Below are 1,153,433 nucleotides of genomic sequence, written 5' to 3'. Positions count from 1 at the left end.
AATTAGCATATGGACAAAACAAGGGGTATCTAAGGAACGGAGAAGACATCTAAAGGGAGGAGAAGAATAGCCTTTGTTAAGGCTATTCCAACGTCGGTTTAGCTTAAAACAGGATTCTAATGATAGAATCCTTTTAAGGTGTTATGGAATAGCAAAGTATAGAATTCCCTGGTTGAGGTATTCCCTAAAATGTCCTAGGAACAGATCACATCTAAAATTTATAGGTAAACTGCTACCTATTATACAACACTATATTGGAGTCTAAGGCACCCCTAAAGTTTCCACCAGCGCCTACCGCAAAGCAGGATGGACTTGGCCATTCAGGACTCAGGTTACAAAGACAACAGGTGTACTTACAGATAATAAGAATGAAATCTATTACCTTAGGAGGACCAAGAGAGTAATCCGCAAGCCCAGGTTATAAGGAGAAGCCAAAAGTGAGTATTAGTGGAGAGTCAGAATCCAAGCTGAAGTCAAATCCAAGATGTTAGAACCAAATCCAAATCAGAGACCAAGGGAATTAACCAAGAAAACAAAGTCAGAAGCAGATATTAGTAGATCTAGCAGAGTAAAAGCCCAACTGCACAAGACAATCACAGGCACACAACCAAAATTCATCAAGGTTTGACTAGTCCCCATGAACTCTTAATTGTAAAACAAGGCAGATTGATTTGACAAGATAATTAAGATAATTTCCATTAGATGAGCAGCTCTGAAAAATAAAACCTTTTGTGCTACAATGGCCATCAGAGTAAAAGTAGTTTTATTTATTTTATCAAAGCTGGTCATCTTGTTACAGTATCTTGGTAGATCTCTGTACAGGGACAGCCTGGGGCTGCCAAACTGGGCTTACACTTAAGCTGACCATACAGATTACATTTTAGTAGACTGAAATTGTTGATTTCGGTCATTTTGGTTGACGATTGGATATGTTAATACTACAAACTAATGGCAGACTTTGACCTTCCAAAATCAGATCAGTTATGTTGGATACCTTTGGAAAATATCAATGCTTGGCATGATTGGATATTTTTGGCTGCTCATCATTCAACTTGCGCAGACTCATTGCACTTTTTTTTTTTTAACAATGATACTGTAACCCTGATCTGTTAGCTTAGCTGCTAATGTTGATAGTGAGATTGTTCATATAATCCCGTCATTGTATGGATGACCATCTACCAATAAACGAACATGTTGAGGACAAGTTCTACAGCTAGGGGGTGTTCACATGTAGAAATTTGACTTTGAATTTGGGGCGGCCTCCCATTCATTTATTAAAAAACCGTCTTGCTCATTCTACAGGCAGATTTCGCCTGAGAACTCCTATTGAAATGAAGGCAGAAAGTACACCTCTCCCATTGCTACAGAATTGTCAGAATCTGCTTGTCGATTTGGAATTTGACCATGCCCAATAAAGCCAAAATTGGTAAAATAAAGTGGCACTCTTCTCTGAATTCAGCACCAAATCTTAAGGTGTGATACTTTTATTGACTATCCAGAAAAATGAGATTTGCCAGTTTTTAAAGTACAGAGGTTCCTTCATGCATTTCCAACATCTCTCTCTCTCAACATCAAAAGTCTCTTTTTCTGGCTAGCCAATAAAGGAATCACACCTACTAGAGATGAGCGAGTAGTATTCGATCGAGTAGGTATTCAGTGCTACGGTATTCGAAATACTCGTACTCGATCGAGTACCACTCGCTATTCTAATGGAAAAGTTCGATGCAGAACCAGCATTGATTGGCCGAATGCTATACAGTCGGCCAATCAACACTGGTTCTTCTCCTACCTTTAGAAGTCTTCTCCGTGCAGCTTCCCCGCGGCGTCTTCCGGCTCTGAATTCACTCTGCCAGGCATCGGGCCTGGGCAGAGCCGACTGCGCATGTCCCCTTGTAGCGTGGACATGCGCAGTCGGCTCTGTCCAGGCCCGATGCCTTGCAGAGTGAATTCAGAGCTGGAAGATGCCGCGGGGATGCTGCACAGAGAAAACTTCTCGGAGGATCCAGCCCGACCCTCACTCGTGGACTTGGTAAGTATAATTTGATCAAATGTTGCCTACCCCTGAAACGAGCATTTTCCCCCCATAGACTATAATAGGGTTCTATATTCGATTCGAGTAGTCGAATATTGAGGGGCTACTCGAAACGAATATCGAATCTCGAACATTTTACTGTTCGCTCATCTCTAACGCCTACAATAGTTTTTTTATATTTCTTAAATTTTAACATACACAAAGAGTGACAACAAAAGGTTACATAAATGAAAACTATTAGGCTACGCTCACACATAGGAATCTGCCATGGATTTGGAACCCCCTGAATCCGTAGCAGATTCTGTCCCAAATTTGCCTCCCATTGCTTTCAAAGAAAGGCAGAGATAGTAGCAAGACATGAAATATATTAACATTTTGCTTGATCTTGCCATGGATTCCGCAGCTTGTAAGTCTCTGCCGATTAGGTCCATTCATCCAGACAGAGGAAAGTGGCGACAGAATGACGGTGCAGAGGTATTGGCATCTCAACGCAGCTATCCCGCGGCAAAATACAGAGGAATTTTTCTTCGTTTTCCGTCGTATGAATCTAGCCTTAGGATAAAGAAAGATAGTGTGTGAAGGTTCAAGTAAAACAATAGCGTCTGGTAAGTGGATGATCTCAGATAGACTAACAGGGGTGAGCAGGGAGGCAATATGGGTGCGAGAAAAGCAGCGAAATAGGCAGGACAAGGTGGAGAAACAAAGATGGTAGGTGCGCACAACACAATTTCCTAGTTAAAACACTTATGTCTTTTAACACAAAAGTATCAAATATTGCATGATTTTTTTTTTTCTGGCTAAGACCTGATTCACATCTACGTTCGGGTAATCCGCTTGGGGATCACCTGAACGAAAATCTATGCACATAAAAAAGCGGCTACATAAGGAAACCTGCAGACCCCATAGACTATAATGTTTTGTGAGGAAAACAAGCGGAAACCACCACATTATGCTTATATGTTTCCATTCGGAGGGTCTACAAGTGGAAATAAGGGTTGGTTCACACTATCGTTTTCAGACTCTGTCCCCCATTCTGCTTAAAACAGGCTGAGACAAAAGTCCTGCAAGCAAGTCCTGCAAGCAGGACTTTTCTCTCCACCAGTTTCAGGCGGAAACGGGGTGGTCCCCATTCTAGTATATGGGTTCCATGGGTTTCTATGGTTAACTGCTTTTTAAGGAGATAGGGTTTCCGTTTTTTGTGTCCCCTCGTGGGCTCAAAGAATGTAATCCCAAACGCAGGTGGGAGCGTAGAGCCTATTTTTCTTTCTATTGCAACAAGGGGCAATAGGTTTTAACTGAGACTACAGAATTAATTGCAACAAGAGCGGAACGTCCAGTAAAAGAGACTTTACACTATTGGTCAACAACAAAACATTTGCTGCAGAAAAATGTAGAAAAGAAGCGAAGCTTAAGCTATGGCTCAGTGGGTTTTGGAGAGGCACATGAGTGACATAAGTGAGGGCGGAGGGTGGATCGCCGCCTGTTTCCGATGCCCCATGTTAATTAGCAACCAGCACCATCACAGCTGCACCACATCGGTAAACACAACCTCGACTTTACTACTCTACTGAGTCCTTGCCAAACCTAAGATTACAACTTTCACTAGACATAAGAAAATGTCTTTTTCATTCTTGCATCATCAAAAACAACCTGTACTAAACAGGTGGCAGACTGCTATGGGCAAGCCAAAACAGTCACTAAAAATGGAAACTGTTGCCATGGAAAGAATGTTGCGATGCTATTTTTCCATCTGTTTAAACAAACTTCAGAATAAAGCACATTAACATGTTTCTCTTACCGGGACGGCAACATCTAGCAATTAATTCCTGAGAAATGACAGCCATTGATCGGATCATTCGTCAAGCCGTATATCAAGGGGAGAAAAAAAGTCAACATTTGCCTTACACATCATTATGATTATTTTCTGTCTTTAGAAAGGTCGTGTTGGATCATCGTCCATCGAAATATTTTTAGCAGATTTGTTATTGCAGAATTTCCTATTGCTTGGATATAGTTTGCTGTTTTTTTTAAGGTTTATTTCTATTTTGTAAGTCCTATGCAAAGCTGTATATACAGATCTGTCCATCAGCATGACTGTGTATGCCAATATGGCTGTGCCAAGGGTGCCCTATAGTTTTTATAGGAGTCTGTTGGGTCCAAAATACCCTACAAGCCAATTGTGCCAATTCTGTCTGCATCACCGTCTATAGGTTATTCTGGTTGATAAAACCCCATCCCCGGTGCACTTGCAGGCTTATTTGCATATCCATACAAAGATGATCATCACTGCATTTGTTCATTGTTTGTTGCCATAAATGTATATATTTCTGCCACCATTAAAGGCCCCTATATTGTTATATTCTTGGTTTAGACATTTTTCACATAATACAATGCCCAAATTCAGCATACTGTACCACAAATATGGAGGGTAAACTGCAAAGTACAAGTACCGCGCACTTAGCTAGTATACACAAATTTGCATCAACGCTATAAAGACTTATATCCAGTAGCATAACTAGGAATGACTGAGCCCCAAGGTGAACATTTGACATGAGGCCTCTCCCCCTGAACCCAAACATACCCCTTCACCACACAAACTGCATACCTGAACAAACTATTATGCCCCATAGTGGCCCCTGTACACAGTACTATGCCCCATAGTGGCCACTACACACAGTATTATGTGACATAGTGACCCCCCGCACACAGTATTATGCCAAATAGTGGCCCCTGCACACAGTATTATGCCAAATAGTGGCCCCTGCCCACACTATTATGCCCCATAATGACCCCCCTCACACAGTATTATGCCTCATAGTGGGCCCCTCATATAGTATTATGCCCCACTAGCAGGAGGACTTGCTTTGCACAGGTATTTTTTTTTTTTTTTTTTTGTAGTGGCCCTATAAGAATTGCCCAGTTTTGCACTCATGTATTTTGTATGTTATTTGTGTGTCTCTACCTACAACTTCGTCCGTGTGTTGATGATCCGCGTATATTCAGCAAATTGCTGCTGTCGATGGTTTGCCTGCTCTGGCATTTCGGCAGCTCTTAAGCTGTCCTGCTGCTGATCTTGTTCCTCACGCCATGCCTGTGATTGTTTCAGCATCTCAGCAGCTCGCTGGGACGCCATTTAATGAGCATGTTGGCGTTGATGATCCCCCTCAGCTCCGCTTGAGGAGAACTCTGTTGACTTTTGGCTACGTTCATAGCTGTCATTGTTTTAGAATTTTGCAAGAAATTAGATCTTCTTTTTCCTGGCATGTTTAAAAGTAGTAAACTGCCAATTTGGATTAAATGTTTTTTCCCATGTCAGTGTGTCAGCACACAGTATTATGCCCCATAGTGGGCCCTTCACACAGTATTATGCAACATAGCGACCCCCTGCACACAGTATTATGCAACATAGTGGCCCCTGTACACACATTTAAGCCCCATAGTGGCCCCTGCATGCACAGTATTATGCCCCATCGGTAAGTAAATAGGGCCCATTACTCCAGTTACTCCAGCAGGTGACAGCCTATTAAAAACAAAACAAAATCAAGGTCCCACCAGGCCCCCTAATGTCCCGGGCCCTGTGGCAGCCGCTACCACTGCTTCCCCGGTAGTTAAACACCTTCTTATATCTTTGTAATAGCTGAACAGATTTGGATAAAAAAAACACTATAAGGTTGCATTCACACTACGTAACGCCAGCGTGTATCACAGCCGTACACACCGGCGTTACAGCAGGGCTGCCGGACACTTCCCATTCATTTCTATGGGAGCCGGCATGCGAGCGCTCCCCATAGAAATGAATGGACTGCTTTTTTCCATTCATTTCTATGGGGAGCGCTCGCATGCCGGCTCCCATAGAAATGAATGGGAAGTGTCCGGCAGCCCTGCTGTAACGCCGGCGTGTACGGCTGTGATACACGCTGGCGTTACGTAGTGTGAATGCACCCTAAGGCTGCCTTCACACGGAGTAACGCCGGGCTTGTAAAAATCCTCATTCACAGCCGTACACACGAGCGCTGCGAAAGGCTCCCGAACACTTCCCATTCACTTCAATGGGAGCGCTCGTAAAGCCAACGTTACGAGCGCTCCCATTGAAGTGAATGGGAAGTGTTCGGGAGCCTTCCGTAGCGCTCGCGTGTACGGCTGTGAATGAGGATTTTTACAAGCCCGGCGTTACTCCGTGTGAAGGCAGCCTAATATTTAGGGTAATGGCAGAAGATTAGGATTAGACTTCTGTCTTTTATTTTGTATAAATTGATATTTCCCAATTCACTTTCCTCATTTATAAGGATCCCGTCTCTCCACTGTGGCCGGCTGACATTGTCATAAAAGTTACAGTATAAGGCCTAGTTTTACTGTCAGGGCTGTAATCTTCATCCACTCTATTGTTATTGCTCTTTCCTAGAAATAAAATGCATACCTCCCAACCGTCCCGATTTCCGCGGGACAGTCCCGATTTGGGTGACATGTCCCGCGGTCCCGGTTGGAGGGAGGTATGTCCCGATTTCAACTCAGATCTGCGTCCTCTGGACGCAGATCTGAGTTGAACACATATGCGGCTGAAGCAAGGAGCTGACACAGGTCAGCTCCTCGCTTCGCCGCTGCCCGCCTCTCTCCCTGACACACGCGGCTGAAGCTGCTCACGTACTCGCTTCGCCGCTGCGTCTCTCTCTCTCGCTGACACATGCGGCTGAAGCGAGGAGCTGACCTGTGTCAGCTCCTCACTTAGCTGCTGCCGCTGGCTTGTAGACGCGATGTACAAGCCAGGAGCCGGCGGCAGCAGCGAAGCGAGGAGCTGACACAGGTCAGCTCCTCGCTTCAGCCGCATGTGTCAGCGAGAGAGAGACGCAGCGGCGAAGCGAGCATGCGAGCAGCTTCAGCCGCGTGTGTCAGGGAGAGAGGCGAGCAGAGAGCGGCGAGGGAGCGGAGGAGAAGGTAAGTTTAATGTGGAGGTGGAATGTGAATCTGGGGGCAGATGAAGGAGAGGACATGAATCTGGGGGCAGAGATGGGGGACATGAATCTGGGGGCAGAGATGGAGGAGACATGAATCTGGGGGCAGAGATGGAGGAGACATGAATCTGGGGGCAGATATGGAGGGACATGAATCTGGGGGCAGAGATGGGGAACATGAATCTGGGGGCAGAGATGGAGGGGACATGAATCTGGGGGCAGAGATGGAGGAGACATGAATCTGGGGGCAGATATGGAGGGACATGAATCTGGGGGCAGAGATGGAGTGGACATGAAACTGGGGCAGAGATGGAGTGGACATGAAACTGGGGCAGAGATGGAGGGGACATGAATCTGGGGGCAGAGATGGGGGGACATGAAACTGGGGGAAGAGATGGGGGACATGAATCTGGGGACAGAGATGGAGGGGACATGAATCTGGGGGCAGAGATGTGGGGACATGAAACTGGGGGCAGAGATGGGGGACATGAATCTGGGGGCAGAGATGGGGGGGACATGAATCTGGGGGCAGAGATGGGAGACATGAATCTGGGGGCAGAGATGGAGAGGACATGAATCTGGGGGCAGAGATGGAGGGACACGAATCTGGGGGCAGAGATGGAGAGGACATGAATCTGGGGGCAGAGATGGAGAGGACATGAATCTGGGGGCAGAGATGGAGGGGGACATGAATCTGGGGGCAGAGATGGGGGGACATGAATCTGGGGGCAGAGATGGAGGAACATGAATCTGGGGGCAGAGATGGAGAGGACATGAATCTGGGGGCAGAGATGGAGGGACATGAATCTGGGGGCAGAGCTGGAAGAGGGACATGAAACTGGGGGCAGATGAAGGGTGTATATGAAACTGGGGGCGAGATAGAGGGGGGACATATAATTTACGGGTGACTGTAGGAGGATTATACTGTGTGCGGGCACATGAAAAATTAACGAGTAGGCGGGGTCAACACAAAAGTGGGCAGGGCTAAATTTACCACGGCGCGCTATGCGCGCCGCACATTTTGTCCCTCTTTCGGTTCTTCAAAAGTTGGGAGGTATGAAAATGTTTCTTCAGGTTACTCAGATGTCTTATAATCCACCAGGACTTCATGCATATAAACATACAGTGAATCTGTCATAGGAAACGTAAAGAGGGTATCGACAATATTCAAATTTATTTATTATGACCGGATAGTGAAATCTATCACATTCTGTAGATTTTGTATATTATTTTGTGTACATGATTATGGGGGCAGCCATCTTGCCTCAGCTTCTGCTCTGCTCTATTAACAGCATTTAGTGTTCTGCTTTACAGCATGGTTATGGCCATAGGCAGCAATAGACTGGAGACAACTCATTGTGAGACATGCCCTGTACAGGGACGGGAGTAGATAAGCTGTGACATCATTTATTGTCAGTTGTGGATGCAATGATGGGTGAGTGGTGTTATCTATAGATGTGTTAACTTCTGTTGTAACATTGTCTGTGATGTAAGCTGATGATGTGAGCTCTGAAAAGAAAAAAAAAAAAAACACTCCAAAATTAGCAAGTGTCAGTCTATTATTAGGCTTAGTGGTTGGATAGAAATTGCAGAATATGGTGCTTTTTTTCAAATTCAGATAGAGACTTGGAAAATGTAAAATATATGTTTTTTTGATTTATGTTTAACATAAAAGCTTACTTTAAAAAGTGGGTTATTTTTGTTGATACATTCCCTTAAAGGGATTCGATTTTCTCTTTAATATAAACCCTTCTCTAAAGCTAACCTGCAGTTCCCTGCTGGGCATCCTGTTTTTCATAATTTAGCTTGGCCTCACATTTAACATTTCAGAGACCACTACAGAGGTAAAATAACACTACAGGAAATACATTGAGGCCAGAGGCCCCACGCGGCGGAAAAAAAAGGTGGCGTTTTACATTACCTGCAAAGTGGATGGATTCTGACTAATCCCATCCACATATTGCAGAAAAAAAATCCACAGCGGAAATGTTACAATTTCAAAATTGTGAGCTTTTTTGCAAATAGCAACATCATACCTCCCAACCTACCCAGATTCTGAAGGACATTCCCGGATTGTGGTTCCTGTCCCATGGTCCCGGTTGGTGAGAGGTATGTCCCAGATTCAACTCATCTGCATTCGAAGAGGCATTTTGTTTAGCTGCGTTTTGCTACATGGGACCTTAGCCTTAAAGTCCCAGAAAACCCCTTCATGCTAAGGCCCCACACAGCAATGCAGAAAAGACCACAGTGAAAATACATTGCGTTTTTTTTTTCCACAGCATTTTTCACTGAAAGTTTTCCTCTGTGGAATTTCTGCCTCTATTATACCTATTGTGAGTAGGTGACAGGCAGAGTGCTGGAGTCCCAGTATATCTTCCACAGGTTTCTGATTTATATGTAGTCCAGGGTGGGTACTGAGTAGGCCTCAGCCCCAGGTGTGGGTCCTGGCTCATTGCTGGGCTATAAAAGGCTGCAGAGCCTGCACTTCAGGGCAGATCCTGGGAGTGAGAGGAAGTGCCTGGGTCTGTCCTGAAACACTGAGAGTCTGGTGAGACTGTATTGTGTTACTTTGTTTCATTGTGTGGTTGGTAGTAAGCCACACATATAGTTAGCGCTATACTGTTTAGTTAGTGCTCAGACGGGCAGGGTTTTATTTGACATTCTATTGTCTAAAGTTAAGGCTGTATTTTATTTTGCTTATTCTGTACCTGAAGTTAAGGTTTATTTATTTTGCTGTTTTTCCAAATAAACCTGTTTGCACCAGACATCATGTCCCTGTCTTTGACTGGTTGGGTCCGCACCATTGTTGTTACCAAACTACCTTCCCTGCACTATACAGAAAAAGCCAGCTTTTCTGTAGGTATAATTGACATGCTGAGATTTTCAAAAAATGTCCACTACCAATATTTTTCTGCAATATGTCAATGGAATTAGCCAGAGTCTCATCCACTTTGCAGGTAATGTGAAATGCATCATTGTTTGCCGCAGCATTTCCGCGAAGGCCAGAACTCTGTGTTTTCAAAATGTGGTGTCTTGGCCTTAATCCCTCCTGGCACCATGACGTAGTAATATGTAAATGGATTATCTGTGGGTAGATAGCTTTAATACTATACACAAACACACTCTGGCCACAGTGACTGAGCTCAGGGAACCCTACAACCCTAACAGTAGGCCTAAATCTGTTCAATGTTGTTACCAAACCTGGAGACAGCCTGGAACCAGACAAGGCCCCAATGCTATCTCTTTTAATGTATGCTCCATATTTCCTTGATGGATGTCATGGATGTCATTCGCGTGTCATCTGAGCGATTTCCCCTATGAAATTAGCCGCCTCTTAACCTTCACACTCGATCATGTACATGATGCCTTAGCCGGAATCTGCACCAGCTCCTTGATAACATAGTTTTCTTTCCTCCTTTAAGAATGGTGGGATCGATGAACCCAGCCCATACCCCACCATCGTCCACGTTCAGTGGCACAGAAACACTACTTGCCATTATCTAACTGGTATTAAAAAGTCACAACTTTTATGACAAAAAAGTGGCATAAATTATGCATAAAAAGTGGAAATTCACATTTAGCTTTTCATCGGTTGGTTGTCCATACACAGCGCCGCACTTCTAATGAGGCCAGGTGAGGCACCCCCCTCAGGCGGCGGACCGAAGGGGGACAGCAGCATGGGCGATTTTTTTTTTATTTTTTTTTTACTGTTTTTGGTACTTTTCCGTTATTGGGCCAGCATCGCAGTTCAGCATCAACATGCTGAACTGCTGACAGCTGGGCCGATGCTGGCTGGCACTGGAGCTGTGTAAAGGAGCAGCGGATCACAGGACGCCAGAGAGCGGCGTCCAGACCCTGCCCTCACTCGCAGTGTGGAGAGGATGGTGGAACCCGGCCTGGCGTAAGTGGTGTGCTACCGTTACAGACGGTGTGTGCATGTCACTGCAGCCGCAGCAACAGGGGGTGACGTCCAGCCTCACCGTGTCCTCCCGGCACTGGGACATGCACCCCGCCGCTGACAAGCTTGTGCTCACCGACAATCACCGCAATCCCCAAGTCAACCCACCCCCCGACCCCATCACCATCCTCTCTGCACCGCAAGTGAGGGCAGGATCTGGGAGCCCTTCTCTGGCGTCCTGTGATCCGCTGCTCCTTTACACAGCTCCAGTGCCAGCCAGCATCGGGCCAGCAGTCAGCAGTTCAGCATGTCCCGTTGCTGGTACTGAACTGCGATGCTGGCCCGATACTGTATTTTCTCTGAACAAGGTCAAGGAGAGCTGCCACGACTTGACTCGGGGGCGTCTTTTGATCATCCGCCTCAGGTAGCAGAGAGGCTAGGTTCACCACTATCCATACATATACCATACTGTATATTATGAGCTATGTTATTTGATGCATGCTCTGTCTAACACGGTGTGCACAAAAAAAAAATTAGTGCAAAAACGATTTTTTAATTTAATTATTTTTTGCCAGCAATGTTTTGCACTGTAAGTGCGGTATAATGTGCCAGCTGTTGGCGGATTTCACAATAGGGAAGATCCTTATTTTATAAATAGTAATCATGCCAGCAATAAAAGGGTTCCTATGGTTTCCTTGGCACCAGAAGAAGGTATTTTACTTTTGTTTATGCTCTATCGCAAGTTCAATAATGCTCAGGCATGTTGCTTGACAGGACTCCAAGTGCGTAATTCTGCTAGTCAAGGATTGCACTGAAGGATTCCCTTCTGACATCACAGTCTGATTAATGACCTCCTAGACTTGGAGCTAATCCTGCTCCACAGTTGTCTAGAAACAGGGCAAGCAGGTTTTATGGAATCGCCAATGAAATCTTTTTTAGTAAGGTCCACAATTTGTAGGTTCAAATTTGGAAAACCCGTCCTTATTTATTGCTATATCCAGTGCCGTAACTAGGAATGGCGAGGCCCCGTGGCAAACTTTTGACCCTGAAGACCCCGACCGACTGCCCTCCCCCCTATTCCTGTACACACTCTTATGCCCTATAGTGGCCCCTGCACACAGTATTATGCCCCATAGTGGTCCCTGTACACACAGTATGATGCCCCATAGTGGCCCCTGCACACACAGTATTATGCCCCATAGTGGCCCCTGCATACAGTATTATGCCCCAAAGTGCCCCCTGTACACACACAGTATGATGCCCCATAGTGGCCCCTGTACACAGTATTATGCCCCATAATGGCCCCTGCACACACAAATATGCCCCTTAGTGGCCCCTGCACACACAGTATTATGCTCCATAGTGGCCCCTACACACACAGTATTATGCTATATAGTGGCCCATGCACACACAAATATGCCTTTTAGTGGCCCCTGCACACACAGTATGATGCCCCATAGTGGCCCCTGTACACAGTATTATGCCCCATAATGGCCCCTGCACACACAAATATGCCCCTTAGTGGCCCCTGCACACAGTATTATGCCCCATAGTGGCCCTGCACACACAGTATTATGCCCCATAGTGGCCCCTGCACACACAAATATGCCCTTTAGTCATACCTCCCAACTTTTGAAGAACTGAAAGAGGGACAAAATGTGCGGCGCCCACTTTTGTGTTGACTCCGCCCACTTGTTAATTTTTCATGTGCCCGCACACAGTATAATCCTCCTACAGTCACCCGTAAATTATATGTCCCCCCCTCTATCTCTCCCCCAGTTTCATATACACCCTTCATCTGCCCCCAGATTCATGTCCCCTCCATCTCTGCCCCCAGATTCATGTCCCCACATCTCTGCCCCCAGTGTCATGCCGTCCTCTCCATCTCTGCCCTCAGTGTCATGCCGTCCTCTCCATCTCTGCCCCCAGTGTCATGCCGTCCTCTCCATCTCTGCCCCCAGTGTCATGCCGTCCTCTCCATCTCTGCCCCCAGTGTCATGCTGTCCTCTCCATCTCTGTCCCCAGTGTCATGCCGTCCCCTCCTTCATCTGCCCCCAGTGTCATGCCGTCCTCTCCATCTCTGTCCCCAGTGTCATGCCATCCCCTCCTTCATCTGCCCCCAGTGTCATGCCGTCCTCTCCTGCATCTGCCCCACGACCTCCACATTAAACTTACCTTCTCCTCCGCTCCCTCGCCGCTCTCTGCGCGCCTCTCTCGCTGACACATATGCGGCTGAAGCGAGGAGCTGACCTGTGTCAGCTCCTTGCTTCCCCGCTGCCGCCGGTCTCGCTGACAGATATGCGGCTGAAGCTAGGAGCTGACCTGTGTCAGCTACTCGCTTCCCCGCTGCCGCCGGTCTCGCTGACACATATGCGGCTGAAGCGAGGAGCTGACCTGTGTCCTCTGGACGCAGATCTGAGTTGAAATCGGGACATACCTCCCTCCAACCGGGACCGCGGGACATGTCGCTGCAAAATCATGCCGCTGCAAAATCACAGCCGCAAAATAGCGCGGCGCATACGATCCCCGCTCCCATTGAAATCAATGGGAGCGTGTACGGCCCGCAAAGGCTCCCGCGGCGTAGACGTGCCACATCACGCGGCACGTTACACCGTGTGAACCCTCCCTAAGGCTGATTTTTCTCTGTGAAATTCTCTTGTATCTTAAAGGGAATATACCACCTCCCCTAACACTATTAAAATGTAAGTCTGGCCTGTGTTTGCTAGTTTTCTGGATTTACCATAATGCAAATGGTTGCTAACAGTACAGTGTGGACCTGAGATGTGTTGACTATAAGAATGAAAGACCACACCGGATGTTTCTAGCACCACACCTGTACACAGGTGGCATGTGATATTGCAGCCCCATTCACTTCAATGGAGGTGCAATCTTACACCTTTGGACAGGTTTGGTGGCATTTCCGGAACAAATCAGCTCTGCTAAGCTAATCTAGGAAACCCTTTATAATGTGCTGGCCAGACCACCTTTGCTCTATTAAATTATATGAAGAAGAGACTCAGACACACAGATATTATTAATATTCTCTGAATTCTTTATTAACGTCATTCAAGGTGTGTAAGAAGTTACAATATAAAATCAGGGAAGTACAGTCCTTTGAAAAAGTTTGGGCACCCCCATTAATCTTAATCATTTTTAGTTCTAAATATTTTGGTGTTTGCAGCAGCCATTTCAGTTTGATCTATCTAATAACTGATGGACACAGTAATATTTCAGGATTGAAATGAGGTTTATTGTACTAACAGAAAATGTGCAATATGCATTAAACCAAAATTTGACCGGTGCAAAAGTATGGGCACCTCAACATTAATATTTAGTAGATCCTCCTTTTGTCTCTAGTCGCTTCCTGTAGCTTTTAATCAGTTCCTGGATCCTGGATGAAGGAAATTTGGACCATTCCTCTTTACAAAACAATTCAAGTTCAGTTGAGTTTGATCTTGTGTGGGCAGAGCTATGCCGTATAGAACAGGACAGTGTGATGTTACACAGAAGCTGCTGAGAATGGTGACTGATGGAAGGTAAGGAGGAGAGAAGAGACAGCATGTGTGAGCAAGAGGGGGGAACTGGGGACAGAACTAGGGGCAATTAAACTGGGGGCAGATGAAGGGGGCATTTAAACTGGGGGAAGATAAAGGGGGACATTAAACTGGTGAAAGATGAAGGAGGACATTAAACTGCTGGTAGATGTAGGGTAGCAATTAATCTGGGATAGATGAAGGGGCAATTAAACTGGTGGCGGCTGAAGGGGGGGACATTAAATTGGTGGCAGATGAAGGGGGGCATTAAGCCAGAGGCAGATGAAGAGGGACATTAAGCTGGTGGCAGATAAAGAGGGGACAAATGGGAACAGATGGGGAGCAGATGGAAGGATTAACTGAGGGCAACTGGAGGAGGACATTAAACCTTGGGGGTAGCTGGAGGGAGACATGTCTGCCTTTAGTTGTCCCCAGTTTAATGTCTCCCTCAAACTACCCCCACGGTTTAATGTCACCTTCCAGCTCCCAGTTTAATATCCCCCTCCAGTTGGCCCAGTTTTATGTCTCCCTCTAGATTCCATCAGTTGAAACTGGGGCAAGAGAAGAGGGACTTAATACTATGGGGCAATTGGAGGAGAACATTATAATGTGGGGGCATATAATGTTAGGGTGACTATAGAAACATTATACTGTGTGGGGGCACATAGAAAAATGGATGAGAATAGGTGGAGTCAATGTAGAAGCGGTAGAGCTAAATTTTTAGCAGTGAGCATAGCGCACATTTTGTCCCGCTTTCTGTCCTTTGAAAGTTGGGAGGTATGCTGATATTACAGCAGGCACGGCAGGAAGCCAATGGTTGCAGTTGAACAGGGAATAGCTTTATTGCAGCAACTGGAGCAGGTACAAAAGCAGCTTCCAAGTGGGAGTAGTAGTACCACAATGTCCAGTCCCCCAGCCTTGTTTGTAGGAGGGTGCCCAAGGATAATACAGGCTATAATGGCAGACTTTTCTCTAACTTCCACTCCTCTTGTGCTTCATCCAGCTATGGATACTGGGGATGGTAGTACAGGGAAAACTCACATGGATCTGGTTACCTTAACTTAGTGAACTCCTCCTGTCAATGCCCTCCACTGCTCCTCCTGGCACAGTGTCCAATGATCCAGACAGCTGAACTCCCTTCTCAGGGCTGTCTCTGGATGAGCCTGGGGCATATAACAATTCACCTAGAGGCTATATGGGCAGCTGCTGAAGTCCAATGTCAGTGTTGGCATGCACCTCTGGAACTAACTGCACTGACGACTAGACTAGATTGGCACACCCTGAACTTTACGTCGCCGTGAAGACCTAGGTCTCCTACAACTTCCCCCGATGGCCTGTGATTGACCAAGGCTGAAAAAGGGAAAAGGTTTAAAACAGTGGAGGGAAAACAATAGGGAAAGCTGAAAAGCAGTACCGTATGTACAAGGGACATAGAACACAGAAACGGGACATACCAACACGACCCAGAAACACAATAGACAAGCACTGAAAGCAGTAGCACTCTGGGAGGCTGTATAATATCCCATAGAGGCCTCCATACAGTATAATGTCCTATAGTGACCTGTCTACACAGTATAATATCCCAGAGTGGACGGTACACTTATATAATGAAAGAGAAGAGTACATACATAGGGATGACTGAACTGGGTCTTATTACAAATAAAAAAAAAAAATGGGTTCAGTTGAACCCGAAGTTTTCAAGGTTCACTACCTACAAACTACTATTATGTGTTGAGGTCTCTTCACTCCCCAGAGTATAATAATAAGAGCTCTAGGGGAGATGAGTAAATATAACAGTGTTACTCACCTTACATGAGCTTCAGCGCTGGCCTTTCCTCTTCGGGCCCCTTCAGGCCTCCTGAATGATGTGAAGGACTGCTAAGCTCAGTGATTGGGTCTCAGCGGTCATGTGGACCATGTGGCGTCAGACACTTGAAACTATACATCATGTTGGCAAGACTGACATAACAGCAGAGATCCAGTTACAGGTCTCTGCAGTCCTTGATGTCTTTCAGGAGCCCAGAAGAGGCCTGAAGAGGATGGGTATTGAAGCCCAGTGGGCATGGGTAACATGGTTTATGTTTACTCACCTCACCTGGGCCTTTGCTAATAATAATCTGGAGTCTGAAGAGACCTCAGAGTATATTCATTGCATTACTGATTGGGAATATGTGCAAGGCATATCTTGAGAGGTTCACCCAACAAATAATTCCCTTCAGTAGACTCCCGTACCCGCCACAGTAACCATTGTATTGACAGACAACTTTGTCTTTGGAATTTAACTGATCATTAGGGTGCTGGATGTTGGGAATCAATCTGATACCTAGTCCCAGAAGACCCCTTTAACCCTTCTAACATAAAGAATTGTAGAGAACTTCACATCAGTTAGGCAGAACTTTCTGTCAACCATAGAAATGGAAAAAATTCTTGAAAAATTGTCCAGAACTATTTTTTGGAAGATAGAAGGCATAACTGATGTAGAAATGTATGAAATAGTCTTGTCATGTCAATATTTATTTTTTTTTATGTCTTTCTAATTTAAGGACTTGTTACGTGGGAAATATTCCAATAAATTAGTCTAATGCTTAGAAACAATGTCATCTATATATCTGTGCCGGTGATAGAACTGAATGCAGGTTGTCCAGAGCAGTAAATACTACTAAAATAATAATTTATGGCAACAATACATGGAACAAAGCGTAAATCAGCACTAAGAAGCTCTGATCGGGATCATCTCCTGTATAGAGGCTTATATGCATATTGTCTCAATGCTGTCATCTAGTGGATAAGTGAATTGTTACAGTAAACAAAATTGGCAGAAATTTCTAACTAATAATATCAAGAATGAACTGCTGAGAGATATTTGTATATTTGACCATATTTTGCTTCCTTAAGCTGGTTTATAGATCGATTAACTATGAAAAAGGTTGATTTTCAGAACAGGACTTTATCGGTAACCTAGAATCTTACGAGATTGTAGCCACTGGGTGCTGGGGATTGTGGGGTGCATGCCTATACCTGCTGGACAGTACACCTGGTCGGGTATGGGCATCATTAATGGGCCAGCTCGGTGCACCTTGCATTATCATGTGACTGGGCTCTTATATAAGTGTGTGTATTTGCAATACTAGGCATCCACCACCATCACGTGAGTAGATATTTTATAAGTAGGATACACTTCTCGAGTCCTCCACTATATACCATTGGGGCTGTCTGTATCCTGCAGTGAACCATTGCTTCGCCTGACAACTGGTAAATGTGGCTACTCTTTTAGTGATAAATAGTGATTAAATATAATCTTTGACAATTCCTCTAATGCTAGGTTCACACTAGTGTTTGGATTTCCATTCTTTGGATCCGCTTAAAAATAGTTTCCGCAGACCCCATAGAGCAGACCTGGGCAATGTGCGGCCCGCGGGCCACATCCGGCCCTCTGACTGTTTCTGTCCGGCCCCGCATTGCTAGTGGAAGGTTTTTCAAGGACCTGTGATGATGAAGAGAGAAGAGACAGCATGTGTGAACAAGAGGGGGAAACTAGGGGCAGATGTAGGGGGGCAGTTAAACTTAATGCACATGTAGGGGTGACATTAAACTAGGGGGCAGATGGAGGAGGATATTAAACCATGGGCGGTAGCTGGAGGGGGACATATCTGCCTCTAGTTGCCCCCAGTTTAATGTCCCTCTCCAGCTTCCCCAGTTTAAAGGGGCTCTATCAGCAAAATTCTGCTAATAGAGCTCCACATAAGCGTGAATAGCCTTTAAAAAGGCTATTCAGGCACCGTAAATCTTATATTAACCCCCGGTCCCGTTTTTAAATAAAAGGATAAAAACATATATGCGAAACTTACCTGAACGTGCACCATGGGCGGGGATAAACGATGCGACGTCAGCTTCGGGCACGCCTGCCTCTTCTGTCTTCTTGGAGTAACGCCCTCTAGTTCCGTGTCTTCCGGCTTCTTCTCTTCAAATCCCGCGTCTCTTGAAATCCCTCGCTATTTTACTTAATGGCAGTTCGCAAGTGAGCCTACGCAGTAGCGCATCGGAGGGAAACGCTACTACACAGGCGCAGGATGAGTATGAGTCCTGTATGTGTGTAGATAGGTGTGTATATGTTGTATATGAATGTATGTGTGTGAGTAGATGTGTATATGTGTAAGTATATACAGCATATCAATGTCTGTGTATCTATCTGTCTGTCTGTCTCTCTATCTCCTATCTATCTATCTATCTATCTATCTATCTATCTATCTATCATCTATCTATCTCCTATCTATCTATCTATCTATCTATCTATCTATCTATCTATCTATCATCTATCTATCTATCTATCTATCTATCATCTATCTATCTATCTATCTATCTATCTATCTATCTCCTATCTATCTATCTATCTATCTATCTATCTATCTATCTATCATCTATCTATCTATCTATCTATCTATCTATCTATCTATCTCCTATCTATCTATCTATCTATCTATCTATCTATCTATCTATCTATCTATCTCCTATCTATCTATCTATCTATCTATCTATCTATCTATCTATCTGTATTTGCTTCTATACATGTCTACCATTATACATACTAGAATTGTATTTTATAATATGATGTTTAGGCCCGGTTCACATCTGCGTTCAGGTTTCTGTTCGTGGAGTCTGCTTGGGACCCCCCCAAACGGAAACCTATACGCATTAAAAAGCGCATTGAAAAGACCCCAGAGTACAATAATTGTTCATGGGTGTTCATTACGGGGCATAATGGTGTATGTAGGGGCCACTATGGGGCATAATAGAGAGCGCAGGAATGCGGCGGAGGTCGGTCAGTCGAGGTCTTTAGTGTCAGTCAGGAAGGGGGGGGCATGTCAAAAGTTCACCACAGGGCCCCGCCATTTCTAGTTACGCCACTGTATATTGATATCTAAAGCTCCTTTCCTCCACATGTAATGAATGTCCCCGGGTTTTTGTAGAGTCCTTGGAAAGAATAAATCATGCGCCAATTCTTTACATAATCACTCCAAAGGTGTCTTCCATTGCATTAAGTCATCTACTTGCCCAGCTTCAAACCCTCCCCAGTTTTCTTATATCATATTTATAATGCTAAATAAAAAGCAAAATCTCATATTTAGGAGGTGGCCTTCCTTGAGATTTATAGGACGGTATTAGTACACTGGAATTCTATCTTTCTATACATACCAAAATTTGATTTGCTTTTGTACTGCTTAGACTACCTGTAAAAGCCAAGCTCATTAGCTGTGTGGCGCCCGGCATCCATATCAAGTTCTATTTCTTCACAGGTCAGGACCGTGTTCGAGAAGCTGATTCACCTATTTACCTGAATGGGTCCATGTGAGAAAACAAGTGCCACATGGGATCCTCCTCTGTACACAGCCAAGTCTCCGCTCAATCAAATGAATAGAGCGTAACCAAAATATTCAGGTCCCTTGTTCCAGAGAAAAGAGGAACTACAACACATACTATTATGAAATACGAGTTAGAATTTGATTTATTGAATAATTCACATGTGAGGCATATATTGCGGAATATTCCCCCAAATATACAAATAACCACCTCTGTAGGAAGTAAATCTTAGAATAGTTTCCAGATCAGTGAGCGATGTTTAAGTCAACCATGACCTTCTTCAAGCCAGATCTGAGGTGGAGGAAAAATGGGAGGTGAAGGCCAGAAAATTCATTGGTGGTTATTTGATCTACCCCCTACATAGTGGAGGGCGGTTATCTGTATATTTGGTGAAGTATTCCACGATATATGCCTCGAGTAGTACGTGAATTGTCCAATAAATTGGACTTCTAACTTGGATTTGCTAAAAGTGTGTGATGTGGTTCCTCTTTTTTGCTGCATTGGTGGGAGAACTCTACCACATAGCACCACGTATCCCAGAAGAGTGCAGAACCATCGACATTATACTCCTCTCTTTAGTTCTATGCAGGAGTGTAATTTGAGGGGGTGCAGAGGGTTTAGTTACATCCGGGCCCAGGAGCCTTAGGGGGCCCATAAGCACTGGCATCAGTATTGAGATTGCAGCTTCCATCTGGCCCATAAGCCAAGGAGACCCACAGATTACCCTAACCACACTAAGGTGGATTAAACTCCTTAGCACCTGTAACTATCACTATCAAGAATTCGCTGTAAGCATGAGGTAGGGGGGCCCGGAAAAAATATGGTAGCGGGGCCCACAAGACACAAGATACACCACAGGTTCTATGGCATGAAGGACATTTACAATTCATGCAATCCATGTAAGGTATATTCAAAGAGAGAAGGGAACATCGAGCAGCCAGATAGTGAAGATCTGAATATTGAATTAGACCAGTTGGCCTCTGACCTGCGATGGTTGTGGTAATGCCCAGGTTGAGGAGGTAGCAAACACCAATAACGGCACCGGACACCAGACACGTGAACGGGAGCAAAATGGGTGGAATACCAAAGGGAATAAGGGTGGCCCACTGTGGTCAAGGAGGTTGGACACGTATCTTAGTACAATTATTCCTAATACGTGTCCGACCTCCTTGACCAGAGTGCTCCACCCTGACTCCCTTTGGTATTACGCCTATGTAAGGCATATTGTCCTTACAAACAAGTTCCATTGCTATATGATAGCCGCATGTTCCCATCTCCCTATACAAAAAAATATTTTAAAAAATTAATCTGTATTTGGCCAGTTCAAGAATGATCTTTATGGGGGCATTCGGTGGATAGCTGTTTTTCTGTATCAAGCACAGGAAAAGAAAATTAAAAATGAATAGTAAAACCATATACAATTATTTAATCAACATATTATCAATATAATACAATTTTATATCTTGGATTCTTAAACCCACCACAGTCCAATGTCTCCTCCGATCAAGACCTTTTGGAATTTCTGGATGTAAAGAAAATATGCAGTGACTTTTTTCATAAATGTCAACTCTGTCAAGCAGTAAGAACTTCTTTTTTTCCAGAATTTTGTTTTACACTTGGAAAGAATATATTCATTCATTGGAATCCTCTCCACGGCGGCCATGTGCATCATCAGATTTCATCACTTCTTTTCATTGCGTACCTTGATACATTAGGATGCAAATCCAGAAATAGCTTCTCTTGATCAGGACGCTTATTGCACCTGAATGGTTTACACCAGTAAAGAAGCCTTCGAAATATGATTTATTTTACAAGTAATTTTTTTAATAGATTTCCTCAGAAGTGAAACTTTACTTTGGTTATTCATAAAAATGTATAAATGAAGACTGACTGACTTTAGGGGATCTGGGGAATATGTCCGAGTAAGATTTCCTAGACTAGCCTTTCTATAATAAACAATAAATTTGCTTCCTATCCTTCGGACAAATGGAGAGGTTTATAGATTGAAAAGGTATGATAACCATAATGGAAGCCGGTAATGGTATGGTGACCACAATGGCAGATGGTGAGAGGGTTGGAAATGGACCCTTTTACAAAAGAAGGACAGCCCCTTTATAGAGACACCATTATTTAGCACTGAGATGGTTGCATTATTAAACCTATTGGATTATTCCAACAAGTGCTGGCCAATATTTACTGCTCACGATTATGGCTCCTATCCAGGCCTGCCTATGCTTCGGCCTCCAAGGGGTGCCACACATAACACCAGGACGTGACGTGAAGGACTGGAGACCAATGCAGAGGCAGACGTGGACAGAAGATGGCAAAGACAGGCACAGAGCTTACTGAACTAAAACATCAACTAAAACTTGATTGCTTTTTAGTAACTCCCAGCAGGGATCGGTGGTGCAGCTATAATAGGTTGCAGTTTCTAGTGGGCCCTGGACAGGGCCGGCGTCAGCGCACGGCATAGTCGGGCAAGTGCCGGGGCCCACAGAGCCTCTGGGGGCCCCCCGGCACTTGCCTGTCACAATTTCAGCTCATCGGCGTCCGTCCGCCGATGAGCTGAAATACATACGCGATGCAGGAGCTGTGAGATCAGCTCCTGCTTTAAAGCTCCGGCCCGGCTTGCGTGTGTAGGCACGATGACGTCATCGCATCACGCCTACACACGCAAGCCGGTCCGGAGCTAAGCAGGAGCTGATCTCACAGCTCCTGCATCGCGTATGTGATTGGAGGGAGAGAGAGAGGAGCGTCGGGGGAACGATGGAAGGTGAGTGATGGAAGGTGAGTGTAAGTGTTTGTTTTGTATTACATATTAAGGTGAAACATAATGAAGGGGGCCCATGAAACTGGAGGGCAAATGAAGGGGAGGGGGGGAACGGCATGACACTGGAGAAGATGAAGGGGGTGGGGAGAGTACGGCATGAAACTGGGGACAGAGATGGAGGGGGCCCAAAGTAACTGGGGGGCAAATGAAGGGGAGGGGGGAACAGCATGACACTGGGGCAGATGGAGGGGGGGAGAACAGCATGACACTGGGGCAGATGGAGGGGGTGGGGAGAGAACGGCATGGAACTGGGGACAGAGATGGAGGGGGCCCAATGAAACTGAGGAGGCAAATGAAGGGGAGGGGGGGTAACGGTATGACACTGGGGAAGATGAAGAGGGTGGGGAGAGAACGGCATGAAACTGGGGACAGAGATGGAGGGGGCCCAATGAAACTGAAGGGGCAAATGAAGGGGAGGGGGGGAACGGCATGACACTGGGGCAGAGACGGGGGACATGAAACTGTGGGTAGATGAAGGGGGAGAACATGATGAAACTGGGGACAGAGATGGAGGGGGGACATGAAACTGGGGGCAGAGGAAGGGTGTATATGAAACTGGGGGAGAGATGGAGGGGGGGCATATAATTTACAGGTGACTGTAGGAGGATTATACTGTATGGGAGCACATAATAAATGAATGAGAATGGGTGGAATCAACATAAAAGTGGGTGGAGCTAAATTTGCAGCGGCGCGCAGAGCGCGCCACACATTTTGCCCCTCTTTCTACTCTTTAAAAGATTGGGAGGTATGGCGTTGGTGACGCCACACTCCTGCATGACGTCACTCGCTTCATCTGCAACGCACAGTGTCTCGACTCCCCCACCTCCTTTACAAGGGGGCCCACTGAGGCTCTGTCGCCCAAGGGCCCATAAAAACCTGGAGCCGGCCCTGGCCCTGGAGCATGAGGAGTCCAAAAACCTTTCACCGGTATTATAACTGGCACGTGACAGGTACAGAGTTTGCATCGGGGCCCAGGAATTTCATGTTACGCCTTTGCTAGGAAAGCGTTCCTGTTCACACAGGGGATATACTTGGCTCACAGGGACCCTGCTACTCCAAAATCCTGGAATGGACTCCCAAAAGGCACAGGAACATATTATAGGGATACTAGCTGGTACCCGCGACTTCGTCTGCGGTGATTGTAGCAGTGGGTATATACAGGCGTGGGTAAGGTTTTCGTACTGTGTATAAGGTATGGGATATGAAATGTAAGTTTGTATCTTGTTTTTGCTGTAATTCAGAGAATACATGAGACTTTCGTGTTGAAGTTACTTTGTATTTCAGCTGCTATACGGTGTTGTGAGAAACTTTACATAGTGACTTTGGGACAGAGGTATTTGAAGTTAACCCTTTCCTGCCGATGGCATTTTTTGATTTTCGTTTTTGACTCCCCTCCTTCTAAACCCCATAACTTTTTTTTTTCTCCACTCCCAGAGCCATATGAGGTCTTAATTTTTGCGGAACAAATTTTTCTTCATGATGCCACCATTAATTATTCTATATAATGTACTGGGAAGCAGGGAAAAAATTCAAAATGGGGTGGATTTCAAGAAAAAAATGCATTTCTGCGACTTTCTTACGGGCTTTGGTTTTACGGCATTCACTGTGCAACCAAAATGACATGTCCCCTGTATTCTGTGTTTCGTTACGATTCCGGGGATACCAAATTTATATGGTTTTAGTTACATTTTGACCCCTTAAAAACAAATCCAAAACTGTTAAAAAAATTTTTTTTGAAAAGTCGCCATATTCCGACAGCCGTAACTTTTTTATACGTGCATGTACGGGGATGTATAGGGCGTTTTTTTTTTGCGGGACTGGGTGTACTTTGTAGTTCTACCATTTTTGGGAAATGTTATTGCTTTGATCACTTTTTATTCAAATTTTTATCAGAATCAAAACATTGAAAAAACGGCGGTTTGGCACTTTTGACCATTTTTCCCGCTACGGCGTTTACCGAACAGGAAAAATATTTGTATAGCTTTGTAGAGCGGGCGATTTTGGACGCGGGGATACCTAACATGTATGTGTTTCACAGTTTTTAACTACTTTTATATGTGTTCTAGGGAAAGGGGGGTGATTTGAAATTTTAATCCTTTTTTTTGTTTGTTTTTAATATTTTTTTTACTTTTTTAAACTTTTTTTTTTGCATTTATTAGACCGCCTAGGGGTATTGACATGGGTGGGTGGTGTCGCGGATTGTCAGAGCGGTGGGGGTCGGCAAACTTGGCTGCTCCGGAGCGTTATAGAGCGCCTCCTGGAGTATCGTTAAGGTGAGGGGCAAAGTGGTAAAGTATATGTATATGTGATTGTGTGGGGTTAGGGGCGAGGCTGTAGAGGGCAATATGAATTTTGTGGCTTGCTATGGTCCACAGTGTGTGAGATTGCAGAGATGGTGATGTGAGTTTGGGGTTTGTGGGGGTCCTGGGAAAAACGTATGTGTGCTATTGTGACGAAAAGTAGCCTATTGCGCAATGGGGTGTATTAACTATGTTTGTGGAAAATTTCAGCCAAATCGGTCGAGCGGGTTTTGCGTGATTGACTAACAAACATCCGAACACATAAACCCACAAACATCCAAACTCACAAACTTTCACATTTATAATATTAATAGGATTGTTCCACCCCAGTGTGACAAAAGGCATAAGTTGTACGTCTACAAGGTGTAGCCGACATTTGCAGGCAGACTAAGTCTATTTTTTTGTGACCTGAGCACTAAAATGTGTTCACCAGGTCCCTGACTATGACATGACACATACCATGCCGAGTAATAACCTGGCCAAGAGATTTCTCTGCTCTTCCAGGAGATGGCAAGTATGACTTGTGTTGAGTTTGGACCAGTGGCATAACTACTGGGGTAGCAGGGGTAGCGGCTGCCACAGGGCCAGGGACATTAGGGGCCTGGTGACAGCCAATACCCCTGTGTTTTTTTCTTAATAGGCCGTTACTGGTTGGAGTTACTCCAGCCGGTAACGGGCCCTATTTACTTACCGATTCTGGCAGGGGCAATCGGTAAGTGACGCCACGGGCCACACAAGCACACTTATTATACTCGGTGGTCTTTTCAGAAAGGTAAGGGAGCATAATAAACATGTTACTTACCTTTCCATGCTCCTGGCAGGCTTCGGGCCTAGTTGTGTGACGTCATTAAAGATGGCCGACACCACCAAAGACTGCAACGGAGCCGGAGATAGGTAAGTGACAGTGTTTTTTTATGTTTGTATTCCCCGGGTATCCCAGAATATAATGATTGATCATGGGTGTCCACAATGGAGCATAATACTGTGTGCAGGGGTCACTATGGGGCATAATACTGTGTGAAGGGGCCACTTATGGGGCATAATAGAGCATGCAGGAATGCGGCGGGGGGTTGGTCGGGTCTTTGTTTTGGTCAAGAAGGGTCAAAAATTCACCCTGGGGCCCGCCATTCCTAATTACGCCACTGGTGGGGACTTATCATTCGTCCTACACTCAAGGTTACAATTTTGGAAGAGGGTGGCTGCAGTTAAAAGGCTGGGATCGGAGTTATCTCTAATCCTGGATGTTGCCATCTCACACTGATACAGCACTTTGAACTAAGACTGTGAATAATGGATATGTGATGTCCATTTTTTTTTAATGGCAGCATTAAATTCAGTTCAAGTGAATGGGGGACTATTCACATTGACCATTATTTCGATGTCTGTTGTAATGGATCATGTCTCATACACTCACATGTATGGGAGATCCATGAAAATGGAAGCCCCTCGGTGTAAGGCGGCCATGAAAAATGGATGTGCACCTCGGTCATGTGAATGTAGCCTAAGCTTTTTACTACAAGAAAGAAGAAACAGCAAAAAATTATAGACCTAAGATGGCGTAATGATAAAAGTTGTAAATTCTCGTGAACTCCAGGCACTGTCCATATAAACCACAGTCAGTATCACTGCTGCCTCTTTTACGGAATAAGGAGATTTTAATGTGAAAATCATTCCAGAATCAATAGTTGGTTCACCATGTAACTTCACTTCCTTGACATTTTATATGACACATTTTTGCTTTTATGCAAGTCCATGTCCTGTTAATAAACTTATAGTAAGAAAAGGGGAAAAAAATTGGCAATTGAAGCAAACTGAATTCTGTTTCCAACCACAGTGCGGAACTGAAGTGGCACAGAATTACAGGTGCTTATTTGACTCCAGTGAAAATATTTGACACCTTTTAGGTTCCAGCTGGAAAAATTATTTGGTTTCAATCATTTTTGCAAAAATATCCTTGTTGGAAAGGATTTGGGGATTATGTCCTGCTGTTCATTGGAAATTGATAAAAGGAGTGTCTACAGCAGGCATATAAATAGATAAAACACTTGTGAGAAAACTTTAATACACCCATGCTGTTAAATTTCATTGCTGTCAGTCCGAAAACAGCGAGCAGAATGTATTAAAGAGAGCGGCAATGCATCTTTGAAAACAATCCCCACTTGTAAAAAGAATATATTTTCCTCTATTTATGGCTGAATTTGTCTTAATGGAAACTTGGAATTTGCGGTAAAAGGTGAAGGAACACACGACAGTATATTGTGAATAATGGCCTTATTTATTATGCTGCTAATGATCGGACATCATCCCAAGACGTAGAGATAAAACTAAACTAGAAAGATCTTGCTTTGGGAAGAAATACATTAAAAGGGTTGTCCAAGATGAACCTTTTTGGCAAGAAGACTGGGAAGAAAAAAAAACACACTTGCCTGTCCTCGGTGCTCCAGTGTTTCCCACAATGGGCTGGTCTTGCTGCTCCCAGGGTCTTGTTAAGGTAGAAGTTCTCACCACACTAAGGTAAGGACCTGGGACGTCATAGGTGATGTATCCTGGTTAGGGTTGAGCCGATCTTGACTTTTCAGGATCGATTTTGAAATCCGATTTCTGATCATTTTTCATTCGAACCCGATCTCGATCCCAATTCCGTTCCCAATGCAAGTCAATGGGATATTTTTACTAATCGGAGATCGGATTTTAAAAACAATCCTATTTACTATACAGCATAGAATCTAGCAATTGAACGCTTTAATTGTTAGAATCCATGCTGTGTAGTGATTTTTTATTAATCACTAAGTAGCCAGAGGATTTTTTTTAATCTGGCTACTTAGTCCCCCCTGGTGTCCACTTACCTGCAGAGATGGCTGGTCCGGTGCCCAGTGTTCTCGTTCTTCTTCGCCTCGCTGCCCCGACTCTCAGGTTAGGAGAGTGTGGGCGGGTTAGGAGAGAGTGGGCGGGTACTGGGAAGGGAGACGTCACGTCTCCCTGCCCTGTACCCACCCACACTTTCTTAAGCCACAAGCCCCACCTTCTTCCTAGCTCTTTAACACTAACCTGGGAGGCGGGGCAGCGAGGCGAAGAAGAACGAGAACACCGAGCACCGGACCAGCCATCTCTGCAGTTAAGTAGCTACTAGAGATGTTAGCTAGTCTCCTATTAGAATGAATGGACGCAGCCGGCGCGCAGGGGGTTAAGGCTGTGTGTCGGCTGCTTCCATTCATTCCCATGGAACCGCAGTGGAGCCTTCACACCTTCAGAATGAGCGGAGCGTATACTCAGTGTGAAGGCTAACATTGTTAGCTTTTCCCACAATGCTTGGCCAGTAGCAAAACAATGTGGGAAATAATCACCGATCTCGATCCCACCTAAAAAGATCGTGTTCGGAATTCCAATCGCAATCGTGAAATTCGTGAATCCGATCTTTTCCAAACACGATCGCTCAACCTTAATCCTGGTTTGATTCCATACGCTGCCAAGGCCAATCACGTGCAATGAGAACTTCTACCGGAACAAGAAACCAGGAGCGGACAGCGGTGGGAGACAGTATGGTTTTTATGTATTTTTTTCACCTTCCCCAGCCTCCTAATCAAAAATGATTTAACTTAATTAGGCTCGATTTTCACGTGTTACATTATCACACAATTGTTGCATTGCTCGCCCACACATCACACTAGTGGCCCACAATGGTCACTAGAAATAGTAGCCTCACCAAACAAACCCCATGTTTAATACTGTACAACAACTACAGTATAAGATATCATATTATTGCATTTTAGCTGGTATAGTAGGAGTCCAGTTCGAGGGGACAGTGGTAAGTAGGGATTGGAAAACCAATAAATTTAGAACCAGATTCAACTTGAAAAAAAAAGTTTGCCTAGGTTTGCTAAAACAGGAAACTTTTAAGGTTCATCACCCACAAAACACTATTATAGTCTGGAGTCTAAGTGGTAGCCTAGGGGAGGGGAGAAAAAATAACAAATACTTATACTGACCTTGCCTCACCTCTCATCAACATCCTTGCAAGTTTCCCCGCATCCTTAGAGTATAATAATAGCCCTTCCAGTTCTATCTTAACAAGTTCGGTATGGAACGAACCGAAAGACCACCCTTACAAATTTTCACTGAAACCCCGTCTCTGCTCATAAGTTTGTGGCTTATACTAATAATGTTGCCTAAGAACTGAGACACCATCACCAAGTGGGCTTTGAATAAGGAGGAATGTCCTCCGAAACGCGTCAGCCATTTTTTAATCTATTTTGTTGTTCATGGAAATTTTTCTTAAGCGATTATATTCACTTTTTTGTTATATTCATCTAAATTAAAACTTGTGTTTTATTATTTACTGGAGTTATCTGCTTGCCGGGCGCCACGTTTTTTGCATTGGATCCATGACCAAGAGGTTCTATGTAGGGTCTCTATGTGACTTCCAGCCAGGACCCTGTGGTATGTCTCAGGCCTAAAGCATATAAGGGGCAATTTATAAAGAGCAATGTATTGCTGGCCAGTCTTAATCCATTCCTTGTCTATAAATCCATTCCTTTTGTCTTATTAAGGGGTTCTGGTTCACCAGACTCGAGGTCCTCTGTCAAAATAAAATATTAGATTTCAGCTATAACTTGCACCAGTTTTCAAGTATAAGAGAGTGTGTCAGGTAAGACATTCCTTCCCCCTTGTTCACCTATTGCTCCATCCAGCTTTTACAAAAGTAGAAAAACTTCTTCTGGGAGTGTGAGGTTCTGATAATAGAGGATGTAAGTGTTAGGTCATTGAGTGAGCGGAGAGTACGGGTTGGGCGGTAGACAGAGATGAGGGAAGAAATGTAGGGAGGTGCAGCATTATGGAGAGCCTTGTGGATGAGGGGGATAACTTTATATTTTATTCTATAATGCATAGGCAGCCAATGTAGTGACTGGCACAGACCGGAGGCATCGCTGTAGCGTCTAGCCTGATAGATGAGCCTGGCCGCTGCATTCAGAATAGATTGTAGAGGGGAGAGTTTAGTAAGGGGAAGACCGATTAGTAAGGAGTTACAGTAGTCAAGGCGAGAATGAATCAGAGAGACAATAAGTGTCTTTAATGTATCTCTAGTAAGGAAAGGGTGTATTCTGGAGATGTTTTTGAGATGGAGGTGACATGAGCATGCGACTTATTGGAGGATGTGGGGGTTGGTTGCCTGAAAGAAAGGTCTGAGTCAAAGACAACTCCGAGGCTGCCTAGGAGTTATAGTAAGGCCTGAGATTGCAATGGATATATCAGGGACAGATCTATTAGATGGTGGAAAAAGAAGTAGTTCAGTCTTTGCGAGATTCAGATTCAGATAGAGCGAAAACATGATATTTGATACAGCAGAGAGACAGTTACTAGTATTCTGTATTAGTGCAGGGGTGACGTCAAGGGAGGATGTGTAAAATTGGGTGTCATCAGCATAAAGATGGTACCAGAGGCCAAATCTGGTAATGGTTTGTCCAATGGGGGCTGTGTAGTGAGAGAAGGGGGCCTAGGACCGAGCCCTGAAGAATCCCAACACCAAGGGGAATAGGAAGATGTGAATCCCATTCACACATTGAAGAAAGTACTGCAAGTTACAAAATTGTTTCAGTTTTTGAAATTGGAGCATGTCATTTATATCTACAGAAATGCTGGCAGTTTCCCTATAGGTGTAATGAAAGTAGAAAGTCTGAAGAGGAAAATTCTGCAAACTTTCTGTGAGAAAGTCTTAAGCCTGCTCTTGTTGTGCTATTTTTCTAACCTATGTCTCCATAACCTTATCGCTAAAATTCTAAAAACACCAGGAACAAAAAAAGAATGTTTTAGATGATGCAAAATTTAAAAACTTCACCCAAAATTATTGGTAAAAATGCTAAGAAAAGTGACTGGACTTTATGGTTTCTTACAAGTCTTTAAAAATGCTAAAAAATAATTGTGTACTTGACTAAGTCCTAAAAAGTATCGCCCCAATAGGGGTTATATAGTGAGTACATTTGCACATCATAGGAGTATTTTATAATATTTAAAACCTATACTACAAGCACAAGTTCCTCTTTTAGACCTCCCCTTTAAAGGTGCAAATAATTTAGCTTTTTTTGCACCCAGATTCTGGTTTGCTTCTGCTACTTTGGAGGAGGTTCTGCAGTGGTTTGGTTTCCAGTCTTTGCTGCAAATGAGGAAAATAAGACAAGACGGAAATGACCAGCAGGGGGCAGAGAGATGAGAGCTCAGAAATCATCACAATCCTGAATGTAGCGCTAGGTGAAAATGGATAATAAGGTTTGAGGTATCTGAAGATCTTGATGAGACGCGGTACTGTCCAAAAGTTTTAAGCAGGTGTGGGAAAATGGTACAGAAGTCTCGCAACACTTCCGTAGGTCAGATAAACTGCAGATTCTTGTACAGAAGGACTCAGTGTTATCTGTGAGTTTACACAGAGAGATAACAGACCAGGCTTTATCAGCAATCTGCAATTATCTGATTGCCTTGCCAGCACTGAATAAGTAGCATCACTTATCCTATCTCCCAGGTCCATGCTTATAGCAACGCAGTGTAAACAATGGGAGGAATAAGGTCACATAGCAGGCAAACAAAGCAGAATTTCTAAAGCAATATATTTAGGAAAAGTCTTCAATTTACATAAGCTACCAATATAGATAGGATCCTTGAGATGGGACAACCCCTTTAATGGGTAAATCTGGAACAGGAGATTAGTCATGCAGACATGGGTTAAAACCAGGAAAGAACGTCAGAGGCAAAATCAGCAGACAAAAGCAATATCCAATAGCATGTCGTGTCAAATCCAAATGGGTACGTCAAAGGCAAAAATATCAATAGAGTATCCAAAAAGCAAGCCAAGGGTCGCAATGATGCAAATATGAACTCAGACAAAATTCAAAGCCAAACTAGGAAGTAGAACAATTAGTTGGCACCTGTGTCAGGAGGGGAGCGGTCTTATAAAGGCTTATTCAGCTGCTAATTGGACCAAACCAGGAATCCTCTGCTTCTCAGGTTGATTTGGTAACCTTAAAGGTAAAACAGCTGGATTGAGAATCCTGACACCAGGGCTCCGTGGGGGCCATATCCTCACTTCCAGGACTCCTCCTCCAAAGGGCACACTCAATAATGATGGGCTTAACATTTCTCTTTTTTTCATTCGCTTCATTTTGTTCATTGATAAAAATAAACTATTAACCAGGGCAATATGTTGGTTCAGTGGTTTGCACTGCAGCCTTGCAGCCTGGAGTCCTGGGTTTGAATCCTGCCAGGAGCAACATCTGCAAGGAGTTTGTAGTTTATATAAAAGTATTCCGCTTTGACTGACAACCAGATAGAAAGAAGTGCAGCATAGATATGAGATCGCATCACGTAAAAGAGAGAAGGGTTTGTGTGAGTAGAATGAGAATATGCTGAAGTGTTCACTGACAGAAAGCAGTACAAAACACATCCACGGCCAGAGGGACGCCTAACTCACATCCACATCAGGATTTCATATTATCTCTCTTTCCAACTGGCTAGACATGTGCTGTGTCGTACTTGCCTTTATGACTGCATATATTATCGCTTTAATATATTTCCACGCAGTGTTATGTCTTCTCCATTTGTTTCTTTCATCATCACCATGAATGAGAAGACGATTGGTAATACATCAATGGAGAAAATCATGACAAATCAATGAACAAAGCTGGGATCTAATATAAGCATACAGGGGACACATCATTCACATCACCTACTAATATCACACGATCATTGAGACTTTTATGTTTCTGTACCGAGAATAATGGAAACTCTTATGGTCGACTTTCCTAGATATAATATATTCCTTAGTAACTTATGAATGAATCATAAAAATAAGAAAACAATATATTCCTCTTGTTTTTCAGCCTACAGCATTGTACTGCATGTTCCTGATACAACCAGTCTTGAAGAAATCCTACGAGGGGTTAAAGGAGTTGGCCAGGTGTTTTTTTTTTTATGGCCAATTCTTAGGATATCGTATAAATATCTGGTCATGGAAGCTGACAGGCTGTCCCCTCACAATACTCCCACACCTGTACTATACACAGAATGTTGGCTCCAGTGCCTGTATACTGACCCACGACAGTACGGCAACAAACCTCACATTGAAGACATTGGGGGCTGAGCGGCAATGACGGACCTGGCCCATGGCCTTATACAGGGGCTCAAGCTATCTGCTTGCAGCTCTGTTCTGTGTATGTGCATCAGAAGCAGCCCAGTAAGGCTGATCCATGCAGGGGCCACCTGTTGGACCGCCACTGATCAGATATAAATATAATATAAAAAAAAAAATCCTGGCCAACCCGTTTAATCTCCAGCCCATCTGCTCCATCTTTGTCTGTTGGAAGGTTAGGGCCTTACAATCATTACAATACCTTGCAGAACCACCTTCAGATGAAATAACTGGAAGTAATGGTTTTCTGTATACCTTTTTCAGTTTCTCACAAGGTTCTGGAGGAATTTTGGTCATCACTTCTTTACAATGTTGCTTCAGGCCATTGTGGCTTATGGGTGTTGAGCGGGTCATTGCCACACCTTGATTCTTTTCGTTTCAACCTTGCTGTTACAGTTTTGCTAGTGTGTTTGGGAACATTGTCCTGTTACATGACCTGGTTTTGGTCAAGTGTCAGCTGTTTGCTAGATTGCCTCACATTTGGCTCTAGTAAACTTGATGAGTATAAGGTGCCCAGATCCTGTGTCTGCAAAACAAGCCACATTATCACCCCTCCACCATCATGCTTGACAATTGGTATGAGGTTTATGATATGTTTGGTTTTAGCCAAATATGGTTCTTTGCATTATGTTCAAACATCTACAGTTTGATCTCATCTGTCCAAAGGACATTGTTTCAGAAGTCAGATGCAGCTTTTCAAGCTTAAAGAGGACCTTTCATAAACTCAAGCACCTACGGTTTTATATATCGCTAGACAGTGCGATGAATTCAGAACATTGTCAGCTTTCCTGTTATGTGCCCCGGGGCAAGAGATATAAGTGTTGTTACATATATCTCTTCACTGTCAGAAGGGTGTTACTGACAGACTAGCTGGGCTGTGATGAACACCCCTCTTGACAGTACTGTCCATAGCTCTGTGCTGTCAGAGGAGGTGTTCCTTACCACCCAGATTGCAAGCACAAACTCTTTGGTATTATTATCTTCATTTAATTTGTCTTCAATGGAAAACCACAAAAAGAATTGTCAAAAATCCAAATTGGATATAATTCCACAGCAAACATAAAAAAGGGGGTGGACAAAAGTATTGGCACTGTTTGAAAAATCATGTGATGCTTCTCTAATTTGTATAATTAACAGCACCTGTTACTTACCTGAGGCACCTAACAGGTGGTGGCAATAACTAAATCACACTTACAGCCAGTTGAAATGGATTAAAGTTGACTCAACCTCTGTCCTGTGTACAGCACTGTAGCCCTGTACTGTCAGAAGGGTTGTTCTTCACAGCCTGAATAGACTGTCAGGAAAGAGATGTCAGTAACAGCACCAATATCTTCAGCCATGAATTCAGCATACTGTTTTCTAGCAGTATATAAAACCGCAGGTGTCCGAGGACATGAAAGGTCCTCTTTAGATGAATCTATAAATGGCTCTAGTGATTTTTAACTAAGCATATATTTGTATATAGAAGTCTATTAAGAAACCCACCCAGACTAGATCAAAGGGTATATAGCATAGATTTCACTAAAGTGGGGACTGAACTGCAACAGGATGGCACGACCACTACACAGTTTATAGAGCTGTCTGCTTCTACCTTTACACACTGCAGAGAAATCAGCTGATCGGAGGGGATGCTGGGTGTTGGACCCCCTCTGATCTCATATCAATGACCTATTCTAAGGACAGTCTATCAATAAGTAGTCTTGGACAACCCCTTAAATTGGTGGACGCGCGGCTATATAATATTAATATTCTGAGGTCACATTGGATACAGGTAAGAATTATTTGTAAAGGCATCTCTGTGTTGTTTTTACTAATTTTTTGGCATAATGGACAAGTATCACAGAATATCATAGTGTGATCTTTCGGGTGAAAACATTTTCTCTCCAGAATTTTCCTTTATATTAACAGGTACCTATGACTTTTATAATGTTCTGATATGTCATAGTGGAAGATCCAAACCCAACCTATCACTAAAACAAGGGACAGAAGTGTCCAGCTAGTGTACTGCCCTTTTGTCTCTGTTTGGCTCTCTGAGGTGGATTCAGGGACAAGGAGAACAGAGTCAGAGTCAAAGGGGCACAAATGGACCAACCAGTGGGGGTCTCAGCACCCAGACCCTAGAGATCAGCAGTGTCTCGGACTTCTTTGGCACAATTCTGGAGCCCACACTACAACTATGCAGAACATGTGCATATCCACTTTGGCATTGGCATCTTTGTTGTTATCATTGCACACACAAGATCTTATTATTTATGAATTAATCCATGAGAAATAGATCCTTGGGGGCTTTGTTTCATTCGAGGCCCCTGGAGGATCCTCTAGTACCCTGGTGGGCCAGTCCAACCCTGCGCATCAGTATGCAGCAATAAAAATGCTGCGCAAATGCAACTAATGTTATTGGAGGGTGTAAAGAGTCTTGGATTTTGAAGTGTAATACCAAATTTTGTGCCCTGTATTTAAAAAAAAAACATGCGTTACTCAAATATAAGATTGTGACCACCATGACAATATTGGAAAGCCGGAGTCCAAAACAATTTAACACCTGCAGTAAATCATATCAGATTGACAAAACTCTGAAAATAAAAGCATATCCAGAAATGGAACAAAATGTTCCATTTTGTATAAATTATTTCAAAATGGTAAAACGATACAAAAAATAACCCAGTTTTCAGGCACTTTTTATGAGTTCCACTACCCTGTGTTACCGCCAGCTGGAAATATATCCTAGCTGTTCTGAATTAGAAAAATCAAACATAGAAGAAGAGTTCAGCAACTATAAATCAAAAAATATTGGAGGGATTTTTTTTTAAACTTTAAGTAATGAAGAAAAGCTAAATTTAGATGGAAAGGAAACTTAAACTTTTAACTTTCCAATATCAAACGTGTTATATAATAATGCTCAGGCAGGAGTTCAGGAGTTCCTGGGATTAGATAGTTCAATTTACAAAACATAGAGACTAAGTGGAAAAAAAAAGAAGCAGATAAAATACATGCAGATGTAGCGGGGTCGATGTCCAAAAAAGCCATATTGTCGGATTGAAAAATCGTGCCAGCATAGGGATATAGTTCAGTGCTCAAATGAGGCCATTGTCTGTATTCTTCTGGTCCATCGCAAGATCAGAAGAATAAAACAGAGAATATATATTATTGGCAGATCATATACCCCATCAAATCAAAAGGTAAGATTTTGCAGAACTTTTTCTTCTAGGATTACATAGTTACATAGTAGATGAGGTTGGATGAAGACATTAGTCCATCAAGTCCAACCTATAACCCTACAATCCCTACAGTGTGGATGCAGGGGAAGGCAAAAAAATCCATGAGGTTCACGACAATTGCCCCATTTCAGGGGGAAAAAATCCTTCCTGACTCCAATCTGGCAGTCAGTATAAAAACCCTGGATCAACGCTGAACCCTGGATTTGTGCTAAACTCTATGCCAGAGGCTCCAACTGGAGAAACCAATGCAGATGTGATTGTAGCCTTATTGTTATTGTAACACACATAGCACATATCACCACACTTTTTGTTGTTTTTTTTCATCCGACAGCCATAACTTTTTTTTATTTTTTCATTGCTGTACCCATATGATGGCTTCATTTTGCAGAGGGAATAACAATAAAAAGCAATTCTTAATTTTTTTTCAGTTTCGTTTTTACTTTGCTCATCATACATAAATGCATAAATGTTAACATCACTTTGGGGGTTAGTACGATTATACCAATGGCTAATTATTAAAACACTATTATAATATATATATATATATATATATATATATATATATATATATATATATATATTTTATTAATTTTTTTTTATTTTTTTTTTGTTTTATTGATCAAACTGTTTTGGGACATATTTTTTGCAGGATGATCTGTAGTTTTCATCTGTACTATTTTGGAGAGCATTCAACTTTTTTATTATTCCATTTTTTGGGAGATTAATTATGATATAAATTTTTGTGTTTTTTTACTTATTTTTCTAACTTTCACTGTATTGGTTAAATACTGTAACATGCTTGGTTTTTATGGTTGTGCTGGTTTGTGCTGGTATATTATATTATATTTAACATACTAAAGTGGTGTGTTGGTGGAAATTGTGATATGTTTAGTGTTTTTTTTTTATTTTTACTTTATTAAAATATTTTTAACATTTCTCTAAACCTTTTCACATTTTAATTTAATCCCACTAGGGGACTTGAACCTGTGCTCTCTTGATCTCTTGTATAATATCCTGCACTATTTCTGTATTACAGGGTAATATACATATACAGTATGTGTAACACTGACATGTAGTCTATAAAGATAAGATAATCCTTTAATAGTCCCACCATGGGGAAATTCACTGTGTTACAGCCGCATGGATAATACAATAATATAATTCAAGAAAGAACACATACAAGCTCAGAATAACAGATAGAAAATATACTAGGAGTTATAGCAGCTAAAAAGAAAAGAAAGACTTCAGGATAATTTAGTTCTCGGTGTGGAGTGATCTTCGCTTGGTCTGATGTAGATTATACAGCCTGACCGCAGTTGGGAGGAAGGATCTCCGATAGCTCCTTCTCACACTTGGGGTGCAGCAGTCGGTCACTGACAGTACTGCCCAGTGCTATCACGGTCTCATACATGGGGTGGGATTTATTCTCCCACATGGAGGTCACCACGGACAGTATCCTTCTGTCACTCACCACCTGTACTGGGTCCAGGGGGCTCCCCAGGACAGAGATGGCCCTTCTAATCAGCCTGTCGAGTCTATTCCTATCCCTAGCTGGTATGCTACTCCCCCAGCAGGCCACTCCGAAGAATATGGCTGATGCCGCTACAGAATTGAAAAAGGCCCTAAGAAGTGCCCCTAGACTCCAAAAGCCCTCAGCCTCCTGAGCAGGTAGATCCTGCTGTGGCCCTTTCTGTGCAGCGCCTCCAGGTGATCAAACCAGTCCAGCTTATTATTGAGGAGCAGACCCAGGTACTTATAGGTTCTGACTATCTCAATGCCCATCCCCTGGATGTCCACTGGATTCAGAGCACGTCTCCGCATACTAAAGTCTACCACCATCTCCTTGGTCTTCCCAAGCATTAATCCTGAAGTGGTTCCCAGCCACAGGTTGAGCCTAATAGGCTTCTGTACAAGGCAGTATTGGAGGCAACAGCTACAACCCCTTTCCTCTGTCTAGCCATTTTACATACTGCAGTCGCCACTGTCGCTGTATATGTTAACTGGGCTCCGGACAGTGATCAGGCAGGTACACTGGCAGCGGTTGCTTGATCACCATGAGGAATATCGTCATGGAGCATGTACTTCCCCTTACTCATGATTAATATATTTGTGGGCATATGCCTAATGTGTTGAGCAAGGCAAAGAATAGGAGCAAGAAAGAAGATTGATATAGAGGGATTGATGCCGTTCCCCCAGTGTGCGTAAATATGAGTTTCATCCCTTTGGGTGCACAGCGCACATCTATGACATCATTACTATTTTCTAGTTTACTGGTAACCTGGTCAAAGGAAAGGGCAAGAAATTTGGGGGGTTTTTTCTTAAGAAAAAAATAAATAATTGTTAGCAGTCTAGGGACAGTGAATGAGGTTGAGGTGCAATACCATCTACAGTCCATGGACAAAAGTGGCGCTGTTCCTCGAGAACAATACATATTACACTATACGCTTTCTCCTTCACTTCTTTTACTGTTGCACTTCCATTTTTACATTGATAATTTTTGGCTTTTAACTTTAGCCCCCTTTCTTCTCGCAGCTGCTAGTATTACGTCTTGTTTTGTCTTTAGATCTGAAGAACGAAGTAGTCGCTAATAATTCACTCTCTGCTGAGAATATAGATTAACGCGACGCTATGTAAGTTAATATCTCCTTTAATGACTGTGGCTTCTCTGTAGTTTTTTTAACACTGGCCTCCAAAACAAGCCCGCAGACGGGCCGATGTACCACTTACTGCCTTGTACACTAGACAAATGACTGCAGCTATATTTGGCATTCGCTCTGGCCCAGGTGGTCAGGCTGTCCTGATTTACTTGGCCGCTTTTCCTTTGCATCTGGGAATTCTGACCCTCCTGCTTTTCAACAAATTGTATCACATTATATTCTTTTTGTTCGAATTTTCTGTCTCAGCAAAAGGTTGCAAAAATCTCATGCACTGTGTTAGAGAGTCTCAATTAACCTCTAACCTTGCTTCTGTGCATGTGGCTTGGGTTAATTCTCACACCCAACCGTGGGCCCATTAACACGTTGTCGTAAAACAAAAAGTGTTTTGACGGGATGTAATTGCCACTAAGTGATACTGAACAATGAGGCTCTTGTGCTACAGTGAAGTGTACACTATGGCCGGTAGAACGTGCACTGATAGCTTTGGTCAATGAGATTTTATTCCAGATACATCGGACCGCGCTGTCGTATCCCTTTATTCAGTCCGGCTTCCTGAGCTATGAGCTGATGAAGGCAGAATATTGAGCAAATCGCACTAAGCGCACATGACAACCCCTATGGCGAGCTGTAGAAATGCTCTTTCTTCCTCTTCCACCAGTATAATTAGTTTATGTTAGCTGGAAAAGGTCACAGGTTTGAAAAGGTTACGCTCTTTTTTGTTTTTAGGCAAGATACTGTAAAAATTGCTTGACGCTTGTATGTGCAGGTGCACGGTGACGTCCATTTATAACGGCCAGCCTGCCGAGAATGCCGCCCTTCTGTGCAGATGCTGAATTCCATGTGACAGGGCCTGTAGGAAGAAACAGTAGCGATTGTCTTTGGATGTCATTCATAATGAAACACCTGTTAGCGATGACACTTACCTTGTCTTAGAAACGCTCCAGATTGTAATTTTATAGAATTTGCCATGTAAGGACGATTACATGAAATAATGTTTGCTTTCTAAAGGGCAGGGAAAATCCTTGATTTAAAAAAATAATATCAAATTAAAATATCTTATACAAATATATAAATATAAATCTATAAATATAAATCTATAAATCTATATAGAAATAAATCTGATACAAATCTATAAATATAAATCTATAAATCTATAAATATAAATCTATAAATATATAATCTATAAATCTATATATAAATAAATCTTATACAAATCTATAAATAGAACTCTATAAATATAAATCTATAAATCTATAAATATAAATATATAAATATATAAATATAAATCTATATAGAAATAAATCTTATACAAATATATAAATATAAGTATATAAATCTATAAATCCATTTTTAAATAAATATTAAATCTTATACAAATATATTTATATAATAATACTCTACTAATTTTAAATATCATATAAAAACTGTATACTTTTTCTAAACAAAGAAGGTAGATTATGGATATAATATTTATTATTATTTATTTAGCGCCATTACAACGTTTTACAGACATTGTCAATCGCGGTTCCAAAGAGGGCTCATAATCTGCATTATGGGGCAACATGGTGGCTCAGTGATTAGCACTGCAGCCTTGCAGCACTGTAGTCCTGGGTTCGAATCCCGCCAGGAACAACATCTGTAAGGAGTTTGCATGTTGTCTGTGTGGATTTCCTCCCATTCTACAAAGACATACTGATAGGGTAAAATGTACATTGTGATCCCTATATGGGGCTCACAATCTACATAAAATAAAAAAAAATCTACATTCCCTATCGGAACGGAAACCCGAACATAATTGTCACTCAAAATTGGCTGGCACAGAAAAAGGATCTTACTGTAAAAGAGATGTGTAGTGCTTAGGCTGGGTTGACACTACTGCTGCTGTCCGACCTGGGGTTTCCATTGCAAACCCCGGGGAAACTGGACAGGGGATGGCTTGTGTCATTTGAATAGGTTTTTAAAGCAAACCACTGATGTCCGTATGCAGCCTCTCCACCTGGAAACAGGTTTTTTTTTGCATGGACACAAAGTCCTACATGACGTAAGCTAGAATACAGCTCATCTGGACTTAAATAAGTGGCAAAAATTTTTACCTGTGTTGAGTAATGTTATTTAAAAACTTATTAGCAGCTTTATTGTGAAGTTATGTGTTCCTCTATGGAGCATTGGCTTAATCTCTATTCCTCTGATGCACATAGAATTTCCTGTATGATCAGGAGATGAGATCCGAACAGCACGCTCCATAGAAATGAATGGATGCACCTGGTACTTCCACTTAACCCCCCACGTGCCGGCTACGTCCATTCATTTCTATGCGAGCATGCTTTTCGGATCGGTTGATCCGAACAGTACTCACTCATCTCTAATCAGGAGTTCAAAAACACAATGTGGATCTATTAGAGCCTTGATCTACCTCAAATAGAGAGTGTGGGCTAGTCTTTCTGTTTATACATGGAACATTTTGTGCAAAAGAGGAGCAGGGAGCTTATAACGTAAGAAGAAAGCGACCATATTTTTCTAATAAAATTACACTAAATGATATATATATATATATATATATATATATATATATATATATATATATATTTGTTTTAATTAAATTAATTAATAATTGTTTTGGTTCTTTAAATATAAAACACCTTATGCTCTTACTTTCACAGACCTGCTCATCGCTGTGTTACATGGATGGCCATTCATTTGAATGTTTGCATGTAATTCTCTATTTTTCCTTAGTGGCTGTTACTACCAACACAGTTGCTTTCATCTTAAAGAATGTGATGAAACTTCCCATTTAATTACATTTTATGAAAATAAAAATTTTAAAAAATCAGTCCTTCTCATTGTGTCATTAATTGTTTATGAATAATAATAATAATAATAATAATAATAATAATAATAATAATAATAAATTCTAGATTTTAATACTTAGGTGTTTTCAGCTTGACTGTCCAGTGATCACAATGGATGCATCCTGCCACAAAGTGCACTGACCTGAATAGCGGTATCTGTTTGCCCTTCTTCTCTGGAAGCTATATAGAGGTCATAGGGTCAAGAAAACCTTTACTAATTGAATCTTGCTGAGAGAACATTCAAACAAATCCATTTTGGCTGCTGCATTGGCTAATGTTTGCTTAAATTACAAGTGTGATTATGTATATTCTGGTTAATAAACCAATTATTGATTTACCTAAATTATATGTTCTGAGGCAGTAGAAGCTTCTGTATATCAGGCTATCAGGCAGACAGCGAATGTGTCCAAAGGAAATAATCTGAACAAGGCTCAGGAGCTGATCTACATCTCTCTGACCACTCCGGAACAACCCGGACAGTTCTTACTACTATGAGAATTTGTGAGTGAGCACTAGCTGGAGGAACTACTGCATAAATGACCATTTAGCGCATTCTGCCCCTGAGAACTTTCAAACGTGTATACATGTATTACCTGTGACGCCCATTTACTGAGGAAATACTCTTGCACCTATTGTGGCTATATCCAGTCATGCTGGCTTTAGTGTATGCACTGGAATATGCACTCAGACTTTGTTCCTAGGAACAGCATATTGTGTCATTTAGTAGTTATTAGAGCTTTTCCTTGGGATCTATACAGGCGATGGTATGTAAAAAGTCTGGAGTCTTATAATTGCTCTTTTTTTTTTTTTTTTTTTAAATCACCAAAGCAACTTAGCCTTTATCTGCATATAGCCTACCTATCTGGTCTCAGGGACCCTCACAATCATGAGAACAGGAACACTTTGCTCCACAGTCTAAATGGAGCTATAGTAGGAAAGGCACATCATTGCCTTCTTAATTTCAATTGAACTGACGAAGACTTTTCTTTTCCTGTGCTTTAAAGGGATCCTATCATTAAAACTCATTTTTTTCTGCCTAACACGTAAGAATAGCCTTAAGAAAGGCTATTATTCTACCTTTAGATGTCTTCTCTGCACCGCCGTTCTGTATATAATCCGGTTTTCGTCGGTATGCAAATGAGTTCTCTCGCTGCACTGGGGGCGGGCCCCAGCACTCAAACAGCACTGGGAGCTTCCCCAATGCTGCAAGAGAACTCTCCAGCGACACCTCCATCTTCTTCAGGAACGGGTCTTCTTCGCGTGTTCTTCAAACTTCTAGGCCTCAGGCCTAGGGCCAAGCCAACTGCGAATGCCCGCTGGTGACAAGAAAATGGCAGTATTGTAAGCGGCCATTTTATTGTGGCCGGCAGGCATGCGCAGTCGGCTGCCCGAGACCTAGAAGTTTGAAGCCACTGCCGGAAGAAGACGCAAAAAAGACCTGTTCCTGAAGAAGACGGAGACGGCGCTGGAGATCTCTCTAGCAGCATTGGGGACTCCCAACAAAAACCAGATTACCGACTAAAAACGGATACTGAACGGTGGCGCGGAGAAGACATCTAAAGGTAGGAGATGAATAGCCTTTCTTAAGGCTATTCTGACGTGGTAGGCACAAAAAAATGAGTTTTAATGATAGGATCCCTTTAACAATGACATAGGCAGCTACAGAAAGTAGCATCTGTATCTGCTGAGGGACAGTGTTATTCTTCTGTCAATATTCTAGTAAATCCTCTAAGAGACTATATGTTTATAGTTAGGGAGACTGAACTGTAAGCAGTGGCATAACTAAAGTCTTGTGGCACACCTGGAAAACTTTTGTCCATGGCCCACTAACCCTCCCTACATCAAATTCTTAATAGTGATGGTTATGGGACCCCACATAGTATAGTATGCTCCACAGTGGCCTCCAGATAGTATTATATGTTTGACATTGCCCCCCACACAACATTATATACTCCAGAGTGGCTCCCATCCAGTATTATATGCCCCACAGTAGCCCCCACCAAGTATTATGTGCTCCCAACAGGCCCTCTCTGCTTCGGTGCTATTATTATACTCTGGGATCTCCTCAGACCCCAGAGTATAATAATCAGAGGCTCAGGGAAGGGGATTAAAAACAACTAACATTCAAATTCACATTGACTCACCTCTCCTGGATAGCCTCGATCCATTCTGGTGTCTTCAGCATCTTTGGCCATCTTCACACATCACTGCTGAGGCCTGGGATTATGTCATTATGTCGCCGTGCCCCATGTGGCTGCTAGGGCCTAATTACAGGCCTTAGTCATATGATGCAAGAGCGCCGGATAGCTCAGGAGAGGTGAGTATATGTATTTAATATTTTCAGTCACCTCCCCTGGGCTGCCATCTATTGGCAAGGAGCCTAGCGATAAGCCAGGGCCCCTTTCCAATAATAGTATGTATAGCTCTCAGTGAACAAGGCTTTCCCTGACTGCTATCATAGTGGTCCGGGGCCCCGGCTATCTCCAGCTGACTGTGGGCCCCATGCCCCACCGGGTCCGGTTGTTACGCCACTGGTTGTAAGCTTCTCTATTAAAACTGTGTGATGGGAGCCTGTCTAATTATCAGCAGCAGCTGTGATTGCAGTTTGTAGCTTCTTCTATGAGGAAAGGTCGAATGGAACAGTCGAAATACAGAAAGTTCTGGTGTGACACTTGAAGAGACAGAAAGGTATTTGAATCCGAGCAGGTCACAATGAGATCATATAAGTCAATAGAAGAGAAAAATCACACAACAGTTCAGATAGAAAGGAATGACTATATAAAATAATACTAGCTAAGTTATATATATTGGATACGTACTCCATTAACTCCAACATTTTGCATCCTTCAGGAGGTGCTGCTCTATTGTTTCCAGCATATGTGGAATTTGAATTTTTTTCTCTAGCCCCTGCAGATCCAAAGTAACCACTGCTGTTAAATTCATCCAAATATGCAAATTGGGCTTTTTTTTTGTTCATTGGGTGATCCCAGACTGTTTGTTGCATCCCAGTCCCTCCCACCTGATAGCAAAGAGTCTAATTAACATATTGGATGCTGAAGTTAACAGCATTGATTGCTTGGGAACAGTGGGTGCTAGAGCAAAAATTTCAACTGCACTAGAATTAGTAGAGCATTGTCTATTGAAAGATTCAAAAAGTTGGTGTTAGTGGAGGTGGTGAAGCTGCATTTTTTTTCTCTAGCCCTTACTATTCCTGGGTAATTGATGCTGATCATTTCAGCACCTAACATGCTAATCAGGCTCTCTACTGTCAGGTGGGCGGTTCTAGACTGTCTGATACAGACCAGTCCCACCCACCTGACCATAAAGAGGCTAACCCAGTGCTGAATCTAAAAGCAGTGATTGCTCTGGAACAGTGGAAGCTAGAGAAAAAATTCCTATTGTGCCAGAGTTAGTAGAGCAGTGCCTATTGAAGGACTCAAAGGGCCAGAGTTAATGGCAATGGTGAAGGGTCCGATATATATATTATATTACATATATTATACAATATATAGAGAGAGTATATATTATAATAATATAAATAATATAAATCTATTCATTTACAGATTTATCTCTTTACATTGAGTGAATTTAGTGACTAGAGACCACCAAGGCTATTCTATTGATTTAGATGGCGCCCCCTAGTGTTAGTAATTATCTTTTGGTCTTGTCGCCATAATGATCATCTGTTTATAACGAGCTGCAGTAAGGGGATGATTAGCACATCCTGCGCTTTCATCTGATCTAATGGGCCTAATGAGCTCCATTGCTATTTGTTATCTCAGAGCTGTGACATAGAACAATGGACACATATTAACAAATTACGCCACACTACACTGAATGGGAAAATAAATAGGAATTCTTGTCAATTTCACATTGGTTGCTGGCATTGTGTCAACTCAATTAGACACCTTGTCAGGACTTCGCTTGTCTGCGTGGAGCTCATTGCCTCGCTCCCGGATATTTTGAATTATCTCAGAGAGTCTTCTGTGGCCGGTGACTAAGATCAGGACAAGCGCTAAGTTCAGATAAAATCGGACAGAATAGGATATTGTTTGCTTACGCCTTTTTGTATTATTAATCTAGAATAGAAAACTCCTTTGAATCGGACTCTTGACATGGCAACCTCTGTAATTTATCAGTCTTCCCACACATGGCCGGGGATGAATACATTCCTTCATTTTCGTCCCAGGTGCAGTACTAGTCCCACTTGAACTTGACAGCATCAATATAACAGTTTTTATTCACCATTCTTCTGTGACGAGTATTCTTTTCTCCTGCAATTCTTCTCATTTGTCCATATATCTATGCACAGGCCAGCCAAAATGAACGTGAAAGAGGTACAAAGAAAGACTGTAGTTTCCACAGAGACTCACTATGGGAAAATACAGCCTCATTTGTTATTTCGCTTTTGCAGTCAGCATTGAAAGGTCACTGTTAGCACGTTTAGCTGCAAGAAACCCTAGTGCAAACGTCAATGCCGTTCAGCTGGAGGGCTACCGGAACAACGCGGTGATACAAATCGGCAATATGTTACGTATTGCGGCTACAGGGAATTTTATAAAATTAGAAAAGTAACTTTCTGTATGACAATAAGGGTGGTTTTCTGTTATTTATTTATTTTATCATATTCCGAAGCGCTTTATAGATATAGACATCTGTATTTCTATTTGTATATGTCATCTACACTCACCGGCCACTTTATTAGGTACACCTGTCCAACTGCCCGTTAACACTTAATTTCTAATCAGCCAATCACATGGCGGCAACTCAGTGCATTTAGGCATGTAGATATGGTCAAGACAATCTCCTGCAGTTCAAACCGAGCATCAGTATGGGGAAGAAAGGTGATTTGAGTGTCTTTGAACGTGGCATGGTTGTTGGTGCCAGAAGGGCTGGTCTGAGTATTTCAGAAACTGCTGATCTACTGGGATTTTCACGCACAACCATCTCTAGGGTTTACAGAGAATGGTCCGAAAAATAAAAAACATCCAGTGAGCGGCAGTTCTGTGGGCGGAAATGCGTTGTTGATGCCAGAGGTCAGAGGAGAATGGCCAGACTGGTTCCAGCTGATAGAAAGGCAACAGTGACTCAAATAGCCACCCGTTACAACCAAGGTAGCCAGAAGAGCATCTCTGAACGCACAGTACGTCGAACTTTGAGGCAGATGGGCTACAGCAGCAGAAGACCACACCGGGTGCCACTCCTTTCAGCTAAGAACAGGAAACTGAGGCTACAATTTGCACAAGCTCATCGAAATTGGACAATTGAAGATTGGAAAAACGTTGCCTGGTCTGATGAGTCTCAATTTCTGCTGCGACATTCGGATGGTAGGGTCAGAATTTGGCGTCAACAACATGAAAGCATGGATCCATCCTGCCTTGTATCAACGGTTCAGGCTGGTGGTGGTGGTGTCATGGTGTGGGGAATATTTTCTTGGCACTCTTTGGGCCCCTTGGTACCAATTGAGCATCGTTGCAACACCAAAGCCTACCTGAGTATTGTTGCTGACCATGTCCATCCCTTTATGACCACAATGTACCCAACATCTGATGGCTACTTTCAGCAGGATAATGCGCCATGTCATAAAGCTGGAATCATCTCAGACTGGTTTCTTGAACATGACAATGAGTTCACTGTACTCCAATGGCCTCCACAGTCACCAGATCTCAATCCAATAGAGCATCTTTGGGATGTGGTGGAACGGGAGATTCGCATCATGGATGTGCAGCCGACAAATCTGCGGCAACTGTGTGATGCCATCATGTCAATATGGACCAAAATCTCTGAGGAATGCTTCCAGCACCTTGTTGAATCTATGCCACGAAGAATTGAGGCAGTTCTGAAGGCAAAAGGGGGTCCAACCCGTTACTAGCATGGTGTACCTAATAAAGTGGCCGGTGAGTGTACATTGACTACAATTATGGATGGACGAAGCTCTGAAGTCGGGATCCATCCAGTGCTTGGAGGAAGTGTTCCTCTGGTTTGGTTCAGTTGAACTTGTTTGGATAAAATTAAACATGATATTATTGGCGGTCCTCTGTGACATCATGTGTCTGGGGTCCTGCTCAGGCCTGTGATTGGGCCTCAGTGGTGAGATGGGCGTGACGAGCGTCATGACGTGCCCATGCCACTACTGTGGTATGAACTTATTCAGATAAAACTGGACGTGATATTATTATACTCTCGAGTTTCCCCAGAATATATTAGGTGGAGGTCCAGAGGAGCTGCAAAAAATAACAAACATTTATAGTCACCTTATCTCACCTTCTTCAGGACTTCTTGACGTAGCTGGGTATTCTGTGTCTTCCTCCTTCAGGCACTTGACATCACAGAAGGGTGCCAGATATTTGTGACATCATACGCCGTGGGTCCCACTGTGGTGTGGAGTGAGTTGGGCGTGTCATGGTTCTATATAATATACTGATGTGATATCTGGTTCTATATAATATACTGATATGATATCTGGTTCTGTGTAATATACTGATGTGATGATACCTGGTTCTGTGTAATATACTGATGTGTTATCTGGTTCTGTGCAATATACTGATGTGATACCTGGTTCTGTGTAATATACTGATGTGATATCTGGTTCTGTGTAATATACTAATGTGATACCTGGTCCGGTGTAATATACTGATGTGATACCTGGTTCTGTGTAATATACTGATGTGACACCTGGTTCTGTGTAATATACTGATGTGATACCTGATTCTGTATAATATACTCATGTGATATCTGGTGCTGTGTAATATACTGATTTGATACCTGGTTCTGTGTAATATACTGATGTGATACCTGGTTCTGTGTAATATACTGATGTGATACCAGGTTCTGTCAAAGTCACTTGACAAATTTCCATATGTGTAAACTCCAATTGTGAAAGCGCAGATATCTTCAATAAAGTGGCCATTTGGTGAATTACAGTGTACAGTATATTACTTGAATGTCATATTCAGTACATGTATGAATGTCCTTTCTTATTATAAAATAAATTGCTATTTCAGTATGCAAAATTTGCACGTTTGATACTATCACACTCCCGAGTCTCAAGTAATACAAGGTAATGTGTTCCCCAAGGCAGGACAACTACTAAGCTATGGCAGGTTGGTGTCTTTTTTCCCCAACATGAATGAGTGTGTTATACAATAAGTATGTGAGAATGTGGTGGAGGATTAGATTATTACAGCCTGTTGAACACTGCCCTGGGCACTTAACATTGTCCAACTGGCCACTGCCTTCCTGCCATTGTACGTCACATCTCTCTGTACTGGCTCTTGGCCACTTAAAGGGCCACTCTGTACTAAGTGACACTGAGCTCGATCAATGTCCAAATTCTACAGGCCTTATAAGAGGGCTACTCATATCAATCCAGGCATGAGCAGTAAGGTCCATTTGGTATCCATGTATAACATCACAGCACTTGGGAAGGCAGGGATGGTAATAATGGCATGGCAAACCCCAAAAATTCCTGATTCTGTCTCCGTACCATGGCTTGGGAACTAAAATTATCAGTCTGTTAGCTATTGCTAACAGAGAATATTCCAGGAGTAGAGACCTTGTTATAAAGCCCCTGCTTACAGTAGTTGTGGAGTCCCAGAGTAAAGAATGAAAAGCCCCTTAGACTCTTCTCTCTGGTTTAGCCAGGATCCCTTTAAGTGCTATCCCTCTACATCATGAAATGCAGAAACAACAGCATTGAGGATGGACTCAGAAATGCAGAAATGTTCTTCTCCAAAATTTGATAATCTGCTACTATGTGCCTACTCCTCCATACTTCCATAGCAGCAGCATAGCCCACTTGTGTTATAGGTGTGCACATTTTCTACATACATAGACAGGCCATTGAATTCTAAACACTATATACTATACATCAAATGTAATACTATAATGTACCTTGTACTACACAGATGAAGATGATAGGGTATTGTCCCTCATCTTGTTAGGATCACCATGTTTTCACATAATCCTATATATACAGTAAAGTATACATGGCAGCTATTATCTGCAGATAAATGCTTGGGAAATGTGAACTATGAACAAGCGCAGCGACAGCAAAGATCTTTAGATAAAGATACTCAAGTGCCACCTGCTGGAACAAAGGAAAAACGAGAGGAAATCTAGACTCCTAAGATCTTATTCCTTCAAGAGTAATGGATTTTCTTATTGTGAACAAATTTAGAATTTTTCCTAATAATTGCGTACAACGTTGGTAATGTGGCGGAGCATTCTGCATTGAATAGAATGATTGACGCAATGTATAATCCTAAATCATGTATAAAATGTACACCATGGTTAGGATTTACAGTAAAAAAGAATAGATCTGCATGGAAAAGAACTGATACTGTGGTAAAGTAAAATTATACTAAAAATACTACAAAAAGTACATCATGTTTCCCAGTTAAATTCTCATGTTTGTTCCAACCACCAGAAAAGAGTCTGCTCAGGTGCTGTTTCAGTGACCCAATGGTCGAGCGTACACCTGAGATGAACGATTCCCATGAGCTTTGTATGTCTACAAGTTTAGCTTTGAACTATACTTGTTCAACCCAAACCAAAAGTGCAGTTATTATATTCTGGGGTCTCTTCTGGCCTACAGGAATTGTGGAGAACCAAAAAACATACATAATCAACTTCCTACACCCATTCTGGGATCCATCACATCACCTCTTGTTCTTTCCCAAGCCTACTGTGGCCTCCTGAATGATGTCATCAACTTTGGGTTTCTGCTAAGACCTGTGGTTGTGTCTCAGTGGCCTTGTGGGGCATGCCAACATGACATCAGCGCACCTCATGTGAACACCAAGGCCCAATCACAAGCCTTAATGATGCTGACATCACTTAGGAGGCCGTAAGAGGCTGGAAGTTGACCAGTAAAGAACACTGGATGGCATGAGGGAACCTGGGAGATGTGAGGGAATATTATTTATCCACAACTTCTCTGGACCTCCAATTATTATACTCATGTATATTAATATAATCATGAATTATGGGTAGCAAAATCCAAATATTTCTGGTTTGGCTGTACCTTACATTTTTGGAAACTTCATAACAAACCCAGCTCATTATGAACCAGTTCGACCATCTCCATTACCTCTCTATTCTTAAAGGGGTTGTCCAGGATAAACTGAATATTAACCACTAAACTAAACCCCCTCCCACACCTAACTTCTAATTTACTTCAATTTAATGTATTTATTTATTTATTTTAATGTAGATTGTGAGACCATTAGGCTCACAATCTACGTTTTTCCCTATCAGTATGTCTTTGGAGTGTGGGAGGAAATCCATGCAGACATGAGCAGAACATACAAACTCCTTGCAGATGTTTTCTTTGGTAGGATTCAAACCCAGGACTCCAGTTTTGTAAGGCTGCAGAGCTAACCACTGAGCCACTGTGCTGTCCCCCCCTCCCCCCCCAAAAAAATCTATAATTACCTATATCCCTGGAGCGGTCATGTGACACTTTCTGATAATCCAGTGATGTTCCGTTTCACCCCTTCCAAAACGGTACGTCACCATTACTCTTCTCCCCTCTCCTATTCCCATCAATACTTACCAAGCCTTCCTGTGTCCAGGGAGCGACTCCTTCCCCTCTTCTTGTCTTCTAGCAGTGGGTGAAATAGGTTAGCCAGGGAGACAGGGGAAGGGTGGAAGGAGCTAGTAATGGGCGGGATAGCTGGGCTAAAAAGAGACATGGGAGGGGCTAGGCCTAGTGAGACAGGGAGGGTGGAAGACTATCCTGTCCTACATCTAATACGTTAAGAGGTCGTACCAAGGTAACTCAGCTATTGTTGCCACACTTTTTTAGAAATTTTCAGTACAGTTGGTCCTTATTAACCATAATACAATTTAGCTTAGTTTTCACTGACTGAGAGGGAAAAGAGCACTTTTTTCACCTTTCACCCCATCACATTAAGTAATTTTTTTTAATAAAACAAAATAAAGACTGCCACCTGTCGTCTAATCTCATCTTCTATATTCTGCATATATTTTGTGTATGACTGCAAAGGAAAAGGGAAACATTTTTGAAAAAATGTGAAAAAAAATATGTAAATAATGCAAAAAAAAAAGACTAAAAAAAAGAACAATAATACTAAAATAAAAATTGCATAAAAGTAAAGACTCATGTATGACCAAAAGATGTTAAAATTATTTGGATAATTGAATTAAAAAAATTGCTTGAAAAACAACATATTATAGTTCAGGTTTTCTAGTATATACCATACTATTGGGATAGTGTCCTGGCCTTGCACTGGTTAATGACATCATAGACAATAGGAAATAACACAATAGATCTTTATATACTATTCACTACACAATATACCAATATCTAATATACCTAATATATAATAGACTAAGAATATTACAAACGGTTCAGACTTGGTTTGACGTCCGCCTAGTTTCCCTTCCAAAATATATTTCCAAATGTCACTCATTTCTTAGGCAACAGCCAGACAGTGCTCCATTCTTTGATCAGCAACTGGACAGTTCCAGGGTTTCTAATACAATTGTGCGGCTTAACAATGATGGGATTGTCAGGTTTTTACAGGGCTGGAATCTATCATTGCCAATTGTAAACCTTGGTCCAGCTGCAGTAATGAATAGCCGCACTAGTCCGGTCTATATAATGGTTAGGAACATCCAAGAAGGCAGGAAAGATGCTCAGTAAGGACATGTTTAGGGTGGGACTTGGGTCACTGATATTCCCATCTAATAGGAGATGGTTGATAACTGTCCCATATAGGGCTACTCTTTTTGCTCACTTTTTGGATCCACATTGTAGAATTATACTGTATATTACACTTATTGGATCTCCTTTCAGACTTATTAAAGGGATTCTATCAGTAAAATCACATTTTTGTCAGCCACACATAGGAATAAGTCAAGGGCAGATAAGTCAAGGGCTGTGTCAACAATGAATTGAATAAAGTAATATAGTGGACAAACAAAGCAGTTTTGCTGAAGCAATGTATTTAGGAAAAGTCTTACATTCACATTAACAAGCAGTATAAACATACCTCCCAACTTTTGAAGAACTGAAAGAGGGACAAAATGTGTGGCGCGCGTAGCGCGCCGCGGCAAATTTAGCCCCGCCCACTTTTGTGTTGACTCCGCCCACTCATTAATTTTTCATGTGCCTGCACACAGTATAATCCTCCTACAGTCACCCGTAAATTATATGTTCCTCCTCTATCTCTCCCCCAGTTTCATATACACCCTTCATCTGCCCCCAGATTCATGTCCCTCTTCCATCTCTGCCCCCAGATTCATGTCCCTCCATCTCTGCCCCCAGATTCATGTCCTCTCCATCTCTGCCCCCAGATTCATGTCCCCACATCTCTGCCCCCAGATTCATGTCCCCCATCTCTGCCCCCAGATTCATGTCCCTCCATATCTGCCCCCAGATTCATGTCCCTCCATCTCTGCCCCCAGATTCATGTCCCCCCATCTCTGCCCTCAGAATCATGTTCCCCATCTCTGCCCCCAGATTCATGTCCCCCATCTCTGCCCCCAGATTCATGTCCTCTCCATCTCTGCCCCCAGTGTCATGCCGTCCTCTCCTTCATCTGCCCCCAGATTCACGTTCCACCTCCACATTAAACTTACCTTCTCCTCCGCTCCCTCGCCGCTCTCTGCCCACCTCTCTCGCTGACACATGCGGCTGAAGGAAGACAAGCCAGGAGCTTGTAGACAAGCCAGGAGCCGGCGGCAGCGGCGAAGTGAGGAGCTGACACAGGTCAGCTCCTCGCTTCAGCCGCATGTGTCAGCGAGAGAGACACGCAGCGGCGAAGCGAGCACGCGAGCAGCTTCAGCCGCATGTGTCAGGGAGAGAGGCGGGCAGCGGCGAAGCGAGGAGCTGACCTGTGTCAGCTCCTTGCTCCAGCCATGTGTTCAACTCAGATCTGCGTCCTCTGGACGCAGATCTGAGTTGAAATCGGGACATACCTCCCTCCAACCGGGACCGCGGGACATGTCACCCAAATCGTGACTGTCCCGCGGAAATCGGGACGGTTGGGAGGTATGAGTATAGATAGGGTCCTTGTGATGGGACAACCCCTTTAAGGCTATTCCGACATGTTATCGAGAAAAAATGGGATTTCAATGATAGAATCCCTTTAAAGTGCTTTTATGTTACTGGAATTTTTCTATCATCTTAATGGGGTTATCCAGACATTCCTTGTACTGGTTAAAGAGGACCTTTCATCAGATTGGGCACAGGCAGTTCTATATACTGCTGGAAAGCTGACAGTGCACTGAATTCAGCGCACTGTCGGCTTTCCCAATCTGTGCCCCGGGTAAAGAGCTATTGGTCCCGGTACCGTAGCGCTTTAGTGTCAGAAGGGCGTTTCTGACACTTAGCCAGGGACGCCCTTCTGCCCAGCAGCGCCTATCCCACTGTACTGTGGAGCGGGGAGGAACACCCCCTCCCTCTGCTCACACAGCTCGTCCATAGACGACTATTATCAGGAGAGGGAGGGGGGAGTTCCTCCACGCTCACACTCTACAGTGCGATAGGCTCTGCTGGGCAGAAGGGCGTCCCTGGCTAAGTGTCAGAAACGCCCTTCTGACTGTAAAGTGCTACGGTACCGGGACCAATAGCGCTTTACCCGGGGCACAGATTGGGAAAGCCGACAGTGTGCTGAATTCAGTTCACTATCAGCTTTCCAGCAGTATACAGAACTGCCTGTGCCCAATCTGATGAAAGGTCGGTCTTCTTTAAGCTTTATTACTAATAAAGATGGAACAGAGTTAAAGGGGTTGTCCATCATTAAGGTTTTTATGGGCTATCCTTAGAATAGTCTATATATATCTGATCAGCTGGTCTCCGCAGTGATCAGCTATACAAAGTACCAGAAAAAAGGGGTTTATACCCCACAAGATGAAGGACAAACCGCGCTCTCTGATCAATGATTGGAAGTCAAATGGCAATGGTAATCTTTACTTTTAGTTGTACAAAATCACAATGCGTTTCGGGTAGAAGTTCCGTTTTTAAGTGCATATTGTTTCGACTGTACAAAGTGGCTTCTGGTGTCCTATGCACAATACAGGACTGGATGCAGAAAGCTCCGTTCCCTGTATAGCTGATCTGCAGGGCGCTTTATTGCAGATCAATTTCCATTAAAATCTTAATTTAGGACAACCCCTTTATATCTTATGTTATCACAGAAGGCAACAAGAGCCAGTGGAAAGTCTTTGAAAAATTTGGGCTAACATTCCCAAACACTGCCACAGTGGCCCCAAAATTTACCTTTGTAGGGGGCAGCAGAGTTGCATGAGCACCGCAGCCTTGATGACTCTGTCTGACGTCACCGACTGCCCCCTACTCTCGCCTCAGTGTCAGAGCATCAGCAGGGGAGGCAGAGGGATAGGACTTCCAATATGTCCTGCTAAGCATTATTCTTCCATGGATGACCCATTTATAGAGCTTTTCTGGAACGTACTGATATAGTGAGATAAGTCATCAGTATGTAACCATTGGGCGTCCAATGCTTTCTGCTCCTCTACCGACACATCCTGTTCCTTGCTGGTCTCTTCTTCCCGATCTCTTTAGAAATACAGGATTGTAGCTCTAATTTCTTGTCTGCTGAGAGGGACCCAGTAGTTACTATATAATGGCAGGCAGCAAAAACCCAAAACAAATTGGCATGAGCCTCATGGGGGGTTTTGCCTTCCCCTGGATCAACACTGCAGGGATTGTAGGGTTATAGGTTGGACTTGATGGACTAATGTCTTTATCCAACCTCATCAACTATTTAACTATGTAAGTGACATCCACTATACCCATTATAGACTGAAGATGAACATATTTTCATTAAAAACAATTGAATCGCTTGTGGTCTCAGTCTCTGATGGGGTTGTTTTCGGATAGACATGTGGGGTCCATTACTGTGTCAGAACATGGATTCACTGAAAGATCTACTGGTCCTCTTGAGGGTCAATCTTTGATCCTGCTGTATAAATATACCATATATACAGTATCTATATATAAAAGGCTATTAAGGCTGAGTCCAGTTATTCCACTCGGAGCTCTACCTTCTTCCTCTTTGAGTCATGGATTCTTATGATGTAACCATATTAAATACTCCGAACTGTTGACTTATAGAAGAAAACACTGTTGTAAATTATTCAAGAAGGAAGAACACATAGACTAAACAAGCCAAAATAGCTTTTTATTACCATAATGTCATTCTTGCCACATTGTTGTACATAAATGATGATTTCATGCGCTCATGTCACGTTTATTCTGCACATCTATCAAACCGAGCCGCTTCATAAATATGTAAAGGGAAAAGTTAACTTTTAATGCTGGTAATGTTATATACTGAAAAAGAGTCTCGAGCAGCGAAACCAATGAAATAAGCAAAGGCCATATAAAAATAATTGTGTGCTCTGAGAATAATGTTATACTGCAGCAGATACAGTCCTATGAAAAAGTTTGGGCACCCCTATTAATCTTAATCATTTTTAGTTCTAAATATTTTGGTGTTTGCAGCAGCCATTTCAGTTTGATATATCTAATAACTGATGGACACAGTAATATTTCAGGATTGAAATGAGGTTTATTGTACTAACAGAAAATGCGCAATATGCATTAAACCAAAATTTGACCGGTGCAAAAGTATGGGCACCTCAACAGAAAAGTGACATTAATATTTAGTAGATCCTCCTTTTGCAAAGATAACAGCCTCTAGTCGCTTCCTGTAGCTTTTAATCAGTTCCTGGATCCTGGATGAAGGTATTTTGGACAAACAATTCAAGTTCAGTTAAGTTAGATGGTCGCCGAACATGGACAGCCCGCTCTCAAATGATCTGAAAACAAAGATTGTTCAACATAGTTGTTCAGGGGAAGGATACAAAACGTTGTCTCAGAGATTTAACCTGTCAGTTTCCACTGTGAGGAACATAGTAAGGAAATGGAAGACCACAGGGACAGTTCTTGTTAAGCCCAGAAGTGGCAGGCCAAGAAAAATATCAGAAAGGCAGAGAAGAAGAATGGTGAGAACAGTCAAGGACAATCCACAGACCACCTCCAAAGAGCTGCAGCATCATCTTGCTGCAGATGGTGTCACTGTGCATCGGTCAACTATACAGCGCATTTTGCACAAGGAGAAGCTGTATGGGAGAGTGATGAGAAAGAAGCCGTTTCTGCACGTACACCACAAATAGAGTTGCCTGAGGTATGAAAAAGCACATTTGGAGAAGCCAACTTCATTTTGGAAACAAAGATTGAGTTGTTTGGTTATAAAAAAAGGCGTTATGCATGGCGTCCAAAAAGAAACAGCATTCCAAGAAAAACACTTGCTACCCACTGTAAAATTTGGTGGAGGTTCCATCATGCTTTGGGGCTGTGTGGCCAATGCCGGCATCGGGAATCTTGTTAAAGTTGAGGGTCGCATGGATTCCACTCAGTATCAGCAGATTCTTGAGAATAATGTTCAAGAATCAGTGACGAAGTTGAAGTTACGCCGGGGATGGATATTTCAGCAAGACAATGATCCAAAACACTGCTCCAAATCAACTCAGGCATTCATGCAGAGGAACAATTACAATGTTCTGGAATGGCCATCCCAGTCCCCAGACCTGAATATCATTGAACATCTGTGGGATGATTTGAAGCGGGCTGTCCATGCTCGGCGACCATCTAACGTAACTGAACTTGAATTGTTTGTCCAAAATACCTTTATCCAGGATCCAGGAACTGATTAAAAGCTACAGGAAGCGACTAGAGGCTGTTATCTTTGCAAAAGGAGGATGTACTAAATATTAATGTCACTTTTCTGTTGAGGTGCCCATACTTTTGCACCGGTCAAATTTTGGTTTAATGCATATTGCACATTTTCTGTTAGTACAATAAACCTCATTTCAATCCTGAAATATTACTGTGTCCATCAGTTATTAGATATATCAAACTGAAATGGCTGTTATAAACACCAAAATATTTAGAACTAAAAATGATTAAGATTAATAGGGGTGCCCAAACTTTTTCATAGGACTGTAATTGCTTCATACACAATGATTAGCAAAAGTGGGTTTCCGTCTTATGCTGACAGGAGACGGAAACCCAGCAGTCAGTGTCTGCCCGTGAGCATCTTCTGGTCTCTGCCGCAAAACTGTTTTTTTTTTAACCGGACACAAAGTCCTGCATGTCCGACTTTGTGCCGGTTAAAAAAACGGTTTCGCCGCAGAGACCAGAAGACGCTCACAAGCGGACACTTTGCAAACCCATTCAAATGAATGGGTTTGAAAACTGACCACCGGTTTCCATCTCCTGTCCAGTTTCTCAGGCAAAGCGGAGACTGGGTGCAGATGTGAACCCGCCGTAACAAGTTATCAGATTGCAGTTAAACATATTATATCTGTAACAAACTCCAAGACTGAAGTGGTCATTGCATTGATCATTCCAGCGTCACCTCATATCACCCGTCCACAGGATATCCATAGGACAGGTGACAAGTCCCTGATCGCTGACAGTGTATTGGGAATGTGTTCCCTGTGTGCAGTGGTTGGGCATTCACATTTCCACTCCATTCAAAGTCTATGGGGCTGACAAACTGAGCATTGCATCATTCAGATGAGGAAGATCGGAGCTCTGTTCTTGTGGGGGCCTCAGAGATAGAACCCCCAAAGAAATACACAATTATAAGCTATCCTATGCATAGTTGACATTCTGGAACAAGCTCTATAATATTGTATAAATCCTTAGTTTTGACCTAGTGTACTATAGAATGTACTATATACAGTACATAAGTGTCAAACTTTATCTTACCTCCATCTCTTTGCAGCCTTTGGTAGGTGTTGCTTCACTGATTCCAATCAAGTTTTCCCTAGCCCCCACCATTCCAGAGCAATCAGTGCTGTTAGTTTTGGGCCTCATATGCTAATTAGGTTCTCTACCATGTAGAGGGTGGTCTCAGGTAGGATCAGACAAAGGGGCATGGTTCAGAGCTCTCTAACACTGTGAAATCAGAAGTGGAAAGAGGAAAAAATTCCAACTGTGCCAGAATCAGTGACATGGAGCCTACTCTTGGGGACGGGGAGGGGGCGCTCTTTAAGGACTCAAATATCTCCTGGAACAAACTGAATACAAAGCTAACAAACCTTTAGCAGGCTGTAATTCCCGGCACAGACACTGGGTGGCCACATATAGACACATATAGGGAAAACATCTTGTGACTAAGTATCAGAAAATTATTTTTAGGATATGCTGAGCCAAGAAGATAGGTAAGGAAGGATACATGTGTACTTCTATAGACATCTAGTGTATTACAGAATAAAGGGCATGATATATTATTGATACTTAATTATTGTTGGCAATTGTATGTGATTTTATTATTATTATTATTATTATTATTATTATTATTATTAATCACAATAATAATAACAATAATGATAATATGTTTATTATCTATACTATATTATTATTATTATTAATAATAATAATAATAATAATAATAATAATATAACGTGTTATTATCTAAACTTTAAAATTATTAATAATATAATGTGTTGTTGTTATTATTATTATTATTATTATTATTATTATTATTATTATTATTATTATCATCATCATCATCATTAAAACTGTGTTATTATGTAAAACTACAGAGGGGATACTGTAATATACAAGCAATCATGTAACATACCAGACAAGTGACATAAATAAACTATCCTCCATAAATTTTATGTCAAACTATTTTAGCAGACAGGACTTTACAGCTCTGATGTCACTGCTGATGTCACTGCTGATGTCACTGCTGATGTCACAGCCACTGGATCAACATGATTTTGAAGCATCCTTAAAGAGGTGTTAAGTACTTGATGACCCGATGATGTACGCATTTGTTTTCCCAATATGTTAAGGCCTTTTATTCCTGAAACAAGTCTGAACTCTCCTCGCAGCGATCACCTTACACTCGCCTGGAAGCATTTCCACAAACATTGGCAGAATGAGCTATATAAACAGTTGCTTAAAATGTATATAAAAACAGATCTAACACTAAACTTACAATCTTGGAGGAATTTGATTTTCATTTATTTTAAATGTCAACAGGTCTGAGTTAGTCTACAACATCCTCATTGCTTTCCCTCTGGAAAGAAAATATCAGGTACCCAGACTAAAAGATTGGAGTTCATTGATGATAAAGTTCAAATAATCCTTTGTTCGGAATATTTTCTCCACCGATGTGAACATAAATGAGCCCTTTATAAAAAGCCGGGTAAATGTACCATTTTAGAGTTTACAGAAAGTGTTTATTTAAAGTACTTAGACTAGCAGGTCCGCAGGGTAGGCTTTCCCTCCTAAAATAAACAGCCACCCATTTGATAACCATTAGCAAATGGAACCTTTAAGACAAGAGACTCACAAGACCCAGGTTAACGCTTCCTTTTAATTACAACGTAATAGTGATACTTAAAGTCAGCAAAGTCCTAACATTCCTCACTTGTTTAAAATACATGAACATGATAGTTATTGGGGAGACACATTATGTCAATCTTACCTCCAAATATAAAGTAAGAAAAAAAGGGGGAAAAAGGATTTTTTAAAATTCTTTTGCATTATTTGAATATTATTTTGATGACATAATCCATTGGATTGGATATAAAAACTTAAAGATCAGCCCAACATAACAGAGTATAACAAATATAACAGATAACTTACCAATGTCTTTCAAAATCTACAGGGTTCATTATATAGAGGATATATTTTATATATTTAACAAGATGCCAACCACCCATTGACTATATACATCTGTATATACTATATACATCTGTGCTGCCAGTAAATAATACTGCAGAGATCTATCTTTGCGTCCTTGCAGAGTTAAACAGCTACACAAGATTGTGCAGGAGCAGGAACAGGGTGCTGGCTGTTATTTTCATTGTGTATATACAATGCTCAATAGGCACTATATATATAGCAATGGGACCCTCCATGATGCAACTTTTCTCCTGGCCTGGCAGTCATGTGATTCACCGGGAACCAGGAACTGCAGGCGTTGCTGAGTCCTAGAGAACCCAGATTAGCTTTGATGTTCATGTGAGGAAGTTGTATTCCTACTGTAACTGAGGCTAATGTATCACCCTAGTTAAAGGAAAAATTAGCAAAAAAAAATGTTAAAATAAATTACAGAGAGGAAAAACTAGATGACTTCATAAATAAGATCTACTAAGATTTACATTATCTTTGTAGAGAAAAAAAAACAAAAAGAAAAATATCTGATCAAGTTTATAATCTACCCATGAATACCTAAGAAAAAGACAGGACAAATTTTGTTTTGATCTAAATAAGATTGTTCCAAATCAACAGTATATGGATAACCTGACGTGTTCTTATACTGTTTAATACCGTTGTACTATATCACATTTTTCATTCTCTGCAGGCTATCTACAGTCTTGTCCTACTTTAAAAAGTAAGTCAATCCCAGTGAATAGCCTGAGTGCAGGGGCTGCTTCATAGCTAAAGGAGTCCCTGCACTCTAGCGGACAGCCAGGTAGTAAACAGCAGACCACAGTTTAACTCTCAGTCATGCAATGACCAAGAGTAACTTCTGTGTGGACTACATGGAATAATATTATAAATCTGCAGATAATTCTGTTGAGCCTTCACAGTACAAAGAGGACATTTGGTTGTAATTTTTTTCTCGTTTAGATTTTCAAATATAATATTGAAATTTGGTAGTAGTAGTAGTAGTGGTAGTTAAAATTATTACGGTATGTATTATTCCTATTAAGTATGTATGTAAAAATCATGTTGAATAGTAGTAGTAGTATTACCAGTAGTAGTAGTAGTAGTATTACTGATAGTAGTAGTATTTCCGGTAGTAGTATTATTACCGGTAGTAGAAGTATTACTGATAGTAGTAGAAGTATTATTTCCGATAGTAGTATTACCGATAGTAGTAGTAGTAGTAGTATTATTACTGGAAGTAGTACTAGTATTAGTATTACTGGCAGTAGTATGCATGTTTTAGTACAAATCATGTTAAGAAGTAGTAGTAGTAGTTGTAGAAGTACAGGTAGTAGTAGTCTTAATGGCAGTAGTAGTTGTAGTAGTAATATATATTATTTATAGTAAGTATGTATTAGTACAAATCATGCTTAGTAGTAGTAGTATTACCGGTAGTAGTAGTAGTACTAGTAGTAATACTGGTAGTAGTAGTAGTAGTAGTATTGCTAGTAGTAGTAGTAGTAGTAGTAGTAGTAGTAGTAGCGTCAGTACTAGTAGTAGTATTACCGGTAGTAGTAGTACTAGTAGTAGTAGTAGTAGTATTAATGGCAGTAGTAGTAGTAGTAGTAGTAGTAGTAATATATATTATTTATAGTAAGTATGTACTAGTACGAATCATGCGTAGTAGTAGTAGTAGTAGTAGTAGTAGTAGTAGTAGTAGTATTACCGGTATTAGTAGTAGTAGTATTACTGGTAGTATTAGTAGTAGTAGTATTACTGGTAGTATTAGTAGTATTGCTGGTAGTAGTAGTAGTATCGGTAGTAGTAGTATTACCAATAGTAGTAATATATTATTTATAGTAAATATGTATTAGTACAAATCATGTTAAGTGGTATTAGTATTTCTAGCAGTAGTAGTAAAAGTAGTAGTAGTAGTACTGATAGTAGTAGTAGTTATATATAGTTTATAGTACGGTAAGTACAGTCCTATGAAAAAGTTTGGGCACCCCTATTAATCTTAATCATTTTTAGTTCTAAATATTTTGGTGTTTGCAGCAGCCATTTCAGTTTGATATATCTAATAACTGATGGACACAGTAATATTTCAGGATTGAAATGAGGTTTATTGTACTAACAGAAAATGTGCAATATGCATTAAACCAAAATTTGACCGGTGCAAAAGTATGGGCACCTCAACAGAAAAGTGACATTAATATTTAGTACATCCTCCTTTTGCAAAGATAACAGCCTCTGGTCGCTTCCTGTAGCTTTTAATCAGTTCCTGGATCCTGGATAAAGGTATTTTGGACAAACAATTCAAGTTCAGTTAAGTTAGATGGTCGCCGAGCATGGACAGCCCGCTTCAAATCATCCCACAGATGTTCAATGATATTCAGGTCTGGGGACTGGGATGGCCATTCCAGAACATTGTCATTGTTCCTCTGCATGAATGCCTGAGGATTTGGAGCAGTGTTTTGGATCATTGTCTTGCTGAAATATCCATCCCCGGAGTAACTTCAACTTCGTCACTGATTCTTGAACATTATTCTCAAGAATCTGCTGATACTGAGTGGAATCCATGCGACCCTCAACTTTAACAAGATTCCCGGTGCCGGCATTGGCCACACAGCCCCAAAGCATGATGGAACCTCCACCAAATTTTACAGTGGGTAGCATGTGTTTTTCTTGGAATGCTGTTTCTTTTTGGACGCCATGCATAACACCTTTTTTTTTATAACCAAACAACTCAATCTTTGTTTCCAAAATGAAGCTGGCTTCTCCAAATGTGCTTTTTCATACCTCAGGCAACTCTATTTGTGGCGTACGTGCAGAAACGGCTTCTTTCTCATCACTCTCCCATACAGCTTCTCCTTGTGCAAAGTGCGCTGTATTGCTGACTGATGCACAGTGACACCATCTGCAGCAAGATGATGCTGCAGCTCTTTGGAGGTGGTCTGTGGATTGTCCTTGACTGTTCTCACCATTCTTCTTCTCTGCCTTTCTGATATTTTTCTTGGCCTGCCACTTCTGGGCTTAACAAGAACTGTCCCTGTGGTCTTCCATTTCCTTACTATGTTCCTCACAGTGGAAACTGACAGGTTAAATCTCTGAGACAACGTTTTGTATCCTTCCCCTGAACAACTATGTTGAACAATCTTTGTTTTCAGATCATTTGAGAGCGGGCTGTCCATGCTCGGCGACCATCAAACTTAACTGAACTTGAATTGTTTTGTAGAAAGAAATGGTCCAAAATACCTTCATCCAGGATCCAGGAACTGATTAAAAGCTACAGGAAGCGACTAGAGGCTGTTATCTTTGCAAAAGGAGGATGTACTAAATATTAATGTCACTTTTCTGTTGAGGTGCCCATATTTTTGCACCGGTCAAATTTTGGTTTAATGCATATTGCGCATTTTCTGTTAGTACAATAAACCTCATTTCAATCCTGAAATATTACTGTGTCCATCAGTTATTAGATATATCAAACTGAAACGGCTGTTGCAAACACCAAAATATTTAGAACTAAAAATGATTAAGATTAATAGGGGTGCCCAAACTTTTTCATAGGACTGTATGTATGTATTAGTACAAATCGTGTTGATTCTATTATGATTGATATTATCACTACAATCCCCAGTTTTCATGTAATTCAGATTCTCTCATTTCTATCCTTGTCACTTTACCCGAATGATCACAGAAAAAAAACCTTGCTTGTGAAATAATGGCACTTTGTACTTGAGTTACTGTATATGGAATCAAATATGCTATATTTCCTGTTTAGTTTCTTCTCCATGAATGAACAGAGAGGTCTCACTGGCTGACCAAAGAGCTTTAAACAATTTTCAAAGGGGCGCTGACAATTTGTAACTCAAACATGTTCAGAAGTTAATGATTTCTCCAAATTTTATAGCAAGAAAAGGCTCCTGTGTACGTTCCCGTAGTTCCTGCATGTGAAATGTTTCTTTTTTCCTGTGAAGGTGTGTGCCAAGGAGAAACTGATTTATCAAGAGCCGCTGATTGGTTAGTGCGGCTGGCAGGGGAACAAGAGCGTGAGCAGAGATATATACAGCACAGTCACTAGTATATAGCAGTAAAGGGAAAGGAAGACATCGCTTCAGGATGGGGAATTAGATTTATTCATTGACTTGAATAATCTCTATTACTACTAGTGTTATTTTATCTACTACTTACTATTACTGTGTTTTACCATTACTCTTAATGCAGAATAATAATACTAATAATAATACTAATACTACTACTACTAATAATAATAATAATATAATATAATAATAATAATAATAATAATAATAATAATAATAATAATAATTTGTGTGTTGTTATTTTTATTATACCTTACTAATTATTAAGCTTTATTATTATTATTATTTGTATTTTTGTATTGTATTTAAATTATTATTATTATTATTATTATTATTATTATTATTATTTCTACTAATACAGCTTACAAATAATTAAGATTATTATTATTATTATTATTATTATTATTATTACTGCTACTTTTACAGCTTACTAATAAATTAAGCTATTATTAATATTATCATTATTATTATTGTTATTATTATTAATATTATCTAGCTAGATTTTGTTACTGTCATTATTATTAGTACGACTACTTGTACTTACTATTACTTTATTGCTGTCATTAATACTACTAGTACATAGTATTACTTTTATTACTATAATAATAATAATAATTAATTATTATTATTATTATTGCTACTTATTGTTACCATTACTGTACTCTTAGCAATTATATTATTGCCTACATGTGTAGCCCAAAAAGACACATTCATATTGTTCCAACAAAAAAATGTTAATCTTTATTAAGCCCAATAAATATAGACAATAGTTAATCCATTTTAGACATATTAAAAGAGCGCAGGATAGAAGGTTGTAACTACCCACATTGCACAAAAAAATAACAGAGCAATACATATGGCGTACACTCCTAAAAAAAAATTCATATAGAGAAGGAATGCAAAGAAAATAATACAAAAAAAAACCTACCACAAAATAAACCCCCAGTACAATAAAAGTACTCTGGATATCACAATGATATGATGAACCATATACAAAGCAGGGTAGGAATTGTGGCAGCGGTAGGGATCATCCCTTATTATTATTATTATTAGAGATGAGCGAGTAGTATTCGATCAAATACCTCCCCCGCCATGGGTATTCGTGTAAGTGGCCGAACACTAAGGAGTTAAACACATCGAATATTCAATGCGCTTAACCACTTGGGGTTCAGCCACTGTCACGAATACCTATGGCGGGAAGGTATTCGATTGAATGTTACTCTCTTATCTCTAATTATTATTATTATTATTATTACTTATAATTATGAATTTACCTTTAATAGCTTTTATTGCTGTCTTTTATATTATTACTGCTACTACTGGTACTTACTTTTACCATATTGCTGCCATTATGCTACTACTGCTACTATGTGCTATTACTTCTATTACTATTAATCCCATTATTCATTTATTACTGTTCTATTATTTCTATTATTATTTTTGTGCTTCTACAATATATTACTATGCCTATTCTCTTTATAATAATAATCTTTTTTATTATATTCCCACTACTTGGATTGCTCCTTTGTATAATAACCTTTGTACTATAGAAGCTTTATAATATGTTAGTCTGTGTCCACTTTCCATGACAAAAAAGGTTTGAGCCTAGGGGCCCCACGGTGGCTCAGTGGTTAGCACTGCAGCCTTGCAGCACTGGAGTCCTGGTGTTCAAATCCCACCAAGGGTATAAAACCATCTGCAAGGAGTTTGTATGTTCTCCCCGTGTTTGCATGGATTTCCATCCCATATTCCAAAAAGACATACTGATAGGGAAAAATGTACATTGTGAGCTCTGTGTGGGGCTCACAATCTACATTTAAAAAAAAAAAAAAAAAAAGGTTTGAGCCTTTTGTGAAAATCAGTGCAAAGCATTAAAAAGGTGCAGAATAAAGCACACGAGGCCTGATAAATTCATCCTGCAGTATATTGGAAACCTGTTTTACTTTTCATTATACAATAAATAATGAGACTTATTTGCAACTAGCCTCTGCTCACAACTTCGACTGTGTGGTTTTGGCGTCGATGATCCACCTATATTCAGCAAATTGCTGCCGTCAATGGTTTGACTGCTCTGGCGTTTTGGGAGCTCTTAAGCTGTCCTGTTGCTGAACTTGTTCCTCACAATGTGCCCGTGATTGTTCTGGCATCTCAGCAGCTCACTGGGATGCCATATAATGAGCATGTTCTTGGTGTTGATGATCCGCCTACTCCGGTGTTTCAGCAGCTGTCAAGCTGGCCTGCCACTGAACTCGTAGCTCATGCTGTACCCATGATTGTTCTGGCATCTCAGCAGCTCGCTGGGACACCATATAATGAGCGTATTGTTGGCGTCGATGATCCCCCTCAGCTCCACTTGAGAAGAACTCTGTGACTTCTTGCTACTTTCATAGCTGTCATTGTTTTAGAATTTTACGACAAATTAGATTTTCTTTTTCCCTGCATGTTTAAAATTGGCAAACTGTCAATTTGGATTAAAGGTGTTTTCCCATACAGGGTGTCAGCACTGCCTGGATCAGATCAGATAATATGCCGATACTTGTCCACAATGGACTGAGGGTTATCTGTGTGTTTACATAGAGAGATAACAGACCTGGCTTTATCAGAACCTGAGATAAGCTGCTGCAAGAGCTGCTTAATAAAGTATGTGAACATAAATTCATAACAGTTGTGAAGCCGTATCATTTACCGAGATAAAAAATAGCCTATGTTTTAATGAAGGTTACAAACTATCTATGTGCCAAATTTCATTCAAATCCATTCAACCGTTTTTGCCTGATTGAGGAACAAACACACAAACATGCAAACTTTCACATTTATAATATTAGTAGGATAACCCTAATCCCCTTGTTAAGTATACCGCTATGTGATCTCCATGGCACTAAGGACAATACAATTACAGGACTTTGCTCCACATTGACCTAAATATTCCAGTAAGTCCATGGTAACCTGTGATTATGTCCGCTCTATAATGTAAACTTGATTGTTTTTGACAGTGGCTTCCAGCGACTCTCCATAAACATCTAATATTTCACATGATTACAAATGGATATTAATAGTAACGTCCAATTAGTATTTCGATCTGTATCTTCTATTGCGTTGTATTAGTCAGCCTGGTTTACTCACAAAGGGCTCACACAGAATATCTAAACATGTCGGTTTAGGCTACACAGAGAAAAGTCCCTGGATTCTATTTTAATTCGGACAAACTTGTGGCTCGCCACAATTCTCGTGTCCACAATGCCAACTGTTCACCACGCTGATGTAAAGATAGATCAGATAAGTGCACACGGCAGGCACATTCTTGTGCGGTGATGAAACAGCATAAAGGGATTAACCAGACTTAGTCATACGTCCCCTCCTGAGACCGACCAAGAGGAATGTATCACTACTGGTGTTAATTAAAGTAATGAACATTATTATTATTAAATTATTATGGGATTTGTCACCTCTCCCGGCATGTAGTGTAGAAAATACTAACGCTTCCCATGAGATGATCCTGTAGTATCTTCTCTCATAACTCTGCATTGTCATGTTCTTCTGTTATTCCTTGACATATTGGCGTTGCCATTCTCTTCGTCAAATTGTAGGTTGGTGTATGGTCTAATACTGTCCATTGGATGGTGTTGGTCTGGGATGACATGAAGAGAAAGAAGGATTGGAACAAGCCTACATCTACAGAAGATCTGTTCTTAGTCCTCCAAGATGGCAGCGGGAACAACCTCCCTGCCGAGTTCTGCCAAAAACTGTCCTAAGACCTAAGACCACGACCACCTATGCCTTGGACAATGAATCCCATTCTGTAGGCAGATTTGTTTACTAGGTACTTGTATAGGAATGAAAATGTAATACCGTATATACTCGAGTATAAGTCGACCCGAATATAAGCTGACCCCCCGATTTTACCACACAAAAAAACAGGAAAACTTATTGACTCGAGTATAAGCCGAGGGGGGAAAATGCATGACATTCTGTTTGTGCTCATGTTAATCCTAGCCGGCTTCAGGCCTATATGGTAAAATCTCAGATGTCACGTGGTCTGGGATATTACCATATAGGCCCAAAGTCTGTGGTAGTAGTAATAGTCTGTTACTGCTAGCACAGGCTTTGGGCCTGTATGGCAACAGGCTATTACTGCTACCACAGGCTTTGGGCCTATATAGTAATAAGGAAATCCAAAATAGAAGTTGATTCCAGACTTCGACAAAGGAACTAATCCGAAACGCGTCAGTCTGACGCCCATGCTCCTGTTGAGATGTGTGCTGTCATACATGTTATGTTATTTTAAATAATAAAGAAGAATTTTTCAATTTTCCACGAAACCTGGCTGGAATCAACTTCTATTTTGGATTTCCTCATTGTCAAGCTCCGAGCCGAGGGAGTGTATTCCGAGCTGAGCTTCTGAATTGGGTGGAAAAAAACTACATGTTGGAGATTGATTTGATGCTGCAAGTTGGCTGAGTATAAATTCCGTTTCCCCCATTTCCTCTATGCATCTATATAGTAATATCCCAGACCACATGACATCTGAGATTTTACCATATAGGCCTGAAGCCGGTTAGGATTAACATCGGATCCCGGAGAGGTGAGTAAAACTGTTTATTATTTTCTCTAACCTCCCCTGGGGCTCCATTTATTATACTCGGGGGTCTGAAAAGACCCCCGAGTATAATAATAGCGGTAGTGGGATCGCGGCCGGGGCTCGGGCCTACTCACTGCCGGCCTCCGCGGTATATAGTATAAGGTGACGCGGGGTCAGCAGTGAGCAGGCCCAGGGACAAACAAACATTAAGTTCTCATACTTACCGACCTCACGCTGCTGCTCCCGCTGCCGCCACTGCTCATCTTCTCCAGCAGCTGCTTGTCTTCTGCTCCTGCATCTTAGCGTAGGGGGCATGATGATGCCGCCTGTGCTGAGACGCAGTTAAGACGTCATCGACATACGCCGGGTGCGGGCCTGAGCTAACGTGGCCACGTCACCTGGTCTGTGTAGTAGCAGGGGGAGGGGGAGGGACTGGAGTGGAGGCCCGCTGCAGCAAGTCAATACGGTCGAGTCAATTACCGTATTGACTCGAGTGGTAATTTCACTGGTCCACAGTAAAAGACATCTGTGGGAGGCCACTTGAACAGCGCTGCTGTCGATAGGTGGTCGATGAGACATCGGTGCTGGTGCAAGAGACATCGGTCCTGGTGCTGTATGGTGCCAAATCTGTGCCTCATATATATGAAAAAATACTACCTGTGGTATATAGTCTACATCACTGGATGCAAGTCAGGTACTAGACAATGGTAGATACAGCACCGCCCGACGAAGTATCAAGTGTCCCAAAGTCTCCCCTACCCAAGTCTATATGGATAGATGATAGATATGTGGCATAAACCCTTTAAGTATACTTACACTTACTTGATCATTGTGAACAGGTGCCATTAAAATACACTTTGTAGTCTAGGTCTTCGTCCGGCCTGAACTATGAGAAGAAGACTCTATGTATTTGTTATCAATGATCAATAAAGTCAACACCATAAAGATTATCTAACATTCCTATGTGCCCAAATCTTATCATGGTTTGCTTGCCCAGGTACACATATTGAGCCATCTCCCTTCAATATTGAATCCAATATAAATAAAACCACCAAACCATCCATCACGACATGTCAAAACATGGATGACATGTTTTCTTTCCTTTGGGTTTACTATTTGGTTTCTTAACTACCTATATCAAAAAAAAAAGTTCCATTTGAGCACTTTATACTTTGCAAAAGAAAAAATTTATAGCACAGATGGTCTGGATTTGTGGGTTTTGCAAATAAAACGAGAATGCAGAAATACAGCATATGGGTGCAATCTCCTCCGCTCATCTGTCAAGGCCAAAAGAAGCCTCAAAAAATGTACTTAAATGTCATATGAAGATCCCCACCAGAACTATGTAATGCATGTTGTAAGCTATTTATGAACATCTTTTGGTATTGAAATGATAGATTCACTTCTCTTAGTCTATAACAAATTATATATATTTATGACACTGAACACAATGCGCACATTAGCATAGTAGCGTGAGCAGAAATTACTGCCTACTGCTGGCCAGTCCTTTATGGTTTGGGTCTTATGTTTGAGGTTTCCTTATATATTTGTAGCATTTATTTTACCCTTCATTTTCACGAGCTTTCCGAGGTCTGCTACAGAGATGCCGTACTATACTATACTTCTATAGGCGCCATCTGCTGCTGTATGGAACTGCTGTACCGTATATGTATATATGGTACTGCTGTATAACACTGGATTATAAAGCTCGAAAAGGAGACTTGTAAGGGACTTGTAAAGTATATCTATGGATACCTAATTGGAAATCCTGGAAAACCTAAGTTGAAAATCACACCAAAATGGAGCTTAGTTTTGGAAGCATTCAGCTTTGTAAGGACCACACACCATATAGTAGCTCCCGACAGCTTTGGGAAGTGCAGGACCATTAAAGGGGTGTCCAGGAATAACAGGTCTCTGCCAGAAGGCTGGGGAAGGTGAAAAAAAACTAAAACATACTCACCTGTCCTAGAGCACTCCAATATCCATTGCCTCTTCCAGTCCAGCAATGCCCAGGGGCTTGTCCCGGTGAAACTCCTTGTCGCATGTGACCGCTGAGGCCAATCAGTAGCCTCAGTGGTCACAAGAAACAAAACAGGACGTCACCAGTGACTTATGCGCATGACGTCCCGTGTGCCTTCCTGTGACTGCTTAGGTCACCGATTGGGCAAAGACTGCCGCCGGAACAAGCCCCCAGGTGCAATGCAAGATCGGACAGCAGTGGGGCACACAGGAGAACCAGGGACAGGTGAGTATGTTTTTGCTGTTTTGGGGTTTTTTCCACCCTCCCCAGTCTCCTGTCTTACATCCACAATTTTTGGACAAACCCTTTAAAAATAAAAGTGATTTCAGCTATGCACATTTGAAAACCAAAATCCTCTTCTGTATTGTTTTCTTTTGGATGCAGTGAATTTGCAATGTGCAACCTAGCCTACCCGCACCCAACTCATGGCTTTCCTATGAAACACAGCTGATCCTTTCCACCATGCGGTCTAGGACTTCGCAGTCTCTTTGCAACTGCGATTGCAGGTCATGTTGCAGCCGTGAACCGCAAAGTTTCCTCATTTGCGCAGCAGTGGAAATATTCAGTTGCAAAGTTTTATTCTGGAAGCAAAGGGTCCTGTGAGATCCCTACTACAGCCCTATCTGCCACTTACTAACCTGAAGGCGCGCTCCTGCAAACTGGTTTCCCAACTGCAGCTAGTTATAGACTCACTAGAACAGACCCAACACTGGGTAACCAAGCAATGGCTGAACTCTCACCTTCTAGAAACCTCAGGGCAGGAGTCACTACTACCATTTAGACAGCAGCATGGGAATGGCTTAGTTAATAGAGATTAGCGAGTAGTGTTTGATCGAGTAGGTGTTCGATCGAATACTACGGTATTCGAGATACTCGTACTCGATCGAACACTAGTAGCTGTTCGAAGTTTAAGGTTCGATGCAGAACCAGCGTTGATTGGCAGAATGCTATACATTCTGCCAATCAACGCTGGTTCTTCTTTTACCTTTAGGGCCCCTTCACACGGCTGAAACGCGCGCGTTTTTTGCACGTTTTTTTACGCGTGTAAAAATGAAAACGTCACGTTTACACGACGTTTTAATAGACGGCGCGGAAACGCGGCGTTTACGCGGTCAAAAGACGCACATTAAATGCCACGTTTACGCGCCGTCTATTAAAACGTTGCGTAAACGTGACGTTTTCATTTTTACATGCGTAAAAAAACGTGCAAAAAACGTGCGCGTTTCAGCCGTGTGAAGGGGCCCTTAGAAGTCTTCTCCATGTAGCGTCCCCGCAGCGTCTTCCGGCTGGAATTCACTCTGCCTAGGCATCCGCCCTAGGCAGTGCCGACTGCGCATGTGCAGGCATGCCCTCGCATGCGCAGTCGGCTCTGCTCAGGCGTCAGGCCCTGATGCCTAGGCAGAGTGAATTCCAGCCGGAAGAAGACGCGGTTACGCTGCGCCGGGAGAAGACTTCAAGGGGAATCCAGCCCGACCGTCACTCGTGGACTTGGTAAGTATAATTTTACCGAATGTTGCCTACCCCTGAAACAAGCATTTCCCCCCATAGACTATAATGGGGTTCGAAATCCGTTCGAACAGCCAGTGTGCGGCTGTTCGAATCGGATTTCGAACCTCGGACATTTTAGTGTTCGCTCATCTCTGTTAGTTAACTCTTTAGCAACCAACATAAAACTGGTAAAGTGAAAAACAGTGCAAAACAAGATACAACATATCATACGTCAATCCAACAGTTTACTACTAGAAGTGACTCTGTTGGGAGAAATTGCAGTGTATTAAAATAATGACTAAGAAAAGTAATGTGGAAAATATCTGAAGTAACTATAAAATCCTCGCTTCTGTAAAACGTGAAGAGTGTTCTAGTTAACACCAGATTTCATTAAAGACTGTCTTACTGCAATTAAACCACATCCTGAATTCATCAGCCGCTCTCATGTCTGATCTCATAGTGTGAATTTCACACATTTTATATCCCTTTTATATCACTATTCTACTTAATGTAACTTTGCTGGGATTCTTAGAAGATTGCTCTCCTGGAGGGCTACATTGCCTTAGGCTTGGAAGGATTACAACTTCGGGAATGTAGACATTAGAGATCGAAGAAACCTTCATTCTGCAAGCTATAGCCGCCGAGGAATGAAACATATTACAAATAAGTTACATGAATGGTATAATATTAAAGGGGTGCTCCAGAATATGTATTTATTATTTGATATTGTTTCAAGTGGGCCGAATAACCTCTCCCCAAACCCCTATCTTCATTGATAGTAGGTCTGTTCATTTGTATACAGGTTCCACCCTGTTTGTGTGAGGGGACTGCAAAAAAAATATTTTTAAAATAGGCCAAGGGAGGTGCCCAAATAAAAAAAAAAATCATACTCACTTGCCCCCAGTGCTCTGGTGTCTTCCCAGTGCGGTCCAGTTCTGCTTCTTCAGTCCCTTCTACAAGTGAAACGCCTTACCGGATGTGATGTCTCATAGTAGATGAGGTTGGATGAAGACATCAGTCCATCAAGTCCAACCTATAACCCTATAGTCCCCTACAGTGTTGATCCAGAGGAAGGTAAATAAACCCTATGAGGTTCATGCCAATTGCCTCATTTCAGGGGAAAAATTCCTTCCCGACTCCAATCTGGCAGTCAGTATAAAACCCTGGATCAACGTGTCCTTAAAATCTAGAATCCAAGATCCCTTCCGCTGAAGGGGCATCAGGAAGTGACCCCGGGACATGACAAGTAGTGATACCATGTGTCCATCACTGAGGCCGCTAGTTGGCTACCTATCGGGAACAGCTTTAGTTCTTCACTGACTCCTTTGTATACTGCAGCCTCCAAACCATTTTATAACATTCAATCTCAGGTTACTGCATCATTGAGACAGCCCATGTGAATTATGTTAAACAATATCTGACCACAAAGTAGCACAAGTTTGTAGCCACAAAGGTATGTCTCCACTCCTACATGGCACAGTTACTGGGTGGGGAGGTTCTCTTTAGGCTGCACCTAGTCATTACCTCAAGACTATAGTAGGAAAATCTTCACTTTTAAGACCCTTCACAATATAAAAATCTGCAAAGTAATCTGCAAGCAAGATAGACAATCAGTGGCAAAACCCTAAGGCCCCATGCATATGACCAAGTGTTCCGTCCGAGGGGGCTTCCAATGCTTATAAAGTAGGTCCTATGTTACTCCATGATATCGGAACACAATAGAACCCCTAAATGAAATCAGTGGTGGACAGAAAGCACTTGGATGTAATTCGGATGACACCCGAGTGTCATCTGAGCGCATTCCACCATAAAATCCCAAAGCCTGTACACTTGGTCATGGACCTAAGGCCTATCTGGAAGAAAAAGAGGAATACAGAAAGTGACGAGATCAAGCACTGGGGAGCGTTAAAACTAAGCAACCACTCCACCAAGAACTTCAATATGACAAAAATTTTATTCTGAATTCAGCCTTGATAAAAAGTTTATAGTTTCTGTATGTGACAATTCATCAGGACTGACCCGTTTCACTTTTTTGGGTATGCTTAGATGTCCTATGAAGTGGCAGTCAGATATATGCTCTGCTATTACATGTCCAGGGGCTTTGTAGGCTTTAGATATTGTCTGACACCTGGCACTTCCATTGACCAGATGATATCAGAAACCACTTGCGCCAAAACTACACGGTGTACAGAGCCAGAACGTACAGTAGTTGTGTAGGGTTACTGCAGTCACTCCTATTCAAGGCTGGAAAACCCCTTTAAAGGGGTATTTCCTCGTCACATACTCACCAGTCTTCACTGCTGTAAAATCTTCTTTCTTCCTGGTTTCTTGCATCATTTGGTGGGTGGGGGTTCACATGCAACCTGCCGTTTAGCTCCACCCCCAAATTAGCATGTAGCTCCGCCCACCCATATTGGACTATGAATGAACTATGCTACAGGCTGCAGCAACTCCATTTTGTGTTACATACAGAGACTGCCTGTCTCTGCCATAATGAACACAATTGAATAAGCTAGCCTGATAACTGGGAGAACAGAAGAAATGAAAGCAGCTCCTCTCCCCTATCTGAGAGCAGGAAGCTAGGTCACGTGGTGTAGACACAGGAATAGCTAGATACACAGGCTCGCTCCCTGCACTTAGCCCCTCCTCCCTCCCCCCTGAGAGAAGCAGATACATCACTTGACTTTTGAGCAGATAAGTCAAGGGCTGTGTCAACAATGAATTGAATAAAGTAAGATGGTGGACAAACAAAGCAGTTTTGCTGAAGCAGTGTATTTAGGAAAAGTCTTACATCCACATTAACTAGCAGTATAGATAGGATCCTTGTGATGGGACAACCCCTTTAAGTCTAAGGATTGTACTGCAGAAAGTCATGTGTTTGTATGGGAAAGGGCCAGAGACAAGTCAGGGGAATGAGTTAGGTTTTTTCATATTTCCATACAAAATTTTTATTGCATTTCCGAGTGCCTGGACCTCTCCTGTGATGTCCTTGTATTGTACCTCGGTGTGTGGATCCTCGGGTGAGTAAGCTCCGCTCACATATCCTACAGATTCTCTTGATATTCATAAATATCATGCATTTCTAACTTGCTTGCATTCACTAAAACGATGTGACAAAGTAGTCAGAAAGTTAGTTACTTGAAAACCAAAATAGGAACAGAATCGCAACCTTTATATAGTTATGTGTTCAGAAAGGAAAGGAAATGGATAACACAAAAGCCAAAAAAGGTGCAAGTCAACCACAGACGAACAGCAAGGAGTAGGGAAATGGAAACCACAAACATGCTGCAGGAAGGGAAGGTGAGAAACCACAGACAAACCATAGTATTTCAGTTACACAACTACATATTTTGTAGGGTGGGACACGAGGTCCAACATCTAAACTGCACAGAAGGTATGTAGAAGTTACCGAGCCGGTACAAGAGAGACAAATTGTATAAATAAAATCAGGACCTACTATAAGGCAACCTAAGGGACTGCCTCGTGGTATAAACTGAGGTGTGGAATATTTTTAAGATTAAATAATATTGGATTATTCCAACTAGTAGAGGCCAATATTTAACTCACTGATCCCTGCTCCTGTCCAGTCTGACAGAGGCCAGGTGCAACAGGAGCATGGATCAGTGAGTAAGACCTAGGCCACTTTCTGTTTGAGTAATCCAATAGGTAGTGGCCAAACTTGTGTGAAGAGGATGCCAACAACTGACAAAAGCTGCAATGATGCCCAGGAGAGGTGAGTCAAGGTGAGTAAAACTTTGTTATTTTTACTCACCTCCTCTGAGCCGTTTCTTATTATATTGTAGGGTCTAAGGAAACCCAGAGGGTAATAGTGCTTTATAGGTAGCAAACTCCAAAAGTCTCAAGTTCAAAACTTTTTGAAAATTTGAGTCAAATGTAAAGCTAACATATCACTGTCTGGGGGCCAAAAAGGGGGAAGTATACTGTGTGGGGGCCAAAAAGAGAAGGGCAATAAACAGTATGGTTGCCTAAAAACAGTCAATATACTGTGTGGTGGACAAAAAGAAGAGGACAATATTATTTGTAGGGGGCTATAAAGGGAAAATATAATGTGTGGAAGCCAGTAAAGAGGCAAATATGCTATGTGGGGACCAGTAAAGGGGACAATATGCTGTATGTGGGCTTGAAGAGATGGCAGTATATTGTGTGGGCCAATAAAGGGAGGGTTGTACTGTGATGGGCTCAGTAAATGGGATAATATACTGTGTGGGTCAGTAAATGAAGAATTATACTGTGTGGAATGGATATTTTTGGGGGCGGGGGATACTTTTCTATAGGTTGCCTCAGGCAGCCGAGGGGCTAAAATGATACAAACAATAAGCATACACAAAACTTGGTAACTGCAACTCAACTTGACTCTCTTCTATAGACTTGTTCTCTAAAGAGAAATCAAGTCAGAACTTCAAGAGATACTATACAGCCCTTGTGGTCCTAATAAGATTCCAAAAAAGCCATTTATATACAAATATAGATCTTTCTTAGAGAAGAGCTCTGTAATATACTCAATCCCAAGTGCAACCCAGAGAAAGGATCCAAACAAAGCGTACAACTTGTACAATTTTCCCCGGGCTTTGGTTTGGATCTTGTTTCTCTTCTGGTCCCAAGACTTTAATGAAAGACCATTTGCCTGAGATAAATTCTTAAGATAAAATAGGTAGGGACTACAGATAAACCCAAATTTTCCAAACCCAAAACCTTGGAGGTTCATCTCTCTATGAATCACTATTATACTCTGGGGTCTCTTCATGACATTTGGCACTCCATCGGGTTCCTCTTTGGTTGTCTTCTTCCTACTGACGACATGATGTTTGCATTAAAGCACCATGACGTTGGCAGGGAACATATGGGCACTGAGACCCAAACTGAAGAGATCTCAGAGTATAGTAATAGCAGTTAAAACAGGTGGACAAATTTTGCAAATTTTTGCTGAATTAATTTTGCAAGCTTTGCCCATCTTTAGTAGAGACCAAGACAATGTAAAACTCACTGGAGGTAGTCTTTGCTGGTGGAAATGGGTCAGATAACATACTGTAAGGGTCTTACCTGGTCATCGGTAATGGTGGAGGTCATGCCAGAATCAAGTAACAGTATCACAGTTGTACAATTTGAGGATCAGAGCCAAAGATCTCCAGGCTAGATACGAGAGATCTTCATCTCCGCTCTAGTTCTTAGTACATAGTGGGGCCTCTGTTATTTACTGGATTGCTTCAGGATCTTGAACTGTTATTAATGTTAGTTTTAAGCTACTGTTTTGTTTTTCCATGTAATTATTTTGCTATTTTGGATGTTCTTATTATTCCCTGAAGCCAGGGTTTCTTTTGGCAGTTGTTACCTCCTGCTGATGACTATGCGGTTATTTCCCTACAATAGTCATTTTACTTTCTGAATTTGTATTGCAGACTCATTCAGGGCTCTGGCCTCTACATCATCATTATTCACCCTTCCATGTAGTCTGCACTTTACAGTATTTTACTCTCTTTGTTCTAGATATTTCTAGTAAATTAGGCAACAGGGGCAATTTATTAAGACTCGCGTTTCCTACACCAGTTTTAATCCTGGAACAAGTTACACTTGAATTATTACCACCGTGTTACAGTCACAGAACATCATACCTTTATCATGTATACTATTATTGTATATGTAGAGAAAACCAACTTTGAAGTGGTTTGCCAATAAGGGGCGGGGCTTCATCCCTGGAGCACTGCTCTTACCACTCAGACCCGTACTATTTCCTGCCCGCACCACTCCTTGTATTGAGAGTTGACCCTCCCACTGCTATCTCATCAGCCATCCTTCTTGAACAATAAGATTAGGGCTTCAGGAGATGGAAACCCGCCTCTAGTGCACCAACTGCCTCAATTGCACAATTGCCTCAAGGTTGCTTTTCTCCAAATCTGCAAAGGTTACATACATAGGAAACATTTGTTGTTTATCACTGCAATGTGCTCTGTAAGAGGTGGTGGATTCCTTGTAAGAGTCTCCAACCTTCTGGCAAATCCTGAGAGGTCTTATGCACCAAAATTGAAATTTATGCCAGTCTCATTCCTTCTATCTCTCTTTCACTCTCTGCACATGGAGAGAATTACAGAAAAGTTGAGTCCTTACTCAGCTGGATTTTCATCCCCAAACCCAGTCCAGAGATTTGCACTCCCTGCATCATAGTGATCTATGACACTAGGAGTCCTTGTCGCTCTAAGGTTCTACTGTCCCATGCTATATGTATACGATACAGGACAGTGGAGCCTCAGGGGCTCTTAGCGTCATATATACCAGATTCAGCCTAGGAGACACAGGCACATTCTCTGGACCATATTTACCCATTTACAGGTGGTCTTAAATATAAATTTTATTTTCAAGCATTATTTCATACATGAACATTTACTGAAATACATATCAGGAGAGTAGATTCAAAATTAATATAACACATAGTCCCTAAAGCAGGGGTGCCCAATATGTCGATCGCGATCTACCGGTCGATCGCGAAGGACGTATGGGTCAATCGCGGGATCGGTGTCTGCTTGATGACAGCGCAGGCTGAGAATCATCTCTGGACACTGGCAGGCCAGGGCCTTGCACTCGTTCACAGTCAGAGCTGCAGCGGCCCCGCCTGCCAGTGTCCAGCCTGCGTTGTGAACAAGCAGATACCGGAGAGCTGTTGCCTGCTCTCACGCTACGTCCCGCCTACAGGCCCTGCCCCCGGCCCACAAGAAGTGGGTAGTAGATCTTATCCCTTGGTCAGTTTCTAAAGTAGCTCACATGCTCAAAAAGTGTGAGCACCCCGGCCCTAAAGGAAGATGTGGAACGACATGCACGTCAGGACCGGTCGGTGGAGGCCGTGACTATTTTCCCTTTGCTTGTACTACATCATGGGTTTTCCTTTTTGTCTGGGTTTTATTCTCATTGTGATGTGAACTTCTTGTCTTTACCCTGTGGGGTTACTGAGATGTGTTATATATTGTACATATTACATATTGCATATGTTTAGAATTGTATGTATTTATATGTGATATATGGTAGTTATTGTGTATTTATAGGTGAGGTCACATTTGTAGGGTTTTCCATGGTGTGATTGGTGCTTACAATTAAAACAGTGGGAATATTCTGGGAAATTGTAGGCTTAGTTTAATATGTTTAGTACTGTATATAACAATATTGTTTGCATATCCAATAAATCATGACTGTGTTAATAGGAATCTATAAGCTGTTTTTACAACTCAAACTTGTTGCCAGATCTCTATAGAGCAAGGGGAGAGAAAAAAATAATTGACTTTAAAATACAATCCAAATCCATTGAACCCTGGCTGCAGCGTGGACACATCTGCTCGCTCATAGTCAGCGCTCGCTCGCTCAGTATGTGACCTGTGACTACTGCCTGCGACCCCTGCTCATTAATTAGCTTAGTGGAAAACAAATGCCTGTAGAGGCGGAAGCTTCTGTGTAAGGAGAGCGTCTAAGGCGTTGGCGACCTCATACTACAGTAATGTTAGACAAATGTAACAAAGCCGACACTTAATGTGATGAATACATGTTGTGGGGATTTATCAAGACCGACGTTATTACAGAATAAAAGCAAATCTACCCCATAGTGCCTCACAATGCCTCAATAAATACCATTATATAGCAGACTATTAATATTAACTAAAGTGACCTGATAATGAATACTAAATGGTCGTCGCTTTACTAAGTACTGTATAGTATAAAAGTCTATTGGAAGACTTTCACCTTGCTCTGACCTTTATTGGTGGTACTTATCCCAATTCTACTGATTGCCACCCTAGAACAAGGCTCTCAGAGACTACTTTTGAGTAGTGTACTTCTTGGTTAGAGATCTGAGACTGCTAGACATATCTCTATGATTCACTAGAAGACATTTTGACCAGTTGACAGACTTTGAGATGGGGTTTCGTTGGACTTAGAGAAGTAGGATGTTTGTTTCAATGAATTGCCCACCATCTAGGCCATTCTGAAGGTATGTCCACAGGTAGTTTTTTGGAATCTGGTTCCACAAACGGCTCCCATTCACTTCAATGGGAGCTGCTCGTTTCTTTTTTCCACTAGCTAGTAACAGAAAAAAGAAGCAAGCTGCCCTATCTTGCCATGGATTCCGCGGCTGACTCAGTCACGGCGTCCATGTCGTGAGGCTCCCTCCCGAATAGGCCTATTCTTCGGGCCTAATCCAGAGAAGAATGCCGCAATGGGATGACGGTACAGTGACTAGGCATCCCGTTACAGCTAGCTGCGCGGAAGTGTTCACACGGGGAATGCAAATTCCACCATATGAACATACCCTGACCTTGCTGTTCAGAGGTTTTGGTAGCAGTGGTTAAATGGGTAAATACATGAACAGGCTCGAGATCTCTTGAAAGACCACCAGTAGGGAGGATCCATTGATAAACACAAGCAGCTCTCGCAGTTTCCTTGTCCACCATCCAGACACAGGTGACACCTTCATTACACGCCCCATCTCTGGTCAGACCGTTTCCTGACATTAGCAGAAGGAAATTTAGTGTCACAGAGCCCATTACATGTCCTACCATTGATAGCAGCTACCTTCACCCTCACTTGCAGTAGTATGATGAATGAGAAACCTTTACTGCTATGGACAGAACATCTTTAGCAACAAATCCAAGTATTGTTTGGAATCCGATGTCACTCAGGTTTGACTATTTAAGTCTTGTGGTGAGCTTTCAAATCCTGGCAGAGTAACACATTGCCCCAACTGTTAGTGTAAGGATCCGGGGAGTCATCACATATGACAGTCACCCCAAGTAATAATATGAGGGATATGTACAGGACATGCAGGGGTGAACCTACCCCTTTCGCCGCCAGGAGGCAAATGACAGAAAGTCGCCCCCCCCCCCCCCGGAGGAGGGTGCAGAGCGTAGGGGGAGTGGCGGTGTAAAGGGGGTGGGGCAAAGCAAAGGGGGCTGGGCTTAGCGGTGTTCGCTGGCAGAGAGCAGGCACGGAGAGGACCTGCTCTCTGCCAGAGCGTGAGGGGAGTCCACTGGAGCAGCGCTGCTTCAGCGGCCTCCCCAATCCACCGCTGTGCTAAGCCAGTCCAGGACAGCTTGTCCTGGACTGGCTTAGGTAAGCAAAAATGCCGCCCTCCCTGGGGCCCTGACATAGCGCCGCCTGAAGCGGTCGCTTCAGGTTGCCTCATGGGAGGTGCGGCGCTAAGGACATGGGGTTATGATTATAGCAGGGCTTCCAGCTGGCGTCTTTCATCATGATAATGCTCACCCGCACATTGCAAGGTCTTCTCAGGATTGTCTCAGCCATATTGCAACACTTCTTTGGCCTTCCAAATCACTAGATTTATTGCCTTTCAAGCATTTGTGGGACCAGCATCTACAAACTATGAATGCGCCAAATCTACAAGAGTCCAACTATAAGTAAATGTGTCATAGGACACGACCACACAACCATCTAGGATAGAGATCCCTACGTGTGTACTAGAGCCTCCCCAATTGTACAGCTGTCCCCAATAACCTTTTGCTCTAATATTATAATCACTTACATATTTTCATTCACACATAGAAAGTTTCATTCCATTCCAACAAATCCTTCTTGGTGCTGAACTTTTTTTTTGTGAGTGAGTTATATAATCATTTATAGCATTAAAGGAAGTCTATTGTGTCCTCCAAGACTACTCAACCATCAGAGCACACTACAATGGTAAACATCACACCTCTGTCATATATGTCCCTATTGTAGATTTGGAATAAAAGAACTTTGAAGTCTTATGCAAATGAGGCAGTTGGTGCACTGGGGGCGGGCCTTCAGCTCTTGCACTCAGATCCCCACCAATTCCCATATAGACCACCCCTAGAATTGGGAATTGATCCTACTATTGCTATGAGCAAGCACAGTGCTCCTAGAGCTGATGTCCCGCCCCCAGTGCACCAAATGTCTCTTCAAAGTCGTTTTTCTCCAAAACTACAAAGGCGACCTATATAACAAAGGTGAATCAGTATAACACGGTGGTGATAGCTGAATATACTCAGCGGAGGTGATAGACTCCCTTTAAATTTACCTATTAAAGTATCCTTTCCGTGCTACTTTTTTCTCCATTATCACCTAGAACATATTTACTACTTAATGGCCGACAATAAGACATAGAACGCTTTAACAGCGATGTTTCTTTTACTTTTCACCATGTCGCACGGATTCTAATAAAAACGTAAAGCGATGGCTTTCTCTCTGGTGCGTTGCGATGCCAGTATAAGGGCTCGTATTGGATCTGGCACATGTTACCAATTTCTTCGGCCTCCCTAGTGTAATTGTGAAAAGAAGAGGAATTATTCAGAGCAAAAGTGCTGAAAAACAAGCGGAGTGGCGTAATAGCACATCTGTTTTTATAAGAAATTGTGGATCCTGGATTTTTTTTTTCTCGGTGTGGTATTTTACTACCACATGTCTTTAATCCTACATCTGGGCATGTTGTTTTATGAAATATTTCCCACAGATGATGTCAATTATAATTTTTGTCCTGGTCGTCAATTTACTGACTTTTGGAATAAGACTAAATGAAACAACCAGAAAAGGAACAACTTATGTGGTCTGTGCTCTGACAAAATTATAGCTTTGTGATACACATCTAAAATCAATAACTCTGTTAATGATTAGCAGAAAACTTGCTTGGTTTAAGAGCAGAGATGTGTCCCATACTCGGCAGATGTTTGGCCCAGACGCGCATTCTTGTTTGCTGTGTATTTACTAGCAGATGTTAGCCCTTATATTTAATACCGCTTGTATTAGCAAGTAGTGCGTCTAAACTGTGTGCTGTGTTTCCAAACCATCTGCCAGCAATACAGGTGGAATGCTTTAAAGATTTTTTTTTCGGCGATTAGATTGCACACGATACACCTCTTCATCTTTAACTCAGTAATGTTCTCCCGGCCAAAGATGATAACCCAAGTCACCCATTCAAGATCCCATTTTGCTTCAAACGTATCACACTTGATGCTTGAAAACTGTTTGTTCTGGTTCCTTTCTGTAGGACAGTAATTTTCAAAAATATTTCTAAAAATCGGTGGGTAAAATCACTCGAACTTTATGGTTATCATATGTTTTAAGGAGCAACACTAAATATAGGGTCTACATGAAAAACATTCCTAATATTAAACAAAAGAATGCCATGATAACAAAGGATCTCTCTTGTGGTTGGCCAATCAAACCAGAATTGGTTTACAATTGTCCATAGGCTCTACAACAGCTATGAGCAGGTGCTATGGCGTGGTGGTGAGTGTGAACGGCCAACTGTACGCAATGTGTCTGGCCTGGCCGGCAAAGTCTTTTTGCACTTGAGAAAGGGCCATTTGAGCCCGAAATAAGTTGTGCTGTCTTATCAATAAAAAGTTCAAGTGAATACCTTCGACTGACTTCAGTTCTGGACCAGTGAGCACGGTTCTCTCTTGGGGCCTTTGTGGCTCTCCATTGATCTCTGTTGTTCTAGTCTACGGGATGACCAACAACAATGCAGAGACAGGCCATTAAAAAAGACAGGAGTCCAACAGACTACATTCACTAGAATGGGGACCATTAGGTTTACATCATTTTAAAACTGAAACGGGAAGAAGAGAAAGTCCTCTGTTCAGGACTTTTCCCTTGGCCAATTTTTAGGTAGACATTGCAACAGAGACTCTAACACAAATGTGAACCTAGCCTTAGGCTGTGATGAATACAAGTCCAAGAAAAACGGTGTCCCCTTAAAGGGGAGTAGTGACCTGAAAGTCTGGAGTGAGGGTCAAGGTGCTAGAAAGAAAAATAAAGAACTACTGGCACCCCACCCCGTCCAGCACAAACAAAAAGAAAAAAACTGCGGAATTCACGGGACCAGAGCTGAGTGTGCAGCAGGGTTCAGCAGTTCTCTGGTGTAGCAATGCTGGCCGTGTGCTCAGCTTGGCTGCATCTCCGGAGTAGATGAGCTGAGCGCACGGCCAGTTATGCTTCATCTCTGATGTAGCAGTGCTGGCCGTGCGCTCAGCTCAGCTGTATCTCTGGAGTAGCCGAGCTGAGCGCACGGCCAGCACTGCTACATCTCGGCATAGGAATGCATTGACCAGCGTTAATTGGCCGAATGCCATACAGAGTACAGCATTCGGCCAATCAACGCTGGTTCTGCCAGAGGAGGCGGAGCAGTCTCCATTCTGGTCCGATCTTAGACTCCGCCTCCTCACAGACGAGCCTCTGGCAGAACCAGCGTTGATTGGCCGAATGCTGTACTCTGTATGGCATTCGGCCAATCAACGCTGGTCAATGCATTCCTATGGGAAAAATTCAGCTTGCGCATATCGCAAGCTGACAGGGATCCCGACCAGATAGCGCCCCAAAGAGCTGGGTGAGTAACATTCCCACCTAAATAAAGGTAATCCCTAGCTAACCCTGCCTGTACATCTATCCCTGTCTCACAGTCACATAGTTCACAGTCTCAAATTAACCCAACGTTAAATTCACCATTCGTATAAATTGGAGGTCACCTAAATTAGCCAGCCAATTACTTTTTCCGATTTTTTTTTGATGCCTCCGTTGTCGTAGTTCCTGTCCCACCTCCCCTGCGCAGTTATTGGTGCAAAAAAAGCGCTAGAGAAGGTGGGAGGGGATACAAATTTTTAGTGCGTTTGTCTCGTGGTATTCGATTGGAATCGAATACCTCAAACGGCCTGATATTCGATCGAATATCTATTCGATAGAACAGTGTTCGCTCATCTCTAACCACGACCTCTAGTATTTCTCTTGGTCCTGGTCAGCAGTGCTGTCTGAAACAACCCCTCCAGGTGAGCACACCACCTTTCACTCTGTCCTGATATGTATTGTTTTCAATGAGCCTTACTACACTATGACTGTTTTTTCCACTTATAGATTATATTTCTTCTGATGCACAGTGTCCCTCTTAGTTCTCTTATCACATATAGATGTATCCAAATATGGTTAAAGATTCCAGTTTGTCTTGAAACCAACCATATACATAGTTAAACTTATTTGCTTGGGCACCATGATGGGAACCAAGTTTGTCCACCATCACCTATGATCTACAGCCACATTATTAAGTGAAACTATGTAGCTGCCAATGAGCTATAAGAAGGTAGCAGGTGGTTGGCATCCGGCAGGTGACTCTAGGCCCCTATTTGCCTGCACTGTCCTTATTGCATGTATGTAATTACATGTAGTTCAACTAACCAATGTATAGTTTCTCCCTCCATAACTGCTGAGTGTCTGGGTTTCTTCTGAAGATACTGCTGTGTCCTGTTTTCTAAGCTGATTAGATATAATTTTTCCTGTAAGTCTCAAAGTTTGCTGTCTCACAAACCCATAAAGGGAGCAAACCTGCAGCTGCATCCCCCTCCTCTTCCTAATGTACTATTTATTGTATTTGTCTAGACAGACTTTATATAGTGACTAAGAAGGTTTACACAAATTCTTAAAGCATGGAAATAGGAACTAGTAGCTGTGGGAAGTTAAGGAAGATGACAATTTTCCATAAGGCAATATATTATGGATGGAAACCTTGAAATATGTTACAGGTATAAATAAGGTTCAGGAGGAAGGTGTTATTAATAAAAACAAGGAAACACTTTCTACTTAAAAAGCGGTTACACACTATATAGCAGGGCTGGCGTCAGCGCACGGCATAGTCAAGCAAGTGCCGGGGCCCACAGAGCCTCTGGGGCCCCCCGACACTTGCCCGCCCCAGCACTTGCCTGTCCCGATTTCAGCTCATCGGCGTCCGACGGACGCCGATGAGCTGAATACATAGGCGATTAAAGCTGGAGCTGTGAGCTCAGCTCCTGCTTTAACGCTGCAGCCTGGCTTGCGTGTGTAGGCGCGATGTGATGACGTCATCGCGCCTACAACTATGTGAATGGAGTGAGAGAGCGGAGAGAGGAGCGGAGAGGGAGCGATGGAAGGTGAGTGTAAGTGTTTGTTTTGTATTAAATATTAAGGTGGAACATAATGAAGGGGGCCCATTAAACTGGAGGGCAAATGAAGGGGAGGGGGGGAACGGCATGACACTGGGGAAGATAAAGGGGGTGGGGAGAGAACGGCATGACACTGGGGCAGAGACTGGGGACATGAAACTGGGCAGATGAAGGAGGGGGGTGGAACAGCATGACACTGGGGCAGAGACGAGGGACATGAAACTGTGGACAGATGAAGGGGGAGAACGGCATGAAACTGGGGACAGAGATGGAGGGGGGACATGAAACTGGGGGCAGAGAAAGGGTGTATATGAAACTGGGGGAGAGATGGAGGGGGGGCATATAATTTACAGGTGACTGTAGGAGGATTATACTGTGTGGGAGCACATGATAAATGAATGAGAATGGGCGGAGTCAACATAAAAGTGGGTGGAGCTAAATTTTCAGCGGCGCGCAGAGCGCTCTGCACATTTTGCCCCTCTTTCTACTCTTTAAAAGTTAGGAGGTATGGCGTTGGTGACGCCACACTCCTGTGTGACGTCACTCACTTCATCTGCGACACACAGTGTCTCGACTCCCCCCACCTCCTTTACAAGGGGGCCCACTGAGGCTCTGTCACCCAAGGGCCCATAAAAACCTGCAGCTGGCCCTGCTATATAGACTATATATTAGACTATAATGGGGTCCGTTGGGTTTCTGCCTGGTTTTACGTCGGTCTTATACTAAAACCTCCTTATAGGACTTTTCTCTCCAACAATTTTAAGCGGAGTCTCCTACAGGAGAGTGAATCCAGCAGACTAGATGGACCTTCTAGGTTTCTATCAGACATTTTCATGCAAATACCCATATGACGGATTTGTTACAAGGATCCTAGCTATGGTGTCTGCTTCTTAAGCCAATGCTACGGGTTCTTCCGCATGTTTCTCTGTCCTGGCTAGTTTAAGTTTGCCTCTATTCTGTGCTAATAGTCTTGGACACTTTGTATAAGGGCAGTAGCCTTTTCTATTTTACTAAATGACAATAAACAGAAGTATTTATTGAGCGGTTATGAACATATTTGTACAAAGAAGTTCAGAAATGCTAAAAAAAGAAAACCCTTGTAAACCCTAAACCCAAAAAAAAAAGATTATTGACTTGCTTTATTGCCCAGAGTAGCGGTTTCAGCTGTGCTAACACAGTAAGGAGCGTTTCTCTGCTAATTATCTTATAAACATGGTTAATTAGGAACCATAATATTTCAGCAGGATTAATTAAACAACAAGATCATTTGTCATCACCGCTCTGACATGATGGCTACTGAAAGCCGTGGCAGTCATGTGTGAATACACATTACAAATACGTCATATAAGGCAGGAATTGTAGCGTGCAACGCAGTTATGCCAGGGCTACACCTAGACGGTGCTGGAGTGGATTGTAGCCAGATATAAATCACTGTAGAGTCCCTGGTACAGACGTTATGCTACATGTAACCCTGGTCTTTCCAAGGGACACCTGTGTGTGCAAACAGAAGCAGCCGGAGAATTACTCATCTGCAGGGCAGACACCGCAAGTGACAGCAAAACCAGGATACAAAATGCAAACCGCTCTTATAGCTTTGCTGCAATCTTTATGTTGTCCTGCAGCAGTATCCTGTCCAGTAGGGATTACCAAGAATACTCACAAATTGTATTATTGTGTAACCGTCTTGGCCTGGAATGCAAAAAATGCCCAAAATAAGAAACTTTTAGAAATAGAAGTATTAATGAAGGAACGAAAAAGAGATGTGTGACCTTTGCCCTTTGCCTTCCATCAGTTCTTCTCGATACTTGTAGACAGTTTTTGTCAATGAAGGTTGTTCCGCCATCTTTGAGAATTAAACAAAGATCTTCTGTGGATGTAGGCTTGCTCCAATCCGTCTCTCTCTTCATGCCATCCCAGACAGACTAGATCAGTGATGGCAAACCTTTTAGAGAACAAGTACCCAAATTGCAACGCAAAACTCACTAATTTATCACAAAGTGCCAACACAGCAATTTAATCGTAATACTGTGCGGATTCACAATTGCAGACATTTACGGACCCGCAAAATATGGTCATGAATGGGGCTTTATAGAGCTTTCGATTATACAAACAACTTTGTATTGCATTTAGTATAATTTTTAACAATTAATGATCACTATTTATATTTTACAGATCTGTTACATAGTGACCATACAATGTTATTACGACCTGTAATAACATCACGTTTACTATAAAACAGATACTGTGTGATATAAATAGTGAAGGGTCCCCACTCAGTCCAATCTGCTTCACAGTGGCTCCCACACAGTACAATCTACTCCACAGTGGTCCCCACACAGTACAATCTGCTTTACAGTGGCCCCCACACAGTACAATCTGCTCCACAGTGGCCCCCACACAGTACAATCTGCTCCACAGTGGCCCCCACACAGTACAATCTGCTCCACAGTGGCCCCCACACAGTATAATCTGCTGCAAAGTGGCCCCCAGGCAATACAATTTGGTGGCAATATAGTCTGTTCCACAGATGGGTGCCAACAGAGAGGGCTTTGAGTGCCACCACTGGCACCCGTGCCATTGGTTCTCCATCATGGGACTAGATGGTGTTGAGACCAGGGCCCAAATTCTGACCACTTTTGCCTTTCTTCAGAATCTGAAACCCTGTCTGGTATTCACAGTACATTTTTGAACATTTGTAACACAATTTTATTTGCTTCCAGGAAAAAAATAGATATTTTCACATGTTTAAAATACAAGACATTTCTCAAGAATTTAGTAAAAAAAATAAAACATTTAGCCAAGAACTGGCAATAGCAATAAATAAATAATAAAAAAAACTATACTCACCTCTTCAATGTCTCCCAGCTCCAGCATCACTGCCCCAGTGGTCCCCAAAGGTCTAGCCACGTGACCACCGCAGCCAATCACAGCCAGCATGTATTGCACTTAAATACTAGGACAAGGGATATTCTGCAAAAGTGAATATATGAATATATGAGATAAGAGATGAGGTGAGTATGGCTGCTTTTTATTTATTTTTATTTTTTTGCACCTCTACTTATAATACTCTGCAGTCTGAAGAAGTAATATAATGATCCGTATGTGACAAACACAGTCTAAGTTATGCCAAAGTGAAAAGTGACCTTATTATAATCTGGGGTTTCTTCATAACAGATGGAGGCCCAGAGATGTGTAGAAAATAAAAAACAAAAATTGTCCTCTCCTTCTGTCACCTCTCTTGGGCCTCCTCGTGGCATCTGGCACTTTACTTGTGACATCCAGTGCTCTTCTGTGATATCATCCGCCCAGGGGTCAGGGCTGAGGCCTGTGATTGGGCCACAAGAGGTCACATGGGCATGCCAAAAACTGGCGTGAGTTATAATACATCTGTCAGACCAAGGCACAAACGCTTCAGCTCTCCCAGATTCCTGTCCTGACTACACTTGGCGAATTGGGGCTTGAGGAATACATTTGGAACAAGAAAGGGTGATGTGCCAAATGTGCACAATATCATCAGGGCCATTTTAATGCAATTGGGGGGCCCTGAGTAATCTTTTTGAAAGTGGGTCCCCAGTGGTCCCATAATTTGATTTCCCCTGTCCCCTCAACCACCAATGTTACATAAAAAAATAAAAAAAATCTCACCTAACCCTGTTCCCATGGACCTGCAGTCTCCGGTTGTAATGATGTCATCAGCTGAAGGCTAATAGCTCTGGCTTCACTATTGTATTCTACCTCTATCTGTGTCCTAAGGACACAGATAAAGTTGAAATCACTGCCTGCCACCCAGAACAGCGGGACAGTACCCAAACTGTGGGACAGTCCCGCTTGATCCAGGCCGGCTGAGGTGGCTCCAACAATCATAGGGCCCAATCGGCCATGAATATCATCCTTATACAGCTTCCTTTTCTGGCATAGAGGGAATGATGAACTTGCACCAATGTTACTTCTACTTAATACTACTTATTCATCTGTTACTGTTATAAAAAGTTGTAATTATTTTTCTGCCTTTATGTAATTACTTTCCTATGGGCCGTATTCACATTATGCAATGAATTATTGCATTAATTTCATTATTTATTTATTATTTATTATTACTTCTTTTGTTAAAAACCTCATTACGAATAGATAAAAAAATCTTTGTGTTAATAGAAATCGTTCATTGTTTTCCGAATACTATTTCAACATTTTGCCTCACTCGACTATGAAAGTAAAAGTTCTATACTTCATTAACTACGAGGATCGTTCTACAATTAATGACATTATATGGTGTAAATCTATGGCAGTCATATCAGAGTATAATTATATGTGTGGCATGTGCTTTGTGAGCCAACACACCAGCAAATTGCAGAGGACAAATACTAGAACATGTGGTAAGTAATAAAAATCTAAGAATCTAACAGAGAGTTCCCTTCCTTTGTAACCACCATGGAGGATGCCAGTTACTGGGACTGAGAAATGGGATGTGGAAGATTAACACCTTTTATCTTTTGAAGTTTCTATACAAATTTATGGAGGACGTTTGTATAAATTGATGAGCTGTGCGTATATATTCTATAGTAGATCCTGGTAATATCATAGAGAGAAAGTTTATGTTACATTGTATTTATCTTGAAATGACATTCTACTAAGTCTACTAAGATTCTCATTAGATCCTAGTTTATAATACTAAAAGGGGTTTTCCTGGGACAAAGAAATTGTGACTAACGGTAGGAAGTTCTTGTTATATGAAAGAATAAATATAACTGAGTACCTTTAGGTGTATTTGGACCCTTTTACCATTCCTCATATTTTCTGACCTGGTTTCTAGTTCATGGTAGTGGGAATGTCAGTGTTTTTCCAGGCAGCCCTCCCAGCGTCCACCCAATGAACCTGCTAGCAGTTTTTCATTGATGCACAATATATACCGTGTTTCCCCGAAAATAAGACAGTGTCTTATATAAAAATTTGGTCCTAAAGAGATGCTATGTCTTGTTTTCAGGGGATGTCTTATTTTTTTAGTGTGCTGCTGCCACCACTGCACTACACTGAGATGTGCTTGCTGTGTAAAGACTGTATGAAGAAAAAACATTGCAACCGGCTGAACGCTGTGTGCGGTGCTCCGTGTGCACTAGTATGCCGGCTGCTGCCGCTGCTGTGATATCGTATGTTGTATCCACTGTTCCTGCTGCTGTGGGATGATCTGGGAGAGTGGACCCCCCGCTGCATACGATGCTTAGTGTATGCACAGCGGCATCTCCCAGCTCATCCTACAGCATCAGGAATAGTGGATCCAACGTATCGCAGCGGCGTCAGCAGCTGACAAACCTGTGCACACGGAGCACCACACACAGCGTTCAGCCGGCTGCAATGTTTTTCTTCATACAGTCTTTGCACAGAAAGATTATTATTATTGGGGGATGTCTTACTTTCGTGGGGGCTTATTTTAGGCAATTCCACAAAACCTCTGCTATGTCTTACTTTCGGGGGATGACTTATTTTGGGGGAAACAGGGTACATATACATTATATAGTTATGTATATATGCATACACCAAACCACAGCATATCAACCATGACAATAAATAGGTCAGGGTCATCTAAATAAAACAAAGTTACTCGCTCATGAATCAGTTCTTCCATTGCCGAGATATTTTCATTTTTGTCACTATGCAAATTAGCTATTTAGAACTATGAGGGTGTTGTTCCTCCAAAGGGTTAATTGGCAATGCCCCTGTTGATCCAAAGAGCTCATTTGCATATTGAAAAAACAGCAATATCCTGGCAATGGAGACAATTCACATGGAGAAAACACTATTTAATTCATTTGTGATCCTAAGAGTACGCTCGTATGGTCAGTTTAGACCACCACAAGACATGCAGAGCCGACTGTGCATGTCCAAGAGGCTATTTTGTGGTGGTCTAACTGACCATACGTGCACAGTCGGCTCTGCAGAGCTGATTGCCCATGCCCGAAATAGGTACTGCACAGCATCAGATGAAATGTATGACACGAGTGAAGGGGGCAGAGCGGAATGGTGTTTAGAGTGCTGGGGGGGAATGGTGCTCAGAGCGCTGATGGGGGGAGTGGTGCTCGGAGCACTGTTGGGGGGCGAATGGTGCTCAGAGCGCTGGAGGGATGCTTCTGGTGGTCTGTGATGCTCATTACCATAGGAGAAGAAATTAACAAGATTAAGTTACATTTATATCTGCACAACGGACCTTGCAAATATTGGAAATGGATGGAACTCAAGGGACCCCACTGTCTAAGATATGCAAATATACATATTTTTCTTTATGTAGATTGTGAGCCCCATATAGGAAATTATGCAATCACAGGGAGAACATACAAACTCCTTACAGAGGACTCCAACGTTGCAAGACTGCAGTGCTAACCACTAAGCCACCGTGTTGCTCCTGATATGCAAGTATATATGCAAATATATGTATCACAGTGTATATATGTGTATTATACATGTCTCACATCAAAATCACTGACTGTATCACTTTATTAGAACCTGCTTAATAAATCCAAATATGCTGTAAGCGAAAATAAAAAAAAAAATACAAAATAAGGTTCTAAAACCCCTAATAAAATCAATCTCCCAGTCATCAGGGAATGGCGACAGAGTTTACAAGACTGAGATAACAATTATTTATTCTATTATTATTTAAATAAAATAATATTTAATTCAAATTAAATAAACATTTTATTTTATTTTTTTCTGTGGAGGACAATTTTCCTAAAAAAAGAAAAAAAAAAATCCTAAAAATAAGGAGCTCTTCAGCATATCCCACGGTCTCCAGCAGAGTTCTACACCAGTCCTGAGCCATCGATATCTAATACGGTGAGAGATTCCTTTGCAGAGAATGGAAGTAACATAGTAACTAATAACACCAATAATTCGGACTCTTATTTTCCTCAGAGTTTCCTTACTATTTTTACACTTTCTTACAGTTTTGACCCAAGTATTACTTTTACGTTCACTAGAAATCCTTGACCATTACCTACAATTCTATGTCCCATGCCTGAAGCCGCTGGTGTAATGTTCCTGTATAGGAGAGCAAAACCCCTTTTCTACACGGCAGAATTTTGCTCATTAAAGGAATTATCACTTCCACATAATAACAGATATTTACTGACACCAAAGACTCCCCGTCCTCCATTCGGTTCCAGATGTCCTGCTTGACAAGAGATTTTCTTTATTGGCTATTATGCCATGTTTTTTTCTGAAAAGTTAGAGGCCAAGGTTGTCTGTATTTGCTTTGTAAACTAATCCCAAATCTAGACCTTACCTTCTATCTGGAGCCGAACACTGGGGCTTGTTCTGTTTGTTTTTTCTTATATAGATCAGAAAAATGTGGTTGTCAGGTGCGTGTAAGGTACTTGTGTCTACTTTACATTCACATACGTCATTTTTGGAAATATTGAGCACTTCCGTGAAAATTTAAATTTTTATTTAAAAAAAAAGTGCCAATGTTATATTCTTATTTTCATAGCAATGAATGGAAACGAATACAATAAAAAAAACATTATGGGGCAGTATTTCCTAATAGTATCACTTATTTATTCCTAGGTAAGAGATAAGATATTCCTTTAATAGTCCCACAATGGGGAAATTTCAGTGATACAGTTTCATAGATGGTACAGTAGTATATAACAAGAGAGAAACACATAGAAGCTCATGGCAGATAGAGAAATCCTAGGAATCATAGCAACTAAAAAAGAAAGAAACACAGACACACTGCAGGATCATTTAGTTCTCTGTGCAGATTGATGTTAATAATAATAATTATAATAATAATAATACAGCCGACTTGGTTGTAGGACACGAGGAGGGGAGTCACAGCATGTGGATATAACAAGCAGAAATTTTTGCAGAGGTGGGGGACATATGCAGCTATCATGATAACATGTGGCAGTTCCTTTGGTAGGTGGTGAGATCTCCTGCTCACAGCTGATAGTTCGGTATCTTGCATCAGCACTATTGTCCTTTTAACCACAAAAAATGCCCCAAATGTCCTTCGTCCCAAGCCCTCCTCCTCCTCCTTACCACAGTGTTCTACTGCCCCAAGGAAGTCAGAGACCATCCAGGTATACATGGTGCTGCTCTCTTGCCAAGCTTCCATAACTCTTGGGGTAGGTGGATGATGGTAGGTTCCCAGGTTGTAACAGTGTCCCACGTGTCCACAGTAATAGAAAGAAATACCAGTGAGCTGTAGCATCTTCACACATCAGCAATTGACGCCAGAAATCATCTCCTTGAACGAAGAAGTCCGCATTTCCATGTAGGTTTCTCTTCCATGCCGCATGTTGAGCCATGCTGTCCTAGCTGGGGGGATGGTAACAGGCACATGTGGAAACCAGCTGAACCAGGTCTTGAGTCCATGCTTTACAATGGAAACAAAAGGAACAAAAAACTCCACAGGGTCTTCCATTCGATTTATAGTTGCTAAATTCATAGTGCTAGATTGCTTGGTTACCGGATTCTTGAAGATATAGAGAAAAAGAATGAAAAAGGAAAGAAAAGTTTGCTCCCAGCTTGGAGCACTGCATCAAAGGCAGCCAGCCTCTCAGGGGGCGGCGCCTAAAAAAAAAAAAAAAATATGATTATATTACAGAACTGGAGGCTAGGGCTCCAAGGCAGGGCTGCTCTAACCTTATGGTCTACAGTACAGCCCTACCGGGCCCTATGGTTGCGTTGGCCCACCATCCATCCTCAATTTTGGGTGCTGTACTGGTGGTCCAGTTGGCAAGCAGTGATTTCAGCTCTATCTGTATCCTTAGTGAGGAGAATGGGTTTAGGGTCCTCAGAAGTCTTGAATATCCCAATATGGTGCCAGGGTAGAGCAAAGACTTGGCCCTTGGGTGCTGGCCCTATGTTGTTACTCCATGATATAGTAGAAAATCCTCCACATTCTTTCTTGGACTAGCCATCAGATATTCCCTCCACATTTCAGACTTGTTTATCTTCACCTTTCCATCACCATCAATACTATGTAGATTTTTTGCCCTAGTTTTCATGAACTGTATAAACCGCTTTTAAGATTCTTTTATTAGGACCAAACTCGAAGGACAAAGGCTTTTATTAACAGGATAATATGCATTTACATGCCATAAAATGGCTGGACACTTTCTAAAAAGATTAAAGAAGAACAAATCTAATAAAATCAAGTGAACCTTGGTGGAAATCAGACAAGTCGTGTAAAAGGACCAGTAATGGCTCAGTAAACGTCAGCGTCCTGCATTACAAGCCTTTGATATTAAGCCCTATTATTTATATCAGCAGCTGTGTAGAACATCCGAAGAGAATTCTCATCTTGGTTTGCTGATAATACAAGTTGTGCCATAAAAACATTCACTATTATTTCCTTGAGTGACCCAGTATTCTTAAGACACGTGCCACCATATCGCAGCAACCATGACTCCTTCTTGGCTCTAGAATGCCAGACAAGGATGTAGAAATAGGGGTGTAGACGCAACAATCGCTACCACGTCTGGAGCCTGAGGGAGCCCAAAAGACTCTCTACAACATAAGAAGCCTCCAGTATTATAGATAATACAAGGTAAGTGTTGGCCCCATTACTATGTTCCCAAGAAGCTTCAAGTTACAACTATGTTCCCAACATAGCATTTGGCCAGTTAAGCTGAGTCTCACTTTTATTTGGATACACCCCACACCTCTATGCACCTCCTACCCCAGGCAATGTGTTATTGTAGCTCAGCTCAAGAAACCTCCCTTCCAAGCTGTCTTTCAAAAACAAAAATCCCAAAAAGAAGAAGATTACATAGACTTTGGACTTCAACAGGATATCATTCCTGGGTGTTTCATATTCTTTGGAGAAATGTGGTGAAGTAAATTTCTCTAGGCTGGAATCTGAAACGTTTCTCCAGTATACTGAAAATATCCTCAACGTCTTGTTCTTGGCCTTTACTTAACACCTAATGCATAATCCAAGAATTCTGTTTAAAAAAACACGACTGGATTGATTTTTGTTTTCTTGGTTCCTTAGTTTTCCACTGTTCCGCTCCTACTGGTATGAGTATGAGACTGGTCCACATTTACTAATGCCCTTCAACCACAGCTCTGGGGTAAGTTGCACCATCCTTTTGGTGGAAATCAGAGAACCGATGCTTCAGACACTGGACACTTTATAATAGTTTGTAGACAAGGTATTATGGCTTTGTCAAGTCAGCTGTATAGTCAAGGTCTAAATTAAGCCAACTAAGAGCTAGTCTTTACAAAAAGAGAGTGTCCAAATTCCATCAATATGCCCTAAATCTATGACGCTGTATACTTTGCAAATTTTTGGAGCATCTAGTGACTAAAAGAACTAAGTTTACGCTGTCTATCTTCCAGACATGAGTATATGTGGCCCTGACTCTATTAAGCAATTCACTAAACATATTTGGTTTTCTTTAAAAGGGAGTCTGTTACTAGAACCCAGGACATCAACATAGCCCAAAAAATAATGACATGTATAAAAACCAGACACAATTTTAAGATGGAAAGCTAGTCATGTTATACATATGACTTTTACTCTACCCAGCATATGACTCCAGTCCTGCAGATAGACAGGTTAGTGTCACCAGACCCAGCATATCACCCCAGCCCTGCAGATAGACAGGTTAGTGTCACCAGACCCAGAATATCACCCCAGCCCTGCAGATAGATAGGTTACTGTCACCAGACCCAGCATATCACCTCAGCCCTGCAGATAGATAGGTTAGTGTCACCAGAAACAGCATATCACCCTAGCCCTGCAGATAGATAGGTTAGTGCCACCGGAGGCAGTATATCACCCCAGCCCTGCAGATAGATAGGTTAGTGTCACCAGAACCAGCATATCACCCCAGCCCTGCAGATAGATAGGTTAGTGTCACCAGACCCAGCATATCACCTCAGCCCTGCAGATAGATAGGTTAGTGTCACCAGAACCAGCATATCACCCCAGCCCTGCAGATAGGACATGGTTGACTAAATACTTGAGAATCCATTGCTGGTAAAGGTGATGGTGGAGAATGGGTAAGATACTGGTGTACAGTAGAGTAAAAGTCATATATATATATATATATATATATATATATATATATATATATATCATGACTAGCTCTCAATCTTCAAATTCTGTCTGGTTTTCATAGATACCATCATTTTTTCAACATACAAAATGTGGAGACCTTGGATGGCTTCCATTTTGAATAATATTCATAAGTGGCAGGAAGCTGAAACATTTGCTAACATTTCCAGCGCAATGCTGGATTCATTAGGAGGAGGAGAAGGGTGTGGTAGGTTGATGTAATTTAGGATTTCCCAGATGGGGGCAACATGGATGTTAGGAATGACTTAATAGGGAAAAAGTGCTTTAAAAGTGTAATGTAAATCAAATGTGACTCTATAAATGTTTTGGCATTGTAGGATTCTTCTTGTGAAATACTGCATATCAAACAGCTTTACAGTATGAAGGGTTCAGTTACATGGATTCACATAATTTATAATAAATACTTAATAAACATTGCATAATACTTTACATATTTGCCCTTTCAAGTTTGGTTTGTACAAACTACATTTTCTATGCTCAGTTATTCATGTGCAAAAAATGAGAGAATAGTCAACGACGTTACATGAAACAATTCACATTATATTTAAAGGGATAGTCCATTTTTTATTAAAGTGGGTGGACACTTTAAATAGCCCACACAAAAGCTTAGGCAAGGGAAAAGTAAGCAACATTATAATAGATTTGTTTCCTTCTGTACCTTTCTTCTGGGCTCAGTATTTCCCGAGATGTGTATGTATTCTTCAAAAACATGATTTTGCGATACTCTTTCACACAGTTTCTATCCTATATGTGTCAAAGTGCATTCAGTGCATCTGTTGTGAAAAACATTCTATCTATGCTTATGCTAGCCTAGCAATATTGTATTAACTTTGTTTCATGAGAAATTGGAGATCTTAACCAAATTTTAACTAAGGAAAGGGGGTAGACACATCTGCATACGTTCTTTTAAAATTCTACCATTAATTCTATCCACCCTCTTAGTAGATGTAGGCAAACATCACAGGAATTGCTTTATTTCAGGTTGCTCAGGTCCCAGATTTGTACGGTGTAAACAAAAATTTAAATTGGCTAAAACATAATATAGAACCCTGTCAGGGCTCCTAGAAACTTATCTATAAAAATAGTGTATGGCACTGTCAGGACTCCTAGGAATGTATGTATAAAACATAGTGTAGAACAATGTCAGGGCTCATTGTAACCTATCTATAAAACATAGTATAGAACACTGTCAGGACTCCTAGGAACCTATCTATAAAACATAGCGTAGAATACTGTCAGGGCTCCTAGGAACCTATCTATAATACATAGTGTAGAACACTGTCAGGACTCCTAGGAACCTATCTATAAAACATAGTGTAGAACACTGTCAGGACTCCTAGGAACCTATCTATAAAACATAGTGTAGAACACTGTCAGGGCTCCTAGGAACCTATCTATAATACATAGTGTAGAACACTGTCAGGACTCCTAGGAACCTATCTATAAAACATAGTGTAGAACACTGTCAGGACTCCTAGGAACCGATCTATAATACATAGTGTAGAACACTGTCAGGACTCCTAGGAACCTATCTATAAAACATAGTGTAGAACACTGTCAGGACTCCTAGGAACCTATCTATAAAACATAGTGTAGAACACTGTCAGGGCTCCTAGGGACCTATCTATAAAACATAGTGTAGAACATTGTCAGGACTCCTAGGAACCTATCTATAAGACATAGTGTAGAACATTGTCAGGACTCCTAGGGACCTATCTATAAAACAGTGTAGAATACTGTCAGGGCTACTAGGAACCTATCTATAAGACATAGTGTATAACACTGTCAGGGCTCCTAGCAACCTATCTATAAATCATAATTATTATTATTATTATTATTATCATTATTATTACTATTATTATTATTATTTATTTATATAGCACCATTAATTCCATGGTGCTTCACATTTGGGAGTTACATACAGTACACAGAATATACAGGTAGATATAATGCTAACAATGACCGACTGGCACAGTGGGGTAGAGGGCCCTGCCCGCGAGGGCTTACAATCTATGAGGGAAGGTAGGTAGAGACAGAAGGAGAGGGGGAGACTGTACAGATGGTGGTGTGGTGATAGTGTTATTGGAGGTTGTAGGCCTTCCTGAATAGGTGAGTCTTCAGGGCCTTCTTGAAGCCTGTGATTGTGGGGATCAGTCTTATGTATCTTGGTAATGAGTTCCAGAGTATGGGGATGCATGAGAGAAATCTTGGAGACGGTTGTGTGAGGAGAGGATGAGAGCAGAGCGGAGTAGGAAGTCATTGGAGGATCTGAGGTTACGTGTGGGCAGGTAGCAGGACATTAGTTCAGAGATATATGGAGGGGACAGGTTGTGGATCGCTTTGAATGTTAACGTTAGTAGCTTGAACTCGATTCGCTGGGCTATGGGTAGCCAGTGGAGGGACTGGCAGAGGGGAGCAGCCGAAGAAGATGGGGGGGGTGAGTTGGATTAAACGAGCAGCGCAGTTTAAGGTGGACTGGAGGGGGGCGAGGGTGTTATCTGGGAGTCCATGGAGAAGGGTGTTGCAGTAATCTAAATGGGAGATTATGAGGGCATGGATGAGTATCTTAGTGGTTTCAGAGGTGAGGAAGGAGTGGTTTCAATGGACGTTCTTGAGTTGGAGGCGGCAGGAAGTGTTGAACGTTTGAAGGATAAGTCGGAGTCCAGGGTTATCCCAAGGCAACGGGCTCGTGGGACAGGGGTAATTGTGGTTCCGTTAACTTTGATAGAGGGGTCAGGTGGAGGGGCCATACGGAGTGGGGTGAAGATGATGAACTCCATTTTCTCTATGTTGAGTTTGAGAAAGTGGGAGGAGAGGATGTAGAACACTGTCAGGGCTCCTAGTAACCTATCTATAATACATAGTGTATAACACTGTTAGGGCTCCTAGGAACCTATCTATAAAACATAGTGTAGAACACTGTCAGGGCTCATGGGAACCTATCTATAAAACATAGTGTATAACACTGTCAGGGCTCATGGGAACCTATCTATAAAACCTAGTGTATAACACTGTGAGGGCTCCTAGGAACCTATCTATAAAATATAGTGTAGAACACTGCCAGGACTCCTAGGAACCTATCTATAAAACATAGTGTATAACACTGTCAAGGCTCCTAGGAACCTATCTATAAAAAATAGTGTATGACACTGTCAGGGCTCCTAGGAATCTAAGTATAAAACATAGTGTAGAACACTGTCAGGGCTCCTAGTAACCTATCTCTAAAAAATTGTGTTGAACACTGTCAGGGCTCCTAGCAACTAATATATATACAACAATTTTTCGTCCATTGCAATCCTGCTACAGTAGAAGAAAAAAAAAATGGAACACCCCATATAGTCTTAAAACGCAGTCATGTGCTTCTGCTATTTATATTGGAAAACATGAAATAACTGGATGAATTTTGTGTCATTTTATATTTGATATTCTTTTTTTCTCATTATTTATTTCTTTCAATTATATTTTTTGCCAAACGTTCATAACTTTGTCAAAACTTCAAAAACATCCAGAAGTAACTCGAGTCGAGTACAGCACCCACAGGACCACAGGACAATTTGAAACTTGGCTCAGAATATATTTCCACGGTCTTATACCACACAAAGAAAAAACATACTCAAACATGGACAAATGGTTTGGCAACAAAAATTTCACCTCCAAAGCCACAGTAACAATCAAGAAAATCACTCCTTAATTTAGAAGTATATTGTGGGTATGGAGGAAAATTGTGGCTTGGGCATGGTCACGGAGAACCTTTATAGAACTGGGTGAATCCATTCTTCATCTTTTCAGATTGTTGGTGTTATTTGTATCACAAATGTGTTATTAATATAAGGAGTAAGTAGAAGCTTATGTTATTCGGAACGATCGCACAGTACATTTACTTATGTCAGATTGATTTGATAATAGCAGTCAAAAATTGGAAATAGAAAAGACATTTCTGGATAAAGCCAACATCAAACTAGAGTTCCTTGGGTCCACCAGAGGGAATGATTGTGAAAGCCTCTGCTTCATATATACATCATATCTGTAAACTTTGTTGCCATAGGACATGAAATAAGAATCTAAGGAATAAGATCTAAGAGGATATTTTTTAACTAACCCAGTCATTGACTCCAACGTTATCTTCTCATGGACCTTTGAGGTTGAATCAGACCTTGGACCTACTGGGACTCTTTGTAGACCACTCAGACTTGGATCCAACAACACATATCTCTTGGCTGTGTCGGCTCTCTCTGCTTTCCTCCACCCTTCTCTAAGTGTTTAGGATTGCAACAGGGAGGATGATGTAAGCGACAGATCAGAAAGTGAAGAGATAGGAAAGCATAAATCTGTATCAAAGTGTAAATCGGGAGACGAGCACATACGGCAGTGTATAGAAGGAGGAAACTCACACAGACTGTGAGAAGAGTGAAACCATAGCAGCCAGAAATCACTCTATAGGCTAAGGCCACATGTTGCGGAAATGCTGATTTTTTTTATCGCAGATTTTGCTGCATTTCTTTGAGTGAACCCTCATAGGGACATCAGAAAGAATGGGAAATATATTGTTTTGCTCAATACACTACTGGCTTTGGCTAAAACAGCGCATCACAATCTTCAACAAAAAAGCAGCTTTTCCTCAACACAGGGCCAGTGGCGTAACTAGGAATGGCGGGCCCCATGGCGAACTTTTGACATGGAACCCACCAGACCAACACCGAAGACCCCAACTGACCCCCCCCCACATTCCTGAACGCACTATTATGCCCTATAGTGGCCCTTGCACACACTATTATGCCCCATAGTGACTCCTGCACCTACTATTATGCCCCATAGCAGCCCCTACACACAGTATTATGCCCCACAGTGGCCCCTACACACAGTATTATGCTTCATAGTGGCCCCTGCACACAGTATTATGCCCCATAGTGGCCCCTGAACACAGTACTATGCCCCATAGTGGCCCCTACACACAATATTATGCTCCATAGTGGCCCCTTCACACAGTATATGCCCCATAGTGGTCACTGCACACAGTATTATGCCCCACAGTGGCCCCTACACACAGTATTATGCTTCATAGTGGTCCCTGCACACAGTATTATGCCCCATAGTGGCCCCTACACACAGTATTATGCCCCACAGTGGCCCCTACACACAGTATTATGCTTCATAATGGCCCCTGCACACAGTATTATGCCCCATACTGGCCCCTACACACAGTATTATGCCCCATAGTGGCCCCTACACACAGTATTATGCCCCATAGTGGCCCCTACACACAGTATTATGCGTCATAGTAGCCCCTGCACACAGTATTATGCCCCATAGTGCCCCCTGCACACAGTACTATGCCCCATAGTGGCCCCTACACACAATATTATGCTCCATAGTGGCCCTTTCACACAGTATTATGCCCCTAGTGGTCACTGCACACAGTATTATGCCCCACAGTGGCCCCTACACACAGTATTATGCCTCATAGTGGCCCCTGCACACAGTATTATCCCCCATAGTGGCCCCTACACACAGTATTATGCCCCACAGTGGCCCCTGCACACAGTACTATGCCCCATAGTGGCCCCTGCACACAGTACTATGCCCCATAGTGGCCCCTACACACAGTATTATGCTCCATAGTGGCCCCTGCACACAGTATTATGCCCCATAGTGACCCCTGCACACACTATTATGCCACATAGTGGCCCCTGGACACAGTATTATGCCCCATAGTGACCCCTGCACACACTATTATGCCACATAGTGGCCCCTGGACACAGTATAATGCTCCATAGTGACCCCTGCACACACTATTATGCCGCATAGTGGCCCCTGGACACAGTATTATGCCCCACTGTGGACACCCATGAACAATTATTATACTCTGGGTACTTTTCAGTGTTTGTGGGGCCCGCGGTTTCACTTACCGATCACAACCCCTTACCGATCCTCCAGGATCGGTGAATAAATAGGGCCCATTCCCATCTGGAGTAACTCCAGCTGGTAACAGCCTATTAAAAAAAAATGCAATGGTAGCGGCTGTCGCCGCTACTACCCAGGTAGTTATGCCACTGCACAGAGCCATAGCCTAACTCAGCATCAGTGTCTACCGGAAGTGAGCCCGCATGGGCCGCAGAAGGTGCAGACAGTACTGGAATGAAGCTGTGTTGGTAAATGAGAGCTTATATAGGGCAGCAGTATCCTGGGACAGATCTCAAACCCAGGCTTTATTACTCAGACATGGAACTAGAAACAGGTAAACTATCAGGGGGTCAGAAAAAAACAAAAAAAGGAATGTAATGAAGATTGCAGCCTGAAACTTATAGATTTGACAGTGACTAGCCTACAGCAGCAGAAAGGCAAATTTCTCTTAGCTGGGAATAAGAAACTGGGGTAAAGTTGTTATAGGATGACTAAAGCTAGACAGCAGAAAATTGTAAAAAAAAACCCACAATTTTTATAATTTTTATCATAATTATTATTTTTGGGGGGGTTTTATATTTGAGACAGATAGTGGCATAATGGTGTTTTGTTATTAGAGATGGCATTCATCTTGGACATGCATTACAGTAAATTATTATACTCTGGGATCTGTTCACACCTCCAAGTATAATAGGTGGAGGCCCAGGAGAGATGTAAAACAATTTAAATTATACTCACTTTCTCTTTTTGGGCCTCCTTGCGGTATCTGGCTCTCTCCTGGTGATGTCAGACACTGGGGGTTACCACTGAGGTTTATGACTGGGTCTTAGGTGACCTAAAGTGGGACCCAATCACATGTCTCAGCGGTGACCACGAGCACGTGACATCATCGAGGAGACTGTGAGAGAGCACCAGACGCCATGAGAAGGCCCAAAAGAGATAAGTATGAATGTTTTTTATTTTTTGGGCCTCCACCTATTATACTCTGGAATCGAAAGAGACCCCAGAATATAATAGTTTGACTTCATACTGAACTTGCTCAACTCAAAACAAATCAAGGACTTGAGCCCCCCAAACCCGCACTCAAACAAATCTTGGAAGGTTTTCCCCTCTCTAGTTTTGCAATTACTAGTCGAGCAGTTTTCGGATACATCCCTGCAGATTCACCCAAGGTGAACTTACAATTTAATTAAGAAAAAAATCTTCAATGGAACATACAATCCATCTTGCAAATTACATAGATACATCTGGACTAGCAATTGTGTGCAGATTATATCTAACCTTCCCTTACAGCCATACTAGACACATCTTTAAATGATGTCATAGCATTATATAAAGTGTAATACCCAGATATAAAATGTTGTCCTTGTTCTTAAATCAAAACAGAGCTGCCGGCCCCGCGCACTAACCCAGCTGTTCCCACAACAATAGGCACCAGAATTATAGGCCCAGATTAAATATCAAACATTTAACTCCTACAGATCTGGTATAGCAACGATAACATATGCAGACAGACGCTTCAAGAGCCCAGCTCTAGAGGAGAATCCCGCGGGGGTTGTTGTGGGGCTTTCAGACTGAAACTAAAAACCTAGTATTTCTGCCTTTGTTAGATTCTCGCACAGGTGCACGGGTTTTACAAAGTCCAAAGGTATGTGACATGGCTAAAGAAACATCAATGAAAACCTCAAAGCTAAGAAACAGATAGGAGAAAGATAGATAGATAGATAGATAGATAGATAGATAGATAGATAGATGATAGATAGAATGGATGATAGATAGATAGATAGATAGATAGATAGGATAATAGATAGGTAGATAGATAGAGAGATAGATAGATAGGTAGATAGATAGATAGATAGATAGATAGATGATAGATAGAATGGATGATAGATAGATAGATCGATAGATAGATAGATAGATAGATAGATAGATAGATAGAATCGATGATAGATAGGTAGATAGATAGATAGATAGATAGATAGATAGATGATAGATAGAATGGATGATAGATAGATAGATCGATAGATAGATAGATAGATAGATAGATAGATAGAATGGATGATAGATAGATAGATAGATAGATAGATAGATAGATAGATAGATAGAATGGATTATAGATAGGTAGATAGATAGATAGATAGATAGATAGATAGATAGATAGATAGATAGATAGATAGAATGGATGATAGATAGATCGATAGATAGATAGATAGATAGATAGATAGATAGATAGATAGATAGATAGAACATACGATAGATAGATAGATAGATAGATAGATAGATAGATAGATAGATAGATAGATAGATAGATAGATAGATAGATGATAGATGCCTTTAAGGTCGGGCCCCATAATAATAATGATTCAAAGGTAGCGTACCCCAGAAATCTTGTGTTCAGCCAAACCTGAAATTTTTGGAATGCTCGTAACAAATCCAGCTTACTACTAGAAAGCTTGCTGATCCTTACAGATGACCAATCTAAGTGCCATTGCTGAGGGGAACAGAAAGACAAAACCCCAGTGGGTAACAAACTTGAATCAGTGAGTCTGAACAAATATTGCCTGGTGAGGGGAATCCAGATATCAGTTGTACAAGCATCAGGGATCCATAAACCCTTCCTGTAAGGTGTCTACAGTTCAGGCTGGTAGTGGTGGAGCAATGATGGACATGTCTATAGTGACCTATATGCTGTATACAGTATATCTGAGCTTTTTTGTCCAGAATATCCCTTCACCATAGCAGAAATGACATTTTTCCTAGACATGAGCTTTCTGTCCTCGTAGTATTGTAACATCTGTCGTGTGGTCCTCTGTGTCTGATGTCTGGGCCAGTGATTGAGAAGAACAGTAGCTGGAGATTGCTGACATTGCTGTCTCTACGTCTGCAGCACCAAGGATAGCTTCATCCATAAATGAACACAACAATGCACATCATTACCACTCCCTTCACTACACAGTACTTTTACATTTCTGCATTGAGTATTTTTGCCCTCTGCTGCAATCACAGGGATCACCGCTCAAGGATCAAGTCTGATCAGCACTTGAATCACAAAAACTCTAAAGGAGAAAAGCGTGCAGCCAAAATGTGAAGAAATACAGTTATCTAATGTGTATCCACAATGAAGTATATACCTATTAAAGGCAATGTCCAGGATGAGAAAAGCTTTAGAATGTTGTCACCATCAGCCCTGATCATGTTAGCAAGTGTCCATAGGGTGTGGCCAAGCTCAGGAAGTGTCTTGGACTAATCCTTCCCCTTACAACATAACAAAAATTTCCAACAATTTAAAGATGCAGCATCATTCAAGGACAAGTCTCTGTTGGACCTTTTAGCCACCACTTCAGTAAACAGCTGATCAGAGCAGGTCCCGACAGTTGGCAATCTAAAAATTCATGGTCTATCCTAGGAATAGGCTATCAATTTGTAAAAAGTGGATAGGCCCTTTAAGAATCAGAAAATCTGAGTGCAAAATGCTGGCTCAGTGGTTAGCACTGCAGCCCTGTGACGCTGGAGTCCTGGGTTCGAATCCTGCCAGGAACAACATCTGCAAGGAGTTTGTATGTTCTCCCCATGTTTGCGTGGATTTGCTCCCATACTCCAAAAACATACTGATAGGGAACAAACGTACATTGTGATCCCTATATGGGGCTCACAATCTTAAAAAAAAAAAAAAAAAAGACTGTACGAACTATTCCACATTAAAAAAATTTTTAAAAGATAAAGCAAAGGGTCAACATAAAAATACTAAAATCTGAGAATCCCACAAGATCATGGCACTGTCTGTATAACAAATAATCTAAGTTTCATTGACCCCCAATCATTAAAGGTAAAGTACGGTAAGACCTCTCTATAATATAAAGGATCCAGTAGTTTTCACCTCCATATTCTATACCATGTGGCAGATAGTAAGACTATAATATACAGCTGCAGGCTATCCCGCGCACATACAGGCTGTATTCTTTGAACTCTGTTATAAAAGCACATATGGTAAGGGACCCCTAAACACGGGGGGAGGGGTGAATCTATGATTTCAGGATACAGTAAAGTGCACTTGCAGATGATGGTAAATTTTATATTCGATACATGGTTCATAAAAGTATTGAAATATGTAAAGCACAGCGAGACTGAAACATTGGATAAGTCAATGTCTTATAATATCTTTGAGTCATCAAATTAATATTGACAACTTAAAAGGATAATCCAGTAACTAAGATGGGATTCTTATGCAAAGGATAGGGAGTGACTGGCTGATCGGTGGGGATCCAGATACTAGGACTCCTGCCTATCATGAGAACTGGGGAGTTTTGCACCCAAGTATTAGTGGAGTGGCAGGTCAGGTATCGCACATTCATGTCAATGGGACCCCCAGCAGTCGACTTTTTCCAATCATTAAAATGAATATGCCGCTCAACCTACAAGTCCATTCAAAATACCCTAGGTGTCATGAAGAGTGAGATACCACCAGTCATGGCCCCACCGATCAGCAAGTTACCCCCTGTCATTTGGATAGGAGATCATTCCTTGTTACCACAGTATCTCTTAGGCTAATTGTGCTGGCCACTGGCCGTGATTGAACGGCATGACTGGTGCATGGGCGGCACACTGATGTCATCTCTGTGCTGCATGTGCACCAACCGTGCTTCTGCGGCCCCTTTCATTCAATGAATAAGAGCCACAAAATCATGTCCGCTAAACTTAACAAGAATAGAATCTGTCTTGAGTTTTGCAGCCCGAACTGTTGGCCTACACACAGATCTGTGTAATACGGGAAAAACCCACACAGCACACTGAACTAGCACACAGTTATGTCCAAGAGGCTTTAGATACAAATAGTCCTAGGTGCAGAAGTAGCAGTCACTACTGGACCCTGAGTCCTGAGAGAGCCCAAAGACCTCTCTACAATGTAAGATGACAGCAGTTTCATAGCTAGTACCAGGGGTGTAACTTGAGGGGGTGCAGAGGATGCAGTCACATCGGGGCACAGGAGCCTTAGGGGGCCCATAAACCCATCAGTATTGAGATTGCAGCTTCCATCTGGCCCATAAGGCAAGGAGACCCACAAATTCTCCTAACCCCACTATGGTGGATTAAGCTCCTTAGCACTTGTAACTAGAGATGAGCGAACGGCGTTCGATCGAATTGATATCAGGCCGTTTGAGGTATTCGATTCCAGCTTCACTACACCCTCAGATGCAGCAGAGCTGACTGTGTGCTGAACCCTACTACACCTCAGATGTAGCAGCACTGAGCGCACGCTGCGCTCTGCTACACCCTCAGATGCAGCAGGTTCAGCACACAGTCAGCTCTGCTGCATCTGAGGGTGTAGCAGAGCTCAGCGTGCGCTCAACGCTGCTACATCTGAGGTGTAGCAGAGCTCAGCATGCGCTCAACATTGCTACATCTCATGTTTAGCAGGGTTCAGCACACAGTCAGCTCTGCTGCATCTGAGGGTGTCGCAGAGCCCAGCGTGCGCTCAATGCTGCTACATCTCAGGTGTAGCAGAGCTGTGCGCTCAACAATGCTACATCTGAGATCGGACCACAATGGAGACTGTTGTGAACCGATCTTATACTCCGCCTCCTCGCAGACGAGCCTCCGGCAGAACCAGCGTTGATTGAAAGAATGCTGTACTCTGTATGCTAATCAACGCTGGTTAATGCATTCCTAGGGGAAAAAGTCAACTCCCGCATATCGCAATACAGGGATATGACAGGGATACCGACGAGATAGTGGCGTAATACAGTGACTTGGTCTTGATAGATGCCCCCAGGCATGCTTCCCCTGCTGTCCCAGTAGCATTCCAGAGGTGTTGTCCTCATTTTCTGAGGTGTCATAGTGAACTTGGTGACTCTCCTGAGTTGAAGTGTGGCTTCACCTGAATGAAGCATTTTTCCGCATAGACTATAATGGGGTTCGATATTTGTTTGAATAGTCGAATATTGAAGGGCTATTCAAAACGAATATCGAATCTCAAATATTTCACTGTTCGCTCAGCTCTACTCATAACCATCACTATCAAGAATTCGCTGTAGGGATGAGGTACGGATCCCTGGGCAAAAGATTGCCCCGGGCCCACAAGACTTTAGTTACGCCACTGGGTAGTACATTATAGATATAAGAGGAGGCTCTATTATAGAGGTTATAGGTTTTCACAGACCGTATATGTATGCTACTTTGATATAGTTTTTGATGCAGTTTTTGAAACCAAAACAAGGAGTGGAGGAGAGGATATTAAAGTGGGGAATGATTTAGTAATGCTTCAACTTCTCACTTACTTCAAACCACTCCTAGTTTTGGCTTCATAAACTGCATCAAACCACCATATGTGAAACCACCCTAAAGAACATAATGATGGTGCACCCGGGGTATGAGGCACCACCACTTAGATCATGTTCTCTTCTGTATGGTTTGCCAGAGTTGTCATTTCTGCTCAAATCCTAAAAGTAAGTGAGTCCTGGCGTGGCTGCGCATAATAATATGACATTCGGTATAGTTATAGTTTGCAATAAATTAATATTCAAGGCACACCCATTAGATAAAAAGTTTCTCCTTTTGTCTTAAGCAGCCGTTACATTGACAAGCAGCCACACACAGTACAATTCTATTATTTTAGTTAAGATTTTCCAGTTCGTTCATTAACCCCTTACTACTGCAGGAATTTTGCCTTGATTTTCAATTTTTGACTCCCAGTTTCCTTAACCAATAACCTTTTTAATTTTCCATTCACAAAGCTTCATAGTAGGACAAATTGTTCTTCGCAATGGTACCATTAATATTCTGTACGATGTACTGGGAACAAAAAATTGAGAATGGGGTGGAATTGGAGAAAAACTGCGTTTGTGTGATTTTCTTACAGGTTCCGTTTTTATGGCATTGACTGCGCAGCCAAAGTGACATGTCACCTGTATTCTATGGGTCAGTACAATATGGAGGATACAACATTTAAAACATTTTATTTATGTTTTAACCCCTTAAATAAAATCAAAACTTTAAAAAAATATATAAAAATTCTTGGAGTCATCATACTCTGACAACCGTAACTTTTTTATATTTCCATGAGTCCTTATTTGTGGGAACAAATGTACTTTTTAGTTATACTATTTTTGGGAATGTCTATTGCTTTGATCACTTTATTAAAAATTTTTTAAAAAAACTACAGCAGAAACCCAGTAGCTTTGCCCCGGAATAAGGCCCTTTGATGGTTCAGAACATACACATATCACTAGATGAATATTCATAGTTCATGCACCAGTTTTGTTTCTGAATCAGAGGTGCTGTTATTATATTGTAGGGTTTCTTCAAATCCCAGAATATAATAGGTGGAGGCCCAGGGAAGGTCTCGAAAAATAATAAAGAGTCAGATTTATATTCCTTTACCTCTCCTGGGCTCTCTTGTTGCATCCATTGCTCAATTGCAGGCATCTTCAGCTCTCTTCCAGACTCCTGGGTAACGTCATTGGCATGCTAAAGTCTGTGTTTGGTCCTTGGTCAGGTGGAGTGTGCTGATGACATGATGCCATACATCACTTTGGTGAAAGTGTTATGACTAGAGATGAGCGAACAGTAAAATGTTCAATATTCAATATTCGTTTCGAGTAGCCGCTCAATATTCAACTACTCGAATCGAATATCGACCCTATTATAGTCTATGGGGGGAAAATGCTCGTTTCAGGGGTAGGCAACATTCGATCAAATTACACTTACCAAGTCCACGAGTGAGGGTCAGTACAAGAAAATGGCCGCTTACAGTCAAAGCGGCCATTTTCTTGTAGTGCGGACATGCGCAGTCGGCTCTGCCCAGGCCCGATGCCTGGCAGAGTGAATTCAGAGCCAGAAGACGCCACGAGGAAGCTGCACGGAGAAGACTTCTAAAGGTAGGAGAAGAACCACCGTTCATTAGCCGACTGTATAGCATTCGGCCAATCAATGCTGGTTCTGCATCAAACTTTTCCATTCGAATAGCGAGTGGTACTCGATCGAGTACGAGTATTTCGAATACCGTAGTATTCGATTGAATACCTACTCGATCGAATACTACTCGCTCATCTCTAGTTATGACATCGTCGCACCCCTTGTAACCACTGAGGTCCAAGCACATAGGACTACTGCGTCCTATGATTAGACATTAATGGTTGCATGAGGCAACAGATGCAACAAGGAAGCCAAGGAGAGGTGAAGAAAAATAAGCATGACTGTTTATTAATTTTCTGGGCCTCCACTTATAATACTATGTGGTCTGTAGGAACCCCAGAGTGTAATAATGATTTGTGAGTGGAGAACCCCAAACCTGAGATCTGGCTTGTAATACCTTGCATACACTTTTTTTGAGACTGCTTCGCAGATCCCCAAAGATCTTCCATTAATGGTCTATCCTAATAAAAGCTCAGCAATTTAAAAGTCCCACAAAACTTCTTTAAGGACTCCAGTTTCTCATTAAACCATTTTAATACAATATCTCAGCATGCCAGCAAATCCTTTGACAGGCTACAATGACGACACAACCGCAAGATGTCCACACATAGACATATACAGGATAGACGAGGGGCAACACGGTGGCTCAGTGGTTAGCACTGGAGTCTTGGATTCAAATCCTGCCAGGGACAACATCTGCAAGGAGTTTGTATGTTCTCCCCGTGTTTGCATGTATTTCCTCCCACATTCCAAACACACACTGATAGGTAAAAATGTACATTGTTATCCCTATATGGGACTCACAATCTACATTTAAATTTATATATATATATATATATATATATATATATATATACAGTATATTATAATACAATATTGAGGAGCCATGTTATTTTGAAAAGCTGATCATCTCATGACACAAATATCAGGACATGGTGAACCAAGAGAAAAGGTGAGGAAGATCACATATGTAATTGTGCGTCATGAATGTTGTCCTCTTAGTGTATGTGTATAACCTGAGTAATAATACTGTATAGAAAATGTAGGGGTGGGTAATAGTACTGTTCATCCACAGAAACTCCATGTCCACCAAATTCCTTCAAGGAATTGCACCATCACATACTGCCATGCCTACAGCCTACTGCCATGTCGTGAGATAGTAATTCCTCCATAATGATACGTATGTAGCATGTTAATAGCTATTCATTGGGTTTACTTACAGTATAATGCTTATTGTGGAGTCCGTGCAGCACGGCGCTCCTCAACACGTGTTAAGTGCAAGGAGAGTCAGTGAAGGTCACGCCTTGCCCACTTCTGCTATTGATTACATGAAGATGCATAAAATGATTTGGCCAGATAGCGTGTATTTTGCCTGCAAACCATGTGCAGGAGAACTAGTGCATTAGCAGTATTAAAACGGTCTACATTTCAACCTAAAAAAGCTTTCTTAAGCAAACAAAATGAAACATTATTCTTTTTGGCAGCAAGAGGCCCTGAATGATTTCAATCTAAAACACACTCTTGTTCAGATATTTTTGGCATTTCTCCATTCATCTATTCAATTCTTTGTAGAATATAAGGGAGGGGGAGGGAGGGAAAAAACAAACTTCCTACCTGATGGATTTTGCTGTCAAATATGAGAAGTCTGCCAGAGGCTACCTTACGTGTACCGCATCACCAGTATGCTCGCCATACCCCTCCCGCCGCTCCATTGGGCTGAATTCTGTTTGTTACTATTATACCACACATGGGTCTAGAGAGGTGACAGGTAAAACTGCACTTATCTGGCGAGCAGTCCTAACTTCAGGTCTATAGTATGTGCACTATATGGTCAACACATGGTAGTGGTCTAAGAAATGTATCAAAGCGTTGAAAATTTGTTTCTACTGGCTTGTCCCTAATAGGATAATAGTAGAATTCACCATCACAAATTCTCATGCAAAGATATACAAAGTTATCTATAGGGAAAATAATTTAAACAAAGCAAACCATCTAAAAAAAACCATTTCGAACCCCTTCATTGATAGAGTGGCTCCAGGAGTTCCTCCTCTTTAGAACAATGAAGGCCTTGGTTGCAGAGGATTCTCCTACATCCTCTAAGTTTGAGACCCTTTGACAGCCATGGGTGGTATTTTGGGAGGCATCCGAGATCTCTGGCCTTTTCTCATAATCCTTCCCAGTCTCCCTTCCCCTCTGCCCTGGCGACCTCTGCTCTCTCCTCTCATTTCCCCCCTCGATGTTTGTGTGCCCCTTGGTGTCTTTTTGGTGTCCCCTCCCTCTTTCTCTTACCCCTCTTCATCTCCTTCCTTGCCTGTTTTGGACTTGCATGTCCACTAGCACACACGCTTGTTATGTTGTTTGCACCATCGCCTGTGTTCTGTACCGTGCATTTACCTTGTTTCTTATAAAACTCAATAAAAAATGATTTCACCTAAAAAAAAAAAAAACACTCGGAGGACTCGAAACTTGGACCAGGACTCAGGGAAGCTTGTGTGGACCATTTAACAGAACAAAACTAAGACTCCTACGACCATCACAATAGCATCCAGAATGTTATGAGATGTATTGCTTAGTCCCCAAAGAGATACCATTCCACCACACTTGAAGGATGGCCACCACCATGGCCAAAATGGTCTCACCTGACAGCCTCAAAACTCTTGCGACCACACAGTCAGCGCATCCCTACAAAAAGTTGAGCACCTAGAAGACATGGAAAAATGGACCAGTGAGCTGGAGGAATCGGCTACAAGCCCTTGTAGAAGGTAATACTTAAAGACAAGAGGCTTCTCGAAAAAGTTGAAGACCTCAAGAACAAGTGTTAGGATTGTCAGCCTAAGACAGTCAACCCTACAAAGCCTGATCTGCAGATATGTAGGATGGCAAGTGTGGTTCACTGGTGACAACAATAAGGAATCCTAGGACAAAAACATTCCTAAAAAGAAAGGTAATACAGGATGATATTTTTAAGAAATAGTAGAAGACGCCGCCCCAATCTTAGGTTACTGGGACTGATTCTATGGATTGTTCTACTATTTCAGAATCCGATTGGTTCTTGGTCTTAAAGAAGATGTACGGCTATAGCATATAATACATGCTGTAATATTAGACTCTTTTCCTCTTTTCAAGTTTTGTATGATTTGTGCATAGAACAACATTTGCTATTTGTTCTATAACATTAAAATGTGTTTTGACAGCCTAAAATATGGGCAGGGTGACCAGCAGTGACCTTTGTCAACCAGAGTCCCAAAATTGATTTTTCACCTCTTATATAAATACTTGACATCCAAAACTAAACATTGGTGCCACTTTCACAGTCAAAGTGCATTACAATAGCAAACTGTGCGAAATCTTGAAAGCGACCAAACTGTAATGTGATATTTTATATCTTTTCATAACCTGACATAACAAAAATAATTCTGTGTGTTAAAATCCCCTTGTGTACAAAAAGCTCACAGAAGTGGTGCAAGGGCTGACAGAAACAGTATATACACATATACAGCATATATACAATATATATACAGTAAGTGTACAGTATGTGGATCCTATTTTATGTGATTTATTACTATTGCTAAAAAATCCATAGTTATTAAACAAGACCTTTCATCGCCTCCAGCAAGTCCAATTCTTAACATCTGTTAATAGCTGCTGCTCCACTGATTCCGGCACAATTGACATTTTTTTCTCTAGCGCCCACCACTGCTAAGCAATCAATGCTTTTAGTGTTAGTGCCTGATATACTATTTAGTCTCTGTATTGTCAGGATGGCAGTGTCAGGCAGGAGCAGACAAGAGGTGTGATTCTGAGCTCTGACACTGGCTGCCTCTGATTGGAGCTCTGAGTCACACCCCCTGCCTGACACCGCCCTTCTGACATTACAGAGGTTAAATAGCACATCAGACACCAAAACCAACTGCGGTTGTTGCTCAGGAACGGTGGGGGCTAGAGGGAAAATTCCAACTGTGCTGAAAACAGTAGAGGGGCGACTATTACCGGATGCTAATAACTAGAATTGGTGGAGGTGTTGAGGGGTCCTCTTTAATACAGGGTTATATGTATTATATACAGGGTGTTCTGGGTCTATTATGCCATAACATTATCAAGGAGTAGGATATAGTAAGTAGTGGAGATGTGGGACATTTGTTTTTCAGCTATTTCTGAGTTTTTGTTTCTTGGTCCAATCTGAAAGTGCTTTCATTATACTCCGAGGTCTCTTCACACCCTGGAATATAATAAGTGGAGTCCTAGGGGAGTAGCTGTAAAATAATAAAAACTAATACTTACCTTCCTTCACCTCTCCTGGGCTCTTCTTGCGGTATCTGTGTGTGTTCCCTTATGTCTCCAGGCCTCCTCCGGCATCTTCTGGCCATATCTGTGATGTTACAGGCCCAAGTGGCCTCTTAAGGTATGTGAGTAGCATGCGGTGAATTCAGGATGCATGGCATTGGCATGGCCCAAGTCACCAGTTTTGCCCAATCACAGTTCTCAGGAGTCCCCCAGAACCCATCACATCACAGAAGATAACCGAGGATGCCATGGATCGTGCAATGTACACCATGAGAGAACCCCGGAAGGGAGAGGAAAGGTGAGTATCAGTGTTTATTACTATGCCTCTCCTGGGTCTTCACTTATCATACTGTATATGGTGTATAATATTGATTCATGGGTGGCGAATCCCAAAAATCTTGGGGTTTGGGAGTAGTAGATAGTGAGTCAACTGTCGGTTCTTGAAGTTCCTGTATTGGTGCTATAAGTATCTAAAGGATAAGATACAAATAGTTGATGGCTGTATGACTTGGCATGACGCAGAAATCTGCGATACATTGGCCCCATTGGATCTGTGTCAATATATCCGATCGGGTACAAAGTTTTTGTCTACTGCAGAAGTTAGTATTGGACGTGTCCCCATAAGTCTGCAATACCATTTATAAATCCGATCCCAATGGTTTTGTGTATCTCTTGCCACTTTATAAGAAAGGTGTCGAAAAGATTATTTCATACGTAAATTTCTCCAAAGCGTAAAAAAAACCCACATTCATGTGAAACATGTCCAATTAACTCAAAGTATGTCATTTTCTTTTGTCCCTAATTTCTTGCACAGCATAAATAAGCTTTTCTGTGATATATGGCCTCGCACCTATTAATTGGGCTTAGCCCTTTGCAAACCACCGGAATTAAGCTGCGTTGCCACAATCCCTTGTGATCATATTTTATTCAGGCATTTTAATGTTTCTCAGAGCAAAATACTTGCGGAATAAAATTGAGGGTGGTCTGGGATGCCTAAGAGGTGGTCTGAGCAGGTGGTCTGGGAAACACGTGACGCTGTTTGAAGACATGTATGTATTGTGGCTGTTTCTGGATATGGAATAGCTGAGTCAGCATACAGTACACAAGCGGGACAGGTGCAAGATGAATCATTACATGGCCGTTGTCTGGATCCCATATACTGTAAAAGGATACGTAACACATTTCATAGAAACCTCTTACCATACGATCTTACTTCAACAGAGCAATGGGAGAATAGTTACTGTAGCCCTTTACTTTCTCCCTGCTGAAACAAAGGTAGCCCAAATATTCTGAATATACTACACAAATAGGAAATTACAAGATAAATAATAAATTCCTATGACTATGACATCCTTTCTTTGTAGTATAATGCTACCCATAGTTAGCCACATTACATTTGCAGCAGATTTCACCAAATTTAGTTGGATCGAAACGTAATGCGTATCAATGTTATGAAAGCAGTATGAACATACCCGACTAACTATTCAGCTCTTCCCTGTAGATGGTGGGGGCGCAGGGGGAGTATATTTTGAGCCCCAAGAAAGCTTGTCCCGCCCCTGCTTAGAAGTCCATGTCAATGTCTAGCCATATCATCATAAAGACAAGTATTCCCACTAATATAACAATTCTTACATATAACTAGAGATGAGCGAACAGTAAAATGTTCGATATTCGTTTCAAGTAGCTCCTCAATATTCGACTACTCGAATCGAATATCGAACCCTATTATAGTCTATGGGGGGAAAATGCTCGTTTCAGGGGTAGGCAACGTTCGATCAAATTATACTTACCAAGTCCACGAGTGAGGGTCGGGCTGGATCCTCCGAGAAGTCTTCTCCGTGCAGCGTCCCCGGGGCATATTCCGGCTCTGAATTCACTCTGCCAGGCATCGGGCCTGGGCAGAGCCGACTGCGCATGTCCGCACTACAAGCGGGCATGCGCAGTCGGCTCTGCCCAGGCCCGATGCCTGGCAGAGTGAATTCAGAGCCGGAAGATGCCGCGGGGAAGCTGCACGGAGAAGACTTTTAAAGGTAGGAGAAGAACCAGCGTTGATTGGCCGACTGTATAGCATTTGGCCAATCAATGCTGGTTCTGCATCGAACTTTTCCATTCGAATAGCGAGTGGTACTCGATCGAGTACGAGTATTTCAAATACCATAGTATTCGATCGAATACCTACTCGATCGAGTACTACTCGCTCATCTCTACATATAACCTCTTGTGTGATACATAAAGTCAGTTCCTGCCCGGACTCCGTGTTCTTGACCCATGTGCTGACAATTAACGGATAACAGTATCATTTAGTCTATGTGGTATGTGAACTTTATGTTCAGGACAAATAAGATATACTGGATGTGTCAGTAATCTCAAATATAGATCCATTTGTTTTATCATTAATGGGCTTTTTTGTGGGAATGACTGAATAGGATCATATGCCATTAATCCCATGAAACATCTCCTTATGGAAAACAGATCTATTTACTAAACTCTTTGTAATGGACGTTTTATCTCTTAGAAGAAATCACTTTTTTTATTGCGTTTTACATTGTGCTGATCATTTGCATTTTTCTCCTACAAGCAAATTCCATCTGCATTTAGTGTTATAGGTTCTTTTACATATTTTACATTCTCTACTGCTAAATTGTTCAGTCCCGGTGATGTCCAGTCAATGCTACAAAGCCAAACAGATCTACTGTGCAGTCTACTAAAGGACTCTAAGGGGACAGTCACACTTGTGCCAGTGTCTGATCTGTGACTTTCCGCCGGGTTTCCATCCTCAGCCCCGAGAAACTGGACAGGGGATGGTTAGTCCTGGTAGTCCACTTTCAAAGCCATTAATTGGAATGGGTTTTTAAAGGTGATCGCTGGCGTCCGCCTACGGCCTCTCCACAAGGAAACCGTTTTTTTTCAACATGTCTGACTTTGTGTCCAGCCAAAAAAACTGGTCTCCCTGGTTGGCATGGCACAGGGCGGACACTGGGCACAAATAACGTCCCCTTATTTTTGGATTGGATTTTTGAGTTATGAGTTGTGGTCAGCAAACTTATTTTGAGAGATATAATAGTTACTAGAGATGAGCGGACACTATTCGGATCAGCCGTTCCGAACAGCACGCTCCCATAGAAATGAATGGAAGCACCTGGCATGGCGACCGGCCGCCGGCAAAGTGTACGTGCCAGGTGCTTCCATTCATTTCTATGGGAGCGTGCTGTTCGGAACGGCTGATCCGAACAGTGTTCGCTCATCTCTAATAGTTACTAGCTGACCCTCTGAAGCCTTAAAGGGGTTTTCCAGACCCAAAATAATTTTTCATACAGATGACCTACCAGGATCGTCTGTTCTAGTAGCCTCCAGGTGCTAAAAGCTGTTTTTGGACGGGCGCCAGATTCTAGTAATAGTAGTGGCGCTGCAGTTCACTGGAACCACCATTATACAGTAGATGGCACTGCTGCGCCTATTACTTGAATGTGTTGCTTCTGATACCCAGAGGCTGCTAGAACAAATGATCTGTCCGGGGTCTGGGTGTTAGACTCCAACAAACTAAATTTTGATAACCTATCCTGAGGATAGGACCTCAATATGAAAATTCAATTTGGGGCGGGAAAACCCCTTTATAGGGAGCCTGTCAGCAGAAAACTCAAACAAGTCGCAGTGCATTCTAGGAAACATTATAATGAACATACAGTAAAATAAGAAAAACTCCATCGACGTCTTCAATAACTAAACTCGAGACTATGGGTGCATGGGAACTCCATCATGCTGTAGAATCCATACTCGAAAAAATTCTTAACCTGAAATGTGTCCATTGGTCTGAGATGGATTTTTTAAATAAAACGATTGGATTTTTTAATATATTTTTTAGTACCAGAATTTTTCTCAATTTTGGATAACAAAACCTCTTAGCTTGTTGCATTTTTTTCTAGAATGAATATGGCTTTTGTCAAAATTAAATTTTGAAATATTTTTATTAAAAATGAACACAAACAATCTAAATAATTACAAGATGTAATAATAGTTCATAGAATTCCCCGCCACCAAAATAGATGTCATATAAACATTACACTATACAATCATACTTCCAAATTATTCTCAAACATAACATGTAGAGATGAGCGAACACTAAAATGTCCGAGGTTCGAAATCCAATTCGAACAGCCGCACACTGTTCAACTGTTCGAACGGATTTCGAACCCCATTATAGTCTATGGGGGGGAAATGCTCGTTTCAGGGGTACGCAACATTCGATAAAATTATACTTACCAAGTCCACGAGTGACGGTCGGGCTGGATTCTCCTTGAAGTCTTCTCCCGGCGCAGCGTCCCCGCGTCTTCTTCCGGCTGGAATTCACTCTGCCTAGGCATCGGGGCCTAGGCCGGATGCCTAGGCAGAGTGAATTCCAGCCGGAAGACGCCGCAGGGACGCTGCACGGAGAAGACGTCTAAAGGTAAGAGAAGAACCAGCATTGATTGGCAGAATGTATAGCATTCTGCCAATCAATGCTGGTTCTGCATTGAACTTTAAACTTCGAACAGCGAGTAGTGTTCGATCGAGTACAAGTATTTCGAATACCATAATATTCGATCGAACACCTACTCGATCGAACACTACTCACTCATCTCTAATAACATGTTTATGTTCTATATCTATGTTTAGATATATATGATATATCTGTTATACTCCCTGCTAGAGATGGGCGAGTCAGAACTTTTAGGAACCTCTCTATCCAATAACTAGCTCTCTAAGGCCTGGTTCACTTCTGCGTTCGGTAATCCGCTCGGGGAGTCCGCATGGGAACCCCCCCAGATGGACTACCGAATGCATTGGCAAGCGGTGAGCCTATGAGAGCGCACGGACCCAATAGACTAGAATGGGGTCCGTGTGACTTTCCGTGCGGTCTCCGCACGGAACATGTGGAGAGAAAAGTACTTCATGATTTACCTTCCTGTCCACACAACACCACAAATAAAAAAAAAATCATACTCACCTTCTGTTACCTCTTTGGGCCTCCTCGTGCTCTCCAGGTGATGTCCTGTGCTCTTCTGTCATAACATGATGCTTGGCATGCCCAGGTCACCCTGAGACCCAATCACAGGCCTCAGCGTTGAGCCCGGGCCCATGAAAACACAAAAGAGTGGCGAATGCCTATGTTACCCCTTTTAAGCCTCCTCAAGGCATTCGGCACTCTACTGGTGACATCAGCACTCTTTTGTGTTGTCATGGGCCCAGGCACTGTAGCCCCCCCAAAAAAAACAACGCAACTGATTATGGTAATGATCAACTTTATCAGAAGATATATGACTCTAGGTTAACACCTGCACTTGGGTTTCCATTCTTCAAGTCCACTTGGGGACCCAAAAAACGGAAACCCAATTCACACCCTTGGAAACTATAGAGTATAATGGGGTCTGCCGGAATTCCATCGGGTTTCGGCTAAAAAAAAATGCAGAGTTAAAAGTCCTGCTTGGAGGACCTTTCTGTACGTATTTTTCAAGCGGATTTGAGGACGGAATCCTTGAATGTAAACCAAGTGTTGGTGTGAACCTAACTTTAGATTGTAAGACTAGACACTCTTGTCTTCTTTACGTCTAAGACTCTAGAATAAAATGTAGCCTTTAGCCCAAAGAAATGTAGCAAATCCCATCCACAGGAGATCAATGCGAAAGCCGAAAACCAGCCCACCCACGGGATTAAAATGCCTGTCAAAAATCTGCCATTTTCATCTACTTTTTTCTACAGCGACTAGATCTGTGGTGGAATGTCCATGGCAGACATCCTACCGAGGTCCCAATACATGAGGACTTAGCCTTCAAGGGGTTGTCTAGCATTACAAAAACATGGCTACTTCTTTCCGAAAACAGAGCCCTTTCTGTCCATAATGTAGGTGTTGTGCGGTATTGAAGCTCAGCCCGTTCCCATCAATAGCCGTCGCAACAGACGTATAGACAGATGGAGCCCTGTTTTGGGAAGAAACAGCCATGCTTTTCTAATCAAAGCGAAAAAAAACTTGTAAAATTCATGTTTTCAAAAAGATCTCTGATTTGACTATTTTCTTTTATGTATATACGGTTTCCTATAAGTCAGTTCGCTCGGTGTATGCAGTCATGCCTTTTCATTATAGATATTAGCATTATTTTTTTTTTAGATTTTCGACTGTGACAAATTTTGGAGTTAGAAAAGCCTTCAAAAACACTTCAAAACTGTTAGATCAGCAACAGAAGATTAGAGTATACAACACACTTTGAGGTTTCATAGCACACATGTGGGCAGCATATAAAAGGAGCAGACTCCAAAGTTCAGTACGAGGACACCATCCAGACCTTAATGCCTTCCATTGAAGCCGTCTCGCTGTAATTTGCCATTTTTAAACAAATGTGTCTTGTAGAGTTTCTTGTCAGTTTTATAGTTGAAACATTGACCATATTCTATAAAGGAAAGGCACTGAGAAAGCCCCACTAACTGCTGAAGCCTTGTCGGAAGCCATGTGCAATGAGATATTTGTTGACATAGTCTTACAAATTTCCAAGCTGTGACATCATTATTTCCTCCCTATTTGAAGTGTCACTAGCTCATAATCTGGATGTTGAAAGCCTCTGGGAGCAGCTCCCACTTTTTTCTGTTTACAAATGTAACAGTCTTTATTTATAGCTAAGTAATGGCGAATGCGGCTTAAAAGGGCTCCGTTTATTATGATTACCCCACAAACCACTAAAAAGACTTTTAATCCGCCTATAAAACCTTCATTTTTTTTGCTATCTTGCATATTTTCCCTTTGTATTGTTAATGTTATCTCAAAAAATCTGCAGAGCCATGGTGAGGTGCGGGACACATGTACTTACATTACTCGAATATAAACCTACTAAGGTGGTATAACATTGACCGATTTTGCTCGAGACAACTTCGAACTTCTGTCAACCCTAGCAATGAATGGGTTGACCCAATGTTTGTTGGGTTAAGTTTAACAAACAAATGTTTTAGCCAAAAGATGACACCGCTATTGGCTGAAAATGCTTCCAAAATTTTAGTCCTTGGAAGATTATTCCGATAAAGACTACTTGTCCTTCCTCGGTGTCATTAAACATGTATGGGCAACTGGAAGAGATGTGAGGCTTGGTTCACACTTGTGCCGTGCTCTCTGTCGTTCTTATCCACCATGGGACCCAAATGGCGGAGAGCCCATCTGCTAAAATAGTATTTACCCCCAGACACCAGCTAGCCCCATAGACTATAATGGGGTCCACCAGGAGGCCAGTGGGTTTCCGACGGTTTTATACCGAAACCAGCAGAGATAAAAGTCCTCCGTGCAGGACTTTTTTCACCTCCAATTAATGATGGAATCTGCGATGGAGTATCTTATGAAGACTCTGATGGAAAGGTGAACAAAGCCTGAGGGTGGTATCTCACAAAAAGATTTTTTGTAACAAGTAGAGATGAGCAAACAGTAAAATGTTCGAGATTCCATATTCGTTTCGAGAAGCCCCTCAATATTCGACTACTCGAATCGAATATCAAACCCCATTATAGTCTATGGGGGGAAAATGCTCATTTCAGGGGTAGGCAACGTTCAATCAAATTATACTTACCAAGTCCACGAGTGAGGGTCGGGCTGGATCCTCCGAGAAGTCTTCTCCGTGCAGCGTCCCCGCTGCATCTTCCGACTCTGAATTCACTCTGCCAGGCATCGGGCCTGGGCAGAGCCGACTGCGCATGTCCGCACTACAAGCGGGCATGGCAGTCGGCTCTGCCCAGGCCCGATGCCTGGCAGAGTGAATTCAGAACTGGAAGACGCCGTGGGGAAGCTGCACGGAGAAGACTTCTAAAGGTAGGAGAAGAACCAGCGTTGATTGGCCGACTATATAGCATTCGGCCAATCAATGCTGATTCTGCATCGAACTTTTCCATTCGAATAGCGAGTGGTACTCGATCGAGTATTTCGAATACCGTAGTATTCGATCAAATACCTACTCGATCGAGTACTACTCGCTCATCTCTAGTAACAAGCATTGATCAGATACAAAATGTGTTAACCAGAACTCTCACTGCTCCAGCCTGATTGTACAAACTGATGTACAGCACATGCTAAAGGAGCGATCGCCAAATAGATCGATCCCTCCACCACACGTTCTCATTGTTTGTCGCCAGCACAACCCCTACTACAAGATGGTATTCCATGATTATATTTGTCCTGCCGAAAGCATCCAGTCACCCGATAAACGAGCAAATATTCCTTCATTCAGGTGTTAGGTAGACAGATTACGAGCCCTTGTACGAGCATTTGTCAATAGGACCTTAACAGCCAACATGGACTACAATTTGTATATGTTAGTTAAGACAATCGTACACAAGATGATACTGTAGTGAGGTTTACTGTCCACCACTATCTACAATAGGGCAGATTTATCATTGTTTTTGTGCCAAAATTCTGGTATTTTTTTTTTAACCTATTTTGCAACTTTTTTAATGGGGCACCTCATTTATTAATTTATTTATTTTTTAACAATTTGTGCCTTTTTTTTCGAAAAGTGACTTGTAATTTGAGAGCAGTTTAGATGGCACATAGGTATATGCCTTATTCATTACATGGGACTTTGCAAAAAGTTGCCACATTTTTAGGCAAGCGTTCAAATATTAATCGGTGTTATTTATTACCGACGTTCATCGGAACATCTGATGCTTATCCATACTCTTTGCATTCTTTCACTCTGCTGTTGAACCCTGAGGCAGACAAATAGGGGGATACTCATGACTCCAGCTTAAGTGTGGGCTGTCTTTTTGGTATCTGCCATGGAGGTATAAATAATATATGCCAGGCAGCTACTTACGAGTTACATAATAGATTGGCAACTGGAAAGAGTATATCTGGTCTGATATTAGTTTGAAGTACGTTGCTCGCCAATTGTATTAATTCCATGTTTTTTATACAGGTATCCAGGGGCATAACTTGAGGGCCCTTTAGGGGGCCCATAAGCACTGGCATCGGTATCGAGATTTCAGCTTCCATCTGACCCATAAGCCAAGGAGACCCCAGATTCCCCTAACCACACGAAGGTCAATTAAACTCCTTAGTACCCATAACCATGACTATCAAGAATTTGCTGTAGGGATGAGGTAGGGGGCCCTGGCCAAAAGATTTCACTGGGACCCACAAGACTTTAGTTACTCCACTGCAGGTATCCCGCATTATATTGAGCAAAATGGGTAACCTTTCTACTATTTGACATTATCCTGCGCTTAGGGTCTAATGCACCCATAAAAGTTGGATTACGTTCAGACACGATTTGGCATTACATGTGTTGGTCCTCTGCAGATGGTTCTCATTTATTTGGGGTGACGATACACCCAGGCATGATACGAAGGATTTGTTTTTACTAGAGATGAGCGAACACTAAAATGTTCGAGGTTCGAAATTCGATTCGAACAGCCGCTCAATGTTCGTGTGTTCGAACGGGTTTCGAACCCCATTATAGTCTATGGGGAACAGATACTCGTTAAGGGGGAAACCCAAATCCGTGTCTGGAGGGTCACCAAGTCCACTATGACACCCCAGGAAATGATGCCAACACCTCTGGAATGACACTGGGACAGCAGGGGAAGCATGTCTGGGGGCATCTAACACACCAAAGACCCTCTATTACCCCAACATCACAGCCTAACAACTACACACTTTACACACTCAATACCACCTCTCTGACAGTAGGAAAACACCTTGAAACATGTGTATTTGGCACTTGCAGTGAGGAGAGCTTGTCACCAGCAGTGAATTTGGCCCTTGTAGTAAGTTGAGGTTGGCACCAACATTTGTTTTGAAAATCAGGGTGGATTGAGCCTCTAACCAGCAGAGTTTGGGCAAATTCATGGTGGAGGGAGCCTCTAAAAACCCCAGTTTGGACCAATTCATGGTGGAGGGAGCCTCTAACCAGCCCAGTTTGGGCAAATTCATGGTGGAGGGAGCCTCTAAAAAACCCAGTTTGGACCAATTCATGGTGGAGGGAGCCTCTAACCAGCCCAGTTTGGGCAAATTCATGGTGGAGGGAGCCTCTAACCAGCCCAGTTTGGACCAATTAATGGTGGAGGGAGCCTCTAACCAGCCCAGTTTGGACCAATTAATGGTGGAGGGAGCCTCTAACCACCCCAGTTTGGACCAATTCATGGTGGAGGGAGCCTCTAAACAGCCCAGTTTGGGCAAATTCATGGTGGAGGGAGCCTCTAAAAAACCCAGTTTGGACCAATTCATGGTGGAGGGAGCCTCTAACCAGCCCAGTTTGGACCAATTAATGGTGGAGGGAGCCTCTAAACAGCCAAGTTTGGACCAATTCATGGTGGAGGGAGCCTCTAAAAACCCCAGTTTGGACCAATTCATGGTGGAGGGAGCCTCTAACCAGCCCAGTTTGGGCAAATTCATGGTGGAGGGAGCCTCTAAACAGCCCAGTTTGGGCAAATTCATGGTGGAGGGAGCCTCTAACCAGCCCAGTTTGGACCAATTAATGGTGGAGGGAGCCTCTAACCAGCCCAGTTTGGACCAATTAATGGTGGAGGGAGCCTCTAACCAGCCCAGTTTGGACCAATTAATGGTGGAGGGAGCCTCTAACCACCCCAGTTTGGACCAATTCATGGTGGAGGGAGCCTCTAACCAGCCCAGTTTGGACCAATTCATGGTGGAGGGAGCCTCTAAAAAACCCAGTTTGGACCAATTCATGGTGGAGGGAGCCTCTAAACAGCCCAGTTTGGGCAAATTCATGGTGGAGGGAGCCTCTAAACAGCCCAGTTTGGGCAAATTCATGGTGGAGGGAGCCTCTAACCAGCCCAGTTTGGACCAATTAATGGTGGAGGGAGCCTCTAACCAGCCCAGTTTGGACCAATTAATGGTGGAGGGAGCCTCTAACCACCCCAGTTTGGACCAATTGATGGTGGAGGGAGCCTCTAAACAGCCAAGTTTGGACCAATTCATGGTGGAGGGAGCCTCTAAAAACCCCAGTTTGGACCAATTCATGGTGGAGGGAGCCTCTAACCAGCCCAGTTTGGGCAAATTCATGGTGGAGGGAGCCTCTAAACAGCCCAGTTTGGGCAAATTCATGGTGGAGGGAGCCTCTAAAAAACCCAGTTTGGACCAATTCATGGTGGAGGGAGCCTCTAAACAGCCAAGTTTGGACCAATTCATGGTGGAGGGAGCCTCTAAACAGCCAAGTTTGGACCAATTCATGGTGAAGGGAGCCTCTAAAAACCCGTTTGGACCAATTCATGGTGGAGGGAGCCTCTAACCAGCCCAGTTTGGGCAAATTCATGGTGGAGGGAGCCTCTAAACAGCCCAGTTTGGGCAAATTCATGGTGGAGGGAGCCTCTAACCAGCCCAGTTTGGACCAATTAATGGTGGAGGGAGCCTCTAACCAGCCCAGTTTGGACCAATTAATGGTGGAGGGAGCCTCTAACCAGCCCAGTTTGGACCAATTAATGGTGGAGGGAGCCTCTAACCACCCCAGTTTGGACCAATTCATGGTGGAGGGAGCCTCTAACCAGCCCAGTTTGGGCAAATTCATGGTGGAGGGAGCCTCTAAACAGCCCAGTTTGGGCAAATTCATGGTGGAGGGAGCCTCTAAAAAACCCAGTTTGGACCAATTCATGGTGGAGGGAGCCTCTAAACAGCCAAGTTTGGACCAATTCATGGTGGAGGGAGCCTCTAAACAGCCAAGTTTGGACCAATTCATGGTGAAGGGAGCCTCTAAAAACCCGTTTGGACCAATTCATGGTGGAGGGAGCCTCTAACCAGCCCAGTTTGGGCAAATTCATGGTGGAGGGAGCCTCTAAACAGCCCAGTTTGGGCAAATTCATGGTGGAGGGAGCCTCTAACCAGCCCAGTTTGGACCAATTAATGGTGGAGGGAGCCTCTAACCAGCCCAGTTTGGACCAATTAATGGTGGAGGGAGCCTCTAACCAGCCCAGTTTGGACCAATTAATGGTGGAGGGAGCCTCTAACCACCCCAGTTTGGACCAATTCATGGTGGAGGGAGCCTCTAACCAGCCCAGTTTGGGCAAATTCATGGTGGAGGGAGCCTCTAACCAGCCCAGTTTGGACCAATTAATGGTGGAGGGAGCCTCTAACCAGCCCAGTTTGGACCAATTAATGGTGGAGGGAGCCTCTAACCACCCCAGTTTGGACCAATTCATGGTGGAGGGAGCCTCTAAACAGCCAAGTTTGGACCACTTCATGGTGGAGGGAGCCTCTAAAAACCCCAGTTTGGACCAATTCATGGTGGAGGGAGCCTCTAACCAGCCCAGTTTGGGCAAATTCATGGTGGAGGGAGCCTCTAAACAGCCCAGTTTGGGCAAATTCATGGTGGAGGGAGCCTCTAAAAAACCCAGTTTGGACCAATTCATGGTGGAGGGAGCCTCTAAACAGCCAAGTTTGGACCAATTCATGGTGGAGGGAGCCTCTAAACAGCCAAGTTTGGACCAATTCATGGTGAAGGGAGCCTCTAAAAACCCGTTTGGACCAATTCATGGTGGAGGGAGCCTCTAACCAGCCCAGTTTGGGCAAATTCATGGTGGAGGGAGCCTCTAAACAGCCCAGTTTGGGCAAATTCATGGTGGAGGGAGCCTCTAACCAGCCCAGTTTGGACCAATTAATGGTGGAGGGAGCCTCTAACCAGCCCAGTTTGGACCAATTAATGGTGGAGGGAGCCTCTAACCAGCCCAGTTTGGACCAATTAATGGTGGAGGGAGCCTCTAACCACCCCAGTTTGGACCAATTCATGGTGGAGGGAGCCTCTAAACAGCCAAGTTTGGACCAATTCATGGTGAAGGGAGCCTCTAAAAACCCGTTTGGACCAATTCATGGTGGAGGGAGCCTCTAACCAGCCCAGTTTGGACCAATTAATGGTGGAGGGAGCCTCTAACCACCCCAGTTTGGACCAATTCATGGTGGAGGGAGCCTCTAACCAGCCCAGTTTGGACCAATTCATGGTGGAGGGAGCCTCTAAAAACCCCAGTTTGGACCAATTCATGGTGGAGGGAGCCTCTAACCAGCCCAGTTTGGGCAAATTCATGGTGGAGGGAGCCTCTAACCAGCCCAGTTTGGACCAATTAATGGTGGAGGGAGCCTCTAACCAGCCCAGTTTGGACCAATTAATGGTGGAGGGAGCCTCTAACCAGCCCAGTTTGGACCAATTAATGGTGGAGGGAGCCTCTAAACAGCCAAGTTTGGACCAATTCATGGTGGAGGGAGCCTCTAAAAACCCCAGTTTGGACCAATTCATGGTGGAGGGAGCCTCTAACCAGCCCAGTTTGGACCAATTAATGGTGGAGGGAGCCTCTAACCAGCCCAGTTTGGACCAATTAATGGTGGAGGGAGCCTCTAACCACCCCAGTTTGGACCAATACATGGTGGAGGGAGCCTCTAAACAGCCAAGTTTGGACCAATTCATGGTGAAGGGAGCCTCTAAAAACCCGTTTGGACCAATTCATGGTGGAGGGAGCCTCTAACCAGCCCAGTTTGGGCAAATTCATGGTGGAGGGAGCCTCTAAACAGCCCAGTTTGGGCAAATTCATGGTGGAGGGAGCCTCTAAAAAACCCAGTTTGGACCAATTCATGGTGGAGGGAGCCTCTAAACAGCCAAGTTTGGACCAATTCATGGTGGAGGGAGCCTCTAAACAGCCAAGTTTGGACCAATTCATGGTGAAGGGAGCCTCTAAAAACCCGTTTGGACCAATTCATGGTGGAGGGAGCCTCTAACCAGCCCAGTTTGGGCAAATTCATGGTGGAGGGAGCCTCTAAACAGCCCAGTTTGGGCAAATTCATGGTGGAGGGAGCCTCTAACCAGCCCAGTTTGGACCAATTAATGGTGGAGGGAGCCTCTAAAAAACCCAGTTTGGACCAATTCATGGTGGAGGGAGCCTCTAAACAGCCCAGTTTGGGCAAATTCATGGTGGAGGGAGCCTCTAAACAGCCCAGTTTGGACCAATTCATGGTGGAGGGAGCCTCTAAACAGCCCAGTTTGGGCAAATTCATGGTGGAAGGAGCCTCTAACCAGCAGAGTTGTGGGAAAGCAGGGTGGAGGGAGCCTCTAACCAGCAGAGTTGGTGGAAATCAGGGTGGAGGGAGCCTCTAACCAGCAGAGTTGGGGGAAATCATGTTGGAGGGAGCCTAGTATTAGCAGAATTGTGCAACGCTTATGGTGGATGAGTATGAGGATGCGGAGGAATTGGAGAGGTTGAGTACAGACATGGAGTTTCATGTTGGGGTGCTTTACACAGGTGGGCACAAAAATGACGGCTCTACCCAGTGGTGGTTCATTTTTATCAAAGTGAGCCGGTCGGCACTCTCAGCTGACAGACGGGTGCGCTTGTCAGTGATGATGCCACCGGCTGCACTGAACACCCTCTCAGATAGGACGCTGGCGGCAGGACAGGACAGCACCTCCAAGGCATATAGGGCAAGTTCAAGCCACAGGTCCAACTTCGACACCCAATACGTGTAGGGCGCAGAGGGGTCGGAGAGGACAGGGCTGTGGTCGGAAAGGTATTCCCGCAACATGCGCCTATACTTCTCACGCCTGGTGACACTAGGACCCTCCGTGGCGGCACTTTGGCGAGGGGGTGCCATCAAGGTGTCCCAGACCTTAGACAGTGTGCCCCTCGTTTGTGTGGACCGGTGAGAACTTGGTTGCCTACTGGAGGAACTGCCCTCCCTGCCGCCAACGTCACATGCTGGAAACATCTCCATCATATTCTGCACCAATTGCCTGTGGCAAGCATTGATGCGATTGGCCCTCCCCTCTACCGGAATAAAAGACGAGATGTTGTTTTTATACCGGGGGTCAAGGATAGCAAAGATCCAGTACTGGTTGTCCTCCATGATTTTGACAATACGCTTGTCGGTTGTAAAGCACCCCAACATGAACTCAGCCATGTCTGCCACAGTGTTAGTTGGCATGACTCCTCTGGCCCCACCGGAAAGTTCAATCTCCATTTCCTCCTCATCCTCCATGTCTACCCATCCGCGCTGCAACAATGGGACGATTCGAAGTTGCCCGGAAGCCTCCTGTATCACCATCACATCATCGGACAACTCTTCTTCCTCCTCCTCCTCCTCCTCCATTAAACGCAGTGAAGCGGACAGATGTGTGGACCTACTCTCCAGCTGTGACGGATCGGATGCTATCCCTAACTCCTCTGTGTGATCTGAGTTATCCCTGATGTCAATCAGGGATTCTCTCAGAACACACAAGAGCGGGATTGTAAGGCTCACCATCGCATCCTCAGAGCTCACCCTCCTTGTGGACTCCTCAAAGACCCGTAGGATGTCACAAAGGTCTCTCATCCATGGCCACTCATGGATGTGAAACTGAGGCAGCTGACTTTGTGGCACCCTAGGGTTTTGTAGCTGGTATTCCATCAAAGGTCTCTGCTGCTCAACCACTCTATTCAACATCTGAAACGTTGAGTTCCAGCGTGTGGGGACGTCGCACAAAAGCCGGTGTTGTGGCACATGCAGGCGTTGCTGGAGAGATTTTAAGCCAGCAGCGGCTACTGTCGACTTGCGAAAGTGGGCGCACATGCGCCGCACTTTCACCAGTAGCTCTGGAACATTGGGGTAGCTCTTTAGGAAACGTTGCACCACTAGGTTGAAGACGTGGGCCAGGCATGGAACATGTTGGAGTCCGGCAAGCTCCAGAGCTGCTACCAGGTTCCGGCCGTTATCACAAACGACCATGCCTGGGCCCAGGTGCAGCGGCTCAAACCATATTGCCGTCTCATCGAGGAGGGCATCCCTCACCTCGGAGGCAGTGTGCTGTCTGTCCCCCAAGCTGATCAGCTTCAGCACAGCCTGCTGACGTCTACCAACGCCAGTGCTGCAACGTTTCCAACTCGTAGCTGGGGTCAATCTAACAGCGGAGGAGGAGGCGGTGGCGGAGGAGGAGGCGGTAGAGGAGGAGGAGGAGGGGGGTGTTCTTCTCGTGTCCCTGCCAGGAATGTTAGGCGGGGAGACGAGGTACACCGGGCCAGTTTGGGAAGCAGTCCCAGCCTCAACTACATTCACCCAGTGTGCCGTCAGTGAAATGTAGCGTCCCTGTCCGCATGCACTTGTCCACGCGTCGGTGGTCAAGTGGACCTTTGTGCAAAGCGCGGAACTAAGGGCCCGCCTGATGTTGAGTGACACGTGCTGGTGCAAGGCGGGGACGGCACACCGGGAGAAGTAGTGACGGCTAGGGACGGCATAGCGAGGTGCCGCAGTTGCCATCAGGTCCAGGAAGGCGGGAGTTTCAACAAGCCGGAACGCCAACATCTCCTGGGCCAGCAGTTTAGCGATGTTGGCGTTCAAGGCTTGCGCGTGTGGGTGGTTAGCAGTGTATTTCTGCCGCCGCTCCAATGTCTGAGAGATGGTGGGTTGTTGTAAAGAAACGCCTGATGGTGCCTTTGATGGTGCAGGAGAAGGAGATAAGACAGGACCAGGGGAGGATGAGGTAGAAGTCAACAAAGTGGCGGAGGCAGATGAAGTGGTGTCCTGGCTCGTCCTCTGGAGTGCATCGCCAGCACAGTCAGCAGTGGCAGTGGCAGAGGCAGAGGCAGTGGCAGAGGCAGTGGCAGTGGCGTGAACGGCAGGCGGCCTTTGTCCTGCCGTTGCTGCCTGCCACTGATTCCAGTGCTTGGATTCCAAATGACGGCGCATTGAAGTGGTGGACAGGTTGCTCTTCTCAGAGCCCCTAATCAATTTCGAGAGGCAAATTGTGCAGACAACACTATATCTGTCCTCGGCGCATTCCTTGAAAAAACTCCACACCTTCGAGAAACGTGCCCTCGAGGTGGGAGTTTTTCGGGGCTGGGTACGAACTGGAACATCTTGGGAGATTCCGGGTGTGGCCTGGCTTCGCCTAAGCTGCTGACCTCTGCCTCTGCCTCTAGCTACCCTTTTTGGTGCTGCACCTGCCTCAACATCCACACTACTTTCCCCGCTTGACATCCCCCCTGTCCAGGTCGGGTCAGTGTCCTCATCATCCACCACTTCCTCTTCCAACTCCTGTCTCATCTCCTCCTCCCGCACAATGCGCCGGTCAACTGGATGCCCTGACGGCAACTGCGTCACATCATCGTCGATGAGGGTGGGTTGCTGGTCATCCACCACCAAATCGAACGGAGATGGAGGAGACTCTAGTGTTTGAGCATCTGGACACAGATGCTCCTCTGTTAGGTTCGTGGAATCGTGACGTGGAGAGGCAGGTTGAGGGACAATGAAAGGAGCGGAGAACAGCTCTGGGGAGCAGGGACAGTTTGGGTTATTGTTCTGTAAAGCTTCGGAATTTTGGGAGGAAGGAAGACAAGACTGTTGGGTAATAGGAGGAGAGGAGGCAGAGTCTGACTGGCTGCTGGACAATGTGCTGTAAGCGTTCTCTGACAGCCATTGCAAGACCTGTTCCTGGTTCTCGGGCCTACTAAGGTTTGTACCCTGCAGTTTAGTTAATGTGGCAAGCAACCCTGGCACTGTGGAGTGGCGCAATGCTTGCTGCCCCACAGGAGTAGGCACGGGACGCCCTGTGGCTTCACTGCTACCTTGCTCCCCAGAACCATTCCCCCGACCTCGCCCACGGCCTCGTCCACGTCCCTTTCCGGGAGCCTTGCGCATTTTGAATTCCTAGTTAGAAATTGGCACTGTATACCAGTAGTAAAAATTGTGGGTGCACGTAACCCCAATATATTCTTTGAATTCCCAGTCAGACACTGGCACTATATGGCAGTAGCAAGAAATGAGGGTATTTGTATTCCCAATATACTCTTTGAATTCCCAGTCAGACAATGGCACTGTATACCAGTAGTAAAAATTGTGGGTGCACGTAACCCCAATATATTCTTTGAATTACCAGTCAGAAACTGGCACTATATGGCAGTAGCAAGAAATGAGGGTATTTATAACCCCAATATATTCTTTGAATTCCCAGTCAGACAATGGCACTGTATACCAGTAGTAAAAATTGTGGGTGCACGTAACCCCAATATATTCTTTGAATTCCCAGTCAGAAACTGGCACTATATGGCAGTAGCAAGAAATGAGGGTATTTGTATTCCCAATATACTCTTTGAATTCCCAGTCAGACAATGGCACTGTATACCAGTAGTAAAAATTGTGGGTGCACGTAACCCCAATATATTCTTTGAATTACCAGTCAGAAACTGGCACTATATGGCAGTAGCAAGAAATGAGGGTATTTATAACCCCAATATATTCTTTGAATTCCCAGTCAGACAATGGCACTGTATACCAGTAGTAAAAATTGTGGGTGCACGTAACCCCAATATATTCTTTGAATTACCAGTCAGAAACTGGCACTATATGGCAGTAGCAAGAAATGAGGGTATTTATAACCCCAATATATTCTTTGAATTCCCAGTCAGACAATGGCACTGTATACCAGTAGTAAAAATTGTGGGTGCACGTAACCCCAATATATTCTTTGAATTACCAGTCAGAAACTGGCACTATATGGCAGTAGCAAGAAATGAGGGTATTTGTATTCCCAATATACTCTTTGAATTCCCAGTCAGACAATGGCACTGTATACCAGTAGTAAAAATTGTGGGTGCACGTAACCCCAATATATTCTTTGAATTCCCAGTCAGACACTGGCACTATATGGCAGTAGCAAGAAATGAGGGTATTTGTATTCCCAATATATTCTTTGAATTCCCAGTCAGACAATGGCACTGTATACCAGTAGTAAAAATTGTGGGTGCACGTAACCCCAATATATTCTTTGAATTACTAGTCAGACACTGGCACTATATGGCAGTAGCAAGAAATGAGGGTATTTGTATTCCCAATATATTCTTTGAATTCCCAGTCAGACAATGGCACTGTATACCAGTAGTAAAAATTGTGGGTGCACGTAACCCCAATATATTCTTTGAATTCCCAGTCAGACACTGGCACTATATGGCAGTAGCAAGAAATGAGGGTATTTGTATTCCCAATATATTCTTTGAATTCCCAGTCAGACAATGGCACTGTATACCAGTAGTAAAAATTGTGGGTGCACGTAACCCCAATATATTCTTTGAATTACCAGTCAGAAACTGGCACTATATGGCAGTAGCAAGAAATGAGGGTATTTATAACCCCAATATATTCTTTGAATTCCCAGTCAGACAATGGCACTGTATACCAGTAGTAAAAATTGTGGGTGCACGTAACCCCAATATATTCTTTGAATTCCCAGTCAGAAACTGGCACTATATGGCAGTAGCAAGAAATGAGGGTATTTGTATTCCCAATATACTCTTTGAATTCCCAGTCAGACAATGGCACTGTATACCAGTAGTAAAAATTGTGGGTGCACGTAACCCCAATATATTCTTTGAATTCCCAGTCAGAAACTGGCACTATATGGCAGTAGCAAGAAATGAGGGTATTTGTATTCCCAATATACTCTTTGAATTCCCAGTCAGACAATGGCACTGTATACCAGTAGTAAAAATTGTGGGTGCACGTAACCCCAATATATGCTTTGAATTCCCAGTCAGACACTGGCACTATATGGCAGTAGCAAGAAATGAGGGTATTTGTATTCCCAATATATTCTTTGAATTCCCAGTCAGACAATGGCACTGTATACCAGTAGTAAAAATTGTGGGTGCACGTAACCCCAATATATTCTTTGAATTACCAGTCAGAAACTGGCACTATATGGCAGTAGCAAGAAATGAGGGTATTTATAACCCCAATATATTCTTTGAATTCCCAGTCAGACAATGGCACTGTATACCAGTAGTAAAAATTGTGGGTGCACGTAACCCCAATATATTCTTTGAATTCCCAGTCAGACACTGGCACTATATGGCAGTAGCAAGAAATGAGGGTATTTGTATTCCCAATATATTCTTTGAATTCCCAGTCAGACAATGGCACTGTATACCAGTAGTAAAAATTGTGGGTGCACGTAACCCCAATATATTCTTTGAATTACCAGTCAGAAACTGGCACTATATGGCAGTAGCAAGAAATGAGGGTATTTGTATTCCCAATATATTCTTTGAATTCCCAGTCAGACAATGGCACTATATACCAGTAGTAAAAATTGTGGGTGTATATAGCCCCAATTCTATTGCTAGGGGACTTGCAGGGTATTTCTGGGGTGAAGGTGGGGGGGCACACCGTTGGAACGGGTATCGGGGTATATATCGGGTATACGGGAATACACTGACAGTGTATTCCATTCACGTTCCTGGGAAAGCTGGTTTGCGGCGATTGAGCCCGTCAGTGCCACGTTACACTGACAAGCTTCTCCCTGGAATTTAGCTCTTACAAGAACTGTTGGTTGTCTTCTCCTTCCTATCCTAGCCTGTCCCTGCCTACCCAGAATCTAAGCCCTAGCTAGCTGGACGGAAACCTCCGTCCTCGGTGAATTGCAAGCTCAGAATGACGCGAACCTGGGCGGCGCTGTTCTTTTAAATTAGAGGTCACATGTTTTCGGCAGCCAATGGGTTTTGCCTACTTTTTTCAACGTCACCGGTGTCGTAGTTCCTGTCCCACCTACCCTGCGCTGTTATTGGAGCAAAAAAGGCGCCAGGGAAGGTGGGAGGGGAATCGAGTAATGGCGCACTTTACCACGCGGTGTTCGATTCGATTCGAACATGCCGAACAGCCTAATATCCGATCGAACATGAGTTCGATAGAACACTGTTCGCTCATCTCTAGTTTTTACCTAGACTTGACACACACTTGGTGCAAAAATGATACAGTCAAAAAATGGCAGGGGTTCAGTGTGGAATGTTGAGAGTCAAACTCTAAACATGGAAAAAAAAAATTCTTGTAAATTGGCAGATTTTTTTCTAATTGTTTTCTGGAAAATGTGCCGAAAAAATGAATAAATAGCAAGAAGTAGAATAATATATCATGGCTGGTAAATGGAATGGCCCATTGCCCATTTTACGGCAGGCCAATCGGTTCCCCTAACCCCGTCATGCTATGGTTTTACACAAAATATAGAAAGATTTTATTGCTATTTTAAAATTTTATTTAGAATTTTTTTGAAATGTAATTTTTTCAGTTTACGAAGTTTTCACTTGATGTTTCCAATAATTTTTTTGCCTCCTGTTAATAATAACATCACTCAGTTCTAAGAGAAAAAAAGGAAACGTAAAATCTTTCTTTATTTTCTATGACATGATAAATGCACAGAACCTAAGTATTGACTGAAATCTCACTGAAAGGGCAATTATGATGGAGAGGCCATTGCCAGCATTCCCAAAAAGCTCAAGACGTTTCTCTCCGCTCATCGTCAGCTTTTGGCATTTGCCACTTTCGAGGCTCTGCCAGATCACAGTTCACATTTCACAAACAATATTTGCAATTGTTAAACATCCAAGTATGAATCAAATTCTCATGCTCTTGGACGTATCACCTGCAGCCAGGAATTATAGCGTAATCTTAAGCAGTTCTCATTGCTGGAGTACTTTATTTCAACACCTGACAGGATAGAAGTAAGAACTTGTCAAGCTGTTCTTGAGGTTTTCTTGCTGTACAAGGAGATCTGCGAGGAGTCTGTCAGTAATGTCCTGTATAGACATAATAATGATTGTAAGGGCTATGTGAGAATAGTTACTGTCCTAGGAGACTCAGAGATGTCAAAGCCAAAGGAGATGGCGCAAACTATGGAGTATATTGAGATACATATGAAGACAATATTAGACGTTACAATGTGACAATACAATAACATATCCTGAGGGCCCTGCTTGCAAGAGCTTACAATCTTTGAGGACATACAGTGTTGGCCAAAAGTATTGGCACCCATGCAAGTCTGTCAGATAATACTCATTTTCTTCCAGAAATGATTGCAAGCACAAACTCTTTGGTATTAATATCTTCATTTATTTTGCTTGCTATGCAAAAACACAAAAGAGAATGAGAATGTGGTACACACAAGGACACAGGACAGAGGTTGAGTCAACTTTAATCCATTTCAACTAGCTGCAAGTGTGATTTAGTTATTGCCACCACCTGTTAGGTGCCTCAGGTAAGTAACAGGTGCTGTTAATTACACAAATTAGAGAAGCATCACATGATTTTCAAACAGTGCCAATACTTTTGTCCACCCCCTTTTTTATGTTTGGTATGGAATTATATCCAATTTGGCTTTTTGACAATTCTTTTTGTGGTTTTCCATTGAAGACAAATTAAATGAAGATAATAATACCAAAGAATTTGTGATTGCAATCATTTTCTGGAAGAAAATGAGTATTATCTGACAGAATTGCAGGGGTGCCAATACTTTTGGCCAACACTGTAAGAGGACACAAGAGGTAAGAGGGCTTGTTTGGTACAATGGTCCGGCCACCTATTAATAAATAAGGTCATGCAACTGAAGCTATATAAGCCATCGCCAGAACCCGTCACCAGTCTGTGAATATACAGATACTAAACGCAGGTAGTGCCAGGTAAATTTTAGATGGAGGGGTCAGGTTCTGAGGAAAAGTGTAGGAAGAATAGTTTGGGGTAAGAAATGTTAGAGTAGTATGCAGATGTGTCGAATATGATCAGTCCACGCCATAAGCCACCTAAACAGATGGGATTTTAGGACTGTAGATGAGGATTAATCGGACTGTCCGGGGTAAAGCATTCCAGAGCACCGGTGCAGCACAAGAAAAGTCTTGGAGAAAGGAGTGGAATGTTCGGATAACAGAGGATATACACTCACCGGCCACTTTATTAGGTACACCTGTCCAACTGCTCGTTAACACTTAATTTCTAATCAGCCAATCACGTGGCGGCAACTCAGTGCATTTAGGCATGTAGACATGGTCAAGACAATCTCCTGCAGTTCAAACCGAGCATCAGTATGGGGAAGAAAGGTGATTTGAGTGCCTTTGAACGTGGCATGGTTGTTGGTGCCAGAAGGGCTGGTCTGAGTATTTCAGAAACTGCTGATCTACTGGGATTTTCACGCACAACCATCTCTAGGGTTTACAGAGAATGGTCCGAAAAAGAAAAAACATCCAGTGAGCGGCAGTTCTGTGGGTGGAAATGCGTTGTTGATGCCAGAGGTCAGAGGAGAATGGCCAGACTGGTTCGAGCTGATAGAAAGGAAACAGTGACTCAAATAGCCACCCGTTACAACCAAGGTAGCCAGAAGAGCATCTCTGAACGCACAGTACATCGAACTTTGAGGCAGATGGGCTACAGCAGCAGAAGACCACACCGGGTGCCACTCCTTTCAGCTAAGAACAGGAAACTGAGGCTACAATTTGCACAAGCTCATCGAAATTGGACAATTGAAGATTGGAAAAACGTTGCCTGGTCTGATGAGTCTTGATTTCTGCTGTGACATTCGGATGGTAGGGTCAGAATTTGGCGTCAACAACATGAAAGCATGGATCCATCCTGCCTTGTATCAACGGTTCAGGCTGGTGGTGGTGGTGTCATGGTGTGGGGAATATTTTCTTGGCACTCTTTGGGCCCCTTGGTACCAATTGAGCATCGTTGCAACGCCAAAGCCTACCTGAGTATTGTTGCTGACCATGTCCATCCCTTTATGACCACAATGTACCCAACATCTGATGGCTACTTTCAGCAGGATAATGCGCCATGTCATAAAGCTGGAATCATCTCAGACTGGTTTCTTGAACATGACAATGAGTTCACTGTACTCCAATGGCCTCCACAGTCACCAGATCTCAATCCAATAGAGCATCTTTGGGATGTGGTGGAACGGGAGATTCGCATCATGGATGTGCAGCCGACAAATCTGCGGCAACTGTGTGATGCCATCATGTCAATATGGACCAAAATCTCTGAGGAATGCTTCCAGCACCTTGTTGAATCTATGCCACGAAGAATTGAGGCAGTTCTGAAGGCAAAAGGGGGTCCAACCCGTTACTAGCATGGTGTACCTAATAAAGTGGCCGGTGAGTGTAAGTGTAAGGTCATTGGCAGACCGTAGAGGACGGTTAGGGCGGTAGACATTAACAAGAGAGGAGATATAGGGGGGCTCAGCACTATGGATTGAGTTATAAGTGAGTGTGATAATTTTATATTATATTTTATATAGACTGGCACAAGGTAGATGCGTCTGTGTACCGGTTTGACAGAAAGATGAGTCTGGGGGCCGCATTCAGGACAGATTGTAAAGGGGAGAGTTTAGTAATTGGAAGAACAATTAGAAGAGAATTGTAATAGTGAAGACGAGAGAGAAGAGGGATTTGATGTTTCCACAGTGATAATTGACTACTCTATTTATGTACAGTCCCAGCAATGCGGAGGGTTAAATTTAGAGGATTGTTTCCCAACAATAAGGGAAAGGGGCTCCAATATCTCTCTTTGGTCTTCTAGTAATAGATGGGGATTACTTATCAATACATAGTTTCTCTCTATATAATTTGACCAAACCCTGCAATTGTACATCACCAAGGTCCTGACTCCTGTTCACACTATCACAGTATCTTCCTTTCTACATCTTCCTACATTTCTTCCCTCATCTCTGTCTACCGCCCAACCCGTGCTCTCCGCTCACTCAATGACCTAACACTTACATCCTCTATTATCAGAACCTCCCATGCTCGTATACAAGACTTCTCCCGAGCTGCACCACTTCTCTGGAATGCTCTACCCCGGACAATAAGATTAACTCCCAACTTCTACAGTTTCAAACGCAAACTAAAGACGCATCTTTTCAGACAAGCCTATCACAATTCCTAATGCACAAAATTGTCTGAACACTGTATAAGCAATGCCGCCCCTGCTACCTCTTGTGTCACCCCCTCTACCTCATAGATTGTAAGCTCTTTTGAGCAGGGCCCTCAGTCCCATTGTGTGAAATGACGTTCTTTGTTATGTATGTCTGTATCTGAACCCTATAAATTGTACAGCGCTGCGGAATATGTTGGCGCTATATAAATAAAATGTATTATTATATTATTATTAGTAGTATCGAGCCCCAGTCAGGATGGTATTGGCCATTACTTTTTTTTCTTACCCAGCTATTATTGACATTGAGCCCTGTTGGTTCTCATTAGATTCAGTGTCACTTGTCACTGCCAATCATAATTTTCAGTAGAAATTAAAATGAAAAGAAATTTTCCCATGAACATAACTAGATGGAAATTTGAAAAAATTTAAGTGAAACATTTTTACAAATATATATAATTAAAAATTCTGCAGTTTTAGAGATTTTCCCTAAGCATCTTAGTAGCGACGGCTGCATTATGGGGATCCCACGTTGCATTTTTACTGCTTTTTTCTCCAAATGTTTTCATCCCCTATTAAATCTATAAGAAACTCAAGATGGCTGCATGAGTTTTTAGTTCTGGCTGTTCACTGGCAATTCAGCCGCACTACTCAGCTACTGTATACTGGCTCTTCGGTCCATTTTCGTGACACTGGGTTTCTCTGCACTACATTGCTCCCTAGACAATCCCCAAAGGCAAGAAAAAAGGAGTCCATTAAAAAATCTATAGGGAAAACACTTGAAATTCCGCCAAACACGTTTTTTTGCAAACACTACTTTTCCACGGCTCTTTTTATCCACAATGTGTGGACGGTATTAACAAAAGCTGATTCCCTTTGCTTGTCCTGTAAAACGGAGAGTTTTTTCTGTAATATATGAACCTGTTCAATAAATCCCTATTTTATTATGGAAAATATTACAGGATTAGAGGTAAAATTATAAAAAGATGTAGAAAATATTGGATAGTTTTCCCATATGACCTTGCTAGGGATAAGAGAACCAGATAGTAATAAGCCAGGTTTGTTAAACTTTCCAAAAATTTTGGGTTTGGTCAAACCCTAAATTTTTGGGATTGTCCTCCCACAAATCACTTTCAGCTTTTTTTGTTGCAGATTTTGCTGCAGTTTTTTGAGCCAAAGCCAGGAGTGGATTAAGCAGAAGGGAGAAGTATAAGAACTTCTTAGATATTTCTCATTCCTTTTACTTTGGCTCAAAATGGCCATGCGGCAAAAAAACCTGCGTTTCTGCAACGTGGGACCTCAGCCTCATAGTCTGGGGCTTTCCTCATGCTGTAGAAACCCTGCGTCTTATAATAGCAATTCTAGCTCGCCTCAAACAAAGTCAGACCAAAACAAAATTATTAGGTGAACCCTGCAAATATTTGCAAGACGAAACTCGTGAGGTTCACCCAACGTTAGACCTTCCTTCTAAACGGTGGTTAAACATTTTGGAAATATCTGTACTCCTTACTTCTGCTAGGTTTACACCTGCATTCAGGTTTCCATTCTTCGAGTTTTAATCTGCTTAAAAAACTTTTACACATGGAAACCCATGGACCCCAGACTATTACGAGGTCCAGCAAGTTAACTGCCCAGCTTCTGCCCAAAAAAGTCATTAAAATGCGTAGAGAAAAGTTGCAGGACCTTTCAATCTGCGTTTTTTAAGCAGAGTCGGGGACGGGAACCCCAAACATAGAACAGGTACAGGTGCGAACCTCGCCTTACAATAGGCCAGCACTGCCTATATCATTCTTGCTCTCATGGACCCTTACATAAGGCAGAAATCGTATCTTCAACATAAATCTATACATAGAGAGGGTATACAGAGGAGGAAGGTAAAGCTCGTGGGTAGGAGAGGGGTCTGAGAGTTGACAGGAGAGATTTGATAGGTGTTGATATAAACCTGTAGTTCACATGTTGTCTTACAGGTTCACAACAAGCAGGGTTTATTACAAATTATTGTATATATATATATATATATATATATATATATATATATATATTGTTAATATATATTATATATACAAATTATTACAAATTTTCACCATCAAAGAATCATTATTATACTCTGGGGTTTCTTGAAAGCCCAGAATATAATAAGTAGAGACCTGGTGGAGGTATGAAAAAAAAACTCCAATACAGCATCCGGTTCCAGCCTCTTCCTTGTAGCCTCCTGGTTAAATCTTGGTAGATCCAGGAGAACACTAAGGCTTTGCATCAAGCATCATGACTTTGATACACCCCAATTCCGGAATCAGTGGAAGTAAACGTTAGCCTACTGTATGGACATATTTGAGCCATGTTCAGACCTTGAATGTCACCTCCAGTATTTACTGAAGTTGTAAGGAGCTGACATGAATATGTACGTGTCATTCATCCCAATGTAGTTATCTACTGTTAGATATTGATCTATCCCAAGAATAAGTCATCAATAGGGATGAATGAACTGGTTCATAAAGAGTAAAAAGTCGGGTTTCTTACTCATTTTACAAGAATCTCCAGTTCCACTGTGGGTTCAGCACCCACAAACCACTACTATACTCTGGGGTCTCGCAATATGATAAGCAGAGATCAAGGGGAGGTGACATCATGTAAGCACTATGATGTCAGTGCACCCATGTGACTGCCCAGGCCCAATCTCGGGCCAAAAGAGGCCTGAAGAAGGTTCCAACATGGTTTTGAATGCACACAGGACCATGCGAGGAAGCCTCAACGACATGACCTAGACCCAGACACCCAGACCCCTATTATACTCCAGGGACTGAAGAGACCCCAGAGTATAAAAAATATGTATTTTTGGTTTGGACCAGACATGAAAGTAGCAGGTGAACCTTGTGAATATTTTCACAAGGTTCGCCCATCTCTAGGCATCAGTCAGTGTGGGATTGGCTCCAAGAACTTTGCTGAAAACCGCTTATTGGGTGGGCCTTAAAAATAGAAGTTTGTGTCCCTTGTATGGTTTGTGTAGGATAATGTATATCTGACCTAGGATTGAGCCGATCTTGAGATTTCTGATCATTTTCCAGCCAATCGCGATCGTGAAATTTGCTCGATTGACGATCAGGATCCGATATTTCTTGATCCTGATCGCGCCACCCTATTCAATGCTTCTCTATGGGAAAAGTCACTTTTAGAGTTGAACCGATCTTGAGATTTCAAAATCCGATTTCCGATCATCTTCCAGCCGATCGCAATCACGAAATTTGCTCGATCACCGATCGGGATCAGATCTTTTCTGATCTCAATCACTTAACCCTAATCTGCCTCATTCATCAAAAATGTCTACAGTAAAATTGTCTTTATTGCCCATAGCAAAAAAAATTGTAATTGTAATTTAATTTTAGCACACCCTATCCTATCCTTCCCTGCTGGTCATATGGTACTACTTAAATGTGAATATTGTCCAATTCTGCAATAAGACAAGATATGGTAGACGTGGTAGAGGAGGATAAGTATTGTAAGGACTGGTCTGATGAACTGCCCCAAGACTCGGTTTTACTCTTCTTCAGGTTTCCTTTGCCCTCTATCTGCTTCGGTTACAGAACTAGCGTCAGTAATTCCATATACTTTACTGACATCTGCTGGCTGGGAAAAAAATCTAAAATCTAAATTTAATAGATTTATTTGGAGTCTCGTCAAACAAAAAAAATGAAAGCATAGCGGAACGTGCTGTAACATGTTGTAGGTGATATAATGTGCAAATGTCGTACCCCGGTGTAAATATTGTGTCTACAATCCTGTTTTATTTAGCACATAATCAAAATAAAAAAATGTCACCGGCTCGAAAACGTGAACATTAAACTTAAAATATGAGTATCCCTGGAAACTGTATGCGCTCATTTTATTTGTGTGTGGTCATTTTGCTTTGAAGTCTTCGGAAGGTGAGGCGCCTCGGGAAGGGAATGATTGAGAGATGTAGGGAAGTGACTAAAAGCTACAGTAATGATGGAAAATTCATGAACAAACCACAGTTGACACACTAAGTTAATGAGATTTGACCCAGCAGGAAGAATTGCAAATTAAATAAACCATTAAAATTTCCATCATAGTTTGTGTTGCATGTCTTTCATTATGCCAAGGCTCGGCCATTGCAGTGTCATTTTCCATGTAGGGTATGGTTGTTATAGATATAGAGCGCCAGTGATCATCCTACGAGGGATTGTCTGAGTTATAGATTTACCGTATATATATGCTATACGTGTTGGGTCATAGTTACTTTATAACTATATAACATACCTCTAAACACTCTAGTACCAGTAACATTTCACTAGTTACTTATAATACTATAATAAATGTATAAACACATTGCTTCTATCACCTGTACTGATAGTGATTAATAATGTGTAATATACTCCGGAGCTGCATTCACAATTCTGCAGGTTCTGCAGAGTCTAAAAAACATCTTGTTCTGGTACATTCACTGCAAGACGTCTGCTCTTTATACCAAGAGCTGCAGTAAACGGACTTTTCCAATGTATTATAAATAGAGATGAGCGAACACTAAAATGTTCGAGGTTCGAAATTCGATTCGAACAGCCGCTCAATGTTCGTGTGTTCGAACGGGTTTCGAACCCCATTATAGTCTATGGGGAACAGATACTCGTTAAGGGGGAAACCCAAATCCGTGTCTGGAGGGTCACCAAGTCCACTATGACACCCCAGGAAATGATGCCAACACCTCTGGAATGACACTGGGACAGCAGGGGAAGCATGTCTGGGGGCATCTAACACACCAAAGACCCTCTATTACCCCAACATCACAGCCTAACAACTACACACTTTACACACTCAATACCACCTCTCTGACAGTAGGAAAACACCTTGAAACATGTGTATTTGGCACTTGCAGTGAGGAGAGCTTGTCACCAGCAGTGAATTTGGCCCTTGTAGTAAGTTGAGGTTGGCACCAACATTTGTTTTGAAAATCAGGGTGGATTGAGCCTCTAACCAGCAGAGTTTGGGCAAATTCATGGTGGAGGGAGCCTCTAAACACCCCAGTTTGGGCAAATTCATGGTGGAGGGAGCCTCTAAAAACCCCAGTTTGGACCAATTCATGGTGGAGGGAGCCTCTAACCAGCCCAGTTTGGGCAAATTCATGGTGGAGGGAGCCTCTAAAAAACCCAGTTTGGACCAATTCATGGTGGAGGGAGCCTCTAACCAGCCCAGTTTGGGCAAATTCATGGTGGAGGGAGCCTCTAACCAGCCCAGTTTGGACCAATTAATGGTGGAGGGAGCCTCTAACCAGCCCAGTTTGGACCAATTAATGGTGGAGGGAGCCTCTAACCAGCCCAGTTTGAACCAATTCATGGTGGAGGGAGCCTCTAAACAGCCCAGTTTGGGCAAATTCATGGTGGAGGGAGCCTCTAAAAAACCCAGTTTGGACCAATTCATGGTGGAGGGAGCCTCTAACCAGCCCAGTTTGGACCAATTGATGGTGGAGGGAGCCTCTAACCAGCCCAGTTTGGACCAATTCATGGTGGAGGGAGCCTCTAAACAGCCAAGTTTTGGGAAATTCATGGTGGAGGGAGCCTCTAACCAGCCCAGTTTGGACCAATTCATGGTGGAGGGAGCCTCTAAACAGCCAAGTTTTGGGAAATTCATGGTGGAGGGAGCCTCTAACCAGCCCAGTTTGGACCAATTCATGGTGGAGGGAGCCTCTAAAAAACCCAGTTTGGACCAATTCATGGTGGAGGGAGCCTCTAAACAGCCCAGTTTGGGCAAATTCATGGTGGAGGGAGCCTCTAACCAGCCCAGTTTGGACCAATTAATGGTGGAGGGAGCCTCTAAACAGCCCAGTTTGGGCAAATTCATGGTGGAGGGAGCCTCTAACCAGCCCAGTTTGGACCAATTCATGGTGGAGGGAGCCTCTAACCAGCCCAGTTTGGGCAAATTCATGGTGGAGGGAGCCTCTAAAAAACCCAGTTTGGACCAATTCATGGTGGAGGGAGCCTCTAACCACCCCAGTTTGGGCAAATTCATGGTGGAGGGAGCCTCTAACCAGCCCAGTTTGGACCAATTAATGGTGGAGGGAGCCTCTAACCAGCCCAGTTTGGACCAATTCATGGTGGAGGGAGCCTCTAACCAGCCCAGTTTGGACCAATTAATGGTGGAGGGAGCCTCTAAACAGCCAAGTTTTGGGAAATTCATGGTGGAGGGAGCCTCTAACCAGCCCAGTTTGGACCAATTCATGGTGGAGGGAGCCTCTAAACAGCCCAGTTTGGGCAAATTCATGGTGGAGGGAGCCTCTAAAAAACCCAGTTTGGACCAATTCATGGTGGAGGGAGCCTCTAATTAGCCCAGTTTGGACCAATTAATTGTGGAGGGAGCCTCTAACCAGCCCAGTTTGGACCAATTAATGGTGGAGGGAGCCTCTAAACAGCCCAGTTTGGGCAAATTCATGGTGGAGGGAGCCTCTAACCAGCCCAGTTTGGACCAATTAATGGTGGAGGGAGCCTCTAACCAGCCCAGTTTGGACCAATTAATGGTGGAGGGAGCCTCTAACCACCCCAGTTTGGACCAATTCATGGTGGAGGGAGCCTCTAACCAGCCCAGTTTGGACCAATTCATGGTGGAGGGAGCCTCTAAAAAACCCAGTTTGGACCAATTCATGGTGGAGGGAGCCTCTAAACAGCCCAGTTTGGGCAAATTCATGGTGGAGGGAGCCTCTAAAAAACCCAGTTTGGACCAATTCATGGTGGAGGGAGCCTCTAACCAGCCCAGTTTGGACCAATTAATGGTGGAGGGAGCCTCTAAACAGCCAAGTTTGGACCAATTCATGGTGGAGGGAGCCTCTAAAAACCCCAGTTTGGACCAATTCATGGTGGAGGGAGCCTCTAACCAGCCCAGTTTGGACCAATTAATGGTGGAGGGAGCCTCTAACCAGCCCAGTTTGGACCAATTAATGGTGGAGGGAGCCTCTAACCACCCCAGTTTGGACCAATTCATGGTGGAGGGAGCCTCTAAACAGCCAAGTTTGGACCAATTCATGGTGAAGGGAGCCTCTAAAAACCCGTTTGGACCAATTCATGGTGGAGGGAGCCTCTAACCAGCCCAGTTTGGGCAAATTCATGGTGGAGGGAGCCTCTAAACAGCCCAGTTTGGGCAAATTCATGGTGGAGGGAGCCTCTAACCAGCCCAGTTTGGACCAATTAATGGTGGAGGGAGCCTCTAACCAGCCCAGTTTGGACCAATTAATGGTGGAGGGAGCCTCTAACCACCCCAGTTTGGACCAATTCATGGTGGAGGGAGCCTCTAAACAGCCAAGTTTGGACCAATTCATGGTGGAGGGAGCCTCTAAAAACCCCAGTTTGGACCAATTCATGGTGGAGGGAGCCTCTAACCAGCCCAGTTTGGACCAATTAATGGTGGAGGGAGCCTCTAAACAGCCAAGTTTTGGGAAATTCATGGTGGAGGGAGCCTCTAACCAGCCCAGTTTGGACCAATTCATGGTGGAGGGAGCCTCTAAAAAACCCAGTTTGGACCAATTCATGGTGGAGGGAGCCTCTAACCAGCCCAGTTTGGACCAATTCATGGTGGAGGGAGCCTCTAAACAGCCCAGTTTGGGCAAATTCATGGTGGAGGGAGCCTCTAAAAAACCCAGTTTGGACCAATTCATGGTGGAGGGAGCCTCTAATTAGCCCAGTTTGGACCAATTAATGGTGGAGGGAGCCTCTAACCACCCCAGTTTGGACCAATTCATGGTGGAGGGAGCCTCTAAACAGCCAAGTTTGGACCAATTCATGGTGAAGGGAGCCTCTAAAAACCCGTTTGGACCAATTCATGGTGGAGGGAGCCTCTAACCAGCCCAGTTTGGGCAAATTCATGGTGGAGGGAGCCTCTAAACAGCCCAGTTTGGGCAAATTCATGGTGGAGGGAGCCTCTAACCAGCCCAGTTTGGACCAATTAATGGTGGAGGGAGCCTCTAACCAGCCCAGTTTGGACCAATTAATGGTGGAGGGAGCCTCTAACCACCCCAGTTTGGACCAATTCATGGTGGAGGGAGCCTCTAAACAGCCAAGTTTGGACCAATTCATGGTGGAGGGAGCCTCTAAAAACCCCAGTTTGGACCAATTCATGGTGGAGGGAGCCTCTAACCAGCCCAGTTTGGACCAATTAATGGTGGAGGGAGCCTCTAAACAGCCAAGTTTTGGGAAATTCATGGTGGAGGGAGCCTCTAACCAGCCCAGTTTGGACCAATTCATGGTGGAGGGAGCCTCTAAACAGCCCAGTTTGGGCAAATTCATGGTGGAGGGAGCCTCTAAAAAACCCAGTTTGGACCAATTCATGGTGGAGGGAGCCTCTAATTAGCCCAGTTTGGACCAATTAATTGTGGAGGGAGCCTCTAACCAGCCCAGTTTGGACCAATTAATGGTGGAGGGAGCCTCTAAACAGCCCAGTTTGGGCAAATTCATGGTGGAGGGAGCCTCTAACCAGCCCAGTTTGGACCAATTAATGGTGGAGGGAGCCTCTAACCAGCCCAGTTTGGACCAATTAATGGTGGAGGGAGCCTCTAACCACCCCAGTTTGGACCAATTCATGGTGGAGGGAGCCTCTAACCAGCCCAGTTTGGACCAATTCATGGTGGAGGGAGCCTCTAACCAGCCCAGTTTGGACCAATTAATGGTGGAGGGAGCCTCTAACCACCCCAGTTTGGACCAATTCATGGTGGAGGGAGCCTCTAAAAAACCCAGTTTGGACCAATTCATGGTGGAGGGAGCCTCTAAACAGCCCAGTTTGGGCAAATTCATGGTGGAGGGAGCCTCTAAACAGCCCAGTTTGGGCAAATTCATGGTGGAGGGAGCCTCTAACCAGCCCAGTTTGGACCAATTAATGGTGGAGGGAGCCTCTAACCAGCCCAGTTTGGACCAATTCATGGTGGAGGGAGCCTCTAAACAGCCCAGTTTGGGCAAATTCATGGTGGAAGGAGCCTCTAACCAGCAGAGTTGTGGGAAAGCAGGGTGGAGGGAGCCTCTAACCAGCAGAGTTGGTGGAAATCAGGGTGGAGGGAGCCTCTAACCAGCAGAGTTGGGGGAAATCATGTTGGAGGGAGCCTAGTATTAGCAGAATTGTGCAACGCTTATGGTGGATGAGTATGAGGATGCGGAGGAATTGGAGAGGTTGAGTACAGACATGGAGTTTCATGTTGGGGTGCTTTACACAGGTGGGCACAAAAATGAAGGCTCTATCCAGTGGTGGTTCATTTTTATCAAAGTGAGCCGGTCGGCACTCTCAGCTGACAGACGGGTGCGCTTGTCAGTGATGATGCCACCGGCTGCACTGAACACCCACTCAGATAGGACGCTGGCGGCAGGACAGGACAGCACCTCCAAGGCATATAGGGCAAGTTCAAGCCACAGGTCCAACTTCGACACCCAATACGTGTAGGGCGCAGAGGGGTCGGAGAGGACAGGGCTGTGGTCGGAAAGGTATTCCCGCAACATGCGCCTATACTTCTCACGCCTGGTGACACTAGGACCCTCCGTGGCGGCACTTTGGCGAGGGGGTGCCATCAAGGTGTCCCAGACCTTAGACAGTGTGCCCCTCGTTTGTGTGGACCGGTGAGAACTTGGTTGCCTACTGGAGGAACTGCCCTCCCTGCCGCCACTGTCACATGCTGGAAACATCTCCATCATATTCTGCACCAATTGCCTGTGGCAAGCATTGATGCGATTGGCCCTCCCCTCTACCGGAATAAAAGACGAGATGTTGTTTTTATACCGGGGGTCAAGGATAGCAAAGATCCAGTACTGGTTGTCCTCCATGATTTTGACAATACGCTTGTCGGTTGTAAAGCACCCCAACATGAACTCAGCCATGTCTGCCACAGTGTTAGTTGGCATGACTCCTCTGGCCCCACCGGAAAGTTCAATCTCCATTTCCTCCTCATCCTCCATGTCTACCCATCCGCGCTGCAACAATGGGACGATTCGAAGTTGCCCGGAAGCCTCCTGTATCACCATCACATCATCGGACAACTCTTCTTCCTCCTCCTCCTCCTCCTCCTCCTCCTCCATTAAACGCAGTGAAGCGGACAGATGTGTGGACCTACTCTCCAGCTGTGACGGATCGGATGCTATCCCTAACTCCTCTGTGTGATCTGAGTTATCCCTGATGTCAATCAGGGATTCTCTCAGAACACACAAGAGCGGGATTGTAAGGCTCACCATCGCATCCTCAGAGCTCACCCTCCTTGTGGACTCCTCAAAGACCCGTAGGATGTCACAAAGGTCTCTCATCCATGGCCACTCATGGATGTGAAACTGAGGCAGCTGACTTTGTGGCACCCTAGGGTTTTGTAGCTGGTATTCCATCAAAGGTCTCTGCTGCTCAACCACTCTATTCAACATCTGAAACGTTGAGTTCCAGCGTGTGGGGACGTCGCACAAAAGCCGGTGTTGTGGCACATGCAGGCGTTGCTGGAGAGATTTTAAGCTAGCAGCGGCTACTGTCGACTTGCGAAAGTGGGCGCACATGCGCCGCACTTTCACCAGTAGCTCTGGAACATTGGGGTAGCTCTTTAGGAAACGTTGCACCACTAGGTTGAAGACGTGGGCCAGGCATGGAACATGTTGGAGTCCGGCAAGCTCCAGAGCTGCTACCAGGTTCCGGCCGTTATCACAAACGACCATGCCTGGGCCCAGGTGCAGCGGCTCAAACCATATTGCCGTCTCATCGAGGAGGGCATCCCTCACCTCGGAGGCAGTGTGCTGTCTGTCCCCCAAGCTGATCAGCTTCAGCACAGCCTGCTGACGTCTACCAACGCCAGTGCTGCAACGTTTCCAACTCGTAGCTGGGGTCAATCTAACAGCGGAGGAGGAGGCGGTGGCGGAGGAGGAGGCGGAGGAGGAGGCGGTAGAGGAGGAGGAGGAGGGGGGTGTTCTTCTCGTGTCCCTGCCAGGAATGTTAGGCGGGGAGACGAGGTACACCGGGCCAGTTTGGGAAGCAGTCCCAGCCTCAACTACATTTACCCAGTGTGCCGTCAGTGAAATGTAGCGTCCCTGTCCGCATGCACTTGTCCACGCGTCGGTGGTCAAGTGGACCTTTGTGCAAAGCGCGGAACTAAGGGCCCGCCTGATGTTGAGTGACACGTGCTGGTGCAAGGCGGGGACGGCACACCGGGAGAAGTAGTGACGGCTAGGGACGGCATAGCGAGGTGCCGCAGTTGCCATCAGGTCCAGGAAGGCGGGAGTTTCAACAAGCCGGAACGCCAACATCTCCTGGGCCAGCAGTTTAGCGATGTTGGCGTTCAAGGCTTGCGCGTGTGGGTGGTTAGCAGTGTATTTCTGCCGCCGCTCCAATGTCTGAGAGATGGTGGGTTGTTGTAAAGAAACGCCTGATGGTGCCTTTGATGGTGCAGGAGAAGGAGATAAGACAGGACCAGGGGAGGATGAGGTAGAAGTCAACAAAGTGGCGGAGGCAGATGAAGTGGTGTCCTGGCTCGTCCTCTGGAGTGCATCGCCAGCACAGTCAGCAGTGGCAGTGGCAGAGGCAGAGGCAGAGGCAGTGGCAGTGGCGTGAACGGCAGGCGGCCTTTGTCCTGCCGTTGCTGCCTGCCACTGATTCCAGTGCTTGGATTCCAAATGACGGCGCATTGAAGTGGTGGACAGGTTGCTCTTCTCAGAGCCCCTAATCAATTTCGAGAGGCAAATTGTGCAGACAACACTATATCTGTCCTCGGCGCATTCCTTGAAAAAACTCCACACCTTCGAGAAACGTGCCCTCGAGGTGGGAGTTTTTCAGGGCTGGGTACGAACTGGAACATCTTGGGAGATTCCGGGTGTGGCCTGGCTTCGCCTAAGCTGCTGACCTCTGCCTCTGCCTCTAGCTACCCTTTTTGGTGCTGCACCTGCCTCAACATCCACACTACTTTCCCCGCTTGACATCCCCCCTGTCCAGGTCGGGTCAGTGTCCTCATCATCCACCACTTCCTCTTCCAACTCCTGTCTCATCTCCTCCTCCCGCACAATGCGCCAGTCAACTGGATGCCCTGACGGCAACTGCGTCACATCATCGTCGATGAGGGTGGGTTGCTGGTCATCCACCACCAAATCGAACGGAGATGGAGGAGACTCTAGTGTTTGAGCATCTGGACACAGATGCTCCTCTGTTAGGTTCGTGGAATCGTGACGTGGAGAGGCAGGTTGAGGGACAATGAAAGGAGCGGAGAACAGCTCTGGGGAGCAGGGACAGTTTGGGTTATTGTTCTGTAAAGCTTCGGAATTTTGGGAGGAAGGAAGACAAGACTGTTGGGTAATAGGAGGAGAGGAGGCAGAGTCTGACTGGCTGCTGGACAATGTGCTGTAAGCGTTCTCTGACAGCCATTGCAAGACCTGTTCCTGGTTCTCGGGCCTACTAAGGTTTGTACCCTGCAGTTTAGTTAATGTGGCAAGCAACCCTGGCACTGTGGAGTGGCGCAATGCTTGCTGCCCCACAGGAGTAGGCACGGGACGCCCTGTGGCTTCACTGCTACCTTGCTCCCCAGAACCATTCCCCCGACCTCGCCCACGGCCTCGTCCACGTCCCTTTCCGGGAGCCTTGCGCATTTTGAATTCCTAGTTAGAAATTGGCACTGTATACCAGTAGTAAAAATTGTGGGTGCACGTAACCCCAATATATTCTTTGAATTCCCAGTCAGACACTGGCACTATATGGCAGTAGCAAGAAATGAGGGTATTTGTATTCCCAATATACTCTTTGAATTCCCAGTCAGACAATGGCACTGTATACCAGTAGTAAAAATTGTGGGTGCACGTAACCCCAATATATTCTTTGAATTCCCAGTCAGACACTGGCACTATATGGCAGTAGCAAGAAATGAGGGTATTTGTATTCCCAATATACTCTTTGAATTCCCAGTCAGACAATGGCACTGTATACCAGTAGTAAAAATTGTGGGTGCACGTAACCCCAATATATTCTTTGAATTACCAGTCAGAAACTGGCACTATATGGCAGTAGCAAGAAATGAGGGTATTTATAACCCCAATATATTCTTTGAATTCCCAGTCAGACAATGGCACTGTATACCAGTAGTAAAAATTGTGGGTGCACGTAACCCCAATATATTCTTTGAATTACCAGTCAGAAACTGGCACTATATGGCAGTAGCAAGAAATGAGGGTATTTGTATTCCCAATATACTCTTTGAATTCCCAGTCAGACAATGGCACTGTATACCAGTAGTAAAAATTGTGGGTGCACGTAACCCCAATATATTCTTTGAATTACCAGTCAGAAACTGGCACTATATGGCAGTAGCAAGAAATGAGGGTATTTATAACCCCAATATATTCTTTGAATTCCCAGTCAGACAATGGCACTGTATACCAGTAGTAAAAATTGTGGGTGCACGTAACCCCAATATATTCTTTGAATTCCCAGTCAGAAACTGGCACTATATGGCAGTAGCAAGAAATGAGGGTATTTGTATTCCCAATATACTCTTTGAATTCCCAGTCAGACAATGGCACTGTATACCAGTAGTAAAAATTGTGGGTGCACGTAACCCCAATATATTCTTTGAATTACCAGTCAGAAACTGGCACTATATGGCAGTAGCAAGAAATGAGGGTATTTATAACCCCAATATATTCTTTGAATTCCCAGTCAGACAATGGCACTGTATACCAGTAGTAAAAATTGTGGGTGCACGTAACCCCAATATATTCTTTGAATTCCCAGTCAGACACTGGCACTATATGGCAGTAGCAAGAAATGAGGGTATTTGTATTCCCAATATACTCTTTGAATTCCCAGTCAGACAATGGCACTGTATACCAGTAGTAAAAATTGTGGGTGCACGTAACCCCAATATATTCTTTGAATTACCAGTCAGAAACTGGCACTATATGGCAGTAGCAAGAAATGAGGGTATTTATAACCCCAATATATTCTTTGAATTCCCAGTCAGACAATGGCACTGTATACCAGTAGTAAAAATTGTGGGTGCACGTAACCCCAATATATTCTTTGAATTACCAGTCAGAAACTGGCACTATATGGCAGTAGCAAGAAATGAGGGTATTTGTATTCCCAATATACTCTTTGAATTCCCAGTCAGACAATGGCACTGTATACCAGTAGTAAAAATTGTGGGTGCACGTAACCCCAATATATTCTTTGAATTACCAGTCAGAAACTGGCACTATATGGCAGTAGCAAGAAATGAGGGTATTTATAACCCCAATATATTCTTTGAATTCCCAGTCAGACAATGGCACTGTATACCAGTAGTAAAAATTGTGGGTGCACGTAACCCCAATATATTCTTTGAATTCCCAGTCAGAAACTGGCACTATATGGCAGTAGCAAGAAATGAGGGTATTTGTATTCCCAATATACTCTTTGAATTCCCAGTCAGACAATGGCACTGTATACCAGTAGTAAAAATTGTGGGTGCACGTAACCCCAATATATTCTTTGAATTACCAGTCAGAAACTGGCACTATATGGCAGTAGCAAGAAATGAGGGTATTTATAACCCCAATATATTCTTTGAATTCCCAGTCAGACAATGGCACTGTATACCAGTAGTAAAAATTGTGGGTGCACGTAACCCCAATATATTCTTTGAATTCCCAGTCAGACACTGGCACTATATGGCAGTAGCAAGAAATGAGGGTATTTGTATTCCCAATATACTCTTTGAATTCCCAGTCAGACAATGGCACTGTATACCAGTAGTAAAAATTGTGGGTGCACGTAACCCCAATATATTCTTTGAATTACCAGTCAGAAACTGGCACTATATGGCAGTAGCAAGAAATGAGGGTATTTATAACCCCAATATATTCTTTGAATTCCCAGTCAGACAATGGCACTGTATACCAGTAGTAAAAATTGTGGGTGCACGTAACCCCAATATATTCTTTGAATTACCAGTCAGAAACTGGCACTATATGGCAGTAGCAAGAAATGAGGGTATTTGTATTCCCAATATACTCTTTGAATTCCCAGTCAGACAATGGCACTGTATACCAGTAGTAAAAATTGTGGGTGCACGTAACCCCAATATATTCTTTGAATTACCAGTCAGAAACTGGCACTATATGGCAGTAGCAAGAAATGAGGGTATTTATAACCCCAATATATTCTTTGAATTCCCAGTCAGACAATGGCACTGTATACCAGTAGTAAAAATTGTGGGTGCACGTAACCCCAATATATTCTTTGAATTCCCAGTCAGAAACTGGCACTATATGGCAGTAGCAAGAAATGAGGGTATTTGTATTCCCAATATACTCTTTGAATTCCCAGTCAGACAATGGCACTGTATACCAGTAGTAAAAATTGTGGGTGCACGTAACCCCAATATATTCTTTGAATTACCAGTCAGAAACTGGCACTATATGGCAGTAGCAAGAAATGAGGGTATTTATAACCCCAATATATTCTTTGAATTCCCAGTCAGACAATGGCACTGTATACCAGTAGTAAAAATTGTGGGTGCACGTAACCCCAATATATTCTTTGAATTCCCAGTCAGAAACTGGCACTATATGGCAGTAGCAAGAAATGAGGGTATTTGTATTCCCAATATATTCTTTGAATTCCCAGTCAGACAATGGCACTGTATACCAGTAGTAAAAATTGTGGGTGCACGTAACCCCAATATATTCTTTGAATTCCCAGTCAGAAACTGGCACTATATGGCAGTAGCAAGAAATGAGGGTATTTGTATTCCCAATATACTCTTTGAATTCCCAGTCAGACAATGGCACTGTATACCAGTAGTAAAAATTGTGGGTGCACGTAACCCCAATATATTCTTTGAATTACCAGTCAGAAACTGGCACTATATGGCAGTAGCAAGAAATGAGGGTATTTGTATTCCCAATATATTCTTTGAATTCCCAGTCAGACAATGGCACTGTATACCAGTAGTAAAAATTGTGGGTGTATATAGCCCCAATTCTATTGCTAGGGGACTTGCAGGGTATTTCTGGGGTGAAGGTGGGGGGGCACACCGTTGGAACGGGTATCGGGGTATATATCGGGTATACGGGAATACACTGACAGTGTATTCCATTCAGGATCCTGGGAAAGCTGGGTTGCGGCGATTGAGCCCGTCAGTGCCACGTTACACTGACAAGCTTCTCCCTGGAATTTAGCTCTTACAAGAGCTGTTGGTTGTCTTCTCCTTCCTATCCTAGCCTGTCCCTGCCTACCCAGAATCTAAGCCCTAGCTAGCTGGACGGAAACCTCCGTCCTCGGTGAATTGCAAGCTCAGAATGACGCGAAGCTGGGCGGCGCTGTTCTTTTAAATTAGAGGTCACATGTTTTCGGCAGCCAATGGGTTTTGCCTACTTTTTTCAACGTCACCGGTGTCGTAGTTCCTGTCCCACCTACCCTGCGCTGTTATTGGAGCAAAAAAGGCGCCAGGGAAGGTGGGAGGGGAATCGAGTAATGGCGCACTTTACCACGCGGTGTTCGATTCGATTCGAACATGCCGAACAGCCTAATATCCGATCGAACATGAGTTCGATAGAACACTGTTCGCTCATCTCTAATTATAAACACTTAATCCAATCTGTTATCTCAGGATTGTCTGACAACAAGCTTGTCGACTAGGGTTGAGCCGATCTTGAAATTTCAGGATCGTTTTTTAAAATCCAATTTACGATCATTTTCTATCTGAACCCGACCCTGATCCCAATTCCGCTCCTAATGCAAGTCAATGGGATTTTTTTTTAATTATCGAAGATCAGATTTTAAAAATGATTCTATTCACTACACAGCATGGAGTCCACAAATTGTTCAATATTTGGACTCCATGCTGTGTAGTGATTAAAAAAAAATCCCCCAGCTATTTAGTCCCCCTGGTGTCCGCTTACCTGCACAGATCTGCTGCTGCTCCCCATTCTTCTTGGTCAGGTCCTCTCTCATTGACATGCCTTCAGAGCACCATGCGTGCCCCCACCCCCCTAGGCTAGTGTTAGAGATGATGGCTTGTTGTGGCTTAGAAGAGTGTGGGCGGGGATATGTGAGTGCATCACGCACGTTTCCCCTCCCAGTACCCACCCACACTCTCCTAAGCCACAAGCGCCGCCTTCTCCCAGCATCTCTAACACTAGTCTAGGGAAGCGGGGGCATGCAGGGCGCTCTGAAGGCATGTCAATGAGAGAGAAGAGAAGCGAGAAGGACGGGCAGCAGCAGCGGATCTGTGCAGGTAAGTTGAGCGATCGGGATCGAAATTCCGTTCCCAATCATTTTTAGGCGGGATCAGAACCCGATCGCAATCGTGAAATTTACTCGATTGCCGATCGGGATCCAATCTTTTCCGATCCCAATTGCTCAACCCTATTATAGAAAGTTTCTAGAAATGTGAATACAGCTGTAATCTAAATAAAGGCTAGATATAGAATGGGTAAGATATAAGAATAGGACAGAATTATCATGCCTTGAACCAATTTTTTGGAATTAAAAAGTGTCAATTTTTGCCTGGGTTTTTATGCAAAAATTATGGCTTTTTCTGTTTTATTTAGCTTGCATGGTGCCAACATATTCAGTGTTTTACAGCTATTGTCATCGTTCACTGTCCTATACAGGACTCCCAATCTAAATTCCCTATCGGTATGTCTTTGGAGTGTGGGAGGAATCTAAAAAAATCCAAACAATCATGGGGAGCTCATATAAACTCCATGAAGATTTTGTCCTTGGCTGGATTAAAACCCAGGACCCAAAGGCAACAGTGCAAATCACTAAGAGTTCGATCACACTTGATCCAGTGTTTGCCATTCCGCCAGGTTTCTGTCCTCAGTCCCAGAGAAATTGGACAGGGGACGGAAACCCGGTGGTCAGCTTTAAAACCCATTCACTTGAATGGGTTTGCAAAGGTGACTGCTGGTGTCCGCAAGTGGCCTGTCCGCAGGGAAACCCATTTTTTTCAGCTGGACACAAAGTCAGACATACAAGACTTTGTATCCAGCTAAAAAAAATGGGTTTCCCTGCGGACAGGCCACTTGCGGACACCAGCAGTCACCTTTGCAAACCCATTCAAGTGAATGGGTTTTAAAGCTGACCACCGGGTTTCCGTCCCCTGTCCAATTTCTCCGGGACTGAGGACAGAAACCTGGCGGAATGGCAAACACTGGACAAGGGCACAAGTGTGAACAAACCCTATACCAACATGTTGCCTTTGTTTTGTGCCCTGCTCAGCTCTCTTTTAAAAAATTTGGGCAGATAGATGGGCCACAAAACTGGCCGGAGTTACACCAAAAATTTATGCCAGTTGGTTCACTAAAATGATAAGAGCTTGGAGCCTCTAACTCTGGCTCATCTTGTGTTAACGCACAAATGGATGAAGACAGATATACAAAGTGCCAATCCTAATAAATCGATCCCAAAGTGCTTACAAATTTACTGAATTTTTGAAGAAAAAAACTGATAAAAAATGTAATTTACAGTGCAAAGCTTATGGATTGGACTGTGAACAACACATGTTGTGAAGGAACCTGCAAGGAACATATTATAGCATCTGCAGTTTATGCTCATTTTGTTGTAGATTTTCACCAAGGATTTCATCCCTTTTTGTAAAATTCACAAAATATCCACAGAAAAATTCTAATTTTTTTTTTAAAGCTGGTCATCATATCACGCAAGACAAGTTGAACTAACATCCGTTGTATTTGTCTCTCTATTTCTTAGCTTCAGGGTTGACTACATGACTGTATCTTGGGTAGAGTGTTTTTCTTGAAAAGAAGTCGCACACATTGAGTAGTGTTCATATTGTGCCACTAACTAAACACTTCCTCTGCCAGGACTCCCGTCCTCAGGATTTCACATCTCAATAGCCGGCTATACTTGATCTATTAATAACAGTCCTGGGTGTTTATAAGACTTTCACTGTATATTTAGCTTAGGTCCATTCTTTTCCTGGACTCTTGTCCACATCCTTTTCTACAATATCCTTATGTCTTCCTTAACCCTATATTCCCAAATGCCTCAAAAACTTCAATCGCTTTTTTGCTAAAAAATTTCAGAGCCTTGTTCCCGATTCGATCCTACAGCCCGGTTATTATGAGCATAGTTTTAACACATTTCTTTCTACTCATCAGGGTCTGTACATACCATATAATGATTTCATTCAGTAGCTTCTGGCCAAGCATGGAAAGTGCTGGAAAAAAAAAATCCCACAGAGTTTAGATGACCTTTTCCTAACTTTAGATTTTTTTTTTTCCTGTTTTCCTTTCTGGTTTTTGCCAGGTATAACATAAATATTCATCAGCTGATATTTGCAGTAGTTGTGAAATTATAAATGAGGCCAAAAGGCTTCCCCACCACTCCATTTGCAAAATGGCAGCTTCTGGTCTTAGCTCACAGCCAAGCAACAATTTCCGAAATCCCCTAAGTGTACTCCAAGGCTTTCAAATTCAGTAAAGTTTTAATGTGTAAAGCAGAAATTCTGTCTCTTTTATATTTGCCATGGGATTACAGAAAAAAAATACATTACTTTGCCTCGATTTAAGCTTTCTGAAGTCTTGACGTAATAGACAGACGTGCTGGCAGCTCAGAGTTGTTGGTTGAATTTTGAAATTTTGTAATTTTTTTTTTAAAAAAATGTAACAACGTATGCCTTTTGTACAATTCAACAGAATATTAATTTAATTACGTGTAATAAAATTCTGGAAAAAAAATATGGAAACCCAATGTTAAGCAGGGACTCGAAAGCAAAAAAAAAAAAAATTGGTGTTATTTGCATAGAATTTACATCTCATTATAAAACTCGCAAAAACGAAGGACTTCGCCTTGAATGTAATCATTTATATTTATTCAGGTGTTTCCATTTTTTCATTCCACCACCTGTAAGCAAGGATGGGGAAGTCTAGACAGGCACAATTACAGTACGGAAATACTAGTCGACTTGTTGTAAAAAAAAAAAAAAAAAAAAAACGCTTTGAAATTCTTGACTTTTCTTTGGAATGTGTAATCTTCTTCGACAGTTTATCCATTTTACCTGCCGGTTTGGAGATGAAATGGTTAACTCGGTAAGGCAAACACATGGAGAACATTAAGCACGGGAACGAGAAAATAAAAAGTTCATTCACTTACCTGATCTGTTTTCCCATGTTAAAGTTACGAAGCGTCGTTTTATTTTTTGTCTCATTTTCTAAGCAATTTGTGCTTCGGATCAATTCAACTAAGTTTTGCTGCAGCTCTAGTTGTAACCTTAAAGTGACTCCCCAAAATGAAAGGCAACCCACCCCTAAAGTTATACCCACCAAGGTTCGGAAGATCTATGGAGGTCTTCAGATGAGTAAATGAGCATATGTCGGTGCAAAGACCCTCATGGAGTCCCAGAACGGTAGGGATCAAGTAACTATAATTGGGGAAGGAGAGGACTTCTTATATATAAAGTACTGGAAACAAGAAAAATGGGAATCGTGAAAGAAAAGCTCAACATTCTTTCTATGGAACACAAATGCTTACACAATTTTTATGCCATATTCACATTGCAGTAATTTGGTCAGTATTTAGCATCAGTATTTATAAGTCAAAACCAGGAGAATAACTATGAGGAACGATTTGTAACTCTTCTGTGTTGTGGACTTGGCTTCTGCCAGGTTCACACCTGCATTCATGTTTCCGTTCAGGGGTTACCTTCCGAAATCCTATAGACTATAATGGGGTCTGCCAGGTTTCTGCCCAAAAAGGGCAGAAAATGCGGAGAGAAAAGTCCTGCTTGCTTGAATCCCCCAGCGGAGACTGGGCATAGGTGTGAACCTAGCCTTATAAATACTGCACGGATGGAAAATACTGCGCATAGATAGAATGATTTTACCGAAAATCTATGGCGGAATTTATTAACGGAAATACACCAAAGATGATGGTGATAAAAAGGTACAAATGATTGTACAAGTACATGTTTGTGCAAAAATTTGCAACTTTTGGATGGTCTGCAAAAGTCCAGACACTTTTAGGAATGATCCATGGGTAGCCTCTGGTCTCTCATTAGATCGATACCGATTTTAACATTTAGTCTGTTCTTCTGCTACCCCAGGGGCCCAGGTGTCGGACCTCTGCCATTTTTTTTCATATATTAATAGTTTAGGTGAAGAAAAACTTTATTCAATACTTTATTAAAGAAACGTGCCTGTTTCTTCATGTATTTGCCTCCCTCTACCGGTGATCAAAACTGTACAATAGAACTCTATGGAGAGGGGAGAAGAGAAGAGTCCCACAAAGCAGAGAGACATCTGCACTAGAGAGACAGTTTTTCTTCACAACACCTTCAATATCAGGAATCGTCTATCCAGCCTTCTCCAGACAGACATGACTTATTGACTCATGAGTCACTAACCACTGACACCCCCACAATCCTGAATATGGAGGGTGGTTTCCCCTCCCTCGCTGCTGAATGTAAGTGTGTCACTTAGTGGATGGCGCTCTCAAAGTATCTTCGACACTCCTATTGAAGTGATTGTTAGCATGGGGTTGTTCATCCACCAAGTGACATGCCTACTTTCAGCTTGGTTGTGGTTAGGATGACCGTGCAGTAGGGGGAAGCCACCCCTTGTTCTCCAGTTTGGTAGGGGTCTTAGCAGTCAGACCCCTACTGATCAGGTATATATCCTTCTATGGATGGAGGATAAATATTTTTCATGGCATAACTCCTTTAATGCTGCACACCGCCTCATATCTCTCTCTGCTTCTCCTCTTCCCCCTCACCTCTCCGTAGAGCCCACGGTAAACTATTCAGCTATTATATATGACGTACAGGACAAAACCACCCAGATAAAAGTAAAGACAGGAGTAATACTTAAAGACATTATTCTTACACTATAATTGATGATCTATGCTATAGATAGGTCATCAATTATGTAGCCTGGAAAACCCCTCGAAGACTTGTTAGAAGACAAATACCCATAGTCATTGTCTCTGCTACAATCTGTATATTGTAAGGAAGATGGAAGTGCATAATAAATATGCGATTGTTATTATTTCAGGTCAGTTTAGTCCAATCCAAACGTCCATAAGGAAAACCTTGGCGAACGGCTTAAGTGAACACCTCATAAGAAAATGTAAAGCTTTGACATATTGTAACATTATAACTTTAAACTCTGTCCCAACCTCGCTGAAGCACTTACCAGGGAGCCAGCTTCTGTGGTTCCTGCAATGAAGAGGCTATTTATAATAGCTTTCAATAAATTGAGAGCCAGTTTGACTTCAAAAGCAACGTTATAACAGATATTCTTCCCCCGAACCTCAGCGCACAATCATGACTTCATACTTCAGCATTCTGCATGCATACTCTGTTTGATTTGAGTCCTTGACAGATGCCAATGAAAGCATGCTTATTCCAGCCCCGTTACATTGAAGAGTTTCCTTATTTCATCCTCTGCATTCTCCGCAGAGCCAAAGGCTGTGCTATGTTAAGGCTTTGAGATGGCTTGTTGGCATTTTTCTCCACTTCCAAGGGAATTACCATTCAGAGGCCAACAGGGGTTCATTTAGTTTGTGTTGTTCAAAGGATATAAGAAAGCCTTTCTATGATTAGCTGGCACCATTCTTAGGTTTACTAGCGCGCTAACGATTCTCACATTTACTGGAAGCGTCCTTCTTACCTGTCCAGAGATAATGTACTACAGGCGGGAGAATTTTTTTAAGGTAGCCTTATAATTTTGTGTTCCTTTTTTTGGATTTGCAACACTAATGCATGTAACAGGTTAATCCATTAAGCTCAGTAGTAATGGTTTACAAATCCTGGACAACATCGTAAAAGGAACTGGACAGGTCAATTTGGGACACAGGTCCCTATGGACCAAGAGGTTTAATGTCCCAGATAGTCTCTTTGTAACACGGTCTGCGCCTACATTACAAAACCAAATCTTTATATTTAACTTGAGATGAGTCTGATGAGTCTTGTCAGACTCATCTCTGGTGCTCCCGACAACTGCACAGATGTATATCCCAGCTTCACCGTGCAGGCGCCCCAAGTTTGGCACAAGGTGGGGTGTACTCCTCCGGCTTCACTGAAGGACATAAGCTTGGTATTTATATTTTTTTTTTTTTTTATGCAAGCACAGATGGCATTACAACAGGGTTATTTGGGACACTAATCCCCCCCCCCCCTCCCATCTATAAGCATCTGTGGGTGGTTTTATGTCCCAAATGGATGTGACAGGTTCCCCTTCTGGCAGAAACAGATCAGCTCAGTTGAAGTGAATATGACTGTTTAGTGCCCCATCCTAACAGGTTGTCCTAAAACAGTACTTTTATATTTATAGCCTTTCATCAAGACAGGTCGCATAGTGACGTAGTAACATCATGTAGATTGTAACGCTAGAAAAAAGTCATATGTCCATTCAGTTCAGCCTATTGTTCTGCAATGGTCATCCAGAGGAAGAACATCCTTCCACCCATCCTTAGTTGCTACAATTAAGTTTACACTCAAATACATTTCTAAATCTTTGGACTTTGGAATGTAATTTCTCTTACTATATTCATAACCTTACACATCAGTATAAACCCCATTTGCCACTTATACAGATTCATTTGTAACATTATAGCGTCCTCTTTTGCGTTACTTTACTAAGTTTAATATCAAGGTAATAGATAAGTTTATTAAAGAGATTAGGGACCAATGCTGAACCATGTAGAGCCCCATTGACTATGCGCTCTATACAGTATATCCGCTGTCAGTTGTGTATCACTGAGCCAGTTACTTACCCACTTAGTCCGAGCAGTCTTATTTTATATCCCAACCTTCTATGCAGTAGTGTATCAAATGTTTTTGAAAAATCAAGAAATCCCCATATGAATGAGGAGGAGGTCAGATGTCTAACTGACTTCATTGCCAAGAATGAAGAATCTTAAAGGGATGGCACTGCTGTGTAGAGGCATTAAAGAACTTAAAGAATATTTTTTATTTTCATCCCATTTCCTACTCTTGTTTAGATTTTTGTAAAATTCATAGACTGTAAGCCCTTGTGGGCAGAGCCCTCTATCCCACTGTGACAGTGATCACCGCTAGTATTATATTTGTTTGTATATTTTGTGTACCATATGTAATCCCTCAAATTTAAAGCACCATGGAATTAATATAATAATGTTCAGCACCACTGAATTAATATAATAATGTCCAGCACCATGGAACTAATATAATAATGTACAGCACCATGGAATTAATATGATAATGTACAGCACCATGGAATTAATATAATAATGTCCAGCACCATGGAACTAACATAATAATGTACAGCACCATGGAATTAATATAATAATGTACAGCACCATGGAATTATTATAATAATGTCCAGCACCATGGAATTAATATAATAATGTACAGCACCATGGAATTAATATAATAATGTCCAGCACCATGGAATTAATATAATAATATACAGCACCATGGAATTATTATAATAATGTCCAGCACCATGGAATTAATATAATAATGTACAGCACCATGGAATTAATATAATAATGTCCAGCACCATGGAACTAACATAATAATGTACAGCACCATGGAATTAATATAATAATGTACAGCACCATGGAATTAATATAATAATGTCCAGCACCATGGAACTAACATAATAATGTACAGCACCATGGAATTAATATAATAATGTACAGCACCATGGAATCAATATAATAATGTACAGCATCATGGAATTAATATATTAATGTAGAGCACCATGGAATTAATGGTGCTATATAAATGAAATAATAATAATGATATTTCAGGCAACTGCTTTGCGTCAGGGATATGTCTTCTCATCTCAATGTACATGCTTGGCCTGTTCTTTGACCTCTCATTCTCACCAATAGTAGAGGTTTGAGCTCATTTGTATGACCTGTCTGCCGATCCTTCTTTCGCCCAACATCTGCTTTATATGGAGGATTATCCCTAAAATATCAGATTGTGTGCGAGGGTTAAAGCCGTACTTTCCAGAACAAACCTGGCACACGGAAGACGCTAGCCTACAGTACTGGTACCAAAGTCACATCACATGCAGAGAATAACATCCATGAACTTCTTTACTGAAGCTCAGCTGAAAAATCTCAAGATAATTTTCACAAATGAATATGACTTAAAGCTGAAATATCTCATTTTATAGCGAGATGAAAAAGCGAACCTGCTAGCTCACCGAATGAGTTCATACAAATCAGCTTCTGTGGCAAGTAAAATATACAGCTCCATAGAAGAGCCACATATTAAGCATTTCTTTCAAGCTGAGGTTTGCTGCTTGTGTAGATTGGCCAGACTCTGCTTACATGGTAAGAGACACCTCCAAACACAACATTTAATATGCTAAAGACTCTTCCTCTTCCTCCATGGAAACCAAGTCCTATTATTATTCCCTTATAGGATCAGACATGGAATAAAATGGTTCAAAACGTATTGTAAGGCTGAATATATGCAAACCCCAAAATATGGACACTCATAGGGTTATAGGTTATATTTGCAGTGACAGCGCAAACATACAGGGGAGGGAGCCTACGGTTAAAGGAGCTCTATCAGCAAAATCATGCTGATAGAGCCCCACATATGCATCAATAGCCTTTAAAAAGGCTATTCCGGCACCGTAAATGTTATATTAAACCCCGGTCCCGTTTTTAAATAAAAGCATTAAAACATATATGTTAATCGTACCTGAACGTGCACCATGGGCGGGGATGCACGGTGCGACGTCAGCTTCGGGCACGCCTGTCTCTTCTGTCTTCTTATAGTGATGGCCTCTGGTTCTGTGTCTTCTTCCGTCTTCTTGTCTTCAAATCCCGCACCTGCGCAGTAGCGCTTCCCTCAGGAGCACTACTGCGCAGGCTCACTTGCCAGTCCCTGTAGAACTACACGAGCGTACTGCACGCTCGCGAACCGCCATTAAGTAAAATGGAGAGTGAGCCTGCGCAGGATTTGAAGACCTCAAGCCGGAAGAAGACCAATAGGAAGCTGGCAGAAGAGAAGGGACCAGAGGGCGTCGCTCCAAGAAGAAAGAAGAGGTAGGCGTGCCCGAAGATGATGCGGCATCGTGCATCACCGCCCCCGGTGCACGTTCGGTAAGATTTGCATATATGTTTTTATGCTTTTATTTTAAAACGGGACAGGGCTTTAAAATTACATTTACGGTGCCTGAATAGCCTTTTTAAAGGCTATTCACGCATATGTGGGGCTCTATTAGCATAATTTTGCTGATAGAGCCCCTTTAATCAGATCCAGGGATCGCTATCGAATTACGGGATTCTCAGTTTTCTTAGATACCAAAACCAGAGATACAGCTATATAAAGTGACCATCCCACTTAGGCAAATGCTTCAGTTCTGTATTATTATTGTTTATTTATATAGCACCATTAATTCCATGGTGCTTTACATTTGGGGGTTTACATACAGTACACAAAATATACAGGTAGATATAATACTAACAGTGACCGACTGGCACAGTGGGGTAGAGGGTTGTATGGACAGAGTCGCCCTGGCAATGGTAAGTTAGATCACTGCTAGTGTGAACTTTACAGCCTGTTTTCTATTAAAAGGAAGTTAGATAGGTTGATAAAATATATTACACAAATGTTCACCACTCACACCCTCATAACAATATAAAACAAAAAATAAAACTGGAGTTATACTTTCAGAGGTTTCATGAAATTAAATAGCGTTTCTCAATTGAGGGTCCATCTCTAGAGTCCATTATGAACATCCTCTAAAAAAGGAAAAATACAAGAAAGAATGTAATGTGGGATAACAACCTGGTCATAGAGTCTTATTCTCAAAAGTCCATGGGAACTACATTTGAAAATGGATTCAACCTACCATTGCACCCTGTATAGATGCACCCCTTCTTGTACAGGATTCCCCTCTTCAAAGCATTAGGGTGAAGAACTGGTGCATGGGGAGTACTAGATGGAAAAAAGCAGAACCATATGGTAGGGCTATTAAAGACGCAGAACTTTATCGTTACTCTTTCAAGGGCTTTGGTTGTATTTTGTGATAAGATAGAAAGTGGTAAGATAAACTTTGCAACATTTGTAAGGAAATTTTTAGAGAATTGAGGAAGTTGAGATGAATCGGGGAGATTGAGGTCCGGTCACTCTCGGTTCTCGTGTTGTTTATATACCTATCTGACAATTTTCTTTATGTTTACCCCCATTCCACTTGTATACCCTCATTTATCCATTTGTCCATTATCCCAATCTATAGTTTTACACAAATGTTTCCCAGTGATAGGTTGCCAGATTGAGCTAACAGAGGGAAGGAGAAGTCCAACATAGCAGATGACTTTTGCTGAATGAATATGACCAAAGTCCTATGTTCTCTTATCTTATCCAATCCCATGTTTTTCTTATAAGCTCAGTAACTGTTTAAACAAAACTTGGACATTTTTGGAGGTTGAAAGGAAATACAGTGAAACCTCTTTGAGACGACCACCCAAAATTGGGGGATGATCTTCTCAACGAAGATGGCTACTATGGAAAACTGAGATGAGGTCTGGATAAATGGATGGCCGTCTCATAAAGGTGTTTAGAAGAAGTTTCACTGCAATGGAAAGAGTTAAAGCTCGAGTTACGAGATCCCCTGTACCTATAACATGTTGCCATGTTTTCCACTAGACATGTTGCAGAAGTTTATTCTGGTGTATATGCCAGATTATCCTCCTAACCTGTCATGCATCTGGATACTTCACTTCCAGACACTGTTTATATATAACACTTAGGTTTGGGGTCGGAGTTGGCCTAATATGAGTGTCTGTGTGGGTTCAACCAGAGAGAACTGGCAATATGTGCTATATATGAAAGAGGGTTCTAAGGATATACAACCTCCATAGTGTAACATAGCACATACTGTACATATCACAAGGTAGTGAGTTCATGTTTTATAAAACAGAAAACTCTATACTACTACACTAGTTGTCATGATGATGAGGTCACCTTTGGAGAATATATATATATATATATATATATATATATATATATATATATATATATATTAGACTATCAGGGTAACAGGTTTTTTTTATATATATGTATATATATATATATATATATATATATATATATGCATGCCACAGGACAGAAGATCCTTTAATACTTGTTCCAAGGTGGGCTTCCATGGGCCAGACCTGTTTTTCTACATATCTGGAGAATTTGGTGGACAGCACGTCAAGCATTTTACAGTATAGCCGGAAGCATCACCCTGCCGAATAGGAAATACCCCTGCGAGAAAGTGTTGTACTTAGTCTGTAACAATGTTTGTCTATGTGGTACATGCCAACGTCACACCCCCAGGACTTTCAGGACCGCCAGTTTCCCAGCAGAGCATTCTACCGCCATCTTGGAGAACTAAGCACATATCTTCTGTGTATGTAGGCTTGCTCCAATCCATCTGTGTCTTCATGTCATCCCAGACATACTGGATGATGATGAGATCACAGCTCTGTGGGGCCATATCATCACTTCCAGGACTCCTCCTCCAAAGAGCAAAAGGTCACACCAAATATTGATGGGATTTACATTTCTCTTTTCTCCACATTTTGTTATTAACCCTTCTATTTCTGAAAGCATTCTTAGTTTACAGAATTTTTTCCCAAACTTTTGCACAGCACACTATATCACACTACTAGGTCAGATAACGTCTATATAATGTGTAGGTCATGTATATAGCTTATATACAGTACTCTTTATTCAAGTCATACATTTTAGGTTTCAGGATGTTTAATGGAAACGAACCTCCCCCATTCCATGAGAAACCCAGCAGACAACCTTGACCAAAAGTATTAAGCTAAACACTCCCATTGCTCGGAGGAGATTACTCGCCTTTGATAGATCTTGTGCAGATTTGACTGTGTTTTTACAGCCAGGATTTTCTTCTCTTAATTCCTTTTTAAGTAACAGCTTGGAACTTTTGAGTGAGCCTTGTATTTGTTCCTCAGATATAGTCCAGAGTACCGGGAGAAAGTCTAACTTAACACCTGAGGTTCTTGATTAATGTTTGTGGACCTGCTGAAAAGCATCTTTATGGAGGCCATAAATGATGTCCTCAGTATTTCCAGACTCCTCAACAAGACAAGAAACACTAGACGTAGTGAAGAGCCGTCCTGCCATAATGAATTACTTCAGTGGTCTGACTCATTTGTAGTATAACGTGTGGAAATATTTTATACTCGCACATTACCAATTTAGGCATAGTCTATCGGCGGGTATGTCAATGTTAGTAACTACAGAAAGTAGACGAGTCTGGGTCCTCCACATGGCCATAACTCTCATGTTATGGTGTTACAGGCGTACAGAAACATTCCAGGCATAACTAGAGCTGGAACCTTCCCATATATCATATAAATATGCATTAGGGTATTAACAGGAGCTAATCCATGATGCACATGGAAAAGCACAGAAGACAGAGGAACCTTATTAAGCCAGACTCTACCGGCTGGAAAAATGGAGTCGTTTCCTTGAAATTCGTGGCTGTTTAATATTAAAACTTCAAGTTTTTGCGTAATCTTATATTAGGATCCAGGGAGAGAATGGAACACAACCAAGAAACAGTAGAAAAATTCATGTAAAAAAAAATATATATCAGTATTTATGGATGGATACAGAGGATGAAGTAGTCAGTATGAGGTCCTTAAAGAAGAATTCACGATTTTTTTTAATTTTTTTTCATTAATTGTTTACTTCTTCTCCCAACACAAATAAATCAACCACTATTTCTTTCTGTCTGAATCATACTCTTATGCTAAGTCATGTGACTCTAAAGTTGGGTTCACATCTGCGCTTGAACACCAATTGGGGATTCTGTCCCCCATTTCACTTGAAAAATGCAATGGGACTTTGAGATTTTTCTCTCCGCAAGCAGAAATCCAGTGGACCCAATATAGTTTCCATGAGTAACCCCTTCTTAAGCGGATTGGGTTTACGTTTTTCAGGTTCCCAAGCGGATCTGAAGAACTGAAACCCGAACGTAAGTGTGAACCTAGCATGTAGGAGACTGTGAAGAGCAGGCTAACTGCACCGCCCCACAGCAGGTAAACATGGTACAGTCTCTAGCTGCTCAAACATGGTACAGTCTCTAGCTGCTCAGGCAATGCTGTGCTGATGCATCATGGGATTAATAGCAGAGAAAAAAAATTATAAAAGCAAAGATTTTGTCTAATAAGGAACTGAGAAGAAGCTGGCTTGCAGGAATATGAATGAGGTATAAATGGAGTGCGGCAGATCATGGGGTAAGAATGTGTGATACTTCTTCTTTAACCCTTTAAGGACGCACGGTAGTTTAGGTGTGCTCGGCGACTTTTTTCATATTTTCCTTAACTTTTTCTTTTGACATAGCTATGTGAGGACTTATTCTTTGCATTTGGGGTACAAATAATGTTTCAATTATCTTTTATTAACATTTTTGGTGGTCCATGAGAAAGAGACCCTCAATTCTGTAATTATTTTCTGCATTTTGTTTTCGCCCTGCATTAAAAATAACATGGCAACTTTTTTTGGCGGGTCATTACAATGATGGCGATACCCTACTTATATTGGTTCTATGATGTTTTATCAATAAAACGTAATTTTTCAAGAATCAACAACTTGACGGGTCATCGTATTCTGATGCCTATAACTTTTTTTTTACTGTTTTGTTGACGCTGGGTTCACACCAGCACCCAATCTACGTTTTCAGGTTTCCATCTTCTGCAGACAGAAGATGGAAACCTGGCAGACCGTGTCCGGCCGTGAGCGCCGGTGAGTGTTTTGTGCTCTCCACGGCGAAACCGACTTTGTGTCCTGTTAAAAAAAAAATGGTTTTGACTCAGAGAGCACAAAACACTCACCGGCGCTCAGGGCCGGACACTTTCCAAACCCATTCAAATGAATGGGTTTGAAAAATGACTGCAGGTTTCCATCTCCTGTCCAGTTTCGGGCATTTTTTTATTGCTATTTTTGAGAGAGTCTCTAAAAAAAAGTAAGAAATCCATTTTTGATCAATTTTCAGTAGAATTTTTTTAAACAGTAAAAAAAATAAAAATAAAAAAAAGATTTACTGGAAACATTATAAGGCTAAGGACACACATTTTGGAAATTCAAAAATATTATTTCCAAAAAGCCACCACCAAATTATGTGGCAATGGCTTCACACCAAGCCAGTCCTTATGAAGTTAAAGGGGTTGTTTGCTTTGGAGGATTCTTTGTGTTAGATGCCCGAATAGTAATCTGACTCTTGGGCCCTATTTTAGACTATACTAAACCTCTCCACCTGGAAATGTAATGGGGGTCCAACCTCCTTCTGGTGAAAAACAAGGAGATTTGTTAGACACTAAACAACAATCTGGCCCGTGCCAAACCAATTGTGATTTATGGGACAAGAACATAATATTCACAAATCTTTTTAGGCTGTATAGTATTGAAATCATTTTTGACCCATCAAAAGATATTTTTGACCATCAATAGTTAGCTGTTCCCTAATAAGAATTTTGGGTGGAGTAATTTATTTATTTATTTATTTATTTGCCGTTTTTGTTGGCATAATTTGTGCCAAATTTATCAAATGTCTTACAATTTTTGATGAATGTGGCACACCTATAAGTCTAACACTTCTGTGTAATCTGATATTTTACCCCATTTTATACTCCACCTGCGTACCGGAGTTATAGTGCGATTTACAATTTATACAAATTTTTTGCCTTTGCATCGACATCGGACCATGACCCAACCAGTTTTCCAAGTGGGTTAAAAGGTGTAAAATGAATATTGTGACAAATTTTAGCACAGAGAAGTTGCAAACACCCTACCTTGTGACTATGTTATACAACAATTCTGTAAGCTTGATAAATTCTTTTCATTGTATCAGATTCTGCTTCCATATTATATAAGAGGATTAATCTGTTGATAGCAGAAAATATACTAAACATAACAGCGGTAATATACAGTATCAGGATTTTATTCATTCCATTACAATACACAGAGCTTACATTTTGCATCCAATACAAGGGTTGTCCTATATTTCTTATTTCCACCATTGTCTACATCATCATCCTCAGTCTCTAGGAGCTTTACATGTGACATTGCTGGATGGAGATTTTGGACGTTGGTCTATATTTTGGACACAAAGCGACCTTCACGGACTAATGACTTGTCTATTTCCTTTACATTACAGCAACCTGTGTAAACAAAGGCATTTAGCTCAATATACATGACCTGTAATCTGTTACAATAATCCAAATTGGGATGAGAATTACTCAAGTTAAAGCCTAAAAATATACTCTACACTTTTATAGATGGTCAATAAAGTAAAAAGTTATTTAAAATAATTACAATAAAAGTAAGTTAATAATTGAAAATACACAAAGATCCTTATGATAGTGCTAGAGACCAAAAAATGAAGCAATGGAGAAGAAATGTATAAGAATGGGCACACACTACTGTTAGTTAATAGAGATGAGCGAACAGTAAAATGTTCAAGGTTCGATATTCGTTTCGAGTAGCCCCTCAATATTCGACTACTCGAATCGAATATCGAACCCTATTATAGTCTATGGGGGAAAATGCTTGTTTCAGGGGTAGGTAACGTTTGATCAAATTATACTTACCAAGTCCACGAGTGAGGGTCGGGCTGGATCCTCCGAGAAGTCTTCTCCGTGCAGCGTCCCCGCGGCATCTTCCGGCTCTGAATTCACTCTGCCAGGCATCGGGCCTGGGCAGAGCTGACTGCGCATGTCCGCACTACAAGCGGGCATGTGCAGTCGGCTCTGCCCAGGCCCGATGCCTGGCAGAGTGAATTCAGAGCCGGAAGACGCTGCACGGAGAAGACTTCTAAAGGTAGGAGAAGAACCAGCGTTGATTGGCCAACTGTATAGCATTCGGCCAATCAATGCTGGTTCTGCATCGAACTTTTCCATTCGAATACCGAGTGGTACTCGATCCAGTACGAGTATTTCGAATACCGTAGTATTCGATCGACTACCTACTCGATCGAATACTACTCGCTCATCTCTATTAGTTAATGTCCGTTGCTGTCATCTGTTACAGGATGAAGGCAATGGACATTAAACAACAGATACAGAAGGAGCCCCCTCCAAATGGTTCCTGTCTGTATTCCCCTATATAAAAAACATGGTGGAAGCAAAAAAGGAAGCAACAGAGAAGAAACGTATAAGAGTGGGCTCACACTACTGTTAGTTAATGTCCAGTGCTGACATCTGTTACAGAATGAAGGCAACAGACATTAAATGACAGATGCAGAAAGAGTTGCCTCCAAGTGTTGTCTGTCTGTATTCACCCCATATAAAAAACATGGTGAAAGTTTTCTTCTGTCATGTTTTGATGGAAAAAAACTAAGGTTATAAAAAAAACTTTTCAGGTTAATATATGAATATATTGTAATATATTATATTAAAATAATCATTTTTCTTCTCCGTGTTTCAGGCAGTTACTTTCTTAGATTAATTTGCACTTTATGAAACTTTAGAACTTTAAGGGTTTGCCGGTGAAGTTTTTGGAGGATACATTTAGTATTATTATGTATATTTGCTATGCCATAATAGCGTAGGTCCCCTTTAACACAAGAAATTACAGTAATAATGTACGTTCCATTGGTTTGTGAAGCTGTCTTGTCTTTGAAGAGATTAAAATAACTACAAAGAACTTTCAATGAAGAGATTAGAACCTAAGAACAGTAAATAAATAGGTTAAGTCTGAATTGTTCAACATGTCAGTCATTACCTGAACACTTTTGTCCGCGGTAAAGCCATTGCCTGTAATGTGACAGCGGAGCCTGACACCTGCTATAAATCCTCTTTTAATTAACTGGCCAAATAAAGTGGCTTTGCGGGTATTACATGGTGAATGGCTGCTCTAATCGTGGCATGAATGCATCGCAAACTAATTAGGATGAAGCTCTATAGGGGAAATCTAGTCTACAGATGATACAAACAGATTTTATGGTGGTACTTTTTGCCATGTAAACATACCCTAAGGGCTCGTGCACACTGCACAGTCATATAGTGCATAGAAGGCATAACCAAAGTGATACTTCTAGGGGGCATAACTCTGTTCATGCAACATTCTTCCATACTGTAGATCTATATGAAATTGGATACATAGGGTGGTAACTTAGAACCCCATGCAGATCTATAATTCATGTGCACAAACCCTAAGACCTATAAATAAGGTAATACCTATACAGGGGCATTTGGAGGCGCTATGGCTCTACATTATGGAGTTGTAGGCATGCAGTATGCTACTATATGGGGCCTCCATTCAGCATCATATTATACGGATTCATAATACAAAATTCAATGGATGATATTCATGAGGAGTCCAACAAAACAAAAACGTTTAAATGCCTCTGTATGGATCTGGAAGCATATGAAGATATAGTAGAAATCTATAGGTGCTATGGGGGAGGATCTATTTTGTCTTCACACAGTGAATGCAGATGGGAGGGGTTGATTCTCCTCATAGCTTGCACACACATATGTAAACTGTTACTCTGTGTGCAAAGGACTGAAGATTCTGCAAATCTCTTGGCGTACAATGTACTAGTATCTAATTCTTTACATTGAACATCATTTTACATTACCCAATTCTGTGTGCGGGAAACAAGTAACTACAGCCTTGTCCTGTCCATATGCTATATGAACAGAACTAAGCACACAGGTCACAAAAGTACAGTCTGGGTTTTTTTTTATACTGTTCATACTTGAGCTCTTTTTGCTACCATTGTTGCATTAATTTATTTTCCTTGGTTAAAGGGATTCTACCATTAAAAAACTATTTTTTCTAGGTAACACATCGGAATAGCCTTTAGAAAGGCTATTCGTCTCCTACCTTTGGAAGTGCTCTCCGCTGCACCGTTCGTTCGAAATACCGGTTTGTACCGGTATGCTAATTAGTTCTCTCGCAGCAATGGGGACATCCCCCAGCGCAGGAGATGCGATGGGGGCATCCCCATTGTTGCTCGAAAACCGACTGCAGCGCCGCCTCTATGTTCTTCTGTATCCTCTCCTTCCTTCTTCGGATTGATGTCAGATGCCTGTGCAATACGCTCTGTTCGGTGAAGACTTCGAGGAACGTACTGCGCATGCGCGAAATTGCAGTGTCGGCACTATGGCCGCGGGCATGCGCAGTACGTTCGGCAAAGTTCGCCGAACAGAGCGTACTGCTCAGGCGTCCGACATCAAGCCGAAGAAGGAAGGGGAGGATACAGAAGAACATAGAGGCGGCGCTGCAGTCGGTTTTCGAGCAGCAATGGGGACACCCCCGTCGCATCTCCTGCGCTGGGGGATGCCCCCATCGCTGCGAGAGAACTAATTAGCATACCGGTACAATCCGGTATTTCGGACGAACAGCGCGGCGGAGAGCACTTCCAAAGGTAGGAGATGAATAGCCTTTCTAAAGACTATTCCGGCATGTTACCTAGAAAAAATAGTTTTTTAATGGTAGAATCCCTTTAAGGATTTACAAATTTTGCAGTGGTTTTTTGATCCAAAGCCAGAAGTCAATTCAGCACAAGATACAAGTATTTCTATATGGAGCTGAATTGACAATTAAGATAATGACATGAATGAAAATGTAAATCTCATTGATATTTGGTGTGACCTTTTTCCTGGAAGTGATGATATTGCCCCCACAGATATAGTGTCTGCAAGGAGGAGACTTGATGGAAGACAAAGGGCAAAGGTCACATCAAATATTGATGGAATTTACATTTCTCTTTTCTTCATTCACTTCATTTTCTTAATCGACAAAAATAATGCCTGACACTTTGCACAGTACTGTAAGTGTATTCTTTATGGAGGTGCAGGATATAGAGATTTTCTCTTCGGTGTTCTCCTTTTGCTATGCCCCCCTCCTCCAATCTTAGTATTACAGTTTTGCGCCATAGGGTTAAATGGCCATAATGATATCTTACCCGAGAGAGCCATTGCTAGATGAAATTCTTCTCTCAATATACTAAGAACTTCCTTCACACCATCTTCTCCCTTATATTAGATAGAATAAGTGAATTAGCCATTTCCTATCCTTTATAGTGTAATATACTGTGGACACCGTACCGTTCCGTACATCTGCCGTACCTGATAGGCCAAGCCCCATAATACAGGTCGGCCTACGAAAACTGCTTTGGCACCCAATGCTAAAGCCTTCAGGACATCTGTTCCTTTTCTTACTCCCCCATCAAGATAGACTTCAGCTTTTCCATCCACCGCCTTCACAATTTCTTGAAGTACATCAATCTGTAGTGAATAAATTGGGTTTATCGCCATCCCTGAAAGTGGTCGCCTACATATTGATGGAAAATACTGCGATGCCTCACCGTACAATATCAGTTTTGTAATAAAGTAGTAATACAACTATTAATAATAAGACTAATACAGTACAGCCTGAGATGGTGACCATGTAGAGGGGTCGAGGTCAACCTCTCCAGTAAGTAACCTTAGGTCACCATTGATGGCCATACACTATATCCCTCTCTACCCAGCCACCCCCATATCATCTGTCTAATGGTCATTGTACAGACCCATGTCTGATCCTGGCATGTTCTGGGTCATCACTTGGCAATGTAACATATTAGTTGCTGACTTTGACAAGTACAAGTAGAATGGTGGAACTGTGGTCATGCCTAGGTGCCATACGACATGGACGTTCCATGATATGATCCCACGCATGGTCTAATAAGTCGCTGTACCAGTATCTCCCTCTGGCATAGATTTCAGGTATAACTCATGCCAACTTTTTGGTGTTATAGTAAATTTGTTGACCCAAGATGTTCCCACCTTTCTTCCTCTCTTGCACTGTTTGACTTTCTGTCCAAATTTGCGTAAAGTGGCCAGAAGGGCTCAGAAGGAACCCTGTGGCACATCTATGGTTCAAGCAAATTGGCGTAGATAGGTTACTATATCCCCCCAATATATTATCTGCACACTTACTGTGGCTGGAACCCCATCCAACTGCCGCGCGCCATGATTAGACACCAGGATGCCGCTGACTCCTCGCTTCACAGCTTCTCTAGCGTCCTCCGCTGAAAATAAAAGTGCATTCAATACATCTATGGATATAGTCACTCATGTAACAGTCTGCAATGCTTCAAGGGAGCCCGTCACATGGAAAATCCTGTGTAATCTGCAGGCAGGATGTTATACAGCAGGAAGAGCGGAGCAGACTCATATAATTCTGTGTGAAGAGATTCAGTATAAACTGTCACTGCATGCAGAAGACGAAAGCTGAGAACGGACTCTGGGCGCTAGTGTGAACCTAGCGTTATACTGAATCTTTTCCTATAAACTTATACATGAATCTGCTCAGCTCCTCCTGCTCTATAACATACTTCCAGCAGATTGATCTACATTTTCCATGTGATCACTTCTCACATCTATAAGTCACACTTTTCAATTTGTCAGCCTGTTGAAGTCTTAGTTAATGGTTCTTGACTTGTAACGTTTTCAGAAGACTAAATTGTTGGTGAACTCTTTGTGACACAGATAGGGCTGCAGTTGCTATATTCCACCCTGAATCCAATACTAACGAATGCAATCATTTCTATACATTTTTACTAACCACACAAAATCCCTTTGGCAACTATAGGTAGCGAGGTTAATCCTTTAAGCCACTCAATGTCATCCCACTTGATTGAAGCATCAATAGCTTGGGACACATACACTGCCAGACCACTGTTGTCCCCATAGCCTTGCTTTGATGAGAATGCCAAGTCTTCTGTCTCAAAGTTTTTCATTCTTCAGATATCATTTACAAAAAAAAACACAAAAACAACAGGTTATATAGAGAGAGGTAAGAAGGATATTACATAATAAGCAGGATCCATTTCATCTGTCTCAGATTTTACTCAAACTATTGTTGTAAGGGTTTTTGGGAACTAGCTCAGAAACATTAAAAAAAAAGTATATATATATATTATGATTTTATTTTATTATTTTTGATTTGACTCACTAAGCATATAACAAGGGGCTGTCCAACTCTTTGTTAAATAGGACGGCTGAAGGGGCCATGAACATAAAATGTTACTCACCTCTCCCTGGCTCTCTGCATCCAGTGACAGTAGGATAGTGGTCTTAAGTATACAGATCTCCGGGCTGTTTGAACCAAGTGACCACTGTACCCAATCACAGTTCTCAGGGGTCAAAACTTCACTAATGAAACAATACAATAGTCAACGTACTGTTTATGATTGGGTGCAGTGGTCATCTAGCACAAACAAGACGTTACTGGTGACATCAGCTGTATACAGCTGGGGAGAGGTGAGTATTTTTTATGTTCACAGCCCCATTCAGTGGCCCTATTAAAGATAAAAAAAAAAGTTTGACGACCCAGTAAATGAAGTATTACTACCTACTGAATCCTCTGCCTGTCCAGTGCAGTCGCTCCAGTCCTCCCCATGGGGCTTCAGTTATGATGTCATGTCAACAACATGTGACCTCTGTACCCAGTCAATAACTGGTACAAAGTTGAGGTCAGTATTTGGCTGCAGGGGTCATATGGTGCAGCCCAATATGCAAACCATGGCAGGGGGATTGGAGCACCAGTGCTGGAAGGGCAGAGGATTGATCAGGTTTTGTAATGTTTTATTACATTACAGTCTTTAACCCTAATTTTAATCCACTCTTAGTATTGCACTATGTAAATGTCACAACACAATGTAATTATTCAGATATACTTGAAGGTTTGCCCTGGGTTAGGAAAACATGGTGGCAGCTTTAGCCAAGAAACAGCGTCACACCTGTCTATGGGTTGTGTCTGTCATTGCAGCTCAAATCCATTGAAGTAAAGGCGGTTGAGCTGGACGTGGTGTTTGGTGGTGTTTTTGGAGAAAAGCAGCCATGTTTTATCTAATTCTGTACAATCACTAATAATACAATGTTATAATACCTGAGATGAGGAGGAAGCTGGAACTTATTCCGCACATCAGCAAGTCTCCTCCCCAGATAAGGAGTGTCCACTGTTAGGAAGATTGCTTTATATCCATTTTGTTCAGCCCTCTGCACCAGTGACCTGGTTAGATTGCGATCTTTGTAGATGTACAGCTGCATCCAACGTAGACAGTCAGGTGCTGCCTCGGCAACCTCTTCGATGGATGAGGTGGCCCAAGAGCTCAAAAGCATGCCTGTCCCAACTGATCTGCAAGCTAATATGTGAAAAAAACAACAGTATGTACAGTCCTATGAAAAAGTTTGGGCACCCCTATTAATCTTAATCATTTTTAGTTCTAAATATTTTGGTATTTGCAACAGCCATTTCAGTTTGATATATCTAATAACTGATGGACACAGTAATATTTCAGGATTGAAATGAGGTTTATTGTACTAACAGAAAATGCGCAATATGCATTAAACCAAAATTTGACCGGTGCAAAAGTATGGGCACCTCAACAGAAAAGTGACATTAATATTTAGTAGATCCTCCTTTTGCAAAGATAACAGCCTCTAGTCGCTTCCTGTAGCTTTTAATCAGTTCCTGGATCCTGGATAAACGTATTTTGGACAAACAATTCAAGTTCAGTTAAGTTAGATGGTCGCCGAGCATGGACAGCCCACTTCAAATCATCCCACAGATGTTCAATGATATTCAGGTCTGGGGACTGGGATGGCCATTCCAGAACATTGTAATTGTTCCTCTGCATGAATGCCTGAGGATTTGGAGCGGTGTTTTGGATCATTGTCTTGCTGAAATATCCGTCCCCGGCGTAACTTCAACTTCGTCACTGATTCTTGAACATTATTCTCAAGAATCTGCTGATAATGAGTGGAATCCATGCGACCCTCAACTTTAACAAGATTCCCGGTGCCGGCATTGGCCACACAGCACCAAAGCATGATGGAACCTCCACCAAATTTTACAGTGGGTAGCAAGTGTTTTTCTTGGAATGCTGTTTCTTTTTGGACGCCATGCATAACGCCTTTTTTTATAACCAAACAACTCAATCTTTGTTTCCAAAATGAAGTTGGCTTCTCCAAATGTGCTTTTGCATACCTCAGGCAACTCTATTTGTGGCGTACGTGCAGAAACGGCTTCTTTCTCATCACTCTCCCTGACAGCTTCTCCTTGTGCAAAGTGCGCTGTATAGTTGACCGATGCACAGTGACACCATCTGCAGCAAGATGATGCTGCAGCTCTTTGGAGGTGGTCTGTGGATTGTCCTTGACTGTTCTCACCATTCTTCTTCTCTGCCTTTCTGATATTTTTCTTGGCCTGCCACTTCTGGGCTTAACAAGAACTGTCCCTGTGGTCTTCCATTTCCTTACTATGTTCCTCACAGTGGAAACTGACAGGTTAAATCTCTGAGACAACGTTTTGTATCCTTCCCCTGAACAACTATGTTGAACAATCTTTGTTTTCAGATCATTTGAGAGCGGGCTGTCCATGTTCGGCGACCATCAAACTTAACTGAACTTGAATTGTTTTGTAGAAAGAAATGGTCCAAAATCCCTTCATCCAGGATCCAGGAACTGATTAAAAGCTACAGGAAGCGACTAGAGGCTGTTATCTTTGCAAAAGGAGGATGTACTAAATATTAATGTCACTTTTCTGTTGAGGTGCCCATACTTTTGCACCGGTCAAATTTTGGTTTAATGCATATTGCACATTTTCTGTTAGTACAATAAACCTCATTTCAATCCTGAAATATTACTGTTTCCATCAGTTATTAGATATATCAAACTGAAATGGCTGCTGCAAACACCAAAATATTTAGAACTAAAAATGATTAAGATTAATAGGGGTGCCCAAACGTTTTCATAGGACTGTATAACTGGGAATATCAGCAACTTGGTAGTTGTTTAGGTCACCCATATCACTGACATGCTCATATGACCTACAGCTGTAGCAGAGATAAGGGGGCACCATGATCTTGGCCAAATATGGTTGAGACAGGAATACAACCCTACTTCTCCTGACCCCTGGGACAGACGTAACAGAAACAGCCGAGCCCAACTATTCTACGCTGTTTCTGTATCTCCTATAGAGGTAAATGCTCCCATTTTTTTGATAACCCAGCTTTTCCGCAGTTTTTTTTTTTTCCACAATGTGCAGATGACATTATCCAAAATCTCATTCACTTTGCTGATACTGTTACACATAGCGTTTTTTATTCCTTTATTTCCGCAAGGTGGCCCTCAAAATGGTCATGTCTGGGAGATTTGATGGGGACTTCACCACTTCCACCAACTCTTTTTGCATCTTTCAATCATTATCCAGCATAGTTGGGATTTCTAATTACTGGGTAATAAAAGTAACTGGCAGGACAGATCATTAGACCTGGAAGCAGGCCAGGACGTTGGCTGTAATATCGGGGCACAAATATGTTACATTCAGGGATTTTACAATATAATAGCTAATAGTTACAACTGAATACATAGTAAATATACACACATCAATTCTAAAAAGCATGCAGTTCTTGTTTTTGTGCCTGGTAAAGTGTGATAAATGTGGTTATCCAGACCTGTCACCACCTCCATCAATTCTAGTTCTTAGCAACCCAGTAGGTGTTGTTCCATTGATTCCAGCACAGTTGGAATTTTCTCTGTAGCCCTCACCATTCCTGAGCAATCAATGCAGTCAGTTTTGGTGCCTGATGTGCTACTTAGGCTCTGTAATATCAGGTGGGTGGTGTCAGGCAGGGGGCGTAATTCAGGGCTCCAATCAGAGGCAGCCAGTGTCAGAGCTCAGTATCACACTCCTTGTCTACTCCTCCATGACACCGCCCATCTGAGAGTACAGAGATTAAATAGCATATCAGACACCAAAACGAACAGCATTGATTGCTCAAGAACGTTGGGGGCTAGAGAAAAAATTCCAACTGTGCCAGAATCAGTAGAACAGAAGCTATTACATTGGGTGGACTTGTTGTAGGTGGTGAAATGTCTTCTTTATGTGTCATTTTATCCCCAGTATTTCGTCAATGACACACAGAGAGCTGCTTTACCTCTTATCGTTGCTGTTTCTCCATCAGGGTGAGCCATTCTCTGCATTGCTGTTGCTCCAACACATATTGGCATGCTCACCTTCTGTCCTAGTAGGGTTGTCGAGAGATCGGTGGCAGAAACATCTCGTAGAACACGAGGATACAACCTCCATCTGACATCAATGAAATGTAAATCAAGCTTTAGACATCGAACATATGTTTAGGGTTTGTTTTCACATTTTTCTGCAATTAAGCAACTGTTTTCAAGGCAAGTCAGCTCGAAAGGATCCTTTTTCATAGGGGATATTTTTGCCAATTCTTTAATCAATGTGTTAATGACAAGAAGCAGTTCTGAGACTGAATCCAATTATACAGCAGACATTATACTGGTGCTAGGTCACATCTCACATTGTGTTAGCCATATTTGTGCAGAATACGGGTCATCTTGGTCAGTACATGACTACTAGACAAATGTTCTGTTACTATATAATGATATTATGTTTAATTGGTTTCATGAAAAGTTGGAATCCTTGACCACGGACATACACTCACCGGCCACTTTATTAGGTACACCATGCTAGTAACGGGTTGGACCCCCTTTTGCCTTCAGAACTGCCTCAATTCTTTGTGGCATAGATTCAACAAGGTGCTGGAAGCATTCCTCAGAGATTTTGGTCCATATTGACATGATGGCATCACACAATTGCCGCAGATTTGTCGGCTGCACATCCCTGATGCGAATCTCCCGTTCCACCACATCCCAAAGATGCTCTATTGGATTGAGATCTGGTGACTGTGGAGGCCATTGGAGTACAGTGAACTCATTGTCATGTTCAAGAAACCAGTCTGAGATGATTCCAGCTTTATGACATGGCATTGCATTATCCTGCTGAAAGTAGCCATCAGATGTTGGGTACATTGTGGTCATAAAGGGATGGACATGGTCAGCAACAATACTCAGGTAGGCTTTGGCGTTGCAACGATGCTCAATTGGTACCAAGGGGCCCAAAGAGTGCCAAGAAAATATTCCCCACACCATGACACCACCACCACCAGCCTGAACCGTTGATACAAGGCAGGATGGATCCATGCTTTCATGTTGTTGACGCCAAATTCTGACCCTACCATCCGAATGTCGCAGCAGAAATCGAGACTCATCAGACCAGGCAACGTTTTTCCAATCTTCAATTGTCCAATTTCGATGAGCTTGTGCAAATTGTAGCCTCAGTTTCCTGTTCTTAGCTGAAAGGAGTGGCACCCGGTGTGGTCTTCTGCTGCTGTAGCCCATCTGCCTCAAAGTTCGACGTACTGTGCGGCGTTCAGAGATGCTCTTCTGGCTACCTTGGTTGTAACGGGTGGCTATTTGAGTCACTGTTGCCTTTCTATCAGCTGGAACCAGTCTGGCCATTCTCCTCTGACCTCTGGCATCAACAACGCATTTCCGCCCACAGAACTGCCGCTCACTGGATGTTTTTTCTTTTTCGGACCATTCTCTGTAAACCCTAGAGATGGTTGTGCGTGAAAATCCCAGTAGATCAGCAGTTTCTGAAATACTCAGACCAGCCCTTCTGGCACCAACAACCATGCCACGTTCAAAGGCACTCAAATCACCTTTCTTCCCCATACTGATGCTCGGTTTGAACTGCAGGAGATTGTCTTGACCATGTCTACATGCCTAAATGCACTGAGTTGCCACCATGTGATTGGCTGATTAGAAATTAAGTGTTAACGAGCAGTTGGACAGGTGTACCTAATAAAGTGGCCGGTGAGTGTAGATGGACATAGTTGTGTCCATAGATCTTGGACACAACTGGAATTGTGGCAAACCTTGGGCTTACAGCAGTTGTATTAATTGTACTTTTCCCAATGTTCCCATACATGATGTGCCGTCACCCTTTGGCTCTGTTATGAATTACAGTGTTTCAAGGGTTTGTTAGCATCGGACAATGTTGTATTTGGTTGGTTTCTTGAAAAATTAGAATCCTTAACCAAAGAAGTCCTACTCCTGCACGTGACCGCTGAGGTGAATCAGTGGCCTCAGGGGTTGATGGAAAGGACCCAGTGATGCCCAGGTAATGAAATCGGGATTCCATAATACGTAGTATCCTTCCATAGTGCCATAGGGCTAATTTCCAAGTGTTTTTCACAAGTTATGTTACAATTATATCAGGATTATACTTTGTTCCTTGTAAGGAGTATTTTCTTTATAACTTTTTCTATGAAGGTCATCCAAGAGGTCATCCAAGAGGGGCTCTGGTGCTCCGATCTAATCCAATAATTATCAGAACAGGATGGAACCCCCCCCCCCCCCCCCCATAGAAACGAATGAATCACAGAAGGCACTCAGATGACATTTGGATTTCCTTTGCATGTGATCCGAGTGCCTTCTAGTAAAAAAAAAAAAAAAAAAAAAAAACAAAAAACACCCATGTAACTTCACATTTACGGCTGAGCAACAGTGAAAGTGATTGGTTTAAACCATCTCAGAAAGCCAATGCTTAAACTTGTTCAGAGGATGACACACCCTTAGACTCATTTACTTGAACTTCTAAGAAAAACTTTCCCGAAAAATGGCTCAATAATAACTTACTTAAAAGGGTTTTGCAGGACTAAAATATTGATGACCTAACCTTAGGATAGGTCCTGCAATAACAGCACACCTGCTGATCAGCTGTTCAAAGTGATTTGGTTTAATAAAGTTAGTAGCATAATAGAAAATTGGATGTTTGCATGTGTCATTTTATTTACCACTGATTTCCATAAAAGCCTTATGTCTCACAAAGACAAATCCCTTTCCTTGAGCCAGCAATTCCCACTTTGGGTCAATGGAAACTCATCGGGGAAGATGTGTGAAGCCACTGGGGACTATTATATGTCATGTGTGAGGCCACTGGGGACTATTATATGTCATGTGTGAGGCCACTGGGAAGAACTGTAAAGTAAGGAGCCAATGGGGATAATTCTATACACTGTGTGGGGAGCATTATAAAATGAGGGGAGCATTACATGTACTGTGTGAGGCCACTGGGGAGCATTATATATTGTGTAGCTCCCACTGAGAAGCATTTTATATACTATGTGGGGCCACTGGGGAGCATTACAAAGTGTGAGGCCACTGGGGAGCATTATATAGTGTGAGGCCCTGGGGAGCATTATATAGTGTGAGGTCACTGGGGAGCATTATATAGTGTGAAATCACTGGGGAGCATTATAAAGTATGAAGTCACTAGGGAGCATTATAGGGTGTGAGGCCACTGGGGAGCATTATATAGTGTGAGGCCACTGAGGAGCATTATATAGTGTGAGGCCACTGAGGAGCATTATAGAGTGTGAGGCCACTGGGGAGCATTATAGAGTGTGAGGCCACTGGGGAGCATTATAGAGTGTGAATTCACTGGGGAGCATTATAGAGTGTGAATTCACTGGGGAGCATTATAGTGTATGAGGCCACTGGGGAGCATTATATAGTGTGAGGCCACTGAGGAGCATTATATAGTGTGAGGCCACTGGGGAGCATTATATAGTGTGAGGCCACTGGGGAGCATTATATAGTGTGAGGCCACTGGGGAGCATTATAGAGTGTGAGGCCACTGGGGAGCATTATATAGTGTGAGGTCACTGAGTAGCATTATATAGTGTGAGGGCACTGAGGAGCATTATAGAGTGTGAGGCTAAAGGGGAGCATTATATAGTGTGAATTCACTGGGGGAGCATTATAGAGTGTGAGGCTACTGGGGAACATTATATAGTGTGAGGCTACTGGGGAACATTATATAGTGTGAGGCCACTGGGGAGCATTATATAGTGTGAATTCACTGGGGAGCATTATAAAGTGTGAGGTCACTGAGGAACATTATAGAGTGTGAGGCCACTGGGGAGCATTATAGAGTGTGAGGCCACTGGGGAGCATTATAGAGTGTGAGGCCACTGGGGAGCATTATAGAGTGTGAGGCCACTGGGGAGCATTGTATAGTGTGAGGGCAGTGGGGCGCATTATAGAGTGTGAGGCCACTGGGGAGCATTATAGAGTGTGAGGCCACTGGGGAGAATTATAGAGTGTGAGGCCACTGGACATCATTATATAGTGTGAGTTCACTCGGGAGCATTATAAAGTATGGGGTCCCTGGGGAACATTATAGAGTATGAGGTCACTAGGGAGCATTATATAGTGTGAGGCCACTGAGGAACATTATAGAGTGTGAGTTCACTGGGGAGCATTATAAAGAATGAGGTGACTAGGAAGCATTATATAGTGTGAGGCCACTGAGAAGCAGTATATAGTGTGAGGCCACTGGGGAGCTTTATATAGTGTGAGTTCACTGGGGAGCATTACAAAATATGAGAACACTAGGGAGCATTATATAGTGTGAGGCCATTATATGCACTATGTGGGGCCACTTTATATAATTATAATGTGAGTGGCCAGTGCAGAGTGTCATATATAGTGTTGGGGAGCACTACACTATATGGGGGACAATGGAGAGCATTATATGTACATTATATGTACATTATATGTATTGCATGGAGTCACTGAGGAGCATTATATATATATACTGTTGGGACTGGGGAGTATTATAATGTGTATTGAGCTACTGGAAGCATAAGGGGGCATTCACACGGAGTAACGCTGGGCATGTATCACAGCCGTACATGCCGGCGTTACGGCAGACTACTGAACACTTCCCATTCACTTCAATGGGAGCGCTCGTAACAGCGGCGTTTACGAGCGCTCCCATTGAAGTGAATGGGAAGTGTTCGGCAGTCTGCCATAACGCCGGCATGTACGGCTGTGATACACACCCGGCGTTACTCCATGTGAATGCCCCCTTATGCTGTATACTGTGTTGGAAAAGCTGCTTTTTTAGTTGCAGATTTTGCTGCCACTTTTTGAGCCAAAACCATGAATGGATTTAGCAGAAGGGAAACGTCCTATTGATTCCTTTATATTTCCCTTTTATTTTCAAGCCACTATTGACTATGGCTCAAAAATGCAGCAAAATCTGTACTAAAAAGAGCAGCTTTTCTGCAATGTGGGTCCTCGGCCTCACTGCTCCTTTGTGTTTCCCATTCCTTTTGAACCCAGTCTTGGCTTTGACTCAAAATATTGTAGCAAAATGCAGCTTTCCTGTGGCCTAAAGAAGTATTTCCCAACAAGGGTTCCATGGGATTCTTTGGAGAATGCTGAGAAGTTCGCAAGACATTGTGAACTGTAATATACATCCCATGTATAGTATATACATATACAGTCCTATGAAAAAGTTTGGGCACCCCTATTAATCTTAATAATTTTTAGTTCTAAATATTTTGGTGTTTGCAGCAGCCATTTCAGTTTGATATATCTAATAACTGATGGACACAGTAATATTTCAGGATTGAAATGAGGTTTATTGTACTAACAGAAAATGCGCAATATGCATTAAACCAAAATTTGACCGGTGCAAAAATATGGGCACCTCAACAGAAAAGTGACATTAATATTTAGTACATCCTCCTTTTGCAAAGATAACAGCCTCTAGTTGCTTCCTGTAGCTTTTAATCAGTTCCTGGATCCTGGATGAAGGTATTTTGGACCATTTCTTTCTACAAAACAATTCAAGTTCAGTTAAGTTTGATGGTCGCCGAGCATGGACAGTCCGCTCTCAAATGATCTGAAAACAAAGATTGTTCAACATAGTTGTTCAGGGGAAGGATACAAAACGTTGTCTCAGAGATTTAACCTGTCAGTTTCCACTGTGAGGAACATAGTAAGGAAATGGAAGACCACAGGGGCAGTTCTTGTTAAGCCCAGAAGTGGCAGGCCAAGAAAAATATCAGAAAGGCAGAGAAGAAGAATGGTGAGAACAGTCAAGGACAATCCACAGACCACCTCCAAAGAGCTGCAGCATCATCTTGCTGCAGATGGTGTCACTGTGCATCAGTCAGCAATACAGCGCACTTTGCACAAGGAGAAGCTGTATGGGAGAGTGATGAGAAAGAAGCCGTTTCTGCACGTACGCCACAAATAGAGTTGCCTGAGGTATGCAAAAGCACATTTGGAGAAGCCAACTTCATTTTGGAAACAAAGATTGAGTTGTTTGGTCATACAAAAAGGCGTTATGCATGGCGTCCAAAAAGAAACAGCATTCCAAGAAAAACACTTGCTACCCACTGTAAAATTTGGTGGAGGTTCCATCATGCTTTGGGGCTGTGTAGCCAATGCCGGCACCGGGAATCTTGTTAAAGTTGAGGGTCGCATGGATTCCACTCAGTATCAGCGGATTCTTGAGAATAATGTTCAAGAATCAGTGACGAAGTTGAAGTTACGCCGGGGATGGATATTTCAGCAAGACAATGATCCAAAACACTGCTCCAAATCAACTCAGGCATTCATGCAGAGGAACAATGACAATGTTCTGGAATGGCCATCCCAGTCCCCAGACCTGAATATCATTGAACATCTGTGGGATGATTTGAAGTGGGCTGTCCATGCTCGGCGACCATCAAACTGAACTGAACGCGAATTGTTTGTCCAAAATACCTTTATCCAGGATCCAGGAACTGATTAAAAGCTACAGGAAGCGACTAGAGGCTGTTATCTTTACAAAAGGAGGATCTACTAAATATTAATGTCACTTTTCTGTTGAGGTGCCCATACTTTTGCACCGGTCAAATTTTGGTTTAATGCATATTGCACATTTTCTGTTAGTACAATAAACCTCATTTCAATCCTGAAATATTACTGTGTCCATCAGTTATTAGATATATCAAACTGAAATGGCTGCTGCAAACACCAAAATATTTAGAACTAAAAATGATTAAGATTAATAGGGGTGCCCAAACTTTTTCATAGGACTGTATACTACCCCAAGTGTAACACTGGCTATGTATCAAGTATCCACATGTAATAAAAGATTTTTCCAACTTCGACAGGGAGAAAATTGTAGAATAATTCCACGGTAAGTATATAAAATGTAACTTTTATTTTGATCCAAAGCCTAAAAAAGTTACATAGTAACATGGCGTTCCCGAAACGCGTAGCCTTAACAGATCTTTACTAACCTGAAACAGTTACTATGTAACTTTTTTATGCTTTTGGATCAAGATAAAAGTTTAAATTTTATATACTTACCGTGGAATTAGTCTACAATTTCGTCCTGGTCGAAGCTGGAAAAATCTTTTATTACACATGGATACTGATTGACGGGTCACGTTCACCTGGTCTCCGTGCGTCCCAGGATTCGTGTATGCAGTGGTCGGATATGGTGAGCTGAAAATCATTTGTTTTCGGATATGTATCAAGTAATAAGAACTACTGCGTACGTCTCTTACATATTATTTCTCACCTTGAGAATGCTGCCACATTGTCGGCTAGGGTTTGCTGGTTTTCTGCCCCCGATTGATAATAATCAAATACAGATTTTTTCAGAATAAACTTTGCATGTTGCTCGAAATCATCCACAGTAATTGGTTTTGTAGACATTTTGAGTCGGTCTGTGCATAGAGCCAGTGAGCCGGGTTACTTGGCCTTTGCTGTATAGGCTAGGGATAATAAATAACTATTTCGGAGTCCTGTGTACATGACCTCTGGTAGTCCTGCCTGTCACTGGATAAACACGGCTACTAGAATGGACTTTCTCCTTCTTGCAGAATGCGGACATCCATCACTTGCAGATTATATTCTGGGGGGTTTTTTGCTTACACTTTTGCTTATACTTTTATGGCGTTGTGAATGTGTATCTAATCCTTGTATCTAAGCCCAGAAGCTGGCAAGTATCGCCCACTATAGTCGGGGTTACTAGCACAAAGATAACAGATAAAATTGATAAGAAATCTGACATTATTATTATTAATTATTATTATTTATATTATTATTATTATTATTATTATTTTTATTTTTTTTATTTTTTTTTCTACTTTACACATTATATTCTAGCAAATATATTCTGGTGCTTATACCTATAAGATTTGCCCTATGTTGTATACATTGTATATCGTTGGTATTTTTTTCTTACCCAGTCAGCATTGACTTCAGTGACCCAGTATAATATTAGCGATCTGTAAGTAAACCATTATAATATTAACTAATAACAAACAAATCCCAGCCAACCACTGATCTCATTTTCAATATTTTGTCTAGTACAATAGCGCCATCTAATGGACAGACTGCACACCTTCAGTACCCGTGTCTTAGTCTCTGGTTCTGCTAATACAGTAAAACATTTCTACAAGTCTTAATATTAATCACATGCGACTTACTGCAGGGAAAGAACACATAAGACTACTTCTTAAGGAGAACTTGTTAGTTACATTAAGCTCAAGCTCGGACATTACAGGATTGGGTTATATAGTCTCTTCTTAGAACATATGGTTGGGAAAAAAAAATCATAAAATGAATCAAGAACACAAAACAAGGCAAAAACATTTTGGGGCACAGTCACCTTACCCCATAAAAGCAAAGCAAAGAAACTACACAAACACAAAAAATTAGATTGTAAGCTCTTGCGAGCAGGGCCCTCAGTCCCATTGTGTGAATTAACTATTTCTTTGTAATGTATCTTTTTTACTTAAACCCTACAAATTGTAAAGTGCTACAGAATATGTTGGTGCTATAGAAAAAAAAATGTATAGAGTTGAGGGATCGGGAAAGATCGGATCCTGATCGGCGATCTACCAAATTCACAATCGGGATCGGCTGGAAAATAATCGAAAATCGGATTTTAAAAACGATCCTGAAATCTCAAGATCGGCTCAACCCTAAAAATGTATTTCTTTTATTTATAAATAGTAAAAAAAAAGTAACAATGTGACAATAAGCTGATATCATTCATTTTTAAGGTAAAAAAAAGTGGGTTTAGAACATATGTAATAATATTGGATATCAGTAGGATAATATATATATATATATATATATATATATATATATATACTGTATATATATACAGTCCTATGAAAAAGTTTGGGCACCCCTATTAATCTTAATCATTTTTAGTTCTAAATATTTTGGTATTTGCAACAGCCATTTCAGTTTGATATATCTAATAACTGATGGACACAGTAATATTTCAGGATTGAAATGAGGTTTATTGTACTAACAGAAAATGTGCAATATGCATTAAACCAAAATTTGACCGGTGCAAAAGTATGGGCACCTCAACAGAAAAGTGACATTAATATTTAGTAGATCCTCCTTTTGCAAAGATAACAGCCTCTAGTCGCTTCCTGTAGCTTTTAATCAGTTCCTGGATCCTGGATAAAGGTATTTTGGACAAACAATTCAAGTTCAGTTAAGTTAGATGGTCGCCGAGCATGGACAGCCCGCTTCAAATCATCCCACAGATGTTCAATGATATTCAGGTCTGGGGACTGGGATGGCCATTCCAGAACATTGTAATTGTTCCTCTGCATGAATGCCTGAGGATTTGGAGCGGTGTTTTGGATCATTGTCTTGCTGAAATATCCATCCCCGGCGTAACTTCAACTTCGTCACTGATTCTTGAACATTATTCTCAAGAATCTGCTGATACTGAGTGGAATCCATGCGACTCTCAACTTTAACAAGATTCCCGATGCCGGCATTGGCCACACAGCCCCAAAGCATGATGGAACCTCCACCAAATTTTACAGTGGGTAGCATGTGTTTTTCTTGGAATGCTGTTTCTTTTTGGACGCCATGCATAACGCCTTTTTTTATAACCAAACAACTCAATTTTTGTTTCCAAAATGAAGCTGCCTTGTCCAAATATGCTTTTTCATACCTCAGGCAACTCTATTTGTGGCGTACGTGCAGAAACGGCTTCTTTCTCATCACTCTCCCATACAGCTTCTATTTGTGCAAAGTGCGCTGTATAGTTGACCGATGCACAGTGACACCATCTGCAGCAAGATGATGCTGCAGCTCTTTGGAGGTGGTCTGTGGATTGTCCTTGACTGTTCTCACCATTCTTCTTCTCTGCCTTTCTGATATTTTTCTTGGCCTGCCACTTCTGGGCTTAACAAGAACTGTCCCTGTGGTCTTCCATCTCCTTACTATGTTCCTCACAGTGGAAACTGACAGGTTAAATCTCTGAGACAACGTTTTGTATCCTTCCCCTGAACAACTATGTTGAACAATCTTTGTTTTCAGATCATTTGAGAGCGGGCTGTCCATGTTCGGCGACCATCAAACTTAACTGAACTTGAATTGTTTTGTAGAAAGAAATGGTCCAAAATCCCTTCATCCAGGATCCAGGAACTGATTAAAAGCTACAGGAAGCGACTAGAGGCTGTTATCTTTGCAAAAGGAGGATCTACTAAATATTAATGTCACTTTTCTGTTGAGGTGCCCATATTTTCGCATCGGTCAAATTTTGGTTTAATGCATATTGCGCATTTTCTGTTAGTACAATAAACCTCATTTCAATCCTGAAATATTACTGTGTCCATCAGTTATTAGATATATCAAACTGAAATGGCTGTTGCAAACACCAAAATATTTAGAACTAAAAATGATTAAGATTAATAGGGGTGCCCAAACTTTTTCATAGGACTGTATATATATATATATATATATATATATATATATATATATAACCCCTTGTCGATCGGATATCAGGCTGTTCGAGATGTTTGATTCGAGTCGAACACCACGAGGCAAACTCACTAAAAATTTGATTCCCCTCCCATCTTCCCTGGCGCTTTTTTTGCACCAATAACTGTGCAGGGCAGGTGGGACAGGAACTACGACAATGGAGGCATCGAAAAAAAATCGGAAAAAGTAATTGGCTGGCTAAATCAGGTGACCTCCAATTTATACGAATAGTGGATTTAATAATCGGTTCATATGAGACTGTGAACTATGTGACTGTGAGACAGGGATAGATGTACTGGCAGGGTTAGCTAGGGATTACCTTTATTTAGGGGGGAATGTTACTCATCCAGCTCTTTGGGGCTCTATCTGATCGGGATCCCTGTCAGCTTGCGATATGCGCGAGCTGACTTTTTTCCATAGGAATGCATTGACCAGCGTTGATTGGCCAAATGCCATACAGAGTACAGCATTCGGCCAATCAACGCTGGTTCTGCCGGAGGCTCGTCTGTGAGGAGGCGGAGTCTAAGGTCAGACCAGAATGGAGACTGCTGTGGACTGATCTTAGACTCCGCCTCCTCTGGCAGAACCAGCGATGATTTGCCGAATGCTGTACTCTGTATGGCATTCGGCCAATCAACGCTGGTCAATGCATTCCTTTGCCGAGATGTAGAAGTGCTGGCCGTGCGCTCAGCACTGCTACACCAGAGATGAAGCAGAGCTGAGTGTGCGCTGAACCCTGCTGCATTGACCAGCGTTGATTGGCTGAATGCCATACAGAGTACAGCATTCGGCTAAGTCTAAGTGAGATCCACAGCAGTCTCCATTCTGGTCCAATCTTAGACTCCGCCTCCTCACAGATGAGCCTCTGGCAGAATCAGCGTTGATTGGCCGAATGCTGTACTCTGTATGGCATTCAGCCAATCAACTCTGGTCAATGCATTCCTATGGGAAAAAGTCAGCTCACACATATCGCAAGCTGACAGGGATCCCGACGTAATACAGTGACTTGGACATGTTAGATGACCCCAGGCATGCTTCCCCTGCTGTCCCAGTTGCATTCCAGGGTGTTGGCATCATTTCCTGGGGTGCCATAGTGGACTTGGTGACCCTCCTGAGTCGAATAGTGATTTCCCCCTAAACGAGTATTTATTCCCCATAGACTATAATGGGGTTCGATCGAACAGTCGAGTATTGAGCGGCTACTCGAATCGAACTTCGAACATTTCACTGTTCGCTTATCTCTAATAACCAGAACTCCAAAAAAAAGTTAGGATGCGTTGTAATATATAAAGAAAACAAGATTGCAAAAATTATCTAACCATATGTTATACACAATAGAACATAGAACAGATATTAGAAGATGAAAGTTACAGAACAGAAAATAGAACACATATCAGAAGGGGAAAGTTTGCCTCAGTCTATTTTAAATAAGCTTTAGTCCAGAAAAGATGGTGGTGTTTCCAGATTTTGTTGGTAAATGGCTTATTCTTTGCATGATACAGCTTTAACTTGCATTTGTGGATTGCACAGCAAACTGTGTTCACAGACAATGATTTCTAAGTGTATTCTTGAGCCAATGCAGTGATTTTCATTACCAATTCTTGCCACGATTTCATCCTTTGGGTGGATGACATCATAAATCAGCATCGCAGCCAGTGTCTGGCACTCTTCCATGACGTCATGCACCTGGGGTCAGTGCAATCCAATCACAGGTCTCAGCAGTGACTCGGGCACATGACGTCAGAGAAGAGCACAAACCCTGCCAGGAGGAAGACACAGAGCCCTGGACGTTGCAAGCAGAACCAGAAGAGATAACAGAAGGAGAGTATAAATGATCTTAAGAGATTTCAGAGTATAATAATTTCCCTTCCAGTTCTACAAACCGTGGGTTCTCAGCATGAAACAAATGGAGGAGCCACTATGGGACATTATATTGTGTGGAGTGGCCACTATGGGACATTATACTGCACGAAGGGGCCACTGTGGGACATTATACTGTGTGGAGGTGCCGCTGTAGGACATTATACTGTGTGCAGGGGCCACTAGGGGACATCATACTGTGTGAAGAGGCCACTATGGGATATAATACTGTATGAAGGGGCCACTATGGGACATTATACTGTGTGTAGGGGCCACTAGATTCAAGAATCAAACAAGCTTTATTGGCACGACCGAATAGATATTTGGCATTGCCAAAGCTAGTAAAGTGTGTGTGTGTGTGTGGGGGGTATCGGTGTGTGTGATTTGGGGTATAACAGTCCGTGGGGTCTCATCTTCCTCTTAGTTGGTGACAGCTGTATGGGGGGGGGTGATTTGGGGTATAACAGTCTGCGGAGTCTCATCTTCCTCTTGTTTGGTAACAGATGGACACGTATTGGGCAGTGATCTCCACAGTGGCCTCTTCTTCTCCCAGTAGGATGTAGAGTTTCCTCTTCTCACCTGCAGATGTGAAGTCTGGGATGTGGGCAGAGAGTCTTTGGAAGTAGACGGCCCTCACAGCTGAGTATTTGGTGTAGTGTAGCAGGAATTGGGTCTTGTCTTCTAGGGCCCCCTGGTCACAGTGCTGGCACAGTCTATTTTCCCATGGCTTGTACGTCTGCCTGTGTCGCCCCGTCTCCATCTCCAGGTTGTGGGCGCTCAGTCTGTACCGGCTCAGGGTCTGTCTGTGTTTGGGGTGGCGTATTCTCTCCAAGTAGGTGGCCATGGTGTAGTCCCTTTGTAATGACGGGTACACAGTGAGGTTCTTGGAGTTATTTATTGCACTTCTCCATTCCTCGATGTACCGCTCTTTGTCTCTCTCAATGGCTCCTTTTATATTTAAGCCTTGTTCAGGGCATGTTGGGGGTTTTAGCTTGGCAGATGGCTGATGCTTGGTTGGGGGGTATCGGGTTTGCTCAGGGCTCTGTGGCTCAGCCAGGCTTGGTGGTGATAAGAGCCAGGGCTGCTGCCCTGTATGTGTGTCCAGAATGATAGCGCCCTCCTCTGTATGGTAAGCCGTAGGGGGAGTCTGCCTAGCTCTGCCCGGCATCCCATGTTGGAGGTGCTGTGGTGGACATGGAGCAAGTACTTGCAGAACTCCAGGTGGAAGTTCTCTGTTGGGCTGGAATCCCACTTTGACTGGTCTGGGTAGGTGGCTGGGCCCCAAACCTCACTGCCATAGAGAAGGATCGGAGTGATCACTGCATCAAGTATCTTCAGCCAGACCCTCACCGGTGGTTTGAGGTGGTACAGTTGTCTTCTGATGGCGTAGAAGGTTCTGCACGCTTTTCCTTTCAGGGTTTCTATTGCTGCTTTGAAGCTTCCTGATTGGCTGAGCTCCAGCCCCAGGTAGGTGTAGCTGTTGGTTTTCTCCAGTGTGGAGCCGTTCACTATGGGACATTATACTGAATGAAGGGACCACTGTGGGACATTATACTGTGTGGAGGAGACACTATGGGATATTATACTCTATGGAGGGGACTTTATGGGACATTATACTGTGTGGAGGGGACTCTATGGGACATAATACTGTGTGCAAGGGCCACTATGGGACATTATACTGAATGAAGGGGCCACTATGGGACATTATATTGTGTGGAGGGGCCTCTATGTGACATTATACTGTGTGCAGGGGCCACTATGGGACATAATATTGTATGAAGGGGACACTATGGGACATTATACTGTATGGAGGGGCCACTATGGGACATTATACTGTATGGAGGGGCCACTATGGGATATTATACTGTATGGAGGGGACACTATGGGATATTATACTGTATGGAGTGGCCACTATGGGATATTATACTGTGTGGAGGGAATACTATGGGACAATATAGTGCATGAAGGGGCCACTGTGGGACATTATACAGTGTGCAGGGACCACTAAGAGACATTATACTGCCACAGGAATCTTTGGCATTAATAGGTGGGGGCTGTTTTCTGGACAGCCTGGGGCCCATGTTACCCTAAATCTGCCGCTCGCCAAGGAGGATGCAGTTTGGGTTAGTACTGAAGATCTTTTTTGCCGTCTTTATCCTATATTCCTGGGGAAGATCAGTGTAATAGAAAGCCTCATGACTTGTGCAGGTTTACACAAGGATTCTGTGGCTTCTCTAGCACGACGCACGTTTAGCTTTTCCTTAATATCGTATATATATAATAACAAACTTAAGGAATCTTCTGAAGTGCCTGAACATAGCGGCAGTATTATGTGGTTATTACTATTAGGATGTGACATCAGCTCACTGAATTAATATTACATTTTACCAGGGAAAAAATTCTTCCTTTGGTTTCCCACAGTGGAAAAAAAGCCTCGGCACAGACATTTCCTGTTCTATTTCCTCCTCAGGACATCGCCTGTGTCTTTAAGAAGTTTCCTTGGCTGATTTTTTCTCTAGCTGTACTTTGCTTCTAAACATGGATTTTCTCTTTAATAAGGTTACGGTGCGATTATCATAACGTATAAGGTATGGGCACAAGTAATAAGCTAGAAGAAGACAGACGAGTAAGTCCTGGAAACACGAAGAGAAATCTTTACTGACCAGACACCAAGAAGCTGCATTTATATTTCAATAGATATTAGTGGAAGGAGTTTACTGAAGGCGCATCGTCCTGCCGGGGTGCAGACTATATGCTGTGTGATAGGCTGCTGATGGGGTAGATACTAAGGGGGTATTATACAATGTAGGGGGCCACTGAGGGAGGCATTATATTGTGTGAGAGCCATTAAAGTGGTATTAGGCCCCATTCACACGGGGCACGGGATGTATGTTTTGATCCAGATTTTGACGCGGGAACCGCGTCAGAATAGGACCAAAATGCACCTGCCACGACTGTTGCGGCTTCCTGCTCCGGAGTAGGCCCAAATGAATGGACCTAGTCCGGAGGGTGCTGCCGTGAGGCGGACGCTGCAACTGAATCAGCCGCGGAATCTGCCTGAAGAAAGGGCAGCTCGCTTCTTTTTTTCCATGAGCGGGAACATACCGCTCAGGGAAAAAAGGAAGCTAGCAGTCTGCACAGACCTCTATTGTAAGGGGGCGGATTCTGAGGTGAATTCAGCGCCAAAATACACCCCCCTCTTGCCCCGTGTGAACGAGCCCTAAAACTGTGTAAAGCCACTGAGTGAACATGTTAATCGTGTGGAAGCCACTAAGTTGGTATCACAATGTATAAGGGGCCACTGAGGGGGCGCTATATTGTATAGGAGTCATTGAGGTGGTTTTATACTATGAAGGGGACCACTGAGGGGGTATTATGTGGGAGATACTAAGGTGATATTATACTATGTATTATACTATGTAAGGGTAACTAATAGAGATGAGCGAACACTAAAATGTTCGAGGTTCGAAATTCGATTCGAACAGCCGCTCACTGTTCGAGTGTTCGAATGGGTTTCGAACCCCATTATAGTCTATGGGGAACATAAACTCGTTAAGGGGGAAACCCAAATTCGTGTCTGGAGGGTCACCAAGTCCACTATGACACCCCAGGAAATGATACCAACACCCTGGAATGACACTGGGACAGCAGGGGAAGCATGTCTGGGGGCATAAAAGTCACTTTATTTCATGGAAATCCCTGTCAGTTTGCGATTTTCGCAAGCTAACTTTTCCCCATAGAAATGCATTGGCCAGTGCTGATTGGCCAGAGTACGGAACTCGACCAATCAGCGCTGGCTCTGCTGGAGGAGGCGGAGTCTAAGATAGCTCCACACCAGTCTCCATTCAGGTCCGACCTTAGACTCCGCCTCCTCCGGCAGAGCCAGCGCTGATTGGCCGAAGGCTGGCCAATGCATTCCTATGCGAATGCAGACTTAGCAGTGCTGAGTCAGTTTTGCTCAACTACACATCTGATGCACACTCGGCACTGCTACATCAGATGTAGCAATCTGATGTAGCAGAGCCGAGGGTGCACTAGAACCCCTGTGCAAACTCAGTTCACGCTAATAGAATGCATTGGCCAGCGCTGATTGGCCAATGCATTCTATTAGCCCGATGAAGTAGAGCTGAATGTGTGTGCTAAGCACACACATTCAGCACTGCTTCATCAAGCCAATACAATGCATTAGCCAGTGCTGATTGGCCAGAGTACGGAATTCGGCCAATCAGCGCTGGCTCTGCTGGAGGAGGCGGAGTCTAAGGTCGGACCTGAATGGAGACTGGTGTGGAGCGATCTTAGACTCCGCCTCCTCCAGCAGAGCCAGCGCTGATTGGCCGAATTCCGTACTCTGGCCAATCAGCACTGGCTAATGCATTGTATTGGCTTGATGAAGCAGTGCTGAATGTGTGTGCTTAGCACACACATTCAGCTCTACTTCATCGGGCTAATAGAATGCATTGGCCAATCAGCGCTGGCCAATGCATTCTATTAGCGTGAACTGAGTTTGCACAGGGGTTCTAGTGCACCCTCGGCTCTGCTACATCAGATTGCTACATCTGATGTAGCAGTGCCGAGTGTGCATCAGATGTGTAGTTGAGCAAAACTGACTCAGCACTGCTAAGTCTCTGCATTCGCATAGGAATGCATTGGCCAGCCTTCGGCCAATCAGCGCTGGCTCTGCCGGAGGAGGCGGAGTCTAAGGTCGGACCTGAATGGAGACTGGTGTGGAGCGATCTTAGACTCCGCCTCCTCCAGCAGAGCCAGCGCTGATTGGTCGAGTTCCGTACTCTGGCCAATCAGCGCTGGCCAATGCATTCTATTAGCCCGATGAAGTAGAGCTGAATGTGTGTGCTTAGCACACACATTCAGCTCTACTTCATCAGGCTAATAGAATACATTGGCCAATCAGCGCTGGCCAATGCATTCTATTAGCTTGATGAAGCAGAGTGTGCACAAGGGTTCAAGCGCACCCTCGGCTCTGATGTAGCAGAGCTGAGGGTGCACAAGGGTTCAAGTGCACCCTCGGCTCTCCTACATCAGAGCCGAGGGTGCGCTTGAACCCTTGTGCAGCCTCGGCTCTGCTACATCAGAGCCGAGGGTGCGCTTGAACCCTTGTGCACACTCTGCTTCATCAAGCTAATAGAATGCATTGGCCAGCACTGATTGGCCAGAGTACGGAATTCGGCCAATCAGCGCTGGCCAATGCATCCCTATGGGAAAAAGTTTATCTCACAAAAATCACAATTACACACCCGATAGAGCCCCAAAAAGTTATTTTTAATAACATTCCCCCCTAAATAAAGGTTATCCCTAGCTATCCCTGCCTGTACAGCTATCCCTGTCTCATAGTCACAAAGTTCACATTCTCATATGACCCGGATTTGAAATCCACTATTCGTCTAAAATGGAGGTCACCTGATTTCGGCAGCCAATGACTTTTTCCAATTTTTTTCAATGCCCCCAGTGTCGTAGTTCCTGTCCCACCTCCCCTGCGCTGTTATTGGTGCAAAAAAGGCGCCAGGGAAGGTGGGAGGGGAATCGAATTTTGGCGCACTTTACCACGTGGTGTTCGATTCGATTCGAACATGGCGAACACCCTGATATCCGATCGAACATGTGTTCGATAGAACACTGTTCGCTCATCTCTAGTAACTAAGGAAGCATTATATTGTGTGGGAGCCATTAAAGTTGTATTATAGTATGTAAGGGGTCACAGAGGGGCTATTGTATTGTGTGGGGGCTAATAAGGTGGTATTATACAATGTAGGGAGCCACTGAGGGGGCATTATATTGTGTGGGAGCCATTAGGGTGGTATTATACAATGTAGGGAGCCACTGAGGGGGCATTATATTGTGTGAGAGCCATTAGGGTGGTATTATACTATGTAGGGGGCCACTGAGGAGGGCATTAGATTGTGTGGGAGCTAATAAGGTGGTATTATACAATGTTGGGAGCCACTGAGGGGGCATTATATTGTGTGGGAGCCATTAGGGTGGTATTATACTATGTAGGGGGCATTATATTGTGTGGTAGATACTACAATGCTATTATATTGTATAAGGGGCCAATGGGGGGCATATATTGTTCAATAACCACTGAGGTGGTATTATACTGTATAAGCAGCCACTGAGGGGGCATCATATTGTTTGGAGCTGTATTAACCATAGGGCAAACAGTGCACCAGATCCTATTTTAATGGGGGACTCCTTGTCAGCCATCCTGGATCAAGGGGGACTGTAGTACTTTATGGCTTGTAGTGGGCCCAAATTTCAACTCTATCTGCATCTTTTTATATTTGACTGGCTGGTGCACCCCATGAGTATCAAATAGGTAATGCAAGCTGTATCACAGAGTTGCACGCTTGGTAAAGGCAGACTACTTACCCCAGAGTCACTCTGGTGCAATCCAACCTGGTGGGAATTCTTGTGGAGTTCACAGGTAATTATTTGTTCCAGAATTTTCAAGAGGAATCAAAAAAAAGAAATCCCACAAGAAAGAGTATAATGCTTGTAAATGGGTTTAAAGGGATCCTATCATACAAATGCTTTTTTTTCTGAGTAACGCATAGGAATAGTCTTAAGAAAGGTTATTCTTCTCCTACCTTTCGTTGTCTTCTCAAGGCCGCCGTTCGCATGAAATCCCGTTTTTTGTCGTTATGCAAATGAGTTCTCTCGCAGCACTGGGGGCGTCCCCAGTGCTGCGAGAGAACTCTCCAGCGCTGCCTCCATCTTCATCAGCAACGTCCTCTTCATCCACTTCTTCCAGCACAGGTTTCAGACTTCTAGGCCTCATGCCTCGGGCAGAGCAGACTACACATGCCCACAGACCACAAGAAAATGGCCGCTTACACAATATTGTAATAAATAACAAAGCAGTTAGTGCGAAAGGAGCCTAAAATGATGTAGTGTTAACATGACCAAGCATGCAGATTTACTTTTGGAAAATTACTTGATATAAAATTCAACCTTAGGCAACATGTACATGTCCATATGGGTCCCACCAAGCCATGATTGATCAGTACGGACAGCACATGGATGACATATGTATACTGCCAGCTTCACCACGACCCCATTCACTGAGGCCAGTGAGCACGGCAATAGGAATAGGACCTGTCCTGAGTTTCTCTCAGAACCGTGAAAATACTGTGGTGTGTGTACAGGGCCATAGAAAGGAATGGGCCAATGTGCTAGCCGTGCATGAGACCTTAAACACAAAGTTTTCTCTGCCACCTTAGAAATAACCTACGACAGAAGTTGAACTTTCCAGGCTATTTATACGAAGAACAATATGCGGCCCCCAGATACCCTGCACACCGGCGGCGCGTACAAACTGAGAACATCATTGTTTAATTCAGCTGCCAACACACTATTTTTGTACTTTGTCCCACAGACTCACAAAACCGCAGTGTTCCTGTGGGCTTGACTACATGAAATAAATCGTAGCAGGGGATGTGGGATGGCTGTTCTGTATTAGCCAGGTCACATCGTCTAATATAACACACCATAAACCTCCCTTGTCCCGTCGTGTGACTCTTTCATACATGCTAATGGTGCTTGCAAAATGTTTTGTTTATTGCAAAAAATCCATGCTGGATCTTTAAAGCCCTGCGAGACATATTTCATGCCGGGCGAGGAGTGTTTCTAGTTTGCAAGAGCTTATTGTTTGTGCCACTGGTGAATGTCAGCGTGCATCTGGGCCTGTAAACAGAGGGCACATTTAGTTTTTGCAAACTCTTTTTAACTCCCTAACTATTAACTTCCTATCCCAACAGCTGTGGTCAGAGGCAACTGTTTTCCCATGCCAGTCTGTGCTCTGCGGTAATGCATGCCAGATGAGGCTCGTATTAAACAGTAATAATATAACCTCTCAAACCACTCACTTATCCCGCTCGCTCGACTTTTTTTTTAAGAAAATAGTTTGATTTGAATATATTTTCTGTCTGCAAAGTCTAAAACCCTAATCTGAAGAACTTTAATCCCTCACTTCACATTTCCTTGCAGAATTTTAAATAAACCAGGTAGAGGTCATGTACAAGAGTGGTATTGTGCGAACATCCACGAGGCTCGGCCCAGCGCAGGACTCCCCATCCTGATGCGCTTGACGCTTCTGGATCTCTCGTTGTGCTCGCAGGGTTTGCGGCTTTGGGATTTTAGGATAATTCCACAATTATTATTACCGCTCGTGATATAGTCTGACTCAATCTCTAATGACATTACGAATGAGGCTCGTGAGGTCAGATTTTTTAATAAGAACTAGAAGACTGTCTGCAAGTAAGACCCTGTTCACATGACAGCCAGTCGTCAGAGCAAAACAACTGTACAAATCTATAATTCCCAGGGCCATGGATTTGCACATGGGGCGATCCAAATCAGAAAATACAGGTCATACATTGGCCGCATTTCTCAGCCTGAACCCGGTCCGGAGATGGGGACTTATTGCATCATGGGGATCTATGACATTAGGAGCCTGTGGATTCACTGTTACAACTGAATATAATACGGACAGTCAGTGGCATAACTAGGAATGGCGGGGCCCGGTGGTGAACTTTCGATATGCGCCCCCCCCCCACCCCTTCCCCAATTGACGCCGAAGACCCCAACCAACCCCCCGACCCCCTCACATTCTTGCCCGCTCTATTAAGCCCCATAGTGGCCCCTGCGCACAGTACTATACCCTATAGTGGCCCCTGAACACAGTATTATGCCCCAATATGAACAATTATTATACTCTGGGGTCTTTTCAGACTCCAGAGTATAATAATCAGAGACAGAGGAGATACAAACATAAAAAAACACTGTTACTTACCTATCCCTGGCTCCAATGCACTCCTCGGGACGTCACATAACCAAGTCCTGGTCATGTGATGTCAGGGATGTCACAGAAGTAGGCCCAAAGTCTGTCTGGAGAGGTAAGTAACAATGTTCTTTATGTTCCCTTACCTCTCCTGGGCCTCCGATCATTATACTCAGGGGTCTGAAAAGACACCCCCCCTTCCCGAGTATAATATTAGTGTTTGTGGGGCCTGCGGCGTCACTTACCAATCCTGGCCCCTGCCAGGATCAGTAAGTAAATAGGGTCCGTTACTGGTAACAGCCTATTAAGAAAAAACAAAATGCAGCTGTCGCTGGGCCCCTAATGTCCCGGGCCCTGTTGCAGGTGCTACTGCTGCTACCCCAGTAGTTACATCCCTGTGGACAGTGAAGCTGCAGGCAGATGGGAACTTCAGTACTATAGATCACTATAACACAAGTGGTACTGGTCTCCTAACTGGGTTCCAGCTAATGTATAGATCGGATGTCCCCATGCGGATTTCTTCATGTGCATGGGGCCTAAGGGGATGCAGATGTGGCCATTGCTACTGGCACTGCAGCCTTTGGCAGCCCAAAAACCCTCTCTCTCCAAAATAGAACCAGTCCAAACCACACAATGTAAATGTAGGGAAGACAAATAGATCCGCGCTTACCAACCGTAGTCTTGTCACACACAACGCGTTTCAAAACCTTTGGCTGGTTTCTTCATCAGGTGTACATAAGGACAGCATTATGTACATCTGATGAAGAAACCAGCCAAAGGTTTCGAAACGCGTTGTGTGTGAAAAGCTTTATTAAAGATTTGTGAGAAGACTATGGTTGGTAAGCGCGGCTCTATTTGTCTTCCCTACATTTACATTGTGTGGTTTGGACTGGTCCTATTTTACAGATTTTTTACGCATTATGTGCGGATTTGACCTGCTGCTGCCAGTACCCTGATTTATGTGACTCCATAGGTGATGTGACTATTTCACAGCACCAGAAGGTGATTACAGATATACCTTAGCACTTATTAAGCTATATTGTTAAGGTTAATGCACTAGGTGCCGCGCGGTGCTTTTGTTCTGTGTTTTTTTCAAATACCTTCTATGTCAGGGAACCTTCATCACTCCAGCTGTTGTAAAACTACAACTCCCAAAAATTGTAGAAGAAAAAGAGCAGGGGAGCACTCACCCATCTGAAGATATTACTTAAAACTTTGTTTCCTTTATTAGAACATAGTAGTTAAAACAAACTGGGAGGAAGAATTGACATACAATAGCGTGGGCAACAGCCGTTTCACGCCAACGCTGGAGCGTTACATTGTGTGAAGGCTCCCTAAAAAGTTGTTTTCCTCCAAATCTACAAAAGGTATGTAACATATAACAAAGTTATGTTTTTATCGTTATAAGGTGCTCTGTGACAGCTGAGTGTGTTTGGGGGAGGTCATAGACTCCCTTTAAAACTTGATAAATTCATCTTTAGTTAGCTCCCTCTAGTGGTGGCTGCAACACCCAGCTACACAGAGTATTTGGAACCCTATATGCGAGTATCTACCAGGTAGCAGATATATTAGCTGCTATGGCACACGGTACAATTAGTCATGACTATCGATGACAGCGCATTGCATTATTCCTACATTGTAATACTTATTCACATCCCATTTCCACAGAGACCTTCCTAGCGTTTTCCCTATACTGCGACATCGCCGCGCACTCTCTCTCTTCTGTGGCCGTTTACATTTTACTACTTTGGGCAATAAAAACAACTCTAAAAATGAAATGTATTTTCCTGCGTTCTTATTCTGAGAGCCATAACTTTATTTTTCTGCAGAGGTCTTATGTTTTGTGGGACGAGCTGCAGTTTTTATTGGTTCCAATTTGGGGTGCATGTGACTATCGCTTTTTATTCCATTTTGGTGCGAGAGAAGATGAGCAATTTCACCACTTTTTTACATCTTTAACCCCTTCTTGCACGCCATATTATTACGATGCGCTGAGCATATGTAATAATATGGTACCTACAAAACCCAGGACCAGCCACTAGAGTCAGAAAATACTGGTGGCTTAACCTTCTACTCTCGGATAAGATTGCAGGGTCCGAGGGGTTGCAATGGCAGCCAGGAGGCTATACAGTGGCACAGAGTCCTCTGTAGCTCCATATAACAGACAGCAGCACTGTATTATGGGTATATACATACGTTTACGTCAAGTATTGAAAATCAGAATCTGAAGATTAATGTCCATCTTGTAATATCTGACCTTGTGATACTATTTCAATAAAGTACAACATACAAGCAGAGAGAGTTGCTATTTCAGCTTTATTGCAGTTTGATTTCCATTGTAATTCTTATTCACTACCACAAGATGGCGCAGTGCAAAGTCCCGCAGCAATACTGTATTTATTGCATAGAGAAGAAGCTACAAACGGAGTAAATTAATCGTATGCCAATGATCTGGTGTAGAAACGCTTGGATTTCACTTGAGTATTTCTCCTAAGGATTACAGAGAGGGCCGAACTAATACTCCCAAAAATACATGTGAAGTGCAAAGCCATATGAAAACATACAACTCATACATATGCATGTGTACAAGTTTACATATACTAAGAGTTCATGTGAGGTTAGAATATTGTACTGCGCCCGACACTGAAGCGGATTAAAGTATCTGTACGTTACAATTAGGATCCAAGCATAGCCCTAAAGCCAATGTAAACTTCTCGTCTCAGACCGTAACCAATAATCTTACTGTTTGTGCAAGCGGCGATAGCAAGACATCAAAGCTTGTAAAGCCATCCAAAGGTTTATAAAAAAATAATCTTGTTAAAGAAAGATCCAAAGATCTATAAAAACAGGATTATTCCGTATTTACATGTACAAACTAAAGAAAAATACAAAAATTCGGACTTCATCCCTTCATATCCCTGGTTTTACCTTCAATAAAAAAGTAAGAAATGACCAAAAACAAAAAAATAAACACAAAAATCAGAAACGGCTCCCATGTTAAAGGGATATTCCAATGTCAGTTATTTACCGTAGGATAGAATTTTACCCAACTTGTGGATATTTTTACGATTCCATGAGCCCTGCTTGTACTTGTCCTAGTGGTGTGACGGACACGCAGGTGCACCACACGTTACAGTACAGTTGTCAAACGTGTCGTGTAACAAACAGTGCACCGAGGTGTCCGGGACGCTCTTACTTACTGAAATAAACACAGAACATTACATGAACAACAACAAGTGCTCTTGGAATCTGAAAAATATACAAAAATTCTACAACTTTTCATTACACAAAGAGTAACTTATTTGCTGAAACTGAGTAATTCCCTTTAAATAGAGTCTGTCACTAGAAGCCAGCCCGCAGATAGATAGGTTACCGTTACCTGAATCATGCAGATAGATAGGTTACCGTCAGCTGAATCACACAGATAGATAGGTTACAGTCACCTGAATCATGCAGATAGATAGGTTACTGTCACCTGAATCACGCAGATAGATAGGTTACAGTCACCTGAATCACGCAGATAGGTTACAGTCACCTGAATCAGTGTTTTCTCCTTGTTAATCGCTACCTGTTACTAAGATATTGCTGTTTTTGTTCATAGACAAATGAGAGGCCATTTCTGCTTACCTCTTTGGAGCAATGACCGCACCTTTGTTGCCGCAAAGCAAGGAGAGAACACCATTTGATTCAGCTGACCGTAACCTATCTATCTGCATGGCTGGGTTCAAGTGATAGACTCACTGTAATGGCTAAGAGCCCAACCAATACAGATACATGTCAGCTGTCAGTGACCGGTGAGGAGGCAGGAGAGGAGCAATCTTCATGATTTTAGCACTATATGACCCATTTTTTCCAGGTGCCATTTTAGAAGAGCGCGTGCCCTCATTATATGCTGACCTTAACAGCGGTATTGCCTATTCACAGGATATACCATAAATGTCTGATAGGTGGCAGTCCCAGACGTGGACCTGCACCCAACTCTAGAATGGGTCTCATATTAAACACAGATTTGCAAAGGTGGCTGTGTTACAAAAACTGTGCCAGAAGTGAGTGACAATAGGCTCACAATAGTGTCAGCCTTTACGTTATTATCAGTTGTAGGACCGAAATAATGGATAGACAGACAGCTACAATGATGGTCACATACAGAGTCTGCCGGACCCCATTAATTATAATGGGATCCTATGAGTGTCCGCTCTTTAACACTGAAAAAAACTTAGCTTTTTTGTCGAGCAATTTTGGATGCACACTGCGAATGGAGACTCAAACGCAGATGTGAGTGTAGCCTTACAGGCACAGCATATTTGGGTGACAGATCTGTATTATGGCAAAATTAGGCTTATTATGTCCCATAGATCCATAGTGCGTGTGATGATAAAACTTTATAATATACTTTAAATGAAGAAACAGGAGATTCTCTTTAATAAATTGCCTCCTTCTACCACAGATCAATTATGTACAATAGGTGTCTATGGAGAGGGGAGGGGGGAGGAAGGGTAGAGCTCCTCAAAGCAGAGAGACCATTATTTTTCACAACATGGCTTCATTATCTGGAATTACTCACTTAGTACTATAAGCAGTCTCCTATCTCTGTCTCTCCTTCCCCCACTCCATAGACTTCATTGTAAACTGATCTGCTTGTGTACTGAGCTTGGACACAATCACTCAGCTCAGAAGTAAAGACAGGAGTAAAAGTTAAAGACACAGGAATTTCTTTAGCGAAGCGTATTACAAGGTTTGTTCCCTTCACCTGCACTATGGATTTAAGAAAAATAAAAAAATACAACTTTACTTACACTTAAAAAAAAAGAACGATGAACGATAGGTCATGCCAATACCATAGATAACACTTTCTAGATGACCACCCACCATTGCATAGTAAATGGTTGGTCTTATAGGGTTGGTCCTCTCACACAAGATGTGAGGGAACCAGGCCTAGATAACAGGGCGTCTTCTGGGGACGCTTCACTCTACTTACCAATATCCTTAACAGGTTGTATAATAAGCAACATGCCATAGCACTGATTTACTAATAGGGTATAATAACCTGATCTTAATGTGAATAAGGCCATGTATAGGGGTGACATGGAGCTAGTACAAGGACGTCTCCCTTTCTTCTCATAGGGAACAGGCACAAGTCCTAGTGTTGGTACTATAATCTGTGCATGGCTCTTATCTGCATTGGAGTCTCCATTATTTTGGTCTATTGCAGGATCAGAAGAATGGAAAAATGGTCCAACAACCAATCCCGGGAAACCCCATTGACTATAATGGGCTTCGCTATTTTTCATAGACATTGCTGGAAAAAAAATATGCGCTTGCAGGATTTTTTTCTTCCAGGATTTCTGATGGATTCTGCACCAGATACTTGAGATAGAGGACCTGATGCAGACGTGAACGTAGCCTATGGCAGTCCTTATGTATGTAGCTTATGTATACTATATTAGATTGTCACCCAAAGGTCCTTCAATTTAGGGATTCTCCTCTGCTACTTCATGTATAACAACATTACACAAGGTTTATTAAAAAAAAAACATTATGCAAAGCTAATGAAGATAATTCAATATATAAACGCAGTTAACCCCCCGCCCCATATTAACAAGGGAGGGAGGGGGGGGCTAAAACTAATAAAAGTCACAGTGCTGATCTTCAGAATGTGCCCCTTACATCATAGGAAGAGATAGGAGGGGGCACTTATTGACCAAAACTGCGCCTCAGCAAAAGGATTTTTTAACTGTGCAAAACAAGTAAAAAAAGGATCTGTATTTTACCCGATACGACAGACACAGCGCCTGAAGAGCAACTTAATGCAATGCAGAAAAAAAAAATATATAAAAATCATGTAAACAGTTAAAGGGGCTCTCAGAGGTGTAAAATATACGTAAGAGGGCTAACAGAACAAAACATCTCCCCATCGATCCCTCACCTCTCCACACACAGGAAACATTCAGGGATCCCGCCCAGCCGATCACTTCCTATAACAGGTCAGAGATCTGGCTAGTGATTGGTTGAATCGGCATTTCCTGTCTCAGGAAAAATCGGGAAGTGATGCTAGAAGTCAGGTAGCATCTCAACCAGAGCTATGAAAGATCAGGGGAGGCGATTCATCTTTTATTATACAAGAACATCATGTTTAGCCCTTTTAAAGGAGTTGTCCCATAACAAGGATCCTATCTATACTGCTAGTTTATGTGGATGTAAGACTTTTCCTAAATACATTGCTTTATCAAAACTGCTTTGTTTGGCCGCTATCTTAATTTATTCACTTTATTGTTGACACTTCGTTTCTATGGCCACTGGGCTTATCTGTTCATTTCCCAGGTGATGTAGCTGCCTGCTCTCAGGGGGGGAGGGAGGGGCTGACAAGCAACAGAGCTCCTCAGTTAGGGGAGGGGGAAGGTGAGAGCTCCGGGATTATTGTGCTGTCTATCTTCAGCTTTTCCACTTATCAGCCGGTTTAATTGAATTTGGCTGATAAGGGCTGAGAAAAGGAGTCTGGTGCCTCTGTATTTAATGCAAGCTGATTCAAATCCAGCTCTGCTACATCAGCGTCATACTGTGGTAATGCATTTACAACCAATCCCTCATTACTGACTGCAAACATAGCAGATAGCAGAGCAAGTGAAACCCCGTCCACCAATGTGCCGAGGAATCCAGGAAGTGAAGAGAGCACACAGCCTGGAGGCTGCAGAACAAGAGTTATGGGAATACCCCTTTAAGTATACTTTTATTCCCATGAAAACCCCTTTGAAGAGGATCGGTCACCTCTCCTGACATGTTGGTATAGCAAATACTGGTTTTCACTTTAACGTAACAGTTCTGAAAGATCTTTTCTTATAATTCTGCATTGTGTCCTCCTTTACGCTACCTCTTAGATACACATCTAGATATATGTGTCACTAGATGACCAGCTTTAAAAGACAATATTGTTATGTTAATTTGTATCACAGTGATGTCATCTACATGTTTATGCTTGGCCACCCAGTGGTTATTTTGTGAACTGCAGCTTTTCAAGGGCTTTGCCGAAATATTGTGATATTGTATTCAATTGGTTTCATGAGAAATTGGAAGTACTTAACTGAATCTGAGCCAGGTTAAAAGGGTTGACTGAGGATAGGTCATCAATTAAGAATGGAAAGGGATCCGACTATCAGCTATTTGAAGATGTCGCAGAATTTGGGTGAGCACTTACTAAGCACAGTGCCATGACAAGTGGGTGTGACCAGTGAAAGGCGTTTCCCTACAAACTGACACTGTCCAATCAGTGGTGACATTGCCAGACTTTGTAAGGACACACCCCTTTGACAAGGTGTTTGGTATCTCCATTTCCAGGAGGAATGTCACAATGCAGAGGAATAATCCCCCAAAACGATCCAATAGGTAATACAAGTATTTGCTAAGACCGACATATGGGAAGTGACACGAGGCTCTCTCTGAAGATTCACAACTACAACAACTGAATGACAAATCCCTTATTTTATCAAAAAACAAAGAATTTGGTGTAAACTGATGTAAAGGGATTTTTCTGACGTACTATAACATGTCAATGCCTGAAGCAAAAAAAAACAACTTACGAATATCTTGTGCTATGGACCTAAACACTCGCAGACAACTTCTACAACTTCCTCTCGTACAAAGTTGCTGTAATAAAAGACGTTTCCATGCAAAATACAAATCACACCATAAAAACTGCAGCAATAATAATGGAGACGTATCTTTGGTCCATAAGGGGTTAACCCATAAGGAAAGACGGAGGTCTACTGTCCACTGTCCGCAGCTTCAGTTCTGCGATGCCTCAAGGCGCTCTCAGTCTCTGGGGTGCTCGGGTGTGGTGGGGGACTGTTTTGTTCCTCTTCATCTCCTGTGTCAGATTTCTCCACCGCAGAGTCCTCCTGGGAATCCTTAGCACCACTATCAGAGTCTTCACTGTCCTCTGCTTGGTCATCTTCCTTCTCCTCTTCATTGTCATCTTCATTGTCCTCTTCATTGTCAATCGCATCCTTTGGTTCATCAGTAGAGTCCTTCTGATCTTTACCTGAACTGTCCACTTCATCCTTGTTTATTTCTGTAGTAAGGTAAAATATAAGAAATTATTAGTTGTCACTCAAAGAGATGGTCAAAAAAATTAATGACCATCACAGGTGGAACTGATGCTTCAAAGAGGACTTCTCACCACCGACACCAATTCTAGCTCTCTTAGCATCTGTGAATAAAAGCTGCTCCACTGATTCCAGTTGAAATTTTCTCTCTAGCCCCCACCATTCCTGATCAACAAGTTCAGGTAGTTTTGGTACCTGATGTGCTGTTTAAGCTCTGTAATTTTAGGTGGGCGGTGTCAGGCAGAGGGTGTGATCCAGAGCTCCAATCAGAGGCAGAGCTCAGAATCACAGCCCTTGTCTGTCCCTGCATGACCCCGCCCTCCTGATAGTACACAGACTAAATAGTATATCAGGCACCAAAACTAACGGCACTGACTGCTCAGGAATGGCGGAGGCTAGAGAAAAAATTCCAACTGTGCCAGAATCAGTGGAGTTCAAAGAGAAAAAGAAAAGGCAGCACCGAGCTGCATAGTGAAGTACGTCAAGGTGGGGAGAACTCAAACATAGTTAATCAATGACTCTCATCTTGTTGAGTTGTGAAGAATTCACAATTACTTGAAGTGCAGTAGAACTGTTTTGAAAGAGAGTTCCTCTCTGTTTGTGGGGAGCAGCTGGGTCCAGACACCCAAAAGTGTTTGAAGATCAGTACCAGGACAGTGGAGGAATCCCACAGGAGCGCGGCGGTCCTTGGTGGTTCCTGTGGGATTCCTCCACTGTCCTGGTACAGAATCAGTGGAGTATCAGCTATTTAATGGTGCAAAAAGCTGGACTTGGTGATGGTGGTGAAAGATCCTGTTTAAGAAGTTGCTCTTCTGTTCTTCAAATTGTCGATTTATGTAATGTCCTTGTCTCCACAAAGACAAATAAAGCTTTCTAGTACATTCCCTGCACTGGAGTTCTCATCTGCTCCAGAGCCGGTCAGAAATCTCAGGTAAAAAAAAAGTCCTGCAACATTGTCATCCAGCAGTTTCAAGAGAACGAAACAAGACACCCGGTGGACCCCATTATAGTCAATGAGGATCCATTCGTTTCTGTCATTAGACTGCTGATGTCAGCAGCCGCCCCTGAAATCGGAGGACTGGGAAGAGGCGAGTATTTTTATTAAGAAAAAAAGGGCTAAGACAGTGAAGTGGGCATGAAGAAAAGCTGCCTGTGCATGGAGGGGCCTAGCGGAACAGCTGTCGGCTGACAGCTACTTGAGGTTTAAGGCCATCTTAGAAGGTTGAAAGTCTTCTCTTTCATTACAATATGGGGACTGACCATGGCATGCTCGCACAGCAGGCTGTATCTCAGCTAGTCCGCACAAAGCTGGTGCCCATATGGGTTCTCATCCATAAGCACAATCACCTCTATCGTAACGTGCATATGAAACCCCTGACAGTAAGGAGGCCTTTGATGTTTACATATGGTATCTGTAGAGAAGGCGAAGAGACAGATCATTATTCTACCTCAAATAGAATACTTATGAAGAACATACAATCTAGCCCGAATTGTCATTCATTATCTACAAACATAGGGATAAGGATCAATGTTCTCCTCCAGCTGTCTGGGGATGATGAACAGCACTTGGCTGTAAAAGATAGACTATTTTTTTTTTGTAAGAACTCTAAAAGGAGATCTTATATACAAAGCAGAAGAAGATAGTGATCAGAGGAGCTCTACGGAGGCTTCACCAAACAAATGTGGCTTTATCGGATACAGAAAGAAAACAAATTTGACCAGGGAGAAACTTACAACCAAGGGAAAAGTTTAAAAAAAAAAAAAAAGGAGAAATCTCGTAAAAAAATAGGAATTAAAGGGGATTTGCCATGAAAAATAAAAATAGCTGAAATGGGGGTGCTTTACCCTCAATGTAAATGTAAACGCCCCCTGGTGGACATAAATGCAACCCCGATCCTAATCACTTCTTCAGGACGCCCAGTGAAAGCGGAGTGCTGTACTTCAGCTAAGTGAGAGCTTGTGGGTCCCCTGTTCTCAGGATTGGTGGGGGTCACAGTGACTGGACTCCCAACCAATAGGCATATTTGCAAGGTAACATGGCTGGGTAGTTGAAGTATTTCCAAGACATGGCTAGGACACTGACATATGTTATGGCCCCCTACACACAGTTGTGTATTATCACAGATGTCACAAACTCAGGACGGGTCCAATACCCGTCAGTTTTTGCAGCCTGGCTTCATGGGTCTATGGGGACTTGGGCGACACAGAGATCATCAATGGGCCATCCATGTTGGTTTACCACAGGTTCGTCTGTATGTAGCCTTACTCCAAACTCAAGATTTAGTACAACTTCCTCTAGCAGTGGATCCAGTAAAGAACCATCTTGGGGGGGATCTCTAATGGACAGATCTCGATTGTTACCTTTAGACTAAATAGCACTTCTGATCAAGTGTTTTGGGAACAGCCCGGTACATCCTATATGGTCCCCATTACATCAGCTATGTACGTTATAAACCCTATGGACTTCAGTATAGACTCTGCCTTCCATACTTACCAGATCTTACCACTTGATACTTCGGTTTAGCTGGACAAAAGCAATCTGCCAGAAGTACCAGAATCTGTGTGGGAACAGATCAAGAACAGATGTCAGCCCTACAAAAATAGAAATGTCTAACATAAAGCAATTCATAAACATCAGCTACAGGACAGCCACGCGAGGAGGGGGTTGATGGTGGTGGGGGGTGCAAATTAATTCCAGATTAAGAAAAACAGCCTCTGTAGTGCCACCTATAGGCAACCACCCTGTATGCCAGTCTCCAAACCATTCAACCTGTCTTTCTGTCTGAGCATTTCAAGAGCCGTATTGTTTTTAGTTTTTTTTTTTTTTATTCCTCCACCTTATATGCCTTATACACCCGTAACGACCCATTGAAATGAATGTGATCTGTTTGGAGCGCTCACATTCTGACAAGTGTATGTGTGTCGGAATGCGAGCGCGTTAACTCCGTGTGAACTGGCCCTAAGACCCCTTAAAATTATTTAGACTGGTACAAGCTAAACCTTACCAAACCCAGTATTAGTCCAATCATCAGGGTGGCCACAATAAAAATGATGTACGAGCCCCAGGCCGGGATTCCCAGAGGTCCTGTGAAGTAGTTGTGCGTTTGCTGAAATAGAGACAGAGCAATGTAAAGTGATACAAAGTCACAAGCAGATGAAGAAGCCAAAACACACATTTCTTTCTATTTATGAAAATCGTATCATGCGCCTTGTACCCAGACCCAAAAGTAGCACAAATGTTACCTACAAAGTCAGAATTTTGCAGGCATTAAAACTGCAGCAAGTTCCAGGTTTATGTAAAAGGCCCTCAATATCTGATCGGTGGGATCCAACATCTGGGACCCCCACAGATTAGTTGAAGAAACCAATGTGAATACCAAGCACACTGCCATACATTATATAGTGGCTGTGCTTGGTATTGCTTGGACTTGAATAAGACTGATTTGCAGCTGTAGAATGTAAGTGATGAAGGTAATGTCGTCGGCACAGGGAAGACAGTGCTGCGGCCTCTCACAGCTGATCGGCGGGATGTGATGTTGGTAACCTATCCTAAAGATAGACCATCGATACTGAAGTCCAGGAAACCCGCTTTAAAGGTATGGCCGGCTATTTACAGCATCTTGCCCAATGCCTCTGTACACATGCATCCTCGGCTGAGCGGTGTCCTGAATGGGGATATATATGAAAGTCTCATACTCTACTGGCAGTGGTTTAACCCCCTGAGAACAAAAGGGTCGAGCAATTGAAATCTTACATTTGTTGTCAGGGAAGGCCCCCCATACACATTAGATGATCAGATTGCTTCCTTTCCATGCAGACACATCTATCCTTCAGGTTTGGAAAGAAGGGGTGTAAATTCTTCAGCAGGTAAGAACACGCTACGTTCACATCTGCACTGGGCTCTCGGCTGTTTGGGTTTGTCGAGGGACCTGAACAACAAAGAGCGGGACGGCTAAAACAGGACACGGTGCAAGGCTTTCCTCTCCGCCGCAGATGTGAACACGTAGTCAGACATTTCTAAAACTCTACAGAGGCCCTGGAAGTTTCTCTATCTGAGTCGCTTACAAAGAAGCCTAAAGAAAAAGTTTCAGAAATCAACCAAAAATGTGAAATTACAAGTTTGTAGAACAAGTGCCTTGGAGTCATTGCTTCTCAGCATACATACTTAGTGAGCACTCTAGTGCGGGCCCACGGACAACGACAGAAATAACAATCCTTGTCCTCCAGCAACGCTGTCTGATGGATGCAAGGAGGTCAGCTCATGTTCACACTCATTAGGGTGACAAACTGACATGGACTTGTTTCCTAGCACAGAAAAGCAACATGTTACACGCTGCAAAGTCATCAGTCTGACAAGGTCACTATTAAGTAAAACACACAGCAGCCATGTGGCACTTGTGATCAGACGTCTCTGGTTACCACCAACAGAAGGGGCTACTGTAAGCAAGCACAGGATCACAGGCCTAGGAAAAACTGCTTACCTAATAAATCAGGATAAGTGTATGTCCTAGCTTCTTGTGTCTGCACGGAAACAAGTCTCCGTTGCTACCGGGCGTCCTTGCTCCGCCACCAGTGCCCACCTTATTGTGGTCACTCCTCGGAAGCACAGAAGGAAGGAGAACGGTTCACACTACGTTCACACTAGCTTTGGCCTGTATGTTGTTCTGATCCATTGGAGGACCACAATGATGCATAGGTGGACTGCTACAACAGTGGTCACATACAGAGCCCGATGGACCCCAATAACTATAATGGGATGCGTCAAGTGTCCGTTCTTTAAAACTGAACCAAAAGGTCAGACTTGCAGGACACAAGGTTCACATTATAGAGGTCTAAACACAATCCTAGATCTCTGGAGAATTTGTGGACTTGAAACAAACATTGCAAAAACTTCTCCAAACAATGGTGGTCCCATATGATATACTGGGAGGGAAATGGAGTGACCGTGCACAACCTGCACTGAGTGCTGTATATAGACATCTTCAGATGAGAAACCTCAGGGAACAAACACCCTGTAACCATAGATGGAAGCATACAAGTGCATTCTATGGGTCACTCATCTATTTGGAGGATACTTTGAACCGATTTGGGTAAGAGTCCATCCTTGCAGATCACAGACATCCATATATGTTTGTCTTCCCTGGGCAAAGAGAATCTGTCAGCAAGACAATGTAACATGTCAGACGGCTAGAAATGTCCAATAGTGGTTAGAAGACCACCACCAAGACTTCCAAATACTGGCCTGGCCACCTAATTCCCCCAGGCCTGAACCCAACTGAGTATCTATGGAACCACCTTGATCTTGATGTTCAACCTATGGGAACTTCCTCACTCACCCTCCAGCAAATGTGGAATGCAATACAGTTTACACTGCATATACATGTGACTCAACTCTGTATACTGTATGAGCTTTTGGATAAGGTTGGCATGGGGTGTTAAAGGGGGATTTCCCTACACAGGATAGGTTATCAGTATGTGATCTCTAAAGGTCTGACACCTGGACCCTGCACAGATCAGCTGTTCTGGCACCAGACAGGAAGAAGGAGAAGTTTCTCCCTGGGAAGGGAGAAGTTATTATGACTGGCCAGCCTTAATCCATTATCTGCCAATTTTTTTTTCCAATAATACGGGAACTGCACTGTGAAAATGACCTTGTGTGCACGAGGCAATGCATGCACGTGATCAGTTTAGGTTTCCTATCACGTGCGACATCCTGCTGGTGCATGTGAATGATCTGTTTCTATTCCTCCGAGACAAATGACGTTCGTAGGCCGGTTAAAGTACCCGATCTCCAATTGGGGATCGTGGCAGTTAATGGGTTAATAAGGTCTCTGAAAAGTCCCAGGTGAAGTCTTAATACGTCCGGCCTCTTAATACATCATGCACATGGGAGTGCGCCAGGATACACAACTACACCAGTTAGGAAAGGGTGTATATTTCAGGTATAATGTAATCCAGCTTTCTGGCATGAGCCATAGTAAATTTAGGGGGCTGAGACGTCCCCATCCCGGCCCACTTTTGCAAATGTGGAACATCTTTGGTGAATGAAAGGGCCAAAGTTGCGTCACTTTAACACCTTCCTCCACCAGAAAACTGGCAAAGATGGGTTACTAAACCCCCCCACTCTTTGTAGGTGCCCTCCACTTTGACCTAGATAAGGGATCCCGTTCTATTACCTCAGAATACCTCAAACCTGACAGCCCTTTCAAATGTAATGTGTGTACACAGTCCAACTTTTCAGCCACATCCATCTCCCTCATAACCACATAAATTACAATCCCATGCTAAATCCTATTATTGCCTCCGCAGTGAGTCTCAGACCTGTAAATGAAAAAGGCTTTTAGGCTCCGATGAGAGTAGTAGTCCGAGAACGTTCCGCTAATTATTTCTCTGAAACTGCAGCCCAGGCTTTCTGGTAAAGAGTCTGCGGTGGACAAGATTTCACAGCTTGGCCGTCTCCGTCAGAACCAATAAAGGAGAGACACGGGGAAAACCTTGGGTGATGGATATCAGCGCGCGCTCAAAAAAAAAACACTCCGTGAAAGGGCAATTTAGAAAACACAGAGGAAAGCTGAGTGATTTTCAAGAGCTGCGGTGACAGTATCATTGCTACAATACACAGGATATGCAATGTCTAGGAAGGTCACTGGCACACAGATAAACTATTGATTCTTCCCATACCCGCAGGACAATAGGCTGCAATGGCAATTCTATTTCTTTTTTGTTTAGTTATCTTTGCTTTGCTTGTGACACGGAGATAGAGCGAGGCCGGCAAATGGCGCAGCTTCTGGGCTTAGCTCATACAATTAGGAAATCAATATGTTACAATGCACAAAGTCTATGCTATCAGGAGCCCGCTGGAAATGGACTGATGTGACAGCACAGATTGGAGCTGCGGAGGCCTTCTCTAATGTATTATGGTTCCTTTCCACAGATCGTGCTGAAATACTCGAACCCCCCGGCTGGTAACATTGGGGAGGACCTTACAGGCTGATGCTTTTGTCTCCAAAATGTAATTTCTGTTTATTTTCTGGTTTGTTTTTATACTGAACATTTATAATATGAATAGCACAGAGCAGTAGAAAAGAGGAGTATACATTAAAGTGGTACTCCCATCTCAAGGATCAGATTCAGACTTGTAGCTGGAGATAACGGAAGCGTTTTACCCAATACATTGCTTTACATTTGCTCTGCTATAATAGGCCTTATAACTGATGGTGATGATAGGGAATACAGAGACTTAAACCGGGATTTTGTTGAATGGTGCCAGCAGAACCAGCTCAGGATTAATACTAGGAAGACCAAGGAGATGGTGGTGGACTTTAGTAAGCGGAGAAGTGCTCCGATCCCGGTGGAGATCCAAGGAACATGTATTGAGATAGTCAGGACCTATAAGTATCTGTGTGTGCTCCTCAATAATAAACTAGACTGGGCTGATCACGTGGAGGCGCTGCACAGAAAGGGCCACAGAAGGCTCTACCTGCTCAGGAGTCTGAGGGCCTTCAGAGTCCAGGGGACACTTCTTAGGGCCTTCTTCAACTCTGTGGTTGCTTCAGCCATCTTTTTCGGTGTGGCCTGCTGGGGGAGCAGTATATCAACCAGGAACAGAAATAGACTTGACAGGCTGATCAGGAGGGCCAGCTCTGTCCTGGGGAGCCCCCTGGACCCAGTACAGGTGGTGGGTGACAGAAGGATACTGTCCGTGGTGACCTCCATGCGGGAGAACAAATCCCACCCCATGTATGGGATCTTGATGGGACTTGGCAGCACTGTAAGTGACCGTCTGCTTCACCCCAAGTGTGAGAAGGAACGCTATTGAAAGTCCTTCCTTCCAACCGCGACCAGGCTGTATAATCTATATCAGTCCAAGCGAAGATCACTCCGCACAGAAAAATAATGATTATAATTATGAATCTTCCTTCTTCTGTTCCTTAGCTGCTATGGCCTCCTAGTATATCTTCTCTTCTCAGCTTATGTGTGCCTACTTCTGTAATATATTACTGTGTATTATCCTGTATCTGTATTACTATGCTGCTGCTGAAATTTCTCCACTGTGGGACTATTAAAGGATTATCTTATCTATCTTGCTCTGTTTACCAGATACAGCTACATTTCTCTTCTCACTGGTTACAGCCCTGATCTCAGGTCAGGATGGTGACTCCTGGCTGTCTATATTCTCTTCTCTCTCACACAGCATATGGTTTTCCATTTTTAAGCACTAAGTGTTAGATAAGCTTCTTTAGTAGAGATGAGCGAACACTAAAATGTCCGAGGTTCGAAATCCGATTCGAACAGCCGCACACTGTTTGGCTGTTCGAACGGATTTCGAACCCCATTATAGTCTATGGGGGGAAAATGCTCGTTTCAGGGGTACGCAAAATTCGATAACATTATACTTACCAAGTCCACGAGTGACGGTCAGGCTGGATTCCCCTTGAAGTCTTCTCCCAGCGCAGCGCCCTCGCGGCATCTTCCAGCTGGAATTCACTCTGCCTAGGCTCTGACTAGACCGGATGCCTAGGCAGAGTGAATTCCAGGCAGAAGACGCCGCGGGGACGCTGCACGAAGAAGACTTCTAAAGGTAAGAGAAGAACCAGCGTTGATTGGCAGAATGTATAGCATTCTGCCAGTCAACACTGGTTCTGCATCGAACCTTAAACTTCGAACAGCTAGTAGTGTTCGATCGAGTACCGTAGTATTCGATCGAACACCTACTCAATCGAACACTACTCGCTCATCTCTATTCTTTAGCACGGTCTTGGTTACTTGTATACGTAAATCCAGAGATAACTGTGCCATTTACAGCAAGCAGGAGCTCAGGACTAGAATGAGCTGAAGAGCAGGAAGTCGATGGGAGAGGAGACAGGAGGGTGGATGAAATCCTGAGATGACAAAACTCACTTTAAAGATGGACATACTCTTAGCCATTTAGCCAATGGCTATTATTCTTCACCCTCCTCATACACCTGCAAGCTTATCCTGGGTATGCAAGCCTGTGATCTATCAATGGTTTATCTCATTAGACACTGGAGATCATAAGGATCAAGCATGTTGAAATTCAACATGCCTGAGCATCATTTCTTTAGACATTATTTCCACAACCTGGAGGAATTTTTCACCAGCAACATAGATGGGGATTCTTCACAGTAAGAACAGCGAGGCTCTGGAACGCTCTGCCCCAGGAATGGTGATGGTGGATTCATTGAATAAGTTCAAAGAAGGTCTGGATGCCTTTCTTGAAAAGAACAATATTACAGGTTATGGACTCTAGATTTTAAGGACACGTTGATCCAGGGTTTTTATACTGACTGCCAGATTGTTGTCGGGAAGGAATTTTTTCCTCTAAAATGGGGCAATTGGCCGGAGCCTCATGGGGTTTTTTGCCTTCCCCTGGATCAACACTGTAGGGGATTGTAGGGTTATAGGTTGGACTTGATGGACTGTTGTCTTTATCCAACCTCATCAACTATGTAACCACTGCCCTTCTTTATTAGGTCTTTTTTAGAAGGGGGATCCAATTCTAACTTTAGAATCCCTTGAATTTTACGTACTTACCTGTTGGGACAGGTAAGTTAGATGGTCGGCCAAAATAAGTATATTTGCAAGACTAAAGGTGTTCATGGTATTGTAGGGTGCTCTTGAACCTAACAGTTTGAGGACTATATAGCAGCGCATCATGTGGTCACAGTAAATTGCTGCAGTGATCACACGGTGCCTCTCATCCAATCAGGTTAGGAATTGCCGTAATTTGCATATGGCAGACACTTCTGGGCTGGAGTCCAGGATGCGTTTACCGCTGCAATAATATGAGCATTGCATAAACTGCTCTGCAGACAGATTCCATTTTATATGACATTTAGGATATAGACATCCTATAATATTACGCTCGGTTCCGTTTGCAGGACCGCACAGCGTTATGGCGTTTCTGACAGCAGTGAAGTGCACGATTCCTGCTCGATGGTCTTATATATTACTTGATAGTCTGTGTGTATCTTCAGCGCGTTGTAGACGTGTGTAAATAATTACTCAATCTCCTATCCCTCCGGGTCGCCATGTGTTGCAGACAAGTGATGAACCGCTCAATAATACTAGAAGCCCATTACAGCAAGACATGGCAAACCGGGCTGTCAAATACACCTAAATAACTGCTTCATTATAATGTGGGGGCAAAGTAAGGGGGCGGCTCTAAATAATAGGATCGTGACGGGGAAAGATAGCAATTCCCTATGGCTGATGTTGGTAATGCACCCTCAGCTCACAATGCCCTTCTTTCTATGGGCTGTTCTAAATCGGCGGTTGTATAGATGCTTGTTCACATAATATAGGCTGTTATATAAGGCTCTACAGGGCAACTATGAATAGTGTAATACCGACAACTCACAGAATTTTACCCACAATATATTGAGTATTAGTTGGTGGAAAAGGTAACCGCAAAATAAAGGCTTCCTAGAATTAAAGGTGTGTTCTAGACTTATCAGCTGATGACCTATCCATCTGAAGAGTCCCTGTGAATCCGCCCTATGAAGTGACACCGTCCTTCTGTAAGTGTTACGTCGACACGTTTCTCGGTCAAATTGTCTGTTCACCGTTCAGTCCTTGCAATACCCAGCTCAGCCACTGTAAGGTGTATGGCGCTGTGCTTTGTTTTACATGAAGAGGCCGCAGTGCTCTGCTGAATGCTGCAGTAACAGCTGGTGGGGCCTGATGTCGGACCCCTGCCTATCGTAAATAAATATGACTCACTCCTGGGGCCTTAGTCTATAGGGCCGTGATGGCGAACCTATGGCACAGGTACCAGAGGTGGCACTCAGATCCCTCTATTTGGGCACCCATCCGTTGGACAGATTATACTGTGTGGGGACCACCGTGGAGCAAACTGTACTGTGTGGAGACAACTGTGCAGCAGATTATACTGTGTGGGGGCCATCGTGGAGCAAACTGTACTGTGTGGGGACCACTGTGCAGCATATTATACTGTGTGGGGGCCATCGTGGAGCAAACTGTACTGTGTGGGGACCACTGTGCAGCAGATTATACTGTGTAGGGGCCACTGTGCAGCAGATTATACTGTGTGGGGGCCACTGTGCAGCAGATTATACTGTGTAGGGGCCACTGTGCAGCAGATTATACTGTGTGGGGGACACTGTGCAGCAGATTATACTGTGTGGGGGACACTGTGCAGCAGATTATACTGTGTGGGGGCCACTGTGCAGCAGATTATACTGTGTGGGGGCCACTGTGCAGCAGATTATACTGTGTAGGGGCCACTGTGCAGCAGATTGGACTATGTGAGGGTCACAGTAGAGCAGAAAACTCTATAAAGTCCCATTCGTATTTGCAGGTCTGAAATTGTCTGCAATTGTGGATCCGCACATTATTAAGGTTACATTGCCGTGTTGGCACTTTGTGATAATTTAGTGGGTTTTGGGTTGCAGTTTGGGCACTCTGTCTCTAAACGGTTTGCCATCACTGCTATACAGTAGAGTCTATCAGGAGAAGTCAGAGATGGGCTGTAGACCGAGCCATCAGGTAGTCAGTCTGACAGAGAAGATAAAAAACCGCACTCTGCAGATTGTACGGTAGTTAAGTGTAGATTAAACTCTATAAGATTTTTAGGCCAAAAAACATACAAAATAAGCAGCGAAAGCGCACATAGCCTTTAACTACAGCACTGCTATTATCAGATAAGAACAGTAGGTGGCGCCAATCTGCAAAGCAAAAAAAATTGATTTACTTCTGGAAACCTTATACACTGGAGCTGGGAGACTAAAACATTACAGTAATAAGTCATTGTAGGCAGACTTGTAAGACAAGAGACGAGCCATATAGACAGCAATATACACTGCCAGCACACAGCAATATTCAGCAGGGTTGTGCAATAGGAGACGACTTACTGCTGTAGGTTAGCTAGGACACACAGGGCGGTCCATGTGATGATACAATACAAAGAGTTTTCTTATTTTTTTTGTGAAATACAATAAAGCCATCACATAAGGCCAGATCTACACTGCTACACAGGGGCATACAAAATCCTCTATACTTAGGGAAATGCAGTTGAAAATAAAACAGTAGTTGCAATTTTCACTTCTTTTCTGCTGCCTTTTTCCATTTTTGCCTTGCGGCGCTTTTTCATGTGGAGAGGAGAACGGAATGACCTGAACACAGATGTGACCCGGGCCTTCCTTTCAATAAATTTGGTACAATTCAATCCAACAAACTTTTTTTTGGAAACTTCAAAGGGTTTGCCAGGTTTTGATACTGAAGATCTATGTTTGTGTCTGACACCAAGCACCCCCGCTGATCAGCTAATATAATCAGTAGTGGGGCTAGCAAAAAAAAAACAGGGGGCTGTATTAAGGCCAGCATTTTTTATGGCAGTCTTAATCCTATTCTCTGACAGTGTGAGGAGCTCCTGAGTTATTAAAGGGATCCCATCATTGGATACCCTTTTTTCTGACTAACATGTAGGAATAGCCTTAAGAAAGGCTATTCTTCTCCTAACTTTAGAAGTCTTCGCCGTTCAGTACAAATACCGGTTTTCTTCAGTATGCAAATGAGTTCACTCGCAGCACTGTGGGTGGGACCCAGCGCTCAAACGGGCATTTTCTTGTGGCCACTTACACAGCTTACTGTGTAAGCGGCCATTTCCTTGTAGCCTGGGCATGCACAGTTGGCTCTGCCCGAGGCCTAGAAGATTGAAACCCAGGAAGGAATAAGACACAGGGAGAGGGCGTTCCAGAAGAAGATGGAGGCATCGCTGGAGAGTTCTCTCGCAGTATTGGAGAGGACACCCCCAGTGCTGTTTGATCGCTGGGGACCACCTCCAGTGCTGCGAGAGAACTCATTTGTAAACTGAAGAAAACACGGATTTCTACCGAATGGTGGCGAAGAGAGGACATCTAAGGTAGGAGAAGAATAGCCTTTCTTAAGGCTATTCCTACATGTTAGTCAGAAAAAAGGGTATCCAATGATAGGATCCCTTTAAGAGGCTCCAGTACCATGGGATATTCATGTGCCACAACTTAAGTCCGCTCCAGGAGGGACTGGCACAGACTTTAGGTGAAACTTAAACACTTTTCTGACATCAGTTATAGCAAAATTAAAGGGCATTGGCGCGCTTTGATCCCCGTCCCATTCCTCCCATTTTCTTTAAGGGGATATCCAGGATATACAGTTTTCCGCCAGGAGGCGTGAAAAAAAATACCATATTCACCTGTTCCTGTGATCGGCTGTCTCCCACCATGGTCTGGTCCTGCTGCTCCCAGGGGCTTGTTCTGGCAGAAGTCTTCACCTCAGCGGCAAAAGGTTCGGACACAAGAGGTTACAGATGATGACGCAGTCACATGAGGCAAGGACTGGAACAGCAGGACTGGACCGCGGTGACAGACACCAGAGCCACGGTGAGTATGGGTTTTAGTTTTTCTTTAGTTTTCTTTTCTCTCCACCTTCCCAGTCCTCCTTACAGAAAATTGTATATCCTGGACAACCCCTTTAAAAAGTGGCAAGTGAGGCGCAGAAAGAACATAGTATCCTTCAAAAAAGGGTCATGAGCCAGAAATGTGCAACATCTACGCCCTTCTACACCTGTTTCAGAGGGAATATTGAATTCCCCAGATGTATGGAGCCAGAAGCAGACCACTCCATACACCGCATAGTGGCCAAGTCAGGTTACTACAGCTTTATGTTACATTCGCTTGATGTTGAACTAGCACCTATGGATGATGGTCATAAAGACAGAGGACTGGCATCGGCTTGTTCTGAATGTTTTGTATTAATATAGCTCTGACAATAAAATACAATTTTGTCTTATTAATGAACAGAAAATCTTACCCGGATCCATCCTGATAAGTGAAACAGACCGGCCATCCCAGACATCCTACAAAGAACAGAGTCCGCCATTACACAATCAATAGTCACAATTTACAGTCAGCATTGCCTGTCTGGATCTGGCTGGAGACAGCGAGATAAAGAGACAGATTTACAGACAGCGAGACACATTCAGTAACTAATAGACACGCAGTGCTACAAAACACCACTGATATCTGCTATTGGAAACATATGTGCTTCTTACTTAAAGAAATTTTCCAGACATAGTAATTGGTGATCAATCCTTCCAGGGTCAGGGGTCCTGGCCGATCAGCTGAAGAGGCTGCAGCATTCAGGTGAGCGTTGCAGTCTCTTCATTACTTACCAAGCACAGCGCCATACGTTTGTGCAGCAGCGGTGCTCGACATTGCAGCTCAGCCCATTCACCTGAATGGGACTGAGCTGCAATCAGGCCATGTGATGTATGAATGTGATGGCATAAACTGCAGTCATCTGAATGACCGCCATGAAGAACCCTTGCATCGTGTCTTCTGCTGCAGGAGAACTGGCTAGACAGGGGAAAATTCCCTTGACATAATCAGCCGTCACATTCTTAAAGGGCTCGTCTTTGATGAGACGACCTCCTTAATACAAACCAGCAGGTATCTATGTGGACACTACCTAAAACATGGCTCCTATTAGTAGCATTCAGTAGAAACAACCTAGAGTGACTTCATGCATCTTCCATGTGTCTGGAGCAGGATGCGGCTGGCACGGAGCTCGCGCAGGCATTTCCTACAATTATGATCAGCAGGACTTTATTTTATTTGAAAAATTGATTGTAATCTTCAGACAAAAGACAAACACGGCAGCGAGAACCAGAGGAGAGTTATATTTAGGAACCAGACAGACAGTTGGGTTGAATACAAGATTTTCACGATGCAAGTGAACCGCACCTCCAGTAATCTGCTAGCGGCAAAACCGGGGAGGAAAAATAATCAAAAACAAGGTAAAAAGTTTAAATCCAATTATAACGTTCTTTTACATCAATGACTAGTCCAAGTGAATATGCAGTAAGAAACTGTAGTAGATATTATCTATAGATAGTTAACTCTGATTTTGCTGGAATACGCTGATCTAAAGATTAGAAAACCAGAGATCTAACTAATATAAAAAGATCAAGAAATGAATAAGTACAGAATTCGAACCTAAGAGAAGACGGGATTGTAAAAGGTGGCCCATTATACTAAGGCAAGATATAAAATATATTGTCATCTTACAAGATAGACGAAGGCGCTTTCCATCCTGCCACCGGCTCTATCACTTTCCATTTCTGCTCCGTAATGAAGGTGTGAAGGTCTTCCGCCATCCGTGAGCCATGATAACGCCGAAATACTCCATCTGCAACACTAAGAGACAGAAAGATAAAACCTCAGCTGCAAAACTCATACGGTTAGATCCCATGTACACGACCGAGTGCGAGCGGGTATATCATGGGATGCAGTCGGATGACACTGGGAGTAACATCCGAGTATATGCCGTGATGCATTTCGTTACAAATGGATCTGGAAGCCCCATAGACGTGAATGCATCAAGGAAAGCACTCAGAGTGTCAGCCAATTGCAGTCCATGATAAACTAGGCCCCCAATTCGGATGCAAACCTGTCTTGTTTGTGGCCCCTTAAGGAAGATCTTCCCCTAACATCTCCATATAGTTACCCACTTGTTCCCCGGTGTTTGTTTCCATAGAGGAGACAAGACCCTGAATCAAGCAATAGTAATGAAGTACATCAGATGACTTTCACTTAGTGGGGGTTATTTCTAATCTGCGCCTTTTCTGGCTTTATTTTCTGTAGGTGCGCCTTTTTTTTAGATTGTTGTATATACTCGAGTATAAGCCGAATTTTTCAGCATTATTATTTTTTTATTTATTTATTATTTTTTTTAAGGGGGAAGGAGGGGGGTCTAGATCCAGGCACCATACCAATGTATAGAATCTCCCATAAAATAGTGGGGAAAAAAAGAGGCTTGAAAAAAAAATTAAAAGTTGTAAATCCCTCCTTTCCCTAGAATACATATAAAAGTAGAAAATTACTGTGAAACACATACACATTAGGTATCCCTGTGTCCGACAGTGCCCGGTCTACTGAATATAGGGGATCTGCAGTGCTCCTCTTCTGTCTGGAAGGGGTTAATAGGAGCACTGCAGCTACCCTATATTCAGCCAGACTGAATTCCAAGTGGTTAAAAAAAATCCCAGTCTTAAAGCTCAGGGAAGGGGCAGACAGACAACCAAAACACCCCCTCCCCTTTCCCAGCACCCACCAACTACTGCACCCAAAAACTCCAGCCATTTTAATTTTTGAAATTTTCCAGTAGCTGCTGCATTTCCCCCCCTTGGCTTATACGCAAGTCAATAAGTTTTCCCTGTTTTTTGTGGTAAAATTAGGGGGGTCGGCTTATATTCGGGTCGGCTTATACTCCAGTATATACGGTAGTTTTACTGTGTTGTCTGTTTATGATGTAGACATAACCTTCTTGTAATGAAAAAAAATACGTACGTCTATACGTACAACAGGGTATACATTGCTGATTGTGGAAATCTGACCGCTGAGACCCCCCACAATCCTCGAAACCAGAGTTTTAGTTTTTTTTTTACCCAGCTACACATGCAAAGGCAGCTGGACCCCTGACGGATGTAGACCCGCTCTCATTCTGATGCTGCAGAGGTCCCCGGTCACTTCTTGACCCCTCTAAAGACACAAGAAATGAGGGCTCAGGTAATCCCTGTGAGGTCACCAGCACGATCAGTGACTTGTGGACTGTCATTTTCCGGGTGTTGAGAGTGTCCAGGAAGCAGAGACTGGTGTGGGATCCGTGCAGCATCGCAATGTTTACCTAGTCATCCATCTACTTCACCCATTTTTTTTTCTTAAAAGTGCATTAATCCAAGGGAAGACATGACAGTCCCCATAAGTGACACCTTATTCATTTCTGTAACGTTTCCCTGCCTCCAAACATGATGTACACTGTAAATATATCAAATAAGGTAATACAACCACTTACTGGTATATTGTAGGAAGAGTCGTGACGAAAAAACGGCCGCTCAGTCCTAGGAAAAAAAGAAGGAAAAAAAAGTTTATTACCACAATTCTACAGAATGGAGCCACACTACCGGGCTTTACAACATACCTAGCACAAATCTATGAATGTCTTATATACAGATATAGCAGCCATTATTGTGCAGGACTTCAAAAACATGGCTGCTTTCTTTTTGTCTGGAAGTGACATCATGTCTTTGGGTCACATGGCCATGCTGCAGCTCAGTCCCATTCATTTTAATGGGATGAAGATGTGGCCTGGCCATGTGACCAAAGGATGTGAGAAGAAGAAGAAAGCATGGCAGCTACACGCAAACAGAATTCTATGTTTTAAAATAACTTTTAAAGATTAACCTTAGGTGAGAAATTTTAGCAACCTGATGAAAGTCAATGGTTTCAGTTTCACTCGTTGATCTGTATGGTGTGCACGTCCAAAATGCCCTGACACCATTTCTATTGCGTTGGCTGACCATATTGGAGGGGATGTGGGGGGCAGGGTTCCCCCATTCTAGCTCTTGGTTGTGGTTCCATTCCAAGATTACAACTTCTGTAATATTAAAGGGGCTCTATCACTGGGAAAAGTCATTTTTAACTAATCACATCCTTGCATAGGCTTTAGAAAGTCTATTCCACACCTACCTTTAGTATATAGATTGCCTCAGTGGTTTCTGAATAAGTCTGTTTTTATTCATATGCTAATGAGCTTCCAACCAGCACAGGAAGTTCCCAGCAGCACTCGTCTCTCCCATTATCTTCTATGTGTGTGCAAACAGGAAGCTGAGTCATCATCAGCAGCCTCCCATAGGAAACAATAGCAAATGGGTGCACGATGTATCATGCACCAGTCTAATTAGGATATGAATAAAAACTGACTTATTCAGAAACCACTGAGGCAATCTATATACTAAAGGTAAGAGTGGAATAGACTTTTTAAAGCCTGTGCAAGGATGTGATTAGTTAAAAATGACTTTTCCCTGTGATAGAGCCCCTTTAAACCCAGCCATGATCTCCTTACTGTGGACAGGTTATCAGGAGGGACAATACATGTATAAGAAGATACCGACCACAATAAGGACATCATGGCTGGTTATCACGAGGATGCTACATGTATGAGAAGATAACCTGACCACAATAAGGACATAATGGCTGGGTTTCTGACAAGTCCCAGACCAGTACTGATGGTAATAATCCACAGGCAACTGTTCCAAGAAAAAGACTGTCACCACTGAGATAGATACAGAAAACCTTTCAAAGTCTGCAAAATTTTGAATAATTTATATTTGCAGAAATGTTTACATTTAAATAGTCTATAAATTCATATATGGATACGTTCATGGAAACCCCCTTTAAGTGGCCGGCATGTAATACAGCCAGATGCAGCTTTCCCCTGCTAGGGTTTACAAGAAATTCATTTTTTAAGTGTTTTAAAAAGTTTTGGAATGAGCCAAAGTTTTGTAGAAAGGAGTCATTCTGACCCCTCTATTACTAGATACTGGATGTAAACGTAAAGACTGACCTGTGAACTCTGCTGCGGTACTAACTGGTTTACTCTGCTGTATTAGTCAAAGTGCCCTTGAATAAGCTCAGCCATGGACAAATAGATCTCTCAATGATTGTCGGTCTTGGCGAAGCATCTGCTTGTCCTTGGACATCCCATAAGCTGCTGGAGTGAAGTCATAGACTTTATCGCTGGTGCATGAGCTGTGAATGCTATCCTCCCATCCACTGCTCAGTGCTGGTCTGCTATGCCCATTGTCCTACAGATCCAACAGCAACCAAGACAATTGGGCAGAACAGGGGCCGGCTCCGCACATGATCACTGCCTGGTGTATGTACCTTCCTAGTGGCCATGACACTCAATTTTAATAGAATAATGTGACATGGCTGCCCACTTTTTGACCACACCATGGCTGCGTGGGATGCCAGGTAGATTCGTAATGCCCATGTACAGGACTCCTTGGGATTTCCATGATACTTCTTAAGTCTTTCTTGACTAGGACACGTATTTCACTATACAGCACCTTTCTTTACTTATTCTACTGCACAGACAAGCCAGGTTGTCATTTATATGGAAGCTATCTGTCACCTACTGGAAGGAAAGCCATTTATGTTGTTAAGTACTTGGCATTTTATTGCAATGTGCCATCATGTATATCATTTTTCAGATAAAATTACTAATTCTGAAAACTTCTTTACATCGCTGCCATGGAAACTGGGTTATGGCACATAAATACCGGAATATGTGACGACTCAGGGAATGTCTTCAAAATAACCCATCATTTGCAAAATGACACTAGGTTCTCACTAGTGCTGCCTCTCCATTGGTCTGGTCGGTCGGAGGACTGCTAAAATAGTTAAAGAGTCCGAGAGACCAATGGATGGGCCAGAACTATCAGATCAGTGGTGGTCCAAGTCCTGGTACCAGAGGTGGAAGGGGAAACTCCTGGGCCCCAATGCAAATCTGTAATGGGGCCCCTACCTTGTATCTTATGTGGCAGAAGGACATTTGGTGCCTCTCGGGTTCCAAGGCCCGGAAGTAACTGTTACCATTATACCAACTATATCTACTCCCCAGCCTGGTACCCTCACCGATCAGCTAATTAAAGGGGCCACGACATCATAGATTTTGCTGCAGCTGCTCCCGGTACTACAGCACATTCCCATTTACTATATAATAGACAGAGCTGAGCCTTGTAAACAACGAAGGGGACACAGCTCGTCTGAGAGATGCTGCCGCTTCATTGTCACGGATCGAGGTCTCCCACAAGATATATCCCACTCACTGTATCCCAATTCTGTGGTATACTCACCAAACCATACATGTGATCATAAAAAGGGGAACTTCACCTATCCATTAGGCTACACAAGATTGAAGTGACCCCTGCAATCTCACATCCACACAAAGCTGCCACCACCGGCCACTGGTAGGCAAACACCAATATACCCACACCGGTCACAACAGTAGCAAACACAAGGGTAACACGCCTATGTGATATTTACTCTCTTCATACTTAGGGGGATGTTTAGAGCCAAGGACAATCTTATTAAATTTTAGATTTATTATACACAAAAAGTACAGTGCTGAACTAAAAGGATGTAACAAGAGAGATACATACAAACAATGACAAATACAATGGGAATAAAGAACATAAGTCTGGCAAGTAGATGGGCAGGTCTGACAGGTACCCTGTATCGCCAAAATCTGACAAAATGTTGCTGAACCTCATCACATTTATGGATCTCTGACCCCAAAAACTTCCTGGCACCCCCGACCTGTCATGTCATTTCTTTCCTTTGTTCAGTTTTGGCTTCCAACAAATGGAGTCAAACTGTTGGCTACTCTCCATGGGTACTGACTTGCTAAGTACAGGGACCATAATTGAATTAGCACCAAGGACTTGTTTGACCAGCCTGAGCGGTGGATGGCGCATTATATATACTGTACACAGGAAGTTAGCCATCTTAGCCCATATCTACTGATACATTGACGCAAAAACCAAATATGACAAAGGACATACGGTAACTAGACATATTTGTACAGTATAACATATACATGTTTCATCCCAATGGAGAGGACTCTAGTCTGACCTTACCGATCTGATATTGCTGGTCTATATTAAGGGTATTACTGAAAAAAAAAACACATTTACCTGATGTCAGATGCAGCAATGGTTCACTGCAGGATGCAGACAGGTGTAAATGGTAAATGTTGGGGATCGCTCAAGTGTAAAATACTGAACACGCAAACACTCACACACCTACAATCCATGAGGGGTGGATGCCTAGTATTCCAAATGCGCACAGATATGGCTTGTATAAGGTGCTGGTCACATGATAACGTGCGTTGCACAATGCTTGCCTATTAGTGACGCCCATACTATTAGATTAGGACTATATATGTATACCCCACCACCTCTATGGTGCAAGGGCAATAACACACTACAGTTGTCGCAGTGGACTTCAATATCAACAACAAAAGTGGATGGGCCATGAATAAATACAGGGTGCAGCATCCCACAACTACAAACAGTATATCAGAAAAAGACAGATATGAGAGCACTCGAGACGTCTAGAAAAATAGATATAGAATTTTATTGAAGTCATAAAAAAGGGACAAACAAAGCATAAAACCATAAATAAAAAGCACCCTGTGTTTTTATGCTTTGTTTGTCCTTTTTTGATGAATTCAATAAAATTCTATTTCTATTTCTCCATATCCCGCTGTCATTTCATACTATAGGACAATACCTGGTTCTTCAGTCACATCCACCTTTGCTACGTTTACATCAAGGGCAGGACTTCGTCTTGCAAAATTTTCCCACTCCGGCTTCATCTGTTGGCATGCAGGGCACCAAGGTGCAAAGCTGAAAGGAGAAGGGTTAATTCAATGAAAATACAGAATCTCATAGACAATACAAGTCAGCATGTCCTACAGTGCGGTATACAATCATTCAACCAGGGGTCAATGTCACAAGAAACCTATTAACCTACTCACCTAGCCGTACGCTAGGAATAGGAGAGAAAAGTGAACGCCACCACAGTTAACCATTTATATACCATTTTTGTCCATTTTATCCATAAAATACCGTATATACTCGAGTATAAGCCGACCCGAATATAAACCGAGGCCAATAATTTTACCACAAAAAACTGGGAAAACTTATTGACTCGAGTATAAGCTGAGGGGGGAAATGCAGCAGCTACTGGAAAATTTCAAAAATTAAAATGGTCGGAGTTTTTGGGTGCAGTAGTTGCTGGGGAAGGGGAGGGGGTGTTTTGGTTGTCTGTCTGCCCCTTCCCTGAGCTTGAGGACTGTTTTTTTTCCTCCACTTGGAATTCAGTCTGGCTGACTATAGGGTATCTGCAATGCTCCTATTAACCCCTTCCTGACGGAACAGGAGCACTGCAGATCCCCTATATTCAGTAGACCGGGCACTTTCAGGCACAGGGATACCTAATGTGTTTGTGTTTCACAGTCATTTTCTACTTTTATATGTATTCTAGGGAAAGGAGGGATTTACAACTTTTAATGTTTTTATTTTTTTAAAGCTTTTTTCCCCCACTATTTTATGGGAGATTCAATACATTGATATTGCGGCTGGTCAGACACCCCCACACACACACACACTCCCCCCGAAAAAAAAAATAAATTTGATAATGTAAAGTATCAATAATAATAATAATAATATATTAAAGTTTCTTCAATAATAATAATAATAATAGTAATGTAAATATAGTAATAATATATATAGTAAATATAATATAGTAGTATAATATACATAGTAAAGTATCTTGTATACAGTAAAGGGTCTACTATAACGATAAAAGTAATAATGTAAATATAGTAATAGTGAAATATCTACGATAATAATAATTTTGTATATAGTTAAATAATTGTGTATGGGTATATAGTGTTAAGTATCTGCCTGTGTCATATAAAGTCCCATAATACACATATACAGTATTTAATACAGTAGTATGAAGCTCTTGTTCAGGGCGTATTACGTTTCTGTCAGTAGAATTGACTGTTGTTTGATAAGACAACCGGCACACGGTGATAAGTAACACACCCACGCTTACACACCGCCTCGGTTTCACATTTTAGGAGGTAAAAAAATAAATAAAATAAACACAGCAGAGGGCGGGGCTTAAAATCCATTTGCTCCAGTGAAGACTCTAGCGCCCCCTACATGTCTGCAGCAGCCAATTACTGGTCAGGTATATCATCGCTGAGGATTCTGGTGTTGCAGAAACGGCGTACCAGACATTGGCAAGGGACTGCTTAGGCCACAGACAAAAAACAGCCAACAGAACGGACCATGTACTTTACATGTAACTTGGCTGGGTCTTATGGCAGACACTAATAGAAAGTGTCCATCTGCATCCTCCATTCTGTCAGCTCCTCTACGCCGCATTGTCTGACAATCTGAATAGAGCCTTACATCCTAATAAGAAGCACTATTACCTAATCTCATGTGCAAGAGACCAAGTACAAGACATGAGCGGCACAGGAAGAAGGCAGCCATGTTTCCGCGATTTCATACACCCCTGACTCTTCAGCCATATATAAAAAGTAATGACTTTAGTGTAAAGTCAATGGCTAATAGTCTATGGGACAGATACAAGCTATGTGATATACATATAAGGCTACTCTCATACCGTGCTCTTTGGTCCGTTCTGATCCATCATAGGATTACAACAATGGACTGAAAAGTTAAGATAATACGTCCGGTTTATTTTTTCAACTTTTTTTCCATATGAAAAAGGAAAAAAGCCTGAAGATTCTCCCATAGATTTAAATGGGAGTCAGCTAGCTGAAAAAAGAGGCATAAAAGAAATGAAATCCTATTGAAATCAGTGGGACACCTCAAAAAACGGTTTAAAAAAAAAATAAAAAAATGCACCAATGACTTTCTGTAAAAAGGGCCGAGTTAAAAACCCTCAGTGTATTTTGGCTGCGGTCGCTACATGGGACCTTAGTCAAACCAAGCAAAAAGAATGAAGCACTTACACCTTAGGGTAAGTTCACACAGGTTTTTTTGGTCCGGAACCTGAGGCGGACTCAGGTTCTGGACCAAAATACAGGTAGCCACGGCTAAATGCCGGTACACTGCACCAGCATCCAGTCGTGCACTCCACTCCGGATTAGGCCCAATGAATGGGCCTATTCGGGAGGAGGGAGTGTCTTCAGGCCGAATCACGAGACAACTCGGCCTGAAGAATGAGTATGTCACTTTTTCCCAGGACACGGAAGAAACAGCTCCCGGAAAAAATAACTGACGGCAGCCATCTTTTTGGTCAGGATTTTGAGGCGGATACGCCCTCAAAATCCTGACCAAAAACCATGTGTGAACTTACCCTTACGCAGACATTAGAGTTCTCAGCTGTCTGTCCATGAAAAAAAAACTAATTTTCCTGAATTGGACAAGCGGTTTCATGGACCCCATTCATCCACTGAGGTGAGTAAATCCGTAAAAAAATTCAGGAGCTGCACAGATCCAACACTCATACATGTATGCGTCATGTGACTATAACCTTAAGGGTAAATTCAGACGGAGTTTTTTGGTCCGGAACCTGAGGTGGAGGTTCCGGACCTAAAACCGGCTAGCCATGCACTCCATTCCAGATTAGGCTCAATGAATGGGCCTAGTCGAGAGGAAGGAGAGTCTTCAGGCCGAATCGTGAGGCAAAACAGGCTGAAGAATGAAAACTCGCTTCTTTTTCCGGGAGCCGGAGCAAGCAAAAACTCCTGAGCGGCTCCCATTGATTTCAATGGGAACCGTCTTTTTGGTCAGGATTTTGAGGCGGATATGGCCTCAAAATTCTGACCAAAAATCTCTGTGTGAACTTACTCTAAGTATTCCTGGGAATATTACAAGACCGCATTCACACTTCCCAGTTATTTAGTAAATGAGAAACGCATAAAAACTTCTATTTCTGAACAGTCATTGTTTTTAGGAGTCACAAAATGTAAGTTTACTTGACAATGTCACCGAAATCAACACCAATCTGTCCCCAAAGCCACATTATAAATCCCATCCTGGTAAATCTGGACGTAGTCGTGGGTTTTACAGACTAAGACTGAACACGTCTGGAAGCGGCCTGACAGCTTCACTGCCAGAAACCTATAGTGTTCATTCATCTGGCAAATGCTGCAATGACAATAAGGCCTTACATGCCAATGGAAACCTCTCAGATCAGACTTGTTTTTTGCTATTGGCCTATTAATGCTTATTGTAGCCCTTTAAAACTAAATGAACAGGAGTAACCTGCGGCCTGCCATCTGTAGGACGCCGCGCCAAGCCATGCCAATGCTAATACTCCTTATGTAACACTGTCAAGCATGTCCGCATAGATGGGTTATAGATATTACTATAGTAATGGAAAGAAAACATGAACTACAAATGGAGCCTACAGAGGGTAATAGTGCTAAAAAATGCAGAATACAGGTGATGGTAGTGTCTAGGAATAAGGTTATTCCTTATTTCTAGGAATGCTGGAGACGCCCTAGTCCAGTGATGGCGCACCTCTTAGAGACCAAGGGCCCAAACTGCAACTCAAAACCTACTAAATTATCGCAAAGTGCCAACATGGCAATTTAACCTTAATACTGAGCTTTCAATTACACAAACAAATTTTTACTGAAAGGTATTAGTTTGCATTTGGTATAATTTTGAACAAATAAAGTTCACCATTTACATTGCACAGATCTTTTTTTAAAGTGACCATGCAATGTTATTACGGCCTGTAATAATATCATATTACAGACCTTAATATATCTGCTATAAAACAGATACTGTGCGATATAAACAGTGAAGGGCCCCCACTCATTTCAATTTACTCCACAGTGACCCTCACACAGTATAATCTGCTGCACAGTGCCCCCCATACTGTATAATCTGCTGCAGTTCCCCCCATACAGTATAATCTGCTGCACAGTGCCCCCCCATACAGTATAATCTGCTGCACAGTTCCCCCCATACATTATAATCTGCTGCACAGTGGCCCCCATACAGTACAATCTGCTGCACAGTGGCCCCCATACAGTATAATCTGCTGCAGTGTCCCCCCATACAGTATAATCTGCTGCACAGTGGCCCCCATACAGTATAATCTGCTGCACAGTGCCCCTCCATACAGTATAATCTGCTGCACAGTGGCCCCCATACAGTATAATCTGCTGCACAGTGGCCCCCATACAGTATAATCTGCTGCAGTGTCCCCTCCATACAGTATAATCTGCTGCACAGTGGTCCCCATACAGTATAATCTGCTGCACAGTGGCCCCCATACAGTATAATCTGCTGCACAGTGCCCCCCCATACAGTATAATCTGCTGCACAGTGCCCCCCCATACAGTATAATCTGCTGCACAGTGGCCCCCATACAGTATAATCTGCTGCACAGTGCCCCCCCATACAGTATAATCTGCTGCACAGTGGTCCCCATACAGTATAATCTGCTGCACAGTGGCCCCCATACAGTATAATCTGCTGCAGTGTCCCCCCATACAGTATAATCTGCTGCACAGTGCCCCCCCATACAGTATAATCTGCTGCACAGTGGCCCCCATACAGTATAATCTGCTGCACAGAGCCCCCCCCATACAGTATAATCTGCTGCACAGTGGCCCCCATACAGTATAATCTGCTGCACAGTGGCCCCCATACAGTATAATCTGCTGCACAGTGGCCCCCACACAGTATAATCTGCTGCACAGTGGCCCCCATACAGTATAATCTGCTGCACAGTGGCCCCCATACAGTATAATCTGCTGCACAGTGGCCCCCATACAGTATAATCTGCTGCAGTGTCCCCCCATACAGTATAATCTGCTGCACAGTGCCCCCGCATACAGTATAATCTGCTGCACAGTGGCCCCCACACAGTATAATATGCTGCACAGTGCCCCCCCATACAGTATAATCTGCTGCACAGTGGCCCCCATACAGTATAATCTGCTGCACAGTGGCCCCCATACAGTATAATCTGCTGCACAGTGGCCCCCACACAGTATAATCTGCTGCACAGTGGCCCCCATACAGTATAATCTGCTGCACAGTGGCCCCCATACAGTATAATCTGCTGCACAGTGGCCCCCATACAGTACAATCTGCTGCAAAGTGGCCCCCACACAGTGTAATGTGTTCCACAGATGTGTGCCCACACAGAGCGTTCTGAGTGCCACCTCTGGCTCCCGTGTCATAGGTTCGCCATCACGGCCCTAGTCTATAACACAGCACTCCGTACAATATATAGATATTATGTTCAGCAAGAAAAAAAAAACTAGGGATTATTTTTGCTCAAGCAATCCTCCTCGTAATAGGTCAGCGATGACTGACGGCATTAACTTGCATGTCTCTCTCTGACTATGGATTGCTGATCCACATCAATCAAATCTCTTCCCAGAATATATTCCACAAGCTCCGGACGTGAGGTTTCTTTTTGTTGTGATGCTTTAAGGGCTCATGAGCAGAGAATAATTAAATGTCTCCCAAGGCTGTAACATCTCCTCAATCTGCCCTTTGGATTATGAATGAACATCTCGGAGATAAAACAATTTGTGCTACTTTAAGGGGGGGAGAAAAGAAAACAATGTACTTCAATTTCCACAGCGCGGCTGAATCTTAATCATACTCAGAAGTAGCTGCGAGCAACACATTTATTACAAGAACAATGCATTACAATCAGCCGGGGAAGGTTATTGTTTTCTGCAGTCAGACCGGGCGCCTTTACGGATTTAACCCATTCTGGTCCGGGCCCGTCCTATTTATAGGAAATTGTTCTCCAAATGTAGGAAAACAAACAAACGTGGATTACTCACACTCCGCAACTCCATTACATCTTCTACGTAATCGGCCACTAGACAGATTGCAATACTACTGCATTCAGAATCTAAGGGCGAGTTCACACAGTTTTTTTTTTACAAGAGGATTTGGAAGCAGAATTCATTTCAATGGGAGATTTGATTCCTCTATATGATTTACTGACCTATCTTCGGGCGGATTCAGCCTTGAAAAACCCATTGAAATCTATGGGAGGCGGAAACTAGCGAAACGCAGGTTTTTTTTGTTTTTCTTACGCAGTTGTGATGCGGTTTTTGACGTGCTTTTCTTGAGTCCTACAATGCGTTAAAAACCATATTGTGTAAAAATAAACATGTGTCAAATACTTATCTTACTCCCTCAAGCAGATTTCTTCAGCCTGCAAAAAATGGAAGATTCTGATAACTACCTACTGTCTCCGAAGTTCAATTTTCTACCCTGTCTATCCTCCATGCTTTACACTGAAGCGCTAAAGAAGACTGGATTACAAGACATGAGAAATCTCGCCATTTTTATAATTTTAGTTACTGGGTCATTACTTATTACAGTAGGGTATGTTAGACCCAGTTCACACCAGCGATGGCTCTCCATATGGGGATTCCAATCTCCACCCCACTTGAAAAAATGCGGAGAGAAAAGTGCTGCAAGCAGCGTTTTTCTCTCTGCATTTTTCGCCGAAAAGCGCGCGGACTCCATTATGGTCCATGGGTTTCTGCATGTAATCCCTTGTTAATGCGAGCCCCCCGAACGGAAACCTGAATGCTTACCATATCCAGAGGTTCAAAACAGGAGAGGTCATGAATATCTGATCACTGGGGGACAAGCACTGACGCTGGTCAGGACTGCCATTAGGCCTAGTACTGTACAGTATACAGAGCCAGCTGTAGGGGGAGTCATACACTATATAGTGGTCATGCCACATTACTGCAGTTCTGCACCCATTGAAGTGAATAGGAGCTGAGTTGTAGTAGCCGTGTTCAGCTCTGTATACTATATACCGGTAGCACTGGGCCTGACAGCTGATCAGGGGGAGGCTCTGAACATGAATAACCCAGGCCAGTCAATAATACAAAAAAAATAAAATAAAATCCCTAGATACCCCCGACTTGTGACATCCAGGGCTGTGGAGTCAGACTCGGGGCCAATTTTGGGTCGAGTTAAAAAAGTTACCGACTCCTGCTACAAAATCAAATCAATATACAATGATTAATATTGTATAATTAGATGGACACTGTTACATATTTACTTTCATAGGCTAGGTTCATATCTGAACATGGGTCTCCGTCGTTTGATTCCGCAGGGGCCGGACCGCTAAAACGGTGGACACCTGCAGAACCTATAGACTATAATGGGGTCCATTGGGTGTCCGAAGGGTTTCTGACGCTTTTTTGCATAAGACTGGCGGAGTGCACCAGTGTGCAGTTTTTTTTATGAATTAGAGAATCTACTGCATCTGACGGACCGTGACTGTCAGCCATTTAGGAAGCCACAATTGGCGTTGGGCTGTGACTTTGGTGACATCTTTGGTGCAGGTAACGTTCCCAATAGACAATAACATCCAGTACACAAACCCCACTGCAGACGTCACCTACACAGATCGCCCGGATTTCAGGTTTAAGTAGTTGTCTGACCCTTTATCACTCCTTTCATTACAGATTTCTGACGGGAGATTACATTACTTCTGTAGTGTTAGGATTAAGGGACCGAATCTATTCTTAAATATTAATCCCTGTAAAGCCCAGGAGGAAATCAATTTCACGATGTAGACATTGTACTATGCGCATCATAGAAGAAGCACAGATTTTATTTATTACATTCAGAAAACTCCAAAGAAATGCAAATAATTATTATTTCATCACAAAACTCAGAAGAGTAAGATGTCTGGGGTGACAACCATAGGAAAGAGGGGCAGTAAGATGTCATGTGTTCTCCTGTATGCCGACCACCATGCAAAAATACTGTCTGTGTCAGCAAAGATGCAGAAAAACGCCCAGGACTTCACATGTAAGGAAAAACTGGGGGTCGTGTCCAGGTTAAACAATGACTCCCATCAGGGAAAAATAGGGAGTCGCGTTTAAATAACGTAACAACTCCCATCATCTTACCCACATCTGTCTAACTAGTCCCACCCGCTCCTCCCATTGTCTTCCTCTTTGTGTCGCAGTAACTCAAGATTTGTGGGATATCACAGGAATTGTAGGATTCATCAGCGGAATGCACCAGCATTCAAGTGAGTGGGAGATGAGGTGCAGTACCTGGTCAGACCACCGCACAGAGAACAGCGCTGTCTGCTTCCTGCTCTATTCTCTGTGTATGTTCCAGTAGTTGCTGTGATCAGCTGATCAGTGGAGGTGCTGGATGTCACAGTCAACCCAATCGGATACAAATAACCTTTACTAAGGATAGGTCATCAATATCATTAGCCTGCAAAACCCCTTTAAAACGTTCAAGGGTTTATTCCCATATTGGCAAATCATGGTCGGTACCAGAAAAACTCCCATAGAGGTGAATGGGAGATATGGAAACAGCAGAGCATATTTCGGGTAACGACACATGTAATAAAACGCTTTTAAAACACACTGAAAAAAAATGCAGCGTGGATCGACAAGGAAAAAACGTATAATTCCGCAGCAAAAATGAACATGTGTTATTCCGCAGCGCCACGTGTGGATGAGATTAACCAGAATCTCCCTCTTTTCTTTGGTTTTTTTTTTACCGCTGCATTTCTGCAACATGGAGCCTTAGGGTATTGTTCACATCTGTATCATTTAACACAATCTTTTTGTCTGTTGTAGGACCAGAAGAGCGAATTAACAATAATGAGGAGCCTAATGATGAACGACGACAGATCCAGAGAGACCCCACTGATTATAGTGGGGTCCAACAGGTATCAGTTTTTTCTCCCTCACATCACTGTGTTTTAGCAATCCGTCTCTCTGTTGGTCCGGTCCATGACAGACCTGAACAATGGAGAGCATAAGTTAGTGTGAACCTGGCGTCAACTATGCTACGCCATTTTCATAGCCCCAATTATTCACCTCTTTGGTAGTTATACACAGTCCAGTCATATTAATGTGACCACCGCCTATTTTTGACATCAACATTAAATAACCAATCACAGAAGGCACGTGTCATCAGCCATCTGGGTGCGCTCATCATTGTGGAAGGCACGATGGATCAACACAAGTATGCATCTATCCTTGCGGACCATGTTCACCCCTACATGCAAATTGTTTTTCCTCAGGATGATGGCATCTACCAGCAGGACAATGCGACGTGTCATAAAGCTCGCAGTGTACGTGCGTGGTTCGAGGAGCACCAGGATGAGTTTACCGTACTCTCTTGGCCAACAAATTCCCTGGACTTGAACCCATTGGAGAATCTGTGGGACCACCTTGATCGGGTTGTTCACACCATGGATGCTCAACCGCGTAACCTAGCACAGCTGGCCACGGCACTGGAGTCGGCATGGCTCAACATCCCAGTGACATCATCACAACATCCCCTCTCTTCCTGCACGTCTCGCAGCGGTCCGCTCTGCCAAAGGTGGCTATTCTGGATTTTGACAGGTGGTCACATTAATGTGACTGGAATGTGTAGAATCCGCATATGACTCTGCAAGTCCTACCCGGTGTTCGAGTCTTCCAAAAAAAAACAAAAAAAACATTATTCCCATTTCTGCAGCAATTTGCACACAGCGACAAGGCTGCAGCAGTGTCAGGCTACTAATGTACAGCAACTTACATTCTGCAGCCCCCAGAGCCAACACGATTTTTGGTCTTCCTCTAGGCTCTCAATAACATTCATCTCTCTGTCATTCGGGTCTGCATGGGGACCCTGTCCATTCAAAAAGCGTTACCTGCAGACTCCATAGACCATAATGGGGTCCGCCGAGTGTCTGAAACCAGCAGTGAAAAAAGTCCTCCGTGTAGGTTTTTTTCAACATAATCTGCGGCATAGACTCCTAGGCAGATGTGAACCTAGTCTTAAAAGTAAAACCAATACAGAAAGTTAAAGAAACATTACAATAGGCAGAACATGAGCAAGGGTAAAAATAACTCTCTATTGTTTAACATCAAATGAAGTCGGTTTCCCTTTAAAGTTGGCCCAAAACTGCAAAAACTTCATAAAATAAAACCAAAGCAACAGAAATAACTGATTTCTGCTCCAGGAAACAGCTGCCATAACCATAATGAGGTGGAGAAAGTAGCGCCATGGCCCCCGCGGCGGCACAAGCAGCACAGACACTGCCAGACAGAGGAGCTGAAATGACAGGACACATTATTCTGTTCTACGCCATGTTTTATACCATGTGCAAGAGGATTAAAAAGGTGCCTGAGATATAGATCTATAATGCTAGGCACACAGACATGGCCACAGTCTGTATATACAGTCTATATATGATGAGTCCGTATAGCTATGCTCCCTCAGGCCGTGTAAGAGAATGGAGTCTTCTAAAACCCTATTCACACACTTACTTGTGTCAAGCTGTCCATTGTTCTGGTCCATCGGTTGACGAGAACAACAGACAAGCAGACCGCTACCTACAATTATGGAGAGACCGGCGGGCTGTAATGAGGTCAGTCAGGTGTCCGCCATTTTAGAACTGAAACCGGCGGACGAAAAATTGGCAAATGTGAAACCTTCGAGGAATTGTTTTGTTTCCAGTTCAGGTTACTCGGGTCCTTGGATCATTTCAGGAGGAACAAGTTTGTATAGAACCAGAAGTGACATTATTATACTCTGCGTTATATTATTATACACCCCAAAATATAATAGATGGAGGCCCAGGCGAGGTGTAGAACATACACACTGTAGTCACCTTCACCTCTTTTGGGCTTCTTTGCAGAGTCTGACACTCTCCCTTCGGTGACATCACGAGCCTGGGGTCACCGCTGAGGTCTGTGACGTCTGTGATTGATGACCCGTGTCCTTTCCTGAAGGCCCAGATTGGCCTCAGTGGTCACTTACGCCGGACGAAGACACTAAAGCAGCAGGATCGGACCAAGCTGGGAGTATCAGGGGTGACCATGTGGTTTCTTTTTCACCTTCCCCGGCCTCATATAAAAAACGTTTACCCTGGACAACCCCTTTAATGTAAGCAACAAGCAGTGGGGTAAGTAGGCCAAACCACCAACTTACAACTATGGTCAGGCAGGAGCAGCAAAAGTCTTCGAATGCAAGAAAGAAGCCACAAAACATAGACATCACCGCCCCCGAGACAGAAGACTCTGAACAAGACCCTGAGATGACACCTAATAATAATTGTATAATATACTATATAAAAAAATTTTTTATTTGAAGCCGGAGTCTGTAACTTTTTTCAGAATCGACTCCACGACCCTGACTCCGATTCTACAGCCTTGGTAACAAGTGGATATGTTGCACTGGCCCAAACAGTGGCCCAATGTGTGATCTGAAGTATAAGGACGCTCACCGAACAACTGCTACCACTACTGTCAATGGGGAGAAGTGGAAGCACAAAGCGCACATTGTACCGTAATGAGATCCCATATTAGACTGCGGATCTAGAGCCATGTCATGTGCTGCTCAGTGTCAAGGTGCATGAGTCAGGCACTAGAAAAAGATTGTGCTAACTTCGTCACAGAGGAAGAAGTCTTTTCAGAAGACAGAACTAAAGCTGCAAATAGAGACTGAGGTCCCCGGCGTAAAACCAATTGTGCCCTGCTTAAAAAGCATCCCCTCCCCCCTAGTGCTGTCCTGTGGCTTCCTTTACCCACAAACACAGCTCGGAGTGTCAGGCGCTGTTTCTTCAGTCTGAAGTCTGGGTACGACGGTCTTATTTACAGTCATCAGCACTTCCTTATTGGTTATTCACAGTGATGATAAGTATAGGGCACTGGGCATGAGCCGTCACTACCAAACATTTGGGGTGCACCGCCAGTCATAAATAACTTATCAGAATGAATAGTAGAGATGAATATAAGAAACTTTGTAATAAAACTTATTTAGGAAATTTGTAGTTTTCTCCACTTTTCAGGCAGTTACTTGCTACATATTAGGCAAATGTTCACACACAGGAATTTGGTGCAGATTCCACCATTCGCTGCAGCGAATGGGAGACGAAGTTTTGAGGCTGAATTTTTCAGCTAGGAAAAATTCTGTCGTCTGAACAACCCCTAGTCTACAAAGCGGGGATGGGAATAGAAAAGACTCAGCTACTGCTGCTTTCCTATTCTGTGCTCTTTTAACACTAAGTTGTAGATAAGAGGATAGCTAGAACAAAGAAGGAGGCGATAAATCAATTGACCATCTGAGAATCTTACTCTACCTCCTCCCTTCTCCATAGCGCTGAATATGGAGATGGATATCATGGAAGCAAGCAGTGAGAATGGAGATAAGGGGCAGAACAGCTTAATAACTGGAGAAGGAAACAGATCTCCTTAATAAGATACATCACAAAGTTTCTTATATTGGCCTGTACTGTTCATTTCTGAAACATTGTTTATAACTGGAGGTATAAAGTCACTAATAACCTTCTAATAGAGATGAGCGAACACTAAAATGTTCGAGGTTCGAAATTCGATTCGAACAGCCGCTCACTGTTCGAGTGTTCGAATGGGTTTCGAACCCCATTATAGTCTATGGGGAACATAAACTCGTTAAGGGGGAAACCCAAATTCGTGTCTGGAGGGTCACCAAGTCCACTATGACACCCCAGGAAATGATACCAACACCCTGGAATGACACTGGGACAGCAGGGGAAGCATGTCTGGGGGCATAAAAGTCACTTTATTTCATGGAAATCCCTGTCAGTTTGCGATTTTCGCAAGCTAACTTTTCCCCATAGAAATGCATTGGCCAGTGCTGATTGGCCAGAGTACGGAACTCGACCAATCAGCGCTGGCTCTGCTGGAGGAGGCGGAGTCTAAGATCGCTCCACACCAGTCTCCATTCAGGTCCGACCTTAGACTCCGCCTCCTCCAGCAGAGCCAGCGCTGATTGGCCGAATTCCGTACTCTGGCCAATCAGCGCTGGCCAATGCATTCTATTAGCCCGATGAAGTAGAGCTGAATGTGTGTGCTAAGCACACACATTCAGCACTGCTTCATCACGCCAATACAATGCATTAGCCAGTGCTGATTGGCCAGAGTACGGAATTCGGCCAATCAGCGCTGGCTCTGCTGGAGGAGGCGGAGTCTAAGGTCGGACCTGAATGGAGACTGGTGTGGAGCGATCTTAGACTCCGCCTCCTCCAGCAGAGCCAGCGCTGATTGGCCAGAGTACGGAATTCGGCCAATCAGCGCTGGCCAATGCATTCTATTAGCCCGATGAAGTAGAGCTGAATGTGTGTGCTAAGCACACACATTCAGCAATGCTTCATCACGCCAATACAATGCATTAGCCAGTGCTGATTGGCCAGAGTACGGAATTCGGCCAATCAGCACTGGCTCTGCTGGAGGAGGCGGAGTCTAAGATCGCTCCACACCAGTCTCCATTCAGGTCCGACCTTAGACTCCGCCTCCTCCAGCAGAGCCAGCGCTGATTGGCCGAATTCCGTACTCTGGCCAATCAGCACTGGCTAATGCATTGTATTGGCGTGATGAAGCAGTGCTGAATGTGTGTGCTTAGCACACACATTCAGCTCTACTTCATCGGGCTAATAGAATGCATTGGCCAATCAGCGCTGGCCAATGCATTCTATTAGCGTGAACTGAGTTTGCACAGGGGTTCTAGTGCACCCTCGGCTCTGCTACATCAGATTGCTACATCTGATGTAGCAGTGCCGAGTGTGCATCAGATGTGTAGTTGAGCAAAACTGACTCAGCACTGCTAAGTCTCTGCATTCGCATAGGAATGCATTGGCCAGCCTTCGGCCAATCAGCGCTGGCTCTGCCGGAGGAGGCGGAGTCTAAGGTCGGACCTGAATGGAGACTGGTGTGGAGCGATCTTAGACTCCGCCTCCTCCAGCAGAGCCAGCGCTGATTGGTCGAGTTCCGTACTCTGGCCAATCAGCGCTGGCCAATGCATTCTATTAGCTTGATGAAGCAGAGTGTGCACAAGGGTTCAAGTGCACCCTCGGCTCTGATGTAGCAGAGCTGAGGGTGCACAAGGGTTCAAGTGCACCCTCGGCTCTCCTACATCAGAGCCGAGGGTGCGCTTGAACCCTTGTGCAGCCTCGGCTCTGCTACATCAGAGCCGAGGGTGCGCTTGAACCCTTGTGCACACTCTGCTTCATCAAGCTAATAGAATGCATTGGCCAGAGTACGGAATTCGGCCAATCAGCGCTGGCCAATGCATCCCTATGGGAAAAGTTTATCTCACAAAAATCACAATTACACACCCGATAGAGCCCCAAAAAGTTATTTTTAATAACATTCCCCCCTAAATAAAGGTTATCCCTAGCTATCCCTGCCTGTACAGCTATCCCTGTCTCATAGTCACAAAGTTCACATTCTCATATGACCCGGATTTGAAATCCACTATTCGTCTAAAATGGAGGTCACCTGATTTCGGCAGCCAATGACTTTTTCCAATTTTTTTCAATGCCCCCGGTGTCGTAGTTCCTGTCCCACCTCCCCTGCGCTGTTATTGGTGCAAAAAAGGCGCCAGGGAAGGTGGGAGGGGAATCGAATTTTGGCGCACTTTACCACGCGGTGTTCGATTCGATTCGAACATGGCGAACACCCTGATATCCGATCGAACATGTGTTCGATAGAACACTGTTCGCTCATCTCTACCTTCTAACAGCTAAAGCCAAGCACCACTACTCTGTCCTACTCCTCCATCACTCCTCTGCCCTGCGTCACTCCTCTGTCCTCCTGCTCCATCACTCCTCTGCCCTGCGTCACTCCTCTGTCCTACTCCTCCGTCACTCCTCCTCCATCACTCCTCTGTCATCCTCCTCCTTGACCTCTCCTCTGCCTTTGACACAGTCAACCACTCTCTCTCGTTAGAAACACTCTCATCCCTTGGCCCTTTCCTGGATCTCCTCATACCTCACATTCAGCGTCTCCCGCTCACACACCACCTCCTCACCACGCCCTCTCTCTGTAGGTGTCCCCCAAGGCTCTGTCCTAGGACCCCTCCTGTTCTCCATCTACACCCTCGGCCTGGGCCAACTTATAGAATCTCATGGTTTCCAGTACCATTGCTATGCCGATGACACTCAAATATATCTCTCTGGACCAGACATTACCTCTCTGTTGACCAGAGTTCTAGATTGTTTAGCGGCCATAGCCTCCCTTCTCTGCTCCCGCTTTCTCAAACAAAGAAAACAGAGTTCATCTTAACCCCACCTCATACGGCCCTTCTAACTGAACCATCTATCAAAGTTAATTAAACCAAATTTACCCCTGTCCCACAGGTTCGCTGCCTTGGGTTAACCCTGGACTCTGACCTATCCTTCAAGTCACACGTTCAAACCCTCAACACCTCCTGCTGCCTCCAACTCAAGAACGCCCATCGAATCCTTCCTGAACCCAGAAACTGCTAAAATGCTAGTCCATGCCCTCATAACCTCCCGCTTAGATTACTGCAACTCCCTTCTCCATGGACTCCCAGTGAATACTCTCGCCCTCTCCAATCCACCTTAAACTGTGCTGCTCGCTTACTGTATTTTTCGGACTATAAGACGCACCTAGGTTTTAGAGGAGGAAAATAGGGGAAAAAAATTTTGAAGCAAAAAATGGTAAAATATTTAATATATGGGAGTTGTAGTTTTGCAACAGCTGCAAGGCCACATTGACAGGTGACCCTGCAGCTGTACGGGGACGCATAGAGTGTTTTTTTTTGCGGGGCCAGAAGTACTTTTTAGTTATACCATTTTGGGGAATATCTATTGCTTAGATCACCTTGTATTGAAAATACAACTGTATTGCCGTCTATGGGCCATTCTGTATATTAGTATTACGGCTGGTCATAGACCCAGTCGCAATACTGATATATAGCAGTGACAGGCCCGGGAGCCTCATTAGGCTCCCGGCTCTCACCCGAACAGGTCGGCTCCTGCGATATCGCCGCGCAGGAGCCGGCCTGCAACTTCACAGGTACGGGGCCGGTGGGGACCGGCCCCGGGGGAGAAGGGGCCGCCAATTCAGACCCGGCATCCGCTGTACTAGAGAGGCGGATGCCGGGGAGGGATAGACGCCATCACAGGTGCCGGGGCCTGAGACATCGCTGCGCTCCTCTGCCCTGCATGAAGCCAGCGGCGGGGGGACGGAGGAGCGGAATAGTATCGCCGCTGCTGGCTTCATGCAGGGCAGAGGAACGTAGCGATGTCTCAGGCCCCGGCGTCTATCCCTTGCCGGCATCCGCCTCTCTATTAGAGCGGATGCCAGGCGCCACATTCGGACTATAAGATGCACCCTTCTTTTCCCCCCAAATTTGGGGGGAAAAAAGTGCGTCTTATAGTCCGAAAAATACGCTCCCCCGTTCACATCGCTCCCCCGTTCTTCATCGGCAGCAACCCATGCAGAGTACGCTCATGTAAGCAGCCACAAGAAAATAGCCGCCCAGACATGCGTAGTAGTAGTATATTTATGTGGCAGTGGGATCTTTAGGGGGTCTCAGGGTCCAGTAGCACTACTACCGATACACCACCTATGGCTACACCCCTGGCTAACATGTAATGTAGGTGGGCATATGCTGGCTCATCCTTTTATTTTTATCCTACCAGTCTAAGATTTTTACTACAGCCAGACCAGGACTACCAAGTCATAGGGCGATTTTATTCTGACCCAGACCTTACCTGGCGTCCACCACCAAAATATGTCCTAAACCACCTCCGTACTGTAGGGTCGGTTAGTGACATAGTGAATACGGCTCTTTTTTGTCACACTGCAATCCTACTGCTGAGCAAATCAACATTTAATCTATATGCAAATGTGCGTTCGGTGCAGATCAGCACCCTTCAATCTCGATGTTAGGGGGTGGCGGTAAAAATAGGTGCTCTGGTAGGTGCGGAACAGCCCAGATGTACCTAATAGCTCATTTGTAAGCAGATGAAATGTTGATTTTCTCAGAAGTAAAATTGTACATTGACACAGAAAAAGAATTATGTTCACTATGTCACTACACACCCCTCCGATAACATACAGTGCTGTGCAAAAGTTTTAGGCAGGTGTGGGAGAAATGCTACAAAGAATGCTTTCAGAAATAGAAGGGTTAATGGCTTATTTGTAACAATTAACAAAATGAAGTGAACAAACAAAGGAGAAATGTAAATCCCATTACTATTTGGTGTGACCTTTGCCCTTTGGATGAGGAGTCCTAGAAGTGATGATATGGCCCCCACATATATAGCCCTGATCTCAACCTTGTCCAGACTGTCAGCTTTGCCAGTATGTGCCGGAGATATTGTTGCATTTAGTATCGGCACTGATATCCGTCTACTGTCAGGATGGCGGGCCTTACAACTTAGCATCATCGTCGGGCTGGTAAGAACTCCCCCCGCTGACAGTATACTTCAATAGCCTTGTATTGTCAAAGGGGTGTTCCTCACAGCCCAGCGATGACACTAGGCTGTAAGGTCCGCCCTTCTGACAGTAGAGGGATATCAGTGCCGAAACTAACCGCACCGATATCTCCACCACCGGGGCGCACACTGACTGAGCTGGTCAGCTTTCTAGCAGTATATAACACCGCGAGGACATGAAAGGTCCTCTTAAAATAGAATGGAAGGAAGAATTTGCTTATTTTCTCTACACAGGCTGACATATAAGTGTGAACGCCCTAGTGGCCACCGATTTGTTTTTGTGGATAAAGAAACAAGTGAAACTGGAAATATAAAGGGAGAACTTTTACTTCTAATACTTTGATTCCTGCTTGGGTTAAAAGAAAAAAAAATGCAGTGTTATTCCATCTTAACAACATTTACTTCTAATGCTGTGGGGTCAGTAGGCCCTCAGTCCCATTGTGTGAAATGACTTTCTTTGTAATGCATCTTTCTGTCTGTATTTGAACCCTACAAATTGTACAGCGCTGCGGAATATGTTGGCGCTATATAAATAAAATGTATTATTATTATTATTATTATTATTATTTTCAGGTGGATTCCATCTTGCAAACCCCAGAGATGGGGGCAGAAAAAAACACTAGAGTTCTACTGATGCAGATTTTCCATGTCTATCTGAAAAACAATGTGCTAAGAAAAAAAAAAATGCCAAAAACCACTTCTGAATTTCTGAAGCACATTTTTTTCTGCCTGCCAAAAACTCTGTGTGAACTTACCCTGAGGCTAAGGCCCAATGGGGCGTCCCGCAGCAAAAAAAAGAAGCGCTTCAGGAAAAACCGGGGCAGCAACACATCGTGGTTCTTCTCAAAGCGGTTTAGACAGAAAGTTAAGGACTAGTGATGAGCAAGTAGTATTCGATCGGATACCTCGCCGGCATAGGAATGTGTGTAATCAGCCGAACAACAAGGGGTTAATCGCATCGAATATTCGAACCGTTTAACCCCTTGGTGTTCGGCCGCTTACACGCATTCTTATGCCGGCGAGGTATTCGATCGAATACTACTCGCTCAACACTATTAAGGACCCCTAGGGCCCCCAATGCAAGTGCACGCCCTCAAGTCACACCCCACAGATCAGCCCTTAGTATATAAACACCAATGCTCCCTATTGCACAATGGTGGCTGTGCGTCTAAGGCCGAGTAGTTTTTTTAGGAGAGGTCATACTTTGTAATGGCTGGTTATCTGGAGGGCTCCTTATCTGTCTGAGCTTCTGTCATCACAAGTGTAGTGTCTGCTACAGTACAGGGCGCAGCGCCTTCACCTCTGGCGGGAGATAACGTCTGGGTGGACAGCTCTCATTCACAGGGCCCTACACAACAGGCGGAGGGAAATACGAGTCCCAGGCCGTTGTATTAGTACAGTCCGAAATATTCAAGGAGGAAACTCTAGAGAAGAGGGAAAGGAGTATTTCTGCAGGAAAAATAGGTGACATAAATGAAATTTCTCTTAGCTCAGGACCACAGACACACTTGAAACCTGAAGCGACCCGCATGGAATTGAGAAAAATTGCAGTCGTGTGCATGAGGCCTTGGACCTATTACAACAAAAACAGTCCAAATCGACATTAAAACCCACATTTACAGCATGTGCAGGTCTGTGTACATATCTGCAAAAGAAATTTCCCCCACATGTGGCCATGACTACATATTGGTGTGATATTACAAATTCACATATAATAAGATATAAATATATGGCAGGTCGTCATCCCACCTCCGCTGCTTCTGTAAGGCTGTGTTCCCATTAACATTTATAGGTCCATTCTTCTGTTCCATGACCGGGGCAAAAGAACAGACTGAACAGTAGACACAAATCTTAAGGAAAACTAATGGCCATAATGGGGTGCAGAATGCACTCATTTATCATTTGTTCCCCCACTGACTTTAATGGGGGAAGGGGGATCTGTTCAGCTCCGTTACGATGTCATAATGCATCTGACCCCCCCTTGGAAGAGCCTTGACCTGTACACTCAGTCATGTGCATGAGGCCTAACTCTTAGACACTTCAGAATAGAGCCTCCAGCCCTATGTGGCTGATGTTAGCCCCCTTGGCTTGCAGGGCTCTTGATCAAGGTCCCACAGTGAGACCCCACAGATTGGGTCCTCATTACAGGACGATTTTAGGCAGAATCTGCCTTGGAGTCCCCTACGCAGGTGTTAATCCAGCCTTACGGCAAGCCAGACAAAAAGGTGATATACACCACGACTAGTCAGTCTAAGGGTGAGTTCACACCGAGTATACGCCAGCTTATTCTGAACGTAAAACACGTTCAGAATCAGTGGCGTATAAAGCAGTTCCATTCATTTCTATGGGAGCCGGCATACGAGCGCTCCCCATAGAAATGAATGGGCTGCTTTTTTCACTACGAGCACTCCCACTGAAGTGAATGGGATGTGCCCGCGTGTACGGCTAGCTCAGCTCATTCCGAGCCGTACACGCGGGCACTTTCCATTCACTTCAATGGGAGTGCTCGTAGTGAAAAAAGCAGCCCATTCATTTCTATGGGGAGCGCTCGTATGCCGGCTCCCATAGAAATGAATGGAACTGCTTTATACGCCACTGATTCTGACCGTGTTTTATGTTCAGAATAAGCTGCCGTATACTCAGTGTGAACTCACCCTAAGGCTGCTTTCACACGGAGTTAAAACTCCGCTCATTCTGACACGTAAACACGTTCAGAGTGAGTGGAGTAAAACAGAATCCCATTGAGTTCAATGAGTTCGGTCTTACGTGCGCTACCCATTTAACTTAATGGGAGGCTTTTTTACCTATTGCTTTCAATGTGATAAAAAGGTAAAAAATAGTGATGAGCGAGTACTATTCGGATCAGCCGATCCGAATAGCACGCTCCATAGAAATGAATGGATGCACCTGGTACTTCCACTTTGACGGCGGCCGGCCGCTTAACCCCCCCGCGTGCTGGCTACGTCCATTCATTTCTATGCGAGCGTGCTGTTCGGATCGGCTGATCCGAACAGTACTCGCTCATCTCTAGTAAAAAAGCCTCCCACTGACTTCAATGGGTAGCGCACGTAAGACCGAACCCATTGAACTCAATGGGATTCTGTTTTACTCCGCTCACTCAGAATGTGTTTACGTGTCAGAATGAGCGGAGTGTTAACTCCATGTGAAAGCAGCCTATAGATATGCCATCAGTCACTGTGATTATCTCGTGTATCGTCAGGCTGTCTAGCGATGAGTAAATCTGGGCCGCACCATACTTCTAGTAGCATTGCAGCATTGTCCACCATACCCTCATTTTAAAAATAATGAACAAGTCCAATAAAGGGGTCCTCTGGCTGCGATGCTTCTTTCATACTAAGGAGCTATACACAGGATAGGCCTCAGAATGTGATCTGTGGGGTCTGACGCCCCCACCCCATACAGGTCTGCAGCTACCGATGCCGGGGCATTGTCGAAACACCTGAAGTGGAATGGGGAGTGTGTGCGGTCCTATTACATTACAGGGTGGGGGTTGTAGTTCCCCAGCACCATTGCTATACAGTGGACGAGGATGATCCTTTCCTTTGATCCCGGTTCACACTGGCACTAGCTCTCCATCGATCGGGTCTGTCGAGGGACCTGAACATCAGAGATCGCACCGCTAAAGCAGCAGTCACACACAGAGCCCGGTGACCCCAGTGACTATAGGGAGTCCATCGTTTGGGGACCCTACTAATATCACGTACTACAGTCATTGTAACCCTCAGGGGCAGCTCTCAGCCAATCACAATGTAGGAAAGGTTCATAGCCCCATTACCTTAATAATTCTGAGGGGCGGGGCCTGCTTTGATGCAGACGTTCTGATTGGCTCAGAGCTCCCAGGGGTAAAGTGTCTTTGTAAATGGCCATCTACCTCCCTACCTACCCCGGTAACCGCCCCAGGGGATGCCTTGGCTGGGGGCAGATGAGAGCTCTGTTACCCCATGGCTAGGGCTCATTCCTGGTGACAGTTACCCTGGTAAACACAATACACGCTGAGACTAATGACATGTGTATGCCCCCCCCCCCCCAGACAATGGCACAATGGTACAGCCCTGTCACTGTATACTCACAATGTCACCATCCACTGCCCCTCTAACACCGCAGTCCAGTTGCTGGAGGTGACCGTCCTCACTGCGCCCTCCTCTGGGCTCACATGGCACTGCCCAGTCACCCAGCACAGAGCCGACAGCACTGCCAGTAATGCCGGTGCCCGCAGCACAGACCCCGCGGCCGCCTCACTGCCGGATCCCGCCATCATGATGTACACACAGCGCGTCAGCCCGAGCGATGAGGAAGTGAGCGCAGCTTAACCCCTGCACTGCCGGCGCGCCGCCTCCTCCTCAGACTGGGTGGGCACAGCCTAGTGCCGGGCATGGAGGGCGCCTGTGCCCATGTGTACCCTGTATACTCTGAGGAATATGGCGCATCACATGCACGCTCTCCTATTAGAGGACCTGAGGAGCTGTACACACTCCACCCTGTATAACGCATGACGTGGCGGCTTCTGGGCATCTGCTTGTGCCTGTATATGGACGTGCTGGGCACAGGCTGGGAAGGAGAGGTGTATACAGTATACTGGGCATGGACACCCATCAGCCATAACAGGTGTATACAGTATACTGGGCTCTGGGCATGGACACCCAGCAGCCATAACAGGTGTATACAGTATACCGGGCTCTGGGCATGGACACCCATCAGACATAACAGGTGTATACAGTATACCGGGCTCTGGGCATGGACACCCATCAGACATAACAGGTGTATACAGTATACCGGGCTCTGGGCATGGACACCCATCAGCCATAACAGGTGTATACAGTATACTGGGCTCTGGGCATGGACACCCATCAGCCATAACAGGTGTATACAGTATACCCGGGTCTGAGCATGGACACCCAGCAGCCATAACAGCTGTATACAGTATACTGGGCTCTGGGCATGGACACCCAGCAGCCATAACAGGTGTATACAGTATACCGGGCTTTGGGCATGGACACCCATCAGACATAACAGGTGTATACAGTATACTGGGCTCTGGGCATGGACACCCATCAGCCATAACAGGTGTATACAGTATACCAGGCTCTGGGCATGGACACCCATCAGCCATAACAGGTGTATACAGTATACCAGGCTCTGGGCATGGACACCCATCAGACAGAACATCAAAACCACTGACGTCACCATGGCACCTGTCCAGGGGTGACATAGAGGTAGGGAGAAGGGAAAAAATACTGGTGGTCCCATATCTCCCACTCCCACCACTGTCCGGTACTGCAGTGCCCTTCAAGCGACACGCACGTGATCGCTGAGGAAGGGAACCGAAACGTCACCCCTATATGTCACCTGTGACGTCCCATATCCCTTCCTTAGGCTGCTGATTGGCCTCAGCGATCATATGCAGTGGGAACTGTCAGCAGAAAAGTCCCAAGACCCCGCAGGACAGCGGCCTGGGACACCACGGGCAGGTGAGCATGTTGTTTTATATTATTATTCTTCACCTTTTGCAACCTCCTGTCGCAATACTAAAATATCTTGGACAACCCCTTTAACGGGACTTATTAAAGAGGACCTTTCACCATATCTGGGCACAGGCAGTGTTATATACTGCCAGAAAGCTGACAGTGCGCTGAATTCAGCGCACTGTCGGCTTTCCCGATCCGTGCCCGGTGTAAAGCGCTATCGGTACCGTAGCGCTTTACAGTCAGAAGGGCGTTTCTGACCATTAGCCAGGAACGTCCTTCTGCCTCGCGGCGCCAATCGCGCTGTGCTGTGGAGCGGGCAGGAACTCCTCCCTCCCCTCCTGATAATACTCGTCTATGGACGAGCTGTGTGAGCAGAGGGAGGGGGCGTTCCTCCCCGCTCCACAGTACAGCGCGATAGGCGCCGCGAGGCAGAAGGACGTCTCTGGCTAACTGTCAGAAACGCCCTTCTGACCATAGAAGAGCTACGGTACCGGGCCGTAAGCTCTTCACACCGGGCACAGATCGGGAAAGCCGACAGTGCGCTGAATTCAGCGCACTGTCAGCTTTCTGGCAGTATATAACACTGCATGTGCCCAAAAGTGGTGAAAGGTCCTCTTTAACTAATTACCAGTGGCATAGCTAGGAACGGCGGGGCCCCATGGTGAAGTTTTGACATGTCCCCCCCAACAGATGCCGAAGACCCCGACCAACAGACTAAGCCCCATAGTGGCCCCAGTACACAGTATTATACCCCATAGTGGACACACATGAACAATTATACCCTGGGGTTTTTTCAGATCCCAGAGTATAATAATGGGAGTCCCAGGAGAGGATACAAACATAAAAAACACTGTTACTTACCTCTCCCTGGCCACGATGCGGTCCTTGCTAATGTCGGCCATCTTCAATGACGTATGAGACATCATGTAACCCTGGGCTTGCATCACGACACATAAGGATGCAGGCCCCGGCCATGTGATGTCAAGGACGTCACTCAAGTAGGCCAGGAGAGGTAAGTAACACTGTTTTTTATATTCCCTCACCTCCCCTGGGCCTACATGTCGGGTTTTGCTGTCCGCTTGAAAAGTCGGACATCTTTGGGAACAGACAGTTAAGGACACTCACGGGCAGTAAAAGACGCACCCGATGTCCATTTAAATCAATGCAAAATGTCACGGACACAGCTACTGTCCGCTGCTAATATCCGAACAAGATTTTGAATGGACATTAGCAGCGGACACTACCTGTCGGACACTGACGGTAGTGTGAACGCTCCCTTACACATCGCAGTTTTTCCTGCAGCACTTTTCACATAAAGTTCACAGAGGTTTCCTCTGCAGACATTTTGCTATCATTATACCTATAGATTGTATCATTGTACCCGTTAGTGATCCTAATATCGCCCCCTTATGCAGTATATTTATAGGACCCCACACCATATATTGGAAATGCTAATTCTTTGCCGACGCTGACATCATCCACACATTACCCGCCCCACATCAACCCATCATTAATTTCCGGCCACTTATCTATACTCCACTTGTCTTTAATATTCTATAACCAAGAACCACAAGCTTCCTTTTACTGAATGCTAACCCCCCTCCCCCCCGAAGTAGACAGGACTATAAATGACACTTCTCTGCAGGCCAGACAGTAGACATCTTACTGTAATGTACAGAATGAATATTTGTGTAAGGCCTCCTGCACACAACCATAGTGGTTTTTACTGTCCGCAAGAAGGCATGTCCGCATCCGTATGTCACCTGCAATCACAGATCTGCCAAAAGAATTGTATGATCCCCTACACTTGTATCTGCAAGTCTGTGCCGCAACTACAGACAACTTGGGCGAGGTTGACATCTTGCCTCTAACACCACCACAATGGTGACTTAAAATGGAAATCTATACCAGTTCCTAACTGATGTAGATCTCCATTTTGGCGCAGGGGCGTGCGGGCGATTTATGAAGAGGTTGCAGCCCCTTTATGACTCTTTCATATCCTGCACCAGTCAGGGCCTTTATTAAAGGGATCCTATCATAGAATACCCTATATTTCTGACTAACACATAGGAATAGCCTTAAGAAAGGCTATTCTTCTCCTACCTTTAAATGTCTTCTACGCGCCATCATTAGGTAGAAATCTGGGTTTTCTTCGGTATGCAAATGAGTTCTCTCACAGCACTGGAGGCGTCCCCAATGCTGCAAGAGAACTCAACAGCGCTGCCTCCATCTTATTCTGGAACATCTTCTCCCTGTGTCTTCTTCCATCCTGGGTTTCAATCTTCTAGGCCTTGGGGAGAGCCGACTGCGCATGCCCGCGGCTACAAGAAATTGTCCGCTTACACAATAAGCTGTGCCATTTTCTTGTGGCCGCTTACACAGTAAGCTGGGGTAAGCGGCCATTTTCTTGTGGCTGCAGGCATGTGGAGTCGGCTCGGCCTGATGGCAGAGCCGACTGCGCATGCCTAGAAGATTGAAACCTAGGATGGAAGAAGACGCAGGGAGAGGGCGTTCCAGAAGAAGATGGAGGCGTCACTAGAGAGTCCTCTCGCAGCATTGGGGACGCCCCCAGTGCTGTTTGGGTGCTGAGGACCGCCGTCAGTGCTGCGAGAGAACTCATTTGCATATCGAAGAAAACCCGGATTTCTACCGAACGGCGGCGTGAAGAAGACATCTAAAGGTAGGAGAAGAATAGCCTTTCTTAAGGCTATTCCTACGTGTTAGTCAGAAAAAAAGGGTATCCAATCATAGGATCCCTTTAACCTGGCATACGAAACACCAGTCTTAATAAGGGTCAGTTCACACGTGAAAACCGCCTAGCTTATTTGTGCGAGGTAAAAAACCTCGGGGAGTTTTTTTTACGCTGTTTTTTGCATTCCACGCGGTTTTTGACGCGGTTTTCGCTAGGGTTTTTTTTTCCTATATGTGCTATAGAAACTGCAGGCGAAAACCGCGCGGTTTTGTGTGCAAAAAACCGCGCGTTTTTTTACCGCGCGGTTTTCGCCTCCCATTCACTTCTATGCAATTCTTCAGGCGTTTTCCGCCTGAAGAAAGGTCATGTCGCTTCTTCAGGCGGAAAACGCTAGGAGTAAAAAAAAAGCTAGTGGTCTACATAGACCACCATGTTAAAGGAGAGGTTTTTGAAGCGAATTCCGCTGTCAAAAACCTCCCCTTTGCCCACGTGTGAACTAGCCCTAAATCTGCCCTTTTATGTTGCGGGTACATGGAAAATGTATAGGACTCCCTCTCCCAGCCGGCTGTCTACATGGAGACCCAATGCCCTGTGGCCGCACATTCTTTCCATCCCTATACTGTCACCTGGCCACGTATTTAATGCATACGGTAATTCAGCAAAATCCTGAAGCTTTCACAAACCGCTGTCGTTTTTTTTATATTTTATTTCCTTGCAAGTTCTAGTAGCTTTCTTTCACACAGGATGGCCAATAAACGCCACAAACATATAAAAATGAGATATGTCCTGACCAAACTGACAAGATAAGACCTATTTCCTGCCTTCCAGCAATGCTACTATTACGGAGGAGAAAATAAATATTTCACTATGTTATCGCTTCTATATTGCTGATAACAAAAACGTGGTCATGTGAAAACTGTCAGTAAACTGTTATACTGGGGTTATACAGTCCCCTATTTATATCACATGTCTCTAAATATAGCTAGGATTTCTCTGAATTTTTTAGAATGTCTTTACCTATAGTTATGACTTTATTAAAGGGAACCCGTCAGGACTAGTGTTGAGCAAATAGTATTCGTGAAGTACCTCGCTCCCATAGGCATACGTGTAAGCCTGTTCACTGCGCTTAACCCCTTGGTGTTCGGCCGCTTACACGCATTCCTATGGGAGCGAGGTATTCGACAAATACTATTCGTTCAACACTAGCCCTCCCATAGGTCTTGTGGACAACGGTTTACTGTATTCTGAGTAAAGATTATTATCTGATACTAGTTGAAATTATACAACCGGTAGCAGCCTAACATATATTGGGGAGAGTTAAATACTCTGTTTGGGGGGGGGACGGGGATCCTAAACTTAGCGGTAGGGGGGGGTGTATACTGCATGTGGGCTATAAAAAGAGATCATATACTGTGTGTGGAGTATAAAAGGGGGTCATAAACTATGTGGGGGCCATAATAAGGAGGTCAAATATATTGTATAGGGGAACAGAAAAAGGGGGTCATGTATCAAGTTGTAGTCCAAAAAAGTGGGATCATGTGGTAGGCCAAAAAAAGTGGTTGTTGCATATTGTGTAGGGGCCAAAAGAAAGGAATTGTTATACTGTATGGGGGCCAAATAAGAACTTTTTGATCGACTAATGGGCATAACCTAATTAGAGGGGCTCAATTATACAACCAAAGATAGCCGAGTTGGGTATTTTTGGGGAGGGGGCGCCTTTCTATAGTTCACCTCAGGCAGCAGAGAGGCTAGTTTCACGCCTGTATGTTCCCGAACTCCAGCATATCCAAGTGTCCTACTCCAACTTCAGGGAAGGGGGTACTGATGCCAGTACTTTTACTATTATTTTTTATGGGAAAGTTTTGGTGGCATCCGTTGCATCAGTTTTGACATTAAACGTCTCCCTGCGCCAGACAGGAGAACATTGTATATTGTATTGTTCAATTAGGCTATGAACAACCGAATGGTACACAAAGTGCAAAAAAATGTCATCAATTTAGAAAAAACTGGCTTTATAGTAACATTACAAAGTACTTGGGGAGATCGATCAGTACAAATGGCAAAAACTGTTCCAAATGGATCAAAAAGTCCACCGAGCACGATATATATGGTGCAAAGCTCTAGGCAGATTAGATAGACTTCTTTTCTCTACATCAAAAATTTGTGCACAAAAATGATATACCCAAAACTGTCAGTAAGGGGGGTAAAAGGAACAAAAACTAATATAAAAAGTCCTTATATTTAAGCGAACCATCAGCCAGTACAAGTGATGGTACGCGTATATAAGTGTACCGTCCATCCAGTTAGGTGGCGAGGGGCAAACCCAAGTGAGTTTCAGGTCCCCATCACTCCAGTGACGCTTTCATGCGTCTAACTTTCCACCTATCCAATACCATGGCTTGAACAAGAGGATGGAGAATTGCTGGAGGTATCTATTGGGTGCGCCTGCATACACCCGGACAGAAATGATCTTATGTATATTTTACCCATCTAGTAGCCTACAAGCCACTGATGAGAGCGGACACTACACTTGATCCTAGCTAAAATACACACCTAAGAAATGCAGTACTGCAACGCAACGTGGCAACAGAGTTAAAGGAGATATCTAAGTCTCCCTCCCAAAAAAATAAATAAATTAGGTAAAGGAACTGAGCATTGTAAAATAATAGCAGAAGCGCTACGGACTGATCCCCCACCAACACCATTGCAGTTCTCCTCGACAGTCTTTGTCTCTAACATGTCATCGATAACATGCTTGACTAGCCCTTGTAGACCAGTGAATGGCTAGTAGTGTCCATTTGTCTAGCAAGCTGGGCACCATTCCTCGTTTTACATATGGCTGCATATACTAGTTTTGTATTTACTCACGTTGTGTTACCATTTTATTGTCCTTGTGTATATTCTGTTGTTGTTCTCTGAACTTATGGTGTTTCTATATCCCCTTAAACCTACATAGACCAGAGTTACATGGATCTATCTATACCCTTTTGCACTAAATACCCTTGGGTTATAGATCTAACACCATCCATTTACCTGTTATATTTGTTTTTTATGGGTTTTTTTTTTTTTTTTTATGGTTTACATGATGGGTTTATTGACATTATGTTGATTTGTGTACTCTTTTCTGTATTTTCTAAGACAAACTGAAGAAGGTCTATACCAGACCGAAACATCTATTCATTCTTGTCGGATGTAAATAAAAAAATTCACACTTTTGGAAGCATCAAATTGACTGCCGGAAATTAATTTTACTGTTTATAATGGCTATGAGAAGCCTTTTTCTGGCACCAGATACCTAAGACCGAGTGACGGTACATTATTACTACAAAGATCAGAATAGTTTCCAAATGAGTTCGACCCAACCCACTGTGGGTTGGGTAAAAAAAAAAAAGACCAATGAATTTTATTGATTGGGGTTTTTTTACGGGGTTGTGCAGGACTTCAAACATATGGCTTCATAGGTCACATGGCTATGCTGCAGCTTGGTCCCATCCATTTCAATTGGAGATTTACCATGTGACTAACAGTCATGAGGTCACTTACTGAGAAGAAGAAAGTTAAAAAACAAACAAGAAAAAACTGATGAAAAATGGTCAGGAAATGGGTGACAAATATGTGAAAAAAAACAATGAAATAGTAAATATAAAGGAATTACTTCTACTTCTCCTCAACTGCATAATTCAAGGCCCCACAGCAAAATCTGTTATGGGGTCCCCACTTACCATGTGCTACGGTATGTACAATAATAATGTTGTAGGGTGTCTTTGGGCCCCCCCAGGCTCTGGGGCCTGGTATCAATAGCTCCTTCTGTATCCCTTATATCTACTCCTCAGCTTCTCTCTTCCGCTATATCCACTCCTGTCTTTGACTCATAAAAACACAACAAAACAACATTTGATCAGAGCCTGACAAAGACGACGTATGAGCCTTCATCGGCGCAAACCTTACATGTGGACCTATTACCTTCATTCTACAGATTGTGATGTTGTGCCGCCATCCTCGTGTGTTTCTTCTCTTAATCACAGATTAGATCACAATAGATGATTGAACTCCATAAAACAATCCCATACAAGATACAATTTCCAAACAAGACATCAACACATTCAGCCCGATAATTCCAAACATTTATGGGGCTTTCACGCATCGTATCCAGATTTCTTTGTCAGTTTGCATGATAAACATCTATATATTTATTTCAGGTTCATTTATGATCAGTGACCAACATCATTCTTCACATGTTGACACAGCTGCAAATATCTCAGCGAAGGCCCATACCGAGATAAAAGTCTACAAGCGCAGAAACGTGAGGAAACATATAGGGATTTGTCACAGAACATTTGCTAAGTCTTTCAGAAGTGGACGAGGTGTTTATGAATGTACTATAGGGTATCTGTATGGAAACGAATCCGGGTGACATTCGACCACCTTCCATTCCTATAGGGTACTCAACAATCAACACAGGAATAATGGGGTCCAGATGGTGTAAAACGTGAACTGGTAGTACAAAGAATGTACGGTATTTGTTTTTATAAATCTTGGGTACTACGATCTGAATCCTAAACAGGGATGCCTGCTGTCCAGAACTCCCAGGGTGGCAGCACAGATAAACACATATATCTAATGGGTCTGCCATCAGAGGTCTGACTACTGCTACAGTACACGAGGTCACCGGCGGCTAGCATCAGGACCGGGACACTATGTATATTGAAGATCCTGATGCTGGACGCCTGGTAGGAAGGAGGTTCTGGCACTGCTAAGTATATTTTCTTTCTTTCTTCTGGTCTGGGGTTTTCATTAATTGCAGGATTGTGTCTGGATTAGTCTAGTCTGGGATCTGAATTCATTAGTAAAAATTGTCAGGTCTGGGATCTGAATTTATTAATAATGCTTTTTGGGGTCTGATTCGTTTTAGGAGCAGCTGCCGGGTCTGAATTCATCTAGCCGTCTGGTCAGGGATCTAAGTTAATATTAGAGGTCTGGTCTCGGGTCAGATTGTAGAGGCCTGGTAAAGCTGCGTTCACACGGAGTTTTTTGGTCAGGAAAAATCCACTTCAGGAAAATTCATAAGGAGTTTTTTGAGGCATTTTTCAGACATTTCCTTTAAAAAAAACAATTCAAGTCAATGGGAGGTGGAAAATCCGCCTGGCTTTCCTCCTCCCATTGACTTGTATTGATTTCCTGATCCACCTGAAGAATAGACATGTCGCTCCTTTTTTCCACTAGCGGATAAAAAATTACATAGGACTGTATGGTGAGGCGTTTTTTTGGTCAGGATTTTGAGGCAGATTCCTGATCAAATTCCTGACCAAAAAACTCTGTGTAAATGCAGCCTTAGGGTTTCCGTCCGGGGAATGGAAATCTATCATAAAAAAGTGGTTAGCTAAAGGAAACCCGTGGACCCCATAGACTATAATTGGGTCCATGTAGTTTCCGCTCAGTTTCCACACTAAACATGCGGAGAGAAAAGTGCTATTTGCAGGAACCGAGTGGAAACCACATGGACCCTATTATAGTCTATGATGTCCGCGGTTTTCTCAGGTAACCGCTTTCTCATACATATAAGTTTATGTTCCAAGTGAACTCCCAAAATGGAAATCTGAACACAGATGTAAACCGGACCTTAGGTCTGAATCAGTTTAGGAGCTGAACTGGGAAGCTGATTCGGCATCTACCTAAATTTAGTGGCTTGGATCTACCTCATTCACAGAGTTGATCGAGATCTGCCTAATTTAGGAAATGACCTGGGACTAACCTAATTTTAGTAGCTGATCTGGGATCTACTTAATTTTAGAATATGATCTGGGATCTGAATTAATTGTAGAGTTCTGGTACTGTATATGGATCTGAGTAAGTTTTGGGGTCTGGGGTGTTTAGCTTACTACTAACGCTAGGTTCACACCTGCATTCAGGGTCTCCGTTCTGTGGTTTCCGTCTTCTGCATGCCAGAAGACGGAAACCACAGACCGGGTGCGGCGGTGAGCGTTTTTATGCTCTCCACCGCGAAACCGTTTTTTTTTAATCCGGACACAGAGTACTGCATGTCCGACTCTGTGTCCGGATTATTAAACCCGGTTTCGCGGCGGAGAGCATAAAATGCTCACGGCCGGACAGCTTTCCCACCCATTCAAACGAATGGGTGAGAAAGACTCCTGCAGGTTTCCATCTCCTGCTCTGTTTTATGCAGGAAATGGAAACCTGCAGTACGGAGAGGAGAACGCAGATGTGAACGAGCCCTAACAAATAATAATACTAATTGAGCACCCCATGTAAAATACATATATTTTCCAGGATGACTTGGGTGTGACTTTATCTTCTGGTCAGGTTCCTGCAGATCATCTCTCTTTTACTTGAATGGGAACTAGGCTGCAATGACTCAGTTCAGCCACTACACTGAGAACGGAGCTGTCTACTTCCTGCTCCATTCTCCATGAATCAGCTGCTAAGAACAACTGATCGATAGGGGTGCTGGGTGTCAGACCAGCCACAGATCTGATAGAAATGACCTATTTATGTGTGATTACAAGATTGGGGGTCCCTCGTACCTCTGTGTAATTGGAGCATAAACTACACAGATTCCCTATTCATTTCTATGGGACTGCAGAGACGTCCAAGTACAATCTACGTATAAGGGATACGTTGTCTTTGTGGCCAAACCTGTAACTCTATAATGGTGCAAATTATAATAGAGAATTTTGGAGTTCTATATAGGAATTCTGTATTCCATTTATTCATTTTCTGAACCAATGTTGCAATGGGGAAAAATTCTTTGCTCCAGTCATTTATTATCTCCTTATTTCTAGAAGGGTTAATTGGAGATAACACATTAGGAGCTAATGGACAAGAAAGTGCAATGCCGAGTGTAAGAAACAAGGCTCGCTGGAGGTAATACGCATTAAGTGATGTTTTTTAACTTAAGGACTTATAGGATCATTAAATACTGAACACTGAAAGGAAGTTGTTTTACTGTAAAAATGCCAGAATGAATGGCCTTCGGGAATACACGGCATCAAAGTGAACACAAACACGTTCCAACCTCAGAATTTTTTCTAGAGCTACAAAATGCAGTTATAGAAATAATCTCGACTTTCCATTGTCATCACTGGGCGCATCTTCTGCGGGTTTACAGAAAGTCTATGAAGCTGTAAGTTGGGACAGTGGGAAAATGTGACGTGACAGGGTGAGAAGGAATTGGTATGTTAATATTTGGTCATGGCACGGACTCAAGATCAAGAATGGCTTTATGTAGGGACTCAAGATAAAAGAGAGGAGTCCATACCTTAACATTGCCAAAAAATGAATGAAAAAAAGAATGTCAACTTAAAGGAGTTGTCCAGGCAAAAATGGACACCCAAATTATTTTTTTAATTGGTTAGTGGTGTTGAAAAAAAAACAAAAAAAAATCATACTGAAACTTGGTTGTTGTCTGTTATGTCACTGCTGAGGCCAATGCACGGCCTCAGGAAGGGGAATAAGGCTCGCCACAGCTGGAGAGAAATTGCATAGCAAGAAGATAGCCAAGCAACAGGACCGGTCACCGAAGCGCCAGGGACAAATTGACTGACCACCTGGACAACCTCTTTAAGGCTAAGGCCCCACATACCAGGCTGCAGCCACGAAAAACTGAGGTAATGTAATGCTCAAATGCAAAAAAATAAGTAAGTCTCGGGAGATCAACTATGAGCCTCTTCCTGCTCCATATCTGCTTGTAAGACAACTGGCTGGAGCAGGAATCTCCTTCCAGTGTCTGTCTGCAGTAAGACAAACATATTCCCAAGATCCCTACCAGTGTGGTCTCCAGGCACAGATGGAACAGATCACTAGGAGAGTAACATCTTTGTTCTCTGCTGCATTTCTACAAGACTGTTTGCATTTGGATCATGTGGAAAATGCTGCCGACTGACAAATAGTGAGAACAGTTATGTTTCTTATTTTCCTCTAATATTATTTTCTAGGTTTAACTAGTTCATGACTGGGCCATTTTCCCTGGTCCGTGACCAGACACATGCAGAATTTTTTGATACATACATTTTTTTTTTTAAATGTAGATTGTGAGCCCCATATAGGGATCACAATGTACATTTTTTTCTCTTATCAGTATGTCTTTGTAGTATGGGAGGAAATCCATGCCAACATGGGGAGAACATACAAACTCCCTACAGATGTTGTTCCTGGCAGGATTCAAGCCCAGGACTCCAGCGCTGCAAGGCTGCCGTGATAACCACTGAGCCACCGTGTTGCCCCTTATACATACATTTTTGAAGGCTATAATTTGGCATCATGATGGCTTCCATGTCTGTAAGTAAAGCAGTCATTGTGTACTGTGTACAAGTAGTAAAATAAACCAATATACAGCGATCCGGAAGGTCTTCTCTCTTCTTCATCTACACGTCCTTATAGGATTAATTGCCACCACCCGGACATACATAGTCACAGAGCGGTCAGCAAGAGGTTAAAGAACAGTCAGAACTCTTTAAGCTTATATTTTTCTGTCTTACTAATACCCTATAGGGCCTCAGACTTGGACCTTTGGCGACTGCTATTTTGGACAAGTCAGTACATGACGACAAGACGGACTTCAGATACTGATAAGACTGTCCGGCTAGTGTCATTGAATGATCCCTAAGGGTGACAAATTGTCTTTCTTCTCCAAACTGTCAACCTCCATTTGTACCAGTAAGACGACTACATTAGCTAGAAAGGAGAAAGAATGTCTTGTTTTTTAGTCTTGGACAGAGACGAAGAAGTTTTCTCAGAAATTGTAAAAATAGAAAACTATTTACATTTCCTTAGCTTAGTCCGCTGCCCATAGAAAATCCCACAGCCAAAATGTCAGAATGTTTTATATGTGAGGCTCTTTCCATTGACGCATATAACCTTTTTGTCATTCACATGTATCACATTAATAATAAGTACAGTGACCTTTTCATCGTCGCAGCTCCCTGTATATCAATGAAGGATGTGAGGAAATATCCCAGCCTGCCAAAAAGGACAAAAACTTTTATTACGAGAGAATTTGGGTGAAAGTGCCGTCATTTCTATGCGCACAGGTGACATGGTTATTATTTGGGGGGAATTGTTTTATATATATATATATATATATATATATATATATATATTTATTTAGTGTATCTTATTATACTGAGAAGGTTTGTCCGTGTGGACACCACGGAGGGAAAGCCGTCCATCAGATCCCAATGATTCAGTCCCTAAAGCTCAATAATTTACGTGGATCAAGGAACTGCCAAAGTGAAGGGGTTCCTTTGGTCTGTCAACCCTGAGTAGACATAACTCAAACATAAAGGGAACCTGTCAGTTCTATTTGGGACATCAACCATCCATAGCTCCTTATAGAACGGAGGTTTAGTGCCCCCAATCGCCCTGTTCCAGTTACAAAAAATAAACCTTTATACTTACCCGTATATACTCGAGTATAAGCCGACCCAAATATAAGCCGAGGCCCCTAATTTTACCACAAAAAACTGGGAAAACTTATTGACTCGAGTATAAGCCAAGGGGGGAAATGCAGCAGCTGCTGGAAAACTTCAAAAATTAAATTGGTCGGAGTTTTTGGGTGCAGTAGTTGCTGGGGAAGGGGAGGGGGTGTTTTGGTTGTCTGTCTGCCCCTTCCCTGAGCTTGAGGACTGGGTTCTTTTTCCCCCCCACTTGGAATTCAGTCTGGCTATAGGGTATCTGCAGTGCTCCTACTAACCCCTTCCCGATGGAACAGGAGCACTGCAGATACCCTATATTCAGCAGACCGGGCACTGTCAGACACAGGGATACCTAATGTGGTTATACTATCGGCTTATACTCGAGTATATATAGAAATGAATCCGATGAGCCTTATCAGACTCATCTCTGCTGCTCCTGGTGCCTGTGCAATTTTTTAATGAAGCCAAGGATGTGCACTTTGGCTTCACTGTGCCGGAGATATGGCGCATGCGCGGTGAAGGTGAGATGCACTTCTGTGGCTTCAGTGAAGGACTGCGACACAAAGAGCAGCAGGGTGACTATCAAGCTTTATCTTTCTAAGGACCTCTGGGTGATTTAGTGTCCTCAATTGCCCCGTCAGATACCCTATAACATGTTTAACCCCTTCCTATCAACTGTAATAATACGGCAGATGACGGGATTTAAGGCATGTTTTAGGCCAGAGCCCCAGTTAACAGTCACTGTGTTGTGAATCCTATCCATAATTTGGTGGAAAAAACCCGATTTCCAAAAACGTTGTGGCTTTGGAAATCACAGCATGTCAGTTATACCTATGGAAACACTACAGATGTAGGTTTCCCTATAGGTATAATGGAAGCAGAAAGTCTGCAGAGGAAACTTCTGCGGACTTTCTGTGAAAAATGCAGGAAAGACCGTGATGTGTTACGTCCTCAGTTTTTCCTGTAGGATGCCATGTGGGGCCTTAATAGGATTTTATTAGCAGGGAAATTGGTATCAAACTAATGACTGTACCTTGTAAGTTGTAGGGCTGACTATACTCTTTCCTAAGAGGAGCCGATAGTAAAGCGCCAGCAGGACAAATGCCCCTAAGGCTGAGGCCCCACGTCACGGAAATGCAGCGTTTTAGGGTCCATTCACACAGAGGAAAATGGTGAGGAATTTGGTGTGGAATTTTCCATGCTGAAAAAAAAGCCTCTCATTGATTTCAATGGCTTTTTTTTCCACTAGCGGAATTTTCCGCTGCCAGCAGAACCCATTGAAATCAATGGGAGAGGTTTTTTTCAGCGTGGAAAATTCCACACCAAATTCCTCACCATTTTCCTCTGTGTGAATGGACCCTAATGTTGCAGATTTTGGTGCAGTTTTCTGAGCCAAAGTCAGGAGAGGCTACGAACAGAAGTTCTTATACTTCTCCCTTCTGTTAAATTCACCATTAAATTTGGCTCAAAAAAACGCAGCAAAATCTGCAACAAAAAACGCTGCTAAGGCCAGGGCCCCACAGGCCGAAAACGCCGCAATTTGCCTGCAGCGAAAACGCTGCTGGAAAAATTGTGGCGTTGTACAGTGCAGGCAAAGGGCATAGGATTCATGCTAATCCCATCCGCACTTTGCGGTAAAGATCGCAGCGCGGACACGCTGCGATTTGCAAAGCCGTTGCGCTTTGCAAATCGCAGCATGTCAATTATATCTACAGACACGCTGGCGGCTTTCCTGTAGATATAATGTTAAGAGAAAGTCCGCAGAGTAAAACTCTGTGAACTTTCTCTTAAAAGCGCTGCGGAAAGAACCGCAATACATTTACGCAGCGGTTCTTTCCGCAGCGCTTTAGTGGTGCGGATACGGCCCATGGGGCTTTGGAAAGTCTACAAATCACCGTACAAGCTACTATCATTAGTTTTCTTGCTGACAGACTCCCTTTAAGGCCAAGACTGCACATGTTGGTTCCTCTGTAGGATATCCACTATGACATCTCACAGCGGATACACCTGCGGCAAAAAACATCCAAAAATGACAGAGGTTGAAAAACACCAGTGAATAGGCAGCAATGATTGACATGCGACATGTGCAAAACACAAAGAGCGCTGCGGGTTTGTTTCTGAAGTGTGTGGATGGGATTTGTTTAAGTCCCATCCAATACATTGTGATTGTACATCATAGCATATTAGCCGTGGGCAATTTTGCAGCAGCTAACCCCCTGTGAGTACGCTACGGGTGTGCCCAGACTAATAGTGCACTGTATGGGCAAGGCTTTAGGCTACACAGCAGCTCGGGGTATATCAGTATCCAGCCAGCCAAAATATCTGCACCCTTTATCTCTGTGCTGGTTTACTAATTGTATCATGTTCTGTATATGTTATAATGTTTACTAAACACATTACATAATGTAGCTACAATGTATAAAAACGAAAGAAAATAATGGTTCATTGCACTGGAGTCATCAAAAGAAAACTTTACTTCGGAAACTTTCTTCTTTTATATAACCAACAAAGTTCCACTTATAAGAAGTTTTCCAAAGACATCTATTGAGATCAACGTAACCAAACATGAAAAGAACGTCTCGAGGCCCCATCATAAAGATCGCTCGCAGCATAACAAAGAGACAATGGCAGCCAAAAATAAACGACCCCCCGGCTCTGGTCAGCTCAGTGCTTGGCCCTCTCTCCACTGAGGCTCATCTGTTTTGCTGCAAGTGACTTAACGTCACCATTATTGGCAGATGTCAGTGTCATTCTGACACCCGGCAAACAAAGTGTTGGCAGAGAAAAAGTAGAATAATGTGAAATACATAAAAATCTATATTCCTATCCGGAGAGGCAGTCCTAAAGCAACTGGCTGCAAAGATGACAAATGGAATATGTTGTTTATTGTGACATTTTCTTCCTAAAAGACGATGTTTCTGGAACGACATTTCTCATGTACATTACTGCGTTATTTAACCTTGTTATTTGCAATTATGTATTACTAGCCTCTGCTCATGACTTTGTCTGAGTATTGTTGGCATCGATGATCCGCCTATATTCAGCAAATTGCTGTCGATGGTTTGTCTTTTCCGGTGTTTCGGCTGCTCTCAAGCTGGCCTGCTGTTGAACTTGTTGCTCATGCCATGACTGCGATTGTTTTGGCATCTCAGCAGCTCGCTGGGACGCCATATATTGAGTGTGTTGTTGGCGTCAATGAATCTCCCTGAGCTCTGCTTGAGGAGAACTCTGTGACTTCTGGCTACGTTCATAGCTCTTGTTGTTTTAGAATTTTGCACCAAATTAGATTTTCTTTTTCCAGGTATGTTAAAATTGGCAAACTGCCAATTTGAATTAAAGGTGTTTTCCTATCCAGTGTGTCAGCACTGCCTGGAACAGATCAGATAAAATGCAAATGCATGTACACAAAGGACTGAGGGTTAGCTGAGTGTTTACATAGAGAGTTAACAGACCTGGCTTTATCAGAACCTGAGATAACCTGCTGCAGGAGCAGTGTAATATAGTATGTGAACATAAATTCATAACAGTCGTGAAGCCATGTCATTTACCGGGATAAAAAGTAGCCTAGGTGCCTCCCGACTAAGCCTATTCACTGGGCCTAATCCAGAGCAGAGTGCGTGAATGGATGCTGGCCTCGGCATTCAGTCCATTTTTTGATCCGGAACCTGTGGCGGCCTCAGGTTCTGGACCAAAAAACCCTGTGTAAACCCGGCCTAAACCTTATCCAAGAGAGGAAACCACTAACAAAGAACCACTCCCAGGAGGCCAGTCTGGTATTCATTAGTGGTCGGCAGTGCACCGGCATTCAGTCGCGGCTACCCGTTTTTTGGTCCGGAACCTGAGGCAGAGACCGCCTCAGGTTCTGGCCCAAAAATCCCTGTGCGAACCCAGCCTTACATGGATTTACACTCATTCACTAACAGGTAAGGTTTCTTTCACAACTACGTTGGAGTGACTCCGTCACAGGTTCTGCCAAAAATTGGAAGAGAGAAAAGTCCTGCATGGAGTAGTCTTCTCTACTGTACGCTGGTTTCAGTATAAAGACAATATAGTCTATGGGGTCTGCAGGTGCCAAGCTGGACAGCTCACACGTCACCACCCAGTGTAAACACTGTGTACATATTAAGTAGAGGTTAGTACTCCTTGTTGCACTGTGCACTGGAGGAGGCTTGTGATGTCATACCCAGCCTGTGTCCGGCACTGGCTAGACTGACTGTTGGGGGGAGCAGTTCCACTCTTCATGACTTACTGGGATTTTAATACAGCATTCAAAGTTTTCCCCTTTATACCAAACCTATCAGAAGATAGATCAGCATTGAGAACCTATCATAGATTGTAGATGCTGGTTCCCCTTGAGAACTAAAACAGGTACACCATTAAAGAAACACACTGTGAGTTTCAGTCTTACTACATGATCTATTATACACAATCTACATTCATTAGATACTTTGGTACATAGTCATATCCAATTATACCCGGCTACAGATATAGAACCACAATGTCCTAACATGCACTGGACACCGCCCAGATACTTTTACACTGTTATAAGCCAAAGTGGCACAAGTAGAAGACACGTTATATATGTATAACTATAAATGTATGAAACAAAAAAACTAAAAACAGCAAGGAAAAACAGCAAGGAAAAACATATAGAGCCCTGGTGAGTATTATCCTATACTTCCAAGAAGGTAGACAATAGCTTGTGCAATGCATTACATCATATTATAAAAGGCTGTCCTTTAAAAAATGTTCCCATGCAAAGGGAAAGATTATTTCTTTTTTTACATTTTTATTTATTTATTTATTAATTTATTTTAAGGCTGGATTCACACCATTGGATCTCCGTACGGGAATTCCATTCCCCTCTCCACTTGAAAAATGTGGAGAGAAAAGCGCCGCTTGCATTGTTTTTGCCCTTTTCAAGCTAAAACCAAGCAGACCCGTCCAAACGGAAACACGGACGCAGATGTGAACCTAGCCTTATACGTAACATGCGCTGATTTGGTCCTCTTTCGTCCTTTCCCGCCGCGGGCAATTTTTGACTCGGTCGGGGGAGGAGGACCTCATGTCAAATGCTTACCTTGGGGCCAAGCAATTCCTAGTTACACCACTGAGTTTGGATTAGTCTGTTATTAGCTGACGGTGACACATACTGAGGAGATAGAAGAATGTTCTCAGACTTCATTTTTACAGCATTTACCGTGTAGCCAAAATGACAAGTCACCTGTATCTTCTAGGTCGGTATAATTCAGAGGATACTAAATTTATATAGTTTCATGTACTTTTTAAACACTTAGGGAGCATTCACACGGCGTAACGTCCCGCGAGATTTGGCACGTGTACGCCGCGTGACCCTTTGCGTGCCGTACACGCTCCCATTTATTCACGGCCGCAAACTAGCGCGGCGCATACGCTCCCCGCTCCCATTGAAATGAATGGGAGCGTGTACGGCACGCAAAGGGTCATGCGGCGTACACGTGCCAAATCTCGCGGGACGTTACGCCGTGTGAATGCTCCCTTAAAGGGATTCTATCCAGTGGTGTAACTACCGGGGTAGCAGCTGCTCCAGGGCCCGGCGATAGCGGCTACGTTTTTTTTCTTAATAGGGCATTACTGGCTGGCATGGGCCGGGATCGGTAAGTGACGCCATGGGCTCCACAAACACTATTATTGTACTCGGGGGGTCTTTTCAGAGGTAAGGGAACATTAAAAAGCTGTGTTACTTACCTCTCTGCGCTCCAGACAGGCATCGGGCCTAGCTGTGTGACGTCTCTAACGTCACTTGACCAGGACCTGCGACCCGTGTCATTTGACGTCCTGACGTCATTGAAGATGGCCGACACCACTGAGGACTGCAGCGGAGCCGGGGATAGGTAAGTGACAGTGTTTTTTATGTTTGTATCCACCCTTGGTCTCCAATTATTATACTCTGGGGTCTGAAAAGGGCCACTATGGGGCATAACACTGTGTGCAGGGGCCACTATGGGGCATAATAGAGCACACAGGAATGCGGGGGAGGGGGGTTGGTCAGTCGAGGTCTTTGGTGTCGGTAGGGGGGGGGGGCCCATGTCAAAAGTTCGCCACGGGGCCCCACCATTCCTAGTTACGCCACTGATTCTATCATTAAAATGCTATTTTTTCTCACTAACTTGTAGGAAGAACTTTAAAGAGGACCTTTCATCAGATCGGGCACAGGCAGTTCTATATACTGCTGGAAAGCTGACAGTGCACTGAATTCAATGCACTATCGGCTTTCCCGATCTGTGCCCCGGGTAAAGCGATATCAGTCAGAAGGGCGTTTCTGACAGTTAGCCAGGAACGTCCTTCTGCCCAGCAGCGCCTATACTGTGGATCGGGGAGGAACGCCCCCTCCCTCTGCTCACACAGCTCGTCCATAGACGAGTATTATCAGGAGGGGAGCTCACACAGCACAGTGCTATAGGCGCTGCTGGGCAGAAGGACGTTCCTGACAGAGTGCCAGGAACGCCCTTCTGACTGTAAAGCGCTACGGTATCGGGACCGATAGCGCTTTACCCGGGGCACAGATTGGGAAAGCCGACAGTGCGCTGAATTCAATACACTGTCAGCTTTCCAGCAGTATATAGAACTGCCTGTGCCCAATCTGATGAAAGGTCCTCTTTAAGACAGGCTATTCTTCTCCTACCTTTAGATGTCTTCTCTACACCGTTGTTTGGTAGAAATCCGGACTGCACATGCCCACGGCCATTTTTTTGGGCCGCTTACGCTCTGTACTCCGTTGAACTACAGGAGTGTACTGAGGCCCGACAGCACAGCCGACTGTGCTTGCGTAGAAGTTAGAACCCAGCGCTGGAAGAAGACGTGGTGAGAGGTGTTCCAGACGAAGATGGAGGCGGCACTGGAGATTTCACTCGCAGCATTGGGGACGTCCCTCGTGCTGTTTGAGTGGTGGGGCCCGCCCCCAGTGCTGCGAGAGAACTCATTTGCATACAGAAGAAAACTGGGATTTTTACCGAATGGCAGTGTGGAGAAGACATCTAAAGGTAGGAGAAGAATAGCCTTTCTTAAGGCTATACCTACGTGTTAGGGACAAAAAAAATAGAATTTTAATGATAGAATCCCTTTAAAATTTTCTTGCAGGGCCGGATGTCCTTTTTAGTTATACCTCTTGGGGAATGGCTAATACTTTGATCAATTCTTATTCAAATTTTGTAATAGAGGCGACACAGCGAAAAAATGATGATTTAGCCATTTTTAGATTTTTTTTCCCAGCCAAGATGTTCACCGTATAGGATTTTTTGATTTTTTTTTTATAAGTTTGTAGACTTAGGTTGTTTTGGGACACAGGGAAATCTAATGTGTATGTGTTTCACTTTATTTTTTTTAACTTTTTATGTATTTTAGGGGTATGTTATGGTTCACATGTGCGTTCGATATTCTGTCCGGGGGAGTCTGCATGGGGATCCCCCCGAACAGAATACCGAACACAACTGCAGTGACAGCACACGGACCCCATAGACTATAATGGGTTCCGTATGCTTGCCGCGCGCTGCCCACACAAATCATACGGACAAGAAAGTAGATTGTGTACTACTTTCCTGTCCACGTGATCCCAGCGGAGATCTTGCGGCTAGCCCACAGACCTCATTATAGTCTATGGGGTCCATGTGCTTTCACTGGCACGCTGCTTGCAGTTGCGTTCGGTATTCAGTTCGGGGGGTCCTCATGCAGACTCCACTGGATGGAATACCAACTCAGATGTGAACGAGGCCTTAGTCTGGAAGCCTTCAGTAGGTTCTCAGCTGTCATGGCAATGGATCGCTGGCACCGTTTCAGGCCCTGCTGATCCTGCCCAAAATGGCAACCAAGCGGGGCAGCACGGTGGCTCAGTGGTTAGCACTGCAGCTTTGCAGTGCTGGAGTCCTAGCTTCGAATCCCGCCAGGAACAACATCTGCAAGGAGTTTGTATGTTCTCCCCGTGTTTGCGTGGGTTTCCTCCCATTCTACAAAGACATACTGATAGGGGAAAAAATGTACATTGTGATCCCTATATGGGGCTCACAATCCACATTTAAAAAAAAACAAAATGGCAACCCAGTGATCATCGCCTGCATAATGAAGCATAAACCTGAGAAGTCCAACTTAATATGCAACAGTTTATGCTGCATAGAAAATCACATAAAGATAATACCAAACAAGCCAAGGTATCTTCAATAGGCTCTCAGCTGTCATGACAATCGATCTCTGGCCATGGATCTCGTTCTGGGGACCAGCAATCCTCCCCAAAATCGAGGTGCTCATGGGATGCATGGAAAGGGGCACCTCTGTCAGCTTTGATCGCGGCACCACATGACTTAATCCCTGAGCGTCTGCCTTATTTAAATACCCGACATCTGCTGTAATAGTACAGTGGATGTCGGGAAGAGATTAAGGGGCTATTCACATGACCGTGTTCCATCGGTGAAACATGGTCTATGTGTTTAGTGTCCACACCACTGCAAAGCTTACAGTGATTGCTAGAATCTGCCCCACTTGCAGAGATATTGGTACCATTAATTTTGCAGTGTTAGAGAGCCTGGCCTCACAGTTTAGCTGTCAATGACAGTGCACTGATATTGGTACCGAAACTAATAGCACTGATATCTCCGTATTCAGGGAGGATTCTGGCGAAATCGACATTGTGCTGAATTGAGTTCACTGGCAGCATTGCGGCGGTATATAACACTTAGTACCTTAGAGAACATGACAGGTCCTCCACATTGTATCATAGTGAGTTATGACCTGTGGGCTCCCAATTGAGCTGATGGCTTTGTATTAGTTCAGTCTAGTATTAGTAACCTTGGATTATTAATTAGTCTTGGATTATAAGAAGCTTCTGTTCTATCTAATGAGCATATTATACGGTACACAATAATAATCCGCCCTCCATGACAATGCTCTACAAGGAACAGAACATCTCCTCTCTTGGTGACAATGTCATAATAAAAGACAAATCTTTGAATGGAACGTTTTTTTTCCTACATTGCAAAGTTGACCATTTATTTTGACAATGTCGGATTTTCTATATGAATCAGAATAAAGGATTTATCATTGGCGGCTTGTACAAAGGAATATTTGCAGACAGAGGGAATACTACAATGGCCTCTAGCTCATGGACTCTAGGGGTCATAGCAACAAAGAACACATTGTTGGTCCATATATATATGTCGTTCACCCCTTCCACCAATTGTAGTCTTTAGCATCTTATACTAGGCAACACTCCACTGATTTCAGCACAGTTGAAATATTTTCTCTAGCCCCCACCATTCCTGAGTAACAAGTGCAGGTAGTTTTGGTGCCTGATGTGCTATGTAAGCTCTGTAACGTGAATGGTGTCTGGCAAGGGGTGTGATTCAGGGCTCCAATCAGAGGCAGCCAGTGACAGAGCTCAGAATCACACCCCTTGTCTTCTCCTGCCTGACACCGCCCTCCTGACAGTACAGAGCCTAAATGGTATATCAGGCACCAAAACTAACAGCACTGATTGCTCAGGAAAAGTGGGGGCTAGAGAAAAAATTCCAACAGTGCCAGAATCAGTGGAGGTGTTGAAAGATCCTCTTTAACTCTGAGGCCGCACATGGCCAAAAAATAATAGCACAGTGGAAACGCAGTGAAAAACACAAGCATGTTTGCTGCTTTTTTTTTCTCTCTACATTACCACTGAATTTTTTCTACAGTCTATATTAGCTGCATTTTGCTATGTTTGGCCCTAGTCTAAAATTCTTGAAATAAAACATAGTGCAGTTATACATTTGAAAAAATATCTAGATAAAAGGGAATGATTTACATTTTAAGGCTGACACGCACATGTATTTTCATGTGTCTTCATCCTGATATTGATGAAATAGTTAATAAGTAATTGGAACAAGCAATGCACCGGAGGAATAAGATATAGACAAAGAAGAGACAGTGAGCACCATAATAATGAGAACACAACTAATCCCCAGGAAGGTTCTGCGCATAATAGTCCAAATCATTAATACCGGCATGGAAATCAATACAGTACAATGTCAATGAAATCCACCGTTCTCCATATTAGCCATACCGGTGAGTCACAACACATTGTAGCACATTTATATCAGGTAGACCGCTCATGTTCTCAGTGATTTCTTAGTGAAATAAGTGTGTAAGTCACCAATCTAATACGACCAGACTCTGGTGTTTGCACTGTCTTCTATGTGTTGGTGTAGGCTGTGTTTAGACATATAGGATATATATCTTATATAGGTTATGGTTTACCCTAGTGGCTCAGGGGACTGCTACAGCCGGTCACTGGGACCCAACATGTGACCACTGAGCAGCACCGCACCTCTAATGAGGCGAGGTGAGGTGCCTGCCTCAGGCGGCAGACCAGAGGGGGGGGGCAGCAGAACGGGCAATTTTTTTATTTTTTATTTTTTTTTTACTGTTTTTGGTACTTTTCCGTTATCGGGCCAGCATCGCAGTTCAGCATCAGCATTGGGACATGCTGAACAGCTGACTGCTGACCCGATGCTGGCTGGCACTGGAGCTGTGTAAAAGAGCAGTGGATCACAGGACACCAGAGAGGGGCACCCAGACCCTGCCCTCACGTGAGCGGTGTGCCACCGTGACAGATGGTGTGTGCGTGTCACTGCAGCCGCAGCATCAGGGGGTGACATCCAGCCTCACCGTGTTCTCCCGGCACTGGGACGTGCAGCCCGGCCGCTGACAAGCTTGTGCTCACCGACAATCACTGCAATCCCCAAGTCATCCCACGCCCCGACCCCGTCACCATCCTCTCCGCAGGGGAAGGGGGCGTCTTTTGATCGTCCACCTCAGGCAGCAGAGAGGCTAGGTTCACCACTGCCACTGAGGCTAATGTTGCTAATAATGGGGTTGATTGGATTTTTCATACTCATGACCTAGCCACAGTATGTGTTATCAGTGTTTGATCTGTGGTGGTCTGACACCTAGACCCCGCACAGATCAGATATGTTGGCAGCTTCCAAGCACCAGAATTTACAGCAGTGGACAGGAAGCATGTGCAGTCTGTTCTTATTCAAGTAATAGGGATGGCACTGCAATTCCCCGGAACCACCACAATGTTGTAGGTGGAGCAGCTGCTCCATTCCTTTTTTTGAATAAGAGCAGACTGCACACAATTTCAATCCAAAGCTGTAACTTCTGGAGCTTGAAGGCTGCCGGCATAGCTGATCTGTGCAAAGTCCGGGTCAGACCCATTCAAAAGCCTTGAAACATACCTTATATTAGAGAGAAAGTTTGTTTTGTTGTGAAGCCCGTGCTATATGTAGAATAACATTACATTCTACAGTCATGTCTCACCTACTGCCCAGGAGACAAATCAGGACATTGTTTCTCTAGCATGTACTATGTATATGTATATGTACAGTATATGTATATGTATGTGCTGCTTTTTATGTGCAGAATCTGCCATGAAGTGTATTCAGAGGAACAATTACTCTGCACACTCCTACATTATAGTCATTTTTCTATATAAATAAAAGCATTCTTTAAGGGGGGGGGTTCTTGGATACCTACATTTAGGATAGATCAGGAATATCTGATCAGTGGGGGCCAATACTTTGCACACCCACCGATCAGCTGTTCTCAGCAGCCACCAATGCTGGAAATAACACAGAAAACAAATCTGAAAGCACAGCGCTGTACTATCTGTAGTGGCCAGGCAGGGGGTCTGCTGCTCAGCTCCCATTCACTTCTACTACTGACATCACATAGAGAATGATGCTGTGCTACTGGCCCATTATCTGTGTTAGTTCTGGTGGTCATGGCTGCTGAGAACAGCTGATCAGTGGGGGCATTCTTCTGCACTGTCAGCCATTTTCCTACTCTTCATATAGGGGACCACCACCAAATGGTCAACGGTACAGCCGACTTTGCATGTCGTCATTTTGTGGTGGTTTCTTGTGAGAATGGCCGACAGAGCAAAAGAAAGGCGGTGCTGCATGGATGACAATGTTGTGCTCAGAGCACAGGTGGAACACCCCTTTTGATTTCTGAGTACAAGGGGAATGCAGTTGGAACGCCCCTGTACAACGATCTCACGCTGGCCGGATAGAGATAGTTAGAGGGCCGGGTGTGGCCCACAGGCCGTGCAATGCCCAGGTCTGCTCTAAAGTATAACCTGATCTAAGGAGACCCCATAGAAAGCCATTAGAAACTGCTTAGTCTACTAGAGGTTGTAAATTTTTAACTACATGGTCTACTTGGTTCAACATTTCTTGGGATGTGTGTGAAACCCACTGATTTCTGATACTCTGCAAGGAGATGTACATTATATGCTATATGTAATATACATTGTCATGGGTATGGTTAGCATTATAGTGATACACCATTGAATTTATTTTGTGAGAAATTTGCGTTTCTAACCACATTTTCCTCTGTATTTGGCAGGTTAGCGCCGCAGAGACCTTTGACACCAGATCTGTATACAATGGAACCTTTCTACTAATCATTTCGCTGTCGGAGATGGAGAGGACCAGAAGGGAAAAAAAAGACCCCTGTTGTCTTTGCCAGATTTCTGCAAGACTGTTTCAGGAAATTGCAGAAAATCTTAGATTGACAAATGACGTTTCCTTTCTGTAACGACTCTCCTAATCCAATTTACTTTGCCTTTAAATTAAACAAACACTTGTCAGAATGGAAAAAGCTCCAGAGGCCGCACAACCTCGGCTTATCTGACAAGTAGAACCTACTGTACATGCACAATACAGGGCGTCCGAGGTCACCTGAGATCATTGCCGTGGAGAAAGTTTGGATCTTAGAAACTCCTTTAATTCCTCACTAATACCAGGATTTTGCCAGACTGTATATTTAATGCTCGGGTTAAATATACAGAGAATTTATCCATCCTATATCATTAGCTGTTATGTATGCAGCCGAATGAATGGAAAAGAACAATGTTGCTTTAATTGTCCCAGTGGTGCACTTCTCCTAAGTAAGCTTCACACAACAAAGACTCTGAATGCCGTTACATTGTGATAAATGTGAAATGTCAAACTGTTTTCATGTACTTGACATTTTGATTTAGACTTTTTCCTTTTCAGAGAAATCATTAATATTTGCAAGAAAGTACTTAATGTTCTTGAGTCGTCTCTTGCAGAGTTGTGCTCCTTTGTGTCACCTTTGTGAGCTACTAAAATGCTAAAATTGAAGAAGCTTTGCAAATTGCAGTAGTTCCCCGGGTTACAATGGCCTCTGGGTGCAATAATCTCAGCATACAATGGTCTTCCCTGGACAATCCTAGCTTAAAGGGAGACTCAGCATCCAACATGCAGACTGAACACTAACATAGACAAGCAGGCACAAAGGTACGGTTATATTGGAGGGTTGTGTCCATTGATATCAGTCTGCATAGGTCATCCATAGTGTAAGGGGGCGTTCACACTACCGCCGCTGTCCGCCCCGAGGTATCCGTCCTAAACTCTGGGGAAACTGCATAGGGGATAGCTTGATGTCTAAGGCCCCACGGGCCGTATCCACAGCACTAAAGCGCTGCGGGAAGAACCGCTGCGTGAACGTATTGCGGTTCTTTCCATAGCGCTTTTAAGAGATATTTCACAGAATTTTTCTCTGCGGACTTTCTCTTAACATTATATCTACGGCAAAGCCGCCGGCGTTTCCGTAGATATAATTCACATGCTGCGATTTGCAAAGCCGCAACGGCTTTGCAAATCGCAGCGTGTCCGCACTGCAATCTTTTCTGCAAAGTGGGGATGGGATTCGCACTTTGCCTGCACTGTACAACGCCGCAATTTTTCCCGCAGCGTTTCTGCTGCGGGCAAATTGTAGCATTTCCGGTCCGTGGGGCCCCCGGCCTTAGGGTTAGTTCACACAGAGTTTTTTGCCATGGAATCCGCCTCAAAATCTGCCTTCAAAAATGGCTCCCATTTATTTCAATGGAAGCCACTACTTTTTATGTCCGCTAGCGTTTTTTTCAGCTAGCAGAAAATAAAAGCGACCTGACCTATCTTCAGGCAGATTCCACCAGGAAAAACCCATTGAAGTCAATGGGAGGTGGAAGAACCGCTAGCGTTTTTCAAAGAGAAATTTCCAGGTCCATATACTGTGCTGGAGCAAAAAAAAAAAAAATTAAAAACTCCTCAAAAAACACTCCAAAAACACCTCGCGTAAAAAAACCCATTTTCTAATTCCTGAAGCAGATTTTTTCAAAAAAAACTCAGTGTGAACATAACCTAAGGGTAAGTTTGCAAGGGTTTTTTGGACTGGATTTTGACGCGGAGGCTGCTTCAGAATCCAGTCCAACAAATGGCTAGCCGCGACTGGATGCCAGTGCAGTGCACCAACATCCAATCACGGCATTCCACTCCGGATTAGGTCCAAATGAATGGGCCAAGTCGGGAGGGAGTGTCATGCTGCAGACGCTGAGGCGGACTTCGCCGTGGAATCCGCAACAAGAAAGGGCAACTCGCTTCTTTTTTGCGCAAGTGGGAAAAAAGAAGTGAACGGCTCCCATTGAAGTCAAAGGGAGGCGTTTTTTTGAGCCGGATTCTGAGGTGGATTCCGCGTCAAAATCTGGTCTACAAAACCCCGTGTGAACTTAACCCCTAAATCCCATTCATTCGAATGGGTTTTTAAAGGTAACCACTGGTGTCCGTATGCAGCCTCTCCGCCTGGAAACTGTGTTGTTTTTTTTTTTTTTGTTTGTAAGGACACAAATTCGGACATGCAGGATTTTGTGTCCTTGCAACAAAAAAAAAAACGGTTTCCAGGCAGAGAGGCGGCATTCAAATGAATGGGTTTTAAAGCTGACCACCGGCAAGCCGTCCCCTGTCCAGTTTCCCGGGGTTTAGGACGGAAATCGTAAAAAAAAAACCCTGGGGTGGACAGCAGCGATAGTGTGAACACCTCCTAAGATATACAGTCACCTTATCTATATACATTTAGCTGTGTAAGGCAACCTGTTAGCTGCTTTTTACCCACAAAATCACCATTAGTACCTCATATATGTTCCCATGGTCTGTATAATACAAACCCACTGCTGCCAACTTGCAGAGGACAGAAAGAGGGACAAAATCTCCTGTGCTTTGCACAAATTCCAGCAAATTTACTCATGAAAACCCATGCCTCTAATTTAACCAAGTCCCGCCATTTCCCCTCTGACTGCCCAATCCCACATATTCCCTCTGTGATCCCATAGAATAATAATGTCTAACTTTGTGTAACACACAGTGATGAACTTTCCTATGTGTGACCCCCCACCAAACAATATAATGTCTACTCAGTGCCCCCACATAATATAGAACACCCTTAACTGCCATATATTGCCCTGTCTACCCCCCACACCAGGGGTCCTCAAACTGCGGCCCGTGGGCCACATGCGGCCCGCCAAGCACTTCTGTCTGGCCCCGCCAACAACGCCGACAGGCATGCATTTATGATGAAGCTCCTGGGGAGCTCGGGCCAGGCCATGGAGCGCACTTCACTTTACCTATTGGAGGGCACCGCTCCCGATATCTGTGCGACCTGCTCTGCCTCCGGCCCACTGTTTAAAAAGTTTGAGGACCCCTGCCCCACACAGTATAATGCCTTCTGAGTACCCCCAAACAATATTAGTTTCCCCACATAATGAAATACCCCAACTAATACCCGCTATAGTGTCATTACACAGTATAATGACCCCCTTTGTGCACCCACACAACATAATATGACATCATTACTCCGTAGAGTATAATGCCCCCTTGTAACCTCACATAGCATACTGCCCCCTGTGACCCCCATATTGTATTATGACCCCTTGAGACCTGCATGTTTTCTTATGCCCCATACAGTAAAATGAAAAACAAAAGGTAAGGTATAACCTCCCACAACGATACTGAGAATGAAGTCTACTGACAGTTCAGAGACCCAATTAGCACACCACACAACAAAACTTCCAGCATTGATTGCTCAGGAACGGTGGGAGCTAGAGAAAAAATTCCAACTGTGCCTATGTAATAACCCAGATACCGAAATGCTGCGTTACATGATGACCTGAGCTCTGCTACATCTTATAAGAATCAGTATTACAGTATTATTACATCAGAATCTCTTGTTTTAAAGCTGTGGGTTTTTAATAAAGAAGTAAGAGATGAAACAGGTAGCGGGAATGGAATCAAACACGCGCGCTTCGTGATCATTTATATACAATAAATGTTTGTTTCTCTGCTGAGTATTGTACATCAGCAACTCAATGCTTAGAATTGCTAGACACGTCTTACATGAGTGGCTGCCGGACCCCCAATGGGCTACATATCCTACAAAGCAATAAACAACATGCTTGATACAGCCCGCAGCTAAAGCTAACACAAGCCATGGCGCTTCTTTGGAGTAAACTTGAAAATATGTGTTTAATAATTTAGCATTGTTCTGTCTTCATTTCTGTAGTGTACGCCAGGCTGGTGGCAGCAGATGGGCGAAGTCTTTTGCTGAATCATGAAAAAAATAAATAAAAAAAAGTCCTTATGTTATAATAATATTCTAACTTTATCACTTTATAGCTCTTGCTATTCTAGATACATATCCATACTAATATCATTATTATACATGTCAATATTAGCACAGTATGACCTCTAGCAAAAAATGTCAAGTGCAACGTGAGAATACACTCAAAAGTAGAAGGGTTAATAGTTTATTTTTGTCAAAAGAGAACCCTAAATTCCATTAATATTTGGTGTGACCTTTGCCCGTTGGAGGAGGAGTCTGGGAAGTGATGATACGGCCCCCACAGATATAGCCCTGATCTTAATATCATCCAGTCTGTCTGGGATAACGTGAAGAGACAGAAGGATTGGTGCAAGTTATATCCACAGAAGAACCAGGGGCCTAACTATTAGGATAGCAGTGATAGCAGCTGTCACAGGGCCCGTGACATTAGGGGGCTCACGGCAGCCACTGCAAATTATTGATTTTATTATTTTTTTTAAATAGGCCATTACCTGCTCCAGGAGGTAACAGGCCACATTTACTTATTGATCCCCGCTTCTGCTCACGGCCGCCGGCGCTTCCTCTTCTGCATATGCGTCTGTGAGCAGGACGGGGATCAGTAAGTAAGAATGTGGGCCTGCGAATCACACAAACACCACTATCATTATACTCGAGGGGTCTTTTCAGACCCCCCAAGTATAATGATCAGAGAGCTAGGAGAGGTGAGGGAACATAAAAAACACTACTACTTATCTCTCTTGGGCTCCAAAAGGCTTCAGGCCTACTTGGTGACATCTCAGACGTCACGTGGGCCAGGTTTGCATCCTTATGCGTCATGACGCAAGCCCAGCTCATGTGACGTCTCTTCCATCATTGAAGATGGCCGATATCAGCAGGGAATGAGCCGGAGCCCAGGAGAGGTAAGTAACAGTTTTTTTATGTTTGTATCCTCCCCTGGGTCTCCGATTATTATACTCTGGGGACTCACAGGACCCTGGAGTATAATAATTGTTCATGGGTGTCCACAATGTGGCATAATACAGTGCAGGGGCCACTTTGGGGCATAATACTGTGTGCAAGGACCACTATGGGACATAATACTATATGCAGGAATGAGAGACATGGGGGGTATTAGTCGGTCAGTCAGGGTCTTTGGAGGATGGGAAGTCAGTCGGGGTGGGGGGAGGAGCGTGTCAAATGTTCGCCATTCCTAGTTACGCCACTGGTGGGAAAAACCTCCCTGCCCAGTTCCTTCAAAACTGTCTGTAAGTATCGAGAAGAATTGGTGGAAGACAAAAGCAAAGGTCACACCAAATATCAGATGTGAATAGAGAACTGAGTGCTCATTCACTTCTATGGAAGTTCCAAAAACAGTTGAACACACTTACGTACAGTACTATAGCTGTTTCTGTAACTCTTGTAGGAATAAATAGAAAGCCGTCCATGCTCGACCATCTCTCCATACACATCAGCCATGGGAGGTGCCTTTAACCCTTATTACTGAGATAGGTGGGGTGTCAGGAGCCTTAGGAAATAATATTTATTTCTATATATAAGTTAAAGGGACTTGAAAATAAGTGAACTGGCTGGTCTGGGCATTTGTTGCAGCTGACACATGATCGTAACCGTTCCCCATCCCCTGTGTTGCCCTGCCCATATCCTCATCTACTCTATACTATAATTGACCAGCTCCCATAGCATAGGAGAGGAGGAAGGAGGCAGTGCGACACAGGGGATAGGAGTTGGTTTCAATCATATAATCCGGGGTCAGAACCATCTCAGACCCTCCACATACAGTTGCAACAACCAGTTCAGTTAATTTCAATTCCCTGGATAACCCCTTTAAGAATCAACTGATTCATTTTCTCCATTACCAATAGCCACTCACAAGCAAACTAAGGCCTCGTTCACATGAGGACCCCCCGCATGAGGACCCCCCCCCCGAACGGAATACCAAACGCAACTGCAAGTGGTGTTCCAGTGAAAGCACAAGGATCCCTATAGACTATAACAGGGTCTGTGTGCTTGCCGCCAGGTCTCTGCAGGGATCATGTGGACAGGAAAGTAGTTCACAATCTACTTTCCTGTTTGCATGATTCTATGGGGTCCGTGTGCTTTTACTGCACACCGCTTGCAGTTGCGTTTGGTATTCCGTTCTGGAGGGTCCCCATGCGGACTTCCCGAACGGAATACCAGATGCAGATGTGAACGAAGAGTCACTAAGACATCCCAGAATCTAATAAATTCACTTTTGGTTTGCAGATGATGAATCCCCAAAGTTTCAGGTTCTGGATGAATTAGAAACTTTTGGAACATTGGCTCATACCAATCGGCTCACCCATCTCTATGTGTAATATGGCACTTTAATTTTGGCTAATAAGGAACTGTGTACAAATGGAGTGAAGCTCATAAACGTCTCGGTCACATAGATACATTATACATCAATCACTGAGTACTATTATTTTCACACAATTTTTGTAATATCTTTTCGTAAGTATTGTATTAAGATGTCAAGTCAAAATACCTGAGATTCTTGATCTATTACCATAGCGAGCCCTCAGCCTGGTTGTTAATACTCGGGATAGTTACGCTATTTTTCATTGTTACTGATGACTTCCAAAACTTTACTCAACACATTGTTATTCTAAGCCCTGCATAAGAAGCAGAACAGTTACACGGCTAGTTACTTCACATATCGTTGTAAGTTTTTGACATTACATTTCTGCTGCCAAATGGTTTATTACAGGCTATGGACACTTTGAAAAGGTTAACTAAAAATAATAAAAAATATATATTTTTACATATAGTATGTTACTGGTTTCCTGCACAAAGTTTCATTCTGTAGTCTCTTTGTGTTTATTCATTTTCAGCAATTTGCAACCTGCTCATAGTTCCGCACTTTTCTCATGTTGGATGTGAGATATGTGCATCATGGATGCTGCTGCCTTTACTCGCTCACACTTAACAGAACAGTTTCATTACTGGACTGCTTTTTTCCATGTAAAGTCTATGAAGGATTTACTCATCTCTCTCAGGGCCGCTTTAACAATAGATTCAATGGTGCACTTACACCAAGCCCTATGGTAGCGGGGAGCCCCCTTTGTACAGCGGGAAAAGTCCTACATTTGCTGTCCTACTGCCCAAGGCAGTAGGTGTTTGCTCCCGGTGTCCTGGGAATACGAGGCGTGAAGTAGTGATGTCATTTATACTGCACTCGTTACTCCTTAAAGACACCGGGACCGGAGAGAGGAGTGCATGGGAAACAGGGAGAGGTGTGTATTAAAGTTTTTTTATTTTTTATTTGATATATACAGTGGGGGGGGGACATGAAACTGAACTGTCGAGGCAACCGGGGAAGGGGACAGGACATGAAACTGTGGGGATGACCTGAGGGGTTGGGGGACATGACACTGTAGGGGCAATGGGGGGTGGGACATAACACTATGGGAGAAACTTGGGGGTGGGGGGACATGATAATGTGGGGGCATGTCAGTGTGGGGTAACATGATACTGTGGGGGCAACATGGGCTGCGGACATGATACTGGGGGGGTTGGGCATGACACTATGGGGGCAACCGGTGGGTTTGGGGAACATTATACTGTGGGAGCAACCTGGGGTGAGGACATGATACTGTGGGGGCAACCTGAGTGGGACATGTAAGTGTGGGGGGACATGATATTGGGGGGCAGCATGAGGGGACATGATGGTGGGGCCAACTTGGGGTGGTGACAAGGAGGCAACGAGGGGGGTGAAGAACATGAATGTTTTGGCGAAAGCTGGAGGGGGAACACTAATCTGTGGGGCAACCTGGAGGGTGGCATTATAAGGGGCATATTGTATGGGGCCACTAGGGAGTCATTATGCTATGTGAGAGGCACTAAGGGGCATTATACTATGTGGGAGCCATTGAGGGAGTGTCATAATTTGTGAAGGTCAGGTACTTCTAGGTGGTGGTGATGGGGGGCCCACTTATGAAATCTTTGCACATTGCCCATCAATGTGTTAAAATAGCCATTATCTCTCTACTGTACTAACAAACACTAATGAAGAGATATGTGTATGATTTTCCTTTCTTTTCCATGATACACAGCCTATGTAATTCATGTAATTCTTCAGTCTAAACCTAGGGTTAGATAATGCTGACAGGTGACATTATTAGGGAGCGACAGGTTGCTGTAGGAACTGGATGCTTAGTACAGTTAGAAGTTCATAAAGGAGGAGAAGAAGACAGCATGGAGATCTCGATCTAGGAACAGGTCAGTAACAGAGGCTACTGGTGGGAGATATGTAGCTGCAGCATCTAGTTAGTGTTGTATCTCACCCCAGTGTTGTGTTCACTACTACACTGTTCAGTGCTGATGTATTATGTCTTCTATACTTCTACCTCTTATTGTGTGTATGAGGGTGGATGAGATTGTTAGAAATAGTCCATTTTGTTTTCTTGTACGTTTCAGTGCTCATTGCATATGAGACTGTTAGACATATCTTTACATACTAGCGGAATGCCTTCATATTTCATTATCACCCAAATCCACAAAATCAGTGATTCACTATATTTTATGACGTGTATTTTTAAGGCTTCTGTTTGACCAATTTTCCTTTTTCTGACCAGTCTGTTTAGAATTTCAGAAGGAGTATATGCAGAAGCGAAAACGGGAATAAATCTTATTTTTGGGAAAGATTTCCCTGATTACACATGACAGGATCTGATCCCATAAGTGCCACTAAATATATGGTATGGCTTCTGCACGCAGCCCTATTACAGTCGTCTGAATGCAGTCGTAGTCATTTGTAGCTTCCACATACTGTAATTGCTTAGGGAATTATCCACTTAAGCAGCCTACAGAAGGGTGTATGAAAGGTGGGAATGGCCTCAAATCTTTTTCAGGTCTTTTTTTTTTTATTTACGTTTTTTATATGTTTATTACAATGCCTACATTGCAATCCCATTAAGGAAATATGTATAAAAAAAATCTTAATGCAAAAAAATAAAATTAATCCATAATTTATGTTTTCCAACAATAAAAGAATATGTATTAAAATTGCAGTAAAGATTGTGAATTGCTTCAGATGACTCTTTTTCACACTGGATTTTTTTGTGTTGGCAAACCCAGAAGTGAAGAGTATCATATTGTGAAGAACGGATCAAGTCCTGAATATTAGAATTCTGGCATCAAAAAGTTGCAAGGTCAATTTTGGCAACTTGTACTTATTTGTAAAAAAAAAAAAGAGCAACATTTTACATGTTTATACCCCTCGGGCCTTATGCATATGGTGTGAAAAATGTCCATCATTCAGCCATTTTTAAAACCATAAATATCTATGGCTCTATTCACAACTATGGCTGCATAAGTCTCCACACACCTGAAAAGGTGGTCTCTCCTTAAGGAGTGACATTATCCCCATAAACATGTCTGGACATACTGGGGCATATTTATGAAAGAGGTTGTCCACAAAATAACATTTTTGCCCTGGAGGCTGGAGAAGGTGGTCTGGGACTTCTTCTAGTGCCAGCATATCTTCGGATATGGACTCCACTGTTTTAACAATGGATTGTGTCAGATTGCCCACATCCTGTGACTGCGCAATAGATACACCGAGTTCTTCATGTAGCCCCACAGAAAGAAGTCACAGGGTGTTAGGTCTGGCAGTCGTGGAGGTCAGTGCACCAGCGGTGAATCCTTGTCTCTGGCATGGCTGTGCCATCATTCTGATAGAGCTTCTTTGAGATATCAACGGACATCCAAACGGAAAAGTGGAGATGCCCCATCCCGGTGCTGTAGTCTTTCCCCATGACATAAAGTAGGTTTGAATATCTTAAGCCAACACCATATGCATTTTATATGTAGAGCACATTTACCACATCCCATTCTTGCAAATTCCAACCTGCTTCATGTTCACCATTTTATGTCATACTATGTAAGGACATTTTTTGCAAAAATAAAAGCCATACTGTGTAAGTGGCCATTACCCCTGATGTTGCTGGAAGTAAAGGCCACTACTTTTGTACCATTACCCTGTATAAGTAAATAAACTTTACCCCTCGTCGTCTGTAGCCTACATGTCCCAAACTCCTACAACGATGGCTCCTGTGCCTAGTACTAGGTCATCAAGGTGTAGCTGAGATTTTAGGGTACTATTAGATAAAGTTTAGAAGGACACCCAATGAGTTGACATTGCACACTGCTTTATAATGTGCTCCCCTCTAGTAGATTGTGGGGTTTCTTGGAGACAGACTCTTCGTGATACCCTGTATACATGAGCCTACATGACTACAGTACTTTGCATCACAATGACATCATTGTGATGTATTTAGGGTTGTTCTTCTTCACATCGCTGACACATTACTGAGTATTTTTAATATACTGATATTTTAGCACCTCATGCTATAAGGACGTCACTGTTCTGTCTGGTGGTGAGTAATACTGCCGAATGTTAATGAATTCCTTTCTTTATAAGTGAAAAGCCTGTGCGATAGCCAAAGAAGATAGTACTGACAACTTAGAGTAGTTACAGAAATGAGAGCCATGTCTAAAAGAGGGAGCGGAGGACTTGTGGAGCAATGTGGGATTGCTCAGGGTAGTAGTGTGTGCGACAAGACACATTATTAGTGGTTTAATGGATACGTCCCAGATAGGAATTGTATGAGTCATCCACATCTGCTACTGGCTATGGATCCATGTACTAGAGCTCGAAAACCAAGGGAGCAAAGTAAAGGTCTCACATCACCAGATGTAAAGGATATAGGTTATGTTACCACTTCCTAAACTGTGCAATATATATACAGTAATTCTGCGTCTGACATAGACTATTACCTTGGAGGGGAAAATAAAAAATTTCAACATGGCTGATTCATTCCAACCCTTCTTCCTTTTTCCGGCCAGACTGTTACATACACATATGATCCTAGGTGGATCCAGTGGAAAACATCAGGATTGTCTGTTAGTAATCTAATATGTATGGATGACGTAAGAGACGGCCGGTACAGGACATTCTATAGTTATTGCTAAAAAAGCAGACAGCAATAAAGAAGATAAAATCTCTTGACGTATATTGCATGTCGGCAGGGATTGGCAGATTATGTTTGGAAGGAAAACAATATGTAATAGGTAAGGGTGGCAGCATGTTAATATTAGATGTGGAATCGCGTGGATTTTCTATATAGATTTAGTAGGGAAAGAAAAGACACAGAGAAAAATGCAGAAAAAACAGTTAATATTGGTGACTGGGGCAACGTTGCAGTACCATTCATGGTCATGAACCAGCATATGTAGCTGTGCTGCTTGGGGTCCATTTTCAGAGTTCAGATGTCCATTCTAACAACTGGTCGACTGGATAGGCCACCATTATTAAAACCCGTTAGGCAGCAATGTAACAAAAGTCTTGTGGGTCCCGGTGTAATATTTTGTCCGGGCCCACTACCTCACCCCAACAGCAAATTCTTGATAGTGATGGTTACAGGCGCCAAGGAGCTTATTCCACCTTAGTGTGGTTAGGGTAATCTGTGGGTCTCCTTGGCTTATGGGCCAGATGGAAGCTGCAATCTCAATACTGATGCCAGTGCTTATGGGCCCCCTAAGGCTCCTGGACCACAATGCATCCACTGCACCCCCTAATGTTACACCCCTGCAGTTAGGCCTCTTGTGCACGACCATGCGCTACCCATTCATTTCTGTTATGCCATGCTAACAACCCCGTATTACACAGTCACGTGTGTGGGCCAACAGTCCAGGCCACAAAACTCGGGACAGATCCTATTCCTGTCCAGTTTTGCAGCCCCAATTCACATGGATGATGGCCACTTCCTGTCCGTGCACTGCCAGTACTCTTCAATCACGGCCAGTGGCCCGGTAGTGTGCAAGGGCATTAGGCTGAGACTACATGTTGTGGAAAAGCTTCATTTTTTTATTGAAATCTTTGTTGCACCCAAAAGTGGGTATAGAAGAACGGAGACTTATACATCCTTTATATTTCCCATTCCTTTTGAAGCCCCTCTTGGCTTTGGTTCAAGAAAAATCAGGAAACCACAGCAAAATCTGCAGCAATCAATGCAGCTTTTCTGCAATGTGTAGAATCAGTCTCAAGCTGCGACAGAAGAAGATAGAGAAGAAATTATATTTACTATGTCAGATAGATAGATAGATAGATAGATAGATAGATAGATAGATAGATGGGTAGATAGATAGATAGATAGATAGATAGATAGATAGATAGATAGATAGATAGAGTGTTGGCCAAAAGTATTGGCACCCCTGCAATTCTGTCAGATAATACTCATTTTCTTCCAGAAAATGTTTGCAATCACAAATTCTTTGGTATTATTATCTTCATTTAATTTGTCTTCAATGGAAAACCACAAAAAGAATTGTCAAAAAGCCAAATTGTATATAATTCCACACCAAACATAAAATATGGGGTGGACAAAAGTATTGGCACTGTTTGAAAAATCATGTGATGCTTCTCTAATTTGTGTAATTAACAGCACCTGTGTCTTACCTGAGGCACCTAACAGGTGGTGGCAATAACTAAATTACACTTGCAGCTAGTTGAAATGGATTAAAGTTGTCTCAACCTCTGTCCTGTGTCCTTGTGTGTACCACATTGAGCATGGAGAAAAGAAAGAAGACCAAAGAACTGTCTGAGGACTTGAGAAGCAAAATTGTGAAGAAGCATCAGCAATCTCAAGGCTACAAGTCCATCTCCAAAGACCTGAATGTTCCTGTGTCTACCGTGTGCAGTGTCATCAAGAAGTTTAAAGCCCATGGCACTGTGGCTAACCTCCCTAGATGTGGATGGAAAATAAAAATTGACGAGAGATTTCAACGCAAGATTGTGCGGATGGTGGATAAAGAACCTCGACTAACATCCAAACAAGTTCAAGCTGCCCTGCAGTCCGAGGGTACAACAATGTCACCCCGTACTATCCGTCAGCGTCTGAATGAGAAGGGACTGTATGGTAGGAGACCCAGGAAGACCCCACTTCTTACCCAGAGACATAGAAAAGCCAGGCTGGAGTTTGCCAAAACTTACCTGAGAAAGCCAAAAACGTTTTGTTCTCTGGTCAGATGAGATAAAAGTAGAGCTTTGTGGGAAAAGGCATCAACATAGAGTTTACAGGAAAAAAAAGAGGCCTTCAAAGAAAAGAACACGGTCCCTACAGTCAGACATGGCGGAGGTTCCCTGATGTTTTGGGGTTGCTTTGCTGCCTCTGGCACTGGTCTGCTTGACCGTGTGCATGTCATTATGAAGTCTGAAGACTACCAACAAATTTTGCACCATAATGTAGGGCCCAGTGTGAGAAAGCTGGGTCTCCCTCAGAGGTCATGGGTCTTCCAGCAGGACAATGACCCAAAACACACTTCAGGTCAGCACTAGAAAATGGTTTGGGAGAAAGCACTGGAGACTTGTAAAGTGGCCAGCAATGAGTCCAGCCCTGAATCCCATAGAACACCTGTGGGGGAGGAGAGATCTCTTGATGGCAGTTTGGAGAAGGCCCCCTTCACATCTCAGGGACCTGGAGAAGTTTGCCAAAGAAGAATGGTCTAAAATTTCAGCAGAGCCTTGTAAGAAACTCATTGATGGTTACCGGAAGCGGTTGTGCGCAGTTATTGTGTCTAAAGGTTGTGCTACCAAGTATTAGGCTGAGGGGGCCAATACTTTTGTCCGGCCCATTTTTGGAGTTTTGTGTAAAATGATCAATGATTTGACTTTTTTTTTCATTCTCTTTTGTGTTTTTTCATTGCAAGCAAAATAAATGAAGATATTAATACCAAAGAGTTTGTGCTTGCATTCATTGTCTGGAAGAAAACGAGTATTATCTGATAGAATTGCAGGGGTGCCAATACTTTTGGCCAACACTGTAGATAGATACAGAGATAGATAGATAGATAGATAGATAGAGAGAGAGAGAGAGAGAGAGAGAGAGATAGATAGATAGATAGATAGATAGATAGATAGATAGATAGATACAAAGATGTTAGATAGATAAATAGATAGAATGATGGATAGAAACATAGATAGATACAGAGATATAGATAGATGATAGATAGATAGATAGATAGATAGATAGATAGATAGATAGATAGATAGATAAATAGATATATAAATAGATAGATAGAGAGATATAGATAGATACAGAGATAGATAGATAGATAGATAGATAGATAGATAGATAGATAGATAGATAGATAGAATAGCATGTAACTATATAGATATAATAGCATATCAATAATTTTTTTCCAAAATAAGTTGCGATTCACACCAGAATTCTGGATCTTAGTACAGGTTGCGAAGTTTGTTGTTTTTCCACCATCATTCTAACATATGCAATTTTTTGCATGCAAGAGTACAAGAGTGTATATTGATTCTCAGTCATTTTATATGTTATTTTTTGTATATTTTTATTACTTTACTATTATATCATAGCAAAGTAATGCCAAAGCAAACAACAAGCTAATCTGGATTAACAAAAAACCGAAGGCTACAAACAGAGGGTTATAGTTGAGTAAACATAAAAAAGTCTGTAACCGAACCCATAGAATTAAATAGGGTGGAAATCAACTGTTCTGTGCAGCTGTTATACCTTTGATCATCGCTCATCGAAACCTGTGCTCCAGCATGTGCATCCACTCCCCATGTGCAGGAGACAGCTAATTTACATATATAGATTAATAGTTGATTTTCTCTGCGCCAAGATTGCACTTTGAAGGGAAAAGGTATGTTCAGTATACCACCAACTGCCCCTATAGTATTGTATATGTGGTTACCCTTCTCTACTTCCAACTACCAACTTTTTCATCCTTCAATAGGTGTCGTTTCCATTGATTCTACTGCAATTGTAATTATTCCACTAGCCCCCACCATTCCTGAGCAATTAGTGTTGTTAGCTTCAGCACCCAATTTATTTATTCTATCTACTGTCAGATGGGTGTGTGCTCCAGCCTGGGACTTCCCACCTGACAGTAGATAGCCTAATTAGCATATTGGGTACAGGAAATAACACAAATTGCTCAGGAATGGTGGGGCTAAATAAAAAAATTCCAATTGCAGTAGAATCAATTACGTAGTGCCTATTGAAGGACACAAGGTGTTGGTGGGGGTAGTAAAAGCTGTAAGAGAAGAAAATATAACCCAGGTTGCACATTAATAATGCTGTCAAATAGTTATTGTATGGCTGTTAGTTGTAAGTGGTGCATGCTGTGTGATAGATTTGGTGCATCTAGTTTGATGTTGCAATTTTTTGTTTTTTAAAGGGATTTTCCAGGATAATCTCAACAAATTTCTTCTATAAAGAATGTGTGATTTTTGCCAGAATTTTCATGCAGGTACCTTAGTAAATATGGGTCAAGGAACTGGATGCAGGTTTTGATGTTTCTACCTTATATAAATATATATATTGGTACGAGGGTGTATTTTGCTTCCCCATCACTTTCTACATTATTTTTGTTTATTTTTATGACTCTGCTATGACTTCATTGTAAAGTAATGCCAAAGCAAACAAGTAAAACTGGATTATAAAATAGCTGAACCTACAAATAAAGGGTTATAGTTGAGTAAACATAAAAACGCGTGTGACCAAACCTATAGAGTTGTGTTTTATTCACATGATTGTTTACAAATCCAAATATTTGCTTATGGCTTGGAAAGTTATGGATACCTGTGATGGCGACATGTCTGTATGTAACGTGACTCGCATGTAACACTATGTTGTAAACAGTGTCAAGAATCCATAAAATAGGCCATAAATGTATCAAAAAATTCTACCAATAGACCCCCAAATTCCCCCAGTTGCATTTTGCAACAGAATAGTTGATTATTAGAGATGAGCGAGTAGTATTCCATCGAGTAGGTATTTGATCGAATACTACGGTATTCGAAATACTCATACTCAATCGAGTACCACTCGCTATTCGAATGGAAAAGTTTGATGCAGAACCAGCATTGATTGGCCGAATGCTATACAGTCGGCCAATCAACGCTGGTTCTTCTCCTACCTTTAGAAGTCTTCTCCGTGCAGCTTCCCCGCGGTGTCTTCCGGATCTGAATTCACTCTGCCGGGCATCGGGCCTGAGCAGAGCCGACTGCGCATGTCCCCTTGTAGTGCCGGCATGCGCAGTCGGCTCTGCCCAGGCCCGATGCCTGGCAGAGTGAATTCAGAGCCGGAAGACGCCGCAGGGACGCTGCAAGGAAAAGACTTCTCGGAGGATCCAGCCCGACCCTCACTCGTGGACTTGGTAAGTATAATTTGATCGAATGTTGCCTACCCTTGAAACGAGCATTTTCCCCCCATAGACTATAATAGGGTTCGATATTCGATTCGAGTAGTCAAATATTGAGGGGCTACTCGAAACGAATATCGAACCTCGAACATTTTACTGTTCGCTCATCTCTATTGATTATGTCAAAACAAATCTCATGAGGTCAGTCCATATCTTCTAATGAAGAATTCTGGAGCATTATACAGTGTTGGGCCACTGTGGAGCATATTATACTGTGTGGGGCTACTGGAGCATTATACAGTGTTGGGCCACTGTGGAGCATATTATACTGTGTGGGGCTACTGGAGCATTATACAGTGTTGGGCCACTGTGGAGCATATTATACTGTGTGGGGCTACTGGAGCATTATACAGTGTTGGGCCACTGTGGAGCATAATATACTGTGTGGGGCTACTGGAGCATTATACAGTGTTGGGCCACTGTGGAGCATATTATACTGTGTGGGGCTACTGGAGCATTATACAGTGTTGGGCCACTGTGGAGCATATTATACTGTGTGGGGCTACTGGAGCATTATACAGTAATGGGTCACTATGGAGCATATTATACTGTGTGGGGCTACCGGAGCATTATACAGTGTTGGGCCACTGTGGAGCATATTATACTGTGTGGGGCCACTGGAGTATTATACAGTAATGGGCCACTGTGTAGCATATTATACTGTGTGGGGCCACTTTGGGGCATTATACTGTATGCAGGCCACTAAGTGACATTATACTGTATAGAAGGGCCACTTAGGAAAATTATACAGTGCGGAGGGGCTGCTGGAGCATTATAATGTATTGAGCCACTGGAGCATTATACTGTGTGGGGCCACTCTGGAGCATTATATTAATGGAGGCCATTATGGGACATTATAGTGTGTGGAGGGGGACTGTGGAACATAATGTGTGGAGGGGCCGGCATTGGGACATTATACTGTGGGATGGCAGAATAGAAAAAAATTCAGAATGCAGCACGAAAAGACAATGGCATAAAAGGTATAATATAGGTACCATAGATAAGTTCCTGAGAAAAATTCTCGTTCAAAGTTAGGTCCCACTTTCAGAAAGATTAGGAACCACTGACCTATACAAACTTACTGTGACATTTAATTAATAAAACAAATGAATATTTATTGAATTTCTTCATTCACTGGGAGGTTCTATAAGTTTCAGAGTCAAAGAATTACCCACAAAATGGTTTACCAAAAATGTTCAATCCCAGCCGCAAAAGCAAAATTCATTAGGCTGCTGTTTAGACTTTCGTTGGAGAGGAAGGAAAAAATTAAAAATATAAAAATAAGCACCATGACGTCTGTACTGTTTACATTGCACCCCGTCTGTTTCTTAGTGGCCGCAGTAGTTGCAGTATCTGAGGCCTGCACAATGCAGGACGGAGCCGTGGTCTCATCCATATGCTGCAAAAAAGTTTAGGTGCATAAAAGCTACTGAAAGTTTTACCCCATAAATTACTTTTCATCTAAGCGTGATCCGTCCTCCAAATAGTGAATTCATTCTGTACATGTATTTTATTGTATTTTTATCGGGAACAAACTGACATGTTCTGCCTTGTCCTCATTTATGTTCTACATCAAATAATAGGTAAACATAACACTTCACTTACCTGAAATAGTCCGCGACTCTTCTGTCTGCAAACAATAACTTTCCCAATTGGAACACAACAGCGTGATGGTAAGAACTTTGGGAACACTGTGTGTCGGGCTCTATCATGTGTGGATATTATGCAAGCATTACAAAGACCAAAAAACTCCACCAACTCCAGTACTTTCCATCGTTTCATTGCTCCATTGATCCCAACATGGATGGAATTTTTTGTAACCATTTTTTCCCCCCACCATTTTCCACTGCAATCTATGGGGTTAGTTTTGTGGCTGATATTAGGCTTCTACTGTCAAGTGGGTGGTCCCAGGCAGGAGCAGGCTAGAGAGGATCTTGGCCACTACCCAGAGGACAGACCTGTCTGCTTCCTGCTCCATTCTTTGTGCATCACCATCAATTCATGGGGATTTCAATGTCAGACACCACCAATCTGATATTGATATTCTTAGGGTAGGTCACAAAAATTTGTAGCCCTCACCACCCCTTTAAACCAATTCAATACAATAACACAATAGGCTAAGAAAACCCATGAGTGACTGCACTTTACTACACAATCATTGAATGGACTCACACAGAGATAATATGATAGATAGCATATTATTTCCTGATAGAATATCACTTTGCATCATCATAACCAGAAAGCTCTGGAACTACTTTACATTAAAGGGGTAGTCCCATCTCAAGGATCATATCTATTCCAAAATATTTTGCTTTAGAAATGCTGCTTTGTTTGCCTGCTAAGTGACCTTATTCCTCCCATAGTTTACACAGCATATAACCACGGACCTGTGATATAGGAAAAGTGATGTCACTCACTGCTCTGTCGGCAGGACAATCAGTTCAGCTAATTGCAGTTTGCTGTTATCTCTCTATGTAAACACACATATAACACTGAGTCCATTCTGTACAAGCATTTGCATATTATCTGATCTGCATAAGTATTGTGAGACTTCAGTTTCCCGTTCAGCAAGAGGGAATGGGGGCGAGGATACAGGAAGTGAGAAGAAAAGACAACAGGCAAAGCTGAAACACGGAGAAGGAAAAACGCCTTTAAGTAAGCAAATCATGTATACTGACTGCTCTGCTGATTCTGGAACAGTTGGAACTTTCCAATAACCATTCTTGAGCAATTGGTACAGTTATTTTCAGTGCCTGACATATTGAGCTCTCTACTATCAAGTAGGTGTTTCTGGTCTAGCGAATATAGGTGTAAGGGAATTGCAATAGGAACAATTCCCCAGTAGCTGCTGGAAACCCTGGGAAAGGGGCACAAGAGACAGTGAGTCCTAAGCTGAAACCTCCTACTGTCCCTTCCTGCTAGCTGGTTCTATCCTAGGTGATAAGCGACAACTGGACGACAAAACCCTTCCTAAATACGTGACACACGAAATGCAGACAAGACAAACAACAACAAGGGAGGTCAGCTAGCCAGAGGTCAGAAACAGTCGAGCAATGCAATGTCAAAATCGACATCCAAAAGAGTAGTCAATAGGGAAAGCCAGAGGTCAAGAATCAGAATACAAGAATAAACAGCAAGAGAAAAGCCAGCACGCACAAGGCAATAGCAAGCACCAATGTGAATGTGAGCCAAGAATAAATAGGGAGGAAGAACCCGCCCTGGAGTTGATAGGTGGATAGGCTGTCAATCACAGGGCAAGGCTAAGCTTAACTATTAGAGGAGCAGAGAGAAATGAAGGTGAAGGCAGACGGGTGTGGTGGAAAATCAGTTACAGAGGTTGCACAGTGTGGACACTGCTCAACGAAAAATACTAAGCAAAGAATCAAACTGAATACGCCTCCTACGCCGCAGGGCGGAGGGTGGCGCAGAAACCAGAACAGGCAGAGACGTTACAATAGGGTGGCTCTTTGCCTACTCCTGCCTGAGGCCACCCAATCGATAGTACACCATCAATCATTTTAGCCTGGAAAACCCCTTTAAAAACAAATTGGAACCTATACCATAACGAGATTAGAGTTACTTTAAGGGAGGACACATCTGTAGAATACCGTCCATGTAGAACACCAATAGCACACTTAAATACGGATGTGTGAATAAGCCCACCCTTTGTTCTGGGATATACCTGTTTACCATTGGGCTAGTCTATTAAAGATTCCAGGAACAAGGAGAGGGTGCCAGAATCTTACTGACCAAGGAAAGGCACATCCAAGTACTTATCACCAAACACCCGTATCACGCCTTCTACTAGAATGACTTGGGTAATAAGATGGCATTGGGACTTCAGTTTTATCCAAATGGCTCCTGTTAAATGAAGATATTATAAGGAAATTAACTAAGTAACTAGGATGTTACTGTATATCTGCATTTCTACTATTCAACCCAAAGTTCACCGAAAAGGGTGTCATGAACGTGATCGGTGAGGTCTCAGTTAGTAGAATGGGGGTCCTATATCTCTTTGAATCCGGTCAGAGAGGACATGAGAGGCTTCACTATCTCCAACACCATTTACAGAGAATTACAGAAATGCTGAAATAATGCAGATTTCGGTAGCCACATTGTCGAACATAAACACTCCATATTATCTTATTACCATATTGTGAATACTCCTCAGTTTGCGGCCGCTGTTTACTTTAACGTCACCACCGCCAAGGCAAATTCGCTCTGTTGATTGCACACGGCAGCCATGAATTTTTCATGCTTTTCAGTCTATTGAAGGAAATGCACAGAAAAATGTGTTTTCTTCACAGATGTAGGTAACTGCACTGGCCGTGTTAATCTCCGGATATTCTAAGGTCTGGAATAATTTATGGCTTCTGTGGTATGAAAAAGCTGTGAGTCCTCAAGAAGGAAACGCCCTCCGCACAATTACTTCTGCAATCCTTTATAGGTCTGCACAGGGTTAGAAAAATATGTCTGCTTTCTTCCAAACGCAACTCCATACTTGTCTACTGGGTATGTATGTAACTGCAGCCCAAATCCACTTACCTCAGTGGACCTGAGCTGTAATACCAGTGATTGCTCACTGGTACCCTATATATCACAGAGCTCAGCTTCTCTCCTCTATCATATAACCCTATATATCACAGAGCTCAGCTTCTCTCCTCTATCATATGACCCTGTATATCACAGAGCTCAGCTTCTCTCCTCTATCATATAACCCTATATATCACAGAGCTCAGCTTCTCTCCTCTATCATATAACCCTATATATCACAGAGCTCAGCTTCTCTCCTTTATCATATAACCCTATATATAACAGAACTCAGCTTCTCTCCTCTATCATATAACCCTATATATAACAGAGCTCAGCTTCTCTCCTCTATCATATAATCCTATATATCACAGAGCTCAGCTTCTCTCCTCTATCATATAATCCTATATATCACAGAGCTCAGCTTTTCTCCTCTATCATATAACCCTATATGTCACAGAGCTCAGCTTCTCTCCTCTATCATATAACCCTATATATCACAGAGCTCAGCTTCTTTCCTCTATCCTATAACCCTATATATCACAGAGCTCAGTTTCTCTCCTCTATCCTATAACCCTATATATCACAGAGCTCAGCTTCTCTCCTCTATCATATAACCATATATCACAGAGCTCAGCTTCTCTCCTCTATCATATAACCCTATATATCACAGAGCTCAGCTTCTCTCCTCTATCATATAACCCTATATATCACAGAGCTCAGCTTCTCTCCTCTATCATATAACCCTATATATAACAGAGCTCAGCTTCTCTCCTCTATCATATAACCCTATATATCACAGAGCTCAGCTTCTCTCCTCTATCATATAACCCTATATATAACAGAGCTCAGCTTCTCTCCTCTATCATATAACCCTATATATCACAGAGCTCAGCTTCTCTCCTCTATCATATAACCCAATATATATCACAGAGCTCAGCTTCTCTCCTCTATCATATAACCCTATATATCACAGAGCTCAGCTTCTGTCCTCTATCATATAACTCTATATATAACAGAGCTCAGCTTCTCTCCTCTATCATATAACCCTATATATCACAGAGCTCAGCTTCTCTCCTCTATCATATAACCCTATATATCACAGAGCTCAGCTTCTCTCCTCTATCATATAACCCGATATATCACAGAGCTCAGCTTCTCTCCTCTATCATATAACCCTATATATCACAGAGTTCAGCTTCTCTCCTCTATCATATAACCCTATATATCACAGAGCTCAGCTTCTCTCCTCTATCATATAACACTATATATCACAGAGCTCAGCTTCTCTCCTCTATCATATAACCCAATATATATCACAGAGCTCAGCTTCTCTCCTCTATCATATAACCCTATATATCACAGAGCTCAGCTTCTCTCCTCTATCATATAATCCTATATATCACAGAGCTCAGCTTCTCTCCTCTATCATATAACCCTATATATCACAGAGCTCAGCTTCTCTCCTCTATCATATAACCCTATATATCACAGAGCTCAGCTTCTCTCCTCTATCATATAACCCAATATATATCACAGAGCTCAGCTTCTCTCCTCTATCATATAACCCTATATATCACAGAGCTCAGCTTCTCTCCTCTATCACATAACCCTATATAACACAGAGCTCAGCTTTAATAACATACAACGACATTGCCTGATGTAGGAAAAATGTACAGAGAATACATACAGACACTTTTTTCAATTTAGATGTATTCCCCTTTTAGTTAATATGATTTGTCAATCAGTAGTCCAACTTTTAGAAACCTCTCCCTTGCTGAGAATAAATTTCCCCAAGTCCCCATTCTTTGCCAGAGTGCAGGATTTGCCAAAACTGCTGTGTGCTTATTCCACAATTTCTTTTGCTCCCATTAAAGGGGTTTTCTGGGACTAAAATATTGATAACACACTTAGTATATGTATATCAGATTAATGAGCCTTTAAGGAGACACCAGAATGCTACGGCGCCTATACTACCAGACCCTACATTATACAGCAGCGGGCCTTATTGCAGCTCAGTCCTATTCACTTCTAAATGAGATACTGCAACCCCATTGACTTACATCGAAACACTTCTGTGCAAACATCCAATGCAAAAATAAATGGCCTGCCCCTGATTTCAGAGAGACACCCCAAGAATGTATCCCCAATGAGTTCAATGGGCGTAATCCAGAGACCCTTCACTTCCACAGCAAACCTATTGCAGAAATATGAGCCTATACCCTGCAGAATTATAAGGTGGCTTAACCTCTAAATAGGGTTTTTTTGCGCAATATATTGTGGAAAGTTCCTGCACAAAGTCAAACACTTTGATCGTCCTGTAGAACCAGCATAGTATAATACTGTAGAACATTTGATTCATTCCCAGCACAATCCAAGATGGTCTCTGACGATACCTTATACAATAAGAGTCTTACAAATAAGGGAGATAATAATGCAAAAAAAACCTAAATAAAAGTAAAAACCCAATATAATGAATCCTATGTTGGCAGTGGGATCCGATAACAAGTAGTGTACACGCCTGTAGATATTGGTATGCTTCTCCCATAACTCATTTTTGATGAATCATATTGAATGTTGAAATGCTCCAGTAGTTTTTGAAATAGCTTTCCATTTGATTTCTTGTTGTAAAAACATCAAGGGAATTAGAATCTTCAGAAAGTCGTCGAGTTCTTCTGTCATCTTTCTCCTTGCCTGGGTCTCGGAGAACAGTCTCCATCGCGTACGGGCGGATATTAATATTAGTTTTTTATGATCAGAAGTAGCCTGTGTATATTAGGATGGGTAATAAATCGTAATAAATCAATGACAATGAGAAAAAACGGGGAACTAACTGAAGAAAAACACAACAGGCCAGAATTGTGGCCTAGTACACTGCCTGCCAATAAGTATTTGGACACCTGTGGTAGAATAGAAAAACAACATTTATTCCTATCCAATAGTTGGTAGACCCAGCAGATGCTTCCTTACAGATGGTATTGATGGACACAATACTCCCGGATGCCTGGTGACACTCCTGGTGTATGTGAGCCATCGGTTGGGCGCGGTTTCTCTGGCCAGCACTCGTCAGTCTCTGTCTCCCAGTTTCGGGGGTCTGCCGACTCAGGACACATTCCTACAATCACCGTTCACCTTCCACTTCATAATCATATAGGCCACTATCGATTTTGGGTAGTTCAGTGCGCTTGCTATGTCCCTTAAGGATCGACCATTTCTGTGGTACCCCACAATTACCCCTTTCTTCAAATCGGACAACTCTGCACTTCATGGCATCTTGTATGTATTTAGCTTACTTATATAGCGCCATCATATTCCGCAGCGAATTACAGATATTGTCAGTCACTGTCTGATATAGAACTCATAATCCCTACTCACTATCAGGATGTCTTTGGAGTATGGGAGGAAACACAAACATGGGGAGAACATACAAACTTCTGGAAGCAGCAATATAATGACTCAAATACCATCGAAATAAAAGTGTCTGACTGCACCATGAAACAAATACTTGGTGCAAAAGATGTAGACAAAATCTGTAGAGATAAAACTTAAAGGGATTCTATCATTAAAATGACGTTTTCTCAATCACACGTAGGAATAGCCTTAAGAAAGACTATTCTTCTCCTACCTTTAGATGTCTTAGGTGTCTTTAGAACCAGGCCTAAATTCCCCATGTGATCCCCCATCACCGTCCTCATAGACCTCTGGTGGGGGGCCACACAGTGGCTCAGTGGTTAGCACTGCAGCCTTGCAGCACTGGAGTCCTGGTGTTCAAATCCCGCCAAGGGCAAATAAACATCTGCAAGGAGTTTGTATGTTCTCCCCGTGTTTGCATGGATTTCCATCCCATATTCTAAAGACATACTGATAGGGAAAAAATGTACATTGTGAGCTCTATGTGGGACTCACAATCTACATTTAAAAAAAAAAAGACCTCTGGTGGTGCACCTCCAAACCCCTCTCAGTTCCGCATGTAAGTGCCCCCCATGCCCCCAGAGATCCACTGTTAGCAGTGACCACCTGTCCCTACCCCCCTGCTCCCCCAGAGCCTTGTTCTGGTTACTTACATTAGGTTCACACCTACGTTCAGGTTTCCATTTGATGGGTCTGCTTGGGGAAGGGGGTCCTGGGAGCATAAAGTACTGTGAGGGGGCCACTGTGCATTATATAATACTGTGTGTGGGTCACTGTGGGCATATAATACTGTGTGGGGGATCCACTACAGAGCAAATAATACTGTGTGGTGACCACTGTGGAGCATTTAATACCATGTGAGGGCCACTGTGGGCATATAATACTGTGTGAGGGCCACTGTGGAGCATATAATACCGTGTGAGGGCCACTGTGACCATATAATACTGTGTGGGGGCCACTGCGCAGCATATATTACTGTGTGGGGACCACTGTGGGCATATAATACTGTGTAGGGACCACTGTGGGCATATAATACTGTGTGGGGACCACTCTGAAGCATATAATACTGTGTGGGGGCCACTGCGGAGCCTATAATACTGTGTCAGGGCCACTGTGGAGTTTATAATACTGTGTGGGGACCACTGCACAGCATATAATACTGTGTGGGGACCAGTGTGGACATATAATACTGTGTGAAGACCACTGCGCAGCATATAATACTGTGTGGGGGCCACTGCGGAGCATATAATGCTGTGTGTGGGCCACTGTGGGCATATTAAGCTGTGTGGGGCCACTGTGAAGCATATAATACTGTGTCAGGACCACTGTGGAGTGGCACTATTAACAGTATAAGGCCCTATTCACATGGTGGAATCTGGCACTGATTTTGTAGTGTATTTTACACATACAGTAAATCAGCAACAGATTCTCCCTCATTCTGTCTCCTATTGAAACTAATTGAAGCAGGAAGCAGGAAAAAAAAAGTGTCCTGCTGGATTTTGCTGCGGATTCTGCTGCTGATTCAGAAGCCACATCTTGAGACTCCGCACTGGTTAGACTCATTTGGGCCTAATCTGTGATGGAAAACAACAACAAAATGTTGATACCCCGAATTGTGAGCCGGGGGCCAAAAATAAAGAAGAATCCAAGGCAAATGTCCGCCTCAAATTCCTCTTTACTTTCCAATGTCTGTACAGGTTGTACGTACTGCTCCTGGAGTGGACTGTAATACACTCTATGTATTGACTAAGGGACTCAACATCATGTCCTGAAACGCGTAAGCTGTGCTTCCTTTTTTCTTGTTCCTGGAGCATGTATATGTTTCTTTTTTTATATTTAATGAAGTAAAAGTTACATTTTAAATAATCTGATTGCCGGACGAAATCCTTTTTGAATTATTGCTGTTGACCCCCACAGTCTGGGGTCGTCCGTTGCAATTGTTGGACATACATAGTCAGATGTAGCGGTTAGTTTTTGGAATTTTTGTAATACACTCTATTCCATACGTCTCCCTCGGCAAAAACACTCAATTATAATTGTTATTTTTTCTGCAGTGTGTATGAGGTACTCCAAAAGGGACCCACTGGGGCTCTGTCGCCGAAGGGCCCACACAAACCTGGAGCAGAGCTGCTGTAGGCTCCAGACAGTGTACGTAATAGGTTTTGGTGTAAGGACACAGCAAGGTCTGCTGTTTGGCGTGTGGTTGTGGGTGTCAGACCCCACAGATTGAATACTGATGAACTATTAACAGATATTGCATTGAAGTCCAGGTCTACGAGCACGTGGTGATACACATACAGTAATGTCACAACACAGGAATAATGCAAAAGTTGCATTGCAGTAAAGGGATAATGCAAACACAAGGAGTGACATGTAACCATGGTCAGCTATAGCACAATTGTAATAGGGAAACTTAAACAGGTATTTGGGTATTTCGTTAGCCCTAATCCATAGAATGGGGGATAACTTACTAATCGACAGAGGGCTAACCACTGGTACTTCCTCCAATAACCAGAATGTGGGTCTGTTCTTTGGTTTAAATGGAGTGTCAGGTCAAGCATGAGTGCTAGAGACACCTATGTACAGGACACAGCGCCTATATTTCCTGACGTCCCATACAAGTGAGTGGAGCGGCCCTGCACGTCCAGAACCTCCGTTTATTTAAGGTTACAAGGACGCCCATTCTCGTGATCACTGCTGGCCCCAGTGGTCGACCTCCACTGATAAGCAAATAATCTTTTACCCAGTAGGAAGAGAAGGACTACAGATCCCTATTCCACAACAGGGAACCACCATGGCTACACCTGCACTTTGTATGTTTGATCCCATAGTTTAGAGAACACCTCTGAGCAAGTGTGAAAATCTCAATGCCATCCATCATCTGATCGGCGCTGCCATCCTGAGTGTTTTGCTGTTTTGTTTATCCAAATCCATTCAGCTATTCCAAAGATATAAGCCCTGTTAGCATTGATGCAAATTAGGATATAGTAGCCAAGCGGGCGGTAACATTGCATGACATACATCATAGAGACTTGCCAGTGTTACCGCCCACTTGACTATTAAACCCTAATTTCTACCGCAATAAAGGCTTATATCTTTGGATTAGCTGACAGCGCCTCTCATGGATGTAGCCATTGAGCTGTTCAGACCTAGCGACAGGTCCATGATAGTACTGCACCTCTCCTATGGAGCAGACCGTGTGCTGCTATATATCGGCTTCCACATAGGGTGCACGATATATCCATCAGTAAAATAAAACTGACCATGTTTCCGCCATTTGTCCTGCCCTCTGCCCTCTTGAGTGTATGGCTGCCTTCACCCTCACTGGATATATGGACCAACCGTATAGTTATAACAAATCTATACTGGGACTTAGCTATAGGGGGTGCAGCGGTCGCAGTCACTACCATACCCTGAACTCAGAGGGGTCCCAAGTGCCCTATAAAATCCACCACAATTCTATAAGAAACATTGCACCTTGCAGTGACTCCTCTGATCTGTACCTCCCCAGCCCAGAGCTCTCATACTATTGCTGTGTCTTGGATCCATGTGAGCAGGTCATGCAGGGACTTGTAGTTCTATGAGATTTCAGCACCAGATCGCTGGCTGGGTGCAGTGCCGAGCTTCCTCCTGCAGGGGGCGCTGCAGTCCTGCCAGGCTCTGGGTAAAGTTGGCTTGCTGTGATTGCAGGGAGGACAAGGCGTTGCATATGCATGTGTCTGCTTTCTTGCTCCATGGCAAAGGGGGGCGAAGTGCTGAATGGTTGTAGCTGGAGGAGTAGGAGGAGGCAGCTGGAGGAGTAGGCAGAACTGTCAGCTCTGGGCTGCTGCCGGCTAGCTCGGGCTGTCTAGTGTCAGCTGTGCCTGCTTTCTTCCTCTATCCACCCGATCAGCCTCCTCCATCCACAGCCTGTCCGGGAATTGTGTCTTACTGGGCTGCCTTGGAAGCCTCAATGTGTGGACATGGCAGGGGCACAGCCAGGGGTCCATGCTCTGCAGCTCAAACGTGTCTGCGTCTCTGACACCCTGAAAAGAGGATCCAAGTGTATTAAATGGGATGATGTAAGTAGCTGTGTATTACCTGTGCATGCATGTGTGTGTGTGACATGTGTCACGTGTGTGTGTGTGTGTGTGTGTGTGTGTGTGTGTGACATGTGTCACCTGTGCCAGGTACTGCTGTACATGACCACATGTACCCTGCTGCAGGCATTGAATGAACCTGCTGACAATGTCATGTGCCCTACACTCTAGGGGTTAAACAGGCATGATGGACTGTCACATAGGATAGCTTTTGTTTTTTTCCAACAAGATGACTCAAGGAGGATATAAATATTACTCCAGAGAGTGTTATGTTTCTCCAGCCCACACTGAATAAGGCATCTTGTCACATGGAAGCAATGACAAGTGGATGTGGGTGCAGGAAAAGGCTCCATTCTGTGCAGCAGAGACCCCACATATAGGGCTATTATGTGGCTAGCACCATAGACACCATAGACACTGACAGCTGTCACTTCACAGGCTCTTATTATGCAGCCACTCATTACATAGATGCCAGCAAAACCCCAGGGATCTGTAGATTGGACTTGGGCTGTGCTTGATGCAGTCAACAAACAGGTGGTTGTTTATATAGTGCGATAGGGGACATGATGCATGTGCTATATACTATATACATGTCATTCTCACAGGTGCGTTATGCATTTATATAGCAGATGGCTCTCCATTGAGGGACATTTAAAGTTTCGGACTTTTGCATGTGTTATTCTATAATAACCACTTAAGATGCTGCAAAAGAGTCCAGCACGCTATAGAATATATATATATATATATATATATATATATATATATATATATATATATATATATATATTGCAGCTTCCTGTATGCCCCTCTAGAATGGATTCCCAGTGACTAGAGAGATTACTTTTATATAATAAAAATTGAATATTATAATATAATAAATATATAATATATATGTATATATAATATATCTAGATACATATAAAATATAATATATATATTTATAATTTATGCATTATATATATATATATATATATATATATATATGCACTTAAAATATATTATAGATGGAATATACATATATATATATATATATATATATATATATATATATATATATATATATATATAGTATAATATAATATAATACATCTATATATGACTCCTAGTGAAACATTGTAATTACATGAATACAAAATGACTATCAGTATAAATACCAGTAACTCATAGATTGGGATAGAGGTGACGACTTTGCCATCTTTAAGTACAAGTACATTTGGATAAATACAATACATTTCCTTTACATGATCTAATACCATAATCGCTCAATACACAAGATCTGTAAAGTTCTGCAGAATATGGCGGGGCTATAGAAGTGAGTTTAATAAATATATATACAATGTTGTTCCATTGTAAGTTGAGACCATAACTCTACAGAACACTAATAATTGGAAATGAAGACTCAAAAATGTCACCAAGCACCTGTAAAAAGGAGGAATAAAGAAAAGTCATCGGTTATCTTATATAGATTTAGCAAATCCTGTAAATCGCCTACTATGATGGTGACGGGAACTTATTTAGGGTCTTGGAAAGTATATACAGTGCACCCCAAAAAATAACATTGAGCTGCTGTCACTTGGGGACAGATCAGCCAGGCATAGGAAAAGAGAAGAACAGGACATGTAGTACCGCACTATAGTGTAGAGAGGTGCTATTGGTCAGCCAGTCACTGCATGCACCCCTCTAATATAGCGGTTTACCATTGGGATCTCCATTGTATGTCGAGTCCCGTCTCAGATTATAGGGGTCCAGAAAAGACCCTGCAGCAATATTGTATCTTGAGGACATTGGGGGACGCTGTCATATGTATTATCGGTAGTTGCGGGTAACATTATTGAATTTGCCATGACTTCCTTTTACCATAGAGCAGCCACTATTACTATAAAGAATCCCCGTCCGCAGACCCCTCTCCTTTACAATATACTGTAGCACCTACTGAAAACTGTCAGCATGGAGGGCCCATCCTCTGACAACTCTCATTACACCCAGTAGTATAGGGGAAGACAATCTGACAACATGTGCAGTACCACGTGTGCTTACACAAGGTTTAGCGCTAAGGCTCTAGTCACACTTACGGAATAACTTGCAGAAGATAAATGAATAGGGTTTATAGTCACCGACAAAAAAATCAGAATGGGACTGTGAGCCAATGGATTACAAAGGATAATAATCCTCAACCTCATTCTCTATGGAATTAGACACAGAATCTGCACCTAAATCCTCATCAAATCTGCCAATAATCTGCACCCGGTGCAGTGAATGCAGCATTTTATCTCCTGTACCCGGGGACAAAAATTTGCAAAAAGAATGAGCCTGTTCTTATGGATTGTGCACACAATAGATGTGGATTAGTTACATTTAGGCTGAGGCCACACATTGTTACAGCAAAGTCAATGAGATTTTATTTACTGCCCTCCCACGTTACAGAAAAAACGCCGTAGAAAGCGCAGTATTTAGAAAAAACACTTTAGAGCATTTTGTAGCATGCTAATTTTACCAGCGAAATTCTGCATTTTTTCCCATAGACTGATATGGGGGAGCCAAAAATGCAAAACCTTGCAGAAAAGCAGGGACAAAGGTGTTTATGGGGTTGTGTTTTCCGCTACATTAGCTGCATTTTGTATGTGTAGGCTTGGCCTACATGGGGCTGATGCACTGGCAGAAATGCTGGCGTGTAGAGAGATAAGACTAAGTTAGAGGCTAGAATGAGATTCTGCCTGGTATGCTGTGGATCCAGTAGGGGGCGCTGCCTCCTGTGACCTGCTGTATCCATGTCAAACCAGGTGGGATAGGGTTGCATATAGGAGAGGCATAGTCGGCCTCTACTTTACCAATGCAACACCTGAAAATGCCAAGGCTCCGGGTGTGTTCAGTGTGACGGCCAAGGCAGCGCCACCTACTGGATCCACAACATACCTAATTTACACCACTCTATTCTAGTCTCAGCCATAAGACAAGGAGGAGAGAAAGGCTCACAGGAATGGGTGTGGAAGGAAATGCCAGTGGAAAATTCATTATTTTATGTATTTCATTGTCACAGTGTGTGGTGAAGGTCGCATTGAGGCAACCGAACCCTCACCCATGTATTTTGGATTGTACACCACTATAAACCATCTGCACTTGCATCTCAAATCACTGGATGTGCCAAGTTGATGTCTATATAGGAAATACGGGATGGATCCTTACACGAGCACTCAATATCAAGCTGAGTGACGTGTATCCCTTTCTTGTATAGGAATCCTCAGGTGTCATAGTAGATGCCGATCCCTTAAATACACATCAGATGACATGTGAATGCACAGACGTAGCAGAGTGAACCCGACGACTGATGTGGCCGCAGCATAAATTGCACAGAGCACAACAAAAACAATTCCCATGACTTTTCATTGTCTTTTGTTGTCTTGCGTGATAAGATATCAGGGCTCAGAAGGAGGACATAACTCTGCTACACAAATGCAGATATGTCCCCCCCACTGTATTCCTCCAGGAGGCTTGTGGCCACAACTGAATGTGGTCAGGGGTCAGGTATTGGTCAGACTTGGTCAGATATTGGTAAATCTTAAAAAATAAATACATTTTTTTTTTAAAAAAAATATATATATATTTATTTATATAAATATATATTATTATTTTTTATTATATTATTATTTTTTATTTTCTTTTTTACAACGCAGCGTCATATGATCGCAGTAAGGTGCGCGGTTACAGGCAACCACCTTATGTTTATCAAGAAGACAAATAAAAGACTACAACTATACAAACAGAAGGACGCTTGTGCATTAGTGTAGTTCACAGAGCTCGGCTCTCCGGTCATTACATTCCCAGGTATTAGCTGTGTTTACATAGCTGACAATCCTTGCACAGCACATAGTAAGGATCGTGTCCAGTTTATTGCCTTACGGACATTGTCAATGTAACAATACTTATAGCCCACAGAATGTAAATTACAAAACATTGTCACTATATTGGTATTAAAGTCATTTTCAGGGTAAACAATATTGATGACCAAGCCAAAGAATATGCCATCAATTTCAAACACGTGGTTGTCTTACCTCCAGCCTACCCCACCAATCAGGGTTGAAATTAAAATGGAGTGGTTCAAATCAAGTGTGTTGTGGATCCAGTAGGTGGCGCTGCCTCGGCCATCACAGCTAACACACCTGGAGTCTGCAATTTTGGGTATTACATTGGTGAAGTAGCGGCTAACTATGCCTCTCCAATATGCAACCCTAACCCTGATCTGTCTGCTTTGGCATGGATATAGCAGGTGGAGGCTCATAGTTACAGGAGACAGTGCCACCTACTGGATCCACAGCACACCAGACAGACCGCTCCTGATATAACAGAATGTAACAGAAGCTGAGAATTGCTAATCTAATGGGGTGCTGGGTACCTGCTGTATTGCGTATGCAGCTCCTATGCAGACCTATACGTGTCCAGTCTCATACGACATGTCCCTTGGTTATTGCTAATATGTAGCTGGAAGGCTGGAAGTAATAGGGCCGCAGGATCGGACCAGACACAAGACTTGTAAATTGTAATAACAGAGCCCCATAGCTCTGCATAGAAAGAAGGATACAGACACAGAAGGAGATTGTATTGGGGACTGTATACAGTGTTACTTCATTTTTTATTTTATTATTTATTTTTTAGATTAAATAACTTGGGATTCAATGTCCTTTATTTGGAAAATGAGTAAACGGAGAGAATTTCTTACCCCATATTTACTATAATGACAACGTTTCTTGGTATACGATATATGTGTTAACTATCTATGACAGTGGCTTTGTAAATTATGCCGTGTTCACACTAGTGTTCATCTCTCCGTCATTCGGATCTACATGGGGACCCAAAAGATGGAGAGCCCATGCACTAAAAAAGCAGTTACCCGTGGACAACCACGAACCCCATAGGCTATAATGGGGTCCCCTGGGTGTCCATTGGGTTTCCTCCGGTTTTATACTGAAATCTGTGGATAGAGAAGTCCTTCGTGCAGAGCTTTTATTTCCTCTGATTTTAGACGGAGTCTGTGGCGGAGTATCCAACGCAGATGTTGTTTTTTTTAATGTAGATTGTGAATCCCATATAAGGATCACAACGTACTTTTTCTTTCCTATCAGTATGTCTTTGCAGAATGGGAGGAAATCCATGCAAACACAGGGAGAACATACAAACTCCTTGCATATGTTGTTCCTGGCGGGATTTGAACCCAGGACTCCAGGCTGCAATGCTAACCACTGAGCCACCATGTTGCCCCTATATCTAACGCAGATGTGACCCGGCCTTAGACATATAGCTGAAAGAACGATTGGTGTACTGTATGCATAACTGTAACACTGTCACTACAGTCCGTACCCCTGATATGTCATAAAACTACAGTTAACACCAGTGGTATTTCATTACACCATAGTCTAGTCCATTGACAGTCCATACTACTACAGTCCATACCACCGACAGCACATAGCACAGGAGTTCCTACTACTATATCCGAAACCACTGGCAGTCCACACTACCACATTACAAGCCAATACAGTCCATACTACCATAGTACATGATACTACAGCCCATACAAATGAAAATTCACACCACTACATCGTGTACCACTACAGTCCATTCTACTCCAGTCCACACCACTACATCCTGTACCTGTCCATGTTACCACAGTCTATACCACTAAAGTCTAAATGACAATTGTCCATACTACAGTCCATATTACTACAAGCCACTCTACTACAATCCAATCTAATACAGTCCATTCTACCATAGTCCATACCACTGAAAGCCATACCAATGATAGTCCATACTACTACAATCTATACCAATGCAGTCCATCCTACTATTGTCACTACTACAGTCCATTCTACTACAGCCCATACCAATGACTAACCATACCACTAACCACCCATACCACCAATAGTTTATAATAATGACTGTTCATAGCAGTGACTGTCCACATCACTAACAACCTATACCACTGATAGTCCATAACAATACCAATGACCGTCCATACCAATGGCTGACCATATCACTGATAGTCCATAACAATACCAATGAGCGTCCATACCACTGATAGTCCATAACAATGACTGTCCATACCAATGGCTAACCTTACCACTGAAAGCCATACCAATGATAGTCCATACTACTACGATCTATACCAATGCAGTCCATCCTACTATTGTCACTACTACAGTCCATTCTACTACAGCCCATACTAACCATACCACTAACAAGCCATACCACCAATAGTTCATAATAATGACTGTTCATAGCAATGACTGTCCACATCACTAACAACCTATACCACTGATAGTCCATAACAATACCAATGACCGTCCATACCAATGGCTGACCATACCACTGATGGCCAATACCACTACACACGCCAATGCCATTGCACCCCACTACAATCCCTATGTATACTCCAATGTGCTTCATGCTGGTGTAACTTTGTGTTTCATAACATTTCTATTTCATGGAGCCAGGGCCTAAAATAGTCCCATAGCAATTCCAATGTGTTTTTCATTTCTCCTATTTGTTTGCCTTACTTTGGATCGCATTGTTTTCAGGCAATTTGCTAGTTGCATACAGATGGCAGAGGTCTGCTGGGAATTCTGAAATGTTGGAGGTCTGATCCTTCTAGATGCATTACATAAAATAGCTGAATAATGTTTCTGCATAATTGTTATGTTTACAAGTCGTGTGATCCAATGGCTGTCGCTTATAGTATATAAGGTGATGCAGTGATAGGCCCTGGTACCACGGACTGGGGTCCTAGAGGGAAAGTCAAGGGGGCCGAGAGAAAACTGTACAGGTTAGGTTTTATACTGTACATATGACCTAAATCCCCAGGCTCGGGGCCACAATACCCTGCAGGCAAAACACAGTAGTGGCAGTCACCATGCAGCACTGCACCATGTGAACAGGTCTCAAATAATTCACTTTAGCCCTAATATGGCTATTAGATAAAAGGAAATGCAAATTTTAAAGGATAGCAGTATATAATGTAGAATCCACGTTACACAAAGCAATGATCAGTCAGAAAGGGATCGGAACGTATAATTCCTCCATATGAATGGGAACAATATTTGGGGTCCCCTTATCAGATGTCTTTATCCCTGTATATGGAGCAGTCGCCTGTGTATATACATTTCCTTCATGTATTAGTAGTCCGTATACTTAGATTTGCTTTACAGCTATGTGTTTGTAGTATCACCCATGTAGCGTGTATTTCTGCCATCCGGTCCAGGCCCCGGTCCTATTAATTCACTGACTGTATTTGCTTGTCCCCCATGTAGACGTTGCATTGTCCATGTATTTTCCTCTTTTTATTGCTTGTCCTCATTAATGTCTTTGCTTTTCATCCACGTATTTGTGGTATTCATACATATAATTGTTTTTTGTCCGCCCCGGGCTGTGCTGCATAGTAATGAAGGCTCGGCTCACATCACATCTGTGGGATCAGTATCGGTATAAGGTTCTCATATGTTCCTGTCAGGTTAATGGATGTAAAATGAGTGTCCTATTGGTATACATGTGACTGGTTTATGAATGGGTAGTGTATTCTCATTGTGCCTATTCAATACTGAAAAATGTCCATGCAATGTTCTGTACAATAGTGTTCACTTGAATCGAAGCAGAGTGGCAGTACACCAGCATGGCCACTACCCAGTGTGTGGCGCTGTCTACTGCTGGCTCTGTACACTACATAGTTCCAGTGCCAGAGACTGTTAAGGACAGTTGTGCGCGAGTGACGATGTCAGACCTGCAGTGATCTGATATTTAATTAATTAATTCAATTAATTAATATCCCTTTAAAGAGGACCTTTTGTAGCCTCCAACAAGTCCAGCTCTTTACATCATATAATAGCTGATGCCCAACTGATTCTGGCACAGTTGGAATTTTTTCTGTAGCCCCCACCATTCCTGAGCAATCAGTGCTGTTAGTTTTGGTGCCTGATGTACTATTTAGACTCTGTAGTGTCAGGTGGGTGGTGTCAGGCAGGAGCAGACAAGGGGTGTGTTTCTGAGCTCTGACACTGGCTGCCTCTGATTGGAGCTCTGAATCACGCCCCCGTCTGACACTGTCCACCTGACATTACAGAGCGTAAATAGCACATCAGGCACCAAAACTAACTGCACTTGTTGCTTGGGAATGGTGGGGGATAGAGAGGAAATTCCAACTGGCATGTTTGTACAGTGTGCTGCATTATTGGATACAATTAAAATGGTTTTCCTACCAATAAAATATACAGGACATAAGTGTCTGCCGAGACCCCCACTGATCATGTTGCCCCTGCTTTAATGGAGTGATAGTCGCACATACTTGCTACTGCTCCATTCATCTCTATGGGAGTGTCGGAGATAGCTGAGTCCCGTATCCAACTTTCCTCTGGCAGTCCCATAGAGATGTCAGCATCATCTCTGTCACTTCTCTCATATGAAGCTGCCTGGAAAGCTGTTCTTATGATCGGTGGGAAAAGATTTTGTCAGTATGAAAACCACTTTGAGCTAAAGCCCCACATTGTGGAAACGCAGCAGAAAAAAAACGCTGCATTTTACAGTATCAGCAAAGTGAATGAGATTCTGGCTAATCCCATCAATGCTGTGGAAAAGCTGAGTTTTCCTCATAGATTTAATAAGGGAAGAAAAACTGGAGCGAAAACCACAATAAAAAATTCTGCAGAAAAAGAACACAATGCCTTTCTTCTGCATTTTTTAGCTACGTTCCCGCAACATGGGGCCTTAGCCTTATAGAAGATCTGAAAATCAGTTCCTTTTAAGTGAATGGGGTTGCTTTGGTGGGAAGCTCATGAAATGGAACAGTCACAGAAACTTCTGGAACAAATTTGCTGTATGTTAATATATCCTAAGGGTACGTGTGCCTTGGATTTGCGGGCGGTTTACTTTCTCTGAATCCACAGAAAACTGCGCCCCATGTCTGGCTCCCATTGTTTTTAAGATGTGACCAGGAGTATGACTCTCACGTGACACCTTAATGGTATATCCACAGGTGTATAATAGGTGCGGGTTGCACCTTTGGGACATGTATACCAACAATGGGGGGCTCTGACTTCTTTATAGCAACCATTAATTGGTTTTTCTGGGCCCCAAATGTAGTTTTAAATACTGATGACCTGTCCACATAGGCCGGAAATATGTGAGATGGGAATACCCCATTATTGACATGGCAGCATTATGGAATGGCTTGGTAATAAGCAAACAAGAGACAAGTAATGTAGTAATGTAATGTAGTATTATAATATAGTAATTTAACATAGCATTATAACATAGTAATGTAGTATTAAAATGTAGTAATATAATGTAAGGGGATATTGTCACTCCTTAGGGAGAGACCACCATATAGGTGTGTGGAGACTTATCAAGCCATTTGCGCTCCACTGTGAGGCATCATGGGAAGAATATTCAAATCTGTCTCCCATGATGTTAATATAGGGAGACAGAGCCTCAGTCATGACAGCTGTTTCGACCTGATTGAATCTCTTCAGCCTCGCACAGAGAAGACTAACTTGGCAGAGGTGAGAGGCTTCAGACCAGGTTAAGGGGATATTGTCACTCCTTAGGGACAGACCAACATATAGGTGTGTGGAGACTTATGAAGCCATTTGCGCTCCACTGTGAGGGATCATGGGAAGAATATTCAAATCTGTGTCCCATTTGTCTCACCTCTGCCAAGTTAGTCTTCTCTGCGCTTGGCTGAAGAGATCCAATCAGATCGAAACAGCTGTCCTCGGCTGAGAGACTGACTTGGTAAAATCCCACATCATTGCAGCAAAGGCCTCTGGGAAGGTCGGGCATGATGTTAAAGGGAGCGCCCCCTAGTGGGCTGCATGACTGAGGCACTGTCTCCCTATATTAACACCATGGGAGACAGATTTGCATAATAATCTTCCCACAATATAATGTAGTAATATAATGTAATGATTTAATTAGTATTATCATTTAGTAATGTAATGTAGTAATGTAATGTAGTATTATAATGTAGTAATATAACGTAATAATATAACGTAGTAATATAATGTAGTAATATAACGTAGCATTATAATGTACTTTACTAATATAACGTAATAATATAATGTAGTAATATAACGTAATAATATAATGTAGTAATATAATGTAGTAATATAACATAATAATATAATGTAGCAATATAATGTAGTAATATAACATAATAACTTAATGTAGTAACATAATGTAGTAATATAACGTAGCATTATAATGTAGTAATATAATCACAGCTGAGCCTTGGTTAGCTCACTTTTCCAGCACCTTTTATATACTCCCTATATTATGTTACGTGAATCGCCCTGTAACACAATCCGCAGCCGCTTTTACTATCTTGTTTACCACATCGCAGGATATTCACGTAAAACTATTTTAGTTCCAGCAAGTACAATACACGTCTTATCCAGAAGTGTAAGATAGATGAGTGCGTGCTCTCCGGGGACTTGGCCTGGTCACTGTTTATATATCTGGTAAAATTAGAATCCAGATTTCAGACACACTTTGGTTCTGGCAGGTGTTACCTTACATGTCACCCCTGAGACTCGCTGCACTAAGATATCGTCACACAAATGTATTATGTGGAAGGAGTGGACGATGATGGGCACATGGGGACGGTTACAATAGATCACCTACCAAATTATTCTGTATAACTGGATGGATATAGACAAAGGTAACTATAATACTAGTTTATGGTATTAATATTCCCTTATGTGTATACCAGCCATCACACACTGCAGTGACTGCATACACTGACACACAATGGTGTCACTATACAGAAATAATTCCTACAGATATGTTACAGAACCTAGATAATGTTCACAATGATATGCTACAGTCATAGTGATGTTGTAAAAGAGGGTAATACACACAGCGATGTCACAGTACAGGGATAATACACACAGTGATGTCACAGTACAGGGATAATACACACAGTGATGTCACAGTACAGGGATAATACACACAGTGATGTCACAGTACAGGGATAATACACACAGTGATGTCACAGGACAGGGATAATACACACAGTGATGTCATAGTACAGAGATAATACACACAGTGATGTCACAGTACAGGATAATACACACAGTGATGTCACAGTACAGGGATAATACACACAGTGATGTCACAGCACAGGGATAATACACACAGTGATGTCACAGCACAGGGATAATACACACAGTGATGTCACAGTACAGGGATAATACACACAGTGATGTCACAGTACAGGGATAATACACACAGTGATGTCACAGTACAGGGATAATACACACAGTGATGTCACACTACAGGGATAATACACACAGTGATGTCACAGTACAGAGATAATACACACAGTGATGTCACAGGACAGGGATAATACACACAGTGATGTCACAGTACAAGGATAATACACACAGTGATGTCACAGTACAGGGATAATACACACACATTGATGTGACAGTACAGAGATAATACACACAGTGATGTCACAGTACATGGATAATACACACAGTGATGTCACAGTACAAGGATAATACACACAGTGATGTCACAGTACAGGGATAATACACACACATTGATGTGACAGTACAGAGATAATACACACAGTGATGTCACAGTACAGGGATAATACACACATTGATGCCACAGTACAGATATAATACACACAGTGATGTCACAGTACAGGGATAATACACACACAGTGATGTCACAGTACAGGCATACCTCCCAACTTTTGAAGAACCGAAAGAGGGACAAAATGTGCGGCACGCGTAGCGCGCCGCGACAAATTTAGCCACGCCCACTTTTGTGTTGACCCCGCCCACTCGTTAATTTTCCATGTGCCCGCACACAGTATAATCCTCCTACAGTCACCCGTAAATTATATGTCCCCCTCTATCTCTCCCCCAGTTTCATATACACCCTTCATCTGCCCCCAGTTTCATGTCCCTCCATCTCTGCCCCCAGATTCATATCCCCCCCATCTCTGCCCCCAGATTCATGTCCCACATCTCTGCCCCCAGATTCATGTCCTCTCCATCTCTGCCCCCAGATTCATGTCCCTCCATCTCTGCCCCCAGATTCATGTCCTCTCCATCTCTGCCCCCAGATTCATGTCCCCCCATCTCTGCCCCCAGATTCATGTCCCTCCATCTCTGCCCCCAGATTCATGTCCTCTCCATCTCTGCCCCCAGATTCATGCCCCTCCATCTCTGCCCCCAGATTCATATCCCCCCATCTCTGCCCCCATATTCATGTCCCTCCATCTCTGCCCCCAGATTCATGTCCTCTCCATCTCTGCCCCCAGATTCATGTCCCCACATCTCTGCCCCCAGATTCATGTCCCACATCTCTGCCCCCAGATTCATATCCCTCCATCTCTGCCCCCAGATTCATGTCCCTCCATCTCTGCCCCCAGATTCATGTCCCCACAGCTCTGCCCCCAGATTCATGTCCCCCATCTCTGCCCTCAGATTCATGTCCTCTCCATCTCTGCCCCCAGATTCATGTCCCCCATCTCTGCCCCCAGATTCATGTCCCTCCATTTCTGCCCCCAGATTCATGTCCCCACATCTCTGCCCCCAGTTTCATGTCCACTCCATCTCTGCCCCCAGATTCATGTCCCTCCATCTCTGCCCCCAGATTCATGTCCCCTCCATCTCTGCCTCCAGATTCATGTCCCACATCTCTGCCCCCAGATTCATGTCCCCCATCTCTGCCCCCAGATTCCTGTCCCTCCATCTCTGCCCCCAGATTCATGTCCCCCATCTCTGCCCCCAGATTCATGTCCTCTCCATCTCTGCCCCCAGTGTCATACCGTCCTCTCCTTCATCTGCCCCCAGATTCACGTTCCACCTCCACATTAAACTTACCTTCTCCTCCGCTCCCTCGCCGCTCTCTGCCCACCTCTCTCGCTGACACATGCGGCTGAAGCGAGGAGCTGACCTGTGTCAGCTCCTCGCTTCGCTGCTGCCGCCGGCTCCTGGCTTGTACATCGCGTCTACAAGCCAGGAGCCGGCGGCAGCGGCGAAGCGAGGAGCTGACACAGGTCAGCTCCTCGCTTCAGCCGCATGTGTCAGCGAGAGAGAGACGCAGCGGCGAAGCGAGCACGTGAGCAGCTTCAGCCGCGTGTGTCAGGGAGAGAGGCGGGCAGCGGCGAACCGAGGAGCTGACCTGTGTCAGCTCCTTGCTTCAGCCGCATATGTGTTCAACTCAGATCTGAGTCCTCTGGACGCAGATCTGAGTTGAAATCAGGACATACCTCCCTCCAATCGGGACCGCGGGACATGTCACCCAAATCGTGACTGTCCCGCGGAAATCGGGACGGTTGGGAGGTATGGTACAGGAATAATACACACAGTGATGTCACAGTGCAGAGATAATACACACAGTGATGTCACAGTACAGGGATAATACACACAGTGATGTCACAGTACAGGGATAATACACACAGTGATGTCACAGTACACGGATAATACACACAGTGATGTCACAGTACAGGGATAATACACACAGTGATGTCACAGTACAGGGATAATACACACAGTGATGTCACAGTACAGGGATAATACACACAGTGATGTCACAGTGCAGAGATAATACACACAGTGATGTCACAGTACAGGGATAATACACACAGTGATGTCACAGTACAGGGATAATGCACACAGTGATGTCACAGTACAGGGATAATACACACAGTGATGTCACAGTACAGGGATAATACACACAGTGATGTCACAGTACAGGCATAATACACACGGTGATGTCACATTGTAGAGACAATAAACACAGTGATGTCACGGTACAGGGATAATACACACAGTGATGTCACAGTACAGGAGTAATACACACAGTGATGTCACAGTACAGGGATAATACACACAGTGATGTCACAGTACAGAGATAATACACACAGTGATGTCACGGTACAGGGATAATACACACAGTGATGTCACAGTACAGGAGTAATACACACAGTGATGTCACAGTACAGGGATAATACACACAGTGATGTCACAGTACAGAGATAATACACACAGTGATGTCACGGTACAGGGATAATACACACAGTGATGTCACAGTACAGGAGTAATACACACAGTGATGTCACAGTACAGGGATAATACACACAGTGATGTCACGGTACAGGGATAATACACACAGTGATGTCACAGTACAGGATAATACACACAGTGATGTCACAGTACAGGGATAATACACACAGTGATGTCACAGCACAGGGATAATACACACAGTGATGTCACAGTACAGGGATAATATACACAGTGATGTCACAGTACAGGAGTAATACACACAGTGATGTCACGGTACAGAGATAATACACACAGTGATGTCACAGTACAGAGATAATACACACAGTGATGTCACAGTACAGAGATAATACACACAGTGATGTCACAGTACAGTACACACTACAAATACCAAAAACTCTGAGTTTATATAGGAATGTAAGTTTTTGTTGTATTAGAGTACAGTTTCTCTTGCCAAACAATAGGCTTAGGAGCTGTCAGTGTCATGAAAGGACAATAATGGCGGGTATATCAAGGATATTTGTACCTAATGATAAGTATAACCAACAACCAAAATAGGGTACATTAAAAATTAACTTTTATTTAATTTAATATAAAAAGTTAGAAAACCAACTTGAATAACCAAGTGTATATTAATACCAAAGGGGAACTAAAAAGTGATCGTAAGACCCAAAGAGTAAGTGTAGTGTTAGTGTAGTGTGCGTGTAGTGTGCGTGTAGTGTGTATACACTTACCCTTTGGGTCTTACAACCACTTTTTAGTTCCCCTTTGGAATTAATATATACTTGGTTATTCAAGTTGGTTTTCTAACTTTTTATATTAAATTAAATATAATAGTTTTTAATACACCCTATTTTTGTTGCTGCATATAGCTGTCAGTGTTATACACAACTTTATAAGGGAATTTGCACTTTTGGTTTATAAAGAACCAGTTTGGACCCAAATAGAACCAGCGAACCCAAAACAAAGAATTTTGAGAACTTGGCTGTTCTCTCTGAGTAAGCTTTCATCTGTGCGCCAATATCTGGAATTTTTCCCAGTTGCATGAAGCTTTTAACAAGGCAGCAATCAAAAAATATAGATTATTCTATTACAGACACAATGATAGTTTACACCGAGGACTCTGCACATACGTCATAGAGAAATAACACTTAGTGGGGCTGAGCTTGTTAGTACAGCATAGCTGAGTGTGTCGGTGTGGTATGGTATGAATGTATAACATGGGCAGATCAACTAAAAGTGTCTCATAGAGGGTGCAAAGACTAGACAGTCTTAAAGTGCACCAGAATGTCCAAAGTGTCTAATATTGTTTGATAATCCGGATGGCTTTTAGTCTATCTAGTCTTGCTTTACAACACCTTACTATTTGGCTTAGCTGTCTTCCATGATGGAATTAGGAAGTCAAGTGCCTCAGTGTTGCAAACCAATAGAGGGCGCTCACTGGAATGTGCAAGCATGTCTTCCCTTATGTAATTAGGAAGACAGAATCTCAGTGATATAGCCCAATAGAGGCTGCTCCCTTTAACATCATGCCCGACCTTCCAAGAGGCCTTTGTTTTGCAGTGACGCTGGGATTATTACCAGGTATAGTCTCTCAACCGAGGACAGCCGTTTCGATGTTATTGCATCTCGTCAGCCCGTGTAGAGAAGACTAACCTGGTAGAGGCGAGAGGCTTAGACAGGGTTAGGGGGATATCGTCACTCCTTGGGGAGAGACCACCATTTAGGTGTGTGGAGACTTATTAAGCCTTTAGCACTCCTCTGTGCAAGGGACCATGGGAAGAATATGCAAATCTGTCTTCCATGATGTAATTAGGAAGTCAGGTGCCTCAGTGTTGCAGCCCAATAGAGGGCGCTCACTGGAATTTGCAAGCCTGTCTTCCTTGATGTAATTAGGAAGACAGAATCTCAGGAAGACTAACCTGGTAGAGGTGAGAGGCTTAGACAGGGTTAGGGGGAAGACAGATTTGCATATTCTTCCCATGGTCCCTTGCACAGTGGAGTGCTAAAGGCTTAATAAGTCTCCACACACCTAAATGGTGGTCTCTCCCCAAGGAGTGACGATATCCCCCTAACCCTTTTTGGCTTAGCGTCTTACAGAATTTTGCTGCAAAAATTTGGTGCATGATTATGGCCCAAAACATGACTCCTCCACCTCCTTGCTGATGTTGCAGCCTTGTTTTGACATATTGGCCATCCACTACTCCATCCATCTGGACCATCCAAAGTTGCACAGCACTTATCAGTAAACAAGACTGTTTAGTCTTCATGTATATCTGGGCCACTGCAACCATTTCCGATTGTGAGCACTGTTTAGGGGTGGCAGAATAGTAGGTTTATGCACAACTACAAACCTCTGGAGGATCCTACAACTTGCGGCTTGTGGGCCCCCAAGCAGTGGCTTAACTACCGCCATAGCAGCAGAGGCAGCTGCCACAGGGCCCAGGACATTAGGGGCCCAGTGACAGCCGCTACCGTTGCTATCATTATACTCGGAAGTCTTTTTGGACCCCTGCGTATAATGATTGGCAGACCGGGAGACGTAAGAAACATAAAAAACACTGTTACTTACCTCTCCACGATGCGTGCAGACTTCGGCCTAGTCGCCTGCGTCCCGGGTCATGTGACGTCTGACGTAATTGAAGATGGACTACCTCGGAGGCCGACAGCGTAGGAGACGGGAGATAGGTAACAGTGTTTTTTTATGTTTTTCTCCCCCTGGGTCTCCAATTATTATACTCTGGGGTCTGAAAAGACCCCAGAGTATAATAATTGTTTATGGGTGTTCATTATGGGACATATTACTGTGTGCAGGGGCCACTATGGGGGATAATACTGTGTGCAGGGGCCACTATGGGGGATAATACTGATTTAAAGGTATTACTCATGCCAGTTTTCTGATGTGAGTTATAGTAAATCTGATGGACCGTGGAGTCACATGGAGGTTCACACCCTGCTCTATACACTGTCTAAAAAAGTGTTGGGAGATGCGTGTATCTGCCCCCTAACCACAGGATCTAAGTGACCTGAGCTAATATCACTGAAACAGTGGAGTCCATATCCGAGGATATGCCGGCATGTGCTTGGACAGAACTGGACTACCAGCTAGCCATCTACCGTGCCACCAATGGAAATCATATCCAACATAAGTAGTATATAGATAAGACTTGGATAGATTTTCATGTTAATGCATCTTATTTATGACTAGCGCTTCCATGCAGCACATATTGGTTAACCATGTGGCCAACCCCATTAGGGCCAGCTTTGCATGATGGGTGCAGTGACAGGAACCACTTGCCTTCTGCTTTTATTTAAAGGCATATGGATATCCTGGGGGCATAATTTCATTAATCAATTAAATATGTCTCCCTACCCTCACCCATAGCACCGCAATCCAGGACCTGTCCTTAGGACCTTATATCACCCCGCGAGTGGTCCCACCCTCCATTGTATCCACAGGAGCTCATTCATAAGTAATTTCTGAAATTGAGTCCCCATATTAGATTCTTCTCTAAGACATTGCACACGGCATTGATGAGATTAGAGATGGATAGCGGCTTTACACATGAAACATCTGTCTGCAGAATTAGAAGATCAGTGACAGCTAGTTATATTGGCATATAAATGGAAACCATATCTCTTCTTACTCACTCAAGAGGGTTTGCAGCAAACTGAGTGCACTATCAGTAAATCAATGGGAAAGCATCGGAAGGATAAGACATTGAGACTAAAGAGAGAAAGATAAAAAGTGTCATTATAGGGGAATGTAGAATGTTATAGGAAGAGATTATGTTACATGGATGTGACAGATATACAATGCCTTGTGTTGTAGTGTTCCTATAAGGGGATTTCTTTTCAGTTTTTTTCTTTGTCACATTGTGAGAACCATAACCATTTAAAGGGATTGTTCAGGCTCAGTAAATAAATGTTATAGTTTGTATAATAAAAAGTTATAGTATAACATGACCATGGACTGTATGTCACATGTCTATGGACTGTATATAACATGGCCATGGACTGTATATAACATGTCCATGGACTGTATGTAACATCACTATGGACTGTATATCACATGACCATGGACTGTATATCAGATGACCATGGACTGTATATCATATGACTATTGACTGTATATCAAATGGCCATGGACTGTATATTATATGACCATGGACTGTATATCCCATGGCCATGGACTGTATATCACATGACCATGGACTGTATATTATATGACTATGGAATGTATATTACATGACCATGGACTGTATATCATATGACCATGGACTGTATATCACATGATCATGGACTGTATATAACATGATCATGGACTGTATATCACATGAGCATGGACTGTACATCACATGACCATGGACTGTATATCCCATGACCTTTATTCTGATGGCGATACTAACTTAGATATTTTTTTCTAAATTTTAAATAATTAGACAATTTGAAACAACCATTTGTTTCCATATCATCATCTTTCATGTTTTTCCATAGACTGAGCTTGTGGAGGGCTTATTTCTTGCAGACAGAAATGTGCTTTTCATTGGTTCTATCAGTACATGTGACTTTTCGGTCACTGTAATTCCATTTTTTCAGATGAGAGAAGCTTTTTTTGCCATTGTTTTTAGTTGTTTTTTTTATGGTGTCCACTGTACGGGATTAATAATACATCAGTGTCTTTTTCCATGACCAGTGTAGGTTGCGAATACATGTGAATACATTCAGTCGCTCTCATTGTTGGTCATATGAATACGGCCTAAGAGTTTCCATTTATTGCAATGTGAGGCGATAATAGCATAGTGTAAAATGTTGTTTTAGCTTTGCTGAGGTGACTTGTCTTTGTGGGAATGGTTGCAGGATATTCACCCAAACCTCTGGTCTTATTGTTGAGGTCTCGTTCCAGTTATGTGAACCATAGAGGGTAAATATTGTATATTCTATGGATAATTAGATTTTCCATTGAGTACAGTGAAGGTAAATAACACTAATGTCAATGTTTGCCCTCCATTCATTACACCCTGCTCTGCCACAGTCACCTGTTACACTTGACCTCTGACTGCATTAATACAAGTCCTGTCTGCTCTGTCAGATATGGGAGATTTCTTGAATCATTCTGCACAGTGACTGTAGTAATAATTTTCTCTTAATTCCAGACTTTTTTCCACTTCCACATTCTAGGATAGGAAATCTAGAACATTTTTCATTGTTGTCCTTGCTGAGGTTCTGTTCCTATTGCATCTGAGTTTTTGTTCTTCCCTGACATATACCTATGATATAAAATGCTGATATATAGCTATAAAGCTCTCTTTATCCTCTGTTTGGTGAACAGGCCTATTAATATGTTTAGTTTTTCAATCTTATTAGTCAACTAGCTTCTGCCCGTGACTTTGTCTGCGGGTTGTTGGAGTCGATGATCCGCCTATATTCATCAAATTGCTGCCGTCGATGCTTTGCCTGCTCTGGCATTTTGCCAGCTCTCAAGCTGTCCTGCTGCTGACCTTGTTCCTCACACCGTGCCTGTGATTGTTTCAGCATTTTAGCAGCTCGCTGGGACGCCATATAATGAGTGTGTTGTTGGTGTTGATGAACCGTCTGCTCTGGCGTTTCGGCAGCTGTCAAGCTGGCCTGCCGCTGAACTCATTCCTCGAGCTGTGCCCGTGATTGTTTCGGCATCTCAGCACCTCACTGGAACTTCATATAATGAGCGTTTTGTTGGTGTTGATGATCCGCCTGCTGTGGTGTTTCAGCAGCTGTCAAGGTGGCTGGCCGCTAAACTCATTCCTCGCACTGTGCCCGTAATTGTTCCGGCATGTCATCAGCTCGCTGAGACACCATATAATGAGCGTGTTATTGGCATCAATGATCCCCCTCAGCTCCAATTGAGGAGAGCTTTGTGCCTTCTGGTTACCTTCATAGCTCTCCTTGTTTCCGACAAATTAGATTTTCTTTTTCCAGACATGTTGAAAATTGGCAAATTGCCAATTTGGATTAAAGGTGTTTGCCCATGTCAGTTTGTCTGCAGTGCCTGGACCAGCTCAGATAATATGCAAATGCATGAACACAAACCACAGAGGGTTAGCTGAGTGTTTATCTGGCAATTGATTATTTGTTTTTATATGTATATAGTAATAAGCCTCTTCCCCCCTCCCTCCTGTAATCCTACCCCTGTGTCCAGTTATAAATATGCAGCCTCTAGAAAGTGTTTTTAGGTATATCTGAAGAAGAAGCTCAGAGGAAGCTTCGAAACGTCATATTCTGTCATCATTATGAGTTAGCCATTAAAAAAGGTATCACCTACTGAAGACTTGCAAAGTTTTTTTGTTTTGTTTTTTATGTTTACACAGAGAGATAACAGCCCTGACTTTCTCAGAAGCTGAGATAAGAGCAGTGTAATATAGTATGTGAACATTAATTCATAACAGTCGTGAAGCCATGTCATTTACCGGGATAAAAAGTAGCCTATGTTTTAATCGAGGTTATAATCTATCTATGTGCCAAATTTCATTGAAATCAGCCATTTTTGCGTCATTGAGGAAAAAACACACAAACATTCAAACATATAAACTTTCACATTTATAATATTAGTAGGACAAACAAGGTGTAAGAAGAGCCAAATTGTAAGCAGAGTTTCACCAGTATAAGCAGAGCCTCAGTGGAGAAAGCAGAGCCACAGTGGTGTAAGCAGAGCCTCAGTATAGTAATTAGAGCCTCAGTGGAGTAAGCAGAGCCTCAGTATATTAAGCAGAGCCTCATTGTAGTAAACTGAGCCTCAGTGTAGTAAGCAGAGCCTCGGTGGAGTAAGCAGAGCCTCGGTGGAGTAAGCAGAGCCTCAGTATAGTAATTAGAGCCTCAGTGGAGTAAACAGACCCTCAGTATAGTAAGCAGAGCCTCGGTGTAGTAAGCAGAGCCTCGGTGTAGTAAGCAGAGCCTCAGTGGAGTAAGCAGAGCCTCAATATAGTAAGCAGAGTCTCAGTATAGTAAGCAGAGCCTCAGTATAGTAAGCAGTGCCTCAGTATAGTAAGCAGAGCTTCAGTATAGTAAGCAGTGCCTCAGTATAGTAAACAGAGCCTCAATATAGTAATTAGAGCCTCAGTATAGTAAGCAGAGCCTCAGTATAGTAAGCAGTGCTTCAGTATAGTAAGCAGTGCCTCAGTATAGTAAGCAGAGCCTCAGTACAGTAAGCAGAGCCTCAGTGTAGTAAGCAGAGCCTCAGTAGAGTAAGCAGAGCCTCAGTATAGTAAGCAGAGCCTCAGTGGAGTAAGCAGAGCTTCAGTAGAGTAAGCAGAGCCTCAGTCGAGTAAGCAGAGCCTCAGTATAGTAAGCAGAGCCTCAGTATAGTAAACAGAGCCTCAGTATAGTAAGCAGAGCCTCAGTATAGTAAGCAGAGCCTCAGTATAGTAAGCAGTACCTCAGTATAGTAAACAGAGCCTCAGTGTAGTAAGCAGAGCCTCAGTATAGTAAGCAGAGCCTCAGTCGAGTAAGCAGAGCCTCAGTATAGTAAGCAGAGCCTCAGTATAGTAAGCAGAGCCTCAGTGTAGTAAGCAGTGTCTCAGTACAGTAAGCAGAGCCTCAGTGTAGTAAGCAGAGCTTCAGTAGAGTAAGCAGAGCCTCAGTCGAGTAAGCAGAGCCTCAGTATAGTAAGCAGAGCCTCAGTATAGTAAGCAGAGCCTCAGTGTAGTAAACTTTGCCTCAGTATAGTAAGCAGAGCCTCAGTATAGTAAACAGAGCCTCAGTGTAGTAAGCAGAGCCTCAGTATAGTAAGCAGAGCCTCAGTGTAGTAAGCAGAGCCTCAGTATAGTAATTAGAGCCTCAGTGGAGTAAGCAGAGCCTCAGTATATTAAGCAGAGCCTCATTGTAGTAAACTGAGCCTCAGTGTAGTAAGCAGAGCCTCGGTGGAGTAAGCAGAGCCTCGGTGGAGTAAGCAGAGCCTCAGTATAGTAATTAGAGCCTCAGTGGAGTAAACAGACCCTCAGTATAGTAAGCAGAGCCTCGGTGTAGTAAGCAGAGCCTCGGTGTAGTAAGCAGAGCCTCGGTGTAGTAAGCAGAGCCTCAGTGGAGTAAGCAGAGCCTCAATATAGTAAGCAGAGTCTCAGTATAGTAAGCAGAGCCTCAGTATAGTAAGCAGTGCCTCAGTATAGTAAGCAGAGCTTCAGTATAGTAAGAAGTGCCTCAGTATAGTAAACAGAGCCTCAATATAGTAATTAGAGCCTCAGTATAGTAAGCAGAGCCTCAGTATAGTAAGCAGTGCTTCAGTATAGTAAGCAGTGCCTCAGTATAGTAAGCAGAGCCTCAGTATAGTAAGCAGAGCCTCAGTGTAGTAAGCAGAGCCTCAGTAGAGTAAGCAGAGCCTCAGTATAGTAAGCAGAGCCTCAGTGGAGTAAGCAGAGCTTCAGTAGAGTAAGCAGAATCTCAGTCGAGTAAGCAGAGCCTCAGTATAGTAAGCAGAGCCTCAGTATAGTAAACAGAGCCTCAGTATAGTAAGCAGAGCCTCAGTATAGTAAGCAGTACCTCAGTATAGTAAACAGAGCCTCAGTGTAGTAAGCAGAGCCTCAGTATAGTAAGCAGAGCCTCAGTCGAGTAAGCAGAGCCTCAGTATAGTAAGCAGAGCCTCAGTATAGTAAGCAGAGCCTCAGTGTAGTAAGCAGTGTCTCAGTACAGTAAGCAGAGCCTCAGTGTAGTAAGCAGAGCTTCAGTAGAGTAAGCAGAGCCTCAGTCGAGTAAGCAGAGCCTCAGTATAGTAAGCAGAGCCTCAGTATAGTAAGCAGAGCCTCAGTGTAGTAAACTTTGCCTCAGTATAGTAAGCAGAGCCTCAGTATAGTAAACAGAGCCTCAGTGTAGTAAGCAAAGCCTCAGTATAGTAAACAGAGCCTCAGTATAGTAAGCAGAGCCTCAGTATAGTAAGCAGAGCCTCAGTGTAGTAAGCAGAGCCTCAGTATAGTAAGCAGTGCCTCAGTATAGTAAGCAGAGCCTCAGTATAGTAAACAGAGCCTCAGTGTAGTAAGCAGAGCCTCAGTATAGAAATAGAGCCTCAGTATAGTAAACAGAGCCTCAGTATAGTAAGCAGAGCCTCAGTATAGTAAGCAGAGCCTCAGTGTAGTAAGCAGAGCCTCAGTATAGTAAGCAGAGCCTCAGTATAGTAAACAGAGCCTCAGTATAGTAAGCAGAGCCTCAGTATAGTAAGCAGAGCCTCAGTATAGTAAGCAGTGCCTCAGTATAGTAAGCAGAGCCTCAGTATAGTAAGCAGAGCTTCAGTATAGTAAGCAGTACCTCAGTATAGTAAACAGAGCCTCAGTGTAGTAAGCAGAGCCTCAGTATAGTAAGCAGAGTCTCAGTCGAGTAAGCAGAGCCTCAGTATAGTAAGCAGAGCCTCAGTATAGTAAGCAGAGCCTCAGTGTAGTAAACAGTGCCTCAGTATAGTAAGCAGTACCTCAGTATAGTAAACAGAGCCTCAGTGTAGTAAGCAGAGCCTCAGTATAGTAAGCAGAGCCTTGGTAGAGTAAGTAGAGCCTCAGTGGAGTAAGCTGCTACCAGACTCTGATGGTGAAGCAACCCAATAGAAGAAGACTGTAATGTTCAGAGTTGTAGTCGGTCACTGATGGGCTTATGGTGGCTGTAGTTGGCTCAGCCAACTGTCCAGCTCTCCTTATGGCTGGTGCAGTGAAGAGGGCATCGGCAGAGTGGTAGATGGCAGTAGTAGTGCCCCCTTCACATTTCCTTACAGTATGCCTTCCTGAGTCTGATGGGGGTTATACCTGTACTATGCATTTATGAAAAGTTCTTTTATAGTTGGAGGTGCGCTGTAAGGGGCGAAATTCTTCTTCCTTTTCCGGCTTCTGGTTTCCGTTGGCAGAATGCCTGTGCACAGTATTTTCATTCCATTCCGGCTTCTGCCTCTGATCAGGCCCCGGTGAGTAAGGGAGTCTCCGGCCAGTTGCTCCGCGGCTGAATCAGTAGACGCTTCCGCGGCAAGATCAGAGCGCTTTATTCTTCGTCCTGCTGCGATCTCTGCTTCCCATTGCAAACAGTGGAAGGCAGAATCTGCCGCTGAATCAGGGCGTAATTTGCCCACAAATCAATATCAAATTTCTACATATTAACGTCCCCTATCTCTTTTTAAGCTGCTTTTTCTATTATGTAGCCAACTAGAGGATGTTTTTTCTTGCCTTGTCAGATATCTCTGGCAGTAAATCATGTTGTGACTCCCACCATCCTTATTTCTCAGGTTTGATTTAATCTATTCCTGTAGTACATAAAATATTATCTGGTCTTGTAGAATTGGGATTTGTCAGGCAGGTCCATTATTATGTAGCCTGTAAGCATATTCCCCTTGTAGTCCCCTTGACGGTCTGGGCCACAAAATATAGAACAGGTCTTATTCCTGTCCGATTTTGCGGCCCTGCTTCTATGGCTACTATTCATTTAATGAAGCACGGCCGGTGCGTGGGTAGCACACAGGAGACATCCACGTGTTCCCCGTGCTCTACTCGTGCCTTTAATACAAGGCTGGCTGTTCGGCCACTGTCGTCTAAAACCGGTCTTAATCTTGATTGTAGTCTGATCCTGGACTAATGTCACCAGTGTGTATTGAGTAACCATTACTTAAAATACTTGGAGGGCTGTGCAGAGAAGAACCAAGAAATAAATCAAGTAAGAAGAAGATCTTAAAGCAAATTTATCACCAAAAAACCGCCTATTTTTTAAATATATTTTCTAAGAATTTTTGATTATTTTAGTTTTTATTTTCCATGTCACTATGTCCTGTAACTCTGACCACTAAACCTAATAATAGGCAAACACTTCCCTTTTTTTTAGGTGGCTTTCTTTGCAGTAGTCATTTCATTTAGATCACAGACAACATTACCCTGATAACTTACAATAGTGCAACATTGATTGGTCTGTGCCACCTGTGCAAGAGCACTGTCCTATTGTAAAGTATTATGGCTTGGGGGAAAGTGATCGGGAAATGAAGATTTCTTGACAGGGATCCAGATAGCTGGTGGCCGTGGTCCGCCAGTTGAGTATCTCTGCTGTAAATGCTCAGACAAGATGGCCACCCCCCATAAATCATGTACAGGAAAATAAAAAAATTAAAAAATAATGGTGATACATTCCTTTTAATTCATTCGGCACCTGTAAAGTGAATGGAAGCCTTACCAGCGATCCTTGGCTGCACGTGCACAGAATGGAGCGGTGCATGGCTGACATATCAGCAGGAGAATCACATTGTGTGTACGGCCAGGTTAACACTGTTAGCGGAGCAGAGTGCGTGGAAAGTAGGGCAGTGTGTTATCATTCAGTGGCTGCCTGGTGGCGGTGATTAATGATCAGACATATGACAGGGACTGACCTTGTGTTTGTACAACTTCAGTTTACTCAGAGGGAATAATACCGGTCAATAAGATGCTTCATCAAAAACTGAGCCTGCACTTCCTAACTTCAGGAGCAATGATGTTCCCTGTAAATCTTGGCTGTGTCATAAGACTGCACCAAGCCTTACAAAATGTCATTACTAATGTGACTTCTGCAAAACTCCGTACAAGTAAATGACATCCCAAAGCCGAAGATACGCCATGTTGCTGCTTAGTAGTAGGATTAACCCCATAAAGCCATAGGTAGGTTTTGGCCTTCAGAAAAATTCTGTAAACACTCTGAATTACATGCTAAGACGAAGGCTTTATTTTGCCCAACGCAGCAGCAAGGTTTTTTTTTTCTGCAGCGTTTTCCATTGTGTTTTTCTCTGCAGGTAAAATTGACATGCTGTGTTTTTCAAAAACGCATTATCAAGAATTCGCTCTAGGGAAGGGGTTGGGGCCCTGGAGAAAAGTTTGCACTGGGGCCCACAAAACTTTAGTTATACCACTGCTGCAGTGGACAGAGGTATAAAGGAAGTTCAGGAGCTGGTCCCTGTCCATTCTTGTATCCTACAGCTGGTAGCTGCTACTAATAGTCATGGCAATCTAACCAGTGGTGGCGCATGGGCCCCACCATATGAATGCATGTCCCATGATGAGCAGGAATCTTAGGGTTAGTTCACATGGGGAGTGGAAGCGCGGATTTTGGCCCCAAGAGTGACACGGGGAGCCGCATCACTCTTGGGCCAAAATCCACCTGCCACGACTGTCGCGGCTTCTCCTTCTGGAGTAGGCTCAAATGAATGGGCCAACTCTGGAGGTTGCTGCTGCGAGGTGGACGCCGGGGCTCAACGAGCCGCGGAATCCGCCTGAAGAAAGGGTAGCTCACCGATACCTCTAACGGAAAATAGAACGCTAGCAGTCTTCATAGACCACCATTGTGAGGGGGCGGATTATGACGTGAATTCCGCTGCATAATCCGCCTCCTCTGTACCCATGTGAACTAGCCCTCACAATAATGAACAACATTTTCAGGGGTCTATAAAAAAAAAAAAGAAGTAAAAAACATGGTTTGAAAAATTCAAAAAATTTAAAATCCTGATAATTTCCCCAGATAATATGAAAATAAAGAAATAAACAGAAACACATTAGGTATCCCCATGCCTGAAAATGTCAAACTATAAAAAATATTTGTTCTACGCAATGAGTTCTGTAACTGGAAAAAAATAAAAATGGCAGGTTTTTTGTTGTTTAGTCTCCCAAAAGTGTGCATATCAAATAAAAAGTGATCAAAGCATCAAATAATCCTCAAAATGATATTAATATAAACTACAATCTGCCCCGCAAAAGAAAAAAAAAGTATGCAGCGCTATACATTGAAATTTTAAAAATTTAAGGGGATACAAAATAATGTTGTATCCTTTAAAGTTTTTATTTTTTTCAAAAGTATTAATAAACAACCCACAAAAAATTGTGCGATTTAGTTTTTTCCCAATTCCACCCCATTCTGATTTTTTTTAAAGCTTCCCATACATCGTACAGAATATTACATTATTCTATTAGGAAATTAAAAAAAAAGAAAAAGAAAAAAAAAAAAAAATTAGCCCTCCTATAATTTTGTGAACAGAAGCAGAAAAATGACTTTTTTTGGAATCGAAGGAGGGAACAACGTAAATGTTGAAATGGAGAATGGTGCTAGCAGGAAGGGGTTAAATTTGTTCAACTAGAATGATGGAGATCCAGATGCAAGCGATAGGGCGCAGATTATTTCTGAAAAGAAATCTCCACAACCTCAGTGAATTGGATTTGAGGTTTCTATTGAAGTTGGAGCCCCTTCGCTGCAGGTTTTCCAACCTCTACAGTCATCATCACCTTCCTTTCTTTTACGTATATATAGTAACATAGTTTCCAAAATTGGAACATAGATGCCGGTCTACCCAGATCAACCTAATGTCCTGCAGTGTCCATCCAAAAAAGACAAAGCAACTCCTAGAAGACACTTGTCTATGGCCTAGTATGAGATTCAGCATTAAAGGGGTTGCCTAAGGAATACAGAACTTGGGCAGGAGGATGGGGAAGGTGAAACATACAAAAAAGAAACCCCATACTCCAATATCCTCCACCTCTGTCTGTGTCTGCATCGTCTTGGGGCTTGACCACTGAGGCCACTGATTGGTCTGACCCAGAACCCCGACCAGTATTTGGACGAGTTCTGCAACCTCTTCATGGAATACCAATTACAATACCATAGATTTTGTATGGTATTGCAGCTCAGCCCCATTCATTTGGATGGGACTGAGCTGCAAACAGGCCAGGCAAACATGACATTACATGACCTTTGAAGTTGAACCTTTAAATAGCTGATCTGAAGGGGTTCTGATCTTATTACCCTGTAAAATCCCTTTAAATTTGTGAGACTGCAATCCAAGGATTCTCTTTATTGTTCTGGTTGTATGCCTTTACTTCCGTATATCTTTCTTACACAGCGGTGATATAACCTGCACAGTACTCCATGTGTTGTCAGACAAGGGATTTGTCTATGAGTCAAACTATATTCTTATTGTGGCCCTAGGGCCCTATTCATATATTAATTTTATAACTGTGTTTTATTGAGCAGCCCAGTAGACAATGTATCATATGTGTGAGCACAATGCTAGATCAAAGCAATACTTGGCACTTCTGGAGACTTCTTACTTTCTCCTCTTTTCCTACATTTTTCAGGAGTGCAATAAAATCTGCGACAGTGAATATAAGCAAAAAACTATTGTTGGTATTGTATATGTAGTTACATATACAATGATACTAATTCCAAGACCCCATGAACTAAATGAGTTTGGTGATATTTGGTTACTGTGTTTTTTAAGGAAACCAGTCACATGAATGTGTTGTTGAGTCCCTCCATCTCTGCCCCCAGATTCATGTCCCCCATCTCTGCCCATAGATTCATGCCCCCCATCTCTGTCCCCAGATTCATGTCCCCTCCATCTCTGCCCCCAGATTCATGTCCTGTCCATCTCTGCCCATAGATTCATGTTCCCTCCATCTCTGCCCCCAGATTCATGTCTCCTCCATCTCTGCCCCCAGATTCATGTCCCATCCATCTCTGCCCCCAGATTCATGTCCCCTCCATCTCTGCCCCCAGATTCATGTCCCCTCCATCTCTGCCCCCAGATTCATGTCCCCTCCATCTCTGCCCCCAGATTCATGTTCCCTCCATCTCTGCCCCCAGATTCATGTCTCCTCCATCTCTGCCCCTAAATTCAAGTCCTCCCATCTCTGTCCCCAGATTCATGTCCCTCCATCTCTGCCCCCAGATTCATGTCCCCTCCATCTCTGCCCCCAGATTCATGTCCCCCCATCTCTGCCCCCAGATTCATGTCCTCTCCATCTCTTCCCCCAGTTTCATGTCCCCCCATCTCTGCCCCCAGATTCATGTCCCTCCATCTCTGCCCCCAGATTCATGTCCCCCATCTCTGCCCACAGTTTCATGCCCCCCCATCTCTGCCCCCAGATTCATGTCCCCTCCATCTCTGCCTCCAGATTCATGTCTCCTCCATCTCTGCCCCCAGATTCATGTCCTCTCCATCTCTTCCCCCAGTTTCATGTCCCCCCATCTCTGCCCCCAGATTCATGTCCCCTCCATCTCTGCCTCCAGATTCATGTTCCCCCATCTCTGCCCACAGTTTCATGCCCCCCCATCTCTGCCCCCAGAATCATGTCCCCCCATCTCTGCCTCCAGATTCATGCCCCCCCATCTCTGCCCCCAGGATCATGTCCCCCATCTCTGCCCCCAGATTCATATCCCTTCCATCTCTGCCCCCAGATTCATGTCCCCACATCTCTGTCCCCAGATTCATGTCCCCACATCTCTGTCCCCAGATTCATGTCCCTCCATCTCTGCCCCCAGATTCATGTAAAGCAGGAATAGATGAGTAGATGGATATATAATACAGTAGTATAAGATTCAGTATCATTTTTAATGTATTCATTGAACTCTCTATTCTTTCTAGATGGAGGGTGATCTCTGTAGGCTGCGAGCGCAATCCACTCTAAGTATCACCGTATTGAAGTCCAAATTAATGAAGTTATTTTATAAGTTAGCTTAGAGACACACAAATACACTCAGCTTATGGTGTATATCAGGGGTCAGAAATCTTCGTCCCTCCAGCTGCTGTGAAACTACAACTCCCAACATGCTCCATTCACTTCCATGGGAGTTCCAAGAACAGCAGAGCCAGTATGCATGCTGGGAGTTGTAGTTTTAGAACAGCTGGAGTGCCGAAGGTTGCCTATCCCTGGTATATATAGCGGGTTCTGCTTTAATGGCGGGAAAGAGGTAGTTTAAATACATTGCATAGACAAGGAACAGGTTGGACTCATATAATTAGAATAACGTGATTGGTGGCAAAGTTGTAAACTGGAGAGACGTTGCATTATTGCCCATTAAAGGCTATGGGGGGGGGGCTTTCTAAGCAAAGAGGAGTGTAAAATGGATGCAGTCATGGGAGCACATGGCCCTGGAATCCAAAATGGAGGCTGACATCCTCCAAATGCACAGGGAGGGGAGACTGTCAATTACTGATCGCTCCGCCTCCTAGACTTTCTCAAGAAGTGACAGCTTACACCAAATCTTTTCCCACAAAACTATATATCGATCTGCTCAGCTCCTCTGCTCTTTAATATGGTGTATAAAAATCAAACTGCATTTTTGGCATGACACGTTCCCTTTAAGGGTGACCCAATATGGAACATCACTAGAAGCGGTGGATATTTATATGTTACTCATTCCATCCTGTTATTTTTATTGCTTAAGCATGCCCCACCTAAATCCTCTTCTAATATTATTCCTGCCCCCACACGACCCCTGTTCCGCTTCCCACCCGTTCTTATTATCCACATTGATGGGTCTTTGTTGTTACATTCTACACATTTGTCTTAAACCCAAGAAATCTCATTTCTCCAAGGAACTTGATCACCTGGACCCATTGAAAATTCTGTTGAGAAATGACTTTGTAAGATCATCGGTTGGATATTGTCTAGGGCTATGTTCCCATGACCCGCTAATGCTAAATTAGGGTCTTGGATTAGCATTAATGGGCCTATCGATGGAGGGATTCAGAGTTTACTACATGTCTACATGGCACATGGAATATATCTCGTGATTCCATGTTGCCCATCTATGGAGGACATCCAACCATCTAGGTGTTTTGCGGCTTTATTATTGCCATATCTGGATGTGTGGCGGTGGAATCCCATTCACTGGTGTCATTGTAGACATTTTATTTCCGCATTTAATTTCTATTAACTTGTGCTTTTTCTCTAAGTATGTGTCAGATGTAACCTTATTTACTGTTACCTTGGAAACTGCAGCGCTACAAAGTGTCCTCATCTGTTTGCTGGAGATATTGTAGCTTTTTACAGTAAGCTACATATTATAGGGTGTATGCTAGAGCTTTCCTTTTACAAGAACAACATAAACCTTCTCAAACATAGATTATTTTCCCACAATGTTCCCAATTTTTACTGCAGAAGTGAGGAACAAGATTTCACGTGTCTGTCTGTTATTGTTGTATCTGCTTCAAGCGATATTTGATGGCAGGAATATCAACATCTTCAGTAGTGAAATGAGGTTGGGTTTTCCTTTTCATCTTTTAGAAGTCTACGGATATTATTGTGGCTCAGCAAGTGTTGCGTAAGGTATACCTGTGAATGGAGAGACAACCAGCCTGGATAGATCGGAAATTCTGTGTTATATTGTCACTAAAAGGGTTGTCCCCTGCGCGTATGTGACCGAGGCGTCATTCACTGTTATGGGGCTACTGGGATATTGTCACAATCTAAGTGGATTGTGGGAGGAAACCCACACCTCTAATGCAGGAACCCCATGTAGATGTTACCCTTGGCTGGGTTTGAACTTTGGACTCCAGCACTGCTTCCCCTCTTAAATGTATAGGGCAGGGGTCAGAAATCTTCGTCCCTCCAGCTGCTGGGAAACTACAACTCCCAACATGCTCCATTCACTTCCATGGGAGTTCCAAGAACAGCAGAACAAGTATGCCTGCTGGGAGTTTTAGTCTTACAACAGCTGGGGTGCCGAAGGTTGCCTACTGGACTCCTAAGTGTAGAAAGAACAGACTTAAACTATATATAATCTATTGAGCTCCTGCAGCTCCAGAACATGATTCCTGTAGATCAGAGGACATGTTATTACAGGGTAAGGCCTCATGTACACAAGTATATACGGTATCCATACAAGCATTGTACGAACCTCCAGCTAATATGGCACCCATCAAAGTCCATAAAGTATTGGAAGAATATTTCCTTATCATACGTATAATGCGTATGGAGTTAGGCATTCTTTGTATTGATCCTTCAGGTTATAGTCACAGAGGTATAGCAAACCATGGCCTATGGTGCTGTTGGAGTTCACACACTGCTAAGCCGCTTTATCTATATCTGTTGAACATCTTAAAGGGATTAGGTAGAGACAGAGGCAGACTGGGCAGCTTCTATGAAGTCCATGTAGAAAAGTGATCCATCCATGAGAACCTCCGCTGCATTCCCTTCTACAAAGTCCAAGCATCATGAAAAGGTGTGGAAGGGGAAATTAACACCAGGTCCTGTTTTCTGGGTGACTTCCGGTGCAGAGCTGGTCAGGCTTACCTTTACCCAGGGCAAAAGTTCAGTTCCCTACCCTTACTCAGTATCTCAATACATACAAGTGGCTTGTTGTTGCCCCTCTGAACCCCCCCATGACTATGCCCCTGTTCTACTGAGGGACCCATTATGATAACTGCTATGGGGTACTCTCTTTGCTATCTATGCCACTGCCATACAAAGTGCTATAAGCAGTTGTCAGTGTGAACTATACGTCCCCTATATACTGACTTTGCAGGGCTCTTATGATTGATATAGGTTCACTGGAAGTGCTTGCATTTTGCAGCTCAGCACGGATAGATATATGTCCATTTTTATTTATAATGTGTGAGGACAGGTACCTGACAATGCAGTTATTCTGGACAATTGAATCCTCCTTAGGGATGTGAGCACTGCGGACTTCTTACATAAATCACTTTAGTCTCTCAGTACTGTGCTAGGTAGCCGTGTGTCCATTACAGCGGCCGCTGATTTATCCTGTTGTCACTTGCAATCCGTGTCATGTACATTTAATCATTCTGTAAATCATACGGGGGCGCTCCGAAAGTGATGCATGTGGGATTAAAGGGGATGTCAGAGATTTAACAAAATGGACTAAAAGTAGGAAATGTGTCAAACTAATATAATAACCAATACCCTCCTATCCATCGCTCCAGTGTCACTGCTTCAGTGCGCCCATGTTTTACTTCAGTGGGAAATTTCCAATATATTTTCATGGTGTGAATAGGAAATCGGAGCTTTTAGAGGTGAACTCGAATCTACTACCTCCCATGTGTCCCTCTGTTGGAGGAACAGTCCCTACTTTTGACCCAAGGCCTTCTGTCCCTTTTGGATATTGGAAATAGAACCAACCCCTGTGGAGGTCAGGAACTATTACCGCCGCTGGTGTCCATTCGGTCTTGCCGGTAGTCCTCCACCCCTTGTGATCATTGAGATTAATCAGTATCCTCAGCCAGTTCCTTATGAGCGAGCGCTGAGGGTACAGATTGGTCTCAGTGGTCATGTGGAGCTTGGGAACTCCAGCAGTGTGTCGTAGACATGAGACGAAACGGACATCGGCAGCAGAAATCAGCAAGCAGGAGACAGGTAAGTATGGTTTTTCTATTTTACACCTGAAATAAAGAACTAAACCAGTTACCAGGGCAAAGGGAGAACCAAACTAACCAGGATTGTGCCAGGAGAGTCTATAGAAGCCAAAAAATAATATTGGACCATAGATGTAGTCCAAGATAGAAGTCAATACCAAGAAGTCAATGCCAATTTCAACTCAGAAACCGAAACCAGGAGAAGTGGCGAGCAGTCAGAGCCATAAGATCAGTATGAAAGGTCATCGTAAGAGCCCAACTGCACTGAACAATCACAGGCACAGACTGAAGTTCTGCAGGGTTTAGATACCCCACTCTCAGCCAGAGATGTTTGTCTAGTAGTCGTAGAAACCTTAAGATGTTGACTGCAGAAGGAGCTCATATACTAAGGCCTCGTTCACATCTGCGTTCGATATTTCGTTCAGGGAGTCCGCATGGGGACCCCCAAACAGACTACTGAACGCATTAAAAAGCAGTGAGTAATGAAAGCACACGGATCCCATAGACTACAATGAGGTCCGTGTGTTTTCCACGTGGTATCTGCACGAATCATGCGGAGGGGAAAGTAGTTCTTGACTCGTGCGGACATCACGCGGAAATCTCATGGACCCATAGTCTATGGGGTATGTGTTCTTTCATTGCTCACCGCTTTTTAATGCGTTCAGTATTACGTTCGGGGGGTCCCCAAATGAACGTAGATGTGAACCAGGCCTTAGATTCCTAAAATACACAAGTACTTGATGTTGTTCATTTATAATTACAACCTTAGTGACATTTTTTTAATATTCATTCTAGGACTCGAATCTTGTTTACCCTGTTGTCCTCAAGATGGATCCTAATGGATTTTTCCTGCACTGGGTGGATCAAAACAAGGTAATACAGTTTATTTTCTGTAAAGATTTTTTGTGTGCCCGGGTCTGAGGCAAAAGACCCAGTGTTTTTATAAGGGTGATGTAACTCATTGACAAATTAACAGTGGAAGGTTTATCTTCATGCACATGAGAATATTTGGTTCGGTTCTTCAGTTTGCATTCATCTGAACTGGTATTATAGAAGTTGTCTCACTAAACCTCTATTATCCAAGAGAGGAAATCACTAACAAAGAACCACTCCCAGGTGAACCCCATTCATTAATGGTCTCCTGGGCATTCAGCTGAACACCCCAGGTCCCGCTTCTGGCACCCCAAGCAAACAAATGCTAGGGGATACCACAGCCAACCGGGCATCTCCTCTACAGGGACGTAGTATTACATTCTGGCTACTCAACTAAGTAGCCATTCTTGTAATGTAACTAAGACAGGACATGAGCTGCTTCGACAGAGTGACTGATTGTTCTGTCTCATGGAGATGGAATGCTGAAGAGAAGACCACCCTCTATGATGTCCATATGTCCTAAACAGGCATATGGACAGTGTTTGTCTTCAGGAGACAACCTCTGTAAATCTATACCTGTGTATTTACATGACCAGCTTTCATTACAACTATATATTACTTCCCTTCAATATCCAGAATGTATTACTATATAGTATGGCCAGATGAAGGTTATGGGTGACAAGGATCAAATGATCGCCAAGGCAATTTCATATTAAAAAAGTGTTGTCTGATGAGATAATCCTTCAAAAAACCAAGACAACAGATGATGATAGAATCCGGTACAAGTGTTCATTCCTTGATAATTCCTTTTATTTGTGTATCAACAGCGCAGCCAGTCATAAAGAGTGGTTATTGCAGTTTTTACTTCTTCTCTTTTCATCTGCTGTGTCATCTAGTTTCTTTTTCTTTAAAATGAGAATGGCTGACACCTGAGGAAAGAGCATGTCAGAAAACTCTAGTTCTCCTGTAGCTTTTTTTAAAAAAGGGATTCTACAATTAAAAACTTTTTTTTTTTGTCATTGACACGTCGGAATAGCCTTAAGAAAGGCTATTCTTCTCCTACCTTTAGATGTCTTCTTCGCCCCGCCGATCGGTTAAAATTCCGTTTTCCTTCGATATGCAAACGAGTTCTCTTGCAGCACTGGGGACAGGCCCCAGCACTCAAACAGCACTGGGGGCATCCCCAATGCTGCAAGAGAACTCTCCAGCGCCGCCTACATCATCTTCTGGAACGTCGTCTTCATGCGTCTTCTTCTGGCGCAGGCGGTGAAACTTGTAGGCCTCGGGCAGAGCCGACTGTGTATGCCCACAGGCCACAAGAAAATGGCCGCTTACTTACTGGGTAAGCGGCCATTTTTCTTGTGGCCGTTGGCATGTGCAGTCGGCTCTGTCCGAGGCCTACAAGTTTCACCGCCTGCGCCGGAAGAAGACATGGTGAAGAAGACATTCCTGAAGAAGATGGAGGCTGTGCTGGAGAGTTCTCTCGCAGCATTGGGGACACCCCAGTGCTGTGAGAGAAATCATTTGCATACCGACGGAAAATGGAATTTTAACTGAACGGCAGGGCAAAGAAGACATCTAATGGTAGGAGAAGAATAGCCTTTCTTAGGGTTATTCCGACGTGTCAATGACAAATAAAAAAAGTTTTTAATGGTAGAATCCCTTTAAGTATTGTGAAGTTTGTTGGTTTCTTTTAATTTCTTTGTGATTGTATTAACTATTAATTTGGGACATTGGACACCATATTGGATCTACGCTTTGGCAAATTTGTGTTTTATTTTATTCAGTGTTTTATACTATTTATTTTATAAATTGATTTCATTTTTTACTTTTTTTAAAATAAATATTTCTTTATTTGTATCTTTTTTATAATTTTTTATTTTCAAGATAGGGAAAATGTATGGTGGGTAGAACATGGCACATAAAGGATGTGGGATTAAGCTGGTCACATACTGATACATACTGATACAATGTTTTTGTGTCTTATTCTCGATACTAGGCTTCTATCTATCCTGTTGTTTTGATATGGATTTACAAGTGAAAATACAGAATATCTATGATCTAATATCTACTTATCTACTCTGTTGCCTTGGTGAATATAATATGCGATGTCACATTTTTCCCCTTATTTTTCCGTTCAAAATTCTGAATGTTGTCCTGTTTTTTTGTTTTATGATGATTCCTTGTGGGTTTGTATATTGTAGATCAAATTGGGACTTAGTCTTACCATACATGGGCAGGTTCGGGCCATTGTGAGGGATATAATGAGCTGTACTTGTTACTGTACAGGGAATGTTTGTTACTGTATAGGAAGATATTGGATCTTGCTGAAAGATGAAGTGACAAAGATGGTAAGATCAATCAGATATTAATAGTGAAGTGCGGCGGAGGGAGCTGAATAGATGTCCTATTGCTTATCTGTGTTACTGGGACATCTACCGATACATTGCTTAATGGCGGATTCCAATTATAGAACTTACCAGGATATCACATCAGTAGTGATTCAATAGCTGGTCCTGACAGCTATTTGTCACCTAAGGCATCCATATTTATCGTCCATCTTGCAATCAAGGGACACCGTTTTTCAGGAATCCCCCATGCATTCATTCCATGGAGAGTTATGTGATAATGGCCTCAAATAGGACATGACCTATATTTTGAAGGACCCTCAAATTAACAGTCATGTTAATAGCCCCCATTCACTGCCATTGAATTTAAAGGCATCCTATCATTGGATACCCTTTTTTTCTCGATAACACGTCAGAATATCCTTAAGAAAGGCTATTCGTCTCCTAACTTTAGATGTCTTCTCTGCCCCGCCGTTCGCTAGAAAACCGGGTTTTCTTCAGTATGCAAATGAGTTCATTCGTAGCACTGAAACTGCACTGGGGCGGCCCAATGCTGCGAGAGAACGTGTTCACACAAGGCACACAATGTCTCATCTATGGTTTGGGTCAGGTTTTTAACTTATTTTAGTAATACCTACTATATCTCAATATCTACTGAATATCCTAAGAGGTTTATTAGTGGATCAGTGCATGTCCCAATGGACATCAGTGCATGTTCCAGCTTTGGCTCCTTTATACCAGCTCATTGTAGTCTCCTTACTGAGCCCCATGTAGTATAAATATATACAGGGAATCGTAGAAACCTTCTCTAAGTTGCATAAAATCTGCTTCTTCAATGACTTCGGCTTGATTCTAGGTGCCACCACATTACTTGTGTAATCTTTGTTTTTTATTTGGTTTATCAAATGTGACATTTAATTCATTTTCTTTACTCACTGAATCTGAGTTTTTCATCCTATTAATTCTGTTTGCTCTTCCACCGGCCTTTGAAATCTTGTAATTTATTCATTATGTCTCCTCTTCATTCTGAGAGCTTCATGATTTCTATGTTCCCGGTGATTAATTACTATGGTGTAAGCAAAGTTCTAGTTTCCTATGCATTGTATGAGACAGAGTGGACGCTCTGCTCTCTATATCAGATTGTCTTCTCATATAGTTTGTTTTGTACAGCTGGTTAAGAAATCACATTTAAAGGATTTGTCCAGGTCCAGCAAAATAAATGAATAAATGTTCTTGTTTGTATAATGAGAAGTTGTACAATTTTACCATATACGTTCTGTATCCATTCCTCTCAGTTTTCTAGATCTCTGCTTGATGTCATTTATTGTTTATTTTCATTGGATAGCAATCAGTCCATGGTCATGTGATATAAGGTCCATGGTCATGTGATATACAGTCCATGGTCATGTGATATACAGTCCATGGTCATGTGATATACAGTCCATGGTCATGTGATGTACAGTCCATGGTCATATGATGTACAATCCATGGTCATGTAATATACAGTCCATGGTCATGTGATATACAGTCCATGGTCATGTGATAAGAACAGATAACACTTATTAAAGTGAACGAGCCCAATTGGCCACTATGGGCAGTTATTAGAAATGGATTAATAGTGCCATTGTATCACACAAGTGTCATGGCTTCCACAGAGTCATGACAGATCCATTTTTAAGTAATCCTGGCGTATCCCATTGACTTATATTGAGGTCCATCTGGTTTCTGTCAGGCCGCAGAGGCTGGACTAATCTCACTATAGAAATACTGAAATCCTGCCATAGAGGATATATGTATCTATACACATATATATGGAGAGAGAGAGCTAGCATTGGGTTATATAAACCCTCTCCATAGTAAGCAATATCCGAACTATCGACTGGGAATTCTCGTTCATTACCGCAGTATCTAGAGACAAAGGTTGTGTAATCATAACCTACAGGAAGGCAAGACAAAAATGTAAGAATTTGCCAAGAGACTTACACAGGAAAAAGACACATCCGCGCTGACTCCAGGCAGACAACAGGTTTCTCCTTGGGTGACTCCTGTGACCTGTAATTCCCATCCAACGGTCATGACACATTTCCATTTACTACTTGAAGCCTTGTATTGTAATGGACTGTAGTGTATTGTACAGTGTACTCTATGTGTATACGCCTTACTCCATGTTCATCGTTCCCTCCATTGATACTTCTTCAGATAAATGATTGGTTGGTGAAAATCTAGTAACAACAAATGTTAGGACAAAAAAAAAAGAAATATATGTCATGTCATGACGTTAGGGGAACCTGTCACCAGAAACAGCATATCACCTCACCCTGCAGATAGATAGGGTTACCAGAATCAAACCATTTTCACCTTGTGGATTGCTGCCTCTGTTGCCGAAATATCTCAGCTTTTGTCAATATGCAAATGAGCTCTTTGGAGCAACAAGGACATTGTGTATTGGAAATCCTAGTTGAGCAATTCCCTAGTACTGCGGCTGAAACCAGGGAGGAAGGGAAAGACAAAGACAGTGAGTCCTACACTCGACTCCAGCCCCTGTCACTACCTACTTGCCACAACTGTCCTAAAGACAGGGACAACTGGGCGACAATCCCATCTCTGCACAAGTGATTACACAGAACAAGACAAGACAAAACAACACAAAAGCAAAGTCAGTGAGCCAAAGGGTCAAAACCAGAGAGACAAAGCAGTACCAAATCGAAATCCTGAAGAGAAGTTACAAGGAAAACCAGAGGTCAGAAGTCAGAAATACAATACAATAGTGAGAGAACAACTTAACCACAAGTCACAATAGTCAGCAAACCTTTGTGGGCTGATGACCTGTTTATAGGAAGTCCAGAACCTGCCCCAGACTTGATTGGCAGATCGGCTGTCAATCACACAGGTTAGGCTAAGATTAACTATTAGAGGAGCAGAGGGAAACAAGGTGCAGGAGATGGGAGTGGTGGGAAATCAATTATAGAGATGAGAGAATAGAGCAGTGTTCAGACAGAGCACAAGAATAAAAACTAAACAGAACTCCTGTGCCGCAGCGTACGAGCAGATGTCGCAGAAGTTCGAACAGGTGTGGACGTAACACATTGCCATTGCTCCAAACAGGTAAGTAGCCATACCTTTGCTGTTCCGTAGAGACAATTTATATATTGATAAAACATGGATATCTTGGCAACTGAGGCACAAATTCACAAGGGGACCCTAACCCACCGTGTCTTTCGTGCTGGGTTGATATTGTGGGTTCTGGGGAACATTAACACTTCTATGAACAGTTTCTATAAATGATAAATAAGATTAGATAAATCTTTGAAGTCTCTTGCCTGAGTAATAGATCCGGCACACATTACATTTACTGCCCTAGCCTGGTATCTAAATACCCTATAAAAGGTTCTGTAGAGCACATTGTTGTTGCCCCCTGGCAATTACCCTCCAAAACACATGCAGCTAGTATCCCCCTAAATTTTGGTGAAAATCACCCCCTCCTGTATACAAACTAAATAAGCCCACATGGTGACCATCGCTGCAGCTCATTCCCTTTATTACCTACGTCATCCATCTCAGCGAGGTCTGAGTCTCATCCAAAACTAAAGGACAATTTTTCATTGAAGGGAAGGTCTGTATGTTCTCGGACTGGAGACATAAAGCTTCTGTAGCCTTGACCGATCCCAAAAACATGGGTGCACTATCCAATGGGGATGGCCTCTGCATTTCCTTGGGTTCCCTATTAGTACTGACCCGCAGCCCCCTGTGCCCTATTAGAAATAAAATAAGTGTAAGTAAAGTAAATCCAAAAAAAATATTTAGGTAAATGGAAAAACATAGATATTACTACAAACGGCAGAGGTTCTGGTCGCCATCCAAGCCACCCTGCTTTGTGTTTTCTTGTGACCTAGTCTTATTATTGTGTATTCGATGGACGTTATTTATGGCAAACGTTACGATGTCGATCATCTAGACTTATATTTGTAAAGAGAGTTTCTAAAATTCACATCCAATGTTGTTCGCCTCCTGATGGAGTCATGAACTGAAAACTTAGGTTCTGTCCCTTCACTTTGTGTTCTTTTACCGTTTTCTTACTTCGGTTACCATGGAAACTGTTCAACAGCTCCATCCTAATTCACTGCAAACCTATTAGAAGGACTCCCTACACTGTATACAAGCTGCTATGGAAGGGGCCTGTAAATACCCACAATTATCCTGATGCAATGCTGTATTTCTCTGTCAATATGTGTCTGCCCAATAGGGTGGTAATGAACAGGAGAATACGGCTACATTGTAAGCAGATACTATGATACATATCACACCGTCATAGGTATACAGTCCTGTTACATTCATGTGACCACCTGTCAAAATCTAGAATAACCCCCTTTGGCAGAGCGGACCGCTGCGAGACGTGCAGGAAGAGAGGGGATGTTGTGATGATGTCACTGGGATGTTGGGCCATGCCGACTCCAGTGCCGTGTCCAGCTGTGCTAGGTTATGCGGTTGAGCATCCATGGCGTCAACAATCCGATCGAGGTGGTCCCACAGATTCTCGATTGGGTTCAAGTCTGGGGAATTTGCTGGCCAAGGGAGTACGGTAAAATCATCCTGTTGCTCCTCGAACCACGCACGTACACTGCGAGCTTTATGCTACGTCGCATTGTCCTGCTGGTAGATGCCATCATCCTGAGGAAAAACAATTTGCATGTAGGGGTGAACATGGTCCGCAAGGATAGATGCATACTTGTGCTGCTCCATCGTGCCTTCCACAATGATGAGTGCACCCAGATGGCTGATGACACGTGCCTTCTGCGATTGGTTATTTAATGTTGATGTCAAAAGTAGGCGGTGGTCACATTAATATGACTAGACTGTGTATGTAGTATTATACCTGTATCCACTAAAAACCTAAAGATTACTATTCCCCCTCTGTATTTCCTATATGATTTCCTATCTATTTGGAGCAGCATTTAATAAAGCAGTAGTGAGAGTGTAGACTCAACTATGGTAAGACAGAACACTTACTAGATGCAGCAGCTTTTCTGTGTGTGGGGCACTCTCTTTTGCAGTTGCTCCCTCCTGATCCTCCTCTCTATAGACTTCTATGGGCAGCTGCTGTAACCAGTGAAGCTGAAAATCTGTTTCATCTGCGGATCTCACTGAATGAAAAGGATTATCCAAGACTGTTATATTGATTTGTCTGTCTCCACTACTTACCGTTCACAGCACCGTACATTGTATTGTGGCTGTGCTTGATATTACAGCTTTATTCATCTACATGGGACTGAGCCACAGCATGGCCATCTGACTAATAAATGTGATGTCACTGCCTGAGAAGAAGTGGAGCTCAATAGAGTAGTCTTGGGCCCGGTTCACATCTGCGTACGGGTTTCTGTTCGGGAAGTTCGATTGGGGATCCCCCGAACCTATACACATAAAAAAGCGGTTACCTAAGGAAACCTGTAAACCCCATAGAATATAATGGGGCCTGAAAGGTTTCCATACAAAACATGCGGAGAGAAAAGTGCTGCATGCAGGACTTTTCTCTCTGCATGTTTCGTACTGCAACTGAGCAGAAACCACACGGACCCCATTGTAGACTATGAAGTCCACAGGTTTTCCTTAGGTAACCACTTTTTTATGCGTATAAGTTTCCATTTGGAATACCGAATGCAGATGTGAGTAGGGCCTTAGCTAACAAAGAGGATCAGTGCAGGAGGCAGGAGTGGAGAAAAAGGCATTTTTCTATAATGAGATTAATTAAGTTGTGTTTGCATCTCTTTCAGAATTTAGATTTTTCTCTTCTGTTACAGAAAACCTAAAAATTTGATGGAAACAAATCTATCATTTGATGGACACAAATGGATTCTGATGGACCTCATTGACTGCAATATAATGGGGTTTGTCAGTTATCCCTCAGGCTAGGTTCTCACTAGTGCTCGGTTTCCATCCACTGGGTCCGCATGTGGAAACCCTGTCCGCCTAAAAAAGTGGTTACTCACAGAAGCCCATGGACCCCAGTTACTATAATGGGATACGCAGAGATTCTGCTTGTAGGACTTTTCTCTCCACCAATTTAAGCGGAATCTCAGGCGTATTTGGCTGTGTACTGTAAGCCGATGGCTGGTCAGGTAATGGAGGGGGTGTACGTCTCACCCAGACTACTCAGGTGGGTAAGATGAGAAAACTCCAGGAATTTTTGTTCTCAGCAGACAACTTTCGTCTGCTGAGCATTTTGGTAAATGCTCAGTATTGGGCTGGATTTTTAGGAATGACAGGTAGGATTGGTAGTGGGACCTGTCATTCCTCCCCCCTCCAGTCCACACTTTGGGGATGTTCCGGCAGCGACTCAGCAGCAGAGAGTCTGCTCATCAAGGAGGCTTAAGAAGCCAGCTCCAACAGCAGACTGTGGGCAGAGTTTGGCTGGAGAGCCAACAGAGAGGTCATATTTTTGGAGCTGTGTCCTGAATGATTCTACAGTTTTTTTTTGGATTTCTGTTATTCTAGGTGAGGTAACGTATTCTATGTTTAGTTAGAGCCTAGCCGGGCAGGGATTTATTTTTGTGTTGTTTCCTTTGTTGCTGCACTACCTTTTTGAGTGAAAATAAACTCTACCTTTGTTTTGAACTAAAAGAAACTGGACTTGTGTGTCTATGCCACCCAGCGCCGCACCTCCCATGAGGCGACCTGAAGCGACCACTTCAGGCGACGCTATGTCAGGACCCCAGGGAGGGCGGCATTTTTCCTTTCCTAAGCCAGTCCAGGACAAGCTGTCCTGGACTGGCTTAGCACCAAGAGGTGGATTGGGAGGCCACTGAAGCAGCGCTGCTCCAGCAGCCTCCCCTCACGCTCAGGCAGAGAGCAAGTACTCTCTGTGCCTGCTCTCTGCCTGTGAATGGCGCTAAGCCCCGCCCTCCATTTCGCCCTGCCCCCTTCACTCAGCCACGCCCCCACCACGCCCCTCCTCCCGGGGGGGGGGCGGCTTTCTGTCGTTCGCCCTGTTCGGGCGGCGAAAGGGGTAGGTTCACCCCTGATGCCACCCCATCTAGCAACCCCAGACCCTGACAGTACCTAGTCTTATAATGTCCGCCGTTTTTCCGGACAAAGCAGCACGGTACCCAGGAATTTTTTTGTCCTTGATTTTTGTTGGAATATGCAATGGAGACTCCTAATTGGCATCTGACACAGATGGGAACACAGCCTTATAAAATCTCTTATCTCGAATCCTGAGTTATGCAAATGTATTTATTAGCTTGGATTTTTTTTGTTCTCGCTCCCACAAGACTCTTGTGTTTCTTACCTCCCACTTGCATGGTAAATTATTTTTTGGCTCGCAATTTTTTCTATTTTGCAAAGAAAAAGAACACCCTTTTGTTACATTGTAGCTCTTTTTAATGACATTGCATTGAAATTTGGGAGATGAAAGGAATCACAAGAATGCCTCTAGAGGTCATTCACATTATTGGAATTTGGCTATTGAAAAATCAGAGATAAATGGGTTTCTCCAAATTTTCGGCGGAGCTAATTTTCGAGTCATTCGCTCCTAACTGCTTGTATTATACACTGTAAAAAAAAAAAAAGAAGCTATTATTCATGACACATCTATTATTCATGACAAGCCTGACAGATTATGTCTAATTATTGTCTGATTATGTTTGTATGGTACAACCTGTTACGGAATTGTAAAATACGCGTTGAATGTTTTCACTGAATTGCAGAAGAAAAATTAATTGGTAGTTATGTTGTTATTTGTTATTACAGTCCTTCTGACCTATCCCGTAGAGCTGTTAAAATTTTCTTTACACCCCAGGACAATTCTAATACATATTTCAGAAATCCCAGCTGGAAAAACATTGTAGTACAACGCGGTTCCATATTCTAGCCAAAATATAATACCCAGTGGCATATGGCCTTAAGATTAATCCCAAAAATAATACCCAGTGGCATATGGTTGATATTCATCCAAATATTATATCCATCGGAGTATGGCGGTAGAAATCCATCCAAACTAGAAAAAGTCCCTAAGAAACAAACAAGTAAAAATATTCAGTCATTTTAATTTTTCGGCTAAAAATATACTTCAATTAATTAAAATAATTTCAGCTTTTTATTTGCAGATAGAAGACAGTTTTATATGAAACTCTTCCATTCAATTTTAATGGTTTTTTTTTTTTATTGAATTTTTCTACAAGTCGGAGCAGAAGTTAGTTACTTCCTTCCTCGCTAATACTATAGGACACTTTTCAAAGCCAAATAAACGGGTTGTCCTGTAATATTACCGATCCACAGAATAGTCAGTAATTTCTTATTCCGTCATCTAATCTGCTATTAAAAAGATCATAAATCCGGAGTCCTACCGTTTAAGAGAGAGAGAGCATTTTCTGGAATGCCCATGCTGCTGTTATCACATGACTTTATTAATGATCATGTTTCATTTTCTAGATTATTATCTTCAATTAATACGGTGAGTTGCACATCCTATTTTAGTGGCTATCTGGAGCTATGCCTGAAATATATACAATCTAGCTGGCCTACTGCTGAACTTGTCCCTCGCGACATGCCTGCGATTGTTCTGGCATCTGAGCAGCTCGCTGGGACGCCATATAATGAGCGTGTTGTTGGCGCCCGGCGTTTTGGCTGCTCTAAGAGCCACTTGACGCCTAGCTTGTTCAGTCTTCCTCAGCTCTGCTTGAGGACAAGTGTGTTGACTTCTGGTTACCTTCATAGTCTCGTTTTTTAAGAATTTTGCGTCACATTTGATTTTCATTGTCTTGGCATGTTTAAAATTGGGAACCTGCCAATTTGGATTAAAGGTGTTTTCCCATCTCAGTGTCTCAGCACGCTGCCTGGAGTGTCTGCTTCTCACTTCCTGTATTTGTCTTCCCCCTCCTCCTTCTGACTGAACACGACACACAACACTTATTCAGATTAGATACTATGCAGATGCTTGTACACAATGGACTCATTGTTATCTGTGTGTTTACATAGAGAAATAACAGACCTGGCCTCATCAGTAAACTAAAATTAGCTGAACTATTGTCCTGCCAGCAGGAGCAGTGTAATATAGTATGTGAACATAAATTCATAACAGTCATGAAGCCATATCATTTACTGGGATAAAACGTAGCCTATGTGTTAACTGAGGTTACAAACTATCTATGTGCCAAATTCCATTCAAATCTGTTCAGCCGTCTTTGCGTCATTGAGTAACAAACATACAAACGGATAGGATATTAGTAGGATAATATTAGTAGGATAGCAGGATAGGATAGGAGGATAGGATAGGAGGATATTAGTAGGAGGATAGGATAGGATTAGTAGGATAGGATTAATAGGATAGGATAGGAAGGATAGGATAGCATAGGATTACAGTAAGGTGTTCGTGATATTTTAGGTTGTGTAGTTTATAAACTACAGTCTTATACTTTGAATTATGAAAGTAGAACTTTCTAAAAATACATGAATGCCTGAAATTCTCCTACTTTCTAAATACACATTATATATAACACCTTACATTAAAACTAACCTAGTTTTGTTCCTTTTGATTTGTGGTCTGAATATGTCATCCAAAGCGCTATACAAAATGCCATGCATTAATATTTATAAAGTTCCTATATGGGCAGGCGAAACCATTCTAGACCTGACCTAGAAATAGCAAATCTGTTCCTGGAGTGATCCTTGAAATAACATGGATCTGCACAAGGATAGTAAGCATTGCTTAAAAATAATGGAGTAAATTGGAGTGTAAAGGACGACATGTGCTCCTGTCTTTGTGGCTCATTTGCAATTACATGGAGGATTGAACCCTCGGTGGCCTTAATTACTGGCAGATATTTACATATGGCCCAATTCTCACCCCAACATCTGCTGAATGAACACATATGAGCTAATATGTTGTCATTTCATAATATTCATACATATTGGACAGATTCTTAATCCATTTGCGAAAGTTGTAGGGCATCCTCTAGTGACCAACCCAATATATAGCATGTTTGATAGACATGACAGCAAATATACAGCTGAAAGCCAGGGCCTTACGGAATGGAAACGCCGCATTTTGCTCACAGCAGAAACGCCACGGGCAAAATCGCAGTGTTTTACAGTGAGAGCAAAGCGGATGGGAATCTAGCTTTGCGGTCAAAACCGCAGACACGCCATGATTTCCTAAACCAGTGTGGTTTTGAACCCACAGTATGTCAATTATGCGGCGGTTTCCCCATAGGTATAATTGTTTTTTTAACGTAGATTGTGAGCCCTATATAGAGCTCACAATGTACATTTTTCCCTATCAGTATGTCCTTAGAGTATGGGAGGAAATCCAAGCAAACACGGTGAGAACATTCAAACTCCTTGTAGATGTTGTTCCTGACAGGATTTGAACCCAGGACTCCAGCACTGCAAGGCTGCAGTGCTAACCACTGAGTCACCCTGTTGCCCCTTCCCATAGGTATAATTGTAACAGAAAGTTCGCGGAGGAAAACTCAGCAAACTTTCTGTCTAAAGCACTGCGGGAAGAACCGCGATGCGTTGCCAACACGGTTTTTCCTGCAGTGCTTTTTGCTGCGGGACGTCCCGTGAGGCCTTAGCCGAAAACTCAGATTCCAAGCAGCAATATATAGGACTGCAGAAATACATTGGCTCAGTGGTTAGCACTGTAGCATTGCGCAAGGAGTTTGTATGTTCTCCCCATGTTTGCATAGGTTTCCTCCGGGGACTCTGGTTTCCCCCACATACTTTACCACCAGTTTCACTCAGGATATTAAAGGGGACCTTTCACCACCTTCATTTCTTTGCATCCTTTAGTAGATGTGCTCTTCTGTTTCTGGTGCAGCTGGAATTTTTCCCTAGCCCCCACTATTCCAGAAAAGGTGTTGCTGTTAGTTTCAATACCCAATACCCTAGGATATTTAGTGTCAGGTGGGCGGTTCTTGTGGCCGGAGCACAGAGTCCTTGACTGCATGGCCACCCACCTGGCAGTAGGAAGCCAAATTACCATATCGGGCGCTGATAATAACAATGCCAATTGCTCAGGAACGGTGTATCAGAATTAGTGGAGTGCCACCTATTTACAGATACAAAAAGTTGGAGTTTATGGAGATTGTAAAAGATCCCCTTGAGGCTAAGGCCCCACGGGACGTCCTGCAGCAAAAGAGCGTAGTGGGAAAAACCACAGCGGCAATGCATCGCGGTTCTTCCCGCAGTACTCTGGCCAGAAAGCTTGCGGCATGGGGAAACCATCGGCATTTCTGTAGGTTTAATTGACATGCTGCGATTTCCAAAACCACGCCAGTTTTGGGAAATCACGGCGTGTTCCATCCACTTTGCCCTTACTGTAAAACACCGCCATTTTTCCCACAGTGTTTCCATCCCATGGGGCCTAGGCTTTATGATGCATTTTCCATTTTGAACATTTTGGAGAGGGCTAAAGCACTGCGGCCGGATGCTTATCTAAAGATCACAATATTATAAAGTATAAAAATGTAATTACTAGAGATGAGCGAACACTGTTCGGATCAGCCGTTCCGAACAGCACGCTCCCATAGAAATGAATGGAAGCAGCTGGCACGTACACTTTGCCGGCGGCCGGTCGAAGCGTGCTGTTTGGAACAGTGTTCGCTCATCTCTAGTAATTACATATATAATGTACAGTAACGTTTTTGGCGCTATTTAAGTGATGTTTAGGGTCAGTTGTATTTTTGCTCAGTATCCTCTAAAGTGCAGTATACTTTTTTCAGATGTTTTTGTCCATATGCTTCTTAATAGAACTTCAGAAATATTCCTCTGTCTTTAGGAAATCTTTGCAGTCTCCTCCGTTATTTGTCAGGATACGTCAGACTGTAGCCAGGCTCCTCCACAGACCTCGATCCAGCCCTGACCACCAATAAAACACTATTCCTATAAAAGACCCATTCATATTGGCTGTTAGTAAAACATCTCCGCACTTACACAGACATAAATGTGGCCAAAGATAAATTTGCACATGTAATTTTTGTTTTTATGGCAGAGAAATAGTTCTGCAACTTCATTTGTATATAAAACTATATGAGGCTGAGTTCACACCTAGTTTTTTGGTCAGGATTTTGAGGCGATTACGGCCTCAAAATCCTGACCAAAAAGACGGCTCCTATTGGAATCAAAGGAATTGGAATCAATGGGAGCTGGTCAGTTCTTTTTTTTTCCGGGAACCAGAACAAACAAAAAAAAAGCGACATGCTCATTAGAGATGAGCGAACAGTAAAACGTTCAATATTCAATATTCGTTTCGAATAGTCGCTCAATATTCGACTACTCGAATCAAATATTGAATCCTATTATAGTCTATGGGGGAAAAATGCTCGTTTCAGGGGTAGGCAACATTCGATCAAATTATACTTACCAAGTCTAAGAGTGAGGGTCGGGCTGGATCCTCCGAGAAGTCTTCTCCGTGCAGCGTCCCCGCGGCGTCTTCTGGCTCTGAATTCACTGCGCATGCCCGCACTACAAGAAAATGGCCACTTACAGTCAAAGCGGCCATTTTCTTGTAGCGCGGGCATGCACAGTCATCTCTGCCCAGGCCCGATGCCTGGCAGAGTGAATTCAGAGCCGGAAGATGCCGCGGGGAAGCTGCACGGAGAAGACTTCTAAAGGTAGGAGAAGAACCAGCGTTGATTGGCCGACTGTATAGCATTCGGCCAATCAATGCTGGTTCTGCATCGAACTTTTCCATTCGAATAGCGAGTGGTACTTGATCGAGTACGAGTATTTCGAATACCGTAGTATTCGATCGAATACTACTCACTCATCTCTGATGCTCATTCTTCAGACACTTCCGATTAGGCCCATTCATTGGACCTAATCCAAAGTGGAGTGCGTGACTGGATACCGGTGCACTGCACCGATATCAAGTCGCAGCTACACGTTCTTTGGTCCAGAAACTAAGGCGACCTCCGCCTCAGTTTCCGGACCAAAAAACCCTGTGTGAACTCGACCTAATGGTGTAATCAAACATCACAAAAACATCAGGGATAGGGCATATTGGAGCTTTACAAAACCAAGCAAAACCCTCCAAACCACAATTGTCACTACTGAAAAAATGTCACCCCTGTGTAAGGGCCCTAAATTTCTAAATATAACATATAACAAAGGTTTGAGCTCGTAGATCGGGCCAATACTGCTTCAATGTCAGGATAGATCACTGGCCATATACATTACACAGTCAGTTTGGTTGAATAAGAATTTGTATCCATAAAATTCAACCTAGGGCTAAGAGAAGATATGAGAGGGAGAATGGCGGCTAGCTGAAACAGGAGGCAGATATCTCAGGATCGCACCATTGACCAAAGGTCAAGACACGGCTCTGCTTCTCCTCCCCTTTGCTGCTCGGTGACCTCTTGCCATATATTATACTCACAAGACACAGGAGACAGTACATTGCTTTCTAGCTTTGCTTTCTGTGTCCAGGTGCTTGCTGCAAAGCCGATCCTTAGAAAAAATTTAAAACTTGTAATTGGAAAATAAAATAAAAGAGAGAAAATAAGATAAAACATTCGCTTTGCTGAAAGAAGGATTATCATATTGTGCAAAGCCCTGTAAAGTCGCCGCTATTCTCCCAGTACAGAGCTATATCTGGTGCTCGAGGAAGAAGATGTGTCCTGTAACATGTAATCATTTTAGCACAATGACGGGAGGCGGCTGCGCGGCATAATATAACATACAGAAGATTGCACCCAGCATGTACTTATAGGTTAATGCATCTGCTCATAGATTTCCTTTCAACACTTATAGCAGATAATCTACGGTAAATTTGGTTCAGTCGTATGTCATCCCTCGGATTGTAAAATGTTCTACATGTGTGACTGCAGATTACAAGATGACATGGTTCTCCAAAAGCATTAATGCACATGTCTTCACTTGGCAAGTATAGAAATCAGCAATGTGTCCGCTCGTCACAAGCGCTTGCTGCTATTTTCGTCTTTGTAGGAATGATATAAAGGTATAGAATTTTCTGTTATTTATAGGGATTTGTTCACATTTGCATGCAAGGCTTTGTCGTGTGCTATTGTTATTTCCATCCAAACAATGGACACCACACTGGAATCCAATATACCCCATTATAAATCATTAGGGTCCATCAGTCGGAAGCTTATGTAGATTTCACTAGTATGGGACCTAAACACAGACTCTGACTCCTCTATTTTTCTACACCCCGACTCCGACTCCAATACCTTCATGGCTGACAGTCATAGTCAGGGGGAAGCATTGAAGATCCTCTAATTCACGAGAAAGCTGAAGGCTTATGGACCCGGGTGGAAAACCTCAACTTGCTTACACTTGGGCAACTGCTCCTCACGACCATCAGCCACATCCCATCTGTACATTTGAGCAGAATTTACATTTCCTTTCCCTTCTGGACCTAAGCTGCCATTAAGGCTAGTTCACAACATGTCTGTTACATGTCAAGCTTACCATTCTTCCCATTTCATGTTGGTGCCCTGTACATAGTAACCATTCCCCCTTTTGTGCCATGACCGCCTACACAGAATCCCTCCTTAACTATAAACATTTGATCAACTGCTATGTTTGCCATTAAAAGGTTTGGTTTGCCCTTTCTGACAGTGGAAGGCTGTGCATCATAAATCTTCTCAGTTCAGGGCACCAGAGGGCAGGGGGAATAAATTTATGATACACAAGTTGCCAACCATGAAAGGAAATCGGAAAGTTAACCAGTCTCAGTGTGTTGAGAGTGACTTGTTGGCCTCCCTGCGACCATTGTCACCTCTATGGTTGCACTAGGGATAATTATATTTTGATTTATCATATTGATTAACCAAAAGTCACATATAATTACTTTGTTATATGTTGCAATGCAGTAGATCATACAATTTGTATGGATCACTGGGGATGGGGTAATACTAGTATAGCTCTTTGGATATCCAGTGCACATTGATCTGTGCCACTAATGCCACGTATTTCTGACATCCCCATTGGTATCCAAATGTCCTTACACATTTGTTTGTGGTTAATCCAGGAATATATGCGACCTTGTGATTATAGCGCATTGTAGGTTCTACAGACATGGGCACATTGCAGTTGATCTAATGTGTGCTGAGCAAATATCATATCCTATCTGTAGAGCGCTCATTGTTTTATTGTATATTGGCTCATTATACTGCTAAGCAAACACCACAGGGCAGATGCCCGGTAGCAAATGGTATGTCATCATCCCATAGTCATCAAACAGTAAAGATAAACCTAATGGCAATGTGTTATCTGTATTTGCTAGGGGTAGATTTAAAAATAAGGTATAGTATTTTTTTATTATTTATTTTAAATTATTGAAATATATCACTTTTTTTATAATCCAATTATTAATTAATTAATTTATTTATTTATAATCCTTTCTTTCTGTGCATGACAATGGGGGCTGCCATCTTGCCTGTGCTTCTGCCGTGTTAGTGGACACCACCGAATACAATCCTCCTCTATCACATATACAGTCCTATGAAAAAGTTTGGGCACCCCTATTAATCTTAATCATTTTTTGTTCTAAATATTTTGGTGTTTGCAACAGCCATTTCAGTTTGATATATCTAATAACTGATGGACACAGTAATATTTCAGGATTGAAATGAGGTTTATTGTACTAACAGAAAATGTGCAATATGCATTAAACCAAAATTTGACCGGTGCAAAAGTATGGGCACCTCAACAGAAAAGTGACATTAATATTTAGTAGATCCTCCTTTTGCAAAGATAACAGCCTCTAGTCGCTTCCTGTAGCTTTTAATCAGTTCCTGGATCCTGGATGAAGGTATTTTGGACAAACAATTCAAGTTCAGTTAAGTTAGATGGTCGCCGAGCATGGACAGCCCGCTTCAAATCATCCCACAGATGTTCAATGATATTCAGGTCTGGGGACTGGGATGGCCATTCCAGAACATTGTAATTGTTCCTCTGCATGAATGCCTGAGTCGATTTGGAGCGGTGTTTTGGATCATTGTCTTGCTGAAATATCCATCCCCGGCGTAACTTCAACTTCGTCACTGATTCTTGAACATTATTCTCAAGAATCTGCTGATACTGAGTGGAATCCATGCGACTCTCAACTTTAACAAGATTCCCGATGCCGGCATTGGCCACACAGCCCCAAAGCATGATGGAACCTCCACCAAATTTTACAGTGGGTAGCATGTGTTTTTCTTGGAATGCTGTTTCTTTTTGGACGCCATGCATAACGCCTTTTTTTTATAACAAAACAACTCAATTTTTGTTTCCAAAATGAAGCTGCCTTGTCCAAATGTGCTTTTTCATACCTCAGGCAACTCTATTTGTGGCGTACGTGCAGAAACGGCTTCTTTCTCATCACTCTCCCATACAGCTTCTATTTGTGCAAAGTGCGCTGTATAGTTGACCGATGCACAGTGACACCATCTGCAGCAAGATGATGCTGAAGCTCTTTGGAGGTGGTCTGTGGATTGTCCTTGACTGTTCTCACCATTCTTCTTCTCTGCCTTTCTGATATTTTTCTTGGCCTGCCACTTCTGGGCTTAACAAGAACTGTCCCTGTGGTCTTCCATTTCCTTACTATGTTCCTCACAGTGGAAACTGACAGGTTAAATCTCTGAGACAACGTTTTGTATCCTTCCCCTGAACAACTATGTTGAACAATCTTTGTTTTCAGATTATTTGAGAGTTGTTTTGAGTAGCCCATGATGCCACTCTTCAGAGGAGATTCAAATAGGAGATCAACTTGCAATTGGCCACCTTAAATACCTTTTCTTATGATTGGATACATCTGGCTATGAAGTTCAAAGCTCACTGAGGTTACAAAACCAATTTTGTGCTTCAGTAAGTCAGTAAAAAGTAGTTAGGGGAATTCAAATCAATAAAATGATAAGGGTGCCCATACTTTTGCACCGGTCAAATTTTGGTTTAATGCATATTGCACATTTTCTGTTAGTACAATAAACCTCATTTCAATCCTGAAATATTACTGTGTCCATCAGTTATTAGATATATCAAACTGAAATGGCTGTTGCAAACACCAAAATATTTAGAACAAAAAATGATTAAGATTAATAGGGGTGCCCAAACTTTTTCAAAGGAGTGTAGGTCAATATTGAGACCACCATTGATCTTGATCAAGTATCCAACGCCTTTGGCTATGAAACAACCCCATACCATAAGGCTGCCTCCACCAAATTTGACATTTCCTTCGAATTTCTCGCCCCATTAGCCTCTGTTTCCTTTGTTTTTTCCAGACCCATTGGCACCCATCAGAGCCCAGTCTATTGTCTTTCATCTAATTCCACTTCCCCTTTAAATTGTCACCGATTCTAGCTATGCTGTAAAATTCTTATGAAAAGAGAGGTATTGGGCAGCCGTGAGCAGATTTTTCTTATCATCTCGTCTTGAGCTCGCATACATTTCCAAGAAAGCAACATAATGTCTTTCAGATTTTAATTGTCATCTAGTCTGGCGTGTGCGATAAAGGCCAAGGTGAAGCTCAGTAATGGCTTTGTAGTGTCTGCGACTTGTCATCTCCATCTATTAGTCTTATTGTCTTATTTTAGACATATACGGCTATTGTACGGACACAAGGACACTATTGTTATTACACAGGACATCCAAAAGGGATACCTTATATTATCCATACCTTATATTACCTATATTATACCATATACCATTCCAATACATCCTACTCCGGCAATGACTGGCCGAGATGGCTTACTGCCAGGGCTATGGAGTAGGTTGGCCAAACCTTCAATTCTGCTTCGACACTTTTGTAAATGGCAGCCAATAAAGCTCCTCTAATTCATTATCTAGTGATGGAATTCCTATTGCATTAAATATTTAATAAGATTCTAATTACACAATATTAATAATTGTATAATATAGTTTCAAAAAAATCCCGGAAAATGAACCCAGAGTTGGTAACTTTTTCCTGACTTTGGCTCTCCAGCCCCGATTGGCTGATCGGTCATTTCCTGTGTGTAAGAAGGGAGCAGGAAGTAGAGACTGGAAGGGGACAGACACTGCCCTAACAGGTCAGGTGCCGGGGATCGGTAAGATGAGTATGACTATTATTTTCCACCACCTTAGCCATTTTTCAAAAAATTTAATTGGGCAAACAACGTTTTCTAAGGCCTATTCATTACATGTCATGTAGAGGTCTTACATGCAGTTACATGAAAACTCATCATATCACAGCTACCATATTCACTCGTATATTGTAATATCGCATAGTGAATATTCTTTACAATCTGGCCAATGCTTCTTTTATTGATATAAATACAAGTGAAAAAAAACTTTTTGCCAATACAGTAATAACACCAAGGGGGTCTTTACACTACCGTTGCTAATGTCCGTTGCTGTCTTCCATCATAGGATGACAGCAACGGACATTAAACTTTCACAGAGAATAGTCACAGAAAAAGATTCTGTATCCGTTCCCATTGACACGTGTAAACAACATGACGGAAGAAAGATTCCTGCAAGCATGACTTTATCTTCTGTTACAACAGTAAACAAACATGATGGAAGATACAAGGGCCCATTCATGCCTTTACATGGGGCCCCAAGTAATTTGTGCAGCATGTTATGATTGAGGCCATTTACCTGCCATCTCGTATGACTAGTAATTTGGTTACAGACTCCCAATTATTCATAACACCAAATGAACAAAATATTGCAAGATTGTTAGCATAACACTCTGTGACAATGTGTCACAAAATCATGTTGTTCTTAGAACATCTGCTTATCTTGTGATACACATATCTGGGCATGAGGACCGGTAAGGACGGGCACATCGAGACTTGACTACATACAGACTATCATTTTTAGGCACAATTTATACATGTAGAAGCTGAACTCTGGATTGTTGCATTACACTCTGTCACGTAAAATAATGATGATACTGGGTTTACACATAGATCTTTAATAACGCTGAGACTCATGTGTCTGAGATGTGAAAAGGGTGCCATCTCACTTTTTACAATCGGTTCTCTCTTGGAAGACAGCTTGTTATGTTGTATGCCCTGAGAAAAATATATAATAGAAAAAAATTCTGCTTCCGAATGCTAAATTTATACTATGTGATACATGGCCCAGAGATCAAATCCCATCAGGAACTATTAGTATTAGACAATTGTACTTCCTGTTGTTAAAGGGAAGGTTTAAGATAATAATAATAATAATAATAATAATAATAATAATAGCAACTTTGTTCCAGAAACAGTTTCATTCCTGTCCAAAGATTCTATTTGAATGGGATGGAGCCCCGATAACACACACTGATGCTATCCATGGCCTACTGTTTTGTTTGTAAACATGGCCATATTGTTCATCATTTTCCTATACATTTTTTTTTTTTAAATTTAACCATTTATTGATTTCTATGGATCAGTGTAGGGGCCAAGAACTTAGGCCTGAAAACTCTAAACCATTCTTGTTCATTTTGCAGTCTATACTCTTGAAAAAGATGGCGGCACACTGATGTCAGCTACGTGCTGTCCAAGTCATTTTCACGACTTGTGCATGTAGCCCTTGAAAAGCTAAGCTGTGGTCTTCAGGTAATTCCCAATGCCCATATATACAGGGGGTTAGCCCTAACCTATCTATCTGTGAGGTTGGGTTTGATGACAGACTCCCTTTAATGGGGTAATCCCATTTTATAAAGTACTTGCACACAGCTAGGATCATTGGAGGGAGGGGGTTCTGATGTTTGAGATCCCCACCATCCTGAAACTAAATCAGATGCAGGGCTATATTTCCAACATACAGTACAGACCAAAAGTTTGGACACACCTTCTCATTCAAAGAGTTTTCTGTATTTTCGTGACTATGAAAATTGTAGATTCACATTAAAGGCATCAAAACTATGAAGTAACACATGTGGAATTATATACGTAACAAAAAAGTGTGACACAACTGAAAATATGTCTTATATTCCAGGTTCTTCAAAGTAGCCACCTTTTGCTTTGATTCCTGCTTTGCACACTCTTGGCATTCTCTTGAATTTCGACTGTCGGGAAAATCTTAGATAGGACTGTAGCACTAAAGAAGCGTTCCATTTGACATGCCCCTCCCCCCAACCGACCCAACCAACCAACCAACCTCTACGTACATGCGCACACAAGCTGCATTACTGCACACACTATTATGTCCCTTAGTGGTCCTTAAACACAGTATTATGCTCCATAGTGGCCCCTGCACACAGTGTTATGCTCAATAGTGCCCCCTGCTCACAGTATTATACCCCATAGTGGTCCCTGCACACAGTATTATGCCCCATAGTGGCCCCTGCACACAGCATTATGCTCAATAGTGCCCCCTGCTCACAGTATTATACCCCATAGTGGCCCCTGCACACAGTATTATGCCCCATAGTGGCCCCTACACACAGTATTATACTCCATAGTGGCCCCTGTACACAGCATTATGCTCAATAGTGTCCCCTGCTCACAGTATTATACCCCATAGTGGTCCCTGCACACAGTATTATGCTCAATAGTGCCCCCTGCTCACAGTATTATACCCCATAGTGGCCCCTGCACACAGTATTATGCCCCATAGTGGCCCTTGCACACACTATTATGCACCATAGTGGCCCCTTCACACAGTTTTATTCGCCATTGTGGACCACCCATGAACAATTACTGCACTTTGGAGTCTTTTCAGATCCCAGAATATAATGATTGGAGACCCAGGGGAGGACACAAACATAAAAAAAACTGTATTACTTACCTCTCCCTGGGCTCCGGTGCACTTCCCACTGATTTTGGCCATCTTCAATGATGGCCCAGTCGTCACTATGATGCAGGCCCAGCGCACGTGACGTCTGGGACGTCACCAAATATGCCTGAAGCCTTCCAGAGCCCAGGAGAGGTAAGTAACAGTGTTTTTTATGTTCCCTCACCTCTCCTAGCCCTCCGGTCATTATAAAAGACCCCCCAAGTGTAATGATAGCAGTGTTTGTGTGGTTTGTGGGCCGGCGGCCTCACTTACCGATGCCCTCCCAATAACAGCCACCTCCGCAGAAGGGGAAGTGCCGGCGGCTGTGAGCAGGAGTGAGGATCAGTAAGTAAATAAGGCCCGTTACCTGCCAGGCCCCCTAATGTCCCGGGCCCTGTGACACTGCTACCCTGGTAGTTACACCCCTGATCTATGCGGCTATACCGCTAGCACATTGCACATACAGGACTTATGTCTGCTTGTATAAATCATTTCAGCAACTCTTCATATTTCACTTTGAAGACGTCTTATCCTTGCTGGAGATTGTCTTCCTACCTTCTTTCTATATTTAGGTTTTCTGCATTGTTTAATGTCTGTAGCTATAGCAACTGACACGACAAGATGAAATATGGTTAGTATGGAATCGGAGGCAGCCATGCATGTACTCGCTATAGTAATATAAATAGATTATATCAATATTCACATTCTGCTAACACTTGTGAACAGCCATTACGACTCGCAGAAGCCAAACTTCTTGACTGGCCGGTTACATAAAGCAATAAAAACATCTACACAACGAGCTTAATGGGAATTACTTGTTAAAACCGACTCCGCCGTATAATACTCTCATGAATAATCCCGCTATGGTTGCGGATTTTAATTTTAAAGGCAAAAACAAAATTATTCTGTATTTAATTAGATGTTCCCTGGAATATAGGACATTCCTCTGGATATTAATTATACCGTAAATTATCTTCTAGTAAAGAAAAAAAAAATCTGATACTTTGTAAATGCTGAAGCCTCAATTAAAATGTATAATTAAAGTGAAGGATTGTCTTTGGTTGACCTCCGAGGCCGGATACACATGTAGCAAAGTCTAACATTTGACATTGAAGGCGTTAACTACTGTACACCGTGGCTCCGAATCGAGGGATTTGGTTGTGTTCTGTGATAAGATATTATGTAGCAGCAAGTTATCAGGGTCACGTTAGCAAGTACTTGGCTATCTCCAGCGGTCCCTTTCCAAATGAATGCATAACACCCTAGTTCTGGAGATCTGTGGGTGTCCCAATAATGGTACACCCACTAATAATCAAGTTACCCCCAATCCTGTGGATAGAGGATAACTTGCTGTGGCTGGATAACCCCTTTAATTGGTTGCCTCTGTAATGCAGTCTACGATAGCTTCTCCGAAGTGAGAGAGACTCTTGCCACTTGCTGTATATATGGTCTAGAGATGAGGACCCCGAACAGAAGACCCTTCCTCTATTGACTCCTGAATTTCCTAATACGATTTATGATAATAGATTAGTTCAAGAGGTTATCCACCATTTAAAAATTCTTAGGCAATCAATTATAAATTGGAGGAGGTCCAACGTGAATGAGACGCCGCTGCAGTACCCATACCCACCACTAGTAAAAGTACGGGGAGTGAGCAGAACAGGATCCGGCATGTGAACAATGAGAAGATGCTAAGTTCTTAGGTAAGCAGCTTATCTGTGAGGGTCCTACAGTCAGACCACTACCATTCTTAAATCCATGGCTTGTCTTAATGGTAGATCTTCAATATTAAAAAAGTGGATAACCCATTAAAAAAAAAAAAAAAAAAAACATTTGACCTATATAAGGTAGAACTTATTTGGATGCTGGTCTACCTCTACAATCCCAAACCGATTGGGAGGACATGGGTCTCTTGATACCCATCATGATGAAAAAATTTCTCACATGGAGGAAAAATGGGAATAACTGGGAACCACTGTGGTGTAGTATGCTGATAACAGGGAACCACTGTGGTGTAGTATGGTGATAACAGGGAACCACTGTGGTGTAGTATGGTGATAACAGGGAACCCACGTGGTGTAGTATGGTGATAACCAGGAACCACTGTGGTGTAGTATGGTGATAACAGGCAACCCCTGTGGTATAGTATGGTGTTTATCCCCGTTGGGTTGCACAATACACACTGGTTTTCACAATTCTGGTGCAGAATATGCACAGAACTCCACATTGGACATTTGCTTTGCAATTTTTTTTCTTTTTTTTAAACGTAGATTGTGAGCCCCACATAGAGCTCACAATGTACATTTTTCCCTATCCGTATGTCTTTGGAATATGGGATGGAAATCCATGCAATCTTGCAGATGGTTTTATGCCCTTGGCGGGATTTGAACACCAGGACTCCAGCGCTGCAAGGCTGCAGTGCTAACCACTGAGCCACCGTGTGGCCCCTGGACATTTGCTTTTCTTTGCTTTGTGAACATGCCCTTACCATTAAAAGCAAATTCCTCCTTGTTTTCTGCTGATAGAGAAATTAGAGGATTAGTGATCCCCTCCGGTTGGGAGACATGCTGTGACTATTTGGCAGATTCACGTCACACGTACACACGCTTCATTATGGAATGCTAAGTAACATCGATCTGAAGCTCAATCAATTCTACATCTCTGTCACATTGTTTATGTAGCCACATGTTCAGCTGTCTTTATAGACTTCATCTTGTCTTCACAGATTATACAAGTTTACAAAAAATGGATCATACCAAGATATCTGAATGTTGAAAGATGTGTCTGTTTATGGTCCTAGAATTTCATTGTCTGTATGTGCACTAAAAGGACTTTGCATTGAAAAAATCTATGTGACCTTCTGAAGTCTACTTCAACCTCAAGAGAAAATACCAATTGTCTGGAGTCACAGCTAGGCGATTCTTCACCCAGCGTGCTGCCCTATCCTGTATTAAAATGACATGTTAAGGATAATATGGCACTTTACTGACCCTCGGACTCCCAGGCCCAATGCCTCAAAGTGGAGATCTCAGGGTCTATATTACATAGTTACTTTCCAAATAAATCCACTGAAGTCCAGGGACGCACTTAGGAAGGGGTTTCGGAAGGCAATACCTGTATACAGATCCATATTGACTGGTCCTCTCTTAGGCCTAGCCAAAGCCTGGCCACATCACTAACAGAAAGGGCCTGACCTCATGTGCCACCAGGCCACTTTCCAATTGAAGCCTTCCCGGGGGAGGTAAGTAAAAAAAACAAAACATTCCCCATATAGTCCTGTGCATGAAGCGGCCATGGAGATGTTGGGGTAGACACAATGCTATAGGTGTTGATGATAAAGGGAAAATACTCAGTAACGCGCAAGCGCTGGTTGCTGGGTAGTCAGTACATATGAAAAGATTTTGGTGAAGGAGGGGTAGCTATTAGATAGAAACTGTTGGATGGGCCCCCAGAACAAGTTCCACTATTGGGCCCCAGGCCCTTCATTCCAACAGACCCTGTATATGTATATAAGGCAGCTTTCAGACGGAGTAACGCTCCGCTCATTCTGACACGTAATCACTGCGCATGTTGATGTAAGCCAGTGACAGCACAGACCAGAAGGACCAGGCTAGGTGTTATACTGTGTAGGGACATTAAGAGACATTATACTGTGTGAAGGCTTCTATTACCGTATGGGGGCACAAAAGGATTGCTTCTCTATACTCACTATGAGACAGTCTAATGGAGTCATGATACAGTCCTTTTTTACATGTAATGTGTCACCTTGATCAGTTGATCCCCTGAATTTCGTTCCTCTAGTCCCCCAGCAATCTGCCTCAGCCAGACATTTCCTTGCAGCAGCCCCTGGATATCCCACCACGTAACGCATTAATAAAATCATTACAATCAATTATTCTTACAATTGATCTCTGCAGCAATATCAGACCATCTATACCTAAGCTGAACAAACCTTCGACCAAACCTCCCCCTCTGCGTCATTGACAATTCAGATAATGAATGCAAATGATTATTGGAAATGACAAATCCCCATCTGCTGCACCAGTTGTGTCTTGTGAATAAACCAGAAAGTCTCCTCTGTAGTGTGCCGAGTCCTCCAGGGACCATTTTAGATGCATAAGAATCGATGGGATCCTTCCAATGCAGAATGATAGGACTGTGGCCGGGTGTGACCTCAGGAGTCGGCGTCTTCTCTGCATTCTTATTCCTGCCGAGTGTCTTCAATTGGATTAATTGTTCTTGTGTTTCCAGTATAGACATGTCCTCTGTATACGGTATACACACATATGTTGTTGGCTTTCTCCCGTGTCTTATTATGCAATGCTTTTATTCTTCCTTTCAGCGCTCTGATGGGTATATGATGGATTTCATCCTTATTACACGTGTTTATCGGGCTCATGCTGTTTTATTTAGAAGTCCTGATATCCCGGTGACATTGCCAGTAAGATTCATGGTTATACATTAATGTAGCAAGCTTGCGTCATCCCTATTTATTATCCGCATCTACGTTATCTCATGAGCCAATTGTTCACTCGTCCTATAGACTATGAGCCGGTATCTGCTCACACAATATATTATCTAGAGCAATTCTGTCCCTGAGATCTGACGGGCGGACATTGCCGGGTATTCTGTAATTAGAGCCATTAGTAGTAAATGGGACTGAGATAAATCCCTCTTAGTAGCCTATACAGTGCTATAATGATCGTGATCGCAGGGGATGATGGGATTGGTAACATGGCCATTAGGAGAGGGGGGCTGCCCAAATTACAAGATGCTTTTAGCCCTATCATTGTTGCTGCATACTGATATCGATGAAAGCAATGATACTGGGTCTCCTCACCGCTTCTTAGGCTACCTTTACATCAGGGTCCACTAAAAATCAGTGCAGGAAAAAATCTTGCATGGAGGACTTTTATTTCTACCAGTTTCAGTTTAAAAGTGATGGGCACCTGACAGACTCCATTATAGTCAATGGGGTTGCCCTGGATTTAGTGGTCTGTCTTTCCGTTGTTTGGGTCCCCTGAACTACGGTGAGACAGCGCTCGTGTGAACCTAGCCTTAGTCCAGAAAGCCACGGGCTGCTTTAGGCTAGGATATTGCATAGTTCAGGATCAGATAGGAGATGTCAGGTAACATGATGTCACTGCAACAGATAAAGGGGCGGCGCTGGGCGGGATTCCAGTGGAGAATCGGAGCACTTGTGGCTAATTTGCATATACATAAATGATTTTCCCTGCATTGGTTTGTGGTCACAACGGTATATTGTCTGCTCCTACACTGCATAACCTGAGGTTCCTGGGCCCCAATGCTAAATGTATAATGGCGTCCTCCATGTATCATGTGCTATCAATAATAAAGATGTCTTTTTATGTTGTAGAGAGGCCTGTAGGCCACCGGAGGCCACAGGGCCCAGTAATGGTTGGGCCCAGTAAGGGTATGGTCACACTGAGTTTTTTACAGTCCGCCTCAAAATCCGACTGCAAAAACGTCTCCCATTCATTTTAATGGGAGTCACTCGCTTTTTTTCCCGCTAGCAATTTTTTTCAGCTAGCGGGAAAAACAAGCGACATGCCCTATCTTCCCATGGATTCCGTGGCTGAGTCAGCTGTGGCATCCGCGTCTCGAATGAATGGGCCTAATCAGGAGCGGGATGTCGCAACGGGATGCCAATGCACTGCACCGGCATCCCGTCGCGGCTAGCCATGCGGAAAAGTCACACGACAGAGTCAACTTACCCTTAGAGAGGTATCTTAGACCTGGCAGTCTCCCTTTAAACACATCAACTAGTTTCATGGTGTAGTAAAAATAAGAATATTTTGTGTCATCTGAACTGGTAGAATTTCTCAGTTTATAGAGAATAAGACTCCCCTAAGGACTACGGTATGACCATAGGGAAAATGGATGGCTCAAAGAAATGTCACCCAGACTGTCACACTAAAGGAGTCTTGCTGTGTTTAGAAATATATTTGGGCTTCTTTTCTTTCTTTTTTTATAGTTGACATATTTTGTAGGTTTGGTTCTAGATTTAAATGTCACTAAGAATCTCAGTATTTTTGGTGTTAAAAAACAAGAAACTGCTCGCCATTTATACCGTATGTATAGGAATCAGTGGAACCATAGGTGTAGCGTGCACTATGTAGAGTACGGGGACGACGGCCTAGTTTTTTCCAGACCACCCATTATTGGTTTTCCTTCCAAGACTCGTCCTCTCATTATTGCTCTTTAAATCTGCATGAGCTGCAGAAATGCCGATAGAATAAAAGATGTGATTGACCTCTCCATAGACAGAAAGTTAGTGCCTCCTCACGAGTCGAAATCGTCTTCAGAAAGCTATTGGATTTGAAGATGCCAAATCTAACAAATACTCAAGTGCTGTTCTTCTGACAAGCAGCTGTGTGTTTTTCTTCATTGCCATCATTGACTTCATACTGTGTGATAAACTATTATAGAACGTTGGAAATTACAGGCCAGTACAATCCCCTTAGTACGTATGTCCAACCCATCGGAAAGCTGGTGGGAAGGGACTGGGCACTAGGCTGCCATAAGGGCTGGAAGAAGGGGACATGGTCAAAGGGGCTGTCCATGATTATTTTTTATTTAAGGCTATTATTAGGGATAGACCGTAGAGTCAATGGGACCTGAGCTGCAATACCTGCGCCTGGCCACTATACAGGGGCACTGTCAACTGCATCTGGCTCAGTATACTGTATAGCACCCAGACCGGAAGCACTTTGGAACAGCTGAGCCATACAAGCTGGCCGTTGGGGACCCCCCACGATCAGATATTTATGACCTAGCCTAAGAATAGGCCAAGGATAAATAAAGAAAATGTTATTGACCAACCTTTTAAATAGATAGGATACCAGAGAACTGAAAAACCTTCACAGGAAAATCTGGTCTGGATCAAAGTTGGGGTCTTCAAAAAGGTCTTTTGGAATGATTTTGCTGTCCTTCTGATAACACCCAACACTCTTTTGAAGTAGAGGGTGCCATGATGTCATGACGCTCTTCGTGTCAATGCTACCACTAAGGTCCAGTCACAGGAGAGACCCCAGAGGAACCCCAGAGTATATAGGTCTAACAGAACAAAACAAGCCGAAGCATCACTTTGTCCGAACCAAAGACGAAACAAATCTTCGGAGGTTCGCCCATCTCCATTTATTACCCATTGGGAATAAGTTACTGGCGTGCTGCCAGCTGTTACCCTGGTATACAGTATAAATTGTATTATAATTTACAACATGCCAGTTAAGAAATATTATAAAGCTACTGACCCAGTTCTACCTCACCCCATTTTCATGTATAATGAATTGGGGGGCTTCTTCTCTCACCAGCCTATTGCACACTGAGCCCATCGCTCTTTTCAGTGACCTTATTTCATTATAAGATCTGCCTGCTCGTGTCGCCTGATGTCATTCTCACATATTGCCATTCACTGCTTCCGCTTTAACATTTGTTATCAGATCCTTCCAATTCGCCCTGCACTTGTACAGAACAAGCACATGAACATTTTCCGGCACAGATCCTACGGTACAGTCTATGTCTGAGGCTGCGACCAAGAAAAGATCAAGTGTCTGGTCAAGGTTACAAAGAACTGATGCTGCGGTCGTGTCAAGGTTATGTGCGAATGTCTCTGCCTCCTTGTCTTACATTGTCTTATTGAATCCTTTCGGCAGTGCCATGGCTGGAGCAGATAGTGCAGACAGGATTACGCTATTTTCTATCCTTGTCCGGGATCTATAATATATTAACTAAAATGAACCATATGGAAAGACCGAGGTCACTATGTACGTACTGTACATGCAACAAGGAGGTCACATTTGTAGATTTCTGCTCTTCATTGGCTCATAGCGTCCGGCAATTAGTGGCATCAATATTATCAATTTCATATAGTATTGACTGCGGTGTATTTGTCCCTTTGTAATAGTCATGGAAAAGTGTCCTGTATATTACCGGATTATATACTGCTACTAATACTAATACTTAAGTGTCAGTATAATATTATTAGACAACAATATTTACAGTCAACAATAACAATAAACTCCCCCTAAACGCCCCTCCCACGGTACTTCCTCCCACGCGCCTCCACCCATACCCCTCTCCTGCGCCCCCCCCTGCTGCCCAGCCCCACATGTCCCCCCTTGGTCCCCCAACTGCCTCTCCCGTGGCCCCCTCCTCCTCCCACGCACCCCCTATACCCCTCTCCCGCACCTCTGCACGCCCCCCTCGGCCCCTCAAACTCCTCTCTCGTGCCCCCTCCTCCAGCACGCCGTCGGGCGCCCCCCTGCCTCCAAACGCTATAGTCCCCCAGGATGCTCACACACGCGGCACACCCGGACACACGTGTCGTGCCCCGCGCAGTAGGGCGGCATATTCGCTACTCTTCGAAGCGTGGAGTCGCTGCCATTTTCTCCGGCTTGCAGATTCTCTATAGGGCCGCCCACACTATGCCACGAACGTAGTGGAGCGCGGCTGAAGGACCTGGGAAGACATCATCTCGGGTCCTTTAGCATTGTGCGGACAGCAATTTGGGGTTTAGCAGTGGTGGGCTCCGGGCATTTAGCGGCATAATACACAGCCTATGTTTCATTCTAGTGGCAAATCTAGGTATGTGCCAAATGTCAGCCAAATCCGTGCAGCCGTTTTTTGTGAGATTGAGGAACAAACATCAAAACACACAAACCCACAAACATCCAAACACACAAACCCACAAACTTTCACATTTATAATATTAGTAGGATGAATGAATTTATGTTGTTTGTTCTTTATGCTCAGCCATATGACTGGGTTAATCTGAACCAAATTTGGCACATAGATAACTCAGGTATTTCCAAAGGTTTTACACCGGCTCTCAGTTCTGTAGAACCTTTCGTTCTTAACATATTCGAAAAAGCAAATATAGCACCACTGGCTTCTACATCAAGGGCCTTCCTTTATATTACGTCACATGACCCATATTAGGTGATACGAAAACATATATATATATATATATATATATATATATATTTTGGATGAATTTCCATTGTCTGGTATGAAAGTTTCAATTTCTAAGGGTGTGTTCACACAGAGTTTTTTGGCAGCGGATTTTGCCACGGAATCCGCTGCCAAAAATGGCTCCCATTGACTTCACTTCGTTTTTCTGCTAGTGGTTTTCTACCGCTAGGGAATAAAAGAAGCAAGGTTACCTATCAGCCGCGGCGTCTTGCTCACGACTAGGCCCATTCATTTGTGCCTAATCCAGAGTGGATAGCTGATGCACTGCACCATCATCCTGTCGCGTCTGGCCGCGCGGAATGTTCACACGCGGAATGAAAACTAGCCCTAAGAATGCCGAAATCCAGTGTAGGTACAATGTGTTCACAGCAAGTAATGGTACATACCATACAGAACATGGCTGGGTTGTTATACAAACCCGATACAAATGAAAATATTTGGGTTGTTAAGGAAACATGGTCTAAAACAGTGTGTATGTCAGTGAGGCTATGAATAAAGGACCTGCAAGCTTCAGACAACAGAAAATATATATTTATATCTAAAGATATGTTGCTTTCATATCAGCTAGTAAAATTTTAACTACACACACAAACATATGAAACAGACCTAGCCGAATCATTTTGCTAGTTGGCTATAAAATTGAATTTAGAGAATAGTAGATTTGGAAATGACCTGCCCTGGATGTCAGTGTGAACAAATAGATATATATTTGCTACTTTGTGTTAGCACAGTACTGATAAAATAACTGTTCCATTCCTGTTACACTTTCCCAATATGTTGTCTTGAAAGAAGCCAAAAGACAGGGATGACATCTTGAGTACAAGTGGCCCCCGGAGTGGGTGAAGTTATTGTTTCAGAATTTTGCTGGCTCAGTGTCCTTAAAAGTTCCACTAGATACAGAGGAAGTAGTTGGTTGAAAAATGACTTTGTACCTTGTAGGTGGACTTATCCTGTGAGCTGCGGAGATAATAATTATGTTATGAAGCTAATTGCTAGGAGAGATTGTGCCAGACCACATAATGAAGACAGCCGTGCCTAAAGTACATTGCAATGAAAAAGCACATTTTTGGACATATTGGAAGACAGTCAGTTTTGCTGTGAAATAATTAATTGAAGTGCTGTTTATTATGGACTCATTCGGCAGCAGTTAGCCAAAAACGTCACTCAAAGCGACAGCATGTTTGGTACATGTAGTAATGAGTAACTATCTGGATAATCTCTCTAGTTATAGTCTTGGAGTGTCGGCTTCGGAGTCACGTTTAAAGGGGACTCTTCAATTTAAAATGACGTGAAATACATTTATTAGAATATTTATGAGACGATGGAATATCAAGTCATAAAGGGGCTTCCTTGTCAAGACAACCCATCTGCAGGCAAAGATTGGTATTTCATTGGATCTTAAAGAGGTTTACCTCTCTTGTGGATTGGCTATTGATCAAGGGTGAGGGTGATGTCCTTACTATACAGTGCATAGACCTGGAAGCGGATAGCTCTGTACATAGTGGCCACATTCCATTGATATCCCAATTCACATCCCCCCCCCCAACTTAGCACACCCTAACCTTTTCACATCCTTGCCCTTCTCTGTACCTACAGATGTGTCCTTCCTTACATATTCTCTTTTTCTCTCTCCAGATTAATAGTTTTTCAAGACAATGTTGTTTTGGAATATTACATTACAAACTGATATGCCAAATGTCAATGTGTGCCCCCCCAGTGGCTGAGTTGTGAACTGAAGCCTTTCAAGACTTTTTGTATCATGTCGTGATATTGGAATTAATTGGTTTCATAAGAAATTTTAGTCTCTAACTAAATTCAAGCTAAATTAATTGTAGACACATCTGTAACTGTAAGAAGTTCTATAGAAAACTATCTATTGTGGAGTGACACATTTATAGGACAGTGGTATATCATTCACAACCTCCTGTCTAAATGTCAAGAAAATGAGATATGTTTCTTGTATACATCCACTATTCCTTCTGTCCTATCTATTTTCTTTCTTTCTTCATCCACCATCCCTTCCTTCTTTTCTCTACCCTTTCTTTCTTTTCCTCTTTCTTTCCTACCTTCCGTCACTTCTAATATTTTTATTTGCTTCGTTTATCTCTCTTTTTTTTCTTCCTTCCTTCCTTCCTTCCTTCCTTCCTTCCTTCCTTCCTTCCTTCCTTCCTTCCTTCCTTCCTTCCTTCCTTCCTTCCTTCCCTCCCTCCCTCTTTCTTTCCTTCTTTCTTTCTTTCATTCTTCCTTCCTTCATTCTTTCTTTCATTCTTCCGTCCTTCCTTCCTTCCTTCCTTCCTTCCTTCCTTCCTTCATTCATTCATTCATTCATTCATTCTTTCTTTCCTCCTTCTTTCCTTCCTTCCTTCCTTCCTTCCTTCCTTCATTCATTCTTTCCTCCTTCTTTCCTTCCTTCCTTCCTTCCTTCCTTCCTTCCTTCCTTCCTTCCTTCCTTCCTTCCTTCCTTCCTTCCTTCCTTCCTTCCTTCCTTCCCTCCCTCTTTCTTTCTTTCTTTCTTTCTTTCTTTCTTTCTTTCTTTCTTTCTTTCTTTCTTCCTTCCTTCCTTCCTTCCTTCCTTCCTTCATTCATTCATTCATTCATTCTTTCCTCCTTCTTTCCTTCCTTCCTTCCCTCCCTCTTTCTTTCTTTCTTTCTTTCTTTCTTTCTTTCTTTCTTTCTTTCTTTCTTTCTTTCTTTCTTTCTTTCTTCCTTCCTTCCTTCCTTCCTTCCTCTCCCTCCCTCTTCCTTCCTTCCTTCCTTCCTTCCTTCCTTCCTCTCCCTCCCTCCCTCCCTCTTCCTTTCTTTCTTCACCTTCTTTCCTCTCCCTTTCTTCCTTTCCTCCTTCCTTCCTCTTCCTCCATCCCTCTTTCTTCCTTTCTTTATTCCGTCCTTCCTCTCCCTCCCTCTTTCTTCCATTCTTTCTTCCTTCCTTCCTTTCCCTCCCTCCTTTCCTTCCTTCCTTCCCTCCCTCTCTCCCTCTTTCTCTTTCTTTCTCTTTCTTTCTTTCTTTCTTTCTTTCTTTCTTTCTTTCTTTCTTTCTTTCTTTCTTTCTTTCTTTCTTTCTTTCTTTCTTTCTCTCTCTCTCTCTCTTTCTTTCTTTCTTTCTTTCTTTCTTTCTTTCTTCCTTCCTTCCTTCCTTCCTTCCTCTCCCTCCCTCATCCTTCCTTCCTTCCTTCCTTCCTTCCTTCCTTCCTTCCTTCCTTCCTTCCTTCCTTCCTCTCCCTCCCTCTTCCTTTCTTTCTTCACCTTCCTTCCTCTCCCTTCCTTCCTTCCTTCCTTCCTTCCTTCCATTCACTAGTAATACTAATATTTTTGGCATTTCGGTATATCCCTACGAGTATATCCCTGGCCACAACAGATCCATCACAAGCTATATATTTACTTTCTTTGTCTTCCCTCATGTTTCTCCTTACTGTCGCAGTCATCACTCAGAGTGATCCTATGTCAGCGCTCAGTGGATTAGTAGCTATAAATCTGCACGGGATCTCCCTGACCGCTCTGTGTCGCCTGCACCATTTTGCTGTTATAGATTAGAATCTGTGTACCCATAGAAAAACAAGGAAAATCTAACACCTATCTCACTCTATATTAGACTGTTTTATCATTTTATCATATTTTTCTTTATTTTAGAGGATTTCATATTAATATTCTATTCACATCCGATTTCCATCCTGATATTTGTTATTTCTAAAAATATATTTATGGCAAATGCAAATCCTGGAAAATGCAAAGAATCTTTGTTATTATCATTATGTATTTGTTATTGATATATAGGATCGGGATCGGAAAAGATCGGATTCTGATCGGCGATCGAGTAAATTTCACGATCGTGATCGGAATTCCGACCCAATCTTTTCCAGCGAGATCAAGATCGGAGGTTATCTCAAGATCGGTTCACCCTAAAAGTGACTTTTCCCATAGGGAAGCATTGACTAGGGTTGAGGATCGGGATCGGAAAAGATCGGATTCCAATCGGCGATCGAGCAAATTTTACAATCGAGATCGTCTGGAAAATGATCGGAAATTGGATTTTAAAATCGATCTTGAAATCTCAAGATCGGCTCAACCCCATATATAATATATTCAGTAGTTTTATACCATCAGATCGATCAATGTCTTTAATGGTTTGCACATCTAATTTCCCAGTTTATAGGGAATCCACGGCAATGAGTGTGAAGTCTGATCTGCAGATTGTTATGGATGGATAAATTAAAGGGGTTTTCCTACAAATAGAACCATATTCACATTTGTAGACAAATAAAAGTGAAACATTTTTGCAAATATTTGTTCTTTGGAAAACCTCTTCAAGTAGATTGCCATAGTGTTACAGAAAACATTTAGTATAACCTGTCATCTATTCATTCAACTCTCTATTCATTCTAGTTGCAGGAGTCCAGGGGGCGGTCCTAATCAGTGACTGACAGATGTCTGATAAGAGGACGATCTCATTCACTGAGCTGGAACGGTCGCTGCACTCCTCAGCATAGGATAGAAAGGATTACAGTGAATAAGTGACAAGTTATGCGGAATCTTTTCCAAAGAAAACAACATCAATCTGCTCAGCTCCTCCTTCTCTATAACAGGCCGCCCATAAATAGCGCTGCAGTCTACAGCGGAACGCTTGCTTCCGAATAACACAATCCATTTGAGTCAATTACATAAATAGCTAAGGCATATTTTAGTAGTTTGGTGTTTGGAAGAAGCTGATGGAAGCATTTCTGTGGGCAGATACTGTAGGTAGATAGATAGATAGATAGATAGATAGATAGATAGATAGATAGATAGATATAGGAGATAGATAGATAGATAGATAGATAGATAGATAGATAGATAGATAGATAGATAGATAGATATAGATAGATAGATAGATAGATAGATAGATAGATAGATAGATAGATGAATATGATATAAATATTTTAATCAGCCTAAAACTGATTTTGTTATTCATCATTCCTAGAAAATGAAGTATCGCTCACATTCTTTCTGGGTACCAAAATAGGTTTAACCAAGTTTAACAATGAAAGTGTGAGTCTCCTACTGTCCGATCAGTGTTACATATAGATAAGACTTTACAATCTCACATTCATCTCTTTATTCCTAATGTATATAGATCCTCTGTCTTGGGGAGTTCAATGATTACATCTCAACTTTTTCTTATACTTCACTATACATTCTGCTTTCTCAGATCTGCTTTCCCCTTCACCCATACGCTTAGTTATGGGCAGTATATAATGACATTATTACATAAGCTCAGATAGTAAATAGAATAATACCTGAGTATAACCCTTATGTCACATCTCCTCAGTTACCAGGGACAATCTCCTCCATGATACTTCATTACACATGTTCCGCTTGGCTGAACCAAACAAGTATATGTATGAGGGTGTGGGGTGAGATCGTTGTTGACCCAAAGATCATTCCCCTAACAACTATTATATATATATACAGTACTGTCAGCAATACAGAGGTAGATAGATACATAGATAGAGGATAGATAGATAGATAGATAGATAGATAGATAGATATAACTCATACTGTATACCCCGAAGCTCTATATGGTAGAAAGCTACAACAGCCACTTAGAAGACTATTGCAATAAAATACAATATAAATGGACACCATCCAAAGAAAACAAAAAGCTGGCAAAGCCTCAAATGCTCCTTCCGTATGTACAGAGTATACAGCAATACCTACAGCGGCCGGGATGCTCAACCAACCAGGTTTTCTAAGACATCCATCAAAAAAGCAAAGTAATAGCCCTTTCAGTCATTCCAAATCTCTTTTATTTGGTGGTGTGAGCATAAAAAACAATTCTGGTCACGTCTTAAGCCAAGGACCATTCATGCTATATAATACTTCCACCATTATTGGAACTATTTTAATGTGAGAAACATTAAGTCTTATGACTAACGTCTTCGGGGCCATTTGTAAAGCCCTGCACTCCAGAATTCTGACCTAAAAAGGTTATAAAATAAGGATATCCAATTGTTTGGCTTATTTGCACAAGATTTTGCAACTTTTTTAAATTTCACTTTTGATAATTGGGAACCTAGCATTATCTGGAGACGACTAGTGAGGTCCTAATACAATTACTTGTGACCTTTTCACTGTGTCATGTAGGGTAGTCAGAGAGGGCAGCATTTCAGGGGCTCCGAGAAGAAAAAAGAAATTCACAAAGAATCGCAATGGTAGCAGGGCTGCGGGGTCGGAGTTGTGGAATTTGGAAGAAAGTTCCCAACTCTGGCCTTGAACTAAACTGGTGAATTATTTTTAATGGTGGAATTATTGCCATTGTATAATTAGAGTCATCTCTTGTTATAGATCTACTTTCATAGGAATTCGAGCTCTAGGGTTTTGTGACTTAGAGAATCTCTTCTGCTTCTGCCTGACCGTTAGGGCCCCTTCACACGGAGTAAGCGCTCAGCTCATTCCGAGCCGTACACGTGAGCGCTTCTAAACACTTCCCATTCACTTCAATGGGAGCGCTCGTAAAGCCGGGTTTACGCGTGCCCCCATTGAAGTGAATGGGAAGTGTTTAGAAGAGCTCGCGTGTACGGCTCGGAATGAGCCGAGCGCTTACTCCGTGTGAAGGGGCCCTTACAGGAATTGGAATTGGTAGTTTGGCCTTCCGACTTCGCAGCCCTGGCCAGTTCTTCTTTCTTCTAAGTGATGTCAAACAAACTAACAATAGCTGGCAAGTGCTATAGTTTCCTCCCGACCTTCCTCCACCACTAATGGGACTTACTTATGACAGATTTCACTTCCTTTCGATTGTCCCGCCAGTTCTGATGGAATGTTATAATGACAAGTATTAAGTGAAGTACCTGTTAACCTCAATCCGTTGTCAAAAGCCAAATTACGAGTAAAAGTCAATCCCAAATACAGTCCTATGAAAAAGTTTGGGCACCCCTATTAATCTTAATCATTTTTTGTTCTAAATATTTTGGTGTTTGCAACAGCCATTTCAGTTTGATATATCTAATAACTGATGGACACAGTAATATTTCAGGATTGAAATGAGGTTTATTGTACTAACAGAAAATGTGCAATATGCATTAAACCAAAATTTGACCGGTGCAAAAGTATGGGCACCCTTATCATTTTATTGATTTGAATTCCCCTAACTACTTTTTACTGACTTACTGAAGCACAAAATTGGTTTTGTAACCTCAGTGAGCTTTGAACTTCATAGCCAGATGTATCCAATCATAAGAAAAGGTATTTAAGGTGGCCAATTGCAAGTTGATCTCCTATTTGAATCTCCTCTGAAGAGTGGCATCATGGGCTACTCAAAACAACTCTCAAATGATCTGAAAACAAAGATTGTTCAACATAGTTGTTCAGGGGAAGGATACAAAAAGTTGTCTCAGAGATTTAACCTGTCAGTTTCCACTGTGAGGAACATAGTAAGGAAATGGAAGACCACAGGGACAGTTCTTGTTAAGCCCAGAAGTGGCAGGCCAAGAAAAATATCAGAAAGGCAGAGAAGAAGAATGGTGAGAACAGTCAAGGACAATCCACAGACCACCTCCAAAGAACTGCAGCATCATCTTGCTGCAGATGGTGTCACTGTGCATCGGTCAACAATACAGCGCACTTTGCACAAATAGAAGCTGTATGGGAGAGTGATGAGAAAGAAGCCGTTTCTGCACGTACGCCACAAATAGAGTTGCCTGAGGTATGAAAAAGCACATTTGGACAAGCCAACTTCATTTTGGATGAAGGTCCTGTGGACTGATGAAACAAAGATTGAGTTGTTTGGTCATACAAAAAGGCGTTATGCATGGCGTCCAAAAAAACAGCATTCCAAGAAAAACACTTGCTACCCACTGTAAAATTTGGTGGAGGTTCCATCATGCTTTGGGGCTGTGTGGCCAATGCTGGCATCGGGAATCTTGTTAAAGTTGAGGGTCGCATGGATTCCACTCAGTATCAGCAGATTCTTGAGAATAATGTTCAAGAATCAGTGACGAAGTTGAAGTTACGCCGGGGATGGATATTTCAGCAAGACAATGATCCAAAACACCGCTCCAAATCGACTCAGGCATTCATGCAGAGGAACAATTACAATGTTCTGGAATGGCCATCCCAGTCCCCAGACCTGAATATCATTGAACATCTGTGGGATGATTTGAAGCGGGCTGTCCATGCTCGGCGACCATCTAACTTAACTGAACTTGAATTGTTTTGTAAAGAGGAATGGTCCAAAATACCTTCATCCAGGATCCAGGAACTGATTAAAAGCTACATGAAGCGACTAGAGGCAAAAGGAGGAGCTACTAAATATTAATGTCACTTTTCTGTTGAGGTGCCCATACTTTTGCACCGGTCAAATTTTGGTTTAATGCATATTGCACATTTTCTGTTAGTACAATAAACCTCATTTCAATCCTGAAAAATTACTGTGTCCATCAGTTATTAGATATATCAAACTGAAATGGCTGTTATAAACACCAAAATATTTAGAACTAAAAATGATTAAGATTAATAGGGGTGCCCAAACTTTTTCATAGGACTGTACATGATGTGGTTTCCATAGTTACAATTTTGGATGGACGATGGAGGCTTTCTACTATACTAGCATATTCTAATGTGCTCATTATTCATCGGTTGTAGATTGTGCGTCATTCTGGTTATTAGGTCGGGTCTCGCTCACTACTTAGGTCGCTCCTGCAATGAACATTATGCATTTCCAGTTGAGACGCGTTAACCCTCCTTCAGTTACAGACCGGTAGAAGTTGTATAACTTCCATGGACTATACTGTAGGGGCTTCAGCAGACCATAGATGTCAGACAGCATCTACCGGTGGTCTGGTGGTCTCCATCTACCAGAATAGAGAGCTAGTACGTAAGAGATCCCATCCTCACGTCCATTCCGTATGACAGTCTTAATCAAGGTCCCGGCTGGCACAAGAGGCCCATGAATGATTAAAAGTCTCTTAAAATGTAACCGGTTCATGTCCAAGGTATTTGGAGGCTTTTTTAACACGTTTGACGTCTATAACATTTTTAGGTGTTTTTTGCAGCTTTTATTTTTTATAAGCAATGCAACTTTCCTTTTTTTTATCCTTTTTATACACAATGCTATTTTCCTCTTTTTTTTGTTATACTTTGAACAAAAATTGTAAGAAGATTGCTTTTCAGATTTTAGCTGTTTTATCCTGGTAAAGGCGATCGGTGTTCAATCTGATCTATTGTAATTTTTGATATACAGTAGTATATGTCTATTTTAGGGTAATTGGATATTGGATAGTGATACGACAGAAAGAGCAGCTCTGGAGCATAAACTGCTAGTCTGTTAGGAGAACTTTTGTGCATTCATCTATATTTGTAAGTAGTGTTGAGCAAAGCTTGTGAGAGTCATCTCGCAATTATTTGGAAAGTTCGTCCATCGGTTTAATTTTTGGCCCAAACCAAAACTACTATAGTTATGATCTGGGCTCTCTACAGTATAATAACTGGAGGCCTAGGGAGGGATTGAAACATAACAAAGAGTTCTACTCATCTCTCCTGGGTTCCATCGCAGCATCCGTCTTCTTTGAGCGTATTCCAGTCTTTGTTCAGACCTCTTATTGGGCCTCAGGGGTCACATGAGGCATGCCGACACCATGGTACTTGAAGAGATCCCAGAAAATCATAGTGGTTTGTGGTGCACGAAAAATTTTGAATGAACCCAGATCATTAAAAATCGGTTTACTCATCCCTACTTGTAAGTATTATTACTTGAATATACACTCGTTAGATTTATATCCAATTCAGAATAGTACAGTTTTATGCATTAAAAAGAGACACAAATGACCAATAATAAAAGATTAGATGTCTCTTCCTTTTCTGACTACATAGCATATTACTCAGGGGTGGGGCTTCACTTCACTTCTGACTACACAGTATATTACTAGGGGTGGGGCTTCATGTCACTTCTGACTACAGAGCATATTACTCAGGGGTGGGGTTTCACTTCACTTCTGATTACAGAATATATTACTTAGGGGTGGGGCTTCACTTCATTTCTGACTACAGAACATATTACTTAGGAGTGGGGCTTCACTTCTGACTACAGAGTATACTACTCAGGGGTGGGGCTTCACTTCACTTCTGACTATAGAGTATATTACTCAGGGGCGGGGCTTCACTTCACTTCTGACTACAGAGTATATTACTCAGGGTTGGGGCTTCACTTCATTTCTGACCAGTTGTGTTCTGATGGGATGTTCATATAATATATTGTGATAATTACTGACTATATCTCATAGCAGACAAGAAGAAATCAGCAAAACTTAGCTATTTAATAAAAAATATAGGGGCAGATTTATGAAGACTGTCAATAACAATGCCAATCTTATTAACCTCTTCATGTCGGTGGAGGGTTCACTCATAGCCGTGCATCATTTATGCCAGATTTCTAAATGATAAATTTAGCGGGGCCAAAGACGCTTTTCAAGACGGTGGTAAGGGCATTGCAGAAATGAAAAAGTTGCAATTTTTGGTGCATCTTTTTATGCCTTGTACACTTTGTGCCTCATTCCCATTGAAAATGAATAAATTGCTATGTACTATGACAAAGTGTAACCCATGGGTTAAAGTTATGTGTCACGCCATGCTGGAGATTATTGTCTGGTGTTGGGTTGCTTGTCTTTCTTTCATGTCTGTCTAATTTATGTTCTAGCTCTTGTCTTCCTGTCTCCATATCAGATATATAATCTCACTGCCTTCAGCCTGGTGGCCTTCTCAAGGACTTCCTCTAAACTCTGTTCCTGTTGACATTTCATTGTTTATCTGCTTCTAACCGATTCTTAACCATCTTAAGTACCAGTGACGTTATGTTCTCTGCTTAGGTGACGTTATTGGCTTTATCTTACACAGTCAATGGAAAATGTTTCCACGTTTCACGCGTTTTAAGGTTTTTTGTTAAGGTTATCTGCAATAAGGAGCCTTCTTCTGGCACTTAGGGCGGTCTGACCACTTGTTCCTCTAGTAGTTGTCCTGTACTATGGGTACAGTAAGAGATTTGTTCATTTCAGGGAATGTCTTGCCACCGTTTCAGCCTCAGAAACCAATACCAAGGAAGATATGCCGACCATACAAGTTGACTATGTAATACATGGTTGAGGGGATATCGTAACCCTGTCTAAGCCTCTCACCTCTGCCAGATCAGTCCTCTCTGCGCCAAGCTGATGAGATGCAAGTACATCGAAACAGCTGTCCTTGGCTGAGAGACTTTATCTGGTTAAATCCCAACATCATTGCAAACAAAGGTCTCTGAGAAGGTCGACATGATGTTAAAGGGAGCGCCCTCTATAGGTTGTGCTTGACTGAGACTCTGTCTTCCTAATTACATCATGGAAGACAGACTTGCACATTCTCAGTCAGCGCCCTCTATTGGTGTGCATACTTGAGGCACTGGCATCCTAATTACATCATGGAAGTCAGATTTGCATATTCTTCCTATGTAATACATGTACATGGAAAGACAGCATCTGCTCTTGCAAAATAGACAGGAACCCAGAGCAGGAGGACCACCTCTGTTATGTGGTTATGCTATATACTGTAGAGACAACACTCTTAAAGGGGTTTTCTGGGATCATGAAAATTTGGAGCAATGCTGGGAAATTTACAAAATACCTAGTGGTACTTACCAATTGGATTCTCTGCTGTGCCAATGCCAACAGTCCTAGACTAACACCAAGACTAATATTACATCAACATGTGACTGCAACATATGGGACTATAAGAATGGGAGTCCTGTGTCCCCTATCCATGTAACAATGGCCTTGAATATAACCAGTCCATATAGTCTCTCCATATCTGAGTACAATAGTCTTTAGCAGTCCCATAGCCTTTACATAAAGGGGCATTCTCCACCACGTCTCCAATAAAACAGTGGACGTTAGTTCCTTGTTCTTATGACCAGTCTTGTGGGTCCTCAGAGATCAGACGCTTATCACCTATCCTGTGAATAGCCCATAGGTGTTGGTTTGGGGAAAGCACCTTTAAGAAGTACCTCACCCCTGGGCATTCTTTCAGAATGTTACTGGAAAGTATTTATGGAAGTAACCAACGCCAAATTGACAGGCAATAAAAATTCAATGCTTAAATGAGTAGGATTCGGGGAAGAGTCTTTGTAAACCTGTATGTGGTAGGTGACTGGGTGACCAAATAACTAGTAACATTAGGAAGATCAGCTCTGGAGCAAAAACTTATTTTTTTTGAGAAAAAGACCTTTGTATGGAGTATACTTGATTTATTGTGTTCTGTAGAAATCTCTAACATAAGAGGGTTGACCAACTCCTTCAGAAATTTGGCAATACTCTGGACTCCAGTTGGTCTTGTGTTATTCAGTCTCAGCACTAAGACCAGTGACTTAACCTGTTTTCAGTCTCTTAAAGTCTTTAAGGAGTTAGACAATGCCTGTACATCTCAATCAGGGGTGTGACTGAAGGTTCACGGGCCTAGGTGCAAAAGCCCAGCTTCCATTCCTCTGTACAACTTCTCACAACCATCATCTATGTCCTCCTTGTACATATTTTAGAAGAAATTACCATTTCCTTATCTTCTCTGTCTGTGCCCAGACCACCATGAAGACTTTTTAACAACATGTCAGGGCACACAAGCTTCCCATTATCCCATCCCCACAAACAGTAATTGTGCCCCCTATTCTTTGGCTATATGCTGTTGCCCAACTGCTATCTTGGCATTAAAAGATTAATTTTCTCCTTTCTGACAGTGGAAGGCTGTGTATCATAAATCTCCTTATCCCTGTCTCACTCCAGTGCACCTGAGGACAGGGGTAATAAATGTATTGTTCACATAATGCCAGCCATCAAAGGAAATAAGAACGGTGATCAAGGAAGTCTAATCAGTCTTAGACCCCATTCATATGACTATATTTTTTAGTCATTATGAATAATATACACACACATTCATTTCTATGGCCCCATGCACACGTGTTTTTTGCAAACCCATGTGGGGGCCATTTTGTGGGGCTCATTCATTCCAGTGTATGGGTCTGTGAAAAGAGAAATTCCATCCTTGTGTTGTCTGTACCGTTTTTCACAAACCCTATATGCATGTAGTCTGTGTTGTGTGGGTGACCAGTGGGCCCGGTGACCAGTGGGCTCTGACTTGCGGGCCCGGTCACAGCCATCATCACAGCAACCCCAGTAGTTACATCAATGATGGAAATCTTTATATGCAGTGTCCTATTATTAGATGACGTGTATATTTCTAGGATTCGGGTTTAGCTTGGACTGGCCCTATAAAGGCCTCCCCTTTTATTGCTCCGGGTGCCTTTATTTATTGCTCTTGTGGTGTAAATTCGTGTTTGTTTCTTTAAACTGTTAGAGCTGGATTTGGAAAGAAAGGAAATGTTCCTGAACATAATAATGTTTTCTTTTCAAGCAATGAATGCCAGAAATGTGTTTTTCCAATGGTTTCCTGGCTGCCAGTTTTTCTTGCTTTTTTCTCTCCTCCAGTCGGTGGCACACAGTGTGTAAATGAATTTCTGCTTTTAATACCCTTGTATTTAGCGCATTCTCTTGTAAATGCTTAGCATACCTCCCAGGCCCCGCTAGGTCCTTTAGCTCTCGTCTCTTGTTCTGCAGTGGTTATTCTCTTGCTTAACATGTTTCCATTTATTACTTTGCGTCTACAATTTTATTATGCAAAAATAGCACTCAGTATGTTTACTTGTTAGTCTACGCCAACAATCCCAACATCTCTCTACAACACCGTGTCTTCTAAAAACAAGAAGTCACTTGGTGCCATGAGCGTTGTAGTCTCTACTGTACATACCGGGCTTGGTCTAACAACTCAGCCCATTCACCCTATGGCACTGACCATGGAAGAGGCCATGATGGTGATGTCACGTCAAACAGCTGAAACACTGGGGTCCTGCATGTCGGACCCATGACAACCTTCATTATCCTAAGGATAGATTTTATATTTGCAAATGTTCTCGAGGTTCGGGAAAAAATTAATTCCAATCTGAAACCGATGTGCCGACTGCAAAATATAACAAAGTTGTCTAGAAAGAAAAATGTCATCACCAGACTTCTCATGTAGAGATGAGCGAACAGTAAAATGTTCAAGGTTCGATATTCATTTTGAGTAGCCCCTCAATATTCAACTACTCGAATCGAATATCGAACCCTATTATAGTCTATGGGGGGAAAATGCTCGTTTCAGGGGTAGGCAACGTTCGATCAAATTATACTTACCAAGTCCACGAGTGAGGGTCGGGCTGGATCCTCCGAGAAGTCTTCTCCTTGCAGCGTCCCCGCGGCGTCTTCCGGCTCTGAATTCACTCTGCAAGGCATCGGGCCTGGGCAGAGCCGACTGCATATGTCTGCACTACAAGCGGACATGTGCAGTCGGCACTGCCCAGGCCCGATGCCTGGCAGAGTGAATTCAGAGCCGGAAGACGCCGCGGGGAAGCTGCACGGAGAAGACTTCTAAAGGTAGGAGAAGAACCAGCGTTGATTGGCCGACTGTATAGCATTCGGCAAATCAATGCTGGTTCTGCATCGAACTTTTCCATTCGAATAGCGAGTGGTACTCGATCGAGTACGAGTATTTCAAATACCGTAGTATACGACCGAATACCTACTCGATTGAGTACTACTTGCTCATCTCTATTCTCATGTCCTCTGATTCGGCCTCAACAGTCACGTGTTTGCGGTTGCCCAAGATGTAACGCTACCCAGTCTTTCCAGGGTGGCAGCACTGATAAGGTAATGGATTGAGCCCCCAATTTTATGTGATTATTGTGTTTAGTTTTAATAATATTTTTGTTCTTTCTTTGTGAATTTTTGGATTGTTGGTTTCCATATGGGAAAGTATACACTTCATTAAGAAATCGCTTAAAGGCTGGGTTCACACGGTAGAAAATGAAGAGGAATTTGAGTCCGAGTTCTGTTCTGAAGAGCTAGCCTAAAACACAATGGGGTTAATAAGCAGAATATCTCACGCCGCAGGTTCTTTTTTTCCCTATCAGTATGTCTTTGGAGTGTGGGAGGAAATCCACACAAACACAGGGAGAACATACAAACTCCTTGCAGATGTTGTCTTTGGCAGGATTTGAACCCAGGACTTCAGCATTGCAAGGCTGCAGTGCTAACCACTGAGCCACCATGCTGCCCTTGCACTGCTGGTTCTGTGGCTGAGCAGCACACCCACTAGGAGGCAGAATCCAGCCTGAATTTGGTGTTCATGTTGCGGTAAAATCCATCTCAAAATACAGGTTGGAACAGGGAAACAACAACAGGCCCTCTTGTCCTGCATGTCCTGCACCTTAATGGGTAACTTTTTAAATCTTTGCTGTCGGGCCCTTCTTTTATATGCATACCATATGAGGCTAGGTTCACACCTGCACCCCGTCTCTGTTTGGGGATTCCATCCCTGAATCCATTTGAAAAATGTGGAGCAAGCAGGACTTTTCTTTCTGCATTTTCCTGGCACAATCCTGACGGACCCCATCATAGTCTTTTTAAGCAGATTGGGTTTCCATTTTTTTGGGTCCCCAAGCAATTCCGAAGAACAGAAACCCGAATACAGGTGTGAACCTATCATCGAATGACTTCTGTGAAGATCACATTCTTATACAAGGTCCATCATAGTGTTTTCTATAGATTACACCAATGGTATCATCCTTGGCATCATATAACCCTTGAAAATTGTGAATGGCTCCAAGGTCTGTCCTTTCTTTTGGTATCATTCTTGTCATGGTATCCCTTTCATTTCTATAATGGGGAATGAATTGTGGCTCATATTGACATAGTAATGATATTCTACGGGCATTATGTTTCAATACTAATTTGTACATGGGATTCCATTATATGGACGTATTTGTAATCTTTACACCTCGGTGAACAATCCAAACACAGCAAGGACAATATTGTATTTGTATTGTGCAGAATGGTTCTAGTGGGTAATGTCTACAGACAGCGATGTGTGTAGACTGGGATTGTATCATGTGTAATGGGCTTCATAGGGCACTAACCTGAAACGGTTTGGGGATAAGGTATATCTGATGCATTACTAACAATTATAAAAAAGAAGCAGTCACAGAACTCATAGTAGACAATCTTGAAAGTATTTTCCAGGAATAGACGTCATCAATGACCCTGACTACACAGCATGTGAGTGCATTCGAGTCCAATCCCAAGGCCCCCCTACTGATCACACATTGATGGTTTGTACTGATATACTGTACTATAAAGCTCTATAAAGCTATGATACAGTCAGTCTTATAGACATTGAATAAAGCAGCGGCGTACATGCTTGACCTCGTCCCCGCTCAGACACATTCTCACCTTGGTTCGGGGTCCCGAGGCCAGCGGGGCAGCGGTCATACATTTATCATCTATCCTGTGGATGGGTAATAAATGTCCTTTGTGAGAAAATCCTTCAATTACAGTTAATACAATGATTTTTATAGAGGGTTTGACATGACCAATAAATATCAGAGTCCGACGTTTCCTATCAGACACTAAAAAATTTCATTTCTAGAAATTATTCTAGAAATGAAAATCCCTGTAGAGCGGTCTAATGCAGTAGAAGATTATTATTATTATTATTATAATTATTATTATTAGAATTATTATGTTAAAACCTTTCCAAAAAATCACCCCCTTTGAAACCCCCCCCCCTCCCCCCCTGCATTAGGGTATGTTCATATCTGCTTCAGAGGTTCCTACACACAGGACTTTTTGTCTAGCAAAATAACACCGAAACAAAAGCCCAATGGACCCCATGGTGTCCGCCATTTTATATATCCATTATTTCCATTGTTCTGCTCCTATAATGTGAACAGTTCCTTACATATTTAAAATTTTTTGACTCCTATGTTCTATATATTGTTCTTCTCAATTTCAAGGACAGTATTTATGAGCCCAATATTCCATACTCATATATATATGACATCACCCAGGGCTTTTATTATAATCTGTATCCCATATTAAAACACAGTATGAGGACAGTAAGAGATCTGGTAACCCTTGGAAATTCTGTGTTAGATTGCTGTCCCGGGTAGGTTGTAGGCAGTGTTTTTTTGTTCTTTTTAGTCAAGTATATTGTATACTAGAAGAGCACTTCTTGGAGAAGACCACCCCATTATCTAGACCTGATTTCCTGTGGCAGATTTTCAGGATCTTAAGATCCTGAAGAAAACAGTAAGAGACCCCCTTAAAGACTTGGTAATCCTTGAAGACTGGGAACCAAGACTATAGAGCATTTTCCACTTCTGTATTAAATCGCTGTCCCGGGGAGGTTGCCATGTTTCTTTTTCTTTTACCCTAGTACAATAGTTCTTAACCTTGTTTGAGGTACCGAACCCACCAGTTTCATATGCACATTCACCGAACCCTTCTTTAGTGATAAATCAAATATAATTTATTTCTAAATTTAAGACATAGGTATATGATTTTTTACTGGTACACAAAATGAACCGTGCATAGGGCCTAGGGTTAGATCAAATCCTGGTTAATAACCACTGCCCTAGTATGTTATATATTCTCTAGAAGACCACCTCTTGGAGTAGACCATCCCTTTATCTAGACCTGATTTCTTTGACAGATTTTGAGTTCCATAATATATTAGGAACATTGAACATTTTCCTCGCGAAGATGGTAAATATACTCTTTTGGAGACTTGGGAATCCTTCGAGGTTGAGTACCAAGACAAGACCATTTTCTACTTCTGTAAGAAATTGCTGTCTCGGAGAGTGTGCAATGTGTTTTTTTAACCCTGGTATGTTCTCTAGAAGAAGACAACCCTTTTATCTAACCCTGATTTTCTTAATACGTTAGGCACACTGATCATTCATCCTCATGAAGACAGTCAATATACTCCCTCGGAGAGTTGGGAATCCCTGAAGGTTGGGTACCAAGACTAGACAATTTTCCACTTCTGTAAGAAGTCACTGTCCCAGGGTGGTTGCAATGTATTTTTTTAGCCTAGTATGTTCTCTAGAAGACCACCTCTTGGAATAGATCACCCTTTTATCTAGACCTGATTTTCTTTGACAGATTTTGAGTTCCTTAATATATTGGGCACTCTGGTCATTCATCCTCATGAAGACAGTCAATATACTCCCTCGGAGACTTGGAAATCCTTGGAGGTTGGGTACCAAGACTGTAGACCATTTCCCACTGTATGAAATCGCTGGGAGGTTGCAATGTATTTTTGTTTATCCAAGTATATTGTAAGTTCTTTAGTGGACCATCTCTTGGAGAAGACCACTCCTTTATCTATACTGGATTTCTTGTAGCAGATTTTCAGTTCCAGAGTATATTGTATACACTGGTCATTTTGGAGGCAGTTGCCTGGTTTTGCAATTTTGACTGGTTATCACGAAACACAGCACAATTCTTTCTTCCACCAACTTTGTCGTACCTGTTGACAATTTTTGCCTATTCCGTATTCCTTCTCAATACGCTGAATATTGTAACCAGATCTCATTCATGCTCAAACATTTTCAATTTGGTATCAGCATAATAATATGAGAGGAAGCTTCTACACACGAGCTCCGACTGTAATACTGTAAATGAGAAAGCGTCATTTTAAATGAAGCCATAAAGGGAGATAAAAAGAGATGTGCCCTGTACGATAGACCATTTAGAGAACAGGGAGAAGAACAAGATGTTGCGCCAGATTCCCTTAAATTTAATGATACCAATTAATTTTCCTTGCTGAGTCAAGTAATGATCCCGTTCTTCCTCTGGGGATGGCGGATAATTCCCATAAGTGTGTACTGTGTGAATTTTTTTTACAGCCCAGAGCATTGGTGGATCCTAAAGAAACACTTATATTACTCCTAGTCTTTGCAAAAAAATGTGAACACAGTGTGAATACAGAGACCGTTAAAATGGCAAATCACTTTTTTTTTTATTGCTCCGCCTATTTTCTCATTGGTGGTTCACAAGTTAAACTTACTACTTGTGTTATTCCGCAGTTATAGTTACCCACGTTGCCCTACATGACCTGTTTGTGATCCGCCAGAGGTCACTGTCTTATTCTCAGGTTTATGATGTGTTCCTATGGAACTCAGAACGAGTCTGTCATACGAATACATTCTGTTTGTGGGGCAATATATCTGCAGAATAACACAACTCTTTAGAGGAAGTCAGCAGCTTATTGATGACGGAACAGACAGAAAGCTTCTCAGAACAATAGGTAGGCAAGTACAACATATACAGTCCTATGAAAAAGTTTGGGCACCCCTATTAATCTTAATCATTTTTAGTTCTAAATATTTTGGTGTTTATAACAGCCATTTCAGTTTGATATATCTAATAACTGATGGACACAGTAATATTTCAGGATTGACAGCCTCTAGTCGCTTCCTGTAGCTTTTAATCAGTTCCTGGATCCTGGATGAAGGTATTTTGGACCATTCCTCTTTACAAAACAATTCAAGTTCAGTTCAGTGTGATGGTCGCCGAGCATGGACAGCCCGCTTCCAATCATCCCACAGATGTTCAATGATATTCAGGTCTGGGGACTGGGATGGCCATTCCAGAACATTGTAATTGTTCCTCTGCATGAATGCCTGAGTCGATTTGGAGCGGTGTTTTGGATCATTGTCTTGCTGAAATATCCATCCCCGGCGTAACTTCAACTTCGTCACTGATTCTTGAACATTATTCTCAAGAATCTGCGGATGCTGAGTGGAATCCATGCGACCCTCAACTTTAACAAGATTCCCGGTGCCAGCATTGGCCACACAGCCCCAAAGCATGATGGAACCTCCACCAAATTTTACAGTGGGTAGCAAGTGTTTTTCTTGGAATGCTGTTTTTTTGGACGCCATGCATAACGCCTTTTTGTATGACCAAACAACTCAATCTTTGTTTCATCAGTCCACAGGACCTTCATCCAAAATGAAGCTGGCTTGTCCAAATGTGCTTTTGCATACCTCAGGCGACTCTGTTTGTGGCGTGCTTGCAGAAACGGCTTCTTTCTCATCACTCTCCCATACAGCTTCTCCTTGTGCAAAGTGCGCTGTATTGTTGACCGATGCACAGTGACACCATCTGCAGCAAGATGATGCTACAGCTCTTTGGAGGTGGTCTGTGGATTGTCCTTGACTGTTCTCACCATTCTTCTTCTCTGCCTTTCTGATATTTTTCTTGGCCTGCCACTTCTGGGCTTAACAAGAACTGTCCCTGTGGTCTTCCATTTCCTTACTATGTTCCTCACAGTGGAAACTGACAGGTTAAATCTCTGAGACAACTTTTTGTATCCTTCCCCTGAACAACTATGTTGAACAATCTTTGTTTTCAGATCATTTGAGAGTTGTTTTGAGTAGCCCATGATGCCACTCTTCAGAGGAGATTCAAATAGGAGATCAACTTGCAATTGGCCACCTTAAATACCTTTTCTTATGATTGGATACACCTGGCTATGAAGTTCAAAGCTCACTGAGGTTACAAAACCAATTTTGTGCTTCAGTAAGTCAGTAAAAAGTAGTTAGGAGTATTCAAATCAATAAAATGATAAGGGTGCCCATACTTTTGCACCGGTCAAATTTTGGTTTAATGCATATTGCACATTTTCTGTTAGTACAATAAACCTCATTTCAATCCTGAAATATTACTGTGTCCATCAGTTATTAGATATATCAAACTGAAATGGCTGTTGCAAACACCAAAATATTTAGAACTAAAAATGATTAAGATTAATAGGGGTGCCCAAACTTTTTCATAGGACTGTATGTTTAATTTTTTTTTTTTTTTAATGAGTCACTTTATGGTCCTTTTCGGGCCCAGTGATTAAGGGGTTTAAGAAAATACAAGGTTACAAAATATGGAACAAACAACTAAACTGTTTCATAGCAAACTCAGATCGGTTCCACTTGTGTTTTCATTTTATAGGGGGTTCTCACACTATACCTTAAAGACTCTTATATAAACATAGGCAAATTTTTGTCTTTTGGGTGTTTGCTTAGTGTGAGTTATGACCCTTTGCATCTTGTCACCTTGGTTTGACCTTGCTTATATTTCCTTGGTAAGTTCATTGATTTACCGGTTACTAGAGATGAGCGAACACTAAAATGTTCGAGGTTCGAAATTCGATTCGAACAGCCGCTCACTGTTCGAGTGTTCGAATGGGTTTCGAACCCCATTATAGTCTATGGGGAACATAAACTCGTTAAGGGGGAAACCCAAATTCGTGTCTGGAGGGTCACCAAGTCCACTATGACACCCCAGGAAATGATACCAACACCCTGGAATGACACTGGGACAGCAGGGGAAGCATGTCTGGGGGCATAAAAGTCACTTTATTTCATGGAAATCCCTGTCAGTTTGCGATTTTCGCAAGCTAACTTTTCCCCATAGAAATGCATTGGCCAGTGCTGATTGGCCAGAGTACGGAACTCGACCAATCAGCGCTGGCTCTGCTGGAGGAGGCGGAGTCTAAGATAGCTCCACACCAGTCTCCATTCAGGTCCGACCTTAGACTCCGCCTCCTCCGGCAGAGCCAGCGCTGATTGGCCGAAGGCTGGCCAATGCATTCCTATGCGAATGCAGACTTAGCAGTGCTGAGTCAGTTTTGCTCAACTACACATCTGATGCACACTCGGCACTGCTACATCAGATGTAGCAATCTGATGTAGCAGAGCCGAGGGTGCACTAGAACCCCTGTGCAAACTCAGTTCACGCTAATAGAATGCATTGGCCAGCGCTGATTGGCCAATGCATTCTATTAGCCCGATGAAGTAGAGCTGAATGTGTGTGCTAAGCACACACATTCAGCACTGCTTCATCAAGCCAATACAATGCATTAGCCAGTGCTGATTGGCCAGAGTACGGAATTCGGCCAATCAGCGCTGGCCAATGCATTCTATTAGCCCGATGAAGTAGAGCTGAATGTGTGTGCTAAGCACACACATTCAGCACTGCTTCATCAAGCCAATACAATGCATTAGCCAGTGCTGATTGGCCAGAGTACGGAATTCGGCCAATCAGCGCTGGCTCTGCTGGAGGAGGCGGAGTCTAAGATCGCTCCACACCAGTCTCCATTCAGGTCCGACCTTAGACTCCGCCTCCTCCGGCAGAGCCAGCGCTGATTGGCCGAAGGCTGGCCAATGCATTCCTATGCGAATGCAGACTTAGCAGTGCTGAGTCAGTTTTGCTCAACTACACATCTGATGCACACTCGGCACTGCTACATCAGATGTAGCAATCTGATGTAGCAGAGCCGAGGGTGCACTAGAACCCCTGTGCAAACTCAGTTCACGCTAATAGAATGCATTGGCCAGCGCTGATTGGCCAATGCATTCTATTAGCCCGATGAAGTAGAGCTGAATGTGTGTGCTAAGCACACACATTCAGCACTGCTTCATCAAGCCAATACAATGCATTAGCCAGTGCTGATTGGCCAGAGTACGGAATTCGGCCAATCAGCGCTGGCTCTGCTGGAGGAGGCGGAGTCTAAGGTCGGACCTGAATGGAGACTGGTGTGGAGCGATCTTAGACTCCGCCTCCTCCAGCAGAGCCAGCGCTGATTGGCCGAATTCCGTACTCTGGCCAATCAGCACTGGCTAATGCATTGTATTGGCGTGATGAAGCAGTGCTGAATGTGTGTGCTTAGCACACACATTCAGCTCTACTTCATCGGGCTAATAGAATGCATTGGCCAGCGCTGATTGGCCGAATTCCGTACTCTGGCCAATCAGTGCTGGCCAATGCATTCTATTAGCTTGATGAAGCAGAGTGTGCACAAGGGTTCAAGCGCACCCTCGGCTCTGATGTAGCAGAGCCGAGGCTGCACAAGGGTTCAAGCGCACCCTCGGCTCTGATGTAGGAGAGCCGAGGGTGCACTTGAACCCTTGTGCAGCCTCGGCTCTGCTACATCAGAGCCGAGGGTGCGCTTGAACCCTTGTGCACACTCTGCTTCATCAAGCTAATAGAATGCATTGGCCAGCGCTGATTGGCCAATGTATTCTATTAGCCTGATGAAGTAGAGCTGAATGTGTGTGCTAAGCACACACATTCAGCTCTACTTCATCGGGCTAATAGAATGCATTGGCCAGCGCTGATTGGCCAGAGTACGGAACTCGACCAATCAGCGCTGGCTCTGCTGGAGGAGGCGGAGTCTAAGATCGCTCCACACCAGTGTCCATTCAGGTCCGACCTTAGACTCCGCCTCCTCCAGCAGAGCCAGCGCTGATTGGCCGAATTCCGTACTCTGGCCAATCAGCACTGGCTAATGCAATGTATTGGCGTGATGAAGCAGTGCTGAATGTGTGTGCTTAGCACACACATTCAGCTCTACTTCATCGGGCTAATAGAATGCATTGGCCAATCAGCGCTGGCCAATGCATTCTATTAGCGTGAACTGAGTTTGCACAGGGGTTCTAGTGCACCCTCGGCTCTGCTACATCAGATTGCTACATCTGATGTAGCAGTGCCGAGTGTGCATCAGATGTGTAGTTGAGCAAAACTGACTCAGCACTGCTAAGTCTCTGCATTCGCATAGGAATGCATTGGCCAGCCTTCGGCCAATCAGCGCTGGCTCTGCCGGAGGAGGCGGAGTCTAAGGTCGGACCTGAATGGAGACTGGTGTGGAGCGATCTTAGACTCCGCCTCCTCCAGCAGAGCCAGCGCTGATTGGTCGAGTTCCGTACTCTGGCCAATCAGCGCTGGCCAATGCATTCTATTAGCCCGATGAAGTAGAGCTGAATGTGTGTGCTTAGCACACACATTCAGCTCTACTTCATCAGGCTAATAGAATACATTGGCCAATCAGCGCTGGCCAATGCATTCTATTAGCTTGATGAAGCAGAGTGTGCACAAGGGTTCAAGCGCACCCTCGGCTCTGATGTAGCAGAGCTGAGGGTGCACAAGGGTTCAAGTGCACCCTCGGCTCTCCTACATCAGAGCCGAGGGTGCGCTTGAACCCTTGTGCAGCCTCGGCTCTGCTACATCAGAGCCGAGGGTGCGCTTGAACCCTTGTGCACACTCTGCTTCATCAAGCTAATAGAATGCATTGGCCAGCACTGATTGGCCAGAGTACGGAATTCGGCCAATCAGCGCTGGCCAATGCATCCCTATGGGAAAAAGTTTATCTCACAAAAATCACAATTACACACCCGATAGAGCCCCAAAAAGTTATTTTTAATAACATTCCCCCCTAAATAAAGGTTATCCCTAGCTATCCCTGCCTGTACAGCTATCCCTGTCTCATAGTCACAAAGTTCACATTCTCATATGACCCGGATTTGAAATCCACTATTCGTCTAAAATGGAGGTCACCTGATTTCGGCAGCCAATGACTTTTTCCAATTTTTTTCAATGCCCCCGGTGTCGTAGTTCCTGTCCCACCTCCCCTGCGCTGTTATTGGTGCAAAAAAGGCGCCAGGGAAGGTGGGAGGGGAATCGAATTTTGGCGCACTTTACCACGTGGTGTTCGATTCGATTCGAACATGGCGAACACCCTGATATCCGATCGAACATGTGTTCGATAGAACACTGTTCGCTCATCTCTACCGGTTACCACTAAGACATTGAATATCCACAAGAGTAAAACTAGAAATAATTTTAACGTAGCGTGAGGCCGATTTCCTGCTACACTGCACCAAATACTCAGCTGTGAGGGCCGTCTACTACCAAAGACTCTCTGCCCACATCCCAGACTTCATATCTGCAGACGAGAAGAGGAAACTCTACATCCTACTGGGAGAAGAAGAGGTCACTGTGGAGATCGCTGCCCAATATGTGTCCAGCTGTCACCAAACAAGAGGAAGATGAGACTCCACAGACTGTTATACCCCAAATCACCCACCCCACCCCACCCCACCCCACCTCACTACACAGCGGCCACCAACTAAGAGGAAGATGAGACCCGATGGACTGTTATACCCCAAATCACCCCCCCCATACTCTCCCCCCCCCCCCCCCGACTCCAGCTACCCCCCCCCCCCACACACACACACACACACGCTTTACTAGCTTTGGCAATGCCAAATATCTATTCGGACGTGCCAATAAAGCCTGCTTGATTTGATTTGATTTGCGTGATCTATCTACGCATCAATGGCTTCTTGTGATGTTTGATTTTTTATTTTTACACAATTTTGTAAACTTGCTTTGAGCTTGCATTACATCCGATTTTGCACTTGGCAGATGCACTTCTCAAATTATAGGTTTTAATGCGCTATATATAGCTATTAGGTCGCGATCACATAACATTACTGTGACAATTCTCTACAGAAAATACTGATTCCATTTTAGTATTTGAGCTGTGAAATATCCAACAGGCTTCTATTGAGTTGATACAATTATGTGCGCTCACAGGAACATCTATTGTTTGAAGGGCTCTTGATTCCGTCTTATCAAATAGAGAGCGCACTTTCTATAACATTCTTACCCATAAGAAAACAATATGCAATCTGTCATAGAAAAAAAATAAAAGGCAACGACGGCGGATCCTGTTCACATTGAGAACAAAATGGAGGTTTAGAGTTTGTTCGGTTGACACCGATAACTGGAAATGATTGGATTCCTTAATTTTACCGATTCAGGTCCGTTGCATACTGTAGAAATGGATTAAAATCCAAATTATGTCAAGGAGTGATGAGTAAGATCAAGTTCGGTTATGAAGATTGGTTACTGGGACTGGTACAGATGAGTCCATTAATGTAAACCCTTAAAAGGAATGTGCACCAGAAATTGACCTTTTTTGTGTTAAACATATTTTTGAATTTCATTTTTAATTTTCCATATTATTAGATATACTCAATTTTAAATCTTACAATTTTCACTCTGACCGCTAAGCCTAATAATAGAGCCATATTTTGTAGGGGGTTTTCTTTGCAGCAATAACCTGATTTATATCACAGACAGGATTACAATAGAAGATATCACCTCTAGATATAACACCATTGACTCATCATTGCAATCAATAATGAAAAAGATGAAGTCACAGCTTGTCAACTCCTCCTCCCTGCATGGAGAATGTCTAGAAAGATCTCCCATAGACCGTAGTGATTTGGCTTCAGACTATTACTGACTGTGGCCATAACCATACGCCTATGAATTTATGGAACAGATGGCACTGACCTAAGATGACTCTTGATGTATCAAAGATCAACTTGTTTGCCTTCTGCGCCCTGCCTGATATTTTTCAAAGTCTTCATGTTGAAGGCCTCCGAAATGTTCCTGATTCAATTCAGTACTCGGCTTTCACATTGCAAATATGATCACTTGTGTTGTCTTGTCGTCTGCTTTTTAACCACTTCAGTACCGGGTCAATTTGTGGTCCAGGACCAGATACATTTTTGGTTTTTTTTTGTATGTGCGGTTTTGAGGGGTGTAACATTTTTCTCGTAACTAACTCAACTAATTTTTGCGTCTTTTTTTGGGGACACATAGGGCTTTATTTTTATGTTGTTTTTATTTTTGAATGTGTTTTCATTTTTTTTATATCCCGGAAAATATAAACATAATAGGAGGGAAATTGTGTCTGGTTTTCACTTTTTTTTTTTTTTATTTAATAACACAAAGCGCTACTAAAAACTTTATATAATAGTTTTCCCTCTCCGTTACAGTAATTTTTACTTTGTATGGTGTTGTCGGGGTGGGCTATAACCATTAATAACAGCGTTTTATTAGCGTATTATTTTATTTATTTTTTAAAATTATTTTATTTTTATTTTTTTTTACTTTTTTATTTTATTTTTATTTTTTTTTTCAGATTGTGTCCACATAAGGTCATAAGAGACCTTTGGGGACATCTGATCACTTTTTTTTTGTTAGGAAGGCTGATTTCCCCTGCAACTGCGGCTGCTACATTTAGCCTCAGTTGCAGGAGGAATACAGTCTCCTGCACACTTTTCTTTAGACTTACAGAGCTGATCTGGGTCCTGTAGGACCCAGCAGCTCTTGTAAGACACTAAGCCCAGCGGATCACGTGACCGCCGGGTCAGAGGGCGGCCCATAGCCGTGTATACAGCACTCATTGAGCACTGTATACACAGCGATCGGGAAGGGAGTAAACCTTCCCTGTCTTCTCTCTGAGAGCTCCAGCTGAAGTTACAGCCGGCTCTCTGTGCAGCTGCTGTGTCCTGACTGGACGTACCAGTACGTCCTGTCAGAACTAGGCAACCACTATCCGGATGTACACTCACCGGCCACTTTATTAGGTACACCATGCTAGTAATGGGTTGGACCCCCTTTTGCCTTCAGAACTGCCTCAATTCTTCGTGGCATAGATTCAACAAGGTGCTGGAAGCATTCCTCAGAGATTTTGGTCCATATTGACATGATGGCATCACACAGTTGCCGCAGATTTGTCGGCTGCACATCCATGATGCGAATCTCCCGTTCCACCACATCCCAAAGATGCTCTATTGGATTGAGATCTGGTGACTGTGGAGGCCATTGGAGTACAGTGAACTCATTGTCATGTTCAAGAAACCAGTCTGAGATGATTCCAGCTTTATGACATGGCATTGCATTATCCTGCTGAAAGTAGCCATCAGGGCTAGTTCACACGTGAGTATAAGGGGAGGTTTTTGACAGCGGATTTCGCGTCCAAAACCTCCCCTTATAATGGTGGTCTATGGAGACCGCCGGGCTTCTGTTCTCCGCTAGCGGCGAGCTGCTGCTAGCGGAGAAAAGAAAGGACATGTCCTTTCTTCAGGCGGAAGCCGCGCTGTCTCAGTCGCGCGGCTTCCGCCCGGCTGCAGCACCCTCCATGTTGGCTCATTCATTTGAGCCGACAGCAGAGGGTTAAGCCGCGACAGCGATGGTCGCGGCGGGCGGGTTTTGACAAGAGAGAGACGCGGCTCGCCGCGTCTCTCTCTGTGTCAAAACCCGCGCGGGCAGTTCACGTGTGAACTAGCCCTCAGATGTTGGGTACATTGTGGTCATAAAGGGATGGACATGGTCAGCAACAATACTCAGGTAGGCTTTGGCGTTGCAACGATGCTCAATTGGTACCAAGGGGCCCAAAGAGTGCCAAGAAAATATTCCCCACACCATGACACCACCACCACCAGCCTGAACCGTTGATACAAGGCAGGATGGATCCATGCTTTCATGTTGTTGACGCCAAATTCTGACCCTACCATCCGAATGTCGCAGCAGAAATCGAGACTCCTCAGACCAGGCAACGTTTTTCCAATCTTCAATTGTCCAATTTCGATGAGCTTGTGCAAATTGTAGCCTCAGTTTCCTGTTCTTAGCTGAAAGGAGTGGCACCCGGTGTGGTCTTCTGCTGCTGTAGCCCATCTGCCTCAAAGTTCGACGTACTGTGCGTTCAGAGATGCTCTTCTGGCTACCTTGGTTGTAACGGGTGGCTATTTGAGTCACTGTTGCCTTTCTATCAGCTCGAACCAGTCTGGCCATTCTCCTCTGACCTCTGGCATCAACAACGCATTTCCGCCCACAGAACTGCCGCTCACTGGATGTTTTTTCTTTTTCGGACCATTCTCTGTAAACCCTAGAGATGGTTGTGCGTGAAAATCCCAGTAGATCAGCAGTTTCTGAAATACTCAGACCAGCCCTTCTGGCACCAACAACCATGCCACGTTCAAAGGCACTCAAATCACCTTTCTTCCCCATACTGATGCTCGGTTTGAACTGCAGGAGATTGTCTTGACCATGTCTACATGCCTAAATGCACTGAGTTGCCACCATGTGATTGGCTGATTAGAAATTAAGTGTTAACGAGCAGTTGGACAGGTGTACCTAATAAAGTGGCCGGTGAGTGTATATACTTTTTGGGCGGTCCGAAAGTGGTTAAAGAAGAACTTTCATGTCCTCGGGCACATGTGGTTTTATATACCGCTAGAAAGTCAACAGTGCGCTGACAGTAATCGTCCATAGACTAGTTCTTGGGCATGGGGCGTTCCTCACCGCTCCGACACATGGCTGGGTGGTAAGGAACGCCCCCTCTGACTGTACAGGGCTACGGACAGACTGTCAGGAGGGGTGTTCCCAGTTAGGCTGTCAAGAACGCTCTTCTGATAGTGAAGAGTTACGGTATCGGCCCCTGGGGCACATAACGGGAAAGCCGATGGTGTGCTGAATTCAGCGCACTGTCAGCTTTCTAGCAGTATATAAATCTGCATGTGCCCAAGGACATAAAAAGAGCAGGAGATGGAGCACATGCATAAAAGGAGCGATGGACATGTATGACGACAGTGTACTCGGAGCGCTGGGGGAATACCACTAGTGCTCCATGATCCTCATTAGCTTACTGAATTTTGAAGAAGTGGCAAGGAGAATCAAAGAAGTAAAGGTAGATGTAGCATAGCCTTTTTAAAGACTTACAACGTGCCTTTAGTTGAAAATGAGTTTTTCACATGATAGACTCCCTTAAGCCCCTGCATTGAAGTTCATGGGCAGATCTGTGACGCACATAATACTAGTTATACATAGAAGTCAGGATGTTTCTGGGATGCATCATATTGCTGCAAAGTTTAAGGAAATCCGGAGCCAAGTCCCTTCAATGCCAGCTTGTATTAATCATGGTTTTCTGTGCAAGTGTTTACCGTATTTACTGTGGCAGTGTAAGTAGATTTGCTGGTAAAACCTGTTCTCTCTGAACAATTAAAAAACAAGGACGGGGAGGGGTATGAGTAGATTGTGTAACACCATACTGTATAACCACCTGTATGCCAGCCGTATGGATGTGTGGGACATATAGAAACTTAGCACTTTTTTTTTTTTTCAGAGGCTAATAATGGTGTAAACAAGTCATATTCACCCCTCCCCCTCCACTCTCACTCTTATGGTTCAATTTTGGGGTAACTGTATGAAAAATGGCGTGTGCCATCATAGTGTTAAATTGTACAACCTATAAGTCTAAACCGGTCTTTCTTCTCATATCTCCCGCACTTCCTGCTCACTATTCTCCTCCCCTTCCTGTAGACTTCTACAGACATGAGTCATGTGACCTGCAGGATAATAATAATACAATAGAATATTGTGTTACAATGTAACTATTCTTGTTATTACTATTTGATGTCTGTGCTCTGGCCAGTTCTACGTTGTATCATTTTCTGGATTATTTTAGATGTCCGGCTATCTTTAGTTAGTAAACATGGTTGAGATAACGCGTTTTATGTCTTGTTAAAAAAAAATGAATCTTTTCTTAACTCTCCTTATAAAGTAACTGTCACGTCCACGCTGGCATTTTGTTTAATGTAAATATTTAGTCGCTGGCCCGCACCGAGCTGTTATATGATTTTACTAGGGCTATTTTTTACTTTTTAGTGCTTTGGCTATTTTAAGAGCCACATTGTTTCATGGTGAATATTTAGCTGAGAAATGGTCATTTTCTTATGGAAATGAGTTTATTCTGTGCTTTAGAGTCTCGCTAATGTTTCCTTGCTGGTGAAATTGTTAGGCTCCTTTCCCACGGAGTAACGCACTGCTCATTTAGACACGTAAACACGTGTCAGAGCGGTCAGAGCGAGGCACTTCAAAACAGATCCCATTGATTTCAATGGGTGCCGGCTTACGCGAGTTACACATTGAAATCAATGGGTTATAAAGCCTCCCACTGAGTTCAATGTGTAGCGCGCGTAAGCGGCACCCATTGAAATCAATGGGATCTGTTTTGAAGCGCCTCGCTCTGACCGCTCTGACACTTGTTTACTTGTCTAAATGAGTGGCACGTTACTCCGTGGGAATTGTGTAAATTGTATCTTCTGATTTCCATCTATTGTACAAATTTGATGAAATAGGCTGTGTGTGAACAATGTCTGAGCTAACTCAGTTCAGATACAATGAACATAATGTATACTGTACAATTAAACCCTTGTCTACCCCTAATACCTAAAGGACTGTAATGTAATAAAGTGAAATATACTAATATTATTATTATTATTATTATTATTATTATTATTATTATTATTATTATTATTATTGAAAAGTCCTTAAAAAAATAAAACTAATAAAAAAACCTAAAAAAAATCTTATTATCCTGGTAGATAATTAGGGTTTTTGGTTTTTTTTTTTTTACATTTTTGAAGTGTTTCTTTTTTTATTTAATTTATTTGTATTTTTTTATGATTACTGAATAGTGTGAACAAGATACTATGCTTTTACTAGAGAAGGGATTTTTTTTAAAACATTTTTTAAAATATATTCATGTTTTATTTCTGAATAAAATGGTGTAATTGTGAATTGTGTAATTTTCTTCGATTATAGAAGGGACAGTTGTATTTTTTATTTCGGAGCAGTGTGTACTGTATTATAGAGGGAATGTTTATTTTTACTGCTTTTTATTTCATCATTTTTAATTTTTTATTCCTATAGTGGGTAAAGTATGATGTGCATCTCTTATAGAAGGGAAAGTTTTGTTATAGGTTTTTATGTACTGTATATACTCGAGTATAAGCCGACCCGAATATAAGCCGAGGCCCCTAATTTTACCACAAAAAACTGGGAAAACTTATTGACTCGAGTATAAGCCGAGGGGGGGGAAATGCAGCAGCTACTGGAAAATTTAAAAAATGAAAATGGTTCGAGTTTTTGGGTGCAGTAGTTGCTGGGGAAGGGGAGGGGGTGTTTTGGTTGTCTGTCTGCCCCTTCCCTGAGTTTGAGGACTGTTTTTTCTCCCCCCACTTGGAATTCAGCCTGGCTGAATATAGGGTATCTGTCGTACTCCTATTAACCCCTTCCCGACGGAACAGGAGCACTGCAGATCCCCTATATTCAGTAGACCGGGCACTGTCAGACACAGGGATACATAATGTGTTTGTGTTTCACAGGAATTTTCTACTTTTATATGTATTCTAGGGAAAGGAGGGATTTACAACTTTTATTTTTTTATTTTTTTAAATCTTCTTTTTTTTTTTCTTTTTGCACTATTTCATGGGAGATTATATACATTAATATTGTGGCTGGTCATAGACACCACCTCCGTAAAAAAATAAAAAATAAAAAAATATTTTTTTTTTTGCCGACTCAAGTATAAGCCGAGGGGGGCACAAAAACTGGGCTGAAAAATTTTGGCTTATACTCGAGTATATACTCGAGTATTTTTTTTTATTGCTGACTAGTATGCATAATATGTGTCTCTACTGTAGATTTGACTTTTTTAAATAGTTTTTTATGCTGTTATTTTTTTTGTTTATTTTGCTTAATGGTATACATAGTATACTTTGCCTCTGCCATAGAAGGGAAGGTCTAAATGTGTCTAGTTATCTTTTTATTGGTAATGGGGATTGTCTTTATGCTTTAGATTTTCCTTTACTTTTAAAGGGTGTTTCTTTAAAGGAATTGTTAAGGCTGATTTTTTTTATTATTATTTTTTTAAATTAGGGAATTGGAGGTGAAAAAAATTTAAAACCCATACTTATCTGTGCCCTGTGCTCCGATGTCTCCCAACGCGGTCCAGTCCTGCAGCTCCATTGTCTTCTTCTGGTGGAAGTCCCCACCATATGTGACTACTGAGACCTCTGCTGACCCCGGACCTCTTCCTTAGGCCGCTGATAGGTTTCAGTAGTCACATGACAGCCGAGAAGCAGGACCAGACCACACTGGGAGGAGACTGGAGCACTGCGGACAGGTAAGTATGATTATTTTCCCCCTCTCCCAGCCTAATTTTAAAAAAAAAATTGAGCCTGGACAACCCCTTTAAGTGAGATTTATGGAGTACAGTAGGTTTATATGCAATCCTCTTTGTAACTTGTTGTGTTCGAGTGACAATGACAAGCTCAACTCAGATTCAGTCTAAAGATATTTTTATAGAAAATAGTCAGAGAATTTCTTAAAATTTACATAAATTGCTGCACGGGGAATACTAAATATTCCTGAGATTCTTCAAGTAAGAGATTTGAATATTTTATAGCGTAGTTTGAGATTTTGTATCTTTGAAGGAGCCGGATTGTTCATGGCAATGTTATTGATGGTGAAAGAGAAAATCCATTTTGCTTGCCAGCAGCGGTGCATATCCCTCGCTGGTGAACCATGGAGCAGTTCATCGCTTTCCTCGCACCTTTCATGCTCAGTAAGCATATGCTGCAATGTTCTTTCTTCCAAGACATCTTACATTATTCTGTCTTCCAGTGTATGATAAAAACTGTTACAGTAGACGGTTTTATAACTTATTTCACAATATCTCAGTTCATGTCGCATTATTCATCTGTTCACACAATGCAGCTAGAAAACTATTACTATTCCTAATAAATGGCGGACGTCTCCTTTGTTACTGGGCACGTCCAGATATGTGTCACAAGGTGATTAATTTCCAAGACAATATATCTTATGATCTTTTATATGTCTATGAGAGAGCTACAACCTGACAATATCATACCTCCCAACTGGAAGAACGGAAAGAGGGACAAAATGTGTGGCGCACCTAGCGCTCCGCGGCAAATTTAGCTCCACCCACTTTTATGTTGACTCCGCCCATTCTCATTCATTTTCCATGTGCCTGCACACAGTATAATTCTCCTACAGTCACCCGTAAATTATATGTCCCCCCTCTATCTCTCCCCCAGGTTCATATACACCCTTCATCTACCCCCAGTATCATGTCCCCCCTCCATCTCTATCCCAGATTCATGTCCCCCATCTCTGCCCACAGTTTCATGTCCCCCATCTCTGTCCCCAGATTCATGTACCGTCCATCTCTGCCCTCAGATTCATGTCCCCTCCATCTCTGCCCCCAGATTTATGTACCGTCCATCTCTGCCCTCAGATTCATGTCCCCTCCATCTCTGCCCCCAGATTTATGTCCCCACATCTCTGCCCCCAGATTCATGTCCCCACATCTCTGCCCCCTCTGTCCCCCCCCTCTGCCGTCCTCTCCTTCATCTGCCCCCAGTTTCATGTTCCACCTCAATGTGTACACACAAAAACCACTTAAACTCACCTTTTCCTCGCTCCCCCGCCGCTCTCTCCGCAGTCTCGCTAACAGAGTTGTAGGTGCAATGTGACGTCATCACATCGCGTCTACACAACCACTAGCCGGAGTGCAGCGGCAAAGCAAGGAGCTGAGCTGTGACAGCTCCTTGCTTTAGTCGCATATGTATTCAACTCAGATCTGCATCCTCCAGACGCAGATCTGAGTTGAAATCGGGACATACCTCCCTCCAACCGGGACCGCGGGACACGTCACCGAAATCGTGAATGTCCCGCGGAAATCGGGACGGTTGGGAGGTATGCAATATTGTATTGAACTGGTTTCATGGAAAATTGGAGTCCTTGACCAAATTAGAGTCAAAGTATGGGTGGACAGATCTGTACTCTACTAGGACCCTATATACATTTATACATGAAAACAAGGCTGCAGATAGAAGTCGTGACCCAGCGAACAAGAAACAAAATGGAGCTCCTTTCTGTACTTCGGGCATGTTCACACTATCATTGTCCGTTTATCCATGCATTAATTGTAGAATGCAGGTGGAGCCCTATCCATCTCATAGTAAAAACTTGATGGAACATTTTGCACTCCGTTATGTTTTTCTTCTGTTACAAATGTAAACAAACACGACAGATGAAAACGTTTGTGTTTTTTATATTAGAGTCAATGGGAATGCACAAAGATGGAGGAGGCCACTCAGTCACATTGTCCGTTTATCCAGGCATTTGGAGCCCTGTCCATCTCATGTTAAAAACTTGATGGAAATTTTTTGCACTCTGTCGTGTTTTTCTTCTGTTACAAAAGTAAACAAACAGAAGACGGCATCCACTATGTTTTTTTACATTAGAGTCAATTGGAATGGACAAGAAATGGAGGAGGCCCCTCTATGCCTCTTAAAGTTCATTGCTTTCACCATGTATGAACGTCCCTTATGAGGTTTGACCTGTGAGGAACCAGTAAAGCAGTATCAGTGTGCTCCATAGCAAACGTTTGGGGGTCACTGTGACATCTGAATGAATTGGTGATGCCTTTAAACTTATTTTGTTTGTAAAGATAGTAGCCAGTATTTCTAAGAGACATGGATGACTTATAGCTGTATTCCGATCTTACAACCAACAGAGGACTGGCAATTGTTGGTCTATTGTTAGGCTTAGTGGCCAGAGTGAAAGTGACAGTTTATACAACTTTTTGCAAAGAAAAAAAAAAAAAAAAAAAAAAATATATATATATATATATATATATATATATATATATATATATATATATATATTATAGAGAATTTAAAAGAAAAAAGTCTTATAGGTAATTTTCTGGTGACCCATGGACCCCGCTGCTTGTACACGTTACAGTATTAGATACGCTGTCACTGCTCTTACTTGTTGACTGTTTCATTCATTGAAAGCGTCATACTTTACCATATATTTCCCTTGTCAAGCCCTCCAAAATTTTTTGTATACTGTCAAGTGTAGTAAAATAACAAACTACTATATAATAAATTCTGTCCCCCTTTCTTTCCCTGTTCTTCTGCTGACATTTCCCAGGTCCCCGGCTGGTCTCTGTATTCTGACCTTTGGCCATTGCAGTCTATCCTGGGTTTCTTCTGACACCACTTGGGTGAATTCTTCTACCATTGATTTCTTGTATTGGTCACAGGTCCATGTTACCGGAGGCGAGGATACAAAGACCCAAAAACTGTCAGCACAGGATCGGCGAGCGCTCCTGATTATTAGTATTTTGCAGCATTCTGAAGCTTCTGGCAAACCATTTTTGGGCCTATACATCCCCCTTTTATATCCCTGTATTGTTAATGATAGTGATAGACTTTAGGACATGTTCATCATCTTTACAGAGATGTCTTCTACTCAGTATTCAATTTGAATGGGAAATGAATCTCTAAGACGTCTTGTGTGAAATATGACCATATTTGATTTTCTTTCAATTTCTTCCTCTGGCCGTGAAATCATTCTGTAACAATGCTTTTTCTTCTCTTTCTCCATGCCGACTCTGTTCTGTAATCCCAAGATGACTCATATCAACACCAAGAAGAGAGAATTCTAAAATAGACTACGTGCCGGTGTGTTGAGGATGCGGCGAATTGTGCTTATATATGCAGAATAAATGAGCTAAAATTAGTTTTGCTGTGAAACACAGTTATGATTTTAAGGTAGTAACAAGATTAGCTGGTACTAGAGGAAAAAGACAGAAATTATACAAAAAGAAAAATATAGTTTTATTTCCATGCCTAAACTTGTGATGGCGCATGGTACTATGTGCAAGTGTTAGGTGTAAGACTCTCTGGCCTCCACCGGATGCTCGGGGAAAATGGTATAGGAATCATGTCACTGGTAGGGTTGAGCCGATCTTGAGATTTCAGGATCGATTTCAAAATCCGATTTCCGATCATTTTCCAGCTGATCCCGATCGTGAAATTTGCTCGATTGCCAATCAGAATCCGATCTTTTCCAATCCCGATCCTCAACCCTAGTCAATGCTTCTCTATGGAAAAAGTCACTTGACGGTTGAGCCGATCTTGAAAAAATCTCCGACCTCCATCCTGCTGGAAAAGATCGGGTCGGAATTCCGTTCACAATCGTGGAATTTACTCGAATCCGATCTTTTCTGATCCTGATCGCTCAACCCTAGTCACTGGTTTATGTATACCTACCTTGTACAATGGCTTTTTGTTAGAAGGGTGACCCTTACAAAAATTATAACGTATTAAAAAAAAATTGTTTAGAGCAATAAAAAAAAAAATTTCATTTAATAAAAAAATAATATATTTGGCATTGCCACATCTTGTACAATAAAATGAACCCATTATTACCAGGGTCAAGCATTGCAAAAAAAAAGAAAAAAAATCTTAAAGAAATGTCGGTATTGATGATATCATTCATTTGCAATAAGAGATAAAAAAGAAAAAAAAGGGAAGCAAAGAGGGCACCAATAAAAAAAACTAGAAATCGTCTTGCAAAAAACAAGTTCCCACACTGTTCCATATATGGAGAAGTAAAAACGTAATGGGGACGCAGCAGCACAAAATCAAATGCTTTTAATACACTGCAAATCTATGTGATCCTGAAGACCTCCTTTACATGGACGGGCTTGATCCGAAAGATATAGACTTTATGTTGGCCACATTTCAGACCAAACCCTGACTAAGGACTTGGAAGCCACCATCATAGTCATCTTTTTAGCTTCCCTGTGACTCTATGATCATGTTTCCAATATGGCAACAGTACAATCCCTTTGAGGCAAAACCACCGAGCCCCATAGATGACTATCAGTCCTGGTTCACACTCAGGTTTTGGTCCAAGATCCAGTCCATACATCATGGACCAAACCATCTGTGTGATGCTGGAAAGATATCAACGTGTAAAAACCAAAACAAACCTTCACCATTTCTTTACGTTCCAGAAATCTTTACGTCAATAATCTATATGCTGCTGTTATTATCAGATACAGTCTTATGTATTTTTAGACTTGTGTCCTGAGTCGTTGTCCTTTCCTTTAAGAAAAGCGTATCTGAATTGGTAGAATGACTTTTTTCATTTCACAGAACTTTCGACACGTCTGTTTTTACACAAACACAAAGTATATTTTGGGTTTAGAGGATATTTATTTTTTTCTTGATTTTATTTTTAGGCCACAATACACAATTCATTTCAGATCAGGATGAGCCTGACAGCTAAGAGCTCGGAAAATCCTCAGTTATTTCAAGACAGAATTGGCCGCTGCACATTTTCCATACTGTGGTCACTGCAGAAGAAATGTAGCATTATATGGCACCCACTTAGGTAATGGCCAGGAATGTAATACAGGTCTTGTATCAAACAGAGGGGGGTTCCTATAATACATCCATATGCCTAAAACGGCATAAGTTCAAGGGTTTTTCTGGGCATAAATAACTGATAACCTATCAAATTGGAGAGGATGGGTCACCCCGCACCCCGATTTACATGTGATTTTATAAGAACACATTGTCACAGTCAGGAATCCTGCATAAGGTAGAGATACAATAAATCGATTTATTTTAATATTATAAATTGGCTTTAGTACTTATTTATTCTCATTATTCTTCTTATTTGGAGGTTTACTACTATTGTTATTATTTGCAAAGATACTTATAGAAATCGCAGTTAAGTTTTCCAGCATGCGGCGCCTCTCGGAGCTTGAAATCTTTCTGTCCCTAAACTTTCTGAATACCCGAAGCGATTTCCATAAGCAATTTCCCATAAATATTTAGTAGGCATTCCTTGCCATTTGCATACGGTTTGCTCTTTATCTTATTGTTGTGCATTCACATTACTTCCTCTGCCATGGGTTTCGGAATTACACGGAGTTAATGAATTTACTGGGGAGATTTATCATAGATAGCGACTAGAACAAAATATTACATAGGAGAAAAGTTTAGATTTTTGGCCCATGGCAGAATTGGAGTCAAAATTGTGACATTTTACTCTCACTCCGTTTGGGAAGTCTGCTTGGGGACCCCCATATGGAAACCTATACACATAAAAAAGCGGTGACCTGAGAAATCCACAGACCCCATAGACTATAATGGGGTCTGTCTGGTTTCCGCATGAAAAATGTAGAGAAAAATGCTGCTTACAGAGCTTTTCCCTCCGCATATTTTGTGCGGAAACCACATAGCCCCCATTATAGTCCATGTGTTTCCCAGGTAACCACTTTTTTATGCGTATAGATTTCCGTTCGGGGGTCCCTAAGGGCTCGTTCACACGTGAGGCGGATGTTGGCACCGAGAGTGACACGGGGAGTCGCCTCAAATAAATGAGCCGACACTGGAGGCTGCTGCCGCTGGGCGGTAGCCGCCTGAAGAGAGGGCAGCTCGCTTCTTTTTTCCGCTAGCGGCGACATGCCGCTAGCGGAAAAAAGAACGCTAGTGGTCTCCATAGACCACCATTGTATGGAGACGGATTTTGAGGCTGTCAAAATCCACCTCCTTGCCCCCGTGTGAACTAGCCCTAAGTGTACTCCCTGAACGGAAACCCGAATGCAGAAGTGAACCAGGTCTTACCTGAGCATTCCCTTCTCTAGTTTATCTTTATTCCTAATGCATAACCTGGTCCCTTCGAATCCCTTTCCATACTTTTGCAGAGGGCTGCAGGGGAGGCCAAAATGATTCCTGTTTCCACTGCAGCCGCTCTGACTCTTGGTCACATGACTGACTCCATAACTACTGAATTGAGCTGTGGCGTGAATCTTGGATCAGTTGGTGATGTCATAGAGCCAGAGCGACTGCAGGGGAGGTAGGGGAACAAGAGTTCTGTCCTCCCCTGCAGCCCTCCACAAAAGTAACAAACAGGTCTCCACTCCAGGGGATCAATATGTACATTAGTAATAAATCACAACCAATACAGGGAATGCACTGCTAAGCTTTATTAATCCCTGGATACCTCTTTTAATAAATCTTCCCCAATTGGTTAACCAGTATAATAATCTCTATATTGTGTTCCCTATGATAAAAATAGATAATGGGGATGGTGATAAGACAAAAAGACAGAAAAAACAGATATAGAACTAGGAAATACAATAGTTTGCATTGTCCAATATTTTCAAGATCAGTTTGAACCGTTTCCAGTTTTTCTTCTAAGATGTTCACGAGACAAAGAACTCTGACAGCTGTAAGACATGCCGACACTTTCCACTCGGTTGGACACACCTTTGATTATCTGCAAAAACTTGAGACAGAATTGCATTTTCTTAATGGTCAATATGGAGCCCACCAGGCAGTCTGACTGCTTCAGTTCCTGATATCTGTCTCTGATTTCCCGTCGCCTTTCCTCCCTTTTGTTACTGAACCAATGCCTCGTGCCCTACTTTACTGGCACCACACTGACTCCATTTTATTGGTTCATCATAAATTATTATCATGGCAGTATTTCTCCTTTTCTTGCTATGCCTGTTGCTCAGTAAATAGGACAATCTCAGCAGTCGCTATTATATAAAGTCTCTCATCGCTTCCTGCAACAGTCTGTCCAGTGTCTCCCCCTCAGTGCACAGGCGACGGGCGTAGCGGATAACTTTCTGTTTCTGCAACCTTTTCCCTTCTTTCATACATTAAAAACCCTACAACGTATTCTAACGGCTGTACAAGAGAGATATAAAATAGGATTAAAGTGTAATATATCTTGTAAAGCAGATAGAACTCCCTGTGACCAAGCCATGGAGGTCACCCAGTCATACAGAGGATTAAAGAGGACCTTTCACCACCTCCACCAACTCCGGCTCTTTGCATTTAATAGGCTCCGCTCCTCTGATTCTGGGTCAGCTGGAATTTTTTGCTAGCTCCCCCTGTCATGTGGGTGGTCCTGGGCTATTCCATTATACTCAAACAAGCAATATTTGTGACCTATCAATTACAAAGACCCAATCTCTACAATCTAATATAATAGAATCTACATGCCGTCAGAATCTGCTTGTCGTTTGTAGTATATATTCACATGCACCAGAGTTATTGCAAAATTTCTGTGATAACTCCAACTATGTAAATGGAGTTTGCTATGATACATATATTTTTAGTGCAGCTAATATGTGAATCTACCTTTAAAGAGGACCTTTCACCATATCTGGGCACAGGCAGTGTTATATACTGCCAGAAAGCTGACAGTGCGCTGAATTCAGCGCACTGTCGGCTTTCCCGATCCGTGCCCGGTGTAAAGCGCTATCGGTCCCGGTACCGTAGCGCTTTACAGTCAGAAGGGCGTTTCTGACCATTAGCCAGAGACGTCCTTCTGCCTCGCGGCGCCAATCGCGCTGTGCTGTGGAGCGGGGAGGAACGCCCCCTCCCGCTCCTGATAATGCTCGTCTATGGACAAGCTGTGTGAGCAGAGGGAGGGGGCGTTCCTCCCCGCTCCACAGTACAGCGCGATTGGCGCCGCGAGGCAGAAGGACGTCTCTGGCTAATGGTCAGAAACGCCCTTCTGACCATAGAAGAGCTACGGTACCGGACCGTAAGCTCTTCACACCGGGCACAGATCGGGAAAGCCGACAGTGCGCTAAATTCAGCGCACTGTCAGCTTTCTGGCAGTATATAGAACTGCCTGTGCCCGGACATGGTGAAAGGTCCTCTTTAAATAAGTTGTCCCATCTCAAGGATGCTATCTATACGGGTAGGAAACAAAGCAGGCAAACAAAGCAGCTTTAGAAATGCTGCTTTGTTTGCCTGTTATGAGAATTTATTCCTCCCATTGTTTACACAGCGTTTCCATAACCACTGACCTGTGAGATAGGACAAGTGATGTCACTCACTGCTCTACCGGCAGGATTACCATTGTAATATTGGACAACCCCTTTAATCATTGTGAGGATGTCATAATATATAAAGTAGTTGTGTCCACCATTTCCGCTGCAAGGAATAGACCTTTTATTCTGTTACGTAACAGAAATGTGAACACGGACTTAGTCTTCCTTGCCCTTATTTTGTTAGTTTTCCTAAAATGTGACAGTTTACATAAAATGTATCAGTCTGTTTAACGTATACACCAATATGTAAACTGGATACAATAGAAGCGAACGCTCAGCTCTGAGTGGTTCTTGGTTGTGAGATGGTGAGCCTTGCGATGACTTTATCCTCATATCTATGTATTACTAGCGACCTTTTGTGTCTTGTTGTCCATCAGGGATCTGCTCTTTTGGTCTGGTAGAGTATCCGCTGCTTGCTTAGGAGGACAAGAATTGTGTCACGCGAAAATTCTGTTTCATGCAGCTAAATAGATAGAATCCGTGCAATGTTGTTCATGTAGAACGTGTACATTATGTAAATTGACTTCATCCGTAGCTAATGGGACTGCTTATAAATATGGAAAACAAGAGTTATACATTAAATTGGGGTTATTCATTAAATGTCACAAAACATATGCAGATTTCAGTGCCCTGGGCCTGGAGCCGCGCAAATGTTTGCTCTGAAATTCCGAAAACACTTAGAGGTCAGTATGGTAAGTCCAGTGTCACCGTATTCAATGGATATTCCTTCCCCGAGCGAAACACAAACTTCTATCCATGTAAAGTATTAACAAGATGTTACATCAGTATATTTAATAATATGGCACAACCAAGATGGCCTGTACGTAACCTCTATGGGCCTCAGGGCTCAATGTAATACACTTCCCATCTGGTAACGTCATGCCGTGCGTACGGGCCAGTAGTCATGGCATTTCTGAACCATCATGATGCTGTGAGTTCAGGATCAGAGGAGAGGCATTCTGGCTGGGAAATATGGACGGCACAAGGAAGACCCTAAAGGGCTTGTCACACCAAGGTACCCACTAACCATATGACCTATTAGAACATGTAGACATCATAAAGGGGGTCGCCCCAGAAAGTTTTCAGATAAGCTGTGACATCATCTATTGTGAGTGGTGGATGTAATGATGGGACAGTGGTGTTATCTATAGAGGTATTATCTTCTGTTGCAATCCTGTCTGTCTTGTCTGTGATGTAAATGAGGTGACTCCTGCAAAGACACCCCCTCCAGAATTGTCAAGTGCCAGTCTATTATTAGGCTTAGTGGCCAGAGTGAGAACTGCATGATTTAGTACTACAAAAAAAAAAAAAATAATAAAAAAAATATATATATATATATATATATATATATATATATCATGGAATATTCTTTAAAATATCATTGAATATTCTTAAAAAAATACTTGATTTTAAAAATAGGCCATATTCTGATGACATGAATCATGAGACCCCATATAATACGGATTGTATCATGAGTGCAATTCCCACCCGGATTGTGGATCTAATGTTCCCAACTAGCCAGGGTCGGACTGGCCCGCCGGAGCACCGGGGAATCCCCCGGTGGGCCCCAGGCCCCGACTATATAGAAGCACTGGTCAGGGGCCCGATCGGGATGTCAGGGACTGGTTCGGGCCCCTGTCCAGTGCATTTGCATTGATAAACTGAGCGATGCTGCTAGTGGGAGGGGCTGGAACAGTAAGTTCGGGGCCCCAGGCTGCTGGCAGCGCTGTAATGAATAAAGAAGCATGGCTGCTGCAGTTTCCCAGGGCCCCGACACTTACACAGAGAGGCCTCCTGCCAGTGCAATCTTAGGAAGTGCTCTCTCTGCAAGCCGGGACTTTCCCCCCTCCCCCTCCTCTTCAGAGTGAGTCATCGCTTACATCGGCCCGTGTGGGGACAGAGGAGTCTGCTGCTGCTGCTGCTTCACAAATGTGAGTATATTTTTTTCTTTTTTTTTGGTAAAACGTAATATTTAATATGTATTTGTGTACATTTGTTTAACCCTTAAGTCCTATCATGTGTCTTGTATACTGTGTGAGGACTGTATGTTTGTATACAGGTATGTGTGTGTGTATATACAGTATGCTATAATAATGTGTGAGTGTATGTATATATGTTAGTATATATGGTATATGAATGTATATAAATGTGTATATGCTAGATATATATCTCTATCTATCTATCTATCTATCTATCTATCTATATATGTGTGTGTGTGTGTGTGTGTGTGAGTATATTTGAATGTATATGAATTAGTGTGTAGGTAACTGTTGCAGTTTTTGGAAATCGCAGCACTTATACCTACGGAAACACCTACAGTGTCCCTATAGGTATAATGGAAGCAGAAAGTCCTCAGAGCAAACCTCTGTGGAGTTTCTGCAAAAAGCGCTGCAGGAAAACTGATGTGTTGCCGCTGGGGGTTTTCCTGCAGCGCTTTTTGGCTGTGGGACGCTGTGCTAGGTCTTATCCTTATAGTGTAATGTATAGTATATTGAGATGTTAAGGAGGAGCTCTTACCACCTGGGGCACATGCGGTTTTATATACCGCTAGAAAGCCGACAGTGCGCTGAATTCAGTGCAGCTTTCCTGTTCTGTGCCCCCGGTGAAGAGCTATCGGTCCCGGTACTGTAGCTCTTCACTGTCAGAAGGGCGTGTCTTATAGTCAGTCAGGAACGTCCTTCTTCCCAGCAGCGTCTATTGTGCTGTACTGTGAGATTGGGGAGGAACGCCCCCTCCCCTCCTGATAATGCTCGTCCATAGACGTGTACTGTTGGGGGGGTAGCGTTCCCACCGCTCAGCGTCATCACTAGGCGGTAAGCAAAGCCCCCTCACACAGTACAGCGCAATAGACGCTACTGTGAGGAAGGGCGTTACTGATTGACTGTCCTTTCTGACAGTGAAGAGCTACAGTACCGGCACCGCTAGCTCTTCACCCGGGGCACAGAACGGGAAAGCTGCACTGAATTCAGCACACTGTCGGCTTTCTAGCGGTGTATTAAACCGCATGTGCCCCAAATGGTGAAAGGTCCTCTATAAGGATTAGGCACAACAGTGAGACGCAGTGTTTATCATTGAGCTTTTGTCCCCAGCACCCCGTTATCCTCCTGCCTGTGTCTGTTCGGTCTCATGGCCTTATTTCTGGAAATCCTGTATCTAATTGGTTTCAGTGGTCCCATGAGGTGCAGGACTCCCAGCAAGGAGACGCCGGCACGAGACTAAATGGACACTGGCGGCGGACAATGGAGCAATGGGGACAGGTGAAGGCACTTTTTATTTTTTTATTTTACACCTCCCTCCCAGCACATGGGTCGCTCCAATTCCTGGACAAATCTTTAAAGGATTGATCCATCTTTATAATATTGATGGTCTGTCCTTAGGATAGGCCATCAATATTACATCTGTGATGATACAACAGCCAGGACCTCTGCAGATCAGCTCTTCCAGGACAACGTGGCTACAGGTAATGGTAACACTTCTAGGAGCCGCGCTGATCACTTTCCATACAGAGTTTAGCATTAGGTTTAGGTAGTATGTTGTTGCCCATTGTATGGCAGGTGAGCAGCATGGCTCCCGAGATGGTATTACCTTTAGCTGCCCTGTCTCGGCATCGCTGGTCTGCAGGGTCCTGGTGGTGGGCCCCTAGAAACAATTCCACTGGTGGGCCCTAGACACCCCAGTCCGACCCTGCAAATAGCAACACCATTGACATTCATGATGCGATGAGATTGGATCAATAATTCTGTGGCTGGATTAGTATCACAGGGCTGTGCTATGGAAGTGACCCCTGACAATAATTTTATTCAAGTTATTGCTATTTTTATTTGTCATTGTTCCTCTTTAGTATACTAGTAGTAATACAGTAATGTAGAATTATTTATTAACTCATTTGTTACCACTCCTGCGGCTGTCACATAGGCTTAGATTGCCACTTCTAGTTGGAAGGATGACCTTGCCCTTTGATGCAGGGCAGCGCCATGTGGATTGGTATTAGGCCCTGCCATTAGCATAACTAATCATTGCAGCCAGACTTCTCCGGCAGGGTGAAGGCTAAGGCTTGTGCTGCCTGGATGCAATTGTAAGCTGACGTTATCTAAGGCTTAATTAAGAAGTGAAATACTGAAGGCTCCTCTAATTCATTGTAGTGGAGGTGACGGCCGGGCTAATGGAGCAGGAGCGATATCCAGACCTATCACTTGTATGTGACTTGTATCACAATGGTTGTGGACAGGTGTCTACCATGGTGGAGGATGGCAGGTAAAGAGAAGAGAATCTGGACCAGGCGGCTAAAGTATCTGGAGCTGAGTAATTCTAAGATATCTATTGGCGCCTGTAGTGATCCGTGCTTTCTAAGGAACTGATGACGTTTCCACTGATTTATCTATCTGCAGTGCTTATGCTGTTCCAGTATAAAAAAGTGGAATGCGGAAAATAAAAACACTGTTACTTATCTCTCCTGGCTCTGCAAGGCTTCTTGGTCATGTCTTAGATGTCACATGGACCGGGCTTGTGTCCTTATGCGTTGCGGCGCAAGCCCCTGCTCATGTGACGTCCCATACATCATTGAAGATGTCTGACATCTTCAGGAAGTGCGCCAGAGCCCGGGAGAGGTAAGTAACATTATTTTTTATGTTTGTATCCCCCCTGAGTCTCCGATTATTATACACTGGAGTCTGAAATGACCCCAGAGTGTAATAATTGTTCATGGGTGGTCCACAATGTGGCATAATACTGTGTGCAGGGGCCACTATGGGCATAATACTGTGTGCATGGGCTACTATGGGGCATAATACTGTGTGCAGGGGCCACTATGGCGCATAATAGTGTGTGCAGGGACCACTATAGGACATAATACTGTGTGCAGGGGACACTATGGGGCATAATACTGTGTGCAGGGGCCACTATGGGGGATAATACTGTGTGCAGGGGCCACTATGGGACATAATACTGTGTGCAGGGGACACTATGGGGCATAATACTGTGTGCAGGGGCTACTATGGGACATAATACTGTGTGCAGGGGACACTATGGGGCATAATACTGTGTGCAGGGGCTACTATGGGGAATAATTCTGTGTGGAGGGAACACCATTATTCCAGAGTTCCCCCTAAATTCCCCCCCCAATTTTCTGTTAATCTGTTTGTCTATTTCTGTATCATGTTACCATATCATATGTATCAAAGTGTAACTTGACACGAAAAAAAAAAACTTAGGAAACAGCAAAGAACAGTGAATTACCCTCTTTCCGTAATTTCCACTTCTATCGGTGTTATGGAAACATCGTAGAGATTTAAAACTCGATTTCCATTGACATTTGGATTTGACTGACAGTGTGGTCGGGGTGAGGATGAAACGGACAACAGAATCTCAGGGGGGGGGACTCAAAATATATATATATATACATATATATATATATATATATATATATATATATATATGCACCTATTTCTAAATTGAATCCCCAGACTCTAACGCGGTGCGATATATAGTAGCAGCCAAGTGGACAAAATTTCTCCAGATCTCATCCACATGCGACAAAATACCCTGCAGCATTAGGCGATCTGTGTTGCAAATTGTTAACCTGCAGCATGTGAAATATTACTTTGTGTTTTAGGTTACATTTTGAGATACTGCTGGGGTCTCTATCACAATGTTGAAATACCCCGACACAAAGTTAGCGGTGTATCCACCACATTAGGTCTGATCTTGTTTTGGCAGATCACAGTATATTCACTGTGTATTGTAGGCCGAAATCGGTCTTTTTGGGTGATGAAAATATAACGGGGCAGAATTATTAAGACTGGCGGGTTGCACACCAGTCTTCATAAAGTGCACCTGAAATATCAAGAGGCCTCACCCCCATCTGGAAGAGACCCCAGATAATGACATCTCAAGCCCTTTGCTGAGACCGCGGATTGGCCTCGGCGGTTACGTGCGGTGCGATGAGGACTTCTGGCAGAAGACAATGTGGTGGATTATTACTGGGTTAAATGAAGTGTTAACATCCTGTACTGGGGCAGATTCACTATTATATGGGGCAGATTCGCCATGATCATGTGAGGATTCAGGGGCGCAGTCACATTTCTGGCCAGGGATACGTGATACTATATGACGTCTTACAGGACAGAAGTATCCGCAGCACCTAATAAGCAGGAACGTTCTCATATACACGGCCATTCATGTCTTACAGCCGGATGAAACCTGTAACAGCTCGCTTCTTGACGTGATAATGCTGAGAGCAGTAAAGATTGTAATCGGAGGCGGCTGAGTATAGAATCTGCTGGACGATGATCTTAAGACTCCTTCATTGTTCACTGTCATCTGTGATCTGCTGATTGGCCTTAAATAAGAAGCTCCGCATTTGTAACCATGGAAATCACCGGCAACTTAACCAGCTCCGAGGTGTCGGGACCTTGTACGTGTTAATTGTTCTTACATCACAAGCAATGATCTTCGCTGTAGACTCCGGGTAGAATTTTACTCTACTTGGCGTCTTTTCCATATAGAAGTAAGATTATACATGCACCCTTTCATGGCCAGGGTTGTTTGGGCCTTGAGGCCTAGCGTAAATTTACACTTTTTGGAAAGATACATTCTAAAAGAATTTTTTTTATTACTTGATCCCACGCATTTTTTGACGATGATGATGATGATTATTATTTTTGAGGGGGTAAAATTGGGCATTTTTTTTTAAAAAAATTGGAGCTGATATTAATTTTCTAGGTCTTATTTAGACCAAAATGATCAGAAACAGAAAAGTTATGTTTTAAAATAGTTCAATGGATATTATTTTATCAAAAATAAGAATCCTCTAATTCTAACGTGCACATATTGTAATGTAGGACATCGCTATGATACCAAGATTTATCGTGGTTTGTGTGCTGGACAAGTGGTGTACAAGCCCAGAAAAAAGTGGCAAAAATAAAAAAAAAATTAAATTTTGCTGCCTACTCACCGCTTTTCTCAAGGTGGGAATGGCATTGGAGTGGTGGGTTACCTAGTGAGGGGCAAACACTCAACTGCACCTTTGCATTAAGGACGCCGCGTTCAATATGAGCCCTATGTTCAGCAGGTTTCAGTCAGTGGCAGCTGATTATTTTATTTCACTGTCACAGTACAGGATCGGCCTGTCGGTGTGGCAGTGGTAGAGCACGCAGGATCGGCGTCATGAAAGCCAGTGGGTAAATTATCAGGCTTCTGGCCTAGGAACCATGCTATTAGTCTGGTAATTTATACCGTATGCTGTGATTAGGAAGAGGTTAATGCTACTCTAAAAATAAAATCTGGTTACATTATATATTATATGTTCGGCCTTGACTTCAGTATATTGCAGAAATAGATTGGCTCAGTCTATGAAAGGGGGAGATTTACCGAAAGAGGTGCAAGTAAAAACTAAGGAGTTGCTGATGACAAGTAGTGCGACTCCAATTCCCGTTTCTCAGCGTCGGTTGCATTGAGTGATTTCTGCACTTTCACTTTTTACTAGTTTTGCTCAATCCTCCCCTATATATAATATACTGTATACATAATATTCCTAATATATACATAGTATTGCCAATGATAAATTGGTTTAGGATTGCAAACAGGGCTGGGGAGTCGGAGTCAAGGCCAGATTTAGGTGGAGTCGGAAAAAGTTACTGAGTCCATCTTCGAAATAAATTGCTGACTTGTTTTTAATTATAGTGTAGAATCATTAATATGATATATTTAATTAGATGTATAGTGTGATACAGATTTACTTTCATAGGAATTCAGTCACTAGATTTTTTATGGATTATTGGCTGTCAGATATTCATGAAGGAGTCGGAGCAGGAGCAGGAGTTGGCGCAGGAGTCGGAGCTGGAGCAGGAGTCAGAGCAGGAGTCGGAGGAGGTAGTTTGGTCTTCCAACTCCACAGCCCTAATTGCAAAAAATCCAACCCTGTTAGCCTTCTTGTTCATCATCCAGGTAAGGCCCCTTGCAGATGACCGTAGCATAGTTCAGTCTACTATCTGGGTTGTTCCTGGATAGCATAATGACCCATTGATTTCTATTGGCTCATGCACATGACCATGTATTACACGGATCAGTGTGTGGGCCGACAGTATAGGCCACAAGACTCAGGACAGGTCCTATTCCTGTCTGGTTTTGCAGCCGTGCCCACGGAAGCACGGGCCCACGGAAGCAAGGACAGTGCACGGGCCGCCAATCAATCATGGTCAGCAGCAAGCACACAGTCGTGTGTAATTCACTTAAGGCCCTATTAAGATAACATTTTTTAAATCTGTTTAATGGATGCCAAAAACGGACACAAACAGATGGCCCCCATTTACATAGACATCAATGTTAAAAAAAATCAGCTCCATTGCCATTGAAGGACACAAAACTGTAGTATATTTTGCTTTTGTGTCCATCCAAAAAAAAAAGGAGACAGCAATGGATCCATTTTCTTTTTAACAATGATGTCTATGTACAGGGATCGCCATCTCTCTGCCTCTGTTTTTGCATCCAATTCTTGCATCCAATACACGGAAGTAAAAAGCATAATCTGAATAGAGCCAAGGACATTTACAGTATCAGCAAACAGAGCCCGGAGATTTCTCATTTAGTGAATGCCCTTGCCATGTGCCACCCGATCTCTATTCAGGGGTCATTCTTAAGGGATCTGTGGACTAGTTAAAGGGGTTGGCCACTTTCAGACCAATATTGACAAACAAATGTACAATAAAAAGCTATACAATTTTCCAATATACTTTCTGTATCAATTCCTCACGGTTTTCTAGATTTCAGCTTGCTGTCATTCATTCTGTTACTTCTAGAGGATAAAACTCTGACCATGGTCATGTGATTTATGGTCCATGGTCATGTGATTTACGGTCCATGGTCATGTGATTTATGGTCCATGGTCATGTGATGAGCACACAGGTGCACAGCTGATTACCAGGCAGATGTCTGAATATTTTGCTGTGACTATAACGAGCGGCACCTGTGTGCTCGTCACATGACCATGGACTGTAAATCACATGACCATGGACCGTAAATCACATGACCATGGTCAGAGTTTTATCCTCTAGAAGTAACAGAATGAATGACAGCAAGCTGAAATCTAGAAAACCTTGTGGAATTGATACAGAAAGTATATTGGAAAATTGTATAGCTTTTTATTGTACATTTGTTTGTCAATATTGGTCTGAAAGTGGCCAACCCCTTTAACAGAAATATTTTAGAATATAGAATGTAGAGATGTATCCTCTATCGTTTTGGTATGACATAACCCTCACCAGATGATCAGTTTTTATAAAAACTCCTTACTATGTGATGCTCTGCCATGAGATGTCTATCCTCATACATACCAACTGTCCTGATTTCCGTGGGACATTCACGATTTTGGTGACGTGTCCTGCGGTCTTGGTTGGAGGGAGGTATCTCCCGATTTCAACTCAGATCTGCGTCTGGAGGATGCAGATCTGAGTTGAATACATACGCAACTAAATCAAGGAGCTGTCACAGCTCAGCTCCTTGCTTTGCCTCTGCACTCCGGCTAGTGGCTGTGTAGGCGCGATGTGATGAAGTCACATCGCACCTACAACTGTGTTAGCGAGACTGCGGAGAGAGCGGCGGGGGAGAGAGAGGAAAAGGTGAGTTTAAGTGGTTTTTGTGTGTAGACATTGAGGTGGAACATGAAACTGGAGGCAGATGAAGGAGGGTACGACATGACACTGGAGGCAGAGATGGGGGGACATGATTCCGGGGGCAGAGATGGGGAGACATGAATCTGGGGGCAGAGATGGGGGGGACATGAAACTGGGGCAGAGATGGGGGAACATTAATCTGGAGGCAGAGATGGGGGGACATGAATCTGGGGGCAGAGATGGGGGGACATGAAACTGGGGCAGAGATGGGGGAACATTAATCTGGAGGCAGAGATGGGGGACATGAATCTGGGGGAAGAGATGGGGGCATTAATCTGGGGGCAGAGATGGGGGACATGGATCTGGGGGCAGAGATGGGGGGCATTAATCTGGGGGCAGAGATGGGGGGACATGAATCTGGGGGCAGAGATGGGGCGCATTAATCTGGGGGCAGAGATGGGGGGACATGAATCTGGGGGCAGAGATGGGGAGACATGAATCTGGGGGCAGAGATGGGGGGGACATGAATCTGGGGGCAGAGATGGGGGGACATGAATTTGGGGGGACATGAAACTGGGGCAGAGATGGGGGGACATGAAACTGGGGCAGAGATGGGGGAACATTAATCTGGAGGCAGAGATGGGGGGACATGAATCTGGGGGCAGAGATGGGGGGACATGAATCTGGGGGCAGAAATGGGGGGACATGAATCTGGGGGCAGAGATGGGGGAACATTAATCTGGAGGCAGAGATGGGGGGACATGAATCTGGGGGCAGAGATGGGGGGACATGAAACTGGGGCAGAGATGGGGGAACATTAATCTGGAGGCAGAGATGGGGGGACATGAATCTGGGGGCAGAGATGGGGGACATGAATCTGGGGGAAGAGATGGGGGCATTAATCTGGGGGCAGAGATGGGGGACATGGATCTGGGGGCAGAGATGGGGGGCATTAATCTGGGGGCAGAGATGGGGGGACATGAATCTGGGGGCAGAGATGGGGCGCATTAATCTGGGGGCAGAGATGGGGGGACATGAATCTGGGGGCAGAGATGGGGGGACATGAATCTGGGGGAAGAGATGGGGGGACATGAATCTGGGGGCAGAGATGGGGGGACATGAATCTGGGGGAAGAGATGGGGGGACATGAAACTGGGGGCAGAGATGGAGGGGGGACATGAAACTGGGGGCAGATGAAGGGTGTATATGAAACTGGGGAGACAGGGAGATAGAGGGGGGACATATAATTTTGTCCCTCTTTCAGTTCTTCAAAAGATGGGAGGTATGTGTACCTACTGTATGTGTGACCACCTGATGCTTGTGAGGCTGCTAGTGTGTAGTAGTGTTGTATTACATTTGTATTGTGAGAAATTGGAGTCTCGCAGATGTATAGGTTAGGGTCATTGGCATCAAACAATGTGACTTGGCGCCTCCTTGACTGAGATATCGCTGCTTTTGTCGAGGACATTGCCGCTTACCTTTTTGGAGCAATGCCCCTGTTACACAAGCAATGCGAGTGCGGATTCTTTTTTTGTTTCGAAAGAGGAAAAGTGGCTTTACTTGTCTGTGGTTATATAAGTATATTATATTGTATGATATATGATGTATGAAATATGATCTTGTAAACCAAGGCTACATAGTGTATAAAGGTCTAATCTGTCATAAAATGAACGCGCTTTAGCTTTCTGTACATTGTAGATGACTATAATAAGATATTTGTAATGCTATATCTGCAGACAGAATGTCTGTGCGATACATTAAGATATCTCATTATTTATATTCCATTAACCACCGTTTCTTCATCACTTGAGAAAAGACAAGCTGCGCTAATGGGGTATAGAATTGGAATCTTGCATTGGACATGTGACAGGCATATATTTTCAGTTTGCTGTGGTTTATTACTTTTAAGTGGGTTTTTTTGTATATCACGTCCACCCTATAACTAAAGAAATGTCTGACCCTAACATTGGCGCAGACTCAAGTGTACGAAGTAAGTCACACTTGCCGCTGTTCAGTGCATGCTTTACTAATGCTTTAAAGCAGTGGCTTAAGTATTGGCTGCCACAGGGCCCGTGACATTAGGGGGCCCAGCGGGCCCCTGATCTTTTTTTTTTTTAAATAGGCCCTATTTACTTACTGATCCTTTGCTCCGGCTCACAGCCGCCTGCGCTTCCCCTTCTGCGGCTGTGATCAGGGGCGGGGATCAGTAAGTGAGGCCGCGGGTCCGCAAACCCCAAACACAGTGCATTCATTATACTCTGGGGTCTGAAAAAGTATAACGATTGGAGGCCCAGGGGAGGTGAGGGAACATAAAAAACACTGTTACTCACCTCTAGAGATGAGCGAGTAGTATTCGATCAAATACCTCGCTGCCATAGGTATGCGTGTAAGTGGCTGAACACCAAGGGGTTAAACGCATTGAATATTTGATGTGTTTAACCCCTCAGTGTTCAGCCGCTTACACGCATACCTATGGCGGAGAGGTATTCGATCGAATACTTGTTCATCTCTACTCACCTCTCCTGTACTCTGGAAGGCTTCAGGCTTGTTTAGTGACATCACAGACGTCATGCGGGCCTGGCCGGCGTCATTATGCGTTGCGACGACAGCCTGCTTTCTTTTAAGCTAATGGTTTTGGAAAACGTAGTGTTTCCGCTGCACATATTTTGCTGCAGTGTTTGGATGGGAATTTCATCAACAAAGCGGTGGCCACAATGTGTTTTTTTTTTTGTTTTTTTTTCATAACATTTTTCTCATTGAATTTTAGTTGTGTAGCCTTCTAGAAAAGTCTATGGGAAAAATAGCAGAAAACACCAGAAATAAACCACCAGTAAAAGACAAAAAAATGAAAAAAACTGAAAAAAAACAACTAATGAAAATGCCAAGAAAAACAGCAAATCAGCAAATGTACCAGACAGCGTAAAATGTTACTACTATACGACCACTTTGTCCCCTTTGTAAATATTTAGGCCCCTGGGGGCAATGACTTAAACACATGTATATACTCGTACGTAGAGCTGCTATATACTTCACATGCTGCACTTTAATCATTTCACAGTAAACACGCATCCATCAAATCGGAGATCAGGAAGATAAAGTATCCTCGACTTAAAAACCGGCAATGCTGGAAAGGACCTGAAATGTGAAATGTCAGCAGGAATGAGGATTTCACAGGTGAGACGAGTTCTGAGTCACCTGGGAACGGAGCCAAGCGAGCGCTAATGAAGTATCTGCGCTGAGGAGCTGCTAATGACTGCTGCCTGGGGGATCTGCAAGGATCGTCTGCTCGCTTACACTGTGCATGGGACTGCTCACATCACTTTACTAAATAAATACATATGATGGTCCATTGTGTCCAGGTCTGAGGCTATGGTGGTGGTCATTATACGGCAGAGGATTGTCACGTGGGTTTCCTTGCTATGATTTCTTACCCCCTAGAGACCACGTGAGGTCATAGTGGAGGATTTATTGGGATAATTAATAACTAAGCAGACAGGTGAATTAATTGGTACTTGTGTAACTGGTGACCTCACTTAAAGTACCCACTTAGGATGAAGTCATGTTGAGTGATGAGGCACGTGCCGACATCTCCTTTACAATTAGACATGCAAAGAAAGCTTATCCTATTAATATTATAAATGTGAAAGTTTGTGGGTTTGTGAGTTTTGGATGTTCGGATGTTTGTTCCTCAATCACGCAAAACCCGCTCGACCGATTTGGCTGAAAGTTTCCACAAACATAGTTAATAGAGATGAGCGAACACTAAAATGTTCGAGGTTCGAAATTCGATTCGAACAGCCGCTCACTGTTCGAGTGTTCGAATGGGTTTCGAACCCCATTATAGTCTATGGGGAACATAAACTCGTTAAGGGGGAAACCCAAATTCGTGTCTGGAGGGTCACCAAGTCCACTATGACACCCCAGGAAATGATACCAACACCCTGGAATGACACTGGGACAGCAGGGGAAGCATGTCTGGGGGCATAAAAGTCACTTTATTTCATGGAAATCCCTGTCAGTTTGCGATTTTCGCAAGCTAACTTTTCCCCATAGAAATGCATTGGCCAGTGCTGATTGGCCAGAGTACGGAACTCGACCAATCAGCGCTGGCTCTGCTGGAGGAGGCGGAGTCTAAGATAGCTCCACACCAGTCTCCATTCAGGTCCGACCTTAGACTCCACCTCCTCCGGCAGAGCCAGCGCTGATTGGCCGAAGGCTGGCCAATGCATTCCTATGCGAATGCAGACTTAGCAGTGCTGAGTCAGTTTTGCTCAACTACACATCTGATGCACACTCGGCACTGCTACATCAGATGTAGCAATCTGATGTAGCAGAGCCGAGGGTGCACTAGAACCCCTGTGCAAACTCAGTTCACGCTAATAGAATGCATTGGCCAGCGCTGATTGGCCAATGCATTCTATTAGCCCGATGAAGTAGAGCTGAATGTGTGTGCTAAGCACACACATTCAGCACTGCTTCATCAAGCCAATACAATGCATTAGCCAGTGCTGATTGGCCAGAGTACGGAATTCGGCCAATCAGCGCTGGCTCTGCTGGAGGAGGCGGAGTCTAAGATCGCTCCACACCAGTCTCCATTCAGGTCCGACCTTAGACTCCGCCTCCTCCGGCAGAGCCAGCGCTGATTGGCCGAAGGCTGGCCAATGCATTCCTATGCGAATGCAGACTTAGCAGTGCTGAGTCAGTTTTGCTCAACTACACATCTGATGCACACTCGGCACTGCTACATCAGATGTAGCAATCTGATGTAGCAGAGCCGAGGGTGCACTAGAACCCCTGTGCAAACTCAGTTCACGCTAATAGAATGCATTGGCCAGCGCTGATTGGCCAATGCATTCTATTAGCCCGATGAAGTAGAGCTGAATGTGTGTGCTAAGCACACACATTCAGCACTGCTTCATCAAGCCAATACAATGCATTAGCCAGTGCTGATTGGCCAGAGTACGGAATTCGGCCAATCAGCGCTGGCCAATGCATTCTATTAGCCCGATGAAGTAGAGCTGAATGTGTGTGCTAAGCACACACATTCAGCACTGCTTCATCAAGCCAATACAATGCATTAGCCAGTGCTGATTGGCCAGAGTACGGAATTCGGCCAATCAGCGCTGGCCAATGCATTCTATTAGCCCGATGAAGTAGAGCTGAATGTGTGTGCTAAGCACACACATTCAGCACTGCTTCATCAAGCCAATACAATGCATTAGCCAGTGCTGATTGGCCAGAGTACGGAATTCGGCCAATCAGCGCTGGCTCTGCTGGAGGAGGCGGAGTCTAAGATCGCTCCACACCAGTCTCCATTCAGGTCCGACCTTAGACTCCGCCTCCTCCGGCAGAGCCAGCGCTGATTGGCCGAAGGCTGGCCAATGCATTCCTATGCGAATGCAGACTTAGCAGTGCTGAGTCAGTTTTGCTCAACTACACATCTGATGCACACTCGGCACTGCTACATCAGATGTAGCAATCTGATGTAGCAGAGCCGAGGGTGCACTAGAACCCCTGTGCAAACTCAGTTCACGCTAATAGAATGCATTGGCCAGCGCTGATTGGCCAATGCATTCTATTAGCCCGATGAAGTAGAGCTGAATGTGTGTGCTAAGCACACACATTCAGCACTGCTTCATCAAGCCAATACAATGCATTAGCCAGTGCTGATTGGCCAGAGTACGGAATTCGGCCAATCAGCGCTGGCTCTGCTGGAGGAGGCGGAGTCTAAGGTCGGACCTGAATGGAGACTGGTGTGGAGCGATCTTAGACTCCGCCTCCTCCAGCAGAGCCAGCGCTGATTGGCCGAATTCCGTACTCTGGCCAATCAGCACTGGCTAATGCATTGTATTGGCGTGATGAAGCAGTGCTGAATGTGTGTGCTTAGCACACACATTCAGCTCTACTTCATCGGGCTAATAGAATGCATTGGCCAGCGCTGATTGGCCGAATTCCGTACTCTGGCCAATCAGTGCTGGCCAATGCATTCTATTAGCTTGATGAAGCAGAGTGTGCACAAGGGTTCAAGCGCACCCTCGGCTCTGATGTAGCAGAGCCGAGGCTGCACAAGGGTTCAAGCGCACCCTCGGCTCTGATGTAGGAGAGCCGAGGGTGCACTTGAACCCTTGTGCAGCCTCGGCTCTGCTACATCAGAGCCGAGGGTGCGCTTGAACCCTTGTGCACACTCTGCTTCATCAAGCTAATAGAATGCATTGGCCAGCGCTGATTGGCCAATGTATTCTATTAGCCTGATGAAGTAGAGCTGAATGTGTGTGCTAAGCACACACATTCAGCTCTACTTCATCGGGCTAATAGAATGCATTGGCCAGCGCTGATTGGCCAGAGTACGGAACTCGACCAATCAGCGCTGGCTCTGCTGGAGGAGGCGGAGTCTAAGATCGCTCCACACCAGTCTCCATTCAGGTCCGACCTTAGACTCCGCCTCCTCCAGCAGAGCCAGCGCTGATTGGCCGAATTCCGTACTCTGGCCAATCAGCACTGGCTAATGCATTGTATTGGCGTGATGAAGCAGTGCTGAATGTGTGTGCTTAGCACACACATTCAGCTCTACTTCATCGGGCTAATAGAATGCATTGGCCAATCAGCGCTGGCCAATGCATTCTATTAGCGTGAACTGAGTTTGCACAGGGGTTCTAGTGCACCCTCGGCTCTGCTACATCAGATTGCTACATCTGATGTAGCAGTGCCGAGTGTGCATCAGATGTGTAGTTGAGCAAAACTGACTCAGCACTGCTAAGTCTCTGCATTCGCATAGGAATGCATTGGCCAGCCTTCGGCCAATCAGCGCTGGCTCTGCCGGAGGAGGCGGAGTCTAAGGTCGGACCTGAATGGAGACTGGTGTGGAGCGATCTTAGACTCCGCCTCCTCCAGCAGAGCCAGCGCTGATTGGTCGAGTTCCGTACTCTGGCCAATCAGCGCTGGCCAATGCATTCTATTAGCCCGATGAAGTAGAGCTGAATGTGTGTGCTTAGCACACACATTCAGCTCTACTTCATCAGGCTAATAGAATACATTGGCCAATCAGCGCTGGCCAATGCATTCTATTAGCTTGATGAAGCAGAGTGTGCACAAGGGTTCAAGCGCACCCTCGGCTCTGATGTAGCAGAGCTGAGGGTGCACAAGGGTTCAAGTGCACCCTCGGCTCTCCTACATCAGAGCCGAGGGTGCGCTTGAACCCTTGTGCAGCCTCGGCTCTGCTACATCAGAGCCGAGGGTGCGCTTGAACCCTTGTGCACACTCTGCTTCATCAAGCTAATAGAATGCATTGGCCAGCACTGATTGGCCAGAGTACGGAATTCGGCCAATCAGCGCTGGCCAATGCATCCCTATGGGAAAAAGTTTATCTCACAAAAATCACAATTACACACCCGATAGAGCCCCAAAAAGTTATTTTTAATAACATTCCCCCCTAAATAAAGGTTATCCCTAGCTATCCCTGCCTGTACAGCTATCCCTGTCTCATAGTCACAAAGTTCACATTCTCATATGACCCGGATTTGAAATCCACTATTCGTCTAAAATGGAGGTCACCTGATTTCGGCAGCCAATGACTTTTTCCAATTTTTTTCAATGCCCCCAGTGTCGTAGTTCCTGTCCCACCTCCCCTGCGCTGTTATTGGTGCAAAAAAGGCGCCAGGGAAGGTGGGAGGGGAATCGAATTTTGGCGCACTTTACCACGTGGTGTTCGATTCGATTCGAACATGGCGAACACCCTGATATCCGATCGAACATGTGTTCGATAGAACACTGTTCGCTCATCTCTAATAGTTAATACACCCGATTGCGCAATAGGCTACTTTTCGTCACCATAGCGCACATACGTTTGTGCCAGGACCCCCACAAAACCCAAACTCACACTCACACACTTTGGACCATAGCAAGCCACAAAATTCATATTGCCCTCTACAGCCTCGCCCCTAACCCCACACAATCACATATACATATACTTTACCACTTTGCCCCTCACCTTAACGATACTCCAGGAGGCGCTCTATAACGCTCCGGAGCAGCCATGTTTGCCGACCCCCACCGCTCTGACAATCCGCGACACCGCCCACCCATGTCAATACCCCTAGGCGGTCTAATAAATGCAAAAAAAAAGTTTTAAAAAAAGTAAAAAAAAATAAAAACAAATAAAACGGATTAAATATTCAAATCACCCCCCTTTCCCTAGAACACATATAAAAGTAGTTAAAAACTGTGAACCACATACATGTTAGGTATCCCCACGTCCAAAATCGCCCGCTCTACAAAGCTATACAAATATTTTTCCTGTTCGGTAAACTCCGTAGCGGGAAAAATGGTCAAAAGTGCCAAACCGCCGTTTTTTCACTGTTTTGATTCTGATAAAAATTTGAATAAAAAGTGATCAAAGCAATAACATTTCCCGAAAATGGTAGAACTACAAAGTACACCCGGTCCCGCAAAAAAAGACGCCCTATGCATCCCCGTACACGGACGTATAAAAAAGTTACGGCTGTCGGAATATGGCGACTTTTCACAAAAATTTTTTTTTAACATAGTTTTGGCTTTTTTAAAGGGGTCAAAATGTAAATAAAACCATATAAATTTGGTATCCCCGGAATCGTAACGAAACACAGAATACAGGGGACATGTCAGTTTGGTTGCACAGTGAACGCCGTAAAACCAAAGCCCGTAAGAAAGTCGCAGAAATGCATTTTTTCTTCAAATCCACCCCATTCTGAATTTTTTCCCTGCTTCCCAGTACATTATATAGAATAAATAATGGTGGCATCATGAAGAAAAATTTGTCCCAGAAAAATTAAGACCTCATATGACTCTGGGAACGGAGAAATAAAAAAGTTATGGGGTTTAGAAGGAGGGGAGTCAAAAACGAAAAACCAAAATCAAAAAATGCCATCGGCGGGAAAGGGTTAACTTCAAATACTTCAGTCCCAAAGTCACTATGTAAAGTTTCTCACAACACCGTATATATAGCAGCTCAAATACAAAGTAACTTCAACACAAAAGTCTCACATATTCTCTGAATTAGAGCAAAAACAAGATACAAAGTTACATTTCATATCCCATCCCTTATACACAGTACGAAAACCTTACCCACCCCTGTATATACCCACTGCTACAATCACCGCAGACGAAGTCGCGGGTACCAGCTAGTAGATGTATAAATAAGATTATAGATGTATACTACGATGTACGTCTAGGAAGGACTCTACGGGGGGGGGGGGGGGGGGGGACGTACACATTAGATTCGTGTGTGCTGGTCTAGTAGGAACCAGATCACCACGTAATGGGCAGGAGGGTCTTCTGAACCATCCCAACTGATGTCATGGAAAAGACCGAATACATGCTCTGCCAAACTAATAGCATTTGGTCTAAAGGGCATTTTGCCAAAGTGTTGGCCCCTGTTCGTCATCTCTTCCTGGAGTGTCTCACCCTAGAGGACCTGTCCTGTCCTACTTAAAAATGCACCTTCAGTAGCTGTTGGTCGAATACTGGTTTGGCTAAGACCTATCCCTCCTTAACAAACCCCTTGCAAACTTAAATTGGACAAGTGTACATACAGATGTAGCAGACTTACGCTCGGGTTTCCGATTGTGGGGTACACTTGGAAATCCATGAAACCCATAGACTATTATTGGGTCTGCCGGGTTTCCACCCGAAAAATGTGGAGAGGGCTTTTCTCTCTGCATTTTTTGAGTGAACTAATGAACAGGCACCCCAAACGGGCAACGGGTGTTGGTGTAAATCCAGCCTTAACCCAAACTTCTGCAATCGGTTAATCTGCTGCAACGAGATATCTTATCATAGAAATCAACAAAAACCAATGAAAAGCCATTAAAATGTTTTTGCAATTGCAGTTTTTTCATTGGTTTTTGTTGTCTTCTGTGTCAAGATATCTCGCTGCAACAGTTTAACCAATTGCAGAAGTTCAGGTTAACTCTGCTACATCTGTACTCTGCCAAATACCCTTGCCAAACAAAGTGATTGGGTTGTCCGATCCTGCTCCCCCCATGACGTAAGCCTCCCCTATACACCTCTGTCATCTCACCCCTCCAAAATTGGTGCGTTTGGTCCACGTATTTCTAATTAGTATATGGAAATCTTTAGATTTGGGAACACTGAAACTTATAGAATGATATACCGTTTACAAGTGTACACACTTAAAAAAGGGGATTAACCCGAAACGCGTTGTGAATGAGTGCACCTCCTGCCTCCTTCTTTGCATACCCATTGGGTGACTTATACAATGATGAATTGTTTCACCTTTCGCTTTCCAAAGCTCAAGTTTTCCCTTCCCGATAGGATGTGACACAAATGACGTCCCCACTCCTAAAGCGATAGAAGCCATTTGTACCATGGCATAAGATGAGTAGGTGATGTTCAGCTTTATCGCACCCAGGCAGAAGCTTAAATATTGCAGCTCTGACAAACCCGAACAGCCTGGAACTAAGTTATTAACTTGAAGATGAGATTTTTTTTTTTCACCAGCCAAAAATTCCTTTGGCATAAACAAAGCGATGTATAATGAATGTAGCGCTCGCTCCTCAATTCTCTCCACCTCGGTGTGACTAATGTTCCTTGAAGAGTACATATCTCTTATACTTCACATCATCTTCCCATAACACAAAGTTTTATCCCGGATCATTATATAAGCAGACCCGATTTAATTACATCCCATTTGTCATTCAGATGTCTGGCCACCTGTTACTGGAATATATTCTACTCGCAATATTACTACCTGATAAGAATCCTGATCAGCCGCATACACCATATTCTGCGTGGTATCAGTATCTGGACATGTATAATATCTACAGATGTAGATACTGGCAAAACACTCTATCAGTTGTAACTGTTACTTGTAAGGGAGAGTTCACACTACTGTTATTTAATGCCCATTGCTCTCATCCATCACAGGCTATGAATGGTTATGGCTAATGGTTACTGAAAAGCAGACTACGTGAGTGATACCATCCGTAAAGTGAGTCTACTCTATCTAAAGGGATTTTCCAAGGCTTATCTATGCTTGAGTCCGCTTCGCAGACTATGTGAAGTAACGTTCACTGGTCACATGGTCTGATCGCAACTCATTCTCATACAAGTATATGGGTTGAGCTGTGCTTTGTAAGTGCTAAAGAGACTGCAGTGCTCCAACCTCTTCAAATAGCTCATTGCCAAACCTTGCGAGTCTTAAAGGGGTATTCCCACGTTGCATACTCACCAGTCTTCACTGCTGTAAAATCTTCTTTCTTCCTGGTTTCTTGCATCATTTGGTGGGCGGGGTTTCACGTGCAACCTGTCATTTAGCTCTGCCCCCAAATTAGTGTGTAGCTCCGCCCACCACATAGCGTTATCCTTTGGGGCGGCTGAAGGGCCTGTGATGTCATCAAAGGTCCTTAAACACTATATGCACAATATTGGACTATGAAGTACAGGCAGGAGCAACTCCATTCTGTGTTACATACAGAGACTGCCTGTCTCTGCCATAATGAACACAATTGAATTAGCTAGCCTGATAACTGGGAGAACAGGAGACGAGTTCAGAAATGAAAGCAGCTCCTCTCTCCTATCTGAGTGCAGGACCTAGGTCACGTGGTGTAGACACAGGAATAGCTAGATACACAGGCTCGCTCCCTGCACTTAGCCCCTCCTCCCCCCTGAGAGCAGCAGATACATCACTTGACTCATGAGCAGCTAAGTCAGGGCTGTGTCAACAATGAATCGAATAAAGTAAGATAGTGGACAAACAAAGCAGTTTTGCTGAAGCAGTGTATTTAGGAAAAGTATTAAATCCACATTAACAAGCAGTATAGATAGGATCCTTGTGATGGGACAACCCCTTTAAAGGATACCTTAACTTGATACTTAACATGTTAAATACACTATTGGAGCAAACTTTACATTGACTTGTCAATGGCTTTTGTTGGGTTAAAGAAAAATTCACCAGAAAACAAGTTTTCATGATAACATATTTTTAAGAATTTTTAATTTTATAATTTCCCATGTCAAAATCTGTATTTAAAAACGGCTAAACCCTGCAATTTTCACTTTGACCACTAAGCCTAATAATAGACGGACAATTACCAATTTTGTAGGGGTGTTCTTTGCAGCAGTCACCTCATTTACATCACAGACAAGGTAGACAGGATTACAAAAGTAGATAACACCTCTGCAAATAACACCACTGAGTAATCAATACATCCACTGCTGATATTAGATGATGCCCCAACTTATCTACTCCCCCTCCAAGCACAGAGTATGCGTATAAAACTCTCCTATAGCCCTCAATGAGTCAGATCCAGTCCATTTCTGTGAAGCATCCTGTACTCGGGCATTCATGTGCTGTGATATCAGCTGTGACTGGAGAGGTTCTATAAGCCTTCTTAGTCATTCTGACTGCCATCTTACCAAAACCTAGCAGTACTCGAATCCCACACTGTAAAATATTCTCAGAATGTATTCCTTCAAGCATAAAGGCTCCTTTGTGTAACGGCTTCATAATGTGTTATCTGATGTCAAGAAGCACAGTAGATAATTTCATAAAATAAACATATATTGTAAATTATGCAAATACGACTTAGAAAATGTAAGACTTTCCCATGGGTAACAATTCAGCCACAGTCAACCAAGTGGTGGGAGTATCTTACATTACAAGGCACGGATTTACTAAACGCAGTTTCCTGTCCCAGACTCCATATTATTGTTAGAAGTCAGTGCGAGGTTTCTAGTCCGAGATGCTAAAAAATGCAAAGAAATCAACATATCCTAATGACAGATCATCTATAAAAAAAAAATCCTGGATATCCCTTTAAGGCTGAGGCCCCACGTTGTGGAAAAGCTGCTTGTTTTGTTGCGTTTTTTTGAGCCAAAGCCAAGAATGGTCCAAAAGGAATGGGAAATACAAGTAGTCCACGACTTACGACATTGATCTGTTCTTACGCGGCGTCGTAAACTGAATTTCGATGTAATTCGTAAATATAGGTAACTGTACCATACGACGCCGTGTAGGAACGGATCAACGTGATTTAGTGTGCAGCGGCTTGAGGAAGACTGTACCATATACAGTACAGTAAGTACAGTCTTCCTCGGTTCCAAGCTGCTGCACACTAAATCATGTACTGTACAGGGAGAGCTGGCAGCTTGCGTTTATGCGGGAGCTGACTTTTTCTCATAGGAATGCATTGAGTGTACAGCACTCGGCCAATCAACACTGGTTCTGCCAGAGGCTCGTCTGTGAGGAGGCGGAGTCTAGTATTGGACCACAATGGACGAGCCTCCGGTAGAACCTGCGTTGATTGGCCGAATGCTGTACACTGGCCAATCAATGCTGGCCAATGCATTCCTATGAGAAAAAGGCAGCTCCCGCATAAATGCAAGCTGCCAGTACTCCCAACTAGTAAGGACCTACTCGCTCATCTCTAGTCGTACCACGAAACGTTGTAATCCTAGACCATCGTAACCCGAGGACTACCTGTATATAAGAAATTCCTATACTTCTACCTTCTACTCAATCCACTCCTGGCCTTGGCTTAAAAAACAAACAAACAAAATCTGCAGCAAAATAAGCTGCTTTTTCGCAACGTATGGCCTCAGCTTTAAATAATCCCACGTGTACAGGTCACGTGGTCACAGGACACGTCAGGTCACAGGACACGTCACATACTGCCCTGGCTCTCAAATAGCAGGCTACTTATTGATGGCACCTTAAAAACGTAAACTACTAACTAACACTACGTATCATCATTGAAAAGTAATCGCAACAATTTATTACTGTATTAGTAACGCAACCATCGCAATAAATGAACATTACGTAATATTCACAATGACAACAATTTGTTGATCAGGATCAGATTGTAGAGTTGGGTTTATGGCCGCTATTATATACTTTAAGGACACCAGTCTGGGTTTCTAAGCAGTGCCCATGAATGACAATTCTTTGAAATACATACTTCACAAAATTGCCTGACATTCAAGACGTCAGGAACAGAATTCTATCTTCTCGGCAAAGTAGAAAAGAAAATGTACATTTCATCTCAAGGACCTGAAGAGCTGAAGGAAACCACATAAGAGCATTCACTATACAAACTTGTTTTCATGCCTCTCAGAGTGGTATGGAAAGCGGCTCCCAAAGCTTTAGAGGGTACCTAGCCCTTCAACAAACATGGCATACATTTATAGTACGGTGTGTACATGAGAAATATTGCTAATCCTCACCGTTATATGGCTTTTAATTTAGATTTTATAGCAATTTTTACCTCTCTGTAGACTTTTTCTCTGATGCTCAGTTGTCTCACATCTATCTGTCTGTCACCAGAAGCATCAGCAGAGGTACTGACTTGTATTGATGTGAGTAAAGCACTTGGGATGAGATAGAAACTTCCTTTTCCGTTCCAGTAGCCTCTTTCTGTACTGTGCACTCTTTCCCCTCTCCTTTTCATAAACTTATATTGTGAGCTGTAATCTGGAACCTGCGTTAGCTTCATTCCTTACTTGAAGGAGTTCAGAGTTATAGGTAGTCTAACACCCCCCCCCCCCCCCCCGAGCTTCTTACATAAATTCCAAATGTGCTTTTCCAAGTTCTTGATGGATAATTTCTCCTTTATTCTTATGCAAATTCATATCTACCCCCATTTTCTCAGTGCTGATAGTAGGGGCAATATTGAGCGTACTGCCCATGCTTCATGAAGTCACCCAGAAGTAAAGGGAAGCCAGCTCTTGTATAGTGTCATGGTGCACGTGTAGTACAGGGTCATCGGCGCTGGCAGGTGCGGTACTGAATGTACTGTGTATTAACCTGGTGACAGATTCCCCTTAATATCAATTCTCTTTGCATTTTTTTTTAAATAAAGCAGTTACACCCTTGACACAAAATTACATCAAGGTGTCATATATATATATATATAAATATATATATATATATATATATATATATATATAGGCAAGTGTCTGTATCTGAAAGAAAAAAAAATATATCTATCTATCTATCTATCTATCTATCTATCTATCTATCTATCTATCTATCTATTATAAGCCGATGGCTGGTCAGGTAATGGAGGGTGTACATCTCACCCAGACTACTCAGGTGGGTAAGATGAGAAAACTCCAAGAATGTTTGTTCTTAGCAGACAACTTTCGTCTGCTGAGCATTTTGGCAAATGCTCAGTACTGGGCTGGATTTTTAGGAATGGCAGGTAGGTTATTAGTGGGACCTGTAATTCCTCCTCCCTCCAGTCCACACTTTGGGGATGTTCCGGCAGCAACTCAGCTGCAGAGAGTCTCCTTGTCAAGGAGGCTTAAGAAGCCAGCTCCAGCAGCAACACTTTGGGCAGAGCTTGGTTGGAGAGCAAACAGAGAGGTCATATTTTTGGAGCTGTGTCCTGAATGATTCTACTGGCTTTTTGGATTTCTGTTATTCTAGGTGAGGTAACCTATTCTATGTTTAGTTAAAGCCTAGCCGGGCAGGGATTTATTTTTATATTGTTTCCTGTTGTTGCTGCTTTTTGAGTGAAAATAAACTCTACCTTTGTTTAGGACTAAAGAATCTAGACTTTTGTGTCTATGCCACCCCACCTAGCAACCCCAGACCCTAACAATATATATCTATATATGTATATATATATTATGGTTCGGTATGATTTTTTGCTGTGTAATTTAGGTTATATTTGTACATAACATAAGTAAGAATATTGTCCAGATTACCAGAGGCAGAGCATGTCCAAGACACATATGGGGTGGGTAACAATCTGTAAACAGTGCTGCAAAATAGTGAGAATAGCAGTAAGAACATTGGGGAAATGAACCCTGTCTCTATATTTTAGGGTCTCAAGCTAATAATGTAGAGGATCCTATAACCATAGGGAGAATGTGTCGGACCCTGGTCATATGCAGATCCAGTACTGAATTCTTCCAGGCTCAGCAGTGGTCGCCGGCTATAGAGCCTTGTGCTGCTCGCCCTGACAGTAGTCATTTCTGTTCTGCACTTTCGGGGAGGTTATTCCGAGGACAGCATCTCCTCCGCTCTAGATATTAAAAAGCCTGAATTACTCGGCTGCAATTTACCATTGTGAACCCCCAGCCAATCCCTTTCATGAGGCTCGCTGCTGCGGCTTCCTAACACTCACACACAATACTGCCAGCTTTCTTGATGAAAATGGAGACTCTTACCCTGCTAATAATGGTTTGCTAATTGGTGTTAAACTCCAGCGATTCCTCTGAAAGTTACAGAACATCATAATTGAAACAGGACACTTAGCAGATTTGTAACAAACAAATTACATTTGGCATTTGTATATGTCAGGAAGATGTAGAGAGTAATGAGAATGGAAGCCGTCACACAAGACAACTCCAAGGTGCTCCGTCTACAAAGAAGACATCAAACCGCTTATCTGTATTAATCCCGAGACCGTATAATGACATACAGAAACCTGACGGGATATGTGCACGTATAAACAGATCCATAGGCCAAATATAGAGGACACGAGACATTGCCAACGTGTGGGCACTTCACTGACCCAAGTGACGTATATTGGGGTCCATTGGGTTCCCTTATTAATTGTGATAGCTGTATACCCATGCCCAGCAAAACTTAGGTAGGTCTCACTGTAAGCCCATTAGAGACATTGAGTGGAATTTATGAAGACTGGCGTTCTGTATGCCCTTCCATTGCCCCGGCCTTTAAATAATCCAGTCGCACTCCATTGCGTCAAAAATCGACCAAAGTCAGGATCTGATGTACGTTTTACGTATAGCTTATAGTGTAACTTTGTCAGATCGAGGCATCCCTTGGTCTCTGTCCACTCAGACCGATTTCATAAAAAGTGGCAAGCGGGCGCCGAAGGAACAATTGTTTATTATCTTCTGTTGTATCCACAGTCAGTTCAACATTATGAGACAATTTGTAGATGTATTCATAGGGAAAGATTTGACTCACAGATGACATCTTCTCTGATCGGAATTTTCCTTGTACTCATCTGTGTGCCCAGACCACCATGACAACTTCTTCTAGCCATGTTTCATCTCTGTGGAATGTTCTGCCCTTGGTTTTTCAGCACTTTCCCCTTCTATTGCCCACTCTTTACTCAATCTCTCCACCCTCTTCCTACCCTCAGTAGTGGCCATTTTGCTACCCCACTACTGTACCTGCTATGATGCAAAATGCTCCCAAATACTGTACTTAAGAAATAACTGGTGGCAGACAGATTGTGACCCCAAAATAATAGATTCAGTGTTAAACTCTCTCAAAAATAATAAGGGTACTAGAGCCTTGACAGTAACAGTGCGCCAGAAAGTAGTGGCATATTCAGAAATAGACTAATAGTGCCCCCTATTAAGCGCAACACTAATAGTACCCCCTATTAGGCTCTGCACTGTATAATAGTACCCCCTATTAGGCTCAGCACTGTATAATAGTACCCCCTGTTAGGCCCAACACTGTATAATAGTGCCCCCTATTAGTCCCAACACTCTATAATAGTGCCCTTTATTAGGCCCATCACTGTATAATAGTGCCCCCTATTAAGCCCAACACTGTATAATAGTGCCCCCTATTAAGCCCAACACTAATAGTGCCTCCTATTAGGCCCAACACTGTATAATAGTGCCCCCTATTAGGTCCAACACTGTATAATAGTGCCCCCTATTAGGCCCAACACTGTATAATAATGCCCCCTATTAAGCCCAACACTGTATAATAGTGCCCCCTATTAGGCCCAACACTGTATAATAGTGCCCCCCTATTAAGCCCAACACTAATATTGCCCCCTATTAAGCCCAACACTGTATAATAGTGCCCCCTATTAGGCCAAACACTGTATAATAGTGGCCCCTATTAGGCCCAACACTGTATAATACTGCCTCCTATTAGGCCCAACACTGTATAACAGTTCCTCCTATTAGGCCTGTGTTGTATAATAGTGCTCCCGCTGCAGCAGTATTATTGCACCCTTGTGCCCCACATAGTAGTAAACCCCTTTGTATCCACATACCATGATTATATCCTCTAGTGCCTGCAATGCAGCTTTTCCCCTCCTGTCAGTGGCCCATAAGTTTTTGGTCCCATGTTCTACCATACTCTTGACTACATCCACATCTTGAAGACAGTTGTCAATGGCACCGCCTCCATGGAGCCCAGTACAGATACAACATTTGTCCTATGATCAATTCTTTACATTTTTGGTATTGCGGCAGTACCCCTGCTTCCATATACAATATACTGTATATAAAACTATATATAACTTGCCCACTCAGTGCTTGTTCTATTTCTTCGCAATGGGCATTTGTTTGTCACTCAGTTCCGTGCTTTTATGTGTCTTTATCTAAACCTTCTACTTCCATACAACTGCAAAGTTTATCCTTATTGTCCCTTTGCTGCATTAGACAGGAAATATCTCGCAGGCGCCTCCTGTGGTTCACCTTCTGCTGTTTTATTGTTTGTAGGGTCTGGAAGGAACGCTAACATATTCTGGAAATGAGTGACTGTTACTTCCTGCAAGTGATGTGCTTGCTGTTCTGTGTCATTACACGAAAATATCTCAATTCATACAACATTGTTTGGCAGGAATACACTGGAGAGCCTTTAATGGTGAATGGCCCAAATCCACCCATCTCTTACCAATGACATTGTAACATATCTTGGACAGCTTCTTTATTTAGTATTGAGTGGACCATGTATGGGACGATATGACCACTCCTATAGGTTCTATAAAGTATAAGACTATAGTCAGAGGACTGTTCTTTTTTATTTATTTATTTATTTATTTTTTATTTAAATGTAGATTGTGAGCCCCACATAGCGCTCACAATGTACATTTTTCCCTATCAGTATGTCTTTGGAATATGGGATGGAAATCCATGCAAACACGGGGAGAACATACAAACTCCTTGCAGATGGTTTTTTATGCCCTTGGCGGGATTTGAACACCAGGACTCCAGCGCTGCAAGGCTGCAGTGTTAACCACTGAGCCACCGTGTGGCCCCCCAGAGGACTGTTCTGTGACTGTATATCAATACAATAGAGGTTACAGGCTGGTTATGTAGCTGCCTTTATATTCATTAGTTTTGTTTCTGTACTTGTCTTTTATACTTTAGTTTAGTTTATGTGAAATTATATTTATACTTTAGTGTAGGTATTTGTCATGATGTATACTTTTATTTAGTTTGTGTAGTGGTCTTATCAGTGTCGTAAATGGGAACCCCTGGGCCCCAAGTTGAACATTTCACATGGGCCTCCTTTGCACCCCCACATCCCTGCAAAGACAACATTCCAGTACACACTATTATGCCTCATAATGGCCCTTGCACACACTAATATGCCCCATAGTGGACCAGCCATCTACAATTATTATACTCTGGGGTGTTTTCAGACCCCAGAGTATAATGATCAGAGAGACCCAGGGGAGGATACAAACATATAAACAGTCTCTCCCCCTCACCTTCTGTCTCTATCCCCTCATAGATTGTAAGCCCTTGTGGGCAGAGCCCTCTATGTAAAGCACCATGGAATTAATGGTGCTATATAAATAAACAATAATAATAATAATAATAATAATAATAATAATAATCCCACTGTGCCAATTGGCCACTGTTAATATTATATTTGTTTTTTATATTTTGTGTACTGTATGTGAACCCTCAAATGTAAAGCACCATGGAATTAATATAATAATGTACAGCACCATGGAATTAATATAATAATGTGCAACACCATGGAGTTATTGGTACTAAATAAATAAAATAATAATAATAATAATAATAATAATAATAATAATAATAATAATAATAAACACTGTTACTTACCTTTCCCTGGCTGTAGCACACTCCCTGCTACTTTCAGCCATCTTCAATGTTGGACCAGGGAGCCAGGTTGGCGTCTGGAGGCATAATGACGCCAGCCTGGCCCATGTGACATCTGAGATGTCACCAAACAGGCACAGAGACTATCAGAGCGCAGAAGAGGTAAGTAACAGTGTTTTTTTTATGTTTCCTCACCTTCCCTGGGCCTCTGATTGATTTTTTTTTTTTTATACTCCAGGGTCTGAAAAGACCCCAGGATATAATGATAGTAGTGTTTGTGGGGTACGTGGGCCCGCAACCTTACTTACCGATCCTTGCTCCTGCTTACAGCTGCTTCTGCAGAAGGGGAAGCGCAGCGGGCTGTGAGAAGGAGCGAGGACCGGTAAGTAAATAGGTCCTGTTACCTGCTGGTTGTCTTATTCTAGAGTTTAGTGTGTGCAGTTTACTCTTTAGTTTAGTTTTATTCTATCCTTTAGTTTCTGTAGTTGTATATTTTTATTTCTTTAGTTTAGTTTCTGTAGTTGTCTTGTTTTATTCTATAATATAGTCCTTGTAGTTGTCTTACTTTGTACTTTAGCTTAGTTCACATGGTTGCCTTGTTTCATTCCTTATGCTGTTGTATTATTTTATTCTGTAGTTTATATAGTTGTATTATTTTATCATTAGGTTTATATAGCTGTATTATTTTATCATTAGGTTTATATAGCTGTATTATTTTATCATTAGGTTTATATAGATGTATTATTTTGCATTATTTTATTCTGTAGTTTATTATAATGTCCTTGTTTGTCTCATATACCAGCAGGTAAGAGTGGGCTAAAACAGAAAAAAACCACTTCTCTCCCTGATCCCTGCTTGTACCATTCCCATGTTAATAGGTTATCGCTCATCTCTATTACCTGATTCTTTTCCTTTTTTTTTTTTTTTTTTAACTGTAATTTTTTTTTATTTTTATTTGCAAAGTTGTAGAATACAAACAATAAGAAAATGTATGCTAGATACCAAAATGGTTAGGGGAGGGAAAAAAGAAAAAGGAGGGCGGTAAACTTCAGGGAAAGGCATCATAAAACAACGAACCGGGATAAACCAGACAAGCAAGGACTATCAGGACATAACACATAAGACGCAACACACAGGGTTGGAGAACAACTAGAGGGGAGGAAGCGAAATGGGAGATGAGAGACCATGGAGAATGCAGTCGGTATCCCAGGGGACCAGACCGACTGGATAGCTTCCATTGTGTTGTTGATCGTAGTAGTAAGATACTCCAGGCTACGCACATACTTGACGCAGGCCACAAGGGCAGGGCCAGTATGAGGGTGTACACTTTTCCAGTGGGGCGCCACATTTTAGCAGAAGTACAGGAAGAGTCTAGGGGTCTTTTTTTTACCAAGGTATTGGGAGGCAAATTAAGTAGACAAGAGGATCCAGCGGGACACCCTGGAGAACGAGCTAGTCAGCAAACACCTTAACTTCTGTCCAGAAAGCACGAATCAAGGGGCAGCTCCAAAGGACGTGGTGCAACGTGTCCCCCTCAGAGAGGCATCTCCAGCAGGCCGTGGGATTGATGGTGTATGAGAGGACCGGGGTATGATACTAATACATCAGTAACATATACTGAGTTTCACAGACGATTTGGTTGCACGGGACCATGTGATCTGCCATTGTGTAGGGGAGATCTGGCTACCCAGAGCCTCTGACCACCTGACCATGTATTTGTGAGGGGGAGTGCGTCCCTCCGGAGAAGATAGGATATAGGTAAATATCCGATATCAGGCCCTTCGTAGAGTCTATTACCTGATTCTATTCCTACAAGCAGACAATAGTTGGCCAAACGCAGTCATCCAATTACTATCTACTGCAGTGACCTGCCTTAGCCAATGATCAACTGCGCGGCCATTTCTTGTATGTAGAGTTAGAAGTAGAGACCAGCAGGGACCTGACAAGCATGATAATGGTATTCTGGGGATCTGTCAGGTGGCTTCTTTCTTAAAACTCACTGAACCCTTTACTTCCAATGTTATTCTGCTAGATGACATTAGTGGACTACCCAGGACAACTTGTTTTTAAAGGGGAAACTTTTACCTGTTTAAGAAAGGGGAACTTGGTTTCATTCCATGTCAATGAACATGGTGGTCACTTTATGAGAAGGCAACAGGTGAAGAAAACATTATTCTGCTTTGCTATCCCTAGTCATAGTAGGGTTGTGAGAGCACAGCTCAGGTCAACCCCCCCCCCCAAAAAAAAAAAAAAAAAAAAAAACTGGTCGTAGAGCTGTACTGTATGATAATACTCATTGCTGGCCTTCTGATGTAGATTATCTGGATTTCACGTCCAGGAACCTTCACAATGGAGTACGGTAATATTTCAGTAGTGCTATACTATACTATTATATAATCCTGCTGCATTGTTTCTCACGACAGTCAGGAGGCTGATGAAGGCTCCCGGGCCCGACATTACTGAATAACTAATACTTGCTTCCATAGGCAGTGGTAAGAGAAGTGAAGGAATATACTGCAATACATCTGTAATGTCTATATGTCTTATGGAATCCAGAGAGGCCCAGTCCTGAAGGAGTTAAATGGATTCTATATAGCATGCTAATGTATGTGATGATTCCGCCTGTACATGGCACGCTGTATAGTGTTAGCGTGTAATACATTAAACAGGATTTTGATGGTTTTCACCGGGGATATCTGTAGCTGCAGCAGATGGTTGGATCCCAGGAGCACCTGATAAAAACTTCAAATATCTGCCCAGGTAAAAGGGAATAAAATAGCAAAGCAATAGGGACCTACTTTATAATACCGCATGTATAATATTGAATTTAAAGGGGAACGGCAGTCATTTATTCAGTTTTCCCTCTGCTTTTCAAAGATTCCTTGCCAAGGTAAAGTCACTGACTTTACTTTATACACATGGACATTTTGTGGCTTTACAGATGTAGCTGAATTTGCCATATCATTGCAGTATCATAAGATAAAATAAGATAATCCTTTAATAGTCTCACATTGGGGAAATTTCAGCATGTTACAGCAGCATAGTAATACAGGATAATACACAGTAATATAATACAGACGTAGACACACATATGCTGAGAAGAGACGCAGGATTGAATGTAACGTAGGAACTTATCACAGTGCAGTAAGACTGCTGCACACACTCAGCTCTGCTGCGTCTATCTTTCCTCCTAAATGATATTCTCCGTTAAGTGACAATTTCTGTGTGTTGTATTTGTCGGTGTCGTCATGCTTTGGCTTTTCTTTCTCCAATCTCTGTAAATCTATTTTCTTATCCCACTCTTGGGAGCTGTTTGCGGAGACTCCTGGTTACACATGGCGTATGACTCAGTGCCCACCTTGTGTTACATTGTAGCAGCACAGTGGTGCCCGGCACAAAGTGGAATCTGGATTAAATTTGATTAATTATATGCTTGATTTACTTTTTACCCATATTGACGTTGTTTTGATGTATGGTCCGGAATGAATTTAAAGGGACAATTCCCATTAATTCAATAAATGCATACAGCATGCGCTCCCATAGCAAAATAATTACTTCTGATGGCTCCGGACCCTTTCCGCAATTTACACACTAATAATCTGAAAAACTAAAACATAACCCCTGAATGCAGCGGACGCACTGACTTGTGGGGATTATTCTCCAGAAACTTTAGCAGAATCAGAAAGAATCCCTAAAAATATTTGCCAAGTAGTTCTCTTCTAGGTCCTAAGAACATATCAAATCCTCTCAGGCCAAGTTCACACGTGAATACCGTGTGGCGTAATTTGGTCTGGAAAAAAAACGCTTCTTAATAAGGACCGGTTTTTGGACCTTGAGGCGTCTTTTGGTAGAAAAAAATGCTTCAGAAAACGCCAGGCGTTTTTCCCTCCTGGACAGTGAATGGACCTTAAAAAACCATGTTGCATTTTTTTGGGCGCAGTTTTTGCTGAAAACCATGACAAAAATCGTGACACAGTTTTTTGCAAGAAACCGCGACGCGGTTTCCGCCTCCCATTCACTTCTATTGACTTCTTGAGGTGGAATCTGCCTCAAGAAAGGTCATGTCGCTAGCAGTCTTCATAGACCACCATTGTTAGGGGGCGGATTATGACATGGATTCCGCGCCATAATACGCCCCCTCTGAGTCTGTGGATCAAAATCCACCTGCAAAAATGGCTCCCATTGACTTCAGTGGGAACCGCTTGCTTTTTTCCCCGCTAGCTAGTAGTGGAAGCGACATGACCTATCTTGCCATGGATTCCATGGCGGAGTCATCTGTGGCGTCCGCGGCTCAAGACACGCTCCTGTTTAGGCCCATTCATTCGGGCCTAATCAAGAACGGGATGTCGCAACAGAATGCTGATGCTGCATTGGCATCCCGTCGCATGGAAAGTTCACAAGGCGGAAATGGTTTTTGCCACCTTTTCCTCCGTGTGAATATACCCTTAATGTTCATGTTAAAGGGGTTTTCTGGGACTTACATAAATGGCCTGTCTTTAGGATTGCTCATTGATATGTGATCTATGGGGATATGATACCAAGTGCTTCAGCCTCATCCCCTTGCCCATCACATTACTTGGTCACATGATACAACAGATGCTCAGTCTCATTCAAATAAATGGGGATGACTTGCAATACCAAGAACAGCCCCTATGCAATGTATGGCGCTGTGCTTGGTATTCAATAAAGAGGCCCCAATGTTCTTGACAATCCTTAGGATATGTCGTAAATGTAAGAATTAGAAATTTTCCTTTAACCTATAGGATGGCTGACGACGAAGTATACTTTCAAAGAATCTCTTTTAGCCTAAGCCCAAAAATCCTCCATGATGGCGCCCATGAAATGTCAGAGAAAACCTGGGGAAAGATCTTCTTATTTTTTGATGGATTTAGGAAGGAAAGATTTCTATTCCTAGGAGAGTTGTAAGAAGTTATTCATTTGTGGAAAGTGATATATACATGGCCGTGTGCGGAGGGAGAAGAGAGAAGACTGTGGGGTGGGAACTCCGGCTCTCCACGCCAGAAAGTGGAAGAGGAAGGTAGTCAAGGCCTGCGACATGCCGGAGGGATGGAAATAGCTCCAGCGTAAAGAGTAACCTTGGATCCTTCTCCATTTATAAGTAACTAAAGTGACTATAAATAGAAGCAACACAAAGACTGGAAGGGAAGCACATAAGGAAAGCACATAGCGCAACCTATATATATATATCCACCACTACAGTAATGTATTTCAGACGTAATCTCTCTATACAATGCATAAAGGGCTTTGGTTCCCTGGAAGAATACATTGAGGTACAAAGTTACAATAATTCCAATCTTTAGGGAAAAAAAAGGGAAGTTTTTACTGCACCAATGTATAAGGCTCTGTTCACATCTGTGTTAACCGTAGCTAGATCCATTACATGATGAATATGAGGGCACCCGGCAGACCCCAAATAACTTAGGGCCAGTTATCATCTGCACATGGGGAGTCCCTAAATGGAAACCTTATCCACATAAAAAAGCAGTTACCCAGAGACCTGTGGACCCCATAAACTATAATGGGGTCCATGTGGTTTCCGCACAAAAAATGCAGAGAAAAAGTGCTGCTTGCAAGAGAGGGGAACGGAGTCCCCGAAAGCAGATGTGAAGCAGGCCTTAAGCTCTATTCACATCTGCGTTGTGGCTCCCATCGATAACAGAAGTCAGATCCACTGCATGAGGAATACGAGGGCGCCCGGCAGACGCCAAATAACTTGTATTAATGTCAAGTTATTGTCAAGCTCAGTCCCTACGACAGGTACGGCAAGTTATAGTCAAGCTCAGTCCCTACGACAGATACGGCAAGTTATAGTCAAGCTCAGTCCCTACGACGGGTACGGCAAGTTATAGTCAAGCTCAGTCCCTACGACAGGTAAGGCAAGTTATAGTCAAGCTCAGTCCCTACGACAGGTACGGCAAGTTATAGTCAAGCTCGGTCCCTACGACAGGTACGGCAAGTTATAGTCAAGCTCAGTCCCTACGACAGGTACGGTAAGTTATAGTCAAGCTCGGTCCCTACGACAGGTACGGCAAGTCATAGTCAAGCTTAGTCCCTATGACAGGTACGGCAAGTTATTGTCAAGCTCAGTCCCTACGACAGGTACGGCAAGTTATAGTCAAGCTCAGTCCCTACGACAGGTACAGCAAGTTATAGTCAAGCTCGGTCCCTACGACAGGTACGGCAAGTCATAGTCAAGCTCAGTCCCTATGACAGGTACGGCAAGTTATTGTCAAGCTCAGTCCCTACGACAGGTACGGCAAGTTATAGTCAAGCTCAGTCCCTACGACAGGTACGGCAAGTTATAGTCAAGCTCGGTCCCTACGACAGGTACGGCAAGTTATAGTCAAGCTCAGTCCCTACGACAGGTACGGCAAGTTATAGTCAAGCTCAGTCCCTACGACAAGTACGGCAAGTTATAGTCAAGCTCAGTCCCTACGACAGGTACAGCAAGTTATAGTCAAGCTCAGTCCCTACGACAAGTACGGCAAGTTATAGTCAAGCTCAGTCCCCACGACAGGTACGGCAAGTTATAGTCAAGCTCAGTCCCTACAACAGATATGGCAAGTTATAGTCAAGCTCAGTCCCTACGACAGGTACGGCAAGTTATTGCCAAGCTCGGTCTCTATGACAGGTACGGCAAGTTATAGTCAAGCTCAGTCCCTAAGACAGGTACGGCAAGTTATTGTCAAGCTCAGTCCCTACGACAGGTACGGCAAGTTATAGTCAAGCTCAGTCCCTACGACAGGTACGGCAAGTTATAGTCAAGCTCGGTCCCTACGACAGGTACGGCAAGTTATAGTCAAGCTCAGTCCCTACGACAGGTACGGCAAGTTATAGTCAAGCTCAGTCCCTACAACAAGTACGGCAAGTTATAGTCAAGCTCAGTCCCTACGACAGGTACAGCAAGTTATAGTCAAGCTCAGTCCCTACGACAAGTACGGCAAGTTATAGTCAAGCTCAGTCCCCACGACAGGTACGGCAAGTTATAGTCAAGCTCAGTCCCTACAACAGATATGGCAAGTTACAGTCAAGCTCAGTCCCTACGACAGGTACGGCAAGTTATAGTCAAGCTCAGTCCCTACAACAGGTACGGCAAGTTATAGTCAAGCTCAGTCCCTACAACAGGTACGGCAAGTTATAGTCAAGCTCAGTCCCTACAACAGGTACGGCAAGTTATAGTCAAGCTCAGTCCCTACAACAGGTACGGCAAGTTATAGTCAAGCTCAGTCCCTACAACAGGTACGGCAAGTTATAGTCAAGCTCAGTCCCTACAACAGGTACGGCAAGTTATAGTCAAGCTCAGTCCCTATGACAGGTACGGCAAGTTATAGTCAAGCTCAGTCCCTACGACAGGTACGGCAAGTTATAGTCAAGCTCAGTCCGTATGATATGTACGGCAAGTTATAGTCAAGCTCAATCCCTACGACAGGTACAGCAAGTTATAGTCAAGCTCAGTCCCTAAGACAGGTACGGCAAGTTATAGTCAAGCTCAGTCCCTATGATATGTACGGCAAGTTATAGTCAAGCTCAATCCCTACGACAGGTACAGCAAGTTATAGTCAAGCTCAGTCCCTAAGACAGGTACGGCAAGTTATAGTCAAGCTCAGTCCCTATGATATGTACGGCAAGTTATAGTCAAGCTCAATCCCTACGACAAGTACGGCAAGTTATAGTCAAGCTCAGTCCCCACGACAGGTACGGCAAGTTATAGTCAAGCTCAGTCCCTACAACAGATATGGCAAGTTATAGTCAAGCTCAGTCCCTACGACAGGTACGGCAAGTTATTGCCAAGCTCGGTCCCTATGACAGGTACGGCAAGTTATAGTCAAGCTCAGTCCCTACGACAGGTACGGCAAGTTATTGTCAAGCTCGGTCCCTACGACAGGTACGGCAAGTTATAGTCAAGCTCAGTCCCTACAACAGGTACGGCAAGTTATAGTCAAGCTCAGTCCCTACAACAGGTGCGGCAAGTTACAGTCAAGCTCAGTCCCTACGACAGGTACGGCAAGTTATAGTCAAGCTCAGTCCCTATGACAGGTACGGCAAGTTATAGTCAAGCTCCGTCCCTACAACAGGTACGGCAAGTTATAGTCAAGCTCAGTCCCTACAACAGGTGCGGCAAGTTATAGTCAAGCTCAGTCCCTATGATAGGTACGGCAAGTTATAGTCAAGCTCAGTCCCTACGACAGGCACGGCAAGTTATTGTCAAGCTCGGTCCCTATGACAGGTACGGCAAGTTATAGTCAAGCTCAGTCCCTACAACAGGTACGGCAAGTTATAGTCAAGCTCAGTCCCTACAACAGGTGCGGCAAGTTACAGTCAAGCTCAGTCCCTACGACAGGTACGGCAAGTTATAGTCAAGCTCAGTCCCTATGATAGGTACGGCAAGTTATAGTCAAGCTCAGTCCCTACAACAGGTGCGGCAAGTTATAGTCAAGCTCAGTCCCTATGATAGGTACGGCAAGTTATAGTCAAGCTCAGTCCCTACGACAGGTATGGCAAGTTATAGTCAAGCTCAGTCCCTACAACAGGTGCGGCAAGTTATAGTCAAGCTCAGTCCCTAAGACAGGTACGGCAAGTTACAGTCAAGCTCAGTCCCTACAACAGGTACGGCAAGTTATAGTCAAGCTCGGTCCCTACGTCAGATACGGCACCGTTCTTGGTATTCAATGAAGACTCTGCAGACTCTTCAAACAATAACTCTGTGGGGTCCTGGGTGTCGGACCCCTCTGATCCTATCCTAAGGATACTATAGGTCATCGATATATAAGTCCTGCAGAACCTATTAAACTATGTTCAGTGTATATAGTATTATTTATCGTCACTGTGTTCACTATACGCTATATACTACACATGACAGGTGTCTATTAGGGGAATACGTCAGGAAATACCTCTGATGATTCAATATTAAAGCCCCATAATCCTGACCATAGTGTGCTAGTGTGTAACGGAAAGTATCTTCTATTCCTTTCCATCTCCATAGTGGAATCTGGCAGAATATCCTTAATCTTAGATATAGGGCAATAAATAGGACTGGGAGCGTCAGACAATGTCATTAGATGAGTGCTGGGAAGGTTCTTGTCTGGATGAGACTTTGTTACCATTCAATTTAATAAGAAATGCATTAAGTGCTGCACATTTCCTGGGAAGGAGTCAAGTGCTGGTGATGCCGCTCACACTCGGAGACATTAGGCGGCTGGGGGTGTACAAGGCTCTGTTCACATGGGTAGTTATAATGTAATCACCTTCTTCTATACTGCTAATTAGCATTTTCCGCTATAATTATAATCTAATAACTTCTCTACAGAACAGAACTAGTCAGAATACCCTGCAAATAACAGAAATATTATACGAGGAATTTACTTGGAATTTGTTCTGTAGGAAATGGATGTAAAAGAAAAAAAAAACTTGTGTAGAAAAATAAACATATAGATGTAAGGTAATGATATCCTGATGGATGCACTGCGGTGTACAGGGACTTGGAGTAATATTGGTGTGTTTCATCTATTGGGGATTCGTTTTATCCTTCTTTTTCATTTATTTTCTTATTCTCTTAATGTGCTAGTGGCGGATACTGGCGGACAGTGTGAGAGGGCAAACGTAGGGGCAGCCAGAGATTGTATAGTCCCCTTTCCCTTCTGTGCTCCACAATGTTGATATCTATCTATCTATCTATCTATCTATCTATCTATCTATCTATCTATCATCTATCTATCTATCTCCTATCTATCTATCTATCTATCTATCTATCTATTTATCTATCTATCTATTCATCCATCATCTTATCTATCTATCTATCTATCTATCTATCTATTTATCCATTTATCTGTCTTCCATACATTCATATCTATCATTCTGTAACGTGTCCTTCAATCTACCGTATCTCTTATCTTTCTTTCTTTCTTTCTTTCTTTCTTTCTTTCTTTCTTTCTTTCTTTCTTTCTTTCTTTCTTTCCCTTTCCTTCCTTCCTTCCTTCCTTCCATCCTTTCTTTCTTCCTTCCTTCCTTTCTTTCTTTCTTTCTTTCTTTCTTTCTTTCTTCTCGCTTTCCTTTTTTCTTTCTTTCTTTCTTTCTTTCTTTCTTTCTTTCTTTCTTTCTTTCTTTTTCTTTCTTTCTTTCTTTCTTTCTTTCTTTCTTTCTTTCTTTCTTTCTTTCTTTCTTTCTCATTATTTCTTTTATAAGTAAGTCTATCTATCTATCTATCTATCTATCTATCTATCTATCCATCATCTGTTTGTCTATCTGTCAATCTATCCATCCACTCATTATGCCACCAGAATTTCCCCTTAATATAAAACTAATATAAAGTATGTGTTCATTGTCATTGTGCTGACTATTCCTCAATGCAAATATTTCTGGGAAGTTGTCAGTGACTTCCCCACATTGCAGAGCTGCTGTGCAGATCCAGCAGGCAGAGGACATATTGCTCTTGTATATCCGATTCCAAACCATCTTGATGGGTGAAGTGTGTTGAGAGAAGTAATAGACAAGGAGTATATAGTATATAGGTGGTGCAGGCAGGAAGGAGAGTCAGACCAGTGTGCAGGGCTCAGTGTCCAGACTTCCTTCTGCCCTGTTACAGCCTCCTCAGGAGCATACAGAAAATTCTGCAAGGAAAACTCTCAACCTTGTTTATTTTCCCTTCCTAAAAAGGAAATCCTGCTTTTATCTTCACCTAGGGACTCTGTAATGTCAGCAGCTGCTTATAGCTGACAAGGGTTTGTATGTCAGGCAGTGTGGAAAAAAAGAAACAAAAAAAAAATCAAAGAAATTATCCACAAAAATACATTTATGTAAACGTATTAATCCTTCAGTGTAAATACATTTGTGCCACTATTCTTAGTGCTCCATAGAGTCCTCAATAAGGACTAAACAACCTCGGATACACTTGTGTCTTTCCTTATTTTTCCTCTTAGCTCAACATATGCTGAGATTTGTGGTGCAGGATGAAGAGCTTTATACAAAGTGTGATTTTCTGTCATCTCTCATGAGACATCTATGCTATCAGTGATCATGGGGCACATAGTGATGTCACAGTACAGGGATAATACACACAGTGATGTCACAGTACAGGGATAATACACACAGTGATGTCACAGTGCAGGGATAATACACACAGTGATGTCACAGTACAAGAATAATACACACAGTGATGTCACACTACAGGGATAATACACAGTGATGTCACAGTACAGGGATAATACACACAGTGATGTCACAGTACAGGGATAATACACACAGTGATGTCACAGTACAGAGATAATACACACAGTGATGTCACAGTACAGGGATAATACACACAGTGATGTCACAGTACAGGGATAATACACACAGTGATGTCACAGTACAGGGATAATACACACAGTGATGTCACAGTACAGGATAATACACACAGTGATGTCACAGTACAGAGATAATACACACAGTGATGTCACAGTACAAGGATAATACACACAGTGATGTCACAGTACAGAGATAATACACACAGTGATGTCACAGTACAGGGATAGTGCACACAGTGATGTCACAGTACAGAGATAATACACACAATGATGTCACAGTACAGGGATAATACACACAGTGATGTCACAGTACAGGGATAATACACACAGTGATGTCACAGTACAGGGATAATACACACAGTGATGTCACAGTACAGAGATAATACACACAGTGATGTCACAGTACAGGGATAATCCACACAGTGATGTCACAGTACAGGGATAATACACACAGTGATGTCACAGTACAGGGATAATACACACAGTGATGTCACAGTACAGGGATAATACACACAGTGATGTCACAGTACAGGGATAATACACACAGTGATGTCACAGTACAGAGATAATGCACACAGTGATGTCACAGTACAGAGATAATATACACAGTGATGTCACAGTACAGGGATAATACACACAGTGATGTCACAGTACAGGGATAATACACACAGTGATGTCACAGTACAGGGATAATACACACAGTGATGTCACAGTACAGAGATAATATACACAGTGATGTCACAGTACAGGGATAATACACACAGTGATGTCACAGGACAGGAAAAAGGACACAGTGATGTCACAATACAGAGATCCCACACCTAGGTTTCTGTGGGATCGGGCTCCTTAGATGTTGGGCCCCGTCGCAGCTGCTATATCCACTACCCTATAGTTATGCCTGTGTATGTTATATTATGTGCGGCCCCCAGAGATTGTGATGTGTATTGCAGTCGGTCAAGGGCTTTGCTATCATGTGACAATATTGCATTGAAATTGTTGCATGAGAAATTGAAACATACTGTACATAGATTTTGTGCATATATTACCTAGTAAAATAAATATTGAGACCTACAACATATGTAATATATATATGTATGTAAATTGTATGTATATAATAGAGCTGATTTAGACTAAACAACCTTAAAATGTGCCAGATTTATCACACTTACCAATGTTGGATGAGAGGTTGGCTGTATAGTCAAGCTGTCTACTATCTGGCTAATTCCTGCTAAAACCTGCCCCTTTTCCAACAAGCCCTGTCCCTTTTCCGCAAAGCCTCGCACCCAGACACCAGTGCCTTTTTTTTCTCCAGAATTATTGCAAATTTCCATTAGTAAATCATAAACTTGTTTCACTTTACCCTTTAAGCCTCCTTAGCCAGGAATCTCATTGAAATTGTAGTCGAGGCAATATCCAGTAAGATACAATATATCATTGATGTATACATTATCCCATACACGTAAGCAGAACACAGGACGGGTTATAGGGCCAATGTGACATTGCATTCACATCTTATCTGAAGACGGATTCTTAATTTCATAACATTTGCTATAAGTTATTAAAACGTATTGACTGATGTTCTGCTCATGTTACAGATGAAGCTTTTATCCCACCCAAACATGTTTTTTCTGAGTCAATTTACAATGGACAGGAAGCGGACAAAGCTTTTGTAGATGACCTCATAGCGGATGATAATGCGGAGATTTCATACTGACTCATAGTCAAGTGGAAACCACTAAAAAGCCAAATCCTTGCAAACAATTCTCTTCCCAGTGGTGACTTTGGTTGCTGTTCTACATACACTCATGCCTTATAGAGAATAGAGATGAGCGAGTAGTACTTGATCGAGTAAGTATTCGATCGAATACTACGGTATTCGAAATACTCGTACTTGATCGAGTACCACTCGCTAGTCGAATGGAAAAGTTTGATGCAGAACCAGCATTGATTGGCCGAATGCAATACAGTCAGCCAATCAACACTGTTTCTTCTCCTATCTTTAGAAGTCTTCTCCGTGCAGCTTCCCTGCGGCGTCTTCCGGCTCTGAATTCACTCTGCCAGGCATCGGGCCTGGGCAGAGCCGACTGCGCATGTCCCCTTGTAGTGCGGGCATGCGCAGTCGGCTCTGCCCAGGCCCGATGCCTGGCAGAGTGAATTCAGAGCCGAAAGACACCGCGGGGACGATGCATGGAGATGACTTCTCGGAGGATCCAGCCCGACCCTCACTCGTGGACTTGGTAAGTATAATTTGATCGAACGTTGCCTACCCCTGAAACGAGCATTTTCCCCCCATAGACTATAATGGGGTTCGATATTCGATTCGAATAGTCGAATATTGAGGGGCTACTCGAAAAGAATATCGAATCTCGAACATTTTACTGTTCGCTCATCTCTAATAGAGAGTGGTCAATCCATGTCTCCATCTGTAAAGCTTGTAAGGCCGGCTACAATGGTGAACTCCATTGGTTAGAGATTTTACAGTAGATCGAAACTCCTAATGTGGACTTAGTTTTGCCCAGTGCTAACCACGGAGCCATCATGCTGCCCATATGGAGGACATAGCACACCAGTACGGTTACGTAGTAGCATATTATCTCTTTCTATACAATAATTTGCATGGCAATAGCAGAAGATGGAGTATCCCTACCCATATGTTGGCCACTAGATAGGGACAAAAGGGCAGAAGTTGAAGAAGACATTGGATAAGAGCAGCTACTATTCTGTTGTATAATTTACAGACCAATGTCTTGGAGACTTCTGGGCAAGTTATATCATATTAACAACGATAAGTACTTTGAAAGAGTCTACAGAGGTTCTTGAGTGATAACAGCAGGATCTTGGAGACCTCTGGTCATATTATAACATACCTGTGTGTATTACAGCTACAGGACCATGGGGACCTCTTTACAAAATATGGTAGACAAGTGTGTTAAGGAATCTGAAGAAGGTGTCATGGACTTGTGGCATAGTAGCTACAAGAGCCTGGAGACTAGTAAGAAGAATATGGCAGGCTGGGTCACTAGAGGAGATGTTGGGTCAGCTGTGAAAGAAGGAAAGTAGTCGCTATCGTAGGTCAGAAGAAAGTTCAGTAGGTCAAGTTATGTTAAGTAGATGACAAGTCCAAGAAGAGGCCAAGATACATTTAGAAGTCAGTAGCAGAAAGTCACCATCAGACACTAGATGAGGAGAAGACATTTGATTCCTGGGATAATGACATCACCTTTAAAACGTAACCTATGACCCTGGGGGGCTTTACTCTAATGGGGGGCAACCAGCAGTGGAATCTCATCAGTTCTCAGCTCCTGAATTCAACAAAATCCTTCTTTTTTTCAGTGAACCCTAACTCCTTACATAGACTACTACTATATACCACTTGGCCAGTGAACCTTATACACCCTGTAGTCCTTCCTACTTGTCTGACTTATCCATTATCCATTAACAACTTATACTGTAGGCTCCTCGTGTCTCTGCTTGGATATGTCCCGTATGTGTAGACTAAAGTACAGATGTGACCACTCTTACCAAATTTGTTTGACAAATCCAATAGCAAATCTCTTAAGAGGCTGCAACACACAACATGACCACTGGGTGGCAACACATAGACACATTTAGACATCCTATGACAGAGTATCACAAATCATGGTTTTTGTTTTCAAGAAAGTTGGTCATCTAACACCACATCACTGTTGGTTCTTAGATCTGGGGTACAATAGACAAGGTAAACTACACAGATTTAATGCGAAGAAAGTCACAATATAGCAGAGCTGACTATGTAAAATGACAAACAGCTATATCATTTACATAGCTGAGTTCAGCTACAGTATGGCAGAGCTGAGGTTGTAGCAGGAATAGCTGATCTTAGGTTATAGGAGGAATAGGAGATCCAAGGACACAAGACACAAATTCCAGGGTATGGGGACAAATTGTACGTTACAAGATACTGGCCCACTGCAGATCTCCAGCTATATGAATGATACAGCTTTTAGGATACTAGCTCAGATTCTGGTTGCAGAACACAGGTCCAAGTGAAGGCCTCAAGGTACCCACCCTCAAAGTACCCACCCATATTCAGGGGTCATATCAAATCTCGAAGTTCAGGGTGTAGTCTAGAACCTTCCCAGTTCACTCTATATCTCTAGAGCCAACGCTCTAGAATTGATGGTGTCATCTGGGCTGACATTGCTTGATGTTATTATGCATTCACTGGCTTGTTAGTGCTAATATGCACCACTTGTGCCAGAATAGGGGAGAAGAAGACAGGTTTTGGGATAATTTGCTGAGTACAGATCTGTCGAGGAACCTTCACTGTGGTCATTATGGATCTGGATACAGATCCATTCATTCCAGGTGAGGTATAAGGACCCGCTATACTATACATAAGCTAGTCTCAGCACTATCTGCAGATGACAAGTTACAGAGCGGATATTATGACAAGCATGAGACGGAATACAGCCTATTAGTGACAATATATCGGCTTCTATGGGGATGCGAGATAATGAGACGATGTTACGAGAATGGCGATTCATGGGAAACTCTCTCGAAGGTCTTCGGTGGACCAGATGAGTTCCTTGTACACATGCTATACGTCTCTATAACTCACACTTACTGTATATCACTGACAAAGGTGTAGCGTTCCTAATATATGAACAAGCGTCAAGACTAAATAAAACCTTGGCGACTCAACTCTTTGCCAGGGGGAGAGCACATTTTTGGAGCGTGTTTCTCAGTGGGCACTTGCCCGTAGCCTTCTGAATTATACATTTTTGCATTTCTGGGTATCTTTAAGTCTGTTTCATCAATATTTTATAAGCATCTGCTTTGCATAACTTGAAACAAATTTCCTTTAGCTTCTATAATAAGGCAGAAATAATTGCGTGTGGAGTCTTCTGAAATTATTCTTTTAGTCTGTGCGAGTACAAGGCGGCTTTCGAAATATGTTGTCATATTTATGGACCATGCCTAATTAAACAGGCCTGCTTAGTAATTTAGCACAGATTTCATGTGTACGGTTTGTCACATAATGAAAAATAGGTTATTGTGCACCTGTTAGCGGCACACAGCGGAGACAGATTACAGATGTAGCAGAGCTGAATTTGTTATTTAATCCTTTGGTGTGGAGTTTATGGTGATGGCCTACAGAGGTCACCAGTATCAGACTGGCGGAGCCAAAACCCAGACCCCTCACCGATCAGCTGATGGAAGCCATGTATGTTCTGACACTTCCTATTGAAGTGAATGTGCTGTAGTTCTCATACACCACTGCTATGGTTTATACAGCATACACTGTATCAGTGGCATCGAAGAGTTGCAGCTCTGCTCCCATACACTTCAGTAGGTCATCATTATCCATTATAAATGGGTCTCAGACAACCCCTTTAATTATTCTATTTTTGGAACTTTTTTATGATCTACCAAGTCATCCTCAATACTGTTGACATGGTTAGGTTTTATGGATGGGGCTAATATGAAGGGGTCAGGATGGAGCTAGGGAGCTGATGTCTTATATATTGTGCTCGACTTTGCCTTATTTGGATAAAGATACCTTGAGGGGATTCTGTTATATCCAGTAATATCTCAAATAAGATGTATTTTTTTTGTAAACAGCCAGGATTTTTAGATCAGTACCACATTGGAGCCTCATACTCTGGGTGAGTCCTTTCTTACCATTCCCCTGGACTCAACATGATCAGCATAAAAAAAACAACAACAAAAAAAAACAACTAGATTTTGTGATACTCTGTCACAAGATGTGTATCCTATATGTGTCTATGTGTGGCCACCCAGTGGTTGTGCTTTGTTTTGCACCCAAGTCCAAAAGTGCAATACATAGCAGTATTACTGGTTTAAAGGGGTATTCCCATGTCCCTTGCTCACCAGTCTTTGCTTCTGCAAACACTTCTTTCTTCCTGGTTTTTGACGTCAATTGGTGGGTGGGGTTTCATATGCAAAGCCATACTGTCCGACTACCTCCATTTTAGTCCCGCCCCCAAATTAGCATGTAGCTCCGCTCACCACACAGCGTGATCCTATGGGATGACTGACAGGCCTGTGATGTCATCATAGGTCCTATAACACTTGGATTTAGCGTGTTCTATATAGAGTCAGCTAAATCCTAGTGAGCAGAGGGACCAGGTCCCACTAGGATTTAGACTGTTTTATATAAGAAAGCAGCACTCATTTCCCCCTCCTCTATCTGAGAGCAGGAAGCTAGGTCACATGTGTGGTGTAGACACAGGAACAGCTACAGACACAGGCTCGCTCCCGTGCACTTAAACCCCCCTGAGAGCAGGCAGCTACCTCACTTGACATTTGAGCAGATAATCCCAAGGGCCATAGAAACGCAGTGTCAACAATGAAGTGAATAAATTAAGATAGTGGACAAACAAAGCAGTTTTGCTAAATAAGTGTTTTTAGGAAAAGTCTTAAATCCACATTAACAAGCAGTATAGATAGGATCCTTGTTATGGGACAACCCCTTTAAGTGTACAAAGATGTTGACAAGTTCCCTTTAAGGTTACTAGAATGGCCTGCTGAATGTTGGTACATCTGTCCCTCCTAGGCTCCCTCTACTGGTGACTGCAGACAACAGGATGATGAGCATTCAAAATATGCCTAGCCAGGGAATATGTAGCTAAAAATATGTTAAGAAACAAATCCGGATAGAATCTTAGACCTATAAATGATACATTCTAAAAAGTTAAGGCCCAAGCTTAGTAGAATAGCTGCGGTGTGTACAATGTATTCATAAAATATCTTAAAATATTTACTTTCTGGATAAATTCTCCCCATCATATTCCTTTCTTCCCTTTTCACGCTGTTCTTCAGTGGTCTCTTGGTAATGTAGGGAATCACTGACAGTCGGAGAAGTTTTGGGCTTTTATTCCCCACTAGTGCAGGATATAGAGTTTTACGGAATAAAATATATATTAGATGTTTAATGTTTAATTCATGCTTTACTTCATTTGCAATAAATATTAAAATATTATTTTCTGAGCTTCTGGAAGGGGTGAGGAGGGAAACAAACGCTGGCTGGAGGACGTTAAAAGCAGTGTGGCCTGAATATTTTATATTCATGTTTACTTTGAAAAGGAAAAAACAGGTGTTTCTTGCCAGTAGTCGCGCTCGTCTCCTAAGTGCCGCTCCTGAAAGCGTCTCCTAGAGCTCTGTAAGGGAAACTGGATTTCATCTTTATTATTGCATCGAATAATCAGATAGACCTGAAAATAGGTTATTGAGATACCAACATGTTTAGTATCTAGTATTACATCTGTATTAATTGGTTCCGTCCTGAGATTTAGTTCCTTCTATGGAGGACAAGTGTTACCCTTCGTTCATATCTGCGTTCGGTATTCCGTTCAAGGAGTCCAAACAGAATATCGAACACAACTGCAAGCGGTGTGCAGTAAAAGCACATGGACCCCATAGATTATAATGGGGTGCGTGTGCTTGCCGCACGCTGCCCACACGAATCATGCAGACAGGAAAGTAGATCGTGAAATACATTCCTGTCCGCATGATCCCTGCGGAGATCTTGCGGCAAGCACACAGACCCCATTATAGTCTATGGGGTCCAGGTGCTTTTACTGGCACACCGCTTGCAGTTGCGTTCGGTATTTCGTTCGGGGGTCCCCCGGATGGAATACTAACGCAAATGTGAATGAGGCCTTACATGAATTGACATAAGCTGAAACAACAAAAAGAGGAGGAGGTCGGTCGCTCCTTAGTGTAGAAAATACAGGCACACACGCGTCAGATGAAGTGTCTCTACCTGTTCGGGTCTCTGTGCCACCCTCAGCTCGCACTCTATGGCGCAGGAGGTGTGTTCACTTTGATTCTTTGCTTAGAGTTTTTTGTTGCTCTGTGTGAACACTGCTCCATTACCTCTCCTCTATAATAGAATTTTCACCACACCCATCTCCTGCACCTTGTTTCCCTCTGTCCATCTAATAGTTAATCTTAGCCTTGTCTGTGTTACAGCCTGTCTACCAATCAAGTCTGGGGCAGGTCCTGGGCTTCTTATATATACATCATCCACCCACACAGGTTTGACGGCTATTTTGACTCTGTCCTGTGACTTTGTCCTCGCTAGCTTCCTACTTCTCTTACTATTGTATTACTGACCTTTGGCTTCCAATGTGACTACTGTTTTGGATTACGATTTTGTACTGCTTTGTCTCTCTGGCTTTGACCCTTGGCTTGCTGACTCCTCTCCTGTGTTTTGTCTTGTTCTGTGTGACACTTATTCAGAGAAGAGACCGTCACCAAGTTGTCATCTGTCGACTAGGGCTGACACACGCCCTTTATCAATCATAACAAACCGCCCTCGCCCTGTCACTGACAGCTGCCCCTCTCCCCAATCTTGACCAGCTTCTAACTCTGCAAGGGTGCACAAGTACATACTTGCAGAGTTAATTGCCAACTGCCCGGACTTCTAAAGTCAATGGGCAGACGGCAAGTGGTTAAAGAAATTATTGACTGTTTTATGTTACAGTGAAAAGCAATGGCGCTTGTTAGAACAATTTACATGAACTATTAAAGACCCGCAGATCGTCTTAGTCATCATTAAACAAACTATCAATCACTTGTATTAGCCCGTCAGGTCTTAATCACATTGGGCTACCAAACTGCAGTCAACAACAGCGCCCACTAAGACCAGCATGTAACTATGGTGGGCTGATAGATGAGAACTGACATCCTTGTGGTCATTGAAGAGTTGCTGGTCAATAGTAACAAGGTCTATTAAAAAAAGAACAATTGATTTAACTATTCTACATTTAAGAGGTCTACACAATATTATTATTATGTGTCCTCCTTAATCCGCTACGCGTGACCGTTTTGTGCGCATGGTCATATTGGATATTGAGCATGTGCATCGATCTGGTATTATGGGGCTCTATGTACTTTGTATGGCATTATACAGGGCCTCCAAAATACAGCTGCTAGAACTGCCCAAAGGTAATTCCCAATAACAGCTGCTAGAGAAAGGGAAGACAGAGATAGTGAGCCCTAAACCTAGGCCCACCCTGTGTCACTACTTATTTGAGGCAACTGTCCTAGTGACAGGGACAACTGAACGACAAACCTTACTGTAAGGATTGGAGTCAGGGTCAGGCAGTGCAAAGTGACACAGCTGGGAAAGCAACACTGTGCAACTAATGACAAAAGGGGTCGCAGGCCCTGCAGCTATAACTATGCTGTAATATCTGAGATGAGGCAGACCAATGCACTTCCTAATTGAAGTGCGCCTACCACGACTCCTTACGCTTCTATCCGGCGGCTAGGATAAGGAGAGAGGAGGCCCTGAAAGTGCTAGGGACTGGAGTCACGGGGGTCACACCTAAACAGAAAGCACAGTGTAACTGCAATGCAAAACAAAACACTAAACAGCATGGAACCAGGGAGGACCACAAGTCCCAGCAAGACACAGAAGAGAAGGCGAGGTCAGATGAGCAAGAGGTCAAGCCAGGAGATATAATAAAGGTACCAAATCAAAAGACAAGGGATGGTCAAAAATACAAGCCGGGTAAATAAACCAAGAAAACAGACCGAATACAAACAGACAGGGAATAAGACTGAGCAGAGGAACCAGGAACCACAAAGTGAATGGCTGGCAAGGATCCATGCCTGGGTGGGGTTTAAATAGCAGCAGAGAACACACCTGATGGCTAACGGCATGGAGACTGAAGGCAAGGAAAAGATTAACCCTTAATGACCTAAGCACACCCAATAGAACTCCTAACACGTCTCCCAGGGAGACGCCGCGCAGCAAGGAGACCGCGGCGACTCTGTATCCTGACACTTACACTAGATAAGTGATACACAGAACAGGACAAATCAATACAACACAGAAGAGGAGTAAGCAAGCCAAGGGTCAAACCAGAGAGACAAAACAGTACCAATTAACAATCCAAAAGAGTAGTCAAAAGGTCAAAAAGCAGAGGTAAAAAAAATACAATATTAGAGCAAGGGGAGACACATAGCAAGGTCAGAGACATTCTAGCCAGCCAGTTTAAGGAAGTCAAGAACCCGCCCCAGGCTTGATTTGCAGATAAGATAAGATAATCCTTTAATAGTCCCGCATTGGGGAAATTTCAGCATGTTACAGCAGCATAGTAATACAGATACAGGATAATACACAGTAATATATTACAGACGTAGACACACATATGCTGAGAAGAGAAGATATACTAGGAGTCCATAGCAGCTAAGGAAAAAACGGAAGAGAAAGAGGGAGACCTCATGGTCATTGTCATCATAATCATTAGTTCTCTGTGCGTAGTGATCTGCTCACATATAGCACCTGGTCCGTAGTGAAACAGCCAAATCTTTTACGACCCCTTTGAATTACTCCAACACTATGGTATAAATGAATGGATTTCTTGATTTTTATATTGTAAAAATTCTGTGGCCAAAGATTACAGGTGATTGAATATAAATTATGGATAGCTTTACTCTAGGTTCACACCAGCACTGGGCTCTCTCCACCGGGCATGCCAAATGACAGACAGATGGACCGCTACAACAGCAGTGACACAGGGACTCCAACAGACCCCATTGATTATAATGGTGTCTGCCGGGTGTCTACTGCATCAAAACTGAAAGCGGCCGAGAAAAAAGTCTTTTCAATGGAGTCACCCAAACCTTATATACACTGCCATTTTTAACTTTTTCTGGTGTTTTTGCTTCTTTGGAATTCTTTTACAAAATGCAGCATGCTCTGAGTCTGGAATTTTTTCAGGAGTTTTCCTACAGATTTCATTATAGACACCAAAAATCCAACTGGTCATTACTAGGTCGTGTACCAGGATTGATCCAAATAACAATCTAACAAGTCCTAATACTCTCCCTAAATAATTCCTTCCCAAATTAACCAACAAAAAGTGAACTAGATTCACCGAAAAAACCTGGTGGGCGCACAATCCCTTGTGGATGGAATGATTGAAACCGATACTTGAAATACGGCAACGGTTTTATTGAAGGACAAATTTGAGAGTAGATAACGCGTTTCGGGGCCTTTGGGCTACAAAGCCCACTCTTAATCAGATCTTGTTCAAATCAAAGTCCAGAGTCAGATCTATCTATCTATCTATCTATCTATCTATCTATCTATCTATCTATCTATCTATCTATCTATCCTTCCCAAGTTATTTACATAGGGTTACACAGCGAGAGTATTGGGGCTGTCTTTGTCAGGGCAGGAGTAATTTCTTTGGGGACTAGAGTATAGTGAGAGTGAGACCTTATCCTTCCTCATATGGATGGATGTTTGGGATTGACTCTTGTCCACCCCTCTTTTCCTAGGACCCAGCAACACGGTTCCATACAAATGAGCACGTGTATGGATTCCTGATCACATTTATGTGTATTTGTTATTTGTGGTTACCGTATATACTCGAGTATAAGCCGCCCCGAATATAAGCCGAGGCCCCTAATTTTACAACAAAAAACTGGGAAAACTTATTGACTCGAGTATAAGCCAAGGGGGGAAATGCAGCAACTACTGGAAAATTTCAAAAATTAAAATGGTCGGAGTTTTTGGGTGCAGTAGGTGCTGGGGAAGGGGAGAGGGTGTTTTGGTTGTCTGTCTGCCCCTTCCCTGAGCTTGAGGACTTGTTTTTATTTTTCCCCCAGTTGGAATTCAGTCTGGCTGAATATAGGGTATCTGCAGTGCTCCTATTAACCCCTTCCCGACGGAACAGGAGCACTGCAGATACCCTATATTCAGTAGACCGGGCACTTTCAGACACAGGGATACCTAATGTGTATGTGTTTCACAGTCATTTTCTACTTTCGTATGTATTCTAGGGAAAGGAATGATTTAGAACTTTTATTTTTTTAAAGCTTCTTTTTTTCCCCCACTATTTTATGGGAGATTCTATACATTAATATTGTAGCTGGTCAAAGACCCCCCCCCACCATTATAATATATATATACAGTCCTATGAAAAAGTTTGGGCACCCCTATTAATCTTAATCATTTTTAGTTCTAAATATTTTGGTGTTTGCAGCAGCCATTTCAGTTTGATATATCTAATAACTGATGGACACAGTAATATTTCAGGATTGAAATGAGGTTTATTGTACTAACAGAAAATGCGCAATATGCATTAAACCAAAATTTGACCGGTGCAAAAGTTTGGGCACCTCAACAGAAAAGTGACATTAATATTTAGTAGATCCTCCTTTTGCAAAGATAACAGCCTCTAGTCGCTTCCTGTAGCTTTTATTCAGTTCCTGGATGAAGGGATTTTGGACCATTCCTCTTTACAAAACAATTCAAGTTCAGTTAAGTTTGATGGTCGCCAAGCATGGACAGCCCGCTTCAAATCATCCCACAGATGTTCAATGATATTCAGGTCTGGGGACTGAGATGGCCATTCCAGAACATTGTAATTGTTCCTCTGCAAGAATGCCTGAGTCGATTTGGAGCGGTGTTTTGGATCATTGTCTTGCTGAAATATCCATCCTTGGCGTAACTTCAACATCGTCACTGATTCTTGAACATTATTCTCAAGAATCTGCTGATACTGAGTGGAATCCATGCGACCCTCAACTTTAACAAGATTCCTGGTGCCGGCATTGGCCACACAGCCCCAAAGCATGATGGAACCTCCACCAAATTTTACAGTGGGTAGCAAGTGTTTTTCTTGGAATGCTGTTTTTTTTGGACGCCATGCATAACGCCTTTTCGTATGACCAAACAACTCAATCTTTGTTTCATCAGTCCACAGGACCTTCTTCCAAAATGAAGTTGGCTTGTCCAAATGTGCTTTTGCATACCTCAGGCAACTCTATTTGTGGCGTACGTGCAGAAACGGCTTCTTTCTCATCACTCTCCCATACAGCTTCTCCTTGTGCAAAGTGTGCTGTATAGTTGACCGATGCACAGTGACACCATCTGCAGCAAGATGATGCTGCAGCTCTTTGGAGGTGGTCTGTGGATTGTCCTTGACTGCTCTCACCATTCTTCTTCTCTGCCTTTCTGATATTTTTCTTGGCCTGCCACTTCTGGGCTTAACAAGAACTGTCCCTGTGGTCTTCCATTTCCTTACTATGTTCCTCACAGTGGAAACTGACAGGTTAAATCTCTCAGACAACGTTTTGTATCCTTCCCCTGAACAACTATGTTGAACAATCTTTGTTTTCAGATCATTTGAGAGCAGTCTGCCCATGCTCGGCGACCATCAAACTTAACTGAACTTGAATTATTTTGTAAAGAGGAAGGGTCCAAAATACCTTCATCCAGGATCCAGGAACTGATTAAAAGCTACAGGAAGCGACTATAGGCTGTTATCTTTGCAAAAGGAGGATCTACTAAATATTAATGTCACTTTTCTGTTGAGGTGCCCATACTTTTGCACCGGTCAAATTTTGGTTTAATGCATATTGCACATTTTCTGTTAGTACAATAAACCTCATTTCAATCCTGAAATATTACTGTGTCCATCAGTTATTAGATATATCAAACTGAAATGGCTGTTGCAAACACCAAAATATTTAGAACTAAAAATGATTAAAATTAATAGGGGTGCCCAAACTTTTTCATAGGACTGTATATATATATATATATATATATATATATATATATATATATATATATATATATTTATATTTTATTTTTATTTTGTTCTTTGCTGACTCAAGTATAAGCCAAGGGGGGGGGGGGGGGAAGGGGGGTTCAGCACAAAAGCTGTGCTGAAAAATTCGACTTATACTCGAGTATACAGAAAAAAACTCAGCTTTTTTGTAATACACGGCCCAGCCTAAAGGAGTTGTGTCGAATATGACTTGATTAAACTTATAATAAAACAGGAATTTCCTACTTTATCTGTAATATCTCGTAAACAAAACCCATTGTGATTTGTGAGAATTCCATGAGAATACATTATAGGAATTAGTAGACGCTTTGATCGGCCGAGAACACTTATTAGTTCTTTGTTTTCTATGGATGTGTTTTATTATTCCGGCATAAGTTGCGTTCTGCCCTTTTGTGACAGTGAATGTTTAGCATGGCGTATGATTTTATAAATTAGAATTTAATGTGCTCTTTCATGCTGTGATCTGTTTGCTGATTAGAAGTAATACTGTCGCTTCATTTTAATAAAAAAATATAATTGCTTCCAGATCAAGATTCTTCAAGGAGAATTCGCTAAAGGAGAAATAAATCGAAGCATTTCTGCAAATGTTAGTTTAATATATTGACTTTTCCCAAATGTAACTATTCTTTGGAATGCGGCTTATTTTGTCTGTTGCTACTTATAAGAATAGAGTAATAAAAACCTGATTTTTTTTTTTTTTTTTTGGATAGCGGCAGAACAGATTAATTTACCAAGATTATTTATAAAATATAACCTACAATGTATAAGTTTAAATCACAAATATAAAATCGATAATAATCCATTTCTAATAAATCCAGCTAATGACTAAAGATGATTTTTTAATTGTCATTGTGTTGCCTTTGTCTTATAGTTGTCTAATGTGGAAGGTAAGGCTGTGTTCACACAGAGTTTTTGGCAGCGCATTTTGACGCGAAAGCAGCCTCAAAATCCGCTGCCAAAAACAGCTCCCATTGACTTCAATGGGAGCCACTCACTTCTTTTTTCCGCTAACTAGCAGCAGAATAAAGAAGCGAGATAGCCTATCTTGCCACGGATTCCGTGGCTAACTCAGCCGTGGTGTCCACAGCGCAAAAATCTCTTCCGATTAGGCCCATTCATTCAGAACTAATCCGGAACGGAATGCCGCAACGGGATGCCAGTGCACTGCATCGGCATTCCATAACGGCTTGCCGCGCGGTATGTTCACACACGGAATCCATTACCCTAAAGGTAATGTCCTACATAACAGAAACTTTCACTCCAACTCCAATTCATTAGATCTTTTAATGCTTCCACTCCACTTATTCCGGAGCAATTGGAAGTTTTTCTGTAGCCCCTACTGATCTTGAGCAATTATTTATATTATTTTGACCACAATTATTCTTTCTGTTTTGGGTGAGTGGTCCTAGACTGGACCAGAAAGACAGGGACCGCCCATTTGACAGTAGAGAGCATAAGGGTGCTGAACCTAAAAGCAATGATTCATCAGGAACGGTGGGGAGGAGAGAAAAAATTCCAATTGCATCAGAAGAAGTGAACGATGCAAGAGTTGGAGTTTGTCAGGTGGTGAAATGTCCTCTTTAATGTCCTTTCTTTCTGCATTGATCCCATTCATTTGCAAAAATTCATGCCGTGCTGTAGAAAGATGTGCCATTGAAGGATATTCAGTTACAGCAATTCCTAACACAAATCTGTTGCTTGTGAATTGTCTCTTAAACTCCAGTTATTGTTTTATTTTTCAAGGGTTTATTCAGGGAAAAATAAAGTTCATCCCTACATTCCATGCACTGGATAACCTTTATAACTGATAGAAATCCAGGTCATCCCAATGCCCCATTTGTTTTACTTTGGAGAGCAAAGTGGGGGTATCTGTAAGGCTTGTTCCTCCACTGTTGACTCTCCGACCCTCGGTTACATGACCAACTCCACTTCGTGGACCTGCAGTCAGAGTTGAGCGTAGTTGGTGACATCACAGAGAGTGGGAGTGGCATCAGGGAAGGTGGCATGCAAAGACATTGTGCACCCTGCTTTTTTTCTCTAGCCCCCACCTTTCCTGAGCAATCAGTGCTGTTAGTTTTCTTACATGATATAACACTTAGGTTTTGTACTGTCATTTGGGCAGTTTCTGGCAGCATCAGGCAAGGGGGTTGGGACTCAGATCTCTAATCATGTCTGATAGTCGTGATCATATATAGCATATGAGACACCAAAACCTACTGTTAGATAAGCGATGTCAGACAGGAGCAGACAATGGGATGCCATTCTAACAGCTGACATTGGCTGCCTCTGATTGGAGCTCTGTGTCACACCCCCTTGCTCGCTGCATCCTGACACTGATCACCTGACAGTACAGAGCCTAAACAGTATATCAGGCACCAAAACTAACAGCACTTATTGCTCAGGAATGGTGGGGATAGAAGAATTGCTCCAAAATCAGTGGAGCAGCTGCTATTAAGTGATGCAAAGAGCTGTACTATGTATGTGGTAAAAACAGCAATTCTATCTCCAAAGGAGCTAAGGTAATTGTCAGCCCTCTATTTTTGGGGAATAGAGAAAATCCCTATTGCCCCAATGGCTAGCCTATGCTCGATAACGTATAAAGCAGCCATTTGCATTAATCTCTTTTTAGCCCACACCCTTGATATTCTAATTATATTAATATATCAGTGTTACATATTAAATGATACAATAATTGTCACTTTGTGACCCCCTCCTCCAGAGAGTTTCCCGGTTTCTAGTAAAGGCGTGAACTGTCACAATTTGTGAATTCTATCAAAAGATTAGAATCTCAAAAGGCTCCGAATTCAAAGCATTATGAAAATTAAGATTTCTTGAGCGTCATTTACCCGATTCTGCCTCTGTTTCATGATTTGTAGGGCAAAAATCCTCTTGGTTTGTCGGTAACAGAAAAAAAACAACAGTATGTTTAGAAGCAATTTCCATAAGTGCTAACCTATACGTATCAGCAGATCCATTATATCCTTGACAGGTTGTTAATTCACTTTTCAGCTATAAATAAGATATCAAACCGTATATAAAATAAAAAATTCTTTGGTGATAAATTTCTGGAAAAGGATGTTAATTGCTTGTGTTTGACCTCAATTTGTGCATTTATAGTTCTGCGATATTCCTTAAGGAAATTCATTTGCAATTCGAGTTTTACTTATGTCCAAGAGAATAAACCAATAAGAGATTATTTTGTTAGAAATATGAAAAGAAAACTCCAATGTCAATTTCTGTTTCTAATTTTAGAATTGGAGGTTGTTAAAGATTTGTGATTCCCCTGTGCGTAGTGAGATTAATGATTCTTACTGAATGTAAGCGCCATTTGTTTGTTTCATGTTGGGTATGTCAGCCAAAATGATATCTAAGTATTTGTAATATATGGAAACATGTGTGTGATAAATTATTCTTTTTTTTTTCACTATGCATTTGTGATTTTTATAGTGATCCTGTTGTATATTTTTGTTTAAATTTATATTTTTACTAGCCTGTGCCTGCGACTTCGTCCGTGTGTTGTTGCCTATATTCAGCAAATTGCTGCCGTCGATGGTTTGCCTGCTCTGGCATTTTAGCATCTCTGCCGCTGAACTCATTCCTCACGTTGTGCCTGAGATTGATCTGGCATCTCAGCAGCTCGCTGGGACGCCATATTATGAGCGTGTTGTTGGCGCCGATGATGCCCCTCAGCTCCGCTTGAGGAGAACTTTGTGACTTCTAGCTTCTTTCATAGCTCTCGTTGTTTGCAACAAATTAGATTTTCTTTTTCCCAGCATGTTTAAAAGTAGCAAACTGCCAATTTGAATTAAAGGTATTTTCCCATCCAGTGTTTCAGCATGTTGCCTGGGACTGATCAGATAATATGCAAATGTATGTACACAATCCATTGAGGGTTAGCTGAGTGTTTACACAGAGAGATAACAGACCTGGGACCTGAGATAAGCTGCTGAAAGAGTAATGTAATATAGTATGTGACCATAAATTCATAACAGTCGTGAAGGCATGTTATTTACCGGGATAAAAAGTAGCCTATGTTTTAATCAAGGTTACAAACTGTCTACGTGCCAAATTTCATTCAAATCTGTTCATCTGTTTTTGTGTGATTGAGTAACAAACATCCAAACACACAAACTTCACATTTATAATATTAGTAGGATAAATTCATAACAGTCGTGAAACAATGTCATTTACCGGGATAAAAAGTAGCCTATGTTTTAATCAAGGTTACAAACTATCTACGTGCCAATTTTCATTCAAATCCGTTCAGCTGTTTTTGTGTGATTGAGTAACAAACATCCAAACACACAAACTTTTATAATATTAGTATTTATTTTTAAATTTATATTTAAATTACGGTATTTCATTTTTAATGGTAACCATAAAGGAGTATTGTAAACACTGTGTCCATATATCATATTCTTTGCTTTCATATTTTCGGCCAAAAACTTAACCATTATCTTTGTGGGTGGCATCTATATAAATCGTGCTGATGAGTCGAAGACGTAAGGTTTGAACATTGTGTGTTTTTTCTATTTTCCTAGGAGACTGAACTTTTGGATATAAGTTTGGTAAAAGATGCCAGATGGGGAAAACATGCAAGAACTCCAAAGGTAAGAAGTCTGCACGTACTGTGACAATGGATTGTCTTACTGCGGCTTATTCTGTTAAAAGTTATCCTTTTTTCCCTAATTAAAAGCTATATAAAATTTTTGTTTTCTAATGGCTAGAAAATATGTGTCAATCTATTGAGACAGTTCAGAGCCCATAGTTTATGTATAGAGAAAATGATGTTGAAGACTAATTAAAAATACTGAAATGATTCAATAGCCTACTGTATATTAAAATGTTCCTATCATTTAGGTTACTTCCAATATTTAATGGTTGAATTGCAGATAATAAACTTGTAATATGTATCTTGTTAAGGAAATGTGTCTTATACAGATAGCTCCTTCCTCCTGTCTATTGCACTGTAACTGCTCAGAGGCTCCGCACTCACCGAAACGCCAAAACTTATTACCTATGAGACATGAAAATAATCTGCTCACTGGGGTAAATTATTATATGTCATAAAGAAATGGATAGAAGTCCTAGCACTGAGGTGAGGAGAATATGAGGACACAGGACACTGATGTGGACCCTCGGCTAATTCATTAGGAACAGATTTTTCGGCTGGGGACATGGTGCAGTGCTCCTGAGCAGCTAGCAGTTAGAGATGGATTGTACGGGGGGAGATCTGCTGTGAAATATGATATACAGGTGAAATTTTGGTAACATTGTGGCTTAATGGCTATGTATATGCTATGCTATGTATAAGGTCTTATTTGCCAGTCCACGTTGTGATGCGTAATGTACGTGAGGACTCATGGCCTCGTTTTTTACCAATGATTCATGTTCACGATTCCATTTGGGTCCATTTTATGGAAAACGGAGCTCCATTAAAGTCTATGGTTCCGTGAAAATAATGGACAACACTTGGATGCCAGCCATGTTCTGTTTCTCATGGACCCAGAGCCAATAGAAAAGTATAGGGAAAAAAAAATGGTTGGACATGAAAAATGGATCAATGCCAGACTAACCAGACTCCGAAAATAAATAGGATGGAGCGCTGTCCATTCATCACTCTGCATCACAGTGCAGATGTGTGAATAAGGCCTAATATTGGCGCCATACTGCACTGTTATGTGGTCTTGTGGTCCTCTCAATCTGGGGACCCAGTAGAGATTGCTACCAATGCAACCCTTCTAGCTACACCCCTAGTCACAACACCACTGAAAAGATGTACAGTTACAAATACGCAAATAAAGAATAGAATACAATATGAATAATACATTGCAACATTGCACACTATTGTAACGTGCCCTTATATGTACTTGAATGATTCTGCTCTTTTCGGTTTTTCTTGTTCTAGATACCTTATTACATTAGGATGCGACATGTCACTGTGCACCCGCAGGTTCATGAAACATTATCAGGTTCCCTTTTACAAAGGAAAGTAACCAATTATTACAAGGTTCTGAACAAAAGTGCTTTTAGCTGTCCTGGAGGATTTCTCATAGACGGATAAGACTTAGCAGAAATGCTTGAAAGCATGTAATATTTATAGGATTGTGAGCTGACATTGTGAGGACGGTTTGGATGGTCTTTTCGTCATCTGCATGGGAAGATCATTGCATACAGACATACTCACTAATAGCTATTTACATAGGTGGAGGAGTAAAGATGTCGGCGACTTATAACATGTCTTAGGCCCTTTGTAGTCGTAGTCGCATAGTCATCAGCAAAGCCCAAATCTGCCTTTATCTGATAATGTCTGTGACATGTCAGTAAAGTATGGAAAGAAGGGGAACGAATATAAATTATAGGGGGAGACTTTCTGCAGGATTCTTGTTCCTTTCGCCAACATCATGAAACCAGGTCATTTCCGTAGTTTTACTTCTGATCATCTCAGCACTAAGGTATACTGTATCTTTTGAAGCATCAAAGAAGGCGCCATATTGTGAGCCGAATTGGTGTTCATTAACAAGCAGCATTAAAGGGGTTAAAGGGGTTGTGCACTCTCTAATATCTTTAGATTAAGTCATTAATATTAGATCTGCCAGGGACTGCCATGGGATCGCTCCTGGTAACGTTTACATGCTTGGAGCCTCACTGTTCACTCCTGGTACAAAGTGCAGGTACTGCAACGTCGCTCCATAAACTTGGTATACTTTGTACAGCGAATGAGCAGTGGCTTCCAGCAGATCCTTACAGACCAGCAGTTTCGTGTCACCAATTACCTTGTAATAAAGCCATCCGCGCCCCCAATAAAAAAGCTTTACACCTACCCTGACTCCCCTTCACTGAAGCCAAGGAGTATACTCGGCCAGTGCACATGCCCCGTACCTGGCACTTGCACATCCTCGGCTTCACTGAAGAACTGTCCAGACACCAGGAGCACCAGAGATGAGTCCGATGAGACTGAGTGGACTTATCTCTACGTAACAATAAAGGATTAACTTTTTTTTAATTGTGGGCATGCTTTACAGCAGAGCAATTTGGGACACTAAACCCCAGGTCCATAAGGATCTGTGGGTGGTTTAGTATCCAAAGTAGACCTGGCAGGTTCTCTTTAAAGAGAGCCCATCAATATTAGAAGGTGGGTATCCCCTTTAATGCTGTAATTGCTAAGTAGTGCACATAGAAGCATGGAGACCCCATAGCAAAGATCAGAATGGGAGCCATATTTTGATCCTGGTTTTCCCCACCTATTTCAAAAGCACCTTCGCACCTTTTCCATGAACCTTTGGCAAATCTTGACTTTATTGGTTCTTAGCAATGTATTTCCCCTGCAAAAACTTGGGTGAGATCACCTAGGGTTGGACTGTTCTCAATAAAAGCTGCTGATATGATATTAACACCCTCAGTGACACCATGTTCTTAGAGTTATTAAAGGGGTGCCCCAATTCTTTTTTTAACCCATAGAGAGGCTTAAAATAAAAAACACTATACACTCGTGTACCCATTTGGCCAGGGGTCCAGTGGATTCTGAGCTCGGGTCCTTGCTCTTGCAGACCTTTGGACCACACAAGAGCACGTCAGCCTAGAGATGAGCGAACAGTAAAAAGTTCAAGGTTCGATATTCGTTTCGAGTAGCCCCTCAATAATCGACTACTCGAATCGAATATCGAACCCTATTATAGTCTATGGGGGGAAAATGCTCATTTCAGGGGTAGGCAACGTTCAATCAAATTATACTTACCAAGTCCACGAGTGAGGGTCGGGCTGGATCCTCCAAGAAGTCTTCTCTTTGCAGCATCCCCGCGGCATCTTCGGCTCTGAATTCACTCTGCCAGGCATCGGGCCTGGGCAGAGCCGACTGCGCATGTCCACACTACAAGCGGGCATGCGCAGTCGGCTCTGCCCAGGCCCGATGCCTGGCAGAGTGAATTTAGAGCCGGAAGACGCCGCGGGGAAGCTGCACGGAGAAGACTTCTAAAGGTAGGAGAAGAACCAGCGTTGATTGGCCGACTGTATAGCATTCGGCCAATCAATGCTGGTTCTGCATCAAACTTTTCCATTCGAATAGCGAGTGGTACTCGATCGAGTACGAGTATTTCGAATACCGTAGTATTCGATCGAATACCTACTCGATCGAATACTACTCGCTCATCTCTACGTCAGCCAGTCAGTGACTGAACATTGGCTGATTCACTCTAGTACAGACAGGTGGTAAACAAAGATTGGGCAACCAAGACACTCCACTGGATGTCCATCCAACACAATATTCATGGAGAGGTGACTATATAGCCTTCCTATCATGTATTGACACTGACAATATACAGATGTGTCCTTTCTTACCGTTACTCTTGATGTGTGATATGATAGAAGAGATGTCTATTCTATCTGTGGCTATATGTGGCTGCCTAGTGGTTGCAATGGATTTCCCAGCCGGTCAAGGGATTTTTACTAGAATTGAGCGATATTATATTGAATTTCCTTTGTGAGAGATAGAAGTCCAAACCTAATTCATGCAAAACTAAGAGTGGACATTGTTGTGGATAGTTTAGCGAAAGATATAGCTACTGCCTTCGACTTAGAGGAGGCAAGTTCATCTTGACATAACATATTCTTGCATCTGTTGGTAGAATTTCTAAGACATCCTTTTATACTTATGGAATTTCTTTGGAGGAAATGCAACCCCCGAGGCCTAAATTCCTGTTTAGCTCTCTCCAGATGGTATTTTAAGCAGTATATTTATATCGCATTTATGTTCTGTGTTATAATCCTCTCCCAAATAAGCTTTGTTGTCATCTACCTTCAATATATAGAAAGCTGAATTCATGTTTAAGCCTTTCCATGCTGAAGATATCTATAATCCCCCGTTTTTAGGACTTTCTTCATTTCATTCTTGTCAATTTCCAAACCATGATAACACTAATTTTCATGTCACAAACTACAAACTAAATTGTCACCACATGCTCCGAGGAACAATGACTGCTCGACTAGTAAAGCCAATTATGTCAGGTTTTCTGGGCCTTTTTTTGGCAAAATAATCACAGTACAATGAAAGAGCGTTGCGTCTCCTCCTTATCTCCGATGTGATCCAGACAGTTCAACGGGAAAACAGAAGCCTAATTATATTGTATGGAGAAATAAATGTTTAGGGAACCTAAATTCGTAACAATGTAGCATTGCAAAATTTAGGTTGGGTTAAAATTGGATGCAGTTTAACTCGCCAATGGAAAAAGCAAAATTAGCTCTAAGGACAATAAGAATTTATAAATATTTTCCTCTTTATAATCTCATGAACTACCGTATATACTCGAGTATAAGCCGACCCAAATATAAGCCGAGGCCCCTAATTTTACCACAAAAAACTGGGAAAACTTATTGACTCGAGTATAAGCCGGGGGGGGGGGGGGGGGATGCAGCAGCTACTGGAAAATTTCAAAAATTAAAATGGTCGTAGTTTTTGGGTGCAGTAGTTGCTGGGGAAGGAGAGGGGGTGTTTTGGTTGTCTGTCTGCCCCTTCCCTGAGCTTGAGGACTGGGTTTTTCCCCCCCACTTGGAATTCAGCCTGGCTGAATATAGGGGATCTGCAGTGCTCCTATTAAACCCTTCCCAATGGAACAGGAGCACTGCAGATCCCCTATATTCAGTAGACTGGGCACTGTCAGACACAGGGATACCTAATGTGTATGAGTTTCACAGTCATTTTATACTTTTATATGTATTCTAGGGAAAGGAGGGATTTAGAACTTTTATTTTATTTTTATTTTTTTTCAAAGCTTTTTTTTTCACTATTTTATGGGAGATTCTATACATTACTATTGAGGCTGGTCATAGACTAGCTTGACTCGAGTATAAGCCGAGGGGGGCTTTTTCAGCACAAAAACTGTGCTGAAAAACTCGGCTTATATTCAAGTATATACGGTAGATTTTGTAATAAATATATATATATATATATATATATATATATATATATATATATAATATTATATATTACATTGTATATTCTGTATATATTTAGATTATTATTATATCAGTATAAATTATATATCATTATATCATATTTTACAATTTATTGGACTTTAATAAAAATATATTTTATCAAGTGTGAATTTTATTTTCCTTTGCACTATTGTTTATTACATTTTTATAACTATTTTTTAATTTTTAACATTTTTTAATGTATAATATAATAATTACATCATTCCCTGTCTGTATAAAATGACTTACAGTATGATCAAACATGCGTTATCATTGGCATTTCTGAGCTCCTTTGTTAATCCCTTGGCTGCCACTATAAAATCTACAGCCCTGGCAGTCAATGTTGATTGTGTTGCTTAAGGGGTTAAAGCATATGAGTTTTCTCCCACCTGGCCTTTTAGAGTGGTAATATGGTTGTCAATCACTCCCTTGTGGGTGCACTGCCCACACAATGGTGGAAAAGGTTAAATATTCATTCTTTAATACAATGCTATATTTCTGACATATTATGTGCGTTAAGCTCCAATATAATGCAGGGCTGCGAGGAATTTCAGTAGATCCTTTCTCAGTTAGTCTGTAGAGGGCTTCTCCAAGGTATTGGTCTGTAGAGGGCTTCTCCAAGGTATTGGTCTGTAGAGGGCTTCTCCAAGGTAGCGGTCTGTAGAGGGCTTCTCCAAGGTATCGGTCTGTAGAGGGCTTCTCCAAGGTACCAGTCTGTAGAGGGCTTCTCCAAGGTACCAGTCTGTTGAGGGTTCTCCAAGTTATTGGTCTGTAGAGGGCTTCTCCAAGGTATCAGTCTGTAGATGGCTTCTCCAAGGTACCGGTCTGTTGAGGGTCCTCCAAGGTATCAGTCTGTAGATGGCTTCTCCAAGTTATTGGTCTGTAGAGGGCTTCTCCAAGGTATTGGTCTGTAAAAAGCTTCTCCAAGATATTGGTCTGTTGAGGGTTCTCCAAGGTACCAGTCTGTAGAGGGCTTCTCCAAGGTATTGGTCTGTAAAAAGCTTCTCCAAGATATTGGTCTGTTGAGGGTTCTCCAAGGTACCAGTCTGTAGAGGGCTTCTCCAAGGTATTGGTCTGTAAAGAGCTTCTCCAAGGTATTGGTCTGTTGAGGGTTCTCCAAGGTATCAGTCTGTAGATGGCTTCTCCAAGGTATTGGTCTGTAGAGGGTTTCTCCAAGGTATTGGTCTGTAAAGGGCTTCTCCAAGGTATTGGTCTGTTGAGAGTTCTCCAAGATAATGGTCTGTAGAGGGTTCTCCATTTGTAGGACTGCAGAACTTAACTGAACCACCTCGAAATACCTTCTGTGGTCAATCTACCTGAGCCATACAGTAATAGTGTGAATTTCACCTTAAAAGACACACAGGCAGCTGCAATGGTTGGGAAGGAAAAGGGTAAATGTAAGATCTGTGATGATTTGAAAAATTCTTCTAGAGAAGACTAATGTTGAAATAGTTTTGGATGATTTCTTAAAGCAACTTAAAACGAAAGACAATTTTTTATAATATGATTTGGCTGCCTGTTGATCCACTTTTGCTTGAACCCGATGTTATTGACTAGTTAATATATTTTAAGACTATTGGACACTCCAAGGTAAAGCTGGACAATTAATCCAAAAATAACCAAAACGACTATCAATCTGGATAACTGGCTTTGATTTTGTGCAGGTTATTTCGGTTTGCAAGCTTTTACCTGCAGTTTTGTGTGGAGCAAACACATCCCACCTGCTATTCTTATAATATAATAAGTGGGGGCCAATGGGAGGGGATCAAACATAAAGAAAAGGGTTACCTACCTCTGCAGGGCTCCGGTCCTTGTCTTCTTCATCTTCAGGCCTCCTGGATGACATCAAGGACAGCTGACGCTCAATCATGCGGCATTGTATAATAAAGATGCAAGCTTGGTGAGATTGCGTGATCCATGTGACCACTGAGGCCCAGTCACAGGCCTTAGCGGTCCTTGACATCATTCAGAAGGCCATAAAAGGACCAGGAGCAGTGAGTATCACAGTTTTTTATATTTGCTCACCTCCCATGGAGAAACCCCACTCTGCAGACCCCAGACTATAATTATAGCAACTCTGTATACTGCATACTGTAATAGGGGCATTTTAAAGGAGGTATTACATAATAATTGCCATTAATTGTAATGAAGGTAGAGTGCTCAATTTTTATTTAGGCCATATTGGCCCAGCTCTACTCCACGGTCAGAATGGCACCATATATATTAGTATTTTTAGAGGTTAACAAGGAGACAGTGGGAGGCACAGGAGGACTGGATCCTGGAGATAAAATGTTTTGATGGAGCTTTGGATTGGGCTCGGTTTTGTAGATCAATTGTCGAGAGCTAAAATTTGTAATGGTGCCCGAATTCTCTGGAATCCTCTGCCAACAGTGTTCTCAGTTTCACCATAGACAAAATGAGATTGATCCCCTTTTACCTTTCCTCTTGGCTGGAAATGTCAAGAAACAAAGAAGGATTGATTGCAACAAAACTTGGGAAAGGTCCATGAAATGTCTTTTTTTGATAGATGTGCAATGCAGTTAAATCTCACACTAGTCCTTATGGTTATATAGAGACTTCTCTGCACTTCATCCTCCGATCCGGTCTGTGACCTCTGTAACAGGTTTGTGGTTTGAAGGTGGAAGGCATCACCTGTATTTATATTCCCCTTTATTCTCTTTATTTTTGAGAAAGGCTTGTAAATGATAACTCCTAAACACAATCTCTTCTGTGTTCTCTTACACAACACTCCAAGTGACAAAGGGACAATGGTGCGGTGACAGCAGATCCACCCCTACTATATTGCCATTACTGTCTTTTGGGCCGTAAATGTACAAGCCTATGGCTAGTATTGACATGCAGAAGAAAAATGGCACCAATAGCTGCATGGAAAATCTGCACCGACTTTGATGTGGATTTTCACACATGTACATGTAGAATTCAGTTTAAAATGCAGATTTAGAAAAAAAAAATTTAACTAAAAAAAAAAAATTATTTGACATGGTGCAGATTTTACCTCTTCCTGTGTACGTCCTGGTGCACGTGACTCAATGTGGCACTAGCTGCCCGGTCTGCGCCACATAGTGATCAGAGATGTCTATGATCATGGACATGTAACCACTCAGATTCCACGGTCAAATGCAGCCACGGCATCTAAGTGGTTACTTTTACTTTCCCTATGAGGATCGGTAACAGGGCGGCCCCCCACAGCGCAATTGCAGGAGCCATCCTGTTACCATGGCAGCCGGGAGCCTCTAATGTTAATGTAACAACTGAAGCCTGCCCTTAATAGTTACATAGTAAATCTGCCATAGACTACATTATAATAGTATTACACTCTATGGCGCAAGTGATCTGAAGATCACATGTTCAAGCTCCCTGGAGGGAGGGGGGCTAAAAATATATTTTTTTTAAAAACTACAAGTTTCAATCACCCCCTTTCCCACATAAACACATTAGGCATCCCTAAGTCAGAAAATGCCCAAACTATCGAAGTATAAGAACTCTTGTCCCATACGGTAAACGCCGTAGCAGGAAAAAAGTCTACAAAAAAGGAAACGCCAAGCGGCACAATAGTGTAAATCTGTATTACAAATCTGTGGACTATTGGTAGGACCTGATTGGCCTCTTACCTTAGACGGTTGTGAAACGTCACAACCACTTAAAGCACCTATAACCCAACCTAAGGTGGCAGCTTTTTTGTCCTGGTACATCAGCAAAAAACGTCAAAGGATTGAATGAACTGGAGGATAGCTATAAGATGATTCTTTTAGCTAAACAAATGGACTAACCGCGCTCTTGCAGGAAAGATCAATGGACAGCAATCCAACATAGAGATACGTAAATTACAGTTATATTGATGGATAAAAGCACAACGCGTTTTGGGATTTATAAGTTTTTAAAAATTCCACCTCATTCTGAATTTCTTTCCCCGCTCTTGAGTACATTGTAAAGAATAATAAATGATATCCTTTTGAAGTACGATTTATCACGCAAAAAACAAGCCCTCATAGGACGTAAATGGAGCAGTTAGAAAGTTATGGCTTTTGAAATGCAGGCAACAAAAAACGAAAACACAAAAACGAAAATTGTCTGCGTCACGTGAAGGTTAAAATACACACCGTAGGTCAGTTTCTGTGCACACAAAGAAAAAAAATCTGCATCACGTGCATGAGGAATGGATTGTAAATTCTGCCTCGAAATCCATGTGGAAAATCTGCATGGTGTGCATGCAGCCTAAGACACTGATACTGATTCCTATATAGCACATTGTATTTGTAAAATTGACTGTAAAGCATATGGTACACAGGCGTGTGGTAGTATAGTACACGCCAGAATAGTAACACTTTAAGTGGTCAAAGCGGATGAAAAATATGTTATAAAGAGCAATAGGACATGGCATGGCGTTGTTGTGATAAAACCATTTCTAGTCTGGTATTTCAAGTCAAAAAGTACAAGGAACTGGAAGCAAACTGGGTACAGTCGGTCCGATAGCGATGCATTTCATTAGGCAGTTTGTCATCTTGACCTCGCCATGCTCTACAGTACACAACCACTATCGCTGCCTGATCCTGTAATCTGCCGGCTAGTTTTCACCTCTCCTCCATTGGAACGGGAAGATCTGAGATATTCATGAATGTTTAAAGGAGAAAACGTCTTCTAGAGAGGAATCCATAGCTATAGATGTGTGTACTAGACAGATGCCCTGACATCGCTGCATTGTGAATAAAATATACAGTATACAGATGATACCAGAAAACTCTTGCAAGCGTTCCAGCAAAGATTCCATAACCTAAAAGCTACATAAAATGCTTGCGGCAAAGTGATCAGACATGCACAAAGGATGTTTCATACTGAAATACACGAGTGTAAGAACCATTGCAAAGTGCGAAACACAAGGGAAGGCACCAATAGTATCTGACGTTACACCGCAGTCGAGAAGAATTATTACCATATATACAATGTATAAATTCTGTATAATTACCTAAAGTTTCTTCTTGTACAGTAATGATCCCAATAGTTATGTACAGGGTTCTGATATGTTTAACTGTTGAGCACAGAGCAAACTAAAGCTACGTTCACATCTGCACTGGAGACTCTATTGGAGACTCACTGGAGAAAAAAGTCCTGCATGGAGGGCCTTTACCTCCACCGTTTCAGATTAAAAATGACGGACACCCAGGGACCCATTATAATCGATGGGGTCTTCCGGGATCCATGTGTAACCGCTGTTTTAGGGGTCCACCTCTCCATTCTTCAGGACCCCTGACAGACTTAACAATGAAGAGACAAGGCAAGTGTGAACCTAGCATCAGAATTATGTACCCCCTTCTGAGCCTTCGTTACAATTTTAGACCCTATCCTTTGAAATCCGCAGTGCTACCTACAGGAGTTGTGTGGTTTTTCGTAGCCTCTAGTCCGGTGTCTTCATGTGAAGAGCTGAAAGGTTATGATGTCTATATGAATAATGTGTTATAACCGCCTTGCGGAGCTGGGAGTGAATGTGCTCATGAATACACTGGACTCATAAACTTGGTGTCTTGTATATTCTACCAATATTCTTAGTAGGCAGACAGCACAACATGTTGTATATTTGCCACTTTAGCTATTACTAGTATGGACCTGTAGCTCTAATATGCTGGCCATATGTATTTATTTGAATAAAGCAATTGGGCTGTGATACAAACTTTCCATTTACCTGAAACATCAGCCTAAGCCTCTGTCTCCTTCTGTCACCCTCATTTCCTTCCTACTCTTCCCCCTCTCCTCTCCGTAGACTTCTATGAACATATACAGTATTGTCTATTGATGAGAACTGCAATCCATATCAAGACAAATACAGCAGAGATTTCAGAGTGAATATCAGGTTATAAGGAAGAGGAGCAAGAAAATATCCCGATAAGCATTTTTCTCAAATAAAACATATTACAAAGTTTGCTTACATTATTTATTACATCATTTTACAGTTTTACCCCCTTAATATTGCCGATGAGTTCTACAGATTTCATAAAACTGTGCATGACGTTCGCTAAACTGATAATCCCTTAGATCTCTCGGACAGGAAGACCCCGCTCAATATATTACCATTCAGCAGATAGTAATGTATGAACTGACAAGGATCTAAGGATGTCCATAAACTCAAATTCCTCATTGTATGTGGCCCCTCACATGCCCCATTAGCACCTAAGAACAGGTTTATGATCCTTCACCCCCTGCCCTGCTGTTTTATAGTGATTTTTATAGCTAAATGGGGGACGTTCCTTTAGATACTTTTACATGTTTACATCTTGTTTCCAACTTTAGCTGCATCTCATCTATTATGTATCAGACCTAAGCATAATACCTTTTATGTTGGTTACATATCATGAAGCCAGCGGTCATGATGTCCTTGTATAAATTGCTTTATAGTGGATTCTCTATAAAGACCATTGTAACCTACTTTATGTGCTATACATTGAGAATTATCTAAAGAAAGCGGAAAAAAAAGAGAAATAAACTATCATGCTTTTATAATAGTTCAAAAAATATTTTCATGTCTCATTTAAAATGCAAAAATGCAATTGACACAAAAATTCTCCCTGATACATATTGTACATTACACGGCAGTACAGGCATGGGAATCTGTATACTGAAGATTAGATGATGCTAGAAACAAGTTTAGTGTCTGTGACCAAAAATGGCAATTTTGCTGACAAAGATACTGTCACATGATATTAAATTCAGGGGCTATTCACATGATAGGTCATTTGATGGTCTGTACACTCAAGTGAGAGAGATCCATGAAAACAGGTGCAAAATGGCTGTGAAAAATGGATGTTTGACCATTTTGACCATTGGTAGGGTGAATGTAGCCTATTTTTTTTTTTTTTTAAAATACAATATTATTATTATTATTATTATTATTATTATTATTAATAATAATAATAATAATAAATTTTATTCATATAGCACCAACATATTCCGCAGTGCTGTACAATTTGTAGGGTTCAAATACAGACGGAAAGATACATTACAAAGAAATAGTCATTTCACACAATGGGACTGAGGGCCCTGCTCGCAAGAGCCAACAATCTATGAGGTAGAGGGAGAGACACAAGAGGTACAGTATTCAGACAATTTTGTAATAGAGGTTACCGTCATTACACAAACAAAACTTTATGAGCCATCACTAGTAGTGTCCTGTAACATGTGGATGGAGCTTGGACAAATAAAGTTAGCCTGAAATGGCATCATATCATGTGGGGAAATATGGGAGCGGGGACAGAGGAGGGTTAAATTTTGTGGATTCTAATTAGCATCATAGCATGACAACCCCCCCCCCCCCACACACACACACACACACGTGATTGGCAAATATATTCTGGATTGAAATCAGGATCACACACCATTCTATCATATATTAATAATAATAAATATTATGTTAAATATTGTTATTATTTAATATTTTATTTAATTAATCTACTTACTGTATGTCATTTAATATTTAATTCCTACACTTATTATTTCCTATCTGCATAACTTCTGAAAAGTAACGTGAACAGATCCTATTATAAACCTACATACCTATGATGCTATACACGTAGCCAGGCCGTTATAAAACGCCATGGAGGGAGGCAGCACACGAGTGTAGGACTAGCTTCATGGGTGCTGGTTCTGAAGGGGGCTGACCACCTCTTCACCATAGGGAAACTCCAATTTATACATTATAAAACCAAACTCCAGACTATATGCTTCAATTAATGGTTATGCTTCAATTAATCTTTTCTTTATTAGTACAGTACAACGTTTCAGGTGAACCCCTTCATCAGGCATATAAGGCGCATATGATACAGATATTTGTGATGCAATCCCAATAGACAGTCGAAGTCCACACGACTTGGAAAATGGGTCAATTACTATGTAGTTGACATGGAGGACAACCATCTGCCACCCATGGTCCCTCGACCCCATTCACTGAAGTGAGTAAGCCCTGGCTACCAAACGGACAGGAATAGGCTCCTTACATGGGATTTATTAAAATAGACGTATGGAGAGAGGTGACAGGTCCTCTTTACGGGAGGTAGATCACCCTTAAACACACCTTTTGGAAATACTTAGAGTAATTCAGGTCTGTTCACATTTACACATCGGGAGGGGAAGCATTTTTTTTTACAAAATTCTTCCCTTGACATCCAGATGTTACATGCAGATGAATGAGAACTTGCAAAACCCTTTTTAAATTATATAGCAATAAACTGTTTATATCTTAGGGAGTGTTGACACATTGGGAGAATTGATTGTAAGATCTCAATTGTGATGTCATTGAGGGGTCCAGTAAAGTGTAATTCCTAGAAGGGCCAGACAGGGCTCACACATCCGGATGGAGGAGGGGGCTCCTAGAATACATTATACTTAAACCGTAAGATGTCATCTAATTCCATAATGATGTTTCATAATGTTAATTATGATTTTATTTCCTCCAATTTAATCCAGTCTTTAACTTAATCTGGTCCTGAATCCTCCGACAATCAAGGATATTATTTCATTTGCATGTACGATATAGGAAAAAATGAACCACCGCGTCAAACGTCACTTAAAGAAAATAATAAGATCTGTTTCCGTGACTGAATTCGCTTTTGTCAACATCTCCGTAATAGCCCGAATTCTATTTTTGAAACATTCATCTAAAGCATCTGAAGCTTTAAGTACAACAAGCCTTCAATGTACACATATCTGGTCTTAATTTTCCTTTCTAGCTAGAACCCAAATTTGCAACATTTCTCTTCCTCTGCAACGTCCAGAGCTACAGGCAATTGTAAGGAATGATTAAAGGGAGATGGAAATGTAGCATTAAATGTGGATTTAATTATAACCGCGGAGACGCTATTTTCATTTTCAGGAGTTCCAGCAATTTTCAATAATTTTGTTCCCCTTGGATGAGAAATAACTTTTATTTTTGCATTTTAATTATCTAACATTTGGGGAGCAGAGAAGGTCACTGGGTGGATTATAATGTAGGCTTGGAAACTGGTCATAGAGTTCTCTAATGGAATATCTGCCTGTGATTGAACCAAAAGGATTGCAATATGTAAGTTGTCTCCAAAAATATCAAGTTTTCTCAAAATGGAGCCAAATGTCTTCTCTCAGCCCTACCTATTAGTCGTCATTGCTAGGTGAAGTCACATCTAGACTTACATATTCACTTTTTAGGTCAGGGCCTCACATTACATAAATTTCATGGATTGGCGAATCTCATTCGCACATCGTAGAAAAATACGTGGAGCAGAAACTAAGGCTAAGTTGTTAGTGATATAGTGGTGAGCATAGCTGCCGTCCAAGCAGTTGGCCTGGGTTCGATTCCTGGTCAACATATGTGTTCTTTCTTATAAGGTGTTGGTACTATAGTGGTGAGCATAGCTGCTGTCCAAGCAGTTGGTCTGGGTTCGATTCCTGGCCAACAATGTGTGTTCAATACTATGAGATGTTGGTGCTATAGTGGTGAGCATAGCTGCCTTTCAAGCAGTTGGTCTGGGTTCGATTCCTGGTCAACATATGTGTTCTATGTGTTATAAGGTGTTGGTGCTATAGTGGTGAGCATAGCTGCCATCCAAGCAGTTGGTCTGGGTTCGATTCCTGGTCAACATATGTGTTCTATGTGTTAGAAGGTGTTGGTGCTATAGTGGTGAGCATAGCTGCCGTCCAAGCAGTTGGCCCGGGTTCGATTCCCGGCCAATGAAGTGTGTTCAATGCTATGAGGTGTTGGTGCTATTGTGGTGAGCATAGCTGCATTATAAGCAGTTGACCTCGGTTCGATTCCTAGTCAACGCATGTGTTCTGTATCTGAAACAGGACAATTACCTGTAATAGGACAACCTCTTGAACTTGAATTTGGCCAAGGAGTGTAATTTCTCAATAAACCAGTTCAATGCAATATCACAGTATAGTAACAAATCCCAAATCTCTGAAATTCATATCACAACCTCTGGCCATAAATAGAAATAAGAAAGCTATGACTTTGTGACAGAAGATTATGAAATAATATTGTCTTGAATAGCTAACCATCTTATGATAGACAGTACCTAAACATGTCCAGCCACCAGGAAAGGTAAGGAGGGACACGCCGGTAGATTATTTTTCCGCTTGAGACACATCCAGCAAGGAATACAATAAACTATAAGGGTGCATTCACATGGAGGAAAATGGAACAGGTTCCGTGCAGAACTCTATGGGGGAGGCTTTTTTTCTGCGCGGAATCTGATATGGATTCCGCACTAATTCCATGTGGATATGTGCCAAAATCTGCACGGAATCCGAGCCAGATCCACATTGCAGAATTTTGTTGCCAACTTTGCTGCATTTTTTAAAGGGAGTGGGAAATGTATAGGTAGTGCTTATATTTTTTTCCTTCTGTTAAATTAACCCTTGGCTTTGCCCCCCCCCCAAAAAAAAAAAAAAAAAAAAAAAAAACACAGCAAAATCTGCAACAAAAATAGCAGCTATGTCAAAATGTGGGGCCTTGGCTTAAGGTTGAATTCACATGGATATATGAAAAATTGTCCAAGTTGCCTCCAGTTTACATATACTGTATGTGTCCACTTTTTGGCTAAGGTTGTGCACTGCAAAAAGCTTCCGCGGCCCCATTTAATGAATAGGATGGCTGCAAAACCGGACAGGAATAGGAGGGCAAAAATGAATGGGAAATGGGATAGCACACTGACCTACGCCATGGTCATCTGCAAGGGACCTAAATCTATAAGTAAAACGCGAGCGTTTTCGCAGGTAAAATTGACTTGCTGCGGTTTTTTAAAACGCATCTTCTTTGGAGCCGACTTTATCACGGATCGATTCATCTCAATATGTGAATCGGGTTCATGAAAACAGACGCAGTAATCCGATCCATGACAAATCAGACCATACTGTATTTTTTCGTAAATCATGGACCGCACACGGCCAAGTGAATAGGCTCTGAACTAGTATATGTAATGGTAGCGTAAAAAACATAAGAAATAAAACCGCCTGAACATACCGGTTGCGAACTGAATTCATTATGTCTTCATTAAATATTTATGTTAAAAGTCTAAAACAGATAGAAAAAAATTCAGGTTACCGCGAACGCACGTTAAATAATTACGCACAATTGTCTTACAAGGATTAACCTTTCACGTCCTGGATTTTGTTTTCCGTAAGTCACCGTGTTCTGGGAGATGTAATAGCAGCGGGATGACAAATTCATACAGGGCATCAAAAAATGGCAGTGTCTGAGGATGACACGACAACGGGCCTGTGATTTAGGATTAGGTCACTTCGTACCTCTTGTTGGGGTTTGTTTTCTTTGACATTGTGATTTCACAGAACGGTTTTCTTTATTGTAACAGGATGGAATAAATACACTGTGGTGACTTTGGCTGAAAATCCCTTGTGACAGTCATCGGAAATTTTGAGCTATCTTTCAGCTTTGAAGCTTAGGACGTAAGCTCCGTTGTTGTCGCATTTCTCGTCGCTATTCACTGGATTGCTATTTGTTATTGATTTTAACACATTATTGGCGCCAACACAAAAGTGATGGAAATGTGCAGTCTTCTTACAATATGCAATGTCTGGAAAATGGAAACCCAATCTGCTTAAAAAGCGGTTGCCCATAGGTTTGTTTGCAGGACTTAGCAGTTTTCAATCGGATTCGAGGACGGAATCCCCGAATGGAGACCGGGCGCAGGTGTGAACCTAGTCAGAGGTTTTCCAGGTATAAGATATTGATACCCTATTCTAAGGATAGGACATCAAGATTGGATCAGTGGGGTCCATCATTTGGCACCCCCATGGCTGCCAGCACGAGACAACTCACTTGCTTGAATGGTAGTTGAACTACAGTGACTTGGCTCAGCCATTATACTTCCGACTCTCTTCTCTGGGTTACTTCCAATGCCAACAGCTCCTGGGATCAGCGGGGTCTGCAGTGGTCGGACCTCCATTGGTCTAAGGATAGGTCATCTATATCTATATCCCATTCAAACCATTATAAATTTACTGATGTAATTCAATAATTCCGGCACATTTGAAATTTTTTCTCTAGCCCCCACCATTCCTGAGCAATCAGTGCAGGTATTTTTGGTGTTGAATATGCTAATTAGATTCTTGACTGCAAATTGGGTGGTGCCAAACAGGAGTAGACAAAGGGGTGTGATTGTGAGCTCTGACACAGATTGCCTCAGATTGGACAGTGAGATCAGAGAGATCAGATTTGTGCTCTTTACCTGCTCCTGTGTGAGACCACCCACTTGACAGTACAGAGCTTAATTACCAATCCCACTGTGATGATATCTATAGAAATAATAAAGTGTCATATGAAAGTTCAGAGTCTCCTCTTTCATATGACACCAGAACCAAGTTTCTACATTTTTTAATGCCCGAGTCATAACAGTTTGAAGTGACCTTCCCCTCCCCATATTTCCCATACATTACACGCATACACATGCCCATACCGCATACACAGCAGGGCGTTAGCCAGTGGCGTAACTACCGTGGTAGCAGCAGTAGCAGCTGCCACAGGGCCCGGGCCATTAGGGGGCCCGGTGACAGCCGCTACCGCTGCGGTTTTTTTTCAATAGGCAGTTACGGGCCCTATTCACTTGCCGATCCTGGCTGGGCCGGGATCGGCAAGTGACACCGCGGGCCCCACAAGGGCTATCATTATACTCGGGGGTCTTTGCAGACCCCCGAGTATAATGACCGGCGGACCGGAGAGGTAAGGGAACATAAAAAACTGTTACTTACCTCTCCGCGATCCTGCCAGGCCTCCGTCCTACTGCTGTCTGACGTCTCTGACGTCACATGAACCCGGCATGCTTCCCGGGTCATGTGACGTCCGACGTCATTAACGAAGGACGCGAGAGGAGGACAGCACAGCACAGGAGCCGGGGAACAGGTAAGAAGCAACAGTGTTTTTTTTTTTTTAATGTTTTTATTTCCCGGGTCTCCGATTATTATACTCTGGGGTCTGAAAAGACCCCAGAGTATAATAATTGTTTATGGGTGTCCACAGAGGAACATAATACTGTGTACAGGGGACACTATTGGGGTTAATACTGTGTGTGCAGGGGACACTATTGGGGTTAATACTGTGTGTGCAGGGGACACTATTGGGGTTAATACTGTGTGCAGGGGCAAGTAAGGGACATAATAGAGTGCGGAGGAGGGGGTCGGTCGAGGTCTTCGGCGTCAGTTGGGATGGGGGGGGGGCCCCATGTCAAAAGTTCGCCACGGGGCCCCGCCATTCCTAGTTACGCCACTGGCGTTAGCTATAGGGGTTGCCACAGAAGCAGTCACTACTGGGCCCTGGACCTTGAGGGGGTTCCAAAGTAACATAAATTATACCACTATTTTCAATGGAGTAAGATCGATTGAGCTCCACTTACAGCTTTTACATTGAAGCCTATGAAGCAGCTCTCATGCGAAAGAATGAAGACATGCAGGACTTCCCAGAAAGGAGACCAAATCTGATAATAAAGTATATTACAAAATGTATTAATGACACAAATTCTGCCAAAAAAAAATCAAAATTGTCCAAAAATGTATTTACACCATAAATCAGATGTCGGCAGAGTTGATACGTCCTCTTTAATGATATCTTGTAGTCAGTAATATGTCAGTAAAAACAACTGGGTCATTCCTGTCCGTAGTCCTGGCAGAGCAGTAAGCACCATCCTCGGCACACGAATATATTATTCAGGAATATTTGCTAACTACCTGTGTTCCTACTTTATGCTCCACTTATCTTTCATAATCCTCATTAACTTCACGATGCTCATGAGATTTGGACATTTGCATATCGTACAATGGCAGATTTATTGGCCCATATAGTTTACATAATGCAGTGTTCCGGATATAAAATAAAGGAGGGCGCTAACAAGTCGATGGATATGTGACATGAGACTGTATGCCTGAAAATGATCCTTTATAACAAATGCTGCAGCTACTGCAGAACTTCTTTTTGAAGAGTAAAGTATCATTTCCTGCCCTTTATTAATTGCCTGCTAGGGACATCCTCATTATCAGGCTTTCAAAAAGAGGTTCTGCAGTATCTATACCTCCCAAAGTTCAGAGGACCAATAGGGGAACATTAACCACCCAGTTCTTTTTTTTTTTTTTTTTTAATGTAGATTGTGAGCCCCATATAGGGATCACAATGTACTTTTTTTTTCCTACTATCAGTATGTCTTTGTAGTGTGGGAGGAAATCCATGCAAACACGGGGAGAACATACAAACTCCTTGAAGGTGTTGTTCCTGGCAGGATTCTAACCCAGGACTCCAGCGCTGCAAGGCTAACCACTGAGCCACCGTGTTGCCGCACTACCCAGTTATTTTGTGCCCCTACACAGTATGAAGCCGCATAAGTGTCCCCAACAGGGTATAATGCCCCCTTAGCGCCATCATATGTAGAGATGAGCGAACACTAAAATGTCCAAGTTTCGAAATCCGATTCGAACAGCCGCACACTGTTCGACTGTTCGAACGGATTTTGAACCCCATTATAGTCTATGGGGGGAAATGCTTGTTTCAGGGGTAGGCAACATTCGATAAAATTATACTTACCAAGTCCACGAGTGACGGTCGGACTGGATCCTCCTTGAAGTCTTCTCCCGGCGCAGTGTCCCCACATCTTCTTCCGGCTGGAATTCACTCTGCCTAGGCATCGGGGCCTAGGTAGAGCCAACTGCGCATGCGCGGTCATGCACGGACATGCGCAGTCGGCTCTGCCCGGCGTGACGCCTGAGCAGAGCCAACTGCGCATGCGAGGGCATGCCCGCGCATGCGCAGTCGGCTCTGCCTAGGCCGGATGCCTAGGCAGAGTGAATTCCAGCCGGAAGATGCCGCAGGGACGCTGCACAGAGAAGACTTCTAAAGGTAAGAGAAGAACCAGCGTTGATTGGCAGAATGTATAGCATTCTGCCAATCAACGCTGGTTCTGTATCGAACCTTAAACTTCGAACAGCTAGTAGTGTTCGATCGAGTACGAGTATTTCGAACACCATAGTATTCGATCGAACACCTACTCGCTCATCTCTAATCATATGGTATCATGACCCATTGTGGCCCTCATACAATATAGCATCCCCCTGATATAGATTGTGAGCCCTACTTGGTACAGTGTTGACAATATCCTATCCATCAATGCTGCTGCAGAACTTCTTTTTTTTAAGAGAATGAGCACAACATAACAGTCAACCAGTGACTGATCTAGGAAAACAAACTTACTACTAAATCGATCTGTTACTGACTACGAGATAAGCAGAGACACCGCTGGTCTCTGTATATTCATCACGTTATGACATCAGAATGAGCCGTTTATACAAATATAGAATACATATGTAGAATTTTGCCCCCTGATAATGGATATTATTATTACTTTTATGTATATTCCATTGTAACAAGCCAGCCCCGACATTCTGTTAGGGTAGTCTGATTCCAACATGATTTACATTTCGCACCGCGTTCAATCAGGAAGAAAACAGATTTTACTAAGAAGCTGGCAGAGACGCTGAAATACTGTCATTAAAGTCTGAAGGGAATCCAAGGCAAGTAGGAAGGATGACGAGTGCGGAACAGAGAAAAACTCTTCCCAGGATCGAGATGTGACACCATATAAATTTATTGGGTTCAATTAATTTGCTTCTTGTTACCACCCGTGTTCCGTCACTTGCTGAGTCAGCTTAGACTTGAAGAACAGATTATTTTATCATATTGTTATCGCAATAGAATAAATATTTTAATACCGCAATATATAAAAGAAATCGATATTAGTAATTATAGTGTTGGCCAAAAGTATTGGCACCCCTGCAATTCTGTCAGATAATACTCGTGTTCTTCCAGATAATAATTGCAAGCACAAACTCTTTAGTATTAATATCTTCATTTATTTTGCTTGCAATGAAAAAACACAAAAGAGAATGAAAAAAAAAGTCAAATCATTGATCATTTTACACAAAACTCCAAAAATGGGCCGGACAAAAGTATTGGCCCCCTCAGCCTTATACTTGGTAGCACAACCGCTTCCGGTAACCAGCAATGAGTTTCTTACAAGGCTCTGCTGGAATTTTAGACCATTCTTCTTTGGCAAACTGCTCCAGGTCCCTGAGATGTGAAGGGGGCCTTCTCCAAACTGCCATCAAGAGATCTCTCCCCCACAGGTGTTCTATGGGATTCAGGTCTCGGCTCATTGCTGCCACTTTACAAGTCTCCAGTGCTTTCTCTCAAACCATTTTCTAGTGCTGACCTGAAGTGTGTTTTGGGTCATTGTCCTGCTGGAAGAGCCATGACCTCTGAGGGAGACCCAGCTTTCTCACACTGGGCCCTACATTATGCTGCACAATGTGTTGGTAGTCTTCAGACTTCATAATGCCATGCACACGGTCAAGCAGTCCAGTGCCAGAGGCAGCAAAGCAACCCCAAAACATCAGGGAACCTCCGCCATGTTTGACTGTAGGGACTGTGTTCTTTTCTTTGAAGGCCTCTTTTTTTTCCTGTAAACTCTATGTTGATGATAAAACATAATAGCACACGGTATTGTTTTCATATACGAAATATGATGTCACCATCTAGAATAGAGCCCTAGGATGCGTAATAACAGTATCCCAAAGCTTCATCGCTCCCCAGTGGTGCAGACACCGGCAGTAGTGTATATATGTGACGCTTGCAGCATTTCTTTAGGCACAACTGCAACATTCTGGACTGTAGCAAAGCTAAGTGGACAGTAACTAAGCCTAAGGCTGCAGGTAGTTACAAAGATAAGAATTTATTGACTTGTCTATTGGCCATAACACTCCGGACCTGGACCAGCCATAGCTGCAATGATGACTGTAGATCATTGTCACATAATTACATTTCCACAACGGGGACGGTCAGAATGGAGGCAGACTAAAGGGGAACTAGGGAACCATATAAAGGTATAAAACTGCATCAAACACAGAGAAGAGGAAAACAATACATGTGAAACACCGGTCTTTGTATCCCCTGCACCGGCGGAGGGTGTTCCACTCCATAATAATGGGATACCCTCTACCGAGCTGTGCACCTGCTCATCTATGTACATTTCACACATCATTTGCACCAGTGCAAAGCCACCCATATTGTAAATGATAGCGCTACTATATATATATAGCTAAAGTTGTAGAAAACTTTAACTTGAATCTGATAACTTGCTGCAGAATGATAATGTAATACTAAAGTCACGGTAAAGTTTATTGCAGCTGTTTATTTAATGTGTTAAAGAGGTTGTCCAATAATTGGACCAATCATTGTGGAGGTCGGGGTTAGTCTCTGGGGTCCCTATAGTCTTGCATCGGCGCCTGGATGATAGAAGTTCTTAACTCAGGGGCAACACGGTAGCTCAGTGGTTAGCCTTGCAGTGCTGGAGTCCTGGGTTCAAATCCCACCAGGAAAAACACCTACAAGGGGTTCATATGTTCTCCCTGTGTTTGCTCACAATCTACATTAGAAAAAAAAAAGTTCTTAACCCCATGTGACTGCAGGGAGCATTCAGTTGCTGGTAAGGTATCAGTGACATACGTGAGTGGTGTTACCGATCCCTTTCCAGCGACCAGTTAGGCTTAGTTCACACGTGAATACCATGTGGTGTAATTTGGTCCGGAAAAAAACCCTTCCTAATTAGGAAGTATTTTTAGGACCTCGAGGCATTTTTTGGAGCGTTTTTTTTTTTTTTTTTTTTAAAAAAACACTTCAGAAAACCCCAGGCAGTTTTTCCCTCCCGAACAGTCAATGGACCTTAAAAAACTGCGTCGCAGTTTTTGCCAAAAACCGCAATGCGTTTTCTTGCAAAGAACTGCAATGCAGTTTCTGCCTCCCATTCACTTCTATTGACTTCCTGAGTTCTTCTTGTATCGTGGATGAAACTATTTCACCTGAAGAAGGGCGTAGTCTGACGCCTGAAATGCGTTGTGTGAGTTTGTTCCCAATAAAACCTTTGTTTACCAACCAACAAGGGGCGCACAGTTCCTTAGTGCCAGATTCATACCGAATCTGATTTGCTGGTCCTTCTACTTCAAGAAAGGTCATGTTGCTTCTTTTTTCCACTAGCGGCAAAAAAACACTAGCGGAAAAACAAATGGTAGCTGTCTCCGTACGCCACCACTGTGAAGGGGCAGATTATGACGTGGATTCCGCGCCATAATCTGCCCCCTCTGTGCCCGTTTGAACGGGCCCTTAGGTTACTGATTGGTCTCACCGGGCACAAAGTGCTCAGGAGTTCATCCAGGACATCATGGGGCACCAAACAGCAGAGCAACAGGGACAGGTGATTTTTATGGATTTTATTTTATTTTACGCCTCCACAGGGGCTGGTCCTATTCCTGGACAACCCCTTTAAGCATAAAGTTTGCTACATCTAAGGTCCACACAGTGGCTCAGTGGTTAGCCTTGCAGCGCTGGAGACCTGGGTTCAAATCGTGCCAAGGACAACATCTGTAAGGAGTTTGTATGTTCTCCCTGTGTTGGCATGGATTTTCTCCCATACTCCAAAGACATACTGATAGGGTAAAATGTATATTGTGATCCCTATATGGGGTTCACAATCTACATTAAAAAAAAAGTGTGCTACATCTATAACAGACTACTGTCCAGAAGCTACACCACAAGTATGGCAGAATATAATTCCAATAACTTCACACTTATACGTACAGTAGGATATCACTGTTATCACTGGCGGGTGATCTACTGCACTGAGGACTATTGGCCGGTGGCCACACCACAATGTTTACACATGAGTAACCGGAGACTTGGCAGTAGACCTTAATACCTAGGAAGGACCTGGTCACAGTTACTTTACATTTTGCAGTGGGGCATCTGTATGAATATAATATGAGTGAGGGTCAGTATGGGTAGTAACCCTTCTATTTACCGAAATATTATTAATGTTATTGTGCAAATTATTGGTGGATTAAGCTTGTTTGGGGAAGTAATCTGGAAATAAAGAGGTTGAGATTTACGTAATAAATATATGAACACTCCAAAGGAAAGAATACAGGCATCAGATAGCAATAGTACATGTTATATGGTCATAAGCATACAATAGCCTAGCATAAAGTATGTTCCCTCATAAACAACATTGTATGGCTCCCCCAAACGTACATGTTATTTTAAAGGGGTAGTTCTTAGATGATCACCTTGTTAGGACACCCACTATTCCACCGTAATAAAACATGTTCCATTACCCTGTAGGGCTGCCACGGGAACTGAAACGCTGCACAGTTCTCATCAGCATTAATAGACCATCTACATAATGCGTGGACATGTTGATCCCTTCAGAAGACTGTCTTTGAAGCATCCTCAGATAATGAGAGTCCAGAATAGCAGACCACCCTGTATTAACTTACAGGGGTTTTCTGGGGTGTGTTCATGTACTATAAAGTATATCCACATAATTACTACACATTCATTGATCTTAGGCTAGATTCACGTCTACGGGAATTTTTTTTTTTTTTTTTAATGTAGATTGTGAGCCCCACATAGAGCTCACAATGTACATTTTTCCCTATCAGTATGTCTTTGGAGTATGGGATGGAAATCCATGCAAACACGGGGAGAACATACAAACTCCTTGCAGATGGTTTTTTGCCCTTGGTGGGATTTGAACACCAGGACTCCAGTGCTGCAGGGCTAACCACTGAGCCACCGTGTGGCCCCCATCTATGGGAATTCTGTCTCTCGTTACATAGGATGGAAACCCAGTGGATCCTATTATAGTCTATGGGGTTCACACAGGGGCGTAACTTGAGGGGGTGCAGAGGTTGCAGTCGTACCGGGTCCAGGAGCCTTAGGGGGCTCATAAGCACTGGCATCAGTATTGAGATTGCAGCTTCCATGTGGCCCATAAGCCACATGTAACCACACTAAGGTGGATTAAACTCCTGAGCACCCATAACCATCACTACCAAGAATTTGCTGTAGGGATGAGGTAGGAGGCCCCAAACAAAAGATTGCACCGGGACCCACAAAACTTTAGTTATGCCATGGGGTCCATGGGTCTCTGTGGGTAACCGCTTTTTAAGTTGATTGGGTTTCTGTTTTTTGGGTTACCAAATGGACCCAAAGAACAGAAACCCAATCTCAGGTGTGAACCTAATGTCAGTGGTGATGCCTGCATGAGGTCATATAGATGAGCAGCTGCGACAAAGTGGTAAGGAGATTGACAGGCAGTTTAGCAGGTGAGTAATTTTTTTTTAATTCTGGATTTTAAACATATTTTTTTAATTTTGTTTTTTGAGCTTTTCTAACCAAGACATCTCCTTCAAGGAGAGAGAAGCGCTAGCTGCCGCACACTTCCTGGTTCTTCATATCTTAGGAAATCTAACCAGTCTAGCCATTGTTTCCTAAAAAGACAAAACTCCGAGACAGGATTTATTGGCTTCAGTGGTTCCTCTCCATATTGGTGGGCAATGCTGGCAGATATGTCCTATGTATGACCAGATAAGGTTGGCCTTTTTGATGTTTTTCTGTATTTTATGCTTATTAAAAAATATAAGACAACCTATCAGTTCAGTGATCAGTTCACTCCTAAAAGTGTTCTCCTTGTTCCTGGGCTTCCACGTCTGTACAGCGAGCCCTTGGGCTTAGAAATTCATTACTGTCTGGCAGAAGATGACATAGAACCTGTTCTTCTTGCCTGTCTAAACATTGCCTAATTTACTACTAAGTGCTTTGCTCCTTCGTGAAGATTTAATATCAAAGGTAATCAATATTATGCTCAGAGTAATGTGGAGTCAAATTGATGACTCTGGTAAGTATATTTTCCAAATTAAATTTTCCTCGGTGATGTGATTGATTTTATTTAGGTATTTGTGGCGAGGTCCGGCAACAGTTGCCAACATTTGGGCTTGCACTCTGAAGATTGAATACTTAAAGTAGCACACCCACAAAAAATTTTATTTTCTGGCCATTTAGAAAGGTACATGATGTAAATTTGTAACGTACTAGGCTGGTCTTTTTCTTACACTGTTCACGGTGGCTATCCTACCAAAACCTCCCATGGGCACAATGATGAGGGAATGACTTGCGGTAAAGGATGGTGTCAGTAGTTCCCTCAGGACCAATTCTGGTGGCGATCTCCTGCCTAGTAGAAGTAGAGTGCCCTTGATGTTGGGTGCAGTACTGGGACAGGAGATATATGGCAGTTTAATAAGCAAAACTTAGTAGAGTCCACCAACATTAGTCAAAATTTGTATAACCAGCTTTATAGGGAGTGATTAATGACTCCTCAGCTTAGAGCGAGGAGTCATGACTGGTGTTGGTCGATCTTCTCGAAATTTGACCTTGAAAATATTCACAAAGTTCATTAGTAAATGTTAGATGGGGCCAAACATATTTGTCCTAACGATTAATATAATATGGGACCTATTTAGACCCCAGAATATAATAAACAGAGGCCCCATGGAGGTGCGTAAAGATAATAGACAACTCATGCACATCTAAGTCCACCATTCTGGGGCAAAACTCTAAATATTTATCACCCCAATATTTAGATTCTTATAAATATGAAAAAAAATATTCAAATAATCCATATAATAATATAGATTAATACCACTGAAGTTAATTTTTCTATCAATGTTATTTTGATAAAGTTATTTAAAAAAAAAGTCACATTATTACTTAGACCATAAGCCATAAACATGGCCGCCTGTTGCCTAGAGCAGAACATGATGATGTCACCTCTGAAATCTTCAGCCGTTGTGATGTCACCACTACACTACTATATAGTCATGACACGTTACAGACTGAGGCTTGAGGGTTTAGAGATTGGCGATGACGGGTGGGCGGGGCTTCCTCTTACACAGCCTGTGCGCAGCTTCTATTCTCTTCCCACTGGAAACATAGAATAGATATTAAGGTTCCGGATCTCCTCCTGCACAGCCTGTGCGCAGCTTCTACTTTCCTACTGGAACCTCGATCCCCTATTCTATGGTACCACTGGTAAGAATATAGAAGAAGCGCACAGGCTGTGCAGGAGGAGGCTGGAGGGCCACTTAGTGGGCCCTACAAAGTCAGTGGGCCTGGGGCCACTGTCCCCCCAACTGCTGGTTACACCTCTGTTTTGAGTCATATTTGGTAAACCAAAGGGAACAATGATCACATACAGTATGTATCATACAACAAGCCAGACCCCTGTTTTTATCTTCTAATAATAGGAATCTCCATTGGAACATCTTTCCGAGATTTGTAGAGAGAAGCAGATCCTACAGTAGTTTTGTACCGTACAGTGTAATAAATCAATTTTCACATGAAAAAAACCCAAACGTTGTAGAGATCCTTTTCCCCTTGTGGTTTTCAATAGAGGGACTAAGAGGGTTTATTGATTGATAAATCTGATGTAGTATTTCATCTTTTCCGTAGCTCGTGCTGAAATGCTCTGTAATATTCTCAAAAATTGTGAAAAATGTTTCCAATGAAAAAAAAAATATATATTTTTAGATTTTCAGTGGCAGCCAAAAGAAAAAGAAACAAACAGCATTTATAAATAGCCTTCGTGTAGTCAGGAATGGGAAGAAATATGTGACTATGGCTCTGTGTGTGCAATACATAGATTATCACTGGGCTGGGAGAAACTACAGTACTTTGTGCCATGTTTCCCAAACTCATCTTCCAAAAAGCCCTACAGGCTTGGTCTTAAGGATATCCCTTAGAGAAGAAAAAGGAGCTTATAATAGATTAAGGAAAGCAGTTGCCATAGGTCACTATGGAGCCACAGTTACGTATGTGCGTTAACGCTCCATCCAGTGTCTATGGGACTGCCAGTGATATTGTAGCTGAGCTCGGTACTTGGTTACTTGGCATCAGTCTACTTGGCTAGTTGGTACTACTTGGTATCAGTCTATGATGGGCATGGTATGGTACATGGATGACTACCGCTCTATTACAATGACTTAAGTTTGGGGGCTGGACACCCCTCCTCTAGCTGGTAGGCTCAACAGTTCGCACCTCACAGATCACACATTATTGGTGAATAAGTGAGACAGTTTTGTTGTGGGATAATCTGTTGAGGACTGGAATCTTTAGACCTTAGCGAACATGTTCATGTCCACATTTGTAAGTGTTATTAATAATAAGTGCTTGATAATGCCAGAATAATAGTATAGCTGTACATGGTGGTGGTGGTGGTGGGTGGAGGTTTGGATGTCAACATCTCTTGAGGAACATTAATCGTCCCAGGAGTACATCGTCTATGATACAGATTCCCAGGCTGTATTCCAGCATCCCCTGACAACTCTGCTTTATGGACTATGATCATAGCGTATTAATGATGTAATCAACACCAATGCTTGTTCCTGTCATCTCCATACATGATGCACATAATGTATAGAAGTGCATTGACTGATATGCACACCAGGTGCAGAGGGAACGCCTAAATGGAAGTTAGACCCCACAAATCTGATATTTTAAGCAGTTTTCTGGTACTTTTTATTAGTTGAACTATCCTTAGGACACAATACCCAACACCTCTGGGGTTCAACTGTGTGAATCAGTCGTGCACTCCCCAAGTGCATCTTCTGTCATACAGGCCATGTGACATCATTTTCATTGTTCGTATGGCCTGAATTCAGTTTAGTCCCATTCAAGTGAATGGTCTGAGTTGTGATTCCAAGCAAAGTCACCTCACACATGTATGGCGCAAGTACTGAAGAAGCTGAAGTGCTCACCCAAAGGCTGCAATCTCTTTAAGTGGCTGATTTGTCAGGTGTCCAGTGTGAGACCCCTGGCCAATGGCTAGATTATCCATTAATAAGCCCCGGAAAAGTGCTTTAATGTAAGGAGAACATGCATTCCTCCCAACCGTCCCGATTTCCGCGGGACATTCACGATTCCGGTGACATGTCCCGCGGTCCCGGTTGAATCTGGGGGCAGAGATGGAGGGGACATGAATCTGGAGGCAGAGATGGGGGGACATGAATCTGGGGGCAGAGATGGAGGGGACATGAATCTGGGGGCAGAGATGGAGGGGACATGAATCTGGGGGCAGAGATGTGGGGGCATGAATCTGGGGGCAGAGATGTGGGGACATGAATCTGGGGACAGATATGGGGGGACATGAATCTGCTGGCAGAGATGGAGAGACATGAATCTGGGGGCAGAGATGGGGGGCATGAATCTGGAGGCAGAGATGGGGGGACATGAATCTGGAGGCAGAGATGGGGGACATGAATCTGGGGGCAGAGATGGAGGGGACATGAATCTGGGGGCAGAGATGGGGGATATGAATCTGGGGGCAGAGATGGGGGGACATGAATCTGGGGGCAGAGATGGGGGGCATGAATCTGGGGGCAGAGATGTGGGGACATGAATCTGGGGGCAGAGATGGGGGACAGGAATCTGGGGACAGAGATGGGGGGACATGAATCTGGGGCAGAGATGGAGGGGACATGAATCTGTGGGCAGAGATGGAGGGGACATGAATCTGTGGGCAGAGATGGAGGGGACATGAATCTGTGGGCAGAGATGGAGGGGACATGAATCTGGGGGCAGAGATGGGGGACATGAATCTGGGGACAGAGATGGAGGGGACATGAAACTAGGGGCAGAGATGGAGGGGGGACATGAAACTGGGGGCAGATGAAGGTTGTATATGAAACTGGGGGAGAGATAGAGGGGGAACATATAATTTACGGGTGACTGTAGGAGGATTATACTGTGTGCGGGCACATGAAAAATTAATGAGAATGGGCGGAGTCAACACAAAAGTGGGTGGGGCTAAATTTGCAGCGGCGCACTGCACATTTTGTCCCTCTTTCGGTTCTTCAAAAGTTGGGAGGTATGGAACATGTAATGGCTGCTTAACACTGTTATGGCATGTGGTGGGCTGGTAATGTTAAGGCTGGCCGATAATATGGCGGTGGCTTATGGCTGACTGGCTTTGCTTTGGGGTTCTAGGGCTGCCTGGAAGCTGCATAACCCATATATGGCCCTATTTATAAGGATCTATAGATAGTACCGTCATGGGGTCACTGTTTTTGCCTACAATGTGTACATTTAATATAAACATAGCACATAAAACTCCTTTGACTCACATTATATGATACAGGAGACCTGCACAATATGTATTAACTCTTTTTACAAACACTGGTGCATGGTCACACAATGTATGGACTCCGCTAGTTTAATGAGGAGTAGTAACAATCTTCAGGGTTACAAGGAGAGAGAAAGTATTAGTTCTTCTCCGCACCTCATTTATTGCACCTGACAGTCACTCCGCTCCTCGTACAGATAGCAGAGGATCTGTGCCGTGTGTCAATGTGTTATCCTGCTCTTCTGCCAGAAAAATAACTGGAGAAAGATGGTGAAATATGCAGTGGGCAGAAGGACAGTACAGCACTTTGTCTCTGCTGTCAGTAAAAATATACCACCTGACACAAAGTTCTCACCTCGGCTCAGTACAGTACTGCATTATTGTCAACCCGCAGATAGCTACTTGAAGAATCAAAGAAAAATATTAGCCTCCGAGATAAAACACAATGTCTTTGACAATATTTTTTCAGAATATGTGGCGGATATACAACCCCTTTGTAGTTCAGTCGAGGTTTGATAAAGTGATAATCGTGTAATTCGGAATTCAACATGACCCGGGGATGGGGAATGTAGTCCACTCCCATACCACTTACCCATTAAGGCTCTTCGTCACCAACCCCACTTACCAACCATTTTAAAGAAAGACCAAGACCACTTCTGGATTTGAATTGGCATGTTCAGGCCTAATTATTAAACACACAGATAATTTACATAAATTAGCATGACAAGAGCACCTTAAAACTCTAATAAATACTTAAGTTACAGTAAACAACACTGTAACAAACAATAACCATAGTAAAGTGCAACATACTTCAGATAACATGGACGCACCTTCCCCATCCTACCCAGGCGCAAGACCCCACCTTGGGTAGACCTTTCTCCACTCAAATGACCTCAGGTCTGTACCCCACAGAGACTGTAGTCCAACTAGGGTACTTCCCAGGACGAGACGTTCACCACCAAGATCCCCATACCACGGATGAGGTCCTACAAATCCAACAAAGCCTCTCACCCCCCAATAACCCCCGACCACCACGAAACAAACACCATCCAACAACAAAAAACTCAGGGCGGGAGGGTGGGCCACTTCAACACCGCAACTGTCACAAACTGACCTCAGACTTAACCCTACACCTTACTTAACAGCGCTGACTCCACTCCCTATTTTCCCCGCTCTAGCTTCCCTCTCAGTTAACCCTTTTGTTGCCTGATCCTCCCCCCTATCATGCCGGCCCTATCCCCCAGTGTCTAGGGCCTTTCCATTACCCTAGAGCTTACAGGTCTCATGGTCAAATCAGAGAGGGACACACCTTATCAAGAATAAATGGAACTATAGTAATGCTATTAGATAGGACAATTAACTGCCCTCCACCCACCCACAAAATATTACCAGTTATATGAGGGCAGTATTTTTGCCAGCAAGTACAAATAGCCAAAATAACTTTGTAATGGTATACGCTAAAATAGATGAAAAGCCAATAAAAATAAGTTAATAAATCAGTTACAGAAGGACTTTCTCTACAAGTTCCATTGCTCGAAGCCAAGGCTTATTTGGTCTTTCCAGAAATCTGGTCTTTGCAGCTCTTCTTGCAGTATATCTTGTGAATTCCTGTGTGTCAAAGCTGGAGGGTGTTCAGAAGTATGGTATTAAAAAAGCTCCAGCTCTTATCAACACTCCAACATATTTCACACAATAATTAGCCCAGACACAGTTAAATTGACATTTTAATGGTACGCTTATGTGGGTGAAAACACTACGGGGAGTGTTAGAGGAACATTAAACACGAAGTTTACTGAGTGATATAATGTATATTGATAATCTAATAATATATTAACAATAATATACCATAAACAACATTCTTTATACAGAAATGAAGTTTCTTATTTATTTTCTCTGCAAAAATAAGAAGTAATTCAATTGAATGTCCAGGCAGAATGTTACCAGAACGTGGGGTTTGGTTTCTTCTTCAATTTGGAGATCAGTTATTAAGTTGCCGTTTCAGATCTTTATTTAGATTGCATTATATTTTCCCGTCTTATATGATTTATTGGTAAATCTGGTAAAATCTGAACAATTCCTTTTTGTTATAAGGGTTTGTGATCTGCTGGTCCAAGTTAGAACCAGGGGTGAACCTAGCCTTTTTGCCGCCTGAGGCGGACGACAGAAAGCCGCCCCCCCCCCCCCAATCCCAATATGACGATATGGATACAGAAGAGTAGAAGGGGCAGCACTTAAAGTGGTTGTCCAGGATAAATTGATATTTCTAAACTAAGCTAAACACCGCCCACCTGTCTTCCTTCTTGTTACTGTATCAAAAAATCTATATTTGCCTAGATCACGGATCACATTTTCCAATATTGCTGGTGACATTACATTTCCCGGTTTTTCAAAATGGAATGTCATCTATACTAAACCGTATCCCACCCCATCATACTTACCTGTCTTCTGGGCAGAACCCTCTGGGCATGGGACATCACTTCCTTCTGGGCCAGAGTGCTGGCATGGACAGTAGTCAAGAAGATGACACAAGCCCAGAAGGTCCTGCCTAGAAGACAGTTAAGTATGATGGGGTGAGGGGGTGAGTTAGTTAGGAAGTGCTAGTAGTGGGCGGGCTAGCTAGGGAAACAGGAAGGGGGTGTGAGTGAGAAAGGGATGGGGAGGCAGTGAAAGAGGGAGAGGGAGTGAGTGAGAAAGGGAGGGGGAGTGAGTGAGAAAGGGATGGGGAGGAAGTAAAAGAGGGAGGGGGAGTGAGTGAGAAAGGGATGGGGACGGAGTGAGGAAGAGAGGTGGTGTGAGTCAGCTCTGATTGGCCCAAGGCATTGTGGTAATTGTAGGAAAACAGAACAGGAAGATGCCCATATAAACAAATGCAGAGGATACCAGAGAAACCCAGAATCCCTCAAAACATTGCTAAAGGTATTTGGGTGGTCTTATTAACCTATTAATAGCACTAACAGACCATTTTTCCCCAGAAAACAATTTTAACGAATTGATACAAAAGAGAACCAGGGGATGTTTATAGCATTAGGGAATAAGTGCATGATATGAGAGTCAGGAAGGTACCGCAAGGGACTAACTTTGTGATGTGGAAGAGGGAGAGAGAATGTACAACCGGAGGACTAAATGCAGCGATGTGGAAGAAGGCACCAGGGGGCATCTCAGTTATATTGGAGGTGCAAAGGAGGTACCACCAGAGGACTAACTAAACCGATGTGGAAAAGCAGCGAGGGATAACCCTGTGATGTGGAAAAGAGCCAAAGAAGGCAGCACCGGGAGCCTAGAAGTGTGCAGAGTGCTGTCATATGTAAAGCTATTAAATCAATGTACAATTATAAAGAATAATACCCTGAAAACTGAGTCGTCACTAAAGCCATAAAACTCGCTTTCACTCCTGTAGACTGCTACATGATATTCTAGTTGGGTAAATACTAATTCTACTTCAACACATTTAATATCTCAAATATTATAATAAATTTTGCTAAAATGAGCGAAGCTTTCCCGCTGTAATACTTTATTGTTAACAAGCAATCCATGGCCATTCCCAAGACAGCGCTGGATACTGAGATAAGAAAAGCTCCATAGAAACAAGTGTAATATAAAATGTAAAATTGACTCTTAGTGCACCGTGGTTAGAACATTAACAGCGTGCCGGCGACTGGATTCAGCTGGTCAGAAATTCTCCGGCAACATCAAAACAATAAAAACAATATAGACAACTAATGTCATTGATTTTTGCAGGCAACTGCTGTATACTCAAGAACCAGCACATTATCCATCTGCAGAAAATGAAACAATAAGCTTGTGGGAACGGGGGACAGCATGGAAGTCTGCATTGGCAGCTCCAGCCAGGAATGGGCAGAATAGGATAATTGATTATTCCCAATCAAAGTCTATATAATTGTAGTATTCATAGATGTGTATGAGAAAGATACTGTTTGCATAGAATCTGGTGAACAATGTGGAGCTGCATGGATTGGAAACCACACTGAAATAATTGTTATGTATACATTTGTTCTGAGCACAATAGATTGATGTTCTTATGTATATGATATGGTTGTATAGACTTACCGCAAAGGGATTTGTCATCCCTAATGGAACCAGGTAAAATGGCTTTTAAAGCGCATTTCTAGATTAATTGGAGGTGAATATACAGCATTTATAGGGCCCTAATGCTCAGAAGAGGTTCCATCTCCCACTAACAAATGTGCGTGCCTCTAAGAAATATGGGGCTACTTATTTAAGAATTTTTCCTGGCATTAATTGATCCTAAAATCAGTTGTGTCCAACATACCGGACCCCAAGATTAGCTGTTTGAAGTGGCTTCCACTTCACTAGCCGTGGGATTTCACATTTATTGGTCACAGTTCAGTCTCATTTAAGTGAATGGGCTGAGCTGCAATACCAAGCACAGTCACTAAGCAAATGTAATGCAATAGAATGCAATATAATGCAATCGTATATACTCGAGTATAAGCCGACCCAAATATAAGCCGAGGCCCCTAATTTTACCACAAAAACCTGGGAAAACTTATTGACTTGAGTATAAGCCGAGGGGGGAAATGCAGCAGCTACTGGAAAATGTCAAATATTAAAATGGTTGGAGTTTTTGGGTGCAGTAGTTGCTGGGGAAGGTTGTCTGTCTGCCCCTTCCCTGAGCTTGAGGACTGAGTTTTTTTTCCCCCCACTTGGAATTCAGCCTGGCTGAATATAGGGTATCTGCAGTGTTCCTATTAACCCCTATTGTTCCCAACAACCGCCTGCCCGTTCACCAGGATGGTAATTCCTCCTCTGCACAGTTCTATGTATTAGAATGAAAGAGACAGTCAGCCTGAAATGATAAGACCTACTAAATATAGTATTTTAATACCAAAAACCACCAGTCTACAAGAAATGTGGAAGAACGAGCTGGAAACGCTATGAACTATATATGGCAACAGATTTCTAAAGTGCCTTCAGACGTCATACAATTTATTGGCATTATTTCATCAGACAGATGGCAAAAATAAGAGGTTACACTGCAGATCCCTGACAATTAGAAGCTGATCACCACTCACTTATACACAGGCTACGAGAATTTCCTGCAGATCCTAAAACTTACAGTTTTCTTTTTAACACCGTGTGGCATGCCTGCTGTCCAAACCCACAGGCATTGTGTGACGGTATTCATGCCAGGCAAGAGGGGAAAGATACCTACTGCTCTCTATGGCTGCTTGTCATCAATATATGTCAGTAGTATGTCTAGTATGTGAGCCATTCATATATGTGTGTATATATATATATATATATATATATATATATAATAAGATAGATAGATAGATAGATAGATAGATAGATAGATAGATAGATAGATGGATAGATATTCACTCAGCCCATGGGCAACCCCATTCATTTGATAATATTGTATAGTGAAACCTTGCATGTACGTCTACCTCCTGCTTAAGTTGCATCTAGAGAAGAGGTTCACTGTGCCAAATTCTCCCTGGTTATACTGCTCTATTTTTGGATATAGATAAAATGTTACAGTTACAATCTGAAATGTAGACAGTGTTACGGTATTGCTTTATTGTAGCTACAGGGCAGTTTATCTGTACTTAGGTTGCCTTTTTGACTTCATGTTAGGATATGTTTAAAAGGTCAGAATTTTTGGGATTTGGACACATATTTGCAGCACATTAGTTATGGATTTCACTCAAATTTCCAGTACCAAACCATACAGAATGCTTATACTGGTATTCCTTCTGTCCCAACACATACACGTGCATTCTCACTCTGGCTGAGCATTCATGCATTGTCCGTAAAGAAAGGGGAATCAGCTGCTGACTATTCTGGAAATGGTTCAACACACCATTGGCACTTTGAACGCCTTCTTTTCCCTGTTGAAAGATGGCATATTAGATGTCTACTGAATCTTAAATCCATTAAATCATCTGTTTCGGCCATTACTCCTCTCCTGTGCATCGCCACCATGGCCCAAGTAATACTCCAGCCTATAATGTCATTGACCCCCAGTCTTCCATAAGTCTTGCTTTAGTGTTCCTGAATGGATATAACCTCCATTGGAGTCACATTGGTCTCCTACAGTGCTAACCACATCCTGGACATTACAATAGCAGTTAAGGCTCTGTTCACACTTCCACTTCCAGCCATTAATTCTATTTCATAGGATGGTAAAATAGCATAAATTACTACTCTTGCTATAAAATTTTTTGGACACCCTGATGAAACCCCATTATAAGTCAGTAGGGTGCGTCATGCACCATTGGGTACCCACTGTAATACAGATACGGCACGTCATTATGGATTGTGCTATATACACAAATCTTATATGTATAGTATATTAAGATGCCCATAGACGGTACAGAACATATCATTGTTACTATTAAAAGAACGTCAGACATCATCATCATAAGAGTGCGAGATCCTGGTCATTGAAGTGCTATTTTATGTTTGCACTTTTAATGTAATTTGTATAATTAAAGTTGATGAGCCCTTAAAATAATCTGAAAAGCAGCCATAAGGAATGATTAGTGAGCGCAACATGTCATTACTCAGCGTGCGGCTCCTTCTAATTCTATAAGAGACGCCTTGTAGACTTCCACTGGATGAAAGGCCTTTAGGTGGAAGTTTTGTCTGACATCTCGTGGGAGATATTTAGGCCATCATATAAAATGAAATAGATGAAACCATATGTGCTGCCGAATAGTCAGGCAGATTTCCTCCAATGATATATTAGCATCTTCCTGTTAGAAGACAGCAGGTGATAAACTTAGAAATTAAATGCAATCATTACCCGCGTGCCGCTAATGGCAAGGAAGCTTTTACAGAGATTAAACATAATTGATCACATCGCCGTTATGTTGTGTGCTGGAGAAATAAAGAAGAATGCAAACAATGGTGATGCGCCTTGCTTAATGAACATTGTATTGTCTATATGTTCCCTCTTACTTAGTAAAGACTTCATTTTGTCTCAAGTTATTGTGTATCATTGGGACGTGTGACCACTGTATGATCGGTGGGGGGTCGTTAGACCCTTATATGAGGATGAAGGGGCTGTGTTGCTAATTTACTGTAGTGGGGTGTCCCCTTTTACCTGCACAGTGGTGCACTCAACAAACTGACCGTGCATTGAACTGCAGCCCCCGTGGTGTAACTAGGAATGGCGGGGCCCCGTGTCAAACCTGGAGAGCTAAGTAACAGTGTTTTTTATGTTCTCTTAGCTCTCATGGGTCTCTGATCATAATACTCGGGGGGTCTGAAAAGGATAATAATAGTGTTTGTGGGGCCCATGGCGTCACTTACCGATCCTGGCCCCTCCCAGGATCGATAAGTAAATAGGTCCCGTTACTGTCTGGAGTCACTCCAGCCGGTAATGGCCTACTAAAAAAAAAAAAAATGCAGCGGCAGCGGTAGCGGCTGTCGCCGGGCCCCCAATGTCCTCGGCCCTGTGTCAGCTGCTACTGCTGCTACCTCAGTAGTTACGCCCCTGTGCAGCCCTATTTTACTTAAATGGGGGTGCACTGCACTTCCCTCCCGAGTGCACCACTATACAGAAATTTAGGGTGACGGGAAAGCTTCTTAACAGGATTCATGGGGTCCCAGAAGTCAATCATAAAATAATGGCATACCCTAGCAATATACCAAATTTATTGTCATCAACATGGACATACGCCTTAATCATTTTTCATTTCCATACTATATTGTACATACATTTTTATAGTAATTTTTTTTTAAATTCTTTTATTTAATTTTATACATTTTTATTTTATTACATGTCAATGCTTACATACAACCCATTAGATCAAGTGGGCTCCCCACTAGTACCAGCACCCCAAGCGCACAACAGGGTTAAACAGTGACGGGAACGCAGCACTGAATACAGCTATGGCTCTTCTTTATCAGGATTGATGGGGTCTTAGAGGTCAAACCCCCATAATCATAAAGTAATGGCCTGTCCTAGCGATATATCAGATATGCCATCTCCATCATGGGCATACTCCATTAATCATTCTGCATTTCCATAGTGTATTGTATATACTATATTTTTCTTGTAATTTTTTTTTTTTTAATTTCTTTTATTTTTATACATTTTTCTTGTAATTGTTTTAATATTTCATTTATTTTTATTCATTTTTATTTTATTTACCGGTAATTAGAAATATTTCACCCCAATTGAATTTCTCTGGTGACATGTCTATTATTAGTAATATCGCACTTTGACAAATATATAGCGATGCGTGGAGCTCCGTACTGTAGTGCTGTTATCTCTTCTTGCAGAAGACACCTGGAGGACTCTCACAGATCATTTTTATAGGATGTTCCTTCTCCTTTGTCAGGTGCTACCTATAGAACACAAGTCAATATATCTCATAATAAAATGTCACCTTTATTGGAAAGAATTTAAATCCTTATATTTCATAAGAAGAAGGATTCACAAGCCGATACCACGATATTTCACAGTATCCATTTGCTTCTGGGGATGGTAATTACTAGGTAAGTTCATAAAATGGTTGTAGCTGCCGAGGGAAAACTGCAAAGATACAGAGAATTAGAACCGTGCTCTTATTCCGGTTACTTTAGTCCATAAAAAAGATTTCTTCAGGTCTATGGATCTGGTTTTCCCCATAGTATACAACTATTTGGCAATGCCGGGACTCTATAAGGTAGATAGAACATTAAACTTCCATTTTATTATATTTTGGAATTCTATAAGCTGCCTTCCTATGTGTTATGAGCCGGACCAGAGCTTCCACTACTGTGAGCGGAGGCTGCCAGCCCTCTCCTTTATCTGCATCGGGCGCCTCTGGGTCCTTCAGGGGGAGGAACGGAACCTCCGCAGTAGTCCGTGGGAGTTGCCGGTCTCCTCCTGAGACTGGAGTGTGGACTTCCGGGTCAGGCGGGTCTGACTCTGGGTCTGACTTCCCGCTGGTAATATAATTCCCTGGGATCAGCTCCTCTGCGTCTTCCCGTTTTCCCCTGACCGGGTTTCCTGTCATCCATTGCATATCTGTTGTTTGCCTCCTGTGTATGACTCTGCTTGCCTTCCAGACCATCTCTCCTTGATCAACGACTTTGTACTTTGTGACCTGCAGTATATTACCTGGCTTGTCTGACTACCCTCTTACTTCATCCTTTTCTACCTCGTGACCTCCAGTGTATGAATTGGCTTGCTTGACTACCCACTTGCTTCATCCTTCTGTACCACGTGACCTCCAGTGTATAACCCATCTTGTCTGACTACGTGTTGTCTCACCCCTGGAAACTACATGACCTCCTGATTACCGACTCGGCTAGTACGACTATTCTGCAGTGCTTCACCTCCGGGGCCTGGTTCTACTCCGGCTTGGAGGGCGTTGGACACTCATTGCTGTTTTGCCTCAGTGTGCAGGGGAGTCTGGTTGCCCGAGACTAATTGTCCATTCTATATTGCATTTGGTTTCGAACACCACATTTTAGTTCCACCATAGGAACAGAACAGCAGACTAAACATTAAAAAGGATCTGTCTGGATGACTATGGATCCCAAGGGGCCCTCGTTGACTATAATGGGGTCTGTTGGATATCCATTGTTGTTACTATCACGTCTTGTAAAAAAAAGTTGAAGATTGCGGATGTGAAAATATCCAATGGAATATTCCACAATATTTCAGTTGAACCTGTCTGCAACCTGCAGTGACCCATTGCCCTTTTTTAGTGAATTTTTCTATTTCTTACAGTAGTGAACAACCACCCGCATTACAAAATAGCTTCCTCCGTAGTAAGTGTATAGGATAAGTAGAGATGTTTCCAGTTGACTTGAATTGAATTACAACCCGCAGATTGATGTCATTTTTCTGTCGCTGAGAAGATGACAAATTCCGTCTTGCACCGCCTATGGAAGGATTAGCTGATGAATTCCTTCTTACATCTTCCTGCCTTGATCCTTTAAAGTTCCAGCTCTACTATCAGCAAACACCCGCAACAAAACACTACTGAAAGCTTCCTACCGAGTGCAATGCCAACTCCCTGGGATATTGAAGAGTTGATGCTGTTGCCTAGTAACAGTAACTTAATATGAATGCCATCATGTACGGAAAGTGAGTGATCATTATACAGAAATGTTATATTCCCAGAGCTGACAAAGCAGGAGAAATTCAGTAAACACTGACAATTCTCCCAAAGACCTGGAAATGTTAAATCACTCCTAAAAATACCGTACATAAATGACATTAATCGCACGATTCCTCTGTAAAACTACTACAATGACTTCAATTAGCCGAATGTCTTTACAAGAAAGGCAAAATGACAGCACAACAAGAAGGAACATAGATCGGCTTAAGGATGAGTTAGGTAGACGTTTCTGTGGGTCCATATGGGAAAAAAAATCACAGGCGGTATTATTTTATAGTATGGATGTAATGGGCCTAAAGACCCAATCTCTAGGTCCGTTTCCCCTGCCAATATATAGACGTCCATATATATAAAAGACCATTTTTTGGAGATGTATTTTCCAAAGATCCATTTTTCACCAGCCTAAGGGTAAGGCCACTCAGCTCTGTGGGATGTCCATGGGAAAAAGCAGTCAAAGTGAGACATTTTTTACCGCTGCTTTGTTCCTTAATTTCCGAGTAACTGACCTGGATTTTAGCCCTTGCATTGCATGCCCCTGTCCGAAAAGAGAGCTTGACTTCAAAACCCCACCCCAAAGTGATGCTTATAAGAATCATTAGAGTTATTCTATAAAACGTGCCAACATAGTGCTCCCCGCAGCACCATTAAAGAGGACCTTTCACCACCTCCACCATTTCTAGTTCTTAGCATATATCAATAGACACCACTCCACTCATTCCAGCACAGTTGGAATTTTCTCTGTTGACCCCACCGTTCCTGAACAACAAGTGCAGTTAGTTTTGGTGTCTGATGTACTGTAGAAGCTATGAAATGTCAGGTGGGTGGTGTCAGGCAGGGGGTGTGATTCAGGGCTCCAATCAGAGCAGCCAGTGTCACAGCTCAAAATCACACCCCTTGTCTGCTCCTGCCTGACCCCGCCCTCCTGACAGTACAGAACCTAAATAGTATATCAGGCACCAAAACTAACAGCATTGATTGCTCTGGAATGGTGGGGGCTTCAGAGAAAATTCCAACTGTGCCAGAATCCGTTGAGTATCAGCTATTACATGATGTAAAGAGCTTGTTGGAGGTAGTGAAAGATCCTCTTTAAATGGTTATACCCATCAGGAGGGGCATCTACAGTATCCAGAACAATGATCCTCAGACCTCTATCTGGCTTGGTGAGACCAGGTGTCAGATCCAGACAAGGAATGAATAGAGAGGTGGCTACACATGTCCACATCTCTCTTCATTCCTTTCTACTGGAGTTAAATGGGGAGATTGATGAAGACCAGTATTTTCAGTGCCTCCTCATAAATCACATGCATCCTCTATAGGACTCTGCATCTGCAATGAAATCTAGATTTTACACAACATTTACACCAGTTTATGGTGTAAATGAGAATAAATCTTACAGCATTGAGTGTCCCTCCCCCTTCTAGACCCTCAGACGTTGACTTTTTGGAAGTGGTGATGTAAAAACACCAGTTACGACCTATCTTGTCACTGACTAGTACAGGTCAATCTTCTACAGAGTCTCTAGTAAAGCAAGTATATAGGTCCAATTTTGATGGGATTTGCAGACTATGTCATTTATATGGGACCCTCCTGACCTTCTGCTGCAGATGGTGTAGAAAGCATCAGACATATTGAATTTTAGTGTGCCAGGTTTCTGGTTCCTCCAGCAGATAAGCCGGACATAGACTAATTGGTCCTAAGGCGGTTTGTCCAGAAATAGACTGTTCAGTAGAGATTTTTTAGAGAAATATCTGCAATAAAGTGACAGCTGTACTACACATATCACACCCAACAGGAATCTTGACAGCTAATTGTCTATCATCCCCCATACCAGGCATCAAATATTACACCTGTCCACACAACACCTAGTTATCCTCTTGACGATATGCAGAGAAGATTGCTATGGTACGTGTCAAAACTTCAATTTGTAGGAATTTCTGAGATTTCTGTAAGGACTGCATCATTTCAGCCTATTATCGGGGAAGGATGAATAGGGTCAGCGTTCTGGGTCACTATAAGCGTTTGTACAAAGTCCGCTCTTGTGTTATATCGCACATTTATACGGTGCATTATATAATCATGCGGGTCTGAATGATGAAGACTGAGTGATGCTTCTATATAGATATCAGAAACAGGGTCAGATGATGGAAAACACTGATTGGATTTGGGCTTGGTCTATAACTATAGACCTAAAGTCAGAGGATGCTCGAAGATTCAGACCAAGGCTTCACGGCAACTATAGTATTACGGTCAAGGACAAATAGCAGTTAGATAATGATGAATACAGTAGAATAAGGCAACGTGCACACAATATTAAAATACGGGTGAAAACAGGGGTGAACCTGCCCCTCTCGCCGCCCAAAGCGAACGACAGAAAGCCCCTCCCCCCCCCCCCCCCCCCGGCAGGGCCGCCCTCCCTGGGGCCCTGCCATAGCGCCGTCTGAAGCGCTCGCTTCAGGTTGCCTCATGGGAGGTGCGGTGCTGGGTGAAACTGTTAGTTTTAATGTCCATTTTGCATCTGCGCGTCACTTGGTTTTCATCAATTTTGTGTGTTTTTAATGCCCATTTTGGATCAGTTTGTTGCCTGTTTTTAACAGTCAGCTAAAAAAAAAAAAAACAGATGAACTTCCTTGGTCTATTTTTTGACCCAACCCACTCAGGCTAGGTTCACATCTGCTTCTGCTGTACATTCGAGGTTTCTGTCCTCGAATCCACTGAAAAAATGCAATGAGAAGTCCTGCAAGTAGGACTTTTCTCTCCATATTTTTCTGGCATTTTCCGCAAGTAAACCCTTTTTAAGTGGATTAGGTTTCCGTTCTTTGGGTCCAGGACCTGAAGAAGGGAAACCCGAACGCAACGTTTTGTTAGACTTTAAAAACAGACCCATTGACTTGTATTGGTCCACCTGTCTGTGAAAATGAACAAAAATGGAACTTAATGGGACTCTGTTAAAACGGTCTGTACTGAATTCCATTGTTCTACACAGACGTGTAATGGACCTTAAGAAAATGTTTGTTTTTCATGTTTTTAGCAAGATTGATTATCTGGTATTTATTTGCTTTCCTGACTGGGTCTTGGAGCACACACTGTCCTACTTTCCCAGAACGTTCAAGAAGCTCCTAAAGAGGCAGAGTCCATTTATATTCCAGGACAAGTGGGGAAATCGCTCAAGCCGGGTGTAATGCTCCTATATCTAGGTTTACTGTCATTTTATTGGTCACATGGCTACTCTGTGTCCTACAAACGGGTATGGCCAACACTTTGCTTGCCCATGTCTCCAAAGTAGCATGGTCCAACCAATAGGGACAGTGACCTCGTTCAACTATTTCCATGTTGCAATTCGTTTGCTGCTCTTTCCCTGTATGTTGGTGAATATTCCATATAGATGTGGAAGGTATAAGTGTGCATTATTAGCTTGGCAGTATTCTACAGTCTGTCCTCTGTATATTGTCTACATTTGGTGCAATGCTATCAGGTAAACAGTTATTCCACTGCCATTATAAACTTAGAACAGGCTACATCTAGGTCATCCTGTTCCTTACATGGACACTTCAATGATGTGTAATACGTCATTCACCTGTCTTGGTGCTGCAGAGGAACTAAACTCAGATTACACCGCAGTTGGACATCTGGTCATCAGATTATTGTGGTGGGATCCTTGTAAAAAAAACAGACAAAACCTTTAAGAATATGTGCACTTATGCAATCACCTTGTATTGTCCCAGACACTCAATGTACTGCTGTGCTGTTCCCGATGTGGCATCTTAGTCCGAGGTTGCTCTGAAGGAATTAACTCTGTAATAAGACATCTGATGGAGTATGCTGCAGATCTGATACCTTTGTAGGCAGAGGTGGACTGCGGTACAGTAAAGCCCTACTAATCTGAAAAAACTACAATCACCAAGAATGGAAAAGAACCTGAAGTAGGAGAATCTTAAAGGAGTCTGAAGGTGAAGCATATTCAACCAGCAAGGCCAAGACACAAGACTCCTGTTTTGAAGAATTGAGCCCTCAGTGGTCTGGCAGTTCTCACCTATCCAGTGATAACTTCTTATTACCACAATACCCCCTTACAACGGAGCTTTGGTTACCGTCCTCTTGCGAAGAACCTTAAAATCTAAATTTTCGATTTTTACGTAATGTCACTTGACTGAAGTCAGGGCATCTGTTGGTCCCAATCCCTGACAACTGGTTTCTTAAGATTGTTTTAGAGAAAAAGAGAAAGTCTTTGTATTTTCCCGGAGGCCAAACACTAGTTTACTAATGGGGCAGATACAGACATACTCCAACACGTACCCTATGTTTTATTCATGATGACATCACAAATGCATTAAGTGTTTTAAGCTTCTTAGGAAGTCTCAGAATGTATCAGGACAGTCACCGCGCATGAAGACGTTACTGTAGAGCTCGACAATTCATGTCCGCAGTAGAGTGTTACTGTAATGTTCATTTTCACTTATGGATGAATTTAGAATTATTTGTTCTTCATAGTAAAGGATAAAATATAGAACTGATGAAACATGTCATATCAATATGTATTTATGCCCGCCAGCTCTGGTGCTGGTTCTTAGGGCAGCCTGAGGGGGCGATGGGCTAAGAGAAAGGCTAGTGCTGAAGAGATGCAATAACATCGAAACAGCTGTCCTAGGCTGAGAGACTGTACCTGGCAAAATCTCACATCTTTGCAAACAAAGGCCTCTGGGAAGGTCGGCATGATGTTAAAGGGAGCGCCCTCTATTGGGCTGCATGACTGAGGCTCTGTCTTCCTAATTACATCATGGAAGACAGATTTGCATATTCTTTCCATAATAGGGAAGAGGAATACTATGTGATTTTTAGTGTTGGGAACCCCCAATATATACAGGACTGTGCAACTAAGATGTACCTGAGCAGGAATAATGTACCTTCACCAGCTTTAACCAATAGCCATATGTAGTGTAAAATGGGTGTGGTTTGACAACTGCTGCTGCAGTGCATCCAAAAAGGGGTGTGGTTTTGACAACTGCTCCTGCAGTGCATACAAAAAGGGTTGTGGTTTTGACATCTACTGCCACTCACAGAATTAATATTGAAAGTATCCTGGGACTTTAAAATCCATGGAGACTGTAAATTCGAAATTTGAACTCGTATGTTCACACGGCACAATTTGGCACTGATTTTGAGGTGGATTCCATCTCAAAATCATCACCAAATTTTACCTTGAGACTGTAAAAATAATTGTTCTGCTTGATCTTTGCACAGAACGTTCGGCGAAAGCCATTGTGAATGAGGCCAGGCATCTAAGCCTAGTCACTGAGTAAAAGAGGCAATGAAAAACTGGAGGACCAAAAAGTGAAGGGGAATTGAAGGCGGAAGTCCACCTTAAATTCCACTTCCCATATACCATGTTAATATACGCATCTATCCTCCACTAGTAGCATAGAGGCAGCACAGTGCACGGTCATTGAGGTTCCATCTATATGAAATGGTGCATGAAAGAAAGGAACCTTTCTTGCTTGAGAAATGGGAACATTTCATAGTGCTTCAAAGTGAACACAGGTACATATAATAATAATAATAATAATAATAATAAAAAAATTTATTTATATAGCGCCAACATATTCCGCAGCGCTGTACAATTTGTAGGGTTCAAATACCCAGGGTTCAAATAGATACATCCCCACTTTTTGCACCCTCACCTCTTAGGCTACATTCACATCTGCACCGGACTACGTTGCAATGTCTGCTGAAAATCTGCGGAGCAAAAGGTCTTCGGTTTCAGTTTAAAGGCAATGGACACCCAATGGAGCCCGTTATAGTCTATAGGGTCCACCAGACTCCGTATATAATCGCTGTTTTAGCAGTCTGACTCTCCGGCACTAGAGGCGATACTAGTGTGAAGCTAGCATGACATTACAGCTTCTTACCAAGGTTCCATCTTTGCTTTTGCTGCTCTAATATCATCTGCTATTTCTGAGACTATTCATTGAGTAATTGCTTGGAGGAAATGATTTATGTCATTCTTACAGAGTCCGTCCCCGTCCCTCTCAATGAAATCTAAGCATCTGTACTTCTAATGACTCATGTTTCCTGCACCAACTTTTTGAAAGCCTGGAAGAAAAGGGCCTGTTTTATATCCCAAAGTGCAAGGATCCTGCCAGCGAACCATTCACAGCCGCACAATGGGACACTGTGTTGGAACTATTCCGTTCCCCTCCAGTGGGCTGATTTTTAGTAAACTGAAATATTTTTGGAACTTAATACAGTATAAAATGAATCTTTATTATCTCCCAATGACAAGAGCTAGATGACGCTGATAAACATCCCGTGTCCAGTTACATCTCGCTCAGGCCGACGCTAGATTTCATTGCTCTGTAACAAGCTTGTAGCCATTTCACATTCGATGTTGTGCAGTTCTGTTTCTCTGTTTTTCCCGGAGTTTTGTGAGGCCAAGTCTCTTGACGTGAGTCACTATTTTAAATGCTGGAAGAGTTAGGTTGGCATCATAATGGCTAAGTTCAGATGCCATGAAAACACGAAGGCAGGCCAACTTTGCTATGGAAAACAGCAGCTTTTGTAGCAGAACAGAGGAGCTCAATAGCTAAAAAAAAAAGTGTGGGAAGCGAATGACGGGGCCAAAGCAAGAAGCTTAGTTATATAATGTGGCATTGACGTATACTTTTATCTGTTTTTAGGCTGCTCTTGCTAACTTAGTATTTTACAATGCTAAAGTCACACTTCACGTAGCAAAGGGCTGGCAAGAAAATCATAACCTAATAGTATAGACACATTGCAGAAGATTCAGCCGAAGCTGCCGATTTCTGCAAGATTGGACGATGCAGGGAGAAAGTAGGATCAAGCAAACTGAAATCCAGCAACCAATTCTGCTGCAGCAGCCTAGTCCCCTCTCCCCATTGACAGTACATGCATGCTTGGCCAAACTGAGTCTGAATAGATAGCTGTCAATGTATGGGTGCACTTATCAGTTGCACTTCCCTTAGGCACACTGCAGAGGGCGGAGACTGTCACAATTGGCTGCTGAATTTTTAGGGGGCCAAAACAAAAAGTGAACTTGTCACATAGGGTAAGCAAAAGTGATAGGAGAACCATTTTGCAAATATTTCACAGGCATATTTTACCTAAGTGCAGGCAAGATGGAATTTTATACTTTGGGGCTAATTGGCCATATATATCCCGGTGGGCCAACTCTAATATGGGCAGCTGGGCTGGCAAGCTACCTAGTCCAAGGCCCTGACTATTGCTGCAGGGTACTGCCTGGTGGCTCTTGCTGTGCCCCTTCAGATGGGGTGAACGGAGATGGACACATGACATAGAGGGCTCCATCATCATCTTTTTTTTAATGTCCAGTGCTCTTATCTTGTGATAGATGAGAGTAACAGACGTGAAATATTGGTAGCAGGAACACACCCCTACCATATCATTATATAATTTTTTTTTGTTGGGGAGAAGGCCAAACATATCTTTTGGGCTTCTGCCCCTAATCTTTTAAGACCCTGTATACAAATCTTTCCCTATCTTCTCTGTCTGCTACTACTGCATCTGTGGATCACATAAGAGCCCCAGTGATTCTGCTGTAATGTATGAAAGGACTACAATGGGCCTAGTCTGGAGGGTGTTGCCGCGAGGCGGACACTGCGGACACCGCGGCTGATTCAACTGCGGTGTCCGCCCGAAGAAAGGACAGCTCATTTATTTTTTCCATGAGCCACATGAGTCTGCATAGACCTCTATTGTGAGGGGGCGGATTATGACATAGATTCAGCGCCATAATCCGCCCCCTCATGCCCTGTGTGAACTAGCCCTAATAGTCCCACCATGGGGAAATTCAGTATGTCAGAGCAGCATGATTAACACAGTAATATGTTACAAGAAAGATCACATACAAGCCCATAGTAGATAGAAAAGATACTAGGAGTCATAGCAACTAAAAAGAAAAGAAAGACTTCAGGATCATTTAGTTCTCTGTGCGGAGTGATCTTCGCTTAGCCTGATGTTGATTATACAGCCTGACCGCGGTTGGGAGGAAGGATCTCCGATAGCTCCTTCTCACACTTGGGGTGAAGCAGTCGGTCACTGACAGTACTGCCCAGTGCTGTCATGGTCTCATACATGGGATGGGATTTATTCTCCCGCATGGAGCTCACCACTTCTCATATGGGAAGTTGCATGGGGGCCACAAGTTGAACTTTTGCATAAGGGCCTGTAAGTTTTTAATTACCCTCCCTGTTTGCCACCATTCAACTAATCTGCTATAGAGCTATTACGGATACTAGACAGCCAGAGTTCCACCCTAGTAAAAAGTTTTCCGATACAAAGTACTAATGTATGGAATGTTCTGATGGCTGGAGGAGATCCAATAACTTAGCATAGTTATTACAAATGAAACATGAATTATTGAAGCATTTGTTTGGTGGACCTGGAAAAGTAACTTCTAAAACAATCGACATATTGAATTTTTCATGCGGCGTCTTAGACTTTAATCTACTTTGCAATTCTCACAAATAACAGCATAACAATGATGTGATTGGACGCTCCAGTAATGAAAATCATAGGCAAACATCTGTTTAGCACCGTTTTAGATTAGAATTGTTTAATTTTTAATGTATTCAGAAATAATTAATAGGTTGTCTTCAGAACAGACTCAATCTGCTTATTTCTCGCAGTAACATATTGATGCGAGGAATTAAACTGCTTTGAGGAGATGTTACAGATGAGATGTTTAACATTGACGCCTAACTCAAGTACTGACAACTTAGTCTGACTACAGATATCCCCAAGCTCCTGCTCCAAGTTATGTTAGGCATGATGGAGGATGCTGAGATCTGAGGCGCTGCGTGCAGGGCTCCTCCAAGTCATGGTGTTTGAGTAGAACCGACATGGAAGTGGCAGGATGTGAATTTTATTTTCAGACGTTGTAGATGGATGCTGAACTTATATCACCTTACAAAATCACTTTTATGCATTAGTCTTGTAAGGGGAGTGGTAGCACCCTATAGCACCTCTTACTACAGCCTACCCAAGGATAGAGCCTAGAAGTTCAGCCGAAGAAGCCATTCGCCCACTTTGGCAGGTCCCATTGTCTTCGGTACTTTACCGAGTTATTTGCTCAGAGGCAATAGTTTCTCAACACTCAGCAACCTTTGAATATTGTGAGATCAATGGTCCAGCAGTATCCATGTACACACAGGTGTCGTGCTCAGCTCACAGTTCTCACCTCTTATATACACCAACATTCATTTCGGTAGATTTTTGGCTCTGATCCTGGACTAACATTAACATTTTGAAACACAAAAGCCGAAGTGGTAGCAACAGAGCTCCAACCAGAAAGCCACAGGAAAACCTCTTTTTATAGGTCTCAGGCCATAATGTGCAAAGGCTTTACTTCGAGTGGTACAAAAAAAATTACACATCTGACTCAACAGCCAATGAGCACCATCTGGTCCTTCCCATTTGTAACAGTCATCGCACCACCCTGTTTCCAGTTACTATCAGATTGAAGAAGGGGCGTTGAATCAGCAACAAAATTCTTGAAGTAACAGTGGCAAAAAACACACAATGGAGTAAAGAGTTAACACAATTCACAGCAAGGCATACAAATACACAATAAAACGCTCCAGGGTTACGGTGCACACATGCACATGAGCTGTTCACAAAGCATGCGCAGCCTATCAGGAGCAGAGACCCAGCCATAGGTAACTTACACAAGCTGCCAGACAGCACCATGGATCGGTGTCCACCCTGCCAAAGCTTTTACTAGATTCCACTGGCAGTGTATAACAATAGGTCTCACTATTGGGACTGTTACAAAATCACATCATAGTTTACAGTAAATGTGTAAAAATGGGAGCACTTACGATGGGAGACAGTTAGATAGCCACATTAGGAGCAGTCTATACTGGGATTAGGAGGACCCTTATAGAGATCTCCCATAAACAACTTTTATCATCTATCCTGTGGATAAGTGTATGTCTGACTGCTGGAAGTCACACCGATCACAAGAACAGGGGTCCCTAAATCCACTATGGAAATGGATGGGGTATTACAAATGGGTGACCATGTAAATAGAGCAGTAGCATGCATGAAGTTAAAAGAGTGGTAGTATGCATGTATGACCATGGTTTTAGTCACACATAAGGGACCCCTATTCTGTTGTTTGGCAATGGTCCTATTTGGTCAGTGGTCATACATTCATTACGTATAGCTAAGTGATAAATGTTGTTTATGGGAAAATCCCATTAAATACTCCATGGAGCTATCCCTTTAATGACACCACAGAGCTATTACAGCTATCCCTTTAACTACACCACAGAGCTATTAGCTTTAATGCAGGATATTCCTCTTTTCACTGTCTTCACGATAGTCTTCAGTCTTTGATACCTGACAGTAGTTGTTGGAGGTGAAGATGATACATACCCAATGGTCGCAGGTCAATGTCCTATGGCAGTGGTACCAGGAAGCTAAAAGAGACAAAATGGCAACCTTATCCAACAGAAAGGTTCAGGAGCCAGGTGTCAAGAAATTACAGCCAAGGAGCAATGCAGGAACAGGAACCAAGCATGGAGCTATGAACAACCAGGACTAGAGGCAAGAAAGAATAAAAACAATAAAAACACCCAGAAATATAAAGTTTCCATTTTCACCATCCTGGATGATGTCACTGGGAAGGTGCTGGTTTATTATAAGTGATAAGACTGTAACACAACAATGATAGCCATGTACCCCAGTAAGGGATAGAGTAATGTAGACAACTCTACTGTAGAGTAGATATCATAATGTAATGTAAAAATAACACATAGAATAACAGAAGGAAACAATACAAAATATTCCATATTATGTCCATATAGAAGAAACCTCACCGTGAGCCTCAGCTGTACCTCCATTCTCCTGACTGCTATTATCCGAAAGTCTAACCCTTCGTACCCCACTACCATCTGGACGCAGCGATCCATGTATATGAAGGGATACATTTTTGCTCTGCAAGGATGATTTTTACAGCTTCATAAATGAACCTTGGTGGATGTCACATCGACACATTAACGTCATCTTCATTCTGTATGCTAAATTTTGTTGGGAATGATAGAAGGGTGTGAGATGGATTTCCGCTGTTACAGCCCAGTGCTCCAGAATAATGTCATGAGTATGGGTCTTGGAGAGGGTTGCGAATTGTGTTTATTACTATTATCCATCTGTATGCCAACACACTGACAGACCATGAATAGTGCCCCTGCACAGGCTTCACAAACCTCCGTCAACAGCATTGTTGGCTTGGTCCATGCATTGATTGGACTGGCATTGGCTTGCGGAGAACTCTCGGTACTGGCTTCCTCTCTAGGCATAGTTGCGTTGGGTTTCACTGGTTGCATGGTAACGACACATTGGAAGAGGATAGTCCATTAAACTCGACTGACTTGGACTGGTCCTGCTTTAAATGTTACACGCTCTATTAAAAAAGCGAGAACAAAAGCTTTTGGATGAAGTACAATATCCAACTAGTTTTCTTGGTGGAAATTTACTTTTTAGTGTTCTTGTTCTGTGTTCCTCAGGAGTCTTTATTATTCCTCGCACAGCTATAGCCGTTCCTTCTGAGCACAAAGAACAAGAACCTTCATTTTGATGTTAAATGCGTTCTTTAAAGGAAGCTTTTTTCATTGCAGGGTTGGTTATTGATTTCAAGACTTTCATTCATCTTTTCTGCAAATTTAGGTTATTATTACGCTATTATTCATTATTAATGCTCTTATATTTTTTAACATTTTCCTTACATTTTGAAAAAATTTAGAATGTGAGCAGAATGTTTTTTACTTTTCTAAGGTGAGGCTTGTTTTATGTGTTACTTTGCGTCCTTTAACTGTCGATAAAGAGGTCCTTGTACAAACAAACAAATATATATATGTCATATAAAGTGGTTATAAAAGGGTATGGGAAAGGTAGCTCAGTAGAAGCAGTGGTGCAGACCCAACCAGTCAGAGACAGGGACACAAAATATGCAGGAAAACGGGATTATTTAAAAAATGGCAAAATAAATAAACTTTCACGTCAGGCACAAAAATGAGCAAAATAAATAACAGCCTTAGCTTCAGGCAAAAGAATGTGAAACAAAACCCTGCTTGTCTGAGCTCTAACTATTACAGAATAAAGCTAACTATATGTGTAATTTTTTATTTGGGATACGTGAGTAAGCTGTTACAATTTGGAAACTTTTTTCTCTAACTATATGTGTGGATTATGTCAGCCACTCAATCAGGTAACAGGAAAAATAAATAAACCTTGACTTGAGGCACAAAATGAGCAAAATAAAATCCAACCTTAACTTCAGGCAAAACAATAAGAAACAAAGATCCTGCTCATCTGAGCAACTAATTAAACTAACTATACATGTGGCTTACTAACAGCCACAAGAACAAACCAACAAGGATGACACAGGGTTTCAAGACAGACCCAGTCCACTCCTCTCACTCCCGGGATCTGCCCGCAGTTCTGGATCTACAGTCTTTACTGGCCCAGTAATGAGCCTAGTACGCACACCTTGGGTTGAGGCCGACTCAAGACCCACACTGGACCACACATAAGTTAAAGATCTGAGGGAGATATAGCGAGAGTCTAGCATTCTGCCTGTCACCTTATTACAAGGGGTTGTCCAGGAAGGGGTTGCAGAAGGTTCCAGGGTCTTTCTACGTTGGCCACTATGTGTCCCTCTGGGTCCTACAAGGTCTTGATATTCCTGTAAGCCATGGAACATGACCCAGGGAGTCCAAGTGGAGGTGAAGAAGAAACAAGTATTCCTGAAGGAATCAGTAAGGTCCTCCAGTGTGCAAGTGTGCGTATCGTGGAGGGTTTTTACAGGGGCCAGGATACAAGTTCTAGCAGCGTGTACGAAATGTTTAAGGGAAGACTTATGGGGGAAATCTGAGACATGTAACCAAAAAAAGGCCGGGAAGTTTGGTATGAAGACCTGGAAGATTCTTGTGAGCACACGATGTACACTATTCCAGTAATGCTTCCGCAGTGGACATGACCTAAGTATATAATACTACTCATTTATATATATGGTGCTCTTCATGTTGCCCTTCCAATGGTAGGTTTAGTGGCTGCTGTTTTATCCATTCCTAGATCGGTCCCCTTTTCACTTTGGAGAAGCAGACCATGAAGAGGTTCAGACATTGTACAGAAGGTCCATCCTATGTTTGTCCTTACCTATAATGCAAAAGTGGATTCTGCAGCATCTAAACAGACAGACACAACAGATGGCCTTATATCTCTGCTATTAAGAATCATTTGCCCCGCAGTCAAAGAGCTGTCATCTTGCTTTCTATATGTATGGCTCCAGAGCTGCTAACGGCGAGGGAAGAGAACAGATGAAAAAGAAGCGATATGTGATGCATTTTGAGCGAAAGGTTATATTTATATATTTTATGAAACCATTAGATTGTGCCGGAGACGATGGCCCCCGTATTGTGAATAGAGTAACGCTGCAGATCAGTAATAGCAGGATAGGAGGACTGCGGAGGACTGCGCCTTGTCAGCTCCTCTAATTAGCACGAATAGATTTTCATGGCAGCCTTTCAGTTCAGACAGTGTCTAGGTGTCAGTTTAATTTCCACACGGTTTGGTTCTCTGAATATTTATGGCTCTTAGATTTTCTGTTTTATTACAGAAAAGACTTAATTGGTGTAGAGGTCCAGTCCACTCAACTATGGCTGATATGCCTTAAAGTAGCACTCCCAGCCCCCCACCCCCCCACCCTTCTGATTCTATTATTGATGGGTAAATAGTAGTGATTAAAGGGGTTTCCTTAGGATCGGTCATTGATTGAAGATCCTTGGGGGTCTGACACATGGGACCCCATGGGGCATATGTATGGCAAATATATGGCACTGTGACAAGTACTGAAGGGGCTGCAGTTCTCACCCAAATTGTTAGGGAACCCTGGAACGGGGACACAAGAGACAGTGAGCCCTAGGCTTATGCCCCCCGCTCTCCCTTCCTATTGCCAGGCCCTATCCTATGTAATAGGCGGCAACCACGAAGACAGTCCCTCCCTGAGTATGTGACACACAAAACGCAGACAAGACGAACAACAACAATGGGAAGTCAACTTAGCCAAGGGTCAGTAACAGTCGGGCAATGCAGTACCAAATCGGAGTCCAAGAAGAGAAGTCAGTGAGGAAAGCCAAAGGTCAAGTATAATAGAGTAATCAAAAACAGCGAAAGTCAGAGCAGGTATGCGCACGGCAATAGCAAGCGCTGGTGTGAATGGGAACCCAGGCTAAATAGGGAGGAAGAACCCGCCCATGGAGTTGACAGGAAGGCAGCTGTCAATCACAGGGCAAGGCCAGATTAACCTCTAGAGGATCAGAGCAAACTGAAGGTGAAGGAGATGGGTGTGGTGGAAAATCAATTACCAAGGTGAAAGAATAGGGCAGTGTTCAGACAGAGCAAGGAGAACCAAACGGAAAAAATCACAACCGAACACATCTCCTGCGCCGCAGCATGCGACCGGATGTTACACAAATACTCTTCAAATAGCTGATCAGCCAGGGGCCTGGGTGTTGTCCCTCTGTTGGTCTAAGGATAGGTCAGACTGTGAAACCCCTTTAATTTCAGCCTCACTTTGGTCCTATCATTGAACCACATGACATATGACTGGATTAGGTTTATACACGATATACTGCTTTAATATTGTACATACTATTTATATAGTCAATAATAGCAACACAGTATTCTGCTATAGCTATCGCTATAATGCTATGGCTCCCCTAGTGGTGGCAGTCGGCAGCCAGAAATTTAGAATTTAATTCTATGTCTATATACAACATGTCTCCAATCCTGACGCTAGGTTCACACTAGCTCCCCAATCGGACCCGAAGAGCAGAATCCAAATCTGATTAAAAAGCAGTTACCTGTGGAAACCTACAGACCCCATACACTATAATGGGGTCTGCCGGGTTTCCGAAAAATGCAGAGATAGTCCTATTTGCAGGACTTTTCTCTCCACATTTTTCAAGTGGATTTGGGGATGGAAACCCCAAACGGAGTTTGAACACTGGTGTGAACCTAGTTTTAGGAGTACATGCTAAAATATATTCAAGAGTTGGAGTTTTTAACACTTTAGCATATCTTTAACTCTGTCAGCCATTTGCTAATGCCCAATTGTCGATCTTCCCAATGCCACAGAAAAACGATCAATTTAATAAATGTGTATTTTCATCTCAAAGCCCAATATTTAGAGTTGAGTACAAAAAAATTATGCAAAGAATTTACCTAAATTTACTTATATTTTCCCACTTTATTTTCTACTGACCTACATTCTAAGATTCGGAGATAGAAATATCAGTAATATTAATTTTTTAACTTCCCCTTTAGTAGAATTATTCTGTTTGATGAATACTTAGGTGTTCTTTCAGCTATAAGGATTCTTTTTGTTCTTAAATATAAAAGATCTGGAGATCTGTGGACTGTATAATGTGGTTTTTTTGCTATAGGAAATCTTTTGTGACTCATCTGGCCCAAAATGTGACTTTCTCATTATATCTAATGTATTCATGTTTACAATTCTTTACAGTTCTAGCACATTGGTGTGTGTATTATTGTCATATAAAATCCATAATGTACTGTACATGGGTCAACTCATTTCCTTATCTGAACTGTGTAGGTATATAGAGTAGATGTACAATGTGTGTATTCATTGTGCATACTGTATATTTGTGGGGTGTGTATTTAAGTATGTGTGTATAGGTGTGTACATATGTGTCTAGATGGATGGATGGATAGATATAGATAGATAGATAGATAGATAGATAGATAGATAGATGGATAGATATTTGTGTGGACAAGTAGATCTTGTCTATAAGTTGCAGTTAAAGTGGTTTTCGTGGGCTTTTCAATTCTTCACCTATTCTCCAATCCCATCAGTTGAAGATTGATGGGGGCCCATCACCTGGAACCCCCATGGTACAGCTATTTGAAGCGGGAGAGGTGCTCCCCCTAGCGCCTATTCTGTTCCATAGGCTATGTGACGTTCTTGGGTCACACGACGTTATCGCAGCTTAAGCTCATTCATGTGAATGGGAGCAGATGAAAGACTAAGCACAACTGCTGCTCAAATGTACAGCTTTGATCCGCTTGGGAATCCGAAAAACGGAAACCCTATCCTCTTAAAAAAAAGCAGTTACCTGTGACTATAATGGGGTCTGCCAGGTCTCCTCCTCAAATCAGCAGAGAGAGAAAAGTCCTGCTTGATGAACTTTTCTCTCCCCCTATTTTAAGTGAAATGGGGTATGGAATGCCCAAACGCTAGTGTGAACCAACCCTGCAGATCCTTGATGACCTAAGGATAGGCATCAATCAATAACACCTGAAAAAACCCTTTAACAAAAGGTAACTGCCTATTGAAGTATAGCATATCATCTTGTGACACAATATCGCAGAGCAATGTTGTATCGTACCTAAAGATACAGTAGTGGTCCACCTTAAGTTGCTCTTTGTACCCTGTGAACTTGTGGCTGATGTGCATTTCTAAAGATACACAGTGTCCTCATTGCAAGTCTTCTTTTCGGAAACATGTTCCTTTTGTCCTCTATTATTAATGACACCTCCTTAGCGAAGGCTTTGGAAAGCCTCTTAACGCCATCTATAAACACGTGTCGGTACATTGCAGTGTTAATTTGTCTCTTTGATGGTTTATTATTCTAACATCCAGAGATGTGCTCATGTTTTACCTTGGTGAATCTTCACATTATTAGGAGTTCAATGACATTATAATTAAGGCTTCTAAAATATCCCCCCAAAAACTTAATTAGAATAAAATGTCTTTGTATCCCAAAGTGAACCCAATCAGTTCTTATTTTGGCTTTGTCTCTATGCTTGCGGAATATGACATTTTATGCAATTGTATCCTTGACCTGTAACTAAAAACTAATTAGTTATGTCTCTGAGTGTAAAATAATTGATTTAGTGAAGATATTTTGTAAAGTAAATATATCCTCCTTGTCGCTTGGGTGACGGCAGTGATGCGATCTACAGTCTTCCGTCTTCTAATTCTGTAGGTCAACCTTAGAATAGTACATAAATATGAACCTTGTCCTTTTGTCTTTGGGTGGATTGTATAGAAAAAGCTAAATTATTAGTGCACGGCCAAAAATTCACTTTACCAATATGATGTCGTGAAATGTTATTGTTACAATATGGCAGATACCTTCACCGGGTTGTCCAGGTTAAAACTACTGATGACCTATCTTAAGAATACGTCATCAATACCAGATCATTGAGACACTCGACCCTCCCACCGATTATCTGTCCTCATCAATTTTAACGCGCCAAGTAAACATTTGCTATTTACTTGATTGGTTTTTCTCCATTGCATCTTTTCATTCTATAGATCTTGTTGTGATATTTCATGGTGCAGTGAGTGATCAGATTCAATTAGAAGATGGCTACATCTATAAACCTATGTGACCATACCGTTGTGTCTACACTTAGAAGATCTCAAGTTTGGCTAGGCATTCCAATAGCCATTAAACCAATTGCACACCAAATTCTAACCAAATTCGTGCAATTTACCCTCTTCCTCCCCACGGGGGGGCCTAACAAAAACTCAAATAGAATAGCTAGTATGTCACTTTCTGATAACTAGTTATAGAGCCATGTTTAGAAAAGCTGCATAAAAGTTGTATGTATAAGGGTCGAAAATTATCCATACTCTGGTTATAGTAAAAATAATATTGGACGCAACGTCTTATCAGTATTTGCCATAAGAGGTCTCCGAACCCCTAGTCACTGCTGTGCAGATATGAACGTGTTAGACCCGGTTCATATCTGCATTCAGGTTTTTGTTCGGGGAGTCTGCTTGGAGATCCCCCGAATGGAAACCTAACTGCATAAAAAAGCGGCTACCTAAGGAAACCCGCTGACCTAATAGACTATAATGGCAACCATGTGGTTATCTCTTGGTTTCCGCACAAAAAAAATGCATAAAGAAAAGTTATGCTTAGAGGACTTTTCTCTACACATATATCATGCATATAGGGGAACGGAATGGCCTGAACTCAAATGTGAACCGGGCCTTATGTCAGATCATTTGTGACTGTGGTGGAAGACAAAATGGCTACCCCACTTGTGATTTGCAAGAACGAAGAGCAATGTTCAGTGATTTGTTTTTCTTGCGGCCTGTGGTGTGTCTGGTGCCGAGATTTATTGAAGACTTCAAGTACCGTATGGAGAAAGTGTGTTGTTGGCAAGAAGTGGATAGATTTCAAGGAAGGTCGCAGAAGTATCAGCTATAAAGCAGGAACCGGAAAACCTCTCCCCATCCATTCCAAAAACACAACGGTATTGGAAATGGCAACATTTCTGCTGTACGTATATTTCTGAAATGTTTGGATGAGATTCGCTAGATGGATGTGTGGATGGGATATGCTAGGTGCATGTGTGGATGGGATTCACTAAATGGATGTGTGGATGGGATTTGCTAGATGGATGTGTGGATGGGATTCACTAGATGCATGTGTGGATGGGATTTGCTAGATGGATGTGTGGATGGGATTTGCTAGATGGAAGTGTGGATGGCATATGCTAGGTGAATGTGTGCATGGGTTTCGCTAGATGGATGTGTGAATGGGATTCGCCAGATGGATGTGTGGATGGGATTTGATTACGCGACGTGAGGCCCTGGCCTAAAACATTTTTGGGGAGAATACAAGAGCTTGTTGACGGGTGGACAAATTGTACTGAATGGCGAGCAGCAGGGAAAATTTTGAACTCGCCCTCATAAACTGAACCTAAGTGGTTAAAGAATAGTCTTGACGGTATTTCATACAAAACAGAAAATAATTTAACAACTTTTAATATGGCATTGACTTTAAATTCTTCATTCTTGCCCGTTTTTGGCTCAAAACGACTTGTTATACTTTGATATGATTGAAATGATTAGAAAACTAAGGGATATTCAATATTTGTTGGTGCAGAGAAGATATATAATTAATTCATTAACAATATCAATATGCATGCTCACATATAAGAATCCACGGCATGGCCACGAGCACAATGACTAATACATGAGAGTTAATCTAATTATCTGCGCTGAAATTTACTTCATAGTCATAATGTGGAAAATATTTTCTTCACATGGAAAGAGGGAAACTCTGTGGAATTGATTTATACTATTCTATCATCTAGAATACAGATTTATTTTATTACAGAATATCCTCCATATTTTTACGTAATCGGGTTACATAAATAAGATGACTATAGAACGTTCTTTTTTTTTTTTTTTTTTTTTTTGTAGATTGTGAGCCCCACATAGAGCTCACAATGTACATTTTTCCCTTATCAGTATGTCTTTTTTTGGAATATGGGATGGAAATCCATGCAAACACGGGGAGAACATACAAACTCCTTGCAGATGTTTTTTTGCCCATGACGGGATTTGAACACTAGGACTCCAGCGCTGCAAGGCTGCAGTGCTAACCACTGAGCCACCGTGTGGCCCCGACTATAGAACGTTCTGTGAACCCTGATCATTCTAGAATATTCGTATCTCTATTGAATATACCAATCGTTCTAGGCCCCACAGGTTAGGCCCGATTCAATTTAGGGGAGTCTGCATGGGGACCCCACGAATGGAATACTGAACGCATTGGCAAACGGTGAGCTTATGAAAGAACACAGACCCCATAGACTATAATGGGGTCCGTGTGCTTTCCGCACGGTGTTCGCACGGAACATGCGGACAGAAAAGTACTTCATGATCTAATTTCCTGTGTGCATGACTTGTGCGGACTCAACTCGGAAAGCACATAGACCCCATTATAGTCTATGGGGTCCGTGTGCTTTCACTGCTTGTCATGGGGTCCCCATGCGGACTTCCCGAACAGATTACCAAATGCAGATGTAAACCGGGCCTTAGTTCTTTATATGAAGTCTAAAGTTGTTTCACTGACTGTTATAACCTAATTGTGAAATATAGACTATGGCAGGCTCCACCCCTATGTGACATCACTCAAAGGGGCTTTCTACTTTAGCTGTGACAGTGTAACCTGACAACTCAATAAGAAAATCATGGCTGGGTTTCTGACAAATTCATTCTCGTCTCCAACCAATCCAGACAAAAGACTGATATGATTAGAGAAAATCTTTAAGGCTAAGCCAAAAAACGCTGCCCTTGATGGAAACACGATGCTTTTTTCCGGCAGCGTTTTTCACTGAAAGCCTAAAGAGTTTTCCCATGCTAAATGTCTGCCCCTATTATACCTATATGGAAGACGCTGTCATTTCCATAGGTAGAATTGACATGCTGCAACTTACAAAAACGTAAAAGGTTTCACTGTATAATACGGCACATAGGAGAAGATTCCGCCTATGAGATGATCTAACGGTATTGATGAGCGAGTTCGGCCGGCTGCCTGTATGCGTATACCGCTGTTTACCTGAAACCGAGCAAATACAAGGAGATTAACCAAGTCCACAGCAGATGATCATAAACTTGAATGTCAGAACATTTTAATAATAATAATCTCAGTTTGACTGACAAGCCAGGATGTAATCCACAAATAAATCACTGTCCCTTAAAGGAATATTACACCGTGATGTCATTAGGATTCACATTACTGAGAACTTGCAGTCCTTGATAGAGGATTTTCAGGTTGCATGACATTTCCTCACTTATGCAATCTTTCTATACGGTGTTTATGGGTTAACAATATAACAGACTATGTACCGTCGTACTATGTATAAATCACAACCCCTTCCCCTCCCGTCCAGAAAGTAAGACCCATTTCAATCATTACATTGCTTTATGTATCTTGTATTGATGCTGATGCAGATTCCTAAATTAATGCCGACCCCAAACTAGACCCAAAAATTGTTGCAGATACTTAGGCTAGACCACTAAACTAATGCCGACCCCAGACTAGGCTCATAATTTAATGCAGATCCTACACTAGACTCCTAAATGAGTGCAGGCAGCAAACCTGACCCCTAAATAAAGGATGACCCCAGACCAGACCCATAAATATGTGGTGACCCCAGGCTCCCAAATTAAAGGGGCTCTAGTGTTTAGTGTTTTGAGTTAAAGATATGCCTGAATAGTCATTAAAAAGGCTATTCAGGTGCTGTCAATCGATTTTAAAAAGACACCCCCCCCCCCTCACTAAAAAGTCACCTCACTCACTCTATAACAGGAGACCTTATTCTTCAGTCACTCATAGATGTCTTTATGGACAGGACTTCACAAAAATGGTCCCCGCATACAGATAGCTGAAGATGTGCGGAGTGTATTGACCAGAGGGGCGTATCCGGGGTGGGGCTCTCCCTCCGGAACGCTACTGAGCACGCTCCAGTGCCATTTTCCTGTAGAGAACATTGCGAGCTGATGCTGGAGCATACGGAGTAGCGCTCCGGAGGCAGCGCTACTGTGCACGCGCAAAATTTCAATAGAAACTGCTGGGAAGGACAATGCTGGAGGCGGTGAATAAGAAGGAGCAGGAGAAGTTATGCAGCAAAAGCAAGATGACACTGGGGGGCGCACGGAATGCCCACCATGCATGAAGAAACTGATTTACATAAACATTTCAAAGGTAATTAACAAAGGCGGGGGGGGGGGGTCTTTTTAAAAACAACTAACAGCATATCATTACTTCAAAACACTAAAATCTAATGATCGAGCCCCTTTAATACAGATCCCAAACCCTAACCTAAAGGGGTTGTCCAGGATATTCAGATTTGATCAAGGAGGCCAGAAAAGGTGTAAAAACAACCTAAAAACCCCCCAAACCCATACTCACCTGCCCCTGATGCTCCGGTGTCTTCCACCATGGTCAAGTCCAGCTGCTCCCGGGTCTTGAAGTCCTCACAAGATGTGACCGCTGAGTCCAATCTTTAGCTTTAGAAGCCTCGGGAAAGGAATCGGGATGTCACTCGCATACGTCACCTGTGACATCCTGTTGATTGACCTCAATGGTCACTTGAGGGAGGATTTCTGCTAGAAGACTCCAAGAGCAGCAGGAACAGACCATGGTTGTAGCACTGGGGACAGGTGAGTACTGCTTTTATTTTCTTGCATATATTCCCCGTCCCCCTTGATCAAATCTGTATATCCTGGACAAACCCTTTCATAGTGACCCCAGACTAGACTTACATGTTACCCTCCTGGCATCTTCTTCAGGTTTGGAACCAGAAGAGAGGTTGTGGAGTGAAGAGGGTGAGTATTGCTGCCTATTATACGCTGGATTAGTCTAAGGCCCTCCATTGATTTCTACAACAAAGCTGCCTTGTGAATATACTATAATAGCCCCAAGCTATATTATGGCGGCACTCATCCAGTCCAAGGCTCTAATCTGTATAGCCTTCTGGGAACGTTAGTTCTTCCTGCCTAAAATGACTACACAAGCCTGGTAAAAGGACTTTTCTTCCCTGAATGCAAATCTGCACAGTACGTTCTGGCTGCCTTGACAAGTGACACTAGACATCTATGGGTACAAGCAGAAATCTTAGGCAAGAATGGTTATGCAAATTGTATTTTTCACTAAAAAGGAATAGAAGGAGAGACCACTAAATATGCTTAAAATACTAAAAAATTTCCAAAATTGTGAACTGATCATTTATTTATTTTTTAACACTTGGAGTTCGATTTTTTTCTTTTTGGTAACACCAAACTTCCTACATAGATGTTAAAGAGGTTGGCTGTTTTCTGAAGAGCTATCTAAGTGTATATAGTAATATAATGTCTCCAGCCGCTATATGCCACTCCGTTTCCTGTATTGTGCTCCTATCATGGCTGCTGATAGAGGGTTCATGTGACCAGCATGTCCTCAGTGGCCTCCATGGATTGAACCATTCAATCATCTGATTATTGGAAGTGTGAGACGTTCCTCAGCTCTATAGTAGAACAGCGGATCTCCAACTGTTATAAAGATGCGTGAAGAAACTAACTGGGACATCATTGTGGACCTTAAAATAATATTAAGATAAAAGGTGAAATTTTACTTTAACGTACCCTCTTGTCCAAATAGTGGCATCTATATAGGACTTTTTAGAGAAGAAGTTTGTTCTCCAGCTAGGACAGAAATGTATTACTAGCATCAGCCAATCTGGAGTTTATGGAGACCTCCCACCAGCTTGTCTACTGTGTATATGTATAAAGGCAGTTTCAGCTCCCTCCTCCCCCTCCTTCTCCATCATGACGTTGTCAAAATGAGCAGTGAAACGTGTTGAGTGTCCTAGAAGAAATCTGACAAGACACACACACAAGAGAACTACTAGCGGTCTGACGTTGAAGTGTTTTTCAGCAAAGAATATTTTGACATTTGGAGGGTTTCCAAATATTGACACTTTATACGAAGACGTTTTATCCAAAGTGTCTTCCCCGGAGAGAAAAATTGTCTTAATCAGCAGTGTTTATTGGAAGTCTCTCTGATTAGTTAGGAAGTGAATGTGCATACGAGGAACACAACTTAGGCTTGGTTCACATCTGCGTTTGGTATTATGTTCAGGGAGTCCGCTTGGGAACCCTCAGAATGGAATACTGAACGCATTGACAAGTGGTGATCTTATGAAAGCACAAGGACCCCATACACTATAACGGGATCCGTGTGTTTTCCGCACGAGTCACGTGGAGAGGAAAGTAGTTCATGAAGTACTTTCCTCTCCACATGACTTGTGCGGACACCGCGCGTAAAACACACGGACCCCAATATAGTCTTTGGGGTCCGTGTGCTTTTATAAGCTCACCGCTTGTCAAAGTGTTCGGTATTCCATTCAAGGGGTTCCCAGGTGGACTCCCCCGAACGGAATACCAAACGCAGATGTGACCCAGGCCTTAGAGAGTAGGAGAACCTGTCTAGATGCAGGAGATCAGAATGGAACTTAGGGTGCATTCACACGGCGTAACGTGCCACGTGACCTGGCACGTATACGCTGTGTGAGATTTTGAGCGCCGTATACGCTCCCATTGATTTCAATGGGAGTTAGTCTTGTATACGCCGCGTTATTTTGCGGACGTGATTTTGTGGCCGCAGAATCACGGTCGCAAAATAACGCGGCGTATACGATCCAGGCTCCCATTGAAATCAATGGGAGCGTATACGGCGCTCAAAATCTCACACGGCGTATAGGTGCCACATCACGCGGCACATTACTCCATGTGAACGCACCCTTACAGTCTAGAACAGGGATCGGCAACCTTGGGCATTCCAGTTGTTGTACATCTACTACTCCCAGCATGCCTACTTGCTCTGCTCTTCTTGGAACTCCCATGGGGTGTCCCGACACTTTCACTCTTCCAACAGCAGATGTCGTGAGAATGAAGGATCGAGATTTTAGGATTTCAACAAGACCAATCCTTTTCTTTTGCAGGATGTAATAGGTGTCTGATGCAGAGGTGCCCTCTTCCCATTGAGCACACCCATGTGTAAGGTCCAAGCCGAGCGTGCATGTGTATATGGTTGGTCAGATGGAGGAGTCGACAGTTATATAAGGTGTTTAGCCCTTACCGGATTACTATTCTTGTATTGCCATAGTATCATGGACTTTTCCTTCTGTTGCACTTACAATTGGGCTGAAACTCAACATGTAATAATCATGATTATATTTTCGGAATATTAATACTGATGTTTAGATAAAACAAATGAAATCTCTGGATTGTGAATTAGCAATATATGATTGGCTTACCAGGACACTGATGGAGGTCACCATATATCCACCCCTTATGATGGGGGCATATTCCACTAGATAATGCAGGCGACCCAGGTCATGTATTAGCATAGCCAGAGTAGGGCTCTCAGTCTCATCCTATATTGTATGCACATTTGACGTGAACAATGTCAATCGCCATTCTTCATTATAAATCCACATTGCCTTTTCCAAAATCGCTTCCTTTATGGTAAGCATACGTTCCTGACATCACATGGGATTTTATAATTAGCCTTCTGTGATTGAGCGCATCAAGGGGATTGCCAACAAAGATGAATTTCCCTTCACTGTGTATAATTTTCATTCTTAACCTTGTGCATTTGTACCATGAAAAATAATGAATTCATTCCATAATGGTGATTTGAGAGCAATTCAGTATTTTTGCATAATTATAATTATAACTGAGCGGTGATGAATGTAATAAAATGATTGTAATTTCTGTTTAACTTACCTTGGGCGCTTTCTACAAGCAGCAGGTAGAAGGAGGTTTTCTGGATGGCAAAGGAGGAAAAAGGGAGATTGTCACAAAGGAAAATGTAGCTCTGGGCGATTCTGATTTTTCTAAAATTACTATGGTTGTGCCCTTTGTAGAGTGCGAGGCTTAAGGGGTTGTCCAGCTGAGAATTTCAAATAAAAGTCATCTCACCGATTCCTGACTCCCCGATGGTTTCTGCTTCCTCTTACCTCTCAACTGATTGCTCATCCTTCTGAATATCTGGAATATCTTAGTTAGAGCTACACCCAGTCATTAGCTTAGCGGTCACTTCCTGTGTGTCGAAACCGACCAGGAACTAGGGACCACTGGGGACTCAGGAAGAGGCGGGAACAGTAGGTCAAAAGTGAGGTTATTTGCTTTTTTTGATCCTTTACAACAGCTTCATCCAGACCACCCGTTTAATAGCAAAAATAGTTTGTGGTTCCTTTAATTCGCCCGTAATACTTGGATGACCCAACATCTAAAGCGTTACATTAAAAGTCAATGACGTTTTGAAACTCTGCAAGTCGAATATTAAAATAAAATCTAGGGTTTTTATCTAGGGTTGGGTACACTTAGTGTATGTATGGGGTGTGATGTACAAGACAAGCTTAAAGGTACAGGTACAGGTACAGGTAGTGCTGCTCAGCAGCTCAGCATGTCAAAACAAACAAATGAAAACAAACACCTACGCCTGTTCGGCGGCTTACTAAACAATTTCTTCCCTCACTAGCCAGGGGGTCAGCCTACTGCTGACCTCCTAACAAAACAGGGTTCACATGTAAGCAAGGGGTACACATACCCGGCACTTTAACAGCATCCTTTTTTGGCAGAGCTTTCTCAGGCTGGTTCACTGTGTCAGTCTTTCAGTCTCTCTCCTCTCTCTCTCACTAACCAGCACACCTGTACTACTTACAGAGCTCTGCCCGTCTGTTTCCAAGCCTGGAGTGGATTGCCCTGCAGGACTGGCCCGAAGTTTACTCCAGTCCGGGACCTACAAGCTAAACGCCTGTGCATACTGCAACAGTCTTGGGGAAAAATAACAGTTCTCCCACACTATACCCCTCTCTACTTCACAGGGGTATAAAGTAAAGGAATGTCCCAGGATCGCAATTTTGATGGTCAATCATTGGTGAGGCAATTAAAGGGAACCTGTCAGGATGATTTGGGACAAACAACTACCTACAGGTCCTTATGGACCAGTGGCTTGGAGTCAGGTAAAGTACACCTTGACGTCACTGAGCATGTGCAGACCTTGGAAGGTGAACTTCCCTGTCTTCACAGAACACCTGTACAGGCACCAGGAGCACCAGAGATGAGTCTGATGCAACTTATTGGACTCATCTATAGGTAAGTATCATGCGGGCATAGATAGCTTTACAACAGGGCTATTTGGAACCCTAAACTCCTGGTCCATAAATACCTGTAGGTGGTTTAGTGCCCCAAATCACCCTGACCACATCCGCGGGGGTCTGCCCGTCAGAGCGCCACAGTCACTCTAAGCCACTGATAAATGGAAGTAGCAATAGTTGGACCCCCACCAATCTGTGATTGAGCACCCATCCTCTGGACAGACAGTCAATATTGTGATCCCAGTAAATCCCTTCAATGTTCTGTCCACATGCATCCTCATAATTCTGAATTGGAACTGTATTTTAGCCATATGGATTTCCGAACCATATTAACAAAGACATTATCCTCATATATTAAAGTGTCTCCAGACTTTTTTTGCTCATTATGTGAACACATGCATGTAACCAATATATTCAGGGTCCTATAGGGACAATTACTGTATATGTGAAGTGAAAAAGGCCCAATAATATATATATAATATGAGATATGGACCTATGAATTAGACACTTTATTAAAAAGCCTTAGCTACCATGAAATAGGTTTATACTCCATCATACCCAAGCGTCAGGGACATATCATAATATCAATAACTTGATGGGATGTTTATTATAATGCAGGCTTGTATGAGCCCCCAATCGTTATAATGGGCGCCCCTCCTGTGGGTCATGTCAGTGGTCACATGACCTCAGATCTGGAGCAATCATGAATGCAAGTGTGACTGGTGACCTGACCGAGGGAACGTTACAGACAGTGACCTATGTGGTCAGAAGGGAGGGGGAGCGCTGACAACATGGAGGCCAAGATGAAACCTAGCTGCAGGGCTCAGATATATCAGTACTTATCTATAACATATATATTCCAGAGAGAAGAGTTTTCTTTAAGTATATCTCTAGTAATGTTAGTAAAACCTTAGGGGAATGCACTAGATTATTTCTCTTCACACAGATGAAAAATGTTAGCGCTCGCTGTGATACAAGATATATTAAGGTGGATTTACATTTTATCAATTACAGAACTTTGTAATGTCTCCCCACACCTGTATGATGTACAGCAGATGATATATTTCGCTAGAGCTCCTGGCAGACTGCAGGGGGGTAAGATACATATTAAATGGATGGCGTCTGTCATCATGAGCGAAATATTTCACATAGAAAATACAGAGGAATGAAAACACAATGATGGAAGTAATACACAGTACTGAAGAAGTACATTGTGGGTGTAACATTACAGATTATTAGTGTTTTGTAGCATTCAACTAGTGAGTGGATTTCTGCTTTCCTATCAAAGAGTAGGATGTGAAGAAGTGAGAAGCTGAGTAGGGTTGAGCCAATCTTGAGATTTCAGGATCGTTTTCAAAATCCGATTTCCAATCATTTTCCATCCGAACCCGATCTCAATTTCAATCCTAATGCAAGTCAATGGGATTTTTTAATGATCGAAAATCGGATTTTAAAAAACGATCCTATTCACTACACAGCGTGGAGTCCAAAAATGGAAGGCTTCTATTTTTGAACTCCACGCTGTGTAGTGATTAAAAAATCAGCCGGCTACCTAGTCTCCCCTGCTGTCCGGTTACCTGCACAGAACCGCTGCCACCTCCCCTCCCGAAGTGTACGTCGCTCCCCGAAGCTCCGGCCTGTTGTTCTCTGTCCGTTTCTCTCCTCTCTCATTCAGACACCGACAGAGCGACATACGCGCCCCCGCCTCCCTAGTGAATCACTCACGTCTCCCCGCCCTGTACCTGCCCACACTCTCCTAAGCCACAAGGGCAAGCACGGCACTCTGCCGGTATGTGAATGAGAGAGGAGAGAGGACAGAGAACAATGGCCTGGAGCTCCGGGGGAGCGGCAGTGGTTCTGTACAGGTAAGTTACAGTTAAGTTGCAGGTAGGGGTTGAGCGATCGGATCGAAATTCCATTCACAATCTTTTTTAGGTGGGATTGGAACCTGATCTTGATCGTGAAATTTATGCGGCATCTGATCTTTTCCGATCCCAATTGCTCAACCCTAAAGCTGAGCTCTGTGATATATAGGGTTATATGATAGAGAGGAAAAGCTGAGTTCTGTGATATATAGGATTATATGATAGAGGGAGAGAAGCTGAGCTCTGTGATATATAGGGTTATATGATAGAGGGAGAGAAGCTGAGCTCTGTGATATATAGGGTTATATGATAGAGGAGAGAAGCTGAGCTCTGTGATATATAGGGTTATATGCAGCGCCGCACCTCCCATGAGGCGACCTGAAGCGACTGCTTCAGGCGGCGCTATGCCAGGGCCCCAGGGAGGGTGGCATTTTTACTTACCTAAGCCAGTCCAGGACAAGCTGTCCTGGACTGGCTTAGCACCGAGCGGTGGATTGGGGAGGCCACTGGAGCAGCGCTGCTCCAGCAGCCTCCCCTCACGCTCAGGTCTTCTCCATGCCTGCTCTCTGCCTGCGAACGCCACTAAGCACCGCCCCCTTCGCTTAGCCCTGCCCCCTCCGCTCCGTCCCCCCCTTTCTGTCGTTTGCCTCGGGCGGCGAAAGGGGAAGGTTCACCCCTGGTTATATGATAGAGGAGAGAAGCTGAGCTCTGTGATATATAGGGTTATATGATAGAGGAAAGAAGCTGAGCTCTGTGATATATAGGGTTATATGATAGAGGAGAAAAGCTGAGCTCTGTGATATATAGGGTTATATGATAGAGGAGAGAAGCTGAGCTGTGTGATATATAGGGTTATATGATAGAGGAGAGAAGCTGAGCTCTGTGATATATAGATTTATATGATAGAGGGGAGAAGCTGAGCTCTATGATATATAGGTATATATGATAGAGGAGAGAAGCTGAGCTCTGTAATATATAGAGTTATATGATAGGGGAGAGAAGTTGAGCTCTGTGATATATAGGGTTATAGGATAGAGGAGAGAAGCTGAGCTCTGTGATATATAGATTTATATGATAGAGGGGAGAAGCTGAGCTCTATGATATATAGGTATATATGATAGAGGAGAGAAGCTGAGCTCTGTAATATATAGAGTTATATGATAGGGGAGAGAAGTTGAGCTCTGTGATATATAGGATTATATGATAGAGGAGAGAATCTGAGCTCTGTGCTTTATAGGGTTATATGATAGAGGGAGAGAAGCTGAGCTCTGTAATATATAGGGTTATATGATAGAGGAGAGAAGCTGAGATCTGTCATATATAGGGTTATATGATAGGGGAGAGAAGCTGAGCTCTGTGATATATAGGGTTATATGATAGAAGAGAGAAGCTGAGCTCTGTGATATATAGGGTTATATGATAGAGGAGAGAAGCTCAGCTCTGTGATATATAGGGTTATATGATAGAGGAGAGAAGCTGAGCTGTGTGATATATAGGGTTATATGATAGAGGAGAGAAGCTGAGCTCTGTGATATATAGATTTATATGATAGAGGGGAGAAGCTGAGCTCTATGATATATAGGTATATATGATAGAGGAGAGAAGCTGAGCTCTGTAATATATAGAGTTATATGATAGGGGAGAGAAGTTGAGCTCTGTGATATATAGGGTTATAGGATAGAGGAGAGAAGCTGAGCTCTGTGATATATAGATTTATATGATAGAGGGGAGAAGCTGAGCTCTATGATATATAGGTATATATGATAGAGGAGAGAAGCTGAGCTCTGTAATATATAGAGTTATATGATAGGGGAGAGAAGTTGAGCTCTGTGATATATAGGATTATATGATAGAGGAGAGAATCTGAGCTCTGTGCTTTATAGGGTTATATGATAGAGGGAGAGAAGCTGAGCTCTGTAATATATAGGGTTATATGATAGAGGAGAGAAGCTGAGATCTGTCATATATAGGGTTATATGATAGGGGAGAGAAGCTGAGCTCTGTGATATATAGGGTTATATGATAGAAGAGAGAAGCTGAGCTCTGTGATATATAGGGTTATATGATAGAGGAGAGAAGCTCAGCTCTGTGATATATAGGGTTATATGATAGAAGGGAGAAGCTGAGCTCTGTGATATATAGCATTATATGATAGAGGGAGAGAAGCTGAGCTCTGTGATATATAGATTTATATGATAGAGGGGAGAAGCTGAGCTCTGTGATATATAGGGTTATATGATAGAAGAGAGAAGCTGAGCTCTGTGATATATAGGGTTATATGATAGAGGAGAGAAGCTCAGCTCTGTGATATATAGGGTTATATGATAGAGGATATATATCACATAGGATGTCTATGGGGTCATCAGGGGTGACTGCTCCAAGCAACATCCCACAAGTTGTGATCGAAGATGGGCTGGAGGAGGCTGCAGGAAAAGTGCAAAAACTTGAGGATAAATTGCTTTTAAAAATGAGAAATTAAGTGATATGGAGAATTGTGCAGGTCCCACACCGATCGCCAAACGGATTAGTCACGCTCAGCTGACTACATGAAAGCTTCGGTAAATGTCCTCACAAGGCTGAAGTTTCCTGCTGGATATTTATGCTTTTAATTAGTAGTCAGGAATAGATAGAAGAATTAATGAGATCGGCTGCAACATTTCTTACAAAAATACGGTAACAGGCGTCTTATGCGTTTATGGCTTCTTATATACAGCTGTAGTGGAAGGAAAAACAAGTCAGTCAGAGGTGAAAAGATGCTTCATACAGATAGATGGATGGATGGATGGATGGATGGATGGATAGATAGATAGATAGATAGATAGATAGATAGATAGATAGATAGATAGATAGATAGATAGATAGATAGATAGATAGATACAGGAGATAGATAGATAGATAGATAGATAGATAGATAGATAGATAGATAGATAGATAGATAGATAGATAGATAGATAGATAGATAGATAGATAGATAGATAGATAGATACAGGAGAGAGATAGATAGATAGATAGATAGATAGATAGATAGATAGATAGATAGATAGATAGATAGATAGATAGATAGATAGATAGATAGATACAGGAGAGAGATAGATAGATAGATAGATAGATAGATAGATAGATAGATAGATAGATAGATAGATAGATAGATAGATAGATAGATAGATAGATAGATAGATAGATACAGGAGAGAGATAGATAGATAGATAGATAGATAGATAGATAGATAGATAGATAGATAGATAGATAGATAGATAGATAGATACAGGAGATAGATAGATAGATAGATAGATAGATAGATAGATAGATAGATAGATAGATAGATAGATAGATAGATACAGGAGAGAGAGAGAGAGAGAGATAGATAGATAGATAGATAGATAGATAGATAGATAGATAGATAGATAGATAGATAGATGATAGATAGATAGAAAGATAGATGATTGATAGATAGATAGATAGATAGATAGATAGATGATAGATAGATAGAAAGATAGATGATTGATAGATAGATAGATAGATAGATAGATAGATAGATAGATATATAGACAGAAAAAAATTACCATCCATACCATCAGTTTCCTTCTGCGTGCTAATCCAAGAAGGAAGGAAAAAAGATCAATAATAAAAAAAAGGATAAAAGGCAGCATTCCAGTATAAAGTGATGTATGTTATTCACCCATTTGTCTGTAGCAGCTATAGGGGATACAGGGGGTGCAGAGGTAGCCATTACTACTAGGCCCGGTACATATTTTGCATTGGGCCCAGGATCTTCATGTTACGCTTTAGTCCAATAGTCACACATACTGGATGCACTATCCTCTATACCATGCAATGGTGCAGAAAATGACTTCAGACTCCTTGAAGCATCATGGCAGGCTGTCATTGAGAAGATCAATACGTTTCATTGAGTAAAACCGTTTTACATGTAACAGATAAATCATTGATCACGAAGCCAGTCATGTGCACAGGCTGCCCAGCTGTGATATACATCAGTAAGTGGAAATAAAAAGTACCGCAGTATACTATGTATAGTAACACGTATGGCCTGCATGGTCAGTGTCATATGGAATAGACGTGCCGCTCCATCCATTTACGAGCTGCAGGAGAGCAGGATAATGGTTCCTGGGCTCCATACTGCGCACTATCAGGTTGTCTTTCTTCTTTCAGGATGTGTCCCCTTGGGCACTATCACCTTCTCTTAACCTTCCTGCTCTCAGCACATATCTAGTTTAGATAACAGCCGCTTTCTCATCCTGTCATTTTATACCGATCAGTCCATTCAACCGTCTTCGCTTGTTTCAAATCATCAAGTGCTCACTTAGTCAGCAATCTAAATTAAATCTGGAACTCCTCGAAACGCGAGACCTCAAAGAGTACAAGCAGGTCAACTTTTATGGATCTTCGTGATAAGGTTAGAGAAGCCAGTCACTTTACTCTTTCAACCTGTTACGTGCTGTATATAAAGAGATAGTGTTAGCAAAGCACATCCATATATAGAGGGAAAGCTATATCCTATTCCGATAGTAGGATGAAAGCAATGGACTGGAATGACAGATGCAGACAGACTCCCCACCCATGTACACACATCTATAAAAATAAGACAAAAGCTCTCTTCTGTCATGTCCATTTAGTTTTATGACGGAGGAGAGCAACGGGCTTTACAAAAATCAAAAATGTGATCTCCGGTTAGGTCCACACTATCCTTGTTAATGTCCGTTGATCTCATCCAGCATAGGTGACTGATGCAGATGGCACCCCATCCACTTGGTGTCCATCTGCATTCACCCTCATGTAAAAAACATATTCATATTCATCCATGCAGGTCTCTTTCTTCCGTTACCCAGGTAGACAATCATGATGGAAAATAGTCATCTTTTTTTACATTAGAGTGAATGGGAATGGACACAAACAGAGAGGGCGCCATCTACACCCATCACTCTACTATTGTTATGTCTATTGCTCTCATCCTACATTTATTTCTATAAACATTTTATGATTTTTAATGAAACTAGTAACATAAAATAAATACGCCGAAATATTGCAGTTTTCACATTTAACACTAGAGCATGGCCAACAGGCTTTTCTGCAGATGGCTTGTCTGCTTTTCTGTGTAGACTGGGACAGAATGAGCAGAGGATGGACAATTTAATGACCATTCCATTGTATTACAATGAATCAGCTATAAAATTTTTACTAATGTCCCCGTCCTCTTTGTATGATGTCAGCAGACCCGGGGCCTGTGATTGGACCTCAGTGGTCACGTTGGTTGCGCTGATGTCATAACATTGGTGTCTAAGTGGCCAAACCCTTGGAAAATTCATAAGAAACCTGGCCTGTTACAAATCAGTTTGCCCAAACCTCAATTACAGGTATGGATATATTTATCTTTCTATGTATTTGGTCGGGAGATTACAGATCAGTGCTGTAGGTAATACACGGAGGTCACCGCCAAGGCTTACATGGACGCTATGAATGTTGTGACTGACAGCCGGTATTGATCTTGTGTAAATGCAGCCATTGTTCTATCGGATGTGTTAGGATAATACAGCATTGACATTTCGGTTACTTTGCCTGGTGCTTTACAAAGAAAGGTACATTTTCTTATTGAAACCACTGTAAACACTGTAAAGACTGATGACTTTCTGTAGCCGTGACCTTAGCTTTGTTGCATTTTCCAGAATAGAATATGTGGTCAGAGAAGTTTGTGAAATAATATTTCATGTCATTGAATGATATTTGGGCTGCAGATCTCCTTTGTTATGTGCTGGGGTGGGGTCTGGATCTTACCCATATTCCCTTGGGTATGTTTTATAATTGCTTTCTCATTGATAAGGGCCTTGTATATATTTGTATTCATGAAATGATGATTGACTTTTAACTTAGTTCAGAATTCAGTCCTATTAGAGAATAAAGATAAAACAGAAATAATACCGTACTATACATAATGCGTCTTGGATGAACAGACTGGAGCTGTTTCTTCTATGCGGCTCCAGCAGTCTGGGCATACTACATCTCCCCGCAGGCATGAATACCTTGTTAACTTCTATACCAGGGACTTACTGCAAGTACGGCAGATGTCGGGAAGGGGTTAAAAGGTTAAAATGTAGCTCCCCATCAGGAGGGATTTCATGTTGCCCTTGGTTAAGGCAGTGCGAATCTGATGACAGGTTCCCTTTAACCTCATGTCAGGGGATCATATAAATTTGTAGCGTCCCCCATAGTGCCATTTATACTATACACTAATATACACTATACACTATACAAACCCAATTTCCTACGATTAGAGTAGGAATAACCTCCCCCGTAATGTCAGCGCTCACCATAGATCCTCACTAGTGGAGTAACTGTATATTCTGCTTTATAAAGTAACCCAATCCTTGTGCGAGGAAGATGTGCAGGAATGTTTGTGCGCCCATACGTTCAAGCAATGTAAATCTGTCTCTGCAAATGATTATTTACTGTAAGATCAACACAACTTTTCCTGACCCTTCGTGGTCCTTATGTTTTGCCAAGATACAGTCCCTAAAAATGTCACGAGACGCGCCAGAAATCTAAAGTATCCTTCTATTTTTATCATCACATTTTTCACCGACTAAGGAAGTTCTGCAATTTGGTGTTAATTATAGATGTGTTAAAGTTATCAGATGACGCAAATCAATATATAGATCCTTGTATCTTTAAGGGGATAGTCTGCTATGACTGCACATTTCTTTATGCCGTGTTATGACATATGGACATCACATGATCACAAGGAGCGCCTATTCCTCTGCTGGAACTGACTTATCTGAGTACTACATGGGTAGTAATTGGTGACTTCTCCATAGGATAGGTCATCTACTAAATATAGGCAGAATTCTCCTTGGTAATGTCAACTCTTCTTCAGACCCCAGAGTATAATAGATGAAATCCCAAGAGTGGTGACAAAAATGAAAAAAACATTCATACTTACACACATGACACTCATCAGGCCCATTTGATAGGTTATGGCATAAAAATAGGCCTCAGCCATTACCACGGGCTCATGACGTCAGCAGGAGAGTGCTGGATGCTGCGAGTAGGCCCAATATGTCATGCACTGTGATTGGGCATCAGCCATGACATGGGATACTGAGCATCATGATGTCATGACGCTCATCCGACCCATGTGACATCACAGGCCTCAGCCTCCATGCAGCACCCAGCACTCTCCTACTGATGTCATGCAACTGGAGTCATGGCTGAGGCCTGTGATTAGGTCATCACCTATCACATGAGCCAGATGAGTGTCATGACAGCATCCCATGTCACGGCTTAGGCCCAATCACAGTGCAAGACGTATTGGGCCTACTCGCAGCATCCAGCACTCTCCTGCTGACGTCATGTGCCGGGGGTAATGGCTGAGGCCTATCATTAGTCCATCATTTATCACATGAGCCTGATGAGTGTCATGTGTGTAAGTATGAATGTTTTGGGGTTTTTTGTCACCACCCCTGGGACTTCATCTATATTCTGGGGTCTGAAGAGAGTTCACCAGAGACAACTTTCCATTTCTTCAGTTTGTAAAAAAACATTAACAATTTGGAATATTTGAGTCTAATCCATCTCTCATGACTATCTATCCTATATGTGTGTATATTGTGGTGTTACAGATTGTAGCCTATTGCGCGTTTCGGGATTGAATAGGTTTCATGAAAAATTCTAAACCAAAATCAAGCTATGGTAAGGGTCGAGAACAACTTTTTTCCATACCGCTAATAATAGAGAGAGACCCATCAGAACCCTATACAACCTTCACCGAACAATAGGATAAAAGATACGGATTATGGAAAGATGACACCAGTCTCGCACCTCGGTATACTAAGCTCATTGGCATCCATGCCATGCTGTCCCTCGATGCTATGTGTTTGTGCCACATGGAGAACGTGGTGACAAAAGTTGCAACCTGAGAAGATGATATTCTGCGAGCCCATAAATGTCAACCATTCTGTTCTCCTGCCAGTTATTCCGCACAGACCCCATATGCTGAATCCTTGGTTATCTTGTGTTAGCAGCATCCCTAATATGTGGGCTAGGGCAGCGTAAGAGTACACATCGCTCCATTAATTGTTTCTTTGGGAAAATGTTTCCTATGAAGGTGTCGGAGATGTTTTTCTGTCGGCTCCAAATGTATTCAAGGGAAGGCGAAACAATCAGACGTAAAGCAATTTGGATTGTAAATTGCCAGAAAAGCAATTAGAAGTTATGGAGAAACAAAGCACATTATACAATGCATCAATTAAACACGACGGCATGTTTTAGAGGATTAAGCCTTATATACATGTATTTCCTGTATACTTTCTGGAATAATGCTTCATGTTACATTGTGCAGTAAGTAACCATTAAAGGATACTCTGCTAATTGCATTGTAGCTTTTTATCGTCTAATGTAACTGTTGTGGTTTACAATTTTTTTTGGTTTTCTAAGTCATTTATTATGAAAAAGGACTAAACAGGAGCATTTAGATCTAATAACAGTAAGGTGGTATGTGCACTAAATGGGCATCTTCCTTACCCTCCCTCCCTCTTGCCATCATATATGACCAGCTTTTTTAAAAACACGATTTTGCAAAACTCTATCGCAAATTTATTTTGTTTGTGTGTGGTCCCCCCAGTGGCTCTGATGTGAATTGCAGCCTATCGAAGGCTTTGCTAGCATGTCACAGTATTGCATTGTATTTGTCCAATGAGAAATTGGTATCTTTCACCAAGAGAAAGGTGGGTATATCTGAGCCAGCAGTAGTCAGATCCGGGCCCCAGTGACTCAAGCTTCTTGAAACTCCTTTTCCTTGTAGTTGTGCAGGAGGACCGAAGGGGCTTGGGACTTCTATTTTAGAGATTTATAGGGGTCCTATTAGTAGGTTCCCCAGCAATTGGATAGGTGATAAAGGTTCTTTTTGGGACTCCCCTTTTACCTATAGTGCCATAGTGCAGTTATATTTAAGCTTTCACAGTCATGGCAGGTAATATTTTATATATATATATATATATATATATATATATATATTAGGGACAGTAACAGTTTTGTAGTAACAACCCAGCGCATATATGAGGATTAATGGGCAGTTACCACTAAACCATCACAGTTCCATCATGTTACATTCCTTAGGCTACCATCACATCTGCGCCATTGTCTCCATTTCTTTGATCTGTTGCAGGAGTAAAAAATGGAAAAATGGTCCATCTAATGATGGATAGCAAAGCATCCCGAGCTAGCCCACTGACTATAGCTGCTCCATCGGGATATTGCCAAATTAAAAAATTGTTCTTGCAGGAATTTTTTGGTCTGGGATTTCTGCTGGAGAATCCAATGTCTAGCAATATACTAGATACTGTAAACTTGTGGCAGATATAAATAAATATGTAATTAAAATATTAATTTCTTTCTGTTCTTGACAACCATAAGTGACCGGTCAGGAGACCTTTCCTGTAACTGCTTCCCCTGCTCCAGTAAAGACACTATCAGCTGCTAGGCAGGCTGTCTAAGCCAAGTTAATACTGAAACTAGCCAGAATTCCCAACACCTATTCTTTTCCTTTCCCATGCAACTTTTGTTTTTGCCCTTGTAACCTAGGGTTACCATTGCCATAGTTAATGGCAGTGGCGTAACTAGGAATGGTGGGGCCCCGTGGTGAACTTTTAACATGGAGTCCCCCCCTTCCTGACCGACACCGAAGACCTTGACACCCCTTCCCCCACGCCGCATTCCTGGCGCTCTATTATGTCCCTCAGTGGCCCCTGCACACAGTATTACACCCCATTGTGGCCCCTGCACACGGGATTATGCCCCATAATGAACACCCATGAACAATTATTATACTCTAGGGTATTTTCAGACCCCAGAGTATAATAATCGGAGACCGAGGGGAGATACAGACATAAAAAAAAGTTACTTACCTGTCTCCGGCTCCGCTGCAGTCTTTGGTGGTGTTGGCCATCTTTAATAACGCACGGATGTCACATGACACAGCAATTGCAGGCAAGTCTGAATACAAACAATGTATAGAGTACTGATCCATCTACTGACATTGACCTCCCCCTCCTCCTAATACACAGATATCAGGACACTGACCTCCCCCTACCCCTAATACACAGATATCAGGACACTATCCTCTCCCCTCCTCCACACCACACATACATACACACTCACACACAAACACACACACACATTCTCCATTCTGCATCTCACATTAATCCCTCCCCTTCAGTACCTAGCAGCACATCTCTCCTTCTCTTCATCTCTTCCAGGACTGCACGGGCTACAAAGACACGCCCACCTAGTCATGTGATGGCTGACGTCACACAAGGTCCTACAAGCTTTCCCCTGCTCTTATCGCAGTTACAACAGTTTGTCTGTGATAAGAGCGGGGGTAGCAGGGGTAGCTGTCACCGGGCCCCTAATGTCCCGGGCCCTGTGGCAGCTGCCTCTGCTGCTATGGTGGTAGTTACGCCACTGGTTAATGGTTAAGGATTTCCTTTTTCATGAAACCAATTCCTATAGAATGTACATCTGTGCATATCCAAGCAAGAGGAAATGTAAGGCTGCACACATCTGTACAGTCCAGTATGTTTTATTTTTGAGAGGGGGTCCCTATGCAAACCTGGCAATAGCTATGACTGCTGCAGCCCCCATAGTTACACCAGCAACGGCTCAGATCGATTGACCCCGATTCCACTGTCATATATATTATATACTTATACACTATTATATTGCTTAGGTCTGTAAGTCTGTTTGGACTTCACATATTTAATCACTGCCGTATTTTACTCTGAATTGGTCCTTCATTAAAGGTAATTAAAATGAACAATGATAAAATGACATAATCTTATAAATAATTGCAAAGAAGTATTATCCTAATAATGTGTCTATAAATACAATCACATCTCCTTCCTGAAATGATAACTATTTCTTTTTATAGACACGGATTCTGTGAAAATATCTCGAAATAGACGCAAAGGGATAAAAATGTGGTTTATATAAAGATAAAACAGCTGTATTTTATTATTATTACAAATTTTTTTAAAAATATATCTGTTACACTATTTTAGGCAGGTGCGGAATGCTTTCAAAAACAGAAGGGTTAATATTTTATTTTTGTCAATTAATAAAATGAAGTGAATAAATAAAAGAGAAAACTAAATCTCATTGGTATTTGGTGTGACCTTTGCCCTTTGGAGGAGGAGTCCTGAAAGTGATGATATGTCCCCCACAGAGCCCTAATCTCATCATTACCCAGTCTGTCTGGGATGACATGAAGAGATAGACGGATTGGACCAAGCCTACATCCACAGAAGATCTGAGCTTAGCTCTCCAAGATGGCGGGAACAACCTGCCTGCCCAGGTCCTTCAATAAATGTGTGCAGGAGCCACTATGGGACATTATACTGCGTGAAAGGGCCACAATGGGACATCATACTGTTTGACGGGGCCGCTATGTGACATTATACTGTGTACAGGGGACACTATGTGACATTATACTATGTAGAGGGGCCACTATGGTCATAATACTGTTGCAGGGGTCGCTATGGGGCATAATACTGTGTGCAGGGGTCACTATGGGGCATAATACTGTGTGCAGGGGACACTATGGGACATAATACTGTGTGCAGGGGTCACTATGGGGGATAATACTGTGTGCAGGGGACACTATGGGACATAATACTGTGTGCAGGGGCCACTATGGGGGATAATACTGTGTGCAGGGGCCACTATGGGGGATAATACTGTGTGCAGGGGACACTATGGGGCATAATACTGTGTGCAGGGTTCGCTATGTGATATTATACTGTAAGCAGGGGCCACTATGTGACATTATACTGTGTGGAGGGGCCATTATGGTCATAATACTGTGTGAAGGGGTCACTATGGGAAATTAAACTGTGTGCAGGGGCCACTATAGGACATAATACTGTGTGCGGGGGCTACTATGGGACAATATACTGTATGCAGGGGCCACTATGGGACATTATACTATGTGTAGGGGTCGCTGTGGGAGAATATACTATCTGGAGGCCACTTTAGGACATTATAGTGCATGTAAACGATGTATTGTGCCGTGTGGGGGCTACGAAAGGGGGCACTATGCCATGCGGGGGGGTTTCTATGGAGCCCAATCTTGCTAGTTATGTCCCTTGTTTTTAGCTGTAGTCTATCTAGGATATGTCTCATATGTTGTTACATTGTATTGAACTTGTATAAAACAAAATTACAGTCTTTAACCTAATTTAAACTAATCCGGGATACATTTTGACATATAATTGCCCCTGTTACACTGGATATAACACTATAAGCCTAAAATCAGAAATCTCCTTTGATTCTACCAACCTGGACATGTGACCTTCCTTTCCAGGCTTGCTGTTTATCCTTCGCCAATATTGAAGCTGTAAGGGTAACACATGTGATATTCTCAGCTTCCTGTATTCGGCTAAGCACAGATTGCCAGCCATCTGCCTAGCGAAGGCACAGGGAAAGTGGCAGAAAGTAATGAAGAACATTTGTGATATTAGATAAACTTCCTGCTCTCATTCCTCATCCAGTGTCCTTGCAATTAAAAATCAGAATCCCTGTACCAGGAAGGCATGAACCTAGAAAACGATTGATAGTATATAGCGATGACATGAGACGTCACTTTCCATCCTTCACTTCTCCTAGTGTACTGTTATAGCCCCCAATGAGACTTTACAACTGTAAGCCTATCCATAGGTCGGTATGGAGCCAACCATAAGCTTAATGCTATATCTGAACATTATGCACCTTGTATTCTGCATTTTTTAGCAGTTGCTCCAAAGTTGGGGTTGAAGAATACCAGCTATAATATCTTCCATAGACATCACATAAAAAAAGGCGATTCTACTCACTAACTTTCTCACTTAGAAGCAGCATGGAGAACATTGTAGAGAAGTACTGAAAAGTACTGATGTAAATAAAGCCCTTGGGGTGAGATAGAAACTTACTATTTAGATGAGTCACCATTTTCTTTCTGCGATTCTGCTTTTCTTTCATTCTTTTCTTCCCCTTTCCTCTTCATAGACTTCTATGGGTATCTGTAATTTGATGCTTCAATAAGCTGAGGGTCCTTCTTGGGAGACCAAGAGACAAAGTGTCTGATAAGTGGAGAAAGAAGTATTTTTCTCTTTTAATATATATAAGAAAGTTTCTTATATTTGCTATGCAAATTTTGTGTTGGTGACCATTTATGGAGGACCTTTCATGTCCTCTGGCACCAGCGGTATTATAGACTACTAGAAAGCTGACAGTGCACTGAATTCAGTGAGCTTTGCCGGTATGCCCGGGTCCAGAGGTGTTGGCGCCCACATCTCTTGGTTGTCAGGACGGCAGGCCTCTTACAGCCTAGTGTCATTGCTGGGATGTGAGGAAAGCCCCCATGAAAGTACTCTTCAATAGCCTTGTACTGTCGGAGGGGTTGTTCCTTACGGCCAGCAATGACGCTGAGCATTAAGGCCTGACCTACTGACAGTAAAGGGGTATCGGTGCTGAAACTAACGGCACCGTTATCTATGGCACCCGGGAATATACCGTCAAAGCTGACAGTGCGCTGATTTCAGCTGTCTAGCGGTATATAATACTGCCGTTATCAGAGGATGTGAAAGATCCTCTTTAAGCACTTATCGATATAGCTAACTTTAACTTGACACTGCTAACTTGCTACAGTATGAAGTTAAACTTTGCTATATCTGTACCAGATAAGGAGTAGTCTCGTCGCTCATCTCCGGGCTTAGTATTGCAAAATGCAAAAATGTTGCATAAAAAAATCAGGTTATGAGGACATAATAGTAATTGCTTGATGCTCAGATGGATTCATATGAAGGACATGCCAAGGGACGCATTGATTATTTCGGTACCGCCTCTTTGAAGCCACTGTAGCTTTCATGGCTGTCTACTGGTCCTGTGAAGATTTTCAAACAATTCTCTACCTTTTTATATCTTCTCTTTTTACATTTGATGGGAGAGATTTTAATGACTGTGATTTAGTAAGATAAGATTTTCTGCTACTGAATAAAGGCAGAGATTAGATACATTAGTCACATGGCTCATGGAGATTTCTAATTATTTCTTATGGAGATTTGTAATTCTGAAGAAAACATAATCAACAACACTTTGCACATGTTATCTGCTGTGACAAACATCAAAAATGTCATCTAACGTAGGTGTATAGCAGTGGTAAATCCTCACTGTTCCCTTGTGCAACCTTTGTTTGGCTTTATTTTACTTGAGACTCCTTGTATCACTGTTATTTACGCGCAGTGAATCTGTGGACAAACTACATTTCCCATGATTCATCTGCCTGCTCTCACTCTCTATGTTTGTTGCTCACAGGGGGGAAGGGGGGAGTGAGCTTCCAAAAGAAACATCACAACATCATGTGACCTCAGATTTATTACTTGAAATTTCATTGGAGGGGAGAGCAGGCAGATGCTTCATGGGAAATGTAGTTTGTTCAAAGATTCACTGCATGCAAATAACAGTGATACAAAGAGTCTCAAGTAAAATAAAGCCAAAAAATGGGTGCACAAGGGAGCAGGAGGGTGCACAAGGGAGCACTGCTATGGCTATATTTGCAAATCATTTTTGGCAGCTGGATAACCCCTCTAACAGTTACTGTGACCAACTATTCATCATGATAGAGATTTATAAAGCTAAATGTGCCAAAATTCGGACTCAACTTTCACTAAAAAACTGGTGTACATGGGGCCACGCGGTGGCTCAGTGGTTAGCACTGCAGCCTTGCAGCACTGGAGTCCTGGTGTTCAAATCCCGCCAAGGGCAAAAAACCATCTGCAAGGAGTTTGTATGCTCTCCCCGTGTTTGCATGGATTTCCATCCCATATTCCAAAGACATACTGATAGGGAAAAATGTACATTGTGAGCTCTATATGGGGCAAAAAAAAAAAAAAAATTGAATCCTATTTTGTATGTGTCCCTGACTAACTAGACAGATCTAAAGTGCCTTGAAAAGGGGATCGGGCTAAAATAAGACTGAAAACACCCCAAATTGTAAAAAAAAGTCTGCCAAAAATTTGACACAAAGTATTGCTCTATGTTAAGCCAAGAGGTGTTGTAAAGAAGAAAAAAAAGTGTCTAACATGTCCAGGAATATGCATCTAATTTATCACCAGATCTTCTGCCTCTCTGGCCTAGTTTTAAGCTCTATCTAATGTAAGACACTGCAAATAAATCTCTCCCGTTATTTTTATGGGCGCCTTTCCGATATATGCCCCGGCTGGTTATGGCGGCATTGATAGTAAGTATCGCTAAGCCTGCGCATGGCTGAATTTACCAATAAATCATGTCATCGTTTCATCCAGTAGATCTGGGGTTGTTGATTTTGCCACATTTTATTACTATGACTTAGAACACGCTCGGAAGACCACGTCATTTTTTAATTTTTAAAATTTTTTTACTTAAAAATGTTAGATTCTTTTGCTTCTTATCTTGCATGCATTACATTACATTGCAGGCTGCAGAGTCATGCTCTTTAGCACATCCGCCAGCCCATCTGTCTGCTCAATTATTACCATTATTTTCACTAACTGACCACAGTAAATGTGAACTGAAGCCAATGCAGGATGAGGTACAGCTAAACCAGTGTGGGGTGAGGCACGCTATATACTATATTTCTGGATTAAACTAAATCTTTCCAGGCGCCATTTTCTAGTCTCCACTCTATATACCGTAATCCCTTTGCTCATAGAGTGTTATCAGGGACTAATAGCCGGTGCAGAATTGCCATTTCTCTTCTTCATGGTCCCCCTTGAAATGTTTGCAGGCTTCTTCTGCTCCGTAAGCTATCTGTAGGTAAAATCTGAAGATGTCAAGTGATAAATTTGGGCTGTCAGAAGGAAAGTCAGCCATGTAATCACAATGTCAGAGGAAGCGTCTGAAGAGACAATGCTTCAGGATCTTCCTGTCAGCTTAAAATATGAGTTTACAATTCGGAGACCTTTTTCATAAAATTACAAAGAAAATCAAAATAGCTCATAATAAAAATGAGTTTTCATGGATGGGGTGTTATATAGTGACTACGGAGGAGGTAAAGGAGGATTCCGACAACCAATATAGACTCCATTACTGAGCTCACATTGGTAATGAGTATCCAGGGACCCGATCATTTGATGGATTTTCTGCTGTAGAAATCCAAGACTTTTCTAAGAAATTTCTAATTTCTACCACAGATGTGGCAGTGTGTATGACCGCACATGGATCAGTCCCATTATTACACAAGGATTAGCTCCATTGTCATTTAATACAACTTACCTTCGAGTTGGAAATATCAAAAAGCTTTTTTAAAAATTAATTTAATTAAAAATTTAATTGAATACATTTTTGGAAAAATTGTCATGTGAATAAACCCTTAGGCTCCTGAAATACAAATCAATCATTTTGGTTGTACTGCAATATAGAAGCGTTTCATTGAGACGTATTAGGATAGACCATTCAGTTATTGTGGTTGGATGGTTGATGGTCCAGCGATCAACACAATGAATGAGACTGCTCATTGTTTGTGCTCAGTAACGTACCCATGCAGACTGTAGTGCCTGAAGTTGCAACTTGTCTATATCATTTGCATGGGACTGAATAGGGCAAGGTCTAGTATCAGTCACCTATACAGATGAGCCATTGTGCCTATAGCCCTGGTGTTTTGCTGTTGAGTGGTCGGCTTTCAAAATTTGGTTCCCCACTGGACACTGTTCCCTCAAAACTACAATCTGGAAATTATAGAATTAAAAATTCCAATTTCTAGTCTGTTAGATCTGTTGATGGGCTTGTTGAGTATGTTGGCCTTATGAATATGTTGTTTTAATCCTTTCCTTCCCAGAACTTACATCATAGAGGGAACATTACTACCAACCAAACATTGAGGCCTCTTCTAGGAAAAGATATCACTATTTCAGTCTAAAAGGGTTCCTTAAAGGGTCATCAAAACCCAGCATATCACCCCAGCCCTGCAGATAGATAGGTTAGTGTCACCAGAACCAGAATATCACCCCAGTCCCACAGATTGGTAGGTTAGTGTCACCAGAACCAGCATATCACCCCAGCCCTGCAGATAGATAGGTTAGTGTCACCAGAACCAGCATATCACCCCAGTCCCACAGATTGGTAGGTTAGTGTCACCAGAACCAGCATATCACCCCAGCCCTGCAGATAGATAGGTTAGTGTCACCAGAACCAGCATATCACCCCATCCCCACAGGTAGGTCAGTGTCACCAGAACCAGCATATCACCCCAGCCCTGCAGATAGATAGGTTAGTATTACCAGAACCAGCATATCACCCCAGCCCTGCAGATAGATAGGTTAGTGTCACCAGAACTCAGCATATCACCCCAGCCCTGCAGATAGATAGGTTAGTATTACCAGAACCAGCATATCACCCCAGCCCTGCAGATAGATAGGCTAGTGTCACCAGAACCAGCTTATCACCCCAGTCCTGCAGATAGATAGGTTAGTGTCACCAGAACCAGCATATCACCCCAGTCCCACAGATTGGTAGGTTAGTGTCACCAGAACCAGCATATCACCCCATCCCCACAGATAGGTCAGTGTCACCAGAACCAGCATATCACCCCAGCCCTACAGATAGATAGGTTAGTGTCACCAGAACTCAGCATATCACCCCAACCCTGCAGATAGATAGGTTAGTGTCACCAGAACCAGCATATCACCCCAGTCCTGCAGATAGATAGGTTAGTGTCACCAGAACCAGCATATCACCCCAGTCCTGCAGATAGATAGGTTAGTGTCACCAGAACCAGCATATCACCCCAGCCCTGCAGATAGATAGGTTAGTGTCACCAGAACCAACATATCACCCCAGCCCTGCAGATAGATAGGTTAGTGTCACCAGAACCAGCATATCACCCCAGCCCTGCAGATAGATAGGTTAGTGTCACCAGAACCAGCATATCACCCCAGCCCTGCAGATAGATAGGTTAGTGTCACCAGAACCAGCATATCACCCCAGCCCTGCAGATAGATAGGTTAGTGTCACAAGAACCAGCATATCACCCCAGTCCTGCAGATAGATAGGTTAGTGTCACCAGAACCAGCATATCACCCCAGCCCTGCAGATAGATAGGTTAGTGTCACGAGAACCAGCATATCACCCCAGTCCTGCAGATAGATAGGTTAGTGTCACCAGAACCAGCATATCACCCCAGCCCTGCAGATAGATAGGTTAGTGTCACGAGAACCAGCATATCACCCCAGCCCTGCAGATAGATAGGTTAGTGTCACCAGAACCAGCATATCACCCCAGCCCTGCAGATAGATAGGTTAGTGTCACGAGAACCAGCATATCACCCCAGTCCTGCAGATAGATAGGTTAGTGTCACCAGAACCAGCATATCATCCCAGCCCTGCACCTGAATCAAACTATTTTTCCCTCTGTGAATTGTGGCCTCTATTGCTGAGATATCGTTGTTTTTATCAGTATGCAAATGACTTCTTTGGAGTAACGAGGTTGTTATCATTGCCCCAATGTGTTAAGCAGCAATACCCTCATTGCTACAAATAGCTCACTTGTATATTGATAAAAACAGTGACATTCTGGCAATGGAGGCAGCGATTCAGAGAGAGAAAAGACTTTTTGATTCAGGTGAACCTAACCTATCTATCTGCATGGGTAGGTTGATATCCTCCTTGCAATGACAGCAACAGAGTTGAGAGGTGCTAGTGCTAAATTTTGGGTAGATAATATACCAAAGTGTCCTCATTTACCCATATTCATGGCGGGACGTGCAAACATATGTGTGTCTCAAGTTGAGCAGCTTTTATAAACACAACATAGTTCTATGACACATTATTACAAAGTGATATACTAAGTATCCTATTGGTGTCTCTATATGACCACCCAGTGGGGTAGTCTTTCAAGGTCTGTGGTAGCATGTTGTGATGTGTTGAACTGGTTTCGAGACAACCTAGAACACTTAACCCAACTGGAGATCAGTTAAGCGAGAACACATGGATAGTTAGCACTCAGCTTTGTTCTGATCACATTGTATCACATTGTATCTTTTACAATCAGCCTTTTATTGTACATATTATCCGTATATTTCTGTCTATTCTTCCTCCCGCTCTAAGCAGATCATAACTAGCAGCTCCATATTCTTGGGATATGTTTCCTGTCTCCACGCCGTTGAAGTCATTAATACTTTGTAACATTAGTCTAATAGAGACCCATTCTCTCTAGTCCAGGTACTTGAGCTTATTCTATTGTGAGATTTGTTCTGAACTCCTGTCTGACCTCATGTAAAGTGAGTTTAGTGGAGTGTAACTATTGCCATTTCTCTGTTCTTTCTCTGAAATGGAAAATAGTTCAAACACATAGAAGAGTTTCTCGAATTATTCTACAGTCGGAGAGCTGACAATAGTAAGGATGAACACAATTTAAAGGGTTATTTCAATGATAGTATGTGATGACGTGAAAATAGACAGGACGCTGAATATACAAAACTGTTATCAGTCCAGTTTTTAGAAATTAGGATTTACAGATATGGCAGTCTTAAAGGGATTATCCAGCTTCCAAAGACGATTTGCAAATCCATCCACAGCAGCTGTTCCCTTGTGCAGCCTTTGCTTGGCTTTATATTACTTGCTGCTCCTTCTATCGCTGTTATTTACTTGCAGTGAATCTGTGGACAAACTACATTTCCCATGATTCATCTGCCTGTTCTCACTTATTGGGGAGGGAGTGAGCTTGCAAACTAAATATCATAGCAGCATGTGACCTCAGATGATTATTACCTGTGATTTTATTGCAGGGGAGATTGGAGACGTGAGGGACACACAGAGATTGAGAGCAAACAGATTAATCATGGGAAATGTAGTTTGTCCACAGATTCGTTCCATGCAAATTAGAGATCCATTTTAACTTTTTTTTCAGATTCCTGGTACATTGTGTGGAATATTAAATGATACCATTACAAAGTACAATTTGTCCCACAAACATTAAACCCCCATATAGTTGTTTGAATGGAAAAATATGGAAGGTTATGAGTCAAAAACGAAAATGGAAAATTGCCTGCGGCAGGAAGGGGTTACTATTATCCATTACCTTCTACCAATTACGTTTTTTATACAGTTCTCTAGTTCTCACTGGGTAATAGCGTAAATTTTGAATTTTTGTAAAAACACTAAAACATATATAACAAATATACTGAGTTCATTCTGTCCCACAGAATAAATCCAACATGTCGTTGTTAATGCACGATGTATAACGGAAAATGCTAAACCTGTAAGAAAATGGACCAGTTGTACTTTTTTCTATTCCACCCATGGGACCATTATGAAGTACAATTTGTCCCGCAAAAAATTATCCCATACAAATGGAAAAATAAAAAAGTTATGGCTTTTGGAAGTTGAGAAAAAAAAATCAAGCTCAAAAATTGATCAATGGAAAATCACCAGGTCCTGAAAGTTAATAGTAAATCATTACCGATTTGTAAATTTAGAAATTTTTGATTTTAAGTTCCAATGGTGCGTCCATTTATACTAGAATTATTTCTAAAAAAAACCCCTCATCCAGTAGCTTCATAGAGAATATATAAAGCGGCGTAAACAATGGACAGTTGGGTTTACGGTTCTCCCGGTGCTTCTGTAGGTTTCTGATGTGGAGAGTCTCTCTTAGGCTTCAAGTCTCTCATGTAGTAACATATGGAGATAGTCGCTTAGATTCTAAGTGGTATATAGCCTGAGGCGGTAACATTTGTAGAATGAAATAAATAAATGTAAAGAAGTCGTCGTCCTAGAAAGGAAAACAACCTGCCATAGATTGACCTGAGATGAATGAGAGGATGTACATATCTGAAGACTGATATTGCCTCGCAGCGTTGCATGTGTTTATCTGAGCTTTGTGCCTATCTTGATTTCTTTCCGAAACCCCCATACGCCGGGGCCATAATTTTGCATATGAAAGCAAGTTTTGATAAAAGCGCATTTTGATTTGCAATGCTTTTAGATGTTTTATTCAAAATATTCTAAATATCATTTACATAGATAAATCAAAGCTGAAGAAATAAAAATAAATGCCGGTCCCCGGGGAACGTTTAGAAAGATTGATATGTTTGTGTAGACATCGGAGGCGACCGCGTTGTTTGCACAGATAGCAAGTGCTGTATATTGGGATAACGTTTCAATGTTATCTCATGTGGCCCTTGTTTTTTTAAGGGCCCCACATTCCAAGAATAAGGTAACAGGAACCTGTGAGGCTGATTTAGAACACTAAGTCAGCCACATGTCCTTATGGACCGGGGGGTTTGGTGACCCAGATTGCCCTATTGTAAAGCCTACTATGAAATGAAAATAGCTTTATATGTAATCTGCTGCTGTATTCCTTGCGCCGGCGCAGTCCTTTACTGAAGCCAGAGGAGTACACCTAGCCTTCAGCGCGCATGCGCTATACCTCTGGCACTTGTGCAATGAAGCTGCTGTACTCCTTACACCGGTGCCATTCTTCACAGAAGCCACAGGAGTACACCTAGCCTTCAGCGCGTATGCCCTATACCTCTGGCACTTGTGCATTGTTGAACTCCTCACACCTGTACCATTCTTCACAGAAGCCACAGGAGGACACCTTGTCTTCAGCGCGCATGCGCTATACCTCTAGCACTTGTGCATTGAAGCTGTTGAACTTCTCACACCTGTACCATTCTTCACAGAAGCCACCTTGTCTTCAGCGCGCATGTGCTATACCTCTGGCGCTTGTGCAGTGAAGCTGCTGTACTCCTCACACTGGTGCCATTCTTCACAGAGGCCACAGGAGGACACCTTGTCTTCGGTACGCATGTGCCATACCTCCAGCACATGTGCATGACACTCATTGGACTCATCCCTAGGTAATGTAAAGCTGGAGTTATAGGTAGAATGAATTGTGGGAGATCATATTCCCATCACTGCTCTCTACAGGAACATCAACACAATGTATTATATATATTTAATGATGTGTGGAGATGAACTGTGGGGAATTTCAGTTCCCCATCCCTGCTTCCCCTTTATTAGAGGGACTGTGAAGACTTAACATGTTCCTCAAATTCAAAAACAACTCTTCATAGAATAATAATGGATGTGGGTCTAATGTTTCATTGCATTATATCTTTTTAAAGAAATGTTTTTCCTTGTCCATTTTTTACAGCTGAGTTACTTTTTACATAGAAGTCAATGGAGAGGTTAGTGAGAGGAGGAAGATGCTGAAAAAGACACAAATAACTGCAAAGCTCTGCTAACACTGCTTTTTTAACATGGCTATGTCTTCAGGATAAGAGTCCAACACTGCACAGAATGAGACAAAAAAATGACCATCCTCCCCCACCCCTCTCCATAGACTTCTCTATGTAAGCTTGAGTACATAGATGGATCCTATGTAAATACAATGAGTGACTATAAGGAGGTGGAGAGTAGCACAATAAGTGGGGAAGGAAACAGATTTCTTTACTCGGATATATGACAAAGTATCTTATATTGACCTGTACTATTCATGTATGACAAGTTCTTTTCTACCTGGAGGTACGCGTTAACCTTTCTGGATACAGTAGTGACATCTGTCTCCCCCGACACTGTTGTTGAGAATGTTTCCTGTGCAGTATACACTTTTTAGCTATTGGGTGAGTGGGTGTCTATGGCTCCATTTACCGTATTCACTGTGGTATTGAAGTAGCCTAGGGCTCGTGTTTTTTGTCCATATTACATTTTTTTTACAGCCTCGAGGAAACTTCTTTAACCCCTCAAGGACTAAAAATTGTCTCAAGAATTTATGTCTACTTGTGTCGGTGTAGAGGTTACTAGGACTTTGCTAATATGCCGGCTCTCTCTTATACAGTAGGTTACCTTTATGTCTATATTTATACAGGGAGCTTAATAGCTGTGTTATGACTGTTCTGTTCTCACGACCATGAGGACGATAACACATATTCCAAAAACCGGTACAGAATGTATACAGAGTGGGCCGTGAAAAACATTGTGTGGTTTGTACAGGATAATGCTTGCTGGGACTTAGATAGACAACAAGGATAAAAATAGACAACGTGTGTTTGGACACCTGTCACACATCAGCACAACAACATGCTGACGTATACTGTAATCGCTTCACCTGACGCCATGCCGAGTGTCAGCTGTGCAAGAGTTAAAGTAGAGGAATAGACAGAAGTGTGGGGTATATTGCAATTTAATGCTGGATGTGGTTGTAGGACCATCTGGGCCCCTGCAATGCATCAGGTCCAAGGGAGCATGGCTCCTTATGTAGATTCTTACTTGTAACTTTAGGTGTTGCTCCACCTGTACAAAAAAATGGATGACCTTCGGGTCCATATGACCCACAAACCCCATAGATTATAATGGGGTCTGCCAGGTTTCCTCCAGTCATATAAATAAGATTAAGGGGATATTGTCACTCCTTGGGGAGAGACCACCATATAGGTGTGTGGAGACTTATTAAGCCTTTAGCACTCCACTTCGCAAAGGACCATGGGAAGAATATGCAAATCTGTCTTCCATGATGTAATTAGGAAGTCAGCTGCTGCCTCAGTATTGCAAACCAATAGAGGGCGCTCACTGGAATGTGCAAGCCTGTCTTCCCTGATGTAGTTAGGAAGACAGAATTCCAGTGAAATAACCAATAAAGCATATAAATAAACCCATATTCTTCCCATGGTCCTTTGCGAAGTGGAGTGCTAAAGGCTTACTAAGTCTCCACACACCTATATGGTGGTCTCTCCCTAAGGAGTGACAATATCCCCTTAACTCTGTCTAAGACTCTCACCTCTACCAGGTTATAGTCCTTTCTACATTGAGCTGATGAGATGCAAGTACATCGAAACGGCCGTCCTCGATTGAGAGACTATACCTGGTAATAATCCCAGCGTCATTGCAAAACAAAGGCCTCTTGGAAGGTCGAGCATGATGCAAGAGGGAGCAAACCTTTATTGGGTTATTTCACTGGAATACTGTCTTCCTAACTACATCAGGGAAGACAGGCTTGCACATTCCAGTGAGCGCCCTCTATTGGTTTGCAATACTGAGGCAGCAGCTGACTTCCTAATTACATAATGGAAGACAGATTTGCATATTCTTCCCATGGACCAGTCACATACTGAAACTGGTGGTGAATACTGTACAGTCCTCCTAGCAGGAATTTTCTGTCTGTCAATTTTTTGCAGATCCTGTGGCAGAGTCTCCAATGCCAGTGTGAATTGTGAGTTGGAACAACTGAAGTTGTGGAGGGTAGAGTATATAGGGTGGCTGGGGCTTTGTGCCGTGGTTGGGAAAGTCACAGGGTGGTAGTTTTTGTAGGGGTGGAGGGAAGAAGGTGTTGGGGTCTTTTATTAGGGGCAAGGACAATGTCAAAATCTCTGTAGTGGAATGGGTCATGAGAACATAAGGTGTTAGGAATAGGGTAGAAGACGTGGGGCAGAACCTCTTATTGCTCTCATGGCTTTAGTACTCGGATGGCCACTTTCATTATTCACTCCCAGCAACATATATTGAAAATCGTATGCAATACAAATATTGAAACCCTCTACAGTATATAGTAGGAAGTTGTATAACTTTTAATTTGATACAAAGATGACACTTGTTACATATAAAACTGGAATCCTCTCTAACGCCTGGTTCACATCTGCATTTGGTAATCCCTTTGAGGAGTTCGCATGGGAACCCCCCGAACGGAATACTGTATACATCGACACGCGGTGTGTAGTGAAAGCAAATGAACTCCATAGACTATAATGGGATCCGTGTGCTTTCCATACGCTGCCCGCACGAGCCATGCAGACATGAAAGTAGATCACGAAGCACTTTTCTGTCCGCATGTTCTGGACACCGCGTGGACAACACACAGACCCCATTATAGTCTATGGGGTCTGTGTGCTCTCATAAGCTCTCCGCTTGCCAATGCGTTCAGTATTCTGTTCAGGGGGGTCCCCATGTGGACTCCCCGAACAGATTACCATACGCAGATGTGAACCAGTCTATCTATCTATCTATCTATCTATCTATCTATCTATCTATCTATCTTATCTACAGACAACACATCTAAATTTCACGGCCATTTGTGCAGATTGACAATCTACATCTCTGTTCATGACTTTTAATAGCAGGGTCGCTATTTTAATGAATGACCTGTCCTTTAGTTGGCACTGCCAATCACGCTAGGCATCTCTGATGATTTTTTAGAAATTGTGAGCGTCTCTTTTAAGATTTTGGTTCAAAGCAGCTGAACAAAGTCAGGTCTGTTTCCATAGCACCAGTCTTTTCATTGTGCAAGCCAGGGCTCAGACTTCTCGCTGGCACTTGAATGAATTTTACTTTGTCTTTATGGTATTTTTAACTGTAACATTTTTATGCCTATTTATAAAGTATTGGAGAATAATTCAGATATAATAGTATCATACTGGATATGAATCATATACTCCATTATCCTCACGCCTTCTCTTCCATGTCACATTTACAGGGGTCTGAGAAGCTGAGATATAGGGGGCTGTTTGATACAACAGGGTGGTCATTGCTGATCTACTTTATTTGCTACCATGGGCGCTCTAGAGAATTGATCGATACTATAAAATAATAACTTTTCTATCAACGTATGATGTCCAGTATTGTGTCATGATAGGGTTGGTTGGGTCATCATAGGGTTGGTTGGGGTCATGTTAGGGTTGACTGTAAAAACCCCACAAAAATCCCAAACAAACAATGGGACTTATTGATTAAATTTGGCAATTTATGCACCAATCATCTATTTGTGCATTGGTGAAAGGAGCACCAAACTTATTAAAGTATAAACGTTGCATAAATGAATAGTACAAATGAATATAAGATACTTTGTAATATATCTTACTAAAGAAATCTGTTTTCTTCTCCACTTTTCAGGCACTTAGTCTATGAAGAGGAGAGGGAAGCTAAAAAATACACAAAATTGCTGTGTTACACTTTTGACACTGCTATGTTTGTAGAGAAGAGGCTATCAGTGCACAGAATGAGGGAATAAAACAATTAACTAGCCGCTCTTATGTGTAATGGTGAATATGAAGATGGATATAATGTAAACAAACAGTCAGGTTGATGATAAGGAACAGGGGAACAGTGGTGAAGGAAACAGATCTCCTTAATAACATATATTACTTAGTTTCTTCTTATATTCAAATACACTATACATTTACGAGACGTGTTTTCTGAAGCAAGAGAATGCTTCAGAAACGGCTCCAAAAGCTCATTGAGAACATTCCCAAGCTTCCACATAACCATTTATTAATAACAACAGAGGATTCGAAAATGGTTGGAAACTCCAATGCAGAATACATTAGGACCTTCATTACTTAAAGGGAACCTGCCAAATTGCATATGTGTAAAAGCTGTAGGCGGGAGGAACTGAGCAGATTGTTATCTTTAGTAGAACTGTATCAGTATAATTTGTCATTTATTCATGTGTTATTTTCCCCGCCACTTCTTGGCTTTTAGGTCATTACCACATGGAGCTCCTGCTTGTTATCTCTGGATTTCCATACACAGATAAGAGACACTGCTAAAGACACTTATCTAACCCTTATCTAAGCTCTAAATCTGAAAGCCTAATGAAGTGAATGAGAGAATATGGACAGCTAGGAGCAGAGACTGAGACATCTCAGGACTATAACCTAGGCAACTAGCTGTAAACACTGAGGAGAGATACTTAGTTATATCTGCAAACAGGGCAAGATAGAAAAAGCTATGTATTGGGTAAAACACTTCAGTCAGCTTAAGCTGCAAATCTGAATATGATCCTTGCAATGTGAATGACCCTTTAAAAGTTAGCATGGTGGCTCAGTGGTTAGCACTGGAGTCCTGGGTTCGAGTCCTGCCAAGGACAACATCTGCAAGGCGTTTCTATGTTCTCCCTGTGTTTGTGTGGGTTTGGGTTTACTCCTACTCTCCAAAGACCTGGGTTCTGATGGGGAATTTAGATTGTGATCCCTATATGGGGCAGTGACTGACAATATCTATAAAGTGCTGCAGAATATGATGGTACTATACAAGTAGTAGCTCGTTCACATCTGCGCCTGGTCTCTGTTATGCAGGTTTCCGTTTCCTGCATAAAACAGAGCAGGAGACGGAAACCTGCAGGAGTCTCTCTCACCCATTCATTTGAATGGGTGAGAAAGCTGTCCGGCCGTGAGTGGCGGTGAGCGTTTTATGCTCTCCGCCACGAAACCGGGTTTTTTAATCTGGACACAGAGTCGGACATGCAGTACTCTGTGTCTGGATTTAAAAAAACGGTTTCGCGGCGGAGAGCCTAAAACGCTCACCGGCGCTCACAGCCGGACCCAGTCTGTGCTTTCCGTCTTCTTGCATGCAGAACGCAGGTGTGAACCTAGCGTAAGCCTAATAAATAATTTAGCGATTGACAACTTCCCATGCATACAAATTTAACTGTCGGCCACTGACTAGAACCGACCACTGGACTCCTGAGCACAGAATGAACTGAGATTAAACTGGTTTTCCCAAATCCATGAACATATCTGAAAGATAAATACTTTGGCAAATTAAAACTTTCACAGAATTTTAAAGCATTTCTCTAACCATCTTGTTGGAGTGCTGACAGTCTTTTGTCTTGATCAGTTGCCAATGAATATGATAAAGGAAGCAGGAACTTTCAATGTCCTTATTGTGTCTGGGTTATCTTCTCATACATGTAGTGTCCTCCTGATAACCAGCCATGATGTCCTTATTGTGGTCAGGTTATCTTCTCATACATGTAGTGTCCTCCTGATAACCAGCCATGATGTCCTTATTGTGTCGGGGTTATCTTCTCATACATGTAGTGTCCCTGCTTAATAACCTGTCCATAAGAAGGCGATCATGCCGGGTTTTAGACAAGTCCCAGACTGTTTTGGTTTTTTTTTTTTTAAACATCCCTTTCTAATAAGTTTTTATGATCTTTCGATGGACCCCAGAAACTGACACCAATGCAGATGTGATCCCAGAGCGGTATGGTACTTCATCCCATTGATGCTCAGACAGCGTCTGTATGCCATTCAGCCTATGGTTTATTATCCCAGGACGTCTCCTTTTATTTAGCTCCCATATAATACAGTGGTCTAAAAGCGTCTAATGAAAACTCAGTGCATTTGGATATAAACATACTTTTCATGGTTGATATAACTTTTCAGCGATTCATCAAGGGCTTTCTTAGTAATTACAGCCTCATACAGCTCGCTGGTGGATAACATAATTTCCGAACATGGAATGCGAGCAATTAAAGGCCTTGTTAAAAATGAATGTGTCCAGATTTCCCCAGTTGCGCAGCAGAGTGGAAAAAAAAGAAAAACCTGATTGGGACCTTAACATCTCGCTTTCCCATTCTTCATTATTCACATCTGTTGCTATTATTTCCATGGATACAATAAAACGTAAATGGATTGTCATTGCCTTTGATATTGGACAGGTGGCACTTTTATTTCGCGGACGCCAGACTATAGCGCGTTGGGCTAATAAAATATATACATCACACCTACTCAGTGTGCGGAGATTAATTAGAATCTATTTACTTCTGGCATCATGTCCGATCCATATCTGTGTTGGCTGTGATCTATGAGTTCTTTAAGGGCAATGGATGGTGGGTGAGGAGAAGGGCGGGGGGGAGCAGCTCCTCAGCGCTATTCTCTACCAGGGATGAGGGGCTGAAAAAGACACCGGAGACCTAAAACATGCAACATGATGCAGGATAACAAAAAGTATAACCGAGGATTGGGGGTTGTATCTGTGCGCGTCTCTGATACACTGTGTAAGATCTAACTCCTATCTGTGAAGTTACCGGCATATGTGAAGGGTTGTCAATCTCTGATGGGGCCGTCCCAATAACTAGATGACTCTAGAGCAGAAATATAAAGAATATGTTATAATCCTGAGATGTTTCACTCAGGACAACCAGCTTTGAAAAAAACATGATCTTGCAATCCGTGTAGCCACCTGTTGGTTGTGATTAGAGATGGGCCAACCAGATTCCACCCAAATACTCCAAATTGATCAGTTTTTAATTAAACTGAACAAATAATCCTTAAAACACACGAAAATGGATCCAGCATTACTCTTTGGAGACTCTTCAGACCCTATAGAAGGCGGAAGCTCAGGGAAGGTGACAAAAATAAAAAAAAAAACATTCATGCTCACCTTCTGTTACCTCTATTGGGCCTCCGCGCTGTGTCTGGCACTTTCTTGTGACATCATGCACCCAGGTAATCGATGAAACCTGTGATTGGGCCACCAGTGGTCACATGGGCACACCAAGTGTCATGACACTCAGCCTGCCTATGTCACTGCTGAGGCCCAATCACAGGCTTCCACAATGACCTAGAGCAAATGACGTCACAATAGAGCCTCAACCGTCACCAAGGTGGCAGAGAAAGTGTCACTCTCATTCTGACATAACTTTGGTCGTGTTTGCCTTAGAGAGCTAGAAATTGGATAGATATGTGCCTAGGAACCCTAAGAGTATTCTACATTATGTTCTATAAATAGGTTCCTAGGAGCCCTGACAGTGTTCTACACTATGTTTTATAGATAGGTTCCTAGGAGCCCTGACAGTGTTCTACACTATGTTTTATAGATAGGTTCCTAGGAGCCCTGGCAGTGTTCTACACTATGTTTTATAGATAGGTTCCTAGGAGTCCTGACAGTGTCCTACACTATGTTTTGTAGATAGGTTCCTAGGAGCCCTGACAGTGTTCTACACTATGTTTTATAGATAGGTTCCTAGGAGCCCTGACAGTGTTCTACACTATGTTTTATAGATAGTTTCCTAGGAGCCCTGACAGTGTTCTACACTGTGTTTTATAGATAGGTTCCTATGAGCCCTGACAGTGTTCTACACTATGTTTTATAGATAGGTTCCTAGGAGCCCTGACAGTGTTCTACACTAAGTTTTATAGATAGGTTCCTAGGAGCCCTGACAGTGTCATACACTATGTTTTATAGATAGGTTCCTAGGAGTCCTGACAGTGTTCTACACTATGTTTTATAGATAGGTTCCTAGGAGCTCTGACAGTATACTACACTATGTTTTATAGATAGGTTCCTAGGAGCCCTGACAGTGTTCTACACTATGTTTTATAGATAGGTTCCTAGGAGCCCTGACAGTGTTCTACACTATGTTTTATAGATAGGTTCCTAGGAGCTCTGACAGTATACTACACTATGTTTTATAGATAGGTTCCTAGGATCCCTGACAGTGTTCTACACTATGTTTTATAGATAGGTTCCTAGGAGCCCTGACAGTGTCCTACACTATGTTTTATAGATAGGTTCCTAGGATCCCTGACAGTGTTCTACACTATGTTTTATAGATAGGTTCCTAGGAGTCCTGACAGTGTTATACATTATGTTTTATAGATAGGTTCCTAGGAGCCCTGACAGTGTTATACATTATGTTTTATAGATAGGTTCCTAGGAGCCCTGACAGTATTCTACACTATGTCTTATAGATAGGTTCCTAGGAGCCCTGACAGTATTCTACACTATGTCTTATAGATAGGTTCCTAGGAGCCCTGACAGTGTTCTACACTATGTTTTATAGATAGGTTCCTAGGAGCCCTGACAGTGTTCTACACAATGTTTTATAGATAGGTTCCTAGGAGTCCTGACAGTGTTATACACTATGCTTTATAGATAGGTTCCTAGGACTCCTGACAGTGTTATACATTATGTTTTATAGATAGGTTCCTAGGAGCCCTGACAGTGTTTTACACTATGTTTTATAGATAGGTTCTTAGGAGCCCTGACAGTGTTATACATTATGTTTTATAGATAGGTTCATAGGAGCCCTGACAGTATTCTACACTATGTTTTATAGATAGGTTCCTAGGAGCCCTGACAGTGTTCTACACTATGTTTTATAGATAGGTTCCTAGGAGCCCTGACAGTGTTTTACACTATGTTTTATAGATAGGTTCTTAGGAGCCCTGACAGTGTTATACATTATGTTTTATAGATAGGTTCATAGGAGCCCTGACAGTATTCTACACCATGTTTTATAGATAGGTTCCTAGGAGCCCTTACAGTGTTCTACACTATGTTTTATAGATAGGTTCCTAGGAGCCCTGACAGTGTTCTGTTTTAAGCCAATTTGAGGTGTCTGAAACTAAATAAATCTTGAGTGCTAAGTCCATCTCTAATTGTGATGTGCTAGCATTTGACTATTTTGTATTGAATTTGTATTGTGAGAAACTGGAAACCTTAACCATTATTTGCAGGAAGGTAATAAGGTGAGACATATATTTTGCTGATGAAAAATGGAACTGATAGACAGGGCCAGTCACTGTAATATGAACAGATTTTATGATAGATGTGTATAGTTTAGGAGAACTTTTTGAGATCGTTCTATTACCTTTTCCTTGTCTATGTTCTCTAGTTACATTGTTGTCTGTGTTTCACAATCTGTTACGTTTTCCATTTCAGCCATTGAAAATAATGAAATTAATAATCTTGATTTTTTATTTGGTCTAAATGTTTTTGTCCATGTTCGGCCATGATACGGCCATCTAGTTTACTGTGTTAGTAACAAAGGGGAACTTTTAATTCAAAGCCAGAAGGCTGAACATGGAAGCTGTTGCTGAGTTACCATGTCTTTACCAAGTTCACTTGCACATAGAGCACCTTTTCTGAACTGAAGTCTTTGAAGCTCAGGTATAAGAAGCTTTCCGAAATAAAAGAAATGACAAGCGGTGTCTGAGATCGCACTGAATTCGCTACATCTATTTCGCATCTAATAGGGCTGCAAAGTTTTTCAGTTGACATTTCGTTTGCCTTATAAAACTAAGGCAAACTTTTTACTTAGAGAGTCGAGTAAAAGTAGGATGAAATGTGTTTTTACCTTTATTGCCAAAAAGTTTCTTTGAACACAGCTGAGCCAATGAGCAAAATAGATGGTCGATCTTAGAATGGAAGAAAGTGATTTATATGGAGACATTGTATATGATTACATTATGTAACTGTATATACTATATACCCTGTATACTGTGTATAATCAGTTTTGTGTACATAGTTCCTATGCAGATCTTGTGTCTCTCCATTTTTATATATGCTTTGTATATAGTCCAATGCTGCAGTCTGCAGTCTGCCCCATCTTCATTCTAACCTACAAAGAGTAGACAGATGGAAGGACCGATATACAGTATATAGACATAGCAATGGTTAACTAGAATCTGATAACTCACAATTAAAGCCATTGAAACAGTCAAGTCACTTAGGTTAGTTTGCAATGACAACTGTGGTTACAATATTATAGTTATAGGGGCTGTATAGCTCAGAAAATCAACTGTCAATTTCCTTATTCTAGAAGTTCCCTTGTTCAGAACCTTCGTTTTGTAGCCAATGGAGATATCAGCTACGGGAAGGTGTTTTTCCTCTGGAAGACTATGTTGCCCCAGTAAGGACAGTATATCATAGCTTCCTTATAAGTAACCAAAATGAAACATAAAATATGTTATGTCTTATAGCTACTTGGAGCACAGGAAGATACAGAACATGAAACTTGGATTATGAGTCTGGTGTATTCAGGAGGAGAGCGCTACTTTGCTGTGTAATGCTGGATTCACATCTGTGTCGGAGTCCGCTGCAAATTCCGCTTAAAATCAGTGGAGAGAAAAGTCCTGCAAGAAGGAGCGTAACTGGTCGGAAACCGGACGGACCTCATTATAGTCTATGGGGTTCACAAGTTTCCGCGGTTAACTGCTTTTTAAGCAGACAGGACCCCATGCAGACCCAACGACAGAGACCCAGACACTAGTGTGAACCTAGCATAAGCTGTGTCAGTCACTGCCGACACTAGGTACACACAAGTGCTTGCTCTCAGGTCCATTGGGGGACTAACAAAGGTGAGGTGGTCTGCTAAAACAGCAGTAACACACAGAGTATAATGGGTTCATTTTTTCTCCACCAGTTTTTGGTGGATTTGGCAATTTAGTCTTCAAAGAACCCAGAAACAGATGTGAACTTGGCCTTAGATGGCTAGATTAGGCCAAGGAAAGCGGCTTCCTCATGAATACAAAGGACTCATAAACTTAGTGATTACGCTGTGGGCGATTTCTTGTGCCATTTTGGTGGCTACTAGGAGAACACACTTGAGACTGTAATTTGCAGCCCCATAGACCTTATTCTAGGACCAGCGCTGCACCTCCCATGAGGCGACCTGAAGCAAGCACTTCAGGCGACGCTATGTCAGGACCCCAGGGAGGGCGGCATTTTTGATTATCTAAGCCAGTCCAGGACAAGCTGTCCTGGACTGGCTTAGCACCGAGCGGTGGATTGGGGAGGCCACTGGAGCAGCGCTGCTCCAGCAGCCTCCCCTCACGCTCAGGCAGAGAGCAGGTCTTCTCCGTGCCTGCTCTCTGCCTGCGAACGGCGCTAAGCCATGCCCCCTTCGTTACGCCACGCCCCTACGCTCCGCCTCCTCCTCCCAGGGGGGGGGGGGCGGCTTTCTGTAGTTTGCCTCGGGCGGCGAAAGGGGTAGGTTCACCCCTGTCTAGGACCATGTGACTGTCCATTATTAAAACCATGAATGTCTAGGGGTCTGTTCTCGTGTGTTTTTTCATAAACTCACAGCCATCACAACTGACACGTTCTATCTTTGACCAATTTATGCAACATAAATATAATGCGGATAGATCCATAGTCATCATGGACGTGGTAAAACCACCATTAGGGCCCCTTCACACGGAGTATACGCTGGCTGATTCTGAACGTGTAAATGTTCCGAATCAGCAGCGTTTAAATCAGATCTCATTGCTTTCTATGGGAGTCGGCATACGTGTGCTCCCCATAGAAATGAATAGCCTGCCTTTTTCCATTCATGTCTATGGGGAGCGCACGTATGCCGACTCCCATAGAAAGCAATGAGATCTGATTTAAACGCCGCTGATTCGGAACATTTACACATTCAGAATCAGCCAGCGTATACTCCGTGTGAAGGGGCCCTTAGGTCCCTGAAAAACTGCGCCCTCATGTGAATAAAGACTATCCTTATAACAATTTTTTGTATCTACTCTTTGTTATTTGCTTCGCTTGGAATATGTAACATTTCTAGGAAAGCTTTTGTTCTAGACTGGGGAATATTTCTGAGCGAAAGTCTTTGCTACAAATCATCCTCCATATTAATGAAATCTACAGAAAATCCTTTTATCCAGCATTGTGGGTAATTTTTCTTTTATTTATTTCAGTTTATAAAAAAGGGATTACAAACAAATGAAGCTCAGATACACTTTCCATTGTTATTAAGGCAAAGAGAAGCGAAATATATTGATTTCTTGGAGAGACGGCTTTCCCAGTCTTTGGATTGTAAGCCTGTAGCCTTAGACCGGCTGATGATATGTGACAGCTTGAATATTTCAACCAGTGCTTCATATTAGTATGGGAGAGAATTGAAAGCACAGTAAACCTAAAAGAAATACCATTAAGCTACTCTTTGACACTCAGAATTACAATGCAATTTCCAGAAGATAAAATATTTGACATAGAGATAAGTGGGCTGATATTCCGTAGGGGCAAACGTTTATTTAGCAGTTTCAGTGCAAATATTCATTATGATGGAAATAAATGGTAGAAAACGCAGGAATAATCACTAGAAAAATAATGGGAAACGTATGCAAATCTGTTTTCCAAGATGTAAATAGGAAAACAGTGCCTCTGTTTGCTGCCGTCTAGGGCAGGAGTGCCCAATATGTCGATCGCGATTTACCGGTCGATCGCAATGGACGTATGGTTCGATCGCGGGATGCAGCCAGGGATCCCCGGTGTCTGCTTGTTCACAGTGCAGGCTGAGAGTCAACTCTCAGCCTGCACTGTGAACAAGCACTCCGGACACTTGCAGGCCGCTGTTAGGGATGGAGGGGGCCGGGGTGCTGCTTGTTCACAGCGCAGGCTGAGAGTCATCTACGCACACTGGCAGGCGGGGCTGCCGCAGCCCCAGCCTGCCAGTGTCCAGAGATAACTCTCAGCCTGCGCTGTGAACAAGCAGACAGCGGGGATCCCTGGACAGCCACAGAATGCCGCTGTCTCCTGCTCTCACGATCCGCCTGCCCCCTCCCACATGCCCGCCCCGGCCCCATCCACAAGAAGTGGGTAGTAGATCTTTCGACTTGGTAATGTTATAAAGTAGCTCACATGCTGACAAAGTGTGAGCACCCCTGGTCTAGGGGTAGCTCTCTTAAACATCATGCATGACTTTTTCAACAAGCCTATTGCTATGATTCGAGAATTTGCCAAACCAATAGATCTATTCCAAAAGGAACAGAATCCCAGCTGTGGTCAGCGCTGTTTCAATCTGGTTGGATCTTTTCAGCACAACGTAGGGAAAACTGGATGAGAGACTTCTAGACCAGGTTATGGGGATAATGTCACTCCATAAGGAGAGAGCACCTTCACAGGCGTATGGAGTCTTATAAAGATGGAAAACAGATTTGCATATTTTTCCCATAATCCCCCAGTAGAGCGTAAATGGCTTTGTAAGACTCCATACGCCTGTGAAGGTGCTCTCTCCTTAAGGAGTGATATTATCCCCATAACCTAGAAAAATAACCAAATAGTAAAAAATATAATATAAAACTACACACAGTATAAGGCTAGGGCTATGCTACTATGTGTCCACAACTCTCTACATGTGACCAAAGATCATTGGATCACCTTGCGACTCATCTAATCTAAGTGAATGGAGAACATTGAGAATGTCTAGAGTGCCACGACTGCGACTACAAGTCGAATATTGCTCAACGTTTTTAGTATCACGACTACAACTATAAGTCAAACTTTGCTCAATGTTTGAAGTCTAGAAGTTGCAGCAGACTAAGAGTCGATATAATTCAATTTACTAACATTAGTGAAGAAGTTGCAGAACAACCAAAGTCGCAACCAAAGATGCCATGCAGCACTAACCTTAATCTAGCAATTCTCCACAGGGGACCCTTGGAACCCCACCAAGAGGCTGCCACATTCTGGTTTGGAAGATGGCAACACCCCTTCATGCAATATTATGTGCGTCCTGGATGTTTTTTCGGGCGTAAAATAACGCAGCGTATACTCTCGTAACTCCCATTGAAATGAATGGGATCTTTTTGAGCGCACAATCTGCTGACGCGTGTATACGTGCCAGATTGCGCTCCACTTTACTACGTGTGAACGCACCCGACTACCAACTACAGCTTATGAAGTTGATCACTTGCTGTACCGAGCCAACTCACAACAGAAGCCATTGAAAACAATGGAAAAAAAATTGAGTTGGGGTAATGTCCCAAGTAGCGAAAAGCCAAAAAGCGCAGCGGAAAAAAAGTAGCACTTTTCACGCAAAGTCTGCAGAGTTTTCTTTTGTGGACTTTCTGTCCCACGTAAAACGCCAGTGTTTCCGTAGGTAGAATTGACGTGCTGCGATTTATTGGTTTTTGAAATCGCAGCCTTTCCATTGCGGATATTTTTCTGTAATGTGTAGCCAGAATCCCATCCACTTTACAGGTACTATAAAACACTGCAACATTTTCGCACCGTGGGGCCCCGGCCTAAAAGTGATTAGCAACTGTTTACTTAATGTGTTAAAAGTCATGTTAAACTTGGCTACATCTGTGGCAACATAGTTGCTTGACTCTCCTGTAACAACTTGTAGATCTGATTGTTAGCATCTGGACAAAATCCGAAGCATATGTTCCCAGTGAAGGATTACTTTTCGCCTGTGTTGTACGCACTATTGTTACATCACACATCCTATTTTCCATGTGTAAATCGGAGGAATGTTACAGACACAACTGTTATTTGCGGCTTTGTTTCCTCTCCACCGGTTTTATTACTAGCGCTGATGTTAGTTTTTCTTGAGGACTGCTTCATTCTAAGATGTTGATGAGATGTTGTGACTTCTTGAGATCTCAGACGTATTGAGGTTTGGGTGTGGGGAGCGGGGTTTTGTTGTGTTTTGACTTATATTGTCAAGTAATTTGTAAGACAAGTACAGAGGAGTAAATTTAGTATAAAATAAGACTTATAACCTCAGTCTAACAATGTTAAAGGATATTTCAGACCCGGATGTTTAATCGAATACTGAAAAAACTTTGCATTCTAATTATTTGAGATATTATTTAATGAGGACCTTTCACCTCCTCAACCAACTCCAACTCTTCAGTTGATGTTGCTATACTGATTCCAGTGCAATTTGATTTTTTCTCTAGCCCTCACCATTCCTGAGCAATCAGTGCAGTGAATTTCTCCACCCATTATGCTAATTAGACTCTCTACTGTCAAGTGGGCAGTCCGGAGGTGGAACAGATAGTCTGAGACCTCCCATGTGACAGTAGAGAGTGAAAGGGAATATACTTCTGCAACTAACAACTCTTGTTACTCAGGAAAGGTGGGAACTAGAGAAAAAATCCAGCTGTACCGGAATCAATGGAGCCGTGCCTGTTTAAGATTATAAAGTAGAAGTGGTGTAAGGTCCTCTTTAAGTGCTTATTTTACCAAATCTTCTATGTAAAATACAAATGTATTTGAATACATTGACAACTGGGTGTTACCATTTCCCTTGAATCTTTGGCGAGGGGACAGGTGCTACTTCAATCCTATATACCCAAAGTATACAGTATAAACTGTATGTCACCTAAGAATTACTATATACCTAAGAAGCACCAAAAACATAAAAGATGATTTTTATGAGACTGAATACAGTTAAGCCAGTAAACAGCTATAGTCTCTGCGTATATGACGATTTTTCTATATTGATATATTATCTAAATGTATTACTCCTTGGTGAACCTATTTCGGACTAGTGAACCATGTCTTCACATAAGATTGGTCTGTCATCTTGCGTCACAAGAGGCCGCATTATTTTTCTTGGTGATGAATTATAAGTCTCAATTTTGATAGATTATATATGTTACGGTGTCAGGATCGGGTCATGTAGCCAAAGGGCAGAAATCTCTGATAAAGTGAAATGATATCAAAAATAGGTGAGTTTTTGTAAAGCGAGACCTCCCCCCATTACCTGGATGATAAAGGGGAGATAAATTAGGGGATATGTTATGTGATGGAATATTGCACCGCCAGTATCTATGGTATGCGGATAATACCATGGCGCATGCATTAGAGATATACACTCACCGGCCACTTTATTAGGTACACCTGTCCAACTGCTCGTTAACACTTAATTTCTAATCAGCCAATCACATGGCGGCAACTCAGTGCATTTAGGCATGTAGACATGGTCAAGACAATCTCCTGCAGTTCAAACCGAGCATCAGTATGGGGAAGAAAGGTGATTTGAGTGCCTTTGAACGTGGCATGGTTGTTGGTGCCAGAAGGGCTGGTCTGAGTATTTCAGAAACTGCTGATCTACTGGGATTTTCACACACAACCATCTCTAGGGTTTACAGAGAATGGTCCGAAAAAGAAAAAACATCCAGTGAGCGGCAGTTCTGTGGGCGGAAATGCGTTGTTGATGCCAGAGGTCAGAGGAGAATGGCCAGACTGGTTCCAGCTGATAGAAAGGCAACAGTGACTCAAATAGCCACCCGTTACAACCAAGGTAGCCAGAAGAGCATCTCTGAACGCCGCACAGTACGTCGAACTTTGAGGCAGATGGGCTACAGCAGCAGAAGACCACACCGGGTGCCACTCCTTTCAGCTAAGAACAGGAAACTGAGGCTACAATTTGCACAAGCTCATCGAAATTGGACAATTGAAGATTGGAAAAACGTTGCCTGGTCTGATGAGTCTCGATTTCTGCTGCGACATTCGGATGGTAGGGTCAGAATTTGGCGTCAACAACATGAAAGCATGGATCCATCCTGCCTTGTATCAACGGTTCAGGCTGGTGGTGGTGGTGTCATGGTGTGGGGAATATTTTCTTGGCACTCTTTGGGCCCCTTGGTACCAATTGAGCATCGTTGCAACGCCAAAGCCTACCTGAGTATTGTTGCTGACCATGTCCATCCCTTTATGACCACAATGTACCCAACATCTGATGGCTACTTTCAGCAGGATAATGTGCCATGTCATAAAGCTGGAATCATCTCAGACTGGTTTCTTGAACATGACAATGAGTTCACTGTACTCCAATGGCCTCCACAGTCACCAGATCTCAATCCAATAGAGCATCTTTGGGATGTGGTGGAACGGGAGATTCGCATCATGGATGTGCAGCCGACAAATCTGCGGCAACTGTGTGATGCCATCATGTCAATATGGACCAAAATCTCTGAGGAATGCTTCCAGCACCTTGTTGAATCTATGCCACGAAGAATTGAGGCAGTTCTGAAGGCAAAAGGGGGTCCAACCTGTTACTAGCATGATGTACCTAATAAAGTGGCCGGTGAGTGTAACTAGCCGTATACACGCCCCTTGCAATGTTTGTTTGACATATTGAACGTACTGTATGAAGAAAATGCTATTTTAATTGGTATACGCTGAAATAGAATCACATTGTTAATTGCCTAGCCGGGCTGTTTGGGCTGTGCGGCTGCACCATTCCTGATGTAATTTGATGTCTTCTGTCATGCCGTATGTTTTGTTTCAGTCTGCGGGTAACAAGATGCAGTTTGACAGTAATACGTTTATCCCGAAGAGCAAAACAAAAAAAGAAAATATTGCTAATTATGGCGGCTTTGCTAGTCTATTATCATGCAAAAGCGCAGATAAAATCCAAGTATTTGTTGTGACGGCCTATTTACTTATTAGAAGGAATTTGTCAGCAGATTTTTTGGGATGAAGTTATAGAGAACAGGATACCCCCTTTAAGTTCTTTTCATCCTTTAATACTCTACTCTCCACTGACCCGAATGCAGTTGGAATTTTTTCTATAGTCCCCACTGCTCCTGAGCAATCAGTGCAGGCAGTTTTGGTGTCTGAGAAGCTAACTAGACTCTCTTATGTCAAGTGGGTGCCAGGTAAGAGCAGGCAAGGGGATGTGACTCAGATCCCCAATCAGAGGTGCACAGTATCAGATATCAGAGTCATGCTTTCTTCTCAGTGCCTTCCTGAAATCACCCACTTGACATTAGAGAGTCTAGTTAGCATATCAGGCACCAAAACTAACTGCACTGATTGCTCAGAAATGGTGAGGACTGGAGAGAAATGGAATAAGTGGAGCAATTCCTGCTAAGTAATAAAAATAGTTCAAGTTGGTGAAGGAGGTGAAAGGACCAATGGAAATCATACCCATGTAGATGGACATAGTAGTTGTAAGACTAAGAAAAGAGGTTTTAATCCAGTTTGCACCCCTATTGCCCTCTGGGCAGATTCTAACTATGAAGTGCCTAGTGCTCCCTACACTGAAGGTTCCCAACCCCTTTGCACTTGAGTGACAACAACCCTATCAGTCACCTAGATGAATATTGTCTGGGGTCCGTGGTCAGAGGTATATGGGCTGTCCTACACTTATCGACTTAGTTCTACCTTTATATTCCTGCGGATTTAAGGAGAAAAGGTAGATTGCCACTTCGCGAACCTTAGATTCTCAGATCCATAATAGTGCTCGTAAACTCAAGCTCGAGGACTCATCCTTACATCTTTGGTACCATAGGATAGGCCATAAATGTCTGATAGATGAGGTTACCATCTCTGGAACCCGCATATATCTTATAAATGAGTCCCCCAACCTCTGTGCCCTGCTACTCACCTCAATGTAACCTCACTGTGAATACTTTCAGCTATGGCTGAGTTTTATAGAAACAACTACACTGTTTCCATAACTCCAATAGAAGTGAATAGTCATTACGGAAACAGTGGGCAACAGTGAGCTATGTTGTTTCCCATTCTCTTTATTGGGAGTTATGGAAATAGGGTAGCTCAGGGCTACATTGTTTCCATAAAGCCTGACCATAGCTGAGAGTCTTCACAGCAAGGTTGCAGCCAGGTAAGTAGCAGGGTGGAAGTTTATTATAACGAGAGATGTGGGCCCCCATCTTAGATATGTATAGCATATACTGTGTATATGTCATTCGTGGGAAAACTTATCTTTAACTTATGAACACATTTTTTCCATGGATATTATGTTATAAAAAAAACTTATTTTAGGGCTAAATTAAAACATATTATTATTATAATAATTAATATTATTATTATTATTAACCTTTTATATTTTGTGTTTGCAGGACCCAAAGCTGAAAGAGCAGCTGGAAGTTGGAAACTTTGGAGGTCGATTAGAATATCGGATGTTTACCATCGTGTATGGCCCAGATCTGGTTAACATTTCATATCTGAATTTAGTTGCATTTCAAGAAGAAATTGCAAAGGTAGGCTGTAAATATGATTATTCTCACTTGTATTTCTAGGCGGCGGTGCATAATGATTATAATAAATCTATAAAGACTCCGACTGGTTATAACTTACATCGACGGTACAACTGTAAGAAATCATACAAATGCACTTGTCTTACTGAAGAGCCGAAAGCACACTGTTAGAGATGAGCGAACACTAAAATGTTCGGGGTTCGAAATCTGATTCGAACAGCCGCACACTGTTCGACTGTTCAAACGGGTTTCGAACCCCATTATGGTCTATGGGGGGAAATGCTCGTTTCAGGGGTAGCCAACATTCGATCAAATTCTACTTACCAAGTCCATGAGTGAGGGTCGGGCTGGATTCTTCTCCCTGCGCAGCGTCCCCGCGTCCTCTTCTGGACTTAAATTCACTCTGCTAGCCATCGGGCCTGGGCAGAGCCGACTGCGCATGCCCGCACTACAAGCGGACATGCGCAGTCGGCTCTGCCCAGGCTCGATGGCTGGCAGAGTGAATTCAGAGCCGGAAGAGGACGCGGGACGCTGTGCAGAGAGCTCATCTCACAATTAGAGATGAGCGAACAGTGAAATATTCGATATTCGTTTCGAGTAGCCCCTCAATATTCGACTACTCGAATCGAATATCGAACCCTATTATAGTCTATGGGGGAAAATGCTCGTTTCAAGGGTTGGCAACATTCGATCAAATTGAACTTACCAAGTCCACGAGTGAGGGTCGGGCTGGATCCTCCGTGCAGTCTTCTTCGTGCAGCGTCCCCGCGGCGTCTTCCGGCTCTGAATTTACTCTGCCAGGCATCGGGCCTGGGCAGAGCCGACTGCGCATGTCCACACTACAAAGCGTCCATTTTCTTGTAGTGGGGGCATGCGCAGTCAGCTCTGCCCAGGCCCGATGCCTGGCAGAGTAAATTCAGAGCCGGAAGACGCCGCGGGGAAGCTGCACAGAGAAGACTTCTAAAGGTAGGAGAAGAACCAGCATTGATTGGCCGACTGTATAGCATTCGGCCAATCAACGCTGGTTCTGCATCGAATCTTTCCATTCGAATAGCAAGTGGGACTCGATCGAGTACGAGTATTTCGAATACCTTAGTATTCGATCGAATACCTACTCGATTGAATACTACTCGCTCATCTCTAGTCACAATGTAACAAGGCCCTTGAACCATCATGTGTGTTTTGCAACACTTGTTATGTAAAACATACACATATACTCGAGTATAAGCCGAATTTTTAAGCCCAATTTTTGTGCTGAAAAAGCCCCCCTCGGCTTATACTTGAATCAAGCAAAAAAAAAATAAATAAAAAATTATTATAATTTTTTTTTTTTTTTTGGGGGGGGGGGGGTCTATGACCAACAGTAATGTATAGAATCTCACATAAAATAGTGGGGGAAAAAAAGAATCTTTAAAAAAATATAATAAAAAATAAAGTAAATAAAAGTTGTAAATCCCTCCTTTCCCTAGAATACATATAAAAGTAGAAAATTACTGTGGAACACATACACATTAGGTATCCCTGTGTCTGAGAGTGCCCGGTCTACTGAATATAGGGGATCTGCAGTGATACCCTATATTCAGCCAGACTGACTTCCACGTGGGGGAAAAAAACCCAGTCCTCACACTCAGGGAAGGGGCAGACAGACAGACAACCAAAACATCCCCTCCCCTTCCCCAGCACCCAGCATCTACTGCACCCAAAAAAACATTTTAATTTTTGAAATTTTCCAGTAGCTGCTACTACTATACTATATACAGTCCTATGAAAAAGTTTGGGCACCCCTATTAATCTTAATCATTTTTTGTTCTAAATATTTTGGTGTTTGCAACAGCCATTTCAGTTTGATATATCTAATAACTGATGGACACAGTAATATTTCAGGATTGAAATGAGGTTTATTGTACTAACAGAAAATGCGCAATATGCATTAAACCAAAATTTGACCGGTGCAAAAGTATGGGCACCCTTATCATTTTATTGATTTGAATTCCCCTAACTACTTTTTACTGACTTACTGAAGCACAAAATTGGTTTTGTAACCTCAGTGAGCTTTGAACTTCATAGCCAGATGTATCCAATCATAAGAAAAGGTATTTAAGGTGGCCAATTGCAAGTTGATCTCCTATTTGAATCTCCTCTGAAGAGTGGCATCATGGGCTACTCAAAACAACTCTCAAATGATCTGAAAACAAAGATTGTTCAACATAGTTGTTCAGGGGAAGGATACAAAAAGTTGTCTCAGAGATTTAACCTGTCAGTTTCCACTGTGAGGAACATAGTAAGGAAATGGAAGAGCACAGGGACAGTTCTTGTTAAGCCCAGAAGTGGCAGGCCAAGAAAAATATCAGAAAGGCAGAGAAGAAGAATGGTGAGAACAGTCAAGGACAATCCACAGACCACCTCCAAAGAGCTGCAGCATCATCTTGCTGCAGATGGTGTCACTGTGCATCGGTCAACTATACAGCGCACTTTGCACAAATAGAAGCTGTATGGGAGAGTGATGAGAAAGAAGCCGTTTCTGCACGTACGCCACAAATAGAGTTGCCTGAGGTATGAAAAAGCACATTTGGACAAGGCAGCTTCATTTTGGAAACAAAAATTGAGTTGTTTGGTTATAAAAAAAGGCGTTATGCATGGCGTCCAAAAAGAAACAGCATTCCAAGAAAAACACATGCTACCCACTGTAAAATTTGGTGGAGGTTCCATCATGCTTTGGGGCTGTGTGGCCAATGCCGGCATCGGGAATCTTGTTAAAGTTGAGAGTCGCATGGATTCCACTCAGTATCAGCAGATTCTTGAGAATAATGTTCAAGAATCAGTGACGAAGTTGAAGTTACGCCGGGGATGGATATTTCAGCAAGACAATGATCCAAAACACCGCTCCAAATCCTCAGGCATTCATGCAGAGGAACAATTACAATGTTCTGGAATGGCCATCCCAGTCCCCAGACCTGAATATCATTGAACATCTGTGGGATGATTTGAAGCGGGCTGTCCATGCTCGGCGACCATCTAACTTAACTGAACTTGAATTGTTTGTCCAAAATACCTTTATCCAGGATCCAGGAACTGATTAAAAGCTACAGGAAGCGACTAGAGGCTGTTATCTTTGCAAAAGGAGGATCTACTAAATATTAATGTCACTTTTCTGTTGAGGTGCCCATACTTTTGCACCGGTCAAATTTTGGTTTAATGCATATTGCACATTTTCTGTTAGTACAATAAACCTCATTTCAATCCTGAAATATTACTGTGTCCATCAGTTATTAGATATATCAAACTGAAATGGCTGTTATAAACACCAAAATATTTAGAACTGAAAATGATTAAGATTAATAGGGGTGCCCAAACTTTTTCATAGGACTGTATATATATATATATATATATATATATATATCTTAAATAAATTTTCTATAATATCTTGTACACAATATACAAATGGGATTTCACTAGTATCCTTACTAATGATAAATATTGCGAATTTAAGTAACTGCATCCGGACCCAGGAAATCCACTGTATGTTTAATAGGCTTGCATGTCCTTACTCTTAATACATTTTTCTATACTACATATTCAGCCATGTTCAGACATACTTTATATCATTTAATAAATTTAGAACATTCCTAATAAAACATTTTTTAGAATTCGGAAGTGAGTTTGGTATTTGTGTATGTTCGGGGATGTGAACACCTGTGTGGTATTCTCTGTTTGTCTTACCGTATGATGTCTGATTTATTAATCACGCTATAATCCTGAGTGACTTCGTCTGACATTTACGTCTTTCTTGATGGCTTTTTCCCTATGGTGACATGCAGATTTATAGTAATTAAGTTTGTCAAGGAATATCAGGCTTGTGGGAATCTGCAATCCATGCTTATGAACAACTCGGCAGACGCTCGGCCTTAAGTTTACATTGGATTTTCAGAAAAACAATTTTGTGCACAATGTAACCTGCAGTATGTTTGTATGCTATATATATATATATATATATATATGGGTATAAATATAGTGTAATGTCCATTGTCCTAGAGATCTGCACAGCATCCTAAAGACTGACATATGGTACATGGGCCTGTACGTCCCTGACTAAAGTGGAGGATACGTTACATTTATGATGACGTATACTCCTGGCGTCTATGAGCCTGGGTGAAAATCAGCGCCGCCAGGTCCTTGCACGTATAGAGTTTGTTATTATTTATACCATAAAAGTGTCATAAATGATGGCGAATATAATGCGGATAAGGCCCCACCCATGTCCACCCTGACCCTGCCTATTTTCTGAAAATTAGCAAAGTTGGCACAAAAACTATCTCAGTCTTAAGTGACATTACATAGTTGCAATTTGTGGCTATTCTACAGCAAAAAACAGTAATGAATTCTCCAGGATTTTTTATGGCCTTCTTATTAGGATAAGCCATCAATAGTTGATCAATTTCTGCACATATCATCTGTCTAAGACTACTGATGTGCCTAAAGCAGAGGGCACTTCACCTTGTATCAGGGCCGAGCCATATTATTACAGCTCAACTCCTATTCACTTCAATGGGAGAAGATATGTACTAACTCCGCACATCCATTATTCACTGTATAGAGCCCTGCTTTGTAAAACAAACAGGCGTTGATAGCCAATAGGCCAGCAAAAAAATAAAAATCCTAGAAAACCCCTTTACGACCTGATTTGCTGTAAAGGAGACCTCTCACCACCTCCATCTCTTTGCACCCCTTCTGCTTTACAGATTCTGGGCCAGATGGGATTGTTTCTCCGGTTTCTACCACTCCTGAACAATCATTTCTGCCAGTTTCCGCACCAGATATGCTAATTGATGTGGTCTGGAACCGCCCACCTGACATTACACTAATTAGCATATTGGGTCTTGAAACTGACATCACTGATTGTTCAGGAGTGGTGGGGACTAGAGAAAAAATCCCAACTGTGCCAGAATCAGTAGAACGGTGTCTATTGAAGGACGCTGTAGGAAGAGCTAATAATTAGTGTTGAGCGAATAGTATTCGTCGAATACCTCTCTGGCATAGGAATGCGTGTAATCGACCGAACACCAAGGAGTTAAATGCCTCAAAGATTGTATTCGTTTAACTCCTTGGTGTTCGGCCGATTACACGCATTCCTATGCCGGTGAGGTATCTGACTATTTGCTCAACACTACTAATAATAAAAAAGTTACAAAAAATTGTGACACCATATATCACCTTATACAGAGTAATAAAAATAGTAAAACCTTACCTAAATGTTACTTTGTATTTCACTATACGATTACGTTGCCTTATATAATACTAGCTATAACCCGCGACTTCATCCGCTGCCTCCTCACCCTTGCGTGATCCACCTGCAGCGCGGCCCGTGGCCCCCCACAGCTCTTTCCTTGCGGCCAGCACGGTCACCACCCACAGCGTCGTGGGCCGGGATCCCACTCTGGCCCTCCCCTTTCCCTCCACCCATGCCCCCGGATCTCCCCTTACCACCCACCCACGTATCCGGCCTCCTTTCCCCCTTTAGAGTTCCAGTCACCTCCTACATCTACCCCTTCCCCCCAGCACCACCCACCCGTGACCTCGGTTACCCTTCCCCCCCCCTTTCCACATGTGCAATCTTGGCCCCCTCCCCCCTACTTGCCTTCTGCCCTCTGGTGTGAAAGCCAACCCCCCCGGCCCCCTCTGTAACCCCTACCACCAGCACCCGTGCCCCCCCAGCCCTCTCCCCCTTAAGCAAGCCAGCAATCCCTGTTCCCGCAGCACTCACCATGTAGATGCTGGGGAGCTGTGTGTCTTTTCCGTGTGTGCGGTCCTTTCCGTGCTGTGTGTGTTACCGGTCACACAGTTCAAGGGTCGGTGCGGCTGGGCTTGTTTGGGTCGGGTGCGCTGCTGCATGATACGCCGGCCTGAGGCAATGTGTGGCCGGGTGGCATGTCAGTGGCGTTCAGAAGCATGCGGGCAGCCGCCATGTTCAGCGAGGAGTCCCCGCGCGCTGACCACGCCCACAATTCGGTGCCATCCTATGGGCCACTTTGCTGGCTCCCTATCCCACCCACACACCGCCATGCACCAATAGGAGTGGCGTCTAACTACCTGCGCTGATGTCATGCCGGCCTGACAGTGGAGCAGGCGACAACTTTGGAGGGTCGCGGTGGCGTTTTGGTGTGAGTGAGACACTTTTAAAGTAGCCTAAAGTGAAATTTCTAGGAAATACTTTCAGCTGTTCGAGTGTGATTGAGGAACAAACATCCAAACCCACAAACTTTCACATTGATAATATTAATAGGATAATCTTTTACTTGCCCAGAACTTTTTTTTCTAGTTCCATGGAACTTATTACCTGAATGGTATTTTTTTTTATACTTCTATGTAATACGTTTTATACTTCTATGTAATAAGTTCAGCCCATATTATAATTTATTACTAAACCTCAATGAACAGAGAGTTGTAAGAAATCTCTAGGACAGCTCGATATTCCGCAGCGCCCATCATCAGGATGTCATATTGTTGAACCTGACGTCTGCTAGTGTGACACACTCCATCACAAATGATTAAGATCAGTGTCTGACATTAGGAGCTAAGATTCCAGTTACTCATCAAATTGTTGTAAGTGTTGAATAGACAGATCTGTCCCTCATGCTCAGCTCCTAAGGACTTGAAATGTAAGAGTAATGGATAAGCGAGGTTTGAAATTATAGTCAGCGATTTTTTTCCCTAGAAAATTGCAAGGAAAAAATACATTTATCTCCGTAGACTTGTATACAGTGCAGGATAGTTTATACTTGATTCTGTATTTTGAGCTTTTCCTGCATTGACAATGTTATATGTATATAATGTATCGGGGGAAGTTTTCTTCCATTTTAATTTCATTATATAACTTTTGGGGTTACATAACATCTGAGCATTTTAGGGGAAAAATTGGGACATTGTGTACAATATAAAGAAAACAAAAATGTAATGATTTGGAGGTTTCATCTAACTTTATCACAATAGAACACAGAACATTAGATACTTTTCCATTTCATTGGGAGAAAAAATAAGTTATTTAGAAATTGATGGCATCTCAAAAAAGTTGGGACAAGGCCACGTCTACCATTGTATAGCGTCCCCTCTTCTTTTTCAACAATCAATACACATCTGGGAAGGGAAGAGACCAATGGTTAGAGTTTTCAAAGAGTAATGTTATCCCTGATGCTGTGTTAGGGTTTCTGTACTTTGGGGACCCAAAAAACAAAAACCCAATCCACTTAAAAAAGCAGTTACACTTGGAAACCCGCACACCCTATACTGTAGACCAGGGGTGCTCACACTTTTTCAGCATGTGAGCTACTTTATAAACTGACCAAGGGATAAGATCTATTACCTTCTTGTGGGTGGGCCCTGTGGGCGGGGCCTTGGGCAGGGCGGAGCGTGAGAGCAGGAGACAGCTCTCCGGTGTCTGCTTGTTCACAGCATAGGCTGAGAATCATCTCTGGACACTGGCAGGCCGGGGCCTTGCACTTGTTCGCAGTCAGGGCTGTGGTAGCCCCGCCTGCCAGTGTCCAGAGATGACTCTCAGCCTGCGCTGTGAACAAGCAGCACCCCGGCTCCCTTCATCCCTAAAAGTGGGGAGCGCGTCATCCCCCGGAGCTGCTGCTGCCTGGCCTGCAAGTGTCCGGAGTGCTTGCTCACAGCGCAGGCTGAACAAGCAGACACCGGGGATCCCTGGCTGCATCCCGCGATCGACCGGTAGATCACGATCGACGTATTGGGCACCCCTGCTGTAGATGATAATGGGATCCGACTGGTTGGAATCTGACTAATGCTTGCAGAACTTTTTTCTCTCCGTATTTTTCAAGCAGAATTCGGGAATGGAATCCTCAAACACAGGAGCGACTATAGCCTTAAAGAGGACCTTTCATCAGATCGGGTACAGGCAGTTCTATATACTGATGGAAAGCCGACAGTGCGCTGAATTCAGCGCACTATCGGCTTTCCCAATCTGTGCCCCGGGTAAAGAGCTATCAGTCCCGGTACCGTAGCGCTTTAGTGTCAGAAGGGCATTCCTGACACTTAGCCAGGGACACCCTTCTGCCCAGCAGCGCCTATCGCGCTGTACTGTGGAGCGGGGAGGAACACCCCCTCCCCTCCTGAAAATACTCGTCTATGGACGAGCTGTGTGAGCAGAGGGAGGGGGCGTTCCTCCCCGCTCATGCTGTACAGCACAATAGGCGCTGCTGTGGAGAAGGACGTTCCTGACAGACTGTCAGAAACGCCCTTCTGACTGTAAAGCACTACGGTACCGGGACTGATAGCGTTTTACCCGGGGCACAGATCGGCTTTCCAGCAGTATATGGAACTGCCTGTGCCCAATCTGATGAAAGGTCCTCTTTAAAGGGGTGTTCCCATGATCATAATTATTTTTGAATTTGTAGATAATTAAAAGTTAAGAATTTTTGCAAATATAAGTAGTTAAAAATTCTGCAGAGTTTTAAAGATTTTCTCTAAATATCTTGTGGTGACAGTCTGTTGTCTTGATCGGTTGCCATGGATACGACCACGAATGCAGAAATTTTCTAAGGTCAGAAAATCAGTCATGATTTCCTTATTGTGGCCGGGATATCTTCTGATACAGGTAGTGTCCCTGCCTGATAACCCAGGTACAATAAGAAAACCATAGGTGAGTTCCTGACAAGTCCCAGACCATAGAAAGTTTCTGGTCATAACCATTGGCAACCGATCAAGACAACAGACTGTCACTACTAAGATGGCTAGAGAAAATCTTTAAAACTGCAGAATTTTTAATTACTTATATTTGCAAAAATGTTTAACTTTTAATTATCTACAAATATAGATATGATTATGTACATGGGAATACCCCTTTAAGTAGGATTCAACCTGCTCAGCAGTCCTAGGTCTTCTGTGGTGGATTTTTTGTTCCATAAGGCGTCTAATGTTTCCTGTTGGTGAAAGGTCTGGACTGCAAGTGGCCAGTTCAGCATCGGGACTCTTCCTCTCTGCAGCCATGCTGTTGTGATGCATTGCTTTAGATGGTTTAGTATTGTCTTGCTGGTCGATCGCAATGGACATATGGATCGATGGCAGGATGCAGCCAGGGATCCCCGGTGTCTGCTTTTTCACAGTGCAGGCTGAGAGTCGACTCTCAGCCTGGGCTGTGAACAAGCACTCCGGACACTTGCAGGCCGCTCTTAGGGATGGAGGTGGCCGGGGTGCTGCTTGTTCACAGCGCAGGCTGAGAGTCATCTACGCAGGGCCGGCTCCAGGTTTTTATGGGCCCTTGGGCGACAGAGCCTCAGTGGGCCCCCTTGTAAAGGAGGTGGGGGAGTCGAGACACTGTGCGTTGCAGATGAAGCGAGTGACGTCATGCAGGAGTGTGGCGTCACCAACGCCATACCTCCCAATCTTTTAAAGAGTAGAAAGAGGGGCAAAATGTTCTGCGCGCCGCTGCAAATTTAGCTCCACCCACTTTTATGTTGATTCCACCCATTCTCATTCATTTATTATGTGCTCCCACACAGTACAATCCTCCTACAGTCACCTGTAAATTATATGCCCCCCCTCCATCTCTCCCCCAGTTTCATATACACCCTTCCTCTGCCCCCAGTTTCATGTCCCCCCTCCATCTCTGTCCTCAGTTTCATCACGTTCTCCCCCTTCATCTGCCCACAGTTTCATGTCCCCCGTCTCTGCCCCAGTGTCATGCCGTTCCCCCCCTCCCCTTCATTTGCCCCTTCAGTTTCATTGGGCCCCCTCCATCTCTGTCCCCAGTTTCATGCCGTTCTCTCCCCACCCCCTTCATCTTCCCCAGTGTCATGCCGTCCCCCCCCTCCCCTTCATTAGCCCCTTCAGTTTCATTGGGCCCCCTCAATCTCTGTCCCCAGTTCCATGCCGTTCTCTCCCCACCCCCTTCATCTTCCCCAGTGTCATGCTGTTCTCCCCCCCTCCATCTGCCCCAGTGTCATGCTGTTCTCCCCCCCTCCATCTGCCCCAGTGTCATGCTGTTCTCCCCCCCTCCATCTGCCCCAGTGTCATGCTGTTCTCCCCCCCTCCATCTGCCCCAGTGTCATGCTGTTCTCCCCCCCTCCATCTGCCCCAGTGTCATGCTGTTCTCCCCCCCTCCATCTGCCCCAGTGTCATGCTGTTCTCCCCCCCTCCATCTGCCCCAGTGTCATGCTGTTCCCCCCTCCCCTTCATTTGCCCCCCAGTTTCTTTGGGCCCCCTCCATCTTTGTCCCGAGTTTCATGCCGTTCTCTCCCCACCCCCTTCATCTTCTCCAGTGTCATGCCATTCCCCCCCTCCCCTTCATTTGCCCCCCAGTTTCATGGGCCCCCTTCATTATGTTTCACCTTAATATGTAATACAAAACAAACACTTACACTCACCTTCCATCACTCACCTTCCATCGTTCCCCCGATGCTCCGCTCTCTCTCCCTCCAATCACATACGCGATGCAGGAGCTGTGAGATCAGCTCCTTCTTAGCTCCGGACCGGCTTGCGTGTGTAGGCGTGATGCGATGACGTCATCGCGCCTACACACGCAAGCCGGGCCGGAGCTTTAAAGCAGGAGCTGATCTCACAGCTCCTGCATCACGTATGTTTTCCAGCTCATCGGCGGACGGAGGCCAATGAGCTGAAATTGTGACAGGCAAGTGCCGGGGGGCCCCCAGAGGCTCTGTGGGCCCCGGCACTTGCCCGACTATGCCGTGCGCTGACGCCGGCCCTGCATCTACGGACAGTGGCAGGCGGGGCTGCCGCAGCCCCAGCCTGCCAGTGTCCAGAGATAACTCTCAGCATGCGCTGTGAACAAGCAGACACCGGGGATCCCTGGGCGGCCACAGAACGCCACTGTCTCCTGCTCTCACGCTCTTCCCGGCCCCGCCCACACACATGGCCCCACCCACAGACATGCCCCACCCCACCCACAGGCCCTTCCCGCCCCACCCACAGACACATCCGGCCCCGCCCACAAGAAGTGGGTAGTAGATCTTTCGACTTGGTCATGTTATAAAGTAGCTCACATGCTGACAAAGTGTGAGCACCCCTGCCTTATGGTTCTTCCTATAGTAAAGACCAGGCCAGCAAAGCACCATCCCTTAAGCTAAGTCCCGTCCCCCCCATTCAACACAGCGACAAACAGAAAAGTATAGAGCCCTGTTTTATCTTTCCAACAGGATTCCAGTATTTATTTCTTGCAGAAAATCGACATACTGTACATATTTGTATTTGTTTGCTCCCCATTGTTTTCTAAGCTTAGTATCCCTTTAAATGTCTATTTTAGGCTCGATAACACGAGATGAACTACTCTGGAAAGGGCTGATAATAACTTCCTTGTACGCCAACAATCATTAACGAAGACTCAGTCATTGTGCCAAGTTTTCAGCTGATTATCCAATTCATTACCCCTGTTTACTCTGCGAATTTCACATATTTGTTATGGTAAATGTTTGCTATTTAGTTTCTCAATTGCCCGTGTAGGAAATTGAAACTCTTGTGCTAAACTCTTTTTGTGATGATTAATGTCTTCCTGCATGACAGCGCGGCTTCTGTTGTACTGTACCTGACTGTCTTCTCAGGGCTCCTGTTATTAGGACTCGGGCTGTCTGCAGTCTTTACGACAGTCCGTATTGAGAAGGACATAAATTTGAGTTACTGAACCAGTTAGAGGAAAATGGAGACATAATTTGTGGCTTTCTCATTATTAAAATGACTTTGCTTTCTTGGAATTGCATTTCCAGGCTGGAAGATGGAAAGTCTAATAAACAGGGTGAGAAATATTCCTGTTGGAAATGTGAGCTATAGTTTGGTGTCATAAATCCCCGGCTTTTCCTTTCCATTGAGATTAGCTTATGTGCACAATAGCATGGGGTATGGCATCTGCGCTAATATATCTATCAACAATGGATCACATGCAATTACTTCCGAGATTTTACACCCAGATTAAAAGAGCAGATTCTGCTCAGTCTCAAGTCTGAAACCGTTCCAGTACAGTACATGTCTAGTTTCTTGGCTTACTTTACTTTTACACTTTGTGAACAGTATTTATTCTTTTACAGTTTCCCTTTACTGTATATACACATGTAATAGAACTGACTGGCTGAGGTGTAGATGAATTTAGTTGCTCACTTATATCCTGCAATGAGTTCAATCTTATCACAAAGGGCTATTCCCATAACACTAGGATAAGAAAAGTACTGCAAGGACAAACTTTTTGTCAATAGCTATGAAAGGTGTATAGCCATCCTGACTCAATAATACTATACCTGTCTATGTACCGTATAACAGTAAACCATGAAAGAACTGTGAATCTAAAATAGGTCGTCAAAAAGAACACTTTATTTGTCTCCTTCTGCCACTGATAAAATATGTACAATAGAAGTCTATGGAGAGTGAAGGAAGAGGAAACATTTTCACTATAGAGAGACAATACTTTTTCACAACACAGCTGAGTTATCAGGCATTACTATTAGAGATGAGCGAACAGTAAAATGTTCGAGGTTCGATATTCGTTTCGAGTAGCCCCTCAATATTCCACTACTCGAATCGAATATCAAACCCTATTATAGTCTATGGGGGGAAAATGCTCGTTTCAGGGGTAGGCAACGTTCGATCAAATTATACTTACCAAGTCCACGAGTGAGGGTCGGGCTGGATCCTCCGAGAAGTCTTCTCCTTGCAGCGTCCCCGCGGCATCTTCCGGCTCTGAATTCACTCTGCCAGGCATTGGGCCTGGGCAGAGCCGACTGCGCATGCCCACACTACAAGTGGACATGCGCAGTCGGCTTTGCCCAGGCCCGATGCCTGGAAGAGTGAATTCAGAGCCGGAAGACGCCGCAGGGAAGCTGCACGGAGAAGACTTCTAAAGGTAGGAGAAGAGCCAGCGTTGATTGGCCGACTGTATAGCATTCGGTCAATCAATTCTGGTTCTGCATCGAACTTTTCCATTCGAATAGCGAGTGGTACTCGATCGAGTACGAGTATTTCAAATACTGTAGTATTCGATCGAATACCTACTCGATCGAGTACTACTCGCTCATCTCTAATTACTATCCTTCTCCTGATAGGAATGATTCATTTAGTAGGTAGTCTTCTCTGTATCCTTCCTTCTCCTCCTCTCCATCCTTTCTTCATAGACTTCATTGGAAACTATCACTATTTGTATATGGAGTCCGGACTGGACTAACTCAGATTAGAAGTAAAGGTGAAGAATATCGCCATGTTCTTCTGTATTATAGATTAATCAAAAATTAAATAAAAATTTACATTACTGATATATTTTAACCCTAAGCATGCTTTATATGTATCAGTATATTAAATTATTAAATGTATTTGTCTCCTCTTTGTTATTGTGCTGGCCATAGACATTGCAGAACTGTTGACTGAATGCTCTCCTTTGGCACATGTCTGTTCAGCTACTGTAGGCCAAGCATGCATGTGTTTTGGGAAGTTGGGATTACTACCTCCACCATCAACGTATTACGGGGCACATTATAGTAATAAACATCATTTGTTATATAGGTCACTTTTGAGGATTTGAAGAAAAACAAATTTGAAGTGTAATGCAGATAAGGTGGTAGGTGCATTGTGGGTGGGGCTTCAGCACTCAGTGCACTGCTTTTGCTGCTCAAGTAGGTTGGGTGATGTCATAGCAGTTGGAGGACCAGGCACTGGCATGGGCACAGGCAGGGGTCTGAATGGTAAGAGCAGTGCCTAAGTGCTTAGAGAAGTATTATCAATGGTTTATGTGATTGAATTTTATCCAAGATATTTTGCATGTAACTAATACCCATTAGGATAAGTTCACTCAAGGCAGAAATTTTTGCAAAAATGTCTGCAAATTAAAAATTAATTCTATAAATCGGAAAGGGGTTGTTTCAATAGGATATACATAGATTTGTACAAACCCCGTTCAGATGAGTAGGTAAGTTGTAGGAATTTCTGTAACATCTTAAAGACGTGACTGTTTGTACCGTCTCATAGGTAAGCGCGGCATCCCGACATCGTGTTTACATCAATGTTTTCTCCTTTCCATGCAACATAAAAATATTTGGTTGGCTACAAAGACAGATCAAACTAAACATCTTATGGCGCTTGTACTTCAGCTAAAGCGTGTTTATTTTATTTCTACTTAGGAGTGGACAGATGAGATTTTCAGTCTGGCAACAAATTTGCTGGCACAGAACATGTCCCGGGATGCATTTCTGGAAAAAGCGTAAGTAGCTTCAATATTTATTGCACGCAGTGCCGCTACTTTCCAAGCTAATTTCCTTGTTCTTATGTGAGACATTTTAAGCTCCATTGTTTATCCTTAAATAAGATGTCACTTTTATAAACATCACTTTTCCTCCTGGAAGTATCTGAGAGTAGGAGACATTTCAGACAGGCAGAGAGACAGAATGTAGTCTGAGAAATTGAGGCTTTTATAAGAAATTGGATAGAGTTGCTAATCCAAGAACATAGAGATACGACATTCATGTTGTTGTGGACATAGACGTGGAAGTTGGACATGTAGGGAGTCGAGAGGTTCAGGACATGGTGGTGCTGTCTTTATCAAGAAGAGTATTGAGGAACAAGTGTCTTCAGGCGATAAGTCAACCTCTTCTTTTAGGATAGGGGATAAGTTGCAGATCGGTATAGGGCCAACGGCTCAGACCTCTGCCAGTTAGGAGAATGGGGAAGTTTAGTCCCCAGTTCTGAATGGAGCAGTGGCCGTGGCACCATTTATTTCAAAGGGAGATAGTCAAACGCTATATATCAGTTATCTCAACAGACCCATTGAAATGAATGGAGAAGTAATCAAAAACCAAATGAGCTGTTCAGCACACCCAGCCAGTGGCCGCAGCTCCAATATTCACCTACAACCCACTAGCATAAATCAGCAACCACTGTATTGCAGAGTATTATAACATAAGATAGCAGACCCTCAGGGCGTTGTTGGGTCACCAGTTGTCATCTGAACCCACTGGCACATTGATTCAATTGGAGGTGGCCAATATGGTGATACTATAAGGTGCCATGGTCACTATAAATGGTTAATGGTGCAGATTGCTGTCCTCACCCTGTTCATTATCCAGTGTTGAGAGGGAACTAATGGGCCAAGTGGGAATGTACATGGGTCAGCCAACAGTTAATCTTTCCATCTCTCCTTCCATATGTAGACATGGTCAGTTCAGCTGAGGGTACATGTGTTTTCAATGTGGGTAGGAATCAAACTGCATTATAAATTATGATAGATAGCCTGTCCAGTTAGAAATAACAAAATGCTAATTGATTTACTTGCAAAAAGAAAAAGAAAAAAAAAAGGTATATTGACTAATACAGTCTCAAGGAAAAAAAAGTGAATATTGTCCCTTCTTGAGAGACAAGGGAGTGATAGGAGATATAGTGAGAGCTTTATCTATGTTTATAATGATGTTAGGCTCCCTTTTCTAGCCCTTAAGCAGCACAATAGAGCTTTTCATCAAATCCCTGACCTGACTTTGCTACTCTGTCCAGGACTACACAGTAAAGCTGGCAATTAAGTTGCAGAATAAAGAAAATGTCAGCTTATTGTGTGTGGTATAGTTGCCAGCGTGATTAACGGAGTGTTTCTGGGCTTTTTTTTTTACATGGACTGAAACATAAAATAATAGCACAAAAATCTGTTTAGATTAAAAAAACTACCTAATTATACGTTTCCTTTCCAAGTTATGTCTAACTTAGGAGTGCCAAGAGTTATAGTATGAACTGCAGTTGATCACAAGTGTCCCTCCAGCTTCTACCTTTTTTAAGTTGCCGTTTTGTGTTCAGAAGTTCTCTGCTTTGGCCAATTAGCAGGTGAGGAGGCCTTCAAAAGACCCCTCCATCCTGATTCAGGTACTGATTCATTGTTTACTACGCCTAGTAGTAGTTGTGACTATTTGCTTTAAACTGACCTCTTGGTTTATTTTCGGATTTCCCTTTGCCTCCTGATTCTGATTGTGACGTGACTGTTTGGATTTGTGGCCTGTTTCCCGGAATTTGTATTTGTCCCTGGCATTCTCTTCTGATACTGACCTCGCTTATACGACTTCTCTTGCCTCCACTCCACTGTGTGAGTTTTAGTGGATTTTGTTTTGATTTCTGCAGCAGCGCCTTTATTATTGGTACATCTATCCGTTTGCTGACAATTCAGATTTCCAGATTGAGCACAAGTCCACCTCGCCTCGCAGTGAGCTCTGGTGAAGGCGACAGCTGCTACTGCTGCATTTTTTTTTTTTTATACGCCGCTACCGGATGGAGTTACTCCAGATGGTAACGGACTCTATTCACTTATCAATCCTGGCAGTGCCCAGGATCGGTAAGTGATGCCACGGGCCCCACAAACACTATTATTATACTCGGGGGGGGGGGGGGGGTGTCTTTTCCCCAAGTATAATGATCGGAGGCCCAGGAGAGGTAAGGGAACAGAAAAAACACTGTTTCTTACCTCTCCGGGATCCAGGCAGGCTTCGGGCCTATTTCTGTGACGTCCCGGACATCATTGAAGATGGCCGACACCACTGAAGAGTGCAGCGGAGCCAGGGATAGGTAAGTAACAGTGTTTTTTTTATGTTGGTATCCCCTCTCAGTCTCCGATTATTATACTCAGGTGTATGGAAAGTCCCCAGAGTATAATAATTGTTCATGGGTGTTCACAATGGGGCATAGTACCGTGTGCAGTGGCCACTATGGGGCATAATACTGTGTGCAGGGGCCGCTATGGGGCATAATACTGTGTGCAGGGACCACTATGGGGGATAATACTGTGTGCAGGGACCACTATGGGGCATAATACTGTGTGCAGGGGCCGCTATGGGGCATAGTACTGTGTGCAGGGGCCACTAGGGGGCATAATACTGTGTACAGGGTTGCTATGGGGCATAATACTGTGTGCAGGTGCCACTATGGGGCATAATACGCGCAGGAATGTGGGGAGGGGGGGTGAAGGGGTCGGTCAGGGTCTTCGGCGTCGGTCAGGTGGGGGCATGTCAAAAGTTCGCCACGCGGCCCCGCCATTCCTAGTTACACCACTCGCTGTCTCTATTACGCATAGTTATCAGCCAATCTTCTGCTATTGTTTTTGTGAGGCCTTGGTATACAAGCATAACAGGGTTAAAAATAGGTTGCAAAAATATGACCCCCTTAATAGGCTTTTGGTATTGCTACTTCTTTTTAACGTTTGATCATATGAAGATATAATTCAAAGCAAAGTCCTCAACTTTTATAGCGAGTCTTCTCAGGAAAGACTCTACACAAAGTTCTTAAATCAGAGTAGACAGCAACAAAGACATATTATCAGCAGTTTCCAGGAATAAATCCTTCCGATATTTATAGAGTATAACCTGTGCCTTTAATAATAAATAATCAGCAAGTCTCCAAAGTATTCACAAAGTGCACAGGACATGAAAGCGACACAACTTTGGGTAATATCAAGACTTCAGCCAGAGAAGATCCTGCTCTGGATTTGACTTTGCCAAGTAACTAAGGCCATTTTAGCTGTTTGTGTACAGAAAGGCCTACAGGTTCTTAGAAGAAAATTGGGAAAGGCTGAAAGGTCTTTTGGAATATTCTGCCAGAGGAAATGGAAAATCTCATTGGGAAATAATACAAGTATAATTCTCCGAAAAACGTATTAGTCACCTTATATAGCCCAGACTCAATCTGGAACATGTCCTCTTAAGTTTTTTAGAGGAATATGCAAATCTGTCTCCCAAGATGTAAATAAGGAGACAGTGCCTCTGTTATGCTGCCCTCTATAGGAAGCACCATGAACATCATGCCCTCTTTCCCAGAAGCCTTTACTGCATAATGTGGGATTTTTACCAATTCAGTTTCTCAGCTACGGATGGTCGTTTCGGTCTGGTTGGACCTCGTCAGCGCAGCGTAGAGAGAACTGACTTGGTAGAAGTGAGAGGCTGAGAGACCAGATTATGGGGATAATGTTCCTCCTTAAGGAGAGACCACCTATTAGGTGTGTGGAGATTTATACCGCCATAGTCGTTCCACTGTAAGGGATCATGGAAGGAATATGCAAATCTGTCTCCCAAGATGTAAATAGGGAGACAGTGCCTCTGTTATGCTGCCCTCTATAGGAAGCACCCTGAACATCATGCCCGACTTTCCCAGAAGCCTGTTACTTATCTATTTTGCGCTTCAGCAGTCTTTGTGCCTATATGGTGACGTCACAGACTTCAGGCTGGCCTCATTATGCTTTGCGATGTTGACCTGGCTGACATGACATCTGTATCAACATTGAAGAGATCTGGGGAGTGCACCAGAGCCCGGGAGAGATAATTAACATTGTTTTTTATGTTTGTATTCTCCCCTGGGTCTCCAATCATTATACTCTGGGGTGGGTCTGAAAAGAACCTAGAGTATTATACTTGTTCATGGGTGGTCCACAATGGGGCATAATACTATGTGCAAGGGCCACTAGGAGGCATATTAGGGTGCATTCACACTGAGTAAACGCTAGCTTATTCTGAACGTAAAACACGTTCAGAATAAGCGGCGTCTAAAGCAGCTCCATTCATTTCTATGGGAGCGGGGATACGAGCGCTCCCCATAGAAATGAATGGGCTGCTTCTTTCACTCCGTGCAGTCCCATTGAAGTGAATGGGGAGTGCCGGCGTGTACGGCTCAGCATGAGCAGAGCTTGCCGTATACGCCGGCACTCCCCATTCACTTCAATGGGACTGCACGGAGTGAAAGAAGCAGCCCATTCATTTCTATGGGGAGCGCTCGTATCCCCGCTCCCATAGAAATGAATGGAGCTGCTTTAGACGCCGCTTATTCTGAACGTGTTTTACGTTCAGAATAAGCTAGCGTTTACTCAGTGTGAATTCACCCTTACTGTGTGCAAGGGCCACTATGGGGCATAATAGTGTTTCCAAGGACCGCTATGGGGTATAATACTGTGTTTAGGGGCCACTATGGGGCATAATAGTGTGTGCAGGGGCCACTATGGGGCATAATAGTGTGTGCAGGGGCCAATATGGGGCATAATAGTGTGTGCAGGGGCCACGGTGGGTCATAATAGTGTGCGTGCAGGGGCCACGGTGGGACATTATACTGTTTGGAGGGGCTGCTATGAGACATTACTCTGTGTGGAAGGGCCGCTATGGGACATTATACTGTCTGGAGGCCACTTTGGGACATTAAAGTGTGTGTAAATGGGGTGTTATATTGTTTGGGGACCAGGAAAGGGGGCGCTATGCCGGGTGGTTGGGGCCCACGTTAAGTTTGCTGGGGGACCCAGTCTTTGCTAGTTATGCCATTATGTGAAAGCAAATTGAACAAAAAGAAGAGAATATAGGTAGCCGGGAACACGGAATAACATCATCAGCTCAACAAAAGAGGTGGCCCGGGTAACAAACTGTGAACACTGAGGAAATGCAATGAGCAGTATCTGCCAAAAAGAGCAAGATAGATACAGTAATGTATTGGGTGAAACACTTCAGTTAACTTAAGCGACATGCTTGAATTTGAGCCTGGAGATCGGAATACCCCTTTAACGATAGGTTGTTGCTGAAGTAGAGATGAATTTGTCATTTATCTCCTTCATTTGTGAGTCCTGATATTAACTAGTCATATGGACAGCCAAAGAACAAAGAGCTAGGCTACAGTATGGAGGTCGGATGCCTGAAGCTACTGCCCATTTGCAGATTAAGGGAAGTAGAGGGGTTTTTGGAATTTTACCCCCTATAACAATGCCCTTATATGCAAGTGAGAACGCTTGCAAACCTAACACAACTGTCATTGGCAAAAATTTCGGCAACTTGTTGAAGGCTACCCAGTATGTATAATCCAAGATAGAGAATGTAACGGCAATGCTACTGAGTGCTAAGCACATGTATGTAGATGTCTGAGCCAGTGGGAATGCAATGAAAGAAATAAATCTCAAGCTGAATAAATCTCAGTCTCTAGTATTATCCTGACATTTCACATACTTGAGTTACAGTAGTGATCCCAACTGACCGAAGACAGGAAAGGTGTGTGAGGAGTAAATGTCAGGAATTGTGAAAAACTGTGTTGCAATAAATGTGCATGTAAACTTATGTAACACTGTAAGGAGTTGGCGGCTTCTCGGAGGAGCAGAATAATTACACAGCGATATTGTATCAAGTAAGGCCTGAATGGAGGGATGACATGAATGTGAAATGTAAGCTGGCATCCGACACTGGCAGCCTTGTGCTTTCGTGACATTCTGAGTATGACTCAACTATATCCCTGCTACAATGACATAACACATACCCTGCCCTACTTTCACTAAGTGATTAAAAGGTCAATTATAAAGAAGAGGATATAGATGGCACAGACAGCAGGTTACAGAAACTATTAGAACGTGCCCTTGAACAAATACAGCACTGCTGCGCTATCAGAGCTGAGTTTGCCACTTGGCAGCACCACATAAAATGTTATCCAGTTACCTTTGAATTCTTTAATAGCTGCTACACCACTGATTACGGCACAGTTGGATTTTTTTCTCTAGCTCCACCATTCCTAATCAATCAGTGCTGCTAGTTTTTGTGTTTGATATGCTATTTAGGTTCTGTACTGTCAAGTGGGTGGTGTCAGGCAGGAGCAGAAGGGGCGTAATTCTGAGCTCTGACATTGGCTGCCTCTGCTTTCCTGCCTCACACTGCCCACCTGACAGTACAGCGTCCAAGAAGCATTTCACCAAAAGTAACTGCACAGATTTTTCAGGAATGGTGGAGGCTAGAGAAAAAATTCCAACTGTGCTGGAATCAGTGGAACAGAGTCTATTAATAGATGCTAAGAATTGGAGTTTACATTCATAAATAATAATTTCAGCTCCAACTTTAGGAATATAAAGAATTACCACACCTAAAATCTGGGATCATTTTTTGCATTTCAGTGATATAATATGGGGATAATGTTCCTCCTTAAGGAGAGACCACCTTTTCAGGTGTGTGGAGACTTATACAGCCATAGTTGCTCCACTGCAAGGGAACATGGGAAGAATATGCAAATCTGTCTCCCAAGATGTAAATAGGGAGACAGTGCCGTAGCTGAGAAACTGATTTGGTTATAACCCCGCATTATGCAGTAAAGACTTCTGGGAAAGTCGGGCATGATGTTCAGGGTGCTTCCCATAGAGGGCAGCATAACTGAGGCACTATCTCCCTGTTTACATCTTGGGAGACAGATTTGCATATTCTTCCCTAGTGATATAATAGTGAATAATAGTAAGTTGGCAAGTATACCATTGGCTGTGACCATTACTGGTTCTTCTGACATGTTTCTCGTAGTAAATACAAGATGTGCTATTATTTATTATACAGTGGAGTCTCCTTAGACTCCAGAGTAACTCATGTTTTTTTTTTGCCCTTCCACTGCATCGACACTATAGGGGACTTTAGGGTTACAGGTTGGACTTGATAGACTGATATCTTCATCCAATCTCATCTACTATGTAACGATATATAACAAATGGAGGCCCAGGTAAAGTGAGTAAAATTAAACAAGTATAGACACCTTGTCTCACCTCTCCTAGGCATCCTTACTGCTTGAGGTGGTCCCCCATGTCCTCTTCAAACTGTGATTGGATGATTGGGTGATTGGATGATGTCACATGCCCTAGGATCACTGCTGAGGCCCAATCACAGGCATGTGGAGCCTTGCCTAAGTTGTGACACTATGAGCCAGCGTCATGACATTATGACCCAGCATCTTGACGTTGGAGCACCCCATGTCACTGCTGAGGCCTGTGATTGGGCCACAGGGCACATGACCTCTTTTCAAGGCCAGAAGAAGATGTTAGAAATTTGTCAAACATCCTGGAGAGGTGAGGCAAGGTGAGTATAACTGTCTGTTATTTTTACTTACATTTTGGAAATCCCCAAAGTATAACAATGTTGGATGATGAACCCCAAAAGTTTAGGCTCAGGTCATACCTGAAACTTCGCTCATCCCTATTGCTAGATGACCACATATAAGTAATAAATATGCAAATCTATTCTCCAGGATGTAATTAGGAGAACAGTGCACTCTGTACGCCGCCCTCTAGAGGGCATCATTCTTAACATCATGCATGACTTAGTTAAAAAGTCTATTTCATCATGATGCGGATTTAATTGCCAAATTAGTATTTCTATTCCAAAAGAAACAGATTCCCAGCTATGGACAGCGCTGTTACTTAATAACTTGACTATTAATGCGTTAACTAAGTAACACTATCAATATCTTTGTCAGGTGATAAGCTATGAAACTGTAGCAAGTTATTAATGTAAACGTTGCTACTTCTGTAGGCACATAAAAACATTTCCTGATTAAATAATGTGGTTTCTAAAAGCTAGTCATCTTACAGTCCACATTTTGGGATATGGTAATCCAAGAGAAACGGTAAGAATGGAGACATCTATCATATGATACTGTGGCCTTGTAGAATGTTAGCAGTGAAAAACATTGATGCTTATGAGTAAGGGATCGTGATTTATCTCCCGAAACGCGTAAGCTCTTTTCTGTTTTTTACATGTCTGGATCAATGTTCATGTATGTTTTTTAACCTATCATGAGTAAAAGTTAAATTCTAAAATTTTTTGGCATGCTGGAGTATATTTCCTTGTTCATTATGCTCATGCTAACCCCGTGAAGCAGTCCAGGGTTTTCTCCGTGTAGCCTATTGCTGTCCATGCAGTCTATATCCATTTAAATTGCTTCTCTTCTTGAGCTTCACTATCACTTTTTCTTTTTATTGAAAAACATTAGCCAAAATGGAAAGTAGATATAAAAGGGCATAAAAAAATGCCAATGTGATTGAAAATTTTGGTATAAATTTCCATAGACCAGACAACCCCTCCATATTTTACACAAATGTAATGTATTTGCATTATACAGTATAGAAATTTCATTATATTGCAAGTTGTCTGCTTTATCCTTGAGCGCGCCGTCGCAGTCTTGGCTGAATTGCTGCCAGATTCTTTAGGTTTGCAGATGCTTTAGGAGGAGATAGGGATTCTCAGCTCACAAACTATATATCAAGAGGGGATTAAACAAGAATGGAGAGGCTGTCCCATTACTACCAGAGAAATCTACAATGGAGATGCCTACTGTAATTACAGACGCAGTCATCTGCCTGAGCCGGGCACTCCTGGGTATACAGCCTGAGCCTTGTATGCGCAAAGTCATTATGTGCAATTTGTGCTTTGTCAGATCCAAGGACCCTGGAGAAGAAACATATAAGGACCAATCTTGTGTGTCTCTAAATAGTTTTACTTATGAAATATATGACTGACAGGGCCGGATGATGGGAGCGATATTACTCTTCTTCCTTAACAACCAAAACATGTTGTCTACAAGGACCAAGCAGAGAATACACAGTATCATTTGTTAGAAAGAAATTTGTTTTGTATATTTAAAGGGTTTCTCCAGCTTTTAACCATTTGCAGCCAGTCCTTACAGTCAGCTGTTTCCAGGTGTCTGCAGTACCCGGCATTGATACTTTAGTAATGGTGGTTATTGGTACTATAGCAGTGTCCCACAAACAGTGCCCACCATTGTTTTACATGAACTATTACTGGTCGGACCACTCCCAGTCTAAAATTGATCGTCTGTCTTAAGTATTGACCCATCAGTTTTTGAAAGCTGGATAACCCCTTTAAGCATTCTAGAATAGGCTGACATTTCTTTATAGAAAAATCTGGTATTACATGGAATTATGGGAAACGTTCAGGTGATGGCTTGATCTGAGACAGGAATTAATGGGCAAAAATGAAAGCCATAGTTTAGATATATCCAATCCTGGGCAGTAGCATCCTTCTAGCCCTTGTACTTGTACAGTATGTGTGCTGATCCTGTTTGTTGATCCAGAAACTTTCTCCAACTGCCATACGTAAAGTTTAGAAGACATTAAAGGGGTATTCCCATGATGATTGTTCACTAACCTGCAGGCTGTTATGCTCTCATCACTTCCTGCTTTTCTCGGCACATTGGTGGGCGGGGTTTCACTTGCACGGGATTGGTTGTAAATGAATTACCAGTGTGAAGCTGATGTAGCAGAGCTGGATTTGAGTCAGTTTGCATTACATACAGAGGTAACGGACTCCCTATCTCAGCCCTTATCAGCCAAATTCAATTAAACCGACTGATAAGAGCTCAGAAATCCTGGAGCTCTCTGAGAAGATCCGCTACTTATCAGACACAAACAGCTCAGAGCTGCTCCCAGCCCCTCCCTCCACCCTGAGAGCAGGCAGCTACATCACTTGACAAATGAGCAGATAATCCCAAGGGCCATAGAAATGGCAGTGTAAACAATGAAGTGAATAAATTAAGATAGCGGCCAAACAAAGCAGTTTTCATAAAGCAATGCATTTAGGAAAAGTCTTAAATCCACATAAACTAGCAGTATAGATAGGATCCTTGTGATGGGACAACACCTTTAAGGAAATTGGCTTATACAGCATGTCTTGGTGGTTGTTGCCTTCCTCTGTATTAGCTGAGAAGGATAGTAACATCATAGATGACCCTGCAGTGTTGATCCAGATTAAGGAAGAAAAAAAAAACATGAGGGTGATTCCAATTGCCCCATGTCAGGGACAAAAAGTCATAACCTATAACTTGTATTGTCAAGAAAGCCATCCAGGCCCTCCTTGAACTCGCACAATGAATCCACCATCACCACATCCTGGGGCAGTGACTTCCATAGCCTCGCTATTCTTACAGTAAAGAATCCTCATCTATGATGCTGGTGAAACATTCTCTCCTCTAGACATCCCATGGTCATTGTCACCAGCCTAGATCATTAGAAAGCTCCTAGCACATGTATTTGTACATTATCAGGTCTCTCCATAGACGTCTTTTTTTCTAACCTGCATAACCCTAAATCTTTTACTCTGTCTCTGTCCTCCAATCCTCCCATTCTCCTATTGTCTTGCTCTTCCTTAGACTGGTAATATCCTCAGTTGGATGCTCGTACAGTCGGTCTTAGGTGGTTACTATGTAGTTGCTCATTATACACAACGTACTGTATATTAGAAACGTAAAGTTCTACAAAATCCATAAAGCTCTGGATGCAAAACAAATAAAATATAGCAAAGGGCCTGCGGACAGAGCGGCTTTATTAAGCTAAGTATTCATCCATGTGTTCTAGAGGATTGTTATTGGACATGAAACCAGTTTGGAGACGACTTATTGACAGCACCTGCTGGTTTGTGCAGATATTCTCTGGCCACCGTCCAGGCTGCAGTTAACCAAGTGATCTGACCATTCGTTCCTAGTGGCTAATGAGATTTGTGTTTGATGTTGCTCTCTGGATGTGACTGGCTGACCGTTCCCAGGTAGGAACTCTAACTATATCACTAGGTCTTACAATGGATAGTGTGAGCAGGTCAGCCAATAGTATAGCCGCACCATAACTATTGTTATCAAACATGCCTGTTCTACTTAGAGCGGTATGATAAGACTAACTGGGACATAGATGACAGCATTATGGGGCAGGTTTTCTTTTAAATTCAGGACTCTAGGAGAGCTGGGTGTCAATCTTGTGAAAGCTGTGATGGTGAGTCCTAGGTTCGAATCCAACCAAGGACAATATCTGTAAGGAGTTTGTATGTTCTCCCCATGTTTGTAGGGTCGCCATATATTTGCTGTTTTACACTCCTGTTTTTTATTTGCCCATATTGGTGGCATCCTGGCTTGATCATAGACCCTGACATATCTTTGCTTTTATTTTGGCAATTCCCACACCCTCCTAGTTTTGAACTCAGTTTGCGTATTACTCTCTCTGCTCACTATAGGGTTCCTGGTTTGGTCCTTGGTCTGCAAGTACACCTTTTTTTCTGGCACCTCATTCAAGGATCTCAACTTGAGTCCCGAACAACCAGATCCATTCTGCCTTGTGACGTGTTCTGGTGTATACCCTGGGGTGACCATAGACTCTCCAAAGCAGAACAGTACTGGATTATTGGTGGCTTCTTTCTTGTCCTCTGCAGGATATCAGGGAATTGCTCATATGATAATTCCATAAAAGTAAAAGCATAACAATGTAATACCTAATAATAGTACTTTACATGGTGAATGTAGAACTGTTCACTAAGGACATGGACAAGCTCTTAGGACATAGATTTGTCATTACAGAAGAAACTATGAATTCTACGATAAACTAGAATACCAGAACCCATCCATAAGGTCAAGCTGAAGCTCAAGTATAATTGGGTGATACAACAAAACCATATCTGAATGATGAGAATAAAAGAGTAAAAATTTGGCATTGTCCTAGTTACAGTCCTAACTTATAGAGGAATAAGCCATTATACACAAAAATCTACCATTGTCTGAACTAAAACGGGCTAAAAATCTTAACCAGTGATGTGAAAGATGGCATTATAATATAGGAAGCCGCTCAATGCGGATCAGAAACCATCCGGTGTAAAATCTATGCAATAACATCTGGACGGGGCCATGCAATTGTGAGACAGCCACGCTTGACATTTACAGTTCTTTTCTGCTTTGCGTAATTCAAGGCAATTGAACTCTGATGTTTGTTCACCTTATAAGATTACTTTCGAGTATTATGTTTCGGGTTTCTTCTCAGTTAGTCTTGACCCTGCCAATTCATCTGCTATACAACATAATAATGCAAAGAGATCAACCCAAGAAAGTAATTCCTACTGACTTTGTGATTTTTATTAAATAAAAAAGACATTCAACACTTTATCGGTGCAACAAATAATGGAAATATTATCGTCTGCCATCTTTTCAGGTTCACCAAGCTGAAGCTTCAAGTCAATCAAGATGGGAAAATTCCTGTTAAAAAGTAAGTTGTTGGCTCCGATGCGTAAGTATTATTTTATAGATTTATGTATAAATCAGTAGTACATGTCAAGTCAGGGAAACTTGTAATATGTTTTAGTATAGAGAAGTCTAACAAATAGCAGGTTGATGGTTTTCTCATCCATGGTGGGACACTCCTTAAATCTTACAATTTGTGCGGTGTCCCACCAGGGATGAGTATATGATTGACCTCCTATTTGATAACGTTAAACATACTTATAGGTCCATGGTCATGCACTCACTTGGAAGGGTGGACCATAAACCTGATCTACCTGCATCCAGAATACAAGCCATTGGATGTATTCGAGGATGTGAGTTAACAGTTTGGAAGGTTGAGAATTGGGAAGTCAACTGGGCCAGACTGTGTTTCCCCAAGAAACTTGAGATCTTGTAGTCTGACTTTGAAGATTTTAGCTCACTTGTTCAACTTAGTATAAGGGTACAAAATATTCCTGCGCTTTGAAGACTTCATGACTGATCCATGTACCGAAGAAGAAAGGGGCATGAGTATTTATCGACCTGGACCATTTGCAGTTTGCATAATGTGCCAAGGTGGTGGTAGATGATGTTCTGATCCACTTACTGCAGAGTGTGCTCACATTTGGATGGGGTTTCTGTCCGTATTACTTTCTTTGACTTCAGTTGAACTTTCATTACCATTATCCATAGCCTTGGATGTTGGCAGAGAAACTTAGGCAGATGTCGTTTGCAGAATTTTAGATGAAGTGGATTGGTGACTATCTTGTAGACAGACTGTAATACATCAGGCTTTCAGTGGCATTTTGGGTCTGTTGTTGAGTAGTATTGGAGTGCAGCATGGCACGGTGTTGGCTTCCTTTCTCTTTACTTTGTGCATTTACTTTGGATATGACTCTCCTTCTGGTTTCCTGCAGAAAATAACTCAACAGTTGTAGCTTGCATAAAGAGTAAGGGTAAGGGATAGCGATGATAAAAAAACACAGGGAGGTGGTGACAATTTGCATCATGTTGTAGCATTAACAGTCTTATCTTGAATGTAGGTACCAAGGAAATGACAGTAGACTTCTTTAGGACTCATGCAGATGTCATTCCAGTCTACAGTGAGGGCCAGGGGGTTGAAAGAGTCTTATAAGTCCTATAAACATTTGGGCATCTACCTAGACAACAAACTTGACTGTAGGAAGGGAAAAATGTCCAATTACTGGGGTCCTGAACACTGAGTCCCCGAGTGATCAGGAGGACAGAAAACTGAAAGTTCCTCTAAGGCCTCCATGCGAATGGAGCACCAGTGCCAGGAATGCCAGCCCCATAGAAGTGAATGGAGCAGAAAACCAGATTTGCCAGATTTCCTTATTCTGGACAAGTTAAGGGACATAACGTGCATGAGACTATAGCCCGGCCACAAAAAGGAAATCATGGCTGATTTTCTAGCAAGTCTCTAGAAAGTTCCTTCATTAATTTGTAACTTTTGAAGACAAAATGACTGAGCCTGTGAAAATTTTTAAAACTCTGCAAAATGTTTCATTATTTATATTTGCAGAAATGTTTAAATTTTCATTGTCTACAAGTTTATGGGAAACCCCTTTATTAAATAGTCCACTCTTTATTTTGGACACTGTGTAATGCTTAATTTCCCCTGCGGAGGCACTGTAGAGAAATTGAACACCATGTGCCAGCTTTCCACACTGATAAAAGATGATCTCTGGGGGTTCACCTTGTGATCTGCTTATTGTCAAGAGACCCTGCAAGGGATTGTCCAACTCAATTCTTTCTGTAATTGGCAGGACTTGCTCTATTGTTTCTAGATGGCATTTAGAGTTTGTTACTGTTCACTGGTCATTTGCTCTACATCTGTAGAATTAATTCATACTCAGACTTTTAATTACAATGTAATGAGATTACTGCTAGTTCAGCCAAACATCTGCAGAGCGGATGAAATGAAGATAAACTTGTCAAGTAATAGGATAAATAAAGACTACAGTAGAAGATAACCTATCCTCTATGGAGGGTGTATATATACACTGTCTACCAATAAGTACAGTCCTATGAAAAAGTTTGGGCACCCCTATTAATCTTAATCATTTTTAGTTCTAAATATTTTGGTGTTTATAACAGCCATTTCAGTTTGATATATCTAATAACTGATGGACACAGTAATATTTCAGGATTGAAATGAGGTTTATTGTACTAACAGAAAATGCGCAATATGCATTAAACCAAAATTTGACCGGTGCAAAAATATGGGCACCTCAACAGAAAAGTGACATTAATATTTAGTACATCCTCCTTTTGCAAAGATAACAGCCTCTAGTCGCTTCCTGTAGCTTTTAATCAGTTCCTGGATCCTGGATGAAGGTATTTTGGACAAACAATTCAAGTTCAGTTAAGTTAGATGGTCGCCGAGCATGGACAGCCCGCTTCCAATCATCCCACAGATGTTCAATGATATTCAGGTCTGGGGACTGGGATGGCCATTCCAGAACATTGTAATTGTTCCTCTGCATGAATGCCTGAGGATTTGGAGCGGTGTTTTGGATCATTGTCTTGCTGAAATATCCATCCCCGGCGTAACTTCAACTTCGTCACTGATTCTTGAACATTATTCTCAAGAATCTGCTGATACTGAGTGCTACACCGGAGATGAAGCAAAGCTGAGTGTGAGCTGAACCCTCCTGCACACTCAGCTCTGCTGAGGTGCAGCAGAGCTGAGTGTGCAGCAGGGTTCAGTGCACACTCAGCTCTGCTACATCTCTGATGCAGCAAAGCTGAATGTGCAGCAGGGTTCAGCGCATCTCTGATGCAGCAGAGCTGAGTGAGCAACAGGGTTCAGCGCATCTCTGATGCAGCAAAGCTGAGTGTGCAACAGGGTTCAGCGCATCTCTGATGTAGCAGAGTTGAGTGTGCAGCAGGGTTCACATCTCTGGTGTAGCAGTGCTGGCTGTGCACTCAGCTTGGCTGCATCTCTGGTGTAGCCGAGCTGAGTGCACGGCCAGCACTGCTACATCTCGGCATTGGAATGCATTGACCAAATCCACTATGACACACAAGGAAATGATGCCAACACCCTGGCGTGCAACTGGGACAGCAGGGGAAGCATGTCTGGGGGCATCTAACATGCCCAAGTCACTGTATTACATCAGGATCCCTGTCAGCTTGCGGTTATGCAGGAGCTGACTTTTTCTCATAGGAATGCGTTGACCAGCGTTGATTGGCCGAATGCCATACAGAGTACAACATTTTGCCAATCAACGCTGGTTCTGCCTGGTTCAAGCTGACAGGGATCCCGACGTAATACAGTGACTTTGGCATGTTAGATGCCCCCAGACATGCTTCCCCTGCTGTCCCAGTTGCATTCCAGGGTGTTGGCATCATTTCCTGGGGTGTCATAGTGGACTTGGTGACCCTCCTGAGTCGAATAGTGGTTTCCCCCTAAACGAGTATTTATTCCCTATAGACTATAATGGGGTTCGATGTTCAATCAAACAGTCGAGTATTGAGCAGCTACTACGAACTTCGAACATTTCACTGTTCGCTCATATCTAGTTCTCAGCATATAATATAGTATATAATATAGCATGAAGACATTAACTCTATCATTTCATTAAGGCAAAAAACTCTTAAACTCTTAACTCTTAGTCTTAAACTAGGGAGGACAAATGTCAGCTTTCATCATTTATTCCAACATTCATATGAAAAATGCAAATATCCTTATAGAAATCTGAAGCTTCCCTGCAATATAAATGCATTTTCTTATTTCAGTTGGTCAAACTCCACGTAAAAATGCTTTCCATCAACATGCACTGCAAAGTCATTTGTCTCACACTATATCTTGACGTTGTTTCTTCGAGATAGCTTTCTGATGCCTCAAGGTGCGGGCAGATGGGACAGGGTTGGTCTGATAGGGTTTTTATAATGTGTACTCTGAAATGCTGCAGCTCTGGAACTCCCTTTAATCTTAAAGGTAGCCTATCGCCAGGGGTGTAACTTGAGGGGCTGCAGAGGGTGCAGTCGCACCAGGGCCCAGGAGCCTTAGAGGGCCCAAAATCTGTGGCTTCAGTATTGAGATTGCAGCTCCCATCTGGCCCATAAGCCAAGGAGGTCCACAGATTGCCCTAACCACACTAAGGTTGGGTTAAACTCCTTAGCACCTGTAACCATTGCTATCAAAAATTCACTGTAGGGATGAGGTAGCAGGCCCCGGACAAAAGATTGCATCGGGGTCCACAAGACTTTAGTTACACCACTGCCTATCACCAGAACGCTGTATATCAACCCAGCCCCCAGAGCTCATTTACATATTGCCAAAAATGACAATCTCCAAGCAAAAGAGGCATCATTTGATTCAAGTGACCCTAACCTACCAATCTATGTCCCTTTAAAGGATCTCCCCAAGTCTATTCAACTGTTATCACCATATTAGGCTGGGTTCACACGATGTATTTTGACTCGTAATGTAGCACGTAGACGGCGCGGGAGCTTTTGCGGGCCGTATACGTGGATCGTATACGCGGCGCTATTTTGAGGCCGCCGCAAAATCACGGCCCGCAAAAGCTCCCGCGCCGTCTACGTGCCACATTACGAGCCAAAATACATCATGTGAACCCAGCCTTAAAGAGCTACTCAGGGACCCAAACCACCTGAAACAGAACAAGTCAGGTTGGCCCATCTCTAGTCCCAAATTAGTGCTGCGTCCTCTTCATTTCTAAAGAGATTTTTGTATGTCATTATTGAATATTCAGAGAAAAACAACCTTAAGTCTTATGGAAATGAGGCAGATGGTGCACTGTAGGCTGGCCTTCATCTCCCGGAGCACTGCTGTTGCTGATCAGACCCCTACCATTTCGTACCTGCGCCACTTCATGCAGTGGGAGTTGATCTTCTTCCTGTTATGAAATCACCAATCCTACTTGAATAGAAAGGGCAGTGCTCCTTAAGCTCCGCCCCCAGTGCACCGACTGCCTAATTTTTTTTCTCTAAATCTACTAAAGTGACAAAAGTAAAAAGATGCGTTATTTATCACTGTAATGTGCTCTGTAATGCCGAGGTAGCAGTTGAATCTACTCGGGGAGGTGGTAGACTTTCTTTAGGAATGAAGAGGATACAGCACTTATTTGGCACCAGAGATGGGCGAACCTCCCAAGATTCCTTTACTTTCATGTGGCTTGGGTTTGTAATTAGTTTTGGGTCGAATAAGTTCAGAAGTGAAATGATTACACTTTGGGATCTCTTAAGATCCTAGAGTATAAAAAGTGGAGGGCCAGGGGAGGTGAGAAAAAATAAAAACAATTAGGGGGAATTCACACGGAGGAAACTGGTGCGCGATCTGGCACGTATACGGCGTGTCAGAGTTTGCGCGCTCAAAAAGATCCCATTGATTTCAATGGGGGTTATGAGCGGCCGCAAAATTACGGGTGCAAAATTACGTGCCGTATACGCTCGTAACCCCCATTGAAATCAATGGGATCTTTTTGAGCGCGCAAACTCTGACACGCTGTATACGTGCCAGATCGCGCTATACTTTACTCCGTGTGAATTCAGCCTTATACTCACTTATACCCCCCCCCCATTCCTTTTGGGACTCTGGTATGTGGCACCCTCTCTTGGACTCCTTGGTGATGTTATATTTCCGGGGTCACTTCTTAGGTAACATGGATATGCCAGTGACATGAGGTCATAATCATGGTGGGCCCATATCACTGGTTTGGCCCAAACACAGGCCACAGCTTCACTGACCACAGGAAAGCATCAGATGCTGCGAGGAGGCCAAAAGCAGATGAAGGGAGGTGATTATAAATGTGTTTTTTATTTTTTCTCACCCTCCCTGGGCCTGCAATTATCTTACTCTGGGGTCCCAAACTGTTCTCAATTTGGGATATTCAGGTTGAACCTGTGTTGTGATGAAGCAGTTTGCCCAGCTCTACTGTGTTCAGTATATACAGTAGTACTGTATATTGTATACTCCTAAGTTTACCCTCTAGTGCTGGCAGCAGTTTAAGATAAGATAAAATAAGATAATCCTTTAATAGTCCCACATTGGGGAAATTTCAGCATGTTACAGCAGCATAGTAATACAGATACAGGATAATACACAGTAATATAATACAGTTATACATTAACTCTATGCGTGTGCAATGAATTTGAAATGCTAACCGTATATTGAGCTCCTACCGCTACAAAGATATACAGACTTAAGAAATAAATTACTCCAAATTTTAGGACTTACTGTATTAAGGTTAAAAAAACCATAATGGTGTTAAGGGTGAAGATTCACTGTAAGCTACTTAGACAGAATTTTATTGCTAGGACAGCACTTTATACTGAACATCAATTCCAATGAAAACATCAAAAAAATTGAGGAAGTCGCTTGACTGTTCCAAAGCGCTGCAAAATTAAAATAATTAATTATGTAGATCTATTTTTTAATATCATTTGGGAATTTACCAGCAAGGATATGCTTAACAAGCAAGGAACGAAGATGAAAGGAAAAGTGAAAATTGTCTCCGGCAAATCAGATCATGGCAAGCTTTGGATTTTTAGTAGGTCAAATGAAATTATAATGATAATGTAGGAATATCGACTGAGGGACTATCCGAGGCGCCGACACCGCTCTCATTTTTGGGTATTATGCAGATCACAACCTTTGAGAAACGCATTGTTGATTCTGTTCTAGCTTAAAACCTACAACACTGTGGAATGGTATTAGGATGGGATAAAACTAATTCATTTTACCGTGGATTTTGCTTGAAATAAAGAGATATAGAAAGGCTTCATTACTTTTTCTCCTTCTTTTTTTTTTCTTTCTAGCCTCTACCGTTTATTTTCGGCAGACAGAAAACGAGTGGAAACTGCATTAGAGGCCTGTAATCTTCCATCTGGCAGGGTAAGTATGTGCGAGGCAGGCGCCGGGCGCACTATATGCCTTCATTGTTAAGGCGCAAGTTAATAGGACAATAAAGGAAAATGTGAAGATAAAACATTCCTAATGATTTCTGCTCCGAAAATTGCAAAAAAAATAAAAATTCAGCCCGCAGTAAACAATAGGACAGACTGCCGGCCTCACGTCGGGACTAGGGGGTTCTGTTTGGAAATTGCTCTGCTTTCAGATTCAGCTGCGTTATGAATAGCGTTCGAGAACTTTGTGTACACGAGATTACATAAAGAAATATAATGAGACGATTCAACGAGGGCTTGTTACCATCTCTGCAAGCGTATGGTTAAAGGGAGACTACACCAAATCTCTGCCTTATCTCTGTTTGCAAGATCTTGCTCGCTGTTATCAGCCAGACAGGAGAGAAAGGCTTATAGCACTGGATTTCAAAAAGTTGACCCTTTCCCCATATTATATATCCTCAGTGCTGAGAATTATTTATGACGGAAGTTGGTTTCAGTGTCAGCCAATATCTAAAATTTAGCCACCTCCAGGTAGCATTAGAAAGGCTAAAAAAGCACAGCTTAATTAAAAAAAACTGCAAAATCTGCAACAACAAAAATAAGCTTTTCTGCAATGTGGGGGCTCAGCCTAAGACAAATTTGTCCTCACTTTTTGTCAGTCTGCAGAATTTCCTGCATATTCTTGTAGGGCAGGGGTGCCCAATACGTCGATCGTGATCTACCGTTCGATCGCAATGGACATATGGGTCGATCGCGGGATGCAGCCAGGGATCCCCGGTGTCTGCTTGTTCACAATGCAGGCTGAGAGTCGACTCTCAGCCTGCGCTGTGAACAGGCACTCCGGACACTTGCAGGCTGAGCAGCAGCAGCTCCGGGGGATGTCGCGCTCCCCGCTCTTAGGGATGGAGGGGGCCGGGGTGCTGCTTGTTCACAGCGCAGGCTGAGAGTCATCTCCGGACACTGGCAGGTGGGGCTGCCGCATCCCCAGCCTGCCAGTGTCCAGAGATAACTCTCAGCCTGCGCTGTGAACAAGGAGACACCAGGGATCCCTGGGAAGCCACAGAACGCCGCTGTCTCCTGCTCTCACGCTCTGCCCGGCCCCGCACACAGACACGCCCCACCCACAGAATTGCCCGGCCCCGCCCACAGGATCGTCCCGGTCCCACCCACAAGAAGTGGGTAGTAGATCTTTGGAATTGGGCATGTTATAAAGTAGCTCACATGCTGACAAAGTGTGAGCACCCCTGTTGTAGGGTATTTAGCCAGTGTAGTGTAACTGTCTTGAGTCCTACTGCAGACAGAGCAAAGGGGAGAGACTCCTGCTGCAGCCAGTTGTTTTACACCCAGGACAGTAAGGAGTGGCTGAGCTCCTGGGACACCTAGAGAATACGGTATTATTATTGCATTATAGGAGGAGCTTGAAGGAGGAAGAGCTAGAATATGTTTTTGCACATTTTTCATATTTGCTGTTCCTTTAACCTCTTGACAACTTCCTATTGGCTATATACATATGGGCGGCAGCTGTTTAAGTTTACAGGAAGGTAGTTGTGTCCCTTACAAAATCATCAGTAGCAAAAGTCCGTGCAACTGCAGGAATGGGGAACTGGTTTATTACCGTCCCTGCTTTTGCAATTTCAGGGGCTGTTGGGACCCAGGGGATAAAAAACAGTTCTGTGGTTCATGGAAGGAGTTACAGGGAAATATAGAAGAAAAAAAAAGAAGAAGAAGAAAAGGAATGTTAAAATGTCTCCCAATTTATGACCTTATGGGGCACAGAATGTAAAAAATAACAAAAAAAAGACAGAAATAGGGAGTCCTTAACAAAATGTGTGTAGTATTAAAGGTGGACACAAGTTAGGGTGTAGTTATAAGGGGTGAAGACAGGGGCGTAACTATCGGGTAGCTGCAGTAGCGGCTGCCACAGGACCAGGGACATTAGTGGTCTGGCGACAGCTGCTACTGCTGCGTTTTTTTGGGTTGTTTTTTTTTAGTAGGTCGTTACCAGCTGGTGTTACTCCAACCAGTAATGGGCCCTATTTACTTACCTCTCCTAGCTCTAGGCAGGCTTCAGGCCTACTTGTGTGTCATCCCTGACGTCACATGACCGGGGCCTGCGTCCTTATGCATTGCAACGCAGGCCCGGGTCAAGTGGTGTCCCATACATCATTGAAGTGGCTGACATCAACAGGGAGTGCACCGAAGCCAGGGATTGGTAAGTAACAGTGTTTTTTATGTTTGTATCCTCCTATGGGTCTTGGATTATTATACTTGGTGTCTGAAAAGACCCCAGAGTATAAAAATTGTTCATGGGGGTCCACAAAGGGGCATAATTCTGTGTGCAGGGGACACTATGGGGCGTAATACTGTGTGTAAGGGCCACTAGGGGAAATAACAATGTGTGCAGGGGCCACTAGAGGAAATAACAGTGTGTGCAGGGGCCACTAGGGGAAATAATACTGTGTGCAGGGGCCACTATGGGGCATAATACTGTGTGCAGGGGCCACCATGGGGCATAATACTGTATGCAGGGGCCACTATGGGGCATAATACTGTGTGCAGGGGCCACTATGGGGCATAATACTGTGTGCAGGGGCCACTATGGGGCATAATACTGTGTGCAGGGGCCACTATGGAGAATAATAGTGCGTGCAGGAATGCGGGGCAAGCGGTTGATCGGTCGGAGTCTTCAGCATTGGTGGGGGGGGGCATGTTAAAAGTATACCACGTGGCCCTGCCATTCTTAGTTACGCCACCGTGTGCCGAGATAGTACGTACACCCAATTACTCATGGCTGATGGTGCCAAAATGTCCCATGCTTGATTTTTTTAATTGGGGCTCAGAAACTCCTTTGTTAAGGCGGCATCTTTGCACCCATATTACGACCACGATACCTTTGGCAGTTCACTTGGACTGGGCAGATCACTTTAGAATTCTATCTAAGTTTAGATGAAGTGTTCTGCCTACATTATTCTGTTTGATGTACTATAGCTTCCAGAAACCTGTAGAGAACAAGTTACAGGAATTGAGCGGGAATTGTCCGGTGCAGAGAGTCAAGGACTAAGAACAAATCCCATCAATAATATCATTGCATATCATATCATATCATATCATATCATATCATTGCAGTATCTCCAATACATGAACAAGTTTTCATGTGAGATGGTTCACCCGACATTGTTTATAGTAATCGATAGATAATTTAAGAATTGTTTCTTTTCTTTTTTTGTCTCCGTTTCTTTTTATAACATTCAGTCAATTACAGCCGCCGATGTGCCGGGTCTTACCGTAGTAATAGAGATGTGAACCTGTCATCCATCTGTTATCTACTAACTCTACTTAGAATTTTAATAAAGTAAAAAGACACTTTCTAGCCGAGAAGACGAGACTCTCAGCTGTAAATTTTGACCTTCTTGAGTTATAATATCTCACTAGTGATTTGATTTTAATAACTCAGATACCTTGGAAAGTTTCTCTTTACTATTGGAGAATTACATTTGTTTTGGGCTGAGGTTTTTTTTTTTTTTTTTTAGTTTTCTATTAAATAAAAAATTTCTTTCTTTTAGTATACGGTGTAGGAAAACTATTGATGACTTTAGAATGGATATCGCATACAATGACATTCATTGATTTCCAGTTAGTAGAGATGAGCGAACACTATTCGAAACAGCCGTTCTCATAGAAGTGAATGGACGTAGCGGGCACACGGGGGGGTTTCATTTCTATGGGAGCGTGCTATTCGAAACGGCTGTTCGCTCATCTCTTCCAGTTAGTATGTAACTATAGCTGTCCATAGAACATGGTATATCCTTATACAGTGTATTATATATGAGCCCACACCTGTTACTAGCCACAATGGAGTTCGAACGAGCATCACACACGTGAAACAAGGTTATTTTTCTATTTTTTTTTTAAGCAAAGATTTCTGTTCTCTGCTTACGATGCACAGCCATAGAGTTAAAGAAGCGCACCCAACAAACATGTTACTGTCTTATCCTGTTTTTTCCCATACTCCATACATAAACAATGAAGTCTATGCAGAGAGGGAGGGGACAAAGGAAAGACAGAGCTATGAGGTGTCTACAGTATTAAATGAGTCATTTCTGCCATGAGAAGTCTAAGTAGTAATTCCTGATAACTCAACTGTCTCTATATAGAGGAGATGTCTTTCTGCCCTGTAAAGCTCTCCTTTTTCTCCTCCTTCCCCTCTCCATAGACTTCTATTGTACAGTTTTGATCAGTGACAGAAGGGGGAAATAAGTGAAGAAACAGGCGTGTTTCTTCATTAAGGTATATTATAAAGTTTGTTACCTTCTCCGGCACTATGCTGAAAAAAAAAAAAAATGAAAACTTTACTTACACTTTAAAATGAAACACTGGTCAGAAAACTAAATACACTACCATTTACCTCTCTCGTCTAAATTTAGGAAATAAGTTTTTGCTGGAGTGCTTCTTTAAATGATCAAATTCTGTCTGTCTGCAGCTGACACTTAGAGAAGCACTTGGGTGAGTGCTGCAGCCTCTTCACTGTGTATCAGAAATAACGCTGCACATTACACGGTGCCTTGTATTGCACTTCAGTCCCATTTACTAAAACAAGGCTCAGCTACCAAAGGACCATGTGACTTATGAACTTGAGTTTATGGTTACAGAGAAGATACTTTAGTGCTTACCCAAGTGCTGCAACTGCTTTCAATCAGGTGATCGGCATGGAATCGGTGTGTCCCCCACTGCTCTATTATTGTGGCTATTAGGCCGGGATCACACGGGGGGATTTTGGGCCAGATTTTGACGTGGTCAGAATCCAGTCCAAAAAAAGGCTAGCCGCAACTGGATGCCGGTGCAGTGCATACAGTGCATCGGCATCCAGTCATGGCATTCCACTCCAGATTAGGCCCAAATGAATGGGTCTAGTCGGGAGGGAATGTCGCGCCTAAAGAAAGGGAATGTCGCTTCTTTTTTCTGCGAGCGGGAACAAACTGCTCGCGGAAAAAGCAACCTATTGAATTCAATGGGAGGTGGTTTTTTGAGCCAGATTTTGACACAGATTCTGCGTCAAAATCCAGACCAAAAACCCTGTGTGAACCCAGCCTGAAAGGATTATCTTATCTCCTATGTTGATGACCTACAGAATTCTAAGGAGAGCCCATCAATATTTGTTTTGGTTGTCCTGGATATTCAGATTTGCCCATGGAGGTCAGAGAAGGTGCAAAAATCCCCGTACTCACCTGTCCCTTATTCTCCGGTGTCTTCCACCATGGAACAGTCCTTCTACTCTCATGGTCTTATTTCAGAGGAGCATTGGGGGCAGGTGACTATGGTGTTTTTGGTGTTTTTTGTTTTTTTTTTTTTTTACAGTTTCCTCATCCTCTTTGATCAAATTGGTATAGCTTTGAAAACCCCTTTAAGTCGTGGCAAAAATCTTTAAGTGAATGTAGGTGAGCTGCAACACCACACACAGCCTTTGTACAGGAGTGGCAGTGTTTTTTCGAACAAAGCAATTGTGTTTTCTAATACTATGGAATCCTTTTAAATTTTTGTTAAAGAAATTAGTTGATTTTTAGATATTTTGCAGAAAAAAAATTAAAATTAGATTTTGAAATAAATAAGTACAGAATTTTGAGTCTGTCTACAAAGCAATGCTGTTACACTTTAAGAAATATCTAATATACCTCCATTGCAATATTTTTCTCATTTCTTCTACTATCTTATGCCTTGTGGTGTTTACAGTTAAAAAATGTACAAAAAGAAAAATCACCATCTTGTTCTTTTTTCTGATGTAGTGATCTGACATCACCATATGGTATTACACATGGCCAACACCATCGAGCTCATTCATTTTTAATTGTTATCATCTTATCTTTTTTTGCAAACTAAAAAGTAAAGCAGATACTAGAGATTCCCAAATAACACGCAATAAATTATGCAAGAGCTTATCTGGAGGTCTTGGGGCATAATTTAATATTTGCCAGAACTGAACAGAATATTGCTTTAAGGGAACCTGTCACAATGAGAAAAGGTAGTGAAATCTGGAGACGGCATGTTATAGAGCAGGGGGAGCTGAGCAGATTGATGTATTGGTATTGCTTGTTCCATGGTTGGAGGGGTTATCCAGGATTAGAAAACATGGCTACTTTCTTCTGATGGAACTCCACTTCCTCTTCTCAACCAATGAAATGGGTCAATCGCTGGAGATTGGAAATCTGCGCTCTCTGGTCCACAGATTGGAATAACAACAAGTTATATAAAAAGGACCTCACCTGGCATGAAACTGTGCACCTGAAGAAGAGCTGTGGAGCTTGAAACGCGTTGTGCAGTACATTTTGGTCTAATAAAGGTCATCCTTTTTATACACCTTGTTGTTATTCCAATCTTTGGAGCAAAGAGCGTAGATTTTCAATTTCCAGCCGTTGGCCCATTCTGCTGATCATTGTCTGGTCCCTAGTGACTAGTCTGTGGAATCTGCTGCCACCACCACTTTCGATGTTCACACTAGTGTTGTGATCCAATCACAACACTCGAAGGTGAGGGACCACCTGGTCCATTCTTTGTCAATTTGTATTTTCAGCCGTCCAGTACCAATTATCTACACTATGAGCATGCTCGGTGTTCTTCCCTAATTTTTGTCTTCTCAATCAGTGGCAAAATGTTCGTTGGTCACATGGTCATTCTATAATTCAGTCCCAATCAAATGGTTCCATTTCAAGGAGTGATCCCCTTTTTAAAAATTGATGATAGGCAATTTGTTTTAGATCAGCGTTAGGACACCTGCAGATCAGCTGTTTCCTGCAGCATTGCAGTTCCTGGTATTGTCTATATGCTGGGTGTTTTAGTATTGGGGGTTTTGGGTACTGCAGTGGTGTTGCATTTAAGTCTATGGGACACTGCAGCAGTACAAATAAACCCTGCTACTAAAAGCAATTCCAGCAAGAAGCACAGCACCGAGAATGTGGACAATTGAAGGAGCTCTGTGCTTTGGAAAACATCTGCCGGGGTCCTAACAGTTGGATTCCAACTGTTATTCTGGGGGTCTGAAAATATCCACCCCCAAGTATAATGATAGCAGTGTTTTTGGGGTTTGAGGGCCTGTGGCCTCACTTACCGACCCCAACTCCTACTCACAGCCGCCTCCGCAGAAGGGGAAGCACCAGAGCAGGAGTGAGGATCGGTAAATAAACAGGGCCCATTATCTACTGGAGTTACTCCAGCAGGTAACAGCCTATTAAAAAAAAAAGGCCCCTTAATGCCCCAGACCCAGTGACAGCCTCTACTGCTGCTACCCCGGTCTCAGACAATAGAAAGTTCCTAAATTCATGGTTGTAAACCATTGGTAACCGATCAAGACAACAAAGGTCACCATGGGGATGGATAGAGTAAAATTTTTAATTACTTATATGTGCAAAAACGTCTAATTTTTCAATTGTCCACCAATTTACTTATGATTTTGCTTGTGAGATGCCCTCAATGGAGGGCATCAATGGCCTGAAGAACAGGCAGCAGCACTCACCTGAGCAGTGCACCCCTGCAAGCTGTGACCAGATGGGGGGAGGGACTGGGACTGTGACCCTCACCAATCTCATAGTGATGATCTATCCTATAGATCAATAATTACGCACTGGAAAATCCCTTTAATAGACACAGTGGGAACCTCAACATGAGAACGATGATGAATCCTCTTGAGTATGGAGAATATTAGCATTTTTTTGCAATTTTGCAATGTTTTAACCACTCAAACACCCCTTTAACCTTGGCTATTATAGCACCGCCTGTTATCATAGTCCGCAGTAGAAGACAGATTGGAAATGACAATGCCAGTAAATGTTTGTAACATTACCAAACAGCACAATTGAATTTATCTCATTAAACTTGTGTTCCCCTTGCACGGTGCAGTGATGTGGAGGGGAAGCCACCAGAGATCAGGCTGAGTCTATTATATGTGCTCGGCTGCAGTACTAGAGGGAGACGTAGAATCCCGGGAGGTTCAGCTTCTGTTTTGTTTCATTTGTTTTTTTTTCTTTTTTCCAGATATTTCTAAAGTCCATTTTAAAACAAAAATATTAATAAAAACAGGAAATAAAAAAGATTCCATGCACAGGATATAGTTTTGGCTGTCTGTATTTTCCCCATACTGCTAAAATGTAGTGTTTTGACCGTGCGGCAAAAAAACTGTTGCGTATTACACTATCTGCAAATTGGATGAGATTCTGGCGAATCCCTTATACACCTTGTAGAAAAAAAATCTGCAGCGGAAAAGTTACATTTTCAAAAACCCAACATGTCTATTATGTCTATGGAAATGCGTTGTCTTCTGTGATAAGATACCACGCTGCAGCAGGTTAACCGATTGTAGAAGTTTGGGTTAACTCTGCTACATCTTTAGCTCTCTATAACTTTATTTCGTTGGGATTTGCGGTATAGTTCCAGGTATATTCTAAGTCTGTTTCTTTTATTCCGCAGAGTGACTCCATCCCTCAAGATGACTTCACACCAGAAGCCTACAGAGTCTTCTTAAATAACTTGTGTCCTCGGCCTGAAATAGACAATATATTCGCAGAGTTGTAAGAAACGTTTACATCCTTTTTGGGGGGGGTTTTGTGTAGCATTTGCGTGTGCGGATGTTTTAGATAGACAGAACTCATTTTACAGATGACTTGCCATGATGTGATAACAATTTTATCAGAACTCTGCATTGTGATGATCCTCAATTGTCCCTACTAGAATTGTATAATGTTTCCATCATTGCCTCATTCTGATCACTCAGAGGCTCTTATCTACAACATAGCGGTGTTAAAATAATAGAGAATAGCAGAGTTTCACAGCAGAAGTTATTTGAGTGTTTTTTCTATCTCCCCTCCCTTATTTATAGCTAATATGGAAAAAGTATCGGCATGAAAAGTGGAGAAGAAAACAGACTTCTTTAACCTCTTCCGACATTTACCGTATTAGTACACCCAGTATCACATTCATATAATAAGGAGTAGAGATATTGAGATATTCCTTTCTTTTCACCGGGCTCAGTTTGTGCCCTCATTAGTGAGTATTATGGTAATTATTATTTCCGAGGTGTCAGTTATATATATACATTGCTCTTTTCCAGTGGCACAAAAACTAAACCGTACCTCAGTGTTGACCAGATGACAGAATTCATTAACTTCAAGCAGCGGGATCCACGGCTAAATGAAATTCTGTATCCACCACTGAAACAGGAACAAGTCCAGCTGCTAATTGAGAAATATGAGCCTAACAGCGCCCTGGCATCAAAAGGTGAGACAAATCCATGTCAGCAGAGAGCACGCCGATCCCTACGTGTAGTATGAAATATTTTACATAGTGGCGTTGTCTTACAAAGTATCTCCATGATGCTACGAATCACGGATCACCTTGCGTTACTTTGTATGTAGATATATATATAACACGCACTGTTCAGAGGTATACAGAGAAAGGGGGGTCTCAAAGCAAACAATAAAATGAGACCCTTTTCTGCTGCTGGTTAACATTAGAGATGAGCGAACACTGTTCGGATCAGCCGATCCGAACAGCACGCACCCATAGAAATGAATGGAAGCACCTGTGACGCCGGCCGGCCGGCCGCCAGCAAAGTCAGCGTCACAGGTGCTTCCATTCATTTCTATGGGTGCGTGCTGTTCGGATCGGCTGATCCAAACAGTGTTCGCTCATCTCTAGTTAACATCATTACACCATCACAATCACTTAGAATTATACAGCGTTGTTTTTATAGTTACGCCGCGGCCCCTTTTTCTGAGAATCTACACCCACATTTCTAGCCAAAAATTTAAGTCGAAGCTCAATACGCTACTGGGTTCAAACCAGCGATTGAACTCCATCCAAGGCTTCCGCCCCTGAACCCGCCTAAAAAATTGTCTATAATATTTCTGCGGGTAACAGCTTTTTAATTGGGTGAAATTTCCATTTGGACCCAAAGAACAGAAAGCCGAATGCTAATGTGAAGCTAACTAAGATGTGCCACATTACGCCAGGGTCCACACTATAATCCGGGGTCTCTTCAGATAGGTGAAGACCCAGGGGAGGTGACAAAAAAACCCAAAACATTCATACTCAATTTCTGTTACATATTTTGGGCCTCCTTGCAACATCCGGCGCAATCCTGGTGACGTCAAAAGGTAACAGAAGGTGAACAGAAGGTTATTATTTTACGCCCCCCTGCTGCCTACTTACTTTTTCTATACCCCTTTATTAATGTCTACTAATGTACCCTTATATAAAATATGCCCCTTTATATTGTTACTGCTTTCTGAGGCCCGATTAATTTAATAAGGCTTCTTAAATTAATATTACCTCCTGTATTAATGAAGCCCTTATAATATATTAATAATATCCCCAAGATATAGAAAATTAAAAAAATATATATATAAAATTATACTCAACTGCCCACTGATGCAAGGAGTGGAGCCACTGCTGCCATCACCCCTTGTTGTTCTATCCTGTAGACCACATGCCAATTCAGACCTGCAGCCTACTACAGGGCACCATGATCCCAACACATCTTTGTACCAGCACGATGGTGTCTTCATGCCCATCTGCACAGGGATGCAGATTTGTTGTCGTTACAGTGCCATGTAGGCTGCAGGCCTTAAGAATGGTAGAGGAGGAAGCCAGCAGCTACCTCCTCTACCATGTATTTTAACTCTATCAGTGTCTTCCAGACTTCAATACAATTAAAATTGCTTCTTGTCTTTGGTTAACCCCTCTGAGACCTGCCCCCTCTGCCTTCCCACTAGTTATGCCTCTGCACAATAATAATTCTAGGCCACTGATTTCATTGTGTCTATTTACATGGTTGTTTTTCTGATGACCCATTGTAATGGACTATCAAAAATATTGAACATGCCCTATCTTTGTTCATTTCTCATGGAGGGATCCGTGAAAACAGTTCCAAGTTGGATGCAAAGTTGCCGTGAAAAAACCAGACTGTTGTCCATTTTTCACAGCCTTTACACTCCAGAACTGTCTGAATATAGCCTACAACCCCTCACTCTCTTAAATCCACCATTTCTCCCAAGTGACTTAGGCTGAAAGAATATATATGTCCATCCATTGCCATTACGACTAGCTCTTGTGGTCCGCCATTTGTCTACTCTTAGTAGCAAAAACATCCAACTTTTTGATGAAATCACATATATATTTGTAAGGAGGGCTTCTTAAGGGAGGGGGCAAAAAACTGATTACCGTATGTGTACCATGTTTAGAAGTACATCTATGGGGCTGGGGAATGTCTTTATAAAAGACACATTTCCATATAATTAGAGTGGGGGTCACGTCTTTCGAGAGATAGAATATATAAAAAGTCATAACTTATTATCTTCTTAGGAAATGTCCAGATTTCCAGCATTGTTTCACGACACATATACTGTTACAGTACATCAAGTATATATTTTTGCTTCTTATTCTTGTATTACCACGTCTGGAGGTGTGAAAAAAAAAAACTAATTCAGAAGACAAAAAGATCAAAAACATAATTTTTTTTGTTTATCTGAATTTAGTTTAATCCACTTATTTCTGTTCTATCAACAGGACTTTTCTGATTAAAATTCTTTGTATATTTTTAGTTCTCGATTTCACGAACACATTTACTATGGTCCATTTACTAAAGTCTCCTAACTGAGAGCTAATTGTATCCCATAGCGCGTGTATATCACAGAATGCTCGATATCAGGAAGAATAAACAATGCGGTTGCTCTGAAGATTTGCTCACCACCCACCCAATAGCAGGGAAATTAGATGCTATGCATGATATGTCCTTGTTATCTCTCTTAGATCTGTGCCGCTCCATGGTTTGGCTTCCAAGAGATAATAAACTCTCAATCGGCTCCAACAATCCGGCAAGATCTGGATTAGAATCGGTTACTTAGACATGGTGTAGACCATACGTATAATCATGAAAAACCATTTTGTATTCCATAGACTCACAAAAGTCAGAATCTTAAACATTTTGTATAAATCAAAAGTCATAGCACGCCAGATCACTCACCCATTCGAGGGTTTCGCCTCATTAGGCTTCTTCCCTGTTATGGGTTGAGTGATGAGCACTAGAGATGAGCGAACAGTAAAATGTTCAAGATTCGATATTCGTTTCGAGTAGCCCCTCAATATTCGACTACTTGAATTGAATATCCAACCCTATTATAGTCTATGGGGGGAAAATGCTCGTTTCAGGGGTAGGCAACGTTCGATCAAACTATACTTACCAAGTCCACGAGTGAGGGTCGGGCTGGATCCTCTGAAAAGTCTTCTCCTTGCAGCGTCCCCGCGGCGTCTTCCAGCTCTTCATTCACTCTGCCAGGCATTGAGCCGAATGCACATGCCCGCACTACAAGTGGACATGCGCAGTCGGCTCTGCCCAGGCCCAATGCCTGGCAGAGTGAATGAAGAGCCGGAAGACGCCGCGGAGAAGCTGCACGGAGAAGACTTTGAGTATTTCGAATACCGTAGTATTCGATCGAATACCTACTCGATCGAGTACTACTCGCTCATCTCTAGTGAGCACAGCTTTCAAAACAATCACATTGGTTTTTTTCCCCATGATATTGAGAAAAACATGTCCCTCTTTGATGGGAACAGGATCGTAAGGACTTGGCTCCATTTTTCAAGTGTCTGTATCACACGGTGGAATAGTGCAGGGCACATATTTATTTATACATAGTGTATATTTACCTGCCAGCAAGTTAGGCCAAACATGTTTTCTTGTGCATAAATAAGACATAAAATGATATATCATATATGCTTAAAGGGGTTGTCCAGCTTCCAAAAATGTGCAAATACATCCACAGCAGTGCTAGATATTCCTAGATGTTCCCTTGTGCACCCTTTGCTTGGCTTTATGTTACTTGCTGCTCCTTGTATCACTGTTATTTACATGTAGTGAATCTGTGGACAAACTACATTTCCCATGATTCATCTGCCTGCTCTCACACTCCGTTTTGCTGCTCAAGGAGAGAATGCTGGAGTGTCCTTGCAAATGAAACATCACAGCATCATGTGACCTAGGGCATGGAAGTGATTTATTACCTGAGATTTAATTGCAGGGAAGAGAGGAGAAGGGAGGTGTACACAGAGAGTAAGAGCAGGCAGAATCATGGGAAATGTAGTTTGTCCATAGATTTACTGCGGTGGAACAAGGCGCTTTCCATAGTTGTACCGCTGTCATAGTTGTACGAGGCCCCGGCCAGCTCCAGCTGGCGAAGGGCCCCATACTTTGCCGTGCCCGGTCGCGGTAGCACTCCCTACAACCATGATCGTTACACCTCTAGGGAGCAGTATGACGTACTCTAGGTGTGAGGTTGTCACAGCCTTGACGATCCATACAGCAAACCCAACCTCCTAAGATCCTTTGGTCCCCTGGTGTATAATGCACAAAAGCACCAAGGAACTGCTATGACATTGTCGGTATGTGTTACACCCCTGCTTAGCTGGTGATAACATTATATACAATAGGCTATGACAATGTGGTACCGTAGACTTCTATATTTTAGCATTCCGCTGGAATTTACAAATGTAAACGTTCCATCTCAGCCATGTAAAACAGATTGTTCCATACGTGTCCTTTTTAATTCCAATTTCCATTTCCTGATAGCCGGTATCTACACTGTGATGCTCTGCATGTTACTCTGTGAACTTTAAAGCATGAAGAGCACCACGCTGAGTGTGAGCTGCGTAACCCAGGGGAGATAGTCTGATGAAAAGCACCATTAGACAAGGTTTGACATCTCACATAGATCTGTGATGTTTGTCAGTATTCCCAATTCTACTTCTGATTCAGTCTATTTCCCATTGGATTGCACTGTCAAGATACAATGAACTGTTCTGAGAAAGGATTGTGAACATTAAGCCGGCGCCTAGGGAGTTTAACAAGAGTCGGCTTGAATGTTAAATGTAAAATGTTGTGCAGAGAAAAAAAAAAGTTGTATTGGAGAATAAAGTGTTTTAGTCCTGCCGATGTGTAGAACAAAAGTCCACGTTCTATAGACGTTACATGTCATCCTACTGAATTTTAATGCTCTTCAAATTGGAAAATGTCATCTCCTTCTATATAAAGATGTGTCACATGAATGATAATCAGGACAACCCCGCATCGGTGAATATAATAAAATGGAATAAAACTAAACCTTATGATATTTCACACGTCGTGAAGTGATAGGAACAAGCCCAATACAACCATAAGCAAAGTAAAATTGTTATTTTCCCATTGCATAATCCATCGTGTACTTCATTCCATATGAATTTGCTGAGCTCAGGACTTATATTTAGGAGAGGGTCCTTGAGCAAGCTAAAAATGCAAGCATATCATAGTAGTAGGCGACTAATGGTGTTTCCAATGGGGAAGATATTTCATGAAATTTTTAAATTCTGGACTGGTGCAAAATTACATTTCTGAGCTAAAATATAGATATCCAGGATCCCCAGTGATCTGCAGTTCTAATCAGGTGAATACAGAGAATGGCTCCATTCTCTCAGCGCTGCTCATACTCTTGGCACATGCGCAGTACTGCTGTGATTCTTGGTTAGTTCAAGACACATGCACATGTATTGTACTTGTTCCAGACTTCTACATCTGTAATTCAGGAAATTCTCTAAGGGCTAGTTCACACGGGGTTTCGCGTGAATACATTCCGTTGTGGCTACCACCAGTATCCCGACGTGGTTTTCCGCTCCAGATTAGGCCTAGTCTGGAGAGTGCTGTCGTCAAGCGGACACCGCGGCTGAATTAGCTGCGGAATCTTCCTGAAAAAAGGGCAGCTCGCTTCTTTTTTCCACTAGCGGGAACAAACTGTTAGCAGAAAAAAGAACACTAGCAGTCTACATAGACCTCTATTGTGAGGGGGCGGATTTTGAGGCAGATTCAGCATCAAAATCCGCCCCCTCTGCCCCGTGTGAACTAGCCCATAGAGCCAAACAAGGTTACTACAGATCAGGTCACATTTACTTGAATGGTAGGTAAACTGCAATAACCTGCTTTGGCCACTACACAAAGAACAGCGCTGTCTGCTTCCTGCTCTATTCTCTGGGTTGCAGCTGATCAACAATATTTTTAACTCAGAAACGCCCTATAAGGCTCTGAGAGGATTTCCTGAATTACAGATGTAGAAGTCTGGAACATGCGCAATACATGACTATGTGTCTTGAACTAGCCAAGCTTCATAGAAGTACTGCGCATGTGCCAAAAATATGAATAGAGCTGAGAGCAAAAGAACTCAGGGCCAGGCAAGTATCGGTATTTACCTGCCTAGTTCTGTGAATCAGATGGAGCTGTGGAGGGCAGCACACAGCAGTGGGTAGCTTAACTCTTTGGGGTAATGAGCACGCCCATGTTGCTCCAATGAGCTCATTTGCATATTTATAAAATCAACGGTATCTCAGCAATGGAGGGAGCGATTCACAAGGGATAAACAGTTTGATTCAGCTGGCCCTAACCTAACCTATGTATCTGGTGACAGACTCCTTTTAAGTTCTATAACTTCTGATTTATTGGTATACTAGCATCTGCCCGCGACTTCATCTACGGGGTGGTGTAGGCGCTGAGCCACGTACGTGTAGGTAATCGTTGGTGTGTATGATGCGCCTGCTCCTGCGCCTCTGTTATTTTTACATGTTTGCAACTGCGCTTTATACCCAGGTGTGCCCCGAACCTCCCTAAACCCACCTCCGGGCGGTTTGCGCCCCCCCCCCGCCTTCCCCCTGCGCTACCATCCCTCCCAAACCGCGCCAACCCGTGCGCCACCTAGGACCCCTTCCCACACTCTGCAGTCCAGGCTTTCAGAGCCTCCTGCCAAGTAGCCATGGGAGTTTGCGTGACACAAAGTAGCCTATCTTTTAATCCCGATGAATAACTATGTTTGTGGAAATTTTCAGACACATCCGTTCAGGCTTTTTTGCGTGATTAAGGAACAAACATCCAAACACACAAACATCCAAACACACATCACATGTATAATATTAGTAGGATGACTATTTTGCTTCAGCTCTATAGCTACAATTTAAATGAGCTTTTTCATCATTGTACTTATGTACTTATGTTACTTATGTAACAATCTTGTCATAATATTGTACGTTTATTCTAAAAAAGTAAATTTTTATAAAGATGAAGTATATTATTTTAGATGATTTTTTCTAGTTTTTTCTATTGAAGCACATAGCACATATGGTAATATTTAGTATAATTCAGCCTATCTGTATTATACTAAATACGCTCCTCTGTGATGTCAGTGATAGACGACTGAAAGCCTATAATTCAATGAAGCTTTATGCATCAGTGACATGCCAGTGAACCATCATCATACATCCTAATGAATATTAGGTCTGCCCACAAAATTACTACCTGTACATCTTCAAAATGCAACAAATTCAGTAAGTTGTCAGTGTTGAAGTGGCTAAGATTAACCCTCATCTGCTAGTTGGTCCATGTATGAGCATTTATATATGGCTAATTCACTCACTATATGTACAGCTGCAGCAAAGTTTAACTTGAATCTGTAACTTGCTGCATTGTGGTAGTCTTTGAAAAGCCATTTAAAGGCTGAGGTAGCCCCCACCATTCCTGAGCTATCAATGCTGTTAGGTTTGATACCTTATATACCAATTTGACGCTGTACTGTCAGGAGGGCGGGGTCAGGCAGGAGCAGACAAGGGGTGTGATTCTGAGCTCTGATACTGGCTGTCTCGGATTGGAGCTCTGAGTCACACCCCCTACCTGACACCGCCTCCTGACATTACAGAGCTTAAATAGCACAGCAGGCAACAAAACTACCTGCGCTTGTTGCTCAGGAATGGTGGGGGCTAGAGAGAAAGTTCCAACTGTACCAGAATAAGAGTAGTGACGCCCATTAACAGAGTCTAAGAACTAGAATTGGAGGAGGTGGTGACAGCTCCTCTTTAAAGAAAAAGTCATGTTCAAATTTGCTGCAACTTTTTATTTAACTCTTTTTTTTAATACACATTAGTATTGCATGTCCAATTTTGTGTCCAGTTAAAAAAAAACGGTTTCGACGCGGAGAAGAAGACTCACACAGGCGGATACCTTTGCAAACTCATTCAAGTGAATGGGTTTGAAAACTGACCACCAGGTTTTCGTCTCCTGCCCAGTTTCTCGAGGCAGAAGACGGAAACCCACCGGATTGGCTAAAGCAGAGACCGGGTGCAGGTGTGAACCCGCCCTAAGATGGTCAGCTGGGTCAGGTTACATCAGTTGGTTCATGTTATTATGTAGCAGTAGGTTTATATCACTTGAAACCAAAGGGCAATAGTAGCGTCTTGAAGGCACTGGCAAAGTACAGATGTAGCAGAGAACCCGAACGTCTGCAATTGGTTACATTGTTGCAGCGTGATATCTCATCATAGAAGACAGCAATCAATGAAAGCTCATTGTAAAAATATATTTTCTTCAACTTTTGCTTACTTTTGTCTTCTGCGATAAGATGCCATACTGCCGCAGTTTTACCAATTTTGGAAGTTTGGATTATCACAGTTACATCTGTATATACATTTTTTAATATAATGTTTATTTTTGCATTTTATAAGTAAAGAATCAACCACACAACAGTCAAACAAACATAAGACACATCGACAATGATACATCTGTATATAGTGCTAAGATATTGCTAATATGGATATGGAGTGACAATAGTAAAGTCAGAACTGCTATATTATATCCCATAATAATATGAACTAATTGCTCACACTATTGTGAAATGTATCTTATTATTGGCGATGTCAGTAATCTACTTTTTTGGATTTTTCTGCCGTTTTATTCATCCATTGTTTCCAATAGTTTTGCTCATCTGGGCTTGGTGCCAGTATCACTGTAAGAGTCTCTCCAGCTACTACTTCAGTGTGTTCTCCTAGAATAATATTCACACAGCGCCTGCATTTGTTTTATTTTAATTTATCATGACAATAGCTTTATGATATAATCACCATTTAGGAAACCAAACACAAATTATGCAGGTGTTGCGTGTGCTACAAAGGATAAGGGGGTGAATTTATTTTACCTGTTTATTACTTTTTTGTATTCGGAATTTTAAATTACCGTACTTATTATATACATGATAAAAAAACTGGGTGACCACAATAGAGGAGTCTTACAATGGAACTGTTAAGGATTTCTATAGCTCGTTTATAAAGGACTCATTTATTCAGATAACATTTATATTAGGCCATGCGTCTAACCCTCTCCGATCCTGCCCCTGCCCTCTTTGATCCCACCCAATTCCACCCAGTCCCTTCTGTCCCCAGTGGAAAACTAGTGTCCTCCTCTGTGTAACACAAAGTGATGAGGCCTCCCTCGTACCCACACATAGTATAATTCCCCATAGAGCCCCTTCAAAGTATAATGCCCTCAAAGAGCCCCTACACAAGTTAATACTCTCTTAGTAGTTCTCCCCACACAGAACACACAGTATAACACCTACTTAGTGCCCCATACAGTATAATACTCCCATAGTGTCCCCACAGAGTATAATGTCCCCTTAGTTGGCATCATGACTCATAATGATGCCAATGTAACCAACAAGACAGCTGAGGACCAATCATAGGCCTCAGTGGTCCTTGACATCAGAGAGAATTGCTTAAGAGAACAGGGAACCATTCCAGAATCCAGGGAAGGTAATCCATGTGCAAAACCGCTGACAGAATATAGGGCAGGTATTTGATTTTGACCATCATATTAAAGGGAGTCTGTCACCAGAAACCAGCATATCCACTAAGGCCCACAGATAGCTAGATTAGAGTGACCTGAATGACCTGAACCTGTTTTCTCCTTGTGAAGATATTGTGCAAATATTGCTGTTGTGAATTTGGAGCAATTCAGGCATTACCACTTACTCCAATGAGGTTATTTGCATATTGACAAATGCAGAGGTAGCAATTCACAAGGGAAACGGCTGCATTATGACACTAACCTATCTATCTGCAGGGCTGGGGTGATATGCTGGTTCTGGTGACCCTAACCTATCTATCTGCAGGGCTGGGGTGATATGCTGGTTCTGATGACACTAACCTATCTATCTGCAGGGCTGGGGTGATATACTGGGTCTGGTGACAGTAACCTATCTATCTGCAGGGCTGGGGTGATATGCTGGTTCTGGTGACACTAACCTATCTATCTGTAGGTCTGGGGTGATATGCTGGATATGGTGACAATAACCTATCTATCTGCAGGGCTGGGGTGATATGCTGGTTCTGGTGACACTAACCTATCTATCTGCAGGGCTGGGGTGATATGCTGGTTCTGGTGATACTAACCTATCTATCTGTAGGACTGGGGTGATATGCTGGATATGGTGACAATAACCTATCTATCTGCAGGGCTGGGGTGATATGCTGGTTCTGGTGACACTAACCTATCTATCTGCAGGGCTGGGGTGATATGCTGGTTCTGGTGACACTAACCTATCTATCTGCAGGGCTGGGGTGATATGCTGGTTCTGGTGACACTAACCTATCTATCTGTAGGTCTGGGGTGATATGCTGGTTCTGGTGACACTAACCTTTCTATCTGCAGGGCTGGGGGGATATACTGGGTTCTGGTGACACTAACCTATCTATCTGCAGGGCTGGGGTGACATGCTGGTTCTGGTGACACTAACCTATCTATCTGCAGGGCTGGGATGATATGCTGGTTCTGGTGACACTAACCTATCTATCTGCAGGGCTGGAGTGACATGCTGGTTCTGGTGACACTAACCTATCTATCTGCAGGGTTGGGGTGACATGCTGGTTCTGGTGACACTAACCTATCTATCTGCAGGGCTGGGGGGATATGCTGGTTCTGGTGACACTAACCTATCTATCTGTGGCTCTGGGGTGATGTGCTGGGTCTGGTGACACTAACCTATCTATCTGCAGGGCTGGGGGGATATGCTGGTTCTGGTGACACTAACCTATCTATCTGCTGGGCTGGGGTGATGTGCTGGGTCTGGTGACACTAACCTATCTATCTGCAGGGCTGGGGGGATATGCTGGTTCTGGTGACACTAACCTATCTATCTGTGGCTCTGGGGTGATGTGCTGGGTCTGGAGACACTGGTGGTCACCTGGACAGCATAGTGGAGCCGCAGGTATCTTGGTTGAACTGGATTTTGGCTTATATTTTGAGTTGTTTTCCGCTTGTAGCTTTATTTGAAGCGATATCTTGTATGAACAGGCCTTTATCTATATTTCAAAACCAGAGTCTTTATTTCATCTACAGCGGGTGGATATTTCCTCTATCATCGGCGTCTCGCTCTTACTGCCGTTTTATTTCTAACTCATATTATCTGTAAACTGTCTACACTCCTGCACCATTATCAGTAAAGATGGATTTTCTAATTAGAATTGGCCTTTTCTCCTTGATTTATTTTTTATCTGCCTGTAATCCCTTTTCCTCACAGTGCTCGATATGCCGGGTAATATATATTTTGCCAGGAGGGAGGTACAAGTAGATGCTTACAAAGTCAGGTTAACATTTTGTTGGCTTTGGGATCACAGAAACGTCTGGCCAGATATGGTTACAGAGAAGCCATCAGGTGGTTTTTTGTGTAGCATCCAGTAATGACCTTTCCTATGGTGACTCTCGCTAAGATTCCTGTTGCAGAAAAGTCAAGATATAAGCCTGTCAAAACTTTAGATTGATATATATATAAGTTTACCTTAACTAGTCACAAGGGACGGAGAGGAGCTTCATCTAGTCATGGAGTCACCGTACTAAATCTGTCTGCCAGTCTGATGCCCTACCTAAGGCCTGGTTCACATCTGACTCCTGGAATACTGAATGCAGATGTGAACCACGCCTATCTACCAGCCACATATAGCATGGTTTAGTGCAATGACTGTATGACTAGATGAAGCAGCGCCCTACAACTTGTGAATAGTTAAGGTAAATTTGCATATGCCATTAAAACTTTAATATACTCATACATCTCCTGCTCAATCCACTACTGGCTTTGGCTCTAAAAAAAATGCATGTGGCCTGACAGCGTCTGAGCTCCGTTATCAGGTTTCCGTCTTCTACATGCAGAAGACGGAAACCTGTCATGCCGAGTCCGGCCGTGAGCGTTTTGAGCTCTCCGCAGCGAAACCGTGTCCGGTTTTTTAAAAAACGGTTTCGCCGCGGAGAGCGTAAAATGGCACTAACGGCTGGACACTTTTCAAACCCATTCAAATGAATGAGTATGAAAGAGTCCTGCAGGTTTCCATCTCTTGTTCAGTTTCGTGCACGAAACGGAAACCTGCAGAACGGAGACCCCAGGCGCAGATTTGAACAAGCCCTTAGGCTAAGGGCTCATGTAGCGAAACACAGCCAAAAAAAGGCTGCAGAACAAAACGCAGCTGAACCGCGTTGCGTTTTTTATTGCATTTTTGCAAAGTTTTTCTGTGCAGACTTTCTTATTATACTTATATAGAAAACTCCAGGTATATTGACTCTTTTCCACTGAAAATTTTTCCCTGTAATGTGTGGATGGGATTAGCCAGAATCTCATTCACTTTTGCAGGTGCAGTAAAACGCAGTGTTTTTTGCTTCAGCCTTAAGCTTCTTTTTTCCTATACCCCCACCCCCAACATGCCCTAGCCATGCCCCATTTTTGGGAGCATGACACGGGAAGTACAAGAACACCAGTTTCGAAAATGAATACCTCAACTCGTGCTTAAAAAGCTTCATAACTATTTAACACCAACAATCTGACATTAAATAATAATTTAAAAAAAAAATATCCTCCTTTTGGATTTTAATTTTTGAGGAAAATTCATTAATTTTTTGTAACATAAAACAATAAATTCCAGTTTTCACACCAGCCACTAGAGGAGGCACTACAAACTGATGGTTCCTGTTTTCCATTGCTTGTGAGCCTTGTTCTATAGATTGGGACAGAATAATTAGAGTCATCTCATCATTCGCACAGTTGCACAACTGTTCCAAATTTGCTAGAACTGTCCCAAATTTTTGGGAACGATCCAAGCAATTTTGATTTCAACTTAGACCAAAAAAGGGGTTTGCTTAAAACTCAGTGGTCCCACTTAAACATCCCGTTTTTACTAACCTAAATATTAGAATGTAGGTAGTATAGGGTGTACGGGTTATTGACGGCTCCGATGTACTGCTGGAGTTGTAGTTGAGGCTGGATAGCAGCACTATACACATGTACTATACACAGATAATGGCTGTATGCTTCTACCCTATTACTCCCTGATCTCTGGGGGCAGAGGGTTATTTTATCACAACGTGGAGACTCTAATAGTCAATTGACTCCCATTCATTTCAGCTGCCATAAACCTCATATACGCTACTGCCCTTTCTATACAGAATATAAAACAAGAAAATGTGATCCTAGAATAGGATTCAAAAAAATAGATACAAGATTTAAAGCAAACATCTTATTTCTGTTTCTCTAGATTTACATCCATTTATTGAGACAACTGAACATCGACAACCTTAAAACATTCATATTTCAATTTCCCCAGATTTGAAATGAAAAGTTGAAGCCCAAAATCTGCAAGAACTTGTAAGAAAGTATAAAATCTTGTAGTTGGTACAGTACAGTATAGGCCCATAAAAGACTAAGGGCATTGTATTCAATATCTACATATGAAGACCTCATAAAACTAAAAATTCCAAAAATATAAAAAATGTAATTAATGTAACATGTAAAGAGAAGGTTTCAACACCTCATCCAATTTCACATCCTTTTATTGTATAATAGACCACCCTTCGCTGATTCTGACACAGTTGGAAGTTTTTCTCTAGCCCGCCATTCCTGAGTAATTGGTGCTGATATTTTTGATAACTGATGTGCTTACTAGACTCTCTAATGCCAAATGTGTGGTGTCAGGCAGGAGCAAGAAAGGAGTGTGACTCAGAGCTCGTATACGATCCTAACTCCCATTGCAATGAATGGGATCTTTTTGCGAGCGCAATCGGCTGACACGTGTATACGTGCCAGATCGCACAAAACGCTACATTGTGTGAATGCACCCTTACACTGTTTGTCCTAGGTTGGAGCTATGACTGTTCCTTCCTACCAACACCCACGCAACATTAGAGAGTCTAGTTATCATGTCAGGCATTGTAACTAACTACACTGGTTGCTCAGGAATGGTGGAGCCTAGAAGGAGAATTCCAACTGTCTTGTTTACCAGACTGGAAGCAGTCACAGGTTTTGATACTTTGTCCAATTTTCTCCAACAGCCAACCACTTTCCGCTATGCTCCGCTTAACCAGTGTGTAGACACAATTTCACACTTGGAAAAACCACACTCCTCCTCCAACTCTTCCACTTCTATCAACTTGATAAAAATTTTTTTACTAAGCCATTTCATACAGTTATCTGAAACTTTATCTAAATTTCCAGTACAGTTCCGGCAACAGGACTCGTGGTATATAAAACCCCACCCAGACTGAGCAGGTCCACCCAATTTATGTGGAAGAATTGGATGATCCAGGGAACATGGCCATGGTTGTTCCAAGAGGCGAGACTTGCTTGCCTATTTTCTTATTTTACAAACTTCAAAGTTCTTAAGCAGCTTTCTACTAGTTATATCTGTATCTGAGAAAACGGCAAACAGGCTAGGAACCAGTATAATAACTTCTATTTCTATAACTCCCACATATGCCGCAGCACTTCATCTTCTTGAACCATTATAGCCCTCCATGGTATTGTCAGCTGTCTTAGAATCCCGAATGGCACGGTCTAGCCAGATAAGCAGTGTTTACAGCTCCCACATGGGTTGTCACCCAGCTTTCCAATTGCAATCCTGCCAAGTTATGCAGCGATACTCCGCCATCCCCATCACTAAACAGATTTGCCATTTCACAGTCTGGGAAAACTTGATGACAGCCCATTGGGAGAAAAAAATGGATTCTATTTTTACTAGATACAGATGTTACTATTGACAAATCAGCCTAGTTGTACAGCCATGTATATAGGCCACATCTATCTAACCAGACAGATCTGGTCCTGGGATTTGGGATAAATGTATTGTATTAAAGTGCTTGTTATACAATGACTGTGCATTGCGTTTGCTTCCTATGTCGGTCACTTACGTTCCTCAACACTTCTACCATTATCCAGGAGAAAGCAATAGCAGACATTGTGTTACTTGTGGAGCTATTGTTACCTTATATTCACACCAATGTCAGAAATGGCCATCACATGGCTACATTAAAGGAGTATTCCCATGACGCTTGTTCACTAACCTGCAGGCTGTTGTGCTCTCTTCACTTCCTGCTTTCCTGCACATAGGTGGGCGGGGTTTCACTTGCACGGGATTGGTTGTAAATGAATTACCACAGTGTGAAGCTGATGTAGCAGAGCTGGATTTGAGTCAGTTTGCATTACATACAGAGGTAATGGACTCCCTATCTCAGCCCTTATCAGCCAAATTCAATTAAACCGACTGATAAGAGCTCAAAAATCCCGGAGCTCTCCGCTTCTTAAAAGACACAAACAGCTCAGAGCTGCTCCCAGTCCCTCCCTCCCCCCTGAGAGCAGGCAGCTACATCACTTGACCAATGAGCAGATAATCCCAAGGGTCATAGAAACGAGTGTAAACAATGAAGTGAATAAATTAAGATAGCGGCCAAACAAAGCAGTTTTGATAAAGCAATGCATTTAGGAAAAGTCTTAAATCCACATAAACTAGCAGTATAGATAGGATCCTTGTGATGGGACAACCTTTAATTTCTGCACCCAAAATGCTAATTCTTAACTGGAGCAAATAGTCTGAGGTCTCCCACCTGACAATAGAGAAACTACTTTGCATTTTGGGTGCTGAGATTAACAGAAGTGATTGCTCAGTAATGGTGAGGGCATAGAAAAATTGCTTCTGTGCCAGAATCAGTGGATCAGCACCTATTAAAGAATGCATTTGGAGTTGAAGATGGCGGAGGTGGTGACAGGTCCTTTTTAGCTGCAGACCTATCATTTTATGCATGAGTAAGGGTCTAAGATTAGGAAGGCTGGTAATGTTTTAGTCTCAATAACCCATTTATTGGTGGGGCCTAAAGCACGTGGCACATTGGGACTGATTTATCAAGCCCCTGTGCCATTTTAGTGGTGTGAAAAGGTTGAAGATCTTGTGGTTGTAACTTTTAATGCCCACTTGCTACAAAAATTCTATGTCGCTTCTGCCACTTTCTGAAAAGGTATTTGTAGGGTCAGTATCATACTTATCATCATTTATGCCACTATTTTGACATCTACGGCAATTATAAGCCAGCACATATTTCAGTGTAGGTGCATGGCCCACCAGAGATGCTCCGGATTTAGGTGTGTACCCCTTCTGTTGGTGCAGGGATCCCTCCACTGTGCCTAGATAATCCTGGCATGTAAAGCTATTACCATATGCCATATTTTATGGTTACTACATGGCACTGTTATATGGACACCACTATTACTTGGCTACTTTATGTGGGTATTATATGGCAATTGTATGTGAGCACTGTGGCTAGGATTATGTTTATGGAATACCAAGATTTTTTTACCACTCGGCTCCTTGGACGTAAATCCATTACTGACTCAGGACATTTACTGTATACTATAAGTGAATTGATCTGAAAAGATGACCAGGAGTCATTCACAAGGTGTTGCGAACCCAATCCTTCTTCAGTTTATGGAAATAGGGGCAAGAATAGTAAAAAGTCATCGAAGGCTCATCTCGTCATTGCATTCACTACTAACATTGTCCTTACATTACTACTGTAATTCCACAATACACAGAAGGAAAAAAAATCTTCCACACAAAGACAATGTTCAGATCCTGGGAAGTGATCCAAGAATATGATATGATTTATCGACTTTATCTCTTGCATGTTTAGTTAAGGCAGCATCTGACTTTTAACTTGCCTGCTTGGTTTGCAGTATATTTGCTCCTAATACTTGGATATAAAAGTATTCTCGGCTCCATCTTCTCTTAATCAAAGACCTCGAGGAGAATATTCAGTGTATGCTTAGTGATCGCTGAAGTCAATCTCACTCCATATGCAGAGCACTGCTCGATCAGTCATATGGAGAGGCTACACATAGTCACAGACCCCTCATAGGCCTGCATGGTCTAATGCATTTATAGCGCACCTCCACTTTATATGAATTAATATCGTATGTGAATATAGGACACTTTGTGATATATCTTATTAAAGAAATACATTTCTTTATTAGGCCTCTCCCCTCTTTTATTTTCACTAAGACTGTTTATAGCAACTGTGCCATCTTTAGCCTCACACACAGAAGTCTATGGAGAGGGGAGGGGAAGAAGGAAGCTTTATTGCTTCATTCTATACAATGGTAGATTGTTATAGAGTAGCAGAGTGTGGCAGGTGCAGTTATCTGTGGTTTTCTTCCAGCAGCTTCCTCCTCTCTCCATAGATTTCTATGTAAAAAGTAGCTCAGGCTGATAGGTGGTGAAGGAAACAAATTTCTTTAATAAAACATATTGTAGAGTTCCTTATATTCCCCTGTAGTATTCATTTATGTTTTACATTTGGAAGTACATGTTACCTATACGCACACACACACACATATATATACACACGCTAATATACACAATGTCAACAGAAAAACTATATATATATATATATATATATATATATTTATTTATTTATATATATTAATGCACTGGGATAGTTGAATCGTACATGAATTCCATAGTGGGAAAGAGAAAAATTACATAAATATTCATAATTTTTTTAAAAATAAATAAATAAAACATAAAAAAGTAAACTAATTATCTGGAATTTTTTTTAACCTTTTTACGAGAGAAAGAAAAAATTAACACGCATATAAAGTTTAAAATTCTAATGACCTGGATATAATTATCACATTATTTATCCTGTACAGAGAATAACAGAATTGCTCTTTTTTTGTCCCTCTCTCCTAAAAAAAAATAGGGAGATAAAAATGAATAAATTGTAAATGAATAAAAATTACAATTCTACAAAAAATACTAGTCCCGAACAGTTCATTGTTATATAAATAGAATTCAAAGAACAATGTGAAAATTGGCATGTTTCTAAACTCAATAAAAATGTATAAAAGTGACACATTATAGTACACTAAGGGGGCATTCGCACGGAGTAACGTGGCATTGATTCTGACACGATAACTCGTGTCAGAATCAGTGCTGCAAAACAGAATCTCATTGACTACAATGGGTTCCATTTAACGCGAATAACACGTTGAAATCAATGGGAGGCTTTTTAACCTACTGATTTCAATGTATTACACGTGTTGTAGTCAATGGGATTCTGTTTTGCAGCGCTGATTCTTACGTGAGTTATCGTGTCAGAATCAACGCTGCATTACTCTGTGTGAATACCCCCTAAGTATCCTAAATTTGTGCCTTAAAAAATAAAACTTATCCCACAAAAATTAAGCTCTCATACTATGTGAACAGAAAAACTATGGAAAGAAAAAAAAATGCTGCATTCTCCAAGAGTTAAAATTGGCCGTTATGGAAACACAGCTTTTTTTGTTGCAGATTTTGTTGCAGTTTTTTTTGTGCCAAAGCCAAGAATGGGTACAAAGGGAATGGGAGATATCTAGGAAGTTCTTATACTTCTACCTTCTGCTCAATCTACTCCTGGCTTTGGCTCAAAAAATTTGCAACAAAAAAACCTGCATTTCCGCAACATGGGGTGTCAACCTTATGAAGCGTTGATGCAATGTTCATCAAACGTGTTCTCAACCATTCCATTTCCTTGCACGTGTCACCACTGAAATGGTCATGCTCTATTTGTGTCCGCTTTCATGGATCCCGCCTTACACTGAAATGTATGGGGAGATATGTGAAAATTGACCATGTTGCACCTCTTTCGTGTGACTCTATCCTATTTATGTAGGACCCTGCAGTAAGTCAATGACATTTACAAGGTGAATCTCGTCTACCTCTTTTTGTGCACATTTTCCCATGCAGAATGCGGATTTTGTCACTGACTATTTCTTTTGTCATAAATCTTGGTAAACACGCCTGCCATCATAATGGGGCCGCCAGCAGGAAATGTATCATCATTAGGTTGATGTCCTAACAAGATGGCTTCTGACTGTGTACACATCAAGAGATAAGCAGCTTTTTTTTCTCTTTTTTTCTGTCCTGATTAGTCGGACCCCCTCTATAGTGTAACCTAAGACGCATTGGTGTAATGTAATTCCTCCTCGCTATCGTGTATTCTGTGGTGTTAGAGTTTGCCACCCACAATAAGTTACAACTTAAGTCAGCGCCATCTACATGTCCTTGGTATTTGTTACAGTGCAGGTAGTTTTCAACTATTAGGTCTTGCAATGTCAGAGAAACCCAACGCTCTCCGCCATCTTAGATTATTGACTGGTGAACTAACCCCCGTCCCCCATTGAAATAATTACAAGTGATATTTCATAGTGCTATCTGTCATCCGCTGTCTGCGGTAGTAAATGTTAGCGATTTCAGTCTGTTGTGTGCTGTACAAGTTCAGCCTGTACTCCCGGGACTGACCTATAAATACGATTCTTAGCAATAGCCATTTTTGGTGATTAATCTTCCTCTGAATTCTGTTTGTCATAGGGAGAGATTCCTAATTATGATACGTCACTTGTGATTTAGGTGCGGTTGATGTTGCGGATTCTTCTGTTACTTTTTTCCATTCTTAGTAACTACATATTACAGATAATAATTACATCTCCAAACCCAATACAGATTCATTATCGAGTGCTTCATATGCAATGTATGGAAACTCAAGACACAAAACAGAAGGTGCCTCGTGTATGACTAGATGATACCAGCACATTAACCCCTTAGTTTTTTGTTTTTGACTCCCCGTCTCCCCATAACTTCTTAGAGCAAAATGGGAGCTTAATGTTTGTAGGACAAATTGTACTTTGTAATGGTACCATTTATTATTCCGTGTGATGTTCTGGGAAACTGGAAAAATTTCAGAATGGGGTGGAATTGGAGAAAAAGTGTATTTCTATCTTATGGGCATTGCTGTATAATACACTGTCTACCAATAAGTATTTGGACACCCATGCAAATGAAGATATCTGCGCTCGTGATGTACGTCATGCCTTCCGCCGTTAAATAGCAAACAGCACTGGCATTAGTGCAATGGCATTAGTCGCATGCAAGATGCCACGAAGTGCAGAGTTGTCCGATTTCGAGAAAAGGGTATTTGTGGGGTACCACAGAAATGGTCGATCCTTAAGGGACATAGCAAGCGAACTGAATTACCCAAAATCAACAGTGGCCTATGTGATTATGAAGTGGAAGGTGAACGGTGATTGTCGGAATGTGCCCCGAGTCGGCAGACCCCCGAAACTGGGAGATAGAGAGCGACGAGTGCTGGCCAGAGATAGTATTAGCTTGATGTGATGCAATTCCAGAGGAGGAGCAAAGCACTTGCAACTGTCTATAGATAAATATTGCACGTCAGGTCCCGCCCCCAGTGCACTTCCAGGCTGATTTAGATTATTTCTGCATAGCGTTGCTATTGGTTTGAGAGATATCTTGGACCTGTCAGCCCCCCTTCATTATGGTAATCTAAATAAGAATACGGAGTCATTTACCATGATTTTTATATCCTCTGGAATTTCATCGATTTTATCTATGTAAATATATATGTTAATTCCTGCGCCGTTACACAACACGAATTTCCATATTATAATTTATGAGCAGGAATATTAATCAAAATAACAACAAAATAGAAGTCGAATAAATGTCAAACTCCACCATAACGCAGCCCAGCATGAGCGCTACGATACACGCCGCCGAATGAAAATGACTTTTTTTCCTTGTAGATTTTGGCAATGAAAGTATATTTTTAAATATCAACCCGTTTTCCAGACGAAAAGTGATTTTGGGATCATTTCCCAGATATCTGTCATTTATTTTAATAAAATGTTTATTATTGTAGACTAAGAATATTTTTTTTACATAGACTTCAAAAATTTAAAGGAGTTTTCCATTTGATAAAATGATGTTATATCGCTAGGACCCCCACAGATCCCAAAAATGAAGGAGATGAAGCGCCTCCCCATCTCTGCTTTTCCCCAGCACACTGGCCTCACTTTTTGTAGGAATTCTGCAGCACAACCCCATTCGTGTGAGGTTTGACCCCCATTTATAAAGTGATGACATATCCTAATAATATACCATCATGTTATAAACGGACAAACCCATTTAGTGATGTTTTGGGTCAATATGTATTGCCCTACAATTCCAAACATGCACCTGTATTTGGATATGGCTAGGGGATTTTAGGTGCTGCCATGCGCTTCACATGAATGGGGACATGGTCAAACCTATTGGGAGCACTTTGATACTCAGAAGAGGTGTGTCCATACCCATAGGGGCATTGCTTTGCCCAAAGAGTTTTTGTTCGTCTGGATTCTGCTTGTCAAATGTTGGCAACTATACATTTGTTTTATACTATATTATATATTCTGCATGGTGCCCTCTATACTTATAATGCTGTAGCTTAGAAATATCCCATCTCCCATAAGTTCTCTTTTTTGTGATATCCTGACGTATACCAGACAAACAATGGCAAAATGCTAAAAGTATTGTATATGACATAATATGAACATAGAGTAGCTTTACTGTACCCATGTAGTCCACATGCAATGCCTGCAAAGTGGCCTAGTATCTATAGTCATACAGTTTCCATATGATACCTGACAAAACATAGCCAGGAGCGTGCCGTATGGTCCAGATGGTCCTCAGACATAAAGCAGCCAATGTTTACCTCCTCCTCACTCCCTCACTGAGAATAGATTCTCTCCAGACACGGGCAAGTTGGTAATGTCTGACTAGTTGTCATGACTAAGTTTACCTCTTGGTACTTTTGAGACTAACTTGGGGGCTGGTGTTGCACTTTTGAAAAACACTTGACATTTTTGACACTTGGGGCGCGTGATAATGTTTGTGCATACAGTATGATGCCCCCTTAATGTCTCCACACATTATAAAACCACCTTAGTACCTCCACACCATATAATGTACCCAACACAGCATAATGTGTCCTTTGGGTCCCCACATGGTTTATTGCCCTATTGGTGTCCCCAAACTATATAAGGCCCCCATAGTGCTCCCACACTATACAATGAAATCTTAGTGGCCTCCACATAGTATAGCGCCACCCTGTGTGTATCACCAAGAACTGCCTTTCTCAGGGAGTACATGTAAAATACTGAAAAGCACAGGTCTGCGCTCACTGGTAGGTCTTGAATAATGGCAGGAAAATCAAATGTCGTAGCAGAAGGCAGGTTCTTTTTATTGTAAAACAATTAAAAGGCACGACGCGTTTCGGACCACCACGAGTCCTTTTTCAAGTGCAGGTGTAGCTGAGTCAGCCGGTGGATAAACACCGCTATTATTAACCAATTCCAGACCTCGTAGTACCTAGTTACTTAACTTCTAAGTATCCTCTTCCTGCCTAGTTACTTAGTTGCTATGTACATAACCCCTGATTAGTTGTTATAAGGATAGGTCATCAATATCAGAATCCTGTAGAACTCCTTTAATGGTCTGGTGCCCTTACGGACACTTCACCCTCTATCAGCAAGACGGGGAATAAGTATCTGATATCTTTTTTACTGATAACAAGTGAAATATAAGACTGGTGTTAAAGAATTTGCCGATAAAATCACTTCTATATTTATCCATAAATGTCTTGTTTCAAGAGATCAGTAAGAGAAAAGAGATTCCAGTTTCTAAAATTGATGGGAAAGATTTGATGTAAGTTAAACATCTTTGTGATCTCCTATGATAACATTATTAACTAGAAATCTGAGATAGCGGAAGCCGTTCTGTCGCTCTTTGATGTCTTCTAAGCTCTCACATCTTAGACTCTTTGAAGGTAAGATTCATGGATGATAAAATAAAGGAACAACAAGAAAGCCTAGAAGGGTCTCAATAACATAAGAAGTTCTATTAAATATGCTCATTATGGGATTGTCAAAGGGGTTTTCTGGGACTCTGATACATTGGTATTAGATTGGTACCAGTGGTGAAGCATGTACGGTAGATGAGTGCTATGGCCTCTTCACTTGACCGATACAATGTGTAGCGGAGCAGTTTGGTTTTATAGCTCAGCACCATTCACTTGAATGTGATGTCACTTCCTAATAAGAAGAAGTGGAGCTCAGTATCACAGTCCTGGATCATACCAATGCCATGACTGATACCATCTGCAAGGTTGCTTAAAATTCATTTCAGATGTATTAGGACAATGTGAAAGTGTAAATGGCGTCTGGATACATGGCTGGTCTCCTGGATAACAATGTGCTTTCTATTTCAGGTCAGATTTCAGTTGAAGGATTTATGCGATATCTGAGCGGAGAAGAAAATGGAGTTGTTCCACCTGAGAAACTGGATTTAAATGAAGATATGTCTCAACCTCTCTCTCATTATTTCATTAATTCCTCGCACAACACCTACCTCACAGGTCAGGATTTTTAGCCCATTATCCATGTATTTTCTCATTGTGTGATATGTCCTAAATTTAACAAATTATATAAACTCTTTACTTTTCTTACCAAATTATTTCAGGGCCTTGACAGTACAAGGCTGTGATAGATAATGGTCAGGGCTGCGTTCCACTGAGCTGTAAGGTCCGCCCTTATGACAGTGCAGGGATATTGGTGCTAAAACTAACCGCAACAATATCTCTGACACCCGAACACATACCAGTGTTTCCGCAACGTGGGGCCTCATCCAAAATGTTTTTAACCACTTTCGGACTGCCCATAGACTATAAATGTCCAGAACGTGGTTGCCGTTTTCTGACAGGACATACCGGTACATCCAATCAGAACACAGCAGCTGCACAAGATCATGCAGCTGCTGATACTGGGAGGCCACTGTAACTTCAGCCGGAGCTCCCAGAGAGAAGGCAGGGAAAGTTTATTACCTTCCCTGCTTTCTCGATCTCAATGAGCGCTGTATACACAGCTATGGGCGCCGCCATGATGCAGCCGCCCTCTAACCCAGTGGTCACGTGATCCGCCGGTGTCAGTGTCTTACAAGAGCTGCTGAGTCCTACAGGACCCAGATCAGCTCTGTAAGCTGTGCATACAATGTGCAGGAGGCTGGATTCCTCCTGCAACTGGGGCTAAATGTACCAGACCCAATTGCAGGGGAAATCAGAACTCTAAGGGCCCCTTCACACGGAGTTTACGCTCCGCTGATTCAGACATGTATACACGAGCGCTTCAAAACACATCTCATTCACTTTAATGGGAGCACGCGTGAACTGATCAGATGTCCCCAAAGGTCTCTTATGACCTTATGGGACACAATCTGAAAAAAATAAAATAAAATAAAAAAACGAATAGAAAAGTTTAAAAATAATGTTAATAAAATAATTAAAAATAAATAAATAATACGCCAATAAAACGCCTCTATTAAAGGTTATAGCCCCACCACCGACGACACCATATAAAATAAAAATTACTGTAACGGAGAGGAAAGACAATTTTATAAAGTTTTTCAGTAGCACTTTGTGTTATTAAATAAAAATAAAAAAAAGATAAGTCTATATTTTCCCAGGTATAAAGTAAAATTAAAACACATTCAAAAATAAAAACAACATAAAAATAAAGCCCTATGTGTCCCCCAAAAAAGACGCAAAAATGTGTTGAATGAGACATAGGAGAAAAACGTTACAGCCCTCAAAACCACACATACAAAAAAAAAACCTAAAATGTGTCTGGTCCTGGACCACAAATTGACCCGGTACTGAAGTGGTTAAAAAGAAATTGCCTATATTAGACAATAGCTTTTTGTTAGATGAGTCTCCTGACATCAGGGGGGAGCTAGAGTGGATGCCCCAAAGGCTTCACTACAATATAAGAATACACCAGTATTATAGATAGAACATGATAAGTGGGGGGCCCAGTTTTACACTGAGACACAGGAGCTTAAAGGGATCCTATCATTAGAATCCCTTTTTTTTCTAACCAACATGTAGGAATAGCCTTAAGAAAGGCTATTCTTCTCCTACCTTTAGATGTCTTTTCCTCACCGCCGTTTTGTAGATATTTCGTTTTCCGTCTTTATGCAAATGAGTTCTTTCGCAGCACTGGGGGCGGGCCCCAGTGCTCAATCAGCACTGGGAGCGTCCCCAGTGCTGCGAGAGAACTCTCCAGCGCCGCCTCCATCTTCTTCAGGAACCGGCCTCTACGCGTCATCTTCCCGCTTGGCTTTCAATCTTCTACGCAAGTGCAATTGGCTATGCGCGCGGCCATTTTTTTGTGGCCGCTTACTACAAGAGCATGCGTAGAGTATTGAAAGCCAGGCCGGAAGACGACGCGTAGAGACCGGTTCCTGAAGAGGATGGAGGTGGCACTGGAGAGTTCTCATTTGCATAAAGTCGGAAAACGGAATATCTACCGAACAGAAGCGTGGAGAAGACATCTAAAGGTAGGAGAAGAATAGCCCTTCTTAAGGCTATTCCTACGTGTTAGTTAGAAATAAAGGGATTCTAATGATAGGATCCCTTTAAAATTCCATCTCTACCTGACATGAGGTTGACCAGGGGTCTAACTAAAGACCTTGGGACCAGAAGGGACCCAGTGACTACTCTGTCACATAATGATATCACAGATATTTCTATACAGTAACCTCACAGCTGGTACATCATCAGGTTTTTCTGTCCATGTTCTGTGACGTTGTCCCTTTAATGTCTGTTTTACACTGTAGTTTAGAATATTGAAAGCTTCACATCTTCTTTATACATTGAGACAAATGAATATAAAAACTCTCCTAAAACATGAAGATGATGTCATAATGATATTAACAGAGCATAAAAGCAAAGATCAACTAAACATATGTTCTAACATCTGCCACATGACACTGATATCTTAATAACGCCAGTTGTAAATGGCCTACATAGAGGGACTTGCAATGTAACATCAGGCAGAGAAAAAAGCGAAATAATAATAATAATAATAATATAAGAAAAAAATAGAAGTAATAATGCTATTAATAATAATAATAATAATAATAATAATAATAAATAGTAATAATAATGGGATCAATAATAATAATAAATATCAATAATAATAATAATAATAATAATGACATCAATAATAATAATAATAATAATAATAATAATAATAAATATCAATAATAATAATAGTAATAAATAGCAATAATAATAATAAAATGAAAAAAACTGAAAAAAGTTCCGGTCATGAACCAAGACAATTTCCCGGTCAGAACCTACATAGAGGTGTATACAGGGAGTCTGGAGAGATCTGCGGAGCCTATAAACAGATTTCTATATTCTATAACAGTATTTATCCAAGATGTGACAAAAATAAAATCTTCTTATAACAATATGTAAAGTGCTTTTATCTTTAGCAGACCCGGCATGTCCATGGATCCATCTATATGGCAGTCATGTGATGTAATATTTCTCCTGCCGTTGTATGGATTTCTGCCTTGTTATTTCAGAAACCTTTAGTAATATACTGTGATGTTCGGATCAATTAGAATTGATTTTGTCATTGTGTATACAGTAGTTTATTTTACCAGTCTGCGGTTATCTATGGGGCTCTAGCTAGAGATTATGTTTGGTTAATATATTGTAGCCTATGTGGGGAGGGTAGCTCGATAGTAGCAGTGGTGCAGACCAGGCAAACAGGTTTATTTAAAAAAAACAGTAAAATAAATAAAACTTCACGTCAGGCAAAAAAATGAACAAAATAATATTCAGCCTAAACTTCAGGAAAAAGAACGTTAAACAAAACCCTGCTCGTCCGAGCTCTAACTCTTACAGAATAAGGCTAACAATATGTGTGGCTTATGTCCGGCCACACGATCAAACAAAAGACAAGTCCCAGTTTGGTCTCACCAAAACTCAGCTCTCCAGGATAGACCCAGGCACTTCATCTCCTGAAGTGCAGGCTCTGCATCCTTTTGTGGCCTAGTAATGAGCCTATGACCCACATCTGGGGCTGAGGCCTTCTGAAGACCTGCCCTGGGCCAGACATATGGCATAAATCTGGGGGAGATATATTGGGACTCCATCACTCTGCCTGTCATCTTCTCACATATTACACACATATATTGAGAGTCTCTGGTGCATTGGGGCACTTGTGGGACAGATTCTCCTGCCTGTTTTACCCTTGGCTTAAAAAGATTAGGTCACCATATTGCCTGGCATTTACCCAGGTTTGCTTGGTTCTTCTGCCGGTGTAATATTAGATAGATACTGTGAATGAAAGCCATTAATATTGTCCATCTGGTCTCCATAAGACCCCTGAAGGTGTCCAGTATTATCTAATTTATTATCATTTCTGGCACATTTCCCTCCAGGATCACAGCCTGGTGCTTCTGCCAACCATGACATTGATAATCATTAATTTCCTCCAATGTCTTTTCTTGGACCGTTCCTATTAAGCTCTGCAATACCAGGGACACCCTATAGGCTGTGCATTTCGGAGATGCTCTGACCCGGTCACATCACATTTTAGCCAGTAGATTAGATTCATAGGCTCGCTAATTTTTCTTCCATCTGACACATAAAACTTCCTGCACTGACTTCCCTTCCTGCCTGATAAATCCCACCCATTGACCGCTGTCATTGTAATATATATATTGGATGCACACAATTGCATATTGGCATATGAAGCCAATGAGCTATAGGCGATGTGTCCTGTAAGTCACCGTCCAGTGATCAGGGCTATGACATCCATTACAATATAGACTTCCATTAGAGCCGGAGCTTGACGATTTGTCTCTTTAGAATAATTACCATCCAGATGACGGAACGAGAACATATTTCACTGTGTTTGTATCAGCCGAGCCGACTCATCAGGGGATAGCATAATCTGTTCTCTTTTCAGCTGACGCTCTTATTTTCACTTTTTACCCTGTGTACGACATCGAATTTTGGGCAAAACATTTCCCAAATTATTTCTGGCGCGTACTTTACATGCAGCCAGCAAATAGGAGACAGCTGGCATGTAATTGGAGGAAATTAATAGGTGAGAAACATGCATTTTAATATTGTCAGAAATAGATTTCGCTCTTCCATATCATGAGAATCACAGTAAGAAAAATGAAATCAGAGCTGGGACTTTGTTCTTAGGACTGGGATGTTTTTATTGTATTAAAATGCGCACAAATCTTTTCAGTATGTGCAATTCTATTTTGAGAAACTGGATGATGGGAATGTCAAATTAACCCCTTAAAACTGGCCAAGGTTTGTGATAGAACTATCGCTTGTTCATGAAAGTATATGGGGTCTTGTTTTTGTGGGATGAGCTGTAGTTTTTATTGGTACCATATAGAAAATTGAAATTTTTTTTGTGCTTCTCTGGGGAAGGGTCTAAGCAGGGGCGTAACTACCGGGGTAGCAGCTGCCACAGGGCCCGGGACATTAGGGGGCCCGGCAACAGCCGCTACCGCTGCATTTTTTTCCTTAATAGGCCGTTACCTCCAGCCGGTAACGGGCCCTATTTACTTACCAATCCTGGCAGGGCCCGAGATCAATAAGTGACGCCACGACCCCCGAGTATAATGATCGGAGGCCTGGGAGAGGTAAGAGAAAATAAAAAACACTGTTACTTACCTCTTCGCACTCCGGGCAGAATTTGTGTCATGTCCCGGCCATCATTGAAGATGGCCGACACCACCGAGGACTGCAGTAGAGCCGGAGATAGGTAAATAACAGTGTTTTTTATGTTTTTATCCCCCTTTGGTCTCCAATTATTATACTCTGGAGTCTGAAAAGACCCCAGAGTATAATAATTGTTCATGGATGTCCACAATGGGGCATAATACAGTGTGCAGGGCCACTATGCTCATAATAGTGTGTGCAGGGGCCCACAATGGGGCATAATAGTGTGTGCAGGGGCCACTATGGGGCATAATAGTGTGTGCAGGGGCCACTATGGGGCATAATAGAGCACGCAGGAATGCGGGGTGGGGGTCAGTTTGGGTCTTCGCTGTCGGTCAGGGAGGGAAGGGGGGCATGTCAAAAGTTCGCATGTAATATACCCTAATCCAGAACAGCTGGACTCCATAAATCCTATAAGCACTATAAGGGCTTATATCTTTGGAATAGCTGAATGGATTTGGATGCACAAAACACCATAATGTTCAGGGTGACTGCACCGATCAGATGATTTATGTCATGTCACTGGGCTTTTTACACCTGATGACAGGTCTTCTTTAAATACATTTGGGTTAAGCTAAATGCAAACTCATGTGTAGTAAACCAAGTACACATTGAATCCTAAATTTAGTGACACATTTATAAAGAAGGCCTCAGTGATCTGGATTGTCTGGCTTGTCGTATGGTTTTATTAAGAAATCAATGACTTCAGAGGAAGAGAACAAATCTTATAATGACTCTTTTGCGTTTCAGCGGGGCAGCTGGCCGGTAACTCCTCGGTAGAGATGTATCGGCAAGTGCTGTTAGCCGGATGCCGCTGTGTAGAATTGGATTGCTGGAAGGGTCGCACCGCAGAAGAAGAGCCGGTGATCACACATGGATTCACCATGACCACTGAGATATCTTTTAAGGTACATGATCTCTTTTGCAATGAGAATATTAAATAGCTACATTTTCCTAGCCATATGATAAGGACACATATCATTATGTTCTCACAAGGCAGATTATAAGAGTGGGACATTGGTAGGACGATAAGGAATGCACCATGTTATACCTGACATATATGTTACACCTACACCGCTTATCTAAGGAGAAAGCAATTACCGTATAAGTCACTGCAGATTATTGTGTATCTCACGGTGATACAGTCACCGCTACAGCTCAGGTCTCCATTGTACATGGTCCCTCCATTGTAAAGGTATTGACATTACCTAACACAAGTGTCTAGAAAGTCAATCACTGTTAATGAAGAAGTCACTCCAGTCTCTAGGAGGGTGCAAGAATGGTGAGAAGGAGGAAATAAGCCATCAACATGTTCCAATTTATTTATGCAAAGACGAGGATACAATTCTATTGGTCATAACAATGAAGGTCTTGCACTCAACTTGGATTTAGGACCGTCTTCCAGGTGTGACACAGTCATAGTATACTGCCTGCCCAAAAAAAAGTCGCGTTGTGCAACAAGGTACCGTTCTACCCCTGATATAATTATGAACTGTTCATGTCAGTAATTTGCATATATTCTTGAATATATATAATTGAGCTGTAGCCTGTCAAGTGCAGATCATAATTAAAGGTATGAAGCGATGTCTACCAACGGAAGAGCTACCAGAGGAAGAGATGTTAGTGCCTTCAAGAAGGGGCAAGTCATTGGATTGCATCAGGCCAACAAATCGACCAAGGAGATAGTCGAAGTAACTGGTATCGGACAGAGAACTGTTCAGCGTATCATACGAGTATGGTGAGATGGTGGAGAACGTCCCTTCAACCATGGAAAGTGTGGGCGTAAGACTATACTCGAAACTCGAGGTCGTAGGTCCCTAAAGCAACTGGTGAAGAATAACCGCCGGAAAACCACCTTTGAGCTCACACAGATGTTCAACTCGACGGAGCGACACATTTCAGAGCGAATAATGCGACGAGAACTCAAAGGAATGGGTCTCAACAGTTGTGTGGCCACACGAAAGCCATTGGTGACAGAGACCAACAGACGTCGGCGCCTGTCATTTGCAAGAGACCACAAGGATTGGACCCTAGAGCAGTGGAGAAAGGTCATGCGGTCAGATGAATCACGTTTCACATTGTTCCAGAGTGATGATCGTGCCCGGATGCGATGAGAAGCACACAAAAAACACTGGAACGTGCTGGAAAGGAACCTGCGCTGTCACTCACCACCCCCAACGAATCTGCGTAACCTGGGCTCCCTTATACTCAAGAATTGGATCAAAATCCCTGAGTCTACACTACAGAACATTATAGACTCCATGCCGAGACGGATGTGTGCTGTTATTTGTGCTCATGGTGGCCCAACTAAATATTAACACTCGCAACTTTTTTTTTGGCCAGGCACTGAATTTTCTAGTGCAAACACATCTTTTAAAGGGGTGGTCGAATCATAGGCAGCCCCTAGAGTGATCTTGCTCTTGTCATACCTGTGGCTCATGTGCCATAGAAAGTTGTGGCCACCAGGGAATTTCACCGGTATTGATCGTGGTCATTGTAGTGGAAATGTAATATAACATATAATATGAATGGCTATGTAGTACAAAGATGGCTTGAGTCTGCTGGAACCAAATTTGGTTATACAGAAGACTCCCTGCCATGGCTCACGAAGGGGAACGTGAGCAGAGGAACCTTAAATGCTGTTCATAAGACTTAGACCTGGTTCACATCTGCGTTCGGTATTCCATTCGGGGACTCTGCTTGGGAACCCCCTGAACAGAATACCGAACGCGTTGACAAGTGGTGAGTCTATGGGGTCCATGTGCTTTCATAAGCTTACCGCTTGTCAATGCGTTTGGTACTCCATTCAGAAGGTCCCCAAGTGGACTCCTCAAACAGATTACCGAACGCAGATGTGTACCAGGCCTTAGGCTTGGGCTACACGTTCTATGGATAGGACTCCCTTCACACAACCAAAGACTGGCGTTTGCCGTAAAAATCCTACACTAACGTAAGTGAATGGACTCATACTACAACCCTGAGTATGTAGTATCCTTAGATCTTTAGGAAAAGTCATCAGTAATTTCACCCCGAATAATCCCTTTAAAGCTTTTTTTTTCTCACCCTGGACAACCCCTTTAACTCAACTTAATATTATCTGGCCAATATGTTTTTGAACTCTATCCTTATAATAGGTTTAGGGACATTGCCATGACTACCATGTTCCCTCATCCCTAGGCAGCGTTGGTAGTAAAGTTTTAAATGGTTTATATGCGGCGAACGCTACCTCGAAACACTTGTCCTAGATAAAGCAGTCTATGTGTAAGTAATGTCTGTAAAAAAAAAAGAACAAACACTAACAAAAAAACGTTATACATAGAAAGACAAGTCCTTGATCCGGCATCAACGAGTGTTGCAAATAAAATAATCCTACGAAAAAAAACCCAGGATTTTCAAAAATGAAACAGATTTTCACTTGTTCGGTGGTAGCGACTACGAATTGCACAGCGTTTTGTAGAAACCGTGTGAAGCGGAACATTTTCATTTCAGTCGACAAGTAAAAGGCTGAATATCGCCTCCAACCACGTAGTAGACATCAATAGCTAATATAAAACAATATATTCCGAATTCCAAAAATCATTATATACTTCTTCCTTTTAAGTTCCAACATAATTGGAGCTTTAAGAAACAGCTAAAAGATTCAACCAATTTGTCACACGCTGAGCTATCCGAGCTACATGTTTCGATTATTGTAGGAGCAATAGGAACAGTGCTAGCCCTGACTATAGATTACTGGGTGCGATTTATTATGATATGCTTGTATAACTTTATAGATGTGTCCTTTCTTAGCTTTCATCTTGGCTGGACATGTCCCCATATGTGTGTCAGGAGATGACTAGCTTTTTAAAACAATATTGTTTTGCAATTTTGTGTTACAAAGGCATATACTCATTGGGAAGATTCATCAAGACTGGTGTATTGTATGCCGGTCTTGATGCCCCCAGTCAGAGGATACACTTAGTTCATGACAAGGTGTCTAAGCCGTTATACATGTAGAAAGTAAACAGAATACAGCAGGACAGATACAATCGAGCCTTCACCAAGGAAATTAGAGCAGAACATCACTAGGTAGTGATGAGTTAACAAACTTTGCAGAAATGAATAGTATAGACAATCGAATCAGACTTTGCAATGAGAAATCCCTTTTTCTGCTCTGCTAAATTGACTTTCACTCTGAACATCTCTGCGCTCACATGATGACATGATGACTCGCCTCTATAGAAGAGGGAAAGGGGAAGAGAGCAGGGACAAGTTTAGGATGGGGTCACACTAATTGCTAATGTTCGTTTTTCTCATCCATCACAGGATAAGAGCAACGGACATTAAATGACAGATGCAGATGACGGACGCCAAGTGTCAGTCTGCATTGACCCAATTTAAAAACAAGACGGAAACTTTCTTTGTTGTTTACATTAGTGTCAATGGGAACGGACAAAGATGTGGAGGGTTCCGTCTGTTATTCTGCCACAATTAATGACTGTTACTGTCATCCTATGATGAATGACTGCAATGGACATTAACAACGGTAGTGTGAACCCCGACACCTTGAGCTGAATTGAAACATTGTATCACAATGAAAGCACTTTTCAAACATCAGTACACGTTTGTACTTCTCTTTATATGTCCCGCAGTGGGCTGCAACTATGTGAGACAGAGGCAGTCATGGTTCAGATTCCTCCTGTACCTACAGTAAGAAGTATATAGCACTACACCTACCATCTCAGAGAGGACTGCAAAGGGGGAAACTGCTAAATACTACTAAATATACCTTATATAATAATCAGCTACAATTTTGGTAACTATGAAGACGACATGATAATATCCCAATCGGGCAGCCGCACCCTATATCTTCAAAATAAAATGCAGCGCATATATATATATATATATATATATATATATATATATATATATATATATATGAGATTTGTCTTTGTTGCCTTTAGCAGCCAATCACAGCTCAGATTTTATTTCATATTTGCTTTGATAGATGAAAGCTGTGTTGTGATTGGTTACAAAGTTAGTTTTAGACGTTTTGATAAATCTGCCCCATTTTCCGTATGCCGGAGATAAAGAGTTCTTCTTTAAATAGAGCAGGCGTCTGTGTATTCGGAGAGGACGCCTCTGGCTCCGTCCTTTACAAGTCACTGACCGTGCAGTTTCTGGGGTTTATCTACAGTGCATGTACCTGGGATTCATTTCTGCTTCCGCCATTGCCTGAACATTTCTAGCGCAGACAGAATGGTTGGAATTAACATTGTTCGCTTGAGGGCAAACGTTTTAAACATGTCTTTTCATTTTAGGAAGTTATAGAAGCCATTGCTGAATGTGCATTTAAGACCTCGCCGTACCCAATCCTCCTGTCCTTTGAAAATCATGTTGACTCGTAAGTAGAGCGATTCCTTCTAGCTACTTGTATCTTAAGAACTGTTACAATTACCTACAGCATGATTGTTCCTGTGTCTCATACACATTGTAGCGCTATCCCATGGTACAATATGGTTATACATATCACCGAATCTTAAAGGGGTTATGCAGCAGAAAACATGCCTGCTCCTTTCAGAAAGAGCTCTACTTCCTCTTCTTAGGAAGTGACATCATGTCTGTTGGTCACATGGCCATGCTGTAGCTGAGATCCATTCAAATGAATAGGGCTAAGCAAAAGGAAAATGTTTGTTTTGGTACCGTGTTAGCCAGTGGTTATAAAATATAAAAAACAAAAAAAACTTTGCAAGTCTTCAGTAGGTGATACCTTTTTTAATGGCTAACTCATAATGATGACAGAATATGACGTTTCGAAGCTTTCCTCTGAGCTTCTTCTTCAGACCCCCGAGTATAATAATCGGAGCCCCAGGGGAGATGAGGGAACATAATAAACACTGTTACTCACCTCTCCGGGACCCAATGTTAAAGAGGACCTTTCATGGGTTTGGGGCACAGGCAGTTCTATATACTGCTGGAAAGCTGACAGTGCGCTGAATTCAGCGCACTGTCGGCTTTCCCGATCTGTGCCCGGGTAAAGAGCTATTGGTGTCGGTACCGTAGCGCTTTATAGTCAGAAGGGCGTTCCTGACAGTCTGTCAGGAATGTCCTTCTTCCCAGCAGCGCCTATAGTGCTGTGCGAGCCCCCTCCCTCTGCTCACAGTACTCGTCCATAGAAGAGCACTATCAGGAGGGGAGGGAGCGTTCCTCCCCGCTCACACAGTACAGCGATATAGGCACTGTGGGGATTAAGGACATTCCTGACAGACTGTCAGGAACGCCCTTCTGACTGTGAAGAGCTACGGTACCGGCACCGATAGCTCTTCACCCGGGGCACAGATCGGGAAAGCCGACAGTACACTGAATTCAGCGCATTGTCAGCTTTCCAGCGGTATATAGAACTGCCTGTGCCCAAACCCATGAAAGGTCCTCTTTAATGCTGGCAGGCTTCGGGCCTATATGGTAATGCCCAGACGTCACGTGGTCTGGGATATTACCATATAGGCCCAAAGCCTGCCCTAGCAGTACCATACAGGCCAAAGCCTGTGTTAGCACTATTACTAGCAGCAGGCTATTACTACTAGCACAGGCTTCGGGCCTATATGGTACTGCTAGGGCAGGCTTTGGGCCTATATGGTAATATTCCAGACCACGTGACGTCTGGGCATTACCATATAGGCCCGAAGCCTGCTAGGAGTAACATCGGATCCCGGAGAGGTAAGTAACATTGTTTATTATGTTCCCTCACCTCCCCTGGGACTCCGATTATTATACTCGGAGGTCTGAAAAGACCCCCGAATATAATAATAGCTGTAGTGGGATCGCGGCCTGCCCGGGCCTACTCACTGCCGGCCTCCGCGGCCTATAGTACAAGTGGGGGCAGCAGTGAGCAGGTCTGGGGAGGTAGGTAAATAGGCCGCTACCTGCTGGAGATACTATTATAAAACAAAAAAAGAAGTTTTATACTTACCGATCTTGTTGTTGCTCCCGCCGCCTCCGCGATCCTCTTCTCCTGCAGGCTGACGTCTACGTATCTGCGTAGGCGGCGTCACTAGGCCGCCTACGCTGATACGTACTCAGACGTCTAGGTATCAGCGAGCGTCATCACGTGATGACTCCGCCCACGCTGATACCTAGACGTCTGAGTACGTATCAGCGTGCGTAGGCGGCCTAGTGACGCCGCCTACGCAGACGTCTGAACCAGCGCAGAGAGAAGCAGCTCTCCTGCGCTGGTTCAAAGTAAAAAATAAAAAATAATAAAAGAAAAAAAAAGTCGCCCATGTGCCGCCTCACGTCGCCTCATTAGAGGTGCGGGCTGGCCATTATTGAAGCGTCATAGCCTCTGTACTGCTTACCAAGCACAGTGCTGTACGTCGTATATTAGCAGTGCTTCGTATTGCAGCTCAGCAACATTCATTTGAATGGGACTGAACCGCACCATGGTCATGGATATGATATCACAGGCCTGCAAGGAGGAAAAGGAGCTCACCCAAGTTCTGTAAGCTCTTCAAACAGCTGATCGGCAAGGATCCCGGGGGTTGGACTTCACCAATCTAATATTGATGCTCTACGCTTGTAAAACAATGTAACCCTATTTGTGCCAACCAGTCAAACCTACATAAAAAAGGTCTTTTAGAGGGGTAGAGAATACATGTGTATGTGGAAGGAGTATAGGTGTCTTTAGGACCAGCTAAAATTGTTTGTAATTGTACAAGGGGCATATTTACACTGGTGTCATGTTCAGACGTATCCTGATGACATTTTAGAGGATACTTTATGTTAGTTGACCAGTATTAGAGAAATTAGCCCTGCTGGAAACAGCGCCACTCATGTCTGCATAGGCTGTGCCTAGTATTACAGCTCATTCCCATTCTAGTTAATGGGGCTGAACTGCAACACCATCCAGTGACAATGACAACCATTTCTAATCTGCACACAGGGAGCATTGTGGATTGTGGGACTTAGTGGCCGCAGTACGAGCGCTCATCCCTAACTTCCACAAGGGTCAGATGTTTGTTAGGGAGCCAATTTACCTCTCAGTATATTTTTGGCATACCCCATGAAGAGCTATGTTCCAGTTTTCCCTGTTTTTCTTAAGAAATGATCATCACGTTGTTCCCATCTTGTCATTGTCACCTTTCTGGTCATGTGATATCACTTTTCTGAATTGACTATGAGTTAAGTATTTCTCGCTTTGGAGACATTTGTGTATACGGGATATGTCAAGTCCACTAGTTCATGACATTTTGCCTGAGAGTGAATGGAAATCAAAAGGTTCTTACAAGTTCCTACAAGACATGTTCACTTGCTTCAAAGAAACGGATCTAACAAGTGGCTGCCTTAATGCAGAAATCCTGCTGTCACGTAGCGCTCCTTCCGACTCTGCCACTTCTACAAGTATTGAAATTCAGTCTTTCCTTTTAACTAGGCTTCAGTATTTTGGGGTATTTTTCAGTGTAATTTCTATTTAGAGATCTGGATCTGAACATACGTTTGCATTCTGTGATGTGTTTGTGCTGTAAGTATATTTAGAGAGGGTTATATATCTGTGAAGTCAACGGCGAGGTAATTGCAGCGCCAAATGTCTTCACATGCCATATGTCTCGTGTTTTTGGCAGAGAATGAAAAGACAATGTAAAAATAAATGGAAACTTTACCGTTACGTACATGAGACTATTCTGATGTTTATTTCAGAGATTCCGACTCATTTTTGTAAAATTCCATTTCACTCCATCTATCTCATGTAAAGTAAGTCCTTGTAATGAAGATAATTGATCCTGATATAGGTCATTAGTATCAGATTAGTCAGAGTCCATCACCAGAACCTCGCATCAATCACTGGAGGCCATATATAATATAATCAGCTAGAAGGAGCTCTGCTTCTAGTCAAGTCAATGGGAGTGGGGGTGCAGTTCATTGGTGCCACCGCTATGCTATATGGAGTATAGCTGATTGGGATGGGAGTCTGGGTGTCGGACTCTGACTGATCTAAAATTGATTCATCAGTGTCAATAACCTTTAGGTCCTGGACAATGCCTTTAAGTATATTTTCATAAAAGGCAACCTGTCACATTGAACATGTCATCAGATCTGCTAGCAGCATGTTATAGAGCAGGAGGAGCCGACCAGATTGATATACAGTTTTGTGGGAAAAGATTTGGTAAAATTTGACATTTATTCATTAAAATGCCTGTCTAGGAGTCCAGTGGGTGGTCCTAATCACTGACTGACAACCTTCCCTGCTTAGAAGTCCAGTGGGTGGTCCTAATCAGTGACTGACAACCTTCCCTATATGCTCTTTATGCTTAGGAGTCCAATGGGTGGTCCTAATCAGTGACTGACAACCTTCCCTGTATGCTCTTTATGCTTAGGAGTCTAGTGGGTGGTCCTCTTCAGTGAGAGCTATGTGTACGCACATATAAAGGGAAAGCCACTGTCATTAGGACCACCCACTGGACTCCTAAGCCCAAAATCAACCCTAAGTTGGCTACTCATATGAGGATGAGGACGTGGAGCTCTATCTAAAAAGGGTTTATTACTAAATAGACCCTTTAGTATGTTGAGGTTAAAAAATCCCAATCCTGTCCTGAAAGTTTACTTAACGTTGCTTCTCTCACAATTGGGTCCTATATACCTTTAGTAATTCTCTTCCCTTTTCCATACACAAGCATGCTCACCTCTCTACAAGACCATTTTTTTAAGCAATTTTTGGTGGATATTTGCAAACAATTGAGTCTGCCTCTTATCGGAGAGAAAGAAGGACTCGGCTTAGCTATTGGGGGACTTAAAAGGATTATTGTGCAATTGTGAGGAATAACAATGCAGGAAGGATGTGCTCCCTTGCAAAGGAACCACAAATCACAGGTCTTAGTGGATCCCTGATCTATCCTCCGGATCCTATGGTATCCACTCTTCTCCTCAGGTAGGGAGGGTTGTGTTGAAGATGCGGCCAAAATGCCTGGACACCCGCCGTCAATATAGACCAAGCTGTACGATATAGGCTGAATCAACGGAATCCAAGGAATTCCGCAGGGAAAAACCAGGGGGCGCTCTCCTTCCAAGATAACAACTGGAGCCGAGTGGAATAAATAATTAGAATTTTATTTGATAACGCGTTTCAGGGTGTTGAAAGCGCTGATAAAACGCAACCCCTTCATCAGATCTACTCCATTCATGGTATGCTATAAAGGAGAACCGGAATAGATCTGATTAAGGGGTTGCATTTTATGAGCGCTTTCAACACCCTGAAACGCGTTATCCAATAAAATGCTAATTATTTTTACCACTCAACTCCATTTGTTATCTTAGAAGGAGAGCGCCCCCTGGTGTTTTCCTCCAGAATTCCTTTGATTCTGCTTATAAAGAAATGGCACATTCTAGCACCCCTAAACCCCCACCACCCTGAAAATGAAGGGGTTGCAGTACTCATTTAGATTTCCCTGCACAGTGGCACCCCCGGCTTCTTGGCTGTGGACAGAACTGCAACCATTGGGTTGCTGCGTTGCTTGCCGCTGTGCAGGGAATATCAATAAAGAGGACCCCATGATAAATCAGCTCTGGGCCCCATTTATTCTCACAGTCAGTGGTCCTGGAGGTCGCACCCGCACCAGTTATAAAGTGGTGGGGATTATTATTTTGAGGTTTTTGCCCCAAGCTTGAGTTCCACCCAAACTGTAGACAATAAGATGACGTGGACCATAAGTAGTTAACCATATTGTATGTTCCTATATGTGTTGCATTATTTATATAATGATATAATGTGCCCATCTGCTGCCGACTCGCCTGATGGGGCGGCCCTTCTGTTCACAAATATTAGTTGTATGGAGCCTGGAGCTGCCAAAGCAAACTAGGTGACGTCTTTCATTTGTTCCTCTCGAGTCTGAGCTCAAGTCCTCTCCGTCGCTCTTCCAGGAAGACAGAGCAAAGGCAATTGGAGAAGACTTTTGGGCTTAGAAGGAATCTATTTGCACAATTGCTGAGATCCATCTGTAGTCTCCCAGGAAGTGAATTTATAACAGCCATGGATAGTCAAAGCGCCCTGGAGAATTTTGTCAGAATGACTTTGCACAGCTGCCTACCGTACAGTCCTATGTGGTCAGCAGAGAGAGAGCTCAGCAGTCAGACATGTTCCCGGCCCCCGAGCCAAATGGTGTCAGTTTTATGTAGCACTCACAATGCACTGGACTAGAGATTATGGCACCCAGGGGAGGGGGATAGTTTTGTGTCTGACATGACGGAATGAAAATCATTAATTTCCATTTGGTTAAATACATGTTTATATTTGGCAACATTTTACTTCTCTTTCGTTACAAAGTATCATTGGATAGATTTCTGCGAATCGTATTTGTCGCCCTGGGATTTGTAGTTTTCTGTTGCCATACAAAGTGCGTTGGTGTGCAGGATATTCCTAGATGCAAGTAATTGTCACAGATCCGCAGGACAAGTCTCGCCAAAGTCTGAGACGTAAGACTAAAGGACAGAGGTCATACCTGATCACTGAGACCCAATGATATTACTGTAGCAATTGGGGATGGACAAAACGATTTGTTCCAAGCCAGGCTCGATCCGAATATTCCAAATTGTTTGGTTTATAATGAAACTGAACAATTGGCGATTCGTTTCGGATAAACTAAAAAGCCCGCCATGACGTGCATCGTGGTAAGTCATTATAGGTGGAGGCCCAGGGGAGGTGTAAGAACGTAAAAAACATTTATACTCTCTTGCCCTCATCTCTAGTGGGCCGCCTCCTGGTGAGATCAAGTGCCTGGGGTCAGCACTGAGGCCTGTGATTGGGTCACAGTGGTCACATGGGCACACCAAGGGTCATGACTTCACGGACCTTAATTACAGCCCTAAGTGGTAACCCCAAGCACATGACATCACTGAGGAGACAGAGAGAGCGCCGGGCCCCAAAAGAGGTTTGGTAAATTGAGTAGAAATGTTTTTTTATTTTTTACACCTCCCCTCGGCCTCCACCTATTATACTCTGGGGTATGAAGAGACCCCGGGCTATAATAATTTCCCTTCTGGTTCTTTCTGAACTTATTCAACCCGAAATGAATCTTGAATCCGAGCCGAGAATCTGAAACTAAACTATCTTGGGAGGTTTGCCCATCTGTAGTACCAATCTGATGGTTATTGTGATCCGAAACAAGTAGGGACTTTATTCTGACGGTGTTCATATTACAATCTTTTTACAGGCCAAAGCAGCAGGCAAAGATGGCGGAATACTGCAAGCAAATTTTTGGGGATGGACTGTTGACAGAACCATTGGAGAAGTATCCAGTAAGACCATATCTTATATCTAGTAGTTTTATATCTGTTTACCAGTATGTGGCCTCTGCACCTTCTGTAAACTGTGTCTATATGGGAATTGTGTAATGCTTCATTTCTCCTGTGGAGGAGCTGTAGCCAGACACATTACTTGAATTAAACCAGATTTCCCTGAATACAGCAGATGATCAAAGTTATAACCAGCAAGACACCTTATATCTGCTTGTTTGTTGACCCATCTAACAAAAAGTGATAGTCCAAAGCCAACAAAACTTTTTGTGCAGACTTGAAAGACTGAAACATCAAGTACGGGGCCACGTGGTGGCTCAGTGGTTAGCACTACAGCCTTGCAGCGCTGGGGACCTGGTGTTCAAATCCCGCCAAGGGCAAAAAAAACAAAAAACATCTACAAGGATGTTTGGTTTGTATGTTCTACCCGTGTTTACATGGATTTCCATCCCATATTCCAAAAAAGACATACTGATAGGGGAAAAAAAATTACATTGTGGGGCTCACAATTAGAGATGAGCGAACAGTGTTCTATCGAACACATGTTCGATCGGATATCAGGGTGTTCGCCATGTTCGAATCGAATCGAACACCACGTGGTAAAGTGCGCCAAAATTCGATTCCCCTCCCACCTTCCCTGGCGCCTCTTTTGCACCAATAACAGCGCAGGGGAGGTGGGACAGGAACTACGACACTGGGGGCATTGAAAAAAATTGGAAAAAGTCATTGGCTGCCGAAATCAGGTGACCTCCATTTTAGACGAATAGTGGATTTCAAATCCGGGTCATATGAGAATGTGAACTTTGTGACTATGAGACAGGGATAGCTGTACAGGCAGGGATAGCTAGGGATAACCTTTATTTAGGGGGGAATGTTATTAAAAATAACTTTTTGGGGCTCTATCGGGTGTGTAATTGTGATTTTTGTGAGATAAACTTTTTCCCATAGGGATGCATTGGCCAGCGCTGATTGGCCGAATTCCGTACTCTGGCCAATCAGTGCTGGCCAATGCATTCTATTAGCTTGATGAAGCAGAGTGTGCACAAGGGTTCAAGCGCACCCTCGGCTCTGATGTAGCAGAGCCGAGGCTGCACAAGGGTTCAAGCGCACCCTCGGCTCTGATGTAGGAGAGCCGAGGGTGCACTTGAACCCTTGTGCACCCTCAGCTCTGCTACATCAGAGCCGAGGGTGCGCTTGAACCCTTGTGCACACTCTGCTTCATCAAGCTAATAGAATGCATTGGCCAGCGCTGATTGGCCAATGTATTCTATTAGCCTGATGAAGTAGAGCTGAATGTGTGTGCTAAGCACACACATTCAGCTCTACTTCATCGGGCTAATAGAATGCATTGGCCAGCGCTGATTGGCCAGAGTACGGAACTCGACCAATCAGCGCTGGCTCTGCTGGAGGAGGCGGAGTCTAAGATCGCTCCACACCAGTCTCCATTCAGGTCCGACCTTAGACTCCGCCTCCTCCGGCAGAGCCAGCGCTGATTGGCCGAAGGCTGGCCAATGCATTCCTATGCGAATGCAGAGACTTAGCAGTGCTGAGTCAGTTTTGCTCAACTACACATCTGATGCACACTCGGCACTGCTACATCAGATGTAGCAATCTGATGTAGCAGAGCCGAGGGTGCACTAGAACCCCTGTGCAAACTCAGTTCACGCTAATAGAATGCATTGGCCAGCGCTGATTGGCCAATGCATTCTATTAGCCCGATGAAGTAGAGCTGAATGTGTGTGCTAAGCACACACATTCAGCACTGCTTCATCACGCCAATACAATGCATTAGCCAGTGCTGATTGGCCAGAGTACGGAATTCGGCCAATCAGCGCTGGCTCTGCTGGAGGAGGCGGAGTCTAAGATCGCTCCACACCAGTCTCCATTCAGGTCCGACCTTAGACTCCGCCTCCTCCAGCAGAGCCAGCGCTGATTGGCCGAATTCCGTACTCTGGCCAATCAGCACTGGCTAATGCATTGTATTGGCTTGATGAAGCAGTGCTGAATGTGTGTGCTTAGCACACACATTCAGCTCTACTTCATCGGGCTAATAGAATGCATTGGCCAGCGCTGATTGGCCGAATTCCGTACTCTGGCCAATCAGCACTGGCTAATGCATTGTATTGGCTTGATGAAGCAGTGCTGAATGTGTGTGCTTAGCACACACATTCAGCTCTACTTCATCGGGCTAATAGAATGCATTGGCCAATCAGCGCTGGCCAATGCATTCTATTAGCGTGAACTGAGTTTGCACAGGGGTTCTAGTGCACCCTCGGCTCTGCTACATCAGATTGCTACATCTGATGTAGCAGTGCCGAGTGTGCATCAGATGTGTAGTTGAGCAAAACTGACTCAGCACTGCTAAGTCTGCATTCGCATAGGAATGCATTGGCCAGCCTTCGGCCAATCAGCGCTGGCTCTGCCGGAGGAGGCGGAGTCTAAGGTCGGACCTGAATGGAGACTGGTGTGGAGCGATCTTAGACTCCGCCTCCTCCAGCAGAGCCAGCGCTGATTGGCCGAGTTCCGTACTCTGGCCAATCAGCACTGGCTAATGCATTGTATTGGCTTGATGAAGCAGTGCTGAATGTGTGTGCTTAGCACACACATTCAGCTCTACTTCATCGGGCTAATAGAATGCATTGGCCAGCGCTGATTGGCCGAATTCCGTACTCTGGCCAATCAGCACTGGCTAATGCATTGTATTGGCTTGATGAAGCAGTGCTGAATGTGTGTGCTTAGCACACACATTCAGCTCTACTTCATCGGGCTAATAGAATGCATTGGCCAATCAGCGCTGGCCAATGCATTCTATTAGCGTGAACTGAGTTTGCACAGGGGTTCTAGTGCACCCTCGGCTCTGCTACATCAGATTGCTACATCTGATGTAGCAGTGCCGAGTGTGCATCAGATGTGTAGTTGAGCAAAACTGACTCAGCACTGCTAAGTCTGCATTCGCATAGGAATGCATTGGCCAGCCTTCGGCCAATCAGCGCTGGCTCTGCCGGAGGAGGCGGAGTCTAAGGTCGGACCTGAATGGAGACTGGTGTGGAGCTATCTTAGACTCCGCCTCCTCCAGCAGAGCCAGCGCTGATTGGTCGAGTTCCGTACTCTGGCCAATCAGCACTGGCCAATGCATTTCTATGGGGAAAAGTTAGCTTGCGAAAATCGCAAACTGACAGGGATTTCCATGAAATAAAGTGACTTTTATGCCCCCAGACATGCTTCCCCTGCTGTCCCAGTGTCATTCCAGGGTGTTGGTATCATTTCCTGGGGTGTCATAGTGGACTTGGTGACCCTCCAGACACGAATTTGGGTTTCCCCCTTAACGAGTTTATGTTCCCCATAGACTATAATGGGGTTCGAAACCCATTCGAACACTCGAACAGTGAGCGGCTGTTCGAATCGAATTTCGAACCTCGAACATTTTAGTGTTCGCTCATCTCTACTCACAATCTACATTAACAAAAAAAAAAAAAAAGAAACATCAAGTACAACCACAACACGTATGCATCAAGCCACATTTACAGGGGATTTCAGGCAAAAAAGTACTGTCAAGATAAACCCCAAAGGTCTATTATGAACTTATGGGGAGTCACAATGTAAAAAAAGTAAGTAAGCAAAAAAAAAAAAAAAAAAAGTTATATAATAAAAAAAAATTACAACCATCCCCCACATCACAAGTTCTAGCCCCACCCCCGAGGACACAACACTACATAAAAATTACTGTAATGCAGAGAGAGAAATATTTTAATAACTTTTTAGTAGTTTTTTATGCTATTAAAAATAAAGGTAAAAAAATCAGTCTTTTCTCTTCCTTTTTCATTTACATTTTTCCTACATGCCAGAATAAAAATAACATAAAAAAATACTTGCGACACCGAAAAAAAAAATTATTTGAATAACCTAAACAAAAAAAAATGTTATAGCCCTCAAAATCACATGTACAAAAAAAACCTCAAAATGTGTCCGGTCCTAAACCAGGGAAATTGGCACAGGAGTGGTTAAAAGATCCAGCACCCCAGGGGCGTATTCAGGATTTTGCAGATGGCCTCAGCAATGGGGAAGGCTCCTGACAATCATTGCCAATCCCCCGCCTGTTCTGCCCAATTCCTTCCACCTCTTTGAGATCTCACTTTGCATAGTTATATAGCGCCAATGTATACGGCAGTGCATTATAGATATTGTCAGTCACTGTCCCATATAGGGCTCACAATCTATATTCCCTATCAGTATGTCTGTGGAGTGTGGGAGGAAACCGGAGTATCCGGACCGGAGGAAACCCACACAAACATGGAGAGAACATACAATATGGTAGACCTTGTATGCACTATGTATAAACCCAATAGAACACTGGGATTGATGGAGAATGAACATTCCTATGAATGATCATTCAGCTGAGAATTAGCCCATATACAAGGCCCTGAAGGTGGGCAAGGCGGGTCAGCAATGGGATGGTTTAAGCTATGAAACCGCTCCCTTATATATACCCTGCAGTACAATGTTCATATGACAGAACCAGAAATACCAATGCAGATGTGAATACGTTCCAAGATGATTATTGCTGTCCCATCTTCAGAGTCTTCTCTATGGCTACTCCAATGGTTGCATCGCGGGTTCTATCTGGAGCCTCAGTCATTCATTCTGTAATAAAGCAAACATAACCAGGGGCCCAACATGAAGCTCTGGGGTCAATGCAAAATCTGTGATGCCTATACAGTGCTATTTAACATAGTGGTACACTATGTGGCCCCCCTGCAGGGTCCAGGGCCCGGTAGTGCCTGCACCCCCTATAGCGACACCCCTGAACATACAAGCTCCACATGCCGGACTATTTTGTCTTGTAAAATAATACCATGACAGAAATCCATTAGACCCCATTATAGACAGTGGGGACATCACATATATACCAGTAGTCCTATCGCTTCATATATGTCGCTCGCCATATGGTGTTGGCAAAGCAATATGTGATGTTGCTCGGGGCACGGTGAAGGTGGGTACAAATCAATGTCCAGCTATGAGAGGTCATATTGCCAACATCTGCCATTGCTTTCTATATTTTTTACCAAGTCTCATGCCCATGACTATATTATGACTCCAGAGCTGTACCGGGGTGTATTAGGACACCCATGGGGCTCTTTGGCGCCTCTCAATGCCTAAGATTTCAATGTCAGCTGCTGGCCCGACTCTGATAGAAGAGACACAGAGAAGGTTTGGCTCTCTGTCTCCATCTATTGGCCACATGTGGTACTACGTTTTTTCTTTCCATTCTAACTTCTCGTTTTTATGGTTTTCCTTCCTTATAATGATGAGATCTTAACCATGTTATTTCTCCATTCACATAGCTAGAACATGGCGTCCCTCTTCCCAGCCCTATGGAACTGAAGTATAAAATTCTTGTGAAGAACAAAAAGAAATCTCACAAATCTGCAGATGGAAGTGGAAAGAAGAAACTGGCAGAACAAGCGTCCAATGCCTGCAGCGACTCTTCTAGTGTGTTTGAGCCGTCCTCCCCTGGCGCAGGTAAGCTGGGGGGTGGGGGTGACATAGGTCACTATATCTACATATTATGCAGACATGTATCTAATATAGACTAAGGCGCAACTTCTGTCCACCAGTCCAAGGAACAGAACGATCTTAAAGATGAAGTTGCCTAGCAACTAATTTCTTTTTGTATGAGGGGCTGCTGCTCTGCTGGACACAATGAGTAATAGACTGTATCAGGAGCCATCAGCCGCCATAACCCTTAGGTATAGTTCACATTTAGCAATCTCTACTTCAGGCTGTTTTTACACTTGCCATGCGGTTACTGTTTCTTATAGAACCCGGAACACAACAATGGCTATCCTTAGGTTCATTATATGTTATGGCAAATCTGGATGTTGTCAATGGAGGCCACAAATGGAGCTTCTGATGTCAGTGTCACTTCTATATATAACATATCCCAGGCTGCTCACCATAATCACACTAATGGGATGTTCCTATAATAGCAAGTTATCCCTGTGCACTGGATTGGTGGAGGCAAAGACATCGATCACAAGAGTGGTCGTCCTCAGGTACTCCATCTGGTTGAAACAATGGCTATTCCCCTTCTTTCTTTCTTTCTTTCTTTCTTTCTTTCTTTCTTTCTTTCTTTCTTTCTTTCTTTCTTTCTTTCCTTTCTTTCTTTCTTCCTTCCTTCCTTCCTGTCTTTCTTTTTTTCTTCTTTTCTTCTTTCTCCCCCCTCCCTCCCTCCCTCCCTCTTTCCTTCCTCCCTTCCTTCCTTCCTTCCTTCCTTCCTTCCTTCCTTCCTTCCTTCCTTCCTTCCTTCCTTTCTTTCTCCCTCTTTCCTTTCTTTATTTCTTTCTTCCTTCCTTCCTTCCATTTTTTTTACACCTAACTATCCTTTATACATATTATAAGACATTTCCTTACCTTTATAGTAAGTTCTCACACACACTATGGTTCAGAATTCCTGACTGGTCCAGCATAGAGGATGGAGAGCGGAGACAGTGCCCAATCCCACCTGTTATCCCAGTAATACCTCCCGGCATGATATATTTATTACTTGCCTTCTGCCCCCTCCTGCACATTATAAATAAATGATAATAATCGGTTCACAATTTATTCCTCCTAGATCTCCAATTCAGTTTGCCTAATGGCTTTTTTTTTGCCTTTAAAAGCCTGGAAATATGACCAGATTAGAGTCGGCAGCTTGAGTCCCGCGCCGCACATACATAAGCGTCAAATAGCTATTAAGTGAGTCTTAGCCGGGCACCATGGTGGGTGTCACCGACTGGTGGAGAGGACTGGTGAACCAGAAAATCATCCAGCTTTCTATGAGTGCTTTTAAATGTACCAAGTGCATGTACAATAAAATGCATTGTAATTCTGGGAAGAAAACCTTCTGAAAGCGAGAGAAAGAGGAAGAAAAGGCTCTGAATGGGGAATGTAAAATATCTGCCATTTATTACAATGCAACACTGCCGCCTTTCAGGTAAATGTGAGAAGAAGTGGATGTGTAAAAATACTGATGATTTCTGTATGACAACTAGAAGATCCTTCCTATTCTTACATGAGAATAAAGCGAGCAGACATTCCCGGCGCCCTGTGACGTAGCGATAGTCTTCACAAAGCCTATGGAAACTATTAATGTCCTCACTGCTGCCTCGATCTATCGTCAGCTTGTGTATACACCACGCATTTCAGCTTAACCCCATTCACATTCACTAAGAGACATTGGGGGAATTTAACAACCCGTATCTGTTAGTTTTCTGGCATAGAGAGGTGATCAAGGCCCTTTTCTGCAGCCTCATCCCACGATCAGCGCCTTGCTGGCCACATTTTGCAAAAGCAAGCCGGGCAGAGATCCGACGGCTCCGTTTCATATTTTATTATAACTGATGCTAGTTTTTTGGCAGGACTTACACAGGAATCCTGCGCCAGTCCTGACTGCCGTAAATTTCAGTTCTGCACCCGAGCTCCAATCTTAATAAATCTGCCCCATTGTGTTTCAATGTACAGGTGAGGCCCAGTTCACATCTGCATTCGGTAATCCATTTGCGAAGTCTGCACGGGGACCCCCCCCCCAAAGGACTACCGAACGCATTGACAAGCGGTGAGCAGTGAAAGCACATGGACCCCTTAGACTATAATGGGGTCCATGTGGTTTCCGTGCAGTGTCCGCACGAGTCATGCAGACAGGAAAGTAGATCATGAAGTATTTTTCTCTCCACATGACTCGTGCAGACAACACGCAGTAAACACATGGACCCCATTATAGTCTATGGGGTCCGTGTGCTTTCACCGTTCACCGCTTGTCAATGCATTTGGTATTCCGTTCAGGTAGTCCCCATGTGGACTCCCCAAATGGATTACCGAACGCAGATGTGAACCAGGCCTGACAGTTCTAATGGTCCCTATACATATTCAATAAAATTTGCTTACATCTACCATGACCAGCTGAGTATCTAATGTGTCTAATGGGGTCTCACTACTATTACCCTGATGGGGATTGGACATGTTGTATTTTAGCATGCCTGATCCTTTGTTTCCATAGAAGACAAGCCACTGGCAGACATCTCTGGAATCTGCTTATTCCCCCTCCCTATTAAAAACACATGGCCAAAAACTATTAAAGATTTGTGGGCACCTCAAGGTTTATCTTCATCGAGCAGTTCTTTTTTTTTTGTGATACCTTAGTATTGCTCCTCAATCTAACTATGTGCGGCATATTTTACTGTGAACACATAACTAGATGGCAGTATACAGGAGATACACACTGTAAGTATATAGAGGTAGTCTCTGGTGCTATCTGATACTACACTAGTGTTCAGTGCCTGTTCGGGGGATTCCGCTTAAAATATAAAAGTTTGGGGACCCGAAAAATGGAAACCCTATTCGCTTAAAAAGCTTAAAATGGGATTCGACAGGTTTCCACCCAAAATCAGTAGGGAGAACGATCCTACTTGGAAGATTTTTCTCTCCACATATTTTAAGCGGAATGGGGGGCGGAGTCCCCGGACAGTCACCGATCACTATTGTGACCGTAGCCTAAGCCAGTATTTAGATGACCGTGATGCAAAATGGCTGTGAAAAGGGACGTATTCACATAGAGCTTCAATTTTTATAGGTTTCTCATAGACTTGGAGGTGTAAAATAAGAAGCAAGAAGTAATACTCACCTACCTCCACTTCTCCATTTGGGTAGCACTTCCTTCATGTCTCCCGATGCTGGGGTTGGCTGGGCTGGGCTAGAAGTGCTGAGGATCACATAACAAGTTCCACCAAACATTGGTTACAAATTTGGTATGGATGACGTCACTGCTGATGTCACCGCTGAGACATTCACGAGCACTTCTGGCCTGTCCAGTCCCTTCACATCACCCCCAGCCACCTCTGGGTTTTCTAGTTATCCTGGAATATCCCGCTGCCGATCTTGAGAACTGGAGTGTTTTGCACCCTGATCATACAGCACGTGTCACTCCATTCATTTGAATGCAAACCACTGGAGATAGCCAAATGCTTCTTGAGGCCGGTGGGGTCCTAGCAGTGGCAAATCCATCGAAAAGCAAATTATCCCCTATCTTTTGGATGGTGGGTAACTTGTTGTAACTAGAATGATCTTCGGTTGGGTTAACCATTGACCTGACTCTGATAAAAGCCTTGAAAGACTACAACTCCTGCTATCTGCGCCAAGGGCGGCCGGCCATAGAAACTAATAGGATGGGTAGCATATCCTTTTGTGACAAATCATCAGAAAATCTTGTTGCTTTTAGAGAACTTGTGTGATACGCATACAGATGTCGCCTTCTTCAACTTGAATCAACAAAAGCAACAAAAGCCATTGAGAATAATGGAGAGCAGTCTATGCTAGATACTATAAGGAGCACAGAGCAGCCATACACAGCCCATCAGATCCTGACAGACACGAGTGCCCGGGACGCGTTACACCATTCTGTAATTATTGTGCACTCAGTTTCCTTGTAAATAATATGACGGGTTGTCAGCGCACATGTTCATGTGCCAAGCTCGAGTTTTAGGAACTGTTTGTACTTGAAAATGCAGGCAACTCCCTTCACATGTGAGAAAACAAACAGGGGTATGGCGGCACACGAGAGCGGCGAATTCATTCAAGTGAAGGAGACTGTTTACATATGGCAGCTGCACATTGGCCGAGGGCGCAGCAAGTGATAGCAGGGTTCATAGGAATTCAGCTAGTACGTCCTCCATGAATATACCGTCATAGGTGACTACAGAGGAGAGGAATGAGATAGTGACCTAGCCGCTGTCCGTTATCTAAGTGCAGATAGCAGTAGCAAAGCTTAACACAACAGTCTCAAGTCTCTTTCAATGGCCTCTCACAGTGGTGTTCCTTCAGGGGGTGCAGAGGTAACAGTCGCTACGGACCCCAATGCATCAGCATCAGATCAGTAGGGACCCCAATGCAATGCAAGTTCCATGCTGCAATTCACATCACAGCCAATGGGTGGCCACACATAGATTTGTGCTATCATATCACATTGTGACAACATATCAAGAAAAACTGCTCACCTTAACTGGTCGATCCAACTAAGAGGAAACGTAAGAAAGGACAAATCTATATATTCACCATAGGCAGAGGTGGCATCTTTGGAGGTAGCTTTGAAGTCTTATGCAAATAAGTGCACTGGGGGCGGGACTTCAGCACTGGGAGTGAATAGTGTTATGGCAGCTCATGTAGGATGGATACTGTTATAACAATAGGAGGATTAATTCACATGACACAGGCAGGAGATAATTGAGGTTTAAAGGGGTATTCCCACGTCGCATACTCACCAGTCTTTACTGCTGTAAAATCTTCTTTCTTCCTGGTTTCTTGCATCATTTGGTGGGCGGGGTTTCACATGCAACCTGTGGTTTAGCTCCGTCCCCAAATTAGCGTGTAGCTCCGCCCACCCATATTGGACTATGAAGTACAGGCAGCAGCAACTCCATTCTGTGTTACATACAGAGACTGCCTGTCTCTGCCATAATGAACACAATTGTATTAGCTAGCCTGCTAACTGGGAGAACAGAAGAAATGAAAGCAGCTCCTCTCCTCTATCTGAGTGCAGGACCTAGGTCACATGGTGTAGACACAGGAATAGCTAGATACACAGGCTCGCTCCCTGCACTTAGCCCCTCCTCCCTCCCCCCTGAGAGCAGCAGATACATCACTTGACTTTTGAGCAGATAAGTCAGGGCTGTGTCAACAATGAATTGAATAAAGTAAGATAGTGGACAAACAAAGCAGTTTTGCTGAAGCAATGTATTTAGGAAAAGTCTTACATCCACATTAACAAGCAGTATAGATAGGATCCTTGTGATGGGACAACCCCTTTAAGTATTGAGGGCAGTGCTCTTAGTGTTGAAGGCCCGCCTCCAGTGCACCGACTGCCCAATTTGCATAAGACGTCAAAGTTGGTTTTCTCTAAATCTGCAAAGTGACCTATATTCTGGATATTGCATATCAGGGGTGTAAAGATGTCCAGGTAATATATGTAACATGAGCAACTTTATGTGATGACGTGCTGTCTATCCCATAGTGCATCTACCTAGTGGTTGTGTTGGGTACTGCAGCCTTTCAAGGATTATGTTGGCTTGTTGCAAGACGTTGGAATCCATGACCATGTCAGGGCTAAGTTAAAGGTGGACACATCTGTATATACCATTGCGGCATCTTCTGCTCCTGCTATGAGGCCTCTAGAGAGTTGGGGCTCATTCTAGGTTCGCTCTCATTTTAAAGGATAGGAGGAGTAAAAACGTGGTTACATTTAATATTCTTATGACAGTATGATGGACAAATGCTGGAGACCATTGATGGTTATTCCTTGTGAGCAAACCCATCACGCTTGCTACATTTTGAGGATCCTTTGTGAGTGTTGGAGGATACTAGTAAGGGTGCGTGTAACGTCACATTGTAACATAGCAAAGTATTTAGTTCTCTTAATTATTTCCTCAATAAAAAGTGCAGGAACGTTTCCCATCAGGGGACATGTCTTTAATTTGATATTGAGGTTATTTCAGTAGTGAGCTGAAGTCGCCACCCTGTGGTGTAAATGTAGAATTACATGCAGACATAGTATTCAGAAAAAGGAAATAGCAAAATGTAATAAGTCTGAAGTCAATAGAAGAATAAATTGTGTTCGGGGGCAAATTTTGGTTTATTAGATTAGGCAATTGTAGTTATTGTACATCTTTTCTTTGCATTATAGTGTTCATTAATGGGAATTAATATGATTGGGACATGTTATATAAACTAGCGACAGTGGAAAAACACCAACAACCTATACAAACCCTACAATATACATCTCTTGTATTATATATATATCATCCTGCCCTGTCCTGTATTACCCATACAAGTCATTCATTTGTAAGAAAACTGAGTAATGCCTCATTTCCACTGCGGGGGCGCTACAGGGAAATTGAACACTCCCCACCGTTTACCATCTGGATCCCAGCAGGGGAATACATTGTAACAGTTCTTACTGCGATACCTTTCTAACACGTAGAGCTTTTACAATGTATTATACGTGTATACATCTATTACATCTATTACAGCGCAATATGCACAATATGCACCAAGGTTCTTTTCCAAACTTTGACTTCATAATTGAAATAATTGTGCGGATTTACCGTCTCCTCTTATTTTTCTTCATACATTATTTTACAGACAGGAGGTTTGATGTAATAAATGTTAGTACCAAGAAAGGGACCATTGTTCTGGCATTTTCTTTTTGGGGAATGAAATGCTCAGCGGCGGCCCCTTTACGTGATTTTACACTTCCTTTATTCTGCCGCTCGGTTCAGCAGAAAGCGTTTTACTTTGTCACTTGTGCTCTTTGTCCAGACTTCCTAAACTCCTGCGCGCCGCTGCGGGCCATTATATTGTGTGATTTCCCAACTGGATTCCTGGGTTCTGCTTTTTCTTCCCTTTTTTTAGCTTTGTACTGTTTGTAGCTCTAGATGTTTCATTAGTTTCTAGAATGTGAAATAACTTTAGGCAATACTATTATATCCTTGTACTATATACCTCTGATATTATTAAAGGGGCAGTGTACTCGTAAGAGGTGTCTTGTTAATATTTGACTATTTGTAACAGGGACTCTGACGCAGGAACCAAACCCCCGACCCCCACGAATCACCGGATAATGCTGCATTACCAGATGCTGCCATCTAAACATATGAGGCGCTGTGGCTGTGTAAACAGTAAAGGAGATGGGCCATCTGTTGATTGGCATGGGTATGAGCAAGCATCCCCATGATCTCTAGAATTGGGGTCCTGAGCCCCTTGTTTCTGGACAACCCCTTGAAGAAGTTTATTTAAAACCAACATGAACTCCTGATAAGGGATGTGCTGACTTTCCTATGTATGTATATGTATGTATTAATGGCAGCATCCTCGGTGGTCTAGGGATGTAAAGCAATCAATGTCTGCATCCTTAGTGATCTAGGGACATAAAGGGATCAATGTCAGCATCCTTGATGATCTAGGGATGCAAAGGGATCAATGTTAGCATCCTTGGTGGTCTAGAGACGTAAAGCGATGATCTAGGGACATAAAGGGAACAATGTTAGCATCCTTGGTGGTCTAGAGACATAAAGCAATGATCTAGGGACATAAAGGGAACAATGTTAGCATCCTTGGTGGTCTAGAGACGTAAAGCGATGATCTAGGGACATAAAGGGAACAATGTCAGCATCCTTGATGATCTAGGGACATAAAGGGATCGATTTTAGTATCCTTGGTGGTCTAGAGACGTAAAGCGATGATCTAGGGACATAAAGGGATCGATGTTAGCATCCTTGGTGGTCTAGAGACGTAAAGTGATGATCTAGGGACATAAAGGGAACAATGTCAGCATCCTTGATGGTCTAGAGACGTAAAGCGATGATCTAGGGACATAAAGGGAACAATGTCAACATCCTTGATGATCTAGGGACATAAAGGGATCGATGTTAGTATCCTTGGTGGTCTAGAGACGTAAAGCGATGATCTAGGGACATAAAGGGAACAATGTTAGCATCCTTGATGGTCTAGAGACGTAAAGCAATGATCTAGGGACATAAAGGGAATAATGTTAGTATCCTTGGTGGTGTAGAGACGTAAAGCATTCACACATGTGTCCTGACCATACAAAGTTTATAGAGCTGATGTAGATAACCAAGCACAGTCTTGGCTAGCCTGACAGTCCCATAGCCATTGAATGGAATGGTAGAGTGAAGGCATGACCCAGAAAGAAAATCTGCCATTGACTCCCATTGAAATGCGAGGAGAGTCATCTTGAGACAGAATCCAGCTGTGTGAACATAGGCTTAGGATAGTTTATTAGGTTTAATATGTTGTTACTAGTAGTTGGTAAAAACGATTGGAAAAAAATGGCGCTGGGGTCCCAACCAGGAAAATAAAAGGAGATGAAATGAACTCTTTCTATCTCCTATCTCTTTGATTCATTCCTGGACTTGAAACACATAGTCCTATTAATATAATATACAATTCCCTTCATTCGGAAACTTCTTTTCTTTCCCCGGTTGGGCCCACACAAAGGTTTGCTGCCATTCTTTGTTATAACTTCAGACTTTCACTACCTGGTCAGCCGCACAGTCGATTCAGAGGCCACCAAGGCAGCTGATGATCCCAGGAATTACTGGATATCCAAAGACTCTCTAGGTGAACACATATTATAGTATCCACCCTATAAAAGACCCTGCGCATGATCTCGCGCTGCGCCCTCTAGTTTTTTTTTCACTAGATTTTCTTACTGTAAGTTGTTTCCAGATGGATTGTGCAGAATATGTCAGGGGTAAGGATTCTATCACAGGGACTATCGGACGTCATTGTCTGTCATCTGTATTCGGCACAGACCTCCGCTGACTTCCTTACATAATTAGATACAATTATTTTATAATAACATGCTGCAGATTCCTGATATCAAACAATTTGCCTTGGCTCTGCGGGTGAGAAATAACATTAATCGCCCTGAGGGTTGTCTACGTTCATGGCATGTCAGTCATAACAGCATGTTATTCAGGGATCAGTATTACCGACTAGCATACTCAGCTGTCCGAAATATGTCCAAGGATAGACCCATGCCAGGATTCAGCCATATTGCATCAACGGCTGACCACATCAGTCCTATTTTCTTCTAGATGTGCTGCAGGAGGTTGCCATAAACCATACCATCCCTTATACTACTATTTTGTGCCCTTGCTTACCTTTCCCCTTGGTTTGACATTTCCAGAGCTTCAGTTCCCCGGTGTAGTGTATGGCTCTATAGTGATGGCAATGGGGAACTGCAGTTCTGTGCCCATTCACTTTAAATAAGAGAAGAGCCGCTTCCAGCCCTATACTGTATATACAGTTTCCAGAAGCTGGATCAGATAATCGGTGTGTGGTCTAGGTGTCAGACTCCAACTGATCAGATACTGTGAATAGGTCATCAGTATCTAATACCCTTGAGTCTTGGACAACCCCTTGAAGAAGGTTATCTAAAACCAACAGGATCTCCTGATAAGGGATATGCTGACTTTCTTATGTGTGTATATGTATGTATTAATGTCAGCATCTTTGGTGGTCTAGGGATGTAAAGCGATCAATGTCTGCATCCTTAGTGGTCTAGGGATGTAAAGCGATCAATGTCTGCATCCTTAGTGGTCTAGGGACAAAAAGGCATCAATGAAAGCATCCTTGGTGGTCTAGTGACATAAAGGGATCAATGCCAGCATCCTTGGTGGTCTAGGGACATAAAGGGATCAATGCCAGTATCCTTGGTGGTCTAGGGACATAAAGGGATCAATGCCAGCATCCTTGGTGGTCTAGGGACATAAAGGGATCAATGCCAGTATCCTTGGTGGTCTAGGGACATAAAGGGATCAATGCCAGCATCCTTGGTGGTCTAGGGACATAAAGGGATCAATGCCAGTATCCTTGGTGGTTTAGGGACATAAAGGGATCAATGCCAGTATCCTTGGTGGTCTAGTGACATAAAGGGATCAATGCCAGTATCCTTAGTGGTCTAGGGACATAAAGGGATCAATGCCAGCATCCTTGGTGGTTTAGGGCCGTAAAGGGATCAGTGTCAGCATCCTTGGTAGTCTATGGACATAAAGGGGCCAATGTCAGTAGTGAAAGGCAGGACCAAGTTGACTAGTTTCTGAGCTGTGTAACTCTGCAACTTAGTAGCATTTCGAGTATCAGTCCATTTTCTGTCCTTTGTATTACCTTGCACCGCTTTGCTAAGCTCTTCTTGCAGTATTTAAGGGTTTTAGCTATGGTCTTAGTGTTTACATCTCTGCCGAGTTCCATGTCAGGCTCACATCTAAACTTAGAAGCAGATAAACAGATCTGTGATTTATATTTCATTACTATTGCTCACAATGTCTGACGCACCTTTATATGTTGCTCTGTTGGCATAAACAATGCTACATCTCATTTTCACTTTTTGCCAAAGCAACTGTTCCATCTACAGTATATAGTCATTTGTTATGTAACTGACTTTACATAAACATTTGTACTAAACAGATTGACTACAATGCGGCGTTCAGCTATAAGATAGGGCCGAAAACTGGAGTCAAGAGAATTTTCCATTTTGTCATGAATATGAAAGGCAGATTTTCGCTTTGGAACACCATTTTTACCCGAAACATCACCTTTTAAGAATAAAGGATTGTTCACACTGTCTCATTGTACAATTAAAGTCACTGTCCGGGGCAACATGGTGGCTCAGTGGTCAGCCTTGCAGCGCTGGAGTCCTGGGTTCGATTCCTGCCAGGAACAACATCTGCAAGGAGTTTGTATGTTCTCCCCGTGTTTGCAAGGATTTCCTCCCATTCTACAAAGACATACTGATAGGAAAAAGAAAAACAAAAAACCTACCTATTTAATCTACGTTTAAATAAAAAATTAAAGTGACTGTCCATACATTTTATGTAAGTCCATCCCTACAAAGTATGATTTCCTGCTATCTATTGTTATCAGATCTTGCTACTTGGCTACTTTGTAGCTCACTTGCATTAAACAAAGTTGTGATCCATGACTCTAGTTTACCTACAGTGTCTGTAGGGAGTCTAAAGTAGTCTTAGACACCCCCCAGCCTCATGTTTGGTTCAGGATGCTGTCCTCTCCCTTCCCCCGATGTTCCACCTCCTCAGATTGGCTGCTGTGTGTCTAGTGTGTTTGATGAGTCTAGAGCCTAGAAGGGTTTTTCGGGACCTCCATTTTGGCAATGGGTCCCCTGTGCCCCTGGTGCACAGGCGGCCTAACCTAAAGTGCAGAGGCTCTGATGACGGATGTTGGGTCAGTTACTGGCTGCCTTGGTCACCTGATACTCTTCTTTTTTGGCCATGCCAGTTCCAGCACTGGATGGAGCAGGGAATGCAACACTACTCCTGGCCCCAGAAAACCCCTTTAGCCTAAAGCCCCACATTGCGGAAATGCAGCTTTTTTTGTTGCAGATTTAGTTGTGGTTTTTTTTAGCCAAAGCCAGGAGTGGATTGATCAAAAGGCAGAAATATAGGCGCTTCCTATATATTTCCAATCCCTTATGTAGCCATTCTTGACTTTGACTCAAAAAAACGCAACAAAATCAACCGTGTTTCCGCAACATGGGGCCTCAGCCTTAACGCCAAGACTGAGTCTACACGGGACAGTTTTAATTAATATTGCTGCATTGTTACAAACAGTAGAGTAGTACAAAGAATGAAATAAAATGTTTTACATTTTTTTGTTCTGTTCTCTATTCGTTATAGGCGAAGCCGAAATTGAGAGTGAGGAAGACGATGATGACGATGACGATGACTGTAAGAAATCTTCCATGGATGAAGTAAGACTTTTTGTTGAATACACAATACTAACTATGGTTGATTTGTCTGTTGCTATTTGCTCCTCCAGAATGAATTCCTACAAATAGATGAGGGATGTCAAGGATAAGAAATGATCTAAAAATAAAACTTAAAGCTGATTTTACACCCTTGCAGTGGAATAAACTACAACTCCCAGCATGCCCTGACAATGATCTGGGGGCTGGTTCTGCTCACAAATAGTGTTTTTGGACATCTGGTGCCACATATATTGAGTCAAAAGGAATGGAAGGATGGATCTGTATGGTGAATGATCATATAGGTGATCTGTAGGGTACTGGATACATAAGGCCGCTGTCCTCCTCCTTTGTATGAATGTCCTCCCTTTTGAGTGATTGATCTATGGTGATAGATAATAATAATAATTGTTATTATTATTATTATTATTTAGATCGCAGTTCACATTGTGCAGGGTACTTCTATTCTATATAGCATTTTGGATGTTTTCCATTCTAGAGGTTTTTTCGCTTTAGCTTCAGTACAAGTGGCATCCAGTGATTTCTATCATAGGCAGCTGCTTTCCAGACATCTAATGGACTGAAGTACATCATGAATTATTATCAATAAACTCAAGTACTGTGTCTCCTGGAACAGTAAAATGTGTCACCTACTGCAGCTCCAGCCAAGAAAAGCGAGTGCGTGCCAAAGACATGATACGTTCAATTATGCAGACAGAGAATATTACACCAGGACAATAAACTATTTCAGTCCATGCTTTATATTTGTAGAAAAAGCTGCAAAATCGGCATCATTTCTAAAATCCATATCACTGGTGTAACTATAGGGGGTGCAGTGGTTGAAACTGAGCCCGGGCCCAGAAGCCAAGGGGAGCCACAGGTCACCTGCACCAGACTAGAGCTGGAGAAACTTCTTTCTACTTTCTGATTTCAAGTCTGTGCACCCTAAATTTATGATCCCTGCCCTCTGGTGCACTGGAGAGAGAAGATTTATGGGTCACAGCCTTCCACTGTCAGAAAGGAGAAAATTAAATCCTTTAATGCCAAAAATAGCTGTTGCTCAGAAGTCTATAGCCAAGTATTGATTACTAAGTGGGGGATACCAACAGCAGATGGGAATGATGGGAAGCTTGTGTGCACAGACATGTTGTCGACAAGTCTTCATGGATGTCTGAGTCCAGATAGAGCTGGAAGGGGTAACATAAATGAAGCTAAAGTGTACGGACAGGACATGGCTTATGGGTGTGAGGAGAAGTTGTGAAGGGGCCAACGTTTCACCACGGCCGTGAGTCTTTAGGAAGACCCCTGTTCCATATTTAGTATATGTTTACATTGCCCCAGAATGTGTGTTGTCCTTAAAGGGAATGTATTATCAAGTTTTTCTTCTGAGCATTTTTGTGGAAAGGGTTTTAAATCTCCTTAGGATAGGTCATCACTATCAGATCGGTGAGGGGTCAACACATGGCACCCCCAATGATCAGCAGTTCAAAGCAGCAGCAGCATTTGGGTAAACGCTACTTTTTCATCACCTGTCTGTGATGTCACATTAATGGTCACATGGCCTCTTTGCAGCTCAGTCCCATTCAAATGAATGGGGTTGAGCAATACAAAGCTCATCCGGACGCTGCAGGATATGTCATAAATATCACAATCCTGGATAACCACCTTAAATCCATGCGGACAATACAGGAAGAAAGTGACTCCTAAAAAGTTCTTGGCCCAATCCAGCCCAAGATTTAGACTAGGCCGTCCTAAATGCTCCAGGTTTATCATAGTGGCTGATGCTGGATGATAAATCTGGTGTATGTTTAGATTGTCTCTAGTCTATTAGCCAGTTTATTTGCACCCAAAATTGGGCACTCATTCTGCCCCTTCCCATTAAACCACAATTCTTTGCTGGGTAAAGCCCCCAAACCACCTAATAACGGTGGTGCACAGCACATAGGCCAGTTTACTGGGGTCAAATTGAACCTAAATTGTGGCGCATTTATCTTTGTGATTTTCGTGTGATATTTTTCTACTACAGACTGCTTCAGATTTGCTTCTCATTGCTTTTCCTTCAAAGTAGTTGAGACTTCTGCTAACCATCTGGACAGTATTGTGTATCTCAATGTGACTGTCACAATCTGCTGCAACTTTTCTGCGTGCCATTGTTGTGGTTGCACTGAGACACATTCATCCCTATGGACATCGCTGTGGGAAACAGTTACTGAGCCCTGCCAGATGTCTCGCTGTTCTGTATACCAGACGTATTGGCCTCAACCTCTACATCCCATAGACACATCACAATGATTAGGCTCTGCATAAAACATTCCCCATCTCAGCTTAGCCATCGTTCAGTCAGTCTCTGGGGTTGTCAAATACGTGACGGTGGGCAAGGAATGTGATAAACTTAAAAAGTGACTAATATTCCCCCATATAGCACCCACCTCTAAAGCACCAGCACTCTTATCCTACAGCATTGCCATCATATACCTAAGTCACTGATCTTATATGTCACCACATGACCATTAAAGGGGTTGTCCAGGATAATACATTTTTTGCTAGGAGGCCAGTGCCTAAGGAAAGGACATGGGACGCCGCAAGTGACCTGTTTCCTTTCATTAGGCCACTGATTGACCTCAGTGGAGACTTCTGCCAATACAAGATCCCGGAGCAACAAGACTGAACCACGGTGGGAGACATCAGAGGTATACAGGTGAGTATGTTGGAAAATCATTGAAATAGTGTCTATGAGGTGAAGCTTACCCTAGACTCACACCTGTATTCGGGTTTCCGTTTTTAGGCATGAAGAAAAACGGAAAGGGTTTCTCTCCAAAAATTACGGGGATAAAAGTCCTGCCCGCAGGTTTTTTTCTCTCCACATTTTTCAAGTGGAATGGAGGACAAAATCCTCGAATGGTCGAGTGCAGATGTGAACCTGGCCTTAGGATGGGACAATGTGAGACATACACATACAGAAATGTCCTCCTTGCTAGAGATGAGCGAGTACTGTTCGGATCAGCCGATCCGAACAGCACGCTCGCATAGAAATGAATGGACGTAGCCGGCACGCGGGGGGTTAAGCGGCCGGCCGCCGTCAAAGCGGAAGTACCAGGTGCATTCATTCATTTCTATGGAGCGTGCTGTTCGGATCGGCTGATCCGAACAGTACTCGCTCATCTCTACTCCTTGCCTTTACTTTTGACTCAATGTATCCCAAGATGGGTGGGTCAAGATGACCAGCTTTTAAAAAAAACATGGTTTTGCACTACTCTCACAAGGTGTTGACCTATATGTGTCTATGTGTGGCCACCTAGGGGCTGTGCTGTGAATTGCAGCCTGTCCAGGATTTTTCAGTATTTGACTCCATAACCAAAATTCCTGACACATCCATAGTCTGTCTTCCATGCCACTCAAAGTTAGTGAATAGCACGGCAAATCTCCGTTGTTACTATGTCTCCATCTTCTGTGCAAGGTTCATAAATTATAAAGAGGTTTTCCACCACAATGCATTTGCTGAATAATCCAGTGACAAATGGATGCTTAGGGAAATTGATGCTTAGCTGAAGCAGAACACTAAAATTATACAGCTGGAAGATGAAGGCACTTGGTGTTTGTTACAGAAATGAAAGAATAAAACCATAACCGTAGTAAGAATGTATTACACACCCTGCGTTACGGACGTCTATCAGATGTACGGTTTTAAAAACCTAACACATGTGCCAAAATTTTGCGCACAGTATTATGCCCCGTAGTGACCCCTGAACATAGTATTATACCCCATAGGGACCCCTGCACACAGTATTATACCCCATAATAGCCCCTGCACACAGTATTATACCCCATAGTGACCCCTGCACACAGTATTATACCCCATAGTGACCCCTGCACACAGTATTATACCCCATAGTGACCCCTGCACACAGTATTATGCCCCATAGTGACCCCTGCACATACTATTATGCCCCATTGTAGACCACCCATGAACAATTATTATACTCTGGGGTCTTTTCAGACCCCAGAGTATAATAATTGGAGACACAGGGGAGGCGCAGCCATGTTCAATGGTGGACCAGATGTCATGTGAGCTGGGCCTGCATCGGGATGCATAATGATTCAGGCCAGGTCCATGTGACATCTGGAATGACACCAAACAAGCCAGAAGCCTGCCGTAATGCAGGAGAGGTAAGTAACAGTGTTTTTTATGTTTCCTCACCTCTCCTGGCCCTCCAATCATTACTGAAAAGACACTTCCACCCTGAGTATAATGATAGCAGTGAGTATTGGGGTTCGCGACCCCATGGCCTCACTTACCAATCCCCGCTCCTGATCACAGCCGTCTCCGCTTTTTGTGAACAAGAACGGGGATCAGTAAGTAAATAGGGCCCGCTACTTGCTGGCGGTTACTCTTGAGAGACCCCTAAGGCTCCTGATTGCTCTCAGCGGTCACATGTGGTTCAGGATTTCTAGAAATGACGCACTGGCATGAGACCTGACAGTGACGGGGACAATAGGATGCTGGGGACAAGTATTTTTTTTAAAATCTTTTACTGTATGGGGACCAATGATGGGACCATTATATTGTGTGGGGCAGTAATGGGGGCTGACATCCTGTGAGCGGGAGACTCCCAGAGAACGTCCTGTACACAGGACGGGTTTAAGACAAAGTGTGGCCCTGAGCAAAATTCAAAACAGGGCCCAAAATGCTGATATACCAACAACACCATTGTCTTCCAGTGACAGGCCCTTTAATAACACCCCCTTTCTGCCCTCACAACAGTAATGATGGAGTCACAACACCCAGAGAAGACCTATAACTACGGATTGGTAAAGTGATGATGACAGCTACTAGATTCCTCCGTCAGCAAAGGACGTCTCGAATGCAGGAGAATGGGACCAGATCCAAACAGCAGGGCAAAGCGGAAGAGATCCAATAGAACCAGCTACGATCACACTATGAAGATGTAAAAAGTTGCTTTTATTGTAACTTCAAAACCACATTACACCACGCGTTTCGGAGATCCAAGCTCCTTTGGATGCTTTTGTACACATGACAAAGGAGCTTAGATCTCCGTAACGCGTGGTGTAATGTGGTTTTGAAGTTACAATAAAAGCAACTTATTTATTATATCTTCATAGTGTGACTGGCGCTGGTTGTATTGGATCCCTTCCGGATAAGGCTAGTTCACATGTGTTAGGGTGCTCGAGGAATTTGGTCAGGAAAAAATCCGTTTCAGGAATTAGGAAGCTTTTTTGGAGCATTTTTTGACATGAGGCGGTTTTTGGAGCAGTTTTTGAGGTATTTTTTGTTTGAGATTTTTTCCTCCAGCACAGTGAATGGACTTTGAAAAAACTGACTGGCGTTTTTTGAGGCTTTTTTTTGCCCCCAAAAAAACACGCCAAAAAACGCTAGCGGTTTTTCCGCCTCCCATTGACTTGTATTGATTTCCTGAGACGGAATCCGCCTGAAGAAAGGTCATGTCGCTTTTTTTCCTCTAGCGGAAAAAAACGCTAGCGGAAAAAAGAACACTAGCGGTCTACATAAACCTCTACTGTGAGGGCGTGGATTTGGAGGCAGATACCGCGGCAAAATACTGTTCCCTTATTAGTAATAGTCTTCTCATAAATAATAGTTCCCAATATCACTAATAGTTCCTCCTTAAAAAAATAATAGCCCGCTTAACAATTCTACCCCCCCTTATAAATATTTCCCCTCTTAGAAATAATAGCCTCCCTTATAATAGATGCCTTATATTTAATAGTTCCCCCCTTTTATAGGTCTATTATAAATAATTTCCCCCTTCTAAATAATAGTTGACCCTAATAATAGCCCCCATATATAATTTCCCTTTCCTCTTATAGCCCCCCTTATATTTCCCACTTATATATAGTAGCCCACCCTTATATATAATAGTTCCTTCCTTATGTATAGTAGCCCCCTTACATATAATTGTTCCCCCTTATTCAGTGTTGGACTGAAGGGCCTAGGGTCCACCAGTGGGACTTGTTCAGGGGCCGCACTCAATAGCGTCCTGATAGTAACTTACACCGTGGCTCTTTGACTGACATCTTACATATGGGCTGACTATCTGGTGTTACTGAAGATGTTCCCAGTGTAGTCATCCCCTATAGTACTGTGCTTCCTCCAATAGATCCATGGCTGGTTAATGCACAAGACTGTATGGGGATTTACATGGCCATGGAGCACTATATGTATGTGCAAGATTATAGTGGGGGAGCTGTGACGCAGACATAGCACACAGGGCTGCCAGCAAGAATTTTAAGTCCTCCCCCACAATATAATGCTCCACATGGCTCACAGGTCTCTTGACAGAATAAAATGATTCCCTGAGCCCCCACCTTGGCCCCATATGGTATATAATGCTCCACAGTGGCCTACACAATATAAAATGTTCCTCAGCAGTTTCACACAATATAATATGCCCCTCACAGTATAAAACGCTCCTCTGAGCTCCTCTAAAGTGGCCCACTTGGTATATAATGCCCCGCAGTGGCCTACACAATATAAAATACTCCTCAGCAGTTTCACACAATATAATATTCCCCTCACAGTATAAAATGCCCCCCTGATCCCGCCTACAGTGACCCACATGGTATACAATGCTCCACACTGACACCACACAGTTTAAAATGCTCCCATGACGACCCCATAGTGGCCACTCTGTTTGCTGTTTCCCATTAGCTTCAATGTGCTGAGATGCGCTGAAGGTGTCGGGCTGATATACAGTGGATGAAACTTGCTGCTTTGTTGGCCCCCTACCAATCAGGAGGATCCTAAGGATAGGACCTAAAAAAAATTAAGCCCGCCAACCCATATAATATTCCCCCCAATGCCCCCCACACTTTAATGTAGCGTCTACTGGATATTAGCCCCATCACTGCACTTACACAATATAATGGCCCCATCACAGTGACCTCATCACTGGTGGCCATACAGTATGTATATACTGTATGGGGGGATCAGTGACAAGGCCGCTGTATGGCCCCTTCACTGATCCCCCTTATAGCAGTATTAGCTTTACTTACCCGTCTGCTCCCCGGTCCCGCTCTATCTCCCTGCTCCGGATGCACTGTAGTGATGTCATGTGTGCCTGAGCAGGAAAGAGCAGGAGGGGCCGGGGAGCAGACAGGTAAGTACTGATACTCCGCTGGTAGACCACAGCTTTAATGTGGCCTGTAGCCTATAAGTCGGCCTGTCTCTTCTTGCTCTACCAGTAACAACCATATAGCAGAATTGACTGCATTCACTTACTGAAACCCTCTCCTGCCCACTGTCATACTGGGCTCTGGTGACAGACTCCCTATAAGGGTTAGTGGAACACCTTGTAAATAGGAATAGTCGTATCATTCTATTGTTACAACTGTCCTCAAACTAAAACATCATTGATTCCTACTGTATATAGGTTATGATGATGATGATGATGATGACAGCACTTAGACTGAGCAGTGTATCAACTAGAAAGTGCTTAGTTGCATCTTATATGAATGCTGGTGACGTATCGCAGCTTCTTCTGAGCGCCATTGATTTTCTAATAAAGGATAATGGCCCCATCATTCCTGATCTTTAACCGTGTTCAGCATAACTTTAATTAATTGACCGAGGAATATTCTCAGGAAGAATATGCAAATCTGTCTTCCATGATGTAAATAGGAAGACAGTGCCTCAGCCATGCAGCCCAATAGAGGGCGCTCCCTTTAACATCACGTCCGACCTTCCCAGAGGCCTTTGCTGCAAATGATGTGGGATTTTACCAAGCCAGTCTTCTCAGGAATATTTTGTAATTTTTTGCATTTTTTTTTAACCCACGTTAAGAACTCACATTTGGAAGATATTTATCAATTTATTTATATTATAATATATATTCATATCTCTATCTCTATCTATCTATCTATCTATCTATCTATCTATCTATCTATCTATCTATCTATCTATAATATATGTTACTTATATACATATATATATATATATATATATATATTTTTTTTTTTTTTTTTATTATATAATATACATATATATGTATACAGCTTTATGAAATAATTATTCTGTCTATAACGGAAAATATAGCGTAATTTTACTGCTCATCTGATCTACGATATAATATATGGTACATAAAGAAAGTGATTATAATACAATAAATTACAAATTTTCCGGTCTTTTCTAATTGACAAACTCATCTCTACTCTGCTCCATCTGTATAATAGACCTTGTGATTACCTGATATTGGTCTTTATCTGCCACCTAGTGGCTCACAGCGCTATAGCATTTTCCGTCTGGAAATAGTGTTACAGTGACATCTAGTGGTTAAAATCTGAAAATGACCACAATATTCTTTATTTTCAATAGTTACTAATATGCAATTTGTATATAGAACAAAATATATCAAAGAACAATACATAACTGGGGTCTCTCATCATCACATATGGTTTATATGATATGAAAGATCCATTGATGTGTGGTGTCCAATACTGGCAGGACATGTCATGTTATCCTTATACGTTCATTATTTATTGAATTATAAACCAGGATATCGCTCAGATCCTACAGTGTGTATTACCTGCATGGTGTGCACAAGTCCTCTGTCATGGAAGCCTTTATATCACATGTAGTCATAAAAGCTTTATTACTGTATGTTATTGGTTTACTTTTATGAAATGGAGAAAATGGTAAGGAGTGCATTGAGATGGGACTCAATCCATACACCCTGTCATGCTCCATACACCCTCTCACCAGTCCATACACCCTCTCATGAGTTCATAATAATAATAATAATAAATGTTATTTATATAGCGCCAACATATTCCGCAGCGCTGTACAATTTGTAGGGTTCAAATACAGACAGAGAGATACATTACAAAGAAAGTCATTTCACACAATGGGACTGAGGGCCCTGCTCGCAAGAGCTTACAATCTATGAGGTGGAGGGGGTGACACAAGAGGTAGCAGGGGTGGCATTGCTTATGCAGAGGTCAGACACTTTTGAGGTGACTGTCATTACACAGACTTAAAACCTTATGAGCCATCACTAGTGGTGTCCTGTAACATGTGGATGGAGCTTGGACCTATAAAGTTATCCTGAGATGGCAGCATATCATGTGGGGAAATGTGGGAGCGGGGACAGAGGAGGGTTAAATTTTGGGGATTCTAATTATAGTACGGAAGGGTTTACGTTAGAAATTGTGATAGGCCTGTCTGAAAAGATGTGTCTTTAGTTTGTGTTTGAAACTGTAGAAATTGGGAGTTAATCTGATTGTCCGGGGTAGAGCATTCCAGAGCAGTGGTGCAACTCAGGAGAAGTCTTGTATACGAGCGTGGGAGGTTCTGATAATAGATGTAACAGTTAGGTCATTGAGTACAGGGGTGATGTCACGGGAAGATGTGTATAATTGGGTGTCATCAGCATAAAGATGGTACCAGAAGCCAAATCTGGCGATGGTTTGTCCTATGGGGGCTGTGTAGAGAGAAAAGAGCAGGTGGCCTAGGACCGAGCCCTGAGGAATCCCAACAGCAAAGGAAAGAGGGGAAGAAACAGAGCCCACAAATGATACACTGAAAGTGCGGTCTGAGAGATAAGAGGAGAACCAGGAGAGCACAGTGTCCTTGAGGCCAACTGAGCGGAGTATAGTGAGGAGGAGATGATGGTCAACAGTGTCAAAGGCTGCAGAGAGGTCCAGAAGAATAAGAGAGAAGTCACCATTGGATTTAGCCATTAGGAGATCATTGGAGACTTTTGTAAGAGCCGTTTCAGTAGAGTGCAGAGCGCGGAAACCAGATTGTAAGGGGTCAAGTAGAGAGTTAGCAGAGAGATAGCGTATTAAACGAGAATAGACCAGGCGTTCCAAGAGTTTAGAGATGAAGGGGAGGTTAGAGACAGGTCGATAGTTAGCAGCACAGGATGGGTCCAGGGAGGTTTTTTTCAATAGCGGGGTATAACAGCATGCTTGAAGGAGGATGGGAAGATTCCAGAAGAGAGAGAGAGGTTAAATATTTTAGTAAGGTAAGTGGTGACAGCAGGCGACAGAGATTGGAGAAGGTGTGAGGGGAAGGGGTCACTGCAGGTTGTAGGGCGAGATGAAGAAAGTAGCTGGGAGACTTCCTCTTCTGTAACAGGTTCAAAAGATGAGAATGGACAGTCTGAAGTGCGGTTGGTGAGGGGATCAGTACTATGGTAGGTAATGGGATCAATGCCACCTGGGGCTTGGGCAGTAATTTCCTGACAGATCTTATCAACTTTATCATGGAAATAAGTGGCCAGGTCATCAGCACTAAGGTCTGTGAATGGCGTCTGCACCTTGGGTGTGAGTAAGGAGTGAGAAGTTTCAAAAAGCCTTTTAGGGTTGCTGGAGAGAGAAAAGATGACGGCGGTGAAACAGTCTTGTTTGGCGTGGTAAAGGGCAGAACTATATGTTTTAAGCATAAATTTGAAGTGGAGGAAATCTGCAGGTGAACGTGATTTCATACATCCATACACCCTCTGACCAGTCCATAAACTCTCTCACCAGTCCATATACCATCTCACCAGTCCATACATGCTCTCACCAGTCCATACACCCTCTGACCAGTCCATAAACTCTCTCACCAGTCCATATACCATCTCACCAGTCCTTACACCCTCTCACATGTCCATACACCCTCTCACCAGTCCATACACCCTCTCACATGTCCATACACCCTCTCACCAGTCCATACACCCTCTGACCAGTCCATAAACCCTCTCACCAGTCCATATACCATCTCACCAATCCATTCACCCTCTCACATGTCCATACATCCTCTTACCAGTCTATACATACTCTTACCAGTCCATACATCCTCTTACCAGTTCCATACACCCTCTCACTAATCCATACACCTTCTCACCAGTCCATACACCCTCTCACTAGTCCATACACCTTCTCACTAGTCCATACACCTTCTCACCAGTCCATACACCCTCTTACCAGTCCATACACCCTCTCCCCAGTCCATACACCCTCTCCCCAGTGCATACACTCTCACGAGTCCATACACCCCCCTCACTGGCCAGATTGGAAGACTGAAGACGAATATTTAATATAACCTGTCATTTATTTATTTAAACCTTTGTTTGTTCCGAGCTTAGGAGTCCAGTAGGCGTTCCTACTCAGTGAGTGTCAGCTATCTCTGCATGCACTCAATCAATCTGCTTAGCTCCTCCCAGTCCTTAAAATACTGCCTCCTGATTGGATTACATTTTCAAAGTGATGCAGTCACATGACTGCACATTCATTCATTTCTTGGCTGTGCTTCCTTCCTGGTTACTTTTTCAGTGGCAGTAAGATAAAAGTAAGATGAAATACTCCAATAATGTATCCAATAATGTGCCGGATTGTTGGGCGTGTCCTGGTCCTATAAGGGGCCTGTCTGCCTTCCTTTCTTTCTTACTTCCATGCATCTTTCCTTGCTTTTCTTTCTTCCTCCTCCACTTCTTTTCTTCCTCCCCTTTTACCTCTGCTTCGTTATTCCTTTTTTATTTTCTTTCAATTCCTTCCGTCGATCTACCTTCCTCCTCTCATTTCTTCCTTCCCTTTATCCTTCCTTCTTTTCTTGCTTTTTCCTTACCTTCCCCTCCCACTTTATTTTTTCTTCCCTCCCATTTCCCCCCATTACCTTCTTTCTTATCTTTATCCACTTCATTCTTTTCCTCATTCCTCCATTTATTTCTTCCCTCCTCTACACTCCCTCCCAATTTGTTCCTTCCTTTGCATCTTCTACGTTCCTTCCTTTTCCCCACATTCTTTCCTTTCTTTTCTTCTTCCTTTTTTGCTCCCTTCCTTTGCCTCTCTCCCAATTTCTTCCACCTTCCTTCCTTTGTTCCTTTCATCCCTTCTTGTTCCTTCCATCCCCTGTTACTCTCTCCTTCCTTTCCTAATTCCTCCCTTTCTTGTTCCCTTCCTCCCCCTCCATCACAGATTTTTCACTTTCCTTTCCTTTTTTCTGCTCCCTTCTTCCTCTTTCTCCTTTATTTCTGCTTCACTTCACCACCCTCCTTGCCTCCTTCCTCTCTTCCTTCTTCATTCTCTTCACCACCCTCCTTTCTTTCTTCTTCTCTTCCTTCTGCTTTCTCTTCACCACCCTCCTTTCCTCCTTCCTCTCTTCATTCTCTTCACCACCCTCCTTTCCTCCTTCCTCTCTTCCTTCTTCATTCTCTTCACCACCCTCCTTTCTTTCTTCTTCTCTTCCTTCTGCTTTCTCTTCACCACCCTCCTTTCCTCCTTCCTCTCTTCATTCTCTTCACCACCCTCCTTTCCTCCTTCCTCTCTTCATTCTCTTCACCACCCTCCTTTCCTCCTTCCTCTCTTCCTTCTTCATTCTCTTCACCACCCTCCTTTCCTCCTTCCTCTCTTCATTCTTCATTCTCTTCACCACCCTCCTTTCCTCCTTCCTCTCTTCATTCTCTTCACCACCCTCCTTTCCTCCTTCCTCTCTTCCTTCTTCATTCTCTTCACCACCCTCCTATCTTTCTTCTTCTGTTCCTTCTACTTTCTCTTCACCACCCTTCTTTCCTCCTTCCTCTCTTCCTTCTTCATTCTCTTCACCACCCTCCTATCTTTCTTCTTCTCTTCCTTCTACTTTCCCTTCACCACCCTTCTTTCCTCCTTCCTCTCTTCATTCTCTTCACCACCCTCCTTTCCTCCTTCCTCTCTTCATTCTTCATCATCCTCCTTTCCTCCTTCCTTTCTTCCTTGCTCCCTCTCCCCCCGCCCCCCCAGTTTCTTCTCCTTTCCCTTTCCCGTCTCTCTTCCTTCCCCAGTTTCTTCTCCTTTCCCATCTTCCTTCCTTCCTTCCTTGCCTCTTCCTTCCCCCCTCACTACAGGTAAAATGCATTTTTGCGTCTCTTATTTTCTCTAACATACGATTTGTTCCTTGCCATTGTAGGGCACAGCTGGAAATGAAGCCAGTGCCACGGAGGAGATGTCTAACCTGGTGAACTACATTCAGCCGGTGAAGTTTGAGTCTTTTGAGAGTTCTAAAAGTAAGTGACACGTTCAGATGACAGATCATTGCCGAGGACAGGGCGCTCGGGGACTGGGGTGGAATTCTTACAAATTGCCGAAGCACGCATCTATTATGCAGGAATCACTCCAAGTACAAAGCCAGTGTCAATTCTGGAAGACATCATCTGTACATAAGGAAGGGGAATGTTTTATTTTAATGTCAAACCAATTATGTCTGGTAAGGTTAATGCTGCTGCGGCTCACAGGACTGGATGTCCTATTACTGAGCCAATGAACCAGAGCACGTCGTGTATACCGTCCACCAGCGACAGAAAGCATTGAAGGAAATGTATCATCCCAAAATAACCTATTCTTATAGCTCAAGTTTTTAAGTTAAAGCTTCTTAAAGACTTTTTGGTGATTTTTTTTTTTTAAATTCCATGTTAATTTCTATATTCAAAAATATCCTAATATCCTGGAATTTTCTTTTTGGCCACTAAGCATAACAATAGCTTAAGGGTATGTTCACACAGTGAAATTTGGTCAAGCTTAAAAATTCAGCTTCAGGAATTTCAAGCTGAATTTTTCAGCATGACCAAATTCCTCACAGAAGCCAAAACAAGGAATCATGCAGAGGACATAGCAGTCTTAAAGAAGGGAAGGCTTTCTGGGATGGGCTCAGTACTGGTACATTAGCTGGCTGTCTAAGAAGCAGAAAGGGTTATCGAGTGCCCTATGAGAGGTACAGAGGGTCAGAGACAGGGTGCAGAGGGTGCAGTAGCATCGGGGTCCAGGAGCCTTAAGGGCGCCCATAGGCCCTGGCATCAGTATTGAGATTGCAGCTTCCATCTGGTCCATAAGTCAAGGAGACGCACAGATTCCCCTAACCACACTAAGGTGGATTAAACTCCTTACTAACCGTAACCATCACTATCAAGAATTCACTATAGGGATGAGGTAGGGGGGCCTGGACAAAAGATTACACCGGGGCCCAAAAGACTTTAGTTATGCCATTGGTCAGAGTGGAAGGAAGAGTGGAATAAGTATGGTATATAAGTATAGGTATGGTTTCTATTGGCCAGCATACGCTTATTGTTGCAGATTTTGTTGCAGTTTATTGAGCCAAAGCCAAGAATGGCTACAAAAGGAATGGGAAATATCTAGGAAGTTCTTATACTTCCCTCGTCTGCTCAATCCATTCCTGACTTTGGCTCAAAAAACTGCAACAAAATCTTCAACAACAAAAAAGCTGTATTTCCGCAACATGGTGCTTTAGTCTTTAAAAGTGTTTTGTGACCTCCTGGCCGATTATAATGTTATTGACCTATCCATTAGACCCTGCACCGCTCAACAGTGCCAAGCTGTCTATCGGGCATCGCGAGTAACGCATATTTTTGGTAATAAAACCTGCTTTGATTTATTATATGTCATCACTATTAAAAAAAAACTTTGACCCTTTCAACATTTCTGACTATTACCATTTACGATCCCTCCACTCCACATCTGCTCCCTGTCTAAGTTACTATGACTTTGTAATGACAGTAAGTAGTGAAGGAGCGGAGCCTAGAACCTGTCAGCGGGTAACACAAACAGTGCGTGGGGTAATACTAATATAGTATTCAGGGCGAGTGCATTGTGTGCGATTAATCTGCTGACATGTCTGCTCGTGGTGGAAACGTCCTCCCATGACAGCATGATGCAGGGTTGTACTCCAAGATGACAAAGTGATAATCCGCTGGTGATAAATTGCACCAATAGTAATGTGCGTCTCAAGATGTGGTGATTTATTACTGCAGACGGTTACTTATAAGAAGAGCTGGGTACCATCAATCTGGATCGTACATTCATTTAAAGGGGTTCTCCTACCAACATTTTGTACATACTTCTAACATCTGGTTGGAAAATATCAGGGTATTTAAGGGGGTTATCCAGTTACTAACATTAATGGCCTATTCTTAGAATATTAGATCTTCAGAGGTCCAACTCCCGGAACCCGTGCAGATTAACAGTACCCAGACAGCACAGCTCTCAGTATCGTTCACATACTGTAGTGGCGATTGTAGGTATTCCAGTACTGTCCCATTGATTTCATTGGGGCCGCACAGCAATACCGATACTACAGAGATAACAGGCACTGAGTAGAGATGAGCGATTACTGTTCGGATCAGCCGATCCGAACAGCACGCTCGCATAAAAATGAATGTACGTAGCCGGCACAGGGGGGGTTAAGCGGCCGGCCGCCGTCAAAGCGGAAGTACCAGGTGCATCCATTCATTTCTATGGAGCGTGCTATTCAGATCGGCTGATCCGAACAGTACTCGCTCATCTCTAGCACTGAGCAAGCCCACCCCCCAACCTCAAGATATCAGCTAACACTACTTATCTGACTTGATCTGAGCAGAGCAAAGAGCAGGAGATAACTGGCTGTGAGCATTGTGGAGAACTCGGCCCCCCTCCCCTCCTGAGAGCAGTGAATGACAGCAGCTGATCTGATAGATACCAGGCCAGGGACCTTGATAACAATCTGTAAACAATGGGGAGGGATAATCTAATATAGCAGGTAAAACATAGCAGCATTACAAAGCAATGTAGTTAGGAAAACTCTTTATATAAGCAGGCAGTTTCGATAAGATCCTCTTGATGGGAATATTCTTTAAGTTCTACCCCTGACCCACCTGGAAATGATCCTCTAGGAAAGGATTTGCAGGCGGAGACAAAAAAAATACATAAAAATGAATAAATGATGTGGTGTATATAGTATATAGATGTGACTGATGCTGTGGACTGTAGTATATATTATTGCCCCTGTGTTATCAAGTCTAGTATTGTGCACATGCTTGAGGAAAGAACTTTCCAACCAACAATCCTTATATTCTGTATGGTAACTGTATATTGCATCTTGTGTGATATAATAATTAGAGATGAGCGAACAGCGTGTGATCGAGTACATGTTCAATTGGATATCAGACTGTTCGAGATGTTCGATTCGAGTCAAACACCAGGCGGCAAACTCAATAAAAATTTGATTCCCCTCCCACCTTCCCTGGCGCTTTTTTTGCATCAATAACTGCGCAGGGGAGGTGGGACAGGAACTATGACAACGGAGGCATCGAAAAAAAATTGGAAAAAGTAATTGGCTGGCTAATTCAGGTGACCTCCAATTTATACGAACAGTGGATTTAATATCTGGTTCGATTTGAGACTGTGAACTATGTGATTGTGAGACAGGGATAGATGTACAGGCAGGGTTAGCTAGGGATTACCTTTATTTAGGTGGGAATGTTACTCACACAGCTCTTTGGGGCTCTATCTGGTCGGGATCCCTGTCAGCTTGCGATATGCGGGAGCTGACTTTTTCCCATAGGAATGCATTGACCAGCGTTGATTGGCCGAATGCCATACAGAGTACAGCATTCGGCCAATCAACGCTGGTTCTGCCGGAGGCTCATCTGTGAGGAGCCAGAGTCTAAGATCGGACCAGAATGGAGACTGCTGTCACCTTCTCCGGCAGAACCAGCATTGTTTGGCCAAATGCTGTACTCTGTATGGCATTCGGCCAATCAATGCTGGTTAATGCATTCCTATGCCGAGATGTAGCAATGCTGGCCGTGCTGAGATGCAGCAGAGCTGAGTGTGCAGGAGGGTTCACATCTCCGAAGTAGCAGTGCTGGTCTAAGATCGGTCCACAGCAGTCTCCATTCTGGTCCGATTTTAGACTCCGCCTCCTCACAGACGAGCCTCCGGCAGAACCAGCGTTGATTGGCCAAATGCTGTACTTTGTATGGCATTCGACCAATCAACGCTGGTTAATGCATTCCTATGGGAAAAAGTCAGCTCCCGCATAACCGCAAGCTGACAGGGATCCCGACGTAATACAGTGACTTGGGCATGTTAGATGCCCCCAGACATGCTTCCCCTGCTGTCCCAGTTGCATTCCAGGGTGTTCGCATCATTTCCCGGGGTGTCATAGTGGACTTGGTGACCCTCCTGAGTCGTATAGTGTTTTCCTCCTAAACAAGTATTTATTCCCCATAGACTATAATGGGGTTCAATGTTCGATCGAACAGTCGAGTATTGAGCGGCTACTCGAATCGAACTTCGAACATTTCACTGTTCGCTCATCTCTAATAATAATATAGTATAAAGTAATATAATCAATTACTGTGTTTTCTTTGCAGAAAGAAACAAGAGCTATGAAATGTCCTCCTTTGTGGAAACCAAGGGTCTGGAGCAGCTAACCAAATCTCCTGTAGAGTTTGTAGAGTATCCTTCTCACAATTGAGTTACGACTATTATATGGTAACATGGTAATGTGGTGTGTGCTTTTAGGCTACATGCGCATAGTAGGGTTTGTGGTAAAACGGTATAGACAGCACATGATGCTACCTGTGTGCCGCCCCTGTGTGCACGAAGACTGGTGTATTTTATGCTGGTATTGATGTCCCGTGTGTCAGCAGACTGCACTCTATATCCATGATGAGACTTTCTAGGTACACGGACTTCAAAAACTGCCATGTGATGGCTATCTGAGATGTAGGTGTCACTAATGGTCCTTCACATGAATTACGCATTTCCATTAGGTGCAAATCTTCAGCAGCCTCCGGGTTACCATCCATTCTTACATGACTTATGGCACTTTCAGTTGTAAGTTGTGTTAAATAGCCACAAAACAAGTGAGCTGGGTCTAAAAAAGGAAACCAATGAAATTCACGTTTGTCCCACCAATAACGGAACGGTCATGTAAACAAAACCTAAAAATCATGACCCTGTAGGGGTTTCTCTATAAACTCTGTACGGTATGTCGGTATGTCTGCTACTCGTAAAGCTACATTATTGTAGGACTTAGGTGTGTGTCTTGTGACACGGGGGCATATTTTCTAAGGGAGGCTTGTTCCAATCTCAGACATGACTTGGATTGAAGAACAATATTATAACTTGGTGAATTTTACTGATTCTGGTAAGAAGATAATCGCAATGGTGAAAGGAACGATCACACGTTGGCTCCATTCTTGAAGGTCTTCATGGAAAGTCTTTACAGTTTTCTCCAAAAATTCTTAACTGGACTCCTACAGATATAACAAAATGCAGCTTAGTAGAATTTATCCAAAAGGAACCCGAGTGGACTCCTCTAACTACATGCCTCAGGTCTTTTGGAACGCTGGATGTCAAATGGTAGCCCTGAACTTCCAAACCATAGGTAAGAGGAGCGGCTTGTATGATGTCTTCAGTAGTCTATGAATGTGTGTGGCTCTGGGCCGCCTAAGTGTATCGGTGGGCTATTATAAGGGCTAACTATCTGTATCTGTGTTACCTTAGCGTAATGGAAGCTAGAACTCCATGTCAGCCCCTTATTTCATCCTTTGACTCTTTTTGCTCCTCCTTGACCAGTTTCTAAGGCTCTGTTCACACTATTGTGTATTTTGTTAATAGTAGAAATCACAATGTGTTTAGGAATTTTTAGTAAATCAAAGAATCCAGATGGAGCCCATTGTACAGTATGTCACTGGGGTCTGTTGGGCACCGCTGGTATCTGTCACATCCAACAATATATAGAGATTTTCAATGTAAATGGTAACTACATGCAAGTGTGGACAGAGCCTTAGAGTAGGATGGGTTTGGGGAAGGATGAACAAAAATGTGCACATGATCTTATCATTGTCTTAATGTTTGCACACATGGATGTAACTACCAGGGAAGCAGACAGAGCAGCTCTTATAAGGCCCAGTAACTAAGCAGAACCATTTCTACTGAGATCTAGGGTGCAGCTAGTGATACTATGGATGATGTATGGATATGGGAACAACTTACTATACACTGTCTACCAATAAGTATCTGGACACCCATGAAAATGAAGATATCTGCGGTCGTGATTTACGTCATGCCTTCCGCCGTTAAATAGAAACAGCATTGACATTAGTACATTGGCATTAGTCATATGCAAGATGCCACAAAGTGCAGAGTTGTCTGATTTCGAGAAAGGGGTAATTGTGGGGTACCACAGAAATGGTTGATCCTTAAGGGACATAGCAAGTGAACTGAATTACCCAAAATCGACAGTGGCCTATGTGATTACGAAGTGGAAGGTGAATGGTGATTGTCGGAATGTGCCCAGAGTCGGCAGACCCCCGAAACTGGGAGATAGAGAGCGACGAGTGCTGGCCAGAGAAACCGCACCCAACCGATGGCTCACATACACCAGGAGTGTCACCAGGCATCCGGGAGTATTGTGTCCATCAATACCATCTGTAAGGAAGCATCTGCTGGGCTCTACCAACTATTGGATAGGAATAAATGTGGTTTTTCTATTCTACCACAGGGGTCCACATACTTATTGGTAGGCAGTGTATAGTAATAGCCATATAGTACTAGCCATATAGTACTAGCCATATAGTAATAGCCATATAGTAATAGCCATATAGTACTAGCCATATAGTAATAGCCATATAGTAATAGCCATATAGTACTAGCCATATAGTACTAGCCATATAGTAATAGCCATATAGTACTAGCCATATAGTAATAGCCATATAGTAATAGCCATATAGTAATAGCCATATAGTACTAGCCATATAGTACTAGCCATATAGTACTAGCCATATAGTAATAGCCATATAGTAATAGCCATATAGTAATAGCCATATAGTACTAGCCATATAGTACTAGCCATATAGTAATAGCCATATAGTACTAGCCATATAGTACTAGCCATATAGTACTAGCCATATAGTAATAGCCATATAGTAATAGCCATATAGTACTAGCCATATAGTAATAGCCATATAGTAATAGCCATATAGTACTAGCCATATAGTAATAGCCATATAGTAATAGCCATATAGTACTAGCCATATAGTACTAGCCATATAGTAATAGCCATATAGTAATAGCCATATAGCACTAGCCATATAGTACTAGCCATATAGTACTAGCCATATAGTAATAGCCATATAGCATACAGGGGGTTGTGATGAGAAGCTTTTCACCACTTTTTGCATGCGTTGTCTTTACATCCAGCAGCGGAGATGTATGTATTAGTACATGCTATGTATATGGTGCACTACACATCTGCTAACATCGCATAAAGGGAAAATGTTTTTGGTTTTTGTTCACAGATTTTCCTATGCAACTTAATATGGGGATGTATGAATATAATGGGAAATGTGGATACCGGCTGAAACCAGAGTTTATGAGAAGGCCAGATAAACATTTTGATCCATTTACTGAGACAACCGTAGATGGGATAGTTGCAAACACATTGTCTGTGAAGGTAATATCTATATTCTATCTATCTATCTATCTATCTATCTATCTATCTATCTATCTATCTATCTATCTATCTATTGCTATCTATCATTTATCTATCTACAGTATCTATCTATCTATCTATCTATCTATCTATCTCCTATCAATCTATCTATCTACTATCTATCTATGTATCTATTGAAGAAAAACACCAGCACCAGCAAATCTCGGGATCATCCCATAAATTGCATGGCAGAAATCCCTCTCCAGGCTAAAGGGTTTACAATAGAAAAAACAATCTGGTCTGCCAGCAACTTGTATGGATGGAAAATGTCCTTTTTTCCATCCATACAAGTTGCTCGCAGACCGGATTGTTCTATCTATCTCATATCTATCTATCTATCTTTCTGCTATAATACAGTTCTAACAATGTTGCTACGACCACATAAGATGACTCTTCTTCTGTCTGTGACTCCTATACCTGAGTATCAGACCGTTGATTTGTTGTTCTTTGCCTTGTAGATAATTTCTGGACAATTCCTGTCAGATAAGAAGGTTGGCACGTATGTAGAAGTAGACATGTTCGGGTTACCAGTTGACACAAGAAGAAAAGCATTTAAGACGAAGACCTCGCAAAGCAATGCAGTGAACCCCGTATGGGAGGAGGAGCCCATTGTGTTTAAAAAGGTTCAGTAGTAGAATTTTTGCTTTCAATAACCTGAAGTCTGTTCTTTTCTAAGATGTGAAATTGTGCAAAATGTTTATACTTAAAGGGAATCTCTCACTCTGTGTATACAATGTAACCTGCAGGCGGCATGTTATAGAGCAGGAGGTGCTGAGCAAATTGATACATAGTTTTGAGGGGTTTTTTTTAATGTAGATTGTGAGCCCCCATATAGGAATCACAACATACATTTTTTTCCCTATCAGTATGTTTTTTGTAGAATGGGAGGAAATCCACACAAGCACGGGGAGAACATCCAAACTCCTTGCAGATGTTGTTACCTGGCAGGATTCGAACCCAGGATTCTAGTGCTGCAAGGCTGCAGTGCTAACCACTGAGCCACCGTTTTGCCCCTAGATTGATACATCATTTTTTGAGAAACGATTCATTATGACATGCAGCTTAGTGACTGACAGTCTTCCTGTATGAGCGTTTGTCAATCACTGATGGCACCGCCCACTGGACTCCTAAAAAAGTGTAGGAATTTCAAACAATAAGTTATAAGTTATAATGCATCTTTTAACACTGACTAAATATTAAAGTACTCTGCTCCTCCTGCTCTATAACATGCTGCCAGTAGGTTTTTATACTAACAGGTTCCCTTTAAGGTTAACTGAGTTGTAAAGAAGAACTATAATATAGTGACATAGAAGTATAAGGGCCCTGTAATCGGAATATTCTTCTGATTACTACTCAAGCAGGCAACCCCTTTAATACATATAAAGAGTAAAGTAATCCCTATATCTGTACCCTAAATCATGTTAATAGCGTCAATGTATTCTCTATGTTTCCATCAGGTAGTGCTCCCCTCCCTTGCATGTCTGAGGATATCGGCCTATGAAGAAGGAGGGAAATTCATCGGTCACCGGATATTACCTGTGTCTGCAATCCGTCCAGGTAAGGCATTATATAGGAAAATGTTCAATGCAGTCAAATCATGGAGCAAGGATGAGAAATTCATGAGATTTAGCTATAGATGAAGTATACTGTGCATGTATTCTAGATAGATAGATAGATAGATAGATAGATAGATAGATAGATAGAGATAGAGTGGGGAAGATAGCTCGGTAGCAGCAATGGTGCGGACCCAACGAGTCAGACAGGGGCACAATGCCTGGTGCAAACAGGTTTATTTTTAAAAACAGCAAAAAATAATTAAATAAAATACATCCTTAACTTCAGGCAAAACAGCAAACAAAACCCTGCTTGTCCAAGTACTAACTACACAATGAAAGCTAACCATATGTGTGGCTTACTACCAACCACATGAACAAACAAAGTAACACAGTACAGTCTCACCAGACTCTCAGGGATACAGGACAGACCCAGGCACCTCCTCTCGCTTGCAGGATCTACCCTGAAGTGCAGGCTCTGCAGCCTTTTATGGCGCAGTAATGAACCAAGGATCTACACCTGGGGCTGAGGCCTATTCAAGACCCGCACTGAACCATACAAAAGTCAGAAACCTGGGGATGATATAGAGATAGACAGACAGACAGACAGACAGACAGACAGACAGACAGACAGACAGACAGATAGATAGATAGATAGATAGATAGATAGATAGATAGATAGATAGATCTTGTCTGTCTGAGCAATCAATAGATGGAAGGTCAGGTTCTGACACTGTTCACATTGCCCCTCTAAAGAGGACTTCTCATATTATGATGGCCTCACACTACTGGTATTCAAAGTGATCCTAAAACAGACAATAAAGGACAGAAGCAGACATAGCCCCCTCCACTGGGTGTTTGTCTATATTCAACCCAATGTAAAAAAACATGATGGACATTGTCTCATATTTGTTACTTTTCCGATGGAAGAAAAGGTCCTATTTCAGGTATACCTTCTGACGAGAGTCATAGTAACTTTGTTACCGGCTCCATCTTGCCTTGGTCTCCATCTTGCATCACCCACTTTCGCAAACAGTGGTGAACAGGTTGCAAAAGGAGCAATGTGGCCCAGGGGTGAACCAACCTTCTTCGCCGCCGGAGGTGGACGACAAAAGGCCCCCTTCCCCCCGGGAGGAGGGGTGGTGGGGCGAAGGGGGCGTGGCGGAGCAGCATTAGCAGGCAGAGAGCAGACAGGGAGAGGACCTGCTCTCTGCCTGAGCGTGAGGGGAGGCCGCTGGAGCAGCGCTGCGTCCACAGGGCCTCCCCAATCCACCGAACTGTGACGGTGACGCTAAGCCAGTCCAGGACAGCTTAGGTAAGCAAAAATGCCGCCCTCCCCGGGGCCCTGGCATAGTGTCGCCTGAAGCGGTCGCTTCAGGTCGCCTCATGGGAGTTGTGGTGCTGATGTGGCCCCAAAGAAGTGCCACATATACGCCCATCTGCACCAAAAAACTGGCATTAGTAAATTCCCCCCACTATATAGGAGACATGGGGGCAGATATGCACAGAAGGTGATAAGATGAATGTTCAGTGTCCCTTTAAGAAACCACAATATATTGTGCTGTGGATTTATTTGTGATTGATGCTTGAGAAATTCTATTATGTAGATGTGAGAGCACAAAGCTGCCGGCCGCCATTATTCATACCGCAAGAAAAATCTCTCGCCAGAGCTCTGCCCTTTCTTCAAACTTTCTAAGACATCGATCATTTTCCTTCCCAGGTTATCACTACATTTGCCTGAGAAATGAGAAGAATGTGCCACTCACTCTACCAGCCATCTTCGTGTACATAGAGGTGAAGGATTACGTCCCCGACACATTCGCCGGTACGCTTTCTCTACTGCTTTGAATTAAGAAAGTGGATATTTCATAACAATGCTAATCCATTATAGCTGCAATTTATGGCCTAGAATAGACGATGACAAAATTCTATTACTGGATCAGATAGTCACCTGCCTCTGTGATAGGATATATAGACAGGTGGGAATTGCTTATGTAAAGCATCACAGCTCAATAGTAATATAAGAGATGAACTCCCAGCCATGACCACAAGGTGGCGGCACAGCACATTTCATATCCCGGCTCTCTAGCGTCTTTGGGTTTCTGGTATATATCACTAGTAGTTTGTGAGACACATCAGATATCAACTCTTCATACTTATTATAAAATATGTGATAATACAGTGTGGGATGGTACATCATGGCCGCCATGTTTAATCTTTAATATTCTCATATTCAGATTGATAAGTGACATGATTCATGTAATGTGACTTTTATGTATCTTCTGTCCTTATAGATGTCATTGAAGCTTTGTCTAATCCAATTAAATATGTCAATTTGATGGAACAAAGATCAAGACAGCTGGCAGCCCTGACCCTGGAAGATGAAGAAGAAGTGAAGAAAGAGGTGCGAGGCTTTAACATGTGCCCTGACAGTGTTCTACACCATGTTTTATAGATCGGTTCCTAGGAGCCCTGACAGTGTTCTACACTATGTTTTATAGATCGGTTCCTAGGAGCCCTGACAGTGTTCTACACTATGTTTTATAGACAGGTCCCTATGAGCCCTGACAGTATTCTACACTATGTTTTATAGATAGGTTCCTAGGAGTCCTGACAGTATTCTACACCATGTTTTATAGATCGGTTCCTAGGAGCCCTGACAGTGTTCTACACTATGTTTTATAGATAGGTTCCTAGGAGCCCTGACAGTATTCTACACTATGTTTTATAGATCGGTTCCTAGGAGCCCTGACAGTGTTCTACACTATGTATTATAGATCGGTTCCTAGGAGCCCTGACAGTGTTCTACACTATGTTTTATAGATAGGTTCCTAGGAGCCCTGACAGTGTTCTACACTATGTTTTATAGATAGGTTCCTAGGAGCCCTGACAGTGTTCTACACTATGTTTTATAGATAGGTTCCTAGGAGCCCTGACAGTATTCTACACTATGTTTTATAGATAGGTTCCTAGGAGCCCTAACAGTGTTATACACTGTGTTTTAAGCCATTTCAAGGTATGGTCGTACCAAACTTGTTCATCCCAAAATCACTCTTAAGTGAACCTGAGTCACCCAAACCTGAAACTAAATGACCTCTAAGAGGTTGACCCATCTATAGTAGCAGTATATGGTAAGCACACATGCATACAATCCTATCCGCCTAGCAGCAGCCACATATGACACAGTACTTTGCTAGCCACCTACCTAGGAGCAGTAAATAGTACATTACAACAAGTGGAGAGCTGCACGAGTCTGCTCTAGTGTATAACATAGTAAATAATGTATCGTGAGTGTTCAGTCCGCCCCCGCACACTACTGTAGATGGAGCTTTGCTCTTAGGATGAGATTTAATAGCAGCCGTGTGCACTGAATTGCCTTCTCTTAATTGTAAGGCTAAAAATACACCGAACTTTCCTGTAAATTATAAATGACTTGTTTGCAGTTTGACCTACATTTGGTGAAATAATAACGTACGCACGCTGGAAAAGTTTTATTCCAAGAAATGGCGTGCTTCCGGCCTTCTATAAGGGAACATTAGTGTGAATGAGGACATAAGACTAAACCTGACTTACAGCGGTCTCTTAAGACCACCGGATCTAGGACATGAGTCACTGGAGATGCTATATTAAGAGAACATTATTCATCTCTGACCTTCCTCTGGTATAAAAAGTGAGAAAATGTGGATGTAAATATTGAGTATGATGTGCACTTAATGCTATAATTAGAGATGAGCGAACACTAAAATGTTCGAGGTTCGAAATTCGATTCGAACAGCCGCTCACTGTTCGAGTGTTCGAATGGGTTTCGAACCCCATTATAGTCTATGGGGAACATAAACTCGTTAAGGGGGAAACCCAAATTCGTGTCTGGAGGGTCACCAAGTCCACTATGACACCCCAGGAAATGATACCAACACCCTGGAATGACACTGGGACAGCAGGGGAAGCATGTCTGGGGGCATAAAAGTCACTTTATTTCATGGAAATCCCTGTCAGTTTGCGATTTTCGCAAGCTAACTTTTCCCCATAGAAATGCATTGGCCAGTGCTGATTGGCCAGAGTACGGAACTCGACCAATCAGCGCTGGCTCTGCTGGAGGAGGCGGAGTCTAAGATAGCTCCACACCAGTCTCCATTCAGGTCCGACCTTAGACTCCGCCTCCTCCGGCAGAGCCAGCGCTGATTGGCCGAAGGCTGGCCAATGCATTCCTATGCGAATGCAGACTTAGCAGTGCTGAGTCAGTTTTGCTCAACTACACATCTGATGCACACTCGGCACTGCTACATCAGATGTAGCAATCTGATGTAGCAGAGCCGAGGGTGCACTAGAACCCCTGTGCAAACTCAGTTCACGCTAATAGAATGCATTGGCCAGCGCTGATTGGCCAATGCATTCTATTAGCCCGATGAAGTAGAGCTGAATGTGTGTGCTAAGCACACACATTCAGCACTGCTTCATCAAGCCAATACAATGCATTAGCCAGTGCTGATTGGCCAGAGTACGGAATTCGGCCAATCAGCGCTGGCCAATGCATTCTATTAGCCCGATGAAGTAGAGCTGAATGTGTGTGCTAAGCACACACATTCAGCACTGCTTCATCAAGCCAATACAATGCATTAGCCAGTGCTGATTGGCCAGAGTACGGAATTCGGCCAATCAGCGCTGGCTCTGCTGGAGGAGGCGGAGTCTAAGGTCGCTCCACACCAGTCTCCATTCAGGTCCGACCTTAGACTCCGCCTCCTCCGGCAGAGCCAGCGCTGATTGGCCGAAGGCTGGCCAATGCATTCCTATGCGAATGCAGACTTAGCAGTGCTGAGTCAGTTTTGCTCAACTACACATCTGATGCACACTCGGCACTGCTACATCAGATGTAGCAATCTGATGTAGCAGAGCCGAGGGTGCACTAGAACCCCTGTGCAAACTCAGTTCACGCTAATAGAATGCATTGGCCAGCGCTGATTGGCCAATGCATTCTATTAGCCCGATGAAGTAGAGCTGAATGTGTGTGCTAAGCACACACATTCAGCACTGCTTCATCAAGCCAATACAATGCATTAGCCAGTGCTGATTGGCCAGAGTACGGAATTCGGCCAATCAGCGCTGGCCAATGCATTCTATTAGCCCGATGAAGTAGAGCTGAATGTGTGTGCTAAGCACACACATTCAGCACTGCTTCATCAAGCCAATACAATGCATTAGCCAGTGCTGATTGGCCAGAGTACGGAATTCGGCCAATCAGCGCTGGCTCTGCTGGAGGAGGCGGAGTCTAAGGTCGCTCCACACCAGTCTCCATTCAGGTCCGACCTTAGACTCCGCCTCCTCCGGCAGAGCCAGCGCTGATTGGCCGAAGGCTGGCCAATGCATTCCTATGCGAATGCAGACTTAGCAGTGCTGAGTCAGTTTTGCTCAACTACACATCTGATGCACACTCGGCACTGCTACATCAGATGTAGCAATCTGATGTAGCAGAGCCGAGGGTGCACTAGAACCCCTGTGCAAACTCAGTTCACGCTAATAGAATGCATTGGCCAGCGCTGATTGGCCAATGCATTCTATTAGCCCGATGAAGTAGAGCTGAATGTGTGTGCTAAGCACACACATTCAGCACTGCTTCATCAAGCCAATACAATGCATTAGCCAGTGCTGATTGGCCAGAGTACGGAATTCGGCCAATCAGCGCTGGCCAATGCATTCTATTAGCCCGATGAAGTAGAGCTGAATGTGTGTGCTAAGCACACACATTCAGCACTGCTTCATCAAGCCAATACAATGCATTAGCCAGTGCTGATTGGCCAGAGTACGGAATTCGGCCAATCAGCGCTGGCTCTGCTGGAGGAGGCGGAGTCTAAGGTCGCTCCACACCAGTCTCCATTCAGGTCCGACCTTAGACTCCGCCTCCTCCGGCAGAGCCAGCGCTGATTGGCCGAAGGCTGGCCAATGCATTCCTATGCGAATGCAGACTTAGCAGTGCTGAGTCAGTTTTGCTCAACTACACATCTGATGCACACTCGGCACTGCTACATCAGATGTAGCAATCTGATGTAGCAGAGCCGAGGGTGCACTAGAACCCCTGTGCAAACTCAGTTCACGCTAATAGAATGCATTGGCCAGCGCTGATTGGCCAATGCATTCTATTAGCCCGATGAAGTAGAGCTGAATGTGTGTGCTAAGCACACACATTCAGCACTGCTTCATCAAGCCAATACAATGCATTAGCCAGTGCTGATTGGCCAGAGTACGGAATTCGGCCAATCAGCGCTGGCCAATGCATTCTATTAGCCCGATGAAGTAGAGCTGAATGTGTGTGGTAAGCACACACATTCAGCTCTACTTCATCGGGCTAATAGAATGCATTGGCCAGCGCTGATTGGCCAGAGTACGGAACTCGACCAATCAGCGCTGGCTCTGCTGGAGGAGGCGGAGTCTAAGGTCGGACCTGAATGGAGACTGGTGTGGAGCGATCTTAGACTCCGCCTCCTCCAGCAGAGCCAGCGCTGATTGGCCGAATTCCGTACTCTGGCCAATCAGCACTGGCTAATGCATTGTATTGGCGTGATGAAGCAGTGCTGAATGTGTGTGCTTAGCACACACATTCAGCTCTACTTCATCGGGCTAATAGAATGCATTGGCCAGCGCTGATTGGCCGAATTCCGTACTCTGGCCAATCAGTGCTGGCCAATGCATTCTATTAGCTTGATGAAGCAGAGTGTGCACAAGGGTTCAAGCGCACCCTCGGCTCTGATGTAGGAGAGCCGAGGGTGCACTTGAACCCTTGTGCACCCTCAGCTCTGCTACATCAGAGCCGAGGGTGCGCTTGAACCCTTGTGCACACTCTGCTTCATCAAGCTAATAGAATGCATTGGCCAGCGCTGATTGGCCAATGTATTCTATTAGCCTGATGAAGTAGAGCTGAATGTGTGTGCTAAGCACACACATTCAGCTCTACTTCATCGGGCTAATAGAATGCATTGGCCAGCGCTGATTGGCCAGAGTACGGAACTCGACCAATCAGCGCTGGCTCTGCTGGAGGAGGCGGAGTCTAAGATCGCTCCACACCAGTCTCCATTCAGGTCCGACCTTAGACTCCGCCTCCTCCAGCAGAGCCAGCGCTGATTGGCCGAATTCCGTACTCTGGCCAATCAGCACTGGCTAATGCATTGTATTGGCTTGATGAAGCAGTGCTGAATGTGTGTGCTTAGCACACACATTCAGCTCTACTTCATCGGGCTAATAGAATGCATTGGCCAATCAGCGCTGGCCAATGCATTCTATTAGCGTGAACTGAGTTTGCACAGGGGTTCTAGTGCACCCTCGGCTCTGCTACATCAGATTGCTACATCTGATGTAGCAGTGCCGAGTGTGCATCAGATGTGTAGTTGAGCAAAACTGACTCAGCACTGCTAAGTATGCATTCGCATAGGAATGCATTGGCCAGCCTTCGGCCAATCAGCGCTGGCTCTGCCGGAGGAGGCGGAGTCTAAGGTCGGACCTGAATGGAGACTGGTGTGGAGCGACCTTAGACTCCGCCTCCTCCAGCAGAGCCAGCGCTGATTGGCCGAATTCCGTACTCTGGCCAATCAGCACTGGCTAATGCATTGTATTGGCTTGATGAAGCAGTGCTGAATGTGTGTGCTTAGCACACACATTCAGCTCTACTTCATCGGGCTAATAGAATGCATTGGCCAATCAGCGCTGGCCAATGCATTCTATTAGCGTGAACTGAGTTTGCACAGGGGTTCTAGTGCACCCTCGGCTCTGCTACATCAGATTGCTACATCTGATGTAGCAGTGCCGAGTGTGCATCAGATGTGTAGTTGAGCAAAACTGACTCAGCACTGCTAAGTCTCTGCATTCGCATAGGAATGCATTGGCCAGCCTTCGGCCAATCAGCGCTGGCTCTGCCGGAGGAGGCGGAGTCTAAGGTCGGACCTGAATGGAGACTGGTGTGGAGCGATCTTAGACTCCGCCTCCTCCAGCAGAGCCAGCGCTGATTGGTCGAGTTCCGTACTCTGGCCAATCAGCGCTGGCCAATGCATTCTATTAGCCCGATGAAGTAGAGCTGAATGTGTGTGCTTAGCACACACATTCAGCTCTACTTCATCAGGCTAATAGAATACATTGGCCAATCAGCGCTGGCCAATGCATTCTATTAGCTTGATGAAGCAGAGTGTGCACAAGGGTTCAAGCGCACCCTCGGCTCTGATGTAGCAGAGCTGAGGGTGCACAAGGGTTCAAGTGCACCCTCGGCTCTCCTACATCAGAGCCGAGGGTGCGCTTGAACCCTTGTGCAGCCTCGGCTCTGCTACATCAGAGCCGAGGGTGCGCTTGAACCCTTGTGCACACTCTGCTTCATCAAGCTAATAGAATGCATTGGCCAGCACTGATTGGCCAGAGTACGGAATTCGGCCAATCAGCGCTGGCCAATGCATCCCTATGGGAAAAAGTTTATCTCACAAAAATCACAATTACACACCCGATAGAGCCCCAAAAAGTTATTTTTAATAACATTCCCCCCTAAATAAAGGTTATCCCTAGCTATCCCTGCCTGTACAGCTATCCCTGTCTCATAGTCACAAAGTTCACATTCTCATATGACCCGGATTTGAAATCCACTATTCGTCTAAAATGGAGGTCACCTGATTTCGGCAGCCAATGACTTTTTCCAATTTTTTTCAATGCCCCCAGTGTCGTAGTTCCTGTCCCACCTCCCCTGCGCTGTTATTGGTGCAAAAAAGGCGCCAGGGAAGGTGGGAGGGGAATCGAATTTTGGCGCACTTTACCACGTGGTGTTCGATTCGATTCGAACATGGCGAACACCCTGATATCCGATCGAACATGTGTTCGATAGAACACTGTTCGCTCATCTCTAGCTATAATGTAACTACCTGTGAGCAACGTGGACCTCGTGTGTCATATAGGGACATGTCTGTTCTAGGAGATTCTTCCCCATGAAATTCTGGAGCGTCTTTCTCATGTGTTGTGCTGTTCCTCAGTTACTCTTCCTGAATATCCATAGATAAAATGAAAGTAGGGAGCTACCATTGCACTTCAAGAGATTGTCAAGGAATTTTAGATTCTAGACAGTAGGCCGGAGAAGTCAAAAAATAAAAAAAAACATGTTCACCTATCCCCCGCTGCTGTTCGGTATACCGGTGCTTTTTCCAGCAGAAGTCCTCTCCGCATGTGACTGCTCCTGGAGAGTACCCTGACCTGGACGGCCACATCCTCTGCTAAAATATATGATGAGAACATGTTCAGGGATCCTAAGGCTAGAGGATAAGGCCTTATTGACACGTCTGCATTTTGTGGACATGTGAGATATGTATGGGTATGTTCTGACGGCGGAAAATGGATTCCGCGTTTAAACATTGTGCATGGCTAGCTGTGATTGAAGTCAATGGGAGCCGTTTTTGGCAGCAGATTTTGAGGCGGATTCTGCGTCAGAATCTGCTGCCAAAAAACTCTGTGTGAACTTCCCTAATCAATCAAGAATCAATCTAAGAATCTTTAGTGGCACGTCCGAATAGATATTTGGCATTGCTAAAGCCGGTAAAGTGCGGGGGAGGAGTTGGGGTTGGTGGGAGAATGGTGGGTATGGGGGGGTGATTTGGATCTAAACAGAGCACGTCTCTTCCATTGGTCCATCGAAAATGAACTGAGGTCTTATAAGTCTTTTTGTGGATTCGTGATTGGGGATGACATATGGACATGTTTTTTGCAGATTGTCGATCAGTATTTGCAGACAGTAAAAAGCACTACGGTCGTATGTAAGAAGCCTAAGACTTAAAGGGATCCTACAATTAAAACTCAATTTTTTCTGCCTACCACGTAGAAATAGCCTTAAGAAAGGCTATTCTTCTCCTACCTTTAGATGTCTTTTCCGTGCCGCGTTCGGTATATAATCCGGTCTTCGTTGGTATGCAAATGAGTTCTCTTGCAGCACTGGGGGCGGGCACCTTCGCTTAAACAGTACTGGGCGCGTCCCCAATGCTACGAGAGAACTCTCCAGCGCCACCTCTATCTTCTTTAGGAACAGGTCTTATTCGTGTCTTCTTCCGGCGGTGACTTCAAACTTCTAGGCCTTGGGCAGCCGACTGCGCATGCCTGCCTGCCGGCCACAATAAAAAGGGCCGCTTACAATACTGTGTCAGCGGCCATTTTCCTGTAGCCGGCGGGCATGCGCAGTCGGCTTTCCCCTAGAAGTTTGAAGCCAGCTCCGGAGGAAGACACGTGAAGAGGCCGTTCCTGAAGAAGATGGAGGCGGCGCTGGAGAGTTCTCTTGCAGCATTGGGGATGCCCCCAGTGCTGTTTGAGCGCTGGGGCCCACCCCCAGTGCTGCAAGAGAACTCATTTGCATACCGACGAAAACCGGGATTTCTACGGAACGGCGGCACGGAGAAGACATCTAAAGGTAGGAGAAAAAATTGAGTTTTAATGATTGCATCCCTTTAATGCTGCATCTTTCTAGGGGTTATTTTCACGGATCTTCGCATTTCAGTCTGTTGAGGGATCTGTGAAAATGGACAAAGAAACACCATATTCTACTCTCTGATGGTCAGTTTGAACCAAACTTCAAAAAAATGGACTTATGAGCGGAATTAATGGCGGAATTTATTAAGACAAACCTTTCCTACATCAGGCTTAGTAAGGCCCCCGACTAGCGTGACCGAATTATTAGGAGGCTCCGCCCCTTAATAAATCATGTGCAGCGTAGATTTCCTATATAACTGTATGATTTCCTAAATAAGAAATATGTCAGGTCCTGATATACCTTGTACCATTAAGAATCGTGATATACCTTATGTGACAGGGGGATGATTAGGTTCCCCTCAGGGTCCAGGGGCCCACTAGTGAACATTGCTCCTGAACCCCTGCAGCTACTCCATCAAGATGACGCAATCCACCAGTGTAAACTTAGGCTCAAACTTACTATTTGGACAGGCAGTGACTAATGCTGGATGATAAATCTGGGGTATCTTTAGACTGACTAGGCTGCATTTATACCCCTTGACTTACTTTGCGCCATAATTTTTCGGCACTATTTTAGCACATAATGGAGCATTTAAGCCACGCCCCATTTTTTATTAGGTTCCCATACCTCTCAACATCCCGGATTCAGCGGGACAGTCCTGGATTCCGGATTCTGTCCCGGTCGGTGGGAGGTATGTCCCGGATTCAATTCATCTGCATCTGGAGAGAACACAGAAGAGTTGAAAACAGTGTTGAAGCAGGACAGGCCCCGCCTCATCACTGTGCCCCCCATGTGCTCTGGCTCTGGGAGCTGTAGGCGCAATGTGATGACATCACTCACATCATGCCTGCAGCTCTCAGAACTGAGACAGAGCAGCAGGCGAGTGACGAGAGGAGAGTAGCAGTGTTTTTTATGTTAAACTTAGGCAGATGTAGGGGATCAATAAACTAGAGGGCACATGAAGGGGACATTAAACTGTGGGGGGTACATATGAAGAGAGACATTAAACTGGGGGGCATTTGATAAGGACATTAAACTGTGGGGGCAGATGGAGGGGACATTAAACTGTGAGGGCTGATGAAGAAGGATATTAAACTGGGGCAGATAATTGGGGGCATTAAACTGGGGGGGGGCAGGAGGTAGCTGGATGAAGACATTAAAATGGGAACAACTGGATGAGGACATTAAACTGAGGGCAATTAATGTCCCCTCCAGCTGCCCCCAGTTTAATGTCCCTCACCAGCTATCCCCACAGTTTAATGTCCCCCTCTATTTTTCCCCCAGTTTAAATTGGGAACAGCTGTAGGGGGACATTAAACTGTGGGGGCACCAGGAGAGACTTTATAGTGTGGGGTCAATTTGAAGAGAACATTATAATGTGGGAACATATAACATTAGGGTGACTGTAAGAGCATTATACTGTGTGGGTAACGCAAAGTGGAATGGATGGGGATAGGTGGAGTCAAATTAGAAATGGGTGGGACTAAACTTACACTATGCGCGCCGCACCTTTTGTCCCTCTTTCTGTCCTTTGAAAGTTGGGAGGTATGAGATTCCTCATGTACATGTTGAAAAATTGTAACTCAACCTAGATGAGCCAAGATGCGTTACACTGCGCCAGAGATGCGTCAAATTGCAACAGAGATGCGTCACATTGCAACAGAGATGCGCCACATTGCACCAGAGATACGTCACATTGCATCAGAGATGCGTCACATTGCACCAGAGATACGTCACATTGCACCAGAGATACGTCACATTGCATCAGAGATGCGTCACATTGCATCAGAGATGCGTCACATTGCATCAGAGATGCGTCACATTGCACTAGAGATGTGTCAAATTGCGCCAGAGATGCGTCACATTGCAACAGAGATGCGTCACATTGCACCAGAGATGCATCACATTGCAACAGAGATGCGTTACATTGCACCAGAGATGCGTCAAATTGCGCCAGAGATGCGTCACATTGCAACAGAGATGCGTCACATTGCACCAGAGATACGTCACATTGCACTAGAGATGCGTCACACTACGCCAGAGATGCGTCACACTGCACCAGAGATGCGTCACATTGCATCAGAGATGCGTCACATTGCACTAGAGATGCATCACATTGCACTAGAGATGCGTCACATTGCATCAGAGATGCGTCACATTGCACTAGAGATGTGTCAAATTGCGCCAGAGATGCGTCACATTGCAACAGAGATGCGTCACATTGCACCAGAGATGCATCACATTGCAACAGAGATGCGTTACATTGCACCAGAGATGCGTCAAATTGCGCCAGAGATGCGTCACATTGCAACAGAGATGCGTCACATTGCACCAGAGATACGTCACATTGCACTAGAGATGCGTCACACTGCACCAGAGATGCATTACACTGCAGCAGAGATACGTTGCTTTTCGCCAGAGATGTGTCACACTGTACCAGAGATGAACCGTGTTTATGCCTGGTAGTGTCTAATCAAAACTACAATAATAAATCGTGGCCTTAGTTATTTATTTTGGTAGATGTGTAAATACATGCGATAACCACTAGATGGCACCAAAGTTAATGTCACGTATCAGCAGGTCTATGAAGCTCATATCTGCCCTTCTAATAGTTTATATACCGGTAACATTTCTTCTGTAATATTCTGCCTTCACTGCATTATATAAGGTATATAGCAGTTGTGTACTATTTTGATAAAACCCAAGAAACTCCACAACATGTGAATACAGAATTAATAATCTATGGTGAGCAGGGCCAATTTTAGACAAACTCGGGCCTGGGCTAAATAAAAAGCAGGGCCGCAGGTGCTGATATACCAACCACGCCAACATATTTACTTATAAACAAAATCCCGGGAGCCCCTGTTGGGTACAGGGGCCCCAGTTCCCCGCCCCCCATAATGCCGGCCCTGATGGTGAGATACAGAAAGGTGGCGGTATAGCCGCTGCTTCTGCGACCATGATGGTGAGTGTCATAGTTTGCATTGGTCATATTGTTTAAGTTTTACATTGGGCAACACTTGACACAATGGTAGGTCAGACCTTAGAATATTATTACTAGTAATACAAAATAATACAGCCAAGAACAATGTAAAGAGTAGAAATATTATTATTATTATTATTAGTTACGATGTATTGTCTGCTATTGTTTTTTCTTGTACCCATTCATTGGTGAAGTGCTGCAAAAATAAGATACCTTCCAGGAACATACATTATCGCCCGCACGTAGCTTGGCACCTATTAACAGTACACAATGGCATCTTTTGTAGGCAGAAGCTGGGGACGCTCCATCAGAAACTAATAGTGAACCAAGGCCGGCACCAGCAGAGAACGGCTTGAATCACGCCTCCACACTAACCCCGAAGCCCGCGTCTCAGGCTGTACACAGCCAGCCTGCGCCAGGTACAAACACTCCCAGATTCTTATTGTATCTACAACCATTTAAAGGGATTCTACCATTAAAACACATTTTTTTCTTGGTAACATATAGGAATAGCCTTAAGAAAGGCTATTCTTCTCCTACCTTTAGATATCTTCTCTGCGCCACCGTTCGGTAGAAATTCCGGTTTTCATCGCTATGCAATGAGTTCTCTCAGAGCACTGGGGGCGGGCCCCAGCGCTCAAACAGCACTGGGGGCGTCCCCAATGCTGCGAGAGAACTTTCCATCTTCTTCAGGAACCTCCTCTTCACGCATCTTCTTCCAGCTCAGGCGGTCAAACTTGTAGTCCTCGGGCAGAGCCAACTGCGCATGCCCACAGGCCACGAGAAAATGGCTGCTTACTTACTGTGTAAGCGGCCATTTTTCTTGTGGACGCGGGAATGCACAGTCAGCTCTGCCCGAGGCCCAAGGCCTAAAAGTTTCACCGCCTGCGCCGGAAGAAGACGCGTGAAGAGGAAGTTCCTGAAGAAGATGGAGGCGTCGCTGGAGAGTTCTCTCACAGCACTGGGGATGTCCTCAGTGCTGCGAGATAACTCATTTGCATACCGAAGAAAACCGTGATTTCTACGGAAGGCAGCGCAGAGAAAACATCTAAAGGTAGGAGAAGAATAACCTTTCTTAAGGCTATTACTACGTGTTAATGATAGGATCCCTTTAAACATTTAAAAAAATATTTTTTTTTCCAGATTTTAGCATTTCTTCCCATTTTTGCACCCATTAATATTCAAAGAAACTGCAATAGTTTATTACATAATATTACTGATATATAGACCTATTTACTAATGTTTGTAAGACCATCCTAAACTCGGACACGATGGGGTAAACTTCTTAAATGGGGGAACAATAGAAGGACATTGAGCCTGAGGCGAGATACATGAGAATTGTACTATGTTTTTCTTCTAGGTTCAGTAAAAGTTCCCACTAAAACTGCCCCCGCTGAGGACCTCATATTGAGTGTTTTAACAGGTAAGTGATACCCCGATATGGTCAAAAATGCTAAAGATAGGTTCATCCTAATAAGTATATGTTAGGCTTATGCGTGTTCTATGCATGATATGGTAACGTTATGGCACTAATTTATTTTCTCCACCCATAAGGGTTTATTTCTGCATTACTCTATGTACTATTTGCTGTGACTCTAGCCGCGTTCACATGTTACTATATGCGGCATTTGAGACCTACAGTATATAGAGCTTTAATCATGACTGCATAACCCTTTCATTACTGATTGTATTGAATGCCATGCTTCCCTGTATGCATATTTACTTGGATGTGTTTTTCCCTCTTATCTATTTGTTTGTCTATTTTTTTTTTAATCATTTGCATTAATAAATTTGGGATATATTTTTACAAAAAATATTTTTGGGTAGTTCTGCCTTATTTTGGCAAAAGTGTTTGTATCAATCTTGATATCTACCTTCAGTTTGTGCCCTATGGTTATATATATATACAGTCCTATGAAAAAGTTTGGGCACCCCTATTAATCTTAATCATTTTTAGTTCTAAATATTTTGGTGTTTGCAGCAGCCATTTCAGTTTGATATATCTAATAACTGATGGACACAGTAATATTTCAGGATTGAAATGAGGTTTATTGTACTAACAGAAAATGTGCAATATGCATTAAACCAAAATTTGACTGGTGCAAAAGTATGGGCACCTCAACAGAAAAGTGACATTAATATTTAGTAGATCCTCTTTTTGCAAAGATAACAGCCTCTAGTCGCTTCCTGTAGCTTTTAATCAGTTCCTGGATCCTGGATAAAGGTATTTTGGACAAACAATTCAAGTTCAGTTAAGTTAGATGGTCGCCGAGCATGGACAGCCCGCTTCAAATCATCCCACAGATGTTCAATGATATTCAGGTCTGGGGACTGGGATGGCCATTCCAGAACATTGTCATTGTTCCTCTGCATGAATGCCTGAGGATTTGGAGCGGTGTTTTGGATCATTGTCTTGCTGAAATATCCATCCCCGGCGTAACTTCAACTTCGTCACTGATTCTTGAACATTATTCTCAAGAATCTGCTGATACTGAGTGGAATCCATGCGACCCTCAATGTTAACAAGATTCCCGGTGCCGGCATTGGCCACACAGCCCCAAAGCATGATGAAACCTCCACCAAATTTTACAGTGGGTAGCAAGTGTTTTTCTTGGAATGCTGTTTCTTTTTGGACGCCATGCATAACGCCTTTTTTTATAACCAAACAACTCAATTTTTGTTTCCAAAATGAAGCTGCCTTGTCCAAATGTGCTTTTTCATACCTCAGGCAACTCTATTTGTGGCGTACGTGCAGAAACGGCTTCTTTCTCATCACTCTCCCATACAGCTTCTATTTGTGCAAAGTGCGCTGTATTGTTGACCAATGCACAGTGACACCATCTGCAGCAAGATGATGCTGCAGCTCTTTGGAGGTGGTCTGTGGATTGTCCTTGACTGTTCTCACCATTCTTCTTCTCTGCCTTTCTGATATTTTTCTTGGCCTGCCACTTCTGGGCTTAACAAGAACTGTCCCTGTGGTCTTCCATTTCCTTACTATGTTCCTCACAGTGGAAACTGACAGGTTAAATCTCTGAGACAACGTTTTGTATCCTTCCCCTGAACAACTATGTTGAACAATCTTTGTTTTCAGATCATTTGAGAGCGGGCTGTCCATGTTCGGCGACCATCAAACTTAACTGAACTTGAATTGTTTTGTAGAAAGAAATGGTCCAAAATACCTTTATCCAGGATCCAGGAACTGATTAAAAGCTACAGGAAGCGACTAGAGGCTGTTATCTTTGCAAAAGGAGGATCTACTAAATATTAATGTCACTTTTCTGTTGAGGTGCCCATATTTTTGCACCGGTCAAATTTTGGTTTAATGCATATTGCGCATTTTCTGTTAGTACAATAAACCTCATTTCAATCCTGAAATATTACTGTGTCCATCAGTTATTAGATATATCAAACTGAAATGGCTGCTGCAAACACCAAAATATTTAGAACTAAAAATGATTAAGATTAATAGGGGTGCCCAAACTTTTTCATAAGACTGTACTTGTACTAAACTTTCAAAAATAGTCAAGGCTTCTTGCTATGATATTTTTGGAACTCCCTTACAAGTGTGCAGCCCCTCTCCGCACAAACTGGGTCCCGTTTCCCCAGAGATGGGCCCCCCATCTATTAGACATGTATGACATATCCTATGTATATACCCCTAAATGCCAATGGAAATACACCTTTAGGGTGCATTCAGACTACGTAACGCCGGGCGTGTATGAGAGCCGTACACGCCGGCATTACGGCAGACTGCCGAACACTTCCCATTCACTTCAATGGGAGCGCTCGTAAACGCCGCTGTTACGAGCGCTCCCATTGAAGTGAATGGGAAGTGTTCGGCAGTCTGCCGTAATGCCGGCGTGTACGGCTCTCATACACGCCCGGCGTTACGTAGTCTGAATGCACCCTTAGGCCGGGTTCACACGGTGTAACGTGCCGCGTGATGTGGCACGTCTACGCCGCGGGAGCTTTTGCGGGCCGTACACACTCCTATTGATTTCAGTGGGAGCGGGGATCATATGCGCCGCGCTATTTTGCGGTCGTGATTTTTCCCTTAATGTTAGTCTTTTTTGCCTGTTAGACTCCCAGTATCAGGGGGATCTCAGTGTTCCCCAAGATCATTTGTACCCTGAGATCTCAGCCTCTTATTTTTTTCCTTGCAGAAGTGGAAGCTCAGACAATGGATGAACTGAAGCAGCAGAAGTCCTTTGTAAAATTACAAAAAAAACATTACAAGGAAATGAAGGACCTTGTAAAAAAACACCATAAGAAAACCACTGACCTGATCAAGGAGCACACCACTAAATACAACGAGATTCAGAACGATTACTTAAGGAGACGGGCGATCCTGGAGAAGACGGCAAGAAGAGACAGCAAGAAGAAGTAAGTGACACAGTCAGTGACCAAGAATCTGCCAATGTTACAGTGATTTCAAGATGCCCTAATATAAGTACTTAGAAGGATTAGGGTTCTTCTCTGCCTTCTGGTTCAACTTAAAAAACATTTGATATATTTTGAGTCTTGGCATAATATAAGCTGCTAGGTTGAAGCTGTGCAGTCGTATTGGGCGCACCTGCTGGAAATGTCTTGGGGCCACTCAGAATCCTAATATTTATTCTATGGTAGTATTATATCCATATTATATTTAGGTATGGGGTTGGAAGTTGGTGTTATTTGAGCATTGTATGGTGGTATTTAGTTTGATTTTCTCTGTACAATATATTCATTTTGCAATGGATGGTGGTGACAGCCTGTCTAGCCTTGTAAGGCCTCATTCACTATTGTGACAGGGTGAGGTCCGTGATAGTCACAGACAGTACCACGACCTACTCATTTGCGGGTGGTGTGCTGTCCGTTAATGATAACGCTTTTCATATCATGTGAAAAGCAGATATATATTTTTTCCTTTATTTAATTTTCAATATTTTGTATGTCTCTGGGTCTGTGACAACTAGTCAGTCATTAAAGTGCGCCTTGAGTTATGAAACAATCTTTCCTAATTGAATAATCCAGGAGAATATTAGAAACTTTGTCATGTATCCTGTTAAAGAAATATACAGTCCTATGAAAAAGTTTGGGCACCCCTATTAATCTTAATCATTTTTAGTTCTAAATATTTTGGTGTTTGCAGCAGCCATTTCAGTTTGATATATCTAATAACTGATGGACACAGTAATATTTCAGGATTGAAATGAGGTGTATTGTACTAACAGAAAATGCGCAATATGCATTAAACCAAAATTTGACCGGTGCAAAAGTATGGGCACCTCAACAGAAAAGTGACATTAATATTTAGTACATCCTCCTTTTGCAAAGATAACAGCCTCTAGTCGCTTCCTGTAGCTTTTAATCAGTTCCTGGATCCTGGATAAAGGTATTTTGGACCATTTCTTTCTACAAAACAATTCAAGTTCAGTTAAGTTTGATGGTCGCCGAACATGGACAGCCCGCTTTCAAATGATCTGAAAACAAAGATTGTTCAACATAGTTGTTCAGGGGAAGGATACAAAACGTTGTCTCAGAGATTTAACCTGTCAGTTTCCACTGTGAGGAACATAGTAAGGAAATGGAAGACCACAGGGACAGTTCTTGTTAAGCCCAGAAGTGGCAGGCCAAGAAAAATATCAGAAAGGCAGAGAAGAAGAATGGTGAGAGCAGTCAAGGACAATCCACAGACCACCTCCAAAGAGCTGCAGCATCATCTTGCTGCAGATGGTGTCACTGTGCATCAGTCAGCAATACAGCGCACTTTGCACAAGGAGAAGCTGTATGGGAGAGTGATGAGAAAGAAGCCGTTTCTGCACGTACACCACAAACAGGTATGAGGTATGCAAAAGCACATTTGGAGAAGCCAACTTCATTTTGGAAACAAAGATTGAGTTGTTTGGTTATAAAAAAAAAGGCGTTATGCATGGCGTCCAAAAAGAAACAGCATTCCAAGAAAAACACTTGCTACCCACTGTAAAATTTGGTGGAGGTTTCATCATGCTTTGGGGCTGTGTGGCCAATGCCGGCACCGGGAATCTTGTTAAAGTTGAGAGTCGCATGGATTCCACTCAGTATCAGCAGATTCTTGAGAATAATGTTCAAGAATCAGTGACGAAGTTGAAGTTACGCCGGGGATGGATATTTCAGTAAGACAATGATCCAAAACACCGCTCCAAATCCTCAGGCATTCATGCAGAGGAACAATGACAATGTTCTGGAATGGCCATCCCAGTCCCCAGACCTGAATATCATTGAACATCTGTGGGATGATTTGAAGCGGGCTGTCCATGCTCGGCGACCATCTAACTTAACTGAACTTGAATTGTTTGTCCAAAATACCTTTATCCAGGATCCAGGAACTGATTAAAAGCTACAGGAAGCGACTAGAGGCTGTTATCTTTGCAAAAGGAGGATCTACTAAATATTAATGTCACTTTTCTGTTGAGGTGCCCATACTTTTGCACCGGTCAAATTTTGGTTTAATGCATATTGCACATTTTCTGTTAGTACAATAAACCTCATTTCAATCCTGAAATATTACTGTGTCCATCAGTTATTAGATATATCAAACTGAAATGGCTGCTGCAAACACCAAAATATTTAGAACTAAAAATGATTAAGATTAATAGGGGTGCCCAAACTTTTTCATAGGACTGTATTTCCTTTTCCACTTTTAAGTCTGAAAAGTGGAGAAGGAAATATATTTCTTTAAAAAGATACATAACAACGTTTCTAATACAGAAGTCTATGGAGAGGGGAGAGGAAAGAAGGAGGTGCTGGAAAAGACACACAAATATAAGCTTCTACAATGTGACTGAGGGACAGCTCTTCTGATTTCTGTGTCTTCAAGTCAATAGTCATTCAACCTGAAAAGTGGAGAAGGAAATATATTTCTTGAAGACGATATGTAACATAATTTCTGATACAGAAGTCTATGGAGAGGGGAAGGGAAAGGAGGGGGTGCTGGAAAAGTCACACAAATACGAATTGCTACTCTGTGTCTGAGGGACAGCTCTTCTGATTTATGTATCTTCAAGTAAATAGTCATTCAGCCTGAAAAGTGGAGAAGGAAATATATTTCTTGAAGACGATACATAACATAATTTCTAATACAGAAGTCTATGGAGAGGGGAGGGGAAAGGACAAGGTGCTGAAAAAGACACACAAATACGAGCTGCTACACTGTGGCTGAAGGACAGCTCTTCTGATTTCTGTATCTTCAAGATAAGACTGTACCACTTTAGAGACAATAAATCAACAGCCTCCTTCTCACCCCCTCTCCCTCCATGGACTTCTGTGTATAAGTTGGATACAGAAGCAGACTCTATATGACGATAAGAAAGAGGAGAGAAGCCTAATAAGTGGAGAAGGAAATTGATTCCTTTAATAAGATATAAGGTTCTTATATTCCTAGAATTCTTCACAATACATACAATGGATGTTAATACCTACAGCCCATATAACATCATAATATGACAAGTCAGAGAATTATTTAACATGTTCTTTCTCTTTAAGACGTGATTGGTTTCTCACTTTCTTGCTATTGAGTGATGTTTTTTGACTGTTCCTATGCTCTAAATCCCTTCCTAAAATAAGAACAGTCATAGGTTCTAAGACATTTTCCATTTTGTATCCATTAACACAACGCACCTCGTAACGTCAGGTTTCCAGACATTGACTGCGCGGCAGCCTAAACCAGCAGTAAACTTTAAAAGCGGCAGCCGGGGTTGTTGTCGCATTATAGTGGAAAAGCAATTTGTGGTTAGATAGATCTTTCTTTGGCAGCTGCATAGAGAGTACAGTAGAAGTTCATCAATGGATATTAATAATGGTTCTTGTAGCAGAAAATAACCTGAGCCACAATGTGACAATCAGCGTTTCGCTGGATCTCGCAGCGACTGAAGGCTTAGAACGGCGTCTGCTGGTAATATTGCCACCGTACAGAAAGGAAGGGAAAAAAGAAAAAATTTTGCTGACAGTGAAAATTATGAAATTGGAAGTCTTATGAGCCTTGTAATGAAAACATAGCAATTTTCTCTTTCACAGATTTCAGCATAGAGATCTCTCGAGACGCGGCGGTTGTAGCTGTTATTAGGAAGCAACGAACTTGGTTGTGGGTGATAAATGTGAAAGCTATAAATGAAGTGTTTATAATATAAGACGACAAATAGGTGCACCCACATTTACATATATGGAACTCTCATCAATGTGGAACATGGAGCTCAAATAATACCATCATATAATGCTCAAAATATACTACCGCTATACAAAGTCCTAATAATAGACTGCTCATATACTAACACCGAGTCCTTATATCATCTTACCTTACTATGATAAGGCGTTTCTCAGAAATATTTCTTACTTTCTCCTTGCAGGTGTGAATCGGGGAGTCCTGATCATAATTCCTCTACAGTAGAACAAGATTTAGCCGCATTAGATGCAGAAATGGCACAAAAACTGGTAGAGCTGAAAGAACAACAGCAACAGCAGCTCCTCAATCTCCGACAGGAACAGTATTACAGCGAGAAATATCAGAAAAGGGAACATATCAAACAGGTTGGTAGGATGAGAACGCTGATGTCTTCTGTACTAGTATCAGTAGTGATGTGGACTCTACTGCTACTTAATTTTTGTCATATCATTAAAAGGGGTTTTCTGGGCAGAAAAGCTTTTTTTTCTTTTTAGAAAGGTGTGTTAGTGCTAGTAATGGGCTAATAAGTAACCCGATATACCTTTAGCAGTGTTTGCCGCGATTTCTGGGTTTCTCTGGTTGCTGCTGCATCCTCTGCCTTTGTTTACTTGATGATAGCTTCCTGCTGTGCAGCTTCCTGTATAGCTTCTACACTAGTCCCTCTCACTCTGCCCCCCCTCCTTTCTTAATCCGTTACACCCCCCACCCCGTCTCACTAGCTAAGGTGTCCCGTCCATTACTAGCCCTTTCCCCTCCCTGTCTACCTAGCCTGGCGATCCTGCCCATTACTAGCTCCTCCCACCCTCCTCCATTCTCCCTAACTTAGCAGTCCCGCCCACTACTAGCCCCTTTTTTTTAATTGAAGTGAATTAGAAGTTAGACGGGGAGAGGGAGTTTAGTTTAGAGGTTATTTCTTAGTTTATCCTGGACAACCCCTTTAAAGGCCACAAATATATTTTATTACTGATGACCTAACCTTAGGATAGGTCATCGGTATGTGATCTGCAGGGGTCCAACACCCAGATCCTGTACAGATCAGCTGTTTATGCAGCCTCTGGGTACTAGAGTCCTACTTAGTTAATAAGAGTGGCTCAGTAGCCCCCGACCGCTGCATAAGGGTGCTTTTAGGCCAATGTAGTACTGTTGCTATTGCACAGTCTGTCTACGAGATGGTTCCATAGTTCGGTAGCTTTCAGAATAGCTGATCTGTGGATATTTATTGATTTGAGGATAGGACCTCATGTAGCGGGCCGCAGCAATAAAGCACTACAGGAAAAACCGCAGTGGAAACGCATCTCTATAGGGAAACCGCCAGCATTTCCATAGTTACAATTTGGAAATCCCAGCATTACCACTGCACGTATTTTTCTGCAAAGTGTGGATGGGATTTGCTCCATTCTGTTCCTTGTCTGCAGTAGGGTAAAATGATTGTTTAAGGGGTTGGAAAAATGTACAACATTTTAATCTGCAAACAATGACTTTGGTCTTTCAATATTGGTCTGAAAGTGGCCAACCCCTTTAAGCCCTGCCCTCTTAGCTAAGTCTTACCCCCACAGTGAGTCTTCAGCCCACGATGGATTTTTCTGCAGGATTTCTATATGACATTTCTTGCTTTAGTGTTCCTTTAAGATCCAACTATATGTGTATGTCTGCATAGCATATTGGGGTACCAGTAACGGGTATACCTAAAGGCTCTGGTGCAAAAGCTCAGCTTGTGTCCCCCGCACCACTTTTCCTCATACCCATTGGCTATGTTCTATACATACATTTTAGTAGCAGGGTCCAGACTAACAAGAAGACTGTCCATACAAGCTAATCATAATTCCTATCACCAGATGCCCACTTTGGTGCCACAACCTCCTCCACACAATCCCTCCTTGACTATGCAACTTATCAATTGATATTTTTACCATGAAATAGGTAATGGTCTCCTTTCTGACAGTGGAAGGCTGTGTATCATAACTCTTCTCACTTCAGGGCACCAGAGGGCAGGGTAATACATTTACTGTCAACCATTAAAGGAAATCAGGAAGGATATCATGTCAGTTTATCCACCCCTAATGAGGTGAAGGATGACCCTTGGGCCCCCCGCCTTCACCCCTATGGTTAGACCAGTGGCCTGTAGTACATAGATGATTATATAGCAGTGGTCTACGAGGAGCTTTGGGATTCACCACGAGTCTTATTCAGCAACGTTCATATTCCATATGTTGGTTGACACTTTTTTTTTTTACCTAAAAAAGCAATTCACACTTTTTGCAATTAATTTCCGAGTGTTTTAAGGCAATTTACGTTCTTGGATGGGTTAATTATCCGCAGTGTTTCTGCAATGTACTTGGGATGAGGTACAATTAAGGTGTCCCCCAGGGCTCCTTTTATATTAATATTTGTTCAGAATGAAATCGACTTCACACATGAATGAGCCAACTGTTCCTGAATAAGGATTTCATTGATGAATTGTTCATTGTTCAGGACAGGAGAGATTTTCCCCTTACAAATAACAATACGGTAATTACGGTTTCCATGCATTAAGCTTTGGGCTAATTATTGCCTCATCTCAACTTTTCTCGCGGTTCCCTATTTATAGAATGTAGATACTTTTCTCTGTGGAGGTCCATGGCGTCTGCATCACCGGGGTTGTCGCTATAGTAGAAGATTTTAGGAATGTTGTCAGCTTATGTAACACTCTTCACCATTTCCAGAGCCTCAGGTCAACTGGCCTCCGTTACAGAGCAGATTGAAGGGCACATCATTGTATTATGGCACATTACATATCTGTGCTTCTAGATAACACTGCACTGGACTACTAATATGTATTACCGTATATACTGCGTCATAATCCTATTTCTGTAGGGTCTACTTATCACCGCTTCCCCAAGTAATAACAGCTTAGGAGGTCAGACTGGACAATTCCTTTAAAGGGAGTCTGTCATCAGAACTCCAACATATCACCCCAGCCCTGCAGATAGATAGGTTAGTATCACCAGAACCAGCATATCACCCCAGCCCTGCAGATAGATAGGTTAGTGTCACCAGAACAAGCATATCACCCCAGCCCTGCAGATAGATAGGTTAGTGTCACCAGACCCAGCATATCACCCCAGCCCTGCAGATAGATAGGTTAGTGTCACCAGAACCAGCATATCACCCCAGCCCTGCAGATAGATAGGTTAGTGTCACCAGAACAAGCATATCACCCCAGCCCTGCAGATAGATAGGTTAGTGTCACCAGAACCAGCATATCACCCCAGACCTACAGATAGATAGGTTAGTGTCACCAGTACCAGCATATCACCCCAGCCCTGCAGATAGATAGGTTACTGTCACCACAACCAGCATATCACCCCAGACCTACAGATAGATAGGTTAGTGTCACCAGTACCAGCATATCACCTCAGCCCTGCAGATAGATAGGTTAGTGTCACCAGAACCCAGTATATCACCCCAGCCCTGGAGATAGATAGGTTACTGTCACCACAACCAGCATATCACCCCAGCCCTGGAGTAGTTATAGCTGCATTTAGTCCTAGGCCACTGGTACTTTCACTTCACTGTAGATGCATCACATGGTGAATTTTTGCATAAAAATGCATGCATTTTTTGTGGAAAAACACACCATACAGTCATACAGAAAAATGTCCCATAGTGACACCTCCATACAATATAATGATCCATAGTGGCCCCTGCACACAGAATTATGTCCCATAGAAAAATCATACAGCCTTCCATCCTTCCTTTACTTAGTGAAGCTGTGTGACCCCAGGATATAATGTAATATCCTGAAGGTCAGGGACATTAATGGCCGATTCTCCAATTCTCCTCATTGTCTCCTTTATTGACATAAATGCTTTTCCATTACAGCTAATCCAGAAGTTGACGGATGTGGCTGAGGAGTGCCAGAACAACCAGCTGAAGAAACTCAAGGAAACTTGTGAAAAGTATAACAATCTTATTGTCTGGAATATACTTAAGGGTTCTATTAGTATACTTTACTCTATGTCTTATCTGTTATATCCTTGCAGGGAAAAGAAAGAGTTAAAAAAGAAGATGGACAAAAAACGGCAAGAGAAAGTCACAGAAACCAAATCTAAAGATAAGAATCAAATGGAGGAGTAAGTATGGCCGCTGAATGTGTCAATGTCCACTGTACCTGTCATAGAAATAGCCACATATATCCCTGTTATTGAGGAGGATTGAAGACAAAGCGTCCTTGCTGCCCATAGCAGCCAATTGCAGGCCAGGTTTTATAAAGGGCACTTTAAAGGGATTCTATCATTAAAAACTTTTTTTTGTCGTTGACACGTCAGAAGGCTATTCTTCTCCTACCTTTAGATGTCTTCTTTGCTCCGTTGTTCGGTTAAAATTCTGTTTTCTGTCGGTATGCAAATGAGTTATCTTGCAGCACTGGGGGCGGGCCCCAGCGCTCAAACAGCTCAAACCCCAATGCTGCGAGAGAACTCTCCAGCCTCCATCTTCTTCTGGAACGTCCTCTTCATGCGTCTTCTTCCGGAGCAGGCGGTGAAACTTGTAGGCCTCAGGCCTCGGGCAGAGCTGACTGCGCATTCTCACAGGCCACAAGAAAATGGCCGCTTACTTACTGTGTAAGCAGCCATTTTCTTGTGGCTGCGGGCATGTGTCCTGCTCCATTGCTCAGCATAGGCAGGATTACAATGGACGATAACACCTCTATCAAAACTCTCCCATAGAAATCAGTGAGTCCTCACCAGACTATTGCGCCTATATTCCATGTGGCTGCTGTAAAGCATATCTTTAAATGCTGTCAACAGCAGCTCACAAAACATGCCCGACCAATAAACTTGTACAGAAAATAGAATTACACTAGTGTACGGCTTTCCATTCTCGGACCCAAAAAGCAGAAAGTTAATCTGCTTAAATAGCGGTTACCCACAGAAACCTGCGGACCCCAAAGGCTATAATGGGGTCCACCGGGTTTCTGCAGGACTTTTCTCTCTGCATTTTTCAAGTGGATTCGTGGATGGAAACCTCGAATGTAGAGCAGGCGCAGGTATGAACAAAGCCTAAGTGATACTTTCCCTTCAAATTTGTGTATTTTCTGTGGTCATTGTCCCATTATCTTTGTAGACATTACATATTTCTCAGATTATTGCTGTATTTATACTGGAAACCTCCTGAAAAATGGGGTGATCTCCAGGAGTTACGTCCCATGGGCAAATCTTCCAGATCCAGCAAAATTCTCCCATGTTCACGAGGCCATCCATTATTCATTATGTGCCAATCACAAAGAAGGGGCATGGGGCCAGCATATTGCAAGTCCATATCACAAAAAGGGTCTTGAGACATCCAAAAATGGGGTGTGGACTTGTCAATAACGACGTGAAATTCTATTCTATGCACAATGTATGAGAAATCTCGGGATAATGGTCTGCAGTAATGTCATCTAATCTCGACAATCTTGTTTATTTGTTCCATAGAGAGAAGACAGAAATGATCAGGTCCTATATCCAGGAGGTGGTGCAGTACATTAAAAGGGTACGCCATCCTAGCTCATTGCATTGATATGGAATCTCCATGTATATATGCCGTTACTGATCCAATACAGAGACATGATGTTTTTCTGTTTTAATTACACCAGCCGGATAATGACTTTAATACATCAAGTAATAGGGGTCGTAGGAGAGAAATAATGGAATAAATATTGTGTCTGTTGCTGGATATAAAGATATACAGACAGTATTAGGTCCGGTTCATGTCTGCGTTTGGGGATTTCGTTCCTCTCTCCGCATGAAATTTAGGGAGAGAGAAGTCCTACAAGCAGCAGTTTTCTCTCCGTATTTTTTGTGCGGAAACCACACCAACCCCTATTATAGTCTATGGGGTCCGTGGGTTTCCTGGGTACCCGCTTTTTTATGCGGATAGGTTTCCGTTCGGGGGTCCCAAGCAGACTTCCCGAATGGAGACCCGAACGCAGATGTGAACTGGACCTTAGTGTCCTCCATTTGATTGGTAATTGTGCATTGACTTCATTGCAACTGCAAAATGTCTGTCTGCCGTTTGCCTATTTTTTGCAGACATAGCTGTAAAAAAAAAATTGTCAGCCAGTCCTACAAATGTTTTTGGTTTATGTCTTGTCTGTGACTCCATATCTGGTGTTTTCGTTTGGCAGGAGTTTTTGAAACATATTTGAACATACTGTACCTATGGAACTGTATGCCTGTGAGTACACCCGCCGTTACAAAAATATACCATGCCGTATACGGAACAATTATTTGTACACAGCTGTATTGAAAAGAGCAGTCAATACAGTCGCGGCTGCGGATTCCTTCATATGGTGACCAAACATTTGCCAAAAAAACACTATTTGCATACAGCATTACTAAATAAAATACATTTACGTGATTTAAATCTAGGAGGTTTATAGTTGGGGATTACAGTCCTATGAAAAAGTTTGGGCACCCCTATTAATCTTAATCATTTTTTGTTCTAAATATTTTGGTGTTTGCAACAGCCATTTCAGTTTGATATATCTAATAACTGATGGACACAGTAATATTTCAGGATTGAAATGAGGTTTATTGTACTAACAGAAAATGTGCAATATGCATTAAACCAAAATTTGACCGGTGCAAAAGTATGGGCACCCTTATCATTTTATTGATTTGAATTCCCCTAACTACTTTTTACTGACTTACTGAAGCACAAAATTGGTTTTGTAACCTCAGTGAGCTTTGAACTTCATAGCCAGATGTATCCAATCATAAGAAAAGGTATTTAAGGTGGCCAATTGCAAGTTGATCTCCTATTTGAATCTCCTCTGAAGAGTGGCATCATGGGCTACTCAAAACAACTCTCAAATGATCTGAAAACAAAGATTGTTCAACATAGTTGTTCAGGGGAAGGATACAAAAAGTTGTCTCAGAGATTTAACCTGTCAGTTTCCACTGTGAGGAACATAGTAAGGAAATGGAAGACCACAGGGACAGTTCTTGTTAAGCCCAGAAGTGGCAGGCCAAGAAAAATATCAGAAAGGCAGAGAAGAAGAATGGTGAGAACAGTCAAGGACAATCCACAGACCACCTCCAAAGAGCTGCAGCATCATCTTGCTGCAGATGGTGTCACTGTGCATCGGTCAACAATACAGCGCACTTTGCACAAGGAGAAGCTGTATGGGAGAGTGATGAGAAAGAAGCCGTTTCTGCACGTACGCCACAAATAGAGTTGCCTGAGGTATGAAAAAGCACATTTGGACAAGGCAGCTTCATTTTGGAAACAAAAATTGAGTTGTTTGGTTATAAAAAAAGGCGTTATGCATGGCGTCCAAAAAGAAACAGCATTCCAAGAAAAACACATGCTACCCACTGTAAAATTTGGTGGAGGTTCCATCATGCTTTGGGGCTGTGTGGCCAATGCCGGCATCAGGAATCTTGTTAAAGTTGAGGGTCGCATGGATTCCACTCAGTATCAGCAGATTCTTGAGAATAATGTTCAAGAATCAGTGACGAAGTTGAAGTTACGCCGGGGATGGATATTTCAGCAAGACAATGATCCAAAACACCGCTCCAAATCCTCAGGCATTCATGCAGAGGAACAATGACAATGTTCTGGAATGGCCATCCCAGTCCCCAGACCTGAATATCATTGAACATCTGTGGGATGATTTGAAGCGGGCTGTCCATGCTCGGCGACCATCTAACTTAACTGAACTTGAATTGTTTGTCCAAAATACCTTTATCCAGGATCCAGGAACTGATTAAAAGCTACAGGAAGCGACTAGAGGCTGTTATCTTTGCAAAAGGAGGATCTACTAAATATTAATGTCACTTTTCTGTTGAGGTGCCCATACTTTTGCACCGGTCAAATTTTGGTTTAATGCATATTGCACATTTTCTGTTAGTACAATAAACCTCATTTCAATCCTGAAATATTACTGTGTCCATCAGTTATTAGATATATCAAACTGAAATGGCTGTTATAAACACCAAAATATTTAGAACTAAAAATGATTAAGATTAATAGGGGTGCCCAAACTTTTTCATAGGACTGTATATAAAGATGAGATGCCTTAGACTGAGGCCCCACGTTTAGAGATGAGCGGACACTGTTCGGATCAGCCGATCCAAACAGCACGCTCCCATAGAAATGAATGGAAGCACCTGGCACACAGACTTTGCCATGTGCCGGCCACTTCCATTCATTTCTATGGGAGCGTGCTGTGAGCGTGCTGTTTGTAACGGCTGTTCCGAACAGTGTTCGCTCATCTCTACCCACGTTGCGGAAATGCAGCTTTTTTTGTTGCAGATTTTGAATACAAAAGGAATGGGAAATATCTAGGAAGTTCTTATACCGCTACCTTCTGCTCAATCCACTCCTGACTTTGGATCAAAAAAACTGCAACAAAATTTGCAACAAAAAAAAGCTGTGTTTCCGCAATGTGTGGACTTAGCCTGACTCTTGGTTCACATCTGCGTTTGGTAATCTGTTTGGGGGGTCCGTGTGCTTCCTGCGAGATCTCCGAACGAGTCATGCGGACTGGAAAGTAGATTGTGAAGTACTTTTCTGTCCGCATGTTTCCTGCGGAGATCTCGCGTGAAGCACACAGACCTCATTATAGTCTATGGGGTCCGTGTGCTTTCACTGCACACCGCTTGCAAATGCATTTGGTAGTCCAGTCGGAGGGTCCCCATATGGACTCCCCCAAATGGAATACCATGATGTGAACAAGACCTGAATCTCCTTTTGCGATGGACAAGGTTAATACCATCTTCACCATCAGATTTCATGAGCCTTCCCACTGCTCCCAATTTGGGTACCGTATGCGATATTTGTTCCGTTCCATACTATGCCTTGGCCGGGAGACAACAGCATATACATGTTTGCCCTTTTACTAAAAATTCATGTAATTTATTGCCGTATCCTAGGGAAATCTCATGTCTTTACAGAACATAATGTTCCCCGCATTCATGGAATACGGGCTCTTGTATTCGTCCTCGCATAACGCATTCAACCCCTCACATACTTTCTGTGTTTGGTTGCTTTGTTCATCCCACACAACTAAAAATATTCAGAATGAACTTAACAGGGTTTGCAAAAACTTTGCCTGAAGATACAGAACTGTTGAGTTTGCCAAGCAACAATGAACAGAAAACAGTGGGGTTCATTTATGTAGCGCCGGCCTATGTCATAATACGGGTCTGTTCCTTGGCCTGACAGCTTTGCCTTATGCACATATTTTTTGCAATGCGATACAATATACAATAATTCTGTTCCATCGTATTCTGCTCTAGATCTGTATTCAGTTCTCTATCTTTGTCAGTATGTATTAAAATTCTTATGGGTTTAGCCTGACGGGAGTAACTACGAGACCATAACAACACTCGGGACACCTACTGATCAGCTGTTTGATGAGGTCACGGCACTCGTGCACTGTCAACTTTTCACTGTTTACATCATACACAGTGTGTTTCATAGAACCCTTGCATTGTAGTTACAGTCCCATTCACTTCATGGGTTGAGGATGCAATTATATTGCTTGGCCACTATGAAATAGATGGCGTGCAATGTACAGTAATGTACAAGCACTGCAGTCCCTTCAAACAGCTGATCAGTGCAGGTTCCAGGTGTCAGCTGCCACCTTTCATGACTTTCAATAGCTTTTCAAGATATGGCACTGCAGCAAATTAAAGACTGCTACTGTACCTTGTAACACCAGAAGGGGGCACAATCTGTCAGACGGTACCCTTCACTTCTTAGAACACCCTTCATTCTCTCCACTCAAATTTTTCTTTTAACAATGAAAATTTGTATGAAAATCCAAATGGAGGATCTGCTGAGATTTCCGGTGTTAAGTGAATGTACCACGCAGAAAGGCAGCCTATTACATTACTAAAACTAGCGTTACATAGGCACAACGACTTGTTAATCCGTGTCTCTTGTGTCTTAAGACACAGAAATTATACTGTATTATAGGCTATTATACTGTATGGGGCAGTGATGGAGGCTATTATACTGTATGGAGGATACTGATGGAGGCTATTATACTGTATGGAGCAGTGATGGAGGCTATTATACTGTATGGAGCAGTGATGGAGGCTATTATACTGTATGGAGGATACTGATGGAGGCTATTATACTATATGGAGCAGTGATGGAGGCTATTATACTGAATGGGGCAGTGATGGAGGCTATTATACTGTATGGGGCAGTGATGGAGGCTATTATACTGTATGGAGCAGTGATGGAGGCTATTATACTGTATGGGGCAGTGATGGAGGCTATTATACTGTATGGGGCAGTGATGGAGGCTATTATACTGTATGGAGGATACTGATGGAGGCTATTATACTGTATGGAGCAGTGATGGAGGCTATTATACTGTATAGGGCAGTGATGGAGGCTATTATACTGTATGGGGCAGTGATGGAGGCTATTATACTGTATGGGGCAGTGATGGAGGCTATTATACTGTATGGGGCAGTGATGGTGGCTATTATACTGTATGGAGGATACTGATGGAGGCTATTATACTGTATGGGGCAGTGATAGAGGCTATTATACTGTATGGGGCAGTGATAGAGGCTATTATACTGTATGGGGCAGTGATGGAGGCTATTATACTGTATGGGGCAGTGATGGAGACTTATACTGTGTAGGACAGTGATGGAGGCTATTATACTGTATGGAACAGTGATGGAGGCTATTATACTGTATGGGGCAGTGATGGAGGCTATTATACTGTATGGGGCAGTGATGGAGGCTATTATACTGTATGGGGCAGTGATGGAGGTTATTATACTGTGTGGGGAAGTGATGGAGGCTATTATACTGTAAAGGGCAGTGATGGAGGCTATTATACTGTATGGGGCAGTGATGGAGGCTACTATACTGTATGGGGCAGTGATGGAGGCTATTATACTGTATGGGGCAGTGATGGAGGCTATTATACTGTATGGGGCAGTGATGGAGGCTATTATACTGTATGGGGCAGTGATGGAGGCTATTATACTGTATGGGGCAGTGATGGAGGCTATTATACTGTATGGGGTAGTGATGGAGGCTATTATACTGTATGGGGCAGTGATGGAGGCTATTATACTGTATGGGGCAGTGATGGAGGTTATTATACTGTATGGGGCAGTGATGGAGGCTAATATACTATATGTGGCAGTGATGGAGGCTATTATACTGTATGGGACAGTGATGGAGGCTATTATACTATATGGGGCAGTGATGGAGGCTATTATACTGTATGGGACAGTGATGGAGGCAAATATACTATATGTGGCAGTGATGGAGGCTATTATATTGTGTGGGGCAGTGATGGAGGCTATTATACTATATGGGGCAGTGATGGAGGCTATTATACTGTATGAGGCAGTGATGGTGGCTATTATACTGTATGGGGCAGTGATGGAGGCTATTATACTGTATGGGGCAGTGATGGAAACTATTATACTGTATGGGGCAGTGATGGAGACTTATACTGTGTGGGACAGTGATGGAGGCTATTATACTGTATGGGACAGTGATGGACGCTATTATACTGTATGGGGCAGTGATGGAGGCTATTATACTGTATGGGGCAGTGATGGAGGCTATTATACTGTGTGGGGCAGTGATGGAGGCTATTATACTGTATGGGGCAGTGATGGAGGTTATTATACTGTGTGGGGAAGTGATGGAGGCTATTATACTGTATGGGACAGTGATGGAGGCTAATATACTATATGTGGCAGTGATGGAGGCTATTATATTGTGTGGGGCAGTGATGGAGGCTATTATACTATATGGGGCAGTGATGGAGGCTATTATACTGTATGAGGCAGTGATGGTGGCTATTATACTGTATGGGGCAGTGATGGAGACTATTATACTGTATGGGGCAGTGATGGAGGCTATTATACTGTATGGGGCAGTGATAGAGGCTATTATACTGTATGGGGCAGTGATAGAGGCTATTATACTGTATGGGGCAGTGATGGAGGCTATTATACTGTATGGGGCAGTGATGGAGACTTATACTGTGTAGGACAGTGATGGAGGCTATTATACTGTATGGGACAGTGATGGAGGCTATTATACTGTATGGGGCAGTGATGGAGGCTATTATACTGTATGGGGCAGTGATGGAGGCTATTATACTGTATGGGGCAGTGATGGAGGTTATTATACTGTGTGGGGAAGTGATGGAGGCTATTATACTGTAAAGGGCAGTGATGGAGGCTATTATACTGTATGGGGCAGTGATGGAGGCTACTATACTGTATGGGGCAGTGATGGAGGCTATTATACTGTATGGGGCAGTGATGGAGGCTATTATACTGTATGGGGCAGTGATGGAGGCTATTATACTGTATGGGGCAGTGATGGAGGCTATTATACTGTATGGGGCAGTGATGGAGGCTATTATACTGTATGGGGTAGTGATGGAGGCTATTATACTGTATGGGGCAGTGATGGAGGCTATTATACTGTATGGGGCAGTGATGGAGGTTATTATACTGTATGGGGCAGTGATGGAGGCTAATATACTATATATGGCAGTGATGAAGGCTATTATACTGTATGGGACAGTGATGGAGGCAAATATACTATATGTGGCAGTGATGGAGGCTAATATACTATATGTGGCAGTGATGGAGGCTATTATATTGTGTGGGGCAGTGATGGAGGCTATTATACTATATGGGGCAGTGATGGAGGCTATTATACTGTATGAGGCAGTGATGGTGGCTATTATACTGTATGGGGCAGTGATGGAGACTATTATACTGTATGGGGCAGTGATGGAGGCTATTATACTGTATGGGGCAGTGATAGAGGCTATTATACTGTATGGGGCAGTGATAGAGGCTATTATACTGTATGGGGCAGTGATGGAGGCTATTATACTGTATGGGGCAGTGATGGAGACTTATACTGTGTAGGACAGTGATGGAGGCTATTATACTGTATGGGACAGTGATGGAGGCTATTATACTGTATGGGGCAGTGATGGAGGCTATTATACTGTATGGGGCAGTGATGGAGGCTATTATACTGTATGGGGCAGTGATGGAGGTTATTATACTGTGTGGGGAAGTGATGGAGGCTATTATACTGTAAAGGGCAGTGATGGAGGCTATTATACTGTATGGGGCAGTGATGGAGGCTACTATACTGTATGGGGCAGTGATGGAGGCTATTATACTGTATGGGGCAGTGATGGAGGCTATTATACTGTATGGGGCAGTGATGGAGGCTATTATACTGTATGGGGCAGTGATGGAGGCTATTATACTGTATGGGGCAGTGATGGAGGCTATTATACTGTATGGGGTAGTGATGGAGGCTATTATACTGTATGGGGCAGTGATGGAGGCTATTATACTGTATGGGGCAGTGATGGAGGTTATTATACTGTATGGGGCAGTGATGGAGGCTAATATACTATATGTGGCAGTGATGAAGGCTATTATACTGTATGGGACAGTGATGGAGGCAAATATACTATATGTGGCAGTGATGGAGGCTATTATATTGTGTGGGGCAGTGATGGAGGCTATTATACTATATGGGGCAGTGATGGAGGCTATTATACTGTATGAGGCAGTGATGGTGGCTATTATACTGTATGGGGCAGTGATGGAGGCTATTATACTGTATGGGGCAGTGATGGAAGCTATTATACTGTATGGGGCAGTGATGGAGACTTATACTGTGTGGGACAGTGATGGAGGCTATTATACTGTATGGGACAGTGATGGAGGCTATTATACTGTATGGGGCAGTGATGAAGGCTATTATACTGTATGGGGCAGTGATGGAGGCTATTATACTGTGTGGGGCAGTGATGGAGGCTATTATACTGTATGGGGCAGTGATGGAGGTTATTATACTGTGTGGGGAAGTGATGGAGGCTATTATACTGTATGGGACAGTGATGGAGGCTAATATACTATATGTGGCAGTGATGGAGGCTATTATATTGTGTGGGGCAGTGATGGAGGCTATTATACTATATGGGGCAGTGATGGAGGCTATTATACTGTATGAGGCAGTGATGGTGGCTATTATACTGTATGGGGCAGTGATGGAGGCTATTATACTGTATGGGGCAGTGATGGAAGTTATTATACTGTATGGGGCAGTGATGGAGACTTATACTGTGTGGGACAGTGATGGAGGCTATTATACTGTATGGGACAGTGATGGAGGCTATTATACTGTATGGGGCAGTGATGGAGGCTATTATACTGTATGGGGCAGTGATGGAGGCTATTATACTGTATCGGGCAGTGATGGAGGCTACAATACTGTATGGGGCAGTGATGGAGGCTATTATACTGTATGGGGCAGTGATGGAGGCTATTATACTGTATGGGGTAGTGATGGAGGCTATTATACTGTATGGGGCAGTGATGGAGGCTATTATACTGTATGGGGCAGTGATGGAGGCTATTATACTGTATGGGGCAGTGATGGAGGCTATTATACTGTGTGGGGCAGTGATGGAGGCTATTATACTGTATGGGGCAGTGATCGAGGCTATAATACTGTATGAGGCAGTGATGGTGGCTATTATACTGTATGGGGCAGTGATAGAGGCTATTATACTGTATGGGGCAGTGGTGGAGGCTATTATACTGTATGGGACAGTGATGGAGGCTATTATACTCTATGGGACAGTGATGGAGGCTATTATACTGTATGGGGCAGTGATGGAGGCTATTATACTATATGGGGCAGTGATGGAGGCTATTATACTGTATGGGACAGTGATGGAGGCTATTATACTGTATGGGACAGTGATGGAGGCTATTATACTGTATGGGGCAGTGATGAAGGCTATTATACTGTATGGGGCAGTGATGGAGGCTATTATACTGTGTGGGGCAGTGATGGAGGCTATTATACTGTATGGGGCAGTGATGGAGGTTATTATACTGTGTGGGGAAGTGATGGAGGCTATTATACTGTATGGGACAGTGATGGAGGCTAATATACTATATGTGGCAGTGATGGAGGCTATTATATTGTGTGGGGCAGTGATGGAGGCTATTATACTATATGGGGCAGTGATGGAGGCTATTATACTGTATGAGGCAGTGATGGTGGCTATTATACTGTATGGGGCAGTGATGGAGGCTATTATACTGTATGGGGCAGTGATGGAAGCTATTATACTGTATGGGGCAGTGATGGAGACTTATACTGTGTGGGACAGTGATGGAGGCTATTATACTGTATGGGACAGTGATGGAGGCTATTATACTGTATGGGGCAGTGATGGAGGCTATTATACTGTATGGGGCAGTGATGGAGGCTATTATACTGTATCGGGCAGTGATGGAGGCTACAATACTGTATGGGGCAGTGATGGAGGCTATTATACTGTATGGGGCAGTGATGGAGGCTATTATACTGTATGGGGCAGTGATGGAGGCTATTATACTGTATGGGGCAGTGATGGAGGCTATTATACTGTATGGGGCAGTGATGGAGGCTATTATACTGTATGGGGCAGTGATGGAGGCTATTATACTGTATGGGGCAGTGATCGAGGCTATAATACTGTATGAGGCAGTGATGGTGGCTATTATACTGTATGGGGCAGTGATAGAGGCTATTATACTGTATGGGGCAGTGGTGGAGGCTATTATACTGTATGGGACAGTGATGGAGGCTATTATACTCTATGGGACAGTGATGGAGGCTATTATACTGTATGGGGCAGTGATGGAGGCTATTATACTATATGGGGCAGTGATGGAGGCTATTATACTGTATGGGACAATGATGGAGGCTATTATACTGTATGGGGCAGTGATGGAGGCTATTATACTGTATGGGACAGTGATGGAGGTTATTATACTGTATGGGGCAGTGATGGAGGCTATTATACTGTATGGGACAGTGATGGAGGCTATTATACTGTATGGGGCAGTGATGAAGGCTATTATACTGTATGGGGCAGTGATGGAGGCTATTATACTGTATGGGACAGTGATGGGTGCCTGTATTATATATGGGGGCAGTGATGGGGGCAAATATCCTATAGGGGAGCATTAAACTGTCTGAGACATTACGGGGGGATATTACAGGGGTTATCTACCTTTCTTATATTGATGTCCATCCTTCGGATAGGTCATCAGTATTACATCTGTTGGGGTTCGACAGCCTGTACCCCTGAAGATCAGCTGTACTGAGACAGTGTGGCTGCCAGCAATGTTAACATGGTCGGAGATGCACTGCTCACTCTCCACTTCCAAATTCAGCCATGTATACTGTACATACCCCATGACTGACTAACTCTTTACTGTGTTGCCAATGACTGAATGGATTTTAGTGGCCTACACAAGATACTTTGTTGGCATAGATCATGGGGCCAGGATGCACTCATGTACTCAGGACTACCCTTATAATCAGGACTACCCATGTACTCAGGACTACCCATATATTCAGGACTACCCATATAGTCAGAACTACCCATGTACTCAGGACTACCCATATAGTCAGGACAGCAGAGCAGGAGAGAAAACTTGGAAAGAATAATAAAAAGAAGACTGTGCCGATGATGCTAAACTGCAAAATAATCAAGGGTAGTAGAATATTAAATTTATGGGATGCGTCAAAAGAGGGGGTTACGAGTTTTAGATTTTTGGTAAGGACAAGTTGATGCAGGGTTGAGTACTGGTTCCTGGTTTTGGATTTGTGAAGGATTTTTTTTCCCCAGACATGGGACAATTGGTATCAGCCTCATGGGTTTTGGTTTTTTTTTTGCCACTGTAGGTTGGACTTGATGGACCTGAGTCTTCATCCAACCTCATCTGTTACTGTCTATTTTGTCTGATCATTGAGGGTCTCTTGTGAATCTAATCCAGAAGTCCCGATGCAGATGCCTTTGCCTACAGGTCCTGTATACATCAAGGTCTATTCCTAGCAATGGACTTACCGTTCCCATGACCTGCTATTTCATCTACAATCTGAAGACTTTGTTCACCTGTCTTGAATACACAATATACAGTAGAGCTGTAGCCATAGTCGCCCTTTATGCGTGAAATGTTGTTAATGAACCCGTATTATGAGTCTTGTGAACAATTCATTCTCCATGGATAAGTGACTGTGACGTGACGATATCTGTATCAGATATTACCAGGAAGAACTGCTATACGTTCCATAAGTATGTACTTACAAGGGTATACAGCACCTCCCTCCTACTGTGAAGATCTCAGCTCTTACTGTGTGCCGGATTTTTTTTCCTGGGAATTAGCATTTTATAATTATAAAATTTGATAAGTGGATAACATACTTGAAGCCAATTTTTATTTCTAAGCATTTTAATTACCCCAAATCATTCTAATATGTATTTGCATAGGCCGCCAGGAAATGTTTCCTCAGAACTTGGCTGTAATTTAAAAGATATCACCAAGTAAATCCAGGGAGGTATGCTAATAAGCCGACCTCGAACCCAAGACACTGGAGGGAACGGAGAGTCTGAACGTCGAGACCAGTGGTTGTATAGCAAGCAGCGTACGCCGAATACCGCAGCTTATAGCAGCTCTAGGCATAGTATACATAGGTGGTAACATGAGAGAGGAAGTAAAAGTGGTCGTATACATCTCATATTGCAATATACTCAATAATTACCCTTCATATAGAGTGATGGGATAATGAATGAGGCGGCTGGGTGTGCACAATATTTATAGAAGAAGCGCCATGGCTGAAGACCCTAGGCGTATCCACCCAAAAAAAATCAGAATACAACATAACAAAAGCACAATATAAAAACACAGTATATGTAACCTCTTCACGACAAAGGTCATTTTTGTTGTTATCTTTGCTACCCCACAGTCCAAGAGCCATAACTTTTTGTTTTTCTGTTTAGAGTCGTATTTGGATTTTTTCACATTTCATAATGGGGTGTGATCACGACTGGGCCTGGAGTAGTGGTTCCCCAACCGCTCATTAATATAAAGTGACCCAACCTTATGTGATGTAGCCTTTCTCAATAGTAGTCAGTCCAGGGGAGGTGCTTTAAATAACAATTACTTATACTCACCTCTCCTGGGCTTTCAATGGTTCCCTGTCAGCCATGATAGTAGGATATGAGGAACACACTTCTGATCGTGGGGACATATCGGTGCCAAAATTAACGGCACCGATATCTCCAGCACCGGGACACATACTGGGAAATCCGACAGTGCACCGAATATAGTGCACTGTCGGCTTTCTAGTGGTATATAATATTCACATTAATGAGGATGTCAAAGGTCTTGTTGGCCATTGTGTATACAGTATATAAAAAATAAGCCGAGTAGTCTCTTAAATAATACACCAAGTATATTATACTGATGCTTAGCCTGGTTGATTTGTTGTATGATGAGTATCTGTATAAAGTACATTCAATGTACTGTGTATACCACGGTGGGGGCCTACCTGGGAATTCACCTGTTATCCTGTAGACCACTCCAAGTCTGATGACATGGGAGTGAGCAATTGGTACAATTCTCACCTTCTGTGGTCTTGGTACCTACTTCTGAATGACATCAGGGAACACAAGGAGCTGTGAGTCCTAGGAGAGGTGAGTCCTAAGAATTATACTCTCCACTCACTCCCCGAGCCCAAGTGATAAACAAATGTATCCCTACTAAGGAAAGCTCTCATTGAGTACCAGGCCACCACTTTCCAGAATCATCATACGTAATATGGAGATGCAAGGAGACAAACTTGGTCAGCAAAATTAAATCTTATCTTCAATTTTGGACTTTATAACCAAAGATCAATAGATCCATCCACCCAAATTCTTCTGTGGTTAGCACCATAGCACCGATTGGTACAGGGTACATTCATAATTGTCATTCTAAAATTTGCAAGAAATACGAGCAAAAATAGAGAACTGTAGAATGTATATATTATGATATCTTCTATCTATCTACCTTCTATCAGGCGTCTTACAGAGATGGTTAGAATGGAAACTTTCCCTGGTCGCTGTGGGGCATGGCTGACACTGGTGGCTAGAACAGGTTGTGTTAGACAAGATTGATTACAAGAAAGATTCTATTATATTAATCAAATACATTGATTTTCTGGTGGAATCTTCTGTTCAGCCAACGGAAGGAACTAGATTATACTGACACTGCCATCATTCAGCCGCCGTATTCTGTGTCCTTAAACTAGGAAAAAAAGGAAATAAATTAAATACAAGAGGCATCAGTAACTATGGACATTTTAATAGGAAACATGTAACGGAGGAGCTGATACACATGGCCAGGCTTGAGTACACTGCACCAGGACCAGACTGACATAATATACTGTCCTGGAAAGGAATTATACTATACGCTCTTGCATTTTTTTTTCTAAACACAGAAACCCTCTTCAGCCCGCAGGAAGCTGATTTCAAGATAACTCGAGAGCCCCTTGTTGTACTGTTCCCTGTTCTCTGTATGCTCGGCGCTCTGGAAATGGTGGAGTTGAATAAAATCCAAATTCTGCAAACAGAGAGCTGTTACTGAGCTTGTGCGTCCCTATAAGTGGGTTGTTTTAACGCTTTTCTTCCCAGTGCTCAGTGGCAACCCAGGCCCCTTCTATCTATCATATCTATCTACCGATCTATCTCTCTCATATCTATCTCATCTATCTCATATCTATCTATCATCTATCTATCTATCTATCTATCTATCTATCTCCTATCTATTATTCTATCTATCTATCTATCTATCTATCTACCGATCTATCTCTCTCATATCTATCTCATCTATCTCATATCTATCTATCATCTATCTATCTATCTACCGATCTCTCTCTCTCATATCTATCTATCTATCTATCTATCTATCTATCTATCTATCTATCTCCTATCTATTATTCTATCTATCTATCTACCGATCTATCTCTCTCATAGCTATCTCATCTATCTCCTATCTATCTATCTATCTATCTATCTATCTATCTATCTATCTATCTCCTATCTATCTATCTATCTATCTATCTATCTCTCATATCTATCTATCTACCAATCTATCTCTCTCATATCTATCTCATCTATCTCCTATCTATCTATCTCCTATCTTTTATTCTATCTATCTATCTATCTATCTATCTATCTATCTATCTATCTATCTATCCATCCCTACTGTATGTAAAGGGAAAATCCATCCAAAATGATCTTCTGAAATATCAGAAACTGCTGCTTACTAATACAGGGAATTATAAGAAACGCTATAATTTATCTTCTCTGAGAAAAATGCTCCTTTCACCTCTCGCCAGATTGTTTTCATGCTCCCCTTTGCTCTGCTAAACTAAGATGGACTGCAGGTCACTAGCGGTGTCAGACTGGAGTTCTTGGGGTCCACCAAATAAAATTATCCTGGGGGTCCACCCTCCAACAACCCCTAGGATATAGACCATAGTATCCTTTAAAGTTGGATGTTTTCTTCTAATCCATTATTGAGTTAGAGTCTGGGCTCACTGTAGGATCCTTTGGTGGTCTGGTGGACCAGTCCAACATTGGACACATGTCTCCGTTACATACAAATGTCTATAGAAGTCTATTGAGGGGGAGAATTGAGGAGGAACTGCTGGAGATAAGAGAAGAAAGACAGTTTTAGTCTGGTACTGGAACTACTGTAAATAGAAGTATTTTTTCACAATCAAAGTGTATATATGTATATATTGTGTATATATGTCCATGCAATGGTCCTGAGACTATTTCTGAGTGAGAGACAGAGAGTTATAGAGCAGATTCTCCTGTACTTACTGTATGCAGTATATGGCAGCTAATGTCCAACTACTACATCATAGATAAATGCAAACTACAGAGCCCACGGAGGGAACAATAGCTAAAAATATTAAGATATAAGTTATATAAACACTAGAAATGTGCAATGTCCCTCATGTACGTATACTGTATTATTGATTTATGCGAAGTTTGTTGAAATGTTATGTACTCGTTCAATGAAAGTGATCACCAACATGGCTGCACTTCCTTCCGTTTTGAAACTGATGGTCTGGTGGACGATACACATCTGTTTACTGTTACATTGCACCTTGTGGGATATCCCCTTTATACTAGAATCTTCCATAGGCTAGTTTTCTGAAAATTTCTTATGCAATATGCCTGAATTTTTTATTTTCTACTCATCTAAATTCACTTTTTACTTTTTGCAGTTAGAAGATGCTCAAAGCAAAAGACAAGAAAAACTTGTAGAGAAACACAAGGAAATTCGACAGCAAATCTTGGACGAAAAACCCAAGGTAAAGTGTTATGTGTATCTGAAGCTCAGAAGGTGCGTGTTTCTGGATTACTCATGGGATAATGGAATGGAGAGAACCACAAAGTATTCCTCACCCCAGAGTATTGTAATGTTACAGGATATCTTTTGTCACTTTCCAAGCCCTGTTCCATAGCTTTCATATTGTACTGGTTAGTCTATCTATTAGACATGGTTGGACCAGTTAGATTTTAGGATGCATCTCTACGTGTAAACATGTACAGAACTGAAATGATGATTACATTACATCTGCCCCGGACAATGGCAGAATATAAAATCTCCAGGTCCGAAGGGTTACTTGGACAAAGTGCTAACACACATTATTGTATCGTGTTTCTTATACCCTTATACAATGACTTCATCGGACTCATGCTTATGAGTCTTGCGTATTCATGAGGAAATCCCGAACTACAATACCAAGCAAAGCCATTTTATAATGTATGGTCTCGAGCTTGGTAAATAGCGAAGAGGACGCAGCACTCACCTGAACTCTGCGGCCTCTTTCAACAGGTGACCCAATGTCAGATCCCCTACAGATACGTCATCAATAAATAAGTCCATAAAACTCCTTTAAAGAGGATCTTTAACCACATTCAACAATTCCAACACGTTGCAACCTTCAATAGCTGCTTCTCCACTGATTCTTACACAGCTAGAATATTTCATGTCGCCCTCACTGTTCCAGAGCAATTGTTTCACCGCCCAGTATACTAATTTGTCCCCCTACTGTCAAGAGGGTGGTTCTTGAGTCATAGCAGACATCCTAGGACGTCCCACCTGACATTAGAGAGGCTGATTAGCATATTGGGTGCTGAAACTAACAGCATTGATTACTCAGGAATAGGAGGGGCTAGAGAAAAAAATCCAACTGTGCTGGAATCAGCGAAGTGGCAACTATTGAAGGATACAAAGAGTTGGAGTTGGTGGATGTGGTGAACGGTCCTCTTTAAAAACTTTAAGCTTCCACAAACTCTTTTGTTACTCATCTTAAAGATAAAAGACGATAAATATATATTACGGGAATTTTTTAACTCATTTATTCTATATCACTTTTCTAGCATATAAAAATTGCAAACTTTAGCACACACCAGTTTTTGCAAAAAACTTGTGACTGTATAGTTTTGTGCTTTATTTATGGCATAAATTTGCATTAAGTGACACAAATCTCCGTCTGCTCATAGAAGGCACAGATTTGCTTTTCTGGCGCGCAGATGACCAGGAGTTAAGCCAAATTTATTAAAAGGCTTGAGCCTGTCTTTTTATAAAGATACAGGATTCGGAGAAGTGGGGGAGGGCTAACCACCCAGGACACCTATAGAAGAATATAGATTTCTGTTTCTAACAGCTTTGATTGTAATATTAGACAGAAAAGGATCAAATAAAAAAAAAAGCTGATCGGCAGGAGTCACATATATTGATGATCAATATTTAAGTCTCGAAAAACCCTTTAAGCTCAAATTTAGTTGCAAACTCCTGTTTTTCTAGGTGGCCACACGTAGGTGTATGTAGCTTATCACTTCATGACCGAATATCATGGAACCATGTTGTCTTGAAAAGCTGTTTTTTTTCTCATATCTGATCATGTCCAACCAAAGAGGGCAAATTATAAACTTATTTCGGGTTGAGCCCAAAAACCTCCTCCTCTACCACGTGATGAATTCAGTGTACTGTATACAGCTCAGGACATAGCCATGTTACTAGTGACCAGTATACAGCAAATGATGGACGTTCTTCCTTCGCCATGATGAGCTCTCTGTACATTTTAGCTTTATCTATTTGGCCAGCTTGGCCTCTTCATTTTCACTCACTAAATCCATTTTCCTCTCCTGATATATAACTTGAGCGTCAGAGACTATATTGTATCTGCTGCGGTGATCTATGGTCACAGCTACTCTAGTGTGGTGTAAAATAATGAACTCTTCACAGAGCCAAAACTTAGATTAAGAAACTCTCCCTGTGAATCCAATATGAAATGACAGTGAGCAGAGGACGGTGAACATGTACTCACCGCACTGTACAAATGACATATAGATATGCACCAGAAGGTCCGTAAACTGTACAATACACCTATTTACAAAAACCCATCATGCATTTCGTGTAAGGTCAATATAATGGTATTTTTCTATCCCCCACTAATACGGTATTATGGTGGGAGTGGGGATGTCCTTCTAAAAGACTAATACCTGACTCATCATTAGTTAAAGGGATTGTCTGTGTTCTTTATTTATGGCCTATCATTAGGATGAATATACAGGTGTAGCTTTGTTTAACTGTCTGCAGCATGATAACTTTCTGTGCTGTGATATCCCATCACCAAAGGCTACAAAAGCTGTTTAAAACCTATTGAAAGTGTTGAGTTAGCACACAGTGTTGATAACATATTACGAGTCATGTTAACCTTTGCTACATCTGTATATCCAATCAGTGGGGGTCAGCCACAAACAGCTCAGCGCTTTAGGGTGCCTCCGATTCCTTTAATATACTGCACGCGGACACAGATATGACCATGCCCTGTATAGCACCCCAGCGGTGTTACTGCAGCTCAACTCCAATTGATCCCATTGATTTATCCTTGTCTGTTGGCCCCCCACCAATCAGATATGTATTGTCTATGGACAGCCCCTTTAAGATGGAGAGGATTTCAAGTATGGATACATTGTATATATTACTTTAGGCTACATACAAAAGATGGAAGACATCTCATTGTGGCCGGGTTGTCTCCCAAGAGAAAACCCCTACAGTCATTTCCTATAAATACAGCAGGGAAGGAATTTTATCCTGTAGCCTTCCACCATTCATAAGAATTTATTTTTATTATTTTCAGCACCCAATAAGCCAAGTGGGCTCTCTACGTTCATGTGGGCAGTCCCAGACTACTTGCTTTAGCCCAGGGCCACCCATGTGACAGTAGAGAGCCTAAGTACTCTAACAACATCTATTGTTCAGGAACGGCAGAGGCTAAAGAAAGTATTCCAGTTGCATCAGAATCCCTGGAGTGGTATCTAATGAAGGGTGCAAAAACTGGAGTTGGTCATGGCAGTTGAAGGTTCTCTTTAAGGCTGACCGTAGATAGAACTTCCCAATCTGACTCATTGGTGGGAGTCCCAGAGGCCGGACATGATTGTAAAGTGACGGCATCTCCTGGCACTATATCATCATTTTATAAGTGATGGCTATTTTTGAAATTCCAATTGATATGACTGGAGGGACCCAAATATCTGCATCCATTCTTCGTGGCCACAAAATAGATGGTAAGGAATAATTAGAGTTCTTTCCAGTGGGACCCAAATTTTCTGCACCTCTATGGCATATCCTGTGTATGTCTTTGCTCGAGAATCCTGGGTAACATAAGTAGCTTGCCCTGGTTTCCACATAGGAATATTAGATGAATACAGTTTGTACCATTTGTAATTTTCAGTAATGATTTTTGTTCTTTTAGAACGAGTATAAAAGTAAAAACAGAACAACCTACACAAAGATGATCCTGCTGATTACTGATAAGTGAACAGAATGTTTTCTTTTCACAAGATAATTGCTCATTGACCCACTTTTTCCAGGAATCGTTCAGTTATTTCTTTCTATTTTAATCTGTGGGATTCTAAGATAAAAATAAAATGTTGCTTTTTATTTAAAATTTAAGCTTTAAGGCTTCTTACACACAAGTGTGCCATCCGAAGGGGCGTCCGAGGGTCTGTTCTGTTCCGAAAAAAATAGAGCGAGCCCTATCCTGCTCCGTTTCTTTGGAATGGAATGGATTGGGCTCGGTTCACACCTGCGCCCCGGTCTCCAGCTGAGGATTCTGATTTCCATTCCGCTTTAAAAATGCGGAGAGAAAAAGTCTATGGGGTCCGCAGGTTTCCAAGGGTAACCACTTTTTTAAGTGGCTTAGGCTTCCATTCAAGGGGTCCAAAGAGCACCCAGCGAACGGAAGAGAATTTCATAACAGAATGCACTCGAATGAGACCTGGATGTCACTCATCCGATTACATTCCACCGTATCCACTATGGAGGTGATGCCTAGTCGCGGAGGGATGGAGGGGAGGATGCAGGTAAGTAATACACAAGTTGTCATCATATTCTAGAAATATTTAGCAATACGTTTTACACGTATTACTAATGAATAAACCGGATTGTTCTATGCGCTGAAGCTCCACAATACCTCAAGACTTTACTTCCTATCTCCCTCCCTGGCTAATTTCCTACTTTATAGACCATAATCAGATTCAGTATTTATAATGTCATTAGGTTATAGATTCTTTCAGAAAACCTTGTAGGGCATAACCTGCGGCTTTGGCATTGGATCATCTTCAACAGCTGAACAACTCATTCTGGAACGTTAGTTAAGGAGATTGCAGAATGAAAAAGAGAGTCTAATAAAAGTCAATATATAATGGCGACCTTACAGATTTTATAATGTCAGGATCATTCAGGTCATCTTTGATTTTCTTTTGCATTGCAAGTGCATGGCAGTCCCATGCTGACCTCAGGGGATGTTTATGGAGATGTTTCTGGTACCAGATTTGGATTCTATAGAATGTCCTGCATTCTCAACAAACGCAGGTTAGTGTCACCAGACCCCAGCATATCACCCCAGCCCTGCAGATAGATAGGTTAGTGTCACCAGAACCCAGCATATCAACCCAGTGCTACAGATAGATAGGTTAGTATCACCAGAACCAGAATATCACCCCAGCCCTGCAGATAGATAGGCTAGTGTCACCAGAACCAGAATATCACCCCAGCCCTGCAGATAGATAGGTTAGTGTCACCAGAACCAGAATATCACCCCAGCCCTGCAGATAGATAGGTTAGTGTCACCAGAACCCAGCATATCAACCCAGTGCTACAGATAGATAGGTTAGTATCACCAGAACCAGAATATCACCCCAGCCCTGCAGATAGATAGGTTAGTGTCACCAGAACCCAGCATATCACCCCAGCCCTGCAGATAGATAGGTTAGTGTTACCAGAACCAGCATATCACCCCAGCCCTGCAGATAGATAGGTTAGTGTCACCAGACCCAGTATATCACCCCAGCCCTACAGATAGATAGGTTAGTGTCACCAGCATATCACCCCAGCCCTGCAGATAGATAGGTTAGTGTCACCAGAACCAGAATATCACCCCAGCCCTGCAGATAGATAGGTTAGTGTTACCAGAACCAGCATATCACCCCAGCCCTGCAGATAGATAGGTTAGTGTCACCAGAACCAGCATATCACCCCAGCCTTGCAGATAGATAGGTTAGTGTCACCAGAACCAGCATATCACCCCAGCCCTGCAGCTAGATAGGTTAGTATCACCAGAACCAGAATATCACCCCAGCCCTGCAGATAGATAGGTTAGTGTCACCAGAACCAGCATATCACCCCAGCCCTGCAGATAGATAGGTTAGTATCACCAGAACCAGAATATCACCCCAGCCCTGCAGATAGATAGGTTAGTGTCACCAGAACCAGAATATCACCCCAGCCCTGCAGATAGATAGGTTAGTGTCACCAGAACCAGAATATCACCCCAGCCCTGCAGCTAGATAGGTTAGTATCACCAGAACCAGAATATCACCCCAGCCCTGCAGATAGATAGGTTAGTGTCACCAGAACCAGCATATCACCCCAGCCCTGCAGATAGATAGGTTAGTATCACCAGAACCAGAATATCACCCCAGCCCTGCAGATAGATAGGTTAGTGTCACCAGAACCAGAATATCACCCCAGCCCTGCAGATAGATACGTTAGTGTCATCAGAACCAGCATATCACCCCAGCCCTGCAGATAGATAGGTTAGTGTCACCTGAATTACACAATGTTTATGCACATTTTGTCAATATGAAAATGAGCTCTTTGGAGCAACAAGGGGTATGTCACTTACCTTTTTGGAGCAATGTTTTATTATTCTAAAGTTCTCATTTGCATAATGAGCAGTAATATCATGGAAAACGAGGTACTTATTTACAAGGAGAAAAAAATTATTTCATTCAGATCAACCTAACCTATCTATCTGCAGGGCTGGGGTGATATGCTGGTTCTGGTGACACTAACCTATCTATCTGCAGGGCTGGGGTGATATGCTGGTTCTGGTGACACTAACCTATCTATCTGCAGGGCTGGGGTGATATGCTGGTGACACTAACCTATCTATCTGTAGGGCTGGGGTGATATACTGGGTCTGGTGACACTAACCTATCTATCTGCAGGTCTGGGCTAGTATGCTGGTTTATGTTGTCTCTCTTTAAGATTGTCTTCACACTCAGGAATATATATTGGGTATACAGTCTGAAGATTTTTTCTGTGGCCATCTTGGTGCATTATTAATGTAGAACCTGTACATTTGTGCACCATATCGTTTCTTGGCCACAATTCTGAACATTTGTTCAAGATTGATCCTGGATGTCAATGACAGGTGTATTACGCCATAACGATTATCTATAATAGATGGAGCATATTGACTGGGAAAAACCATCTACCCCAGAGAAGACCTACAAAATGTTTTACTTCATCCAGTTCACATTGGTAGAAACAAAAAATCCCCAAACAGTATTTTTTCTGTACCTGAGCATTGAATTACTCCAGTAGGGCTTCGTTTTGAAAATGATGGGAATCTTCCATTTCATCGGATTCTTTGCTTCTAAAAAATCTAGGTCATTTCTGCGTATGGCCAGCATTCTGTTACTGAGTCACAGATTATATTTGGAGTGATGGAGATTGCAGGCTGGTAAATGACATTTCTGTGTTCCTTGTTCCATCGCTCGTGTTCAGCAGTCAAGGCCAGGAGTTTGTTATATGGGAAGAGATGGCGGTGTGGTGTAGATAGTCTTACACTAAGCTTTAGATGGAAGGAATCCTTCTTAACGCTTGTTTACAGGATTTGCTGTCGGATAAACTATTGTACAATATCTGTTTCACATTTTGAAAGCTGTGTAATGGTTAGCGGCAGGCAGAGCTGAAAATAATGGAGAGATCCGCAGTAAGAAAAAGTCCTGGCTAACACCACAGATCTCTACAGAAGTTTTGCAAAAAGTGCTCACAGTCTTTTCTAAAGAGGGGTGCAATTCTTAAATGGGTGTTCCAACCCCTAATACTATTTTCATACTGATGAGCTATGCACAGGATAGGTTACCAGTATCTGATCTGGGAGTCTAATACCCTGACTAATGCACGGATGGACGAGACGCGGAAGCAGTCCACTCCTGTTCAAGTAATAGGACCACCATGGGATGGCGCCAGGCTATTACTTGAATAGGAGCAGAGCTGCCTCCACTCCTATAGCTTCTGGCAACTGGATCGGTAGGAGTCTGCAGGATATGGGTGGATAGGTCATTAGTATGAGAAATGCATCTGGGGCTGGTAAACCCCTTTAAGGAGAGTCTACCAGATCCCAGATCACTCCCAAAGTGATAACCGCAATTTGTAAGACACTTAATATGGTTTACAAACACAACATTGGTTTGTCCCCCCTTTATACCTTTTTCTTGCAAAAAGAGTTTTTATTCTTATGCAAATTAGCTTTTTGGTGCCAGTGTTGGTGCACTTATTTTTGACTCCTAAATGTATTCTCCCCCCAGTGCCCAGTATATGAACCCAGCCTGGCAGACTACTTGCTGTTTTTGTCAACTTGCAAATACGATCTTTGGAACAATGAAATCTTAGTGCTTACTTCTTTGGAGCAATGATGACACCCTTGTTGCTCCAAAGAGCTTATTTAATCATTGACAAAAACAGTGATATCTCGGGACCGTTTCACAGGGAAAACACTGTGTGATTCAGTTAGCCAATATATATGCGGAGTTGGGTTGATACGCTGGGTTCTAGTGACAGGTTCCCTTTAAAGCTGCCCACCACCGCACCTGGGCCTCTCCTTCAGATGATTCATATGTGTCCTCCCTTATCTTCCCTCTTTGCTGGACTTGTCCAGATACCATATATCTGTCAGCAGATAGTTAGCTTTTCAGAACGATACTATTTTGTGATATTTTATACCAAGTGATAGTCTGTGTCTGCCCATGGTTTGCATTGAGAGATACAACTTGCCAGGGCTTTTGTTAGCATTTTGCAATTGAATTGGTTTCATAAGAAATTGGAGTTCTTAAGCAAACTCGGGCTAATACACGGCCGGACTCATCTGTACGTGGTTAGTGATCACCAGTCTTCAGTCACAGTCTACCTCCTTGACATATTCCTCTTTCCGAGGTTCTGTCTAAACTAACAAAGCAATCGATATACATGTAATTTAACTCTACAATTTAATTAGATTGTGATCACTAAGACAAGAACGAGGACATGAGACATTGGACTTAATTCAATTTGATAAAATGATACATTTCTAGAATTACCGTCTCATTGTCTTATATGATTTTACGAGTCTGGAAATTCTGGTTAATTAAATATATTGATTTGTTAATTTCTCCCAAAAAATAGAAATATTCCTATTAGTGTCTTCTCTTTATTAGTGTCCTCTTCCTTTAGAGTCATTTCCAGCCTACAGGTTCCTATATCCTATGTGGCTGCTATGTGGCTGCTACCAAAGGCTCAGGCAAGATGGCCGCCTCCTAATAATGTACAGAAAATAGAGAAAAATCTATGATTAGAAAATAAAAGCATAAAATTATGTGTGCGGTGGCTCAGTGGTTAGCACTGTAATCTTGCAACGGTGCAGTCTTGGGTTCGAGTCCTGCCAAGGACAACATCTGTATGGAGCTTTTATGTTGTTTCTGATTTTGCATGGGTATACTCCAGTATTCATGCCAAAGACATACTGAGAGGGAATTTAGATTGAGATCCTTAATTGTAGGGCAATATATAAATTGTCTAATTTTACTTAGTAAAATGTAGGTGATAGACTTCCTTTATGGAAGAAGAAGGCGTCTCATTACAGGTAACCTCTTTGGTAGTTGCTCACAACAGTTCAAACCAACAGCCAGGCATTTTCCCTACAGCGGCCACTACAGGAGACATGTAGAATTGCAAGCTGGCCTTACAGATGAATGGTAGAGCAGGAGGCTTTCTATGACCGGAGTGGTCTTTGTGAGATAATCCATCAGAAAGAGTAAAAGGCCAGCTCACCCCAAATATACTCTTAAAGAAACACTTTGAGCAAACCCTTTGCACTATGCTATATATATATATATATATATATATATATATATATATATCACCATCAGTCCATATAATAAAAGTTCTGATGTGATTTCATCTTTAAATGGCTATTACTGTTAGGTAGCATGGAGTGAGCAGATTACCGTGGTTTCTAGGCCACAGATAAACTGGAGCATATATTCTGTTCTTAAGTTTCGACTACTAAATATTAAACAGGCGCACCGTCCATACATAACAGTGATCAAAACTGTGCCTTTCTGTAAGTAGATCAGAGTATCTGCTGGAGGCCGGCCAAGGAGTCTTACTGAGGACGGGAATTTTGTATTCTAAAAAAAATCAGATTGCATGTACTGTAGCTGGAAAGTTATAGCAGGGATGGGCTACAGCCCAGATTTATAGAGGTTATGTAATCTCTGTAATTTATTAGTATTATTATTTACTAGCTGGTACCCGCGACTTCGTCTGCGATCATTGTGAAAGTGGGTATATACAGGCGCGGGTAAGGTTTTTGTACTGTGTATAAGGTATGGGATATGAAATGTAACTTTGTATCTTGTTTTTGCTGTAATTCTGAGAATACGTGAGACTTTTGTGATGAATGTAATTTGTAGTTCAGCCGCTATACGGTGTTGGTATAATCTGTACATAGTGTCTTTGGGACAGAGGTATTACAAGCTAATATACTTCGATATACGACGTTGTATGATTTGTTATTTTCCGCCAGTACATGTACATTTTGGGCACAGGATACTCTTGAGCAAGCAACATAAAGTCTGGCCCTGTGCATGACAGTTTAGTAACTCCATGTGCCTCTTATTAATAGCAATTAACCCCATAATGTTCCTCACATTAACCCCTGTGTAAGAGTTACTGATATATGAGAGACTTGGAGGTAATAATTAAGTATCTTCATTACTGAGGTCTTTTATTAGTCCCTCCATGTCTCACATATTAGTAACCTTTATATGAGGCCCACAGGGGTTAATATGAGGGACATGATGGGGTTTATTCCTATTAATGTGAGGCACATGGAGTTACTAAGACTAAACTAATAACCCCAAATGCCTGACATTAATGAGAATAGGAACTAAAGGAAGGGAGCTGTGTGTTTCTTACTTTCAGTTTGCTAGCAGCTTCCTGTCCTCCTCGAGGAATGTTTGCAGGGTGCAGATGACAGGGTGCAGACAACTATAGCAGGCAGGCAGAGACTGAGCGATTAAGCTCCACCCCCTGGGTTTCCTGCACCCCTCTCAAAGGGGAGTGTCCTTATGCCTCAGCTCTAGAAGCCCACTGAAGAGACTCGGACTTCATTTAACTCTTGCAGGTCCTGTGCTGCTGGTGTGCCAGTGAAATATGGCAGGAATGCCACTCTTGGCACGTGTGCCAGGGGTTGCTGACCTCTGCTGTAGAGGGTAATGTGATAGTGATGTGAGTTTGGGTTTTGTGGGGGTCCTGGGAAAAACGTATGTGCGCTATTGTGACGAAAAGTAGCCTATTGCGCAATCGAGTGTAGGGACTATGTTTGTGGAAAATTTCAGCCAAATCGGTCGAGCGGGTTTTGCGTGATTGAGTAACAAACATCTAAACATACAAACCCACAAACATCCAAACTCACAAACTTTCACCTTTATAATATTAATAGGATTGTGCTTACTTATATAGCGCCAACATATTCCACAGCGCTTTACAGATATTGTCACCACTGTCCCATATAGGGCTCACAATCTACATTCCCTATTCTTATGTCTGGAGTTCTGGAGGAAACCCACACAAGCATAGGCATAACTCCTTACCGATGTTGTACTTGCCTGGATTTGAACCCAGGACTGCAGTGCTGCACCGTGTTAGTATATGAGGCATAAACCTTGGACAATACAGCAAGGAAAGTGATCAAATGAAATCATAGCAATTAGAAAGTGATAAGCAGAGAGACTACTGTGTCTATATTTTAGAAATGCATCAAATGGCCACTTGTGCTGTATCTGGTATTACCGCTCAGCCCCATTTACTGTAAGGGAATTAAGTTGCAGTTCTAGATAACGTTAATGGACAAGAGTGGCGCTGTTAGGCCTGGTTCACATTTGCGTTCGGTAATCCGTTCGGGGAGTCCGCATGGGGACCCCCTGAACGGACTGCTGAACGCATTGACAAGCGGTGAGCACTGAAAGCACACGGACCCCATAGACTATAATGGGGTCTGTGTGCTTTCCACGTGGTGTCCTCATGAGTCATGCGGAGAGGAAAGTAGATCGTGAAGTACTTTTCTGTTTGCATGTTCTGTGCGGACACCGCGTGGAAAGCACACGGACCCCATTCTAGTCTAGGAGGTCTGTGTGCTTTCATAAGCTCACCACTACCTGAATGGATTACCGAAAGCAGATGTGAACCAGGTCTTATCTGGCTTTTAGCAAAATCTCATGTAACATTTTTACTGCATCCTTAATGCATACATCCTAAGGTGCTATTGGTAAATGGTCCCCCATGTATCTATCGGACAGTAGATTGAAAAGCAACTTTTAGGCCCTCGCATATAACCAGAGGTGCAACTTGAAGCTCCTTGGCCCCAAATCTGTAATGGCACTCCTTCTGATCTTAGGTAATTTAGAATACTGGTTTACTTTATGAGATAGGTGGAACTTTGGGCCACTTCTGGGTTAAGGGCTTGATAGCCTATGGCCCCCCCAATGGCCACTCCACTGCATTTACCATAAGGAAAACTGTATATTCAGTAAGGGAAGGTAGAAATTTTCCCACAGAAAAAGACCCCCAAACTATGTAAGGACACAGTAAATGTATTTATCCTAAATTGTGTAACTATTCAGTGTGCAAAATAGTGAAAAAAGTTACTGTCGTTGAAATGAACCCAACATTCAGTGATATATTCATTTTCTGTTGTTAGCTTTTCTATGGGCATTTTCCTTTTGTGTTGCCAAGGCCGAGGCAGACCGAAGATTAAGTGAGCAGAGAAACTTCCCACCATTGAAGGTAGAGTTATAATAACTTACCAAAGGAAAGGAAACCGAGCAGAAAGTAAACAAAAAGTTCCCTGTTGCCTTGTCATTGCTTCAACACTTAGCTCCCAAGAGCATGCACTATTATTTTTACAGATTTCACATCTCGAACCTCCACCCTGTCCCTGCCTGGTATTTGTACAGTTTCTGGCTTTTGATTATTTCCACCCCAAGCTGTAGCATTTTCTTCCCAAAAAATAATAAATCTCTTCTTTATATCTCGCGGCTTGGCTAGAGGTTCTGGATGATGTTTTTTTCCCAAGTTATCGGCATTGTATGTTTTTTTCCCTTTACGTTCATATGATTGTGTGGGCTTATTGGTCATATGCAACACGTGCTTGTTCTGCTTTCTGATTTATTATATTAGGTATACATTAAGCAGTAGGCGACACATTTCATGAAAATTACAGTAAAGCTGGTTTACGCTGTTTATGTTACTAGTAATGGCCCACACTATATAAATGTGTAACTTCTTGGCTCCATATCCCATATCATATCTGGAGATGAGTGATCTAAGTGAACGGCTTTTTTAAAAACCTGAGATTTTGCTATAATGATATATCTGTGATGTACATGTGATGTTCACCTGGTGGTTATGATGTGGATTGCAATGTGAGGGGAGTTGTGTGAGTTGGTTGTGTTAGGGTATTGTATATGTATCCTGGTAAATCCCTGTGTATCGTTGAGTCCTTAAAGGGATTCTACCATTAAAATCTTTTTTTTTTGTGGATAAGACGTCGGAATAGTCTTTAGAAAGGATACTCGTCTCTTACCTTTAGACGTGGGCTCCGCTGCGCCCTTCCTTAGAAATACCATTTTTTACCGGTATGTAAATGAGTTCTCTCGCAGCGATGGGGGTGGGCCCCAGCGCTCAAACAGCGATGGTGGCGTCCCCACCGCTGCCAGAGGAGTGTCTCCAGCGCTGCCTCCTTCTTTGCAGCGTTTTGTTCAATGTCTTCTTCCAGCACAGGGTTGTAACCTCTAGGCCTCGGGCCTGGAGCAGAGCAGACTGCACAGGCCACAGGAAAATGGCCGCTAACAATACCGTGCAACCAGCCTTTTTCCCGTGGCCTGTGCGCTTGTGCAGTCTGCTCTGCCCGAGGCCTAGAAGTTACAAGCCTGCGCCTGAAGAAGACATTGAAGATGACGCTGCGGATGAAGAAGGAGGCGGCACTGGAGACGCTTCTCTGGCAGCGGTGGGGACGCCCCCATCGCTGTTTGAGCGCTGAGGCCAACCCCCATTGTTGCGAGAGAACTCATGTAAAAACCAGTATTTCTAAGGAACGGCGCAGCGGAGACCACGTCTAAAGGTAAGAGACGAATAGCCTTTCTAAAGGCTATTCCGACGTCTTATCCACAAAAAAAAAAAGGTCTTAATGGTAGAATCCCTTTAACAAATTTGAGAAAAAGGAATGGTAGACACATCTGTATGTTATTTATTTACAAGATACGACATGCGGTGTATTTTGTTCTTTAACCTGATGACAACCTCCCATTGACAATACACGTTGAGGCATTTGTCATCCAGCTCTTCAAGCATGTACCTGTAGCAGAATCCCCAAACAGTCATCAAATACAGATGTGCCTTAGCCTTAAGCGGCTGCACAAGGTTATGCCTCCAATGTCACTGCCAATGTCAGGGTTGAGGGTATAATTGGTGATGTCCTATGTATTTATACTGTAAATTGGCAGTTGTACCCATATTAACACGTACTGTGCCCATATTGTTTTTGCATATTAGAATCTGAATTTATAGGCACATATTCACCCAGTATTTACCTAAGGGATTAGATACAGTATGAGCACATCATCATTTTGTCAGGAAAAAGAGCTTACAGTAAGTGATTAATGTAATGTATGAAGACATGCCCTGAAGATTTCACGCTTCTCAATAAACCTTGTATGCGCTGGTTTAACTTTGTTACTGTGAGTTAAGATACAGATGTGTCCACGCTTACAGAGCATCTTTTGCCACCTCCATCAATTCGCCACAGCTGAAATTCTTTATATAGCCCCCACCATTCCTGAGCAATCAGTGCTGTTAGTTTTGGTGCCTTATGTGCTGTTTAATCTCTGTAATGTCAGAGGGGCGGTGTCAGGCAGGGGGTGTGACTCAGAGCTACAATCAAAGACAGCCAGTGATTGACTTCTTCTTTATTAAGGTATCATGGAGCAGAGTTTGCTCAGTATAACAGGTAACAAAAGATAAGCCTTCCAGTGAACAAGCACATTAGATTTACCCTGCCATCATGTCACTTATATATTGCATTCCAGCAGAGAGAAATCCCTTGTTATGTTATTTTTACTACACTTTACCTTGGTGTGTCACAACCTTTTAACTAGTGAATAAAATGTGTGAACTTTCCTCGATCTTCATGATACATTACACATATGGCTTTTGTTGCCTACATGGATAAAACATGACTTATGTAACGGATATAACATATAGTACTTTATAGGTTACTTTCACACCACTTTTTAGTTTCAACCAGGGAACAGTTTCTTTGCTGCATCTGTTGACCTCTTTGCACCAGTTTGCAGGTGTTTTTGCAAAAATTACAATGGATGTGATATTTTTGCAAGATTCTTTTATACTTTGTTTCAGTTGAACGCGTTATTCTTTACGCAAAAACAATGAAAAACTGATGCATATAACTGACATGTAGGATTCTGTGGAAAATATGGACGCCCATAGTGCATGCCGTTACTAAAAACTGAATCATTTATGGCTGATCCAGCACACAATGGATGAATTTTATGGATTATCAGTCTGCAAAAAAGGATGGAAAAATGCACACAGTATTAAGATAAGATAAGATATTCCTTTAATAGTCCCACAATGGGGAAATTTAAGTGATACAGTTTCATAGATGGTACAGTAGTATATAACAAGAGAGAAACACATACAAGCTCATGGCAGATAGAGAAATCCTAGGAATCATAGCAACTAAAAAAGAAAGAAACACAGACACACTGCAGGATAATTTAGTTCTCTGTGCGGAGTGATGTTGATAATAATACAGCCGACTGTGGTTGTAGGACACGAGGAGGGGTCACAGCATGTAGACACAGCATTATGCCCCATAGTGGCCCCTGCACACAGTATTATGCCCCATAGTGGCCCCTACACACAGTATTATGCCCCATAGTGGCCCCTGCACACAGTATAATGCCCTATAGTGGCCCGCCCCTGCACACAGTATTATCCCCCATAGTGGCCCCTGCACACAGTATTCTGCCCCATAGTGGCCCCTGCATATAGTATGCCCCATAGTGGCCCCTGCACACAGTATTATGCCCCATAGTGGCACCTGCACAGTGTTATGTCCCATAGTGGCCCCTGCACACAGTATCATGCATCCATAAATAAATAAATAAAAATCTGCAGTGGTAGCGGCTGTCGCTAATGTCCGGGGCCCTGCGGCAGCCACTATCGCTGCTACCCCGGTAGTTACGCCCCTGTATTCATCTCTTTTGCAGTATTTTTTGCAAGCTATAGATGTACATAGAAGGGAGAAATTTGTCATTTGACGTGAATGTACTGAAGACAGATATACCTGCACATTCACGGCTGTGGTTAAAGCAAACTCGGCTCTGCTACATACTGTAAGTCCTAATATTCTTTAGGCATCGAACTCTTCATCCGATCACAGTCACATGGTAAACTCCAAGGAAAACAAGGCAAAATAATCATCCTCCATAAGTAGGATTTATCGAATCGCTCCCATTGCTTATGAGAAGCTCTTCAATTTTTTTTGCTAAACTAAAAAGCATTTAGCATAGGAATATATTTGTAATGACTTTTACGCGGCATTGCCCAGTGGTTCATAGGAAAACCAGTTACTTTATGTAAAGAGGCAAATGAAAGTGCTGGGTGACCTACTTTATAAAGCTTTCAACTTATTCTAAAATGCACTTGACTATGCTGGCGAAATATATTCCTCATGTGAAAGTAGGTATTTCAGCTATTGAATACACACAGATTACCCGAGTATTGTTTAGTCTATGAATAGGCATTTACAGAGGGGCATTGCACTATATTGATAAGGCTAGCAATGGTAAATATATTCTGAATCTCAGCACGGTGCACAATATTAGGATTTTACGCTTTTTTGAATATTCACTTTTTAAGGATTTTTTATTTTTTATCATATACCAGACATTAAACTAATACAAAGCATTCAGGAATATGTGTTGCAAAGAAGATGATCATAATTGTGGTTAAGAAATGAATATGTGATGGCAAATGGAAGCTATTATTTAAAGGAATCCTTTCACATGCAAAATGCAGTCCAATCTGCAGGCGCCATGTTATAGAGCAGGAGGAGCCGAGCAGAGGGATGCATAGGGTTGTGGGAAGAAATTCTGTAGAAATGGAATTTTTCTGGTTTCTATCTTTGCTCTTTCTATGGTTAGAAGCAGCCATCTTGTCATGGGTGTGATCCTTTAAGTGGTTAACAGCACAAGTCTGTCTGTACCTACTGGGATAGCTGTCACTCACTGATAGGATCACCTCCATGGCTAGACGAGTAAAGATGTAAATGATTAGAATACAAGTTATTTCATTCTCAAGCTGCATGCTGCCTCAAGAGTGTAGTGCAGGCCCCCTTTAAGGGAACCTTTCATCACCTACACCAACTTCAGGTCTTTGCATTCATGATTATGGCATTGTTGGAATTTTTTCTCTCATCCCCACCATTCTTGAGCAACTGATTCAGTTAGTTTTGGTGCCATATATGCGAAATAGACTCTCTAAGGTCAGGGAGCAGCAGGTAATGGGGTGTGATTATGAGCTCTCTAACATTGTCCAATGTCCAAACACCTGTTTGTCTGCTTCTGCCAGACACCACCCACTTGACATTAGGGAAGCTAGGTATCTTATCAGATACCAAAACTAACTGCAGTGATTGTTCGGGAATGGTGGGGGCTAGAGAGAAACTTCCAGCTACACCCGAATTTGTTGCGTACTGCTTGCCTATTAATCAAAAGAAATATAAGTGGTGGAGGTTATGAAAGGTCCTCTTTTAAATAGTCCCCATTCAATAGCTAGAATTCCCCTTACTTAGGGAAAATATTTAGTTTGCATGTCACTCTGCCTGGTCAATGGCTTGTTGGGGCCTTCCTTACCCCCAATATTTGGATCACATATCCTGCACGTGAGCCTTATCATACTGATGTGTCCACATTTAACTGATCTCAATCTTGTTGGAGACTCCAATATGCCCTGAAACCAATCCAATATCAGTGTAATAAATAACACACATCAATTGATTCTAGTTGTTCCCCTGGAAGATGATACGTAAACTATTGGTGCAAACCACTTATTTTCTTATAGAAATACACCGCCCACTTGGAGAATCAGAGCTAGTTCACGTATAATCTTCGAGGGGCCGTATCTTTTCAATGGGTGATTGGATTTTGAAAAGAAACACTCCAACTTATTTAGGGGAATGGCGAGAATCAAATGATGTATGGTATTTAATATGTAAGGGATGACACATCTGTACCAGTAGTGGGTCTCAATGGTGGATTGTACGAGGATGGCTTTTATTCTAGAGTATGTAGATGTCAAAACAGATAATGGCAATAAATTGCCCAAATATATATTCAGGGGTGAACCTACCTACGACAGAAAGCCACCTCCCCCCCCCCCCGGAGGAGGGAACGGGGCGAAGGGGGTGGGGTGGAGCGAACTGGGCGTGGCGGAGTGGCGTTAGCAGGCAGAGAGCAGGCAGGGAGAGGACCTGCTCTCTGCCTCAGCGTGCTCCAGCGGCCTCCCCAATCCACCGCTCTGTTGCGGTGATGCTAAGCCAGTCCAGGACAGCTTGTCCTGGACTGGCTTAGGTAAGCAAAAATGCCGCCCTCCCTGGGGCCCTGGCATAGCGCCGCCTTAAGCGGTCGCTTCAGGTCACCTCATGGGAGGTGCGGCGCTGTATATATTACAAATAAAGGGAAAAGCTACTTGTCAATGTCTCTTTTTTGTGTGTTTACTTCTTGTATAAAGCTAGGTTCACACTTGCGCCATGCTCTCCGTTGCTCAGATCCAGGTCACTCCGAATGACGAAGAACCCGCCTGTAAATAAAGCAGTTAGACTATAATGGGGTCTGCTAGGTGTCTGTTGGATTTTTCACCATTTTAATACTGAAACAGTCAGAGAGAAAAGTCCTCCATGCAGGACCAATTTTGTCGGAATCTGCGATGGAGTCTCCTATGTAGACTTTGAAACAGATGTGAACGAGACTTTACACACGATCAGCAAAATGGAGGATGTCAGCACCCTGTATTCCCCTGTGGCGAGACAATGGGTAGGAGGAGTTTGAATGGAGCGGCCTTTGAGCACTTGCCTTAACACTTCATTCAAAGTCTATAGCATTGACTAAAACAGCCAAGCCTGACATACTATGGTCTAAAATATGCAAATCTATTCTCTAGGATGTAGTTAGGAGAACAGTGCACTCTGTACGCCACCCTCTAGAGGGCAGCATCCTTAACATCATGCATGACTCAGTTAAAAAGTCTTTTTTATCATGATGTGGATTTAATTGCCAAATTAGTATTTCTATGCCAAAAGGAATATGGTCTAAGCAGAAAAGCAGGGACAACTACATTTTGCATGCTAAAGGAGATGTCTGGCCCGAAAATTTTTGAAAATTGTCACAGTGGCATAAAAATACAAGTGACATTCAACTAACTGATCCCGGCGGCTCTGATTCTGACACTTCCTGGTTCTCTTTCAATGCACAGGAAATGACTTCTCAGCCAATCACTGATGGAGGCGGGGCAAGCAGTGGTCTTGGTGGTCATTTCCAGTAGGGACCAGCAGAGGACCAAAAAGGACCCATTTTATTCCTCTTTTGAGATTAAATTGTATGTAAAACCCCTTTAACAACGATATGAGTAGTAAAGTAGACCCATGGTAGTGCCATCTTATGAAGCGAATAGGAGAAAGCGCTGAGACTGGAATACTACTGGGAATTAATCTGTTAATGCCTTCATTGTATATACTGTATACAAAGAGAAGATAGAAGCAGGGTTATTTATCTATTGAGACAGTCTGCGGGCTGCATTACATTCATTTATGTAAGCCGCTCCTGACGGATATGAGGATGAGCATATATTAATAAATTATCTAACGTTTCCATAGTATTTGGGTATTGAGCGTATGGTATTGAGCGTATGGCCTTGTGCACATGGATGTGTCATGGATCTATGCGGTATAGACATGAAATGCAGTGCCTGTAGTATCCTGTGAAGCCATATTAAACCTACAATTATAAGCATACAGAGGCAAACTAAGATTTGTCACAGTCCATGAGCCAAAATTGAGAGCTTAGTAAATCTCATTGTCTTCGGTCTGGCTCACAGTGACTTAGTTTATTGCAGTAATTGAGTAATATCTTCTCCACCTAGAAGGCAAAAAAAAATGGCGTATACCTGTACATGTCGCTGTCATATTACTCAATAATTAGGCGCAACACGGTGGCTCAGTGGTTAGCACTGCAGCCTTGCAGCACTGGAAGTCCTGGGTTCGAATCCCGCCAGGAATAAAATCTGCAAGGAGTTTGTATGTTCTCCCTGTGTTTGCGTGGATTTCCTCCCATACTAGAAAGACATACTGATAGGAAAAAAATGTGCATTGTGAGCCTTATATGGGGATCACAATCTGCATTAAAAAAATAATATTACCAGGAAACTGACATGGGATATATTGAAAACTCTGCCAGTCCGTCATTGGAATGAATGGGGCTACAGAAGAACGGATAGTGTACAGGTGAAGAGGTTTACATACAGTACAAGTATAATAACAAGTATAATAAATGTAAACTAACTAGATGGCTAACCAGAGACAAATATGAAAGAGGACTCTGCCTGCAAGAGCTTACAATCTATTACGGAAGGTAGGTGAAGATAATAGATAAGAGTAACAGTTGCCGATATGGTGGGAGAGTGACATAATGTGGCATAATATGTGTTGGGTGCTATTCTAAAGAGGGTCTTCAGGGTCCTCTAATGGTTGTGATTGTGGGATACAATCTTTGGAATCATGATAGGGAGTTCCGGTGTATGGGGGACGCATCTGAGAAGTCATAGAGGTGGTCTTGTGAAGAGCAGAGCGTCTTGTCTTGAGACGTCAGAGACTAGGTGTGGGTAGGTAGCGGGAGATATATGGAGGGACGGGTTGTTGACGGCTCTCTATGTCATAACTAATATCTTGAATTCTTTGGGCAGTTGGTAGTCAGATGGGAGCGGTGGATTACCTGGGCAGAGGAGCTAAGGGTGGATTGGGGATTGGAGGGGGTAGAGTTAGTTGGTAGTCCCTAGTGAGGGATGCAGCAGTCTAGGTGGGAGATGATAAGGGCATGGGCTAGTATTTTTATAGACATTAATGGATACGAGAGCACTTTTTGGGGTGTGGGTGTCAAGTAGTAGTTTGGATGTGTGGCTTGAAAGACAAGACAGAATCAAAAGGTTCCCCTGAGGACGTGAGAGCCATTCACTGTGAATGATAGATTGGGTAGGGAAGGTGAGTGAAGTGTGGGAAGAGATTCAGACATATATAAATATATATATATATATATATATATATATATATATATATATATATATACACTCACCGGCCACTTTATTAGGTACACCATGCTAGTAATGGGTTGGACCCCCTTTTGCCTTCAGAACTGCCTCAATTCTTCGTGGCATAGATTCAACAAGGTGCTGGAAGCATTCCTCAGAGATTTTGGTCCATATTGACATGATGGCATCACACAGTTGCCGCAGATTTGTCGGCTGCACATCCATGATGCGAATCTCCCGTTCCACCACATCCCAAAGATGCTCTATTGGATTGAGATCTGGTGACTGTGGCGGCCATTGGAGTACAGTGAACTCATTGTCATGTTCAAGAAACCAGTCTGAGATGATTCCAGCTTTATGACATGGCGCATTATCCTGCTGAAAGTAGCCATCAGATGTTGGGTACATTGTGGTCATAAAGGGATGGACATGGTCAGCAACAATACTCAGGTAGGCTTTGGCGTTGCAACGATGCTCAATTGGTACCAAGGGGCCCAAAGAGTGCCAAGAAAATATTCCCCACACCATGACACCACCACCACCAGCCTGAACCGTTGATACAAGGCAGGATGGATCCATGCTTTCATGTTGTTGACGCCAAATTCTGACCCTACCATCCGAATGTCGCAGCAGAAATCGAGACTCATCAGACCAGGCAACGTTTTTCCAATCTTCAATTGTCCAATTTCGATGAGCTTGTGCAAATTGTAGCCTCAGTTTCCTGTTCTTAGCTGAAAGGAGTGGCACCTGGTGTGGTCTTCTGCTGCTGTAGCCCATCTGCCTCAAAGTTCGACGTACTGTGCGGCGTTCAGAGATGCTCTTCTGGCTACCTTGGTTGTAACGGGTGGCTATTTGAGTCACTGTTGCCTTTCTATCAGCTCGAACCAGTCTGGCCATTCTCCTCTGACCTCTGGCATCAACAACGCATTTCCGCCCACAGAACTGCCGCTCACTGGATGTGTTTTCTTTTTCGGACCATTCTCTGTAAACCCTAGAGATGGTTGTGCGTGAAAATCCCAGTAGATCAGCAGTTTCTGAAATACTCAGACCAGCCCTTCTGGCACCAACAACCATGCCACGTTCAAAGGCACTCAAATCACCTTTCTTCCCCATACTGATGCTCGGTTTGAACTGCAGGAGATTGTCTTGACCATGTCTACATGCCTAAATGCACTGAGTTGCCGCCATGTGATTGGCTGATTAGAAATTAAGTGTTAACGAGCAGTTGGACAGGTGTACCTAATAAAGTGGCCGGTGAGTGTATATATATGGTGTGTGTTTATATTTGATATATAAATATAATATACTTTTTACTGTGCTATGTATCCGTATTTTATTGCATGCTCTCACATTGACTTTTCCACGTTATTGCTTGTGATAATGAAATCTTAATGGCGCCGTTATATAATCTGCGTTTTGCAATAAATAACATGTCAGACATAGAACTCAAAGCCGCTGCTACATAAGTCACTTAGATCAAAAATCAAAACTACGTTTACTCGCTGCTCTATGGTAAGCGGCAGATTGTTGGTCTTTAAAGTAGGTCACATATTGTATAGGCAGAAAGTGCTTTATCCTTTCGCCATCTGGCAACACAAGTAACATCCGATTAACTCAAATAAACTATGGAAAGTTGACCATGGTTATGTGACAGATACAGGCGGCTGGAGCGGCCGCTCTAATGAGTTATCACCTCTCTGGTGTATTGTAGTATCCACAGCAGCTGCCTCCCAGGATTACACAAAATATACAAGAGCTTTACGCACCTGTCTGACACGGAGATGACAGACGGACAGCCACATCCGTTATATCTAGGTAGCACGTGGGTCCTGCCTTACATGAGGCATAGAAACAAAGACGTTTCCTTAAGATTCGCTGCACGAGAAGATAGACTTTTATCCTTTATGATCGGCGGGGGATTTTGATGTGTATGTTTGAACATTTAGGGAGCATGTTGCCTATTAGTAGTCATTGTGGCAATTATTTTGCTTGACTGCTGACCTCAGGGCTGAAGTTGACAGAACTTAGTTTGACGGAACGTTATATAGTAATTGGTGCACATTAAAGCCTAACAGGACAGAAACTACATCTGACGGATAAAAAGCAAAAAACAGGAAAGAAACCTAAATAATACTGGAGGTCCACTCTGTGCCCCTTTTATAAAGCTTAACCCCTTGCATCTGTTCGATATATTATAAAAGTGACGAGAAACGTAGATCTATTGGAAATTGAACAATATGACTGTCATGTTTTATAATCCTCTTTAGAGTTTTCTGTTGAATGCAATGTAAGGCCTGGTTCACATCTGCGACGGTAATCCGTTCGGGGGAAGTTCACATGGGGACCCTCCTGAACAGACTATCTAATGCACTGGCAAGTGGTGAGCAGTGAAAGCACACGAACCCCATAGACTGTAATGGGCTCCGTGTGCTTTCCACACAGTCTCCAAATGGAACATCCGGACAGAAAAGTAGTTCACAATCTACTTTCCTGTCGCATGACTTGTGCGGAGACCGTACGGAAAGTACATGGACCCCACTATAGTCTATGGGGTCCGTGTGCTTTCACTGCACACCGCTTGTCAATGCATTCGGTAGTCTGTTTAGAGGGTTCCCATGCAGACTCCCCCAAACGGATTATTGACGCAGATGTGAACCAGGCCTACGTCAAAAATTTTAAAGGCGCACTGCTGATGGCTCGTGACCCAACCTAAGTGTAAATTTGCTCCACCTAAAGGACAGATTGAGGACTAGGGCACTGTATGAACAATTGCCCCAAAGCCACTAATATACATTTACTGTAGGCCAAACTCAAAGACAGCCATACATCTGCCGTCCACTTCCTTCAGACATCTAATGGCTGTTGATGATGTGAAAACATAACACTAGAACTGGACACATTGGTCAAGAGGATCCATTGAAGCATATTCTGATAGAAGGAAGGCCAACGTTTGTTGTGTGTGAGGGCTGCTGATCGGTTCCTAGTGATCTGGGAATGGGGTAATAAATCATGTTGGAGACTGTCTACATCAGGGGTCCTTAAACTTTTTAAACAGTGGGCCGGAGGCAGAGCAGGTCGCACAGACATCGGGAGCGGTGCCCTCCAATAGGTAAAGTGAAGAGCGCTCCATGGCCTGGCCCGAGCTCCCCAGGAGCTTAATTATAAATGCACGCCTGCCGGCGTTGTCGGCGGGGCCAGACAGAAGTGCTTGGCGGGCCGCATGTGGCCCTCGGGCCGCAGTTTGAGGACCCCTGGTCTACATGGACATCTAATGGAAGGATGGTGTTTTAGCAATGCACCTGGATATCAAACCAAGCTGACAATGACATGCCAGCCCAGTGCAGAAATAGCAGTATACTGTATACTATACAGATACAAATGTATTTTATAGTAATAATAATTGCATTTTTATTGCAATAGAAAAACAACAATGATGGTAGACACTTAGTCGGCTCCATTACATGTGATGGATTACAGATGACTGTTCACATTAGTGAGACATTTTGTGATCTAATTATTCTTCCATTATCGCTAAACCAATGTCTTATCACCCACAAACCTGTAAGTTGTCTACCTTGTAATTATACTAATAGCATCGCTATGTGAGATATTTGTGAGAACCAGAAAAAAATGTATGTGCCCTCAAGTATCTACTAAGTGCACTTAGTGAAAGTTACTACTACTCATCTCACTCGGGAAGTTCTCAGGAGGAAGTGGTAGGGGATCGGTGAGGTGAGTAATGCAAACATGAACATTTTTGTTAAATTCTTAAGTAACCTATCTAACTTCCTTTTAATTGAAAACAGAGTGTAAAGTTCCCACTAGCTCTAACCAAGAATTGCCACAAAGAGCCTGTTCCTTACCTAATGCAATATGTGGGGATAACGTCACTCCTTAGGGAGAGACCACCTTCTCAGGTGTGTGGAGACTTATAGCCATAGTTGCTCCACTGCAAAGGAACATGGGAAGAATATGCAAATCTGTCTCCCAAGATGTAAACAGGGAGACAGTGCCTCTGTTTGCTGCCCTCTATAGCAAGCAACCCTGAACAACATGCCCGACTTCCCAGAAGCCTTTGCTGCATGATGCGAGGTTATAACCAAATCAGTTTCTCAGCTGTACAGACATAGGTTAGAGGGATCAGATTTGTACCCATACTATTCATGTCACTGCCCTAGATTTGCTTCATTATCTAGAACTCTTGACTTTGGGATCTCTTGGAATACTAGAGTTCTGGGGAACATGGCTGACAAACATGCGATACATGAAATACAAATACATGTTATTAATATCTCATTATTCCAATGTGAATTGTTGCATAGAAATACAGGAAAATCTATCTCAGATTTAACCAGGTAGCTCTTAGTTCAGTAATCCAGTAGAGGAGTGGGAGTAGTAGTCATCACCATTGGGCTCCACATGGCGATAGTCACCTCCATCAAAGCTCTGGTACTTCTAAGGGCTAGTGGATCAGTGATGAGGGGCCTGCAGTGTGGATGGTGGTGGCAGTAGTTTCCCCTGGTTCAGACACTGCGATGAGTCTCCTGCCTGATGGTGGTTGGGGTGTCCTTGATGGTAGTGCAGGATTAAGGGCTCAGGAATAGCAAACAAGTAACAGTTTTACTATAGGTGGGTGAAAAGTAGAAACAACAATTTTGGACAAATTGGAGCTACAACCTTGGACATCATTGGGCTGGAAGTCTTAAGATGGTTCTTCTCTTCAAAAAAAAAAATTATTTCCAATTGATCAGGGTGCAGATTCTAAAGGTTGGTAAGTCTGGCCTGAGGCTCGTAGGTCCTAGTCGTAGATATGGGACATGGCCAAAAATTCTTTTCACAGTATGTGTCACAAAGCAGAAACTCTCCTTTGTCTTGACTGCAAAATAAATACTAGTCCTGGGTCAGTCTTATCTACATGTTGTAGCATACCTTCTGTCCCAGACTCTCTCTCTGGGAGGAGGAATACTAGACCCTCTCCTCCTTCTAACTATATGACCTAAGATCGAATAATGGACCATCTACCTCTCTCCAGCCTCACTGGTATAGACCACCGAACATCACATCAGAGGTCCCAGACACCAGTCTTAGTTACTTATATGTGAACCGATTATTGCCTACATTGAATAGATAGATAGATAGATAGATAGATAGATAGATAGATAGATAGTGTATATGGTAAAAAACTGTTTATAATACTGTTGTCCATTATAATACACACAAAAAACAAACCACTGGAATGTTATAATTCTTGTATTTTTGCTTTTGTTTTTCATATGGTCCAAGAATCTCCTGTTTATTGAGACAAGTTGTAATGAGCCATCATCATATGGTAAGCTGCACCTTCTAAGCTGCTCCTATAGAGAATGTTTTTGCTATAGAAATATATGATACTGTATAGATTGTATGTACAGTATGTTTGTGTCGTAGGTCTTATCTCTCACAGTGGAAAAATTACATTAAATTCCTGCTCAAAAATATCAAAAAGTTCAGCTAAATGGGTTGACCATGATTATTTATTTATGGTTAATTTTTAGAAGTTATACGTATCTGATTTTTTAAGGGGCGCCCACATGGATCAGCCATTTGGTTGCATGTATTCTGTGTACTGGGGGAAGATAACTCAGTATAGTGCAGATATAGTGGCTGGGCGCCATTACTGACATCTAGGGAAGCATTGCTGTAGTAGTCATTCAGACGCCAAAGGAAACAACGGGAACTTATAATTCACTGCAACTTCCTTCATCTTCCTTGTACCGGGAGCAATTCCATTAATTGTTATATACTATACTAGGTTTTTGCTGTGTATACACCTGTACTGTACGTACTACATAGATAGACAGACGTACCGATACTTCTTATTTGGCTACTAAATGGTTCTGTTGGCTCTTAGATGTCTTTATTTTAGGAGTGACCCATTGGGGTGGGAGAAGCATGAACAATACTCAGGCTTTCAATAAAAATCTCAAGATCCAGTAGAATATAATTTCATTCTCCACTGAATCAAGATTCAGTCATTAATTTCCCTGATGACGGTCTATATTTGTCTCTTACGAAGCAATTCTAGGAAATATTCCTTGTATTATTGTCATGATAAATGACATGGGTTTCCCTGACGTGATTGGTTCCACATTGAAGTAAGTGGGGAGAATGTCCCCCCACAGCAGGTTTTTAGCACCTTCTAGCCAAGGATGATAGACGCCTTGTCCGGGGTAAGATCTTTGACACTGTCTTCTGCCCTAGAAGAAATTCCGTAATGGTCCAGTAGGTACAATAAGGACAATTATTGGTATTTTACAGATATGTGATATATTTTATCTTATGCTCCGAGAAATGAATTTATAAAGGATTTAATGAAAGTCATATGAGCTCATATTGCACCATGCAGTGTATTATGTACACTATAGTCATGGGAAAAGGTTACTGTGAATTTGGAAGTTTTTCTCCTCCGGGAATTGTTTGGCTTTTGAGTTCTGAGAATGTACTTAGAGTCCTGTGTACAGTATGTGTGTACCCTTGTAGAGCCTCATGGGGAATCAGACCATTGCTTATGGCAATTGTATTACGGTTTTTCAATGAAAGGCAATGGATGGGGAGCCAAAGAGCCATTTCCTAATAAACCATGAGATACATATCCTGTTGTGTTATGATATTCCCTGACACTTTTATGGATTTTGATTTCTTCATTTTGCAACTAAGGAACAGACTGATGGCCATATGTGCAGTAAAATAATTTGCACTATAATGAGATACTTTGTAGGTCCTTAAAGGGAGTCTATCATTTGAAACCTCAATTTTGTCCAAAGGCACATTAGAATAGCCTATAAAAAGACTATTCTACCCCTATCTTCACTTCTTTGTTTCTCTCCGTCAGTTTCTTCTGGTATGCTAATGAAGATTACAGAGCACTGGGGGCGTTCTCCCAGCTCTGAGCACCCCTGCGTCATACATGTCCACTGCCTCTTTCATGCCTGTGCTCCTCCTCCTCCTCTTCTCCGGAACTTGTGCCTTGCACAGGCCTCTGACGCCATACTCTACCTGTTTAAAATCTCGAGCATGCGCAGTCAGCTCTGCCACTGTGGGTTTGCGCATACCCGAGTGTTTTTGTGGTGGTCTGCTACACAAGGGTAATATGTCTGCACTACGCTTGTGTAGTTCTCTGAAGAACTGAGCGTACAAGTGCAGTACGCTCGTGTAGCAGACCACCACAAAATGGCTGCTCAGGCATGCACAGTTGGCTCTGCCCGAACCCGGAGTGGCAGAGCCGATTGCGCATGCCCAAGATTTTAGATAGGTACAACGCGGCGTCAAAGGCCTGTGCAAGGCACAAGTGCCGGGGAAGAGGAGGAGGGGACGGAGCACAAGCATGAAAGGGGCAGTGGACAAGTGTGTGAAGGGACTCTACTACATCCTATAAGCATATACAGAGGTACCATCGCATTATATAGAAGACTACGGAATAAAAATGAAATCTTTGTTATATATTTTAATAGTGCAACAACATTGAACATTTTATGTAGAGTATATGAGGCAGTGGGTGCACTGGGGGCGGGCCTTGAGCCCTGGGAGCACTGCTTTGGGTGATGTGATAGCAGTGGGAGGATCTCTGTACAGGTTGGCCAGGGCAGAAGATGGTAGGGGTCTGAGTGCAAGACAGCACTGTGTGATCAGCTTCATGTAGATGATATCGGAGCTCTGTATCTCTTCTGTCTGTTGCTGCACATGAGGCTTTTGTACTTTATATCCATGTCTATTTCTGTAGTTATTCTGGGAGGCAGGGAATACATGTATAATATGGAGTCTGTGCACACTGTATATACAAGGTGCTTGTTTACACAGAGGGAGGGCAGGCTTTCAACTCCTAAATATTTTCTCTACTCATTAAACTGGATTTACAGGTTTCAGCGCAACATACAGTATATTACATGGTCCTCTGAGTTTCAGTGGCGTGTCATCTATTGTAAGCTGGTGTAAGCATATTGTAAGTGTCATAAAGAGCATAATATCCCCGGGTCTATCATATATACATTTATAGAGGTTTAAATAAAATATCACACAGATACTGCACCTATATAGCGTTATATGATAGAGAAAATTGAGTCCTGTGTTGTATAGGTATGTATGTATAGGTTTCCCTCTAACACAGAGCTCAGCTTCTCTCCTCTATCATATATCCCTATATATCACAGAGCTCAGCTTCTCTCCTCTATCATATAACCCTATATATCAAAGAGCTCAGCTTCTCTGCTCTATCATATAACCCTATATATCACAGAGCTCAGCTTCTCTCCTCTATCATATAACCGTATATATCACAGAGCTCAGCTTCTCTCCTCTATCATATAACCCTATATATCACAGAGCTCAGCTTCTCTCCTCTATCATATAACCCTATATATCACAGAGCTCAGCTTCTCTTCTCTATAACCCTATATATCACAGAGCTCAGCTTCTCTCCTCTATCATATAACCCTATATATCACATAGCTCAGCTTCTGTCCTCTATCACATAACCCTATATATCACAGAGCTCAGCTTCTCTCCTCTATCATATAACCCTATATATCACAGAGCTCAGCTTCTCTCCTCTATCATATAACCCAATATATCACAGAGCTCAGCTTCTCTCCTCCATCATATAACCCTATATATCACAGAGCACAGCTTCTCTCCTGTATAATATAATCCTATATATCACAGAGCTCAGCTTCTCTCCTCTATCATATAACCCTATATATCACAGAGCTCAGCTTCTCTCCTCTATCATATAACCCTATATATCACAGAGCTCAGCTTCTCTCCTGTATAATATAACCCTATATATCACAGAGCTCAGCTTCTCTACTCTATCATATAACCCTATATATCCCAGAGCTCAGCTTCTCCCCTCTATCATATAATCCTATATATCACAGAGCTCAGCTTCTCTCCTCTATCATATAACCTATATATCACAGGGCTCAACTTCTCTCCTCTATCATATAACCCTATATATCACAGAGCTCAGCTTCTCTCCCTCTATCATATAACCCTATATATCACAGAGCTCAGCTTCTCTCCTCTATCATATAACCCTATATATCACAGAGCTCAGCTTCTCTTCTCTATAACCCAATATATCACAGAGCTCAGCTTCTCTCCTCTATCATATAACCCTATATATCACAGAGCTCAGCTTCTCTCCTCTATCATATAACCCTATATATCACAGAGCTCAGCTTCTCTCCTCTATCATATAACCCAATATATCACAGAGCTCAGCTTCTCTCCTCCATCATATAACCCTATATATCACAGAGCACAGCTTCTCTCCTGTATAATATAATCCTATATATCACAGAGCTCAGCTTCTCTCCTCTATCATATAACCCTATATATCACAGAGCTCAGCTTCTCTCCTCTATCATATAACCCTATATATCACAGAGCTCAGCTTCTCTCCTGTATAATATAACCCTATATATCACAGAGCTCAGCTTCTCTACTCTATCATATAACCCTATATATCCCAGAGCTCAGCTTCTCCCCTCTATCATATAATCCTATATATCACAGAGCTCAGCTTCTCTCCTCTATCATATAACCTATATATCACAGGGCTCAACTTCTCTCCTCTATCATATAACCCTATATATCACAGAGCTCAGCTTCTCTCCCTCTATCATATAACCCTATATATCACAGAGCTCAGCTTCTCTCCATCTATCATATAACCCTATATATCACAGAGCTCAGCTTCTCTCCTCTATCCTATAACCCTATATATCATAGAGCTCAGCTTCTCTCCTCTATCATATAACCCTATATATCACAGAGCTCAGCTTCTCTCCTCTATCCTATAACCCTATATATCACAGAGCTCAGCTTCTCTCCTCTATCATATAACCCTATATATCACAGAGCTCAGCTTCTCTCCTCTATCCTATAACCCTATATATCACAGAGCTCAGCTTCTCTCCTCTATCATATAACCCTATATATCATAGAGCTCAGCTTCTCTCCCTCTATCATATAACCCTATATATCACAGAGCTCAGCTTCTCTCCTCTATAATATAACTTTTCTCTTCCTTATAATATTTCTTGTTTGGTTTAATTTAGACCTATATTTTGCACAAAAATATTTCCCCAGTTTATAACATTTTTGGACTCTCCTAAGCCACCCGCCTATTCTAGGCATCTTTCAAAATTATTTAATAAGGTGCAATACATATAAGCAATACATATATATCATTTTTGGTTAAATTCAGCCAAAATTCAGTTACTTTTCATCTATGAAGTTGTTTTTAATACAGATTTTTATCATTTATTTTCTGCACAACACCTTTACAATTCTATGACCGGTCTCTATTCATTGTAGCAAGAAAACAAACATATATATTTTTTAATTGAAGGCTTCCTCTATTTCTGTCTTCTAGTTTCTTAGCTTCTTAGAGCAATCATTGAGTGTCGATGGTTTTATTATTTATTATTTCTGTCTCTCGGGACTAGAAGGTTCTTACTGTGCGCTATGTTTTCTTCCATCCCCTGGAGAATGGACCTTCTATAAATTAGACACATGCACACACCATGAGTATTAGGATTCTAATAAAAGACACAGAAAATATTAGAACTCGGATGTTATTATGAGAGGGGAGGGGGAGGGGGGTATTAATTCATTAAGCCCAAATAGCCAACTTCATGAGACTCTTCCCGGGTTTCTGAGCTTGGCAGCAATGGCTGAGGAGGGCGTCAAGAAAATATAAGTAAGTGAGAAAAGAAAAGTTCCTAATATTAAATCTGCTGTAGACACATCAAGCACAATATCGCCACCCTTACTGGCACTCCCTCTTCTATTTGTCAAACAAGCTTCCATCTGGCCCATAAACCAAGGAGACCCGCAGATTGCCCTAACCACACTAAGGTGATTTAAACTCCTTAACCGTAACCATCACTATCAAGAATATGCTTTAGGGATGAGGTAGGGGCCCCGGACAAAAGATTCGACACTTAGTTAAAGACTAAAAAGTTTTTTTTCTATAAATCGGTAGTACAAAGATGAATAGTATAGTAATAGATCATACTTCTTTCTCCGCTGATCAGACTCATGTCCTTCTATCTCCCTCCTGCATTGATCACTCATTGTCAAAGCACGATTAAATTCTGACATCAGTATACATGGGTTCATAATTTATAGATTGGGTTACTGCTGAAGTCTATGGAAAAGAGACGGGAAGACCAAAGAGAGAGGAAGATAGATACAAAGAGATTATGTTGCAGCTTCTAGTGAGTATTCTATCTCACCTCAATGCTGGATTCACAGCTACACTGCCCAGTGCTGCTATGTAACGTCCTCCATGCTGCTGCTTCTAATGATGTGCTATACACAGTTAGGGGAGCTGGATCTCCTCTGTATGCAGCATATGGAAGATATCATGACAGCAAGTCATGAGTTTAGGGATAACTGACAATTAGAGAAGGAGCCGGCAAAGTAGGGAAATTGTTGATAAATGCAGGATATAGCTAGAGAAATAGCTAAGTATAGTGTTATTCATCATGAACATGCACAATGGCTTATTCTGAAAGTTTACCTAGAAGTATAAACACGATTTAAGGCAATAGCTGAGCACTAAGTAAGTAACATCTCTGTTGGATGCTAGCCTGGAAATATTAACATTTACATTACCACCTGCAAAGAAAACAAAGGGAATATTTGCTAAAAAATATTGTCTCTAAGTTATGGAGTTAAAGTGATCCTATCATTATAAATGGTATATATATATATATATACTGTATATATATATATATATATATATATATATATATATATATATATACACACAGTCCGGTCACATTAATGTGACCACCTGTCAAAATCCAGAATAACCGCCTTTGGCAGAGCGGACCGCTGCAGACGTGCAGGAAGAGAGGGGATGTTGTGATGATGTCACTGGGATGTTGTGCCATGTCAACTCCTAGCCAGCTGCGCTAGGTTACGCGGTTGAGCATCCATGGCGCGAACAACCTGATTGAGGTGGTCCCACAGATTCTCGATTGGGTTCAAGTTTGGGGAATTTGCTGGCCAAGGGAGTGCGGTAAACTCATCCTGGTGCTCCTCGAACCACGCATGTACACTGCGAGCTTTATGACACGTACCATTGTCCTGCTGGTAGATGCCATCATCCTGAGGAAAAACAATTTGCATGTAGGGGAGAACATGGTCCACAAGGATAGATGCATACTTTTTTTTTTTTTTTTTTTCCTGTAGATTGTGAGCCCCACATAGAGCTCACAACGTACATTTTTTTCCCCTATCAGTATGTCTCTGGGATGGAAATCCATGCAAACACGGGGAGAACATACAAACTCCTTGGAGATGGTTTTTTGCCCTTGGTGGGATTTGAACACCAGGACTCCAGTGCTGCAAAGCTGCAGTGCTAACCACTGAGCCACCGTGTGGCCCCGTATAGATGCATACTTGTGTTGATCCATTGTGCCTTCCACAATGATGAGTGCACCCAGATGGCTGGTGACACGTGCCTTCTGCGATCGGTTATTTAACGTTGACGTCAAAAGTAGGCGGTGGTCACATTAATATGACTAGACTGTGTGTGTATATATATATATATTTATATATATAATGTGAAGTTATTTTTAAGGTACGCTGATCATCCATGACATTAAAAGTACATTACAAAGGACTTAGTTACGTTAGTGAAGGAGTCGCAGGGCGACATAGTGATCTTTGGTCGCCCCCCGCAGGAGTCTTGGCCAGAGATATTAGCGAAACAGCTGACCATCAGGTTTAGAGGACCCGATCCTCGATGGTCAGCTGATCATATATATTTAGAAAGGACTCCTTTAAGTAGAAATTACACCTACAGGTTGTGATGGAGGAAGAAGGGTACAGGACAGGTTGAGAAGGAGGGAAAAGTCCTTGATATTTTCTTTGGCTTCATAAACTGGACTAAAAACTGCATGTGTGATTCCAATCTAAAGGAAGCAGAAGATTGCTCTTAAGCACAGGGAAATTACTATTCAGCACGTCTGACAAGTAGAGCTAAGCACTATTAAGATAGCCATGAATTATAGGTTACCAACTTGGCCAAAATTACATGCTATAGAGTGACGGAGCAGCGACTCATCAGACTCCTCTAGTGCTACTGATTTCCTGGTAGGATTGTCCAGGGAAAAAATCCAACTTGTAAAATATGTTTAACTCAGACTAAGGCGTTGGCGGAATATCTGGCGTCATCTACAGACATTAGATTATCAGATAGGATCTGCCAACACAATTGTGTTGAATTGTAAATGAAAGCATATTGCATTCGTAGTCGTCTCTATACTGATAAATGTAGCAGAGCTCTTTGTTTCTGTTCTAGCGGTGATGAGTTTGCCAGTTGGCCATATTATAGCGTATTATCCAGGGTTCTACATATGATGGCAGCTTACATTTACTTCAATGGTCTTGGCCTAGATAAGGACTGAAAGATAACTTCAGCTCTGCTACATCTGCCCATGCAGAATGCTGCAGAACGGTCGTGGGAATCTTCTCGCTCGTGACTCGCTGTATTCGCTTTGTATATGGGAAGTGGTTTAGTTTTTACAGCATTCAGTTTGTTACCTTTTATGGATACTTAATTAAGCTATATATAGAACAGACATTGCTTGCCTGACATTACCTTGGGGGAGGAAGGAAAGGGCATGACAGGGTTAATGGTGTATGGCAGATTGGGGCTATTTCAGTTTGCGCGGTGTACCTATTTTTCATTCAATGATGGTTCAGCTTTCACAGCAGCGCTATGAAGCCCATTGAATGGAAATGTCACATGCACATAATATTGACTCATGTTTGCAGGGATTTGTCTCGGTGGAATTGCATCATAGGAATGACTGTACTTGGGTTAATGTACAAAGCCCAGGCCCAAAGCTGTTAGATAGCGTCTCCCTATAGCCTGTGTGCCTTGTAGGTCAGGAACCTCCACACTGCAATATTCACGTTGAGATGGTCAAGGAAAGCTTTACCACCACCGAAATTGCTTTGAAACCCGGAAACTCTGTATGAAAATGAGGTTCTTGCCTTTGGTTGCCACCTGCAAGTGCTGCCTGTTAACATATCTGACAGGTCTCAATTTGTGGTGACCATGGATGAAGATGGGTGCACTGGCCGACACAGCCATGTCCGGGGTGCCCAATAAGGTCATTTGTAAAGGGTATGAATGTAGATTTACTTCAGCGAGATTGCATGTTAAGACAAGAAATATATGTGCACTATGACACCTACAACCCCTAAAATATTATATAAGTGTTTTAGAAGAGATATTTGGTCATGTTATGTTCCCCTTAAAGAGGACCTTTCACCTCCTGGGGCACATGCGGTTTTATACACTACAAGTAAGCCAACAGTGCGCTGAATTCAGGGCACTATCGACTTTCCTGTTCTGTGCCCCCGATGAAGAGCTATCGGTGCTGGTACTGTAGCTCTTCACTGTCAGAAGGGCGATACTGTGACTCAAGAACGCCCTTCCTCATAGCAGAGTCTATAGCGCTGTACTGTGAGGGGTGCATTGCTTACTGCCCAGCGATGACGCTGAGGGGTGAGGAACGCCCCCCCAGTACTCATCTATGGAAGAGCACTATCAGGAGGGGAGGGGGCGTTCCTCCCCGCTCTCACAGTACAGCGCTATAGAAGCTACTGTGAGGAAGGGCGTGACTGACTGTCAGAAACGCCCTTCTGACAGTGAAGAGCTACGGTACCAGCACAGATAACTCTTCACCAGGGGCACAGAATGGGAAAGTCAATAGTGCGCTGAATTCAGTGCTCTGTCGGCTTTCTAGAGGTGTATTACACCGCATGTGCCCCAGGAGGTAAAAGGTCCTCTTTAAGTAACTGAAGACACCTCATTCAGATTGCTGTGTGTGATCAGAGCTCTGACCTCTCCAATATACTGTCCACAAGGAACACGACTTTGGAGGTTATGACCTTTGGCCATTGCTGGCGTGCATAATTTCGACTGTATGTGGCAGTCTGAACATGTCGATGGATCTTATGAATGTACTGACAGCCATTAAGTAATCCTGATGAGAAAAAATGTCCATGTAGGACAGGGCTACCCCACTGATATGGCTACCCTGCAGTATCATGTGGCTACTATGGCTCATTGATCTCTAAGTGACTACATAATTTAGCTTCAAAACACCCGGCCATGGTTTTTGGCCACATTATGGTCACATCAGCTTAACCTTAGCTTTTTCCATTTCATCATATATAAAGGTGCCATATGGACTACTAGAGCATTACCTTGCGAGTTTCCAGCAGGTTAGCTGTCAGCAGACTAGAGGTGTCCGACCTGCTGCGAATTATAGTAGCAGTGAGATTAAATCCCATTCACACACCAGGGAAAGGAGCCGCAGTGCAAAGTGTTTTGTCAATGTCCGCTGCAGATTTTTTGCTCAGGGTGTGAATGAGATATACTTTAGGGGAGTCTGCCACTGAGCCACGTATATTCAACTGTCACCACCACCGTGTTGCAGAGCACATTACTCATTACAATTGTTATATATATATATATATATATATATATATATATATATATATATATATATATATATAACTTTTATAGATTTGAAGAAAAGCAACCTCGAAGTGTTATGCAAATGAGACAGTTGGTGCACTGGGGGCGGGACTTCAGCTCTGCAGCTCTGCTCTTGCCGCTTAGACCCCTACATTCTCTTGTTTGTGCCATCTTGTGTAGTCAGAGTTGATTCTTTGATATCATTCATACTACTTGAGCAGCAAGAGCAATGTATGTTATGCTTAGTAGTATATATTATGCATCGCCGTGTATATTATGCATCGTAGTGTATACAGTATTATGCTTAGTAGTATATATTATGCATCGCAGTGTATATTATGCATCGCAGTGTATACAGTATTATGCTTAGTAGTATATATTATGCATCGCAGTGTATATTATGCTTAGTAGCTGGATGTTGAGCTTCGGCCTCTTGTCCAGTTGCTAACAGGACTGGTTGGTAAACTATGGGTTATTTATGTTTTCTGCCTTTTTTCCAGTTTCAGGTTGAACTTGATCAGGAATACCAAGACAAATTCAAACGACTTCCAATGGAAATCCAGGAGTTTGTCCAAGAGGCCATGAAGGGAAAATTCAGTGAAGACGGGGAACATAGCTCTGCTCTCTTAACACCTGACAGTGGGAAGTCTCCAGTGGGGAACTCGGGAAATCACAAAACTCCAGATCATGAAGAAGAAGGTGAAGAAGAAGCTCCAGCCAAGGCACTTGATACATCACTTTAACCGGGACTCGGAGCTTGCCATATGTCTTTGTGCTGTCAGAGGGGTGCTTATACATTGCCTGTCATTTCTCTTCGGCAATCTGATCCTGCCTCTGCATAGTGTTACATGACGGAAGCTTACAGTGCTCTTTTGAATGCACACTTCCAAGAGAAGCAGTTTTCTATTGCACTCAGCTGTCCATTTTTTTAGGTATTTATTAATATTCTTGGTCTTGGTGCATTTATTGTGAAGACGTAACATACATGCATATAAACCACATAATGCTTCTTTGTCGGTGTATCTGAATAGGCAAAAAAAACGTAACTTCCAGGCCATAGACACTGTAAAGAATGGAGACTCTGTGTAGAGTTCTAACCTAGAGGCATCTAAAGTAGCCTCTGATAGGCCAAATCATAAGGACATGATGAAGACTGCCTTGTGTATAAGATGAAGTGTTACCCATATCAACCAGTCCGCTCGTATCGTTCATATACCAGTGTATTCTAAGGAAGAAACACTCATCTGATTGGTTTCCATGGACGATTCTACCCTTGGTCACAGTAACCACTGGAACGGTTTTTCGATGATATCCCTCGTTGTTTAGTTGTATATGTACCTAAACTGCTCAATATTTGCTTTACGTTGCACTGAGAGATTAAACATTTTGCTTTGCAAGCACTGGTTGCTTGCTCTTTTGATATTTTATGTATCTGTAATATAAGTGAACGATGGGTTTTTTGGGGCAATATGGTCCCTAGTCGGAGACCATTGGAGCAAATATTTATTGACGTGCGCTATACCCACAGCATATCACATGAACACAGAGGTGTTGAACATGTGGGTTTTTATGGGATACGGATCCCCACGGGAAGGAGGAAGTCGAGTGTGCATGTCTGAACAAAGAATACTAACTCAATGGTTAGATTCTGCAAATTAGTAACAAAACAAGTGTAAGAAGCATCGTTTTTCTGTGGTATTAGTTAGTGTTGTATTGTATGTTGAATCAGTCTTTGGATATAAATTTTAAAACAAAAATATAGATATATATATATAAAAATATATATTTTGCAGGATCAAAAAATATTGATTTTAAACTATTATAGTTTATGTAAAATTTTCTGAAAACTGTACACAGTGCAAATAGGAAACCCTGGAGAAATGTATGTTCAAGATATTGTGCTGTATTTGGAAATAAAGTTACCAGTCGTGACTATTATTGCCCGGTCAATTGGCAGAATTTTTCTTGGTAAGACTGTAAGAAAAATATGTAAGTTCTAGAGGATCCGTCGCCTCTCCTGATGGGTCTCGGATTCTCCATAAAATAGGAATTTGTGACTATTTTCTTAGAATTCTCTGCTGTGCCTTTCCTCTTTTATTCCTCCTGTAAATGCCTGAATATAGTGACCGCTATCGGTTGCCATTCACTATTATGGCGGAAAAGAATATGCAAGTATGTCACGATTTGCCCGTGGTTGAAACGCCGCAGAAAAAATAGCTGCATTTTACAGTAATGGCAAAGTGGATGGGATTCTACCGAATCCCATGCCCACTTTGCGGTAAAAACCGCTGTGTCAATTTCCAAAACTGGCGCGGTTTTGGAAATCACAGCATGTCAATTATACATATGGAAACGCCGGCGGTTTCCCCATAGGTATAATTGTAACATATATTCTGCACAGGAAAACTTTGTGAATTTTCTGTCTAAAGCGCTGCGGGAAGAACTGCAATGCCTTGCCCCCGCGGTTTATCCCACAGCGATTATGGCTGCGAGACGTCCCGTGGGGCCTTAGCTTAAGGCTGGGTTCACGTCAGGTGACTCCATAGCAGAAGAACTTTGGAGGACTTTTCTGTCCACTGGTTTTAGTTTGAAAATGGCGGACATCATGCAGACCCCACTATAGTCAATGGTGTCCACGTATAACCGTTGTTTTAGTGGTCCCGCTCTCTGTCATTCAGTTCCCCGGTAGACCACAATCATAGTGTCAACTTACCGTAAATCTTTCTTGGTGGTGAAAGGGGAACTTGCTCTTGCTCCACCTGGGTAGTTTCCTATATCAATGCCTTATTTACCTTAAACCTCTTGCAAAATCTGGGTATAAAGCCAAACCAGAATTTAGAGGAACCCATCCATAGAGAGCATATTGTATCTCATTGGCCCTTCCAAAAGATGGCGCTAGGACAAGTTCCCCTTTTTCCATCTAGGAAGACTTATTTGCATATTCTTTTCCCAGAAATCTTAGCAGGACATGAATGGTCTAAGTCCCTGTTGACCACAAAGTCAAAGTCTTCTTTGGGAGACATGGTCACGGTACCCCTTCTGACTCTCTCGGTGGGGGGCATCCCCTACCAATCATCATCAATGATGCCAACCTGTATGGGCCCACTTTATTTACAAGGAGAATGGTAACACCCAGCTATCTATATAACCATACATAATAACAGAGGAACTGCAGAGCCCAGAGTTTAAGAAAAAATATCAGAGGTGTGACCGGTCCACTTTAACATTTTTTATTAAAGAGGACCTTTCACCACTTTTGGGCACATGCAGTGTTATATACTGCCAGAAAGCCGACAGTGCGCTGATTTCAGCGCACTGTCGGCTTTCCCGATCTGTGCCCGGTGTAAAGAGCCTACGGTGCCGGTACCGTAGTGCTCTATGGTCAGAAGGGCGTTTCTGACCATTAGCCAGAGACGTCCTTCTGCCTCGCGGCTCCAATCGCGCTGTACTGTGGAGCGCGGAGGAACGCCCCCTCCCGCTCCTGATAATACTCGTCTATGGACGAGCGGTGTGAGCAGAGGGAGGGGGCATTCCTCCCCGCTCCACAGCACAGCGCGATTGGAGCCGCGAGGCAGAAGGACATCTCTGGCTAATGGTCAGAAACGCCCTTCTGACCATAGAGCACTACGGTACCGGCACCGTAAGCTCTTTACACCGGGCACAGATCGGGAAAGCCGACAGTGCGCTGAAATCAGCGCACTGTTGGCTTTCTGGCAGTATATAACACTGCATGTGCCCAAAAGTGGTGAAAGGTCCTCTTTAAATGGCTGTCGAAAAATATTCAGGCAGTTGCACAAATAACAATTCCTTACAATAAGGCTACCGAAATGGCTCTTATAGTAAGATAAGAATCAGCGGGGCTGCGGTGCGAGGGGTTTCCCATAAGTATACAGAGAAGGGTGTCCGGTAATAAGATAGTATGATATCATTGTTATATATGCAATGCCCTAATATATCCATTAGTAGCCATAGATAGGGAGAGCTATAGAAAACACTAGGCCTGATCAAAACTGTTTCTGTTGCCCCAAATAACCAATCACAGCGCAGCTTTCTCTTTCACAAGGCTGTTTGAAAAATTGAAAGCTGTGCTGTGATTGGTTGCTAGGAGCAATAAAGACAGGATAAATGAGGCCTACTACTACTACTAGTACTACTACTACTACTATGGCATTACCTATAGCAACTAGTCACATTGAAAGGATTACATTTGTTAGGCCATATGGTTAATGGATGTAGCAACCAATATAGCGTTCTCGTTTCCGAAACAATCTAAAAAAATGAAAGAGGAACCCTAATTAGGTGCTACGGGCAACAAAACCAATCGGCCACTAGCTTGTATAATATACGGAAAGGCTGCTTTTCCGGAGGCCTTGTAGTCATCTTATATACAGTCAAGATCATTTCCGCCTCTTTCCTATATACTCGTTTTACTGAACCAACTGAGCAGGAAATGTATATATTGTCATTGCCGTACACATTTATACTTATCTGGGGTCACGTAATAGGAATAATTGTGTCAATAGGTTTCTACGACATTTATGACGTAAACTTTTTATTTCATCAGAATATATGGAAGATGTCAAAAGCCGTGGTTTACTTCATACCGTGACACTATGCGACATTATTTATGTAGGAACATTACAGAAGTAAATATGGACGATATTGCACATTTTTTACTTCCTATAGGATTCCTTTTTGTGATTTTTTTTCTGCCAAGATGGAATTTTCTTCAGACTATTCAAGAACTTTGGTTATTCCTGTTATTGTAAACTATAGTGTAAGGTTTTCTGTAAAGAAAAGACAAAGGGTTTCTTCTCACCATAGTCTCCTGTACTTCATATATACACACCACATCCATAGCGGTGCCCAGAACAGAGCTTGAGGCTCAGGCCCCACGTGGCGTCCTGCAGCAAAAGAGTGCTACGGGAAAAGCTGTGGCGGCAACGCATCACGGTTCTTCCCACACGGACACACCAGTCTTAATAAATTTGCCCACAGATTTTGGATTATACACATACAACAGAGTCAGGCTGTCTACACATGTGCAAAAGGGGTCCGCTGTTTCAGTTCTGAAACGGTGGACCCCATTAATGTCAATGGAGTCTGCTGGTGTTTGTGTGTAACTGCTATTTTAGTGGTCCGGGCTCTCCCCCGATGGACCCAAACAACAGCGATCTCGGCACTAGTGTGAACCTATCGTCGACCTGACTCTCTGCAGTGGGATAATTTGCTACACAATGATGTCTATGAGATTCTATTGGCTTTGGTTGTCTTCTGTAAGATATCACAATGCAGCAAGTATCGGGTCGAGTTAACGTCTTCTGTATATATTCCATGATGTAATTCAGTATTTTCATGCTAACAGCTGTGTAAGGCTGGGTCCCCATGAAAATGCTGCATATTACCTACAAAGTGGATGGGATTCTAGCTAATCCCATCCCCACATTGCAGGGGGAAAAAATCCGTTTTTTGGCTCTGGCTCGCTACGTGGGGCCTAAATGTTGCCAGGACACGTACAAGATGTCAGACCTACTAACCTCACCTACATACAGTGATTGACAAGGTAACTCTGTGTAGACAGGATATAGCTGTCATAGAAGACCTGATACCTATTTCATAGAATGGCTTATGTACTCTCGGCAATCAGGAGGGCTTATATTGGGGTATGGGGGAAGTGTTGCTTATATACACATGTGTACAGGGATGGGGTGGTTGTGTCCTTCCATACTGTTCCTCTTGACTGGACATAGACAGAATGCTAGGGGTGTCACAAGATAACTGACTTTTCAAGACAATATTATTTTGCAATATTGTATCACAATGTGATAACCTATTGTATATATATATATATGTCTATGCAGCAAGTCAGTGGTTACATTGTGAATATTCCATTTGAGTTGGTTTGTAGATCTGACTAGTCACACCCTTCATCTTCAGACCTAGCTGCTAGAGCCTACATGTAAGAAAGCAAGTAGAGACTCGATGTGACAGTCGTATATGGAAGGTGAGACCTCCAGTACCCTGACAATTCCTAGCCAAAATATATGGTTTATATCAGTCTATTCATGGCAATAGGATAAGTTAGTTGGCGGGTTAGAAAAATACGGCTTCTGTATTCACAATGTTACACCATGGCAGCTATAGCACCTCCTTAAGGCCATCTTATATACCACACCTTAGCCTTATATCAGATCTACTCAGAATTGCAAGGAATTTGGGCCCTGGGGATAACAGAGAATAAATGGCAGAGTATAAAGTGCATTAACACGTATGTTATGTGCTGTGTATATGGACACGGTATATATATATATAAATAGATAGATATAGCTCCTGGATATATTCATTGACCCCCATTTGTTCCCTGTTGTCTGATTCCGATCATGTTTTATTACATCTATTGTTTACTAGCAGAACATTTCTGTAATATATTGATACATTGTAGGATCTATTATAGAGAACATTGGGATTTTTGTTACAATGTGTAACATTCGAGATTCCATTGACTGAGAATTCAACGTTCACCATTTTGTTTCTTAGTAGCTATCACATGAGATAATATATACGGTAGGTTTTTGGACTGTACTTTTAAAACAGAGCAGGCGTCATAGTCATTTATTGTACAGAACTTTTTATACTGTATCTATGAAGTGACACTTTTTTTGCAATAGTAATGTAACGTGTTCGATTCGCTTATGACCGTGGGACAGAGATCAGTAACAATGTTTAAGAGCTGTCACCTGCGGGCATTGAGGCTGCCATGATGTGGAGATGGACCTATAGTATGTAGCAGTGCTGAATTTGTTATGTGATCCATCACTTACCAGAACACTAGAGGCATTTTAACCAGGCCTGGCACCAATGATTTCTAGATTCAGTTTTATCAACATCCCTCCCTTTACGCCAGTCGCCAAGTGGACCATCACCCATGTGCAAAGGTGCCCATATTACACATATGAGACAAGTCACAAACGGTCTTTCACAGTTCCATGGTCGGTCGAAACAATATATACATGGCATGATTTACTGACTTCCACCAGTTTTTACTGACTACCTATTTGGCCAATTTTTTCTAGCATGCTGCTGGTGAGATTGTTTGTATGTATTGTACCATAGATCATTGATTGACTGCAGTATAGCTGATACTTATCTTCTGTCTGTCTTAAAGGGATTGTCCAGCTGTTTATTTTTATTTATTATACGTAAGAGAGATCATCAGTAAGGGATCACAATGGGTCCTACATCTGCCGGTCAGCTGTGTGACAGAACCATAGCATTCATGCGAAGGCCGTGACCTCTTCACCGTTTACATAGCATGTCACCTGTTTTTTGGTGGCTGTGCAATGTAATTACAGCCTCATCCCATAGAAGTGAATGGGTCAAGGCTGCAATTACACTATATGGCCATTATGAATCACACAGCATGTGGTGTAAACAGTGAAGAAGTTATGGCACCAATGCAAGCACTGCGACTTCTTTGCTGATTACATTGCACGACATCTGTTTCATAGGGGCCCTCTGATGGAATTACGGTCTCGTCCCATACGAGTGAATGGTTCAAGGCTGTAATTACACTGCACGACCACTATGAGTAAAGCAGCATGTGAAGGGGCCATGGCACCAATGCAAGAAATGCGACCTCTTCACTGTTTGCATTGCACGCCATCGTATTCATAGTGGCTAACCGATATAATTACAGTCTCATCCCATAGAAGTGAATGGGTCAAGGCTGTAATTACACCACACAGCCACTATGAATCAAACAGCATGTTATGTAAACAGTGAAGGGGCAATGGCACCAATACAAGCATCGTGACCCCTTCTCTCTTTACATTGTATATTATCTGACTCAGAGTGGCCATGCAGTTTAACTATAGTCTCGTTCCATAGACGTGAACGGGTCAAGGCTGTAATTACACCACACAGCCACTATGAATCAAACAGCATGTGATGTAAATAGTGAAGGGGTCACGGTACAGTCACTTTACATAGCTGGTTGCGGGACCCCCACTTATCTCTTATAATAATGACCTGAGAATCTGAACAACCCCTTTAAAGATAGTACAATAGAATTATCTACAATCCTGTTATCACAATGGGTGGTGCCAAATGACCACCACAACTCAATGACAAACTCAGCACTGCTACGTCTCTATATAAGGTTATAGCTATCTGTTGACAGGAAACTCATGACATTTCTTAGATGGTGACTTATGTGTTGGGTCCAACCACAAGATGGCGGCCTTCAGTGTCTGTAAGGGTCAGTATATTTTAATAATACTTGAATTAGATTTTAACCAATTACAAAGGGTCTTTCTGATGTTCTCGTCTTGTGCCTTTCTGTGTTTGCCTTGTTACGTCACATCTCAAACGTGTGAAATTGTTTAGTGTGAATTGTATGTCATGTACACCTACATATATACAGTGAATATTCCAGATTGTATACTTTGGTTATTTGTATACTACTGAAATGACCTTGGTTTTTAGTCAAGACCAGTTTGACACTAATCCCTTAACCAATGGCCGCCATATTGAATTTATTGTTATTAATTTTTTTTATGCTCACTCACTGAAAGGGACATTGTCTACAATGAATGTTCTATTAATATTGTGATTTATGGACATTGTGATTTCTATGGCATAGGAATAAAAGTGACCTATGTGATAGGTGGTTTCATTGGTTTATAGTACACCATTTTATTTTACTTTGGGGTAAAAATTCTATGCAATTTTGTGGCATGGTGTTTCTTCCAGTTGTAACTTTGTGCTTTCAACACAGATCCAAAGGACAAATAAAATTATTAACACAAGTGTCAATGACGATGGTTATTTTATCAATAGGAAAAACAATGGTAAGTCCCCTAAAAGTACTGGTATACCCCATGTAATAGACACTCTGGAGCAGCTCTCCATATCATTCTGGATAGTGTAGATACTCTGTTATTCCTCTTGGAAACATATGTATACATAGAAAGTGGATGGTTCCAGTTTGGGGTTTGTCACTACTAGAGATGAGCCAGGTTTGTTCCAGATTTTCTATAAATTTTAGAGTAGGATGAGGCCAAGATTTTTGGGGTTCACCACCCACAAATCATAAATATACTCTGTCTGACCCCAGAGTATAATAAACGGAGGCACAAGGGAAGTGTGGAGAAATATATATATATTCACCTTTCTTCACATCTCCTGTGCTGGTCTTCTTTCCCGGCACCCGATCTTCAGCTATGGGTTTTTGTGGCCTCTTCTAGGCCACAGCACCAATGTGATCGTTGGGACCCAGGAGAGATGAGGAAAAGTTCAGATGGGGCAAGAGAGGGCGGATTTTGGCGCTGAAACCACGTCAGAATCCGCCCACGCACAATAGCGGTGTATGTAGACCGCTAGCATACATACCGCTCACGGAAAAAAGCCCTTTCTTCAGATGGATTCCACGGCTGATTCAGCCCTGGCGTCAGCCTCACGGCAGCACCCTCCGGACTAGGCTCATTCATCTGGGCCTACTCCGGAGCGGGAATCCACGACTGTCAGAAGCTGCGACAGTCTCAGCAGGCGCATTTTGGTCCTATTCTGATGCAGCTTCCCGCGTCACAATCAGGACCAAAATCCGCCATTCCGTGCCCCGTGTGAACTAGCCCTTAGTGTATTTTGTCTGCACCTGCCCCAGGCCAGGCTTATTATGTGCTGTTCATCTGTTAGCACTGATTGAACAATGTCAGAATTTTGGGACATTTCCCATTGACAAGAGGAACAGTAACCAGCAGTTGCCTATTTATTCATACATTTCCAGTAGGAATAACAGAGGAATGGCAAGGCCCAGATGCTCCAGAATTATTATTTTATGGGAAAGTCATTTTTTTTAACTAAAATATTCAAGTCAGGAAAGCAAATAGATCCTTTTAGGTTTAGGCCCCACGTAGTGTACCAGAGCGGAAAAAAAAACGCAGCGGAAGCACATTGCCTATTTTTCCACAGCATTTTTCACAGAAAGTCTGCAGGGTTTCCCTATGCGCACATTCTGTCCCTATTATTTCCTCTGCAGATAGTTTTAGATTAGTAAGAATCCCATCCACTTTGCAGGTAATGTAAACTACCACGTCTTCGCTTCGTGGCCTAAAAGGGATTGTACGCGAAGAGGAAGAAAGAAGCCATGTTATAACACCCTTTAAATCCTGGAAGCAATTAGCATACTACTATCAAGAATGAGAAAGATCAGTAGACTGTGCCTGGGGTGAGCCTTTGTGAATTCATACAAAAAATTTTTTTTCTAAAAGTGGCCATATTGTGACCGAGGCGCTGAAGGAGTTAATGCCTCTGATTGGTGTGGGCAGCGTCCGGCAGGGGCCGCAAACTATTGTCCCGAGGCCCGCAGTTGGCCCGCGGGCTGCGAGTTTGAGACCCCTGCTATATATGGTGCTTATGTCACTCTTTTGGATGCTGGAAATTGATCCGCATTAAAAACTTACTTACCTAACTATATAATATACATATACAGAACTTGGTGCATTTTACAGCTGAATTGGCTATATTCAGTTTTTGTCGGTGCTACTAATTTAAAAACCTATTTAAGCATATAGATATGCAAAGTTGTTTTAAACTTACACCCAGTAAACTGAGTCATGCATGATGTTAAGGGGGCTGTCCCTAGAGGGCAGCATACAGAGGCACTGTTCTCCTAATTACATCCTGGAGAATAGATTTGCATATTCTTTACCCAGAATCCCTAGCGGAGCAGGAATGACTTGTAAGTCTCCATACGCCTATGTAGGCAAACACTCTCCCTAATGTGTATGATTAAACCCAGTAAACTATAAGGGTCCCTCTTTGGCATTCCTAAAAGTTAGGAGGTATGACTGTAGATTGCAAAGGGCCCATTCTATATTGTACTATTTGGTCAAATTCCAACACCTATAATAGTAAGGTATTCTCCTAATGGCACCATATGGTGGCACACTGAGTGATATGGCATGCTTGACCACGGATCCAGCTACTCACATAGTGCATATAAGGTCAACATGGCAGCCGCATCTTCACGAAGACTCCACCAATAACACAAAGACAAGAAATAAACACAAACATAAAATCAAAGAAAATATTTGTACGAACCGTCAACATGTTATATTCTTACTGCTGAGTCTTCTACGTCAAGTCCTTCAGGTGATGTGTCCTTATAAGTTCCTCAAGGAAGTATGAAGTACACTGTGACTATACAAAGCCCTTCAACTAAACAAACGTACAACAAATATGTTCTTCCCTTTTGCTTGCTGTGAAAATGAATATTTATGTTCCTGTCTCCGCTGCCACTGGGAATTATTTGTAATCCTATTTTATAGGTTTAATGGAAGACTCCATGTGCAGGGCCTGATAGGGCAGTGTGTGACATCTGTCTCTTGTGCCACCATTGCTATAGGCACACGGGTGGGAAACAGGTTTTATGGAGGAGGAGGTGGGACGTGGTGTCAGGGTGGTTGTTTTTTTTGTTTTAGGATGGGGGGAACTGTTCTCAAGCTATGCCCAATTTTTGGACCCCCCCCAACCACCATAATGCCATCTTCAGTGTCCCTATATAGTTTTAATTCCCTCTCAGTAGCCCCATACTGATTATTGTTCCCCTCCATGCCCCACACAGGCTTACTGCCCCCCTCAGTGCCCCCACACTGTTTAATGCTCCTCTCCATACCCCCACAAAGTGTTAAGGCCCGCTTAGTAGCCCCCACCATAGTATAATACCCCCTTCAGTGTCTCCATACGGTTTTAATGCCTCCCTAAGAGTCTCCATACTATTTAATGCTCCCCTCCTACCCCCTCAGTACGCCCACACAGAATAATGCCCCTCATTGCCTCTATACAGTTTAATGCCCCACTCATTACCCCCACACAATTTAATCACAAATGACTATTACAGTTCAATACAATATGGCAAACCTGGACCATTCAATATATTAATCTAGGGAGACCACACCTCATCAATGTGCAGTCAGGGGGCATTTCTAACAACACTGATCTATTCAAACAACATGGTTGAGTCAATACGCCTGATAACTTCTGAAATGGAAAGTTTAAGAGACCCCCATTTGGATGCTGTATGGATTTTGGTGGCCATCAGGATGTATTGGAGTAGCTTATAGGGTGCTAACTCAAGGCCTGTAGGTTTCAGGCCCAGCAGGAAGACGAGTGCCGTGAAGGACGCCGCTAAACCCAACAGTCATTTATTCATCGTATGAATGGAAACCCAGGAATGGTGTACTAAAGGGCAGGTTCACCACAATGCGGCTGCAGCATGGATAATACAGTGATATAGTAAGAAAGAACACATACAAGCTCAGGATAGCAGAAGAAGATACTAGGAGTCAAAGCAACTAAAAAGAATAGAAGACTTCAGGATCATTTAGTTCTCTGTGCGGAGTGATCTTCAATAACACTCCTTCTCACACTTGGGGTAAAAAAATAAATGTACTTCTATCCTGGCACCGGACCAGTGTCATGGAAGTTGCCTTGTGCCCCTCCCAGGCCATCATAAAGTCTATCAGAAGGTAGTTGGAGGAGTGTTTAGTTAGATGAAGGAGAGTGAAACCCTATGTGTTGTCCTAAAAAGGCATAAGGTATGGGTGAGATCCTTCAAGAAGTGAAACATCTGGTGGGTTTTGAGGGCACCAATTTCTCACATGGGCACTATCATTTTGAGTAGGGTCGTCAGCTCCCAGGCTTTTCTGGCTATGATTTGTATGACAGGCTGCTCTATGCAACCTATCACACAAATGCCGATATTTTGTAATGTATCGTATTAGTGATCAGACCCCCCCTGGGGTTTAGGATTTCTTGGAGGTCTAATAAATGCAATGTAAATGGTACCATTATGACGAACAATTTGTTCCGCAAACTTAAGCCCAGGTATGGCTCTGTGAACGGAAAAATAAAAAAAGTTATGGGGTTTGGAAGGTTGGGAATCAAAAACAAAAATCATAAAATGTCTATGACGGGAAGGAGATAAACTCATCCAGGAAAATGTGATTTTCCTCTGGAGGTCGGAGAAGGTGAAAAAACCTGTCCCCGATGCTCCGGAGTCCCAGGCCACTGATCAGTCCTGCTTTTCCAGCAGAAGTCCCCGCCACATATGACTGCTATGGCCGATCAACGACCTAAGGAGAGGACACAGGACGTCACTTATATATGTCACCTGTTCCTTTCCTAGTCCTAAGTGGTCACGTGCGACGGGGACCTCTACTACACAAAGGCCTTGGACATCGGAGCACTGGAGACAGGTGAGTATTTTTTGTTATTTCTTTTACTTTTCAGCTTTTTCCTTTAATGTGTGCGAAACATACTGTGCTGCCTCTAGTGGCCATGGATGATATGTAGTGCGCATGTGGTAAAATCAACTTGGTAAAATAAATTCCTTTTTAAAGCTCTGACGTGATTATTATCAATAAGTAATGCGACATCTGTGACTGTAATCTATGGGGAATCCTGGGGAAGGTCTTTTGAACCCAATGTCAAATATCTTATAGAAAATCTTCTCATCCAGCGGAGCTTCATCTATGAATATCACACTACAGCCATCAAATAAATTATTCATAAGACTTGAGTAATTAGGTGTGTTAATTGAATCCCAGGTGTTCACAATCAGATTTTACTAAATCCGGCCTTGCATTCGATTGTTGCGTCTTCGAGACTCTCTGGCAAGAAGCGAAATGTTAATAGAACCTTTTTATACGTACTCGAAATGGTCAATTATTTTACTATGACACTGTAACATGATAACAGGTGATGTTAGAGCTCAAGGAGAGGTACGGCATAGGGAAGTGGGAACACTTGAATCGATCAAGCAACACAAGGATCCATCCCGAGAAATAAGGACTCAGCTTGACTCATGATTGACTAAATGGCGAAACTGAAAAGAGCAGACGGACACAATGGCGACTGTAGTATATACTGTATGTCAGGGAAGGTAAAGAAAGTGAGATGAAGGATTTCTTGTCATTAATATCATTGGTACATGTCAGAATAAACCACTGACTATAGCTATGTCCATGCTTAAAGGGAATCTGTCACCAGGACCCACATTTTAAACCTAGCCGCAGATAGATAGGTTAGTGTCACCAGAACCAGCATATCACCCCAGCCCTGCAGAGAAATAGGTTAATGTCACTAGAACCAGCATATCACCCCAGACCTGCAGATAGATAGGTTAGTGTCACCAGAACCAGCATATCACCCCAGCCCTGTAGATAGATAGGTTAGTGTCACCAGAACCAGCATATCATCCCAGCCCTGCAGATAGATAGGTTAGTGTCACCAGAACCAGCATATCATCCCAGACCTGCAGATAGATAGGTTAGTGTCACCAGAACCAGCATATCACCCCAGTCCTACAGATAGATAGGTTAGTGTCACCAGAACCAGCATATCACCCCAGACCTGCAGATAGATAGGTTAGTGTCACCAGAACCAGCATATCACCCCAGCCCTGCAGATAGATAGGTTAGTGTCACCAGAACCAGCATATCACCCCAGACCTGCAGATAGATAGGTTAGTGTCACCAGACCCAGCATATCACCCCAGCCCTGCAGATAGATAGGTTAGTGTCACCAGAACCAGCATATCACCCCAGCCGTGCAGATAGATAGGTTAGTGTTACCAGAACCAGCATATCACCCCAGCCCTGTAGATAGATAGGTTAGTGTCACCAGAACCAGCATATCACCCCAGCCCTGCAGATAGATAGGTTAGTGTCACCAGAACCAGCATATCACCCCAGCCCTGCAGATAGATAGGTTAGTGTCCCCAGAACCAGCATATCACCCCAGCCCTGCAGATAGATAGGTTAGTGTCACTAGAACCAGCATATCACCCCAGCCCTGCAGATAGATAGGTTAGTGTCTTCAGACCCAGCATATCATCCCAGTCCTGCAGATAGATAGGTTAGTGTCACCAGAACCAGCATAGCACTCCAGCCCTGCAGATAGATAGGTTAGTGTCACCAGAACCAGCATATCACCCCAGCCCTGCAGATAGATAGGTTACTGTCACTAGAACCAGCATATCACCCCAGCACTGCAGATAGATAGGTTAGTGTCACTAGAACCAGCATATCACCCCAGCCCTGCAGATAGATAGGTTAGTGTCACCAGAACCAGCATATCACCCCAGCCCTGCAGATAGATAGGTTAGTGTCACCAGAACCAGCATATCACCCCAGCCCTGCAGATAGGTTACTGTCACCAGAACCAGCATATCACCCCAGCACTGCAGATAGATAGGTTAGTGTCACTAGAACCAGCATATCACCCCAGCACTGCAGATAGATAGGTTAGTGTCACTAGAACCAGCATATCACCCCAGCACTGCAGATAGAAAGGTTAGTGTCACTAGAACCAGCATATCACCCCAGCCCTGCAGATAGATAGGTTAGTGTCACCAGAACCAGCATATCACCCCAGCCCTGCAGATAGATAGGTTAGTGTCACCAGAACCAGCATATCACCCCAGCCCTGCAGATAGGTTACTGTCACCAGAACCAGCATATCACCCCAGCACTGCAGATAGATAGGTTAGTGTCACTAGAACCAGCATATCACCCCAGCACTGCAGATAGATAGGTTAGTGTCACTAGAACCAGCATATCACCCCAGCACTGCAGATAGAAAGGTTAGTGTCACTAGAACCAGCATATCACCCCAGCCCTGCAGATAGATAGGTTAGTGTCACCAGAACCAGCATATCACCCCAGCCCTGCAGATAGATAGGTTAGTGTCACTAGAACCAGCATAGCACTCCAGCCCTGCAGATAGATAGGTTAGTGTCACCAGAACCAGCATACAGTATCTTGTGCACACATGTAAAGGCAGCACGTAAAGTTCCTTGTACATTATAATAGTGCTGCATATACAGTAGCTCAGAATATAGTAGGAGTTGCAAAGCTGAAACATCACCAATGTAAACTGCTTCTCCATATTGCTAAAGACATTGGGGCACCTAAAATAGAGAGCGGGCACACAACTGATATGGGGCCCGTGCTGGAGGTGGGCCTACTCTACACTATCTTTCCTGCTTCCTGTGACACTATCAGAATGGCTACCTGCAGCCAACACTGGGGTGACACTTGTCACAATGCTATAATTTGTCACTTTTATGTTCTTTTTAATATACGAGTTATTATCTCTATACATTGTATCACCCTGTAGAATGGAGGGCACATTCTTTATGACTGGCAATTTATACATCAGTCTTAATCTGAGCTCTGCTAATTCGCAATACTTACTAAGAAACACAGGCCTCTTAATAGTTCCAGTGCATCTTGTAAGGGGTAAGATGGAGGTGGAAGTTTTAGTAAGGCTAAGCCGCACTGTCCATTGTTCATAGGTGGACTGTTACAATAGCAGATACATATTGGGCCTGATGGACCCCTGACTATAATGGGGGCTACTGGGGGGTCTGTTGTTTTTAAACTGATATCGGCAAACAAAAAAATGAAAAAATGACTTTTTATCTGTTGATTTCCATAGTGAATGAGGAGCGGTAGCAGCTCAGTTCCTGTTCCAGTAATAGGGGCAGAACTGTGATTCCCCAATGCTTAATGCAGTAAATACGGCTGAAGCTTTGCTCCTATTACTTGAATAGCAGCTGTATTTGTCCACTGCTGTAGCTTCTGGCATTAATATTTGTGGATCAGTCACTAGTATAAAAAAAATGCATTTAGAATTGAAAAACCCCTTTAAATCCTGCCAAACCCATTAAATACCATGAATCCTATTAATATTATAAATGTGAAAGTTTGTGAGTTTGGATGTTTGTAGGTTTGTGGGTTTGGATGTTTGTTTCTCAATCACACTCGAACGGCTGAATTGATTTCCTAGAAATTTCACACACACCTACATATTGGCCAGGAAGGGGTTTTAGGCTACTTTAAAAGTGTCTCACTCGCCCCAAAACGCCACCGCGACCCTCCAAAGTTGTCACCTGCTCCACTGTCGGGCCTGGCATGACATCAGCGCAGGTAGTTAGACACCACTCCTATTGGTGCATGGTGGTGTGTGGGCGGGATAGGGAGCCAACACAGCAGCCCATAGGTTGGCATCGAATTGTGGGCGTGGCCAGCGCGCGGGGACTTCTCGCTCAACATGGCTGCCCGCATGCTTCTGAACGCCACTGACATGCCACCTGGCCACACATTGCCTCAGGCCAGTGTAGCATGCAGCAGCACACCTGCCCCCAACAAGCCCAGCCGCACCTACCCTTGAACTGTGCAACCGGGAACACACACAGCACGGAAAGGACCGCACACACGGAAAGGACACACAGCTCCCCAGCATCTACATGGTGAGTGCTGCGGGAACAGGGATCACCGGCTTGCTTAAGGGGGAGAGGGGAGGGGCACGGGTGATCGGTAGGGGCCATGGGGGGGGAGTTGCTGGTGGTAAGGGTTAGAGAGGGGGCCGGGTTTCACACCAGAGGGCAGAAGGCAAGTAGGGGGGAGGGGGGGGCAAATTGCACATGTGGAAAGGGGGGGAGGGTAACTAAGGTCACGGGTGGGTGGTGCTGGGGGGAAGGGGTAGATGTAGAAAATGACTGTAACTCTAAAGGGGGAAAGGGGGACGAGGATGTGGGTGGAGGGTAAGGGGAGATCCAGGGGTGCAGGTGGAAGGAAAGGGGAGGGCTGGAGGTGCAGCAGCAGGGCCGTGGGTTCCCGGCCCACGACACTGTGGGAGGTGACCGCGCTGGCCACAAAGAAAGGGCCGTGGGGGGCCACAGGCAGCGCTGCAGGTGGATCGCGCAAGGGTGAGGGGACAGCGGACGCGGGTTATAGCTAGTGGTATCCATAAATGCAGAAAGGCGGCCATTCATTTTAATAAGATCTGGCGTAGGTGACGCCTATTATGTGACTTTGTATATGAACCTATTATTTCTATATATCCATTCATATAAAGGATGTCCCGAATTGCCTTCTAGGATCTATATAGGTAGAAATACTTCTCTTCTGAGCTGTTAAACTGCTGGACTCAGACAGAGATTATAACATGTAAATCAATCTGATATTAATTGTGACATATTATAATGCTACAATATCTAATAAAACCTTATAGATACCGTATATCAGAGGGTCAGACCAATTAGGTGGGGTCTGAAGGTTAAGCCTTTGTATTTTTAGAACTGTATTGTTCTTATTTTAGATCCAGCACCTTTCTTACCATAGACCTTTGGAGTATTGTGACTGCCATTTGCCTGAGCTCGTACACAATACATTATTCTTTTTCAGGAAACAAACTGTAACATGGAGATGGTAATACTGGTAAATCACATTGTACATCGGAGTCCCTCTGCAGCGAGAGTATATTTTATAACCTGGAGGGTGTGAGCTTTATAATGTGGAAAAAGACATAATGTTACTATGAAGACGGCTCGGCGGTTATAGGAGATGGAGTGTGGAGGGAAGCTCAGAGGTGCAAGAGGTCTGATCCAAACCCACAATCTGATGGATTAAAACATTCAGGAGTGTAAAATACTAAATATCAACAATAATAACCATTGTATATTCCAATGTAACTTAGTGATACATTGTACTATTATACCATTCTATATGATCTAGAGATACAATGTACTATTATATCCTACTAATATTCTACATGAGAAAGTTTGGATGTTTGTGTGTTTGTTATTCAATCACGCAAAAACGGCTGAACGGATTTGGATGAAATTTGGCACATAGATAGTTTGTAACCTCAATTAACACACAGGCTACTTTTTATCCCGGTAAATGACATGGCTTCAAGACTGTTATGAATTTATGTTCATATATTATACTACACTGCTCTTGCAGCAGCTCATCTCAAGTCCCAGGTCTGTTATCTCTCTATGTAAACACTGAGCTAACCTTCAGTGGATTGTATACATCCATTTGCATATTATCTCATCTGCTCCAGGCAGTGCTGACACACTGGATGGGAAAACACTTTTAATCCAAATTGGCCGTTTGCTAATTTTAAACATGCTAATGATAAAAAAAACCTAATTTGTTGCAAAATTCTAAAACAATGACAGCTATGAAGGAAGCCAGAAGTCACAGAGCTCTCCTCAAGTGAAGCTGAGGGGGATCATTGGCGCCAACAACACACTCATTATATGGCATCCCAGCAAGCTGCTGAGATGCCGGAACAATCACGGGCACAGCGTGAGGAATGAGTTCAGTGGTAGGCCAGCTTAACAACTGCCGAAACGCCAGAGCAGGCGGATCATGGACGCCAACAACACGTTCATTATATGGCGCCCCAGCAAGCTGCTGAGTTGCTGGAACAATCACAGGCACTGTGCGAGGAACAAGTTCAGCAGCAGGACAGCTTAAGAGCTGCTGAAATGCCGGAGCAGGCAAACCATCGACGGCAGCAATTTGCTGAATATAGGCGGATCCTCAATGCCAACAACACACAGACTAAAGTTGCAGGCAGAGACACACAAACAAACGACATACAAAATACACGAGTGCAAAACTGGGCAATTCTTATAGGGCCACTACACAAACAAAAAATGAAATATACCGTGTGAAGCCGGTTCCTCCTGCTAGTCATTCTATATTTTCTAGTGATACATTGTACTATTATACCATTCTATACAGTCTAGTGATACATTGTACTATAATACTCTATTATACCATTCTATACAGTCTAGTGATACATTGTACTATAATACTCTATTATACCATTCTATACAGTCTAGTGATACATTGTACTATTATATAATTCTATATTATCTAGTGATACATTGCACTATTATATCATTCTATATTATCTAGTGATATATTGTACTATTATACCATTCTATACAGTCTAGTGATACATTGTACTATTATACCATTCTATACAGTCTAGTGATACATTGTATTATTATATCATTCTATATTATCTAGTGATGCATTGTACTATTATACACTATTATACCACTCTATATTATCTAGTGATACATTGCACTATTATACACTATTATACCATTCTATACAGTCTAGTGATACTTTCTACTATTATACCATTCTATATTATTTAGAGATACTTTGTACTTTATCTCATGTTAGTTTATGTTTTATAACTCGGCCCGGCCTTTTGCCTTTCATTCTCTTTGTGTTGTGAATAATCCACCTAATATCAGCTAAAAATCATTTTATTAGATTATTCCAAAATACCGTCCAGACCTTGAAAGATAATGGACTATAATCCAACATGTAAGAAAAAGTTTGAGGAGGATTCCCACTGAAATGTCAGGGTTACTGACATGTTAAAAAAAGAACCAACCCCCCCTGGACGTTCCTTCTGGCTGTAAAGCACAGAGTAGATAAAGAAGTTTATAAGAACCAAAAAAGATTTATTTGGTCCAAGTTTAAATAAATTTATGGACAACTTCCAAATAATGCGGGATTGTGTCGTCTGGGGACACAACAAACAGGCTGAAATAACATCTGGCAAGATCCCGACACAGATTCACCAGCCTCGTAGTCAACCAGATACAACATTATTATTTATCTTCTTCTTCTGAAAGGAATTATATTCGATACAGTAACCATGACACTCTAAAAATAGAATATACGGAGAATCCGCATGAGATACGACTGCTTAAAGGAGGTTTTCGGAGTGTATAATAAATTAAAGTACCTGCCGGAAATGCTGCAAAATAACACATTAACCATTTCAAGCCTGTAAAATGGAGCCGATCTCCATGTACCTTACATGAAAGCAATTATGGATGGCAATTATAGATATATAGTCCTAGGAGCCCTGACAGTGTCATTCACTGTTTTATAGATAGGTTCCTAGTAGCCCTAAGAATGTTTTACACTATGTTTTATAGATAGGTTTCTAGGAGCCCTGACAGTATTCTACACTATGTTTTATAGATAGGTTCCTAGGAGCCCTGACAGTGTTCTACACTATGTTTTATAGATATATAGTCCTAGGAGTCCTGACAGTGTTATACACTATGTTTTATAGATAGGTTCCTAGGAGCCCTGACAGTATTCTACACTATGTTTTATAGATAGGTTCCTAGGAGCCCTGACAGTGTTCTACACTATGTTTTATAGATATATAGTCCTAGGAGTCCTGACAGTGTTATACACTATGTTTTATAGATAGGTTCCTAGGAGCCCTGACAGTATTCTACACTATGTTTTATAGATAGGTTCCTAGGTGCCCTGACAGTGTTATACACTATGTTTTATAGATAGGTTCCTAGGCACCCTGACAGTGTTCTACACTATGTTTTATAGATAGGTTCCTAGGAGCCCTGACAGTATTCTACACTATGTTTTATAGGTAGGTTCCTAGGAGCCCTGACAGTGTACTACACTATGTTTTATAGATAGGTTCCTAGGAGCCCTGACAGTGTACTACACTATGTTTTATAGATATATAGTCCTAGGAGTCCTGACAGTGTTATACACTATGTTTTATAGATAGGTTCCTAGGAGCCCTGACAGTATTCTACACTATGTTTTATAGATAGGTTCCTAGGAGCCCTGACAGTGTTCTACACTATGTTTTATAGATATATAGTCCTAGGAGTCCTGACAGTGTTATACACTATGTTTTATAGATAGGTTCCTAGGAGCCCTGACAGTATTCTACACTATGTTTTATAGATAGGTTCCTAGGAGCCCTGACAGTGTTCTACACTATGTTTTATAGATATATAGTCCTAGGAGTCCTGACAGTGTTATACACTATGTTTTATAGATAGGTTCCTAGGAGCCCTGACAGTATTCTACACTATGTTTTATAGATAGGTTCCTAGGTGCCCTGACAGTGTTATACACTATGTTTTATAGATAGGTTCCTAGGCACCCTGACAGTGTTCTACACTATGTTTTATAGATAGGTTCCTAGGAGCCCTGACAGTATTCTACACTATGTTTTATAGGTAGGTTCCTAGGAGCCCTGACAGTGTACTACACTATGTTTTATAGATAGGTTCCTAGGAGCCCTGACAGTGTACTACACTATGTTTTATAGATAGGTTCCTAGGAGCCCTGACAGTGTTCTACACTATGTTTTATAGATAGGTTCCTAGGAGCCCTGACAGTATTCTACACTATGTTTTGTAGATAGGTTCCTAGGAGTCCTGACAGTGTTCTACACTATGTTTTATAGATAGGTTCCTAGGAGCCCTGACAATGTTCTACACTATGTTTTATAGATAGGTTCCTAGGAGCCCTGACAGTATACTACACTATGTTTTATAGATAGGTTCATAGGAGCCCTAACAGTGTTATACAATATGTTTTATAGATAAGTTCTTAGGAGTCCTGATAGTATTTTATATTATGTTTTATTTACACTAGTTTTACACGCTGTCCTCCCAACAGGTTATAGCAATTCCTGGGCAACCCCATTAAACCTAGACGAACTGCAGCCGTACATGTATTTACAGGTACATGTAACAAGCTACCGCCACTATAGGCCACTTCTAAGTGACATACATTTGTTGAAGTCATTGAGAGATTTCGGTGGCCACAGGCCTAGAGCGGCCGTCCAAACGGGCCATTTTATAACCGGTCACTGCTTACCACAAACATCAGTACAATGTTTTTCAAGAAGATGCATTTTTCATGTCATTAATGTGATGTTTTATCTCATTCTGTGCTGATGGACCAAATAGCTCTAAAACATTCAGATTAAGCAAATTTTACTAACCACAATTCATTATGGGTAAAACATTGCTCTAAAAGGCCTTGATCTTTCCAAGTACAATATTCAATTAGGAAGAATTTACTGGAACATGTGTGACATGATCTCATTGTGACTGATAAATAGAAGAGCTAATGGCTGAAATTCCCTGTAATGTATTAGATCACCTTGTGGGAGAAGGAACAACAGCCATTGCTGACATTATTCTCCAAGTAGAATGACAGTGTTATTAATATGTGTCGTATCGTTCATAGGATACGAAAAACATTATTAAAATCAAACCTATTTATGCTTTGTTAGTCTAGCTTCACACTGTGTTCTGTGCGTATGTTCCATGTATACACTTGTAAAAACTTCTAGCACATACACTGGAAAGGCCCATAGAGAGACAATCATTGGTGTAGATGACCTAGATAGGTTCCTAAGAGCCATGACAGTGTTCTACACTATGTTTTATAGATAGGTTCCTAGGAGACCTGACAGTGTCCTACACTATGTTTTATAGATAGGTTCCTAGGAGTCCTGACAGTGTTCTACACTATGTTTTATAGATAGGTAACTAGGAGCCCTGACAGTGTCCTACACTATGTTTTATAGATAGGTTCCTAGGAGTCCTGACAGTGTTCTACACTATGTTTTATAGATAGGTAACTAGGAGCCCTGACAGTGTCCTACACTATGTTTTATAGATAGGTTCCTAGGGGCCCTGACAGTGTCCTACACTATGTTTTATAGATAGGTTCCTAGGAGCCCTGACAGTGTTCTACACTATGTTTTATAGATAGGATCCTAGGAGCCCTGACAGTGTTATACACTATGTTTTATAGATAGGTTCCTAGGAGTCCTGACAGTGTTCTACACTATGTTTTATAGATAGGTAACTAGGAGCCCTGACAGTGTCCTACACTATGTTTTATAGATAGGTTCCTAGGAGTCCTGACAGTGTTCTACACTATGTTTTATAGATAGGTAACTAGGAGCCCTGACAGTGTCCTACACTATGTTTTATAGATAGGTTCCTAGGGGCCCTGACAGTGTCCTACACTATGTTTTATAGATAGGTTCCTAGGAGCCCTGACAGTGTCCTACACTATGTTTTATAGATAGGTTCCTAGGAGCCCTGGCAGTATTCTACACTATGTTTTATAGATAGGTTCCTAGGAGCCCTGACAGTGTTCTACACTATGTTTTATAGATAGGTTCCTAGGAGCCCTGACAGTGTTCTACACTATGTTTTATAGATAGGATCCTAGGAGCCCTGACAGTGTTCTACACTATGTATTATAGATAGGTTCCTAGGAGTCCTGACAGTGTCCTACACTATGTTTTATAGATAGGTTCCTAGGAGCCCTGACAGTGTTCTACACTATGTTTTATAGATAGGTTCCTAGGAGCCCTGACAGTGTTATACACTATGTTTTATAGATAGGTTCCTAGGAGCCCTGACAGTGTTATACACTATGTTTTATAGATAGGTTCCTAGTATTCCTGACAGTGTTCTACACTATGTTTTATAGATAGGTTCCTAGGAGCCCTGACAGTGTCCTACACTATGTTTTATAGATAGGTTCCTAGGAGCCATAGAGAGACAATCAATGGTGTAGGTGACCTGTTTGTGTGCTTTGCTATGCTAATGATGGGTATGGTTATGGAAATAGGGATTGGGTTGAAATATTACATCAATTCTAGACTGTAAGATACAGTAATTGAGGTATTACCCATGTCATGGTGCATTGGACCTGCCATTGTATGCAGAATATCAGGCAGAGATTTCACTAGGGGTGGAAATGGTTCAGCGGAAATATTGGCCCAGGTGGAAGCGATAACTTCCCGCAGTTTCCAAAAAATAGATGGAGCCTCTTCTAACCTGGACTAGAGTTGTTCTATGACATTAGGAAATGGAGATTCTGAAATCCAGGGAAGCAAAAAACTTCATTGTCATTTTCCTGGGACTAATCTATAGGCATACGACCTCTTCTGCCATGAAGGGATGAACTTGGATGGGCACAATGCTCGGGTAAGCCCTATGGTCAAGCACGGGTACCAGAGGAACTGGAGTGTGCCGAGAACACATTTCCCACACCATTACTCCCTCGTCAACACCTTACAGGAGGCGTTCACAATTTGTGGTGCTTGTGCCAAATTCCCACCCTCTTATCAGTATGGTGCAAAGAAATTGTGATTTATCTGACCAGGAGATATTTTGTCACTGCTCATTGGTCCAATATTTGCCACGTTTTGTTCACCTTTCTAGACACCAATGACACTTGAACTTCCTCCTTTGCTACGATAGGGTGTTATATTGTGCTAAAGCATATTATTTAGAGCATTAGATCATATTAGATATGTTAGGCTTGATTCACATCTGCGTCGGTAATCCGTTTGGAGAGTCTGCATGGAGACACTCCCAAAAGAACTACTGAATACATTGGCAAACGGTGTACAGTGAAAGCAAATGGACACCATAGACTATAATGGGGTCTGTGTGCTTTCCATGCAGTCTCTGCACTAATCATGCAGACAGGAAAGTGCTTCATGATCTACTTTGCTGTCTGCATGACTCGTGTGGACAGCGCACGGAAAGCACATGGACCCCATTATAGTCTATGGGGTCCATGTGCTTTCGCTGCACACCACTTGCAATGTGTTCGTTAGTCCGTTAGGGGGTGTTTCCTGCATTGGCAAGCGGTGTGCAGTGAAAGCAGGATTAGATGAAACAGAAAGGAAACATCTAAGGGCTAGTTCACACGGGGATTCCGCGTGTGCACATTCTGTCCAGCTTTCTGCTATCGCGAGGCAGATGCCGTGGCTGAATCAGCCGCAGAACAAACCACTAGCGGAAAAAAGAACGCTAGCAGTCTGCATAGACCTCTATTGTGTCTACATAGACCTCTATTGATTCCGTGCCAAAATCTGCCCCCTCTTGCCCTGTGTGAACTAACCTTTAGAGCTTTTTTAGGCTGGGTTCACACAGAGTATTTTGGTTCGCAATGTGGAACGTAGACGCCGCAGGAGCTTTTGCGGGCCGTATACGCTCCCATTGTTTTCAATGGGATCCGGTACCGTATACGCGGCGCTATTTTGCGGCCGTGATTTTGCGGCGGCCGCAAAATAGCACCACGTATACGGTACCGGCTCCCATTGAAAACAATGGGAGCATATACGGCCCGCAAAAGCTCCCGTGGCGTCTACGTTCCACATTACGAACCAAAATACTCCGTGTGAACCCGGCCTTATATTGTACATTCCTTTTTAAGCCACTCCTGACTTTGCTTTAACAAACCGCAGCAACATCTGCAACAAAAAAACTGCATTTCCGCAACGTGGGGCCTCAGCCTTAAAGTGTTTAGCAACAATTTACTTAACGTGCTAGAAGACAAGTTGAACTCGGCTACATCTGCATCTTCTGCACCCAGGAAGCCATGGAAAAAAAAAGCTAAAAAAAAAAAGCCAGTGCATCCCCCTTGTCACAGTGACACACCTGTCACTCCTACATGCTTGTCTTCTACTGTAAAGATACATACATGGAAGCGAGATCAAATATTCAAAGCGATCCTGGAATGTAATATTCATGCCGCTCCTCCACTGGGATCCAGAACTGCCTGATGGTGTGAATTCAGTGATTAAGAAATAATTCTATAAAGTGGAAGTGACACATCGCAGAGCCCTGCAGGCTGAACACTACATAACGCAAACCAAGTTAAGACTTCTCGTGGGGACACAATATTAACAAATTATTGGATGTCTGAGCAGTTAAATGCAAATCTCCCTACTTTCTTAGAAGACAGAACTGTCCTCTCCTATGAGAGTACTTGGAGAAACCTGTAACAGATGGGCTGTGTTTCTATTACTGCCATCATTTGTGATTGACTGGATTTCTCCTTCTTTTGTCTGCTATGGATTGAAGGTTAGACCCTGGCAGAGCTTATTGTATACCTAAATGGTCTAAGCAGTGGCGTAACTATGAATGGAGGGACCCCATGGCGAACTTTTGACATGGGCCCCCCCCCCCCTTCCGGACCGACACGAAGACCTTGAGCGACTGCCCCTTCCCCCCACGCCGCATTCCTGCACGCTCTATTATGTCCCTCAGTGGCCCCTGCACCCAGTATTATACCCCATTGTGGCCCCTGCACTCAGTATTAGGCCTCATAATGAACACCCATGAACAATTATTATACTCTGGGGTATTTTCAGACCCCAGACTATAATAATCGGAGACCGAGGGGAGATACAGACATAAAAAAAGTTACTTACCTGTCTCCGGCTCCGCTGCAGTCTTTGGTGGTGTTGGCCATCTTTAATAACGCACGGATGTCACATGACACAGCAATTGCAGGCAAGTCTGAATACAAACAATGTGTAGAGTACTGATCCATCTACTGACATTGACCTCTCCCTCCTCCTAATACACAGATATCAGGACACTGACCTCCCCCTCCTCCTAATACACAGATATCAGTACACAGACCTCTCCTCCTAATACACAGATATCAGGACACTGACCTCCCCCTCCTCCTAATACACAGATATCAGTACACAGACCTCTCCTCCTAATACACAGATATCAGGACACTGACCTCCCCCTCCTCCTAATATACAGATATCAGGACACTGTCCTCTCCCCTCCTCCACACCACACATACATACACACTCAGACACAGACACACACTCTCCATTCTGCATCTCACATTAATTCCTCCCCTTCAGTACCTAGCAGCACATCTCTCCTTCTCTTCATCTCTTCCAGGACTGCACGGGATATATAGACACGCCCACCTAGTCATGTGACGGCTGACGTCACACAAGGTCCTACAAGCTTTCCCCTGCTCTTATCGCAGTTACAACAGTTTGTCTGTGATAAGAGCGGGGGTAGCAGGGGTAGCTGTCACCGGGCCCCTAATGTCCCGGGCCCTGTGGCAGCTGCCTCTGCTGCTATGGTGGTAGTTACGCCACTGGGTCTAAGCAAGAGAATGTCTGCAGAAATTACTGATAAGATGGAGACTCCACTACCGTGTTTAGTCATTTCCACAGTAATCCAGTGAAGGAGAGATAAAGCATTAGGCCTAGTGCACCGTGTTTGCAGCTTCTTGCCTGGATACAAGATGAGATATGATTGAACATGGAGGTTTACAGGTTCTGTTTGGTATCTTGTGGCACATTTGTCCACAAATGTTGCAGCTGGGTCCAGTGGTGATCCTAGCCTATCTGCTACCTGAGGCGGACAATCAAAAGACAACCCCCCGTTATGGAGTTAGGGGCGGGGGTGGGGTGTTGCCCATCTTTTGCAGAGGTAGGATTGAGGTGCTCACCACAAAGCCGCCATACCAGTCCATGATTCTTGTTCATGACACCAATGCAAAAAAAGCGAATGTTAGCTGGCTGTCATTGGCAGAACACATAATCCGCACCATGACACCAACTTTCCTTCTCCTTACAATAGGGGTGCCAGCTGAGTCTGGGTAGTGGACAAGGAAACTATGGGAGCTGCTTGTTCTTCTTGCTAAACAAAAAGTTTTATCTATCCAGAGCTTGTTTCCCTTATGTGGGGGTCACATAACCACCAATGCTAACACCTCCTTGAGGCTAGGTCAGAGCAACCTAGATGGCAGGCAAGTCAACAAAACGACCATCTTGCTTCTCTCAATTCAACAATGCAACCCTTCTCAAAGTTTGTCAACGGGAAAATGTCTTAGAGTGCATCGTAGAGGCATGTCAACCAGTTACTGATCATTCACTAGGAGGAAAACTACTGAAAAGTTGCCTCTGAGAGCCTTTTTATAGGGCGTTGAAGGAAGCAGTTTTGCACCCTCTTGTGGCAAGATGCAAAGTCTAACCAGACCACACTTGTACATGTTTCCATATCTGCATGAGGCATATCTGTATGCTAAGTTTTGCAGCAATCTGACATGAGCAGTATTTTTGATTACTCAGCACAATCTACCATCCCCCATCCGCAAGGTCAATACTTTTAGATAAAATGTAGATAAGATTATTTTTATGAATTTACAGTAACATTTAGTATTTGATTTTACAATTCACCATTATTACTACATCAGTTATTTCAATATATGATGAATGGCTTCCTAGTAAGATAAATGGGAAGAATATGCAAATCTGTCTTCCATGATGTAATTAGGAAGTCAGGTGCCTCAGTGCTGCAAACCAATAGAGGGCGCTCACTGGAATGTGCAAGCCTGTCTTCCCTGATGTAATTAGGAAGACAGAATTTCAGTGATATAGCCCAATTGGTGATATATAGTCAGACTGCACTCACCAAACCTTCTCATAATCCACAAGCGCACAAACAGATTTCACATTCACCGAACAACAAGTGTGCCTGCGTGATAACAAATGTCTGGCCTGAATTTTAGTCCCAGTCCTACCCTGTTGTACATACTTGTCACTACAAATCCCCTGGGAGAGAAGTATGCTGCCAATGATAATTATTTTTAGGCTAGCAGATAAGAGATAATCAGATGAAAAATCAATCCTTTGTATGTTTATTGGTTCATCGCTGGTCCTTTTATAGGAGACAATAATTGGTACAATCATTGGCCCGTGTAAAGGAACTAACAGAAAAAGAAAACACACATCAGACAACACATCAAATCATTACCTTAAGTCGCTTTTACACTGGTTGACCCGGGTGCAATGTTTTGGATTGGGTATTCCTCTATAATATATTCCTGATCCTTCTTGGTGCTTCTGTTGTATTTAGATGCAGCAAATCATTGTAGCATTTAATAGATCTGCATTTTCCTCATCCTCCTCCACCATTACACCCAGATTATTTTTGTGAGAACCCACATTGTCAGTGATTTTTTTTCCTATCAGCATGTCTTTGAAATGAATGAAATGAAATCCACGCAAACACGGGGAGAACATACAAACTCCTTGCAGATTTTGTTCCTGGCGGAATTCGAACCCAGGACTCCAGCACTGCAAGGCTGCAGTACTAACCACTGAGCCACCGTGTTGCCTCATCGTCAGTGATTTTATAATTATTTAAGCAGTTGCAGAATAACTGGATTATTTTTACTCCTATTTACAAGGATAAGCACCGTTCATGTACAATAATCAATACAGCCTCTTACTCTACAACATATTCTGCTAATTTCCCTTTCTCCCATCTATTGCATGAAGTATTTTTGTATGTTCTATTATATTTTGTTTTCTGGATCCATTTCTGCATCTGCAGCTATATACAGACATTTATGTCTAAAGTTTTTGGCAAGACTTACTAAGAGCTGGCAAGATCTCCCTTTTCCTCATCCACCTCCACCATTACACCCCGATTATTTTTGTGAGAATCCACATTATCAGTTATTTTATAATTATTAAAGTAGTTGAAGAATAACTTTGGATTCTTTTTACTGCTACTTACAAGGATAAGCACGGTTCATGTGCACAAATCAATACAGCCTCTTATTCTACAACATATTCTGTTGATTTCCCTTTTTTCCGTCCGTTGCGTGAAGTATTTTTGTGTGTTCTATTGTATTTTGCTTCGGATCAATTTCTGCGTCTGCAGCTATATACAGACATTTATGTCTAAAGTTTTTGCCAAGACTTTCTAAGAGCTGGCAAGAGTTTTTAAAGCCCAGCGTGACCTTTACAGAACAATAAGCAATTCCATATAGTCGAAGCATTTTGAGTAGCTCTGTAATTGGCACTCAATGTTTTACCTTGTAAAGAGATAACTCGATGACAATACTTATGTCGAGTACCTTATCTGCATAAGAAAGAGAGAGGTCATTAATTTCATCTTCATTATATGGGATGATTTTTACACGCAGTGCTGGGTCTTTGTAGAGCTCTTGGTAGATCAATTATGAGCGAGACGGGCCCGGGCAATGTAAGAGGGCAATGTAATTATACTGACTGTAGTGTCCCTTTATTGTGTGAACTTTACCCTCACAAACATCTATCTAGACGGTGCAGGATGGTCATCGGAAGGTTATGTCTGATCTGTAAAGTATTCTCCATCTTATCATCACAGATATGTTTCTCGTCACCACAAGCCTAGAATGAACTGAAACCAATCATTAAAACACGATGCTTAGTACTTCAGCTGCCTGCAAAAACATAAAAAGTAGGGAATAAACAGAGACTGGAGTGTTAAGTCTCCGTGACATTAAAGACAGTGAACCCAGCAAGCTCAGCTCTGTAATCCAATACAAAGCTTTCTGACTGTAGCAAAATAGAAAGAAAAAATCAGTCAATTAGACCATGTGAAAGGCTCTGCAGAGATGTAACTATGGGGGCTGAGAATGGAGAACGAGGTACTTAGAAGATGGCAAAGTAACAAGTCACCATGTAAAGGAAAATAAAAGTCTACACCAGCAATGAAGCTTCTAATGATATTGCAATAACTGGAGAGCAGGTGCAGGATTCAGTACAGCAACATGTACATTAAATGTCCCAAGACGTGTTCAAGGGAATGTCATTGTAATTCATCCTTAGAAGTGTCGGAGCTCAGTCTCTTCTAAAACACAGGAATATAAGCGTTACATTGTGATAGAGATAAAGTGAATGCTGAAAGGACTAGGAGAGACCTGATATCCCCGATCACACATAGTGGTTGACAGCTTTACCTGTATCATTGGGAGTACACAGAAGGATGTTAGTCATGATGTGTGGGCGAGACAAGCAGAGATATCACAGAGCTCTATCATATATCCCTATATATCACAGAGCTCAGCTTCTCTCCTCTATCATATAACCCTATATATCACAGAGCTCAGCTTCTCTCCTCTATCACATAACCTTATATATCACAGAGCTCAGCTTCTCTCCTCTATCATATAACCCTATATATCACAGAGTTCAGCTTCTCTCCTCTATCATATAACCGTATATATCACAGAGTTCAGCTTCTCTCCTCCATCATATAACCCTATATATCACAGAGCTCAGCTTCTCTCCTCTATCATATAACTCTATATATCACAGAGCTCAGCTTCTCTCCCTCTATCATATAACCTATATATCACAGAGCTCAACTTCTCTCCTCTATCATATAACCCTATATATAACAGAGCTCAGCTTCTCTCCCTCTATCATATAACCCTATATATCACAGAGCTCAGCTTCTCTCCTCTATCATATAACCTATATATCACAGAGCTCAGCTTCTCTCCTCTATCATATAACCTATATATCACAGAGCTCAGCGTCTCTCCTCTATCATATAACCCTATATATCCCAGAGCTCAGCTTCTCTCCCTCTATCATATAACCCTATATATCACAGAGCTCAGCTTCTCTCCTCTATCATATAACCTATATATCACAGAGCTCAGCTTCTCTCCTCTATCATATAACCCTATATATCACAGAGCTCAGCTTCTCTCCTCTATCATATAACCTATATATCACAGAGCTCAGCTTCTCTCCTCTATCATATAACCTATATATCACAGAGCTCAGCGTCTCTCCTCTATCATATAACCCTATATATCCCAGAGCTCAGCTTCTCTCCCTCTATCATATAACCCTATATATCACAGAGCTCAGCTTCTCTCCTCTATCATATAACCTATATATCACAGAGCTCAGCTTCTCTCCTCTATCATATAACCCTATATATCACAGAGCTCAGCTTCTCTCCTCTATCATATAACCCTATATATCACAGAGCTCAGCTTCTCTCCCTCTATCATATAACCCTATATATCACAGAGCTCAGCTTCTCTCCCTCTATCATATAACCCTATATATCACATATAGACCTCAGCTCCTTTCCCTTTTTGTCTGTATTTCCTACAATACCTACTGACTTGTATAGTTAACCAGATTTGGTTGTATGTTTTGTTTTTTTGCTTTTTAATCCTTCTTAACTGTTGTCCAAAATTTTTGTTGCACACATGAAGTTTTCTAGATCATTGTTTAATGTGCCTGTACACTTGCACCTCATTTTTGTTTGTAAACCATAACATCAATAAAATAAAGTTTGGAAAAATGTAACCTGAACGGAAAAAAAAGGTAAAGTCTCAAAAACAGCATGTACTAATCACCCCAAAAATGTGTCCAACCTTGAACCAGAGAAAATGGCCGGTAATGAAATTGTTAAATTTTGCCAAGAGAGATAGGAAAGGATTATAATTGGTGTTGTCTGGACCAACAGTTCACTGCAGTTGTAGTTTTAGTTTTGTAGATTTGAAACTTTTATTTTTTGACACACAAAAACATAAATTATTTCTGAGTTTAGATAGAATCATGGCTTTTTTGAAGATGGTCATCAAACTGCATTGTGTGAACAAAGATTGTATGTCCAGAAATGGATTTGAGAAATAATAACAATCTGTGATTCTAGGAAGAACAAGCTGTTCCACATCCATCAGGTAGAGCCATCGGAGAAGCTTCCAACTCGGACTTCATTCCAAAGCAGGACAAAGACCAGAAACCAACACAGTCAAGGGCTAAAGAATGAATATATGGTCTTCAAAAAGAGACATCATTAGACAAGGTCTATGGAGAGAATCCTTTCTAAAATAATGTGAGAAAGTATCTAAGGATACGTTCACATTAGTGATGGGGTCTGTTCCAGCCAGTTATGTCGTCCAAAATAGCAAAAACACATCTCCGACAAACATACAAATCTGAGGATCTGTCAGAAATGGACGCACTAGGACCTGCCACACAACTCATCATGTCTATAATGACTGATGCAGTAACAGAAGCCATGACACCGGTGGGAACTTACAAGTACTAAGAGAATTGAGAAAATTTTAAAGGTGAAAGGAATCTTCAGATCTCTGGAAAGTTCTTCAAAGGGGTTTTTCAGGCAAAAATAAGGTCAGTTAGGTTAATAAGTTCAACCAAATACCTTTAGAAGTGTTTGGAGCAATTTCTGGTTCCTCCTGGAATCTTCTACATTTGTTTCCATGGGTAGCCATCTGTTCTGTTTTCCTACAACTACCATGGAGCCTTGCACTTCACTCAGAGCTGACTCTCTTCCCCTACCTCTCTCAATCCCTCCCCCTTCCTTATTCACTCACACCCCCTCCCTGTTTCCCTAGCTAGCTCGCCCACAACTAGCCCTTCCTAACTAACTCTCCAACCCCTCCCTATACTAAGTTCACATTTATGCTGTTACTGCCCATTGCTCTGATCCATCATAGGGAGCTATGTCATTCTAGCGCTAGTTAAGTCTGTACCTCTCATCCAATAAAAGATCAATATAACAACCTGATGGACCTGATAGACATCAATGAGATCCGTCAGGCTCAGAATCGCACAATGGGTTCAACAGCATCATCATGGGCTCATAATTTTATGAAAAATATATATATAAATATAAATATATATGCAATTTAAGGCATATATATATATATATATATATATATATATATATATATATATATATATATATAATTTTCAGCATTGACAAATAGGATCCCAGAGCGATAGATTTTCTGACTCCAGTGTGACTGTTTCTGGGAGAAAACGAATTAGAAAATATAATATAATGCAAATTAAGTGGATGTCTATCAAATGTTAGTGTATTACTTTCCACCAAGAATTTTTTTGTCTCCAGGCAACAATATGTTTTGCAGTAAATGCACCTACCCTGTACACTTCCAAAATAGGTAATGAATACAGAACATTTGCTATGTACTGTTCAAACATTATACTCATGGGCCATGTTAGGTCAAATTGTAACCATGGTCTATGTAGATCAGATGGGGTACTATATCTCATATACCTTACAGTATACTAGGACTTATTAGACTATGTAATGCTGTGCTGAGAATTCCGAGAACAGAATATGCAAATAAGTCCTCCTCGGAAGAAAGGGAGAATTGGTCTTCTGGAACCTTTTGAATGTAGCTTCCTATAAATCGATGCCTGGTTTTCCTAACATCAAGTAGAATGATCTAGGAATATAACCATGGTGTGAGGTCAGTTGAACTCCTGTAGCTGGCCTGGCTTGTAGACTAGTGCTGGCAAACACCTAATAGTTTGGGTCAATGCTTTTTGGGACATACAAGTCATTCTCGGTTCCTCTCATTTCTATAGCCCAATATGATTTCCCTTTTCCATTTCCCCCCCACATTGTTAACTTTGACCATACTTGCTGACATTTCATAGGCCAAAATCTGAAATTTAAGGCCCAGCTGAAAACTCCCCAATAAAGCCCATTTTGGTCTGGGGTATATATAAAACCCATTCCTTTTTGTGACCCATTTCCCAATACTATTCTGGTAAAATTGTGACTGTTGGCATGTATGCTGGTCATCACAATGGCAGATTTCATCGAATATGTATGTAAGTCCAATGTGTGGTCTTTTCAAAGGGATTCCCAATAAAAAAAATCTCAAAAACTGTTATTTGATTGTATAAGGGGGTGATTTATGTTACATATAGAGAGGCAGCTTCAATAGAGTAAGAAGGATAGGAAGAAAATCGGTCACGGAGAAAACTGATCATTAAGAGGAGGGTCTTCTCAAAAGAGTGGGGAGGTTTCGCTGTATACCTAGAAGTGGTTAAAGTATAAAAACGGAATAGTAAATACTGGCGGTAAGAACTGGCGTACAACTGGCACCGTATCAAGTGATGTCATCCAGCTAGAGACTACACACCACAAATGGCTGCCAGATACTTCTCCTAGTATTCCTATACCAAGCTGAGGATATATGTCTATTGATTGATAAGAGGGGAGGACGCCACAGCCAAACACCTCTAAGGGTAGCTGATCTCCTCTAAGAATAAAAGGATTGGGCATGTAACGTTCAGCATGTTCTATTATCCCTTCCTTCAATATCATCTATTTAGAGATAGTCAATCAGCTCTACCAAAATCAATGAATTCAGGGGACAATAATCTAATGTGTAGGAGAACATTTCCTCAACGAGGCGAGAAGCTATATTACTACTCTAGAGGCATTACAGGGGAAATATTGGTGTTTACAGGGGCATGATACAGCAGCACTCAGGTTGTCCAAAGGTCAAGATATTTTGCTTGAGGAGAACAAATGTCTGGATTGGTAGTTAAATAGTAATCGACATATTAATTGGCTGGCAGAGGTATGGTCAAGAAAAACACAACGGAGGTCAACACGGTACCAATACAGCATAATGTGAGGTCTGTAGTTCAACTCAATCATTAAGTAGAAGAGTTCTTCAAGGAAAAGGCCGGTCAGGAATATAGAAGGAAATTGGAAGGAAGCCAGCTAAGCCCTGGACCGTGTCACTGGTACCATACTGACCCAACACGATGAATATTTACAAATTTAGTATCTATCTATCTATCCATCTAACATCATCCAGTCTGCCTGGGATTACATGAAGAGACAGAAGGATTGGAGCAAACCTACATCCACAGAAGATCTGGGCTTAGTTCTTCAAGATGGCGGAACAACCTCCCTGCCGAGTTCTGCCAAATACTGTCTGCAAGTACCAAGAAGAACTGATGGAAGGCAAAGGGCAAAGGTCACACCAAATACTGATGGGATTTACATTTCTCTTTTGTACATTTACTTTATTTCGTACACTATTAGGACTTCTACTTTTTTAAACAATCTAACTTTGCAACAATGTCTCAACATAAACTACAAACTTTTTCAACGTACTGTATATATATATGTATATATATATGTAGTATGTCTAACAGTAGTGGCCTCCCATCCTCATATATCTCCTATGACATTACACATCTGCGCCACTACATACATACAAACATTTAGGACACTTCTAGCCAAGGAAAACATTGTGGACATATTTGGCTACTTTTGATTTTTCTTCTTTCTCAAAAGTCTGCTCTGTTTTAATAAAATAACTTATAAGAGATTGGAATCACAAAGACGTAGATCGCTGTTTTTCTAACCTTTGTAGATTTCTTTGGTTCTTGCACAAGAACAGAGAGTCTCTAGTCCAGTCCTATTATGTTTACATAGTCACTAAGGAAAATACCAATGGTCTCCTAGTTCCTTGTGTTCTGGTCTTTATACTCACTTTACTTCCAATTCCTTACTGGATTTCAGCTAGAACTGATAGAAGAAATCAGAGATTAAGCATTAACCCATGAAGGACCTCAGTCAGGGCGTTTATGAAGACCGGTGTACGATACGCCAGTCTTAATTAATCTAACCTATTATGTTTAGCTTTTATTGATGCTTAGAGAGAAAGTGGAGTAAAAAAAAAATTCTATCAACTGTTTTTGGGTTTAATTTTTTTGGGTAAAAACGACATGGTAACTTTTTTCCGTGGGACATTGATACTGAATTTACAGTATATACTTTTTGTAATGTGGCTTTGTCAACATAGATTGTTTTTGCACCATTTTAGGCTAAGGAAACACAACTTTTTTGATGCAGATTTTGCTGCAGGTGTTTTTTGAGCCAAAGCCAGGAGTGGCTACAAAAGTAATATTTAGGAAGTTCTTATACTTCTCCCTTCTGCTCAATCCACTCTTGGCTTTGGCTCAAGAAAAGCAGCAAAATCTGCAACAAAGAAAGCTGGGTTTCCGCAACGTGAGGCCTCAGCCTAAGGGTACTTTTTAATCTTTTTTCAGGGAAACCAAGATGGTACTTGATTGTACAAAACCCTGCGATACTTCTATATCACAGTATATTGTACCCTTCAGCGTTTGCCTATTAGACTCTGCCTTTGGCGGGACTTAGTAGGCATATAAGGTGGCCTAAAGAGCATTGGCTTCTGGATGCCAAGCACCCTGCACTCAAATATGAAGGATTATTCTGCTGGAATTGAAGTTATCCATAACTGTAGCTATAAAAACCCAGTGATAATACCTGTAGCAACTCCATTGAGGGTCATAATACTGAGGAGACTTGCAGAATCTGTACTGTACTTTTACGGCTTGGTGTGATAAGGGGCTAATGTAAGGATCCAAAAAAAAATCACATTCAAATCAATGGAGAACCATACACCTAAAGGGTAAGTAAAGGGGTTATGGATAGATGAAAATGGGCAATAGGTCATCAATATTTAACTCTTTAACTCTGGGAAAAGGTCTTTAACCCTCAAACTCATATGGACCTGTCATTGTGGCTAACTTTGCTACATCTGTAAATTCTAAAAATTTGATCCTAATGCATCGATGAAACTTTAGATTTTTCTTTGATTCTTGATTTAGTTGTCGATGATAGCCTCACCGGCTATAAGGCCATGCTAGAAGCTCTAGTTGCTCTCTTCGCTGGGTTCACATGCAGTATGGTCCTATAAATTATCCATCCTCCTATAGTAGGTAGTTATGGAAAGTACGTTAATTACTTTATTTCCACCTTTTAATTTTACTTGCACAGTCCAGACTATCCACCATCTTTAGCATCTGGCAGACGCAGTTATGTGTGCTAGAGATCAATATTTCTGTATTTACAGTGTGGATGGAGTCATGAATATTTAACTATCATTTCTATACATGTGGCTACAGATAGATACAAATACACGGCCTTGCTTCTTGTTAGCGGCGGCTGTGAGGTCATAACTTTAGAAAGGAATATCTATGAATGGTGGAATAAAATATATAAAGTGCTGCACATAACAACTAATGCATGGAAAGCATTGCTCATTCCTTGTGTACTATCTCCACGAGTCCGTAATATGACATCCAATGCTTTATATTATTACATTGCAGGACTAGGACTAAAACAGGACACATGGTGATGTATACAGAACAGAAATACCTTTATTATACAGATACAGACTCTTTGTAAATTGATAGCACAAATACATACAGGAAACTTTGTATTATGGGAGAAACATTTGTTCTTCTATACATAGCAGACTATGTTTCTCCCCCTATACTGACATTCACTCTGAAACCTCTCCTGACTCTGTGTTGGTCCCGGGACATTAGGGGCCCGGTGACAGCCGCTACCACTGCTATCATTATACTTGGGGGTCTTTTCGAACCCCCGAGTATAATGATCCGCGGCCTGGGAGAGGTAAGAAACATAAAAAACACTGTTACTTACCTCTCCACGATCCGGGCAGGCTTCGGCCTAGTCTTCTGACGTCTCATGACCACGGCCTGCGTCCCGGGTCATGTGACATCTGACGTAATTGAAGATGGACTATTTCAGAGGCCGACATCGTAGAAGCCGGGAGATAGGTGAGTAACAGAGGTTTTTTTTATGTTTTTCTCCCCCTGGGTCTCTGATTATTATACTCTGGGGTTTGAAAAGACTCCAGAGTATAATAATTGTTTATGGGTGTTCACAGTACTGTGTGCAGGAGCCACTATGGGGGTTTATACTGTGTGCAGGAGCCACTATGGGGGTTTATACTGTGTGCAGGGGCCACTATGGGGGATAATACTGTGTGCAGGGGCCACTAAGGGGTATAATACTGTGTGCAGGGGCCACTATGGGGATAATACTTTGTGCAGGGGCCACTAAGGGGGATAATACTGTGTGCAGGGGCCACTATGGGGGATAACACTGTGTGCAGGGGCCACTCTGGGGGATAATACTGTGTGCAGGAGCCACTATGGGGAATAATACTGTGTGCAGGGGCCACTAAGGGACATAATACTGTGTGCAGGGGCCACTATGGGGTATAATACTGTGTGCAGGGGCCACTATGGGGTATAATACTGTGTGCAGGAGCCACTATGGGGGATAATACTGTGTGCAGGAGCCACTATTGGGGATAATACTGTGTGCAGGGGCCACTATGGGGGATAATACTGTGTGCAGGGGCCAATATGGGGGATAATACTGTGAGGAGGGGCCTCTATGGGGGATAATACTGTGTGCAGGGCTTACTAAGGGACATAATATTGTGTGCAGGGTCAACTATGGGGTATAATACTGTGTGCAGGGGCCACTGTGGGCGATAATACTGTGTACAGGGACCACTATGGGGCATAATAGAGCACGCAGGAATGCGTAGGAGGGGGTCAGTCGAGGTCTTCGACGTCGGTGTTGGTCGGGGGGGGCATGTCAAAAGTTCGCCACGGGTCCCCCGCCATTCTTAGTTACGCCGCTGATCCTGAATAACCAGATTAATGGATTTTTTGGGTGTACAAAAGTCAAGAAGTCAATAACATTGAACGAGTAAGCTCAGATTGTGGGATATGTCCTCCCAGTATGCCAGAAATCCTCAGGGTTGTAGGAACGTTTGGGACATTGAGATGTTTGATGGATGGACTTATTTTTGATTGTGAGAAAACATAAAGTTGATATTCAATTAGGTTTTGCCCACAAACCAATGACTGCTCCTATTAAAGTTCTTGACAATACCTCCACATTTAAGGTGTACGTTAAAAGGACCGTATCGCCAATTTTTTGTAACTCATTTATTAAAACCAATATAAAAATATCTCACTTTTTTGTAATCTGTTTTTATGTTCTCATTGTAGTTTTTTTATTCTCTTTTCTGTTCATGGTGACAGGGGCGGCCATCTTGTCCGAGCTTCTCCTTTGCTTTAACCTTCTAATCTTGGTCATAGGCTGCAATAATCCGGAGCCAAGTCACTGAAATCTACATTCTTAAAATATATATAGTGACTTGTAATAGAAATAGTGGGTTATAAAACTTTGAATTTATAAAAATGGTGAAAATTTAAAATTTATACAAAATTCTTTATTACAAATATGACATAAAAACCTGGTCATTTTCTTGTGACACGTTCCCTTTAAGAAGTAGCTGTATTGCACGTGACTAAATCCAATTTTCTAGTTCCAGTCTCGTCGGGGTGTGGTTATGTCTACCTGCAGATTTGCGCTCGTGTATTTGTATACTCTTAATGCCATAGTTTGTCGGAGTCGTAGATAATATACTCTTCGTCTTATGACAGCTTCATCTTCCTGAACACTTAATTGTTACGTTGCTTTTGGTTTTCTTAGCGTTTTCGAACAGCAATTTCCATTGTAGTTTGAACCACTAAAGGAATCGTCTTTTACAATCGTGTGTTTTCGACTTTCCTTCTCCGATTCCCCTGATGCATTCCCTTGACATGTGTTCACAGCAACTGAAATGCTATCATCTGAAATGCACTTGTATAATAATGGCTGGGAATAAAAGAAAATCTATGGCTATAGGAATAAGATGTGTGGGGTTTTTGGTTAGGTTGGGTTCAATACACTTATTGATGTGTCCTCTTGTCCTAGCCACCACCCCGTCTATATATAAGCCTGAGTATAAATTATTAATGGTAATATTTATTTGTAACCACTTTCCTGTTCTTCATCATTCTCAGTCATAACATATTAATTGATTTTCACACTGAGACGTCCCAGATATTTATGGTAGAATATATCGTTCAGCGCAGTAAAAGTCATCATCCACCATTAAGCAAATTTAAAGAGCAATTTCTTAAAATCGTGTCATTTTTTTTTTTGCATTGGTCTCTATAGACAATAAAAGATAGAAATGTTTTTAAAGCCTTTGATCTGACTCTGTGCAGAATACAGGCTGCACACAATGAGACGTAGCAGTATAACTTTACTATTGGAATTGCTTCCTTTATGACCAGGTACAATTTGTTCTCACCATGTCATGGTCAGCTGCCCAGTCCAGCATTCTGCACTAAATTTCCTCTATTATGCCTGCCCCCCTCCCCAACGCTCTACCTGGTGTTCCTCTTTTCCTCTCTCCCCCCCAGTTGTTGGCCGCTTATGACGTTGGGTGCTGTCTCCAGGGCCACCATCAAGTAAACTGTCATTGTGACCTCTTCACCCATTTTCCTCATTGAGGACTTAAGAAGGACAATCTCACTCCCAAAGACATGTTTGCACCAAAGACAAATAAGATTCACTCACAGATAACCCAGAAAAAACCCATACCTATTCAAGGTCGGACTGGCCCACCGGGGAACCTGGGAATCCCCCGGTGGGCCCCGAGCCTTGACTATCAGTGCTCATTTCCCCGAAGCTTTGGTCAGGGGCCCAATTGGGATTTTCAGTGGCCGGGTTGGGCATTGACAAACTGAGCACTGATAGTGGCATGGGCCAGATCGGTAAGCTCGGGGCCCCAGGCTACCGGCAGCACTGTAATGATTAAAGATGGCCGGCTGTCGGCAGTTTCCCAGGGCTCTGACACACACAGAGGGGCCTCCTGCCAGTGGTATACTTTCCCTATTAATATAGGGAAAGTATATCTCAGGAGGACTGAGGATACAGGGGGCAGCAGCTGCAGCAGATATCGCTGCAATCTTATGAAGAGTTTTCTGTGCAGCCCAGACTTTCCCCCTCCCAGCAGTGAGTCATCGCTTAGATCGTACAGTGTGGGGAAGAGAGACAAGCCTGCTGTGATATTTCACTTTCTGCTTCACCAATGTGAGTATATTTTTTTCTCTTTTTTTTTGGTAAAATGTAATATGTATATGTGTACATTTGTTTAACCCTTAAAGGGGTTGTCCCATCACAAGGATCCTATCTATACTGCTTGTTAATGTAAGACTTTTCCTAAATACATTGCTTCAGCAAAACTGCTTTGTTTGTCCATTATCTTACTTTATTCATTTCTTTGTTGACACATCCCTTGACTTATCTGGTCAAAAGTCAAGTGATGTATCTGCTGCTCTCAGAGGGGAGGGAGGAGGGGCTAAGTGCACAGGAGGAGCCTGGAGGGGGGGAGGGTAGTTTACACTTTGGGGAGAGAAGGGGCCGTCAATACAGACCCGGCATCCGCTGTAATAGAGAGGCGGATGCCGGGGAGGGTTAGACGCCGGCACAGGTGCCTGCAACATTGTTATGCTCCTGCCCTGCATGAAGCCAGCAGCGGCAGGAGCGATGTTGCTATTCCAGAGGGGGCGAAGGAGCGGAATAGCAGCATCGCTCCTGCCGCTGCCGCTCCTGATCGTATGGCAGGTGAGCTGCATGGCTCCCGACATGTTATTACCTTTAGCCGCCATGTCTCTGTATCGCTGGTCTGCAGGGGTCCAGATGGTGGGCCCTAGATATCCCAGTCCGACCCTGTACCTATTGCATCCTATGATGCAGAGGTGAAGTTAACACACATGGTAGAAGTTCTCTTTCCTCATCTTCTCCATTTGGTGCAGACCACCATGACTTCTTCCCGCTAAAAACTTTGTTAAGGTTCCTCACATTTCCATCATCCCCTAAGTGGTTCATCCTACTGTTGCCTTTAGATGCAAAATACTGATGATACCTCACATGCCTGCAATCACATGAGGGGTGAATGCTATATTGAGATGGGTAACCCACTTTGGCTCAAGCATATCCCAAATTGTTCAGTTTTTAATGAAATAGTAATTTGGGATTTGGCTCAGGTGAACTAAAATGGCCTCTGCGACAAGCATTGTAGTAAATTATTATGCTCTGGTCTGAAGAGACTTCAGAGTATAATAGATGAAGGACCAGGGGAGGTGAAAAAAAAAATTAAAAAAAACCATTTATTCGCACCTTTCCTCCACTCTTTTGGGCTTTCTCATGGTTCTCCTGGTGACGTCATGGTGCTTGGTGTGCCCATGTCTCCGCTGAGGTCCAATCATGAATCCAGCAGTGACCCCGGGCACATGATCAGCAAATCCATCCACACATTGCAGAAAAATACATGTAAGAAAAATACATGTAGCAGAAATGCTGCAACTTCCAATACCGTTGCAGTTTTGGAAATCGCAGCATGTCAATTATACCTTGGAAATGCCAGTCTTTTCCTTATAGGTGTAATGGAAGCAGAAATTCCCCAGAAAGGTGAAAAGAGCTTTGGGAAAAAACCGCAATGTGTTTCTGACGTGGTTTTTTTGCTGCAGTCCGACTTTAGCCTAAAAGATCCAAAAACACCAAAGCAGAAAACGGTGCGAAAACCAACATTTGTGTCAGCCCCAAAATCTTTGGTCAGGACTAGGGTTGAGCGATCGTGTTCGGAAAACATCGGATTCCGATCGGTGATCGAGAAAATTTCACGATTGCGATCGGAATTCCGAACACAATCTTTTTAGGTAGGATCGAGATCGGTGATTATTTCCCACAATGCTTTGCTACTGGCCAAGCATTGTGGGAAAAGTTAACAATGTTAGCCTTCACATTGAGTATACGCTCCGCTCATTCTGAGCGGAGTGTATACTCAGTGTGAAGGCTCCGCTGCAGTTCCATAGGAATGAATGGAAGCAGCCGACATACAGCCTTAACCCCCTGCGTGCCGGCTGCGTCCACTCATTCTAATGGGAGACTAGCTAGTAGCTACTTACCTGCAGAGATGGCTGGTCCGGTGCCCAGTGTTCTTGATCTTTTTCGCCTCGCTGCCCCCTGCCTACCAGGTTAGTGTTAAAGAGCTAGGAAGAAGGCAGAGCTTGTGGCTTAGGAGAGTGTGGGCGGGTACAGGGCAGCGAGGCGAAGAAGAACGAGAACACCAGGCACCGGATCAACCATCTCTGCAGGTAAGTGGACACCAGGGGGGACTAAGTAGCCAGAGGATTTAAAAAAATCCTCTGGCTACTTAGTGATTTAAAAAAATCACTACACAGTGTGGATTCTAACAATTAAAGCGTTCAGTTGTTAGATTCCATGCTGTATAGTGAATAGGATTGTTTTTAAAATCCGATCTCCGATTAGTAAAAAAAAAATCCCATTGACTTGCATTGGGATCGGAATTGGGATCGAGATCGGGTTCGAATGAAAAATGATCGGAAATCGGATTTCAAAATCAATCCTGAAAAGTCAAGATCGGCTCAATCCCAGTCAGGACTGTATACTCGTGATGGGATTCTTGTACCTTTGGTGTTTTACACTTTGCACAGTAACAATTGGTATTTTAGATTTGCTGAACTAGACGAGGTAATATTCATAAATCTTACTATTACCGTATTATTTCTTTCCGTAGTAGTTTGTGATCACATTTGATGCAGTATTTTGTGGTTACGAACCAAATCATGGCCCAGTGACTCCCAATAGCCACATAAAAAGTATAACATATCCGTAATGTGGGAAATGATGGTGTCATATATTATCGACTTTACTTTCTGTACATACAAATAGAAATGGCCAATTCAAATTGGGACCGGTAATTTACATAGAGATTATATTTACGAAGAATTATCGCCTCTTTTTCTGAGTTGATGTGAAATGTGATTCTAAACAACTGTATTCTGAATCTGCTAAGTGTCCTATTAATAACACATGGCATGTCATCTCAGTATGATAAATTATAAATTACGGACTCCTGAGGATTACTAGATATGCAGATTGTAGGTACATACATATGAATTGACACCTCCAATGCTTACATATAAAATAAAGAAGGTCAGAGTTATAATTATGGAGATTTCTACTACACCGGGATGAAGATTATACATACATATCATTTGAATACTTGTCTGAATACACAAGTACTTTTTAGTGATTGCAAACAGTACTTAAAGGGGACCTGTCAGGGCAATGTAGGCACTAAACCAACCACAGAGGACTTACAGTATATATATATATATATATATATATATATATATATATATATATATACTGTATATATATAACATTATGTCAAAAGGAGAAGAAGAATTTTTGGATCCGTGTGAAGATTTAAAGAAGTACTCCAGTAAGAATAAATTAGCCCCCATTTCAACATGGGCCTGTGGTATGTTGATACTGATATCTTTATCGTATTGTTATGTGCTCCCTTCTAAAGCACTGACCTCTCTGCTCCTCAAATGTAAGCTCACAATACAAGCCTATTAGCGCCTTGCTCAGACTCCCACACACATGCAATGATAATTTGACCTCATGTTCATACAGGAAACACTTTGTGCATTGGAGGAGCATAGAAGAGGTCAGTGCTTCAGAGGGGAGCACATAACTTTGGAATAATTAATTATTATTCAGTGACATTACACTGTACGCAGGCTCATTTTCAAATGGGGAGACAAATAATTGGAGTGCTTCTTTAAGAGTATGACAAATCCTGTAGGCAATCTGCGAGCACCATAGGGTGCAACTACTATAGATGATTCTAGATACTGATGTTCCTAAATATGACCTAAGTATATGTGTATAATCATATAGAAGGAAATTTGTGCAGACTTTGATCAGCACAATACATTACAAAACTGTAGCAAACAATAACAGGTCAGCCATAAAAATGGACGACCTCCAACACCCTGGAGTATAATTCTATTCTGGCCGAGGGGGAAAGTATTTTTACATTTGCTAATGAGCAAACATCTAGTTATATGCAGGAGCGGCCAGACAATTCTATGTCCTATGTGAAATGGGGGAATTCGAAAGGTAAAATGCGGGTGGCCGAAGGAATGTTTAGGTCAAACAATTCTCTTACCAGCTGTTGAACATTATTTCAAACATTCTGGATTTGTGGGAAGGGCTAGATCAGGTGTGATAGAGATCAGAGATGGGTGAAACTCCCAAGATACCTTTAGTTTTGGGTTTGAATGGCTCAGATAGAAACGGAAGTGAAATAATTTTACTCTGAGGTTTCTTCATACCCCAGAGTATAATAGGTGGAGCCCAGGGGAGGTGTAAGAAATAAAAAAAATATATATATATATACTCACCGTCCCAAAGCTCATTTGGGCCTCCAGGTGACATCCGGCAATCTCTCTCGTTATCCTCAGTGATGTCATGACACTCGGTGTGCCCATGTGACTGCTGTGGCCCAATCAAAGGCCTCAGAGGTGACTCTGGATGCATGAGGTTACCAAGAGAGTACTTTCCTCTGCACAGAGGCCCAAAAGTGGTGAGGGAAGGTGTGTACAATTTTTTTTTCACTTCCCTGGGCCTCCGCATATTATACTCTGGGATCTGGGGTCAACTCAGCTGCCATGACTCTGATGACGGCAGTTTACCCTGCTATCATGACTGTGGTGACAACAGTCTACCCAGCTGCCATGACTCTGATGGTAATGGTCTACCCAGCTGCCATGATTCTTATTACAATGGTCTAACCAGTAATTGTGGTCTACTTGGTGTCATGACTCTAGTGACTGCGGTCTAACCAGCTGTCATGGCTCTGGTAACTGTGGTCTAACCAGCTGCCACGACTCTGGTGACTGTGGTCTACCCAACTGCCATGACTCTGGTGACTGCGGTCTGACCAGCTACCAAGACTCTGGTGACTGTGGTCTACCCAACTGCCTCGACTCCAGTGACTGTGGTCTACCAGGTGTCATGACTCTGGTGACTGCGGTCTACCCAGCTGTCATGGCTCTCGTGAATGCGGTCTAACCAGCTACCAATACCCTGGTAACAATGGTGTACCCTGGTCATGAGTCTGGTGACAGTTACCTACTCCTACCATGACTCTGGTGACAGTGGTCTACCCAGGAAGGCCTCTCATTGATCCATGTAGGGATGGAGACCTCGTAGATATCTAGAGCTGTAATATTGTCATTTGTATGTATGAAGCCTTAGTATCTGAGCTTAGCCCATCATGTTCTTTTGCTCATTTCTTATGTAAGTAGTGCAGAATATCATCCTCTTATCTAATAATTTTATATACACATACGAGCAACCATCTGTTGTTTTATTCGGTATGGAAACAGTCTGGCAGGGAGGACATCAGCTGAAAGTACAACACAGATTGAGACATAATATGTTCCTTCAGTCTGGTTTACCAGCAAAAGCAATTATTTTGTCATAATTATAAGAGTCAGTAGGCAGGAGAATGCTAATACGATTGCAGGATAAATATACCGTGATCAGCTTTTGTTTCTGGAATGGTGACATGTGCCAGTGTTAGCTTTCTTGTGTGTGGGTGTAATGCGGGAGCTGGCTACATGGAAGTGCAATGTAATATAACACTCCAAATGATGTTTCTGATTATGGCGGTAATCGCTGCTCTTCTGATGTCTCTTTATAGAATTAAATTGTCACATTCCACCCTGCCCCATTTGTCCTGCTGCTACCTGAGACATCCAGGAGGGAGAAAACATATGTATAGAAAAATATTAAGATCTAACATCACGTATTTCATCTAATGTACTGGATATGCAGGTTGGCCAAAACATTACAACCACCTGTTATTGTGTACTGTATTTCCCTTTGGCTCATTAAGACATGAAGTCCACATGAAAATGGTACTAAAATTTGTCAGTAAATCCTAGGCTTGCACAGATTTAGCGGTATTATTTATTTGTGTTCGGATTGTGGGACTATTTATGTGTGTGCAGCATATGGTATTATGTGTACAGCATAGCTTTATTACTTATGTGTACAGTATAATGGTTCTATTAGGACATGGTCAACAGTACTATTTATGTACATAGTATAATGACACTACTTATTTGTATGGTAAACAGTATTATTTATTTGCATTTATTTAAATATTATTTATTTGCATATTCAGCAGTCCTATTTGTTTGTACAGTCTATAGTTGAAACAGTTATTTGCAGAAGTCACAAAGTCACAATAATACCTGTTAAAGGTATAAGAATGCAATAAAAAAAAGTCTCATGGTAATTTAGATGCGTGACAGATTTGTGCTCATGCAGGAGGATAGTACTAATGGCTAAGTATTACAGTTAAATTCAGTATAGAAGATATTTCTATATATGGACACCTTAAACTAACGTCAATCAGGTAGAAAATTAAGACAATGAGACTCTATGAGGGCACCTGGGTAATGTCTATTGAGGTTGCCAAGTAGTCCCACACTTGCTGCTCCGTTTTTGTGTTTAAAGGGAGTCTGTCAACACAAAATTGAGATATAAACTAATCCCAGTACCTTGTAAGACTGTCAGCACAGATTACAATGATGTGTTTCTTATTCAGGGCTGCTGCTCCATTGTTGTATAAATTGTCCTTTTATCCCTATGCAATTTCCATCAATGGGCTTCACTACCTGCTGCTGCTAACTGTTAGTTGGCTGACAACTTTCTCGATGGCCTCAGCATATAGTACTAAGTGTACTGCATATGTCTGATGATGATACACTGTACCTGGTAGTTCTAGTAAGAAATACATCATTGTAAACTGTGCTGACAGTCCTACAAAGTAACAAAAAAACTCAGTATAGTCCACAGCCAAAACTCAGAAATGTTTTAGATTAACACATGCACGGAGTCGGTGTTTTTTTGTCATGTCTAATCGCTCTCGTCCCTTTGGTTTGTCTCCGTGACTTTTTTACTTCTTTTTTCTCTCAATATGCTCGTTGTTTCATGTTTGTAAAGTTTTTATCAATGATTTTTATCATTAAAAGTTACGTTTTATACTTACTTCACCGTGCTGGATACATCTTTTTTCTTGTATACGCTACAGACCTACAAAGTACTGGGATTAGTTTATATCTCAATTTTGTGCTGACAAACTCCCTTTAAATTTAGTGCAAAGACTACAGTAGTCAGATTGTGGACTGCTACATTGTTTTCTGGAGGTTTATTATGATAGATGATAGATAGATAGATAGATAGATAGATAGATAGATAGATAGATAGATAGGAGATGGATGGATGGATGGATAGATAGATAGATAGATAGGAGATGGATGGATAGATAGATAGATAGATAGATAGATAGAGATAGATAGATAGATAGATAGATAGATAGATAGATAGACAGACAGACAAGGGGGCATTATACTGTGTGAGGACACAAAGGAAGCCTTATACAGTGTGGGGTCAGTACGGAGACATAATGTGTGAGGTCACCTATGGGGCATTATGTTGTGCGAAGACATTATATTATGTGGGGATACTAAGGGGGCCATTATACTGTATGTAGGTACTAAAGTGCTTTATACAGTGTAGCGGCACTATAGGGAACATTATACAGCACAGGGCGCTTAGGAAGCTTTATCCCTGATCACTGTGTGTTACCTAGAGGAGGATTATTATTATATGGATGAGTTGCGGTGGGTTAGAGGGGTGGTTTACCATTCATAAACTTTTATGCAGCCATGTAACAGATGTTACCCCCTTTTCGATCTTCTGAAAGTGGGGATATATGTTTGTAGAGTGTTTACTGCTAAGAATCGCTATGAAATGAACATGCATTATTTTTGTGCACCCTCACAGTCCATTCCTCTGGAGGTCCCATTGCATAATAGTCTGAGACCTGTTCACACAGCGGGAAATGAGAAGTTGATACAATTGTATCCAACCCAGTCAAGCTTTTAGAACAAACGTGCAGTAAAAAATGAGATTAAACTGAATATGTGCAGTAACTGCAAGGAGCCGACTCTTCCTTCTCTACTCCAGAAGTCTGCTTCAGTTTCTCGCCTAAGGAACTACTTTCTGTCCGTCATATTCCTGTAGTTTCCAGCAAACTTTCTCTTCTTTTTCTAGAAGCCGGTTACAGTATACAGTATACAATAACACGTGTCTCTTTATTCTCTGACACTACTGCAGAGACTTTGTAGGCGATGGGGATGGGACTTCTCCTTTAAACCTTTCATGAAAACTCCCTTATGTAAAACACAGTATAACTATGGCAAAAGTAGTTTCAACAAGTTTACAACCTATATCCTGCTTGACTTGTGTAGATAAGGATTAGCATTGAATGCTAGCACAATAAACATGTGCAGAGCAAGCAGAGCCCAAGAACATATTAAACATGAGCTCAAATATGACAGCCACTCTCTAAACATTGAATTGTCACTGCATATATTTTATCCTGGTAAACTCCCTTATCTATCACATCATGTTGTGGACCTTGGGGCATGTATAATAGTTAGAGAGGACCTTTCACCTTCTACACCAACTCCAGGTCCTAGGTGCCCCTGTAAGGTGATAGAAACCACCACTTTCTAAAATATGGCCTTATACCTCATGTACATGACCGAGTATGTACCCAATGTTGGGCTGAGTTTGCAGTGGAAAGCACTCGGATGACACTGGAAATGTCATCTATGGGGTTTCCAAGCCATTCAGTCCCGATGACATGGATCATCATAGGACCTGCTCCATGATCATCTGAACGGAATGGGATGGATCTGGAAACCCCGTTATGTGAATGCATAGTGGAATGCACTTGGGTGACACTCGGATGTGACTCCAAATGTTATCCGAGTGTTTTCCACTGCAAACTCAGCCTGCCATCGGATACACACTCAACAGTATACATGGGGTTCTAGATGGAGGACTAACTGAGCTCCTTGCCCAAGACTGACCTAACTGTGCTGTATGTTTACTTGTGCTTTTTGTGTCTTCTACAGTCAATTAAGTGTTAAGTAAGGTTTCCCAATGTATATTTTTATTTTTGAAAAACTGGCCATATTGAAATGACAACCTTCCTAACTATATTACCTGTATAGACAGAGCCGCAGAGTGTCTGCTATATTGCAGCTACAATGAATGGAAGTGAATGGACAGACTATTACATTTTCCAGGACGACATTGTCTGAGATCAGTGACCAGAGTTTGGCAAGTGAGCTGCATTAAGTAACTATCTCTGTGGATAGTCTTTATATACTGCCTTGTCAAGGCCACCATCAGTGGCGTAACTAGGAATGGCAGGGCCCCGTGGTGAACTTTTGACATGGGGCCCCCTCCCCTGCTGATATTGTCTCAGTCTACACACCACAACTGCAAAATTAGCTTTTTAGTGATTATTGTCATAGACAACTTTAATATGCATCAGCTATTTTTTTTAGGATAACATAAGTTTATCCATTTTTGTCTTCGTTTGATCAGATAGGTGTTCCATTGCAAAAACATTATTGTCCCTTAATCTTTGAACATGATGTTTACAAACCACATACCGAAGGTTTGCAACTTTTTTTGCCAGTTCTCCAACAAATTTTCCCAAATATTTCCCAAATTACAAATGTAGTAAAATTACCTTACTTGGTAGATGTCAGATAGGGAAATTAGATTGGAAGCCAAAGAGGGGTATTTTTTTTCTTTCTCTTAGGGTAAGTTCACACGGAGGAATTTGGCGTGTAATTTGGCGCGTCATTTTACGCGCGTCAAATGACGTCCCCATTGACTTTCATGTAATTGACGTTGCGTAGGCTTAGACGCGCGTATCGAGCGCGCGTGAATAAATACACGTGTGTTTTCTACGCGTGTACTATTCTGCGCGCGTATTATAACGCGTGTATTTTTCACGACGCGTAAAAATACGGCAAAGTTCTATGAGGTTTAACGTGCCGTTAACGGACGCGTTTGGAGCCGCGTATACGGGTGTGTAAACGTAGCGTGTATATTAAAATACGCGCGTAATTATACGGAACGCGTAAAACCGCCCATATTCATGGTCACAGCCCACAAGGGCTGGGCCGTGGGTGGACCCCAAACCCAGCAGCCATTTTAAATAACTACTGCATCATCAGCATCCACACTCCATTTCACTCTGTGCATGGAGCAGGGAGCCAGGAGACATTCTCCATGTAAGTATTGCCTACATATCTTTTTAAACCCTCTGAAAACTTCATTTTAATCACTATTTCTTACTTGTTAGCCAAATCCCCTTAATATTTTTTTTCAAACTTCATTTTTAGCCAGCCAAAAACACAGCCAGATTGGTGAAATACCAACATACAGCCAGACGGCCTACAACCTGCCAGACACATATCACTCTGATCTAATCTGCACCACCTACAAAACAAATGTAAGTATATTTTTTTTCCTTCATTTCATGTCTGTTTTTTTCTGTGTTTCGGATTAAAGATAAAGTTGTGCTTTAATGGAAATGTGTATGTATAACGTATGTCTCTTTTGGGGACACACATGCTGTGTTTTATTGACCCTTAATACACTCTTTATATACAGATAGCATAGCAGCTCACCCCAACATTGTCCGCCATTTTAAAACATCTTTCATTTTGTCTTGTCCTTTACACACAGCAGAATATCTTACACATTTCTACATAATAGCAGATACTGTGCCAGCCACTAAGCTGCCAAGCTGCCAGCAACCCAGTGGGTAACTTGAGGAGGACCCAAAAAAAAATACGAAATGTAAGTATGAAGTAAGCTGAGTTTAACCTTTTTCTGGGGGGTTTGTGTAGAATTTCTATTCAAATACAAGGTTTCTAGGATTGCCTTAAAAGCTAGCAGCCTGGATCCGGATCACTAGCATATGTGTTTTTATGGAGCACAGATACCATACTGTGTTTTTGGTGTAACACATGCTTTTATACATACATAGCATAGCATCTCATACTAATCTAATCGTGGCAACCATGATTATTTTGTACTTCTTTAATTTTGATCTTACAGATGTAATAATTTTTATTTTTTTTTTCCATTTAGCCAAATCATGTCCGGACGTGGCAAAACCCCCACACCCAAAAAAAGTGATCCCAAATATCACCGGATGGACATTAATGTTCCCCGCCTCATAGAATTAGTAAGTGCATGCTACAGATGCTGCCCAAAATATCATAATAATAGTATTTTTAAAAGCTGCATGTTTTTATGTCAGATAATGTTTTTATGTGAAAAATTCAAAGTTCGTGGATAAAGTAGTTTAAACTTAGGCCGCACCATCCATTTTTTTTTGTTTCTTGTAGCAAATTCTCACATGTGGGCCATATTTATTGTAGTTAATAGAGATGAGCGAACACTAAAATGTTCGAGGTTCGAAATTCGATTCGAACAGCCGCTCAATGTTCGTGTGTTCGAACGGGTTTCGAACCCCATTATAGTCTATGGGGAACAGATACTCGTTAAGGGGGAAACCCAAATCCGTGTCTGGAGGGTCACCAAGTCCACTATGACACCCCAGGAAATGATGCCAACACCTCTGGAATGACACTGGGACAGCAGGGGAAGCATGTCTGGGGGCATCTAACACACCAAAGACCCTCTATTACCCCAACATCACAGCCTAACAACTACACACTTTACACACTCAATACCACCTCTCTGACAGTAGGAAAACACCTTGAAACATGTGTATTTGGCACTTGCAGTGAGGAGAGCTTGTCACCAGCAGTGAATTTGGCCCTTGTAGTAAGTTGAGGTTGGCACCAACATTTGTTTTGAAAATCAGGGTGGATTGAGCCTCTAACCAGCAGAGTTTGGGCAAATTCATGGTGGAGGGAGCCTCTAAAAACCCCAGTTTGGACCAATTCATGGTGGAGGGAGACTCTAAAAACCCCAGTTTGGACCAATTCATGGTGGAGGGAGACTCTAAAAACCCCAGTTTGGACCAATTCATGGTGGAGGGAGCCTCTAACCAGCCCAGTTTGGACCAATTCATGGTGGAGGGAGCCTCTAAACAGCCCAGTTTGGGCAAATTCATGGTGGAGGGAGCCTCTAAACAGCCCAGTTTGGGCAAATTCATGGTGGAGGGAGCCTCTAACCAGCCCAGTTTGGACCAATTAATGGTGGAGGGAGCCTCTAAACAGCCAAGTTTTGGGAAATTCATGGTGGAGGGAGCCTCTAACCAGCCCAGTTTGGACCAATTCATGCTGGAGGGAGCCTCTAAACAGCCCAGTTTGGGCAAATTCATGGTGGAGGGAGCCTCTAAACAGCCCAGTTTGGGCAAATTCATGGTGGAGGGAGCCTCTAACCAGCCCAGTTTGGACCAATTAATGGTGGAGGGAGCCTCTAAACAGCCAAGTTTTGGGAAATTCATGGTGGAGGGAGCCTCTAAAAAACCCAGTTTGGACCAATTCATGGTGGAGGGAGCCTCTAATTAGCCCAGTTTGGACCAATTAATTGTGGAGGGAGCCTCTAACCAGCCCAGTTTGGACCAATTAATGGTGGAGGGAGCCTCTAACCACCCCAGTTTGGGCAAATTCATGGTGGAGGGAGCCTCTAACCAGCCCAGTTTGGACCAATTAATGGTGGAGGGAGCCTCTAAACAGCCAAGTTTTGGGAAATTCATGGTGGAGGGAGCCTCTAACCAGCCCAGTTTGGACCAATTCATGGTGGAGGGAGCCTCTAAACAGCCCAGTTTGGGCAAATTCATGGTGGAGGGAGCCTCTAAACAGCCCAGTTTGGGCAAATTCATGGTGGAGGGAGCCTCTAACCAGCCCAGTTTGGACCAATTAATGGTGGAGGGAGCCTCTAAACAGCCAAGTTTTGGGAAATTCATGGTGGAGGGAGCCTCTAACCAGCCCAGTTTGGACCAATTAATGGTGGAGGGAGCCTCTAACCAGCCCAGTTTGGACCAATTAATGGTGGAGGGAGCCTCTAACCAGCCCAGTTTGGACCAATTAATGGTGGAGGGAGCCTCTAAACAGCCAAGTTTTGGGAAATTCATGGTGGAGGGAGCCTCTAACCAGCCCAGTTTGGACCAATTCATGGTGGAGGGAGCCTCTAAACAGCCCAGTTTGGGCAAATTCATGGTGGAGGGAGCCTCTAAAAAACCCAGTTTGGACCAATTCATGGTGGAGGGAGCCTCTAATTAGCCCAGTTTGGACCAATTAATTGTGGAGGGAGCCTCTAACCAGCCCAGTTTGGACCAATTAATGGTGGAGGGAGCCTCTAACCACCCCAGTTTGGGCAAATTCATGGTGGAGGGAGCCTCTAACCAGCCCAGTTTGGACCAATTAATGGTGGAGGGAGCCTCTAAACAGCCAAGTTTTGGGAAATTCATGGTGGAGGGAGCCTCTAACCAGCCCAGTTTGGGCAAATTCATGGTGGAGGGAGCCTCTAACCAGCCCAGTTTGGACCAATTAATGGTGGAGGGAGCCTCTAACCAGCCCAGTTTGGACCAATTAATGGTGGAGGGAGCCTCTAAACAGCCAAGTTTTGGGAAATTCATGGTGGAGGGAGCCTCTAACCAGCCCAGTTTGGACCAATTCATGGTGGAGGGAGCCTCTAAACAGCCCAGTTTGGGCAAATTCATGGTGGAGGGAGCCTCTAAAAAACCCAGTTTGGACCAATTCATGGTGGAGGGAGCCTCTAATTAGCCCAGTTTGGACCAATTAATTGTGGAGGGAGCCTCTAACCAGCCCAGTTTGGACCAATTAATGGTGGAGGGAGCCTCTAACCACCCCAGTTTGGACCAATTCATGGTGGAGGGAGCCTCTAACCAGCCCAGTTTGGACCAATTAATGGTGGAGGGAGCCTCTAAACAGCCAAGTTTTGGGAAATTCATGGTGGAGGGAGCCTCTAACCAGCCCAGTTTGGACCAATTCATGGTGGAGGGAGCCTCTAAACAGCCCAGTTTGGGCAAATTCATGGTGGAGGGAGCCTCTAACCAGCCCAGTTTGGACCAATTAATGGTGGAGGGAGCCTCTAAACAGCCAAGTTTTGGGAAATTCATGGTGGAGGGAGCCTCTAACCAGCCCAGTTTGGACCAATTCATGGTGGAGGGAGCCTCTAAACAGCCAAGTTTTGGGAAATTCATGGTGGAGGGAGCCTCTAAAAAACCCAGTTTGGACCAATTCATGGTGGAGGGAGCCTCTAATTAGCCCAGTTTGGACCAATTAATTGTGGAGGGAGCCTCTAACCAGCCCAGTTTGGACCAATTAATGGTGGAGGGAGCCTCTAACCACCCCAGTTTGGGCAAATTCATGGTGGAGGGAGCCTCTAACCAGCCCAGTTTGGACCAATTAATGGTGGAGGGAGCCTCTAAACAGCCAAGTTTTGGGAAATTCATGGTGGAGGGAGCCTCTAACCAGCCCAGTTTGGACCAATTCATGGTGGAGGGAGCCTCTAAACAGCCCAGTTTGGGCAAATTCATGGTGGAGGGAGCCTCTAAACAGCCCAGTTTGGGCAAATTCATGGTGGAGGGAGCCTCTAACCAGCCCAGTTTGGACCAATTAATGGTGGAGGGAGCCTCTAAACAGCCAAGTTTTGGGAAATTCATGGTGGAGGGAGCCTCTAACCAGCCCAGTTTGGACCAATTAATGGTGGAGGGAGCCTCTAACCAGCCCAGTTTGGACCAATTAATGGTGGAGGGAGCCTCTAAACAGCCAAGTTTTGGGAAATTCATGGTGGAGGGAGCCTCTAACCAGCCCAGTTTGGACCAATTCATGGTGGAGGGAGCCTCTAAACAGCCCAGTTTGGGCAAATTCATGGTGGAGGGAGCCTCTAAAAAACCCAGTTTGGACCAATTCATGGTGGAGGGAGCCTCTAATTAGCCCAGTTTGGACCAATTAATTGTGGAGGGAGCCTCTAACCAGCCCAGTTTGGACCAATTAATGGTGGAGGGAGCCTCTAACCACCCCAGTTTGGGCAAATTCATGGTGGAGGGAGCCTCTAACCAGCCCAGTTTGGACCAATTAATGGTGGAGGGAGCCTCTAACCAGCCCAGTTTGGGCAAATTCATGGTGGAGGGAGCCTCTAACCAGCCCAGTTTGGACCAATTAATGGTGGAGGGAGCCTCTAACCAGCCCAGTTTGGACCAATTAATGGTGGAGGGAGCCTCTAAACAGCCAAGTTTTGGGAAATTCATGGTGGAGGGAGCCTCTAACCAGCCCAGTTTGGACCAATTCATGGTGGAGGGAGCCTCTAAACAGCCCAGTTTGGGCAAATTCATGGTGGAGGGAGCCTCTAAAAAACCCAGTTTGGACCAATTCATGGTGGAGGGAGCCTCTAATTAGCCCAGTTTGGACCAATTAATTGTGGAGGGAGCCTCTAACCAGCCCAGTTTGGACCAATTAATGGTGGAGGGAGCCTCTAACCACCCCAGTTTGGGCAAATTCATGGTGGAGGGAGCCTCTAACCAGCCCAGTTTGGACCAATTAATGGTGGAGGGAGCCTCTAAACAGCCAAGTTTTGGGAAATTCATGGTGGAGGGAGCCTCTAACCAGCCCAGTTTGGACCAATTCATGGTGGAGGGAGCCTCTAAACAGCCCAGTTTGGGCAAATTCATGGTGGAGGGAGCCTCTAAACAGCCCAGTTTGGGCAAATTCATGGTGGAGGGAGCCTCTAACCAGCCCAGTTTGGACCAATTAATGGTGGAGGGAGCCTCTAAACAGCCAAGTTTTGGGAAATTCATGGTGGAGGGAGCCTCTAACCAGCCCAGTTTGGACCAATTAATGGTGGAGGGAGCCTCTAACCACCCCAGTTTGGGCAAATTCATGGTGGAGGGAGCCTCTAACCAGCCCAGTTTGGACCAATTAATGGTGGAGGGAGCCTCTAAACAGCCAAGTTTTGGGAAATTCATGGTGGAGGGAGCCTCTAACCAGCCCAGTTTGGACCAATTCATGGTGGAGGGAGCCTCTAAACAGCCCAGTTTGGGCAAATTCATGGTGGAGGGAGCCTCTAAACAGCCAAGTTTTGGGAAATTCATGGTGGAGGGAGCCTCTAACCAGCCCAGTTTGGACCAATTCATGGTGGAGGGAGCCTCTAAAAACCCCAGTTTGGACCAATTCATGGTGGAGGGAGCCTCTAAACAGCCCAGTTTGGGCAAATTCATGGTGGAGGGAGCCTCTAACCAGCAGAGTTGGTGGAAATCAGGGTGGAGGGAGCCTCTAACCAGCAGAGTTGGGGGAAATCAGGGTGGAGGGAGCCTAGTATTAGCAGAATTGTGCAACGCTTATGGTGGATGAGTATGAGGATGCGGAGGAATTGGAGAGGTTGAGTACAGACATGGAGTTTCATGTTGGGGTGCTTTACACAGGTGGGCACAAAAATGACGGCTCTACCCAGTGGTGGTTCATTTTTATCAAAGTGAGCCGGTCGGCACTCTCAGCTGACAGACGGGTGCGCTTGTCAGTGATGATGCCACCGGCTGCACTGAACACCCTCTCAGATAGGACGCTGGCGGCAGGACAGGACAGCACCTCCAAGGCATATAGGGCAAGTTCAAGCCACAGGTCCAACTTCGACACCCAATACGTGTAGGGCGCAGAGGGGTCGGAGAGGACAGGGCTGTGGTCGGAAAGGTATTCCCGCAACATGCGCCTATACTTCTCACGCCTGGTGACACTAGGACCCTCCGTGGCGGCACTTTGGCGAGGGGGTGCCATCAAGGTGTCCCAGACCTTAGACAGTGTGCCCCTCGTTTGTGTGGACCGGTGAGAACTTGGTTGCCTACTGGAGGAACTGCCCTCCCTGCCGCCAACGTCACATGCTGGAAACATCTCCATCATATTCTGCACCAATTGCCTGTGGCAAGCATTGATGCGATTGGCCCTCCCCTCTACCGGAATAAAAGACGAGATGTTGTTTTTATACCGGGGGTCAAGGATAGCAAAGATCCAGTACTGGTTGTCCTCCATGATTTTGACAATACGCTTGTCGGTTGTAAAGCACCCCAACATGAACTCAGCCATGTCTGCCACAGTGTTAGTTGGCATGACTCCTCTGGCCCCACCGGAAAGTTCAATCTCCATTTCCTCCTCATCCTCCATGTCTACCCATCCGCGCTGCAACAATGGGACGATTCGAAGTTGCCCGGAAGCCTCCTGTATCACCATCACATCATCGGACAACTCTTCTTCCTCCTCCTCCTCCTCCTCCTCCTCCATTAAACGCAGTGAAGCGGACAGATGTGTGGACCTACTCTCCAGCTGTGACGGATCGGATGCTATCCCTAACTCCTCTGTGTGATCTGAGTTATCCCTGATGTCAATCAGGGATTCTCTCAGAACACACAAGAGCGGGATTGTAAGGCTCACCATCGCATCCTCAGAGCTCACCCTCCTTGTGGACTCCTCAAAGACCCGTAGGATGTCACAAAGGTCTCTCATCCATGGCCACTCATGGATGTGAAACTGAGGCAGCTGACTTTGTGGCACCCTAGGGTTTTGTAGCTGGTATTCCATCAAAGGTCTCTGCTGCTCAACCACTCTATTCAACATCTGAAACATTGAGTTCCAGCGTGTGGGGACGTCGCACAAAAGCCGGTGTTGTGGCACATGCAGGCGTTGCTGGAGAGATTTTAAGCTAGCAGCGGCTACTGTCGACTTGCGAAAGTGGGCGCACATGCGCCGCACTTTCACCAGTAGCTCTGGAACATTGGGGTAGCTCTTTAGGAAACGTTGCACCACTAGGTTGAAGACGTGGGCCAGGCATGGAACATGTTGGAGTCCGGCAAGCTCCAGAGCTGCTACCAGGTTCCGGCCGTTATCACAAACGACCATGCCTGGGCCCAGGTGCAGCGGCTCAAACCATATTGCCGTCTCATCGAGGAGGGCATCCCTCACCTCGGAGGCAGTGTGCTGTCTGTCCCCCAAGCTGATCAGCTTCAGCACAGCCTGCTGACGTCTACCAACGCCAGTGCTGCAACGTTTCCAACTCGTAGCTGGGGTCAATCTAACAGCGGAGGAGGAGGCGGTGGCGGAGGAGGAGGCGGTGGCGGAGGAGGAGGCGGTAGAGGAGGAGGAGGAGGGGGGTGTTCTTCTCGTGTCCCTGCCAGGAATGTTAGGCGGGGAGACGAGGTACACCGGGCCAGTTTGGGAAGCAGTCCCAGCCTCAACTACATTCACCCAGTGTGCCGTCAGTGAAATGTAGCGTCCCTGTCCGCATGCACTTGTCCACGCGTCGGTGGTCAAGTGGACCTTTGTGCAAAGCGCGGAACTAAGGGCCCGCCTGATGTTGAGTGACACGTGCTGGTGCAAGGCGGGGACGGCACACCGGGAGAAGTAGTGACGGCTAGGGACGGCATAGCGAGGTGCCGCAGTTGCCATCAGGTCCAGGAAGGCGGGAGTTTCAACAAGCCGGAACGCCAACATCTCCTGGGCCAGCAGTTTAGCGATGTTGGCGTTCAAGGCTTGCGCGTGTGGGTGGTTAGCAGTGTATTTCTGCCGCCGCTCCAATGTCTGAGAGATGGTGGGTTGTTGTAAAGAAACGCCTGATGGTGCCTTTGATGGTGCAGGAGAAGGAGATAAGACAGGACCAGGGGAGGATGAGGTAGAAGTCAACAAAGTGGCGGAGGCAGATGAAGTGGTGTCCTGGCTCGTCCTCTGGAGTGCATCGCCAGCACAGTCAGCAGTGGCAGTGGCAGTGGCGTGAACGGCAGGCGGCCTTTGTCCTGCCGTTGCTGCCTGCCACTGATTCCAGTGCTTGGATTCCAAATGACGGCGCATTGAAGTGGTGGACAGGTTGCTCTTCTCAGAGCCCCTAATCAATTTCGAGAGGCAAATTGTGCAGACAACACTATATCTGTCCTCGGCGCATTCCTTGAAAAAACTCCACACCTTCGAGAAACGTGCCCTCGAGGTGGGAGTTTTTCGGGGCTGGGTACGAACTGGAACATCTTGGGAGATTCCGGGTGTGGCCTGGCTTCGCCTAAGCTGCTGACCTCTGCCTCTGCCTCTAGCTACCCTTTTTGGTGCTGCACCTGCCTCAACATCCACACTACTTTCCCCGCTTGACATCCCCCCTGTCCAGGTCGGGTCAGTGTCCTCATCATCCACCACTTCCTCTTCCAACTCCTGTCTCATCTCCTCCTCCCGCACAATGCGCCAGTCAACTGGATGCCCTGACGGCAACTGCGTCACATCATCGTCGATGAGGGTGGGTTGCTGGTCATCCACCACCAAATCGAACGGAGATGGAGGAGACTCTAGTGTTTGAGCATCTGGACACAGATGCTCCTCTGTTAGGTTCGTGGAATCGTGACGTGGAGAGGCAGGTTGAGGGACAATGAAAGGAGCGGAGAACAGCTCTGGGGAGCAGGGACAGTTTGGGTTATTGTTCTGTAAAGCTTCGGAATTTTGGGAGGAAGGAAGACAAGACTGTTGGGTAATAGGAGGAGAGGAGGCAGAGTCTGACTGGCTGCTGGACAATGTGCTGTAAGCGTTCTCTGACAGCCATTGCAAGACCTGTTCCTGGTTCTCGGGCCTACTAAGGTTTGTACCCTGCAGTTTAGTTAATGTGGCAAGCAACCCTGGCACTGTGGAGTGGCGCAATGCTTGCTGCCCCACAGGAGTAGGCACGGGACGCCCTGTGGCTTCACTGCTACCTTGCTCCCCAGAACCATTCCCCCGACCTCGCCCACGGCCTCGTCCACGTCCCTTTCCGGGAGCCTTGCGCATTTTGAATTCCTAGTTAGAAATTGGCACTGTATACCAGTAGTAAAAATTGTGGGTGCACGTAACCCCAATATATTCTTTGAATTACCAGTCAGAAACTGGCACTATATGGCAGTAGCAAGAAATGAGGGTATTTGTATTCCCAATATACTCTTTGAATTCCCAGTCAGACAATGGCACTGTATACCAGTAGTAAAAATTGTGGGTGCACGTAACCCCAATATATTCTTTGAATTCCCAGTCAGAAACTGGCACTATATGGCAGTAGCAAGAAATGAGGGTATTTATAACCCCAATATATTCTTTGAATTCCCAGTCAGACAATGGCACTGTATACCAGTAGTAAAAATTGTGGGTGCACGTAACCCCAATATATTCTTTGAATTCCCAGTCAAAAACTGGCACTATATGGCAGTAGCAAGAAATGAGGGTATTTGTATTCCCAATATACTCTTTGAATTCCCAGTCAGACAATGGCACTGTATACCAGTAGTAAAAATTGTGGGTACACGTAACCCCAATATATTCTTTGAATTACCAGTCAGAAACTGGCACTATATGGCAGTAGCAAGAAATGAGGGTATTTATAACCCCAATATATTCTTTGAATTCCCAGTCAGACAATGGCACTGTATACCAGTAGTAAAAATTGTGGGTGCACGTAACCCCAATATATTCTTTGAATTCCCAGTCAGAAACTGGCACTATATGGCAGTAGCAAGAAATGAGGGTATTTGTATTCCCAATATACTCTTTGAATTCCCAGTCAGACAATGGCACTGTATACCAGTAGTAAAAATTGTGGGTGCACGTAACCCCAATATATTCTTTGAATTCCCAGTCAGAAACTGGCACTATATGGCAGTAGCAAGAAATGAGGGTATTTATAACCCCAATATATTCTTTGAATTCCCAGTCAGACAATGGCACTGTATACCAGTAGTAAAAATTGTGGGTGCACGTAACCCCAATATATTCTTTGAATTCCCAGTCAGAAACTGGCACTATATGGCAGTAGCAAGAAATGAGGGTATTTGTATTCCCAATATACTCTTTGAATTCCCAGTCAGACAATGGCACTGTATACCAGTAGTAAAAATTGTGGGTGCACGTAACCCCAATATATTCTTTGAATTCCCAGTCAGAAACTGGCACTATATGGCAGTAGCAAGAAATGAGGGTATTTATAACCCCAATATATTCTTTGAATTCCCAGTCAGACAATGGCACTGTATACCAGTAGTAAAAATTGTGGGTGCACGTAACCCCAATATATTCTTTGAATTACCAGTCAGAAACTGGCACTATATGGCAGTAGCAAGAAATGAGGGTATTTATAACCCCAATATATTCTTTGAATTCCCAGTCAGACAATGGCACTGTATACCAGTAGTAAAAATTGTGGGTGCACGTAACCCCAATATATTCTTTGAATTACCAGTCAGAAACTGGCACTATATGGCAGTAGCAAGAAATGAGGGTATTTGTATTCCCAATATACTCTTTGAATTCCCAGTCAGACAATGGCACTGTATACCAGTAGTAAAAATTGTGGGTGCACGTAACCCCAATATATTCTTTGAATTCCCAGTCAGAAACTGGCACTATATGGCAGTAGCAAGAAATGAGGGTATTTGTATTCCCAATATACTCTTTGAATTCCCAGTCAGACAATGGCACTGTATACCAGTAGTAAAAATTGTGGGTGCACGTAACCCCAATATATTCTTTGAATTACCAGTCAGAAACTGGCACTATATGGCAGTAGCAAGAAATGAGGGTATTTATAACCCCAATATATTCTTTGAATTCCCAGTCAGACAATGGCACTGTATACCAGTAGTAAAAATTGTGGGTGCACGTAACCCCAATATATTCTTTGAATTACCAGTCAGAAACTGGCACTATATGGCAGTAGCAAGAAATGAGGGTATTTATAACCCCAATATATTCTTTGAATTCCCAGTCAGACAATGGCACTGTATACCAGTAGTAAAAATTGTGGGTGCACGTAACCCCAATATATTCTTTGAATTCCCAGTCAGAAACTGGCACTATATGGCAGTAGCAAGAAATGAGGGTATTTGTATTCCCAATATACTCTTTGAATTCCCAGTCAGACAATGGCACTGTATACCAGTAGTAAAAATTGTGGGTGCACGTAACCCCAATATATTCTTTGAATTCCCAGTCAGAAACTGGCACTATATGGCAGTAGCAAGAAATGAGGGTATTTATAACCCCAATATATTCTTTGAATTCCCAGTCAGACAATGGCACTGTATACCAGTAGTAAAAATTGTGGGTGCACGTAACCCCAATATATTCTTTGAATTCCCAGTCAGAAACTGGCACTATATGGCAGTAGCAAGAAATGAGGGTATTTGTATTCCCAATATACTCTTTGAATTCCCAGTCAGACAATGGCACTGTATACCAGTAGTAAAAATTGTGGGTGCACGTAACCCCAATATATTCTTTGAATTACCAGTCAGAAACTGGCACTATATGGCAGTAGCAAGAAATGAGGGTATTTATAACCCCAATATATTCTTTGAATTCCCAGTCAGACAATGGCACTGTATACCAGTAGTAAAAATTGTGGGTGCACGTAACCCCAATATATTCTTTGAATTCCCAGTCAGAAACTGGCACTATATGGCAGTAGCAAGAAATGAGGGTATTTGTATTCCCAATATACTCTTTGAATTCCCAGTCAGACAATGGCACTGTATACCAGTAGTAAAAATTGTGGGTGCACGTAACCCCAATATATTCTTTGAATTCCCAGTCAGAAACTGGCACTATATGGCAGTAGCAAGAAATGAGGGTATTTATAACCCCAATATATTCTTTGAATTCCCAGTCAGACAATGGCACTGTATACCAGTAGTAAAAATTGTGGGTGCACGTAACCCCAATATATTCTTTGAATTACCAGTCAGAAACTGGCACTATATGGCAGTAGCAAGAAATGAGGGTATTTGTATTCCCAATATATTCTTTGAATTCCCAGTCAGACAATGGCACTGTATACCAGTAGTAAAAATTGTGGGTGTATATAGCCCCAATTCTATTGCTAGGGGACTTGCAGGGTATTTCTGGGGTGAAGGTGGGGGGGCACACCGTTGGAACGGGTATCGGGGTATATATCGGGTATACGGGAATACACTGACAGTGTATTCCATTCAGGATCCTGGGAAAGCTGGGTTGCGGCGATTGAGCCCGTCAGTGCCACGTTACACTGACAAGCTTCTCCCTGGAATTTAGCTCTTACAAGAGCTGTTGGTTGTCTTCTCCTTCCTATCCTAGCCTGTCCCTGCCTACCCAGAATCTAAGCCCTAGCTAGCTGGACGGAAACCTCCGTCCTCGGTGAATTGCAAGCTCAGAATGACGCGAAGCTGGGCGTCGCTGTTCTTTTAAATTAGAGGTCACATGTTTTCGGCAGCCAATGGGTTTTGCCTACTTTTTTCAACGTCACCGGTGTCGTAGTTCCTGTCCCACCTACCCAGCGCTGTTATTGGAGCAAAAAAGGCGCCAGGGAAGGTGGGAGGGGAATCGAGTAATGGCGCACTTTACCACGCGGTGTTCGATTCGATTCGAACATGCCGAACAGCCTAATATCCGATCGAACATGAGTTCGATAGAACACTGTTCGCTCATCTCTAGTAGTTAACATTGACTGTTTTTTGGACAAGGAGCCCCACAAACAACACTACAAAAAACTTTCAATTCTGCTGTCTACTTTTGGGATATTGATATCTCTGTAATCTTTCCCTTCTAAACCATGCAGGTTCATTTGAAGCCCAATCTGTGGGCAAAAGGCAATGCCCTATATGCAGATCGTCATGCACGTGAGGCCAGTTGGATCTCCATATGTCAGGAATTATTGCACCCTCACTGGGCAACCTTTGGGCGCAGCCAAAAAATTCAAAGTGGTGAGTGTTTTGTATTTCCTTACTTCCAAATTATTTTGGAATGGGTTTTTGCTTTTGATGGCTTTTGGATACAACTAGTTGTGGGCACATTTGTAATTTTTAGTGTATTTTTGCCTACAGAAAATGATGTTCGCACACGGTGGAAGAGTGTGCGGGACCGCTTCATACGGGACATCCGGCAGGCGGAACGGAGTGGGGCGTCACCTTCCAAGCGCAAGAAAATTGCCTACCACAATGAGCTGCAGTTCCTGATCACCGGCATGGGAGAAAAGTCGTAAGTAGCCATTTTATGTCACCCCAAAACAAAACAAAAAAAACATTTGATTGTCATTTCTTTGACACTTTTTTTTTTTAAAACATTCACAGATCTTCTGGCAGTTTCACCGACAGAGTGGAACTCTCCCCTGCACCAGTACCACAGGAGCTGCAACCCAGAGAGGACCCCCACCCCGAAAGTCCGCCTGCCGGTTGCTCGCATGAACCGGTGAGGGGCCAGAGCGACTACGAGTCCTCCTTCCAGGTGTGTTCTGCACCATCCTCACCAGCTTCTTCCCGGCCTGAACTATCTTCAGAGGATGAACAGCAAGCTGAGGAGACGGTGCCACTCACCCGGAGGAGGCAACTTGGATGTCGGGCCCCTCAACGCTGCACACCTTCCACCCAGGAGCAGACTGGAAGGACCCCCCGGATAGAGGACAGACAGCTGGATGTGGAGCGGGAAGCAGTGTCCTTTATTCGGAGGGTGAACAGCCAGGACCACGCCAACTATTTTGGTAATGATGTGGCAGCTATCTGCCACCAGTTGCCACATGACAGACAGCAGGATTTTAAGGCGTATGTCCATGCTGTGGCGGCAGACTTTCAGTCTGCTCCTGAGCTGCCAGAAGTGGGATATCTCATATCCCAGTTCCGGCAGCTGTGTCGCCGTGGCTCTGCCACTTTTCCTCCTGCACAATTCTCCCCACACTCAGGATCCTCCGCAACACACCCCATAGTTCCAAGCCCCAATCCCACATTCCATGTTTTGGCAGCTCCAGATGTTGAGGACACTCACGTCCCCGGACCATTCCTCACTTCCCTTTTAAACCCAGATGATTACCCCTCTTCGTCCTAAATGCTGCCACCCCCTTCTCCTGTTATGAATAAATAAACTTGTTTTGCTTTAATTTATCTTTCACTTGCAAGTACCAAGTGTTTTTTTTTTTTTTGGGGGGGGTGAGTTTCGGATTCTTGATTTGTTATTTTGGGGTGGGGGGAATGTTTATTATTATTATTTGTATGAATAAAAATGTTTTTTTACCACTATTTCACTTAGTGTTGTGTATTCTTTCCACAAATACATTACTTGAGTAGTAAAATTTTTGTTTAAAAAAAAAAAACATTTCGGGATGAGGTTTCAGGGCTTTGGTTAAAGGAACTTCGATATACTTAAGAAAAGCAGAGAGTGTGCAAAATTGCACACTCTCTCTACTTGACCTAAGTATATGGAAGTACCTGTGTGCCAATCCCTGACACATCATCTTTCTATATAGTTCTGAAAAACAGACAGTGTGCACAATTGCACACACTCTCCACTTTCAGAATGTAAAGGGCCGGGTGACCATCTATTTATGGGCAGTTGCATAGGTACGCCCAGCCAGCCTGTGAGGAACATAATTCTTCCCCGCAGCACCTATAGAACTGGACAGTATTAAGTCAGGGGGCAAGAACGCCTACCTCCCTGTTGTCAAAGTCCATACACCTGACCAAGGACAACAACGAGGGTGCGTTCCTACACCCTGCTAACTCTGTCCAGTGCTATACATGTGGCAGAGAATCCAAAGCACAGTCATTAAAACACTTTGAAGAATGACATTCAGGAAAAATAAGAACTGCTAAACCAGGTTTAACAATAGGTGTTCTTCCAGGGCGATTCAGTGTCACATATTCTGCACCATGGTCTTTTTTTTGCCAGTTGGAACACACTCCCAGTATCAAAATGGATAATGCTGGAATATGGAAAGGTAACATTCAGACCTTGGCACACACACAAAAAACACGGACACAAAATATTTTTGAGATAATTTTTTTTGTTTTTTTGGGGGTTGTGGTTTTTGAAAACACCAAAATAAGGTACAGTAAAGGCTTCATTTTTGCTTTTAACAAAATATCTAGGCATCTGCCAAAGTTGACACACAAATGGCAACACTAAATACAAATCAAAGACACCACGATGAGGAAGGTCTTCAGTCCGGGTCAGGCTGGTCATCACTGAGGTGATTAAACTGCCAAGGCACGGCACCTTCGGGACTCATGAAGTAGTCCGTGAAGGTATGTCGCACCTGTACAGCTGCGTTGGCTGGCCGACCTGAGAGCCTAGATGGGACTAGTGGGTAACCCAAAGCTGCCTGTGGCTCCACTACAATGTTGGGGCTGTCACACTCCAATACAAAGTTGTGAAGCACACAGGCAGCTTTGATCACCAGCTCCACAGTATCGGGAGCCAACTGCAGTGCACAGGTGAACACCCTCCACTTACTAGTCATGATCCCGAAGGCGCACTCCACGAAGCGTCGTGCCCGGCTCAGCCTCATGTTGAAGACCCTCTTCCGGGCATCCAGTCTCCTCCGTGGGAAAGGGCGCAGCAGGTTTTCCAAGAGGGGAAATGCCTCATCCCCTACCATGACGAAGGGGACTGGATGCGTGGTACCCGGAAGCGGTCTTGGTGGAGGTAGAGTTACCTGATCTAGCAGTACTCTGCGGCCCAAAAGCGATGTCAGTAGCGCCCGGGAGTCCCCAGTACTACCATAGGCACCGACTTCGATAGCAACAAATCGGTACGTGGCATCAGCGACCGCCATCAGGACCACTGAAAAGTACTTCTTGTAGTTGAAGTACAGTGATCCTGAGTGCGGTGGCTTCCGCACACGTACATGCTTACCGTCGACGGCGCCTATGCAGTTGGGGAAATTGGCCACAGACTGAAAGCCTGCTGCTGACTGCAACCAAATCTCAGAGGTCGGACTGGGCATCACTATGGGTTGCAAGTGCTGCCATATCAGATGGCATGTGCTCCTCACAATTCCGGATATGGTGGATTTACCAACCCGGAATTGGAGGTGCAGGGATGCAAAACTCTCCCCTGTTGCGAGAAACCTAGAAAAAAAAAAAAAAAATTAGTTCACACTATATGAACAGCAAGGTCATTGACATTACCAAAAGTTTGTTAACTATACATAACATTTGTATACACTAGTGTGAACTATATAAGGGCACATTTGTTTAAAGGGTATGGGAAATACACAGACACATTCCGAAAACTCGTTTGTAAGTATATAGGGCTACTATTTTAAGACAAGGTAGTGAAATGGGTCATGACATTTTCTAATCTAACATTGAGTGAATTGTTTGGCAGATAATGTTTTGTGGACAGAATTTGTGTGTGAAAATAAAAATGTTCGAATCTTCAAAATTCTACATGTGTATTTCATACATACCGCAACGTGATGACCAGCCTTTCCGTGGGACTGATGGCCTTCCTCATGGTGGTGTCTTGACGGTGGAGATGGTCTGCTAACATCCCAAGGAGCCGGTCAAAGGCCTCTGGAGTCATCCTCAGGAATTTAGCAAATTTGTCAGGAAATCTATTTCGAGATTTTGCAGGAAAAAAACAATTAAAAAATAACCTGAGCCACTTGCAACTACACACAGTGAAAGTGCCATATTTAATGGACCCCTGCACACAATGTTAAGTAACAGTGTCCCCGATATAACTATTACACTACACTATAATGCATTGCCAAAACTTTGTGCCCAACTTTGTAAATAGTTTAGACAAATCCGAAACCTCCCCAAAAAATACACTTACAGCCTCAACTCCTGGTACAGCATGGCAAAGCTTCCACTGGATGGCCGCTTTATATTTAAGGGGTGTACCCAATATTTGCGCCTTAGCTTGGCCATAGGGGGCTCATGATGTTGCTGGTCACCCTCTTCCTCCTATGAAAACAAAAAGTTTCATTAAAAACCGAAAGTCTTAGAACATCATTTACACAATCCAAAACATAACAATATATGACATAAATTACCTGCTGGGGAAGGTGACGTCTGCGAACCATATTGACAGCCACTGCCAGCAGCACTGGCATGTCTTCACTGCGTACTGGTATCAGTGACTCTTGCATGTTTTGCTGCCTGTTTTGTGTCATTTTTCTGCCTTCAGTTAACTGAACTAATGCCGTTTACAGAGCACAAACAAACTCTCCTGTCCATCTTGACAGGTGTATGGTGATTAAATAATGGGTTGTCCTTATTGGCCATGCCCAGTGGGCTGCCTTTAGTTTTTAATGAGTTCAAGGTGATTTTACGCCTGACGATACGCCTCCGTAAACGCGGGTTGAAGACGCGCCAGAAAACGTAACGTAAACGCCAAATGTCAAAAACACACACCAAATCACGCGCGTCATTTTTCCCACGCGCGTAAAATGACGCGCCAAATTACACGCCAAATTCCTCCGTGTGAACTTACCCTTAATGTGGACTGTGTGCCCCATATAGGGATCACAATGTAATTTTTTTTTTCTAGAATGGGAGTAAATCCACACTAGCACAGGGAGAACATACAAACTCCTTGCAGTTGTTGTTTCTGGTGGGGTTCAAACACAGGACTCCAGCGCTGCAATGCAAACCACTGAGCCACAGTGTTGCCCCATTCAAAGAGGGGTAATTTGATGCCCCTGAACCCCAAAGTAGAACATTTTATATTAGTTTCTTCCATCCAGTGGCAGATAAAGACAGCTGATGTCCCCTGCACAAGAAGACTTATGGGCCCCTTGTTTTCCAATATCTCAGTATAGAGCGCCTCACTTTAGGACTCTCTAACAATCCTCCAATAATTGTATAGCCGTAAGTTCTAATAGACACTAGAAAACTTCTGTTAATGTGATAGGACCCCCCTGACCTTGCTGGAGCACAGGTTGCACCATTGTTATGTCCACCCATGTTTTCTTATGTTTCCCAAAAGTGACAACATGGCAGTCAACATAGGACTTGCTTCAATTTTCTTTACGGTGCAACTGAAAATATAGCCTTCATGATTGACAAAGAAATTGTCTGCGCTGTGTCTAACATGTTTTAGTGAACATAATCGCAGTCATTAGGGATCAGGGATACATTGCATAACAAGGAGACCAAACTGAACTCGAATGCACAAATAGCTTGTTTTAGTTAACAGCAAAACGCAATGAAATATGATGTTCACGGTAAATATTTAGACTGTGGGTGTAGGCAAAGAAGCGCTTGGAAAGACAATGTAGCCTAAGTGGAAAGTAAAACATACACTTAACACGGCATGAACTATTTAAAGAGCAACTCAAGTGAGATGTTATCATTCTGCTCCTTGTTTGTGGCATGTTGGCACGGGGGGCAGATAATAGTACGTAGTCCTTATGTTTCTAGTTTTGATAACACCATAAAATTAAAAAGTGCATAACTATATTAAAAAAATAAAACTCTCAGTACAGTTGTCAATTCTGATCTAGATATAGATAACGGCAGCTGTTACTCTCTACTACACTGTGCCTCAGGTAGCTCTTTTAACACTCTTATGTTTCAATATAAAAATGAATTACAGCCTCCTCCCCTTCCCCTCTCCATAGAGCTCTGTGTCTAAGGCAAACACTATGTAAGGAAGCAATCGGATTGAAAATAAGGAGGGGGAGAGCAACCTAATAAGTGTAGAAGGGAACATACCAATGCAAAATAAGATATATTGCAAAGTTTCTTATATTCACCTGTATAATTCATTTATGACACGTTGTTTGGTAATTGGAGGTACACTTTAATAAACACTGTAATTAAACGTAATTAAGGGGATTGTCTGGTTTATACAATCTATTTCCAAATACTCTAATAAGCTAGTTCTTAATTATAGAGGGGAAACACTATTTTAAGGATCCGTATGTCTTAGTCAGAGTGGAAAGTAGTTACATAGCTTGTCTCTCACACTAGAGTTCCATTATGTGAATGGGCCACTGGTTTAAATGAGTAACGTGTAATGCTTTCCCTTTGGGGCACTGCAGCAAAATTGAGCCCTTATTATCAGAATTCCTCACAAATAACTGATGGAGATCAATTGGTGAGACACTGATGACTGAGATAGACATTGAGGACAACTGTGGAGTCCTGGTCATTGTCAGCTTGACTTTCTACAGACACTATAAGAGGGAAGCAGAAGGAGCGACATTATCTTCTGTAGCACCCAAGAGCTTTTACTGGGTAACGGGCAGAAATGGTCAAATCTCTCAGTATTTGTTTAGTTTCAGTTTAGGTGGCTCGGATCACTGATTAGGTTCAGGTTGAACAAGTTTGGTATCAGCAACACCTTAAATTGGCTTAAAACATAGTGTAGAACACTGTCAGGACTCCTAGGAACCTATCTATAAAACATAGTGTAGAATACTGTCAGGGCTGCTAGGAACCTATCTATAAAACATAGTGTATAACATTGTCAGGGCTCCTAGGAACCTATCCATAAAACATAGTGTAGAACACTGTCAGGGCTCCTAGGAACCTATCTATAAAACATAGTGTATAACACTGTCAGGGCTCCTAGGAACCTATCTATAAGGCATAGTGTAGAATACTGTCAGGGCTCCTAGGAACCTATCTATAAAACATAGTGTAGAATACTGTCAGGGCTGCTAGGAACCTATCTATAAAACATAGTGTAGAACACTGTCAGGGCTCCTAGGAACCTATCTATAAAACATAGTGTATAACATTGTCAGGGCTCCTAGGAACCTATCTATAAAACATAATGTAGAACACTGTTAGGGCTCCTAGGAACCTATCTATAAAACATAGTGTATAACACTGTCAGGACTCCTAGGAACCTATCTATAAGGCATAGTGTAGAATACTGTCAGGGCTCCTAGGAACCTATCTATAAAGTATAGTGTATGACACTGTCAGGGCTCCTAGGAATCTATCCATACAACATAGTGTAGAACACTGTCAGGGCTACTAGGAACCTATCTATAAAACATAGTGTAGAACACTGTCAGAGCTCCTAGGAACCTATCTATAAAACATAATGTAGAACACTGTCAGGGCTCCTAGGAACCTATCTATAAAACATAGTGTAGAACACTGTCAAGGCTCCTAGAAACCTATCTATAAAACATAGTGTAGAATACTGTCAGAGCTCCTAGGAACCTATCTATAAAACATAGTGTAGAACGCTGTCGGGGCTACTAGGAACCTATCTATAAAACATAGTGTAGGACACTGTCAGGGCTCCTAGGAACCTATCTATAAAACAGTGTAGAATACTGTCAGAGCTCCTAGGAACCTATCTATAAAACATAGTGTAGAACGCTGTCGGGGCTACTAGGAACCTATCTATAAAACATAGTGTAGAACACTGTCAGAGCTCCTAGGAACCTATCTATAAAACATAGTGTAGAACACGGTCAGGGTTCCTAGGAACCTATCTATAAAACATAATGTAGAACACTGTCAGGGCTCCTAGGAACCTATCTATAAAACATAGTGTAGAACACTGTCAAGGCTCCTAGGAACCTATCTATAAAACATAATGTAGAACACTGTCAGGGCTCCTAGGAACCTATCTATAAAACATAATGTAGAACACTCGTCCTCTACTGTGACTTTATGCACCCAGGGTCAACAATAAGGCCTGTGATTGGGCATCAGTGGTCACATGGGCACGCTGAGCATCATGACTACATGATGCTCTACATGCTTATGTGACCACTGGTGGCCCAAACAGAGGCCTTGGCAGTGATCCTGGGCACATGACCTAACCAGGAGATCTCTGGACGCAGTGCAGAAGCCCACGAGGGGTAAGGAAACATAAGTATGAATGTCTATTTTTTTTCACCTCCCCGGGCCCTCTTCCTTTTATAATCTGAGGTCTAATGGAACCCCATAGTTTAATGTGTCAGCCATTTCATTTCAATTTCCATTTGTTTCATAAAAAAAACTAACAATTTGGAATATTCCGGTTGAACTTGGCTCGGCTAGGCTCGCTCAGCTCTAGTAATGAGATGTTGGGTATACTAATGGGTCGCTTAATGTTGATACCAGAAAGACTCTCGAACAAAGGCTGCTCAGAAGCCCTTAAATATGTAAGTCACTGATGTAGTGGCGTAACGTTCAATGATGAGACTAGACAATATAAGGACTGCTTTAGAGAGGGGAAAATGGCAGTGGGATACAGCACAACCTTCCATCAGGAGTCCTGCTGACATATAAATCCGACCCATGGCTGAAAACATTATGTGAACACAGCTTAACTGAGATCTATTTGTTATTTTACTTTGTACACAATACTTATTACATTATGTGAAGTTATCTTGTCTTTGTGTTTCTATATGGAGTATTAATGAAGTCCCTGGCTATGATGTCGTTTATACCCAATGCTAATGGATGGATCGGAATGGACTTCATTATTTATCTATATTCATGATAAACAACTTCTACCGAGATTCATTTAGTAAACAAACACGGCCTTCAGCCATCATTATAGAGAAATCCAGACCTGTAATTGCCATCTCTAGGTCAAGTATTAAAAGAGATAGTTGTACAAACCCCTGAAACGCTCAGGTGAAGCTCTTCAGCTACACTATGTTCCAGTCTTGACCAATTTGTTATAATGAGCATTGGAAGCTGGAATTTCTAAAAGCTCCTTTTGGACCAGGTCAGACACAACATGAGGATGCAATGCTTACCCGATTTCCAAAATACTCTTAGCACTTGGTTCTTGCTGACCTGTTAATGTGACGTCTGCTATCACGAATATAATGTTCAAGCACTGTCTCCTGCACTTAAAGACTACCTAAACTTTCGAACAACTTTTGATTTTCTGGTAGCAATTGTGACATTAAAGGGGTTTTCTGTTCAACAAAAATTATTATTTATTTATTTATTTTAAAAAAGGTCTGTTAGTGCCATTAATGGGTTAATAAGTGCACCCAAATACCTTTAGCAGTTTTCTGAGTGATTTCTGGGAGCTTCTGGTATCCTCTGCATTTGTTTACATGGGTAGCTTCTTGTTATTTTATCCTATAACTACCATGATGCATTGCTCTTCACTCAGATCCTCCTCTTACTCCCTCCCCCCCACCCCCTCCCTGTTTCCCTAGCTAGCCTGCCCACTACTAGCCCTTCCTGACTAACTAACTCAGCCCACCCCCACTCCATCATACTTACCCTTCTTCTGGGCATGGGAGATCACTTCCTTTCCTTTAGCCGGCTCCTTCTCCTTTTGACGTCTGCCAGCGGAGAGCCAGTTCTATTGCGCAGGTGTGGGAGGCCAGCAGAAGTCAGTGGAAGAAGGAAGTGATGTTTCCCAGAAGGATCTGGACAGGAACACAGGTAAGTATAATGGGGTGAGGTTGGGAACTAGTATTGTTGACTTTCCGTTTCCAGAAACGGGGAAATGGAATGTAACCAAAAAACCCTTTTATGGCCGAGGCACCACATTGTGAAAACAAAGGGGGGGGGGGGTTTGGATAAGGGGGTTTGGAGATTTTTTTTGGAGCTAAAATCAAGAATGGCTACAAAAGGAATCAGAAATATGTAGGAAGTTCTTATATTTTTACCTCCTGCTCAATCTACTCCTGGCTTTGGCTCAAACAAATGCAGCTAAATCTGCAAAAAAAAAAACCTGCAACGTTTGGCCTCAGCCTTAAGCATTGCACATTACCGACTTAAATCAGTGGATTGTCCAGAGCAGGAGAAGTCTTCTAGAGCGTGAGACACTCTTTGTGAGATCAGAATCCTCTCTTTTAATTTCTTAATAGTGTGGGTGAAAAGGGTTTTCTAAGGTAGGGAACTCTTTTAACTGCAGCCCATTGACTTTGTAGGAGATCTGAGATGATTTTTGCAATTTCTGCATTTAGGAGCTTTTTTTGTCTCTGGCTCTCCGAGGTCAGACTTTTTTGTCTCTTTCCTGTTTTCCATGCTCTTAAAAAAAAAATAAAAAAAAATGTTTTATTATTCATGAATTTAGAAATTGAGCAATTATCTTCACAGTTCTGGAAATGTTTCCTAATGCACATTATAAATGCCTCGAAACTTTAGCTGTAATATGTTTTGAATATTTCACTGGTCACTGACGTTGCATAAATCAATCGTATAGACAACTAGAAGACACTTTGGTATATAGGAATGTGGTAACATTTTAGGTTAAAAGTAAACGGAGAGTTGTTGAGCAACAAAATTGATACTGGGCATGGAGAACCTCAGAACAATTAAGCGTAAGGGCCCCTTCACACAGCGTAAGCGCTTGCCTCATTCCGAGCCGTACACGCGAGCGCTTCTAAACACTTCCTATTCACTTCAATGGGAGCGCTCGTAAAGCCGGCTTTACGCGCGCTCCCATTGAAGTGAATGGGAAGTGTTTAGAAGCGCTCGTGTGTACGGCTCGAAATGAGCCGAGTGCTTACGCCGTGTGAAGGGGCCCTAAGTTCACATGTAGTAATTTGGCACTGAATTTGACACAGATTTTGATGCAGAATCCGCCTCAAATCCTGCCTGAAATCTACCTCCCATTTATGTCAATGGGAGGCAGTAGCAGATTTTTTCAGCTAGAGGAAAAATAAGCATCTTGCTCGTTCTACGATTCCACCTGAGAAATATAATGACTAGAGATGAGCGAACAGTAAAATGTTCGAGGTTCGATATTCGTTTCGAGTAGCCCCTCAATATTCGACTACTCGAATCGAATTATAGACTATTATAGTCTATGGGGGGGAAATGCTCGTTTCAGGGGTAGGCAACGTTCGATCAAATTATACTTACCAAGTCCACGAGTGAGGGTCGGGCTGGATCCTCCGAGAAGTCTTCTCCGTGCAGCGTCCCCGCGGCATCTTCCGGCTCTTCATTCACTCTGCCAGGCATCAGGCCTGGGCAGAGCCGACTGCGCATCCCCGCACTACAAGCGGACATGCGCAGTCGGCTCTGCCCAGGCCCGATGCCTGGCAGAGTGAATGAAGAGCCGGAAGACGCCGCGGGGAAGATGCACAGAGAAGACTTCTAAAGGTAGGAGAAGAACCAGCGTTGATTGGCTGACTGTATAGCATTCGGCCAATCAATGCTGGTTCTGCATCGAACTTTTACATTCGAACAGCGAGTGGTACTTGATTGAGTACGAGTATTTTGAATACCATAGTATTCGATCGAATACCTACTCGATCGAGTACTACTCGCTCATCTCTAATAATGACCTATAACACATACACACATATATATATATATATATATATATATACTGTATATACTGTATATGTGTGTGTGTAAATGTAGATATACGTATATAAATATAGCTATATAACTGTGTTTCAATAGACATATTTGCACAGTCAATGTCATTAGTAATTGCTTCTAATCGTTTTTACCCGATTGTTGCCTCGTCTCACTATTGGCCGCGCTTCTACTCGTTGCTTACTGCGCCAGGCAGAGGTGCTGTAAGGATTATGAGTGGATCTGGGGTTTAGTTAAAATTACAGAATGGATTTAGTTACTTTGTATACATTTTAATAACAAGCTGAAGTGAGTTGAGGAAAGTAAGTGAGATTTACAAGGATTGACGATGTAAAGTTACAAAGCCTTGCAAATCCTCATGGCTGACTATATGCCTGGAGGCGCTGAAGAATTTGCAAACTTGGTTTGGCCTCCTTAGGAAAGTTTCATTCTTACTTCAGACAGAGAACACATAGCCTGCTGAGAAGCTGTATGTCTTTACTGTAGAAGGCAGACTGCAAAAAAGAAATTAATAGGAAGACAATATATTTCTATCTGTATATAGGTATTAACTGAACAACTGATGTTAATACAGGGGCACAAATAATATACAGGCACTGTTTGCAGTACAGTCATCAGAGCTTTGCAACAAGCTGTGCATTTATGTGTCCATCACAAGACCAGATCAATTGCTCATCTACTTAAGGCCTGGTTCACATCTGCATTCGGTATTGCGTTTGGGGAGTCTGCTTGGGGACCCCCCTGAATAGACAACCGAATGTATTGACAAGCAGTGAGCAATGAACGCACATGGACCCCATAGACTATAATGGGGTCCAATGTGTTTTCCACGTGGTGTCCGCACGAGTCATGTGGAGACAAAAATACTTCATGAAATACTTTCCTCTTCCCATGACTCATGCGGACACCGCATGGAAAACACATGGACCCCATTGTTCATTGCTCACCACTTGTTAATGCGTTCGATATTCCATTTGGCTGTCCCCAAGCGAACTCCCCGAACGCAATACTGAATGCAGATGTGAACCAGGCTTAAGGCTGAGGCCTCGCATTGTGGAAACGCCGCTTTTTTGTTGCAGATTTTGTTGTGGTTTATTGAGCCATATCCAGGAATGGATTGAGCTGAAGGGAGAAGTACAAGAACGCTCTATATATTTCCCATTCCTTTTGTAGCCATTCTTGACTTTGTCTCAAAAAATACAGCAAAATCTGCAACAAAAAATCTGCAACATGGGGCCTACAGGACGTCTATTACCTTCCCTATGAGGCAATTGGTGCAATGGGTGCAGGACAAGGCTCAAGGTCCACGTTCAATGGGTGACAGTGATATTTCACAAAGTATTTTTATATGACATGTTGTTGTGAGAATATCATTTAGGCCTAAGGTCACTTGTTGCAGAAATGCAGGTAATTTTTTAAATTCTGCAGCAAAAAATGACTTGTACTCCAATATTTTTCATTTCCGCAGTGTTTCTACACTGAAGCGGCACTCCGCGTTTTTGTTACATTATTACATAGAAATGAAAGAGGAGAAAACACAGTAACCACATGTATAATAAACATGTCACATGTTTGTTTCTGCAATGTGTGGATGAGATTAAATAAAATCCGATTCACTTTGCTGAGACTGTAAAACGCAGCATTTGTTTCCACTGTTTCCACAGAAACCTAAGACAATGCAATTCTGCAACATGTGACTTTATCCCAAACAGGTTTTTATGTTCTATTCTAATATTGTCTCCTGTGCCAATCCATTGCTCAAATCACTTTTTGAAAAAATTGCAATGATTTGGACATTACTGACAAATCAGCAATAACTCCATAGGTTCAGTGATTTTATGTAACCAGTACCATGGAGGTAAAGTAAGGGACTCATCTGCCTCTATGCCAGCCTGCAATACCAAATGTATCATTAACCTATCTGTGTGCATTAGAATTTAGGGGGCAGCAGGGACATAATTTGAGGGGGTGCAGAGGGTGCAGTTGCACCAGAGCCCATGAGCCTTAGAGGGCCCATAAGCCCTGGTATCACTATTGAGATTGCAGCTTCCGTCTCACCAACAAACCAACGAGACCCACAGATTACCCTAACCACACTAAGGTGGATTAAACTCCTTAGCTCCCGTAACCATCACTATCAAGAATTCACTGTGGGGATGAGGTAGGGGGCCCCGGACAAAAGATTACACCGGGGCCCACAAGACTTTAGTTACACCACTGGGGTGCATGCAATAATACAGTCACTATGCCATGCCGCCTGAGTAACTCAATAGATACGACATTTGCAAACATTTGTAATGCACTTTTCTCACCAAGGGACTCAAAGCACAGGGAGCATTATGGAATAGGGAGTTAGCAGGTGCCATACAAGGTCAGTTGTTTTATCTATCAGTATATGTTTGGCATGTGGGAGGAAACTGGAGTACCTGGCACAAAGAAGTGGAGAATGTTTTTACTCCATGCAGAGGTTGCTCTTGGTCAAATCCGAGCCCGGGACCCCAGCGCCCAAATATATATATATATATATATATATATATATATATATATATATATACAGTATATATAGTTGTATTTGCTAAATATGATTCCCTTCTTTACCAATAAGTTCCACAAAATTCCAAGAAATGTAATGATGAAAGCCATATAGACGTTTCTACCCTAAAACCTGATTTCATGATATTCTGTCACAGGATGTTTACATGACATATGTCTATGTGTGGCCACCCAGTGGTTGTGCTGTGTATTGCAGCCTTTCAAGGGGATTGTTATCACATCACGACTTTATATTGGAGTTGTCTCGTAGGAAGCTGGAGTTCTTAACCGAACTGAAGCTAAGGTAATGGTGGACATATCTGTATGTTACCATGTAATTACCAGTTCCTGTAATTGAACATGGCTGTGCAATCTCCTTCCTCCACAGCCCCATTAACAAGCTCTCTGACACTATCTTTTGTTGTTAAAGCTAGGATTATGTCCATCTCAGCCTCACTAATAGATTACAGTGTGCTGTTTCTATTTAAGGACACTACTGTCGAGTTTCTTTGTCTCTCTGTGACTCAGCAGGTTAAGTCTTTCCACATCAAAGTAGTTGAAGACTAATGTCAAAAAACCTTCAGAACTGCACAATGGCTGTCACCAATGGCCATGAAGGGCTCATCAATAGATGAATTTGTATATTTACATTGTTGTCATACAACCTCACCTCTAACTACTGAAATCTCAAATAGTATCGGAACGTACAAGATAAGTAACTAGACCCCTTATGAAGACTATGGATGAGTAATAAATGATAAGGTATAACCTATGAACATGATTCAATAGATGGATACATTATCCTATTAATATTATAAATGTGAAAGTTTGTGGGTTTGTGAGTTTTGGATGTTCGGATGTTTGTTCCTCAATCACGCAAAACCCGCAACACCGATTTGGCTGAAATTTTCCACAAACATAGCTAATACACCCGATAGCGCAATAGGCTACTTTTCGTCACAATAGCGCACATACGTTTGTGCCAGGACCCCCACAAAACCCAAACTCACACCACCATCTCTGCAATCTCACACACTTTGGACCATAGCAAGCCCCAAAATTCCTATTACCCTCTACAGCTTAGCCCCTAACCCCACACAATCACATATACATATACTTTACCACTTCGCCCCTCACCTTAACGATACTCCAGGAGGCTCTCTTTAACGCTCCGGAGCAGCCATGTTTGCCGACCCCCACCGCTCTGACAATCCGCGACACCGCCCACCCATGTCAATACCCCTAGGTGGTCTAATAAATCCAAAAAAAAAAGTTTTAAAAAAGTAAAAAAAAATATAAAAAAAATTTAAAAAGGATTAAAAATTCAGATCACCCCCCTTTCCCTAGAACACATATAAAAGTAGTTAAATACCGTGAAACACATACATGTTAGGTATCCCCACGTCCGAAATCGCCCGCTCTACAAAGTTATACAAATATTTTTCCTGTTTGGTAAACGCCGTAGCGGGAAAAATGGTCAAAAGTGCCAAACCGCCATTTTTTCACTGTTTTGATTCTGATAAAAATTTGAATAAAAAGTGATCAAAGCAATAACATTTCCCGAAAATGGTAGAACTACAAAGTACACCCGGCCCCGCAAAAAAAGACGCCATATACATCCCCATACACACACGTATACAAAAGTTACAGCTGTCGGACTATGGCGACTTTTCAAAAAAAAAATTTTTTTAACACAGTTTTGGATTTTTTTTAAGGGGTCAAAATGTAAATGAAACCATATAAATTTGGTATCCCCGGAATCGTAACGAAACACAGAATACAGGGGACATGTCATTTTGGTTGCACAGTGAACGCCGTAAAACCAAAGCCCATAAGAAAAACGCAGAAATGCATTTTTTCTTCAAATCCACCCCATTCTGAATTTTTCCCTGCTTCCCAGTACATGATATAGAATAAATAATGGTGGCATCAGGAAGAAAAATTTGTCCCAGGAAAAATTAAGACCTCATATGGCTCTGGGAGCGGAGAAATAAAAAAGTTATGGGGTTTGGAAGGAGGGGAGTCAAATCAAAAAATGCCATCGGCGGGAAAGGGTTAACTTAAAATACTTCTGTCCCAAAGTCACTATGTAAAGTTTCTCACGACACCGTATAGCAGCTGAAATACAAGTTAACTTCAACACAAAAGTCTCACGTATTCTCTGAATTACTGCAAAAACAAGATACAAACTTACATTTCATATCCCATCCCTTATACACAGTACGAAAACCTTACCCACGCCTGTATATACCCACTGCTACAATCACCGCAGACGAAGTCGCGGGTACCAGCTAGTACTAAATATAACAAGATATTCAAAAGAGGGTTTTTTTCTGATTTAAAGGGGTATTCTCATGACGCTTGTTCACTAACTTGCAGGCTGTTGTGCTCTCTTCATTTCCTGCTTTTCTCGGCACATTGGTGGGCGGGGTTTCACTTGCATGGGATTGGTTGTAAATGAATTACCACAGTGTAAAGCTGAGGTAGCAGAGCTGGATTTGAGTCAGTTTGCATTACATACAGAGGTAATGGACTCCCTATCTCAGTGCTTATCAGCCAAATTCAATTAAACCGACTGATAAGAGCTCAGAAATTCCGGAGCTCTCACCTTCCCTATCTGAGAAGCTCCGGTACTTATCTGACACAAACAGCTCAGAGCTGCTCCCAGCCCCTCCCTCCCCCCCTGAGAGCAGGCAGCTACATCACTTGACAAATGAGCAGATAATCCCAAGGGCCATAGAAATGGAGTGTAAACAATGAAGTGAATAAATTAAGACAGTGGCCAAACAAAGCAGTTTTGATAAAGCAATGCATTTAGGAAAAGTCTTAAATCCACATAAACTAGCAGTATAGATAGCATCCTTGTGACGGGACAACCCCTTTAAGTGTCGTCTTACTCACACATGTATTATTGGTAATATTATCCAAAACTTTATGACATTAAAACAAGACATGATCATGGTCTATACAGCTATTTTTTAGTGTAAGGTCTTGTTTTGAAGCCTTATGGGTGGAAGGGGAAGGGGCAGATGTGTCCGTACATACGGACTAATACACTCCATGGTCATGTGATATACAGTCCATGATCGTGTGACTTACGGTCCATGGTCATGTGATATACAGTCCATGATCATGTGATTTACGGTCTATGGTCATGTGAGGACAGAAGAAAAATATGTTTATCAGAAAGTCACATTAATATATATGTATAAAGTATATGTTCAGTTTACATGTTTGTTTACAAAGTCTAAGTAGACCCTATTTTCCCAAACTGTGGGCAGCAACTCCCTATTAGGGTGCGTAAACACCTCCAGGTGGTCACAAGTCAAGCAGAGACCAGTCACATGCAGGGATGGAGTTTGTAAAATAGCTCCATGTTTGTAAGCTGTCCAGGGCTACTTGTAAGGATAGAAGATAGAGGTAACAGTGCTGCGTTTGTTGTGGGAAAAGTGGATGTAACAGAGCTGAGTGTGTGGGAGGGGGGGGAGGAATACAGAGCTGAGTGTGGGGGGGGATGTAACACAGCTGAGTGTGGAAATTTATTAGTAGCAATGATGAGTGTGTGGGGAGGTTAGTGAATGTAGCACAACTGAGTGTATGGAGAGACATGAAGGCAACACAGCTGACTGTATGAAGGGAGCAGGCTGTATACAGGGAGGAAAAATGAAAGCAGAATTGTCAGTATGGGTGCAGGGAGGTTGCAAAGCTGTGTGTACAGGAAGGAAACCATATGGACAACAGTGTTGTGTGTGTGGGGAAGGGGGAAGAGATGGAGGTACCACAACTAGCTGTGGGTATGGAGAACTAAGAGACAACAAAGCTGTGCATGTAGGAAATGCGGACATAGCAGAGCTATGTATGAGCGTGAAGATTGAGTTAGCAGAGGTGTGTGTATAAGAGGTTTGTATTAGAGATGAGCGAACACTAAAATGTTCGAGGTTCGAAATTCGATTCGAACAGCCGCTCACTGTTCGAGTGTTCGAATGGGTTTCGAACCCCATTATAGTCTATGGGGAACATAAACTCGTTAAGGGGGAAACCCAAATTCGTGTCTGGAGGGTCACCAAGTCCACTATGACACCCCAGGAAATGATACCAACACCCTGGAATGACACTGGGACAGCAGGGGAAGCATGTCTGGGGGCATAAAAGTCACTTTATTTCATGGAAATCCCTGTCAGTTTGCGATTTTCGCAAGCTAACTTTTCCCCATAGAAATGCATTGGCCAGTGCTGATTGGCCAGAGTACGGAACTCGACCAATCAGCGCTGGCTCTGCTGGAGGAGGCGGAGTCTAAGATCGCTCCACACCAGTCTCCATTCAGGTCCGACCTTAGACTCCGCCTCCTCCGGCAGAGCCAGCGCTGATTGGCCGAAGGCTGGCCAATGCATTCCTATGCGAATGCAGACTTAGCAGTGCTGAGTCAGTTTTGCTCAACTACACATCTGATGCACACTCGGCACTGCTACATCAGATGTAGCAATCTGATGTAGCAGAGCCGAGGGTGCACTAGAACCCCTGTGCAAACTCAGTTCACGCTAATAGAATGCATTGGCCAGCGCTGATTGGCCAATGCATTCTATTAGCCCGATGAAGTAGAGCTGAATGTGTGTGCTAAGCACACTCATTCAGCACTGCTTCATCACGCCAATACAATGCATTAGCCAGTGCTGATTGGCCAGAGTACGGAATTCGGCCAATCAGCGCTGGCCAATGCATTCTATTAGCCCGATGAAGTAGAGCTGAATGTGTGTGCTAAGCACACACATTCAGCACTGCTTCATCAAGCCAATACAATGCATTAGCCAGTGCTGATTGGCCAGAGTACGGAATTCGGCCAATCAGCGCTGGCTCTGCTGGAGGAGGCGGAGTCTAAGGTCGGACCTGAATGGAGACTGGTGTGGAGCGATCTTAGACTCCGCCTCCTCCAGCAGAGCCAGCGCTGATTGGCCGAATTCCGTACTCTGGCCAATCAGCACTGGCTAATGCATTGTATTGGCGTGATGAAGCAGTGCTGAATGTGTGTGCTTAGCACACACATTCAGCTCTACTTCATCGGGCTAATAGAATGCATTGGCCAGCGCTGATTGGCCGAATTCCGTACTCTGGCCAATCAGTGCTGGCCAATGCATTCTATTAGCTTGATGAAGCAGAGTGTGCACAAGGGTTCAAGCGCACCCTCGGCTCTGATGTAGCAGAGCCGAGGCTGCACAAGGGTTCAAGCGCACCCTCGGCTCTGATGTAGGAGAGCCGAGGGTGCACTTGAACCCTTGTGCACCCTCAGCTCTGCTACATCAGAGCCGAGGGTGCGCTTGAACCCTTGTGCACACTCTGCTTCATCAAGCTAATAGAATGCATTGGCCAGCGCTGATTGGCCAATGTATTCTATTAGCCTGATGAAGTAGAGCTGAATGTGTGTGCTAAGCACACACATTCAGCTCTACTTCATCGGGCTAATAGAATGCATTGGCCAGCGCTGATTGGCCAGAGTACGGAACTCGACCAATCAGCGCTGGCTCTGCTGGAGGAGGCGGAGTCTAAGATCGCTCCACACCAGTCTCCATTCAGGTCCGACCTTAGACTCCGCCTCCTCCAGCAGAGCCAGCGCTGATTGGCCGAATTCCGTACTCTGGCCAATCAGCACTGGCTAATGCATTGTATTGGCGTGATGAAGCAGTGCTGAATGTGTGTGCTTAGCACACACATTCAGCTCTACTTCATCGGGCTAATAGAATGCATTGGCCAATCAGCGCTGGCCAATGCATTCTATTAGCGTGAACTGAGTTTGCACAGGGGTTCTAGTGCACCCTCGGCTCTGCTACATCAGATTGCTACATCTGATGTAGCAGTGCCGAGTGTGCATCAGATGTGTAGTTGAGCAAAACTGACTCAGCACTGCTAAGTCTCTGCATTCGCATAGGAATGCATTGGCCAGCCTTCGGCCAATCAGCGCTGGCTCTGCCGGAGGAGGCGGAGTCTAAGGTCGGACCTGAATGGAGACTGGTGTGGAGCGATCTTAGACTCCGCCTCCTCCAGCAGAGCCAGCGCTGATTGGTCGAGTTCCGTACTCTGGCCAATCAGCGCTGGCCAATGCATTCTATTAGCCCGATGAAGTAGAGCTGAATGTGTGTGCTTAGCACACACATTCAGCTCTACTTCATCAGGCTAATAGAATACATTGGCCAATCAGCGCTGGCCAATGCATTCTATTAGCTTGATGAAGCAGAGTGTGCACAAGGGTTCAAGCGCACCCTCGGCTCTGATGTAGCAGAGCTGAGGGTGCACAAGGGTTCAAGTGCACCCTCGGCTCTCCTACATCAGAGCCGAGGGTGCGCTTGAACCCTTGTGCAGCCTCGGCTCTGCTACATCAGAGCCGAGGGTGCGCTTGAACCCTTGTGCACACTCTGCTTCATCAAGCTAATAGAATGCATTGGCCAGCACTGATTGGCCAGAGTACGGAATTCGGCCAATCAGCGCTGGCCAATGCATCCCTATGGGAAAAAGTTTATCTCACAAAAATCACAATTACACACCCGATAGAGCCCCAAAAAGTTATTTTTAATAACATTCCCCCCTAAATAAAGGTTATCCCTAGCTATCCCTGCCTGTACAGCTATCCCTGTCTCATAGTCACAAAGTTCACATTCTCATATGACCCGGATTTGAAATCCACTATTCGTCTAAAATGGAGGTCACCTGATTTCGGCAGCCAATGACTTTTTCCAATTTTTTTCAATGCCCCCAGTGTCGTAGTTCCTGTCCCACCTCCCCTGCGCTGTTATTGGTGCAAAAAAGGCGCCAGGGAAGGTGGGAGGGGAATCGAATTTTGGCGCACTTTACCACGTGGTGTTCGATTCGATTCGAACATGGCGAACACCCTGATATCCGATCGAACATGTGTTCGATAGAACACTGTTCGCTCATCTCTAGTTTGTATGAAGGAAGAGTAAGCAGAACAGAGGCAGTACGCAGCGGAAAAGCAGAACAAAGGCCGAGTATAGCTGACTTTATTAAAATTAGAAATGGGACTAAGTATGGCAGGGGTGGGGGGGTTCTAATCAAAGAGTAGTTGGCTTGCAGAAAGTTAGAGAATCACTAGGGCGTCTTATTCATGCTTTTCCATTACAACTCTGCTGCTTTGATAATATCTACTGTATATAAACACAATCTCACCGGGGGGTCATTGTATAGAAAAATGGCTTCCAATGTGGTTGTAAACTAGAAGAATAAATGAGAAGATTTCATGACATTGTATGTAATTCGCTGTACCGCAGTACATTACATGAAGGATTAGACGCCTCTAGATTAAACTCGTGGAATAACAATGATTTATAGGAGGATTTCATTAATATTTCATAAAATGTGAAACACTATACAGATATATGAAAAATGACAATAAACCTCCAGAAATTAAAGATGTAATAAAATTGACTACAAAGTCACAGCCCCAAATTAAAAATAGAACTGACCGCTGTAACAATGGACACAAATGATTCCCCTGTTGCTTCTTTAGTTTTTCATGTCACCTCTCTTGTGCTGCTTATAAAAAGAAATGGTTCCATACTATACGATTTGTTGTTACTCCGCTATCTCCCTCCCTTCCTGATTTTACTTGTCCATAGACAAGCACTGGGAGGCATTCCTCACCGCTCAGCATAATTGCCTGGCGTAAGCAACGCACCTTCTCAAAGTACAGCGCTATAGACTCTACTGTGAGGAAGGGTGTTCCTGACTGACTGACAGTAACGCCCTTCTGACAGTGAAGCGCTACGGTACCGTCACTGATAGCTCTTCACCCGGGGCACAGAACTTCCCGATATCGCGCTGAATTCAGCTCACTGTCAGCTTTCTAGCAGTATATAAAACCACATGTGCCCCAGATGGTGAAAGGTCCTCTTTAAAGAGCCAACATCCACCTTAATAGCATGGCAGGTGTTCAGAAGGAGTTAAAAATGGATCATTCAGTTGGGTCAAAAAACAAACAAACAATGAAATTCATCCGTTATTTCAGTTAAAGTTAAAAACTGAGTCAAAACGAACAACATTTTGCAATAAAAAAAAAAAAATCGAAAAATAGAACAGATGCAAAATGGCTGTTTATGGACATATATGTCAGTTGCTAACAGCCCTTGGTCTACATTCAGGTGACTGAGGTGAAAAATGGCTGTAAAAATAGTCTGTTTTGTAACATGTAACGTCTCTGCCTGTTTGAGTCTCTGTGCCGCCCCCCGTTTGCACGCTGTGGCGCGGGAGGCGTGTTCAGTTATGAGCCCTTGCTTTAGGTTCTTGTAGCCGTGTCTGAACACTGTCCTATTCCCTCACCTCTGTAATTGATTTCCACCACACCCATCTCCTTCATCTTGTTTCCCTCTGCACCTAGTTAATCTTAGCCTTACCTGTGTGATTGACAGCCTATCTACCAATCAAGTCTGGGGCGGCTTCTGGACTTCCTATATACAGGTCATCAGCCCACACATGTGTGGCTATTGAGACTCTGTCCTTGCTAAGCACTTCTCTTGCTATTGTATTGTATTTACTGACTTCTGACCTTTGGCTTCTCTTGTGACTACTCTTTTGGATTATGCTTTGGTACTGCTTGCCTCTCAGGTTTGACCTTGGCTTGCTGATTACTCTTCTGTATTTTGCCTTGTCCTGTTCTGTGCAAAACTCATTCAGAGAAGGGACTGTCACCCAATTGTCCCTGTCATTAGGACAGTTTGGCAAATAGGTAGGGACAGCGGCTGGGTTTGAGTATAGGACGCTGTCTCTCCTTTTCTCCCTGGTTTCAGCAGCAGCACTAGGGAATTGCTCAACATCAGTCTTGCATCCGAGGGGCACCCAGTTAAATGTAGGAAGGGATCTATGAAAACAGAGAAAAACAGGACATGATCTATATTTTTATGGTCATGTGAATAACCCCCATTCACTGACTTTTAATGTTGACATGTGATGTCTGTAAAAAAAAAAATGGACATCACACGACCATTAATCACTGTCCTGTGAATATTGAATACAGCCAGGCAGGTCACTGTCGTGGATAAGGCCTTAATACAATAAAAGATAAAATGGTTTAGGGGACTGTTATGATGGTATAGGTAGACGATCCTGGAGATCCCCTTTAAGCCATAGAACCCAGATGTAAAGCACCATGGAATTAATGGTGCAATATAAATAAATAATACTAATAATAACCAGACGGTGACTCTGAAGTTAAGGATCTGCATTTCAAGGATTCTGTGCATCTTTTAGTAAAACGTACTAATAATGCAGATCTATTGTGCAGACACATCGAGTGCTATAAATGCAGCATAGCATATACATAATTAAATGCAGGAGGGGATTTTGGAGTCTCTACAGGAAGCGATGTGCGAGTAGTGGAGTAAGCGCGGCAAATCTGCTGGAAACTAATTGCTACATTTAACATTGAATTGTTGCAACGTATGGGTCTGCATGAGGTGACTACTGTGGATGGGATAATTGCCCAGCAAATATAGAGGTAGAAGAAGATGATACATAACATGGAAAAATATTGTATAAAACAAGGCACCACGACATACAAATTAACACATTCACCACTAGACATTTTCTTCTGAATGTGACCGTGTCCCTATAAAAGTGTTAGGGCCATTTTTGCTTCTGCGGACATATAGCAGCAGCTTTGAATTTAATGGTTACTTTGTGCAATGTGGAAATTCTCAGTATACAGTATATTTTTATGGTAATATCTTTGTAGCTGTTATTAACACCTTTCTCATCTCAAATGTAATATAGTGTGTCCAGGGAGGTATACAGTTCCTGTAGTGATCAAGATAGCATTGCCAGTGTGCCCACGCCATCACTGCTGGAAATAAAGTTGTAATACACAGCTACATTCCCACTGCAGCTGCTTGGATACTGGATCGGCAATAGTGGGATGCCACGAGAGGACTGCCTGCATTCATCCAATACGCAGAGGTGTTATTGCACAGAAGGGGAATATAACAGAGCTATCAGTATGAAATGTGACTGACGACTTGACGACTTTAAAATAATGATTTTCATTTCCCAAAGATTTTCAATATTTGGGGGTAAATCAATACAGCTAGAACATATGACATCATCAGTTGTCAAGAAGAAATATCACATAGTTAATGGAAGCAGAAACCGACAATATTATGCTAGGGTCACACTAGCATTCAACTTTCCGTATCCAGGTCCACATGGGGAGACCTAATCCATAGACTATAATGTGGTCACGAGTTTCTGCCCAAAACATGCAGAGAGAAAAGTGTTTACTCCGTATTTTTCAAATGGATTTGGGGACAGAATTCCGGAATGGAAAACAGAAATAGGTGTGAACCTAGCCTTATAGAGAGGAAATAACTGACCGCACAAGTTTAGTAAAACCTTCATATATGGGTCTGAAAGTGCCGCACCTCTAATGAGGCGAGGTGAAGCGACCGCCTCGGGCGGCGCTCCGGAGGGGTGAGGCAGCACGGGCGGATCACATTGGTTCAGACGTCAGCGTCTACTGCTGGGTGAAGAGGTTGTGGAAGCGGGAGCAGCACGAGGTCAGTAAGTAAAATAACTTTTGGGGGGGGGTTTATAATAGGCCGCTACCTGTTGGACTATCCCCAGCAGGTAGCAACCTATTTACAAACCTCCCTGGACCTGCTCACTGCCGCCCCCATTTCTCTTTCTCCTTTAGGCCGCAGGGGCGGCCATGAGCAGGCTCAAGCCCAGGCCACAATCCCACAACCGCTATTATTATACTCAGGGGTCTTTTCAGACCCCCGAGTATAATAATCTGAGCCCCAGGAGAGGTGAGGGAACATAATAAACAGTGTTACTTACCTCTCCGATGGGGGATCCGATGTTAATCCTAGCAGGCTTCGGGCCTATATGGTAATGTCCCAGACGTCATGTGGTCTGGGATATTACCATTTAGGCCCAAAGCCCAAAGTACCATATAGTCCCGTAGCCTGTGCTAGTAGTAATAGCCTGTTACTGCTAGCACAGGCTTTGGGCCTGTATGGCCACAGGCTGTTACTGCTACCACAGTAGCGGGAGGGGGGTGCGTCTTGTGATCATCCACCTCAGGCAGAAGAGAGGCCAGGTTCACCACTGGGGTCCATGAGAAAACGACAAGGACGCCACATAGGTAATAGTCATGTGCTGTCTGTGACCTCTATGGACACATACATTTCATTTATGAATAGGGCCCAACCTAAATTTTGCCTCTGGGCTCCCAACTCTTGACTTGTGATAATATACTGTCATGTGTATAACAAAAGAATGGGTCAGTGTTCTAACCAGTGAAAACACAACTGACAAGGGGGCAAAAGGAGTCTTTTAGGCTAAAGCCCCAAGTAGCCAAAAAAAGACTGCAGGATAAAACACTTTTGGACAGAAAGCACGCAGAGTTTTTCTGTTTAAACTGTCAACATTTCCGTAGGTATCAGTGACATGCTGCAATTTCCGAAAACGCATCTGCGTATTTTTCTAGTAAATCCTATCCAATTTACAGTGCCCGTAAAATTCTCCAGTTATTGCCGCAGCATTTACACCACATGAGCATTGTATTTGCATTGTCTATACCTCTATAGCTTCCAGCTAATGCCAAATGGTGGGGCACGTCACACGTAGGCTTCCATGATAAATGTTCAATTAAAATTCAATTTCCCTTACAAAAATATTCTAAGCTAGCTGACCCAGATAAGTGTCAGACAAGACAGATGTAGCAACCTTGTCCATATGTGATAAAAGGTATTTCAGCAACAGCCAACATGTCAGTCTCTGACTTGCCAGCAATTGATGTGTTGATGGAGCTCATTTAATAAGATCAGAAAGATTATAAATGGGCATCTCTCTGACATTAAGCGCAAAATGGAAATTGTTTTTAAATTGCACTTATCCTGTTTGTCAATAGCTGGCAAGGCTCCAATTCATTCCTGGTCCACGTGAGCCAGCCAGCTACTGTATGAAGGAGTGGGAGCGCTTGGCTTCAGATGTCATTAAATGCTGTGTTGTGTTTTCCCTCAAGGTCTCCTTTCCTTGTGGCAGACTGATACATTTATTACACTTCATGAGCAGAGTAAATAAAAGCTTCAAAACTTCACAAAAGAGCTGTGCGAGATAAGAAAATCTGATATAAAGATATAAGGATTCTGCTTAAACAGAACATAAACCCTATACAAAAGGTCGCACTTTTACCGATGGTTGTGCGCATATTTGATGCACACAAAATACAAGACTATATGAAATAGGTTACAGTTTGCTTATTTTATAGAGTCTAATACAATACAGGAAGGCCATTTGGTGATATGGGGTCTTTGGTAAGAAGGGCACAGGACTGATTCCTTTGACTTGTGCAGGACTCCCTTCTTGCTCCTAGTAAAGACATGGAAGGTAAAACAAGGACTATACACGGTTTGATCTTTGCTCTGATGTTTCCTGCCTTTTATATATTGCACTGCCCAAAATATAATATGGTGAAACAGTGGTGCAACTGAAATCTTTTGTCCGGGGCCCCCAACCTCATCCCTTCTTGATAGGAATTTAACCAACCTTAGTGTGCTTAGGGTAATTGGCTTATGGGCCAGATGGAAGCTGTAATCTCAATATTGGTGCCAGTACTTATGGGCCCTGGTGCGACTGCATCCTCTGCAACCCCTCAAGTTACGCCCCTGCTGTGAAAGCCACTTCACATTAAATGGATTGTCCAAGATGTTATATGGTTGACTTGTCTTTAGGATAAGCCATGAATATGAGTTCAGTGGGATTCTACATAGAGTTCAGTGGCATTCTACATCCTGTTTCTCCACCGAACAACCCATATCTGCACTGTCTGATTTTGGTCCCATACACTGTACAGATATCAGCTGATCAATGGGGGTCCAGAGTGTCAGACTCCCACTGATCTCATATTGAAGACCAAATCTAAGGCTAGACCATTAATATGAAGTCTTGGACAAACCCTTTAAGTGATAATGAAATCAGGACATAACTTTTAAGTTTTAAGACAATGGATACCAAATGGACCCCAATATAGCCCGGGATCTGCCAGACTATTAAAACGGCCCGCCTGTCCATTGTTCTGATATTCCAATGGACCAGAGCAACAGATAAACCCACGCTAGTGTGAACCTTGTGTAATGCTAAAGGTGCTGAACTAACAATAGCATCAGATGGCCTTTTTAATACAGACTACCGATCTATAATCTTAGAATTTTAGGAACAGTTTTAAGTAACTTTTCATCAGTGCTAACTATATAACTCAAGCAACCAGCTGATCAAGGTAACATTTTAGCTCACCACCAGGGTTGAGCGATCGGGTTCGGAAAAGACCGGATTCAGATCGGTGATTGAGTAAATGTCACGATCACATTTGTAATTTCGATCCCGATCTTTTCCAGCGGGATCGAGGTCGGAGGTTATCTCAAGATCGACTCAACCCTAAAAGTGACTTTTCCCATAGAGAAGCATTGACTAGGGTTAAGAGATCGGGAAAGGAAATGATCAAATTAAGATCGGCCGTCGAGCAAATTTCACGATCGCGATTGAGATCGTCTGGAAAATGATCGGAAATCGGATTTTAAAATCGATCTTGAAATCTCAAGATCGGCTCAACCATACTCACCACACAAGAACTTAAAGGGATTATCCAGTTTGTTTATTTAAATATAGGCTAAATAACAGGATGCACCAATACCAAACACTTCCTAATATATATCCTGTTTAAATGCAGCAGCATTTCTAGTATTTATTGTCAGGTCATTGACCTCAGCTGTGATGTCACAAGATGTCACAGCATCCATGACCTCAGATGTGGGAGTATTACCAGAGAAGGCTCCACAAGGGAACAGTGAGGATTTAGCACTAAACCCTTGAATCCTAACTTCTATTACATTACTTTTTGCACAAATATTACATACACTATATGGAGAAAAGTATTGGGACGTCTGAACATTATTCCTACAAGATGTTTTCTAACCTCTCACAATGTCCGTTCTAATTCATCCCAGGTGTTGGATGGGGTTGAGGTCAGGGCTCGTGTGGGTCAGTCAAGTTCTTCCACACCAAACCCCACAGCCATTCATTTATGAACCTTGCTTTGTGCAATACTGAACATTCATACTGAAACAGAAAAGGGTCTTCCCCAAACTGTTCCCACAAAGGAAGCATACAATTGTCTAAATTGTTTGGTGTGTTGAAGCGATAAGATTTCCCTTCAATGGGACTAAGGGACCAAAGCCAACCCCTGGAAAACAACCCCATAGCATAATCCCTCCTCTGCAAATAGTTACATCTGGCACAATGTAGTCAGGCTGGTAACGTTCTCCTGGCACACCCAGACTCTTCCATCAGGCTGCCAGAATATAGACGCAGAAAATCACAAAAATTAAGTCAAATGATGTTTCCCATTACAATTGACAACAAAATGATATTGCATTCAAACAAACTATAGTCTGTTGTCAAATCGTTAATATAGAAAACACAAAAGGAGACATAAACTGCTGTGATGTCTTCATAATATAATACAGCTCATAAATGTACAGAATATAGAAAACAGGAAATAAATCAGAAGCCAAAATATTGTGGCCTCAATAGAATTAAGAATGCAGTTTATAAATGAAGACATGGTCTATAATGTCTAATATAACACAACTTATAAATGAAGATAAGGTCTATTATAACTTCATATTATAACCACAATATATATATAGACACAGGCCATTGTGACATTACAGGAACAGTCCAAAGCTTGGTACACAGACCATTGTGCCAACGTCACAACAGAACATGGCCTATGAATATGGACTAATAGAATACAGAGTAACAAGGAAAACACATTGTATTGTAACACCAATAGAAGATCACAACTTGTCAATGAAGACACTGACTATTGTGATATCCTCAGAGTCAAGGCATAAAAGTAACTACAGTCCTATGAAAAAGTTTGGGCACCCCTATTAATCTTAATCATTTTTAGTTCTAAATATTTTGGTGTTTGCAACAGCCATTTCAGTTTGATATATCTAATAACTGATGGACACAGTAATATTTCAGGATTGAAATGAGGTTTATTGTACTAACAGAAAATGCGCAATATGCATTAAACCAAAATTTGACCGGTGCAAAAATATGGGCACCTCAACAGAAAAGTGACATTAATATTTAGTACATCCTCCTTTTGCAAAGATAACAGCCTCTAGTCGCTTCCTGTAGCTTTTAATCAGTTCCTGGATCCTGGATGAAGGTATTTTGGACCATTTCTTTCTACAAAACAATTCAAGTTCAGTTAAGTTTGATGGTCGCCGAACATGGACAGCCCGCTCTCAAATGATCTGAAAACAAAGATTGTTCAACATAGTTGTTCAGGGGAAGGATACAAAAAGTTGTCTCAGAGATTTAACCTGTCAGTTTCCACTGTGAGGAACATAGTAAGGAAATGGAAGACCACAGGGACAGTTCTTGTTAAGCCCAGAAGTGGCAGGCCAAGAAAAATATCAGAAAGGCAGAGAAGAAGAATGGTGAGAACAGTCAAGGACAATCCACAGACCACCTCCAAAGAGCTGCAGCATCATCTTGCTGCAGATGGTGTCACTGTGCATCGGTCAGCAATACAGCGCACTTTGCACAAATAGAAGCTGTATGGGAGAGTGATGAGAAAGAAGCCGTTTCTGCACGTACGCCACAAATAGAGTTGCCTGAGGTATGCAAAAGCACATTTGGAGAAGCCAACTTCATTTTGGAAACAAAGATTGAGTTGTTTGGTTATAAAAAAAAGGCGTTATGCATGGCGTCCAAAAAGAAACAGAATTCCAAGAAAAACACTTGCTACCCACTGTAAAATTTGGTGGAGGTTCCATCATGCTTTGGGGCTGTGTGGCCAATGCCGGCACCGGGAATCTTGTTAAAGTTGAGGGTCGCATGGATTCCACTCAGTATCAGCAGATTCTTGAGAATAATGTTCAAGAATCAGTGACGAAGTTGAAGTTACGCCGGGGATAGATATTTCAGCAAGACAATGATCCAAAACACCGCTCCAAATCCTCAGGCATTCATGCAGAGGAACAATTACAATGTTCTGGAATGGCCATCCCAGTCCCCAGACCTGAATATCATTGAACATCTGTGGGATGATTTGAAGCGGGCTGTCCATGCTCGGCGACCATCTAACTTAACTGAACTTGAATTGTTTGTCCAAAATACCTTTATCCAGGATCCAGGAACTGATTAAAAGCTACAGGAAGCGACTAGAGGCTGTTATCTTTGCAAAAGGAGGATCTACTAAATATTAATGTCACTTTTCTGTTGAGGTGCCCATACTTTTGCACCGGTCAAATTTTGGTTTAATGCATATTGCGCATTTTCTGTTAGTACAATAAACCTCATTTCAATCCTGAAATATTACTGTGTCCATCAGTTATTAGATATATCAAACTGAAATGGCTGTTGCAAATACCAAAATATTTAGAACTAAAAATGATTAAGATTAATAGGGGTGCCCAAACTTTTTCATAGGACTGTAACACACAACCTGAGGAGTAACCACAAACATTAATGTGACATATTATAACCCCACATTAGTAATAAAGGAGATCACTGTCCTGATATCATCACAGTATGACACAGCTTATACATGAAAACCTCTTCTATTGAGGTGTACACGGCCTAGAAAGAAAGACAAGCACTATTATACAAGCATGACCTTCAAACAGCCTAGGAAAAAATAATATATGCGCTACTATGATATAAATGAAGACATATTGTGGCGTGACACCAGCAAAATAAAACACATATCAGTGATAATACTGAACATGGCTGTTCAAACCTTTAAAGGACGTAGGGTAGTATAAACTGGTAGTATGGACCTGTAATATGGACCTGTAGTATGGACTGGTAGTATGGACCTGTAGTATGGACCTGTAATATGGACCTGTAGTATGGACCTGTAGTATGGACTTGTAATACGGGCCTGTAGTACGGACCTGTAGTATGGACCTGTAATATGGACCTGTAGTACGGACCTGTAGTATGGACCTGTAATATGGACCTGTAGTACGGACCTGTAGTATGGACCTGTAATATGGACCTCTAGTATGGACCTATAGTATGGACCTGCTGTACGGACCTGCAGTATGGACCTTCAGTATGGACCTGAAGTATGGACCTGTAGTACGGACCTGTAATACGGGCCTGTAGTACGGACCTGCAGTACGGACCTGCAGTACGGGCCTGCAGTATGGACCTGTAGTATTAAACTGTAGTATGGAACTGTAGTATGGACCTGTAGTATGGACCTGCAGTACGGACCTGCAGTATGGACCTGTAGTATTGAACTGTAGTATGGACCTCTAGTATGGACCTGCAGTATGGACCTCTAGTATGGACCTGCAGTATGGACCTCTAGTATGGACCTGCAGTATGGACCTCTAGTATGGACCTGCAGTATGGACCTGTAGTATTGAACTGTAGTATGGACCTCTAGTATGGACCTGCAGTATGGACCTCTAGTATGGACCTGCAGTATGGACCTCTAGTATGGACCTGCAGTATGGACCTGTAGTATGGACCTGCAGTATGGACCTGTAGTATGGACCTGCTGTACGGACCTGCAGTATGGACCTTCAGTATGGACCTGAAGTATGGACCTGTAATACGGGCCTGTAGTATGGACCTGTAGTATGGACCTGCTGTACGGACCTGCAGTATGGACCTTCAGTATGGACCTGAAGTATGAACCTGTAGTACGGACCTGTAATACGGGCCTGTACTACGGACCTGCAGTACGGACCTGCAGTACGGGCCTGCAGTATGGACCTGTAGTATTAAACTGTAGTATGGAACTGTAGTATGGACCTGTAGTATGGACCTGCAGTACGGACCTGCAGTATGGACCTGTAGTATTGAACTGTAGTATGGACCTCTAGTATGGACCTGCAGTATGGACCTCTAGTATGGACCTGCAGTATGGACCTGTAGTATGAACCTGCAGTATGGACCTGTAGTATGGACCTGTAGTATGGACCTGCAGTATGGACCTCTAGTATGGACCTGCAGTATGGACCTCTAGTATGGACCTGCAGTATGGACCTCTAGTATGGACCTGCAGTATGGACCTCTAGTATGGACCTGCAGTATGGACCTGCAGTTCGGGCCTGTAGCAAGGACCTGTAGGTTGGGCTTGTTGTATGGATCTGTAGTAGGGACCTGTAATACTAACCTGTTGTTTGGACCTGTAATATGGACCTTTAATATGAATCTGTAGCTGTGCACCACCTTCCAAAATTCATAACTTTTCTATTTTCCCATTGACAGCTATGTGAGGATTTATTATCTACGGGACGAATTATACTTTTATTTGGCACCATTTAGGGGTACATATAATTTTTGATTAGCTTTTTTTAATGCTCTTAGGGTGTATTTTGCTCAGTGACATGGTTACTTTATCCGGCAGCGCATTCTGACTACGGCGTTACCATATTTATATTGATTTTGTTACGTTTTACCGCTTTACTAATATAACATCATTTTTCAAAAATGAAGGATTTTCCCAGGGACACCGTATTCTGACTACTATAACTTTTTTACTATTTAGTTGACGGAAAAATGCCTGGACTCTTTATTTGCCGGGCAAATTGGTACCAAATTTTGGCGTGTATGACTTTTTGATCGCTTTTTATTACTTTTTGTGAGGTTATTAAAATATGTTGTAATAATAATTGTGTATTATATATGCTATTAGAAAATTGTAAAAAAATATTCCTCTCCACAAAAACAAAGAAAAGTGGTTATAATAATATGGCAGTGTATGTGATATATTAGAGGGAGACAGAGATGTGCAGTGATACAATGTAGTCATTGAGTCCCGATAATATGGATACTCCACTGTCCCTATGTTATAAAACACTTACACAATTGTACAATTATTAGGCCAATATTCCATCCGTGTAACTACAACTATCATCATTAGAGATGAGCGAACACTAAAATGTTCGAGGTTCGAAATTCGATTCGAACAGCCGCTCACTGTTCGAGTGTTCGAATGGGTTTTGAACCCCATTATAGTCTATGGGGAACATAAACTCGTTAAGGGGGAAACCCAAATTCGTGTCTGGAGGGTCACCAAGTCCACTATGACACCCCAGGAAATGATACCAACACCCTGGAATGACACTGGGACAGCAGGGGAAGCATGTCTGGGGGCATAAAAGTCACTTTATTTCATGGAAATCCCTGTCAGTTTGCGATTTTCGCAAGCTAACTTTTCCCCATAGAAATGCATTGGCCAGTGCTGATTGGCCAGAGTACGGAACTCGACCAATCAGCGCTGGCTCTGCTGGAGGAGGCGGAGTCTAAGATAGCTCCACACCAGTCTCCATTCAGGTCCGACCTTAGACTCCGCCTCCTCCGGCAGAGCCAGCGCTGATTGGCCGAAGGCTGGCCAATGCATTCCTATGCGAATGCAGACTTAGCAGTGCTGAGTCAGTTTTGCTCAACTACACATCTGATGCACACTCGGCACTGCTACATCAGATGTAGCAATCTGATGTAGCAGAGCCGAGGGTGCACTAGAACCCCTGTGCAAACTCAGTTCACGCTAATAGAATGCATTGGCCAGCGCTGATTGGCCAATGCATTCTATTAGCCCGATGAAGTAGAGCTGAATGTGTGTGCTAAGCACACACATTCAGCACTGCTTCATCAAGCCAATACAATGCATTAGCCAGTGCTGATTGGCCAGAGTACGGAATTCGGCCAATCAGCGCTGGCTCTGCCGGAGGAGGCGGAGTCTAAGGTCGGACCTGAATGGAGACTGGTGTGGAGCGATCTTAGACTCCGCCTCCTCCAGCAGAGCCAGCGCTGATTGGTCGAGTTCCGTACTCTGGCCAATCAGCGCTGGCCAATGCATTCTATTAGCCCGATGAAGTAGAGCTGAATGTGTGTGCTTAGCACACACATTCAGCTCTACTTCATCAGGCTAATAGAATACATTGGCCAATCAGCGCTGGCCAATGCATTCTATTAGCTTGATGAAGCAGAGTGTGCACAAGGGTTCAAGCGCACCCTCGGCTCTGATGTAGCAGAGCTGAGGGTGCACAAGGGTTCAAGTGCACCCTCGGCTCTCCTACATCAGAGCCGAGGGTGCGCTTGAACCCTTGTGCAGCCTCGGCTCTGCTACATCAGAGCCGAGGGTGCGCTTGAACCCTTGTGCACACTCTGCTTCATCAAGCTAATAGAATGCATTGGCCAGCACTGATTGGCCAGAGTACGGAATTCGGCCAATCAGCGCTGGCCAATGCATCCCTATGGGAAAAAGTTTATCTCACAAAAATCACAATTACACACCCGATAGAGCCCCAAAAAGTTATTTTTAATAACATTCCCCCCTAAATAAAGGTTATCCCTAGCTATCCCTGCCTGTACAGCTATCCCTGTCTCATAGTCACAAAGTTCACATTCTCATATGACCCGGATTTGAAATCCACTATTCGTCTAAAATGGAGGTCACCTGATTTCGGCAGCCAATGACTTTTTCCAATTTTTTTCAATGCCCCCAGTGTCGTAGTTCCTGTCCCACCTCCCCTGCGCTGTTATTGGTGCAAAAAAGGCGCCAGGGAAGGTGGGAGGGGAATCGAATTTTGGCGCACTTTACCACGTGGTGTTCGATTCGATTCGAACATGGCGAACACCCTGATATCCGATCGAACATGTGTTCGATAGAACACTGTTCGCTCATCTCTAATCATCATCTGTCACGTTAGATTTCCAGAAAGATCAACCTCGGTCTCTTCTAATGAAATTTGCAAAATCATGCAAATATCAGCCCCTAGAAATAAGCCGGGCTATAAATTTCAGCGATGCTAATTAATTGTACGTAATTGTATGTGAGTAATTGGTCTCTTTATAGCGTGCATATATGTGACACATAAATATCTCATCATTTGCATGGCAGTAGAAGATGCTATGGAAACAAGATTGTCTGTGCAATTACCGTACAGCTAAAATAATGCTGGGCTCCTGTCCTTGTCTGCAACCCATGGACGTCAACGGGATTATGACTCACGCTGAGTCTCACTTTTTGGGAGATACTTTCTTTTGGAAGGTTGTCCAACTGGTTTGGGGAGTTGTCAATGTAAATTATCCTGTGTAATAAATATATACCTGCTCTGCAATGTATGTATATTGTCAGGTGATACTTTGTACTATGTCATGTGTTAGTCATATCTATGTTTTTGATGTATTTTTGTAATTCTATCACCTTTGCTGCTGCTATACCAATTCTCTGTGGATTACGTGAATTTTGTGTGAAGGTAATGTATTTTACAACCTGATGGAAAGGTCTGAACAGGATTGAAGAGGTTTTACTGTTCAGACTGCAAACCTACAAAGATATTCAGGAATTAGGAAAGGAATTGTCTATTCAAAGGATGGGTTGTAAGTGACCGATCGGTGAGGGTCAGATCACTGGGGCCCCATCAATCCCTACAACAGGGGGTTCATGTGCTCTACTTCAATACAGCAGCAGCCAAGCGCAGCAGCCAAGCATGCATGTATGGGACCCTGATGGGACTTGGCAGCACTGTAAGGGACCGTCTGCTTCACCCCAAGTGTGAGAAGGAGCTATCGCAGGTCCTTCCTTCCAACCGCGACCAGGCTGTATAATCTACATCAGACCAAGCGAAGATCACTCCACACAGAGAACTAATGATTATGACGATGACCATGAAGTCTTTCTCTTCCATTTTTCCTTAGCTGCTATGGACTCCTAGTATATCTTCTCTTCTCAGCATATGTGTGTCTACGTCTGTATTATATTACTGTGTATTATCCTGTACCTGTATTACTATGCTGCTGTAACATACTGAAATTTCCCCAATGTGGGACTATTAAAGGATTATTTTATGTTATCTTATCTTATCCTGCCTCTCTGTTCAATCTATGGGATTGCTATAGTCCCCTGGCTTATCACTGTACTAGGCTATTTTCAGCAGTCCCATAGCCCCCTCTCTTTAAAGGGGTTGTCCAGATTCAGAAAACGTCCGATATTGATGACCTATTCACAGGACAGGTCAACAGTATCAGAGTAGTCTGGATCTGACACATGGACCCTGTCCTGATCAGCAGATGCAACCACCGGAAACTATATACTAAGTACATGGCCAAAAGCAGCCATGCTCTTATTAAAATGAATCAGGCATCGCTATCCTGTATGCACCAGAAGCTGTATATAGTGTACGGGGAAGATGAGACCCCATGGACTACTATACCCCATCACTGCCCCCCCCCAATCACCCCCCATACCCATCACCCTCTATACCAACCCAGCCCCCCGATACCCATCACTCTATCTGCTTTGGCAATGCCAAATGTATATTCAGACGTGCCAATAAAGCTTTTTTTATTTGATTTGTATGGAGCTCTGTATACTGTAGCAGCGGTGTCTAGATCTTCTATTCACTTGAATAGGATCAGGGCTGTTTATGGCCATATACTTAGTTTATGGCTACCAGCAGCCGCATCGGCTGATTAGTTTGGTGTTCAGGTGTTGGATCCCGACAGATCTAATAAGGCATAAAAAAATCTTACCAATCCTTGACATTCCCTTTAAATTCCCATTCTTGTACTTGGTTGAGGTCCCAGAAGACCCCACTCATAAGACACAGAATAAACTAGTGATTAGGGGCAACATGGTGGCACAGTGGTTAGCTCTACAACCTTGCAGCGCTGGAGTCCTGGGTTCAAATCCTTACAGGAACAACCTCTGCAAGGAGTTTCTATGTTCTCCCTGTGTTTGTGTGGATTTCCTCCCATACTGATAGGAAAAAGAAAAATGTACATTGTGATCCCTATATGAGGCTCACAATCTACATAATAATAAAAGGACAAACTAGTATTTAGTCAATCCCATGAATATATATAGATCTAGAATCTTTGGTATGTTGAACTATATAGTGTTTTAAAAAGACCATCAAACGACTTCACCATTACGTCATACGGGTGGATTTTGCTGATGCATAGGGTTCTGTGGTCTGGTTGTAAATCCAGAGGTTTATTTTACCAATAATCCAATAATACCAATAATCTCTGCTTTCCTGGTTGCCTAATGACATCCTAATCTTTAAAGATCTACTTGAGATTATAATGAATTCCTGGTGGTATAGGGATGAAGATGTGTTGGTGTTTTGGTAATTATGATAATGTTCCTAGTTAGAAGGTTACTGAGATCAGTGGCATCGGTCATAAAGTCACTTGAGGTCACTTACAGTAAGGTATTAATGTAAGTCACTAGGTCTGGTCGGTCTAGATTGTCAGTACGAAGGCAACAAAGGGTTTCTTAAATCCGGGCTCTGTCACGTGTATATGGGATAGATGTTTTACCATCTCAGACATTTATAACCTTGGTAAACCCATTTTTGGCTTTGGCTCGAAAAACTCAGTAAAATCTGAAACAAAAAAAAATCTGCATTTCCACAAAATGGGCCCTAGTCCTCAAGGGAATGTATCAATAGAAAATTACCTGTTTTTTAACCAAGTTTTTAGGTTAAATATTATATATTCTCATACCTCCCAACCGTCCCAATTTCCGCAGGACATTCACGATTCCGGTGACGTGTCCCGCGGTCCCGGTTGGAGGGAGGTATGTCCAGAGGACGCAGATCTGAGTTGAACACATACGTGGCTGAAGCAAGGAGCTGCCACAGGTCAGCTCCTTGCTTCACCGCTGCACGCTGCCTACTGGCTGTGTAGACGTGATGTGATGACGTCACATCGCGTCTACAACTGTGTCAGTGAGAGAGAGAGGAGTGCAGAGAGAGGTGCGGAGAGAGCGGCGAGGGAGCGAAGGAGAAGGTAAGTGTAATGTGTACACTAAGGTGGAACGTGAAACTGGCGGCAGATGAAGGAGAGGACGGCATGACACTGGGGGCAGAGATGTGGGGACATGAATCTGGGGGCAGAGATGGAGGGGACATGAATCTGGGGGCAGAGATGGGGGACAAGAAACTGGGGGCAGAGATGGAGGGACATGAATCTGGGGGCAGAGATGGAGGGCATGAATCTGGGGGCAGAGATGGGGGAACAAGAAACTGGAGGAAGAGATGGGGGGACAGGAAACTGAGGGCAGAGATGGGGGACATAAATCTGGGGGCAGAGATGGAGGGAATATGAAACTGGGGGCAGAGATGGAGGGGGGACATGAAACTGGGTGTAGATGAAGGGTGTATATTAAACTGGGGGAGAGATAGAGGGGGGACATATAATTTACAGGTGACTGTAGGACGATTATACTATGTGCGGGCACATGAAAAATTAATGAGTGGGCGGAGTCAACACAAAAGTGGGCGGGGAAAAACTTGCCACGGCGCGCTATGCGCGCCCCACATTTTGTCTCTCTTTCGGTTCTTCAAAAGTTGGAAGGTATGTATTCTGTTTATATATTTTTAAAAATGTATGTTTTTTTTCATTTTCCACGTTACTTTCTATATTTTAAGAAAGTACTACATCCTACCAATCCACATACTTTAGCCAATTCTGTAGGGGTTTTCTTTGCAGTAGTCATTTCATTTATATAAAAGACAAGAGTTCATTTTTATGATATAGCGAGACAATAGAGACTGGATTACAATAGAAGATAACACCTGCACCACAAAAACACCACATTGGAAAATTAAAATACAGATTTTAATGAAATAAAAATAGTGATATTTTACCTGTAACCGCTTGTTCACATTTGCATTTGTATTCCGTTTGGGGGAGACCGCATGGGAACCCCCCGAACGGAATACCGAACACATTTGCAAGTGCTGTGCAGTGAAAGCATATGGATCCACATAGACTATAAAGGGGTCCATATGCTTGCCACCAGATCTCCGCAGGGAACATGCGGAGAGCAAAGTAGTTCACAATCTACTTTCATGTCTGCATGATTCGTGCAGGCAGCACACAGCACGCACACGGACCCCATTATAGTCTATGGGGTCTGTGTGCTTTTACTGCACACTGCTTGCAAATGCGTTTGGTATTCTGTTCGTTCCCCCAAACGGAATACAAAAGCAGATGTGAACGAGGGGTAAGAAGAATGAAGCTTTGATTAGTTGTGCTTGGCTATATGGACTTTCTAAGAATCTATACTCCGTATTCTCGGCGTTCTAAAGGGCACCACTTCTACCGATCTGTTCAGTAATTGGTGGGGTCCAATCATTCCACAGACATCCATTTAACATAAGTTGTCACATGTCACTATAACATGTCAAAACATTTGTTACATCTTAGGATTGGTACATTATGCTCCAATTTAAAAAAAACAATTTATTTAATTAAAAAAATTATCATCAGAAAATGACTAAAGACCAAGCCAATAGAAACCTTCAAAAACAATGTCACCCTTATATTCCTATTCCAAAACCAGACCGAAACCATAAATGAAATAAATACACAAGAACATGCAAAATTCTTATTGTTTTCTCAGATCTTGAGCACAACACTAAATAATGCATCACTAGCTTGGTGCTAAAAGCCATTAAAATCATCCTAGTTCTGAAAATCAGGCCGTATGAAACACGGTGTTAAATGTGCAACAAAAAATTCCCTGAGGAACATGAGCTGCCTCTTATCTACAATCTATATGTGGCTATGACAAAAAAAAAAAATACTTACTGTACTGTGCATAAGCAATGAGCCTCATGCCCAGGACCATATGATGGATTTACGGTGCCCGGGTCTGTGATGCAGTGCCCATAGCTTCCTATGGACATATACGGTGCCTTTGATTTAATTTCCATAATCGGGGCTTGTTACATCACATGCCAAGTTACTCGGCTAGAATCGAACCTTGGTGGTTTATTTATTAAGACTTGAACAGTGTATCAACCTAAATTAATGTTTTCTAAAAATATTCCGTATGACAGTAGAAGACAGAAATAGGCCTGGCTTATGGCACGTTCATGGTGCCCTAACCTCTGTTCCAGGTTCAATACTGATAAATGGAAGCTCATTTACATTGGAAGGGAAATAACTGGACATGCAAGGGTTAATTATCAGGGCATTGCATGGTAATATTTATTTGTCACAGTACTGTATTGCCTGGCTTAGTGGGAACAGTGCCCAAAACTTTAACTGGCCCACCCACTAGCTATAAAGACTTAGATGATGCAGGGAAGGGATTGGACAGGGAGACTGTACAGTTAAGGGTGAGGATAGGCCAAAACTTAAAGAGGTATTCCCATGTAAAGATCCTATCTATACTGCCAGTTTTCCTATATACCATTGCTTTAGAAGTGCTGCTTTGTTTGCCTGTTATGTGAAATTATTCCTCCCATTGTTTACATGTTATTGTCATGGAACCTGTCCTGTTTCTCATCTTATCTAGCATTATATGATGGGTGACATCACTCACTGCTCTCTGGAGAGGAGGAGGGCTGAGTTCTCTAGATCATGCTTGCTCTCAGGGCTGTTATTTTCTGCTAATAGCAGTTTGATGATAAAGACTGATGCTAAGTTCACACTAATGGTGAAGCAGAATGGGGGACAGAGTCCCTGAACGGAAACCGAGTGCTAGAGTGAATCCAGCCTGAGACAGTGTCTTTTATCTCATCTTGGTATACTTGTGAACAGTTTTTGAAGGTATTCGGCAGGGAGTTTGCTCCTGCCATCTTGGAGATCTAAGCCCAGATCTTCTGTGTAGGCTTGTCTAATCCTTCTGTGTCTTCATGTCATCCCAGACAGACTGGATGATGCTGAGATCAGGGCTATATATATGGGGACCGTATCATCGCCTCCAGGACTCCTCCTGGTCAAAGGTCACACCAAATATCGATTAGATTTAGACTTCTCATCCACCGTTTTACCTATTAATCCTTCTATTTTTGAAAGCATTCTTACATTGCAACATTTTTTTACACCTAAAACTTTTACGCAGTACTAAAGATAACCATGGAAAATGGAAAATTTAAGAATCATCAAAAATTCTTAAAAAAGATGTAACATTAAGACTTTTTTCTTTTAAAGGTCGTTTTCTGATGACAAATTAATTTTAATGATCCGATAGTTTGGTCTACAGTATTATTCTTGGGCACAATGATGGATTCTTAGTGGAGTCCATGTGGGTGTGCGGCCCAGGCCCAATGCAGTAAATCAGCCTAAGGGTGCATGCACACTACGTAACGCCGGGCGTGTATGAGAGCCGTACACGCCGGCATTACAGCAGACTGCCGAACACTTCCCATTCACTTCAATGGGAGCGCTCGTAACAGCGGCGTTTACGAGCGCTCCCATTGAAGTGAATGGGAAGTGTTCGGCAGCCCTGCTGTAACGCCGGCGTGTACGGCTCTCATACACGCCCGGCGTTACGTAGTGTGCATGCACCCTAAGGGTGCATTCACACGGAGTAAAATGGAGTGTAATTTGGAGCGTTTACGGAGCGTATACGGAGCGTTTACGTAAACGCTCCGTATAAGCTCCGTATACGCTCCGTAAACGCTCCAAATTACACTCCATTTTACTCCGTGTGAATGCACCCTTAAGTGTAACATATCCAGCACCATACTTTACACTTAGCACCAGGTAATTCTTGTGATATCCACAGGTCATTTCTGGAGTAAGCACACATGCATATTTATAAGCGGTATAACTACATACATATACATATCTTACATACTTGGGAGCATCTTGTTATCAGTCATCTCCACAGGACGTTCTCGAATGACTACTGAGAAGACAAGCTTTATATGACAGCTGTATAATCATATGGGTGAGCAAGAGGATGTTCTTAGGGTGCAAAGAAATCTATTAAAGGGACTTAAAAAAAAAAGTTTAGGGCCCATCCACAGAATAGGTGATAAATATAAGATTGTTGGGGCTCCACCGATCGAAGGAACAGGAGTCTATGAATCCCTATATAAGTGGAACAGTAGTGCAAATGAGTGCCCACCGCTCTGCTTCTATTTATTGTAGTGACCAAGTATAGCTATTGTAAGGATTGGAGTCAGGGTCAGGCAGTGCAAAGTGACACAGCTGGGAAAGCAACACTGTGCAGCTAATGCAGATAATGTCTATGACCAGCCACAATAGTAATGTATAGAATCTCCCATAAAATAGTGAAAAAAAAGAATCTTTAAAAAAAATATATAATAAAAAAAACTAAAGTAAATAAAAGTTCTAAATCCCTCCTTTCCCTGGAATACATATAAAAGTAGAAAATTACTGTGAAACACAAACACATTAGGTCTCCCTGTGTCTGACAGTGCCCGGTCTACTGAATATAGGGGATCTGCAGTGCTCCTGTTCCATCGGGAAGGGGTTAATAGGAGCACTGCAGATACCCTATATTCAGCCAGACTGAATTCCAAGTGGGGGAAAAAAAAACAGTCCTCAAGCTCAGGGAAGGGGCAGACAGACAACCAAAAAACCCCCTCCCCTTTCCCAGCACCGAGCAACTACTGCACCCAAAAACTCAGACCATTTTAATTTTTGAAATTTTCCAGTAGCTGCTGCATTTCCCCCCTAGGCTTATACTCGAGTCAATAAGTTTTCCCAGTTTTTTGTGGAAAAATTAGGGGCCTCGGCTTATATTCGGGTCGGCTTATACTCGAGTATATACGGTAAGTTATTAGGGAGATCTACACTAGTTTCTAACTGGCACAGATTTCCATTCTAGTGCATGGACGGCCAACTAAATTGTGAAGAGCCTCTTTATAGATATCTCTTGGCAGTGCTGTAACTAAAGTCTTGTGGGCCTGGTGTAATCTTTTGTCCGGGCCCCCCTACCTCATCCCTACAGCGAATTCTTGATAGTCATGGTTATGGGTGCTAAGGAGTGTAATGCACCTTAGTGTGGTTCGGGTAATCTGTGGGTCTCCTTGGCTTATGGGCCAGATGGAAGCTGCAATCTCAATACTGATGCCAGCGCTTATGGGCCCCCTAAGTCTCCTGGGCCCGGTGCGACTGCATCTTTTGCACCCCTCAAGTTCCACTCTTGTCTCTTGGTTCCTGTTCCAGTTGGTCTCTTTATTATGACTGGTATACAATTCTCCAGTCTTGCCCATAGTCTTCTAAAAATGTCCATCGTACAGTGGTTTTTAATATGTGTGTGCATAAGGCAAGAATCTTTAAAAAATGTCTACATCATTAAGGTGGTGAATAAGCCCTATATACCATGTAAATCTCACAGCAGTGAATAAAAAGCAAGCGGCTCCCATTGAAGTCGATAGGAGCCATCTTTGCAAGCAGATTTTGAGGAGGATTCCGTGTCCAAATCCATCTGCAAAAAACTCTGTGTGAACATACCTTTAGGATCCATTCACACGGAGCGTTTTGGCAAGGACAAAATCCGCTTCAGGAATTAGGAAATGGTTTTTTCCTCTAGCGCAGTGTACAGACCTTTAAAAAACCGCTAGCGGTTTTTCCACATAGTTTTTGCCAATTTCATGTGGATTTTCCACCTACCATTGACTGCGTTGGTTTTTGCAGGCGGAATCTGCATGAAGGAAGCTAGCGGAACCCATAGAACTCTATGAGGAGGCGTTTTTCCACGTGGATTTTGACATGGATTCAGCGCCAAAATCCTCACCAAAAAAACTCTGTGTGAATGGACCCTTAGTGGTCTAGAAACAACAGTGTGAGGGCCATTACAAAAACATTAATTTTTTATATTCCTGTTCATAAGACCTTACTTTAGAATTATAGAGTCGCCATTGAATACATTTTAGAGAAAACTACCAGTACCTCACATGTTATGTATCCTCCATATTAACATGTGATACTTGGTGTGATATAGGTAAAGTACCGTACATATCTTTGTCGTATATTTCCCTTGTGATACCATTTCAGCATAGCAGGTAGTATACAGTATATTGTATATATTGATTTTTTTTTTCATTGCCATTTTCAGCATTTTCCTGCGTTATTCCATGCAATGCATTCTACTAAAACGACAGCCGTATATTCAGATCCTACATCTTCCCAGCATGTCAGAGGTTAAAAATAAAAGCTGTAGGTTTCTATTGATTTTTTTAAGATTGTCCTGCATTTGGCACCTAATAAATATCAATGCCTTATATGAAAACATTATGATTCTGAAAGTCTAGGGAAGCTAAGCACTGTCGGGAGGTGCAATATTACTTTTACAGAGGAAAGCACAGGCTCCTGAGATGAATGATCCTGCACAGATCATGCTTAATATTTTTCACATTATACAGATACTCCTGGAGGCCTTGCTTTTGATGAATGAAAACTGATGCTGCATACATTAGAATTTTGATCATGATTCTGATTAAATGCTCTCCAGCATCGCATGATCCTGACCCTGCCACACACGTCACAGCCAGAGATTCATTAAAGATTCACTATATTTTTAAGAAGGATTATATTAACCCTAACGGCCGTATTTTTTTTCCCAGAACATCAAAAGGTCTCAGTTCCAGTCAAAGTACAGGATACGCCATACATCCACTGACATACTGTATGTCCGCATGTGCTTCTACCGGAGAAAATTGTTAATTTGCGACTAATTTATCAAGTCTGACCGTTAAGCCTTTGCGATGACAATGACCTTTACAAATGGTTTCCACTCCCATATACATGTTCATGTAGAGAAACTATAGGTTGAGATATACTGATAGGGAATGTAGATTGTGAGCCCTATATGGGACAGTGACTGACAATATCTGTAAAGCGCTGTGGAATATGATGGCGCTATATAAGTAAGCATAATAAATAAATAAATAATAATAATAGATCCTGTGTTAGATCCCACGCACACAACTGAGTATGCCGACTTGGGGCCAATTTTGAATGCAGTCAGATGGTATTCCATTGTGCACTTCCGATCCGTTCTGTTCCAATGAAATGGAGCAGGATAGAACCTGCTCTATTTTCATTGGAATGGACCCTTGGACGTCCCCTTGGATGGCACACTCGGACATGTGAATGAAGCCTTAGCTATGGATACACAGTGCAGTCACATTCATGTGACCACCTGTCAAAATCCAGAATAACCACCTTTGGCAGAGCGGACCGCTGCGAGACGTGCAGGAAGAGAGGGGATGTTGTGATGATGTCACTGGGATGTTGAGCCATGCCGACTCCAGTGCCGTGGCCAGCTGCGCTAGGTTACGCGGTTGAGCATACATGGCGCGAACAATCCGATCGAGGTGGTCCCAAAGATTCTCGATTGGGTTCAAGTTCGAGGAATTTGTTGGCCAAGGGAGTACGGTAAACTCATCCTGGTGTTCCTCGAACCGCGCACATACACTGCGAGCTTTATGACACGTCGCATTGTCCTGCTGGTAGATGCCATCATCCTGAGGAAAAAAATTCACATGTAGGGGTGAACATGGTCCGCAAGGATAGATACATACTTGTGCTGCTCCATCGTGCCTTCCACAATGATGAGTGCACCCAGACGGCTGATGACACGGGCCTTCTATGATTGGTTATTTAACGGTGACGTCAAAAATAGGCGGTGGTCACATTAATATGACTGGACTGTGTAACTGAACTGTATTGTTTTCAGTAAAGATAATATAGCTGGGTTTGTATAAAAAGGATGATGTGATCAAAATACTCCTTTGCCTAATAATTCTGCACCCAGTGTATACTCCAGCTCCTTAGATTTCTGGCATCATTGACAGGGCCAGTAATCCACTGCAAAGCTCAAAAAGTTGCAATTTTGTGCAAAAATGTTGCAAATTTTTTCCATGACTTGTTGCCATTTTTATAGCACACAAGCCATGATAAATCAGCCCCATAAAAGCTGTCTCATCCACATCTGCAAGGCTAAAATACTGTTCAGACTGTGGAGATGTTGGTTGTTTCTCTTCCTTGGGATTATTTATCGTGCACATTCCCGAATCCTCTGCAGATATTTACAGTCATGTATGCATACCTCCCAAACGTCCCGATTTCCGTGGGACAGTCACGATTTGGGTGACATGTCCTGCGGTCCCGGTTGGAGGGAGGTATGTCCTGATTTCAACTCAGATCTGCGTCCAGAGGACGCAGATCTGAGTTGAACACATATGCGGCTGAAGGAAAGAGCTGACACAGGTTGTAGACGCGATGTACAAGCCAGGAGCCGGCGGCAGCGGCGAAGCGAGGAGCTGACACAGGTCAGCTCCTCGCTTCAGCCGCATGTGTCAGCGAGAGAGAGACGCAGCGGCGAAGCGAGCACACTAGCAGCTTCAGCCGCATATGTCAGGGAGAGAGGCGGGCAGCGGCGAAGCGAGGAGCTGACCTGTGTCAGCTCCTTCCTTCAGCCGCATGTGTCAGTGAGAGAGGCGGGCAGAGAGCGGTGAGGGAGCGGAGGAGAAGGTAAGTTTAATGTGGAGGTGGAACGTGAATCTGGGGGCAGATGAAGGAGAGGACGGCATGACACTGGGGGCACAGATGGAGAGGACGGCATGACGCTGGGGGCAGAGATGGAGAGGACATGAATCTGGGGGCAGAGATGGAGAGGACATGAATCTGGGGGCAGAGATGTGGGGACATGAATCTGGGGGCAGATATGGAGGGACATGAATCTGGGGTCAGAGATTGGGGACATGAATCTGGGGGCAGAGATGGAGAGGACATGAATCTGAGGGCAGAGATGGGGGACATGAATCTGGGGGCAGAGATGGGGGACATGAATCTGGGGGCAGAGATGGAGAGGACATGAATTTGGGGGCAGAGATGGAGGGACATGAATCTGGGGGCAGAGATGGAGGGACATGAATCTGGGGACAGAGATGTGGGACATGAATCTGGGGCAGAGATGGAGAGGACATGAATCTGGGGGCAGAGATGGAGGGACATGAATCTGGGGGCAGAGATGTGAGGACATGAATCTGGGGGCAGAGATGGAGAGGACATGAATCTGAGGGCAGAGATGGGGGACATGAATCTGGGGGCAGAGATGGAGTGGACATGAAACTGGGGGCAGAGATGGGGGACATGAATCTGGGGGCAGAGATGGAGAGGACATGAATCTGGGGGCAGAGATGGAGGGACATGAATCTGAGGGCAGAGATGTGGGACATGAATCTGGGGGCAGAGATGTGGGGACATGAATCTGGGGGCAGAGATGGAGAGGACATGAATCTGGGGCAGAGATGGAGTGGACATGAAACTAGGGGCAGAGATGGGGGACATGAATCTGAGGGCAGAGATGGGGGACATGAATCTGGGGGCAGAGATGGAGGGACATGAATCTGAGGGCAGAGATGTGGGACATGAATCTGGGGGCAGAGATGTGGGGACATGAATCTGGGGGCAGAGATGGAAGAGGGACATGAAACTGGGGGCAGATGAAGGGTGTATATGAAACTGGGGAAGAGATAGAGGGGGGACATAATTTACGGGTGACTGTAGGAGGATTATACTGTGTGCGGGCACATGAAAAATTAGCGAGTGGGCGGAGTCAACACAAAAGTGGGCGGGGCTAAATTTGCCACGGCGCGCTAAGCGCGCCGCACATTTTGTCCCTCTTTCGGTTCTTCAAAAGTTGGGAGGTATGATGTATGGGAATCGTATGAGCTGTATTTTTTATTCGCTGTTGATTTAGAATAGGTTTAGTGTATATTTTAGATATTTCAAAAGATTTATCTCCGGTCCTATGTCATGAAAGAAGATCGCTGGCTGGAATAGATCATAGTCTGCCCTTATATTATAGCCAGTTTATAACAAGATAGGCATGTGCTTATCCCAGGCAGGTATAAAGTCACTTACTGTAGATTCCCCAACCACATCTGATGGAAGTTTGCTCCAAGAACCAAATAATATACCATGATATAAGAAAAGTCAAGATGCTTCTGGTTATATTGTCACTGCAGAGCAAAGGCGGCCATATACACCACTAGGGGTCACTACTGAGGTTTGTGATTGATGACAAGGTCATGATGCTTTTACACAGCGCAATGACGTCAGACGCTGCGGGATGCCCAGGAGCGGTGAGGCAAGGTGAGAATAGAGAATAAAAGTTTCAACAAAAAAAAAATTAAGAACAAAAAAACGGATGGTATAAATGGTCAGATTAGTTTCCTAGGCAGGCTGAAGACGTCAACTCAAGATTGCAGAACCAGCTTGACTATGAAGATGTGATTACAAGTGTTTTCATCCGTAGAATATTCTATGTCAATGTCATTCTGCTCAGGTTTATTAGTAGACGTGTGTCACACGAACATGGAAAGAACAGATGAAATGTCTTCTTTGCGACAAGCAGTGATAGGCTATGTTCACATCTGCGTCTGGTATCCGCCTGCTGCTGGATTTGTTTCTCTCCGGTGTGTTTCCTTAATTTTTGGAAGGAGCATAAGTGCTGTGTCTGACTTTTTTCTCCATCCAAAAGAACGAATACACGGTTGACCCCTCACCTTCTGTTGTGATGGTGAACAAGTGTATGCACTCGATAAAGGGCTTTTTGTGCCTGAAACGCGTTGTGCCTTACACAATAAAAATTTACGGTTAATACATCTGCCTGTCCATCATCCTTAGACCAGAGAGCGCGGTCCACACTCCCACACCCTAACGTCCTTCTCATAATAATATCATGTCATTAGAACATGCAGAATTAAAGGCCATTTTTATGCAGAGACGTGGGAGGAAGTTGGAAGTTTTTTTTAGATATGGATCAGAATGGGTTAAAAAAATAAGAAAAGACAATAGTCAATGGACAATTCCCATTCCAATGATGCTTGGGTTCCTTGCTGGTCTCCGCTTCTTGGTCCTAACACAAAGGAAATACCACTCACCCTCTTCTTTGGAGCCTCTCATGGAGACTGGGGCTACATTAGGTGAACACATCATCAGCGTTTCCCTATGGAAAGAAAGTTACAAGCAATCTTGTAACCTCCACAGAAATGTACACAAGGACTTTTTGCAAAAAATGGAGCGTCGCCTGTGACCTTGTTTCCCACAGGGAAATCAATGTATCGATATTACATGTAAATATGGAAAGAAAAGGAGTGTTGCGTAGACATCATCATGCAGCGTCTGGCCGCATACGGATTGTTATATATCATTGATTATGATAAATCTATAGAAACCCAAGACAGTGTAAAATTATTATAATGTAAGAATGAGAATTTCTCCATATTTTTAATCAATCCATTAAGGTAAATACACCAATGACGGTAGAAATTACTACTGCATAACCGTGTCTCTACAGCAAGATGAATAAAGACTTGCAGAGATTATTACTGTACATAGGTTTCACGCTGGCAGACAAGAAAAAATTTACACAAATTGTAATTTCCAAGACATACTTTGCAATTTTTCCATGTAGCTTTCATATCCCCAGTTTGACACTATTTAAATATGTAAGAGGTTTTTATGAGCTAATGCATGCATGCCAGTCATGGCTAGTAAATATTTTATGTCTTCAGCGAATTTATTTATTATAAGACAATAAGACATGAGCCAGGTTATGTATAGATATAGGGAATGTGAATTAGAGATAAAAAGTTGGCTCGTTCCCTGCTACAGACCCTGTTTTGTGTCTCGCTTCTTCAGTCCATGAATCCGCTCTCCTCTATATATCTGACCAGGTAATAAATCACTCCCACAAAGGTCAGTATGAGTGCCTTCAAGAGGCAAGGAGCTCACCTGCTGCTGTGATGGTTCGTTGCTGACTGAACTGCTCACAGGGAGGGGTAGTGAGCTTGTAAACTAAATGTCACAGCTGAGGTCAATAGCCTGAAAATAAAACAGATAAACGGGGCTGAATTTAAAGGGATTCTATCATTAGAATCCCTTTTTTTCTAACTAACACGTAGGAATAGCCTTAAGAAAGGCTATTCTTCTCCTACCTTTAGATGTCTTCTCCACGCCGCAGTTCGGTAGACATTCCATTTTCTGACTGTATGCAAATGAGTTCTCTTGCAGGATTGGGGGCAGGCCCCAGTGCTCAAACAGCACTGGGACGCCTCCCCAGTGCTGCGAGAGAACCCTCCAGCGCTGCCTCCATCTTCTTCAGCAACCGGCCTTTATGCGTCATCTTCCAGCCTGGCCAGCGGCTGCAACTGCACCTGCGCACGGCCATTTTTTTGTGGCCACTTAGACGAGCACTTGTAGTATGTGGCCAAAAAAAATGGCAGCACGCAGGCGCAGTTGGCTCTGCCCAAGGCCCGCTGGCAGAGCCAACTGCGCAGGCTAGGCCGAAAGACGACGCGTAGAGGCCGGTTCCTGAAGAAAATAGAGGCAGCGCTGGAGAGTTCTCTCGTAGCATTGGGGACGCCCCCTTTGATGTTTGAGCCCTGGAGCCTGCCCCCAGTGCTGCGAGAGAACTCATTTGCATAAAGACAGAAAACGGAATATCTACTAAACAGCAGTATGGAGAAGACATCTACAGGTAGGAGAAGAATAGCCTTTCTTAAAGCTATTTTGACGTGTAAGTGAGAAAAGAAGGGATTCTAATGATTGGATCCCTTTAACCAGAATATGTATTAGGAAGCGTTGTGTATTGATGTTTCCTGTTATTTAAAAAACAAACAAACAAACAAACAAACTGCATAACCCCTTTAATGTTGGAAACTCTTATTTAGGTAAACAATTCTTGTGTTGGAATCCATTCCTATACTCATTAGATATGACAAGTCCATAAATAGACTCATTTATGACTTTATTGCATCAGAATTGGAGTTAATGGCTGCTTAATATAATTTACAGTGACCTACTCTCTTGTTATATTGCACTAATATCTTCTTTCTATTACTTTTTATAACTTAGAATATTTATGGTTTATAGATATAATAATCAATATACACAGACAAGGCAAGGAAGACAATGTTAGCACAGCAAACAAGCAGCACTGGACGTGAATTGATGGAAGACTCAGCTCTCCATACCTGCTGGGCATCCTCCAGGCATCTACAGCCCAATGAAATGCAAGTTGACATTAGACGACTCTGTAATCCTTGAAAGACCAGTTTAGTTATATATAGTCCGGAAAAAAACAAGATAGATATGTCTGAATTATTTAAAGACATCTGTAGACCTTGACCTGTATGCTACATGCTACTGGCAAGGCACAATTGTGTTTGTTCTTTGAAGACCATAAACTTGTTTGTTTCCAATGGAAGAGATGTTGTGTGGATACAGATGTAGCCTATAATGGGGGGGCCTGACGGATTCAGCATTTCAATGCACGTTTGAGTTATCAGAGTAAATATTATATCTCAGAGGATCAATGGGAGGCATATAGCTAAGGGTACAGTGACTAGTCAGGTGAAAATGGAGAAAGACTTCTAGACTTGTAAGACTGGACTTTGACACCAGTGTGATCTACAGTTTGGTACAATATGGGGCACTGTATGTAATCAATGGGGCTACCCTTGCACTATATAAGGCCCAGTTCACATCTGCGAATGGGTTTCCATTTCGGGACTCCTGAACAGACACCTAATCCTCATAAAAAAGCAGCTACCTTAGGAAACTCGTGGACCCCACAGACTATAATGAGATCCGGGTGGTTTCTGTTCAGTTTTTGCACCAAAAATACGGAGAGAAAAGCGCTGCTTGCAAGACTTTTCTCTCCCCATTTTTCATGCGGAAAGGGGAACGGAATGTAGATGTGAACCGGGCCTAAGACATTATTATTACATAAATTGGGAACCATATGGAGGCATTTTTGTATGACATAACACGGACCTTCAGTCACTATGCCCACACAGTCCCAGGCATAAGCACAGCAATGAAACCATTGGGCTCCCACCATATCCGCTGAGTTTACAATAAATGGGGGAGTAATGAGTAACAATTGGGGAATCACTAATTGAATGGGAGTCAGTGACCAGGGCCCAGCATATTAGTGTTTTCCCTTTGCGAATTGGAACCTCTTTTTCTGTTTTTGTCAATATGCAAATGTCTTCTAAATAGCAACAAACATGTTGTCAAAGCTCCAAAGACATAAGCGTCAATGCCCTCTATGCTCCAAACAGCTTAGGGCGGGTTCACACCTGTGCCCGGTCTCCGCTTTGTGGATTTCCGCGTTCTGCCCGAGAACCTGTACAGGAGATGGAAACCTGGCAGTCAGTGTCCGCCCGTAAGCATCTTTTGCCTCCCTGCGGCAAAATCCTTTTTTTAACAGGACACAAAGTGCTGCATGTCCGACTTAGTGTTCGGTTAAAAAAAAAACGGTTTCGCCGTGGAAAGGCATAAAACGCTCACGGGCGGAAACTATGCAAACCCATTCAAGTGAATGGGTTTGAAAACTGACTGCCAGGAAAACTGACTGCTGGTTTCCGTCTCCTGTCCAGTTTCTCGGGCAGGAAACGGAAACCTGCATAACGGAGACCAGGGTCGCAGATGTGAATGAGCCCTTACCTGTATAGTGACATAAAAAGGTGAGTAACTGATTCACAAGGGACAAGTACTGTTTGATTCAGTTGACAATATCCCATCTATCTTCGGGTTGATATGTTGGTTCTGGTGATGGACTCCCTTTTAATTAGAGTTCTAATTAGAGTTCAAAGTTCTAATCAATTGGGTTCAGTAGTTAATGTTGGTTATGAAGTGTAGTCAGTGGTCCCATACTCTGGCAGACACAGAGCCCCCTTTAAAGAGTACCAACCACACTGCCTTCTATAACAGTGCCGGCCAAGGAAGCCCCTATATAGTGCCCAGTTCTAGTACCTAATGTACTGTGCAATGCTCGTAACAACTATTCTGTACAGTGGCATTTGCATTGCAGTGTCATTTATTTATGTCCCCCTCCTCCACTATAACAGTACCAATTGATGTACCCCATACAAGACCAGAGTCTATCCGCTGTGAATGGTGGAGAGCACTGACAAGGGGCAATTTTTAAGAACCCCTCTAAATGCCATTTTTCATGGCGTCGCGCCGTCACTGTTTATGCAAAACTGGAAAAAGGACTTGTAAAGGAAAGAATCTCTGCGAAGTGCTGAAAGCCTTGACAATAGGTAAATAATTCAGTAAGAGCTGGTAAAAGGACCAGAACACAATCACGACTGCCTTAAAAGCTTAGATATTACAGTACAGCACATGGCATAGGTACGCAAATCCATTGTTGACATGTTGAGATTGCTCTGCCAGGGAAATTCTCCATTATTCTCCTTTTCTGTAGAATGTGTAATGTGTTTTGCATTCATAAAATGTGTCTGTGGTTAATGTACGGGGTTTGGTAACAACAGAACTTACATCATCGCTTCACCTTCACCTGCCTAATACACAATCCAAGGTTTATTGCATCTTAGTTTCATTTATTAGTTTTGAATTTTCAAAGAAGAAAAAAAAAATATTTATTTTATTGTTTTTTTTTTATAATTTTATAATTTAAAAAAAAGTCATGTGGTTATATACTATACATCATGGCAGCTGCAATGCAGAGTATAAGAAAAATATTAGAGTAATAGGCGCAGATCTGCAGTTACCTGGTGCCGCTGCTATAGATGGGGCTGCAGCTCTGTCCCTATTACTTACATAAGAGCAGAGCTGCCTCCGGGCCTATTCACAGTGTATGGAGGCAGCTGGATCAGGTGATCCGTGCAGGGTCCTTGCATCAGATACCCACGGATCAAATATTGATCGCCTGTACTATTTGGCTCAAAAACCGCAGTGGGGTCTACATTATCACTATATGCAAACTGTTGCTGTATACATTTCGGCAGATATCTTGCAGACATACAATAACCAGGTTTTCAGATGCAATTCTTGAAGCCAAACCAGCATTGAAAAAAAAGTTTAAGTAGCATCTGTTCTCCATACTATTGCTTCTTTTACGACCCAAAGAAGTGCAGCTCCAGGACATGAAATACGCCCGAGAGAGGTGAGTATTACATTTTTGTTTTTTCATTTATTCTATGCAAGTCACTCAACTTTCCCAGAATCCTGAGAGGCAAACATGCTAGATGTGGTAAAACTTGAAAACACAGAGGGGTTTATGTAGGTAGATTTGGCTTCAACAGTCCCTATCACGGAACTAACTGATATGTTACCCAACTTTCATGGGCCCTTGAAAGCCCGTCTGTCAATATGTCAAGTTACGGAACAATTACAAAGTAAAAATGGGGATTTAGTTAGGTGTATTTAGTACTCAGCAGTTGGCTTTCCCAGGACCCTGAAAGGCATTGCATGATACAATTTCATATCAAGCAGGTATATACACTCACCGGCCACTTTATTAGGTACACCATGCTAGTAACAGGTTGGACCCCCTTTTGCCTTCAGAACTGCCTCAATTCTTCGTGGCATAGATACAACAAGGTGCTGGAAGCATTCCTCAGAGATTTTGGTCCATATTGACATGATGGCATCACACAGTTGCCGCAGATTTGTCGGCTGCACATCCATGATGCGAATCTCCCGTTCCACCACATCCCAAAGATGCTCTATTGGATTGAGATCTGGTGACTGTGGAGGCCATTGGAGTACAGTGAACTCATTGTCATGTTCAAGAAACCAGTCTGAGATGATTCCAGCTTTATGACATGGCATTGCATTATCCTGCTGAAAGTAGCCATCAGATGTTGGGTACATTGTGGTCATAAAGGGATGGACATGCTCAGCAACAATACTCAGGTAGGCTTTGGCGTTGCAACGATGCTCAATTGGTACCAAGGGGCCTAAAGAGTGCCAAGAAAATATTCTCCACACCATGACACCACCACCACCAGCCTGAACCGTTGATACAAGGCAGGATGGATCCATGCTTTCATGTTGTTGACGCCAAATTCTGACCCTACCATCCGAATGTCGCAGCAGAAATCGAGACTCATCAGACCAGGCAACGTTTTTCCAATCTTCAATTGTCCAATTTCGATGAGCTTGTGCAAATTGTAGCCTCAGTTTCCTGTTCTTAGCTGAAAGGAGTGGCACCCGGTGTGGTCTTCTGCTGCTGTAGCCCATCTGCCTCAAAGTTCGACGTACTGTGCGTTCAGAGATGCTCTTCTGGCTACCTTGGTTGTAACGGGTGGCTATTTGAGTCACTGTTGCCTTTCTATCAGCTCGAACCAGTCTGGCCATTCTCCTCTGACCTCTGGCATCAACAACGCATTTCCGCCCACAGAACTGCCGCTCACTGGATGTTTTTTCTTTTTCGGACCATTCTCTGTAAACCCTAGAGATGGTTGTGCGTGAAAATCCCAGTAGATCAGCAGTTTCTGAAATACTCAGACCAGCCCTTCTGGCACCAACAACCATGCCACGTTCAAAGACACTCAAATCACCTTTCTTCCCCATACTGATGCTCGGTTTGAACTGCAGGAGATTGTCTTGACCATATCTACATGCCTAAATGCACTGAGTTGCCGCCATGTGATTGGCTGATTAGAAATTAAGTGTTAACAAGCAGTTGGACAGGTGTACCTAATAAAGTGGCCGGTGAGTGTATATTTAAAGAAGCCCTACAATGGAGTCGGTCTACATGGAGATTTATTACGGCATTACTAGGCATATTTGGAACTCAGCAACCTGTGGGTAACAACCACTGCAGAGACATAAGGGAAGTCACACTTGTTACATGAATTCTGTACATACAGTAATAATCCTAATAGCATTTGTACATACTGTATACTGCATGTACAGTGATGATATAGGACAAAAGAAGAGCAGCAAAAATAAAGAGGTGTAAGTGTGAGAGAAGTGTAAAACCCTTCACCATTTGCTCTTTAAGGGGTTAATGGATTAGCGTTTGACTTATTTTTTACTTTTGCGTATCTTTAGCGCATCCCATCCTATAAACTGTTATCATTCGTTTTTACTTTTGTATCTAAAATGATTTATTTACCTTTGGAAATGCCCTTAAAGCCCATGGGAAGCTAAATCTAAATTTACAGTCATGCTTAAGGCAATGTCATCTGCAGGGACCCCGTATGACGGCAGGGCTGTAGTTGTGGTTCACGCTGCCCTAGGCACTGACTCTGAATTTGCCCCCTTTGAAGTGCACTTCTAGTTATAACCTGTACAATGGGCTGTCCTGTATTCTAGATAACATATGGTGTTGGAAAGATCTCCTGCCAAGTCCCTACAGCTGCTCGGGGCACATCTAAACTTTGTATGAGAGGGAAAACATTAAAACTTGTTGTGCACATTTAGTCATTTTGTGACTATATTCATTTGTATGCATACAACACAAAGTGTGTAAGACCCCTGACTCCGACCTCAAAATTTAAGATGTTTTTTGGGGTAAGGGAAAAACACGGTGGGGGTCATGGGTGGTGTAAAAAGAGAATGGTCCTCCATTTTGTTGTGACATCCCCTGTTCCATCTAGTACTGACCCTGGTCTGGTTGGCAGTGCAGAGGCCCAGGTGACCACTGAGAACGGTCACATGTTGGGTATCAATGATGTATCAGTAGTGATGTCATCAGTATCTAACATTTGACCACTGAGGCAAGAGATTGGCTGCAACAATAACCTGACCTTTTGCATTTACAACCTGGTCAGTGATGGGAGGGTTTGGGTAACATAATGACAGAACTAGAACTGGGAAGTCAGATTTGCATATTCTTACCATGTTCCTTTGCAGTGGAGCGCTCATGGCTTAATAAGACTCCACACACCTATATGGTGGTCTCTCCCTATGGAGTGACAATGTCCCCTCAACCCTGTCTAAGCCTCTCACCTCTGCCAGGTCAGTCCTCTCTGCGCCAAGCTGACGAGATGCAAGTACATTGAAACAGCTGTCCTTGGCTGAGAAGACTGTATCTGATTAAATCCCAACATCATTGCAAACAAAGGCCTCTGACAAGGTCGGCATGATGTTAAAGGGAGCGCCCTCTATAGATTGTGCTTGACTGAGACTCTTTCTTCCTAATTACATCATGGAAGACAGACTTGCACATTCTCAGTCAGCGCCCTCTATTGGTGTGCATACTTGAGGCAATGGCATCCTAATTACATCATGGAAGTCAGATTTGCATATTCTTCCCATGTTCCTTTGCAGTGGAGCGCTCATGGCTTAATAAGACTCCACACACCTATATGGTGGTCTCTCCCTATGGAGTGACGATATCCCCTCAGAACTAGAACTGGTGTAAGTCTCACTTTTTGAGAAAACAGATTACACCACTCTGGGTCCCAGGGAGTTTTCCATTTATCCCCTAGACAAACACCATTCAGTCCCCAGACCCCTACCATTTTTTTTTTTCAGGACGTCCACCACAATTACTTGACATCAATGATTTCCACAATTATTTTCTCTCTTTTTTATGTAGATTGTGCGCCCCCTATAGGACTCACAATATACATTTTACCCTATCAGTATGTCTTTGGAGTATGGAGGAAATCTACACAAACACAGGGAGAACATACAAACTCCTTGGAGATGTTTTGTCCTTGGCAGGATTTGAACCCAAAACTCCAGCACTGCAAAGCTACAGTGCTAACCACTGAGCCACAATGTTGCCCAACCGAACCTATTCTATATCCCATAATCCATCTCAACTGAGACTCTGGACAGACTCCAACCTCCTCCCATCCCAAACCTCGGATCGCAGACTAAACTAAACCATCACTCAATCTGCAGAATATAGCAGTTAGAGATGAGCGAACAGTAAAATATTCGAGGTTCGATATTCGTTTCGAGTAGCCCCTCAATATTCGACTACTCGAATCGAATATCGAACCCTATTATAGTCTATGGGGGGAAAATGCTCGTTTCAGGGGTAGGCAACATTCAATCAAATTATACTTACCAAGTCCATGAGTGAGGGTCGGGCTGGATCCTCCGAGAAGTCTTCTCCTTGCAGGGTCCCCGCGGCATCTTCCAGCTCTGAATTCACTCTGCCAGGCATCGGGCCTGGGCAGAGCCGACTGCGCATGCCCGCACTACAAGCAGACATGTGCAGTCGGCTCTGCCCAGGCCCGATACCTGGCAGAGTGAATGAAGAGCCGGAAGACGCTGCAGGGAAGCTGCACGGAGAAGACTTCTAAAGGTAGGAGAAGAACCAGCGTTGATTGGCCGACTGTATAGCATTCGGCCAATCAATGCTGGTTCTGCATCGAACTTTTACATTCGAACAGCGAGTGGTACTCAATCGAGTACGAGTATTTCGAATACCGTAGTATTCGGTCAAATACCTACTCGATCGAGTACTACTCACTCATCTCTAATAGCAGTCAGTACTTATTTTCTGTACTGCATCACTTACATTTTCCAGCGATTCTTAAGACTCCCAAATGTCTTCACTGGGCTACCAGATCTTATTATATAATCAGAATTAAACATAAAATGCTATAAAATAATGACCATGAAGTTGTTCTGTTGTTTTACATGTATACATTCAGATCAAATTCAGTCTGTACAAGGAGAAGTGTTAACAATATGTATATAAATATAGTGTGGGATCAATATACATACAGTATATAGGTCACCCATGTAGCAGGGCTGTATGCACAATTGGATGCAGCTCGGTTAGTATACACGCCATTATGTAATATGGAAACTGTATTTTGCTTTGTATTTCATTAGAGTTCACCTATAAATGACAAATGTAGCTCTGCTACATGTGAATTTAATATAATGCGATCAGTGCTTGGTTCTATCATACTATATGTAAAATCTATGTAATAGTTATAAAGCGATAACATAAAGCTTACCATAGATATTAGCAATGCATTTTATATCTATGCAGAATATAACCTTACAGAATATGGCGTATACTGAGATCACCCGGGAAATACTGTAGATCTAGAAAAACATCTTCCTTGTACACAACAGAAATTCTATTTATTTGCTTAATGAGAAAACAAGTTAATGAGGTTTCCAGTCAAAATGATGAACAACGCTAATGCTTCAATGAATGTATGTCCTAGGCCTGTTGTCAACATTTCAGCTCGCCCCTTTATGGCTGGTACTATCTCACCAGCAAATGAATCATAGGGGTCATAGACTGTCTACTGGAAGCTACAACTACCCCCCTTCCTCTCCTTGCTTCAAGGAGGGGGTCACGTATGTGACAGTAGGTGAGCAGGCCTCCTGGCGCCTCTGTCTGATTAACTTGTAAGAAGAGCCAAGGTTCAAGAAACCCAAGTGACATAAAAGTAGTATTTCCATCTAATAATGTAGCCTATCACTAGGATATGCAATAACATTATACCATGAGAAGATACAAAATGTATAGAAAATATGGACGTGACCCTGAAAATTCCAACAGCCTCTCTACAAGGCACTACACGGACTTGGAATTTCAGGGACCTCAAGTAGAATCATGTCTGGGTGAATTATTAGGTCGGGTCCCCTCTTTACTAGAACTCCAGTCCACCCCTTTGCAAAAAATTTCCCTTTTTTTGGCCCTCACATAATAGAATGCTCATTTACTGGCTCTCACAGTATATTACCCCATTGATCGGACCCCATATAATATACCGTCCACTTTATGGCGCCCACAATATAGTCGCCCCTTTACTGGTCCCCACATAGTATATTGCCCCTTTTAATCCCAACACACAGTACATTGTTCCCTTTCATGCTGCCCACAAGTGCATTGTCCACCACTGTCCACTTCTCTGTCTCCATACAACACCTTGACCCCTTTTATGACTAAATACAAAACCCCCTTTTATAGCCCCCACACAGTAAATCGCCCCCTTTTATAGCACCCACCTAGTATATTGCCCCTTACATGGTGCCCATATGCTACATTGCACTTCTGCTGCTTCCCACAATGTATACTGTACAGAATAACTGCCCCTTTTATGATGCCACACAGTACAATGTCCCCTTTTATGGATCCTTTTTAAGGTCCCCACATGGTACATTGCCCTATTTTATGGACCCAACATTAGAATTTAGAATTTGTGTTTTGGAGTGGCTTTTATATATTGGAGTATTTTTTCAGGTATTGCTGTTGCTGGTACCTGTTATTATCTTTTTTACTATGAACAAGATTCCGGTGTCATATGAGTTTAAATAGGTTCTTTGCCACGGAAGCAAAATTTGTCAAATTCTTCCGACACTAAACCAAACTTAAGAGAGGAAAAACAAACAAAAATTTAGAAAGTGGAAAAACTACATATTTGAGAGTTGTTAGGAAGACTGTCATTGAAAAGATATTATTACATTATTACATTTCTATCTATAAAAGAATGGAAACTAATTCTGGAAAAAGGCAAAACCGATCAAGTTTACAAAAAAAACCTATTTTACTGTTACGAAATCTAACACCCAGCAAGAAAATAACCTGCCTTGTGGCTAGCGGAGAACCTTCCTTGTGTCAGCTCCGTGCATGGGGAGACGTCAGGGACCTCTAGGCTAATAACATATATCTGAATGATCTCATGTGACAGTTAACAAAGGGAGTTATTGTGAATTCAGACCTGATCCCTATAGACAACCAACATCCAGCAGCAAGCTATGTACCCGGAGTATCCGCTCTGTCATCCCCTTACATTATTACAACTTCTAGTGACCCCAAGACCGAAACAGACTTGTATGTGCGAATTGCGCATGGTATATAGCATCCTTCAATTGTTGTCTTACAGTGGATTTCTTCCTGTATTAATCTTATCTACGCTTTATTTAACCATTTCAGGACAGGCTCATTTTCCCTGGTGCAGGATCAGACACATTTTCTGATTTTTTTTTTTTATTTTTTGTACATGTGGTTTTCAGGGCTATAAATTAGGATTTTATTCAAACAATTATTACGTTTTTTTCCCGTGATAAATAAGGCTTTAGATTTGAGATGTTTATATTTTTGTAAATTTTTTCTCTATTTTTATATTTGAGAAAATGAGATAAGGATGGGAAAAGTGTCTGGGTCTCATATTATTGACATTTTTTTCTTTTTGATAGCACAAAGGACGATTCATTTAGATTATTTTTTATTAGTGTTTTCTTCTCCCGTATGGTAATTTTCACATAGGTGACAACTATTGTTGTGTCACTGTGGGCAGGGATAGATCCCGTGATAGTAGTGACAATATACTGTATTTTTTTTTTTTTTTTTTTTTTTTTTTTTTATATTTTGGTCATATGATGGACACACAGGTGCACAGCTTGTTACCAGGAAGATGTTAGATTACAGTGCTATGACTGTAATGAGCTGTGTGTCTGTGTGTTCATCACATGACCATGGATTGTATATCACATGACCATGGACTGTATATCACATGAACAAGGAACATATATCACATGACCATGGACTGTATATCACATGACCATGGACTGTATATCACATGACCATGGATTGTATATCACATGAACAAGGACCATATATCACATGACCATGGACTGTATATCACATGAACAAGGACCATATATCACATGACCATGGACTGTATCTGAAATGACCATGGGCCATTTATCACATGGACCGTATATGACATGACCATGGACTGTATATCACATGATCATGGACTGTATATCACATGAACAATGACCATAAATATTACATGATCATGGACTGTATATCATATGAACAAGGACCATATATGACATGACCATGGACTGTATATCACATGACCATGTACCATTTATCACATGGACTGTATATGACATGATCATGGACTGTATATCATATGAACAAGGACCATATATATTACATGACCATGGACTGTATATCACATGATCATGGAGTGTATATCACATGATCATGGACTGTATATCATATGAAGAAGGACCATATATATTACATGACCACGGACTGTATATCACATGATCATGGACGGTATATCATATTAACAAGGACCATATATATGACATGACCGTGGACTGAATATCACATGACCGTGGACTGATTTGTATCCACTGGAACTAAACAACATGGATTGATACAAAAAGTATATTGGAAAATTGTACAACTTTTTAATACACAAACAATAACATTGGTCTCTCAATATTGGTCTGAAAATGGACAAACATATTTTAAGAATTTTTGTTGATTTAATTTTTAATTTCCCATGTCACAATCTAGACCCATTTGCCAAGAAAACCTCTGCCACCAGTTGCTCCAACACAAATCTTAAGAAATATCTAATTGGCCTATTATAGAAACCTTTCACTGAAACGCCCTTTATATCCTGGATAACGTTTCATATCATATTTTAGAACTGCACGGAAACTGGCATGTAAAATTCTACATGAATGAGACACATTACATCAGAATATTCAGAAATAACAGCAGGAAAATACCAGGAAGTATCTACCTTAATATAACAATGACAACTCTGAGGACATAGGGGAAGGGGAAGGCCCAGCAGAGGACTTCGGACACTTTTTCACAGCATTCAGTGAAATATACTGTATACAGCAGGCTGTGCAGAGAGCGAAACTCACAGTATTTTTTTTTCTTTTCCTTGAGACAGAATTCTTGATATTCCCTTGTTGAAATTGCAAATACAATCCAGAATTCATTGTTCCTTGAGTGATTGTGAGCTGTACAGGACTTGATGCATTTTACCATTTTAATCAGACCACCATTGTTCACAGCGGATGTTTTTGGTGACGCAGATTTCTATGTTCTCTTAGGATTCTCTTACCTAAAAACATTCTACTCTAGATAGACCAGCGGTCTAAAAACTCTGTTCCCTGAATTGCTGCGAAACTACTACTCCCAGCAGGTAACAGCCTCAGGCTAAGGCCGCAAAGGACAACCCGCAGCCAAAAAGCGCTGTGGGAAAAACTGCAGGGGCAACGCATCACAGTTCTTCCCGCAGCGCTTTAGACAGAAAGTTTTTGGAGTTTTCCTCTGCGGACTTTCTGTTACAATTATATCCATGGGGAAACTGTCAGCGTTTCTGTACATATAATTGACATGCTGCGGTTTCCAAAACCACGCCGTTTTTGGAAATTGCGGTGGTTTTTATTACAAAGTGGGCATGGGGTTCACTTGAATCCCATCTATTTTGCCTGTACTGTAAAACGCCGCTATTTTTCCCATGGGGTTCCAGCCTTAAGGTGTTTTGGTGTATCTCTGTTAGTAGGGTTATACAATAAAAAGATGGTTCTGACTACTGACACCCTTAGAGATCAGCTGTAATTTGGGGTGTAACCGCATAGCAAGTGGTCTATATTACCAATATACCACCAAAAAAAATTAAATGGGTTTTCCAAGATTTTTTAAGCATCTGAGATACCACCAACGCCTGCGTAGTAGAGATGGCACCTCTGCCAGCATGTGCACAGGCCGTAACGTAACGTCACCAATACTCCCCCCTCACCCCATTATACTTAAGTGTCTTCACTTTTGGGATGGCTACTCCTCTTCTTTGACTTTGCCGGCACGTGCACAGGCCATCTGTACTGCACAGGCGTGGGGACACCTCCATCCTGCGCATGTGCCGCCAGAGTCAAAGAATAGAAGAAGCCATCCCAGAAGTGAAGACACATAAGTATAATGGGGTGAGGGGGGAGTATTGGTGACGTTAGGTTTCCAGAAACGAAACATCACCGGATAATCAGAAAATGCGCATGGGGCAGTCACATGACCACCCCAGGGATATGGGTAACTATACATTTTTGCTAAAGTATGTCCTTTAGAAAGTAGGTAGGGGGAGGGTGTTTAGATTAGTGTAGGAATACCATTTTACCCCGGACAACCCCTTTAACACAAAATAGTTATTATTTTTAGTAACCAGCAATAAATATTTTACTATACATTATCAGTTTGCAAAAATGGCTGCAATGGATGATGGCAAAATGTTTTCTGTAACATGTGACTCCACAAGTTCAATCTCATATGGATCAAGTCAGGATTTTGCTACACATTGGGTCTAGAATTTTTCCCCAAATATAAAAAATTTGTTTAGATTTTTTTATTCTGTTTTTTTGCACATGATTATGGGGGCGGCCATCTTGGCTGAGCTTCTCCTCTGCTCTGTTAACAGCATTTAGTCGCATACTTTACAGCATAGTCATAGCCATAAGTAGCAATAGACTGTGACTGAGTTATTGGGGTGTATGGGAAAGTTTTCGATTTTTCAGGAGGAGGAATAGACGTAATCATTTATTGACAGTCGTGGATGCAATGATGGTTCAGTGGTGTTATCTGTAGAGGTGTTATCTTCTATTATAATTATGCCTGTCACGTAAATGAGAAAATCCCTACAGAACTGGAAAATGTCAGTCTATTATTAGGCATTTTTAAAATATAGATAGTGACATGGAAAATTTTAAAAATCGTCAAAAATTCTGTAAAAAAAAACAAAAAAAACTGTTTAACCCAAACAACTGGCTCAAAAACTAGGTCATTTTCAGGTGATACATTTCCTTTAAGATCCTAGCTACGCCCTTGTGGTGTGGCTCCAGGATAAAATACTTTAAGCCATGTTTCATTTTTCCCTATCAAAAGAGTTATGAGGCGACATATTTGTCAATGTCTAGATAGAATAATGTCCCACAATTGTCTTCTGCGGAGATGGGGCCATATGTGACAGGTCGGACGTGGAGAAGAGCTTGTGCCTGAAGACCTTTAATGTGAGCCATACATTATTACAGAGAATATGTCACCCTTATATCACTCCAATTAATGGCAGGATTTACATTCATATTATCACTATCATTACATCGGGATGAATGGAGCCTATAGCATTACAGTCATGTCTTTGTAAGATTTTCCATTTTAATGCCATAAAAAGCTGTTACAGCAGAACCCAACCTTTACACTCTTCTCAACTCGACCTATTATCTTGAACTTCATCTGTTTTCTCAGAGATAAGTGTTATAACTTTGCCACTTTTACTAGATTAGAATCAGAACATTAATAAAAGAACAGGGAATGTTCTCCTGAACTTCATTGTCACAAATATTTGATTCTCTATGGAAATGCCGCTGTCTACTTTACTGTACCTGCAGCTACAATTGGAAGCCAAGATATACACGGAAGGTCTGTAGGCATATACATGTATACTGTAGGCCCAAGAGCTCTCAGCCGACCCGTGAGCTACAAAAATATAGCAATGTGTATACTAACATAAGACAGGTCTATTGGAAATTAGACTAAGATAAGATAAGATAATCCTTTAATAGTCCCACAGTGGGGAAATTTCAGTATGTTACAGCAGCATAGTAATACAGATACAGGATAATACACTGTATTATATTACAGGACACACATAAGCTGAGAAGAGAAGATACTAGGAGTCCATAGCAGCTAAGGAACAGAAGAAGAAAGAAGGAAGACTTCATAATCATAATCATTAGTTCTCTGTGCGGAGTGATCTTCGCTTGGTCTGATGTAGATTATACAGCCTGGTCGCGGTGGGAAGGAAGGACCTGCGATAGCTCCTTCTCACACTTGGGGTGAAGCAGACGGTCACTTACAGTGCTGCCAAGTCCCATCAAGATCCCATACATGGGGTGGGATTTGTTCTCCTGCATGGAGGTCACCACGGACAGTATCCTTCTGTCACCCACCACCTGTACTGGGTCCAGGGGGCTTCCCAGGACAGAGCTGCCCCTTCTGATCAGCCTGTCAAGTCTATTTCTGTCCCTGGTTGATATACTGCTCCCCCAGCAGGCCACACCGAAAAAGATAGCTGAAGCAACCACAGAGTTGAAGAAGGCCCTAAGAAGTGTCCCCTGGACTCCGAAGGCCCTCAGTCTCCTGAGCAGGTAGAGTCTGCTGTGGCCCTTTCTGTGCAGCGCCTCCAGGTGATCAGCCCAGTCTAGTTTATCATTGAGGATCACGCCCAGATACTTATAGGTCCTGACTATCTCAATGCATGTCCCTTGGATCTCCACCGGGATCGGAGCACTTCTCCGCTTACTAAAGTCCACCACCATCTCCTTGGTCTTCCCAGCATTAATCCTGAGCTGGTTCCGCTGGCACCATTCAACAAAATCCCGGTATAAATCTCTGTATTCCCTATCGTCGCCATCAGTGATAAGGCCTACTATAGCAGAGTCATCGGAGTACTTCTGTAAGTAACAGCTGGATGAGTTGTGCCTGAAGTCAGCAGTGTACAGTGTGAAGAGAAATGGGGCAAGAACTGGACCTTGTGGTGCCTCCGTACTACAAATCACAGTGTCAGACACACAGTCCCGGGCTCTCACATACTGAGGGCTGTTTGTCAGGTATCCACAGATTAGGGGATAAGTGTCCGATCACTGCTGCCTGATCACTAGTGTGCAGGACGACAGGGGACCGCAAGTCTCACTAAACCCTCCTTGGGAATAGACTATAATCTCTGGCAGCGCCCACAGCCCTGGAGGAGTGAATGGAAAGCCGGACATGCAAACACACTGACTGCATTCACAAGGCCACTTTAGAAGGATTTTGGCCCCCCGTCCTCCTAATTGAAGAGGGACTAACAAATGGGCCACCAGTGCTCAGACACTTATCCTATGTCCTGTGGATAGGGAATAGTTGTCCATAAAGCCTCCGCCACTTTTCATCCTTTAATAGCCACTGATTCTGACACATTTTTTCATTTTTTTATTTTTTCTCTAGCCCCCACAGTTCCTGAGCAATCAGTGCAGTTAGTTTTGGTGCCTGATATGCTAACCAGACTCTCTAATTTCAAGTGGGTGGTGTCAGGCAGGAGCAGGCAAAGGAGGATGACTCAGCGCTCCAGTTAGAGGTGGACAGTGTCAGAGCTCAGAGACACTCCCACTTGTCTGTTTCTGTCTGGCACAACTCACTTGACATTAGAGAATCTAGTAAGGATGTCAGGCACCAAAACTAACTGCACTGATTGCTCAGGAATTGTGGGGGCTACAGAAAAAATTGCAACTGTGCCAGAATCAGTGGAGAAGAGCCTAATAAACCCTGTTTAAAGCTGAAGTTGGTGGTGGTGCTGTCCTAGGACTCCACCAGCTCTCTACATAGATAGTTTTTGTCTTACTTCTATGATTGTGTATTCTAAGGTAGTAGATCCTATCTTTTAAGTAGAGGCCTTATTCCTTCTAATATTGTTCCCGCTTTCATTCTTATTCTCTCCAGGGTATTGTTTAATTTCCAGTGTTCTCACCACTACGACTTCCAACACAGCTCCAGTTTCCTTTTCCATAAACTGCAAAAATTGACCAGTAAATTATTCATAATTTTCCATTCTCCACCTCTCAGCCATAGTTGATCACTTGGATATATTACGTTTATTCTCGTTTTTTTCTCTGCTTATCTCATGACCCATCAGAAACCATTTTTCCATGTCCCTCTTTATATCAATGTCTATGGACTAACATCATTCAGTGTTCTGTCCTTGAACCTCTTTTTTTTTCCATCTGCACTCTTTGAATGTGTAAATCAATATCTTTTCTGTATCACTTTTATACCAGTGACAAACAAAAGCTACGAATCTAAACCTATTATTCTTCAGCTGTCAGCACATTTAGAACACAGTATAATGCTACATGAGATTACCTAGGCAGTAGGCACAAATATATTCAACACCTACAAAAGAATACCAAATTACCGCTGTTTGTCCAAAATGAATAGCGGACTGTGTAAATAGCTATTCGGGCTTGAACTCTTAAACTCTAGTGCAGAGCAAAAAGCATGGCTAGTGAGGAAGGAGCTGTATACAACTCCGAAACACGTGCACTGCTAGAATCCTACAGAAGGTATACTGCGTGATTTATTTCATGGCATCCTCCAAGGTGTTTATTGGAATTGCTTATTATAAGGGGCACGAAAAGTGACATCAGCATATACAGTAATCTGGAATCCGCCTCCTATTCTTTTCAATGGGAGGTAGAGATCGAAGCAGGACGTGGAAAAAAGAAACGTCCTGCTCGATCTTGCTGCGGATACCGTTGTTGATTCAGGTGTGGGGTCTGCAGCTCAAGACTCCATTCATCTGGGCCTAATGGATGTCTCAATGGAACGCTGATGCACTGCATTAGCATCCTGTCACGGCTAGACCACCGCGAAAATGCCAGCAGCAGAAAATGAGGAGAAATTGCTGTGTGAACAGACCCTTAAAGGGAGTCTGTCATCAGGGTAATACTTAGTAAACTAGCAACACAGTTAGATAAAACAGATTGTATACCTCCATTGCCGAAATATTCATTTATTTTACAATCTGCAATTGAGCAATCTGAAGTACCAAGAACGATTCCATATCTCCAAACTGCTATACTCCACTCTGCTCTAATCTGCACTCCTTCCCTCCTCCCTTCTTTGAGTGACAGGGCCAGGAAGCTATGCTAAAATCATTCTGGCCAATTTGTAACAATGGATCCGCCCTCAGTGCTCCAGACTACTCATTTGCATATTAGGAAATACAAGAATATCTTGGAGGCAATGGAGGAACAGATGTTACATTCAGATGATCCTGATTAGGGTTGAGTGTTCGGGATAGGAAAAGATTGGATCCCGATCGTCGATCGAGTAAATTTCACGATCGCAATCGGGTTCCGATCCCGCCTAAAAAAGATCGGGAACAGAATTCCGATCCCGATCACTCAACTTACCTGCACAGAAGCGCTGCCGCTGCCCGTTGTTCTCGCTCCTCTTCTCTCTACTTCACATGCCTGCAGAGTGCCAAGTACGCCCCCGCCTGATGCTGGAAGAAGGCGGGGCTTGTGGCTTAGGAGAGTGTGGGCGGGTACTGGGAGGGGAGACGTAAGTGAATTAGAGAGAAGAGGAGTGAGAGCAACGGGGAGCGGCAGCAATTCTACGCAGGTAAGTGGGGGGGGACTAAGCAGCTGGGAGATTTTTTAATCACTACACAATGTGGAGTCCAAAGATTGAAGCGTTCAATTTTTGGACTCCATGCTGTGTAGGGAATAGGATCGTTTTTAAAATCCAATCTTCGATCATTAAAAAATCCCATTGACTTGCATTACGATCGGAAATGGGATCGGGTTCAGATGGAAAATGATCAGAATTTGTATTTTAAAAACGATCCTGAAATCTCAAGATCGGCTCAACCTAAATCCTGACCTAACCGTGTTGCTGGTTTAATATGCGTCACCCTGGAACTTGGAGGTGGATAAGTGCCTAAAAGTAAGTTTTGTCTGATAACTAACAATGTGTCCACATGAACTATATGCCAAATAATAACAATGGGACATATTGGATATTATTATAAAACAAAACGTTTGTCCTGCCTGTGTGATATAAATTAGTTACCTGGGACCTTACAGGCAATCTAGATATGAATAAGGGAGTGAATAAGTCACATGTTATAATAAGCTATATGTAATAATGTTATCATCCATTTACAGTATTTGTACTTATATCTTTACATATGGATTATATAACTGATCTATAAAAGGAAGGTATGTGATATCCCTATTACTGAGCAGTACATGCTGAAATACATAGGCCTGGTTTTATTTGCCTGTATAGTTCTGATTTTAGGGTGACCACAGAGGCAAGGGCCCGCTTGATACTTGTGTTAGACTTAAGTGACTTGGACCAGAACTTGCAATCTTATTATCATTTTTATTTTGATATTTTATTTGTTTTTCTGTGGTATTTATAGTGACCCATTGATCATTATACATTGCCTACCAATAAGTATCTGGACCCCTGTTGTAGAATAGAAAAACAAAATTTATTCCTATCCAATAGTTGGTAGACCCCAGCAGATGCTTCCTTACGGATGGTATTGATGGACACAATACTCCCGGATGCCTAGTGAAACTCCTGGTGTATGTGAGCCATCGGTTGGGTGCGGTTTCTCTGGCCAGCACTCGTCGGTCTCTATCTCTCAGTTTCGGGGGTCTGCTGACTCGGGGCATATTCTGACAATCACCGTTCACCTTCCACTTCATAATCCCATAGCCCACTGTCGATTTGGGGTAATTCAGTTCGTTTGCTATGTCCCTTAAGGATCGACCATTTCTGTGGTACCCCACAATTACCCCTTTCTCGAAATTGGACAACTCTGCACTTCGTGGCATCTTGCATGCGACTAATGCCAATGCACTAATGCCAATACTGTTTCCTGTTTAACATGACGTACATCACGACTGCAGATATCTTCATTTCCATGGGTGTCCACATACTTATTGGTAGACAGTGTATATTGGGTGTAATTTTATAATTTAACTAGCCTCTGCTGCAACTTTGTCTGCGGGTTGTTTGCATCGACGATCCGCCTGTATTCAGCAAATTGCTGCCGTAAATGGTTTGCCTGCTCCGGCGTTTCAGTAGCTCTCAAGCTGTCCTGCTGCTGACCTTGTTCCTCACACCGTGCCTGTGATTGTTCCGGCATCTCAGCAGCTCGCTGGAACGTCATATAATGAGCGTGTTGTTGGCATTGATGATCCACCTGCTCTGGCATTTCGACAGCGGTCAAGCTGACCTGCCGCTGAACTCATTCCTCGAGGTGTGCCTGTGATTGTTACGGTATCTCAGCAGCTCGCTGGGACACCATATAATGAGTGTGTTGTTGGCGCTGATGATCCCCGTCAGCTCTGCTTGAGGAGAACTCTGTGACTTCTGGCTACCTACATAGCTATCGTTGATTGCAACAAATTAAATTTTCTTTTTCGCGACATGTTTAAAATTGGCCAACTGCCAATTTGGATTAAAGGTATTTGCCCATGTCAGTGTGTCAGCAGTTCGTGGAGCAGATCAGATAATATGCAAATGTGTGAATAACAAACCAGGGTTAGTGTGTGTTTACACAGAGAGATAACAGCCCAGGCTTTCTCAGAAGCTGAGATAAGAGCAGTGTAATATAGTATGTGAACATAAATTCATAACAGTCGTGAAGTCATGTCATTTACTGGGATAAAAAGTAGCCTATGTTTTAATTGAGGTTACAATCTATCTATAGGCCGAATTTCATTCAAATCCGTTCAGACATTTTGCGTGATTGAGGAACAAACATCCAAACATCCAAAACATACAAACTTTCACATTTATAATATTAGTAGGATTTGGGATACATTTCGAAATAAAATTTCCATACTAGATTCCTAGAGAGCCAACTATCTCTTGAGACATTCAGAATGATTATGCCATTAGATTGTCTGGTTGGTTTGAGGTTCCTTTTAGACACAGAAACCTAAATAGTCTGATCAACATTCTGCGTTATTCCGAATACTAGAGGCGAAAGCATCTTTCCACATATGCCTACTTGATCTATTCCTTTTGGATATGCTCATACACTCCGTGTTACTGACATTATATTTGTGTATCTGTCTTTACTTATTCATCTTTGTAATGTACCTTTCAGTGGCCCTTACTCTTTATGCTTACCTTTTAATGGTCTTTAGATCTAACTATAGTTTATGTTCATTGGAAAATCCCTTTAAACTTCAACATCCCTTAAAAAAGTCCATCCAGAATAGAGAATGTAACTTTAGCTCTTATTTTATTTGGGAGTTTATAATTTATTTATACATTTATCGGTGACTTTGCAGTTTCCGCCTAGAGGTTATCACTGACATTTGTCCAGTTAGCACAAAGGGTTTTGCACACTTCGCTGTTTTTTTCGGCAGTTTTACTATTTGAAATAAAAGCCCTACAAATGCATCCCAAAAATAATTACAAAATACATCACAATAGATACAAATTACTATTATTTGTGAATACAAAACACAACAGAAATCCAAAAAAAAACCCTAAAAACATGAAGAGATGGATGTCACCACCCTACTCGCCACTATGCCAATGTGCTCAAGTAAGTCCAATATGTGACAATAATAAATATATCTAAAGTTCATAGAGACAAATTAATGATCATAACTAGAGATCAGCGATCACCAGAGATCAGAGATCACCTATAGGAATGAATGAAAGCAGCCGGCACGCAGACTTTGCCGGTGGTCTGCCGCTTAACCCCCTGCGTGCCAGCTGCATCCATTAAGTCCTATGGGTGCATGCTATTCGAAACGGAAGTTTCAAATAGTACTCGCTCATCTCTAATTAACCATATAGATAATACCTAGTAATAAATAGACCAAAATAATGTCATGAATTTACAATGTATAAAAATTCTTAAACAGATGAAAAACATGATAGTAAACATATATATCAAAATCTTCATAAGAATAACAAATACAATAATCTCAATAAATGCCTTTCTTATAAATATACATATATGAAGAGCTTTAATTAAAAAAAAATTATAAAATGAAGCATGAATGTCAAAAAAAAATTTAATAAAAAGTGAAGACAATTTGTAAATGGTCTTTATTAAAAATATCTTGACATTTTGTATATATTGCACCTATGCAGACCTATACGTCTCCATGGTTGTAAACGACTCTATATAGCTAGGTCCTGTAGTCATACTCTCTCTAAATATCCCTCCCTCCCTTAAGACTTCTCCTAAGATTAATTCATCAATATCAGATTGGTGGGGGCCGACACCTGACACCCACACTAGTCTGCTGTTCTTAGCAGCTGATATAAAGAGAATGAAGGAGAATGCAAATAGCACTATTCTCTGTGTAGTGGCCAGACCAGGTACTGCAGCTCAGCTCCTATTTACGTTAAAGGGTCCTAAACTGCAGTGACTCAGTTCCACCACTACACAGAGAATAGCGCTGTCTACTTAATGTCAAAACGTATCAAATCAAAGAGGCTTTATTGGCATGTCTGAATAGACATTTGGCATTGCCAAAGCAAAAGCGTGTGTATGGGGGGGGGGGTTGGGGTTAGGGGGAAATGGGTTGGGGGGAGGGTGGTGGTTATGGGGGTGTGGGGCATGTGTGGGGTGGATGGGTGGTGGGTGATTTGAGGTATTATAGTCCTTGGGGTCTCATCTTCCCCTCATTTGGTGACAGCTGGACACGTATTGGGCAGTGATCTCCACAGTGGCCTCTTCTTCTCCCAGTAGGATGTAGAGTTTCCTCTTCTCGTCTGCAGATATGAAGTCTGGGATGTGGGCAGAGAGTTTTTTCTGCAGTGTAGCAGGAAATGGGCCTCGTCTTCTAGGGCCCCCAGGGCACAGTGCTGACACAGGCTGATCTCCCGTGGCTTGTACATCTGCCAAAATAAGTTTCCTTTTTTTGTGTATCAGCTGGTGAGAACAGCTAATCGATGAATCTTGCGGGATGTCAGACCCCCACATCTGATATTATTGGTCTATCTTTAAAAAAGGAAAAAAGTCCAATATTTTTATCCTGGAAAACCCCTCTAAGGCTGAGCCCCACGTTGCTGAAATGCAGCTTTTTTTGCTGCAGATTTTTCTGCGGTTTTTTGAGCCAAAGCTATAAAAGGAATGGGGAATATATAGGAAGCTCTGATACTTTTCCCTTCTGCTCATTCTTGCTCTGATACTTTTCCCTTCTGCTCATTCTTCTCCTGGCTTTGGCTCAAAGTAACACAGAAAAATCTTCAACAAAAAAAGCTGCGTTTCCGCAATGTGGGGGCTTGGCCTTACACACATTCCAGGAGAGGATGTATGGGATTGTATGTCACATAGGCTTATATATATATATATATATATATATATATATATATATATATATATATATATATATATGTATACTGTATACACACACACATACATATATATATATATATATATATATATATATATATATATATATATATAACCTATAGACAAAAAATATTTTTGTGTAATATTTAATATATATATATTGTCTAATTTTAATATTTATTTAAGGTTTAAGGTAAACTGCAGGAATTAAATCATTAAAATGTATAACATATCCATTACATCTGTGGGTATATTTCACCAGAACATGTGTATTGCACCAAAAGAAGGAGAGTGCACTTCACTTAATCTCAATCCAAAAACAAATGAATCAGTAAGAATAAATCTGTAGCCCACCTACCGAGAAGAAGGTTTGTATAGTGAAGCCATTGCTCACTGTGTTACTACATAGAACAGGCATGGGCCAGAGTATAAGTGTTTTCTGGGAGTAAAATGTTGATGGCCTATCAATGTTTGATCTGTTGATCTATGGGGGTTCAATCTATCTATCTATCTATCTATCTATCTATCTATCTATCTATCTATCTATCTATCTATCTACAGTCCTATGAAAATGTTTGGGCACCCCTATTAATCTTAATCATTTTTAGTTCTAAATATTTTGGTGTTTGCAGCAGCCATTTCAGTTTGATATATCTAATAACTGATGGACACAGTAATATTTCAGGATTGAAATGAGGTTTATTGTACTAACAGAAAATGTGCAATATGCATTAAACCAAAATTTGACGGGTGCAAAAGTATGGGCACCTCAACAGAAAAGTGACATTAATATTTAGTAGATCCTCCTTTTGTCTCTAGTCGCTTCCTGTAACTTTTAATCAGTTCCTGGATCCTGGATGAAGGTATTTTGGACCATTTCTTTCTACAAAACAATTCAAGTTCAGTTAAGTTTGATGGTCGCCGAACATGGACAGCCCGCTCTCAAATGATCTGAAAACAAAGATTGTTCAACGTAGTTGTTCAGGGGAAGGATACAAAACGTTGTCTCAGAGATTTAACCTGTCAGTTTCCACTGTGAGGAACATAGTAAGGAAATGGAAGACCACAGGGACAGTTCTTGTTAAGCCCAGAAGTGGCAGGCCAAGAAAAATATCAGAAAGGCAGAGAAGAAGAATGGTGAGAACAGTCAAGGACAATCCACAGACCACCTCCAAAGAGCTGCAGCATCATCTTGCTGCAGATGGTGTCACTGTGCATCGGTCAACAATACAGCGCACTTTGCACAAGGAGAAGCTGTATGGGAGAGTGATGAGAAAGAAGCCGTTTCTGCAAGCACGCCACAAACAGAGTCGCCTGAGGTATGCAAAAGCACATTTGGACAAGCCAGCTTCATTTTGGAAGAAGGTCCTGTGGACTGATGAAACAAAGATTGAGTTGTTTGGTCATACAAAAAGGCGTTATGCATGGCGTCCAAAAAAAACAGCATTCCAAGAAAAACACTTGCTACCCACTGTAAAATTTGGTGGAGGTTCCATCATGCTTTGGGGCTGTGTGGCCAATGTCGGCACCGAGAACCTTGTTAAAGTTGAGGGTCGCATGGATTCCACTCAGTATCAGCAGATTCTTGAGATTAATGTTCAAGAATCAGTGATGAAGTTGAGGTTACGCCGGGGATGGATATTTCAGTAAGACAATGATCCAAAACACCGCTCCAAATCGACTCAGGCATTCATGCAGAGGAACAATTACAATGTTCTGGAATGGCCATCTCAGTCCCCAGACCTGAATATCATTGAACATCTGTGGGATGATTTGAAGCGGGCTGTCCATGCTCGGCGACCATCAAACTGAACTGAACTTGAATTGTTTTGTAAAGAGGAATGGTCCAAAATACCTTCATCCAGGATCCAGGAACTGATTAAAAGCTACAGGAAGCGACTAGAGGCTGTTATCTTTGCAAAAGGAGGATCTACTAAATATTAATGTCACTTTTCTGCTGAGGTGTCCATACGTTTGCACCGGTCAAATTTTGGTTTAATGCATATTGCACATTTTCTGTTAGTACAATAAACCTCATTTCAATCCTGAAATATTACTGTGTCCATCAGTTATTAGATATATCAAACTGAAATGGCTGTTGCAAATATCAAAATATTTAGAAGTAAAAATGATTAAGATTAATAGGGGTGCCCAAACTTTTTCATAGGACTGTAATTCCGCACCAAACATAAAAAAGGGGGTGGACAAAAGTATTGGCACTGTTTGAAAAATCATGATGCTTCTCTAATTTGTGTAATTAACAGCACCTGTGTCTTACCTGAGGCACCTAACAGGTGGTGGCAATAACTAAATCACACTTGCAGCTAGTTGAAATGGATTAAAGTTGATTCATCCTCTGTCCTGTGTCCTTCTGTGTACCACATTGAGCATGGAGAAAAGAAAGAAGACAAAAGAACTGTCTGAGGACTTGAGAAGCAAAATTGTGAGGAAACATGAGTAATCTCAAGGCTCCAAGTCCATCTCCAAAGACCTGAATGTTCCTGTGTCTACCGTGCGCAGTGTCATCAAGAAGTTTAAAGCCCATGGCACTGTGGCTAACCTCCCTAGATGTGGACAGAAAAGAAAAATTGACGAGAGATTTCAACGCAAGATTGTGCTGATGGTGGATAAAGAACCTCGACTAACATCCAAACAAGTTCAAGCTGCCCTGCAGTCCGAGGGTACAACAGTGTCACCCCATACTATCCGTCAGCGTCTGAATGAAAAGGGACTGTATGGTAGGATACCCCGGAAGACCCCACTTCTTACCCAGAGACATAAAAAAGCCAGGCTGGAGTTTGCCAAAACTTACCTGAGAAAGCCAAAAACATTTTGGAAGAATGTTCTCTGGTCAGATGAGATAAAAGTAGAGCTTTCTGGGAAAAGGCATCAACATAGAGTTTACAGGGAAAAAAAAGAGGCCTTCAAAGAAAAGAAGACGCCCCCTACAGTCAGACATGGCGGAGGTTCCCTGATGTTTTGGGGTTGCTTTGCTGCCTCTGGCACTGGACTGCTTGACCGTGTGCATGGCATTATGAAGTCTGAAGACTACCAACACATTGTGCAGCATAATGTAGGGCCCAGTGTGAGAAAGCTGGGTCTCCCTCAGAGGTCATGGCTCTTCCAGCAGGACAATGACCCAAAACACACTTCAGGTCAGCACTAGAAAATGGTTTGGGAGAAAGCACTGGAGACTTGTAAAGTGGCAGCAATGAGTCCAGCCCTGAATCCCATAGAACACCTGTGGGGGAGGAGAGATCTCTTGATGGCAGTTTGGAGAAGGCCCCCTTCACATCTCAGGGACCTGGAGCAGTTTGTCAAAGAAGAACGGTCTAAAATTCCAGCAGAGCCTTGTAAGAAACTCATTGCTGGTTACCGGAAGCGGTTGTGCGCAGTTATTTTGTCTGAAGGTTGTGCTACCGAGTATTAGGCGGAGGGGGCCAATACTTTTGTCCGGCCCATTTTTGGAGTTTTGTGTAAAATGATCAATGATTTGACTTTTTTTTTCATTCTTTTTTGTGTTTTTTCATTGCAAGCAAAATAAATGAAGATATTAATACTAAAGAGTTTGTGCTTGCAATCATTATCTGGAAGAACACGAGTATTATCTGACAGAATTGCAGGGGTGCCAATACTTTTGGCCAACACTGTATACTGTATACTATAGATTCTTTTGGCCAACACTGTATACTGTAGATACTTTTGGCCAACACTGTATACAGGCCTGCTCTTTTACCAGTGTTTGTTCATGACTTGTGAATGTTTCTCCATCCAGGAGGCTTGTTAGAAGATATACAGTCATTCAGTATATGAGAGATATGAGATAGATATAATTCTGGGAATAACATAAAGAAAGTGCAGGATCAGATGAGCAGCTTTCAATGACTATTCTTTGGGTGACAGGATCGTTTCATTATACTGTGCACAAAGTGACTGCCCCGGGCAAATGTCCACGGTGAATAGAAAAAGACAGCACCTCCTGCAATCCAAATGAAAAGACATTTAATCCTATAATGGAGGAGTGTAACCTATACAATGGATTTGTCTCATAGTAACCTACAGTAGTTAATAAGGTTGGATAAAGACACAAGTCTATCAAGTCAAAGGCAACAACAAACTCCTCATAATGCCAATTGCCCCATATTAGTGGAAGAAATTCCTTCCCAACTCCAAATAGGACAACCAGAATAAATCCCTGGATCAAAATGAAATCTTAAAATACTAGTTCAATGGCAATGTGTTTGGTCTCCACATTATACATTGGGCATTAGTCATGAGGATGTGCCCATAGGCTTCTTATTTCATAATCAGTCTGATGGAGCGAATAGAAAGCACCAGATCTACCCATGACTTGACCCCCCTCAGTCTACAAGTCGTTCCTACTCATGCATGGGCATAACTACAAGGGTAGCAGATACAGCAGCTGCTATGGACCCTACAACTAAGGGTGGTCATTTCTACTGAGACCTAGTGTGCAGTTGGTGATAACTGGAGATAATGGGGATAAAACTGACTTCACTTCCATTATTTTACTGGAAAATCACAATGTCTGACATCATTATAATTACTCATATGCTGTGATGTCACAATATATACAGTGATCTTTTTGTGTGTACTTAATCCCTGTACTGCAATATCACTGTGTATATATCTCTGTACTGTGACAGGATTGTGTATATTATTTCTATATTGTGACATCATTGTATATATTATCTTACTTACATCACTTACATATCTATGTATTGTAATATCACTAAGTATATTATCTCTGTGTTGTGACAACACTGTGTGTATTATCCCTGTACTGTGACATCACTGTGAGTATTATCCCTGTACTGTGACATCACTGTGTGTATTATCTCTGTACTGTGACATCACTGTGTGTATTATCCCTGTACTGTGACATCACTGTGTGTATTATCTCTGTACTGTGACATCACTGTGTGTATTATCTCTGTACTGTGACATCACTGTGTGTATTATCCCTGTACTGTGACATCACTGTGTGTATTATCTCTGTACTGTGACATCACTGTGTGTATTATCCCTGTACTGTGACATCACTGTGTGTATTATCTCTGTACTGTGACATCACTGTGTGTATTATCCCTGTACTGTGACATCACTGTGTGTATTATCCCTGTACTGTGACATCACTGTGTGTATTATCCCTGTACTGTGACATCACTGTGTGTATTATCTCTGTACTGTGACATCACTGTGTGTATTATCCCTGTACTGTGACATCACTGTGTGTATTATCCCTGTACTGTGACATCACTGTGTGTATTATCTCTGTACTGTGACATCACTGTGTGTATTATCTCTGTACTGTGACATCACTGTGTGTATTATCTCTGTACTGTGACATCACTGTGTGTATTATCCCTGTACTGTGACATCACTGTGTGTATTATCCCTGTACTGTGACATCACTGTGTGTATTATCCCTGTACTGTGACATCACTGTGTGTATTATCTCTGTACTGTGACATCACTGTGTGTATTATCCCTGTACTGTGACATCACTGTGTGTATTATCCCTGTACTGTGACATCACTGTGTGTATTATCCCTGTACTGTGACATCACTGTATGTATTATCCCTGTATTGTGACATCACTCTGTGCATTATCTGCACTGTACAGTTTCTAGGTGCATTATTCCTGTTTCTAAGGGGGTCTAGTGCACTTTCAGGCTCTGAACTCTCTGCTTAAAGGGGCTCTATCATTGGGAAAAGTCATTTTGAGCTAATCACATCCTTGCATAGGCTTTAGAAAGGCTATTCCACACCTACCTTTAGTATGTAAATTGCCTCAGTGGTTTTTGAATAAGTCCGTTTTTATTCACATGCTAATTAGGTTTCTCCATGCACCCCAGAAGTGTCTCTGTGCACTCTCTGCTATTCTCTGTGTGTATGAGAGCAGAGAGGCTGCTGTGCTGATGACTGATCTCTCTGCTCTCATACACATACAGAATAGCAGACGGCGCTCACTGACACTTCCGGGGTGCATGGAGAAGACTAATAAACATGTGAATAAAAACGGACTTATTCAAAAGCTACTGAGGCGATTTACATACAAAAGGTAGGTGTGGAATAGCCTTTCTAAAGCCTATGCAAGGATGTGCTTAGCTAAAAATGACTTTTCCTAGTGATAGAGCCCCATTAAGGTGGCCATGGTATAGTGGGGCCCCATTATAAGTTTAGCTATGGAGCTCCATGGTTGCTGTTACACCGCTGTACTCATTGTCATCCTCCTAATACTCTTATTGGCTCCATCTCTCATACAGGTAACTCTGCCCCCTTCGCAGGCTTTTTAAGGACCTGGTCTTGCAGCAAAGTAAACCATTTGATCGGCTGCCAGGACATCATGTCTTCAATGGAAGCAATACATTGTTCCTTTCATGTTCCTGTTCCTGACAAGCACAGAGTGGACCTCATAAGTAGTAAATGTGATAGCCTGCTAAGGTTAATAAAATTCTGTCATAGCCATAGGAACATTTCAAATCATTTTTGGGGAGTAGACAGCCATCCTACAAATATATATTTATGTGCTGCAGACAGCTGTACCCCTGTCCTGATCTGATAATGCAACATTGTAGCAGGCTATTTACTTGTTACATTCACAGAATACAGACTGCTCTGCTGATATGTGATCACAGGGCTCGTAGCCTCTATACTTAGAAGTCAAGTGGGAGGCCCTACTTAGTGATTGACAGCCTTCCATGTGATTGTGCTGACATAGCCAATAGAACACTTAGCCGGATAGAAAAATTAGGCAGACAGATGGATAGATAGATAGATAGATAGATAGATAGAGTCCTATGAAAAAGTTTGGGCACCCCTATTAATCATATTCATTTTTAGTTCTAAATATTTTGGTGTTTGCAACAGCCATTTCAGTTTGATATATCTAATAACTGATGGACACAGTAATATTTCAGGATTGAAATGAGGTTTATTGTACTAACAGAAAATGTGCAATATGCATTAAACCAAAATTTGACCGGTGCAGAAGTCTGGGCACCTCAACAGAAAAGTGACATTAATATTTAGTATTTTCTGCTCAGGCCACTCTGTGTGTGGCGTGCTTGCAGAAACAGCTTCTTTCTCATCACTCTCCCATACAGCTTCTCCTTGTGCAAAGTGCGCTGTGTTGTTGACCGATGCACAGTGACACCATCTGCAGCAAGATGATGCTGCAGTTCTTTGGAGGTGGTCTGTGGATTGTCCTTGACTGTTCTCACCATTCTTCTTCTCTGCCTTTCTGATATTTTTCTTGGCCTGCCACTTCTGGGCTTAACAAGAACTGTCCCTGTGGTCTTCCATTTCCTTACTATGTTCCTCACAGTGGAAACTGACAGGTTAAATCTCTGAGACAACTTTTTGTATCCTTCCCCTGAACAACTATGTTGAACAATCTTTGTTTTCAAATCATTTGAGAGCGGGCTGTCCATGCTCGGCGACCATCAAACTTAACTGAATTTGAATTGTTTTGTAAAGAGGAATGGTCCAAAATACCTTCATCCAGGATCCAGGAACTGATTAAAAGCTACAGGAAGCGACTAGAGGCTGTTATCTCTGCAAAAGGAGGATGTACTAAATATTAATGTCACTTTTCTGTTGAGGTGCCCATACTTTTGCACCGGTCAAATTTTGGTTTAATGCATATTGCACATTTTCTGTTAGTACAATAAACCTCATTTCAATCCTGAAATATTACTGTGTCCATCAGTTATTAGATATATCAAACTGAAATGGCTGCTGCAAACACCAAAATATTTAGAAGTAAAAATGATTAAGATTAATAGGGGTGCCCAAACTTTTTCATAGGACTGTAATTCCGCACCAAACATAAAAAAGGGGGTGGACAAAAGTATTGGCACTGTTTGAAAAATCATGATGCTTCTCTAATTTGTGTAATTAACAGCACCTGTTACTTACCTGAGGCACCTAACAGGTGGTGGCAATAACTAAATCACACTTGCAGCTAGTTGAAATGGATTAAAGTTGATTCATCCTCTGTCCTGTGTCCTTGTGTGTACCACATTGAGCATGGAGAAAAGAAAGAAGACAAAAGAACTGTCTGAGGACTTGAGAAGCAAAATTGTGAGGAAACATGAGTAATCTCAAGGCTCCAAGTCCATCTCCAAAGACCTGAATGTTCCTGTGTCTACCGTGCGCAGTGTCATCAAGAAGTTTAAAGCTCATGGCACTGTGGCTAACCTCCATAGATGTGGACAGAAAAGAAAAATTGACGAGAGATTTCAACGCAAGATTGTGCTGATGGTGGATAAAGAACCTCGACTAACATCCAAACAAGTTCAAGCTGCCCTACAGTCCTAGGGTACAACAGTGTCACCCCGTACTATCCGTCGGCGTCTGAATGAAAAGGGACTGTATGGTAGGATACCCAGGAAGCGACTAGAGGCTGTTATCTCTGCAAAAGGAGGATGTACTAAATATTAATGTCACTTTTCTGTTGAGGTGCCCATACTTTTGCACCGGTCAAATTTTGGTTTAATGCATATTGCACATTTTCTGTTAGTACAATAAACCTCATTTCAATCCTGAAATATTACTGTGTCCATCAGTTATTAGATATATCAAACTGAAATGGCTGCTGCAAACACCAAAATATTTAGAACTAAAAATGATTAAGATTAATAGGGGTGCCCAAACTTTTTCATAGGACTGTATATCCAATTTGGCTTTTTGATAATTCTTTTGTGGTTTTCCATTGAAGACAAATTAAATGAAGATAATAATACCAAAGAGTTTGTGATTGTAATCATTTTCTGGAAGAAAACGAGTATTGTCTGTCAGAATTGCAGGGGTGTCAATACTTTTGGCCAGCACTGTATGTCACATGAGATAATACTGGGATGTTATTTAGCTACTATTGCTTTAGGGTGAACAACATGATTAACCCGCAACACTAACATTATGTAATTTATGCAGATTTATGAAGACTGCAGTTATTAACCCCTGAGACGCTGGGGTTGTGTCTCAAAAATGAGGATTAACTTCCTCTGAGTGCCTAAAGGGAAATACATGCTAACTCCGAGCTAGCGTATATTTCTCATGTCATTTACAAAATCTCCCTAAGGGTGGCACAGAAATCAAAAAAAGTCACAAAAGTCTTGCAATCGTGCAAAACTTATTATGTCTTGCACCCAGAACACATCCGTACAAGGAATGACACATCTGGATTATCGTGTACCCTGTACATCCCCCTCCCATAAAGAACATCATAAATATGGATCGCCTTGGGCAGGATGCGGCTTCTGGACTGCGGTTTCTACACCGTTAGTGCGCCATGTATGAGTGCGGTTATACAATGCTTCATATGCTGCAAAATTACAAGTCGCGTCATTCGGTTTAGAATAAAAAAGTGAATATATTGACAAGCACTGTATGCCAAATTTGCTTGTTTTTGTAAAAATAGTGATATATACTCTGTGATGATGTAAGGATGTAACGGCACAATTATCAACCCAGGGGCACAGAAAGGGAAAGCTGACAGTGCGCTGGAAGGTCCTCTGTACGGACTGGCGAGAATATTGCATTTCTGTATTAATATAGGCCCAAACCTTAAGCTGCCATGTAATGTCCCAGTGTACAAACTAAAGGGGCACCCGATGGTCTATATCAATGAAACTAGAGCAGGTCCTTTCCTTCTCCGTGTCTTTGGAATGACATAAATCGGAAGTCCCCATAAAGGTAAGCGCATTATGTAATGTCGCTTGGATGTCACTCTTAGATGGTGTTCACACGTGGGAATGTGATGCTGAATTTGAGGTAGAATCCATCTCCTATTTATTTCAGGGGGAGGCAGTAGCTGATTTTTTCTACTAGTGGAAAAAAAACTGTCCTGCTCATTCTACCGGTTGGATTATGCCATTGAAATGAATGGGTGGTAAAAAATACAGCTGACGCTGGGTTCACACCTGCGTTTGGGGTCTCCGTTCTATGGTTTCCGTCTTCTGCATGCCAGAAGACGGAAACCATAGACCGGGTCCGGCCGTGCGCGGCGGTGAGCGTTTTAGGCTCTCCGCCGCGAAACCGGATTTTTTTATCCGGACACAGAGTACTGCATGTCCGACTCTGTGTCCGGATTATAAAACCCGGTTTCGCGGCGGAGAGCCTAAAACGCTCACCGCTGCGCACGGCCGGACATCTCTCTCACCCATTCAAATGAATGGGTGAGAGAGACTCCTGCAGGTTTCCGTATCCTGCCTGTGTTTTAGGCAGGAAACGGAAACCTAAGTACGGAGACCGGGCCGCAGATGTGAACGAGCCCTTAGGGCGGGTTCACATCTGCGCCCGATCTCTGCTTTTGGGTTTCCGTCCTCTGCCGAGAGAAACTGGACAGGGGACGGAAACCGACGGTCAGTTTTCAAACCCTTTTACTTGAATGGACTTGCAAAGTGACCGCCCGTGAGCGTCTTCTGCCTCTCCGCGGCAAAACCGTTTTCTTTAACCGGACACAAAGTCCTGCATGTCCGACTTTGTGTTCGGTTAAAACAAACGGTTTCACCGCGGAGAGGCAGAAGACGCTCACGGGCGGTCACTTTGCAAGTCCATTCAAGTAAAAGGGTTTGAAAACTGACCGCCGGTTTCCATCCCCTGTCCAGTTTCTCGGGGCAGAAGACGGAAACCCACCGGATTGGCTAAAGCGGAGACTGGGCGCAGATGTGAACCCGACCTTATCCATCTGTTTGCGGAATTTGGCTCTGTCCAATAAAGACAAAGTACAGCCGCACTCTTCTCCAAACTCCTCTTTATAGTCAGCGTCAAAATTTGCGTTCCTGACCCAAAAATTTTCTATTTGACAAATTCATCGTCAAATTCTTATGTGTGAACCCTCAGTGTCCTCCGACTGTATTTTGCTGCAAACTTAGCCCCACCTCTGGCGCACGCTCACGCAAAAACCGCCAAAAATGGATGGCGAGAAAAGGATTTTTCTCTCGGCTGGTTTCGGTATAATAACAGCGGATTATAATGTGGTCTGCTTTAGCGTTATCGGAGACCTGTCGCCAGGTGTGAACGTGGCCTTAATGGTGGGCATGCGGTCTTAGTTCACGTGTCAGAGTTGCGCTTCTGGCGCAGTTGTAGTCACATAAGCTTTATCTGAGCTCCAGAGGTGACGGCCCTGTGTCAGGGTCACCAGTCATAACTATAAGGCTGCAGCCGGCATCCCAATGACCAGAGGCAGCCATGTGTCCCCGCACCCCTCATGTAGAGGCAGCCATGTGTCCCCGCACCCCTCATGTAAGCTGCCAGTGACAGCCCGGCGCGCCCCCGCCACCACTCTCCCTCACACACACCAGCAGCAGCAGCAGCAGCGGGAGGAGAGCCGGGCGCGTCCCCGGAGGAGGAGGAGGAGGTGTCAGGCCGGAGTCCAGCCGCGGTACGAGCAGCGCGCCCCCGCCCCTCCAGGGACTGCTGTCTCGGCTTCTCCCGGACCTGGCAAGTCCTAATTAGAAGAAGGAGAGCAGCATATAAAGGGGGAGCCGGCAGAGAGCAGGGAGCAGACACCGGAGACACTGGAGGTTAGCAGCCGCCGGGGGTGGGGGGGATCCAGGCATGCTGCTTTGTGACATCCCGGCTGCAGCAGCTGATGGCTGAGACAATTGCATGGTGCTGATCGCCTCTAGCTCCGGGCACAGGGCTCTTCTTCTCCCCCTGTATGGTGAGTGTTCTGTGTGCCAGCCATGCCATGGGGTAGCAGATGGGCAGATGATCCTGTAGCATCCCCAACAGAGCCCCTGCCAGCTGAGCAGCTCCACAGCACCAGCTCCTGATTTCTGCAGGATAGCCTGCTGGGGAGCACATGCAATCTTCTCTAGAGTCGCAGTATGGTGAGTGCAGGGTGTACCAGCCTTGCCATGGGGTAGCAGATGGGTAACAACACCAGCGGTCCGTCTCCATTCCAACTAGCACCATTATATGTCATGCCATAGGTATATCCCATCCTCTTCTGGGTAGCGGGCACCCTGTCATATGTTGGGATGGCAGACCTGCTTATCTGCAGGGCCTCCTTCCTGGATAACCTACCCTACGGTGTATGTGCCCTCGGCTTTGGTAGTCTCACCCTTTTACTCTGCACCACTTTCCCTCCTACCCTGGGTGAATTGTTACCCGCTTTCGCCAATTGGCTGGCGTCTCCAGCTACATATCAGTTGCAATGTGTGCTGCCTGCTTTCCGGTTGTCAAGTAGTTAATGATCCATGTGAGTTCTGTATTGTGCCATAGGTCTGGCTTAACTTTGTTGATATTAGATGTCATTTGCAAGATTTGGCTGGCATCAGGGTGTTCCCGCGCGGAGGCTATTGTGTAAATAAGAAAAGGACTCATTATAATGGGGTTGATCGTCTTGGGGTGTTAGGATTTTTGCAATGAATTGCATGACTTGAATAGTAATGATATGGCCATCCAGGTAACGTGCTCACTAGTGCTTTGTGTTCAGACCTATATTACTACAGTCTGGTTTAACCCTTTAAGGCGGATCCTAGGACAGAGTATTACTATGCTTCCAATGACACGTTGCGTTCGGTGCTGGTGTTGGGCAGGGATATCCCTGTCATTATCGTTATTATTATTATTGCTGCGGCTGCATGTGGATGGCTGCTGAATGACTCACAGTATTTAGTGTGCCACATGCTACCTGCTAAGCGTCTTCCTCTGATTTTGATTGTCAGTTTGTTATTTTACAGAGCAGTCGCTTAAAATCAAGTCGAGGGAAAAAAAATATGGCCTGGAAGACGTTCAGCTAATAAATGTCAATGATAATTGATGTTAAGTAGGGTCGAAAAATGACAATGACATAAATAGCGGCTTTTATTTAACTAAGTGCGGGATTTAGACCGGGGTGATGAAGAGAAATTGCAGGAAAAGTTCTCCATTCCTAATATTGCAATGATAGATTAACACTTAATATTTAGTGGTTGCGTCCATATTTATTATTATAATAGGGACCAGTCTTTGTCCCTAATGTGCGTCTTTTTGGCTACCTGATTGTATATTGGTGACTATCCATCCATCTTTTGGAAGACGTCTTCTTTCACCTTGATCTGACTCTTCCAAGATTAATTTCCTTTCCAATGTTACATCCTGAATGTATAGTACGTCCAAAATAGGGTACGTCCACCAAAACCGTACAAGCTATAGATGTTCCCGCCACGACTGTAGTGTCTTTGGTTGAGATTTAACAGATCTGATCCACGTGCTGCAAAAAAATCTGCAGCGTAAATTGACGTACTTTGTGAATTTCACCCTTTGCAATGAATAGGGTTAAATTTGAGACAAATGCACAGAAATCGGCAAAAAATAATTCATAATTTGGTACAATTTTTGGGTAGATACGTCGGTCTCGACATACTCTAACTTTGCCTACTGGCACCCATAAGGTCGGTTACTTTATCAAAGACCATTGCTTGGTGGTAGGGTCGTGTTAGACGTGGTATATTAATGATAGAAGATGCCTAAAACTTGGTGGAAAAATAGGATAAAATAGTAATCCAAAATATTTTTGGAAGTTGCTGATTTCTAAGCTGGTACTCACAAAGTGGGTTTCATTGGGATGCCAAATTGGTTGGCAAGGAATCATGCCATGATGGAAATGCTAATACATTGGTAGTCGATGTCTTGTATGTGGATAGTCTTCTCTAAAAATAAGGTTCTTTGATGGCTTTTTGGAAGTCCCTAAGAAAAAAAACCTAAATGACAGGAATGTCCTAGTTTCCCTCTTTCAAAGACGCCTTAGGCGGTGGAATACAATAGCGTTAGACACACTTATATATTGTTCTCAGTAGTAGAATACTATGGTGACCTTCAGTACAAGGCTAGAGATGTGCAGCATTGTTATTATTGTTGCGAGGGGCTACAGTTTTGTAATAATAGGTCATTTTTCATACTAGAAGAGGTCCTTCAATACTTGACCACAGTGTTTACCTTCCAAGGAATCCCCGGTGTTTCCTGGAATCTGGTCAAGGGTTTTCTTGAAGACAAAAAGCAACGAGAGTTATCACTTTTACAGCGAAGCCATTTCAGTCTGATGTAGAAGACAAATCAGTCAACAAAAATCAACCGGAACAAAAGAAAAAAATTGGCAAGCGTGTAATGTTTTACTTACCAGACATGGAGGTTGTGTAATGTGGATGTCGGGGGTTCCTCCGTGGCAAAAAGATTGGGAATCATTACTATAATGTGTCTATAATCCTTCTATGGAGTTTATGTGACGGTAGATATTTTTGTTGAATTATCATTTTGGATGATTATTGTATCTGGCAATGGAATCTGCACGACATATAATTCAGATTTTATCTTATAGACGGATGATACCGGTGTAGTCTTTGTGATAACCAAAAATAACATAAATGCAAAGCGATTTTGACTTATACATTGAATTATACATATTACTATTTCTATACCTTTAGGGTATGTACACACGTTTAAGTTATTTGGAGTGGATCATAAAGGGGGAGAAGTACCTATAAAATAGTGACAATATTTCTCCTTTTTGCCACCCATTGGTGGTTTTGGCTTCACGAGCTGCATGAGCAGAGCCTAAATGTGCGTCTTTCCCCTTAAGACTGTCCTGAGACCTGTCTTATTGGGAGCCGTTGCTTTGCTCCATTCGGGGACTGCTTTTCAGGGTCCTTTGTGAATCCTTTAGTTCCTGGAGTGGCCTTTTCACATGGAGATGAGCTGGATGAGTTAATACCAGGCTAACCTACTGGCGATGTAATGAAGGGCGCACTTTCCATGCAGGCTCGGTGTGTTTGTAATAGAGGTGTAATCTTTCATGTAGGAGACTCTTCTACGTTTCCTTGTCGAGCTGGTTTTGCAGATTGTTTTTCAGGGTTTTCAGGTTTCAGGGGGATTTTTCTTTATGTTTTTAATATTTGCAGATTTATGGATATAGCTAAGTGAAGCTTCCTGTTGGCTTTCTATATGGGGCACATATTAGTACTGGATGTGGATGGACTGTAGATCTTTATCTAAAAATGACATTTTTGACATTTGTCATTTTAAGATTGTACAAGGTTGTTGGCACCTCAAAACAACATCAAAAGGGCTGTGGTATTCAATAGGGGATATAACTCAAGGAACTGCAAATCCCAACCTATGACATGACCTGCCACCAGGTTGCTCTATGTGAAGGTAGCCAGAATGACACCAAAATTATTGTTCATTTTGCATTGTAGGAACGATGGCAGAAAACAGCATACTCATAGTTGTGGGTCATAGGATTTATTAGGGGAGCGCTCTTCCCTTCCATCTCTGTAGTGATTGATAAGCTGCTAAGAGGGGCAGCCGCAAGTCTGACGTATTCCTTGATTGTTCCTATTAAAGAGAACCTTTCACCACCTCTATCAGTTTAGCATCTGTTAATAGGTCCTGATCCACTGATACTTGAACAGTTGGAGTTTTCTCTCTAGTCCCCACCATTTCTGAGCTACAAGTGCAGCTAGTTTTGGTGCCTGATGTGCTATTTCAGCTCTGTAACATCAGAAGGGCGGTGTCAGCCAGGGGGTGTGACTCAGAGCTCCAATCAGAGGCAGCCAGTGTCAGAGCTCAGAATCACACCCCTTGTCTTCTCCTGCCTGACACCGTCCTCCTGACAGTACAGAGCCTAAATAGTATATCAGGCACCAAAACTAATAGCATTGATTGTTCAGGAATGGCGGGGGCCAGAGAAAAAATTCCAAATGTGCCAGAATCAGTAGAACAGCAGCTATTAAATGATATAAAGATCCAAACTTGGTGGTGGTGAAAGGTCCTCTTTAAACCAAACTGCTCTACTGTTGATGCTGTTTTGGCTAATAGGAAGATGGATGTGTCCCAGTAATATGCCTCCATGTCTTTAAGAGTACTGAGGGATAGTTGTCTAGTCTGACAGTGTTAAATACCTTATTAGGTTCTGGGCTAGTTGAGGCGAATCCAACAATTTCCAGGAACTCCCATCAATTACCTGGAGTGAAGATGGCCACTCTCTCTCTTGAGGACCATATCTGTTCAGAGATTACATTGACAAGCCATTGATTTCGATAGGCATCATATAATGCTTCATGTCCTCTAGGGTAGCATTACAGGGGAGTTGAACACCTGCTACCAGGTTGCATCTCATCACTGGAAACTCAGATCTGTTCATTTTTAAGGGGTTTACACTGGGTTTAAGTACAGTTAGTAGCATTACATTTCTGCTATGCCACTTAATCAGGGGTTTTCGGTTTGAATCCCGTTGCCCTGTGACTACTTCACAAATGCTAGTGAATAGCGTTGCATTGTGATGCCAAGGGTGTTGTGACTGCAACTTCTAGTTGCAAAAAAGTCAAGCAATGTTTAACTTGAAGTCATGAAAAACTAGGGGTTGCAATGCGACTGCATTCACTAATGTAAGTGAAGGAGTTGCAAGGTGACCCAGGTGATCTTTGGTTGTAGCCACCGAGCCTAAGGAACCCTCCTCCTTTATATCTTTGTACTTAATGCATTCTATGTATATTACATGTAATTACAATTTTTGAGTATTTTTTCTTGCAATTCTGTTATACAGTTACATAATAACACCCATGTTACCGGCAGGGGATGTATCAATACACAATAAACCATGGTTCATATGGTGCAATTGGCCTAAAAAATTCTACCTACATTCATTTCAATGGGAGGAAGATATTTCATCCTCCGCTAACTGAAAAAATCAGCTAAAGGGAAAAATAAGTGTCCTGCTTGATCCTCGGTTAGATTCCACCTCAAGGTCTTATTGAATGAGAGTATCTTTCTGGAAATTTTCAGTGAAGGATTTTGTATGGCAGGTCCAGTTGCAAAACTGTTGTGTGAACCTAGCCCAACACTCTCCAGTTAGTGTAGAAAATACTTTAATTTCCCTTTGACAAGAGGAAATTAAAGGGTTTTTCTGGGCTAAAAATATTGATGACCTAACGAAAGGTCATGTATATCAGATTGGTGGTGGTTTGACAATGGGCACGCCAGTCATCAGGTGTACTCTAAAGCTTAGGTCATTGACATGGGGTCCGTATTCGGAACCCAACCCCAAATATATTTCCTTGGTCACTTGACTTAAGCAGCGTTCCCCTTGTGAATAGTTGTCTTCGTTGAAATATTTATGTTTTCGTCAATATGCAAATGAGTTGTTTGGAGCGACAAGGGTTTTGTTGTTGCTCCAAAGATGTAAGTGGCAAGGCTCTCCTTGTTCCAAAGAGTTCATTTTGTCATATTGACAAAAAGGTGTTATCTTGGCAATGGGGTCACCGATTCAGAAGGGGAACACACGGATTTAGGTGACCGTAGCCTATCCGTGGGTGTAACCTTAGTTGCTGGGCTTGGTGACAGACTCCCTTTAAGTCAACGGGAACCGATCTGGATTCTGGAGGATTAGGAGGAACGACACAATGTACAGTTATGAGATGCTCCAGAATTATTGTCATGGAGAACTGGGGTACTGTATATTGCAACAGATCCGGAGTTTTCAGATTCATTGACAGCTAGAAGAAATGTTGAACAACATCAAATATATTGAAATGTACAATAATTCACAAAACCAGACCCCTATTTAAGTCTGGGGTGTTCTTCTTTTGCAGCATCCTCACATTGCAGATATACTGTATATACTCGAGTATAAGCCGACCCGAATATAAGCCGAGGCCCCTAATTTTACTACAAAAAACTGGGAAAACTTATTGACTCGAGTATAAGCCTAGGGAGGGGGGGGGAATGCAGCAGCTACTGGAAAATTTCAAAAATTAAAATGCTTGGAGTTTTTGCGTGCAGTAGTTGCTGGGGAAGGGGTGTTTTGGTTGTCTGTCTGCCCCTTCCCTGAGCTTGAGGACTGTTTTTTTTCCCCCACTTGGAATTCAGTCTGGCTGACTATAGGGTATCTGCAGTGCTCCTATTAACCCCTTCCCGACGGAACAGGAGCACTGCAGATCCCCTATATTCAGTAGACTGGGCACTTTTAGACACAGGGATACCTAATGTGTATGTGCTTCACAGTCATTTTCTACTTTTATATGTATTCTAGGGAAAGGAGGGATTTACAACTTTTATTTTTTTATTATATATTTTTTAAAGCTTCTTTTTTTTCACTGTTTTATGGGAGATTCTATACATTACTATTGCGGCTGGTCAGAGACCCCCCCCCAAAAAAAAAAATAAAAAAAAATAATAATAACTTTTTTTTTTTTTGCTGACTCGAGTATAAGCCAAGGGGGGCTTTTCAGCACAAAAACTGTGCTGAAAAATTCGGCTTATACTCTAGTATGTACGGTATATCTTCAGGTATATTTTTCCTTGAGATCTGACTAGAAGGGAACAAACTTTTTACCTAATGATTGACGCAAGGTATCTGTACTGGGTGATGCAAAACTTTCTCCGCATTATAGAATTTTCTTATCTTCAGCTAGTTGTAATGTACCTGCAAAAATGTAATTATCTTCCCAATAACACTGTTCACACTCGTCACCTGTAGGCTATACTGATGATTATATGGAGCGCTGCTCTCTCACAGCAGTAATACAATTCCAAGGTCAGATCATACAGAATTTATGACTCTACTGATTAAAATCAAATTATTATCTAAAGCCACCACAGACTTCCGGAGGGATCCATATGGTGGATATGCAGAACGTCAGCTTGTTCCAATCCTCTGTCGCAGATAGAGCTGGATGACTGGCATCGGCTTTACAATGTGGAATTTTACTCGGATATTTTTATGACTTTTTAATCATCTTTAGATATAGTTTCCTTTAGCTAGTGGGGAATGTGTCTGCCATAGTAAATAGAACTTTATGGATTCTTAAAGGAAGCCTGACGACCCTAAAATCTCCTCTAATAGACGTACATGGTGTTTTAGCGATATAGTGAACTATGGTGAGAGAGTCTACACCGCCATAATGTCCTCTAATAGACATACATGGGGTTTTAGCGATATAGTGAACTATGGCGAGAGTCTACACCGCCAAATTCTCTTCTAATAGACGGACATGCTGTTATAGTGATACAAGGAACATAACTTTATGGTGCGCTCTTGCTAGAGAGTCTTTTCTAAGTGAATTAGTATATGCTATTATAGGATGACGACTGTGGGGTCGGAGCTGGGGGCCATTTTTGGTGGAGACTTAGAAAAAAGTTAACGACCCCAGCTTCAAAATAAAATAAATTAGTTTTGATTGGAGTATACAGTTTTGTATGATTAATTAGATGCAGACTTTGTTACATGATTACTTTCATAGAAATAACATCACTGGCTTTTTATTGAGGTAGCGCAGGGGCCCCAAACCAGGACCAGGACTGGGCCGTTGGTTTTTTTTGCCGGTCTGGGGGGCGGTGTGCTGGCCTCATTCATAGCTGGATACTTCTCGCTAGGCCACGTTGCTATAGTAATGTGTAAATTATCGGGTAGTGCGGTGTCCTCTGGCTGCTAAGGGCGCCACACTACCGTTACCATTTACACGTTAACATAGCCATTGGCCTAGCGCGAAGTATCTAGTCTCAGTGTCTAGCGATTCTCCATGTCTGCTGAGATACTTGCCCCACAGAGCATCCCGGCGGAGAGCCTTCCTGTCCACATGGTGGCCCACCTATAACCCTGCCCCTATGTTACCAAATCCCCTCCCCCTGCCCCACTCCAACCCCGTCCTGCCGGTCCATGGAAAAGTAGTCTTGCTTTAAGCCGCTCCCTGGTTTAAAAAGGTTGTGGACCACTGATTTAGAGGATCTTTACTACTGTTGACTGACCACGGCTGTGGAGTCGGAGTCAGACCGTGGAAAACAGAAAAGTCAGAGTCAGTGCTTTGTCCTACTCAATCCACAGCCCTGAGCATAGTGAACATACTTTATTGTTTTCCTTCCTTTAAATCCATATGTAAATTAATTATTAGGTGGCCACTTTTGCCAAACACGTCGCCTGACACGTGACCTCATCTGACCAATTGGACAATAAATATTTGAAATTTTTTTTTTATTCATAGAAATTAGAACAGATTTTCCATCTTCAGTGATCCCCTCGCTCCCTGGATTTGTCCAGAACTGTCTTTGAGCACAGAGCTGCTTTAGTTTTCTCTCTGCGTCCAGTGACTTGCAAAATAGGCACTTTCCTGTATCTGTCAGCCAGAAATAGATTTTTTTGTGTGTACATACTCAGTAATTTCTTAGCCAAGGAATAAAATGCGACAGTGATCGCCATGTTTCCTCTATTTCCATTATGAGGAAGATCTCCAGTGTTGAGTCCCTGACAAACAGCGTCATAGATCTGAGCTTTCTGAACTTTGGACTAAGGGGTAGTCTAGATCTGCCAGTGGACTGGTTTGGAGGCAGATGGGCTTCGCTTTTTTTCCTCGTGCCTGGAGAAAGATCCAAGATGGTGTAAGACTACAAAAGGCACAGTTTTACCCTGTATAAAAGAATCAAGATCTTTTATATTATATTATAGTTATTTGTAGCAGTGCAATCTTGTATATGGTTGTTTTTTTCATTTCTACTGAGGATTCTACAACTAGCGTCCCCACTTTTTATTATAAAGGAATGTACTGTATTAATACATACTTTTGTATTACATTTTTTTTTTCTTCATTTGTCAGTACATGGTTAAGATGGTCACTAACATGTCAACTTAGTCTTGTTTCATAGTTCATGTAATTCTCGACCAAAGTATTTGCTTTCTTTCAGAAAACATCTCTAAAGTTCCTGCCACTAGTTGTCTACCTTATTTGCAATTCACTCCCTGATGCTAGGGAAAGTCTGTCCATAAATAGTTTAAAAAAAAAAAACAACTTCCAAAAGCAAGACAGAATCACAGTTAGCGTAGTGGAGGTTCTCTTCTTGCCTTCATACAGTGGCAGGAGAGGGAAGAGGTTGATATTCCTCACAGCACATCTGCAAACTGCTTGCTCTGTGCAAAGGACTGAACATTCTGTACAGTGAAAGAAAAGTATTCTATGTACTCATATCTCTTTCTGTCTTGTACTGTGATTACAGGTGCGATATTTTTTGCAGACCACAAACATCTTTCCTGACTGTACACATAGATTGTTTTTTCCTGTTGTAGCTGCATGCCTGTATGTATTTACCCTGTATATTTGCAGTTCAGTTTTCCTGGATCTCCTAGATTATATTTACTTGAGCCTTTCTCAGCTATTTGGTTTCTATTGTACAGTTACTCCTGGCAGAATTACATATAGGGAAGTAAGTAGTATCAGTAATGGATGGGGGAGGGGGCAGACCACATCCTCAGAAAAAAAATGTAAAATGTGCTGCAGCCATAATGTGGATATTAGCAGCAGAAAAACTGATAGGACATCATGTATGAAGGCTTATACAGTCATAGAACAGACTACCCCGTGAGACATATTTGAACTTTTTATGGAAACTCAGATACCCTTTTTATGTTGTTGGCAAAGACAAAACTGATCTTTACACCTAACTTTCTGCAGTTAAATGGTTACATACTTTTGTCATTGCAGTAAAGGTGACTGTTTTCTTCATGCTCTAAAAACTCTGAAGTTCGGCATTAGTGTGTTTTTATTTTTAGCCGCCTCAGTTCTCTCTTCTATAAGGAGAGAACAACTGTCTTTGTAGATCAGACAACATCATGGAAAATCGTAAACTTACAAAAAACTGTTTTCATGAGCCTCGGTTTTTTTAAGAACACTAAAATTGTGTCTCATAGACCCGTATTTCCTGTAGAACCAATTATCGTGGATACATAAAGCGTCATTCTTAGCTTGAAAATCTGGTTTTTATTATGTTAATTTCTCATTATAAAATACATATAAAATAGGGTGTTTTTTTTAGTTTTTTTTTTACATTTTTTGAAAAACATAAGTTTGCAGTTTTAGGAGGCCCCACTGAGTGGCGCTACAGATAAAGCGTTATTGGTCACATTTTACAGAAATAGATAAAAAATATTATTAATTACGCATTTCATTGTTTTGTTACAATGTTCATCCTGAGCCTACTGGTTCTTGAATATAGCGAAGAAAGTGAATTTTCCAAACTTATCAGCCACCTAGTAGGTAGCTCAGCGGGGCACTTGTTCTCATTGAGGAGACCCAGAAGATATTTTGAGGCAGTGCTCCATGGGAAAAAAATATGCAAATTAGGTCATAGTAGGTAAACCAGAGACTACGCCAAAACAAAGAGCAAACCTGCATTCTATAGATCTGTAAGTTTTTGTGTGCTTGCCCTTTACCGTTAGGGCTAGTTCACACATAGTTTTTTGGTCTGGATTTTGACGCAGGAAGCCATGTCAGAATCCAGACCATAATGCGCCTACCGCGGCTAGCCATGACTGTTGCGGCTTTGCGCTCCGGGTTAGGCCCGAATGAATGGGCCTAGTCCGGAGGGATTGTTTTGATGCGGACGCCGCAGTGGTTTCCACCGTGGAATCCGTGTCAAGATCCGCGTCAATGACTGGATCCCTTTGAATTCAGTGGGAGGCGTTTTTTTTTACCTGGATTATGACATGGATTCCGCGTCAAAACCAGACCAAAAACTACGTGTGAACTAGCCCTTACAAAGTAGGTTATTGGTTGGCTAGATGATATACTTTAGATGCAGCTAGGGCAGAAAACTGGTTCTCATTGAAGACACAGTTGATGAATGGAGCCATATTTTGAGGCATTGGTGTTACTATATATGACTTATACATCACTTTTTTGTAAACTAGGCGTGATGTAACCTTAGACTTAAGCATTATGAATTTTTCCAAAAATGTTCAGGTTCGGCTGAACCCCAAATTTTTGGGATTCACTACCCACTCATCGTATCCCAGATCCCAGAGTATAATAAGTAAAGGTCCAGGGGATGTGCAGACAAAACCAAAAACATTGATACTCTTGATACTCACCTTTCCTCGTCTGAATAGACTCCGGAGTATAATCATAGCACTTCTGGTTCAGAGAACTGAAACTTGCAGACAAACCTTGCGAATATTCCTCAAACAAATCTTGCGAGCTTTGTCCATCAGTAGTCACCATTTTTTGCCATTGTTGCACACAAAATTTGTGATTTTTTTTGCCATCTTTAAAAATGTTTTATTTAGAACATTTTTGAAATATAAAACAAGAACATAGAAACAACAATTATGATGAGGGTCAGAAATCACCGCAGGTGAAGGGAATGAAAACAGAAAGACGGTTTATGACTCAAAACATTGGTCTTTATCTACCAGCACCATGTTGTATGGTGAAAAAGCATGCAAATTTTGTGGCACATACTAACCATAAGCTATAATGGAAAACCTCGTGGAATATCCATTAAAGAGGACCGTTCACCACCTCCACCAATTCTAGTTCTTAGCATTCGATAATAGTCACCACTCCACGGATTCCAGAACAGCGAAAACATTCTCTCTAGCCCCCACCATTCCTGAGCAATCAGTGCAGTTATTTTCGGTGCCTGATGTGCTGTTTTATCTCTGCAAGGTCAGAAGAGAGGAGTCAGGCAGGGGGCATTATTCCGAGCTCCAATCAAAGGCAGCCAGTGTCAGAGCTCAGAGTCTGCTCCTGCCTGACCCCGCCCTCCTGACAGGCTAAATAGTATATCAGGCACCAAAGCTAACAGCATTGATTACTCAGGAATGGTGGGGACTAGAGAAAAAATTCCAGCTGTGCCGGAATCAGGGGAGCAGCAACTATTAAATGATGTAAAGATGTGGACTTGATGGCGGTGAAAGGTCCTTTTTAAAGGGATGCCGCTAAAGCCTAAGGGTGCGGGGTGCCATTGTTAGACATCAACTCCCCTTTAATGTATCAGGAGGTTTTCCTGACATATATACGTTAAACAGTAACATGATGTGAACAGGAGCTTACTAATGTAGAAGACGAAAGATGACTAAAAGTGAGAGTATATATAACATGTCTTCTATATTCTGTGCTGTCACCTTGTATAACCCTTGCATTGTGATGCAGTCATAGTGCCCGGGTACAGTAATACAATGTGTTACGCCCCCAGTATACGCATTGTGTGTCTTTGTATGATGAGTGATTGCCGCCACAGTAGAGACTCATTGGCATCTGCTCTGCAGGGCTCTTCTATCTCATTCAAGGCAGAGACCCACAACACAGCACATTGTATTGAATAGGTTTTTTTTGCTTTTTTTTTGTATCTTGCACTCGATGTTATTCAAAAGGTTTTTGTTTTTGTGTCTGTCGAAGCTGTCACAACCCAGCAGGTGTCACACGTTTCAGGCTTCGCCTTTTATTTTGCAGCGTCTGACATAATTACAAGGCAGCGTCGCAGGGATCGGCTTGCCACCGTGGCAGGACACATGTACATTAGTAGTGTATTAAAGGTAAATGCAACAAGTGATGCCTGGAAAGACATCCAGATCAGCCGGATAGAGGACAAGGCTCTCGGCTGGGCAGTACAAGATTTATAGCTTAAGAGATTTTGGCAGAAAATGTGATACTGTGAATGTTACAGAGCCAGGTCATTCCGACCATGAGCACCTGGCGCCCTTTCGTATTAGTCTAATTCATATGTCTGCATTTTGTGCCGCATGTGGCATGTCTGTGAAAACCATGGACAACGCATGACCCTGTCCCTTTGTACATTTTTCACGGTCGTTCTGCACCATGTTCGTGTGAATGTAGCCTTACAGACGTCAGAACTGCGTGCTGGAATGATTTGTGCTCAATTTGCTAATAGAGACATATGTGTCCTGGTGAATAAGCCGAATCTCCGGACCACCCTGGGCCAGAAACAGGAACTCTGCAGCAGCCACACAATTTTTGGTGTAAATTGGCCAATGGAGGTCCTGTCCTCTCTGCTACGTTCTGACTTCTCCGTACCCACTTTTCATAGAAACAACAGGGATGACTTAAAAATGCAAGCGAATATAGGGGCAGCACGGTGGCTCAGTGGTTAGCACTGCAGCCTTGCAGTGCTGGAGTCCTGGGTTTGAATCCTGCCAGGAACAACATCTGCAAGGAGTTTGTATGTTCTCCCCGTGTTTGTGTGGATTTCCTCCCCTACTATAAAGACATACTAATAGGAAAAAAAAGTACATTGTGAACCCTATATGGGGCTCATCTACGTAAAAAAAAAAATCATGTGAATATAAGAAACTTTGCAATATATGTTGTCAAAGAATAATGCTCTTTTCTCCACATTTCAGCTTATTAATAAGAGGGATTTTTATCTGATAAGGTACATTACTAATGTACTTTATGGCTACAGAAGGGAAGGGAGATATATAGTATAGGACAGGGGTCCTCAAACTTTTTAAACAGTGGGCCGGAGGCAGAGCAGGTCGCACAGACATCGGGAGCGGTGCCCTCCAATAGATAAAGTGAAGTGCGCTCCATGGCCTGGCCTGAGCTCCCCAGGAGCTTCATTATAAATTCACGCCTGCCGGCATTGTCGGCGGGGCCAGACAGAAGTGCTTGGCGGGCCGCTTGTGGCCCTCGGGCCGCAGTTTGAGGACCCCTGGTATAGGAAGTTCTTAGGAATCTGCCTCAAAATCCGCTGCCAAAAAGGGCTCCCATTGACTTCAACGGGAGCCGCTTTTTTTTTTTTCCCGCTAGCTAGTAGCGGAAAAAAGAAGCAACATGCCCTTTCTCCCCGCTGCTGACTCGGCGTTAGACTCCCTCCAGATTAGACCCATTAATTCGGGCCTAATCCGGAGTGGAATGCCGCGACGGGATGCTGGTGCACTGCATTGGCATACCGTGCAGCTAGCCACGACAGAGTGTTCACATGCGGAATTCATGTAACTCCGTGTGAACTAGCTCTTATACTTCTCCCTTCTGCTCAATCCACTCCTGCTTTAAAAAACTGCAGCAAAACCTGCAAAAACTACTGCGTATCCGCTCCATCATTCCTCTGCCTAAGGCTAAGGCCTCACAGAGCGGACTGCAGCAAAGAAGTGGTGGAAACACATTGCAGTTTTTTCTGCAGCACTTTTCACAGGTTTCCTCTGCAAACTTTCTGCCTCCTATAGGGAAACCACCGGCATTTCCATAGGTATAATCGACATCTTGCGATATCTATAGCCCATTTTTAATGCCATCTGTGTCTGCTATAAAAAAACATTTATACTTACCTGCCTCCTGTCCTCCCGGTTTCGGTGCACTTCAGATTCAGTGCGCATGCGGTGTACCAAAGGCGCATGCACAGGGAAGGAACTATGCAGGTTCCCTTAGTTCACTTTATCATCAGTATACTTGAGCCATGCAAAATCGAAACTCTTCATACCGCACCTGCAACTCCTTACAGACAGTCATAACACTAAGCTATTCATATGGAACTAATACTGAATTTTGCAGGAGTCTATAAATATACAGACCCTACGGATGATGTTTTGCATCCTGCGGGGTCCAAATCTATAAGATCAATAACATAGTAGAAGACATAGTGGAAGACAAGCTAGACTTTGTATGGCCGGGAGCGTCGACTACCTTGGAAGGTTTGAGAGTAAGGCCAAGTTATTCTTTATCCAGTAACCTCTGATTCTCCTGGTGCTGAAAATCACAGGCGGCTAATTAGGGAAATGGATACAAGATAAGAAAATCAAAGGATTAGGCAGGTGCAAAGGTGACTGAACCTCCGCGCAACTCTTTCACTGCCAGAAATCCCTGCAGCTTTCCAATAAGAAAAAGTATTGCAGGATGAAGCTGCCTTACAACGATGACAAAGGCATCAAAACCGCTTATTGATTCTTCGCTATTGATTGAATCGATCTTTTCTTTTTTGATCACCGGTAAAACTGATGACGAATTAGATTGAGTTAAGCCCTTAGAGCTTAAAGGGATTGGCAGGTGACAACGATCCTGAATTAAAGCTTCCCCTGATCAGCGGTTAACACTGTTTATTGGCACACAGTAGGGGGTCTTTATATACCCCATATATCCTAATAAAGGGTTTGTGTTCACGAGACAATTGCTTTAGGGTGGAAACTCACAATGCAGTTCGTGCCTCGTTCAAGTCCGTGACGCCAATGTTTACAATGTTACCTTGTTACCAGGTGTTCGGTTTTACTGGTTGACCCCTAATGATTTGGATTTAGTGTTAGATGATCAATATTACAGTCTTTAATGGGGTTATCCATGATTTTTTTTTATGGCCCATCTTTAGGATAGGCCATAAATGTATAAGTCATTGGGGTGCTATATAGTGCTCGGAGCCAGTAAAAATTGGCTTCATACCCTGTATAGTAGCCCAATGGCATAACTGCAGCTAAGCAGTAACTTGACTTCAACGGGAGGGAGCAAAACTGTAGTAATAAGTACTCGACCACTGTGGAAGGCACAACACTATCTGTTTCTAGCTCTGTGTACTGTATAGATGCACTGTACACCCCCGAACAATGGATCCGTGCAGGGGCTGGCTGTTGGCCTCCACCAATCAGATGTTCATGGCCTATTTTAAGAATATGCCATAAGAAAAATTCATGGACAAGCCCTTTAAGGCCTGGGCCACAAATATAGGTCCACTGGCTTAAAGTGGGTTTTTGCTATAATCCTTGTGGCTGGAACGGTTTTCAATTTCTACTCTGCACTATGGAATCTGCAACAATAATTGACACTTTGTTTGTTCCAAACCTGTAGCATGAAACATTTTGTTCCACTTCACCGCTACTTAAAGGGATTCAATCATTAAAATCACGTTTTTTCTCTATAACACGTAGGAATAGCCTGAAGAAAGGCTATACTTCATCTACCTTTAGATGTCTTCTCCGCACTGCTGTTCGGTACAAATCCCAGTCTTCTTCGGTATGTAAATGAGTTTTCTCGCAGCACTGGGGGCGTCCCCAATGCTGCAAGAGAACTCTCCAGCGCCGCCTCTATCTTCACCTGGAACAGTCTCTTCCGGTGCAGAGCCGACTGCCCATGCCCACGGCCATTTTCTTGTGACCGCTTATCCCAGCTTACTGTATAAGCAGCCACAAGAAAATGGGCGCTTACACAGGAAAATTACTGTGAGCATGCGCAGTCGGCTCCGCCCGAGGCCCAACGGCAGAGCCGACTGAGCATGCCTAGAAGTTTGAAGCCAGCGTCGGAAGAAGACGCAGGGAGTGGCGAAGATAGAGGTGTAGCTGGAGATTTCACTCGCAGCATTGGGAACACCCCCAGTGCTGTTTGAGCTCTGGGGCCCGCCCCCAGTGCTGCAAGAGAACTCATTTACATACCGAAGAAAACCGGGATTTCTACCAAATGGCGGCGCGGAGAAGACATCTAAAGGTAGGAGAAGAATAGTCTTTCTTAAGGCTATACCTACATGTTAGGGAGAAAAAATTTCATTTTAATGATTGAATCACTTTAAGGGGTTGTCCAGTTTTTTTTTCCTGGAGATGGTGAAAAAAAACCAAACCCATACTCACCGTTGTACTGGTATCTCCCACTGCTGTCTGGTCCTTTAGCACCCGGGGGCTTCTTCCATCAGAAGGCCTCACTATATGAGGCCGCTTAGGCCTCAGCAGCCTAAAGAAAAGATATGGTGACGTATGTGAGTCTTTAACCTCATTGTAAATATTCAGCAGTAATAATGAATTTATGCATACATTGGTTACCTGTCTCATGGGATTGGCCAAAACCTAAGCAGGAAAGACTGTACAACTTTTTCCTTGCAGCTCTTGGACTAAATTTAATTCCAACAAATCTAATTTAATCTGGGTAAAAATAATTTATTCCCCTCGTTGCCGTGAAGTTTTCTCTTACTTTGGGTTACAACATACCGTATTCTTCTAGGGCTACATCTGAACACGATATACCGGATGACACTTTTAGTAATGATGATGTTTTCCAGACTTAGTTACAATGTTACAAATGGAAATATCGTCATTTATCAGGTTCATCTAGGAAACCGTTAAATCTGTAACAAATGCAGTCCCTATATGTGCAGCCTATCCAGATCTCCGATATCCTATGGCGAGCTTCTTTGTATCCGAAAATAACTGCGGTGAGATAATTATTTTTAGAATCATTCAAAGACTTAAATCTAATGGATTTTTTTTTATTTTGGGCTTATTTTTAATGCATTGAAAAAACTCCCACGCATTCACAGTCTCTTAGTAAGTCATTATCACAAACAACAGCTAACCGTATAGTCACATAAAGAGCGGGTGGCGTTACAAAAATAGGAGGCCACGGGAGTCCTGTCGTGAATTTCTATAGGCAGATATACAGTATAAAGACTTTAAGGGTTAGCTATTGCTTGCTTGATATAGATTGTTAACGCCAAGCACAGTGGCTCGGTGGCTCAGCGGATAGATTGTTAACGCCAAGGCCATACCTAGTAAAGGGTCGTTCAGCGCTTTCATCTGTAGACGTGCCCGTCCCTTTAAGCCGGAATACTCCTTTGCAATCAGCAGAAGAGATCTGAGTTTCCATTAGGCTCCCGTTAATCAACTAAAGGTCCAGAGACATAATTGGCGCTCAACCCATTACTTCCATATGGCTGCACACAATTACAAGGCGGCAGATTTAGCTTTGATTTGACTCCAGTATTCCGTCTTAAGTATCATCTACCGATATATATATATATGATCTAAATCAACACTTGAAGCCAAGGATGAGGAGATGGTGGAGGAGTCAATCAAGCAATAAGTCATTTTCCGAGAGGTATATTATAGTACGTTTCTTCTCTGATTTAGAGTGCTTTTATTCACAGCTTTTACCTACCATGACATCGACCTAATATGTACTTTTCTCTTGGGAAGACTAAAGGCGGCCATTTTGAATTTGGAAGCTGCATTGTAACCTGTACTTTTTTCTCGGGCTCTAGATTCTATAGTTACTCTGCCCTGTTACGGGACCCTATAGGGGAAGTAGTCTAATTGGCATCTAATACCACCGTCATTCTTGTATGTACAGGTAATTGTAGTTTAGTGCTATACGGGTATAGAGAAAATATAAAAGTCCTACTTATAATCAGAGTCTTGTTATATAGCAAGGAGACCTTGGGGTCCCCACTGTTACCCCTGCACCCCTTATTGCGATATCATTGGTAATGATGTCCTGAGCATTTAAAGAAGACATTTCCCCACTAATACCAACTCCATTTTTTCCTATAACTCTTTAAAGGGATTGTCCACTTTAAGACCAATTTTCAGAGATAAATGTTAATTATTATGTGCATACTAAAAAGTTATACAATTTTCCAATATACTTTCTGTATCAATTCCTCACGGTCTCTTCTTCTAGGTCTTCTTGTTGTCATTCACTCTGTTACTTATAGTGGATCAAAATCAGTCCATGATCATGTGATATACAGTCTATGGTCATGTGATATACAGTCTATGGTCATGTGATGTATGGTCCTTGGTCGTGCGATATACAGTCCATGGTCATGTGATATACAGTCGATGGTCATGTGATATATTCCATGGTCATGAGATATACAGTCCATGGTCATGAGATATACAGTACATAGTGTTGATATATACAGTCCATGGTCATGTGATGGACACACAGGTGCATGGCTCGTTACCAGGCAGATGTCTGATTACTGTGACTATAACTAGCTTTGCACCTGTGTGTCCAGCACATGACCATGGACTGTATATCGCATGACCACGGACTGTATAAAACATGACCATGGACTGTATATCTCATGATCATGGGCTGTATATCGCATGACCATGGGCTCTATATCACGTGACCATGGACAGTATATCGCATGACCAAGGACCATACATCTCATGACCATGGACTGTATATCGCATGACCACGGACTGTATATCACATGACCACGGACTGTATAGCTCATGATCATGGACTGTATATCGCATGACCATGGACCTTAAATCACAGGACCATGGATTATATATCTGTATAACTGGAATTGGTGGAGGCGGTAAAAGGTCCTCTCTAAGTATGTCAGATAGTCCATAGAATAAGTGAATTTTACAAAGAAAAAACATTTGGTTCCCATCTAATCCAACTACTCTTAGGTCCTTTCAATTGTTCAAATAGGCAAAAAGTGGTGGCTTGAGGCTTAGAGGAATGTGACACGGTCTGAAACAGACAAGTCTTTTTTTAATCGGCTACACAACCCCTTTAATACAGTGTTGTGCATTGAGGGGTGAATGTCGAGCACCAGAGTTTTTTCTACTGAACTTTCCACTTTTCCCCTTTATCCACATTTGCTTATTTCTGCTAGATAGGAATTCAGTGGAAACGAAATGTCCTTAAATCTCTAGTCCAAAAACCTCTTTCCCGAACTCACTGAACAACATCAAACTATTCTCTGCCTTTAAGCAGTTATGTGGAGATGAACCAGTTTATGATTTGGTTTGACATCTGAAAAACATTTTACTTTGACGTGTTCGGGACACACTTGTAAAGTTTCGATGCTCGGCACTTGAATTCTTCTTTAGATATGGCTGTAATACACGAGGTGCCCATGTTACCTGCTAATCCAACCGGCCATATTGGCCAATGGGAAATATTCATTCCAGGATACACCGTCTTGGTGGGGCCTCTGTCAAGGACAAGTTTAGGTTCGTCATAGTCGTGTAGTTTTTTTTCAAGATTTGATAAAATTATAAGATTATTTCCTTTCTCTGTTCTTGGTGGATTTATCAGTTTTCTTTTTGAGTGTAAAAATGTATCTATAGTTTATCGTATGAATATGGAATATAGACAGGGGCGTAACTTTAGAAGGTGCGGTGGGTGTAGTCGCACCTAGACCCAGGAGTCTTAGGATGTCCATAAGGTGTCTCTTGCCAATATGAGGAGACTAGTACTATAACACATATATAATAGTTGGGGGGCCTGGTACAGATTTTGCCCTGGGCCCAAGAGCTTCCAGTTACGCCTCTGATGCACAAAAACTAATCTCACAGATTCTAACAGGTTCCCCTCTTCTTTGTGTGGCTGTGAGTTATTTGGGTACCACAGGAGCCATCCGCCATTGCTCTGCTCTGCAATAGGAGACAAATAGTGTTAAAGGGGTTGTCCAGTTCTTTATCACATGATAGGTCACCTGTGTAAGATCAGTTGGGGAGTGAACAGATGTTTGGCGGGGTCTTGGCACTAGTGCAAGGGCCTTGACTTCTTTACTGTCACACACTGTCTGTTTTGGCTGCTCAGAGTACCCCCAAAAGAAGAGAATAGGACAATTTTGTTGTTCCCTGACAGGGTTGCTATAAATCAAAGGGTATGCAGTGTAAATAGTGTAGGGGTCATGGTTTTATCATGAGTACTGTGACCCCTTCAAACAGCGATTCAATGGAGGTCCCAGGTGTAAGACCAATACTGATATTTTATTGATGACCTATCCTGAGGAAGAACTGGATGACCCATTTATACCCCCTTACATAAGCCAGTCCTGCCATCTGACATCCCATAAGTAAGGTTACCATCTGTATTTCCTGCAAGATAGAGTACTTTTTCCGAAACCTGCAGGAAATCTAGTTGGCCTACGAGTATCATGAGCTAGGCTGTCAAGTGCGAAGACTTCCTGAATATAACTTGATCATGCCTTGAACTTCTGCAAGTGACAGTACATAACCACTTTTCATTGATGAAGATCTCCTGGGTTATAACTTTGCTCCAGTTGATGCAGAATTGTGATTGTGTATTTTCATGAGTGTACATGATGGAGGAAGCATCTGCCATGACCACTCATTGGTGACTTTTCTCCTGGCTGTGGTCTACAGAAGTAGATTGAAGGATTCTGTAGATGTTGAGTACCTTCTACCACCTATAAAATAGTGGACAGCTTACTCAATTTTGAAGATATTTTTGAACTCTCAAAGTGATCTTTTTAGTGTATAACACGTAGAGGTGATCAAACTAGGGGTCATGATTAAAATTCAGAGCACAGATGAGAGGGGACTTTATCGGTCACACAACCGGGGTACGTTGCATGATGGTAACACAAGACGAGACTTTGATTTTGTGCTTTGTCATTTGACAAGAGGAGAACAAATAGCTTGAAATATTGATGGCAAAACATGAAGTGTTAGATGGTTATCAGAGCTATTATGGTTCACTTCTGTATCACAGAGACACGCGATATTTATGGCAACAAAACAGATTATTCCCCAGAAGCTGGGATATTTGGGTCTTTATGTGTCTGCATCTGTTTTCCTCTGTTCTGTGTAGATTGGAACAGAGTATGCATGTGATCTTGAAAAGGTAAGCCAAGGTTGAGGTAGACCGGACATTGTGGATGTGTCGCTCAAAGGCCTGGGACATACGGCGCCAATGTTGACTATAGCAAAATAAATTCCTACTATTCTTCATATATATTAGAATCGGGTTATGCTGGTCAGATAATGATTGGATCCCTTAATCATGACCATATACATATAGTGTTTTTTGCTACATTTGGATTGTAGTAAAGATCCCTAATCTCAAATGAAGCCAAAAATCCTTATGTAAGAATTAAGAGTCTTAGTATATGAATTATTTTTTATTAGGATAGCTTTTTACATTCTAGAGTACAATGGTTGTTATGTTCTCTGCCATTGTAGTCTAATTACCTATACGGTTAGAGCAGACAACGGAACCTTTCCCATCTTCCACGTGTCGACCGAATTGTGGTGTTCTGTAAGTGCAATTATGGCCATATACGGGCAGGTTATTATGCACACATTGTGTTTGCCGAGCAGACATTATTAAATTACCTTGGGCTGTTATTTCCGGTGATGGATGGATGGATGGCTGCCAGCTGGAAATTTTCTTTCTTTCTTTCTTTCTTTCTTTCTTTCTTTCTTTCTTTCTTTCTTTCTTTCTTTCTTTCTTTCTTTCTTTCTTTCTTTCTTTCTTTCTTTCTCTCTCTCTTTCTCTCTCTCTCTCTCTCTCTTTCTTTCTCTTTTTTTTTCTTTCTTTCTTTCTTTCTTTCTTTCTTTCTTTCTCTCTCTCTCTTTCTTTCTTTCTTTCTCTCTCTCTCTTTCTTTCTTTCTTTCTTTCTTTCTTTCTTTCTTTCTACCTTCCTTCCTTCCTTCCTTCCTTCCTGTTACTGACTGTTTTGTATGCTTTAACCCCTTAAGGACACAGGGTAGTTTGTAGTTTCTACACCCGTCTTCCAAAATTCATAACTTTTTGTTTTTCTGGTGATTCTCTTCCCTACAAAAAAAGTTTTTATCATTTTCTATTAACAATCCAATAATCAAAACCAATAAAAATCTGCATCTTTCAGGCTAACTAGAGTTTACAGGGATTCTCCTAAGATTTAAGTGTATCACCTGTCTACAGGATAATAGATTTTGCTAGCAGTCCACGCAAAGTGTATGGGACAGACAGAGATAGCCGGCCAAGATGGTGCTCATCTGTCTCCAGGAGTCTAACGTAGGTTGAGTGGAGTGATTCTTCCCATGTTCCTTTGCACAGTGGAGCACTCATGGCTTAATAAGACTCCACACACCTAAATGGTGGTCTCACCCTATGGAGTGACGATATCCCATCAACCGTGTCTAAGCCTCTCACCTCTGCCAGATCAGTCCTCTTTGCGCCAAGCTGATGAAATGCAAATACATCGAAACAGCTGTCCTTGGCTGAGAGACTGTTTCTGGTATAATCCCAACATCATTGCAAACAAAGGCCTCTGAGAAGGTCGGCATGATGTTAAAGGGAGCGCCCTCTATAGGTTTGTTTGACTGAGACTCTGTCTTCCTAATCACATCATGGAAGATAGACTTGCTGTAACATCTTTGCCCATCCGGGCGTTGGTGTCATCATTCGGCTGCACACTGCGGCGCAGGAGATGTGTTCAGTTGTAATTTATTCCGTTGGTTTCTCTTTGCACTGTCTGAACACTGCCCTATGCCTTTTCTTTGGTAATTGATTTTCCACCACACCCATCTCCTTCACCTTCAGTTTACTCTGATTCTCTAATGGTTAATCTGACCTTGCCCTGAGATTGACGGCCTGCCTTCCTGTCAACTCCATGGGCGGGTTCTTCCTCCCTATTTAGCCTTGGCTCCCAGTCACACCAGTGCTTGCTAATGCCGTGCGCATACTTGCTCTTTACTGTCTCTGTTTTGATTACTCTATTATACTTGACTTTTGGCTTTCCTCACTGACTTCTCTTTTTGGACTCCGATTTGGTACTGCATTGCCCGACTGTTACTGACCCTTGGCTAAGTTGACTTCCCATTGTTGTTCGTCTTGTCTGCGTTTTGTGTGTCACATACTCAGGGAGGGAACGTCTTCGTGGTTGCCGCCTATTACGTAGAATAGGGCCTGGCAATAGGAAGGGAGAGCGGGGGGGCATAAGCTTAGGGCTCACTTTCTCTTGTGTCCCCATTCCAGGGTTCCCTAACACTGCTAACACTTGCACATTCTCAGTCAGCGCCCTCTATTGGTGTGCATACTTGAGGCACTAGCATCCTAATTACATCATGGAAGTCAGAGATGCATATTCTTTCCATGGAGTGATTTTAGACATGTACGGTCTCTGCTCCATTTAACAAAGAGATACGTGACCCCCACTCTTGTGACCCATCCATCTAGTAGAAAGCTGAGAAGTTTCAATCTTGGTACAACACGTCCAAAATCTTATGATGGCCTCACATATAATTTTAGTAGACTTCAGTATACAGAGGAGTTCATGGTTAACTCGATGACTGCAAAGTGCCCATGTCCCCGGGCTACAAAACAAGACCAAATCTTCACCCCTCCACCCCTATCCTTGGGGTGTTATTCTGTATTTGGTTTTTTTTGCTAAACAAGGAAATTGTTTCAGAAGTCTTGTGGTTTACTCAAATATAAATATGCAAATTTAGAAGAGGTTTCCCCAGGCAGCAATTCCAAACTAGCCATACTTGTCCAGTCATTTTCTAACTATTGTCAAGAATGTGAACATTTCACATGATAACTGAGGCCTGTAGACTCTTAGATGTAGCTCTAGGGTTTTTGTAATCTCTCTGAGCATTTCTCTGTGTGGTCTGAACTCAGGGTGAATTTGTTGGTGCGTCCACTTCTAGGAAGATTGTCACCGATCTTAAATGTTTGACAATTGTGAATAATCATTCTTCCTATATAATTATAGAATTTAAATTGGCTGAAAATGGCCTTATAACCCTTCCCAGATTGATGGGCAACAATTGGTTCTCTGAGATCATTGCTGATGCCTTTCCTCCTTGACATGCTATAGACCAGCAAACTGCCAAAACTTCTACTTTTATAGACCTGGTCACATTTGCTGATCAATCAAGGGCAAAATACTTTCCTACTTCTTACTTTCACACACTGCTTTTGCATTTTGATCTAGTTTTTACTAAAGAAATAATGACATGGTTTGTTGTTCATCTGAGATTGTATCTAACTAATTTTAAGGCTTCATTCACCACGCTCTGCCCTCTTCTGGTGTGACTAAACTTGACCTTGTTATCCCTCTTCCCCACATGTCCCACTAACATGGCACCAGGAAGCCGAGATAAGCCTGTGACATGGAAGAACATTGTGGTCATTGTGGTTTCCTTGACTATGAAAATTTCAACCTTCCTGAGTTGAAACAGTTTTTTGTCTGTTTTTAACTTGCAGAGCCATTATTTTCTTAGTCTGCTTTTTATTCCACATGAGGAGAAAACATTTGTTATCCTTTTTATCATATGGTAAGAAAGGCCATCTGGATACGCATTGGCAGAATCCGTGAGGTCCATCTTCTCGCTGTGCAATTGGTCTTTGAGAATAGATGGAATGCCCTGGGCTTGCAGCCAGTCCACATACTGGAGCGCTCGGACAGTCATGGTCCTTGTAGACATGTTAAAATATTTGAATCCTCTATCCCTTAGGGGTCAAGTTGTTTTGTTGCTATTTATTTACTGATGTTTTTTATGTTTTATCTTTCTTTGGAGAATAACATCTTAAAAATAAACCTCTATTTGCTTACAGTCTATTCGAAGGAGAATTTCTCTCTGTTTTGTCTGTCAAGTTGTTAAATTCTGTTTAACTATTCCTTAGTCCTAGAGATGTGCTCCCTTACCCTAGCTGGGATTTGGCTTGAAAGGCTGCAGTTCAAAACAACAACCACTGGGTGGCCACATATAGACACACGCGGGATAGACATTTTGTGACAAAATATCACAAAAACGCTTTGTTTTGAAAAGCTAGTGATCTCATCTCACATATCTCAAGTCAACAGGAAGGACACATATGTATCTATTCTCAAGTAAGCTAGGTGAAAGCCAATATGGCTGCCCTTCTAATAGTTTATACTGGGGTTAGCACCCAGCTTTCCAAGTGTCCTGATGTTATATCAATAGATAACTAGATTCAGTCGGGCTGGAGATATGTAGGCAGAGGCATAGCTATAGGGGTGCAGGGATAGCACTCGAAACCAGCTCCTCGACCCTGATGGGTCCCCAAAGGATATACAAGATATACCAGTACTCTTAATTTCCCAGTGTAGGTAGTGGCCCTATTACAGATTTTTTTTCAGGTCCGCTTTCTTTCACAGAACCAAGCATCAATTTTTAACATTGAAAATGCGTTTTAATACAGGTAATGTTTTCTGTTAAGGGGTTTGTGCTCTTTTTCTTTTTCAATGTTGCATTGCAGTATTGCAGTAAGTCAAAACATTATAGATCTTGGACATAACACCATGGGAAGGTTGAAAACAGACCTGGTTGAACCTATAATCCTGAGTGTTGATCCAGAATAAGCCAAAACAACCACTGTTGGTTAGTTGCCAATTTTAAGGGAATTCCAAAAAAATATCAACAGGTGTAAATCCCTGGATCAGTGAGCCATGTCTAGTAATTTAGGGCCCATAACTTGTAATATTGTTACGCTCAAAGTCATGTTGGGCCAATAATTTTATTGCTTTTACAGTAAAGAATCCTGCCCTAGGTTGGTGCAAAGACCTTCTCTAGATGCGGAGAACGCCTCATTGTTTTGGCTACAGTCCTGAGTATAAATTGATAACTAGATTGATCTCTGACCTGACCTTTGACACATAGTGTCGCACCCCTAAGCCTGCCCAAGCTTTGCTATGTGTATTTTGTACACAATATTGCACGTGCAGCCTAAAGTAAACTCTATGCAGATCTGTTCTCTTGGATTATTTCCCTCTGTGCATAGCAATAGACAGGTGGATGGTATTGGCAGGCTGATACATTATAAAAGAAAAGGTTATACTGTTGTGTTAGTTGTCAGTGTGAAACTTGGAAGTTGGGCTTGTTATCTTGATAGATTTTATTTATTTATTGAGTTACTATGAAGCGGCTTTTATACTGTATGTTATATAGCTCACGGCAAGGATACCAAGGTATAAAGCTCAGGCTATCCCGGTGCATGTAAGGCATGCTTGCTTGTTCTCTTTAGAAGTTGCCACATGGTTGAATATATTCCGTAGCATTTTACAGACATTGTCGGTCACTGTCCCATATAGGGCTAAAAATCTAAATTCCCTATTAGGATATCTTTGGAGCGTGGGATGAAAATGGAGTACTTGGAGAAACCCCACATAGATGCAGGGAGAACATACAAACTCCTTGCAGATGTTGTCCTCTGTCAGATTTGAACCCAGGACAGGGCAACACGGTGGCTCAGTGGTTAGCACTGCAGCCTTGCAGCGCTGGAGTCCTGGATTCGAATCCAGCCAGGAACAACATCTGCTAGGAGTTTGTATGTTCTCCCCGTGTTGGCATGGATTTCCTCCCATTCTACAAAGACATACTGATAGGAAAAAAAACCTACATTGTGATCACTATATGGGACACAATCTACATTAAAAAAAACCCAGGACTCCAGCGTGACCAGTGCTAACCACTGAGCCACCATTCTGCCCAATCCTTTTGGAGACAAGCAGCCAGTATGTAACTACTCTTTTATAGCTTTTATTGTATCATCTATCTGCAATATAGGCGATACTTGTCTAATTGTTGAGGGTTCAATGCTGAGACCCCCGCTAACTACAAGAGGAGAAGCAGGTCGACTATGTGTGCTATCACCCTATTCATCTCTATGGGACTCCCAAAGTTAGTTGAGTGCTGAATTTTTTCAATTCATATGGAGACTTGGGGCTTCCATTCTCGTCATCAGCGTTGGGATGACCAATAGTTGGCCCCTACCGACCAGACACTTATTGCCTATCCATAGGAGTTGGTGAAACCCCTTTGGATTTACCCACCTAAGACATTAAGGGCAGAAAACTGAGATTAGCTGTCAATGGTTAACTAGAGAGGGTCTAAATTCTGTAACCCCTGCTGTGGTTCTATGTGACTTTTTTTCGGAAACAGCCATTGAGTCCATAGTAAACACCTGCCAATGAAGCACCTCACCCCTACAATATAATACCATATAATATAATATGTGCCTTATAGAATGTTTTAGTAACATTGTTAACCCTTGTCCTAACATCAGAATGCAATTTTTTGTTGCTCTCTAGAACCTAGCCAGGATCGGTGGAGACAAGTAACACTTCGCCATAAAGGACGTTCCTTTGTCGGGTGTTTGGCGGACTCTAGACAGATGTCACATTATTATGTTAATCTGTAACAGGCTGCAAGTCTGTCGCATTAAGTTTATTCTCAAGAAAGTCTCCATGCCTCCGAGTTACAGGAACCTCCTTGGGAATTCCAACACAATTTTTCATGTTTAACTTCCTCTTTTATTGTTTTAGTGCTTTTCACTGTAATTCCTACCGCGCTGTCATCTGGTGATAATAAGTAGGTGCAGTGTTTTTATTGAGCTCTCGACTTTTGTTTCCTAAGTAGAACTCATACGCGTTCATTATGTTGTCAAATCCGTATGATAGATTAGTAATTCGGGGGTTGCTGTAGGATATATATGGCGGTATGAATGACGTATATATCAGCATTGTGTGAATAGGGAATAGGTGACTTGTGGGTCTAAATACTGAACAGTACAATGACCATCGGTACGATTGGTTTTATATGCCTGTATGGCAAGGTTTCCGCTTGTAGTCATTCTTCAGCAATCTGCATGCTGACGCTAGATTCACACTTGTGTTGGGGTTCCGGAAAACGGAAACGGAATCTGCTTAAAAAGCGGATAACTGCGGAACTACAATGTGGTCCGCCGGGTTTCGGCCCAGTTTCTGTCCAGAGAAAAAGTCCTTTAATCTCTATTTTTTTTAAGCGGAATGGGGGACGGAATCCCAAAACTACCCGACACAGGTGTGACCGTAGCCTTATATAGCTGTCCTGATCATGTGACGCACACGGCGCATTACATAGCTCTGATACCTGTAATGTAATGTTCTGTGCACCAGCGTGTCCATTGCATGGCCAGGACAGATATTTATTCAATTTATCACTTACTTTTGTTCATTGATAACTAGAGATGAGCGAGTAGTACTCGATCGAGTAGGTATTCGATCGAATACTATGGTATTCGAAATACTCGTACTCGATCGAGTACCACTCGCTATTCGAATGGAAAAGTTTGATGCAGAACCAGCATTGATTTGCCGAATGCTATACAGTCAGCCAATCAACGCTGGTTCTTCTCCTACCTTTAGAAGTCTTCTCCGTGCAGCTTCCCCGCGGCGTCTTCTGTCTCTGAATTCACTCTGCCAGGCATTGGGCCTGGGCAGAGCCGACTGCGCATGTCCGCTTGTAGTGCCGGCATGCGCAGTCGGCTCTGCCCAGGCCCGATGTTTGGCAGAGTGAATTCAGAGACGGAAGACGCCGCGGGGACGCTGCAAGGAGAAGACTTCTCAGAGGATCCAGCCCGACCCTCACTCGTGGACTTGGTAAGTATAATTTGATCAGGGGGCCACACGGTGGCTCAGTGGTTAGCACTGCAGCCTTGCAGCGCTGGAGTCCTGGTGTTCAAATCCCGCCATGGGCAAGAAACCATCTGCAAGGAGTTTGTATGTTCTCCCCGTGTTTGCATGGATTTCCATCCCATATTTCAAAAAAAGACATACTGATAGGGAAAAATGTACATTGTGAGCTCTATGTGGGGCTCACAATCTACATTTAAAAAAAAAAAAAAAAAAAAAAAAAGATTAATTTGATCGAACGTTGCCTACCCCTGAAACGAGAATTTCCCCCCATAGACTATAATAGGGTTCGATATTCGATTCGAGTAGTCGAAAATTGAGGGGCTACTCGAAACGAATATCGAACCTTGAACATTTTACTGTTCGCTCATCTCTATTGATAACGCTTCTATCTTTGAAAGGATTTTTGCTTTGCCTAAAATTTTTGCACACTGTTGTGTATCACCATATTCCAAATATTCAATGGAAGATCTCTAAAAAAAAAAATTTTAAACCTGTATCTTTTCCCACCAGGACAGTGGAAACTTCTTATGCAAATCCGAAAGCCATTTTCTGGCTGTTCTCAGACGCGTTGACGCTTTCAGCATAATTAGCCGTAATAAAGCGACTATACAGGCAGCCGAATAACAATGTCCCCCAATGTCTCCCTACATCTAACACTTGTTTAATAATTCCTAATGTGTGGAATGGCTTGCACAGTTTAGTACTTTAACTCCAGCTCTTGAGCTAAAAACGCGTAAGCCGGGGTTTAATGAGCGCCCTGGAAGTCAGGGAAGAAGCGCGCGGTGCTGGAACTGCGGGGCCAGGTAAAATAGATAAATGGATTTTATATTAACAAAACTACATCTCTGGAGTAAGTGGAGCTGAACTTTAGTCCTTGTTACATCGTAGGTTAATTTAGTTGTAAACTGAAGTGAATGTGATCCTCGTTCTTTGTCGAGATGACGTCTTCTCCTAACGTGACATAGACAGAGCGATGAGCTTAGTATATGGCTGATGTGGTAGTCTCTTGGTACAGAACAGAGTCAGATGGAGGTTCCTCGGGACTACCAAATAAAATTATTCTGCAAACCTACCCTGCAACAACTTGAAAATGGACCACAATACCTTACAAATGTGGGTGGCTTTTGTTGAACAATGACTATGTTAGGAGATGGGCCCACCGGAGCATGCTATGGTACTCTGGTAGACCACTCCAGCATTGTATCTACAGCATTGCCAGAACCATCCACCCTTGGACCAGGAACAAAGTGGCCAAGTACTTTAGGACAGATGAGGAGAAATGAGTCAGATCCCAAGTCAATATCTCAAGGCTCTTTGGTGATTTAGACATAGCTCCTTATAAGTGGCATTAGTCCTATAAGGCTTCAATCACACGACTGGGTAATCTGAGTTGACTTCCATTCCAATATTTGTAGAGCAGATCTTACAGGGAAGACATTCACCTTGCAAAACAATCGTATTCATGAAGCCTAAGACTCCGTATATGAGCTAATGTCTCTGCAAGGAGAAAAAGTATCACCTGATATTTTGTAATGACATTGATGCCAGGAAGTAAGAAGACACAGCGGCACTCACCGATCTTGTCACGTTCCTTTATTAAAGTAACGGTCTGTCCCCTTGTCCCTAAATCAGTAAGTGCCGCTACATCTTCTTTCTCCAAGGATTGTCTCTTCAATTTCCGCTGAGAAGAACCAAAGTTGTAAAGTATTTTGAAGGCTCTCAATGAGTTATGTTTTCTAAGTTCCTTGTAGTTTTTGATGTCCCATGGTTTGGATGGTATCAACGAAGGTCTCTTGTGGGACACACTGATGCCTGGACCTGATTTACCTATATACTGTACAAATATACTGTGCAAAATACTGTTTATTCTACCTAAGGATAGGTCAATAGGTATCCGATACCCAGCACCCCCATGTATCAACTGTTCTCAGGCTGAAAAACAGATAATGGAGTAGGAAGCAGACAGCTCCGACCTCTGTGTGGTGGCTGAGCCAAGTCATTTAGTGATTGAGCTGATAACCCAACTGATTGATAGGGTCAGGAGCAATAAGTAAGGCATATGTGATGCTAGAAATCCCTTTTATTCCACTGTATACTGGCGTGGAGGGATTACAGTATGGCACAGTATAGACGTCCTGTACGGGACATCATAGATAACTATAATACCAAGAATATGCAAATCTGTTTCCCAAGATGTAAGTAGGGAAACACTGCCTCTGTATGCTGCCCTCTATGGGAAGCTCCCTTGAACATCATGCCTGACTTTCCCACAAGCCTTTGCTGCAATGATGGGGGATTATGCCAAGTCAGTATCCCAGCTCTGGACAGCGCTGTTTCGGTCTGATTGGATCTCATCAGCACAGCCTAAGGAAAACTGACTTGGCAGAGGTGAGATACTTCTAGACCAGGTTATGGGGCAAAGGCTTGTGGGAAAGTCAGGCATGATGTTCAAGGGAGCTTCCTAGAGGGCAACAAACAGAGGCACTGTTTCCCTATTTACATCCTGGGAAACAGATTTGCATATTCTTCCCATAATCCCCCAGTGGAGCTAAAATGGCTTTTTGTAAGACTCCATACACCTGACAAGGTGGTCTCTCCTCAAGGAGTGACATTATCCCCATAACCTATAATCCCAAGAGTCGTCTCCTGACATTGTGTACAGGTTGGTAAACCTCACTCACACGTGGGCCAAGTCTCACGTCCAAGTTATCTAGGTTCACACTAGTATTGGGTTCCCGTTAATGGACCCAAAAAACGGAAATCTTATCTGCCCCATAATGGGGTCTGCTAGGTTTCTGCCTGAAATCGACAGAGAGAAAAGTCCTGCTTGCAAATGGGGGGACACTAGTGTGACCTAACCCTTAGAAGCCTTCTAAGAAAGTTCTAAGTTTGAGCGCGTCTTGCACAGATGGCGGCCTCTTATACTTTCCGCGACTTTAAATGTCACTTATTTCTGGCCGTTTTGTCATCGCAACATCTTTTTGACTCCGCGACGAAGCGTCTGAGCCAGTCATTTCCTAAATCTCCTGTGCTTTTCCCTGAATACTTCTCTTACTAAAGGCATTTTGATTTGAGGTCTGTTTAGCTCCCATTGTTTATGTCACGAGCGCATATTTCATTTTCTTGTTTTACTTTGGTTATGCTTTTATTACTTTTTATGCATACCTCCGAGCCTCATACTGTAAAATCTTCTTCAATTTACAATGTGAAAAGCCAAATACGGAATGATGTTTTCACTTCAATAAACTGTGAATATCTCCTTGAAATGTCGCGTTCTCAAACATCACATTCAATTTGCTTCTTCGTAAATAAATTAAGTAGAACAGGAGTCTGGGATTGATGTTCCTCGGCAAATTTGGGCAGGTTTTTTTTCCTTAGCGCTGTTTGACTTGATTTTTTTATTTTTGAGATTTTTTTCATTCTACTTATTTTATTAGTGCGACACGTTATTGGCTGCAGCAAGATGGTGGGAGTTGTCGCTCATTGACTGCAACGCAAATGTTTGATATACAAAGCAAACAATGCTCACGGATCTCTGACTAATTGCTGTGTACACACGCCACCTCCTGCTTTCCTCTGGTTACCTTTTCTGTGCAATGTGGGGTCAGAGAGATCCATGACATACAATAAGACGAACTTAATATGTTCTTAAAGGAGGGCTAAAACTGTTGAGGACTTAGTCTAAGGATAAGTCATTAATATTAGATTGGTAGGATTCTGACACAGCCACCTCCATTCAACACAGAGAACGGAACAGGAAGCAGATAGCGCTGTTCTCTGTGTAGTGGCTAAACAGAGGTACTGCAGCTTAGGTTCCATTCAAATAAATACGTACTAGGTATCGAACCCCCACTAATCTGATATTGGTGACCTACGCTTAGTATACACTGTCTACCAATAAGTATTTGGACACCTGTGGTCCGAGTAGCACGAGTGGCAATTACAGCCTCAACCCTCCGGGGCTTTCCACAAGTCCTCGTATGATGGTTAGTAGTATTTTATTCCATTGGGCTTGGAGAAGACAGATAAGTTCTTTGACCGATTTTGGACGGCTGCTGCACTCCTTAGTTCGGCAATCCAACTCGTCCCAGAGGTGCTCGATAGGGTTCAAGTCTGGGCTCTGGGTATGCCAGTCCAGTCGGTTAACCTGATTGTCACTGTACCCAGCCATGGTAGACCTCGCTACATGGCAGCTGGTGGTGTCATCCTGGAAGTAACATTGGTCCGTCCCATAGAGCCGCCATAATGTAGGAAGCACACTGTTATCTAAAATAGTGCAATAAGCGTCAGCGTTGAGTTTACCATGTACTGGGACCAAGGGTTCATACCAGGAGAAACACCCCCAGACCATAACTCCACCTGCCGTATATAATCCGTTTTTTGTCAGTATGCAAATGAGTTCTCTCACAGCACTGGGGGCATCCCCAATGCTGCAAAGAGCTCTCCAGCACTGCCTCCATCTTCTTCAGGAACAGGTCTTCTTCTCGTCTTCTTCCGGCGGAGGCTTCAGACTTCTAGGCCTCAGGACTAGGACAAAGCTGGCTGCGCATGCCCTTCGGCCACAAGAAAATGGCCGCATACACAGTATTGTAAGCGGCCATTTTCTTGTGGCCGACAGGCATGCGCAGTCGGCTGCCCGAGGCTTAGAAGTTTGAAGCCACCGCTGGAAGAAGATACGAAGAAGACCCGTTCCTGAAGAAGATGGAGGCGTCACTGTAGAGTTCTCTCACAGCATTGGGGACGCCCCCAGTGCTGTTTGAGTGCTGGTGCCCACCCCCAGTGCTGCGAGAGAACTCATTTGCATACCGACGAAAACTGGATTATATACGGAATCGCGGCGCAGAGAAGACATCTAAAGGTAGGAGAATAGCCTTTCTTAAGGCTATTCCGATGTGGTAGGCAGAAAAAAAATGAGTTTTAATATTAGGATCCCTTTAAAGCTCCTATGGAAGTGAATGCAGTATGTTGGGAGTTGTAGTTTCACAGCAGCTGGAGCACTGAAGGTTGCTGACCCCTGGTCTAGTAAGAAAGAGGACTTGGTAAAGATAGTATATCGGAAAATTGTACATCGTTTCAGCGTACATACAATTACGATTCTTTGCAGAAACTGGACAAGCCCTTTAGATGCAGGGATGTAGCCGCAGTCACTCAGAGTTTGCACATCTTCCCCCTTATAATACGAGGTGTATTTCCAAGGATAAGCAGTGTCCTTATATAAGGGCGATTACAAATCACCTGCCATTTATTGGTACATAGGCAGGAAAGTGTCGGCTTTTCAGGGTTGAGTGGAAAAAATTATGATGACAGCTGTAGAAATTGTGAAATGACTGCGGTCTCATTCTGATGTATTCAGCATCAATACCTTCTGCTATTCAGCACCATAATGAAGCGAGGACAATTACTGATACCGTGTTACATTGTACAAACCTTATTCACTTAGCCTTCTCAGAAGAAGCAGAGCCCGGCTCCTCCATGCACAGTCCTTTGTATCTTCAGTGGGAGGATAGAGCTTGTTTGCTCTGGCAGACGCTCACTTGTATGGCCAGGAGCCCTCGCTATGGGTTTAATCTGACTCCACACCCTGGTCCTGCCAATGGATAAACAGTCACTGTGTGATATCTGTGCCTGTGTCCGCTTTATCATGTCCACTCATACATAATGTCTTCTGTCTTGTAGGAAACAATGGATTTTTTACAATGAGTGTTTGGCAGTTTTAGTTCCCGACATCATCAAGGTAAGTGGATTTATTCCCTTGGTTATTAGAAATGATAAATGTGAGTTTTATCAGATTGTCAATATTGTTGTGTTTTTGCAAGAATCTTCTCCTTCTTCTTTTCCACTAAATCTATCTCTCTTTTATAAATGTCATCTTTAAAGGGAGAAAAGATAAGATAGTATCACCAGAACCCAGCACATCACCCCAGCCCTGCAGATAGATAGGTTAGTGTCACCAAAACCAGCATATCACCCCAGCCCTGCAGATAGGTTAGTGTCACCAGAACCAGCATATCACCCCAGCCCTGCAGATAGATAGGTTAGTGTCACCAGAACCAGCATATCACCCCAGCCCTGCAGATAGATAGGTTAGTGTCACCAGAACCAGCATATCACCCCAGCCCTGCAGATAGATAGGTTAGTGTCACCAGAACCAGCATATCACCCCAGCCCTGCAGATAGATAGGTTAGTGTCACTAGAACCCAACATATCACCCCAGCCCTGCAGATAGATAGGTTAGTGTCACCAGAACCAGCATATCACCCCAGCCCTGCAGATAGATAGGTTAGTGTCACCAGAACCAGCATATCACCCCAGCCCTGCAGATAGATAGGTTATTGTCACCAAAACCAGAATATTACCCCAGCCCTGCAGATAGATAGGTTAGTGTCACTAGAACCCAACATATCACCCCAGCCCTGCAGATAGATAGGTTATTGTCACCAAAACCAGAATATTACCCCAGCCCTGCAGATAGATAGGTTAGTGTCACTAGAACCCAGCATATCACCCCAGCCCTGCAGATAGATAGGTTAGGGTCACATGAAAGGGTGTTATCACTGCCTCTGTCCTACATCTGCCAAAATATAGCTGGTTTATCAATAGGCAAATGAGCTTTTTGGAGCAATGGTATCCATTGTTGTTCCATAAAGCTTATTAGCGTCTTGTCTAAAATAACAAAATCACGCCAACAAACATAATGATTCACAAGGGGAATAAAACAGGTAATTCAGGTGATTCCAGCCTGTGGCGCGGGGTTGATATGCTGAGTTCTGGTGACAGACTTCCTTTAAGGCTAAGCAACATGGTGACTTTGGCTACAACTCCGGTCCCTGGCTGCTGGATACAACTGGCATGTATGTACAGTATAAGTGCAGGGGTGATGTAATGTTACGAGGCAATGATTAAAATCCAGTATGAGATATCCATATTCCCAAAGAGGGCTTTCCTACTATTAACATTTATGGCATATTGTTGTAAATTCCAAGAATTTTCCATGGTTATAAGTTATGTGGTTACACTGCAGAACTCTAACAATCCAAATTGTCTCTGTCTCATCTCCACTCCCAATCCGCCATTCTCTATGTAGGAACTCCACCGTCCCATTCACCGCAATACCAATTCCATAACTTTTCAGTACTCAATGCAGGTACTACTCACCCCCAGATGTTACGGACCCTTTACTTATTCTTACATTTTTGGTATTCGTTTAGTGTTTTCTGCTTATTGGTTATTTTCTGAAAAGCAATGGGGCACGTATAGCAACTTCTCCGAATAATGGTGCACATATAGCAACTTCTCCGAATAATGGTGCACGTATAGCAGCTTCTCCGAATAATGGTGCGCATAAAGCAACTTCTCCGAATAATGGTGCACGTATAGCAGCTTCTCCGAATAATGGTGCACGTATAGCAGCTTCTCCGAATAATGGTGCACATATAGCAACTTCTCCGAATAATGGTGCACGTATAGCAACTTCTCCGAATAATGGTGCACCTATAGCAACTTCTCCGAATAGTGGTGCACCTATAGCAACTTCTCCGAATAATGGTGCACATAAAGCAACTTCTCCGAATAATGGTGCACGTATAGCAACTTCTCCGAATAATGGTGCACCTATAGCAACTTCTCCGAATAATGGTGCACGTATAGCAGCTTCTCCGAATAATGGTGCGCATAAAGCAACTTCTCCGAATAATGGTGCACGTATAGCAGCTTCTCCGAATAATGGTGCACGTATAGCAGCTTCTCCGAATAATGGTGCACGTATAGCAGCTTCTCCGAATAATGGTGCACGTATAGCAACTTCTCTGAATAATGGTGCACGTATAGCAACTTCTCCGAATAGTGGTGCACCTATAGCAACTTCTCCGAATAATGGTGCACGTATAGCAACTTCTCCGAATAATGGTGCAGGTATAGCAACTTCTCCGAATAATGGTGCACGTATAACAACTTCTCCGAATAATGGTGCACGTATAGCAACTTCTCCGAATAATGGTGCACGTATAGCAACTTCTCCGAATAATGGTGCACGTATAGCAGCTTCTCCGAATAATGGTGCGCATAAAGCAACTTCTCCGAATAATGGTGCACGTATAGCAGCTTCTCCGAATAATGGTGCACGTATAGCAGCTTCTCCGAATAATGGTGCGCATAAAGCAACTTCTCCGAATAATGGTGCACGTATAGCAACTTCTCCGAATAATGGTGCACGTATAGCAACTTCTTAGAATAATGGTGCACGTATAGTAACTTCTCCAAATAATAAGATAAGATAATCCTTTAATAGTCCCACATTGGGGAAATTTCGGCGTGTTACAGCAGCATAGTAATACAGATACAGGATAATACAGAGTAATATATTACAGACGTAGACACACATAAGCTGAGAAGAGAAGATATACTAGGAGGCCATAGCAGCTAAGGAAAAAAAAAAAAAACAGAAGAGAAAAGAGGAAGACCTCATGGTCATCGTCATAATCATTAGTTCTCTGTGCGGAGTGATCTTCGTTTGGTCTGATGTAGATTATACAGCCTGGTCGTGGTTGGAAGGAAGGACCTGCGATAGCGATCCTTCTCACACTTGGGGTGAAGCAGACGGTCACTTACAGTGCTGCCAAGTTCCATCAGGGTCCCATACATGGGGTGGGATTTGTTCTCCCGCATGGAGGTCACCACGGACAGTATCCTTCTGTTACCCACCACCTGTACTGGGTCCAAGGGGCTCCCCAGGACAGAGCTGGCCCTCCTGATCAGCCCGTCAAGTCTATTTCTGTCCCTTGTTGATATACTGCTCCCCCAGCAGGCCACACCGAAAAAGATGGCTGAGGCAACCACAGAGTTGAAGAAGGCCCTGAGAAGTGTCCCCTGGACTCCGAAGGCCCTCAGACTCCTGAGCAGGTAGAGTCTGATGTGGCCCTTTCTGTGCAGCGCCTCAAGGTGATCAGCCCAGTCTAGTTTATTGTTGAGGATCACGCCCAGGTACTTATAGGTCCTGACTATCTCAATACATGTTCCTTGGATCTCCACCGGGGTCGGAGCACCTCTCCGTTTACTAAGGTCCACCACCATCTCCTTGGTCTTCCCAGCATTAATCCTGAGCTGGTTCTGCTGGCACCATTCAACAAAATCCCGCATGTCGCACGTATAGCAACTTCTCAGAATAATGGTGCGCGTACAGTGTGTATATAATGCTGGGATTGTGTACCCCATTCTGTCCCTGTCCTTCATAGTCAATAATCTGGTATTTTTTATAATATTTGCAGCATTACCATTATGGACATGACCTTAAAGTTGATTCCATAGTTTCTGAATGACTGGTGGAGAGGTAGAAGTCTCGACATGCCAGGCCTGTTTTTTACTACCGGTCGCTCATGCGTTGATGTTTTTTTAAAGCCACTATTGTATTTTTGCTGACACAATGTTAAGGCTGCCAGTGAATATAGATAGCATCTACTATCAGCGTGTCAGCCTTCAAGGCAGTCCCTGGCATTCCCTTGTTAAGTGATACTTGTAACCCTGTAGAGGTTGTGCTCCTGCGTCATTGGGACTAGTCTATCTGGTATTGAAGAGCAGATTCCTTGAAAGCGGATATAAAATTAGTAGAAGAAAAATGTCAAAACTTGATTTTCAGGTTTTGTCGTGAAATAGATCATGTCATATTTTCTCTTTCTAAGTCCGTATTTGTATAGTAAATTTCTTGGTATTGTCATTCCATCGAGCTGCAAGCAAACACACACACGAAAGAGACTCCAAGAAAAATCACACAAAGAGGGGTGACAACCAATATGGTGCCCATGGCGGTTCCTAAAAAGGTTGTATCTAATATTCCAAGGCCCAATAGTTGATATATTATCTGGTAGTATTAATGGTGGGAATTGTCAGTTTAGAGTTGGGTCAGGGTCAATTAGCCCTAGGAATGTTTTTATAGGGCCTGGAGACAGAACAGACGTTATCTATGACAAGTCGGGTAAATATTACAGTTCATGTACTATTAATGGCCTGTAGTTTGTGAAATAGTAGAGACCATATATAGCATATGGTATGTCTAGGAGGTAAAATATACTATGCAGTTAAAAGGAAAACACTCATGATTAATAAGATTTTTTTGAAAAAATAAATATTCAAACTTTTTTATCCAGAAACAGCGCCACCATGTCTGTGGGCTGTGTCTGGTATTGCAGTTTAGCTCTAAGGATATAACATAAGATTATGATCAGAGGGGGCTTCATGTTTGGAAACAAAAAGGCTACTGTATAGACACCTTGTCAGTGATTTTTTTTTTTATTTTTTAAATAATTCTTGAATTGCAAAAAAAACCAAAACATTTTTGTAATTGGGTTTTTAATTAAAAGTATAAAAAAATTCAATAATAAAAAATAAATTGTTGTAAAAGTGTACATAGGCAAGAAAAGTCATCATATATACTGGTTCCCTCTTCTCAAAAATGTGACTTCTGAAAAGCCGATTCTGGAACAGATTCTCCCTTTTCTTAGTGTTTTGTTCTCCCCTTAGTTTTACTACATCTGATTGCAGCATATCTTGATTTATGGCAATATTGAAACTTTAGCAAATGGAAACCAGCTGCATAGCCAAATGTTAGAAATTGTTAGCAGACCTTCCAAATTGACACAAGAACAATACCTTGTATGCCAAAAAGTCTTGCCGCTGATCAAAACAGGGTGCCTCAATGTACAAAAAAAGTGAATCTGCCCCCTAGTGTCATACCTCCCACATATGCTATTACCAGTCTAATGTAAAAAACGAAAAAAAAAACCTCCCCAAGTTGTTAATGTGATAAACTTTTCACTCATTAGTAGGGGGACTAGGTATGTTGGGATGTCATCTGTTATCAGTAGCGGATGAAATGATGGTCACTAAGGTGTTAATTCTAGAGGGATGATTTTTCATTGTGATCCTGTCTTGTTTACGATGTAAATGAGATGATGTTAATGAAAGTCTCTACAGAATTAGAAAGTGTCAGTCTATTATTAGGATTAGTAGTTAGAGGGAAAATTGTAGGATATGATGTTTTTTATTAATATAGATAATGACTTAGAAAATGAAAAATAAAGTCATCAAAAATTCTTAAAAATATGTTTCACATAAAAATGTGGTTAAAAAATAGGCATTTTTTTGGGTGATACATTTCCTCCAAACCTAGAACCTAGTCGTAGCACTTAAATAGTTGACCTTAAAATTTTTTTTGTATTAGGTTGCCTTTATCACATGGATTTATTCTGTGCTGGAGAATGCATCACACTGATCCTCTGTAACCTACAGAGCGCTCCAGGAGTATACAGCAGGTATGTATGTACAAGGGATTAGAACCCACGTAGATCACAACCGGGACACAGTGGGTTTACTTGTAAAGAGCCAAATAGGCAGATGAAGGAGCAGCGCGCTTTTTATCAAGTACACTGACTTACGCGGGAGGACAGATAACCTTGCTGCAAGGAATATTTTAATGCCATTATCACAGATAGAAGTTAGATGAAAGGTATGAAAGATGACAAGTAGGAAAAAATGCTCGTGAGACTGAAGAAGGAGCCATTCCCCATAAGGAGATGCTGTTTACGCTCTCATTAGACAGAGTATACAACATAAGATGTTTTACGGTTTACTTTATTATTCCGTCTTATTTCTTTTCCCTAAGACATCTTGCTTTTTAACTATGTAGGGACAAGCAGTAAACACAGACAGATATGTGCAGTATAGTCATATAGCAATTCTTTCTTTTAGTGTCGCTTCTTTGACTATGACAGTAGCTTCACTTTACCGTGGCGTGTAAAGATAGTCAACTGTTTAATTGGAACAAGAAGACAATAACAATTTTTCCAGTTATTAACAACGTTTCATAAATGAATAGTAAAGATGAGTAGAAGAAACTTTCTAATATATCTTATTAAGGAGATTTGTTTCCTTCTCCACTTATTAAGCTGTTCTCTGCTCCTTTTCTTCAGTCTGACTGCTTGTTTACATTTTATCCGTCTCCATATCCAGCCTTAAGCCCAGTTCACATCTGTGTTCGGGCAATTCCGTTCCCCTTTCCACATGAAATTGCGGTAGTGAAAAGTCTTGCAAGCAGCACTTTTCTCTCTGCATTTTTCATGTGGAAACTGAGCGGAAACCACACGGACCCCATTATAGTCTATGGTGTCCGCCGGTTTCTCCAGAGGACTCCCCGAACAGAATGCAGATGTGAACCAGGCCTTACACATAGATCTTTATGGAGAGGGGAGGGGAGGAGTAGGATTTTCCTACCAGCTAGTTAATTGATTTAGTGTCTCATCCTGTGTACTCACAGCCTCTTCTCTACAAAGCTAGCATTGCTAAATGTGCACTGAGTAGCAGAGGGTAGAAGCAGTGTCCCTTGTCCTCCCTTTTTATAGACCAATATGGAGATACTTTGCCTGAAAAGTGGAGAAGAAAAAATATTTCTTTAATAAGATATATTACAAAGTTTCTTATACTGACGTGAACTATTCATGTATGACTGGCGGTGCACTTTAAAGTGACTATCTGCTGAGGCGCTAATAAAATGGCAGTAGTTACACATGATGCGGTTTTTCTTTTCTTGGGAAATCTTCATGGCTGAAGCAAAAGCTGTGTGTAGTCTGATTCGTCAGATATATTGTTATTCTTCCTCCATTGCCTCTTTATTTACCTCACGTTGAGAGCATCTATGAGTAGGACAAGATAGTGTTACATATCCTTAAAGGGGTATTGTTCACTAACTTGCAGGCTGTTGTGCTCTCATCACTTCCTGCTTTTCTCGGCACATTGGTGGGTGGGATTTCACTTGCAGGGGATTGGTTGTAAATGAATTACCACAGTGTGAAGCAGATGTAGCAGAGCTGGATTTGAGTCAGTTTGCATTACATACAGAGGTAATGGACTCCCTATCTCAGCCCTTATCAGCCAAATTCAATTAAACCGACTGATAAGAGCTTAGAAATCCTGGAGCTCTCACCTCCCCTATCTGAGAAGCTCTGCTACTTATCAGACACAAACAGCTCAGAGCTGCTCTCAGCCCCTCCCTCCACCCCTGAGAGCAGGCAGCTACATTGCTTGACAAATGAGCAGATAATCCCAAGTGCCCTAGAAACAGAGTGTAAACAATGAAGTGAATAAATTAAGATAGCGGCCAAACAAAGCAGTTTTGATAAAGCAATGCATTTAGGAAAAGTCTTAAATCCACATAAACTAGCAGTATAGATAGGATCCTTGTGATGGGACAACCCCTTTAAGAAGACATCTAAGGCTTCATTCACATTTGCTTCGCAGCCTCCATAAGAGGCAGAGAGCCCGACACAAGTGTTGTAGCTGTCACTTGATTTATTTGTTACAATTGAAAAGTTCCTCTACAAAAATGTCTCCATGTAGCCTCAAGCTTACTGATTGACACCTCCTCCGCCTTACGCAACAGGACTTGTTTTTCACCAGTGTGAACAGGCTTTTACTACTGGCAGCATTGCAGACATAATTTTTTTTACCTTATTAGGGTCCATATGAGAAAATGACATTTCTCCCTTATCGTTCTGTATAAGGGGCATGTACCGCACGGCACAGCGAGGCCGTTCTGGCTGCTGCAGCAGATAGGAGCTTAGGAGGCAATATAAAAGAGATTAGGAATCTGTATCTTTACTTAGAGAGTAGTTGATTAAATTGGCAAGTTATCAGGACGAGAATATCAGAACCTTTTCCACAAAGCCACATTTCTCTTTATGTAAGCCTTTTTTAAAGCTGTTCTTTTTCTTTACTATGGACCTTGTTATTGCAGGAGTAACAGGGAACAAACATGGCTTTTGTGGGATGATGGGTCTGTATGTTTTACATGGTGTACTTCACCTCAAGCAGTTACAATGTTTCAATTTTCTTTTCAAACGAAGTACCTGGGTTTAGCTTTGTGCAGCGATAGACTTAAAGGGAGTTTATCACCGGAACCAGCATATCATCCAAGCCCTGCAGATAGATAGGTTAGTGTTACTACAACCAACATATCACCCCAGCCCTGCAGATAGATAGGTTAGTGTTACTACAACCAACATATCACCCCAGCCCTGCAGATAGATAGGTTAGTGTTACCAGAACCAGCATATCACCCCAGCCCTGCAGATAGATAGGTTAGTGTCACCAGAGCCAGCATATCACCCCAGTCCTACAGATAGATAGGTTAGTATCACCAGAACCAGCATATGACCCCAGCCCTGCAGATATATAGGTTAGTGTCACCAGAACCAGCATATGACCCCAGCCCTGCAGATAGATAGGTTAGTGTCACCAGAACCAGCATATCACCCTAGCCCTGCAGATAGATAGGTTACTGTCACCAGAACCAGCATATCACCCCAGCCCTGCACATAGATAGGTTAGTGTCACCAGAACCAGCATATCACCCCAGCCCTGCAGATAGATAGGTTAGTGTCACCAGAACCAGCATATCAATAATAATTTACATATTGACAAGAATGGCGATATCTCAGTAATGGAGGCAGCAATTCACAAGGGGAAAACATTGTTTGATTCAGGTGAACCTAACCTATCTACAGTCCTATGAAAAAGTTTGGGCACCCCTATTAATCTTAATCATTTTTTGTTCTAAATATTTTGGTGTTTGCAACAGCCATTTCAGTTTGATATATCTAATAACTGATGGACACAGTAATATTTCAGGATTGAAATGAGGTTTATTGTACTAACAGAAAATGTGCAATATGCATTAAACCAAAATTTGACCGGTGCAAAAGTATGGGCACCTCAACAGAAAAGTGACATTAATATTTAGTAGATTCTCCTTTTGCAAAGATAACAGCCTCTAGTCGCTTCCTGTAGCTTTTAATCAGTTCCTGGATCCTGGATAAAGGTATTTTGGACAAACAATTCAAGTTCAGTTAAGTTAGATGGTCGCCGAGCATGGACAGCCCGCTTCAAATCATCCCACAGATGGTCAATGATATTCAGGTCTGGGGACTGGGATGGCCATTCCAGAACATTGTAATTGTTCCTCTGCATGAATGCCTGAGGATTTGGAGCGGTGTTTTGGATCATTGTCTTGCTGAAATATCCATCCCCGGCGTAACTTCAACTTCGTCACTGATTCTTGAACATTATTCTCAAGAATCTGCTGATACTGAGTGGAATCCATGCGACTCTCAACTTTAACAAGATTCCCGATGCCGGCATTGGCCACACAGCCCCAAAGCATGATGGAACCTCCACCAAATTTTACAGTGGGTAGCATGTGTTTTTCTTGGAATGCTGTTTCTTTTTGGACGCCATGCATAACGCCTTTTTTTTATAACCAAACAACTCAATTTTTGTTTCCAAAATGAAGCTGCCTTGTCCAAATGTGCTTTTTCATACCTCAGGCAACTCTATTTGTGGCGTACGTGCAGAAACGGCTTCTTTCTCATCACTCTCCCATACAGCTTCTCCTTGTGCAAAGTGCGCTGTATTGTTGACCGATGCACAGTGACACCATCTGCAGCAAGATGATGCTGCAGCTCTTTGGAGGTGGTCTGTGGATTGTCCTTGACTGTTCTCACCATTCTTCTTCTCTGCCTTTCTGATATTTTTCTTGGCCTGCCACTTCTGGGCTTAACAAGAACTGTCCCTGTGGTCTTCCATTTCCTTACTATGTTCCTCACAGTGGAAACTGACAGGTTAAATCTCTGAGACAACGTTTTGTATCCTTCCCCTGAACAACTATGTTGAACAATCTTTGTTTTCAGATCATTTGAGAGTTGTTTTGAGTAGCCCATGATGCCACTCTTCAGAGGAGATTCAAATAGGAGATCAACTTGCAATTGGCCACATTAAATACCTTTTCTTATGATTGGATACATCTGGCTATGAAGTTCAAAGCTCAGTGAGGTTACAAAACCAATTTTGTGCTTCAGTAAGTCAGTAAAAAGTAGTTAGGGGAATTCAAATCAATAAAATGATAAGGGTGCCCATACTTTTGCACCGGTCAAATTTTGGTTTAATGCATATTGCACATTTTCTGTTAGTACAATAAACCTCATTTCAATCCTGAAATATTACTGTGTCCATCAGTTATTAGATATATCAAACTGAAATGGCTGTTGCAAACACCAAAATATTTAGAACAAAAAATGATTAAGATTAATAGGGGTGCCCAAACTTTTTCATAGGTCTGTATCTGTAGGTGGTGATGCTAACCTACCTATATGCAGTGATTTTTTTTTTGGCCTATTCTTGTATGATTGTTTCCCCAGGACTTTCAGCGATCAACAGAACCCTTGTGAATTTATAGCAATGTCCATACTTGTCCATGTGGTTGTGTCTGGTAGTGTAGCTCAATACCGCTCAGTGGCAGCAGCGGGTTGTACTGGGCCATGGGACAAATGTCAGATCAGTCAGGGTGATATACAGGTAGTTGAGTTTGGCCATCTGACTATTATCAGATCTATATTAGATGGGCGATCAGTCAGGGTGATATAATTGAGTTTGGCCATCTGACTATTATCATATCAATATTAGATGGGTGGTCAGTCAGGGTGATATCTTTAAGTTTGGCTGTCAGACTATTATCAGATCTATATTAGATGGGCGGTCAGTCAGGGTGATATTGTTGCCGGTCATGTTAATATTGTTGAGTTTGGCCATCAGACATATATCAGATACATATCAGATGGCCGGTCATTCAGGTTGATATTGTTGAGATTTGCCATTGGGTAAATATTAAATACCCATCAGATGGGCAGCAAATTGTGCCAGTATTGTCGAGCTTGGCCGAATCTAAATCTAATATGTATGGTCATCTAAGTAACTGATGCCCTGTCAGCCAATACCCCTTTTTTGCCTGTGCCTAGTATTTTGTAGGTACATTTATACCATGTAGCAATAGACCAGAGCTCAGGGCAGCGAAGGTTATGGCAATATTAGATAGTCCTCTTAATGAGTGTTCTATTGCATAACGAAATACTCCTTTGACACCCGTCACACGAGGCAGGGGCTAATTAGAGACAATGTCGGGACATTTTCATTACACGAGAATCAGTTTGGAGGATAAATGGAAACATAATCTATCCCTCCTGATAATACCGCTTCTCCTAATGCAAATCTCCGAGCGGTTCTAAACTAGTGTTCTTAATTTGTATATTCAAAGCCTATTTGCATTCATAGCTCTTTGTGGTAAACATGAAGAGTGTGCAGGAGTGCCGCGTAATTGCTTCTCCTTATCTGCCTTCCACAAACTCCTGGGGATAGTATCGTTTAGGGGCATGGAACGAATTCTACAAAGAGGAAGCAAACTGCACTCCATGCATACACTAAGCCCATATCAAAGGGGCTGATTTATAAAGGCCGTGCACAGAGCTGGCACCGGATTAAACCTGAGCTGTCATTTGTTTTTATTAGACAAATCAGTGGCCGAGTAAATGTTTGGATATGAGTTTTTTGCTTTATTGGTTCCTAGCATCGGAGGAAATGGGACGGTTATGTATTTCTATAACTCACTGGACTGTTAATCATTAGACTTTTTATGATATTCCTCTTGCACAAGACTCAAAGGGATTAGTAGAGTGTGGTAGCAATACATACTTCAGTGGTTTTCAGGGATAGGGGTTGGTTTTCATACTGAGGGCCTGTCATCAGCATCAGATCAGTGGGGGTCTGATACCTGGACCCTGCACTGATCAGCTGTGCCAGCAGCACAAGAACCTATACAGGAGATGAGGCCAGAAACAGAGCGCCCTGTCCATTGTATAGTGGTTGTACTAGAGTACTGCAGATTTTTTCCTATCAGATAGAGTAGGGCTGCAGTGCTCCGCCATTGCCAACATACAGTGGACGGGTAGGTCTTCAGCAACAGATTAGTTGGGGAACGTCGTTTGGCAACATGGCTGTGGAGTCGTGGCTTCCAGGCTAGTTTTGGGTATAGTCAAAGTATTGTATTGTATTATACAATTATTGATATTGTATTATAATTAGATGCAAAAGCTTGTTGCATATTTACTTTCATGGGGATTCAATCATGAGAGATTAGCGGAGATTTACTGCTTCTCACTCACCATGGCTGTCAGCCATTTATGAAATAGGCAGAGCCAGTGTCGGAGTCAGGTGCGCCCCCTGCCCGTCACCTGTTTGCCAACACGGTAGCCCTGGGGAGCTTGCCGATTCCTGCTCTCAGGCTAGTGATGTGACATTAATTGGTCACATGACCATACTGGAGCTCCAAGAAATCAGCTTCAATAGCAAACACAGCCACTATACAATGAATAGATAGTATATATGGATTCACCGGTCTTAGGTGTTTCTGATGTATGATTTTAGACACCTCATAAGAGCTAGAGCCATGGCTGTGTAGTCTGCGGCCAAACCACTGACTCCGGCTCCCCTACTTACATAGCCCAACTCTGACTCCGGCTCCTCTACTTTTGCATAGCCCAACTCTGACTCCGACTCCTGCTCTGACTCCTTCATAAATGACAGCCGTGGTCAGAGAGATGCAGTAAAGTAAATATATAACAAACTGTATATCTAATTCATTATATGATATCGATAACGGTACAATATAATTTGAAATAATGAATCATTTTATTTCAAAGTTGGAGTTGGTAACTTTTATCGACTTTGACTTCACCCACAACTGGCCCCGACTCCAACTCCACAGTCCTGGCCATGTGTCATTTGTAGTACTGACGTCTTATTGTACAGTTGAGAGACCTTTAGGCCCCCTCTGGTATTGGCCTGGTTGTACTGCTACCTGCACCCTCTATAGCTTCCTCCATGATCATGGTTATTGTATATAGCACACATCAGGTGGTTCTTATAGAGTTTATCCCTCTGTAAATTTTCCCTCCCAGCAACAGAAATGTGTACAAACACAGCGTGTTTATCTCCGCCATGTTGTTAAGGCTGGTCATAGAAACGTCATATTGTTAAAGGTATGAATGATGGCAGTGAAGAAAAATGCAGCCAAAGTTAAGGGTTAACCCATTACAGTCCAGCTCAGACGACCCAAGCTCTCTGCAATAGTTTATAGAAGGGTGTTCTAACTAGAAGACTCCACCTTATGGTATATACAGTAAAAGCCTTATTAGTATATATGGTCAGGAGTTGCCAGCATGAGACAAACAACTTAATGTAATTTCTAATATGTAAACATTTTAGAAGATATTGGGGCTGGTCCATGAGTTTGGTCCAACACCATTTACCCAAGTCAAGGTTCACTTCAGGCATTATTAATCTCCTTGACCATCTCTTTGAAGGCTTTCTATGGCAAATCATGGTGTGGAATCTTGAGTTGAGACCACCTGATGGTTGTCTAGTGAACTAAGACAGTTGGACATACTTCAGACGAATCTTGGTCGGGCAGGTCAGTGCTATTGTTAGCACCCAATAAACCACATTGATTTATGATGGGATCCATCAGTAACCATCATAGTGTCTGTCATTTTACAAAAAAAAAAAAAATAGTGCCACATGTTGGGGTATATTTTATGGAAAATACAACAGTATCGGCATTGGAGGCTCGACATGGAGGCTTCAACCTTGAAAGGAACTCAGACTTATGAACACGAAAGGCTCTCCTCGAGAACAATATTTTTGACAATGGTGGACATTTTCTCACCTGGTTGGACTGTCCCTAGTTTTGACATTTCCAGAGGTTCCTCTTGCTAATGTCAAATTTTGAAACAATTGTTCCTCAGATGTTGGAGCCAAGAACAAGGTATTATCTACAATGTGGATCCAAACAGTGTGTTAATGTTTGGGAGGAAGTCAGACATTCATTTGTCTTCTTAGTCCTTGGTGATTTCCTTGGCACCTAGACAAGTTACTGCACATCGTAGAAGTCAACTGGTTGCCCAGCTGTACAAATGTTCACAGACATCAACAGAAACAAACCCCAAAACCATTAGGCTTCTCCTGACTAATTACTTTAATGGCTTGGCTCTTGGCGTACGTCCAGTCCTGGTGTTGGAAGAAGTCGGCACAGGGCTGGGCGAGTAAAACCAAGTCTGTAGTTGAGAAGCTAAATATAGTCTCCAGTGGTTGGGAGTTGTAGTATTGCCTGTTGCCTGGCAGCTTTCAGGTAAGTAATACTTTGCAGATATGGAGCTCCATGGGGCTGGCCAAGAGCTGAGTTTCCATTGTTTGCCCAGATTAACACTTTAAACATATGACATTGTACTGCGGAGGAACCCTATGGTTGAGAAATAGCCAAGGAAAGCTAAAAATAACTTTAACAATAGACGTTGGGGAAGGTTCGTGTTGTCAAAGTGGTTAGACTTGAAATTCGATTGGGGGGAGAGGTTACAGGTTTGTTGGTCTATTGCCAGAAAGCGGTAGATATTGTTCGGCAAGCATTAGCGTGGTGTTTGAACACTAGTCAAATATTTATTGTGGGTAAATAAGTGACTGAGCGGTTAGACTTGTAGGGTAAGTTTGGTTTATTTGTTGGGTTTTTTTCTATCACAGTTACAGAAATGATGACATCACTTTGTGTGACTCTTCAGGCTTATATAAACGGTGCTTATATTGGTCGGGATTGTGCTCAGTTTTTTTTTTTGTTAAAAAGAGCACCTTGATCATTGCTATCATATGGCTATTTTACACTGTTTAGAAGTAGGAAATGATATAAAGGGGCTGTCCAAAATTATTGCACTTATATATTATTATTATAGCCCTGCAGATAGATAGGTTAGTGTCACCAGAACCAGTATATCACCCCAGCCCTGCAGAGAGATAGGTTAGTGTCACCAGAACCAGCATATCACCCCAGCCCTGCAGATAGATAGGTTAGTGTCACCAGAACTAGCATATCAACCCTGCAGTTAGATAGGTTAATATCACCTGAACCCAGCATTAACACAGTCCCACAGATACAGTCCTATGAAAAAGTTTGGGCACCCCTATTAATCTTAATAATTTTTAGTTCTAAATATTTTGGTGTTTGCAGCAGCCATTTCAGTTTGATATATCTAATAACTGATGGACACAGTAATATTTCAGGATTGAAATGAGGTTTATTGTACTAACAGAAAATGTTCAATATGCATTAAACCAAAAATTGACCTGTGCAAAAGTATGGGCACCTCAACAGAAAAGTGACATTAATATTTAGTACATCCTCCTTTTGCAAAGATAACAGCCTCTAGTCGCTTCCTGTAGCTTTTAATCAGTTTCTGGATCCTGGATGAAGGAATTTTGGACCATTCCTCTTTACAAAACAATTCAAGTTCAGTTAAGTTTGATGGTCGCCGAGTATGGACAGCCCGCTACAAATCATCCCACAGATGTTCAATGATATTCAGGTCTGGGGACTGGGATGGCCATTCCAGAACATTGTAATTGTTCCTCTGCATGAATGCCTGAGGATTTGGAGCGGTGTTTTGGATCATTGTCTTGCTGAAATATCCATCCCCGGCGTAACTTCAACTTCGTCACTGATTCTTGAACATTATTCTCAAGAATCTGCTGATACTGAGTGGAATCCATGCGGCCCTCAACTTTAACAAGATTCCCGGTGCCGGCATTGGCCACACAGCCCCAAAGCATGATGGAACCTCCACCAAATTTTACAGTAGGTAGCAAGTGTTTTTCTTGGAATGCTGTTTTTATGGACTCCATGCATAACGCCTTTTTGTGTGACCAAACAATTCAATCTTTGTTTCATCAGTCCACAGGACCTTCTTCCAAAATGAAGTTGGCTTGTCCAAATGTGCCTTTGCATACCTCAGGTGACTCTGTGTGTGGCGTGCTTGCAGAAACGGCTTCTTTCTCATCACTCTCCCATACAGCTTCTATTTGTGCAAAGTGCGCTGTATAGTTGACCGATGCACAGTGACACCATCTGCAGCAAGATGATGCTGCAGCTCTTTGGAGGTGGTCTGTGGATTGTCCTTGACTGTTCTCATCATTCTTCTTCTCTGCCTTTCTGATATTTTTCTTGGCCTGCCACTTCTGGGCTTAACAAGAACTGTCCCTGTGGTCTTCCATTTCCTTACTATGTTCCTCACAGTGGAAACTGACAGGTTAAATCTCTGAGACAACTTTTTGTATCCTTCCCCTGAACAACTATGTTGAACAATCTTTGTTTTCAGATCATTCGAGAACGGACTGTCCATGCTCAGCGACCATCAAACTTAACTGAACTTGAATTGTTTTGTAAAGAGGAATAGTCCAAAATACCTTCATCCAGGATCCAGAAACTGATTAAGGCTCCATTCACACGGAGTAACGCCAGGCGTTTTTTGTGTGTATTTTGAGTGTATTTTTACAGCTGTAAAAAGCAGTCTCCATTGAGTTCTATAGTAAAATGCTGGCGTTTTTTTACGTCCGTAATTTTACATCCGTAATTTTACGTCCGTAAAATTACGGACGTAAAAATATAGGCGTATTTTACTATAGAAGTCAATGGAGACTGCTTTTTACAGCTGTAAAAATACACACAAAATACACACGAAAAACGCCTGGCGTTACTCCGTGTGAATAGAGCCTAAAAGCTACAGGAAGCGACTAGAGGCTGTTATCTTTGCAAAAGGAGGATCTACTAAATATTAATGTCACTTTTCTGTTGAGGTGCCCATACTTTTGCAACGGTCAAATTTTGGTTTAATGCATATTGCACATTTTCTGTTAGTACAATAAACCTCATTTCAATCCTGAAATATTACTGTGTCCATCAGTTATTAGATATATCAAACTGAAATGGCTGTTGCAAACACCAAAATATTTAGAACTAAAAATGATTAAGATTAATAGGGGTGCCCAAACTTTTTCGTAGGACTGTATATAGGTTAGAGTCACCTGAATCAAATAGTGTTTTCCCCCCTGTGAATCACTGCCTCCATTGATGAGAAATTGCCTTTTTTATTCATTATGCACATATGATCTGGCTCTTTACTCCAAATAGTGCATTTTCATTTTGAGAAATACTTTGATATCTTAATGGAGGCAGCGATTTACAAAGGGAAAACACTGGTTCAGGTGACCCTAACCTACCTAGCTAGATATCTACAGGGCTGGGTTAATATGCTAGGTTTGGGTGACAGACCCGCTTTTTGTGGAAAACTGCAGTTTTTGTTGTAAATTTTGCTGCTTTATTTCAGCCATATAGACAATAGTGACTCCAGAAGGAATGAATAATATAATTCAAGGATTTATACTTCTCCATTGTGCTAAAGACAATTCTGCTTTTGAAAAATCACAGCAAAATCTGCAACAAAAAAAAACAGTTTTTCCATAACATGAGGCCTCAGCTTAAAGGGGCCTAGAGTATTAATGACTTAGCCTTGTAATAGATCATCAATGTCAGACCAATGAGGGTCTCGCAGATCAGTTGATCAAAGCAGCAATGTGTTGGTGTTGGGGGGAGTAACAGATGTCAGACCCCCACTGATCTGATCTTGAGGACCTATCCTAAGGACAGATCACCAGTTTAATATAACCTATTGTTATGCTTGTTGTGTAATATGTTGAATAATGTATACCATTATTTTAATATAAAAAGATACGGTAATGCTCCGTTAATCCAGTACTCACTGATCTGGAAATCCTGCAGTATTAGTATCCATAAATTTTTAATCCACATGCTGGAGGCTGTTCCAAAAGTTGTAAGGGGTTGTCAAGGCATTAAACTAGCTACAGGAAATGTTACAAAGTAATAAAACATATATTTCCAGCACTGAAACTAAAAACGCCTAAAGAAACATCAGCACGTGTGCAACCACCTTTAGGCTATGGCCCCACGTTGCGAAAAAAAAATTGCTTGTTGCAGAGGTTTTTCTTTAATCAAGCCCAAGTGTGGCAACAAAAGTAATGGGAAATGCATAGGGAGTTCTTAAGCCGGGTTCACACGGGGGGTTTTTGGAGCGGATTTTGAGGCCACCTCAGAATCTGGTCCAAAAAACGGAAGCCGCAACTGGATGCCGGTGCAGTGGATACTGCACACCGTCTTCCAGTCGCGGCATTCCGCTCCGGATTAGGCCCAAATGAATGGGCCTAGTCGGGAGGGAGTGTTCGCACCGCGGACTCTGCATCGGATTCCACCGCGGAATACGCCTCAAGAAAGAGCATGTCGCCTCTTTTTTCCGGGAACAAACCGCTCGTAGAAAAAGGAACCCATTGAAGTCAATGGGAGGTGAACCCGACTCATGTGAACCCGACGTTATACTGCTCTCTTCTGCTCAATCCACTCCTGGCTTTGGTGCAGAAAATCGCAGCAAAATCTGCAACAAAAAGGCAGCTTTTCCGCAGTGTGCTCCATATCCTTATACCTAGTTCTCAATTCATTCCTAAATATTTGGCGGAAGTAACAGAGGATCGGTGCGACATAGAAAGGATGCTGCAATTGTTATGTTATGGCGATTTCAAGGATTTATTGAAACAGACAGGAGGAGACAGGATACATTTCTTCTGCGATTGCCTTGCACTGGCTTCATCACTAATGGTGGTCCTGTGGGGTCAGAAGAGTGGCAGCGTACTGACTAGCATGGCTCAATGAGCACATAAGCCTGAGTATGTGTCCTAATCACCGTGTAAGGGATTGTGTGGTTTCGTTGCCTACCCCGTGTCCTCTGCTTCTATTTCTGTATGTTCCTATAGTCCCCTCCAGCCTGTACACTGCAGCAGAACACCTGTGTTTTCCCAGTCCCTGGCCGGAAGCTAATAAAGGAACAGACAGTCTTTTGTTCAGGACTATAACCCGAGACACAGCTTTGATTGTACCTTTTTACAGGGTGCACTCTCTTTCTGCAGCACTTATAGCCATGTGTGGTATATTCCTGTCCCATTAGACTTTGGATGTTATCTTATGTATATTTGCACATGTATAAGTGTGGAGCCATGGCAGGCACCTTGTCATAAGCCAACGAGCTTGAGTAAATCATTAAGAAAGATACAACTTTACGACGGCATGCACACTTATTTTCTGCAGTGTGTTACATGTAGATGTGTCTCCCCGCTCATCGAAATGGGTGCAATCCGCAGAATGAACAGGCCGCAGATTGTAAGATCCACCCCATATGTCCGGGACGAGCATTGTGCTCCTGAAATAAGAAAATCTCATTGTCATAAATGTTATTGTACATTTTCGAAGACTATCCGGGTGTCATCTGTAAAGCCGCCTTCACACACATGTTCATTTTCCACAGCTGTGTTGCACCCAAGGGGCACCCGTTTTCACGGATTCCCCATACATTGGACAGTATAGAGGTGTCAGTAAAAATTGACCTATTCTGTCACCTACCCCTATCCAACGGAGACTCGCTTATAAACCCATTGATGCACATTGTATCGAGTCTGTAATATTTTTCTACATTTTTCAATAGAAAACTTTGAAATAAATACAGGCATTGGATGTCCATCCGTCTATGCCCCACGTGTCACATCTCATTGGCCAATACATAATGATGCTCCAAAAAATTGTAAACATGTCTGGCAACTTTTATGACACCATAACAGGACGCTTTATGGCTTCTTATTGCTGATTGTTATGGCTGTGACTACCCTTAGGTCAGCAGAAGGGACCTGGGAAGCAGATGCCGTCATTTGGAAACTTATATTAGTCCACAGTCGCAACCTGTCACCCAGACTCGAATTATCGGACGACATTGATCCTTGAACATTCATAAAGTCATCTTAAGGCAGGGTTTACACAGCGCTTTTTTTCTGCTGAAGAACTGTGTGTGGTTTTTAATTGCAGTCATTTGCAGAACAATTAACCAGGCATTTCACCTGTACGATGAGGATCATAAAACGGGAAACCTCTGGCTATTAGCTTACAGGGGAGAAGGATAACATGTGCTACCCATTACTGCAGGTAGAAACTGCTCAGTGTAATCCTGCCTTAGGCACGTTGCGGAAACGCAGTTTTTTTTATTGCAGATTTTGCTTCATTTTTAGCTAAAGTCAGGAGTGGAGTGAGCAGAATGTAGAAGAATAAGAACTTATTATATATTTGCCATTCCCCTTTTAGCCATTCTTGACTTTAGCTAAAAAAAAACGCAGAAAAATCTACAACAAAAAATTCTGCGTTTCCACGACGTGGGGCCTCAGCCTTAGACTCATCAAATCTCAGTGTAAAAACCAAAGTGAAGACTTTATCATATTAGCTGCAACAAACCATGAAAATACCACAATATTAGGGCTTGCCAATTAATCGGTTTCGTCATTAAATTATTTTCGAGATTTTGCTCGCAGTTTCGTTCAGACCGAACAGGATTGCCGTTAAACTCTTGGGTCTCTTTAAACACCAGAGTATAATAAGGAGAGGTGAGTAAACATAAAAAACTGTGGTACTCGCCTCTCCTGGTCTACGGCATGAGTCTTCGTCTTATTCTACACTTCTTGAATAACGTCAGGGCCCAATTATAGGCCTCAGATGTCTTTGGCGTCTTTAGTAGGACCCAGATCAGCACCACAGCCCAGTGAAAGTGAGTAGTATTGTTTTTTATATTTACCCATTGGTCTTAGCTAATTATACTTGGGGGCCTCAGGAGAGACCAGTGCATAATACCAGATCTGGTTTGGCCAAGTCCAGCCCGAACAAGACCATGGGACGACCCTCAAGAGGTTCGCGCAATACATACTGGGCACAGAAGCCAGAGCACTTCCACATCCACCAGACACTGGAAACTTGTTGCAGTATACAGTATACGGTAGTTGTATTCTGGTTACATGCACATAACCATATTTAAAATTGTAGTCAATTAAAACCTTAACATTTTTGCAAATTCAAATTTTTTTTTAAGTTTTGAAATTTTTCCATAACCATCTTGATAGTCTTTTGTTTTGATTGTTTGCCAATGGACATGACAATGAATACAGGTCCTTTCCGTAGTCGGAAACTCAACCATGATCTCTTTGTTGTGTCCCTGCTCGATATCCTGTCCACAATAAGGACATCATGGCTGGTTTTCTGACAAGTCCATCGAAAGTTCCTGAATTCATGGTCATATCCATTGGCCCCGATCAAGACAAAAGGATAATCCACACTCCTAAGGTGGTGGAGAAAATCATAAAATTTCAGCAAAAAATGTAATTATTTATATTTACAAAAATGATTAACTTTTTTTTAAAAAATTGCCTACAAATCTAAACATGGTTATGTTCATGGAAGACCCCTTTAACTCATGTTTTGGTGAAAGTCGACTCTTTTTCGGTGGTTTCCATTTTTAGCAGTTTCCTTGTGTCCTCTAGCTTAGAATATATTTCACGGCTTGGTCTGGATACGTGGCCAGGTTTTATGCATTTTCTGGTGCTAGTTTACCTCGTGTGACATTAGAAGTCATCCGGATCAGTCATGAGTGTTAAGTGTTTACTCTGCTAATACATCTCACTCCGTAAAGTAATATGTCTCTTTATATTATCACCTCATTAACACTCACACTAACAAGTACATGTACGTGAGCAATCCAATGGCTGGTAAATCCAGGATAGAATATTCATGTCTTCTAACAAGTCAACTATAGCAAAGGAGGAAAAAGTACTTTGTGTTTTAGGATCCAGCTAGACCACTCCATGAGCCAAGCGGATTGTCTAAGTGGCCAAGGACTAAGAACTTACCAGGTATCCATAGAAAATGACTTAAAGATTAAAATTTGTGAATGTATTGGTGATATGTCTCCTGTCGTTTGATCACCTCTGAACAACACTGACAAGCAAAAGGGTAACAATGTATAGAACTTGTGACTTTCGGGCTCCATATCTCACCATGCACTTTTGTATGGCGTGCTGATTTAAATAAATAACCCGGGAATGAGATGTATGGTGGGCTCTAGGTGGGTGACCCCTAGATAATGTAAAGTGTAGCTGTAATGTAAGGTGTAGATTAACCTGGACATCGTATGAGCATTGAATGCAAAGTTAGAAAATTCCATTGCAAGTAAAAATATACACAGTATCATGCCCCATTGTTGTCCCATATACACAGTCTCATGACCAATTGTTGTTCCCTATACACAATGGTTGTCTGTGGTAACTAATTCTGATGGTGCTTTGGTGACCAGAACAATATACTCTCTCGGGGTCTGGAGGAAAGTTTTCTACTTTAGGGCAAATGATTCTGTACTATTCAGGGATGGCTTTTCGGATTAAATGGGATTTGTGAGTGTAAAAGGTTGAACTTGACGGCAAAAGAAAACTGTTAATGGATCTATTTGCCTACAAGACATAGCCAAGTATAAAGACATATAAACAGTGTAATAGACCCTAAGATCTCAGTTTAGGCACCAGATTGGGAATACCGTAACTCCTAAAGTCAAATGCTTTGCGCATAAACAACCCCTTTAACATGATCCATGAATCGCTCAGGACAGGCGTCGCCGCTGGCCCATTTCTCTGCGAGTTCTTCAGCCCTGACTACCAATGTCTAGCTATTAACTTATCCAGAGTAGCAGTCATGTCTCTTGGTGATGCTTCTGCTTTTAGGCCAATAAGAACATTGTGATCCCATTTTTTTCATCAAGGAACAATTAGTTAGTCCCTGTACCGGAGGAATAAAATAATTGAACAGTCTCAAAGGTTTCCAAAGGGCTCTGACTTTTATTTCAATCAAATCTAAATTAGTTTATCACTCCAGAATCCATTAACCTGGGGGTGCCCTAAGGCTTCAGGCTCCTCATGGGTATCCTCCACCCTGACATAGAAGAAACATCACTAGCATCTTCTCCAACGTTCCTATTAGGTTGTAATTAATATTAACGGCACCATAATCGGGTGTAGGTTAAATAGGATATCACCATTCATCATTCTAAGTGTAGAGTCTTAGCTGTAGTGTTACTTTTGTCTTTGGCCCTTGTTTGTAGCATTGTATTCTAGAACGGGACTTGGTTATTATATCTAACTATTCCTTGTGTGGTTCTTACCTGTGTTGTCTTATTGTCTTGTTGGTGACTGTATGGAACAGTCATGACCGGCATGTTGAGATAAGGGCAGCAGAAGTAGAGAAAGCCTCATGCCCTCCGTAGAGTAGGTATTTATGGCCAGTCCAGCTGGTCATCCAAGTTTTCTTGAAGGTCCCAATTTCTTTAGGAGCAACTGGTCATCTAATGTGTATGAGGGTCTCCCAACTCTCCTCCAGTGACATTTATGGGAGGAGAGATAGACTGGGTAGTTGGATTTCAACTACCTGATCCTATTAGCTCTCCGATCCAGACACTTACCTATTTATGGACTACTGAGACCCACCTAGTATCTATCTGAAGATTGAAATTACATCCAGAGGTATCATGTGAAAGCATATAAAGAGACTGTATTCTATAACACTTCCAGAATATACATGCACGACCCTGTACAATGAGATAGGAGATATAGGGGTCCATCTGAGATGGGGTGCATCATAGCACTACATTAGTTAGAGAATAGAATTTATAGTTTTATGCTTTTAAAGGGATTGTCCCTTCTCAAAGATCCTATCTATATTGCTCGTTTATGTAAATTGAAGACTTTTCCTAAATATATTACTTTCGAAATGCTGCTTTGTTTGCCTGCTATGTGAACTTATTCCTCCCATTGTTTACACAGCATTTCCATAGCACTGGACCTGTGTGATAGGACAAGTGACATCACTCCCTGCTGTGCCTACAATCTGTTGCAGAGTGAATTTGTGCATTTGTAAAAATAGTTGCAAATGTGGACAATGAACATACTGTAAATGTAACGCTACTATGTTAATATTGTCAATCAGTAGGAATAAAAACAATCTTATTTTTTGATCTCTAGATTTTTTATTCATAGAGTTTGTGGGTCACTTATTTTCGGTTGTACATGTGCTGATAACTTACCCAAAACTTTCCGAAATGTTTTGCCTTCATCCTTTAATCTTAATATCTGATGTTGACTCTCCAATCCCCGCCTGGTTACGGCAGTACAATCCTCTCATGGTATCATCCACACAATATTTGTCAGGATGGTTCAGACCTAATTTTATAGCAGCACATTGATGCGAGATGAGCCTTGTGTGACCTTGTGACAGAATGTAAACTATTTCAAGGGTAGAGCATGGGCCGGTATTTATGGAGATTATGGATAATGCTCCTATCCATAGTTTGTGCCAAGCAATTTTGTTAAGACTGTATTTTGTCAATATTTGTAGGGCGAATAGAATTGATGCTGATATCTTCCCGTATCAGACATTCGTCCTTGACAGGAGGATCGTCTGAGCATTTTAGGTATCTGTTAGTCAGTTGTCTGTTTGGGTCAGTGTTTTTTTTCGAAGCCTACCCTTAAAGAGAACCTTTCCTATATACCATTACGAAGCTGACAGCTTTGTTGGTATCTTCCCCAATTCCAGTGATCGGTGGCTTTAGTTTCAGCTACCAATTCTAGAGCTGGATCATGGACATGCTCTGTGACCTTTATGGAGGGGGGAGGATATATGCTGTCAAATCACCTATCATGACTGGTGGATTCTGTGTCTTTTCTACATATACTGTGTTCAATGTGCTCTGGTTGCTGCTGCTAGACAAAATGTGAAGTGTCACTATATTATTTGGCTTAGTGGTTAGAGTCATAACTGCCGATTTTTAGGAATTGTTTAAAATAGTGCTGATGGCACGGAAAAGTTTTGTAAACCTCACCGAAAATTCTTTAGAAATAGATATAACTTGATTTTAAGAAAATGGTCATTTTCTGGAGACTAGCGTTGAGCGAGTAGTATTCGATCGAATACCTCGCCGGCATAGGAATGCGTATAATCGGCCGAACACCAAGGGGTTAAAGGCATCGAATATCCAAAGCGTTTAACCCCTTGGTGTTCAGCCGATTACACGCATTCCTATGCCGGTGAGGTATTCGATCGAATACTACTCGCTCAACAATACTGGAGACACATTCCCTTTAAGGTTTACTTAACCTTACTAAGAATACTTGTTTCATCCACAGGAAGAAGAAGGCTAGAGAGAATAGTCTTCACTCTGAGATCTTTACTTGAAGTTTAATAGCATAAAGGTGTGGCGGAGGTTTCATTATCAGGAATATTTCTGCTCTTAGTGTACCGACATTGAAAGACATATTATCGCAACCGCGGCTGAAAAAGATAAGGTTAAACAATTGGCTTTAAATAGAGAGGGCCCTAAGTTCAGATGTGTTGAGCTTGACTTCCGAGCCGTGTAATGGTCTGTCGTGGGACTATAGGGTTAGTTCAGGGGTCTTTTTTGGCCCCCATTCTCCTGAACAGTGGGGGTCCAAGCGATCAGAACCCCAGCAATCCTGTGGATAGGGTATAAGTGTCTATAATAGGACAACCCCTTTAAGGAAGTGACATAGAAGAAGACTTCCCAGCCTTTAGCTATGGTATATGAATGACCTTGTATACCTGTTTATGGCGATGCCTCCAGTAATGGGTCTTGCACAGCACACGTTGCGGTGTCTATATTATTGATGTGATCGTGGTTGCGAGGATTCTGTATACAGTATATACAGTATACTGCCATCCCGTCATACACTGGAGAAGATTCCTGCCATCGCTTCAGCATTTGTGGTTTCCTTGGGTGCTTTCCATCACCAGTAAACCAAGCACCCAATTTCTTCTTCCTTCCCATCGGTTTTCTGGTCCATTTTTGATTAGCATTTTCCTTTCAACTGCAAACTCCTGAATTATAGATGAAGTTCTTACAGTCAACAAAGCAATTTGTGCTTATTTCCCAAAGCCTCCACCGTCATATCCCGCCACCACAAATTCTCGCTCAGAGAGTTTGTTGCTCTTTGCTTTCTGTATTTCCAAATGTGGAACAATAGGATCACGTTCATGTTTTATTAAAAAGTCTTAATAATATGACACAGAGAAAGAAGCGAGGGTGAAGCTGGAAGGTGAGGGTTATGGGAAGGAGTTAAGTGATTTGCTTGCACACGGGGCTGTTTAGGGGATGTACTGATTGATAGTCACTAATACCGGCAGTCACATCCTGCACTCTTTTATGATTCAGCAGTGAGGCGCCTTGATAAAGGTGAACTCTGGACTGTTCCTGACATTGCCAGTGCTGCAGCATTCATGAGTCATGACAATATCTTATTTTCATAATCATAATCTTATGCATTGTAGCAATGTATCTAAATCTGGCCATACACATTAGATTAATGTCTGCTCAACCCATAGATCATGTAAGGTGTATAATGCCCTATCTAACTCTTCCCCAATTCCCCAACTCTGCCTCCAATTATAAAACAACTTTACATAAATGAATAGTACAGGTGAATATAAGAAAGTTTGTAATATGTATTGCTATATTAATATATATAAATAATAATATTATAAAGTATATATTATATATTTTAGATTTTTTTAATTAAAACATTTGTTTATATGAAAATTTAATTTATAATATTGTATATTTAAAGAAATATGTTTATTCCTCCATTTATCGGGCTGCATTACTTTTTACATAGAAATCTATGGAGAGGGGGAGGAGGAAAAGCCAAATAACTTGAGCTACTACCCTCTGCTGCTCTGTAAGTCAGGGAGCTTTTTTTTAACACTGCTGTGTTTCAAGCTAAGACTCTAGCACTGCAGAGTAAAGCAGTTCATCAGTTATCGGCTCCTCCTCGCCTCACCCTCTCCATAGACTTCTAAATTTTCTCTATATAAATAAATAGACTGGGTGAAGATAAAGAGGAGGATCCTAATAGGTGGAATGAATCAGATGTATCTAATAAAATATATTGCAAAGTTTCTTATATTCACTTTTTCTATTTATTTGTGAAATGTTGTTTTAGAAGTGGGGGTTCACTATAATGGATGTGCGGTTTATTTTAGATATTGTTAGCCACCACCAGGGTGAACTGAATTATAAAAAGGGGGGGATAAACTAAAGCTTATCCACCACAATTTTGTCTAGAACTTTTCCAGAATTACAATTCAGACAAAGGTTTGCACCTAGATTAATACAGAAATGTAACACTCTCCCAGTTCGTAAAATTCAACCGGAAAAGGGTTAAAACTAAGAATACTCCCCATCAACTAATAGGTGTATATGATGTTTAGTTGCAAAATCACTTTGTAAAATAGACCACTAGCAAATTGCCGTAGAACACTCAATTTTCTGTTGACGATAGAAAATCTGGCACAGTTTACGATATTGTGTCTCCTTCCCCCGGATTCAGTAGGTGCCCGCTAGGGGCGTCAGCCTCAGAACGGTTCAAAGCTAAAATAGATCGCTTCTAAATCGAAAAATCTAGAAGCAGAATGACATTTTTTGGTGGCATATGCAAGCATTTAATTCGCCTTTTGCAGCCTGGTAATTGATTTCGGGGATGTAAACACTGCGGTCTTTGTGTTGCCTAGCACGCCGCCTGGAAATTAGAATTAAAAGTGATATTATGGAAACCACTATTGGCACCGTGAATGGAAATCTATCTGCTCAAGCTGTGACATGCCTGTGGTTGATTCTCTTATACTCCAAAAACATAAAACAAATCATAAAAAAATCTACAACAAAACATATGTTTCCTTTGTTTCTCAAGGCTTCATCCAGTGCTCGTGTGTGATCATCGCACCGCTTCATAAATCATCTTCCACTCAATTTATTGACTTCTTTTTTTTTTTTTTTTTCCTTTTTTCCCCCTTATGGAAAGCGAAACAAAATGATGATGTGAATGTGTTTGGAGTATTTTCGAGGGATCCATTTTTTTTTGCACTGTTGGTGTTTTCCTGGAATTCGTAGCATTATTTATATGTTCTGCAATGACGCCTCAAATGAGGTTTTTATTGTTTATTGACTTATAATACCAGGCATTAAAGACGTTACATTTCTAATGGTGGAAATTACAATTTTTATATATTGTCAGGGTCTGGGGTTGCTAGGTGGGGTGGCATAGACACACAAGTACAGTTTCTTTAGTCCAAAACAATAGTAGAGTTTTATTTTCACTCAAAAAGGTAATGCAGCAACAAAAGGAAACAATACAAAAATAAATCCCTGCCCGGCTAGGCACTAACTAAACATAAGAATAGGTTACCTCACCTAGAATAACAGAAATAAAAAGCCAGTAGAATCACTCAGGACACAGCTCCAAAAACATGACCTCTCTGTTGGCTCTCCAGCCAAGGTCTGACACAGTCTACTGCTGGAGCTGGCTTCTTAAGCCTCCTTGACGAGGAGACTCTCTGCAGCTGAGTCGCTGCCGAAACATCCCCAAAGTGTGGACTGGAGGGGGCTGGAATGACAGGTCCCACTGCCAACCTACCTGCCATTCCTAAAAATCCTCCCAGTACTGAGCATTTACCAAAATGCTCAGCAGATGAAAGTTGCCTGCTGAGAACAAACATTCCTTCTGGAGTTTTCTCATCTCACCCACCTGAGTAGTCTGGGTGAGATGTACACCCCCTCCATTACCTGACCAGCCATTGGCTTACAATTTATAAGATCCATATTCATAAAATCCATCCATAGGGATCAATACTTGTTCTATTTAGTATATGTAAACACCCCCCCCCATCCTTTATGCCTGCAGATGTAGCCCCAAAAATCCAGTATGCAGAGTATATTGGGTATCTGGCACACTGCTCTGTTTATATCTATATGAGGATTTTTTTTTTATTTTTTTTAGGTATGGAATTTTTGTGGCACTATTTTTCCCATTGACTGCAATGATGAATAATCAAAATTAATAAAAAGGACATAAAAACACATGGAGTCCCCCTACATGGAGGACTTTTCTCTCCGCTGGCTTCAGTATAAAACCAGCAAAAACCCAGCAGACACCTGACGGGACTCCTTTATAGTGTATGGGGTCTGTCTCTCGCTCTCCATCTTTCGGGACCTTGAGCAAAAGACAAAATGAAATCTGCACTGTGATTGGTTATTTTTGACAGATAAGATTTAATAAAAAAAAAATAAAAAAAAAAATAAAATAAGTTTTATTTTAGCCAGTGTGAGAAGGTGTCAGACAGAGTCCTGGAGTCCTGGTATATCAGCCCCACGTTTCTGACATATTTGTGGTCCAGGGCAGGTGTTGAGTAGGCCTCAGCCAAGGTGAGGTCATAGGCTCATTACTGGGCCAGAAAAGGCTGCAGAGCCTGCACTTCAGAGCAGATCCTCAGAGTGAGAGGAGGCGCCTGGGTCTGTCCTGAGCCACTGAGAGTCTGGTGAGACTGTACTGTACTGTACTACTTTGTTTTGTTCGTGTGGTTGGTAGTAAGCCACACGTATAGTTAGTTTTCACTGTTTATTTAGTGCTCGGACAAGCAGGGTTTTGTTTGATGTTTTGCCTGAAATTACGGCTGTATATTATTTTTGCTTATTCTGTGCCTGACGTGAAGGTTTATTTATTTTGGCTGTTTTCTCTAAATAAACCTGTTTGCACCAGACATTGTGTCCCTGACTCTGATTGGTTGGGTCCGCACCATTGCTACTACTGAGCTACCTTCCCCACACCAATTTTAATAAATTTGTCGGATAGACTTCAAACTCTTTAAGGTTTTATCTTGCTGTTAATGTATAACCCCTGTCCCCCTGCTTCCTAATAACCTAATAATTATACATTTGCTAGGACTAGCAGACAGAGGAAAGCGTACGAGATCCGACTACAAGTTGTTTATATGTAGTCTGTAACCATGGAAACACATAGCTCTGCTTATTAGGTGTAGACACAAAACGGTAAGAGATGTTTAATGGAATCTACGGGATTTACAAAGTTGCTTCCATCTTTATTTTAGATACATCGGAGCAGTAAGAAAACTTGATGGGAAAGGTGAACATATGGTTTACTATTTCCCATTTCTAAAGGTTGATGATCTCATACTATCTGTCAATACTGGAGATGGCAGGAACGAGATCTTCTCTAAACACTTGGGTTTCAGCAATTGCAAAATGTTCCTTTGCAAACAGGAAGATATTTATAGTCCCAGCAGGCTTTTGTTTTTATAAAGTATCATCTTAAATCTGTAATGCTTGTTAGGCATAATTTGACACTTGCTGCTTAGTCTCTGGGTCTTGACAGGGAGTCCCCTGGTAAAAGCTCTTTGCTTTGTGTTTAAATCACTTGTGTGTCGTGCAAATGCAGAGGTATTCCTGTCATTCCGCAGGCTCATCCTTTCTTAATAGGCAGCGGCAAAAAGCTGAATCGAAAGAACAATACGATTAGAGATGCCGGTGTGCACAGCGGCGTATCTAGCGACCATCGCCATGTGCAAAAAAAGTCAAATACAAAACATTTTAATGACTAGGCAAAAAAAAAATAATAAAATTACTTGTCTGCAGGATTGACTGTTCGTAGATGCAAACTTACTCTGTGCTTGGCTGCCCCTATCAGCTTGCAGAGTCTTCCAATGTTTGTGCATTGATGGCAAACTGGGGGTTTGAGATTGGAGGTTCAATGATCAAAAATATATTACCTATCCTGTGTAGCTGAAGATCGGAGAAAGAGAGGGATTATGGAAAACTATGGGAAATTGGAGAATATTTCAGAATTCCGTAGATTATCTGGGTGGTGTACTGAGATTAGATTAGGGGTGGTGCATGGGGTAGATGGGAGGTGATGGGAACACTCCATAGAAACATTTTTGTCTGTCTCTCTCTCTCTCTCTCTAGATATATATATATATATATATATATATATATATATATATATATATATATATATTGTGAGAAAGTGATGGGCAGAGTGCTGGAGTCCCTCTCCCTCAGGTTTCTGACATATCTGTGGTCCAGGGCAGGTGCTGAGTAGGCCTCAGCCCAGGTGTGTGTCGTGGTGTCATTACTGGGCCATAAAAGTCTGCAGAGCCTGCAGTTCAAGGCAGATACTGGGAGTGAGAGGAGTCGCCTGGGTCTGTCCTGAAATACTGAGAGTTTGGTGAGATCGTACTGTGCTATTTTGTTTGTTTGCATGGTTGGTAGTAAGCTACACGTATAGTTAGCATTATACTCTTTAGTTAGTGCTCGGACGGGCAGGGTTTTGTTTGACGTTTTGCTTAAAGTTAAGGCTGTATTTTATTTTGTGAAGGTTTATTTATTTTGCTGTTTTTCCAAATAAACCTGTTTGCACCAGACATTGTGTCCCTGTCTCTGACTGGTTGGGTCCACAGCATTGCTACTATTGAGCAATTTGTTTGGGTTGCTTAATTAGCCTGAAGTATGTATCACCTATTCACTGGCTAGATTAATGGGTATCTTATCACTGGGACCCCTCAACGCCTGAGCGCCACCCCTATAGACATTGATTGGAGTAACAAAGCACATACATATCTGCCACTCCCTTTAAATTCCTCCTAGTCATGGTCTGGCAATTGGGGAGAATGGGGAGCAGGATGTGATTTGTAAGACCCAATCTAGTATTTATTACATATGCAGTGCATTGGAATACCCCTTTAACTTGATACATGTCATTCTAGCTCTGTAAATGGAATTTTTTTTTATCAGAACAACCTCAAAGTCCAGTCTATAAATTTCAACTCATTTTTTTTCCCACCAAGTGCGATCTAAAGGGTTAAAGTAACGCCAGAAAATAAATAATTTGTCTCATGTGCTTTAGAGGGATAGTAAAGTTCAGAAATAGTTTCTAGTGTGGGAAGGGAAAATCCATTACTTTAAAGTTTTTAATGTTCACATCATTTTTTTTTTTTTTTTTTTTTTTGCATAAGTGCAAATTCCTGTCCCTTCTTAATATTGTGCATTGAGACTTGCTCGGTGAAGTCTGACAGGCCGTGTCACTGACAAAAGAGAGGGCACCGCTGAAAACGGCATTTCAGGCATGGTGGCAGACGATGGCATTGACAGGCTAGAAGTAGAGCTAAGTTAGATTTTTCTAATTATAAATCTATGACTGCGCTCAGTGTACACAGGAGACTGGTGGACATCTTCTTCTACTGGTGGGTAGGTAGGATCAGTACACAGCTTTCTTCATTATGGTGGTTGATTACTCAGCACAGGAGCAGGGAGACCCAGGGTAGTTGTCAAGTCTGAATGGCTTCCAAATCAATACAACTTGCCTAAAGGGAGTCTACCAGTGCCAAAATCTCTACATCACTTACAGGCTTTTGTAGGGCTGGTTAGTGACTAGAGATGGGCGAACGTCGCACAAGTTGTCTTGCCAATACTGGCGAGGTTCTCGGGCCAGTCTTGTTTCAGGTCTCATTGGTTCCAGAGGGCCATTGACCTCACTTAGAAAAAGCAGATGGTAAAGTTCGCTGGATGCTACGAGGGCGCCCAGGAGAGATCATGAAAGATTCCCAGACCTCTGATTATTACAGTATATAATAAAGATTTGTGAGTGGCCACCAACCTAAATCTGAGATTTTTGGAACAGTCACATCGGACCTGGCTTGTTACGAACTGCTTCGCTCATCTCTGTTATTGACATAGCCAATATGCATTTTTGTGTCAAAGTGCAGGTTTGTAATCGATATGCAAATGAGCAGTTTGGTGCATCCAGGGTGTGGCCATGTCTGATGGAGCACTCTTATTCACATGCGATTGGTGCACGTTGGAAGCAGAGACCACGTAAAAAATTGGACGCTCCACCAAGCACGACACATTCCCTCTCTGGTTCTTTAAATGGGTTTTCTGCTTTGGGAATTTTGATGCATATTTATTAGTCTACCCCAATGTCTGTAAGATGCACTGAATACGTTGGGGCTATACAAGTACAAGAAATACATGAATAATAGACCCTAAAGTAGCAGACATATAGGACACAACTAGGCGATGCTCTGCAGAGATTTCAGCTTTTGATGAACATTCAGAAACCCTTAAAATCTCAGGTTATCTATAAAAAGACTATAAAGGGAATTATCTGTTCTGTAACAGAAAAATGGATCTCCTGCCACTATAAAGATATATTAAAATGAGTCAGTCCAGAGTGTTAAGCCTGGTCATATGACACAAATGGTCCGCAGGAGAGGACATTTACTTTAAAGACTTGATAGCAAATAATTACAATGGCAGAATGAAGTATTAGCGGAGATTCCCACTGATCATAATTACATAACATATTGTTAGCAAAGGATTAACATCATATAACAATAAGACTGCAGTCAGGGGAATTCACTGCCGCTGCCCCAGATCCCTTCACAAAACTAGAGACTTACATTGATGGACAACTACGGTATGCTGTAGAAATTAGAGACAGTTATCTATGTAATGATCCCAGAACCCACAGGGGCCATTATATAGGAACAATATAATAGACATTTGTGGTTATTTTGTTTCCTGTAATTGTGAATTATCATATCTATAGACCTAAGGCTGGGCTTACACGCCGTAATGTAAGTCCGCAAATGGTCCGCAATTGAGGGTTTTCATTTGCAGACACATTATATTCAATGCGGCCTCTTACACTACCGAATATTTTATCCGTGGTGTGGCCGGGCCGCAACCGAGGTCTGCAATTTATAGAACATGTCCGTAATGGCCGTGAATTGCGGCACTGCATGGACTCGCCCATGGAACTCTATGGGCGAGTGCGGCAGGACACGGACGTCTGTGGAGTCTATGTTGCTGATCAGCAACTTGCGGACCGTACATTCAATACGGTCGTGTAAGACCAGCCTAAGGCTTAAAAGTGCATATATGTAGTGTAGTGCAATGTGCAGGCAGTATGCTATAGAGCAGGAGGAGCTGAGCACATGTATAGGTGTGTTGGAGAATTCAATATAACCTGTTTATTATATATTCATTGAAATGAATAGTTTGCTCAGGGGTTAGCACTGGGGTCCTGACTTTGGATCCACCAAGGGTCTGCATGAAGTTTGTGTGTTCTCCCTGTGCAATACCTCAGCTTGGCCACTACACAGATAATGGCATTGTTGAGAATAGCCAATGGGTTGGGGGTACTTGGTATCGGACCACCACCAATCTCATATATGATGACCTTTCCTTAGTTTTAGGTTGGGTACCCACGTGGTGTAAGCACCATGATTGACAATCCCTACAGTTTAGCGAATCCCACCCACCCATTGCAGTAAAATACAGGCAGTGGACACTCTGCAACTTCCAATACCATTGTGGTTTTTGGAAATTGCAGCATGTCAATTATATCTACAGAAATGCCAGCGGTTACCCTATCGCTATAATGGAAGCAGAAAGTCTGTAGAGGAAAACAGCGGAGTTTCTGTGAAAAGCTCTGCAAGAAAAACCGTTGTGGCCGCCGCGTGGGGCCTTAAGCCTTTTTTGTTATAAAGATTCTGTATATTACTCTTTCCATGATGTCATATGGGTGAGAGCACTTATTGTCATCTCCAGTTACCTAAACAATGAATGAATGTAGTGCCTGTCCAATCTCTATCAAGTGTGACCATCGCCGTTTTGTCTGTTGATCTATAACAGTATTTGCCAATCCATTGACTATAAAACCCTTGGCTCATGGCCGAAGTATAATGGCTATAATTAAAAATTTCACCAAGAAAGAAAACTAAACTCGGTAATTATCAGATATATAATACAGCAAGAAGCACAAAGGCGTGAAAACCTACCCTCGATACCAAGATCAACTCTGTCGCCTTAAAGGGTACGTTCTGTAAATCTATAATGGTGTATTAGGTACAAATATTCTTTCCATAAGTGATATACTGTACATTCTGTATCATTATAGAGCAGGGTGTCAGTGTGGTCATGTAATTCACTGCAGATCTTTACAAAATATTTTAGATATTTACAACAATCTGTTCTCCATTGAAGGGGTTAACTGAGATTATAAGAGCAGAAAATTGCAAAAAAAAGGGAAAAAAGCCAATACTCACATTACATTCCCATGCAATTGCAGTGCTGATGCTCTGGGGATCCCTACTGGTCTCTCTTTACTTCCCTGTAGTAATGGCATGTTGTACATGTGACCGCTGCAGCCGATCATTGGCATAAAGACTCAGGCTAGGTTCACACTAGTGCTCGTCTCCATTCGGGGAGTCCGTTCCCCATTCCACTTGAAAAATTCAGGACTTTTCTCTCCGCATTTTTCCGGCCAAAACCTGGCGGGTACCCATTATAGTCTATGGGGTTTATGCGGGTAACCGCTTTTTAAGCAGATTGGGTTTCTGTTTTTCGGGTCCGAACGGAAATCCGAACTCTAGCGTAGTGCTAGCATGTACGGCACAAACCACTGAGGACAAAGATTGGTTTAAGCTGTCATGTACATCACGTCATTGCTGTAAGGAAGTAACTATAGACTGGCAGGGACCACCAGAGCATCAGGGCTGGAGTGGCACAAAATTCAACTAGTTGGTATTGGTTATTTTTTCAATTTTGCTTTTTTCTTTCTTAGAATTGATGATATCCGTGTACCATCCATGACGGTCATAGATCCATACACTTCATGAATGAGCCCAGGCTGTAAAATGAATAGGAGTAGGACATATCTTCTTGAGTTCTGCCCCCTACCTGTAGTGATGAGTTCTGTGCATCGCTCCTGTCCCAGTATGCTAGAGATATTCTTCTCCAGAATCATTGCTTCTAGTAGACAACATTTATGATAACATCCGATAGATCAGTGGTTCTCAACCTTTCTAATGCTGTGACCCCGCAATACAGTTCCTCATGTTGCGGTGACCCCATTCAGTTTGGAACACGCGTCCATAACGGCGTGCGTTCCAGCTGAATAGCGCTGCTGCAGACAGTAGCGCGGCTTCTCAGTGGCTAAAGCCATCGGAAATATGTATTTTCTGATGGCTTTAGGCATACCACGCAACTTTTGAAGATTAGAAAGAGGGAGAAAATATGCTGCGGTGAATTTAGCCCCGCCCACTTTTATGTTGACTCCGCCCATTCTCATTCATTTTTCATGTGCTCCCACACAGTATAATCCTCCTACAGTCACCCGTACATTATATGTCCCCCTGCCATCTCTCCCCCAGTTTCATATAACCCCTTCATCTGCCCCCAGTTTCATGTCCCCCATCTCTGCCCCCAGTTTCATGTCTCCCCCATCTCTGCCTCCAGTGTCATGCCATACCCCCCCTTCATCTGCCCACAGTTTCATGTCCCCCATCTCTTCCACCAGTTTCATTTCCCCATCTGTTCCCCAGTTTCATGTCCCTCCATCTCTGCCCCCAGTCTCATGCCGTCCCCCCCTTCATTATGTTCCACCTTAATGTTTAAAAAAAAAACAAAAAAAAAACACTTACACTCACCTTCCAACGCTCCCTCGCTGCCCGCTCAGTCTCGCTCACTCATATAGTTGTAGCCCTGATGTGACATCATCACATCGCGGCTACACATACAGAAGCCGCATCACAGCATTAAAGCAGGCTGTGCCAGCTCCTGCTTTAATCGCCTGTGTTTTCAACTCATCGGCGTCCTCCGGGCGCCGATCAGTTGAAACCGGGACATACCTCCCACCGACCGGGATGGTTGGGAGGTATGTGGCGACCACTGTGTTTTGGTCGTTCGACCCCCACCGGGGTCGCGACCCACAGGTTGAGAACCGCTGCGATAGAACATGCCGCAACGTTTTACTGTGACATCCGTGCAAAATACAGCAGTACAAACTATAGCCTATAAAATAGATATAGGGCCCCATAGTATTCTTTAGGTGCCCTAGTATATACAGCCTGTATAGCAGTATACTACAACCATGTGCATGAGGCCTCGGCTTGCTCTCCGTATCCTACAACCCAGGCATAGGCTCATTGCAGGCCACTTTTCTATTGTTTCCTTTAATTAAGCGGAACATGACTTTAATTCAGCCCAGATCAATACGTATCAAGAGCCGGGATACACTGATGCTGATCCATAGAAGCCCCGCTCTAATCTACCAGGATTGAAGTACTTGTTCCTGAATTCCTTTAAAATTGTCTTCATGCTCTCTCTAGCAATCTGGAGATTTTCTAGTGTTGGCAGCGTGCGCCCGCCCGTGTGTGTGTGTGTCAGCACCGCCGGCTTTTTTTAGATTCAGCTTAAATATTTTTAGAATGCAGTTTATACTTTTGTAGAGGAGATGTATGGCTGAGCGGCGCTATAATTTCTCGGTTATTACAGCTACTTATAGTATCATGGGTGAGAATAGGTTGTCTTTTCTTCCCCCTCTGTTTATGTCCTGATCTACATTTACATGAACATACTGACAAATTGGACTAATGGCGGAGTTATTTGTGCGTGGTGTAGCCGAATACTCAGTATTTGTTTGTACAGACTTTAGTACAGTAAATGAAAGAAGAGAAAAATACATCAGAAAGTAATATTGCTCATTATATACTTAAAGATGAAAGCAGAGCAGTATAGAGAGCAGATAGAAAGCGGGGTAGTATAGAGAACAGGGCAGTATAGAGAGCAGGAAGAAAGTGGAGCAGTATAGAGAGCAGGTAGAAGGCAGGAAAGTATAGAGAGCAGATATAATTCAGGACAGTATAGAGAGCAGGTAGAAAGCAGGAGAGTATAGAGAGCAGATATAATTCAAGACAGTATAGAGCAGGTAGAAAGCAGGGCAGTCTATAGAGCAGGTAGAAAGCAGGGTAGTATAGACAGCAGGTAGAACGCAGGGTAGTATTGAGAGCAGGTAGAAAGCAGGGTAGTATAGAGAACAGGTAGAAAGCAGAGCAGTATAGAGAGCAGGTAGAAAGCAGGGCAGTATAGAGAGCAGGTAGAAAGCAGGGTAGTATAGAGAGCAGGTAGAAAGCAGGAAAGTATAGAGAGCAGGAAGAAAGCAGGAAAGTATAGAGAGCAGATATAATTCAAGACAGTATAGAGCAGGTAGAAAGCAGGGTAGTATAGAGAGAAGGTAGAAAGCAGGGTAGTATAGACAGCAGATAGAAAGCAGGGTAGTATAGAGAGCATGTAGAAAGCAGGGTAGTATAGAGAACAAGTAGAAAGCAGAGCAGTATAGAGAGCAGGTAGAAAGCAGGGTAGTATAGAGACCAGATATAATTCAGGAAAGTATAGAGCAGGTAGAAAGCAGGGTAGTATAGACAGCAGGTAGAAAGCAGGAAAGTATAGAGAGCAGATATAATTCAGGACAGTATAGAGCAGGTAGAAAGCATGGTAGTATAGAGAGCAGGTAGAAAGCAGGAAAGTATAGAGAGCAGGTAGAATGCTGGGTAATATAGAGAGAAGGTAGAAAGCTGAGTGGTATAGATACTGTCTAACCAGTGCTGATACACAAAAGTAATGGTAATACCCATTTGATAATTTATTCATGCATTTCTAGGAGAAATATCGGAGGAATAGCAAAGAAAAGATTATCCAATATTGTTACTTCACGGGTGATGCAGACATGTCAATAATGCAGGAAGAAAGTCATATATTATAGTATATGGTCAAAAAACGGGGGGGATAGGAGGCCACAGCAAGCTATATACTGCTTTATGACTGTGGTATATAGTATGCTGGTGAGTATTTAGGGCAGTGATGGCGAACCTTTTAGAGACCGAGTGCCCAAACTGCAACCCAAAACCCACTAAATTATTGCAAAGTGCCAACATGTCAATTTATCCTTAATACTGTGCGGATCCACAAGTGCGGACAATTATGGACCCGCAAAATACAGTCGTGTGACTGGCGTTTTAAGGGATATCAATTATAGAAATAATTTTGTACTGCATTTGGCATAATGTTAATGTTCACTATTTACATCGCACAGATCTGTTCTATAGTGACCTATATATGACCTATAATAATATCTGCTTCACAGTGGACCACACACAGTACAATTTGCTTCACAGTGACCCCCACACAATATAATCTCCTGCACAGTGACCCCCACACAGTACAATCTGCTTCACAGCAGACCACACACAGTATGATCTGTGCCACAGATGGGTGCCCACAGAGAGAGCTCTAAGTGCCACCTCTGACACTCGTGCCATAGGTTCGCTATCACTGATTTAGGGCAACCATATTGGGAAATGGGGAATTTTACAGCCTGACCCAGTTTTCTATGTTGGAGGAAAACAAGCAATTTAACCAATAATTACTAAATTGCAGTTTTTCTACTAGTAAAGTAGTTGCTGTACATTTTAAGCAGAGTGCCTCCACCTCTATCAGTATAGTAACCTGCGGGATAGATTATAATCTGATCACACGGCAGTAATAGAGGAGATTCTGTTCACCTATGGAGGCACAGTGTAACGTGAAATGGTGCGGCAGTGTCAGGGGGAGCCATTATATTCTCAGGTCATTTCAGGTCTTGCATCTTATCACATTTAATTCTTAGAATAGCTTCCCGCCACATGCAAGTACTGGTGAACCAAGAGAGTAATGGGATTTATAAGTCACTTCAGTCAGATATGATAAGGAAGACATCCAAGTGTACTGGCATGAGACCCGCAAAACTTGCCAAACATTACTTCTGATGAGATGAATCCAAGAGGATCGGTGCCACATGTCAGACGCCATAGTGAAACATCAATATCTGTCTACAGCTCTATGTATGATTGTCAGGGCCCCCCGGTAATAATGAGCCCCTGACCAACAGAGCTCATAGACTTAGCCTTCCTTGCCCCAGGCCCAGGGCACTTTCCTGATAGACAATGTGCTATGTGTACACTGTCATAAATAGGTAATCCTGGATTCCTCTTCCTCAATCCAAGCAAAGGTTTCTATAAATTAATATATGACAGAGTTAGAATTTGTTCACACACTGCAGTTTTCTGTTTTGTTTTGGGTTTTTTTCTCATCACAGACAGCCCTTTTAATATATGACTGACTGGTCTTAGATTCCAGCTGGCAGGATTCCCTATCTGCTGGGATCTAAGACCAGTCAGTCATATATTAAATATACAATATATCCCCTGCAGGTAAAATGAGTTGACAGCAGTCAGAAGAATAGAGAACAATGCGGACTGCCAGGGCTGCAATCTCTTGCAGCACCATGTAAGTGAATGGCACTGGTCACACAAGTGTAGTGGTGCTGCATTCACACGAATGATTCCTGGGGATTTTCATTCCCTCTTTTCTTGATCACTCCAGGGCCCCAGCGGTCTAACACTTATTAATCGTCATGTTAAGGATTGCTACATTTGTATATGGAGATGAGTTAAGATGAGATGTCCCTTTTAAAGCAGACGTTTCTGTACCTCCTCCAATACTTTGCATCTTTCAATAGGTGCAGCTCCGCTGATTCTGGTGCACTTGCAATATATTTTCTACCTCCTACTGTTCCTTAACAATTGGTGCAGTCCGAGCAATCAAAATACTAATTCATTCTTGACTGTCAGGTGGGTGGTCCTTAATGGCGCAGGCAACTTTGTATCACCCACTTGACAGTAGAGAGCCTAATTAGCATATTGGGTGTTGGAAGTAACACGAGTGGTTGCTCAGGAATGGTGGGGCTGAGGGAAAAAAATGTAACTGCACCAGAATCAGTGGCGTGGGATCTAATGAAGGATACAAACAGTTGGAGGTGGCAAAAAGTCGTCTTTAAAATCAAGATGGAACCTTAAAAAAAAAGAAAATCTGTTAAAATTTGATTCCTGGTTTTGGCAACAAAAACTGAAATTGAGAACTGCACAGTCTGAACCTGAAACTTTGAGTGAGCCGCTCGCTTATAGTTTAGATACCGTGTATCTAGTGTTTGAAGCTCTTCCATTATACATGCAAGGCATGACCATAAAAGAGAAGGAAGCAGCTGCTTTGGGTCCAACCTGGCAAGTTTAGAAGTAATCAGATTTTTTTTTCTGATTCGATTGGCAAGAGACCAAAAGGAATGATTTTTACTTCTTCTTCCTTGACTTAAAGAGCCGGTATTATCCACAGACCGAGGAACAGAAGGATTCGCAAATCAAATCAGATGTTCGTTTTTTCGCGGAAATCTTCTTGGTACAGTGCTGCATTTGTATCTGTACATGTATTATTTCTTTATGTGAAAAGACAGGCCCGGTCCAGGCGAGGAGATGTTTATTCCAGCCTCATGATTAACGTCTACTTTGACAATATCGGAGCAGGAAGATATGGGAGGAAATGGAAAGTGGCAGAACATGATAAACATGGCGTAGAACAATCCTTCAATTGTTATTTAGTAGAGCGTTACAAGACGTCTTATAGTCATATCTGTATATAACATGTAGAGTGTCTTCTAATATTACAAGGTCTCCGGTGAGAAGATCTTAACTGCTGGAATCATGGCAAGGCTCTACACGTTAATAAATAAAGGATATTTATATATACTTTGATACTGGAGGCACGCGTCTCTTGTTTGTCCATAATCGGTGTTTTGGGTACCCATGGCCATCCCTCGAGGTCTTCAGTCAGCTCATGTAGCTCCTCAGCCGTATTGTTTATGCTCAGAGCGTAATGGGCGCTTGGTTGTAAATCACTTCTCGTGATGAAGAGCGGCTCCTAAGAATACAATGACGGCCAGTAAATATTCCTGAGATGTCATCTAATATTTGTGTCCAGGCCGAAGCCACCAGAGATACAAGGATGTATGTTGTAAAGTGACCCAATATGGACACCACCAGATGAAAATGTAGTCTGCAGAGGTGAGGTAGGGACATCACACTTCTTAGGCTTTCACTGTTTGTTTCGAGTTTTTAGACCGGAGTTCAGGGAAGACTAATGGAGTTAACCCAGACTGGGAATCCAGAAAATAAATCCCATAGAATATTACATGTGGCCTCTCTTGTTCTGAGTACTGACATGCCGCACATCCCGAGAATAGCTGCAGGTTTATGATAATGCCGGGCTGTGCATGAGAACAGACTACATAAAGATATGTGTTATAGTATGCATCTCATCACACTGGCATGTTTATTCATCGAAATGCTATAAAAAGAAACCTACCTATGATGTAACAAGGATTTCACTAATGTCTGTAGGTGGTGACACAGCCATAAAGCAATGTGTAATAAAACCTGGGAGGAACGTAAGGTTCACAAGTTCACTGCAGTGTATATCTAGAAATATATATGTATAGTTATCTATAAATAGATATGTACATATATATATATATGTCTATATTATAAAAATGAATTCTTGTCTGTCTGTCTGTCCGTCCGTCCGTCTGTCTGTTCTCTAATGCAAACCGAACGACTGTACCGATCTTCACCAAATTTGGTGCAGGGATACTTCAGGCATCCAGGAAGGTTTAAGACGAGACCACAACTCGCTCGGACGTACCGTTGCTGAGATACAGTATTCCAAACACAATGCCCCCCTCCTTAGCCAATACAAACCTGCAAGTCTTTCACTCGTATTCCAACTGCAATACACACGGTCGCTCCACATGCATAACACAACAACGATATCCAAACTGAGATACACGCATCAGAGGATTAGATGCACAGATCAGCACACAGTATCACACGCCAGAGGATTAGATACACGCGTCTGCACACAGTCCCACACACCAGAAGATTAAACAGGGGACGGCTTGCCGGCGGTCAGCTTTAAAACCCATTCATTTGAATGGGTTTTTAAAGGTGACCACTGGTGTCCATATCTGGCCCCCCACCTGGAAAACGGTTTCCAAGCGGAGAGGCTGCATACGGACACCGGCGGTCACCTTTAAAAAGCTAGATACAAGTGGGTCCCTTCCAGAGCTCCATCTGAAAATTGCTGCATCTTATTAGCTAATTGTGGGATGTGGCCGCATATCCTTGTCTGAAGCCGTTATAATGGGTTATAATGGAGATAAACCTTCTTCCTAATGGCTTCTCACTTCAAGCATCCCTAAAACGAACCTCTTTAGAAAATTAAACATTCTAGGACCGAGACGTGATTATCGCCGGAAAGTGCGGACGAGCCATAAACATAGACACATAATGCAACATTAGATTTTAAACATTATTAAGGTTCTACTTCTCCTAAGGAAAACTTTTACTTGTGATTTATTTTTATTAGCAGCTCGCTGGCCGTGTTATTACTGTTCCCAAAATGGGAAGTTTGTAAGTACTTGGTTTCGGCGGAAACATTCTTGTATGAGACTGGAAATGTTTCTTGCTAGGAGACCAAGATAAAGCTGCCAAACTATATTTTCCATCTGTAGTCATGACTGGCCGCTTGCTGGCATTATCTGTCACTGTGCCGATAAATAACCAAAAACCAAAATAAAAAAAACAACAAAAAAACAAACTGAAACTAAATAGTAATTATTTTTAGGGAGAGATAAGAAGACATACAGGTTACGCTAGGTTCACACTACCGTTCGGTTTTCCATTCTGTGGTTTTCGTCTTCTGCATGCAGAAGACGGAAACTTGTCAGACCGGGTCCGGCCGTGAGCGCCAGTGAGTGTTTTTAGCTCTCCACCGCGAAACCGTTTTTTTTAAAAAAAATCGGACACAGAGTACTGCATGTCCGACTCTGTGTCTGGTTTAAAAAAAACAGTTTCGCGGCGGAGAGCATAAAACGCTCACCGCCAAATGAATGGGTATGAAAGAGACCTGCAGGTTTCCGTCTCCTGCCTCTGTTTTTTGCAGGAAACGGAAACCTGCAGAACGGAGACCGGGCGTAGATGTGAACGAGCCCTTATATTCAGCTCTTATGACCGTACCACGGCCATTTTAAGGGTATGTTCACATGGTGGAAAATGAAGAGGAATTTTCGCTCGCAGTTGGCTGTTACTGTCGGCTGATATAATGCATCGGCATTCCGTCGCGGCTCTCCGTTGCTACTCAGGCTGAGTGCATACGGGGTTTTTTGGTCCGGAAACTGAGGTGGAGGCCGCCTCAGTTTTCGGACCAAAAAACGGGTAACCATGACTGGATGCCGGGACAGTGCACTGGCATCCAGTCGCGCACTCCGCTCCGGATTAGGCCCAATCAATGGACCTAGTCAGGAGGATGGAGTGTCATCAGGCGGATTCACTAGGTGAATCGGCCTGAAGAATGAGCTTGTCCGTTCTTTTTTCCGGGAGCCAGAACAAATGGCTCCTGGAAAAAAGACCTGACTGACTCTCATTGAAATCAATGGAAGCAGTCTGTTTTGGTCAGGATTTTGAGGCGAATATGTTGTAGGCTCAGAGGTGCTCGGCACTTCTATGATATCATAGTAGATATGGAACAAACAAAGGCTGTTGATTTTGGCGGTATCATTAGTTAGTAAAGATTAACACATTGATGCCGGAGGTTGTATTTTTTGAGTTCCAATAATGGAACTCTAAGCATAAATGGGTTAAGAAGAATTATAACAATTTGTTGTATTCTGTTTAGTACATAGAAGTATTCTCCTCCTTCCCTTTCACGGGATATCCCATAAATAGCCCCTTAGTCTACGTTCATATGACATCAGTGCAAAGTCATTTGTGGCATGTCTTGTACCTGAGGGGCGCCTGTTTTCACAGATCATTCATAGTTTTGAGTGCATGGAGGCATCCGTGAAAACGGACAAAAATAGAGCATGACCTATAGTGTGAAGGTCTGTTATGACGGACCTTCAAAAATATTGGTTTTGTGAATAGCCTCCAAACCAACGTAATAAAATTAATGCAGCCATGATCACATATGGCCGATTATGATGTCCGTGTGACTATAGGATTGCTAGCTCCACATCCGAATGATTGAATGCGTTGTCCATTCACTACTATGAGAGCCATAAATATACAAAGACCACTTTACCAGGTATCATAAGGTTGAGGGACCCTTGTTCTGGAGTCCCAGATGTGGATATATCATAGCTACTTATGTATAATCCATAGATGACTATGCTGGGAATTCCACGTTAAAGGGATTGATGACCAGGGCCACATCGAGGCTATATTTAGTCTGTCCATCCCCATAGCTGGAGACTGTGGTGGATTATATATCTGTACGCTCAGCCAGTAACGTCTGCAGTGCTGTATAGAAATGTAATCTGGTTAATCCTTCTAGATATGTGAGAACCTCCACACCTTGTGATGGATCATCTGTGGTTGATGGAAGCCACCCGCACTTTATTCTTTAAGCCTACCAGACTTGTAATGAAGTTTAATCTTGATGTAGCTTTAGCATGTGGAATATTATTTTTAGATGCCAAGAACGATAATGACAAATCGCTTGCATAATTTTACTGCCAGCTTCCTTTTCCAAACGACCGGGTAGGAAAATTACAGTTGTGGAATTTCATTAGGAGATGTTATCAGGACTAACTAGGAAAAAATTGGTTTAAGGGACAAAGGAAGAATTAAAAAACGCTGGAATATGTTGATAATACAAGGGGTCAGGAAAATAAATGGAAAGGACGTGTGACAGCATTGACTACGAGTTGGCAGCCGGCAGTCAACAAGTCTCCAAACAATTGAACGCCCAATCTCCTCGGTGCTGCATTGAATATATTATACAGTGATGTGCAAAAGATTTAGACATAAATGGAAAAAAAAACTGCAAAGAATGCTTTCAAAAATAGAAGTCATTGTTTATTTTTGTCCGAAAACTGTAATTATAAATTGTATTATTGCACTCTAATAAATAATATACATATATATACAGTATAATAATAATAATATATTATTATAATATATCCAGTCCTGAGTGGATAGTATAAAGTATAGGCTTCATGCGTACGGCCAATGGGGTAACAATTATTTTAACGGAAGAAACTCAGCATGGCATCTCGCGTTCCGTCTCGTTCCGATCCAATATCACAGAACAGGATAGGACCTGCTGTATCATTATCGGATCATGGGAGCCCCGCTCGGCCTAAGCCAAAGGCAGTGTAAAACAAGATGGTATGGTTGCAAAATAATCACAATAATCGATACAACTAAGTTCACATTGATTATTGAGCTGATTTTCGGTTTCGGTTATTTTTTGGTTAATCGCCCAGCCTTACACCATGGACATCATTTTTATCCAAGACCCTTTTACAGAACCTAAGATTCCCTAATAGTCGCCCTGATAAGATCACTCATGCTTCCCCGCTCACTCATTGCACGTTGCTGTTTCTGCTGCTCGCTCCGTGCTGATGAATAGTTGACGACCAGAGGCAATGTCATGAAGCAAATAACAACCTGGGCAGCTCTCATTTACAGTCAGTCTATGTACGGCTTCTTGTGTCCTTCCCCGAGCAGAGTACTGGGATATGTATCTGTCCTATACATAGTGCACACTATGGACAAGTCATCTTTACAAGAAATAGAATCAAATAGACGGACATCAATTCTACATTGATAGGGGAAGGTAGTGCAAGACTCAGTCCGATGTATGTATGGAATAGGAATGTGCAAATAAGGCCTAGGAGAAAATTGCTGCTAGTGCAGCCTATTGGAAGGAGCTCCATATAGAATAACACCCAAGGGCATAATCTGGGAATAATAGCCAAACCAGAAGAAGAAAGGGGTTCCCATCCACAGACTGTTTCAAGGTTTTTACCTCTCATCAGGGAAATACTGGACTTTTAGGCTTCATGCACATGACACGTCTGCTGTTTGAGTAGGAAGCATCTATCTTCCAGGTCCTGGTGTCCACTCCAACAAATCCAAATAGGACCTGCTCTAAAATGATCAGAGCGAACACTCGGTCATGAGCGTGAAACTTTAGTCGCAACTGGCGTAGTTGTCAATATTAAAGGGAGTCTCCCACCTCTCCCAGTCATATTCAACCATCACTATCCCATTACTCTTATAAAGGATAGGTCGAAAAATGACTTTGCAGTCAAATGAGGCACTTGGTGCACTGAGGGTGGGCCTTCGGGTCCTTGGTGCACTGAGGGTGGGCCTTCGGGTCCTTGGTGCACTGGGGGTGGGCCTTCGGGTCCTTGGAGCACTTTCACTCAGACTCTATCTCATGTCTGCACCTCCCCATGTAGTGAGAGTTGCTCCTCCTGCTCCATCCTACTCGAGTAGCAAGAGCAGTGCTCCCAGGGATAAAGCCCCGCCCCCGGTGCACCGACTGGCTCATTTGCATCAAAACTGTTTGTCTCCAAATCTACAAAAGTGACCTACATAACAGGGGTATGATGTTTATCACAGTAATGTGCTCTGTAACGTGGCGGTTATCAGTTGAATATTCTTGAGGGGTCGTAGACTCCCTTTAAGGCATAATATAATCTATTGATAGTGCGAGAGAATAAATATGATGGGCCTTTAATATGAAAATGGATCATAGAAAGCTGTGTGAGTCGGCAATCCCTACTGTTGTGTTCTCTGGAGCTGTAGGAACACAAGACAACATCTGTTCCTCCCCATGTACATGTACACTTGGCTGTGTTTCAGTGGGGAACCACTTAAGTTCGGCGTTGCGATCTTTCCGGAAATATAAGGTAATGGGTAGTCCCAGGACGGGCGCTGGGATTTGTTGCTTTTTCTGTCTTCTGCTTTCCCTTTTCTTTTCCGGGAATAAATTGCCTGTCACTAAGAGTTAGATGTTTTGCTGTTTGAAAGCTTTTGCTTTTATAGTTGGAGCGGATTTCTTCCATTTCTAGGTCACTCATACAACATCACTGGAGGCAACGTAAGCGGCATTGCCGGATCCCAGTGTTACGTCTGTATGGAGGATTCGGATTCCTTTCTTCAGCTCATTATAAAGCCTTGTATATTAACCCTTTCTCCATCAGAGGAATCTGGAGTGTGACATACTATAGGTATATGATGTGCTATTAGTAACACAGACACAGGACTCTGATCCATCTCTATTGCATTTGTCACGGTAGCCATTTTATTGGTTACGCCAATGTTCTTCTGAGCGTTGTGTTCATTTATTTTCGTGTTTCACCAGTACTTGGATTCAGACGTGTGCCAGTCTTGGTACATTGTGGCCACTGCAATCAGCTGAGATGCCAGGACTAAACCCCTCCTGATCGCCTAATAAAGGGGTTTTGTCATTAAAGACACTTACCCCTTATGTCGATCAAGGATAAGTGTCAAATCGCTAGGGGTCCCACTGTAGCACAAGGTCCCAAAAGCCCCCATGCCCCCTCCATGTGAGTGAAACGCATTTCATGACTGGTGCGCCATTCACTTCTATGGAGCTTCCAGGATCGCAATCTCTAGAAGCCCTGTAGAGGTGAATGGTGCATCGTTCATGCAAGCACGGTGATGCTTCATTCGTATGGAGGAGGTGTGATCCCGGGGGGAGGCAGTGGTCGGACCCCTTTCCTATGGAGGTGATATGGATAGGGGATAAGTGTATGCAATCACCATATTCTTTCCATATTAAGGATACGTCATCAAACCAAAGGATAGACCATCAGTATTATATCGCTGGACTACCCCTTTAGGGGCCATTGACATAATGAAAATTGAAGAGGAATTCCTCTTCATTTTCCGTTGTCATTTTCCGCCCCCAAATCAGCATCAAATTCCTATGTGTGAAGGGCCCCTTAAAGGGCTTTTCCCCAAAAGATTTGCCATTGATGTGGTTCCTAGCTCTGGGACCTGTTCCTTTAGTCCATGGTGGGACTAGTAAAGGATTATCTTATCTTTTCTTAAAGACACCATTCCATGGCTCCTACATCACTTTTATCTTCATTACAGCCCACTCCACAGTGACCGGGTTCTAGAAACCTTTAAGACCTATGAGCTACATTGTTTCTTTGCACTATTGTCTTGCAATTTATGGACACAACATATCTCATTGCTTTATGCCGTTCTCCAGCCAACAAGGATGAGGGGGGTCATTCTAGAGATAGGGTGCCACCTCTTTACCCATTTATGGCTTATCCGATGGAGGAAGTCCCGAATATAACCTGTGTATCACAATGTAAATGCTCTTTTCCCCATACAGCTCACAAACCTATAAATCAATAGGTATCAGTGAATTAAATGTGACCCAGACAAAGGATCCCTCTCCATTACCTCTACGTGCCTGAATAGAGCGCTGTAATAGGGCATTGTCTAGACAAGTACTCCCGTTTAAGGTGGTCGATCGCCACTCCATGCGATACCGGACCTAAGTGGCCAATAATTGTATATTGTACGCCGATGACAGGCGCCGACCAATTATTGAACATATGTCGGAAAATCATTTCAATAGATATTGGCAGATGTTAAAAGATATCATTTTGTGCCATTTTCTTTTTTTGCAGTAACAAAACGTAGAATCAATTTAGGCCACTTGTGATCCTAAATCACATTCAGCAGAATGCAATGGAAATGGATCATTTATAGGGGTTGTCCAGCTGTTATTATGGGAGGACATTACAGATGTATCCACGTCTATGTGTCAGTGAGGAAGACGACTTTGTATCTGTCCTCTCTGCAGTGGGTAACAGAGGGGCAACACTATTATTGGAGCACAGTATGGACATATTATATAGGATTTTATACGTCACTATAGTGTCAGTTACTGAGTTACTACGCACTGGACAAGCAGATATTCAGATAAAACAGACTTTACCTGGAATCTGATCATAGTAGTATTATAGCATGTAACAAAAGCCATTGGAAATGTCTACTGGTTATCTAACTTGGCTAACTGTAATGTTGAAGTTTGCTACATTAATGAATGAATTATATACAAGGTATACTGATGGATGATAGATAGATAGATAGATAGATAGATAGATAGATAGATAGATGATAGACAGTGCGATGGATAGATAGATATGAGATAGATAGATAGATGATAGATAGGATGATGGATGGATACATAGAGAGATAGATAGATATATAGATAGATAGATAGATAGATAGATAGATAGATAGATAGATAGATAGATAGATACTTCATAAAGGTGTGCAGCCGCTTTCTACTAATTCACTCTTTATTTTTATAACCTTCATATAATTTCCAGGTAGCAGTATAAGGTGGTTTTTGGTGATTTTTGTCCTCGCTATATCCTGTAGCTCCTTATGTAAGTGGGCGATAGATTACATTGTTCATAGCAAAAGAACAGACAACATTTCTATTACATAAAGTGAGTATTTTTAGGAGCGGCTCTAACTTGGATCCATAACAAGAGCTCAGGAATCACATTTGATAAGACGGTGGCTTTATTAAATAGCGTATGACTATGACTATTTTTATCCTTTGACGGCATGAATTATATATATGTACAGATGTGGCACTCTTTAACTTGACTGTTTGCAGCATTACTTTCTCTCCTATCTCAGAAGACAAATCCTTGTATCACAGTGTTCCTAATACCTTATCAGGCATGTTGCCGTGTATATTTTGTAGCAGTGCTATTTGGGGTGACATTGCTATCATTCTGTAGTTATTGGGCCCTTATTTTTGGGTACATTAAGTCATGTTAAACTTGGCTCCATCTATATATACATATCTATATATATATCTTCATGCCAGAAATGATTTACATAATCATATTAACAGCCGCGGTGAAGGGAATTGCTATTGTGCGGCCCCATTGTCTGGTCACAGAGTTATCACTTCCTACACCAGGTTTCCTTAGGAGACTCTGACATTTCCAAGGAGCTGCCAGAACCACAAGCTCGGCCTTTACAATTGTCTTGGGAGCAATTTTCAGAATAGGACTAAAGCCAGCCCTGGGGTTTTATAGCGTTATTGCTTATTTTGATGCATTTTCGATGCATTGTTTTCTACGGTGGCTTATTGCAGATGAAGACAATAAAATATCATTTCATTGCACATTTTGGTCTAGGTTCAGTATATACTACTGCTTGTATGGTACAAAATCCTAATATGGACCATGGGAACAGACACTTTATTTAATATAAGATATTTAGCTTTGGGGGATCTGCTAATATAGGGTGGAACTGTCCATGTTAGGGGTAAGATAGTATTAGGGCTAGTTCACACAGGGCTCCTGGTGTACACATTCCGTCGTGGCATTCTGTGATGGATTATACCCAACTGAATGGGCCGGAGCTTCGTGCCGCGGATGCCGCGCTTCTTTTTTCGGCTACTAGCTAGCGGAAAAAAGAAGTGAGCGGCTCCCATTGAAGTCAATGGGAACAGCGGATTTTGAGGTGGATTCTGCGTCAAAATCCGCTGCCAACTTGCCCCGTGTGAACTAGCCTTTAGGCATCTACTTTTATTGAAATATCTCAGAAGTATGCGTCTGGTTTGTCTATAATAATTAGAGATGAGCGAGTACTGTTCGGATCAGCCGATCCGAACAGCACGCTCGCATAGAAATGAATGGACGTAGCCGGCACGCGGGGGGTTAAGCGGCCGGTCACCATCAAAGCGGAAGTACCAGGTGCTTCCATTCATTTCTATGGAGCGTGCTGTTCGGATCGGCTGATCCGAACAGTACTCGCTCATCTCTAATAATAATGTACAAACTGAATACATGTACAGATATAGCCATCTTTAACTTGACTTTCTGCAGCGTGATAACTTTGTGAGCCATGATATCTCAGGATACATCAAAAGCCATTGAAAACCCATTGAAAGAGTCAAGTTAACACTGCGCTACAGTGTTGGTGGCATGTTATGAGTCATGTTAACCTTTGCTACATCTGTATGCCCAATGTTTCATAACTTTTTATTATACAATTACACTTATATGCTGAAACTGGACAACCCCTTTAAACTTGAATGAACTCTACCGCCATCTTGAACTTTTGTTCCGTTGCATAGACTGCTACTTCTGGGCCTCTTTTTGGGGAGAGAAAGCTGAGATATTAATAACAAATAAACAATTTAATTTCTTTTAACACTTCTTAGTCCCAAAGGACATGCGGAGAACTGCTCAGCATCTCAAGCAGTGGAGTTTATCTTGACTGCTCTATAACAGATGGCATGTGGCAAGATTAGCATGCCTGTCAGAGCCAACGTTTCAAAACACAGCATTTAATCCCCACGGAACAGAAAGAGAATGTATGAATACTCATAATGTGAATTGGCGTGCCTCTGACTCTGCTTTCAAATGAGATCAGTGTAGTTTAGAATCATGTCAATTAAACACATAGAGGGACGCACAATGTCAGGTTTTCTTGTTCGGAAACTCAGAAGTGTGTCGGCTTCACAAGGAAAGTGGCGCGTAGAGCAGTCATTTACAATCATAACCTATGCTGGATATCTGGAAACAAGATTTGGGACACGGCGGAGAGTAAAGGACCCCTTATAGAGAGAAAAGTCAGCTAACTTGTAACCTAATGTGCATGGCGAGCTCTTGACTCAGGTTGTCTGCCCGGGGTAAGAAGGATTGGGCACGGTGAATTTCAACACCCCGTGCTTTTGTAATTCCTGGAGAAAAGAGGCCTCCAAAGGTGTTACTCCGCTCTTCCCTTTGAAAATACTTACGTACTTGGTCAAACCTAGTGCATATGTATGTAGAGGAGTCAGAAACAGTGTTGAATTGGAACGCCTTGGACCCACCCTAGAACTGTGCAGAACATGTGCGCATCCACTTTCACTTGCAGTGATATCTTAGTTGTTATCATTGCACACACAAAATATATGACCAATGAAGGATAATAAATTATTGTTTGTGAAGTAAGTCATTTCTAAATGGGACTGGTGTCTATTGGACCTTTTGGGCCCACCGAAGGATCCTCTGGTGGGCCAGTCACAGGGTAGCTCCTGCAGTGTGACTGAACAGATGTCATCTCAGTTACCCAATGTGCAGGGGGGCTGCTTTAATCATAGGACCAATAGTGCATCCGCATCGGGCCCGATGGTCGCAGAGCCCCTCTCAGCCACCCTGGATCAAGCAGGACAGTCCCATAGCTCAATATAAAAATATTATACTGACATATAGCCTTGTGGAAATGCTGCACCACGAGTATTTGTACTAGGTACAGTGAGTGTACTGAGCCGTGCCAGGGTAAGCTGCGGACCCACCTGGGTCAGGTGCCCACCCAGGGATTCTCCAGCGAGCTAGTCTTACTCTGGTCAGAAGCAACAAAAATGAGTATTTGACTGACAGCTAAGGTGAATGGGCACCATAAGTTATGAGTGTGCCCTTGATATAATTCACCTTCCCCACTAGTTTTAGGACAACAAGGTCATGTATATTCATTCACCTGCGTCGTGGTTTCCAGATATAACAACGCTCTGCCCTATCTGTTTTGTGAAGGACTCTACTCAGTTATAAAACATGTCCATTTTTCCTGAAAAAAAAAAACAAAAAAAAACAAAAAACAGAATCTAAACCTGGAGCTCTAACTCAGATGTGAACAGAACCTTAAGTTGAAGGTTCTAGCACGGAAAAATCTATTTTTTTTATTTTATTGTGCATGTTAGTAATACTAGATTTTTTTTTATCTATGTGAAAAATCTATAACTAAAATAAATAATATTAATAAATTAAAAATAAAAAAGCAAAAATAATCATTAAAAACAGTAAATACATTCGACCAAACTTATCTAATAGTAATCATATTTACAACTTTCTCAATTTCTTAACCAATACTAACAGTTAGTAATATATATGTATATATATATATATATATATATATATATATATATATATATATATATATTATAGCTAACTTTCTATTATTACTAATGTGGTTTTACATTTATGCCAGATGTTGCTGTTTTATCTATGGAAATATTATAGGGTACAATTTTATTTGGTTTTCTGTCTTTCTTACAGGTGTACACTTTGCCACAATTGCTACTTAATTGGTTCACTGGTCGCAACGTCTGCTTGGTGAGTGATAAAAAAAATGTCATGTATTTTGTATCCTAATAAGTATTATTATTATTATTATTATTATTATTATTATTATGTCTGGAGTCACTTCAGTTAAATTAAAAAAACAAACAAATATAAACCATATTTGATCTTATACATTGGACCGAAAAGTTTTTTCTTTGTTAACCTAACCCTTGTTTAGGAAATTCCTTGAATTTTTTCACACATTTTGCAGAGGGATAGAATATTGGCTATAAAAGACTTCTCGTTTTGGGCAGTGTTTACTTGTGGACAATAAGGAGATTTCAGAGTCTCCTTATATTTGGACTTCAAACGATCATAAGTTGTGTACAAACCCAGCAGTAGCCATTCACACGGAGTAACGCCTCGCGTGTATCACAGGTGTACACGCCGGCGTTACGGCAGGTCTGCCGAGCACTTCCCATTCACTTCAGTGGGAGCGCTCGTAGCGCTCTAGTTATCTAGGATAGATAACTATACTACTAGGAGTCCCTCTCCCGGCATAGATATCTATACTACTAGGAGTCCCTCTCCCATAGATAACTATACTACTAGGAGCCCCTCTCCCGGCATAGATATCTATACTACTAGGAGTCCCTCTCCCATAGATAACTATACTACTAGGAGCCCCTCTCCCAGGATAGATAACTATACTACTAGGAGTCCCTCTCCCATAGATAACTATACTACTAGGAGCCCCTCTCCCAGGATAGATAACTATACTACTAGGAGTCCCTCTCCCATAGATAACTATACTATTAGGAGTCCATCTCCTGGGATAGATAACTATACTACTAGGAGTCCCTCTCCTGGGATAGATAACTATACTACTAGGAGTCCCTCTCCAATAGATAACTATACTACTAGGAGTCCCTCTCCCATAGATAACTATACTACTAGGAGTCCCTCTCCCATAGATAACTATACTACTAGGAGTCCCTCTCCTGGCATAAATAACTATACTACTAGGAGTCCCTCTCCCATAGATAACTATACTGCTAGGAGTCCCTCTCACGGCATAGATAACTATACTACTAGGAGTCCCTCTCCCGGCATAGATAACTATACTACTAGGAGTCCCTCTCACGGCATAGATAACTATACTACTAGGAGTCCCTCTCCAGACATAGATAACTATACTACTAGGAGTCCTTCTCTAGGCATAGATAACTATACTACTAGGAGTCCCTCTCCAGACATAGATAACTATACTACTAGGAGTCCCTCTCCTGGGATAGATAACTATACTACTAGGAGTCCCTCTCCCGGCATAGATAACTATACTACTAGGAGTCCCTCTCCCATAGATAACTATACTACTAGGAGTCCCTCTCCAGACATAGATAACTATACTGCTAGGAGTCCCTCTCCCGGCATAGATAACTACACTACTAGGAGTCCCTCTCCCATAGATAACTATACTACTAGGAGTCCTTCTCTAGACATAGATAACTATACTGCTAGGAGTCCCTCTCCCGGCATAGATAACTATACTACTAGGAGTCCCTCTCCCATAGATAACTATACTACTAGGAGTCCCTCTCCCATAGATAACTATACTACTAGGAGTCCCTCTCCAGGCATAGATAACTATACTGCTAGGAGTCCCTTTCACTTGGTAAGTTCTCCCACTATGTTTTCTAAGCATCTATAATGAATGATCATATGCTGGCAGTGTATTATGACTATGTAGAAGGTACAGGATTTGGTGGCCACATAACAGAAGGTCTTCCTTTGATAGATAACACCAGCTCTGACCTGGACCATAAACCTTTGTCATCACAGATGGAATTTGGCCCAGTGTGTGGACAATGGCTTATGCTGGACTGTGTGTGTAGAGAGCAGGGAGTCAAAGTCAAATCCGAACACAAGGCAAATGTGGCTCTCTTATAACTTTTATCCTTAAATAGTAAGTCCCGGCCAATCCCTTTAATACTCCTCAGCTGGCAAATGGTTAGAGAACTTGCTGACTACAGCCTGTTATCCCCCAGAAGAAGAGCACGCCTGGTGTGAAAAGTGACAGAAGCTCTTCATCATACACTAATGACACACAGGACATAAGGACTGCTGACACAGTGGAACGCCATCTCTCCAAAACATTTACATATCCATGGACATGAGCGGCTAATTGAGAGGAGCCGAATCCGAGGAGCCTTTCATGTAGCCGCACATTAAAGCGAAATTCTGCTGCCACAAGACCTGTGCTTACCTTTCAGGCGACAGCCTCTATGAGTGACTTGCCATCATTATTCGGATGTTCCCATGGAGATTAGTGATATCAGAACGGCTCCAGAATATTAGAGAAATCATTGATATCTGAATTTGCAACATAATATTCGTGTATTCTTCGCCAGTGTAAGCACAAGTAAGAATGCTTACTGTACGACACTGACTCATTGCGGGTTTATTTTTAGCAGACCAGGTGATCTCTCATTGTATGCTTCTGTTGCTGACCAGAAATCTTTTTTAAGATTCTTTTCAAGGATTTTAGAACTGTTTGTTTATCCTTAGAATTCCTTCTTTAGCTTAGCAGCATGGACACACATTGCTATAGTCAGGCACATGATGTAGAAAGTAATCCTAAACCCTCCATACGGTATCATCTGCGGACACGTGAGATCTGTGCTGTTTGTGGACAGCACCCCACCCTGCTCGTTTGCAGGAGGTGGACCATCCGTCGGTGAAAAGTGGATCAACTTTTTTTTTATTCTCTATACTTTGTATGTCTCTGGGTTTTTACAGACATATAGCGGGGATGTATCACTCCCTCTCTGCGAGAACTGGCGCAAGTCACTTTCTGGCATCAAACATGCACTTTAAGCCCCCGATTTGAGCTTTAACCGCCACTTTCTGTATCTTGGCCCTGCAGATTTACTAAAACTTTAGTAAGAGTTAAGCTGGTTGCACATAATCGTGTGCTAACCAGTTGGCGTGAATGAGTGGCATGAGCGGCACACATGCGACATGCTGACGTCACCCGTGTGCCGCTCGTGCACCGGCCATGCTTCTGCGACCCCTTTCATTCAGTGAATAGGAACTGCAGAAGCAGGGCCATAAAATAGGATAGGAATAGGACCTGTTCCATATTTTGCGGCCTGAACTGTCGAACAGCACACGTGACCATGAAATTCACTATCATGAGTACACGCCCATAGAAATGAATGGGTCAGTGTGCTCTGTGGGAGAACCCCGAATAGCACCATGACCATTCATACTGTCATCTGCTTACAATGAGAAATCTACAATGCAAATCAATGACCAAACACTGACATGAATAAGTATCCATGCACACCGCCATGTTCCATCAAGGAAACGCAGCCTGTGTGTGGGTTATGTTTCCCAGATTGAACTCGGCCATGTGCCAGGTCTTAAAGCATAGTTCACAGAATATTGCCTAGATGAGTACAATTAGAACAAACCCTCAGCTGTGACCAATATCGGGCCTGTAAAAATGAATATTTTTCAGCTACCAGAGATATTAAGAATGGAGAGAAACCCAAATTTCTGATAATGAAGTTCCAAAGTCTTTTGCAGTGATTGAGATTTCTTCCTCTGGGTTCATTAATACCTGACAGATATTTTTTTTACATAACTATCTGACTCTCATGTAAACCAGCCTGGCGTACTGCGTCTAGCGCTGCTATTATTAGCGGAGAACATAATTAATTTACAGTAGCGGCAACGTAAAGGTTATTACGTCCGGCCTGACAGTGATGGTGATGTGAGCGGACACAGAGCAGCGGAGGTTAGGCTGTAAGGAGATGAATGCTTCCTCAGTCACTGCAGCTTATCTGACTGCTACAGGAATGACTCTCCGAGATAATACAGATGTGAGACGATATATAGAGAACGTTGTGTGGGGTGCATGAGATTGGGGGTTGTCTTTCACCCAATCTTGCGGGGGGTTCTTCTTATTCTCCTCTGCTGATGACATCATCAGAACTTTGCAGGTGTAATATCTGGACAACGTATTATTTGTAGTTTAATAAGCAGAAGCTTTTTTAGGCTGAGGCCCCACGTTGCAGAGACACAGCTTTTTTGTTGCAATTTTTTAAGCCAAATCTAGAAGTGGCCCTAGAAGTAATGGGAAATATATAGGAAGTTTTTATACTTCTAGCTTCTGCTCAGTCCACTCCTGGCTTTGGCTCAAAAACTGCAGCAAAATTTGCAACAAAAAAAGCAAAGTGGGACCTTATCCTTATAGTGTATTCAAGCCACAGCCCCAACTAAGTGCTCGTTCACATCTGCGGCCGGTCTCCGTTCTGCAGGTTTCCGTTTCCTGCACAAAACAGAGGCAGGAGATGGAAACCTGCAGGACTCTTTCATACCTATGCATTTGAATGGGTTTGAAAGATGTCCAGCCGTGAGCGGTGGTGAGCATTTTATGCTCTCCGCCGCAAAACCGTTTTTTTTTAAATCGGACACAGAGTCGGACATGCAGTACTCTGTGTCCGATTTAAAGAAAACGGTTTCGTGGCGGAGAGCATAAAACGCTCACCACCACTCACGTCCGGACCCAGTCTGACAGGTTTCTGTCTTCTGCATGCAGAAGACGGAAACCACAGAACGGAGACCCGAATGCAGGTGTGAACCTAGCGTAAGCCCAGCCTCCTTGCACGACAGTGCCGATTTTCACAGACCTAACGTCTCCTGTGTGCCGCATTCCAGTGCACAGGAGGGACTGATTCATTTTGTGATTTTGGACCGAAAGGACCTTACACTTCTCATGACATGTCTATTTTAATTATTCCCCCGTGAAATATTTGACATCTTTTCATAGAACTCTGTTGTTCCTCTTGGAAATTTCTGAAGACATTTTCCTGGTCATACTCTGCACTGACTTATCTACTGTATATCAGACTGTGCAAGGTCACGCTCCCCTACTAGTACCTCCTCGTTCTTAACTTATTGATAGATTTCTTGGAAGAATAAGTGGAACAGTAAAAAGTAAAGATACTCAAGATAGTTGTTATTTCTTAGAGAATACGAGTATTTAGTAAAACAAACATGTCCTTTAGTACATCACTTACCCTATTCATGTCTCTCTGTTCTTGGAGATTCCTTCTGGTGTCAATGCCTGCACTTGTTGGCTTTGTGTCTGATAATTGACCTTTTACGGGGGTGGAGTTCCTCCTATTATGGGATTATTTGAGGCTTAGTTTATTTTAGATGTTATCTAAAGCTATTTCATTTACGTCCAAGGTAAATGCGCAAAATATGTCCCCTATTGAATTTCACTTTATAGGACCTAACCTATGGGCTTAATCGGATCTGGCCAATGATAATGGTAACTAATAGGATTGGGTCTTTTAGGGCTTGTTCACACTATTATTGTCAAAAATCAGTTAAAGTCCAATAATAGATTTATGACCGATGTTATACACTATTTTTTATAACATGATGTAAGATGGTAACAGACAGTCGTCCACTATACAGTCCGTTAGTGTCCATTTACTGTCCAATATGACGGGCATCCAGGTTTTTTTAACAGACCCTTGTAATAGACTTCCAATGGTAGTGTGAACCTAGCCTTAGAAAGGTGCTTTTAGGACATTTGTATGACTGTTCGTAGTATCATACCTTATATATCGCTCTACCTTGATAATCGTCATGGTGACAGGTATTCCAACAAGACCAACCTAAAGGACAGATTTAGTAACTATCTGACCAGTAAACATGGTTATTAATGAGGGTCATTACATCAATGACGCTATATAACGTTGGCCATTATATTTCATGGGACTCGTTCTAATTTACATGGGGCATGAAAATAGTGAGTACCTATTAGTATCTAATATCAGGTCCCTTTATGGCTTCATGTTAGAAGGTTCGATAAGTAGAGCCAAAGTCATTGGAGGAGATGTAAAGATACGGCCTTCCTTAACTCTCATCTTGGCTTGACATATCTCAAGATGTGATATGTGAGATGACTAGCTTTGAAAAAAACATGATTTTGTCATAACCTGCTATATTATATATGCTGTATTTGCGGCCATCCAGTGGTCATGATGTGAACTTCAGCCTGTTGAGGGTTTTCTTAGCATATCACCATATTGTATTAAATGTGAGAAATTGGAGTACGTAACCAAATTGGTGTTAAGTAAAGGTTTGACTCATCTTTACAAAGGATAACCCATAATAAGCTGACTGATTTTTCGATTTTTAACCATAATTATACATTTTTCTTGATTTTCACGTTGTATGTATGTGATACGGCATTATGTAATTGGGGTGATATTGGTGGATCAGGGATAAATACGGTATTTGCCCCATTTGTACAGAGATTACAACAAATCTAAGGTACATGTCTAGCCTGCGCATTCAGGAAGAATGTCTCTCCATTTGTAATAGCAGTAGTCGTCCCGCGGTCTGTGTGTGTTTACAGCAGACATTACATTCCTGGGAGGTCTAACTAGTTTTTAATCAAATCTGTTTGATGTACCGTATATACTTGAGTATAAGTCGACCCGAATATAAGCCGACCCCCCTAATTTTACCACAAAAAACGGGGAAAACTTATTGACTCGAGTATAAGCCGAGGGGGGGAAATGCATGACATTCTGTTTGTGCTCATGTTAATCCTAGCCGGCTTCAGGCCTATATTGTAATATCCCAGATGTCACGTGGTCTGGGATATTACCATATAGGCCCAAAGCCTGAGGTAGTAGTAATAGCCTGTTATTGCTAGCACAGTCTTTGGGCCTGTATGGCAACAGGCTGCTACTGCTACCATAAGGCTTTGGGCCTATATAGTAATATCCCAGACCACGTGACATCCAGGATTTTACCATATAGACCTGAAGCCGGCTAGGAGTAACATCGGATCCCGGAGAGGTGAGAAAAACTGTTTATTATTTTCTCTCACCTCCCCTGGGGCTCCGATTATTATCCTTGGGGGTCTGAAAAGTGGGATCGCGGCTGGCGCTTGGGCCTACTCACTGCCGGCCTCCGCGGCCTATAGAATAAGGTGACGCGAATGTCGGCAGTGAGCAGACCCGGGGACAAACAAACATTAAGTTCTCATTCTTACCGACCTCGCGCTGCTGCTCCCGCTGCCGCCACTACTCATCTTCTCCCGCGGCTGCTCCTGCGTCTCAGTGCAGGGGGCGTGATGACGCCGCCTGTGCTGAGACGCAGTAAGACGTCATCGGCATACGCCGGGTGCGGGCCTGAGCTAACCTGGCCACGTCATCCGGCGTGTGTTGTACGTCCTCCAGATGTAGAGGATGTCCCCTTGTCACTGTCATTGGCCTAGGTGTAGAGGATGTCCCCTGGTCACTGTCTTAGGTGTAGAGGTTGTCTCCTTGTCACTGGCCTAGCTGTAGTGGATGTCCCCTTATTATTGTCACTGGCCTAAGAGTAAAAAGTTGATTAGAAAGTTCTTTGTGCTGTCCCTTCATGTATTAGTATAGTCAGCATCAGGGGTCAGTGGTTTGTTCCCTGTTTTCATCTTAGCCCTGTAACCTTGCAGCGTTGGAGTCCTAAGTTTGAATCTAACCAAGGACAATATCTGCATGGAGTTTGTATGTTCTTGACGTGTCCGGTTTCCTCCTGCACTCCAAAGACATACTGTTAGGGAATGTAGATTATGAGCCCTATCTGGGACAATGATTGACAATGTCGGTAAAGCGCTGCAGAATAGGATGGCGCTATATAAGTAAGAAAAAAAAGAAACCGCTTTTCAATTTGATTGAGTTACTGTTTTCTGGGTCCTCGAACGGACCTGAAGAACAGAAACCCAAGTGCAGATGGCGTGAACCTAGAGTCATCTATAACATGGAAAGTATAACGTGTATCAATAAGTCAGACATAGAAAGTGGACGTGCTGTGAGAGGGGAAGGGTTCACTATAGGAAAATATACATTGAATATTACGACACCTAGCAAATGTGGCATATTCTGTCATCTCAATGACGGGGGTTCACCCCTAAAATATAACAAACCTATACACTACTAACAGTTCTCAAGGTCTCCGAATATCGTATTTTACAATCTACCGTCACAGTGACTATAGTAGGTAAAGTTCTACGACGTGCGTCTGAGTGCACGAAATGCGAGGAATATGTGTGACCGTATAAAATTGCCTTCTATTTTTGTGCAGCATAAACTTTAATTTACTCGCTTGATATTGCATCTAATGTGCCAGTGTTTTCCTTTCGGAGTGCCAGCTGTGAACTTTAATTAAATTTAGATTACAGAATCTTCCTTAACTATTTAGAGGATTATTTCAGTCTCTGAAATAATCTCTGGATTTCACAGGTATGTAAAGTTATTACGCTCAATCTCATTTTAATAAAACAAAATAAAACCGGGGCTTTATTGGGAGATTACGGGGGTTTTCCTAACATCTTAATGATGTCTGCATGTGGAAATTTATGGAGTGCTGACAAGTGTGCGGCCGGTGGGTTCTTAGAGACGTCTTACAGGTTGTATTACTGACCTGAATGTTTCTAGAAAGTTATTTTGTCTCTTTGCCATACAGCAGATACCATATATTATATGGTTGTACGTCTCGTTTTGGGTTATGCTGACTATGCTAAAGAGCTTGGGATTCCTTTAATACATTAACCCATTTATGCCCGAGTTTGACATTTTTGAGTTGTGTTCTATGAGGCTGCCGTTCCAATAATGGAACTCTAGGCAGAAACGGGTTAAGGACCATTACACCCTCTCCCCATATATATATACTGGGGGGGGGATTTATTAAGACTTGCATTTCTTACGCCAGTCTTAATCCATTCTCCTACTGGCATGCACCCTAACTATTAAGATATAATACAGAGGATCATTTTTGGGATGTTCAGTATTTTCTGCATGTTATTTTTGGTTTTTCCATCCTATATATTTTCTCATAGGACATTCCAGCACTCATAGTTTATTTTACATTTATTTTGGGGTTGCTCGCCTCTCTCTATTATTTCTATTATTATTTCGCCTCTCTCTATTATTTCTTGGCTCGGGACAGGGACAGCCATTGTGACACTTGTGATCGCACCACCAGGAGATTACATTCCATGGCAATGCAAGTAGCGACACCATCAGCCGAGGTGTTTGTAAGCGGCTTTACTCTTCACCCATCAATCATTGTTCGCAGTTTTGAAGGGTCAGGACTCCTTTTATCATCTGGACACTGTTCATGACAAATGAAACACTCGAAAAAAAATCCAACACCAAGTAGTATTGGAATGGAATGAAACTTTCTCTGTGTGAATGTAATGGTGATATATGTAAGGGATTACAATATCACTGCAAAAGGAGAAGTTTCCTGGGAAGAACTATACGATTGAAAGGAGAGTCTAGTACCCTGGTGGGCCTAGTCTAGTCTAGATACAAGATAAGATACGGGTGGGCATGGAGTAAAACAGGTTCTGTATGGGGTCTTGTCCTGCGGCACATATGTCCATAGATGTTGCAGGTGGGCCTGTAGATCCTACAGACTTGTAGATTGTTGAAGGTGGCATCCCAGTTGGTGCCATAGTTGTCCATTGGTGATAAATCTGGCGACCAGGCATGCCGGAGCTAAGGCTAAGCAGGTGTTGCAATCCTCGGAGATATTCCTGGGACACCCTTGTGTTTGGATGAGACTTATCCTGTCAGAAGCACATGTGGCCATAGCATGTCCTGCACATAGGATGTCCCCACTCACACTGTACAGCGCTATAGGTGCTGCTGTAGAGAAGGATGTACCTGTCAGTCTGTCAGAAACACCCTTCTGACTGTAAAGCGCTACGGTACCAGCACCGATAGCTCTTTACCCAGGGCACAGATCGGGAAAGCCGACAGTGCGCTGAATTCAGAGCACTGTCAGCTTTCCAGCAGTATATAGAACTGGCTGTGCCCAATCTGATGAAAGGTCTTCTTTAAGAGATTATATCTCCATCAAAAAAAATCTAATCGTTCTAATCCTAAGTAAGGACTGAGGAGCGAGCCACATACCATAGATGGCCATGTAAAAAAATCAATTTTTCTTTCCTACACCACGTGTTGGAGAAAGTTACTATTTTTGTGAATGTTATATAATCAGATGATACCAACTACATTCCTGAATGTCTGCTGCCGGCACTCACATTTCTCAGACATCTGAGATCCTGGAAACAATGGGGCCGATTCATGGAAGATATTCTACAACATCTCCGATAAAAGGAACGTTTCTTATACGGCAGGAAAGTCATCGCTTGCCAGATACTATTCACACTGATCGGAGTGGCTGACCTTTTCTCCTTTATGTAATGTATTGGATAGAGGCCTATTAAAGGGAGATCTGCCGGCAGATGACTACCATTTCTTGGCAAATTTCATTAGTAAATTGCTATTTATCCAATTTTCTAGCCTATTGGCATATAGTAATAGCAACAAACGCTGGCACTCTCAGAGATTTCCTTACTCCAGATATAGAACATTGAAAATGTACGTTTATTAAAATTTACATAACTTAGAAACACGATAGATAGATAGATAGATAGATAGATAGATGATAGATAGATAGATAGATAGATAGATAGATAGGAGATAGATAGATAGATAGATAGATAGATAGATAGATAGGAGATAGATAGATAGATAGATAGATAGGAGATAGATAGATAGATAGATAGATAGATAGATAGATAGATAGGAGATAGATAGATAGATAGATAGATAATAGATAGGAGATAGATAGATAGATAGATAGATAGATAGATAGATAGGAGATAGATAGATAGATAGATAGATAGATAGATAGATAGATACTGTAGATAGATAGATAGATAATAGATAGATAATAGATAGATAGATAGATAGATAGATAGATAGATAGATAGATGTGCCGGGCGACATGGAAACCGGGATTTTTAGTCAGATCTATTGATTTTATTTGATATGGGCGATTGATACAGAATTATCAGTTCACATTGGCCAAAATTTACTGTTGCGGATACCATTAGACATTGGCGTAAATGTGACACATCTCTTACACTAACTAGTAGTAAATCAGGGTCGCTGTATATTTCCTGCATGGGTGCAAAGAAGGCATGCAACACGTACATCCAACATTACCATTATTTATGGAGGAACAGACATGTCAGCTTTTAGGTGAGCTTTTAGTAACTGTCAGCTAATAGCTGGTAATGTCGATGTTACATAATGTCAGCAGGACTGTATATGATAGAAAATGGGTTGTAAAACAGATGCAATGTGTGCATTATTGTCTATTCCTGCAGTCACATTAAGACCTCAAGCACACAGCCATAGGTTTATCTGTAAATGTGGACCCATTCATTTCTATGGCCCCGTACCCATGAACAAATTACAAAGCGTGTCCTATTTTTGCTTGCATTTGCGGTGCAGACAGGTTTAGGGGTAGGGGGTGTTTTTATAGATCCGTGTTAGTCCTGGTCCACATCTGCGTTCAGGCCATTCCATTCCCTTCTCGGGATGAAAAATGCAAGTAGCACTTTTCTCTCCGCATTTTTCGTGCCAAAACCGAGCGGAAACCACATGGACCCCATTATAGTCTATGGGCTCCACGAGTTTCCTAAGCTTTCCCCGAATGGAAGCCCTTGAACAGATGTGAACCAGGCCTTAGCAGATGATATATGGACATGTTTTTTTCAGATTGTGGATCCGTATTTGCACACGGTGAAACCACTACCATCGTGTACAGGCGGCCTATAGTGATTTCAGTCCACTTTTTCCCACCATCTTTTCCCTTTACGGTCTGTTGATGTATTGTATTTAATATATTCTTTAGCAGTCACCAAGCAGAGACACTACACTCATTTGTGAGAGCCCAAAACTTGGAGTTAGGCCGGGGCCCCACAAGGTGTAAATGCTGCGTACAACTAAAATTGCAGCTCTCTAGCGAATCCCATACACACATTGCAGAAAAAATATCTGCAGCGAGAATACGGCAACTTCCAAAACCATTGAGTTTTTGGAAATCACTGAATGTTAATTATAGCTCCGGAAACGCCCAACGGTTTCCCTATAGGTTTAATGGAAGCCGAAGAGTGTGAGATCAGATTTTGGATTGTGCTAATGCGCATATATATATATATATATATATATATATATATATATATATATATATATATAGGGTCATTCACACGGATTAAAGTAGCGCTGATTCTGCCATGATAACTCGTAGCAAAATCAGCGTTGATAAAAAAGACTCAATGGGTTCCGTCTTCCACGCAGAATACATTGAAGTCAATGGGAGGCTTTTTAACACATTGATTTCAATGTGTTCTGCGCAGAAGACGGAACCCATTGAACTCCAAAAGATTCTTTTTATCAGCGCTGATTCTGCCGCGAATTATCGTGGCAGAATCAGCGCCACTTTACTCAGTGTGAATGACCCCTAATACACTACTATAATGTAATATCTCAGAATTTCATTACCAGTTAACCGAGTAACCGGCACATATCTAACCAGCTTGATATATACAGTATACAGCCATTGATTTTTATATTGTTAATTCCCAATCTTGTTTATATTGGGACATGTTCAATCCTAAAATGAATAGACGCGGCCAGCGAAAGGTCGGAGTCGCAGTGAGTCATATGATTAATGAGAATAAACCATCCACTATCAAGTGTCGCGAATAAACCTGTACCATCTAACAGTGAGTCATCCGCCGGACTGGACATATTTATAGCAGACATGTAATATTGCACCATGATGTTTATTGGTCTCTTTCCGATGTCGCCTATTGTTTTGTAACAAGACGTTGTCAGGGTTCCAGGTTCAAATACTTGAAAATTACATTTTTGCTTCTCTGTAACTGAGTAGTCTATTATATTATATGTCATATGTCAATTCCTGACACATATTTCTTTATGTTGGTTTTGTCAGTGTTTTTGTCTCCACGTACAAAGGCTTCAGTGTTATCTATATGTATAGTAAAATTTGCTCACAGGCCGTCTCATATAGGTTTACATTAGTAGAATGTGATTGTGTTATTTCGATGTATTAGATCCTTACAATATTGCAATGTTATTCTTGTCCCCAACCAGACTTTCCCCATTTAGAGACAGTCGCATAAGTCGGCTATTTTAGGTTCTGTAAGGCGCAGGAATTTGGGATTACAAAAAAAAAGAGCAAACTTTATTTTGTTGCAAGTTATAGAAAGAAAGACTTTTATGTTTCTGTTAATAAACTATATTTAACCACAAAGTCTAACAATAAGCGTATTATGTTCTAAATATGGACAAGTGCAAATATTATATAATTTCTTTTTAGCATAATTTAGGCTGAGTCACATTGGCAGACACACTGGTATATTACAGGCAGTATCAACCAAGGGTCACTGAAGTATGGGAGAATACATGTAATAATGTGACAGGGTTCCCCCATTCACCATTAATGGACTCACTATGTAAGCACTGTTCAGTGCCTGAAGGTGAACCTTCCATGTAAACTCTGATCTCTGCTTGAAGGAGGGTCCACCATGTCAACACTACTTCCATGCTGGAAGGTGGGCCTACCAGGTAAATACTGAATCCCTGATTGAAGGTATGCCTATCATATTAACACTGCTTCCATGCTGGAAGGTGGACCTACCACATAAACACTGGTCCCCTGTCTGAAGGTGGACCTACCATGCAAACCCTGATCACTGTCTGTACTAGTACCCACCATGTAAATACTGGTCCCCTGCTTGAAGGTAGACCTACCATGTAGCCACTGTTTACTATCTGATGGTAAACCCACCACGTAAACACTGATCTCTGCCTGAAGGGGGACCTACTATGTAAACACTGATCTCCACCTGAAGGTGGACCTACCATGTAAACACTGATCTCCACCTGAAGGTGGACCTACCATGTAAACACTGATCTCCGCCTGAAGGTGGACCTACCATGTAAACACTGATCTCCACCTGAAGGTGAACCTACCATGTAAACACTGATCTCCACCTGAAGGTGAACCTACCATGTAAACACTGATCTCCGCCTGAAGGTGGACCTACCATGTAAACACTGATCTCCGCCTGAAGGTAGACCCACCATGTAAACACTGATCTCCGCCTGAAGGTGGACCTACCATGTAAACACTGATCTCCACCTGAAGGTGAACCTACCATGTAAACACTGATCTCCACCTGAAGGTGAACCTACCATGTAAACACTGATCTCCGCCTGAAGGTGGACCTACCATGTAAACACTGATCTCCGCCTGAAGGTAGACCCACCATGTAAACACTGATCTCCACCTGCAGGTGGACCTACCATGTAAACACTGATCTCCACCTGCAGGTGGACCTACCATGTAAACATTGATCTCTGCATGAAGGTGGACCTACCATGTAAACACTGATCTCCGCCTGAAGGTGGACCTACCATGTAAACACCGATTTCCTCCTGAAGGTGGACACACCATGTAAACACTGCTCTCCGCCTGAAGGTGGACCTACCATGTAAACACTGATCTCCACCTGAATGTGGACCTACCATATAAACACAGGTCCGTATCTGTTTGAGTAAAGACTAAGTCAATGACACTTTCAAACTATATTGACGCTTATAAACATCCATGTCATTTAAGGATGCAATTAATGAATAATTCAATCTGTGCCCTGGCATAGAACTGTAATTTGGCATCTCCTCCAAGGCCCCCCGTTTCAACATCTCAGGCTAGATAAGGTCACATAATTAGGCCAAGCGTGCAGAAACATCATTAGTGCTGCGAATAATATTCAGGAGCTGGGTAGAGGGTGATGGTGCGGTTACTCGCTTCACGGTATATGGCGAAGACTCGCAGGCCACGGCCATTCTGTTCTGCATTCCACATTATACTGTGTCTTATCAGTTACCGCATTACATCTGTCATTTCTTGGAAATTACTATTTTCGTGCAAGGAGATCTGTTGAATTGAGACTGAGGCCACTTTCTAATTTACTTGAATATTTTTCATATACTTTAATTTCTCCTCATTTTTAATATTTCTGCCTGCTGTCAGTCATTGGAGACATCATTCAGTACTGGGGCTTGCTTTTTACTTCTCCCCCGAAAAAAAAAATTCTGGCACCAGTATGATATATACCCCCCCCATATTCTTTATTCCATTGGCTGTTACTTTGTTACTTTCAACCCAATTTTTTGTTTTCCCAATTAATTTTCCCAAATTTTTTCGGTGACATTTTTTTTTTTTTTCTCCACTTGAGGAACTCAACAGTGTTATATCACTATGAATGTGCAAATGTAATTCTGTCAGCCAAACGGGAAAAAAAAAAGCAAAATAAATAATTTCTCAAAATCATTAACTATTTTGCACATTAAGCTGAAAGTGAAAATGGCGCTCCCACTTTTCGCTAAGCCAGGAGGTCACGCAAGGAAGCTGTTTAAAGGGAAATGTTCTCTAATGCATCTCTCCATCCGCCCACAGACGTAAACTAATTAAGACGGGATTTATGGTGGCACAGGCTTTACTTTGATTTATGAGAGAGGCAGCTTTCAAGAAACCAATGCTGGTTGCCAGGATGTGTCCTAACATAAATATGAAATCGCTGCATATTAACCATGTAACTGGCTACAAACATGTGGTCTGACAAATCAGGAGAACTTTTTATAGGGTTTAATTTCTTTCGCTAGTTGTATTTATTTTAATTGTGAGTGTTTTTTCTACCTCATTTACAAAAAACACATTTGGCAAATTTTTACAAATTTTATCAATTATAATTATCGATTTATTTTGTGCTCATTAATTGTTTTGACGCTCTTTGACCCAACTTTGTCAATTCATATAATTTATAGAGAATTTTGTGTTACGAATAGGATTTTACTTCTTGCGTTGTATATATTTAGTGTTTGTTTTTTGTGCCCAATATACGACAACAAATTTGGCAAATTTTATCAATTCTAATTATCAATTTATTTTGTGCTCATTAATTATTTTGAGACTCTTTGACACACCTTTGCCAGTTCAAATAATTTGTAGGGGTGGGGGCAGGGGTGAACCTAGCTTTTTCGCCGCCCGAGGCAGACGACAGAAAGGGGGCGGAGCGGAGGAGGCGGGGAGAAACGAAGGGGGCGTGGCGGAGTGGCGTTAGCAGGCAGGGAGAGGACCTGCTCTCTGCCTTAGCGTGAGGGGAGGCCGCTGGAGCAGCGCTGCATCTACAGGGCCTCCGCAATCCACCGCTTGGTGACGCTAAGCCAGTCCTGGACTGGCTCAGGTAAGCAAAAATGCCGCCCTCCCCGGGGCCCTGGCATAGCGCCGCCTGAAGCGGTCGCTTCAGGTCGCCTCATGGGAGGTGCGGCGCTGGGTGGGGGGCAACACGATGGCTCAGTGGTTAGCACTGAAGCATTGCAGCGCTGGAGTCCTGGGTTCGAATCCTGCTAAGGACAAAACATCTGCAAGGAGTTTGTATGTTCTCCCTGTGCTTGCGCGGGTTTCCTCCCATACTCAAAAGACATACTGATAGGGAAAAATCTGCATAAGAATAATTTGTAGGGGTAAAGAGCACCAAATTTGTTGAGAATTTTCTTTGTTTTTTTTTTTTGTTTTTTTCTTCCGCTGGTTGTATATATTTTAAATGTGAGTATTTTTTTGTTCAAATTTGGCAAATTTCATAAATTAGAATTATTGATTTATTCTGCACTTATTGTTTTGGGACTTGTTGACCCACTTTTGTCAATTCATATAATTTATAGAGAATTTTCTGTTATGAATAGGATTTTACTTCTTGCGTTGTATATATTTAAATTGTGTTTGGCTTTTGTGCCCAATATATAACAACATATTTGTCAAATTTTAATAAATTCTAATTATTGATTTATTTTATGCTCATTAATTGTTTTGAGACTCTTTGACAGTTCAAATAATTTGTAGGGGTAAATAGCGCCAAATTTATTGAGAATTTTGTGTTACGAATAGATTTTGTTTTGTTTTTTCGCTTGTTGCATACCGTATATTTTAATTGTGAGTGTTTTTTCTGCAAATTTGGCAAATTTTATATATTTTAATCTTTGGTTTATTTTTGGGACTCCTTGACTCATACTATTGTCTAAACTCCATCAGAAGAGTGAGGGATCATCTGCAGACATCTGTTTTGGGATTATAAAGTCAGTGGTGCCAAAAAAATTGTAAAATTTTTTAGACCCCAGCAGTTTGTCCCTTAGAGACTATAAGGTATAACCAGTGCACAATTTTTGAACATGGATTAGCGACAAAAAAACTATTCTGTGTATTCTGTGTATCCATTATAATTGGATGACACCATATGTCTGTGTGTTATATCTTCCAGACTCCTGTAAAATAAACATGGCCAAACCATATGAATTCAATTGGCAGAAGCCTGTTCCTTCTTTCATGCAAGATGGAGCTATGTTTGACAGATATGAAGAGGTAAGAGACGGAATGGCTTATTGCTGTTACTAAGACAAATCTGTAATGAGGACAGGGCTGTAAGGAGGATTCTGTCTGAAAATTGGAAAACAGGTGCGCTTATCTATGGACTTATGGATGTGGCTAGAGATAGTTTATCCTGATCCTATACTGTAACATATCCTGTATTGTGGTAGACTTGCTACAGATATACAGCTACATTGCAAAACTACAAGGAATGGGACAGAATAGATAGATAGATAGATAGATAGATAGATAGATAGATAGATAGATAGGAGATAGATAGATAGATAGATAGATAGATAGATAGATAGATAGAAGATAGATAGATAGATAGGAGATAGATAGATAGATAGATAGATAGATAGATAGACGATCGATAGATAGATAGATAGATGATAGATAGATAGATAGATAGATAGATAGGAGATAGATAGATAGATAGATAGATAGATAGGAGATAGATAGGCGATATATACATAGATAGATGATAGATAGATAGATAGATGATAGATAGATAGATAGATAGATAGATAGATAGATAGATAGATAGATAGATAGATAGGCGATAGATAGATAGATAGATAGATAGATAGGAGATAGATAGATGATAGATAGATAGATAGATAGATAGATAGATAGATAGGCGATAGATAGATAGATAGATAGATAGATAGGAGATAAATAGATAGATAGGCGATAGATAGATAGATAGATAGATAGATAGATAGATAGATAGATAGGAGATAGATAGATAGGAGATAGATCGATAGATAGATAGACGATAGATAGATAGATAGATAGATAGATAGATAGATAGATAGATAGACGATAGATAGATAGATGATAGATAGATAGACGATAGATAGATAGATGATAGATAGATAGGCGATAGATAGATAGATAGATAGATAGATAGATAGGAGATAGATAGATAGGAGATAGATAGACGATAGATAGATAGATAGATAGATAGATAGATAGATAGATAGATAGGCGATATATATATATAGATAGATGATAGATAGATAGATAGATAGATAGATAGGCGATAGATAGATAGATAGATAGATAGATAGATAGATAGATAGGAGATAGATAGATGATAGATAGATAGGTAGATAGATAGATAGATAGGCGATAGATAGATAGATAGATAGATAGATAGATAGATAGATAGGAGATAAATAGATAAATAGGCGATAGATAGATAGATAGATAGATAGATAGATAGATAGATGATAGATAGATAGATAGATAGATAGAAGATAGATAGAGAGGAGATAGATAGATAGATAGATAGATAGATAGATAGATAGATAGGTGAGATATATATATATATATATATATATATATATATATATATATATATATAGATAGATGATAGATAAATAGATAGATAGATAGGCGATAGATAGATAGATAGATAGATAGGTGATAGATAGATGATAAATAGATAGATAGATAGATAGGCGATAGATAGATAGATAGATAGATAGATAGATAGATAGATGATAGATAGATAGATAGATAGATAGATAGGCGATAGATAGATAGATAGATAGATAGATAGATAGAAGATAGATAGAGAGGAGATAGATAGATAGATAGATAGATAGATAGATAGGCGATAGATAGATAGATAGATAGATAGATAGATAGGAGATAGATAGATAGATAGATAGATAGATAGATAGGCGATAGATAGATAGATAGATAGATAGATAGATAGGAGATAGATAGATAGATAGATAGATAGATAGATAGATAGATAGATAGGAGATAGATAGATAGATAGATAGATAGGCGATAGATAGATAGATAGATAGATAGATAGGAGATAGATAGATAGATAGATAGATAGATAGATAGATAGGCGATAGATAGATAGATAGATAGATAGATAGATAGGAGATAGATAGATAGATAGATAGATAGGCGATAGATAGATAGATAGATAGATAGATAGGAGATAGATAGATAGATAGATAGATAGATAGATAGATAGGAGATAGGTAGATAGATAGATAGACGATAGATAGATAGATAGATAGATAGATAGATAGATAGATACAATATATAACATATTTATATTTAATCTAAGCATTCTCTCTTTTTTTAGGAATCATTTGTTTTTGAACCAAATTGCCTCTTTAAAGTGGATGAGTTTGGCTTCTTTCTCACTTGGAAAAGTGAAGGAAAGGTATGTAATATTAAACCATAATCTTTCCATTGGATAGCTTAGAATTTCCAATGAAACGGTAACGTGTCAACATTTTATTCAGCAATTTCCTAATCATAACTGTTTTGGTGAGACTAGATATAAAAACAGTATGGCCATTATCGCTTACAATAACAAGAGAGAGATTTACTAGGGATCACCTTTACTGTGGTCAAAGGACATGTGTCTGTTTCATGGAAACCAGGCCAGCAGATAGTTGTAACTGACACTGGGTTATTGATAGGGTTGCAGGTATACAGAAAATAAATCAAAACAGCAAGAAAAAAAATATTTGCCTGTCCAGCAGGATAGATACTCCAGGGTGAATCTTGAACGGATTTCAGTGGTACAGTGTACGAAAATGGGCTTTCTAAACTAAGCATCCCCTTTATAGAATGTGCATCATTCTACCTACGCTTTGTATATCCCATGCCATTCTGCCCTTTGTATCCCTGTAGAATAGGGAGGGGTGCATTGGATATGCAGGTAGACTGATGAAAAGATCTTCGGCTGTATTCACACTGAGTAACGCTGGCGTTTTTTGTGCTTATTTTTGCACATAGCGCCGCGTTAACGCCACGTGTACCCCGCGTTAACGCGGCGCTATTTTGCGGTGGCGTTGCCCGGCGTTAACGCGGTGTATACGCGGCGCTACGTGGCGTTAACGCGGCGCTATGTGCAAAAATAAGCACAAAAAAACGCCAGCGTTACTCAGTGTGAATACAGCCTTCCAAAAGACTGATTTATTGCCAATCTTCTTATTCTTCATTATAGGAAGGCCAAGTCTTGGAATGTTCTCTCATCAACAGTATACGTTATGGCATCGTACCAAAGGTAATGTCATCCAATATGTTTTCTTGCCTCATTCTTCACAATCTTACGCGATGTAATTATCTGCGAGAAGGTTATCGAATTTGGAGCTTTTACATTTTTCAATATTTTATCAAAACTGAAGGTAAAATCTTTTAGAATTTTTATGGTTAAATGAGACAAGAAAGGAAAAGAGATCCAGCTCAGCTGAAAGCTGATAACTCGTAAGAACTGCAAATGACATCAGACCATAAGCGACCTTATAATAATGAGCATGAAATGTCAGATACTAAATGTCATAAAGAACCATTGTACTGGATGTGTAGATGCCACCTAAAATCACAGCTCTGAAAGGAAGATTAGTTCATTTGGAAAACTTCAGATTAAAAAACAAAAAAGTTTAATAATGAAGTTGTTTTGCATGGTTCTGTTCACACTTATACAGATATACAAAAGTCACAGTCGCCAGAATGTCCTTAGCACGAACTCATTCATACCAAGTGCCATGAAATCCAGGCAATCCCACAAACTGGGGGTTCAAGGGGTCATTTTGTGGGTACAGGGGCACCGACGAGCCTCCCTTTATCAGGGCATCCTATAGACTCCTTAAAATCAATAGGTTTGGTTTACTTACTAAGACTTTGATATATTTCTCATGGAGATCCAGTCTTTAAAGAGGACCTTTCACCACCTCCAAAAAGTCCAGCTCTTAACATCAATTAATAAGCTCCGCTCCACTGATTCTGGCGCAGTGGGAATTTTTTCTCTAGCCCCCACTATTCCTGAGCAATCAATACTTTAAGTTTTGATGTCTGATGTGCTATTTAGGCTCAGGGTCAGTCCGGACCAGACAAGGGGTGTTAGTCTAAGCACTGACACTGGCCGCCTCTGATTGGAGCTCTGAGTCACGCCCCCTGCCTGACACCACCCTTATGACATTGCAGAGCTTAAACAGCTCATCGAATATCGAAGCTTACTGTGGTTGTTGCTCAGGAATGGTGGGGGCTAGAGAGAAAATCCCAACTGTTTTGGAAACAGTGGAACGATGCTTATTAACAAAGGGTAAGAACTGGAGTTTGTGGAGGGGGTGAAAGGTCCCCTTTAAGGCAATGATACCGGAAAAAAATTATGCAAAATGACTCTCCACCGGATGACACAAAACTATCTCTCTAGCATCCCCTTTAGGTGTCCATCCTGTCAATATCTGACCATCCTCTGACTCCATCTCCTTCATAAATGGCTGATAGTTAAGGTGAGTCTGGAGATGTAAGGGCTAGTTCACATGGGGCAAGAGGGGGCGGATTTCGGCGCAAAATCCACCTCACAATCCGCCCCCTCACAATAGAGGTCTATGTAGAGCGGTAGAGATCTTTTTTCCACCCGCAGTTTGTTCCCGCTCGCGGCACGTCCTCGTCAAGACAATCCTTCCGGACTAGGCCCATTCATTTGGGCCTACTCCGGAGCGGGAAGCTGCGACAGTCGCATTTGGCTCCTGATTCTGACGCACTTCCCGCTTCAAAATCAAGACAAAAATACGCGATCACTAGCCCCGTGTGAACTAGCCCTAAAGATCCTCTGATTCATTAATAAGCCAGTGATTGAATTCCAGTGAAAGTAAATATGTAACAATCTGTAATTAATTTATACAATATTAATAATTATGTGATGTCATTAAAAATAATTATATTTTATAAGTCAGAGTCAGTAACTTTTTCCGGCTTCCACACCCAAAATTGGTCCCGACTCCAACTTTGACTGGGCAGCCCTGTTTTACACACCACTTAGGCTGACCATACACATTTGATACTGTAGCTGTTGGCTTTCCTGGGAATAAAAGGATGAGGCATATTGACATTGACCTGCCCAATCCTTCTCTTCCCTGACATCTGAGATTGAGGGGACCCTAAATATACATTAGATGGTCAACCAGCCCGGCCAGGATCACTAGGTTTAGTTGATACTAATCTTATGGGTACGGCCACTAGTAGGACATCATTCATTAGACAGATTTGAGACACCCATCTATGAAGTGTGAATAGAAAGAGACACCTTTGCATTAGCTTGTAGTCATGTTTGTATAGATGTGATGAATACATAAAGAAAAGACGTGCGACATTAAGTCAAACTTTCTCCTCTGGTCCAGGATCCAAAAATATTGTCCGCACTGGAGTCTGCTGGAAAAGCCGAAAATGAACTAGAAGGCCGGGTATTGTGCGTGTGCTCTGGGACAGACCTGGTGAACATCAACTTTACTTACATGGTAGCCGAGAGCGTGGAAGTAGCTAAGGTATGGTGCTATGTTATTACTGTGCTATTATGTGGCTCCTCTAATCCGCCTGGCAGTGACCACAAAGGAAACAAACAAACCACTAAGGAAAGCAATCGTACAGAGAGGTTAGGAATTGCAAGTGAAGTGTCTTCCCGTTTGTGAATTATCTTCCTAGAATCAGGTTACACGTGAGTTTGATGGTTATTTTTGCGGTCTAGAGATAATATCCAGGACCCAGGGTGTTTTTTTTTAAATCTATTTTTGCCCTCTGGATCTGTGAGAAGACAATGTTCAGTGTTGGATATCACAACATTCGTCACCCACTAAAGCCGCAGCCACATACTTTGGCTAATTTGTCTGGCCATATTCCCGAATGAAAATGATAGCACAAGTTCAAAGGTGATATTGTCAAACTTGTGTAGATATTGAACACTGCACTGCAAAAACCCAACGCAGTCAATTGGAGGTGGTACATCCATGTGCAATTGGCAAAAACCACATGGAAAAACAGCTCGTGTTTTTTTTTTTCAAGGTTCCTTACACAGTGCTGGAGGAAAAAATAATTTCCAAATTCCTGAAGCGGGATTTTTTCCTCACCAAAATCATCTCCAAATAATGGACCCTTAGGGCTAGTTCACACGGGGGTTGTGACCACGTATTTTGGTCCGGATTTTGATGCGGCTTCAGAATAGGTCCAAAATGCGCCTGCCGCAACTGTTGGGGCTTTCGACAGTCGCGACGTCCCGCTCTGGAATAGGCCCAAATGAATGGGCCTAGTCCGGAGGGTGCTGTCGCGAGGCGGACACTGCGACTGAATCAGTCACGGAATCTGCCTGAAGAAAGGGCAGCTCACTTCTTTTTTCCGTGAGCGGTTTGGACGCTAGCGGTCTACATAGACCTCTATTGTAAGGGGGCGGATTTTGAGGTGGATTCAGCGTCAAAATCTGCCCCCTCTTGTCCCGTGTGAACTAGTCCTTAGGGTCCATTCACACGGAGGAAAATGGTGAGGAATTTGGTGTGGAATTTCAGCGCTGAAAAACAGCCTTCCATTGACTTCAATAGGTTCTGCTAGCTTTTTATTCTGCTAGCAGAACCCATTAAAGTCAATGGGAGGCTTTTTTTTCAGCGCTGAAATTCCACCCCAATTCCTCACCATTTTCCTCCATGTGAATGGACTCTTAGATGTGTTGCAGCAGAGCAGACAGATTCAGTTACCATTTCAGTAAAGATAAAGAAGGTTATCACTGCCCCTCGGCCCACGTCTTGCTTCCCTCTGTATATCTGTGCACATTTTGCATTGAGTCGCGGCAGTTACACTTATTTAGATACGGCAGCTCCTCATTACATTGAATATGTTTGCTGTGTTTTATTATATTAGCATTGACTCCTACAAGGGAAGAGATTGCAAATGAAACTCAATTGTTATTGATGTGATTGTTATCTAAAGAACATTAAACAGAGATATAAGGCTGAGGATTAATGGCGTTGATATACGGTAGCAGCATAGGGGACGAGACTACTAGAGATCTTCATTTACATGTATATGCTTCACTGCTGCATTCTGTAGGGTCTCCTCCTCCAAATTGGTTTATTGAGGTGGCCCTATTACATGTATATACCTGGGTGTGCATACTATAATATTGTTGAAATGCACCAAACTAAAACAAGAGGGGGAGGGTCTACGGTGGTGTTAGCAAACGGCAGGTAAAAAATAATGCAAAAAAAAAAAAAAAAAAACATCCATAATGGTTTTTTTTTTCCCACAGCATTTCTCATTACATTTTTTGCTGCATTTTTTTCTCTACTTTTTTCTTTCCTTTATTAAACCTATAGGTGAAAACAGTCACGGCTCTGCAGCTAAACCTAAAGGGTTATTTTTAAACTAAATGAAACACCCGTCCCTCGCCTACTTAGTTTACAAAAAAATGGCTATTTACCTAGCTCGTCCCAGGGACATATAGATTTTCCAGTGACATCCCATTTTCGGAAACAGAACGTCACCTATACTAATCCCCACCCCTCATCATACTTACCAGTTTTTTTGTCCGGATCCTCTGAGCATGGAACATTTCCTTCTGCGCCTGCGCAATAGAGTCGGTGCGCATGTGTCTGTGACTTACAGACGGTACTATAGGGGACGTCACTGGCCATTTTATCACAGAACGTCACTTTAAAGGGCTTGTCTAGTATTTGGAGCTATCCCAGGAGGGGCTGGAGTGTAAAAGAAACAGAATGCATACTATGGCTAGGTTCACACTAGCGTTTGGTTTCCATTCCTCGGCTCCGCATGGAGACCTAAAGGATGGAAACCCTGTCTGCTTAAAAAAGCAGATACCCGCAGAAACCTGTGGACCGCATAGACTATAATGGGGTCCGCAAGGTTTCCATTGATTGTATACTGATATCAGTTACAGAAAAAAATACTGCTCGCGGGACTTTTCTCTCCGCCCATTTAAGCGGCATCTCGGGTGGATTCGCCCAAACGCTAGTGTGAACCTAGTATCACTTGTCCCCGCCACACCATCATCCTCCTCAGTCCCCTTTCCATCCTGGGCCACGTGACCACTGCAAACAATCAGTGACCTCAGCATTCGACGTATGTGAGTGATGTCACCGATCTCTATCTAGCAACTGCTGAAGCCACCGATTGGTGGGAACGGTCATGTGACCCTCAGGGCTTCCAGTGCCGTGACAGCAAAGGGATCGGATAAAGAAGTATCAGGGACAGGGTATGCTGGTTTCTATTTTTTTCTCTTTCACACACACATGCTCCTCCACCATGCTATGGACAACCCCTTTAAGTCTTAAAGATAAAAAAAAATATGGCCTATGCAAGGATAAAACAGTCCATAGTGAGTCCGTAATGAGTTAAAATACAAATCTCCCTCCAAAGTCACTACAATAACTTGGCAAGTGGATGAATAATGTAAATAATCTGATATACAGTAGAATTCCTATAATCTTGCATTAAAGAGACACAAATGTTGCGGTATATAGCGCCGTACCAAAGGGGGGAATTGTAGAAATGAGCCAGGTGTTTTTTAATCACACCGAAAGGTAATGGGTTGTGCAAGATAATGGCGGGATGATGACTTATTAGAGAGCGTTTTCAGGAGAAATACGGAAATGATCAGGTTTCAGAAATTGAGTCTTCGAGAGATTAGACGAGGTAGAATCCCATCGGGACACGGAGCGAGATTGCTCTATTACACAGCTATTTCCCGAAGCTTGTCAACATATTGCCACTACAAGTTATGACAAGCAGGTGTAATAGGTAATGAATATTTCTCCGTTGTTTTATAGTTCACATTCCTATTCTTCCCCAGATTACCGCACCACTGGGGGCGCGAGCCAAAGGAAAATTACCATTACTTAATACTTTCCATAGGAAATATACATCAACCTGGAAAAGGTCATCGAAGATTAAGGCCATGGGTCGTAGAGATTAATGGAGCTGTGTCTGGCAACCTACTTGCCTCTAAGAACAGCATTGCTCATAGAGGAAGTGATCATTCAGTACAATGGTTGTCCCCGGTAGTCCCAAGACAGCCAAGTATACAAGTAATCGTTATATATGTTCTTAATTAACCCATTAGCTCTGGCCAGTGGAAATATGCTATATAGTAGTAATGTTACTGGAGACGCCCGGGATAGGCCGGATTAAGAAAGTAAAGAATACATACGTCATAATGACACAGTTACGGCATACAGTACATTGGGACTGTAGGCAGCCATCAGATGTGGCACAAGATGGCAGATTTTCAAAACAACTTGATATCACAATACTCTGTCACAAGATGTCTATTCTATACTTGTTCTTAAGGGGCCACTAGGCAGCTGTGTTGTGAACTGCACAACGGGTTTTTTTTATAATGTTGAAATATTGTATGAAATGGGAAAGTAGAAGATAAACATAAGGTTGTAAAATAAAATAAAAAAAACGGTGGGGCATTTGAGTGATAGAAAAGTTGGAGAGAACTTTTCACCACCTTAAACAGGACCAGCTCTTTGAATCATTTAATAACTACTGCTCCACCGATTCTGGCACAGTTGGAATTATTTCTCTAGCCCCCACCATTCCTGAGCAATCAGTGCTGTTAGTTTTGGTGCCTGATATACTATTTATACTCTGTACTGTCAGGAGGGCGGGGTCAGGCAGGAGCAGACAAAGGGTGTGATTCTGAGCTCTGACAATGGCTGTCTCTGATTGGCACTTGAGTCACGTCCTCCTTGCCTGACACCGCCAACCTGACTTCACAGTGCTTAAATGGCACAGCAGGGACCAAAACTAACTGCACTTGTTGCTTGGGAAAGGAGGAGGCTAGAGGCAAAATTCCAAGTGTGATAGCATCAGTGGAGCGGGATCTATTAACAGATTGGTGGAGGTGGTGAATGGTCCCCTTTAAACTACATGTAATATTCTACTTTTTTAAGCTTGTGTGACTATAGATTCAATGTTAAAGATTGTTAGATGAGTGTGAGTCTTAGGTTTTGGCCATGTGCTGCCAGCATTCAGTTTTTCCCACCATTACAAGAGTCCTTCCATTTTTGGATATTGCCATATTTGCCCCTTAAAGGAATTTTACTATTAAAATCTAATTTTTTATCAATCACACTTAGGATAGCACTTACCTTTAGATGTCTTCTCTGCGCCGCCGTTCCATAGAAATCCCAGTTTCCGTCTGTATGCAAATGAGTTATCTCGCAGCACTGGGGGCGGTCCCCACCACTCAAACAGCACTGGGGGCATCCCCAATGCCGCAAGAGAACCCTCCAGCACCGCCTCCATCTTCTTCAGGAACGGCCTCTTTAGGTATCTTCTTCCGGTGCTGGGGGTCAAACTTCTAGGCCTCGGGCAGAGCTGACCGTGCATGCCCACATGCCAAAAGAAAATGGCTGCTTACTTACTGTGTAAGCAGCCAGGGCCACACGGAGACTTTGGTCTGCAACTCCTTCAATCATGTTAGTCAATGGAGTCAAATTAGTCGCCAAAACATTGAACATTGTTCTACATTTTTGCCTCAGTCGCAGCACTCTTGGGTGTCAGTGCGACTCCATTCACTAACATGAATGAAGGAGTCGCAGAGCAAAATGGTGATCTTTAGTCATGTCTGTGATGAGAGTCGCAGCCAAAGTCGCCACTTGGTCCTAGCCCTAAAGTAATTGTAGTGATTCGCCATGCCGCTTCTGAAGGTGTGAAGTGTTCATGTCACATTCACCTTTTTACCTTTGTAATATATTAACTTATTAGAATTTCTGCCATCTTGGTTTATCTACAGTGAACCTTGAGGAAGGTAAACAGCATCCTTGTGTTCAAGGCTAGTCTCAGGTCATCTGAGGTTAAACATGGCGGTGCTATTGTGACGCCTTGGTGATGGCGATCTATCGCGACTAGTCAGATGTGTTTAGGGAGTTAGTCTGCCGACTGCTAAGACTACTATATACCCCCCACCCCGCCAACTGTATCTAGACCTGTAATACTTGGGGATGGTAGTCCAAGTCACAAAAGTGGCTTCACTTATACAGTAGGGGCGACTGCTAGTCTAGTAATGAATTCAATACGTAAACTGATGAAATATTAACAATACAGACTGCACAGATTGATATGAATACAATAGAACAGGCTGTAATATACTCACCTATGTAAAACAGTATATACTGCAGAGTATATTGCTGGCTCCATGCCACCCCCTACTGGCAGTTTAGAGTAATACATTTGTTCAATTGATTTTGTTGAATGAATACTAGCAAATACCGTATATCTGCTTGGGGACCCACAAATGGAAACCTAATCTAAGTAAAACAGCAGTTACCTTAGGAAACCTGCGGACCCTATAGACTATAATGGGGTCCGTGTGGTTCCTGCACAAAAAAGGATGGGAAGGGAAAAGTGAAGCTTGCGGGATGTGACCCGGGCCTAAAAGCAACATCTGTACATCTCTATGGGTGGAAGTGCTAGTCAAGGCAGGAAAGCAGACATTAGTAAGACCCTGATATACAACTGAAAGCAACAATAGGGAAAAAGCTATTTCCTTGGGAGACAAATAAGATCTTACAAGTGTTCTGTGAGATTGTTAATCTGTAGTTTTAGTATGTGGTTGGGTTGTCTGGTATACAGTCAGGTCATTGTACTAAGTATAGGAGAGTATTGTGTTATTTTCCACAATATAGTACTCCATTAGGGGCTGTATGTACTAAATGCACCTGGTATATACAGTATAGAAGGTTTGAAAGGGTTGGAGCGTGTAGAGTTATTTTCAGAGCATTGTGTTCTATGAGCAGTCTGTGTTATTTTGCGCACGATCACATGTGCTATTGATAGTATACGATCTCTATCTATGTGGCTTATTCAGAGAAGCAGCTATATGTTATAGATGCCCATTGCAAAAAAAAATTTGCAATTTTTCGAGTACTGTATATATCAATTGGAAATGGTTCTCTACCGCTATATAACTCCTTGTTCCCTTCCTTTAGGCTTTTTCCTTTGCACTATTCTGTGTCTGGTTATAAGACATCTGTGCAGCAGGAGCCTCCCCCCCTCCATCGTGTCTACAGTAGGACAAAACGGTTGTTAAAGGGGTATTCTAGTTGTTGTTTTTTTTTGGCATAGAGAGGCTTAAAATAACTAACATTACATATGTATCTGTCCGTTTGGCCATTGATCCAGCAAGGACTCTGTTAGGATACGCGGTCTTTGTTGACCGTCTCCGCGTGCACAGCATTGCTGTTAAGTCAATGATTGGCTGACACCAGGTGTACAGGTCAGAGGTCAGGAAGACTGGGGACCCAAATGGAGACCCCTCTGGATCCTGATCGGACAGGTAAATATACCGTATGTGTTATTTTTATCCTCTCTATACAGTATTATAGGTTTCCAAGATCAGATCTCCCCGGATAGACTGGATCACCGGTATCTGCCCGTCGCTATTGTCTCCTCCATAAGCGTAGATTAGTAGAGATTTCTTCTGTGTACGTGTGGCACATTCAGATGCGACCAGGTTATTTGTGTTATCAGACATCTCTTTTATGGTCATGTCTCTTATGGCCTTTTGGGTCTCATCATCGCTGAGCCATGTGGATTGCCTTGGATACCTGACTGATTCATCGTGGAGAATGACATAGAACTACAATAAATACTGTATGAAAACCTGACATTTGGGAATTTCTATTTCATAGAGTGTAAGATAGTGTAAGGTCAGAGGTTACAGTAGACGTCATCCCGAGATATATTTACGAACAATCGATGAAGCTATAAAAGGACGTCACAATAACACGAACTCCGCCGCGTGTTGTAGACACGTTCCCTAGGCCTGTGATACCGTTTCTTGTTCATCTACTCATTGATCCGATTTGTATAATTTAATGTTGCATGTTAGAAAAATCACTTTTTATATTGTACATTTATATTCAGGAATTTCTGAGGTTTTATTAGTTTATGTGAATTAATTATTATTTTTATTTAATTTTTTACTACTTTTCGGTGTTGTCTCTATTAAGCAACATGTCAAAATGAAGGGACGGATTTATGAAAACTAAGGCTAGGTTCACACTACTGTCATGGTGTCTGTTGTACTGATCCATTAGAGGATCAGAACAACGGAAACCAAAGTATCTGTATTGATAGATAAGAATTTAACACTTTTTCAGTCTACAAAATTAGAAAGCTGATGGACGGGGCCTACCGGTCTTATTTATACTTGTCAGTAAGGTATATAAAATCGCAGTTACCCGGGCGTAGAGCGAGCCCTTGTGCTGTGGGCTAAGCAACCTCTTAATGATATGCACACATACAGGAGATCTGTATATGCAGGAGTTATGAGCTGATTGACAGCCTTCTTCCTATGCACAATAATAGGGAGAAAGCTGTCAATCAGCAGCAGTAGGCGAAACCTGAATTTTATGACTACCAATCCCAGAATTTGGCTACCATTGCACCTGATAAAATGTGATTTTATGAAATATACACCATATTGTCAAGTTAGTAATACACTTCCGAAACCAAGGTGTCTGTCCGTTACACCCTATGCTGCCGTCAGATCAAGCATGCATAAACACAGTGGCAGATTTCCTTTACTGGCTATGTACACTATTGTAATAACATTCCATTTGAAATGAAAAATGAAGCAACTTTGCAATGATTGATCTCCAGACAACAATGGAAACCTGTGTAGTGTTATTCTTCCATTCGTCCCCTACCATCCTTTGCTTACATTTCATCATTTATAAGGAGAGAATAGCATAAAGCGAGTGTGACTGTATGATCAGATGACCCTATGATGGGTTTTGTCTTATATCCTACAGATGTATAAGGCTGAATAAAAGCCGTAAAATCAAAACCAATGCATATTTTTTATCGAGACCTATGTCAGCATTGCTTCATTTTTCATCTAACAAGGGAAATCTATGGTAAATTGTTTGCAAGGGTAGACATGGCCACCAATAACTTGGGTTTTACCAATATGTAGGTCTTGGGGTTCACCTGGATAATGACACCCCAATGTAACGCTAATCGTATGCCTCTCCCTATCCACTGTGTAAGTTAATATATCCTCAGCTTCAGAGTATCCACATGTGTAGTAACTAGTATATAGATGATGATGGAGATCATGTCCCTGCACTATGAGGATGTTACACCGCAAAAACAAACTCCTAAGGTCAATGTATAATGGCACCCAAGGTAAGATATAAACATGGTAGCAATGTATCTTGAAAACTCCATTTGATCAAGAATATAGAATACTTAAGTCTCTTGTTGGGGGACGTTGTGTGTGCGTTTGGTGTCAGAACCAGATGTGATGCGTCTTTTTGCGACTTTTCCTTGTTCTTTTTCTGTCTTGATAACATGACAAATTAAATGTAAAGTAAAACATTGGTTGTAAAGGCCTGTCTTGCTTATGTTGCACGAGGGTATGTCTTCTATGGAGTGATTTTCCTTATTTGTACTCTGTGTTTGTATGTCTTTCAGCAATGGGTAGAAGGGCTAAAATCTATCACGCATAACTTTAGAGCCAACAACGTCAGTCCAATGACATGTCTCAAAAAACAGTAAGTGTCTCCCATGTGTCTGATTGTTATTTGTTTTTTATCTTATGTATGGTATTTGTTTGGTTACAGTGACATCATTTTGCATAAGGAACCATGTGGCCCCAACGCTCCATTCATAGGAACGTATGGCTTTGTCAGCATGCCCATTATTGACCTATTATTTTCTTATGGTCCCATACACATACCCCTGTATTATCATGGGTGTGCGTAGAGGGCCGTGAGCCCAGGGGTAAAATCCAAGATATGTCCTACCCCTGTCTGTTTTGCACCTGTGCTCACTAGTAAAATGAATGGGTCTGTTTTCTCCAAAGAAGGAAGTTGTGGATAAGGCTATGCATTTCCTCTTGGCTGATCAGATGATAGGTCCTTCATATTTGCAATAGTTCCTCTATCATTTTGGCAACTCAAGAAGGTTACAGTATGTTCACATACTGGGTTCACACTAGCATTGGAGTTTCCATACGAGAATACATCCATCCATTCTGCATAAAGGGATCCTGTCATTGGATACCCTTTTTTTTGACTAACATGTAGGAATAGCCTTAAGAAAGGAAGAAAGGCTATTCTTCTCCTACCTTTAGATGTCTTCTCTGCTCCACCGTTCGGTAGAAATCCTCAGCCCTCAAACAGCACTGGGGGCTTCCCCAATGCTGCGAGAGAACTCTCCAGCGATGCCTCTATCTTCTTCTGGAACAGGGCTTTCAATTTTCTAGGCCTCGGGCAGAGCTGACTGCGCATGCCCGGGCCACAAGAAAATGACCGCTTACACCAGCTTACTGCGTAAGCAGACACAAGAAAATGGCTGCTTACACCAGCTTACTGTGTAAGCGACCATTTTCTTGTGTCCCGGGCATGCGCAGTCGGCTCTGCCCGAGGCCTAGAAGATCGAAAGCCAGGACGGAAGAAGACACAGGGAGAGGGTGTTCCAGAAGAAGATAGAGGCATCGTTGGAGAGTTCTCTCGCAGTATTGGGGATGCCCCCAGTGCTGTTTGAGGGCACTAGCAAATGGCGAGGCAGAGAAGACATCTAAAGGTAAGAGTAGAATACCCTTTCTTAAGGCTATTCCTATGTGTTAGTCAGAAAAAAAAGGGAATCCAATGATAGGATCCCTTTAAAATGGCAGAGAGAAACAGACTTTTCTCTCCACCACCTTTGGTGAAAATCTGGCCATTATAGACTAGAGCGTCCATAAGTTTCCACGTGTAACCACTTTTTAAGCAGATAGACGGACCCGCCCAAGCGGACCTGATGAAGGGAAACCCGAATTCTAGGGTGAAACTAACGTAGAGACACGTAACAAAAGCTGTTGCTGGATCTTTTATTCTTTTTATGTATTTTCATTATGTTATAGTATTTTGGGAACGTTTTACTATTTTATGACCCCCAACAATCACATTAATGGGGTCTGACTCTCTAAAGACTTCACGCACATGACCGTTTATGCCGCCCGAATATCATTTGTAACGTCTGTGTAACATCTTTGTATCTTTTCTGTGCTGGGTTCGATTTTCACCCATTTTTCTCATATCTCGATGGTCACAATGCTGCCCCAACCCATTGTGAGTACCTAGAATAAGATCACATGATTGGACAGGAGACATTTTTTTCTTGTTTTTTACAAAATGGTTAAAAAACAGATAACTGTTTTCTAGGATCCCAGAGGCACGATCTGCTAAATCTTTAGTGATCTTTAGTGCCTCTCCGCCGTGCAAACCATGTGATATTTTCATATCTGCGTCTCTGGAAGTTCATTCTGTAACTACAGAGATCTCAAAGACTTTGTGGTATTGAAGCACCAAACACGTAAAAAACTTGCAGGACATGTCAGCGTGGGTACAATGCTACGATCTGTCTTGACTTCTTATTAGTGGTTCTTACAAGATCCCTTACTGTACAGCATGCATATGAGCCTGCAGATATTTTCATTATATAGTATGTATAAAATAATGATGGCTACCTGAATCATCTACAGTCCATCATATCTAATACATTTATGGCAACTTCTTGTGTATTCCAGCTGGATGAAACTCACATTTCTCACAAACGTCAATGGAAAAATACCGGTCCGAAGGTAAGGAGTCAAAGGTTCGCCTCGGGGGCCCCGTCATTCCTAGTTACGCCATTGTGCTTATGTATGATCCAATGCACACGGCCGAGTGTCCGTCCTCTGTGGGGCTGAGTTTGGACAGGAAAGTAGTTGGATGACACTTGGAGTGACGTCCGGATACATTCACGTCTATGGTTACTTCTGATCCATTCAAGTGACATGGAGTAGAATAGAACAGATCGTCCCACAATAAGGGCTAGTTCACACAGGCACAGAGGGGGCGGGTTATGGCGCGGAATCCACGTCATAATCCGCCCCCTCACAATGGTGGTCCATGGAGACTGCTAGCGTTCTTTTTTCTGCTAGTGGCATCTTGCTGCTAGCGGAAAAAAGAAGAGAGCTGCCCTTTCTTCAGGCGGAATCCGCGGCTGAATCAGCCGCGGCGTCTGCCTTGCGTAAGCATCCTCCGGACTAGGCCCATTCATTTGGGAGCAGAAAGCCACGACAGAATATGCACGCGCGGATTTGCGTGTGAACTAACCCTTAAGATCATAGAAACAGATGTTGCAAACTTTAATAGTTACCTAATGACTAAAGCCGTTGCAACAGTCCAGTTAAAGTTTGCTGCAACTTTTTGTTTGATGAGTTAAGTGTCAAGTTAAACTTTGCTACATCTGCACCTCTGTTTATTACGGGGTTTCATGAAGGCAGCAATAACATGGCGTACGTGAGAAGCGAAGAGTCAGGAATTGTATGGAGGGTTGGAGACCTGACAGAGCTGTTGGTTCTGGGTCATTTGCTTGACAGACAGCTTCTCTGGAAAACATCCTCCTGAGCCCTGACGTCCTCTTATAACTCAATTGTGGACTAAATACACACTCAGTATCTCATAGGTTGCCGAGATATGACGGCTGAAATGAATTGGGTATTTTGTCTTAGCCAACCGCTCACAGCTCAATACTTAGCACAAAACCATGTAACATCTGCATAGAAAATAAGTGTAACCTTTCTTACTTTTACCCAGCCCTATAAATAACTAAAAAAATTCCATTTTATCTCCCTTTTTTTTTTAATTTACGTATAATATTTAGGCTGGTGCCTGTATAAGATTAGAAAAAATACTCTGATCATCTCCAGCGCCACCATTGTCTATGGGCTTGAACTGGTATTGCATCTCAGACTAAATTAGCATGAAAGGGGGCTGAGCTACAATACCAGAAGAGCTTAAGGAATGGGCAAAAATGTTCTTGGAATAAATGGAGATTTTTTCTAATTTAATGCCCAACTTAATAGTGTTGTATTGTGATAGTTTTGCTTCAGTATTTGCCACTTTTTATTTGGCTTTGGATAGACAATATTGGAAATTGTATAATGCTTTAATATTAATTATTAAATTTAAAACTATATTCAGCCTCGAAAAACTGACACATTGGACCATTGACACATTGGATAAATTAAGATAGCGGCCAAACAAAGCAGTTTTGATAAAGCAGTGTATTTAGGAAAAGTCTTAAATCCACATAAACTAGCAGTATAGATAGGATCCTTGTGATGGGACAACCCCTTTAATAACTGACCCGTTGATCATGTCCGTCAAAACCAAGACAGAACGTGTTAGGATTTTTTATTCCGGTTAATAGATTGAGGTTAGCAGACATCGTCCTTATGGTTGGCGTTTAGTTTGGCTTTTTTGATGCTCTTTAGTGTTACTGACCTTCATATCTTACTTATTTCACAGTATCACAAGAACATTTGCATCTGGAAAAACAGAAAAAGTGATCTTTCAAGTTCTTAAAGAATTAGGTCTTCCGAGCGGAAAGGTACTTGTCAAGTTATCAAGGCTTATTGTATTATTATGTGCTTGAACTCATAGGGACAAATTTATTAAGACTGGCGTATTGTATGCCAGTCTTAATAAACGGCAAAGACAGATTTATGGAGACTCTGCAGTCAGATGTCGCTAGAATCGAAGTCATCGCCAGTTAGGAAATGGAGGAAATTTCCATTATAACTCATGCCAGAAATAAACCGGTTTATAATAAACCTGTTGGGCCAAGGTGTCCCTGACTCGCCCTGCCCTGAGGACTATGCCACACATTTGGCGAAAGAAAGGGCACCTCAGTATCATCCCTCTGTGATACATGATGAATTTCACCCATGGTGTTGTTACAGTTCTTTACTGCCCCCTCCATGTTTCTATATAGGTGCTTCAGTGTGGTGGTGTAAGGGTTAAACATATTTGTTGCACCAGACAGATATAGTTCCCGATGATGCCTGAGGTCGCTGTCTTGTTCATTGAACTGGAACTCAGGCTCTGAATGCATTCCTATGAGAGCCTCAGCCTTAGTTGCATAGGAATACATTGACAGTGTGAGTTATGGTTCACTGAATAAGACAGCGACCTCTAGCAACTCAGAAGCCGGTCCCATGGGACACACGGGATTGGGGACCCTGTCAAGTATCAATAAGTAAGTTTTACACCCCACTGAACCCCACTGTAGAAAGAAGGGAGTCAATAAAAAAAGTAGACTATTCTTTATAAAGAAGGTGAACTGCCTTTGTAACCCTGATCCTTTCTTCTGGCTTTAAAGGGGTTCCCCAACTGTAGAAAAATTGGTGTTATTGGATTGCAAGTGGGGTAGAAAATACAAGACCCAATACTGAGTTCACCGATCCCTTGTGGCCGCGGTCCTGATGGTGTTCCGATCCCTGCCGGTAGTCACTTCCTTCAACCATCTGGCAGTGATTGGGTGGTGGAGATCAGCAGATAAGAGGGGACAATCAGAATAGCAGGGGGATTGGTTAACTAAATATGGGGTCTTTTATTTTTTTTTAACCCATTTGCTTGCTGACCTCAGTTTTTGTACAGCTGGAAAACTCTTTTAGGTTAAGGCCCCGAGTAGCGAGCCGCAGCGAAAAAGTCCTACTGGAAAAGCCGAGGTGGGAACGCATTGCAGTTTTTCTTGCAGCGCTTTTCACAAAAACTCCACAGAATTTTCCTCTGCTTCAACCATACATATAGGGAAACCACCAACAATGACATGTTGAGATTTGCAAAAATACAACGGTTGTGGATGATGGTTTTGGTTTTTCTGCAATGTGTCAATGGGATTCGCTAGAAAAACGCCATGACCAAACCGCGTGGGATCCCAGCCTTAAAAGGGTCATCCAGGGATTTACTACTTGGGCAGGAGGCTGGGGAATGTGAAACATAAAAAAAAAATCATACTCACCTGTCCTCACCGCAATCAGAGGCCTCAGGAAAGAAACCGGTGATGTCACTGCTTCCTTTCCTTAGACCAGGACAGGTGAGTATGATTTTTTTTTTAATGTTTCACCCTCCCCAGCCTCCTGCCAAAGTACTGAATTCCCGGACAGCGCCTTTAAGCCTGTTGCATTTGTATTCGTTTTTAATAGAGATAAGTGAACACTGTTCGGATCAGCCGTTCCGAACAGCACGCTCCCATAGAAATGAATGGAAGCACCCGGCACGGCGACCGGCCGCCGGCAAAGTGTACGTGCCAGGTGCTTCCATTCATTTCTATGGGAGTGTGCTGTTCGGAACGGCTGATCCGAACAGTGTTTGCTCATCTCTAGTTTTTAAGTCTGTAACCCATGTGTGGGCCCCGGTCCTCTCCTACAAGAGCTGAAAAAAACTTACAAATGGGCAAGACCCTTAGCTAATTCTAGGTGTCTTGGTTCTTGGACCCCCTCTGATCACAAGACTTCTTTGAAATGACTGAAGAAGCATGAATATCTTGGATACATTTAACCTTCCATGTATTTTCTTTGCAGAATGATGAAATTGAGCCCTCGGCCTTTACATTTGAGAAGTTTTATGAACTTACACAAAAGATTTGCCCAAGAACCGACATAGAAGAACTGTTTAAAAAAATGTAAGTTGAGCCGTGTAGTTTAGGCCTCGCTTTCCAGTCCGTTTGTTGTGTATCTGAATATATTCCGTGAGATCTAATATACATTTATAGATAACCTGGTCCCGTTGGCCTGTATTTGTATGTATAGTAACGTGTGGGATGTTTTGATAGCATTAGAATTGGCATGCTACAGATGTACTTGACACTTGTTTCGGTCTGGCTGTTACTAACTATCTACAGATTAACTGGCTTGGTTAGATATTAACAAACCTTGTAAACTAATAGAAACTGCTATAAATTAATAGACTATTTTTGCCGGAGCACATTCATGTTAGTTTTGCTTTAAAGGTTTTTTTAAACTATAGCAACATTTATATATTGAAAGAGAAGAACTACAAGATCTATTTGACAGCCCTTTTAGCATCTGTTAATAGGTAAGCGTGACATGCTACCTGATAGAAGAGATTATAGTCGGTGCCTAAAGCAACAATTCTACTTAAAGTATACCTCCAATTATAAAACTACTATCATAGATGAATAGTACAGGCGAATATAAGAAACTTTGTCATATATGTTCTTTAAGAAATATGTTTCCTTCTCGGTATATCAAGTGGAGTTACTTTCTACATATCAGTCTACGGAGAGGGGAGGGGAAGGAGGAGGCTGCTGGATAGAGATTGTATGTAAACAAACAGTCTGAGTGAAGATAAGGAGCAGCTTAGTGAGTGGAGAAGGAAACAGATTTCTTTAATAAGATGTATTACAAAGTTTCTTAGATTCATCTGTACTATTCATTTATGACAAGCTGTTTCATAATGTAAGGTATGCTATACGTGCACTGACAGCTCAGACTAGGGACTCAACAGTCCGTTAGAATCCATTTTTCTTTTTTGCTTAGGGTATGTTAGAAAGAAGATTGAAGCCTATTTCAGTGGGTGGGAACCAGGTGGAAGCCCCAATATACACTCACCGGCCACTTTATTAGGTACACCATGCTAGTAACAGGTTGGACCCCCTTTTGCCTTCAGAACTGCCTCAATTCTTCGTGGCATAGATTCAACAAGGTGCTGGAAGTATTCCTCAGAGATTTTGGTCCATATTGACATGATGGCATCACACAGTTGCCGCAGATTTGTCGGCTGCACATCCATGATGCGAATCTCCCCTTCCACCACATCCCAAAGATGCTCTATTGGATTGAGATCTGGTGACTGTGGAGGCCATTAGAGTACAGTGAACTCATTGTCATGTTCAAGAAACCAGTCTGAGATGATTCCAGCTTTATGACATGGCACATTATCCTGCTGAAAGTAGCCATCAGATGTTGGGTACATTGTGGTCATAAAGAGATGGACATGGTCAGCAACAATACTCAGGTAGGCTTTGGCATTGCAACGATGCTCAATTGGTACCAAGGGGCCCAAAGAGTGCCAAGAAAATATTCCCCACACCATGACACCACCACCACCAGCCTGAATCGTTGATACAAGGCAGGATGGATCCATGCTTTCATGTTGTTGATGCCAAATTCTGACCCTACCATCCGAATGTCGCAGCAGAAATCGAGACTCATCAGACCAGGCAACGTTTTTCCAATCTTCAATTGTCCAATTTCGATGAGCTTGTGCAAATTGTAGCCTCAGTTTCCTGTTCTTAGCTGAAAGGAGTGGCACCCGGTGTGGTCTTCTGCTGCTGTAGCCCATCTGCCTCAAAGTTCGACGTACTGTGCGTTCAGAGATGCTCTTCTGGCTACCTTGGTTGTAACGGGTGGCTATTTGAGTCACTGTTGCCTTTCTATCAGCTCGAACCAGTCTGGCCATTCTCCTCTGACCTCTGGCATCAACAACGCATTTCCGCCCACAGAACTGCCGCTCACTGGATGTTTTTTCTTTTTTGGACCATTCTCTGTAAACCCTAGAGATGGTTGTGCGTGAAAATCCCAGTAGATCAGCAGTTTCTGAAATACTCAGACCAGCCCTTCTGGCACCAACAACCATGCCACGTTCAAAGGCACTCAAATCACCTTTCTTCCCCATACTGATGCTCGGTTTGAACTGCAGGAGATTGTCTTGACCATGTCTACATGCCTAAATGCACTGATTTGCCGCCATGTGATTGGCTGATTAGAAATTAAGTGTTAACGAGCAGTCGGACAGGTGTACCTAATAAAGTGGCCGGTGAGTGTAGTCTATGCCATAGGTCCCCATAGACTCAGTTAAAGTGTCAGTGCTTGGTTAAAGGGATATTCCCATCTTCAGGAAGACTGTTCTCTTTCTCATAACTTATGCTAGGTTGCACCTGCGTTTGAGTTTCCGTTCTTCTGTTCCGCTTGGGCACCTGAAAAATGGAAACGCAATCTGCTTAAAATGGCGGTTACCTGCAGACACCCACATACCCCATAGACTATCATGGGGCTTCCTCCTGATTTCCACCCACTGCTTGCAAGATTTTCCTCTCTGCATCTTTCAAGCAGATTCGGGGACGGAATCCCCAAATGGAGACCAGGCGCCGGTGTGAACCTAGCTCTATCTGCTTTAGTAAATGCCTGTATTGCCCATTAAATAATCTTTCATCACTTATTCTTAGAAATTTGCATTTTGCTATTATTTCTCCTAGAAATTTAGAAATAATAATACAATTCTTTGTCAAAGGGGCGTGTTCCTACACAGTCTGTAAAACGGACATGTTAGGAGTGTGAATAGGTCTTCTCTAACATAATGGCACCTTGCTATGATACGCCATACTGTTCTATAGAGTCTGCCCTTCAGGATCTTCACATTCCCAAGGACAAAAAAATATTCCCTTGGTAGTTCTATCGATGAGCTACCTGTAACCCATTGCACTGCGACCCCTTATGGGGATCGGTTGGGGATCTGTCAGTTGGATCTCAATCGATTACTAAGTGATGTCATATAGTGATGTCCTATGGGGTAGCCCCATATGTGATGTCATATAGGGTAGCCCCACATGGGCAGATAAACTCTTCTAACATGGCGCCTGTCACTTCCACCTATGTAACCTGATACGGGAATCTAAAGGGGCTTTTATGTAGATTTTCTGGTTGTTCTCCTTTATATACTGTAACGCTCACCGTTTGTTCAGGATACATTGTTACGGTTTTGCACTTTCTCTATATTGCTGTTACATGGGTATGTCATTAGATTTTGAGATATATTTATATAAAACGACTTATCTATGTTCTATGGAAACTTACTTACTCTAATAAATTTCTTTTCAGCAATGGAGACAAATCTGATTATTTAACGGTAGACCAGTTAGTGAGCTTTCTAAATGAAGTAAGCTTTTTCATACATTAACTTCTATGAGAGTCTGTCTGCCGTGGCTTGCCTCTTACAACCTCCCATTGCATGTGTCTGGTCCGCTGAGCGTCCTTCCTTCTACTACAAGAGTAGACAACCTTATGCATTGCCAACCATTGCTGGATCACACGTCCCATCGGTACCTGACAACGATGGGACATGTAGTCTAGCAACAAGTGGTAATGCTGAAGGTTGCCTAGCCTTGTTCTGTGTGAACCTCTAGGTGCAACCAGTAATTGCTTCCCCATTTTTCCCTTTTGCCTTTTACATGTTTGCTTCCTTGGTGGCTTTTGTAATGACGCCCTATACGTGCCCTATATGTGTCGATGTGCTCCTCTTCATTTTCTGTAGAATATTTTACTTTTCTATTCTGATGTCTTCTAGTTCCGGTTAGTGTTGCTCATGTATTTATGTGTTTTAGCCTTGTTATATGTATGATGTCATAGATTTGTCACCATATCGCAGAAATGGGTAATGGATTATGTTGATTCGTTTTAGGCTGAGGCCGCATGTTGAAGAAACGCCGTAATAATGCGGCGGAAAAAAATGCAGCCCCTGCAAAGTGGATGAGATTTCATTTCATCTAAACCACACAATGCAGAAAAAAACACTGCGAAGTGTTAATAAATACTGTTAGACTTATATGGGGGGGGGGGGCAAATAATATTAAAAACTGCAGTGGAAAAACAGTAAAAGGTGCAAGTATTTTTGCTGCATTTTTTTCCTGCTGCGTTTTTATAACAGCATCATTAAACTGCGTTTTGCTATGTGTGACCTTAGCCTTACAGTCCCAGTAAAGTGAATGAGAAATGGGTGTAGATGTAGGGGGTGCAGCGGCAGCTGATGTTACCGGGCCCTGGACCCAGAGGGGGCCCGAAGGTCACTTTGCCACATAAAATATTCCACTATTCTAAATGTTACAAGGTAGGTAGGGGCTCAATTACAGATTTGCATTGGGGCCTATGAGTATCAACTTATGATACAGTGTGGGAGGTGCAAAAACAATGCAGTGGAAAAGCATTAAAAAAAGGCGAGCACTTGCGGGGGGGGGGTTAAATGTTTTTTTATGTTTGTCCTGCTCGAACACAAGAAGGACCAGGCCAGATTTTAGCATAGCTCCCTGGCCAAGCCACTGAAAGAAGGGAGCGGGGAAGGAGGGCGTATCAGAGCAGTTTGGAGCAAAGGACTTGCCTTTGGTGCTCCAGACGGCTCATTTGCATTCTGAAATAAATGAATATCTTGGCAATGGTGACATGAATTTTTGTGGAGAAAAACTGTGTTGCTGGTATAACATGCTTCACCCTGGTGACAGACTCCTTTGACACTAGGTTCACACTTGCATTCGGGTCCGCATGGGGTCCTGAAAAGACAGAGACCTTGTCTACTTAAAAATTTGTTACACACAGAAACATGCAGGCCCCATAGACTTTTTGAAAGACTTTTCTCTCCGTGAATCCAGCCTAATATTGTCTGGCGTTACTCTGTATTTCCTCCTGAAATATTTCTAAATTGAGAACTGGATAATACCATTCCTCTTGTCAAAGGAGTGCACCCCTACATGGCCTGGCACAATCAGCACAGATTGGATGCCCACAATCGGTTACGCCCAACTCTTCATTTATGAGTAAATTTCTAAAAGGAGTAACACAGAAACAGCACAACAGGAAAAGATTGTTATTTCATGGGGAAGAATCAATTATATCACCAGCCGGTCGATCATCCAGCTGATCGATCAGGCCCATCCTACCACTTCTCACATGGTCTGGAGTATATTCACTATGAAGTAGACTAGTACATCTGGACTGTGACACACATAGCCCGGGAATGTCAAACATGAACATTCATCCATTTCAATAATCTTGGTGTAATACTACATTTGCCCAGTAGTGGCCACTGCATGAGAAATGTGTCACTACTGAATTTGATCATGGCACAGGACCAATTTAAAGCCAAGGCCCCAGCAAAGTTGAGGTTTGATTTCATCTCATGGATATTCTGTTTGCACACTGAGATTTCCAAAAACAGCTTTCCCAGCTTTCTTCTCCTGTGTTTGTGACTGTGCCGGAGTCTGTTAACAAAAAAACTCCAATAATAAGTTTCCTTTTTTTAATACAGATGGTAGTTAAGTACATTATCATCTAGCATGACCGAGCTGTACACAAGCACCAAGGCAACAAGCAGTAAGATGTAGGTCATTAAACACACAACTGCTCTCAGTTGTGGGAGAGACGGCGCGGCACGCTGCGTACATGTGGCGTCGGTCAGAGCTGCTCGCAGTAATCTGCCCCTTTAAGATGGGATAATAAGAACTGACTTTATATAGGAAATTGTGTAATTTACAAAAGCATAGTATAATGACAATGACAACCATTTGTAAGGTGCTATTCTCATGGAGATGCAAAGCGCGGGGAGCATGGTGGAGTAGGGGAGCTAATGGCAGCCATGCAGGCGTTCATCCCCAACACCCCCCCATTTACCTATCACTATATTTTTGGCATGTGGAAGGAAGCCCATGCAAAAACAGAGAGAACATACTAGCTCCATTCAGTGCAATCTTACGTGAGTGATGGGTAAGAGCAAGAAAAAACCTGGAAAACCCCTTTATATATCCTACACCTAGCCTTTAGTTGCCATCCATAGGCTACTTTGTGAGTGAGCACGGGTGTAACTATAGGGGGTGCGGAGGCAGAATTTGCACCAGGGCCTAGGTGACTGAAGGGGCCAAGGCCCATGTTCTAAATGGCACACAGTAGTTGGTAGTGTCATAGTTGGCCTCTAAGAGACCCTGCACCCTCTGGCAGCCAAGTCCCCTCTTGGCAAAATTCCTCCTTTCTTTTTGGTGCATTTCATAACCCATTTTTGTGGCATGGACATAAAATGTTTTGCTCAGGCTTCTTTTGTTGTGACATGGCTGATAAAGTTCCCAGTCACATATAATATAACAGGGAGCATCCAAGGAAATTTGCCAACTGTTCCCGGACTCTGGGCAGTCACCTCCTTCTATGGGAGCTTCCCGGATGTTTCAGGAAAGTTTGCAAGTATGTGACATCATGGCATGTTGGGCCAAACGATAAGATGCTTTTGTCTTAAGGGAGGGGTAAATAGAAATGGGGCTCTTCAAGATCCTCAATCACTCCCACTGTCCCCCAATTTCCCTATAAAGTGTAAGGTCTATGTGTTGGCTCTCTAGAGTGATGAGATATTTTTCTTTGCCCATCGTATATTTTTACATGTGACTTTCCTCCTCGCATTATGTTTTTTTGGTCAATTTGTTTCTTCCTCTGTTAAAGATTTGGAATTGGTTTTGTAGACAAAACTCCAGGATTTCATCTATCCCCGTATTGTTTCCAAACTCCTTATAAATAAGAGATGAGGCAAAATAAAATAAGCACAGGTCCAGGCGATCCCCATAATATGGACACGTTGCCAAGACAAGTCTTGGATCACGACTACGGGATTCTTTCCAAAACCCAATTCATTTAGAAAAACCTCAAGATTCCTGACCTCAGATCAGATTTTCCAACTCCCAGTTAGGTAATGAAGAAAGGCTTTTCCTTTTTTAGTTATTGCTCTTTTGGACTTTCTCACCTTAATATATGTGAGCCTGGCATGTACCCTGGCACCATGAACAATGCAGTTATTGTAGGGAGGTAGAGGGGTGAGAACTTCACTTTGGGGTGTGCGGAAGGTATATGTGTAATAGAGTGAATGAGGCTATAAACCTCCTTTGTTTTATTGTATAAAGAACTCAATAGTAAAAGGTTATTCCAGGTCTGTGATATTGGCGACCTGTTCTTAGCATAGGCCATCAATATTATGCAAAGTCCGACCTCAGGGATCTACTTGTTGAAGAGTTTGCAGAGCATTGGCAAACTCTTGGCAAGCTTTGTAAGGCATGGGACACAACATCCATTGGGCATATGGCCATCAAATAAATGGGACTGTGTTGCAGTACCAAGTACAGCCACTATACAATGAAGCAGATGGCTCCATACACTGCATAGTGGTTATGTGGTGTTACTGCAGTTCACTTTCCATTAATGTGAATGGGAGCTGAGTTCTTATAGCATGGTCCAGCCACAGCCATCTGCTTCTGGCTCCGTACATTGTCTAGCACTTTGACTGTTGCTCCCACACTGATCAACTGTTGGTCTGACATTGATGGATAGACCATAAGCAAAAGGTCCAGAAAACCCCTTTAGTCCAGATTTTAGATAACATACCCATTACATGCTGTAAAACTCAAGGCAAAACCTTTTTCCCAGATGTTATATGTTTGCCTGGGGTGGTGTCATGATTTGCTCTACTGGATGAGACAATACCATACCTGATGAAGCTGTTCAGTACAGTATGTCATGCATTTGGGTGAAGCTTCCCATCCAGCGTTCTGAGGTGTTCCTTAGATTTTGGTTTGATTCATTGGAAGTTGACAATAGCTATATTAGTAATATAAGGATCAGGTAGTTGTAGGGGTTTACAAGAAGGGAAGCGTTTCTTGGGGTTCCATTGATTCCAGCACAGTTGGAATTTTCTTTCTAGCCCCCACTGTTCCTGAGCAATCATTTCTGTTGGTTTAAACATCCAATTTACTAGCTAGACTCTCTACCGTCAGGTGGGCAGACATCTTGGGACCACCCACCTAACAGTAGAGAACCTCGATATTATGTCAGGCACTGAAACTAACAGCACCAATTACTCAGGAATGGTGAGGGCTGGAGAAAACAATCCAGAGAGGTATCTATTGAAAGATGCAAAGAGTAGGAGTTGGTGGAGATGATGAAAGGTCCCCTTTGAAGCTTTCTATATTATTGTATGTAGCCATCTTTTATATAGAAACTTCACAGTTACGTATTGTTAGCTTTGATTGCATGTTGGATATAATCTTAGTCCGTAAAACTATTCTAAAGAAATATTGACTACCAATGTCGTTTGAACCCGGCGATCTCCGCAGGACTAGCCCATCCTCTAATGTTTCTGGGCTGTCTTGACTCTTCCCTGACAAAAGATTGGGCAGGATGGATTTCAACATGCCCAATCCTTTGGTCTCTTCAGCGAAGGGTATGGCAGTGGCTCCTTCCATATATGCATGCTTGGCACCTGGGTGGTGGGTCAGGAGAAATAGCTAGTCAAGCATTCATTCTTCAGCTATGTAGAGGGTATGACCTTTACCCAACAGGTACTGTATACAGAACATTGTGAAGACCACCCATTGATGAGAACGTTTTTAATTCTATTTCCTTTTATATGTAGAGTCAAAGGGACCCTCGGCTCAATGAAATCCTGTTCCCGTTCTTTGACACCAAGCGGGCCATGCAGATCATAGAGACGTATGAACCTGATGAAGAGCTGAAGAAAAGAGGTAGGGCTGCCTGTAATTACTTTACTCCTGCCTAGAGGCATGAATAGCGCGGATCTTTCGCCCCTGGCCGGGGGACGTCTGATAGAGCAATTTATAATCCATATGGGTTCTCTGATAACCTGCCCAGACTCATATAACTAAAGCTTCATTTATACGGAAAATAACTCATCTGTAAAAACGGAGACCCAAATATAATATTGACTTGCCAAGTAGACCGGTAAGAAACCATTTATTGAAAATTTGCCTTGGCGGTGACATTGTGACCTAGAAGACGGAGCCCAGGCTCTAAATCACTTCTGCTAGCTCGGAGATTTTAATCTCAATTACTATGACCTTTTCCTTCCTCCTTGTCTCATGCAAAATTAAGGTGCATGTAGCCCGACAGAAATAATCTCGCCCAATTACCTATGGCTGTGCCCAATATGCTACTACAACGATTCCTATCCAATAAAGACTAAGCTGGCTTCCGCATTTCTTTCTTCTTTTTTCCAGGCCACATATCAAGCGATGGATTTTGCAGATATTTGATGTCGGATGAGAACGCACCCGTCTTTTTAGACCGCCTGGAGCTGTACCAGGAGATGGATCACCCACTTGCACACTACTTTATTAGCTCCTCCCATAATACATACCTTACCGGGAGACAGTTTGGAGGCAGATCTTCTGTAGAGATGTACAGACAGGTCCTTTTAGCTGGATGCAGGTGGATAATTTTTTGTATCTTTTTTTACTTTATAGTATCATGTAGTCATGGTATATCACTGGTGTGCAGTCTCATCATAAGATAAGATAATCCTTTAATAGTCCCACCATGGGGAATTCAGTGTGTTACAGCAGCATTAATAGTACAGTAGTATATTACAAGAAAGAACACCTACAAGCTCATAGAAGATAGAAAAGATACTAGGAGTCATAGCAACTAAGAAGAAAAAAGAAAGACTTCAGGATCATTTAGTTCGCTGTGCGGAGTGATCAGGGGCATTTCATGGAAATATATGAAGCTCACATACACAGCAAAAACTATAGAACCATGCAAAAAATGGACCAAAGACCAGGCAAATTAATATGTCCATTAACCAGGGTTTGTTTGGACAGTAGAAGTGAACCATATCGCCTCTCCTAGATGAAGATCATTACCATCATTTAGGGGAGCAGTGGCCAGTCACTGTCATTGACTCGAAGCCACTGCCTTTCGCATGGTTATCTCTCCAAAAAAGCCCCAATTGCGTTTTTCAACTTATGACCTGTCCAGAGGATATCGGTATCTGATATCCTGATCGTGAGGGTCCAACATCCAGGAACCTCCACTGATCAGCTGACCAGCCAGAAGCTACCACTGTGGACAGGGTTGCAGCTCCGTGTCTATTACTTGAATAGGAGCAAAACTGCTTCCGGCCCTGTCCACAGTAGCATCTTCCAGCGATTGGCTGATGAGTGGGAGGTTATGGATGTCGGACCCGCACTGATACTGATGGCCTATACTATGAATAGGTCATTAGTATGAAAAAAAAAACACTGTTGGGGCCAGAGAACCTCCTTAAAAGATGACCAGAGGTCTTCTCCTCAGGAGCCTTCTGTATACATAATACAGTACATGCATCTACAACCATCTGGAAATAAGATTTTACCATATTCCTATTACAAACATGGATGATCCGCTGACAGCTGAGCAATACGTATGGCCAGCTTTATGGTCCGTCACTGGTTCTTCTTGGCCAAGCTCTGTGGATTTTTGAGAATTTTTCACCCCTGTTGTATTATCCTCCAGTCTTGTGTCTCATGGAAAGATGGAAGACACCTAACCGCTTATGAATAGTGTGGAGGAAACGCTTGTGAATTATATGGCCATTTATATTGTAGTTATTCCTAAAATATCTTCTTATTTTTCTATGAAGGTGTGTGGAACTGGATTGCTGGGATGGAAAAGGTGAAGATCAGGAGCCTATCATAACGCACGGGAAGGCCATGTGTACAGATATCCTCTTCAAGGTATTATCTGTGTTGCGTATGGATCCAGTTGCCAAGTAGCTTTCAGAATCTGTCCCTAAATCAGCCCCTTACCTTTATGCAAAAAGCTAGCAAAACCCTTGACGGGCTGCATTGCAACCAGTGAGTGGTCACCAGTGGCGGACATAGACATTCAATGGCCCCTGTGCAGGAACAAGAGAACCTTGTAGTTGGTCCAATAACAACTGCACAATTTTATATCTATATCTTACTATAGGTACAACTTTCTGGCTTGGCACACATACCAATACACCATACGTTTGGTCTCCTTGCGGGGCCAACACCTGATATTTATATTTTTCAGCCTAAAACCAAGCCAAGCAGACTGAATTTTCATTGGGCCTAGCAAGTGTAGACATGTCACAGTAATAGCTAGGGTAACAAATCTAGGCGTTGATCTTCCTTTCTGCAATATTTTGAGTGTTTGGGAATTGGTGTGAAGTTGTCGTGCCAGCGTCACCCTTCATGACTTTGATCCCTGATAACGGCGTTCATCCGCTGGAAATAGAAATGTAATGTCACCGTGTGTGGACAGGATTCTAGATATTGATTGAAAAGGATTAACAGATACAAATGCAGCGTGTGACTAAGTGAGATTCCCATGTTGTGATCTCAGGAGGAGCCGGGGCAGTGTTGTCTGTGTCCATAAGACTGTAGGTAAAACTACTCTACTACTTTGTAGAAACAGAGCATCTGTTTTTCTTAAAGGGGACCCGTCACCTCTCTGTATATGTCTATTTTACTATAAAAGTCTAATCTCCATTAAATTATAATAATAATGTTGCATCAGGTTTTTTTTAGAACAATATCTTGTGGCTTCCTCTGTTATTCCTCTTAGAAATTTAGGAATAAATTAACAACAAGGTGTTACCAGATGGTGTAAATTGTCCCTGCACACTCTGACCTTGTCCAATCAGTGGTGACATTGTGGGGATTCTGAAGGGTCACTCCCCTTTGACCTGGGGAATGGTGACACCCTTTGGTCAAGTTATTAATAAATATTCAGAAGAAATAATGGAGAAATGGAAAAATACAGAATTCTAAGAAAATATAGTGCGGCATAGTTAGATCAATTTCTCTAGCCCCCCACCATTCCTGAACAATCAGTGCTGTCAATGTCAACATCCAATAGGACCTCTACTGTCAAGTGGTTGGTCATGGGGAGGAGCAGACAGTTTAAGACCTGCCCAGTAGAAGGCCTGATTAGCACATTTGGTGCTATAACTAACAGCATTGATTGCTCAGGATTGGCGGGGGCTAGAGAAAAATTCCAAGTGCGCCAGAACAAAATCAGTAGAGCAGCACCTTTTGAAGGATGTCAAGGTCAGGAGTGGTGACAGGTCCTTATTGTGTTTAATCCAGGGCTACTGAAAATATATGGGACTGTACTGTATCTACTGTTCTATATGGCGCCACTTAAAGATTTGCTCTTTAGAAAATATTCCCTTGAAGTATTTTTTTCAAAGCAAGAAATCTATGCCATATGGCGGCACCATACAGCAGCGCATGCTGGGACTTTACATGCCAGTCTACTAGGTCAATGCACACGCCTTGCCATGTGTATGAGCCCCCGTACAGATGGGCTATTGATTGTGATTTATGACTGCGGTTGTCTACCTAATACCAGCAGATGTCCATGTTAAACCAAAACACGCAATGTTCTGTGACTCACTGCGATCATCAACCCTAAAAGCATTGAAATCAATAGATCCCAGATTAGTATACACCCCCCGTGATATCATTTTATTACATGCCATCATGTTTTATTGTGTCATTGGCGTTGTATGTAACAGAAGCCGCTGGGTTCAGTTCCCAGTATAATAACCTGCTACAATCATTTTGTCATAATAGGATCATTAAAAATCTTTATTTTCTGCTAAATCTTACAGGACGTAATACAAGCCATCAAGGAGACGGCGTTTGTCACCTCCGAGTATCCCGTAATCCTATCATTTGAGAATCATTGCAGGTACCTGCTCTATTTTCACAGTCTTGAGACAGTTGTGTTCTTTATATACAGTAGTATTGCCTTATAGTCCTTTCTATGTCTCACTCCCAGGTGAAAAATAATATGTATGGGAGGCAAAATCTGCAGAATTTATTAATCCATCTACCTCAGTTTCTGGCATAGATTGGTGTTAATGTGTCGCATCCTTTGTGCCAAAAATTCACTACATCCCCAGGCAGTACTTGCCAGTTTTTGCAAATGTGGATGAGCTGGTGCAGGGACTGCTGTGAACTCCTGACTGGCGCAGGTTTATATTCTGGCACATGGACATGCACTTGATTTATTGAGCGGCCAAAGACTCTCGCGATAGTGGGGGCCTCTACTAAGACTGGCGTAGAATAATTCCCCCTCACTTGGCCTAATGCCTGAAAACTAAAGCCAGTGTGGCCCATAGCAGTCAGATCACCTTCCCCGAAAGACTGGAATCTCATTGGATACTTTGTGCTACAAATATGAATCCATAACATTCCAACAAACTCCACAAATACAGCAGTGGATGAGTGATAGTCAACAGGGTAATGTATTAAAAGAGGCAAAGACCCGAGTGACAAGGGCAAAGGGTTTTAGCGACCTTACAAAATTTTTGATTAAAGGGGCTCTATCACTGGGAAAAGTCATTTTTAACTAATCACATCCTTGCATAGGCTTTAGAAATGCTATTCCACACTTCAATTTTCATACTGATGACCTATCTAAAAGGAAAGTTAGCGTCTGTCATGTTGTTTACATTGGTGTCAATGGTAATGGACACTAAATCAGTCTGTGACCGTTCTCTGTGACAGTTTAATGTCCGTTGCTGTCTTCCTATGACAGTACCGGACATTAACAATGGTAGTTTGAACTCCCACTAAGTAAAAAAAAAATGACATAGCAAAATCTATTTTTAAAAGTTCCTTACTAGAGATGAGCGAACACTAAAATGTTCGAGGTTCGAAATCTGATTCGAACAGCCGCACACTGTTCGACTGTTCGAACGGGTTTCGAACCCCATTATAGTCTATGGGGAGAAATGCTCGTTTCAGGGGTAGGCAACATTCGATCAAATTCTACTTACCAAGTCCACGAGTGAGGGTCGGGCTGGATTCTTCTCCCTGCGCAGCGTCCCCGCATCCTCTTCTGGCCTTGAATTCACTCTGCTAGGCATCAGGCCTAGACATAGCTGACTGCGCATGCCCGCGCTACAAGAAAATGGCCACTTACAGTGTAAGCAGCCATTTTCTTGTAGCGCGGACATGCGCAGTCGGCTCTGCCCAGGCCCGATGTCTAAGCAGAGTGAATGCAGAGCCGGAAGAGGACGCGGGCATGCTGCACGGAGAAGACTTCTAAAGGTAAGAGAAGAACCAGCGTTGATTGGCAATGTATAGCATTCTGCCAATCAACGCTGGTTCTGCATCGAATCTTAACTTCGAACAGCTAGTAGTATTCGATCGAGTACGAGTATTTCGAATACCGTAGTATTCGATCGAATACCTACTTGATCGAATACTACTCGCTCATCTCTATTCCTTACCATTCCTTTTTGTTTGGTGTTTATTAACCCTTACTTCAAAGAATTGCATATCATCTCTTTTATTAGTCATTTCCGTCATCCATGTTTTATATTTTAGTAAATATCAACAGTACAAAATGTCGAAATACTGCGAAGAAATATTTGGGGATCTCCTCCTGAAGCAGCCCCTGGAATCACACCCGGTATGTCATCTACTGATCCCTTTCTATGTTTATTGAGGTAAAACAAAAATTGTCTTTTTTTTTTTTTTTTTTTTCTTGTACTGTCGTTCACTTCATTGTAGAACTTGCAGAGTATGAAGCTGAGAAATATCGTTCATTCCCACAGGAATATGTCACTGCATTCAACAAGCAAGGCAAAGAAAAGCATGCTCAGCTCACTCATGAAGTAAAAACCTTGAGCTTTACTGCCACCTACTGACACCAAAAAATTTACAGTCATACATAGGAATGAAATGGCTTTGACATGTCAGACTATACTGATGCATGCTGGTCAATAATTCTGTGTCATAGGAGCCTTTTTACTCGGGATGCTGGGTCAAGTCCATGAGACTAAAGGCACGATTCACACTAAATATTCGGGATCTTAAGACATCCAATAACCTTCCAATCCTGCCCTTAGTCTTCAAATACAGATTGTGCACAAACTACACGCTGTGACTTGTTGTTGCACAGACACGTTTTTGTGGAAATTATGAGGCTGATGTCAAACATGATGCAAATAGATCCATTCCAGAGACTTTGGTCGAAAAAAAAAAAAAAATCTTTAACTTTATTGGCAAATATTAAAATTTCATTGAGATAAAGTGCGTAAAAAAATCCAAAAACCGACATGAATTACAAAACTGACTTGCATATAAAGCCGTGTTATGGAGAGGTGTTTAGTAACAGATTATGCACATATTAACTCTATACATAATACAGGGCGCCACATTCATTGAGAGGAGGGGAAGGGGTTAAACCTACCCCCAAAAAAATGTCCCGTTTCAAGAAAAAATTTGCAAAACCAGTTTAGAAGACGTCTAGATTTGTACAATCTAGTATGAAGGTGCAATATGTTAATATGACAGAGGAATATATTTTTCCGGCATGAAAAATTTCCCTGTTTTTCATGATTTTTTAGCAATGGGTCACATTTTGTTCTATGTACTGTACATTAGATCACCCTTAGGAGCCTCATATACAGTAGCTACATCAGCTGAAGCCCCCGACTTCTGTGGAGTCAGTAGACCAATGTATGACGTCTTCTAACTTATACTCAATGGCAGACGTTGGCGGAAACAAGATTGGGGGGCTTATAGGATTGGAGATATGCCACTACTAGAGGGGTCTGACACCACCTTATTGCCCTGTTCACCTAAAACAAGGCTTGTGCACAAGGCGTGTATGTTTATGGGGAAGTTGGGAGGAAACGCTGTTGGCCAACTGTAGATACGTTTCGAGCAATGTTGCCTACTGGCCCTTGACTATGAGCTAACGTTTTAATGGCCATTGGAAATAAACAATTTGTAGATTTGGATTGGTCAAAGTGCAAAAACAGTCTGTAAGTTAATGTTTTTGTATAACATTGAGACATCACATATTGAATCTATCCTAAGTCTTGAAGGAACACTGGACCTCCTTGCCTCTGGAGCCATGTTTTTTTACACTGAGGAAGGCACCCTGTTTTAAGGGGATCTGTTATTCAGTAAAATCACCCATATTCAGTCAAGGTTTCCATGAGCATAGGCTATTATAATCTAGGCACCTATAAAGCAGATCATATTGACGACTTGTGAGCCCAATATTAACATTTCAGTAGGCCCGTCCAATGTATTATATGTTAATCTGTGCATATCCTGTAGACTCCTATAGGTTTTTACCTTCTCGAAGTGTTTATGTGGTCCTGACATATCTGTTTGCTTGGTTATGTCTTTTCTAAGCACTCCTTGTTGTTTCTATTGCATCATGTCTTAAGCATAGCCTTATTGATTTTGGTCTCTGAGCACTGACCTGGAGTTGAGTTCCTGCTGGTACCCGGGCATAACTCCCAATATTTGTCAATAAGAAAAGTACTAGGATACATCCTGAGCTCTCCAGGATGTCCTGAACGTGGTCAGGTTCACCTTTTATGGAGAGCTGACCAGGTCCCTCAGTTTAGTAGGCCGCACGTGATTCTTCTCTGGAGGCCTTGACATTGGGTGCTATGCCTGGGAGGTAATATCACTTGCTTTGTACCTATGTCGCTGACCTGTTCCTTACACTGTATGTCCTCATTGCTTTTTCATGATATCATCATTTCTTTTTTTTTGAGTAATAACAACTAAAAGTGGTCAATTCTCTAGACTTGACTCTTAAACCTGCTCAGATTTATGGTCATGTAGGTTCAGAGACAGAGCTGGGATAGTTTAGTCATTTTTGCAGTCCTATCATATACTTTAATAGGACCTGTCACCACCTCTACCAACACCAGTTCTTCAATAGGCACCACTCCACTGATCCTGGTTGTAATTTTTCCTCTAGCCCCCACCATTCCTGAGCAATCAATGCTGTTAGTTAATACGCCAACTAAGGGGCCTACTGTCAGATCTGGAGCAGACCGTTTTGCCAACTATATATCAACTAAGGGGCTTACAGTCCTGATCCAGATGAGAGCGGTCGGGACCACTCACCTAATAGAGGAAAGCTTATTTCTGCTGAATCTAATGGAAATGTTTGCTCAGGAATGGTGAGTGATACATAAAAGAGTCCAACAGTGGTGTAGCACCTCTAGTGCGTCCTGGCGAAAGGTCCTCTTTAAGAGTTAGTGCCATCTTGAATTTCATACAAAGAAGGTTGATATTCATATCTGTATATTTACGTGCACAACCAAGTGAAAATTTTGATTCAGATGTTTGGACATTTTCCAAGTAGGTGGGGTAGTGGTAGGTGAAAGGCTATTCTTCTCCTACCTTTAGATGTCTTCTCCGCGCCGCCGTTCTGTAGAAATCCCAGTTTTCGTCTGTATGCAAATGAGTACTCTCACAGCACTGGGGGCGGGCCCCAGCGCTCAAACAGCACTGGGGGCATCCCCAATGCTACGAGAGAAATCTCCAGCGATGCCTCTATCTTCTTCTGGAACGAGGAAGAAAAATGGCCGTCCTGAGTTTCAATCTTCTACCCCTCAGGCAGAGCCGACTGCGCATGCCCACAGACACAAGAAAATGGTCACTTACACCAGCTTACTCTGTAAGCGGCCACAGTCTGCTCTGCCCGAGGCCTAGAAGATTGAAACCCAAGACGGAAGAAGACACAGGGATAGGGCGTTCCATAAGAAGATAGAGGTGTCGCTGGAGATTTCTCTTGTAGCATTGGGGACGCCCCCAGTTCTGTTTGAGCGGTGGGGCCCGCCCTCAGTGCTGCGAGAGAACTCATTTGCATACCAAAGAAAACCAGGATTTCTACCGAACGGTGGCGCAGAAAAGACATCTAAAGGTAGGAGAAGAACAGTCTTTCTTAAGGCTATTCCTACATGTTAGGGACAAAAAATTTCATTTTAATGATAGAATCCCTTTAAAACCTAAGACATTGGCATGTTGCATACTATCCTCATCCATTGGTCATTTTCTGAATATAACAAAAATTAAGCAAAATACAAGTGCAACAATTCAATTGTATAGAAAATTAAGCTGCATACTTACCTATTTTGTTTTCTGGCTGGGTGTCTGACACCGTTTTCTTCAGGCCAGTGTGTCTATGTCTGGTTTCAGGTCTAATGTGGCCACCGAACGCAGTGCTGCTCCTATTCAAGGGAATGGGAGCGGGGCTGTAGCTCCAGGTGTCACGGCTACAGCGTTCAAACCTGTTGTTAAGAACCTGATGCAACAAATAGCTCAGTAAGTTCCAGGCAACTAGAATCCCCAAGCGTTGAGGCAAATATAGTCCTGAGTGTACTACGCTCTCCTAACCAGAATGGAGCAAGGCCCCGGAGTTCTTCACCAGAGATCTTGATGGTGGAATTGGACTTGGTAAAAGTCTGAGGCCCGGATCTGCAATTGCCCAGAGAGCGACGCACACCCAGCGTACCCCAAGTAGGAGGACCCAGACACTAACCTTACAGTGACGTCCAAGAGAGCAGGATGGACTGGAGTCACAGATGAGCAGGAGGGTAATCCAGGGGAGTAACGCAGATACCCAAGGAACAGATTCGTGGTCAAGCAAGCCGAGCCGATAACTGGAGGTCAATTGGTAGAAGAAGCGTAGTCAGGGAAGCCGGGTCATACACTGGAGGTAAACAAAGTAGCCAAAACAGGATCCAAAAGGGAGGTCAGGTGGAAGCCAAAAGTCATACACAGGAGGTCAGGAAAGTGCCAAGTCAGGATCACGGAGGAGAGGTCTGTAAGGCAAGCCGGGTCATACACATCCAGGGAAATCCAGGTACAGGGAAAGAGGCAGGAGATAGCAGGACAGGAGACTGGGAACTGGAGAGAAGCTCGTCGCTGGGGGAGCTGATACCACAGGGAAACAAATAACCAGCGAAACCAAAATGAGGCCTAAATAGCCTCAGGCCCGCCGCTGACCCCCATGATCCCGGAAGTGCCAGTCCCGGTGCTAGGGGGAAACGGAACCTCCACACACTCAAGCGGAGGCTTCCAGCCTACCCCTGCAGCGGAACCAGCAGTGATCCCGGCACTGGACAGGGATCGGGTCGGGCACCTCTGCGCAGCACTGCTGAGGCCCGGCCCATCCTATCACCTGTATTCAGTCTATGGTGCTCCATATACTGTAGTGGTGGCGCCTGGAGCTGCAGCCCCGCTCCCAGTGACTTAAATAGGAGCAGGGCTACTCTCAGTGGTCAGATCAAGTGATCACTGTGGGGTTCAGTTTTTGGACTGTCACCTGACTGATCTGATACTGGTCATCAGTATCAAATATCTTCAGAGCTAAACTCCTCCTTTAACATTGTGCTGTATAGGGACTAGAATCACAAATACTGCCTATTAAACTTAGTACTGACCATATGTGAAACTGAAGCCTGGCCTAGAAGTATCCTGAGTGAGGAACCAGTCCAGGATGTATAGCGCTGAGCAGCTGATATAAATGCTCGGCTCAGAAACAAGTGTTGGCGGGCCAGATTCGACCGGCGGGCCTTGTGTTTCACAAATCTAAATGTTTCGGGTAATGGTGTATCAGTCCTACATATCGATTTGAAGGATTTTAGCCCATTCCTCCATACAAAACAGCTTCAACCCTGTTGGTGGTTTCCACCTTGGACTGTTCACTTCAGATCTTTTCGCAGCATTTCTATCAGATTAAGATCAGGACTTTGACTTGGTCTTTCCAAAACTTTATCTTTATTCATTTTTAGCCATTCTTTGGTAAAAACGACTTGTGTTCTTAGGGTTGTTGTCTTGTTGCATGAACCATGTTGTGAGATTGAGCTCATAGATATCTGGTAAAATTAAGAACAATTCCATTGTTCCATTGTTCACTCTCCTTCTGAGGTCCTCAGCAATCTCCTTTGTCCGCACGTTCAGGACTTCATCTGCATCTAGAAATATAGAAATTTCTGAAGGGTTCACAAACTTTCAAGCACCGCTGTGTATATAATTGTTTGAATTGTTTTAAATAGTCATTTGAGTAATAAAAAAAATGGCTGAAGTGTGTCGTACATTGTGAATCAAAACTGCTCCGTCTATGGGAAAGACGCACCATGTAAGGAGACATAAGTGGTTTATCCAGTCCAGGATGTAGATATATACCAATGTATGCCACAGGGTATACGGCCGCATTGCCACTGTATGAGGAGCTCCGCACGCCTGCATGTTGTGCACTTTTCTAGATGGTCTGTACTGTGTGCAGCATAGAGCTAAGAGACCATCAGACTAATCACATCATTGGTGTATTTCTCTTGGTCGTATTTTTCAGTTGGATCCTGGAAGACCTCTACCTTCTCCAAATGACCTGAAAAGAAAAATTCTCATCAAAAACAAGCGTCTGAAGCCGGAAGTGGAAAAAAGTATGTGCAGCGACTCTTAGCGCCTATCCACATGGTGGGATCTGTTACTGATCTCCAGGCAGATTCCACTCCAAAATAAGCAGCAGTTTCCGCCCTGTATACAGTGGGAAGCAGAGATCACATGCGGAAAAAATAAGCACCCTGCTTGATCTTGCCACACCTTGTATTGCTGATGGATCTGCAGACTTCGCTTGGATTAGGTCCATTCATCTGGTGGAATACCAAGGTTCTGCTTTAGCATTCTGCCACGGGAACGATGGGGGCAGATGCACCTTAAATTCCTCTTCATTTTCCATAGCATGATCCTATCCAATCCTTCCAACAATCACTAGGCCAGGCATCGTTTCGACAAATCGGCACATAGCTCTGTATAACCAGTGTCGATCATGTATGGCTGGAAGCGACAGGAGTGGCTCATTTTCTGTTGGAAAATGGAAAATCCACATGAAAGCAAAGCTCCAGATTGAAGTGAATTCCATTAGACTGAGTATAATTCTCTAATGTATTGTCATTAGTCAGACCACAAAGAGTAATCTGAAGTTAGTACCGGGCAACCCCAGGGAAATCAGATGGCTTGTGGCTGCTCTTAGCGCCCATCAGCTCGCCTATTATGTGTTCAGATTGCATCTGTAATTCTGCTAATGACTATGTATTAGAGAAGTGCACATAATACCATCCCCTAATATGTTAGCCATGGTATAACCCCCAGATTACGGTAGATATTTACTATGCAGAACATCAAAAAGTGCCGAATAAAATAATAAAATCTAACAGTAACAACCGATATAGCAACACCATCAAATATACAAAATCTAACACTTGCTTTGGATTGTGTCCATTGTTCTACTTTGCATTGCAGATACCGAAGTTTAGGGTTCAGATACTTTTACATCTTTATAAGGTTTCATTTTGAAATATTTTGATTGAATACAATTTTATTTCCAACCCATATACTATCCAGGCATCATCCTGTATAAATCCCTCATTGTTTTATTACATGACCGTATATTTACCGATATCGTCTTCTTTATTAACAGAACAACTGGAGGCGTTAAAAAGCATGATGGAGTCCGGGGAGACGGTGGCGCCCGTCAGTATCCTTGAAGATGACATCGAGGAAGAAACTGAAAATGGTATATTGTTATACCTAAATATAGAGTAGTATTTTTTGGAACACTTTAATATTGTGACTTTAGATATACTATATATATCATTATTATAATACACTGGAAAGTTACATAGATATTCTATATAGACATACAGCACCCAGAAAATTGGAAAACCACATCCAGGACGCCCCAAAATAAGAAAAGACTGACTACTACAGTAATTATGTCGCAGCTGCCTTAAAGTGGAATTGTACCTTAAGGATGAGGCCCCATATTGCAGAAACGCAACCTTTTTTGTTGCGTTTTTTTGAGCCAAAGCCAGGAGTGGTTTGAGCAGAAGGTAGAAGTGTAAGAGCCCCTTATAGATTTCCTTTCTTGGCTTTGGCTCAAGAATACAACAGCATCTGCAAAAAAAAAAAAAAAAAGCAGCATTTCTGCAACATTGGGCCTCAGACTTAAAACCTAAAATATCTATGACTTATTCTTTGGACCCCCGGGACCCCCCAGATCAGCTGATTGAAGAGGCAGTGGTATTTTTGTGATCTCCACTTCCATTTCACATACTAGTGTCATCATGTTCATTGGTCACATAGACTGTTAGCAGTTCACAACTATTCAAAAGAATGGGCTCACCTGTAATACCAAGCACCGCCACTATACAATATATGACACTGTGCTTGGCAAGTATTGAAGGTGCTACAGTCTGATCGGTGCGGGTGCCAAGTAGCCCCTAGAGATGTAACATACAGCCCCTGGGCCCTAGATCATACTAAGATACGATCATCTTGTAATAGTCCCATAGGATCATATGCAGATATTTGATTTAGTCCAATTGCACGTGCAGAAATCTGTCTGTATTGCGTGGTTCTGACAATGGTCTTAGTAAGTTTCCACTTTGTCCATATAACACATATATATAATTTATTCCACCAGATTTACTATAAGAGATATACAGTATAGAATTCTTCATGATGCCTAATAAGATGCACCCGTTTGGGGGCCATAAAGATAAAATGATTCAGTAATGTCTTCTTCTTCTACAACAGCTGATCAGGAGGAAGAGGCTCATCCCGAATACAAGTTTGGCAGTGAACTCTCAGCCGATGACCTAAGCCAAAAAGAGGCCGCGGCAAACATCGCAAAAAAGGTAAAATTCACATTTCTGGTGCCTGGAATTGTTTTTATTGAAATTCACACAATTTTGAAATAGCACAGTTATGTCCTGATACTTACCGTATTTTTCGGACTATAAGACGCACTTTTTTCCCCCAAAATTTGGGGGGAAAAGAAGGGTGCGTCTTATAGTCCGAATGTGGCGCCTGGCATCCGCTGGTGGGCGGGGTGGGAGAGGCGGATGCCGGCAAGGGATAGACACCAGCACAGGTGCCGGGGCCTGAGACATCGCTACGCTCCTCTGCCCTGCATGAAGCCAGCAGCGGCGGGGCGATGCTATTCCACTCCTCCGTCCCCCCATGGCTTCATGCAGGGGAATAATTTAGTTATACCAAAATGGTATAACTAAAAAGTACATCTGGCCCCGCAAAAAAAAAAAACACTCTATGCATCCCCGTACAGCTGCAGGGTCACCTGTCAATGTGGCCTTGCAGCTGTTGCAAAACTACAACTCCCATATATTAAATATTTTACCATTTTTTGCTTAAAAATTTTTTTCCCTATTTTCCTCCTCTAAAACCTAGGTGCGTCTTATAGTCCGAAAAATACGGTACATGGGACTAATTCCTCCATGTGAACAACTCCTATGGCTAGGTACACACCTCTGCTGGACTCTGTCGTTCGGGTCCGCCGGGGAACCAAACTACGGAGAGCCGGCCTGCTAAACTAGACTATAATTGGGTTCATCGGGTTTACACCAGCTTCAGAATTTAAAAAGAGAAAAGTCCTCCAACAGAGACTCTGGCGCAGATGTGAACCTGGCCTAAGACTTCTTATTGTATGACTGTGATGGTCATATGAGGAATTAGGAGTGATAGTTTTAGGGTCCATTCACACGGAGGAAAGTGGCGCTTTATTTGGTGCTGAATTTTCAGCGCTGAAAAAAAGCTTCCCATTGACTTCAATGAGTGCCGCTAGCTTTTTTTTTCCACTAAAAAAAGCTATCAGAACCCATTGAAGTCAATGGGAGGCTTTTTTTTCAGCGTGGAAAATTCCACACCAAATTCCTCACCATTTTCCTCCATGCGAATGGACCCTAGGCTGAAGCCCCACATTGCAGAAACGCAACTTATTTTGTTGCAGTTTTTTGAGCAAAGGTCAGGAGTGGATTGAGCAGAAGGGAGGAGTATAAGAACTAACTATATATTTCTCATTCCTTTTGTAGCCACACCGGTTTTGGAAATTGCAGCGTGTCCATGCTGTGGTTTTAAACGCAAAGTGGGCATGGGATTCACAAGAATCCCATCCACTTTAAAGTTACTGTAAAACGTGGCATTTCTGGACCGTAGATCCCTGACCTTAAGATGTTGTAATTGAAAACTGCAACAACAATGAAACTGAACTGCAGCATGTGAACACCAACTAGAACCAGGCTGCAGAGCACCCGCCACTATGGTGGACTTTTAAAATGAATAAATCTTTAGCCTTTAAGCCAATCGGCAGGTCTAAAAGGAACCATGAGAGGTATGTTTCTGGGGAGTTCCGGAGTGTATGTCATGTCATCTTCTTTCCAGTTGCTGACTGGCTAAGAAAGATCATGTGATACACTACAGAACTCCTCAGACTCAGGAAAAACTGTTTTTTAGGGGTTTTTTTCAACGTTTTTATGCTGTCTTGTTACTTTGCGGGGTGACGTTTATGCAGTCAGATGCATCACTAAGAGCGGACGAGTAACACAATGGACTTCCCATAGATGTCATAGATTTTACTAGTTCGGAACAGGCACATGTGTAGAGGGAAGAATGAAGAATATACTAGTTGTGTTCTCGGATCTTCTGTGCTACCAAAAATTCAGTATAACTTGTCATTTATCCATTGAAATCTCTCCTTTTTCAATGCTGAGAGGTCTAGGAGGCGGAGCTATTAGTGATTGACAGCTATCTCTGTAATAATAGCTCCGCCTCCTAGAATTCTGAACATACAAAGAGCAGAGATTATAATGGATAAATGACAGGTTATACTGAACCTTGTCCTACACATCTATATGTCTGCTCATCTCCTCCTGCTCTATAACATGCCGCCTGCAGATTGGACTGCATTTTCCAGGTGACAGCTTCCCTTTAAGTACTTGCTTTTCTTTTCTTTAGGCAGTTGAAGATCTTGAGCAAGAAAACAATAACAAAAAGGTGAGAATCAAATATTTTTCAGAAAATATCATAAAGAACACCAAGACGTCCCCTTCTTAGAAAAATCACGCAAATGATCGGCTGATGCTGCAGTTCCAGCTGATAGTTTGAGGGTGATGGCGCACATAGCAACCACCATGATGGCGCACATAGCAAACACCGTGCATGTACTGCATGCTCCAACCATGGTGGGCCAATGGGAATATCTCAAGTCTACCTGCAGCACTGTATGGCCGTTGGGCAGGGGTGTTTGTACGCGGCTCAGCGTCAACGCTGACCCGCAGACAAAGTCGCAGGCAGATGCTAGTAACTAATATAAAGGAATTATCCAGGTTATCCAATGGGCATGATGTCACTGAGAAGAAGAAAGTAGCCAGGTTTCCTAATTCTGAATAATCCATTGAATGCTGCAGACGACCTCATATCAGTCTCCTTCTCCTCCTCCCCCTCCCCTCTCCATAGATTTGATTGTAAACTGACACTGAATGTATACAGAGCAAGGACTGAAATCACACAGATCAGAAGTAAAGACAGGAGTAAGGGTGAGTTCACACGGAGGAAAGTGGAGCGCAAACTGGCACGTATACACGTGTCGGCAGATTGCGCTCCGCAAAAGCTCCCATTCATTTCAAAATCACGGCCGCAAAATAACGCCGCGTCTACGATCCTCACTCCCATTGAAATGAATGGGAGCTCTGGCGACACATGTATACGTGCCAGATTGCGCTCCACTTTCCTCTGTGTGAACTCACCCTAATAGTCAGAGACACATACTTAGTGCGGTCTCTTATGTTTGTTCCCTTCGCCTGCACTATGGATGTATACAAAAGAGATAAAAGTTCTCTTACACTTGTAATGCAGCAAGGAGGGGAAGTGATCAGGAATAAATGCTTCTAGAAAAGTCCGTTCCCCATCACTGCTCCTGCGTCAGCCGTGTAGAGTTGGTCACATCTATTGTGACATCCAAGGCTCTGTTCACACAGATATGATTTCATAGAGCTTTCATGGATATCATTGACGCAAAAGTCCTTCAGAAAAGAACAGAAGTGTGAACAGAGTCATGAAAGTTACTATATGCTAAAATTAGCACAATTTTGACTAAACGAGTATTACATATATTCAGTGTAATGTGCTTATCTCCCAGCACTGCACATAGTCCTCCTGGTGCCGGAAGACATTGCAGTGGAGCTCAGCACTCTCTCTATCTATCTCTCTGTTCTCCTCCTTCCTCACCCTCCTCCTAACCCTCCTCACCCTCAACCTCCTTCACACCCTCATCCTCTTCACCCTCCTCCTCCTCACCCTCCTCCTCCTCACCCTCCTCCTAACCCTCCTCACCCTCAACCTCCTTCTCACCCTCATCCTCTTCACCCTCCTCCTCCTCACCCTCCTTTTAACCCTCCTCACCCTCAACCTCCTTCTCACCCTCATCCTCTTCACCCTCCTCCTCCTCACCCTCCTTTTAACCCTCCTCTTCTTCACCCTCCACCTCCTCACCCTAAATACTGATGTACAGTTGTAGCCATCTTCAACTTGAATTTGATAACTCACAACAAAAGCCATTCACAACAATGAAAACAATCAAGTTGAAATGATTCTCAGCTCTATACTTCACATGTTAAAAGTCATGGTAAACTTGGCTCCATCTGTATAATTTGTGCTGTTACTTCTTTAGGGCGCAATAACCGCAGATGATGAACAAGCCTGGATGGCAAATTATAAATACGTCGGTGCCACGACTAATATCCATCCGTTCTTATCCACAATGATCAACTACGCACAACCAGTCAAATTTCAGGGTTTCAAAGTGGCAGAAGGTAAGACATAGTCTAATGATATAAGTGTTTACATGCAGTGGTGACCAGGCCCATGGTGCCAGGTCCGGGAGTGGCAGGCAGGGTTGAGCCGATCTTGAGATTTCAAGATCGATTTTAAAATCCGATTTCCAATCATTTTCCAACTGATCTCGATCCTGATCATGAAATTTGCTCGATCGACGATCAGAATATGATCTTTTCCGATCCCAATCGCTCAACCCTAGTGACAGAAAGTATCTGCGCTATAAGAATACACCTTGTACTTCATCATATGGAGGCTGGCATTGTGCCAAACGGATGGGGGGGCAGCAGCCACAGCTCTAGTGGAGACCATAGGAAACTCAGAGCCCAACATTTCTCATTGTAGATTTTGCGTTGGGGCCCAGAAGTTGCAAGTTACACCTGTGATCACAGAAAATCCCTGTAATGCGATTATGGGCCGTACCTTGTATCTGCTGAAGAACCTTATGGTTATCTGTCAATAGTATATAGGCAGTACTGACTGTATACTATTAATACACAAACCAATGTACTGGAATAGAAATACTATATATGTCAGTACTTTGTAGTTAAAGAGGACCTTTCACCATTTTGCCCACAGGCAGTTCTATATACTGCCGGAAAGCTGACAGTGCGCTGAGTTCAGCGCACTGTCGGCTTTCCCGATGTGGGCCCGGTGTGAAGAGCTTATGGTCTGGTACCGTAGCTCTTCTATGGTCAGAAGGGTGTTTCTGACACTTAGCCAGAGACGTCCTTCTTCACAGCACAGCCAATCGCGCTGTGCTGTGAGAGCCGGGAGGAACTCCCCCCTCCCTCCCTGATAATGCTCGTCTATGGACGAGTACTGCGAGCAGAGGGAGGGGGGAGTTCCTCCCCGCTCACACAGTACAGCGCGATTGGCTGTGCTGTGAAGAAGGACGTCTCTGGCTAAGTGTCAGAAACACCCTTCTGACCATAGAGCACTATGGTACCAGACCGTAAGCTCTTCACACCGGGCACAGATTGGGAAAGCCGACAGTGCGCTGAACTCAGCGCACTGTCAGCTTTCCGGCAGTATATAGAACTGCCTGTGGGCAAAATGGTGAAAGGTCCTCTTTAAGAGTCACAAAAATTACCTTATGGGACTAAAAATACTGTAAGTAAAATGCATTTTTTAAAAAAAATGTTTAAAAAAACTGACGTATAATAAAATTATCTCGCTAAAATTCTAAGACATTGAATAATATAGACTTATTTGGTGGCGTCTTGACCACGACAACCTGTACAATAAATGTATAGCATCATTTAAGGTAAGCGATGTATTCCATAAAAAAGCAAAAACTGCCTCAGAATTGGTTCTGCATTATTAAAAAATGATATGCCGGGATACTGTATATGTACCAAAACATGGCACTAACATAAGGTTCAATTTGTCAAAAAAAAAGCAAAGCCTCATATAGTACATCATAGAAAATAATCAAAGTTATTTGGGAAAGAATCAAAAAGTTCTTGTTGTCTTTAACGTCAAAATTGGTTTGTTACTTATGCGGCTATTTAGATAGTTGGACTCTGCACATTTCTTGACTGTATTTAGTTATGTATCCAGTAGAGGGTGCTCTAGTACAGCTCAGCGGAATAAGATCTGGTTCAGTCTGAATGCCCATCATCTTATTGCAGAATATAAGCAATACTGTGTAGTACAGGCAATGCAGTATTACTTATTATTTTGTACTGTATTATTCACTATAGAGGAGTAACATGAAGGAGAGCTGGGCCCCAATATCTATTTGCTACCATGTGCTACCTATAATAGTGCTCCAGGGCCTGTTGCATCTTTTATAGCTATGCCCTGGACACAAAAACCACTTCTATAGTAAGTGCAGTGGGCATGGACCCTCTATGTCACATAACAGGTTTGGCTTTGGATTACTCCTCCATAGTCTAAGTACTCCCTTGGTTTTCACCCTATAACCACCAGGTTACCATATCCAGGAGCAGATCAGTTGAGAGATGCATGGCACTAAGGGAGTAGGAATGAGCGTCATTAAGGTATGGGCTGAGGTCAGGGCAGGCAGAGTTCGTGCATAATGGCTATACTGGCCAAGGTCAGGGCAAGTTGCAAGAATCAGTACAAAGAGAGGTCAAAAATGGGCAGACAGGTAGCACAGAAACAGATATCTTGGCAGTACACAGGGTACCTTTGGGTTAGAGAGAAACATGGACAAGAAAGAGGCCGAGTTCAAACACAGGTAGCCAGAAAACACAGCGCTAAACCACCACTGAGGCAGGACAGTAGCACCTAGGAACCTTTGCATAGGGACTTATAGAAGCTGGGAATTGGCTGGGAGGCAATATAGCGCCATCATATTCTGCAATTCTTTACAGACATGGTCACTGTCCCGTATAGGGCTCCCAATCTACATTCCTTATCAGGATGTCTTTGAAGGGTGGGAGGAAACTGGAGCACCCCGAGGAAACCCACGCAAACACGGGGAGAACATACAGACTCCTTGACAATGAGCTGATCCTGACCCATAAATGGAAGATGGCTGTCAATGCAGAATATCAGCACGTGCATGGCTGCCTCTCCCTGGACGGTCAAAACTTTGTCCAAGACTATTACCATGATATCATAGACAAGAAGATAGTGGGCGTCAGGGATAGGACGGTTCCATTTACTAACATGATGTACACTGAATAGAAGAAGATCTGACATATCACGTTCCAGAGGTTTTACCTCCTTTTATTATGCAAATCACAACCTTTATGTTACTATTCATTTTTTCGTATGATCCGTCTATGTTTGTGATCTCTTATTATAGTCTGTGCTCAGCAGAGATAAAATAATATAAAAAATCTTGATATATTGTTCATTTTTTTTTCCCTTTAGAACGGAACATCCATTTCAACATGTCGTCCTTCAATGAATCCGTGGGGTTGGGCTACTTGAAGACACATGCGATTGAGTTTGTAAAGTATCCTTATGGCGTCCTTGTAAGACCTGGGCTGCTCAGAGACATCAAAGGGGAATATCACCTAATGTTAAGGGTCTTTATAAGAATTGCACCGATCCCATAATTCAATGGGGCTGCCATAATACATGCCTGCTGATAGGTAACCAATAGAGATGAGCAAACACTGTTCGGATCAGCCGATCCGAACAGCACGCTCCCATAGAAATGAATGGAAGCACCTGTGACGCTGACTTTGCCGCCGGCCGGCCGGCGTCACAGGTGCTTCCATTCCATTCGCTCATCTCTAGTAACCAACACTAGGTTCATGATAGTGCTCAGGTCTCCGTCGTTCGGGTCTACACAGGGGCCTGAAAGACAAACACCCTGTCTGCTTAAAAAGCAGACTTATGGGGTTCGCCAGGTTTCTGCCCAGTTTTCCCCATTTTATACTTATTTTAAGCGGAATCTGGGATGGAGTCTCACTGAGCCACATTTACTATTTTTTATGCCTGCTTAGAAGTATTAATTGTAAGTGGAGAAAGGCTCCATATATGGGGAACCCACTGGAGCATGGTATGGCGGAACACAGAGACCCCGCAGCACCATTGTACAATGCAGTATGGGGTCCGCCAATGGAAGGCACCGTCATGTGCATCAGGCCTTATCATGACAGTATGGGAGCAGGGGCGAATCTGCCCCTTTCGCCGCCTGAGGTGAACTACAGAAAGCCGCCCCCCCCCCCCCCCGGGCCGGGAGGAGGGGGCGTGGTGGAGCGGAGGGGCGTGGCAACGTGCAGGGGCGGGGCTTAGCACCGTTCGCCGGCAGAGAGCAGGCAAGGAGACGACCTGCTCTTTGCCTGAGCGTGAGGGGAGGCTGCTGGAGCATCGCTGCTCCAGTGGCCTCCCCAAACCACCGCTTGGTGCTAAGTCAGTCCAGGACAGCTTGTCCTGGACTGGCTTAGGTAACCAAAAATCCCGCCCTCCCTGAGGCCCTGGCATAGCGCCACCTGAAGCGCTCGCTTCAGGTCGCCTCATGGGAGGTGCGGTGCTGTAATGGGAGACACCATAAGTACGCACAATGCTCTTATGCTTGGGATCATCACAGTCGTCTTAGTATTCACTAACTGTACAGTTTAAAGGGATTGTCCCATTTCAGTAAATAGAAGTTGTTTATATCATAAAAAGTCATCCATTTTCCAATATACTTTCTGTATCGACCACTGATGATGAGCAAAATGAATGACAGCAAGCAGAGATCTAGAAAACCGTGAAAATACTGAAAATCTGTGCCAGTAAATGTGGTCTGGTTAAGGGGGTGGACTTCTGAAAGAGGTGATTTTTTTGGAGAGGTTTCACTGTATGATCTTGTTTGTTCTGACACCAAATCCTATTATATTCCTATGAGGGGATATAAAGCAGCAGAACGTATAAAAACATATAAAACACCAAAAATATGTGACCATAAAGAAGCATAGAAACAAGCACAGACAATGGAGAATATTGTGATTTTTTTTGCTTTCCTTAACAATATTCATAGCTATAACAAACGTCAGATGAGCCGAATCTACCCCAAGGGTGGGCGAGTGGATTCCAGTAATTATATGCCACAAATTTTCTGGAACGCCGGCTGCCAGATGGTCTCTCTGAACTATCAGACCCCAGGTAGGATGTGACGCCCAGTCAAGCTGAAAGCCAAGGAGGCCTTTGCTTTCTAACTTCTTAAGCAGATGCTACAGAAATGCCTCTGGCTTTTTATATTGGAAATGGAATACGCTCAAATGATATTAAGATGTTTACTGACAAAGGACGGAGTCAATGAGCGGTCCGGTTTATATATAGAAATGCCGTGTGCGCTGCATGTCAATTAGTAAATGTACAAGTGGTGCGGCATTAATGAGGACGGAATCATTTGTCACTAAACACAAAGAATTCTAATCCTGCCGAGATACAGACGTAGCAGAGGAATAGGCCGCCGCGTGCGAGTGTTTTCCTAATGTATTTTCCGATATCTCATATTCCAAAAATGGGCTCCGAAAACCAAGAGGCTCGTAGTAAACACGTATAAAGCCTTACAAATAATCTTATTAGAACATTGGTAGATGGCACAGGCAGATGAGGATTTCCATGTAGTAAATGAGTACACATTGTGCTGCCATCTCGTAATGATACAATAAGCTAATTCCTTTAGAAATCTTCATCTTGCTTTTATCCAGACTGGTACTCAGTCTCTTACAATGTATGGGAACCTTCACTTGTAAGATGAGACATAAAACTCAGTTCACATTTCATGGAACCAGTAGAGCAGTAGACAGAAGTTAAGATGTCTGCACATTGGGACTAAGGTCACGCTGGCCGTCCACTATAAAGAAGTGGTCTTCAACCCATTGATAGGAAGAATAGAACTGCTAGCAAATCCTGGATATGCTGCGAGCTGCCATTTTGTAACATTTGCAGAGTGGCAGCAATCTCCAGACTAAGGCTAGCCACACACTTTACATAGCCAGCAGTCAAGCACGTATTCCTCCTAGCTCTCCATACAGTTGAACACTTGGTTTGGCCAAGCATCACCAGAACCGAACATATCACCCCAGCCCTGCAGATAGATAGGTTAGTGTCACCAGAACCAGCATATCACCCCAGTCCTACAGATAGATAGGTTAGTGTCACCAGCACCAGCATATCACCCCAGCCCTGCAGATAGATAGGTTAGTGTCACCAGAACCAGCATATCACCCCAGCCCTGCAGATAGATAGGTTAGTGTTACAAGAACCAGCATATCACCCCAGTCCTACAGATAGATAGGTTACTGTCACCAGAACCAGCATATCACCCCAGCCCTGCAGATAGATAGGTTACTGTCACCAGAACCAGCATATCATCCAGCCCTGCAGATAGATAGGTTAGTGTCACCAGAACCAGCATATCACCCCAGCCCTGCAGATAGATAGGTTAGTGTCACCAGAACCAGCATATCACCCCAGCCCCGCAGATAGATAGGTTAGTGACACCAGAACCAGCATATCACCCCAGCCCTGCAGATAGATAGGTTAGTGTCACCAGAACCAGCATATCACCCCAGCCCTGCAGATAGATAGGTTAATGTCACTAGAACCAGCATATCACCCCAGCCCTGCAGATAGATAGGTTAGTGTCACCAGAACCAGCATATCACCCCAGCCCTGCAGATAGATAGGTTAGTGTCACCAGAGCCAGCATATCACCCCAACCCTGCAGATAGATAGGTTAGTGTCACCAGAACCAGCATATCACCCCAGTCCTGCAGATAGATAGGTTAGTGTTACCAGAACCAGCATATCACCCCAGCCCTGCAGATAGATAGGTTAGTGTCACCAGAACCAGCATATCACCCCAGCCCTGCAGTTAGATAGGTTAGTGTCACCAGAGCCAGCATATCACCCCAACCCTGCAGATAGATAGGTTAGTGTCACCAAAACCAGCATATCACCCCACCCCTGCAGATAGATAGGTTAGTGTCACCAGAACCAGCATATCACCCCAGCCCTGCAGATAGATAGGTTAGTGTCACCAGAGCCAGCATATCACCCCAACCCTGCAGATAGATAGGTTAGTGTCACCAGAACCAGCATATCACCCCAGCCCTGCAGATAGATAGGTTAGTGTCACCAGAACCAGCATATCACCCCAGCCCTGCAGATAGATAGGTTAGTGTCACCAGAACCAGCATATCACCCCAACCCTGCAGATAGATAGGTTAGTGTTACCAGAACCAGCATATCACCCCAGCCCTGCAGATAGATAGGTTAGTGTCACCAGAACCAGCATATCACCCCAGCCCTGCAGATAGATAGGTTAGTGTCACCAGAACCAGCATATCACCCCAGCACTGCACATAGATAGGTTAGTGTCACCAGAACCAGCATATCACCCCACCCCTGCAGATAGATAGGTTAGTGTTACCAGAGCCAGCATATCACCCCACCCCTGCAGATAGATAGGTTAGTGTCACCAGAACTAGCATATCACCCCAGCCCTGCAGATAGATAGGTTAGTGTCACCAGAACCCATGCTGGAAAGTTCATATAAGCAGACATCAATGTTCATAGACTTGTTATGTCACCCAGTGCCAATCTTCAGATCCATATCACCAACAACTATCGGTCACCACAGCTGCATATCGAACAACTGAACTATACGCTAGTTACCTGTGATGACCTGGTCATATATTTTCTTTCGACAGATCTGGCAATGCAGCTGAACCAGGGAAAGTTTGAATACAATGGATCCTGTGGGTAGGTTGTCACAGCCTTGTCAATGTGTGCCTTGATAAATAAGTCGGTCTTTACATGCTTTAGTAGGTGTATGCAATAGTAATAGCGATCATTCTATTTGGTTACTGATCACATATATGTCTACGGCTACAATACAATTTCTTGAACATGACTTAATATTGAAGCATTTCATTGCCATCCATCAGGTACCTCCTAAAGCCAGACTTCATGAGACGTCCAGACAGAACCTTTGACCCGTTCTCTGAGACCCCTGTGGATGGAGTGATAGCAGCTACCTGCTCTGTTCAGGTATAGCATTTACCATATAAAGGTGTTACAAGAAGCCAAAGGTGCATCATTTTATTTTTTTGTGTTCTGTCAAGGCTGTGGTACTCTGAACAAAGGTGTCATACGTGGCATACAAGGGACTTTACTTAAAGCATACTTTGCCTTTCCACAAATGTGTGTACATGTGCAGTTTTAGGAGTTTTCTCCTATGGGGGAGTCTAGCTGTTATAAACTGCTCACAATAAGTACAGGAGAATCTGCTCTGTAACTGGACAACAGCTTCAGTTGTGATAAAAAGCTCCTATTTAACATACACCATTGGAACCCAGGACTCCAGCGCTGCAAGGCAGTAGTGCTAACCACTGAGCCACCATGCTGCCCATATATATCCCTATGCATGTTATCTCCTGCACTCCTCCCCCTCCCCTATCTATAGACTTGTGTAATCTCAGTCATGTGACCTGTGGTCCATCTTGAGGTGTGCAAACTAAAGCAGTGAATGTCAATTTATCAGAGGGAGGAGGAGCTGGGAAACAGTCAGATAAGAGCAGAATGAGACGGTTTCCTCTGATAAGATATATTACAAAGTTTCTTATTATCACATGCAAAGTTTGTTGAAAAGATAGCGATCATTTAAAGCTTAAAAATGCAGGTTCTGGTACAGTTAGCCCAAATTCACATTGGTCCATGAGGAGGAGAGTTCAGCAGTTGTTTGATGGGATCCTCGCTTTTAAAGAGTTGCCTATTTGGCCTGTCGGGCCTTCTATATACCTCATATCTGTAACTTGGAACTCTTGTGTCAATGAGGAATCCAAAATATATTGGTTGATCCTGCAGGCAAGAGGACATTAACCATAAATATCAGGACATACGGGTATGCCGAGTTGGTCTTGGTCCTATGTTAATGGCCATTGAGATCGTCAACAGGAATAAGGAGCTTCAGAATTGGTATAAGAGGAAGTATAGGGGTTGGCTTTAGTATAGTGTGCCTGTCCCCGTAGCACAGCACTACCTGTAATGCAGAGCTCCCCGGGACTGTTCCAATCAAGAGACCTGGAAATCCTAAGATCCCTGGAGATAGTAAGTATTCACAGGCACCCTCGAGATCCTCTTTAATCTTTGCATAAAGATCTATTATAACTATATAATATAGCAGGTTCTTATTCTATTTACCGTATCACCTTCGCTAAATGCAATCTATTTACATGGTGTAATGGATAACTTTTTTATCTATTATCACAGGTTATATCTGGACAGTTTCTCTCAGACAAAAAAATCGGGACATATGTTGAAGTTGATATGTATGGATTGCCAACAGATACCATAAGGAAGGAGTTCCGGACTCGCATGGTAATGAACAATGGTCTGAACCCGGTTTATAATGAGGAGGCTTTTGTATTTCGGAAGGTGAGGGTTATATATGTGATATATTATATATACAGTCCTATGAAAAAGTTTGGGCGCCCCTATTAATCTTAATCATTTTTAGTTCTAAATATTTTGGTGTTTGCAACAGACATTTCAGTTTGATATATCTAATAACTGATGGACACAGTAATATTTCAGGATTGAAATGAGGTTTATTGTACTAACAGAAAATGTGCAATATGCATTAAACCAAAATTTGACCGGTGCAAAAGTATGGGCACCTCAACAGAAATGTGACATTAATATTTAGTAGATCCTCCTTTTGCAAAGATAACAGCCTCTAGTCGCTTCCTGTAGCTTTTAATCAGTTCCTGGATCCTGGATGAAGGTATTTTGGACCATTCCTCTTTACAAAACAATTCAAGTTCAGTTCAGTTTGATGGTGGCCGAGCATGGACAGCCCGCTTCCAATCATCCCACAGATGTTCAATGATATTCAGGTCTGGGGACTGGGATGGCCATTCCAGAACATTGTAATTGTTCCTCTGCATGAATGCCTGAGGATTTGGAGCAGTGTTTTGGATCATTGTCTTGCTGAAGTATCCATCCCCGGCATAACTTCAACTTCGTCACTGATTCTTGAACATTATTCTCAAGAATCTGCTGATACTGAGTGGAATCCATGCGATCCTCAACTGTAACAAGATTCCCGGTGCCGGCATTGGCCACACAGCCCCAAAGCATGATGGAACCTCCACCAAATTTTACAGTGGGTAGCATGTGTTTTTCTTGGAATGCTGTTTTTTTGGACGCCATGCATAACACCTTTTTGTATGACCAAACAACTCAATCTTTGTTTCATCAGTCCACAGGACCTTCTTCCAAAATGAAACTGGCTTGTTCAAATGTGCTTTTTCATACCTCAGGCGACTCTGTTTGTGGCGTGCTTGCAGAAACGGCTTCTTTCTCATCACTCTCCCATACAGCTTCTCCTTGTGCAAAGTGCGCTGTATTGTTGACCGATGCAAAGTGACACCATCTGCAGCAAGATGATGCTGCAGCTCTTTGGAGGTGGTCTGTGGATTGTCCTTGACTGTTCTCACCATTCTTCTTCTCTGCCTTTCTGATATTTTTCTTGGCCTGCCACTTCTGGGCTTAACAAGAACTGTCCCTGTGGTCTTCCATTTCCTTACTATGTTCCTCACAGTGGAAACTGAAAGGTTAAATCTCTGAGACAACTTTTTGTATCCTTCCCCTTAACAACGATGTTGAACAATCTTTGTTTTCAGATCATTTAAGAGCGGGCTGTCCATGCTCGGCGACCATCAAACTTAACTGAACTTGAATTGTTTTGTAAAAAGAAATGGTCCAAAATACCTTCATCCAGGATCCAGGAACTGATTAAAAGCTACAGGAAGCAACTAGAGGCTGTTATCTTTGCAAAAGGAGGATCTACTAAATATTAATGCCACTTTTCTGTTTAGGTGCCCATACTTTTGCACCGGTCAAATTTTGGTTTAAAGCATATTGCACATTTTCTGTTAGTACAATAAACCTCATTTCAATCAAATATTACTGTGTCCATCAGTTATTAGATATATCAAACTGCAATGGCTGCTGCAAACACCAAAATATTTAGAACTAAAAATTATTAAGATTAATAGGGGTGCCCAAACTTTTTCATAGGACTGTATGTGTATGCCGTATTGTGTAAGAGATGTTCTAAGTAACCTTCTTATGGCTACTAGGTTATCTTACCTGACCTTGCTGTGCTAAGGATAGCAGTGTATGATGACAACAATAAGCTGATAGGCCAGAGGCTATTACCATTGGATGGTCTCCAGGCTGGCTACCGACACATTTCACTAAGGAATGAAGGCAACAAGCCACTTTCTCTGCCAACCATCTTCTGCAACATTGTTCTGAAGACCTACGTTCCGGATGGATTTGGAGGTAGGAAAAAAGAGAATATGGAAGACTGAAACAATTTGTCAGGATTATTGAGTGATATAGTATAGAGGCATATCAATACATATGCTGAGGAAGTCCATGCTTGTTCTCAATGAATCAGTAGGACAAGAAAAGATGAAGAAACTATGTAATATATCTCAATAAAGAAAAGTGACTCTTTCTCGACTTATCAGGCTCCTTTCCTCCTCCACCATCCTCCTGCACTGATCTCTCACTCTTAATTCTCTGATAAAATCTGTACCTGGGTGTCCGTACACTTAGGCTAAGTTCACATCTGCACCACAGAAACCACCAGAAATTGTCAGAATGAAAGGTACGGCGAGGACTCTCGGTCGATTTCAGTATAAAACAGCGGAGACTCAGCGTCTATGGGGGCCACCGTTGTTTGCGGATATGTGCTGTGCTGAATAATGGAGAGCCGGGCGCAGATGTGAACGTAGCCTTAGAGATCAGGGATCTAAAATAGCTGTTTTATTATGATATGTTATGCTGCATGTAATATTTTCTCATCTTTGAGCATTTCTCAACTTGTATTGTGTGTTTCATGACACTTGTTATACCAATAAAATAAGAATTTAAAACAAAAAAAAAAAAAGCTGCTGTGCATATGAGGGGGAGGAGGGAGAAGCAGCTACAGAGAGAACAAAACACATAGACACCTAGAGATACTTCTACTTCAGATGTTTTCCCTCAGTTGTGATTCATAGCAACACTGCTCAGTACTGCTCTATAATGTCCTCAATGTTGCTGCTATAGAGAGTAGGGAGCAAGATCTCTTCTCTCTATGTGCAGTGTCATAGGAGGCATCATAGTGCTTTGTTTCTTCCCAACCTGCAGCTGAGAGCAAAGAAAAGTGACAATTAGAGACAGAGCCTGTAGTGGGGAAAACTGCTGATAATGCAGAATAATGGGCACATATAGTGCTCCCAAAAAATGTTATCGGGGAGGAAAAAGGAAAAAAATTTCAGCACGCTCGATCGCTTTGTTCTCAGGTTTAGCTGATGTTCATCTGTTGTGTATTGGCACTTTTAGTATCTTATTGTCTGTTGTCTATGCTTCTAGATATTGTAGATGCTTTATCAGATCCTAAGAAGTTCCTGTCTATTACTGAGAAGAGAGCAGACCAGATGAGAGCTATGGGTATTGAAACGGTAAGTACACGTTATATCAGCACATACACTCAATAGGATCGGCATAGGTGTTATTGAAGACACAGATTTACTGGTTACATTAAATAAGATCAGTTGTAAAAAAATTTCTGCAAAATTGTATGGCACTATCCAAGAAACAGAAGAAGCAGACAGGTTTTATAGGGCTTTGTCCAATGGCAAGGAGTATTTTGCGGCAATATGGGATGCCCCTGATAATCACATCACTCCACCATACTGATTTGTAGATCTATGGTACATGACAAGAACAGATGTATGAATAAGTACATTGAGATTAAAGGATACATGTGCTGTCATTGTGACCCTGACAAATTCCCTTTAATGCTATCCTTATACAGTATGTAGACAGAAATCCCAATACATGTACCCTAGTACCTTACTGATAATACACACCATCAGTTATAAGGAAAATGTTTGTTGTTGTACCGTGTTAGCCAGTGGGTTGGAAATATAAAAAAATAAGAAAACTTGATAATCTTCAGTAGCTGATACCTTTTTAATGGCTAACTCATAATGATGACAATTGGCTGACGTTTTGGAACGCTTCGGCTCCTTTATCAAAGTAAATTTAAAAACATTTCTGAAGGATGCATATACAGTCCTATGAAAAAGTTTGGGCACCCCTATTAATCTTAATCATTTTTAGTTCTAAATATTTTGGTGTTTGCAACAGACATTTCAGTTTGATATATCTAATAACTGATGGACACAGTAATATTTCAGGATTGAAATGAGGTTTATTGTACTAACAGAAAATGCGCAATATGCATTAAACCAAAATTTGACCGGTGCAAAAATATGGGCACCTCAACAGAAAAGTGACATTAATATTTAGTAGATCCTCCTTTTGCAAAGATAACAGCCTCTAGTCGCTTCCTGTAGCTTTTAATCAGTTCCTGGATCCTGGATAAAGGTATTTTGGACCATTTCTTTCTACAAAACAATTCAAGTTCAGTTAAGTTTGATGGTCGCCGAACATGGACAGCCCGCTCTCAAATGATCTGAAAACAAAGATTGTTCAACATAGTTGTTCAGGGGAAGGATACAAAACGTTGTCTCAGAGATTTAACCTGTCAGTTTCCACTGTGAGGAACATAGTAAGGAAATGGAAGACCACAGGGACAGTTCTTGTTAAGCCCAGAAGTGGCAGGCCAAGAAAAATATCAGAAAGGCAGAGAAGAATGGTGAGAACAGTCAAGGACAATCCACAGACCAACTCCAAAGAGCTGCAGCATCATCTTGCTGCAGATGGTGTCACTGTGCATCGGTCAACTATACAGCGCACTTTGCACAAATAGAAGCTGTATGGGAGAGTGATGAGAAAGAAGCCGTTTCTGCAAGCACGCCACAAATAGAGTTGCCTGAGGTATGCAAAAGCACATTTGGACAAGGCAGCTTCATTTTGGAAACAAAGATTGAGTTGTTTGGTTATAAAAAAAGGCGTTATGCATGGCGTCCAAAAAGAAACAGCATTCCAAGAAAAACACATGCTACCTACTGTAAAATTTGGTGGAGGTTCCATCATGCTTTGGGGCTGTGTGGCCAATGCCGGCATCGGGAATCTTGTTAAAGTTGAGAGTCGCATGGATTCCACTCAGTATCAGCAGATTCTTGAGAATAATGTTCAAGAATCAGTGACGAAGTTGAAGTTACGCCGGGGATGGATATTTCAGCAAGACAATGATCCAAAACACCGCTCCAAATCCTCAGGCATTCATGCAGAGGAACAATTACAATGTTCTGGAATGGCCATCCCAGTCCCCAGACCTGAATATCATTGAACATCTGTGGGATGATTTGAAGCGGGCTGTCCATGCTCGGCGACCATCTAACTTAACTGAACTTGAATTGTTTGTCCAAAATACCTTTATCCAGGATCCAGGAACTGATTAAAAGCTACAGGAAGCGACTAGAGGCTGTTATCTTTGCAAAAGGAGGATCTACTAAATATTAATGTCACTTTTCTGTTGAGGTGCCCATACTTTTGCACCGGTCAAAATTTGGTTTAATGCATATTACACATTTTCTCTTAGTACAATAAACCTCATTTCAATCCTGAAATATTACTGTGTCCATCAGTTATTAGATATATCAAACTGAAATGGCTGTTGCAAATACCAAAATATTTAGAACTAAAAATGATTAAGATTAATAGGGGTGCCCAAACTTTTTCATAGGACTGTATATATATACAGAGCAGGCACAAAGGGTGTTAGAGTTCAGGAGGAAGGGGGGGGTTGTTAGTAATTGGTAGAGACAATGTAAACACTTACAGGTCCTTATCAGTTCACACGTTACTGTAAAAAGACATGAAACCCTGTGTTGCATTAAGTCCACACTCTAGTGTCTGAAGCAGTGTCATGAATTTATATTCATTTATGCGTCTTTCTCTCTTTGATCTGAAATTCCCTCTCAAAACTAAAATTTTCATGTGATCGGTGATGTTGTGGTCCCCACTGCAAAAATGCTTTGACACGGGAAGGTCAATCCTTTGTTCTTTAATTGTATGGCGATGTGAGTTCACACGCGTTCTAAGTTGCTGTCCGGTCTCTCCAACATACAGATTATCAGTGGAACATTTGGTACACATAATTAAATACACTACATTGGATATGCTGCAGGTGAACGTACCTGGAATTTTGTATTCCTTGTTCGAGTTTGGTATCTCTATCCTGTCAGTGGTCAGTATGTGGGGGCAGGTTTTGCAGCTCTTATTTCCACATGGAAATGTTCCTGTGTTAGTTGGGGATGATAATGAGCTACTGACCACCATATTCCTGAGGTTTGGTGGCTGTCTGTAGCACAGGAGAGGGGGATCTGGAAATACGGATGTTAGACGGTGGTCTTTTTGTAGTAGTGGATGTAGTTTGCGTGTGATTCCTCTCAGCGTCTCCAGGTGGGGTTATATGTGACAACCAGGGGCACTCGATTGTTGTCCTTTTTGGTATTGTATCTTAATAACTCCGATCTTGGTATCCTGGTGGCTCTGGTGATTTGGTTATCAATTGTTCTTGGATGGTAACCCTGCCTCAAGAATGTGTTTCTGAGGCCTCCAAGGTGTTCGTCTCTATCTGCAGGGTTAGAACATATGCGATGGTATCTGATGGCCTGGCTGTACACAATAGAGTGGGGCACACCATCAGGTCATAGTATATCTTTATGTGGGATGGAACTTTTTTCATACTTAGATCCCCAAACCCATTTCTTTCACAAAGCTTTACCTCCCTCAGCCCTGACTTGCAGCTACACTCACCGGCCACTTTATTAGGTACACCATGCTAGTAACGGGTTGGACCCCCTTTTGCCTTCAGAACTGCCTCAATTCTTCGTGGCATAGATTCAACAAGGTTCTGGAAGCATTCCTCAGAGATTTTGGTCCATATTGACATGATGGCATCACACAATTGCCGCAGATTTGTCGGCTGCACATCCATGATGCGAATCTCCCGTTCCACCACATCCCAAAGATGCTCTATTGGATTGAGATCTGGTGACTGTGGAGGCCATTGGAGTACAGTGAACTCATTGTCATGTTCAAGAAACCAGTCTGAGATGATTCCAGCTTTATGACATGGCGCATTATCCTGCTGAAAGTAGCCATCAGATGTTGGGTACATTGTGGTCATAAAGGGATGGACATGGTCAACAACAATACTCAGGTAGGCTTTGGCGTTTCAACGATGCTCAATTGGTACCAAGGGGCCCAAAGAGTGCCAAGAAAATATTCCCCACACCATGACACCACCACCACCAGCCTGAACCGTTGATACAAGGCAGGATGGATCCATGCTTTCATGTTGTTGACGCCAAATTCTGACCCTACCATCCGAATGTCGCAGCAGAAATTGAGACTCATCAGACCAGGCAACGTTTTTCCAATCTTCAATTGTCCAATTTCGATGAGCTTGTGCAAATTGTAGCCTCAGTTTCCTGTTCTTAGCTGAAAGGAGTGGCACCCGGTGTGGTCTTCTGCTGCTGTAGCCCATCTGCCTCAAAGTTCGACGTACTGTGCGTTCAGAGATGCTCTTCTGGCTACCTTGGTTGTAACGGGTGGCTATTTGAGTCACTGTTGCCTTTCTATCAGCTCGAACCAGTCTAGCCATTCACCTCTGGCATCAACAACGCATTTCCGCCCACAGAACTGCCGCTCACTGGATGTTTTTTCTTTTTCGGACCATTCTCTGTAAACCCTAGAGATGGTTGTGCGTGAAAATCCCAGTAGATCAGCAGTTTCTGAACTACTCAGACCAGCCCTTCTGGCACCAACAACCATGCCACGTTCAAAGGCACTCAAATCACCTTTCTTCCCCATACTGATGCTCGGTTTGAACTGCAGGAGATTGTCTTGACCATGTCTACATGCCTAAATGCACTGAGTTGCCGCCATGTGATTGGCTGATTAGAAATTAAGTGTTAACGAGCAGTTGGACAGGTGTACCTAATAAAGTGGCCGGTGAGTGTATATTTGATGATGTATTTTGTATATACTCTGTGATCTTACTAAGTGCCTATTATAACTTCAGAGCGATATTGCTGATGTGCCAAATGACAACACAAAGAACGATAAAAAAGGGAAAACCAATAATGCCAAAGCCAATGTGACTCCCCAAACAAGTTCGGAGCTCAGGCCGTCCGCTGCGTCCTCCTCCGGAACAGCAGCTGAAGCTAAGAAAGGTACCAGATCCGCTCACTATTCACCTATCACTGCAGATCCAGCTAATATTCTTACTATAATTCTATGTGATTTATATTTCTAGCTTTAGATCAAATTCCGCAAGTAAAAGTCGAAGATTTGAAACAGATGAAGGTAAGTTACTCGATGGCGCCCCCTCTGTCTGAGCAATGTACGCAGCTATAGGGACTGCTGTAATGTTTGATATATGGGTTATTTACTAAGAAAGATTTTGCATGTGTGCTGCATTTTTTTGGTACACTGACTTACTGTAGGAGAATTGGAGTCCGGATGGGTTAATAGATTTTCTAATGCTCACATTATATAATATGGAAGATGTCTGCCACGGCTATCTCTGGCACTCCGATTGTAGTGGGGCACGCTCTGCCCGACCACCACGCCAATCATAGTGGGGGAAGAAAACTCCCCGATCCTCCTGATCAATGAGGGTTTCCATGGTTGGCTAGGGGATGACATACTAGGATGGGGAAACTCCTTTAAGCTTATGCAGCGCTGAAGGAATGAGCTAGAAATAGTGAATGCCCGTATACCCCATTCCCATCCCGTGCCCTCCAATTTTCATCCTGTAGTTCTCTCTTTAATGGCAACTTCTATAACTATTTCTTGGGATTGGTTTTAGGCATACATCAAACAGCTAAAGAAGCAACAGAAGGAGATGAACTCTATGAAGAAGAAACATGACAAAGTAAGTGGTCTATATATAAGGTGAAGCGTTGTGTTACTTACTATTGTCTAGAGCAGGAGTCGGCATCCCATGGCACATGCCACTTCCTGGCACGGATACTTCCACCTCTGTGCCATGTACTTTATGACTGATGTTTGCACCTGTCAGCCTCTGCCACCTGCAGATATCAATCCCCTCCATAAATTGGTGGCAGGGGGAGGACCATGTGACTATACGTGACGCTCAGCCTCCTCTATACAACCACATTGCACGCCACAAACAAGTGCAGGGGCGATGGAGGAGGCTGAGTGATGTGTACAGTATGTGGTCCTCCCCCTGCCACCAGATTATGGATGGGATCGATGTCTGCAGGTGCCAGAGGTTGACAGAATGGGGCAGGGCCATCACCACTTATAAAGCACATGGCACAGAGGGGGTAGATACAGAAACATACTATGTGGAGCACCTATGTTCTATGAGGGTAACTAAAGGGGCATCATACTGTGTGGGGCCACTAATGGACTGTATACTCTGAGGGGCATTAATGAGACATCATTCTGTATTGGGGTACTAATGGGGCATCATCCTGTGCGGGGGGGGGCAACAATGGAGCATCTTATTGTGTGGGGCCACTAATGAGGCATCATACTGTGTGGGAGCAACAACGGGGCATCATACTGTGTGTGGGTTACTAAGGGGCATCATACTGTGTGGGGGTTACTAAGGGGCATTATATAGGGCGCTAAGTTGTATTATACTGTGTATAGGAGACCTGGCATTCTACTGCACACAATAGCGCAGCATGCATGCTATGGTAGCAGAATATCCAATTCACAAATTTGGCCAGGCTGTAATACTGAGACTGTGTATTACCTTTGGAAGTCTCTTTATAATGACTTTTATGTAGGGGCCGACAACCTACGGCACACTGGGCACCTCATCCCTTATCCTAGGCAGATGCAGGGACTTCTACTTACTGTATATTGACTGATTTACTTGTATGTAGAGTATATAGAAGACCAGTAGTGTACATGGTTGTTATTTCTTCTCCATTATGATGCTACAATATCTCACTTTCACATATAATCTCATCTGTACTGAAATGTCTACTAAACCCGCTAAACCCATCATTCTAACCAATGCACGATAACGCCACATCTATTTAATGTTGTGCTTCTGGTGGTCGCCATTCTTTTTCCATATAAGACAGATGAACAAGACGGCCCGATGTTAACAGCAAGTGATCTTCATGCCATTCATTTGCATCTTGTCCATAAATGATCACTTATGGCGCTGATATAACCTCATACTTTGGGTTGTATGGAGATCTTCTGTGCTTTGTATCCATCCTCACCATGAGGTTTGTACGCAGACATGGAACCTCGGCCTACTCATTAATATATTGGGGTTGTCCCATCATTATGTATTATATATTTATCTGGTGCAGTAAGTATTCAGTAAGAACATGTCATTATTTTATGATCCCATTATAGCCAGTCAGGGGCAAATCTTCTGCCGTACCATTGTGTATTTTTTATTTAAATTTTTATTACATTGTAATTTTTCAACCATTTTTCTTATTTTATGTGAGTATACAGCTCCTTATTTTTGATACCGTATCCTGTACTATTCTACCTTTTATGGGACTGTATGGGGAGCTGTTTTAAGGTGCGCAGACATAGTAACATTAGATACTGTACATCAGGCATGTCAAACTCAGGGTACCCCAAGGGCCACATGAGTAACAAGAGGTTGTTGCGAGGGCCACACACAGCAGCTAATGGCTAGGGCCTAGGGGACTGATCACTAATACCATGCATCGCAAAAATCCGGCATTTCTATTGCAGGCTACATAGAGTAGCCTACAATAGAAAGTATAGAATGACAGGCTGGAGCCTCACAAGGCTCCCGGCTGCCATAAAAATGCACGCAGGCCCCAAATCTTTCTCCGGGTGCCTGCGATTGCCGGTAAAATGGCACCTCAGTTAAAGCTGGCAGACACCATTATTGTGTTGGAGTGCTGGGGGAGGGGGGCTTCTGGATGTCTGGCCCTTCCTTGGGCCTGAGGACTGTTTTTTCCCACCCACTTGCAATTCTTGCACTTGGGGGTTAATAGGAGCACTACAGACTGTAATGCTCCAATTAACCCCCAAGTGAAAGAATTACAAGGTGGGTGGAAAAAAAAACAGTCCTCAAGCCCAAGGAAGGGCCAGACAGACATCAAAAAGCCCCCCTCCCCCAGCACCCCAACCCTTCCCCAGCACTACAACCCCCCCATCATCATAAATCTAGTATTTATCCCCTGTGGGGAGGAGGGGGCGGAGCGGAGGGAGGAGGGGGTGGAGTGGAGCAGGCAGAAAGCAGGCAGGGAGACCTGCTCTTTGCGGAGCGTGAGGGGCGGCCGCTGGAGCAGCGCTGCATCCAGCAGGGCCGCCCCAATCCACTGCTCACTTTCCTTGTACATCTGCGGCCCGCACAAAAGTCTCAAACTTTGTCTCTAAAGTTTAGAGACAAAGTTTGAGACTTTTGTGCGGGCCGCAGATATGCCTGTAAAGGGCCGCATGCGGCTCACGGGCCGCATGTTTGACATGCCTGCTGTACATGGAATGGGAACCTCTTGCTATGAGGTTCATCTACACTAATCCAGGGGTTAAGCCCATAGAATCCTATGATGATCTGAGCTCAGGTTACTGGTTGCTGCAGCTGTACCATAACATAGCATAGCAATTACCGTAGCAATACTCGTACCATAGCAATTGGAGATATTTGGGTTTCCATTGGCACAGCATTCTAAAAGGGTTATTCAGGGCTTTATAATTGGTGACCTTTCCTTAGAATGGACCATCAATACTGGATGGAGGGGATGTCTCTGATAAGGAAGAGAATACTGTGCACATGGGGTTTGCTATTACCCGGGTTCCCACCTAAGGCCATTAATTTAAAGTTCCCACAAAATCCCTTTAACATTGTAGATAGATCATTAGACTTCATCAGTCGGACATCTTTCTGTCTTATCGAGTAGCGTCCCATGTAACCGCTCACTTAAGTCCCTGTATCCCGGTAGAATCTGGCAGCAGTCTGCTAACACTGGGGTACACAGGAATATTCTCCGGAGTGCGCTGTTTTCAGGCTTCAGATCGCTGGTGAGTCACCGCTGAGGGTGGAAATCATTATAGTGTAATAAGGGCCACGAGACTGCTTTTATCTGGGAACCACACAAGCCTTTTCTATCACTACCATTATGATTGAAATGACTTGGATTGTTACAGTGCAGGGTACAGATCACAGGTCTCGGCACGTGTGGCTGCGCTCACAGAGTGGGGGGCCGTCTGCTGTCACCCCGCAGCCACCAGCACTTGTTTATCTGTTTATGCATGAAGAGTGTGTCGGACGGTGGAAGACGTCTCCTAAAGGGGAGCAACAGGGTCCTGTGTGATAGATAGATGGATGGATAGATAGATAGATAGATAGATAGATAGATAGATAGATAGATAGATAGGAGATAGATAGATAGATAGATAGATAGATAGATGATAGATAGATAGATAGATAGATAGATAGATAGATAGATAGATAGATAGATTATAGATGATAGATAGATAGATAGATAGATAGATAGACAGATGATAGATAGATAGATAGATAGATAGATAGATAGATAGATAGATAGATAGATAGGAGATAGATAGATAGATGATAGATAGATAGATAGATAGATAGATAGATAGATAGATAGATAGATAGATGATAGATAGATAGATAGATAGATAGATTATAGATGATAGATAGATAGATAGATAGATAGATAGATAGACAGATGATAGATAGATAGATAGATAGATAGATAGATAGATAGATAGATAGATTATAGATGATAGATAGATAGATAGACAGATGATAGATAGATTATAGATGATAGATAGATAGATAGATAGATAGATAGATAGATAGATAGATAGATACTTCATCTGCTCAGTATGAACATGAAGACGTACAGTCTTATACAGAAACTTCTAGCACCCTATGCTAAACGTGTCACAATCGTGTAATGAGTAACAGGAAGGATCTACCAGCCGGGTATATAATGGGATTATGTGAGGGATTGAATTAGTTTTATTCTTTTACAGTTCTCTATAGTCATAATAATGTTTATTTTTGATGGTTTCTGTAATTGGTTGCAGTATTTACATTTACATTGTGCTAAACAAGATCTGCATGTATATACAATAAGGATATATACACCATAGGAAAGTGTTACTGTATATTTTCTGTATAACTGTTGTGCTTTGCTTTTCCTTTGTTCTTTCAGAAATTTCAGAAAGACTTTATAGACTTTATAATTGTAGGTCACTGTTTGGGGGAGGGGGCCGTTCCCGCACACTGACATTGTCCATTCAGTGCTGTCAGTGTCAGACTATAAAGGGACATGCCCTTTAAGGAGGACCTCTCACCACCTCCACCAACTACTACTTTCAGCACAGTTTTGCTCTTTACTAATAGGTAGGCAGTCCCTGTGTTGCTGCTTCAGTGTAGGACCGCCCACTTGACAATTGAGAGTATAATCGTGCTAAGTGAAATTATGGCGGGGACTACGAAAAAAGTGTTAAAAGCAATTTGCCAGCATCTATTGAAGGATGCAATGAGTTTGAGTAGGTGGTGGTGGTGAAAGGTCCTCTAACAAGGTAACACCCAGTTGACAATTTCTACATAAATTTCTAGGAAAAATAACAGAGGAACAGCACAACCCAGCGGAAATTTTTCTAGCTGAAAATTGCACATCAGATTCCACTGAAAATTTCCTTCCTCCCATTCACTTCAATACAAGTTATCAGTGACTATTTTTTTTTTTATATTTTTTTTTATTTATTTATTTTTTACTAAATTCAGCAATTTTCACTCTGGCTACTAAGCCGAATAATAGACTGAGACTTGCACATGCTGTAAGAGTTTTCCTTGCAGCAGTCACCTCATTAGTATCACAGACAGCATTACAATAGATGATAACACCTCTATAGATAACACCACTGCCCCTTTTATTGCATATGATACTGACAATAGATGATGTCACAGCTTATCTCCTCCACCTCCTGGCACATAGCATATCTAGAAAACTCTACCATAGACCTAAATGAGTTAATACCAGCCTGTTGCTGGCTCTGACCATGAACCAGCTATAAAGCGTGTCATTAAGTGCTGTTAATAGTGAAGATGAGAAGCTCAGCCAAGTGAGAAAATGAAAACAGATTACAAAAAAAAGATATTTTACTAAATGGTTTAAAAAAAAAAGTGTTTTTTCTTTTAATTTGTATATTCCCTTTAAAAAGGACCTTTCACCCCCTGCATTATCTCTTTGCATCTTTTAGTAGGTGCTGCTCCACAGAATTTGGCACAGTTGGATTATTTTCTCTAGCCCCCACCCTTTTTTAAGCAGCCAGTGTTGTTATTTTCAGCACACAATATGCTAATTTGGTTCTCTACTGTCGGGTGGGTGGTCCCTGCCGGAGCAGGAGGTCTCGGACCACCCGCCGAACAGTGCAGAGCCTAATTAGTTTATCAGGCACCAAAACTACCTGCACTATTTGCTTGTGAACGGTGGGCATTCAGTCCATCGAATCAATGCAGCTCACCTGCTGAAGGATACGAAGAGCTGGAATTGATGCGGGTGGTTAAAGGTCCTCTTTATATATTTGGAGCACTGGCACATGTGTAGATGTGAAGAAATGTAAGGACAAACCTATACTGTATAGTCCCTGAGAACTGAACCTAGGTTCAAAACCGGAGCAGAATGTAAATTTCATACTGAGCATACTGGTTGCAATTCATACAATATATCCATGCAGAATCCTTAAAGGGAAAGTCTACTCATATAATCTTGCATTGCATAGAAACTAGTGTTGAGCGAGTAGTATTCAGTCGAATACCTCGCCGGCATAGGAATGCTTGTAGTCGGTCGAACACCAAGCGGTTAAACACTTCGAATATTCTATGCGTTTAACCCCTTGATGTTCGGCCGATTAAACGCATTCCTATGCCGGTGAGGTATTCGATGGAATACTACTCGCTCAACACTAAGGGTCCATTCACATGGAGTAACGTGCCGCGTGACCTGGCACGTATACGGCGTGTGAGATTTTGAGCTCCGTAAAAGCTCCCATTGATTTCAATGGGAGTCTGGATCGTATACGCCGCGTTATTTTGCATAGGAGAAAACAAGAATGGGTGCGGGGCTCCTTTTGCTTATATTGCAGCATAAGCGTGTTCATTGTGGCGAGCCTTGTGCTTCCTTATTAGCTCATCATTCTCCAAAAATGGCTGACATGTGTAGCTGTGATGACTTAACCTTGGTAAAGATGGCATGTAACGGCACAGTCCATCTGGAGTAGGTCATGGCGTACGAGTGAATACAGAATGTTGCAATGCATCAAGTGAACAGCCAAGTGTTTTGCTTAATTGTCTAATCCAATAAAGCTACTGTTTTCCAGGAGCAAAGCGCTGTGCGGAAGGTACACTGCACACAAGCTGACAAATTAGTGGCACAACTTGATAAGGAAAAGTTGTCTCTTGAGAAGAACTTAGAAAAAGCAATCAAGAAGAAAGGGTAAGACCAAAGATCAGCTTAAAAACAGTCATAACCTCAAAAAATACAAGATAGATTCAGTATAAAGTATCGGAAATAGCTAAAGTTATTAATCATATAATAAAATAATATATAAATTAATAATATTTTAAAAAATCTAAGATAAAATAATCTATATTTCAAATTTAAGTTATATGCTAAAATTGGATGATGATGTAAAATAACAAGAAATGAGATAATTAAGGAATTTTACAAACAATACACATGAGGATGCCAAATGCGCCAGACTTCCACTTTAACTTCATAAAGATAAAGCTGCAAGCTGGTAGAAGGAGAAGCACATTGACATGTAGTATATTGTATAATGATTCTTTATAGTCATGTATGACGGGGAAAGCAAATATTTAGATGAGTATTTTTCATAGATATAAAAATATTCACTTACTTACCCCCTGATAGTAGAGTCCATAGCGCTGTACTGTCAGAGGGGACGTTCTTTACTGCCCAGCAATGACCCTAAGTGGTGAGGAACGCCCCCTCCTGATAGTATGGGGGATAGATGGGGGATGTTCTTCACAGCTATGCGTCTTGGATGGGCGGTAAGGCTTTGATAGTACAGAGCTATGGACACTACTGTCAGGAGGGGCGTGTAATGCCCTTCTGACAGTGAAGAGCTACGGTAACGACAGATAGCTCTTCACCAGGGGCACATAACGGGAAAGCCGATAGTACCGCATGCGCTCGAGTACATGAAAGGTCCTCTACATATGACGAGCACCTTTCACTGGCACCGAATATGTCACGAGTCCCCCACCCCCCAGCAGGTAACTAATACAAGTCTAGACTCCATTCATGATCCACTACCCATGGTTCCAATAATACCGTACATACATGACAAGTTATGAAAGTTACCTGAAGTCACAGATACGCTTTAGAAGAGCCTTGAAACATAACTGGTGACTGATTTGACTTCTATGCCTAGTCATGGGTCAAGGCTGTGTTACAGGTCTGACATTGACTTACACGATATCTACCTACAGGTAGCAAAAGGGAGACACGTTACTCCCATCTGGAGGAGAACTCATTGGCAGATTCAATCAATGATTGTGTAGTCTATTTGCTTATTGCTAATATTACATGTATAGCAGGTGCTCGCCAGTCATCCCCTCCCCCACAGTGCACCTGTCTTGTTGTGCATGGACTCTCTTAGCAGTCATTGAGGGCGGTCGCCCGGCGAGCAGCTGCCTCTGTTTTTTTTTAAGTTTCTTGCATTTTTTTTCATCTTATTATCCCCAAACAAAGAAAAACAACTCAGAGCATAGACACTAATACCGATAATTCTCATCCTTGACATACTCAGCTCTGCTACTCCGGTATAACAAGAGCCTTCTTTGGTTTCCATTACTATATACAGTAAGTTGTTTACGGCTTGGCTAATAACCTTATCCCTAGTCTCGACTATCTATGTTAAGTTTGCGAGTAGCAATCCTACACGAGGATAGCAGCGCTTCATGTCAAAGGGAGATGGAGTTTCTTGGTTACCATAGTTACTGCCTCTTCAATTGAGTATTTCACTATGCTTTGATATTTAATGAGGTTCTCTAGAACGTTCCATGCCGCGCGGAGAATAAACAATTCAAGCACTTTATTCTTCACATGGTTAACTCTTGGAAGATCTTTGCCTTTGATTATTTCCAGAAAGTCTATATATAGTGCAGGCCGTACAAAAACAAAAAATTATCATTGTCTATGCATCTATAAAGCTAATAAACGCCCAAATATTCAATTTTTATACCCAATAAAAAAATAAAAATCAAATAATTTGCCAGTGACAAAATATGGAAACACACAGCAGATGTAATAATACGGGTACTAGACAAAAATAAAAAAATAATAATAATTGGGAAATTCTCAGTAAATAAATAAATTCAAGGCCAATCAGATTTAGGACAAAGTCGCTGTGTGACGACCAGCTATAGAAACAATGAGAGTGAATGAGCGTATTCACATGTCCGTTTTCTTGACAGACAAAAATATATGGCAAAAATGTGCATGTTCTTTCGGTTATATAGGCTCAACCTTGGAAAAAATGGCCGTGAAAAACAGATGTACAGTCCGTTTTGTTTATGGTAGGGTTGAGCGATCGGGATTGGAAAAGATCAGATTCCAATTGGCGATTGAGTACATTTCACGATCGCGATCAGAATTCTGATCCCAATCTTTTTAGGCGGGATCGAGGTCGGAGGTTATTTTCCACAATGCTTTGCTACTGGCCAAGCATTGTGGGAAAAGTTAACAATGTTGGCTAGGTCCCATAGGAATGAATGGATGCAGCCGGCACACAGCCTGTGGCGTGTCCGGCTGCTTAACTTCCTGCGTGCTGACTGTGTCCATTGATTCTAATGGAAGACTAGCTAACATCTCTAGTAGCTAACACTTACCTGCACAGATTGCTGGTCCGGTCCCCCTGTTCTCGGTCCTCTTCTCACCTCGCTGCCCCCGCCTCCCAGGTTAGTGTTACAGACCTAGGAAGAAGGCAGGGTTTGTGGCTTAGGAGAGTGTGGGCAGGTACTGGCCCATTGACTTGCATTGGGATCAGGATTGGTTTTGAATGGAAAATGATCAGAAATTGGATTTTAAAAACAATCCTGAAATCTCAAGATGGGCTCAACCCTAGTTTATGGTCGTTTTGTATACGTGGATCATCAGTTTATTCAGATCCCTCATAGAGCATGAGCAGGTTTGTGCAAAATGGACCAAAACGGCCAAGCAAAGGGGCAAATGGAGACCATTGGGGTACTTTATTAAGACTGGTGTTTCATCTGCCAGTCTTAATAAGACCCTGTAGGTGTAGGGCATGGGCACTCACGTAGAGAGCAGAATGAAGATCTACACCAGTTAGAAATGGTATAGATTTCTACTATAACTTCCACAAGAAGACTCACAAAATATGGTGGGCAAGGTACGGAATGGAGGATGTAGGCAAAAGAAAGTGCGTCTCACAATATCAGGGATTGATATATCTCCCCCCAACCCACCAATCTAATCTAAAAATGGACGTGTGATGGCCGTTACCAAACAACACAATCTAGAGATTCTATCCAAAATCCTTTTATTTTGACAATGATACAAAAAGGTCAATACGACGCGTTTCGGGCCTTCCCAAGCCCTTTATCAAGTGCAATGAACTGTTATGCTCTTTATTTGTCACCCAGCGCCATTAACACCTCTCTGATATATCCCCCTCCCCAATCTGATCTAAAAATGGCTGTTACAAAAATGGCCGTCAAATGACTGTTTTTGACATTGGTGTAAATAAATCCTTATTTGTCTGTTCTGACATTGCATTGAAGTCCAAGTTATGACTGTTACAGACAGATCAGGAGGTTGGCTCGGAAATTCATCCATTTTTTAATAATTGGAAATGGATGGACTGTCTTCAAAGACAGACAGATGCAAAAGGACCATTAAAAAATATCTGATTTGTCAGTTTTTCACGGGCAAGAAACAGACACGGTTGTGTGAATATAGCCTAAAGGAGGCATATCGCTAAAAATTACCATGACTCTATGGGGGGGACCCGACCTCTGGGACCTCCTCTGTTTCTCCCAGTCGCAACCAATTCATTGAATATAATAAAATAAAATTAGATGATGTAATATCACAAATAAAGATAAAAAAATAAATCCAAATAAAACTTGTATAATTAATTTGATGCTATAGACGAAGATCTAAAGAAAACATTTTAACTGGTTTATGTGGTATAAAAAGTCTTGAGATAAAAATATCTAACTATGGAAAATATTTTACTGTTTAGAGGAAATAACTGTGTTGAAATGAAGAAAGAAACAGAAAATAAAATTCAGGTTTTAACTTCTGATCATAAATCCAAGGTAAGAAAATGTCCACCATCATTCACGTAGCTTCTCATCCGGACTCTCCGCACGCTGATCACTCGTTGTTAACATGACTTGACCACGACTAACCGCACTTGTGGCACTAAAAACTCTCTGCGAAATCAAACTCCATCACTCAACCAGGTGAAAGGGTTAACTTAATTTACGCCTCCATAACTCTGTTCCGGAAGATTCTTTTTTTCTGTTCACTTTTATTTTTTTCCACTATAACCGAGCCACAAGGCAATTTTCAGTACTGAAATTTTAGTAGCAAAAATCCAAAAATATAAAATTCAATTTCAAATTTTGTTCCATTTTGTAATAAAATTTATGGGGAATGTCGTAGGTAAATGACAGCATGCAAAAATTCTAAAAAAAAAATAAATAAAAAATCTAAATATCTTTATATCTCTAACTATATATATATATATATATATATATATATATATATATATATATATACGCTTTAACCCCATATAGTCCGTATTGAAAACTGCAGCCTGTGGCTTTCTGTCATCGATTTCTAGTGCTTGATCTCTACGGCATTCATTAAAAGCTTTACACAATTTGATGGTTTGTGTTGTTCCGTTCTTTTCTACGTGTTGGTGCCGGTTTCTATCTGTTCCGCTGTATGACCATTGGTCTGCCTGTTTCTGCATGTATTTTTTTTGTTTGACAGTTATCAGTCGATGACCAATGTTTTGCTTCATTTTCCATAATATGAAAAAAATTGCTTTTTAAATTTTTTTAGGCTGTATTAACTATTTACTTAATTTTTTGCTTTATTCAATTATTATTTTATTTTTATTAATTACAATTATTAGAATTTTTTTTTTTTTTTTTAGATGTATCTACAAGTTTTTATTCATTGCACTTTTTCAGTGGATCATTGACTTCCACTATTAGGCCAAATGGCACAAAAAATTTTAGCAGATTTGCTAGTCCTATCCAAAGCTGAAGCCTAGAACACTCTCACATAGAAGTCTATGGAGAGATTTATGAAAACTGGCACTTCACATGCCAGTCTTAATCCCCTGGGCGTCACATCTGCTTCTATAGTCCACCAGAAACTCAAAGGAGCTAGCATAGATTCAATGTAAATTTTTTTCCCGTTTTAGGAAACCATGCCAATTCCACTAGGCTCACAAAAGTGGCGTATTTGTCGCAATTTGTTGTAAAATTGGCTGTGCACCAAATTGTGCAACTTTTTCCATACATTGTACCCCAAAAATTGTTTTTTAAATGTAGTGTCTTTTCCCCCAAAATGAAGACAATCTATAAACTCTGCACTATAGAATTCTGGTGTCAAAAAGTCACAGAAAAGGGAATTGCAACTCTTTGAACTTAATTGCACAAAAAAGTTGCAGCTTTCTGCCTTTTTACACCACTTGGTTCACTGAAATCCTTTGAGCATACAATTTTTCATATTTTTTAATCAGATTATATTTTGTGAGCTACTATGATAATTTTTGTTTTGTCAGTTTTTTTACACTATAAAATACTTACACTCTCCGAAAGTCATTTTATTTAATTTTTTTTCAAAACTGCACCACGTAGCAAAAAAGATTCATACGTGCATGCAAAATTGCAAGCAGAAATGTGAAATACAATACTCAAATTGTATTAATAAACGGTACATTTAGTATCATTGTCATGGCAGTAACCAACAGAATATGTAACTCTAGGTTCACACCTGCGTTTGGGTTTCCACTTGGGGCCCTGAAAAACGTAAACCCAATTTGCTTAAATAGTGGTTACCCACAGAAATCTGTGGAACCCATAGACTCTAATGGGGGTCCTCCAGGTTTCTGCCCAAAAACAAGAGAGAAAAGTCCTCTCCGCGGGCATTTTGTAAGCACAATGGGGGACAGAATCCCCAGTCACTGAACGCAGGTGTGACCATAGCCTTAACGCATCATTTTCACCACATAGAGAACGCTGCAAAGCAATTACAGTCCTATGAAAAAGTTTGGGCACCCCTATTAATCTTAATCATTTTTAGTTCTAAATATTTTGGTGTTTGCAACAGCCATTTCAGTTTGATATATCTAATAACTGATGGACACAGTAATATTTCAGGATTGAAATGAGGTTTATTGTACTAACAGAAAATGCGCAATATGCATTAAACCAAAATTTGACCGGTGCAAAAATATGGGCACCTCAACAGAAAAGTGACATTAATATTTAGTAGATCCTCCTTTTGCCTCTAGTCGCTTCCTGTAGCTTTTAATCAGTTCCTGGATCCTGGATGAAGGTATTTTGGACCATTTCTTTCTACAAAACAATTCAAGTTCAGTTAAGTTTGATGGTCACCGAACATGGACAGCCCGCTCTCAAATGATCTGAAAACAAAGATTGTTCAACATAGTTGTTCAGGGGAAGGATACAAAACGTTGTCTCAGAGATTTAACCTGTCAGTTTCCACTGTGAGGAACATAGTAAGGAAATGGAAGACCACAGGGACAGTTCTTGTTAAGCCCAGAAGTGGCAGGCCAAGAAAAATATCAGAAAGGCAGAGAAGAAGAATGGTGAGAACAGTCAAGGACAATCCACAGACCACCTCCAAAGAGCTGCAGCATCATCTTGCTGCAGATGGTGTCACTGTGCATCAGTCAGCAATACAGCGCACTTTGCACAAATAGAAGCTGTATGGGAGAGTGATGAGAAAGAAGCCGTTTCTGCACGTACGCCACAAATAGAGTTGCCTGAGGTATGAAAAAGCACATTTGGACAAGGCAGCTTCATTTTGGAAACAAAAATTGAGTTGTTTGGTTATAAAAAAAAGGCGTTATGCATGGCGTCCAAAAAGAAACAGCATTCCAAGAAAAACACATGCTACCCACTGTAAAATTTGGTGGAGGTTCCATCATGCTTTGGGGCTGTGTGGCCAATGCCGGCATCGGGAATCTTGTTAAAGTTGAGAGTCGCATGGATTCCACTCAGTATCAGCAGATTCTTGAGAATAATGTTCAAGAATCAGTGACGAAGTTGAAGTTACGCCGGGGATGGAGATTTCAGCAAGACAATGATCCAAAACACTGCTCCAAATCCTCAGGCATTCATGCAGAGGAACAATTACAATGTTCTGGAATGGCCATCCCAGTCCCCAGACCTGAATATCATTGAACATCTGTGGGATGATTTGAAGCGGGCTGTCCATGCTCGGCGACCATCTAACTTAACTGAACTTGAATTGTTTGTCCAAAATACCTTTATCCAGGATCCAGGAACTGATTAAAAGCTACAGGAAGCGACTAGAGGCTGTTATCTTTGCAAAAGGAGGATCTACTAAATATTAATGTCACTTTTCTGTTGAGGTGCCCATACTTTTGCACCGGTCAAATTTTGGTTTAATGCATATTGCGCATTTTCTGTTAGTACAATAAACCTCATTTCAATCCTGAAATATTACTGTGTCCATCAGTTATTAGATATATCAAACTGAAATGGCTGTTGCAAATACCAAAATATTTAGAACTAAAAATGATTAAGATTAATAGGGGTGCCCAAACTTTTTCATAGGACTGTATCTATAAGAAAAGGGCACAGTTTGAGGGGTTTTATATTAATTCTGCCCCATCCTTTTCCACCATCACAATAGATAGTACAGAATATGTAATGGCACCATTTTGTCTCACAAACAAACAAGCCCTACTACAATTTTTTTAATCCAAGAATCCAGCACATGCGCCATAGGAGCCAAGGCCAGTACACCTCCCTATACTGTGCAAATACTGGATGCTGCTGGACTCCTGAGAGTGGCTAAACCAGGCAGTATATTGACATACTGATGGCCCTAAAACATAGTGACAGGCTCCCTTTAAAGTGAGTCTATCATTGCCAAAAGTTATTTTTATCTAAACACACATCGGAATAGCCTTTAAAGGGATCCTGTCATTAAAATCGAATTTTTTTGTCCCTATCACGTAGGAATAGCCTTAAAAAAGGCTATTCGTCTCCTACCTTTAGATGTCTTCTCTGCGCCGCTGTTCCGTAGAAATCCCAGTTTTCGCTGGTATGCAAATGACTTCTCTCGCAGAACTGGGGGCAGTCCCCAGTGTCAAACAGTACTGGGGGTGTCACCAATGCTGCGAGAGAACTCTCCAGCGCTGCCTCCATTTTCTTCAGGAGCTGGTCTTCTTCCGGGAGTTGGCTTCAAACTTCTATGCCTCAGGCTTAGGGCAAAACTGACTGCGCATGCCTGCCGGCCACAAGAAAATGACTGCTTACACAGTATTGAAAGGGGCCATTTTCTTGTGGCCACCGGTCATGCGCAGTCGACTTGGCCCTAGGCCCGAGGCCTAGAAGTTTGAAGCCAACCCGAAAACGCGAAGAAGACCAGTTCCTGAAGAAGATGGAGGCGGCACTGGAGAGTTCTCTCGCAGCATTGGGGGACACCCCCAGTGCTGTTTGAGAACTGGGGCCCACCCCCAGTGCTGCGAGAGAACTCATTTGTATACCGGCGAAAACCGGGATTTCTACGGAACGGCGGTGTGGAGAAGACATCTAAAGGTAGGAGACGAATAGCCTTTAAGGCTATTCCTACGTTTTAGTGACAAAAAATTTGATTTTAAAAAGGTTAATTTACTCCTACCTTTCCTTCTTTTCTTCTCCCCGCTGTTTCTTCCCCAACGCCTCCGAGCATCCCTCGCGTCATGCCTTTTACACCGCCCCTCCACTACTTGTACTCCGTCTCTCCTCCTCCTTCCCGAAAATTGGACCAGGCACTGACCTCTAACCCTAAGCTGTTCAAGCCGAGATCTTGGGCATGCGCAGTACCGCTCCAGGCAGAGCGGACTGCGCATGTCTGAGTGGCCATTTTCATGTGGCCAACTACATGATCGTACTGCGCCTGTAAAAGAACTGAGCATACCAAAATGGCCGCATGGGCATGGACAGTCTGCTCTAACCGGAGCGATATTGCACCTGAGATTTCGGCTTGAACAGCACAGCATCAGAGGCCAGTGCCCGGCTCAATTTCTGGGAAGAAGGAGGAGAGATGGAGTGTAAGCAGTGGAGGGGCAGTGTAAAAGGCATGATGCGAGGGGTGGTTGGAGGCCTTGGGGAACGCCCAGGGTGCTCCGCGAGGATCATTTGCATAAGAAACGGCAGAGAGAAGAAAAGAAGGAAAGGTAGAAGAGGCTGAAAAAAGGCGTGTTTAGCTAAAAATGACTTTTGGCATTAAAGCCCTATGCTGCAAACAAAATGTTCTCATTAAACAGAGGGCTTTTCTGCCGTAAAATTATTGATGACCTTTCCTAAAGATAGGTTATCAACATCAGATTGGTGAGGATCCGAAATCTGGATCAACTGATTTCATGCACAGAAAAATGAACAGGAAGCAGACAGCGCTGTTCTCTGTGTAGTGGCGAAACGGAGTCACTACAGTGTAGCCCTTGTCGTAGATAAACTCAGTCTCTACAAAGTGAACATAATAGTAATTTTAGCTGGGAAGCCACATTTATTAGTTCTGGGTATCACAAAAACTGAGCTCCGATCCCTAAGCTGATATAGTAAAAATACATCAGAAGAGGATCATGTACCAAAAAACAAAATGATGGTAAAATGTGGTGTCACTATAAACTAATACCCCGTGCCCCAGCCCATACTAGGCCTCTGTTACATTATGTTTAGTTATGTTATACCTTTAATTAGAGATTACCTCCATTCATGGTTAGGAGACCCTTCACATCATAACATCTGTCCCCCTTCCCCCAAAAAAGGTCCTGAAAAAATCATCACGTAGCTGCAATAACAAAAACTTACAACTATATGGCTGTGTGAATGGAGACGCAAATCTAAAGGTTAACAAGAATCCTGCCAGTTTTGTGCTGAGCTCATACATAAGCAAACAAGCAGAAATAATCATGGAGTATTTTTACATACCGTGGGACGTCTCCCTTGGCTATAAAATATACCGTTATGCAAGAGATTATTTTTATTTTCTTAGGTCCCAAATAACCCCTTTTCCATTACCTTCTGCCTGATGAATCATGTCCAGTCATATCTGAGGCCATGACCCTACCTGTTATGTGGATTCGGTTCCTACTCTAAGAAGTAAAGCCAGTAATAGCTCAGGAGTGGCGAGGCAGATGTCCAATACTTATGCTTATTTCCACCCATTGTTATGGAAGAGAGTCCCCGTATTGAATGATCTGCAGATACACTGTACAATTGCTTGGATTCATACACAGGTACAAGGTGACGGCAGCTTTAAAGGGGTTGTCCATGATTTATTTTATTATGTTGTACCCCAAGGATAGGTGATAAATATCTGATTGATGAGGGGCGACTGGTACGGACCTGCTATACAAAGCCGCTTTCGACCCCAGAGCTGTAAGCTGTTGGCCTTTGGCCCTGTGTAGTGACTGGGTATTGGTACTGGGGCTCGGCTCCCATTGAAGTCATTGTGAGCTGAGCTACAGTGATCCCACCCGACCTCTATACAAGGCATCGATCCAACTGTTTCCAGCTCCGTGCTGTGTATAGTACTGGCGTCCAATGCGGCCCCGATCAGTTGATCTGTTCAGGGGCTGCTAGTCGCCCCCCCACAATTAGATCATTATGGACTATCATTATGATAGGACATAAAAGAATAAATCCTGGACCACCCCTTTAAGATCTCTTATACTTTATGCATCATGGGTTGTGCCTTGCCAGTGAGTGGGGAACTTACATTTTATTCATAGAGAATTGTTATCCATAAGCGGGCTGAAAAGACTTTGCCTCACTTCTTCATATATCATATATATTTAGTGACCATGTCTACCATCTGTATTTACACATCCTAATTGTTTGGACAGTATATGGTTACCCTGTAGGATTTATATACGATACTGCCTAAAGAGGACCTTTCACCACTTCCACCAACTCCATCTCTTTGCATCCTTTATTAGGCACTGCTACACTGTTTCTGGTGCAGTTAGACTTTAGCCCCCGCCATTCCTGAGCAAACAATGGTGCTACTTTAAGCACCCCATATGCCAATTAGGCTCTATAGTCAAGTGGGAAGTCCCCGATGTCTTCTCCATTTTTTCATTCCACTTTTTGTTCTGTTTTCATGAACATCTCTCGGTGACAAAGTGATCTAAATGTATTACTCAAAAGAAGGCTAAATTCTAGCGAATGGCAGTGGATACACTAGAATAAAATATGGAACTTTTGTCCTTGTATGATGTACTGCAAATATATGACCACACTTTGGTTAACCAATGAAATTTTTCATGACACCAGTTCAACACAATATCACAACATGCTAGCGAAAGCCTTGAGAGACGTCTGCAGTTCGCCCCTTCATGCTGGACATCAGCGTTCTGGCCTAATTCTGGCTGACGACAACCCATTCTTGCCATTCAATGTCTGGAGTTTATCACCATTTGTGAATTTTTGTTTGTCCAACCACTTTTTGAGGATTGACCACAGGTGCTCAATGGAATTGAGATCTGAGGAGTTTCCTGGCTATAGACCCAAAATTTCAATGTTCTGTTCACCAAGCCACTTAGTTATCACTTTTACCTGGTGACATGGTGCTACATCATGCCAGCAGGCTCACGCACAATCTTGCCTAAGGACACTATCATGAATAAAGAATGGTATCAAAACATCCTCCAAGAGCAACTTCTCCCAACCATCCAGAAGACATTTGGTGATGGTCAGTGTGTTTTCCAGCATGTCACCAAGCGGAAGAAGCTCCGCGAACAAAACATAAAAATTTTTGGTCCATGGCCAGGAACTCCCCAGATCTCGTTTCCGTTGAGAATCTCAAAAAAGTGGATGGGCAAACAAAACCCCAGAAATTGTCATAAACTCCAAACAGAAATGGATTGTCATCAAGATTTGGTCAGAAGCTGATATCCTGCGTGCAAGGACAAATTGCAGAAAACAGGGTCAGTCTCAAACCTTTTGTCCACAACGTCTATGTAAAAATTCAATTTGCGGCAAAAAATAAAGGCATCGCGGGCCTTGGTCACAAAGAGGTTAAGATGTGTTGTGCAATTTGCCCTTCACTCCGGGAGTAGGTTCTTAGGCCTTCTTGATCCTATGATATTAATAAGGCCCCTGTATCCCAGACATTTTCTAGACCTGTTACTATATTAACCTTTCCACCATTGGCATTCTTCATGTAAATATGAAATGTCACTCAGACGGCAGTATCGGTCGTATGCAAAGAATAATGTTATGGTAATTCTAATCGTAGAAGAAAACTAGCACAGCTCAAGCCTGCCCTATTATCAGGAGCATTATCCCTTAAATTAAAAAAATAAAAAATTCAGCCAGGAGGTTAAAAAATGTTTTTCTGTTTGTAGACATGTGAGCCGCAAACCGTAGTAGGAGATTTCATGGATGTCGCCAGCTTTCTGTACAAAGGGGATACCAGTATAGTACCCGTATATTGTCCCAAGTGGACAAAGGCTAGATTGACACGACCACGTTTCACCAGATTTACTGACCTGACCTTCATTCCGTGAGCCGGACTCCTAGAAGCCTAGATAAGTATGACGCTACGAGTCCCTTTCCTGGCATAAAGGTCAAGTCCGTAAGTCCGGCGAATACACGGACCAAGTTTCACGGTTGGTCTGGTCTGTCACAGGACCAGAACAACGGACAGGCCGAAGACTACAACAGTGGTCACATAAGGAAACCGACAGAACCCACTAACTATGATCTTTAAAGTTTAAATCAACAATCGAAAAAGTCAAACATGCAAAAGTTGGAGACTTCAACGCAACTGTGAACATGGCCTGTACGGAGGTGTTCAGACTTACCTATACTCTAAATACATTATTGCAACGTGTTAGAAGAACCCTTAACAGACTGCGGTAACATCACAACCCCTGGGTGATCACACAAAGACAAATATAACGTATATCTCTCAATATCACAAAATCACGTTGAGACGTTCACCTTGTGCCAAAGATATCAGAATATGTTGAGTGAAAACGGAAAAGTAAAGAAATCCTGAAGAAGATTGGTTCAATCAAAAAGTGGAGCCCCATATTAAACCTTAATAGAAGTCATGAAGGCCAGTAACAGAGCAGTCAATTGGCAATTAAATATCTTAAAGTTTTATTTAAATGGAGTGTCACCAGACCCAGCATATCACCCCAGCCCTGCAGATAGATAGGTTAGTGCCACCAGACCCAGCATATCACCCTCATATGCAAATGAGAAGTTTGGAACAACTAAAGCATTTCTATTGCTCCAAAAAGATAATTGTCATGGCCCTCTTTACACCATAGATCTTATTTACATATTGAGAAGATGGTGATACCTCAGCATTAGAGGCAATGGTTCACTAGATGAAAATACTGTTTGATTCAGGTAAACCTAACCTATCTATCTGTGGGGCTGAGTTGATATGCTGGTTCTAGTGACAAACTCCCTTTAAATGTGGGTCCCAACATCTGGCATCCTCCCCAATCAGCCTCACAAGCCTGTGGCATCATGTATATAAGTCATGTGACCTATCTGTAACTCAGTCCCAATCAAATGAATGGGGCTGAGCTTCAATACCAAGCACAAACTCTCTACAGTTTATGACGCTGTGCTTGGTAAACCAATAATAGGCTGCAGCCCATTCAAACACCTAGGTAGGAGACCTCCACTAATCTAATATTGGTGTCCTCTTGGAAAATTCCTTTAAGGCAGAATATTTTTAAGAAGAGTCTGTGCATGTGGTTGCACAATTATTGGCTGAACACATCCTACTGTACCCCAGGTTGTTCACACGAAACACAGAGCAGACAGAGTGTAGGAGTCGTGAGTGGGACTGAGCTGGCGTACTAATTAAATGAGATTCTAGAAGTGTCAATAATGGAAAGTATTGTACTTTTAGTGTTTCTTATGGAGGAAATTATACATTAGTCCTTATTCTATATACTGCTGTTGTTTTTATAGTGGGTAGTTAATACTTAGCCTGTTGCTTAGAACGAAGAGTAATTAATCCCAATTGTACGAGACCTGCAGGACAACAGGAACTTTACCTTTAATGAAAACTTATTCTCATGCCATTGCACTCCAGTATAAAGCGGGCGAGCAGTAATGGAATAAGCTCGGGTGTGTATGTTAGCATGGAGGTTGTGTTAGCGGAAGTGGATGTAGAATATGTGTATTATAACTTGCTGCTACGTCTTTCTGCATGGTGTTGTGGCAAACCCCGAGGGGTGACTCAAGGGGCAACATAATATTAGGGTATTGCCACTTAAAGGGGTTCTCCAGGTTAGACAATTTTTTGCAAGGAGGCTACAAAGGTGAAAAAAAGCAACAACCCATACTCACCTGTCTCCGCTTCTCTGGTGTCTCCCATCGCAGGGCAGTCTTGCTGTTCCCGGGGTCTTGTTTCTGCGGAAGTCCCCACCACACGGAACCTAAGGAAAGGAACCAGGACAACATGTCTCCTGTGATGTCCCGGGTCCTTTCCTTAGGCCACAGAGGCTGTTGATGTGAAATTTTGGCTTCACTTAAAATATTGCAGGTTATCTTGTTTTGTTTTAATTCATGTTGTTAATGTAAAATAGTGCATCAGTATATTTGATATGATATGTTATATACCATGGAGGTTACATACACTGCCTGCACCATGTGGGGCAGTTCTTATACAGCTACAGCATTATCTGCTCCTTTGTAACCTGAATAGCCATCATACACAGACCAGCCCGTAGTGATGGCCACAGGCAGCCGTATAATGTACATATATGTTAGGGTGCACTGGAAAAAATTACAACCCATTTTTTCTGCTGGATTTGGTAGGTACATACAAATATCATCTTGTATATTGCTTATCTAGATCGCTAGGTCCTAATGTTTTCAGATTATATATATATATATATATATATATATATATATATATATAGTGGGGAATCGCTCAGGTAGATGCTTGTAGCAGTGCAGGAAACAGGGACACAGACACTGGATTGCACACGAGTTCAGGCTTTATTCACATGTAACGCATACACTGCCTTTGCAAAGGCACAACTAACAAAAACAAAATCCTTCTCGGCTGAGAACTGACTTAAAGATAGGAACACTTTTCCCTGTCTATACAGGAGACTGGCAACCAGTCTCCCACCTTGGCAACAACAATGGGTGGCACAGTACCTGCTCTGTAGGTTTGGTATGGAGAGATCAGCTCTGTCAGTGTGGTGCCACCCTGCTAGTCTTCACACTCAGACTGTTATTAGGGCCTGATTAGTCAGCTGACCTCCCTGGTGTGAATCTTTACCATACACCCTTTAGGTGCCTGGCCGGAAATACCTGTCTTCCCAGACCAGACCCTTCACTCTCTCATAATATATATATATATATATATATATACACTCACCGGCCACTTTATTAGGTACACCATGCTAGTAACGGGTTGGACCCCCTTTTGCCTTCAGAACTGCCTCAATTCTTCGTGGCATAGATACAACAAGGTGCTGGAAGCATTCCTCAGAGATTTTGGTCCATATTGACATGATGGCATCACACAGTTGCCGCAGATTTGTCGGCTGCACATCCATGATGCGAATCTCCCGTTCCACCACATCCCAAAGATGCTCTATTGGATTGAGATCTGGTGACTGTGGAGGCCATTGGAGTACAGTGAACTCATTGTCATGTTCAAGAAACCAGTCTGAGATGATTCCAGCTTTATGACATGGCATTGCATTATCCTGCTGAAAGTAGCCATCAGATGTTGGGTACATTGTGGTCATAAAGGGATGGACATGGTCAGCAACAATACTCAGGTAGGCTTTGGCGTTGCAACGATGCTCAATTGGTACCAAGGGGCCCAAAGAGTGCCAAGAAAATATTCCCCACACCATGACACCACCACCACCAGCCTGAACCGTTGATACAAGGCAGGATGGATCCATGCTTTCATGTTGTTGACGCCAAATTCTGACCCTACCATCCGAATGTCGCAGCAGAAATCGAGACTCATCAGACCAGGCAACGTTTTTCCAATCTTCAATTGTCCAATTTCAATGAGCTTGTGCAAATTGTAGCCTCAGTTTCCTGTTCTTAGCTGAAAGGAGTGGCACCCGGTGTGGTCTTCTGCTGCTGTAGCCCATCTGCCTCAAAGTTCGACGTACTGTGCGGCGTTCAGAGATGCTCTTCTGGCTACCTTGGTTGTAACGGGTGGCTATTTGAGTCACTGTTGCCTTTCTATCAGCTCGAACCAGTCTGGCCATTCTCCTCTGACCTCTGGCATCAACAACGCATTTCCGCCCACAGAACTGCCGCTCACTGGATGTTTTTTCTTTTTCGGACCATTCTCTGTAAACCCTAGAGATGGTTGTGCGTGAAAATCCCAGTAGATCAGCAGTTTCTGAAATACTCAGACCAGCCCTTCTGGCACCAACAACCATGCCACGTTCAAAGGCACTCAAATCACCTTTCTTCCCCATACTGATGCTCGGTTTGAACTGCAGGAGATTGTCTTGACCATGTCTACATGCCTAAATGCACTGAGTTGCCGCCATGTGATTGGCTGATTAGAAATTAAGTGTTAACGAGCAGTTGGACAGGTGTACCTAATAAAGTGGCCGGTGAGTGTATATATATATATATATATATATATATATATATATATATATATATATATTAGAAATATCAGGACAGTCTAATGACTTAAAGCACTCACTTTCCTTATAGTGACTCACTTTTTCAAAAAAAAAAATCATATTGGAGGGTATAAAAAAATCTGCCATGTGCAATGGTAACACTTTTTTTTTTTTTTTTTTTATTTTATGTATATAGAAAATGATTGGTCCTATTAGGGTATACTTCAAGCTCCCGGTTGGTTTAGCAGCCTTTGCTATTAGACTTGAGTTGATATACATCTGCCAATCTTAGGAAGCAGATAAGACTGGAGGTGTGTTTCAGACTACTGCAGACTTCTTGTAAGTGCTGAGGCCAATCTGCATTCGTTGTTCATAGCTCTGCTACTTGTGGGTACTGTCTACACCAGTGATTTTCAACCTTTTTTGAGCCGCGGCACACTTTTTACACTTAAAAAATCCCAGGGCACACCACCAACCAAAATGGCACAAAATGACACTAAAACAGTACATATTATACATATAGTTAATAATATAGATTCTAAATGGTTGATTCTTTGGTTGAAATAAACTGCAGCAAAATCTGCAACAAAAACGCTGCGTTTATGCAACGTGGGGCCTCAGCCTCCTGCATACAAGTGGCACGCATGTGGTTTTCACTGATATAAACATTAAAAATTAATTGACAGGGCCACAAATGCAGACAGATATAGGGTATATATAGGACAGATATAGGGTAGGTATAGGACAGATATAGGGTACGTATAGGACAGATATAGGACCTGCTCTATAATTTTCAGCTCTTCAATTTGGCCCAGATACACAGCCACAAAAAGAATGGTTGTATATATGGGTCCTTAGAAATGTATAGGTCTGTACTTTTATCCACAGTTGTGTATAAAAAGTCTGATCATGTATATTACAGGTTGTGCCTCATATTAATAGCAGTGAACCCCATCATGTCCCTCACATTAACCCCCTGTGTGCTTTACATAAGGGATACTGATATGTGAGACATATGGAGGTAATAAGTAAATATCTTCATTATATAGTACCCCCAAATGTCACACATGTTATTAACTCTTGTGAGCCACACAGGGGTTAATATGAGGGACATGATGGGGTTAATTGCTATTAATGTGAGGTACATGGAGTTACTAAAACTAAAGTAATAACCCCAAATGCCTGACATTCATAAGAATAGTTGCTAACCTGGTGTTGTTTTTACTTTCACTTTGTTCAGCTTCCTCTCCTCCTCTCCTATTCAGGGCTGCAGACGGCAGGAGCTCCTCCTCACGTGTAGCAGCAGGTCCAAGGAGCCCTTATCCTGTGCAGTGAGAGGCTCACCTGATTGGTGGGCAGGGAGAGAAGGGGGCGTGTCCTACACCGCAGCTCTAGCAGAGCAGTGAAGGGACGCTCCGTCTGCATTTACAAGTACACGAACGTCGGGGACTGGCTGCTGTGCCAGCAAAATAGGTCTCCCGTGCCAATCTTGGCACGCGTTTGGGGAACTTTCCCCGCGGCACACCCGACCATGTGTCGCGGCACACTAGTGTGCCGCGGCACACTGGTTGAAACTCACTGGTCTACACTACATATCATGTGTAAGCTTGTGGCTGAACAGTCGCTAAAGGTCCTATCTTGGCTAAGCGCTGCTCAGATGGCAAAAACTGCTCCCAATTCCTGAGCCCTATGACTGGAACTTACGGGAACAGTTGAGCAGTAGAGAATAAGAGCAATGGAGACAATGTAGCCCATCTGTGCAACAAGAACCCTCTTCTCCAGCTGTAGGGATCGGTACTTGGGACTGGTTATTTCCATCTTACCAGATTTGCCGAGATGAGAAGACCCCTATAAGGAGTACAGTTTGAGACAAACTTCTCACCTCACTCCTTTTTCCAAGCAACTCTCCAACTAGACCGCAGTACTGACATTTTTAGCTTTCTTTTGACTGACCTTTATGTCTTATTACAGTAAGACGTATTCCAGCAGGAAAGCCTTCGGCGAGAATTCTTGTCAAATTGTCTATGTTTAACCATTTAGTACATCTCTGTTCCATTAGGTGAAAGAAATTGTGGCTCAACATACGAAAGAATGGTCAGAATTGCTTAACACACAAGCTGCCGAGGTACAAGATCTCCAAGATCTACATTTAAGTCAACAATGCGAGCTCCTCAAGAAACTGCTGATCACCGTCCAAGAACAACAGACCCAACAGCTGAAGCTCTCCCATGACCGGTAGGCCATATGATAGCATGATGATGCCATGCTGGACGGCCCTATTTCACATCTATTAGTTCTCTCCCGGATATCGGCACAAGTAGTAGGGTCATTAGGCTCTGTTCACATCTGGGTTCACAAAGTCTTAAGGAAATGTTGGATTTGCCAAATGATGGGTACGAGAGCCATCGAGCAGATCCCATATATATAAAGGGGTCTTTTAGGGAGTCCAGCATTTTAAAGGACTAACATTACAGCCTGCAGGATTTGTTTTATAGAATCTGGTGGCTCTAACACAGATGTGAACACGCCCAAAGGCATACAGAAGCTGCGACTGACACGTTGTAATCCATCATGTTCAGTCATGATATGTCTTTCTTCCATAGATCATAAATCAGTCTTTTTTTTTTTTTCCATTCACAGGGAGAGCAAGGAGATGAGGGCCAACCAAGCGAAAATATCCATGGAGAACAGTAAAGCCATAAGCCAGGATAAATCCATCAAAAATAAAGCGGAACGGGAAAGGTATGATACATGTGAATAAAAAAATCAAAAATAAATGTTTTATATGAATAAATAGTGTTAATTGTTTTGTGTAAAGAAATTGTATCCAGATAACATACAAGGATAGGAAATAAATAGTCATACAGTCATAACAATAACCCACATTGTTCTTCAGTTCGTTGTTTGTATCAAAGCTCATTTTGGCTTCTTAAGTTGGCCATACACAGTAGAGTTCGGACGCCCATCATGTGACTATCCAATTCACGATAAGATAGTTTGGATCAGTCTTCAGTAACATGTAAACCTGCCCCGATCAGGAGAGCGTTAGTTAGTGAGTCTGGGCAAGTTGGCTTATGATGGCCAAAAGTGTGCGATCATTGATAGTTTTAGCCGACTACCAGCCAAGGATATCTAACATCAAGATACTAAAGTCTGCCGTTGGTTGGTCGGAACATGAACATCTCCAGTATTTACACTACATATCCAGTGGTTGCCTGAAAATTGCAAAAATTGGTCATCAATTCCCACTTTGGTGCAAGGTAAAATCCACCAGTGTCCGGGCCTACTCGCTGAAGACTCTTGATCCAACAACATCTTGTAAAATGATCTTCACCTCCAAAGTCTCTGCAGACTTCCATGTTATTTTGTTTTGTACATTTCATAGCCACCGGCAGATGTTCAATGGATAGTTTAGAGGAACTTCCACCAACTATAGTTCTCAAGGATGGAGATGTTCTGCTCCCATTACAAGGACAGTCTGAGGACATTACCCTCGAGGACCACAATTTGTATATATAGGATAGACATCTTATGACAGAATATCATGAATATATTGGGCCTAAAGGAAAGGTATGGAAGGACACATCTAGGATACAAGTACAGCAGGTTAAAGGGATTATCCTATTTCTAATACTGATGGCCTCGTTGTCAGATAGGCCATCATTATTAGATCTGCGAGAGTCCGGCACCCAGATCATCTCTTCCAGGACTGTGTGGCTTCTGGTAATGTTTAAGATGATCTGTGGGAGGGCCTGGTGTCGGACACTCACAGATCCTAAAGATAGACCATCCATTTTAGTAAGTGGATAATCCCTTTAAGAAGCTACAGTAAGATGGAAGATGCTTTCCATGTTGAACCGATACAATGTAATTTGTTACATGTGTCTCATCAATATCCAAGATGAAATCCTTATTAATATTTCCTGGCTCTCTTCTCATGATCGATACGGCCATCCCTCTTTAGTATTTGAGCATTCCTTACACATGTATATTCCAGACCACACATGTGTCAGTTTTGTTAATATTTATGCATTTATGTATTTCTTTGTGTTAACGCTATGGCATGGGGAGTCGCATGCTGTTCACATTGCCTCCATTTACTGTAAATTCCTTTCATCTTTTGTAGGCGAGTGAGGGAATTGAACAGCAGCAACACAAAGAAATTCCTTGAAGAAAGAAAAAGAGTAAGTAGAAATGAGTCACTATCTTGTCTTCGTGTGCAGCAGAAAATGATGGCTTGTGCTTGTTTATCAAATGATCCATCTTGTAGCCTGAGCCCAATCTTCCACCTCCTCACCTACCCTGCCCCCATTAGCTGGACTGACAAGTTCTTAAAGAGGACTTTGCACCACCTGGGGCACATGCGGTTTTATACACCGCTAGAAAGCCAACAGTGTGCTGAATTCAGTGCACTATCGACTTTCCCGTTCTGTGCCCCCGGTGAAGAGCTATCGGTGCCGATACCGTAGCTCTTCACCGTCAGAAGGGCATTTCTGACAGTCAGTCAGTCACGCCCCTCCTCACAGTAGCTTCTATAGCGCTGTACTGTGAGAGCTGTGAGGAACGCCTCCCCCCCGCCTGATAGTGCTTCATCGCTGGGTGGTGAGGAACGTTCCTACTCTCACAGTACAGCGCAATAGACGCTACCGTGAGGAAAGGGCGTTCCTGACTGACTGACTGTACAGTACTGGTACAGATAGCTCTTCAACGGGAGCACAGAATGGGAAATCCGAATTCTGTCGGCTTTCTAGCGGTGTATTAAACCACATGAGCCCCAGGAGGTGCAAGGTCCTCTTTAAGATGTTGCATCACAGGAAGATTGGAGCTTGGTGTCAAACAAATCGGGTCATTAACAAAATTGTATCTAACTGCTCGTTTGCATCTGCGTTTGGTAATGCATTCAGGGACTCTGCATGGGGACCCCCCGAACGGACTACCAAACGCAATTGCAAGCACTGTGCAGTGAAAGCACACGGAACCCATAGACTATAATGGGGTCCGTGTGCTTGCCGCACACTTCCCGCACGAATCATGCAGACAGGAAAGTAGATTGTGAACTACTTTCTTGTCCGCATGTTCTGTGCAGAGATTTGGGGGCAAGCACACAGACCCCATTATAGTCTATGGGGTCTGTGTGCTTTTACTGCACAGCAATTGCGTTGGGCATTCCGTTCAGGGGGTCCCCATGCAGATTCCCCGAACGGATTATCAATCGCAGATGTGAAGGAGGGTTAAGACCAAGTTCACATCTGCATTGCTTCAGAAAACGCCATAGATCGGTAGAGAGAAAATTCCTGCACGGAGGCTGTTTTCAGTCTAAAAATGGCGGACACCCAACGAACACCATTATAGTCTTTGGGGTCCATGGTTGTCTGCGGGTAACTGCTGTTTTAGCAGACGGGCTCTCCTTCATTCAGGTCCCAATGATGAAGAGCCCAGTGCCGGTGTGACCCTAAGGCCCCACATAAAAATATGCAGAAAAAAATGCATCGGATGTACATTGCGATTTTTTTTGCAGTGTTTTTCCGAGTTTTGCAGAATTTTTCTCTGCTTATTTCCTTCCCCTATTTAAATCTATAGAGACAACGCTCACAATTCTGCAGCCAAACTGAACATGCTGCTTTTTTTCCGCAGCGTGTGGATGAGACTAACCAGAATCTCATTCATTTTGCTAGTTCTGTAAAACACAGTGTTTTTTTGCCCGTTGCGTTTCCACAGTAGTCAAAAATGTTGTGTTTCTGCAATGTGGGGCCTTAGCTTAAGTTTGGACTTCAAATGGAGTAAGGAGATGCAAGAAGAACCATTAAGATGAAAACATTGTCTAGTTTCAAAATATATAGGAAAGATTAAGGCTTTGTTCATATTGTGTTCGCTCCCCAGCCCATTTTGCCTCTGTATCTGAATATGGCTGCCATTTGAGACTGAGTTTTGGATAGTAGAAAGCGAAGTGTGCGCCGCTCATCACCTGAACCCTGACAAATAACAGGGTACAAATTACTTTAATAGGAAATGTGTGAGATGCTGCTTGTACAGTGTTACTCTAGATAAGGCTTTATTCACACGACCATGTTCCGTCTGTGATACGCTGTCTACGTGCAGGCTGTATTTCCTGGACTGGCCATGTAAATAAATTATCATGCAGTGAGCTTCCGAATGGCCGATTCACTACTGTACTTAAAGGGGTCGATCAGGATTAGAAGAACATGGCTGCTTTCTTTCAAAAAACAATGCCCAGTCCATAGGATTGTATGTGGTATAACAGCTAAGCTTCATTCACTTCAATAGAGATAAGCTGCAATACCAGAGACAACCTATAGACAGGTGTGGTGCTGTTTTTGAAAAAAAAAAAAAGTAGTAATGTTTTTCTAATCCTGGACTGGAATATAACTTAAAGGGATCTTATCATTAAAACTCATTTTTTTTCTGCCTAACACGTAAGTTCTCTCGCAGCATTGGCGCCGCCTCTATCTTCTTCAGGAAAAGGTCTTCTTTGTGCCTTCTTCCGGCGGTGGTTTCAATCTTCTAGGCCTCGGGCAGCTGATTGCGCCTGTCCGCGGCCAATACTGTGTAAGCGGCCATTTTCTTGTGGCCGGTGGGCATGATCAGTCGGCTTTGCCCTAGGCCCGAGGCCTAGGCGTTTGAAGCCAGCCCCCGGAAGAAGACACGAAGAAGACCTGTTACTGAAAAAGATGGAGGCGGCGCTGGAGAGTTCTCTCGTAGCACTGGGGACGCCCCCAGTGCTGTTTAAACGCTGAGGCCTGCCCTCAGTGCTGTGAGAGAACTCATTTGCATACTGACGAAAAACGGATTATATACCAAACGGCGGCCCTGAGAAGACATCTAAAGGTAGGAGAAGAATAGCCTTTCTTACGGCTATTCCTACGTGGTAGGCAGAAAAAAAAAAGAGTTTTAATGATAGGATCCCTTTAAAGCTCTGAGGTCTTTATAGTATCTCTACAGCCATGTGGGACCTTACTATATCGTAACTCGCTATGAGGCAGTGCCTTCCATTTATGTCAATGGTCAGTCAGCACATGGACCGCATTTCAAGGACAGAACATGGTTGTGTGAATAAGGCCTTAGTTAAAGAACATACGTCCCCCCCCCCCCCCCCCATCATTGACACCGCACTCGTGGGGGATTTACTAGAAATGACATAGAAAATGCCAATCCCTTGTGCGGTTATTTTCGGCCTTTCCTTCCCTCCATGTGCACATGACAGACATATTCTCCAATACCCCAGCACATCAATGTGTCATGGCTGAGAATGAAAACAAACTGTTGATCTCAAGCAGGAGACGGAACGCCAAGCGTAATGCCAGGTTTAGCGTCGCCATGACGACCGCTCCGCTCGCTCAGTATTCTGCTTAGTGAAATGTCTTCTTTCCTGACACCTCGAACTACCAAATAACAGGCTACAAACCTTGGAGAATGGAAAGTGATGAAAGTCTTAATTCTGTTGCCTTCGTTAATAGCAGTGACGTAGAACGCTTATTCTCTTTACCCTTAGCTGGCGATGAAACAGTCAAAGGAAATGGACCAGCTCAAGAAAACCCAGCTGGAACACTTGGAGATCTTGGAGAAGCAGAATGAACAGGTATATAGTGCTGCAGAGCTGAAATCCTTCACGTGTAGCTCTTCACGGATGGATATGTATAGGTCACGATGACCAAAAGTGTGTGGACTCCCGTTCTAGTAAGACAGGGCGGCCATTTTAAAATAAAGCAGTAGTCTGTGTAGGTAATGATCAGCCGTACACCACCGGCCATTCCTCCTCCTACGATTCACCCGGCTGGACATTTTCAAACCCCAGAGTATGATAATGGGAGACCCAGGGGAGGAAACAAACATAAAAACACTGTTACTTACCTCTCCTGGTCTCCGGCGCACTCCCCACTGATGTCGGCCATCTTCAATGATGGAAGAGATGTCACTTGAGCCGGGCTTGTGTCGTGACATATAAGGACGCGAGCCAGGCCCACATGAAATCTGGGATGTCACCAAGTAGGCCCGAAGCTTTCCGGAGCCAGGAAAGGTAAGTAACACTGTTTTTTATGTTCCCTCACCTCCCTGGCCCTCCAATCATTATACTGGAGGGACTGAAAAGACCCCAAAGTATAATGATAGCAGTGTACGTGGGGTTCGCGGGTCCGCGGCCTTACCCACCGATCCTGGCTCCTGTTCACAGAAGGGGAAGCGCCGGCGGACATGAGCGGGAGCCAGGATTGGTAAGTAGATAGGGCTCATTACAGCCTGGGCACCCTAATGTCCCAGGCCCTGTGGCAGCCGCTACCACTGCTACCCCAGTAGTTACGCCCCTGTACTATAGAATACATTGGGAGGATTTTATAGTATATTTTATGCAAGTTTTTGTCATAAAATGTATGATAACATTTGCAAACAATGGCGCCTGTTTGTTTTCGCACCAAAATTGTCACTTTTTGCTCCCTGTGTTTCTTGTTTCCCCAAGACACACAGGTTGTTGCTTAGCGGGAGGGTTGTGACGGTCCGTGACCCCGAGATTTACTATTACTTACACCAAATACAGAACTAAATCTAAAAGATTTGAGTCTCTGACAAACAGAAGAGGAATAAGATAAGATAAGATAATCCTTTAAAAGTCCCACATTGGGGAAATTTAAGCCTCTTAAGAAGTTACGCAGACACAGGAGAAGTTATCACGACGGTAAATCTGTAGGCATCTAATATGGAAGCACAACAACAAGTAAGAGCCCGAAGACTTCAAAGTCCTACACGTCTAATAACCACCTTGTACTAAGAGTTGCATTGCCTACAAGCATAAACCTAGGTGCAGATGTAGTATAGAAACCCTTTATCGGCAGGCACCATGAAATAGTAGGTATGTACTCGAGTGTCCACATACTTTTGGTTGTTGTATACATCACTGTTGATAGGACTGTAGTAGTCCACACAATGCTTGTACCTGTACGTTTTCTAGTTCTTAAAGGGAATGTATTGTTAGAAAATGACCTGTTGTTTAGATCCCGTTTATATGTTAAGTATATTTTTTTTTACATTTTAAAATCTTCCATGTTATTACATGTGTTTAAAAAAAAATCTTAAAAATTTTGCAATTCCAACTCTTACCACTAAGCCTAAAATTGTCCTGAATATGGACCATAGCTTATAGATGTAAACTGTCCCTATTGACCCTGTCGTCTTGTATGGGAGAGTTTTCTAGGTATTCTCTGTGACCTGGGGAGGGGTCCTTGTGTAGAAGTGGGAGTGGATAAGATGTGATTGGTGGATTCTGTATCTTATCTACATATACAAGACAGCCGTTATCATCAGTGTGCCGATAGGTGAGGCTAGGTTCACACTAGCATTTGGCTCTCTGTCGTTCGGGTCCACATGGGTGTGCATCAGGTTTCCGTGAAGGACATTTCTCTACGCCAATTTTAGATGGAATCTGCAGCAGAGTCTCCAATGCAGATGTGAACTTTGCTTTAGGTACAAAATCTACAGAAAATAGGAAGTCTATTGCAGAGGATACTTCCCAAAATACTGTAAATTCACAGGCAAATTGGAAAATAAAGTTGCGTTTTATTTCCCAATTTAGAAATCAGGAAGTGTCAGCATATTATTTAGTTTAGTGGTCAGAGTTACTATTGCATGATTGTTAGGATTTTATATATATATATATATATATATATATATATATATATATATATATATATATAAATAATAACATGGAAAATGTAAAAAAAAAAAAAAAAACATAAAAATTGATTAAAAAAAAAAAAGAAAGTATGAGTAAGCCCCTCGAAGAAACCAGTCATGTTTCTCAGCTCTCGAAGTCTTGTTGTTGGCATTGTACTGTACTTGGTTGTCTTTCATGCATAATCCAGGCTTTCAATACTTTTCCTTTTTTCCTTTCTTTGCTTCATATCACGCTGTATAATTTTGACATTATTTGTTGTTTTTGTACAAACAGCTTTTGAAATCGTGTCATGCTGTGTCTCACTCACAAGGTACGGCCGCACTTCCATCGCTTACTGTCATTTATAGGTATTATACAGTCAATGAGGGGCACAAATACACTGGAAGGGTATATAGCAGGACGTGGTATCACTAGAATATATATCTCTTACACAACTCACGAGAATATAGAATATTTTATAATACTCATCCAAGTGCACCCAAAAAGTCATGTCTGGAATTAAACAAGAGAAGGGGCCACTTGCAGAGATTTTGTACCAATGTAACGGATGTTGAGTGACCAGGCTGTGACAACTATGACAGGCCAGCGCCTCTAAGGGGGTTTGTCTGATCTGATCTGTGCAGGGCTTTTGTCGGGTACTATGTACAAGACTGTGCAAAAGTTTTAGGCATGGGGATGCAGCAAAGTAAGAATGGTTTCAAAATAGAAGTGTTATAGTATACTAGTAGAAGACCCGCCGCTTCGCTCGCGGAAAATATGTTAAATTATTGGTTATGCTAAAGTAAAATTTTCAGTGTGATACGCGCGTATCACATTGAAAGCAATAGGGAAAAAAAGCAGCCCATTCATTTCAATGGGGAGCACTCGTATGCCGGCTCCCATTGAAATGAATGGGATCTGCTTTGTACGCGCTCATTCTGAACGTGTTTTACGTTCAGAATGAGCTGAGCGTATGCTCAGTGTGAATGCACCCTAAGCGCGCCACTCATTTAGACCCGTACGGGAATTAAATGAGCGGCGCGCTCACGCCGTGTGAAGGGGCCCTTAGGGTACAACCACACGGAGGAAAACAGTGCTGTATTTGGCGCTGAATATTCAGAGCTGAAAAAAAGCCTCCCATTGATTTCAATGGGTTCGGCTAGCTTTTTTTTTCCACTCACGGAGTTTTCCACTAGCTGAAAATTCACCGCCAAATACAGCGCCATTTTTCATACTGAGTTTTTTTACGCTGAATCCGTGTCAGAATCCACGTGGAAAAAATGCCTCCCCATAGAGTTCTATGTATTCCACTCGCTTTATCTTTCCACTTGCAGAAAAATAAAGCTTCCTTCAGGAGGATTCCGCCTGCAAAAGCCAACGCAGTCAATGGAAGGCGTAAAATCCATGGCGCGGATTTGGGCACGGAATTGGCGAAAACCGCACAGAAAAAACGCTAGGTTTTTTGTTTTGTTTTTCAAGGTTCATACACTGTGCTGGAGGAAAAATGCAAAAACAAACAAAAAAAAGACTCAAAAAAAAAAAAACACTCCAAAAACCGCTTCTCTATTAAAAGCATTCTTACTTTGCAGCATTTTTACACCTGCCTTAAACTTTTGCACAATACTTTGTAACACAAACCGATTGCCATAGCTTGGGTTATTGAATGTTTTTCTTGAAAGGGCAATATAAAAAAACAAAAGACATGGGGGGGGGGAGTTCTAATCTTTACCCAAACTGAGTTCTCCATTTTTGACTGGGGTTTGTATTGAAATGATAAAGATCAATGAAATAGATTCCATGTGATTCCTGTCATGTATAGGTGGAATAGCCGATCACGGATTTTACACTGTAGATAATAATATTCTAAATGTGTTTAGATACATTGGGGCAGATGTACTGTCTTAAGGGAATGCTATTCAGTCTCCAGGCAGCATGTAAGTGTATGTTCACACGGAGGAAAGGCCGCAGAAAGATTTTCCGCCTTGTGAATATTCTGGTATACCATTGCGGCATCTCTGCTCCTGATTAGGCCTGAATGAATGGGCCTAAACAGAAGCGTGTCTTGAGCCGCGGAAGTTGCAGTTTGAATCAGCTGCGGAATCTGCAGCAAGATAGGGAATCTCGCTTCTTTTTTCCACTATCGGAAAAAATGCTAGCAGAAAAAAAAAGCGAGAGGCTCCCATTGAAGTCAATGGGAGCCTTTTTTGCAGGCGGATTTTGAAAATCTCAAAATCCGCCTGTAAAAAACTCTGTGTGAACTAGTCCTTATAGAGCAAGAGGAGCAGAGCAGACTGATATATATAGATGGTGAGTAACTCGTAATCCATCTATTGAGCTCTCTGCTCTCGCTACGTTTAGACGTCAAGGAGGCGGTGCTATCAGTGAGTGATCTTTATACGCATAGGCAGAGGTTGACAATTGTCAATCACTCATAGGCCCGACCTCTTCGTTGGTTGACTATAGATAATAGTAATATTTTTTGTGGCACAATTTGGTGCATCTTAAAGAGGACCTTTCATGTACTTGGAGATGGTCGGTATTATATTCCATTAGTAAGCTGACAGTGCAGTGAATTCAGGGCTCTGTCAACTTTGCCAGTCTGTGCTCCAATTGCATAGATATTGGTAGAGTTAGTTTTGGCACCGATATCCCTCCACTGTCAATGAGCGACCTCACAACTCAGAGTCATCATTGTCGTTGAGGAACGTCCCCCTTGACCATACTCTTCCATAGACTTGTACTGTCAGAGGGGCGTTACTGACAGCCCAGCAATGACTCTGAACTGTAAGGGCCGCCCCACTGAGTGTAGTGATATTATTGCCGAAACTGACGGCACTGTCATTTCTGCAAGCGGGTAACATATCGGCAAAGTTGACAGTGCGACGAATTCAGAGCAGCTTTCTAGCAGTATAAAACACCAGCAACGTCACAGGACATGAAAGGCCCTCTTCAAGCCACACCACTTTCCTAAGCTGGGCCTCCCTGTCAGTCGATGCACCAAAAATGTCTTAAAGAGGACCTTTCATAGGCGCTGCTGTGGAGAAGGACGTTCCTGACTGACTGTCAGGAACGCCCTTCTGACTGTAAAGAGCTACGGTACCGGGACCGAATGCGCTTTACCCGGGGCACAGATTGGGAAAGCCAACAGTGCACTGAATTCAGCGCACTGTCGGCTTTCCAGCAGTATATAGAACTGCCTGTCTGATGAAAGGTCCTCTTTAAAAACTTCATAAATTTGGGCCATGGCATTGGATTAGTAAATCTGCCCCTTTGTTGGTGGTGTTACGCTTGGTTCACACTAGTGTTCCATCCCAGCAAATACAAGCGGAAACCTGCAGAACCATAGTCCATAATGGAGGCCGCTGGGCGTCAGAAAACTGTGGAGAGGAAAGTTCTCCTTGCAGGACTTTTCTCTCTGCCGATTTTAAGTGTAACGGGTGACGCATAGTGTTGAGCGAGTAGTATTCGATCGAATACCTCGCAGGCATACGAACACCAAGTGGGTTAAACGCTTTGAATATTCGATGCGTTTAACCCCTCGGTGTTCGGCCGATTACACGCATTCCTATGCCGGCGAAGTATTCGATCGAAAACGACTCGCTCAACACTAGTGACGGAGTCTCAAGCGCTCGTGTGACCCTAGCGTTACATTGTTAATCCCCTCTAATACCGTTATCAAGTTATTATTGTAACACATGGGCGGTCAGCAACGGCCTAACATATTAACCACATCTCGTTCCTTTTTGGCATTAGGCAAAGGAAATCCAGCAGATGGTCAAACTGGAAACCGAGATGGGCCGCAGGCCAGCAACAGTTGTGTAAAGCTGCAAAACGCAAACTGAAGTTGAGCAATTCACTGTCCTTTTGAGAACACTGTAATATATCGACCACAAACACTGAATATGAAGTGTGCTCTTATGTTATCCCCTTGTTGTCTTGGCAGGATTTTAAGACTGGCATATTTCCCTTTAACATTTTGAGCACTGCACTATTTATGATAAAGAATCTAACTATACAGATATAAAGAAACAGAGAATATTTTTATTATGTTTATAGTCGATCTCGTTTTATGTTCTTTCAAGGTGATTTTTTGTTGTGTTTGTTTTTTTTATTAGGTGTCACCAATGTAGCAAAATGAAAGAGAATACGGTTGACCGCTCGCTATAACACTGTTACACTAGGATTTTATCGGGGGGGGGGGATTATACTGTACTTTACAATAGCAAATCTTGTTGCCTTGTTGAATTTTCCATCACATTTTTATTGTAATATTTTTGAGAATTGTTCCTCATTTTATTCCTAATCTTAAGAAAGCAGACTGTAGATTATAAAGGAAGAAAAAGTCGACTCTACAAGCACAACGCGTTCCGATCCGCGGACGTCCCCAAATACCGTTCTGTAAAGCTGTGCTTGGAGACCATTAGCATTTTATCTAAATTGTACATTTGAAGATGGAGAGGGAGAGAACAAAGCAGTAAAAGAGACAGAGGGTGTTTGTTGATTGAAAATCTGAATTGCCTGCTGTATCCAAGTGATTTTCTTGTTCTAGCGTGGGCAGCAAGAAAATCAGTCTTTTCTCCAGGATTTTTTTTTTTTATTATTATCATATGTGACTATTTTCTTTTTTTATTTTTTATTTTTTATTTTTTTTTTAACCATGTCTCGTTTTGGTTTATTCCTATGTTACGACTGGGTGAGAGTGCACAAGAGTTTTTAAACGGTTAAAGTTTTGTTGCTAGATTACGTTCCGTCAATCAATCAATCTTATATTTATATATATAGCGGTTCCTCTGGTCTGGATATCTTTGCATAAAATCTGAATATATTGATAATATATTATGGAATTGTTATTTATCCACGTCCTTAATAATAATCATAGTCTCCGTACCAGAATTGTAAGAACATTCTGCAGATATTTTAAGAATCCAAATGTATTTTCTTCAAATGAACGTCTCCGTTTTTTTTATCCGTTGTTTTAGTGTAATAATACTCGGAAGTGATGTTGGTGTCATATATAACACTGAATAGTAAAGGGGTTGTAAACTTAAAGGAATTGTATGGGGTATGTAAGTTGTATGAGGGTGGCTATCAGCCCCGTAGAAAGTTACCAGTATTTCACCAGTGTGAAGTTTATGTAGCAAATTTGTATCCAGATACTGAATAATGCAGCTCATTGTCTCTTTACCCAAGCGGGAAGTCGCAGCAGGATAAGAAGCACCAGTCAGCAGCTGAATGATATGCAGTCAGTCAAGTGCCTGTAGCAAAGCTACATGCAGCTGAGGGTATCCTGTTACAGATGTGTCTACTCTTACCTTAAAGAGGACCTTTTACCACCAACTCCAGCTTTTTATATCACTCCAATAGGCACCGCTCCACTGATTCTGCCACAGCTGGAATTGTTTCTCTAGTCCTTACCATTCCTGAGTAATTTCTAAATTCTCAATACTGTTATACTCTGTACTGTCAGGTGGGAGGTCCCTGTTTTTATGCTCCAACCATTGGGGCAATTGGCATAAGCCTCATGAAGCTTTTTGCCTTCCTCTGGATCAACAATGTAGGCGACTGTAGGGTTATAGGTTGGACTTGATGGACTGATGTCTTCATCCAACCTCATCTACTATGTAACCAAGGACCACCCACTTGACAGTAGAGAGCCTGATTGAGCTGAAAGTAACAGATGTGATTACTCGGGGATGGTGAGGGCTAGAGAACTAATTCCAACTGTGCCAGAACCAGATGAGTGGCTCCTATGGAAATATGTAATTAGTTAGAGTTGTGGAATTAGTGAAAGGTCCCCTTTAACTCGAATTTAATAATCTTACTTCTCATAAGTCCACTTCAATACAATAACACCACATACTACCAAAATAATACACAGGTTGCAATTCTCAATACAAACCTTGGTGGCTACACTTAGAGACATAAAGATTAGACATCTTGTGACAGAGTATCGTGGATTTGTGTTGTTTTGAAAAGCTGGTCATCTTGCAACACATATGGATGTCCTCCTATTATATACAGGTCAGCAAAATCTTCTACAGCTAATAAATAATATCCAAAAAGGGAAATGGTAGCATCTTGAGGGCCTGCTATCAGCCCCCTATAACCTAATCTTCTATGTATTATCACTTAGCTGTTTACAACCCCTTTTATGACGATCTTTTGTTTTACGTATCTGTTAACATGCCCACTTGGCACCAAAGATATTGAGTTGTTGGGTGTAGACGTAGAACGTATGTATAGAATATACATAATAACTATTTTAGAATTACTTGAATTTTGAGAAACCTATAAATAAAGTGCTTTAATAATAAATATGCCTAATTTATTTTCCCTAATATATATGGAATAGACATATTTTATGGAGAAAATCTTCTAGAGCAATAACCTCCAAGCTCAGTGATACCAGTGCTCACATGTTAAAAGGATCATGCATTTGGCACTTTAAGAAAAGTTTACATCCAATATTGTATAGAAATCGCAATTTAAGGTTTAATGCTGCAGACTCGAGAACATTCAAGGTGTCGCATTTTTTTGAAGACCGCAAATAAATCGGGAAAGGAAAATTGTTTGTAACTGTGAAGATGTATAAAGTATTTCTACCTGTACTCAGATCATGTCGAATTTCCATATTCCAGCAGGGAAAGCAATTTTTAAACATACCTGTTCTATGATATTTGCATGTTCTACAGGCGCCACTTTTATGCATACGATCATAGCCATGATGTATTTAAGTCAATGTTGTTTTGACGTTTTTCACCATTTTTTTTTATTATTAATATTATTATTATTATTAACGCAATTCTGTGGCCATTATTGTTTTGTGATTCATACAAATTGTAGGATAAATTTGCAAAAAAAAAAAAAAGAAGTAAAATGATGTATGCCGAAATGATAAAGAGTCCAATGTTTTATGTTCGGTTTTTGTCCCAGAGATCCTGTAACGTGCATGGTCCCTAAGCCTGCGGTATACTTATTTTACAGACAAGTGCATGTAACTAGCAACATATCCATGTTGTCAGTGCAGGAATGACTGTGTTAAGAAACCTTTGTAGCTTAGGAAACAAATACGGAAATTTTTGTATTCCCTAAACCTGTGTTTTTTTTGTATGCACCCATCTGTTCTAAGCTCCCTCAATCCCCAAACCCCTCGTCTTTTATAATGTATCCAAATGAATCCTTTATATACGAGACACATTTAGGATTGGGTTTATTATACCTCCAAAAAAAATAAAAAACACAATAAAATTTCTCCTCGATGGTGACAGGTTTGCCCGTTTGTCTACAAATAACGTCATATCGATATTTTGTAACTCCCGTTGAACTAGGTGACCGCCAATATCTCTTTCCCCATTCTAGAATTCACGGTGATGAACCTTCCTGTGCCTAAATTTACTGATTATTAGCCACAGTCTTCCAGTAACATGAAATTGCCTTTGGTGCCCGATTCCCCTAAATGTTCAGCCTTTGTGTACAACGCCTATTTTTTCCCGGTGTGTTTTTGTCCGTTTTCTATAGTCCCTATAAACAGGTCATTGTGGGTGCTTTCGAATCCGTTCTATGGGACTGCTTATTATGACTTGTGGTGTTGCAGTAGAAGCAAAACTATGTCAAATGGTGTAATATATCTCTTGAAACAGTTTGATGCTCCTAGAAATAAACCTTTTAATCTCGTATTCGGTAGTACAGAGCTTTTACTTGCATGGGGTTACTACTGTGAATTTCATTATTTTTATAAAATTTGACTTCAAAATAAAATTACGTTTCTTTGATATTTCCTTCAAGTATTGTCCAGTTACTTATTACTGTTTGTATGTTCTTCATACCTGATACTGGATCAATGTGCCGAGCCTCTTGTTTTCTTTGGCCAGTGCTATAAAAATCATTTTAATGATATTCACAAATTCTGGTTGTTTAGTCCGGGATCAGATTTGCATGTATTTGGGTCTGTTTGCACGGCGTTTTTGGCAGCGGATTTCGACGTGAAATCAAAATCCTCTGCCAAAAACGGCTCTCATTGACTTCAATGGCAGAAAAATAGCAAGATGACCCCTCTTGCGCGGATTCCGCGGCTGAATCAGCTGCGGTGTCCACGGCGCAAGACTCCCTCCCGATTAGGCCCATTCATTTGGGCCTAATCCAGGAGTGGAATGCCGCGACGGGATGCTGGTGCACTGTACATTCCTCCGTATGAACATATCCTTTGAAGGGAGTTTACAGGATTATGATATTAGTGACCTATTCTTATTGGGGTATGTTCACACAGTTTTTTTGCAGGCAGATATTATCCCATATTATCCTATTCATCCCAGTGGGAGATTATAGTCAGTAGCAGATGTCATCCTCTAGCTCATTTTTTTTCAGCTATAGGACAAAAAAAAGGTCATGACCTATCATCGGGCAAATTTTGCTTTGTAAAGCCCATCATAGTGAATGGAAGGTGGAAAAAAAATACAGGGTATTGCACTTTTTCAGCCCCCCATTCTTTTGAATGGCCTTTGCAAAGGCAGAATCCACCTGAAAATAGGTCATAAAAATAGGTCAAAAAATCTGCCTGACAGGGAAATGAATGGGAGAGATGGGAGGCGCTTTTTGAATTTGCCCCAGAATCTGCCCCTAAAATCCAACTGCAAAAAACTGTGTGAATACCCTTATAGGTCACCAATATAGGGGGTCTATCTCCACGCACCTCCAAGATAAGCTGTTTGAAGAGTCTATGGTGTGGTGAATCTTCAACGCTTACTGTATATGGTGCACGGACTTGCAGCTCAATCCCATGGACCAGCGTGGCCATATCACCAGTTGAGTTGATGGCACTGACCTGAGAAGAGGAATCTTCATTCAAGCCAATAGCGAGACCTCTTACAACAGCTGGTTGGCGGGGGTGTTCAGTACTGGGCAAATTGGTTTGCATCAACCCGGATTCAGCCCAAATTGTTTGGTTTATAGTGAAATGAATGGTATATATAATATATAATTTGGATAATATATATAATGTAATAGAGATAAATAATAAATATCTCTTCAAACCCCAGGATATAATAGGTGGAGGACAAAGGGAAGTTTACAAAATTAAAAAACATGTATGCTCACCTTCCCTCACCTCTGTTGGGCCTTCTTGTTGCGTGCGGTAAACTGTGTCTTTGTGTGATGAGATCTCAGATTATATTCTGGTGTGCGAAGAGACCTCTGTGTGTGATACGTTCACCTTTAATATTTCTTTACAGCAAAACAGTGTACTGAACTTCAACTACTATGCACATATTGTTTGCCATCTTCATGACTGTTTCCTGACACAATGCCACCCTTGTCCATGGGCTCCATTGAAGTTCCTGCCAAATTGCGGACAGCAGTGGCATTGTCTTCAGGAAGAGGCAGCCATATTTTTCTAGTTATGGACAGTCCCATTATAGCCTTGTATATAAGTTTATATTACATCATGCGATTGAAAGGGTTTCTATATTTATTTCAAACATTGTACCATTGAGAAAATACTCTACTTTATCGTGTCTGCAGCTCCAATGCAAACCTATGTGTCCCTATGCTTACAGTAGCAAACCCTGTGCTGTGTGAATTTGCTCTCATTTCCTCTGTCTGGGTAGTAAGGAAAGTGGAGTAACCCTTGGTTCACATCTGCGCTTGGTAAATCGTTCGGGGAGTACGCATGGGGACCCCCCGAATGGACTACCGAATGCATTTGTATGCGGTGTGCAGTAAAAGCACACAGATCCCATAGACTATAATGGGGTCCGTGTGCTTGCCACGAGATCTCCACACGAATCATGTGGACAGGAAAGTAGATTGCGAAGTAATTTCCGCTCCACGTATTCTATGCGGAGATCTGGCAACAAACACATGGACCCCATTATAGTCTATGGAGATCTGTGTGCTTTCACTGCACACCGCTTGCAAATGCATTCTGTAGTCCGTTCAGGGAGGGGGGGTCCCCATTTGGACTCCCCCAAATGGACTACCAACACAGATGTGAACCAAGGGTAACACGTACAGATGTGTCCACCTTTACCTTGGCTCTAATTTGGTCAAGGACTCCAGTTTCTCATGCAGCCAATTCAATACAATATTGGGATATGCTAACAAAGCACATAACAAGCTGCAATTCACAACACAGCCAATGGGCAACCATACATAGACATATGGAGGATAGATAGCACACCACTTTGTGACAACATATCCCTTAGATCTTATGACTTTTCAAAATGCTGTTCAATTCTTGACACGCATATCCGGCCAAAAGGAGAGGTAAGGAAGGACAATACAATTAGTAAATGCTGGGAGGTTACTATGTATTTGGTTTGTTTGATATATATATATATTGCTTGGAAATTAAGTAACCATAAAAGCCAACTGGCAAGAAGGTCATGTCACGTCATTATAACCGCATCGGGCTGAGATTTCGGAATACATTGACTGTATACAGCACCGCTTGAGCTAGCTTGACTTCACTGGCATTTGACCACCCTGCCCTATTGTGAGTCTGGCTGTAATAAAAGTGTGTTGCTATACTATTAAATCTATCATCGATAGAGCCGTGTTGCTATATTATTAAATCTGATGGTGATGGATATGTTGCTATATAATTAAAACCTGGCAGATCTGTTAACATCTAACACTGACAGCGATGTGCGCTGCGGGCTTATCTAATAACTTACAAAATTGGAAACAGAAGTTCAGATTTCTTAAAGTTAGCTGCTATTTACTTCCCATCATTTACCTTACCCTCCATGTAAGAAGATCTGACGTCAGTTGCCGTAGAATTGAATGAAAGAAGACTTTTCACTCCACTGTCTGGAGTTTTGGGCCACAGTATCGGTCTTCCCGAGACATAAGTAGGCGCTGCTGTTTCAACACATTTTACATAATTTAATGGGCAATTCTTTAGAATACTTGTTACCAAAGAAGAATATCGCTCTCCTTATATTACTCCACTTTCCTGCACTTTTTTAAACTGACTTTCACTCCGAAAATCTCTACTTTATACATTTCAAGACAGAGTACAGGTCACCTGTATTAGATGTCTCTCTAAGTCTGTGGAGATAAGAGGTGGGAGGATTGATGGAGAGAGATACAGCAGCAGATACATATGGGATGCTGAAGCCAAATAGGAGCTTTCTATCACAACCAAAGTACATTGTTCATATTAGTATTTCTCTATATATGACCTTCATGAACCTGACTCCTGGGGCTATTTCTGAGTGATACAAAGACAGTTGTTGAGTAAATTTTCCTCTACTTACTGTGTGCAGTGTATGGCTGCTGCTCTCCACCCACCAGCTCACAGAGAAATGCAATCTACCGAATAAAAAAAATTTCAGAATATATATAATGCCAAAAATAGAGCTAATCCTTATGTATACACACAGCACCTTATCCTGAACAGTGAAATACAACGACAGGTACATATTTGTATATTTTGGTGTTGTATCTTTTTTTATATATGAATATATGTATTGAAACATTGAATTGCTCAGTATATGGGAAACTAACTCATATTTTCGGAGTAGGTGGTACAGATGGCCTACATATTAGGTATGGTACTTTAACTACATTAGGCAACTTGGTCCCTCCATCAGGTACAGTATTAATAGAAGTAGCAACTACCAAGTTGGTTCTGGCCTTCATAATTCAGCGAGATGGTGCCTAGATTTACATGATTGCAGTATACAGTATGTACTCAACTAGATTGTATAGGGCTACCTAAATACAGCTTAGGCCAGTTAGAAGCTGAATTGCCCTGGATCTTCAGGGACTGTCTGGGCCATGGGAAGGTAGCCTTCTTTTCCAATCTCTTTTGATTAGTTTTATACAAGATATACAGAACACAGTATATCGTGAGTCAATACAGACTTGAAATGAAACAACATAACTAAAGGTAATGAACAAGCCAACAGTTGGAAGTTAAACAGTGCGGCTCAAGGAGATCAGAAGAGGTCTCCGTACAAGGTGTCAAAGACGTCTCAACAGGGTGGAATAGGCATGGATAAGGAACGGGATTGCTGTATGCAAGTGTAGCGGAAAAGGGGGGAGGTTATTAGATCATGGATCAGAGTCTACCCAGAGGTGGCCCCAGTTGGTATTGCATTAGTATAAAGCATGTAAGTGAACCCAGGTGTTTTTATATCCACAGATGTTTCTAAGATCCAGGTGGGATAGTTCCTCCATTCTCACTACCTGGAATATCTTGCATAAGAGATGAGGTATTTTAATGGGGAGGGTCTGAGGCCCAGCAGAGGGGGATCAGTGATTTTGCCATGGTGAGCATTTGAAGCCATAAGCGTTTAGGGAAGGATTTAGGTAAAGTAAGCCAGAGATTAAGAAAAATTATCTGCAGGGTCGGAAGGATCTTGTGGCCTTCAGATGTGGTCAAAAATCTCTTCAACTTGGTCCAATAGTCCTTCGCATTCCCACCATAGGTAGAGATAGGTGCCAGAGAGCTTGCCAAAGCACCAACAAATTGGGGAAATGTCTGGTGAGAATTTATGGAGTTGGGACGGAGTTGTCTACCACATCATGCTAAAGTCTGAAATAATTTGGAGTATAACTATAGAAAGTACTGAGGTTTAGCTACACATGGGCCTGAAGACACACAAAGATTCCTCAGTGCCAAATGAGGAAACCAGTTTTACTAAGGATTTGTGTCATGTTCCAGGAACCTCAAGTGATTCTACTGAATTCAATGTTCTCCGGACCAGGGAACTATTGGAAATATCAATCCAAGATCCTTGTATCTTGAAGACTTGGAGATTGTTCCACTTGTGTAGTTGCATGTAGTTGTCTCATGTACCAACCACATACAATGCTCTTCTTGCACCTAGAATACTTGGTGATGGCACCACTGAATTCTCCCGACCACATGTTCATATACCTTGAGTTTTTGGCCAATGACTGTATATTAGAAATGATTGATGTTTCCTTTTTGTAACCTTGGTGAACAAATGTTCTTTAGAATTCTTCATTTCATCATTTTATGACTATGTTCATATACGGTACTATTTGCTTATTTACTTCTCTACCATAGTTACTAATCCATTAATAAAAACAATATGAAATTATATTTTGGCTTTGCTTCATTTAGTAATAAATTGTTGGTTAAGATTGGCGTATACTGATTTCTAAACTTGAGCCCCAGTCTACGACCAACCTTAAGAGCATGGTCCCATAAAGACAATGTCTTCCTTCATTTGGTGCTGTTCCTGATTCTGGCAGAGTTGGAATTTTTTCTCTAGTCGCTACCTTTCCCAAAATATTGTTCAGCACCCAATATGCTAATTAGGCTCTATACTGTTACGTGGGTGATCCCAGGCTGTGTGGTTCAGCGTAGAAGTGCCCACCTTACTGTGACAAGCTTAGGTAGCATATTGGGTGCTAAAATTAACAGCATTGATTGCTCCGGAACAGGAGGGGCTAGAGAGAAAAACCCAACTGCACCAGAATCAATGCAAGCAGATCTCATTGATAGTTGCAAATAGGTAGAGGTAGTGAAAGGCCTTCTTTGATCTAACACCATGTCCTGTACCTCCATATTGCCAGAGGAAGCTACTGCATACACATGCATAAAACTGTATGCTGTAGGAAATATATTTTACTCTTGTATTTCTGTACACGTCGATGCAGAAAGGTTTATAGCTGTGCAAGATATAACCTTGGGAAACCAGCTAGCTTGCCTAGATACAGACAGAGCTGAAAGCAAATTAGTCATATGATAAATAGGAATTAACTGAGTATTAGATGTGTTGCTTTATAGCCCTGTACAAAGTGTTATAGATATGCCTGTAATAGCAATAGTGCCCACAATGATGGTGCACAGCAGAAGAGATAAGAACTGTTAAAGATGTTAGAAGAAGAAAAACATTTTAGGGACACCTGCCTTAGGTGGATGCACCTCATCCTATGCTATTTTATGGGATCCTATCATTCAGTCACAATTTTTTCTCATTAACACATCGGAATAGCCTTAAGAAAGGCTATTCTTCTCCTACCTTTCGTTGTCTTCGTTGTCTTTCTCTTGAAAGTCCAGTTTTTGTCAAGTGGGTGGTGTCAGAGAGAATCAAGGATGGGGGTGTGACTCAGATCCCCAATCATAGACAGCGGACATTATCAAAGCTTAGAATCATGCCCCCTTGCCTGATCCTGCCTGACACCACCCCCTTGACATTAGAGAGTCTAGCTAGCATATCAGACAAAACTAACTGTACTGTTATCTCAACAGCACTGGAATCGGTGAAGGGAGACTACTAAGGGATGAAAGGAGCTCAAGGTGGTCTAGGCTGCAAAAAGTACTCTTTAAAGGGATCCTATCATTAAAACTATTCTTTTTCTGGGTACCATGTAGGAATAGCCTTAAGAAAGGCAATTCTTCTCCTACCTTTTAGATGCCTTCTCCAGGCTGCCGTTCGGTATATAATCCAGTTTTCGTTGGTATGCAAATGAGTTCTCTCGCAGCACTGGGGGCGGGCCCCAGCGCTCAAACAGGACTGAGGACATCCCCAATGCTGCCATAGAACTCTCCAGCGCCTCCTCCAACTTCTTCTGGAACGAGGTCTTCACTGCGTCTTCTTCTGGCGGTGGCTTCTAACATCTAGGCCTCGGTCCTAGGG

The 1,153,433-nt window shown here is 42.6% G+C and overlaps 4 protein-coding genes across 9 annotated transcripts; 2 read left to right on the top strand and 2 right to left on the bottom strand.

Annotated features, from left to right (window-relative positions):
• Positions 1 to 172,481: 172,481 nt before the first annotated feature.
• Positions 172,482 to 189,760, bottom strand: HAO1 (hydroxyacid oxidase 1). Its single transcript, XM_075267438.1, has 8 exons — positions 189,624 to 189,760; positions 182,323 to 182,474; positions 179,271 to 179,526; positions 177,945 to 178,120; positions 177,317 to 177,408; positions 176,465 to 176,623; positions 176,302 to 176,371; positions 172,482 to 172,549 (listed from the first exon to the last, which is right to left on the bottom strand). The coding sequence occupies exons 1-8, from the start codon at positions 189,758 to 189,760 to the stop codon at positions 172,482 to 172,484; spliced, it is 1,110 nt and encodes a 369-aa protein (XP_075123539.1).
• Positions 189,761 to 205,765: 16,005 nt separating this feature from the next.
• On the bottom strand, positions 205,766 to 254,686 carry TMX4 (thioredoxin related transmembrane protein 4). 2 transcript variants are annotated; one of them, XR_012715307.1, is made up of 9 exons: positions 254,361 to 254,686; positions 232,756 to 232,871; positions 228,473 to 228,518; positions 226,687 to 226,815; positions 225,431 to 225,476; positions 214,606 to 214,707; positions 214,095 to 214,158; positions 207,037 to 211,566; positions 205,766 to 206,912 (listed from the first exon to the last, which is right to left on the bottom strand). XR_012715307.1 is itself a non-coding variant. In XM_075267437.1 (8 exons), exons 1-8 carry the CDS (start codon positions 254,546 to 254,548, stop codon positions 211,259 to 211,261), a joined length of 999 nt encoding a protein of 332 aa, XP_075123538.1. In that variant the 5' UTR covers positions 254,549 to 254,686; the 3' UTR covers positions 205,766 to 211,258. The 2 variants fall into 2 exon arrangements, 1 of the variants encoding a protein (XP_075123538.1); XM_075267437.1 differs by having other exon boundaries at positions 205,766 to 211,566.
• Positions 254,687 to 308,283: 53,597 nt separating this feature from the next.
• PLCB1 (phospholipase C beta 1) lies at positions 308,284 to 788,481 on the top strand. The gene is made up of 32 exons (XM_075267398.1): positions 308,284 to 308,602; positions 342,569 to 342,646; positions 474,609 to 474,677; positions 584,681 to 584,821; positions 598,942 to 599,021; positions 611,532 to 611,585; positions 618,386 to 618,461; positions 626,927 to 627,027; positions 627,567 to 627,733; positions 650,739 to 650,885; positions 656,817 to 656,974; positions 661,367 to 661,449; positions 668,246 to 668,330; positions 673,670 to 673,847; positions 685,571 to 685,644; positions 698,537 to 698,633; positions 702,774 to 702,858; positions 703,668 to 703,792; positions 705,708 to 705,862; positions 706,360 to 706,524; positions 707,359 to 707,458; positions 709,175 to 709,279; positions 709,749 to 709,858; positions 721,195 to 721,327; positions 722,269 to 722,331; positions 725,072 to 725,291; positions 729,272 to 729,452; positions 732,949 to 733,025; positions 733,110 to 733,199; positions 734,541 to 734,598; positions 750,211 to 750,297; positions 787,050 to 788,481. Exons 1-32 carry the CDS (start codon positions 308,504 to 308,506, stop codon positions 787,284 to 787,286), a joined length of 3,678 nt encoding a protein of 1,225 aa, XP_075123499.1. The 5' UTR covers positions 308,284 to 308,503; the 3' UTR covers positions 787,287 to 788,481.
• Positions 788,482 to 936,278: 147,797 nt separating this feature from the next.
• On the top strand, positions 936,279 to 1,142,859 carry PLCB4 (phospholipase C beta 4). Of its 5 annotated transcripts, none has more exons than XM_075267399.1 (40): positions 936,279 to 936,411; positions 971,204 to 971,261; positions 1,024,737 to 1,024,793; positions 1,042,024 to 1,042,124; positions 1,044,247 to 1,044,327; positions 1,045,120 to 1,045,179; positions 1,047,299 to 1,047,442; positions 1,056,390 to 1,056,469; positions 1,058,488 to 1,058,541; positions 1,060,256 to 1,060,337; positions 1,062,313 to 1,062,413; positions 1,065,631 to 1,065,688; positions 1,070,963 to 1,071,071; positions 1,071,564 to 1,071,774; positions 1,072,967 to 1,073,060; positions 1,074,968 to 1,075,047; positions 1,076,694 to 1,076,778; positions 1,082,482 to 1,082,572; positions 1,083,610 to 1,083,705; positions 1,084,728 to 1,084,828; positions 1,086,942 to 1,086,980; positions 1,088,656 to 1,088,797; positions 1,091,667 to 1,091,751; positions 1,093,267 to 1,093,391; positions 1,095,950 to 1,096,001; positions 1,096,187 to 1,096,289; positions 1,097,511 to 1,097,675; positions 1,099,385 to 1,099,589; positions 1,100,670 to 1,100,758; positions 1,105,300 to 1,105,450; positions 1,105,534 to 1,105,583; positions 1,106,089 to 1,106,154; positions 1,112,616 to 1,112,731; positions 1,116,528 to 1,116,603; positions 1,131,217 to 1,131,392; positions 1,131,798 to 1,131,899; positions 1,133,284 to 1,133,341; positions 1,136,668 to 1,136,754; positions 1,139,113 to 1,139,149; positions 1,142,572 to 1,142,859. In XM_075267399.1, exons 4-40 carry the CDS (start codon positions 1,042,041 to 1,042,043, stop codon positions 1,142,658 to 1,142,660), a joined length of 3,624 nt encoding a protein of 1,207 aa, XP_075123500.1. In that variant the 5' UTR covers positions 936,279 to 936,411; positions 971,204 to 971,261; positions 1,024,737 to 1,024,793; positions 1,042,024 to 1,042,040; the 3' UTR covers positions 1,142,661 to 1,142,859. The 5 variants fall into 5 exon arrangements, with proteins under 5 accessions (XP_075123500.1, XP_075123503.1, XP_075123504.1 ...); XM_075267400.1 differs by lacking the exon at positions 936,279 to 936,411 and adding an exon at positions 936,439 to 936,557; XM_075267401.1 differs by lacking the exon at positions 936,279 to 936,411 and adding an exon at positions 936,689 to 936,720.
• Positions 1,142,860 to 1,153,433: the final 10,574 nt, after the last annotated feature.

Source organism: Leptodactylus fuscus, chromosome 3 (assembly GCF_031893055.1).
Source record: "Leptodactylus fuscus isolate aLepFus1 chromosome 3, aLepFus1.hap2, whole genome shotgun sequence".
In the NCBI taxonomy this organism is placed as follows: domain Eukaryota; kingdom Metazoa; phylum Chordata; class Amphibia; order Anura; family Leptodactylidae; genus Leptodactylus; species Leptodactylus fuscus.
The sequence above is the reverse complement of the archived record's forward strand: the minus strand, read 5'-3'. Positions and strand labels throughout refer to the sequence as shown.

What these genes read in the sequence shown, in the direction of transcription:
- HAO1 (XM_075267438.1), bottom strand. Translation starts at nt 189,760, where the DNA reads ATGTCTACAAAACCAATTACTGTGGATGATTTCGAGCAACATGCAAAG. An exon ending in CAGCTTCCTCCTCATCTCAG is followed by an intron (nt 178,121 to 179,270) that starts GTATTATAACAT and finishes TGATATCTGAAG; the next exon opens with AATGAAAAACTTTGAGACAG. An exon ending in TGGATGGGGTTCCAGCCACA is followed by an intron (nt 176,624 to 177,316) that starts GTAAGTGTGCAG and finishes TATTCACTACAG; the next exon opens with ATTGATGTACTTCAAGAAAT.
- TMX4 (XM_075267437.1), bottom strand. Translation starts at nt 254,548, where the DNA reads ATGATGGCGGGATCCGGCAGTGAGGCGGCCGCGGGGTCTGTGCTGCGG. An exon ending in ACTCTTCCTACAATATACCA is followed by an intron (nt 226,816 to 228,472) that starts GTAAGTGGTTGT and finishes TCTGTCTCTTAG; the next exon opens with TGTTGCAGATGGAGTATTTC. An exon ending in TTGGACTAATACTGGGTTTG is followed by an intron (nt 214,159 to 214,605) that starts GTAAGGTTTAGC and finishes GTTCCCACACAG; the next exon opens with ATTCTGGTACTTCTGGCAGA.
- PLCB1 (XM_075267398.1), top strand. Translation starts at nt 308,504, where the DNA reads ATGGCAGGGGCACAGCCAGGGGTCCATGCTCTGCAGCTCAAACGTGTC. An exon ending in AACCATTGGAGAAGTATCCA is followed by an intron (nt 668,331 to 673,669) that starts GTAAGACCATAT and finishes CCATTCACATAG; the next exon opens with CTAGAACATGGCGTCCCTCT. An exon ending in CTCAAGGAAACTTGTGAAAA is followed by an intron (nt 733,026 to 733,109) that starts GTATAACAATCT and finishes ATATCCTTGCAG; the next exon opens with GGAAAAGAAAGAGTTAAAAA.
- PLCB4 (XM_075267399.1), top strand. Translation starts at nt 1,042,041, where the DNA reads ATGGCCAAACCATATGAATTCAATTGGCAGAAGCCTGTTCCTTCTTTC. An exon ending in GAGCTATGGGTATTGAAACG is followed by an intron (nt 1,100,759 to 1,105,299) that starts GTAAGTACACGT and finishes TTATAACTTCAG; the next exon opens with AGCGATATTGCTGATGTGCC. An exon ending in TCCTTGAAGAAAGAAAAAGA is followed by an intron (nt 1,133,342 to 1,136,667) that starts GTAAGTAGAAAT and finishes CTTTACCCTTAG; the next exon opens with CTGGCGATGAAACAGTCAAA.